This window comes from Homo sapiens, chromosome 9 (genome assembly GCF_000001405.40).
Source record: "Homo sapiens chromosome 9, GRCh38.p14 Primary Assembly".
Classification (NCBI taxonomy): domain Eukaryota; kingdom Metazoa; phylum Chordata; class Mammalia; order Primates; family Hominidae; genus Homo; species Homo sapiens.
The window spans coordinates 34,086,138-35,144,824 of record NC_000009.12 but is presented as its reverse complement, the minus strand read 5'-3'; the positions used below and the strand labels follow the sequence as shown (position 1 = coordinate 35,144,824).

The 1,058,687-nt window shown below is 46.1% G+C and overlaps 30 protein-coding genes, 9 long non-coding RNA genes and 15 pseudogenes across 169 annotated transcripts, besides 98 other annotated features; 33 read left to right on the top strand and 21 right to left on the bottom strand.

Moving 5' to 3' along the window:
- Nucleotides 1-28,444: 28,444 nt before the first annotated feature.
- Nucleotides 28,445-40,708, top strand: ATOSB (atos homolog B). Of its 22 annotated transcripts, none has more exons than XM_047423916.1 (10): nucleotides 28,723-28,775; nucleotides 36,088-36,231; nucleotides 36,476-37,142; nucleotides 37,257-37,444; nucleotides 37,934-37,992; nucleotides 38,182-38,287; nucleotides 38,415-38,573; nucleotides 38,816-38,884; nucleotides 38,968-39,143; nucleotides 39,451-40,708. In XM_047423916.1, exons 3-10 carry the CDS (start codon nucleotides 36,551-36,553, stop codon nucleotides 39,602-39,604), a joined length of 1,503 nt encoding a protein of 500 aa, XP_047279872.1. In that variant the 5' UTR covers nucleotides 28,723-28,775; nucleotides 36,088-36,231; nucleotides 36,476-36,550; the 3' UTR covers nucleotides 39,605-40,708. The 22 variants fall into 22 exon arrangements, 21 of the variants coding, with proteins under 21 accessions (XP_005251648.1, XP_024303457.1, XP_047279872.1 ...); XM_047423917.1 differs by lacking the exon at nucleotides 28,723-28,775 and adding an exon at nucleotides 28,818-28,866; NR_134455.2 differs by lacking the exon at nucleotides 28,723-28,775 and adding an exon at nucleotides 28,963-29,154 and having other exon boundaries at nucleotides 36,476-36,697.
- Nucleotides 28,759-28,818: a silencer, noted in NCBI's record as "silent region_19862". NCBI's record gives its function as "represses an Ori minimal core promoter by ATAC-STARR-seq in GM12878 lymphoblastoid cells {active_cell/tissue: GM12878}" and the evidence as "EXISTENCE:reporter gene assay evidence [ECO:0000049][PMID:35858748]".
- Nucleotides 30,152-30,981: an enhancer, noted in NCBI's record as "NANOG-H3K27ac-H3K4me1 hESC enhancer chr9:35113841-35114670 (GRCh37/hg19 assembly coordinates)". NCBI's record gives its function as "activates a minimal SCP1, AML or CMV promoter by ChIP-STARR-seq in naive H9 embryonic stem cells {active_cell/tissue: H9 hESC(naive)}" and the evidence as "EXISTENCE:reporter gene assay evidence [ECO:0000049][PMID:30033119]".
- Nucleotides 32,933-33,202: a silencer, noted in NCBI's record as "silent region_19861". NCBI's record gives its function as "represses an Ori minimal core promoter by ATAC-STARR-seq in GM12878 lymphoblastoid cells {active_cell/tissue: GM12878}" and the evidence as "EXISTENCE:reporter gene assay evidence [ECO:0000049][PMID:35858748]".
- Nucleotides 33,263-33,472: a silencer, noted in NCBI's record as "silent region_19860". NCBI's record gives its function as "represses an Ori minimal core promoter by ATAC-STARR-seq in GM12878 lymphoblastoid cells {active_cell/tissue: GM12878}" and the evidence as "EXISTENCE:reporter gene assay evidence [ECO:0000049][PMID:35858748]".
- Nucleotides 35,354-35,498: an enhancer, noted in NCBI's record as "145 bp enhancer 90 fragment used in the MPRA reporter construct; PK_construct_4059". NCBI's record gives its function as "activates an SV40 promoter by MPRA in K562 cells {active_cell/tissue: K562}" and the evidence as "EXISTENCE:reporter gene assay evidence [ECO:0000049][PMID:23512712]".
- Nucleotides 35,417-35,434: a transcriptional cis regulatory region, noted in NCBI's record as "GATA motif; enhancer activity is reduced when this motif is scrambled". NCBI's record gives its function as "necessary for full MPRA enhancer 90 activity {active_cell/tissue: K562}" and the evidence as "EXISTENCE:site-directed mutagenesis evidence [ECO:0005528][PMID:23512712]".
- A 364-nt stretch (nucleotides 40,709-41,072) lies between the features above and the next one.
- On the bottom strand, nucleotides 41,073-48,521 carry PIGO-AS1 (PIGO antisense RNA 1). 3 transcript variants are annotated; one of them, NR_186493.1, is made up of 3 exons: nucleotides 48,405-48,521; nucleotides 44,918-45,072; nucleotides 41,073-44,814 (listed from the first exon to the last, which is right to left on the bottom strand). It is a non-coding gene; the product is annotated as a PIGO antisense RNA 1 (long non-coding RNA). The 3 variants fall into 3 exon arrangements; NR_186492.1 differs by lacking the exons at nucleotides 41,073-44,814; nucleotides 44,918-45,072 and adding an exon at nucleotides 45,245-45,708; NR_186491.1 differs by lacking the exons at nucleotides 41,073-44,814; nucleotides 44,918-45,072 and adding an exon at nucleotides 46,681-47,065.
- Nucleotides 41,427-41,476: an enhancer, noted in NCBI's record as "active region_28324". NCBI's record gives its function as "activates an Ori minimal core promoter by ATAC-STARR-seq in GM12878 lymphoblastoid cells {active_cell/tissue: GM12878}" and the evidence as "EXISTENCE:reporter gene assay evidence [ECO:0000049][PMID:35858748]".
- Nucleotides 41,597-41,646: an enhancer, noted in NCBI's record as "active region_28323". NCBI's record gives its function as "activates an Ori minimal core promoter by ATAC-STARR-seq in GM12878 lymphoblastoid cells {active_cell/tissue: GM12878}" and the evidence as "EXISTENCE:reporter gene assay evidence [ECO:0000049][PMID:35858748]".
- On the top strand, nucleotides 41,630-45,049 carry STOML2 (stomatin like 2). Of its 4 annotated transcripts, none has more exons than NM_001287032.1 (10): nucleotides 41,630-41,664; nucleotides 42,002-42,139; nucleotides 42,631-42,730; nucleotides 42,863-42,921; nucleotides 43,014-43,115; nucleotides 43,265-43,399; nucleotides 43,546-43,690; nucleotides 43,814-43,893; nucleotides 44,099-44,227; nucleotides 44,653-45,049. In NM_001287032.1, exons 2-10 carry the CDS (start codon nucleotides 42,110-42,112, stop codon nucleotides 44,788-44,790), a joined length of 918 nt encoding a protein of 305 aa, NP_001273961.1. In that variant the 5' UTR covers nucleotides 41,630-41,664; nucleotides 42,002-42,109; the 3' UTR covers nucleotides 44,791-45,049. The 4 variants fall into 4 exon arrangements, with proteins under 4 accessions (NP_001273961.1, NP_038470.1, NP_001273962.1 ...); NM_013442.3 differs by lacking the exon at nucleotides 41,630-41,664 and adding an exon at nucleotides 41,694-41,775 and having other exon boundaries at nucleotides 44,653-45,047; NM_001287033.2 differs by lacking the exons at nucleotides 41,630-41,664; nucleotides 42,002-42,139 and adding an exon at nucleotides 41,694-41,775 and having other exon boundaries at nucleotides 44,653-45,047.
- Nucleotides 41,657-41,926: an enhancer, noted in NCBI's record as "active region_28322". NCBI's record gives its function as "activates an Ori minimal core promoter by ATAC-STARR-seq in GM12878 lymphoblastoid cells {active_cell/tissue: GM12878}" and the evidence as "EXISTENCE:reporter gene assay evidence [ECO:0000049][PMID:35858748]".
- Nucleotides 42,057-42,316: an enhancer, noted in NCBI's record as "active region_28321". NCBI's record gives its function as "activates an Ori minimal core promoter by ATAC-STARR-seq in GM12878 lymphoblastoid cells {active_cell/tissue: GM12878}" and the evidence as "EXISTENCE:reporter gene assay evidence [ECO:0000049][PMID:35858748]".
- Nucleotides 48,228-48,567: an enhancer, noted in NCBI's record as "active region_28320". NCBI's record gives its function as "activates an Ori minimal core promoter by ATAC-STARR-seq in GM12878 lymphoblastoid cells {active_cell/tissue: GM12878}" and the evidence as "EXISTENCE:reporter gene assay evidence [ECO:0000049][PMID:35858748]".
- Nucleotides 48,234-56,137, top strand: PIGO (phosphatidylinositol glycan anchor biosynthesis class O). 5 transcript variants are annotated; one of them, NM_001201484.2, is made up of 13 exons: nucleotides 48,234-48,670; nucleotides 48,849-48,946; nucleotides 49,259-49,770; nucleotides 50,466-50,609; nucleotides 50,801-50,924; nucleotides 51,245-51,404; nucleotides 51,616-51,795; nucleotides 52,058-52,282; nucleotides 53,534-53,585; nucleotides 54,153-54,359; nucleotides 54,545-54,759; nucleotides 55,375-55,445; nucleotides 55,604-56,137. In NM_001201484.2, exons 3-13 carry the CDS (start codon nucleotides 49,260-49,262, stop codon nucleotides 55,731-55,733), a joined length of 2,019 nt encoding a protein of 672 aa, NP_001188413.1. In that variant the 5' UTR covers nucleotides 48,234-48,670; nucleotides 48,849-48,946; nucleotide 49,259; the 3' UTR covers nucleotides 55,734-56,137. The 5 variants fall into 5 exon arrangements, with proteins under 5 accessions (NP_001188413.1, NP_690577.2, XP_005251676.1 ...); NM_152850.4 differs by lacking the exon at nucleotides 48,849-48,946 and having other exon boundaries at nucleotides 48,234-48,264; XM_005251619.4 differs by lacking the exon at nucleotides 48,849-48,946 and having other exon boundaries at nucleotides 48,234-48,264; nucleotides 52,058-53,585.
- Nucleotides 63,431-64,037: an enhancer, noted in NCBI's record as "H3K4me1 hESC enhancer chr9:35080785-35081391 (GRCh37/hg19 assembly coordinates)". NCBI's record gives its function as "activates a minimal SCP1, AML or CMV promoter by ChIP-STARR-seq in primed H9 embryonic stem cells {active_cell/tissue: H9 hESC(primed)}" and the evidence as "EXISTENCE:reporter gene assay evidence [ECO:0000049][PMID:30033119]".
- FANCG (FA complementation group G) lies at nucleotides 64,883-70,986 on the top strand. Its single transcript, NM_004629.2, has 14 exons — nucleotides 64,883-65,384; nucleotides 65,584-65,674; nucleotides 66,089-66,220; nucleotides 66,482-66,684; nucleotides 67,426-67,561; nucleotides 67,724-67,854; nucleotides 67,955-68,101; nucleotides 68,242-68,393; nucleotides 68,797-68,863; nucleotides 69,071-69,360; nucleotides 69,500-69,546; nucleotides 69,743-69,898; nucleotides 70,331-70,454; nucleotides 70,609-70,986. Exons 1-14 carry the CDS (start codon nucleotides 65,301-65,303, stop codon nucleotides 70,715-70,717), a joined length of 1,869 nt encoding a protein of 622 aa, NP_004620.1. The 5' UTR covers nucleotides 64,883-65,300; the 3' UTR covers nucleotides 70,718-70,986.
- Nucleotides 65,013-65,178: a silencer, noted in NCBI's record as "fragment chr9:35079644-35079809 (GRCh37/hg19 assembly coordinates)". NCBI's record gives its function as "represses an EF-1alpha promoter that drives an FKBP-Casp9 reporter gene in an ReSE screen in K562 erythroleukemia cells {active_cell/tissue: K562}" and the evidence as "EXISTENCE:reporter gene assay evidence [ECO:0000049][PMID:32094911]".
- Nucleotides 65,254-65,861: an enhancer, noted in NCBI's record as "NANOG-H3K27ac-H3K4me1 hESC enhancer chr9:35078961-35079568 (GRCh37/hg19 assembly coordinates)". NCBI's record gives its function as "activates a minimal SCP1, AML or CMV promoter by ChIP-STARR-seq in primed H9 embryonic stem cells {active_cell/tissue: H9 hESC(primed)}" and the evidence as "EXISTENCE:reporter gene assay evidence [ECO:0000049][PMID:30033119]".
- Nucleotides 71,633-71,682: an enhancer, noted in NCBI's record as "active region_28319". NCBI's record gives its function as "activates an Ori minimal core promoter by ATAC-STARR-seq in GM12878 lymphoblastoid cells {active_cell/tissue: GM12878}" and the evidence as "EXISTENCE:reporter gene assay evidence [ECO:0000049][PMID:35858748]".
- Nucleotides 71,703-71,842: an enhancer, noted in NCBI's record as "active region_28318". NCBI's record gives its function as "activates an Ori minimal core promoter by ATAC-STARR-seq in GM12878 lymphoblastoid cells {active_cell/tissue: GM12878}" and the evidence as "EXISTENCE:reporter gene assay evidence [ECO:0000049][PMID:35858748]".
- Nucleotides 72,043-72,092: an enhancer, noted in NCBI's record as "active region_28317". NCBI's record gives its function as "activates an Ori minimal core promoter by ATAC-STARR-seq in GM12878 lymphoblastoid cells {active_cell/tissue: GM12878}" and the evidence as "EXISTENCE:reporter gene assay evidence [ECO:0000049][PMID:35858748]".
- On the top strand, nucleotides 72,200-88,761 carry VCP (valosin containing protein). 3 transcript variants are annotated; one of them, NM_007126.5, is made up of 17 exons: nucleotides 72,200-72,488; nucleotides 76,463-76,574; nucleotides 76,762-76,934; nucleotides 78,008-78,150; nucleotides 79,444-79,574; nucleotides 80,540-80,671; nucleotides 81,745-81,847; nucleotides 82,475-82,608; nucleotides 82,687-82,822; nucleotides 83,136-83,248; nucleotides 83,646-83,810; nucleotides 83,902-84,024; nucleotides 84,300-84,512; nucleotides 85,024-85,332; nucleotides 85,606-85,761; nucleotides 87,295-87,449; nucleotides 87,603-88,761. In NM_007126.5, the coding sequence occupies exons 1-17, from the start codon at nucleotides 72,472-72,474 to the stop codon at nucleotides 87,706-87,708; spliced, it is 2,421 nt and encodes an 806-aa protein (NP_009057.1). In that variant the 5' UTR covers nucleotides 72,200-72,471; the 3' UTR covers nucleotides 87,709-88,761. The 3 variants fall into 3 exon arrangements, with proteins under 3 accessions (NP_009057.1, NP_001341856.1, NP_001341857.1); NM_001354927.2 differs by having other exon boundaries at nucleotides 72,200-72,548; NM_001354928.2 differs by having other exon boundaries at nucleotides 72,200-73,068.
- Nucleotides 72,493-73,122: a silencer, noted in NCBI's record as "silent region_19859". NCBI's record gives its function as "represses an Ori minimal core promoter by ATAC-STARR-seq in GM12878 lymphoblastoid cells {active_cell/tissue: GM12878}" and the evidence as "EXISTENCE:reporter gene assay evidence [ECO:0000049][PMID:35858748]".
- On the bottom strand, nucleotides 95,262-95,554 carry RN7SL338P (RNA, 7SL, cytoplasmic 338, pseudogene; annotated as a pseudogene).
- SPATA31G1 (SPATA31 subfamily G member 1) lies at nucleotides 98,839-103,730 on the bottom strand. 5 transcript variants are annotated; one of them, NM_001040412.3, is made up of 3 exons: nucleotides 103,669-103,730; nucleotides 102,340-102,414; nucleotides 98,839-101,964 (listed from the first exon to the last, which is right to left on the bottom strand). In NM_001040412.3, exons 1-3 carry the CDS (start codon nucleotides 103,678-103,680, stop codon nucleotides 98,956-98,958), a joined length of 3,096 nt encoding a protein of 1,031 aa, NP_001035502.1. In that variant the 5' UTR covers nucleotides 103,681-103,730; the 3' UTR covers nucleotides 98,839-98,955. The 5 variants fall into 5 exon arrangements, with proteins under 5 accessions (NP_001035502.1, NP_001035501.1, NP_001274320.1 ...); NM_001040411.3 differs by lacking the exon at nucleotides 102,340-102,414; NM_001287391.2 differs by lacking the exon at nucleotides 103,669-103,730 and having other exon boundaries at nucleotides 102,260-102,585.
- Nucleotides 103,731-117,305: 13,575 nt separating this feature from the next.
- On the top strand, nucleotides 117,306-133,327 carry LOC105376025 (uncharacterized). 2 transcript variants are annotated; one of them, XR_929579.3, is made up of 4 exons: nucleotides 117,306-120,301; nucleotides 122,197-122,293; nucleotides 129,887-130,060; nucleotides 131,176-133,327. It is a non-coding gene; the product is annotated as an uncharacterized LOC105376025 (long non-coding RNA). The 2 variants fall into 2 exon arrangements; XR_929578.3 differs by lacking the exon at nucleotides 117,306-120,301 and having other exon boundaries at nucleotides 121,049-122,293.
- Nucleotides 133,556-134,090, bottom strand: SYF2P2 (SYF2 pre-mRNA splicing factor pseudogene 2; annotated as a pseudogene).
- Nucleotides 141,001-141,501: an enhancer, noted in NCBI's record as "OCT4-NANOG-H3K27ac-H3K4me1 hESC enhancer chr9:35003321-35003821 (GRCh37/hg19 assembly coordinates)". NCBI's record gives its function as "activates a minimal SCP1, AML or CMV promoter by ChIP-STARR-seq in primed H9 embryonic stem cells {active_cell/tissue: H9 hESC(primed)}" and the evidence as "EXISTENCE:reporter gene assay evidence [ECO:0000049][PMID:30033119]".
- On the top strand, nucleotides 141,831-143,483 carry LOC100420114 (SPATA31 subfamily D member 1 pseudogene; annotated as a pseudogene).
- On the bottom strand, nucleotides 145,925-155,080 carry DNAJB5 (DnaJ heat shock protein family (Hsp40) member B5). Of its 7 annotated transcripts, none has more exons than NM_001349724.2 (5): nucleotides 154,994-155,080; nucleotides 154,214-154,326; nucleotides 151,381-151,625; nucleotides 147,959-148,560; nucleotides 145,925-147,799 (listed from the first exon to the last, which is right to left on the bottom strand). In NM_001349724.2, the coding sequence occupies exons 3-5, from the start codon at nucleotides 151,589-151,591 to the stop codon at nucleotides 147,566-147,568; spliced, it is 1,047 nt and encodes a 348-aa protein (NP_001336653.1). In that variant the 5' UTR covers nucleotides 151,592-151,625; nucleotides 154,214-154,326; nucleotides 154,994-155,080; the 3' UTR covers nucleotides 145,925-147,565. The 7 variants fall into 7 exon arrangements, with proteins under 7 accessions (NP_001336653.1, XP_047279116.1, NP_036398.3 ...); XM_047423160.1 differs by lacking the exons at nucleotides 154,214-154,326; nucleotides 154,994-155,080 and adding exons at nucleotides 154,013-154,154; nucleotides 154,478-154,535; NM_001349723.3 differs by having other exon boundaries at nucleotides 146,397-147,799; nucleotides 154,013-154,326.
- Nucleotides 149,316-150,245: an enhancer, noted in NCBI's record as "H3K27ac-H3K4me1 hESC enhancer chr9:34994577-34995506 (GRCh37/hg19 assembly coordinates)". NCBI's record gives its function as "activates a minimal SCP1, AML or CMV promoter by ChIP-STARR-seq in naive H9 embryonic stem cells {active_cell/tissue: H9 hESC(naive)}" and the evidence as "EXISTENCE:reporter gene assay evidence [ECO:0000049][PMID:30033119]".
- Nucleotides 151,176-152,105: an enhancer, noted in NCBI's record as "H3K27ac-H3K4me1 hESC enhancer chr9:34992717-34993646 (GRCh37/hg19 assembly coordinates)". NCBI's record gives its function as "activates a minimal SCP1, AML or CMV promoter by ChIP-STARR-seq in naive and primed H9 embryonic stem cells {active_cell/tissue: H9 hESC(naive and primed)}" and the evidence as "EXISTENCE:reporter gene assay evidence [ECO:0000049][PMID:30033119]".
- Nucleotides 152,079-152,373: an enhancer, noted in NCBI's record as "tiled region #8519; HepG2 Activating DNase unmatched - State 9:DNaseU, and K562 Activating DNase unmatched - State 5:Enh". NCBI's record gives its function as "activates a minimal TATA promoter and a strong SV40 promoter by Sharpr-MPRA in HepG2 and K562 cells {active_cell/tissue: HepG2 | K562}" and the evidence as "EXISTENCE:reporter gene assay evidence [ECO:0000049][PMID:27701403]".
- Nucleotides 153,036-153,965: an enhancer, noted in NCBI's record as "H3K27ac-H3K4me1 hESC enhancer chr9:34990857-34991786 (GRCh37/hg19 assembly coordinates)". NCBI's record gives its function as "activates a minimal SCP1, AML or CMV promoter by ChIP-STARR-seq in naive H9 embryonic stem cells {active_cell/tissue: H9 hESC(naive)}" and the evidence as "EXISTENCE:reporter gene assay evidence [ECO:0000049][PMID:30033119]".
- Nucleotides 153,966-154,895: an enhancer, noted in NCBI's record as "H3K27ac-H3K4me1 hESC enhancer chr9:34989927-34990856 (GRCh37/hg19 assembly coordinates)". NCBI's record gives its function as "activates a minimal SCP1, AML or CMV promoter by ChIP-STARR-seq in naive H9 embryonic stem cells {active_cell/tissue: H9 hESC(naive)}" and the evidence as "EXISTENCE:reporter gene assay evidence [ECO:0000049][PMID:30033119]".
- Nucleotides 154,840-155,339: a silencer, noted in NCBI's record as "silent region_19858". NCBI's record gives its function as "represses an Ori minimal core promoter by ATAC-STARR-seq in GM12878 lymphoblastoid cells {active_cell/tissue: GM12878}" and the evidence as "EXISTENCE:reporter gene assay evidence [ECO:0000049][PMID:35858748]".
- Nucleotides 155,177-155,325: a silencer, noted in NCBI's record as "fragment chr9:34989497-34989645 (GRCh37/hg19 assembly coordinates)". NCBI's record gives its function as "represses an EF-1alpha promoter that drives an FKBP-Casp9 reporter gene in an ReSE screen in phorbol 12-myristate 13-acetate-treated (for megakaryocytic differentiation) K562 erythroleukemia cells {active_cell/tissue: K562(+PMA)}" and the evidence as "EXISTENCE:reporter gene assay evidence [ECO:0000049][PMID:32094911]".
- Nucleotides 155,446-159,415, top strand: DNAJB5-DT (DNAJB5 divergent transcript). The gene is made up of 2 exons (NR_109756.1): nucleotides 155,446-155,666; nucleotides 158,888-159,415. It is a non-coding gene; the product is annotated as a DNAJB5 divergent transcript (long non-coding RNA).
- Nucleotides 155,450-155,659: an enhancer, noted in NCBI's record as "active region_28316". NCBI's record gives its function as "activates an Ori minimal core promoter by ATAC-STARR-seq in GM12878 lymphoblastoid cells {active_cell/tissue: GM12878}" and the evidence as "EXISTENCE:reporter gene assay evidence [ECO:0000049][PMID:35858748]".
- PHF24 (PHD finger protein 24) lies at nucleotides 162,281-479,218 on the bottom strand. Of its 16 annotated transcripts, XM_047423102.1 has the most exons (12): nucleotides 479,058-479,218; nucleotides 466,552-466,729; nucleotides 463,608-463,919; nucleotides 441,787-441,871; nucleotides 255,171-255,246; nucleotides 173,149-173,530; nucleotides 172,294-172,479; nucleotides 168,595-168,673; nucleotides 168,085-168,290; nucleotides 167,582-167,742; nucleotides 167,184-167,282; nucleotides 162,281-166,810 (listed from the first exon to the last, which is right to left on the bottom strand). In XM_047423102.1, the coding sequence occupies exons 3-12, from the start codon at nucleotides 463,653-463,655 to the stop codon at nucleotides 166,714-166,716; spliced, it is 1,419 nt and encodes a 472-aa protein (XP_047279058.1). In that variant the 5' UTR covers nucleotides 463,656-463,919; nucleotides 466,552-466,729; nucleotides 479,058-479,218; the 3' UTR covers nucleotides 162,281-166,713. The 16 variants fall into 16 exon arrangements, 14 of the variants coding, with proteins under 14 accessions (XP_047279058.1, XP_047279059.1, XP_016870043.1 ...); XM_047423103.1 differs by lacking the exons at nucleotides 463,608-463,919; nucleotides 466,552-466,729; nucleotides 479,058-479,218 and adding an exon at nucleotides 443,270-443,309; XM_017014554.2 differs by lacking the exons at nucleotides 441,787-441,871; nucleotides 463,608-463,919; nucleotides 466,552-466,729; nucleotides 479,058-479,218 and adding exons at nucleotides 305,169-305,302; nucleotides 306,103-306,489.
- Nucleotides 186,413-186,492: a silencer, noted in NCBI's record as "silent region_19857". NCBI's record gives its function as "represses an Ori minimal core promoter by ATAC-STARR-seq in GM12878 lymphoblastoid cells {active_cell/tissue: GM12878}" and the evidence as "EXISTENCE:reporter gene assay evidence [ECO:0000049][PMID:35858748]".
- Nucleotides 187,842-187,981: an enhancer, noted in NCBI's record as "active region_28315". NCBI's record gives its function as "activates an Ori minimal core promoter by ATAC-STARR-seq in GM12878 lymphoblastoid cells {active_cell/tissue: GM12878}" and the evidence as "EXISTENCE:reporter gene assay evidence [ECO:0000049][PMID:35858748]".
- Nucleotides 217,505-218,025: an enhancer, noted in NCBI's record as "H3K27ac-H3K4me1 hESC enhancer chr9:34926797-34927317 (GRCh37/hg19 assembly coordinates)". NCBI's record gives its function as "activates a minimal SCP1, AML or CMV promoter by ChIP-STARR-seq in primed H9 embryonic stem cells {active_cell/tissue: H9 hESC(primed)}" and the evidence as "EXISTENCE:reporter gene assay evidence [ECO:0000049][PMID:30033119]".
- Nucleotides 218,026-218,547: an enhancer, noted in NCBI's record as "H3K27ac-H3K4me1 hESC enhancer chr9:34926275-34926796 (GRCh37/hg19 assembly coordinates)". NCBI's record gives its function as "activates a minimal SCP1, AML or CMV promoter by ChIP-STARR-seq in primed H9 embryonic stem cells {active_cell/tissue: H9 hESC(primed)}" and the evidence as "EXISTENCE:reporter gene assay evidence [ECO:0000049][PMID:30033119]".
- On the top strand, nucleotides 221,892-223,638 carry YWHAZP6 (tyrosine 3-monooxygenase/tryptophan 5-monooxygenase activation protein zeta pseudogene 6; annotated as a pseudogene).
- GLULP4 (glutamate-ammonia ligase pseudogene 4) lies at nucleotides 226,417-227,780 on the bottom strand (annotated as a pseudogene).
- Nucleotides 249,061-255,759, top strand: SPATA31F3 (SPATA31 subfamily F member 3). 4 transcript variants are annotated; one of them, NR_164743.1, is made up of 5 exons: nucleotides 249,061-249,246; nucleotides 249,688-249,786; nucleotides 250,324-250,384; nucleotides 251,673-251,779; nucleotides 255,190-255,759. NR_164743.1 is itself a non-coding variant. In NM_001309427.2 (5 exons), the coding sequence occupies exons 1-5, from the start codon at nucleotides 249,103-249,105 to the stop codon at nucleotides 255,459-255,461; spliced, it is 627 nt and encodes a 208-aa protein (NP_001296356.1). In that variant the 5' UTR covers nucleotides 249,061-249,102; the 3' UTR covers nucleotides 255,462-255,759. The 4 variants fall into 4 exon arrangements, 3 of the variants coding, with proteins under 3 accessions (NP_001296356.1, NP_001362823.1, NP_001296355.1); NM_001309427.2 differs by having other exon boundaries at nucleotides 249,741-249,786; nucleotides 255,193-255,759; NM_001375894.1 differs by having other exon boundaries at nucleotides 249,741-249,786.
- Nucleotides 273,848-274,349: an enhancer, noted in NCBI's record as "NANOG hESC enhancer chr9:34870473-34870974 (GRCh37/hg19 assembly coordinates)". NCBI's record gives its function as "activates a minimal SCP1, AML or CMV promoter by ChIP-STARR-seq in naive H9 embryonic stem cells {active_cell/tissue: H9 hESC(naive)}" and the evidence as "EXISTENCE:reporter gene assay evidence [ECO:0000049][PMID:30033119]".
- SPATA31F2P (SPATA31 subfamily F member 2, pseudogene) lies at nucleotides 306,239-314,558 on the top strand (annotated as a pseudogene). Its single transcript, NR_024481.1, has 4 exons — nucleotides 306,239-306,475; nucleotides 307,126-307,171; nucleotides 307,699-307,759; nucleotides 308,773-314,558. The product of NR_024481.1 is annotated as an SPATA31 subfamily F member 2, pseudogene (transcript).
- Nucleotides 377,372-377,874: an enhancer, noted in NCBI's record as "H3K27ac-H3K4me1 hESC enhancer chr9:34766948-34767450 (GRCh37/hg19 assembly coordinates)". NCBI's record gives its function as "activates a minimal SCP1, AML or CMV promoter by ChIP-STARR-seq in primed H9 embryonic stem cells {active_cell/tissue: H9 hESC(primed)}" and the evidence as "EXISTENCE:reporter gene assay evidence [ECO:0000049][PMID:30033119]".
- On the top strand, nucleotides 415,337-421,772 carry SPATA31F1 (SPATA31 subfamily F member 1). The gene is made up of 4 exons (NM_001141917.2): nucleotides 415,337-415,541; nucleotides 416,171-416,216; nucleotides 416,743-416,803; nucleotides 417,837-421,772. Exons 1-4 carry the CDS (start codon nucleotides 415,398-415,400, stop codon nucleotides 421,591-421,593), a joined length of 4,008 nt encoding a protein of 1,335 aa, NP_001135389.1. The 5' UTR covers nucleotides 415,337-415,397; the 3' UTR covers nucleotides 421,594-421,772.
- On the top strand, nucleotides 434,689-435,820 carry CCL21 (C-C motif chemokine ligand 21). Its single transcript, NM_002989.4, has 4 exons — nucleotides 434,689-434,825; nucleotides 434,928-435,048; nucleotides 435,143-435,325; nucleotides 435,398-435,820. The coding sequence occupies exons 1-4, from the start codon at nucleotides 434,759-434,761 to the stop codon at nucleotides 435,429-435,431; spliced, it is 405 nt and encodes a 134-aa protein (NP_002980.1). The 5' UTR covers nucleotides 434,689-434,758; the 3' UTR covers nucleotides 435,432-435,820.
- Nucleotides 443,096-443,415: a silencer, noted in NCBI's record as "silent region_19856". NCBI's record gives its function as "represses an Ori minimal core promoter by ATAC-STARR-seq in GM12878 lymphoblastoid cells {active_cell/tissue: GM12878}" and the evidence as "EXISTENCE:reporter gene assay evidence [ECO:0000049][PMID:35858748]".
- CCL19 (C-C motif chemokine ligand 19) lies at nucleotides 453,549-455,255 on the top strand. Its single transcript, NM_006274.3, has 4 exons — nucleotides 453,549-453,734; nucleotides 454,483-454,615; nucleotides 454,802-454,895; nucleotides 454,986-455,255. Exons 1-4 carry the CDS (start codon nucleotides 453,686-453,688, stop codon nucleotides 455,004-455,006), a joined length of 297 nt encoding a protein of 98 aa, NP_006265.1. The 5' UTR covers nucleotides 453,549-453,685; the 3' UTR covers nucleotides 455,007-455,255.
- On the top strand, nucleotides 476,332-477,438 carry LOC124902146 (uncharacterized). The gene is made up of 2 exons (XR_007061467.1): nucleotides 476,332-476,585; nucleotides 477,040-477,438. It is a non-coding gene; the product is annotated as an uncharacterized LOC124902146 (long non-coding RNA).
- LOC730098 (uncharacterized) lies at nucleotides 478,780-480,662 on the top strand. Of its 3 annotated transcripts, NM_001320037.2 has the most exons (4): nucleotides 478,780-478,847; nucleotides 479,145-479,212; nucleotides 479,452-479,511; nucleotides 479,635-480,662. In NM_001320037.2, the coding sequence occupies exons 2-4, from the start codon at nucleotides 479,166-479,168 to the stop codon at nucleotides 479,789-479,791; spliced, it is 264 nt and encodes an 87-aa protein (NP_001306966.1). In that variant the 5' UTR covers nucleotides 478,780-478,847; nucleotides 479,145-479,165; the 3' UTR covers nucleotides 479,792-480,662. The 3 variants fall into 3 exon arrangements, 2 of the variants coding, with proteins under 2 accessions (NP_001306966.1, NP_001306967.1); NR_135148.2 differs by having other exon boundaries at nucleotides 479,452-480,662; NM_001320038.2 differs by having other exon boundaries at nucleotides 478,780-479,212.
- Nucleotides 479,206-479,455: a silencer, noted in NCBI's record as "silent region_19855". NCBI's record gives its function as "represses an Ori minimal core promoter by ATAC-STARR-seq in GM12878 lymphoblastoid cells {active_cell/tissue: GM12878}" and the evidence as "EXISTENCE:reporter gene assay evidence [ECO:0000049][PMID:35858748]".
- On the top strand, nucleotides 482,168-482,935 carry CCL27 (C-C motif chemokine ligand 27). The gene is made up of 3 exons (NM_006664.4): nucleotides 482,168-482,261; nucleotides 482,409-482,541; nucleotides 482,746-482,935. Exons 1-3 carry the CDS (start codon nucleotides 482,192-482,194, stop codon nucleotides 482,879-482,881), a joined length of 339 nt encoding a protein of 112 aa, NP_006655.1. The 5' UTR covers nucleotides 482,168-482,191; the 3' UTR covers nucleotides 482,882-482,935.
- IL11RA (interleukin 11 receptor subunit alpha) lies at nucleotides 482,923-492,640 on the bottom strand. Of its 2 annotated transcripts, none has more exons than NR_052010.2 (13): nucleotides 490,826-490,912; nucleotides 489,508-489,607; nucleotides 489,160-489,220; nucleotides 487,917-488,086; nucleotides 487,676-487,790; nucleotides 487,490-487,522; nucleotides 487,238-487,404; nucleotides 486,142-486,305; nucleotides 484,925-485,066; nucleotides 484,432-484,551; nucleotides 484,225-484,321; nucleotides 483,889-483,971; nucleotides 482,923-483,343 (listed from the first exon to the last, which is right to left on the bottom strand). NR_052010.2 is itself a non-coding variant. In NM_001142784.3 (13 exons), exons 2-13 carry the CDS (start codon nucleotides 489,605-489,607, stop codon nucleotides 483,327-483,329), a joined length of 1,269 nt encoding a protein of 422 aa, NP_001136256.1. In that variant the 5' UTR covers nucleotides 492,592-492,640; the 3' UTR covers nucleotides 482,923-483,326. The 2 variants fall into 2 exon arrangements, 1 of the variants encoding a protein (NP_001136256.1); NM_001142784.3 differs by lacking the exon at nucleotides 490,826-490,912 and adding an exon at nucleotides 492,592-492,640.
- Nucleotides 484,696-485,197: an enhancer, noted in NCBI's record as "H3K4me1 hESC enhancer chr9:34659625-34660126 (GRCh37/hg19 assembly coordinates)". NCBI's record gives its function as "activates a minimal SCP1, AML or CMV promoter by ChIP-STARR-seq in naive H9 embryonic stem cells {active_cell/tissue: H9 hESC(naive)}" and the evidence as "EXISTENCE:reporter gene assay evidence [ECO:0000049][PMID:30033119]".
- Nucleotides 489,388-490,003: an enhancer, noted in NCBI's record as "H3K4me1 hESC enhancer chr9:34654819-34655434 (GRCh37/hg19 assembly coordinates)". NCBI's record gives its function as "activates a minimal SCP1, AML or CMV promoter by ChIP-STARR-seq in naive H9 embryonic stem cells {active_cell/tissue: H9 hESC(naive)}" and the evidence as "EXISTENCE:reporter gene assay evidence [ECO:0000049][PMID:30033119]".
- Nucleotides 492,585-492,684: a silencer, noted in NCBI's record as "silent region_19854". NCBI's record gives its function as "represses an Ori minimal core promoter by ATAC-STARR-seq in GM12878 lymphoblastoid cells {active_cell/tissue: GM12878}" and the evidence as "EXISTENCE:reporter gene assay evidence [ECO:0000049][PMID:35858748]".
- On the bottom strand, nucleotides 493,790-498,150 carry GALT (galactose-1-phosphate uridylyltransferase). 2 transcript variants are annotated; one of them, NM_000155.4, is made up of 11 exons: nucleotides 498,039-498,150; nucleotides 497,567-497,736; nucleotides 497,258-497,333; nucleotides 497,120-497,168; nucleotides 496,864-496,993; nucleotides 496,654-496,710; nucleotides 496,369-496,491; nucleotides 495,931-496,063; nucleotides 495,744-495,827; nucleotides 495,261-495,415; nucleotides 493,790-494,456 (listed from the first exon to the last, which is right to left on the bottom strand). In NM_000155.4, the coding sequence occupies exons 1-11, from the start codon at nucleotides 498,118-498,120 to the stop codon at nucleotides 494,376-494,378; spliced, it is 1,140 nt and encodes a 379-aa protein (NP_000146.2). In that variant the 5' UTR covers nucleotides 498,121-498,150; the 3' UTR covers nucleotides 493,790-494,375. The 2 variants fall into 2 exon arrangements, with proteins under 2 accessions (NP_000146.2, NP_001245261.1); NM_001258332.2 differs by lacking the exons at nucleotides 497,120-497,168; nucleotides 497,258-497,333.
- Nucleotides 497,546-497,725: an enhancer, noted in NCBI's record as "active region_28314". NCBI's record gives its function as "activates an Ori minimal core promoter by ATAC-STARR-seq in GM12878 lymphoblastoid cells {active_cell/tissue: GM12878}" and the evidence as "EXISTENCE:reporter gene assay evidence [ECO:0000049][PMID:35858748]".
- Nucleotides 498,296-498,405: an enhancer, noted in NCBI's record as "active region_28313". NCBI's record gives its function as "activates an Ori minimal core promoter by ATAC-STARR-seq in GM12878 lymphoblastoid cells {active_cell/tissue: GM12878}" and the evidence as "EXISTENCE:reporter gene assay evidence [ECO:0000049][PMID:35858748]".
- Nucleotides 499,619-499,913: a silencer, noted in NCBI's record as "tiled region #8240; K562 Repressive non-DNase unmatched - State 23:Low". NCBI's record gives its function as "represses a minimal TATA promoter and a strong SV40 promoter by Sharpr-MPRA in K562 cells {active_cell/tissue: K562}" and the evidence as "EXISTENCE:reporter gene assay evidence [ECO:0000049][PMID:27701403]".
- Nucleotides 499,619-499,913: an enhancer, noted in NCBI's record as "tiled region #8240; HepG2 Activating non-DNase unmatched - State 5:Enh". NCBI's record gives its function as "activates a minimal TATA promoter and a strong SV40 promoter by Sharpr-MPRA in HepG2 cells {active_cell/tissue: HepG2}" and the evidence as "EXISTENCE:reporter gene assay evidence [ECO:0000049][PMID:27701403]".
- Nucleotides 506,799-507,288: a silencer, noted in NCBI's record as "silent region_19853". NCBI's record gives its function as "represses an Ori minimal core promoter by ATAC-STARR-seq in GM12878 lymphoblastoid cells {active_cell/tissue: GM12878}" and the evidence as "EXISTENCE:reporter gene assay evidence [ECO:0000049][PMID:35858748]".
- SIGMAR1 (sigma non-opioid intracellular receptor 1) lies at nucleotides 507,038-510,103 on the top strand. Of its 8 annotated transcripts, none has more exons than NR_104108.2 (4): nucleotides 507,038-507,278; nucleotides 507,405-507,492; nucleotides 507,736-507,828; nucleotides 508,967-510,103. NR_104108.2 is itself a non-coding variant. In NM_001282207.2 (4 exons), the coding sequence occupies exons 1-4, from the start codon at nucleotides 507,128-507,130 to the stop codon at nucleotides 509,191-509,193; spliced, it is 612 nt and encodes a 203-aa protein (NP_001269136.1). In that variant the 5' UTR covers nucleotides 507,038-507,127; the 3' UTR covers nucleotides 509,194-510,103. The 8 variants fall into 8 exon arrangements, 7 of the variants coding, with proteins under 7 accessions (NP_001269136.1, NP_001269135.1, NP_001269134.1 ...); NM_001282207.2 differs by having other exon boundaries at nucleotides 507,038-507,218; nucleotides 507,405-507,605; NM_001282206.2 differs by having other exon boundaries at nucleotides 507,405-507,558.
- On the top strand, nucleotides 511,814-523,776 carry ARID3C (AT-rich interaction domain 3C). Of its 3 annotated transcripts, XM_047422781.1 has the most exons (9): nucleotides 511,814-514,424; nucleotides 515,607-515,908; nucleotides 516,739-517,128; nucleotides 519,011-519,083; nucleotides 520,778-520,961; nucleotides 521,111-521,400; nucleotides 522,296-522,478; nucleotides 522,716-522,805; nucleotides 523,267-523,459. In XM_047422781.1, exons 1-9 carry the CDS (start codon nucleotides 514,349-514,351, stop codon nucleotides 523,365-523,367), a joined length of 1,689 nt encoding a protein of 562 aa, XP_047278737.1. In that variant the 5' UTR covers nucleotides 511,814-514,348; the 3' UTR covers nucleotides 523,368-523,459. The 3 variants fall into 3 exon arrangements, with proteins under 3 accessions (XP_047278737.1, NP_001017363.1, NP_001358874.1); NM_001017363.4 differs by lacking the exon at nucleotides 511,814-514,424 and having other exon boundaries at nucleotides 515,759-515,908; nucleotides 523,267-523,776; NM_001371945.2 differs by lacking the exons at nucleotides 511,814-514,424; nucleotides 522,296-522,478 and having other exon boundaries at nucleotides 515,759-515,908; nucleotides 523,267-523,776.
- Nucleotides 515,641-515,800: a silencer, noted in NCBI's record as "silent region_19852". NCBI's record gives its function as "represses an Ori minimal core promoter by ATAC-STARR-seq in GM12878 lymphoblastoid cells {active_cell/tissue: GM12878}" and the evidence as "EXISTENCE:reporter gene assay evidence [ECO:0000049][PMID:35858748]".
- Nucleotides 515,851-515,950: a silencer, noted in NCBI's record as "silent region_19851". NCBI's record gives its function as "represses an Ori minimal core promoter by ATAC-STARR-seq in GM12878 lymphoblastoid cells {active_cell/tissue: GM12878}" and the evidence as "EXISTENCE:reporter gene assay evidence [ECO:0000049][PMID:35858748]".
- Nucleotides 520,083-520,631: an enhancer, noted in NCBI's record as "H3K4me1 hESC enhancer chr9:34624191-34624739 (GRCh37/hg19 assembly coordinates)". NCBI's record gives its function as "activates a minimal SCP1, AML or CMV promoter by ChIP-STARR-seq in naive and primed H9 embryonic stem cells {active_cell/tissue: H9 hESC(naive and primed)}" and the evidence as "EXISTENCE:reporter gene assay evidence [ECO:0000049][PMID:30033119]".
- A 553-nt stretch (nucleotides 523,777-524,329) lies between the features above and the next one.
- Nucleotides 524,330-531,279, top strand: DCTN3 (dynactin subunit 3). Of its 5 annotated transcripts, none has more exons than NM_007234.5 (7): nucleotides 524,330-524,456; nucleotides 526,065-526,149; nucleotides 526,854-526,940; nucleotides 528,712-528,795; nucleotides 530,057-530,115; nucleotides 530,724-530,783; nucleotides 530,954-531,279. In NM_007234.5, the coding sequence occupies exons 1-7, from the start codon at nucleotides 524,361-524,363 to the stop codon at nucleotides 531,041-531,043; spliced, it is 561 nt and encodes a 186-aa protein (NP_009165.1). In that variant the 5' UTR covers nucleotides 524,330-524,360; the 3' UTR covers nucleotides 531,044-531,279. The 5 variants fall into 5 exon arrangements, with proteins under 5 accessions (NP_009165.1, NP_001268355.1, NP_077324.1 ...); NM_001281426.2 differs by having other exon boundaries at nucleotides 530,693-530,783; NM_024348.4 differs by having other exon boundaries at nucleotides 530,627-530,783.
- Nucleotides 531,927-531,976: an enhancer, noted in NCBI's record as "active region_28312". NCBI's record gives its function as "activates an Ori minimal core promoter by ATAC-STARR-seq in GM12878 lymphoblastoid cells {active_cell/tissue: GM12878}" and the evidence as "EXISTENCE:reporter gene assay evidence [ECO:0000049][PMID:35858748]".
- Nucleotides 532,104-532,153: an enhancer, noted in NCBI's record as "active region_28311". NCBI's record gives its function as "activates an Ori minimal core promoter by ATAC-STARR-seq in GM12878 lymphoblastoid cells {active_cell/tissue: GM12878}" and the evidence as "EXISTENCE:reporter gene assay evidence [ECO:0000049][PMID:35858748]".
- Nucleotides 532,554-532,793: a silencer, noted in NCBI's record as "silent region_19850". NCBI's record gives its function as "represses an Ori minimal core promoter by ATAC-STARR-seq in GM12878 lymphoblastoid cells {active_cell/tissue: GM12878}" and the evidence as "EXISTENCE:reporter gene assay evidence [ECO:0000049][PMID:35858748]".
- On the top strand, nucleotides 532,728-534,330 carry RPP25L (ribonuclease P/MRP subunit p25 like). 2 transcript variants are annotated; one of them, NM_148178.3, is made up of 2 exons: nucleotides 532,728-532,761; nucleotides 533,493-534,330. In NM_148178.3, exon 2 carries the CDS (start codon nucleotides 533,529-533,531, stop codon nucleotides 534,018-534,020), a length of 492 nt encoding a protein of 163 aa, NP_680544.1. In that variant the 5' UTR covers nucleotides 532,728-532,761; nucleotides 533,493-533,528; the 3' UTR covers nucleotides 534,021-534,330. The 2 variants fall into 2 exon arrangements, with proteins under 2 accessions (NP_680544.1, NP_680545.1); NM_148179.3 differs by having other exon boundaries at nucleotides 532,728-532,965.
- Nucleotides 533,257-533,810: an enhancer, noted in NCBI's record as "H3K4me1 hESC enhancer chr9:34611012-34611565 (GRCh37/hg19 assembly coordinates)". NCBI's record gives its function as "activates a minimal SCP1, AML or CMV promoter by ChIP-STARR-seq in naive H9 embryonic stem cells {active_cell/tissue: H9 hESC(naive)}" and the evidence as "EXISTENCE:reporter gene assay evidence [ECO:0000049][PMID:30033119]".
- On the top strand, nucleotides 553,973-593,392 carry CNTFR (ciliary neurotrophic factor receptor). Of its 15 annotated transcripts, none has more exons than XM_047422756.1 (11): nucleotides 553,973-554,110; nucleotides 563,620-563,730; nucleotides 567,497-567,740; nucleotides 575,844-575,928; nucleotides 579,993-580,226; nucleotides 586,841-586,958; nucleotides 587,133-587,299; nucleotides 588,407-588,570; nucleotides 591,971-592,151; nucleotides 592,496-592,664; nucleotides 592,754-593,392. In XM_047422756.1, coding segments are annotated over exons 3-11 (1,320 nt in total). In that variant the 5' UTR covers nucleotides 553,973-554,110; nucleotides 563,620-563,730; nucleotides 567,497-567,539; the 3' UTR covers nucleotides 592,755-593,392. The 15 variants fall into 15 exon arrangements, with proteins under 15 accessions (XP_047278712.1, XP_047278711.1, XP_016869752.1 ...); XM_047422755.1 differs by having other exon boundaries at nucleotides 553,973-554,129; XM_017014261.2 differs by lacking the exon at nucleotides 553,973-554,110 and adding an exon at nucleotides 554,468-554,595.
- Nucleotides 561,753-576,813, bottom strand: CNTFR-AS1 (CNTFR antisense RNA 1). The gene is given in 2 exon segments (NR_024369.1): nucleotides 561,753-562,490; nucleotides 576,668-576,813. It is a non-coding gene; the product is annotated as a CNTFR antisense RNA 1 (long non-coding RNA).
- Nucleotides 565,290-566,264: an enhancer, noted in NCBI's record as "H3K4me1 hESC enhancer chr9:34578559-34579533 (GRCh37/hg19 assembly coordinates)". NCBI's record gives its function as "activates a minimal SCP1, AML or CMV promoter by ChIP-STARR-seq in naive and primed H9 embryonic stem cells {active_cell/tissue: H9 hESC(naive and primed)}" and the evidence as "EXISTENCE:reporter gene assay evidence [ECO:0000049][PMID:30033119]".
- Nucleotides 573,401-573,901: an enhancer, noted in NCBI's record as "H3K4me1 hESC enhancer chr9:34570922-34571422 (GRCh37/hg19 assembly coordinates)". NCBI's record gives its function as "activates a minimal SCP1, AML or CMV promoter by ChIP-STARR-seq in primed H9 embryonic stem cells {active_cell/tissue: H9 hESC(primed)}" and the evidence as "EXISTENCE:reporter gene assay evidence [ECO:0000049][PMID:30033119]".
- On the bottom strand, nucleotides 574,761-575,726 carry LOC105376023 (uncharacterized). The gene is made up of 3 exons (XR_007061466.1): nucleotides 575,634-575,726; nucleotides 575,209-575,313; nucleotides 574,761-574,853 (listed from the first exon to the last, which is right to left on the bottom strand). It is a non-coding gene; the product is annotated as an uncharacterized LOC105376023 (long non-coding RNA).
- Nucleotides 575,874-576,408: an enhancer, noted in NCBI's record as "H3K4me1 hESC enhancer chr9:34568415-34568949 (GRCh37/hg19 assembly coordinates)". NCBI's record gives its function as "activates a minimal SCP1, AML or CMV promoter by ChIP-STARR-seq in naive H9 embryonic stem cells {active_cell/tissue: H9 hESC(naive)}" and the evidence as "EXISTENCE:reporter gene assay evidence [ECO:0000049][PMID:30033119]".
- Nucleotides 589,210-589,802: an enhancer, noted in NCBI's record as "H3K27ac-H3K4me1 hESC enhancer chr9:34555021-34555613 (GRCh37/hg19 assembly coordinates)". NCBI's record gives its function as "activates a minimal SCP1, AML or CMV promoter by ChIP-STARR-seq in primed H9 embryonic stem cells {active_cell/tissue: H9 hESC(primed)}" and the evidence as "EXISTENCE:reporter gene assay evidence [ECO:0000049][PMID:30033119]".
- Nucleotides 597,529-598,028: an enhancer, noted in NCBI's record as "H3K4me1 hESC enhancer chr9:34546795-34547294 (GRCh37/hg19 assembly coordinates)". NCBI's record gives its function as "activates a minimal SCP1, AML or CMV promoter by ChIP-STARR-seq in primed H9 embryonic stem cells {active_cell/tissue: H9 hESC(primed)}" and the evidence as "EXISTENCE:reporter gene assay evidence [ECO:0000049][PMID:30033119]".
- Nucleotides 597,854-597,933: a silencer, noted in NCBI's record as "silent region_19849". NCBI's record gives its function as "represses an Ori minimal core promoter by ATAC-STARR-seq in GM12878 lymphoblastoid cells {active_cell/tissue: GM12878}" and the evidence as "EXISTENCE:reporter gene assay evidence [ECO:0000049][PMID:35858748]".
- Nucleotides 621,410-621,779: a silencer, noted in NCBI's record as "silent region_19848". NCBI's record gives its function as "represses an Ori minimal core promoter by ATAC-STARR-seq in GM12878 lymphoblastoid cells {active_cell/tissue: GM12878}" and the evidence as "EXISTENCE:reporter gene assay evidence [ECO:0000049][PMID:35858748]".
- Nucleotides 621,800-621,909: a silencer, noted in NCBI's record as "silent region_19847". NCBI's record gives its function as "represses an Ori minimal core promoter by ATAC-STARR-seq in GM12878 lymphoblastoid cells {active_cell/tissue: GM12878}" and the evidence as "EXISTENCE:reporter gene assay evidence [ECO:0000049][PMID:35858748]".
- Nucleotides 621,835-623,782, top strand: ENHO (energy homeostasis associated). The gene is made up of 2 exons (NM_198573.3): nucleotides 621,835-622,048; nucleotides 622,969-623,782. The coding sequence occupies exon 2, from the start codon at nucleotides 623,130-623,132 to the stop codon at nucleotides 623,358-623,360; it is 231 nt and encodes a 76-aa protein (NP_940975.2). The 5' UTR covers nucleotides 621,835-622,048; nucleotides 622,969-623,129; the 3' UTR covers nucleotides 623,361-623,782.
- Nucleotides 622,539-623,091: an enhancer, noted in NCBI's record as "H3K4me1 hESC enhancer chr9:34521732-34522284 (GRCh37/hg19 assembly coordinates)". NCBI's record gives its function as "activates a minimal SCP1, AML or CMV promoter by ChIP-STARR-seq in naive H9 embryonic stem cells {active_cell/tissue: H9 hESC(naive)}" and the evidence as "EXISTENCE:reporter gene assay evidence [ECO:0000049][PMID:30033119]".
- DNAI1 (dynein axonemal intermediate chain 1) lies at nucleotides 623,841-686,020 on the bottom strand. 2 transcript variants are annotated; one of them, NM_001281428.2, is made up of 20 exons: nucleotides 685,772-686,020; nucleotides 661,345-661,377; nucleotides 659,585-659,683; nucleotides 659,308-659,388; nucleotides 655,376-655,502; nucleotides 654,701-654,825; nucleotides 654,337-654,456; nucleotides 653,271-653,330; nucleotides 651,497-651,631; nucleotides 647,626-647,710; nucleotides 643,986-644,103; nucleotides 643,644-643,687; nucleotides 637,951-638,198; nucleotides 632,627-632,716; nucleotides 632,401-632,488; nucleotides 631,634-631,713; nucleotides 630,283-630,431; nucleotides 630,086-630,185; nucleotides 627,358-627,540; nucleotides 623,841-624,167 (listed from the first exon to the last, which is right to left on the bottom strand). In NM_001281428.2, exons 1-20 carry the CDS (start codon nucleotides 685,817-685,819, stop codon nucleotides 624,069-624,071), a joined length of 2,112 nt encoding a protein of 703 aa, NP_001268357.1. In that variant the 5' UTR covers nucleotides 685,820-686,020; the 3' UTR covers nucleotides 623,841-624,068. The 2 variants fall into 2 exon arrangements, with proteins under 2 accessions (NP_001268357.1, NP_036276.1); NM_012144.4 differs by having other exon boundaries at nucleotides 654,701-654,813.
- Nucleotides 631,356-632,108: an enhancer, noted in NCBI's record as "H3K27ac-H3K4me1 hESC enhancer chr9:34512715-34513467 (GRCh37/hg19 assembly coordinates)". NCBI's record gives its function as "activates a minimal SCP1, AML or CMV promoter by ChIP-STARR-seq in naive H9 embryonic stem cells {active_cell/tissue: H9 hESC(naive)}" and the evidence as "EXISTENCE:reporter gene assay evidence [ECO:0000049][PMID:30033119]".
- Nucleotides 650,540-650,834: a silencer, noted in NCBI's record as "tiled region #15183; HepG2 Repressive non-DNase unmatched - State 10:DNaseD, and K562 Repressive DNase unmatched - State 9:DNaseU". NCBI's record gives its function as "represses a minimal TATA promoter and a strong SV40 promoter by Sharpr-MPRA in HepG2 and K562 cells {active_cell/tissue: HepG2 | K562}" and the evidence as "EXISTENCE:reporter gene assay evidence [ECO:0000049][PMID:27701403]".
- Nucleotides 650,540-650,874: a biological region, named in NCBI's record as "Sharpr-MPRA regulatory regions 5304 and 15183".
- Nucleotides 650,580-650,874: a silencer, noted in NCBI's record as "tiled region #5304; HepG2 Repressive non-DNase unmatched - State 10:DNaseD, and K562 Repressive DNase matched - State 9:DNaseU". NCBI's record gives its function as "represses a minimal TATA promoter and a strong SV40 promoter by Sharpr-MPRA in HepG2 and K562 cells {active_cell/tissue: HepG2 | K562}" and the evidence as "EXISTENCE:reporter gene assay evidence [ECO:0000049][PMID:27701403]".
- Nucleotides 661,882-662,384: an enhancer, noted in NCBI's record as "H3K4me1 hESC enhancer chr9:34482439-34482941 (GRCh37/hg19 assembly coordinates)". NCBI's record gives its function as "activates a minimal SCP1, AML or CMV promoter by ChIP-STARR-seq in naive H9 embryonic stem cells {active_cell/tissue: H9 hESC(naive)}" and the evidence as "EXISTENCE:reporter gene assay evidence [ECO:0000049][PMID:30033119]".
- Nucleotides 665,920-666,203, bottom strand: RN7SKP24 (RN7SK pseudogene 24; annotated as a pseudogene).
- Nucleotides 685,894-685,963: an enhancer, noted in NCBI's record as "active region_28310". NCBI's record gives its function as "activates an Ori minimal core promoter by ATAC-STARR-seq in GM12878 lymphoblastoid cells {active_cell/tissue: GM12878}" and the evidence as "EXISTENCE:reporter gene assay evidence [ECO:0000049][PMID:35858748]".
- Nucleotides 685,894-686,583: a biological region, named in NCBI's record as "OCT4-H3K27ac hESC enhancer GRCh37_chr9:34458366-34458906".
- Nucleotides 685,917-686,457: an enhancer, noted in NCBI's record as "OCT4-H3K27ac hESC enhancer chr9:34458366-34458906 (GRCh37/hg19 assembly coordinates)". NCBI's record gives its function as "activates a minimal SCP1, AML or CMV promoter by ChIP-STARR-seq in primed H9 embryonic stem cells {active_cell/tissue: H9 hESC(primed)}" and the evidence as "EXISTENCE:reporter gene assay evidence [ECO:0000049][PMID:30033119]".
- Nucleotides 686,060-686,354: an enhancer, noted in NCBI's record as "tiled region #4178; HepG2 Activating non-DNase unmatched - State 4:PromP, and K562 Activating DNase matched - State 4:PromP". NCBI's record gives its function as "activates a minimal TATA promoter and a strong SV40 promoter by Sharpr-MPRA in HepG2 and K562 cells {active_cell/tissue: HepG2 | K562}" and the evidence as "EXISTENCE:reporter gene assay evidence [ECO:0000049][PMID:27701403]".
- On the top strand, nucleotides 686,255-746,641 carry FAM219A (family with sequence similarity 219 member A). Of its 6 annotated transcripts, none has more exons than NM_001184945.2 (6): nucleotides 686,255-686,588; nucleotides 738,861-738,909; nucleotides 742,018-742,120; nucleotides 742,358-742,438; nucleotides 743,105-743,159; nucleotides 743,706-746,641. In NM_001184945.2, exons 1-6 carry the CDS (start codon nucleotides 686,562-686,564, stop codon nucleotides 743,859-743,861), a joined length of 471 nt encoding a protein of 156 aa, NP_001171874.1. In that variant the 5' UTR covers nucleotides 686,255-686,561; the 3' UTR covers nucleotides 743,862-746,641. The 6 variants fall into 6 exon arrangements, with proteins under 6 accessions (NP_001171874.1, NP_001171871.1, NP_001171872.1 ...); NM_001184942.2 differs by having other exon boundaries at nucleotides 738,861-738,960; NM_001184943.2 differs by having other exon boundaries at nucleotides 686,255-686,621.
- Nucleotides 686,334-686,583: a silencer, noted in NCBI's record as "silent region_19846". NCBI's record gives its function as "represses an Ori minimal core promoter by ATAC-STARR-seq in GM12878 lymphoblastoid cells {active_cell/tissue: GM12878}" and the evidence as "EXISTENCE:reporter gene assay evidence [ECO:0000049][PMID:35858748]".
- Nucleotides 687,589-688,089: an enhancer, noted in NCBI's record as "H3K4me1 hESC enhancer chr9:34456734-34457234 (GRCh37/hg19 assembly coordinates)". NCBI's record gives its function as "activates a minimal SCP1, AML or CMV promoter by ChIP-STARR-seq in primed H9 embryonic stem cells {active_cell/tissue: H9 hESC(primed)}" and the evidence as "EXISTENCE:reporter gene assay evidence [ECO:0000049][PMID:30033119]".
- Nucleotides 707,180-707,239: a silencer, noted in NCBI's record as "silent region_19845". NCBI's record gives its function as "represses an Ori minimal core promoter by ATAC-STARR-seq in GM12878 lymphoblastoid cells {active_cell/tissue: GM12878}" and the evidence as "EXISTENCE:reporter gene assay evidence [ECO:0000049][PMID:35858748]".
- LOC124902145 (uncharacterized) lies at nucleotides 719,980-727,988 on the bottom strand. The gene is made up of 3 exons (XR_007061465.1): nucleotides 727,855-727,988; nucleotides 722,088-722,187; nucleotides 719,980-720,239 (listed from the first exon to the last, which is right to left on the bottom strand). It is a non-coding gene; the product is annotated as an uncharacterized LOC124902145 (long non-coding RNA).
- SPMIP6 (sperm microtubule inner protein 6) lies at nucleotides 747,015-765,806 on the top strand. 7 transcript variants are annotated; one of them, NM_032596.4, is made up of 7 exons: nucleotides 747,015-747,326; nucleotides 759,044-759,188; nucleotides 761,956-762,071; nucleotides 763,381-763,456; nucleotides 763,694-763,923; nucleotides 765,093-765,179; nucleotides 765,644-765,806. In NM_032596.4, the coding sequence occupies exons 1-6, from the start codon at nucleotides 747,192-747,194 to the stop codon at nucleotides 765,177-765,179; spliced, it is 789 nt and encodes a 262-aa protein (NP_115985.2). In that variant the 5' UTR covers nucleotides 747,015-747,191; the 3' UTR covers nucleotides 765,644-765,806. The 7 variants fall into 7 exon arrangements, with proteins under 7 accessions (NP_115985.2, NP_001397891.1, XP_011516357.1 ...); NM_001410962.1 differs by having other exon boundaries at nucleotides 763,694-763,928; XM_011518055.3 differs by lacking the exons at nucleotides 747,015-747,326; nucleotides 759,044-759,188; nucleotides 761,956-762,071 and adding an exon at nucleotides 762,700-763,105 and having other exon boundaries at nucleotides 763,694-763,928.
- LOC124902144 (uncharacterized) lies at nucleotides 748,491-763,925 on the bottom strand. The gene is made up of 2 exons (XR_007061464.1): nucleotides 763,535-763,925; nucleotides 748,491-756,664 (listed from the first exon to the last, which is right to left on the bottom strand). It is a non-coding gene; the product is annotated as an uncharacterized LOC124902144 (long non-coding RNA).
- Nucleotides 763,407-764,012: an enhancer, noted in NCBI's record as "H3K4me1 hESC enhancer chr9:34380811-34381416 (GRCh37/hg19 assembly coordinates)". NCBI's record gives its function as "activates a minimal SCP1, AML or CMV promoter by ChIP-STARR-seq in naive H9 embryonic stem cells {active_cell/tissue: H9 hESC(naive)}" and the evidence as "EXISTENCE:reporter gene assay evidence [ECO:0000049][PMID:30033119]".
- Nucleotides 767,563-767,952: a silencer, noted in NCBI's record as "silent region_19844". NCBI's record gives its function as "represses an Ori minimal core promoter by ATAC-STARR-seq in GM12878 lymphoblastoid cells {active_cell/tissue: GM12878}" and the evidence as "EXISTENCE:reporter gene assay evidence [ECO:0000049][PMID:35858748]".
- MYORG (myogenesis regulating glycosidase) lies at nucleotides 767,927-778,159 on the top strand. 3 transcript variants are annotated; one of them, XM_011517966.4, is made up of 2 exons: nucleotides 767,927-768,032; nucleotides 771,824-778,159. In XM_011517966.4, the coding sequence occupies exon 2, from the start codon at nucleotides 771,882-771,884 to the stop codon at nucleotides 774,024-774,026; it is 2,145 nt and encodes a 714-aa protein (XP_011516268.1). In that variant the 5' UTR covers nucleotides 767,927-768,032; nucleotides 771,824-771,881; the 3' UTR covers nucleotides 774,027-778,159. The 3 variants fall into 3 exon arrangements, with proteins under 3 accessions (XP_011516268.1, NP_065753.2, XP_016870419.1); NM_020702.5 differs by having other exon boundaries at nucleotides 771,819-778,159; XM_017014930.3 differs by having other exon boundaries at nucleotides 767,927-768,768.
- Nucleotides 767,998-768,578: an enhancer, noted in NCBI's record as "H3K4me1 hESC enhancer chr9:34376245-34376825 (GRCh37/hg19 assembly coordinates)". NCBI's record gives its function as "activates a minimal SCP1, AML or CMV promoter by ChIP-STARR-seq in primed H9 embryonic stem cells {active_cell/tissue: H9 hESC(primed)}" and the evidence as "EXISTENCE:reporter gene assay evidence [ECO:0000049][PMID:30033119]".
- Nucleotides 768,579-769,160: an enhancer, noted in NCBI's record as "H3K4me1 hESC enhancer chr9:34375663-34376244 (GRCh37/hg19 assembly coordinates)". NCBI's record gives its function as "activates a minimal SCP1, AML or CMV promoter by ChIP-STARR-seq in primed H9 embryonic stem cells {active_cell/tissue: H9 hESC(primed)}" and the evidence as "EXISTENCE:reporter gene assay evidence [ECO:0000049][PMID:30033119]".
- Nucleotides 771,996-772,496: an enhancer, noted in NCBI's record as "H3K4me1 hESC enhancer chr9:34372327-34372827 (GRCh37/hg19 assembly coordinates)". NCBI's record gives its function as "activates a minimal SCP1, AML or CMV promoter by ChIP-STARR-seq in naive and primed H9 embryonic stem cells {active_cell/tissue: H9 hESC(naive and primed)}" and the evidence as "EXISTENCE:reporter gene assay evidence [ECO:0000049][PMID:30033119]".
- Nucleotides 772,497-772,997: an enhancer, noted in NCBI's record as "H3K4me1 hESC enhancer chr9:34371826-34372326 (GRCh37/hg19 assembly coordinates)". NCBI's record gives its function as "activates a minimal SCP1, AML or CMV promoter by ChIP-STARR-seq in primed H9 embryonic stem cells {active_cell/tissue: H9 hESC(primed)}" and the evidence as "EXISTENCE:reporter gene assay evidence [ECO:0000049][PMID:30033119]".
- A 22,966-nt stretch (nucleotides 778,160-801,125) lies between the features above and the next one.
- Nucleotides 801,126-815,256, bottom strand: NUDT2 (nudix hydrolase 2). Of its 4 annotated transcripts, none has more exons than NM_001161.5 (5): nucleotides 815,226-815,256; nucleotides 808,484-808,596; nucleotides 805,978-806,112; nucleotides 805,659-805,801; nucleotides 801,126-801,701 (listed from the first exon to the last, which is right to left on the bottom strand). In NM_001161.5, exons 4-5 carry the CDS (start codon nucleotides 805,783-805,785, stop codon nucleotides 801,385-801,387), a joined length of 444 nt encoding a protein of 147 aa, NP_001152.1. In that variant the 5' UTR covers nucleotides 805,786-805,801; nucleotides 805,978-806,112; nucleotides 808,484-808,596; nucleotides 815,226-815,256; the 3' UTR covers nucleotides 801,126-801,384. The 4 variants fall into 4 exon arrangements, with proteins under 4 accessions (NP_001152.1, NP_671701.1, NP_671702.1 ...); NM_147172.3 differs by having other exon boundaries at nucleotides 808,484-808,525; NM_147173.3 differs by lacking the exon at nucleotides 808,484-808,596.
- KIF24 (kinesin family member 24) lies at nucleotides 811,154-892,445 on the top strand. Of its 10 annotated transcripts, XM_011517861.3 has the most exons (14): nucleotides 815,557-815,719; nucleotides 825,202-825,385; nucleotides 833,454-834,101; nucleotides 838,384-838,573; nucleotides 847,711-847,808; nucleotides 854,436-854,651; nucleotides 858,121-858,208; nucleotides 872,895-873,016; nucleotides 875,463-875,568; nucleotides 881,653-881,724; nucleotides 885,120-885,229; nucleotides 886,844-889,090; nucleotides 889,660-889,753; nucleotides 890,305-892,445. In XM_011517861.3, exons 2-14 carry the CDS (start codon nucleotides 825,318-825,320, stop codon nucleotides 890,443-890,445), a joined length of 4,200 nt encoding a protein of 1,399 aa, XP_011516163.1. In that variant the 5' UTR covers nucleotides 815,557-815,719; nucleotides 825,202-825,317; the 3' UTR covers nucleotides 890,446-892,445. The 10 variants fall into 10 exon arrangements, with proteins under 10 accessions (XP_011516165.1, XP_011516163.1, NP_919289.2 ...); XM_011517863.4 differs by lacking the exons at nucleotides 815,557-815,719; nucleotides 825,202-825,385 and adding an exon at nucleotides 811,154-813,257; NM_194313.4 differs by lacking the exon at nucleotides 825,202-825,385.
- Nucleotides 815,036-815,543: an enhancer, noted in NCBI's record as "H3K27ac hESC enhancer chr9:34329280-34329787 (GRCh37/hg19 assembly coordinates)". NCBI's record gives its function as "activates a minimal SCP1, AML or CMV promoter by ChIP-STARR-seq in naive H9 embryonic stem cells {active_cell/tissue: H9 hESC(naive)}" and the evidence as "EXISTENCE:reporter gene assay evidence [ECO:0000049][PMID:30033119]".
- Nucleotides 815,311-815,500: an enhancer, noted in NCBI's record as "active region_28309". NCBI's record gives its function as "activates an Ori minimal core promoter by ATAC-STARR-seq in GM12878 lymphoblastoid cells {active_cell/tissue: GM12878}" and the evidence as "EXISTENCE:reporter gene assay evidence [ECO:0000049][PMID:35858748]".
- Nucleotides 815,631-815,730: an enhancer, noted in NCBI's record as "active region_28308". NCBI's record gives its function as "activates an Ori minimal core promoter by ATAC-STARR-seq in GM12878 lymphoblastoid cells {active_cell/tissue: GM12878}" and the evidence as "EXISTENCE:reporter gene assay evidence [ECO:0000049][PMID:35858748]".
- Nucleotides 815,831-815,890: an enhancer, noted in NCBI's record as "active region_28307". NCBI's record gives its function as "activates an Ori minimal core promoter by ATAC-STARR-seq in GM12878 lymphoblastoid cells {active_cell/tissue: GM12878}" and the evidence as "EXISTENCE:reporter gene assay evidence [ECO:0000049][PMID:35858748]".
- On the bottom strand, nucleotides 824,494-826,551 carry SERPINH1P1 (serpin family H member 1 pseudogene 1; annotated as a pseudogene).
- Nucleotides 825,535-826,200: an enhancer, noted in NCBI's record as "H3K27ac-H3K4me1 hESC enhancer chr9:34318623-34319288 (GRCh37/hg19 assembly coordinates)". NCBI's record gives its function as "activates a minimal SCP1, AML or CMV promoter by ChIP-STARR-seq in naive H9 embryonic stem cells {active_cell/tissue: H9 hESC(naive)}" and the evidence as "EXISTENCE:reporter gene assay evidence [ECO:0000049][PMID:30033119]".
- Nucleotides 862,155-862,297, top strand: RNU2-50P (RNA, U2 small nuclear 50, pseudogene; annotated as a pseudogene).
- Nucleotides 889,227-890,426: an enhancer, noted in NCBI's record as "CDK7 strongly-dependent group 2 enhancer chr9:34254397-34255596 (GRCh37/hg19 assembly coordinates)". NCBI's record gives its function as "activates an origin of replication core promoter dependent on BRD2, BRD4, P300/CBP, MED14 and CDK7 cofactors, with strong dependence on CDK7, by STARR-seq in HCT116 cells {active_cell/tissue: HCT116}" and the evidence as "EXISTENCE:reporter gene assay evidence [ECO:0000049][PMID:35650434]".
- Nucleotides 891,628-891,677: a silencer, noted in NCBI's record as "silent region_19843". NCBI's record gives its function as "represses an Ori minimal core promoter by ATAC-STARR-seq in GM12878 lymphoblastoid cells {active_cell/tissue: GM12878}" and the evidence as "EXISTENCE:reporter gene assay evidence [ECO:0000049][PMID:35858748]".
- Nucleotides 892,302-965,820, bottom strand: UBAP1 (ubiquitin associated protein 1). Of its 11 annotated transcripts, none has more exons than NR_033243.3 (8): nucleotides 965,585-965,782; nucleotides 928,036-928,151; nucleotides 923,877-923,917; nucleotides 910,485-910,609; nucleotides 902,717-903,640; nucleotides 894,864-895,046; nucleotides 894,066-894,167; nucleotides 892,302-893,433 (listed from the first exon to the last, which is right to left on the bottom strand). NR_033243.3 is itself a non-coding variant. In NM_001171204.3 (8 exons), exons 3-8 carry the CDS (start codon nucleotides 923,908-923,910, stop codon nucleotides 893,293-893,295), a joined length of 1,509 nt encoding a protein of 502 aa, NP_001164675.1. In that variant the 5' UTR covers nucleotides 923,911-923,917; nucleotides 948,367-948,489; nucleotides 965,585-965,782; the 3' UTR covers nucleotides 892,302-893,292. The 11 variants fall into 11 exon arrangements, 10 of the variants coding, with proteins under 10 accessions (NP_001164675.1, NP_001164674.1, NP_057609.2 ...); NM_001171204.3 differs by lacking the exon at nucleotides 928,036-928,151 and adding an exon at nucleotides 948,367-948,489; NM_001171203.3 differs by lacking the exon at nucleotides 928,036-928,151 and adding an exon at nucleotides 941,290-941,444.
- Nucleotides 920,174-920,894, top strand: RPS8P9 (ribosomal protein S8 pseudogene 9; annotated as a pseudogene).
- Nucleotides 922,487-922,687: a silencer, noted in NCBI's record as "peak7226 fragment used in MPRA reporter construct". NCBI's record gives its function as "represses an SCP1 promoter by STARR-seq MPRAs in K562 erythroleukemia cells {active_cell/tissue: K562}" and the evidence as "EXISTENCE:reporter gene assay evidence [ECO:0000049][PMID:32103011]".
- RNA5SP282 (RNA, 5S ribosomal pseudogene 282) lies at nucleotides 938,584-938,691 on the top strand (annotated as a pseudogene).
- Nucleotides 946,231-947,181: an enhancer, noted in NCBI's record as "H3K27ac-H3K4me1 hESC enhancer chr9:34197642-34198592 (GRCh37/hg19 assembly coordinates)". NCBI's record gives its function as "activates a minimal SCP1, AML or CMV promoter by ChIP-STARR-seq in primed H9 embryonic stem cells {active_cell/tissue: H9 hESC(primed)}" and the evidence as "EXISTENCE:reporter gene assay evidence [ECO:0000049][PMID:30033119]".
- Nucleotides 951,096-951,145: an enhancer, noted in NCBI's record as "active region_28306". NCBI's record gives its function as "activates an Ori minimal core promoter by ATAC-STARR-seq in GM12878 lymphoblastoid cells {active_cell/tissue: GM12878}" and the evidence as "EXISTENCE:reporter gene assay evidence [ECO:0000049][PMID:35858748]".
- On the bottom strand, nucleotides 952,916-953,332 carry RPL35AP2 (ribosomal protein L35a pseudogene 2; annotated as a pseudogene).
- On the bottom strand, nucleotides 956,693-958,550 carry LOC114224 (uncharacterized). The gene has a single exon (XR_158845.6). It is a non-coding gene; the product is annotated as an uncharacterized LOC114224 (long non-coding RNA).
- Nucleotides 963,860-964,817: an enhancer, noted in NCBI's record as "H3K27ac-H3K4me1 hESC enhancer chr9:34180006-34180963 (GRCh37/hg19 assembly coordinates)". NCBI's record gives its function as "activates a minimal SCP1, AML or CMV promoter by ChIP-STARR-seq in primed H9 embryonic stem cells {active_cell/tissue: H9 hESC(primed)}" and the evidence as "EXISTENCE:reporter gene assay evidence [ECO:0000049][PMID:30033119]".
- Nucleotides 964,818-965,774: an enhancer, noted in NCBI's record as "H3K27ac-H3K4me1 hESC enhancer chr9:34179049-34180005 (GRCh37/hg19 assembly coordinates)". NCBI's record gives its function as "activates a minimal SCP1, AML or CMV promoter by ChIP-STARR-seq in naive and primed H9 embryonic stem cells {active_cell/tissue: H9 hESC(naive and primed)}" and the evidence as "EXISTENCE:reporter gene assay evidence [ECO:0000049][PMID:30033119]".
- Nucleotides 964,818-966,733: a biological region, named in NCBI's record as "hESC enhancers GRCh37_chr9:34178090-34179048 and GRCh37_chr9:34179049-34180005".
- Nucleotides 965,540-965,969: an enhancer, noted in NCBI's record as "active region_28305". NCBI's record gives its function as "activates an Ori minimal core promoter by ATAC-STARR-seq in GM12878 lymphoblastoid cells {active_cell/tissue: GM12878}" and the evidence as "EXISTENCE:reporter gene assay evidence [ECO:0000049][PMID:35858748]".
- Nucleotides 965,775-966,733: an enhancer, noted in NCBI's record as "H3K27ac hESC enhancer chr9:34178090-34179048 (GRCh37/hg19 assembly coordinates)". NCBI's record gives its function as "activates a minimal SCP1, AML or CMV promoter by ChIP-STARR-seq in naive H9 embryonic stem cells {active_cell/tissue: H9 hESC(naive)}" and the evidence as "EXISTENCE:reporter gene assay evidence [ECO:0000049][PMID:30033119]".
- Nucleotides 968,420-968,714: a silencer, noted in NCBI's record as "tiled region #9718; HepG2 Repressive non-DNase unmatched - State 23:Low". NCBI's record gives its function as "represses a minimal TATA promoter and a strong SV40 promoter by Sharpr-MPRA in HepG2 cells {active_cell/tissue: HepG2}" and the evidence as "EXISTENCE:reporter gene assay evidence [ECO:0000049][PMID:27701403]".
- Nucleotides 975,114-975,756: an enhancer, noted in NCBI's record as "H3K27ac-H3K4me1 hESC enhancer chr9:34169067-34169709 (GRCh37/hg19 assembly coordinates)". NCBI's record gives its function as "activates a minimal SCP1, AML or CMV promoter by ChIP-STARR-seq in naive H9 embryonic stem cells {active_cell/tissue: H9 hESC(naive)}" and the evidence as "EXISTENCE:reporter gene assay evidence [ECO:0000049][PMID:30033119]".
- Nucleotides 1,001,085-1,001,276: a silencer, noted in NCBI's record as "fragment chr9:34143547-34143738 (GRCh37/hg19 assembly coordinates)". NCBI's record gives its function as "represses an EF-1alpha promoter that drives an FKBP-Casp9 reporter gene in an ReSE screen in HepG2 liver carcinoma cells {active_cell/tissue: HepG2}" and the evidence as "EXISTENCE:reporter gene assay evidence [ECO:0000049][PMID:32094911]".
- IMPDH1P1 (inosine monophosphate dehydrogenase 1 pseudogene 1) lies at nucleotides 1,010,007-1,012,366 on the top strand (annotated as a pseudogene).
- Nucleotides 1,017,877-1,018,578: an enhancer, noted in NCBI's record as "H3K27ac hESC enhancer chr9:34126245-34126946 (GRCh37/hg19 assembly coordinates)". NCBI's record gives its function as "activates a minimal SCP1, AML or CMV promoter by ChIP-STARR-seq in naive H9 embryonic stem cells {active_cell/tissue: H9 hESC(naive)}" and the evidence as "EXISTENCE:reporter gene assay evidence [ECO:0000049][PMID:30033119]".
- Nucleotides 1,018,127-1,058,438, top strand: DCAF12 (DDB1 and CUL4 associated factor 12). Its single transcript, NM_015397.4, has 9 exons — nucleotides 1,018,127-1,018,471; nucleotides 1,019,548-1,019,802; nucleotides 1,037,260-1,037,466; nucleotides 1,038,331-1,038,391; nucleotides 1,046,308-1,046,501; nucleotides 1,048,044-1,048,109; nucleotides 1,051,377-1,051,539; nucleotides 1,055,235-1,055,413; nucleotides 1,056,317-1,058,438. The coding sequence occupies exons 1-9, from the start codon at nucleotides 1,018,394-1,018,396 to the stop codon at nucleotides 1,056,473-1,056,475; spliced, it is 1,362 nt and encodes a 453-aa protein (NP_056212.1). The 5' UTR covers nucleotides 1,018,127-1,018,393; the 3' UTR covers nucleotides 1,056,476-1,058,438.
- Nucleotides 1,018,393-1,018,442: a silencer, noted in NCBI's record as "silent region_19842". NCBI's record gives its function as "represses an Ori minimal core promoter by ATAC-STARR-seq in GM12878 lymphoblastoid cells {active_cell/tissue: GM12878}" and the evidence as "EXISTENCE:reporter gene assay evidence [ECO:0000049][PMID:35858748]".
- Nucleotides 1,026,489-1,026,590: a silencer, noted in NCBI's record as "fragment chr9:34118233-34118334 (GRCh37/hg19 assembly coordinates)". NCBI's record gives its function as "represses an EF-1alpha promoter that drives an FKBP-Casp9 reporter gene in an ReSE screen in phorbol 12-myristate 13-acetate-treated (for megakaryocytic differentiation) K562 erythroleukemia cells {active_cell/tissue: K562(+PMA)}" and the evidence as "EXISTENCE:reporter gene assay evidence [ECO:0000049][PMID:32094911]".
- Nucleotides 1,034,858-1,035,651, top strand: TUBB4BP2 (TUBB4B pseudogene 2; annotated as a pseudogene).
- TUBBP4 (tubulin beta pseudogene 4) lies at nucleotides 1,035,372-1,035,626 on the bottom strand (annotated as a pseudogene).
- Nucleotides 1,058,439-1,058,687: the final 249 nt, after the last annotated feature.

Genomic DNA, 1,058,687 nt, shown 5'->3' with positions numbered 1-1,058,687 from the left:
TCCAATGAAGGCTGTGAACCAAAATTTCGGGTAAAGCAGTTTCCATGGTAATTTGATGTAAAGGCCAAACCTCCCCAGACTCCAAAGAATACTTGGACCAAAGAGCACCAAAGGAGAACATCACACATTAACCAGGCCCCCTGCTTAGAACAACAGCACAAAAGCCTGTATACATGTAATGCCATCCCACTTTCCCATTCAACAGTAACCTTCAGATTCCATACAATACTGGGGGCCAAGCAGTATTGCAACTGTGAGAGAAAAGTCTAAGGAGGGTTCAGTACTAGACCTCAGAATCTTTGCCAAGGGCATCCTCTTTGGAGAGGGCGATGTCTGGAGGATCCCGTGGGGCGTCCCCCTTTGGGATCCAATCTTGGAGTGTCAGATATCTCTGACCTTAGGTGGGCACCGGTGCCACTTTATGTTTTCCCCCCAAAGGCAATGGCCTAACTATGAGCCTTACAAGGCCACACTTTCCCATGCTTTCCATTCCACTAGAGTGATAGCCATGAACTAAAAGGCATTACAGCTTTACTATTCTTTCAAAATATTTGATCTAAGTGCTATTTTTCTTTCATTTTTTTATTTTTTGAAACAGAGTCTCACTCTGTCACCCAGGGTGGAGTGCAGTGGCACAGTCTCGGCTCACTGCAACCTCTGCCTCCTGGATTCAAGTGATTCTTGTGTCTCAGCCTCCCAAGTAGCTGGGGCTACAGGCACAAGCCACCACACCTAGCTAATTTTTTGTATCTTTAGTAGAGACGGGGTTTCACCATGTTGGCCAGGCTGGTCTCAAACTCCTGACCTCAGGTGATTCACTCACCTCAGCCTCCCAAAGTGTTGGGATTATAGGCATGAGCCACTGTACCAAGCCTAAGCACTATTTTTCTTTTTTCTTTTTCTTTTCTTTTTTTTTTTTTTTGAGATGGAGTCTCACTTTGTCACCCAAGCTGGAGTGCAGTGGCATGATCTTGGCTCACTGCAACCTCTGCCTCCTGGGTTCAAGTGATTCTCATGCCTCAGCCTCCCGTGTAGCTGGGACTACAGGTGCGAGCCACCATACCCGGCTAATTTTTTGTATTTTTAGTAGAGACAGGGTTTCACCACATTGGCCAGGCTGGTCTCAAACTCCTGACCTCAAGTGATCTGCCCGCCTCAGCCTCCCAAAGTGCTGGGATTACAGGCATGAACCATCGTGCCCAACAGTGCTATTTTTCTTTAAGCCAATCAGTTAGAGCTCTTTTATGTAAACATCACACATGACATATATATATCTACACAAACGGAGATCCAGTAGTTGTAAGATTTTTCATGTGCCAATCTGTTTTGTTTTGTTTTGTTTTGTTTTTTTGAGATGGAGTCTCGCTCTGTCACCCAGGTCGGAGTGCAGTGGCATGATCTCAGCTCACTGCAAGCTCCGCCTCCCAGGTTCACGCCATTCTTCTGCATCAGCCTCCCTAGTAGCTGGGACTACAGGCACCCACCACCATGCCCGGCTAATTTTTTTGTATTTTTAGTAGAGACGGGGTTTCACCATGTTAGCCAGGATGGTCTTGATCTCCTGACCTCATGATCCACCCACCACGGCCTCCAAAAGTGCTGGGATTACAGGCGTAAGCCACCGCGGCCGGCCTCATGTGCCAATCTCTTAATTGCATTGCTGGCCCTGGGGTGGAGCCCTTCAAGAACCAGGGCCAGGAAAACATAGTTTCTGTGGTCTAATAAGTAGGCATAGCTGGAAGATTAAAAAAAAAAATTGAGAGGGATCCATCCACCTCTAATCTCTGAGGCTCTATCAGGAAAACAGAGGTTTTTCCCAAAAACAGGTCAGTGGCACCTCCTCCATTTTCCCAAGGAGTCCTAGGCCATCTGAGGTTAAGTTGGGGCCCCTCATGTTGCACATAAAGAGTGGCAAGACACAAATGGAGAATTCAGTTGACTGAGAAGAAAAAACCTTTTCCCAAAAACAAGATCCACGAAGGGAAAAGACATAAAGGCCTTTTACATATACCTATAGCTTGGATATCCATGGACATCTACTTTTAATTAAGCTGACTTTTAATTAAGCTGACTTAACTAACACTCCTTTCTTAAGAAGTCCTAAGTCTCTTATTACCCAACTTCAGCCATGCCACAAAGGCCAACACTTCTGGCTTTTGAACTCATGGAGGGGTAGAGAATATAGTGATTTTTATCATTCCTGCAACCAGTTTGCCCACAGAGAAGCCAGAAGTCCAACTGGTAAGAATTTTTACCCTTTTGCTGGCATTCAGACTTCTGGGTTCCCTTCCCCCAAGCCATGGAGCCCTACTGACTCTAAAGTCCTGTTCAGTGATTTAGGATGTGCCCACGGAGTGCAGGCTGAAAATGATTGGTTGGTTACCCATCTGGAAAGAGGGGAAAAAGGCATCCTTTGTTCCTCTCTCTTCCCAGTGAATACCCGGGGTACGTGACACAGAGCAGAAAAGGCATTCCTCTTTCTTTTTTCAAGCTTATATACCTGAGTCCTGGCAACCTGTTCAAGTCCCAACCATGGGTGCAAGTGTGACCTTCATCCATGAAGTGGGAGGCATAGCCAACAGGAATATTCACACTCACCTGAGCAGAGCCTAAGCCTTCCACTGTCAGTAACCTTTGAGTTCCCTGGACCTTATCTATGCCATGGATGCGAGCATGACCTCCATCCATGAAACGGGAGGACCTAATTAGCGGGAATTAGTCATACTCACCTGCACTGTGCCCCTCAACTCCCACTGTCATCTACCTCAGGTCTAGTATTCCATTCCAGGGTTTCAAACTGAAGCTTGGGACAAAAAGGTGCCAAAAAAGGAGGGTGGATGAATCCTTTAAATTAGTCCCAGATGGTCCTCACCAAATTGCAGCTAGCAACTGCCAGGAGCTGCTCCTCTGTTGCCTGCCTATCAACAGCAGGTGAAGCTGTGGGGCCAGGTCCTCCTGAAACAAGGGAGATAAAGGGAGTCCCAGGAATTGGGGACCTAGCCTAAGAAGGCGACAATTAAGAGGCTGGGCTTTTCCTGAGATGACCCTCACAGTCATGCTAACAGAGGAGGGGGTCTATATTGGAGAAGGGGCCTAGATTGGAGAAGAGACCTGAATGGCCCACTCAAGTCCAGGAGGAAGCCCATCCTCCTTCTCTCGATCCCCTAAATCACCCGAGGCTCCAGGATGGCAATAGCAGTCTGAATCACCAAAGTCAGGGAAAGGAACCCTGGGACCCATCAGCCCTACTGTACCATTTGGGAGACCGGCCCTGGACCTGGCAGCCCATGTCTCAGGGACAGCTAGCCCTCCAATGGTTTGCATTTACAGCAGCCAACAGGTACAGCTTAGGAATTCTGAGGTTTGTGCAAGGTGGCTATTAGAGCCTTTGCCTTTTTCTTGTGTCTCCTTGCTCTCGGGCTTCCTGATCTCTGTTGTAAAAGACCAAGGTGGCCACTTTCAGGAGGTCCTCTAAAGTATTACCCGGTCTTATGGACTTTTCTGCAGTTTCCTCCTGATATCAGGGGCTGACTAAGTAATAAACTCATCCCCTAGGACCAGCTGTCACCCTATTGAATCAAGAGATAGGTGTGTTTTACCAAGACCCCTCTTAGCCTTTCTAGGGAGGCAGTGGGACTCCCACCCAATTCTTGATCTACCATGGATAGTCCACTGCAATTGAAAGGCCTAGGCCCATTCCCAGGCAAGCCCACAAGTATGCACGCCTGAAAGAGTTTCTTCCTCCATTCTCCCATTTCATCATTGGGGTCCCATTTAGGGTCCTCCAATGTTAGTGCTATTCTTCCAACTAGATAAGGCTCCTCCCCTTCCCTGGCCCTATGCAAGATGTAAAGCTCATTCCCAAAATTTTTTGCCACTTGCCAAGAATGGCCTGCTTTGCAGCATTGGTCAGGGTTTGATTGAAAAGTAACATGGTGATCCTTCCAGGAGAGCTCAAATACTTGGGTTAAGCTCTGGAAGGCCTATATATAACCTTAAGGGCCATCTGAAAACCTGCCAAGATCCCCCTTAATTTGCAATAAGCCCTGAAGAGAAAGGGGGACTTGGATCTTAATGGGGCCATATTCACCAGGCATCTGTTGTAGGGGCAGTTGAGACTGGGACCTGCCTAAAACCAAGATTCCTAGGCTGGGATAAGCTTGAGAGAAGGAGTGGAGGGGATTGATTCCCCTGCTGGTGGTAACTTTGGGGTTTTCTTCCCCAGTTCTCTGGGATTACCCCTTGAAGTCTCTCCTAAGATGGCCACTAGGAGGGCTGAATCAATGCTACAATGTTGGTAATGGTCTGCAAAGGAAAGAAGGCCTGCACATAAGGGACCTTGGACCATTTGCCCTCATGTTTACAGAAAAGCTTCCTTCCTAAGGCAATGGTTCTTTTCTGTGCCTCAAGGTGCTAAGTTGGCAACCAAGTAAATTACAAGAACATTTTCACCACAAATTTACTTACAGATACGAAGGCACACTTTGCTTCATCTGTGCTACTCTAAACCTTCCACTTTATACTTTTGATGACTAAGCAAAATGCTCATTCTGCCCAGTAATATTTCTGGTTTGCAACATTTTTAACATTTAACATTGTGTATAAGAGAGGAAACCCCAAAGAAAGAAAGAATGATAGGAAAGACTGGAGGTCCTACTGCCAACACCCTAATGGGTGGTCAGGGACTGGAGTCAGTCCAGGGGCATTTGGATAACACCGAGGTGTAGCCTCAGCCAGATACCCTCAGTTACCCCACGGCCTCCTTCTGGTCCCACGCAACAGCTAGACCTCTGTGAAGGGAAACTATGTTGGAATGAAAGCCAACATTCCCACAACCGAGGGTGAATGGGGATTGACACTGTCCTCCCCAGCAAGCCTGTCCTCCACCAGCCACACTAGTCACTTTTAACTGGCTAGCAGAGGCCCGGTATTTTTCTTTCATTTTGACTATTGTGGAGTTTAGAGACTCCGAAAAAAAGAACAGAAAGATTTGCTTTTTTTCACCCTTCTGCAGACCCCAGACAGCCCCCAAAATTTTACAGAATCTCTAGGGTGTCAATTCTTCTGGCTGGAAACCTCTTTGGCTGTGGTGTCTTTGCCTGAGTTCTTGTCCTGCATACAGAAAGAATGAGGTACACAGATAAGTGAAGGGTGAAGAAGAAGAGTTTTATTTAGTGTTGGAACAGCTCAGAGGAGTGAGTAGCTCCTCTCTATAGGCAGGTCGTCCTGACGAGTGTTCAGCTCTCAGCAGAGGTGAGGCCCTGGAACAGGTGGCTCCTCTTTGCAGGCAAGTCATTTGGATGTCTCTCAGTCTCTGAAGTTCTCAGCAGAGACAGTAGCTCCTCACTGCAGCAGGTCCTCCCATCCTATTGTCTCTCTGCCCTCTTTGTCCTCTGGCAGTCCTCTGCCCTGCTCTGTCTGAGCCCAGGGCTTTTATGGATCTCAGAGAGGAGGAAATGCCTGCCAATTGGTCCACAGGTGACCATGAGCAGCCACGGGTGGCCCAGAAATGGCACCACGTGCCTCCACTCTGGTCTGTGGGACTGGCGGCACGGCCCCGTTTTCGGGTCCTCCCTGGTCTGAAGGTAGGGCCTTACTGGGGACCCATCCCCTTCCACTCAGGAATCAATCTGCTTCCCACTGCCATTCATGGCCCCAGGGCTCGACCCCAACCCCCACTCCAAGATGGGAGCAGGAGCCAGGAGGGGAGAGAGGCCAGGAAATGGGAGCAGAAACCCCTGAACCCACAAGGATGGGGGTCCTTCCTGGGGCCCCCGAGGATGCAGACTACAGAGACACCCAGGTCCTCTGCCTGGGAGGGCAGCAACACCCACACCAGGAGCTCCTGCCCTGCCAACCTGGAAGGGGCGGGGCTCCCACTAGTCGCCAGCTCATGCCTGCTTCCTGGAACAGGAGGCCCAGGTCTGCAGCCCCGGGTGCAATGGCTACAGCTGCACCAGGTAGGGCAGATCCTGCCTGTTCCCGCCTCCCGCAAGAGCACAGGGAGGCTCGGATCCACAGCTGCAGTTTGGGTGGCTGTAGCCCCGCCCAGAAGGGCATGGCTCCTGCCTGCTCCATAGAACAGGAGGCCTGGCTCTGCAGCTGTGGTTTGGGCAGCTACAGCAGATCAGGGAGATCCCATCCCAACTCAGAAGGGGCAGGGTGGCTGGGCGCAGTGGCTCACGCCTGTAATCCCAGCACTTTGGGAGGCCGAGGCAGATGGATCACGAGGTCAGGAGATCGAGACCATCCTGGCTAACACAGTGAAACCCCGTCTCTACTAAAAATACAAAAAATTAGCTAGGCGTGGTGGCATGCACCTGTAGTCCCAGCTACTCAGGAGGATGAGGCGGGAAAATCGCTTGAGCCCGGGAGGCGGAGGTTGCAGTGAGCTCAGATCGGGCCACTGCACTCCAGCCTTGGCGACAAAGGGAAACTCTGTCTCAAAAAAAAAAAAAAAAAAAAAAAAAGAAGAGGCAGGGCTCCCACTGTGGCTCCACAGTGTGCAGCCCCAGCCGCTGCACTTCCCTGCTGCAGCCAGCATGATGGCACCAGCCATTGCCATCACCTGCTACCAAGGATGGTGAGGCAGGAGGATGCTTGAGCCCAGGAAGTTGAGAATACAGTGAACTGTGATCATGCCACTGCACTCCAGCCTGGGTGACAGAGCAAGACCCTGTCTCAAAAAAAAAAAAAAAAAATGCTGCTCTGTCTATGGAGTAGCCATTCTTTAATTCCTTTACTTTCTTAATAAACTTGCTTTCACTTTGCACTGCATACTTGCCCTGAACTCTTTCTTGCGAGAGATCCAAGAACCCTTTCTTGCTCTCTTGGGGTCTGGATCAGAACCCCTTTCCTGTAACATATTTCTGGTGACCACAGAGGGGACTATAGTGCAGAAACCCTGACCCAACGGCTACCTTTGGGTAAGTGTTGGCGTCCTGTGACAGCTTTCTCGTGAACCACAAAAGGGACAATATTGAGGAGACCCCTGATCCAAAGGAAATAGACTGCAACACTGATTGGACGACTTTGGGTAAGTGGTGGGGTACCAGGGTAAAGAATAGGTTTGAGTTAGAGGCTCAACTTAGAGGAATTAGGGTCTCTTCTAGGACAGAGTGAGTTAGAGGATCCTCTTAATAAAAGGCAAGGATGCTTGACCAACCTCGGGTTAGAAGCCCGACTTAGGAGAGTTAGAGTCCCTTCTAAGATTTAAGGGGTTAGAGGCCCCTCTCGGTAAAGTCCCTCTCAGCACTATGGGATGTTAACTGCTATTCTCTTTGGATTAATCTGCCTTGCACTTTTTGCTGATGGCTGTAGGTGACAGAGTTAGGCATGTACAGGATTGTGGGACATGTGGAGCTTTTTCCTCTCCTTCACAACAGCAGCCACAGCCACCTGAACTTTTCAGTGTTGCTGCAGTGGGTGGGTCTTTCTCTGGCCTCCCTGAGCATTTCACCTTACCCACACCCTGCCACCGACAAAGCCTTTCTCTCTCTCCTTTCCCTTTCTTATCTTTTCTGTTACTCAGGGCAACCATCTTGCCCAGAGACCACGTGTTGAAACTCCAAGTCGGGAATTGGATTAAAGATGATGGGGCCCATCTAGGGGGAACCTTAAGCCTTGCCAGTTTGATATTGGGTGCTAAGCAGAGTGGCCAATGTCTATGTTTTATCACTCGTGTTTTGCTCTAGCCAGATTGGAAAAAAAAAGAAAATTTCCTTTGTGATGCAGCTTGGCCCCAGGGCAATGGTGTCGCAAGCTAAATCACTAAGGCCGCTCAGGGAAAGGGAATCCAGAAGCCTGGCGTGCCGGCAAAAGGGTAAGAATTTCTTAACAGTCAGATTTCTGGCTTTTCTCTCTGTGCAGACTGTTGAATGAATGGTTAAAAAAAAAATGGGGGGTGGGTGCGGTGGCTCACACCTGTAATCCCAGCAATTTGGGAGGCCGAGGTGGATGGATCACAAGGTCAGGAGATCGAGACCTTCCTCCCTAACACAATGAAACCCCGTCTCTACTGAAAATACAAACAATTAGCTGGGCACCGTGGCACGTGCCTGTAATCCCAGCTACTCAGGAGCCTGAGGCAGGAGAATCACTTGAACCTGGGAGGCAGAGGTTGCAGTGAGCCAAGATCGTGCCATTGCACTCCAGCCTGGGCAACTAAGCAAGACTCCATCTCAGAAAAAAAAAAAAAAAAGAATCAGTGTTTATCTCCTCTGTAAAGTTTTGATTAATGGAAAAAAGAATTCTAAGGCTAGTCTTAAGCTGGTGTATTTTGTGCTATAAATTTGTTTTTCTGTGTCAAGGGGTACTTTAGGATAAAACACAGGCTTAAAATACCTGTAAGCAAGCCCACTTTTCAAGATGAGCCAGCAAGCTGGTCAGTAACACTCTTAGCTGCAGTTTTGAAACAAACAAAAAAACTGGATGAAGTCTTTACCGTTTTATGTCCTTGGGAGCTTGAACTTTTAACCACGTGGCGATACTTTCTTTTGGTTTCCACCTTCAGGGAACAGGAATTTTAGGGTTCATGTCATAGCCCTAAAAATCATATTAAATAGTTAAAAGCCTTTGCAAGTTCAAAATTAACTACTGTAGGTTTCTTCTAGGAAAGAAAGTGGTCACTGCCGCTTTATGTAGCTCAGTGGTCAAGATTTTGCACTTTCACATGTGGCGATCCGGGTTCGATTCCCCACCTAGGAAGTAAGTAGTTTCTGGTTTAATATCTGTGTGACCTTGTCTATTCTCTTCTCTTCCATGGACTGTCAAATTTTGCCTTCTGTAAGTACCTAGGAGGTTACCTTTGGTAAAGTTAAGAAGCTAGAAATATCAGCTCACTGCATCCTCTGCCTCCTGGGTTCAAGTGATTCTACTGCCTCAGTACCCTGAGTAGCTGGGGTTACAGGCCTGTGCCATTACACCCGGCTAATTTTTGTATTTTCAGTAGAGTCAGGGTTTAACCATGTTGGCCAGGCTGGTCTGAAACTCCTGAAGCTCCTAAAGTGATCCACCTGCCTAGGCCTCCCAAAGTGCTAGGATTACAGATGTGAGCCACCACACCCAGCCACATTTTTTTTAAATAAATAGAGACAGGGTCTCACTATATTGTCCAGGCTGGTCTCCAACTCCTGGCCTTGAGTTTTTGTAGGCAGGCACTTTAAGAGGGGATAGGGTTATCCTGAGGATGTGGCCTTTAGCTATTAGAAATTATGTTATTGCCTGTAATCATAATACTTTGGGAGGCTGAGGCAGGAGGGTTGCTTGAACCCAGGAGTTTAAGACCAGCACCAGCAACATAGTGAGATGCTGTCAAAAAATATATACACATATACAAAAATAAAATGTAAATTAGCTAGGTGTGGTAGTACATGCCTTCAGTACCAGCTACTTGGGAGGCTGAAGTGGGAGGACAGCTACAGCCCAGGAGGTCGAGGCTGCAGTGAGCCATGATTGTGCTTCTGCATTCCAGCCTGGGTGACAGAGTGAGACACTGTTTCTAAAAAAAAAAAAAAAAAAGATAGCCAATATGAAAGCATGAATGATAAAACCCTTTGCAAACGATATGGATTATCCTTGGAAACTGAGCACAAACTCATGGTAGAGGCAGGAGGCAAACATGACGTGTTTGCCTGGGTGCTGTCAGTCGTCTTCCTATAGCACACTTCTTATCTTGGTCTAGCCACACTGACATGATTTATTTTCCTCGAAAGTATGAATCCATTCCTGCTTTTCTTTTTCCCCCAAAATGAGTCTTGCTCTGTCACCCAGGCTGGAATGCAGTGGTGCAATCTCGGCAAACTGCAACCTCTACCTCCTGGGTTCAAGCAATTCTCCTGCCTCAGTCTCCCGAGTAGCTAGGATTACAGGTGCCCACCACCACACCCAGCTAATTTTTGTATTTTTAGTAGAGACGGGGTTTCCCCACGTTGGCCAGGCTGGTCTCTAACACCTGACCTTGTTATCCACCCACCTTGGCCTCCCAAAGTGCTGGGATTACAGGCGTGAGCCACCGCACCAGGCCCCGTTCCTGCTTTTAAGATCTCTGCACTTATTATTCCCAGTGCTTCAACAATTTGCCTCAAGATCTTTGGCCATCTGGCTCCTATCATTCAGGTTAAACTCACAGGTACCTCCTCAGTAATGCCCTCCCTGGCCATTCCAACTAATTGGGTCCCCATTACTCTCTATCACATTATCTTGTTTTCATTAAGGCACTCCCTGAGTTATCTACTCATTTATCCATTTTTATTTATTGCCTGACTCCCCTATCCAGAATATAATTTTTTTTTTTGAAACGGAGTCTCACTCACTCTGTTGCCCTGGCTAGAGTGCAGTGGCATGTTCTCAGCTCACTGCAACCTCCGCCTCCTGGGTTCAAGTGATTCTCCTGCCTCGGCCTCCCCAGTAGCTGGGACCACAGGTGTACAACACCACAGCCAGCTAATTTTTGTATTTTTAGTAGAGACAGGTTTCACCATGTTGACCAGGCCAGTCTTGAAGTCCTGGCCTCAAGTGATCTGCCTGCCTTGGCCTTAGAGGCATGAGCTACCACACCCAGCTTGGAATGTTATCAATTTTTAAATTGTTTCCTCTCTTGTTATATAAATTTGTTTCCTCTCTTGTTATATAACTTTGAAATTTGTTTCCTCTCTTGTTATGTAACTACCTACATAATAATGTGCCCCTGACAGAGCCTGAGGAAGTCCTGATGACATGTGCCCAAGGTGGTCAGGGCACAGCTTGGTTTTATATATTGTAGGGAGACATGAGATATCAATCAATATGTGTAAGAAGTCCATTGGTTCTGTCCAGAAAGGTGAGGAAAACTCAAAGCAGGGAGAGGGCTTCCAGATCACAGGCAGATGAGAGAAAAACGGTTGCATTCTTTTGAGTTTCTGATGAGCCTTTCCAAAGGAGGTGATCAGAATACATATCTATTTCAGTGAGCAGAGGGATGACTTTGAACAGAACGGGAGGCGGATTTGCCCTGAGCAGTTCCCAACTAGAATTTTTCCTTTAGCTTAGTGATTTTGGGCACCCAAGATATTTTCCTTTCACATTTCCCCACTTTTCAAAAATCTTTTGGAGAAAGCATTTTAGAAGAAAATGAGTATCTGCTCTTAGGTTTCTTCTGGATAGGATAGTTTATTTCTAGACAGGTAGATCCCAGAAGCTCATTTTTGGCAGGTTTTGAAGCCTCATGTCCTGTGAAAAGAAAATAGGGAGAGAAAGGGAGAAAAAGAGCAATCGTGCAAAATCAATATAGGTCATATTACTCTAAAGTCTATACATCAGTAGGCAGATATGAAACAGGCTTATGTATGTAAGTCAGTTGTTATTTTCTTCTGAGGTTTAAGTTGTCTAGTTTCAGTTTGCAGGGCTTTAAGAAAGCACAGCTTAGTTTTCAGTGACTCCAAATTAGAAAAAAAAAATGGGGAAAAAAGAAGGAAAAAACAAGAAAAATTGAAAACATTATTTTGAAGATTTGTAGAAATTTTGAAGAAAAAATTAGAATTCAGCCCATACTGTAGAAAATTATAAAAATTGAAAAACATCAGGCAAGACTAGACTCTAACAACAGATGTATTATAGTTTTTGAAACATAATTTTTCTCTCTCTCATTTTCTAATTTTACTAAGGACAAATTATGATAGGACTGATTTGCTTTATTATACTTGGCCAGATTATTTGTATAAAATGCAGCAAGAATAATTATTTTTCACGTAGGCTTGTTTTTTTTTAATTGGCTTTGATGGAGCTTTGTTTTGTAGAAGGAAACTCAGATAAGACTTTTTTTGAAGCTGAGCCCAGCCATGGATTTGTGCCATCAAATACCTATGAGTTCAGTGATCCTCTCCTCTTGAGGTTCCAAGATAAACTTGGGGCTCCCTGGCCTGTTAGAAAGTGACAAAGTTTACTTACCGCAGGTTAGGAACCCTGTATAGGGAAGGTGTAGGGCCAGTTTCACCATGGGGCTTTATTTGCTCCATAAGTCAAGTTTAATTCCTTAAAGGAAAGCATACCATTCCAGTCAAAGCCTTGGTAAAATAACCAGTTCCTCCCATTGCATCCTGTTACAAATGAAAACAGATTCTTTTTTTTTTTCAGACGGAGTCTCACTCTATCACCCAGGCTGGATTGCGTGGCATGATCTTGGCTCATTGCAAGCTCCACCTCCCAGGTTCATGCCATTCTCCTGCCTCAGCCTCCCAAATAGCTGGGACAACAGGCGCCTGCCACCATGCCCGGCTAATTTTTTTTGTACTTTTAATAGAGACGGGGTTTCACCGTGTTAGCCAGGATGGTCTCGATCTCCTGACCTCGTGATAGCCCATCTCGGCCTCCCAAAGTGCTGGGATTACAGGTGTGAGCCACCGCGCCTGGCCGAAAACAGATTCTTATTGTACTTATACAAATAACTGCATTGCCATAAGTTAAGAATACTCACAAATAGTTTCCAAATTCTGGAGAAATCAGGTAGAGAGAAATATATATGCTCCAAATTTTGTTCACAGGAATACACTAAATTGTTAAAAGCTGTTAATAGCTCAAAAGAAAAGTTCCAAGTCTCTAAAAAACAAAACAAAGGATTAGCAACATTTAAAGCAAAAGTTAAAAAGATTAGTTTTTTATCAGTTCAGTTTATGCAATTAACTCGTGTTCTGCTTGCTATTCGTTAACATTTTAGATCTCCATCCATGACAGTCTTAAAAGGTTTTTTTCCCTCTATTCTAATGTCACAATCTCCAAAGTTATCAGAAACCTGCATTTAAGAACTCCTGTTAGAGTTCTGTGGCTGATTACAGAAACACCTTCTAAAGAGGACCAAAACAAGACAACAATTGTCCATGAATGACAGAAGGGTTTTGGGCAGCCATTGTCAAAAACAGAATTGACAAGGAAATTTGTTACCTCATGGCATATAATAATTCAACATAATAATTATAATTATTACTGATAATGTACACTAAGTTATATCAGAATTATGGGATTTTCCCATAATTTTGGAACACATATCAATAACATATTTATACAAATACAGCCCAAAGAAAACCAAACACCCTTTCATATTTGACAATGTTTCCTGTATAATTTTTGTACCAAATAAGCCAAATTATGTCATATTTAGACTTTAGGGAACTAATATCTTAAAGGATTAATTAGGTCAGAAAAAAACATAATTTACAATTTGATTTTGGAAACTGCATCAAATATCAAAGGTTTTAAACACTTGCTATTACAAAATAGGATAACAAGTATAATAATAATAAAAGAAAAAAAATAGGATTACAAGTTATTGTAACATAAGTCATTCAATTAACCAAAGTGATAACCCAAGGATTTTTTTTTTAAAGCTGAAAATGTTCATTCTTCAAGAGAGGAGATTTAATTTTCCAAACAATAAGCCCTAATAAAAAATTGAATGAGGCCGGGCGCGGTGGCTCACGCCTGTAATCCCAGCACTTTGGGAGGCCGAGGCGGGCGGATCACGAGGTCAGGAGATCGAGACCATCCTGGCTAACACGGTGAAACCCCGTCTCTACTAAAAATACAAAAAATTAGCCGGGCGTGGTAGCGGGCGCCTGTAGTCCCAGCTACTCGGGAGGCTGAGGCAGGAGAATGGCGTGAACCCGGGAGGCGGAGCTTGCAGTGAGCCGAGATCGCGCCACTGCACTTCAGCCTGGGCGACAGAGCGAGACTCCGTCTCAAAAAAAAAAAAAAAAAAATTGAATGAAGCCAATTAAATTTGTGTTTCCAAGTTTTGTAAACAATCTATAAAATTTTAACTTTGACCATAAGATATAGCTTCCATAAGCCTTTTATAACCTTTTAACCATTATTAAGGAGTCAGTTAATGCTTTAAGAAAACCTTGTTAATCTGACACAGTGGCCCATACACTAGTCTTGCATCAGTGTGCCTTTGATGTTAATGATTAATTTATAGAGAAACGGAAATTATTTTATCTTTCAAAATTGGCCCTTAGAATCTTACGTGCCCACCTCTTCTGTGATAGTCCTTGGGCCTTGAGTTGAATAGCCTTAATTTCTTACCCTGTGTGTTAGGAATGCAGTTTATTTTGATTGGCATCTTCTACAGGGCATGAAGATGAGGCTTTAATTGCTGTCAGTGTTTAAGATTTAGCAGGACTTAATGCCCTTTTTAGGCCCAGGAATCAAAGCCCTGTAACCCAATGTCACAAGGACTTTAAAAACACATACAGGAAGATACATGGATGTAATAACCTTAATTTTTTTAAAAAAATTTTTTTCTTAGGTTTTTTTTTCCAAGCAAATCAATACTTAATATGACAACTTGAACATATAAAAGTTTTTGTGTTTTTTTTTAATATAAATCCTCTTATTGTGACTTACACTGACTATTCATGACATGCTTGTACTTTCTGGGTTGTCCTGAACATCCCTCCTTAAACAACCAGTCATTTTATTTTAGGACTAAATTTACCATACAAGATTCTTTCTCATATGAAATCATTTATCTTTAAGCTTTCTTACAAAAAAAAAAAAAAACGAAAACAAAAATAAAAACAAAACACCTTTTTATTTTTATAACTTTCTTTGTATCTCTTTTATTTCCTGGTTCCTTTTACCTTGTTCTATACATAGCCTTTAAATAAGCTTTGAATTAGACAAAAATTTATTCATCTTTTTTAAAAAGGACACACTTTTTTTTTTAACAAGAATGTTTTCCTACAATATATATTTATTGGAAAATACCCAAATAATGAAATATCTATTATATAATTATTTTTTGTTTAGATGGAGTTTCACTCTTGTTGCCCAGGCTGGACTGCAATGGCACGACCTCGGCTCACTGCAACCTCTGCCTCCCAGGTTCAAGCGATTCTCCTGCCTCAGCCTCCCGAGTAGCTGGGATTACAGGTGTCCACAACCACGCTGGCTAATTGTTTGTATTTTTAGTAGAGACGGGGTTTCACCATGTTAGCCAGGCTGGTCTCTAACTCCTGAGCTCAGGTGATCCACTCACCTTGGCCTCCCAGAGTGCTGGGATTACAAGCGTGAGCCACTGCACCTGGCCTATTATTTAATTTAATATAACTTAAGATTCTAAATTATGACAAGTTTGTTTACAAGTATTCAGCCCATTACATTCACCTAATTATTTTAATTGTTTACTTAGATTATTTATGAAAACTACAATAGACATGATTTAAAGTTATGAAATCACCATTGCAAAATTATAACTGAGACAGTGAAAAAGATATGACCTAGCTGACTCCATCCTGCTTCTAATCTCCAAACTGTCCTTGTTCATTCCCGGACTTTGGGAGGAAGTTAGTTTATAGTTTAGGTTTGAAACAAAGATAGTAACAGTCCTTTCCCAAAACAAAGCTCCTTAAGGCCCACGGACTAGTCTGCCTAAAGGCACAAGATTAGAAGTTATGGTAATTTACTAAATAATTCAAGATGTAGTTATTGTCATTAAACCAATATTAATGTTTTATTAAAAATTATACAAGCAAAAACATAGATCATTCTGTTTTGAGCTGGGTTTATAGTTTTGTAACCCCTATGCCAAATTTTGACATCTTATAGTATTTGGCAGGGATAAGTTTTGCTTGAAATTGCTTGATTCATAAATGCAAACAAAAATGTATCCTGGCCATTCTTAAGATATTTCTAATATTACTCTACCAATAATGTTTTCTTTTTCTTTTTTTTTTGAAACAGAGTTTCGCTCTTGTTGCCTAGGCTGGAGAGCAATGGCACGATCTCAGCTCACAGCAACCTCCGTCTTCCGGGTTCAAGCCATTCTCCTGCCTCAGCCTCCTGACTAGCTGGGATTACAGGCATGCGCCACCACACCCGGCTAATTTTGTATTTTTAGTAGAGATGGGGTTTCTCCATGTTTGTCAGGCTGGTCTCGAACTGTGGACCTCAGATAATCCGCCCGCCTCTGCCTCCCAAAGTGCTGGGATTACAGGCATGAGCCACCGAGCCCGGCCATACTTTACCAATAATGTTAAAGCTAGCTTATTTATTAAAGATTTTATTTAAGTTACATAAACTTGAAAAAGCATTTGATTAGTCTTTTCTTTTTTCCTGATAATGCATTTGATTTAAGCACTTTTATTTTTCTTTAAGCCAATTAATTAGAGCTCTTTTATACATTTTTAGTAGTGAAACATTGTGTATGTGACACATAAATACATAGACATATTTATAGATTCATAAAGACCCTCTTTTTTTCTATCTTAGACTTGCAGATTTTTGATAACCTGTTTCACAACCCTAAGTAGTTGGCAGCTAAATAGCCTTAAATTTGCATATTAAAGAGAACAACTTAGGTGAAAATTAAATAGCAAAATTTACATCATAAAGTCCAGAGAGGAAAAAGTCTAGTGGTGCTAGAGGGAGACACTTTTATTTTTCTTTGAGCCAGATCAAACATAAAACTATGAAAATTTATCATGAGATTGTCTAAGGAGACCAATTTTATTCAGATAGGGACTACCTATCTTTTAACTGAATCTCTGAGCTCCGGGCAGGGTCCACACTGAGTCCTGGTTCTCTAACAAAAGGGAAAAGCCAGGCGCGGTGGCTCACGCCTGTAATCCCAGCACTTTGGGAGGCCGAGGCGGGTGGATCATGAGGTCAGGGAGTCAAGACCAGCCTGACCGACATGGTGAAACCCCATCTCTACTAAAAATACAAAAGAAAATTAGCTTGGCGTGATGGCAGGTGCCTGTAATCCCAGCTACTCAAGAGGCTGAGGCAGGAGAATTGCTTGAATCCGGGAGGCGGAGGTTGCAGTGAGCCGAGATCGCGCAACTGCACTCCAGCCTGGGCGACAGAGCAAGACTCCATCTCAAAAAAATAAATAAATAAATAAAATAGAAAAGGGAAAAAACTCTGTTGCAACTATTTCAGTAAAAAAAAAAAAAATCAGGTGAAAACAGAATTCGGTCAACTGAGAAGAAAGAAAGAAAAAAAAACTTTTGCTCAAAAAAAAAATGACAAGGTCCTAGGAGAGAAAAACAAATAAGAAGCAAACAAACAAAACAAAGAAACAAAAACGTAAAGGCCTTTTAAATACAAACAACGCACACACATCTTGGATGTTAGCCTTTTAATTAAGCTGACTTTTAACCACTGAGGTCCTTAAAATTTTTTTTTTTAATTTTATTACCATAGTTCAGCTAGGACAAAATGCTGCTATTTCAGAAGTACAGCCATTACTCTTTCAGTTTGGTCTGGCTGGCAAAAAAGGTTGCCTCGTTATGTAAATAAAGCCTCTTTAGTAGTCAACATTAAAAATCTTTCCTCTTTTTTTTTTTTTCCTTTTGTTGGCTCTTTTCTTCCCACTTCAGAGGCCTTGTTCCCCATAATTTAGAGTTCCCCTTTGGATTTGACCAAGTCAAGACGTGTGTCAGACCCAAAATGTGCTGCTTGCAGGCCTAGCTTTTCAGGGCTCTTACCCCCTGAACCGGATCAGTCCAACCGTGTCATGGCAACCTGGCACAGTGTGTCAGGGGCTCAAGGTGCAGGAGGGGTCAGCTCCTTATATGCACCTGCCAGCTGAGATTAGACCCTAAGCATGTTCTTCTTAAGGGGAAACCTATTTAGAGCTGCTGCACATCTTAGGGAGTATTCCTCCCAGACACCCTCACATGGTTCTCAGTTGCCTGAGAATGCCCTGAAAGGCTGAAGGGAGCAAGGTGCTCTTATTTCTTCAGCATGGAAGATTCCACACTCATGAGTTAGAAGGTTTGGAGTTAGTCCAATTCAATAAGGGAAAGGACACACACACACACACACACACACACACACAAAGACATAAACAGACAACAAAACAGGCAAAACTAACAATGATCACAAAAATTATATGATTTCTGAGCGCTGTAAGTGTAAGCAGAAATTAACACCAACTGGTTGTTATTGCTAACTTTAGTTGTTTAAAAAGAATTTGCAAGACAGAATCCCAAATCAGTTATCTTACCTAGTGATGGGGCCCAAGCTGAAAACTGCTCTTTGCCAATGGAGAAACAGGCAGGCTCACCTTTCTTGATGGAAGTGAGTGGAAACTCCCCACAAAAAAGGAGTTTTATTAATGGCAATTAAATCTCAGGCCCCCAACTGAAAAACGTTGGAAGATCAGGGATCCCTGGAGGAAAGAAGTCCCAGACTTCAGCAATCGTCCTATCAGTTTGGGCTATAAGGTGCCCAAGCCAGTACCAAGCACCAATAGGCAAGCTGCTACAGGCCGGGTCACCTTCACTCAGGATCCCTCTGTGGCTACCAGATGTCAATCGAGAATAATGGTGAGACAAGTCCCACTCATTTTAGGAGGTTTATTTGCCAAAGTTAAGGACATGTTCCCATGACAGAGCCTCAGGAAGTCCTGACGACATATGCCCAAGGTGGTCAGAACACAGCTTAGTTTTATACATTTTAAGGAGATGTGAGACATCAATCAATATACAAAAGAAGTACATTGGTTCTGTCTAGAAAGGTGGGGATAACTCGAAGCAGGGAGAGGGCTTCCAGGTCACATGTAGGTGGAGAGAAAAATGGTTGCATTCTTTTGAGTTTCTGATGAAACTTTCCAAAGGAGGCAAACAGAATATGTGTGTATCTCAGTGAGCAAAGGGATGATTTTGAATAGAATGGGAGGCAGATTTGCCCTGTGCAGTTCCCAGCTAGAATTTTTCCTTTAGCTTAGTGATTTTGGGGGCCCAAGATATTTTCCTTTCACAATATTAAACACATTACAATTTAAGAAGCCTTGCAAATTTTTTGAACTAAAACTTTTTTCTGCTCTGCATATGTTTTGCCACCATCAGTTGTAACACAATTTAATAGATTTCCACTTCTGGTTGTACTGAACTAGTGTTTTCTCAACTTCTTTGAAAATATTTTCACCTGTAATTGTTTCATGCAGACTATTCATAGAGGCTAATTTACTTACTTCATATTCATCATTGAATTGTTGAATAAAAAACAGCTGAACAGTACTGGTAACACACATTCATCAAGAGCAAGGAAATCCACTTCAGATCATTGCTTTTTTTTTTTTTTTTTTTTTGAGATGGAGTGTCACTCACTCTATCACCCAAGCTGGAGTGCAATCGCAGGATCTCAGCTCACTGCAACTTCCACCTCCCGGGTTCAAGTGATTCTCCTGCCTCAGGCTCCTGAGTAGCTGGGATTACAGGTGACCACCACCATGCCCGGCTAATTTTTGTATTTTTAGTAGAGACGTGGTTTCACCATGTTGGCCAGGCTGGTCTTGCACTCCTGACCTCAAGTGATCCACCCGTCTCAGCCTCCCAAAGTGCTGGGATTACAGGTGCCTTCTCTTTTAACAGACTATTGCATTGCTCTTGGGGAAATGAAATAATCCTGCCGCAAAAAGATTCCTCCCTGTCAATATAGATGAGTGAGAGAATGTAATTTCTTATTGAGTAAGCAATAACAGATTACATGCATGTAAGGTAGCCTGAAAATGACTACAAGGTTAAGACAAAATTGCACATAACTTATACAGCAAAGCAGAAGAAAGAACAATATCTCCTCAAGGGACAAAGGACTGTGCCTCCTGAAAAATCTCCTGTGCGTCCAGCAAGAGACCCTTGTTTACATATCTAGAGGTCATTTGGCACACAACCTTGGAGTTACATCCGTATTGTAAAAACTGGAGTCTAGGCTTAATCCCTAGAGAGATTCCAAATATTAGAGTAAGGACCCAAATTTATTTTGTATCCAAGGAGTAACTCTAAGAACTCTAAGAGAGGAGTCTGGGTGCAGTGGCTCAGGCCTGTAATCCCAACACTTTGGGAGGCTGATCCCAGGAGTTTGAGACCAGCCCTGGGCAACATGGTGAGACCCCATCTCTACAAATTTTTTTTTTTTTTTTTTTTGAGACCAAGTCTTGGTCTGTCGCCCAGGCTGGAGTGCGATGGTGCGATCGCAGCTCAAGGCAACCTCCGCCTCCTGGGTTCAAGTGATTCCCCTGCTTCAGCCTCCCAAGTAGCTGGGATTACAGGCACGCACCATCATGCCCAGCTAATTTTTGTATTTTTAGTAGAGATGGGGTTTCACCATGTTGGCCAGGCTGGTCTCAACCCCCTGATTTCAAGTGATCCACCTGCCTTGGCCTCCCAAAGTGCTGGGATTACGGGCACAAGCCACTGCACCCAGCCAAAAAATAAATATATATATTTTTAATTAGCTGGGCTTAGTGGCACAGGGCTATCATCCCAGCTATTCAGGAAGCCGAGCCAAGTGGATCCCTTGAGCCTGGGAGGTTGAGTCTGCTGCAGTGAACCATGATTGTGCCACTGCACTCCAGTCTGGGTGACAGAGCAGGACCCTGACTCAAAAAAAAAAAAAAGAAAAAGAAAGGAAGAAAGAAAAGGAGAAAAAAATGAAAGGAGAGAGAGGAAATGGTTTATTTGCCCTTTATAAATGGAGAAAATAACTTTTATTTATCCTTACACTCCCAATGTCCTCAGCTCTACAAGCAACTGTTATCACCAAAAGGCAAATTGTCTTAAGCAAGCTTATTTTCCTTGGACACACTTTTTTGGCTGCTACAATCAATAATGTAGTCCAGGCGCGGTGGCTCACGCCTGTAATCCCAGCACTTTGGGAGGCCGAGGCGGGCGGATCATGAGGTCAGGAGATCAAGACCATGGTGAAACCCCGTCTCTACTAAAAAAAATACAAAAAAATTAGCTGGGCGCGGTGGCAGGTGCCTGTAGTCCCAGCTACTCTGGAGGCTGAGGCAGGAGAATGGCGTGAACCCAGGAGGCGGAGTTTGCAGTGAGCCGAGATTGCACCACTGCACCCCAGCTTGGGTGACAGAGCAAGACTCCGTCTCAAAAAAAAAAAAAAATCAATAATGTATTTGGGGCTAGTTTACCAACAAATATTAAGACGGGATTCTTTAATTGCTCAAACCATTCTGGGCGCTAAACTGGTGTTCACTGGGGTTTGGAATAAACAGATACAAAGGGTATGCTTGTACTTTGCAGCCTGATACCTGTAGGCTAGTGGCCTGTAATTCCAAATCATGAGAGGGTGCAACAGGGCAGGTATCAAGTGTTCTTATGCCTTTTACAGCCTCTCCTGAGGCAAAATTGAGGCCTCTCCTTAGTGACACATATTTATAATTCTGCTCCATTTGAAATACAGCCTCCCAAGTAGAGGGGACTACAGGTGCGTGCAACCATGCAGCTAATTTTTTTAATTTTTTATAGAGATGAGGTCTCACTATATTGCCCAAGCTGGTCTCAAACTCCTGGGCTCAGATGACCCTCCCAGTTCAGCCTCCCAAAGTGCTGGGATTACAGTTGTCAACCACCCTGCCCAGCAAAAGTGACCCTTTTTGATATGCAAATATAACTCCTAGAAGAAATGTGTGTGGAGAAATTACTTGGTGTGATTAAGTACTGGGAATAGAGAGACGTGGGTGAGAATAATAAGAAAAGGGGTAAAAAATATTAAAACCACCTTTGCAAAATTATGACACACATTGAAAGAGATCGAACTTAATCAACTCCATCTTGCTTCTAACCTCCAAGCTCTGCTTGTTCATTCCTGGGTGTAGGCTGAACTAACTTTGAGAGAAACTTAGTTTATAGTTTAAAACAAAGATGGTAACAGCCCTTTCCCAAAGCAGACCTCCTTCTTGCCTGGGTACTAGATTGCCTTTGTAGGACTAACATTAGCCACAAGATCAGAAATCATGGTTTAGGAGTCATGCAGCTGGAGATTAAAAGATTCTGACCCTCCCTAAACTGCTCCTAAGATCAGTGCTTGAGATATTTTGCAGACCCTGCACTTGATGGATCAGCTGGCACCACCCAGATGGATAAACTGGCTCATCTGATCTTGTGGCTCCACCCAGGAACGGACTCAGTGCAAGAGGACAGCTTTGACTCCCTGTGATTTCATCCCTGACCAGTCAGCACACCCAGCTCACTGGCTTCCCCCTGCCCATCAAGTTGTCCTTAAAACTCTGCTCCCAGAATATTTGGGGAGGCTGATTTGAGTAATAATAAAACTCCAGTCTCCCACACAGCTGGCTCTGTGTGAATTACTCTTTCTCTATTGCAGTTCCCCTGTTTTGAGAAATCTGCTCTGTCTAGGCAGCGGACAAAGAGAACCTCTTGGAAAGTTATATTATGGAATGGCTGAAGGACTTTTAAAAATATTTAAAGAGGCTGGGCACCGTGGCTCATGCCTATAATCCTAGCACTTTGGGAGGCCAAGGCAGGCGGATCATGAGGTCAGGAGTTCGAGACCAATCTGGCCAACATGGTGAAACCCCGTCTCTACTAAAAATACAAAAATTAGCTGGGCGTGGTGGCGGGCACCTGTAATCCCAGCTACTTGGGAGGCCGAGGCAGGAGAATTGCTTGAACCCAGGAGGCAGAGGTTGCAGTGAGCCTAGATCGTGCCACTGCACTCCAGCCTGGGTGACAGAGCAAGACTCTATCTCGGAAAACAAACAAACAAATAAAATATATTTAAAGAATGGCCGGGTGCAGTGGCTCATGCCTGTAATCCTAGCACTTTGAGAGGTCTAGGTGGGTGGAATACTTGAGGCCAGGAGTTCGAGACCAGCCTGGCCAACATGGCGAAACCCCCATCTCTACTAAAAATACAAAAAATTAGCTGGGTGTGGTGGTAGGCACCTGTAATCCCAGATACTCAGGAGCCTGAGGCAGGAGAATCACTTGAACCCAGAAGGTGGGGGTTGCAGTGAGCTGGAATCACACCACTGCATTCCAACCTAGGCAACAGAGCGTGATTCTGTCTCAAAAAAAAGCCATATTTTTTATATCTATTTTATATATATATAAAATATATATATAAATAAAATATATATACACACACATATTTAAAGAACATTGATGTCCAAATATTCAATTTTGACTTGTTTATATAGGTATATTTTTTCCTTATATTACCCCCAAATATTCGGTAATGCCTGCTACTCATACAGATGCCTTCCATAAGAAATTTGGGGAGGGCAGGAAATAAAGAAATAATTATATTTCTAGGCTAGAGAGAGAAAAAAAGAAAGGGGCCAGGTGCAGTGGCTCACACCTGTCATCTCAGCATTTAGGGAGGCAGAGGCAAGAGGATCATTTGAGGCCAGGAGTTCAAGACCAGCTTGGCCAATATAGTGAGACCTCATTTTTACAAAAGAACAGAAAAACTTAGCAGGGCATGGTGGTACATGTCTGTTATCCCACCTAGTTGGGAGGTGGTGGTGGAGGATCACTTGAGCCCAGGAATTCAAGGCTGTGGTAAGCCATGATTGTGCCACTGCACTCCAGCCTAGGTAACAGAGCAAGACCCTGACTCAAAAAATCAAAAAGAAAGAGAGAAAGAACAGCTGCAGGGGTGAAACCAGTGAATTGTAAATTCAGCAAGGGCCAGCAAAAATGGTCAACAGTCAAGAGGAATCAAGCTCCTTCTCAATCCTAGAATTCACAAAAGGATCTATGATGACACTGGACTTCCCATTTAATGTGAGGTAAAACATTACATGCAATTTTATTTAATCTCAAAAAGAAAGGGTAACGCCAACTGACATTTTAGTTACAATATGTGAAAATAAGTAATTCAAAATCTAAGTGTCTCACACATCCGTGTGAAAAGACCACCAAACAGGCTTTGTGTGAGCAACAAGGCTGTTTATTTCACCTGGGTGCAGGCAGGCTGAGTCCAAAAAAGGAGTCAGCAAAGGGTGGTGGGATTATCATTAGTTCTTATAGGTTTTGCGATAGGTGGTGGAGTTAGGAGCAATGTTTTGTGGGCAGAGGGTGGATTTCACAAAATACATTCTCAAGGGTGGGGAGAATTACAAAGAACCTTCTTAAGGGTGGGGGAGATTACGAAGTACATTGATCAGTTAGGGTGGGGCAGAAACAAATCACAATGGTGGAATGTCATCAGTTAAGGCTATTTTCGCTTGTTTTGTGGATCTTCAGTTGCTTCAGGTGATCTGGATGTATACTTGCAGGTCACAGGGGATATGATGGCTTAGCTTGGGCTCAGGCCTGACAGTAACAATCTCTTTGGAAAACATATTGGCAATATCTACTGAAGCTAAACATACACATGACTAGTAGCTCAGCAATTCGATTCCTAGGTATATACCCAGTAGAAATACATGTACATCAATCACAGTTGTTGTTGTTTGTTTGTTTTTGTTTTGAGACGAAGTCTCGCTCTTGTCCACCAGGCTGGAGTGCGCTGACGTGATCTCGGCTTACTGCAACCTCCGCCTCCCGGGTTCAAGCGATTCTCCTGCCTCGGCCCCCACTATGCCCAGTAGCTGGGATTACAGGTGCCTGCTACCACGCCAGGCTAATTTTTGTATTTATTTTAGTAGAGACGGGGTTTCACCATGTTGGCCAGGCTGGTCTAGAACTCCTGACCTCAGGTGATCCACCTGCCTCGGCCTCCCAAAGTGCTGGGATTATAGGCATGAGCCACTGTGCCTGGCCTAGTTTTTTTTAATAGGAAAAATAAATACCAATTTGAGATAGTGGTCAACTCTGGGAACAAAAAGTGAAGAGGGAGGAAGAGAAGGGAATGAGATTAGAGAGGAGTATGTGAGGGCTACAACTTTATTTGAAATACTAATTTCTTTAACAGAGAACTTGAAGTAAATGTAAAATATTAAGATTTGGTAAAGCTATGTGATAAAAATGTTTTTTTTTTGTTTTTTTTTTTTGGAAACAGGGTCTCGCTCTGTTACCCAGGCTGGAGTGCAGTGGAGCAATCTCTGCTCACAGCAATTTCTGCCTCCCAGGCTCAACCAATTCTCGCACCTCAGCCTCCCGAGTAACTGGGACTACAGGGATGTGCCACAACACCCAGCTAATTTTTGTCTTTTTAGTAGAGATGGGGTTTCACCATGTTGGCCAGGCTGGTCTCGAACTCATGACCACAAGTGATCCACCTGCTTCAGCCTCCCAAAGTGTTGGGATTACAGGTGTGAGGCACCACACCTGGCCAGAATATGGGTATTTGTTATAATATTCTTTAGAGCTTCCTGTATGCCTCAAGTATTTCATAAAGAAGTTCTAAAAATCTTGTAGAAAAATAAAGACTCAGACTGCTTAGCTACCACTGTTGTTTTTTTTTTTTTTTAAAGACTGCAATATGATGCCAGGTGCTCTGGCTCACACTTGTAATCCCAGCACTTTGGGAAGCTGAGGCAGGAGGATAACTTGAGGCCAGGAGTTGTAGACCAGTATGGGCAACCTAGCAAGCCCTATCTCTACAATAGAAGATTAAAGGCCAGGCGCTGGTGGCTCACGCCTATAATCCCAGCACTTTGGGAGGCCAAGGTAGGCGGATCACTTGAGGACAGGAGTTTGAGACCAGTCTGGCCAATATGATAAAACCCTGTCTCTACTAAATATACAAAAATTAATTAGCCAGGTGTGATGGCTTATGCCTGTAATCCCACTACTCAGGAGGCTGAGGCAGGAGAATCACTTGAACCTGGGAGGCAGAGGTTGCAATGAGCTGAGATCACACCGTTGTACTCCAGCCTCAGTGACAGAGCGAGACTCCATCTCAAATAAAATAAAATATAATAAAAAATTAAAAAAAATAAAAAATTAAAATTTTTTTTTCTTTTTTGGTAGCATGTGTTTGTAGTCCTAGCTACTCTGGAGGCTGAGGCAGGAGTATCCCTCGAGCCCAGGAGCTCAAAGTTACAAGGGCTATGATTGCACCACTGTACTTCAGCCTGGGTGACAGAATGAGACCCTGTCTCTTAAAAAACAAAACTAGTCCAGGAGCGGTGGCTCACGCCTGTAATCCCAGCACTTTGGAAGGCCAAGGCGGGTGGATCACCTGAGGTCGGGAGTTCGAGATCAGCCATGACCAACATGGAGAAACCCTCATCTCTACAAAAAATACAAAATTAGCCAGGCGTGGTGGCACATGCCTGTAATCCCAGGTACTCAGAAGGCTGAGGCAGGAGAATCGCTTGAACCCAGGAGGCGGAGGTTGCAGTGAGCCAAGATTGCGCCATTGCACTCCAGCCTGGGCAACAAGAGCAAAACTCTGTCTCAAAATAAAACAACAACAACCAAAAAAAAAAAAAAAAAACGGCCGGGCACAGTGGCTCATGCCTGTAATCCCAACAGTTTGAGAGGCTGAGGCGGGTGGGTCACAACGTCAGGAGATCAAGACCATCCGGGGCAATATGGTGAAACCTTGTCTCTACTACAAATACAAAAATTAGCCCGGCGTGGTGGCATGCACCTGTAGTCCCATCTACTCAGGAGGCTGAGGTGGGAGAATCGCTTGAACCCAGGAGGCAGAGATTGCAGTGAGCCAAGATCGTGCCACTGCACTCCAGCCTGGGCGAAAGAGCAAGACTCTGTCTCAAAACAAAACAAAAACTGTTAAGGTCATCAAAAACAAGGAAGTTTGAAAAACTGTCACAGCCAAGAGGAGCCAAAGGAGACATGATGTCTAAATGTAATGTTCCAGCTTGGGTTAGATTTTGGCACAGAAAAAGGACATAAGGCAAAAACTAAGAAAATCAGAATAGGCCGGGCGCGGTGGCTCACACCTGTAATTCCAACACTTTGAGAGGCCGAGGCGGGTGGATCACCTGAGGTCGGGAGTTCGAGACCAGCCTGACCAACATGGAGAAACCCTATCTCTACTAAAAATACAAAATTAGCCAGGCGTGGTGGCACATGCCTGTAATCCCAGCTACTCGGGAGGCTGAGGCAGGAGAATCTCTTGAAACCAGAAGGTGGAGGTTACAGTGAGCCGAGATCTTGCCACTGCACTCCAGCCTGGGTGAAAGAGCGACAACTCCGTCTCAAAAAAACAAAAAGAAAATCAGAATAAAGTGTGGGTTTTAGTTATTGTTAATGTATCAATATTGGCTTATTAATTGTAATAAATGAACCATATAAGGAAAGATGTTAATAATAGGAGAAACTAGGTGTAGGGTATATATGAAAACTCTCTGCACTATTTTTACAAGTTTTCTGTAAATCTAAAATTGTTCTAAAATTAATTTTTTAAAGTCAAATAATTTACCTAAATCTATACAGCTAGTAAATACTCAAAGGTATGAGACAAACTCATAAGTTGAACCCATAAGTTGAAGTTTGAAGTTGAAGTTGAAGAAGTTTAGATGACTTCAAACTCTGTGGTTTTCCCACTACCCAAAACCTTTCTTAGTTTACCCTTCTGGGATTATGTAGGCATTTGTATCACTGTCTAAATAATAAGTTCCTTATGGCCAGAGAAAATACTTTTTTCTTTCTTTTTTTTGCGCTTCCACACCACTGACGTTGAGTAAACCAGTTTAAGTTAACTACTGACAAAGTCACAGAGCCTAAAGAATCTGAGATTTGGCCGGGTGCTGTGGCTCACGCCAGTAATCCCAACACTTTGGGCAGCCGAGGCGGGCGGATCGCTTGAGGTCAGGAATTTGAGACCAGCCTGGCCAACATGGTGAAACCTGTCTCTACCAAAAATACGAAAATTAGCCCGGCCTGGTGGCGCGCGCTTGTAATCCCAGCTACTCTGAAGGCTGAGGCAGGAGAATTGCTTGAACCCAGTAGGCGGAGGTTGCAGTGAGCCGAGATCGCACCACTGCACTCCAGTTTGGGCGAAAGAGCGAGACGCCGTCTCAAAAAAAAATAAAAAAGAATGTGACTTTTGTAGAACTTGATCAAATCCAGACCCAAACGGTCCGCTCCTCGGAGAGGCCACAGATCGGCGCTGAGCTGGGCTGTCTCAGTTCTGCAAGTGTCCTGTGCTGCCATCTACCGGTGTCTGGGAAGCGTCGCCCTCCCTTATTGTATCTCCTGGGGAGAGGTTGGAGAGGGCGCCGCTTAAACTGCAGAACATATGTAACTGTCATGCAGTTCATTAGACACCTGTACAAGGGAAAGGCCTCACTTTTCTCCAGCAATTGCAGGCCCTCCTAACTCCATATCAACACTCATCTCGTAAAATTCACAGATCTCGCTGACCTGCCTCAGTAGGTACTGATCTGACTCCTACTGTCCATCCCATCCCAGAACCCACACCCGCCTGCACAGCGTAGGCTTCAGAAACTGCTCAACCTCGCAGACCTGAACCCCACCGCCCAGATTCCCTCATTTTCACAGACCCCTGAGATTCCTTGCACTACCTTGCAATCCCTACGGACCTCCCCTATTAGTGCAAATGCACGCGCCCACCCAGACATCCCTACAAAGAGGTTAGAGTTCCGGCGGCAGCTCACACCGGTGCGAAAGCAGCGAGATAGCCCCAACCCGGCTCAGAGCCCTCAGGCTGGTGGCTTTGGCCCTGGCTCCATCTCCCCACCTCTGCCCTGATCCGCTCCGCTCAGGCTAGCAGCCTGCCGGCCGAGGCCCCGCCCCTCTAGACTTGTCATCACAGAAGCCGCACGTGGCCGGGGTGGGACCTCAGGCGACCTGCGACCATCACTTTGTCTCCTCCTTCCTCCTTTGGGGCCGCCACCGCCAATCAGAGCCAGCGGATCCTGGTTGGAGTGCGACCGCCCGGGTGAGGCGTGAGGGAGAAGGGGCGGAAGGAGGAGGGGCTCTGAGATGGGAGGGGGATCGTGGTGGAAGGGTCTTGGCGCGACTTCTGCCAGGCTGGAATCCGAGGGGGCGGGTCCTGGTGAAAGGCGGAGAGACCGAGAGGAGGCGGGGATCGGGGGTGGGGCCTGGGAAAAGCTGAGGATCCTGGGGAAATGCAAAGAAAACGCGAAGGAGGTGCGAGGTCAGAAGGGGGCGGGGCCCGGGCTACAGGGGAGGAGCTCGAGAAATTAAACGAGGAAAGGGACAAGTCCACAGAAGGTGGAAGGTGGGACAAGGGAGAGGGTGGGCCCGGGCGTTGCGGGGGCGGGGCTCAGACTGAAGGGGCGAGGTTTGCAGGCGGAGGCTACAGCTAGGGCTGCTCAGTAACTGCCCCAACCACTACCACGTCCCCAAGTGCAACGGGACCCACGGAACTACAGGTGTGGGGCAGGGTGAGCGTGGAAGAAGGGACGCGGATGGGGGTGCGCTTTGCAGACGATCTGGAGACTGCTGTGTGTTGAGGGAAGATACGAAGTCGCGGGAGCAGTTGGGGACTCAATGTGTGGGCAACAAGGTGCATTCTCCAGAGGCCTCTATGGGGGAAGGGCGGGAGCGCTTTGTTGTGGGGGGGTTGCGAGGTACATTGTGAGGGGGCTGTCTCTGTCTGATGTGGGGGGTTGGAGGAGGTACATGAGGGGCAGGGGACATGGAGGTGCTTTGAAGGAAGGGGGGCTGTTTAATGGAGAAGGAGTGTAGCGGTGTCGGAGGGTCTGCGGGCACTATCTAGGGGAAGGGGTTGTAGGCCCAACTTGAGGCAGGAGAACAGAACCCCCAGTACTTTGACAAAGTAACAGTTTAGGGCATTGTAGTAACTACAGGAAGACACTTGTGTTCTGGGTTCTAAGAGCAAGGGTGTTGGGGTTAGTGGGGTGAAGAGGCCAATCTATTGCACTCCTGTCTGCTCAGCTTTTAACTCCGCCTTCTGGCCTGGGCACTCAGAGAGGAGTCAGACCCTGCTTGTCACTAGGGCTTGTGTGAATGTCTCCTCAGTCTATTTTGGATCTGTCCAGCTGAGACTGGGGTTTCTTCCCTAAGCTGAGGTCCCGGGGGACCCTTCCCCCGCTGGGTTCCTGTCAACCCCCCATCCTAGTTCCTGTTCCTCCCAGAGCCGGCCTTGGTCTCTGTCTCCCCCCTCCCCCGCCCTGCCCTTATGCTCTGGGTGTGCTCATTTCCCACTTCCTTCCTTGCCCCAGGGCCTGGCCTGGCCCTTGCCCATCTAGGAGCTGTGCCCTGCCCGGTACTTTGTTATCAATGACCAGAGACCCTGGTAACCAGCGGCAGGGCTCAGACCCCACCCCCACCACTACCACCCAGGTCTCTCGCATAGATCCCCAAGTGACTGGTAGCCACATTTAACCACTTGCCACAAACAGATTTTCCCCACCCTTATCCTTCTGGGTAGGGAACGCTAGGGCTTCTGTGGGAGGGGGGAAGTGGTGAGGAGTATTGAGGGTCTTCTGTCTGTTTTGAGAGGTGGGCCACGACTGTAAGCTGAACCCAGTAAGGGTTGTGAGGTTCCAGCCACAGCTAGGGGAGGAAGAGGGAGTGGCTCCCCACACTCCAGGCTTGGAAGCACTATCAGAACAGGCTAGGACCTAGTTCTCTTGAGGGCTCCTCTGCTTCCCTGAGGGGATTTGATGGAGTGCTAGAGTTCTTTTTGCCCCTGGGCTGGCTGGGAGAGGGTGGGAAAGGCTTGAGTTCCACACAGTGGCTAAATGAGTGTGACAGTGTTGCTAAAAGGGGCCCCAAGCCAGCCTCCTCACACAACCACCCAGGAGCTGAGAGACTGGCTGGGGAGGGGGGTGGGTCTGCTGAGGACAGACAAAGCCCTGGGGTAGGGTGGGGTAAAAAAGGGCAGGCTGAAGCCTTTTGAGGAGGAGCTGATTGCTATGGCAACACTGCTTCCCAGACAGTCTCTCAGAGAGGGCGGGCCTAGGGCAGACTCTCCAGCTTCCTCAGGACTGGGGCGGTTTGTGTGAGTGGGTGGGGCATGAAGAGAAAGGGCATCAGTTTGCTGTGCTGAGACTGGAGGATATAGCCTTTCTGCTTTGGTACAGGCAGCAGAGCATTCGAATGCCTGGAGCTATCCTCTGATATGGAGATGAGTGAACAACAGTCATTAGAATTGTAGAGCTGCAGAGGCCCTCAGCAGTCATTGTTTATACAAACACCTCATTTTACAGGTTTGGAAATTTATGGCTAAAGAGACTGTGATTCCCCAGATGTCACAGTGAAAGGGCAGAAGATAGGATCCAGATCGCCGGATTGCTGTTCACTCAGCCCAGGGCCTGTTGTTTTCTTCAGTCAATGTTTATTGAACATTGCCAGGGACTAATGTTGGCTCTGGGAATATGAGCATGAACGAAACAAAGTTGCTGCTCTCATGGAGCTTCCATTCTATTAAGGGGAGAAAGAAATTGTGGAGGGGGAGGGAGAAGTCAAGTAGTGATAACCGCTATATAAAAAAAAATAAAGCAGGATAAATTTAGGGCAGGAAGGTAAGGCCTCTTTATTTATTTATTTATTTATTTATTTATTTATTTATTTATTTATTTTTGAGACGGAGTCTCACTCACTCTGTCACCCAGGCTGGAGTGCAGTGGTGCGATCTTGGCTCACTACAACCTCCGCCTCCTGGGTTCAAGTGATTCTCCTGCCTCAGCCTCCTGAGTAGCTGGGATTACAGGTGCGCGCCACCACACTCAGCTAATTTTTGTATTTTTAGTAGAGACGGGGTTTCACCATGTTAGTCAGGCTGGTCTCGAACTCCTGAGCTTGTGATCCGCCCACTTTGGCCTCCCAAAGTGCTGGGATTACAGGCGTGAGCCACCGTACCTGGTGGTAAGTCCTCTTGGTTGTACCCTGCTGCTTTCCCAGGGTACACTGAGGCCTGGAACATCTTTGATCCTTCACCCTGAACTATTGTCCTCTGACCTTTGTAGGTAACCAAGGCCTGGCCTATGGTAGTGGCAGAAAGATAGAATAAGGTGGGGTTGCTAAGGGATTATTTTTTTCCTACAGTGTTCTACGTCTCTGTTTTCCTAGTAAGTTTTTATTAAGGCAAGTAGGCTCTTACATTGATACACTGTAATTTTGACAAGGGCATTGAAAATTTCCTTAACCCTGTTCCTTACACTAGGGAACCGGCAAGGAAGTCAGCCCAAGGGAACTGGGTTCTTATTCAGAGTTTTCCTCTTGAAAAGGGTGGTCTAGGGTGAGGTAAGGAGAAGGGAGCTTAGAGGGACTGTTACTTGCTTGTGTCTCCCAAGTCTAGGACTGAGGGACTAGGGGGAAGAGGAAGGAGCCTCTTTTTACTATCTAGTGATATAACCTCAGGGCCCTGGGGGGTCCACAGCACAGGCAAGGCAGAAACAAGGACCTTGGGCTCTCTGTGGCCTCTGAACTGTAGAAGAATGGACTTTCCCTCTTTGGCTCTGGTGTTTGCCTCCTGCTTCTGTGAAGGACCGGGAGAAAAAGCCTCCTAAGTCCCAAATTATCCGACTTGCTGACAAGTGCAGAGGGCAGGGTAGACAGGACTATTGCTTTTCTTAGTTTACCTCTAGAGTACCCTCTAGAAAGTGTCTTTGAATGCTCAATCCTTGCAAAGGTTTCCATCCTGGTCATTTAAAGAATAGGAGGACAAGGGTTAGGGATGCCGGTTCTGCTGCCATTTGATTTGACTGGGTCTGAACTGGGCTGGGGCCCAGTGACTCAGTGGGAGGGTGGATAGTTTTGAGGGAGCTGTGAGTCATGGGGTTGAGCTCCATCACAAGAGTTGGGCTCATTTCCCCCATTCTGGGCAGAAGCTCTCCTATCCCACTTCCCTGTATGCTCTGTCTCCTTGAACATGGGCCTGTGAGTAGAAAGAGTGCTGGCAGGCTGATCTCAGAAAGGGAGTTCAGAGGCACAAAGAATAATGCTGGTCCCTGAGATTAAAATGTATCCCTATCTTAGGAACCCGTGGGGCTCCTCTAAAGAAGGCAAAAGAACATCAATTTAAGAGTAACAGAGGGAAAAGTACCACTTCTTAACATGGAAGGAGATAGGGTCCCACCTCAGGCCTTTTTCTTCTCTGGCATGGAGGAAGCTTCCTGGGCTTCACTAGTTCTCCAGCTCTGAAGCTTTGGTTTGGAAGGTGGGGAAAGACAAATGGGAGTGAGGTATTTGGGGTCTGGGGTCTGGTATAGACAGCAGGCAGACTTTGAGGGTTGTCAAACCGTATCTTTAAAGCCCTCGGGCTTCCTATTAACCGTCCTGGAAGGAGGAAGGGCGGGGGAGTAGGGCGGAGGGGTAAGATGTGGAAGGCCTACGCCTTTGAAAGGGTTAAATGGCAGGGCAGGGTGTTGCTTTGGACTCCGGCAGCTGTCGGGTTAAGGAGAAGGGCGGAGCGACCTTGGGTAAGCCTACCCCCTTATGGACCAATAGGCGTGTGCCTCTTGGAGGGGGCGTGCCTCGCACTTGAGGTCGCGGGGAGGCTGGCTTCCTATGGACCAATGAGCATGGTCGCTTTCCAGGGAGGGCGTAGCCTGAGGGGGGCGTGGCGGCCGTGGCCGCCGCGGCGCGGGTGGTGGGGCACTGGGCGGGGCGGGCGGCCCCATCAGCTGGTAGGAAATGGCCTGTGAGTCAGAGGGGCAGTGGAGTCGGCGGCGCGGAGCCGGGGCGGCCCCGGGGAGGGACCGTCGCAGGGAGGGGCGCGGCAGCGGCTGGGGGGCTGCGGGCGCCAGGGCCCGCTAGTGTTGCACACGAAGCTGAACAGCGAAGAGCCTAGCAGAGCAGGGCTCAGCCTGAGCCACCCTTTGTCTGGGTTGGGGGCCCGTGGCAGGGAGGACCGGGGAACCAAGGGGAGGGACCGGGACGGGACGGGACGGAAGGGCCCGGAGCAGCGGCCACCTCCGCGGAGCCAATTTGGGAGCGGGGTGAGTGTGCTAGAGGGAAAGAGCAAATCTCCGAAGCTCCAGTATAGTATGGGGCCTGTCCCAGGCTGTGGGGAGGAGAGGAGTGAGAAGGGACCTGGGAGGCTGGGCAGGGGGTAAGGGATCGTCCAGAAGAAGGAGTCCAGGAGTCAGGTGAGTCTGCCTGGCTTAGTTTAGAGAGTCTGCTAAGGTCTGCTCTCTCCCCTCTGAAGATAGAGGGCTCTAGGCTGGGGGCCGAGGGGTTGGTAAGAGAGAAGAAGTCGACCTTCCTACCCACAGTGGTGGTCCGTGGGAACAGCCCCCCTAGCTTGTGTGGATGTATGTAGGGACAAAATAGAGAGCAGCTGGCAGCAGTTCTCTTTGCATAGGATGAGGGTGGAAAGCACATGGATAGGAATTCATCCTGTCACTCTCCTTGATCATGGTAGAAATGGAAATCTTTAATACTGAAGGGAAGGGGAGAATGAGCCTTGAAGCTGATACCTATACCAATACCCACCTCACCCACCTCCCAGGCCTCAAAAGTGTCTAAAGGTACAGACGTATTCTGGGACTTGTTGTTTTTGCTGGCCTTGCTCCCTCAGCATGTTGGGAGCTGTAGTCCTTGCCAGCCACAGCCTGGCACAGCTGTTTGATGCCAGCTGCTGCCCACCCCCTGAACGAAGAGTGAGGCTTGGCCTACTCTGCCCTGCCCCCCTCCCCTGCAGTCCTGCCCCATGAGTCAGCTTGAAGCCATGGTCTAGAGCCAGACTGGCTGGGTGGCAGGGGAGTGAATATAGAGCGTCTTGTTGACAGGGTGGGAACTGAGAGGGCTCTGGGGTTAATAAGCAGATGCCAGGTATGCTGGGGTCAAGTAGGGCATCATGTCATCCCCTGGCTTCCCCAGGGCAAGGGGTCAAGAGGGCAACTGGGATGACCTGGAAGTGGTGGTGCTAGGGAAAAGGCCCCTCCTGAATCTGTATGGCTTGGGTGGAGGAAAGAAGGGTAGAAATTAGTGCAGGTTGTACCTTCTGACAAGGTTGGTTGCAGGTAGGATAGTGCAGGTTGCGATTGGTGTTCTGCCCTTTCCAGCCATCCCGCCCACCACAGGGAACCAGGATTTTCTTAGGGATCCCAATTCTTAGGAGAATTTGGTGAAATGGGATAGTGGGGTACAATGATGGGAACTTGGTGTAGGAGAGCTTTTCAGTCCCTGGGTACAAATCTCTCCTTTCTGCCTGCTCCCCACCCCCACCTCTGTTCCTGATTTTCCCTTGTACAATTAATCTCTCTGCTTCTCTCATCTGGGAAATTTTTCTCTCCACTCTCAGGACTGCTGCTCAGATGTCTGGGACTTGCATTCTACTTTTTTTGAGCCCTGCTGTGTGCTTACCCCTGTACTTGGGGTTGGATGGAGGGGTGGGACACAGATCTGTCCTCAGGAACTCTATGGTCGGTCTAGAAGATGCCTTACCCACAGGAGTGAGCAGAACTGTTAGTGAGCTTACAGGAAGTAGTAACACTGCCATAGGTGAGGTCTCAGAGAAGGGAGAGATGCTTATGGTCTGGGGTGGACAGAGCAGACTTTCTGGAGGAGATGGCATTTGACCTATCCAAGGAGGAAAAGTCTTGGGTAGGCATTCAAAGGGCACTTCTTGAAGGGGAAAGAGCACCGTGAATGTCAGACAGCAAAAGAGAAGGCTGACCCTGGGGGCAGCTGGCTTTCAACTTGACATTCCCCTCACCCTAGTATGGGCTGGAATAGTTAGTGAAGACCATCTTATGCACCCGTGGTTTGGGGTTTTGGTGTTGGGTGTGTGAGCACTGGGGGAGGGGCGTGGAGAGGTACTCCCTAGTTGCTTCCAGCTGACTGACTGCTGCGGCCTTATCTCTAGTTTGCAGGGCCTTGCGGGAGGGCCCTGGAAAGTGCCTTCTGGCAGTGACCCCTTCCCCTTCCCCTTCTTGTTTTTGGTCGGATTTGTTGCCTCTTGTTAAAGAGACAGGCTGCTGGAGGCAATTTGGAGTTCAGGGCTGAAAGGCCAGCTCTGAGCTGACTTGAAATTTGTACCTCTGAGGACCGCTGATGGGGTATAACTGTGTGGGAGACCTCTGCCCTTAGTGCCCTAGGATGGCACTTGTCCCTTTGGAGATAGACATATAAGAAGGAGTTGTGCAATTTGGTGGCTTTGAGTAAGAAAGCTGAATTCTTCCCCTGGCCGCCTCTCAGCTGACACGGTCTCTTGGATCTTGGGGGTCTCTCATCCCTTCCTCCATGTAGGGCAGGAGTCCTCAAATGGTGGCCCTGACAAGTAGTTATTCTACCTCAACTCACTTGTCACATCCTTATTATACTGAGCCAAGACCTGCCTCTTTGACTCCTTAGGTAGCCCAACTCTGCCATCTGTGCCCTGGACCCCAAGCCTACCCTTTCTGTTCCTGAAGAGCCTCTCACATGGGAGAAGGATGTCCTGGAGTGTACTATTAGCCTATAATTGGTGACAGGCCTTACCGCTGGCTCCAGTGATCCTGGCTTACGTCTGTTCTTCTCTCCTCAGGGTCCTGCTGAGCTCAGGAGCTGCACGGAATGGTGGCAGTCACCTTGCCAGTGCAGCAGGCATGGATCAGACTGCAAGCTAGGGGCACGAGGCATCAGTTGGGAAGAGGGGACGCACAGCTAGGCTTGAGGCCTCTTCATCGGGGTAAGTACCAGGGAGAAGAGGGGGAAGTGTGTCCAGTAAGAAGCCTGAGCTAAACCTGTCACCCTCTCAGGAGTTCTGAGAGTGGTCTCTATATTCCATTAGTCCATCCAGGGATTTGTACACATTCATCCTTGGGAACCCATCAAAGTCACCCCTTTAGGCAAGGAGAGGGTCTGAAACTCAGCTGGAAGGAAGAAGACTCATTGATTCCCCTGACCACCTTTTCTTCTCTTCTCTTACACAGATGTCCCCAGGCCCCCCAGCCCAGGCCCAGCATAAAGGCCGTGTTGGGGGGCCCCCCTGACCCAAGGGGGGCTTCATGCGCCACGTGCAGGCGGAGCCGTCTCCATCCTCAGAGCCGGAGGCTGGCCCTTCACAGCCTCCAGTCAGGCAGGGGGCCCTCCAGGGTGGCCTGCTCATGGGCTACAGCCCAGCAGGGGGGGCGACATCCCCCGGGGTCTACCAGGTATCCATCTTTTCCCCTCCGGCTGGTACCTCTGAGCCTCATAGGGCCCTGAAACGACAAGCCCCATCCACTGAGGGTCCCCGGGAGCTGAAGAGAGGCCCTGGGCTGGGGGCCAGAGAGGGACTACCCCCTGAAGAACCATCTACTGTGGGGCTCTTAGGCCCAGAGGGACCGGGGCTGGGACTAGGTGTGGCCAGCCAGCATTTCTCCCACCGTGGCCTCTGTGTTGTGGAACAGAGAAGTAGTGTCACCTCATCTTGGACTTCGGGGGCCTGGAGTCCCCCCTGCCCCCCATCAAATGCTTCCTGCAATACTTTGCACACCAGAGACTGGGCCTCCCCAGATCCAGGGGGACAGGGGTCCCTGGGGGAGTCCCCAGGGCCAGCCCCTCCAGGCCAGCTGCACACACTTGACACTGATTTGCACAGTCTTGCACAAATAGGGGGTAAGAGCCCAGTGGCTGGGGTGGGCAATGGGGGTAGCCTCTGGCCTAGGGAGTCCCCTGGCACTGCCAATGGGCACAGTCCCGAGCACACACCCCCTGGCCCTGGACCCCCAGGCCCCTGCCCCACCAAGCGAAGGCTGCTTCCTGCTGGAGAAGCCCCAGATGTCAGCTCTGAGGAAGAGGGGCCAGCCCCTCGGAGGCGCCGGGGATCCCTGGGCCACCCTACTGCTGCCAACAGTTCTGATGCCAAAGCCACACCCTTCTGGAGCCACCTGCTGCCTGGGCCCAAAGAGCCTGTTTTGGTAAGCCAATAAAGGACCTCATTTACTCTTTTTTTACTTTTTTTTTTTTTTTTTTTTTTTTGAGATGGGATCTCACTCCATCACTGCTGGAGTGCAGTGGCACAATCTCAGCTGACTGCAACCTCCTCCTCCCAGGCTCAAGGGATCCTCCAACCTCAGCCTCCCAAGTATCTGGGACCACAGGCACATGACATTGCACCCAGCTAATTTTTGGTATTTTTGGTAGAAATGGGGTTTCGCCATGTTGCCCAAGCTGGTCTCGAACTCCTGAGCTCAAATCATCGACCCACCTTGGCCTTCTAAAGTGTTGTGATTACAGGCGCTCAAGCCACTGCGCCTGTCCTTCATGTACTCTTAAGTGGATATTTGTGTGGGTAAAGGTGGAGGCCTGGGGGGCAGGGTGTTCCTTTGAGAGTTTGTGATGAGCTTCTGCCCCAAAACATACATGGCCTTCACCCTGTGTCTTTTCCCAATCATTTCTCTCCGTAGGACCCAACAGACTGCGGTCCCATGGGGCGGAGGCTGAAAGGAGCCCGTCGCCTGAAGCTGTAAGTGACCAGCTTTTTCCTCTACCCTGTCCCTGAGAATGGGGGCAGAAGTCTGTACTCTTTCCAGCATCCGAGTAGGGGACCCCAGGGCAGAAGCCCTACATAGTGGCAGAGGGTGGAGTCCAAGGGCATAAGCAGGAATCCCAGAATACCTCAAGCCAACCCCCTGTGTTTCCCTTCCTCTACCAGGAGCCCCCTTCGAAGCCTCCGGAAGGGGCCAGGCCTGCTGAGCCCCCCCAGTGCCTCCCCTGTTCCTACCCCTGCTGTCAGCCGTACCCTGCTGGGCAACTTTGAGGTAGCTCCCGTTGGGGTTTGTGATTGCCGGGGTCCTGGGAGAGGTGGGATGGTGGAATGTGGCTTGGATGGATAAGGAAAAGAATTGGCATCTCTCTCTTCATGTGTTTTCCCTACCCTAATCCCAGGAATCATTGCTGCGAGGACGTTTTGCACCATCTGGCCACATTGAGGGCTTCACAGCAGAAATTGGAGCTAGTGGGTCATACTGCCCCCAGCACGTCACGCTGCCTGTCACTGTCACATTCTTTGATGTTTCTGAGCAAAATGCCCCGGCTCCCTTCCTGGTATGCCTTGACTCCAACCCCAAAGTCAGCTCATCAAGAGGATGAGGATTTGGGGGCGGGGCCAGGGGGCAAGAGGTATTTCTTACTTATTCCTCACCTAGAAGTGAGTCAGGGCCAGGTGAGGAGAACTCTACTGTAGGGCAGGGGCAGGTTCAGGGTGAGAGCTTGTGGAGAGGGACATGTGTTTAGGGCCCAGGGTTTTCCTAGTCCCCACCTTGACTGATGGCTCCCTGGCCTTCCAGGGCATCGTGGATCTGAACCCCTTGGGGAGGAAGGGTTACAGCGTGCCCAAGGTGGGCACCGTCCAAGTGGTGAGTTTGCCCTGAGGGAGTGGGAGTGGGGAGAGAGGAAAGCAGCCCTCAGGCCCTACCAACCTTGACTGTCCTGTCCCTAGACCTTATTTAACCCCAACCAGACTGTGGTAAAGATGTTCCTTGTGACCTTTGACTTCTCGGACATGCCTGCTGCCCACATGACCTTCCTGCGCCATCGCCTCTTTTTGGTGCCTGTGGGTGAGGAGGGAAATGCTAACCCCACCCACCGCCTCCTCTGCTACTTGCTGCACCTCAGGTGAGGAGAGGGCCCAGGGATGGCTGGGGAGGCCCAGGTATCCCCTCCCTGAAGAGGATCTCTCCTTGCTTCGATACTGTCCGGATTCTTGCTTAGTTTATTTTTAAATTTTTATGTATGTATGTACATATATATGTATGTATTCATTTATTTTTAGAGATGGGGTCTCGCTATGTTGCTTAGGCTGGTCTCCAACTCCTGGGCTCAAGCAGTCCTCCCACCTGGGTCTCCCAAAGCACTGGAATTACAGGCATGAGCCACTGAACCCAGCCTGGATTCTTACGTTGATCACATTGTCCTCCTCCAGGTTCCGGAGCTCCCGCTCAGGCCGCTTAAGCCTGCATGGAGATATCCGCCTGCTTTTTTCCCGCCGGAGCCTGGAGCTGGACACAGGGCTCCCCTACGAACTGCAGGCTGTGACCGAGGCCCCTCATAATCCACGTTATTCACCTTTGCCCTGATTGCCAGCACTCTGAACCCATGCGGGCTAATGACCTGCCCATCCTGCTCCATCTTAGAGAACATATATGGAGAGACAGCAAGAGACCCTTCAGGCTTGAATTAAAGCCCTCACCATGCTCACGCCCAAATGGATTATTTGGGTGTTTAAAGCTTCTGATTCTTACTACACCCTGCCCTACTTCGGGTACTCCATGTGCCTGTCCCCTCCCTTGGGTTTCCCAGGCCAGCTTAGGTAGTAGGGAGGAACTGGAGCTACCCTGAGATTTTCTCAAGTTCCCAGGCAAGTTATGCCAGCGTTGCCTCCCTGTCCTGGGCAGGGGCCACTTGTTATTTTATTTATTTTTAATTTATAATTTATTCAAATTGGATTGCCTTGGTAACCTCCCACACCTGATAATTGGCATCACTCCTCCCCGCTTCCCACTCTCAGATATTGCTCCAACCTCAGGAGTTGAAGAGGCTTATGCGGTGGGGGCAGGAGGAGAACTGCTTTCCCTCAGCTGAGGGAAGAGGGGCTATTCCAGAGGGACTGAGTCAGTAGCCAAAGACTCAGCTTCCCCTGTCCTTCCCCAGTCCCTTCACTTCCCCTACCCTCTGACCTATCTCTGAAAGCCAAGTTATGCGTATGTGTGTGTGCACAAGCTTGTCTTTGTGTGGTATGTGTGTGTGAGTGTGCATGTATGCACACACACAGGGGTTAACCACCCCTCACCTAGGGCTCCAGACTCCAGTTGTCCCTCTCCTCCTACCTGTGTCTCCTTGTTTTGGGGTCCTGACTGAAGAAGGTGTCCAGGGGGCAGAGTCAGGGCCAAGCACTGGGGTGCCTCCTCTCACCTGGCCAGACTCTGACCCACCTACCTCAGCTGGGGTGAGGGGCACCCCTCAAACTCAGTCATGTGGTTCCAAACTACCCCATTCCCCACTCCAGACTCTGACCCAGCCTCAGTCCTAACTCCTGGGGCTGGGCTGAGGGGAACAAGCATTTGCTGAAACTTGAAAAAACAAAGCAAATCAAAAACAGGAAAAAATTGTACCTGGTACTTTTTTTTAGAAAAAAAGATTAAAAAAGAAAGAATAAATTCTTGTTTGGAAACTTGAACTAAGCTCTACTTTTGTTGTTGTTGTTGTTGTTGGGGAGAGGGTGTGAAGGGGGATGGAGGGCCTTCCTGGAGCTGGGACTCAGCCCTTTCTACCAGAGAGGCAACAGGCCTGGGCCCATGAGGTCTTAGGCTAGTCCCTGCTGATTCCTGGGGCCTGGTTTTTCTCCTTTCGGAGGGGTTGGTGGGTAAAGTTCAGCCGTAGAAGCTGAACTCTGAATTGTAGATCAGGATTCTAATACTGGTTCTATTAATGACTTTAGCCCCTCAGAACTTCAGTGCCCTCATATGTAAAATGGAGGTGACTACGGAGGTCTCTTGACTACCAGAGCATTAGGGATGTGGGCAAGGTGACATGCTCCAGACAAGGTTGAACGTTGAGGCTGTTTGCTGGACTGTATTTAAGACCGGGCATAACAAACCTTGCTTGGGAAGACAGGGAAGGAGCTGCAGTGTCTTTGAGGAAAGAGGGGAGGGGAAAATCTCGGCCCAATCGCCAGGCAATATTAGGCCCAGTTTCCATGGCAACGGGATTGGGGTCAGTCCCCAGTGGGAGTCCTGGGCACAACACAGCGGGACTACCAGAGAATATCACTATGGCAACCATGGCAACGAGTCAGCTCCAATCCACTAGTCGCTATGGTGACAGATGGGGGCGATACTACGCTCTGGTGGGCAAACTGAGTCTCGGGTGAGGACGAATAATTCAGTGCGTGGTGTCTGAGTGATAATGCCCGCGAAAAATAGCCTCCATTTTGGCCATCAGGCCGGGGATCTTCGGCGTGAACAGCTAAACCCAGAACAACCACAGCCTTCGCCCTTCTCTAGAAGGTCTGCGTTTCCCAGGGAACAACTTGACGCGCCGTTCGACCAAGTAACGCTGATTGGGTGAGTGTTGAAGCGGGGGAGGGAGCTGCCGGAAGTACATCCGGGGGAGCGGAACTGCAAGAGGAAAGGCTCGGGTAGGCTTCTGGGAGCGACCGCTCCGCTCGTCTCGTTGGTTCCGGAGGTCGCTGCGGCGGTGGGAAATGCTGGCGCGCGCGGCGCGGGGCACTGGGGCCCTTTTGCTGAGGGTGAGAGCGAGGCAACCTTTCCAGAGGGTCAGGACAGAGATTACCTGGGTTCTCCGCTGGAAAAGAGCGAAATTCCAACTTTTGGAGAGGACTGGGGTCAGAGGTCATGGTCCCCATGTGATTCTCCGAGGATCCTGAGGGTCGTGGTTTATGGAGATGCCTTCAGGACCGAGGGGCGGCGTGTCTGGCCAGATGGGATCTCTGCTCACCCTCTTCTTTCCTTCAGGGCTCTCTACTGGCTTCTGGCCGCGCTCCGCGCCGCGCCTCCTCTGGATTGCCCCGAAACACCGTGGTACTGTTCGTGCCGCAGCAGGAGGCCTGGGTGGTGGAGCGAATGGGCCGATTCCACCGGATCCTGGAGCCTGTGAGAAACCTCTTCTGCCCACCCTGGGCCAGCCAGATGACCAATCCCTCACGACATGCAATGTCGGGAGGACTTCCTTTGGGCCTGCCCGCACTGTTAGCTCCCGACTCTGTAGGCCAGACCTGACAGGGCCCAGGCTGCTGACCATCATCCCCATGTTACCACCTTTTCCTATGCATCTCACAGGCCCCATTCTTGGGAATCTCCCCTGCCCACTCTCAGCCCTACCTCTCAGTCTGCATAGAGATGGCTATTCTGCTGGCTCCGATTCTCATGACTCTCCCCTCCATTCAGGGGCCTAGTCTTGCATTCCTGTTCTCTTGGGTTTTCTTACCAGTGACACCTCAGCCTTCTGAGGACTTATTTCTTGGTAGGAGCTGCTGCTTTTCTGGGCATGTTCCATGTGTTGACTCCCTACATACTCCAGGACTAGCTTAGGTCCCAACCCAATAGTTCCCAGCCTTCTGAGGACCCATGACTCCTCTTTCCAGGGTTTGAACATCCTCATCCCTGTGTTAGACCGGATCCGATATGTGCAGAGTCTCAAGGAAATTGTCATCAACGTGCCTGAGCAGTCGGCTGTGACTCTCGGTGAGGGGTTCAGGGTGACATGGGTGCTCTGAGGCTATTAGGATGTGGTTGCTGTAGATCCAGAGCTTAGTAGAAAGAACTGGTTGGGACCTAGAGGCCTGACTTTCCCCGTTTTCTCTCCTGGTTCTACAGACAATGTAACTCTGCAAATCGATGGAGTCCTTTACCTGCGCATCATGGACCCTTACAAGGTACCTGTCCCCTACTTTATCCAGCCTTTTGAGTTGCCCTCTTCACTAAAATCTTGTGCCCAAGCTTCTTACACTATCCGTGTCCATCTCAGGCAAGCTACGGTGTGGAGGACCCTGAGTATGCCGTCACCCAGCTAGCTCAAACAACCATGAGATCAGAGCTCGGCAAACTCTCTCTGGACAAAGTCTTCCGGGTAAGCAGATCTGAGCCAGAGTTAGGGTTTGAAGACACAAACCTGACACTCTTAATCTTTTCTGAAGGTCAAGATCAGTCCCAGGCCCTTCTCAGTGTAGGCCCTTGATAGGTAGGTTGAGGCTGTGGGGCTTACACCTCTTTTTCCAGGAACGGGAGTCCCTGAATGCCAGCATTGTGGATGCCATCAACCAAGCTGCTGACTGCTGGGGTATCCGCTGCCTCCGTTATGAGATCAAGGATATCCATGTGCCACCCCGGGTGAAAGAGTCTATGCAGATGCAGGTGGGGGCCAAGGAGGGGTGGGAAAAGGGCCTCAGGGTGCTCCAGTACCAGGAGGATCCAGACTTCCCTCCTGTTATGATGGGTAGAGTTGCATGTCTGTATCAGTCTCCCTTGGCTTGTTGATTGGGATTGTTGTGGGCTTCCAGGTGGAGGCAGAGCGGCGGAAACGGGCCACAGTTCTAGAGTCTGAGGGGACCCGAGAGTCGGCCATCAATGTGGCAGAAGGGAAGAAACAGGCCCAGATCCTGGCCTCCGAAGCAGAAAAGGCTGAACAGATAAATCAGGCAGCAGGTCAGGAGAGGGTAGAGGCTGAGGGAGGAGCAAGGCATGGGCCTTTGAAGATTGGTGCTGGGGCAGGATCTTTGGGGTACTTTGACTTCATGGGTCAAGCAAGCTCTGTCCCTTCTCTTGCAGGAGAGGCCAGTGCAGTTCTGGCGAAGGCCAAGGCTAAAGCTGAAGCTATTCGAATCCTGGCTGCAGCTCTGACACAACATGTGAGAGGCCCCTGGGTGGGAATGGGGACAGGAATTGACAGTGGAAGGGGTTCTCTTATCTACGCTTGAGGAGAGTTCCGCCTCTGTGGGCTCTGTTGAGCCAGATTACATGGTCCTTTTTATTGTGAACTGCTTTCTTCATTCCCCATCCCCCCCTTCTTCTCCGTATCGGTGATCTCTGATTTTTATCCCCCTGTGATCACAGAATGGAGATGCAGCAGCTTCACTGACTGTGGCCGAGCAGTATGTCAGCGCGTTCTCCAAACTGGCCAAGGACTCCAACACTATCCTACTGCCCTCCAACCCTGGCGATGTCACCAGCATGGTGGCTCAGGTTAGAGCTCTCTGAGGACCCAGCATAGAGCACTGGTGCCAGGGACCAAACTGAGACCCCACCACCGTCATCAACACTTACATACCATAAAGGTCTTCAGAGTGCCTTGGCCCTAGACCTCCCTTCATTCTTTGTAGAGATGGAATCTAAGAATGAAACATCTCCACTCAGTCCTGCAAATATGGAAGTTCTTGAGATACCTTTTTTTGGTAGATACTTGTGCTGGTATTCTGAGAGTCACTTTACTCTGATGGTTTGCAAGATTCCTAAAATCAACTCCAGAGCTTACAAGACAGGTTTGAGAGAGGGAGAAAGGAAAACCAACTTACTGGCCCCCATGCCATCTTTTCCCGTTTAGCCATTGGTAGGCTGGGCTGCACCTCTGTCAAGTGTCCTCATGGTATTCTCTCTGTTCCTCTCCTCAGGCCATGGGTGTATATGGAGCCCTCACCAAAGCCCCAGTGCCAGGGACTCCAGACTCACTCTCCAGTGGGAGCAGCAGAGATGTCCAGGGTACAGATGCAAGTCTTGATGAGGAACTTGATCGAGTCAAGATGAGTTAGTGGAGCTGGGCTTGGCCAGGGAGTCTGGGAACAAGGAAGCAGATTTTCCTGATTCTGGCTCTAGCTTCCCTGCCAAGATTTTGGTTTTTATTTTTTTATTTGAACTTTAGTCGTGTAATAAACTCACCAGTGGCAAACCAGAAACTGTCCTCTTTGATTGGGGAATGAAGTTGGGAAAGTCACTAGCATTTTCCTTGGATCCAGTCCTGTCAGCATGATGCCTCCATGAATAAGAGTGAACTTCTTGTAAAGTGAAACTATCATTTTTGTCTTCAAGAGAAACTGTGGGATAGGGTGGAAGTGTTAAACCATATGTTCACTGAACTGCTGGCTGGGAAGTGAAGTCCCCTTCCTGCTAAGTGTGGGGCTGTGTGTTTGAGGCAGGTGTTTGGGGGTTTTTTCGTGGGAAAGAAGTACTTTCATGAGAAACTACTACCCTGCACTGGCATACTTAAAGGGTTTTCAGGGACTGAGGGTGCTCCTCATTCATTTATTCAAAAACATTGAATGTCTACCAAGTGCCAAGCTCATTACTAGACACTGGATTACAAAAATACCTGAAACCCAGTGGTCCCTGCTTTCACAGAATACAAGGTCAGGTAGGGAAAACAGACAGGAAGCAGACAGTGATAGAAAGTGATAAATGTGGCCGGGCGTGGTGGCTCAACACCCGTAATCCCAGCACTTTGGGAGGCTGAGGTGTGCAGATCATGAGGTCAGGAGATTGAGACCATCCTGGCCAATATGGTGAAACCCCGTCTACTAAAAATACAAAAACTAGCTGGGCGTGGTAGCATGTGCGGGTAGTCCCAGTTGCTTGGGAGGCTGAGGCAGGAGAATTGCATGAACCTGGGAGGTGGAGGCTGCAGTGAGCCGTGATCACGCCATTGCACTCCAGCCTGGCAACAGTGAGACACTCTGTTAAAAAAAAAAAAAAAAGTGATAAATGCTGTGGTAGAGGAAAGTTCTGGCTGAGGGATCTTGGTGGGAAGAGCATATCAGCTTATGAGTAGCAGCGTTGCTGATTGCCACTGAACTCAGGCTGGAAAAGTTAGCAAGTTTTCACCAAGTCAGGTCCTGGACTAGAATAAACAAAGGCTCACTGCTTGAGAGAAGTTGGCTGAAGGGTATAGTGTTAAGGGGGATGTGACTACATGGCAAGGGCCAAGTCACAAGGAATGAGATTCTTGTTGAAGGGGTTGGACATTATCCCTAGGGTAATAGGGTTTTTTTGTTTGTTTGTTTGAGACAGCGTCTCCCTCTGTTGTCCAGGCTGGAGTGCAATGGCATGATCTCGGCTCACTGCAACCTCCGCCTCCCGGGTTCAAGCAATTCTCCTGCCTCAGCCTCCTTAGTAGCTGGGATTACAGGCATGCGCCACCATACCTGGCTAATTTTTTTGTTTTTTGTAGAGACAGGGTTTCACCATGTTGGTCAGGCTGATCTCGAACTCCAGACCTCGTGATCTGCCCGCCTGAGCCTCCCAAAGTGCTGGGATTACAGGCGTGAGCCACTGTGCCCGGCCTATGAAGGGTTTTTTTCCCTTCCCATGAAGAATTTTAAGATAAAACATCACATTGGCCAGGCACAGTGACTCATACCTGTGATCCCAGCACTTTGGGAGGCTGAGGTGGGAGGATCACTTGAGCCCAGGAGTTGACCAGCCTGGGCAACATGGTAAGACCCTATCTCTACAAAAAAGAAAAAAATAACAGTAATCACATTAATGTTTTAGTTAGAGCTGTCTTGCTGCAATGTGGAGAAGGGATAGTAGGGAGACACAGGAGGCTGGGAGGACAGTGAGAAGGCTGCCTCAGTGATCCTGGAGAAGGGATGAGGTCTGAACTGAGATAAGGGGCTATGGGGATGAAGGTGGAAGAATAACTCAACTTTTTTTAAAAATTAACATATTCCTTTATTCGTTTGGTCAGTATGTGAACCTCAAATATATGCTAGGTGCTGAGGATATCATGAAGAAAACAGAATTCCCTGACCTCAATGAGCTCACATTCTACTCGGAGGGGATAAACCATAAATACGTGTAGAATTTCAGATGCTGATGAGTTGTGCTATGGAAGAAATTAAGGAAGTGAGGGGAAATTTTTCCAGGGGGTGTGGTGGTGGGAGGTGCTGAACTAGTAAAGTAGGGGATTGCAGGAAGCCTTGCTGATGTTACAGTTGAGCTTCAATATGAAGGTGATGGAGATCCATTTCGGCATCGGGAACTGAAGCTGACAGAGGAGATGGCAAATGCAAAGGTCCTGAGGCAGAACTGCTGTGGATGGAACAGAGTTAGGGAAGCAAAGAAGTGGCAGCTAGATGAATCAGAAGGGGAAGAGGCAGATAGTGTGCAGGGCCATGTAGAGCCAATGCAAGAACTTTTACTCTGAGATGAGAAACCAGTGGACGGGTTTTGTTTCTTTTTGAGACAGAGTCTTGCTCTGTTGCCTAGGCTGGAGTGCAGTAGCACGATCTCAGCTCACTGTAGCCTCTGCCTCCTGGCTTCAAGCAATTGTCCAGTCTCAGCCTCCTCAGTAGCTGGGACTACAGGTACACATCGCCACGCCTGGCTAAATTTTGTAATTTTTAGTAGAGTTGGGGTTTCAGCATGTTGGCCAGGCTGGTCTCCAATTCCTGACTTCAACTGATTCTCCAGCCTCAGCCTCCCAAAGTGCTGGGCTTACAGGTGTGAGTCATCGTGCCTGGCATTTTTTTTTTTTTTTTTGAGAGGGAGTCTTGCTCTGTTGCCCAGGCTGGAGTGCAGTGGTGCAATCTCGGCTCACTGCAACCTCTGCCTCCTGGGTTCGAGTGATTCTCCTGCCTCAGCCTCCCAGGTATCTGGGATCACAGGCGCCCGCCACCACTCCCGGGTAACTTTTGTATTTTCAGTAGAGACGGCGTTTCGTCATATTGGCCGGGCTGGTCTTGAACTCCTGACCTTAGGTGATCCACCTGCCTTGACCTCCCAAAGTGCTGGGATTACAGGTGTGAACCACTGGGCCCAGCCTCCCCTCCTCCACTCCGAAGGATTATTTGCTTAATTATTCAGTCGTAAGATTTAGTTACAGGCTTTGAAAGGAGGAGTAATGAAATCTCAGTTGGACTCAGCTAAGCAAAAAAGGGAAAATAAGTATTATCTCCATTTTACAGATGAGGTAATGCCTAATGATGACAATATGTGCGGCCAAGCTAGGATTCAAGTCAAGTTTGACTCCAGCAGCCGTGCTCTTAGTCGTAACCATGAATGGACAGTGGTTCCCTGAACTCTTCCTCCAGCTTGGTCCCCTGTCCCCAATTTTCAATTACTAAATATCCCATCAAACTGGGGCCAGCCCCACGCTCCTGGCCAAACTTCCACCGAGGTGCCGGCAGATGGCGATGGAGCCACCGACGGGCCACTCTGTCTGGCGCACGCATCTCTGTGCTGCCAGGTCGCAGGCGCCGCCGCCGCCGCACTTCCGGGTGCCATTGCAGGTGAGCCAGGGTCTCCCGAGAACCTCACCCCCCGGTATTCCCCTCACCCTGAAGTAAGGGAGTCTCCCTCTTCCCCTCAGCTCCTAACCAAGGTGCTCAGTACCGCGGCTAGGGTGCCCAGCGGGAGGCTGGGTAGTTACCGGAGGAGGCAGAGCCGGTCGCACGCCTGGGTCCCAGCGGAGGCCCAGTCGACTCTCGACCCGGGCCCCAGCCTCCTTGCGTGGCGAAGGTCGTGCCTCAGGTCTCCTGGCGAACCTGGCCGCCCGGAAGCGGAGAGTGACTCCTCCCCTTCGTCCCCTCGGTGCCCGCCAGGCGGCGCCGTCGGCTGGGCCCGGATTCCCCTGCGGCTTCGATCCCTTTCCACTGGGTATTGAGATTGGCGAGGGGAGAGGCGCAGAAACGGCGTGTAAGAGAGCCTGACTACCAATTGGAATAAGTTTCCCTCCTGACTGTTCACATGTACAGGCAGCATTAGCATTTCCTGCCTGTACATGTGAACGTTCCTATGCTCTACCCCTCGAAGATCCTGATTCAGTAGATCTGGGGTGGGACCTCATGAAACGGCGTCTCCCTCTGTTGTCCAGACTCTAGTGCAGTGGTTCAATCTCGGCTCACTGCAACCTCCGCCTCCCCGATTCAAGCGATTCTCCTGCGTCAGCCTCCCCAGTAGCTGAGACTACAGGTGCCCGCCACCCATTTTTGTATTTTTAGTAGGGACGGGGTTTCGCCATTTTGGCCAGGCTGGTCTCGAACTCCTCACCTCAGGTGATCCGCCCGCCTCGGCCTCCCAAAGTGCTGGGATTACAGGCGTGAGCCACCATGCCCAGCCTGGAAATAGGAGGAGAGTAATATTGCGAGGGGTTGGCTGTGAAATGGTTTATCTCCAGGAAGGTTTCCGGGAGGAAGTGATTCTAGCTGGGCTTGTATTCAGGGACCAGAATATCCACTGGTTCTTTGCCCCACAGTAATGAATTTACTTCCCCACCCCTATCAGGATGCAGAAAGCCTCAGTGTTGCTCTTCCTGGCCTGGGTCTGCTTCCTCTTCTACGCTGGCATTGCCCTCTTCACCAGTGGCTTCCTGCTCACCCGTTTGGAGCTCACCAACCATAGCAGCTGCCAAGAGCCCCCAGGCCCTGGGTCCCTGCCATGGGGGAGCCAAGGGAAACCTGGGGCCTGCTGGATGGCTTCCCGATTTTCGCGGGTTGTGTTGGTGCTGATAGATGCTCTGCGATTTGACTTCGCCCAGCCCCAGCATTCACACGTGCCTAGAGAGCCTCCTGTCTCCCTACCCTTCCTGGGCAAACTAAGCTCCTTGCAGAGGATCCTGGAGATTCAGCCCCACCATGCCCGGCTCTACCGATCTCAGGTTGACCCTCCTACCACCACCATGCAGCGCCTCAAGGCCCTCACCACTGGCTCACTGCCTACCTTTATTGATGCTGGTAGTAACTTCGCCAGCCACGCCATAGTGGAAGACAATCTCATTAAGCAGCTCACCAGTGCAGGTCAGTGTGGGCCACTTTGAAGGCCAGAAGTACCTTGGCAAATTTCTTCAAAATTTGAAGTCAGGGAGTCAGACCTTTGGGTGCCCAGATGCACACTTGATTATGGTGTAGGGGGACAGAGGAGAAGAAAGAGGCCAGGGCCCTGCTGGTAGGGAGCTCAGTTTGGGGGACAGAGGAGAAGAAAGAGGCCAGGGCCCTGCTGGTAGGGAGCTCAGTTTGGGAGACAGAGGAGAAGGGATCTGGGCTTTGTTCCTATGAAGCTTCTAATCTGAATGGAGTGTAAGTTTTATTCTTGGAGACCTCTCAGTAAAAGGGAGAAGGGAAGAAGAGAAGATGTGGATCTTGGCTTGCAAGTGTGGAGAAGAAAGCAGAGAAATACAGGCCCTGTTCATTCACTGACTGGGAAGAAGCAGGATACACCCAGGAAAAACAACTCAGTAGAGATACCCAGAGACAGAACTAGGAGAGCATTTTGTAGGAAGGATAAGTGTGAGGTCTGGGTGGAGTACGGTTATCAGGGAAAGCTTCCTGGTGGAAAATGTTAGGCCCTGAAGGATAAGGATTGCTGTATGGAATTGCTGTACTTTAGGTTGCATGGTTGGGACTTCTGATGGGTCTTTAAAGGGCCTCTTTTCCTCTTTTCTCCTAACCCTGACGTTTGCTCAGGCTCTGACTTCTCTTTCATGTCCCTGCAGGAAGGCGTGTAGTCTTCATGGGAGATGATACCTGGAAAGACCTTTTCCCTGGTGCTTTCTCCAAAGCTTTCTTCTTCCCATCCTTCAATGTCAGAGACCTAGACACAGTGGACAATGGCATCCTGGAACACCTCTACCCCACCAGTGAGCATGGGGCCAGAGCACTTAGTTCTAAGACTGGGAGCTGGGGAGAACTGCTTTAGTCCACAAATTCTGAGCCACCTATGGGTGTAACAGCCTGGGCTTGTATCCCTGGACATAGAGGAGTGTCAAAGCCTGGCTGGGGTTGAGGAGTGGGTCTTAGTCTTCTGTGCTCAGTGTTCTCCCCTTCACAGTGGACAGTGGTGAATGGGACGTGCTGATTGCTCACTTCCTGGGTGTGGACCACTGTGGCCACAAGCATGGCCCTCACCACCCTGAAATGGCCAAGAAACTTAGCCAGATGGACCAGGTGATCCAGTGAGTGTGGGGTATTGGCTGGGGGAGTGGGTTTGTGTCTGAGAATCTCGAAGAAGCTCTTATCTTAGAGCTTCTTTCCTGGCTGAATTCTGTCTTCTCTAGGCCTTCTGCTGAAGCTAGAGGCTCCATCCATCTTGATTAACTCAATGTGTAGCTTTGGGCATCAGGATCATGGCCGAAGACATGTCTCTTTGCCAAAGGTCTAGGCCTTACTAATGGAGTTATAGCTGGGGATGAATAGGCCCCTGGAGAAAAATCTTTTTTCTTTTTGAGAAAAATATTTATCCGTTTCTACTCCTGACACATTTATTGGCCCCCAGGGGACTTGTGGAGCGTCTGGAGAATGACACACTGCTGGTAGTGGCTGGGGACCATGGGATGACCACAAATGGAGACCATGGAGGGGACAGTGAGCTGGAGGTCTCAGCTGCTCTCTTTCTGTATAGCCCCACAGCAGTCTTCCCCAGCACCCCACCAGAGGTGAGGCCTGGGATGTTCCTCATCTGTTCTCCCAGTAATCAGCCCATGTTACCATTACAGCATCCTCATGAATACCTCTATTTTAGGCCCCCAAATCCATGATCCTGGGTATCCTCCACTCTCATTTCTTACCTAGGCCCCTATGTCTGCCATCCCAAACATTGACTTCAGCTTTGTGATGAATCTGTTGACCACTGTCATTTTCCTTTAGGAGCCAGAGGTGATTCCTCAAGTTAGCCTTGTGCCCACGCTGGCCCTGCTGCTGGGCCTGCCCATCCCATTTGGGAATATCGGGGAAGTGATGGCTGAGCTATTCTCAGGGGGTGAGGACTCCCAGCCCCACTCCTCTGCTTTAGCCCAAGCCTCAGCTCTCCATCTCAATGCTCAGCAGGTAGGTAAGCGGGCTGGGTTTCCAGGTGACAGAGCTAGGGTGGGCATGAAAGAAGCATAATGAACCACTCTTTTGTCCTTTGACTAGTCTTAGTCCCACCTTCCATACCTATCCCTCTTCCGTTATCCCTCCCTTCCCCGATTCTGGACAGAGTTTGGGTCCTTGACTTCCAGGTACCCCCTTTTGTAATACCTATTCTTGCCTCTGCCCCAATTTATGTCTCTGACCTGTTCCCCTTGGCCTCTGACCTTTTCTCTGCCAGGTGTCCCGATTTCTTCATACCTACTCAGCTGCTACTCAGGACCTTCAAGCTAAGGAGCTTCATCAGCTGCAGAACCTCTTCTCCAAGGCCTCTGCTGACTACCAGTGGCTTCTCCAGAGCCCCAAGGGGGCTGAGGCGACACTGCCGACTGTGATTGCTGAGCTGCAGCAGTTCCTGCGGGGAGCTCGGGCCATGTGCATCGAGTCTTGGGCTCGTTTCTCTCTGGTCCGCATGGCGGGGGGTACTGCTCTCTTGGCTGCTTCCTGCTTTATCTGCCTGCTGGCATCTCAGTGGGCAATATCCCCAGGCTTTCCATTCTGCCCTCTACTCCTGACACCTGTGGCCTGGGGCCTGGTTGGGGCCATAGCGTATGCTGGACTCCTGGGAACTATTGAGCTGAAGCTAGATCTAGTGCTTCTAGGGGCTGTGGCTGCAGTGAGCTCATTCCTCCCTTTTCTGTGGAAAGCCTGGGCTGGCTGGGGGTCCAAGAGGCCCCTGGCAACCCTGTTTCCCATCCCTGGGCCCGTCCTGTTACTCCTGCTGTTTCGCTTGGCTGTGTTCTTCTCTGATAGTTTTGTTGTAGCTGAGGCCAGGGCCACCCCCTTCCTTTTGGGCTCATTCATCCTGCTCCTGGTTGTCCAGCTTCACTGGGAGGGCCAGCTGCTTCCACCTAAGCTACTCACAATGCCCCGCCTTGGCACTTCAGCCACAACAAACCCCCCACGGCACAATGGTGCATATGCCCTGAGGCTTGGAATTGGGTTGCTTTTATGTACAAGGCTAGCTGGGCTTTTTCATCGTTGCCCTGAAGAGACACCTGTTTGCCACTCCTCTCCCTGGCTGAGTCCTCTGGCATCCATGGTGGGTGGTCGAGCCAAGAATTTGTGGTATGGAGCTTGTGTGGCGGCGCTGGTGGCCCTGTTAGCTGCCGTGCGCTTGTGGCTTCGCCGCTATGGTAATCTCAAGAGCCCCGAGCCACCCATGCTCTTTGTGCGCTGGGGACTGCCCCTAATGGCATTGGGTACTGCTGCCTACTGGGCATTGGCGTCGGGGGCAGATGAGGCTCCCCCCCGTCTCCGGGTCCTGGTCTCTGGGGCATCCATGGTGCTGCCTCGGGCTGTAGCAGGGCTGGCTGCTTCAGGGCTCGCGCTGCTGCTCTGGAAGCCTGTGACAGTGCTGGTGAAGGCTGGGGCAGGCGCTCCAAGGACCAGGACTGTCCTCACTCCCTTCTCAGGCCCCCCCACTTCTCAAGCTGACTTGGATTATGTGGTCCCTCAAATCTACCGACACATGCAGGAGGAGTTCCGGGGCCGGTTAGAGAGGACCAAATCTCAGGGTCCCCTGACTGTGGCTGCTTATCAGTTGGGGAGTGTCTACTCAGCTGCTATGGTCACAGCCCTCACCCTGTTGGCCTTCCCACTTCTGCTGTTGCATGCGGAGCGCATCAGCCTTGTGTTCCTGCTTCTGTTTCTGCAGAGCTTCCTTCTCCTACATCTGCTTGCTGCTGGGATACCCGTCACCACCCCTGGTAAATATCTCAGCTCTGATTCACTTAAAGACAATAGTGATGTGAGTTCGGCCCCTCTTGTTTTCAAGGAGGTGTTGCTCCTCATGTTCCTGAGCTTGACAGAGGGTCCCATGCCCCACACAACTAGGAAGGTCTTCTTGGTGTCCTCTCTCTTACCTGCCATAGCCAAGCAAATTGATCCCTCCTGTTGGTTCCCAGGGTTCATGGAGAGGAGAGACAAGGAGTCCTCTAAGACTCCCTGTGGAAATGCTGCATCCTCATGAGCACATTTCTTGATTTTCCAGTGATGGAAGTAGTAAATTGTGAATATATAATGGCACTGAGCTGTATGTGTTTGAGAGAAAGAAAGAGATTGGCCATAGCAGGATTCAGATAAGCCTGATGGCGCTTTTGTACCACAGAGAGAATTAGAATAACAGAATGTTGACTGTAAGGAGGTTGGGCTGATAGGCATTTGAGTGTGTATGAGAATTGATACTGAAGTAGTAGGAGTATATGATTGTGGAGCAGTAGCCTATGGATTAGGGAATAAGAAGTGACTGTAACGTGGCATATCTTTTCTTCCAGGTCCTTTTACTGTGCCATGGCAGGCAGTCTCGGCTTGGGCCCTCATGGCCACACAGACCTTCTACTCCACAGGCCACCAGCCTGTCTTTCCAGCCATCCATTGGCATGCAGCCTTCGTGGGATTCCCAGAGGGTCATGGCTCCTGTACTTGGCTGCCTGCTTTGCTAGTGGGAGCCAACACCTTTGCCTCCCACCTCCTCTTTGCAGGTACCCCCTCCTCCTTCACTTGCTTCCATTGTTTACTCTGGCTTTGTGGAAAGAAAGGAAACCCCTGGATTTGAATGGAGAGATATGGGTTTGTTGGATCTTTGGCACCCCTTGGCCTAGGCTAATTGGAACCTGAGCCAGCCAGGGTGGCCTGTTGATTCCAGCCATACCCTCTCTTGAGGCAGTAGGTTGCCCACTGCTCCTGCTCTGGCCTTTCCTGTGTGAGAGTCAAGGGCTGCGGAAGAGACAGCAGCCCCCAGGGAATGAAGCTGATGCCAGAGTCAGACCCGAGGAGGAAGAGGAGCCACTGATGGAGATGCGGCTCCGGGATGCGCCTCAGCACTTCTATGCAGCACTGCTGCAGCTGGGCCTCAAGTACCTCTTTATCCTTGGTATTCAGGTGGGTGTAGGAGAGAGATCAGGGAGTTGGTGTTTTTTCTCTGTGTGTGCATCACTTTCTTTCAGACCTTCAAAACCGTGGGAGAGAGCCTTGACTGAGTTTCACATAAGTGAAGTGGTTGCCCAAGCCCAGTGGCCTCAAATGGCAGTTCTGAGACTTGAACCTGGGTCTCCTTAATCCTAGTCCTGGATCATTTCCCCTCTACAACCTAGATCTGGACCCCGCTAGTTGCATTTGAGGATTACTCTATCAGTGGACAGACTGGAAAAACTGAGGTGATAGCCAGGATTTTCTTCCCAAACTGTGGTCATGGATCCTCTTCCTTTCCTCCAGAGGCAGATGTGGCACTGATATCTTCCTCCATCCTGGGGGCACAGCCTGAGTGTTAGCATTGCAGATGGATACTGACTTGCCCAAAGTCACATAGTGAGTCAGTGCTTGGGGCAGGGCAGGAAGTAGGTCTCCTAACTCCTAGCCCAGGACATGCAATATTTTTTCCACTGACATGCACTATTCTCCTGCTTCCATTTTTTACAGGGGCCTATAGAAACTCTCCTTTTGCTCCGCTTCCTCCTCTCCTTCACAAGTAACGTGGCCCCTCCTCTCCTCCTCTAGATTCTGGCCTGTGCCTTGGCAGCCTCCATCCTTCGCAGGCATCTCATGGTCTGGAAAGTGTTTGCCCCTAAGTGAGTAGATTTGCTTGAGAAGTAGAGGTGGTGGGGAGGGAGAAACTTGGAACAAAGTATGAAGATCCTAAACATCCAGGATGGCCAAGGTTTTGCCTCTACAGGGAAAAGGCAGTAGACCTACTCTGTTGCCTGAGATTCTCCGCCTTTCTTTGCAGGTTCATATTTGAGGCTGTGGGCTTCATTGTGAGCAGCGTGGGACTTCTCCTGGGCATAGCTTTGGTGATGAGAGTGGATGGTGCTGTGAGCTCCTGGTTCAGGCAGCTATTTCTGGCCCAGCAGAGGTAGCCTAGTCTGTGATTACTGGCACTTGGCTACAGAGAGTGCTTGAGAACAGTGTAGCCTGGCCTGTACAGGTACTGGATGATCTGCAAGACAGGCTCAGCCATACTCTTACTATCATGCAGCCAGGGGCCGCTGACATCTAGGACTTCATTATTCTATAATTCAGGACCACAGTGGAGTATGATCCCTAACTCCTGATTTGGATGCATCTGAGGGACAAGGGGGGCGGTCTCCGAAGTGGAATAAAATAGGCCGGGCGTGGTGACTTGCACCTATAATCCCAGCACTTTGGGAGGCAGAGGTGGGAGGATTGCTTGGTCCCAGGAGTTCAAGACCAGCCTGTGGAACATAACAAGACCCCGTCTCTACTATTTAAAAAAAAGTGTAATAAAATGATAATATAATTATGTGTGTCTGAGATGTGGGGGAGCCCCACTGTTCTATAGGGGTTGTGAGGAGGATCAGTCTCTCCTGCCACCAGGCACAGATGAGATCAGTCATCTTAGGAAAGCCTGGCTGCACCTGAGAACCTTTATGAAGTGGTTGGAGTTGTCTGAATTCACTGCCTCCACCTCTTCCCAAATCAATCCTATTATCCCACCGCTATTTTCCTTTGCCATGCAACACATTTTGTTAAGTTCCTGTTCTTTGTCTGATAAAGAGAGAAGACTGAGAAGACAAGCCCAGGCATCATGCAGCACCGACTTTAACTGTCTGAAGCCCCAAATAGTGCTATGCCCCCGCTCCACTGGGCCTTTTCACTATAGAACACCCTTTGCCCTTCCCTTCTGTGGAAGCCTCCCTTGTTTCCCAACCTGTGCCACTCTTTATCAGATCTACATGCCCATCTTATGTAGCATTCCACCTTGTCCCATTCATTATTCCTGACTTGAAGCCAAAATTGTGTGAATCCACTGGTTCTTTTCTCATGTGTATGTTTTGTGCCCTCTGTTCACCCCAGCACTCCTGTCATGTTTGAAATGCTGGCATGAAATCCTCCTAGAGATGTCCATCAAAAGAGTTGGGAAGAGGCCCTGGAGAGAAGCATCAGGACTGGGATTTGAGGTTTGACAGTACCTAGAACAAGAGGAGCTGATACCACTGAAAAACAGAACAGATGTTAAAACCATGGGATAGCACCTACTTTTAGCTGGCATAAAGTAGAGAAGCTGAGTAGTAGTGGTTGTGAAGTATAAACGTTCACTGCTGTGGTAGGTAGCTAAGGGAAGAATTGAAATTATTTTTATTGTTACTATCATTTTAAAGACATATTTTTGCTCTATTGTCCAGGCTGGAGGGCAGTGGTGCAATCATAGCTCCCTGTAGTTTCAAACTCCTGGGCTCAAGTGATCCATCTCAGCCTCCTCAGTATCTGGGACCATGCCTGGCTAATTTTTAAATTTCTGTACAGACAGAGTCTTGCTACATTGCCCAGGCTGTTCGTGAACTCCTGGCCTCAAGCGATCCTTCCACCTTGGCCTCTCAAAGCACTAGGATTACAGGTGTGAGCCACAGCACCTGGCTAAGTTCAGATTATTAATGGCCAGTGGTCCCTAGTGTTACAGATGCCAAATAGTAAGATGATGAAAAGTATGGTTCAGCTGGGTGTGGTGCCTCATGCCTGTAATCTCAGCACTTTGGGGAGCCAAGGCGGGTGGATCACCTGAGGTCAGGAGTTTGAGACCAGCCTGGCCAACATGGCAAAACCCCATCTCTACTAAAAATACAAAAATTAGCCAGGTGTGGTGGTGTGCACCTGTAATTCCGGCTACTCAGGAGGCTGAGGCAGGAGAATCGCTTGAACCTGGGAGGCAGAGGTTACAGTGAGCCAAGATCACGCTACTGCACTCCAGCCTGGGAGACAGAGCCAGACTCTCTCTCAAAAAAAAAAAAAAAAAAAAAGGGATAGGTTGTTAACCATGGTAGAAAGAGGTTTAATAATGCAAGGGGGTGAAGTTGGCCCCAGCTGGCCTGTAAGATGAATTAGAAAAACGCTTCTCCCCAAGTCTGGTGGACACAACTCCCAAGCATAGTTCGGTGAGCAAATGGTGTCTTTTTGAGAAAGGGGAAAAAAACCAAAACAAAAACCTTTCCTCCATCCCTAGCACCCATGGAAGGATTTTAGGCCCTAGTTCCTCCACTTCTCAGCCAGGTACCCTGCACTTTTTGCAGTAGCCTCCTTGCCTGGAGCCTAAGGCTAATTTGCTGATCTGCCAACCACTGTCTATTCTTTCTCCTGGTGTATCTATAAGATTCTATTAGATAAAGACATTAGTACATTGATTTACGCTATTAAAAATTATTTCTAGCCAGGCACTGTGGCATGTCCCTATAGTCCCAGCTACTTGGGAGGCAGAGGTGGGAGGATCACTTGAGGATAGCAAGACTCCGTCTCTACAAAAATAAAAAAATTAGCCAGGCATGGTCCCAGCTATGTAGAGGCTGAGGTGGATCACTTGAGCCCAGGAGTTAGAGGCTGTAGTGCACAATGAATGCACCTGTGAATAGCCACTGCACTCCAGCCTGGGCAACATAGATCCTCTCTCTTTTAAAAAGAAAAATTATCTTATCCCTCCCTTTTCCTTGAAATCAGAGTCCATTCCACACTAACTCAATGATTCTTTTTTTTTTTCCTTTAATTTTTTGTAGAGGTGGGGGTCTTGCTGTCTTGCCTAGGCTGGTCTTGAACTCCTGGCCTCAAGCCATCCTCCTGCCTCGACCTCCTCAAGTGTTGGGATTGCAGGTGTGAGCCATTGCACCCAGCCCTGATTCTTTTTTAAAAAAGCTTTATTGAAATGCAATTTACCATAAAATTTACCCATGTAAGGTGTAAGATTTAATGGTTTTTGTGTATTTACAGAATTGTACAACCATCACCAGAATCAATTTTAGAACATTTTCACCAACCCCAAAAGAAAATCTACTGTTTAGATATCACCCTCCAATCCTCCCCAACCCCTGGCTAGCACTAATCTGCTGTTTCTCTATATATTTGCCCATTTTGGATATTTCACAGAAATGGGATCATAATAATATGTGGTCTTTTGTGACTGGCATCTTCCACTTAGTATAATGTTTTCCGGTTTCATCTATATAGCAGCACACAGCAGTACTTCATTCTTTTTCTTTTTTAAAATTGAAGTAAAATTCATATAAAATTCACCATTTTAAAGTGTATAATTTAGTGGCCGTTAGTACATTCACAACGTTGTACAATTATCATCATTATCAATTCCAGAATGTTTTCATTACCCCAAAAAGAAACCCTGTACCCTTAAGCAGTCATTCCTTCTCTTCTCCCCCTTAACTCCTGGTACCACTAATTTGTTTTCTGTCTCTATAGATTTGCCTGTTCTGGACATTTCATATAAATGGGCTCATACAGTAGTGCCTTTTTCTGTCTTATCTTCCTTTACTCAGCCTAATGTTTTCAGAGTTCATCTATGTTGTAGCATGTATTGGTACTTCATTCCTCTTTATGGCCAAATAATACTCTATTGCATGGATATACCACATTTTGTTTATCCATTCATCCATTGATAGCCATTTGGATTTACACATTTTGGTTATTATGTAATGCTGCTATAAACATTTGTGTATAAGTTTTTGTTTGGACATATGTTTTAATTTCTCTTGAGTGTATACCTAGCTGTACACTGAGCAACTGCTGGGTCATAAGGTAACTCTGTTTAATCTTTTAAGGAACTGCCAGTTTGTTTTCCAAAGTTGCTGTATCGTTTTACAGTCTTACCAGAAGTATATATGGGTAACGATTTCTCCACATCCATGTCAACACTTGTTGTCATCTGTCTTTGATTCTAACCATCCTAGTGGGTGTGAAGTAATATCTCATTGTGGTTTTGGTGTGCATTTCCTTAATGATTAATGATGCTGAGCTGAGCATCTTTTCTTGTGCTTACTGGAGAAATGTCCCTTCAGATTCTTTGACTATTTTTAATTGGATTATTGTTATTATTATTATTTTTGGACCAGGGTCTTGCTCTGTCACCCAGGCTATAATGCAGTGGCGTGATCATGGCTCACTGAAGCCACAGCTTCCTGGGTTCAAGCAGTCCTCCTGTCTCAGCTTCCTGAGTAACTGGGACTACAGGTGTGCACCACCATGGCCGACTAATTTTTTATTTTATTGTAGAGACAGGGCCCCACTATGTTGCCTAGGCTGGTCTTGAACTCCTGGGCTCAGGCAATCCTCCTGCTTCAGCCTCCCAAAGTGCTGGGATTACAGGTGTAAGCCACTGTGCCTGGCTAGCATTCTTTTTACATGCTAGATACAGGTCCCTGAACAGATATATGATATGATATGATATATGATTTACAAATGATATATGACTTACAAATATTTTCTCCACTCTGTGGGTTGTCTTTTCATTTTCTTGATAATATCCTTTAATGCACAAACATTCTTTTTTTTTTTTTTTTTTTTGAGACGGAGTCTTGCTCTGTCGCCAGGCTGGAGTACAGTGGCACTATCTCGGCTCACTGCAACCTCCGCCTCCTGGGTTCAAGTGATTCTCCTGCCTCAGCCTCCTGAGTAGCTGGGACTACAGGCGTGCATCACCACGCCCAGCTAATTTTTGTATTTTTAGTAGAGACGGGGTTTCACCATGTTGGACAGGATGGTCTCAATCTCTTGACCTTATGATCCGCCCGCCTTGGCCTCCCAAAGTGCTGGGATTACAGGCATGAGCCACCGCGCCTGGCCTACACAAAAATTCTTAATTTTGAGAAAGTCCAGTTCATCCTGTTTTTTTCTTTCATTGCTTATGCTTTTGGTGTCATATGAAATAAATTATTGCAAAATGCCACAACTTAATTTTAGAACATTTCTATCATCCCCCCAAAATTCCCTACATTGACTCCCTAATCCTACCCCAGGCCAATGATCTGTTTTCGGTCTTTTATTTATTTATTTATTTATTTATTTATTTATTTATTTATTTATTTAGAGATGGAGTTTCACTCTGTTGCCCAGGCCGGAGTGCAGTGGCGTGATCTCTGCTCACTGCAGCCTCTGCCTCCTGGGTTCAAGTGGTTCTCCTGCCTCAGCCTCCCAAGTAGCTGGGACTATAGGCATGTGCCACCACGTCCGGCGAGATGGGGTTTCACTATGTTAGCCAGGCTGGTCTCCTGCCCTCTGGTGATCCGCCCACCTCAGTCCCCCAAAGTGCTGGGATTACAGGCATGAGCCTGGCCTGTTTTCAATCTTTTTTTTTTTTTTTTTTTTTTTTTTGAGACAGTCTTGCTCTGTCGCCCAGGCTGGAGTGCAGTGGCGCGATCTCGGCTCACTGCAACCTCAGCCTCCTGGGTTCAAGGGATTCTACTGCCTCGGCCTCCCGAGTAGCTGGGATTACAGGTGTGCACCACGACGCCTGGCTAATTTTTGTATTTTTAGTAGAGACGGGGTTTCACCATGTTGGCCAGGATGGTCTCAATCTCTTGACCTCGTGATCCGCCCACCTTGGCCTCCCAAAGAGCTAGGATTACAGGCATGAGCCACTGTACCCAGCCTGTTTTCAATCTTTATAAGTTTGTAATCCTAGCACTTTGGAAGGCCGAGGCCAGTGGATTGCCTGAGCTCAGGAGTTCGAGACCAGCCTGGGCAACATGGTGAAACCCCGTCTCTACTAAAATACAAAAAAGTTAGCTGGGCGTGGTGGTGTGCACCTGTAATCCCAGTTACTCGGGAGGCTGAGGTAGGAGAATTGCTTGAACCCAGGAGGCGGAGGTTGCAGTGAGCCGAGATTGCGCCACTGCACTCCAGCCCGGGCAACAGAGCGAGACTCCGTCTCAAAAAAAAAAAAGTTTGTTGGTGCACTCTTTTGCCCCTTTTCATTGCTAAATCATTGGCTTTGACCAACTGATGGACATTTTGATTGTTTTCAGTTTTTAGCTATTATGAACATTTTTAGCTACTATGAGTATTTGCAACAAATCTCAGTGTGGACGTATGTTTTCATTTCTCTTGGGAGTATTCTTTGGAGTGGAATTGCTGAGTCTTATGGTAAATTTGTGATTGACTTTTTTTTCTTTTTTTTTTTTTGAGATGGAGTCTTGCTCTGTCACCCAGGCTGGAGTGCAGTGGCGGGGTCTTGGCTCACTGCAAGCTCCACTTCCTGGGTTCACGCCATTCTCCTGCCTCAGCCTCTTGAGTAGCTGGGACTACAGGTGCCCGCCACCACGCCTGGCTAATTTTTTGTATTTTTAGTAGAGACGGGGTTTCACTGTGTTAGCCAGGATGGTCTCGATCTACTGACATCGTGATTCACCTGCCTTGGCCTCCCAAAGTGCTGGGATTACAGGAATAAGCCACTGCGCCCGGCCTATGATTAACTTTTTAAGAAACTGCCAAACTTTTCTGAAGTGAGTGTACTATTTTATATTCCCACCAGCAGTGTATGAGGGTTCCTCATACACATCCTCACCAACACTTGGTATAATCTGTTTTTATTGTAGTCATTTTATGTATGTATGTGTATAGTGTTTTTATTTTTATTTATTTATTTTTGAGACAGAGTCTCACTCTGTCACCCAGGCTGGAGTGCAGTGGCATGGTCTCAGCTCACTGCAACCTCCGTTTCCCAGGTTCAAGTGATTGTCATGCCTCAGCCTCCTGAGTAGCTGGGATTACAGGTGTCTGCCACCATGCCCAGCTAATTTTTGTATTTGCAGTAGAGACAGGGTTTTGCCCTGTTGGCTTGGCTGGTCTCAAACTCCTGGCCTCAAGTGATCCACCTGCCTCAGCCTCCCAAAGTGCTGGGATTAAAGGTGTGAGCCACCACGCCCGGCTGTGTGAAGCGTTTTTTTATTTTTTGAGACGAAGTCTCGCTGTGTCACCTAGGCTAGAGTTCAGTGGCAGGATCTCGGCTCACTGCAACCTCCACCTTCCGGGTTCAAGCCATTCTCCCACCTCAGCTTCCCAGGTAGCTGGGATTACAGGCATGCACCACCATGCCTGCCTAATTTTTGTATTTTTAGTAGAGACGAGGTTTCACCAAGTTGGCCATGCTGGTCTTGAACTCCTGACCTCAAGTGATCCATCCACCTCAGCCTCCCAAAGTGCTGGGATTACAGGCATAACATGGCCCGGCCCTGGCCATGTTTTTAACTGTGTTTCTCTAATAGCTAATAATGCCGAGCATCTTTTTATGTGTTTCTTAGCCATTAGTAGATCTTTTTTGGTAAAATGTCTTTTTTTTTTTTTTTGGTCCATCTTAAAATTGTTTTTTGTTTTGTTTTGAGACAGGGTCTCACTTTGTTGCCCACGCTGGAGTGCAGTGGCTCAATCATGGCTCACTGCAGCTTCGACATCCCTGAGCTCAGGTGATCCTCCCACCTAAGTTTCCCGAGTAGATGGGACTACAGGTGTGTGCCACCATGCCCAGCTAATTTTTGTATTTTTTTTGTAGAGGTGGGGTTTTGCTATGTTGCCCAGGCAGGTCTTAAACTTCTGAGGCTCAAATGATCCTCCCACCTCAGCCTCCCAAAGTGCTGGGATAACAGGCATGAACCACCACACCCAGCTAAGATTGTTTTTAAAAATCTTTTTCTTGAGTTTTGGGAGTTTTTATGTGTTAGGGATACCAGTCCCTTATGAGGTATATAATTAGCAAGTAGTTTCTCCCACTCTGTGACTGTGACCTTTCTTTTTTTGAGGCAGGGTCTCACTCTGTTACTCAGGCTGGAGGGCAGTGGTGTGATCATGGCTCACTGCAACCTGGAACTCCTAGGCTCAAGGGCTCCTCCCACCTCAGCCTCCCAAGTAGCTGGGTCTACAGGTGTGTTATTGTGCCAGGGTTAATGTTTTAAATTTTTTGTAGAGATAATGTCTCTACAAAAGACACCATCTTTGTTGCCTAGGCTGGTCTTGAACTCCTGGCTTCAGGGAATCCTCCAGCCTCAGCCTCCCAAAGTGCTGGGATTACAGCATGAGCCACATCCAGCCTATGATTTTTCTTCTTTTCTTTTCTTTTCTTTTCTTTTTTTTTTGAGATGGAGTCTCGCTGTTGCGCAGGCTGGAGTGCAGTGGGGCGATCTCGGCTCACTGCAGGCTCTGGCCCGCGGGGTTCACGCCTTTCTCCTGCCTCAGCCTCCCGAGTAGCTGGGACTACAGGCGCCCGCCACATCGCCCGGCTAATTTTTTGTATTTTTAGTAGAGACGGGGTTTCACCGTGTTAGCCATGATGGTCTCGATCTCCTGACCTCGTGATCCGCCCGCCTCGGTCTCCCAAAGTGCTGGGATCACAGGCGTGAGCCACGGCGCCCGGCCCCAGCGTATGACTTCTTAATGATGTCTTTGTAGTACAAGAGTTTTTAATTTTAATAAAGTTAACTTTTTTTTAAATTGTACAAGCTTTTAGTGCTGTGTCTAACAACTTGTTGCCAAACCCAAGGTCATAAAGCTGTTCTCTTACGTTTTCTTTTTTTTTTTTTTTTGAGACGGAGTCTCACTCTGTCACCCAGGCTGGAGTGCAATGGCACGATGTCGGCTCACTGCAACCTCCGCCACCCGGGTTCAAGCGATTCTTCCGCCTCAGCCTCCGGGGTAGCTGGGATTACAGGCGCACGACACCACGCCCTGCTAATTTTTGTATTTTTGTAGAGAAGGTTTCACCATGTTAGTTAGGCTGCTTTACGTTTTCTTTTAGAAGTTTTATATTTTTGGCTCTTATATTTAGTTTGTGATCCATTGAGTTGATTTTATGTACGTATGTATGGTCGCGTTCTTTTCTTTCCTGTCTTTTTTTTTTTTTTTTTTTGCATATGGATATTCAATTCTCCTAGCTCCATTTAATTTGAAATGATTGGGCAGGTACTTTTGAGCAGTGCAAGTACAGAGCGGCACTGCCAGCAGACTACACGCGGTAGAAAGCCGACCTTGGTGAGCGTGTTGGTGCTCGACAGTGAGCAGAGAAAGGATGGACGATTACGGAGCGCCCTCGTCTCCAGTTACCGCTTTCTGGAAACACCATCCGCCGGGGCGGAGCTGTTCCGCCCCGGTGCGGTACTACGACTCCCAGCATGCACCTCGCAGTCGGCCCTCGGTGGAAGCGGGAACCCAGGAGGACCTGGGGGTGTGGCAGCGAGGAAGGGCCGAGCCACGGACTGTGGGGCCGAAACTCGCTCCCGCCCACCCTTTCTCGAGGCTGTGGCCTCCGCGAGAGCCGAGCGGGCCGCACCGCCGGCCGTGCGACTGCCCCAGTCAGACACGACCCCGGCTTCTAGCCCGCCTAAGCCTGTTTGGGGTTGCTGACTCGTTTCCTCCCCGAGTTTCCCGCGGGAACTAACTCTTCAAGAGGACCAACCGCAGCCCAGAGCTTCGCAGACCCGGCCAACCAGAGGCGAGGTTGAGAGCCCGGCGGGCCGCGGGGAGAGAGCGTCCCATCTGTCCTGGAAAGCCTGGGCGGGTGGATTGGGACCCCGAGAGAAGCAGGGGAGCTCGGCGGGGTGCAGAAGTGCCCAGGCCCCTCCCCGCTGGGGTTGGGAGCTTGGGCAGGCCAGCTTCACCCTTCCTAAGTCCGCTTCTGGTCTCCGGGCCCAGCCTCGGCCACCATGTCCCGCCAGACCACCTCTGTGGGCTCCAGCTGCCTGGACCTGTGGAGGGAAAAGAATGACCGGCTCGTTCGACAGGCCAAGGTAACACGGTTGCTGGCACCCTCGGTTTGCAGCCTCAAGATCCCTGAAAGCGGGTTTGCAGTGGATTTACCCCAACCGATGGGGAGGGACTGAGCTTGACCAAAGAGCCAGAAATGACTGGAGAATGCATCCCTTGCCACTGCTGCAAGGGGAGAAAAAAGGATTGATCCTCAGTGACAACCCCTCCCTCATGTGGCAGGTGGCTCAGAACTCCGGTCTGACTCTGAGGCGACAGCAGTTGGCTCAGGATGCACTGGAAGGGCTCAGAGGGCTCCTCCATAGTCTGCAAGGTAGGCGGGTCCTCCCCAGGATGGTCAGTTCCCCTCTTCCATAGCCAGAGAAACATCCGCTCCTGCGTTTTTGGGATCGATATAATTACTCGGGGCAGGGAGTCCTGTTTAAGGCACAGAGGAGACTGGAGTGGAATCATCTTTGTACAGGCAAATCCCTCTCTTCCTTACACACTCACAGAGTGGCATTTGAAAAATGGTTTCCAAGATGGTCTGATCTGGATAACTTTTTTGCCCTTTCCAGACTCTCTGTCCAAAGGTTGGGTTCTTTTTTTAAATCCTTAGCTAATTGGCTGGAGGGTGGGTTCTTTATTGTAGCTGTTTTGGTTGGAGTGGGGTGATCTCTGAGTTGGGATTTTATTTGGAGGATCTTCCATGGGGGAGCAGTCTGTAAGACCAACATTGTTGCTCCAGGGCTCCCTGCAGCTGTTCCTGTTCTTCCCTTGGAGCTGACTGTCACCTGCAACTTCATTATCCTGAGGGCAAGCTTGGCCCAGGGTTTCACAGAGGATCAGGCCCAGGATATCCAGCGGAGCCTAGAGAGAGGTGAGGGCCAGAGATTGTCCCTGATTCCCCTGCCATCTTCAGTCTGGGTTTAAGTTATTGCAGGGAGATGGGAGGATAAACAACATCTGTCACCTCCATGGAGAGAGGTGCCCTTCTCTGTGCTCTTCAGACCAGGTTGAGGTATTATTATTGTGACCTTTGGGGTCCTGCAGGAGAGGAAAGCCAGAGTGTGTGGGGAGATGGAGGATGAGGTGCTACTTCAGCTGTGTGTGTGTCTATGTGTGTGTGTATACTCTACAGTGCTGGAGACACAGGAGCAGCAGGGGCCCAGGTTGGAACAGGGGCTCAGGGAGCTGTGGGACTCTGTCCTTCGTGCTTCCTGCCTTCTGCCGGAGCTGCTGTCTGCCCTGCACCGCCTGGTTGGCCTGCAGGCTGCCCTCTGGTTGAGTGCTGACCGTCTTGGGGACCTGGCCTTGTTACTAGAGACCCTGAATGGCAGCCAGGTAATAGGGAAAGTGACCTGAAGCTGAGGGTCTCCTCCTTCCTTCCTCCTCCTTTCTCTCCAGCTGCAGTAGCATCATCATGTACTGGACAGGCGGCTGGGTTGGTGGTCGGAAAACCTGGATTCTCTCTGGGACTCTTGGGTGACCTTGCCCTGGTTGGTCTCTCATTGTGGGGATTCTCTTAGGAGTGTTTTTTAAAAATTGGACAGGCATGGTGGCTCATACCTGTAATCTCAGCACTTTGGGAGGCTGAGGTAGGAGGATCACTTGAACCCAAGAGGTGGAGGCAACAGTGAGTTGTGAGCTATGATCACGCCACTGCACTCCAGCCCTGCAGCCTGGGTGACAGAGGGAGACCCTGTCTCAAAAAAAAAAAAAATTTTTTTTTGGATAGGGATAGGGCTCTTGTGATCTTGCTCAAGTCAGCTCTCAGCCTTAGTCTCCTTATTAGTAACTCAAATATGGTCCTTGCCCTGAGTGAGGAGGCACGCTGGAATAGATCATCACTGCCCCAGGTTTTTCTTCCTTTTTTTTAATTCTTGCCTCATAGCTATCTATCTCTTAGAATTGGGGGAAACTACAGGCATTATGCATAGCTTCTTGCTTTGTAAGGGTAGCTGAGGCCTGTGTCCTCAAGGATCAAGAGGACCCTTGAGCTCAAGGTCTAGCCAGGATAGATGGAGATAGGAGAAGACGAGGAGGTTGTAGGCTTGGAGCTTCTGGTTGTCCTTCTTTCCCCAGAGTGGAGCCTCTAAGGATCTGCTGTTACTTCTGAAAACTTGGAGTCCCCCAGCTGAGGAATTAGATGCTCCATTGACCCTGCAGGATGCCCAGGGATTGAAGGATGTCCTCCTGACAGCATTTGCCTACCGCCAAGGTCAGCTAGCAACCTGACTCATCTCTTCTACCTTTAAGTGGTCCTCCAGACTCATGCCCTCTCTCTTGTCCCATTCAGTTCCATGGGCTTCTTAGACCCTTGTTCCCCATCATGACCCCTGCTCTATAGCCCTCTCCAAGCTCACACCCTGACTGTCCTCAGGTCTCCAGGAGCTGATCACAGGGAACCCAGACAAGGCACTAAGCAGCCTTCATGAAGCGGCCTCAGGCCTGTGTCCACGGCCTGTGTTGGTCCAGGTGTACACAGCACTGGGGTCCTGTCACCGTAAGATGGTAAAGACAGTCCTAGGGTGGATTGGGGAAACCACAAGCATTATGTATAGCTTTTTGCTTTGTAAGGGTAGCTGAGGCCCGTGTCCTCCTATCCCTTTAGGGAAATCCACAGAGAGCACTGTTGTACTTGGTTGCAGCCCTGAAAGAGGGATCAGCCTGGGGTCCTCCACTTCTGGAGGCCTCTAGGCTCTATCAGCAACTGGGGGACACAACAGCAGAGCTGGAGAGTCTGGAGCTGCTAGTTGAGGTAGGGAACTGCCAGGTGAAGATGTGGGGTGGAGGATTCCTGAGGTGCTTGTGATGGGGTGACTTGACTAGTCAAGATCCAAGTATAAGGAAGTATGGCTCCCAAAGATTATAGATACAATTTTTTTCTTTCTCTTTTAGGCCTTGAATGTCCCATGCAGTTCCAAAGCCCCGCAGTTTCTCATTGAGGTAGAATTACTACTGCCACCACCTGACCTAGCCTCACCCCTTCATTGTGGCACTCAGAGCCAGACCAAGCACATACTAGCAAGCAGGTGCCTACAGACGGGGAGGTGAGGTTCCCCTTGCTCACCTGAGCTTCTCTTCCCACTTCTGATGCCTCCCCTGGGGTGTGACTCTGCTTTTGTTCTTGTGACTTGGGGGATGAATGAGGCAGTGGCAGGACATAGGTCGCCACTCCTCAGCCTCTTACCTTGCTTCTAGACCTGAACTGAGGACTCTTCTCTAAGACATTAACCTTCTCTATCTTTGACACTCTGAAGTCTCTTCCCCAGTCCATTCTGTAACTGGGGTAGATCCATACTGAGCCAAAATTGGAGCCCTAAGACCTTCCCTCCCTTTCTCCTCCTCAGGGCCCATGAACATCCATCTGTTAGCTAAGAGAGAACATTCTCAGGACCCTTGCAGGTTCCCTGCTAGGGCCTAGGGTGAGGCTTATGGGCTTTTACTCCTCAGGGCAGGAGACGCTGCAGAGCATTACTTGGACCTGCTGGCCCTGTTGCTGGATAGCTCGGAGCCAAGGGTGGGTGTGTCTTCAAGCTTCTCTGCAATGGGGTAGACGGGTTGGTGTCCCCTTTGAAATACAGCAAGACTGCAATTTTTTGTTTTTTCCTCTATTCTGTCTGTCCAGTCTGGGGGCCCAGGACTCTGCATGGTACCAGAGCCTGGTGAAGAGGTTGGGGATGGTGGCTCATGCCTTTCAAGACACTGCTTCTTCTTCCCACTCCAGTTCTCCCCACCCCCCTCCCCTCCAGGGCCCTGTATGCCTGAGGTGTTTTTGGAGGCAGCGGTAGCACTGATCCAGGCAGGCAGAGCCCAAGATGCCTTGACTCTATGTGAGGAGTTGCTCAGCCGCACATCATCTCTGCTACCCAAGATGTCCCGGCTGTGGGAAGATGCCAGAAAAGGAACCAAGGAACTGCCATACTGCCCACTCTGGGTCTCTGCCACCCACCTGCTTCAGGGCCAGGCCTGGGTTCAACTGGGTGCCCAAAAAGTGGCAATTAGTGAATTTAGCAGGTGAGCCCGGGGTCCTAGAGGGGGTGTGGAGGGATGATTTTCTGATTGGGACCTGAGTTGGTGAGCTCCATGTTCACCTACTTACCCTAGAGTTTCTGAAATTGATTCCTCTTCACCCCTGTTCTGTGTCCTACTTCAGGTGCCTCGAGCTGCTCTTCCGGGCCACACCTGAGGAAAAAGAACAAGGTGATCTAAACTTTCAGTTTTCCTCTTACCTCCTGGAAGTGGTAGTGGTGGAAGTGGGTTCCCTTTAATGTGTCCCAGCCCACCAGGAGACTTAAGAGAAAGGGACTGTGGACACAAGAAGAAATAGAGGAGGATTTGGGGTTTTGGTGACTGTGAGGCTGGGAAGACACTTCTTGACTTTGGGAGTGGTCCCCAGGGGCAGCTTTCAACTGTGAGCAGGGATGTAAGTCAGATGCGGCACTGCAGCAGCTTCGGGCAGCCGCCCTAATTAGTCGTGGACTGGAATGGGTAGCCAGCGGCCAGGATACCAAAGCCTTACAGGACTTCCTCCTCAGTGTGCAGATGTGCCCAGGTATGTATACTTGCATGACGTCGGCTATGCATAGATGTGCAAGGACAGAGAGGCCCATGGGAAATACTTGGGCGTAAGTGTAAGAGTGGTGTTCTCAGACAGGAGGGGTGATTGGGGTTGTGCTATATATACCTAGGGATATATCCAGGTGTTCAAATATACACAGTGTGTATGCAGGGCTCCCAAGAGTTCCCTGGTTTCCCCGATATCCTCAGACACAAAGACCATGACTCTGCTGTTGTGGGTTGCACAGGAGTAGGGGGCAGATGATGGACACTGGGATGGGAATGGTTGTGAATGATCTGCCCCCGCTTCCATATGTGAGTGTAGGCAAGATACTTCCTCTCTCTAGGCCTCAGTTTCCCTTTTTATAAAACAATGCCTAAGACTATGTCAAGTTCTAAGACTCTGTACTCTGGGCTGGGGCTACAGGTAATCGAGACACTTACTTTCACCTGCTTCAGACTCTGAAGAGGCTAGATCGGAGGGATGAGGCCACTGCACTCTGGTGGAGGCTGGAGGCCCAAACTAAGGGGTCACATGAAGATGCTCTGTGGTGAGGCTCAGGCCTGCTGGCTTGGGGCTGAGGGGCAGTTGGTGTCCTAGAGTCCTTGGACCTATTGTGGGTGGTGAACACTGAAAGCGGGGGTATGGCTGCCCAGCTTTCTGCCAATCTTTCACCCTTAGGCATCATCCTTCTTTCTCTCCAGGTCTCTCCCCCTGTACCTAGAAAGCTATTTGAGCTGGATCCGTCCCTCTGATCGTGACGCCTTCCTTGAAGAATTTCGGACATCTCTGCCAAAGTCTTGTGACCTGTAGCTGCCACGTTTTGAAGAGCTTGAGCTGGGTCCCCAGTGGGCTGTCTCTCTGTGGGGAGGGCTTTCTGCTTCACCATCATTAGGAATGTGACCATTCCTATATAATTCCTGGACTGGTGAGATTGGTGGTAGGCCTGTGAAATTTGCCCTAGTTACTACCATTCTCGTTTTGGAGGAAACAATCTCTGCCACCACCAAGTCATTGACTTTGCTCGAGGCACCTTTTTTCCTGTTTCTCCTTTTCTGTTGTCGAGTAAAATTTCATATTTATCTCGTCTGCCTACTACATATACTTGCGTGGGAAGGCTTGTGACCGTCTAGTTGAGTGCTAGTTGTCTATGATGCCCTTTCCTGACATCGTCTACCTTATGAACTTGAAGTCTGGGTATGAGGAAAGGGCTACAGGAATCCTCACTTTGGAGGCAGTGGCTTTAGTCCTTCACATTGCCTGAATGCAGAGCCCCAAAGCCCAGGACAGTGACAATGAGTGGAGTTGGGTCTGAAGGGTGGTCTAGATAGGCCTCTCAGGACAAGGGCAGGTACCTGTTACTTAGAGACAGGCAGGTTTCTCTCAGAGTAACTCTTCACTCCCTTCCTAATTCCAAATTCTAGAAATTCGACTCGTCTTAGTCAAATGTGTCTGTGTGGGTACAGGGTGAAAGGTGAATTGAGTCAGCATATCACCAACAGCTGCCTGTTGACTACTAACAGGGACCCCTGTTATTTGGGGCCCAAGGATTTTCAAGTCCCAGCATATGCAGTTTTCTTGCTAATTTGGGTTCTACTGAATTGGCTGTGTGTTCTGTGGTTGCCCTTTGACTTCTCTGGATTTGAGTGCCTTATTATAAGGTATTAATATTAATGACGGGAGGAAGAAAGGCACAAGCGCTGAGAAACTGCAAAGGCTGTGGGATTGGGGTTACCAGAGGGTGCAGTGACAATGGGGTAGGAGTGGGGTGCTAGTCAGAAAGTTCAGAGTAGGGGTGGTTGGAGGCAGCGTTGAGAAGGAGCAAGAAGTGTCAGGGTGGTGATGGCGTCTTAGAAGATCTCCAGGTTTTGGGAGAAGATGGGTGTATGGGTTACCACAATAGGACTAGACTAATACAAGGGTTCAGTCTATTGTGCCACGTTCTTCCAGGAGGATAAACTCCGGAGCCAATGAACTGGAGCCAAGTGGGAGAGTCCGCCTCTAAGGGATTAAAGGGTCTCCTTTCACTAATCGATCTCGCCCTATTCCTTTCGTTGATTGGCTGAGAATTCCAATCCGTCGAGGAAGCGTAGCGTTGCGGCCAATTGACGTGGCGTTACTAGGCGTGTCGCATCACTGAGGCGGGAGCCAGGCCGCAAGCGAATTTCCTGATTGGCTGTGATCTGCGGGTTGCTGGGGAGAGGCGCGGAGAGGCGGGCGAGAGTCCGCAGGGCAGGCGCTGATTGGCTGAGGTGGGAGCAGCTTCCCTTCCGATGATTCGGCTCTTCTCGGCTCAGTCTCAGCGAAGCGTCTGCGACCGTCGTTTGAGTCGTCGCTGCCGCTGCCGCTGCCACTGCCACTGCCACCTCGCGGATCAGGAGCCAGCGTTGTTCGCCCGACGCCTCGCTGCCGGTGGGAGGAAGCGAGAGGGAAGCCGCTTGCGGGTTTGTCGCCGCTGCTCGCCCACCGCCTGGAAGAGCCGAGCCCCGGCCCAGTCGGTCGCTTGCCACCGCTCGTAGCCGTTACCCGCGGGCCGCCACAGCCGCCGGCCGGGAGAGGCGCGCGCCATGGCTTCTGGAGCCGAGTGAGTGTGCGCGCGCCGTTCGCTTGCTGCGGCGGCGCGCACCGGGACCAGCCGCGCAGGGTAGGCCCGGCGGGGCCTGGCCGTGGGCGCGTCAGAGAGGTGGAGACCAGGAAAGAGGGAAGGGAAGCTAGGGGGCGAGTGAGGGGCCGTGGACCCGGCAGGCCCGGCTGGGGCCAGCTGCGCACCCGCGCGCCCCCTAGGCGGGGCTTGCGTTGGGTCCGGGTCGGAGCCTGGGCCGGATCGTGCTGTGTCATGCAGGCCCCGGCCCGCCCGATTGGCTCCCTTAGAACGGACGTCTGGGCCTGGCCAGGTCTTCCGGCCCACTCCGCCGGCGCGGCGCCCCGGGGCTTTGGGGCGCCAGTCTGCCGTCCGGCCTACCACCCGCCGAAAGCCTTTGGTCCCCGGAGAGAGCAGGCCCCGCGAGCCCGAGGCCCCAGCCGGGCCCGGTGGGCGTGGACTTTGCGCCATGTGAAGGCCTCAGGAGCTCTGCCACCGAGGCGGAGCCCGGGGTCGGGGAAGGCCCGCCGAGCTCAGGGAAGCTCACAGCCGCCTTTTTGGAGCCGGGTCGGCGGGGCCGGAGGTGGGCATCCTCTGTGTGTGACCTGAGTCGTGAAGGACTGTTAGGGAGAGGGCGAGCCCTACCTTTCGCTTCTGGTCTTCTTACTTTAGGCCTGTTGTTCATACTAGAAAGTTTGAGCCAGTTTTCCTTAATGTTATGACTCGTGGGTGGGGAGAAAGGAATTTTTCTTTAACATTTTAGGTTCTTGCTAAAGTTGGAATCTCAGTTCGTGTTTTGTGCGCCTTTCCAGATTTCCAGGTTTCGTGGTGTGCAGTTTAGAGTTGCACTAACTCTTCAAAAACACAAACGTGCGCGCACTCCTTTCCCCAACCAGCTATATTGAGAAATTACCCGGGCTCTGGGGCTTTCTGACCCCACCTCCATCCTTAGGAAAGCGTTAGATAAAACTTGGCTACCTCAGCCCATTCAATTTAGAATAGAGAGCTTTTAGAGGCAAAAAAAAAAAAAAAAAAAAAAAAAAAAACACAGCCAGCCCAAGGAAACTCTATGCAAATTACCTTCCTTCCTTGAAGAGATTAGTTTTTTGAGGTGTGTTCCTTTTTCTCAAGTTTCTGAATTCGGATAAAGTATTACTCAGTTGCTTATTTAAAAGAGTCACTTATTCTGAAAGTATTCTTTTGGTTTATATGCAGTCAGCCTCTTATTTTCAAAAGTAAAAATCTAAAATTCTTGGAACCTGGCATCATCAGCTGTTTCTAACCTCTTGGTCACCTTGATGACTCTTAGCTGAAACCCTTCCAAGTCCCGTGGAGTCCCCTGTGCAGTTCTGGAAAGGGATTGACTTATACAGAAGACAATGGAGGATTGCCCCAAAGAGTGTCCAGAACTGCTGTTGGCCCATGGTCAGGCCAAATTCAGTCTTTTAGAGATTACCACATCTGATCTCAGTAGGTAGATGGGGAATTAGAGGCTTTACCTTAAGAAAAGGGCATACCACTCATCTCCAGAGCCAGAGTCCGGGATGGTAGGCAGAATGGAGGTTTTCCTAGGATACAGCTTTGAGATTAAAATACAAACTATTGACCGGGCACAGTGGCTCAGGCCTGTAATCCCAGCATTTTGGGAGGCCGAGGCAGGCAGATCACTTGAGGTCAGGAGTTTGAGACCAGCCCGGGCAACATGGAGAAACCCCATCTCTATTAAAATGCAAAAAGTAGCCAGGCATGGTGATGGTGCACACCTGTAGTCCCAGCCACTCTGGAGGCTGAGACAGGAGAATCACTTGAACCCAGGGAGGCAGAGATTGCAGTGAGGGAGATCGCGCCACTGCACTCCAGCCTGGGCAACAGAGGGAGACTCCGTTTCAAAAAATAAAAAACTATGGTGACTAGAGGCATCTGGCGTTTTATTTTTCTCCAGTCCCAGTTCTATAAGTCAAGCAAGAAGATGGGCAGTCCCTGGAAGAGTATTTTGATGGGACAGGAGTGGGAGAGCTCGTGGGTTTACATTGCTCTCAACTGTCACATTGAGCATGCTTGGCCTCTAGTGTGTTGATAAGCATTGGAAGAGTCTGCCTACTCAGCAGCATTGTGCCTGGAGTGGCAGACTTTTGGAATGGGGGAAGCAAATTTGAGCAGAGGAAACTGTCGTTAGAAACTAGTTTAGAGGCAGTGGTTAAAAATGCAGCCTATGTGTGAGGGTTAGCAGAAGGCCTACCATTTTGTTAGATGAATGGGGTTTGTTTTTCTCTTGGGTGTATCAGGACCCAAAGATGTAAGAACCCCATGGCTTCCTAGCTGAGCACAGCATTTTTCTTTGTCTCTTGCAAATTGTGAGGATATTTCCAATGGGAATACTATTTTGTCTTGTTTTGTTGACTTCAGTATCCCCAGCCCTTAGAACAATGCCTGGTACATAATAGAGACTCATGAATTTGTTGAATGAAGAAATTCGTTTTAAAAATTTATTTTCTTTGCTTCCTTCATTGTCTGGCCTTCCTACTTTGGTTAATGCTTATGTTTTCCTGAGCCTTACTAACACGAGGCCGCTCTTAAAAAAGAGAGAGCGCTGGGTGCTGTGGCTCACGCCTGTAATCCCAGTACTTTGGGAGGCCGAGGTGGGCAGATCACCTGAGGTCAGGAGTTCGAGACCAGCCTGACCACCATGGTGAAACCCCATCTCTAGTAAAAATGCAAAATTAGCCAGGTGTGGTGGCGCATGCCTGTAATCCCAGCTACTCGGGAGGCTGAGGCAGGAGAATCACTTGAACCCGGGAGGTGGAGGTTGCAGTTAGCTGAGATCGCAGCATTGCATTCCAGCCTGGACAACAAAAGCGAAACTCCATCTCAAAAAAAAAAAAAAAAAAAAAAAAAGGGAGAGGGAGCTTGCTGAGTCTAGTAAGTGACAGCTGGAAACGGGCTAGGTAATAAGTTGGTGTCACTGTCTGGTGAATGATCCTAGCTTCTAGGAAATAACACTGAGTGTAGACCCAGTCGACTTTGATTTGGGTGAGAGGGATTTGGATTTGCCCCATGTCTCAGCATTTCTTGGTTTTGATTTTTTGAGCCAACTTTATGGAATTGTGTACTTTTGCAGATATTACTGTGAAGTTCCTTTTGACCTTGAGCCTCTTTCTGGCGGTTTGATGTCTGTTAGTGTTTTTTCCAAATATGATGGTCTTTATGCTTGGCATTCCTTTGGTACTATGGAATGCCCTGGCATCAGTAGGTTTAGCCTATAAGGAGGGTAGCACCAATGATTCTGCTTCGTTGTCCCCAGGCTTGCTTGGTAGAACTTAAGGCCTCCCTGAGCCTCAAGGGAGGTTGTCTGGCTTACTTAATTCCCTGGAAAGTTAGCTTATGCTTTACTCTATACTGTTAATCATGGTGACCATTAATACCATGTGCCAGGTATTATGTTAAGCATTTTACATTCATTATCTCCCTTAAGACAATAAGCCTCTGAGATAAGTATTATATTCCTTCTTTTATAGAGGAGGACATCAAAGTTCAGAGGTTAGGTAACTTGCCCAAGATCACAATTAAGCAGTGGCATAATTGGAATTCAGACCCAATGGGTCTGACTATAGAGTTCCTGCTCTTAACCACTCTTCTGTAAGTCTAAGACTATTTTTATTTCTCTAACAACTATTCAGCCTCCATTTCTATTATGTCTTCTTCTTAGGCCATTATTTTCTGACCCTGGGGCAGGATCACTCACTTGGGGCCTTATAGCTGGGACACTGACGCTCAAAATACCAGGAGCTGCTGGAATGGGTATTGTAATATGTATGGTAGATACTGCTCCTCGTGACCTTGGCTGCCTTTCCTTCATCTGAGCTTTCTGGTCTAGGGACAGCTTCATCTATTCACTGTTTCTTTCCTAAGTATGAGTTTTAGAGACTGGCGAGGCGCTTGGGGCAGGAGTATCTACTGACTCCATTTCCTCCTTCTAGTTCAAAAGGTGATGACCTATCAACAGCCATTCTCAAACAGAAGAACCGTCCCAATCGGTTAATTGTTGATGAAGCCATCAATGAGGACAACAGTGTGGTGTCCTTGTCCCAGGTAAGCTGTGGCCACAGACTAGTCTTTCCTTACTGCACTTACTTGAGGGATTTTCCCAGGTTTCTTTTCTCATTTTTCTTGCAGTGACTGCAGATAGAGTGGGGTTTACTGGGAATCCCAATCTCCAGGGCTGCTGCTTACTCCCCGTCAGCCCAATGACCCAAAGGCCTTAACTTTCTTTCCTCAGCCCAAGATGGATGAATTGCAGTTGTTCCGAGGTGACACAGTGTTGCTGAAAGGAAAGAAGAGACGAGAAGCTGTTTGCATCGTCCTTTCTGATGATACTTGTTCTGATGAGAAGATTCGGATGAATAGAGTTGTTCGGAATAACCTTCGTGTACGCCTAGGGGATGTCATCAGGTGTGTGTGGGGTTTTTGGCTTCACAGGGATGGGAGGCCAGAGATAGCCTGCATTACAGGCAGGACCCATGTATTACAGGCAGGACCAAGTTCTTGGCACCTGTCGATGCAGGAAGCCTCCTGGTCATGGGAAGACTTATGCTTCAGGGTTGTCTTTAGGTTTTGGTTCTGCCTCCCTGGGACTTCAAAATCCATTTCTGCAGGTCCCTTGAGACAAATTGGCGTTCCTGTAACTTTCTTGATGGCTTTATTTTTTCCTACTAGAGGTGTAATTTATCATACTTATATCCTGGCTTAGGATACCACTCGAGGGTGTGTATGTATATGCCAAATAATCTCCTCACTACTCTCACTAGTATGTCTAATTGATGGCTTGTGTTGGGGTTGGAATGAGGTGGGGGTATGGGCATGGAAGGTGAGCTGCTAGCAGGTCTTTTAAGCCCCTAAGTTAACCCGGGAGAGAGGAATAGTTGGAGCCAGACCTGGGATAGCTCTCAATGTGAGTGATTTTGCTTGTTCTTGCATAATTTTAGGCAAGAGGTTACCCCATCTTGGAGTCATCTCTAGCCACTCCTACCCAACCAACCATCACCTGGCCAGGATCATCTCAGGCTTTTGATTCTTTTGAATGGAGTCTAAGTTTCATGTAGCTTTCTTCTTGGGAGTGCTTAGTCACTTCCTCAAGGTGTTCTGACCACCTGGCTGAGATAATTTTGTTTTTTTCACTTCTGTTTCACTGACCCTGACAATTGTTAGCTTAAGACCTTCCCTTGTAATATTGGGTCACCAGTATTAGCTAGAAGGGGATCATCCTTGGATATCTCCCTGAAGACCCTGCATGTCTTTGTGGGGTTTCTAAATGTGTGGCTCTTGATTTTGGCTCACTGATTAGGAGTGAGTGGGGCTGTTCCTTCGCCCTCACTTCCACCCTGTTCTCCTTCCTCTCTTCGCCTAAAGCCATCCTGCCTTTTCTTTTTCACTTACTATCAGCTATCTGTGCCAGGCCCTTTTGGACACCCAGTGCTTGGGCCCGAAGTGTGGTTGGTAATATGGAGTCTGCTTGTCATCCTCAGCATCCAGCCATGCCCTGATGTGAAGTACGGCAAACGTATCCATGTGCTGCCCATTGATGACACAGTGGAAGGCATTACTGGTAATCTCTTCGAGGTATACCTTAAGCCGTACTTCCTGGAAGCGTATCGACCCATCCGGAAAGGTGAGAGCTAATTCTGAGCTTAAGGATTATTGACTGTAGGGAATAAACCTTGGAACATCTTTATCTCATTTTCTTTTTCTTTTTTTTTTTTTAAATCTTTTATGCTTTTCCCCTGTATTTATTTATTCATTTTTTAAGAGATGGGGTCAGCTGGGCACCGTGGCTCACACCTATAATCCCAGCAATTTGGGAGGCTGAGGCGGGTGGATCACTTGAGGCCAGGAGTTTGAGACCAGCCTGGCCAACATGGCGAAACCCCATCGTGGGCACCTGTAATCCCAGCTACCTGGGAGGCTGAGGCATGAGAATTGCTTGAACCCAAGAGGTGGAGGTTGCAGTGAGCCAAGATTGGGCCACAGTACTGCAGCCTGGGTGACAGAGCAAGACTCTGTCTCAAAAAAAAAAAAAAAGAGACAGGGTCTCACTATGATGCCCAGGCTGGTCTCAAACTGCTGGGCTCAAGTGATCCATCTGCCATGGCCTCCCAAAGTGCTGGGATTACAGGCATGAGCCATCAAGCCTAGTCTCATTTTCTTTTCTTTTTTTTTTGAGACAGAGTGTCGCGCTGTCCCCCAGGCTGGAGCGCAGTGGTGCAATCTCGGCTCACTGCAACCTCCGCCTCCTGGGTTCAAGCAATTCTCCTGCCTCAGCCTCCCAAGTAGCTGGGATTACAGGCGTCTGCCACCACGCCCGGCTAATTTTTGTGTTTTTAGTAGAGACGGGGTTTCACCATGTTGGTCAGGCTCGTCTCGAACTCTTGACCTCAGGTGAGCCACTGTGCCCGGCCGCTAGACTCATTTTCATATATTTGTATACACACACATGCAAACCCTGCACACATATTCATATGTCTTACCCTCTTTTTTTCCTCCATCCTTCCTTTGCTCCATCTCTCCCCTTCTCTGTTCCAGGAGAGTAAGCTATCTTTATGGATCTCTGAAGGAGAAAGTGGTCCATTTTGGCTGGGTCAGGGTCCAGAGTGCACAGTTCTACCATTGGTGGTTGTAGTGAAAACTTGGGCTACCTATATGGCAGAAGTCAGAACTTGATGGGCTTCTGACATGTCAGGTTTTGTTCACTGACCTCTTGTCAGAGGGACTCTTCACAGTTTACCTTTCTCATCTTGCCTGCTGCTTATTAAGACAGGTGGGGTGGAGTTGGGGAGAGGTAGGGCAATATCTAATGAAGGGCACTATCTAATGAGCTTGGCATTTTGACCCCAGGGTCTGATGAGTTCTCACTTTGTCTTGTAGTTGACACCTCTAACTGTGCTTGTACTGTTTGCTCTCGCAGGAGACATTTTTCTTGTCCGTGGTGGGATGCGTGCTGTGGAGTTCAAAGTGGTGGAAACAGATCCTAGCCCTTATTGCATTGTTGCTCCAGACACAGTGATCCACTGCGAAGGGGAGCCTATCAAACGAGAGGTGAGTTTTCTCCCTGATTCCAGTATCCGATTTTATGATTACTCAGTGTGGCATCATGTGGTAACTGTCAGGACTGGGTGCTCGGCCGGCTGCGGTGGCTGACACCTGTAATCCCAGTACTTTGGGAGACTGAGATGGGCAGATCACTTGAGGTCAGGTGTTCAAGACCAGCCTGGGCAACATGGTGAAATCCCATCTCTACTAAAAATACAAAAATTAGCCAGGCATGGTGGTACACATCTGTAATCCCAGCTACTCAGGAGGCTGAGGCAGGAGAATCGGTTGAACCCAGGAGTCGGAGGTTGCAGTGAGCTGAGATTGTGCCACTGCACTCCAGCCTGGGTGACAGAGTGAGACTCTGTCTCAAAAAAGAAAAAGACTGGGTGTTCTTTGGAGAACTAACCATCTTTCAGGGATGAGAAACCTGCCAGCTATTCATTTCTGGGCCTAATTGTTTCTTGGATTTACCTAATGCCAGGAATTTCAAAAAACTAGACTGAACCCAAAATATATAAGTGATTGAAATCATTTTTGAAGTAAAGCTGATGGTGGCTTCAGGCCTCTGCCCATTCCCAGGGTTTCCAGCTTCAGATTTTAGAGACCCCTTCTCAGTAAGACTACGAGTAATGTGAGAGGCAAGGACTGTGCTAGAAATCTTTGCCTTGGGATTTTTGTAGTTGTTCTTTGAGGCCGGATCCCTTTAGAGGAGAATCTTTTTTAAATTTAATTTAATTTTTAATGAGATGGAGTCTTGCTGTATTGCCCAGGAACTCCTGGACTCAAGCATTCCTCCCACCTCTGCCTCCCAAAGTGCTGGGATTACAGATGTGAGCCACCATGCCGGGTTGAGAATCTTCTTATACGGTAGGTTTTTGCACACTAGGTAGTGGAATGATTTAGAGAAACTCAGCTTTTGCTGATATAATATTCTTGCCTTCTCCTTTCTTTATCTCCTCCATATTCAGGATGAGGAAGAGTCCTTGAATGAAGTAGGGTATGATGACATTGGTGGCTGCAGGAAGCAGCTAGCTCAGATAAAGGAGATGGTGGAACTGCCCCTGAGACATCCTGCCCTCTTTAAGGCAATTGGTGTGAAGGTGAGCATCCTGGGCTCTGGAATCAAGTCTAAAGTGGTGCCAATGTCTAATCCTGTCCCAATGTCTAATCCTGGGACTGTTTTCATGCATGGCTTTCATTATTGCCTTGGATTAGAGGGGCAATAACGTATCCTTTAGTTTACCTAAGGCTCTAAATTCATTAGAGCTGATGGTCTAAAACCAGAGTAGGCTAATCAAATTGTCTGTTGTGTGCGTGTGCGCACAAAACACACACACATATATATATGGGTTTTTCTTTACAACTCTTAGAATATAAAAGCCATTCTTGTATCAATGGACCCTGTAAAAACAAATCTCACCATAGTTTGCCAGCCTGTCTAGAGCAATGTCACCCAGTAGAAGTAAGGAAGTTAAGGAAATTTTCAGAGTGTTAAAGGGTTCTGAGTCTAAAACATTTGAGAACTATTGGTCTAGAGTGTAGCTTCTCAATCTTTTCCTAGTGGGAAAGTGTTTCCATGGAACACACTGAAGATGAAGTTACTCATTTTCCTAGTGGGTGGCACACAAATAATTTCATTTTCTATGTGGACAGTTTACATGTTCTGCTTGTGGATGAGGCCATAGAAAGGGTAGTGTTGAAGAAGAAAAATGATGATTGTAAGGAACAGCATTCCAGTGTGATAAATTCTGGAGGGCATGATTACTGGAGTGAGTGATCCTCTGGCAATGAAGAAAATAGACCCTGCTCTCTTAAATGGCTTAGCTAGTCTTTGGCCCTTGGTCTGTCTAAAATTGAGCCCTTAGTGTAATGGCCTCTTGCCTTTCCCTAGTCATGTATCTTCAAACGCATTTGGACTACAGTTTCTCTGCCCTTAGTCTCCTATGCAAGTTGCAATCATAAATGTTGCCCACTTTCTAGCAGTATTTTCCCTGCTAGTAATAGAAATGAGTGTGGCCTAAAGTAATTGTCTTCTTAGCATTTACTGCGGAGGGCTTATTCTTAATATTGTCAGGGTTGAAGCCTGATTCTCACCCTCTCTGGAGCGCTAGTCAAGCCATTTTAGGGTTTGGGAGAAGGTGGGAACCTAATCACACTCTGCATTGGTCCACAGCCTCCTAGAGGAATCCTGCTTTACGGACCTCCTGGAACAGGAAAGACCCTGATTGCTCGAGCTGTAGCAAATGAGACTGGAGCCTTCTTCTTCTTGATCAATGGTGAGATATTTGGTTCATCTTATGTCTAGCTAGACCCAATTTTGAACTGGGCTTATGAGCTGGAGCACTTATGAACACATCCTTTTTGCACCCATGCCCTCCTTCATGTTTATAGCATATTTCTTATGCTGGGGTATGTTACAGACAGAAGAGCAATAAAGGGAAGATATTTTACATTGGTGCTCCCTGTCCTGCCCCCTTTGAGAAAGATTGTGGACAGACTGCAGAGCGGGAGCAAGCTAGAATGAGAAATCAAAGGGTGAATGGTTAGTGATTTGAGAGGGTTTGGGGCAAATGAACTTTGATCACTGGCTCTTGGAGAATGCTGTTTAGTGGTGTGCCATCTGGTGTGCCATCTCTCTTGCTCTAGCCAGAGGTCCTAGAGCATTTGCTGTCACCTTTACAGTTCAACTGTGAGAAGAGTATAGTGAGTCCCTGGGCTTCTCTCCAGCCTTGCCTGGTGGCTGTCCTGGGATAATGGCTGGTAGAGGATGTGAGAAGTAGGCAGAGGTTACCACCTTCTCACCCAGGACCTGTCTCTGGGCCAAACAAGCAAGATAACTGATTTTTGGGAGGAATTGGGAAAGACTATCATTTTGTTATTGTCTCCATTCTGTATCCTTTCAGGTCCTGAGATCATGAGCAAATTGGCTGGTGAGTCTGAGAGCAACCTTCGTAAAGCCTTTGAGGAGGCTGAGAAGAATGCTCCTGCCATCATCTTCATTGATGAGCTAGATGCCATCGCTCCCAAAAGAGAGAAAGTAGGAGCTTACCTGAGGGGATAGAGGGGGGTTGAAAGGCCCTGACTTCACTTCTGACCAGACATCCTGTTCTGGCAGACTCATGGCGAGGTGGAGCGGCGCATTGTATCACAGTTGTTGACCCTCATGGATGGCCTAAAGCAGAGGGCACATGTGATTGTTATGGCAGCAACCAACAGACCCAACAGCATTGACCCAGCTCTACGGCGATTTGGTAAGGACTCCAGATACTTTTGACCCCGTCCTTGCTTAGGTCCTACTTCTCTCCTTCATCTAAGTCACCTAATCCTCTTGAAGCCCTTCACAGTGATTGGGTCCAGGGGTCTTTTTCCTTTACCCTACGTCCTGTCTAGAGTGACCAACCACCCTGGTTTTCCTGAGACTGAAAGGTTTCCCAGAGCTTGAGACTTTTTTAGTGCTGGCATTAGGACAATCCTGTGCTGGCTGAGATGGTTGGTCACCCTAGGCCTGTCTCTTACCTCTGGACTAGAGATGAGCCCTGTTTATGTTTGTGTACTGTCCCACAGGTCGCTTTGACAGGGAGGTAGATATTGGAATTCCTGATGCTACAGGACGCTTAGAGATTCTTCAGATCCATACCAAGAACATGAAGCTGGCAGATGATGTGGACCTGGAACAGGTGAAGTGATGATGATGGCTGACCAGGCGTTACAGTGTCTCTAGGCAGTTGCTGGGAACTGGCTAGAGACATAAGGTTAAGATGTGAGGAGATGGGTTTTGATTTCTGGACAGGGGAAAGGAAGTAATCTGAGATTGAATCCAGGAAATGGGAGTTGGCATTTTTCATAGTTGACGCTGCATTTAGAGTAAATCAGAATTGTTGGAGCAGCCTTATTTCTAGGTCCCAAGTCCAGAATTAAGTACTTAAAACCCAGCCCATAAAGGTATTGATAGTATATATTCAAGGAAATGAGAGGACCCAGGGATAGCAGTCAGGGGAAGGATTCTATTGTCTCTGAGCCTCCTGCAGCAGCTGGGTCTTTGAGGCAGCATAGTAAGTAGATCTTTCTCTGCAGGTAGCCAATGAGACTCACGGGCATGTGGGTGCTGACTTAGCAGCCCTGTGCTCAGAGGCTGCTCTGCAAGCCATCCGCAAGAAGATGGATCTCATTGACCTAGAGGATGAGACCATTGATGCCGAGGTCATGAACTCTCTAGCAGTTACTATGGATGACTTCCGGGTAAGGACCACACCCGTGCCTCAGGTACACACATACGTGCTTTGACCCCTCCCTTGATAAGTCTCATCCCCAGTTTTCCCTCCTTTTCTAGTGGGCCTTGAGCCAGAGTAACCCATCAGCACTGCGGGAAACCGTGGTAGAGGTGCCACAGGTAACCTGGGAAGACATCGGGGGCCTAGAGGATGTCAAACGTGAGCTACAGGAGCTGGTCCAGGTAGGGCAACTTGGTCCAGGGTGAGTCACTGTCTCAGTACATTGTAATTGATCTGGGTGATCTCAGGGTGTCAACACATTTGCTGCAAGAGTTGTGAGAGCACGACTTAGGAACCTACTGTTCTTAGGTTTGAGGCACTAAGGAGTCTTCTTCTAGAGAACCTGGATCTGATACCATTGGGTACACCATGAAATAATGGAGGGGATGCTTCTGTTTAGTTAGGTTTCTTTCAAAATGTGGAGGTAGCCTTGAACCCTCTTTCCTTTTCCTCCTAGTATCCTGTGGAGCACCCAGACAAATTCCTGAAGTTTGGCATGACACCTTCCAAGGGAGTTCTGTTCTATGGACCTCCTGGCTGTGGGAAAACTTTGTTGGCCAAAGCCATTGCTAATGAATGCCAGGCCAACTTCATCTCCATCAAGGGTCCTGAGCTGCTCACCATGTGGTTTGGGGAGTCTGAGGCCAATGTCAGAGAAATCTTTGACAAGGTGAGCTACAATAGGCTGAACTATGTATTGATTTGCCTGAGGGCAAGGAATAGAGGCTGTTTTTCTTTAAGAGGGTTGAAATATTCTTAGTGCTGGCTGCTCAACTGCACAGTAAGTCACTTGATTTTCTTTCTGAGGTCTGAGAGACCTAGTGTTATTTTTTTTTTCTCTCTCTCTCTCTTGAGACAGGGTCTGGCTCTGTTGCCCAGGTTGGAGGGCAGTGGTACAGTCATGGCTCACTGTAACCTTGAAACCTGGGCTTAAGCAATTCTCCTACTTCAGCCTCCTGAGTAGCTGGGACTATAGGCATGCGTCACCACATCTGGCTAATTTTTTATTTTTTGTAGAGACAAAGTCTCAGTATGTTGCCCATGCTGGTTTCGGATTTCTGGCCTCAAGTGATCCTCCCACCTTGGCCTCCCAAAGTGCTGGGAATACAGGTGTGAGCCACCACGTTTGCCTAGAGACATCTAGTTTTGTTAGTGCTTGAATCAATCCATTCCTCCTACAGGCCCGCCAAGCTGCCCCCTGTGTGCTATTCTTTGATGAGCTGGATTCGATTGCCAAGGCTCGTGGAGGTAACATTGGAGATGGTGGTGGGGCTGCTGACCGAGTCATCAACCAGATCCTGACAGAAATGGATGGCATGTCCACAAAAAAAAATGTGTTCATCATTGGCGCTACCAACCGGCCTGACATCATTGATCCTGCCATCCTCAGACCTGGCCGTCTTGATCAGCTCATCTACATCCCACTTCCTGATGAGAAGTCCCGTGTTGCCATCCTCAAGGCTAACCTGCGCAAGTCCCCAGTTGCCAAGGCAGGTGCAAGATCATGGGCTGTGGGAGACTTGCATGAGTCCTCAGGCTGGTACGGAGTGCTCTTTAGTTTCTGGACAAGATTCCACTGGGGTTAGGGTTGGTCTAAAGGGAAGGTAGAATTTTTGAGGATATCAAGATAATCTAGAATCAGGAATAAAATGGGGTGGCCAAAGAAGGGGCAAACTGTAGTTGGGAGTGCTCGGGTAGCCCAAAGATCTGCGTATCTCGAGAGGAGAGGCTAAATGCTAAGGTACCTCTGCTGCTGCTTTTAGGATGTGGACTTGGAGTTCCTGGCTAAAATGACTAATGGCTTCTCTGGAGCTGACCTGACAGAGATTTGCCAGCGTGCTTGCAAGCTGGCCATCCGTGAATCCATCGAGAGTGAGATTAGGCGAGAACGAGAGAGGCAGACAAACCCATCAGCCATGGTGAGTCTGCATCCTTTCCCCAGATGTGCCAATCATGGAGAGCCAGGCAGCAGCCACCACCATGCCCTGGAGTTGAGAGTAGAAGCTGTTGGAAAGATCATCTAACTGAGAAGAATTTTAATAGGGCATCAAAGATAAAGAATGCTGAGGTGAATCCATTCAATTTGGAATAAGGCCGAGAAGAGATGGTCAGGCTCCATTCTCAGTCTGAACCAAGCTCCATGAGGGAAATCAAAGTATGAGAGTGCAGCAAACACAGCAAGGTTTTTTTTGTTTTTTGTTTTTTGTTTTTTTTTTGAGACGAAGTCTCACTCTGTTGCCCAGACTGGAGTGCAGTGGCACGATCTTGGCTCACTGCAACTTCTGCCTCCCAGGTTCAAGCGATTCTCCTGCCTCAGCCTCCCGAGTAGCTGGGACTACAGGCACATGCCACCATGTCCGGCTAGTTTTTTGTATTTTTTTTTTAGTAGAAACGTGGTTTCACCACGTTAGCCAGGATGGTCTCGATCTCCTGACCTTGTGATGTGCCCACCTCGGCCTCCCAAAGTGCTGGGATTACAGGCGTGAACCACAGAGCAAGGTTTTGAGCTGAGATGAGACTCATATACTTATCCCTGATGGTTGGGGAAGGGATAGGGTCCACAGACCTCCCAAAATGAAAAGGCAAATTCATGTGTTTGTAAGTTCCATAAAGGTAAGATCTCTGTCATCTCACTTGTTTTCCACTATGTCTTGTGTTACCCTTAATTAATTCATTAAGTTCCAAACATGGGACTTAATGAGCAAATAAATGGCTTTCTTTCCCTTTTGAAGGGTCTGTGACATCCCTTCTCTCTCCCATAAAAGCTTAACAACTACTGATGAACTAATCCTAGGAGGTAGTCACATAAGTCACAGAAATTGGCCTCTCAATGGAAGAGATAGGTTTTGAGCTGGGCTGTGAAGAGAGTAGAATTTGAATAAAGGGAATAAGCAGCCCAAATAATGTGCTCTAGTAGTAGGATTGCAATCATTGGGAAACCCTGGGTAGATTTAAGAGTATATATGTCACTGGAAGTGAGACCGCTAGGTAGGATGTAATCCAAATGTGGTAAGCACTGAAAGCCATTGGCATTTCCTTTTAAAGTATTAAGGTTTATTAAGGTATGATATAAATACAATAAAATTCACTCTTTCTATATACCATTTCCATGCTTTATGACAAGTGTGTGTAAGTTCTATAACTACTACCACAGTTGAGACTTAAAATTTCTACTATCTCAAAAAGTTTCCTTAGCCACTTCAGTCAACATCTCCCCTCCTTAAGCCCCATCACTGATGTGATTTCTGTCCCTACAGTTTTCCCTTTTCCAGAGTGCATTGACAAGTTTTTAAGCAGAGCAGTGACTCAATTTTAGGAAGCATGGCCTAGCATCTTACCTCAGGTTGGATTGGAAGGGCAAGGAGACCAATAAACTGCAGTAATGGGAGGCCTGGGATGAAATCCAGGCTGGGCTTTAACTAGCCCTAGTGATCTGTGTTTACCAACTATAGGAGGTAGAAGAGGATGATCCAGTGCCTGAGATCCGTCGAGATCACTTTGAAGAAGCCATGCGCTTTGCGCGCCGTTCTGTCAGTGACAATGACATTCGGAAGTATGAGATGTTTGCCCAGACCCTTCAGCAGAGTCGGGGCTTTGGCAGCTTCAGGTAAGTTGGTTGGGAGCATTAGACAGTGCTTAAGTTACTTTGGGGACCTACACCAAAAGGGATGGGAGTCCTAAGGAAGCTAGAGGGGTAGTTGTGGAAATCTTACACAGGCCCTGTCCTAACCCTCTTTTTTGGCTTTGCTCTTGTACACAGATTCCCTTCAGGGAACCAGGGTGGAGCTGGCCCCAGTCAGGGCAGTGGAGGCGGCACAGGTGGCAGTGTATACACAGAAGACAATGATGATGACCTGTATGGCTAAGTGGTGGTGGCCAGCGTGCAGTGAGCTGGCCTGCCTGGACCTTGTTCCCTGGGGGTGGGGGCGCTTGCCCAGGAGAGGGACCAGGGGTGCGCCCACAGCCTGCTCCATTCTCCAGTCTGAACAGTTCAGCTACAGTCTGACTCTGGACAGGGGGTTTCTGTTGCAAAAATACAAAACAAAAGCGATAAAATAAAAGCGATTTTCATTTGGTAGGCGGAGAGTGAATTACCAACAGGGAATTGGGCCTTGGGCCTATGCCATTTCTGTTGTAGTTTGGGGCAGTGCAGGGGACCTGTGTGGGGTGTGAACCAAGGCACTACTGCCACCTGCCACAGTAAAGCATCTGCACTTGACTCAATGCTGCCCGAGCCCTCCCTTCCCCCTATCCAACCTGGGTAGGTGGGTAGGGGCCACAGTTGCTGGATGTTTATATAGAGAGTAGGTTGATTTATTTTACATGCTTTTGAGTTAATGTTGGAAAACTAATCACAAGCAGTTTCTAAACCAAAAAATGACATGTTGTAAAAGGACAATAAACGTTGGGTCAAAATGGAGCCTGAGTCCTGGGCCCTGTGCCTGCTTCTTTTCCTGGGAACAGCCTTGGGCTACCCACCACTCCCAAGGCATTCTTCCAAATGTGAAATCCTGGAAGTAAGATTGCACCTTCTTCCTCTCCTGATCAACATCGGTATGATGTCTCCTGTTGCCTCACCCTTTGTCTGCAGTATCACTGGATAGGACTGGTGGAAAGGGAGCAGCCTGACAGAGCTCCAAATGTGGAGAATATGGCATCCCTCCACCTATATTTGATGTGGACGGTAAGGCTAGGCCTGCAGGATCCCTTATCCTGACCAAAGACTGTGTTGGGGTGCCATTTGAAAATCGCAGGGTTGCAAAAGAATACAATCTTACTTGCAGGTGGATATTCTCTATACTCTCTTTTAATGCATCTAAAAATCCCAAACATCCCCTGGTTGGTGATCACTTACAGTTGTGTCCACCTTTATTTTATGTACTTTGATTAAAAAAAAAAAACTTTTTGTTAATATAAAATTTTAGTATTGAATTTTTTTTTTTTCCAAACAGAAAATAGACTATCCTCTTCAACAGTAATCACTTAGTGCTTCTAGGGTCAGTACAGTGATGCCTTACCCAGAGAGAGAGTAGTGCAGAGAAAATAAATTACTAAATTAAATATATGTTGATTGGCTTTGGGACATAATCTCAAAAGACAGTCCTGAACACCGTAATTTTGAATAAAATACTGTAATCTCCAAAGATCAAAATCCCTAAAGTCTAAAATTCTGAAAATCACAATCCCAAAAGGTCAAAATCCCAAAATACAATTCTGGAAGAAATACTAAACATTCTTCGAAAATTTACTTACATTTTTAAAAGCGTATTTATTTGAGAAACAACACAACAGAACGTTTCATAGGCCACTACACGATAAAATAGGGAATAGTAACATTTTTGCAAGATAAACACTCAGGTATACCAATGACAGTTGCACGGATATAACGGTGATGAGCAGATGAAACATTCATAAAGAAATAGGTCAAAAAGTGAAATGTATAAATGCTTTGTCACTATGCTTGGTAATTGTGGGCACCTAGCTTTATATAACTGGTCATCTGTAATACTGTGACAGAAAACCTAAGTCTTGATGAGATGGTTCAAAAACTGTTGCGTTACCACTGCATTGTCTCCCAAAGAGACGAGGTCTTGAGAAATTTTATCCTTCACAAATGCACGTGTACAAAAAACAGATGTCTCTTCGTTTATTGAGGAACTTTCAACATTTTTATGCACACATATAATGCTTACACACAGAGTCAACATTGCGGTCATGGAGTCAAATTTTTAATGTCCAAGGCACCAGAAGAAAAATCTGTCCTAGGCTGGGCATGGTGGCTCATGCCTGTAATCCCAGCACTTTGGGATGCTGAGGCGGGCAGATCACCTGAGGTCGGGAGCTCAAGACCAGCCTGACCAAAATGGAGAAACCCCATCTCTACTACAAATACAAAATTAGCCAGGCGTGGTGGCGCTTGCCTGTACTCCCAGCTACTTGGGAGGCTGAGGCAGAGAATAGCTTGAACCCGGGAGGCGGAGGTTGTCGTGAGCTGAGATGGAGCCATTGCACTCCAGCCTGGGCAACAAGAGCAAAACTCAATCTTAAAAAAGAAGAAAAATCTATCCTACCTCTTAGAGACCAATTTGCCTTCTGTATTTGTTCTCTCTGGGCCCCCGCCTGTTGGATGGTACCCACCAACATTGAAGGCAGATCTTCCCCACTCAGTCCACTCAGACTTACAAACTAATCCCCGGAAACAACCTCACAGACACACCCAGATAATGCTTTACCAGGTTTCTAAATACTCCTTAATCCAGTAAAATTGACACCTAAAATTAAGTCCACAATTCTGCTCATTGGCAACTTGGCACCCTTATGTGTCTAAACCATACTTAAGACAATAACAAGGTAATACTTCTGTATAACATGATGCAACTGTCTTGTTTACAACGAAAAACATACTAATCCTTTCCCCAGAATTTGAAATTTTATTTTGTCCAGGTTGTGATTTTAAGGATTTTGATCTTTTGGGACTTCAACATTTGGGGTTATGGTGTTTGGGATTGTGTCCTTCAGGATTATGATCAACACTGGTATTAGTCATCCTAGACTTTATGCTAGGCAAGACCAGGCTCCGTTTTGGTCTACATAGATAATCTTCAAGGATGCATGATACTTACACTGGTTGACTAAACTGGAGCAGCTCTGGAACTCATGCTGTGAAATGGGTATTTTTGCACTTTTGGTATTTGTTATTTCAGGAGGTTTTTAGGGAACAGGTGGTGGTTGGTTACGTGAATAAGTTCTTTAGTGGTGATTTCTAAGATTTTGGTGCACCTGTCATCTGAGCGGTGTACACCGTACCCAATGTGTAGTCTTTTATCCCTCACCGCCCCCCCACCTTTTCCCTGAGTCCCCAGAGTCCGTTGTATCATTCTTACGCCTTTGCATTCTCATAGCTTAGCTCCCATGTACGAGTGAGAACGTATGATGTTTGGTTTTCCATTCCTGAGTGAGTTCACTTAGAATAATGGTATTCCAGTTGCTGCAAATGCCATTATTTCGTTCCTTCTTATGGCTGAGTAGTATTCCCTGGATGTATATATACCACAATTTCTTTCTTTTTTTTTTTTTTTTTGAGATGGAGTCTCCCGTTGTCTCCCAGGCTGGAGTGCAGTGGCATAATCTCAGCTCACTGCAACCTCTGCCTCCCTAGTTCAAGCCGTCCTCCTGCCTCAGCCTCCCATGTAGCTGGGATTACAGGCACACGCCACCACGCCCAGCTAGTTTTTGTATTTTTAGTAGAGATGGGGCTTCACCATATTGGCCAGGCTAGTCTTGAACTCCTGACCTCAGGTATACCACAATTCAATTTATTTATCCACTCATTGATGGGCATTCGGGCTGGTTCCATTAGTTTTGCAGTTGCAAATTGTGCTGCTATAAACGTGCGTTTACAAGTATCTTTTTCATATAATGATTTCTTTTCCTCTGGGTAGATATCCAGTAGTGGGACTGCTGGATCAAATGGTAGTGCTACTTTTAGTTCTTTAAGGAATCTCCACACTGTTTTCCATAGTGGTTGTACTAGTTTACATTCCCACCAGCAGTGTAAAGTGTTCCTGATCACCACATCCACGCCAACATCTTTTATTTTTTGATTTTTTGATTATGGCCATTCTTACAGGAGTAAGGTGTTACCACATTGTGGGTTTGATTTGCATTTCCGTGATCGTTGGTGATGTTGAGCATTTTTTAATATGTTTGTTGGCCATTTGTATATCTTCTTTTGAGAATTGTCTATTCATGTCCTTAGAGCACTTTTTGATGGGACTGTTTTTTTCTTGCTGATTTGTTTCAGTTCCTTGTAGATCCTGGATGTTAGTCTTTTGTTGGGTGTATAGGTTGCAAAGATTTTCTCCCACTCCATGGGTTGTCTTTTTACTCTGCTGACTGTTTCTTTTGCTGTGCAGAAGCTTTTTAATTAAGTCCCATCTATTTATCTTTGTTTTTGTTGCATTTACTTTTGGGTTCTTGGGTCATGAAGTCTTTGCTTAAGCCAATGTCTAGAAGGGTTTTTCTGATATTCTAGAATTTTTATGGTTTCAGGTTTTAGACTTAAGTCTTTGAACCATCTGGAGTTGATTTTTTTTTTTTTTTGAGACGGAGTCTCCCTTTGTCGCCCAGCCTCAGAGTACTCCATCTCAGCTCAGTGCAACTTCTGCCTCCCGGGCTCAAGTGATTCTCCTGCTTCAAGCCTCCCAAGTAGCTGGGATTGCAGGCATGCACCACCACACCTCTGGCTAATTTTTGTATTTTTAGTAGAGATGGGGTTTCACCCATGTTGGCCAGGCTGGTCTCAAACTCCTGACCTCAGATGATCCACCCACCTCAGCCTCCCAAAGTGCTGGGATTTCAGGCATGAGCTGCTGCACCAGGCCTCGAGTTGATTTTTGTATAAGGTAAGAGATGAGGATCCAGTTTCATTCTTCTACATGTGAGTTGCCAGTTATACCTGTATAGCTGTGAACAAGGTGATAGCTCTTTTGGGGCCTCAAGTTTCTTAGTCTGACAAAATGATTGAAAAATGCTTTCTAAACTGTGGAAGCCTGCATACTTAAACCAAGAGGCAAATTGTATAGGCAGTCCATCTTTCCCCTCACATTATACCTAGAAAGAAACTGGAATGTGATCTTACCGTAGCTGATCACTTTATATAGGGTAAACACTGCGATTAGAGGTTGGGTTTCAGACCAAGAATGTGGTATCAAATAGAGGACCAGCAGTATGCCATAGAGGCAAAAACAAAGATGGAACAACATATCTAATGTCTTAAACTATGTTTATATTTGGCCAGGCGCGGTGGCTCACGTCTGTAATCCCAGCACTTTGGGAGGCTGAGGCGGGTGGATCACGAGGTCAGAAGATCGAGACCATCCTGGCTAACACAGTGAAACCCCGTCTACACTAAAAATACAAAAAATTAGCTGGGTGGTGGCAGGCACCTGTAGTCCCAGCTACTCGGGAGGCTGAGGCAGGAGAATGGCATGAACCCGGGAGGCGGAGCTTGCAGTGAGCCTGGGCGACAGATGGAGACTCCGTCTCAAAAAAAAAAAAAAAAATCGATCTATCTATATATATCTAGATAGATCGATCTAAGGTACTGATCCTACAAATTCCCCTGAAAGTTCAGTGGACACAATGCCCGTGAAGGATGCAGGTCTTCCATTTCAGCTGAACTGTGGCAAGTGTCAAATGGTTTGCTAACCCTTGCTCAGCCCCACAACCCACTAGGAGCTTTAAAATACTTAATATAGGATTTGGATTTTTTTTTTTATAAAGCTACTCAGATAAGTGTGAACTCACGTTCCCATGTAAAATGGAAATTCAGAATTGCATTGTCTTTGGAGACCATAGTAGTGGGAGAGGGAAAAGTACCTTTAGTTCCACCCTTGGCCAGCAGGTGGTGAGTTTTGGACTCAGACCCTGTTGACAGGTTTGAGCTAAATAAAGCTTTGGAACAGAACAGTGACACTAGTGAGAGGAATCAAGGAAGCAGCATGTACCTTCTGACTGGCTGATTCTCAACCAAATATACAGAGTAGAGGGAATATGATAGAGTGGAAAGAGCACTGGATTGAGAATTTGAGCTTGACCTCAGAGAACCTCATGTTAAAGCCTTACTATCAGGAAACAGAAGCTATCAACAAGGCACACAGTGTTAATGGGGCTGCAAGGAAGGCAATGCCATGTAAAATACGGTTTCTAGGCCTTAAAGGAAGGTGGGAAACTTGATGTGGAGAAGTGGAGGAGAACAGTTTGAGGCACAGGTCAGAAAGTACAGCACTTGCTCATAAAGCTTAAAGTTAGACTAGCAACAAGAGTCCTGGGGTAAATTTGGAGAGATCAGGAACCATGTTGTGAAGACCCTCAAATGCCAGGACTGAACTTTCTTACAGGTGTGGGTCATCTGGAGGATTCAGGCAAGAAAGTGACATAGGCTTCAGCGTTAAATAATTCAATTTATTTCTTGTGGCAAAAAAAAAAAAATCCAAATAATTCATCCAACGGTTTCCAAGTGTACAGTACAATATTGTCAATCACATGTACGTGGTTATGCGTAGACACTTTACATTAAATAACCTTTTATTTTTATAGAAGCAGTAATGTGCATTGTAGAAATTTAGAAAAATAGGCCAGGGCGTGGTGGCTCACACTGGTAATCCCAGCATTTTGGGAGGCCAAGGCAAGCAGATCGCTTTAGCTTGGGAGTTTGAGACCAGACTGGGCAACTTGGTAAGACCTCATCTCTACAAAAAATACAAAAATTAGCTGGGTATGGTTGTGTGTGCTGGTAGTCCTAGCTACTTGGGAGGCTGAGGTAGGAAGATCACTTGAGCTCAGGAGGTAGAGGCCACAGTGAACAGTGATCTTACCACTGCACTTCAGCCTGGGTGACAGAATGAGACCCTGTCTAAGAAAGAAATTGGTAAAAATATAAGCAAAATTAAAAAAATATTTCCAATAACCAGAGGTCATCACTGTTTTAATAACTTTAGTGCATATGTTTCTGGATCTTTTTTGTGTATGTGTACGTGTCTATACATGTGGTATTTTTAAACCCAAATTGAGATCATACTGCATTATAACTTTTTCGTTTTGGTCAGTATCTTTTTTTTTTTTTTTTTTGAGATGGAGTCTTGCTGTGTTGCCCAGGCTAGAGTCCAGTGGTGAGATCTCGGCTCACTGCAAGCTCCACCTCTTGGGTTCACGCCATTCTCCTGCCTCAGCCTCCCTAGTAGCTGGGACTACAGGCACCCACCACCAAGCCCGGCTAATTTTTTTGTATTTTTGGTAGAGACAGGGTTTCACCATGTTAGCCAGGATGGTCTCGATCTGCTGACCTCGTGATCCACCACCGCCTCGGCCTCCCAAAGTGCTGGGATTACAGATGTGAGCCACCGTGCCCGGCCTTGGTCAGTATCTTTACCTTTCCCTTTATGTAAATGTTCTTGGTTGAGCGTGGTGATGGTGGCTCATGCCTATAATCCCAGCACTTTGAGAGGTCGAGACAGGAGGATTGGTTGAGGCCGGGAGTTTGAGACCAGTCTGGGCAACAAGAGTGAGTCCTCATTTCTACAAAAAATAAAAAAAAAAGTTTGCTGGGCATGGTGGTACACAGCTGTAGTCCTAGCTACTCAGGAGGCTGAGGCAGGAGGATCACTTAAGCCCAGGAGTTAGAGGCTGCAGTGAGCTGTGATTACACCACTGCACCCTAGCCTGGGTGACAGAGCATGACCCTGTCCCTAAAAGCAAAATTCTAGAGGTCAAGAACCAAACTAGATACCCATACCATATTCGGAGTTTCCCCCAAGCGACCCAAATATCATTCACAGCTATTTGGACCAAACCAATATCTAACCTAGGTCCACAAGTTGGCATCTGTTAGATTCCTTTATTCAAACTTTGAAAAATAAGAGACAGGGTTTCGTTCTGTTGCTCAGGCTAAGAGTGTAGTGGCTATTTACGGGTGCTATATCGCTACTGATCTGTGCAGGAATTTTATCTGCTGTGTTTCCCACCTGGGCCAGTTCACCCCTTCTTAGGCACTGGTGGTCCCCCACTTCTGGAAGGTCACCATTATTGATGCCAAACTTAGCATCATTCGGTTCCCAATCGTCATGGCACACTACATCCTGGGCTCAAGGGATTCTCCTGCCTCAGCCTCCCAAGTAGCTGGGCTTATAAGTATGTACCACCACCCCTAGCCTTTTACTCAAACTTTTATGACACTTGTTGAAGAGATCGGGGCAGTTGATCTCCAGAGAATTGTAGCCATGTGCAGGATGGATTAGAAGGAATAGAGCAACCAATTTAGTGAGAAATAATGACTAAGACAATAGTGATGGTGGAAATGGAGAGGGGAAGATGGATTTGAAATACATTTCATAGGTATAATTGACAAGTTTTGTTTTGTTTTGTTTTGTTTTTTTGAGATGGAGTCTTGCTCTATTGCCCAGGCTGGAGTGCAGTGGCATGATCTCAGCTCACTGCAACCTCCGCCTCCTGGTTCAAACAATTCTTCTGCCTCAGCCTCCCAAGTAGCTGGGATTACAGGTGCACACCACCACACCCGGCTAATTTTTGTGTTTTTAGTAGAGATGGGGTACCACCCAGGCTGGTATCGATCTCCTGACCTCAAATGATCCTCCTACCTCGGCCTGCCAAAGTGCTGGGATTACACGCATGAGCCACTGAGCCTGGCTGACAAGATTTGGTGATGGCTTAGATCAGGGAGGAAGGAAGAGTCAAAGCTTAAGTATTTAGGTGGATGTCATGCATTTTGATAGGAATGGGCGTGTTGGAGGAAAAAGTTAAAGGGAAAATACGTTTTTGGACAAGTCAAATATGAGATAATGTCTGGTATGCTGTTGAATATGGGGACCTGAAGCCTAGAGATGCTTAGAAATGACTCATGTTTTTACAATACACCATATTTAATGGAATGGGCTCAAGACATTCTATTTTTAAAAAATGGTATTGGTAAATTGGACATGATTTTGGGGAAGGTTAGATTATCACCTCATACCATAAAAATCGGTAATCTAAAACATAAATATGCAAAATTATCAAAGTGCCAGGAGAAAATGTTTTAGAAGTCATGAAGTAAAGTGTTGGTAGATTTAACTACATAAAAAAATTTTTCTTTGATACAATAGAAGTCACCATAAAATTAGCCAATAAGATACAAATTGGAAGAAAATATTTGGAACATACATAATAGTTTGGGTCACTATCTCTGTAGGCAGGATCATGGCCCTCAAGATGCCCACGTCGTAATCCTTGGAACCTATGTATATATTATTTCACATGGAAAAAGGGGCATTAAGGTTCCAGGTGGAATTAAGGTTGCTAATCAACTGACTTCATTTATTTATTTAGAGACAGGGTCTTGCTCTGTCGTCAAGGCTGGAGTGCAGTGACATGATCTTGGCAACCTCCGCCTCCTGGGTTCAAGCGATTCTCCTGCCTCAACCTCCGGAGTAGCTGGGATTACAGGCACACATACCATGCCAGGCTAATTTTTGTATTTTTAGTAGAGATGGGGTTTTGCCATATTGGCCAGACTGGTCTTGAACTCCTGGCCGCAAACGATCCAGCTGCCCTGGCCTCCTGAAATGCTGGGACTGTTAAGGCATGAGCCACTGCTGCGCCTGGCTATCAACTGACTTTAAATTGGAAGGGTGTCCTGGATTATTCAGCTTTGTCCAGTGTAATCATAAGGGTCCTTAAAAGTGGAAGAGGTAGGGTCGGGCGCAGTGGTTCATGTCTGTAATCCCAGCACTTTTTGGGAGGCCGAGGCGGGTGGATCACTTGAGGTCAGGAGTTTGAGACCAGCCTGACCAACATGGAGAAACTCCATCTCTATTAAAAATACAAAATTAGCCAGGCGTGGTGGCGCATGCCTGTAATCCAAGCTACTCAGGAGGCTGAGGCAGGAGAATCACTTGAACACAGGAGGCAGAGGTTGCAGTGAGCCGAGATTGTGCCATTGCACTCCAGCGTGGGTGATAAGAGTGAAACTCTGTCTCAAAAAAAAAAAAAAAAAAAATGGCTCACGCCTGTAATCCCAGCACTTTGGGAGGCCAAGGCGGGCGGATCACGAGGTTAGGAGTTCGAGACCATCCTGGCTAACATGGTGAAACCCTGTCTCTACTAAAAATACAAAAAAATTAGCCCGGCGTAGGTGGTGCACACCTGTAGTCCCAGCTACTCGGGAGGCTGAGGCAGGAGAACGGCATAAAACCTGGGAGGCGGAGCTTGCAGTGAGCCGAGTTCGTGCCACTGCACTCCAGCCTGGGAGACAGAGCGAGACTCCATCTCAAAAAAAAAAAAAAAAAAAAAAGTGGAAGAGGGAGGCAGAAGAGGTCAGAGTGATACAATGTGAGAAGAACTTGACTTGCCTTTGCTAGCTTTAAAGATAGAAGAAGGGGGTCAGTAACCAAGGAATGTGGGCAGCCTCTAGAAACTGGGAAAGGCAAGGAGTGAATCCTACCCAGAGCCTAGAGAAAAGGATGTAGGCCTGCCAACCCCTTGATTTTAGCCCTGTGAGACATGTGTCAGACTTTTTTTGCGGGGAGGAGACAGGGTCTCTTTTGCCCAGGCTGGCATGTAGTGGTGCAGTGGCTCACTGTAGCCTTGACCTCTCTGGTTCAGGTGATCCTCCCACCTCACCTTGCCCAGTAGCTGGGACTATAGGCATGCACCACCATGCCCAGCTAATTTTTGTGGTTTTTTTGTTTTTTTTTTTTTGTAGAGACAGGGTTTTGTCATGTTGCCCAGGCTGGTCTCAAACTTCTGGGCTCATGCTATCAGCCCATCTCAGCCTCCCAAAGTGTTGGGATTACAGATGTGAGCCACTGCACCCAGGCTCCGTGTCAGACTTCTGACAAAATAAATTTGTTTTGTGGTAATTTGTTACAGCAGCAGTAGAAAACTGTAATACATTGACTAATACAATGTCCAACAAATAGTGCATTAGAAAATGGGTAGAGGATATGACCCGGTGATTATAGAAATCCAGACGGTTACTAGACGTATTAAAAGACACTTGTTTTCATGGCCTTGGAGATGGATGAGCTGACCCAGGGAGAGAAAAGAGCAGAGGGCTGAGAAGAAATGGTCAGAAAGATACGTGGAGAACTTACAGGTCAAGTGGATGAAGAAGAGAACAATACCCAGGACAAAGCACAGTTGCCTAGACTCAGATGACCTGTGCTCGTGTGAATGGATGTAGTTTTTTGTTCACATGCTGTGAAGTCGTTCCCTCTCAAGGGCGGCTTTGGGCTATGCTGACCTGGCCCTGTAGCCTCACCCTATAGAGTAGGGATGTGTGGACTCCAGATGTGATCATCTGTGAAGATCCACAAAAGAGTTAAGCCTGCAGAATCCTGAGTGCTCTACTGGGACTTGAAACTGAGGGGCTATGGCTGTAGCAGAATTGGGAATTGACATTTTCAGTACCCTAGATTCCAAAGAAGACATGAATGGGATTTATCTAATTCAGCTAGTTTATTAGAATTTCCATTTCTTGTCTCCACATCCCCACCTTCCCCCTGGTTTGGCTTCAGGTCTTGGCATACCAAGTGCTAGTATTACCAGCCTTTTCTCTACTGACTAGATTTGGTGGGTAGGGGTCGATGGTTATCCAGGCATTTGGCTAACACCTTTTGCAAACCCCTGGTAAGGGAAGCCTTGAGGGTAGGGAAGGAGAGATACTTCTCCATGTGGGCCCAAGGACAGTGCTTACAGTGGCGAGGGGTCAGGATGTCACTTGCTCTTCGCCCTGCCTCTGGCTGATCCTGGGGACCCGAAGCTTTGGGGAGAAGCAGCTGGGGAAGAGCAGTGTGTTGAGAGCTCTGGCCCCTGTGTTGAGACCTTTGGGGAAATGTGCTTACAGGGGCCTCTACTAGGCTTCTGGCCTGGGCAGGGTGGTTCTTCCCTGTGACTGTGGATAACCCCAACCTTGCAGTCCCTCTTCTATGGTCTCCTGCTTTGGGTTTCCTAGGGTGCTCTCTCTTTTTGGCTGAGGATGAGGCTGAAGCCTTGTCCTTTCTCTTGCCTGAGACCAGAACCTTAGAGTTTGAGGGTTCTCCTGGGCCTGGAGATAGATAGTCCACACCAGCCTCCATGTGTACACATGGCCCTTGGGATGGGACCTGGCTCACCATCTTCCCCTTCATTTTCTCCCCTCTCTGAGACCCTTGTTCCGCCCTGCCAGACTCCTGTGGCTGAAGCTGGGAAGAGGATTGGAAGTGATGACAGTGGGAGGACTGGACAGGCTGAGGTACTGTGCGCTGAACTTCTTGAGGATGACAACTTGAAGAGTGGGGGCATGGATTGGGGGGATAAATCTGCTGTGGTGGGCAGGAAGGGAGTCCCCAGAAGTCTGGAATTGTGGAGCTCAGAATAGGGGAGCTGCAAAATGATTGACTTGGGCCAGGGGCTCTGGAGGCAGGGCTCTGCCGCAGTTTCTTCAGCCTGAGTTTCAGCTCTCTACTCCACTGCCAGGCATGGATCCCAGGATGGGTGAGCAACTCTGGGACAGTCCATCTCTGGGAGAGTGGGGCCTCTGCCTTAACCCCTGGGCACGTTACTCCCTTGGGTAGACCAGGATGAGTGCGTTCAATCTTCACAGCTTCAGCTAGGGTGGGAGGCTGGGGTACTGGGTGTAGGGGATCCACTGCCAGAGGGCTGGGGCCTTGGGGAACTTCTCTTTGTTGCACATTTCTCCACACAAGTTCAAGGTCAATGTGTGGCTCTGGTAGAGGAGTAGAGAGTGAGCTGGGGGCTGGGAGCTCAGTGGCCCAGTGGTTCTTTCTTTGCTCCACTGCCTCCCCGTCAGGCTTATAGTTGCTTTGGTCTGCGATAGGCTCACTTACGTGGGACTTTGAAACAGAGTTTGAGGATGGGCTGGAGCCCCTACCTGGGAACACAGGAACACAGTTTTCTTTTTGCTCCATTTCCCCTACAATAGACTGAGAATCAGACAAGACTCCCAGAGGGCTGGCTCCATGCAGGTCTTGGGGTAAGTTACAAGCTGGGTGCTTAGAGGCCCAGGAGTTTTTTGTCTTTTGTATGTCCCCACATCTAGCTTCAGAATCAGACAGGACCCCCATGGATCTAACTCTGAGCAGCTCCGGTGCAAGAGCTGGGGGTGGGCTGAGGGCCAGAGATGGAGACCTAGAAGCCGAGGAATTCCTGGAATGCTCAGTATCCTTCCATGTAGCTTCTGATGTAGCGAGGCATTCCCCAGGATTGATTCTGTGTGGTTCCATAAGGGTGGTTGGAGGTGTGCTATGAACAGGGTCTGGGGAATCAGATGCCCAGAGGTTCTCTTTCTGCCCCATGGTCTCCCACAAAGCTTTGGATTCAGACAGGACTCCCTGGGGGCCCATTACTAGAGACTCCAGGAGAGGGACTGAGGGAAGGCTGGGAGGTGAAACTGGGTCTGCAGGGACCCAAATATTTTCTCTACTTTGCATGCCCTTCCATGGTGTCTCAGATGCTGGTGGGACACATTCAGGGCTGGTTCCAGAGAGCTCTGGGTTGAGGTCCAAGACTGGAGACTCAAAAGCCCAGAGGTTTCCTGAGTTTTCTCTGCATTCCCACTGGGGCTTATATCTGGATGGATCTTCCAGGGAACTCTCTCTCTGGAGTTCTGGCAGGGAGTCTAGGGGAGGGCAAGGGACTGGCATTGAAGACTCAGAGGCCTGAGGTTTCTCTCTGTATCCCACGGTTCCCCAGAAGTCCTTAGATATAGCAAGTCCTCCTTCAGGGCTAACTTTTCTGGGTTCTGACAGAGAAGCTGGGGATTGGCAGGGGGGTGGCATCGGAGGCTCAAAAGCTTGGGGCATCTTTTTGTGTCCTGTGGTTTCCAAATGAGTCTCATATCCAGGGAGAACTTCCAGGGGGCTAGTTCCAGGGGACTGTGTGGGTGCCTCAGCGCCAGATAAAACTCCCTTGTGGTCCACAGGGAAGGGCCTCAGATGGAGGAGTAGTGATGAGACAGAAGGAGAAGATGGAGGTGGAAGCAGCTGAGGATCGGGGGCCATCCCTTCTAGATCTTCCATAGTATGGGCCCCATGGGTAGAAAACTGGGCTGAGGAGTGATACTGGGGAAGCAACAGGTTGGACCTAGGTAGGAAGGCAAGCTTGTTGAAGAAGACAGAAGAACAAACAGACCACTTCAGAGGAGAGGGGCCACCTGAGCTCAGGAAGATGGCCTCCAAGGACTCGCTGTGCAGAGAGGGGAGACCCCAGAAGAGCTGGCTTTTTCTCTGCTGCTGGCGGTTCCCTGATGCTATCTTGTGCCTCACAGGAAAGCTGGTCAGAATCTGGAAGATGGGGAAGGATCTGGAAGGGCTCACGGGCTGCATGACTGTTTGCTCTGGTATCCCTATAGCCTTGAGGAGGCCCTCAGAACCACAGGATGGCTGGGGTGGGGCTGGAGTGGCTTGCTCTCCAGTGGGAGCTTCTTTGGTAGGAGAACATGGCTTCAGTGGATCCAGAGATGCCTCGTCTTCCCCCTCTTCCTCTTCTTCCCCTTCTTCCTCCACTTCTGATTTCTGCTTACACAGGTGATCAAGGAAGGCCACACGGTGCAGAAGTGGTAGTTCCTGGGAAGTAGATAAAGATATTCTCAGGCATGAAGCCTTTTCAGATACACAAGGTTTGCTATGAGGCACTCAGTCTGCTCCATATCCAGAGTGGACAGTTACTCACCTAATCCCACGTGTGTGGCCAGTCACCTACACAGCTCCTCATCTAGTGTTAATGGTCATTACCCAGTCCTCATTTGGAGATCAGTATTCCCTCATTCTACATCTAGAATCCATGGTCACTCACCTGGCTTCAAATCTAGTGTCAGTGGTTACTCACCCAGCCTCACATCTAGGGCTTATAGTCACTCACCTGGGCCCACATTCATACCAATGACCTCACATGTGGTGTCAGCAGTCATTCATCCAGCTGTACAGTCACAGGTCACCCACCTTGCCTTGCACCATATTCCCAGAGCACCAGGGATGAAGCTGTCGCAACCTCCCAAGCTGCCACCATCTCTGAATCTGCCAAACCACGAATAAGAATAGTGTCACCAGATTTCCTGGACTCTGGAAGCAGCTGCTGCCGCAGTGTCTGCAGGCTAGGGCATGGGTCAGTTGGCCCCAGAGAAGCCCCATATCCCCCTTAGCCCCAAGCAGGTCCTCCAGCAGCCATTCCATTTCCCTTAGCCTTCTGGCAGTTTACCCTGAGGTCATCATTGCATCACAGAACAAAGAACTCCCATCCCCCACAGAGGCCTGGGCTTAACAGCCTTCTCCCTGAATTTAGAACCAAAAAAAATTTCCTCTATCAGGCAATTCATGCTTCACACAGTGAAATGTGGGTGATCCCCTTTTGATTGCCCAGTTCAGAATTATGCTTCAGGCATTGTGGTTAAGTACATGGATTCTAGCACCGAACTGCCTTATTCAAATCATAGCTCTGTCATTTTCCTACCTGTGAAAACTCAAACTACTTAATTTTTTCAGTGCCTCATTTTTCTTATCTATAAAATAAAGATATCATTATCTTTATTTTATAGATATTTATTGTTATTATTTTGAGACAGAATCTCACTGTGTCACCCAGGCTGGAGTGCAGTGGTGTGATCACGACTCACTGCAGCCTCAACCTCCTGGGCTGAAGTGCTCCTCCTGCCTCAGCCTCCTGAGTAGCTGGGACCACAGGCATGTGCCACCGTGCCCAGCTAATTTTTATATTTTTTATTTTTGTAGAGACAGGATCTCTCTATATTGCCCAGGCTGGTCTCGACTCCTGAGCTCTAGGGATCCTCCCGCCTTGGCCTCCCAAAGTGGTGGGATTATAGGCGTGAACCATCTTGCCTGGCATATTATTCTTAGAGGCAAGGTCTCATTGTATTGCCCCGGCTGGTCTTGACCTCCTGAGCTCAAGAGAGCCTTCCATCTCAGCCTCTGAGTAGCTGGGATTACAGGCATGGGCCACTCTACCCAGCACAATAATATTATTACTTACTACACAGGGTTGTTTTGAGGATGTAAAAAGTAAAGTAGAGGTTCCTCTTCAAAGACTTTCCTCTCCATCTTATTAGGAATAAATAGTAACATCTCTTAGAAGCAAAATTTATTCAAAGACCTCTGTTAACATTCTTAAATATCTGCTAGCCGTAATAAATCAATTTACTTTATGTTCTTAGCTTCCACAATTTAGCCTAAATATTTGCCCTGGCATGCTTATATTGGTCCAAGCAAGCATTAGGTCATAGCCTGTTCCTCTTCCTTATTTGAAGGTGTTTTTACCTTTCTCAGCATTCCACAAGTTAACTTCCTCCTTCCTTTGTTCTCTGCCTTTGCCTCTTTTTAAAAAGTTCTAAGTTGTTAGCCAATCAGGACAAATACAGAAAGCGAGGTCCTGTTCCAGCCAATGGAAACCGGACACAGCAGTAGGGTGGATGCGTCAGGCTATAAATGACCCTGCCTCCTTTGTTCGGTGTACTCTTCATGGCAAAACTGCTGGTGAGTGTACCGTTTCTGCAGAAAGTAAAAATAGCCTTGCTGAGGAAATTAAATTTATGTTCAAGTGCTATTTCTTCACGGCACTGGGGAACAAGCATTTCTAACAAGGATTAAATGAATAAATATATATGCTTAGAATAATATAATGTATGCTGTATTAAATTTCTATTTAAGGTTTCTAATTATAAGCTTCATTCTGTCTTTAATGGTTGGGGTCTATCCCCTCTTTTTTATGCTCGTGTCAGCTGTGAACTGTGAAGCATTCATGTTAAGGATGACAAATAAATGTGCTTTGCCATTCTCATTTCCTCCATTTCCCCCTAAAACCACCACTTTGTTCCATGTCGGCCCTTCCTTTCAGGGCCACGCTTCAATCCCTGTCCTCATTAAAAGCTGATTTGTTCTGGTGGAAAGTGTGCTGAGCTGAAAGTGAGGAGACTTGGGTTCTCTAGCTCCATCACTGATCCACCACATGATCTTGAGAAACCAAAGAGAGGTTTCTCCATTGGTACCATGAGTTGGACTAGATTGATTGATTGATTCATGTAACATTTGTTGAATGCCTGTTATGGACCAGGTATTGTGCTCAGTCTTTAAACTGCAGAAGTAAGATAGAGTCTTTGCACTAAACTAGGTCCCATTTCATTGGGGGATCAGTGAAGTAACAGGTAATGAAAATAGAGATGCGCACAGAGTTTTATGGGGCCAGAGAACAGATTCCCACCAGTCTGAAGAAGGAGGTTGATGGTGAGGGGTGCTTCCCAGAGGAGATGATTAATGCTTTATTTGAGGAACCAAGAAAGTGAGGATGTAGTGTAGGGAGTGAGAGAAGGACAATCCAGGCAGTAGGAACAGCCTGTGTAAATGTGCTAGGGCAGAGAAACTATGCCCCATTATGGAAATTGAAGGTATTTCAGTGTGGCTGTAGTTTTGGATGGAGGTTGGGGAAGTGGTAGGAGATGAACCTAGAAAGACAAGATCACAAAGTCCCTGAACACCAGGCTAAGAAGTTGGAACTCTGTCACTTTTCAATGTGAAACCATTGAAAAGTTTTAAACAGGGAAGTGACAAGATGAAGTTTGTGTCTCGGAAATAACATTCTAGTGAGGGTAAAGACACAAAAGGCAAGAGGTTAGGTGAGTCTTGCTTTAGTTAAATAAAAACTAAAGTGAGGCCTGAACCATGTCAGTGATGGTGGGCATGGGAAATATGGATTCAAGTAGAACTCCAGAGATAAAATTGATTAGACTTGTTTACCAATAGGATAGGTTGGGGGAGAGAGGAAATTGAGGGTGACTCCAAGATTTCTGACTTGGGAAACTGGATGTTTGTTGGTGCAATTTCACTGAGATAAGAAACAAAGACCTGGGAACCAAGTTATGGTGGTTGGGGGGCGGTGATGGGTTCCATTTTAGATATTTGAATTTGAGGTTCTGGTGTCACCTCAAGGTAAAGCTAGGCAAGGGACAGATACATGGATCTGAAGCTTGGGAGAGCAGTCTATGGGGGGGATGTAGATTTGACCTCTAGCAGCATATATGTAGCAGCTGAAACCATTGAAGGGCATAAAGATGACCTACTTATGTGTAACATTTGGCCCAGACAGTGCTTTTTAACTGTGACCAACGGTGGTTTTTTTTGTTTTGTTTTGTTTTTTTTGAGATGGAGTCTCGCTCTATTGCCCAGGCTGGAGTGCAGTGGCGCGATCTTGGCTCACTGCAAGCTCCGCCTCCTGGGTTCATGCCATTTTCCTGCCTCAGCCTCCTGAGTAGCTGGGACTACAGGTGCCTGCCACCGCACCTGGCTGATTTTTTGTATTTTTAGTAGAGACGGGGTTTCACTGTGTTAGCCAGGATGGTCTCAATCTCCTGACCTCGTGATCTGCCTGCCTCAGCCTCCCAAAGTGCTGTGATTACAGGTGTGAGCCACCGCGCCCGGCAGCCAACGGTGTTTTTTTTTAAAAAAAAACTTTAATGAGTAGCCAATATTGTAAATCAGTAGATCGTACATAATATTTCCAACTTAAAATCTGGCAACACTGGACTTATATTCCCACAAAGTAAAGGCTATTTGGAGCTAAGTAGCAATTGCTCCCTTTGGAATGAACTTGTGCTCTCCAGTTCACTGCAGTTCTCACCCTGTTCTTAGAGTAAATGCCAAGACTGGGTATGGTGACTACTCACACCTGTAATCCCAGCACTTTGGAAGGCCAAGGCAAGAGGATTGCTTGAGACCAGGAGTTCAAGGCTGCAGTGAGCTATGATCATGCCACTGCACTCCAGTCAGGGCAACAGAGTGAAATCATGTCTCTTAAAGAAAAAAAAAAAAAAAGTTTATTGCCAAGACTAAGGGCTCGTTGCTGTTGATCATTGTGCCTATGATTTTGTTTTCTTCCACTTGTTTATTTTTACTAATTTATATTATCTGCGTGGTATTTGAATTTGCAACCACTAGTTGAAGAAGGTAAATTGAGTCCTGATGGAAGACAGAGAAGGTAATACTCAACACTTATTCTGTGCTTGTTTATTTACATTATGGCAAGATAATTTACCAGTTTCTGTCTCCTACTCCTTGCCAGATGGGATGACTAGTAGGATAAAAAGATAACTTGGCTTAATTTTCTTCCAGGAATACTGGATTTCTTGTCTCATGTGATTGCTTGTTTGTTTTTTTGGGACAGGGTCTCACTTTGTCACCCAGGGTGGAATGCAGTGGCATGATCTCAGCCCACTGCATGCTTGACCCCCCAGGCTCAAGTGATTCTCCCATCTCAGCCTCCCAAGTAGCTGGGACTGCAGGCACACACACACCACACCTGGCTAATTTTTGTATTTTTTTGTAGAGACAGTGTTTTGCAATGTTGCCCAGGCTGGTCTCGAACTCCTGGGCTTAATCGATCCACCTGCCTTGGCCTCCCAGTGTTGAGATTACAAGCATGAGCCACCACACCTGTCCTGTCTCATGGGATTGTTAGTGGCTTTGTGTTTCCAAACCAAAAAAAAAAAACCACCCAGCTAAATTAAATTCCCCTCCACACAGAACCTGGATAAAGTTGTAGAACAGTGGGGCAATCTCAGCTCATTGCAAACTTCACCCACCAGGTTCAAGCGATTCTCCTGCTTCAGCCTCCCAAGTATCTGGGATTACAGGTGCCTGCCAACATGCCTGGCTAATTTTTGTATTTTTATTAGAGATGGCATTTCACCATGTTGTCCAGGCTGGTCTCGAACTTCTGACCTCAGGTGATCCGCCCACCTCAGCCTCCCAGAGTGCTGGGATTATAGGCGTGAGGACACCATGCCTGGCCATGACTTCTGATAGGGAGTGCTGATTTAATGGCTTTGGAACTAAGCATCTAGCACTCTGTCTTGGGAGCTGCAGAGATCTGGTGTGCATACTTGGCAGAGATGCTATGAATCTGCCTGCCTTTGAATGGACCATATGGATTTAGACAATGGTCATCCCAGGAGCAACCATGACAGACTGAAGACCAGAGTCTCTTTTTTTTTTTCTCTCTTTCTTTATTTTATTTTTGTATTTTTTAGAAATGGGGTCTTTCTATGTTGCCCAGGCTGGTCTCCAACTCCTGGGCTCAAGTGATCCTCCCGCCTCAGCCTCCCAAAGTTCAGGGATTACAGGCCTGAGCCACTACACCTGGCCCAGAGGCTCTTTTCTAAGTTTTTTTTTTTTTTGTCAATGTACAACATGCTAAAGAGGGAAATGGGCCCCAATAAATGGTTGATGTTGGTTGTCTTTCCACCCTAGTAAATGGGGTTTTGAGCCCGAGTTAATTTAATTTAGAAAAATTAAATAATGTGTTGTTTTTTTTTTTGCTCCTCAGTGATGTGGAACACATTTATACTCTAACATTTATTATCTCATTTAATCTTTTTTCTTCTTTCTTTTTTTTTTTTTTCTGGCTTAAACAACAAGCATTTATTTCTCATAATTCTGGAGGCTGGGAAGTCCAAGATCACGGCCTCCTCAACTTCTTTTCCCCTCCACCCCCAGCAGCCAGCAGGTCTCAGAGGAACCAGAAGACATCAGATGGTAACTTTTTATCATTAAAAACCATTACATCCGATCTGCTTCTGTCCTGCTACTGTGGCTGGTGCCCCACTGGAGACCTCCCTTGACTCCCAAGCCGGGATGAGTGCCCTTATCACTGCTTCCCCAACCCCCACACAGCGCTTTCCACACTACGTTGTAACTTGTGGCTTAAATATGTCCTTTCAGACGGCAGGAACCTGGTACCCAGTTTACTGCTCTAACGTCAGCAACTGGCGCTTAGTATCTGGTTAGGACTCAGCAGTGAATGAACAAACTGTGAGCGTGGTTTTGGAGAGGCCCAGCCCAGTCTGCTCAGGGACGGAGCCTATCTTGGGGCAGGGCCGTCAGTGGGCGCTCTCAGGCTTCCTAGCAGCGGCCTCCCCGGGTATCTCCTCAGGAGGCTGAAGGCGCCTTAGCTTCCTTGATATGAGAGCTGAGCATTTAAGCTCACAACCGAGATTCGGGCGGAGCGCCCAAGAGGCATTTCCGCTGCAGGACCCGCCCCACCTCCCGGGCTTTCGGGCTTGTGGGACCCGCGCCGCCTCTCCAGCGTCCTGGTGGAGCATCGACGCGCAGCCACAGCCTCCATCGGAACTCGCGGGTTCTTCCTCGCCACCCTCCCCTCTGCCTTTCCCTTCTGCTATTCCTCTCTCCTGTTCCGCCCTCTCCGTAGGGATGTAGTGTTAAGGGCCCGGCAGCAACCCAGCTCCAGTTGCCACCTGGAGTTGGACCGGTCTCATCGAGTGTCTGAGAGGCCCAGCGTCCTGGCAGTGGCAGGACTGGTCAGTACAGTGAGATCTCACGGAGCCGCCCTTCCGTGAGGGGCTTGTGGGGCCGACGTCCGCTGGAGGGATAATGCCCACGGTCCTGGGGGAATTGTTTCCCAGGGGATGAGGGAGTTGTGAGGCCGCAGTGCCCCTGGTGGGCTGGTGGGAATGGGAAGTAGGAGCCCCGAAAAGTCGCATGGGTCAGAGTGTCAGCGGCCAGAGGTGAGATCGAGTCCCGAGGGGCAGAAGCTGAACCTGCCCTGCCGGCCCAGGATGGCATCTCGGAGGCCGAGCCATGGTGAGGCTTCTGGCAGACAGGAGAGACTGCAGGCTTCTAGAAGGCAGGAGCCTCTACAGCAGCTGCCTTCACATCTAGGTATTGGCACATGACTGCGTTTTGTGAGGGGCTCCTGTATGTCAGGTCCTGTGTTTGATAGGAACTCTAGCTATGTCCTGATAGAGGTGATAGGAAATGTTGTTTGTTTTAAAGTTTTCTCCGTTATTATAATATTATATAGTGAATTTGGAAAATGTGGAAAGGTAGAAGGAAGAATTTCATCAACCTCAAGTTTCTATATTTGCTGTTTCTATAGCAATTTGATGTATTTATTTCCAGACCTTGTTACTCTTTTTTTTTTTTTTTTTTTTTTTTTTAAAGACGGAGTCTCTCTATTGCCCAGGATGGAGTGCAATGGTGCAATCTCGGCTCACTGCAACCTCTGCCTCCCGCGTTCAAGTGATTCTCCTGCTGCGGCCTCCCTAATAGCTGGGCGCGCCATCACGCCTGGCTAGTTTTTTTGTATTTTTAGTAGAGATGGGGTTTCACCATATTGGCCAGGCTGGTCTCGAACTCCTGACCTTATGATCTGCCCGCCTCAGCCTCCCACAGTGTTGGGATTACAGACGTGAGCCACTGTGCTCGGACTTTGTTACTCATATTTTTATATTGTTTAAATCATATGTAGTGTTTATTTTATTTTATTTTATTTTATTTTTGGGACAGAGTCTTGCTCTGTCGCCAAGGCTGGAGTGCAGTGGCGCGATCTTGGCTCACTGCAACCTCCGTCGCCAGGGTTCAAGCGATTCTCCTGCTTCAGCCTCCCAAGTAGCTGGGATTACAGGCGCCCACCACCTTGCATGGCTAATTTTTTTTTTTTTTTTTTTTTTGCTGCTGTGCAGTAGCACGATCTCAGCTTACTGCAACCTCCGCCTCCCTGGTTCAAGCGATTCTCCTGCCTCAGCCTCCTGAGTAGCTGGGATTACAGGCGTGCATCACCACACCCGGCTAATTTTTGTATTTTTAGTAGAGACGGGGTTTCATCATGTTGGTCAGGCTGGTCTTGAACTCCCGACCTCATGATCTGCCCGCCTCGGCCTCCCAAAGTGCTGGGATTACAGGCATGAGCCACCGTGCCTGGCAACACCTGGCTAATTTTTGTATTTTTAGTAGAGATGAGGTTTCACCATCTTGGCCAGGCTGGTCTCAAACTCTTGACCTCGTGATCCACCTGCCTCAGCCTCCCAAAGTGTTGGGAGGCCAGCCCGTAGTGTTTTTTAAAGGTAGGAAAGCAGTTAACATTTTATTATAAACCTTTTCTACACTCTGTAAACTTCCTAACCATTTTTTTTTTTTTTTTTTTTGAGGCAGAGTCTTGCTCTGTTGCCCAGGGCGGAGTGCAATGGCTCAATTCTGGCTCACTGCAACCTTCGCCTCCCAGGTTCAAGCAATTCTCCTGCCTCAGCCTCCTGAGTAGCTGGTATTACAGGCATGCACCACCAAGCCTGGATAATTTTTTTCTTTGTTTGTTTTTTAGATGGAGTCTTGCTCTTGTCACCCAGGCTGGAGTGCAGTGGCATGATCTCAGCTCACTGCAACCTCTGCCTCCTGGGTTCAAACAACTTTCCTGTCTCTGCCTCCCAAGTAGCTGGGATTACAGGTGTCCGCCACAATGCCCGGCTAATTTTTGTATTTTTAGTAGAGACGGGGTTTTGCCATATTGTGCAGGCTGGTCTCGAACTCCTGACCTCAGGTGATCCAACTGCTTTGGCCTCCCAAAGTGCTGGGATTACAGGCTTGAGTCACCGCACCCAGCCTAATTTTTATATTTTTAGTAGAGACGGGGTTTTCCATGTTAGCCAGGCTGGTCTCAAACTCCTGGGCTCAAGCAATCAGCACACCTCGGCCTCCCTAAGTGCTGGGATTACAGGTGTGAGCCACTGGCGCCTGGCCTAAACATCATTTTTAATGACTATGATATTTTTCCAAAGTGGATATACTGTAATAATTAACCATTCTATTTTTTTTTACTTTTAGATGGTTTCCAATTTTTGATACTGTAAGACTTGCTTAATATCTATACATAATTATATTTTGCTTATGAGCATTTTTTAAAAACCTATAAAACTTGTCATGAATTTCAGATTATTTCCTAACCCTGAATTCCACACTTGGATCATTGTGCTTCTGTCTCTCCTTAGGTGAATTAGCCACTTTTGTAGTTAATTATTTCAGCATTGACTTCTCATATGAGCTTCAATCTCATAAATCCAGTTGCTTGATAAGCATCTCCAAGCTTGATTCGCCATAAGTACTCAGACCTAACATCTTCATTATTTAGGGCATTATCATCTGTCCCAATGTGGTCTTCCTGTTGTATTCCCCAAATCAATTAATATCACCTAGTCACCCAAGCAAGAAACACAGGAGCCATTCTATGCTGCTTCCCCTTCATCCTTCCCAAAAGTAATCACCAGCTTTTGCTAATTTTAGCTGCAGTTTCTCAAATCTGCCTCTCCTCCCACCCTTACAGACACCCTGGTAGTTCAGACGCTCATCATTTCTCCTGTAACCTGTGCAGCAGTTGATCTGTAGCTGATCCTAGCTGATCTCTGTTCCTCCAGCTTTGCCCATCTTAAATCCTTTTCCCTCACTACTAACAAAGCAGTCTACATAAAACAAAACTGATCATGTTATTCCCCTCCTTAAAGTCCTTCAGTGAGGCCATACTTCCTACGTATGGTATACAAAGCCCTCTATCTCCTGATATGCTACTTCTTCAGCTTCTCTTGCTCTTTCCTGCTCTGCATTTATTACTCTAGTAACAGAGGACACTTGAAGTTTTCCCTGAGTCCCCCATGCTGTTCAGTGTGTCCATGTCTTTGCTTATGATTTTGATTTCTTGGTATGGAATGCCCTACCACTTTTTTCCACCTAATTCTTTTTTTTCCTTCATATCCTGATGGCATTATATCTTGACTAATTATTTTTATTTTTATTTTTTTTGAGATGGAGTCTCACTCTGTTGCCTGACCTGGAATGCAGTGGTGCGATCACTGCAAGCTCCGCCTCCCGGGTTCACGCCATTCTCCTGACTCAGTCTCCCAAGTAGCTGGGACGACAGGCGCCCATCACCACGCCCGGCTAATTTTTTTTTGTATTTTTAATAGAGACGGGGTTTCACCATGTTAGCCAGGCTGGTCTCGATCTCCTGACTTTGTGATCCGCCCACCTCAGCCTCCCAAAGTGCTGGGATTACAGGTGTGAGTCACCGCACCCGGCCTATCTTGACTAATTCTTAATTGTCCTTCTAGCCCAACTCAAGCATCATATCCTCAGGGAACTTACCCTGAAGGTCCAGGTTGACCTAAATGTCCCTTCTTTCTGCTTTACATACTGCTTATCTCTGCCTTTCAGTTAAAACACTTTAAACGTATTTACTTCATATACTATTTTTTTAATTTTAATATCTGCAGTCTGTGTATGTCTTACATTTCAGTTTGTAGTCTCTCTTGACTCTGCTCATGGTTGTCTGTTTCCTTGTATGTTTGATATTTTATTAGGAATTCATATTTGGTTAAACTTCAACTTTGGGAATCCTGAGAGGTCTGGGTTGAGATGATTTGTCTTGGTTTCTTCTGCGTGCTAGGGAACACTATCTTTTATTTATTTATTTATTTATTTATTTTTAATTTTTATTTTTTGAGACAGAGTCTCCCTCTGTCTCCCAGGCTAGAGTGCGGTGGTGCTATCTCGGCTCACTGCAGCCTCTGCCTCCTGAGTTCAAGCAATTCTCCTGCCTCAGCCTCCTGAGTTGCTGGGATTACAGGTGCCTGCCACCACATCCAGCTAATTTTTGTATTTTTAGTAGAGACAGCGTTTCACTCTGTTGCCCAAGCTGGTCTCGAATTCCTGACCTCAAGTGATCTGCCCACCTCGGCCTCCCGAAGTATAGGGATTACAGGCGTGGGCCACTGTGCCCAGCTGGGAACACTATCAACCTAGGACTGTATTTCTACTTATTTCTTGAATTGGGGTTTATCAGACTCTGAGTATGGTGTACATTCAAATGCTGGAACTGCATGAGACTAGGGCTATGATTATAAATGATTAGGGAAAATGATTAATGTTATTAGTCCTTTCCACCCCATTTTGCCATTTTTGTCTATTTCTCAAATGTTTCTCTCCTCCCTATTCTTACTATTACCAGGGACAGACTGGTTTTCTTGTTGGTTCACGTTACCAGTATGCAGATTTTTCTCTTCACCTCATCAACAGGTGATATAGCCCTTTTGGGTGCTTGGCTTTAAGTACAGTTCTTAGATTCAGCTCCTCTACTTTGTCAAGTCTAAATACTATTCCTCAGTGATGCTGATAACCAGCAAAGTTTTAGTTTCTATGTTGGGCATATTTTTGGGGCAGCCCTGTAAGGATGTGCTCCATGGTACAATGACTTCATGCGTGCAGGTCTTAAGTGGATCCTAAGATAGGATCTTGGATCCTGAAGATAGTTCAGAATATTTGCAGGAGAGCAGAGTCCCTCAACACCCATTCCTCAGTCACCTTCCCTTCTCAGGTGTCTGTGGGTCAAATGTTTCCTTTGTAGTTGAGCTAATCTGGAGAGCACTGCTAAAATGTTAGAGTCTAAGTAAGCTCTGTACCCAGGGGATAAAATGTTACTGGACAGAGCATACATGTATCTGTTAGAGTGAGATTCTTTGCTCTTTTCAGTAAAGGACTACTGACTCAAAATCAATTGAAGATCACATACAGGAAAACTTTGAGGTTTTTTTTTTTTTCTTCCTCAAATCATGGGAGAGATTTTCAAAGAAGAAAAAATAGAAAATATTTTAATGCACTTTAAAAATACAGGTTTGTCTGCACCATCTGTCAGGTAAAAAAAAATGAATTTTAGGGAAAGAGCACAGATGTTTATTAATTCAATGTAGAAAGTATATTACTGGCTGGGCCAGGTGTGGTGGCTCACACCTGTAATCCCAGCATTTTGGGAGGCCAAGGTGGATGGATCATGAGGTCATGAGTTCAAGACCAGTCTGGCCAGGATGGTGAAATCCCATCTCTACTAAAAATACAAAAATTAGCTGGGTGCGGTTGTGGGTGCCTGTAATCCCAGCTACTCGGGAGGCTGAGTCAGGAGAATTGCTTGAACCTGGGAAGTGGAAGTTGCAGTGAGCCAAGACTGTGCCATTACACTCCAGCCTGAGCGACAGAGCAAGACTCCGTCTCAAAAAAAAAAAAAAAAAATTATATTATTGGCTGGGAGCAGTGGCTCACACCTATAGTCCCAGCACTCTGAGAGGCTCAGGCAGAGGATTGCTTGAGGCCAGGAGTTTGTTACCAGCCTGGGCAACATAGTGAGACCCTGTATCTACAAAAAAAATTAAAAGATTATCCAGGTGTGGTAGTGTGTGCCTGTAGTTCAGCTACTCAGGGGGCTGAGGTGGGAGGTGACATAGCAAGACCCTGTCAAAGAAAAAAAGAGAGAGGAAGGAAGGAAGGATCATATTAATTTATTTATAATGAATGTCTGCCTTAGTTTATTTAGTGTTGCTATAAGGAATACCTGAGGCTGGGTATTTATAAGGAAAAGAGGTTTATTTGGCTCATGGTTCTGCAGCATCTGCTTCTGGTGAAAGCTTCAGGCTGCTTCCACTGTGGTGGAAGATGAAGTGGAGCTGGCATGTGCAGAGATCACATGGTGAGAGAGGAAGCAACGGGGGAAGTGAGGTGCCAAGCTCTTTTTAATAACCAGCTCTCACTGAACTAATAGAGTAAGTTGTGTTACTTCAAGGATGGCACCAAGCCATTGGTGAAGGATCTGCCTCCAGGATCCAAACAGTTACCATTAAGCCCCACCTCCAACACTGGGGATCAAATTTCAACATGAGGTTTGGGTAAAGGATGTTCCAGTAAAGGACTGCTGACTAAAAATCAATTGAGGATCACAAACAGCGACAGATTTGGATGTTTGGGACAAAGAAGCATGCTGCCCCTGGCCTTCCAAATCTCATGTCCTTCCATACAAAATATAATCATTCCATCCCAATAGTCTCCAAAAGTCTTAACTTGTTCTAGCATCAACTTATAAGTCCAAAGTCTCACCTGAGACTTAAGTCAAGTTCCTTAAAGCTATGAGCCTTTAAAATAAAAATCAAGTTATTTACATACAAGATATAATGGTTGTACAGGCACTGGGTAAACATGTTCCCATTCCAAAAGGGAGAAATTGGCCCAAGAAAGGCGTAACAGGCCCAGGCATAGTGGCTGAACAACTGTAATCACAACACTTTGGGAGGCTGAGGTGGGAGGATCGCTTGAGGCAAGGAGTTGGAGACATGCCTGGGCAACATAATGAGACAGGTCTCTACAAACATTTTAAAAATTAGCTGGGTGTGGTGGTGTGCGCCTGTAGTCTCAGCTACTTAGGAGAATGAGGTGGGAGGATTGCTTGAGCTCAGGAATTTGATGATGTAGTAAGCTATAATGGTGCCACTGGACTCCAGCCTGGGAGACAGAATGAACTATGATCGTGCTACTGCACCTATATATATAGGTGTGTGTGTGTAATGGACCTTATGCAAATCCAGAACCCAGCAGAGCAGACATTAAATCTTAAAGTTCCAAAACAATCTCCTTTGACTTCATGATCTGCATCCTAGGCACACTGGTGTGAGGGATGGACCTCAAAGGCCTCAGGCAGCCTCACTCCCATGGCTTTGCTCAGTCCATGTGGCTGTTCTCATGGGTTAGGTTGAATGCCTACAGCTTTTCCAGGCTGAGGTTGCACACTGCCAGTGGCTCTATAATTCTGGGGTCTGGAGGACAATGGCCCTGCTTCCACAGCTCCACTGGGCATTGCTCTAATACAGGTCTCTATGGGGGCTGCAATCTCACATTCCTGATTGTCATTACCTTAGCAGAGGCTCTCTGTGGTAGCTCTGCCCCTTCAGCAGGCTTCTGCCTGGACACCTAGGCTTTCTGATGCATCCTCTGAAATCTAGGTGGAAGCCACCAAGAGTTCTCCACCACTCTTGCATTCTGGGTGCCTGCAGACTTAACAACATGTGATAGCTGATAAGACTTATGGCTTGTGCACTCCAGAGCAGCATCCTGAGTGGCACCTGAGGTTCTTTGAGCTGTGGCTGGAGCCAGAGTGGCTGGGATGTGGGAGCAGCATCTCTAGGCAGCACAGGGCACAGAGCCCTGAGCCTGTCCTCCAAAAACCATTCTGTCCTCCTGGACCTCTTAGCTTGTGATGGGAGAGACTACCTATCTTCTGAAGTGCCTTTGGGGACTTTTCCCCATTGCCTTAACTATCAGCATGATTAACTTTTAGTCATGCTCTCTTGCAAGTCATCTCTCTTGCAAATGGTTGCTCCACAGCACCCTTGGATTCCTCTCCTGAAAATGCTTTTTCCTTTTCTATTACATGGCCAGACTACAAATTTTTCAAATTTTTATATCTGCATCCCTTTAAATTATAAATTCCACCTTTAGATCTGTGAAAGGTAAATAAATGTCAGACCTCAAAATCACTAATCCAAGGGGAAAGTCAAGCTAGGAACTGTGTCAGGAAAACCTGCCTCTCATTTTGTTTGTAAAGAAGATAGCTACAAAGATTAAAAAAAAAAAAAAAAGCTACATACCTCCCTCACAATTTTCCCACAGCAATTTTTTGTGGGCCTCAAGATCTTTACTCTAAAACAGTTCTGTTGAATTTCACCCGGGCAATGTAAACTGATAGCTTCTTTTCACAGGTGTGGGACAGGAAGTCATCCCTCTGAGACAAATGCATATCTGATTGCTTCCTCAGCCCTATTGTTTATGTAAAAATGCAGATTCACTGAGCCAGACTAAATTGTGTATTCAGTGAAAGGCTGATCAAGGATTCAAAATAATGAAATCTTTTGTTTCTTATCTACCTATGACCTGGAAGCCCCTGCTCCCCCAACTTCAAGTTGTCCTGGCTTTCCAGACTGAACCAATGTACATCTTACACATATTGATTGATGTCTCGTGTCTCCCTAAAATGTATAAAATCAAGCTGTACCCCAACTGCCTTGGGTACATGTCATCAAGTCTTTCTGAGGCTGTGTTATGGGTGTGTCCTTAACTTTGGCAAAATAAACTAGAAAAATTGATTGAGACCTGACTCAGATATTTTGGGTTCACAGTTTGGTAACCACGAAGGGATTCTGAGTGGAAGTGCCCCTGATCTTTGACAAATCTCCTTTTGGTGCTTGGTACTAGCTTGAGCTATCCTTATGACTCAAACCAATAGAACAATTTGCTGATGCCTGGGAGCTCCCTTCCCTCCAGAGAATCCCTGGTCTCTACCCAAATTTGTTTGAGATCTAATGTTTATTTTGCTGTACAACTTTTCTGGAGTTTTACTTGCTTCCAACAAGGAAGGCAAGTTTTCCTGCTTCCATGCTGATGGTGGGCAGGTAACCCCCTTCTGGAGTTTCAGCCCTCTTCCAAGAGGGAGGGTGAGTTTGAGCTTTTTCCCGCTTCTAGGATGGTAGAGAGCAGTCTTCAGTTTGAGCCCCATTCCTTGGTAAGTAGCTGAATTGGGTTTTTGTCTTGGCTAAAGTTAAGATTAACAACCAGCTAGTCTTAATTTCTCCTTATAATTAGAGTGCTCAGTAATTGTATAAATTGTGTGATCATTTGTTTGTTTTGCTTAACTGTTTTTTGTTTTGTTTTTTTGTTTCTGTTTTTGTTGTTTCTGTCTCACTTTGTGGAGTCCTAATTAGGGAAAAGGGGACAAGCTGGCGAGATCAGGGGAAAGCAAAGAGATAAAGCAGATAAGCTATAATAGGTCTGCCTTTCTTTGTGGCCCAGGACACAAACATTATCTGTGCAGATAATGTACAACTCACACTCTTCCTGCTTATCAGATGGTTCCATTTATCATCAAACACCTTGGCTGACAGAAATGTTGCAAGTTAGCTCCTCTGCAACCTTGTCATTATCAGTACTACATGTAGCACTCTGCAGCCCAAGAACCAGCTTATAAAATCTCCAGCAAGCCTTTGTTTTCTTGCAGTCACTTCCTCTCTTGCTGATTCTGTTACTGGAAAGGGGTCCCAATCCAAACCCCAAGAGACGGTTATTGGATCTCACGCAAGAAAGAATTCAGGGGGAGTCCATAAAGTGAAAGCAAGTTTATTAGCAAAGTAAAGGAAGAAAGAATGGCTACTCCACAGGCAGAGCAGCCCTGAGGGCTGCTGATTGCCCATTTTTATGTTTATTTCTTGATTATATGCTAAAAAAGGGGTGGATTATTCATGCCTCCCCTTTTTAGACCATATAGGGTAACTTCTTGATGTTGCCATGGCATTTTTAAACTGCCATGGCCCTGGTGGTAGTATAGCAGTGAGGACGACCAGAGGTCACTCTCGTGTCCATCTTGGTTTTGGTGGGTTTTGGCCGGCTTTGGCTTCTTTACGCAAACTGTTTTATCAGCAAGGTCTTTATGACCTGTATCTTGTGCTGACCTCCTATCTCATCCTGTGACTAATGCCTTCATCATCTGGGAATGCAGCCCAGTAGGTCTCAGCTTCATTTTACCCAGCCCCTATTCAAGATGGAGTTGCTCTGATTCACACACCTCTGATAATTCTGCCCATTGCTTTTTTGAAACATATTTTAATACTTTCTCTAATAAATATGCCTTTCTTTACCTACAACTGTCTTGGTAAATTTTTTGTTTTGTTTTGTCTTTTGAGACAGAGTTTCTGTCACCCAGGCTGGAGTGCAGTGGCATGATCTTGGCTCACTGCAACCTCTGCCTCCTGGGTTCAAGTGATTCTCTTGCCTCAGCCTCCCGAGTAGCTGAAATTACAGGCATGTGCCACCATCCCAACTAATTTTTGTATGTTTAGTAGAGACGGGGTTTCACCATGTTGGCCATGCTGGTCTCAAACTCCTCAAGTGATCCGCTGGCCTCGGCCTCCCAAAGTGCTGGGATGACAGGCATGAGCCACCATGCCCAGCCATGTTGGCCAGGCTGGTCTCAAACTCCTGACTTCAAATGATCTGCCTGCCTAGGCCTCCCTAAGTGCTGGGATGACAGGCATGAGCCACCACGTCCAGCCAAATTTTTTTTTAAAGGAGCTCAATGTTTAAAAGTCAGCTTAATTAAAAGCTAATATTCAAGGTGTGTGTGTGTGTGTGTGTGTGTGTGTGTGTGTATTTAAAAGGCCTTTGTGGTTTTCTTTTCTCTCCTAGGACCTTGTTTTGTTTTTTTCTTTTGTTCTTTCTTTTTTTTTTTGAGAAAAAGGTTTTTTTTTTCTTCTTAGTCAACTGAATTCTGTTTTCTTCATTTACTTCTGCTGTCTCTCCTTTCTCTTGCCACCCTCTGCTTCATGAGGAATCTAAAATAGTTTCTAACAGCCTGAGATTCCTTAAAGAAAACAGAGAAGGTGCCAGACTCCCTTTCGGGAAGAAATCTCTGTTTTTCCTTATGGAACCCCAAGAGTGTAAACAGGCGAGTTCATCTCAGATCTTAAACTGCTTGCTTTTGTATTGTGTTACCTGATTTTTTTTGACTAAAACAGTTATTACAACAGAGGTTACTCTTGGGTGTTTAAATCAAGGAAGAGTTTGGTTTAGACACTTAGAGAAATGTCTTTGTTAAAAAAAAAAGTGCACTGTAAAAACATCACATGGTCTAGCCTCATAATAATTGTCAGGCCTCTGAGCCCAAGCTAAGCCATCATATCCCCTGTGACCTGCACGTATACATCCAGATAGCCTGAAGCACTTGAAGATCCACAAAAGAAGTGAAAATAGCCTTAACTGATGGCACTCCACCATTGTGATTTGTTTCTGTCCCACCCTAACTGATCAATGTACTTTGTAATCTCCCCCACCCTTAAGAAGGTTCTTTGTAATCTCCCCCGCCCTTAAGAAGGTTCTTTGTAATTCTCCCTACCCTTGAGAATGTAGTTTGTGAGATCCACCCCCTGCCTGCAAAACATTGCTCCTAACTCCACTGCCTATCCCAAAACCTATAAGAACTAATGATAATCCCACCACCCTTTGCTGACTCTCTTTTTGGATTCAGCCCGCCTGCACCCAGGTGAAATAAACAGCCTTGTTGCTCACACAAAGCCTGTTTGGTGTTCTCTTCACGCGGATGTGACAGACATCTGGTGCCGAAGACCCGGGTCAGAGGGACTCCTTCAGGAGACCAGTCCCCTGTCCTCACCCTCACTCCATGAAGAGATCCACCTATGTATGACCCTGGGTCCTCAGACCAACCAGCCCAAGGAACATCTCACCAATTTCAAATTGGGTAAGCGGTCTTTTCACTCTCTTATCTAGCCTTTCTCACTACCCTTCAATCTCCCTGTCTTTCTAATTCCAGTTCTTTTTCCTCTCTAGTAGAGACAAAGTAGACACATTTTATCCATGGACCCAAAACTCTGGCGCCAGTCATGGACTCAGGAAGACAGCCTTCCCTTGGTGTTTAATCATTGTGGGGACGCCTGCCTGATTATTCACCCACACTCCATTGGCGTCTGATCACCGCGGGGATGCCTGCCTTGGTCATTCACTGACATTCCCTTGGTGGCAAGTTAGTTGCGGGGATGCCTGCTTTGGCTGCTCACCCACATTGCAGCCTAGGGCTGCTCCCCACCCTCCTTCTCCGTGTCTCTACCTTTCTCTTTAAACTTACCTCCTTCACTATGGGCAACCTTCCGCCCTCCATTCCCCCTTCTTCTCCCTTAGCCTGTGTTCTCAAGAACTTAAAACCTCTTCAACTCACACCTGACCTAAAACTTAATGCCTTATTTTCTTCTGCAATACCACTTGGCCACAATACAAACTCAACAGTAGTTCCAAGTGGCCAGAGAATGGCACTTTTGATATGTCTATCCTACAAGATCTAGATAATTTTTGTTGAAAAATGGGCAAATGGTCTGTGGTGCCTGACGTCCAGGCAATCTTTTATACATTGGTCCCTCCCTAGTCTCTGCTCCCAATGTGACTCATCCCAAATCTTTCTTCTTTCTCTCCTGTCTGTTCCTTCAGTCTCCACCCCAAGCTCTGAGTCCTTTGAATCCTTCTTTTCTACAGACCCATCTGACCTCTCCCCTCCTCCCCAGGCTGCTTCTCGCTAGGCCGAGCCAGGTCCCAACTCTTCCTCAGCCACTGCTCCCCCACCCTATAATCCTTTTATCACTTCCTCTCCTCACACCCGGTCTGCTTTACAGTTTCGTTCTGCGACTAGCTCTCCCCCACCTGCCCAACAATTTCCTCTTAGAGAAGTGGCTGGAGCTGAAGGCATAGTCTGGGTACATGTGCCTTTTTCTGTATCAGACTTTTCCCAAATCAGCCAGTGTTTGGGCTCTTTCTCATCAGACCCCACTAAATATATACAGGAATTCCGATATCTAACTCTGTCCTGCAAGTTAACCTGCAGTGACTTAAATGTCATCCTGACTTCCACCCTCTCCCCAGATGAACAGGAAAGAGTTTTTTCTCTAGCCCAGTCTCACGCTGACAACCGCTGGCTTCATGAGCCAGGCCTCCAGGAAGGCATCAGAGCAGTTCCCCGAGAGGACCCCCAAAGGAACTATCAGGCAGATTCCCCAGGTATAGCTAGGCGAGATTACATGATTTCCTGCCTAGTTGAAGGGCTTAAAAAGGCAGCACACAAAGCTTTTAATTATGACAAAATTAAAAACTACCCGAGGTAAAGACGAAAACCCAGCCCAGGTCATGGCCCGCTTAGCAGCAACCCTTAGACGCTTTACCGCCCTAGACCCAGAGGGGCCGGAAGGCCGCCTTATTCTCAATATGCATTTTATTACCCAGTCCGCTCCCGACATTAGAAAAAGCTCCAAAAATGAGCTTCCAGTCCTCAAACCCCACAACAGGACCTAATTAACCGCGCCTTCAAGGTGTACAATAATAAAGAGTTGCAATTACTTGCCTCTGCTGTGTGAGAAACCCCAGCCATATCTCCAGCACACAAAAACTTCAAAACGCCTAAGCCACAGCAGTCAGGCATTCCTTCAGGACTTCCTCCCCCAGGATCTTGCTTCAAGTGCTGGAAATCTGGCCACTAGGCCAAGGGATGCCCACAGAACTGGGACTCCTCCTAAGCCGTGTCCCATCTGTGTGGGACCCCACTGGAAACTGGACTGTCTAACTGGCCCAAGGCTCTGACTGACTCCTTCCCAGATCTTCTCGGCTCAGTGGCTGAAGACTGACGTTGCCTGATCACCTCGGAAGCCTCCTGGACCATCACAGACGCTTTGGGTAACTCTTACAGTGGAGGGTAAGTCCGTCCCCTTCTTAATCAATACGAAGGCTACCCACTTCACATTACCTTCTTTTCAAGGGCCTGTTTCCCTTGCCTCCATAACCGTTGTGGGTATTGATGGCCAGGCTGCTAAACCTCTTAAAACTCCCCAACTCTGGTGCCAACTTGGACAACATTCTTTAATGCACTCCTTTTTAGTTATCCCCACCTGCCCAGCTCCCTTATTAGGTCGAGACATTTTAACTAAATTATCTACTCCCCTGACTATTCCTGGGCTACAGCCACACCTCATTGCTGCCTTTCCCCCCAGTTCAAAGCCTCCTTCACATCCTCTCTTTGTATCTCCCCACCTTAATCCACAAGTATAGGACACCTCTACTCCCTCCTTGGCGATGGATGACGTACCCCTTACCATCCCATTAAAACCTGATCACCCTTACCCTGCTCAACACCAGTATCCCATCCCACAGCAGGCTTTCAAAGCATTAAAGCCTGTTATCACTCGCCTGTTACAGCATGGCCTTTTAAAGCCTATAAACACTCCTTACAATTTCCCCATTTTACCTGTCCAAAAACTGGACAAGTCTTACAGGTTAGTTCAGGATCTGCGCCTTATCAACCAAATTGTCTTGCCTATCTACCCCGTGGTGCCAAACCCATAGACTCTCCTATCCTCAGTACCTCCCTCCACAACCCATTCTGTTCTAGATAAACCTAGCTGACCCCATAAATCCTAAATTCTTTCCCCACTCCCCTTTCCATTTCTTAAAAAACAGCCCTAAAAGCTGCTCCCACACTAGCTCTCCCTAACTCATCCCAGCCTTTTTCATTACACATAGCTGAAGTGCAGGGCTGTGCAGTCAAAATTCTTACACAAGGACTGGGACCGTGCCCTGTGGCCTTTTTATCCAAACAACTTGACCTTACTGTTTTAGCCTAGCCCTCATGTCTGTGTGCGGCAGCTGCCACTGCCTTAATACTTTTAGAGGCCCTCAAAATCACAAACTATGCTCAACTCACTCTCTACAGTTCTCATAACTTCCAAAATCTATTTTCTTCCTCATACCTGATGCATATACTTTCTGCCCCTCTCCACTACCTCTCAGCAAGTCAAACTCATTGCCTTAACTCAAGCCCTCACCCTTGCAAAGGGACTACGTGTCAATATTTATACTGACTCTAAATATGCCTTCCATATCCTGCACCACCATACTGTTATATGGGCTGAAAGAGGTTTCCTCACTACGCAAGGGTCCTCCATCATTAATGCCTCTTTAATAAAAACTCTTCTCAAGGCCACTTTACTTCCAAAGGAAGCTGGATTCATTCACTGCAAGGGCCATCAAAAGGCGTCAGATCCCATCGCTCAGGGCAACACTTATGCTGATAAGGTAGCTAAAAAAGCAGCTAGCATTCCAACTTCTGTCCCTCATGGCCAGTTTTTCTCCTTCTCATCGGTCACTCCCACCTACTCCCCCACTGAAACTTCCACCTATCAATCTCTTCCCACACAAGGCAAATGGTTCTTAGACCAAGGAAAATATCTCCTTCCAGCCTCACAGGCCCATTCTATTCTGTCATCATTTCATAGCCTCTTCCATGTAGGTTACAAGCCGCTAGCCCACCTCTTAGAACCTCTCATTTCCTTTCCATCATGAAAATCTATCCTCAAGGAAATCACTTCTCAGTGTTCCGTCTGCTATTCTACTCCTCCTCAGGGATTGTTCAGGCCCCCTCCCAGTCCTCCCATTTCATTACCACTTGGCTAGCCCTGTGATTATTAAATTCTTTCTTTGCTGCCAAAAAAAAAAAAAAAGAAAAGAAAGGAATTTGGAAGTCTAAAATAGGGAAAAAGAGGTTTTATGAATCTATAAGATCTACTTCTACCTGCGTGTCTAATACATCTACATATTTATGTGTCATGTATATGATGTTTCATTACTAAAAATATATAAAAGAGCTTTAATTAATTGGCTTAAAGAAAAAAGCACTTAATCAAATACTTTATTAGAAAATTGAGACTTTAAACCAAGTGCTTTTTCAACTTCAAGTGACTTAAGTAAATCATTTTTTTTTTTTTTTTGAGACGGAGTCTCACTCTGTCCCCCAGGCTGGAGTGCAGTGGCACCATCTCGGCTCACTGCAAGCTCCGCCTCCCGGGTTTACTTATGCCATTCTTCTGCCTCAGCCTCCCGAGTAGCTGGGACTACAGATGCCTGCCACCACACCAGGCTAATTTTTTGTATTTTTAGTAGAGATGGGGTTTCACTGTGTTAGCCATGATGGTCTCGATCTCCTGACCTCATGATCCGCCTGCCTCGGCCTCCCAAAGTGCTGGGATTACAGGCGTGAGCCACCACACCCAGCCTCAACTTAAGTAAATCTTTAATAAATAAGCTGGTTTTAAAAATACTGGTGAAGTAGAATTAGAAATGGCTTCAGAATTGATCTCTGCTAGATGTCAACATTTGGCATGAAGGTTGTAAAGCTATGAATGTAGCCCAAAAGAGAATTGTTTATGTAAAATTTGATATATAAGGCATTTAATATTGTTTAGTTAATGAAAACAGCTAAATCCTGAATTTTTGGTAAACAAAACACCATTTATCTAATCTTAAGTTTCTTACCTAGGAAAATCTGAAATTTACAGATTATAAAAATGGTTAACCGTATGAAAAAAAGGTCAACATCACTGATCATTAGAGAAATGCAAATCAAAACCACAATGAGGCCAGGAGCAGTGTCTCGTGCCTGTAATCCCAGTACCTTGGGGGCCAATGTGGATGGATCACTGGAGGTCAGAAATTCGGGACCAGCCTGGCCAACATGGTGAAACCTTGTCTCTACCAAAAATACAAAAATTAGCTGGGCATGGTAGCACATGCCTGAAATCCCAGCTACTCAGGAGGCTGAGGCAGGAGAATTGCTTGAACCCAGTAGGTGTAGGTTTCTGTGAGTCAAGATCGTGTCACTGCACTCCAGCCTGGGCAACAAAGCGAGACTCTGCCTCAAAACAAACAAAACCCCCAGAAAACCCACAGTGATATACCATCTCATGCCAGTCAGAATGGCGATTACTAAAAAGTCCAGAAACAACAGATGCTGTCAAGGTTGCAGAGAAAAAGGAACACTTTTACACTGTTGGTGGGAGTGTAAATTGTGGAAGACAGTGTGGCAATTCCTCAAAGATCTAGAGGCAGGAATACCATTTGACCCAGCAATCCCATTACTGGGTAAATACCCAAAGGAATATAAATCATTCTGTTATAAAGAAAACGTGCATGTGTATGTTCATTGCAGCACTACTTGCAATACCAAAGACATGGAATCAACACAAATGCCCATAAATGATAGACTGGATAAAGAAAACATGGTACATACACACCATGGAATACTATGCAGCCATAAGAAGGAATGAGATCATGTCCTTTGCAGGGACATGGGTGGAGCTGGAAGCTGTTATCCTCAGCAAACTAACGCAGGAACAGAAAACCAAACACTGCGTGTTCTCACTTATAAGTGGGAGCTGAACAATGAAAACACATGGACACATGAGAGGAACAACACACACTGGGGCTTCTCAGTGGGAGGGAGAGCATCAGGAAGAATAGCTAATGGATGCTGGACTTAATACCAAGGCGATGGGTTGATCTGTGAAGCAAACCACCATGGCACACGTTTACATATATAATAAACCTGCACATCCTGCACATGTGCCTCAGAACTTAAAAGTCGAAGGAAATCAAAAACAAAAACAAATAGTTAACAAGAAAATAAGTTTATTTTTGTTGCTTTTTGTTTGTTTCTTTGTTTGTGATAAAGTCTTGCTCTGGCACCCCTGCTGGAGTGTAGTGGCATGATCACGGCTCACTGCAACCTGCAACCTCTGCCTCCCAGGTTCAAGTGATTCTTGTGCCTCAGCCTCCCAAGTAGCTGGGATTACAGGCATGCACCACTATGGCCTAGCTCATTTTTGTGTTTTTAGTAGAGGTGGTGTTTTGCCATGTTGGCCAGGCTGGTCTCAAACTCCTGGCCTCAAGCGATCCTCTTGCCTCAGCCTCCCAAAGTGCTGGGATTACAGGCATGAGCCACTGGGCTGGCCATCAGGGAAATAACTTTAAATGATAGCTATCACAGTTTTCATAAGTAATCTGGGTAAACTATTTTTAAAAATTAATTAGGTAAATGTAATGGAATAAATGCTTATAAATGATCTTATCATATAATTTAAAATCTAAAGTTATATGAAGTTAAATAATAGATATTCATTAAATGTCTGGGTCATTTCCTTTTAAAAAGTTATAGGAAAACATTTTTCTAAAAAAAGAAATGTGTTCTTATTTAAAGGAAAATAATTTTTGTCTAATTCCAAGGTTATTTAAAAGTTATTTATGAAACAAGATAAAGGTAGTCAGTAAATATGAGCAATGTAAAGAAAGTTACAAATATAAAGAGTTGTTTTTGGCAAGAAAGGTTAAAAGGAAAATAATTTTATGTAAGAAAGAATCTCGTGTGGTAAAATTTTGTCCTGAAATAAAATGACTGGTTATTTAAGAAAGAGGGATGTTTAGGATAAAACAGGAAGTCCAAGCATGTTGTAAATGATTTGTATCAAGTTGTCTGTAATTAAAGGGAAACTATTTATAATACTTTTTCTAGAGATTGGGTTTTGATCTAAAAAAAACAAACACTAAAGAATTGGTTAGAACAGCAAAATTTTCTTAAGGTATTGATTTACTCTTAATAAAATTACAAGAGATTTTAATTTTTTTTTTAGCCCAAAGTTCAACTTTTATTGCATTTTGCTGTTTTCAGCTTTCTCTCCCCTTTTAAAAGGCCTGAAATAATAACTCTCCTTCAACTCATTTTCAGCTCCTGTAAGTTTTTCTCCCCTCAGGTTCTAATTATTTGTTGTGGCCTGATGCTAAAAATGTTTTATCTTAAAGGTCTAAAGGAAATGTTTTCTTCTAACATAGTGTCCTGTGCTCTTGGCTTTAAATTGTTCTATGAATCTGAAAATTTTTACTTGTGACCCAGGAAACATTCTTCCTATGTCTAATTCAAGTACTATTTTCATTAGTTTTGACTTGCAGATTATCTAAATGGATTCCCCATAGGGAACAGAAATTACACTGCAGAAGGTCTTTGCTTTTGCCTTTTGGTAACTGGCCTAACAAACAGATTTTATGTTTTATTGAAATAATTCCTATATCATTACTATTAAGTTTTGGTTTGCTTAGAAAAAACTGAAAAAACATTCTAAATTAAAGTTATTGCATCCGTGTAACTTTCTGTATGTGCTTTTCAAGTTTTTGTGCCATTCAATTACAGGGTTTGACTCTTGAGTCTAAAAAGGACACTAAGTCCTGCTCAATCTTAAATACTGACAGCAGTTAAAGCCTCATCTTCAGACCTGGTAGAAGATGCCAATCAAAATAAACTGCTTTCATGAGACACAGGGCCAGAAATTAAACGTATTCGACTTCCCAAGGCTCAGGGACTATTGTGGAAGAGCTGGGTGCATGAGATTGTAAGGGCTGATGTTGAGAGATTAAATTAGTTTGGTTCTCTATAAACCTAACCATTAATGTCAAAGGCACACTGATGCAAAACCAGCATATGGCTGGTTTTTGAGCATTTTCTTAGAGCATTAGCACACTCCTTAAAAAAAGGTTATACAGGTTATAGAAAGGTTTATGGAAATTATATCTTACGGTCAAATGACTAAAATTTAGTAGATTTTGCTTATAATTTTTTTTTTGAGACAGAGTCTTGCTCTGTTGCCCAGGTTGGAGTGCGGTGGCACAATCTCAACTCACTGCAACCTCTGCCTCCTGGGTTCAAGCAATTCTCCTGCCTCAGCCTCCCAAGTAGCTGGGACTACAGGCACATGCCACCACACCTGGGTAATTTTTGTATTTTTAGTGGAGACAGGGTTTCACCATGTTGGCCAGGCTGGTCTCGAACTCCTGACCTCAAGTGATCCACCTGCCTTGGCGTCCCAAAGTGCTGGGATTACAGGCATGAGCCACCATGCCCAGCCTGTTTATAAAATTTTGAGAGATTTAGTTGTTCTTATGCTGTCTTTATTAGGGCTTATTGTTTAGGAAAGTAAGTCTCTTTTCTCAAAGAATAAAAGATTTTTCCTTTTTGAAATCTTTGAGTTATCATTTTGGCTAAAAAAAGAATTATTTTATAATATTTTACCATGATCCTATTTTGTGATATCAAGTGTTATATTTGACAAACTTTCCAAAATCAAATTCTGACTTTGCTTCCCTTAATTTTTTTTGATATTAGGTCTCCTGAAGTGCAAAAAAGACATATTTGGCTTGATATAAAATCATATAGGAAGTTTTATCAAATATGAAATGGTATTTACCATTTTTCAGATTCCTGTGATTGGGACTAGTCTTTTTTTTTTTTTTTTAAGATGGAGTCTCGTCCTGTTGCCCAGGCTGGAGTGCAGTGGCACGATCTCAGCTCACTGCAACCTCGGCCTCCTGGATTCAAGCGATTCTTCTGCCCCAGCCTCCCAAGTAGCTGGGATTACAGGCACGTGCCACCACGCCTGGCTAATTTTTGTGTTTTTAGTAGAGATGGGGTTTCACCATGTTGGTCAGGCTGGTCTCGAACTCCTGACCTCGTGATCCACCCACCTCGGCCTCCCAAAGTGCTGGGATTACACGCATGAGCCACCATGCCTGGCCTCGGATGAGTCTTAGTATATGTTGTCAGTAGTAATTATGCTTATCATGTAAAATTGTTGTATGCCACAGAAGTAACTAAATTTCCTTGTCAGTCCTGTCTAACTATGACTGTTCTAAGAGTTTTGTCATCCACAGTTGTTTTACTTTTATCCTTTTTTTTTTCTGAGAAAGAGTCATACTCTGTCACCCAGGCTGGAGTGCAGTGGTGCAATCTTGGCTCAATGCAATCTCTGCCTCCCGAATTCAAGTGATTCTTCCACCTCAGCCTCCCAAGTAGCTGGGATTACAGGTGCATGCCACCATGCCCAGCTAATTTTTGTATTTTTAGTAAAGATAGGGTTTTGCCATGTTGGCCAGGCTAATCTCAAACTCCTGACCTCAAGTGATCCACCCACCTCAGCTTTCCAAAGTGCTGGGATTACAGACATGAGCCACTGTGCCCAGCCTACTTTTATCCTTTTCAAAAGGTGATTTTATAAATAGCTATATGACTCTGACAGGTGCTTTTGAATGCAGGTTTCTGATAACTTGGGAGATTGTGACACTAGAATAGAGGAGAAACATCTAAGACTCCTGTAGACAGTTAATGTGTTCATAAACATTGAGCAGAACCGGAGTTAATTACATGGACTAAACTAATGGAAAACTGAAATAATCTTTTTATGACTTTGTTTGAAACATTGGTAATTCTTTTGTTTCTGAGTCCAGAAAACCCTTTTTCTTTGAGCTATTTACAGCTTTTAACAATTGGGTAAACTAAATTCCCGTGAGCAAAATCTGAAGCATATTCCTCTACCTGAATTCTCCAGAATTTGAAAACTATTAGCAAGTATACTTAATTTATAGCAGTCTAGTTATTTGCATAAGTTCAATAAGAATCTGTTTTCTTTTGTAACAGGATACAATTGAAGACACTGGTTATTTTACCAAGGCTTTGATTGGAATGGCTTACTTTCAGATATAAATCAACTGCTTTAAGGAATCAAAGTTGACTTACAGAGTCATAAAAGCCCCTTGGGAAAGCTGGCCTCATGCCTTTCCACACAGTTCCTGTACAGTTTCCTGACGTGTGGTAAGTAAAGCATGTCACTTTCTGGGCCAGCTGTGGTGCCTCATACCTGTAATCCCAGCACTTTGGGAGGCCAAGGTGGGTGGATCACTTAAGGTCAGAAGTTTGAGACCAGTTGGCCAACAGGCCAACAGAGCAAAACCCCATCTCTACTAAAAATAAAAAAATGAGTTGGGCATGGTGGCATGTGCATGTAATTCCAGCTATTTGGGAGGCTGAGGCACGAGAATCACTTGAACCTAGGTGGCAGAGGTTGCAGTGAGCCGATATTGCACCATTGCACTCCAGCCTGGGTGACAGAGTGAGACTTTGTCTCAAAAAAAAAAAAAAAGTCACTTTCTGATAGGCCCAGGAGACTCAAATTATCTTGGGAATTCACCCAATTAATACAGGTATCTGCAGGTACAGGCTAGGCTCAAGTCCAATCTGAAATTTCTTATGGAATAAAGTTCCAGCAAAGCCAGTTTTTTTTTTTTTAAAGAGCCTATATGGCAAATAATTTTTTCTTTTTTGAGACAGAATCTTGCTCTGTTGCCCAGGCTGGAGTACAGTGGCACGATCTGGGCTCACTGCAACTTCTGCCTCTGAGATTCAAGTGATTCTCATGCCTCAGCCTCCTGAATATCTGGACTACAGGCATGTGCCACCATGCCTGGCTAGTTTTTGTATTTTTAGTGGAGATGGGTTTTCTCCCTGTTGCCCAGGCTGGTCTTGAACTTCTGGCCTCAAGTGAGCCACCTGTTTCGGCCTCCCAAAGTGCTGGGATTACAGGTGTGAGCCACTGCGCCCAGCCAGCACATAATTATTCTTGCTGACTTCATGCAAATACACAGGCCAAGTATAATAAGACTAACACTTATTTTATGCATAAATTTGTCCTATGATTTGTATTTAGTGAAAATGGGGACTGGAGAGAGAAAAATTATTTTTCAAAGTGAACTATAGTGTACCTGTTATTAGATTCTAGTCTTGCCTAATATTTTTCAATTTTTATTATTTTCTAGTTTGGACTGAATTTAAAAATTTTGGGGGGGTACAGGTATTCAAAATAATATTTTCAATTTTTTTCTTCTTTCCTTCCTTTTTTTCCATTTTTTGTGATTTGAAATCACTAAAAGTTATGCTGTGCTTTCTTAAAACCCTGTGAACTGAAGCTACACAACTTAAACTTCAGAAGAAAATAACAGCAACCTATATGCCAGCCTACTGATGTATGAACTTCAGAGAAAAATGGCTCTATCTTTTCATTTGTTTGTTGTTTTCTTTCTTTCTGTCCCTATTTTCTGTTTGTAGAACATGATACTTTACAACCTGCTAAAAATGAGCTTTTCTAATAATGTGAGACCTACCTGTCTAGAATAGATCATCCTAGCTATAAGTGATCAGAAAAACCTGAGACTGGAGACTCATTTTCTTCTAAAATGCTCTTTCTGAAAGATTTTAAAAAGAAACAGAAAAAATGTGAAAGGAAAATAAATCTCGGATTCCAAAATCACTAAGCCAAGGGAAAAGTCAAGCTGGAAACTATGTCAGGCGAACCTACCTCCCATTTTATTCCTAAATAAGACAGCTACAAAGATAAAAAAAAAATCTCCCTCACAATTTGCCCACAAGGAAATTTCTTGTGGGCCTCAAGATCTTTACCCTGAAACAGTTCTGTTGAATTTCACCCTGGCAATGTAAACTGATAGCTTATTTTCACAGATGTGGGACAGGAAGTCATCCCTCTGCTCACCTGAGACAATTGCATATCCGATTGCTTCCTGTGCCCTATTGTTTATGTAAAAATGCAGATACACTGAGACAGACTAAACTTTTTTTTTCTTTTTCTTTTTTTTTTTTTTTTTTTTGAGTCAGAGTCTCACCCTGTCACCCAGGCTGGAGTGCAGTGGTGCAATCTCAGCTCACTGCAACCCTTGCCTTCCAGGTTCAAGTTATTCTCCTGCCTCAGCCTCCCATATAACTGGGACTATAGGCACATGCCCTCATGCCCGGCTAATTTTTGTATTTTTAGTATAGGGGTTTCTCTATGTTGGCCAAGGCTGGTCTCAAACTCCTGAGAGTGAGAGGTCCTGAGAGACCTCGAGTGATCCACCCGCCTCAGCCTCCCAAAGTGCTGGGATTACAGGTGTGAGCTACCATGCCTGGCTCAGACTAAATTGTGTATTCAGTGAAAGGCTGATCAAGGACTCAAAAGAATGCAACCTTTTGTCTTTTATCTACCTATAACCTGGAAGCCCACCCTCACCCCCATCCCACTTTTGAGTTGTCCCACCTTTCCTGACTGAGCCAATGCACATCTTACACATATTATGTCTCATGTCCCCCTAAAATGTATAAAACCAAGCTGTATCCCAACCACCTTGGGCACATGTCATCAGGACCTCTTGAGGCTGTGTCATGGGCGTGTCCTTAACCTTGGCAAATTAAACTTTCTAAATTGTTTGAGACCTGTCTCAGATATTTTGGGTTCATAGGTGATTCTTTTCCTGCTGGAACTGATTGTAAGCAGGTAAAAGCAGCCACGCCACTTCTTGAAGGCTTTGCTGCTTAGAAATTTCTTCCACCAGATGTCCTAGGTCTTTACTCTTAAGTTTGACCTTCTACAGAGTCCTAGAGCATGGAGACAATGCAGCCAGTTCTTTGTTTATACTAACAAGGTTTGGTCCAGTTCCTAATAAATTCTTAATTTGTATCTGAGATGTCAGCTTGGCCTTTACTGTCTATATTTGTATGAACATTTTGATCACAACCACTTAATCAATCTCTAAGAAGTTCCAAACTTTCCCTCAGGAAAAGTTTGCCCTGGCTGGTTTTGAACTCCTGGCTTCAAGTAATCCTCCCACCTTGGCCTCTCAAAGTGCTGGGATGACAGGCATAAGCCACCATTCTCAGCTGATGCCTTCCATTACTTGTTCTTGTTGAATAGCTCTGGTTAGAACTTCCATTACAATATTGAATAGCAGGGCATCCTTTTCTTGTTCCTGATCTTAGGGGGAAAACTTTCAGTATTTCATCATTGATATCCTGCTAGCTGTGGCTTTCTCATAAATGCTTTATATCGTGTTGGGAAATGGTCTCTTTATTCCTAGTTTTCTTAATTTTTATCATTAAAAGGTTAGATTTTGTTAAATACTTTTTCTGTGTCAACTGAAATGATCATTTGGTTTTTCCCCTTCATTCTGTTAATATGATGTGTTACATGGATTGATTTTCTTATGTGTAATCACCCCTGCATTCTTGGAATAAATTCCACTTGGTTATGGTGAATGATCATTTTAATTTGCTGTTGAGTTCAACCTGCTAATATTTTATTGAGGATTTTATCATCTATATTTATAAAGGATATTGGTCTGTAATTTTCTTTTCTAATGATGTCTTTATCTGCCTTTGGTATCAGGGTAATGCTAACCTCATAGAATTAGTTAGAAAGTTTTTCTCTGCTTCATTTTTTTGGAAGAGTTTAAGAAGGATTGTTGTTAATTCTTTAAATGTTTAGTAGTTGATATCTGCATCATCATCCTAAGGGTGTCTCCAGCTATATTCATCTCAGTTTTCAATTTGCTTTTCTGTCCTATCAGTTTTCTCTGTGGAAGGCAAATATGTTCCATGAAGAAGGCTGTTAGATGTTGTATAGAACTCCTCTCCATATTTTTCTCTTAGTTTTTAATATATTTCTATGTCAGGTTTGATCTGCTTGGTCAACAAATGATACTGGTGTAACTGGGAAGTGGCATAATGTAAAAATCCCAGATTGGAGTTTTTCCTTTTCCTCTCCCATCTTTCTGTATCTTTTCTCATAGTCTTTTTGTGAACATTCTTTTTTTTTTCTCCTTCTTCCTGCAATTCCCATTTGAAATGAGCCTTATTAACTTCCCAGTTTGCAGGTAGTTTTAAGTCTTTTATCGTCCTCCACAACTTCTTGGCGATTTAATTTCCAAGCTTCAGTCTCTTTCAGGTGCAGCTCCCAGAATTTGTGCAGTCTTGGTTCATGCTTCTGAGTGGCCAGCTCCTCAGCTGCTGCAAAAGCCTCCTTCTCCATGCTGTCCACTGACACCTTCTCAGCCATAGTCTCAGCTGTCCTATGGCAGTGCTTTTCTCCATACTGTACCCCCCAACTCCCCATTTTGATACACAGTTTTGCTGGGCATAGACTTTTTTCTCTTGTACTCTTAGTATGCCCATCCCCTGCCTTCTCGATGGCTCCTGATGACAAATCAGCTGTTAATCTTATTGAGGATCCCTTGTATGTGAAAAGTCATTTTTCTCTTGCCTCTTTCAAGATGATATTTTTCTCTTTGTCTTTGACAGTTTGATTATGTTGTGTTTAGGTGTGGATCTCTTGTTGTTTATCCTGCTTGGAGCTCATTGAGCTTTTTGGATGTGTAGATTAATCTAATTTGGGAAGTTTTCAAACATTATTTCTTCAAATATTTATGCCTTTCTCTTCTCTTTCTCAGGCTATTGTTATTTATTTTTATGTTCTTATACTTGAGGGTGTTCTACAGGTTTTATAGGTTTTGTTCATTTTTCATCATTCTTTTTTCTTTCTGTTTCTCAAATTGGATAATCTCAGTTTCTCAAATTGGATAATCAGTGAACCTTCAAGTTCACTGATTTTCATTCTGCCTTCTCAACTCTGCTCTTGAGCTCCTATCAAATTTTTCATTTCAGTTATTATACTTTTCAACCCCAGGGTTTCTATTTGGTTATTAAAAAATAATTTCTACCTCCTTATTGATAAGTTCTATTGAGTGAGCCATTATTTCCACACTTCTCTTAAGGTTTTTAGTCTTTTTTTTGTTGGCAACAGGTTCTTACTTTGTCATCCAGGCTGGAGCATAGTGGCTCATGGCTCATTGCAGCCTCAATCTCCTGGGCTCAAGCCATCTTCCCATCTTAGACTCCTGTGTAGCTGGGACCACAGGCAGGTACCACCATTCCCTGCTAATTATTTCATTGTATTTGTAGAGATGGGGTCTTCCCATGTCACCCAGGCTGGTCTCGAAATCCTGGCCTCAAGCAATTCACCTGCCTCAGCCTCCCAAAGCACCAGGATTACAGAGTGAGCCACTGCTTGGCCTAGACAAAGTTTTTCTTCGTTTTGTTTTTTTTTTTTTTTAACATATTTTAAATAGTAGATTTAGCTAGGCATAGTGGCTCACACCTGTAATCCTAGCACTTTGGGAGCCTGAGGTGGGGGGATTGTTGAAGCCAGGAGTTTGAGAACAACCTGGACAACATAGTGAGACCTTGCCTCTATAATTTTTTTTTCAAGGCTGACTTATAGTTTTTTTAGTAAATCAAATGTTTGGGCTTCCTGAGTCACTTTTTGTTGATTGCTTTTTTCCCTTCACGTGTGTATATAGGCCATTCTCTTTTTTGCTTTGCATGTCTTATAGTTGTTGAAAACTGGACATTTAGAACAGTATTTTCATGCGCGTCCATGTGAAGAGACCACCAAACAGGCTTTGTGTGAGCAACAAGGTTGTTTATTTCACCTGGGTGCAGGCAGGCTGAGTCCGAAAAGAGAGTCAGCCAAGGGAGATAGGGATGGGGCCGTTTTATAAGATTTGGGTAGGTAAAGGAAAATTACAGTCAAAGGGGGGTTGTTCTCTGGTGGGCAGGAGTGGGGGTCACAAGGTGGTCAGTAGGGGAGCTTTTGAGCCAGGAAGAGCCAGGAGAAGGAATTTCACAAGATAATGTCATCAGTTAAGGCAGGAACTGGCCATCTGGATGTGTACATGCAGGTCACAGGGGATATGATGGCTTAGCTTGGGCTCAGAGGCCTGACATTCCTGTCTTCTTATATCAATAAGAAAAATAAAACGAAATAGTGGTAAAGTGTTGGGATGGCAAAAATTTTTGGGGGTGGTATGGAGAGATAATGGGCGATGTTTCTCAGGGCTGCTTCGAGCGGGATTAGGGGCGGCATGGGAACCTAGACTGGGAGAGATTAAGCTGAAGATTTTGTGGTAAGGGGTGATATCGTGGGATTGTTAGAAGAAACATTTAGAATTATTGGTGATGGCCTGGATATGGTTTTGTATGAATTGAAAAACTAAACGGAATAAGAGAAGGAGAAAAACAGGTATTAAAGGTCTAAGAATTGGGAGGACTTAGGACATCTAATTAGAGAGTGCCTAAGGAGATTCAGCATAGTCCTGCCAGCAAAGATTATTCATTTACTTTAAGAGTTAAGAGTGGCAGTTTGGGGATAGCACCAATATCAGCTGTGATGGCTTGGAGAAACAGTGTAAACTGGCAGTGTAAACAAGAGCAGGGCATGTATGAGTAGTTGAGAACAGTGAATAGGAGTATGACTAGACAGAAGATAGTAGGGATGACAAGTTTTTTGGGGCACAGTCCAAGTTGGTCTTGTGTCTGGAATGAGACTGGGGCTTAATAAAAAGGAGCATCTATACAAGAGCTCAAATGGGCTGTACCCTGTAGTATTCTGAGGACAGGCCTGAATTCTGAGAACGGAGAGTGGTAAAAGTATTGTCCAGTCCTTTTTAAGTTGGTGGCTGAGTTTGGTGAGGTTTTAAAAGACCATTAGTCCGTTCTACCTTTCCTGAAGACTGAGGACTGTAAGGGATATAAAGGTTTCACTGAATACTAAGAGCCTGAAAAAATGCTTGGCTGATTTGACTAATAAAGGCCAGTCTGCTATTGGACTGTATAGAGGTGGGAAGGCCAAACCGAGGAATTATGTCTGACAGAAGGGAAGAAATGACAGCAGTGGCCTTCTCAGACCTTGTAGGAAAGGCCTTTACTTATCCAGTGAAAGTGTCTACTTAGACTAAGAGGTATTTTTGTTTTCTGACTCGGGGCATGTTGAGTAAAGCCAATTTGCCAGTCCTGGGTAGGGGCAAATCTCCGAGCTTGATGTGTAGGGAAGGGAGGGGGCCTGAATAATCCTTGAGGAGTAGTAGAATAGCAGATAGAACACTGAGAAGTTATTTCCTTGAGGATAGATTGCCATGATGGAAAGGAAATGAGAGGTTCTAAGAAGTGGGCTAGTGGCTTGTACTATAGCATAGCCTGCCTTTGCTGGTGTGTGGCCATTAGGCCTGGTGGAACTGCCATCAATAAACCAAGTGTGATCAGGGTGAGGAACAGGAAAGAAGGAAATATGGGGAAATGGGGTGAATGTCAGGTGGATCAGAGAGATACAGTCATAGGGGACAGGTGTGGTATCAGGAATAATGTGGGAGGCCGGATTGAAGTCTGGGCCAGGAACAGTGGTAATTGTGGGAGACTTAACAAAGAGTGAGTACAGCTGAAGGAGCCGGGGAGCAGAAAATATATGTGTCAGGTGTGAAGAAGAAAATAGATTTTGGAAGTTATGAGAACTGTAGAGAGTGAGTTGAGCATAGTTTGTTATATTAAGGGCCTCTAAAGTATTAGGGCGGCAGCAGCCACTGCACGGAGACAGGATGGCCAGCCTAAAACAGGAAGGTGAAGTTGTTTGGACAAAAAGGCTACAGGACGTGATCCTGGTCCTTATGTAAGAATTCTGACTGCACAGCCCTGCACTTCAGCTGTGGGTAATGAAAAGGGTTGAGATGAGTCAGGGAGAGCTAGGGTGGGGGCAGTCTCTAAAGCTGTCTTCAAGGAATGGAAAGAGGAGTGGGGAAAGGATTTAGAATCTATGGGTCAGCTAGGTTTCTTTTTGTGAGTTTATATAATGGTTTTGTTAGGATGGCAAAACCAGGTATCTAAAGTCAAAAGTATCTAACTATGCCTAGGAAGGAAAGGAGTTGTTGTTTTGTAGAAGGTGTTGGGGTTTGAGAGATCAGCTGGACATGATCAGCAGGGAGAGCACATGTGTTTTTATGAGAATTACGCCGAGATAGGTAACAGATGAGGAAGAAATTTGCGCTTGACTGAAGTAATGGGGGCTGTCTGTGAAGCTTTGTGGCAGTACAGCCCAGGTAATTTGCTGAGCCTGATGGGTGTCAGGGTCAGTCCAAGTGAAAGCGAAGAGAGGCTGGGATGAAGGGTGCAAAGGAATAGTAAAGAAAGCATGTTTGAGATCTAGAACAGAATAATGGGTTGTGGAGGGAGGTATTGAGGATAGGAGAGTATATGGGTTTGGCACCACAGGGTAGATAGGCAAAACAATTTGGTTGGTAAGGTGCAGATCCTGAATTAACCTGTAAGGCTTGTCTGGTTTTTGGACAGGTAAAATGGGGGAATTGTAAGGAGAGTTTATAGGCTTTAAAAGGCCTTGCTGTAACAGGTGAGTGATAACAGGCTTTAATCCTTTTAAAGTGTGCTGTGGGATGGGATATTGGCATTGAGCGGGGTAAGAGTGATTAGGTTTTAATGAGATGGTAAGGGGTGGATGATTGGTTGCTAAGGAGGGAGTAGAGGTGTCTTATACTTGTGGGTTAAGGTGGGGAGATACAAGGGGAGGATGTGAAGGAGGCTTTGAACTGGGGGAAAAGGTGGCAATGAGGTGTGGCTGTAGCCTAGGAACAGTCAGGGAAGCAGATAATTTAGTTAAAGTGTCTCAGCCTAATAGGGGAACTGGGCAGGTGGGGATAACTAAAAAGGAGTGCTTAAAAGAGTATTGTCTAAGTTGGCACCAGAGTTGGGGAGTTTTAAGAGGTTTAGAAGCCTGGCCGCCAATACCTACAACAGTTATGGAGGCAAGGGAAACAGGCCCTTGAAAAGAAGGTAATGTGGAGTGGGTAGCCTCCATATTGATTAAGAAGGGGACGGCTTACCTTCCACTGTAAGAGTTACCTAGAGCATCTGTGATGGTCCTGTAAGCTTCTGAGGTAATCGGGCAGTTTCAGTCTTCAGCTGCTAAGCCGAGAAGATCTGGGAAGGAGTCAGTCAGAGAGCCTTGGGCCAGAGTTCTAGGGGCTGTGGGACTGGTTGCCAGGTGAGTTGAACAGTCTGATTTTCAGTGGGGTCCTGCACAGATGGGACGCGGCTTAGGAGGAATCGTGGGCTGCGGGCATTCCTTGGCCTGGTGGCCAGATTTCTGGCACTTGTAGCAAGCTCCTGGGGGAGGCGGGCCTGGGGGAACGCCTGGCCACTGCGACTTAGGCGTTTGGAAGTTCTTTTGTGCTGGAGATGTGGCTGGGGTTTGTCTCACAGTGGAGGCAAGGAATTGCAACTCAGAAATATATTGCTACTTGGCTGCCTCTACTCTATTATTGTACACCTTGAAGGCCAGGTTAATTAGGTCCTGTTGTGGGGTTTGAGGGCTGGAATTTAATTTTTGGAGTTTTATTTAATGTCGGGAGCAGATTGGGTAATAAAATAAAATGCATATTGAGAATAAGATGGCCTTCTGACCTTTCAGGGTCTAGGGCTGTAAAGCGTCTCAGGGTTGCTGCCAAACGAGCCATGAACTGGGCTGGGTTTCTCATATTTGATGAAAAAGAGCCTAAACGCTAACTGATTTTGGGAGAGGTCGGATAAAGAAAAAGGAGCGTTAACCTTGACTATGCCTTTATATCCAGCCATCTTTTTAAGAGGAAATTGCTGGGCAGGTGGGGGAAGGCTGGTTGAGGAATGAAACTGTAAGCCGGACAAGGTGTGAGGAGGGGAGGTGATAAAAGGATTATAGGGTGGGGGAGCAGAGGCTGAGGAAGAATTGGGACCTGGCTCTGCCTGGTGAGGAGGGGAGAGGTCAGATGGGTCTGTAGAAAAGGAAGATTAGAAAGACTCAGTGATGCTTGGGGTTGGGACTGAGGGGACAGGTGGGAGGGAAAGAAGGAAGATTTGGGACTGGTTGCATTGGGAACAGAGACCAGGGAGGAACCGATGTGTAAAAGAATGCCTGGACGTCAGGCACCTCAGACCATTTGCCTAATTTATGACAAGAATTATTTAGATCTTGTAGGATGGAAAAATTAAAAGTGCCATTTTCTGGCTATTTGGAACTACTGTTGAGTTTGTATTGGGGTCAAGCAGCATTGCAGAAGAAAATAAGATGCTTAGATTTTAGGTCAGGTGAGAGTTGAAGAGGTTTTAAGTTCTTAAGAACACAGGCTAAGGGAGAAGGAGGAGGAATGGAGGGTGGAAGGTTGCCCATAGTGAAGGAAGCAAGCCCAGAGAAAAGAGAGTAGAGACACGGAGGGAAGGGGTTCGGGGGTTCTTACCCTCCAGAAAAGCAGGAAAGGGGTCGGGGCACAGAAATAAGGGGTTGGGGTGCAGAGATAAGAGGTCAGGGTGCGGAAATAAGGGATTGCGGTGTGGAAATAAGGGATCGGGGCACAGAGATAAGAGGTTGGGGTGCGGAAATAAGGGATCGGGGCGCAGAGATAAGAGGTCGGGGCATGGAAATAAGGGATCGGGGCTCAGAGATAAGGGGTCAGGGCGTGGAAATAAGGGATGGGGCACAGAGATAAGAGGTTGGGGCACAGAAATAAGGGATCGGGGGTTCTTGCCCCCAGAAAAGCAGAGAAGGGGTAGAGACACGGAGAGAAGGGGTTGGGGGGTTCTTGCCCCCTAGAAAAGTGGTACTTGCAGCTAAGGGTGAAGGAGAAGGGGTTGGGGGGGTTCTTGCCCTCTAGAAAAGCAGAGGAGTAGAGACATGGAGAGAAGGGGTTGGGGGGTTCTTGCCCCCTAGAAAAGCAGTACTTGCTGCTAAGGGTGAAGGACCAAGGCAGGTGTCCCCATGTGGTCAGACACCTCTGAAACATGGGTGAAAAATCAGAGAGGTGTCCCTGCAATGATTAAACACCAAGGGAAGGCTGCCTTCCTTAGTCCGTGACTGGCGCCAGAGTTTTGGGTCCAAGGATAAAATGTGTCTCCTTTGTCTCTACCAGAAAATGAAAGGAATTGAAAGTAAGAGAGGGAGAGATTGAAGGGTGGCGCCAAGATTGAAAGGAGAAAGTGGTTGAGGGATAGTGAGAGAGGTTGGAGAAGAGAGTAAGAAGAGGCCGCTTACCCGATTTAAAATTGGCGAGATGTTCCTTGGGCTGGTGGGTCTGAGGACCCGAGGTCGTAGGTGGATCTTTTTCACAGAGCAAAGAGCAGGAGGACAGGGGATTGATCTCCCAAGGGAGGTCCTCCAATCTGAGTCACAGCACCAAATTTCATGCGCGTCTGTGTGAAGAGACCACCAAACAGGCTTTGTGTGAGCAACAAGGCTGTTTATTTCACCTAGGTGCAGGCGGGCTGAGTCCGAAAAGAGAGTCAGCCAAGGGAGATAGGGGTGGGGCCGTTTTATAAGATTTGGGTAGGTAAAGGAAAATTACAGTCAAAGGGGGGTTGTTCTCTGGCGGGCAGGGGGGGCGGTCACAAGGTGCTCAGTAGGGGAGCTTTTGAGCCAGGATGAGCCAGGAGAAGGAATTTCACAAGATAATGTCATCAGTTAAGGCAGGAACAGGCCACTTTCATTTCTTTTGTGGTGGAATGTCATCAGTTAAGGCAGGAACCGGCCATCTGGATGTGTACATGCAGGTCACAGGGGATATGATGGCTTAGCTTGGGCTCAGAGGCCTGGCAAGTATAATGTGGCATTTCTGGAAATCAGACTCCCCACCCCGACCCCAAGCTTTGTTGTTGCTATTTGTCATTGTTGTTTGCTTGTGTCGTGACTTTACTAATTGTGTAAATTGTGTATTTTTTTTTGTTGTGTGTGGCCACTGAAGTGTCTGCTTGGCTAGCTTAGCCAAAGACTAGACAGAGGTTTCATTAAGTGATTGCACCCAATGAGTCTACCAGTCTTTGCTGGAGGGGTATATACATAAATTTTTCTGGAACTATTTTAGAGTCACTTGCTGGCATACAGGACAACATAGGCTCCCAACCACTGTGGAGCACCAAAGACAAACCAGAGCAGCTGCACATCCTCAGCAGCTCCCAAATTCCAAAATCTTGGGGGATGGAACCATCTCTCCTGGAGTCTCACCTCTGCACAGTGAGGCCCTGGTGGCTACTGTCCTGACTTCTGGTGATTATTTTGCACTGGAGTCTCTCTTTGTTTTAGTCAGTAGAATCTCTAATGCCCACTTTCACTTTCTGGTTTAAATACAGGCTAAAGGTTCCCCACTGCTCCCCCAGCCCCAAACTCTGTTTCATCCCAGCACCTACCTTGGGCCCACCTTCAATCCTCATTCCTGCTCCTATTACTTTCTTTTTCACCCCAGATTAAGGCTTCTGGGGTATCCTTTCCTAGGACGCAGAATGAGGTATAGTCTGTCACCCCAATTGAAGCTCAACATTTGTTGAGAATTTCTAGTTTTTACTCTGTAATTCAGAGATCTTAGGAAGAATTTTGTCTTCCATCTCCCAACCTTGTTCAGTACAGCCTGGCCTCCCAGGACTATGTGCCATTTTCTATTCTTCCTAGAGAATTTCCTATAAGCAATAATATTTGGAACCAACTAGAGCACTGCTTTTGAAAGAGGCTCATGTAGCACTAGTGGGTCCTGGCCTAGAGGATCCAAGAGCTTTTGGTGCCGATGCAGCCTCAGGGCAAATAACAGACACATCTCAGCTAAGGAACAATCATAGATTCTTACAGCCCTCAAGGTACTTATGGGTCAAAGCAGCAAGGGTCTAAGGAAGAATTGATTGGGCACCCAAGAAGCTTCCATATGAGGGGCCCCCCGCCAAGTTTCAGAATGACCTAGGGAAGGGTCTGAGGCATAGCCTGAGAAAGAGTCCCAAAGGTAACCTATCAAGGTGTTCAGAAAGCTACTCAGTAGGGGTTTTGGGGGCTGATTCATCAGAGGAGACCAAAAAAAATGACTTGTTGAGTCACTCAAGGAATGGGTCAGGAAATGACATAAATGCATTCAAGAGAGAACCTAGACTGGAAGCAACTGGAAAACACCCTGAAAGTTCACTTGGGCAGGTGGCCTATATATGTGTGTTGTTCATAGCTTGCTGACAGTGATATATTGCTCCCTTCTGGGAAGTCCTATAGCTACTTGAAAACTGGAAATTTGGCACCCTCAGTGCAGGAACACTGCCTAAATACCTCTTGGAAGCTTTCCTTTCTTGATGCAGGTGCTACACAGGCACTAGAAGCCTAAGTGGTATGGTTTTGAGCATGGCAGAGATAGAGTTTACCTCTTTAAAGTCTCTGAATCTGTAAAACTTAAGGTGATAGAGACCCAATCATGGCTCCTTTCCCAAGTCCACCTTTATCCCTCAGCCACCCATGTTTCAGGGATGGCTAAATTGAGGTTGCTTAGTTCCTTGAAACAAACAGGCAGGTCGGGAGATAAGCTGATCACAAGAAATTCAACCCCCACCCTGGAAGTCCTTTCCCTGCCTCCTCAACTGTGAGCAAGGAAGTCCAGAGGACCCTGAGTTCAAGGAGGAGAGCAAACAAACTTTTTAGCTCCTTTTGCCCTCTCCATGGACAAGTCGTGTCAGAGTGGGACTATTTGAGGGCCAAGAGAGGCAGTCCAGAGTTACTTCAAGTTAGACAAAGGCAGGACACACCCAACAGATGAGAGTGGAGTTGTATCCCAACAGACTCTGGCCATGGAGGAGCATTGTCTGGAGGCAGAAGGGGCTCACCACAGAGCATAGCATCTTCTTGGAGTTTTTTCTTTAGGAAAAGGATATGGGAGATTAGGTATTTCTTTAAGAGCCGAAGAAGACAGGGAGGTAGGAAGTCCAAAGAGACTTCAGTTCCTAAGCCACAACAGGAAGATGTCCAGGAGATAAATGCCTATCTGAGTAGTCAAGGAGCTCCGGTGACTAAGGAATACTCCCCAACCAAGAATACTGGTTGCCCAAGATCCAGGATGGCCAAGCCTTAAGGGGATATTACTGTCATACAAGATGAGCAAATGATTGTCATAGTACTGTCATTACAAAATCACACACACATACACACACACCCCTACTATAAAAACATTCAAGGGCTTATCAATGTGAGAAAACCCGATAAAGACCCCAACCCCTCAGGACCAGATTGAACTAGTCTCTCCCACAGCTCTTTTACTATCTTGACTTTTCTACAGCTCTGTGCATGCATGCCTGTCTCTAGGGATGGTTACACAGGCATCACAATAGCAGAAATTCCTCATGCAGTCTCTAAGAAGGGTAAGGTTCAAATTGCAGGTAAGGTTGCAGTCAGCCTTAGGACTTTCTCATTGAAGTGTCCCTTGCCTCAGATAGCCTTGCTTCTAGGCTCTCAAAATCCTATTCCCGGCTGGGCGCGGTGGCTCACATCTGTAATCCCAGCACTTTGGGAGGCCAAGGGTCACCTGAGGTCAGGAGTTCAAGACCAGCCTGGCCAACATGGTGAAAACCCGTCTCTACTAAAAAATACAAAAATTAGCCAGGTGTGATGGTGGGCGCCTATAATCCCAGCTACTTAGGAGGCTGAGGCCAGAGAATCGCTTGAACCTGGGAGGCGGAGGTTGCGATGAGCCGAGATCATGCCATTGCACTCCAGTCTGGGCAACAAGAGTGAACTCTGTCTAAAAAAAAAAAAATCCTATCCCCAGAGTGTGCTCAGCAGGACATGATAATTTCCCAGGTCTTGTGTGTCTACACAGAGGCCAAAGGGAGCAGTTTGGCCCAGCAGACCAGAATCCCAAATCTTCAGGCCTCAGGAAAAATCCTGGACAAGAATTTAGCCACAAGTCAAGAGAGAGGCTACCCTAGGAGCCCCAAAGGAGGAGAGCATTGAGTAGGGGATGTAGGGTGCGGGCATCTCCCTGCTCAGGCCAGGGGATTAGCAGATACCCTTGTAAGCAAGACCCCCTGGTTTCTGCACATTTTCTCCTTTCGAACGGGGTACAAAAGTACCTCAGGTGAAAGGATGAGGAGGTTTTTTTCAGTGTCTTTATTGTGGGGAAAAAAGCCAATTAGTGTCAGCTTAAGCCTGGCCCAGCTAAAGGCAGTGCTGTCTGGATAGTACTGGGGACACTGGCACTCAGGAGGGCATGACTGTCATGGGCCTGATCCTGGAGAAGATGTGGGATTCATGCTCAAAGTCAGCCCCAGGAGGATGTCCAGGGCTAGGCAGAGCCCGCAGATGGGCATTTCTTCAACTATAGGGCTCCTTCTACCCAGACCGCAGGAAAGGGACAAGTGCCCCCTCATGCAGCCACCACTCAGGTCCTGAGGGCCAGAGTTGTCTCTGTAGACACAGGCAGGTCAGAGGCCAGGACAGACATCCCTAGATAACTGAGATTTGAGGATTTGCAGCTGTGTTCAGTGCTTCTCAGGGAGCCTGTGTCCATAGCCAGGCCTCACCAGCGTGGGCCAAGGAGGCCAGGTACCTCTGGCTACCCTCTCCAATGTCCAGGCTCTGTCTTTTACTGCTAGCCACCATGAATATTATATAGTACTATAAGTGTTTAACTGTACATAGCACATATGAAAGCACTTTTCACAGCTATTGTTCATAGAACATGCTTATAAGCCAGAACCATAAAACCTTAATTATAATACATCAACTCCATACTTCCAAAGAACATACCTTCCCACAGGAATATCGACCAGTACTTTTCATCGTACATTCAGTCGTTCATCGTACATAGCACATTACAGTCAAATAAATCCTCGTCACCACAGATATCCCCCCCCAGATAGTGGTTTCTCGCTCACCATCCTCCGTGAAATCAATATCCTGCACAAGAGTGCTACTCTCCTCACTCCGGGCCCAAACACTTGGGGGTAGCTCTTCTAGTCAGCCAGAAAGTCCTTCAGCCTCGCCAGGAGCAGTGGCTCATGTTTGTAATCCCAGCACTTTGGGAGGCCAAGGCAGGCGGATCACTTGAGGTCAAGAGTTTGAGACCAGCCTGGGCAACATGGTGAAACCCTGTCTCTACCAAAAATACAAAAATTAGCCGGGTGTGGTGGTGCATGCCGGTAATCCCAGCTACTCGGAGGCTGAGGCAGGAGAGTCGCTTGAACCTAGGAGACAGAGGCTGCAGTGAACCAAGATCGCATCACTGCACTCCAGCCTGGGCGACAGAGCAAGACTCCGTGTCAAAAAAAAAAAAAAAAAAAAAAAGTTCTCCACCCCCTCCTAGAAAAAAATTTTCTCCTAGAAGGAAAATTTGTCTGACTCAGAGAAAATTTAGACAAGAAGAGAAAATCTGTTTTCATGCTAGCACATCTGAAGACAATGGTCTCTGTCTCTCATGAGCAGGGATATTTTTCCTTCCCAAATAGATGTTTCTTCTAATAGCTGAGTGGTACTTTCTGTCTGTGCTGTGTTTGAAGTATAAGTTTTAGAAATCCCAGGAGGCTTCGAGGAAGGCAGAGGTCAGCTTCAGCTTATACTGAGGGCCTGCTTGGGCTTCTCAAAGGTGACCAGAGCCCGGGAGGGAGGATGACAGTGGCCCTCCTCAGCCACCCCCATCCCAGGTTTGTTGCTCCTGCTCAGATGCCATATTTTTAAAATACTTTATTTTTTACATAATACTGTCATTACAAAAAAATACAAAAAAACTACTATAAAAACATTCGGGGGTTGTCAAAGTGAGAAAACCTAAAGACCCCACCCCAGGATCTGGCTGAAGCAGTCTTCCCCCAGCTTCTTCACTATGACCTTTATACAACTATGGGGGTGGGGTGGGATCACACAGGCATAAAAGGGCTGGAAATTCCCCACACAGCCTCCAAGGGTAAGAAATGAGTAGCTTCACATATCACAAAAGTGGGATTTGGAAGTTTGGGGGTGGCTAGGCCCTGAGTTCAGAGGTGTGGGGAAAAACCTGTGACCCTGAATCTCTTGGTGGGGAATAGCTGCCACCTGACCCCAAAGCCCTTTCCCTTCCTGATGAAGGCTGGTAGATGGGCCCTGTCCCCCACCTCTTAGCCTTAATACCTCAGGCCCCATTCCCTGCCCTCCACCCTTGAACACTCCTGAGAGCAGCAGGGAGGACAGAACCTCCAGCTCTGCAGGTGTAGGCAGGGCAGCTGTTACGGAGGCTGCTGAGGAGCTCACCCCCCTGCTCCAGATGAAAAGTGTCTCGTGCTCAAGTCCCTGTTCACAGGTTGTGAACTTTCCCTTCTTATCCTCTCTCCTTTCTCCCAGAGAGGCACAGACAGCTCTAGGTGAGTGCTTCTTGTGCATGAATATGTGTGCCATTACCTTGGACACTGTGGACCTGGGGGTGGGGCTGAGAAAGCAATGTCCTTTCTAGTCTTTTCCACCCCCAACAGCAGGAAGCCAAAGGGAAGGGAGGGGACTGGTATTAGCAAAGCTGAGGGGAGGAGGACATGCTATGTACAGGCATGGATAAGGAATCTCTACATATCTTCAAGTAGCACTCAGGTCACTCTCCAGCCACTGCAGTGGAAACTGGATTGAAAGCTAGTGACATGAACATTGACCCCTGGCCTGGGCTAGCTCTCCCCACCTCCCTCCCACTCCCCCCAGGCAGCCCAGCTCTAAAAGGGGTCAGGGACAGGAACATTTTCCTGAAAACCAGTGGCTTTTTTTTGCATTTTAGAAAAAGTTGCCAGTGTCCAGTGGACATCAAGCTGGGTGCACATTGAGTGGAGTGAGTGTTGGGGGTATTGCTGTGGTAGGCTCTGGACTGGCTGGGGCAGAGCCTAGGAACAGGGTAGGTGCTGCTTAAGGATCTGTCTTGTCTGTGGTGTTAATCTGTCTGGGAAGCGAACTTTGAACTCAACAATGAGGTCTCCTCGCTGAGTTGGCACTTTGGGGAAGGGAAGGCCCTCCCCACGGAGTCTCTTCACGGTGCCTGGCTTGATGACATCATTGCAGGGCAAAGGGATCACTCGGCCGTCGATAGTGGGAATGTTCACAGTGCAGCCACACAGCGCCTGGGAAAGACGAAGCAGAAAGTGAGGAAAAGGTGGGGTAAGGTGAGTGGGAAGGAAGGAAATAGACTGAGGTGGGGAAAGAATGTGCCAGCTGGCGGGAAGAGAGGGAATGTCCCCACCATCTCCCCAGCACACACACACAGCCTGACTAGGCCCCACCTCCTTGAGGCTGATCAGGGCACTGTAGAGCACGTTGGTGCCATCTCGGCGGAAGTGTGCATGGGGCTTGTCTTTGAGCACAAAGACGATGTCAGCAGGGATGTTGTCAGGTGTGGCGTCGCCTTCTTTGGGGAAGGTGATCTTGGTGCCTTCCTTCCAGCCACGCTTGATGACTATGTGCAGGATCTTGTCCTCGGTGCGCACAGTTCGCCCATCAGGGTTGAGGCGACGCCTTGTGATCTTCATGCGCTTGGTGGAGCCATGGTAGATCTCCTCCAGGGACACCCGCAGCTCGTGCACCACTGGGGGGTCCTGCACCTTGCGCCGAGGGTACAGTGGTTCTGGGGCTCGCCTTGGACCCCTACTCAGCCCATTGAAGCCAAAACGGCCGAAAGCGCCAAATGGGTCCTCATCTTCATCCACATCCATGTCATCTGGGTCAAAGCCACTGAAGGGCCGAGTGGAGCGGCTGCTGGCAAAGAAGATATCGAAGGGGTTGGAGCCACCAAAGAAGGAGGCAAAGGTGGCATGGGGGTCCCCATGAAAGGTGTAGTGAAAGGAGCCACTGGAGCCACCTGATGTGCCACCGCCGGTCTTCAGGCCTAGAGGGGAGGAGAAGTTAGGGGCAGTGTGGCTTATTCTGGCCCCAATCCCAGTGTCTTCCCCCTGCCCTCTAGCTCCCAGTTCACAGGCTTAAAGAAAGAAGCAACCTTTAAATCCCACAGAGAGGGCCAGGCTAATAGAGTAAGAAAGGCTTCTGGCAAGATTATCTTCCATTCCTAATTATATATTTAATAACGATGCACAACTTGAGATTCAAAGAGGCTTGCTTACCCAATAGGTGGAAAAGCCAGGACTAGAGGACTTAGAGGATGTGACTTCCAGTCCTGTAATCTTTTCCACATACTCATGGTCCAAAGATGTCTCAAAAAGCCTTGAATGACTAGCCTGGTGTCACATTACAAGTGATACTTGGTTCCCAAATCTTTGCTTATCTCCAAAGACATATAGGACAAGGGGCCATCAGACAGGATGTGACCACAGAGGGGGCTGGTAAGTGAACAGTCGCAAATAGGCTAGGGATCCAACCCGGGAGGAAGACCACTTTCACTCTGCTTCTAGCAGTGTTTCCTCTTTCCCTGGCCCCTGCTCAAACGGGAAATCAGGAAGCCTTAAAAAGTGGGAAAGCTCATTAGCTTGGAGATGAAGAGCTATTTTTCTAGAAAAAGTTTTTAAATGCTTTGTTCCCACACTCTGCTCGGTGTTACACAACTTTAGGGAGTGTCATTCACACATTGTACAGACATAGACTACAATGGGAATGGAGCTCCCTGGAGTTATACAACAGCAAACGCCATACCCCACACCTAATGTTGAGCAACCAAAATGCATGAATGGGCTGGCACATGGCAGTGGTGACCTTAGCTGCTCTCTCTGTCAGGTCCTGTCTAAGGGGCTCAGATTCCTGGAGGCAGCCTTCATGCACAGGAGGGGGTGCTGGCAGTAGTGGGGGATGTGGGGAGACGGTTCACACTGAGAACTGCTCCGGAATACAGAGACTATGGGTGGGGTCCAGGCTAGGAAAGAGACCCTTCTCTTTGAGGCCATTTATCTAGAATTTCAACTGATCATGGAGATCTGAGCCTAAATTAGCCTCTTATTTCCTGGGACCACAAGGGCAGATTTGAGTTTCACTAGAGAGGCCAAGTGGCAGACGGTTCAGGGACTTGTGGCAGCTGCCTCTTCACCCCTCCCCCAAGACCTAGGATCTCTCCTTTCCTTCTATCGAGGGGCTGATTATCAAGCGAGTTCAAGCAGCCTGGCAGAGCTCAGTGAGAGAGGGAGGGAGGCTGGACTGATGATGATGGGAAGGGGTAATTCTCTCTATAGGGATTTCTATTCTTCCACTACCACCCCCTTTTCAAGCTGGGAGCAACTTGTCCCTAGCTGGAGCTGCACACAGAGTCTGTGTGTATAACTGCTCTATAATAAATGGCTGCTGGGGATTGGGCAGGGTGGACAGAAATATAACCAACATTTCTAAGCTGCTTCTCCCTCCCCAGGCCATGGAGGTCCCCTTAAGGCCATGCCGCATCCTCAGGGGCCTTCCTGGGATGGGGTTCTGCATCAGAACCTGGTGTCTGGACCCCTTCACTTAGGCAGAAGGGGTGAAGTATCTCAAGGGAGCTCTCCCAGCTCCTGCCTTCTTTCTAAACAAAGGTGAGGCTGAATGGAGGAATGGGTGCAATTCCAAGACAGGTCACATGGTGGCATGGTGTCTGCACTGCTTCCCTCTTTTCCACTCCTATCCCTCCCATCCCTCCATGCCAGAGAGAAAAATGTCTTAGCTGAAAGAATACTGGGGGTTCCAGCCGGTATCTGGTGAATCTGGGAGTTGGCACGTCTAGGAGGTAGGCAGGAAGAATGGAAGGAACCGGCAGCATGGAGAATAGGAAAAGGGAGTTGGGAGGATGAGGGTTCACAGAGGGGCATGGAACACAAGGCCAGGAGGAGGGGAAGAAAATAACCTTCTTATCTACATATGATTAGCCCATTTAGTTTTGAGGATAGAAAGGGGAGGGTGAAGAGGAGGAGAATGTGAAAGAAAGGTGGATTCTGTTGGGGAGGAAGGACAGTTCTTCCCAGGAAGGAGAGTCCTCAGCGTGACAATGTCTCTTAATATAGCCTGACAGGTGCCTGTGGCTGGCGGGTGGCAGGCAGCCCTGAGGGGCAGGCCCAGAATTAGCAGCTACATCATGGCCGTGGGATGTGCTGGGAGGGGCCTCCCTCTCAGAGGCTTTATTTGGGCCTTTCCTGCCTCCCACCCCATGGCCACCAGCTACCCCAGGGAAGGGGGAAGATGCCAGCAGCAGTTCCCCGTCCACCCTTGGATCCCTGCCACTTCCTCTGGGAGGCAAAGCTCCACCTCTGTTCTGCTGGCCAGAAGCAGGCAGGGCCGGGGGAGAGAAGGGGAAAACCATTTCTGCTCAGAGCTCTGGTAGTTAATTCCCAGGCTGCTTAAGGGCCAGACTTTTATGCTGATGAATGTAAATGCTCTGTCCTCAGAGAGCCACACACTCCCTCTCCCCAACCTTCCTCATCAGCCAATGAAGCAGCGGAGACTTCAGGCAGGACTAATAAGGCTGGGAAGGAAAGAAGGGCGGGGAAGGCCTCTGGCTCTTGCTTCAGACCTCTCTAAGGCCTGAACCCGAGGAGGGAGGGGGCAGAGAGAGGCGGGGAGAACTAGGGTGAGCTGAGCTGGGTAGTGGGTGGGCTTCTCTCTTCTCTGGGTGACAGTGCTGGAAACCCTTGCTGCCCTCACCCCCTCCACAGCCTCCAGTTCCCCGCTACACAAACTGGTGCACCTGGGACCCCTACCAAGCGGAGGGGTCCGGGATTGGGCTGGAGTGCTGCCCTCTTACCTTCCTCCCCATACTGGTCATACAGGCCCCGTTTCTTGGGGTCACTTAGCACATCATAGGCCTCTGCAATCTCCTTAAACTTCTCCTCAGCGTTGGGTTCTTTATTCTTGTCTGGGTGGTACTTCAAGGCCATCTTCCGGTAGGCTTTCTTGATCTCATCCTCGTTGGCCCCCGATGGGATCCCAAGAATCTTGTAATAATCTTTTCCCATCACAGCCACTGGACCAGCACTGGTCTCCTTGTTTCTGAAAGAAACCCAGGGCCAAGACTTGATGCCTTCTCTTCTGCCCCAGCCCTGTTCCTGATGATCTTGCAATCCCTAAATGACTCCCTGGGTAACCTTCAGCAGGTCATGCCTGTTCTGTGGGCCTGCGTCCCCCCATCTGTAAAATGAAAGGTTTGGACTAGATGATCTCTTCTGGCTCTGACATTCTAGAATTCTGTGATTCCGTCCTCACCTCCTGGGTTTTCCCAGCAGGAAGCTGAAGGTTGTGGCCCACTCTTGGGGCTAGGCTGAGGCCCTGGTCCTTGGGCCAGACTGAGGACCCCTGAGAGGCCCTGCTGAGCGAGGTGGCACCATGGACTGAGCGACCCACACACAGGAGCTGGCGAAGGTCAGTGTAACGGGTGAGGTCACCTGAGCATCGTGGTCTCCTACGCCACGCCTCAGGCATGGTGCCCAGGCTGAGGGCAGCTGGGGCAGTGGCCCAGGACCGGGAACAGGCCTGGGTCTTCCGCCAGCTGTCCTGGCCAGCCAGACTGAGTCAGGGAATGGGTGTCTGGAGTCCTGTCTGCCATCGGAGACCCCAGGCCTCCCCGCCCCCACCCCTCTGACGATGCTAAGCCTCACGTGTGACTCAGATCACAGGGTGACTCACAGCCTTTGGAAACTGCTGTTTCCAACTCCCTCATTAGCAGGGGGGGCGACACTATCCTTCCCCCAACCAGGGCAACAGTTCCCTTTACTCATTTGCCAGCGTCTACACACAAAACTGTGAGGGCTGTGCCGCCTAAGCACCAGTGTGAGTGAACAAAAGCATCCTGGGGACAGGACTTTTTCAACCCCAGCTGTTAGGAGACAATTGGGCACTAACCAACCACCATTTCCTTAATACCTCTCCTAGCCTCACCCTACGCCCCCAGTCCACCCTGTGGTTTAGGATCCGGCCCATCATCAGACCCATATTCCTCTGAGTCCCTTTTAAGGTGGGTGCAGGAGCATTTGTTATAAGAGAAACGTACAACCCGAATTCTTCCATTCCAGTCTCCCTCTATCGGTGTGTCTGTGGTGGATATCAGGGGAAGGGGGACTTTCCTGTAGCTAGAGCTCTCTGGGGGATGGCCAGAAGCCATTCTCAGCCCTTCTGAGACTTGGCCAACCCCTGCCAAAGCCAGGAGAACCAGAGTCTTTCTAGCAATGTCCTAGGCTGGCAGCCACAGCTGAGACCTGCCTTTCTGCCTCTGACTGCTTCACAGCAGGGAGGTGTACAGGGTGTCCTTCCAGGAGTGAGGCCTGTAACCGGGTAAGGGGGAGGCGCCCAAGGCCCTAGGTGGGCAGGGACAATGGCCCTCACTGCTGCCCCCACAGGCCCTGCTGCAGGTGGCTGGGTTGACTCATGGTTCTGGGAGTCACCTTTCTCTGACGAAGAAAAGGCTCCACAAAGGCGGGTACTCCCCCATTGCCCCCCACCAGCATGTCACGTCTGTGGGGGAGATGGGGTGGGGGGTGGGGTTGGGAGAGGCAGAGAAGAAAGAGCACCTCGTTGGGGGGGGGGGCAACCGTTTTCGGAAATGGCAGCAAAAGCCGTCTGAGAGGGAGCGGGGGGGGGTGGTCTGCCATTTCTGCCTCAACCCACACCTTCTTTCCCCTGGGACTGGGAAAGAACCCTAGCACACCAAGAGGGTGCCCCTAGAGAACGAGAGCAGCTTCCAGGCAGAGGGCCAGTGGAACGGCTCACCAACCACCCACCTCCTTTTGGTGTCCCTGCATTACCTCCACACCCGGCCAGCTTCCTCCCTGGTACCCACCTGCTAGCTGCTCTAGGCCCATACATCTCTTGCCTCCGCAGACACAGGGCAAGCTCTTTCAGGATCTGCCTCCTTTTTCTCTTTCTGCTTTCCTCCCTCCTTCCCTTCCCCCCTACCCACAGGCCACGTGTTGGAATGACAAAGGAGCCCCATGGCATGGCACTGCCTTTGATGGAGAAGAATGAGGAGGATGTTAAGGTAGAGGCAGGAAGGAAAAATGGGGAGAAAATGGCGAGGGGGACTGTTGAGGTACAGGGAGGGGAGATGGCTGATACAGAAAATGAGGTACTGATGGAGGGGGATGAGTGACAGATGGAAATGGCTGAGGTGGAAAATGGGTTAATGATGGGTTGAAAGGGAGGAATGTGGAGAGTTGAAATAATGGAGGAAATGTCTGTGGAAAATGGATACCTGAAGGGTTTGAGAAAAGGAATGATAAGGGGTGCAATTCATTCAAATATGTGGGTGAGGCCGGAGGGGGGTTCCTGTATGTCACAGAGGGGATGAGGATGAGTTGGAGGAAGCAGGAAGGCAATGGAGGGGATGGCCGCGTGGAGGGTTTGACTGGGTATGGGTGTGAGTGCCCTTCTCCGGAGGGACTTACCGAAACTTTACAAACCCATTCAGCGTCCACGCTCGAAGTTTTAAGGGCTCCAGCTGAATTTTAAACATCAAGCTGGCTAAGAAGTCTTCTCCCCAGGAGTGTGGGAAGCTCCGGAAAGCTCCTCGGGCCTGCAGTGGGGGTGCTGCTGGGGGTGGGCAGGAGAGCACTGTGCGCTTAAACATGCCCAGCCAAGCCCCTCACCTCTGATCGCTCCACCGGAGCCGGCCTGAAGTGCTGCAGCTCTGGAAGCCACCTCCTTGGACTCTCAGAGGCGCGTGCCCAGCAAGGCCTGTCTGGCGCAGCAGGTGCCGGACCTGATCCCCAAATGTGGAGAGTGAAGGGAGAAGACCCGCGGCCACCTGCTCTCAGGTGCAGCAGTGTCTGGCTGGCTGTGAGCGGCTGTATGGCAGCGTGTCAGTGAGGCTGGGAGTGCAAGCGTGTGTTTGTGAGTGGCAGCGTGTATACCTGTGACAGGTGTGATTGTGAGGGCCCGAGAGGCAGTGAGCTCCTGTCGCCTCTCACTGGGGAGGACCCGACCCCAATCCCCAAGAACCTACTCAATGAAGTCACTGACGGGAGTCTCCTCCCTCGCAGATGGGCGGGGCAGAGCGGAGCTCGGCCGGGACAAAAGGCGCGGCGAGGAGAGGAGGGGAGGGGGCTCGGGCGGGGGAGGGTGGTCGGTGATGTCACCCGCGCTGGCTGGCTGGTCTGCTCACAGATGCCTCCGCCCCACAGAACCCAATCTGGTCCGGTCCGACTCGACCCTCCCCTCCCCTCCCCTCCCCGACTCAGACGCTGGCTGCCCCCTGTGACAGCCAAGCCCTGGTCTAGGACTCCGAGCACCCTGCAGACCCCGGGGCCCCGCATCCCCAAGGCAGCAGAGCCTACGGGCCCTCAGTGTCCCAACCCCCCAACACCAGGAGCCCTGGCTTCACGACGCCCCGCTCCCGGGACCCCCGAGTCCTGGCTTGGCGCCCTCACCGGTGAGGAGCTGCGGGCGCCGCCGTGGTCCGTGAGACAGCCGCTGCCCCCTCCCCCGGCTCCGGCTCCGCCGCCTCCACCCGGGACAGGAGTCGCCTGCCCGCCGGCCGCCGATAGCGGGACCGGGAGCCCGCCCCCACGGCTCCGCCTCCGCGCCGCCCATTGAACCGTCTTCCTGTCACTCAGCTCAGCCTCCACTGTGATTGGGCAGTTTTCAACAAGCGGCTTGGTGATAGCCGCCCATCCTCCGCCCCTGTCACCCGGCCACACGCGCACACATTCCAGGCAGTGATTGGTGTGGATCTGATTGGCGCCCTCTGGGATCACTCAACCACGCCTCTTTGCCATCTTGTCGTGCCATTGGTGAAAAAGACAGAGGGCGGCAACCTCGCTCGCCCTTTGATTTTATTGGTTCGTGCCTGAGACTCAGACCCGAGCCCGGGGGCAAACTATATTAGTCCAATCTCCGGGTTGAGAAGGTGGGACGTACTGGCCACTGCTCGAATCCCAGGAGAACCTTCTGGAACCCTTGCGACGTCAAAGGCAGCCTTAAAGGAAAACTGTACCCACCAGTTGGCCGTGCGGCCGTGCATTCTTTCCTTTCTTCATTGGGGGGCAAGAGGGAGAGAACAGTGCACTCTGGGAGGTGTAGTCCCTGGACCGGGGCCAAAAGGTCAGCACTTCTTACTCGCCTTTCAGCCAACGGTGTAACCACCTCAAGCTGACCTCATTTAGCTTTACCTTATCCTGACCCCGCGGTGGCCTGATGTGACCTAACGGAATCTCTAACAGACCCCACGGATGCCGGGTTTCAGAGCCCCCCGGACCTCTCCCCCGAGGGAAACGGATGGCTCTGCCCAGGCCGGTGCCTCCAGGAATCTCCCCCGCCCACCCTCTGTACAGCCCCTCATCCTCGCGCCCCTCTTCAGCGACCCCGCGGTCTCCATTTCAGTCCCTCTTCTAATCAGTCTCTCATCCTGCTTCCCCCTGGAGTGCCTGTGTTTTAGCCCTTTCCTTCTTGGCCCTAGATGATCTCCTGTCTTCCTTCCCGCAGTGATCCCTTTTGTCTTATTCTTGGTTCTTTCTTTACACCCCGATCTCCTATCCTAGCTCTCCCCTTTCATCTTTCATCTCACTCCCCAAGATCCCCTTCCTTAACACCCTCAGAATCTCTAGTCTCCCCCACCCCCCATTAAGTCATTAGATCTCAGCCCCAGTGTCCCCGATGCAGGGAGCAGGCGGGGCTGCGGAGGCGGTCGCCAGCGGAAGCCGCCACTCCAGCAGACACGGTGCCTGGCGCCCACGTCACTGTCTCCCAGGCCCATCTGTGCTCGAGGGAGCGGGGGTGGGGAGGGAGTAATTTGGGGGTGAAGTGGGGGAGGGGAGTGCTGGGGGGTTGATGATGATAGAAGGGTCAGGCCGGAAGCTCCCCTTTACTTCTTTCTTTCCTATTTTCCAGAGACAGAGTTTGGACACCCATGAGGTCTTGCTAGAAACTGCAGCTTGAGTACCTGGGCCAAGAGCAGAGCAAGGCGGGGGGGGGGTGCCAGGGTCCTGGAGTCATGTCTGTAGATTCTTCACTACCTACCTTCATGCCAGGAGTCACTATGGGGCTCCCAAGGGTAAAGGGGCATGAGGTGTGAAGGAAGAAAGAGACTTGGGGTGAAAGGAGGATGGAAAGGAAGTGGGGTTGGGGGCCAGGAGGGGAGCAGAGATGGGTGATGAATGTGGGGAAATGAGCATGAGGAATTTGAGGAAATGGGGTTGAGGGGGGGAGGTAGGGAGAGGGGGTGGTGAGAGGATGGTGAGATGGGGTGAGGGGGATGAGGAGGGGAGGGGCATGGGGCAGATGAGCCATAGGGTGGGAGTAAGGAGGGCAGAGGAAAGGAGGGCTGGGGAGGGGAGGGAAGGCAGGGTGGGGGATAAGGAAAGAAGGGCTGGGGAGGGGCAGGAAGGCAGGGTGAGGGATGAGGAAAGAAGGGGTGAGTAATGAAAGGATGAGGCACAGAGATGGGGTGAGGAGGAGTGAGGAAGGGGGAGGGGAGGGAGGAGGGATGGACATCTCTGTGTGACACAGAGATGGGTAAGGTGGGGTGAGGGGCCCTGCACCGCTGCTGGCTCCTCAGATCTGGGGGCTCTCACTCTTCCACCTCCACACCTGTGGGGCCCAGGCTGTGGGTGGCTCTACTTCTTCCTATTCCAGTTCTGTCTCTTTTGCCTCCCCCAGCCTTGCCTGTGCCAACACGGAGGCAGAGAGTTTAGTCACCAGCCTTTACCTGGCCCCTGCTAATGCTAAAGTGTAGGCTCGGACCTTTGAGGGTGCAGAACTGTGCCTTCAGGTGTTGGTGGCACAGACTCCACTGTTTGCCTAGTCCTCGGTTCCCGCCCTCAGTCCCATTGTCCTGGGTGTCACGTGTGTGTAGTGCTCAGTGTGGCATGGACTGTGACAGTGTGGTCTGGAGTCTATGCACCTTGTGAGCTTACACGCCACACTCATGCCTCATCTCCTTTGTAAATGGGGATTGGTGCCTCAGGGGGTTGTTGAGAGGGTTAATTAAGGTAACACAGGTAGTGCACTTAGTTCTGAGCTGGGCATGTAGTTTATACCCAACCAATGGTTAACTTGGTTAACTCAACCAAGTTAACCATTACTCTACATGTTCACAGATGCTGGGAGTGCGAGTGCATCTATAAATCTGTGAGTCTGGGAGTTATTTGTAGTGTGGTACTGGTAATGTGATTTGTGAGTGGATCTGTGCAGTTATTTTTGTGTGGTGGTGTGCCTGATTCTGTTATATGTTGTAGGTATATGATTTTGGGTCAGTGTACATGTGTGAGTAAATGACTGTGCGGGCATGTGTCTACATGACAAAGAGTGGATAAGGTATATAGGCACTGACACATTGACACCATGTCTGCCAGCGTATGCACGCATCTGCGATCATGCCAGTCCCAAACGCCCCCACTCACCCTCCCTCCCCTTGGAGACGTCATAACCCTAGGTGTCCCTCATTTCCTCACCCTGAGGGAACCGGAACCCGTGGGCAGGGGTGGGGGTGGGTGCCAGTGAGGAGGTGTTTTAGACAGAGGCACATGTTCCCTCCCAGACTGTATAGGGAAGGGAGCCCCTATCCTGCTCACATCCCGAAGGCTGCAGAGGAAGTGCCCCCAGCCTGTTTTCAGTTCCCTGTCTTGTCACCATGGTAATGGTTGCCAGGGGTTCCCATGGTTGCTAAGATCTGGGTGTGGGAGGCTGCCAGGCCCTGTTGCCAGTAGAAACAGAGAATCCTGGGGGGAAGGAAGACTACCCTCACAGCTGCCACCTCCCTGCAGTGACAGAACTGGCCCTTGGGCCACTTCTCTCCCCCAGTTGTACCTATGAGTTGTATGTGGTAGTACTAGTGTGTGTGTGGGAGCAGGAGCGGGGGCTTTAACAGGAAACCAGAACTAGAATACTGGGATACTAGAATACTGAGGAACAGGGGGCTACTTGGCCTACCCATCACCATCCTTAAAGTTGGGAGGGCCTTACGAATTAGTGACTACCTGCCATCTCTACTAAAATACAAAAAAAATTAGCCAGGTGTTGTGGCACATGCCTGTAATCTCAGCTACTCAGGAGGCTGAGGCAAAAGAATCGCTTGAACCCAGAAGGCAGAGGTTGCAGTGAGCCGAGATCGCGCCACTGCACTCCAGCCTGGGTGACAGAGTGAGACGAGACTCCCTGTCAAAAAAAAAAAAAAAAGAAAAGAAAAGAAAAGAAAAAAAAGAAATGAGTGACTATCTCCTGCTGTCCCCTGTCCCTCATATCTCTCCCCTGGGCAGTCTCCATGTTTGTTCTTGAGTTCTCCAGTGCCTGGGTACTCATTACCTGATGCTTTCTCCTGGGTGTAGGAATGCCACGTTGACCCATCACCTTGGCTGCAGATGGCCTCCCTCCTGTGATCAGACTCTGAGCATCTCACCTGATACATGCTTCATGCTGACACTCAGGCCCAGACTTTGGTCCCACACTGAGTCCCAACTTTGACCTCAGCCTGAGACACAACCTGGTTATTGTCCTGGTAGAGACAGTTCCCCGAATCCAGCCTCTGCCCAAACCCTCCTCCTAGACATGGCTGAGCCCTAATTTTGATACAAAATACTTGAATTCATCTTCAGATTCAGTTCTGATCCTATACTGAACTAACTGAACACTACCAGGGATCTGACTCCCTGATATTCGCTGGCGTCTCCCTGCGTGTTCTGAACCTATGCTGACCAGCACCAGAAGGGTTCAGAGGGGTGATTTCTTGCCTTGGGATGAGAGAGCAATGTTAGGGATGACCAGCAGAGGGCGTGCAACATCAGGTTCTAGAGGCAAGCGTCCAAGAGCCCACCTGTGAGCTAAAAAAATTAAAGTTCTCGTTTTTGACACCAAAACTTTGGGGTTATGTGGGTTCTTACAGTCATGAATCTTCTCCTTCTGGCTCACCTGGGCTCAGCACTGGGTATGCACAGAATGTGCTTAACTGTTTACTGGCATCTCAGGTCTCAAGAGGACTGAAGTCACCCCACCCCCAAATCAGCATTTCTGTCACATGCTTAATACAGCTCCACTGCCTTCCTGGTAACCAGTTATGTTTGGTCCTATTGAGCAGAAATCTGCCTCTCCACAGTGTTCACATTTCATCTTAGCCCTGTCCTTGGGACCACACTGACCTCATTGGTCCATCTGCCAAACATCACCATCTGCATCCTTCAAATCTGCTTCTCTCCAGGACCCATGCCTTCATGGACTCATCCCCTGCCTTTCTCAATTCTACTCACTAAGATCATGTTTCCCTGAATGGGTTTCAGTTTGTGGTGCCCAGTTATGATTAGCTTTTTCCAGGAGAGCTGGTGCAGGGTACGAATGAGCCGGCCTGCCTCCCTCCTCTGACTCTGAACTTCTTTCCACATAGGCTCAGATTACATCAGTTTTTTCTGTGGTTGTTGTTTTGTTTTTCTTTTGAGATGGAGTCTCGCCCTGTTGCCTAGGCTGGAGTGCAATGGTGTGATCTCGGCTCACTGCAACCTTTGCCTCCTGGGTTCAAGCAATTCTTCTGCCTCAGCCTCCTGAGTAGCTGGAACTACAGGTGTGCACCACCACACCTGGCTAATTTTTGCATTTTTAGTAGAGACAGGGTTTCGCCATGTTGGCCAGGCTGGTCTTGAACTCCTGACCTCAGGAGATCCACCTGCTTCGGCCTCCCTAAGTGCTGGGATTACAGGCGTGAGCCATCGCACCTGGCCCATCAGTTTATTTTTTGGTAGCCACCTCATACTGTTCACCCATACCGAGTTAAGGCCATAAGCTCTTTTCTCCCTGAGCTGCTAAATCACCTCTTGTTCATGTGTACGTGTTATAATTTTGAATGGAGAGCTGTATTCATTTTAAACAAAGATACTTGAAATAAAATAAATTTGTTGGCAATACATTCTCAATTTTAGGACAATCTTTGGGCTTGGAAATCTCTGTACTTGATGGTTACTCAAAGGTGGGACAAGGAGGGACTGAAGGTCCTCAGCTGGCTTGGCTATGACTTCAGCACTTTGGACAGAGGCAATCACAGTACCCACCCCACCCCGACCCAGCTATGCCTGGGACTGTGTGAGTGTGGAGATGATACACTCACAGCCTTCAGATGGAGCAGAAATCCTTGCTACTTACTCAGTGCCTTACAATCTGTAAAGCTCTCTCCTCTTATACAAAACTCTTTCCTCAATTAACCAGCCCAGGAGGCTTACAGGACAGGGACTGTCCTACAGATTTTACAGTCGAGGAAACTGAGGTTCAACAAAGTCAACCTCCAAGCAACCCTTAGAAAGGGTGGGGTGGGAGAGAGCACTACTCCATGTTTAGCAAATTTAGCAGCCATTGATTCTCTTAAGGAATGACTCTCCCCAGGGATAAAGAGGAAATGAATTTGAACCAGAGCAGGACAAGGTGGGTGGAGGTTTGTGTAGAACCAAGACCCCGGCCAGTCCTGGGAACAAGTGGCAGTTGGTGGGAGGAACAGTCCTCAGAGGGTCTAAAGTTCCAGCCAGGACTGCTGAACTGAGGGCAGGGAAACCTTATTCATTCGGGCCCACAGACACCCAGCCTTTTTATGCCCTTTTTCTGTCCCAATGCTTAGCTTCACTGAGCCTGGAGACAAGGACAAAGGGCTGGTGGGATGTCATTAATCTGCTCTCAGTCTGGTGGACCCCATGGGAAGAATTCAGGGAGGAGAGGTGTGGGAGCCTGGTGAGCGGATGGAGTGAATTGTGCAGTGGTAAGAAATCCGTGCCATGGATACAGGCCTGGTTACCTGTCTGTGTCTATTCCCAGGGTGGGGAGGGGAGGTGCTGGCTCACACAGCAGTGGTTCCTTTGAGATGTGCTTTGACAGGAAGCACAACAAAGTGGCTAAGAACATGTCCTCTGAAGGCAAACTGCCTGGTTCCCCTACTTCCTGTGTGGTTGTGTAACCTTGAGAAACATGGACTCTCTGTTCCTCATTTTTCTCACCTGTAATAAAAATCTCATAGGATTATTGTGAAGATTAGTGACTCTATGCAAAGCACTGCCAAGTGCATAGTAAGTGCTCAAAAAATGTTAAAGACGACTTGTACTTGGGACCCTCTCTGGTTTTGGAGGTAGAGTATCGGCCTTTGATCCACAGCCTAGAGATGCTGTCTCACCTACAGGTACTGACTCTGTTCTCACCAGATAAAAGGGAGGAATGGGGATCCCATAGTCCCCCAAATGGCATCTCCAATCTTAGCTTTCCCAACCCTATCATATTACATTAAAGCAATTTGTCAAAATGGGGAGGAAACACTCAGACCAGGAGAAAACAGCCAATGAGTTTCCTTACTTTTAGCTCAGGAGGAACTGGGAAGTGTCTAAAACTGGCCCTGGGGCATGGCACAGGAGAGGGACAACACAGAGCAGACAGCCTTGGAGACCTTATGACCTCATCCTCAATTTCTTTGAAAGCTCTGGCTCTCCACTTCAGTGCTCCTGTTTCTGCTCTGTATCTGTGCTGGATACAGAAATATCAGTATCTCTGTATCTGTATGTGTGGTGCCCCTACCTCTACCCATCTCTTGATTTTTGGGAAGGTCAGGGCCAGGAGAACTCTAGAAAGAGTCACAGCATGTTGTGTCCTTCCTGGCAGCTGCAGCTGCCCCGGTCTTATGCTCAGACCCAGGAATTGATCAACAATGGGAAACCACACAGAAATGGCAGGTTCCCCAAACAACAAGAAACAGGAAGCCGACAGAGCATCGCAATCGCTTTATTATGATTTCCACTGTGCCCAGCCTCAGGGCATCAGCTTCTTCTGGAGCGCTGTGAAGGCTGGGCCACGCAGAGGAGCATGCAGCTGTAGAGACAGGGAGACAGGGCTTGGGGACGTTCCCCTCAGCTTGCTGTCAAGTTACCTTCTGCAGAAAAGCACATGGGAAGGGCATGAGGGACCAGAGCGCATTGGATTCCCAAGTGTTGCTCAAGTGTTCTCAGAGTCCCTCTCACAAACTTGGGTTTGGCTGGGGGACAGATCACAGGCCAACCCATGATGGCAGGAGGCTAATCTTGAGGGCCTTTGTGTCACCATGGCTATGAAAAGGCCTGGCTACTTATAACTTGATGTTCTTAACTGTGGGTTGTGCCTACCCAGTGCTATAGAAACTGGAATGTGATTGGGCTTCTTAGTCACTGGCCCAGACCAGAGCTGACCCCCTTTCCATGCTCTGGGTCACTGGGGCATGTGGCCCAGAGGAAAAAGCTTTCCCTTAGTGCTAGCCGAAATTCTGTAACCTGTTTATTTTCTTTCCAAGGTTGCCAAAAATAGTGGTAGCAGAAAAGTAACAGCAGAGAAAATGCCCAGTCCCACCCTACACCAGGGCTGAGCTGTCAGGAACAGGCACGATGCGTGAATATCCCCCACTCCAGGAGATCTCGCCATTGTCTGGGTTGCAGCCAGGGGCCCAGACAGATATCCTGGGCAAATTCAAACTAAGTGGTAGGAGAAAGTAGCATTTTTTCAGATAAGAGCTTGAAATAAGGAAAATTAAAAAAAAAAAAAAAAGAAAATAGGAATTTTATTTCACTGTAAATAGAGGAGGGGTAAAAAGGGACTGTGGTGACAGTCCTGAAGTTCTGGCATCAAAACTGTTCTGCCTTTTAGGGCCACACATCTGTCTGTCTTCACTCTGCTGGTCTGAAGGGAACATGCTTTCAGGATCACTAGAGCCAGCTACCAGTTCTCAGTCCTGCTTGAAGTTTCTCTTGGCTCTGGGGTGGGCCTGGCTGGCCTGGGGCCTTGCCAGGCAGCTTCTGCTGACCTTCCCTCTTGGCTTTTGGGCTTCCTGGCACCACTCTGACTGAAGCTGTGAAACCTGCAATGGCCGAGGTTGTGCTTTGGGCTATGAGTCCTGGGTATAACCTTGGGGCTCACTCCCCCAAGGAGGTGTCCTCTTCCCAGGCAGTTTAATGCTGTGTTTTTCATAATGGTGACAGGAATAAGGGGACCCTAAGACTTGGCCACTTAAGCAAGGTCAGGGTGACATCCCATAGGGAGCAGCAGGACCAGAAAGGCTGGTATCTGCCCTGCTAGCCCCAGGTACTTGGGCTGAGGGCAGAAAGAGGCAATGTCCTCATGGTTTCTACTGTAGGTGTCCTCAAATGAAGAGGAGCACTTGAAGGTTAGATCAGTACCTAGAGTGAGGGGACTGCTCCATCCCTGGGATACTCTAGGGGCCCTTGCTCAAGTGTTCTGTTGGGGAAGGCTGGGCTCAGGAGAGGAAGCCAAGGAGCAGACTTGGAGTGGTTTTGTGGCCAGGGCCACTGCTCAGCTGACCCTCGGTCCCTGCAGCTCCACCACATCCTCCAGCTGCCCCTTCATTCACATCTGAACATGAGGAAGAGGAATGCTAGGTGAAAAATGCTTAGGGCAAGTGGGCTTCAGAGGAGCCTGTCTATAACCCAGGCCTTCCTTGGTTAGAAACACTGATCTCAATTTTGGGTAGCCACAAAGAAAAGACTGAAACATTTTCTCATACCCTTATTAGAGCCAAACGCTAATATTTGTACTTGGCAGAATTTCAGAGTCACAGTGATGGGAGGGCTTGAAAACGAAATGGGCTTCACTGGGTTTCTGAACGTTTTTAACAACTCTATACATACCGCAGAGGGGCTCTGGGGATTAGAACACTGCAAAGGGAGATTCTGGACGGGGGTTGGGGCAGGGCGTCTGCAACTCTGGACTTGGGGAGCAACGGCACTTCCCCTTTGGTAAAAAGCTAGATGACTGCCTGTGGAGAAGAGGCTGGCTGCTCCTTCGTGCTTTCCTGCTTCCTAGGACTCTTGTGGGATGGGAACTCTACTCTTTGCTGAGGGAAGTGTCCCCTGGGATCTCTGTAGCAGGCCCTCACCCAGGAAGTTTGCTGTTCTGGAATAGGGAGAAGCGTGATCCAAATGGGCCTGTTCCTGTTGTGGAAGAACTCTGGGGCTGCTTTGCCAGGCCCTGGAATACGGCAGGCCTGACCTGGCCCACCAACTCTCCTCACTCACCCGTGGAGAGCTAGAGGCAGCAGCTCCAAAGAGGTAGGCATCACCTTGATCTGTGAAGGATCAGGGAACAAGATGGACTTCCAGTCCCTGTGACTGATGAGGCAGGAGAAAAATGCTATTCAGCTCTCAAAGCCCAGAGCTTGTCTCTACTCAAAATGCCCCGTCTGTGAGATCGAGCAGCCCAAGGCCAGTGGCACAGGAGATGATTTGCCAGGAGAGTAGGTAAGAGCCCCTGTGCTTAATGTGCTTTCATCTCAGTGCAAAACCCCAGGCCTGGCTGCTTCAGATGCAGTTCTTAGGCCCAGGAGTCCTGCGCTTTCTTGTTTTGACTAGACTGAATAATGGCCCCTCCTATGGATCAATCCTGGGGGACGGCTGAAGAGCATTTCTAAAAGCTGTGGGCCATACACCTGAGCCCAGATTTGTCTCCTGTCTGCTTCATTTCAGTCCCAAATAATCCAACCCCAGCAGCTCACCACCCTGCTTCCAGCTAAGGTGGTTCCTACAGGAGGAGACTACACAGGGCTCTCAAGAAGCCCCTGGCCGCAGCTCCTTGCTTTCCTCGAAACATTCAGCACCGAGCGGTGTGTGTTCTTCTGTACGCACCCGATTTAGCACAAGGGCCTCGAGCAATGAAGACGTGTTTGCTTCTGCATGACTGCACTCCACTCCCTTTTGAATAACTCTTGGTAGTCAGATCTCGCTATGCCTAAGTCATTAAGTTGGAAACAGAAGCCTAGAACATGGACCCCACGGCCGGCCAAGATGAGCCATAACACACGGACTGAAGAATTTGAATTTGATGAGTACTTAGGAAGGAGGGCTGGGGCTTGGAGGCCAGGCTTGGTGCTCTTGTGGCAGCCTCTGATTGCCCCAAAAGGCCTTCCATGCCAGGCCCAAGCCCTAGCCTGCTGGGGAAGGACATGTGATGAGCAGTGAGGAGAAGCAGCCACTCAAGCCGAGTCTCAGTGATAGGGAGAAGCGGAAAACTTCTTCTGTAAGGCTTTCCCAGGACCTTCTCTGCAGAGCCTCTTCTTAAGCCCCAGCCTCTTATCCTGTTTGTCAGGATGGCTGAAAGAGTCCCTGCTCAGGGCTCTGCAGATCTTTCTTGGGCTGTGGAAGGTGTCTACAGTTGAGTTGAGCTGGAATGATGAGGAAGCAGAGCCCCGTTCTCTCCTCTTCCTCCAGAGTGTGCTCTCGTCAGTCTCTGTGGTCGGTGACTTGGGTGAAGCATCTAACACAGAGGGCTGTGGCTCCTGCCAGTGTGTTTGCTCCATTCAGGCCCCCTTGGCCCTAGGCCATGAGCTACCATCTGAAAAATGGGGCCAAGAAGGCTCACCTTGATTTTTGACTACCCTGCTAAAGACTTTTGGACTCAGGTGACCTGACTGAGAGGTTCCTAGAATCCCGAGTCCCTGGGAAGGGCTGCCTCCCCCTCTTCCAGTCAGGATTCTCCAGGCTAGTTGCCTTTTCTGTCACCAGGAATTGGAATTTAAATAAATAAAGGGCTGAATTTCAGTGGTGATGTTTAACTCTTTTCCCAACTCAGTACAGCCGAGGTACATAATGCACACCTACTAGTAACAGCAGCTGACTGCAGAAGGGATTTTTGGTGGAGAAAGCGGGGCCCATTAGGATCTCCAGGAGCTCTAGGCAGGCATGCGAGTCTGACATGCCCCCTTCCTAAGAATCACTTGGCCAGAGACTTATCTATTGGAAATTAGAACTGGCCTGCCTATAGAAGGGGTGAGTAGAGACCCCCTCCTCTATACCAGGGGCTTCACAAAGGGACTTTGGTCCTTTCTCAACCAAAAAGAACCAGGCTTCTGAAGGCATGGACAGCTGGGCAGCATGTGCACATGTATATAAGTGTGGTGGCAGGTCCCGTCTATGATGTGGGGCAGGGGCGGTCCAGGAGAGGATGCTGCCACAGCTCCCAGGGCTTCTCCTTGTGGCAATGCATTCACTGCCTCTATTGTGAGGGGAATGGTGATTTCAGTGCCTTAAAGCTTAGTGACAAGTTAAGACGCTGGCAGTGTCCCAACCCCATGAGTCTCTGTGCCAGAGGTTGGTGGGGGAAGGGAGAAAGGAAAGGAGGGAGAGGATGTCACTGTCCTCAAACCGAGCTTCTCTGCTCCATGCTATCCTGGGGGCTTCAGGTGAATGGCTGCGCTGTTGGGGCGAGCAGCCAGGATGTAGAGGACATTCTCTTGCAGGAAGGTAGGCCAGTCCACAAATCTGGAGTGGAAGCAAAGAACAGAGTCGTGAGGCTGGTTTGAAGACACGTGAGCCCTGATCCCAGGGGCAGCATGGCTTGAGGAGGCTGGTTTGAAGACGCGTGAGCCCTGATCCCAGGGGCAGCATGGCTTGAGCTACACAAAACTCAGGGAAGCTTGGCTCATGCCTGACCTGGCTATGGCTGGCTGTGCTACCAGGCCAACAGACCAGCTGGCTGGTCCTATAGACTTGGGTCAAATGTGCACTCTTGGAGCCTGGTTTCTTGGGTGGGCGCTTGCTGTTTTGGAGTGGGAGTGGGTAATGCCCTCTCTTACTTGTGTGTTTTGTGGGGGTTCAGAGGGTACAAATGGCCAGGTGAGGAGGTCCTACTCACCTGGACTCCTGCTCTGTGGGCAGCAGGGTCTTGTCCTGACTCTTGCTGCTGCTGCTGGCTGGGCTGCTATCTGCGATGGGACCCACATGGCTGATGCTGCTGGGCATGAGGACACGTGGTTAGGAGTGGGATAGTGAAATGCCTGCCCCCTCCCAAACTCTGGTAAGCCCAAGGCTCTGGACATGCTCATCCAGGCTCTTCTGACATGTGGCAACACCGAGTTGAAGGCAGAGGCTGTCCTATGCCCTGGCCCGTAGGCATCACCATCCTCTACCTAATGCACAGGAGGCTCCTCTCTCGGCTGTTGGCAGGGGGAGCAGGGAGGTATGGAAGGGCCACTGGCATGGAAAAGGGAGGAGGAGAGGCTGAGTGGGGACCAGGACTGGTAAGGAGCAGACCTGACACTGCAGGAAGGAGCCTCTGGGAACCGTTTGCAAAACCAAGAGTGCTGGGCCCGGCGGCACTCTGCCTCACTGACGGTGCTCCCACTGCCCCGAGCCAGGAAGGCGGCTCGGGCTCGCTCCCGCTCCTTCACTGTCAGAAGCCTCAACAGAGAGTTCTGGGGAAGAAGAGACAAGATCTTAGAGGTGAAGATATCTTGTAAACTGCCAAGCCATAGAGAATCCTATCTCCATTACCACCTTTGCAACCTCCCTTAGAAGCTGCCCAGAGCCCTTCTGGAGGCATCAGCACTTCCAGTGCGGCCCAGGGCAGATCAGTCTTCCTCACGCAGTTTCCTCAGCCTGGGCACCAGATCATCTGTCACTGGATGGAACCTGAGCCCATTCCTGATACTTGTCCCTGCTTGAGCAGGACCCAGTGCTCCCCCAATCTGCCCAGCGTGCCTCCCAGGCCCTTGTCACCCAGTATCCCAGGAACATTTGCCCCAACTGGCCCTCACCTGGGGACGCAACTGCTGCAGAAGCAGGAGGGACTCATGGGACAAGAAGTCAGGCCACTCTATGTGGCCTCGATGTTCAGGGTCCAGGGCAGCAAACTGGCGGGCCGCCTGCTCTTCTTGCTCCTCACTCAGGGCCCTGTCACGGTCCCCCCGCTTGGCTGCTTGGTGGCGGTAACGCAGAAAGTCCTCCAGTGTCAGGGAGCAATCTGTGGGAGGCACCCCGTGCTAGCCATGCCCATCCTTCCTCAGCCTCAGGGCACCTCCATCACCTCCAGGGCACCCTCGGGGCCCCCAAACCCACAGCTCTTGCTAAGTCTCTGCCTCCCATGGCCAGGGTCACCCAGGCTGTGACAGGGATAGGTGACTCTGCTGGCCAACAACTCAGGAACAAGGACTCATTTACCCTCTACCCACTAAATATGGAACACTCCTTTCATGGTTCATTCTAGAAAGCCTGAAGGAGAAATCTGCCCGGCCCCTCTCCATCCATGCAGCACCACCCAACCTTACCAGGGATGACTTTACACCGCTGAAAGGTCTCCGTGAGGCTATACATTTCCTCCTCAGTAAGCAGCAAGTTGATGTTGTCCTGAAAATAAGGAAGAGCTGAGTCGGTGGCCATACAGGCCAGTAAGAAAGGCCAGGGTCAAGGGGGCTAGAAATAGAATTTCAACTGGAAAGCAGTTCCAAGATCATCTAATCCCAGCCTCCTATTCACAATCAATGAGATTGAGGCCCCAGAGAGGAGAAAGGACTTGGCCAGAGTTGTCTTTACTCTGGGGCAGAATCTTCCCCAAGAACCCAGATATCCTGACTCCAGCACTGAGTCCCTTTACTAAAACAGTGGTTTTCTCCTCTGAGCTAACCTAGGGATTTCTTGGAAGTGCCTTAGGAAGCTGCTGCAGGGAATAAGGGGGCTAGTGAGTAGGCAGGTTGTGAATCCCTATCTCCATCAAGCAGAGCGGCTCCATCTCCATCCCTTTTATCTACTTGGCTTCTGTGTTAGGCTGTGCTAAAAATGTATTTTAGTTAAAAAAAAAAAAAGTTTAATCCTAGCTCTGCTCCAAGTGGGTTGTATCACTTTAAATAACCCCAGAATGGTTTTAAAAGATGCCATTATTACAAGGCTCCTAAAGCCAAATGAGTTTTTTTGTAGTGCCACAGAAGTTTTAATTCCAAAGGAGCACCAATATCTTATTGTGTTGACGTTACCATACAGTCTTTAAACTATCAAAGATCCTTTCTAGTACAAGGTCATTTTCTTCCTCTGAGATACCCGCAAAGTACAAGAGCAGATATTTCATGAGTATTCATACGTGGATTTCATAAAGAACTCAAACCATTCTTTTTCTTCCATAACACTTTTTAAAAACTAATATATAATAGTTGTATTTTTCTTTCAAACCATACTTTCAATAAACACCTACTGAGCACCTAGTAAACACTGGGCGCCACAGTGGTGTGTAACACTGTGAGATGTTCAGTGTGGCTGAGGTTTGGAGTACATGTGAGTGTGTGTGTGAGGGAAGGAGGGGGCCTACTATGAAGTACCTCCAATACCCTTTATCGAGCCCCTCAAATTAGGCCTTTATTCTGAGGGCAAAAGGGAGCCACCAAAGGGTTTTCAAGTGGGGAGTGCCGTGGTCAGATCTCTGGCTGCTGTGTGGAAGATGGATTAGAGCGGCAGAGTCTGGAGGTGTGGAGAGCAGTTGGGGGCTGCCGCAACAGTCCAGGCAAGAAATGATGAGCAGCTAAACTGAGACATGAGAATGAAGAAGGGAAGAGAGATATTAGAGGCAGCATCATCAGGACCTGATGACTCACTGGATGTGAGGCATGAGGGAGAGATTGAACTGGAATTGGTAACTGGGGCATGGTATTACTATTCACAGAGATAAGGAGTGGAGGAAGAGCAGGTTTGGGGGCAAAGATGAGTTCATTTTGGGGCATGATGAGTGTGAAGTACTTGTGAGATATCAAGGTGGATAAGTGCAAGAGACAGGAAATTTAGGTCTGGACACACAGAAATAGGAGTCATTAGTGTTTAGATGGTGGCTGTAGATGAAGTCACCAAAGAGGGCGCAGTGAGAAAAGAAGAGTATTAAACAACAGAACCCTGAGAAACAGGACTGAGACAAGAAACTAACAAAGGGCATTGAGAAAGAATGGTCAGAGACTAAGGCTGGAAGAGCATCAGTAGAGAAGAAGGTACTGGATACCAAGCAAAGACAGCTGCAGAATGTGGGAGGTAATGTTAACGGTGGTTACACCACTGAGGTGGGATTTTATTGACTTTCTATTTTCTCTCATTTCCATATCTTATGCAATAATTCTCATAAAAATACTTAAATCCTAAAGAAAAGAGAGAGGAATAAAGAAGTAATAAATACTTCAGAGAGATCAAGTAAGAAGATGCCTCAGAAAAGGTCAGTGGACTTGACAATTAGGAGGTGACTGGTGACCTTAGGAAGCAACAGTTCTGCAGAATGATGGATGCAGATGTCAGATTATATGATAGGTGGTTGAAAAACCATAGGAGATGGTGAAATTCTTTTAAGAAGTTTGGCTGTGGGGCCAGGTGCAATGGCTTGTGCCTGTAGTCCCAGCTACTGAGGAAGCTGAGGCAGGAGGATTGCTTAGGTCTAGGAGTTCAAGGCTGCAGTGCTACGATCGCACCACTGCACTTCAGCCAGGTGACACAGTGAGACCCTGTCTCATAAAAAGAAAAAAAAGAAGAAGAAGATTTGTTGGCTGTGAAGGGAAGGAAAGAAAGGAGAGGTACTTGGAAGGAGGCTCTGTAAAAAGCCCAGTGGAGCATGGTGGCAATGATGGTAGGACTGTGTCAGGAAGCTGGGGAGGGAGCAGTGTGTTCCTGGGGGTTAGGGAGGTGACCCCTTCACCCCAGTCCTATAGCAGCAGCACACCGCAAAGCAGAGTGGCCGAGATGAAAGGATGGCATTTGGAAGGGGTGACAGGCACTAGAGAAGGTCGCCGGTACAGCAGGGTCTGCTGCAGTGTACTCCATGGGGACAGGTGTTTCAGTGGCTGAAAATAGCTGTTCCATAACAAGCCATAGAGGAAGAGTTATTTGTTAGAAAGTGGCACATCTCTGCTTTCGTCTAAGCAGCAGGAAGAAGGGGGGATCAGCAGGTGCTCCTCACTCTGAAATCAATAAACAATGACGATATCTGCAGGACAACAGATCAATAAGGCAAGACTTGAACTCTATTCAGGTGTAGTGAGAAATGGATATAAATCTGGCTTTCAATGGAAACCTTAGACTCTGTCCTTCATTAAAAGTTAGAAGGCATTTATATATAATTTGCGAAGTTCTGAATCAATAGAGCTTTGTCATTTAATTCACATAATAACCACTTCAAAGAGGAAGAGCAAATGCTTATGAGTCAGGTGGCAGGCTGAGTGAGGATCTCAGGCCTAGGAAGTTTTCCTGTGATAGAATCTACCCCTACTGGAAGCAAGCTGGTTAGGATCTCAGGTTAGTTTTCATATGGATACAATGAATGACAACTATAGACTATTAGAGAAAGAACTGCTCCAAGCAGAATTACTTTTGAGTAATTAGGCCCCAGTCAATCTCCTAGCTCAGAGGTTCTCTACCGGGGGTGATTTTGCTACCTTCACATTGAGATGTATGCTACCGGCATCTAGGGGATTAAGGCCAGGGTGCCGCTAAACATCCTACAATGCACTTGGCCCCTCAAACAAGTAACTAGCCAGCCTAAAATGTACTGAGGTTGAGAAACCCCATCCTAGCTCTAGGTCTCTTGTATGTACCATTGGAAAAATCTTTTTTTTTTTTTTTTTTTCGAGACAGAGTCTCGCTCTGTCGCCAGGCTGGAGTGCAGTGGCGCGATTTCGGCTCGCTGCAACCTCCGCCTCCTGGGTTTAAGTGATTCTCCTACCTCAGCCTCCCGAGTAGCTGGGACTACAGGCGCGTGCCACCACGCCCAGCTAATTTTTGTATTTTTAGTAGAGATGGGGTTTCACCATGTTGGCCAGGATGGTCTCAATCTCTTGACCTCGTGATCTTCCGGCACTGGCCTCCCAAAGTGCTGGGATTACAGGCATGAGCCACCGCGCCCAGCCCATTGGAAAATTCTTTAGGTCACTGCCTAAAATCAAGTGTTCTAAGACCGGGCCTCCAGGAAAAGTGCCAAGTCCTCTGCTGTCCCTGCAGTCCAGACTTACACAGTAGTGGCAGCTCCAGCCTGTTTCTGTGTGGGCCATCTCCGTCACCTCCGCTGCACTGTCTCCTTGGATGTAGCCCATGCGGCGCAGGCAGCCATCATGGAAAACCCTGGTGCAGACCCTGCACGGGAAGAGGCTCTCAGCTGTCCAGACCTCACAAACATCACACATCTCATCGTTGACAACCTGCAGAAAGATGGCAGGAGGAAACAGGGATGTGTAAATGTAGGCAGCAAGATTCCAAGGCCACTAAGCACAGAGCTACCTGCATGGGGCTGAGTCTTCCCAGATTAGCCTAGAGGAACAGCCCCAACTGAAGCCATTGTTGAGGTTTTCTTTCTGGACGACAAGAACCAGGAGGTCCTTCCAGCTGCTCATGTCTTTGTGACCATGTTTATGAACAGGGAGCTACTAGCACTTTTAGAAAGAACAATCTGTTGTGAGAGATTGTTCCAGGCATTGCAGGACATTTATCATCCCTGCTTTTCTTGGTACCAAACACCAGTAGCCACCTGGTGTTGTGACCTCCCCAAACTCCTCCCTCCCAAATTTCCAATTGCCTCCCGCAGGGTGTAGTACTATCCATGGTTGAAAACCCATGGCAGCGGGGAAGAGGGGGAGGTTCGACAGAAGACCTGCCACAGCATCATTCTTTATCATCCATTGCCCCAAGCCTTTCACTAAGATGAATCCAGGATATAACAAACATTTTATTCTTACAGAAGAAATTCAAAGATTTTTTTGGACTCAGCTCCATTTTTCCGGTTTTGAGGATCACCTTACCCACATCCATCTTCCCTGTCCTGCTCCCTGATGCACTAAGACTTGAGGATCCTGTCCTAACTGGATACTCACAGGCTCTCTGGGCTCCAGGCAGATTTCTGGAGGTTTGTCATCATCCAGCTTCCGGGTGGGGCGGATGAACGCAGGGGGTGTGAATCGACTTGTCCTGTCAAACTCCTCAGGCTCCACGCCGCGCCCATCTCGGAGCCGCTCCCAGGCTGCGCGGCCGGCACTACTCTCTTCCTGGACCACCGAGGTTCCTGCTTCTGCTTCCTTCTCCTCCTGTACCTCCTGGACGGAGCCCTCTACAGTGCCACGGCGGGACCCTGGCAGCTCACCTGTGCGTCGGATGGAAGGCCTGTCCCGCAGCCCATCCTTGAAAGCAGACACAGCCAGACTCACCTTCTGCACCTGCTCCACTGTCTGCCGCTTGGACATCAACACCCCCATGGCTCTGTGGACAAAAAGCAGAGGGGCACAGGTTCAGCCAATGGCTGAGGATGTCAGGCTAATCAGTTTCAACCTAAGTGGCAAGGGCTATTAAACAGTTTCTCCCTCTTCTAGAACATGGTGGGGGTGGAGACAGCACATGTTAAGGATCAGAAGATGTTGGTTCTACTTCTTTCCTAAATTTTATTTATTTATTTATTTAATTTATTTATTAGAGATGAGGTCTTACTATGTTGCCCAGGCTCTTCTTGAACTCCTGGGCTTTAGTGATTCCCTTGGTTCAGCCTCCTAAGTAGCTGGGATCACAGGCCTACCACCTTGCCTGGATGACTTTGGTTCGATTTCTGACAGGCCTTGCAACTTTGGTTTTCCCATCTATGGAATGAGGGCTATTTCCCCAGCCCACTTCACAGGGATGTTACAAGGATAATGTAAGAAAATGGGCATAATGGTGCTTCGTAGACTGGAAAGCACTCTACGTGCATGAAATGATATCTCTGTCTCCCTTCCTGTCCTAAAACCAATTTAGTCCAGGGGTCCTACACCTCTGCTACTTCGAAATGGTTGGAGACTTCAGAATCCAAATTTCTCCTCTACCCTGCAAGAAGACTCAAGGCTTAAAGCAAGCTGGCAGCAACACAGTTCAGGCCTTTTGAGACAAGAAAAGCTCCTTCAGTAGGTGCCATGAACAATCCATCTGGGGCTAATCCTCATCAAATGCCTACTTTTTAAGTCAATGAACTCCTAGTTTTAGAGGACTCCTGAATTAGTCAGTAAGGAAACTCTGCCACCCGTATCCATGTGGTCAAGGTCACACAAACACTCCTTTGCCCCCTCTCATTAGTAGCTGTGCCTCTCTGTGGGTCTGCTTATCTATTACAGACACTGGCCTATTACAAAGCTCTAAGGTACCTCTCACACTTCTAAGGCTGCGCTGTCACTCCCACATTTTCTGCTTTAATTCTTCTGAACTGTTCAAGAAAGGTCCATATCCTTTACAGGTTAAAAAGTAACATCAGACCTGCTCTTCTCTGTGGTACCAGAGCACAGCATTGGACAGTGAGGGCATGACAGGGCACATTGCAAAGCTGGTCTGCTATTTCCTAGCCTGAGGAGACTTAGTGGAAGTCAGCTGGGGAATTCTTTTTCTAAGTAAAGTGGAGCAGAGTCCATTTTAGCCTTGCTCTCAATCCATTCTAATCAAGGCTTATTGAACAGTATTATGTGCAAGGCACTAACTGCTCATCATAGGAAACAGAAGACAGGAGAACAGTCTCACCACTCAAGCTACTTAATATTAGAAACCAAAGAAGTCAAAGTGCTGAGAGTACCTAAAGGAAGGCGAGACCCACCACACTACTGGTGGTCAAAGTGGACCTTGAAGGATGCACAGGCGGTTATGCTCAGTTTGTTTGGGGGAAAAGGTGACAGCGGGTAGGAGGAGAAGTAAGGCCAGTTCGAAGGTTACTGTTAATATCATAGTCCAGACAAGAGGTAGAGGGTTTAAATGGAAATGATGATAGCAGGAATAATACTGACTGAGTGTATCTGTTACCATGGAAATAGAATTAGGGAAATCTAGGAATAAATTGATAATTGATTGGATGAAGGATAAAGGGAAAGAGGGCAGTTTTTTGTTTTTTTGGTTTTTTTTTTTTGAGACAGAGTCTCGCTCTGTCGCCCAGGCTGGAGTGCAGTGGCACGATCTTGGCTCACTGCAACCTCTGCCTCCTGAGTTCAAGTGATTCACCTGCCTCAGCCTCCTAAGTAGCTGGGACTACAGGCACATGCCACCATGCCCGGCTAATTTTTTGTATTTTTAGTAGAGACGGGGTTTCACCGTGTTAGCCAGGATGGTCTCGATCTCCTGACCTCATGATCCGCCCACCTCGGCCTCCTAAAGTGCTGGGATTACAGGCGTGAGCCACCGTGCCTGGCGAAAGAGGGCAGTTTTAAATGGACTAACTAGAAGAATGGTAGTGCCACTTACAGAAATTGGAAATAAGAGGGATAATTAAATTGGATTTTGTATATGTTGAATTAAAGATGTCCCTGGGACATTCAGGTGTCGAGTTATCCCCTGATTAAAACTTTCAGTGCTTCCTTCAGCTTTCAGGAGGAAGTCCCCACAATCAGTCTCTTTACTGTGGCCTGTGAGGCCCTGCATGGTCTGGCCTCCCTTCTTTACTCTGTGTCCCAACCATAATGGCCTTATTTCAGTCTTTATTTGCTATACTCCCTCTGTTTTGGGGAAGTTTGAACATTCCTCCCCACCTGACTAGTGCCTATTTGTCTATCAGAGCTAAGGCTCAAGTCTCATTTCCTTGGGGAAGTCACTGCTGACTCCAGTCCAGGTCGGAGTGCTCACAGCACCATGCCCTTCTGCTCTGGGCACTTACCTTCATCATTACATATTCAATAGGATGATTACTGATCAATGTCAGTTTCCCCTATTAGACTGTTTTATCCCACACAGTACTTATCTCCACTGCCTAGCAATGTGTCTGTCTATTAAGCATCTAACAGAATAGATTCTTAATAAACATTTTCCAATTAGCTAATTAATTGTGGAGAATTCCTTTTACTTTTAAAAATGAAACCTTAATACATGTACTATCTGATGACAGCCCCATCTTCTTTTCGGAAACACTGCTTGTATGTGCCACAGTGGTGCGAACTCCTACACTGCTCACGTGCTTGCCTTGCCACTACTACTACCAAGGAAATTCATATTCTTGAATTTATAAACTGATTGATAGGAAAGGAAAGAACCACCTCCCCGACTCCATTTATAAATTTGTTTGTAAAACTGAAGTATGTGACGAAGGAACATTGACTTTAAATACTTAATACTGCCTTAAAGGGCAGTGGCACAGGAGATTTATTGAAGAAAGATTTATTGAGCACATTCAGGAAATCATTTAGGGTATTCATGCCTCAGTGGACAACTAAGAATAAATTGTAATTAAAATGAAAATATCTTAATCCCCAAATAAATTCATAAAAAATTGTGATTAAGAAATCTTTTTTTCATTAGCTGGAAACAAATATTAAGCAATAGGGAAATAAATTACGTACCACGAAAGACTAAACAACACGGAAAACACTGAGGTAGAAGTATATTTATTGGTGGGAAAGATACTCAAAATATGCAAACATATTAACAAAAATAGCAAGTTACAAAAATGCTCATGTTATGATCTAATTTTTGTACTGTATGTACTTTTAATCTTTTTGTAATCTATATTTTCCAATTCTCCCACATTGCACATTAATTAGATAATAAAACAAATCCTAGGGTTGGCAACTTGATGACTTGTTTTTGTTTTGGGTCCCCTGTTCTATGATTCAGAACCTGTTGCTGGTTGCTTTGGGCTTTAGTTCTCTGTCTGTTAATGAGTGTATTTGGAACATATAGTCTGAAGCATTTAGAATGCTCATGTTGTTTTTCATCTTCTTTTAAAAGTTCATATGATCTAATGAGGGAATCTAGCCAGGGTGGGGTGGGGATGGAGAGAAGAGTATGTATATGTTAAATTTTTTGCTGAGGCTTTGGACCCAGTGGGTTCTTGAAGTGACAGGGCTGGCCCTGTAGTCCCCAGATGCTGCTCAAATGCCTCATGGGCAACAGCGTGTTCGATGGCTGGGTGGGATGCAACTCCCCAACTTACAGTGACAGAGGTACCCCAAGAGAGAAAATACAAAACTGACAGATAATTCTTCATATTTTTATTTGAGCATATTTTTATTATGAGCAATTACATTTTCCAGACCACTAGGTTTTCCTCAGAAACCCCAAGGCATGTTTCTCAAAACTTTCAACTGTGGCTCAGAGTAAGAAATATATTTTTTGTGATAACCCTGTAGACACATGTGTTTATAGATCTGCAACTGAAGTCAAAATTTTGTGGAACAATCATACTTTTACTACATGTGATGCTCCCTGATATTTTCTATCCTATTTCATTAAAACAACCCTGATAGTGACTCTCTGAAATGATTTCATGACCTACTAATGGATTTAAATCTGCAATTTGAAGAACGCACCTCTAAAAGACAAGGATATAAGGAAAGTGCTGCCCTTAACTGATGTGGTGAAAGATGAACAGTTTATTCAAGCTTCTCTTAGGAGTCTGTGTGGTTGGAAGATCCACCAGAGATGGACAGCTACTAATATACCTCTGACTAAAGAAAACCTATTGTATCCAAGAGGCTGATGCTCTTTCACCTGTGGGTATATGTAAAAAAAAAAAATTTAGCTAGGCATAGTGGCACATGCCTGTAATCCCAGCTACGTGGGCAGCTGAGGTGGGAGAACTGCTTGAGCCCAGGAATTCAAAACCAGCCTGGCCAACATAGCAATACCTCATCACATTAAAAAAAAATGATTGATTGGAGCATTCTTTTTACAGTGATTAAAAAGATGGAAAGAAATTGGGCATGGTGATTTGCTCCTATAATCCCAGCTACTCGGGAGGCTGAAGCATGAGGATTGCTTGAGACCAGGAGTTTGGGTCTGTAGTGTGCCATGACTGTGCCTGTGAATAGCCACTACACTGAAACCTGGGCAACACAGTGAGACCCTGTCTCTTAAAAAAGAAAAAAGGTGGAAACAACCTCAATAGGGAAATTACTGAATAACTTGTGATATATTCATGCTATTAAAAAAGAGAAAAAATGATTTAATTATTTATTTTGAGATGGGGCGAGGGGGGGGGTCTCGCCATATTACCCAGGCTAGTCTCGAACTCCTGCACTCAAGCAATCCTCTCACATAGCTGGGACTACAGGTCATGATTGATAATTTTTGAAAAATTTCAAGCAATCCTCTCACATAGCTGGGGCTACAGGTCGTGCTAATTTTTGAAAAATTTTTAAAGAGACAGGGTCTTGGTATGTTGCCCAGACTTGTTGATAACTCTGGGGCTCATGTGATTCCCTGCCTCAGCCTCCCAAGTAGCTAGGATTATAGGTTCCAGCCAGAGTGCCCAGCTTGATTTAATTTTTTAAACACAACAACCAGAGCAATGATTCTCAAGTGGTGAATTGGCTGGATCCTGTGGCAGGTGGGAGGTGTATATCAGAAACTCCGGGAGGAGGGGAGAAATAAGTGAGTTTCAAGAGCTTATCAATTATGTATTTATATTTGGAAAACAAGTATTAAAAACCATCTCTGCTTTTTTTGTGTGTGTGACATAGACTACAAAACAGTGAGTTTGACAGTATCTTCTTTGTTCTTAGGGCTATACGGAAGGTACTAACTCTCCAAATAGTTGGAGGCAGCCTCCTCCCAGGAGTTATATCACAAGTTTTAGGGAACAGTCAAGAGACTTTTATGTTTATCAGAAGGTCTGATAAACACTGGAAAAAAATAGTTGAGAAACACTTATTTGGAGATCTGGAAAAAAAATACTAAATTCACATTTTCAAGAACGATTCATTAGAGGAAAACCAATGGTATGCCTTTGTTTTTGGCTTTTTCAGATGCTTTAATAAAAGTTATTGAACAAAGACCAGCCAGTTAGGAAGTTACTCTATAAATGAACTTACTCATTAACAGAGAATCATCAAATTAATCACAGACACCTCCCAACACACTGTAGATCCGCTACAACCCATTATTAACTGTAAGGATACCATTATTCTTTATAAGGATACCAAGAATAGCTATGAAGCTATCTCCATGGTCAACTATGTCATTGCAATGGTTTTGGGAGTTTATCCTTAAAGCAATTTCTATGAAGACTGAAGCTGACATCTACTAGCAAAACAAACATAAAAACAAACGCTTTCCAGTCCTAAGCACAGGCTCTTGGAGCACTGCTATTCCTTTTAGCTGAGATGGTTCAATCTTGTAGACCATTTTATGCCTGTAAGGGCAGAAATGCAAAGTAGAACTATTCACAGTAAACCATCAAAATCCAAACAAGACCATCAAGTCATTTTGAATTGACATGACTTTGACTTTGACAGTAAACTGTGAAGACACAACAGAATTCAGCTTTAAAAGCGAGTCTAAAACTCTTAATACTTAATGGAGAGGATCAAAACTGTATACAAAAGACACTTTGATTAAAAGTGTGTGTGCTGAAATATCCAAAAAGTGCACCTGGGATGTTTGAGAACTTAACAAAATCAGCTCAAATTTTTAGAGAAACAAGTGGTAGTGATTGGTGCCAGGTAAAAACAAATGCTTGTGGATAAAAACCTGGCCTCTCCTGTGCTGGAATAAGTCCTAGGAAAAAGAGAGAGTTAAAAGGAAATCAAGTTGCAAAGATCCCACAAATTATACCTAATGATTACTTCTTTCGCTGGTGGGTGGGACTGGGGGTTTCTGCCTCCCTAAAAATGACGAAAAGAGGCCAAAAAGATATTGTCCCAAGAATTATGTGGCTGTCAGGGAATTTGTGGTATCTAGGGAAGGCCTGGAAAAAAACTCAGGGGAGAGGAGCAGGTGATGGTATATAACAGCGGGACAAGAAGGTGGAATAGGGCCGTCTGACTTCATGAACTGGAAGAAATGAAAACAGCAACAAGTAGAATCTGTCTTGGGTAAGAGAAGCATGTCTAGATGTGTTTGTCAGGCAGTAAGACATTTGTGGGCAGCTTGTAATGTTTGCAAGACACACCCATTTTCTGCAGAGCACCTGCTTAGAATTCAGCGGGATTATTAATAAGGGCAAAGTGGTGGGAGTAAGAGGAGGAGGGGCTGCTCTGGAGCAGGAGCTGATAGAGAAATAAGGAAGGGGAAGGAAGCTGGGGAGCCTCTATTTCCCAGCACTCTGTATAAAGATTCAGAGCTGTGGAGAGCCTGAAGGGCAACACTCCTAATAGGCAGGAGTTTCCTCATGCAGCCTGTTAAATGTAAAGTACATTTACTGATTTTCTCTTCTTAAAATTTATGTTTTCAGATGGAGGGTGGTTCTAGGGTCTCACTATGTTACCCAGGCTGGCCTCAAACTCCTGGGCTCAAGTGATTCTCCTGCCTCAGCCTCCCGAGTAGCTGGTTCAATCTGATTCTTGGTATGGGGATGGAGGCTATTTAAAAGGCTCACAAGCAAGTAAAAGTGGCTGCCTGGAGGTTAGGGCTTCCCTAGGAAGGAACAAGGCAAAGAAAACCTCTGAGTGAGGGGAAAGGGAAAGACAACCAAAGAGAATAGGTTGAGCAAGTGGAGTAAAGGAATCTGTGTTTCACTGAGATCAGGAGGGAGAAAAGTAGAGATGGTTCTTACTGACTTCCACAGAGCATGTGAATTAAAGTGTCTTTTGTATACAGGTTTGATCATCTCCATTAAGCATTAAGGGTTTTAGCCTCTTAAATCTTTGTTGAATGAATGATGCAGAGATGACTGGGCAACATAAACAATTTATTTAAGATCATAGTGTCTTTTCTCTTTATCAAATTGGCCAGAGACTAATGAGACCAAATCTCCAAAACTCAATTCTAGAAACTATGCAGTCACCAGCTCACATCATCACATCTACTCTACTTCCCAAGAGGTGGCACCTGGACAGTGAGTCAGGGCTAGCAGGGATGAGAACACGAGGATGATTTCTCTCTGACTACAGAGGAGAGTTAAGAAATTCTGCAATTTAGCCGGTTTCTACAATCACAATGGTAAGAAAAGAGAAGCCAGTATTACCAAAGTCAACAGTCCCCTGCATTTATGCTGTGTCCTGTGGACTATGGTGAGGCCCACAGGAGGGCAGTTGCCTTAAGGACACAAGTAGAAAGTGTGAAAATGCACTTCCTTTGTCCTGGGTTTGAAATTTAGCACGAGCAGTATCTGCACATACAAGTGAAAAATTTCAAGGTGGTCAACAATTGGCTCCTGGAAGCATGTGCCCAAAGGGCTGAGAGCCTTAGGAAAAGCCATATGCCTAACACAGAAGGTGACCAGCTGCAAGAGTGTGGAAAATCAACACAACCAGGGTCTGTAAAAAAACAAAACAAACGCTGAATGCATAGCACAGACTCTGAGCTTACTGTGAACATCAGCATCAACCTCAAGATTTTAAGCAAAAAAAAAAAAAAAAAAACCATCAAAAAGAGTTCTCGTGCGGGTCTTTGAGGAAATCCAAGCCCCGAGGGGTCCGATTGTTCTCCAGTGACTGGCTGTTGCTTTAGGAAATTCCAGTGCCTCACTACAGTGCTCTTGGAGCCTGTTCCTACTCAGACATTTTGTCACCTGGCAGTAGCCTAGAAACTAATTTTAGTATTCATGTTTGTAGACCCTGAAAGGTCTACCTGGTACCTCCCCACCTCTCTTCATTCAGCCTGTTTATTCAGGATGAGACAGTCACAACTACATGGGGCTTTTCTGGGGTTTCCAAGGAACAGAAAGGCTAGACAGAAAAACTGTCTTTCTGGCCTCAGCTCAAGACTACAAGGCATCCTGCTGCTGTTTAATATTTACTGAAAGCTCACAAAGTTCTAATATAGATGAGAGCAAAATTATGGCATGAGCTTAGCCTCTTAGGGCCTGAGTCTTCATTAAAAGCCACAGTGCTGACTTCCCACAGAGGCAGAGCAACAGTTAAGGAACATCACACCATCAGTGATTGGCTGGTGAGACTGCACTTAGCAAGCAGAGCTTTTCAGCAAGATGGAGAGGCACTCCCTGTTTTCTGCTCTGGTTCCCTGAAACACAGATTCAGCCCCATGTAATGCAATTATTACACCTTAATTATCACCATTTACTTCTCTGTTGATTCTGCAAACTTTCGCCGAGTACAGCCTACTATGCGTCAGGCACAAATCAGGTGCTTAATAACTGATGGTAGAATGAACAAATGGAAGCTCATTCAGCCTGTGAGAATGCAGTGAGTATGTGCGTGTGCAGGGGGCATAAGTGTAGGATTGAAAAAAAAAAGGTGTTGCTTGAGCTAAATTTTGAATATGAGTAGGAGTTACATCAGTGGATAAGGAAAAAAAAAAAAAGCATTCCAGGAAGAGGTAACAGCACATGCCAAGGCATGGAGCTATATGGGGACTCCATCATGACTTAGATGGTATGAAGCCAGCCTGGGGGCTAGATAGAAATAGGCAAGGAAACGTGTCTTCACATAAGAATTAGCATCAGCCCAAAGAACTGGTTTGAGATAGTATGCTTAAAATATTTGTTAGAATATGTATTTGAGTTTCAAGGAGGAAGAAAATCCCAGAGAATTGGATTTGCTGAGGCCAGGAAGAGGGACTGCCCTGATAAGTTCCAGCGCTGACCAGTGAGTGCATTGTTTGGCCTTAGGACCCAACAGGAAACTCCTTCGCAACCTAAGAGCTCGTAGGTGGTGACTGTAGTGAATCACTGGGGCTTTCCCTCTGGGAGACTCCTAAGCCTCAAAAAAACAAACATACAAAAAGAGAGAGAGCCAATTAGCCCACACAGCTCTGCTTCAGTGAGAGGACCCCAGTAAGATGAAGCATTTCTCAAAACCAAACAGCCAACATATATCTAAAAGGGCTTCATAAACTGTAACATGCTATCTAAATAAAAGGTTCTGTCATTACTATCATAAGGAAGGCAAAAATGTGGTCAGTTTACACTCAGAGTATATGGGCAAAAGTAATTTTGGCAGGGCACTGGCAGGAGGGCTGAATGTGGCTGCCAGAGGAGGCATAGCACAGCAGCTGAGTTTCAGTGATGCTTGGGAAAAGGCATACTCTATATTGGTTCCTGTGGATATTCTGTAATGCCATAATTTCCCCCTTACTTTTCCTACTCTTTATAGTGAATGATTAGAGAAATGCAGACTGATTCTATGTGAACTCCTCAAGGGCAAGAAACTCTCATATTTATCTAGCATAGTGCCTGGCAAGTAAGTAGCACTTAGTAAATGTAAGTGAGTCTCTGAGGGGATTGCTGGAAGAGTGGGGAGAATGGAGGGGGATGTGCTAATGGAAAAAATAATCATGTCTTCAGCTGGACACTGATGGTCTTGGTTTCTTGGTCCAAAGCTGGCAAGCAATTCCTGTCAGAATTTGGTCATTAAGATTGAGGGGTGGAGTGGATAATGATATTCCCATCAGAAATGAATAAATCAATTTGGGACATGAAGATAGCAGAAGCCAAGCAGCACTGCTGGAGAGAAGCGTGTGGGACTAAAAGATAATAGATTCTGTAGCTAAAGAGAAGGGAAACTATTTGCATGAATGTGATTCACTTAGGAACAGGTGTAGTGGAAAAAATTGCAAGGAGTCGGGGAAATGGGCCTGGGGAGGTCTTACTATCCATGTTGAAGGAAAGGAATGGCAAATGTTAGAAGAAGACAATGTTAGAAGATTGGAGAATATGTGAAAGATCAAAGGTTGAGAAATCCAGACAGTAAAATCCAGACACATTTGGGTAAGCTCAAATGAAACTGGGTGAGCCGTTCTCTCCCCTTTTATTTCCCTTTGGAGAGAGCATTTTTGAGAAGGTTAAGGCCACCTGGTGACATCTTTCGTGCACATTCTGGAATGATTTGATTTGCAGACTCATGCTGTGACTAGGGAGAGTTAGGCTGTATTCTTAGGATTTTTGAAATCTTAATTTTACCCAATGCTGGACATGGGGAAGCTGATATCCAAGGTCCAAGATTAGGGGAGAGCCTGGATCCATTTAGTGATTTTTCCAGGGTCATGAGTGGGTGTGATAATAAGCACCCTCAACAAAAGACCAATTTAGGAATAAAACCTCAATGACAAATCAATGATCTGGAACAAAGATCATATCTTCAGGTTTGGTCCTTCTGACTTTCTTTAAATATATGCCTACCTATTTATTCTGATCTGTTAAGCTGATCAGATGGGTTTGAACTGAAAGGGGGATTATAAACAACTTTACAATGGGGAGGTCCTAACCAACAAAAACCTTTGTCGGGCTTTACTCCACTGAGTTGCGCGCAAGGTAGCATCACTGAGTTAAAAGAAAAAAAATCTAACAACTGGTAAACTATGTTGTTCTGTTTTCCCACTAGCTTGGTCTCTCTCCTCACTATGTAATTCCAGGAGCCAAAGGAAGCCACTTCTGTTCAAGGAGGATTTAACTAGGTTTGACTGTGTGGAAGAAAGCAGGGAAGGGGAGCAGGAAAACCCTTCCAGAATGGCTCTAATGAATATCATTGCTTGGCCCTCTCACCACTCCGTTTTTGGACAAGAAACCAGAATCCATCCTTGGAGCTCAAAGTTGAACTCTTGGGATTCAGCTAGAATGAAAACAACGAGGGGGCGAGATGAGGAGGCAACACTATGTCTGGCGCAGACCCTTTGCGCTCCCCCTAACAGACTCCCAGTGAGCCTTCCTTGGCTCTGCACCTTTCCTGTCCTCCTCCTCCTCATGCAGAGGCACTCTTGGGCAAAAGTGTCCTGAGTGCTATCTGTGGACCATTGTCCACCGGTGCATGTAGTCAGAGGGTCACAAGGACAGTGTGGATCGTGCTTCCTAAAAGTGATCCTGTCTCTCCTTTCTCTCCTTCGAGTATTCGGTAGCAGGTAGGGTGGTCTTGGGACACTCCATCCGCAGAAGGGTCCCCCTAGATCCCCAGAGAAAGCCCTGTCAAAAACCACACCCAGAGGCCTCAATTAGGTCCAGAGCCACCCCAAGGCATCATGACAGTGGGACTGCCAGTGAAGGAAGCCACACCCTGAAATCTGGGGATTCTGTGGAAATCAGTTCCTGCAGCAATCTCATGGCCAGTTAAACTGTCCTCATCCACTTATTTAATCATCACATTTACTGAGCTTGTACCACTGCAAAACCCTATGCTCGGCAGGCACCTTAATGCAACTTATTAACAAATATCTATTCTTTCTTCTGCTGCTCCTTAGTACTTTTTCCCAAATAAAATTTGAAAAACATTTTATGATTATGTTTTTCATCAGCTTTGTGACCTTGGGCAAATTGCTAAACCTCTCTGAGTCTCAATGTTTAAAAGGGGATAATTTCACAAAGCTGTTGTAAGAGTTATATGAGATGTTTAAACATACCTAGTATACTGCCTAGCGTACTGGTGCTCAACAATCCCATACATCCTTTATTCCTTCCTTCAAAGGCCTTTCCCTCCAGGACCTGCCAAAGTCAGTTATTCCACCTGATCTTACTGCTTCCTTCCGCACGGTCAAACCTAGGGGCTCAAATCTCCTATCTTTGCTTTAGAGGCCTCACTGGTCCTCATCCTCGGCTTAGGGCCCTGTGCTCTCGCAGCAGTTTCTGTCTCCACTAAAATGCAGCGTGGAGCAACTGGGCTACCATGGAGAAGAAAAATCCGAATGGGGAAAGAGGAGGAATGGAAAGAGGCTGCAGCCCTAGAAGGCCCCCACCTCTGGGCCACGGTGTGGGGATACAAGTAAGGGCACATGGAACCCTACAGGGATCCCGGTGGAGGCCAAAGTCCTTGGAGCCGTGGGAAGTCACTCATGGATCCCATGGGAGGATCCCCCTCCCCAGTCAGAGGTTGCTTCCCACAGTTCTAGGGCACAGTCTCAGGTCCTCCTTTTCTAGGGAGCCCTCTGGGGGCTCCACCACCTCGAGGTTCCTGCGGCTCCCCTATGTTCCCAGGTGGTCTTCCATTGAGCCAGCTCCAGAGACCACCCTTGTGCCTGCTCCCACAGTGACACAGAAGGGCTCTCTGGGGCCAGTCCCCTCCACGCTGGGGCTCCCTATGGCAGCAAATGCAGACAGCGCCGCGGGAGTCCATTCCCACAGGGGGTCTTTATGGGGGCGGCTCCCCACAGCACCTCAGGGACTCCCCCAAGGCGTAGAGGCAGCAGCTACTTGGGGTTCATCCAATGACACAGGGGGGCCACCTTGGAGGCGGCTCCCACACAAGCACCTCAGAGTCCCGGAGGACTGTCCGCGGCCGCAGACCCGCCCCTCAGGTGACGGCCCGGTCCCCGCCGCCCCCGCCCCCGCTTACCGGGACCGTCCGGGTGCGGGACGCGGCTCCGGGGCGGCGGACTCTACACACCGCGGGCCCCGCGCAGCCCACGGCAGCCCGAGAGCCGGCGTGCTGGGCCGAGCGCCGGCAGCAGGCGGCGCGGGCGGAGCGGCAGGCTGAGGAGGCGGCGGCGGCGGCGGCGGCGGCGGCGGCGCGCGCGGCCGGAGCACACCCACCCGCCCCGGGGGGCTGCGGCGTGTGCACCCGCGCGAGGTGCCCTGGGCCGGCCGGTGGGCGCGCCCCGCCCCGCCCAGTCCTCTTGCGCCTCCAGGAGACGCCCTCGCGGCTCCGCGGGCGGCGGGTGACCGGCGACGGGCGCGCGGGCGTGGGGCGCCGTGGGAATGCGGGAGGACGGCGGACGGCTCCGATGAGCAGACGGCCCAGGTGCCCGTGGGCGCCCCCCACGAGCGCCCGGCACTGCGGCGCGGGGACTGCGCCAGCGGCCGACTGCGGCAAGGACAGTGCCCGCCCGGAGGAGGCGGCCCGGAGGGGGCGCCTTGGGGGCGCTGGGGCCGCTCACCGCTCGCGTTCCGCGCCGGGGGTTGGGTGGGGGGAAGGCGGGGTCCGGGTGGATGCCGCCACCAGCACGTGCCCGGGGTGGGGAGAATGACTCATCCAGCAGGGCCTACCAGCCGTCCCCCGCAGGGCTCCGGGCTCACGACCCCTGGCACTGGGGCACTCACCTTTGCAGTACCCCACTGGCCTCCGGAGGGTCCCAACGAACCTTCACATAATCCTCGGCTGGCCCAGCCTACCCTATGCGCTGTTTTCTGGGATTATTGGTTTTTCATCTCCAGCAGCGAGGCTGTGCTGTCGTGTAACCCACTTTTTGCTGCAGCAACCTCATCCCTCACAATATCCAAACAGCTAGCTTGTCAGAAGGCCAGCAATTCTGAGGGCTATAATGTGCATTACACCAAACTACATGCTTTGAAGAGGGCAAGAAAAAGATAAAATCGTAAGATAGCCAGCAACTAATTATAAGGAAAAATTGAAGATATGCAAATGATATGTCGAGAGCCCTTTAATTTATATTAATTGCACTTACATTTTTAAAATACCTTTATTTTCTTGTGCATTCAATTTATTTACCTCAAATATAATGCATGTCATTTTTTTGAGCGTCTAGTATTTGTTACATACTGTGCTAGGTACCCTGGTGCGATATAAAAAAGAAATTTTGCCCTTAACATGGAATTTACCAATAGAGGATATAAGGCAAGTATGGTATATTTCTATCACTTTAAAACACGAAGTGCCAGGTACTATTCTAAATGGTTTAAATATGTTGTCATTAATTTTCACACCATCCCTTTGAGGGAGTCTACTGTTAGTTTCGACATTTTGCCAGTGATGAAACTGAGGCAAAGAGAGGTTAAACAACTCGCCCAAGGTCACATGGCTAATATGTGATGGAGGTGAGACTGAAATTCAGGTATTCTGATTTCATACCGCAAGCTCCTATTTCTCAGTCCTGCCACTGAGAAAGGAGAGGCTATAAACCATTAATATATGGAGTTCTAAAATTAGTACTTATTAGTTCTAAAATTAGTGCTTATTTCTCAAGAGACACTATGGTTATTTTGCTTGTTGTGAAACTAGCACTAAAAAGCAGACTGAGCCTTCCATATAGTCTGGGGGTCCCCCCCTAACTTTCTTTAGAATTACATCATACCGACAGTTTCACAGATAGACTTCTCTGAACTGTTTTTAGTAAGTGTTTTATTTCTAGGCTGTCTGATGGGCTTATATGGAAAAGGAGGTTGTAACATCATCATATAAATCTCTGTCGGTTAATTCCTTCCTTCATTCAAAAAAATTTATATTGTGGCCAGGCGTGGTGGCTCACGCCTGTAATTCCAGCACTTTGGGAGGCCGAGGCAGGTGAGTCACCTGAGGTCGAGACCAGCCTGGCCAACATAGTGAAACCCCACCTCTACTAAAAACACAACAATTAGCCAGGTGCAGTGGCACGCGCCTGTGGTCCCAGCTACTCGGGAGGCTGAGGCAGGAGAATCTCTTGAATCCAGGAGGCAGAGGTTGCAGTGAGCCAAGATCGCACCACTGCATTCCAGCCTGGGTGACAGAGCGAAACTCCGTCACACACACACACAAAAGTACATTGTGTATCTGTACAATGCCAGGCATTGTGCTGAGAACTAGAAAGGGTGCAAATAAGAGTAAGACACAGTACTTTCCCTCAAAGAACTATAATCTCATAGAGGACAAGCATTGACAGAGAACCATAATCATAATACAAAAGAGAAAATCAGTGTGCGCAATAGAGGAATGAAATACAATGGAAGTTCCAAGGTGGGAGAGACAGATTACTTTATGAAGGGAGGTACTTGGGTTAAGGAATGCATAATGACCATTTAAATTATTGTTGGTATTAAAACATTAAAAGTCATATCAAAATTTATCAATTTCATTTTTTAATTACATGCAGTTTTTCTCATGTTGAGGAGAGACAGCTTTTACTACGTTATTGTTCAGAGAATGGAGAGGTTAGAAAGTGCAAACTTTTTGGAGGTAGTTTATGCAAGTGGAGGACACAGAATTATGCACAAGATAAGATTTTCAAGGTCAAAGGAATAGCAAAAGAAAAAGCAAGGTGGGATTGAATAAGGTTGGTCTGGGGGCAGCTGGGACTCTGACAAGGTGAAAGGGTTGCTAGAGAGCAGCCTGTACCACTCTTTTTTTTGAGACAGAGTCTCATTCTGTTGCCCAGGCTGGAGTGCAGTGGCTTGATCTCGGCTCACTGCAACCTCCGCCTCCCAGGTTCAAGCGATTCTCCTGCTTCAGCCTCCCGAATAGCTAGGATTACAGGCATGTGCCACCACACCTGGCTAATTTTTGGATTTTTGGTAGAGACGGGGTTTCGCCATGTTGGCCAGGCTGGTCTTGAACTCCTGATCTCAGGTGATCTCCCTGCCTCGACTTCCCAAAGTGCTGGGATTACAGGTGAGCCACTTGCGGCTGGCCCTAGCCTGTACCAACCACTCTTAACTGTCTTTACAAGGTAGGGACTGTTTTCAACTTTCTTTTCTTTTTTTTTTGCATATTCTTGGCTATGGCAAACATATGCCAAAAATATTCTGAGGTGGTCTGAGTTCAGATATTTATGACCATAAGTTTTTGGGCTTATAAGATTGACAAATACGGTTACCACCATGTTAATGTCTAGAAAGTAGAGAATATTGTTCTGGCTGGGTATGGTGGCTCACACCTGTAATCCTTGCACTTTATGAGAGCGAGGTGAGAGGGTCACTTGAGCCCAGGAGTTTGAGACCAGCCTGGGCAACATAGCAAGAAACAATCTTTCACCTCCAGCAGCGAAGCTGTGCTGTCGTGTAAAATTATGTTAAAAAATAATACTTAAAGAGAATATTGTATGCTCAACTAATATGTAATAAAAAAGGAGTTGGGAAAGGAAGGGAAGGCTATTTGATAAGTAACTAAATTCTTAGATGTTTTAATATGGTAGATAATAGAGAGCCTCTATAAGTTTTTGTTTTTGCTTTTTGAGACAGGGTCTTGCTCTGTCATGCAGGCTGGAGTGCAATGCACTATATGTGTTTTTTTCCTTATAAGTTTTTGAGCAGAGTAGTAACATCTTAAGGACCATCCTAAGCATTTAGAGTATTATCTTTTAGATAAAGGACTGAATGAGAGTGTGTATGCTCTTTTGTCTGTAAACAGATTGTAAAAGTATAAACATGAAGATGAGACTAATTTCTCTTAGGCCTTAGACAAAAACCTGTTGGGATATTAAAGAGACTGTGGGGGGAAATCAGAATGCCACCAAACTCTCTGTTGTCCTCATATTCTGATGGTGAGCTCATGTAGAAGAGAATCTGTGCAACCTTTTTGCTTGCAATACACATCTCTTGGGGCCACTGCCTAGCACACAATTCCCCCTTTGTTGTGAATGGCTTCAGTGCACAAGGACAAAGCCCCAGTGGCCTTCTCAGATTTAGGGCATTCATCCCTTGGCTGCCGCTAATTGATCCAGAGGTAGACACCCAACCAAAGTTGGTGCAATTATACTCACTCAGGAACTTGAAACTCCAAACACAGAAGCAAAGAGCCTGAGAATTGTGGTACGTACATTAGTGACAGTGTGTCCTGAAGTAAAGACCTACCCACTGCTGCTGTGGGTCCCTGCTCTTCCTACGTCTTGGTTCTTCTGATCCTTCCATCCTTTGTGTGTGTGTGTGTGTTTGTTTGTTTTTTGAGAAAAGAGTCTTGCTATGTTGCCCAGGCAGGTCTCAAACTCCTGGGCTCATGCTATCCTCCTGCCTCTGCCTCCCTAAGTGTTGGGATTACAGATGTGAGACACCGTGCCCATCTCTTCTATCCCTTTGAATGCTTCAGCCAGCCTGTGGGTTTCCATTGCTTACAACCAAAGGGTTTTTGTTGTTGTCGTTGTTTGTTTGTTTTAAGAGACAGGGTCTTGCTCTGTTGTCCAGGCTGGAGTGGAGAGGCGCAATCACAGCTCACTGCAGCCTTGACCTCCCAGGCTCAAGCTATCCTCTCGCCTCAGGCTCTTGAGTAGACATCATACCTGGCTATTTAAAAAAACATATATATATTTTTTGTAGAGATGGGGGTCTCACTGTTGCCCAGGCTGATCTCAAACTCCTGGCCTCAACTGATCTTCCCACCTTGGCCTCTCAAAGCACCGAGATTACAGGTGTGAACCGCCACACCTAGCCTAAAGGGATCTTAATAGGGTTGAAATAGAGTCACCAAACTGTAGATGAAGAATCTGGGACTAAATTGGAATCTCCTGGTGCAGTAAACAATACTAAAATGGTGTTGACATCTAATCAGAGCTTGTATCTTCACTGCAACAATCCCTTAATACCTGTCCTACCAAAGAAACACAAGCCCTGGGCTTCTTTGTTATTAGGATTGGCACTTAAAAATCCTGAGTATAAGGCTGGATGCGGTGACTCACACCTATAATCCCAGTGCCTTCAGAGGATCATTTGAGGCCAAGAGTTTGAGACCAGACTGGTCAACATAGCAAGACCCCTGTCTCTACAATAAAAGATAAAAAAGAAAAATTAGCCAGGACTAGTGGCACATGCCTAGCTACTCAGGAGGCTGAGGTGGAGGATTGTTTGAGCTCAGGAGTTCGAGGCTGCAGTGAACTATGTGTTTTACAAAAATTTGCTTCCAATGTGTAGTTTGTCCTTTCATTCTCTTGACCGTGTCTTTTGCAGAGCAAAGTTTTTAATTTGATGAAGTCCAGTTTATCCATCCTGTCTTTTATGGGTTGTGCCCTCAGTGTCACATCTGAGAACTCTTTGCCCAACCCATGATCACAAAAGATTTTGCCCTTTTAGGGAGAAATGAAGTTTATACTTTTATTATTTACACTTAGGTTTATGATCTATTTTTAATTAATTTTTGTGTAAGGTATGAGGTATAGATTGAAATTCCTGATTTTGTATATGGATGTCCAGTTGTTTTAGCACACTTTGTTGAAAAGACTTTCTTCATTGAGTGGCCTCTCTGCCTTTTTTGGATATCAGTTGTTCATGATCACAGGTATTTGCATATGTCCAAATTCATCAAAGAGTATATATTAAATATGTGTAGTTCTTTGTATGGCAATTCTACTTCAATAAAGTTGTTAAAAAATAAATTGGCAATTTTTGTGTGGGTCTATTCCTGGACTCTCTATTCTGCTGTGTTGATCTATGTCTCTATCCTTTTGCCCATACTACATTGTCATCTTCATTAGTATAGCTTTTTAGTAAGTCTTAAAATCAGTAGTGTGAGTCCTCTTTGTTCTTCTTTTTTGAAATAATTTTGGGTATTCTAGTTCCTTTGCCTTTGGATATAAAATTTAGAATTAGCTTTTTGATTTGTATTAAAAAATCCTGGTGGCATTTTAATTGGCACTGCGCTAAATCTTTAGTTTGGGAAAAAACTGTCATCTTAATGTTGACTCTTAAAATCCATGAATACGGCATATCTCCCCATTTAGTTAGGTCACCTATGATTTCTTTTATTGGTGTTTTATAGTTTTCTGTATATAGATCCTGCACATCGTTTGTGCAGTTTTTAGTTTCAATTTCCAATTGTCCAAATAGCTAGTATATAGACGTATACTTGGTTTTTGTTTTGCCCTTGTATCCTGTGACCTTGCTAAACTCACATATTAGTTCTAGGAGCTTTTGTGTAGATTATTTTTCATGCAGACAATTGTGTTTTCATGCAGACAAAATGTGTTTTCATGCAGACAATTGTGTTCTCTGTGAATAGAGACTATTTTAATTATTACTTGCCAATCTCTATGCTTTTTATTTCTTTTTCTTTCTTTACTGCACTGTCTGGTATTTCTAGCATGATGTTGAATAGGAGTGGTGAAAGCAGACATCCGATCTTAGGGGGAAAGCATTCAGTTTTTCAACATTAAATATGATGTTGGTTGTTAAGTTTTGTTGTTGTAGAAGCTCTTTGTTAGGTTAAGAAAGCCTCAAGGTGCTGAGGGTGGCCTCCAGCCAACAGCCAGCAAGAATCCAGAGCCTTCAGTCTTACAGACACAACAAAATGGATTCTGCCAACAATCTGAGTGAGCTTTGAAGTGGATTCTTCCTCATTTATATTAACTTCCTATTGCTGCTGTAACAAATTATCACAAACTTAGTGGCTTAAAATGACACAAATTTATTATCTCACAATTCTAGGGGTCTGAAGTTCAAAATGAGTCCTATGGGGGATAAAATCAAGGCATCAGCAGGGCTCTATTCCTTCTGGAGGCTCTTGGGAAGAACCCATTCCTTGTCTTTTCCAGCTTCTAGAGGCCACCTGTATTATTTGGCTTGTGGCCCCTTCCTCTGTCTTCAAAGCCAGCAATAGATGGTTGAATCTTTCTCACATCACATCACTCTGACTTCTATTGTTACATCTTGTTCTTTGAATCTTTCTCTTATAAAGACACTTATGATTATAGAGCCCACTGTATAATCCAGAATAACCTTCCCATTTCAAGATCCTTAACTTAATCATATCTGCAAAGACCCCTTTGCCATATAGTGCCCTTGTACTATAACATATTCACAAGTCCTGAGGATTGGGACATTGACATCTTTGAGGGACCATTATTCTGCCTACCCACTAGTCAAACCCCCATATGAGAATACAGGCCAGCCAAAACCTTAGTTGCAGCCTTATGAGACCCTAAACATAGCACCCAGCTAAGCTATGCATGAACTCTTGAACCACAGGAAGTGTGAGATAATAAGTGTATTGTACTATGTTTGCGGTAATTTGTTAAGGAACAATAGAAAACTAATATAATAGGCATATAATTGTTCATAATGTTTCCTCATTATCCCTTTAATATCTGCCCTACAGACCTTATTTCATTCATGAATATCCCTTATTTCATTCCAGATATTGGTAATTCGTGTCTTTTTCTTTTTTTCTTAGTCTGGCTAGAAGTTTGTCAATTTTATTGGTCTTTTCAAAGAATCAGCTTTTGTTTTATTTGATTTTCTCTATTGATTTTCTGCTGATAATTTTGTTAAACTCTACTTTACCTTTTCAATTTTCCTCCTTATGTTTGCTTTGGGTTTTGTTTGCTCTTCTGTTTTTAGTTTAAGGTGGAAGCTTAGCCTTTTGGTCCCAAGATCTTTCTCCTTTTCTTTTTTAAAATCGAAATATAATTCACATGTTATAAAATTCACCTTTTTAAAGGGTACAATTCGTGGTTTTTAATACATTCACAGTGTTGTGCAATCATCACCACTATCTAATTTCATAATATTCTTCTTTATTGATATAAACATTCCCAAATTTTGATATATTTAAATTTCTCTAAATTAAAAATATTTTCTTATTTCCCTGGAGACTTACTCTCTGACACATGGGCTATTTAGTAGTGTCTTGTTTAGTTTCCAAGTATTTTAGGTTTTTCACAGCTATTTCTCTGTCATTAATTCCTATTTTATTCCATTGTGGTCCAAGAACATACTCTGTATGATTTCAATTTTTTTTTTTTTTTTTTTTTGAGACAGAGTCTCGCTCTGTCACCCAGGCTGGAGGGAGTGCAGTGGCACAATCTCTGCTTACTGCAACCTCCGCCTCTTGGGTTTACGCGATTCCCCTGCCTCAGCCTCCCGAGTAGCTGGGACTACAGCAGTGCACCCCCATGCCCAGCTAATTTTTGTATTTTTAGTAGAGACGGGGTTTCACCATGTGACCAAGCTGGTCTCGAACTCCTGACCTCAAGTGATCCACCCGTCACCAGTCAATTCTTTTTTTAATATAATTATATAAATTTTATTTTTCATGTGGTTATTATTATTTTTAACCATAACTGGCTTATGATTTCTTTCTTTCTTTTTTTTTACTCTAAGTACTGGGATACATGTGCTGAACATGCAGGTTTGTTACGTAGGTATACATGTGCCATGAAGGTTTGCTGCACCTATCAACCCATCATCTAGGTTTTAAGCTCCGCATGCATTAGGTATTTGTCCTAATGCTCTCCCACCCCTTTCCCCCTACCCCCGAGAGGCCCTGGTGTGTAATGTTCCCCTCCTTGTGTCCATGTGTTCTCATTGTTCAGCTCCCACTTATGAGTGAGAACATGCGGTGTTTGGTTTTCTGTTCCTGTGTTAGTTTGCTGAGGATGATGGTTTCCAGCTTCATCCATGTCCCTGCAAAGGACACGAACTCATTCTTTTTTATGGCTTCATAGTATTCCATGGTGTATATGTGCCACATTTTCTTTATCCAGTCTATCACTGATGGGCATTTGGGTTGGTTCCAAGTCTTTGCTATTGTAAATAGTGCTGCAGTGAACATACATCTGCATGTGTCTTTATAGTAGAATGATTTATAATCCTTTGGATATATACCCAGCAATGGGATTGCTGGGTCAAACGGGCATTTCTGGTTCTACATCCTTGAGGAATCAGCACACTGTCTTCCACAGTGGCTGAACTAATTTACACTCCCACCAACAGTGTAAAAGCATTCCTATTTATCCACATCCTCGCCAGCATCTGTTGTTTCCAGACTTTTTAAAGATCACCAATCTAACTGGCGTGAGATGGTATTTCACGGTGGTTTTGATTTGCATTTCTCTATTTATCACCTAGAAATATGGTTTATTTTTGTGAATATTCCACGTGCACTTGAAAATAATTTTGTTGGATGGAGTGCTCTTTAAATTAGGCAGTTAGGTCAAATGGGTTGATAGTGTCATTCAGGTCTTCTGTATCCTTACTGATTTTCTATATACTTGTTCTATTGATTACAGAGAGAGGAGTGTTTAAATCTTCCAGTATACTTGTGGATTTGACTTTTAGTAATACTAGTTTATGCTTTAGCATCTGTTATTATGTGCATATACCTTTGGATTGTGATGCTACCTTTGGGAATCAACCCGCTTATCATTATATAATGTGGCTCTTTACTCCTGGTAATAGTTCTTGTTCTGAAGTCTACTTTGTCTAATGTTAATATAGTCGGTCTAGCTTTGAGTTGCCATGCTATGTATTTTCTCATATTTTAACTTTTAATCTATCTATACAAGTTGAGTATCCCTTATCTGAAATGCTTGAGAGTTTGGATTTTTTCAGACTGTGAAATACAGTCGTGTGTTGCTTAACATGGGGATAGGTTCTGAGAAACGTGTTGTTAGGTAATTTCATCATTGTGCAAATATCATAAAGTGTACCTACACAAACCTAGGTGATATAGCCCACTACACACCTAGGCTATGTGTCATAGTCTATTCCTCCTAGGCTTAAACCTGTATACCATATTAGTGTACTGAATACTGCAGGCATTTGTAGCACAATGGTATTTGTGTATCTAAACCTATCTAACCATATAAAAGGTACAATAAAAATATGGTATAAGAGATAAAAAGTGGTCCACCTGTATAGGGCACTTACCATGAATGGAGCTTGCAGGACTGGAAATTGCTCTGGGTGTCAGTGAGTGGGTGGTGAGTGAATGTGAAGGCCTAGGAAATTACTGCACATGACTGTAGACTTTATAAACACTGTACACTTAGGCTATACTACATTTTTAATGTTTTTCTTTCTTCAAAAAAAATTATCCTTAGCTTACTGTAACTTTTTAACTTTATACACTTTTCAATTTTTAAAAAACTTCTTTACTCTTGTAATAACATTTAGCTTGAAACACACATTGTACAGCTGTACAAAAATGTTTTCTTTCCTTATATCCTTACTCTATAAACTTTTTCCTATTTTTCTTTTCTTTTTTTTTTTTTTGAGACGGAGTCTCGCTCTTGTCACCCAGGCTGGAGTGCAGTGGTGCGATCTCGGCTCACTGCAAGCTCCGCCCCCCGGGTTCACGCCATTCTCCTGCCTCAGCCTCCCGAGTAGCTGGGACTACAGGCACCTGCCACCATGCCCGGCTAATTTTTTTGTATTTTTAGTAGAGACGGGGTTTTACCGTGTTAGTCAGGATGGTCTCAATCTCCTGACCTCGTGATCTGCCTGCCTCGGCCTCCCAAAGTGCTGGGATTACAGGTGTGAGCCACCGCGCCCAGCCAACTTTTTCTTATTTTTAACATGTTTATTTAACTTTTTAAACTTTTTTCTTAAAAATGAAGACACGAACACGCACGCATTAGCCTAGGCCTACACAGAGTCAGGATCATTAATATCACTGCCTTCCACCTTCATATCTTGTCTCACTGGAAGGCCTTCAGAGGCAATAACAGGCCTGGAGCTGTCATCTCCCATGACAACAATGCCTTCTTCTGGAATACGTCCTGAAGGACCTTGCTGAGGCTGTCCTACAGTTAACTATTTTTTTTAAATAAGTAGAAAGAGTGCACTCTAAAATAAAGATAAAAAGTATGTCAGCATTTATATACATAAACCAGTAACAGTCATTTATTATCACTAGCAAGTATTATGTACTGTATATAATTGTAGGTGCTATAGTTTTATATAACCGGCAGCACAGTGGGTTTGTTTACACCAGCATCACCACCACCACGTGAGTAATGTGCTGCGCTGTGACTTACAGTGGCTATAGTGTCACTAGGTGATAGGAATTTTTCAGCTTCATTATAATTTTATGGGACCATTTTTGTATATTTCGTCCACCACTGACCAAAACATCATTTATGCAGCACATAGCTGTAAATAAAATCTAAAGGAAGGTCACTTGTTGAAATTACTTGTCATATGCCCATTACTGGGACAACCACTGTGGCTAGAAGGATGGGACTCTATAATTGGCTAGGTCCGAGTCTCAAGCTCACCCTGTGACAAGGAAGTACAATACTATAATTGGCAGCTGAATGAGAACCACATGGAGCAGAGTGGGGAAAGTTCTCTAAAGGCGAGGGTTGCTGTTGGTAGAAGAAGAGGAGAAAAGAATTGAGGGGCAGATTTTAAAAACAGATGTCCATTCTACCCTCTCAACTGAACCACCCTTTTTTCTTAGGACCTGGGAACTTTTGATTTCTTTTTGTTTCATTTCCCTTTCTTATTCATCAGAGCAAATTAATTACAAATTTCTGATGATTTTTCCATTTAAATGTTTCTCATCTTCTTCTCCCAAATTTCATCACCCTGGTCTGGATCTTTGTGACCTTGCACCTGCTTGTGTCAATAAATTCCAAATTGTCCTTCCTGCCTTCTCTTTGTAAGACCAATCCCTGGGTAGTCTGTAGCTGTATGCAACTTCTTAAAACACCAACTTCATCATCATTATCATAAAAATTATGTCAGCATTTATCTAATTTTTGTATACTTTGTAAAGTACTTTCACATATTGTCAAATAATCACCCCATGTAGAACTAGAAATCTCGATCTATAATATATTGGCTTTAATTAGATTAATCTAAAATTGTGCCTATAAACCTGTAAAACAGCAAAGTCACATCTTCAAATGGGTTTGGAAATGGATATGGAAACTTACAAGAGAAATAGTGTCAATCACTTAGAAAAAAACCCTGTCTTACATGCCAGAAGTTGAAACTCTTGTTGAACAGAATAGAAAGAATCTGTTTCTATCAGACTTGACCATGAAGGTGTCAAGACATTAAGGAGGTAGCTTCTAAATAGACAAGATATTGTCTTCTCAATGAGGCAGTTAGGAACCACCTACCATTAATAATAACACCAACAACTAACAGAATGCATGTGTTAAGTGCCTGCTATGTGTTAAGTATAGTTAAACATTTTACATAGATTATATTATTTTATTTAATCCTCCAAATAATCCTGCAAGGTGTTGTGGTGACCATAAAGAATATGCCTTTCCTATCTCCTACTGCAGAGCATAGTACTGGCAACCCTAGCTGCTGCACTCCGAATCAACTGCATTTGCACTAAAGGCCACACTTTCCATCGACTGTTCTCAGCCAACAAGTGATTGCAGCAGGGTACTAAGGCAGGCTTATTCTGACAAGATGTAGGACTCCTTTGACAGGCTACTTTGGCTTGAGGAATTCCCATTGGCCTTGCTGAAATTTTCTTAAAACAGCATGGCAGTTTTCTTAGTCTATTTTCTGCTGCTGTAACAAAATACCACAGACTGGGTAATTTATAAAGAAAATAAGTGTATTTAGCTCATGATTCTGAAGGTTGGGAAGTTTAAGAAGAGCATGGCACTGGCATCAAACAAGGGCCTTTGTGCTGTGTTATAACATGGTGGAAGGGCAAGTGAGTACAGGAGACAGAGGGAGGAAGGGTGGGACCAAACATCATTTTATCAAGAACCCACTCCTATGACAGTGAATCCACTCCCGAGACAACAGAATTAGTCTATTCATGAGGGCAGACCCCTTAAAGATCCCACCTCCTAATACCGTCACAATGGCAATTAAATTCGACATGGGTTTTGGAAGGGACATTCATACCATAGCAGCAGTGTAAGGCTCTTCCACACTAACCTTCTTTCTTTCTGTCTCACCTACACAGGACTCGGACCTATGTCGTGTTCTGATAGCTCTCCCAGCCTTCTCTGATTCCCTCTATTTTCCCTCACAGGAATTCACCCTCCCTCACCCCTTCCAAAGCTCTTGTGTATCTAATCTCATCTTGACATCTTCCCATTTGATGACCTAACCAACACACATGGTCCAAGAAAATAGGTATAAGATGGAGTTCCGGGTATAGTTCACCCATTGTCTAGTAACCAGAGATTACTCCCTCTTGGGTGGTACTTGGATAGTCCCTGGCATGCAGTGGTGGTACAGGTGCTAAAGATTTCACTAGAGGTTACCTGGGAAAACTCTCTGATTGAAAGGATTGCCTTTGCTGGTACAATGATTCTGTCATTTGGAAGACATGGGGGGAACAGTGCATACAAAGACAGTGGAGTTGGCTGGCTACTACTAAGCTGAATTGATGCTTTGCAGAGGGATAATGAGAATCAGAGGACGATTAACAGTTAAGAGGTCCAGAGAATTTATTTTATTTTTGATTTTTTAGATTTCTCTTTCTTTTTTTCCTTTTTTTTTTTTTTTTAAAGAGACAAGTTCTCATTATGTTTCCCAGGCTGAAGTGCAGTGGCTATCCACAGGCACAATCATAGCACATTGTAGTCTCAAACTCCTGGACTCAAGCAATCCTCCCACTTCAGGTTCCCAAACAGCTGGGATTACAGGCATGTGCCACCATGCCTGGCTAATCCAGAGACATTTAAATAAGCAGGCAAGGCAGGTCTATTATGCTACAGTCATGGTCCTGGTTGGAAAAACTTGGGGCCCTGGCATATGGCATACAGACATCTGGATGAATGCTTTGAAGATGTTGGCTGTAAAGACCCTCTGAACCCTAAGACTGCAGAAGTGGTCTACTCTTCTCTAGTAAGAGCTGGCATTTGTGTATTGATAGATGTTGCAGAGTCCCTTCTCTCATAAGGCAACAGCTGGCCCTCTCAGGGGCTCTACCCCTTCTCCTGGCTGTTAGGCCAAAAACTTAGGGTTAAATACCAGCACAACCTGGCCAGGAAGTGATAGACCTGATAAGGGAGACAAAATGTTATACACTGAAGGAACTAAAAGAATTAGCTATCACATATTGGCAGAAGCTAGGTGATATACCTGGGATTGTATTTTGAGGGTGCTTCATCAAGCAGGCTAGAATATAAGACTGGATAATGACTTGTGAACATTTTTTTCTTTTTATCAGCCTACATCATGCTTTGATTGTGAACAATTTTTTGGAACACAGGATTTAACACCCTGGCAAGAACCCTAGAGAATAGGGTGGTTCTTAGAGACTTGAAGAAAGTGATGGCCAATGTTGAGTGAAGTAGAAATGCTTTAGCTATTCTGACAGATGGTAGAAGAAATAAAGAGGCTGAGGAAAGTGAGCAAGCAAGAATAGCTATATTATGCAGGCTACAAAACATACCAGTTGATTATGTCTTATGGCAGAGCTCAGAAGACATATAGTTCACCCAGGCCATCAGGAAAATACTGCTGAAAGCAGCACTAGCACCACAGTGGTGGCTCCCCTCTGCAGTTCAGGGGCTGATAGTAGGAGAGGTGGTTACAGAGCTGGGCTCATTGATATCCATGGGACTAATGAGCTTCAATGTAATAGAGGCTATAATAATTGTAACAACCTTCAAGGTCTGAGGGACAGCCAAGGAGCTTCAGCTTGAGGGAGTTGTAGAGATGGTAATAGAGCATAATTCTCTGGGAGAAAAGTAGGTAGCAACACCAGGACCAATATATACTGTGATGAATCCCCTAGTTTTTTTTTCCTGAAAAGGACCTGGGGCTGTTTACTTGGGTGATTATAAACCAAGGAAGGGAAAATACCTAGACATTTGGAGGACTACTGGATACACAGTCTGAGTTGATATTGATACTTAGAGGCCCAAAACATCCTCATGGTTCTAATAGAATACGAGGTCTACAGAGACCAACTAATAAATGAAGTCCTGGCTAAAATCTGGCTCAGAGTGGACCTGCTTAGTTTGTGGATGCACCCAGTGGTCATTTTTTCCTGTTCCTGACTGCACTGGTATACTTAGATATTAGAGTAACCCTCATATTGGGTTCTTAGCCTGTGAGGTAAAAGATGTAATAGTGAGAAAGGCCAAGTAGAAACCTTGAAACTGTTCCCTCACCTTCCCTCCTCTCCCAGCCAAGAGAGTAAACAAACAATATCTTCCCTAGCAAGCGGACTCAGAGAAACAAACAAACAAACAAAAAAACAGTACCACATCCCTGGGTGGGTCCTGGGGAATGACTGAAGGCTGCTGCAGGCTTAAACAAGCAGTAGCCTCAATCACAGCTACTGTGCCAGATATGGGTTAATTGCTACAGCAGATTGATGAGTGTTCAGGTACATGGTATATGGCCAGTGAACTGACAAAGGCATTCTTTTCTTTCTTTTTTTATTATTATACTTTAAGTTCTAGGGTACAAGTGCACAATGTGCAGGTTTATTACATAGGTATACATGTACCATGTTGGTTTGCTGCACCCATTAACTCGTCATTTACATTAGGTATTTCTCCTAATGCTATGCCTCCCCCCTGCCCCCCATCCCATGACAGGCTCCCGTGTGTGATGTTCCCCGCCTTTGGTCCAAGTGTTCTTACTGTCAATTCCCACCTATGAGTGAGAACATGCCATGTCTGGTTTTCTGTCCTTGTGATAGTTTGCTCAGAATGATGGTTTCCAGCTTCATCCATGTCCCTGTAAAGGACATGAACTCATCGACAAAGGCATTCTTTTCAATTCCAATCAGTAAAGAGGATCAGAAACAGTTTATATTCATATGGGATGGCCAAAAATATTCATTTACAATTTGCCCTCAGGGTTATGTTAATGCCCCTGCCCTCTGTCATAATATAATTTGATGAGATCTGGACTACCTGTGTATTTTGCAGAACCATCACACTAATCCATTTCATTGATAGCATGCTGATGTGCTCTAGAGGGTGGGAGACACCCTAAAAGATTTAGGAACCTACAACTTCAGTGAAATTTTTAGGGATCATTAGAAGTTTGTTGGCATATCTTTCCAAAGTAAAAAATGAATTGCACCTCATGTATCCCCTACCATAAAGATGGAAGTACAGTGCCAGCAGACTTCTTTGGGATCTGGAAGCAACACATTCTACACCTAGGAACATTGCTCTGTCCCAACATGGAAGGCTGCCAGCTTTCAATGGGACCTGGAAAAGAAAAGGGTTCTGCAGTAGGTTTAGGCTGTGGTGCGAGCTGTCCTGCCAGTAGGATTTGGAGGACCCTAAGGTGTTGGAAATGTCAGTGGTAGGAAAAGATGCAGTATGAAGGTTATGTTAAGCTCCCAAGAAGGAATCACAATGCAGGCCTTGGAAGTCTGGCTACTGCTGCTTCTGAATGTTTAAGCTATCAGCAATAGAGACCAATGGTGTGCCCTTGATGTGGCACTATTCCTTGAGACCAACCAGCCACTTAGTGACAAGTCAACTACATTGGGCATCTCTCATACTGGAAGGGTGCTATGGTCTGACTGTTTGTGTCCCTTCAAAATTTTGAAATCCTAACCCCCAAGGTGATGGTATTAATAGGTGAAGCCTTTGGGAAGTGATTAGATCATGAGGGTAGAAATGAATGGGATTAATGTCCTTATAAAAGGGGCCCAAGGGAGCTTGTTTGGCAGAGAGCATGGTGGAAGGCGTCCACCATGTAAGGTTACAGTGAGAAGACATCTGTCTATGGAAAAATAGGGTCCTCACCAGACACTGAATCTGCCAGTGCCTTGATCTTGGTCTTCCCAGCCTCCAGAACTGTAAGAAATAAATTTCTGTTGTTTATAAGGTACCCATTTTATGATATTTTGCTATAGCAGCCTGAACAGACTGAGACAAAGGGCCAGTGGTTCATCCTTAGAAGGACAAATGACTTATTCTGGGTATGGGTTTGTCTTTGCTACCATTCATGCCTTAGCCAGCATCACTATTCAGGGGCTTATGGAATGCCTGCTCCACAAGCATACAATCCCACAGAGCATTAGCATCCAGACATGAGACCCACTTCCCAGTGAAGGAAGTGTGGAGTTGACCTATGATCATATTGTCTACTGGCCACATCACACATAGCATCATCCAGGGGCAGATGGTCTCAGAAAATGCTAGACCAGCCATTTAAAGGCACAGCTAAAGTGCCAGCTTGGTGGCAACATTCTGAAAGGATGGGGCACCATCCTTTAGGATGCAGTATATAGACAGAGACCTTTATATTGTGCTAGGTCCCCAGGAGGAAGAATACATGCGTCTAGGAACCAAGGGTACAAGCAGGAGTAACCCCACTTACCCTTACTCCTAATGACCCACTGGGGGATTTTGTATTTCATATCCATGCAACTCTGAGCTCTGCAAAATTGGAGGTGTCCTGGTCTCCAAAGAAGGTGCACTCTTGCCAAAAGATACAGTCAAGAGTCCCACCGAACTATAAGCTATGCCTCCCACCAAGGCATTTCAGGCTCCTTGTGTTTAGGAACCAGTCTGAGAGAAAAGGAGTCACCATATTGGCAGAGGTAATTAACCATGATCAGCAGAAGGAGGAAAGGCTGCTTTTACACAGTGGGAACAGGAAGGGAATATGTGTGAAATCTAAGTGACACAGTTGGACACCTCCTGGTATTCCCTTGCCTTCTCAAATGGACACTTACACAACTCCAGCTGGAGAAGGATGTGATTACCAACGGCATGATTACCAGACTCTTCAGGAGTGAAGGCTGGGTCACACCTTGGTGGCAGGTAAGCCACCAAGACCTGCCAAGGTTATAGATAACAAAGAGGGAACTTATTTTATTTTTTCGGAGAGATGGGGTCTCACTATGTTGCTGGCCTGGTCTTAAAACTCCTGGCCTCAACTGATCTTTCTGACTCAGTCTCCCTAAGTATTGGGATTATAGGTGTGAGCCACCACACCCTGTAAGAATTAAAGAAAGAGGAAAGAAACACCAAAGGTGGCTCACCAGTCAAGACAGGTTTTTTTTTTTTTTAGAGAAAACAAACCTGAGAGGAGCATTCTAGCCAAGTTAGGTCAGAGGCACACTCTCTTACAGGATTCAGGGTGGGAGAGTTTATCAGAGGCTTGGACTGCTTCTGTGTGTCTTTGTTGTGCTTATCTGGGAGGGAGAATTGTGTGTCTCTTCCCTCCCATCTTTCTGCAGCTGCAGGCATACCCTCAAAGTCTGCTTTTAGCTCCCCTATCTTAGTGCAAGGAAAGGAATGTGCTTATTAAGGCCCACTGTTTCACTGGGGCCCATTGTATAAGGGTGAAGTTTGGCAGTTACCCAAGAGACTTTCCCCCCACCTCCCTCTGTGCCTGAGCTGTCTTATCTGTGTTTTACTGTCTGCTCTTTCTGGCTGCTTGTAGTTAGAAGAGAAGTGATTTCCTTGAAATGTATGAGGCTAGAAAGGGAGCTGGAACTTAAAGTGGCGGTATTTGTCTGAGATGACAGTGCTCCTGCTCTGTCACACCCCACCTCAACAGTGAGGGGAATTTAGAATGGAGAAGGGAGAGTATGTGTACCAGTTGTAGGCCTGATATCAACAGTAGTGATGTTCCACTAACCTGGCCCTTCTAAGTTTACCTTTAGGAAGAAGGGTCTGTGGGAACCATAGAGGAGCTGCTCCTCAGTCCCCTGAGTAGAAGTAGATGTGTGGGACCATGAGAATGTGCCTCTCCAATCTCCTACTGTAGGGAATACAATTGGCTGGTGCTGTGTTCTAAACACATCACTACATTTGCTCTGAGGCCATGCTTCTCATGGTCTGCTTCCAGCCAGTGATGGCACATGGCAGGGATATTATGGCAGGTCCATTCTTATGAAACATAGGACTCCTCTGACAGACAACTCTGGCCTGAGAATTCTACGTGGCACCCTAAGGCCTGACCTATCCAACCTTTCTTCTTTCCTCCTCTCCTTCTCAGGGGTCAGGTGTGCATCTCTCTCTGACAGCTCCCTCAGCATCCTCCTGCTTCCTCCCAATTACCTTTTGCAGGCATTTCCCCCAATATCCTGCAAGTCTACACCGATTCTTGGCATCTACTTCTTGGAGGACCTAAACTAAGACACATAGGTATAAATTTACCCATTATTTTATTATTATTATTATTTGAGATGGAGTTTCGCTCTTGTTGCCCAGGCTAGAGTGCAATGGCACGATCTTGGCTCACTGCAACCTCCACCTCCTGGGTTCAAGCAATTCTCTGTCTCAGCCTCCCGAGTAGCTGGGATTACAGGCATGCGCCACCACGGCCGGTGAGTTTTGTATTTTTAGTAGAGATGCGGTTTCTCCATGTTGGTCAGGCTGGTCTTGAACTCCTGGCTTCACGTGATCCACCTGCCTTGGCCTCCCAAAGTGCTGGGATTACAGGTGAAAGGCACTGCACCTGGCCAATTTTATTATATTATTTTTTTTTAAATAAATCACGCTCATGGCTTTTTTTTTTTTTTTTTTTTGATGGAGTCTCGCTCTGTCGCCCAGGCTGGAGTGCGGTGGCACAATCTCAGCTCACTGCAAGCTCCGCCTCTTGGGTTCATGCCATTCTCCTGCCTCAGCCTCCCAGGTAGCTGGGACTACAGGCGCCCGCCACCACGCCTGACTAATTTTTTTTTTTTTTGTATTTTTAGTAGAGATGGGGTTTCACCGCGTTAGCCAGGATGGTCTTGATCTCCTGTCCTCGTGATCCGCCGGCCTCGGCCTCCCAAAGTGCTGGGATTACAGGCGTGAGCCACTGCGCCCAGCAACAGGCTCATGGCTTTTTTAACCCATTTTATAGATGAGGAAACTATGTTTCAGGGAAGTTCAGTAACTTGCACAGGGTTATATCGCCAGTAAGTGTCAGAGCTATGATTTAAATCCAGATAATCCTGGCGATATAACCATGTGCCTAGATCTCAATTTCCTGTTTTCCTGCCTCTGCAGTTTCTGTTTGCTTCATTTTCCCTTACTCTCCCGGAAAGGCTTTTGAATATTCTAGTCTGTCTCTGCCCTGCAAAGGCAAGAGGAGTTTTTGACTACATTTGTAACATAACGTGAAAGAAAGAACTTTGTATTCCTGGGGTGGGCCTCAGTTCTTGAGGTAACAAGGGAAGGAGAAACTCAGGGAACAGAGTTGGGGCTGCTTTGCTGAACTTCCCCTCACTGCCTGGGGAGTCTCCTGGAAGAGTTAAACCTTGAAAGTTCTGTTTTATAAGAGACCATATGCTAGAACATGTGCCTTCTTCAAGCAAAATCCTCTATGATTTTGTAAGGCTTCCTCTTCTTCATTAAACAAAACACAAAATTTCTAAGGTTAACACACTGGAATGAAAATCAAGGGCTGTCTCCACTTTGTGGCCCGGGCTCTGTGCCTGTGGAATTCATCCATCTTTTTCTGATCAGTTTCCCTCACCACACTGGCCTCAAGAAAACACTGTTCCTTCAACACTCTGATTCTCACGTGGACACAGGGCTTTTGTTAGATTCCCTATAAAAATATGGAATATCTGATTGAGATATTAGTAAAGGATAACAAAAGGGAAACTAATCTAGAGAACCATGAATCTATTTCAGACAACATGACTTGGAAGTCAGAGCTTTATTTTCAGAATCTTCATGATCCTTTCCATCTCTGCGCAGGGCTAGCCAGGTTCTTCCCTTCCTGGCCCTTGGTTGGCCTCCAGTAGGTGAAAACCATTACCTTTTACATCAAGCGAGGCCAGACAGCTTTCTGCCTTGTTGTTGTGATTTTCATTTTTTTTTTTAAATTGATCATTCTTGGGTGTTTCTCGCAGAGGGGGATTTGGCAGGGTCACAGGACAATAGTGGAGGGAGGGTTAGCAGATAAACAAGTGAACAAAGGTCTCTGGTTTTCCTAGGCAGAGGACCCTGCGGCCTTCCGCAGTGTTTGTGTCCCTGGGTACTTGAGATTAGGGAATGGTGATGACTCTTAACGAGCCTGCTGCCTTCAAGCATCTGTTTAACAAAGCACATCTTGCACCGCCCTTAATCCATTCAACCCTGAGTGGACACAGCACATGTTTCAGAGAGCACAGGGTTGGGGGTAAGGTCACAGATCAACAGGATCCCAAGACAGAACAATTTTTCTTAGTACAGAACAAAATGAAAAGTCTCCCATGTCTACCGCTTTCTACACAGACACGGCAACCATCCGATTTCTCAATCTTTTCCCCACCTTTCCCCCTTTCTATTCCACAAAACCGCCATTATCATCATGGCCCGTTCTCAATGAGCTGTTGGGTACGCCTCCCAGACGGGGTGGTGGCCGGGCAGAGGGGCTCCTCACTTCCCAGTAGGGGCGGCCGGGGCAGAGGCGCCCCTCACCTCCCGGACGGGGCGGCTGGCCCGGGGGGGGGGCTGACCCCCCCACCTCCCTCCCGGACGGGGCGGCTGGCCTGGCGGGGGCTGACCCCCACCTCCCTCCCGGACGGGGTGGCTGCCGGGTGGAGACGCTCCTCACTTCCCAGACGGGGTGGCTGCCGGGCAGAGGGGCTCCTCACTTCTCAGACGGGGCGGCTGCCGGGCGGAGGGGCTCCTCACTTATCAGACGGGGCGGTTGCCAGGCAGAGGGTCTCCTCACTTCTCAGACGGGGCGGCTGGGCAGAGACGGTCCTCACCTCCCAGACGGGGTCGCGGCCGGGCAGAGGTGCTCCTCACATCCCAGACGGGGCGGTGGGGCAGAGGCGCTCCCCACATCTCAGACGATGGGTGGCCGGGCAGAGACGCTCCTCACTTCCTAGATGGGATGGCGGCCGGGAAGAGGCGCTCCTCACTTCCTAGATGGGATGGCGGCAGGGCAGAGACGCTCCTCACTTTCCAGACTGGGCAGCCAGGCAGAGGGGCTCCTCACATCCCAGACGATGGGCGGCCAGGCAGAGACGCTCCTCACTTCCCAGACGGGGTGGCGGCCGGGCAGAGGCTGCAATCTCGGCATTTTGGGAGGCCAAGGCAGGCGGCTGAGAGGTGGAGGTTGTAGCGAGCCGAGATCACGCCACTGCATTCCAGCCTGGGCACCATTGAGCACTGAGTGAACGAGACTCCGTCTGCAATCCCGGCACCTCCGGAGGCCGAGGCTGGCGGATCACTCGCGGTTAGGAGCTGGAGACCAGCCCGGCGAACACAGCGAAACCCCGTCTCCACCAAAAAAATACGAAAACCAGTCAGGCGTGGCGGCGCGCGCCTGCAATGGCAGGCACTCGGCAGGCTGAGGCAGGAGAATCAGGCAGGGAGGTTGCAGTGAGCCGAGATGGCGGCAGTACAGTCCAGCTTCGGCTCGGCATCAGAGGGAGACCGTGGAAAGAGAGGGAGAGGGAGACCGTGGGGAGAGGGAGAGGGAGAGGGGGTGGGAGCGGGAGCGGGAGCGGGAGAGGGAGAGGGAGACTCAATTTTTTTTTTTTGAGGACTCTTATTCACCCTAGATACTTGGCACGGGAATCACTTCACCCCACTGCTGAAACTCTATCCCTTACCAGTAGGGCTGCAGCTTCCACAGTGTATCTGTATCCCAATTTAACCTCTTTTTTCCCTCCTCTTTGTCCTCATCTGTCTTCATTGTCATCATCATTCTTATCTGTACTGGATAATTTTCGCATTCTCATCAGTACACAAATATGTTGTGAGATACTGTTGACACACACACACACACACCCCCCCCCCACACACAAATACACTCCTTTATTCCACAACCCTTTTTAATTTATGGCTCTTTTCTCTGTTATCCTTTCCAGTGAAACTCTTTCCTATGTAGCTGTCTCCACCACCACCTCTCTTCCCATTCTCTCTCTTTTTTTTTTTTTTTCAGATGAAGTCTCGCTCTGTCCCCCAGGCTGGAGTGCAGTGGCACAGTCTTGGTTCACTGCAACCTCTGCCTCCCGAGTTCAAGCAATTCTCCTGCCTCAGCCTTCCAAATAGCTGGGACTACAGGCACGTGCTACCATGCCCGGCTAATTTTTGTATTTTTAGTTGAGATGAGGTTTCATCATGTTGGCCAGGCTGGCCTCGAACTCCTGACCTCAGGTGATCTGCCTGCCTCAGCCTCCCAGAGTGCTGGGGTGCTGGGATTACAGGCATGAGCCACTGCGCCCGGTTCCATTCTCTCTTGAACCCACCACATCAATTAGACTTTCATTCCTACCCTTCCACTGAGAAGGGTCTTGTAAAGGTCCCCAGTGGCCTTCAAGTTATGAAATCCAGGATTCAGTTCTCAATCCACATCTTACATGTCCTCCAGGTACCATTAACGTAGTTGATCATTCCCTCTTACCTTAGTAAACAATCTTCACTTGCTTTGGCGACACCACATTCCTCTAGTTTTCTGCCTGTGTCATGACCTGCTTTTTCTTATATTTCTCATCTCTAAATGTTGACTCAGGGCTCAGTCCTTTCCTTTATCTATATTCACATCCTTTCAGGGGTCGGCAAACTACTGCTACAAAGGGTCAGAGAGTAAATTGCTTCTGTAAAAGGCCAGAGAATACTTTTGGTTTTGTGAGCCATATGGTTTCTGTTGCAACTACTCTAGAAGCTGTAGACAGTATATACATGTTGAATTGATCATTGTCATGACTGCTACATTATTCAGCACCCATTATGTGCCTTACATTGCTAAATAAATGATAATTTGTCAACCTGGTATTTCACCATAGCTACCTGAGCATTACTGGAGCTCCAAGGAAGGAAAAGTTCCCTTCCTGTGTAAGGGAAGGGCAGAGTCCTATTTTGAAAGGTCTGTATACTTCTCCAGGTCTTGTGCCCAATTTTGTTTGAGAGTCAGGGATTTCGAAAGGCTTAAGGCTCAGGAGGTCCTGTTTTTTTTCCAATTAATGTCAGAATTCAGCCTTTGCTGAGAGTAGGAAGGGGGGGCTGGGGGTACACAGGAGGCATGTTCAGCAGCTGGGAGGAATGAGGGACAGCTCTCAGCAGGGTCAGAGGAAGAGGGAGGTTACTTTATTTATTGCGATGGGGTGATTAAACTCCCAAAATGAATTTTGAGAGACAGCTGCACACAGAATAGAGATAGTGATTAGAACTAATTACTGTTGTTGTAGATGTTTTGCATTTGTACGGCACTCTGTATTTACAAAGAATTTTGTAATCACTTATTAACTCCCCCTCACCATAGACTTGTGACATAAGCAATGTTACTACATGTTTGTTTCTGCCTTCTGGAAAGAATCTGAGTGGCTGTGGCCACACACTGAAATTGTGGAATCAAAATCCTCACTGCAACTCTCTTACTCCCAGTGTGATTTTGAGAATCTATATAATGAGAACTTGGACATTGTCTTACTCAATAATTTTACTATGAAGAATAACTCGTGAAGATGGTTTAGTGCTTTGCTAAATTAAAAAATATATCATCTGGAAGGACCTAATAACAGTAATAATCTCAGGCTGAGGCAGGCGGATCACTTGAGGTCAGGAATTTGAGACCAGCATGGCTAACATAGTAAAACCCTGTCTCTACTAAAAGTACAAAAATTAGCCAGGTGTGGTGGCACCCACCTGTGATCCCAGCTTGAACCTGGGAGGCAGAGGTTGCAGTGAGCCAAGATCATGCCACTGCACTCCAGCCTGGGTGACAGAGCGAGACTCTGTCTCAAAAAAAAATTAATAAACTCTAACTTCAGTTGCCTCCATGTTTTTTTGTTTTTGTTTTTTTTTTTTTGAGACAGAGTCTCACTCTGTTGCCCAGGCTGAAGTGCAGTGGCGTGATCTCAGCTCACTGCAAGCTCAGCCTCCCCGGTTCACGCCATTCTTCTGTCTCAGCCTCCTGAGTAGCTGGGACTACAGGTGCCCACCACCATGCCAGGCTAATTTTTTTGTATTTTTAGTAGAGACAGGGTTTCACCGTGTTAGCCAGGATGGTCTCCATCTCCTCACCTCGTGATCCACTCACCTCGGCCTCCCAAAGTGCTGGGATTACAGGCATGAGCCACTGTGCCCAGCCTCCTCCAGGTTTTTTGAAATAAAATTAATAATAGAGTGAGTCTATATCATAGAATTTTTACATGGCCAGTGCTTAGCATAGTGCCCAGCTTGTTTACTTAATAAATGCTTAATAAATATTAGCCATTATTAATATCATAAGAAAATCTGTGTAATATATTCTCATTGCCTCTACTTGATTGCTTTAATGTTTCTGACTTTGAATAAAGATGCATACACATGTTTATTCACTTGTTCAGCAATATTTATTGATTGACTACTACTTATCAGGCATTGTTCTTGGAGCTAAGGAAATAGTGGTGAATATAAAAGGAGTTCGTTAGCAGGGCGTGGTGGCATGCATGTAGTATCATATACTTGGGAGGCTGAGGCAGGAGGATCTGTTGAGCCCAGGAGTTTGAGGCCAGACTGGGCAACATATCAAGACACTGTCTCTTTGAAAAAAAAAAAAAAAAAAAAGAGTTCCTGCTCTCATGAAGCTTATACTGTGGGGAGGGGACTCATATTATCATGTTGGAGGGGCTCACATTCTAGTGGAGTTAGGTTGTGATAGAGAAGAGAGAAGCAGTGATTCAGTGATTGCAGTACATTTAGAAAATATGTGGAGAAAATTTTTCTGAATTTTTATATAAAATAGTATTTTTTATAGTGACAGGTAAAATATATTTATAAACTATTAATTTTATATAAAATTACTTAAGTATATACTTACATATTTTTAAGAATATACTTATTAATTGTAAAATATTTAAGGAAAAGACTATTATACAAGTAGTAACACCATACTGAAATTTGGAAAAATAGAAAAATTATCCATAATTTCATTACTAATTTTATTCATTTAAAATTGCCTTGGCACATTTTAAAATATAGTTTATTCAGCACACATTTACTGAGGATCTATTTTGTGCCAGGTACCTAGTCCATGGGATATTCAACAGTGGTTAGGTGAGGCTAGTGAGATCATAGGTAAAAGTAACTAAGAGGTAATTATGACATCCTTTCCCCTGGTATCCCATACAGTAGGATCCTAGAGAAAGACAGCTACTGCGAGTCTGCCCATTTGCCCTCTGCAGAACCTCTGGGCTAGAAGACATCAAAGTTCAACCCCCTTTTCCATGCTTGAATCTCTTACCACATCCCTGGAGTTCTTGCTGCTTCAGCATGGGAAAAAAATGGGCTTAGTTTCCTGACATTTGGGCATGGCTTGGGGTTGCAAACAGCATTCTGAACTCCCTTAGCCCAGGGGAATATTGGCTATGTTGAAAAAAGCAGGTACAGATGATAGACAGAAGCAGGATTAAGCCCCTAGGAGATGCCAGGTGGCTGAAGACCAGAGAGAAGTTTCTGGAGATAGAGAGGAGCCCCAGGTTCTCACTGTTGTGTTCTCACCCTCCCGTGATTTCATGGGAAAATAGTCACTCCTTACCCCACACCATAAGGACTTACACTTTTCTTTCTTTTAGGCTTATGGGTTGAGCTGGAAGCCCAAGTCCCTTCAATATAACCCTGAAACAAGTTAATTTCACATTCTACAGGCTCAGGATTTAGCCTCTTGCCCTCTTTTCCCACTTTCACCAGTATCTCCCCAGGCTGACTTCTTGCCTAGTGTGTTTGTTAGTCCATTCTCACATTGCCATAAAGAAATACCTGAGGCTGGGTTGTTTATAAAGAAAAGAGGTTTAATTGGCTCACAGTTCTGCAGGCTGTATAAGAAGCATGGTGGCTTCTGTTTCCCATGAGGCCTCAGGGAGCTTTTAGTAATGGTGGAAGGCAAAGCAGGAGCAAGCACTTGCGCAGCAGGACCGGGAAAGAAGGGGGAGGGGCCACACACTTCTTAATTTTTTATTTATTTTTTATTTTTGTTGTATTTCAATAGTTTTTGGAGTACAGGTGATTTTTGGTTACATGGATGAGTTCTTTAGTGATGATATCTGAAATTTTGGTGCACCCATCACCTGAGCAGTGTACTGTACCTAATATGCAGTCTTTTATCCCTCAACCCCCTTCCACCCTTCCCCCTGCATCCTCAAGTTCATTATACCATTCTTTTTTTTTTTTTTTTTTTGATACAGAGTCTTGCTCTGTTGCCCAGGCTGGAGTACAGTGGCACTATCTCGGCTCACTGCAAGCTCCGCCTCTCGGGTTCATGCCATTCTCCTGCCTCAGCCTCCCGAGTAGCTGGGACTACAGGAGCCCGCCACCATGCCCGGCTAATTTTTTGTATTTTTAGTAGAGACAGGGTTTCACCATGTTAGCCAGGATGGTCCGGATCTCCTGACCTCGTGATCCACCGCCTCAGCCTCCCAAAGTGCTGAGATTACAGGCGTGAGCCACCGCGCTCGGCCTCATTATACCATTCTTATGGTGCCACACACTTTTAAACAACCACATCTCATGAAAACTCACTCACCATCAGGAGAACAGCACTGAAGGGATGGTGCTAACCCATTCATGAGAACTTCACCCCATGATCCAATCACCTCCCACCAGGCTCCACTTCCAACATTGGGGATTACAATTCGACATGAGATTTGGGCCGGGACACAAATCCAGACCATATCGCCTACATATGTTTCAAACTGGGATGCAGTTTCCCAATTTATTCCTCACCCTTCAGACACTGAAACAAGTTTATGAACAATATTTAGCTTTTTAACATTAGAATTGGAGTTATAATATTGAAAGATGTTGAAAAGGTAATCTGGGCTAGTTCCTCTCCACATCCCTGACCCTATCTGAGAAGTTTGTTAGCTTCTTTGTTCTTCTAAAAAACATCAATTCCCTAATGGCAAGATTCCATAAGAGAAGAAGAATTGTCATACCATTGCTAGAAATCTTCATAAATACCAGGAGTAAATGTCCCTGATCTTTGTGAAAATGCATTTGGGGCTCCTTCGCTTCCTTCCAGCCCTTTCCGGACATATCCCTTGATTCTGCTCTGGAGGTGAGCACTGGCCACAAAGTCCTGCACTGTCTTTATTTAGGACACCAGGCCCACAGGATTCTGGGTGCCTCCTTCAGTGAAGAGGCTTCTGCACTCTACCCTTGTGTCAGAAATCCCATAAAGTTAAGGAACAAGAGATGGTAAACCATTTCAGGAGATAAATCATTTCAGACACACCCAAATGGGATGTCTTATCTCACGTTCCTTCTCTTTTACCAAAGGAAGAGTCAACCAGGTTATCCCCGACACAAGAGACCCGAAGCATGAGTCTCGGCACCACTTAAGTACACTGAGAAACCTGCACAAACCAGTGGCTCCTCCCAGACACTGAGAAATTAAACTTCAGGCTTGGATGAAGCCCCAGACATTTTAGGGAGATGATCAACAATTTTTCTTCTCTATTTTACGTGGAAATGCTAATTTCACTTGCAAAAGAGAAGCCCCAAAATAGTATTCTTTATGATTATAACAGCAGAAATGTAGGAGTATAAAAGTTGTAATGTTATAGACAAATTAAGCATGAAATGCAAATATAATAGCAGAGTGGGCTGGGTATCCAGATCTCGCTGAAATTCTCTGAAAGGGTTACAATGTAAAGCTTCTTCAGGGGACTAAAGGACCACAGTGTTAGGGAGAAACAGTAGGGGAAAAAAGAGGATGAAGAGTCGGGGAGGCCATCTTAGGTTTGTGATCTCTCTTCAACTCTTCTCAGGAGGCTGATCACAAATTTGAATACTTGCAGCAGTGAATTCTCCCACGGCAGTATGTGTGCTTGAGCTAATAGCTGTTACATGGCGGGGCTGTAGGGGGCGACAATACAGATTGCTGCTTATGGTGACTCTCACAGCTTAACGATATTTGATTACCTGCAAATCTGATTGCTTTAATCCTCTGCTCTAAATTCTTCAACAGATCCCAGTACTAATAGAATAAGATCACTCATCATTCATTAGTTTGCTCATCTCATCCCTTCATTTTTTTCCCCACAAATATTTATTGAGTAATAGACCCTGTGCTAGGTGCTGGAGATGTAGCAGTAAAGAGAACAGAAAAGGGAGTCCCACCCTTGTGGAGTTTGTTCTGGTGGAGACAGACCATAAGCAAATAATTTAAATGGAGATAATAGTTTGATAATAGATTGATGTGGATTTTTTTCACAGACACCCTAACCCAAATCATATTTAAAAAATCCAATCATATTCCCCTGCTGCCATTCCATCAAAATGGTCCCCACCTAACAAACAAAAGGAGCATATGATAAAGGGGAAACTCCCTCCAGAGGAGGTGAAATAAAAAGAAGCACTTTTCATTGACAGTGGGAGTATGGAGGTGGGATGATGCAATAGAAATATTCAGATAGGGAGAAGGGTGACCTGAGATCCTTTGATCTTGGTGACAGGGTACAAGCCTCAGAGAAGCTCTATGTTTGACATGGAGGTGGGGGAGGGAAGAGTGGGCTATAGCACAGCATCTGTGAAGGCAAGTGTCTAGGGAGTGCTGCTGAAATCATGCTGGGTTCCCAGTGGTCTGTATCTAGAAGCGATTCAAAAGTTCCTGTGTAGCCCCAGGGTACCAAGAGGACTGCAAGACCAAGGGACTCCTGGACTACTGAGATGAGAGCAGTAATGGAGTTTGGTGCTTCCAGAGTTCTGGTGGTAGTGTTTGTTTGTCCATCCCAAGTGGATTCTAGGACAGAAGTTAATGGACAGGGATGGATTAGAGATAAGCTGGATGATACATCTCAATTGGAGTCCAGCAGAAAATGGCAACACATAGACCAGCTGTACCCAGGGAAGAGCAGTAAACTTTCCCTTATACAGACACTGTGCTCCCATAGGAGAAGGGAGAGGGGAAGAACAATTCTATAAGGGCTGAACTTTGAATTAATGCTTACCAGGAAGAGACTATCACACATGAAAAGATGGAGGGAGAATGAAAAAAAGACTGGCCTGATAGGAAAGGTTTAGCTCAGGAGAGTCTTTTTTGCCACAAAGCAGAAGCATAAACTTTGTTGACTCATTAGTGGGTTTTAAAAAAATTTTTAATTTTTGTGGGTATATAGGTGTATATATTTATGGGGTACATGAGATGTTTTGATACAGGCAAGCAATGCATAATAATCACATCATGGAGAATGGGGTATCTATCCCTTAAGTATTTATCCTTTGTGTTACAAACAATCCAATTATACTCTTTTAGTTATTTTTAAATGTACAATTATTATTGGCTATAGTCATCCTGTTGTGCCGTCAAAGAGTAGATTTTTTTTTTTTTTTTTTTGAGACAGAGTCTCACTCTTGTTGCCCAGGCTGGAGTGCAATGGCGTGATTTCAGCTTACTGCAACCTTCACCTCCTGGGTTCAAGCGACTCTCCTGTCTCAGCCTCCCAAGTAGCTGGGATTACAGGCACTCTCCACCATGCCTGGCTAATTTTTGTATTTTTAGTAGAGGCAAGGTTTCACCATGTTGGCCAGGCAGGTCCAAAGGTAGATCTTATTAATTCTAGCTATTTTTCTATATCCATTAACTATCCCCACCTCCCCCCAGCTCCCAACTCATTAATGTTTTAAAACATAAGTTTCATGAAGTCACACCTCTGCTTAAAATCCTTCAATAGTGACATTGGCAAGATGGCTGGATAGAGATGCCTGGTATTCATCTATCCCACAAGAAAGGCCCAACACAATGAATAAACAAACTAAGGTTTGACTGGAGTGTGGAAGGGAGAGTGGTGGAGTGTGGTGGGGGAGTGGAGATGCACCTGTGGTGATCAGAAATCCAGGAGGGCAGCGAGGAAGCACTGGGCCTCTATAGCCCTGTCTCCCCCACCTGGATTGGATGTGCCCAGAGTCAGGAAGGACTTCTTATTGCAGGGAAAAGGTAAGCACAAGATCTCCACCAGCCCCCACTGGCACTGCAAAAACCTACAGTCCTTATTACAGAAGAATCCTACGGTCTTCCCAAGCCCTGAGCCCAGTTTGAAGAGCTGCTGGGTATGCAAGCAGCTACATTGCTCCAGATTAGGAGAGCAAGGTGTGCACTCCCCATTCCCCCCATCCCACTCCCTGTGGGCCAAGCTGCTGCAGCATAATGCCATCTTGAGAAAAGAGCAAACTCTGAAGCACACCCTGTTCTGGGGGCCGGTAGCCACTGCATATCTCCAGCACTGGGGCGCTCCATCCTCATTATGCCAAGCCCACACCACACGGTTGGCTGAATGCCATACGTCAGCTGCACAGAGCTTGGGCCTAGGATCAGCTGTGACTCTGGTCCTGCACAGCAAGAAAACAAACCCCTGCTTACTGCACTTCCAGCCAGATGAACAGTCTGCCAGTCCTGCCCAGGGCCAACCTGCCTTGAGCTGGCCAAACTGCTCTGCACCCTCCCACAAGAGAGAGAGGCCCCTGAGCCTCCTAGTAGCTAATATGCACCCAGGCCAGTGGAGTGGCTATGCTCCCATGCTCAGGACCGGAGAAACAGCCCCACAGCACCCCTGCCTCTGCAGACATGCCCCTGGCCTGCCTAATGGCCCTGCATTTCCCATAAAGACCTGGGAAATACTCCTTCAGGCTGCCCCCGGTAGGCACGACCCCAAACCAGCTAAGCAGCCAAGAGCCCACATCCAGGACTTGAGAAACAGCTCTGTGGGCCACCACTAGTGAACATGCCCTGGGCTGGCCAGGAAGCCATGTGCCTGCATACCAGGCCTAAGAAACAGCCCTGTGGGCCATCTCCAGCAGAAGTATCCCCAGGTCAACTGAGCAGCCACGAAGCTGTGTCATGAGCCTGAGCAACAACCCTGTGCCTGCCCCCAGACCTGTCTCCTACGCCAACACAGCAGGTGTGCACCCATGTCTCAGGCCCCAAAAACAGCCCCACAGGCCACCTCTGGTGGGCATACCTGCAGGCCAATCAAATAGCCCTGTGCTTACATCTCAGACCTACAAAACAACCCTGTGGGCCACCCACTGCAGAAACACCCCCAGGCCAGTCAAGCAGTTGTGCAGCTGTGTCCTGGGCCTGAGAAAATGTCCCATGAATCACCCCATCAGGTGTATCCCTAGGCCAGCCAAGCAGCTATGCACCCATATACCAGGCCTAAGAGACAGCCCTGCTGGCCTCTCTGGTGGGCATTCCTCCAGGTCAGCTGAGCAGCCTTACACCCATGTCCTAGGCCTTCGAGAAACAGCTCTGTGAGCCACTTCTGGCAGGCATGTCCCCAGGGTGGCCAAATAACTCATGCTCCTGGACAGAGTAATAGCCCCATGGCCCCAGCCCCAGTGAGCCAGATCCCAAGTTGGCCAACTCACCATATGCACACACATGCCTCTGACCTGAGAAACAGGCCAGTGAACCCAGCCCTGGCAAAGTTGCACCACCATTGCCACAAATTATTTCAGACTAGGCCACTGAGAAATGGCCAAATGCCACTAGTGTGGATAATGGCTGAAGAAACTACATGGAGGTTACATTACACTACTGTATCTTCCTAAAACCAAGGCCAGTACACCCCATGAACCAACACCCCAGGTCCCATTCATATAAACAAGTCTTTTCTTATGAAACCTACTCCATAAAATTGGAAGAGGTGATTTTTCCACCAAAGGCATATAAATCAACATAGGAACACACAATCATGACAAAGCAAGAAAACATGTCACCTCTAAAGGAAAAAGACAATTCTCTAGTAACAGGCCCCAATCTTGAGGAAGTAGATGAAATTCCAGAAAAAAGAATTCAAAATAACAACCTTAAGGAAATGGATTGAGATACAAGAAAAATACAGATAGACAATTCAATGAAATCAGGAAAACAATTGATAATTTGAATAAGAACTTCAACAAGAGATAGATATCATACAAAAGAGTCAAACAGAAATCCTAGAGCTAAAAAAGTCAATGAATGAAATTAAAAATACAATCCACAACTTCAATAATAGACTAGACCAAGCAGAAGAAAGAAGAAAGCCTACTAAATTTTTGGCACACTATAAAGCAAACAAGTATTTGTATTATGGGTGTTCCTGAAGTAGAAGAGAAGGGGAAAGATGAGGAAAATATATTTAATGAAATAATAGCAGAAAACTTCCCATGTCTTGGAAGAGAAATAGACGTTTAAGTCCAGGAAGCTCAAAGAATTGCAAGTAGATTCAACCCAAACAGGTTCTCTCTGAGGAACATTATAGTCAAATTGTAAAAAGCCAAAGACAAATAATTCTAAAAACAGCAATAAAAAATGTCAAGTCACATATAAGGGGCCCCACTAACAGCGGATTTCTCAGCAGAAGCCTTACAAGCCAGGTGAGTGAGGAGTGAATGGGATGATATATTCAAAATACTGAAATAAAAAAATCCTGCTAGTCAAGAATATTATAGCCAGCAAAGCTATTATTCAGAAATGAGGGAGAAATAAAATCTTTCATAGACAAGCAAAAATGAAAGGAATTCATTACCACTAGGCCTTACAAGACATGCTCAAGGGAGTCCTACATCTGGAATTGAAAAGATGATTACCATTATCAAGAAAACATGTGAAACTATAAAACTCACAGGTAGAGCCAATATACAAAGAAGAAAGAGAAAGGAATCAAAGCTTAGCACTACAGAAAACCACCCAACTGCAAAAATAAACAATAAGAGAGGTGGTAAGGAACAAAAGATATACAAAACAACCAGAAAACAAATAACAAAATGGCAGCAGTCCTTACTTATCAATAACAACATTGAATGTAAATGGACTAAACTCTCCAATCAAAAGACATGGAGTGACTGAATGGATAAAAAACCAAACCCAACTATCTGCTGCCTACAAGAAACACACTTCACCTATAAAGACACAAATAGACTGAAAATAAAGGAATGGAAAAAGATAATCCATGCAAATGGAAACCAAAAAAGAGCAGGAGTAGCTATACTAATATCAGCTAAAATACATTTCAAGACAAAAACCATAAAAAGAAACACAAACGGTCATATTATATGTTGAAAAAGGGGTCAATTCAGCAAGGGTATGTAACAAGTATTAATGTATATGCAGCCAACACTGGAGTACCCAGATATATAAAGCAAATATTATTACAGCTAGAGAGATAGACCCTTATACAATAATAGCTGGAGACTTCAACACCCCACTTTCAGACTTGGACAGGTTTATCTAGACAGAAGATCAACAAAGAAACAAAAGGACCTAATCAAAATTTACAGAACATTTCATCCAATGGCTGCAGAATACACATTCTTCTCCTCAGCACATGGAACATTCTCAAGGACAGCCCATATATTAGGCCACAAAAGAAGTCTTAAAAATTTCAGGAAAACTGAAATAATATCAAGTATCTTCTATGACCAAAATGGAATAAAACTAGAAATAATAAAAGGAATTTAAAAAACTATACAAGCACATGGAAATTAAACAATATGCTCTTGAATGACTAGTGGGTCAATGGAGAGATTAAGAATGAAATTGCAAATTTTCTTAAAACAAACCATAATGGAAACAACATACCAAAATCTATGGGATAATCTAAAAGCAGTGCTAAGAGGAAAATTTATAGCAATAAGTGCCTACATCAAAAAAAGTAAAAAAAACTTCAAATAAACAAACTAATGATGCATCTAAAAACCTAGAAAAGGGCAAACCAAACTCAAAATTAGAAGAAAAAAGTAATAAAGATCAAAGCAGAAATAAATAAAAATGAAAACAATATAAAAAATCAATGAAATGAAAAATTGTTTTTTTAAAAGATAAACAAAATGGACAAACCTTTAGTTAGACTAACCAGGAAAAAAGAGGGAAGACCTAAACAAAATCAGAGATGGAAAAAGAGATTACAACTCATAATGTAGAAATTCTGAGGATCATTACAGACTACTATAAGCAACTCTATGCCAATAAATTGAAAAACCTAGAAGAAGCAGATAAATTCCTACATACATACAACCTACCTAGATTATATCATGAAGAAACCCAAAACCTGAGTAGGCCAATAACAAGTAATGAGATCAAAGCCATAATAAAAGTCTCCCAGCAAAGAAAAGCCCTGGACCCAATGGCTTCACTGCTGAATTTTACCAAACATTTAAAGAAGGACTAATACCAATCCTACTCAGACTATTCCAAAAAATACAAGGCCAGTATTATCCTGATACCAAAACCAGACAAAGATACATCAGAAAAAGAAAACTACAGGCCAATATGTCTGATGAACATTGATGCAAAAAATCTTTAACAAAATACTAGCACACTAAATTCAATAACAGTTAAAAAGATCATGATCAAGTGGGATTCATCCTAGGGATGCAAGGATGTTTCAACATATGCAAATTAATCAATGTGATACATCATATCAACAGAATGAAGGACAAAAATCATATGATCATTTCAATTGATGCTGAAAAAGCATTTGATAAAATTCAACATCCCTTCATGATTAAAAAAAAAAAAAAAACAAAAACAAAACTTAAAAAACTGGGTCTAGGCGGGCCGGAGCCCAGGCCCGGCCCAGCAGCACCCCCCAGGTAGACTGGGGCGAGGCCATGCCGACACAAGGTGAGACCACTGCTGGAACATCCAGTAATGGATAAAAATGAGCTGGTTCAGAAGGCCAAACTGGCCGAGCAGGCTGAGTGGTATGATGATATGGCAGCCTGCATGAAGTCTGTAACTGAGCAAGGAGCTTAATTATCCAATGAGGAGAGGAATCTTCTCTCAGTTGCTTATAAAAATGTTGTAGGAGCCCGTAGGTCATCTTGGAGCATCGTCTCAAGTATTGAACAAAAGACAGAAGGTGCTGAGAAAAAAACAGCAGATGGCTCAAGAATACAGAGAGAAAACTGAGACCTAGCTAAGAGATAGCTGCAATGATGTACTGTCCCTTTTGGAAAAGTTCTTGATCCCCAGTGCTTCACAAGCGAGAGCAAATTCTTCTATTTGAAAATGAAAGGAGATCACTACCATTACTTGGCTGAGGTTGCCGCTGGTGATGATAAGAAAGGGACTGTGGATCAGTCACAACAAGCACACCAAGAAGCTTTTGAAATCAGCAAAAAGGAAATGCAACCAACATATCCTATCAGACTGGGTCTGGCCCTTAACTTCTCCGTGTTCTATTATGACGTTCTGAATTCCCCAGAGAAAGCCTGCTCTCTTGCAAAGACAGCTTTTGATGAAGCCATTGCTGAACTTGATACATTAAGTGAAGAGTCATCCAAAGACAGCACACTAATAATGCAATTACTGAGAGACAACTTGACATTGTGGACATCGGATACCCGAGGAGACAAAGCTGAAGCAGGAGAAGGAGGGGAAAATTAACCGGCCTTCCAACTTTTGTCTGCCTCGTTCTAAAATTTACACAGTAGACCATTTGTCATCCATGCTGTCCCACAAATAGTTGTTTACAATTTATGACAGGTTTATGTTACTTCTATTTGAATTTCTATATTTCCCACGTGGTTTTTATGTTTAATATTAGGGGAGTAGAGCCAGTTAACATTTAGGGAGTTATCTGTTTTCATCTTGAGGTGGCCAATATGGGGATGTGGAATTTTTATACAAGTTATTAATGTTTGGCATAGTACTTTTGGTACATTGTGGCTTTACAAGGGCCAGTGTTAAAACTGCTTCCATGTCTAAGCAAAGAAAACTGCCTACATATTGGTTTGTCCTGGTGGGGACTAAAAGGGATCATTGGTTCCAGTCACAGGTGTAGTAATTGTGGGTATTTTAAGGTTTGGAGCACTTACAAGGCTGTGGTAGAAACAGATATCCCACAGATACCACATGTTAAACCATGTATATCTGTGGAACACTCAATCTCAATGTGCATACCCTTGACTATAGCTGCAGAAGTGTTCCTTTAGACAAAGCTGTGACCCATTTTACTCTGGATAAGGGCAGAAACGGTTCACATTCCATTATTTGTAAAGTTACCTGCTGTTAGCTTTCATTATTTTTGCTACACTCATTTTATTTGTATTTAAATGTCTTAGGCAACCTAAGAACAAATGTAAAAGTAAAGATGCAGGGAAAATGAATTGCTTGGTATTCATTACTTCATGTATATCAAGCACAGCAGTAAAACAAAAACCCATGTATTTAACTTTTTTTTTAGGTTTTTTGCTTTTGTGATTTTTTTTTTTGATACTTGCCTAACATGCATGTGCTGTAAAAATAGTTAACACGGAAATAACTTGAGATGATGGCTACCTTTGTTTAATGTCTTATGAAATTTTCATGAACAATTCAAACATAATTGTTAAGAACACGTGTATTAAATTCATGTAAATGGAATAAAAGTTTTAAGAATGGAAAAAAAAAACAACTGGGTATAGATGAGACATACCTCAACAAAATAAAAGGCATATATGACAGACCCACAGCTAGAATCATATTGAACAGGGAAAAACTGAAAGCCTTTCTTCTAAGTTCTGGAACGAGACAAGGAAGCTCACTTTAACTGTTATTCAACACAGTACTGAAATTCCTAGCTAGAGCAATCAGACAACAGAAAGAAAGGGCACCCAAAGAAAGGAAAAAGTCAAATTTTTCTTGTTTGCAGATGATATAATCTTGTATTTGCAAAAACCTAAAGATTTCACTACAAAACTATTAGAACTGAAAAACAAATTCAGTAAAGTGGCAGAGTACAAATCAACATACAAAAATCAGTAGCATTTCTATATGCTAACAGCAAACAATCTGAAAAATAAATCAAGGAAGCAATTCCATTTACATTATTACAAATAAAATAAAATATCTAGGAACAAACTTAACCAAAGAAGTGAAAAATCTCTATAATGAAAACTATTTGACATTGATGCAAGAAATTGAAGAGGACACAAAAAATAAAAAGATATTCCATATTCATAGATTGGAAAAATCAATATTGATAAAATGTCCATATTTCCTAAAGCAATCTACAGATTCAATGCAATCCCTATGAAAATACTGAGGATATTCTTTAAAGAAATAGAAAAAATAATCTTAAATTTCATATGGAACCACAAAAGACCCAGAATAACTAAAGCCATCTGAGCAAAAAGAACAAAACTGGAGGAATCACAACACTGCAGGAATCACAGAACTATAGTAACAAAAAGAGCATGGTACTGGCATAAAAACAGACACATAGGTCAATGGGACAGAACAGAGAACCCAGAAACAAATGCATACATCTACAGTGAACTCACTGATCATCAGAAAAATGCAAATTGAAACTACAGTGAGGTATCATCTCATTCTGGTTCAAATGGCTTTTATCTAAAAGACAGGCAATAATGAATGCTGGCAAGTATGTGCAGAAAAAGAAACCCTCCTACACTGTTGGTGAGAATGTAAATTAGTACAGCCACTATGGAGAACTGTATGGAGGTTCCTCAGAAAACTAAAAATAGAGCTACCATATGATTCAGCCATCCCTTTGCTAGGTATATGCCCAAAAGAAAGAAAATTAGTATATCATCAAAGAGATATCTGCACTCCCATGTTTATTGCAGCACTATTCACAATAGCCAAGATTTGGAACCAAACTAAGTGTCCACCAACAGATGAATGGATAAAGAAAATGTTGGCACATATACACAATGGAGTACTACCTGCCCATAAAAGGAACAAGATCCTGTCAGTTGCAATAGCGTGGATGGACTGGAGGACATTATGTTAAGGGAAATAAGTCAGGCACATAAAGACAAACTTTGCATGTTCTCACTCATTTGTAAGAACTAGAAATTAAAATAATTGAACTCATAGATATAGAGAGTAGAATGATGGTTACCAGGGGTTGGGATGTGTGTGTGTGTGTGTGTAATTACTGGGTACAAGAAAAATATAATTAGAATGAATAAGACCTAGTATTTGATAGCACAACAGGGTGACTACAGTAAACAATGATTTATTGTACATTAAAAAATAACTAAAAGAGATCATTGGAATGTTTGGAACACAAAGAAATGATAAATGCTTGAGGTGATGGATTTTAAAAAAAAAGTTGATCTCATGAAGATAGTAGAATGATGGTTATCAGAGGCTGGAAAGGGTGGGTGGGGAGATGCACAGAGGTTCGCTAATGGGTGCAAACATAGAGTTAGATAGAAGAAATAAGTTCTAATGTTTGATAGCACAGTAGGGTGACAATAGTTAAGAATAATTTTTTGTGTATTTCAAAATATCTAGAAGAGAAGATTTGAAATGTTCCCAATACAAGGAAATGATAAATGTTTTAGGTGATAGACATTCTAATTATCCTAATTTGGTCATTACACATTGTATGCTTTTATCAAAATATCACATGTGCTTTAATATGTACAATTACATATCAATAAAATGTATTAATATTGGTTCACTAATCATAGTAAACACGTATAATAAAATGGGAACTTTCAGCACTGTCTGCTAAATTTTTCTGTAAACTTAAAACTATTTTAAAGAATAAAATTTATTAATTTAAGAAATAAGCTAATTTTTTTAAATGAAATTAAAATCAAACGTTTGTGAAATGTTTGAAAACTCTGAAACACTTTGATGGAACCCAGGATTTTGGGGAACATAACATGAGAACTACCGGTCTTATCAACAAAAATGATTCTGAAGTTGATTCAATTTCCATCACAGGAATCCTCACTTTTCACAGTAGTGTGGGACTCATAAGGACTGTTCATGCTGAAATCATGCAAAGTGATCTTAATAATCAACGGGGAAAACTACAATTGTTTAGTGACCTTTCAAAATTTTTTCATGAAAATGTAAAAAATATCTCTTGTTGGTTATAATGAATAGGGAAGTGAAAAAAGTAGTAACAAATATTTATTTAGTACACTGCAATTTAAAACATTAGAAATATTGAGATTTAAAGTGTTTTTCTAAAGAAAACTTACCAAAATAACCACTGCTAAGAATTTTTCTTCCTCTGTCTCTAAATTCTTAACTAATATCTTAAGATATACAGGTTGGTCTTACCTACTTATGGGAGACATTTTGGAAGGTGCACTTTAAAAGTATTTTTATTTTTCAACATTGAAAAATTTTATAGGTATGAACGCTTCAATCATTTCATTATAGGAAAAATTCCCCATGATTTTTTTTTTTTTTTAAAGACCTTGGTATTCACCCTTCGAGTTACAATTGGGACAACTGGGAGAGGGGGAAGAGTTGGAGTGGGATGAAGAACTAGGAGGGGCTCGACAGCTGGAGGTCTAGTCCACTTAGTTTTTGTACTGGAAGGGCTCATCACCAGTTTCATTGAGAAGACACGTGCGGATGAGGGCTTCTGTCACCGAAAAGGGGTCACAGTTGGCAGAGGGGTGATGGTCTTCAAAGTAACCCTTCTTCTCCTGGCCGACAGTCCAGGGAATGCATATGCTGGCGCTACGATTGGCTACACCAGCAGAAAAGTTGTTGATGTTGGAGGTTTCATGGAATCCAGTTAGGTGTCGGGCCTTGTCCAGGCCTCCTTTGGGATCACAGGCACAGATGTGGTACTGGTGTCGCTTGCTTAATTTCTTGATGGCCTCCCCAGTGTATTTCAGACCATTCTCCTCCCACATGGCCTTGGTGCTAAAGTTGGTATGGCAGCCTGCACCATTCCAGTTCCCAGGAATGGGCTTAGGATCAAAGGTTGCTATCACTCCAAAGTCTTCACACACACGATGCAAGATGAAACGAGCCACCCAGAGATGATCTCCCATGCTGATTCCTTCACAGGGTCCAATTTGAAATTCTCACTGGGGAGGCATGATTGGCATTAGTCCCCACAATCCTGACTCCAGCATACAAGCAGGCGCTGTAATGAGCCTCCACGATGTCCCTGCCATAGGTTCTGTCTGCTCCCACACTGCAGTAATATGGAGTCTGAGGCCCCGGGAAGCCACTGGAAGGCCAACCAAAGGGGTGGCCATTTGTCCCCATGAGGGTATATTCCTGCTCCATGCCAAACCAGGGGTGCTGGTTGCTCATCACGTCGATTATCCGTTTACAGGTGTGCCTCAAATTGGTCTCTGCAGGCTTTCGATTGTACTTGAAAACTTCACACAATACCAGCTTGTTAGGATCCTTACGGAAAGGGTCCTTAAACATAGCAGCAGGAACGAGATACATGTCACTGTTGGAGCCTTCAGACTGTAAAGTACTATAGAGCCATCAAAATTCCCCTCAGGCAACTCTTCCACACACTTGGGCTCACTGTCCAGGGTCCAGGTCTTGCAGTGCAGTCCTTTTCCAGTACCATCGATCCAGATATACATGACCCGGACTTTCTCACCCTGAGGCAGGGATATGTACACCTGCTTGATGCCTTTATTTAAGTGGGAACATGCTGAGGTGGTCATGGTGGAAGGTGTTCTGGGTGCCGAGCAGACGGGCCGGTAAAGGTAGGCCGCGAGAGCGAGGTGAGGAGAGGAGAGGAGAGGAGGCCTCTGTGCTGCTCACACGCTCCGCTCTTCACCCACTCTTGACTCTCCCTCATGATTTGTGTTCACACTTTTGAATATTCTAGTATTCAAGAGTTTCTAAGTTTTTTACTCAATTCAGTGACATTCAAAAATTTTCAAAATTATGGAACAATTTGCATAAGAAACAAGGACGTTTCTTTTTGCAATATTATTGTCCGTGTACATGGCAAGTATGTATTTCTCTTTGAAATATTATCTTTTTAAGTTGCATAGTGTGTAATAGTGGAGATAATGCTCCCACGCACTCTCTGAACTAAGATTTAATAAAACATTTCTACCTTCTCCAAAAAAACTTACCACACAAACAAACCACACACTTATCAAGAAAAATATGAATAGCACTTACCTTCTCATGGTATAACTTGTAATATGGCATGAACAGCTTTTCTATGCCTTTGCAAATTGTCATACTCCTAAGTTTTGATTATCTTCTAACATTTCATCCTTTGTACTTTCAATGTTATGACATATCTCTGAGAGGTACTTTAATGTTAAGTTTTTGCTGGCATCACTTCCTCTAACATGAGGTCATCCTTTCCTCATTTATAAGATGATTGTCTTCACTACATTCCTCTCACCTTATATCTAGGGTTTCTTAGAGGGTGGCGGTATCACTCATGGTCAGCTATTTTTTCTATAACTCCATTTACATTAGATTCAAATTTCACCTCAGCATCATCACCCTTTGGATGAATTACTGTTGCCAGGGCAATGGGTTCCTACCCCGATAAAAGAGTAGACTCCTGTAGTTGACAGGTCCACCAGAATCACAAGTGGTGGGGAGGGGGAAGTTTCTCAAATAGACACTACATATTCATGATAGATTTTGCTCCTATCACACATTGTCATAACACTATTTATAGTGATAGAGGATTGTATTAGTTCGTTCTCGTGCTGCTATGAAGAAATATCCCAAACTGGGTACTTTATAAAGAGGTTTAATTGACTGACACTCTACATGGCTGGGGAGGCCTTGGGAAACTTACAATCATGGCAGAAGGCACCTCTTCACAGGGAAGCAGGAGAGACAATGAGTGCCGAACGAAGGCAGAAGCCCCTTATAAAACCACCTGATTTTGTGAGAACTCAGTCACTACCACGAGAACAGCACCAGGGTTGGTGGTGGGGTGGTGTGGGGGGGGACCGCTTCCATGATTCTGTTATCTCCACCTGGTCCCACCCTTGACATGTAGGGATTATTACAATTCAAGGTGAGATTTGGGTCGGGACACAGAGCCAAACCATAACAAGGATACCACCCCTAAGAGGACGAATCCAATCATCAAATCTTAAGCTCCTTTCTGCACAAATCACCACAATTCTGTTTGTCAAAGAATCTTTCCACCTCCATGGTTCCTAGTCATTATATCCCAGACGATCCTTACCTTCTGATCCACAAAAGAAATGTCCACATGTTCCATGTCTGGACTTACCTGTTCTCTGATTGCAATGGAAACAGGTGATACCTGCCTCTGATCTTCTTTACTTTGTGAACCCTTAAAATTTCCCTCTTGGCATTTCTAGCTTTGATACTTCTGTGCAGGTTTTGGTTCTGCCTACTGTTTTGGTGTTAATGTTTCTTGTTCAAAATATGAAATGAGGACTACCTACTTCAATTTTCATTCAAGGATGAAAAAAAAAAAAGGCCAACCTGCCAACATGGACTAGTGACAATATGCATTGTAAAGAAAATAGAACTATCATCCCTGAAGACTTGGAAAGACATGCTGCTGAAAATGCTTTGACTAGGAAAAGCAGACGCACATGTTAGGAACTATGATATCTGCTTAATGGGTTTTCAATAAAATAAATGTGTCTGGTGAAACCCCGTCTCTACAAAAAATACAAAAATTTAGCAGGGCATGGTGGTATGCACCTGTAGTCCCAGCTACTTGGAGGGCTGAGGCAGGAGGATAGCTTGAGCCCAGGAGGTCGAGGCTGCAGTGAGCTGTGATCGTGCCACTGCACTCCAGCCTGGGTGACAAAGTAAAACCCTGTCTCAAAAAAAAAAAAAAAAAAAAAAAAGAAAAGAAAAAAGAAATGTGTCAACCTGGGCAATATGGTGAGACCTGTCTCTACCAAAAAAAAAAAAAAAAAAATTAGCCAGGCATGGTGGCACACACCTGTAGTCCCAGGTACTCAGGGGGCTGAGGCAGGAGGATCCCTTGAACTTAGGAAGTCGAGGCTGCAGTGAGACATGATTGCACCACTGCACTTCAGCCTAGGTGACAGAGCAAGACCTTGTCTATCAAAAAAAGAAAAATAAAACAAAGGAAAAAGAGGGAAAAAGAAAAGCAAGTGATCACAGGAAGGCATTTAGATGATTGGAAAAGACTAGTAACCCAAATGTGATGTAAATAGAGATGAAAGGAATGTTAGCTGAGAAAGAATAGATTTCAATGAAACAAAAGTTGTGTAAGAAGCAGAACCGACATGAGATTCATGGAAAAATGAGATTTCTGTTGTATAAGGATACAATTGAGAAGTACTTCCAGACTGTAAAAACAAAAACAAAACTAAAACTCCAAAGTAGACATTATAAGAGAAGACGATAGATATAGAGACCAAAGGACGAAAATCAAATGTAGGAATAAAAGACTTTTATTGTAGGAATGGGGAGGAAAACCAACAAAAAAAGAAGTAATAATGCAAGGTACAAGAGAATAAAATGTTCCTGAGTGGAAAAAAAGAGCTTAGATTATATATTGAAGGAACTTACTGTTTTCCAGCAAACTTAACTTTTAATAAATGCTATATCTACCTATATCCTGTTGAGACTTACATTTCCAGGTAAATTTAAACACATTAATTTACCCTGCTATAATGACATAAAATATTTTTTTAAGAAGGAAAAAACCCATGATATTAAAGAAAATGGGAAAGCAGATGGAGGAAGAGGGAGATGACAGTAAATAAAAATTGTCAACAAAATTTTGCAAGCTGAAAAACAGATAGACTAGTAGTAATTGATTTAGGAGACCTGAGAAAGGACAAGGCTAAATATCTGTGAAGTGACTATACAAGAATAAAGCCAAATAACTCTAAAGGCTCAGGATTTGGTGGCAGCTACCTCTGAAAGTGGGGTTGAAAGTATAAGAATAGACACCTAAATCTCCTCTTCTGCTCCTCACAAACTTTTAACACTCCTTCTCCCACAAAAGGACAAAGCCTAAAGGTTTATGCTCCAGAAAAATTAATGCAGAGAGACCCTGGACTCACCTGGACCAGGCACAGCTAAGAGTGAGTGTACCGTAGTGAAAGCTGAATGCTCCTTGCTCTCTTTACCTACTGTGCCCTGAGAGTACGAGAGCCAGACCTATACCATCTATAGAGGCAGGAGATTGGAGGAGTCTTTTCTACCGCAAAATCCACAAAACCTAAATTATTTACTCTCTAGCTGTGTCAGGGTTTGCTGAACCCTGCTTTAGGCCATAGAAATTAAAGGGTTTTTGAAAACTAAACTTTGCTAGGTTTAATTTTAGAATTCCTTAATCAGTTCTCTTTACATTTTCTGAAGTTTATGGATAATAAAATGATAGCATTTCTAAGCAAAAGATAAAGATTTTGCAGAGTTCTTTAATAATGAATTCTGTGAAACGTATTCTATCAATAGAGTTAAGTTGAATTTTCCAGGATGGGAAAATGAAATCAAGCAATTTCCTCCTATGTTAGGGCATGGTTTTCTTGAATTCATTCCTGTTTGGGGGGTCACTGAGATTTCATATCTGTAAATTTATAACTTTACTAAATTTGGGTAATTCTCAGCTATTATATCATCGCATATATTTTCTACACCAATCTTTTTCTCCTCTCCTGGAATTCCACTGACGTGAATTTTATCTTTTTGATATTGTCCCCAAAGTCCTCATGATTGTACTCATCTTTTTTTTTCCAATTTTTTTTTCTCTGTTTTTCAGATTGAAAATTTCTATTGGTCCAAATTCAAGTTCGTGGATTGGTCAGTCATTTCCATTCTGCTCTCAACTGTGTCCAGTAAATATTTTATTTCAGATACTGTATTTCTCAGTTTTAAATTTCCAATAGGTTCCTTTTTATAATTTATATTTCTTTGCTTAGAGCTTCTATATTTCTATTTATTTCAATAGTGTTTACTTTTACCTTCTGGAAGATGCACATAATAGCCACTTTAAGGTATTTGTCTAATAATGTCAACATCTTGGGGTTGACATCTATTGATTATTTTTCCCTTAAGAATTGGTTACATTTTCTTAATTCTTAATAGGTTGAATCTTAGACATTTTGTGTACTAAATTGTGAGACTCCGGGCCTATTTAAGTCCTCTGCAGAATGTTGGTTGTTGTTATTTTAGCAGGAAGTTAACCCTGTTAGGTTTGGATGGAAAGTTCTGTCACTTTCTGTGGGCAGTAGTTCCAAAGACTTCAGTTTTCAAAGTATTTGCTATGCTGTTTGGGTCTGCTCTTTGCATGCACTACTTAGAGGTTAGTCTGGGACATAGGTGATGGGCTATATGGCAGTTCGGCTCTCAAAGCTTTTGCTATGTGTTTTTTTTCATGTGTTCTGAACATACACAGCTTAGTGGTGAGTATGGACTTGTGACAATGCACATGGAAGTTGGGGATCCCTTATCCCCCTCTCTCCTCTGCCGGATTTTCAATACATTCTTTGTTTCTCAGGAGCCCCTTTTTACCAGTCCTTTCGTAGAGAGTTGGAGTTTCTCCTAGAGTTGTGGCCACCATAATCATACAGTTCTGTGTGATTGGGTCTACACTCAGGACAAGGTAGTTAGAGAAAAGAGAGAGAGAAAAGTAACAGGAACTCTTCCATCCACCCACACACACTCTTCCTACTTCAGAGGCATTTTTTCCCCCAGTTCCTCCTTCCAGAGGAACAGGTTTTCTCTCAGGGTTCTGGGTTTCTGTACCACTGCCTACATGACAGCTCAGCCGTATGACCAGGGCTGGTCTTGGGCATGGTTTGGAAAGGATGAAAAGAGAAAAATAAAACCAAGGATTCTCTCTACACTCTCTAGCTTGCTTGGTCCATCTTTTCCAGACCTATGGCCATGAAAAATGGGATTTTCTCAGTTTTTGCTATCTGTTCCTGCTATATAGTTCCCCGACTCAGGTTGCCTTTGGATCGAAATTGGTAGGTAAAGGAAGAAAACAACCCAGGAAACTCACTGCCTCCATTTGGATTGTTCTTCAGGCTTTGACTTTCCTTCACAGCCAACTGCTACTTCTACTTCTCAGAGTTCTTAGATAGTTGTTTCTTGTATTTTTCCAGAATTTTTGTTACAATCAGTGGGGGAGATAGGCTGCAACTTGGCTAGACATGGGCTGGACAGTTTTTTTTTTTTAAATCTTAAATTTGATAAACAAAAGAGTTCACATAGCAGGCTTGAATTAACTGAAATTTGGAAAATTTCTAGACAAAACTAACTATTCCTATTGTCCTTCCTTTTATGGGTTGAAGGAGCAAATCTCCATGGTACCTAATGGCCATTTTAGAAAACCCCATAGGCCGGGCGCGGTGGCTCACGCCTGTAATCCCGGCACTTTGGGAGGCTGAGGCGGGTGGATCACGACATCAGGAGTTCAAGACCGGCCGGCCAAGATGGTGAAACCCTGCCTCTACTAAAAATACAAAAAATTATCCAGGCGTGGTGGCGGGCACCTGTAATCCCAGCTACTTGGGAGGCTGAGGCAGAGAATTGCTTGAACCCAGGAGGTGGAGGTTGCAGTGAGCCAAGATCATGCCACTGCACTCTAGCCTGGGTGACAGAGAGAGACTCTGTCTCAAAAGAAAAAGAAAAAGAAAAAGAAAAGAAAAGAAAACCCTATAAATATAGTTTATTCATAAAAGACAACTTTATAGTTTTTTTTTAAAAAAAGTCTGACTGACTTTTAGATAGGCAAAACCAAGAATAGTTAGTAATTAGACAAAATAGGCTGGGCATGGTGGCTCATGCCTGTAATCCCAGCACTTTCGGAGGCCAAGGTGGGAAGATCAGTTGAATTCAGGAGTTCAAGACTAGTCTGAGCAACATAATGAGATCTCGTCTTTACTAAAAATCAAAAAAATTAGTCAGGTGTGATGATGTGTGTCTATAGTCCCAGCTATTTGGGAAGCTGAGGCAGAAGGATTGCTTGAGCCTGGGAGATGGAAGCTGTAGTAAGCTATGTTCCTGCCACTGCACTCCAGCCTGGGTGGCAGAATGAGACTCTATCTCAATTGAAAAAAAAAAAGAAGACAAGATACAAGTCATATATATCTAAAGATAAATATGCCATTATTTTCTATAGGGTAAACTAAAAGTTAGAGACTCTGAATCATGACAAAACCCCTTAGTCTTTAAATCTATTTCTTTTTATCTCATAACTTAGTAACATAGACTACTATGTAAATACACTTTTAAGTGTTCACAAAAAGAAACCCTAACAGTTTAATAAAGATTTTAGACTTTAAAAACATTTACTTACATATTTTAATTGACAAATACAAATTATATATGTTTATCATGTATGTTGTTTTGAAATATACATTATGAAATGGCTAATTTGAGCTAATTAACATTTGTACTACCTCACATACTTATTTTGTATGTATGTAGCGAGAACACTTAAAATCTACTCTCTTAGAAATTTTCAAGATCTTTTAGACATTTTTGGCTGCTTATCTGGACTAGTTATTCCTAGAGTATGCACGTAATAACAGAGTGACTTTTATTTCTAAGTTAATTTTTAATGTTTTCCAAGAGAGGGGAAAAAAGGAGGGAAAGGAACAGAACAAAAGAGAGGAGATCCTCATTAGCATAGTGGTGAGCCAAAAAAAAAGAGGCAAAACTGGCTTCAGACAAATATGAATACTGTAGAAGACTAATTATATTCCTTCTTCAAGGAGAGGAGAGAAAGCTTAGATGCAGGAAAACCCATTTTCACATATAGACATACAACAGAGAGTTATTATGGCTGGTTGAAACAGTAGCTCTGACCTTCCACAATTTTATAAGTGATACAATTTAAAAGCCAGCATTTATTAACTCCTGAAGTACAGAAATGAAGGAGGGGTGTCTTCTACATGAAACAAAACAATCACTCCATCTTAATCAGGCAAGATGAAAAACCTCCTTAAAAGGATTTCTTCGGCTGGGCGCGGTGGCTCACGCCTGTAATCCCAGCACTTTGGGAGGCTAAGGCGGGCAGATCACGAGGTCAGAAGATGAGATCCAGACCATCCTAGCTAACACAGTGAAACCCCGTCTCTACCAAAAAACAGAAAAAATTAGCCAGGCATGGTGGCGGATGCCTGTAGTCCCAGCTACTCGGGAGGCTGAGGCAGGAGAATGGCGTGAGCCCGGGAGGCGGAGCTTGCAGTGAGCCGAGATCGCGCCACTGCACTCCAGCCTGGGCGACAGAGCGAGACTCCGTCTCAAAAAAAAAAAAAAAGGATTTCTTCTCTTTATGTTCTAAGGTACCTCTCAAAAGAACAAAGTAGTCTCTGTAAATAGTTCACTTAAGTGTTTGCTGCAATTGCAAACGGTCCCTGGTAAAATTGTGACAGACAGAGAAGCATACAAGATAATGTGATAGTGAGAAACCATACAGGAATTGAGCATTTGGCCTAGATGAGGCTCAGTTTGGGATGAGGCAGAACACGTGAAATGTCAATGGTCCATAGGATGGTGCTTGTCCAGAGCTTGGCCAAAGGCCAGGCTGCCACTGATGACAGGCTAGCTAAACCTCCCAAGTTGGGCAGACAAAACTAAACAAATTAGTCCCCAAAGACACAAAGATAAGATAAGGGAAGAGCCAGGTATAGCGGTGTGCTCTTGCAATCCCAGCTGTTTAGGAAGCTTGAGCCTGAGAGTTCGAGGCCAGCCTAGTCAACATAGTGAGACCCCATCTCTTAAAAAAGAGAAAAAGGGGGCCGGGCATGGTGGCTCACCTGTAATCCCAGCGCTTTGGGAGGCTGAGGCAGGTGGACCACAAGGTCAGGAGTTTGAGACCAGCCTGACCAACATGGTGAAACCCCATCTCTACTAAAAATACAAAAAATTAGCCGGGCATGGTGGCAGGCACCCTGTAATCCCAGCTACTTGGGAGGCTGAGGCAGGAGAATTGCTTGAACCTGGGAGGTGGAGGTTGGAGTGAGCCAAGATCGCACCACTGCACTCCAGCCCAGGCGACGACGTGAGACTCTGTCTCAAAAAAAGAAAAAAAAAAAAAAAGAAAAGAAAAGAAAAGAAAAAAAGGATGAGGTAAGATAAAATAAGATTGAGAAAGAAGTCCTTATAAGGATTTGAAGTGGTGACCCGAGACAAAGTCTGTCCAAAGGACACCATACTATGGAGGCTTTCTGAAGTCCTCAACCCCTTGTGTACTGGCTTGAGGGACTGTCTTATTGGATCTTTACCTGTCTTCTCCCTATAGATGTTTCCTGTTCCCTTTTCCCAGAGACATGCATGAGTTGCTCCCTTATCTCCTACTGGTCTTTGCTCCAATATCATCTTCTCAGACCTCCCCTTGCCACCTATTAAAAATGACAAATCTTGTTTATACTCTTGACTTAGTCTCTTCTTTATTTTTCTCCACTGCACTTATCACCATCTAACATACTACATATTTTCCTATTTGTTTGCTTTCTCTCTCCTTCCACTAGAATGAAAGCTCCCAGAGGGATTTTTTTTTCTGTTTCCGTCTTGACTATAACAATGCCTTTCACATAAACAAATGTACCCAATTTAAATTTGAGGGATCAATGAATTGTCTATGGCAGTGGCAGTGAAGACAAAAGCCTTAAATGGAGCCTAAAATATCCTTACAACAAGAAGTGCCCCTTCCTCAATTACAAAACATTTGTTTCTGGGGTATGGTATTAGTTCCATAAGCTAGAAGAGAAAACTTACAGCAGGTGAAAACTACTGTGAAGAGGCCGGGTGTGGCAGCTCACGCCTATAATCCCAGCACTTTGGGAGGCCGAGGCGGGCAGATCACGAGGTCGGGAGTTCGAGACCAGCCTGACCAACATGATGAAGCCCCATCTCTACTAAAAATACAAAAATTAGCCAGGTGTGGTGGCGGGCACCTGTAATCCCAGCTACTCGGGAGGCTGAGGCAGGAGAATTGCTTGAACCTGGGAGGTGGAGGTTGCAGTGAGCCGAGATCATGCCACTGCACTTCAGCCTGGGTGACAGAGCAAGACTCCATCTTGGGGGAAACAAAACAAAACAAAGCAACAAAACAAAAAACAAAAAACAAAACCCCAAAACTACAGCGAAGAAAGAAATCAAACTGGAAGGATAAGAAAAAGGGGAAAAAAAACTAAACAAAGACAATCCAAAAAGAGGATTAAATTGGATGAAAGACTGGACCAATGAAAAGAGATAGAGTGCAATGGATGAAAGAAAAGATGGCATTTTGAAGCACTAGCCTTTTACCGATAAATGTTGTATTACAGGAAAGGAGTATCTGTGATCTACGGGACAATCAATTATCAATTATGTAAAATACTAACTATATGAAACCACACTTCGTCTTCAGAGCAGAGGTTCCCCTTCTAGGTGGCAAAGGGGAAATGTCCCTTCACCTTTAGAAGGGTCTATGAAAATCAACCGACAAAAAGCAGATTAATAGGTGAAAAGGCATACAAGTTTATTAATGTGCATGAGGGAGGGGATGATTAATAGAGTAATTATTACTGAATAACCCAGTGTGGTACAGAAATTTACATATCCTTTTTCATGGACAGTAGGAAATAAGGAATGTCAACAATTCCTTTGAGGGGCAGTAAGTCATTAGGGAGAATGAATGGACCCAGGAGTTGGGAGGCCTACGTTAAGGGAAAGTGAGAGGTAGAGCTACACGGGAACAAAGGTTGTCCTACACAGATAAAGTTCCCTGGGTGATCTCTTGGGGCTACCATCAGCAGAACAGATGAAAAATCTGGATCAGCAAAGTGGCTCACAACTGTAGTCCTAGCCCTTTGGGAGGCCAAGGAGGGAGGATCCCTTGAGGCCAGGAGTTTGGGACCAGCCTGGGCAATATAGTAGACAACCTGTCTCTATGAAAATAAAATAAAAATTAGAGGGGTGGGGTGGTGCTCACCTACAGTGAGCTATAATCACACCACTGCACTCTAGCCTGGACAACAGAGCAAGAGTCTTCTCTTTAAAAATAGTGTGTCTGGGTGTGGTGATGACACCCAATTTCTTCTCTTCTCCAGTGGTTGATCTTTCCTGGTTATTTGAATCCCTATGGAGGGGATTTCAGACAACTGCATTGCATTTCTTTTGGAAACAAAGTTACTTGTTTAGATAAGGAAATTCCAAGAGAGTCCCTCCCTGCACTTTGAGTGGGGGGAATAAAAGAGTTAGGGGTTAGGGTTAGGGATCTTGATTCTGAGGCAGCTTTTTTTTTTTTTTTTTTTTGAGATGGAGTCTCATTCCATTGCCCAGGCTAGAGTGCAGTGGCGTGATCTCGGCTCACTGCAAACTCTGCCTCCTGGGTTCAAGCGATTCACCTGCATTCTGAGGCAGCTTTTAAGGCCTCACCATGTCAAAGCATCAGGAAGGAAGCACCATGTCAAAGCACAATGAAACTTAAGATTCCTTTCTGCTGACTCCAAATTTTTAGACAAAACTTTACACCTTTAACCACTTGTAAATTAAAGAATCTCTCAATCCATGTATAACGTGTAAGATCTGCTTCAAGACATCCTGCCTTTCTGGGCTGAACCAATGTATACCCTTCATGTACTGATTTATGACCTTGCCTGTAACTTCTGCCTCCCTAAAATGTATAAAACCAAATTGTAATCCAACTGAGGCAGGCACACTTTCTCAGGACCTCTTGAGACTATGTTACCCAGGCCATGGTCACTCATATTGGCTCAGAATAAACCTCTTTAAAATATTTTCAGAGTCTATTTTTTTCCACTAACAGCCCCAACACCCTCAACAACTTCTCACTTCCTTTCCCCCCTCCCTGTTTCTCCCCTCTAATCCTTCCTGTCTTTCCTTCTCAACCCTCAGGACTGCATGTGCACACACCCACAAAGACCAAAAAATCTGTGTAGAGAAATGCACCCACACAGACGTTTATACCTAGAAACACATATGGTCAGGTTCTGAAGACCCATCTCCACAGTTCATGTCCACGTGACACAGAAAAACATTCCCATGAGGAGATATCCACAACCCCAGTTTCCACACGAAGACAAAATAAAATCTAAAACTCAGTTAATTAAGATCAAATATATACAAAATAAAATGCACTCAGAGTAAAATAAATATTTCAGGAATCCTTCTGTTATTTCTGCATGTTATCATTACACAGAGACACCAGCAGTTTATGCATGTTGATTCCTGCATTTTGGATCACTCCCTCTTCCAACTCCACATATTAAAATCCTCTCTCAGCTTCAAGCACCAGCTTGAATGCCATCTTCTACATGAAGCTTTCCCAGATCACTTCAGCCAAAAATAATCTCCCCTTTACAGGAGATTTATATAGCAACTTTATATAATATTTATAAGGAGATTATATACCACATACTCTCAGATACCGTATTATTGTATAGATACCTATTATTTCCCACTATGCTGAAAGCATGTAACTTTTAAGTTATCAGAATTCACTTCTACATACTTTTATATCCCCTACAGTGTTTTATTCAACAAATAGGTTTTAATGAACACCACTTTTAGCTAACAGGGAAAAAACTAAAGCACAGGAGAGGAAGGCGGCTTAGATGAGAAATGGGGGTGCTTGTTCTCCTCTGGTAGGAGGTCAGGTTGTGGTCATGCCAGTAGTCTGGTGTTTAGGATTGCCCTCCCTGCCTCTGCAGCTGGTCAGGAGGGTGGAGACTAACGAGGGGAATCAGAACCAGGAGCCAGCTTTCAGCTTTATAGGCAGGCTCCATTTTGTCAAGGTTCTCTGAACCAAGTGGTTTCTTTGGGATGGATCCACTGTAACTAAACTAAAAAGAGACTGAAGCATAAATCAGAATGCTAATTTACTAATTTATAGTGATAAATGTAACTCCAACGAACCTGGCCTACTCCCACCTGCTGGTCAGGGCATTCTCTCCTTCTAGGTCTATTTACATTGCAAGTTCTAGGCTACTCAGAAGTGTCTGATGAATGTGTAATCCAGTCAGTGCTGTGAGTGCATAAACTAGAAAACCTAGAAGAGATGAATAAATTCCTGGAAAAATACAACCCTCCTAGCTCAAATCAGGAAGAATTAGGTACCCTGAACAGGCCACTAACAAGCAATCCTTTTGACACTATTCCACAAGACAGAGAAAGAAGGAACCCTCCCTAATTCATTCTATGAAGCTGGCATCACTCTAAGACCAAAACCAGGAAAGGACATAACCAAAAAAGAAAACTACAGACTGATATCCTTGATGAGTATAGATGCTAAAATCCTTAACAAAATACTAGCTAACCAAATCCAAGAACATATCAAAAAGATAATCCACCATGCTCAAGTGGGTTGCATACCAGGGATGCAGGGATGGTTTAACATATGCAAGTCAATAAATGTGATATATCACATAAACAGAATTAAAAACAAAAGTCACATGATCATCTCAATAGATGCAGAAAAAGCATTCGACAAAATCCAGCATCCCTTTATGATTAAAACTCTAAGCGAAATTGGCATACAAGGGACATACCTTAATGTAATAAAAGCCATCCACGACAAACCCACAGCCAAAATAATACTGAATGGGGAAAGGTTGAAAGTATTCCCTCTGAGAAGGGGAATAAGACAAGGATGCCCACTCTCACCACTCCTCTTCAACATAGTACTGGAAGTCCTAGCCAGAGCAATCAGACAAGAGAAAGAAATAAAGGGCATCCAAATCAGTAAAGAGGAAGTCAAACTGTCACTGTTTGGTGACAATATGATCGTCTACCTTGAAAACCCTTCACTGTTTGCTGACAATATAATCGTCTACCCTAAAAACCCTAAAGACTCCTCCAGAAAGCTCCTAGAATTGATAAAAGAATTCAGCAAAGTTTCCAGATACAAGATTAATGTACACAAATCAGTAACGCTTCTATACACCAACAGTGACCAAGCGGAGAATCAAATCAAGAACTCAACCTCCCTTACAATAGCTGAAAAAAAATAAAAATAAAATACTTAGGAATATACCTAACCAAGGAGTCAAAAGTCTTCTGCAAGGAAAACTACAGAACACTGCTGAAAGAAATCATAGATGACACAAACAAATGGAAACACATCAATCTCATGGATGGGTAGAATCAATATTGTGAAAATGGCCATACTGCCAAAAGGGTCATGAGTGGAACAATCTCAGGTGCTAGTGTCACTGGGCTGTGACAACCTAATGCCTTTCCTGCAGTTGGGGGACACACCTGATGAGAAGAACTAGGTGTGTACCAGGATGACACTGGAGACCTTTGGATCCAGCCTTGCTCTTTGGTTCCTGTTTTTAAAAAATTTACTTTATTTCATGTCATTTTATTTTTGAAATAGGGTTTAGCTCTGTAGCTTGGGCTGGAATGCAGTGGCACAATCACAGCTCGCTGCAGCTTCAGCCTCTTGGGCTCAAGTGATTCTCCTGCCTCAGCTTCCTGAGTAGCTAGGGCTACAGAAGCATGCCACCATGCCCAGCTAATTTTTTATTTTTTGTAGAGATGGGGTCTTGCTGTGTTGCCCAGGCTGGTTTTGAACTCCTAGCCTCAAGTGTCCTCCTGCCTTGGCCACCCGGGCTCCTATCTTAAAATTTATTTTATTACTGTCCTTCTTTTAAAAAACTACTGGATATGTGAATAGTCTGCAATTTCAAACAGCTTATTTATAATCATTCTGAGTATTTATATCCTCTTAACTTGAATGAAATAGAGGTGGCAAGGACCTTAGTGGAGTTTAGAATCAACCTTTTTATCTATCTCTAAGTTGCTGTGATGGGCTAGTTATTTTACTTCTTGGTGATTCAGTTTCCTCTTGTATAACGTGGGATAACAATACCTGGGTCTGGCTGGTGGTAAGCACTGAATGAGGTGAGGCGTATAACAGGCCTGGCACTGGGTAATGCTGCTCAGTCAGGGTTAATTCCCCTTTCTTCCTTGTGTTCCTGAATTCTTTGACCTTTATTTATAGTTCATTGTCTAGGTTAGCTCATCGCCAGAGATGGCCAAACTCACCTATTATATGAGGACTTTTCATAATATTATCCACAGAGATTTGCTGACACCCTATTAACCACCTCCCCTCCCCAAGAAAGCTCTTTTCTTTTTCTTAATTGAAATCTGTCATAGATAGGAATAAAATTTCAGAACATTTAGAAACATTTTAAATGGTGAAAAGGATACAGCTACTGAAAACATTTTTGAAATCATGACTAAAATTTCATTTCATTTATTTATTTTTATTTTTTTGAGACAGGGTCTTACTCTGTCGCCCAGGCTGGAGTGCAATGGTGTGATCATGGTTCACTGTAGCCTTGACCTCCCAGTTTCAAAAGGTCTTCCCACCTCAGCCTCCTGAGTTGCGTAGCTGGGACTACAGATGCATGCCACCACGTCTGGCTAATTTTATAATTTTTTGTAGAGATGGGGTCCCATTATGTTGCCCAGGCTGGTCTTGAACTCCTGGACTCAAGTCATCCTCCTGCCTCATCCTCCCAAAGTGTTGAGATTACAGGCATGAACCATCATGCCCAGACTAAAATTTCATTTTTATGGGAGTTTCTTTTAGATGCATTATTGAGGCAGATGGAAATGTAATTATTTTGTTTGGTTGAGTAGTAACTATCAGTAATATTTAATAGGATAATACATTTTATACAAGAATAAGAATATAAATTCATTTTTACAATCATAGTAACATATTTTCAAGGTATAAACAAAATTTAATCATTTTGATTATAAGATCTTCATGTGTATATTATTAAATCAAAAGCATTTCTACATGTTTATTTATTTACGCATGACTCTGTCTTCTGAGTTTTTACTTTATTAGTAAGGTATTTGAAAACATTTTTGGAAGATTCTGTTTTTAATTATCTTTTTACTAGGGAAAATTTCAAATAACATACCTCCATGTACCTGTCACCCAACTTCAAATTAATATTTTTTAACAATCTTGTTTCTTCTTTACCCCCACACTAGTTACCTCCTCGTTTTGAAGTAAATTCCAGATATCAGAAATTTATACCATTAAATATTTTAGTATGCATCTCAACATATACAAGCTTTTACAGTGACAGAGCTACCATTACTAAACCTAGAAAGTTCAAAATAGTTTCTTCATATCATCAAATACCCAATCAGTGCTTACATTCCCTTGATTGGCTTATAAATTTATTTTTATTTTCTGGAACTCCTGACATCAGATGATCTACCTGCCTCGGCCTCCCAAAGTGCTGGGATTACAGGCATGAGCCACCACCCCTGGCCAGTCACCACGCCCGACCCCCTATTTTTATTTTCTATAATTTGTTTGTTGGAATCAGAATACAAATACAGCCCACAAACTTCAAGTAGTTGAAATGTCTCTTAATGCTCTTTTAATACATAGATTCTGCTCCATTGCTTTAACTTTTCTCCTTATAATTTTTTTGTGGAAGAAACTAGATCCTTTGTCCATAGTCCTGATTCTGCTGATTGCATCCCTGTGGTCTATCATGTTTGTTTGCCCTCTGTATTTCCTACCAATTATATGTTGCTGAATTTGATTTGCTAAAATGTTAAGAACTTTTGCATTCATGTTCATGAAGAATGTTGGTCTCTAGTTTTCTATTCTTGTAATGTCTTTGGATTTGGTATCAAGGCAATCCTGGCTTCAAACAATGAATTGAGAAGTATTCTCTTCTCTTTAAATTTTTGAAAGAATTTATGTAGAATTGGTATTATTTCATACTCAAATATTTGTTAGAATTCACTAGTGAAGAAATATGGTCATAAAAAAATAAGAGTTTTCTTGACAAGAATTTTTTTGAGACAAGATTTAAACTACAAATGCAATTTCTTTAAATGGATATAAGGCCATTCAGGTTATCTATTTCTTCTTAAGTTTTGATAGTTTGTGTCTTTCAAATAATTTGTCCAGTCTTAGTCCATTTGGTGCTGTTATTACAGAATACCACAGAGTGGTAATTTATAAAGAGAGAATTTATTCTCTCACAGTTCTGGAGGCTGGGAAGGTACCAGCATTTGATGAGGGCTTCCTTGCTGTGTCCTCACATGGAAGAAGGGCAGAAAAGCAGAAGAGAGAGAACCCACTCCTGCAAACCGTTTTTATAGTGGCATTAATCCACTCTGTTCTCATGATCTAAAACACCTCCCAAAAGGCCCCACCTCCCAAAACTGTTACATTGGGGATTAAGTTCCCAACACATAAAGTTTGGAAGGAACACATTCAAACCATAGCAGTCCATTTCATCTAAGTTGCCCATTTATAGACATTAAAATTTTCACATTATTATTGTTATTGAGACATGGTCTTACTCTGTCACCTAGGCTGGAGTGCAGTGGTGATATCTCAGCTCACTGCAACCTCCACCTCCCAGGCTCAAGCAATCCTCCCACCTCAGCCTCCTGAGTAGCTGAGACTACAGGTGCACACCACCATGTCCGGCTAACTTTTGTAGTTTTTGTAGAGATGGAGTTTTGCCATGTTGCCCAGGCTGGTCTTGAACTCTTGAGCTCAAGTGATCCACCCACCTCAGCCTCCCAAAGTGCTGGGATTACAGGCATGAGCCACTGTGCTTGGCCTTCACATTAATTGATTGTCCTTTAAATGTCTTTGGAATTTTGGTGAGTCACCTCTCTCATTCTCAATATTGGTCATTGGTCTCTCTTTTTTCCCAAAGTTCCTATGACTTTTTAAAACATGAAGGACCCTGGCCTTGCTGAGGCTTCCACCTCAGAGTGATGGTGTTTCGCTTGGCATAAATTGTATTCAAATTTCTTAACCAGGCTTCCTGAGTTCCCCACGGTGTCCATAAGTGGAGTCAATGCCTCTGAAATTCAATCAAATTTTGAGTGTGAGGGGAGAGACATAGTTTCATCAGAGTCTCAAATACAAACCCATAGCTGAGTGCCTTCTTGCTTGAGGGTTATTTTTGATACTTATTTAATATAGAGGTTGCTGGACTCTGCATCTAGAGATTCCGATTCATTAGTCTGGAGTGAAACCAGAAAATCTATATTTTTAACAAGCTCCCGAGTGATTCTGATATAAGGCTGGGATTGAGAGCCCACTGGAGAAGATAACCTTTGAAAGCTCCTGTCAGGGTAGAGATGTCACAGGACTAGGCATATTGGGTGGGCATGTGCTGCCCTCTAGTGTCTCTGGCTGCCATCTACTGTTACTCCCCACAATCCTGCATTGGGTAGTAATCCGCTGTGTGAGCTCTGGTGGTTTTGCTGCCTGACACTACTCTGGGGCTTCCTGCCCAACTCCCTGGAAATTCTAGCTCTTGGGCATTAATGAACGTGCTCATCTATAAAAGTGTTGCCACTGAGTTGCAGCAACTATGCACCTCTGTCCCCGGCACCTTGGTATATTTGAGATGTTCACTAGTATTTTCTGAGTATGAGACACAGCGAAGCTCTTTCGTAAGGCTTGTGTGGAGGGACAAGTCTCACACCAGTGGCATGTCAGTCACATGTTTCTTTACAAGGCGATAGGACTCATGGGTACGTATGAATTGGTAGCCATGAACAGTTCCTTGAAGAAATTCTATTGCAATCATTGTGGCTCTGCAGCATTATAATGAAAGCAGGGTCTGGCTTAAAGCAAGTTTTCTAGAAACAAATGAAGAATAATCCTTGATAGTTGTGCAGCCCTCCAGCGTCCACAGAGGCTTTTCGTGTAGTTCATCTCCCTCGTTTGCTGTTCGCTCTCAACCACGAGGCAGGAAAGGCAAATGTGATGATCCATGCCCACATCGTGAGAAATGCCAGGCTTAGCTGTGATCATTACATGAATGAGCCCTTGTTCAGGAAGACACTGATCCCACTGTCCTGTCCACACAAGCACCCTTGTCGATGAGCCCCAAACCAGTAAATAAACCTATGCTAAAGGCCTAATCTACAAAAAGGCATGAGACCATTTTTGGCTCAGCCCTTGGCTCTAATTCCTCAGCTCTGAGGCAGAGGAGCAAGGGCCAGGCGAATTGCTGGAGTGGAGTTTTCAGTAGATGGTTTTAATGGCTTGGTGGAAGGGCAGAGGCTGTGGGTTATCTGTGAGGTAAGTAGTGCACTGGCAGAAGCAGGTGCAGGACTTGCAGATGTGGTGATTCTGCTGGGTGCAAGACGTCAGGCTAATGGGTGACAAAACTGTTACAGCTGCATAGAGGGTGGCAACAGCTGGTTAAGTAGGAGTAATAAAAGTAATGAAGGATACAGGCTACTTTGCAGGTATGTTGATGACCTGCTACTAAAAAGCTGACTCAAGCTGCCTTTTAATTGATTTTTGTTAACCTTTCATTCAGTGCTCTTTGTTTGAAAAAGTCTTCTCATTCCTGTATTATGGAATTTGCAAGTTCAGGGCAGATGATGAAATAGCTCAAATTCATCCCATTTTCAGGTAGGACTCTTCTTAAATTATCCTTAATATGAAGATCTAGTTTCCTTTTGTAGGTATAAGAAGGACATTTAAGAAAAACGTTCACTGATGCAAATCAAAACCGCAATGTGATACCGCCTTACTCCTGCAAGAATGGCCATAATCAAAAAATAAAAAAACAGTAGATGTTGGCATGGATGTGGCAATAAGGGAACGCCTCTACACTGCTGGTGGGAATGAAAACTAGTACAACCACTATGGAAAACAGTGTGAAGATTCCTTAAAGAACTAAAAGTAGAACTACCATTTGATCCAGCAATCCCACTACTGGGTATCTACCTGGAGGAAACGAAGCCATTATTCGAAAAAGATACTTGCACGTGCATGTTTATAGCAGCACAATTTGCAATCGCAAAAACGTAGAACCAACCCAAATGCCCATCAGTCAATGAGTGGGTAAAGAAACTGTGGTATATATATATGATGGAATACTACTCAGCCATAAAAAGGAATGAATTAACAGCATTTGCAGCGACCTGGATGAGATTGGAGACTATTATTTTAAGCAAAGTAACTCAGGAACGGAAAACCAAACATCATATGTTCTCACTGATACGTTGGAGCTAAGCTATGAGGATGAAAAGGCATAAGAATGATACAATGGACTTTGGGGACTTGAGGGGAGGAGTGGGAGGAGGTGAGGGATAAAAAACTACAAATAGGGTGCAGTGTATACTGCTCGGGTGATGGGTGCACCAAAACCTCACAAATCACCACTAAAGAACTTACTCATGTAACCAAACACCACCTGTTCCCTAATAACCTATGGAAATAAAAAAATTAAAAGAGAAAAATGTTCACTAATCCATTTGTTTGTCAAATCATTTTTAGAATATTTTTCCTTATAGCTAGTTCAAAAAGAAACCCTTGTGCTAATGAATTTTTTGGTTGTTTTTAAGTTGTGGTAAGATATGCTTAACATAAAATTTACCATTTTAGTTATTTTTAAGTGTACAATTCAGTGCCATTAAGGGCATTCATTTATGAATAAGATGGTTGTATTCATCACCCCAAACAGAAACTTCTGTACCCATTAAACAATAACACTCTATTTCCCCCTTCTCTAGCCCCTTCCCCAGCAAAATGTTGGCTTTTGCTTCTTGTGGATGCCTTGTCTTTGAAACTAGATTTTTAAGAATCTTGAAAGCAGGTAGGCAATACAACTCAAATGCCTTTGTACTCTCAACACTGCCCAACTTAGGGTTAAGCACGTATTGAGTGCTCACTATTCCTGTCTGGTGGAGGAACTAATGCTGGAGGAAGGATCAAATACCCTTTTCAGAGATTTTGTTTGTTTGTTTTTGAGGCAGAGTCTCATTCTGTCACCCAGGCTGGAGTGCAGTGGTGTGATCTCGGCTCACTGCAACTTCTGCCTCCTGGGTTCAAGCGATTCTCCTGCTTCAGCCTCCTGAGTAGCTGGGATTACAGGTGCCCAGCACTACACTTGGCTAATTTTTTGTATTTTTAGTAGAGATGGGGTTTCACCATGTTGGCCAGGCTGGTCTCGAACTCCTGACTCAGGTGATCCGCCTGCCTCAGCTTCCCAAAGTGCTGGGATTACAGGTGTGAGCCGCCGCACTTGGCCCCTTTTCAGAGATTTTGAGCCTAAGACCAACCACTTTTATCAGGGCAAGAACTTCTCAAGGAAACTCAGAAATCCTAGGGTGTTGGGGACATGCCATAATATTGATAGGGGTCATGAAGTTAACATTAATGTGAGAATCAGTGGGCAAAGGAGTGGTAGATCCCGGGGTTAAATGAGGAAAAATCCTGCTCTGCCTAAAGTTATTCAAATTCAGATTTTCATAAAACACTCTTTTAGGCAAACATTCCAACCACGGTGGATTCAACCAAAGAGCCACAAGTTTGTGAACCTTAATCGAAAGTTTTGCCAATAACTCATCTCCATGAATAGGCTAGATGCTATAAAATCTGTAGAGGCAATTCTGGAAAAATCAAGCCTTGTACAGAGCTCCAGAAGTGAGCCTCATTCATTTGCCTCCATGAAAGGTAGTGCTTACAATCTCTGCTCACCCATCTCAGGCTGGACCACGCAGATTGGGAGAAGTCCTTCTTTAACTCTCAGAAAGTTATTTAAAAGAACATCAGCTTTGTCCTTTCCTTGACATGTCACACACTGCCCTCTTTCTGAACCTCTCAGTACTGACCATATATCATTGCTGGTGGCATTAAAAATCGGTTTCCAAGATTTAACAATATGATGCTTGCCCTATCCTCTATTTTTTGTTGTTGTTGTTATCTTCCCAGTACAGATGATGTAGTTCATGGAGTTCCTCTGATCTATCCACTGTCTCTCTTATAGGGCATGTAGTGTGCATAGAGACTCGGTGTCATATGCACACTAGGTGTCAGGAATAGGTGTCAGGCCATTGTAGTAAAGGGGAGAGCTAAGCCATAACAGTATAGAGAGTAGAGAGAACATGAAAAGGTACATGTTGCCCATGACCTTGGCATCTTTTGCCCCAGGCTCTGTAGCCCATACAGAGCACCAGACACCCTCATCTGAACATTGAATCACCATAGTAAGCCTCTTTAAAAACAAATAAAGGTCTGTGATGCTATCCCTGCCTTGTGGAACAGGAGGGCTTTGTGATGCAGTCTGGTGATTTGGATCCCTCTTCTGTGAGGCAGAAATGACGAGGTGTAAAATCTGGAGGTATTAGGTTCTAAGACAGTGAAAGACTAGGGAGAGGGATGGCTAGTGAGGTTTAGATCATGTTGAGCCCTACCTTTGTTTTGTGGGATGTTGGATATCCCTTATACACCTATGGATCCATCTGCATTATTGCATTAATTATTTGGCAAGTGAAAAAGAGCTGCCAAAAATTAAGCTTGGTACCTAACAGGAGCTGTTGCCGGGTAGGGAAACACTATGACCATGGCTAAATTGATGTGCCTCAAACAAGATTTTATCCCCGAGCTTTCTCTTGTTACTCTTAGCCCTTGCTTTTTAAAGGGGTCTCCTCACTGGACACCAGAAGAGCTCCCAATTTGGGTGATTATTCTGGTTGGCAGCTATTTAGGGCCATTTGATGGCTGAACTCCTTTGACTTCTGGACCCATCCATCCTTTAATCTGTTCCACTTTTCCTCCCGTCTCATCCTAAAGTCCCCACCGAACTTATGAAAGGAATGGGGGTGGGAGGCATGGAGTATGGAAGAGCGTGAAAGTGAGTCAGAAATAAGCAAATAAGAAAACTCTTGGGGTGAAAAAGAATACAGAAAGGAAAGATAGAAGAGTATATAAAATTGGAACACAGAAAAAGACCAGGAAATGTTTATGAGTTTTGTTTCATTTTAGATATGGGAAAAAATGGTGTAGCAGCTTTGCATTCTAATGTTTTTGTCTTTAAGTGTCACCGAAGAGTCCAACAAAAGTCTGGAGATAGAACATCAAGAGGTAAAGTCCCAGTCTCTCCTCTAATTCACTTCTGCTGTGAGTGAGGTTCCCACGGATCCTGACCCTCTATGACCCCTGCTGCTAACAGCAGGTGCTCTAACCACTGCAGACTCTAGTACCCCCCAGGGACAATTTCTCATGGAAGACTTCCTTGGGTGGAAAATCAGAGCCTAGGCACATTAAAAAATTCTCTATCTTATCCTCCTGAGAATAAAGAATGAGGAATTAGGGCAGAAGTCCTCAACTCTGTCATTTACTAGTTTTACAAACCTGTGGAAGTCTCTTCAACTCTCAGTCTTGTTCTCCATAAAATGGGCATGTGATGATCCTTCCTCACTCCCAGTGTGATGGTGAAGGACAAATGAGACAAGGTGCAGAACAACACATCGTAAACGGTTAAGTTATACACAGATGTGACTTAGTGTTCTGACTCTGGGGTTTTCAGTATCTTCTCATTAAAAGGCCTTCAGCTTCTTATAGGATGTCCCTGAATCCTCTCCAGTTCCACATAACACTCACTATCTTCTGTTTCTTCAGCTAGGAGAACTTCACAGGAAGAAGCCGAGAAGTTGTGGAAGCTGCTGTTTCTCATGAAAAGGTAATCTCTTCTTCTTTGCAGTCTCCCAGCTGCTAGTCTGGTCTGTGATCATTTCTCAGCTTGGCTTGGGGTAGAGATGAGAAGAGGGAAAATGGATGGGAGGGAGACATACACAGTGGAGGCTGGTTCACTAGTTGAGAGAGTTACCAGGGCAGGGGGGCTGGGCCAGACATCTCAGGAGGGAAGGGTCACCCAATTCTGCTTTGGGCTAGGGTCACAGTAGTTCTAGAATTCAGGCTTGTACTAGTGTATAATTCATAAAAGACTCTACACAGGGTTGCATTCAGCCACGAGACAAGCTATCCAGTCAAGAGGAATGGATTTTGCGTAAAGAAGTCATCCCTGTCTTATTCTCTTTATTCCCTCTCCTCTGAGTCTGACTGGATTCTGCTGACATTACCTCCTCTGGCTCTGTCATTAGGGAGACAGCCCTCAGATGGCAGCCTATCATCTTATCCTCTTCTTAAGATTTCTAGAGAACAGGATTGATTCCCAAAAGATATTGAGTATATCAGCAGGGATACCAAATAGCTCTCAGAATGCAGAGGTCCTACATGAACTTCAAGCCCAAATACCGGGCTTTGGGTTTCTTAGCCTCAAATGAGACTGATCCGGGTTCTAACTGGTGATGCCCCATCAGCTAACCGCCTGGCTCCGTTCTCCTAGTTCAGCTTTTCAACAAGGTCAACAGAGAACTGACCCCAGCTCCCAGCCTTCTCTGAGGGCCACGCCCTCCCATGGGTCGTCTGAAGCCTTGCCCAACAAGCTCTAGATCGTCAGCCCAGCCCACCTTGCCAAATGGCTTTTTCTTTTTCTTTTCTTTTTTCTTTTTTTTTTTTGAGACAGAGTTTCACTCTTGTTGCCCAGGCTGGAGTACAACGGCACAATCTCGGCTCACTGCAAGCTCCGTCTCCCAGGTTCAAGGGACTCTCCTACCTCTGCCTCCCAAGTAGCTGGGACTACAGGCATACGCCACCATGCCTGGCTAATTTTTGTATTTTTAGTAGAGACGGGGTTTCACCATGTTGGCCAGGCTGATCTCGAACTCCTGACCTCAGGTGATCCATCCACCTCAGCCTCCCAAAGTGCTAGGATTAGAGGCATGAGCCACTATGTCCAGCCTCCAAATAGCATTTTCTTAGGAAGAAAAACAGGGAGGTAGACAACAAGAGAGTGTAGGCTCCAGGATTTTCAGGACTGGGAAAGGACAATGCCAACCCCGGCCCACACTTTTCCGAGAAGGCAGATGTCACTCCATCATTAATGTTTGTCATGTTTCTCTTCCCAGCCAGGGCTGGCTTCCTCAGGAAGGAAGTGTGCGGCGAATCCTGTGTGCAGACCCCTGCTGCCAAATCTGCAATGTTATGGCTCTGGAGATTAAGCAATTGCTGGCAGGTGAGAACAACCAGATCTCCCTGACTTCACTGGGGCCATCACAGGGCTCCTCTTGCCTAGAGGCTTTGTCCACATCTAGTGTGTCTTTTAAGCATAGTCAGGATCTGGGCTCCCCGAAATCCAAAGAGCTTTCACTGGCATCTGTAACTCCAACACTGTCACAATTAATGGATCAGAAATCTTTAACCCAGTCAGCTGCCCGGTCAGCTGGTGCAGACAGCGTCCAAGATTCCTGGGCTGATCACTTTCAGCGAGGACAGAGATCTCAAGTCCCAGCTGTGTCCCAGGTCATGGGATCTCTGTCTTCAAACTTTGAGAAGCCTGGAATTCCTCTGAGCCAGCAGGAGAGGACGAAAAACAACTCCAAATTTGTCCTGGAGAACCAAGGTCAGCAGCCCTTGAATACTAGATTCCCTTTCTTTCCCTGAACCCAGAGCTCCCAAACCTACAACAACAGCCTATGACCCTACATTCCTTTCCAACTGCTATTGCAATGTCCAAAAAGTCCTGAGGAATCTTCAAGTACAAGTGGGATATTGTTGCACATATTCCCACAACTGAGGGCTCCCAAGATCTGTGGAGGAGTTCTGTACAGGGCAGCTTATACCACACCACTTCTAATTTTCCAAAGGATGGAAAACAGACAGACAAACAGCCATTTCTTTCACTCTGAATGCTATCTCTAAGGCTTCTGCTGAACAGATGAGCTTCCATCCCTTTGACTCTGGGTTTCATGGGAGGCTAGCTGGTTCACCTAAGCTTTCAGGGTTTTTGAAGGATCCACTATGGACTCAGAGCAGAAAAATTACTGTGAACAAATCCCAAACCCCATGGTTCTAGCTCTACCCTCTCCTCTCTTTCAGCTTCTAAGTGGCCTCTGTCCACTGCCTAGAGGATGCACTGAGGCCTCAATGTGCCACATCTGTAGCTACCTTACTGTGGTTTCTCTTTTCTGCACATTACTGTCTGCCTTTAGAGATCCCTGGTCTGACTTTAGAAATCTCCAAAACAGGGGAGGCTTTGGCCCTTTCTCTGCAATGATTTCTCCTTCACCTCTGTACTAATTAAAATCTCCCCTCCTTCCCCACCTTTTCCCCCACATTCTCCATCTGACCATTGACAAATCCAGATCAATGTCCTATATCTGACTCAGGCTAAGTGAAAGCCTTGGAGTGGCACCTGCTGTAGAGGCAGCTCCAGCTTCAGTGGAGTTTGCCAGCTGTTGTCCAGAGATCTCTGTAGATCCAGGAAATCATACAATGTAAGCCCTGAGACATGTTGCAGCCTTTCCCACTAGATCCAGGACACTCTTTGATTGGGGAAGTCCATTTCAGTCCTCAAGAGGGAGGAAGCATTCTCCTAGACCATGCCCAGAGGCTGCTAGGATTCCACCTCCAGGAGCAATTGAAACAGAGGGTTGATTTGTCATTGCTGGGACCTGATCCAAAAGATCCAGCAGTCTATCCAGTTCATCCTGTGACCTGATGACCAATAATCCCTGCCCTGGAGCAGTACAGCCCTGACCTATGTGGGTCTTCCCAGCATGCAGCACCAGAAGCTAGTGGGAATAGTGGCCTTCTCTGATCCACTGTGGCAGGAGGGCCAGTCCGCAATTGTTTCCTCAGGCCAAGGTAATGTTGCAGAGCCACATAGATTACAAATATGGGAAGATCTGCTAGGGCATTGTCCCTGCCCATATCTGCCATTGTTGGGACTACAAATCACTGGTTCTGCAGTATTCCAAAGGCCTGGGAAGCAACTTGGCGCCCCTGTCCTCTGAAAAGCAAACACCTGGACCTGGAAGTGACACATATCAGCCCCTACACAGATCAGGAAAGGACACTCTGAATACTGACAGGCCTTGATCAGCAGCAACAGGGCTTGCCAGATGCTGTTACTGATGATCCTGAGCTGCCCAGACCCTGTCCCAGGAAGCCACTGAGAAACTTGAGACAAGTTTTGGCCCTTCTGTCAGGGCTGCCTGCTCTCTATTATGTGGCTCTTTCCAGGGCTGTGGCCCAGGCAATCACTCACGAATCCACAATCACAGATTGAGCCCATCAGAGCCTCTGACTCAATCTCATCTGAACAGCAATGTGTAAGTCCTGGGCCATGCTTTCAAAACACCAATGAAGCTTGTGTAGATAACGTACAAGTGTTCTGCACTAAAACACAAGCTGATGGAGATGGTACCGCTAGAGAGGCAGACAGATCCTCACAGCCCCTAATCACTCAAGGCACCCATCTTGGCCAAACTAAATTTCTACCTGAAAAATAAATTCCTTGAGATACATTTGGGAAGTCCCATAAAAACAAGGGAATCCAGGGAACAAATTTTCACCATCCCAAAGAATATCTCCACACAGGGATCCTTTAGGAGTCTAAAGATTGCTAAACCAAGGGAAAACATTACTCCAGAAACTTCATATCCCACCAGGCATCCCATGGGCCCCAGATCCAGAAGGGGTTGGACTGAAAGAACAGCTTGCCGTTGAACTAAAGACAGTGCAGCAGAGCTACAAGTGATCTAGTTCCATAGCAGTACCCCATGCCCACTGGGATTCTGGGATCTCACACCCAGTGGAGACATGACAGAGGCCCAGGTACTTTGTGTTCAGCTGGAGGCTAGAGTGAACAACCCAGCCTGGAGGGCCCTAAGCCCCTTAGACCAGGTCTTTGCAAAAGTGAGGACAAGTCCCTACCCCAGCAGAGAAAACAGTTGACCCAGTGACATTTGATGACATTCAAAGCAGCTGGAAATCACAGAGAAGGGGGTGTCTGGACAGCACTGGAGCTCTCCCCAGCCAGAGAGAACACCCTTTCTGCCAAGGTTCAGGGGCGAGTAGGGGCACTTCTAAGCAGAACTCCAGAGCTCACAACTTGCCAAATATATCTCCAGGATCTTTCTTAGGTAAAACTTTAGTTTAGCTAAGATGGTTGCCTTGAGCAGAGACTAGCAAGGATCTGTCTGGATCTGCGGAGCCCCATTTCCATCCTCTCAGTACTGGCTATTGCTGTTTCACCAGCTTCTCCATAACCTTGAGTTCCAAGAGCATCCTCCAGGATTACTTGGGGCAAAAGGACCAGATAAGAATAATTTGCAAAGCTGTTAGAGTAAGCCGAATAACCTCATCCAAACAAGGATTTCTGAGAATGCCAAACCGGGAGTGCCCAGAGCTTAAAGGGCCAACTTACTGGGCCATTACTTGCTGGGCCAAAATTTTGCAAGTACAGTATTTGAAGGGGTAAATTTTTTTCAGATCCAAAGTTTTCAGGGTCAAATAGTTCAGGGCCATGTTTTACAGGGCAAAATTTGCAGGGTCAAAATTTGCAGGGCCACACTTTCTAGGGCTAAGAGTTGCAGGGTCTGGTAAGGGCAGTCCATACTCACAAGAGCATCATCCTTCCAGAAGCTCCAGAAGTTGGCTTGGATAACAAGATGAAGCTGTTTCTGCACTGGATTAACCCTGAAATGAAAGATCGAAGGCATGAGGAATCCATTCTCCTTTCTAAGGCTGAGACAGTGACCCAAGACAGGACAAAAAACATTGAGAAGAGTCCAACTGTCACCAAAGATCATGTGTGGGGAGCTACAACACAGAAGACAACAGAGGACCCTGAGGCTCAGCCTCCTTCTACTGAGGAGGAAGGCCTGATCTTCTGTGATGCCCCCAGTGCCTAAATAATCTGCTCTAGCAACACTCCCTTCAGTCCAGCCAATCCTGGGTCCTGTGCCACTCCTACAAATGCTCCAAACTCTGTCCTCAAATGACTTGTGCCACTCAACCAGGAAATCTATCCCAGGTCTAACTCACCTCAGCAGAAGGCACTGTTTTATGCAAGAATACCCATCACAAGAAAAAGGAGTTCATAGGTTCCTGAACCTCTGCAATCCCCTGAAAAAGGCTTTCATTGCCATTTCCATTAACATGCAGGTGAAGCAGGGCATTCTCCAAATATACTTTGTACCTTTAAGCAAAGAGCCACCTGTTTGTGCCTCCTCATTTTCAATGTGGTATATGATAGACAGAGAGAGTAAAGGACCTAAAAAGTACTTCTTATGTGGTATAGAAGCTTAAATCACATTTTATTTCAGATGGGTCAGCATTCCACATGACTCCTCCCAGCCCCACCCTAGAATGTGGATAAAGGGACTTGACAGAGAAGAAAGGCCCTTGTTTTAGGTGCATTGAAAGAAAAGGTCAGGCTTGAATTCTATTGTCCCATGGTGTGTTGGGCTCAGAGGAGGAATGTGGACATGGCGACAGTATAAGAAGCAGTGGCCAGGAATCTAATGCATTTTTGGCCCACAGGCAAAATTCATTGATGACTTCTATACAGTATATGCTGACAACCTGGAGGGAAGGTCCTTTAGAGTGCCATGGTGCTCCTTCCTTTAGGAATGTTTATCAAAAGCACACAGCTAATATGACAGATGTCAAAACCAGATGATAGAATCTCCCTGTCTTTTCTCTGTTGTTACTGAGATCTTTAAGGGTAACCCAACTGAGAGCCCACTCTAGTCCTGTTGCCTGTTCCAACCTCCATTGCCTTTCATTTGCATGGAAAGAATGCTGCCTAGAATGAAGACTAGTTGATGAAGAGATCCCTAAAAGGGTCACAATAAAAACAACTTTGGGCTGAGTCTTGCATTCAACAATTCAAATATTCAAGTACTTGCTATGTGGCAGGCACTATGCCAGGCACTACAGAGATAACAGTGAACGATACACAGGCCTTGTCTGAAAAAGCTCATGAACTCTGGGATAGACAGTCATATAAAAAGTCATTAGAAGCAATAAGATGAAAGTACATAGGAGGGCACTTAATCTAGTTTTGGGGAATGTTCACGGAAAGTTTCCTAGAAGAGATGATATGTAAGTTGAGTTCTAAAGGATGAGCAGGCATTAGTTGGGAAGGAGGTAGGGAGTAGAGAGGCTTTCCCAGGCTGAGAGTACAACATGAACAGAGGCATGGCATCAAACAACAGCATGCCGTGTCAGAGAATAGTGACTCACTGGAGAAACCCCTGTATAATAATTAAAAAAAAAACACAGTAAAATGTTTAAGGGATCAGAATGAGGTTGCCAAGCTGGAGAATGAATGGCATTCTTTCACCCATTCTTCATTCCTTCAATAAATATTGAGCACCTATTATATGCCAGGCACTTTTATAGGCACTGGGAATACAGCAGTGAACATAAGAGGAAAAAAAAATCTGCTCTCTCAAGGAACTTACGTTGGGAGCATGCCTGGGAGGAAGAGAAAAGAAGTATAAATAAAAAACATAGTATATAGAAGGTGACCAGATATATGCAAAAAAATCAGGGTAATGGGATTAGAGAAGACTTCAAAAGGGATACAGTTTTAAATAAGGAGCTCAGGGAAGGTATCACTAGGAAATTAAAATGTCAGCAAGGACTTGAGGGTGATAAGCGAGTAAACCACGTGGGTAAACGAGGAAGAGCATTCCAGTCAGAAATTACAGCTAATGCAGATGCCTGGAGGTTGGAGGATGCCCAGCCTGTCAGAAGGAACAAGGAAGCCAGTGAACCTAAAGCAGAGTAATAAAGGAATAAAGGGAGAAAGTGGTAGAGGATGACTCCAGTGGTAAGGGGCCACATGGTATAAGGCCTGGTAGAAAGCCAGCAAGGAAGCTGGCTCTTACTTTGAGTAAATTGGGGAGCTATTAGGGGGTCTGCTTAGATCTGACTTATGTCTTAAAGGATCACTTAGGTCATAGTGCTAAAAATAAGAGCATTGGGGGTATAGATTTGAGTAGAAGCAGGGAGATTAGTTGTAAGGTTACTCCGGTAATTATAGCAGCAGAGGAGATTACAGGCATTTAGATGCTGGGTTCACTTTGAAGGTAGAGACAATAGGATTTACTGATAGATTGGATGTGGACAATTAGAGAAAAAAAAATGTCAAGGATGGCACCAAAGTTTTTGCCCTGAACAACTGGCAGGATGAAGTTGCCATTAATTGATGTGGGAAATACTGACATTGGAGTAGGTTTGGTGTTACTGGGTGATGATGGTGGGAGAAGGGGAGTCAGGAGTTCACATTTGTATTGTTTGAGATGTATATGTTGCTTAGATAACGTATGTTGCTTAGACAATTTGGGCATTTGAGCCTGGAGTTCAGGGAAGAGCCCAGACTCCAGGCAGATAGACAGCCAGAGATAGATAGATAGATAGATAGATAGATACATAGATACATAGATACATAGATAGATACATAGATAGAGTAGATAGACAGAGTAGACAGACAGACAGACAGACAGACAGATAGATAGATAGATAGATATAAAACCATGAGACTAGATATGACCACGAAGGGAGTGAGTGTAAATGAAAGAGATCTAAGGACTGGTCTCTGGGACTCTTTAATGTTAAAAGATTGAGAAGAAGAGGAAGAACCAGTAGGCAGAGGAGACTGAGACACAGCAGCCAGCAAGACAGGAGGAAAGCTAGAAGAGTGTCATACTGGAAGCCAAGAAAGGAAAGTGTTTTAAGGAGAAGGTGACCAATGGAATGACAAGTTGCCAATCAGTCAATTAAGATGCGGACTTGTAGTTGACCATTAGATTTAGCAATATAAAGATCACTAATGACCCTGAGAAGAATAGCCTCAGGTGGAGGAACCGATGTGACTGGAGTGGATTCAAGAGATAATGGAAGAAGAGCAGTTGGTGACAGCAAGTGTAATCAACTCTTTCAAGGACTTTTGTTTCATAGAGGTGAAGGAGGGGAGAGTGGGATCCAGAAGGAGTTTTTTTTTTTTTTTTAAGACAGGAGATTTAGTCTGTTGGATGGTTGGATGGTGATAGAAAAGATCCAGTCAAGAGGGATAAGCAAGACAGCAAGGGGAGAATTTCTGGAAGAACGCTGTGGTGTGGAAGTGAAGAAGTGGGGGGCAAGTACCCAAGTCAAGGAGCTGGATTTTACTAAAAGCAGACATTTTTCTGCTGGTAGGGAGAAGTAGAGTTAATGATGGAGGAGATAATGGATTAGAAGAAGAAAGAATTCCTCCACATATAAGGGAGTGTGGGCACAGACCCAGAGGGACGAGTGAGGAGCTAGGAAGGGACCATGGGTATGGGCAGGGGGAATGGTATGGAGAACCAAAGCCAGAGAGCTGGGTGTGGAGAGAGATTCTGAAAGTTACTATTAGGGCCCAAGCAGTTGGTGGCAGTGTGAGAGTGTAGGTGGGCAGGGAAAGGTGGTCAAAGCCTGCTGCTGATATCTGTGCAGCAGGTGCTCTTGGAACACTGTACCAGCAGGAGAGATCACAGAGAAAGCTCTAAATGCATGGAGCCTGAGCAAGAGCATGGGGCTGGAGATGGAGAAACAGGGCAGGGGTGGCTTCCTAGTGCTTAGTGAGGTAAAGGACCAGGGAGGCTATCTGGGTGGGAGAAGTGGACTGGGAAGCAGGAAGACAGAGGCTGCCTTGAGCAGATGGGAGGGACCTCTGCTTTGGCCACCTGATATTCCTCAGAGGGTGGCACCTTTGCATTCTGCTTCCAACCTACCGCAGAGGAGCCAAGAGCTGAAGAAAGGGCAAGAAGTGAAATGACTTCTTTATGACATGTTGTGAGAGACAGTTGGGATGCCCCTGGTTCCTAAGGAGATCCAGGATTATCCATCATCCCATCATCAGAAGGAGGAGGTGGCAGGACTTTCTTCCTCGGACAGGACCTCAGCGTTAAGCATAATGTGTCCTTCTGAAAAGATGCAGAAAGCCCAGATAGGAAGAAGCATGGATGTGTCTGTCCTCTGAATGATGGTTCTGTGCCTAAGGGATGGGGGCCCAGTCCCTAGATGGCCTCCAGGCCATGAAGTCACAAGGTCTAGGCCTACTGAGCCAACACTTAACAGGTATTTGCCTAAAGCATCCCCAAAGATCAAAGGAGGTTTTGTGTTAAGCACATCCTGCCTGCCTAGTGGGAGTTGGGCAGAAAGCCATGTAGGAGGAAGACACAGAGTGAAAGAAAGTGACTCAGAAGGGTCACAGCAGCATGAAGTGGGAATCCGGGGTTAATGTACACACATCTTGGTTTAGGGTGGGTGGAGCAGGTCCTTCCCCTGGTCCCCCACAGGCTCCTACATGCCCCAGCAGATTTTGATTATGGTAATTTCAGGCAACTGGCCACCATGATTGCTCGACTTTTGTACCTGCTCACCCCTAGCAGGGAAGTCATAGAATATGCTGAGTGCAGAAGTGAAAGTGGAAGCATCACCTTGTTTTGTTCAGTCCTGTCATGCCACCCTCTTGCCACCCTCCAGGGACTGGGAGTCCCTGAGCAGGAGCAGAAACTCCTTGCTCTGCTCAAAATTCCATCTTGTTGGAGATCCTCAGACACAAGGGCTCAGTTATCTCCACTCATCCACTCAAATTCTAGTCCCTCTCCTCTGTGGGGCTTGGGGTAAAAGTCTAGAAGGACTAGAAAACATCCTCTGCCCCTAAATTTCCACATGCTCTGAGTCTCATCCTCTTCCAGCAGCCTCATTATCCTTTAGTTAACCTTCCTATCATCACCCTATATTTGTCCTTGCCTGTCCAGGCTGAATCCCTGGAAAGACGTTAATAATGTATGAACACAGTAGTCCAAAAAGCTGTTATAAAAATACTCATACTGTGGTCTTATTTTTAAAAAATTATTCTTTTTTTAAATGCTTTAAGTTCTAGGGTACATGTGCACAATGTGCAGGTTTGTTACATATGTATATATGTGCCCTGTTGGTGTGCTGCACCCATTAACTCGTCATTTACATTAGGTATATTAGGTATATCTCCTAATGCTATCCCTCCCCACTCCCCCAACTCCATGACAGACCCTGGTGTGTGATGTTCCCCACCCTGTATCCAAGTGTTTTCATTGTTCAATTCCCATCTATGAGTGAGAACATGCGGTGCTTGGTTTTCTGTCCTCGTGATAGTTTTCTCGGAAGGATGGTTTCCAGCTTCATCCATGTCCAAACAAAGAACATGAACTCACCCTTTTTTATGACTGCATAGTATTCCATGGTGTATATGTGCCACATTTTCTTAATCCAGTCTATCACTGATGGACATTTGGGCTGGTTCCAAGTCTTTGCTATTGTGAATAGTGCTGCAATAAACATACGTGTGCATGTGTCTTTATAGCAGCATGATTTATAATCCTTTGGGTATATACCCAGTAATGGGATGGCTGGCTCAAATGGTATTTCTAGTTCTAGATCCTTGAGGAATCGCCACACTGTCTTCCACAATGGTTGAACTAGTTTACAGTCCCACCAACAGTGTAAAAGTGTTCCTATTTCTCCACATCCTCTCCAGCACCTGTTGTTTCCTGACTTTTTAATGATCACCATTGTAACTGGTGTGAGATGGTATCTCATTGTGGTATTGATTTGCATTTCTCTGATGGCCAGTGATGATGAGCATTTTTTCATGTGTCTGTTGGCTGCATAAATGTCTTCTTTTGAGAAGTGTCTGTTCATATCCTTCACCCACTTTTTGATGGGATTGTTTGATTTTTTCTTGTAAATTTGTTTGAGTTCATTGTAGATTCTGGATATTAGCCCTTTGTCAGATGGGTAGACTGTAAAAATTTTCTCCCATTTTGTAGGTTGCCTGTTCACTCTGATGGTAGTTTCTTTTGCTGTGCAGAAGCTCTTTAGTTTAATTAGATCCCATTTGTCAATTTTGGCTTTTGTTGCTATTGCTTTTGGTGTTTTAGTCATGAAGTCCTTGCCCATGCCTATGTCCTGAATGGTATTGCCTCGGTTTTCTTCTAGGGTTTTTATGGTTTTAGGTCTAACATGTAAGTCTTTAATCCATCTTGAATTAATTTTTGTATAAGGTGTAAGGAAGGGATCCAGTTTCAGCTTTCTACATATGGCTAGCCAGTTTTCCCAGCACCATCTATTAAATAGGGAATCCTTTCCCCATTGCTTGTTTTTCTCAGGTTTGTCAAAGATCAGATAGTTGTAGATATGCGGCATTATTTCTGAGGGCTCTGTTCTGTTCCATTGATCTATATCTCTGTTTTGGTACCAGTATCATGCTGTTTTGGTTACTGTAGCCTTGTAGTATAGTTTGAAGTCAGGTAGCGTGATGCCTCCAGCTTTGTTCTTTTGGCTTAGGATTGTCTTGGCAATGTGGGCCCTTCTTTGCTTCCACACGAACTTTAAAGTAGTTTTTTCCAGTTCTGTGAAGAAAGTCATTGGTAGCTTGATGGGGATGGCATTGAATCTATAAATTACCTTGGGCAGTATGGCCATTTTCATGATACTGATTCTTCCTATCCATGAGCATGGAATGTTCTTCCATTTGTTTGTGTCCTCTTTTATTTCGTTGAGCAGTAGTTTGTAGTTCTCCTTGAAGAGGTCCTTCACATCTCTTATAAGTTAGATTCCTAGGTATTTTATTCTGTTTGAAGCAATTGTGAACAGGAGTTCACTCATGATTTGGCTCTCTGTTTGTCTGTTACTGGTGTACAGGAATACTTGTGATTTTTGCGTATTGATTTTGTATTCTGAGACTTTGCTGAAGTTGCTTATCAGCTTAAGGAGATTTTGGGCTGAGATGATGAGGTTTTCTAAATATACAATCATGTCATCTGCAAACAGGGACAACTGGACTTCCTCTTTTCCTAATTGAAAACCCTTTATTTCTTTCTCCTGCCTGATTGCCCTGGCCAGAACTTCCAACACTATGTTGAATAGGAGTGGTGAGAGAGGGCATCCTTGTCTTGTGCCAGTTTTCAAAGGGAATGCTTCCAGTTTTTGCCCATTCAGTACGATATTGGCTGTGGGTTTGTCATAAATAGCTCTTATTATTTTGAGATACGTCCCATCAATACCTAATTTATTGAGAGTTTTTAGCATGAATGGCTGTTAGATTTTGTCAAAGGCCTTTTCTGCATCTATTGAGATAATCATGTGGTTTTTGTCTTTGGTTCTGTTTATATGATGGATTACGTTTATTGATTTGCATATGTTGCAACAGCCTTGCATCCCAGGGATGAAACCAACTTGATTGTGGTGGATAAGCTTTTTGATGTGCTGCTGGATTTGGTTTGCCAGTATTTTATTGAGGATTTTTGCATCAATATTCATCAGGGATATTGGTCTAAAATTCTCTGTTTTTGTTGTGTCGCTGTCAGGCTTTGGTATCAGGATGATGCTGGCCTCATCAAATGAATTAGGGAGGATTCCCTCTTTTTCTATTGATTGGAATAGTTTCAGAAGGAATGGTACCAGCTCCTCTTTGTACCTCTGGTAGAATTTGGCTGTGAATCCATCTGGTCCTGGACTTTTTTTTGGTTGGTAGGCTATTAATTATTGCCTCAATTTCAGAGCCTGTTATTGGTCTATTCAGAGATTCAACTTCTTCCTGGTTTAGTCTTGGGAGGGTGTATGTGTCCAGAAATTTATCCATTTCTTCTAGATTTTCTAGTTTATTTGTGTAGAGGTGTTTATAGTATTCTCTGATGATAGTTTGTATTTCTGTGGGATCGGTGGTGATATCCCCTTTATCATTTTTTATTGCGTCTATTTGATTCTTCTCTCTTTTCTTCTTTATTAGTCTTGCTAGCAGTATATCAATTTTGTTGATCTTTTCAAAAAACCAGCTCCTGGATTCATTGATTTTTTTGAAGGGTTTTTTGTGTCTCTATCTCCTTCAGTTCTGCTCTGATCTTAGTTATTTCTTGCCTTCTGCTAGCTTTTGAATGTGTTTGCTCTTGCTTCTCTAGTTCTTTTAATTGTGATGTTAGGGTGTCAGTTTTAGATCTTTCTTGCTTTCTCTTGTGGGCATTTAGTGCTATAAATTTCCTTCTAAACATTGCTTTAAATGTGTCCCAGAGATTCTGGTATGTTGGGTCTTTGTTCTCATTGGTTTCAAAGAACATCTTTATTTCTGCCTTCATTTCATTATGTACCCAGTAGTCATTCAGGAGCAGGTTGTTCAGTTTCCATGTAGCTGAGTGGTTTTGAGCGAGTTTCTTAATCCTAAGTTCTACTTTGATTGCACTGTGGTCTGAGAGACAATTTGTTATAATTTCTGTTTTTTTACATTTGCTGAGGAGTGTGCTTTACTTCCAACTATGTGGTCAACTTTGGAATAAGTGCAATGTGGTGCTGAGAATAATGTACATTCTGTTGATTTGGGGTGGAGAGTTCTGTAGATATCTATTAGGTCTGCTTGGTGCAGAGCTGAGTTCAATTCCTGGACATCCTTGTTAATGTTCTGTCTCGTTGATCTGTCTAATGTTGACAGTGGGGTGTTAAAGCCTCCCATTATTATTGTGTGGGAGTCTAAGTCTCTTTGTAGGTCTCTAAGGACTTGCTTTATGAATCTGGGTGCTCCTGTATTGGGTGTATATATATTTACAATAGTTAGCTCTTCTTGTTGAACTGATCTCTTTACCATTATGTAATGGCCTTCTTTGTCTCTTTTGATCTTTGTTGGTTTAAAGTCTGTTTTATAAGAGACTAGGACTGCAACCCCTGCTTTTTTTTGTTTTCCACTTGCTTGGTAGATCTTCCTTCATCCCTTTATTTTGAGCCTATGTGTGTCTCTGCACATGAGATGGGTTTCCTGAATACAGCACACTGATGGGTCTTGATTCTTTATCCAATTTGCCAGTCTGTGTCTTTTAATTGGAGCATTTAGCCCATTTACATTTACATTTAAGGTTAATATTGTTATGTGTAAATTTGATCCTGTCATTATGATGTTAGCTGGTTATTTTGCTCGTTAGTTGATGCAGTTTCTTCCTAGCATCGATGGTCTTTACAATTTGGCACGTTTTTGCAGTGGCTGGTACCGGTTGTTCCTTTCCATGTTTAGTGCTTCCTTCAGGAGCTCTTGTAAGGCAGGCCTGGTGGTGACAAAATCTCTCAGTATTTGCTTGTCTGTAAAGGATTTTATTTCTCCTTCACTTATGAAGCTTAGTTTGGCTGGATATGAAATTCTGGGTTGAAAATTCTTTTCTTTAAGAATGTTGAATATTGGCCCCCACTCTCTTCTGGCTTGTAGAGTTTCTGCTGAGATATCTGCTGTTAGTCTGATGGGCTTCCCTTTGTGGGTAACCTGACCTTTCTCTCTGGCTACCCTTAATATTTTTTCCTTCATTTCAACTTTGGTGAATCTGATAATTATGTGTCTTGGAGTTGCTCTTCTCGAGGAGTATCTTTGTGGCGTTCTCTGTATTTCCTGAATGTGAATGTTGGCCTGCCTTGCTAGATTGGGGAAGTTCTCCTGGATAATATCCTGAAGAGTGTTTTCCAACTTGGTTCCATTCTCCCCGTCTCTTTCAGGTACACCAGTCAGACATAGATTTGGTCTTTTCACATAGTCCCATATTTCTTGGAGGTTTTGTTTCTTTTTACTCTTTTTTCTCTAAACTTCTCTTCTCGCTTCATTTCATTCATTTGATCTTCAATCACTGATACCTTTTCTTCCACTTGATCGAATCAGCTACTGAAGCTTGTGCACACGTCACGTAGTTCCTGTGCCATGGTTTTCAGCTCCATCAGGTCATTTAAGGTCTATACTGTTTAGTTAGCCATTCGTCTAATCTTTTTTCAAGGTTTTTAGCTTCTTTGTGATGGGTTCGAATATCTTCCTTTAGCTTGGAGAAGTTTGTTATTACCTATCATCTGAAGCCTTCTTCTCTCAACTCATCAAAGTCATTCTCTGTCCAGCTTTGTTCTGTTGCTGGTGAGGAGCTGCATTCCTTTGGAGGAGAAGGGGTGCTCTGATTTTTAGAATTTCAGCTTTTCTGCTCTGGTTTCTCCCCATCTTTGTGGTTTTATCTTCTTTTGGTCTTTGATGATGGTGACCTACAGATGGGGTTTTGGTGTGGATGTTCTTTCTGTTTGTTAGTTTTCCTTCTAACAGTCAGGACTCTCAGCTGCAGGTCTGTTGGAGTTTGCTGGAGGTCCACTCCAGACCCTGTTTGCCTGGGTATCACCAGCGGAGGCTGCAGAACAGCAAATATTGCAGAATGGCAACTGTTGCCACCTGATCCTTCCTCTGGAAGCTTCATCTCAAAGGGCACCTGGCTGTATGAGGTGTCAGTCGGCCCCTACTGGGAGGTGTCTCCCAGTTAGGCTACTGGGGGGACCCACTTGAGGAGGCAGTCTGTCTGTTTTCAGATCTCAAGCTCTGTGCTGGAAGAACGACTACTCTCTTCAAAGCTGTCAGACAGGGATGTTTAAGTCTGCAGAAGTTTCTGCTCCTTTTATTCTGCTATGCCCTGCCCCCAGACGTGAAGTCTACAGAGGCAGGCAGGCCTCCTTGAGCTGTGGTGGGCTCCACCCATTTCGAGCTTTCTAGCCGCTTTGTTTACCTACTCAAGCCTCAGCAATGGCGGACGCCCCTCCCCCAGCCTTGCTGCTGCCTTGCAGTTCAATCTCAGACTGCTGTTCTAGCAGTGAGTGAGGCTCCATGGGCGTGGGACCCTCTGAGCCAGGTGTGGGATATAGTCTTCTGGTGTGCCGTTTGCGAAGACCATTGGAAAAGCACAGTATTAGGGTGAGAGTGTCCCGATTTTCCAGCTACTGTCTGTCACGGCTTCCCTTGGCTAGGAAAGGGAATTCCCCCACCCCTTGCGCTTCCCAGGTGAGGCAATGCCCCGCCCTGCTTCAACTCACACTCCATGGGCTGCACCCACTGTCCGACAAGCCCTAGTGAGATGAACCCGGTACCTCAGTTGGAAATGCAGAAATCACCTGTCTTCTGTGTCACTCACGCTGGGAGCTGTAGACTGGAGGTGTTCCTATTTGGCCATCTTGGAACCAGAACCTTAAAAAATTTATTCTTTAGAGCAGTTTTAGGTCTGCAGAAAAATTGAGTGGAGTATGGAGAGTTCCTATATATTCCCCTCCTGCCACTGGCCCACATACACACTTTCCCTTATTATTAACATATTGCATTACTGTAATACATTTGTTACAATTGAGGAGCCAATATTGATACATTATTATTAACTAAAGCCTGTCATTTACATTGGGGTTCACTTTTTGTGTTATACATGCTGTGGGTTCTGACCAATGTATAATGACATGTATCAACCATTACAGTATCATACTGAATAATTTCACTGGCCTAAAAACCCCCTGTGCTCCAGGGAGGGGAACAGCACACATCACGGTCTGTCAGGGAGGGGGAGATAGGGGAGGGATAGCATTAAGAGAAATACCTAATGTAGGTGATGGGTTGATGGGTGCAGCAAACCACTGTAGCACCTGTATACCTATGTAACAAAACTGCACATTCTGCACATGTACCCCAGAACTTAAAGTATATAAAAAAAAATCCCCTGTGTTCTACCTATTCAGTCCCTCTCTCCCTTCCCCCAAATCCCTGGTAATCACTGAGCATTAAAAAAAATTATGGTAAAAATATATATAACACAAAGCATACCATTTTAGCCATTTTTAAGTGTAGAATTTGTTGGCATTAAATACATTCACAATGTTGTGTGACCACCACCACTATCTATTTCAAACGCTTTTTCATCATACCAAACAGAAACTCTGTACCTACTAAACAATAACTCCCTCATCCCTCCCCAAAACCCTGAGACCCTGGTAACCTCAATTCCACTTTCTGTCTCTGAGAATTTGCCTATTCTAAGTATCTCATATAAGTGAAATCATACAATATTTGTCCTTTTGTGTCTGGCTTATTTCACTTAGTGTAATGTTTTCAAGGTTTATCCATGTTGAACGTGTCAGAATTTCTTTTTCTTTTTTTTTTTTTTTTGAGACAGAGTCTGGCTCTGTTGCTCAGGCTGGAGTGCAGTGGTGTGATCTTGGCTCACTGCAACCGCTGCCTCCTGGGTTCAAGAGATTCTCCTGCCTCAGCCTCCCGAGTAGCTGGGATTATAGGCGTGTGCCACCACACCCAGCCAATTTTTGTATTTTCAGTAGAGACAGGGTTTCGTCATGTTGCCAGGCTGGTCACGAACGCCTGACCTCAGGTGATCTGCCCACCTTGGCCTCCCAAAGTGCTGGGATTACAGATGTGAGCCACCATGCCTGGCCACATGTCAGAATTTTGTTCCTTTTTATGGCAAATAATATTCCATTGTATGTATATACCACATTTTGTTTATCCATTTCATCTTTGTTTCCACCTTTTGACTATTGTGAATAATGCTACTATGAACATCGGTGTGGAAGTATCTGAGTCCCTGCTTTGTTTTCCTTTGGGTATATACCCAGGAGTAAAATTGCTGAATCATTATGGTAATTAATAGAGGAATTGCCAAACTGGTTTCTTCAAATGGCTGTACCATTTTACATTCCCACCAGCAATGCACCAGGGTTTCAATTTCTTTTCATCCTACAGAACACTTTCTTTCTTTCTTTCTTTTTTTTAATAATAGTCATTCTAAGTGGTATGGTGTATAATTGTGGTGTTGATTTGCATTTCTCTAATGAGTAATGATGTTGAGCATCTTTTCATGTGCTTATTGCCATCTGTGTATCTTCTTTGGAGACTGTCTGTCTATTTGAACACATTGCCCATTTTTGAATTGGGCCTTTTGAGATTTTTGTTGTTGACTATGGATCTTTTTACTGTCTCCATAGTTTTGCCCTCTCCAGAATGTCATATAGTTGGAACCATACAGTATGTAGCCTTTTCAGATTGACTTCTTCACTTAGTAATATGTACTTAAGGTTCTTCCATGTCTTTTCATGGTGTGACACCTCATTTCTTTTTAATGCTGAGTCATATTCCATTGCATGGATATACCACAGTTTATCTGTTCATCTACTGAAGGACATCTCGGTTGCTTCCAAGTTTTGGCAATCATGAATAAAGCTGCGATAAACATCCATGTGCAGGTTTTTGTGTGGATATAGGTTTTCAATTTTTGGGGTAAATACAAAGGAGCTTTAATTGCTAGGTCATATGGTAAGTGTATTGGATCCGAGAGTCACAGAGATCCCTTTCTGTCATAAACATCTGGAATGCTCATGCTTTCTTTCAAATTCTTTTTAAAAGTCCATGGACCTAACTGGAATATCCAGCTAGGGACTTGGAAGGAGTGAGAGAGAGAGAGAGAGAGAGAGAGAGAGAGAGAGAGTGTGTGTGTGTGTGTGTGTGTGTGTGTGTGTGTGTGTGTGTGTAAGAGAGAGAGACGAGCTTTTGCTTAGGCTATTGACCTAGGAGGTTCTTGAAATGAGAGGCTGGGTCGATAGGCCCCAGACACTGCCCACATGCCTCATGAGCACCAGATGTGCTCTATGATTAGGTGAGGAAGCATGTCCCCACCTGAGAGGAACCGACACACCTGGTGGAAGAATGTAAAACTGAACACAATCCTTCACTGCATACATTCCACATGACCAATTAAATTGTCAAGGCTCCAGTGCTTTCCTCAGAAATCTTTCACGGTATGTTTTTCCATTTTTTTCACTGTGACTATGTAGTGACTGTGACCCATAGTAAGAAATATAATTTATGAAATGATCCTGCCGTATATTTTTATAAATGTTTATAGATCTGTAACTGAATTCAAAGTTTTGTGAAACAATCCTACTTTTATTATATGTGATGCTCTCTAATATTTTCTATCATATTTCAATAAAAAAAATCTCTAAAGGTGACTCTCTAAAATGATTTTGTGACAATAATAGGCCTGGACCTGCAGTTTGAAAAATACAGCCTTAGGATCATTTTACATTTTTTATTAAAGAAATACACTTTTGTCATTTTGTTTAAAGTTGGTTACCTCTAAAAGACAAGAAGAATATTGTGGAGTATAGGTAAGCTTTGTCCTTGACTGCAGTGATGCAAGAACAGAATTCTCAAGCTTAAGAGTGTGTGATAGTATATTCTCACTTTTTTGTGGAATCTAAAAATCAAATAAATTGAACTCACAGATATAGAGTAGGATGGTTACCAGAGGCTGGGAAGGATGTGGGGTTTGAGAGGAAGGTGAAAATGGTTCATGGGTTCAAAAAGATAGAATTAATTAATAAGACCTACTATTTGATAGCACAATAAGGTGACTATAATCAGTAATAATTGTATATTTTAAAATAACTTGAAAAATGTGTTAATAATTAGATTAGATTGTTTGTAACCCAAAGGATAAATGCTTGAGGGGACAGATGCCCCATTCTCCATGACGTGCCTATTTCATATTGCATGCCTGTATGAAAACATCTCAAGTACCCCTTAAATATATACACTTACTATGTACCCACAAAAATTTTAAAAAATAATAATAAAAATTTAAGAAGAGTCTGTGTGATTGAAAGGTCTAGTGAAAACGGACACTACTAACTTACCTTTGACTGGATAAAACCCTGTGCTATGTGAGAGGCTGATCCTTTCTGACCTGCAGGCATATCTAAATGAATGTTTGTTGGAGCATTGTTTATGGTGATTAAGAGGCAGAAACAACTTATTTAGTAATTCCCCCTATTAGGGGAATTACTAAATAACTTGTGATATACTCATGCTATAACAAAGAGAAAAAAACAGAGTCAATCCAACAGGAACAAAATGTCTGGAGCAACAAATCTCAAATGGTGAATTGGTTAGATCCTGGGCAGGCAGTGGGGTACATATAAGAAACTCCAGAAAGAGGTGAGAAACGAGTGGATTGAAAAAGCATATCCCTTGTTATTTTGAGATACGTCCCATTAATACCTAATTTATTGAGAGTTTTTAGCATGAAAGGTTGTTGAATTTTGTCAAAGGCCTTTTCTGCATACTGAATGGGCAAAAACTGGAAGGATTCCCTTTGAAAACCGGCACAAGACAGGGATGCCCTCTCTCACCATTCCTATTCAACATAATGTTGGAAGTGCTGGCCAGGGCAATTAGGCAGGAGAAGGAAATAAAGGGTATTCAATTAGGAAAAGAGGAAGTCCAATTGTCCCTGTTTGCAGATGACATGATTGTATATCTAGAAAACCCCATTGTCTCAGCCCAAAATCTCCTTAAGCTGATAAGCAACTTCAGCAAAGTCTCAGGATACAAAATCAATGTGCAAAAATCACAAGCATTCTTATACACCAGTAACAGACAAACAGCCAAATCATGAGTGAACTTCCATTCACAATTGCTTCAAAGAGAATAAAATACCTAGGAATCCAACCAGATGTGAAGGACCTCTTCAAGGAGAACTACAAACCACTGCTCAATGAAATAAAAGAGGATACAAACAAATGGAAGAACATTCCATGCTCATGGGTAGGAAGAATCAATATCATGAAAATGGCCATACTGCCCAAGGTAATTTATAGATTCAATGCCATCCCCATCAAGCTACCAATGACTTTCTTCACAGAATTGGAAAAAACTACTTTAAAGTTCATATGGAACCAAAAAAGAGCCCACACCACCAAGTCAATCCTAAGCCAAAAGAACAAAGCTGGAGGCATCACGCTACCTGACTTCAAACTATACTACAAGGCTACAGTAACCAAAACAGCATGGTACTGTTACCAAAACAGAGATATAGATCAATGGAACAGAACAGAGCCCTCAGAAATAATGCCGCATATCTACAACCATCTGATCTTTGACAAACCTGACAAAAACAAGAAATGGGGAAAGGATTCCCTATTTAATAGATGGTGCTGGGAAAACTGGCTAGCCATATGTAGAAAGCTGAAACTGGATCTCTTCCTTACACCTTATACAAAAATTAATTCAAGATGGATTAAAGACTTACATGTTAGACCTAAAACCATAAAAACCCTAGAAGAAAACCTAGGCAATACCATTCAGGACATAGGCATGGGCAAGGACTTCATGTCTAAAACACCAAAAGCAAAGGCAACAAAAGCCAAAATTGACAAATGGGATCTAATTAAACTAAAGAGCTTCTGCACAGCAAAAGAAACTACCATCAGAGTGAACAGGCAACCTACAGAATGGGAGAAAATTTTCACAACCTACTCATCTGACAAAGGGCTAATATCCAGAATCTACAATGAACTCAAACAAATTTACAAGAAAAAAACAAACAACCCCATCAAAAAGTGGGCAAAGGACATGAACAGACACTTCTCAAAAGAAGACATTTATGCAGCCAAAAAACACATGAAAAAATGCTCATCACTGGCCATCAGAGAAATGCAAATCAAAACCACAATGAGATACCATCTCACACCAGTTAGAATGGCAATCATTAAAAAGTCAGGAAACAACAGGTGCTGGAGAGGATGTGGAGAAATAGGAACACTTTTACACTGTTGGTGGGACTGTAAACTAGTTCAACCATTGTGGAAGTCAGTGTGGCGATTCCTCAGGGATCTAGAACTGGAAATACCATTTGAGCCAGCCATCCCATTACTGGGTATATACCCAAAGGATTATACATCATGCTGCTATAAAGACACATGCACACGTATGTTTATTGCGGCATTATTCACGATAGCAAAGACTTGGAACCAACCCAAATGTCCAACAATGATAGACTGGATTAAGAAAATGTGGCACATATACACCATGGAATACTATGCAGCCATAAAAAATGATGAGTTCATGTCCTTTGTAGGGACATGGGTGAAATTGGGAATCATCATTCTCAGTAAACTATCGCAAGAACAAAAAACCAGACACCGCATATTCTCACTCATAGGTGGGAACTGAACAATGAGATCACATGGACACAGGAAGGGGAATATCACACTCTGGGGACTGTTGTGGGGTGGGGGGAGGGGGGAGGGATAGCATTGGGAGATATACCTAATGCTAGATGAAGAGTTAGTGGGTGCAGCGCACCAGCATGGCACATGTATACATATGTAACTAACCTGCACAATGTGCACATGTACCCTAAAACTTAAAGTATAATAATAAAAAAATAAAAAATAAAAAAATAATAAAAATAAAAATAAATTGCTGTTTACATTGGCACTCAAAAGGAAAAAAGAAATACATAGGTATAAACCTAACAAACTATGTACCAGATCTTTATGAGGAAAACAAATAAATATATACATATGCAAAACCCTGATGAAAGATATCAAGGAAGAACTAAATAAATGGAAAGATATTCAACATTCATGAATAGGAAGACAATATTGTCAAGATCTCAGTTCTTCACAACTTGATCTACAGCTTTGATGCAATCCCAATAAAAATTCCAGCAGCTATTTTATGGATAATGACAAATTGCTTCTAAAGTTTAGATGGAGAGGTAAAAGACTATCTCAACATGGAAGGAGAAGACCAAGGTTGGAGGACTGATACTACTCAACTTCAAGACTTATTATAAAGCCACAGTAATCAAGACGGTGTGGTAGTGGTGAAGAACACATAAATCAATGGAACAGAATAGAGAGCCCAGAAACAGATCCACAGAAATATAACTGATCTTTGACAAAGGAGAAAATGGTGCTGGAACAACTGAACATCAATATGCAAAAATGAACCTAGACACAGACCTTACATCCTTTACAAAACTTAATTCAAAATGGATCATAGACCTAAACATAAAACAGAAACCTAAAAAACCCCAAAAGATAACATAGGAGAAAACCTAATGGACCTTGGGTATGATGATGACTTTTTAGGTATAACATCAAAGTCATGATCTGTGAAAGAAATAATTGATAAGCTGGACGTCATTAAAATGAAAAAAGTCTTCTCTCTGAAAGACAATGTCAAAAGAATGAGAAGACACACCACATACTGGAAGAAAATATTTGCAAAATACACATCTGGTAAAGGACTGCTATCCAAAGTATACAAAGCACTCTTAAAACTCGACAATAATAAAATAAGAACTGAATTTAAAAATGGGCAAAAGACTTGGACTCCTCACCAAAGAAGGTATACAGATGGCAAGTAAACATGTGAAAAGATGTTCCACACCATATGTCCTTAGGGAACTGCAAATTAAAACAACAAGACAAGATTACATAGCTATTAAAATGGCCAAAATCCAAAACATTGACAATAGCAAATGCTGGCAAGGATGTGGAAGCAACAGGCACTCTCGTTCATTGCTGGTAGGAAAATAGCACAAACACTTTGGAAAACAGGCTGGTAATTTCTTATAAACCTAAATATATTCTTGCCATATGATCCAGCAAGTGAGCTTCTTTGTATTTATCCAAATGAATTGAAAACTTATAGCCACACAAAAACCACATGGATGTTTATAACAGCTTTACTCATGATTTCCAAAACTTGGAAGCAACCAAGATGTCTTTCTATAGATGAATAAACTTTAGTATGTCCATACAATGCAATATTGCTCAGCATTAAAAAGAAACGAGGTATGAAGCCATGAAAAGACACGGAAGGTGGTCTTTGGGTTGATTCCATGTCTTTGCCATTGTGAATAGTGGTGTGCACCTGTGGTCCCAGTTACTTGGGAGGCTGAGCTGAGAGGATTGCTTGAGTCCAGGAGGTCAAGCCTGCAGTGAGACATGATTGTACCACTGCACTTTAGCCTGGGTGGATGAGACCCTGTCTCAAAAAAAAAGACATGGAAGAACCTTAAATACATACTGCTAAGTGAACGAAATCAATCTGAAAAGGCTACATACTGTATAATACCAATTATATGACATTCTGGAAAAGGGTAAAACTATGGAGACAGTAAAAGGGTAAGTAGTTGCCAAAGGTTACGGGGAGGGATGAATGAATAGGTAGAGCACAGAGAATTTTTTTTTCTGGGCAGTGAAACTATTCTACATGATACTAACAAGGGTCGATTCACACTTATCAAAATATATATATTTATACATTTATGCAGTATTACTATCCATTATATACTTATCAAAATCCATAGAATGCACACTTCCCCAAGAGTGAACTCTAATGTAAATGATGGACTTTGGGTGATAATGATGTGTCAATGTAGGTTCATCAGTGGAAACAAGTTTAGGACTGTAGTGCAGGATGTTGATAGTGGGGAAGGTTTTGCTGGGGTGGGGGCATATGCAAGCTTTTTGTACTTTCCACTTAATTTTACTGTGAACCTAAAACTGCTCTAAAAAATAAAGCTTATTAATTTAAAAAAACAACAAAAACAAATACCTGATGAGAAAGACTGGCCTCCATTGTGCTGGAGGAAGTTCTAAGAAAAAGAAATTGTAAAGAAATGAAATGACAAAGGTGCCACAAATTATGCCTAATGATTACTTTTTTGGTTGAAAACTGGGAATTTCTGCCTTCCTAACAAGGATGAAAAGTCAGATAATTTGTGGTGAGGACTCAAAAAGAACCTCAAAAAGTGGGATAAGAAGGTAGATTAGGGTCATCTGGCTATATAAACTAAAGAAAATGAAGGCAGATTATAGCCTGAATCTTTCCTTGGTACTATTGCAGCCAAAAACAAAACAAACAAAAAAACCTCTCTAGATGTATCTGTAAGGTAGTAAGATATATGCAGGCAGTGTGTATGTGTGTGTGTGTGTATACAAAACACACACATTTCTCTGCAGAGAACTTGCTTATTTGTAAGGGTAAAGTGGGAGGCAGGGGGAGCTGTTCTGCAGCAGGAGAAGGAGAAGACATTCATATGGCCAAGAAACATGAAAAAAAGCTCAACATCACTCATCACTAGAGAAACACAAATAAAAACTACAAGGAGATAACATCTCACGTCAGTCAGAATCACGATTATTAAAAAGTCAAGAAACAACAGATGCTGGCCAGGTTGTGGAGAAAAAGGAATGCTTTTACACTGTTGATGGGAGTGTAAATTAGTTCAACCATTATAGAAGACAGTGTGGTGACTCCTCAAAGATCTAGAAGCAGAAATACCATCTGATCCAGCAATCCCATTACTGGGTACATACCCAAAGGAATATAAATCATTCTATTATAAAGATACATGCATGCATATATTCATTGCAGCACTATTCAGAATACCAAAGACATGGAATCAACCCAAATGCCCATCAATGGTAGACTGGATAAAGAAAATTGTGCACATACATACCATGGAATACTATGCAACCATAAAAAGGAATGAGATTATGTCCTTGGCAGGGACATGGATGGAGCTGGAAGCCGTTATCCTCAGCAAACGAACGCAGGAACAGAAAACCAAACACTGCATGTTCTCACTTATAAGTGGGAGCTGAACGATAACACATGGACACATGGTGGGGAACAACACACACTGGGGCCTGTCATGCAGGGCTGGGAGAGGAAGAGCATCAGGAAGAATAGCTAATGGATGCTGGGCTTAATGACTAGGTGATGGGTTGATCTATACAGCAAACCACCATGGCACACATTTACCTATGTAACGAACCTGCACATGTACTCCAGAACTTAAAGTTGAAGGAAAAAAAAAGAGAAGGAAAAGAAGAAATAAGAAAGCATTTAGGGAACCTCCCTCCTTTACCTCTCTCTATAAGGATAAGTAGCTGTGAAAGTCTGATGAGCAGCCTCCTAATCAGTTGCAACCAGAGCTCTCTCATACTGCTATGTTAAATGCAAATATAAAAGATGAGCCTTTGCTTTCATTTGATTCTTGATATGGGGGTGACAACTTTTTGGAAGACTCAAAAGAATGACAGTGATTTCCTGTTAAAAGTGACAGAGCTTCATTAGGCAAAAACAAATAAAAGAAATCTCTGAAAGGGAGAATGGGTGGAAGCAACCACAGGGTGTTCAATAGGAAGAAAATGAAGCCCCAGTTTTTCATAGAGAACAGGACAGAGGAAAACGAATCGAGATAGTTCTCACTGCCTTCCACAGAGCATGTGTTCTATATACTTTGTTGAATGAATGTTACAAAGATGACTGGACAACATAAAATGTTTGAGATAATGGTGTCATGATTCTTTCTTTTTCTCAAATTGGGCCAGAAAGACTGATCAGACCAAATCTTCAAACTGAATTCCAGGAACTACAAAGTCTTCAGCTCATCACACCCACTCTGCTTCCCCAGAAGTAGAGCCTGAACTGTGAGTCAGGGCTAGCAAGGATGAGAACAGGTAACCCATATGCTAAGTATGGGTGATTTTTCTGATCACAGAGGAGAGCTACAAAATTTTGGAATTTAGCCAGTTTCCGCAACCACAATGATTAGAAAAGAGAGACCATCACTACCAAAATCAACAGTCCCCTGCATTTATGTTGTGTCCTTTAGACTTGTGGCGGGGCACAAGTAGGAAGCTTTGAAAATGCATATCCTCTGTCTTGGGTCTAAGCTGGAGAAATTTAGCAACAGTATCTACACTTACAGGTGAAAATTTTCAGAGTGGTTGACAATTGGTTCCTGAAAACATATGCCTGAAGAATTGTTTGAGAGCCTTATGAAAAGCCACATACCTAACATAGAAGTTGACCAGCCTCAAGGGTATGGAAAACCAACAGAACTAGGGTCTATAAAAAGTACAGAATGCATGGCACAAATCCTGAGCTCACTGTTCACATCAGCATCAACCCTGAGACTTTTAACAAAAACCATCAAAAGGAGTCCCTATCCTCTGCGGTCTTTAAGGGAATCCAAGCCCCAAGGGGTCTGATTGTTCTCCAGTGACTGGCTGTTCCTTAGGAAATCCAGTGCCTTACTACAGTGCTCTTGAAGCCTGTTCCTACTCAGCCATTCTGTCACTTGGCAGTAGCCTACAGGCTATTTTTAGTTTTCATGTTTGTAGACCCTGAAGGGGTCTACCTGGTACCTCCCCACCTCTCTCCATTACCTCTGTTTGTCCAAGAAAACAGTCACCTCAACTGCACAGGCTACACTCAGCAAATGTTTATAAAAGAAGCAAACAAGTGGATGGTGATTTACATGGGGTGTAATAATTGCATTAAATGGGAACTGAATCTGTTCATCAGGGACCTAGTGCAGAGAACAGGGAGTGCCTCTCCATTTTGCTGAAAAACTTTGCTTCCTAAGTGCAATCCCACTAGCCAATCACTGATGGTGTGATGTTCTTTAACTGTTGCTCTGCTTCTGTGGGAAGTCAGCACCGTGGCTTTAAATGAAGACTTCAGCCCAGACCCCCAGAGGCTGAAGATCATGCCATAATTTTATTCTCATGTATATTGAGATTTTCGAGCTTTCAGTAAATATTATACAGCAGCAGGACTTTCCTCATGCCTCATAGTCTAGAGCTGAGGCCAGGAGGATTTAGTTTCAGTACTTGAAAAACCCAAAATAGTTCTGTTAATTTAGGATGGCCATGCTTTCCTGAGATGACTGAGGCTAGTGCTGCTGTGCTGGATAAACATGGTGAATGGAGGGACAGTTGGTCTACAGAAATGGAAACTAAAAATAGCATGTAAGTTACTGCCAGGTGACTGGCTAGGCTGGCTATCAACAGGCTCCAAGAGCCCTGCAGTGAGGTACTGGATTTCTAAAGCAATAGCAAGTCCCTGGAAAATAGGCAGACCAGGGGGCTGGATTTCCTCAATGAGCAGGAGTATCATGAAGGAGGTAAAAGGACACTCTTTTTTATGGCTTTGGTTAGAGTCTTATTAGGGTTGATGCCACCTAGATGTGCACTGAGCTCAGGGTCAATGCTATGCATTCTGCATTTTTTTTATAGGCCCTGGTTCTGTTGGTTTTTCATAACCTTGTGGCTGGTCACCTTTTATGTAAGGTACGTGGCCTTCCCTGAGGTTCTCAGACAATCTTTCAGGAACATGCTTCCAGGAGTCAATTGCTGACCACCTTGAAAGGTGTTTCATGAGCTATATCTTGAAAGATGAGTAAGAGTTTCTGCAATAGATGAAGAAAAATTATTCCACGAGGAGGGAAAAAGCACACAGAAAGGCAGGCACACAGCTCTACAGGGACCCCACTGTGGCTTAAATGGTGTGAAACTTGCCTTAGTGCTGGGTAGAAACAGGCAAGGAACTCTGCTTTCACCTAAGAATTATCATTATTCCAAAGAGTTGGTGGGAAATAGTATGCTTAAAGTATTTGTTTAGCAGGAAATATATTTGGATTTCAGGAATTAAAAATAATCTGACCCAGAGAACTAGATATTCTGAGGACAGGGTGGCAGCCCCACCTCCTGATATTCATGACATTGTATAATTGCCTCACTTTAGCAGCTTGTCTTTGACCAATTGAATAGGGCAACACTGAGGTGTGTCATCTTCCATGAGTAAGTTACAAAAGATTATTACTTGTGACTTGCTAGCTGACTTTCTATTGCCTTGTGTTCACACTTTTATGAAGCAGCTACACTGGAGAGGCCCCACATGGCCAGGAACTAAAGGTGACCTGTGTCAAACAGCCAGTGAGGAACTGAAGTTCTCAGTCCAAAAGAGCATGAGGAAATGAATCTTGCCAACAATCACTGAGTGAGCTTGGAAGCAGAACCTTCCCCAGTTGAAACCTCAGATGAAACCACAGACCCTGGGCTGATACCTTGATTTTGGCTTGTGAGAGACTGAAGCAGAGGACCCAGTTAAGCTATGCATTTTACTTTTTGTGTATCCATTGTATGTTTTTTGATTTGAGGTTACTACCATGAAGCTTTCATTTATTTTTTTTATTATTTTTATTTTATTTATTTACTTTTGAGACAGAGTCTTGCTTTGTCACTCAGGCTGGAGTACAGTGGTGCAATCCCAGCTCACTGAAACCTCTGCCTCCTGGATTTAAGCGATTCTCCTGTCTCAGCCTCCCGAGTGGCTGGGATTACAGGTGCCCACCACCACACCTGGCTAATTTTTGTGTTTTTAGTAGAAGCAGGGTTTCACAATGTTGGCCAGGGTAGTCTCAAACTCCTGACCTCAGGTGATCCGCCCACCTTGGCCTCCCCAAAGTACTGTGATTGCAGGCATGAGCCACCACACCCAACCCCATGAAGTTTTCAAATACTATCTTATAATTCATCATTTTAAGCTGATAACAACTTAACATTGTTTGCATAAACAAAAAAAAAACTAATAAAAACTCTATACCTTAACTTTGTCCCTCTGCTTTTTTTTTTTTTTTTGCAGTGGCGCAATCTCAGCTCACTGCAACCTCTGCCTCCCGGGTTCAAGTGATTCTCCTGCCTCAGCCTCCTGAGTAGCTGGGACTACAGGCGTGCACCACTTCACCCAGCTAATTTTTATATTTTTGGTAGAGACAGGGTTTCACCATGTTGGTTAACCAGGATGGTCTCAATCTCTTGACCTCGTGATCTGCCTGCCTCGGCCTCCCAAAGTGCTGGGATTACAGGCATGAGCCACTGCGCCTGGCCTGTCCCTCTGCTTTTTAACTTTTTGTTGTTTCTATTTATATATTATACTGTCCATGTTTTGAAAAGTTGTAGTTACTATTTTTTTGATTCATTCATCTTTTAGTCTTTCTACTTAACAGCAGTTTACACACCACAGTTACAGAGTTGTAATATTTTTCAGTGTACTTACTATTACTGGTGAGTTTTGTACCTTTTGATGATTTCTTATTGCTCATTAATGTCCTTTTCTTTCTGATTGAAGTACTCCCTTTAGCACTTCTTGCAGGACAGGTCTGGTGTTAATGAAATCCCTCAGCTTTTATTTGTCTGGGAGTCTTTATTTCTCCTTCATCTTTGAAGGATATTTTCACCAGCTATTCTATTCTAGGGTAAAAGTTTTTTTTTTCCTTCAGCACTTTATGTCATGCCACTCTCTCCTGGCCTGTAAAGTTTCCACTGAAAAGTCTGCTGCCAGATGTATTGGAGCTCCATTGTATGTTATTTGTGTCTCTTCTCTTTCTGCTTTTAGAATCCTTCCTTTGTCCTTGACCCTTGGGAGTTCATTAGATGCCTTGAGGAAGTCTTCTTTGGGTTAAATGTGCTTGGTGTTCTATAACCTTCTTGTACTTAGATATCGATATCCTTCTCTAGGTTTGGGAATTTCTCTGTTATTATCCCTTTGAATAAACCTTCCACCCCTATCTCTTTCTCTATCTTTTCTTTAAGGCTAATAACTCAGATTTGCCCTTCTGAGGATATTTCCTGGATCCTGTAGATGTGCTTTATTGCTTTTTATTCTTTATTCTTTCGTATTCTCTGTGTATTTTCAAATAGCCTGCATTCAAGCTCACTAGTTCTTTCTTCTGCTTCATCAATTCTGCTATTAGAAGACTCTGATGCATTCTTCAGTATGTCAGCTGTATTTTTCAACTCCAGAGTTTCTACTTGATTCTTTTTAATTATTTCAATTGCTTTGTTAAATTTCTCTTGTAGAATTCTGAATTCCTTCTCTGTTTATCTTGAATTTATTTGAGTTTCCTCAAAACAGCTATTTTGAATTCTCTGCCTGAAAGATCACATATCTCTGTTTCCTCCAGGATTGGTCCCTGGTGCCTTAGTTAGGTTGTTTGGTGAGGTCATGTTGTCCTGGATGGCCTTGATGCTTGTGGATATTTGTTGGTGTCTCGGTATTGAAAGGTCAGGTATTTATTGTAGTCTCTGCAGTCTGGGCTTGTTGGTACCTGTCCTCCTTGGGAGGGTTTTGCAGTGCTTCAAAAGTACTTGGGTGTTGTGATCTAAGCTCTATCTGCATTAGGGGGCACCCCATGCCCAGTAATGCTGTGCTTCTTGCAGACCTGTAGAAGTAGTACCTTGGTAATCTTGAATAAGACCCAGAAGAATCCTCTGGATTACCAGGCAGAGACTCTTGTTCTCTTCCCTTACTTTCTCCCAAATAAATGGAGTCTCTCTCTCTCTCTCTCTCTCTCTCTCTCTCTCTCTGATGAGCCAGCTGGGGGTGGCTCACAAGCACCCCTGTGGCCACCACCACTGGGACTGTGCTGGGTCAGACATGAAGCCACCACGGCACTGGGTCTTGCCCAAAGCTCACTCTAACCATTACCTGAATGCTACCTATGTTTGCTCAAGGCCCTAGGGCTCTACAATCAGCAGGTGCTAAAGCCAGCCAGGCTTGTGTCCTTCCCTTCAGGGTGTCAAGTTCCTCCAAGCCCCCAGTGAGTCTAGAGATACTGCCCAGGAGCCAGACCCTGGAGTTGGGAACCTTAGAAATCTACCTGGTGCTCTATTCTACTGTGGCTGAGCAGGCACCCAAACCACAAGAAAAAGTCCATCCCACTCTTCCTTCCCCTTTCTACAAGCAGAGGAACCTCACCCCATGGCCACCACACTCCCAGGCTATTGCTGATGTACACTTATGGCCCAAGGACCCTTCAGTCAGCTTGTGATGAATGCTGTCTGGCCTAGGACTCACCCTTCAGGGCAGTAGGCTCCCTTCTGGCCCAGGGCAGGTCCAGAAATGCCATCTAAGAACCAAGGCCTGAAACTGGGGATCCCAAGCACCTGCTTGGTGCTCTATCCCCCTGTGGCCAAGCTGGTACCTAAGATGCAAGACAAAGTCCCCTTTACTTTTTCCTCTACTTTTCTCAAGCAGAAGGCACTTTCCCCCATAGCCACCACACCTGGGAATTCGCTGAGTCTCACCGGAAGCCAGCAAGTCTGTCTCAACCAAGGCCCACAGCATACTACCTGGGTATTGCTGCTGGTTATTCAAGGCCCAAAGGTTCTTTAGTTAGCAGGTTATGGGTCCTGCCAGGACTAGGTCCTTCCCTTCAAGGTAGCAGGTTCCTTTCTGGGCCAGGCTGTGTCTAAAAATGTTGTCCAGGAACTAGGGCTTGGGATGGGGGCCTCACAACTCTGACTGGTGCCCTATCTTACCGTGGCTGGGCTGGACACCAAACTGCAAGACAAAGTCCTTTTTTCTCTCTCCTCTCAAGTGGAAGGAAGGGATCTCTTTTGGAGCCACAAATCGTGCTGCCTGGGGTTGTGGAGGGGTGGTGCAAGCACTCCCTTAGATGCCCTGGCTGGTGTCTCAGTAGGTCACGTGCCCCTCAAGTCTACTGGCTCTGAGCCTAGTTCAGAAATAGAATTTGCTTAAGAGTTGCAGTTCCTGTGGTCTAGACCACGTTTTGAGTTTATTTAGGGTCCTAGAACACTTAAGCCTGTGGTGGTGAGGCTTGCTGGAACTCAAATTCTCACTACTGGGATGGGTGATTTCCCTCTGGCTAGGGCTCCCTGCATGGGTGTCAGCTGTCTTGCCCCTTCCACCGTGTGAGGACACAGCAAGAAGTTGGCAGTAAGCAACCTGGAAGAGGCCCCTTACCAGAACCCCATCATGCTGGCACCCAGATCTTGAACTTCCCAGCCTCCAGGACTGCAAGAAATAAATGTTTTGTTTGTATTTTGCTATGGCAGCCTGAATAGTCTAAGACAGGAGGCATATGGTTTGATTTGTTCTAGTATTGATGATGTTAGGTTTGGTTAAAGTGATGCCTTAACCTATGGGAAGATACTCTGAGGCAATGAAAATATCCTGTTCCTCATCAAACTTTCACCTACTAGTTTTAGCAACCATTATAAATTTTCCAATGTCAATTCCTTCTATATTTATAAACTGTCATTCTTCTGTAAGAAAGAACTTTACCTTCTCCCATACGTGTTTACATTAGTATAGACTAATTAATTCTTATTTTATTTAATGGGTTATATACATTATTATCATTATTTATTTGTATGCTCAAATTATCCCCAACTTGATCAGTGGTGGCCTCTTTACGATGGCTGCTGTATCCTTTTGATATGTCTTCATGATTCTTTGAGTACTTCTAGACTTTATGGCACAGAAGAAGTTCTATGATAATCTTATACCTCCTGTGCCTCTGCCTCTTATTTAAAAAATATTGAAATTTGCTCTGGCAGACAATTTACTGGCAGATCAGCTTGATCCTTTTCAATGATTTTCTAACCTTTGTAAAGGTGGGACTAAAGTGGCCCTTATCTAGGTCTAAAGTAGTTCTACCCTACAGTGTGGCCTTTGCATGTCCATAGTGTTCAATGAGGTATTTCCATTTTGACCACTTGGACTTCCTAACTCTAGCAGCACTGTGAAACCTCCAGAAATTCCATTCAGTTCACAGCTCTCCAGCAAGTGACCTGAGCCAAACCTTACAGGGTCTCATTCTGTTACCATTTGGCCAGAGACTTAATAGGCACACTATGCATTTTCCTGGTGATTTTTTTTCTGCCCAGCTGCCTTCTCTCAGGTAACCTTCTCTGAAAACTCCACCTACTTCAACAGCCAGAAATGCTGATCTTTGGCTCCTAAGCTTGGCTATGTAACTGTGCTCTGCTTGGACCCCCTACCTCTCTGCATGTAGTCTACAAGATGCCCCCAGGCAGAAATTGTGAAGCATTTCTCATGTGTTCCTCCTGTGTAAAGAGATCACAGTCCATGGCTGCTTATTGTCCAGTTTGTGCATGTACTTTGCCCAGTTTTATAGTTCTTTACAACAGGAGGGCTAATGTGGCTCAGTTACCCCATTATTATCCAAAGTGGATGCAACTTGTATTCTTTATAGAAATTGAATATAAAATAGAATCCTTAACATGATTATACATACACGAGTGCATGCACACACACACACACACACACTTTTAAAGGTCTCATTATAAGAGTCATCAATAACTACAGACCCATTAAAATCAAGAGCATGTGAACTCTTGTATTAACCAATAAAATTAGATAAGAAAAATAAGAGAGAGAAAAAAATAGAAGGAAGGATATAAAAATTATTATGTTCATATGATGGCAACAAAGGAAAATAAATGAAAGTTTTAATCCTGGTTAAGAGCTTTATACATAGATTCAAACAGCATTTATCAGGTTGGTACAAAAGTAATTGCAGTTTTTGCCATTAAAAGTAAAAATAGCAAAAATAAAATATATAGGAATAAATCCTAATTAAAATCATGCCAGAACTATGGGAAAACAATTTTACAACTCTTCTACGACTCCCACTTGCAGTCAAGATGGAGCAAGAGGGCCCATATACACCCTACTCTGAAATAACTAAAAAACTAGGCAAAACATACAATGACTCTTAAGATATTAGACATCAATCAATAAATGACAGTGATCACTGAGAAATGGGAAACCAGCGAGGTGTGCTCTACAATAATGTCAGCTTACAGCGTAGACAGTTTCTAGACTGTGGTGCAAGGAGGGGAAACTCAAAACCTTGCAGTCTCCATGAGTTGAGAAGATGGAGGTGCAAGTCACAGAAGGGTTAGGCAGCTAGAATTTGCAGGGCAGAGTACCTGAGAAGAGAGAGATGGGCACAAAGAGAACTCTTGAGATTTGAAGAGAGTTCCCCTCTGGTATTCAGCAGATGACTGGTTGATATATGCATGGGAGAAAAGTATCTGAGGTGAGATTAAAAAAAAACAACACTTGAAAAATATAAGGGTATAATACCCAGAGATCATGCATAGAGGCAGGTAGAGTGCCTATGCCAACAGCAAGAGTAGAAAACATCATAATAAATGGGACACTGGGTAAAGTAGCAACAAAGGCCTTACCTTAGTAGTGAGTAAAAATTAATCCTAAATAGTTATGGGTCTGCCTAATAAAGCTTATAAGGATTACTTGAAAAAATCAAACTATTTCCAAGCAACTGAGCCATATTTGGGAAACAAAGTGCATGAATATTTATAGGGAAAAATGGTAGACTAGGAAGCTCAAAGCCCTTTTCTTCCACAGAAACATCAAAAATAACCAGAAACTGACAAATATCATAACCTTATAGGAGATCTGGAAAACAGTCAAAGGTCTAGAAAAAACAAGCAAATGTCCAAAAGAGAAAAAGCCATATTCAAAACAGTAGAAAATTTCATGACATTTTTACTTGCCCTTGCCTGACCACTTCTCCAGTATGGCAGTCTTGGTCTGGAAGAAGTGGCAGCCCTGTTTTCAATTCCCCCCTCAAACTGAAAGGAACAGAGCAACCCTTATTTGCAACATTCTAGGGGATGTTTAGGGGATGCCTGAAGGACTGGTCTCCGAGTCACCTAACTCAGACTTCAGGTGGAGAGAAGTAGCAAGTGCCATTCATGAAAACTTCAAGAGGACTGCAGACCCTCTGGGCAAGAGATTATGAGAAAATATATATAGTAAACTGTAAAAGGCCCCAAGCAGTAGCTGTATGAGACTTTTTTGAGAGATCAAGACATTAAAAAACAGCTGTGTAAACCAGGAATTGAAAAAGGCACCCAGGCCCAGGCAAGATGTGTGCTCAGAAAAGACCTTAGAAACCTTCAACTTTTATTCTGAGCTAATCCCTTTTACTTTAAACTAAGTAGATCATGCTTACCTAATTAGTAAAGAACTTCCCTGACAAAGAGTCAGTCTGCAGAGTGTGAGAGAGGTAGCTGAATTTTCAAATGTTCAATTTTCAACAACAAACAACAACAACAAGTCACTAGGCATACAAGGAAACATGAAAGCACCACCCATTGAAAGGAAGAAAATAAATAGAAACTATCCTTTAAAAAGCACAGGAATTAGACTTACTAGACAAAGACTTTAAAAAATTATCTTAAATATGCTCAAAGAGCTAAACAGAAATACAAAGAACTAAAAGATTCCAAACCAACCCAGAGTCAGGCTGGTCCACAGAGCCCCAGGCTTCATGCTTGCCCCAGTGCCAAGTCAGCACCCTTGGGCTCAGGCACCAGGCTGGCACCAACAGACACAGGCTTCAGGCCTGCCTAGTGTTTGGATGGTTCTTACATCCTCACCCTCTTGGCTGGCCCCTGCAGCCACATGCTCCAGCAGATCCAGGGTCCAGGTCTGCTCTAGCAGACCCAGGGTCTAGGCTCATCCCTACTCACCCCAGCATTGAGCCAGCCCCCATGGACCCAGGCTCTAGGACATACCCTATGGACCCAGGTGCCAGACCTACCCTCAGCAGGCACCAAGCCAGCCTGCCCAAGAACTCCCCAAACAACCATGCCATGTAGCCTACCCAGAATCTCCAAATGGGCTGATGGATGAAGGGCTTTCTCAGACAAAGCCAGTCAGCAAAGATTGAAATATATCTTTTCTTCTTCAAATGTACAGATACCAATGCATGGCCATGAGAATCAAAAGCAATTAGGGAAAAATGACAACACCAAATAAACAAAATAAAGCGCCAGTAACTGACTCTAGATAAATGGAATCAGCTTCTTATGGAATGGAAAGAAAGATAAATAAATAAGTAAATAAATAATTTAAAAAGAAATGGAGATTTATGAACTATCTGACAAAATATTTTAAAGTAATTGTTTTTTAAGGAAGCTCAGCAAATGTCAAAAAAAAAAAAAAAAACCAGAGAAACAATTCAAAAGAACCAGAAAAATAAATAACCAAAGTTAGAAATTTAACAGAGACTGAAATGACTTTTTAAAAATCAAATGGAAATTCTGACACTAAAAAATAGGATGAATGAAATGAAAAATGCAATAGCATCAACAGCAGAACTGACTAAGCAGAAGGAAGAACATATGAACTCAAAGAATGTTTACTTGAAAATATACAGTCAGGGGGATGGGGCAAAGGCGGCCAATTAGAAGCAGCTGCATCTATGGCTCTCACAAAGAGCAATGAAAATGGCTAGTGAATTCTGCACTTTCAACTGAGGTACCCAGGTTTTCACATTGGGACTGACTAGGCAGGCGGCTCAACCCCACAGATAGTGAGGAAAAACAGTGGGGTGACAACCACCCAGGAGTGGCATGGATCCAGCAGAACCCACACCCTCAGTCAAGGGAAGCAGTGAGTGATTGTGTGACCCTGCCTGGGAAACCATGCTTTTCCCACTAATCTTTGAAACCCAGGAACCAGGAGATCCCCTTGTGAGCTTACACCATCAGGGCCTTGGGTCTGAAGCACAGAGCCAGGTGGAGCCTCAGCAGAGTGCTTGGGCACACAGGAAGACCCAGGAGTTTTGCATACTCCAACTCAGGAATTCCAGCAAGACAGGAATTCTGTCCGTGCACTCCCCTAGGAATGGGGCTGAATCTAAAGAGTCAAGTGGCGTTATCCCACGGGCCCCACTCCCATGGCACCTCACAAGTTAAGACCTACTGGCTTGGAATTCCAGCTGGCCAGTGGCAGCAGGCTGGAGATAGCCTGAGATGGACCAAGTTCCTAGGGGGAAGAGTGGCCGCCATCTCTGTGGTTTGAGTCAGCTGTTCTAGCCTGCTGGCACCAGGGATGGGGAGGAGTTCCTCACAATGCAACACAACTGCTATACCTGACTGTGGCCAGTCAGTTTTGTTAAGTGGGACCCTGATCCATCCCTTCTCACTGGGTGGTGCCTCCCTGCAGAAATTTTAGCAACTCCAGCCAGGGCTATATGTACAGAACTCTGATCTCTCCCTGGGATAGAGTCCCCATCGGGAGGGGCAGCCACTGTCTTTGTGGTTCAGCCAACTTATTCTTTACAGCCTGCTGGCTCTGGAGAGTCCAGGCAGTCAGTGCAGCACACCTGCTCTGCCAAGGGGCAGCCAGACTGCTTCTTTAAGCAGGTCCCTGATCCCATTCCTCCTGACTGGGTGAGACCTCCCAACAGGGGTCTCCAGACACCTCCTACAGGAGCATTCTGGCTGGCATTAGGTTGGTGCCCCCCTGGGACGGAGCTCCTAGAGGAAGAAGCAGGCTGCCATCTTTGCTGTTTTGCAGCCTTAACTGGTAATACCTCTAGGTGCAGGAGGGACCAAGGCAACTGGGGTCTGGAGTGCACACCCAGCAAACCATAGCAGCCCTACAGAAGAGTGGCCTGACTGTTAAAAGAAAAACAAACAGAAAGCAACAACAACAATAACATCAACAAGAAGACCCCACAATAATCCCACTTAAAGGTCAGCAAACTCAAAGACTGAATGTAGATTAGCCCACAAAGATGAGAAAGAATCAACACAAAAATACTGAAAACTCAAAAAGATAGAGTGCCTCTTCTCCAAATGATCACAACACCTCTCCAGCAAGGGCACAGAACTAGGCTGAGGCTGAGAAGGCTGAAATGACAGAAGTAGGCTTCAGAAGGTGGGTAATGATGAACTTCACTGGGCTAAAGAAGCATGTTCCAACCCAATACAAAGAAGCTAAGAATCATGGTAAAACAATACAGGAACTGATAACCAGAATATCCAGCTTAGAGAGAAACATAGCTGACCTGATAGAGCTAAAAAACACAACACAAGAACTTCATAATGCAATCACAAATATCAACAGCAGAATAGATCAAGCAGAGGAAAGAATCTCAGAGTTTGAAGACTATCTTTCTGAAATAAGACAGGCAGACAAGAATAGAGAAAAAGAATGAAAAGGAATGTATGAAATCTCTGAGAAATATGGGATTATGTAAAAAGACTGAACCTATGACTGATTAGGGTACCTGAAAGAGACAAGGAGAAGGAAAACAAGTCAGAAAACATGCTTCAGGATATCATCCAGGAGAACTTCCCCAACTTAGCAAGACAGGCCAACATTCAAATTCAGGAAGTCCAGAGAACCCCAGTAAGATACTCCACAAGATCAACCCCAAGACACATAATCATCAGATTCTCCAGGGTTTAAATGAAAGAAAAAATGCTAAGAGCAGCCAGAAGGAAAGGCCAGGTCATCTACAAAGGAAGTCCACCAGGCTAACAGTGGACCTCTCAGTGGAAACACTATAAGCCAGAAGAGATTGGGGGCCAATATTCAACATTCTTAAAGAAAAGAATTTCTAACCCAGAATTTAATATCCAGCCAAACTAAGCTTCATAAGCAAAGGAGAAATAAGATCCTTTTCAGGACAAGCAAATGTTAAGGGAATTCGTCACCACCAGGCCTGCCTTGCAAGAGCTCTTGAAATAAGCACTACATAGGGAAAGGAAAAACTGTTACCAGCCACTAAAGAAGCACACTGAAGTACACAGATCAATGACACTATTAAGCAACCACACAAACAAGTCTGCAAAATAACTAGCTAGCATCATGATGACAGGATCAAATTCACACATAACAATGTTAATCTTAAATGTAAATGGGTTAAATGCCCCAATTAAAAGATACAGAATGGCAAGCTGGATAAAGAGCCAAGCCCCATTGGTATGCTGTCTTCAAGAGACCCATCTAATGTGCAAAGACACACATAGGCTCAAAATAAAAGGATGGGGGAAATTTTACCAAGCAAATGGAAAACAGAAAAAACCAGGGTCATAATCCTAGTTTCTGACAAAACAGACTTTAAACCAACAAAGATCAAAAAAGCCAAAGAAGGGTATTACATATGGTAAAGCATTCAATTCAACAAGAAGAGCTAACTATCCTAAATATACATACACCAATACAGGAGCACTCAAATTCACAAAACAAGTTCTTAGAGACCTTCAAAGAGACTTAGACTCCCACACAATAATAGTGGGAGATTTTAACATCCCACTGACAATATTAGACCGATCATCAAGACAGAAAATTAACAAAGATATTCAGGACCTGAACTCAGCTTTGGATAAAGTGGACCTGATCGATATCTACAGAACTCTTTACCCAAAAATGACAGGATATATATTCTTCTCATTGCCACATGGCACCTACTCTAAAATTGAAAACATAATTAGAAGAAAAATACTTCTCAGCAAATGCAAAATAACTGACATAATAACAAACAGTCTCCCATACTACAGCATAATAAAATTAGAACTCAAGTTTAAGAAACTCACTCAAAGCCACACAACTTCATGGAAATTGACAACCTGCTCCTGAATGATTCGTAGGTAAATAATGAAATTAAGGCAAAAATCAAGAAGTTATTTTTGAAACTAATGAGAACAAAGAAACAATGTACCAGAATCTCTGGGACACAGCTAAAGCAGTGTTAAGAGGGAAATTTATAGTACTAAATGCCCACATCAAAAAGCTAGAAAGATCTCAAATCAACAACCTAGCATAACAACTAAAAGAACTAGAGAACCAAGAGCAAACAAATCCCAAAGCTAGCAGAAGACAAGAAATAACCAAGATCAGAAAAGAACTGAAGGAGACAGAGACACAAAAAAACTCTTCAAAAAAGCAACGAATCTGGAAGCTGATTTTTTTTGAAAAAAAAAAAAAAATAGATAGACTGCTAGCTAGACTAATAAAGAAAAGAGAGAACCAAATAGACACAATCAGAAATGATAAAGGAGATATCACCACTGACCCCACAGAAATACAAACAACCATCAGAGAATACTATAAACACCTCTATGCACATAAACTAGAAGATCTAGAAGAAATGGATAAATTCCTGGACACATACAGCCTCCCAAGACTAAATTAGGAGGAAACTGAATCCCTAAAAAGACCAATAACAAGTTCTAAAATTGAGGCAGTAACAAATAGCCTAGCAACCAAAAAAGCTCAGGACCAGACAGATTTACAGCTGAATCCTACCAGAGGTACAAAGAAGAGCTGGTGCCATTTCTTTTTTTTTTTTTTTTTTTGAGACGGAGTCTCGCTCTGTCACCCAGGCTGGAGTGCAGTGGCGGGATCTCGGCTCACTGCAAGCTCCACCTCCCGGGTTCACGCCATTCTCCTGCCTCAGCCTCCCAAGTAGCTGGGACTACAGGCACCCGCCACTACGCCCGGCTAATTTTTTGTATTTTTAGTAGAGACGGGGTTTCACCGTTTTAGCTGGGATGGTCTCGATCTCCTGACCTCGTGATCCGCCCACCTCGGCCTCCCAAAGTGCTGGGATTACAGGCGTGAGCCACCGCGCCCGGCCGAGCTGGTGCCATTTCTATTGAATCTATTCCAAACAATTGAAAAGAAGGGACTCCTCCCTAACTCGTTTTATGAGGCCATCACCATCCTGATACCAAAACCTGGCAGAGACAAAACAAAAAAAGAAAACTTTAGGCCAATATCCCCAATGAACGTCAACGCAAAAATCCTTAATAAGATACTGGCAAGCCAAATCCAGCAGCACATCAAAAAGCTTATCCACCATGGTCATGTTGGCTTCATCCCCAGGATGCAAGGTCAGTTCAAAATACACAAATTAATAAATTTAATTCATCACATAAACAGAACTAAAGACAAAAATCACATGATTATCTCAACAGATGCAGAAAAGGCCTTTGATAAAATTCAACATCTCTTCATGTTAAAAACTCTCAATAAACTAGGTACTGAAGGAACATACCTCAAAATAATAACAGCCATATATGACAAACCCACAGCCAATATTAGGCTGAATGGGCAAAAGCTGGAAGCATTCCCTTTGAAAACCAGCACAAGACAAGGATGCCCTCTCTCACCATTCAGATATCACAGGTAAAGGGGTATAAAGCTTATTTAAATAAATAATAGGAGAAAACTTTCCAAGCCTAGGGAAATATGTAACTATCCAGGTACAGAGCTGGGTGTGGTGGGGCACACCTGTAATTCCAGCTACTCAAAAGGATCAATTGAGCCAAGGAGGTCAAGACCATCTGGGCAACACAGTGAGACTCCAACTCAAAAAATACACATGTACAGGAAAGCCAAAGGTCTCCAGTCAGATTCAATCTAAACAAGTACATACAAAAACATATCATAATGAAACTGTTAAAAAACAAAACAAAGACAGGATTCTGAAAGCAGCAAGAGAAAGGAAGCATAGCACATATGTGAGTTTCAATAAGGCTAATAGCAGACTTCTCAGCAGAAACTTTATAGGCTAGAAGACAGTGGGATGATATATTCAAAGTGCTCAAGGAAAAGAAACTGACAATGAACTATACTTTGCTCAGCAAAGCTGTCCATTAGAAATTAAGGAGAGATAAAGACTTTCCCAGACAAACAAAAGCTCAGGTGTTCTTTACTCCCAGACCCATCTTATAAGAATTGCTAAGGGGAGGTTTTCAAGCTGAAAGAAAGGATGCTAATTATTAACATGGAAACATATGCAGTTGACATTTGAACAATGTAGGGGCTGGGGCACTGACCCCCCCATGCAGTTGAAAATCTGCATATAACTTTGGACTCCCCCAGAATTTACCAATAGCCTACTGTTGACCAAAAGGTTTATCAATAACATAAACAAAATTAACACATATTTTGTATATGTATTATATCTTGTATTCTTACAATAAAGTAAGCTAGAGAAAAGAAAGTCATAAGGAAGAGAAAATACATTTACTATTCATTAAGTGGAAGTGGATCATTATAGAGGTCTTCATCTTCATTGTCTTCATGTTGAGTAGGCTGAGGAAGAGGAGAATAAAGAGGGGTTGGTCTTGCTGTCTCAGGGGTGGCAGAGGCAGAAGAAAATCCACAAATAAGTGGATCCCATGCAGTTCGAAACTGTGTTACTCAAGCATCAACTGTATAAGGCACTTGTAAAAGCAAGTACATAGTCAAATTCAGAATACTTTAACACTATAATGGTGGTATGTAAATCATTTATATCCTTAGTATGAAAGTTAAAAGACAAGATGTAAATTATGACATAAAAAATATAAATTAGGGGGTAAAGTAAACATGATGAGTTTTTTTTACACAGTCAAAGTTAACTTGTGATCGACAATTAGGTGAGGGTGGGAGCCAAGATGACCGAATAGGAACAGCTCCGGTCTACAGCTCCCAGCGTGAGCGATGCAGAAGACAGGTGATTTCTGCATTTCCATTTGAGGTACCAGGTTCAACTCACTAGGGAGTGCCAGAGAGTGGGCGCAGGACAGTGGGTGCAGCGCACTGTGTGCGAGCCGAAGCAGGGCGAGGCATTGCCTCACTCGGGAAGTGCAAGGGGTCAGGGAGTTCCCTTTCCTAGTCAAAGAAAGGGGTGACAGACAGCACCTGGAAAATAGGGTCACTCCCACCCCAATACTGCACTTTTCCAACAGGCTTAAAAAACGGCGCACCAGGAGATTATATCCCGCACCTGGCTCGGAGGGTCCTACACCCACGGAGTCTCGCTGATTGCTAGCACAGCAGTCTGAGATCAAACTGCAAGGTGGCAGCGAGGCTGGGGGAGGGGAGCCCGCCATTGCCCAGGCTTGCTTAGGTAAACAAAGCAGCCGGGAAGCTTGAACTGGGTGGAGCCCACCACAGCTCAAGGAAGCCTGCATGCCTCTGCAGGCACCACCTCTGGGGGCAGGGCACAGACAAACAAAAAGACAGCAGTAACCTCTGCAGACTTAAATGTCCTTGTCTGACAGCTTTGAAGAGAGCAGTGGTTCTCCTAGCATGCAGCTGGAGATCTGAGAACGGGCAGACTGCCTCCTCAAGTGGGTCCCTGACCCCTGACCCCCGAGCAGCCTAACTGGGAGGCACCCCCCAGTAGGGGCAGACTGACACCTCACATGGCCGGGTACTCCTCTGAGACAAAACTTCCAGAGGAACGATCAGACAGCAGCATTCGCGGTTCACAAAAATCCGCTGTTCTGCAGCCACTGCTGCTGGTACCCAGGCAAACAGGGTCTGGAGTGGACCTCTAGCAAACTCCAACAGACCTGCAGCTGAGGGTACTGTCTGTTAGAAGGAAACTAACAAACAGAAAGGACATCCACACCAAAAACCCATCTGTCCATCACCATCATCAAAGACCAAAAGTAGATAAAACCACAAAGATGGGGAAAAATCGGAGCAGAAAAACTGGAAACTCTAAAAAGCAGAGCACCTCTCCTCCAAAGGAATGCAGCTCCTCACCAGCAATGGAATAAAGCTGGATGGAGAATGACTTCGACGAGTTGAGAGAAGAAGGCTTCAGATGATCAAACTACTCTGAGCTACAGGAGGAAATTCAAAACAAAGACAAAGAAGTTGAAAACTTTGAAAAAAATTTAGACAAATGTATAACTAGAATAACCAATACAGAGAAGTGCTTAAAGGAGCTGATGGAGCTGAAAGCCAAGGCTCGAGAACTACGTGAAGAATGCAGAAGCCTCAGAAGCCGATGAGACCAACTGGAAGAAAGGGTATCAGTGATGGAAGATGAAATGAATGAAATGAAGCGAGAAGGGAAGTTTAGAGAAAAAAGAATAAAAAGAAATGAACAAAGCCTCCAAGAAATATGGGACTATGTGAAAAGACCAAATCTACGTCTGATTGGTGTACCTGAAAGTGACAGGGAGAATGGAACCAAGTTGGAAAACACTCTGCAGGATATTATCCAGGAGAACTTCCCCAATCTAGCAAGGCAGGCCAACATTCAGATTCAGGAAATACAGAGAACGCGATAAAGATACTCCTCGAGAAGAGCAACTCCAAGACATATAATTGTCAGATTCACCAAAGTTGAAATGAAGGAAAAAATGTTAAGGGCAGCCAGAGACAAAGGTCGGGTTACCCACAAAGGGAAGCCCATCAGACTAACAGCGGATCTCTCAGCAGAAACTCTACAAGCCAGAAGAGAGTGGGGGCCAATATTCAACATTCTTAAAGACAAGAATTTTCAACCCAGAATTTCATATCCAGCCAAACTAAGCTTCATAAGTGAAGGAGAAATAAAATACTTTACAGACAAGCAAATGCTGAGAGATTTTGTCACCACCAGGCATGCCCTAAAAGAGCTCCTGAAGGAAGCACTAAACATGGAAAGGAACAACCGGAACCAGCCACTGCAAAATCATGCCAAATTGTAAAGACCATCGAGGCTAGGAAGAAACTGCATCAACTAACGAGCAAAATAACCAGCTAATATCATAATGACAGGATCAAATTCACACATAACAATATTAACTTTAAAGGTAAATGGACTAAATGCTCCAATTAAAAGACACAGACTGGCAAATTGGATAAAGAATCAAGACCCATCAGTGTGCTGTATTCAGGAAACCCATCTCACGTGCAGAGACACACATAGGCTCAAAATAAAAGGATGGAGGAAGATCTACCAAGCAGATGGAAAACAAAAAAAGGCAGGGGTTGCAATCCTAGTCTCTGATAAAACAGACTTTAAACCAACAAAGATCAAAAGAGACAAAGAAGGCCATTACATAATGGGAAAGGGATCAATTCAACAAGAAGAGCTAACTATCCTAAATATATAGGCACCCAATACAGGAGCACCCAGATTCATAAAGCAAGTCCTGAGTGACCTACAAAGAGACTTAGACTCCCACACAATAATAATGGGAGACTTTAACACCCCACTGTCAACATTAGACAGATCAACGAGACAGAAAGTTAACAAGGATACCCAGGAATTGAACTCAGCTCTGCACCAAGCGGACCTAATAGACATCTACAGAATTCTCCACACCAAATCAACAGAATATACAATTTTTTCAGCATCACACTGCACCTATTCCAAAATTGACCACATAGTTGGAAGTAAAGCTCTCCTCAGCACATGTAAAAGAACAGAAATTATAACAAACTGTCTCTCAGACCACAGTGCAATCAAACTAGAACTCACAATTAAGAAACTCACTCAAAACCGCTCAACTACATGGAAACTGAACAACCTGCTCCTGAACGACTACTGGGTACATAATGAAATGAAGGCAGAAATAAAAATGTTCTTTGAAACCAACGAGAACAAAGACATAACATACCAGAATCTCTGGGACACATTCAAAGCAGTGTGTAGAGGGAAATTTATAGCACTAAATGCCCATAAGAGAAAGCAGGAAAGATCCAAAATGGACACCCTAATATCACAATTACAAGAACTAGAAAAGCAAGAGCAAACACATTCAAAAGCTAGCAGAAGGCAAGAAATAACTAAAATCAGAGCAGAACTGAAGGAAATAGAGACACAAAAAACCCTTCAAAAAATTAATGAATCCAGGAGGTGGTTTTTTGAACGGATCAACAAAATTGATAGATCGCTAGCAAAACTAATAAAGAAGAAAAGAGAGAAGAATCAAATAGACGCAATAAAAAATGATAAAGGGGATATCACCACCAATCCCACAGAAATACAAACTACCATCAGAGAACACTACAAACACCTCTACACAAATAAACTAGAAAATCTAGAAGAAATGGATAAATTCCTCGACACATACACCCTCCCAAGACTAAACCAGGAAGAAGTTGACTCTCTGAATAGACCAATAACAGGCTCTGAAATTGTGGCAATAATCAACAGCTTACCAACCCAAAAGAGTCCAGGACCAGATGGATTCACAGCCGAATTCTACCAGAGGTACAAGGAGGAACTGGTACCATTCCTTCTGAAACTATTCCAATCAATAGAAAAAGAGGGAATCCTCCCTAACTCATTTTATGAGGCCAGCATCATCCTGATACCAAAGCCGGGCAGAGACACAACCAAAAAAGAGAATTTTAGATCAATATCCTTGATGAACATTGATGCAAAAATCCTCAATAAAATACTGGCAAACCGAATCCAGCAGCACATCAAAAAGCTTATCCACCATGATCAAGTGGGCTTCATCACTGGGATGCAAGAGTGGTTCAATATACCCAAATCAATAAATGTAATCCAGCATATAAACAGAACCAAAGACAAAACCACATGATTATCTCAATAGATGCAGAAAAGGTCTTTGACAAAATTCAACAACGCTTCATGCTAAAAACTCTCAATAAATTAGGTATTGATGGGACTTATCTCAAAATAATAAGAGCTATCTATGACAAACCCACAGCCAATATCACACTGAATGGGCAAAAACTGGAAGCATTCCCTTTGAAAACTGGCACAAGACAGGGATGCCCTCTCTCACCACTCCTATTCAACATAGTGTTGGAAGTTCTGGCCAGGGCAATTAGGCAGGAGAAGGAAATAAAGGGTATTCAATTAGGAAAAGAGGAAGTCCAATTGTCCCTGTTTGCAGATGACATGATTGTATATCTAGAAAACCCCATTGTCTCAGCCCAAAATCTCCTTAAGCTGATAAGCAACTTCAGCAAAGTCTCAGGATACAAAATCAATGTACAAAAATCACAAGCATTCTTATACACCAATAACAGACAAACAGAGAGCCAAATCATGAGTGAACTCCTGTTCACAACTGCTTCAAAGAGAATAAAATACCTAGGAATCCAACTTACAAGGGATGTGAAGGACCTCTTCAAGGAGAACTACAAACCACTGCTCAACGAAATAAAAGAGGATACAAACAAATGGAAGAACATTCCATGTTCATGGGTAGGAAGAATCAATATCATGAAAATGGCCATACTGCCCAAGGTAATTCATAGATTCAATGCCATCCCCATCAAGCTACCAATGACTTTCTTCACAGAACTGGAAAAAACTACTTTAAAGTTCATATGGAACCAAAAAAGAGCCCACATCACCAAGTCAATCCTAAGCCAAAAGAACAAAGCTGGAGGCATCACGCTACCTGACTTCAAACTATACTACAAGGCTACAGTAGGCAAAACAGCATGGTACTAGTACCAAAACAGAGATATAGATCAATGGAACAGAACAGAGCCCTCAGAAATAATGCCGCATATCTACAACTATCTGATCTTTGACAAACCTGAGAAAAACAAGCAATGGGGAAAGGATTCCCTATTTAATAAGTGGTGCTGGGAAAACTGGCTAGCCATATGTAGAAAGCTGAAACTGGATCCCTTCCTTACACCTTATACAAAAATTAATTCAAGATGGATTAAAGATTTACATGTTAGACCTAAAACCATAAAAACCCTAGAAGAAAACCTGGGCATTACCATTCAGGACATAGGCATGGGCAAGGACTTCATGTCTAAAACATCAAAAGCAAAGGCAACAAAAGCCAAAATTGACAAATGGGATCTAATTAAACTAAAGAGCTTCTGCACAGCAAAAGAAACTACCATCAGAGTGAACAGGCAACCTACAAAATGGGAGAAAATTTTTGCAACCTACTCATCTGACAAAGGGCTAATATCCAGCATCTACAATGAACTCAAACAAATTTACAAGAAAAAAACAAACAACCCCATCAAAAAGTGGGCAAAGGACATGAACAGACACTTCTCAAAAGAAGACATTTATGCAGCCAAAAAACACATGAAAAAATGCTCACCATCACTGGCCATCAGAGAAATGCAAATCAAAACCACAATGAGATACCATCTCACACCAGTTAGAATGGCAATCATTAAAAAGTCGGGAAAAACAGGTGCTGGAGAGGATGTGGAGAAATAGGAACACTTTTACACTGTTTGTGGGATTGTAAACTAGTTCAACCATTGTGGAAGTCAGTGTGGCGATTCCTCAGGGATCTAGAACTGGAAATACCATTTGACCCAGCCATCCCATTACTGGGTATATACCCAAATGACTATAAATCATGCTGCTATAAAGACACATGCACACGTATGTTTATTGCAGCACTATTCACAATAGCAAAGACTTGGAACCAACCCATATGTCCAACAATGATAGACTGGATTAAGAAAATGTGGCACATATACACCATGGAATACTATGCACCCATAAAAAACGATGAGTTCATGTCCTTTGCAGGGACATGGATGAAACTGGAAATCATCATTCTCAGTAAACTATCGCAAGAACAAAAAACCAAACACCGCATATTCTCACTCATAGGTGGGAACTGAACAATGAGAACACATGGACACAGGAAGGGGAACATCACACTCTGGGGACTGTTGTGGGGTGGGGGGAGGGGGGAGGGATCGCTTTAGGAGATATACCTAATGCTAAATGAGGAGTTAATGGGTGCAGCACACCAGCATGGCACATGTATACATATGTAACTAACCTGCACATTGTGCACATGTACCCTAAAACTTAAAGTATAATAATAAGAAAATAAAATAAAATTTAAAAAAAAGTTAACTTGTTATCAGCTAAAGTAACCTGTTGTAATCATAACATATTCTTGTAAGCCTCATGTTAACCACAAAGCAAAAAAACTAGACTAGATACACAAAAGATAAAGAGTAAGAATTAAAGCATACCACTAGAGAAAATCATCTAACCTCAACAGACGACAACAAGAGAGGGAAAAAGGAATAAAGGGTCTATAAAACAACTAGTAAACAATTAGCAAAATGGTAGTAGTAAGTCCTTACCTATCAATAATTACCTTGAATGTAAATGGATTAAATTCTCCAATGAAAAGACATAAAGTGGCAGAGTGGAGTAAAAAAACAAGACCCAACTGTATGCTGCCTGCAAGAGAATCACTTTTCCTTTACAGATACATAGAAATTGAAAGTGAAAGGATGGAAAAAGAGATTTCATACAAATGAGAACAAAAAGAGAGGAAGGGTAGCTATACTCAGATAAAATAGACTTTAAGTCAAGAACTGTAAAATAAGACAAAGAAGGTCATTATATAATGATGGAGAGGTCAATTCATCAAGAGGATATAATCATTGTAAATATAGCATATATGCACCCAATATTGGAGCACCTAAATATATAAAGCAAATATCAATAGGTCTAAAGGGAAAAATAAGACTAGTAAAATAACAGTAGGGGACTTCATACCCCACTTTCAGCAGTTGGGAAGATCATCCAGACAGAAAATCAATAAGGAAACATTGGACTTAAACTATGCTTTGGACCAAATGGACCTAACAGACATTTACAGAACATTTCATTCAACAGCAGCTGAACGCACATTTCTCTCAAGCACACGTGGAACATTATTCAATATAGATAATATGTTAGGCCACAAATAACAAATTTAAGAAGAGTGAAATAACACATTTAAGAAGAGTGAAATAACAAATTTAAGAAGACTGAAATAATGTCAAGTATCTTTTCCAACCTCAATGGTATAAAACTAGAACTTGTTAACAGGAAGAATTTGGGAAAAATTCACAAATACCTGGAAATTAAACAACATGCTCCTGAATAACCAATGGATCAAATAAATCACAAGGGAAATTAGAAAATATCTTGAGGCAAATGAAAGAGGAAACACAATATCAAAACTTATGAAATGCAGGAAAAACAATTCTGAGAGGGAAGTTTATAGCAATAAATGCCTACATCAAAAAAGAAGAAAGATCTCAAGCAACCTAATGTTACACCTCAAGGAACTAGAAAAAGAAGAACAAACTAAGCCCAAAGTTAGTGAAAGGAAAGAAATAATAAAGATTAGAGGTTAAATAAATAAAATAGACACTAGAAAAACAACAAAAAATATGAACAAAAGGAAGAGTTGGTTATTTGAAAAGAAACAAAATTGACAAATCTTTAGTTACATTAAGAAAAAAAGAGAGAAGACTCAAATAAATAAACTCAGAATGAAAGCGGAAACATTACAATTGATACCACAGAAATACAAATGATCATAAGAGCCTACCAGGAACAATTATTCACAAACAAATTAAATAACCTAGAAGAAATGGATAAAGTCCTAGAACATACAATCTACCAAGAAGGAATCATGAAGAAATAGAAAATCTGAACAGATCAACAATAAATATGGAGATTGAAACAGTAATAAAAAGTCTCCCAACAAAAAGAAAAGTACAGGACCTGATAGCTTCACTACTGAATTCTACCAAATATTTAAGAACGGATACTGGTCTGACATGGTGGTTCACACCTGTAATCCCAACATTTTCAGAGGCTGAGGCAGGAGGATTGTTTGAGGCCAAGAGTTAAAGACCAGCCTGGGCAATGTAGTGAGATACTGTCTCTAAAAAAATAAAAATTAAAAAATTAAATAAAAAAAATTAGCCAAGCATGGTGAAATAATAAATGTATGTTATTTTGAATCACTAAATTTTGTGGTAATTTGTTATGCAGCAATAGACAAATAAAACAACATTCAACCCAATCCCAATTAAAATCCCACTACAGAAATTGAAAAACGTATTCTAAAATTAATGACCTATAATAGCCAAAATAGCTCTGAAAAAGATTACTTATTCCACCTGACTTCAAGACTTAGTATAAAACTACAGTAATCAAGATAATGTCACTGACATTAACAAAGACAAATAGATCAATGGAACAGAATAGCATTCAGAACTAGGCCTATACATATATGGTCACTTGATATTTTTTTAACTTGTTACAATTTTTATTTTTGTGAGATACACACTTTCCAAAAGATTTGCATTGTTCATACAGTAGTATTTTATAAGCCACATTAATAATGTTTTCATGCAACAAACCATAAGGTTCAAAGTTGTTTGGCAATCTAATATTTTTACATTAATATTTTAGAGCTCATAATGTGGTGCCAGACTCCTAAAAGCCATCAGAAAATTAGTCTCATTCTTTTGGAATCAGTTTACTAATAAGGATGAAAACAATCCAACATTTATGGATTTCTAGACAAGTAATGTGTCCTTTACCACTTTTTGGTAATTGCTTTTCAATTGGTTTCTAAAAATTAACACAATAGGAAAAATGTTTGTACAAAGCTTCACCATAAAAATGGATGACACAGAGTGCATGAAAAAATGCTCAACATCATTATTAATTAGAGAAACACGGATTAAAACCCCAAAGTGATACCATTACACATATATTAGAATGGCTAAAATTAAAAAGGATTGTACCAAGGGTTGACAAAGATACAGGAAAACAAACTCTCATACACTGCTGGCAGGAATGGAAATAGTACAACCATCTTGGAAAACAGTTTGGAAATTAAAAAAAATTAAACACACACAGTTTTAATCATTCATGCTGCTATAACAAATACCACAGATTGGGCAACTTATAAAGAACAGAAATTTATCTCTCACAGTTCTTGAGGCTGGATGTACAAGATCGAGGTGCTGGCAGGTCCTGTGTCTGATGAGGGCCCAGTCTCTGCTTCCAAGATGGAACCTGGTTGCTGCATCCTCCAGAGGGGACAAATGCTGTGTCTTCATATGGTGGGAGGGGCAAACAGCTCCTTCACATCTTATTTATAAAGTCATTAATCCCATTCATGAGGGCAGAGGTTTTATGCCCTAATCACCTCCCCAAAAGCTCCAACTTCTAATACCATCACCTTGGTAATTAGGTTTCAATCTATGAAATTTGGAGGGACACACACATTCAAACCCTAGCATACAACTATCATATGATTCAGTCATTCTACTCCTGGGTATTTACCCAAGAAAAATGGGAATACATGTCCTTATAAAGACTGGTACATGAATGTTCATAGCAGCATTATTTCTAGTAGCCCCAAACTGGTAATAACTCAAATGTCTATCAACTACCGAATGGTTAAACAAATTGTTATATATGCATACAATGGAATCTACTCTGCAATAAAAAGGAATGAACTAATAATATACAAAACAACATGAATATATTCAAATAATTGGGCTGAGTGCAAGAAGCCAGACATAAATGTATACATACTGCATGATTACGTTTATATAAAACTCTAGAAAAATGCAAACTAAACTACAGTGATGGAAAATAGATCAATGGTTTGGAAGAGAGAGGAAATGAAAGGGGTAGGGAAAAACAATTACAAAGCGGTATAAATAAAGTTTTGAGGATGTGTTAATCTTGACTGTGATAATGGTTTCACAAGTATATACAAATGTGAAAATTTATCAAATTGTTCACTCTTTGTTTGTTTTTTGAGACGGAGTCTCACTCTTGTTGCCCAGGTTGGAGAGCAGTGGTGCAATCTCGGCTCACTGCAACCTCCGCCAACTGGTTCAAGCGATTTTCCTGCCTCAGCCTCTGGAGTAGCTGGGATTACAGGCGGCTGCCACCACTCCTGGCTAATTTTTGTATTTTTAGTAGAGACAGGGTTTCACCATGTTTGACAGGCTAGTCTTAAACCCCTGACTTCAGGTAATCTGCCTGCCTCGGCCTCCCAAAGTGCTGGGATTATAGGTGTGAGCCACTGTGCCCAGCCTAAATTGTTCACTTTAAATATGTGTAGCTTATTGTACATTAATCATACCTCAGAAAAGTGTTTTTAATTACTAAACTCTAGACAAATGAAAAATTTAAGCAACAAAAATGAAACTGTGGTATATACTCAAAAGGACTGAAAACAAGGATTTGAACAGATACTTGTAAACCAACATTCACTTGAACATTATTCACGACAGCAAAAAGGTGGAAACAACTGACGTATTCAATATGGAAAAGAGGCACTCTTAAAACATTTTTTAGAAGTGTGAATTTCTGGCTGGGCGCGGTGGCTCACGCCTGCAATCCCAGCACTTTGGGAGGCCGAGACGGGAGGATCACAAGGTCAGGAGATCGAGACCATCCTGGCTAACACGGTGAAATCCCGTCTCTACTAAAAATACAAAAAATTAGCCGGGTGTGGTGGCGGGCGCCTGTAGTCCCAGCTACTCAGGAGGCTGAGGCAGGAGAATGGCATGAACCCGGGAGGCGGAGCTTGCAGTGAGCCGAGATCGCGCCACTGCACTCCAGCCTGGGGGACAGAGCGAGACTCTGTCTCAAAAAATAAAAAATAAAATAAAAAAAAGAAGTGTGAATTTCTACAATTGGAGGGCAATTAGGCAATATAAACATTGAAAATGCACACACCCTTTGACCCAGCAATTTCACTAGAAGGAATTTTTCCTACATATATACTTATATATTTATGCAAAGATTTATATTATATAAGGTTTGCATCAGCATTTTTAGAGCAAAATTATACGAACTATTCAAGAATATGGCATGGAAGATGAACTGTGTTTCAGCCATATCAAGGAAAATATTAAAGACATTAAAGAAAATGATATGCTCAAGATATATTTATTTTATTAAATGAAATAAGACTGTAATCCTAGCATCTGGGGGGGCTCAGGTGGGACTTGGGAGGCTGAGGCAAGAGGAACCCTTGAACCCAGGAGTTAGAGGCTGCAGTGAGCTATGATTGTGTCACTGCACTCCAGCCTGGGTGACCTTGTCAGAAGAAGAAGAAGAAGAAGGAAGGAGAAGAGGAGGAAGAGGAGGAGGAAGGAAGGAAGGGAGGGAGGGGAAGAAGAAGGAGGAGGAGGAGAAGAAGAAGAACAAGGAGGAGGAGAAGGAGAAGAAGAAGGAGGAGGAGGAGAAGGAGGGAAATTAGAGAGAAAAGTATCTATACTATCTATACTATCTTTCCCTTTGTGAATAAAACATTGAAATTCATTTTTTAAATTTATGCTAGACTAGTCTGGAAAGATACACAAGAACCTGATAGAAGTGATTGACTGAGGGAATAAAAATGAGAGATGAGAGACAAGGATGAGGAGACAGTATGTTATATCTTCTTCTACCTTTTGAAGTTTATACCATTTATATGTATGCTTACTTTAAAAAATCAATTAATCTAAGTGATTAAAATAAAATAAATGCAAAGGCCCTCCATCAAGGAGGGCCTCACCCCTGCTCCTCCAATCTTTCCCACAATTGCTCTCCAATCCATTCATCTGCACCTCTGCTAAAGATAGACTGCATTTTTTAGTATCAAATGAACTCTGTGGCACATTCCTTGGGGTTCTGCGTTTGTTAGGAATTTTCTCTGCCACCTGGAACAGTCCTTTTCCCTATAACCTGCACTTTTAGACAAAACTCCAAAATTAATCTCCCCAGGAACCCTCTCTGACCAAACTGATCCCCTCCATGCATTCTCTCTCTTGAAAAGTTGAGACCTGAACCTCAGTAATACATCAAATTATTTGAAATAAGCCATTGGCTCTTGATTCACGTAAATTTGTCTTGTCTTCGAAACTAGATTTTTAAGTGTCTTGAGAGGAGGAAGCCAACATGACTCAAAGTCCTTGTACCCTTGACATCACCCAGCTTAGGGATGAGCATACTGAATATACTTACCATGCCAGTGAGGTAAAGGATGGGATGCTGGATGAATGTTCAAAGATTTCGAGCCCAAGAATTTTTTTCTCCGCTTTTGGCTATAACCATTCTCACCAGGGCAACACCTTCTAAGAATATTCAGAAATCATTGGCTGTTAGGGAAGTATTGCAATATTCATGGAGGTTAAGCAGGTAACATAAATGTATAAATTAATCGGCAGAGTATAGGAGTGATGAGTCCTGAGGCAAAAGTGGAAAACAGCTGCTCTGCTTTAAAAGTTTCCAGAATCCGACTCAAGCAAACAAATAAAAATCCTACAGGCAAACAGAATACATCCAGAGATGAATAGATCCAACCACAAGCAGCAACCAGTTTGCGACCCAAAGCCAGAAATGGCTACTAATCCATCTCTACAGGCATTCATCTCCCTGAACAGGCAGAATGCTATAAGAAGGACAGAGGCAGCTCTAGAAAACCATGATTTGGACAGTATTCCAGAAGTGAGCCACATTAATGTGCCTCAAAAAGATTGCAGCATTTACAATCTCTCCCCACCCATCTGCAAGCTTGAGGCCACACAGACTGGATAGATACGGCCACCTTGGCCTCTCCCTATCACCCTACCACATCAGCCATAATCCCCTTCCCGCACCTCTGTTACCAATCACCCATTGCCTGAAACATCAAAGATCTCCATCTCCAAGCCATAACCAGACTCTGCCCTCCCTAAATTCTTGTGTGCTTCTCAGGTATATTTCCAAAACTAGTGGGAGAGTTAGTGGAGGTTCCTCCGGCCTAACCACCCCTTCTCATAAGGTGCCCCTGTGCCAAAGCACTCAGTTTTCTGAGGACAGGTGACCATACAGTTGTGAAGGACAGAGCCGAGACATCAGGCTGGTATAGGGAGTGGAAAGTGAAGACAGACTAGGAAATAGACACTGCTTGTGGCACCTTCAGTCCCAGGCTCAAAACACCCTCATCTACAGACTGAATCACCACATGAGCTTCCCTACTACATGTACCTTATGAAACAGGAGGGCTTTGTGATGCAGTCTGGTGGCCTAGTTCCGTCCTCTGTGAGGTGGATATGACAAGGCCTAGCACTGGGAGTCATTAGGCACCAGAACCCTGAATGCCGAGATAGAGGGATGGCTGATCTCATGCTAATGAGGTTTAGACCATGTTGAGCCCTACTTTTGTTCTGTGGGATGTTGGATATCCCTTATACACCTATGGCTCCATCTTCATCGTTATTGTAATTATCTGGCAAGTGAAAAGGAGCCACCATGAATTGAACTTGGAAGTTGAAAGGAGCTGCTGCTGGGTAGGGCAACACTATGATTCCAACTGAACTAATTAAGCCTCAGATAATATGCTTTTAAGCTCCAGAGTCCTTCCTTATTGACCCCACTTCCCCTCTCCCCCAATTTTTATGCCATACCTTTAGTTACTTTTATATAGTCTTTTCCTTCTCAGAGCCTAAAAGTAATTCCTTACCAGGTCTTCCCTGAACCATACTCTAATTGAAAAGCCAAGAAGCTTTCCATTTGACTTGAATAGAGACCTAGATGATATGGGATCTATCTCACTGGATCTCAAAAGACCTCACAATATGGGGGATTTTTTTGGTTGGTGGCCCTTTAAGGTGTTTATAAACTGAAGTCTTTAGGTATTAGAACCACATACTCTTTGATCTGTACTATCCTTTCTCTTGCTTCATCCTCAGCATCCAGCAGGACTTATCTGGGAATCAGATGGAAGGTATAGAATTTGGAAAAGGCTCCAAGTGAATCCGAAATAAGCAGAGAAGGAAAATGGAGTAAAAAGGTGGAATAGGCAAAGAAAATCCAGGAAAGCGTATAAAATACAGATAGATATATAGAAAGGGAGTGGAAAATAAATGTAAGTCTCATTTTGGACATGAGAAAGAAAATGGTGTCCCAGCTTCACATTCTAATGTTTTTGTCTTTTAAGCGTCACCAAAAAGTCAGGCAAAGAGCTAGAGATGCAGCATCAACAGGTGAAGTCCCAATCTCTCCTCTGACTCCCTTCCACTGTGGGTGTTTCCTATGAATCCTGTCCCTCTATGACCCCTGGAGCCAAGAGCCAGGTGCTCTGCCACTGAAGACTCCAGTTCCCCAGACTGAAACTTCCATGGGTGGGAAATCTTACCTTGGAAACGTTCCAAAATTCTCTACATTATTCCCATGGGAATAAAGAATTGAGGAAATAGTGCAGATGTCCTTAGCTGTGTCATTTGCTAGTTTTAAAACCTGTGGAAGTCACTTCATCTCTCAGTCTTGTTTGCCATAACATGGGCATCTGATGATCCTCTCACTCACAGTATGGTTGTTAAAGTCAAATAAGAATGGGCACAGAAGAACAAGTCATGATTCATTACACTGTGCACAGAAAGGCCTTAAAGCATTTATAATTAGGGTTCTCAGTGTCTTCTTGCTGAGAGTCAAAGGCCTCCAACCTCCTCCAGATACTCTGAAAACTCTACCATGCCACTGTCTACTATAACACTGTCTTCTGGTTCCTCAGCTAGGAGACTTTCTCAGGAAGAAGATCAGAAGCCACAAGAGCTGTTCTCTGTCATGAAAAGGTGATCTATTGCTGTTTGCAGTCTCTAAACACCAGCCTGGCCTGTGGTGATTTTTTCATTTAGCCTGGGGCAGGACTGAGGAGATGGAAAATGGCTGGGAGGGAGACATACACAGTGGAGGCTGGTTCACTAGTTGAGAGGGTTGCAAAGGCATAATTATCTCAGGAGGAAAGAGTCACCCAATACTGATTTGGGGCAGGGTCACAGTAGTTCTGAAATTCAGGATTTTACTAGTACATTATTCATAAAAGACATTATATGGGGTTCTACTCAGCTCTGAGATATGTTATCCAGTCAAGAGAATGGATTTTGCATGAGAAAGTCACCCATGTCACATTCTCTTTACAGCTACATCCTTACATGGGCAGACTGAGCTGACCAAGATGAACCCTGCTGATAATACTTCCTTTAGTTCTGTATTCAAGGAGTCCAGTTCCTGGCACAGCCCTAAGACAGGAGCCTATCATCTTATCCTCTTAAGATTTCTAGAGAAAAAGATTGATTCCCAGGAGATGTTGGGTACATCATCAGGGATATCTCATAGCCCCCAGAATGCATAAGTACCACATAAACCTCATTTTCCACAGTTTGGATGTACTGAAAACTAGACTTCGGGTTTCTTAGCCTCAAATGAGACTGCAAGACAGTTCTACCTTGTGATATTCCTGGTTATGCCCCATCAGCTAACCAACTGACTCTTCCACATGCTTGGTTCCTTTCTCCTAGTTCAGCTTCTCAACAAGGCCAACACAGAACTCAGCTCCCAGTCTTCTCTGAGGGCCATGCCCTTCTGTGGGTTGTCTGAGGCCTTGTCCAACAAGTCCTAACCCCCAGCCCACCATACCTTACCAAATGCCATTTTCTTAAGAAGAAAAGTAGAGGAGTAGACATGAAGGGGGTGTAGGCTTCTAGACTTGCAGGACTAGGGAAGGGCAATGCCAACGCTAGCCCACACTCTTCCAAGAAGGTAGATGCTACTCCATCATTAATGTTTGCCATGTTTCTCTTTCCAGCCAGGGCTGGCTTCCCCCAGAGGGAAGTGTGCGGCGAATCCTATGTACAGATCCCTGTTGCCAAATTTGCAATGCTATGGCTCTGGAGATTCAGCAGTTGCTGGCGGATGAGAATGACTAGATCTCCCCAACTTTGTCGAGGAGTCCATCACAGGTCTCCTCTTGCCTAGAGATCTTGTCTCTGTCTAGTGTATCCTTTGAGCAGAGTATAGAGCTCCATTCCAGAAATATCAGAGAGCTTTCACTGGCATCTATAAACCCAACACTGTCACAATTAACAGATCAGAAATCTTTAACCCAGTCAGCTGCCCAGTCAACGTATGCAGATGGCATACAAGATTACTGGGCTGATCACCTCCAGCTAGGGCCGGAATTTCAAGTGCCAGCTGTGCTCCGGGGCCCAAACACCATAGCTTCTTCAAGGCTTGACAAGCCAAGGGCTCCACTGAACCAGGAGGAGATGAGCAGAGCAACCCCAGCCTTGTCCAGGGAAACCAAGGCCAGCATCACTTGAATTTCCAGGTCTCCTTGCTGTCCCTGAACCCAGAAACCCTGAACCGGATGCATCCGATGGCCTTGCATATGGTCCTCCCTGCCCACCTGCCATTTCTCAGTCCTGAAGTGCTGAGGCTTCTTGAGGTACATGTTAAAAAATGGATGCATTTCCAGAGGTGGGGGCTCCCAAGACGTGTGGAGGAGTCCCTGAGGCAGCTTATGCCAAACCCACCATTGTATTACCAACCTGGAAATGACCAGCCAGTTTCTTTCAACCTGAATAATACTTCTCAGGTCTCTCTTCACAGATCTGAGACCATTTCCCTCCAGACCTGGTGTTCATGTGTGGCTGGCCAGCCCATCCAGACCTTCTGGGTTTCTGAATGGTCCACAATGAACCCAGAACAAAGACACCACTGTCAGCAAACTCCAAACCCTATGGCTCTAGCCTTGCCCTCTCCAGCCCTTAAAGCCCTAAGTGGCCCCCATCCACAGTCTGGGGGACAAGATAATGACTCAGGGAGTGATCTCCAGCAGAAATACAGCCAGCTATTCTGTGGGCTCCCTTCTCTGCACAGTGAGTCCCTGGTTGCCACTTTCATGGGATCTCAAGGCCTTCCCAAGATTGAAAATGTGCCCAAGCCCCCCTTGAAGGATCCTTTTCTCTTCAATGATCTCTCCTTCCCCCAACTGCTCCCTAAAACTTCACCCCAGTCAGCCCCACCCTCTTCCCCACTTTCGCCAAATTGGGTGTCTCCATCTGACCATCAACGAGCTCAGATCAATGTCCCATTTCTGACTCTGGCTGAGTATGAAGCCTTGGAGTGGCACCTGCTACAGAGGCAACTCCAGCTTCAGTGGGGCTGGCCAGCTGCCCTCCAGAGGTCTCAGCACACCCAGTGCCTCATGCAGCATGAGCCCTGTGGCAAAGCTCAGTCTCCTGAGACCACGACAGCTTCCCAGACAGGGAAGTCCATCTCAGTGCTCACCAGGGAACTACTCTTCTTCCCGGAGCATGCCCGGAAGCTGCTGGAATTCCACATCCAGAAACAGTCGATTCGCCATCGCTGGGGCCTGCCTCAGAAGATCCAGCAGTCCATCCAGTTGCTCCTTACCTCCACTGACCAGCAGACTGTGTCCAGCAGCAGCACAGCCCTAGCCAACGTGAGCATCCCCCAGCCTGTAGCCCTAGAGGCCAACGGGGCTTGCGATGTGCTGTCACCCATTGCGGCCCCAGTGTCCATCCCCAGGCCACACTTGTTAACTCAGGTCAAGGCAATACTGCAGAGCCACATCGACTCCAAATGTGGACAAATCCACCAGGGCAAGATCCCCGCCTGTGTACACAGGTCCTGGGACTGCAGAATTTCTGGGGTCCTGGCAGTGGCTCCTTTTCCCTGCATTCCAGAAAGCCAGTTCCTGGTACTGCAGACAGCAAGTGACCCAGACCTACATCACAAAGTTATGCCCTGGATGCCAACGGCCCTTGATCAGCAGCAACAGGCCTTACCAGGTACTGTCACTGAACACCCTAAGCTGCTCCGAGTCTTGTCTGTGGAAGCCATTGAGAAACTGGAGACAACTTTACGGCACAAGCATCTGGCCTTCCTGTCGGGGCTGCCTGCTCTGTATTATGTGGCGCTCCCCAGGGCCCTGGCCCCGGCAGTCACTAGCCAATCTGTCATCACAGAGATGGAGCCTAGTCCCGTGGAAATCCCAGCAGAGCCTCTGATTTAGATGGTTTCATTTGAAGAACAGTGTATAAGTCTTGGGCCATGCCCTCAAGGCAACAATGAGAGTTGTACAGACGTTGCAAAAGAGTTCCAGCCTGCAGTGCCAGTAAAAGGAACAATGGAGACGCTGCCTCTAGAAAGCCAGACGCATCCTACTAGCCCCCACTCACTCCAGACACATATCTTGACCAAACTAAACTTCCACCTGAGAAAAAAGGTCCTAGAGATACAATGGGGAATTCCCATTAGGGCAAGGAAGTCCAGGGAACAAACTGCTGCAGCACCAGAGAACATATCCACACAGAAGTCTCTTGAAAGTCTAAACCACCAAGGGGAGACATTGCTCCAGGAACTGCCCATCCCACCAGACACTCTTCCTGCCCCTAATCCAGAAGGGGTTCACCTTAAAGAACAGCTGGCCAATGACTTGAAGGCAGTGCAGCAGAACCAAAAGCAATCCAATTCCAAAGCAGTACCCCAGGGTTCTGCCCACTCGGTCTCCAAGATCTCACAACCCAGTGGGGACATGACAGAGGCCCACATGCCTTGTGTTCAGGTAGAGGCCAGTGTGAACAACCCCAGCCTGGAGGAACCCTGTGGCCCTGAGCCTCAAAGCCCTAGCAAGAGCAAGGACCCAGCCCATGTCCCCATGCTAGCAGGAAACAGAGAGGACCCAGAGGAAACCAAAGCAGCCAGGGACTACAGAGAAGGGGATGCGGGGTTTGGGCGCTCCTCAACCAGAGAAGAGAGACGCCCTGCTGAAGACCAGAGGCCAGCAGGGATGCTTCCAAACAAGACACCCCGAGGGTCCTGGCGATGGAGCCGTAGCTTTCATCTTGCTGATCCCTGTCAACACAGCCCCCAGCATCACCCTCAGTTTAAGCTCCCACAGCTACCTCCACGAGTCCCTGGGGAGAAAGAGTCTGAGAAGGACCTGCAAGACAGTCAAACCAAGCTAACTGTCATCCTTGAACCAGCAACAATTCCTGAGAATACCCAGACTGTGGTGCCCCAGCTTCACAGGGTCAGCCTTTCCTGAGCCAACCAACTCAGGCTAAGCCTTTGCAGGGCCAAACTTTGCAATGCCAAGTTTTACATGGGCTGGTGATGCCAGCCCATACTCAAAAGAAGCCCAGCCTTACAGAGTCTAGCTTCAGAAATAAAATTAAATGTTTTCTGGAGTGTATTAACCCCAAGACAAAAGGCAAAGGGCACAAGGATTCCATGTTCTCTGCCACTGTGAAGGTGGCCAAAACCAGAAAAGAAAATGTTGCAAAGAGCCTGGCTCCAGCCAAGAGCCCTGTGGGGAGAAGTAAGACAGAGAAGCCGACAGGGTGCTCCAAGGCCCAATCTCATCGTGCTCAGAAGCTGATGGGCCCAGCTTTCTTGGATGGTCCCCAGTCCCTAGACAATAAGCTTCGGTTACACTCCAGACAACCTGGCTCTGCCTCAACCCCAGGCCACCCCCACCACTGTCCTCGTCACTGTCCTTGAGTGGCTTGTGCCCCCCAACCAGGGCACCCACCCTAGCTCCTAACCCTCAGTTCAGATAGAAACATTGGTCTGCTCAAGGAGAACACACAGAGCCATGAAAAAGAGTTTATAGGCTCCCCAACTGCTGCAGCCCTCCAGAGGACCAGTATTTTCATTTCCATAAATATGCTGGTGGGGCAGGGTGCCACTAGAAATGCACTCTATATGTTTCAGCAATACGTTGCCCATCTGCTCCTTATCTCCACTGTATTGTGTTAAGGGAAGGTGTGAGGGAGGCTAAAAAGACCTTCCTGTCTAGGGAAGGAGCTTTAACCCACAATTCAGATGGTTCATTTTAGAGGAGTGCCACAGTATTCCCTCCTTGAGGAGGTGCTTTTGTGTTTATCAAAACACAATATCTAATAAGACAGATGTCAGATCCAGATGATAGACTCTCCTCTGACTTCTCCCTGTTTATACTGGGAAGATCTTTCTAGAAAATCCATCTTGGAGCCTGCTGTAATCCTGCTGCCTGTTTACTGCCTCCACTGCCTCTCAGTTGCATGAAATGAAAGCCTCCTGGAATGAGATGACAGTAGAAAATGGAGAAGGGCCTGTCCCACAGGCCCAGGGATTGGTAGGGAGCAGGGTCACGTAGTTGGAGGTCAGAGTACCTGTGACAAAAGTTGATTCTCATGCCTGACCAGGACATGAGAATAGAGAAAAGACAGTTTGCTTGGTGCTAAAATGAGCCTAGAGCCAGGAGGCAAACCCAAGGCCCAAGTGCTTTGGGAGGGATCACTGAGCTTAGTTCTGCTTGCCCTTAGTGTGATGAAGGGCAGGGTGTTGAGCACTGAAGTTTCTGGGAAAGAACCACAAATATAAGAGGTTTTCTAAACATATGTGAGCCTGTCAAGTTACTGCCAGCAGCTTGTACCCAGGCCTACTGTTTCTATACCACCTGTGCCTGGAGCCCTTCTCCACCACTCTCCTTGCCATGATCCTTACTCCTTAAATTTATCTTCACAGTAACTAATGGTGGGCACCCAGTCAGCTGAATCCCCTCCCAGGATCTACCTGGTGCCTTTTCCTCAGGGGATGACTCCTACACTTTTTCCTGCCAAGGACGGCACCACAGAAGCCTGGCAGCTCCAGCCCTTGGTTCCTGTCACCCTTCTACATCTCTTCATTGTGTCCCACTGCATTTCTGAAAACACTGAAGCCAATCACCTTGGCTGTCAAAAGAAGACAAGGCTTTTGGAAAGTGTCCTATTAACACAGAAAGTGACCACAAATCTACAATTTAATGCCACACATGAGTCTAACAATGAGATCAGCTGCTCATAACTGAGGTGGTGGGACTCTGGCCCTTTTGCCTCTCTCTGGGAATGTCCAATATTTTGCTATTCAGGGAAATACATAGTTATTATTAATTGAAATACTATGTGGAATTCTCTGAAACCTTTGGAATGAAATGAAGTCCAAGAGGGAGGCTGAGTGGCAAGCTGAGATCTACAAGGAGCTGCTAAGAAATGTAAGCCCCTCTCAGTGATATCCTATTCACATTCTCCCTCACACACAGATTAAACAAAGTCCCTCCTACAGACCTGCTTTGGGAGGTCTCTCAGTGTAGCTTGCCATACCAAGATGTTCCTAGAGTTCTTTCCTGCTACCTTTTCGGTCGAGCCTCCCACCCCAATCCCAGCACCATCACTGGGTGAGTGATCCACCACCAAAGGCAGCTTTGGTAATCCTAGCCACACATCAAGCCTCTTAATAATGGCCATCATACTCATATTCCTTCGAACCTCTAAGGAGACCTAAGGGGACCTTGTCCTTCCTTCTCCAGTTACTTGGGTTAAGGCAGGCACTAGTCTCCCTGGAACGCCTGACCTCTTAAGGAGCCATGGCAGAACAGCATAGCTCAAGGTTGTGCTTGCTCCACTCAATAGGTTAAATATGAGTAAAAGATTTGGGTCACCCCCTTCCCTCTGGAAATTTCTGGCTGAAGTGACCAAAGAATGATTTTAAGGCAAAATGATAAACATGAACAAAGGGCAATAAAACAGCACAAAGAAAATATTACAAAATTCTTGAGCAAGTGTTTTTGTAACTTTTAGGACAAATGCCTGACCCTGTGGGGAGAATGCAGATTTTAAAGTCAAAGTCACAAGAATGGAATGTGGGGAAAAATGAAGTTTAGAATTCTAGCTCAGAGATTTGACAAGTTACTTAACATTTCTGAGCCCCAGTTTCTAGATCTGGCAAAATGGGATAATTGTACATACATACCCCAAACCTCAATTACTGTTAATGTACTGATGATTCTCAAAGCCACATTTCTGACCCAGTCTTTCCACTGAGCTCCAAACTGTATATTCAACAACTGACACAAAACTCTATCTTGTTACAGAGACAATGCAAATTAATTCAAAACCTCCACCTCACCAACCTGATTTCCAAAGTCAGGGAACGTTATCACTATACATTCACTTTTTTTCTCAGTTCATACATCAAGACAGTCACTGGGTTCTAATCTTGATGACTCTCAAGTTAGCCCCCTTTCCTCTATTTTTACTGACTCTCCTTGTAGTTCAGTTTCTCATCCTTAACTTGCCTGAATGGTTAAAATATGCCTCATAACCCCAGGGCCTAAGAAAGTAGCTAATGCATAGTAATACCTTATATTAGTTGAATCCAAAGTCTGCGCTGAGGAGGCAGAGAAAGCGTTACATCTTTGTGATGAGTGCTATAAGGTGTGAGGTTGTGCCACAGGAGGAAGTAATTAGCTGGTCAGGAGAATCCCAGAAGGGTCACAATAAAAATTACTTTGAAAAACATCTTACATTCAATAATTAAAATATTGGAATACTTACTATGTGCCAAGTACTATGCCAAACATAACAAACAAGACACAAGCCTTGCCCCAGGGGAGCTTGTCATCTCATGAGGTAGATAGTCTCATAGGTTCAAATTGCCTAATCAACATATATATTTGGATATCAAATATTCATCTCAACCTATACAAAAATGAACTCTCGATTCCCTGCCCACCCACCACCATCATCCATTTACACATACCAAATCTGCTCCAATCATGGTATTTCTCACATCAGTTAAAGGCAATTCCATCTTTCCAGTAATTCAGGGCAAAAACAATAGTGTCATTCTTGAATTTTTTTTCCTAACAGTCCACATCCGTTCCATCAGTAAATCCTGTTGTCTTTACTTCAAAAATCCATCCAGAATATGACCACTTCTCACTCTCTCTACTGCTACCATTACTGCAGTAGCATCATAACGTCCCCCATTTTATCCTGACACCATATCCCCAACAGTCTATCTTCAACACAGAAGCCTGATAGTCCTCAGGGAGGGTCCTGGTTGCAGATGACAGACAGACATAGATATAGATATAGATATAGATATAGATATAGATAAAACCATGCAACTGGATAACATCACCATGGAACTAAGTGTAAATGAAGAGATCTAAAGACTGGGCTAGGACACTCTAAAGTTAACTGGGAATAAAAGGAGGAGCCAGTAAATAGAGGAACAAAGAAGCAGTAGCCAGTGAGGTAGGAAGAAAAACAGAAGAGTGTGGTGTACTGAAAGCAAAGAGAGGAAAGTATTTCAAAGAGAAAATGATAAACTGCATAACCAGTTGCCAACTAGTCAAGCAAGATGAATGGCATTCAATTTAAAAACATAGAGATCCTCTGTGACATTAAGAAAAACAGATTTAGATGAGTGATGAAGGTGTGATGGGAGTGGATTCAAGATACAACAGAAGGAGAGCAATTGGTGATAGCAAGTATAATCACGTATTCAAGGAGGTTTGTTCCAGAGAGGTGCAGAAAAATGAGGAAATAGCAGAAAGAGAACATGGGATTCAGAGAGGGTTTTTGAAAAATATGAGATACATAGCACGCCGGATGTTGACGGGAAAGATTCAGTTGAGAGGGATAAACTGATGAGGAAAAGAGGGAAGAACTACTGGAGCAATGCCCTGTTGTAGAGGACACAGAATAGAAGTGAATTCCCAAGTCAAGGGGCTGGCTTTGGCTAAAAGTACAGACACTGGTGGTAGATAGAAGGCATCGTTAATGAGAGGGGACTTTGTGGATAAGGGAAGAAAAAGGTTTCTTTTACATATAAGAGAGTGTGGGCAGAGACCCAGAGGGACAAGTGGGGAGCTGGGAGGGGCCGTGGCTGTGGGAAGGGGGAATGGTATGCAGAGGCAAAGCTAGAAAGCAGGAGGTAGAGAGGGATTCTGGAAGTTACTACGGAAACTTTTTATTAGGGCCCAAGCAGTTGGTGGCAGTGTGAGTGTGTAGGTGGGCAGGGAAAGGTGGTTAAAAGTTGCTGCTGATATCTGTGCAGCAGGTGCTCTTGGAAGACTGTATCAGCAGGAGAGATCACAGAAAAAGCTCTAAATGCATGGAACCTGAGCAACAGCATGGGGCTGGAGATAGAGAAATAGGGCAAGGGTGGCATCCCAGTGCTCAGTGAGATGAGGGACCAAGGAGGTTATATGGGTGGGAGGAGAGGACAGGGAAGCAGGAAGATAAATAGGCTGCCCTGAGAAGATGGGAGGGACATCGATTTTGGACAGCTATTATCCCTCAGGAGATGGCACCTCTGCATTCCCCTTCTGACCTACCACAGAGGAGCCAAGAGCTACAGAAAGGCCAAGAAGTACTGTGACTTCTTTATGACATGTTTTGAGGGACAGTGGGATGCCCCTGGTTCCTAAGGAAACCCAGGATCACTCACCATCCCATCATGAGGAGGAGGTGGCAGTACTTGCTTCCTCTGATGGGACCCCAGCATTTAGCACAATGTGTCCACTGCTTGGATACAGAAGAGGCAGGATGGGAAGAAACATGGATATGTCCCTGCTCTGAATGCTGATTCTGTGCCTAAGGGTTGGGGGCCCACCCCATGGATGGTCTCCAGGATGGAGAAGCACAAGGTTCAGGCCTGCTGAACCAACACTCAACAGGTGTTTTTCTAAAGCATCCCCAAAGATCAAAGGAGGTCTTGTGACAGGCACATCCTCCCTGCCTGGTGGGAGTGGGGCAGGCAGCCACACAGCTAGGAGAATAGAGGGAAGCCCAGAATGAAGGGAATTGACTCAGGAGGGTCACAGCAGCATCAGGTAGGGAGCCAGGGGTTAGCATGCACACATCCTGGTTTAGGGTGGAGCAGGTCCTTCCCATGGTTCCCTGCAGGCTCCTACCTGCTTGAGGCCAGCATGGGCTCATGCTGCTGACAGAAGTCCCAGGGGCAGAGAAATGAGCTGAAACTGATAGCTTCAGGATTCTGAGTTCTTGGCAAAGTCAAGAGCTAAGAGAAATAGGGGTCATAGCCTATGACTTATGTGGAATGCTGATGGTGGATGAAGCCTTGCTCATCCCATAATCCCTGCATAAATCCATGTTCTATCTTCCCCAGGGTGAAGAGAGGCAAGAAGCAAAAGTCACATGAAGGGTATAAACTCAAGAATTTACTACTTCAGGTTTGGGGGTAGATGCTAGGAATACATCAGTGCTTGCTTGGGATCTTTGGGTTCACCTCTGGCACACTCAGGTAACAACATGTCATGGTGAATGGCCCCAACCTTCTAGAGCTCTTCTCTTGGGCTTTCCAGAAGGGCACTTCGGAATTGGCTGGAGGGAATTTCAGGAAACCGACCACCAGCAGTGGGAGGAGGGTGGCTTCTCCACAACATCACTTGTGTTCAACGCTGAGTTGTTGAGGGCAGGGACTGTGACTGCTTCACTTCTATACCTGCTCACTGCAGCCCAGGCAGGGAGGGCAAGGGACACAGGATGAACACAGGAATAGACTCCATGGAGACACTGCTTCCTGCACCATGTGGGAGGTGGCTGGGCCTCTGCTGCTTAACCAGACAACCAGGGCCGAATGCTCTACCTGGCCTCTGGAGCCCATGGTCTAGGCCAGGCCTGCCATAGATGGAAGGGCCAGAATGGCCTCTGTGTCCACTGCAGGGACAGAGGAGAAGGGAGGACTTCCTTGAGCTCAGGTGGCAATATGACAGATAAGCACAATCCAGGCATGTAAAGTGCTTAGGGACACAAAGGACCAGATGCCTCACAGGGCTGACCAGGCTTACAGAGGTCTGTGCATTCTCATGCCCGGAGACAGTGAGGCCAGGACCCTGGGAGAGCATGGGGAGGGAGAGGGGGGCCTGGGAAGAGGCCAGTGAGATCCAGTTTCCAGAAGGAGGGGTGGGTGCTGCCAACTACCCCCCTTTCCTGCCTTGTCCCTCTCCTCCTCTATAAACTTCTCTCGTGTTCTTGCCTGGTCCACAGCCAGGCAAGTAGCATACTAGGGGATTTCCAGAGTGTATCAATTCCAAGGTCAGGCCTACTACAAAGGCCACAGGGGCGGGTCCCTGGGCAGGCAGACTGACCCATGGGAATCCAGACGGTGGGAAGGGAAGCCCTCCTTGCAGTAAATTGTGCTAGCAGCTAGGGTGTATCAGGGCAGAGGGGGAAGATACGGTGAGGGGCCAGGGCAGAATTACACACATATGGTTTTGCCATAATGGCAAAAACCACAATTACTTTTGCACCAACCTAAGAGTTCAGAGTAAGCACAAACATGTCAAGAAAAACACACTTATGTCTTCCTTGGACATGACTTGGGTGTTCTTGGACTCATGAACTTGGATTTGGGTGTTCATGAGTCCTTGGGTGTTCAAGGACTCATGAACACCCTGCATCAGACATGCTCGAGCAAACAGTCAAAAATGCACAGACACAAAGACAAGTTGACAAGTTTGCACACAGAACAGACAGCCCATCTTACAGACCCACAGACACAAATGCAGTCCAAATCCATCCTGCAAAGACCCTCTCCTCCATAAATCCTCTAGGCTACCTCAGACCAGGCTCATCTCTCCTTTAAACTTTGGTTTGTCATTTCTGTCCCATTGCTTGTCCTTTAATAGGATAGTTTTGGTTTCACATGCATACCTCTGGTCTCAACAATGTGGCTGTGTGCTCTTAAAGAACGTCAGGGTCAGGAAGAGAGTCCTCTTCAGCAGCCTCATCCTTCGCCTATACACCCATCACCCTGAGGGCCCCCAATTTACTGCTGGCTCCATCCTTGAAGGGTCCTGACTCTCAGACTCTTTGACATAGCAGACACAAGGGAAGAACAAACCACGTAGACACACTTAGTCCACGTTATCCTCGGGAAACCATGAAGAACCAGGTCCTGGTTCCCCAGTTAGAAAACCCTTACACAAGACATGATCTCATATGTAGCTCTAGCCTAAACTTTATGTTAACCACAATCCCACCCCTATCGACCACACCTCTAAACCCAACTCCAACCCCATTTCCAAAGAAACCTCTAAACCATAGTTTTTCAAATAAGAAGGAACAACTGTACCTCAGACAGGTAATACTAGTGACTGTGATCCAAAATGTTTACATGGCCAAATAAGTTTGAGATAGAAAACTGATCCGCCCTCTCCCCAGCAGCTTAATGCCTACCTTCCCTAGCTGGACCACAGCTATAGTGACCACTCTGTACCCATGAACTGTGGAGGACCCAGAAACAGCAAACAACCTGTCATCTATACAAGATTAACACATGTTATGCATAAGCCTAAGTCCCTCTCCACACTATCTTGAAAGCTTAAAATCAGCCTCCAACACAAAATTTATCTCTTTGTCTAAATTCTAAATGCCAGCAGTGCCTTACTCCAACCCTAACACCTTCCTCATCTAAGATACACCAACTTCTATCAACAGGAACCACAAACCTAGTTCCAAACCCTACTTTAATATCACCATGATTCCCACCCTATCCTTACCACTACCTCACTCCAAACTGGAACCATAACATCAATGCTGTTCTAAGCATAATTCTAACTCTAACTGTAACCCTAGGTAGCTATACATTGAGGAATACATACATCTATGCTAGGCACACACATTTTGCACACATATGTGTCATATATTTCCCCAGGAGCTCAGGAGATCTTTCAATAACAGCTGCACAGTCCATGGGGCATCTTGTTTGGGAAGACTCAATGCTCACCTGGGAACCCAGGAACAGCCATGCCCCCAGACTCTGTGACCCTTGTCGGATATACAGGCCTATAGGGCCCAGCCCACTCCAAATTCTGTTGCAGAACTAGCCCAGCCCTTGAGCTGAAATTCCCACCGTACCCCTCTGTGGCTCTTACCTGCCAAGCTGGGAGCATCTCCTGCCCTGGAAACTCTACCAGGCGAGAGCAAACAGGCCCTGAGGGTGAAGGGAGTGTGGTCCTTTCCAATGTGGGGATTTCCAGACTCTTGCAACACCCAAACCTAGGACGTCTACTCCAGAACTGGCCCAGGTGCCTGTCCTAGAGAGGTAGTGGGCCTGCTAACACTGTGGCTGAGGTAGATGTGAATAAGCACAGTTCCTCTCACCTTCCAGGATCTCAGTCTGGTGATAGAGTGTTAGATCTGAATTCATCATCACAGGTAGGGCTGAAGTCATGTGTGGCTCAGTCTCTTCTCGGCTGCCTCAGTGCCTCCCTCTCAAGCTTCCAGGTTCGCCCACAGACCAGAGTGTGGGCAGAGACTCACTATCCCATTCTTGCTCTCAGGGCAGCTGTTTTCTGACCTAGTTTTTCATCCAGCCAGGTTTCCACCTCCAGCAAAGCTTCCCCCCTTTCCTTTGGGCTCCTAACTTTTTTCTAAGCCACAGGACCAAGCAGGGAGGCCCCAACGTCTCCAGGATGGAACATCTCTCTGAGGCTGCTCAACCACTGAAGGCTCTAGGTGACAGGTAGGGGCTTAGAGTCTATACTAGAAAGAGCTTCCTGAATCTAGAAAAGGTAGGCAAGGATGGGACCCGAAGGTGCTGTGGACACCATCTGACACTAACAAATGGCCTCCTGGATGGCATGACCAAGGGCAAAGGGACAACAGGATGTTTTGAGTGAGATAGGGAAACTGGGATTCTAGGAGAGGAAGAAGCACAGCCCCTTCCTCTTCCCTGCCATGTTCCCCCTAGCTTTCTCAGAGGCAGTGCCAGGCTGGAAAGTCCCTTCCCTAGGTGAGCACCACTCCAGCTTCTTCGGACAATCTTTTTTTTTTTTTTTTTTTTTTTTTTTTGAGACGGAGTCTCGCTATGTCGCCCAGGCCGGACTGCGGACTGCAGTGGCGCAATCTCGGCTCACTGCAAGCTCCGCTTCCCGGGTTCACGCCATTCTCCTGCCTCAGCCTCCCCAGTAGCTGGGACTACAGGCGCCCGCCACCGCGCCCGGCTAATTTTTTGTATTTTTAGTAGAGACGGGGTTTCACCTTGTTAGCCAGGATGGTCTCGATCTCCTGACCTCATGATCCACCCGCCTCGGCCTCCCAAAGTGCTGGGACTACAGGCGTGAGCCACCGCGCCCGGCCGGACAATCTTTTTTTTTGCTTCCTACTGCGTCTGTGCCCAGATGAAGTACGAATGAGGAGCAGAATAGATCCACATGGCTCTTCTGGCTGCACCTCACCAAATGCTGGGCTACCTGCACAGCAGAATCCTGGATAACCTGGTAAAAACAAAGATTCTTTGGCTGTACTCTGATGATATCCTATTTAGGAACTGATGTAATGCCTCTAATTCTGTTTTTTAAACAAGGTCCACAAGTGATTCTGACGGGCCTCCAAGTTTTGGAAACTGTCATCCATTGCAATATATTATTCTGGAATCACGCACATAACAACCCTACCACATATACACACTAAGCTCATGACATCCTGCCTTTCTTGGAAGTACGGAATGAGAAATGACTGCTAATGGGTATAGAATCTCTTTTTGGAGGTATGAAGATACTCTGAAATTAGTCATGATAGTTTCATAACTGAATATTCTAAAAACCAATGAATTGTGAACTTTAAAATATGAATTTTATAGTATGTGAATTCTATCTCTATTTTAAAAAGACAAAGGTGAAATAAAAGACTTTTTCAGAGATATAATGGCTGAAACAATTCATCATCAACAGAACTTTATGAAAAGAAATTTTATAGAAAGTCCTTCAGGCAGAAGGCAAATATTACCATACAGTAATCTGGATATACACCAAGAAATGAAGAGCAGAAATGATAACTATGTCGGTAAATGTAAGATCTCTTTTCTTAATTTTTAGTCACTCTAAAAGATAATGGATTTTAAAAATAATTAAATGAAAAATAATGATAATGTCAGGTTACGTTTAGAAAAAATAGACATAAAATGAATGACAATAGCACAAATGCCAGGAGATACAGAAGTAGAAAAGAAACTAATGTTTTTAGGCTATAAGTGGAATAATACTACTTGAAGATTGTATCAGTTAGAATTTAATTAAGGAAGCATAACCACTAGGAGATATTTTATACAAATAAAAGTTTAAGTATATATTAATATGGGTTTATTGAAGGGATTTGGCCTTATTGAGTATGAGAGCTGGTTAAGAAATCTTAGATACTACTGTCTTTACCTCTGATACTAGAGATTGAAATCCATAAGGTGGGAATCAGGAGTAAAGGTGGATATAAAATGAGAGATAAGACTAGGAAGGACCAAGCAAGCATGAGCTGGGTCTCATGATGATGGAGCAAAATTCATGTCAGTTCTGCTGTCACTGATCTTAGTGGTGTGAGTGTCCTGCAGAGATCAAGACTCTTCAGCAGGAAGCTACACACAGGCACTTGGCTCAGGCGTTAGAGAGCCTGATGGAGGATCCAGGGAAAGATGGGGCACTTGCAGACCCACCCACTGCCACCCACCAGCAAGTTGAGCCAGTAAATAGGAGACGTACATATACTACAAAATAGCTGCTACCTCACTTCTGCTTTCCAAGCCCCTATAAAAATCTGTCCTGTGACCCATCATAACCATAAACATAAAGGAAAGGGAACCCTGAGAAATTCAGTTCAACTCGTCCAAAATGACACATTACAAAATCATCACAAAGATAAAGAAGTATATGCCCTAAAACAACCATTATAGAAATAAACGTCATAAACCAAAAAGATGAGTAACAACAACAAAGGAGAAAGAAATAAATAAAATGTTTTAAATCATAAAAAGAAAAAGGAAGCAAAGAATATGTGGGACAAATAGTAAATGGCAAGATGGTAGATTTAAACACAATCATATCATTAATTACCTTAAATGTAAATGTTCTAAAAATCCTAATAAGAGGCAAAGCTTGTGATACAGGATTTTTTTTTAAGTAAGACCCAACAACATGCTGCCTTCAAGAAGCCCACTTTATGGGCAAAGGACATGAACAGACACTTTTCAAAAGAAGACATACGAGTGTCCAACAAACATATGAAAACATGCTCAACAGCACTGATCATTAGAGAAATGCAAATCAAAACCACAATGAGATTCCCTTTCACACCAGTCAGAATGGCTATTATTAAAAAGTCAAAAAATAACAGATGCTGCAAGATTGTGGAGAAAAAGGAATACTTACACGCTGCTGATAGAAATGTAAATTAGTTGAGCCATGTGGAAAGCAGTTTGGCAATTTCTCATAGAACTTAAAACAGAAGTACCATTCAACCCAGCAATCCCGTTATTGGGTATATACCCAAAGGAATATAAATCATCCTACCATAAAGACACATGCACACAAATATTAATCACAGTAGTATTCACAATAGCAAAGACATGGAATCAACCTAAATACCCATCAATAATAGACTGGATAAAGAAAATGTGGTACATATATGCCATGGAATACTACGCAGCCATAAAAAAGAATAAGATCATGTCCTTTGCAGGGACATGGAGGAGCTGGAAGCCGTTATTCTCAGCAAATAAACACAGGAACAGAAAACCAAACACCACATGTTCTCACTTATAAGTGGGAAGCTAAACATTGAGTACACATGGACACAAAGAAGGAAACAACAAATACTGGGGCCTACTTGAGGGTGGAGGGTGGAAGGAGGGTGAGGATCGAAAAACTACCTATCAGTACTACGTTTATTACCTGGGTGATGAAATACTCTGCATAACAAACTCCTGTGTTCACACAATTTACCTATATAACAATCCTGCACATGTACCCCCTTAACCTAAAATAAGAGTTTTTTTAAAAAAAGAAACCCATTTTAAATATAAAGACACAAGTAAGTTTAAAATGTTATGTGTGGATATATATAATATATACATTTATATATATTTATATTTATATAATGCTAATATTATTCAGAAGAAAGGTGGAGTGGCTATATTAATATTAGTCAAAATAGATTTTATAGCAAGGAATACTACCAGATTAACGATCATTTCAGAATGGTAACAGGTTCAACTCATCAAAAGGATATAAAAATCCTAATGTTTAAACATCTAGTAGCACAGCATCAAAGTACAGGAAACAAAACCTGATAGAATTGCAAGGATGAATCCACAATTAAAATTGAAGATTTCCAGCCCCTCTCACAATAATTGGGAAAATAAATACACAGATCAGTAGCTTACAGAAGATTTGAACAATACTTGGAAGCAACTTGACATAATTAACATTTGTAGATGATTTCATCCAACAACAGCAAAGTACACATTCTTTTCAAAAACACACAGAACAGTTAGCATCATATACCACATTCTGGGCCATAAAATAAGACTGAATAAATTTAGAAGTTTTCCATTATACAGAGTATGTTCTCTAAATACAATAGAATTAAGTTAGAAATCAGTGGCAGAAAGATATCTGGAAAATCCTCAAATATTTGGAAACTAAATAACATACTTCTAAATATCTCATGGATAAAGCAAACACTCAAAAGGAGAATTAAAAATATTCTGAACTAATGGAAATTGAAAATGTAATGTATCAAAAATTGCGGTATGTAGCTAAAGCAGTTAAATTTATAAACAAATTTTATAAATACAAATTTAAAGGGAAATTTATAGCAATAAATACCGATATTAAAGAAATAGAAAAATCTCAAATAAATTAAGATTCCACCTTAATAAACTAGGAAAAGCAAAGTCAATTAAACACAAAGAAAGCAGAAGGAAACAATAAAGATAGCAGAAATCAATACTATAGAAAACAGAAAAACAATATAGAATCTTAATGAAATCAGAAACTGATTCTTTGAGAACAAATGACAAAACTAGTCAGATTGATCCAGTAAAAAAGAGAGAAGACACAAATTACCAATATCAGGAATTGAGGAGTATTATAAAACAGTCTACAGGTATTACAATGAGAAAAGGAATATTATGAATAACTTTATGCCAACAAATTTAACAGATTAAATAAAATTTAATTAAAAGATATAAACTATAAAAGTTCACTCCAGAAGAAACAGATAACCTGAATAGCCCTACATCTAATACAAAACTTGAAACTGTCATTAAAAGCTTTCACATGAAGAAAATTTTAGACCCAGATGGTCTTACCAGTATTCTATTAAACACTGAAGGAAGACTACTACCTACCAAATCTCCACAAAATCTTCCATAAAACTGAAGACAAGATAGTACTTGCCAACTCATTCTGAGGTGAGCACTATTTTTTAAAAAAAATTATATAGACGGGGTCTCACAGGCTGATCTTGAACTCCTGGCTTCAAGTGATCCTCCTGCCTCAGCCTCCCAAAGTGCTGAGATTACAGAAATGAGCCAGTGTGCCTGGGCAAAGTGAGTACTGTTTTAATGCTAAAAGAGGCAAATTACAAGAAAAATATAGCAAGTACCCTTCGTAATCAAAGACACTAACTTCTTAAGAAAAATTTAGCAAACAAATTGAACAATATATAAAAAAATACAAATTTTCATGACTAAGTGGGGGTACGCCATGGGAATGCAAGGCTGGTTAAACATTTGAAAATCAGTTAATGTAATCTGCAACATCAATAGGTTAAAGACGAAAAAACAGTATGATCAACTCAATAGATGCAGAAAATACATTTGACAAAATCCAAGATTGTTCATGACAAAAACACTCAGAAAACCAGGATAGATGAGAACTTCCTCAACATGATAAAGGGCATCTACAGAAGTCCTACAGCTAATATCATATTCAGTGGTAAAAGATTGAACACTTTCCCCTACTATCAGGAACAATGCAAGGAAGCCCACTCTCACCACTCCTTTTCAACATAATACTCAAGTTAGCCAATGCAATAAAACAAGATAAAGAAATAAGAGATACAAGATTGCAAAGGAACAAATAGTGCCCCTATTCACAAGCAACATTATTGTCTCTGTAGACAGTCTCACAGATAAAAAGATAGCAGAACTAGTGAGTTTAGTAAGGTCACAAAATATAAAGTAAATATGCAATAATCAGTCATATATCTATGTATTATCAATGAACAATTTGAAAAAAATTTTGAGTATCATTTAGAATAGCACCAGTGTGGTATTGGAATAAAGACTCAAAACACAGATCTATGAAACAGAATAGAGATTTCAGAAATAGATTCCTACATATATGGCCAATTGATTTTCAACAATAGTCTTCAATAGATAGTACTAGAACAATTGCATATTCTCACTTTTAAAAAGAACTTCAATCCTATATCTTGTTCCATACACAAAATTACTAGTCCAATAACAAAATGATCCATAAAAGAAAAAAATTGATAAATTCTACCTCATCAGAATTAAGAACTTCTGTTCTTTAAAAGACATGGTTGAGAGAATGAAAGGACAAGCCACGCTCTGGTAGAAAATATTTGCAAATCACGTGTCTGATAAAGAACTTGTATTCAGAATATATAAAGACCTCTCAAAACTCATTAAGTAATTTAAAAAAACAAACAACTCCCACAAAAAGAAGATATAAGAGATTGTCCCCAGGACTTTGGGAGGTGAAAGCAGGAGGATCGTTTGAGGCCAAGAGTTTGAGACCAGCCTGGGCAACATAGTGAGACCCTGTCTCTACAAAAAATAAAAAAATTAGCTGGGCACAGTGATGTGCACCTGTAGTCCCAGCTACTTGGGAGACTGCGACAGGAAGATGGCTTGACCCCAGGAGTTTGAGGCTGCAGTGAGCTATGATTGTGCCACTACACTCCAGCCTGGGAAACAAAGTAAGACCCTGTCTCTGAAAAGAAAATTAATAATACAAATGATAAAAAGAAATGGTCAAACAAACATATAAAGAGCCTCTGCATTATTAGTCATTGAGGAAATATAATTAAAATCACTTAGTTAAAAATAATTTATATTTCAAAATAGCTAGAAGAAAATATTTAGAGTGTTCTCAACACAAAAATATTATCTGTCCTAGTTGATTTAAACAATCCTAATAATGACTTTCTAAAATGATTTCATGATCTATTATTGGATCTATACACAACCTGAGAGGATCATTTTAAAGTTTTAATTAAAGAACTACCACTTTTTCTTTTGATTTGAAAATGATCACCTCTAAGAGACAAGGGCAACATGTGAGGTATGAGGTTAAGTTTTGCCTTTGACTGGAGTGGTACAAGAACAAATTGCTCAAACTTGTCCTGAGAGTCTGTGTGGTTGGGAGGTCTAGCGATGGATAGTTACTAATATGACTTTGACTGAAGAAGAAACGTCTACTCCATGCAAGAAACTTATTGCTATGGTCTGAATGTGTCTCTCCAAAATCCATTATATTGAAACTTTATAACCAATGTGATGGTGTTAGGAGGTGGAGACTTTGGGAGGCTCAGCCCTCATGAATGGGATTGGTGCCCTTATAAAAGAGTCCCCAGAGAACTGCCTCACCCCTTTCACCATGGGAGGACACAGCGAGAAGGCACTATCTATAAACCAAAAAGCAGGCCCTCACCAGATACCAAATCTGCCAGCATCTTGATCTTGGAATTCCTAGCTTCCTACACTATAAGAAATACATTTCTATTGTTTATAAGCTACCTGATTGTGGCATTTTGTTATAGCAGCCTAAATGGACTGACACTGATCCTCTTTGATCTGTGGGGATACGTAAAAAGAATGTTGATTGCAGCACTGCTTATAGCAGTAAATAGGTAGAACAACCTCAAAAAAGGAATTATTTGATAAATTGTAATATATTCATGCTATGAATAAGAAAAGAAAACAACACTGCTTTAATCCAGTGAGAACACAGTGACTCATCAGTGACTCCATTTGCAAACTGGATCAGCTGTATTTTCAGCACAGGATGGTGTATGCAGAAGTTCCAGTGGGAAGATGGAGAAATGAGTGAATTGCAAAAGTTTACCCTAAAACTTAAAGTATAATAAAAAAATAAAAATAAAATAAAATAAAATAAAAAATAAAAAAGCTTATCAGTTATAATATTTATATTTGAAAAAACATTTAAACCCCCTCATTTTTTATGTCATGCAGACTATGAAAGGCAAAACTCAACATCTTAGCTATCTGCTTCCTAGGAATATGCAGACAGCTCTAGTTCATCAAATAGTGGAGCAAACCTGTCCCCTGAGGAGCATCAGAATTTAGGAGGAGAAGCATCCATGAGACTGCTATATTCATCAGAAAGAGGGCATGGCCTAAAAAGTCTTAAAATATTGATTTGTAGTCCTGGAAGTCTTCAAATTAGTATGGAAACATACTAAATTCACTTTTTTTAGACCTGCTCACTGGAGGAATATCAAGGCTATGCATATTTAAAACAAATACACACAGAAACCCCAAAATGTTTTCCAGCCCTGACCATGGGATCTGTGAGGGCAGAAATCCATTGAGTAGAATTATTAAAGGAAGGGGGCCAGGCATGGTAGCTCACGCCTGTAATCCCAGCACTTGGGGACGCCAAGGCAGGTGGATCACAAGGTGAGGAGATAGAGACCATCCTGGCTAACACGGTGAAACCCTGTCTCCACTAAAAATACAAAAAATTAGCTGGGCGTGGTGGCGGGCGCCTGTAGTCCCAGCTACTCGGGAGGCTGAGGCAGGAGAATGGTGTGAACCCAGGAGGCGGAGCTCGCAGTGAGCCAAGATAGCGCCACTGCACTCCAGCCTGGGTGACAGAGCGAGACTACATTTCAAAAACAAACAAACAAACAAAAAAAGAATTCTTAAAGGAAAACAAAGTCCAAATCCAAATAATAACAACACAGATTAACCAAGTCATTTTTAAGGTGACATAGCTTTAGTTTTGGGAGGAAATTGTGCGGAAGCAACCAATTAGGCTAATGCCCTTGATGCTTAACTGAGGTGAGTATCAAACTTTTGGACACTTTGATTAAAAGAGATGTTGCTCCAGTATTCAAGATATGCAGCTGCAGTGCTTGAGAAATTAACAAAATCAGCTTTAGCTTCTAGAAAAACAAATGGTAGTGATTGTCAAGAATTGTGCCAAGCGCGGTGGCTCAAGCCTATAATCCCAGCACTTTGGGTGGGCAGATCACCTGAGGTCGGGAGTTCGAGACTAGCCTGGCCAACATGGCGAAACCCTGTCTCTACTAAAAGTACAAAAATTAGCTGGCCATGGTGGCGGGCGCCTATAATCCCAGCTACTCAGGAGGCTGAGGTAGGAGAATCACTTGAACCCGGGAGGCAGAGGTTGCAGTGAGACGATATCGTGCCACTGTACTCCAGCCTGGGTGACAAGAGTGGGACTCCGTCAAAAAACAAAAGAATTGTACAGGATCTGCGATTTTATTTGCAAGTTAACAAACTATCCTACTACTGTTTCATGAATGCTGGCAGAAGATCCAAGACTCCCAAGTCAGAGATAAAGGACTTTATTACTCACAGTACAGCCACAGCAAAAGCCTCATCATGTTTTTTTTTGCATCAGTTCCCCTTGTCTCCTAAGTCCCATGAGACTGGCACAGCATCTATGATAGATGCCTGCACATGCAGTGGGCTGCATTACAGTAGAGAAACACTGAACTTTGGGGACTCACTGCTTTTACAGTAAGAAGAAACAAGCCTGATCTTTGTTCATGAGTAGACATTACCTTAACCCTAAAAGTTGCTTGTTGTAAATATAACGCTGAGAAATGGACAAGAAACAGTCAGAACCTTGCATTCTTGGCATCCCTAGTATGGCCCAGGACAGGTTGCCTCTCTCAACGGTGATTAGTGATAGGTAAAAATAAATGGCTAGTAAGAAAAAACAAGACAAAACAAAACAGAAAATTGGCTTTCCTTGTGCTAGTAGAAGTCCTAGGAAAGACACTTGGGTTAAAAAGGAAATCAATTAACAAAGACCCCCACAAATTATGCTTAATGATTACTTCTTTAGCTGGTAGGTGGAATTGAGGTTTCCTGTTTCCTTATTAAGGAAGAAAAGAGAGATAGAAAACATAATCACAGGAACAGTATGAATGTCAAAGAATCTGTGGTAACTTGAGAAGGGTTTGGAAAAAACTTCTGGGCAAAATCAAAGGTGGTGCTAAACAACAATGGGACAAGAAAATAGAATAGACCTATCTGGCTGAATGAAATGAGAGTAAATGGTGAACCTAAACCTCTTCTTGCTATTGTTGGTGGGGACGGTCTCTAACATGGCCCCTCATGATCCCACCTCCTGGTGTTCATGCTTTGTGTAATCCCATCTTCTTGAGTCTGTGGGTGGATATGTGACTTGATTCTAATTAACAGAACATGGCAAAGGTGAGCAGAAGTCACTCCCATGAAGACATTGCATTATATAACTTCATCTTCTAGCACACTTGCTCTGGCTTAATGAAGTGGCCATGTTGGGAAGGCCCACATGGCAAAGAACTGCAGGTGGACTTTAGATACTGAGAGTAACCTCCAGTTGACATCCAGCAAGAAGCCAAGGTCTTCAATCCTAAAACTGCAAAGAAATGAATTCTGCCAACAATCTGAGTGAGCTTGGAAGAAGATTCTTCCCCAGTCAAGCCTCCAAATGAGAATGCTGCCCAGACAACACCTTAACTGCAGCCTATGAGACCACAAGCAAGGATCAAGCTGGACTCCTGACCCGCAGAAACTGTGAGATAACAAATTGTATGTTGTTTTAAGATACCACATTTCAGGTCATTTGTTACATAATAATAGAAAACCAATATAACGCTGTAGCCATGATTGAAACAGAAGTGTTTGTCAGGTAGCAATGCATATGTGGGTAGCATGGAATTTGAACAGCACCTGCTTAATGTGCAGTGAGACTATTTATAAAGGCAAGCAGAGGTAGGAGGAAGATATGACTGCTCCATAGCATGAGCTAAGGAAGAAATGGGGAAGAAAAAGGCATCTGGGAAATCATCACCCTCAGCTCATCCTATAAAGAAATCTACAAAGCTGTGGAGAATCTGAAGCCCTAGGCAGGAAGGAACCACCTCATCCTGCATGTTAACTGTAAAGTATCTTTATGTGCTTTCACTGGCTTCTTATATGTGAGTGGCAGATTTTTATAAAAGGCTTTAAAAACGTAACAGTGATCTTGAGGAAAATGTCAGGTGGGGGATGGGGCAAGAGGACTAAAGCAAAAGAAACTTCTGAAAATGGAAGCAAGGAAACACTAAAAATCAGTGGGTTTCACAGAAAAAGGAAGTCTCAATTTTCTTTGATCTCAGGAGGAAGGAACAATCGGGATAGTTCCCACTGCTTTACGAAGTGCAAGTGTTCACGAGTCACTGAATAAATGCTGTAAAGATGACTGGGGAAAGCAAAGGGTTTATTTGAGATCACAGCGTCAGCACCCTTTCTTTAGGTCAAAGTGGGCCAGACAGGGCTGAGGAGACCAAATCTTCAGAACTTGTTTCTAGAAACTATGGAGTCACAAGCTCATCATATCCAGTCTGCTTCCTCAGAGACAGAACCTGAATGGTGAGTTGGGTTTAGCAGGGATGATGGTATGTAACCAATACAATAAATATAGATGATTTCTTTGACATCAGGGAAGAGCTACTAAATTTTGGAATTGAGATGGTTTCCATACCACATTTCATTTCTCTTAAATATACACATCAGTATATAGCAGAATTGCCAGGTCATATAGAGATTCTTTTTAACTTTTTGAAGAACCACGAAATGTTTTCCACAGCAGCTGCACCATTTTACATTTCCACCAGCAATGCACCAGGGTTCCAATTTCTCCACATTCTCACCACACATTATTTTCCTTTTTTTTAAATAGCCATCCTACTGGGTATGAGGTAATATCTCATTGTGTACGTATGTGTTTGTTTTGTCTGTTTTAATTGGGGCTGGGTCTCCTGTGTTGCCCAGGCTGATCTCAAAGTCCTAGGCTCAAGTAATCCTCCTGCCTCAGCCACCGCCAAGTAGCTGGGATTACAAGCACATGTCACTGCATCCAGCTTCACTGTAGTTTTGATTTGTATTTTCCTAACGACTAATGATGTAGAGCATGTTTTTAATGTGCGTATTGGTCGTTTGCATATCTTCTTTGGAGAAATGTCTATTCACATCATTTTCCCATTTCTAAATAAAGTTGTTTCTTTCTTGTTGAGTTGTAGGGTTCTTTATATATACTGGATATTAATCCTTTATCAGATATATGATTTGCAACTATTTTCTCCTATTCCATGGGCTGTCTTTTCACTTTCTTTATGGTATTCTTTTATGCATAGAATTTTTAAGATATTGATATTTTATCTGTTTTTTCTTTTGTTACTCATGCTTTTGGTATCAAAATCTAAGAAATTATTGCCAAATCCAAGGCGATAAATATTTTCTCCTGTTTCCTTCTAAGAGATTTTAGCCTTGTCTTAGTCTATTTAGCCTTGTCTTAGGCTATTTAGCCTTGTCATTTTAGCCTTGTCTTAGTCTATTTTGTGCTGCTATAACAGAACAAGAAATTTATATCTTACATCTCTGGAGGCTGGGAAGCCCAAGATTGAGGGTCCACTTTCAGTGAAGGCCTTCATGTGGCATCATTTCATGGCAGAAGGTGGAAGGGCAAGAGAGCACGTGAGAAAGCAGGAGAACAAGACAGCCAAACTCGCTCTTATAACAAACCCCCTGCCATGACTTACCCATTCCAGAGATAATGTCAATTAATTTATGAGGGCAGAGCTCTCAAGACCTAATCACCTATTAGGCCCCACCTCTCAACACGGTTGCATTGAGAATTAAGTTTCCAACACATGAACTTTGGGAGACACATTCAAACCATAGTAGCTCTTAAACTTAAGCAAGAGTACATTCTTGCTTCTTCCTCTCCTTGACATTTCTTTCCAAATAAAATCTGTGAAAAACAGATTTCATGAGTTTAATCTTTGTAACCTTGGTCAAATTGCTTAATCTTTCTAAATCTCATTTTAGAAGGGGATAATTTCACAAAGCTGTTGTTAAGAGTTACATGAGATGTTTAAACATACCTAGTATAGTGCCTAGCACACTGGTGCTCAACAACCCTATACATCCTTTATTCTTTCGTTCAAAGGTCTTTTGTTCCAGGACCTGCCAAAGTCAGTTATTCCACTTGATCTTACTGCTTCCTTCTGGACGGTCAAACCCAGGGGCTCAAATCTCCTATCTTTCCTTTAGAGGCCTCACTTGTCCTCGTCCCCCGCTTGGGGCCCTGTGCTCTCGCAGCAGTTTCTACCTCCACTAAAATGCAGCCTGGAGCAACTGGGCTACCATGGAGAAGAAAAATCCGAATAGGGAAAGAGGGGAATGGAAAGAGATCCTACAAGGCCTCCACCTCTGGGCCACGGTGGTCAGAAGTGAGGACACATGTAGGCCTATAGGGAGATAAAGGCCAAAGTCCTTGGAGCCGTGGGAAGTCACTCATGGATCCCATGGGAGGATCCCCCTCCCCAGTCAGAGGTTGCTTCCCACAGTTCTAGGGCACAGTCTCAGGTCCTCCTTTTCTAGGGGGCCCTCTGGGGGCTCCACCATCACGAGGCTCCTGCAGCTCCCCTATGTTCCCAGGCGGTCTTCCATTGAGCCAGCTCGAGAGCACCTTTGTGCCTGCTCCCACAGTGACACAGAAGGGCTCCCTAAGGGCCAGTGCCCTCCACAGGGGGACTCCCCATGGCAGCAAATCCAGAGAGCACCCCGGGAGTCCATTCCCACAGCGGGTCTTCATGGCGGCGGTTCCCCGCAGCACCTCAGGGACTCCCCCCAATAGAGGCAGCTGTCACTCGGGGTTCATCCAGTGACACGGGGGCCACCTTGGAGGCAGCTCCCACGCAAGCACCTCAGAGTCCCCGGAGTACTGTCCACGGCCACAAACCCGCCCCTCAGGTGACGGCCCGGTCCCGCCGCCCCCGTCCCCACTTACCGGGGCCGTCCGGGGCCGGCGGACTCTATACTGCCGGCCCTGCGCTGCCCAGCGGAGCTCGAGGGCCGGCTTGCTGGGCTGAGGGCGGACAGCATGCAGCGCTGGCTGAGCTGCCGAGTTGAGGCGTGGGCGGCGGCGGCGGCGCGTGGGCGGCGGCGGCGCGTGCGCCCACGCGAGGCTTTCTTGGCCGGCAGGTGGGCGCGCGCTGCGTTCCGCCCCGCGCCCCCGCGCCCCGAGGTACTGGCCTCCCGAATCAGCTAGGGGCACCGGCGTGCTTACGGTGGGGGGACGCGGAAGTGGGGTTCCATGGGCTCGGATGAGTAGTGGGCCCAGGTGCCAGTTGGCGCCCTCTACGAGCGCCCTGGACTGCGGCGCGGGGACTGAAACAGCCGGCCAACTGCAGCAAGAACAGTGTCCGCCCGGAGGGGGCGCAGGGCTGAGGCCGCTAACACTTTGTTCCGCTCCTGCCCGTAAGGGTGAGAATGACTCTTCCAGCGACTTTCGCCCTCGTGCTCTCTCGCCAAGCTGCCCACCCTAGGCCTCCAGGCTCACGACGCTGGCATTCGGACACTCTCTGCAGTACTCCACAGGCCTCCGGAATGTCCAAATGACCCAACTCTGACTGTGCACTGTTTCCTGAGAGTATTGGTCTCCCATCTCCAGCAGGAAAGCTGGGCTGTCGTGTAACCCACTTTTTGCTGCAGCAACCTCATCCCTCAGACTATTCAAACAGCCAGCCGTTCTGAAGGCTTTAATGTGCATTACACCAGACCACGTGCTTCGAAGAAAGTGAGGGCAACACAAAGAATATCAAAAATAATTAAGCCACTGATAGCTAATTATAAAGAAATAACTGAAGAAGTACAAATGAAATGCTGAAGACCTTATTTAAATTATTTTATTTATATATTTATAGTTTATGTACATTTGGCATACCTTGTGTTTCCAGATGAATTCAATTTCTATACCGTAAAAAAGAATTCATCTCATCTTGTGGGGGATACAAACAAGAACTCATTTTGTCCTTACTGTCATGAAACTTACCAATAAGGACTATAAGGGAGGTATAGTATTTACTATGGTTTTTAAAATTTATTTATTTATTTATTATTTTTTTTTTTTATTATACTTTAAGTTTTAGGGTACATGGGCACAATGTGCAGGTTAGTTACATATGTATACATGTGACATGCTGGTGCGCTGTACCCACTTACTCGTCATCTAGCATTAGGTATATCTCCCAATGCTATCCCTCCCCCCTCCCCCCACCCCACAACAGTCCCCAGAGTGTTTGTTCCCTCCAAAACTCCCTGAAATTTAATTGCCCTTGTAATAGTATACAGAGGTGGACCTTTAGGAGGTGATTTGCCCATGAGGACTCTGCCCTTTTGGATGAGTTTAATGCCTTTTAAAAAGGGCTTTCAGGAGTCAGTTACTCTCTTGGCTCTTCTCCTCTGCCATGTGAAAAACAGCATTCCCCAACTCTGGAAGATGCAGTGCTCAAGGCACCATCTTGGAAGTAGAGACCAGGTCCTTACCAGACACCAAACTGTTGGTGCCTTGATCTTGGACTTCCCAGCCTCCAGAACTGTAAGAAATAAATTTCTGTTCATTATAAATCACCTAGTCTGTGGTATTTTGTCATAGCAGCACAAAATGGACTAAGGCAATACTATATTTTGCTATTTTTTTGGCGGGGGGATAGAGTCTCCCTCTGTTACCCAGGCTGGAGTACAGTGGTGTGATCATAGCTCACTATTGTCTCAAACTCCTGGGCTCAAGCAATCCTCCTCCCTCAGCCTCTGGAGTAGCTGGTATTACAGGCATGAGCCACCCACCCAGTTTGCTATCACTTTTAGACACAAAATGGTAGATGCTAAACACTACATACATATATAAGTCATTTAAACTTCACACTACTATGAAGTACTATACTTTTATTATTTTCATTATACAGCTATAGAAACTGAGGTGCAGAAAGATTAAACAACCTCCCTAAGGTCACATAACTTAATATGTGGAATCTAGGTATTCTGAATCCGGAGCCCTTACTCCAAATCAGGTTGACTGTACTGCCTCCAGGACCACCTTTAAAGTGTGGCAGGATCCCAGATAAATATGTTTTTGCAAGGATCTTAAGTGTGTAAACAATTTGATTAAAATATCTACTGCAAAATCCATGGACTCATATGAAGTGTAATGTTTTATTAATGAAGATTTGAAATAATGGCTAAGGAAGTGGTACTTACATATTTGTTTACTGTTATGTCAGTGCACGTAAAGCTTCTTGGTGGTGTCTAGGCACTGTTCTTGTTCAAGTCTAATTACCATCTCTTTCTGTCTTTATTATCAGATGCACCGCTTCTGGTTAATTTCACATCTCCCACATAACAAAAAGTAATGATGCTATTGTTACTCTTCAGAACCTGTTTGTATCAAGACAATATAGATCTTCTGCCTTTATGGCTTCCTATCACTTATTTAGCGCTAATTAAATCATCTTGCCACCTGTGAATACTGACTTCTAAAGACTCTCTCAGTGGTTATTACTGAATTTCATTAATGATGACCACAAATTCAAGTCTTATCCAGAGGATACGGTCAAATGTGAAATGATCACTTGTTTTCTGGATTGTTAAATATACCCTTTGGGATTTTATAATATAAATATAAATCTAGAACAACATGCCTTCCAACCACGGCTTTTCTTGAATCTTTTTTTAGGCCATAATCACTGCATTCCTTGAGTGAGCTCTTTCAATGTTTACTGCATCCCTACTTTACTCACACTGCCACTAGCAGAGAGAATAGGTGGGAGGCTGTTGACTTAGTGAGAGGAGCAATCCCGTTGGCAGAGGCTATCTGATACTCTTCTAGCACGGCTTAAGATCAACCAGGGAATACCCCCTTTATAATAAAAGTGCACAACAAACTAGGAATAGAATGAAATTTCCTTAATCTGATAAAGGGCACCTATTAAAAACTCAATAGTAGCATCATACTTAATGGTAAAAGACTGAATGCTGTCTCCCTAAGATCAGGAATAAAACAAGTATGTCCACTCTCACCACTTATACTCAACATTGTACTAGAGGTTCTAGTCAGGGCTGTAAGGCAATAAAATCAAGTAAAAAACATCCAAATGAGAAAGGAAAAATAAAACTATCTGCAGATGATATGATCTTGTATACAGAAAATACTAAGGAATCCACTTAAACAACCTGTTAGAATTAATAAATAAGTTCAGCAATGCTGCAAACTGCAAGATCAATATACAAACTTAATTTTATTTCCATGTACTTGAATGAACCATACAAAACTGGAATTTTAAACAATTCCATTACTAATAGCATCAAAACAATAAAATACTTACGAATAAGTTTTGCAAAACTTATAATCTGGGCCAGGCACAGAGGCTCATGCCTGTAATGCCAGCACTTTGGGAGGCTGAGGTGGGTGGATCACTTGAGGTCAGTAGTTCAAGACCAACCTGGCCAATATGGTGAAACCCTGTCTCTACTAAAAATACAAAAATTAGCTTGGCATGGTGGCAGGCACCTGTAATCCTGGCTACTCAGGAGGCTGAGGTGGGAGAATTGCTTGAACCCAGGAGGTGGAGGTCTCAGTGAGCCGAGATCGTGCCACTGCACTCCAGCCTGGGTGACAGAGTGAGACTCTGTCTCAAGAAAAGCACACACACAAAAAACCCCAAAACAACAACAACAACAGCAACAACAAACTTTTACTCTGAAAACTACAAACCATTGTTGAAAGAAATTAAAGAAAAGCTAAGTAAAGATTTTTTTAAACCCCATTTTCATGGGTTGGAAGACATCATTAAGATAATAATATTCCCCACATTGATCTATAGATTCAAAACAATGCCTCCCAGAATCCCAGCTGACATTGTTTTAGAAAGCGATAGATGATTCTAAAATTCATATAGAATTGCAAGAGACCCTGAATAGCCCAAGCAATCTTGAAAAAAAAAATAAAGTAAGAGGACTCACATTTCCCAATTTCAAAACTTATTGTGAAGCAACAGTAATTAAGTCAGTGTGGTACTGGCACAGGGATAGATATGTGCATCAGTGAAATAGAGTTAAGAGTACAAAAATAAGCCCATACATCTATGGACAACTAAGTTTCAACAAGGCTACCAAGATCAGTCAATGAGAAAATACAACAACAATGAAAATACATTCAACAAACAATGCTGGGCCAACTGTTTTCTTTTGTATCCACATACAAAAGGATGAATTTGGACCCTTACCTCACACCATACACAAAGTTGGATCTAAGACTTGAACAAAAAGCTAAAACTATAAAACTCTTAGAAGACAACATAAGGGAAAGCATTCATAATGTTGGAGTTGGCAATGACTTCTTGGATATGACACCAAAAGCACAGGCAACGAAAGAAAAAAATAGATAAATTGGACTTTATTGAAATTAAATAAAAACTTTTGCACATCAAAGGACTATCAAGGGAGTGAAAAGGCAACTCAAAAATGGAAGTAAGTATTTGCAAATCATATATCTGATAAGGGACTTGTATCTGAAATACATAAAGAACTCTTATAACTCAGTAACAGAAAGATAAATAACTAGATTTTAAAGTGCACGAAGGATCTGAATAGACATTTCTCAAAAATAAGTTATACAAATAGCCAATAAGCACATGAAAAGATGCTCAACATCATTAGTCATCAGAGAAATGCAAATCAAAACCACAGTGGGTGACCACTTCATACTCACTGGGATGGCTAGAATCAAAAAGTCAGATAACAACAAGTGCTGAGGAGGATTTGGAGAAATAGAACCCTCATACATTGCTGATGAGAATGTAAAATGGTGCAGTTGCTTTGGAGAACAGTTTGGCAGCTCCTCAAAGGGTTAAACGGAGTTGCCATATGACCCAGCAATTTCACTCCTAGGTATATTCCCAATAGAAATGAAAATGTATGTCCACACAAAAACTTTTACATGAATGCTCATGGCAGCATTATTTATAATAGCCAAAAGATGGAAACAACCCAAATGTTCATCAGCAAATAAATGGATAAACAAAATATGGTATATCCATACAATGGAATATTATTCAGCCATTAAAAAGAATGAAATACTGCTACATGCTACAGTGAACCTTGAAAACATAATGCTAAGTGAAAGAAACCAATCACAATAGATAGTATACTATATGATTCCATTAATATGAAAGTCCAGAATAGTAAAAGCTATAGAGACAGAAAGTAGATTACTGGTTACCTAAGAACTGGGAGGAAACAGATGTGGTAGATAAAAGGTACAGGGTTTCTTTTTTGAGGTGATGAGAATGTTCTAAAACTGTAATGATGGTTGCACATATCTGAATATGCCAGAAACCACTGAATTGTCTACTTTATGTGGGTGGATTTGGTATGCATGCTATAGTCTGTATATTATAGCTCAATAAATATTTTTCAAGCATGGATTCTGGAGTCAGAGAGATCTACATTCATACCCCAAAACTGCAATTAGTTGATATGTGTCCTTGGGGGTGGTTTCTTAATACATCTGAGTCTTAGTCTTCTCATCTATGAAATGAGGATTTAATAAAATAATGTAGATAAAAACAGTCTAATGCCTGGGATAAAGTAAATATTTAATAAATGTCAACTATTAGTAGTTACCATTTATATTGCCCAAGATTACAAAATCGTTTAATGCTGAAATTCTAATTTCACAAACATTACTCGGTGTTCTTTATATAACACTGCCCTTAAGCCTATATCCCCAATGACATAGCAGGGGTGGTATATAAGAACTTTATATATTATATGTGACAATGTGTTAGTTTGGAAAAACAGACTTTTTTATTCTGCCATTGACTCACTCCTTCCTCACATCACCTCAAACTTACTCATCAACTCAATTCTCTCTTCAGATTGCTGAACTCTCTTTCATGACAGAAACCCAATTCAAACAAATTTGAGAGGATAAAGGAATTTATTATTCACATAATAGGAAGTTGGGAAGTCCAGGGGTGAAGCTGAGTTCAAATAGTTAAAAATGTCATTTCTTTGCAACCTTGGGTCTCTCTCTGGCCCCTTTTACTTCCACCAAGCTTGGGTTTTGACAAGCTGGGAGACTAAGAACATAGCTGGAGACAGTTTCAGAGTCATGTCATACCAGTTTAGCAGCCCCAGTGAAAAGAGAAAACATCTCTTTCTTAGCATCTATATGAAAAATCTTAGAAATTTCTTCCAGCAGCTATGTGAAAAATGTATTTTTTAAGCTTAGGAGAATTTTATCAAGAGAGCGCATACTAATGCTGCATATTATTGCTGAGGCCTATATTTAGTGTTCTTTCTCAAGGCTAAAATGTATGCCTTGTTTTAATATGTAAAACGGTCTACTGCAAGAAGCCAGCTTTATGGACATAGGAAGAGTGTAAAACATGCCTATTCCAGTTGGGGATGGCATTCTAGCCATCTCTCCCATCATAAAACATTTTCGTCAAGGAAGGCGCTTAGAATATTAACAGTCTGATGAGGTTGTTAGCCCTGCTCCATACACCCAGAAGAATAGCAGAACCATTTATGCTTCACACTGCCAAGGTACTGAATTTTAAAGGAAACAGATCCTGGTCCCCTCTTACACTCCTGTTTTCACAGTCATGCCTCACCCCTTTGCTTTTCTCTGACCTAACCTTGGCCTTTCAACAGATTTAGAATGTGCTGCGTCCAGGATGTCTGTGGGCTGCTGCTTTTTTTTTTTTTTCCTTTTTAGAATTCAGCAAATTAATGGCTTCCCTGATAAAGAAGTTAGACATTGACTTGATAGCTCAAGATATATCAAAAAGGTATTCATTTAGAACATACTAAATATTCCAAAACAATTGCTCTTTAATTTTCCCTAGTGTGTTTTTGGCAGGGAGTCTTTAAGAGACATCCACCTGAGATGATGCTAATACTGGGTCACCACCTGGAACGTGATTCTTGATTGGCAAGCTGAACCTACTCCAAATTCCCCAGGGGCCTCGTAGCCTGGAGATGTATCTGTGTTCTTTCTGCATGGTTTATGCTTGAATAATAGAAAATGTATTTAGATGGCTCATTGCTAGGGTATGGGAAATGCATATCCCCTGAGATATGGTTTAAAGGAAGCACACTGAGAGAGTGGCACAAGTAGGTGAGGGAGCAAGGATTTGTTTATGTTTAATCAGGGTCTATTAGAATTCTAATGGCTGCAAGTCTAATGGCAGGAAGTCTCAAAACCCGTTTGGGAAGGAGAATTTCTAGATGAAGTCAGTGAAGGTCAAAGTGAAACACCCCGAGGACAGTAAGGTTTGAGGTTTTGTAGTGGGCAGCCAGATCAGATAGGAGGATCAGAGGCTCAGCCTTCTTAGCATTTAAGATACTACAATGGAAAGGATCTGAAAATCCTGTCCACATAGGGAATTTCTTGACTACTTGAGCAGCCTCTTCAGATTGTAACCTGGCATTGTCTAATCATGTGACCTCACAACAAAGTCAGACATATTTAATCCAGAAATTAGTTTCATTTGGTAAGGGGTTGCAGATTTATAAATATCGTTTTGCTTTTCAGGTTAGATTAGGATGCAGAAAGAGTTTTCAATATTTTTTTAAACACTGACAATCACAGAGTATTAACAGAAACATAATGGGTGGAAGTTCAAATCAGGATGATGCATGGGATGGATTACCTTGCTATGATGCAAATGTGTACAATAAAGATTCTATGACGGAAAAAAAAATCTAAGGGAAGGTTGGTGATTGGAATGACCTGGGTCATGTGGCCATTACTGGAACGACCACTGTGGCCAGAAGGATGAGACTCTACAATTGGCTAGGTCTGGGTCTCATGCCCACCTTGTGATTAGGAAGTGGGGTACTATAATTGGCAGCTGAATGAGAACCACATGGAGTGGAGCAGGGGAAGGTCTCCAGAGGAGAGTGTTGCTGTGAGTAGAAGAGAGTAAAGGAGTTGATGGGCAGATTAAAAGGAAGAAACAAACAATAAAAACTGGATACCCATTCTACTCTCTCAACTAGACCATTCTTCTTTCTAATTTCATTTTATTTTTACTTCAAGTTCTGGGATACATGTGCAGAATGTGCAGGTTTTTTACATAGGTATAGATGTGCCGTGATGGTTTGCTGCACCTATCAACCCATCATCTAGGTTTTAAGCCCTGCATGCATTAGGTATTTGTCCTAATGCTCTCCCTCCCCTTGCCCCCCACCCCCAACAGGCCCCACGGTCTGTTGTTCCCCTCCCTGTGTCCACGTGTTCTCATTGTTCAACTCCCACTTATGAGTGAGAACATGCAGTGTTTGGTTTTCTGTTCTGGTGTTAGTTTGCTGAGAATGATGGCTTCCAGCTTCATCCGTGTCCCTGCAAAGGACATGATCTCATTCTTTTTTTTTTGAGATGGAGTCTCACTCTGTCGCTCAGGCTGGAGTGCAGTGGCGCGACCTCAGCTCACTGCAAGCTCTGCCTCCCAGGTTCACGCCATTCTCCTGCTTCAGCCTCCCGAGTAGCTGGGACTACAGGTGCCCGCCACCAAGCCTGGCTAGTTTTTTGTATTTTTAGTAGAGACAGGGTTTCACCATGTTAGCCAGGATGGTCTCAATCTCTTGACCTCGTGATCCGCCCACCTCAGCCTCCCAAAGGATCTCATTCTTTTTTATGGCTGCATAGTATTCCATGGTGTATATGTGCCACATTTTCTTTATCCAGTCTATCATTGATGAGTATTTGGGTTGGTTCCAAGTCTTTGCTATTGTAAATAGTGCTGCAATAAACATACATGTGCATGTGTCTTTATAGTAGAATGACTTATAATCCTTTGAGTGTACCCAGTAATGGGATTGCTGGGTCAAATGGTAGTTCTGGTTCTAGATCCTTGAGGAATTGCCACACTGTCTTCCACAATGGTTGAACTAACAGTGTAAAAGTGTTCCTGTTTCTCTACAGCCTCGCCAGCATCTGTTGTTTCCTGACTTTTTAATGATCGGCGTTCTAACTGGTGTGAGATGGTATTTCATTGTGGTTTTGATTTGCATTTCTTTGATGACCAATGATGATGTGCTTTTTTTCACATGTTTGTTGGCTGCATAAATGTCTTCTTTTGAGAAGTGTCTGTTCATATCCTTTGCCCACTTTTTGATGGTTTTTTTTTCTTGTAAATTTGTTCAAGTTCCTTGTAGAGTCTAGATATTAGACCTTTGTCAGATGGGTAGATTGCAAACATTTTCTCCCATTCTGTAGGTTGCCTTTTCACTCTGATGCTAGTTTCTTTTGCTGTATGGAAGCTCTTTCGTGTAATTAGATCCCATTTGTCAATTTTGGCTTTTGTTGCAATTGCTTTTGGTGTTTTAGTCATGAAGCCTTTGCCCATGCCTAGGTCCTGAATGGTATTGCCTAGGTTTTCTTCTAGGGTTTTTATGGTTTTGAGTTTTACATTTAAGTCTTTAATCCATCTTGAGTTAATTTTTGTTTAAGGTGTAAGGAAGGGGTCCAGTTTCGGTTTTCTGCATATGGCTAGCCAGTTTTCCCGGCACCGTTTATTAAATAGGGAATCCTCTCCCCATTGCTTGTTTTTGTCAAGTTTGTCGAAGATCAGACGGTTGTAGATGTGTGGTGTTATTTCTGAGGTCTCTGTTCTGTTCCATTGGTCTATATATCTGTTTTGGTACCAGTACCATGCTGTTTTGGTTACTGTAGCCTTATGGTATAATTTGAAGTCAGGTGGTGTGATGCCTCCTGAAATCTTAGTTTTCCCTGTTTCATTTTTCTCTCTCAGCTATTAGAACAAATTAATAAATTCCTATGATTTTTTCCATTCTAAATGTTTCTCATCTTCTTTCTGACCATTATAAATGCCATCACCTTAGTCAGATCTTCATTACCTCACACCATCTTGTGTTGATAAACTCAAAATTAGTCTCCCTGCCTTGTCTCTGTAAGACCAGTTCCTCTGAATTCTGTAACTAGTTGAAATTTCTTTTTTTTAATTTGTATAAAATTATAAGGTACAAGTGTAATTGTGTTACTGGATATATTGCATAGTGGTGAAGTCAGAGCTTTTAGTGTAACTATTACCCAAATAATGTACATTGTATCCATTAAGTAATTTCTCATCTTCCACTCTCTCCCACTCCCCCATCCTTCCAAGTCTCTGTTGTCTATCATTTCACATTCTGTGTCAATGTGTACACATTATTTAGCTCCCAGTAAATGAAACTTCTTTAACCACCATCTTCATCATCTAATAATGATAATGTCACCACTTAAAAAAAATCTGTGGTACTTCTTCATATTGTCAAAGAATGATTCCCCACACAGAAGTCCTATATGTATCATTATATATGATATAGTGACTCTTATTGTATCAGGATATGATTGTGCCTATAAGTCCATAAAAGGGCAATTTCATGTTTCTATATAAGAGGTGGAAAATTAAATCTTGCACAAAGAATAGTGTCAATCCCTTAGGGAAAAATCACCTGGGAAAAAGATATCTTCTAGACTAGAAATTAGAACTCTGATTGAACAGCAAAAAAGGGAAAGTGTCAATTGGTCTGGACCACAAAGGTATCAAAGTATGCAGAAGATAGCCTCTAAGTAGTTAGACAATTAGATAATTTTCTTACATTGAGGCAAGGCAGGAATTAGCTATTATTAATAAGTTATAATAACAAATACATGAACTTCTTGCTATGTGCTATCATTAAGTATTTATATACATTATTTCATTTCATCCTCAAAATAACCCTATGACAAAGGCATTAATTTACCCATTTTACAGATTCAGAAACTATATTTCAGTGAGATGAAGATTCTCGCCCAATGTTATATGGTTTAATGGCAGCGCTAGGATTTAAATACAGGATTATGTCAAAGCCCAAGTGCCCAGAATATTCCTATTTTTTCCCTTCTGGAAGTCTTCTCTGTTTGCTTTTTCAGATTCTATCTGCTTGCTTTGTTTTCACTTAATCTTTTAGTCTATTGGAAAGGCTTTTTTTTAAAGTATGTCTTACAAAGGACTAATATCCAGAATCTATAAAGAACTTAATTAAACACATCAACAAGAAAAATCAAATAAGCTCATTAAAAAGTGGGCAATGGACATACAGATACTTCTCAAAAGAAGATATACAGGTGGCCAACAAACATGAAAAAATGCTCAACACCACTAATCATTAGTGAAATATAAATCTAAACCACAGTGAGATACCATCTCACACCAGTCAGAATGGCTATTGTTAAAAAGTCAAAAATGACAGATGTTGGCAAGGCCGTGGAGAAGAGGGAAAGCTTATTCACTGTTGGTGGGAGTGTAAATTAGTTCAAACACTGTGAAAAGAAGAGAGTTCTCAACTAAAAATAGAACTACCATTTGGCCCAGCAATCCCATTACTGGGTATATACCCATAGAAAAATGAATTGTTCTACCAAAAAGACACCTGCACTTGCATGTTCATCACAGCACGATTCACAATAACAAAGACATGGACTCAACCTAGGTGCCCATCACTGGTGGAGTGGATAAATAAAATGTCATACATATGCACCATGGAATACCCTGCAGCCATAAAAAAGAACAAAATCTTGTCCTTTGCAGCAACATGGATGCAGCTGGAGTCCATTATCCTAAGCAAATTAATGTAGAAACAGAAAACCAAATAATATATGTTCTCACTTGTAAGTGGGTGCTAAACATTGAGTACACACAGACAAAGATGGGAACAATAGATACTAAGGACTCCAAAAAGCAGGAGGGAGGGAGAGGGGCAAGGGCTGGAAAACTTCCTATTAGGTACTATATTCACTATTTGGGTGATGGGATCAATAGAAGCCCAAATCTCAGCATCACACAATGTACTCTTGTAACAAACCTACACATGTACCACCTGAATCCAAAATTTAAAAGAAAATTATGACTTATATTAACAGATAGAAAAATTGACTCTTTTTCATGTGTACAGTTCTGAGAACTTTAACATATGTATAGATTTTTATAACCACCAACAAAATCTGGATACAGACCAGTTCCATCACCTCAAAGATCTCCCCCATGCTAACCCTTTGTGGTCACACCTTTTCTCTACCCCCTAATCCTTGACAATCACTGATACGTTCTCTATAATTATAGTTTGGTTGTTTCAAAAATGTCACATACATGGAATGATACAATATCATACTGATACGAAAGGGAAGTGCTGGGAAAGGAAGAGCGTGGTCCCTTTAAATGATACTGAATGTGGGAAGGGAAGTGCTGGGTAGAGGAGGGCATGGTCCCTGGCTAGGGCTCCACCCCCACGGACCTAAGTGAAGACAGGCATTTTGATTTTTCCTGCCCAAATGTTGCATTTCCCACGGCCACCCTGGCCTGCCGCGCCCCCATCCTGTGCCTATAAAACCCCCCCGAGACCCTAGCAGGCAGACACACAAGCTGCTGGACATCAAGAGGAGCAGATCAGCAGAAAAAGACACGAGCAGCTAGATGTCGAGAAGCCATTGAGGGGAGCACACCGGCAGAAGGGCACACGACAGAGACCGGCACACCGCAGGATATCGACTGGTGGAATAAGGCAGAGTTTGGCCTGGGCAGTCGGAGGAGAGTCTAGGCCACTGAGCTGCCCGACTCCGGGGGAGAACCTTCCCAATCCATTCCCTTCTGGCTTCCTCCATCTGCTGAGAGCTACCTCCCTCAATAAAAGGTTGCACTCATTTTCCAAGCCCCGGTGTGATCCAATTCTTCTGGTACACCAAGGCAAGAACCCAGGATACAGAAAGCCCTCTGTCCTTGCGACAAGATATAGGGTCTAACTGAGCCAGTTAACACGAGCCACCTACAGAAGGCAAAACTAAAAGAGCACTCTGTAATACATACCCACTGGGGCTTCAGGATCTGTAAACATTCACCACTAGACACTGCCGTGGGGTCAAAGCCCCACAGCCTGCCCATTTGTATGCTTCCCTAGAGGTTTAAGCAGCTGGGCACGGAAGAAGCAAGCCACACCCCCATCGCACGCCCTGAGAGGGAGACAAGGGAAGCTATCCTGTTGCAACACCTTTTGAGGCAGACTCGTTTCACTCAGCATAAGGCCTTTGAGATTTACTGAAGTTGTTGGGTGTATTCTTTTAATTGCTGAGTTTATTCTGTTGCATAGGTCTATCATACATTCATTGGATGGACGTTTGTTTATTCATCTGTTCATTGAATGACATTTGGGTTGTTTCCATTTTTGGCAAACATGAATGGAGCTGCTATGAGCATTGGCGTATAACAAGTTTTTGTGTGAGCATAAGTTCTCTTTTCTCTGGTATAAATACCTAGGAATGGGGTTGATGGGTCATATCCTGGAAAGTATATGTTTAACTGTATAAGAAACTACCAAACTATTTTACAGAGTGGCTGTGCTATCTTGCATTCCTGGTAGCAATGTATGAGAGATCCAGTTGCGCTGCTTTCTTGCTAGTACTTGATATGGTCAGTGCTTTCTAATTTGAATTTTCCAAATGGTGCATGATCTTGTACATCTTGTTCTTATTTGCCAACCTTACATCATCTTTGGTGAAGTGTCTTTTTGAGCTTTTCGGCATTTTTTAAATTGGTTCATTTATTTTCTTCGTGTCAAGTTTTGAAAGTTTTTAAAAATGTAGGTCCTTTGTTGGATGTTTGATTTGCGAATAATTTTCCCAGTCAATATCTTGTTTTTTTTTAAATTTTTTAACAATGTCTTTTGCAATGAAGAAATTTTATTTTGATGAAATTCAATTTTTTTTTCTTAGGGACCATTCTTTTAGTATCATGTCTAAGAATTATTTTCTAATCCTTGGTCACAAGATTTTCTCTTAGGCTTTCTCCTAAAAGTTTTATAGTTTTATATTTTATACTTAGATTTATGACCCATTTTAAGTTAATTTTCAATATTATAAAGTGAGAAGTTTAGGTTAAGTTTTACTGTTTTGCATATGGATGACCACATGTATATGGATGATCAACACTAGTTGATGGAAAAAAATCCTTTGTTCATTGAATTTATTTTGTACCTTTGTCAAATATTGAATGGCTTTATTTGTGTAGGTCTATTTCTAGAGTCTCTCTTTTGTTCCATTCTTTCTTTCTCTCTCTCTTTCTTTTTTTTTTCAGGGTCTCACTGCCACCCAGCCTGGAATGCAGTGACATGATTATGGATCACTGCAGCCTCAACCTCCTCGGCTCAAGTGACCCTTACACCTCAGCCTCCCAAGCAGGTAGCTAGGACTACAGGCATGTACCACCATGCCTGGATACCTTTTCTTATTTTTTGTAGAGATGGGATTTTGTCTTGTTGCCAAGGCTGATCTCTAACTCCTGGGCTCAGATGATTCTCCCACCTCGGACTCCCAAAGTGCTGGGATTACAGGTGTGAGCCACTGCTTTTGGCCAACCTTGTCTACATCACACTATCCTAATTAATGTAGTTTTATAGTAAGTCATGACATTGGGTAATATGATTCCTCCTACTTCTTTTTAAAAATTGTTTTGTCATAGGTTTTGCTTTTAATAGTCAAACATTTCAAACAACTCAATAGGGCAAAAATCTATAATATTTCCATAGAATTTTACCATTTCTCTTGTTTTTTCTTCATTCCTAATGTTCTAAGTTTCCTTCTGTTTTCATTTCTCTTTTAATCAATTATTGTAGACTAGGTCTCCTAGCAATTAATTCTTTTAGTCTTCCTTTTTATTCTTCTCAGATAATTGCCTTAGTTTACAATTATCTAAAGAAATTCTGAAGAATATTTTCACTAGTTATAGAATTCTGGGTTGGCAATATTTTTTCTTTTAGCATTTTAAAGGTGTCGTTTCATTTTCTTCTGGTGTCCATAGTTTTTTTTTTCTCTCTCTCTCTTTTAAAGACAGGGTCTTGCTCTGTTGCCCAGACTGGAGTGCAGTGGCATGATCACAGCTCTATGCAGCCTCAACCTCCTCAAGTGATGCTCAAGAAATCCATGATTTCTGATGAGAAACTGCAATCATTGAAATCTTGTTGCCCTATATGAATGTGTTGTTTTTTTCCTGGTTTCTTTCACAATTTTTTCTTTATCTTTATTTTTCAACCTTTAGTTATTATGTGGCTGAGCATAAATTTCTTTGTATTTATTCCATTTGGGGTCCATTGAGCTTCTTGAAATTGTATCTTTGTATTTTTTACCAAACTTGAGAAGTTTTGGGGCATTGTTTCTTCAAGTATTTTTATACACCATCTCTCTCTCTCTTCTCCTCATGTGACTTCAATGGTATGCATGTTAGACATTTTGGTACTGCCCCACATGTCCCTCAGGCTCTATTCTTTTTTAAAAAATCTTTATATTCTGTGTTGTCTAAATTGAATAATTTATGTTGATATATATTCAAGTTCACTGACATTTTTCACTGCTTTCTTTATTGTGCTCTAGAGTCAAGCCAGTGAGTTTTTAAATTTTGGTTATCACATTTTTTGGTTTGAAATTTTTTATTTGGTTCTTCTGTATATCCTCTATTTCTTTGCTGAGATGTTCTATTCTTACTTGTTTCCAGTGTTCACCCTTACTTGTTGGAACATTTTTATAATAGCTGCCTTAATTCTCTCTCAGATAATTTCAATTTCTGTCTTATCTCAGCATTATTATCTGTTGATTGTATTTTTCTATGCAAGTTGAGCTTTTCCTGGTTTCATATGTTGAATAACTTTGCATTGTATCCCAGACATTTTGAGTATTATTTTATGGGACTTTGGATTTTGGTTAAATCCTATAGATAACGTTAATGTTTTAATTTTAGCAGACAATAGAACCAGGTGGATTCAGACTACAAGTTCCAGCTAGCCTTCTGTGAACTGTGTTTCCATGTCAGTTCAGTTGTTAAAAATCTCTGCAGTGCTACTCCGATTTTTCTTGCATGTGCACCACCAAGTGCTCAGTATGGGATTTGGGCAGTGGCCTATTCCACAGTTTAGATTTCAGAGATTGCAAGTGCTGTTTATAGTCAGATCAATGCATGTACACTTTGGAGGTGAGCCCATGAGTATATAAACAACTTGGAGGAGTTGCTTTCCCAAGCTCCTCCCTCTCTGCAATCTCCCCAATATTTATATTTTCCTGGGACTTCTCTTTTTCTGTCCTGGAGTGAGAAAACCAGGGCTTTATTTATCCCACTCTATGGACCACTTCCCATGATTCCATCGGGACCAAGCAGCAGGAGGGCAGAGAGAAAAAAAATAACAGGGGTTCACCCCGCCCTCTAGGGACCTCAGCTCCTCTGATTATAGTAGAAAGTTCCAGTTGCTGCCTCTTCCAAAATCATTGCTTGGGGGCTGGGACACTTAAAAAAAAAAAAAAAGAAACAGAGGAGAAGCAAGAGAATAAAAGAAACACAGGTGATTTTCACACTTTACCTGAGTGTTAGAAGACTGCTTTCCCTCTCTTTAACCGGAATTAGAGGGCTTCTGCTCCAGTTCTCTCTGTTCTAACACTCACTTCTAGACTGCAGGCTGGTTTCAGTTCCGGTCAGAGGAGATTAAAGGGAAAAAAAGCATAACATCACCACTGGTTCAGTGGTCTATTGAACTTGGGTCTTCTTCTCCAATACACCTGCTACTGTTTATTTTTCAGAGGCTTCTATGTTTTCTGTCCAGGTTTTTCAGCTTCATTCAGTGGAAGGGGCTGGGTGAGATGTGCTTAATTCATTTTACCCAAAACTAAAACCTCTTTGAAAAGGCTTTTGAATAGTCCATTTTGTTTCTGCTCTACAAAGGCACAAGGAGTTTTTAGTTACTTTTTGACACAGTGTGAAAGAAAGAAATTGTATCCATGGGGTTGACAATGGTTCTTGAGGTAAGGAAGTTCCAAAGGATAGGATAACCTTGGAAGAGTGTAGGGGTTGCTTGGGCAAGCTTCCCCTTCCTGCTTGGAAAGTCTTCTTCCAGAGTTAAATCTTGAAATTTTTGAGTTTTGTTCTATGATAGAGACAATATGGTAGTATACCCATGATCTCATAAGAATTATATAATAATAAAAACTTTATGGTTTTTCAAATTATAATATTTTTATGATTTTTAGAATTATGATAAAAATATTTTATGATTTTATAAGGACATTATACTCTTCCTGATTAAATAAAATTCAGATCCTTTAGTATTCATACTTGAATAAGAAGCAAGGAATGCCTGGAATTTGTGGTCCACTCACTATTTTCATGCCAAGTATTCACCTTCCCTGACTACAATTTCCACCTCCTGGGGAAACTGATGCCCCTTTAACATTCTGATGCTCATATGGACACAGGGCTCTTGCTAGATTTTCCAAAGCACAGCTGGACAAGGTTAGAATATCTGGATAAGACATTAGCAAGTATTCTGAAATAACAAATGGGAAATAAACACAGAAAGTAAGATGAATGTAAAAAGTGTGGCTTGCAAGTCATAGATTCTTTTTTTTTTTTCCTGAGATGGAGTTTCGCTTTTGTTGCCCAGGCTGGAGTGCAATGGTGCTGCAATCTTGGCTCACCACAACCTTCGCCTCCCGGGTTCAAGCGATTCTCCTGCCTCAGCCTTCCTGAGTAGCTGGGATTACAGGTACGCACCACCACACCCTGCTAATTTTGTATTTTTAGTAGAGACAGGATTTCTCCATGTTGGTCAGGCTGGTCTCGAACTCCCGACCTCAGGTGATCTGCCCGCCTCAGCCTCCCAAAGTGCTGGGATTACAGGCGTGAGCCACTGCACCTGGCCCAGAGATTCTTTTACAGATTTTGCAGGGTCCTTCCCATCCCTGGGCAACCTTGCCCCAGTTCTCCCTAGTACTCAGTCTGCCTCCATGTAGTGGTAATCATCTGAACATAACCACACTTTCATCAATTAGGGCCAAGTAGTTTACCTTCTTGGTTCTGTTTGAGGTTTCTATTTTGAGGACCACTGTACTTCCAAGATGTTTCACACAGGGAAGCACTTCGTCTTGCTGCTGAGATACTACTCCCTATCAATAGGGATGTACCTTCAATGATATGTCACATGATTATTTAACTGAAAATAATCTCCTCATCATCTTAATCTCTGCTAGATCATTCCAATATTCCCTCAGCACACAAACATGCTGTAAAATGCCTTCTTAAATAAAGAACACAAAAGTGCTTCCTTTATTCTACAGTCCCTCTTAGTGTGTGGCTCTATCTATCTTTAGAAAGAGCAAAACTCTTAACTATGCTACCTGTCTCCATTGTCTCTCTTCCCATTCTCTCTTGAACTCAAAGATATTGATTCCTACTATTCCACCTAGAATGCTCTTGGGTGGCCCACCAAATGGCATTCAGGTTGTAAGATGCAACATTCAATTCAGTCTACATCTTACATGCTCTGAGCAGCATTAACATAGTTTGATCACTCACTCTTTCCCTAAAAACATTTTAACAAGCCTTCTGAGGCACCATATTATCCTGATTTTCTTTCTCTATCAACTGCTCCTTCTCATCTTTCAGATCTCTGAATGTTGGAGTGCCCAGGACTCTGGCCACAGTCCTCTTTTCTTTTTTTTTTTTTTTAAATCTATATTCACACCCTACAAGATCTGATCTATTCCCATGACTTTCAATACTATTATATTCTGATAACTTGAATTTTTACCTTCAGACCCAGCCTCTGCTTTGTATTCAATAGTAATATATGCAACTACTTAATCAATATTTCCATTTGGATGTCAGCTAGATATCTCAGATTTAATATCTCTAAAACTGAATGCTTCTGCTCCTCTGCAGTGTCCCCCATCTCAGTAAATGGCATCTCCTTTCACCCAGTTACTCAGGCCAAAATCCCTGGTGCCATCGTTGACCCTCTTTTCTCTTATACACCAGTTCTATTCCATCAGTGAATTCTGTCAGCTTGTCACTTCTTGCCGACTATCTTGCAAACACCTTAGTCCAAGCCTTCTGCAATTGCTTTCATGAATCTATGCACTGATTGTCCTGCTTTCACTTCTACTCCTATAGTCAGTTCTCAAAGAGCATTTAGGGTGGTTCTTTTAAAACATAAATATGATCATGTTACATCCTGGCTCAACCGTCTAGTGGTTTTACATCGTACTTAGAATGAAATTCAAAGTCAACCCCAAGTTTAAACTTGGCCTACAAGCCCCTACATTATCTAGCCCTAAGGAACTCCAAAATCATCTCCTACAGCTTTCTCCTTTCTTAATGACATTATCAGTCCAGTCACACTGGCCTGCTTGCTATTCCTGCCCCTCTTGGCACCTTTGCAATTGCTATAGCCTCTGCTCTTCTTTCGCCCAAGGTACTGGCATTGCTCTCTCCCTCACTCCACTTAGGTCTCTGCTGAAATATCACCTCCTCAGACGGACCTTCCCTGACCACTCCTTAAACAGCAATCTCTTCATTCTTCACTTACTCTATTTTATATTTTTATCAGAGTCTGACATATTATATAGTACTATGTTTATTTGTTTATTTTCTGTCTCCATTTACTAAAATATAAGATCTAGGAGGGCAAGGATTTTGTTTTGTTCATTGCCATGTCTCCAACACCCAGAGCAGCCTCTGGTAGAAAGTAAATATGTTGGATGTCATGATGGCTACATTTAATCAGCTCTTACTATGTGTCTTAGATTGCTAAGTACTTATATGCATTGTTTTGTGAAAGTTGTCAGAATCAAAATGGAGTCATTTTTTTTAAAAAATAAAACACATTCTAACAAATAGAGCCAGAGAAGGCTATGAAGAGAAAGCTTTCTTGCATAAATGCCTGATGACAAAAACAATCACAAAAGATTCTGCAGAAACTGCAGTCTTGCACAAAGGCCATCCCAACCTTACACGAGAAATGCTTCTGTGAGGACATCTGCCTAATAACTGCCTGTTCAACCTCAGACTGGCATCACTCTTGTTATTGATCTTTGCAGCTAAGGATAATTATCCCAAAACAATTATGTAAACCTCCTGATTTTTCATTTAAAAACTCTTGTCTTGGCTGGGTGCAATGGCTCACACCTGTAATTCCAGTGCTTTGGGAGGTGAAGGTGGAGGATCGCCTGAGGCTAGGAGCTCGAGATCAGCCTGGGCAATATAGTGAGACCCTGACTCTACAAAAAAAAATTAAAATTAGCCAGGCATGGTGGCGCATGCCTGTAGTCCCAGCTATTCAGGAGGCTGAGATTGGAGGATCACTTGAGCCCAGGAGTTTGAGGCTGCAGTGAGTTATGATGGTACCACTGCATTCCAGCCTTGGCAGTAGAGTGAGACCCTGTCTGTCACAAAACCAAACAAAAACAAACAGCAAAATCCTTGTCTTTCATTACCTCCCAGAATATGCTCATAGTTGACTATGGCACGCATATGCCTATTGCAGTGTCCTATTCCTAAATAGATATTTTCTTTTAGAGAGTTTCTCTCTGTTATTTAGTTTGACAGTTCCATTTAATTTTGTTTACTTCACACATAAGAAACCCAGCATGCAATAACAGAGTCATCATTTTCCTACAGTCTCTCCACACAGAAGTTCCATGCCATAGGAACTCATACCATCCTATGAGTTCCTCCAGTGTGAAGACCAAACTCCTGACACTGGCCCACTCCAACTTCAAGATTCTCTGCCTTAAACATCAAAGCCCAGCCAAGATGGGCTTCTGTAGCTCCTCCCTCTATTGCTTATGTTAAAGGGATGGGGCATTAGCCCCAGTGTTTACATGATGGTGTTATGGGGAAATGCAGAGTCCTCGGTCCTTTGGAAGAAAGAATCAGCCAAGAGACAATTTAGCCAAAAAGAAGAACTTATTGAAGGAAAATAGAGAGCAGAGAGTATATTTGGAGAGTCAGTACACTCTTAAAGATGAGGCAAAGGGGGCTGCTGACAGAGAATGAGCCAGCAGCAGCAGCCCCGAGAGTTCTGCATTAGGTTTTCACGGTATCAGAGTTTGAAGTTCCCACCTCTGTCTTAAGTCTCTACCTTTTTTCTCTGTCTAGTTTTTCCACTACTGCCTTAAGTCCCTGCCTTTATCCCCACCTAGCTCCCATCCAGGCCTGTGGGAGCCTCCCTTACTGTTAGTTGGTCTGCGTGCGTGGGCCCGGTGTTGGATATGAATTTCACCTGCATCGCTCATTACTGCCACCTCAGAAATGTTGTAGAGTGGTCACATCTATACTTAATGCACCAGTGTATATCTTAGGACATTTTTCCCCTTGCTCTCTTCCCCTCCTTATCAGCATGTAGCTAGCTACATTCTGACAGGTTAACTGCAGAGTGAGCGATTACTGGGCATCTTAAGGTAGCATTTCAGAGTGTTCCTTTCTGCATAGCTATTTCCCCTCCTCTCTGCTCATACCTAGTATGCATGTTTGGGGTGGTCTCTGGCGTGTGAGATTTTCTAGACCTCCCTTTCCTCAGGGGCTCACCCTCCTGCTCATGTCTGGCTATCTGCCTACTCTAACAATGGGAGCACACCGCTAAACTATACTAACTGAAGCTAGTAGTAGGGGAAGTTTGTGTGGGTGCTTGGATGTTGGCTTCTTTTGCTATCAGTAAATACAATGGCCATGTGTATTTGGTATCTTGGCCAGCCTTTTTAAGAACAAATCCTAGTATCCTTGAAAAGAAGACAATTCATAAAGCTGGTATTTCACCAGCATTACTGTAGCTCAGAGGGAGGTTTTCCCTTCCTGTGTAGGAGAGTACAGGGAGTTCTATTTTGAAAGGTCTCTATACTTCTCCAGGCCCTCGTGCCCAATTTTGTTTGAGAGTCGTGGATTTTGCAAATGTTAAAAACAGTTACTGCTGGCTGGGTGCAGTGACTCACACCTATAATCCCAGCACCTTGGGAGGCTGAGATGGAAGGATCACTTGAGCTTAGGAGTTCAAGACCAGACTGGGCAACATAGCAAGACCTTGTCTCTACTAAAAATAAAAATAAAAAATTAGCCAGGCTCAGTGGTGCACACCTGTAGTCCCAGCTACTCAGGAGGCTGCGGCAGGAGGATTGCTTGAGCCTGGGAAACCAAGGCTGCAGTGAGCCATGATCACACCACTGCACTCCAGCCTGGGCAACAGAGGGAGACCCTGTCTCAAAAAAACAAAACAAAACAAAACAGTTGCTTCTGAGTGATGGGATTTGGGGTGATTTTCTTGTTACATTATTCAAGTCTATATTCTATTATTAATTTTTGTAATAAGTATATATAATTTTACAGAAAACAATAAAGAAATTATCTAAACTAAGGGAGGAAATGGTAAACAGGTGGAATATTACCAAGGGGGAAAATTGTTATTGGATTGCTTGGCACAGAGGTCATTTTTGAACCTTATGAGAGCCATCGCTTCTGGAAGAGTGGGTTGAGGAGTAAATGGAAGGAAAGGATAAGGCACATGACTAAGGCAAATGCTTCTCAACCCCTATTGCATCCCTGAGAATCACACATTAAATCATATTTCTGGGCCCCATCTTGCAGATGTTCAATTCAGTTGGTCTGGGGTGGAGCAGATCACTGGCTTTTCTACAGCCTCAATCAATGTCTGAAGAAATAGCTGCCCTTACCTTCATAACATAAAGACTTACACTTTTCTTTCTCTTAGGATGGAATGAGATGGAAACCTTAGTCCTTTCAAGATAACCCTGAAAAAGTTAATTTTATGTTCTATAGGCTGAGGGTTTGGCTTCTTGCCCTCGTTTCCAGCTTCCACCAATATCTTCCCAGGCTGGCTTCTTGCCTAGATACATCTCAAATTGGGATGCAGTTTCCCAATCTAGTTCTCACCCTTCTGACACTGAACAGGTTTATGAATCTTTTTTTTTTTAATTTTAAAAATTAAAAAATGTTTAAAGATGCCAACAAGGTCAACTAGGCCAGCTCCTCTCCATGTCCCTGATCTTGTTTGAAAAATTTATTAGTTTCTTTGTCCTGCTCAAACATGAGTTCCCTGATGGCTAAATTCCATAAGATAACTATCATACCATTATTAGAAATCTTCATAAATACCGGGTGTAAATGTCCCTGATTTTTTGAAAATGTATTTGGGTCCCCTTTGCTTCCTTCCAGCCCCTTTCCTGACGTATCTCTTGATTTTGCTCTGGAGGTGAGCGCTGGCCACAAAGTCCTGCACTCTCTTTATTTAACACACTAGGCCCACAGGATTCTGGGTGCCTCCTTCAGTGAAGAGGCTTCAGCACTCTGGCCTTCTGTTGGAAATCCTGTAAGGGTAAGGAACAAGAGATGGTAAACCGTTTCAGGAGATAAAACACCAAATGGTGTGTCTGATCTCAGGTTCCCTCTGTTTTACCAAAAAACGAGTCAACCGGGTTATCCCCTGATCCAAGAGACCTGAAGCATGAGTCTCAGCAGCTCTTAGGTACACTGAGAAACCTGCACAAACCAGTGGCTCCTCCCAGACACTGAGAAATTAAACCTCAGGCTTGCGTCAAGCCCTCAACATTTTAGGAAAATGACCAACAAGTTTTCTCCTCTATTTATATGTGGAAATGTTCATTTCACTTGCAAAAGAGAAGACCAAAATGTCATTTTTATGATTATGATGTTATAACAGAAATGTAGGAGTGTGAAATTTATAATGTTATAGACCAATTTAGTATGAAATGCAAATATCACGGCAGAGTGGGCTGGCTACTCAAATCTCAGCTGAAATGCTCTGAAAGAGTCCCCATGGCTAGCTAGTTCAGCTGACTAAAGGGCCCCAGTGTCCTGGAGAAGAAAATAAAGAGGGGATATAGTTGGGGGAATGAAGGCAGTTTAAACTTTGTGAAGCTTCCTTAGCTCTTCTCAGGAGACTGTTCATGGATTTGAATATTTATAGTAGAGAATTCTTCCTCTGTAGTATGTGTACTTGATAATTAATTTAATAAATATAATTTTGGATAATACAGACCTTTCCTTATGGTGACTGTGATAGCTTGAAGACATTTAATAACCTGCAAATCTTACTGCTTCAATCCTCTGCTCAAAGTCCTCCAAAGGACCCCAGTGCCAATCATTCATCACCCATTGGTTTGATCATCTTATTCCTTGACTTTCTAGCAATTATGTATTGGATAACAGGCCCTGTGCTAGAGGTTGGAGATATGGCAGTAAAGAAAATAGGCATGGGAATCCCAGAATTCTTAGAGCTCATATCTTGTATGAGGACAGAAATTAAGCTAGTAATTTTAACATTGTAACGCTATGCAGATCTGTATTTTTCCTTGATATCTCATACACAATTATGTTTCCAATATCTAATTATGTTCCCCTGCAGCCATTCCACCAATGTAGTCCCAGGAAATGGGAATGATGAATGTCTCTTTAGAAAGAAACATGATAAAAGGGAAACCCTCTCCAGAAAGGAAGACAAAGTAAAAGGAAGCACATTTTATTAAAGGCTAAAGTATAAAGGTGGAAGGATGCAATAAAAATCTTCAGGTAGGGAGGATGGTGACCTGACACCCTAAGAACTTGGTGGCAGACTATAAGCCTAGAAGCTCCATACTTGATACGGGGGTGTGTATTACTTCCTGTACCTATTGAAACAAATTACCACAAACTTAGTGGCTTGGAAAAACACAAACTTATTCCCTTACAGCCTTGCATTCTTAGGTTATTCTTCAGTTACACAGAGACTTCAGAGGAGAACATCTATTCCAAGTTGTATAAAAATTAATACTTTGGTAGTCTAAAATGTGTTTTAAAAAATTGGTAGATGCTATGGTTTGAATGGTTCCCCTCCAAAATTCATGTGTTGCAACTTAATCCCCGTTATGGTGGTATTAAGAGTTTCGGACCCTTTGGGAAGTGATTAAGTCATGAAGGCTCTCCCTCATGAACGGATTAATGCCCTTACAGAAGAGCCTTCAGAGAGAGTTTGTCTCTTTTTATTCATCTGCCTTCACCTATGTGAGGACACAGCATTTGTCCCTTCTGGAGCACACAGCAAGATGCCATCTTGGATACAGAAAGAACAGCAAACAACAAACACCGCCAAACAGACACCAAACCTGCCAGCACCTTGATTTTAGATCTCCCAGCCTTCAGAACTGTAAGAAATACATCTCTCTTATTTATAAATTACCCAGTCTGTGGCATCTTGTTACAGGAACGCAAGCAGACTAAGATAGTAGAGGACACATTTAAGTTTGTGTGCTGCTGTGTATTCACATTTTTAAAAGCTAAAACACATTTCAAAATTAAATTAAAACCAAACACTTGTGAAACAGCTGAAATATTTTAGCTAAATTTTACAGAAGACCACATTAGAAAAAACTGGTTGACTCAATATAAATGATCCTTAGTGTAATTCAATTTCTAGTATTCTCGTATGTCTACAAAATTGGTCTTAGTCCTTTCACTATCTTGAAACTAAGAAAACATATGTCTTACAAGGAGGATATTTGCACTTAATAATCACTGAAAAGTTGGGCAGCATTCATGTGGTCTCATCATATTTGTCTTCTTTGCCACCTGTTAAAGATCTGGAGCACAAAAGCAGGACAGTGGAAATCGTCAGATAAGTTTATGTTAAGAAATAGCTGTGTATAATACTGTCCTGGTCATGGAAAATTAAAGGTCAGAAAACAGACACTTTCAGACTATGCATGTGAACTATGTGTTAACAGTGCTGTCTCCCTGCACCTACCATACCATCTTATGGTACCGTTTGAGGCTGAACATAATTCAAATTGGAATAGGATAAGGATTTCCTTCACTCCTTACAAGATAAAAAGGTCATAGTACATTTAAAAATATTTTCCCCAGATATATTATGCAAATTCTGAAATGGTAGAATAAGCAATCATTTCCTACTCCCTGAAGCATGAACTCCTAGTTGAGAACATCACTAACAAGTTGAAAGCATACCTGCCCACGCATGTCTTATGCACTTTCACTTGTGCACATACAAAACCATATAACTCCTTGTACAAGAAAACTTAATTACTAGGCAAGACGCCTCCACCAGCTCTAGCAGCAAGCCTATTTATGGAAACTCTTCCTTAGAGAATATCTTATATCAAAATGATATTGCCAGCCAGCCATGCAGGGAGATTACCTACAGAAGCTACTCTGGCACTGACTCGAGCACAGAGGAAATAGCTGTCAAACCCACTAGCTGCTGGCTTCTTGGAGGCAGTGTTTAAAAACTATCTCAAAGTCTATGCTAAAAAATATAGAGCAGAAATTTCAGCAAGTAGATGGAGAGTTTTACTGGTCTAAGAAAAGTTTTAATGATACCTAAAAATTACAAATGGGCTAGAACAGGAAAGGCAACATTATACATCAATTAAAAAGTTAAACTGGAGTTCAGGTTGTATTCCAGAAACCGCTATTCACTTTATTTGATATTCTTTATAAGGGAAGCTTGAGGTTATTAAGTCACTGCCCTCCCAATGCAGTATTACATTTTCTGTAATCTGTAGGAAATAATATCAGGAAACTGATCAAATTCCAAGTCCCTAAATATTACCAGAACAACTTATTGATAAGAAAAAGATTATTTTATTTCTTACAGTGATAAGGGAGACATAATATGGTAGTTTCTTGGAGGAGAATGAACAAGATTTGATTTATTCAGATTTTGAAGTCTAGTTTAAGGCAGGTCTGTCAGAGCAGGGGTGAGTGCAATAGAGAGGGCTTAATTAGGATAGGGTAAGGGCTATGATAGAATATTAGGATTGGTGAAAAAAGAAAAGAGGTCGTTTTGAAGCCAGGAGCACAAAGTCTTGGGATGTGAAGACAATTGAAATTAAAGTCATGTTAACGTAGATAGTAAGCTGTGTAGGAGTAAATGGTTTCAGTTCTCAATATTAAGAGTCCGGAGAAGAGAGGATGGATTTTAATAAGTTATCGGGCCCTTTCATGAAATCCATGTGGATAAGATGGCGCAGTGTAACTTGCTTCCTTTCACGCTTATGACTAAACCTGGTGGTCCTGGTTGAAGCATCAGCCAAGTATATCACTGTCAGGATTTAAGTTCTAAGGACTGAACTGGGATGGGGCAGCAAGGAGCAGGAAGATCCAAAGTGAATTTAAACAGAATTCTTAAGCAAAGCTGAGAGTCAAGCTGAAAAATGAGGATCAATTGGGAATTCTGGAGGCAAGAGCAATGCTACAAATAAGAAAAGAGATAGGTCAGAAACAGGTCAGAAACAAAACGCAACCTAGATGAACACAGTTTGCAGCTAAATCAGGAAGGGCTTAGATGGATGTTTTCTGGGATTGGAGTTCAAGTATTTGAGGCTTTTCTGATGCCTGGTGCTTGGATAAGTCAGACTAGCTTAAAGATATAGGTTTGGAGCAGGGATCCATCCCTCATCCTACCCCATCCCCAAACCCTACCACTGCTATGTAGGCCTCTCCCAATCAAACAGTAGGTTGGGTGTGGAGCTTTCTCAAGTTTGTTTTGCATAAGACTTGGCATGTTTGAGAAGCTCTTCCAAACATGGAAGAAGAGCTACTTCCCATGAATTCATAAATGCCTCTCTAAGTCAGACCCTTACCTCTGCCTCAGGGATTGGAGTAGTCTATATCGCTGTTGGAAGTCTAGTACTTCCACTTCATGCTCTTGCTCTCTACCTCTAGTGACAGGATGAGTCACTGGACTGGAAGGCAGATTGGATCTGTATTTTTAGCCATATGGCATTCAAATATCTCTGTGACCTTGAATCAGTCCAAGAAATAATCCTCAACTTTTCATAAGCGGGGTATGGGATTTGGTGGGGTGAGGGAGGCAAACTGCTAGAGAATAGAGGAGCTGTGGATGGAGTGAACTAATGAATTGTTGAGAGATGTGTGTCTACCAGAAAACAAACCACGAGTGGTTATTATTATACGAAATTGCTGAGAAATCCTCCCCTGTCCCTCCTCTACCCTACTTACCCCAAAATCACTGAGTCTTGCTCTCATTTTTCAGGCCTCTGACATGTGACCATCCACTGATTTGCTAACTGCCTCTGTGATCTCCACTAATAATTATCCACTGAGCACTTCAGTGAGTTTTGTAACCCAGCTCTCGTGCAAGTTGGAGGACTTCATTTACTCCCTCAGTTTCATCATTCCTCCTTCTTCAGGAAAGAATCTCACATTCCAGAGCTAGCTCATGTACCCTGCTTCCTGTCCCATTATGGGTGGAGATTTGGACATTTTTGCCTAGAACCCATGATTTCAGGAGGTTCTTCTCTCCCATGTGGGGACAATGAATGTAATTTCAGCCCTTCTATTCTTACTGTGCCTGGGAAATGTCACATTAATAATAGAAATAATACAGAGTTTTGCAGATAACTGCTGTACTTACCAACCTATTGATTGCAAGAGTGGAATTCACTGGCACATGCATTGTTGCTGCTTTCTCCCCCTACAGAAAATGATGGGGTTGAACTAACACATTTCCCAACTACTTCCTACAATGCTTTTTTTTTTTTCCCTAACAGCCTTACTGAGATATAATCCACATACCATAACTTCAGCCATTTAAAGTGTACAATTCAAGGGGTTTTGCTCTATTATTCATTATTTTAAGTTGTGGTGATGATAGATAACATAAAATGTGCCATTTTAACCATTTTTAAATGTATAATTCGGTAATGTTAGTTACATTCACAATGTTGTACAACCGTCACATTATCTATTTCCAAGACTTTTTCACCAACCCAAACAAAAACTCTGTTTCCTTTAAGCAATAATTCCCCGCTCTCCTTGCCTCCAAACCATTAGGTTATCTATTCTACTTTCTGTCTCTATGAATTTGCCTATTACAGGTCCCTCATTCAAATGAAATCATATAATATTTGTCCTTTTTGTTTGACTTATTTCACTTAGTGTAATATTTTCAAGGTTCAGAACTTCATTTTTTATGATTGGATATTTTATTATATCTATATACCACATGTTGTTTACTTATTCATCTGTTAATGGACCTTGGGGTGTTTCTATCTTCTGGTTATTGTTGAATTATGCTGTTATAAACATTTATGCACAAATATCTGTTTGAATTCCTGTTTTCGGTTAGTTTGGGTATTTACCTAGGAGTGGAATATAGTAATTCAATGTTTAACTTTCAGAAAAATTGCCAAACTGCTTTACACAGCAGCAGCAGCACTATTTTACATTCCCACTGGCAATGCGCAAAGGTTCTAGTTTCTCCACATCCTCATTAATAATTGTTAATTTCTGTTGTTGTTTTATTATAGACATTCTAGTATATGTGATAGTGGTATCTCATTGTGAAAGGGGTACCTTACTGTGGTTTTGATTTGCATCTCCCTAATGACTAATGATGATGTTGAGCATCTTTTCATGTGCTTGCTGGCCATTTGTATATCTTCTTTGGAAAAATGTCTATCCAAATCCTTTGCCCATTTTAAAAGTTGGGGTTTATTTTGCCATTGTAGTTGAGTTGTAGGATTTATTTATATGTTCTGAATGCTGGGCTTTTGTCAAATGATTTTCACTCCCTTGATGCTGTCCTTTGATGCACAAAATGTTATTTTTATGACATCAAATTTACCTATTTTTCTTCGTTTATTGTGCTTTTGGTGTAATATTTAAGAAACTATTGCCAGCTAGGTGCAGTGGCTCACGCTTATAATCCCAACACTTTGGGAGGCTGAAGCAGGCAGATTGCTTGAGCCCAGGAGTTCAAAACCAGCCTGGGCAACATGGTGAAACCCCTTCTCTACAAAATACAAAAATTAACTGGGTGTGGTGGTGTGCTCCTGTACTCGGGAGGCTGAGGCGGGAAGATCACTTGAGCCCAGGAGGTGGAGGCTGCAGTGAGCCATGATCACACCACTGCACTCCAGCCTGGGCAACAGAGTAAGACTGTCTCAAAAAAAAAAAAAAAAAAGAAAAAAAGAAAAAAAAGAAAGAAGAGAAAAGAAAAGAAAACATTGCCAAATCTAAGGCTATAAAGATTTCTCCCCATATTTTCTTCTAAGAGTTTTATAGTTTTAGCTTTTAAATTTAGGTTTTTGATCCATTTTGAGTTACTTTTTGTACAGCGTGTAAGGTAAGGGTCCAACTTCATTCTTTTGCCTATGGAGATCCAGTTTTCCCAGAACTATGTGTTGAAAGACTGTCCTTGAGTGGTCTTGGGGCCCTCATCAAAAATCAACTGACCAGCTGGGCACAGTGGCTCACGCCTGTAATCTCAGCACTTTGGGAGGCTGAGGCAGGTGGATCACCTGAGGTCAGAAGTTCGAGACCAGCCTGACCAACATGGTGAAACCCCATCTCTACTAAAAATACAAAAATTAGCGGGGCGTGTTGGCAGGCGCCTGTACTCCCAGCTACTCAGGAAGCTGAGGCAGGAGAATCGCTTGAACTTAGGAGGTAAAAGTTGCAGTGAGCCAAGATCGCGCCATTGCACTCCAGCCTGGGCGACAAGAGTGAAACTCCATCTCAAAACAAAACAAAACAAAACAATTGACCATATATGTGAGAGTTTAGTTGTGGGCTCTCAATTCTCTCCCATTTGTCTATATGTCTACTATGCCAGTAAAACAATATTTTGATTTCTGTAGAATTGTAGTAAGTATTGAAATTGTGAAGTGTGATTCCTCCAACTTTGTTCTTCTTTTTCAAGATTGTTTTGGCCATTAGGGGGTCTCTTAAAATTTCATCTAAATTTTAGGATTAGCCTGTCAATTTCTCCAACAAATTCAACTGAAATTTTGATAAGGATTGTGTTGAATATGTAGATTAATATAGGGAGCATTGCCGTCTTAACAATATTAAGTCTTCTGATCCTCAACGTAGAAACACATAGGAAAGTTAAAGAAAACATAGATTTTCTTTGCAGGAAGCTTCTTAATTACTAATTTAATCATTTCAAAGAACCAAGTTTTGAGTTTGTTGATTTTTCTCTATTCTTTTATTTTCTCTTTCATTTCTTGCTGCTCTAATCTTTATTATTTTCTTCCTTCTGCTTGCCTTGAATTTAGTTTGCTCTTCTTTTTCCAGTTTCACAGGGTGGAAAATTATGGATTTGAGATCTTTTTTCTCTTTTAATATAGATGTTTATCACTATAACTCCCTTTCAGCACTGCTTTTGCTGCTTTCCATACGTTTTGGTAGTTATCTTTACCTCAAAGTATTTTGTAATTTCCCTTATGATTTTACTTTAACTCACTGTTTATTTAGCAGTATGTTGTTTAATCTACATGTTTGTGAATTTTCCAAATTTCCTTCTGATATTGATCTCTAATGTCATTCCATTGTAATCAGAGAATATATTTTCTGTGATTTTGATCACTTTAATTTATTGAGACTTTTTTTATGACCTAGCAAATGGTCTTTCCTGGAGACTGTTCCAGGTGCACTGGGAAAGAATGTGTATTCTGCTGCTGTTGGGTGGGGTATTCTATAGATGTCTCTTAGGTCTAGTTGATTTATAATGTTGTTTATGTCTTCTGTATCCTTGTTAATTTTATCTCTAGCTTTTCTATCCATTATTCAAAGTAGGTGATGTCTTTAACAGTTATTGTTGAAATGTCTATTTCTCCCTTCAGTTCTGTTAGTTTTTCTTCATGTATTTTGGGACTCTGTATAAATACGCATACATTTATATGTGTTACATCTTCCTGAGGGATTGACCCTTTTATCATTATGAAAATGTCCATTATACCTAATGGCATTTTTGTCTTAAAGTCTATTTTGTCTGAGACCAGTATAACCCACTGTAGCTCTCCTATGGTTGCTAGTTGCATGGTACACCTTATGCTATCCTTTTATTTCAACCTATTTGTACCTTTGTCTATAATACATCTCCCTTAGACATCATGAGGCAGGATCTCATTTTTGTAACCCAATCTGACAATTTCTGCCTTTTGATTGAATTATTTAATCTATTTACTTTTATGTTATTATTGATATGGTTAGATTTATGTCTGCCATTACGCTTTTTGTTTTGTACGTGTCTCATGTCTTTCTTATTCTTCTGTTCCTCCTTACTGTGGCTGATGAGAGACATTTCACACCTTATCCACTAAGAAGAACCAAAATAGTGAGTAGATAATCACACTTTGAATAGATCATCCAAGAGAGAACACTGGAATCCAATAGAAAAGTGACAGGTAATACCTAAAGCAAGGAAGAAAAACAAAGCATGGCAGCCCGATTGGCCAGAATTAGCTAGAAACCAATGTGGGGAAAGGGTAAGTGAGAGACCCTCAGCAATCCACATTACCACCACAGACTTCTGCAATCCTAGCCACTGGAGAGTCCCATGACCCTTGTGGGCCCTAAAACTAAAGTAGGAAGCTGACAGGAGATTGTGAAATGACACTGCTCCAGGGAGGGAGCTAACATTGGGTCCCTGAGACCTAAACAGCTACAGAAAATTGCCTCACCCTCAAAAGACAGTACACTGTCCTGGAGCTCAGCAGCGCTGGGTCTGAGGCACTAGAGAAGCATGGGCTTCTGTCCCCAGGAATTAGGCACCAGCTACCATGGGCTACCACATCCCAGGCTGAGGGCTGAGATACTTCCATTGGGACTGAGGCATGAGCAAAGCACTACTTTGCTACTGCAGCAAGGGCTGAGGCACAAGTACCACCAGAATTGAAATGTGAGAGGCATGCATTTTCCACCCACTGGCCTAGGCTGCCACCACTGAGGGCAGCACCACCCTCCCTAGTAGTAGGGTATCAGTACGGCCATTGCCCAACTTCACTGCCCTCGCCCTAGCCACAATCTGGGGGCTAAGGGATCTCCCAGCCCAATCCACCACCATTGGCATCTGAACATTCCTCCCAGGCTACCTGTGGGCCTAGAGACTGGCCTGCCCAGACCATCACATTCACTACCAATGCCAGCACACACCAACCAGGGCCCAGAGAGTCATCCCACCACTGCCATCACCCTCACCATGCTGGCTTCCCAGGGTCCTGAGAACCTCCCCACCCACCCAGCCTACTGCTGCCACTACTGACATCTGAGTAAGACACATAGAGGCCCAAGAATCAGCCCACCTGGACCCCCTAAAACCAGTACAAGCATATACCACCCTGGGGCCCAAGAACAGACACACTCAGCTACTGCTGCCACCAATGGGGCCCAAAGACTGCCTTACCTGGCATCCCCATCCCCAGAAAATCTTCACTGCCTCCTCTAATAACTGCATCCTAAGCCACTGAGGAAATTACAGATACCACTGATGCTGTTTACAGCCAAATAAATCATACAAAGACTATGCTACTGCATGCACCCAGAATCAAGCCATAGTGTGTCATCAAACCAACACCTTAGATACATCTTCAGGAAAAAGTCCTCCCCTATGAAAGTAAATTCAAATAATTGGAAGAGGGACCAATTGTGTTGTCCCAATTGTGTTGTCCCAATTGTGCAGACATCAATGTAAGGACACAGGAAACATGAAAAAACAAGGAAATGTTACACCTCCAAAGGAATTCAATAATTCACCAGCAACAGATCATGATTAAAAAGAAATTCACAAGATCTCAGAAAAATAATTCAAATTATTGATTTAGATGAAGCTCAGTGAGATACAAGAGAATTCTGAAAACCAATACAGAGAAATCAGAAAACAATTCAGGATATGAATGAGAAATTTGCTAAAGAGATAGATAAATATAAACGAGAACCAACAAAAATTCTGGAACTCAATAATTTATTTAATGAAATGCAAAATACATTCAAACACTTTAACAATAGACTAGGCCAAACAAAGAAAGAATCTCTAAACTTGAAGATAAGTATTTTGAAATAATCCAGTCAGATAAATAAAAGGATATAATAGAATGAGCAAAGCCTCCATGACATATGGGACACCATAAAGCAGCCAAATTTATAAATTACTGGGGTTCCAGAGCAAGGTTCTGGGTGGAAACAGTGGCATGTAATCTTGGATTACTTCTCCAGTTGTGGAATTTCCATCCTAAAAGTAAGTTTTAAGAGTACAGTTAAAATATACAATTCTATGATTTTTAGTATGTTCAGAATTTTGCAACCATCACCAAAATTATTTTAGAATATTTTCATCCCTCTAAGAGAAACTCCGGTGATTCCCGTTGGCAATCACTCCTAAAATTTCCTTCAACCAGCCTCTGGCAGCCACTAATCTATTTTCTATCTCCACAGATTTGCCTATTCTGGACATTTTATATAAGTGGAATCATACAGTATGTGGTCTTCTCTGACTGGCTCCTTTTACTTTGCATCTTTTCAAGGTTCATCCACGTGGCAACATATATAACTACTTCATTCCTTTTTATTGCCAAATAATATTTCCATATATGGATATACAACAATGAATGGATATTCAGTGCTGGGCATTTAGGTTGGTTTCATTTGGAGGCTATTATAAATAATGCTGTCATGAGTATCTGTGTACAAATTTTTGTGTGGACATATGTTTTCATTTCTCTTGGGCGAATATCTAGGAATGGAATTGCTGAGTCCTGTGGTACCTATGTTTAACCCTTTGGGAAACAAGGATTAGAAACAAGGATTAATTTTTTTAAAATAGATTTTATTTTTAGAACGTTTTTAGATTTACTGAAAAAATGAGAAGATAGTACAGTTTCCATGTACCTCACACCCAATTGCATATATATTTTTATTGTAGTAAAATATACAAAACATAAAATTTGCCATTTTAATCATTGTTGAGTGTACAGTTCACTGGCATTAAGTGCATTCCCACTGCTGTACAACCATCACCACCATCCATATCCAGAAATTTTCATTATCCCAACTGGAACGCTGTACACATTAAACAATCACTCTCCATTACTCCCTTTTTCCAGTCCCTGCTAACAAGTATTCTTTCTGTCTCTATGAATTTGGCTATTCTAGGTACCTTACATAAGTGGAATCATATAATATCTGTCCTTTTGTATCCTTATATCACTTAGTATAAAATCTTCAAGGTTCATCCATGTTGTAGCATGTATTAGAATTTCATCCCTCTTTAAGGCTGAATAATATTCTATTATATATATTGTTTATCTCTTCATCTGCTGAAGAATATTTGGATTGTTTCCACCTTTTGGTTATTGTAAACAATACTGTTACAAATGGATGTACGAATATCTCTTCAAGTTCCCATTTTCAATTATTCTTGGTATATTCCCAAAAGTAGAATTGCTGGATCATATGGTAATCCTTTAATTTTTTGAGGAACTACCATACTGTTTTCCCCAACAACTGTAACATTTTACATTTCCAGATGCAATGCACCAGGGTTCCAATTTCTGCACATCCTCACCAACAATTATTATTATTATTAATATTAGCCATCCTAGTGGGTGTGAAGTACAAATCACTGTTGTTTGGATTTGCATAATTTCCCTATTAATTTCTGATATCAAACATCTTTCAGTGTGGTTTGGCTTTTTTTTGTGTATGTGTGAGATGGAGTCTCACTCTTGTCGCCTAGGCTGGAGTGCAGTGGCACAATCTCTGCTCACTCCAACCTCTGCTTCCCAGGTTCAAGCGATTCTCCTGTCTCAGCCTCCCAAATAGTTGGAATTACAGGTGCCCGCCACCGCTCCCAGTAATTTTTTTGTATTTTTAGTGGAGAGAGGGTTTCACCATGTTGGCCAGGCTGGTCTCCAACTCCTGACCTCAGGTGATCCACCTACCTCCGCCTTCCAAAGTACTGGGATTACAGGCGTAAACCACCACACCCAGCTGGTTTGGCTTATTTCTATATCTTCTTTAAAGAAATGCCTTCTCAAGTCTTTTTCCCATGTTCACATTGGATTGTTTGTTTTTTTTGTTTTTGTTGTGTGTTGTAGGAGTTCTTCATATATTCTGGATAGCAATCCCTCATCAGATATATGATTTGCAAGTATTTTATCCCATTCTGTGGGTTGACTTTTCACTCTGTTGATAGTGTCTTTCGATGCACAAAAGTTTTTGATTTTGATGAAGTTTAAGTTACATCTTTATCTTTTGGTATCATCTGTGCTTTTGGTGTCATAGCCAAGAAATCATTGCCAAATCCAATGTCATAAAATTTTTCCCTGATGTTTTCTGCCAAGAGTCTTATTTAGCTCTACATTTAGGTCTCTGACTCATTTTGAGTTAATTTCTGTGTATGGTATAAGCTAAAGGTCCAGCTGCATTTTTGCATGTAGTCACCTGTTGATGACATCTTACATTAGTATAGTACATTTGCTATCATCAATATACTAATATTGATACATCATTATTCATTAAATCCACATTTTACTCAGATTTCCTTAGTTTTTACCCAATGCTATTTTCCATCCCTGGATCCCATCCAGGACCCCACATTACATTCAGCTGTCATAAATCCTCAGGTTCCTCTTGCCTGTGACAGTTTATTAGATATTCCTTGTTTTTTACGACCTTGACAGTTTTGAGAAATATTGGTCAAATATTTTGCAGGAGGCTCCTCTACTGGAATTTGTTTGATGTTTTTCTCATAATTAGACTGGGGTTATGGGTTCTGGGGAGAAAGACTACAAATCTAAAATGCCATTTTCATCATATCATATCAAGGGTACACACTCTTCTCTCCCGTTTACTTATTTATTCTCCCCGTTTATTTGTTTATTCAATCATTTATTTATATCAGTGTAGACTTGTGATATTTGTTTTATCCTTTGGATTGTAATCCAACATTGCTTTGTTTATTTTGTTTCTCAAATTATTCCAGGCTTAGTCATTGGGAACTCTTGCAGTTGACTTCTGAATTCCTTTGACATCTCCACCAATTTTTTTTTTTTTAGCACTTGTTTCTTTCTGGCACTAGAAGATGCTTCAAGCTCATCTTGCATGTTTTCTGACCCAGTCCTAAAATCAGCCATTTCTCTAAGAAGCCCTGCTTCGTTTTATTGGAGGATGGTATTAAAAACCAAACTCTGGGCCGGGCACGGTGGCTCATGCTTGTAATCCCAGCACTTTGGGAGGCCAAGATGGGCGGATCACCTGAGGTTGGGAGTTCGAGACCAGCCTGACCAACATGGAGAAACCCCATCTCTACTAAAAATACAAAACTAGCTGGGCGTGGTGTCGCATGCCTGTAGTCCCAGCTATTTGGGAGGCTGAGGCAGGAGAATCACTTGAACCCGCGAGGCGGAGGTTGCGGTGAGCCGAGATCGCGCCGTTGCACTCCAGCCTGGGCAACAAGAGCAAAATTCCATCTCAAAAAAAAAAAAAAAACAGAACTCTGAGAGCTAGATATGCTCATTGCTACTGGTGCTCCTGGTCTTTTAGATCCTCTCAGCTGACAGAGCAAGGAAATAGGTATGTATACTAACCGGTATATATACACATATTTGTAAATATTTCTACATATTTCTATTTGTAACCATATGTATCTATATTAAGCTAAACATGAGGTTATACTGGTATTGCCAACTGTAATCCACTAGTACATGGATCATGCTAGCCTCCTCCCCTGCTCATCTGCAAATTCCCACTCCAGTCGTAAGAAACCTGGCTCCACACTCCATCATCCACTTACTACATTTAGTTCAGTGAGGATTCCTTTTTAATGTGTAATTTTAAATAGAATTTTGAGATTAAATGTGCATTCATGTATGGAAAGAATATTTTCCATTTTTATTTTCCTACTTATTTACCTACTTTGTCATTTTTAAATCATTTTTATTCATTCTTCTTTAATCATTTTTTATATATCTTGTATGAATACACATAGCTAACTATTACTCCATAAAAGATTTTTGTCCGACCTTCCTCTCTGCAAGTCCTTAGCCTTTTAGGTTCAAACCAGTCACGTAGGTTGTTTCCAGTTTTCTTCTCATAAATCATTTGATGAACATACTAGGTAATCAATTTTTATACACACAATTATTTCCTTAGGAAAAATTTCAAAAAGTGAAATTATTAAGTCTAAATATTGGCATATTTTAAAGCCTTCGATATCTCTAAGGAAATTTCCCTCCAGAAGAGTTTTTACAACTCACATTCCCATCAGCAAGGCTCTTAGGCGTTGTTGACTGATCCTAGGAATCAGTCTCTTGGGGAGTTTAATTTAATTCATTATAACTTGTTCTTATGGCATAAAGATACTGAAATCTGAGCTGAAACCTCAGCTGAAACCTGAGCTGAAACCTTTGTAAGGCTGATTTAATGTTCAGAATTAAGAATCAGCTTTCAAATTAGCTCTCTTAATATTTAGCACCTGGTGTTATTTAACGGCTATTATCTTGATGAATTTCCATAATAAAACACAGCTTTTAATCTTAAATCCTAGCATGTCTCAGCCAATCTCAAAATGAGGATGGGGACAGGGACATTTTATTGATCTGTTTGACTGAAGCCTCCGCAACCTTACCCTTGGAGAAATGCACCACAAAATGTTTTCTTTAAAACAAATCATTCTGGGTTCGAGCCCTGGTTCAGACCTAAATTCCTAACACCGCAGCTGTTAGGTTTCTCTCTAGAATGTACAATCAAAATCTTTCTCCTGATTATTTATAATGATGGAATAGTTCTGTACCTTGATAGCAGTGGTGGTTACACACATCTACACATATGATAAAATGGCATAAAGTAATCACATACATTATATAAATGTAAATTTCCTGGTTCTGATTATTTTATTATAGTTATATAAAATGTAACCATTGGGGAAAACCCAAGCAAAAGGCTTATATGTCCTCTCTGTACTATCTTTGTAATTTTCCATGAGTCTATAATTATAGTCATATACCACATAATAACTTTTTGGTTAATGATGGACTGCATACACAATGGTGGTCTCGTAAGATTAAACTGTATTTTTTCTGTACCTTTTCTATGTTCAGGCATACAAGTACTTACCATTTTGTTACAAGTGCCTGCAGTATTCAGTACAGTAACATGCTGTATAGATTTATAGCCTAGCAGCAATAGACTACGCAATATATAGCCTCAGCATGTAGTAGGCTATACCATCTAGGTTTGTGTAAATACAGTCTATGATGCTGGCACAACAATGAAATTGTCCAGTGACTCATTTGTCAGAATGTATCCTCGTCACTAAGTGACACATGACTGTATTTCACAATAGATATTTATTTATTTATTTACTTCGAGACAAAGTTTTGCTCTTGTCACCCACACTGGAGTGCACTGGCTCAATCTCGGCTCACTGCAACCTCTGCCTCCTGGTTTCAAGTGATTCTCCTGCCTCAGCCTCCCGAGTAGCTGGGATTACAGTCATGCGCCACAATGCTTGGCTAATTTTGTATTTTTAGTAGAGACGAGGTTTCACCATGTTGGTCAGGCCAGTCTCTAACTCCTGACCTCAAGTAATACACCCACTTCAGCCTCCCAAAGTGCTGGGATTATAGGTATGAGCCACCATGCCCGGCCACAATAAATTTTAAAAATCTTTCTCCAAGAGTTACCTTAAGAGACTTTAATTTTTTTTTGCATAGATAATACACTCACACGGTTTCAAAAGTGTTGCCCTCTTCCCTTTCTCCACCTAACCCATACCGCCATCCCGTTTCTATTGCTTCCCCTAACTTCTTTTCTTCTATATCTTTCTGGTGTTTTTTTGTATAAAATATAGGCAAATATGAATATATTCTTATTTTTCCCACCTTTCACACACAAAGGGTATGTGTTAATTTGGGTCCTCTGAAAAGCTGTTGTCAAGACAGACTTAAATGTGAGAATAATTATCAGAATTGGGATTATTGGGTCAAAAGGAAAATATATTTGAAATTAATAATAAATACTTCTAAAATTTTTCTCCACAGGAATTGTACTATTTTGCACTCTCACCAATGAAGTGTGAGATTGCAGTAGCTCCTCATCTTGCCAAAAGAGTGTGCCATGAAACTTTTGAATTTTGTCAATCTGCTGTGAGAAAAAAGGTGTGATTTTAATTTGCATCTATCTTATAAGTTTGACCATCTTTTCATGTCTTTAGGGGTCATTAGTATTTCTTTTTCTGTGGACTGTTTATGTCATTTGCCAATTTTTCTGTTGGATCATTGGGTACTCTTTACATATAAGGCAAATCAGTGTTTTGTCTAATAAGGTTTGCAACTTTTTCAGGTTGTAGTTTGTCTTTTGGCTTTGCTTATAGTGTGTTATACTATGCAAAACACACTATATTTATTCTATGTAGTAGAATAAATTAATCCTTTATTTTATGGTTTCATTGTCTTAACTAAAAAGTCTTTCCTCTCAATAAGGTTCTAAAAGAATCATTCCATGTATTCTTCTACTATTTTCATGTAAGCACTATTTATATATGATTTTTTCAAATTAAATCCTCTATTAATTTGAAGTTAACCCAAGTATATGATACAACCTATGAATTTGCCTATCTTTTTCAAGAAGGCAAGCCAGTTGTCCTAAAACCATTTATTCAAAAGATATATGTTTATTCTACTGATTTGAGATGCTACCTCTCTCGTATACTAATACATACATGCTCTATTCCTGGATATTTTGTTCTGCTCTGTTTGTCTGTCAGTTTATGCATAAGTACCATACTGTTTTAATTATTAAGACTATATAGTCTCTTATTAACTGACAGCACTAATCTCAGTGCTATCATAGTTCTTTCTTTTAAGAGTTTTCCTGGATATTTTTGCTTACCTTCAACCATAAATTTAGAATCAGCTTGTCTAATTGGGCCCCCTAACCAGAGAAATCTATTGGCATTTTTGTTGGGATCACATTAGTTTATAAATTACCTTGGGAAGAATTGTTGAGTCTTTCTATCCCTTAGAATATGGTATATCTATTTGTTCAAGATTGCATTTATGGCCAGGCATGGTGGCTCATGCCTGTAATCCCAGCACTTTGGGAGGCCGAGGCAGGCGGATCACCTGAGGTCAGGAGTTCAAGACCAGCCTGGCCAACATGGTGAAACCCTATTTTGCATTTTGTAAAAATACAAAAATTAGCCAGGCGTGGTGTTGGGTGCCTGTAATCCCAGCTACTAGGGAGGCTGAGGCAGGAAAATCACTTGAACCTGGGAGGCGAAGTTGCAGTGAGCCAAGACTGCGCCACTGCACTCCAGCCTGGGTGACAGAGCAAGATTCTGTCTCCAAAAAAAGGATTGCATTTATATATTTGAAAATGATTTACCTTTTTTCTCAAAAAGGTTTTACATATTTTGTTTCTGGGTATTTATTCCTTGTGTTGCTATTGTAAAGGGGACCTTCTTCTCCAATATATCTTCTAATTGTCATTTGTATACACAAAAGTTTTTTATTTCTGCATATTAATTTTTATATTCTGCTACCTGACTGAATTCTCTCTCTCTCTCCCTCTCTCTCTCTCTCCCCCCACCTACTAGTAGTAGTAAATTTTAGTTGATTACCTTGGGTTTTTCAGGAATACAGTCATACCACTTTCCAATAGTGACAGTTTTACTTTCATTTTACCATTTTTTAATGCTTTCAATTTCTTCCTGTTTTCCAGTTGTGTTGCTCACTCCACTCTCTACCAAACAAAGGCAATGAAGAGCAAGATAAGCAGGTAGCGGGGCCAGAAGAAGTCTTTAGTGAGAGTGTTCCTTAGGTTTGTGTTTTGTCATAGCTTTTCTTCTATTATAGCCACCAACGTACGCCAGGCACAGTGCTAAATTTAATTTACAACATCCCATTTAATCCTACAAGCATTCTGTGAAGTTGATATTACTATTGGCTCCATTTTACAGATTTTTTAAAAAGTCTGAAATGCAGAAAGGGAAAAAAATTGCCCAAGGTCACAAAAAAAGTGGTAAAAGTAAGATTCAAATCTAGGTCTAATTCCAAAGAAACCACTCAACTACCATGCTAGTTACATACACCCCAGAATAGCATAAGGTGCCCTTTGCTGTAACTTTCCAGAAAAGAAGGACTCTGGTCTTGCTGAGGCCCATATTTGAGCCGTAGTCTGTGGTTTTGGCCGGATCCAGATTCAAGCTTCTTAAACAGCTTGCATGGGATAGCCCTAAAATATCCCTGAATGTGTTTCCCATTGCCCATAACCTCTGAAAGAGAATAAGCTCTGGGAGTGCAGAGTCTAATTTTGTCTTTGAACTTGTCATTTGTAGCCATGTCCAGTGAAATAATGTAGTATGCGCATGAGCAGAGGAGATAGATGCAATATGTCTGTCACCATTCAAATATAGCATTTGCAATGCCCCATGAACACAGAATTCTGGTGGACCAATGTCTGAGTTCAGCAAGACTCAAAGTGAGTACAAGGTAAGCATATTATGGAAGCCACTGACTTCCATAGTGTCGGTAGATGTGCACGCATCCAGAATATGAATTCTGTAATGTTAGTGATACCGCATGAAAGTGAAGTGCTCTGATATTTACATTTAAAACTGACAATGGGGGCAGCCAAGATGGCCGAATAGGAACAGCTCCGGTCTACAGCTCCCAGCGTGAGCGACGCAGAAGATGGGTGATTTCTGCATTTCCATCTGAGGTACCCGGTTCATCTCACTAGGGAGTGCCAGACAGTGGGCGCAGGACAGTGGGTGCAGCGCACCATGCGCGAGCCGAAGCAGGGCGAGGCATTGCCTCACTCCGGAAGCGCAAGGGGTCAGGGAGTTCCCTTTCCTAGTCAAAGAAAGGGGTGACAGACGGCACCTGGAAAATTGGGTCACTCCCACCCTAATACTGCGCCTTTCCGACGGGCTTAAAAAACGGCACACCAGAAGACTATATCCCGCACCTGGCTTGGAGGGTCCTACGCGCACGGAGTCTCGCTGATTGCTAGCACAGCAGTCTGAGATCAAACTGCAAGGCAGCAGCGAGGCTGGGGGAGGGGCGTCCGCCATTGCCCAGGCTTGCTTAGGTAAACAAAGCAGCCTGGAAGCTCGAACTGGGTGGAGCCCACCACAGCTCAAGGAGGCCTGCATGCCTCTGTGGGCTCCACCTCTGGGGGAAGGGCACGGACAAACAAAAAGTTAGCAGTAACCTCTGCAGACTTAAATGTCCTTGTCTGACAGCTTTGAAGAGAGCAGTGGTTCTGCCAGCATGCAGCTGGAGATCTGAGAACGGGCAGACTGCCTCCTCAAGTGGGTCCCTGACCCCTGACCCCCGAGCAGCCTAACTGGGAGACACCCCCCAGTAGGGGCAGACTGACACCTCACATGGCCGGGTACTCCTCTGAGACAAAACTTCCAGAGGAACGATCAGACAGCAGCATTCGCGGTTCACGAAAATCCACTGATCTGCAGCCACCACTGCTGATACACAGGCAAACAGGGTCTGGAGTGGACCTCTAGCAAACTCCAACAGACCTGCAGCTGAGGGTCCTGTCTGTTAGAAGGAAAACTAACGAACAGAAAGGACATCCACACCAAAAACCCATCTGTACATCACCATCATCAAAGACCAAAAGTAGATAAAACCGCAAAGATGGGGAAAAAAACAGAGCAGAAAAACTGGAAACTCTAAAAAGCAGAGCACCTCTCCTCCTCCAAAGGAATGCAGCTCCTCACCAGCAACGGAACAAAGCTGGACGGAGAATGACTTTGACGAGTTGAGAGAAGAAGGCTTCAGACGCTCAAACTACTCCGAGCTACAGGAGGAAATTCAAACCAAAGGCAAAGAGTTAAAAACTTTGCAAAAAATTTAGACGAATGTATAACTAGAATAACCAATACAGAGAAGTGCTTAAAGGAGCTGATGGAGCTGAAAGCCAAGGCTCGAGAACTATGTGAAGAATGCAGAAGCCTCAGGAGCTGATGAGACCATCTGGAAGAAAAGGTATCAGTGATGGAAGATGAAATGAATGAAATGAAGCGAGAAGGGAAGTTTAGAGAAAAAAGAATAAAAAGAAACTAATAAAGCCTCCAAGAAATATGGGACTATGTGAAAAGACCAAATCTATGTCTGATTGGTGTACCTGAAAGTGACGGGGAGAATGGAACCAAGTTGGAAAACACTCTGCAAGATATTATCCAGGAGAACTTCTCCAATCTAGCAAGGCAGGCCAACATTCAGATTCAGGAAATACAGAGAACACCACAAAGATACCATTCGAGAAGAGCAACTCTAAGACATATAATTGTCAGATTCACCAAAGTTGAAATGAAGGAAAAAATATTAAGGGTAGCCAGAGAGAAAGGTCAGGTTACCCACAAAGGGAAGCCCATCAGACTAACAGCGGATCTCTCAGCAGAAACTCTACAAGCCAGAAGAGAGTGGGGGCCAATATTCAACATTCTTAAAGAAAAGAATTTTCAACCCAGAATTTCATATCCAGCCAAACTAAGCTTCATAAGTGAAGGAGAAATAAAATACTTTACAGACAAGCAAATGCTGAGAGATTTTGTCACCACCAGGCATGCCCTAAAAGAGCTCCTGAAGGAAGCACTAAACATGGAAAGGAACAACCAGTACCAGCCACTGCAAAATCATGCCAAATTGTAAAGACCATCGATGCTAGGAAGAAACTGCATCAACTAACGAGCAAAATAACCAGCTAACATCATAACAACAGGTTCAAATTCACACATAACAATATTAACTTTAAATGTAAATGGGCTAAATGCTCCAATTAAAAGACACAGACTGGCAAATTGGATAAAGAGTCAAGACCCATCAGTGTGCTGTATTCAGGAAACCCATCTCACGTGCAGAGACACACATAGGCTCAAAATAAAAGGATGGAGGAAGATCTACCAAGCAGATGGAAAACAAAAAAAGGCAGGGGTTGCAATCCTAGTCTCTGATAAAACAGACTTTAAACCAACAAAGATCAAAAGAGACAAAGAAGGCCATTACATAATGGGAAAGGGATCAATTCAACAAGAAGAGCTAACTATCCTAAATATATAGGCACCCAATACAGGAGCACCCAGATTCATAAAGCAAGTCCTGAGTGACCTACAAAGAGACTTAGACGCCCACACAATAATAATGGGAGACTTTAACACCCCACTGTCAACATTAGACAGATCAACGGGACAGAAAGTTAACAAGGATACCCAGGAATTGAACTCAGCTCTGCACCAAGCGGACTTAATAGACATCTACAGAACTCTCCACCCCAAATCAACAGAATATACATTTTTTTCAGCACCACACCACACCTATTCCAAAATTGACCACATAGTTGGAAGTAAAGCTCTCCTCAGCAAATGTAAAAGAACAGAAATTATAACAAACTGTCTCTCAGACCACAGTGCAATCAAACTAGAACTCACGATTAAGAAACTCACTTAAAACCTCTCAACTACATGGAAACTGAACAACCTGCTCCTGAATGACTACTGGGTACATAACGAAATGAAGGCAGAAATAAAGATGTTCTTTGAAACCAATGAGAACAAAGACACAACATACCAGAATCTCTGGGACACATTCAAAGCAGTGTGTAGAGGGAAATTTATAGCACTAAATGCCCACAAGAGAAAGCAGGAAAGATCCAAAATGGACACCCTAACATCACAATTAAAAGAACTAGAAAAAGCAAGAGCAAACACATTCAAAAGCTAGCAGAAGGCAAGAAATAACTAAAATCAGAGCAGAACTGAAGGAAATAGAGACACAAAAAACCCTTCAAAAAATTAATGAATCCAGGAGCTGGTTTTTTGAAAGGATTAACAAAATTGATAGACCGCTAGCAAGACTAATAAAGAAGAAAAGAGAGAAGAATCAAATAGACGCAATAAAAAATGATAAAGGGGATATCACCACCGATCCCACAGAAATACAAACTACCATCAGAGAATACTACAAACACCTCTACGCAAATAAACTAGAAAATCAAGAAGAAATGAATAAATTCCTTGACACATACACCCTCCCAAGGCTAAACTAGGAAGAAGTTGACTCTCTGAATAGACCAATAACAGGCTCTGAAATTGTGGCAATAATCAATAGCTTACCAACCAAAAAGAGTCCAGGACCAGATGGATTCACAGCCGAATTCTACCAGAGGTACAAGGAGGAACTGGTACCATTCCTTCTGAAACTATTCCAATCAACAGAAAAAGAGGGAATCCTCCCTAATTCATTTTATGAGGCCAGCATCATCCTGATACCAAAGCCGGGCAGAGACACAACCAAAAAAGAGAATTTTAGATCAATATCCTTGATGAACATTGATGCAAAAATCCTCAATAAAATACTGGCAAACCGAATCCAGCAGCACATCAAAAAGCTTATCCACCATGATCAAGTGGGCTTCATCCCTGGGATGCAAGGCTAGTTCAATATACGCAAATCAATAAATGTAATCCAGCATATAAACAGAATCAAAGACAAAAACCACATGATTATCTCAATAGATGCAGAAAAGGCCTTTGACAAAATTCAACAACCCTTCGTGCTAAAAACTCTCAACAAATTAGGTATTGATGGGACTTATCTCAAAATAATAAGAGCTATTTATGACAAACCCACAGCCAATATCATACTGAATGGGCAAAAACTGGAAGCACTCCCTTTGAAAACTGGCACAAGACAGGGATGCCCTCTCTCACCACTCCTATTCAACATAGTGTTGGAAGTTCTGGCCAGGGCAATTAGGCAGGAGAAGGAAATAAAGGGTATTCAATTAGGAAAAGAGGAAGTCCAATTGTCCCTGTTTGCAGATGACATGATTGTATATCTAGAAAACCCCATTGTCTCAGCCCAAAATCTCCTTAAGCTGATAAGCAACTTCAGCAAAGTCTCACGATACAAAATCAATGTACAAAAATCACAAGCATTCTTGTATACCAATAACAGACAAACAGAGAGCCAAATCATGAGTGAACTCCCATTCACAATTGCTTCAAAGAGAATAAAATACCTAGGAATCTAACTTACAAGGGATGTGAAGGACCTCTTCAGGGAGAACTACAACCACTGCTCAATGAAATAAAAGAGGATACAAACAAATGGAAGAACATTCCATGCTCATGGGTAGGAAGAATCAATGTCATGAAAATGGCCATACTTCCCAAGGTAATTCATAGATTCAATGCCATCCCCATCAAGCTACCAATGACTTTCTTCACAGAATTGGAAAAAACTACTTTAAAGTTCATATGGAACCAAAAAAGAGCCCGCATCACCAAGTCAATCCTAAGCCAAAAGAACAAAGCTGGAGGCATCATGCTACCTGACTTCAAACTATACTACAAGGCTACAGTAACCAAAACAGCATGGTACTGGTACCAAAACAGAGATATAGATCAATGGAACAGAACAGAGCCCTCAGAAATAATGCCACATATCTACAACTATCTGATCTTTGACAAACCTGAGAAAAACAAGCAATGGGGAAAGGATTCCCTATTTAATAAATGGTGCTAGGAAAACTGGCTAGCCATATGTAGAAAGCTGAAACTGGATCCCTTCCTTACACCTTATACCAAAATTAATTCGAGATGGATTAAAGACTTAAACGTTAGACCTAAAACCATAAAAACCCTAGAAGAAAACCTAGGCAATACCATTCAAGACATAGGCATGGGCAATGTCTTCATGTCTAAAACACCAAAAGCAATGGCAACAAAAGCCAAAATCGACAAATGGGATCTAATTAAACTAAAGAGCTTCTGCACAGCAAAAGAAACTACCATCAGAGTGAACAGGCAACCTACAAAATGGGAGAAAATTTTTGCAACCTACTCATCTGACAAAGGGCTAATATCCAGAATCTACAATGAACTCAAACAAATTTACAAGAAAAAAACAAACAACCCCATCAAAAAGTGGGCAAATGACATGAACAGACACTTCTCAAAAGAAGACATTTATGCAGCCAAAAAACACATGAAAAAATGCTCACCATCACTGACCATCAGAGAAATGCAAATCAAAACCACAATGAGCTACCATCTCACACCAGTTAGAATGGCAATCATTAAAAAGTCAGGAAACAACAGGTGCTGGAGAGGATGTGGAGAAATAGGAACACTTTTACACTGTTGGTGGGACTGTAAACTAGTTCAATCATTGTGGAAGTCAGTGTGGTGATTCCTCAGGGATCTAGAACTGGAAATACCATTTGACCCAGCCATCCCATTACTGGGTATATACCCAAATGACTATAAATCATGCTGCTATAAAGACACATGCACACGTATGTTTATTGCAGCACTATTCACAATAGCAAAGACTCGGAACCAACCCAAATGTCCAACAATGATAGACTGGATTAAGAAAATGTGGCACATATACACCATGGAATACTATGCAGCCATAAAAAATGATGAGTTCATGTCCTTTGTAGGGACATGGATGAAATTGGAAATCACCATTCTCAGTAAACTATCGCAAGAACAAAAAACCAAACACCGCATATTCTCACTCATAGGTGGGAATTGAGCAATGAGAACACATGGACACAGGAAGGGGAGCATCACACTCTGAGGACTGTTGTGGGGTAGGGGGAGTGGGGAGGGATAGCATTAGGAGATATACCTAATGCTAAATGACGAGTTAATGGGTGCAGCACACCAGCATGGCACATGTATACATATGTAACTAACCTGCACATTGTGCACATGTACCCTAAAACTTAACGTATAATAATAATAAAATTTAAAAAAATCAAACAGCACAAAAGAGTATGAGTAGGGCTCTCTCTCTACCATGCCATACCCTGACCACCAGTCTCTAATAGCAACCAACCACAAAGTCTTTAAAAAATTCTAGTAAGTGTCCCATATATGTTCTACATCTTTTTCCCCTTACCAAGTCTCAGAGATTTGAGAAGGTACTTCATCTTTCTTCATAGCATTTATCACTCCCTGACACTACGGTATTTATCCATTTATTTATCATCTGCTCTCTTTCTTTAATGTAAGCTCTATATCAGTATGTTCTTTTCTGTACTCCTAGTATCAAGAATAGTGTCTGGCATACAGAAGGGCTCAAAATTTGTTGGATGAATGAATAAATCATACCCCATCTATTAAAAAAAACTGACAATGTGCAATATAAAGATGAATAGTAAAATTCATGCCGATTATTTAAAGTTTCAATTTTCCTTTATTTAGAACAACATTAAATAACAAAAAACACCAGAAGTTGAGAGAGGAGAGAGACCAAAGCAAAAAGGGAAAAGAATTATATTTTAATACTCTTAATGGCATTTTTTCCCTACTTTTTGAACAAAAGGCCTACATTTTCATTTTACAAGCACCACATATTCTACAGCTAGTCCTGTTTTTAACAAGCCTCCCAGAGATTCTGATGTAAGGGCAGGATTGAGAAGCACTGGAGCAGATTACTTTTTTTTTTTTTTGACACGGAGTTTCACTCTGTCACCCAGGCTAGAGTGCAGTGGCGCGATCACGGCTCACTGCAGCCTCTACCTCCTGGGCTGAAGCAATCCTCCCACCTCAGCCTCCCGTGTAGCTGGGACTACAGGCGCTCGCCACTACACCCGGCTGATTTTTGTAATTTTTGTAAAGACCAGTTTTCGCCATGTTGCCCAGGCTGGTCTTGACCTTCTGGGCTGAATCAAGTCTCCCACCTCGGCCTCACAAAGTGTTAGGCTTTCAGGCGTGAGCCCCCGCGTTTGGCCCAGGACCCCTGGCGGGGCCGAGACGTCGCAGGACTAGGAGTATTGGGTGGGGGCGTGCTGCCCTCTAGTGTCTCTGGCTGCCGTCTACCGCTACTCGCCACGCTTCTGCACCGGGCGGTAACCGGCTGTGTGAGCTCCGGTGGTTTTGCTGCCTGACACTACTCTGGGGCTTCCTGCCCAACTTCTTGGAAATTCTAGCTCTTGGGCATTAACAAAGGTGCTCACCTGTAAAAGTGTTGCCGCTGAGTCGCAGCAACTATGCACCTCTGTCCCCGGCACCTTGGTATATTTGAGATGTTCACTAGTATTTTCTGAGTATGAGACACAGCGAAGCTCTTTCATAAGGCTTATGTGGAGAGACAAGTCTCACACCAGTGGCATGTCAGTCACATTTTTCTTTACAAGGCGATAGGACTCATGGGTACGTATGAATTGGTAGCCATGAACAGTTCCTTGAAGAAATTCTATTGCAATCATTGTGGCTCTGCAGCATTATAATGAAAGCAGAGTCTGGCTTAAAGCAAGTTTTCTAGAAACAAATGAAGAAGAATCCTTGATAGTTGTGCAGCCCTCCAGCGTCCACAGAGGCTTTTCGTGTACTTCATCCCCGTCGTTTGCTGTTCGCTCTCAACCACGAGGCAGTAAGGGCAAATGTGATGATCCATGCCCACATCGTGAGAAATGCCAGGCTTAGCTGTGATCATTACATGAATGCGCCCTTGTTCAGGAAGACACTGATCCCACTGTCCTGTCCGCACAAGCACCCTTCATCAATGAGTCCCAAACCAGTAAATAAACCTATGCTAAAGGCCTACCCTGCAAAAAGACATGAGACTATTTTTGGCTCAGCCCTTGGCTGAGCTCTGAGGCAGAGGAACAAAGGCCAGGCAAGTTGCTGGAGAGGAGTTTGCAGCAGATGGTTTTAATGATTTGGTGGGAGGGCAGTGGCTGTAGGTTATCTGTGAGGTAAGTAGTGCACCGGCAGGAGCAGGTGCAGGATTTGCAGAACATGGTGATTCTGCTGGGGGCAAGAGGTCAGGCTAACGGGTGATAGAACTGTTACAGCCACATAGAGGGCAGCAGCAGCTGCAGGGAGCCGGAGCTGTTTGGATAGGTAATATGGTGCTCTGCTCACCTCTTTTTCAACTTATTGGCGAGGAAGAGGGTCCCACTTTAGGATTCTGGGGATGGCTGAACACCCTACACCCAACACTGGACAGAAGAGATTGACAGCATTTTACTACTCACATGTACATTCACCACTCACAGAAGGAGGACTCCGCACACTATGCAGGGCCGCATGAGGTTGCACTCAGGAAAAGAGGGAAAAAACAAGGGCCATAGGAGGCAGGTTTTATAATAACATGATGAGGTGTTGGTGCCTCAGGGAGGATGTGATTGGCTTGTTTGAACAATTCTATGGATTGGGTACAGCTGGTCCAGCTGATAGAGAAACTAGTGAGTGGGGGTGAACATAACTGGGCAGAGCTGGTGAACTCATGGTTAGGCCTTTGGAGTCCTTTAAGGTTCTAAGATATCAAGGCAGCATGTTTTAGGCCTAATAATACTTACAGGGCAGCTCAGTGACAGCAGCAAGATGGCTGATTAGAAACACCTGGCATTTGTGTCCACTACAAAAAGGAACAAGGCAATGAATAAACAGCTAAGATTTGACTGCAGTATTGAGGGGAGAGCGGTGGAGTGCAGTGGGGGAGTGGAGATGCGCCTGTGGTGACGGGAGCAGTGAGGAGGCACCCAGCCTCTGAAGCCCCACCTCCCTCGCCAGATTGGGTTAGCCTAGAATCAGGTAGGACTTCCCTTTGAGGGGAAAAGGTAAGCAGAAGATCCTCCCCAGTGCCTGCTGCCACTGCAAACACCCACAGTCCTTACTACAGGAGAATCCCACAGTCCTCACAAGTCCTGAGCCCAGTATAGAGAGCTGCCTAATATTCACACAGCTACATTGCCCTGCATTAGAAGAGCAAGATGTGTACTGCCTATCCCCCGCCAATCCCCTGTGAGCCAAGCTGCTGCAGCGTGATGCCATCTTGAGACAAAAGCCACCTCTGAAGTGTACCCTGCTCTGGGGGCCAGTAGCCACTGCACCTCCCCAGCACTGTGGCTCCATCTTCATTATGTCAAGCCCACAAGGGTTGCTGAATGCCGCAATCCCAGGTGCATGGAACCTGGGACCAGGATCAGCTGTGACTTGGGTCCTGCACAGCAGGGAAAGCAATCCCTGCTGCCTATACTTCCAGCCAGAGGAACAGTCTGCCAGTTCACCTAGGGCAAACCCACTCCTAAGCTGGTGAACCCGCCCTTAAGCCAGCCAAGCCACTGTGTGTCCTGCCCCAAGCAGGAGCTGTCCCCAAACCACCAAACAACTGATATGCCCACAGGCTGGTGGAGTAGCTACACGTCCACACCCAGAGCCTGAGAAACAGGCCCCATGTCCGTTACCCTGTTCCTGCCCAAGGCTCCATGCCTGCTATCAAGGTCTGAGAAACATCCCTGCAGGGCTACTCTTGGCAAAGATGCACCCAGGCCAGCTGAGCAGCCTTGTGCCTATGCTCCTGGCCTGATGAATAGCCCCATGGGAGACTCAGCAAACATATCCCCAAGCCAGCCAAGCAGACTTGCGATGTCATCTTGGACCTGAGAAATAGCCCTGTGGGCTGCCCTCAGCAGACATACACCAAAACCAGCTAAGAAACAATATGGCTATGTCCCAGTCCTGAGAAATAGCCCATGGACCACCCCTGCCAGGTACACCCCAAGGCAGACTGAGCAACCACACATGTTCTCCTAACCAGAGTAATAGCCCTATGGCCCTAATCCCAGCAAGCCAGACCCCAAACTGGCCAACACACCATGTGCATATATATGCACCACTAACCTGAGAAACAGCCCAGCAAGTCTACCCCCAGCAAAGGAGCACCACCACTTCCATAAACTATTACAGCCTAGCCCACTGAGACACATGCAAACATCACTAGCATGGATTACAACTGACGAAACTATATAGAGACTACACTTTTGCATCCACCTAGAACCAAAGCCAATGCACTTCACCAAACCAACACCCCAAGACCCATCCATATGAATAAGCCTTTCCCTATGAAATCTAACCCATAAAATGAGAAAAGGTGACTGTTCCACCAGATTCGTAGAACTCAACATAGGGACACATCAAACATGAAAAAGCAAGGAAATATGAAATCTCCAAAGGAGATTATCCCTGTTTGCACATGACATATTATACATAGAAAACCCCAAACTATACCCTGCCAAAAATGTTAGAGATGATAAACACATTCAGCAAAGTTGCAGGATACAAAATCAACATACAAAATCAGTAGCATTTCTATATGTGAACACCAAACTAGCTGAAAAAGAAATCAGGAAAGCAATCACATTTACAAAAGCTACAAAAAAAAAAAAACTAGAAATAAATTTAACCAAAGAAGTGTAGGATCTCTACAAAGAAATCTATGAAAAACACTGAGGGGCAGGGTGCAGTGGCTCACACCTGTAATCCCAGCACTTTGGGAGACCGAAGTGGGTGGCTCATGAGGTCAGGAGTTCAAGACCAGCCTGGCCAACATGGTGAAACGCTGTCTCTGCTAAAAATACAAAAAGTGCCTAAGTGTGGTGGCGGGTGCCTGTAATCCCAGCTACTCAGGAAGCTGAGGCAGGAGAATTGCTTGAACCTGGGGGTTGAGGTTGCAGTGAGCCAAGTCACGCCACTGCACTGCAGCCTGGGTGACAGAGCAAGACTCCATCTCAAAAAAGAAAAGAAAAGAAAAGAAAAACACTGATGAAGGAATCTGAAGAGGATAAAAGCAAATAAGAAGACATTCCATGCTCACAGACTGGATGAATTAATATTCTTAAAATGACCATTGTACCCAGAGTGATCTACAGAGTCAATGCAATCCCTATGAAAATACCAATGACATTCTTCACAGAAATAGAAAAAAAACCCTTAAAATTTATATGCAACCATAGAAGACCTCGAATAGCCAAAATCAATCCTGAGCAAAAAGAACAAAGCTGGAGGCATCACACTGCTTGACTTCAAAATATACTACAAAGCTCTAGTAGGCAAAACAGCATGGCACTACCATAAAGGTGACACATAGACCAATGGAACAGACTAGAGAACCAAGAAATAAATCCATGAATTTACAGCCAACTGATTTTCAACAAAAGCACCAGGAACATACTCTGGGGGAAAAACACTCTCTTCTTAAGTGGCAAAATAGAATATCCATATGCAGAAGAATGAATACTCACCATACAAAAAAATCGGGCCAGGCACAGTGGCTCACACCTGTAATCCCAGCACTTCGGGAGGCCAAGGTGGTTGGATCACCTGAGGTCGGGAGTTCGGGACCAGCCTGACCAACATGGCAAAACCCCATCTCTACTAAAAATACAAAATTAGCCAGGCGTGGTGGTGCACTGCTATCATCCCAGCTACTCAGGAGGCTGAGGCACAAGAATCACTTGAACCTGGGAGGCAGAGGTTGCAGTGAGCTGAGATCATGCCACTGCCCTCCAGCCTGGGCAACAAGAGCGAAACTTTGAGAAAGAAAGAGAGAAAGAGATCAACTCAAAATTAATTACAGGGTGAAGAGTAAGACCAAAAACTTTAAAACTACCAGAAAAAAACATAAGAGAAATGCTTCAGGACATTGGTCTGGTAATACGTTTTATGAATAAGACCTCAAAAGCACAGGCAACAAGAGCAAAAATAAACAAATGAGATTATACCAAACTGAAAAGCTTCTGCACAGCAAGGAAATAATCAACAGAGTGAATAGACAACCAACAGAATGGGTAAAAATATTAACAAACTATTCATCTAACAGGTGATTTATATCCAGATTATACAGGCTGAGCACAATGGCACACACCTGCAATCCCAGCTGCTATTGGGTGGCTGAGGCAGGAAGATTGCTTGAGTCCAGGAGTTCAAGGTTAGAGTGAGCTATGATTGCTCTACCACACTCCAGCTTGGGCAACAGAGCAAGACCCTGTCTCTAAAAATAATAAAATTAAAATATTAATAATCATAATTAAAATTAAAAGCAACATACAAGGAACTCAAACATCTCAACAGCAAACAACAACAATCCAATTAAAAATGAGCAAATGATCTGAACAGACATTTCTCAAATATACAAAAAATATACAACAAATATACAAAAAAAATGCTCAACATCACTGTCAGAGAAATGCATATCAAAACCAAAATGAGGTATCATCTCATCCCAGTTAGAATGCCTATTATCAAAAAGAAAAAAATTAATGCTGATGAGGATGCAGAGAAAAGGGAATTCTTCATTTTTTATTTTTGTGGGTACATTGTAAGTGTATATATTTATGGAATATATGAGATATTTTTATACAGGCATACAATGTGTAATAATCACATCAGGATAAATGGGGTATCCATCACTTCAAGCATTTATCCTTTGTCTTACAAACAATCCAGTTATGCTTTTTAAGTTACTTTTAAATATACAATTAAACTATTATTGACTATAGTCACTCTGAAGTGCTATCGAATACTAGATTTCATTCATTCCTTCTATTTTTTTACCTATTAACCAATCCTACTTCCCCCCAACCCTCCAACTACCCCTCCCAGCCTCTGGTAACCATTATTCTACTCTCTCTCTCTCCATGAGTTCAATTGTTTTCATTTTTAGCTCCCACAAATGAGTGAGAACATACAAAGTTTGTATTTCTATGCATGGCTTATTTCACTTAACATAATGACTTCCAGTTACAACCATGTTGTTGCAAATGACAGAACCTCATCGTTTTTTATGGGTGATTAGTACTCTGTTGTGTGTATGTACCATATTTGCTTTATCAAGTCATCTGCTGATGGACACTTAGGTTGGTTCCAAATCTTGGCTATTGTGAATAGCACTGCAATAAACGGGAGTACAGGTACCTCTTTGATATACTGACTTCTTTTCTTTTGGCTGTATATCTAGGAGTGGGATTGCTGGGTCATATGGTAGTTCTATTTTTAGTTTTTTGGGAAACCTCCAAACTATTCTCCATAGTGGTTTACTAATTTACATTCCCTCAACAGTGTACAAGGGTTCCTTTTTCTCCACATCCTTGCCAGCTATTTCTATTGCCTGTCTTTTGGATAAAAACTATTTTAACTGGGGCAAGACGATATCTCATTGTAGTGATTTTCATTTTCATTTTCATTTTCATTCAGATAGGTTTTCATTTATCTGATGATCACTTATGTTGAGCACCTTTTCTTAGACCTGTTTGCCATTGGTATGTCTTCTTTTGACAAATATCAGTTCAGGTATTTTGCCCATTTATAAATCAGATTATTTGATTTGTTTCCTATAGAGTGCTCCTAATATATTCCAGAGCTCTTGTCAGATGAATAGTTTGCAAATATTAATTTCTTGTCAGAGAGATCGTTTGTAAACATTTTTTCCATTTGTGGGTTGTCTCTTCACTTTGTTGATTGTTTCCTTTGCGTGCGGAAGCTTTTTAACTTAGTGTGATCCCATTTATCTTTTTTTGCTTTGGTTGACTGTACTTGTAGAGTATTACTCCATACATTTTTGGCCAGTCCAATGTCCTGGAGAGTTTCCCCAATGTAGTTTCATGGTTTGACGTCTTATATTTAAGTCTTTAATACATTTTGAAATCAAAATTTAAAAACTAGACCCAATCGATTGACTTTTGTATATGGTGAGAGATATGGATCTAGTTTCATTCTTCTGCATATGGATTTCCAGTTTTTCCAGCAGCATTTATTGAAGAGACTGTCTTTTCTCCAACGTATTTTCTTGGCACCTGTGTCAAAAATGAGTTCGCTGTAGATGCATGGATTTGTTTCTGAGTTTATTCTGTTCCATTGATCCATGTGTCTGTTTTTATGCCAGTACCATGCTGTTTTGGTTACTGTACCTCTGTAGTACAATTTGAAGTCAGGTAATGTGATTCCTCTAGTTTTGTTCTTTTGCTCAGGATAGCTTTGGCTATTCTGTTCCTTTTGTAGTTCCATATACATTTTAGGATTGTTTTTTCTATTTCTGTGAAGAATGTCATTGGTGTTTTGATAGGTATTATGTTGATTCTGTATATTGCTTTGGGTAGTATAGACATTTTAACAACATGGAGCTTTTCGATACATGAGCATGGAATATATTTTTATTTTTTGTGTCCTCTTCAATTTCTTTCATCAATGTTTCATAATTTTTATCATAGAGATCTTTCACTTGTCTGGTTAATTCCTAGGTATTTAATTTTACTTGTAGCTGTTATCAGCGGGATTACTTTCTTGATTTCTTTTTCAGATTGTTATTACATATAGAATTGCTACTGATTTTCATATGTTGATTTTGTATCTTACCACTACTAAATTTGTTTATTAGCTCTAATAGTTTTTTGGTGAAGTTTCTAGGTTTTTCCAAATATAGAATCATATCATCTGCAAACAAGGATAATTTGATGTTTTTGCCCTTTGTTTCTTACTCTTACCTGGATGCTGTAGCTAGGACTTCCAGTACAATGGTGAAAACAGGCATCTTTGTCATGTTCCAGATCTAGAGGAAAGGCTTTTTGTTTTTCCCCATTCAGTATGATACTAGCTGTGGTTTTGTTGTACATGGCTTTTATTATGTTGAGGCATGTTCCTTCTATATGCAGTATTTTGAGGGTTTTTATCATGAAGGGATGTTAAATTTTATCAAATGCTTATCATTAATTGAAATGATCACATGATTTGGTCCTTCATTCTGTTGATATGATATATCACATTGATTGATTTGCATATGTTGAACCATCCTTGTATCCCTGGGATAAATTCTACTTGTTCATGATGAATGATCTTTTCAATGCATTGTTGAATTTGGTTTGCTAGTATTTTGTTAATGACATTTCCGGTAATGTTCATCAGGAACACTGGCCTGTGGTTTTCTGTTTTTGATGTGTCTTTGTCTGGTTTTGGTGTCAGGGTAATACTGCCCTTGTAGAATGACTTTGGAAGTATTCCCTCCTCCTCTATTTTTCAGAATAGTTTGAGTAGGATTGGTATTAGTTCTTCTTTAAATGTTTGGTAAAATTCAGCAGTGACGCTATCAGGTCCTGGGCTTTTCTTTGCTGGGAGGCTTTTATTATGGCTTTGATCTCATTACTTGTTACTGAACTGTTCAGGTTTTGGATTTCTTCATGATTCAGTGTTGGTAAGTTGTTTGTGTCTAGGAATTTATCCATTTCTCCTAGGTTTTCCCATTTATTGGCATATAGTTGCCCCTAGTAGCCTCTAATGATCTTTTGAATTTCTGTGGTGTTGGTTGAAATGTCTCCTTTTTCATCTCTGATTTTATGTGAGTCTTCTCTCTTTTTTCTTAGCCTGGCTAAAGGTTTGTCAATTTTGTTTATCTTTTCAAAAAGTCAACTTTTTATTTCATTGATCTTATGTATTTTTTACATTTCAATTTCACTTATTTCTGCTCTGAACTCTATTATTTCTTTTCTTCTACTAACTTTGGGTTTTGTTTTGTTTCGCTTTTATGGTTCTTTAAGATGCATCATTAGGTTATCTGAAATTTTTCTACTTTTTTGATGTAGGCACTAATAGCTATAAACTTCCCCGTTAGTATTGCTTTCACTGTTTCCTATAGGTTTTGGTATGTTGTGTTTCCATTATCATTTGTTTCAAATTTTATAATAATTTCCTTGTTATTTTTTTCATTGACCCACTGGTCATTTAGGAACATATTATTTAATTTCCATCTGTTTATATAATTTCCAAATTTTCTCTTGTTATTGAGTTCTAGTTTTATTCCATTGTGCTCAGAGAAGATACTTGATATTATTTCAATTTTTTTAAGTTTTAAGAGTTGTTTTATGGCCTAACAAATGATCTATCCTTGAGAATGATCCATGTGCTGAGGAGAAGAATGTATCTTCTGCAGCCAGTGGGTAAAATGTTCTATAAATATCCATTAGAGGTCCATTTGGTCTATAGTGCATATTAAGTCTGATTTTTCTTTGTTGATTTTCTGTCTGGATGATTTGTTTAATGCTGAAAGTGGGGTGTTAAAGTCTCCAGCTATTATTATACTGGGATCTATCTCTCTCTTTAGCTCTAATCATATTTGTTTATATATCTGGGTGCCCCAGTATTGGGTGAATATATATTTACAATTGCCATATCTCTTGCTGAATTGGCCCCTTCATTATTATATAATGACCTTCTTTGTCTCTTTTTACAGTTTTTGTCTTCAAATCTATTTTGTCTGATATAAGGATAGCTACTCCTACTCTTTTATTTATTTATTTTTTTTGAGACAGAGTTTTGCTCTTGTTGCCCAGGCTAGAGTGCAATGGCACAATCTCTTCTCACTGCAACCTCCACCTCCTGTGTTCAAGTGATTCTCCTGCCTCAACCTCCCAAGTATCTGGAATTATAGGCACCTGCCACCATGCCTGGCTAATTTTTGTATTTTTAGTAGAGGTGGGGTTTCACCATGTTGGCCAGGCTAGTCTTGAACTCATGACATCAGGTGATCCACCCTCCTCGGCCTCCCAAAGTGCTGGGATTACAGGCTTGAGCCACTGCACCCAGCCAACTCCTGCTCTTTTTTGGTTTCCATTTGCATGGAGTATCTTTTCCCATCCATTTATTTTCAGCCCATATGTGTCTTTATAGGTGAAGTGTGTTTTTTTGTAGGCAACAAATCACTGGGTCTTGTTTTTTTATTGATTCAGCCACTCCATGTCTTTTGATTGAAGAGTTTAGTCCATTCACATTCAATGTTATTATGGATAATAACATAGTAAAATACTAAGTCCATAATAAAGACTTACTCCTGTCATTTTTAAAAAATTTGTTTTCTGGTTGTTTTGTGGTATTGTCTTCCTTTTTTCCCTTCTTTCTGTCTTCCTCTTATTGAAAATGATTTCCTCTGGTTGTATGTTTTAATTTCTTGCTTCCTGTTTTTTGTGTATCTATTGTATGTTTTTCTGATTTTAAGTTACTATGAGACTTGCAAATAATATCTTATAACATTATTTTAAACTGATTATAACACTGATTGCATAAATAAACTAATAAACATGCAAAGGGAAAACTAACAAAAACTCTGTATTTTAACTTCATACCCCCACTTTATTTATTTATTTATTTATTTATTTATTTATTTATTTATTTATTTATTTTTGAGATAGAGTCTCGCTCTGTCACCCAGACTGGAGTGCAGTGGCGTAGTCTTGGCTCACTGCAACCTCTGCCTCCTGGGTTCAAGCAATTCTCATGCCACACCCTCCTAAGTAGCTGGGACTACAGGCATGCACCAGCCAGTCAATTTTTGTATTTTTAGTGGAGACAGGGTTTCACCATGTTGACCAGTCTGGTCTCAAACTCTTGGCCTCAAGTGATCCACCAATACCCTGCTTTTTAACTTTGTTGTTGTTTCTATTTCTTATTGTACTATGTCTTGAAAAGTTGTTGGAGTTATTATTTTTGATTGTTTCATCTGTGTTTTTCTGTGTAGTTACAATTACCAGTAAGTTTTGTACATTTGGATCATTTTTTGCTGCTCATTAATGTTCTTTTCTTTTAGACTGAAGCATTTCTTGTAGGACAGGTCTGGTATTGATGAAATTCCTCAGCTTTTGTTTGCCTGGGAAAGTGTTTAATTCTCCTTCATGTGTGAAGGATATTTTTGCTAGATATACTATTCTAGGGTAAAAGTTTTTTTCCTTCAGCACTTCAAATATGTCATATTATTCTCTCCTGCCCTGTAAGGTTTCCACTGAAAAGTCTGCTGCCCTGCCAAACATATTGGAGCTCCATTACATGTTGTTCCTTTTCTCTTGGTGTTTTAGGATCCTTTCCTTTTTATTTTAAAAGTTGAGACAGCGGGGGATGGGGGGCAAGGGGAGGGAGAGCATTAGGACAAATACCTAATGCATGTGGGGCTTAAAACCTAGATAACAGGTTGATAGGTGCAGCAAGCCACCATGGCACATGTATACCTATGTAACAAACCTGCACATTCTGCACATGTATCCCAGAACTTAAAGTAAAATTAAAAAAAAAAAAAGAATGAATAACAAGAGAACTGAACAGAAAAAAAAAATTGAGACAGGGTCTCACTGTGTTGCCCAGGCTGGTCTTGAACTCCTGACCTCAAGCAATCCTCCCACCTTGGCCTTTCAAGGTGCTCAGATTAGAGGTGTGAGCCACCACACCTGGCTGGATCCTTTATATATCCTTGACTTTAAGGAGTTTGATTATTAAATGCCTTGAGGTAGTCTTCTTTGGGTTAAATTTGCTTGGTATTCTATAACTTTCTTGTACTTGAATATTGATGTCTTTCTCTAGGTTTGGGGAGTTCTTTGTTACTATGCCTTTGAAGAAACTTCTATATGTATCTCTCTATCGCCTCTTTCAGACCGATAACCCTTAGATTTGCCCTTTTGAGGGTATTTTCTAGATCTTGTAGGCATGCTTCATTGTATTTCATTCTTTTTTCTTTTGTCTCCCCTGGTTATGTATTTTTAAGTAGCCTGTTTTTAAGCTCACTAATTCTTTCTTCTGCTTGATCAATTCTACAATTAAGAGACAGATGCATTCCTCAGTATGTCAATTGTGTTTTTCAACTTGAGAATGTCTACTTGATTCTTTTTAATTATACCAATTTCTTTGTTACATTTATCTGATAGAATTCTGAATTTTTTCTCTGTGTTATATTGAATTTATTTGAGTTTCCTCAAAACAGCTATTTTGAATTCTCTGTCTGAAAAGTCACATACTTCTTTCTCTCTGGGATTGGTCCCTGGTGCCTTATTTCATTCATTTGGTGAGGTCATGTTTTCCTGGATGGTCTTGATGGTTGCAAATGTTCACCAGTGCATTAGGCATTGAAGAGTTAGGTATTTATTGTAGTCTTCTCAGTTTGGGCTTGTTCATACCCATCCTTCTTGGGAAGACTTTCTAATTATTCAAAGGGATTTGGGTGTTGTGATACTATGTTTTTGATCACTGTAGCCATATCTGCATTAAGGGACGCCCCAACCACCTTGGTAACTCTATGGCTAAGATCCAGAAGAATTATCTGGATTACCAGGCAGAAACTCTTGTTCTCTTCCCTTACTTTCTCCCAAACAGAGTCTCTCTATGCTGAGCCATCTGAGGCTGGGGGTGTGGTGAAACAAGCAAGCCTGTGGCCACCACAACTAGGACTGTGCTGGGTCAGACCTGATCTCACGAGAACTCACTCACTATTGTGAGGACAGTACCAAGGGGATGACACTAAACCATTCATGAGAAATCTGCCCCCATGATCCAATCACCTCCCACCAGGCCCCACTTCTAACACTGGAGACTATAATTGAACATGAGATTTGGGTGGGAACACAGATCCAAACCATATCCAAGTATAACATACATACAGAAAAATATACAAATCTCAAGTGTACATCTTGATGAATTAGCACAAAGGGACCACACCAAATTATCCACTTCTATGATATTTGAGAAATATAATGTTACTAGCACCTCAAAACTCTATTGTATCCCCTCCTAATCACCTCCTACCCTCCCTTCTCCCCAAAGGTAATTTCTATCCTTTTAACATCCTTATTTTTGAACTGTAAATGAAATTATATAGTATATACTATTTTATTCAACATTATGTTTGTGCAGTTACGTATAGGAGTAATTCATTCATTTTCATTGTTGTTTAGCATTTCATTATATGAATATGTCACAATCTACTTATCCATTCTACTGCTGATGTACAATATTTTTTTTTGCTTCTGGTTTGAGATTATTATAAATGATGCCACCTTGAACTTTCAAATATATGTCTTTTGGTGAACACGTGTGTGTTTCTCTTGAGTATAAATCTAGCAGTGGAATTTCCGGGTCATCAGGAAATGCACATATTCAGCTTTACCAGATCCTGCCAAACAGTTTTCTATAGTGGTTGTACCAATTTACACTGCCACCAGCTGTGTTTGGGAGTTTCAGTTGCTCCAGATCCTCATCATCTCTTGGCATTGTCAATTTTTTAAATTTCATATTCTCTGGTAGGCCTATATTAGTAACTCATTGTGGCTTTATTTATATTTCTGAGATTTCAAGTGAGTTTGCAAACCTTTTCATTTGTTAGCAATTTATTAATAGTTATCTTTTCCTGTAAAATGCTTGTTCTGGTCCCTTGCTCATTTGTCTGTTGGGTTGTCTGTCTGTTTCTTGTTGATTTGTATAACTTTTTTTTCTTTTTAAGAGACAAGGTCTTGCTCTATCACCCAGGCTGGAGTGCAGTGGTGTAATCATAGTTCAATGCAGCCTTGAGCTCCTGGGCTCAAGCGATCCGTGCACTTCAGCCTCCCAAGTGGTTAAAACTATAGGCACAGGCCACTCTGCCCTGCTAACTTTTTAATTTTTTTGTAGAGACAGGGTCTTGCTGTGTTGCCCAGGCTGGTCTTGAACTCCTGGCCTCAAACAACCCCCACCCCCCAACCCACAGTCTCCCAAAGCACTGGGATTGTAGGTGTGTGCCACTATGTCCTGCAGAACTTTATATATTCTGAATACAACCGCCTTGTTGGCTAAACATTTTGTATATATATTTTTCCCCTTCTGTACTTACCTTTATACTCTCTTAAAGGCATCTTTTGATAAATAAAAGATCTTGATTTTAATGTAGTCCAATGTGTCAATCTTTCTTTATGATTAGTGCTTTTTGTGTCCTTTTTAAGAAATTTTTCCTAACCTCAAGGTAATGAAGATAGTCTTCTATGTTATATTCTAGAAGCTTTATGATTTGTTTGACCACCCTAAAGCAACAGGATGGGCCCACACCCAAAATCTGATTTGAATATCAAGACTGATGATGCCACACACAATAAGAGGGTATAAAAAGGTTTATTATTTACATAATTGAGGTCTCTGGGAGCAGGGCATGCCTCCCAAGCTGCCAAAATTTTGGCTTTATTGAGCAAGGAAAGGAGACTGACTCACAGTTTTTAATGTTTGCTTAGTATTCTTTATCAGATTTCATCCATTCCTTGTTTGAGAAAAGTTTTCCTAATGAATGAATGTTTAATATTATCAAAATATTTTTCTACATCAATATTATCATACAATTTTTATTCCTAATTCTCTTAATGTGAATTGCAGTGATTGCTCTTTCAATCTTGCACTTGCTTTGTACTCCTGAAATAAACCCAATTCACTCATAGTGTATTGCTGATTTTATATGTGGATTTAGTTTGGTAATCTTTTGTTTAGGTTGCTAATATCTATGTTCATAAATGAAACTAGCTTGTACTTTTCTTTTCTCTTACTATAGTTGTCAGGCTTTGGTATCTCATGGCTGGTAGCTAAGCTAGAGGCACTGGCAATTCCAGATCACCATAGTTCAATCAGAGACTGAGAGGATTCAAAGTAGATTCAATTCCTGTGACAGCTTATCTATTTCCAGTTCATACTTACTGCTATGGTACAGCTCTTCAGGATTGACCAAAAGCCTGTGGTTTTTACCAGAACCCCTCCTTCTTATCAAGCAAATTCCAAGTTTTGTTCCCTTTAACCTATAAATCTTTCAAATTTTCTGCTCAGTTTTTCGGCCTGTTAGCCCTTGTCATTGACCTTAAGAGGAAGAACAGCCCCAAATGTCAGGCTCACTTCAGTAAGCTTTCCCTCTCACTTGAATCTTGACCCCATAATTCCTCAGTGCTTTGGTAGTTTTACCAAAGTTTTTAAAGTAATTTTTGATAGTTTTATCAAACTTTTGTTGAGGTTTTACAATGCCTTTCAACATTATTTAAAAATATTTTGTCACTATTTTCTAGTTGTTCTTGGCAGGAGAAATGGTCTGAATCAACTTAATCTATCATTGGATTGAAAGTGCCCTAATTGTTTACTTTTGAAATGTTTTTTTAAACTATAGAAGTACAATGCATCTTCATTATTTGTTAGGGGGGTAAAGTTGTGGGTATATTTTTCCATTTTCAGAATTCTGAATGGGAAATGGAAAAATATACCCACAACTTTACCCCCCATAATAAATAATGCTATCAGTATGGGGTATTTCTGGTCTTTTTTCTCATGGACACATTTTTCCATGGTTATATACTCTTAGTGCTCAAATAATTTCACATGCTGGTTTTTTTCCTTTAACATCATTCCCGTCAGTATTTTACCTACCTACCTCTTATTGTAAATATCATTTCTTCTTGAAAAGCTAGTAAATTCTTTCCCCACCGCTTTTTTCATTCTCCTACGAGAGTACCTACAGCTACTTCTCACACTCCAGTGAAGCAGCTAGCCTATAAAATGAAGCTGATTGATGGATGGAAAATTGAGTAGCCCACTCTGTTGGTCCTCTTGACCATGGCTCACCAAGCTTGGCCAGTATAGCTGTGGATCCAAGAAGCCAGTATGGAGCAGCAAGAATCAGGAGGCTGATCAGAATTAACAACACTCCAGCTGTGGGGACTTAGTAGTCAGCCTACTTCAGCTCCTTCCTGACCTCTCTGCTCTGAGTCATGGAGGATAGTCTGCCAGCTGGCTGCTCCTTGCTCTAATCCCTCCTCTGCTCCTGTGTACTCAGTACACCCCTGCACTCCTTTAGCATCCATCCCAGCAAGGATAGCAGCTTCCGCCCAAGCCTTCTAGTTAGGAAATGATATTGTCTCTTCTGATTCTGTGCTAAAATATTCCTGTCAAGCTGTAACTAACCCCTGGCTTCCTGTTCAACACCTGTCTGGCTGGTGGAGCAGATGATTAATGAGTATGTCATGGACCTGGATTTTTTTTTTTAATCTTGCCAAGTCATGACAGGTGATATCTCCACCTCCATCCACTTGGAATGTTTCCGTATTAAAGATTACCTGATTTTGGCAAGACCTATTCTTTAGAGCAGCAGCTCCCAACCTTTTTTACACCCTGACACATTTGGGAAATGATATTCAAGTGCCCAGTGTTACCCAGTGCACAATTTCCAGCATATGTGCTGTAACTCTACCCCTTTCTCTCCCTCAGCAAAGCATTGCAGAATGAAAGTAAAAGTAGCATATTATAGAGATAAATTTAAGTTGCCTTTATTCTTTCATCATGTAAAACATTAAAATATTTTGGCACAATATTTAGTGACAAATGAACAAGGTTGAAAACCACTGTTCTGTGGTGATTCACCTCCTCATCAGAAAGCAATTACTAGGAACCTTCTGAGTATGCAGCACTGAGCCAGGTTGCAACCTACTTTGTAGTTGGCCATAAGCAAGCCAATTTTGTTATAGTTTTTACCCCAAATTTGAACTTACAGCTCTATGATTTTTGTGCATTACATCTTTCTCACTCTTACATATAAGCAGTTTATTGGTTCTTCAAAATTCCAAGCCTATTTATTCTCCAGTGAAGCCACTGATGATATCCAATTGAGCTTTGTTCCCCACTGACCACCACCCATGGTCCATCGTTATCTTCAGCCCCTAATCTTGAGTACTTTTGCCAGCTTGGAATTACAATTGCTCAGGAGAAACAGGGTGCTATGGTTTGAATGTGCCTCCCAAAGTTCATGTGTTGGAAACCTGATCTCCAGTGCAAAGGTATTAAGAGATGAGGCCTAATAAAAGGTAATTAGGTCACAAGAGCAGAGCCCTCATGAAAGGATTAATGCCGTTATCACAGGAGCAGGTTAGTTACCATGAGAGTAAGTTGTTATAAAGTGATTTCAGCCCCTAGTGCCTCCCTTTGTCTCATGCACTCACTTCTGCCTTCTGCCTTCCACCACGGGACGACTCACCAGATCCCAGCGTCATGTGCTTGGGCTTCCCAGCCTCTAGAACTGAGAACTGAATAAATCTCTGTTCATGATAAATTATCCAGTCTCAAGTATTCTGTTACAGCAGCAAAAACAGACTAAGACATAGGGAAAGGGTGGGAAAGGGACCAACCATCTCCAAAAGGAGAAAATGGTATGGTTATTAGACACCTATATAGGACCCACACGGGAATGTAAATTTTTCGCACAAACTCAAGAAGAGCTGTAAATATAAAAGTGACACTCCTAGGATATTGGAGGCATGCTCCCTGAAATTATAATGGTGGCTAATATCGTGAGTTCTTCCCAAAATCCCACGTAGTTAAAACAATTATTGGTCCTCATATTTCCAAGAGATAGATGTAGGTGAATTAGAAATAAATAGCCTAAAATAGTCCTTTCTGCAGTTATCTGGAGAAGTGAATATGAACTTTAGGGTTTACTATGTTTGTAAATAATCCTCTGAAATGGAAGAAGACGCTCTAGAGGGGTTAACCCTTTCTGTGCTTCAAGTCCAAATTTTCTCATTCTGTATTAAATTGTGTCCCCTTTCAGTAGAAAACTGGTCCTCACCTAAAGGTGCTTTATAGAGTTTACTACTTTGTCAAATTGTAACACCACATATCAGGTAGGTTAGGATTAAAATGTTTCTAAAAGACATGATTTTTTATAAAGGAAAAGCCTTTATACAGCATTTATATCTAGAGATAAAAGGTCTTTGAGCCTATAGGACATGCTTGTACTAGGGCTTGGGGAAAATGTTCAAGTGAGAGAATATACTGTTACTGAAACTATTTATCACGGGCTGCTTTTAACTACAGTGTTGTTGCAAGCCACATTGTGAAATACTAAATATTTTAGACTGGCAGGCATCTGTTCCAAATACCCAACTCTGCCATTGCAGTGAGAAAGCAGCCACAGACAATACATCAACAAATGGGCATGACTGTGTTCCAATAAAACTTTATTTACAAAAACAAGCAGTTCAATACCTGAACTATACTACATGTTCATGAAGCATGACTTTATTATAGGTAATTGTCTTGTTAAAGTGTGACTATTTTAAAATGCAAGTGTTTAATGCAAAGTTGTATAAATAAAGTGCATAATTTTTCACCCTGTTTAAAAAAAAGAAAAAAAGAAGCCGGGCATTGTGGCTCACACCTGTAGTCCCAGCATTTTGGGAGGCCAAGGCAGGAGGATCTCTTGAGTCAGGGAGCTTGAGACCAGCCTGGGCAACATAGAGAGACCCTGTCTCTATAAAAAAAATACAAAATAAAAATAAATTTTAAAAAAGAGTAGGTACACCACATTTGGTGACGTAGCTGGCAGTTGCTTTTTTTCTGTGATGGTGTGACAACCGTAAGTTAGTTGAGGCACAGTTCTTTGTTGGGGGGCCTGCAGCGATGGTACTGTAGTAGTGCCCAGAGGTATCTACTCTGAGGAAATGCTGAGAGTGAGCAAGGAGAGAGCTGCTCCAAGACTGGGCCACGGTCAGAGTCCAAGGTCATTGGTCCCCTCCCCATGCTATCCCACAGCCCACTCTCACTCCCAGCTCTGCTCCTCTGAACTTGAGTTTGTGAGGGGACCTCTTTGGGAGACTTTAATCTACTTATTTTCCAAGTGAGTTTTTCTTCTACATTCCTGAAATTAAAAGCTGATTAATATTCCCTTCAATCTGGGCATATTTGCGCTGTATCTTGCTGATATTTCACAAAATATAAATGTCCTTCTAATACAGATACAGATGTTCTATTTTTATATTCTCTTGGGCATTTCAATTGTGATTTTGAAGAGAAACAAATTAAATGGAAAAGGAATCTCCAAAGGTTCAGTACTCACTGGCAGATCTTTTATACCATGACTTCTATTCTCTCTGTACTTTCAAGAGTTTTCTCGACAAGTACATTGATATGGAACACACTGAGAATCACATATCCTGAGAGCACTTCCTGTTCTCTCCCCACCCCCCCATTTAAAACTAGTATGATGAAATACTTAAGCTGCACTGTTTGTCTTAGTTCCATCTGCTTAGAAAACAGAGGCTAGGCAAAGCTTAAGTACTAATTCTTCACAAGGACAGTCAACGAAAAGGGACATGAGACAGGAAAGGATGAAAAGCAAATAGAAGGTAGTACATTACACAGCCAGCCCAGCCGTCACTTGGCCATGCAGAACATCGCTGGACAGGCGATAGAGAAATACTACCAGGCCAGGTGCGGTGGCTCATGCCTATAATCCCAGCACTTTGGGAGGCCAAGGCAGGTGGATCACCTGAGGTCGGGAGTTCGAGGCCAGCCTGACCAACATGGAGAAACCCCGTGTCTACTAAAAGTACAAAATTAGCTGGGCGTGGTGGCACATGCCTGTAATCCCAGCTACTCAGGAGGCTGAGGCAGGAGAATCACTTGAACCTGGGAGGTGGAGGTTGCGGTGAGCCAAGATCATAGCATTGCACTCCAGCCTGGGCAACAAGAGTGAAGCTCCGTCTCAAAAAAAAAAGAAAAAGAAAAAGAAAAAGAAAAGAAAAGAAATACTGCCTTGTAACAATCTGTTAGAAGTGGAAAATAGAAAACTCATCTACCTGTCTAGTAGCCAGCCTTTAAGATAGCCCTTAATGATCTATATATATACGTGTGTGTGTGTGTGTGTTTCTAAACTTTTTTTACAAAAATGAGAGGACACAGGCCAGGCGCAGTGGCTCATGCCTGTAATCCCAACACTTTGGGAGGCCAAGGCAGGTGGATCACCTGAGGTCAGGAGTTCAAGACCAGCCTGGCCAACATGGTGAAACCCCGTCTCTACTAATAATACAAAAATTAGCCGGGCATGGTGGCACAAACCTGTAATTCCAGCTACTCGGGAGGCTGAAGCAGGAGAATTGCTTGAACCTGGGAGGCAGAAGTTGCAGTGAGCTGAGATCACACCACTGCACTCCAATCTGGGCGACAAGAGTGGAACTCCATAACCAAAAAAAAAAAGAGAGAGAGAGAAAGAGAGGACACTATATACACTTGTTTCACTTACATACGAGACCATATGTATCTACCTCATCCTTTTTAATGGTAGCATAATATTCCATTGTAAGGATATATAATAATTTATTTAATGAGCCTCATGCTTAGGTTGTTTCCACTGCTTCACTATTCTAAATAATTGAGGAGCCCTTCAGCCCACCACTGCACTGTGGGAACCCCTTTCTGGGCTGACCAAGGCTGGAGACAGCTCCCTCAGCTTGCAGGGAGGTGTGGAGGGAGAGGCGCCAGCGGGAACCGGGGCTGCGCGAGGTGCTTGCGGGCCAGCTGGAGTTCCAGGTGGGCGTGGGCTTGGCGGGCCCTGCACTCGGAGCAGCCGGCTGGCCCTGCCGGCCCCGGGCAATGAGGGGCTTAGCACCCAGGCCAGCGGCTGTGGAGGGTGTACTGGGTCCCCCAGCAGTGCCCGCCCACCGGCGCTGCGCTCGATTTCTTGCCTGGCCTTAGCTGCCTTCCCGCAGGGCAGGGCTCAGGACCTGCAACCCGCCATGCCTGAGCCTCCCACCCACTCCGTGGGCTCCTGGGCGGCCCAAGCCTCCCTGACTAGCGCCGCCCCCTGCTCCATGGCGCCCAGTCCCATCGACCACCCAAGGGCTGAGGAGTGCGGGCGCACGGCCGGGGACTGGCAGACAGCTCCACCCGCAGCCCCGGTGCGGAATCCACTGGGTGAAGACAGCCGGGCTCCTGAGTCTGGTGGGGACATGGAGAACCTTTATGTCTAGCTCAGGGATTGTTAATACACCAATCGGCACTCCGTATCTAGTTCAAGGTTTGTAAACACACCAATCAGCACCCTGTGTCTAGCTCAGGGTTTGTGAATGCACCAATCGACACTCTGTATCTAGCTACTCTGGTGGGGACTTGGAGAACCTTTGTGCGGACACTCTATATCTAGCTACTCTGGTGGGGAGGTGGAGAACCTTTGTGTCTAGCTCAGGGATTGTAAACGCACCAATCAGCGCCCTGTCAAAACAGACCACTTGGCTCTACCAATCAGCAGGATGTGGGTGGGGCCAGATAAGAGAATAAAAGCAGGCTGCCCCAGCCAGCAGCGGCAACACGCTGGGGTATCCTTCCACAGTGTGGAAGCTTTATTCTTTCGCTCTTTGCAATAACTCTTGCTGGTGCTCACTCTTTGGGTGCACACTGCCTTTATGAGCTGTAACACTCACCGCGAAGGTCTGCAGCTTCACTCCTGAGCCAGTGAGACCACGAACCCACTGGAAGGAAGAAACTCCGAACACATCCGAACATCAGAAGGAACAAACTCCAGACGCGCCACCTTAAGAGCTGTAACACTCACCGTGAGCCTCCACGGCTTCATTCTTGAAGTCAGTGAGACCAAGAACCCACCAATTCCGGACACATAATGATGCAGTGACTATCCTTTCATATGTCTTTGTGGAAATATATGAGTTTATCTATTAGGTAAATTCCCAGAAGGGGAACTGCTGGATCAAAGGCTATGTGCATTTCACATTTCTATAAGTACCCCTAAATGGCACTCCAAACGTTTGTTCCAATTTATGTTCCAACCATCATTATATAGGAGTGTCTCTTTCCTATACCTCTCCTAACATATTGTATAATCAAATATTATTTTTGTCAACGTGAAATGAAAATGAGATCTTGTTTTAACTTGAACTTTCTTACTATGAATAAAGTTGATCAGTTTCAAGATAATGAATAAATAGGTTTCTTACTCCTTCTCTAGAAAATCACCTCAAAACAACAAGAAAATTAGAAAACTGCAACTTGAATGAAACTAGGAAACAGCTAAAACCCAGAATCATGGTACATGAAAATGAAAAGTAGGTAGAGGAAATAGAAGTGTTCTGGCTCGGAAACAGTACTCAAACTCAGGAGGTTCCAGGGTTCCTTTAGAGATTAATGTCATTGGACATCCTAACACTGTCTGTTCTTCTCCATCATCCTCAGATACTGATGTTTTAACCTCTGGCCCATCACCTCAGGACCACAAATGGCTGCTCTAGGTATAAGCATGATGTCCATACTTCTTACCGAAGGGCAGGAAGCAAGGGAGCATAAGCTGGGGAGCTGTAAGCAAGTCCTCCTATATCCCGTCTCTTATATCAGAAAGAAACTCCTTCCCAGAAGTCCTCCCAGAAAATTTCCCCGTATGTTCTTAGTCAGAACTGGGTCCCATGTCCATCCTTAGATGTAAAGAAGTCTAGGCAGGGCGTGGTGGCTTACACCTGTAATCCCAGCACTTTGGGAGGCTGAGGCAGGCGGATCATGAGGTCAGGAGATCAAGACCATCCTGGCTAACACAGTGAAACCCCATCTCTACTAAAAATACAATTAGCCGGGCATGGTGGCAGGTGCCTGTAATCCCAGCTACTCAGGAGGCTGAGGCAGGAGAGTCGCTCAAACCCGGGAGGCAGAGATTGCAGTGAGCCGAGATTGCACCACCGCACTCCAGCCTGGGCGACAGAGCGAGACTCTGTCTCAATAAAAATAAAAAAAAAAATTAAAAAGTCTAAAAATTGGGACTCTGACAAAGGGGACCAATTGCTTTGATATCTATTGTTGATTAATAAATCACCCCCAAGTGAGTGGCTTAAAAAACAATTACAATATTATTATCTCTGTTTGTGGGACTGACTGGGATCAGCTAGGCAGTCTTGTTTGGGATCTGGCCACAGTGGCGGTCAGATAATGCTGGTGCTGGATCATCTAAAGACTCACTTATTCACATATCTGATGCCTGGGTTGAGAAGATAAATAGCTGAGGCTGTAACAACTGGGGGTCCTTGAACATCTCACTCTATTTCTATGTAGTCTCTCTGCATAATCTTCTGGACTTTCTGTATGGCTACTCAGGGATTCAAGGGCACGTATCCTGAGGAAAAAAAAAAAAAGCTAGACAAAAGCCATATTGCCTTTTATGACACAACAATGCTTACACTATCTTCTATTTGTTAAATCAGTCACAAAGATCTGTTCAGTGTCAAGAGGAGAGGAAACAGACACCATCTCATGATGACGAAGTGACAAGTTACAGTAAAAGCATGTCGGACTATAAATATCGTGTCAATTTTTGGAAAATATAATATGCCTCAGTTGGCTTTTAGAAATCACAATTCATCCTGGGGAACTGGGAATCGCAGTGTTCTCAGGGTTCTGCAGCTCTAACTAAAAATTAGGGTTCGTCATACATTGTTGGTGAAAATGTAAAATGGTGCAGTTACTATGGAAAACAGTTTGATAGGTCCTCAAAAAGTTAAACATAGAATTACCACATGACCCAGCAATTCTACTCCTATGTATATACCCAAGAGAACTGAAAACGGGAACAAAACCTTGTATACAAATGTGCATAGCAGCATTATTCATGGTAGCCAAAAACTGGAAATAATCCAAATGTCAATCAAATGATGAATGGATAAGCAAAATGTGGTATGTCCATGTAATTGATTATTCTTCAGCCATAAAAAGAAATAAAGTAGTAATAGGTTCCACAACATGGGTGAACCTTAAAAACATTGTGTTAAGTGAAAGAAGTCAGGTGCAAAAGGTCACATATTCTGATTCCATTTATATGAAATGTTCAGAATAGGAAATTCCATAAAGACAGAAAGCAGATTCATGGTTGCTGGGGACTAGGGGGAAGGTAGAATAGTAGGTGAATGCCTAATAAATACAGGGTTTCTCTTTGAGAGTGATGAAAATGTTCTAGAATTAGTGGTGATGATTGCACCATGTTGTGAATGTACTAAAACCTACTGAATTACACACTTTAAAATAGTTCAATGGTGAATTTATGACATGTAAATTTTACCTTAATTTTTAAAATATGGGTTCAGTTAGCTAGGAAGAAGTGAGAGAATCAATGATTGGCAGCCCACTTTTTGAAGAAGAGAAACCCTAGTGGCCTGAAAAACATATTTATCTCTCTCTCATTTTTGAAATATATCATTTGCGTGGTATAGAATTCCACGCTGACACATTTTTTTCCAGTGCTTTAAAGATGCCACTCCACTGTCTTCTAGCTTACATAGATTTGATCAGAAGTCTACTATAATTCTTATCTTTGTTAGTCTTTATATAATGTTTCCTTTTTTCTCAAGCTGCCTTTAGCATCTTTGTCTTCCTTTGTCAGCAGTTCAAATAATACATGTCTAGGTCTGTTCTTAAATGTTTACCCTGGTTAGTATTCTCTGAGCTTCTTGGATTTTTAGCTTGGTATTTATCATTAGTTTTGAAAATTTCAGCCAGGCATGTTGGCTTATGCCTGTAATCCTAACACTCTGGGAGGCCAAGGTGGGAGGATGACTTGAGCCCAGGAATTCAAGACCAGCCTGGGCAACATAGGGAGACCCCTATCTCTACAAAAAATAAAAAATTAACTGGGTGAGATGGTGCATGCCTATAGTCCCAGCTACTCAGGAGGCTGAGATGGGAGGGTCTCTTGAGGCTGAGAGGTCGAGGCTACAGTGAGCCATCATTGTGCCACTGCACTCCAGTCTGGGTGAGAATGAGACCCTGTCTCAAAAAAAAAGTTGTTTTTCTTTTTTTGAAAAACCCCTGGCCATTATTTCTTCAAATATTTCTTCTGTTCCATCATCTTTCTTTTCTCCTGGGATGTCAGTTGCATATACGTGTGTTTGTTTAATATTGTGCCACAGCTCTTGGATGCTCTGTTCTGGTATTGTTTTGCTTTTTTCACTTTTTTCTTTCTGTTTCGTGTCGGATAATTTCTATGGAATTATCTTCAGGTTCACTTATTTTTTCCTCCACTGTGGAGGAAAAAAACTACTACTGGTGAGCCTGACAAAAGCAACCTTTATCTGTGTAACTATACTTACTATTTCCAGAATTTCCATTTTATTATTTCTTAGAGTTGCCATCTCTCTGATGAAATTACCCATCTGATCAGGAAGGCTGCCTACCATTTCCACTAGATCGTTTAACATATCAAACATAGTTCCTTAAGTTTCTCTTTCTGATAATTCCAATATATGTATCATATATCTAAGTCTGGTTATGTTAATTGCTTTGTCTCTCTTTTTTTTTTTTAGAGGGAGTCTCTTACTCTTTCACCCAGGCTGGAGTGCAATGGCACAATCTTGGCTCACTGCAACCTCCGCTACCCGGATTCAAGCGATTCTCCTGTCTCAGCCTCCTGAGTAGCTGGGATTACAGGCATCTGCCACCGCGCCCAGCTAATTTTTGTATTTTTGGTAGAGACAGGGTTTCACCATATTGGCCAGGCTGGTCTTGAACTCCTGACCTCATGATCCACCAGCCAAGGCCTCCCAAAGTGCCAGGATTACAGGCGTGAGCCACCGTGCCCGGCCTGCTTTGTCACTTTATAGTACGGTGATTTTCTCTTGCTTTTTCATATGCCTTGTAATAATATTTTGTTGAAAGCTGGATATCTGGGCCGGGTGCGGTGGCTCACGCTTGTAATTCCAGCACTTTGGGAGGCCGAGGTGGGCGAATCACAAAGTCAGGAGTTCAAGACCTGCCTGGCCAATATGGTGAAACCCCATCTCTACTAAAAATACAACAAATTAGCTGGGCATAGTGGCGGGCGCCTGTAATCCCAGCTACTTGGGAGGCTGAGGCAGGAGAATCGCTTGAACCCAGGAGGCGGAGGTTGCAGTGAGCTGAGATTGAACCATTGCACTCCAGCCCTGGCGACAAAGTGAGACTCCGTCTCAAAAAAAAAAAAAAAAAAAAGAAAAAAGAAAGCTGGACATCTATTGTAAGAGAGTAGACTGAGTTAAATCATTTTTATACCTGAAAATGATCACCCCTTTCCTTCTGCTAGGACTTTAGTATGGGAGATTGATTCAGTCTAGTCAGGAGCTGAGCTGTGTTTGGGTTTTGTTCTTGCTATGTTACTGTCAGTGCATAACAGGCTCCAGGTTTCTCTAATATTACTTTGTGTTTATGGTTGAGGCTGGTTTGCCAGAGGTTTGCTCAATGTCATCCTCCATGCTCTTGATGGTATTTCAGCAGTAGACTGCAGTTGTTACTTAATGCTTATTAGCCTGGTTGGTCAGGGTGGGGAGATTCTGTTTTTCTGATTCAGCTTCAGTTTTAGACAGGGGCTGTGCCCCTGAATCTCAGGACAGGGCCTTCTCCCTGATCCTATGCCACCCCCAGCTGGAATACTTCTGATGGTCTGGGGCCTACAAAGGTAGAGGAGGTCTGGGGCCTACAAAGGTAGAGGATTTTTTTCTTTTCCCTTTTTCCAGCTGCAATGGGTCTTCACCTATACGTGATTTATGGCCTCACGACAGGACTTACTGCTCTTCATCTAGCAACTTAAGGCTTTTGTTTCCATAGGGAAGAGAAGGGAGAAGAATCTGGGAAGGGCTTGGTGCCTTTCCCCTCAGCAGCTGCTCTTCCTTTTCCCCAGGCCTGTACCACGAGTGATATTTTTTCAGGACTCTCACACTACCCCCAGTCTTTCTTGTGAATACACACTAAGGTTCGTGGAAAGGACCCTGCAAGTGAGTGTGAATTCTCCCTGTACTTGTAAGTCCCAGCATTTCTGTATTCTCACGCTGGGCTACAGTTGGCCTTTAGCAATTCATTAAAACTTTTATCTGGATTCTTACAAGCTTGATGGGAGGGAAGTGGGGGAGTCGGCTCCAAATAAGCAAGTGCACCTGTGCTACATCTCCTTCAAGATGTCTTTCCTTAGATTAAGGTTAATTGAGTTGACCTAGAACTTCAGCTTGCTGACAAATTCAAGAAAAGTTGTGAATTTACAGTGTCTTGTGATTTCTTTTCTTCTTGTATGTGTGATTTCTTTTGTTGTAAGAGTGAAAGTAATGCTACTTCCAACTTTCCTTTCTAAGGAATCCAGAAGCCCGAGAAACCCTATTTTGTAGTTGAATCTCTGTTAGATGTACCTCAGTGTAATTCTTAACTAATACAGGTTCTAACTTCATTCATTTATCAAAAATAATGAAACCATGAGTACCTGAAGAATTGGAACTTTTTTATAACTTCAGGAAGAGAAAAACCTTTCTAAGTGTGACTTAAAACACAGAAGCCATGGCCGGGCACAGTAGTACATGCCTGTAATCACAGCAATTTGGAGGGCCGAGGCAGGAGGATTGCATGAGACTAGGGGTTCAAAACCATCCTGGACAACACAGGAGACCCCCATCTCTACAAAATAAAAATAAAAATTAGCCAGGTATGGTGGCACATGCCTGTGATCCCAGCTACTAGGGAGGCTGAGGTGGGAAGATCGCTTGAGCCCAAGAGATCAAGGTTGCAGTGAGCCATAATGGCACCACTGAAATCCAGCATCATGGCAACACAGTGAGACTCCGTCTCAAAAAAAAAAAAAGACCCACAGAAGCCATAAAATAAAAGACTAATAAATTCAACTACATAAAATCCAAAAATTTACATGTGGCAAAAACTCATTATAAATATCAAATGACAAACTGAGAAAAAGTATTTCTGATACATATATAATTTCTTAATATTAAAAAACACTTACATATCAATAAGTGATTTTTGCCCAATAATCTGTGAGCTAAGAATAGGAAGAGATATTTCACAGAAAAGAAGCAAAAAGGTGATTATCATACATTGAAACACATTTATAAATATATAAAATACAAATTTGCACTTCTCATATCGACAAAGATCAAAAATTTGATAATATTGAGTCAACAAGCATAGGAAGAGAGGCACCCTTACAGAGTTTTGGTGAGAGTGCAAATTCATACAATTGGTAGGCAATTATGCAATATCAACATTTAAAATACACACACCTTTTGACCCATTAATTCAACTCTTAGGAATTTCTCCTAGTTATATACTCATACCAGTGTACAAGAACTTATACACATGAGGTTCATGTCAGTGTTATTTGGTAGAACAAAAAAACTTTAAAGAAATATCCACGGATATAGGATTGAAAATAAGTCATGTTATAGTTTTACCAAAGAAGACTGTACAAACATTAAAGAAAATTATATACAGAAGATATATTCATAATAATTAAAACTAAAAGAAAAGGGAAAACAGTATCTAGCATGTTTCCATTTATGAAGAAAATATATCAATTTATTTATGCTTCCCATGCTAAATTAATTCTGAAAGATACAGGAGTATTGAGGAAACTCTCCAGGAAATTGATCTAGGGGCAAAGATTTCTTTGTGGAGCAATACCCGATAAGCACAGACAGCCAAAGCAGCAAAAGTGGACAAATGGGCTCACATCAAGTTAAAAAGCTTCTGCACAGCAAAGGAAACAATCAACAAAGTGAAGAGACAACCCCAGAATGGGAGAAAATATATTTACAAACTATTCATCTGGACAAGGGATTGATAACCAGAACATATAAGGAGCTCAAACAACTCATTAGAAAAAAAAATCTAATAATCCTATTGAAAAATGGACAAAAGATCTTTTGTCAAAAGAAGACATTTCTCAAAAGAAGATATACAAATTGCAAACAGGTCTCTGAAAAGGTGCTCAATGTCAGTGATCATCAGAGAAATGCAAATCAAAACTACACTGAGATATCATCTCACCCCAGTTAAAATGGCTTTTATCCAAAAGACAGGTAACAATGAATGCTGGCAAGGATGTGGAGAAAAAGAGAACCCTTGTACACTGATGGTGGGAATGTAAATTAGTACAGCTACTATGGAGACCAGTATGGAGGTTCCCCAAAAAAACTAAAAATAGGCTCACGCCTGTAACCCCAACACTTTAGGAGGCCGAGGTGGGAGGATCACCTGAGCCTACGAGTTCAAGACCAACACGGGCAATAAAGTGAGACCTCATCTCTACAAAAAAAAAAAAAAAAATCCAAAAATTAGCTAAGTGTGGTGGTGCATGTCTGTGGTCCCAGCTACCTGGGAGGCTGAGGCAGGAGGATTGCTTGAGTCCAGGAGGTTGAGGCTCCAGTGAGCCATGATCACGCCACTGCACTCCAGCCTGGGTAACAGAGCAAAAACCTGTCCAAAAAAAGAAAAAAAAACCTAAAAATACAACTACTATATGATCCAGCAATACCACTGCTAGGTATACAACCAATAACCAAAAGAAAGGAAATCAGTATATTGAAGAGATATCTGCACTCCTATATTTACACAATAGCCAAGATTTGGAAGCAAACTAAATGTCCATCAACAGATGAATGGATAAAGAAAATGTGGTACATATACACAATGGAGTGCTATTCAGCCATAAAAAAAGAATGAGGTCCCGTCATTTGCAACAACATGAATGGAACTGAAGAACATTATATTAAGTGAAATAAGCCAGGCATGGCAAAATAATTTTGCATGTTCTCACTCATTTGTGGGAGCTAAAAATTAAAACAATTGAACTCATGGAGATAGAGAATAGAATGATGGTTACCAGAGGCTGGGAAAGGTAGCGGGGTGAGGTGTGGGGGTTTGGGTGGGAGAAGGGCAGATGGTTAATGTATACAAAAAATATAATTAGATAGAATAAATAAGACCTAGTATTTGATAGCACAACAGGGTGGTTACAGTCAATAATAATTTATTGTACATTTTCAAATAACTAGAAGTATAATTGGAATGTTTGTAACACAAAGAAGCGATAAATGCTTGAGGTGATGGATACCCCATTTACCCTGATGTGATTATTATGCATTGTATGCCTGTATCAAAATATCTCACATACCCCATAAATATATACACCTACTATGTACCCATACAAAATAAAAATAAAACATTTTTTAAAAGAGAGATACACGAGGAAGAAAAATAGGAGGAGACAGGGATGAGAGACAGCTATACACTCTTCTGCCTTTTAAATTTTGTGCCATGTGTAAGTATGCTTACTTTAAAAAAAATAGTCTTAGGGATTGAAATAAAATAGATACAAAGGCCCTCCCTCCATCAAGAGGCCTCTATCCTGATCCTCCAATCTTTCTCACAATTGCTCTCCAGTCCACCCTTCTATATTCTGCTAGAGATACACTGCATTTGTTATTGCCAAATGAACTCCATGGCCCATTCCCTAGATTCAGCATGAGCTGGTAAGTTTTTCTCCCACCAGGAAGAGTCCTTTTACCCACAACCTGCACTGTTAAACTTAACTTCGACTACCCAGGAGCCCTCTCTGATGACCATGATCCTCACTATGATTTCTCTTCTCTGAAATGGAATGTTTGTGGCCAGAGCCTTACGAATGAGTATATAAGTCTATTTGTAGTGATTGTTGGCTCTTGCTTTGTATGAATTAGTCTTGTCTTTGAAACTACATTTTTAAGTATCTTGAAAGCAGAAAGCCAATGCGGCTCAAATGTCTTTGTATCCTCAACACTCCCCAGCTTAGGGCTGAGCACATATTGGGTGCTTACCACATCTGCTGGGTGGGCTGGATACTGAGGAAGGACCAAAGCCTCTTCAGAGATTTTCAGCCCAAAGGTTTCTTGGCCTGAGACCACCATTACCAGAGCAGAACTCTCTCAAGGAAATTCAGGAATACTGAGGTGTTGGTGGCATATCACAATATCTACAAAAGCTAGGCAGGTAAATCAATAGTCTGGCTATGGAAGTAATGGGTCCTGAAGCTGAATTGGAAAACACATGCCCTGCCTAAAAATTTACAAAATACAGATTTGAGAAAAATAAACAAACAAACAAAAAAAACATCCTCAGGCAAACAGCATACATCCAACCATGAACAGCAACTAGTCACTTGTGACCCACAGTCAGAAGCGGCCACTAACCCATCTCTGCAGGCATTCATCTCCCTGAGCATGAATGTGCCTCCATGGAAGGTAGCATTTACAGTCCCAACCCATCTGCAAGCTTGAGGCCACACAGACCAGATACGTACAACCACCTTGGCCTCTCCCTACCACCCTACCACATCAGCCATGGTCCCCTTCCTGCACCTCTGTTACCAATCACCCATTGCCTAAAACATCAAAGATCTCCATTTCCAAGCCATAACCAGACTCCGCCCTCCCTAAATTCATGTGTGTTTCTCAGGTATATTACCAAAACTAGTGGGAGAGTTAGTGGAGGTTCCTCCGGCCTATCTACCCCTTCTTATGAGGTGACCCCTGTGCCAAAGCACTCAGTTTTCTGAGGACAGGTGACCATACAGTTGTGAAGGAGAGAGCCGAGGCATCAGGCTGGTATAGGGAGTGGAAAGTGAAGACAGACTAGGAAATAGACACTGCTTGTGGCACCTTCAGTCCCAGGCTCAAAACACCCTCATCTACAGACTGAATCACCACATGAGCTTCCCTACTACATGTACCTTATGAAACAGGAGGGCTTTGTGATGCAGTCTGGTGGCCTAGTTCCGTCCTCTGTGAGGTGGACATGACAAGGCCTAGCACTGGGATTCATTAGGCACCAGAACCCTGAATTCCGAGATAGAGGGATGGTTGATCTCATGCTAATGAAGTTTAGACCATGTTGAGCCCTACTTTTGTTCTGTGGGAAGTTGGATATCCCTTATACATCTATGGCTCCATCTTCATCGTTATTGTAATTATCTGGCAAGTGAAAAGGAGCCACCATGAATTGAGTTCAGAACCTAAAAGGAGCTGCTGCCGGGTAGGGCTGTGATCCCAACTGAACTAATTAAGCCTCAGATAAGAAGCCTATAAGTTCTTACCGTGCTCCCTTATAATCCCCACCCCAGAATTTTTATAGCATACTTTCAGTTACCTTTGTGTAATACTTTTCTTCTCAGAGACTATAATTCCTTACCAGGCCCTTCCCGCAACATAGTCTGATTGAAAAGCCAAGAACCTCTCTATTTGGTTTGGATTGAGAACTAGATAATATGAAGTCTATCTTGCTGGATCTCGGAAGCTCTCTGAATATGGGGGATTTTTCCGGTTGGTGGGCTTTGTAAGCAGAAGTCCTTTGGTTGTTAGAACCATTTACCCTTTTGTCTGTTCTGCTTTTCCTCCTGTGTCATCCTCAGCATCCAGCAGGACTTCTCTGTGAATCAGATGGGAGGTATAGAATTTGGAAAAGCCTCCAAGTGAATCCAAAATAAGCAGAGAAGGAAAATGGGGTAAAAAGGTGGAATAGGCAAAGGAAGTCCAGGAGAGTGTATAAAATACAGATAGATATATACAAAGCGAGTGAAAAATGTATGTAAGTTTTGTCTCATTTTGGACATGAGAAAGAAAATGGTGTCCCAGCTTCACATTCTAATGTTTTTGTCTTCTAAGTGTCACCAAAAAGTCAGGCAAAGAGCTAGAGATGCAGCATCAACAGGTAAAGTCCCAATCTCTCCTCTGACTCCCTTCCACTGTGGGTGTTTCCCATGAATCCTGTCCCTCTGTGACCTCTGGAGCCAAGAGCCAGGTGCTCTGCCACTGAAGACTCCAGTTCCCCAGACTGAAATTTCCATGGGTGGGAAATCATAACTTGAGAATGTTCCAAAATCCTGTACCTCAATGCCCTGGAAATGAAGAATTAAGAAAGTAGAGCAGATGTTCTTAATTGTATAACTTACTAGTTTTATGACCCTGTGGAAGTCATTTCATCTCTCATTCTTATCCACAAAATGAGCAAAACACTGACAATCCTGCCTCAATCACATTGTGGTTGTAAAAATCAAATGAAATTAGATATGGGACATTGTGTTACAGCGATGCTGTACTCAGACATGCCTTAGAGTACGGACTTTTCAGGATTGTAGTCTTTTCTTGATGAGAGTCAAAGGCCTTACTATTCAGCTTCCTATAGGATGCCTATGAAATTATCCCATGCCATATAACACTGTCTCCCCGTTCCTCAGCTAGGAGACGTTCCCGGGAAGAAGCTGAGAAGCCACAGAAGCTGCTCTCCATCATTAAAAGGTGATCTATTGCTCTTTGCACTCTATCAACAACCAGCCTGGCCTATGATGATTTCTTGGCTTGGCCTGGGGCAGGACTAAGGAGAAAGATAATGGCTGGGAGGGAGACATACACAGTGGAAGCAGGGACACTGGGTGAGAGGGTTGCCAGGGAAGAGTGGGGTTCACATGTCTCAGGAGAGATGAGCTGCCCAGTTCAGTTCTGTGCTAGGGTAACAGCAGTTCTACAATTCAGGATTTTACTAGTGTATAATTCATAAAACATATTACATGGAGCTGCACTCAGCCATGAGATAAGTTACCCAGTTAAGAGAATGGGTTTTGAATAAAGAAGTCATCCTTGTCTTATTCTCTTTATACTCTTTCAAGGGAATAAAGCTATACCCTTTCAAGGGAAAATACCTGACTCTGGCTAGACTCTGCTGACATGACCTCCTCCGGTTCTGTCTTCAGTGAGGCCAGTACTTGGGACACTCCTTAGACAGGAGTCTATTATATTATCCTCTCCTTAAGAGCTCTAGAGAACAGGACTGGTTCCGAAGAGATGCTGGGTATAACATTACGGGTACCAAATACCCCAGAATGCAGAAGTCCCACAAGGACCTCATTTTCTACAGCTTGGAAGTACTGAATACAGGCTTTGGATTTCTTAGCCTCAAATAAGACTGGTCTGGGTTCTAACTGGTGATGTTCCTGGTGATGCCCCATCAGCTAACTGCCTAGCTCCATTCTCCTAGTTCAGCTTTTCAACAAGGTCAACAGAGAACTGACTCCAACTCCCAGCCCTCTCTGAGGGCCATGCCCTCCCATGGGTTGTCTGAGGCCTTGCCCAACAAGCTCCAGACCATCAGCCCAGCCCACCACACCTTGCCAAATGGCATTTTCTTAGCAAGGAAAGCAGACAGGTAGACAACAAGATGGTATAGGCCCCAGGGTTTTCAGGACTGGGAAAGGAGAGTGCCCACTCCAGCCCACACTCTTCCAAGAAGGCAGATGTCACTCCATCGTTAATTTTGCCGTGTTTCCCTTCCTAGCCAGGGCTGGCTTCCTCTGGAGAGAAGTGTGCGGCGAATCCTGTGTGCAGATCCCTGCTGCCAAATCTGCAATTCTGTGGCTCTGGAGATTCAGCAATTGCTGGTGGGTGAGAACAACCAGATCTCCCTGACTTTATCGGGGCCATTGCAGGGCTCCTCTTGCCTAGAGATGCTGTCTACGTCTAGTATGTCTTTAGATCAGAGTCTGGAGTTTCATTCCTGGCACACCAGAGAGCTTTCACTGTCATCTGTAACCCCAACACTGTCACAATTAACAGATCAGAAATCTTTAACCCAGTCAGCTGCCCAGTCAACGTATGCAGATGGCATACAAGATTACTGGGCTGATCACCTCCAGCTAGGGCAGGAATTTCAAGTGCCAGATGTGCTCCGGGGCCCAAACACCATAGCTTCTTCAAGGATTGAGAAGCCAAGGGCTCCACTGAACCAGGAGGAGATGACGCAGAGCAACCCCAGCCTTGTCCAGGGAAACCAAGGCCAGCATCACTTGAATTCCCAGGTCTCCTTGCTGTCCCTGAACCCAGAAACCCTGAACCGGATGCATCCAATGGCCTTGCATATGGTCCTCCCTGCCCACCTGCCATTTCTCAGTCCTGAAGTGCTGAGGCTTCTTGAGGTACATGTTAAAAAATGGATGCATTTCCAGAGGTGGGGGCTCCCAAGACGTGTGGAGGAGTCCCTGAGGCAGCTTATGCCAAACCCACCATTGTATTACCAACCTGGAAATGACCAGCCAGTTTCTTTCAACCTGAAGAATACTCCTCAGGTCTCTCTTCATAGATTTGAGACCATTTCCCTCCAGACCTGGTGTTCATGTGTGGCTGGCCAGCCCATCCAGACCTTCTGGGTTTCTGAATGGTCCACAATGAACCCAGAACAAAGACACCACTGTCAGCAAACTCCAAACCCTATGGCTCTAGCCTTGCCCTCTCCAGCCCTTAAAGCCCTAAGTGGCCCCCATCCACAGTCTGGGGGACAAGATAATGACTCAGGGAGTGATCTCCAGCAGAAATACAGCCAGCTATTCTGTGGGCTCCCTTCTCTGCACAGTGAGTCCCTGGTTGCCACTTTCATGGGATCTCAAGGCCTCCCCAAGATTGAAAATGTGCCCAAGCCCCCCTTGAAGGATCCTTTTCTCTTCAATGAGCTCTCCTTCCCCCAACTGCTCCCTAAAACTTCACCCCAGTCAGCCCCACCCTCTTCCCCACTTTCCCCAAACTGGATGTCTCCATCTGACCATCAACGAGCTCAGATCAATGTCCCATTTCTGACTCTGGCTGAGTATGAAGCCTTGGAGTGGCACCTGCTACAGAGGCAACTCCAGCTTCAGTGGGGCTGGCCAGCTGCCCTCCAGAGGTCTCAGCACACCCAGTGCCTCATGCAGCATGAGCCCTGTGGCAAAGCTCAGTCTCCTGAGACCACGACAGCTTCCCAGACAGGGAAGTCCATCTCAGTGCTCACCAGGGAACTACTCTTCTTCCCGGAGCATGCCCGGAAGCTGCTGGAATTCCACATCCAGAAACAGTTGATTCGCCATCGCTGGGGCCTGCCTCAGAAGATCCAGCAGTCCATCCAGTTGCTCCTTACCTCCACTGATCAGCAGACTGTGTCCAGCAGCAGCACAGCCCTAGCCAACGTGAGCATCCCCCAGCCTGTAGCCCTAGAGGCCAACGGGGCTTGCGATGTGCTGTCACCCATTGCGGCCCCAGTGTCCATCCCCAGGCCACACTTGTTAACTCAGGTCAAGGCAATACTGCAGAGCCACATCGACTCCAAATGTGGACAAATCCACCAGGGCAAGATCCCCGCCTGTGTACACAGGTCCTGGGACTGCAGAATTTCTGGGGTCCTGGCAGTGGCTCCTTTTCCCTGCATTCCAGAAAGCCAGTTCCTGGAACTGCAGACAGCAAGTGACCCGGACCTGCATCACAAAGTTATGCCCTGGATGCCAACGGCCCTTGATCAGCAGCAACAGGCTTTACCAGGTACTGTCACTGAACACCCTAAGCTGCTCCGAGTCTTGTCTGTGGAAGCCATTGAGAAACTGGAGACAACTTTACGGCACAAGCATCTGGCCTTCCTGTCGGGGCTGCCTGCTCTGTATTATGTGGCGCTCCCCAGGGCCCTGGCCCCGGCAGTCACTAGCCAATCTGTCATCACAGAGATGGAGCCTAGTCCCGTGGAAATCCCAGCAGAGCCTCTGATTCAGATGGTTTCATTTGAAGAACAGTGTATAAGTCTTGGGCCATGCCCTCAAGGCAACAATGAGAGTTGTACAGACGTTGCAAAAGAGTTCCAGCCTGCAGTGCCAGTAAAAGGAACAATGGAGACGCTGCCTCTAGAAAGCCAGACGCATCCTACTAGCCCCCACTCACTCCAGACACATATCTTGACCAAACTAAACTTCCACCTGAGAAAAAAGGTCCTAGAGATACAATGGGGAATTCCCATTAGGGCAAGGAAGTCCAGGGAACAAACTGTTGCAGCACCAGAGAACATATCCACACAGAAGTCTCTTGAAAGTCTAAACCACCAAGGGGAGACATTGCTCCAGGAACTGCCCATCCCACCAGACACTCTTCCTGCCCCTAATCCAGAAGGGGTTCACCTTAAAGAACAGCTGGCCAATGACTTGAAGGCAGTGCAGCAGAACCAAAAGCAATCCAATTCCAAAGCTGTACCCCAGGGTTCTGCCCACTCGGTCTCCAAGATCTCACAGCCCAGTGGGGACATGACAGAGGCCCACATGCCTTGTGTTCAGGTAGAGGCCAATGTGAACAAACCCAGCCTGGAGGAACCCTGTGGCCCTGAGCCTCAAAGCCCTAGCAAGAGCAAGGACCCAGCCCATGTCCCCATGCTAGCAGGAAACAGAGAGGACCCAGAGGAAACCAAAGCAGCCAGGGACCACAGAGAAGGGGATGCGGGGTTTGGGCGCTCCTCAACCAGAGAAGAGAGACGCCCTGCTGAAGACCAGAGGCCAGCAGGGATGCTTCCAAACAAGACACCCCGAGGGTCCTGGCGATGGAGCCGTAGCTTTCATCTTGCTGATCCCTGTCAACACAGCCCCCAGCATCACCCTCAGCTTAAGCTCCCACAGCTACCTCCACGAGTCCCTGGGGAGAAAGAGTCTGAGAAGGACCTGCAAGACAGTCAAACCAAGCTAACTGTCATCCTTGAACCAGCGACAATTCCTGAGAATGCCCAGACTGTGTTGCCCCAGGCTTCACAGGGTCAGCCTTTCCTGAGCCAACCAACTCAGGCTAAGCCTTTGCAGGGCCAAACTTTGCAAGGCCAAGTTTTGCATGGGCTGGTGATGCCAGTCCATGCTCAAAAGAAGCCCAGCCTTACAGAGTCTAGCTTCAGAAATAAAATTAAATGTTTTCTGCAGCATATTAACCCCAAGACAAAAGGCAAAGGGCATGAGGACTCCATGTTCTCAGCCGCTGCGAAGGTGGCCAAAACCAGAAAAGAAAATGTTGCAAAGAGCCTGGCTCCAGCCAAGAGCCCTGTGGGGAGAAGTAAGACGGAGAAGCCGACAGGGTGCTCCAAGGCCCAATCTCGTCCTGCTCAGAAGCTGGTGGGCCCAGCCTTCTTGGATGGTCCCCAATCCCTAGACGATAAGCTCCGGCTACACTCCAGACAACCTGGCTCTGCCTCAGCCCTGGGCTACCCCCGCCACTGCCCTCGTCACTGTCCTCGAGAGGCTTGTGCCAACAAACCAGGGCACCCAACCTAGCTCCTGACCCTCACCTCAGATAGAAACATTGGTCCGCTCAAGGAGAACATGCAGAGCCATGAAAAAGAGTTTATAGGCTCCCCAACTGCTGCAGCCCTCCAGAGGACCAGTATTGTCATTTCCATAAATGTGCAGGTGGGACAGATGCCACTAGAAATACACTCTATATTTCTCAGCAATACATTGTCTGTCTGCTCCTTGTCTCTGCTGTATTGTGTTAAGGGAAGGTGTGAGGGAGGCTAAAAAGTCCTTCCTGTCTAGGGAAGGAGCTTTAACTTACCTTTCAGATGGGTCACCATTCCACATCAAAGAAGAAAAGCTTTTATCTAGAGTGCACTGAAGTTAAAGGTCATGCTTGATTTCTGAACATTTACCATCCATCCCACCAGAATATTTTCCACTGTCCCATAACTCCAGGGCCTAGGAGAGTGGCTAATGCATAGTAAGACCTTACATTAGTTGAATCCAAAGTCAGGGCTGTGGAGACAGACAAAGCATTGATCATTTTAATGGGGCTATGAGGTGTGTGGTAGTGCCACAGGAGGAAGCAATCAGCTGGTGAGGAGGAACCCATAATAAAAATTACTTTGAGAAGCATCTTGTTTTCAACAATTAAATATCTGAGTGTTTATTACGTGCCAAGAACTATGCAAAACACATCAATGAACATGACACAGGCCTTGACCCAGTGGAGCTCATGATCCCATGGGGTCGACAGTCTATTACTCCCAAATTGTCCAGTCAAATTATAAACTTAGAAGTCCAATATTCATCTCAAACCATACAAAAATAAACGAACTGGTTTTCTACCCTTCACCACCACTCAGTCACACATACCAAACCCACTGTATTCATGATATTTCTCACTTCAGTGAATGGCAGCTCCATCTTTCCAGTTATTTAGGACAAAAACAATGGTGTTATCCTTGATTTTTTTCCTAACCCACAGTAAATCCTGTTCTCTCTACCTTCAAGCATGCATCGAGAAAATGCCCACTTCTCACCCTCTCTACTGCTACCATCACTCCAGTAGCATCATAACTAATCTCCCCATTTCATCCTGAGACTATTCAACCAACAGTTTATCCTCAACACAGAAGCCTGATGGTCCTCAGGGAGGGTCCTGGCTTCAGATAATACAGAGAGAGTGAGAAAGAAAAAACCATGCAACTGGATAACACACCAAACAACTAAGTGTAAATGGAGACATCTAAGGAGTAGGCCCTGAGACTCTTCTATGTTAAGAAACTGGAAAGTAAAGGAGGGACTAGTAAACAGAGGAAACTGACAAGCAGTGGCCAGTGAGATGGAAGGAAAACAAGATGAGTGTGGAATACTAGAAGCCAAACAAAAATGTTTTTCAAGGAGAGATCAACTGCATGAAAAGTTGCCAGTCAGCCAATTAAGATGAGGCGTGTTAGATTTAGCCACACAGAGATCATTGATGACCTTAACAGGAGCAGCCTCAGGTGAATGATGGAGATGAAGGTGTGACTGGAGTGGATTCCAGAGAGAGTGGACGGCTGGGCACAGTGGCTCACACCTGTAATCCTGGCACTTTGGGAGGCCGAGGCAGGTGGATCACCTGAGGTCAAGAGTTCGAGACCAGCCTGGCCAACATGGTGAAACTCTGTCTCTAGTAAAAATACAAAAATTATCTGGGCGTGGTGGTGCGCACCTGTAATCCCAGCTACTCAGGAGGCTGAGGAGAATCACTTGAACCCAGGAGGTGGAGGTTGCAGTGAGCCCAGACTGTGCCATTGCATTCCAGCCTGGGCGACAAGAGCAAAACTCCATCGAGAGAGAGAGAGAGAGAGAGAGAGAGAGAGAGAATGGAAAGACAGCAATTAGTGTTAGAAAGGGTAACATAAACTCCTCAAAGAGGTCTGTTCAAATAAAGATACAGAAATGTGAGGCATTAGAACCCAAAATGGCTTTTCAAAAAAGACTGGAGACATAGCATGGTGGATGTTAATGGAAAACATCCAGTGGAGATGGATAAATTAATGATGCAGGAGCTCAAGGGGAGAACTGCTGGAACAATGTTGTGGTTCAGAAGTGAAGGAATGGGAGCAAGTCCCCAAGTTGACAGTCTGGCTTTGGCTAAAAATACAGAACTTCACTGGTGGTAGAGAGAAGGTAGAGTTAATGAGGGAGGACTTCATGGATTAGAAGAAAGGATTCTTCCACATATAAGGGAGTGTGGGCAAAGACCCAGAGGGATGAGTGAGGACCTGGGAAGGGACCGTGTCTGTGGGAAGGGGGAACCGTATGGAGAACCAAAGCGGGAAAGCTGGAGGTGGAGAAAGATTCTGGAAGTTACCATGGAAAGTTTCTGTTAGGTCCCAAGCAGTTGGTTGTGAGTACATAGGTGGGTGAAAAGGTGATCAAAGCTGCTGCTGATATCTGTGCAGCAGGTGCTCTTGGAACACTGTACCAGCAGGAGAGCTCACAGAGAAAGCTCTAAATGCATGGAGACTGCGCAAGAGCATGAGGCTGGAGATGGAGAAACAGGGCAGAGATGGCATCCTAGTGCTCAGTGAGGTGAGGGACCAGGGAGGTTATATGGGTGGGATGAGAGGATTGGGAAGCAGGAAGACAAAGAAGCTGCCCTGAGAAGATGGAAGGGACATCGATTTTGGACAGCTATTATCCCTCAGGAGGTGGCACCTCTGCATTCCCCTTCTGACCTACCACAGAGGAGCCAAGAGCTGGAAAAAGGGCAGGAAGTGCTGTGACTTCTTTATGACATGTTTTTTGTTTTGTTTTGTTTTTTTTTTGAGACGGAGTCTCGCTCTGTCGCCCAGGCCGGACTGCGGGCTGCAGTGGCGCAATCTCGGCTCACTGCAAGCTCCGCTTCCCGGGTTCACGCCATTCTCCTGCCTCAGCCTCCCGAGTAGCTGGGACTACAGGCGCCCGCCACCGCACCCAGCTAATTTTTTGTATTTTTTAGTAGAGACGGGGTTTCACCTTGTTAGCCAGGATGGTCTCGATCTCCTGACCTCATGATCCACCCGCCTCGGCCTCCCAAAGCGCTGGGATTACAGGCGTGAGCCACCGCGCCTGGCCCTTTATGACATGTTTTGAGGGACAGTGGGATGCCCCTGGTTCCTACGGAAACCCAGGATCACTCACCATCTCATCACTAGGAGGAGGAGGTGGCAGGACTTGCTTCCTCTGATGGGACCCCAGCATTTAGCACAATGTGTCCACTGCTTGGATACAGAAGAGGCAGGATGGGAAGAAACATGGATATGTCCCTGCTCTGAATGCTGATTCTGTGCCTAAGGGATGGGGGCCCAGCCCATACATGGTCCCCAGGGCAGAGAGGCACAAGGCCCAAACCTGCTGAACCAACATTCAACAGATGTTTTCCTAAAGCATTCCCAAAGATCAAAGGAGGTATTGTGACAGGCACATCCTCCCTGCCTGGTGGGAGTGGGGCAGGCAGCCACACAGCTAGAACAGAGGGAGGCCCAGAATGAAGGGAATTGACTCAGGAGGGTCACAGCAGCATCAGGTAGGAAGCCAGGGGTTAGCGTGCATACATCCTGGTTTAGGGTGGAGCAGGTCCCTCCCATGGTTCCCTACAGGCTCCCACCTGCCTGAGGCCAGCATGGGCTCATGCTGCTAACTAAAGTCCCATGACAGAACTGGGGGCAAAGATGAGCTGGAACTGATACCTTCAGGATTCTGAGTTCTCAGCAAAGTTGAGAGCTAAGCAAAGTCAGGGTCAGAGCCTATGATTCATGCAGGATGCTGATGGCAGATGAAGCTTTGCTCATCCCATCCCATAACCCCAGCACAACCCCACCTTCTATCTTCCCCAGGGTGAAGAGAGGCAAGAAGCAAAATTCACATGTAGAGTACAAACTCAAGAAATTACTACTTCAGGCCAGGCGCTGTGGCTCCCGCCTATAATCCCAACACTTTGGAAGGCCGAGGCGGGTGGATCACTTGAGGTCAGAAGTTCAAGACCAATCTGGCCAACGTAGTGAAACCCCTGTCTCTATTAAAACTACAAAAATTAGCCGGGCATGGTAGTGTGCACCTGTAATCCCAGCTTCTCAGGAGGCTGAAGGAGGAAAATCACTTGAATCCAGGAGGCAGAAGTTGCAGTGACCCAAGATCAAGATCGTGCCACTGCACTCCAGCCTGGGTGACAGAGGCAGACTCCATCTCAAAAAAGAAAAAAGAAAATTTACTACTTCAGGTTTGGGGGTAGATGCTAGGAATACATCAGTGCTTGCTTGGGATCTTTGGGTTCACCTCTGGCACACTCAGGTAACATCATGTCATGGTGAATGGCCCCGACCTTCTAGAGCTCTTCTCTTGGGCTTTCCAGAAGGGCACTTCAGAATTGGCTGGAGGGAATTTCAGGAAACCGACCACCAGCAGTGGGAGGAGGGTGGCTTCTCCACAACATAACTTGTGTTCAACACTGAGTTGTTGAGGGCAGGGACCATGGCTGCTTCACTTCTGTACCTGCTCACTGCAGCCCAGGCAGGGAAGGCAAGGCACACAGGATGAACACAGGAATAGACTCCATGGAGACACTGCTTCCTGCACCATGTGGGAGGTGGCTGGGCCTCTGCTGCTTAACCAGCTAACCAGGGCTGAATACTCTACCTGGCCTCTGGAGCCCATGGTCTAGGCCAGGCCTACCATAGATGGAAGGGCCAGAATAGCCCCTGTGTCCTCTGCAGGGACAGAAGAGAAGAAAGGACTTCCTTGAGCTCAGGTGGGAATATGAGAGGTAAGCACAAAGCAGGCATGTAAAGTGCTTGGGGACACAAAGGACCAGATGCCTCACAGGGCTGACCAGTCTTGCAGAGGTCTGTGCATTCTCAGGCCCAGAAACAGTGAGGCCAGGACCCTGAGAGAGCATGGGGAGGGAGAGGGGGGCCTGGGAAGGGGCCAGTGAGATTCAGTTTCCAGAAGGAGGGGTGAGTGCTGCCAACTGCCCCCCTTTTCTGCCTTGTCCCTCTCCTCCACTATAAACACTCAGCTAGTGGCTAGGCAAGTAGCATATTAGGGGATTTCCAGAATGTGTCACTTCCAAGGTCAGGCCTGCTACAAAGGCCACAGGGGCAGGTCCCTGGGCAGGCAGACTGACCCATGGGAATCCAGACGGCGGGAAGGGAAGCCCTCCTTGCGGTAAATAGTACCAGCAGCTGGGGTATGTCAGGGGAGGTGGAAGATACAGTAAGGGGCCAGGGAAGAATCAAATACACACAGTCAAAGACACATGGACACAGACATCCCACCACACAGGTACATACAGAAAAAGACAAAAGTCAACCGTGCCACTCAGAAACTAGTTCAGAGTAAGGACAAACACGTCAAGGAAGACAAACTCACATGGACCCATGAACACCCTGCATCAGACATGCCTGAGCAGACACGGGCACAAACACACATGCAGACACAAAGACAGGTTTGCACACAGAACCCATCTAACAGACCCACAGATACAAATGCAGTCCAAATCCATCCTGCAAAGACCCTCTCCTCCATAAATCCTCTAGGCCACCTCAGACCAGGTTCATCTCTCCTTTAAATCCTGGTTTGTCGTTTCTGTCCTATTGCTTGTCCTTTAATAGGATAGCTTTGGTTTCACGTGCATACCCCTGGTCTCAACAATGTGGCTGTGTGCTCTTAAAGAATGTCAGGGTCAGGAAGAGAGTCCACTGCCCTCTTCAGCAGCCTCATCCTTCACCTACACACCCATCTCCCTGAGGGCCCCCAATTTACTGCTGGCTCCATCCTTGAAGGGTCCTGACTCTCAGACTCTTTGACATAGCAGACACAAGGGAAGAACAAACCAGGTAGACACACTTAGTCCACGTTATCCTCGGGAAACCATGAAGAACCAGGTCCTGGTTCCCCAGTTAGAAAACCCTTACACAAGACATGATCTCATATGTAGCTCTAGCCTAAACTTCATGTTAACCCACAATCCCAACCTTATTGACCACACCTCTAAACCCAACTCCAACCCCATTCCCAAAGAAAACTCTAAATCATAGTTTTTCAAATAAGACTCTGGGAACAACTGTACCCAGACAGATAATGCTGGTGGGTGTGATCCAAAAATGTTTACATGGCCAAATAAGTTTGAGATAGAAAACTGATCTGCCCTCTCCCCAGGAGCTGAATGCCTCCCTCCTCTAGCTGGATCATAGCTGCAGGGGCCACTCTGTGCCCCTCACCTGTGGAGGTCCTGGAAAACAGCCAACAACTTGTCATCTACATCAGATCAATACCACACGTTATGCAGAAGCGTAAGTCCCTCTCCAGACTAGCTTGAAAGCTTAAAACCAGGCCGGGTGCAGTGACTCACACCTGTAATCCCAGTACTTTGGAAGGCTGAGGTGGGCAGATCGCTTTGAGCTCAAGAGTTGGAGACCAGCCTGGGCAATATGGTGAAACCCCCTTTCTACAAAAAAAATGTACAAAAGTAAAATAAAATAAAACAGCTGGGCATGGTGGGTCACATCAGTAGTCCCAGCTACTCAGGAGGCTGAGGCTGGAGAATAGCTTGAGTCTGGGAAGCTGAGGTTGCTGTGAACTGAGATTGCACCACTGCACTCCAGCCTGGGTGACAAGAGTGAGACCCTGTCTCAACAAAACAAAACAAAACAAAACAAAACAAAACAAAACAAAGCAAAACAAAACAAACAAAAAAGGAGAGAGAGAAAACTTAAAAGCAACCTCCAACACAAAATTTATCTCCTTGGATTAAGATCATTTAGGATTTAGGTTAAGATCTCCTCACTCTTAATCCAAATCCTAAATGCAAGCAGTGCCCTACTCCAACCCTAACACAATCCTCATCTAAGATACGCCTGTTTCTATCAACAGGAACCGCAAACCCAATTCCAAATCCTACTTTAACATCACCATGATTCCAGCCCTATCCAATTTGGAACCACAACATCAATGCTGTTCTAAGCATAATCCTAACTCTAACCCTAACCCTTGGTAGAGCTACACATTGATGAATGCATGCAACTACACTAGACACACACATTTTGCACACTTATGACTCCGAGAAACTGAGTAGCTCCTTCAGTAACGGCTGCACAGTCCACAGGGCATCTTATTTCTAGAGGGCTCAATGCTCCGCTGAGAACCCAGGAGCAGCAACGCACCCAGGCCCTTTGACCTTTGTTGGATATACAGGCCCATGGGCCCCAGCCCACCCCAATCCTATTCCAGGACTTGCCTAGCCCTTGAGCTGAAATTCCCGCCATACCCCTCCCTGGCTCTTGCCTGCCAAGCTGGGAGCATCTGCTGCCCTGGAAACCCCACCAGGCAAGAGCAAACGGGCCTGAGACTGAAGGGAATGTGGCCCTTTCCAATTAGGGGATTTCCAGACTCTTGCAACACCCACACCTAGGATGTCTACTCCAGGTGCCTGTCCTAGAGAGGTAGTGGGCCTGCTGAGGTAGGTGTGAATAAGCACACTTCCTCTCCCCCTCCCAGGATCTCAGTCTGGTGAATTCATCATCACGGGTAGGGCTGAAATCAGCCATGTGTACCTCCTTTATCCTTCACCCCAGGTACCAGTGAAGCACTCCTCTGCACCTAGGCCATCCCAGAGGTTGTCACAAAGTAGCCAGTTTCTCTCAGGAGCTCACCAAGCCAACATCTTCACCCAGAGGACTGGAACTGTAGGTGGAGACCCACATCTCGGATGTGCAGCCATCTGAGTCTTTGTGTCCCCTTCCCCAAGCTCTGCATCCAGCCTGGTCTGAGGACTGAGAGGAGCTTGGGTCAAAGCTGCAGGCTCCAAATCCCCAAACCCAGCTTACAGTTCAAGTGGGGCTGTGGGGTACAATAAACCCAGGCCAGCAGCTGAGGGCAGAGGAATGGCTCAGAAGACTTGGGGTCCCAGAAAAGGGTAATGGCTCTCTCATCATCCGAGCTCCTCACTCTCTTCTACCCTGCTTCAGTGCCTCCCTCTCACCACCCCTGCCACCAGGTCCACTCACAGACTGGAGACGGGGTAGGGACTCGCTATCCCATCCTCACTCTCAGGGCAGCTGTTTTCTGCGCTGGATTTTGTCCAGCCAGGTTTCCACCTCCAGAAAAGCCCCTACTGCTTCCTTCATTTCCCTTAGGGCTCCTAACCTTGATTCTAAGCTCCAGCACCAAGCAGACAGACCTCAATATCTCCAGGATGTAACATCTCCCTGAGACTGCTCTACCACTGCAGGCTCAAGTTCACAGGCAGGGGCTTAGGGTTGATGCCTAATCAACCTAGATTCCTGCATCTAGGAAGACCAGGCAGAGATGGGACCTAGGGGGTTGTGCACACCATCTGACACAACAAGAAGCTTCTTTCATGGCATGAATAAGGGTAAGGGAGACAGGCAGGTATCTTGGAGAGAAAGCAAGCCTAAGCTTTTAGGAAAGAAAAAGGTACAGCCCCCTCCTCTTCCCTGCCATCTCTCCTTTTTTTCTACAATCTGTGCCAGGCGAGAAAGTCTCCTCCTCCAGGGGAGGTAGAGGGGGCATCACTCCAGCTTTCCTTTCCCCAGACCAACTTTGTTCCCTTTCACCGGCTCTGTGTCAATCTAGAGTGTGGGATGGGGAGCAGAATAGGCCCAAGTGGCTCTCCCAGCCCCACCCCACCAAATGCTTAGAATTACCTGCAGAACTTGGTAAAAATACACATTTGTTGGCTCTATTCTGAGATTCTATTTAAGGCGGTCTGGCGTGTTGCTTCTAATTCTGTTTTTAAAAAGTCACCCAGGTGATTCTGAAGTGCAGCCAAGTTTGGAAGCAAACTAATATAATATGACTTCGGAATTATCTGCATGCCCCCTCCCAAGCCCATGCTATTCTATCTGTCTGAGAATTCCTCAGAGACAGGCTGCTCACTACTTTCTTAGTCACTCCCATTAGGCAGGTGGGGAAACCAGGGAGCTGGGAATTTAAAACTTTCTGGTTCCAGGATCTGCCTCTAGACCAGGTAAAAGATCCAAGAAATCTTATCTCCTTGTTTTTGCCTAGTCTTGTTCCAGGAACACCAGCTTCTTGCCAACAGAGTCACTCCCTGCCCTGCTTAAGGTCTCAGCCTTAAGGTCTCTTGAGTCTGAAAACCTCAGACTCAAGAGCTCAATTATTTCTCCTCTAGGCCACCAAATTCCAGCCCCTCTACTCTGTGGACCTTAGAATGAAACACCACCTCTTTATCCCCCTCCCAACAGTACCTCCATCTTCAACCCCATGCCTTCTGCATCCCATCCTTCCCCAAGAGCAACCCAATATTTCTGTCTCTGGCCATGGCTGTCCTGACTACATCTCTCCTGACACTCATTTCCTCCTCTTCCTATGGTTTCCCTATCCTGTCATAAGCCATCCTTCAAAAAACAAGATGTAAGGAGCTTGCTGCTGAGTTTAGCACTCTGGAAACCAGATGGATTCTCCAGCTCTGACGTGAGGATTACAACTCTAAGGTCCCAATCCAGTATTAAATATAGATTCTAAGTTATGACCCAATAACCCTCACACATCATATACCATAATAAACTCCAAATGGATAAAAGATTTTAAAATGTTAAAAATTAAACTACAGAAAAACATCATACAAAATGGCAGAGTAAGAAGTTATAGGGGTTGGTCCCTCCACCAAAGCAACTATTGAGGTGGAAAGAGCAATTGGAATCGACTCTTTCAGAAGTCTGGAGCCCGATTGGACACTTATAACAAGCAGGGGGGGTGGTACTTGATGAAGGGAGAGGTTGCTGGTCTTTCAGAAGAGAGCATAATGCATGCACTAGCTACCAACCAACACAGTGGGGATAGCAGCCCACATTCCTGAAGTAGCTGGGTGGTCACTGAGTGGGCAGGGGGAACCCTGTCCTCCAAAAATGAGGGGTTTTGCATTTGGGTTTGTCTTCTGGTTCCCTAAGGGACAGGCTTGCTTTGTTTCAGCCCTCTTGGGCTTCAGGATCTTCCTGAGCCACATATATCAGAAGATTTAAAGGGACAGAATCTTTTTGCGGGGAAGGAAGAGAACCCTTTGTCAGGTCATAAACAGAAATTTCAGTAACCCCACAAAACAAAGAATACACACTTTGCAAAAAACCGTTTGAAAAAGTCACCACAAATTGATGGCAGAGTTCTCAACAAGTGTATATCAGCAATCCCTAAGGAGTGAAAAAATTGAATTTCTAGAGATACCACACTGTAATATTCAGAATGCCCAGTTATCAACAAAAAATTACTAATACAAAGAAATAGGAAAGTATGGCCCATTCACAGGAAGAAAGGAATTTGACAGAGACTATCCCTGAGGAAGCCCAGATATTGGACATAGTAGATGAAGACTTTAACTGTCTTACTGTAAATGCTCAATAAATATTGATGATGGGAGGTTTGATGATAAGGGTGAGAAGCTGAAATCTCAAATACTGCTTTGTTGCTTGTTTTATTATGACCTCAAATTAAATTGGGAAACAATGGCCCTTTTGGAAAAAAAAAATAACTGTCTTAAATATGCTCAAAGAGCTGAAGGAAACCATGGGCAAAGAGTTAAGGGAAATCTGAAAAATGGTGTATGAACAAAATGAAACTATCAATAAAGAGATGGAAATTAGTAAAAAGAAAAAAAGGACTCAAGCAGAAATTCTGGAAGCAAAAATACAATAACTGAAATGTACAATTCACTAGGGGCAATCAACAACTAATTTAAGCAGAAAAAAAAGGATCAGTATTCTTGATGATAAGACAATTAAAATTATCAAGTATGAGAAGAAAAATAAACGAGCCTCAGGGATACCATCAAATGTACCTCATCACAGGAGTCTCAGGAGGAGAAGAGAGGGAACAGGGCATTAAAAAAATTGAAGAAATAATGACAAAACATCTGAAATCTGATGAAAAGCATGAATATACATACCCAAGAAGTTCACAAACTCTAAGAAGGATAAACTCAGAGATCCACACCAAGACAAATTATAGTCAAATTGTTGAAACCCAAAGATTTTAAAAGCAGCAAGAGAGAAGTAACTCATTATGTACAAGAGATTCTCAATAAGATTACCAGCTGATTTCAGAAACCATGGGAGGCCAAAAGACAATGGGGGATATATTTAAAGACTGAAGAAAAAAAAAAGTCAAACAAGAATTCTATATATCCAGCAAAACTATGCTGCAAGAATTAAGGAGAAATAAGACATTTCCAGATAAACAAAACTTAGGAAGTTCATTAATAGTAGACCTGCCCACAAGAAAAGCTAACGGGAGAAAGAAAAAACAAACAAACAAACAAACAAATGCTAAAGGAAGACCTTCAGAATGAAACAAAAGGACAAAAAATAATAACTCACAGCCACACAAAGAAACAAAGATCTCTGATAAACATAACAACATAGCAGGCTGGGCGCAGTGGCTCATGTCTGTAATCCCAGCACTTTGGGAGGCCAAGGTGAGCGGATCATTTGAGGTCAGGAGTTTGAGACCAACCAGGCCAACATGGTGAAACCCCATCTCTACAAAAAATAGAAAAATTAGCTGGATGTGGTGACAGGTGCCCATAATCCCAGTTACTCGGGAGGCTGAGGCAGGAGAATGGCTTGAACCCGGAGGGTGGAGGTTGCAGTGAGCCAAGATCACGCCACTGCACTCCAGCCTGGGCGAAAGAGTGAGACTCTGTCTCAAAAAAAAAAAAAAAAAAGTAACAACATTGCCAGGTATGCTGGTTCACACTTGTAATCCCATTACTTTGGGAGGCCAAGGCGGGTGAATTGCTTGAGGTCAGGCGTTCGAGACTAGCCTGGGCAACATAGTGAGACCTCGTGTCTACAAAAAATACAAAAATTAGCCAGGCATGGTGGCCCCACTACTCAGGAGACTGAGGTGGAAGGATCACTTGAGCCCAGGAGGTCGAGGCTGCTGTGAGCTGAGATTGTGCCACCGCACTCCAGCCTGGGTGACAAAGCGAGACCCTGTGTCAAAAAAAAAAAAAAAGATAAAAGCTAGTATTGTATTTTTAGTTTGTAGCCCCACTTTTTTCTATATAATTTAAAAGGAAAATGCATTAAACAATAATTATAAATCTATGTCAATGGGAACACAATGTATAAAGATGTAATCTGTGACAATAACAATATAAAGAAGGGACTAAAATGTATACGAGCAAAATGTTTATATACCATTGAAACTAAGTTGGTATTATTCAAACTAGGTTGTTATCAGTTTAGAATGTTAATTATAATCACCAAGGTATCCATTAGGAAAATAACTACAAAATATATAGAAAAGGAAAGCAAAGGGGAATCAAAATGGTTATGCTACAGACCAGGTGCAGTCGCTCATACCTATAATTCCAGCACTTTGGGTGGCCAAGGCAGGAGGATCGCTTGAGCCCAGGAGTTCAAGACCAGACTGGGCAACATAGCAAGACCTCATCTCTAGAAAAAATAAAAATGAAAAATGAAAACAGTAGCCGGACGTAGTGGCATGTGCCTGTGGTCCCAGCTCCTCAAGAGGCTGAGGCAGGCAGATCATTTGAGCCCAGGAGCTCAAGACTAGCCTGGGCTAGACATCGTGAAACCTCGTCTCTACAAAAAAAAAATAGAAAAATCAGCCAGGCGCAGTGGTGCTTGCCTGTAGTCCCAGCTCCTGGGGAGGTTGAGGTAGGAGGATCACTCGAGCCCAGGAGGCGGAGATTTCAGTGAGCCAAGATCAACCACTGCACTCCAGCCTGGGTGACAGAGTTAGACCCTGTCTCAAAAAAAAAAAAAAAAAAAAGAACTCTTACAATTTAATAATCAGATTTGCTGGAAGGAGGGGAAGGGTATGGATCCTGGAGCGTAGTGAGGAGACAGTCATGGTGTTCCAGGGGAGAGGCAGTGAGGCCTGCATGAAAGCAGTAGCTGGGAATAGAAGGAAGGCTCAGGCCCAGACATATTCAACTAATGAGGACATAAAATTTGGCAGCTGAGGACTGTCCACTTAGTTTGAGATAAGTGGGGCTGGGTGCCAGCAAATCCAGCTTTCAGGAAGGAAAAGGAGTGGGGATAAGTTAAGGGAAGTGAAAGTGTCTAGCTACATAAATAGCAGGCCAATCCCAGCCCACGCACAGACCCCCAACTTGCAGCTGCCCACCTCACCCTCAGCTCTGGCCTCTTACTCACCCTCTACCACAGACATGGCTCAGTCACTGGCTCTGAGCCTCCTTATCCTGGTTCTGGCCTTTGGCATCCCCAGGACCCAAGGTACCAAGGCAGGGAGGGGCCTTGCATGGGGCTAAGGGGATCAAGAGGCCTGGATAGGAGCTTGCCAGCAGCCCCTGGCTCCCTGTGAATCCCACCCTGCAGGCAGTGATGGAGGGGCTCAGGACTGTTGCCTCAAGTACAGCCAAAGGAAGATTCCCGCCAAGGTTGTCCGCAGCTACCGGAAGCAGGAACCAAGCTTAGGCTGCTCCATCCCAGCTATCCTGTGAGTGGACACAAAGGGGTGGGTACTGGCTGGTGACGGGGTGGGGAGGGCATGGTGGGCAAGACTAAGAAGGCTTACTAGCCCCCACCCGCAGGTTCTTGCCCCGCAAGCGCTCTCAGGCAGAGCTATGTGCAGACCCAAAGGAGCTCTGGGTGCAGCAGCTGATGCAGCATCTGGACAAGACACCATCCCCACAGAAACCAGCCCAGGGCTGCAGGAAGGACAGGGGGGCCTCCAAGACTGGCAAGAAAGGAAAGGGCTCCAAAGGCTGCAAGAGGTGAGGAATCTGAGGGATGTGGGTAAAGGGGAGCCTCAGTCAGCCCCTCACACCCCTCTTCTGCCCTCACAGGACTGAGCGGTCACAGACCCCTAAAGGGCCATAGCCCAGTGAGCAGCCTGGAGCCCTGGAGACCCCACCAGCCTCACCAGCGCTTGAAGCCTGAACCCAAGATGCAAGAAGGAGGCTATGCTCAGGGGCCCTGGAGCAGCCACCCCATGCTGGCCTTGCCACACTCTTTCTCCTGCTTTAACCACCCCATCTGCATTCCCAGCTCTACCCTGCATGGCTGAGCTGCCCACAGCAGGCCAGGTCCAGAGAGACCGAGGAGGGAGAGTCTCCCAGGGAGCATGAGAGGAGGCAGCAGGACTGTCCCCTTGAAGGAGAATCATCAGGACCCTGGACCTGATACGGCTCCCCAGTACACCCCACCTCTTCCTTGTAAATATGATTTATACCTAACTGAATAAAAAGCTGTTCTGTCTTCCCACCCAAGTACCTGTTCCCATGTGTTTATGTCCACCGAGATGCCAAGGTTCCTACAGGGTGGGGTCACACACTCTGAGCCGAAAGCTCAGGCTGAAAAATGCTATGTTCTCATCTACCCCAAGAGTTTCCTTGCCTCTCAGGTGCCTGCACCCCTGAGCAGTTAAAGGGAGGCTGAAGGACAGGGTAGGACCCAGTCTTCTGAGGCATCCTGCCAATGGAGAGGTGGTGGACATGGAGCACACACCCCCAACAGCTCTGCAGACCTCTGAGACCCTGATTCTGTCCTGCACTAACTCCAGGGGTGACCTTCGGATCTTTTCCATGACCTTCAGACCTTTCCCCAGATATCCCAGAGGCTTCCTCTCTTTTCCCTGGGAACTATTCAATGAGACCCTCCAAGTGGTTCTTTGGAAGGGTCCCTAGGAGGGAAGCTGTGGCTTGGGCCCATCTATAACACAGACAAACACAAGTTATATTGAAACCTGCCCTAGCACAGTTCCAGCCCTGAGAGAGCCCCTGGGAGGCAAAGACCCGAGGGGACTTGCTTCAGCCCTATTCAGTGAAGCTCGGGCCTTGACCTCTCCTCTTTGTTTAATGGGGCTGTTGTGCTCTCCTTCTATTCCTATCTGGGCCCCTGGACTCACTCAGCCTCCTTCCAGATGGAAAAACCTCCTCCCTTTTTTTTTCCTCCTTTCTTTCCTGGCTGGGATCCAGACTACTTTAGCCCATTTAACCCTTTGAAGTCAAGGAATAAGTCTCCTGGGGCAGGTTTTCAGAACCCCAGGATTCAGGTGTGAATCAGTCTCCTCTCCTGGAAGGCCTCAGATGGCTCTCCTCTACCTCTTCCTCCCCAGAGTGAAGACCCTTCTATTCCCCAAATCACCTCCAGGCGGGGAGAGTAGAAGCCATCAGATTGGGCCAGACAATGTGAGAAAGAAGGGAACAGATCCTGGGGAAGGGCAAGAAAGGTAGGAACCTCAAGGCCGGGCGCGGTGGCTCAGGCCTGTAATCCCAGCACTTTGGGAGGCCAAGGCAGGCGGATCATGAGGTCAGGAGTTCCTGACCAGCCTGGCCAACATGGTGAAACCCCGTCTCTACTAAAAATACAAAAATTAGCCGGGCATTGTGGCGGGCGCCTGTAATCCCAGCTACTCGGGAGGCTGAGGAAGGAGAATCACTTGAACCCAGGAGGCGGAGGTTGCAGTGAGGTGAGATCGATTGTGCCATTGCACTCCAGTCTGGGCGACAAGAGCAAGACTCCATTTCAGGAAAAGAAAAAAAAAGGAGGAGAAGAAGAAGAAGAAAGGTAGGAACCTCAGAAGCTAGAAGTGGCTGCTCCATCAACTTTTCCTTCTGTAGGAGCCTGAGTATGCCACAGCACTTACCACCTATCCTAACATCCTCAAGTATTGGCTTGTCTGCTCCTCTTGCAGCAGGTGAAGACAGGGCCTCTCCCCTGCCTGTCCTAGGGCAGCAGGTGTGAAATTAATCTATAAACTCAGATATGCAAGAAATACTACTTTTGAAATGTTCCTTAAATGAACTTAATTCCTACTCCAAGCTACTGCACTAGAGTGCTGATGAGAAATTCAACATCAGGCACTCTTGTGGGATCCCACCTGCCAAGGGTTATGCAAAGGTCACAGAAACCTCAAGGCCCAAGGGAGGCCTCCTACCTGCCTCCTACACCATCCTATCATTGGACATCAGTCTCGCCAGTGAGTGTTCTGACCCCTGTGGTTCCAGCAGGTATATCTCTTCAAGTCCTAGACTCCACATTTGAGACATAAGAATTCAGATATGACAGCCTCTGGGCTTGGACTTGACCTCCCCAGATACCCCCGAAGCCATCTACTCAACAGTCCTGTCACTTGCCCCATCACAGACAGAAATTAGAGCCCAGTGCCCACTCTGGCTGGATGTACACACTAATCCCTTCGCAGTCCTAAACAATTGTCTCCCTCTCCTCAGCCCCTCCAGGGCATAACCTCTTCCCCAAGTTTACAAGTTTACTTTTTTTTTTTTTTAAGGCTTGCTTTGTAGTCCAGGCTGGAGTGCAAAGGTAGGATCATAGCTCACTGTAACCTCAAACTCCTGGGCTCAAGGGATCCTCCTGCCTCAGGCTCCAAGTTGCTGGGATTACAGGTGTGAGCCTCTATGCCCGGCATTTTCCCCTGGTGTAAGACATTTACAAAAGGCCTTTGACGTCAGGCTCCCTTTGACATCAGGACATCACTCCCAGCCCTGCCAAAACTCTTGCCTACTCTATAGTGAAAAGAAAAACATAGGCAGAAAAAACAAAACTCTCTATTTCACTAAATTCTCCTGCCACACCTGCATGCCTGGTATTTGCCTCAAGCCCTGCTCTGAGTAAGCATGCAATATATTATTTATTCCATCAGATCATGACTGGCCACTCTCCTTGTCTGCCTTCATCTTTGACAACATTGTCCTGTTCTTTCTCTTTTCTCTCTTATTCTCTTGATGCATAATTCAAAAAATATCACATAATACACACTCACAGTTAAAAAATATATCCAAAAGTACCAAAAGGTTTATTCTGAATAACATAATTTCCTACAACTTTAACTCCTATGCTATTTCTTAGTGCCATATGTCTAAGTACTTTGCCTATACCTCTGTTTCTTGATTTACCTATTTTAAACATTACCAGATGACTTCCTACTATAAAAAGTGAAGATCTAACTCTCTTGCCAACTCTCCTCTCCTGTCACTGCATCCTCTAAATATAGTCATACCATAATATTTAGATCATGATTATATTACCATATTTAGATCATAATTACAGTTTATATTATTGTGGATTACTATTACATAATATGTATTATCACATATTACATTATTTTGACTATATAAATGTTCTCTGCAGACAAAAGTAGTGCACTTTTCCTTCGTCACTCATCTTTTTGTTTTTCTTAAAGGTTCTAATGCCCTTCCCTTTTTAAAATACCTCTATCTTGACATTGCCTTTCAAATTCTTCATCATATGAGATGGATTCAAAACATAATGTTTAAGATATACGTAGAAGAAAATATAGGTGAATGTGGTTATAACTTCGAGGTATAAAATAACTTTTTTTTAAAATAAAATGGAGACCAGGTCTCACTATATTGCCCAAGCTGGTCTTGAACTCCTGGGCTCAAGCGCTCCACCCGCCTCAGCCTCCCAAAGTGCTGGGATTACAGCCATGAGCCACTCTGCTTGGCCAAAAAGAGTTTCTTAAACAAGTCATAAAACCATAAAACGTAAATCATTAAAGATCAACACCATTAAATTTAAAAACAAATCGGAGTTCAGGGTAGGGATGGAAAATTAATTACATGCCTTTATTTTCACTTCTCACTGAGCCCCGACTAAAACTACAGTAAATTTTTTTGGTGCATGTATGCGTGTAAAGGCATAAAGCAAGGCCAGGCGCAGTGGCTTACGCCTGTAATCCCAACACTTTGGGAGGCCAAGACGCTCACTTCAGCTCAGGAGTTTGAGACCAACCTGGGCAACACAATGAGACCTCGTCTGTACAAAAAATAAAAAAAAGTAGCTGGTGTAGTGGCATGTGCCTATGGTCCCAGCTACTCAGGAGGCTGAGGTGGGAGGATCACTTGAGCCTGGGAGCCATATAGCCTGGGCTAAAAAGTGAGAGACCCTGTCTCAAAGTAAATAAATTAATTTTAAAAATAAAATAAAGGCATAAACCCCCAAGAGCCCAAATGGGAGAGGAGATAAAGGTAACTTTCCAAAAGCCTACTGCTGAGACACGTAAATATTTCAATAAAAATAGATACAAAGCATAAAATCAAATTATAAATATGAAGGATTTCTAATGTCTTATTCGTGAATACAGTAAAAATTCATATTTACTGAATATTCATATGCCAGTATCCAACAGGGAAACAATGACTTCTACTAGAGATGTAAAAAAAAAAAAATCCTAAAGATGAATTATCTCTAAAATCTACAAAATCTTCATTCCTTAAGCATGAAAACTCATTTTAATCCCTGGAATCCTGACTTTTCTTTATCACAGAACCACAGAAGCAATTTATTGCTTTAAAAGTGAGTTATCACTATGTTCTAACAATGAGTCCTCCTCAGTGTCATCCAGAAAATTACTAATACCATGTATTTTTGTTGTTTTTATTTGCTCCTTTTTTGAGATAGGGTCTTGCTCTGTCACCCAGGCTGAAGTGAGTGGCGCAATCTCAGCTCACTGCAACCTCAACCTCCTGGGCTCAAGCAATCCTCCCACCTCAGCCTCCTGAGTAGGTAGGACTACAGGCACACACCACCACACCCAGCTAATTTTGTTCATTTTTTGTAGAGACGAGGTCTCACTATGTTGCCCAGGCTGGTCTTAAAACTCCTGAGCTCAAGGGATCCTCCCACCTTGGCCTCCCAAAGTGCTGGGATTACAGGTGTGAGCCACTGTGCCTGGCCATACCATGTTTTTAAATAATTTCACCACTATCTCTTCCACAAAATGATAACATACACACACACACACACACACTAATGAAATCATGGGCTGACTCCCACTTGTCAGTGTTGCCTCAGAATCTCCTCCTGCTTCTCCCGGTTCACTCCTTCCTTGTCAATATTTTAAGGGCTTCTTTGATACAGATATAGAGGATAGGTGGGACTAGTAAAGAATTAGAGCTAGCTGGGCATGGCAGCTCACGCCTATAATCCCAGCACTTTGGGAGGCTGAGGTGGGCAGATGGCTTGAAGCCAGGAGTTTGAGACCAGCCTGGGCAACGAAGCAAGACCCCTGTCTCTACAAAAAAAAAAGAAAGAATTAGCCAGGCACGGTGGCACAGGCCTATTGTCCTAGCGACTTGGAGGCTGAGGTGGGAGGATCACTTGATTGCCTAGGAGTTCGAGGCTGCAGTGAGCTATGATCACACCATAGCTGATCATAGTGGAGCAATACCCCACCTTTAAAAAACAAAAAATTAGAGCTAATAGATCTCAGGCCAGGAACCGTGGCTCATGCCTATAATCCCAGCACTTTGGGAGGCTGAGGTGGGAGGATCTCTTGAACTCAGGAGTTCGAGGCTGCAGTGAAAAACAAACAAGCCTCAGTTAGTCCTATAAACCTGAAACCAATTCCAAAGTAAGCAGTCGGCCAGGTGCGGTGGCACACACCTGTAATCTCAGCTCTTTGGGAGGCAGAGGTAGGAGAACGGCTTAAGCCCAAGAGTTTGAGATCAGACTGAACAACATGGCAAGGCCCTGTCTCTACATTTTATTACAAGAAACTTTTTTTTAAGTGAAAGCAAGTTTATTAAGAAAGTAGAGGAATAAAAGAATGGTTACTCCATAGGCAAAGTAGCCTACAAAAAAACTCTTAAAGAGTAAGCAATCAGATTTCTTAAGAACCCCTCCCTTCAGGATACTTGGGCCACACTTTGGCTGGCCACAATTCCTACTTATTAATGATATCCTTTTAGAGGGCTGTGATTACCAACAACTGTCGGGTTCTTTCTTTTGATACCTTTCTTTTAAAAATTAAAAATAATGGGCTGGGGGCAGTGGCTCATGCCTGTAATCCCAGCACTTTGAGAGGCCGAGGCGGGTGGATCACCTGAGGTCAGGTGTTCGAAACCAGCCTGGCCAACATGGTGAAACTCCATCTGTACTAAAAATACAGAAATTAGCCAGGCATGGTGGTGGGTGCTTGTAATCCCAGCTATTCGGGAGGCTGAGGCAGGAGAATTGCTTGAACCCAGGAGGTTGCTGTGAGCCGAGGTCACACCATTGCGCTCCAGCCTGGGCAACAGAGCAAGACTCCGTCTCAAAAAAAAAAAATTTAAATTATGGGGCTACCAGAATGACACACTAGGTATCCTCTACCATGCCAAATGACCTAGTGGGAGTCAGAGGGGTGGGGTCTGTCACTTGTTGTCTATGAAAGGTGACATTAATTTGTTTCCCAGCTATAATCGCTTACCTGTGAAATATGTCTTAAGCTTCAGCTGGTATCCTTTGTGAAGTTCTTTTTCTTTCTCACATCCAGGCATTACTTCTCCTTGTATCTGGGGACAAAATAATGCTGTTTTGTTAAAGTCATCAACGTTTCTATCCTTTGCCATCAGTCTTGGGCTGGATTACCATTTTTATGGATGCTGAAATTGCCAACTCTCTTTTTTTCTAACGCCTATATTTGTAATTCTTTTTTTGAGACAGGGTCTTACTCTGTTGCCCAGGCTGGAGTGCAATGGTGCAGTAATAGCTCACTGCAGTCTCCAACTCTTGGCCTCAAGGGGTCCTCCAGCCTCATCCTCCCAAAGTGCTGGGATTACAGGCAAGAGCCACTGTGCCAGGCCTATATTTGTAATTCTTCTAGTAGTGCCTACTTTAAGGGGAATTGTATGACCTTGTGACCTTGGTGACCTACGTCTATTGCTATGTCAAGAAGCTGAAAGCTCTGTTTTCTTCAAGACAACCATTTCTCAGTAGGCAGCAAACTAAAACACCCCAGAGAAAGTCTGTTACCATATTCTTTGAGACTTTTGCTTTAGAATCATGGGTTGTGGTAATAATAAATTTCAATCCAATATTAAGAGAATAACTGAACACCACTTGTGAAGGCCTAAGCAGCCAGCGCCAGCTTCTGCTCGGAGTATCCCCTGCGCTGTGTGAGCCTCCGCCTGCTGGGAGGCGCTCACTGCCCCGCTCGGCCACCAGGAGGCAGCAGTCCTCTGTCTGCTACAGGAAAACAGGAGTGGGGGTTGAATTTTCCATTCTCATTTCCTTCATCTTTCTAGGACCAATTTGTTTTCAATTATTTTCACGATTTGTTCTCACATGTGTCTCATTCTAGGCCAAAGGTTGCGCGTTTCCCTGTGTCCACTTATGGGCAAGACAAGTTCCTTTTCCGCCCATGTCAGGCTATAGCCCTTCATCCTCCAGCCCCAGCCTCGCGCCTAATATATTTCCTTGGAATAAGGAAACCTTTCTTAGCGTTGGCCCCGTAATGAGTGGTGTAAGATATCTATCGGGTGCGAGCGAAGTGCCAGAGGTGATGTGAACCCTCCTTCAGCCTTTAAGCCAAACAGTAATTATTTCAAGACTTCAACATTGGGCACCTTGGGCTCTGGGTAAATCGGGACTATTTGGGGCGTGGGAGGGAAAGATAAATGCTTCATATTCGCCGACAAACACGGGCCTTCCCCCGGCCACCGGGCTGGGCCGGCCCCGCAGAGGACCCCCGAGGCTCGGGGGCCTGGGTGGCAGGGGTTTGGCCGGACGGCGGTGTCCTGGCCCGGGGTAACTGTCGGCCCAGGTCATCGGATGCGCGGGCACCACCCACAGCCCGAGCCTCCCCTCCATACGCCCGGCCCGCGCGCGGGGACCCCAGGGACGGCGGGGCCAGGGAGCCGGGAGGGCGCCAGAGGCTGTTCCAGGCCCAGGGACTTCGGACGCCCGCTCACCGCAGCCTCTCTGAGGAGCTCGCAGGGTCACAGCCGCATGCGCCCACCCCTCTGCCGCAGCCGCGCCCCACTCCAGAGCCTCCCTTCCCAGGCTCGGGGCGCCCCCTGCAGGCCCAGGAAGGGAGATGCATGGGCACGCTCACGGGCGCGGACACACATCCGCACACATGCCCCGGTCGCCCAGAGCCCCACAGACACAGTTCGGGATACGCACATTCATGCATGCGACATACACTAACCATCTAGTCCGGGTCCTCTCCCTACAGTCATTCACCCACCCCGACCCCCACCACGAACTTGGTTGACTCCCCTGCCCCAATGGCTAGTACGCGCGCATTCAGGATCTCCTACCCCTGGGGCGGGGATTTGGCCAGACCTGGAGCACGAAAGTTGGGCAGGCTCCTTGAAAAAAGGATGAGGCTAGGCTGGGCTGAATGGGTTGATCGCCCTGAGCTGGAACAAGATTCCCAGGACTCAGGCTGAACCAAGAACCCTGTATAAACGACTTGGCTGGGAAGAGGGTGAACAAGGCGAAGCACGTAGCGCTGATGCCTCTGTACCTGTGGTCAGAAACTGTTTCAAACACCTCCCTGACCTCCAGTCCCCCACCCCCATTGGATTATCTAAACCAACAGCTGTGGGTAGGTGCCTTAAACACTTCACACACCGGGCCTGTGTCCTTTCCCTTTTTGCCATGATAGTGGGTACCTTCGGAACACCCTGACTGCCACCTCCTTCCCTGATTCCTGTTTCTCTTCCTGATCTGTTCATGTTGGAGAGGTCCAGGACTTAGAACTTGGACCTCTTCTATCTACACTCACTCTCTTGGTGACCTCATTGTCTCATACCTTTAAGTACCATCCATTTACTCCCAAATGTGTGTCTTCAGCTAGAATCTCTTCCCTGAACTCCAGACTCATCCCAGCTACCTACTTAACATTTCCATTAATATGCCCAACATGCAGCTTCAACTTAAGTCTATACCAGGGTCCTGATCTCCCCACAAACCCACTCCTCTTCAATCATCCTCATCTTGTTAACTAAAATTATATCCAAGTTTCTCAAGTCAAAAATTTTGCAGTATTCTCTCCTCTTCTTTCTCTCATATCCTATGCTGAACCCCTCAGCAAAGTCTATTGGCTCTACTTTGTTTCCAGAATCTGAGCACTTCTCACCAACTCCATGCACCATCATCTCCTCCCTGGATTGTTGCAACGGCCTCCACCCTGGTCTCCCTGCTTCCATTCTTGCACCAGTTTGATCTACTCTCCATTCAACAGCTAGAGCGAGTTTATGTCACATCATACTTGTTCAATACCTTCCAATAGCTCCCCATCTCACTCCGCGGAATATAACAGTGGCCTACAAAACCCTGTGTTATCTGGCCCCTGTTATTATCTGACTGTATATCTCCTACCACCCTCCCCTTTTGGCCTCCTTGCTATTCCTCAGATACACTCTTGACTCTTTGCCCTTGCTGTTTTCTCTACCCAGAACATCTTCCCACAGACCTCTGCATGGATTTCTCCCTCACCTTCATCAGGTCAGCTCTCTGCTCAAATGTTATTAGTAAAGGTTTTCCTGACTGCCTTATTTAAAATAACCCCCTCCCTCAATACTCCCTATCCCTCTTGCCTTCTTTATTTTTCTTCATAGCACTTATTGCCATCTGAGATAGTATAGATTTTTCTTGTTTGCTTATTGTTTGTCTCTTTCATTAGCATAACAACTCTGCAAGAGCAGGAACGCGTATCTGTTGTGCTTACTGCTGTATCTCAGTGCCAAGAACGGTGTCTGGCACATAGGAGGCCCTCAATAAATATTTATTGAATGAATGTGTAACAGATGCCTTCTTTATTATTATTTCATTATTTCACCCTTTCCTGCTGATTCTCAGGGTCCTTCCCAACAGGCACTCCAGGCAGATGGTATTGAAATTGAATTAAAACCTCTCCGCCAGCTTTGCACTATACGATTGTGTCATTTAGGATCTTGGCAGGAAACAAATGGCATGCTCAAAAAGGGTTAATGGAAAATAATTTAGTGAAGGGACCACTTACAGAGGTGAGAGCAGGGTTGTTGCAGGCAGCCACTGCACATGAATTAGTATAGCTCCAAACCTCAGACCATCTCTTCTTCTAGGCAAAGTGTACACTAAATGTACTGCCCCAAATTCTGCCCACTGAGAGGACTTCCCTTAACCACTGTATTTCAGGACCATCCCTGGTTGGGGCTGTAATCAGCTGTCTCTTCCAGCTAATGCCAGCATACCTTACAGATCCTCTGTTAACTGTTTGTAGAGAACATCTCCATGAAGCTGTAAGTGTGATCAGAAGAAGAAGCAGAAAACAACACAAGTAGGAGTCCAAGCCATCTGGCCATGCTTTATTCATACCTTCTGAAACTTCTAAGGTCTGGTCTCATATATACAATTCATTTCATAATGAATGCTGCTGTGCACATCCAACTATATGATTTGCTTAGATAGCACCCTTAGGTCACGTTGTCACTGGATGAACTATAATCTGAGTTTTAGACCAGGGCCCCAAGGCCTATCAAGAGCTGCTTTTCAAATAGAAAAGAACTGTTAGCAGAAGAAGCATGGCCTTACTCCACTACACTAAGATTCTTTGCTTTAACTCTCCTACTAGGGCTCCTACAGCACACCCTTATCTGCCACAGATGACATGAAGTTCACTGGATTTGTGGGTCATTCAGCCAGAGCAGCAGGGCAACTTTCCCCGGAGCCTGGAGCTCATTCAAAACTATCAGCTTTGGCTGGGCACGGTGGCTCACACCTGTAATCCCAGCACTTTGGGAGGCCGAGGCAGGTGGATCACCGGAGGTCAGGAGTTCAAGACCAGCCTAACCAACATGAAGAAACCCCATCTCTACTAAAAAGACAAAATTAGCCAGGTGTGGTGGTGCATGCCCGCAGTCCTAGCTACTCAGGAGGCTGAGGCAGGAGAACCACTTGAACCTGGGAGCCGAGATCGCGCGATTGCACTCCAGCCTTGGCAAACAAGAGTGAAACTCCGTCCCAAAAAAGAACAACAAAAACAAACTGTCATCTTTATGAGCCTTTATGCAATAATCCAGCCATTTTGCAGTAGTACATTTTGCAGTACATTTTGCAGTAGTACATATAAATACAGTATATATTGCCTCTAAAACCCAAAATGCTCTGGAACGTTATGCCCTAGATGACTATTTTTCAGCTTGTCCCCATCTCCATAGCCTGGAAATTTCACCACATCTTGAAAAACACTGACTAGGAGGAAGATTTATAGAATCCGCCTGTGAAAGAGATCCAGGATCCCCCAGCCCCCCACCCAATCAAGAGGATTCAGTTCTGGGAAACTGGCTTAAGTCAAAAACTGGGTAAGACTGTAAATCCTTAATATAATCTGAAAATCAAGTTTCTGTTTACAAGGTCTAGAATTTTTCCACTTGTATGGGTCGAGTAGAACATTAGTAAGCTGTCCATCTATTTCATTACTAGGAACACCATGATTAATTAGCTACCACCACATATTCCTATGGGGCAAAGCACATGATTACCACTCATCCCTACAGATTTCATAGTAATTTCACTCACCTTATCACTCATGGTTAGGTGGTAACATCTGTCCTCTACCACGCAAGAATTCCATCATTCACCTTGAAATAAGCCTGCCCAGTCCCAAGAGAGCATCTCACAACCTCATGTCTAGCCTATTAAAGAAGCCACACAGTGCTTTTCAAAGAGTTGGTGTTCCCCTCACTAATGTGTTCTTGTGCCTTGAAGAAGAATCTTTCTGGGCCCTTCGGAGGTGTACAAAATAGGTAATTTCAACATTTATTTCTAACCTTTGAACCTCTTCCTCTACTTTACTATTCAAGGTATAGTCCAAGGACCACAGCATCAGCATCATTTAAAAGTTTGTGAAACGTGAAGGCTGGGTGCGGTGGCTCAGGCCTGTAATCCCAGTACTTTGGGAGGCCGAGGCAGGTGGATCGGCTGAGGTCAGGAGTTCAAGACCAGCCTGGCCAACATGATGAAACCCCATCTCTACTAAAAATACAAAAGTCAGCCGGGCATGATGGTATGTGCCTGTAATCCCAGCTACTTGGGAGGCTGAGGCAAGAGAATCGCTTGAACCCAGGAGGTGGAGGTTGCAGTGAGCAGAGATCGTGCCATTGCACTCCAGCCTGGGTGACAGAGCAAGACTCCACCTCAAAAAAAAAAATTTGTGAATGTGAAACATGAAACATCCTGGGCTTCACTACAGACCTACTGAATAGAATCTACAGTTTAATAAGATTCTCCTAGGTGAATCATGCACACATTAAAGTTTGAGGAGTTCTACAACAGGCCAGCGAGGTTCTAGCACCTCAGCCTCACTGATCACAGGCCACTGTCAAATCCAGGCTTCCAGGAATCAACCCAACAGAATATTAACACAACTCCCAGGTGCTCAGCTAATATTAACACAATGATACCCAAATCCTACATGAGAACACCTATATCAATAAATTTGTCCTCACTGGTTCCTGGGATTCTCCCAGGACAAGTTGACAAGTTCCTGCAAATTTCCCAGCACCTACGCTCTTGCTCTTGGAGCATATCCTGTACTTTCCTGTCCAGACAATGTTAGGATTAAACTTGCTACGGGCCTGGAGACTCTGAGGGCTGGTCAGGGTGGGTCCTGAGGGAAAAAGGCATGCCTTTTGCCAGAGAGTTATTATCTAACGGAAGGGAAGGTTGGATCCTTCATGGTTTACAGGGGAAGGGGGAATTATCCTCTGCCACCAAGGAAGATTCAGGGGGATTTGAAGGTCCAAAGTTCTCAGCTTTGTTCATCTCTGCTCAAATGTCACCATTCCAAGTTTCAGAGTCCTATGCCTTCCCAACAGTGCCTTTATTCCAGGATAAGGGCATCATCACTCATACATGAATCCAAGACACTCGGGTCTTGGATCTGATCCTCAGCCATATCTGTCATGTGGCCACATACAATAAACATTCCTTAAGACTTCCATTTGAGTTAGAAGTTCCTGGTCTAAACTTTTTTTTTTTTTTTTTTTTTGAGATGGAGTCTTGCTCTGTCGCCAGCCTGGAGTGCAATGGCATGATCTCTGCACACCGCAACTTCTGTCTCCCGGGTTAAAGCGATTCTCCTGCCTCAGCCCCCTGAGTAGCTGGGATTACAGGCACTCGCCAGCGTGCCTGGCTAATTTTTGTATTTTTAGTAGAGACAGGGTTTCGCCATGTTGGTCAAGCTGGTCTCAAACTCCTGACCTCAAGTGATCTGCCCCCCACAGCCTCCCAAAATGTTGGGATTACAGGCGTGAGCCACTGTGCCTGGCCTAACCTTATCTTTTTTATTGGAATTTTACTAGCACAATCAGAAATGGCCAGTGAGGTTCTGGCCTCAATATAGTACTATAGTAACAATATAGTAATCACCATTTGCAATCATCATTTGTGACCATAGTAAGTAAGTGCCTCAGGTACTTTATCTCCTAATGTCTTGACTTCCAACATTTCATCCATGCCTCACGAGTGATAGTCTAAGTGACTGTGATGCTTCTACGTGCTCCAGATTACTTGTGTCTTCTTTTTCCAACCACAGAGACCATCCATGCCCTCATCAAGGGCAAGCCAATCCTAGAATCCCATTTTGGGAATCTATGTCCTGGTACTGCCAATTATATCAGTGAGGACCCTGGCAGGAAACAGATAGCACACTCCAAGGATACAGGGAAAACCATGTTTCCCTACTCTCTACTCCCTCTCACCACTCAATACTTCTGTGACCTCTGGGTACCCATAAGTGTGTGGGGATTTCTCCCCACCAAGAAATTATCTGGCAGACAGTTCCTCAGTGGACACCAGATGGGTGTCCCCTAATTCAGTTCAATTCTGACATCATTTACCTGGAGGTAGCATCAGATCCCACAAGTTGAGGGTTCAGTTCCACAAGACTGCCCCCCTACTTCAGATACCAATTGCAAGCACAGAGTGTGGCCTATGCTTCTGACTGACCAGCTATAAATAAGGGTTTCCACAACCCACCTGGGGTTCAATTAATTTGCTACAGCGGCTCACAGAAGTCAGAGAAACACTTACTTATGCTTACCCATTTATTATAAAGGATATTACAAAGAACAGATAAACAGCCAGATGAAAGGGATGCATAGAGTGAGGTATGGGGAAAAAAAGGTGTGGAGCTTTCATGCCCTCTCTGGGCACCCTCCTCCAGAACCTCCATGTTTTCAGCTATCCAGAAGCCCCCACCCCAACTTAGTCCTTTCGGGTTTTTAATGGAAGTATCAGTACCTAGGTATAATTGATTACATCATCAGCCATTGGTTTATCAACTCAAGTTTCAACCCCTCTTCCCCTACCCAGAGGTGGGGAGTGGGTGGGACTCCCCACCACTACAGAATGTTAGAGAATGTTCCAACTCTCTAACCATGTGGCTGGTTCTTCTGCTGACTAGCTCCCATCCAGAGGCTGTCTAGAGGCCCCCAGCCACCAGTTATCTCATTAGCATACAAAAGACACAATCTCTCCCAAGATTCCAAGGATTTTAGGAGCTATATGTCAGAAAAGGAAGATGAAGACCAGATATATATTTCACAATATCACATACACTCAAAAAAAATTTAACTGGAAAGATTTTAATAAAGGGACAATTTAAGAGATTAGGTCAGGATTAAGGAACTAACATGGGATGATAGGCAGTTGGGGTCTAGCAATGGTGAGAAACCATTATCATACAAAGGCTTGAAGGGGCAAGAGGAGGGAACAGTGTTTCCAAAGCCTGTCATCCCAGCACTTTGGGAGGCCGAGGCGGGTGGATCACCTGAGGTCAGGAATTTGAGACCAGACTGGCCAACATGGTGAAATCTCATCTGTATTAAAAGTACAAAAATTAGGCCGGGCATGGTGGCTCACGCCTGTAATCCCTGCACTTTGGGAGGCCAAAGCAGGTGGATCACCTGAGGTCAGGAGTTCAAGACCAGCCTGGCCAACATGATGAAACCCCATCTCTACTAAAAATACAAAAAACTTAGCTGGGTGTGGTGGCGGGTCCCTGTAATCCCAGCTACTCAGGAGGCTGAGGCAGCAGAATCGCTTGAACCCAGGAGGCGGAGGTTGCAGTGAGCTGAGATTGTGCCATTGCACTCCAGCCTGGGTGACAAGGGTGAAACTCCATCTCAAAAAAAAAAATTAGCCAAGCGTGGTGGTGCGTGCCTCTAATCCCAGCTACTCGGGTGGCTGAGGCAAGAGAATTACTTGAACATAGGAGGCAGAGGCTGCAGTTAGCTGAGACTGTGCCACTGCACTAGAGCCTGGGTGACATATTGAGACTCTGTATCAAAAAAAAAAAAAAAAAAAAAAAAAAAAGAATAGAGATAGACCCGTGGAAGGGAGGCAACCCAAAAGGATCACTGTAGATCAGTGGGCCTCAATCTGTAGACCACTTTGGGAGGCCAAGGTGAGCCTTGGGATTCTCCTGCCTCAGCCTCCTGAGTAGCTGAGTAGTCAGGAGTTGAGATGGGGTTTCACCATGTTGGCCAGGCTTGTCTCAAACTCCTGTTCTGGATAAACAAAACTTAGGAAGTTCATTAATAGTACATCTGCCCATAAGAAAAGCTAAAGGGAGAAAGAAAAAACAAAAAACAAACAAAGAAATGCTAAAGGGAGACCTTCAGAATGAAACAAAAGGACAAAAAGTAATAACTTACAGCCACACAAAGAAACAAAGATCTCTGATAAACATAACAACATAGCAGGCCAGGCGTAATGAACTTCTTGGATATGTATATACATACTTTTCATCAGATTTCAGATGTTTTGTCATTATTTCTTCAATTTTTTTAATGCCCTGTTCTCTCTATTCTCCTCCTGAGACTCCTGTGATGAGGTATATTTGATGGTATCCCTGAGGCTCGTTTGGATCTCAAACTTTAGCACATATCAGAGTCACTTGGAGGGTATGTGAAAATGCAGTTTGCTGGACCCCATCCTCAGAGTCTCAGATGTGGTAAGTGGGAAGTAAAATCTAAGAATTCGTGTTTCTAACAAGCTCCCAAGTGATGCTGCTGCTGCTGCCCAAAGGCTACTCTTTGAGAACAACTGCCACAGGGGAAATTATTCACTGCCAGAACTGCAGCAAGATGAAGGATTTGGGGAATTAATACCCCTCTCTCCTTCCACCACTGATCAGTTGCTGCTTCCCATGGGCCAGCCCCAAACAGAAGCCAGAAAGCAGGTGACCCTAAGTAATGCTATCTGCAGAGGTCAGCCTTCCAGGGAGCAGAGCAGGGCCGTGAAGAGTGGAGAATGGATAGGCTGGGGCAAACAGAATAACCAGAACCATCATGGACAGAAGAATGGATAGATCAATGGAAAGAGGGGTGGATGGATGAATTAATGAACAGATACCTGAATAAAAGGATAGAAGGCCAGGCACGGTGGCTCACGCCTGTAATCCCAACACTTTGGGAAGCGGAGGCAAGCAGATCATTTGAAGTCAGGAGTTCGAAACCAGGAGTTCGAAACCAGCCTAGCCAACAAGGTGAAACCTCACCTCTACTAAAAATACCAAATTTAGCCGGGCATGATGGTGGGTGCCTGTAATCCCAGCTACTCAGGAGGCTGAGGCAGGAGAATCCCTTGAGCCCAGGAGGTGGAGGTTGCTCTGAGCCAAGATCGTGCCATTGTACTCCAGCCTGGGTGACAGAGTGAGACTCTGTCTCAAAAAAAAAAAAAAAAAAAGGACAAAAGAAGAACAATGGCTAACAGAGCTTATTGTGCGTCAGCCTCTAAGCTAAGGGCTTTACTCAGGGTTCCTCACTTAATCCTAAGAAGTAGATCTTCTACCATTCCCATTTTACAAATAAGGACACTAAGACACAGAAACTGGAGAATTTTCACCTTGTCGCAGTTAGTAAGTGGTGGAATCTGAATCCCAAGCTAGGCGCTCTGTCTGCAGAGTCTCCCTCCTCTGCACCGTGACTACCCGTGCTGTGCCATGACCAAGTGGCAGACAGGCGGTGTGGAGTGGAGGTAAAGACTGCAAACCCTAGAGCACACCTGGGTCCAAATCATGCTCCAGTACTTACTAGCTGTGTGGCTTTGTGCTCTGAGCCTCATGTTCCTTATGTGTAAAATAAGAATAATAATGTGAAAATAAGAAAAACTACATCAATGGTATTGTTTTGGGAAAGTTAAGCAAGGTAATAGTGGTAAAGTCCTTGACATAGAGCCTAGCACATAGTAAACAATCAAAAATACCATTACTATTATTATGATTAATGAATGGAAAGAAGCTAAGTCAGAAATTTAAGAGGGAAATGTTCCCCCTCCCTCTCTCCATCCAAAAGAGGGTCTAGGGTTTGGGTGACGACGGGTGACTGGGCGTTTCACATTTAGTTTCTCTTTCAAGGCCTTCTCTTCTGACCTTTCTCATAAGGATGGGAAGTCACTTGTCCCCTCCCCCATCGGCCGATTCCTTGAAATTTTAAGATTTGTCTGAATATGAGCTGGCCAGCCCCTCTCCTTAGAAATCCCCTCTTGGTTCCCAGGACTGAGAAAAGGGGGAAAATGAAGGGGGCTATTCCAAGCCAGTCTCCCTCCAGCTGTTCCTTTGACCCAGGTGTTGGACATAGGAAAACAGTAAATAGAGGAAGGGGAGGGTTTGCTGAGCCCCAGAGGCCTGAGATGTGGGATGGGGGTCCTGGGCCTCCTCCCAAGGTACCTGGCCTTTCAGCTCTGCTTGCCCCAAGGGAAGGACTGGTTCCCACATAGTGGGCAGGCACAGTGATGACCTTGGAGGCCACCCCAGGATCTCATGGTTGTCCTGAGGGTGCCAGGGAGCCTTCTTCACCACCAGCCCAAGAAAGAAGCACCAGTGAGGACAAGGGATAAACCTAAGGAAGGGAGCACAGTTCCTCACTGTGGGCCCCACCTTTGACCATCACTTCTGAACCCCAGCTTCATGGTTGATGATGCAAATGCCATCAATGGGATGACAGGGCAATCCCTCTCTCTGGAGAAACAGTGCACAGCCCCCTTTACTGGGCCAGACTGCAGACTTAAGTTCTCAGAGCAGGAGCCAAGGAAAGCAGAAGGAAAGGGCAACCGCAGGGGGAAGAAGGGGGGCAGGGTGCGATTCTGCCAGAAAGAGGGGGGCAACAGGGGAATCACAGAATGGGACATGAAGGGGAATTTCAGGCAGAGAAAGTGAAGCTCTGGCCATAAATAGGAGTCAGCTGCAGGGCTCACATTCCCAGCCTCACATCACTCACACCTTGCATTTCACCCCTGCATCCCAGTCGCCCTGCAGCCTCACACAGATCCTGCACACACCCAGACAGCTGGCGCTCACACATTCACCGTTGGCCTGCCTCTGTTCACCCTCCATGGCCCTGCTACTGGCCCTCAGCCTGCTGGTTCTCTGGACTTCCCCAGGTAAGGCTGAAGGGAGAGTCAGGGTCAGAGGCAGTGGGGGGCTGGCAGTGGGTAATGTCTAGATCTCAGATTGCTTGGCACTGGACGTAAGGGACATGGTGAGTTCAGGCAAATGCTTAGGTCTGTATATTTCGGTGAGCCTGGCAGGTCCCTGCATGTGTGCCTGTAAGTGTGGGTGTCCCTGTGCCCCTGAATCCCAATGCGGGTGTGTCTTTTAGCACATCCTGGGGCCTATGGCTGTGACTGTCTCTGCAAGCTCTATTTCCTGCTGCCTCCGTTTCCCAGGCAGAAGGAGATTTGCTTAAGGTAGGGAGAATGGCAGACACTAAGCCAAGGCTGATATTCAAAAATTTTAGCAATTAATAAGGCTCCTAACACCAGCCTACCCTACCCCACGCCCCTCCCACACTGTGACCTGCATTAACTCTTTACTTGCTGGATTGTCCTGGGAGAGAGGTTGGGGTGATCAGGGCAGCAGGAAGTCATTTGTGGGGCTCAGGGCAGTGGTTATTTACAAAACAGTTTAGAAGTATGACAATATATTTAGCAACCAGTAGAGCCAGAGCCATATTGGTGCATAATGGCTGAATACCAGGTCTAACTCCTCCCCGACCCCACCAGACACACACACACACACACACACACACACACACACACACACACACAGGTGTCCTCAATCCGAGCTAGGGCCATGGCCATGCCACCCTCAAGGGTCCCTGTGTCCTGTCACCTTCTTTCCCCATCCCAGCCCCAACTCTGAGTGGCACCAATGATGCTGAAGACTGCTGCCTGTCTGTGACCCAGAAACCCATCCCTGGGTACATCGTGAGGAACTTCCACTACCTTCTCATCAAGGATGGCTGCAGGGTGCCTGCTGTAGTGTGAGTTGTGGGGAGGGTGTCTAGCCTCATCTCCCGTTTTAGCCCCTGTTGAGACTCCCACCTTCTTATTCCCCTTCTCCATGCCAAGCCCAACCCCTTCAAGGAAATCCCTGAAACAGGTTCCCAGACATGGTCCCCAGGCATGCTGGATTCTGGGGCTCCATTCTCTCCGGCCTCTCACCCCAGGTTCACCACACTGAGGGGCCGCCAGCTCTGTGCACCCCCAGACCAGCCCTGGGTAGAACGCATCATCCAGAGACTGCAGAGGACCTCAGCCAAGGCAAGCCTGGCCCTCCCTGGCCCTGTCTCCTCCCTCTGAGCTCCTGTCTAAGATTCCAGCCCATGATCCTTCCTCTCCTTCCTCCTCTAGATGAAGCGCCGCAGCAGTTAACCTATGACCGTGCAGAGGGAGCCCGGAGTCCGAGTCAAGCATTGTGAATTATTACCTAACCTGGGGAACCGAGGACCAGAAGGAAGGACCAGGCTTCCAGCTCCTCTGCACCAGACCTGACCAGCCAGGACAGGGCCTGGGGTGTGTGTGAGTGTGAGTGTGAGCGAGAGGGTGAGTGTGGTCAGAGTAAAGCTGCTCCACCCCCAGATTGCAATGCTACCAATAAAGCCGCCTGGTGTTTACAACTAATTGATCACAACCTGTTACAGATTTCTTTGTTCTTTCTCCACTCCTACTGCTTAACTAGCCTTAAAAAAAAAAAAAAAGGCACCTGGCACCCATAGATCTGTCTGCTGTCCGTTTGCTGTCTAGCCAGGTGGACAGGAATAGGAAGGGGGAGGTGGAATGGCAGGATCTATTTTCTCTTCTGTGGCCTAGGGGGTCTCCTTGCTCACCTCCACTTAACAACCTGATGCTCTCAGGATCAGCCTCATTGCTTTCCATAGTTCAGCGACACTAAGCTTGGGTCAGTTCCCTGAATGAGCCAGCGTCTCATGCCTCCCACTCTTTGCTCTCCAAGGCAGGTGTTCAAGCATCCAGGTGTCTAAGGAATCCAGTGTCACTGGGGGGAAGGGAGTTGTGGGGAACCAGCTCTCACGGCTGGGGGAGGTGGAGTGGGGCAAAGGGCCCAGCTCTACTGCCTGGGGGAAAATACCCATCCACCCATGCCCTTCCCTTGGTCTGGCACACTCTTCTCTCTCCTCTGCCCACCTGGCTTCCCATCTGGGTCCAGACGCCTCTTCCTCCAGGAAGCCTTCCCTGACCCCAGGCTGGGTTAGGTAGCCTCCTGCAGTGGCCCCTCACAGCATTCATCACCCTGACTTATAGTTGCTGGTTTGTCCAAATTTGTCCATGTTCTTGGACTGGGATCACATCTATTTTGGGTTCCACTGTTTTTGTGGTGTCCAGCATGCTGCTTGGCACAAGGCAGTCCCTCAATAAATATTTGTTTAGAGAATGAATAAATATGTGAGGAAAGGCTCAGCAGCCAGGGCTGAGGGTCCATCTGTTCATTCTGTCCATACAGAATCTGACCTCCAGGCCAGCCTTCCTCTCTCAGCCAAACTGAGCAAGGTCCAGCCCCATCTTTGCAATCCTGGGGCCATGCCTCTCAGGGACACCGACAGACAGACCTGGGAGTCAGAGGTCAGAGACAGGAGAGAGGCCCACGGGGTGGAAGAAGGAGTAGCCAGGGAAGCACAGGAGATTCCACATAGAGGAGCCCTACCACCACCCCTACAGTCTACATGGGCTCCAGGGCTCAAAGGCAACACTGAGACCAGAGACATCTCCCCAGATGAGACCAGAAAGGAATCTCAGCTCTGGGAGATGAGAGCCGTGTGACTCTTGGAGCATCCCACAGGGCTTCTCTGTACAGAGTGAGTGCCTCGTACTTGAGAAGTCTCCTGGGGAAGCAGGCTAGCCTCCAGACAGTGTTCTCTAAGGGCCTCTCCAGCTGGGAGTGACAAGGCTGTGCCACTGGGGTCAGATGACAGCAAGGAGGCCAGATTGAGCACCCTTGCTTGGGAAGAGAGGTGTCATTATATCGGGTATACGTCAGCCAGCAACAAAACCAGGCCTGGGCAGGCCTTGAAAAGGGAGAAATGGTGAGGGAGTTGTGAAAGCCCCTCCTCACTGAGAGCATGACATCCTCTTCCTCTCCTCTGCTCCCAGATGCAGGTGCTCAAAACCTTGGGTATCCCAGGTCTCAGAATCACCTGGAATACCAGGTGGGTGGGAGGGATAGGGATAGTTTTCAAGAAAAGCTGCAATAACCCATCCATTCATGCATCCATGCATCCATTCATTCAGCTGTTTCTGCATTCATCAGACCTCCATCCAGCCAACTGTCCACTCACGCACTTCCCACCCAGCCATTCTTTCATCCATCCACCAAGCCAGCCAGCCATGGCGTTCTAGGTCTCCCAGCTGTGGACCCCGTGCCCCGCATCCCAGCAGGCTGGTGTCTCAGAGGACAAACACACATGGGAGGGGAGCACATTGCCTGAAATCCTTCTCAGTGCCAGTGACATTTAGAGGAAGTCAGCCTGCCACAGAAGCAACAAAAGTGATCTTTCTGGACTATCGGAGGAACACACAGACGGAGCAGGGCAGGTGAGAGTGGGAACCTTGAAGAAGATGCTACCAGGATAGGGGCCCCTGGACGCTACCTCCATGACACTGCCGCCAGGAGGTACAGAGCAAATCCTGAATTCACTGCCTGGGCCAGAGTCCCATGATCCTGTCTCTGCCCCACTCATTGTGTGACTCTGGGCAAGTTCCTTTTCCACTCTGCACCCGGAGATCCAGTTTCCCCATTTGTCAGATGGGAGAGAGGAGCTTGATTTTTGAGACTCCTTCCAAACAAAGACTTGGCTCCTGAATCTTTGGTTCTCATGCTAAACCGCCAGCATTTGCATAGACACCCCACAAAGTCTTGCACATACAGAAAACTCTCCCTGGGGCCACCCTCTGAGATCAAAGGAGATGCTGAGGCTCATAAAAAGAGAAAATAATCTAGGAGCTAGTGAAGTGCCTTGGATTCAATTGACCCTGGAAGCCTGGGAAATGAAGAACTTGGAGGAAATCTGAAGGGGTGGACACCAGAGTCCCAGGGGAGCTGGCATGCAACCCTCCCCACCCCTTCTACAGCCAATGCTTTCCATCCTAGCTTTCTGCCTTCCTCTTTTTCCCACCCCCCAACCATACCAACCCATCCTGGGCACTGGGTCTTACCCCCTTATCTCCCTGCCAGGTACAATTGCCCAGCAATCTGAGCAATTGGAGCAACTGAGCATCCTGCCCCACTCTAACATTCTCAGCACTGTGACTACATTTAATCAACATCTGCTTCCTCTTTCACGGTGAGTCACTGACAATTGTTGCATTTTCATTTATCCAGAGTTCTGGTGGGCCAGGAGCCCACCAGAGATTGTCAGATCTCTGAGGAGTGGTGTGGACTCCTAGCTTCCCAGTTAGGATGTGGAGGCCTTGTTGCCTGCCTATAGATAGACACCTTCTTCTCTAGCGCACATGGCATCTGTTACAGGTTCAAGGCCTGCAGCTGGGTGATACCTCCCATCCTAAAGGCCAATATCTCAGCAGCCAATATCTCCCTAAAAGTATCTGACATCCCTTCTCAGGTTGCTCTTAGCCTTTGGGGGATGAAAATCTCCCTTTCCTATTTGTTGAGGGAGCTCCCAAGGGAGAGGTTGGGCCTCATCCAACTCCATTGCTAACATTGCTCTGCCAGGGTCTGGCATGAAATAAGCCCCAATACACATATGATTAACAAAAATGGAACTGAACATGGCCTTTTCCCACCATGCCCCGCCCCCCACCAGGAGCACATCCAGTTCTCAAGACAGCTGGGGCTATCTCTGTTGTGTGGTTGAGCGTTTGTTCAGAGCCAGCTTCATACGGTTTTGATCATCTCATATTCAACTTCTCGGCAGGCAAGCTCCATGTCACTCCCTCCTTCTAGGCTACGGGAAACTCAGAAACCACCAGAAAACCTTAGATATAACAGTTTCATGAAGGCTCAGGACTCCTAATTGGGAAATTTCCTGCAAGTGCCCCTCTGTAGGAATCAGCAGGCATTTCTCCAGTCAGATAACTTCCTAGGTGATCCCTGAGACTTTGTCCACATGGAAGGACATGGCTCTGAGTATTAGCTAATTCACCACTGACGCTTACCAGGTACTGGGCACTGCTTTAAGTGCTATTACCATTCTTATGTTGCAGCTGAGAAAACTGAGGTACAGAGGTTAAGTCGCCTGCCCAGGATAGACAACTAGAAAAAAGGCAGAGCTGGCGTTCCTGTCTGGGCAGTTTGGCTCCAGAATATCTACTCTGAACTATTACACATACCACTTCTCTGAGTTGACCTATCTCCTAATTACAAATGGAGAACAGTACAGCAAGGCCAGATGTGGAGAAGCAGCCCATGGAAATAGGGAAAGCCACTACTTTTGGGTGCTGGCCATGTGCGAGTCTCCAAGCTGAGTCCTTTCTTGGCACTACATCACTGCACCCTCAAACGATCCCATGAGGTATCATTAGTACCATTCTATGTATAAGGAATTTGAAGCACAGAGGAGAATGACCTCCCAAGTCAACTCAACTGGTGAGTGGCAAAGCTGGGATTGCAGTCTAAGCCTGACTGATGGGCAGCACTTGGACTGAGGGCTGGGGGCTGGGAAGTCTAGTTGGGGTAGAAAAGCTCAGCTTGCTAGAAAGAGCTGGGGAAAAAACAAGAGAGGAAGCTGGTGGCCAAAGGTGGGGTCCTAACACTTGAACCCAGACACAAAGACACACCCTAGAGGGCTTCCAGCTTCCTGGGCCTCTGCAGTAGAAGGAGCATCAGCTTCCCCAGAGCCTCAAAGAGGGAGTTTACTCAGGCCTCAGTTTTCCCAACAACAGAGGAGTAGAGAAGGGGATTGGGCTACAGCAATGCCCACCCTACTCCTATTCCCAGGGGAGTATCAGATGCCAGGACCTGGTGATATTGAAAGGAAATGAGGAATGTAGGAAGAGTGCTGGGGATCTGGAGGGTAGGGGTAGAGGCAGGACAAGGAACCTTGTGACAGGCAGGGCTCCTGGAAAGGAGTGGGGCCAGGCGTCTGATCGGCAGGTGGCAGAGGACCTCTGAAGAGCAAAGCATCTGAGGGCAGCAAGGCAGCATCAACTCTCAAAAGGCCCATTTCTGAGGGACACTTCCATCTCCCAAGGGGCCAGGGGCAGGCAGGGCAGGGTTGGAGGAAAACAGCAAGGACAGAACCTCTAAGGATCAGGGTAGATGAGGGAATCAGGCCTCCCCACCCTACTTCTAGGGCCTTTGGGTCTTCCCCGTGGCTCCAGGGGGATGCAGAAGATGTGAGCCACCCTCGGCTCCAACCTGGCAGAGGTGGGAAAGCTTTCACCCCAGCCACAGGAACACTACCATTCTGGGACAACCAGATCTCCTAGGGCTTTTGATCTCAGAATCCCAGTCCCTGGAAATCTGAGCCTAACACAATCCAAACCCCAATCACCACGTCGACCTCATTCCTGCCAAACCATCATTTCAAGGGTCCTCTCCCAAGAGGAAGCCAGCCCTTCTGTCAGGGCCTCAACACTGCAAAGTGCTCATCAGTTGAGGAACCCCCATTCCTGATAGGATGTCCCAATGCCTATTATGTCCTCATTGCTGACAGGACACCCATTAATGTCAAGGTCCCCCCATTACTATCAAGCCACCATTCCTCTCAGGAAACCCTACCACTGTCAGGAACACTTAAACCTGTGAGGCAGGACAGCAGCACTGCACAACTCCAGGGGGCACCATCCTCTCTGTAGTCTACGTAAATGGCTCCTGGTATGGCAGCACTGAGTGCCAGAGTATCACTCTGAATGTTAGTGTAAGGCCCCCAGTAGTCTCAGCGCTGCCATCACATAGGTTTCCAGCCCTGGGAAAACCCCTCACGTCTAAAGTGATGCCTCATCACTGTCTGCAACCCAGAACACTTATTCATTCCAGGCACTATTCTAGGTGCTGGTGATACGATAGTGAACAAGATAGATATGGTCTTGGTCTTCATGAAGCTTCCCCCTCTCCTCCAAAAACAAAAGGCAAATAAACAAAAGTGTGGATCAGGATTCTTACTTGCAAGCCACTGAAACTCACTGGCTGATTCCAACAGAAAAGGAGTTTATTAAAAAGACCCTGGGAAGATGCAGAAAATAGCGAGAATAAGTGAGCCTAGGCAGCCAGAACCACTCCCAGAGCATACGGTACAGTACAGATGGTCCAGATAGGCCTCCAAGACAGCATGGTGGCACCACCAAAAGGCGATGCCAAGTGGCCAGGACAATGCTTATGTCCAGACAACTGGGGCCCTTGCCCTGCATCCCATGTTTTAGATGACCCTGATCTGGCCCTCCTCTAATCATATCTCTGGACACAGGAAAAAAAAGTCCACAGGACGAAGGGAGCACCCACCCAGAACTCATTCTTTTCTTCTAGACCATATTTCAGGAATTGAAAAACAGAGAATTTCCTGCCCAAATGCCCCCAAGTAGCTTCCAATATCATTATGGGCCTCTTCCTCAGATTTGTTCTTCCTAGGATAGACTATGTTACTGATATACACACTACCAGGTCCAGAGGGTAGCCAAGAAGTAGCTATTTGCAGGGAATGTAGAAGGAGCTTGTATGTATGGGGCTGGAGTGTTTACACCCAGACACGTGAGACCCTTCATGGTGCAGGATAGAACTGTGGATAGGAAGAGGAGAGGGACAAGTGGAGGGCTGGTGATGGGCTCTCCCCTTACCACCTCATTCCATCATGGATCTCCAAGGAGTTCAAGAATTCTCAACTTGAACCTAGCCTCCAAGTTGTTTTGAAAGTATATATTTTGGCCGGGCATGGTGGCTCACGCCTTTAATCCCAGCACTTTGGGAGGCCAAGGCGGGTGGATCACCTGAGGTCAGGAGTTCGAGACCAGCTTGGCCAACATGGCAAAACCCTTTCTCTACTAAAAATACAAAAATTAGCCAGGTATGGTGGCGCATGCCTGTAATCCCAGCTACTTGGGAGGCTGAGGCAGGAGAATCTCTTGAACCCAGGAGGCAAAGGTTGCAGTGAGCTGAGATTGTGCCATTGCACTCCAGCCTGGGCAACAGAGCAAAACTCTGTCTCAAAAAAAAAAAAAGAGAGAAAGAAAGAAAGTATATTTTTCAAGGTAAGGAAGACAGACACATTTTTTATTTGACAACTTGTTCGCTTGATTTTTACCTTTTAAATATTTAGATAGTGGGCCTCCATTTGTACTATTGCCCCAAGCCTCACCAGTGTTAGGTGGTCAGCCTGCCAGATGCCACCTCTGGAATCATAGCTACAGCTGCCCCTGTAAAATAGACATCACTTTCACCACCACGGCTACCACCACCAAAAATGGATTCTCTAATAACCCCACTCCTTCACATCACTACTAGTTTCCTATTCACAGTCCTATGATTAGCAAAGCCTAGGTCATGTGTCCAAGTCCTAGTGCAGAGGGGGCTGGGAAAATTAGTATGTGACTTTTGGGGATTCTATGATGGAAAGCAAAGTCTACCAGTAACCAAGAGTAATATAATAGGAAGTTTCTCAAACACAGAAAGGGGCTAACTTTGTGGGCAATGAAAATAATAATAATAAATATCTCTATAGTCCACACTATGGCTATCCAAGATCAACATACATCCTTCTTCCCAAACCCTAGACTTCTTAGAAAATTGAGCGTATCACCTAACATAATATCACCTTTGTTTATACAGCCAAAAAAAATTCACCCCCCCGAAAGACAGACAACTCAGAGCCTTAGAAATTACCACATCCATCTTAGTCTGTTCAGGTAGTCATAACAAAATTCCATAGACTGTGTAGCTTAAACAACAGAAATTTATTTTCTCACAGTTCTGAAGGTTAGAAGTCCACGATCAAAAGTGCCAAGATGGGCCAGGCTCAGTGGTTCATGACTGTAATCCCTGCACTTTGGGAGGCCAAAGCAGGAGGATCATTTCAGCCCAGGAATTTGAGACCAGTCTGGGCAATGTCTCCACAAAAAAAAAAAAAAAAAAAAAAATAGAAATAATTAGCCGGGTGTGGTGGCAGGTGCCTGTAGTCCCAGTTACTTGGGAAGCTGAGCTGGGAGGAACTCTCGAGCCTGGGAGGTTGAGACTGCAGTGAGCCGTGACCATGACACTGCACTCCATCCTGGGCAACAGCAAGACCCTGCCTCAAAAAAAAAGTGCCAAGATAGTCACTTTCTGGTGAGGGCTTTTTTTGTGGCTTGCAACCAGCCAGCCACCTTCTTACTATGTGACAGAGAGAGACAAAGAGAGGTCCCTTCCTCTTCTTCTAAGTCTATACTCCTATCGGATTATGACCTCATTTAACCTTTTTTTTTCTTCTTCTTCTTTTTTGAGATGGAGTCTCACTCTGTCACCCAGGCTGGAGTACAGTGGCATGATCTTGGCTCAATGCAATCTCCAACTCCTGGGTTCAAGCACTTCTCCTGCCTCAGCCTCCCAAGTAGCTGGGACTACAGGTACACACCACCACACCCAGCTACTTTTTCTATTTTTAGTAGAGACAGGGCTTCACCATGTTGGCCAAGCTGGTCTCGAACTCCTGACCTCAGGTGATCCACCCACCTCGGTCTCCCAGAGGGCTGGGATTACAGGTGTGAGCCACCACACCCGGCCTCATTTAACTTTAATTACCTCCTAAAGACCCCATCTTCAGATACAGTCACATTTAGGGTTAGGACTAAACATACGAATTTGGGGGGGGACACAATTCATTCCATAGCAACATCTGCTTCTAAATCCAAGATATTGGGGTGACATGTTTTCCCCCTCCAGTTTTACTGTAATCTTACATCTCTATTTTCTAACACCTGGTAACCACCACCAACACACCTGATTGGTCAGAATAGGCTAGGTAATGCTGTAATAACAAATGACATCCAAATCTGAGGAGTGTAATACAACAAAATTCTATTCCCCATGCATACCAAGCCTGCTGTGGGTCCAGGCAAGTCTCCAGCACAGTTGTAGTCCATGTGGCTGCTCAAGTTTTCAAGTGTTTTGATCTGTTGGCAGCCTCTTCATCTCAACACAGGCTTCCATGGTCGCTCCAGTCAAGGAAGACAGCAAGGGAAATTCTTGCTTAAATGTTTTTGTCCACAAGTGACATATGCCATTTCTGTTCACATTTCATTGGCCAAAGTGGGTCACACAGCCATACCTAACGTCTTGATGGTAACTCCCAAGATGAGAAGTAAAACCAGAATCTTGCTGAGTAGTAGTAATACCACCACAACAACCTATATTCAAGAATGCAATAAAGGAGGATAAAAGAAAAGAGGAGTCAGTGAAAGAACAGAAAAATAGACACATTTCACATGGAAGGGAATATGGATAAAAGTTACAGTCAGTAGTTCTGCAACTGGTTCTGGGACTTAGCTGACATTTATTATTCTCTTCTTGTATTGGTTTTCTTATTTTATTTTATTTTTTTTTTTATTTATTTATTTTTTTTTTTGAGACGGAGTCTCGCTCTGTCGCCCAGGCTGGAGTGCAGTGGCGGGATCTCGGCTCACTGCAAGCTCCGCCTCCCGGGTTCACGCCATTCTCCTGCCTCAGCCTCCCAAGTAGCCGGGACTACAGGCGCCCGCCACTACGCCCGGCTAATTTTTTGTATTTTTAGTAGAGACGGGGTTTCACCGTTTTAGCCAGGATGGTCTCGATCTCCTGACCTCGTGATCCACCCGCCTCGGCCTCCCAAAGTGCTGGGACCACAGGCGTGAGCCACCGCGCCCGGCCTTCTTATTTTATTTTTTATTTTTTTATTTTTTGAGACAGGGTCTCCCTCAGTCGCCCAGGCTGGAGTGCAGTGGTGCGATCTCGGCTCACTGCAACCTCCGCCTCCCAGATTCAAGCGATTCTCCTGCCTCAGCCTCCCAAGTAGCTGGGACTTCAGGCACCCCCCACCATGCTTGGCTAATTTTTGTATTTTTAGTAGAGATGGGGTTTTACCATGTTGGCCAGGCTGGTCTCAAACTCCTGACCTCAGGTGATCTGCCCACCTTGTCCTCTAAAGTGCTGAGATTACAGGCATGAGCCACTGCACCCAGCCTTGTATTGGTTTTCTATTGCTGTAAAATAAATCACCACAAATTTAGCAGCTTAAAATAACTCAAATTTATTATCTCACAGCTCCTGTGAGCCAACAGTGTAGGTCTAGGTTGACTGGGTCCTCTGATCTTGGCCTCACTAGGCTGAACTCAAGGTGTCATACAAACATATTTGGACTGTCAGGCAAAAATAAAAATTAAAAATATAAAAGAAATGAACTCAAGATGTCATCCAGCACTGCAATCTCATCTGAGGCTCAGAGCCCTCTTCCAAACTCACTGCTATTTTTGGTAGTTGTGCTTGTAGGACTGAAGCTCCCAGCTCCTAGAACTGCCTGCCATTCACTGGCACATGGTCCTCTCCACAATATGGAAGTTTTTTGAGAAGGCGTCTCGCTCTGTCACCAGGCTAGAGTGCAGAGCCGCGATCTCGGCTCACTGCAACCTCCGCCTCCTGGGTTCAAGCGATTCTCATGCCTCAGCCTCCTGAGTAGCTGGAATTACAGGCACGCGCCACCACACCCAGCTAATTTTTGTATTTTTAGTAGAGACAGGGTTTCACCATGTTGGCCAGGATGGTCTCGATCTCCTGACCTCGTGATCCGCCCACCACTGTCTTTCAGGATCACCCTGAATGGGGCCTTAATGCTATAGTGATCCACTCTAAACTAGTTCCAGAAAATTGTGCAGAATCATATATACCCAGCTGAAAAATTGGCTTATGAGTCAACGGTCATCAAGAACTCTCCATGAGGCTGCAGGTGCAGACTAAGGGAAAGGTGACAATGACCCAGAAGCAAGCATGCTGGAAATGTGAGCAACCTGCTCTTGGGCTTCATACTGCATGGTAATTGGCCACAGACACCTCAAACACCACTGGATCTGATGAGTCAAAGGGCCAAGTGAGAGACAATGGCACTGCCACCAATTCTACTGCCACCACCAAAATGGATTCCCCATGGTCCTTGCTTCTTTGCATCACTAATACTTGATTCACAGCCCTGAGAAGGTACATCCAGATTGGTTGGACTTTCTTAGATGCAAGAGAGGCTGGGAATGTGAGTATCTGGCCTGTAGGGCTTTTATGCAGGAAGGGGGTTCAAACCAGACAGGTGTTAGTTTAAACTCTAAAGGGACAGAACTAATGGAATAGACATATCTAAAGGGGCCGGGTGTGATGGCTCAGGCCTGTAATCCTAGCACTTTGGGAGGCCAAGGCAGACGGATCGCCTGAGGTCAGGAGTTCCAGACCAGCTGGCCAACATGGTGAAACCCCATCTCTACTAAAAATACAAAAATTAGCCGGGCATGGTAGCCCATGCCTGTAGTCCCAGAGACTCAGGAGGCTGAGGTGGAAGAATTGCCTGAACCCGGGAGGTGGAGGTTGCAGTGAGCCGAGATCGTGTCACTGCACTCCAGCCTGGGTGACAGAGCAAGACTCTGTCTCAAAAAAAAAGAAAAAGAAAGAGCCAGGCATGGTGGCTCTTAATCCCAGCACTTTGGGATGCCTAGGCGGGCGGATCACTTGAGGTCAGAAGTTCAAGACCAGCCTGGTCAAAATGGTGAAACCCTGTCTCTACTAAATATACAAAAATTAGCTGGGTGTGGTGGCAGGCGCCTGTAATCCCAGCTACTCAGGAGGCTGAGGCAGGAGAATCGCTTGAACCCAGGAGGCAGAGGTTGCAGAGTGAGCGATACTGCGCCATTGCGCTCCAGCCAGGGCAACAAGAGCAAAACGTCATTCCAAAAAAAAAAAAAAAAAAAGGAAGGAAGGAAGGAAAGAAAGAAAATATATAAAGGGGGGGAGTTTATTAAGTATTACCTCACACGATCACAAGGTCCCACAATAGGCCGTCTGCAGGCTGAGGAGCAAGGAGAGACAGTCCGAGTTCCAAAACTGAAGAACTTGGAGTCCAACATTCAAGGGCAGGAAACATCCAGGATGGGAGAAAGATGTAGGCTGGGAGGCTAGGCCAGTCTCTCTTTTCACATTTTTCTGCCTGCACATATTGCCGGCAGCAATTAGATTGTGCCCACTCACATTAAGGGTGGGTCTGCCTTTCCCAGCCCACTGACTCAAATGTTAATCTCCTTTGGCAACACCCTCACAGACACACCCAGGATCAATACTTTGAATCCTTCAATCCAATCAAATTGACACTCAGTATTAACCACCAGGACACCTAAAAGAGAAGAAGCCAGCCATTCAAGGAGGAATGACCAGTGTGGCCAGAGGACAATGGACGAGGAGGAGATGGCATAAGAAGAGGTAGGACACAGAGGCTGGAATCATAGGATCCAAGTCTTTGCAGGCCACAAGAAGGAGTGAGGATTTTGTTCTATAAGTGCTGTGAAAGATTTAATCTGAGGAGTAACATGATCTCATTAACAGTTTACTGGCTGGGCGAAGTGGCTCACACCTGTAATCCCAGCATTTTGGGAGGCCCAGGCGGGTGGATCACGAGGTCAGGAGATCGAGAACATCCTCTTTCTAACACGGTGAAACCCCGTCTCTACTAAAAATACAAAAAATTAGCCAGGCGTGGTGGCGGGCACCTGTAGTCCCATCTACTCGGGAGGTTAAGGCAGGAGAATGGCGTGAACCCGGGAGGCGGAGCTTACAGTGAGCCAAGATCGTGCCACTGCACTCCAGCCTGGGCGACAGAGCGAGACTCCATCTCAAAAAAAAAAAAAAAAAAAAAAAAACAGTTTACAAAGACCCTATCAGCAGTCAGGAAAAATGAATTGTACAAAGAATGGGGAAGTCAGAGGGCTTTTCCAGTAGTCTAGGAAAGAGATGATGCTGGCCTAACCTAGGTGGTGGCAGTTGGAATAGAGAAGAGGAATCCAATATGGACTTATAAGTAGAACATGAGGCTGAGCTGATGGATTATATTTGAAGCATAAGGGCAAGGGAAAAACCAGGGATGACACCAGGCTTCAGGCCTGAGCCCCTGGAGGGATGGTGGCTTCCTTTTCTGAGATGGATAACTGGGGAGAAGACGAAGACAAGCTAGGAGGGAGGTGTTGAGAATCAGGAGTTTGGTTTTGGAATAAGGTATCTGATATAGTTTGGAAATGTGTCCCTGCCCAAATGTCATGTTGAAGCGTCATCCCCAGTATTGGAAATAGGGCCTGGCGGGAGGTGATTGGATCACGGGAATGGATTTCTCATGGAGGGCTTAGCCCCACCCCCTTGGGGCTGTCCTCCTGAAAATGAGTGAGTTCTCATGTGATCTAGCTGTTTAAGAGCGTGTGGCATCTCCCTCTGTTTCTCTCTTGCTCCTTCCCCTGCCATATGAGATGCCTGCTCCCCCTTCAGCTTCTGCCGTGATTGTAAGCTTCCTGAGTCCTCCTCAGAAGCAAATGCCAGTGTTATGCTTCCTGTATTGCTTGCAGAACTGTGAGCCAACTAAACCTTTTTTCTTATAAATTACCCAGTTTCAGGTATTTCTTTATAACAATGCAAAAACAGCCCAATCCAGTATCTGTAAGAAAGCCAAGGAAATCCCAAATAGGCAGTTGGCTCTGCAGCCTGGAACCCAGAAGTAGATCTGTACACCATCCCTGGCTCTTCCAGGGTCTCACTCTGTTGCCCAGACTGGAGTGCAGTGGCATAATCATGGCTCACTTCAGCCTCAACTTCCCAGGCTCAAGAGATCCTCCACCTCAGCCTCCTGAGAAGCTGGGACTACAGGGGCCCGCCACCATGCCCAGCAAAGTTTTGTATTTTTTGTAGAGATGTGGTTTCCCCATTGTGCCTAGGCTGGTCTTGAACTCCTGGGCTCAAGTGATCCACCTGCCTTGGCCTTCCAAAGTGCTGGGATTACAGGCATGAGCCACCATGCCCAGCCCAACTTCTACCTCTTTAATGTCTCTGGTATCTGCGCCACTTCTTCAGCCCTGCTACTACAGCCCAGCCCTGACTTCAGCCTCCTTCCTAAGGGCAGTTGCAACATCTGGGCTTGGCCATCCCCATGGCTCCTTCCTCAGGAATTTTTCAAAATTATATATGACCAGAAATAACTCCCCCACTCCACCTCCCACACACATATAGCCTCTCCCACCACTAGCCCTTTCCCCGCCCCACCTACATTGGGATTAATCACAAACTCTTATGTCCCTCCTCTGAGCCTTTGTGCTTGCTGTTCATTCTGTCTGGAATGTCCTTTCTCCATTCCCACCCATCCTTGAGGTTCTTTTTGCAAAGCTATCTCCTTCAGGCAGCCTCCCCTCCCTACTTCCCTCTGACACCCCAGGGCTCCCCATCTCCAACCACATAGCAGAGGTCACCCTCAGCTTTACATCCAGGGGCCCTTGTTTCCTGAGCTTCTCCCAAGCAAGCTCAGCCCAGGCCCAGGCACCCTGAGGTTCAGAGTGACCCAAACTGCAGGGAATAGAGGAGATAACTATTGAGGAAACCCTGGCAGTGGCGTTATTTCAAGCTCCAGGGGATAGGACGCAGGGAAGGGGTGTATGCTATTGCTCAAGACTTCCCCCTATCCTGATATCCCATCACCTCCAGAAGTTCTGTGCAATGTTCCACCCACACTCTGGGACTGCAGAGCCAAGCTCTGCCCCTCCAGCTGGACTGAGACCCTCCAGACATGAATAGAGGATTTGCAAAAGGATAGGAAGTGAAGCAGACCCCTTCCCAGGATCAGGGACTTTCAGAAGTTGAGTAATTTGGTTTCTTGCTCATTTCCAGCCCCTTTCTGGAACAAGACATGACAGCCCACTTAGGCCAGATCCCCTCTTCCACAGGCCAGGAACCACACACTCCATTTTCCCCGTATGCTAGACGCCCTCTGCAGGCCCCATGAGGTTGAGAGTCCAGGCCAGGAGCCCCTTTTCCCTAGGCACTGGACGCCCCCTGCAGGCCCTTGCGGATTGAGAACCACAAAGAGATGGATTGAAAAAGCAGCCAGAAAACAAACCTGCCCAGCGCAGTGGCTCACACCTATACTCCTAGCACTGCAGGAGGCCAAGGCGGGAGGATCACTTGAGCCCGGGAGTTTGACACCAGCCTGGGCAACACGGTGAAACCCCATCTCTACTAAAAATACAAAAAATTAGTGGGGTGTAGTGGCACGCACCTGTAGTCCCAGCTACTTGGGAGGTAGGAGGATAGCTTGAGCCCAGTGGTGGTTACAGTGAGCCGAGATCACGCCACTGCATTCCAGCCTGAGTGACAGAGCGAGACCCTGTCTCAAAAAACAAAAATAACAACAACAACAAAAACACCATACACAAACACATAATTGCCGACACCCTTACCCACCTACGTGTCTCTACCCACACACATACATACACAGACACATAATCAATCACACAGCCAATCACTCACATACACCAAGGACACACTACAATCGTTTAAGCATATAATCACAGTACAAACACAAGGGCACTCCCTGTTCATGTTCCCAATAATAAAACATAATATGTCTTCCCCATTGATCCAGACTAGGATTGGCAAACTATGGCCCATGGGCCAAATGCAGCCTGCCACCTGTTTCTGTAAATAGAGTTTTATTGGAATACAGCCATGCTTATTCATTTAAATATATCTATGACTGCTTTTGTGCTGCAACAGCAAAGCTGAGTAGTTGCTACAAAGACTGTATGGCCCACAGAATCTTAAATATTTACTATCTGGACATTTACAGAAAGTTTACCAATCCCTGATCCAGACTCAGCTTCAGAATTGAAGTTGGCAAGTGAAACAAGACTAATTGTCTTCAGTGTCTTGGCATTGAAAGATGGTCAGAGAAATAAATGGATGGGATGGACGGATGGATAGATGGGCAGATGGACACATACAGGTAATAAAGCAGAGTTTTGCTCCGAATACCAGTGTTCCACTCATTATAAACTGGGAAATCTTGGGAAAATTAACCTTTCTGGGTCTTAGTTTCCCATCTGTATAATAGGGATAATACAGTCATTTTTACTGAGGGCTTTTTCGGTTGCAAACGGCAAAAACCCAATTCAAAGCACCTTGAGCAAAAAGTTAAATTTGTTATATCAAAACTAGGTATGAGGCCAGATGCAGTGGCTCACGCCTGTAATCCCAGCACTTTGGGAGGCTGAGGCAGGTGGCCTGCTTAACCTCAGGAATTTGACACCTGCCTGGGCAACATGGGGAAATTCTGTCTCTACAAAAATTAGCCAGGCTGGCCAGGTGCGGTGGCTCACACCTGTAATCCCAGCACTCTGGGAGGCCGAGGCAGGCAGATCACAAGGTCAGGAGATCAAGACCATCCTGGCTAACATGGTGAAACCCCGTCTCTACTAAAAATACAAAAAATTAGCCAGGTTTGGCAGCGGGTGCCTGTAGTCCCAACTACTCTGGAGGCTGAGGCAGGAGAATGGCGTGAACCTGGGAGGCAGAGCTTGAAGTGAGCCGAGATCACACCACTGCACTCCAGCCTGGGCGACAGAGCGAGACTCCGTCTCAAAAAAAAAAAAAAAATTAGCCAGGCTGTGGCACCCACCTACTCAGGAGGCTGAGGTGGGAGAATCACTTGAGCCCAAGAGGTGGAGGTTGCAGTGAGCCGAGATCACACCTCTGCACTCCAGACTAGGCAACAGAGCGAGGCTCCATCTTAAAAAAACAAACAAACAACAACAACAAAAAAGCTTCTCATTAAGGAGAAGATTATCTGCAACCCTGGCTGGATCCAGGGGTTGAAATGTTGTTATCTCCTTCTCTTACCTCAATTCCTCTCTTTTTTTTTTTTTTGAAATAGAGTCTCGCTCTGTAGCCCGGACCGGAGTGCAGTGGCACGATCTCGGCTCACTGCAACCTCCCGCTCCCAGGTTAGAGAATCCTCCTGCCTCATCTCTCGAGTAGCTGGGACTGCAGGTACATGCCACCACGACTGGCTAATTTTTGTATTTTTAGTAGAGACAGGATTTCACTAGGTTGGCTAGGCTGGTGTCAAACTTCTGACCCCAGGTGATCTGTCCGCCTTGGCCTTCCAAAGTGCTGGGTTTACAGGCATGAGCCACCATGCTCTGACTAATCTTTTTGTGTAGGGATCTCATTCCTGTCATAGACAGGTTGCTATGGTTTGAATATTTGTCCCCTCCAAAACTCATGCTGAAATTTAATCCCTGGCTGGGCATGGTGGTGCACACCTGTAGCTGTAGTCTCAGCTACTTGGGAAGCTGAGGCAGAAGAACTGGCTGAGACCAGGAGTTCAAGGCTGCAGTGAGCCATGATCATGCCACTGCACTCCAGCCTGGGCGACAGAGTGAGACTTCGTCTCTTAAAAATATATAACAAATTAAAAATAAATAAAAGAAATTTAATCCCAAATGTAGCAATATTGAAAGGTGGGGCCTTTAAGTAGTGATTGGGTCATGAGGGCTCTGCCTTGATGAATGGATGAATCCATCCATGGAGTAATGGGTTATTATGGGTGTGGGACTAGAGGCTTCCTAAGAAAAGACACGGGCTAGGACACTCAGCCCCCTCACCATGTGATGCCCTGTGCCACACCTCACGACCCTGCAGAGAGTCCCCACCAGCAAGAAGGATCTCACCAGGTATGTCCCCTCAATCTTGGACTTCTCAGCCTCCATAACTGTAAGAAATAAATTATTTTTCTTTATAAATTACCCAGATTTAGGTATTCTGTTAAGAAACAGAAAATGGTCTAAGATACAGGTGCTCTTCTAGTAGCAAGAAATATGGCCACTAGAAGCCTTAAGCCTAAATTTTTATATTGATTGATCTAAAAGAGACTCTCTTTCTCCTAGCATCCAAACATCAAATCTCATAGAAAGCTCTGGTTAACTGTACTTGTGATACATACTCAGTTCTTCAGTCTATCACAGTGGCCAGGAAAAGGGGTACTCTGATCAGAGCACTGTAGCTGACAGCCCCACCAAGACCATGTTAAGTGGGAAAGGAGTTTCCTACAGGAACCACAAAAAGGGGTATAGAAAAGTAGAAAAGTGGTCTGCATAAACAAAAACAGCCCACAGCAATCCACTTCATAGATTTGTCATGAGACAATGAATTTAAAGCATTTTGCATGGTGCCTGGCACTTAAGTATCATAAATGTTAATTATTACCATAACTGAGAGACAAACAAATGAAGGGAAACAATAAATGAATAATGGTTGAACATACAGATGAACAGGTCACAATGAATATATGAAAAAATAAATGAAAGATGAAAGAAGGAAGAATGGGCTGATGAAGAGATAAAGATGAGTAGACATATAGACACATGGATGGATGGATGGATGGATGGATGGATGGATGGATGGATGGATGAGGCAGAAAAATACAGGCAATTAAATCTGCTCCACTATATACTCTAGATCTGGAATGGGAAACAGAATAGCACTCCACAATAGTGTCTTCTGAGAGGTCTATCTCTTGGGTCTGGCAGAACAGTTCTCTGGGTGACCGTACACTGACCCAGTTCTCCTCCCTTTCTCACTTGGAATGCAAAATCTTGAGATAAGGAAGAGGTGACAGAAACAGACAAGGAACAGGCTCTCTTCTAGTCCCACCCCAGAAACAATATCCTTCAATGTTTTAGCCCAGGAATTCACATTGCCCTGGGGTATAAAACCCAAGGCAGGCTGCTTTCTGGAGTCCTTGGCTGCAGTGCAAGTGCAGCATAGGCAGATGAAGCCATCTGCCCTGGGCAGCTTTCCTGAGCCTTGGGGGCTGCCTCACAATTAATCCTGGGATTCTGTTTCCCTTGCTGCCTACCTGAGAGTAATAAATCCATTTCATATAACTTGTTGGATGTGTTCTCCCACTGGACTCAGACAAATTGGCAACCAGTACACAGTAAGCCTGCTTCTCAGGACTCCCTCATTCCTTTCTTTTCCTGTTACTCTGTGAGCAGACCAAACCCTCTCCTCAAAAATCCCTCTCAATTCCCAGGATAGGGAGGCCACGGTAGAGAATGGGCATGTTCTAGGCCAAGTTCTCCTCCAGCTATTCTAACTCAGCTCTGGGGCATAGGAAAATGGGTCAATAAGGGAGAGGGACAGTGCTGGCTGGGCCAGGAAGGTGAAGTCCTAGAGTCCAGAGATGAGAGATAGGGGAGCTGAACCTGCTTCCAAAGAATGTTCCATTTAGCTTCACTTTCCAAGGGAGGAATGGATCTCAGATGGTGGATATATAGGCACTGTGATAGGCCCAGGGAGGTCTGGAGAATCTGGGAGAGGACCTTCTCATCCTTACCCTGCTCTTGTGATTGTCCCTCAGGGAATCTAGTGGGTGGCTATGTCCCATCTTTCCCACTCCTCCTACTCCCAGGTATCTTAGTACTACAGAGAAGAGCTGGCAGTGAGGAACCTAGGGAGGAGACACATTCCTACCTCTGACCCTAATCTTGAACCAAACCCTGACTCCCAGCCTTGAGACTGATGGCTCAAATGCCTCCAAAGGAGCAACATCACAAACCTTGCAAATCTTCCCCTAATGGTAATAGTGCAAACTCTCCTCCCCTTGTCCAAACTGCTTATTGCTGAAATTCTCGGAGCTGAAGCCAAAAAGTGAAAAACAGGTGCAGTCTACTGCGGAGAGTTGTGAAAGAGAAAAGAGTTTCCTCCACAAAAAGGGAGAGAGAGGCGATGGGGAGCTATCCAGTGGGAAAGTATTCTGCTACCAACTCATGGACTGCAATTCACTTCTGACACTAGCCACGTAGAGTTAGCACCAGATTCCACAGGTTTAAGGGAAAGGTCCCCAACAAGACTGTCCCCAGTTTAGATACCAGCCACAAGTAGGGTCTCCAAGCCACCCACATTTCTGGCCAACTGGCTACAAGTCTGAGAAGTTCCCAAAACCCGTCAGTTTTGATAATTTGCTAGAGTGACTCACAGAACTCAGGAAAGTGCTGTGTTTAATTAGTTTATTAAGGGTATAAATCAGAAACAGCCAAATGAAAAGACACACAGGATGAAGTCTAGGAGGGTCTCAAATGCAGAGCTTCTCTCAGTGGTTTCTCCTTGTGGAGACATAAGGTGCATCAGCCTCCTGGGACATCAATGTGTTCATCAACCAGAAAGTTTTATGAGCTTTGGTGTCCAGAGTTTTTTTTGAGATTTCCTTACATCAGCATAATTGAATTATTGGCCACATACCTGAATTCAATCTCCAGCGCCCCCTTCCTCCCCAGAGGTCAGCCTGGCCCAAAGTCTCAACTCTCTAATCACATGGTTGGTCTTTACTGTGACCAACCTCTAACCTGAGCCATCTCATCTCTTAGCATAAACCCAGGTGTGTTCCAAGGGGCTCATGAGTAATAAAGACACTCCTATTACTTGGGAAATTCCAAAGGTTTAGTCTCCCTCTCAGGAGCCAGGGACAAAAGGCAGTCAAATTCTTTATTACACACCATTAGGGAAGGAAGTTTCTGAACGTAGAAAATGAAAGTTTTAGGGGGCCATAAATAGGAGACAGCCACAGCCTCCTACAGATCCACACACACTCATGGACCCTCAGTCTTCCAAGGACTCCCTCGCCCTCATGATCATGATCCCTCTCCTGCTTGCTCTCCCCATCCAACCTCACACACAGTCTCACAGACTCCACACAAGCAGAAGGACTCCTGCACACCCATGCACACCTGCTGCTCCCAGGGACTCTCCTCATTTGTCCATCTCTGCTCATCCTCCATGGCCTCTTGTGTGTGTGGCAACACTCCTCTTCTCAGCATATTGGTTTTCTTGCCATGAGTGAGTAAAATGGGGCAGGGGTTAAACGGTACGGAGGGGCATGGCAGGGATCAATGTGCAGGTCTCAGGGGTCTGTAAAGGAAGCTGAGTTCATGTTGTGAATCCAAAAGTATCTGAGATGGGTCTCAATCAATTTAGAAAGTTTATTTTGCCAAGGTTGAGCACACACTCATGACATGATACAGCCTCAGGAGGTTCTGACAACACATGCTAAAGGTGGTCGGTGCACAGCTTGGTTTTATACATTTTGGGGAGACATGAGACATCAATCAATACGTGTAAGGTGTACACTGGTTCAGTCTGGAAAGGCGGGACAACTCGAAGTGGGGGCTTCCAGGTCATAGGTAGATAAGAGACAAAAGGCTGCATTTTTTGGGGTCTTTGATCAGCCTTTCACTGAATACACAATTTACATGGAGTGGGGAGTAAAGGAATAGTCACACTGATGCCTTAGTCTGGCTCAGTGGATCTGCATTTTTGCATAAACAATAGGGCAGAAGCAGCAATCAGATACACATTTGTCTCAGGTGAGCAGAGGGATGACTTTGAGTTCTGTCTATTGTCCTGCACCTGTGAAGATAAGCTATCAGTTTACATTGCCAGGGTGAAATTCAGCACAACTGTTTTAAGGTAAAGATCTTGAGGCCCATAAGGAATTTCCCTGTGGACAAATTGTGAGGGAGGTATGTAGCTTTTTCTTTGTAGCTATCTCTTTTAGGAATAAAACAAGAGGCAGGTTTGCCTGACACAATTCCCAGCTTGACTTTCCCCTTGGTTGAATGATTTGGGGGTTCTGAGATTTATTCTCCTTTCACAATATCAACATCCAGGTTCTGAGACTGATATGCACCTGAGACTGTACATATGCCAAATGGGTGTGCCCTTGTGATGACTTTACGTCCTGTGTGACATGGGTATACCTGTGCATTGTGTGTATTCCTTTGCAGTCTATGTGTGTGCCTGTGTGGTGTGGGTATGCCTATGCCCTTTGTGTGCACCTGTGTGATGTAGATGTGCCTGTACCCCAGCTGTTCCTGTATGTATCAGTGCCTGGATGGGTCCTGGAGCCTCTGGCTGCTCTTCTCTTTATAGGCTCTGTCTCTCTAGCCTGGACTTCCCAGAGGAAGAAGAGAACAGTGCATGTGGGTGGAGTAGAGAGCAACACTAAAGCTCTGGACACAGATATCCCAAGTTCCAGTCAGGGCTATGGCCTTCCCATCTTAAGCCCTAAAGCTAATACTCACTCCCTAGCTCTGGGAGATACCAACAACTCTGGGGACTCTGCCTCTTAGCAAATCAACACCCAATTCCTGGGAACATTTTTGGTGCCTTCTGCTACCTCCTCTTCAGGGATGGCTGCAGGGCACTTTGTCCTATGAGTCGGGGTGGAGAATGTCCAGTCTCCTCCCCTCCCAATCACTTCCTCCATCATCCAGGTCTCCATTCACCATGTTACTTCCTTCACTTCTCCTTGCCCAATCCCTCCCACAAGGAAGCCCCTAAAACAGGTTCCCAGATCTGGTCCCCAGCATCTGCCCCTCACACCAGGGCCTTTCAGGAAGATGAGTTCTATGGCTCCATTCTCTCTGACTCCAGATTCACCACACTGAAAGGCAGCCTCTAGACCAGCCCTGGATGGATTGCACAAACTGGAGACTGCGGAAGACCTCTGCCAAGGAAAGCCTGGCCCTCCCCAGTCCTGTCTGCCCCCTCTGAGCCCTGTCTAAGATTACAGCCCATGGCCCTTCCTCTCCTTCCTTTCCCAGAGCAAGAGCCACAGCAGTTAGCCCATGACAGTGCCAGAGACAGCCCTGGCCTGGGGAACCAAGGACCAGAAGGGAAGACCAGGCCTCTAGTTCCTCGGCACCAGACCTGACCCAGCCAGGCCTGGAGTGTCAACATGAGTGTGAATGTGAGTGAAAGGGTGAACGTGGTGAAAGCATAGCTTCTGAACTCCCAGACTGCAGTGCTTCCAATAAAACCACCTAGCACCCATGGATCTCTCTGTCTGCTCTCTGTATGTGGCTCAGACAAGGGAAGACAAGAATGAGAGGGAGAAAGAGGGTGGGATGAGGGAGAGAAGAGGGGTATCCATTCCTCACATTTCAACCAGAGGAAACTTTCACCCCACTTATTTCTGGTCACTCCCTCCTATACAGTCAGCCCAGCCCCAAAACTGTCTTTCCCCTTACTCAAACCGACTACAGCTCAGTACTGGGCCTTGACTGGGATGTCAGAGCTCTGGGGCAGCTATTTCCAACCTCCCACACTGGGTTGATTGCCCTTTCTTGACACCTTCTACTTCTTCCAGCCAGCCTGCTCCATTTATAGTAAGAATCTCACTATTCTCTTTTGATCCTCCCAGCTCTACCCCTACCTCTCAGAGGGCAGACAAGGTGCCTGTCTTGTTTGTTGGTTGTTTTGTTTTGTTTTGTTTGAGACGGAGTCTCACTCTGTCACCCAGGCTGGAGTGCAGTGGTGCGATCTCAGCTCACAGCAACCTCCGCCTCCCAGTTTCAAGCAATTCTCTGCCTCAGCCTCCCGAGTAGCTGGGATTACAGGCGCCTGCCACCACGCCCGGCTAACTTTTGTATTTTTAGTAGAGACGGGGTTTCACCATCTTGGCCAGGCTGGTCTTGAACTCCTGAACTCGTGATCCACCCACCTCGGCCTCCCAAAGTGCTGGGATTAAAGGCGTGAGCCACCGTGCCCGGCCACCTGTCTTCTTTACTACTACATCCCCATGCCCAGCACAGTGCCTGACACACAGGTGGTCATTCAGCAAATATTTGTTGATTGAATGAATGTAGCAAAAAAAAAAAAAAAAAATCACAAGAAGATAGGTCTCAGACCAGAGAGGAAGGGCAATGACCCTCCGGCCATTCAGTGACTTAGCCGAGGCCACTCAACTAGGTATTTCCGTAGCCTGGCCTTTTCTAGACTGGACTCTATCTGAGGACCTATTCCTCCTCGGCCCAGGGTCATACAAGGGGAGGAAGGCAGGCAAGAGAGGCACTCGGCAGGGCAGAAGCCCAGGGAGGGGTAGAGGAGACGTGGGGATTAAGAAAACAGTACTGGACTTAGTCCCAACTCTCTTTTCTTGCTGCCTGCTGCGGAAGCCTCGGCCCCCCAAGGTGTAGCTCCAAAACCTGACCTGACACCTATAAAAGAGGGTCCTTTGCCCGCATCTTAATCAACCGACCCCGCCCCTGGCCTCACCCCGTAAGATGACGTTTCGACTCCGCCTCCTCTGGGAGACATGAACACCCCACCCCTTCCGGGGGACAGGCAAACCTAGTGCGCAACGGCATCCCTGTGACGTAATAGTAACGGTCCGTTTCCGGGGTGGAGCCAGGGAGGGCGGGAGTTTAGGCTGCGCTGACCCCTCTCAGCCCCCCCTCCAGGTGACCCCAGCCCCTGAAAATCCTCACCCAGGGCCCCAAATCTCCCAGCCCCATGACCGCCAAACCTCTCGCCCTGGCCCCCTAAATGCCCCAGGCCCCGGAGATGACCGGCCTCCTCACCCCTTAACTTCCAGTGCCTCCCAAATCTCCAAGCCCACCCTGTCCCGTGGTGGCAACTGAGGCTTCTCGGGGGCATCAGCCTCAGATTACCTGAGAACTGGGCAGCCTCGTCCTGAGAATGACGGAGAAGGGGACCTGGGGCTAGGGAATCCCTGATTCAATCATGCCGCTCCCCAGGAGACGTTCGGAGCCCAGGACATGTCGGGAATGAGGAGATACGAGGTGGCGCTGGAGGCGGAGGAGGAGTGAGTGGAGGCGGGTTCTGCGGAGGAGGAACCAGGCGGCTCCGGGGTGGGGGAGGGTGGAGTTCTGCGGGGGCGAGGGGTGGGCAGGGCGAGCCTCCCAGGGGCGTGGGCGCGAAGGGAGCCGCTTTTAGAGGCGGGGCGGAGCCTTCCTCGACGGCGAGGCACCGCGGGGCGGAGTCTGTAGGGTCAGCTCCTCCCCGCCCCGCCCCGCCCCGCCCGGCTCTGCCCTCTCTCTGCAGGATCTACTGGGGCTGTTTCTACTTTTTCCCCTGGCTTCGCATGTGGCGGAGGGAGCGGAGGTGAGGAGGCTGCGATACCGCGGACCCGCCCCGGGCATGGACGGGACTCAGTCTCTGAGGACCCATCGGGGGGAATCCGGTAGCTCCCGCCCCGCCTCATGCCAGTGTCGGGTCGCCCCACAGCTCGGCGCACCCCGGGGAGCAGAAGCTGGAGCCTCTGCGAGGCCTGATGAGCTGTCTGTCCAGCGGCCTGGGTCCTACTCCCCAGCGCTCGGGTCGTGGCTTCCCCCGCCGCAGCCCCACCGCCGCTGCCCAGCCAGCCAGTGCATTAAAGATTTAAACCGAAGCCCACCGTACTGACCTCCTGACTCTGCCGCCGCTGTCGCCATTCGAGCCGAGCGCCCCTCCCCACACGGGCTCTGTTCCGTACTGACAGGGCGTCCCTCCCTGGAAGGGTGCCCTTCCACGTCAAAGCCCCTCATCAGTGTCAGGCCTCCTGTTACTATCAATGGCTGTCTCCCCCAATCCCAACCCCCAAAAACCCATACTGTGAGTCGCCTATATGAAGAGAACTAAATAATCCTGCCTGTTACTCCCTTCCTCGGAGCGAGGACTTTGCCAGCTGTCTGAAGAATCTTCTCTGCTGGGAGTATATCTAAAACATTTTAAGCAGAGGTGTAGGATGCAGGCTGTAAATGGTAAGAGGGGGAGATTCCTAGAAGCTGCCTGCCACAGAGGAGCGACTTGGGTTGGCGACCTTTCCTACAGTTCATACCCCAACTTTTGGCTCCTCCAGTCTGATCCCAAGTTTAGAGATCCTTGGCATCAGCCTACCTAGAAGTTCTTGCTCCCTCCCTAGGAGAGTCCAAGGGCCACTGCTCTTTGCCGCCCCCTTCTGTCACCCAATCAGCCTGGGACCCACTAACTCCTCAAGTGGTGAGAATCAGGGACTGCTATGTGGGCCTGCCTTCAGTTAGGGACTGGACCCAGCACCAGAAAGGGCACCACAAGATTAAGTTAAAGAAAGAGATGGCCCAGTTTCTGGCTGGGGCCAAAGCTACAGCAGATTGTGGCTGGGGAGAAGACTTGGTCTTAAAGGGGAGAGATGGGTGCACACCCAAAAGCATTTGTTTTCTGCCTTCCGAAGACTTCTGGACCGACAAGCCCAGGGAAGACCAGAAAGTATGTAGCGCACAGCCAAGTGATGAAGAAGGTCTATGACAAGCCCGAGGAACCTGGGAGATTTCCTTGGGATTTCCTCAGTGGCTACACCCAACAAGCCTTGGGACACAAGAGAAAGGCCTAAGCCCTATCCCAAGAGAAAGCCTACTCCATAGAGAGTGGCTGACCCTACAGCAGACGACTGCAACAAGATAAGGGCTGGATTACTGTGTTATGACTTGGTTTATGTTTCAAATATAGAGCAGGACTTGCAGATTGAGATCCCTGGACCAGGAGTGGGAAATTCTTAAAGGAGCCAGGGGCACTGAACTTGGCAGCATACCCCCACCCTAGGCAGCTCCCAGCTTCCTGGAAAGGACTGGATAAAGATGAATAGGAGCTTTGCATTGCAGGGAGGGGGTAAAGAACGGAGTGACAGCTGGGTATGGGATTAGGAGAGAAGCGGCTATAGCTGGAGGGTGGGATGCAGGGGGTATAGCAGTTGGACATGAGGGTGTGACTGAACCCGGGTAGGGAGAGGGGATGTTCCTCCAGGCCCAGGAAGGAGGCTGGAATTTGAGTAAAACAAAGATGTAATTGAGTGCTTGAGTCCAATGTCTTCAACAAGTCAGGGACTGGATCTGGAGACCCTAGGCCCCTGCTGGCAAGAGGTTGGCATTCCTGGAACAGGACTAGACAAAAACAGGAAGGTAAGATTCACTGGGCCTTTTACCTGTTTTGACAACAGTAACCTAGCACCAAAGAGCTTTTATCTTCCCTCCTTATCTACCCCACCTTTCCTCCCTGTCTCATCATCCTGGGGAAAGCTGCCCCACCTCAGCATCTCCAAAACACCCTTAATATTACCATAAAGGGCCTTCCCCCAGCTTCTCTGAATGGGGCTGGCCTCAGCCAAGAACCCTCCTCAGCCAGAAGGGCCTGCTCTAGGGACCCATTCCCATCCATTTCTTCTGATAAGACAGGCAGGCCAAGCCAGGAAGTGGGGAGGAGAAGGTGAAGGCAAGTTGGTGCTTGCCTGCCCTCTGCTCCCACCCCACCCACAACTCCCCTGTCAGAATCTGTGTGTGCTAGTGTGAATTTGCTTGTGATTGGATGACTGTGAAAACACAATTGGGTGGGAGAGGGACTTTGAGTATAACCGGGGCTATATAATTTTGTCTACGGTTGTCTGATCATGAGTATGACTTTGTGAGGTTGACCAAGTGATTGAGGAGTGACTTTGAATGTGTGGCTATGCGTATTTGAGTGTGAATGTCTATCATTAGATGCTGCTGTGGATGCTTGACTGCCCTTACTCACTGTTCCATCAGTCCCTACATCACACACTAATCCTTCCCCCAGCTTCACTGCCCAGAGCTTAGGAGCACATGGGAAATGGCTATCCTAGATGAGGAAGGAGTCTGTGGCAACAGGCCGAGAATTAGGGCCCAGGAGTGTCACAGGTTACACAGTACATCTCCAACTGCCTCTGACTCACCTAGTGCCCCAGGTAAAAGGCACCCAGATAAAAGGTAGGGGAGGAGGAGAGAGAGAGAAGGAAGAGTCTAGGCTGAGCAACATGAAGGGGCCCCCAACCTTCTGCAGCCTCCTGCTGCTGTCATTGCTCCTGAGCCCAGACCCTACAGCAGGTGAGTACTTGGGGGTATAGAAAGCTGGGGGTCTGGGTGAATGGGATGAAGTTGAAAAGACCCAGGAAATCCAACCTAACCTCCAGCTGTCTGGCAGAGAGGTTCTTGGTCAGGATCCCTCTGAACACATGGCCCTGTTGCCCCTAGCATTCCTACTGCCACCCAGCACTGCCTGCTGTACTCAGCTCTACCGAAAGCCACTCTCAGACAAGCTACTGAGGAAGGTCATCCAGGTGGAACTGCAGGAGGCTGACGGGGACTGTCACCTCCAGGCTTTCGTGTGAGCTCCCACCCCTGATACCCCTGACTCTGACCTCAGTCCCAACCCCTAATGCTGATCCCAACCCCAGCCCTAACTGCTAATTCTGTTGCCAACTCAGGTTTTCATCTGGTCCTTGCTCCTAACCCCTAATTAGGGTCATTGGGGATGACCCTAATCTCATCCCCAAGCTATGGTCATAGCTTTGGACCTTTCTCTACCCAGGCTTCACCTGGCTCAACGCAGCATCTGCATCCACCCCCAGAACCCCAGCCTGTCACAGTGGTTTGAGCACCAAGAGAGAAAGCTCCATGGGACTCTGCCCAAGCTGAATTTTGGGATGCTAAGGAAAATGGGCTGAAGCCCCCAATAGCCAAATAATAAAGCAGCATTGGATAATAATTTCTGAGTATAATCTCCAAGAACTTCCTTATTCTCTTTATTCACACCTGCACAACCCCTGCAAGGGGAAAGGCCAAGAGCCAAGGACCCACACACACTCCCCAGGCACCTACATACATGCATGCAGAGAATACATGTTCCCTGCCTCACAGACACATGGTCACACATGGACACAGATGTACACATTACACACGTTCCTTGAGCAGAACTCCAACTCTGGGGTGAAATCAGAGGTACAAGCACCTTTCAGCTGCAAATTTGAAATACAGGGTCTCACAGAAATGGGCTCCAAACAGAACTTCCAGCTGAGATCCAACCATAGGGATCTACTGTCCTGCCTGGTTTCTATCCACACCAGCAAGACAGAATTATAGGTGGAATCTGCCGAAGCCCTCCTGGGTCCTCTACAGGTTTGGAGCTCCTAGAAGAAGCAGGAGGCAAATCAGGAGAGACAGTAAGACCGGATCTTGGCCCAGACACCCTGAGAATGAGGGAGGTGACTCAGTTCTAAGCTTAACACTCTGAAGATGAGTAGAGGAGCCCAGCTCTGAGGGAGCCTCTTCAACACACTGAAGATACGGGAGTGGACCTAGCTCTGGGCCCAGGCACATTAAGAATGAAGGAGGGGACCTAGCACTGATCCAAGACACCTTGAAAAAAAAGGATGAATATCCAGCTCTGAGTCTAATACCCTGGAAGAGTATTAGTACTAATACTAATACCCTGAAGGGAAGTCCACCTGGGGTCCTTCCTCAGTACCCTGAGAGGAGGGAAAGAGACCCACTTCTGAGCCCAGGGACTCAAGAATGAAAGGCCCAGCCCTCAGCCTAGACATCATTAAAATGAGGAGACCCAACTTGGATTCCCAGCATGTTTTAAAATGACTAGGGCAGCCAGCTCTTAATCTGGACACTCAAAATAGGGGCAAACATCTCCAAGTCCAAATCTTCTGGATGTCCTACTCACCTGGACGCCTGTCCACTGGAATCACTGAGGCCAAGAACCCAGGCTTTGGGGATCCATCCTTCCCACCCCGTCTCAGCCTCAGCCTGGGGCATAGAAAGGCAGCTGTCTCTCCAACAATGTGGGTTATCTCAGTCTCCGCCAAAGGGTTTATTAGTAAAGGGTCAGGAGAGGAATCAGTTAAAATCAAGTGGGGCATGGGGGATGGAGGTATGGGGAGGTAGTTCCAGAATCAGACAGGTTCAGCGGGCAGTCATGAAGGGTGGAGATGAATGTGGTCTATGGGCATCAGAGCATGTGTGAGGATCAGAGGCTGAGGGACCAATGGCAGTCACTTACCAGAGCCCCAGTGCCAGGGCCCCAGCCACCAGTCCCAGGAAAGAAAGGATTCCCAAAGACGCCAGCACAGCTACCTGCTCCACAGAGTCCCTGTGATCTGAGGGGGAGGGCCACATGTCACTGAGAGCAAGCCTGACCAAGCTCGGTGTCCCCTTTTCTCTGGGGTTTTCAGTCCTTTACAAGTCTTGCCCATCTGCCCAAGCTCACCAAGTAGCCGAGGGTGTGGTTGGAGGGAGGGCCTTGGAGGAGCAGGGCTGTCCACCTGAGGCTCCACCTCTGGCTGCGTGTGTAGCTGGCCCCATGCTGGTATCTCCTTTGGTATGGTCCCTAAAGGAAGGCAAGACCCAATAAGTGTCCATACGCTGGTGGGGACGGGGGTCACGTCCTGTGCTCAAGGCCAAGGCCTAGGTTGGAAGTCAAGGTACCTAGGAGGAGGAGCCTGATAGGGCATGGCCAGCTCCTAGGGAGCATGGCAAGCTCCAAGCTTGTAGAAGTGGAGCCTGTAACTGCAGGGGTGGAGGCCAAGGGGCAGGACTTAAGCTAAGACAGGGCTGTAGGCAAACAAGTCTGAAGTCTGGGACAGCAATTGCCGTGCCTGTGTGGGCAGGGCATGTGCCACCTGCCTGTCTTTTGGAACTGGTTCAGCTGATAGATGCTTTGGGATGGGGCCTCTGCCCTTTTCTTTGGCTTTGTCTCTCACCAGTGCTCGGAGTTCCCCAGGCCTCCGGGCTCCAGGTGCTCCAGGTGCCAGCATCTAGAAAGTCCCGGGCACTGACTCGTACAGCATGGGGCAGCCCAGCCACAGCATCTGTGATCACCTCCTCCAGTCCAGCTGGCTCCACCTGGGGGTAAACATGACTCACTGTTACCCAGCTTGTAAGTGCAGGGCCTTCCCAGCCACCATCTACAAAGAGCACCCCTTGCTCCCAGTCTCATCCTAAAGCCTAGTGGAGCTGTCTAGGTCTCATGTTGGGTGTCTGGTGGAGCTGAGTCTACACCTAGTGTTTGTAAGACGGCAGTAGTGATTACTTAGAGAGGCTGTGGCATCAGGCAGCCTGGGTTCAAATCTTTGGTGAACCACATATTGAATGACCCTTTGGGCCTCTCTGTGACTCAGTTTCTTCATTTGTAAAATAGAGGTGAATCTACCTAAACAAAACAATGTATGCAAAAAGTGTAGCCAGGTACCCCACAGGCAGGCAGCACTAAGTAAATATTAGTTATTATCTGATGCTGCTGCTCCCTAGTCCTGATACCAGCCAATCTTTAACATCTCCTGAGACACAAATTCACTGCTATCCTCAGCTGGGTATATGAGTGTTTGTAGGAGAATGTGCCTCTAGGTGAAAGGCACTCCTTTTCCTAAGAGTTATTTTTAGGCCGGGCGCCGTGGCTCACACCTGTAATCCCAGCACTTTGGGAGGCCGAGGTGGGCAGATCGTGAGGTCATGAGTTCGAGACCAGCCTGGGCAATATGGTGAAACCCCATCTCTACTAAAAATACAAAAATTAGCCAGGCATGGCGGCGGGCACCTGTAGTCCCAGCTACTCGGGAGGCTGAGACAGAAGAATTGCTTGAACCCAGGAGGTGGAGGTTGCAGTTAGCCGAGATTGCACCACTGCACTCCAGCCTAGGTGACAGAGCGAGACTCCCTCTCAAAAAAAAAAAGTTATTTTTTTAAAAGCCATTGCTATCTTCCCACAGATGTGCTTTACCTCATAGTTATAGCCCCACAGGACAGACATTCAGTCTCTCAGTCACCACTGCAACCCAGCACCCAGTACAAAGCCTGGCCCACAGGGAAGTGTTGGGTCTTCAGTGACCTGCCAGCACTGGAAAGCTATACAGAACACCCAGGATCGTGAAATCAGAGACAGGACCCACAGCCGTGGGTTGGGACGCACTCCAGGCCTCACCGTGGACCAGGCTGGATGCTGCGCCGGACGGTACTGCAAACGGAACTTGAGCAGGAAGTGGGGCTGGCACGGCCAGGAGGCAGGGTATGTCCAGCTGGCTCGCAGGCGTCGGGGGTAACCTGGTACTGACTCTACCCGCAGGCCCTGGGGTGGGTCAGGGCGCACTAAGGGCATCAAGACACAAAGTCAGGGTAGGCTATGGGTCTCCATCACTTCCCCACCACTTCCCAAAGTGTGTGTTTAAAGGAGCCTTAGCCAGACACTCCTGAGAGGGGAGGGGAAATCTTAAACTTGATCATCCATTAGACTCAGACCGGTCATCTGTATTATGAAATGGGCTGAGGCCGCGTGTGGTGGCTCATGCCTGTAATCTCAGCACTCTGGAAGACTGAGGCGGGAGGATCACTTGATGCCACGAGTTTGAGACCAGCGTGGGCAACGTAGCAAAACCCTGTCTCTACAAAAAATTTTAAAAATTAACCAGACATGGTGGCACATGCCTGTAATCCCAGCTACTTGGGAGGCTGAGGTGAGGGGATAGCTTGAGCCCAGGAGTTGCAGGCTTCAGTGAGCCAAGATCACACCACTGAACTTCATCCAGCCTGGGCACAAAGTGAGACCCTATCTCAACAAAAAAAGGAAGAGAAAGAAAAAAAGAAACCACCTGAGATCTGCGGGTGGACTTTTGAAGTGCTTCTTGAGTGAATAAAAGAGCAATTCCTATTTTCATCCAAGGAAGATGAATTGGCCCAAATTCCAGCTAGAGTTTTAGTGTCCCACTCCCATGCACAGGTCAAGGAAGGAGGGGCCAGCAAGGGAGGACATGACATATGGCTGCATTCGGTACAGGGCCTGCTCTGAGGCTAGGCAGCCAATCAGGCAGTGTGGGTAGCAGCAGCAGCCTCTAGAGTGTGTGCTGAAATAACCATGCCTCCTGGGCTCTGATCCCTTTGCCTTCTCAGGCTCCACAGGGCCTTCTCTGTGTGAAATGGAGTCTAGGTTGGGAGGAAACTGGGAACTCTGGGAGTGGAGAGATCTGAGTCCATTTGGGGTCTCTGTGATGGGGGTCTGGGGGAGGTCTGGGGTGGGTACTCACAGATGCTCTGCAAGCTCACATCCAGCAGGCGTGTGCTGGCACCCAGTGGGTTCACCTCAGTCACATTAATCCGGTACTGGCTCCAGAACTCAGCCCCGTGGACAACACAGCGGGCAGCCCCTAGGGGATCCTGTGGGCATGGCCAGGGCCCTGTGGATGGACTCCTCCTAGAAGGGAGGATGTGGTCTTTGGCTTTGAAAATGCCTACTGTGGGACCCAGCTGGAGCCCCCACATGCTCCCTCACGTCCTACCTCTGGCTATCAGCTCCTAGGACTGTCTTCTTCCTGGTGGGGAGGGGGCCATCTGAAGTCAGGAAGGAAAAGAGGGCCTTCTGCCCTCTCTGAGGCTTTCCTCAGAACCTACCTCCCTGCCTCCCACACCCACATTGCACCAGCATACCCAAATGTGTAGGCATCCACACCCAATCACACACACACCTGTAGGAGGTGAGGTAGCGGGTGGGTAAACCGCTGATCTGGCTGGGACTCCAAGTGCAAGAGAAGTTCTCATAGTCGGCTGCTTGGCAGGAGACAACAGGGCGGGCTGGAGGGTCTAGAGGCAGAGGGTACACCTGGAGACTGAGCAGTCCTCAGGTCCTCCTGGTCCCAGAGGGCTTACTTAGGTCCCATACTCCCTCAGGATCCCTATGTGTCATCAGTGCCACCCTCCCCAACTCACAGCCCAGCTGCAGGGTCACTGTGCCCCCAAGTGCACCATCCAGGGTCTGGCAGATGTAGGTGCCCTCATCAGTGCTGTCTGCCTGGGCCAGGACCAGTTCATGCCCTAGCCCAGAGTCAGGTCCCTGGAGCAGCTTTGGCTCCCCATCCCGAAACCAGGACACTGGGTCCCTGGAAGTGAGATGAGGTGACAATGGACAAAGACAAGATGTCAAGCATAAGTCAGACCATGCCACAGCTCTCCATTGGCTTCTAACTGCATTTGCAATAGAACCCAAATTCCTTTTACTGGCTTTCAAAGCCCCTTGTGAGCCAGCCCTTGCCTTCCTTTCCTTCTTCAGCTCCTATCTCTCTCCCCCTCACCCACTGAAAACTCCAGCTACATTGGTCTTCTTTCTATTCCTCGGGGGTATTGAGCTCATTCCCACCTCAGGACATTTTGCACTAGCTGCTCCCTCTGTCACGAGCGCTTATACCTTAATGTGTGCATGGCTGCCTCCTTCCTGACCTTCAGAAATCAGCTTCAACACCATCTCCTCAGAGAGACCTTTCCTAACTACCAATTAAAAGGTAACCACGGGCCAGGCACGGTGGCTCACGCCTGTAATCTAGCACTTTGGGAGGCTGAGGTGGGTGGATTACTTGAAGTCAGGAGTTCAAAGCCTGACCAACATGGTAAAACCCCGTCTCTACTAAAAATACAAAAAAAAATTAGCCGGGCCTGGTGGCGCATACCTGTAATCCCAGCTACTTGGGAGGCTGAGGCAGGAGAATTGCTTGAACCCAGGAGGCAGAGGTTGCAGTGAGCCCAGATTGCACCACTGCACTCCAGCCTGGGCAACAGAGTGAGACTCTCGGAAAAAAAAAAAAAAAAAGTAACCACTCAGTTGTCCTCTTCGACATCCCTCACTTTGGTTTTTCTGCCCTGCAGGTATTACTATCTGGCAAGATTCTCCTTTGCTTATTGTCTTCCCCACTAAGATGTAAGCTCTTTGAAGGCAGGCACCTTGCCTGGCATTAGCACTGCTGTATCCCAGAGCCTAGAATAGACCTGGCACTTGGCAGATGCTCAAAACATACCAGTTGAATTTTCTGTTGAATAAGGATAGTTAGACGGTTAGGACAGATAGAGAGGTGAGGATTACGGACAGAGCGGGCAAGGATGGGAGGGGCGGGACATGAGGACTAGGCAGAGTCAAGAAAGGGTCATGAGTGTCAGACCAACAGGCAGGTGGGGCACTTACCCGGCAGTCACTCCAGGACAACACAGCTTCACGGACCTGCCTGGCTGCCCATACTGGACCCCTGTGGAGGGCACTTCTGAGGTAAGGCTCTTCCTTTACCCCCCTCCCCACTTTGTGAGAATGACAGATAAGAAGCAGACTGTTAAAACCTGGGTGGTGGGGGGCTCACTGGATCAAAGCATCATGTTATAATCTGGAGACAGAGGTCAGAGAACAGGGTAGAGAGAGGACCCAGGTTGGATGACAGGAGCAGGGGTGGTGTCACAAGTTAGGCATGGGAAGGGGCCACAGTGAGGGTGGCAAGTCACAAGTCAGAGTTGGGAGGTTGTAGAGCAGGGTTCTTCTCACCTGGGGGGCCCCAGGCCTGGGGGCAGGGGGAGGAGGCAGACACCAGGGCTGTAGCCACGGCCACCAGGACCCTGCTCAGCCCTGAGCAGCTGCTGCTCATCTGTGGGGAGAGGTAGAGTCAAAAATCCCCGACCCCTGAGATGGGAGGCTAAAGCCTGGCTCTTCCTCTCCAAAACTGAGGCTTCCTAGGAGAAAAATTGATGCACCAAGTGGGGTAAGGCTGTTAGAAATCACTGCGGGAACTGACCTGAGGTCCCCTTTCCCACTGTATACCCAGTGCTTTGCATGTGCGTGCGCGCGCACACACACACACACACACACACGGACACACACACCCCCTCACACCCTCCATCTCAGTCCTGGGCTTAGGGCCCAGAACAAAAGCCGGAGGCAACAGACTGTGCCAGCAACTCCCCCTCCACTGCCCTTGGCGCCCACCCCTGGCACCAAGCACTGGCACCAGCTCAGCCACTCCCATTAACCCCTCCAGTCCAGCTGTTGGGAATTCTGGTATTTACCCCCACCTGGTCCAGGGCTTATCACTGCCTCTGATTAACCTAGGCAGACCTTATCACCCTGGGGGAAGGGTGTCATCATGGATCTGAGCCCATCCTGCACTCCCACCCTGAGGCCCACCCCTGCCCTGGCTGCCAGGCTTCTCGCCTGAACCTGGCTCCTTGGTCTGGCTACTTGGGCCACTCAGCTGGGCCTGGCTCTTGACACTTCGTTGGTCTCCAGTTTGTGAAGCTGGATGGGGCTAGGGTGCAGGCTGGGGCTGTGTAGTTAAGCAGATCCAGATGCCCTGGCTGCTGCCAGAGGCTGGGGGTGGGCGAGGAGCCAGCAGATGGAAATGGAGACAGGGTGGCGGGGAGGGGAGGGGAGGGAAGGGGATGAGAGGCTGAGAGGAACTGGGAGCCTGCAGGGACAGGCATGGGGGCCACAGCACCAAGAGATACTCAGAGATCAGGACTAGGAGGTGATGGGGCAGTGTGGGAAGTGTTGGAAAGACTGGATTGGGGTCAGCGGAAACTCAAAAAGCTAACAGTGTGTCTATATGGCAGGTGGGGGATGCTAGGAGAGAGAGATTCTGGACAAGGGGGAGCAGAAGGAGGAAGGCAGTGGTGAAGTGGATGGAGAACGAAGGGGCAGGCGGGGAAAGGGCTCTGGGAACAAGACCAGAAGAGGAAGAGCACGGACCCTTCAGGAGTAGGAGTAGAGCAGAGCAGGGCCTCCACCTGTCTGTGTGTCTGTCTGAGTGTGTCCAGTTGGCTCACCCCTGGCCACCCAGCCACACTTACCCTGCTTAGCCCCACCCTACCTCGGTGATCCCAGCAGCAGAGTGTCCATAGCCTCTAGGACTTCCTCTCACCAGCTACAGCCCCCGTCTCCTACTCCACTCAGTTCTGGGACCCCAGAGCCATCCCCTCCTTCCCCTTCCCTGCCCCGCCCCCTCTAAGCCCTGGAGCTCTGCCGCCCCTAGCCAGGCCCCCTCCCTGCTCCTGCCTCCTCCCTCCTTCCCTCCCACCCAAGGCCCTGGGAAGGGAAGAGGCCTCCCCCAAGTCTGGAAAGGAAGCCACAGACACAGCCAAGGCCAGCAAGAGGGAAAGGAGGGTGGCTAATACTTATGTCCCTGTCAGTGAGAGATGCCCTGTGTTTTCACACAGCCAGACACAGTCACATTCACACACAGACTCAAGAGGCACAGTTAACAAAAGGGCATGCCTTTGAACACACGTGGACACAATCAAATGAAAAATCAGATACAAACTCCCCCTCTTTTCACTCCTCACCAAATGTTTCCTTAGGGTACAGCTGGCTGTGCTTCCAGGGGAAGGGAGGCCCCAGGTTGGGGGATATAAGGAGAGGCCAAAGAGTCCAGTTCCCCCTCCCCTGGAAGTTCCAGCCATTTCTCACCTCCCCCTCCATTCTTTGGGCCCCAGCACCAGGAAATGCCTTTGGTCCCTTGGTGCCAGATACACAAGACCCACAGTTACCCTCAGACTCATACACTCTCACATGCGGTCACTCACAGTCACACGGGCACAGCCACACCGCCTCAGACTCAGACACACTTACACATATTCATACACTCACGCAGTCACACACGCACACAGCCCCTACCAGGGCTCACAGCACCGCCTAAAAGCAACTCTTCATCATGGTCTAAGCCCCCTCTCTCAGGGAGCTCTTAGCCGGGGCAGACCCGCATCTCATCACTGTTACAGGCCCCCAACTAGCCAGAGATCAAGATCAGCAGGGAAGGCAGGCATAGGGGCACAGAGAGAGACAGAGAGAAAGGAAAGGCAAAACTGGAAATGCACCCACACAGAGAGACCAGGGGAACAAAGCTGTGAAGAAACACACAGAGGTATCTCTAGTAAGACAGCAATAGGGACAGAAAACGGCACGTAAGGGAAACTGAGCCAAGCAGGGAAACAGAAAATAAGGAGCAGTAGACCTGATGCTGGGGATTCTTGAGCAGAGGAAGGAGGGGAAGCCACGTGTGTTGTGGGTGTGTCTGTCAATGCTGGACACTTAAGAGAAAGGTCAGTCCCATGGGCTCTTGAGGTAGGTCCCCCAATACATGAATACAGCTGTACTCCCACACGGTTTAAGTTAGGACCCAGGACACACACATAGTCACAAACCTCACTTTTGCTCTGCTACTGCTGAAGTCACACATTGGCACACACAAAGCCAGCCACCCACTCTCACGCTGGCAGACATGGTCTCAAACCCCACAGAGACCTTCCCAAAACACATTCCCTCATGTGGTCACAGTCCCTCTCACACAAACACACAACCCAGTCCCACCAAAAATGTGCATTGACAGATACACACATAATCCCACACTTGCACAGCCACATGCACCTCCAGCTCCATGCACACTGACACACGCAGTCACATTAGCTGACAGCTGCACCAAGTGACACTCAGAATCGCACACAATGATACTGTCACACAGACACAGCCTCACAGGCACATACACACTGACAGTCGTTAGTCACTCCCGGCCTTTCAGATCATACATCACCCTGCCCCGCCCACTCCTGACAAGACTTTGGCGTCTACACCAGGCCTCACCTTCCGCGGCCGCTGCCGCCAGCGCCCTCTGCCCTCGCCCTCGCCCTCTGCCCCGGCCTCTACTCCCTCCCGCCCTGGGCCCCCGCAGCGGGGGTGGCTCCGCCCAGGCGCCAATGGAAGGAGAGGAGTGAAATAGGGGGGCTCCTGGCCCATTGGAGACTCCAACTGCCAATCACCTCCACCCCCACCTCCGCCGGACACTTCCTGTCCCGTCCCGGACTGAAGAGGCTGCTTGGGACAGAGTCTGGAGCTGGATTCCTGGGTCTCCGCCTGAAGGCCTATCCACCCTGGAACAGCAGGACTGGAAACAAGAGCCACTGGCCAGGTGATTGGAGAAGCTGAAGGTGCCCCTGACTCCAGATAAGATAAAGAAGAAGGAGGGCTGTGTAGGGCAGTGGTTCTCAAACTTTGCTGGATATTGTGGTTTGAAAACTGCAAAACCCCACCCCATACCAATTAAATCAGAGTCTCTGGAGGTTGGACCTAGGCACCAGTATTGTTTAAAACTTCCCAGATGATTCCAAAATGCAGCCAAATCAGAGGTGTAAGGTGTGTCGGGTATATGTATGCCTCAAGAAACCAGCCACCCACTCAGGGTTCTCATCTACTCCCCAGTCATGGGAAGCTCGAGGGAAATGTGTGCATACTATGTCTATCAGATCTTCCAGACCAGGGCAACACTCCCAAGTTCCAGGTACTTCCCCTCCAGGATCTCAGGGAAGAAAAACCCTGGTCTGGAAGGCAGGCAGCCAAGTTTCTCCTGGGCCAGATTCAGTCACTGTCCAGCCTTAGTGTGATTTCCCCACCCACAGGCTTGGTTCCCCTGGGGAAAGAACGAAGGCAAAAACCATTCTGGCCATCCCTGCATCATTCACAATGCCTGCCTTCGCCTTAAAATTTGGAGGACACCAGTGGCATCAGGTCTCCTGTGTTGCATAGACTGTTGTTCCCACAGCGTTGCCAGGGAAACAGGTCCAGAGGGGACTGAATAGACCCCAGGTCACTCTGAGAGCCATACCTTCCTTCCAGGCCCTAGGGTTCCTAACTCTAGCAGTCCCTTCTCTGTCAGAGCTGTTTCTGTTTGTGCAATGATTGGGGCACAAGGGCAGCAGAAGTATATGGTGCCCGCACATGTGAGAGTCTGGAGGAGCCAAGGACACAAAGCCACGTACACGCTCCCTACACACTCCCTACCCGCCCCTTTAGCCCCTGTGGGCTGGAGCAGAGCCAAGCTGCAGCCACTCACAAAGCCAGGGTTCTGGCCAGCAGCCCAGGATCTGGCCACTGACCACTGGGATCAGGATCCAGCTCACCCGCTCCCCATCAAACCCTCAGGCCCAGGCTTGGAGCTGACACCCTAGGGGTGGTGGCAAAGGGGGCTCTGGCCTTCCCAAAGCCTCAGCCACAACCAAGACACAAGATTTTAAAACAGTTTCCTAAACTGGGAATGCTGTCATTACACCAAGAGTAAGAGAATCTATAGGCTAGATATAATACTGAATATTAATTTTGTTCAGAAATTTGGGGTAGATTTTTGCATCAAGATTTTACACATCTGTAGACAAAGAAAAGTTGTAGCTGGAGCTATGCCTTTAGCTTTTAACCCTAGATCTCTGAAGGTTCACACTCCTCTGATATTAGAGTATGTGATAAAAGTTTGAGATGCACAGTTTTATTAATGCTATATCTGCCCAAATTCCAGGCCAGGATTCAAGGCCCTTTCTGCTTAATTCAGCAAGACTGTTGAAAACAAAAAAGGATTCAAGGCCCTGTGGTCGGCGTGGTCAGGCGATGGTTGCTGTCTCCCTGTCCTTCTGCCCCAGGTGGTAATGAACCTCAGGAAGTGCCCTTAGTCTCTCTGCAGCCTGGAAAAGGGACAGGGAGCAATTAAGGAGGATAAGGGCTGGGCTGCCAAGAATGGTGGCATGGACTTCATTTTTTTTTTTTTTTTGAGACGAGGTCTTGCTCTGTTGCCCAGGCTGGAATGCAATGATGCCATGATGATGGCTCACTGCAGCCTCAAACTCCTGGGCCCAAGTGATCCTATCTCAGCCTCCCAAGTATCTGGGACCACAAGTATATGCCACCATACCTGGCTAACTTTTTAAATTTTTTTTGTAGAGACGAGGGCTTCCTATGTTTCCCAGGCTAGTCTCGAACTTCTGGGCTCAAGCAATCCTCCCATCTTGACCTCCCAAAGTGCTGGGATTAAGGCATGAGCCACCACACCCGGCCGATGGTATGGAGTTCTGGGTGCTCAGGAGACATTTTGCTGGATATTGTGGTTTGAAATATGAATATGAAATATGAATGCCACAGGCCCACTGGGGGTGGGCCTGTGGGATTGTGAGGCTGGTGATAAGGACTGCTGAAGCCACCAGGGGATGAAAGAGTTTAGCAGCTCCTGAGTCCCAAGGAATGCCCAGGTTGTTATGGGAAACTATCAGGGTCATGACTGTTGGGTTCCCTGGAGGAAGCAGGAGAGAAGGGGGATCTGAGGACCATACTCTCCTTCCAGGCCCTAGGGCTCCTAACTTTGGCAGTCCCTTCCTGCCAGAGCTGTTTTCTGCCTTGTGCAATGACTGGAGCACAAGGGCAACAGAAGTATCAGGTGCCTGCACATACTGCATGTGAGAGTCTGGAGACGCCAGACTGTTCTGAGTCCTGACCTGCTCAGGGGTGAGGTCCCTCTGAGCCTGAGCAAGCATTTCGTAGCCAACCATGAATTTCCGGACAGTGGCAGAGCGCAGGAGCGGAGGGTAGTAATGAGCGTGCAGCTGCCAATGGTTCCAGTTGGCCCCAGCCTCTGATCCTGTGGGAGCCCCTGACAGAAAGAAGAGAGACAGTGGGGAGAGAGAGCCCTTTTACAGTTATCCAGGTTAGCACCTACTCCCAAACCCAACCAGGTATCTGAAAACTACATCTCCCAGGATCCCCTGCTTGAGAAGAGCTGGCAGGAGATTAGAAAGCACATTGGAGATGTAGTTTCACCAAGTTTGCTGCTCCACCCTCAGTCCCAGCATCTCTACTCTGGCCACTTCCCCCAGCAACTGTTTCAAGGCTTGCTCCTTTGAGGTTGCAGTTCACTAGGCTGAGCCCCAGGAGCCCAGAAATGGTGTTGGGGCTAAATATAGGTACTTGAAAAGCCTCACCATGCCAGCCCATGGAGTAGGGAAAGGACGTCTCAAAGAGGTTGTCATACTTGGTCAAGAGCTTCTTCATGATGGAGGCTAGATCTGGAATCAGAGCCTGACTCTCAGCCTGGGGTCCAGATGCTGACCCTACTGGGAGCAACCTCCATCCAGTGCCTAGCCCCAGGATCCTACTTGGGAGACTGACCATCACGCTCAGCAGGGGTCAGCTCAGGTAGCCGCCGCACATGCCGACGGGGCAGCAGCAGTGTCTGGTAGGGCCATGTTGCCCAGAAGGGGACCAGTACTAACCAGTGCTCACTGGTTAGGACCAGACGTTCCTAGGAAGACAGAATGGATAGGAAGTCATCAAGGTGACATAGGAGCCGGAGTGTGGTCAGCAAATAGGCAAGGGAAGCAGAAGAAAAGAATGTGCCCAGGATCTGATGTCTTCTCACCACCTCTACCACTAACCACCCGAGTCTAAGTCACCATCATCTTTCCTTTAGATTACTGGATTATTGCTAAGGCCTCCTAGCAAGTCTCTCTCTACTAGTTCACCTCTAGCTTTCTCCTTTACACACCTCTCTCATGGGATAAGAAAGTTAGGGACTCCTTGGGGACACAGGGCTTGGCTCTCTCCCACCTTCCTGAGTAGCTCCTGGCGGCTGTACTCCATTAGCAGGGGCTCTCCATGCTGACTCTTATAGGCCTGCTGAGATCGCTCCTCACGCTGGGCAATATCTGGCAGGAAACTGCTGGCCCATACCTGTCAAGGGGCAAAAGCAGAGAAGAACAGGCAGGTCCTTTACCTCCAAGCCTCCACATCATTGGCATATTTCCTCTGTCCCATCCATTAATCCTGTTCCCATGTCCACAGTGCTGGCTCAGACTCAGCCAAGAAACCCACTGGAGCCCCTGACACCCTTACCTGGCAGTGGGGGTGGGGGTTAGAACAGCCCATCATGGCACCTTTGTTTTCAAAGATCTATCAGATAGGGATACGGAGCTCTGTTAGCCAAAAGACACCAAGTCAACTCCCTCCTGACCACACCCTGTGGAAACAGAAATGTTACTCCCCAGAACCAAAGCTTCATCACCCCCTCCCTGCCCATCCAGGGGAAGGGGCGACCTCACAAACCTGCACCCAAGGGTACTGGGCACCCAGCTCCTCTGTGACTGAGGCCCATGCATCAACAACAGCCCGGATCTCAGGGACCGACATGAGTGGCAGCGTTACATCCGACCAGGGGTGGAAGCACATGACCTTACTGGGTGGTGACGGGAGAAAAGATAACCGAGAGGTAGGGCTTGGCTGTGCTACGGGCAGGGCCGAACCCCAATGCTGAGTCTCCAACTCTGGTTTGAAAGTTGTAAGAGGGGAAATCCATAGTTACCAGACTCCTCGAGCAGACTTTGCTTGGAAAAGGGGATGATCACTGGGTCCTGAGGTAAAGGAGTATCACTCTCTGCAGCAGAAGTCCCTCAAGAGGTCTAGCCACCCTCCTCCCCAGCAGCAGTTGGAGCCAGGTTACCTGGACTGGGGGCATCAGGCTGCAGAGCTGGGAAGTCGTTGTCAAACAGGAAGGTGCTATCGTACTGGGGATTCACCTACCGACAAGGATAGGCTAGAAGCACTCACTGCCCCATACCACCAGTTACCTGGTGGGCTTCAAAGACTGGACAGGCTACAAGGGAGTAGGGAAGGCCCACCCTAGGGGACCAAAAAGCTTGGTGGGATATGACCCAGAAGGAGGTTCACTATCCCTGTGGGTGGAGGACAGTTCTAAGAGGGAACTACTCCCCGTGGCCCAGCCTGCAGATGCAGGGCTCTACAGGCTTACCTCTCCGTTGGCTCGGATGGCCCCAGGACACAGAGGGTTGAGAGGGTCATGGCGGGGCACTGTCTTCAGAAGCTGGGGCTCCACTTGACCCTGCCAGGGCCGCTTCATGCGGTGAGCTGACACCAGCACCCACTCATCCTGCAGCGGGTTGTAGCGGATATGCTGATGGTCTGGGGGCAGACAGTCAAGATCAGTCCTCAGAGCTCTCTAGCTCCCTCTCTCCTGGGTCTCACCCACCAGCAGGCCCAAGCTCGGGAGCGCCCTCTCGGCCCTGTCCCGCTCAGGAGCTAGAGGCCCAGGATTGGACTTTCCCAGCGCCAATTGGCCTGCTGCTCGTACAGGCCTGCAGACTGTACGCCTTGTCGGTCTGGCTCGGGATGAGCGTTCCAACCTTCGGAGGGGACGAAAGCTTCCTAAGGAAGGGGAGGGCTCGGCTCCGCGCCCCAGCGAGTCCCTGCCGCGGTGCAGTTACCGTTTGCCCGGAAGGTTGCTGCTGCGGCGTCCGCCTCTGACGCCTGCTGGCGTTGCTGAGGATCGGTTCCACTGCGCGACATGAGGCCACCGGGGGATCCGCTGGAAAATCTGCAGGGCCGTGCCTCACCTTTCACTTTCTCCGTCCACACCACCCCTCCCCGCGCCGCCCCCGATGATTGGCCAGCCGCCAGCACGTGACTGACTGACTGGGCTGCCCTGCCACCTGGGGGCGGGGCTCAGAACAGCTGTGAACCCTGGGGGCCGACATTGATGATCCTACTTCACCCAGAGCTAGAGCCACTACACTGGAAGAACCTCTGTGAAAGCTGCCTACTGCAGAATCCTTGGGCTCCAGGATGCCTACAGGACTTGCTTGCTGCAATCATTCATTTGATCTTTCATTCAGCAAATATTTACCAAGCATCTAGCATGTGCTAGGCACCTAGGCTGTGTAAAGCATTGGGATGCACATGTCAGGCATGGCCTCTGCCCTGCCTGAGCTTACATTCTAGGGCGAGTAAGGATATGACCCTGGATCAACAGCGCCTCAGTCACCTGCTCAGTGGCTGTAGCGCAGGAGAGGCAAACTTGGTGGGGTCTGTGTGGAGTACTTCACCATAACCATATCCTATCCCCAAAAGCAAAAACAGATTTGGGAAAAAGGGCTAAGTAACCATATTCTCTTTTTCTCTCACTCTTGCTCTCCTTCCTCTCTCTCTCTCTCTCTTTTTCATACACACACCAAGACAGCACAAGAAGTGGGAGGGGTAAAAGGGCTATAAAAAAAAATCTAAAAATGGCCGGGCTCGGTGGCTCACGCCTGTAATCCCAACACTTTGGGAGACCAAGGCAGGCGGATCACAAGGTCAAGAAATTGAGACCATCCTGGCCAACATGGTGAAACCCCGTCTCTAGTAAAAAAAAAAAAAAAAAAAATTAGCTGGTCTTGGTGGCGTGCACCTGTAGTCCCACCTACTCGGGAGGCTGAGGCAGGAGAATCACTTGAACCCAGGAGGCAGAGGTTGCAGTGAGCCGAGATTGTGCCCATGCACTCTAGCCTGGCGACAGAGCAGACTCCGTCACAAAAAAAAAAAAAAAAGTACAAGAAAGTCTAAAAATGTGGAGAGTACAGGACTATCAGAAGCTCCAGCCACCATCTAGGTGGGGCCTAGTGTTTCCTTTACACATCCCCTTCCCTTTTCTAAATTTTCCTTGGATGGGACCAATTGGCTAACACTAGGATAAAATTCAAATTAATTCCTCCCCTGGTACTTTTGTTTGTTTGTTTGTTTGAGAGAGAGTCTCACTCTGCCACCCAGGCTGGAGTGCAGTGGCGTGATCTTGGCTCACTGCAACCTCCACCTCCCAGGTTCAAGCGATTCTCCTGCCTCAGCCTCCAAGTAGCTGGAATTAGAGCTGTGTGCCACCACACTGGGCTAATTTATGTATTTTTAGTAGAGACGGGGTTTCACATGTTGGCCAGGCTGGTCTTGAACTCCTGACTTCAAGTGATCCTCCTGCCTCAGCCTCCCAAACAGCTGGCCCCCAGTACTTTTAAAGAGCCATCTAAATATTGTCTAAACCTCTTCCCCATTTCACATTGGAGCCCAGAGGACTCAAGGTCACCCAGAGAATTAGTGGCCAAGCTGAGATTTGAATGCAAGTTTCCAAGGCTTTTCCCAGTGCTGTGAGATGCCTCTGAGGCTTCAGTGGAATGCAGGACAGAGACCCAGTGAGTTAGAAGTTGAGCCATAGCAGGGACATCCCTTCCCCCAATCAAGACCAAGCCAAGCCAGGTGTTTTGCAATTGAGCTGCAAAAACTAGGTCATGGGTCATTTACTTGATCTCTGCCCTAGGGTCCTCAGACTGGAATAGGAAGAGGCTACCTTCAGAGGTAGGGGGCAGGGAGCTGAGGACTGAGAAACAGGGGTTTTACCTGTCCCACTGGCTGTTCATATTACCCAAAGAGGTGAGACAGGAACAGGAGATCTGCTTTTCCATTCTCTCATTTATATTTGTTTGAGTGACTAGAGCTTGTAGACAGCTCCATTTTCCCAAGAACACCAGTGCTTCAGTGCCGCCCCCTGAATCATGCTAATTAAATCCTGACCCCCATCAGGAACATCTCTTCAGGAACATCTCCATAATTCTCCTCTATGACTCCCCAAGGTCATTTTTTGGAGGAAGAGGAGAATGACTAAGATGGGCCTAACCAGCTCCCTCCCTGCCAGATCCCAGAGGTGTTGTTACAGTAAAGAGATCCCAATCCAGACCCCAAGAGAGGATTCTTGGATCTCACACAAGAAAGAATTCAAGGTGAGTCCATAGTGTGAAGTGAAAGCAAGTTTATCAGGAAAGTGAAGGAATAAAAAAATGGCCACTCCATAGACAGAGCACCCCTGAGGGCTGCTGGTTATCCATTTATATATATATATATATATATATATATATATATATATATATATATATATATATATATATAATTTTTTTTTTTTAAGACGGAGTTTCACTCTGTTGCCCAGGCTGGAGTGCAGTGGCTTGATCTCGGCTCACCGCAACCTCTGCCTCCCAGGTTCAAGTGATTCTCCTGCCTCAGCCTCCCGAGTAGCTGGAATTACAGGCACCCACCATCATGACTAGCTAATTTTTGTATTTTTTAGAGACAGAGTTTCACCATGTTGGCCAGGCTGGTCTTGAACGCCTGACCTCAGGTAATCTGTCCATCTCGGCCTTCCCAAAGTGCTGGGATTACAGACATAAGTCACCACACCTGGAAAGGCCTGGAAAAGCTTTCTGAAAGACCAGATAGGGGAGGTGTAGGCCCAGATGATCCCAGAAAGCTGTTCCTGGAATGGGGAGCAGAGACCAAATTTGGGGGCTAATCCCTGCTGCCCAGGGTTCTTAGTGAATTGTCGAGTCGGGAATGCCACAGAAGCCAGAACCAATACAAAAACATGTTCCCTCAATCCTGTATTCTCCTCTAGATAATCCTTTCTTTATCCTTAATTTCTCTGCCAAGTTTCTTTTTTTTTTTTTTTTTTTTTTTTTTTAGATGGAGTCTCGCTCTGTCGCCCAGGCTGGAGTACAGTGGTGCAATCTAGGCTCACTGCAACATCCGCCTCCTGATTCAAGTGATTCTCCTGCCTCAGCCTCCCCTGTAGCTGGGATTACAGGCGTGCACCACCACACCCAGCTAATTTTTGTATTTGTAGTAGAGACAGGGTTTCACCACGTTGGCCAGGCTGGTCCCAAATTCCTGACCTCAGGTGATCCGCCTGCCTCTGCCTCCCAAAGTATTGGGATTACAGGCGTGAGCCACCGTGCCCGGCCTGCCAAGTTTCTTAAAAACAGAGGCCATCTTTCTGGTCTCTACTCTTAGCTGCATGGTATATTGTAACACATCTTTTGCCCTATATTTGTCAGGGTAAGTAATCTTAATTGCTGTAACAAACACTCCCAAAACTCAATGGCTTAGCACTACAGTCAATTCTGGGGGTAACAGGGAGCTCTGTTCCAAGCAGTATTTAGGGATCCAGGTGCCATCCATCTAGTAGCTATGCCATGTCCTAGGGTCTCAGAATACTCCACTAGAGATCCTCTATAACTACAGTAATAGACATGGGAAGAAAGAAAATGTAAAGAACTTCAAGCTGGGCATAGTACTATGTGCCTGTAGTCCCCCAGCTCTTGGGAAGCCAGGGTGGGAGATCACTTGAGCCCAAGAGTTTGATACCAGTCTGGGAGTGACATAGCACAATCCTGTCTCTTAAAAAGAGAAAGAGAAAAAAAAAAAAAAGAATTTCAGAGGAGACTTTAGGAGCCAGCCCTAGAAATGTCATACATCATTTCTATCTATATTTCATTGGCCAGAATGCAATCACATGATCCAGAGTAGACTGTGGAATGTAATCTAGCTGTCCAAGAGCAAAAGGAAATGGATTTGTGAATGTATAGCATTGTCTCTGCCACATGCCCCTACTGAGAAGTCTAATGATCATTTCCCATCATCTCATTGAATCTCACCATTATATTTCACTGTGTTAACCCTTCATTCCATCACTCTTTTTTTAATTTTTTTAGATGGAGTTTCGCTCTCATTGCCCAAACTGGAGTGCAATGGCGTGCTCTCAGCTCACCATAACCTCCGCCTCCCAGGTTCAAGCGATTCTCCTGCCTCAGCCTCCCGAGTAGCTGGGATTACAGGTATGCGCCACCACGCCTGGCTAATTTTGTATTTTTAGAAGAGATGGGGTTTCTCCATGTTGGTCAGGCTGGATCTTGAACTGGCAACCTCAGGTGATTCCCCTACCTCGGCCTCCCAAAGTGCTGGGATTACAGGTGTGAGCCACCGTGCCTGGCCCATTCCATCACTCTTGAGAAAGAAAAGAAACTTTTTATCTGAGAAATGCCAGCCTCTTTTAATTATCAGGCCCAGAGAGGCATTAAAATGTGACAGCATGGGCCTGGCGCGGTGGCTCACGCCTGTAATCCCAGCAATTTGGGAGGCCAAGGTGGGCGAATCACGAGGTCAGGAGTTCGAGACCAGCCTGGCCAACATGGTGAAACCCTGTCTCTACTAAAAATACAAAAAATTAGTTGGGCATGGTGGCGGGCGCCTGTAATCCCAGCTACTCAGGAGGCTGAGGCAGGAGAATTGCTTGAACCTGGGAGGCAGAGGTTGCAGTGAGCCAGGATCATGCCACTGCACTCCAGCCCCGGCGACAGTGCAAGAGACTCCGTCTCAAAATAATAATAATAATAATAATAATAATTTTAAAAAGAAAAAAAAAGGCCGGGTGCAGTGGCTCACACTTGTAATCCCAGCACACTGGGAAACCAAGGCGGGCGGGATCACTTGAGGTCAGGAGTTTGAGACCAGCCTGGCCATTATGGTGAAACCCTGTCACTACTAAAAATACAAAAAGCTGAGCATAGTGGCAGGTGCCTGTAATTCCAGCTACTTGGGTGGCGGAGGCAGGAGAATCGCTTCAACCCGGGAGGCGGAGGTTGCAGTGAGCCGAGATTGCGCCACTGCACTCCAGCCTGGGCGACAGAGTATGACTCAGTCTCAAAAAAAAAAAAAAAAAAAAGTGACAGCATGTAACAGCAGTCATATCTCACCTTCCCCCACCCCCATGGAGCCAAATAATTACCCCTTGAAGCCACTTGCTATGTGGGCTCTAAATTGATACCACATAGCCATAAAATGCCATAGTCTAGACACCATAACTCATACCCTATAGTTCAACAAGGTATAGCCAATCACTAATCAATGTTGTTTCTGTAAGCCAATGAGAATTCCTGTTAAACAATTTTGTGTCAGCCCACTCCTTGTCCTCTTTTGCCTTTAAAAACTTGCTTGTGGCTGGGCATGATGGTTCATACCTGTAATTCCAGCACTTTGGGAGGCCAAGGCAGGATGATCCCTTGAGCCCAAGAGGTCAAGGCTGCAATGAGCTGTGATCGTGCCACTGAACTCCAGCCTAGGTAACAGAGCAAGATCCGGTCTCAAAAAATAAAAATAGGCCGGGCGCGGTGGCTCACGCCTATAATCCCAGCACTTTGGGAGGCCGAGGCGGGCAAATCACGAGGTCAGAGTTCAAGACCAGCCTGGCCAACATGGTGAAACCCCATCTCTACTAAAAATACAAAAAAATTAGCTGGATGTGGTGGCAGGTGCCTGTAGTCCCAGCTACTCGGGAGGCTGAGGCAGGAGAATTTCTTGAACTGGGAGGCAGAGGTTGCAGTGAGCCGAGATTGCGCCACTGCACTCCAGCCTGGGCGACAGTGGAGACACCATCTCAAAAAAAATAAAATTAAATTAAGTTAAAATAAAGTGGCCAGGTGCAGTGGCTCACACATGTAATCCCACACTTTGGGAGGCCGAGGAGTGTGGATCACCTGAGGTCAGGAGTTAGAGACCAGCCTGGCCAACATGGCAAAAACCTGTCTCCACTAAAACTACAAAAATTAGCCAGGCATGGTGGTGCACACCTGTGGTCCCAGCTACTCGGGAGGCTGAGGGAGGAGGATAGCTTGAACCTGGGAGGCGGGAGTTGCAGTGAGCCAAGATTGCACTACTGCATTCCAGCCTAGGCAACAGAGTAAGAATCCATCTCCAAGAAAATAAAAAATAAAAATAAAAACCACATATAAAAATAAAAAATGCTTGTATCAACATTCCCCAAGGCAACTTGGAAAAGTGTCCCGAGCAGTCGTTCTCTACCTTGGCCCAAATAAACTCTCTATATTAATTTTGCCTCAGCTTTTTTTTTTCCTCACTGTTGTTTTTGTTTGTGTGTTTTTCTTTTTTGAGACAGAGTCTCACTCTGTCGCCCAGGCTGGAGTGCAATGGTGCAGTCTCCACTCACTGCAACCTCCACCTCCCGGGTTCAAACGATTCTCCTGCCTCAGCCCCCCAAGTAGCTGGGCCAAGTGGGTGGCACGCGCCACCGCGCCCGGCTAATTTTTGTATTTTTTAGTAGAGATGGGGTTTCACCATGTTGGTCAGGCTGGTCTCGAACTCCTGACCACGTGATCCACCTGCCTCGGCCTCCCAAAGCGCTGGGATTACAGGCGTGAGCCACCCCGCCCAGCCTGTTTTGTTTTTTTTGAGACGGAGTTTTGCTGTTTCACACTGAGGCTGCAGTGCAATGGCGTGATCTCGGCTCACCGCAACCTCTGCCTCCTGGGTTCAAGTGATTCTCCTGCCTCAGCCTCCTGAGTAGCTGGGATTACAAGCATGCGCCACCACGCCCAGCTAATTTTGTATTTTTAGTAGAGACAGGGTTTCTCCATGTTGGTTAGGCTGGTCTCAAATTCCCAACCTCAGGTGATCCACCCGCCTCGGCCTCCCAAAGTGCTGGGATTGCAGGTGTGAGCCACAGTGCCCGGCCCCTTTTTCTTTTCTTTTTTTTTTAGAGACAGGGTCTCCCTCTGTTGTCCAGGCTGGAGTGCAGTGGCACGATCTTGGCTCATTGCAACATCCACCTTCTGGGTTCAAGCGATTCTTCTGCTTCAGCCTCCCGAGTAGCTGGGACTACAGGCACCTGCCACCACGCCCGGCTAATTTTTTGTATTTTAGTAGAGACGAGGTTTCACCATGTTGCCCAGGGTGGTCTCGAACTTCTGAGCTCAGGAAATCTGCCTGCCCACCTTGGCCTCCCAAAGTGCTGGGACTACAGGTGTGTGCCACTGTGCCTGGCCCTTTTTTTTTTTTTTTTTTTTTTTTTTTTTGAGGCAGAGTCTCCCTCTGTTGGCTCAACTGCAACCTCCACTTCCCAGGCTCAAGCGATCCTCCCACTTCGGCCTCCTGAGTAGCTGGGACTACAGGTGTGCGCCCCCACTCCTGACTAATTTTTGTACTTTTTGCAGAGATGGGGTTTCACCATGTTGCCAAGGCTGGTCTCGAATACCTGGACTCAAGTGTTCCGTCTGCCTCAGCCTCCCAAAGTGTTGGGATTACAGTTATGAGCCACCTCGCCCGGCCTCAGTTTCTTTCTTTAAGGTCAAAAATGTATGAGGCTACTTTTTTCCAGTTCCTTTATGTTTTATATATATAACCATCACATAAAATTCTCACCATGTGAGGCACTAACTGCTTTATAAATATTAACCCATCTAATCTCATCACAATGAAGATATGTACTATGAGGTAGGTACTTATCTCCATTCCATTTTACAGGTAAGAAAACTAAGTTACAGAGATTTTAAGTAAACTGCCCAAGATCAGACAACTAGTAGGTAGCAGGAGCCAGGCCTTGAACTCAGGCAGTCCAGCTCCAGAGTTTATTTCTTAATCACTGCACAATGCTACCTCTTTTCTCTTTTGTTTCTTTTCCTTTTTGCTTTCTTCTTCCTCTGCCTACCCTTTGCTGTTGGTGCTCTCCAGGGCTCTGTCTTTAGCCTTATCTTACTCTATTCTCTCTCCCTGTGAGATTTCATCCATTCTTAGAGGTTTTCTGTAGACTCTCCAGTGAGATCTCTAAGCTGGGGAGTAGGACCATTGTTTCTAGCCATATCCCTAATGGCCACCACAGAACTTGGCACATACAAGTGCCAACAAAGTATCTGAATGAATGACAACTCCCAGCTCTATCTCCAGACTGGAGCTGAGCTTCGAGACCTGGACACTCAACTGCCCACTAGACATGCAAAGGATGTTAGCCAAATAAGGGGAAAGTGGGGATAGGATAAAGGGGGAAAGAGTATTCCAGGAAGAAGAGATCAAGCCCTGCCAACTCCATTTCCAGAGTTGTTAAGCTCATTTCTTTCTTCCATCTCCACTGACACAGACCTTCCCTCTTACCTGGCCCACAGTCATGGTCTCCCTGACTCATCTTGCTCCCCTCCACTCGACAGTCCTGTGCCACTCGGTGGCAAAATCTAATCCCCTTCCTCCCTTGCTGATAACCCTCAGCTGGTTTACAAGGCCTCCTCTCACATTTTGTGCCGCAGAACAGAGAAGGAATTGTAGGCCCCTGAAGACCCCAAGCTGTCTCTCCTCGGAGGCCTTTGCTCTAGGGGCTGGTCCCTGTGGGCTGGCATGCCCCTTCTGCGAGCTCTTAAAGACACTGCTCAGGTGTCACCGCCTCTGGAATGCCCACCCTGGGGCTCCCAGCTTGAACTGCCTCCTCTCCGCTTCAGTCCTGGTAAAGGCGGGCCTTAACAATCGTTGAGTCCCAGAAGGCTTCACTTCCGGGCTCGTCTGCTTCACCAGCCAGTGAGCTCGGGCGAGCCCGTCCATTCTGGGTCTCACTATCCCCACACCTATCCGTATGTAGAGTGGCGCTAGCTAGGTCAGACCTCGCCTGAAGACCCTGACATCTGCCGCTGGGCGACTTGGCCCCGCCCCCTTGCCTCCCTTGCGCGGCACCGCCCCACTCCTCCGTGCTCCCCCCGAGGAAATGGTTCAACCGAAGGGCGGTGCCAAGGTGCCCGGGCCGCTCCGATTGGTCAGGGCGAGCCGTACCACGGCGGTGGCGGGGGAGCGCTTCGTGGGCAGCCGGCGGGCTCCGAGGCCGTGAGCGCAAAGCCTCAGGCCCCGGCTCCCTCCTGAGCTGCGCCGTGCCAGGCCGCCCGCCGGGATGCAGTGGGCCGTGGGCCGGCGGTGGGCGTGGGCCGCGCTGCTCCTGGCTGTCGCAGCGGTGCTGACCCAGGTCGTCTGGCTCTGGCTGGGTACGCAGAGCTTCGTCTTCCAGCGCGAAGAGATAGCGCAGTTGGCGCGGCAGTACGCTGGTGAGCGGGCAGAGGGCAGGGAGGGGAGCGGCCGGCCTGGGAGCGGAGCCTAGGGTTCCGAAGGCGCCATCCCCGGACCTAGGACCGGTGCCAGCCCTGACTCCGCCGCCCCTCTGCCTCCGCCAGGGCTGGACCACGAGCTGGCCTTCTCTCGTCTGATCGTGGAGCTGCGGCGGCTGCACCCAGGCCACGTGCTGCCCGACGAGGAGCTGCAGTGGGTGTTCGTGAATGCGGGTGGCTGGATGGGCGCCATGTGCCTTCTGCACGCCTCGCTGTCCGAGTATGTGCTGCTCTTCGGCACCGCCTTGGGCTCCCGCGGCCACTCGGGTCAGTGCTAGCGGCGGGCCAGACTGGGAGGCTGGGGTTGTAAAGGGGCCCATGCCCTCCTTTCTGATGTTTGGCTGGGCCATGCAATGGCGCGAATACCCTGATAGTGTCATGTGCGATTGTCACTCAGGGCGCTACTGGGCTGAGATCTCGGATACCATCATCTCTGGCACCTTCCACCAGTGGAGAGAGGGCACCACCAAAAGTGAGGTCTTCTACCCAGGTGGGTAAGAAGGCTCTGTCAGAGAAGTGGGTCCCTTCACGCGGGGGGTGCCCACAATTGCGGGGAGCATGGCATGGAAAAGGAGTGTGTTGGGGGGGCCCTCCTCATGGTTCCCTTCCTCCACCCTCCCATAAGCCACAGGTGATTGGTTGGGGCAGAGCTGAGGGACTCTTGCTTTCCTCTGTCAAGGGGAAACAAAACATAACAACTTCCTATTAAACATGTCTGATTTTTATCTGCCCAGGCACAATTTTGCCCAGACAGTATTCCAACAACTGTTGGGGAGACAATGGGTAATCAGAAATGCTCTCAATACCCCAAAAGACAAGACAGACAGTTATCTTTTTATTTGTTTGTTTTTTGAGATGGAGTCTTGCTCAGTCGCCCAGGCTGGCGTGCAGTGGCGCGATCTCGGCTCACTGCAAGCTCCGCTTCCCGGGTTCACGCCATTCTCCTGCCTCAGCCTCCCGAGTAGCTGGGACTACAGGCGCCCGCCACCACGCCCGGCTAATTTTTTTTGTATTTTTAGTAGAGACGGGGTTTCACCATACCAGCCAGGATGGTCTCGATCTCCTGACCTCGTGATCCACCCGCCTCGGCCTCCCAAAGTTCTGGGATTACAGGTGTGAGCCACCGCGCCCGGCCGCTCCCCTGCCTTTTTTTTTTTTTTTTTTTTTTAATAGTGAAACAATTTACTTAAGAAATAGAGCACTGGACTTCCCAGTATATTTGAGGTTGGGTGTATGCATCGCAGGCATGGTGGTTGAACAGCTACACTTTTCAGATAAAGCCTCACAAGTCCTGGAACTACCCCTTTCCTAGCTACAAGCCCAGCCCAGGTTTAGCTAAATTTCTGCTTGATTCGAGTGAGGCTTGGGAGTGCAGACTTCCATACAGTGGGTCCATGGCCAAGCGAGGTAGCCGTCCATGGCTTCTCCAAAGAGAGGACGTGGGTCAGATGATGCCACAGAACATTTAGGAGTGGCCATCTGGGCCAGCCCAGTGAGGTAGGGCTTTTTGTTTTTCTGAAGCTCCCTCTCCATTCCCCACCCCTAGTTAGTCCATGGGCCAGGGAAGCAGCAGCCATGGAAGGGCAGGGCAGAGCTGGCTTTTCACTTGGGTGCTCCCTGTCCCCCAGGGGAGACGGTAGTACACGGGCCTGGTGAGGCAACAGCTGTGGAGTGGGGGCCAAACACATGGATGGTGGAGTACGGCCGGGGCGTCATCCCATCCACCCTGGCCTTCGCGCTGGCCGACACTGTCTTCAGCACCCAGGACTTCCTCACCCTCTTCTATACTCTTCGCTCCTATGCTCGGGGCCTCCGGCTTGAGCTCACCACCTACCTCTTTGGCCAGGACCCTTGACCAGCCAGGCCTGAAGGAAGACCTGCGGATAGACAGGAGCGGGCAGGCCCGCACATATCCACTTGCTGGAGCCCATGTTTACAGACAGGGACATACACCATGCAGATCCTGAGTTCCTGCTGTATGAGCAGGGATATCCATGCTTATGTATCCAAACACAGAGACCCATGGGAACAAATGAGACACATATAGATACTGAGACCTGTGTGTACAGTAGGACCATGCACTCACACCCATCTGGAGAGGGAGCCCCCGGTATACCAAGGGAGCCAGTTGTGTTCAGACACACACATCACAGCTTGACTCACTAACTGAGGCCTTTCCATAGCTCCACAGCTTCCCACCTCCTCCCCACCAAACCGGGGTTCTAGAGTTAAGGATGGGGGAGGGTATTATACTGCCTCAGTCTGACTCCTCAACCCAGCAGCAATTTGAGGGGATGAGGGGGAAGAGGAGCTGCCTTTTGGAGGCCCCCTTCACCTGCAGCTATGATGCCCTTCCCCTTCTCCCCTGTCCTCACCATATGCCTTATCCCCATTCTACTCCCCTGCTATGCAAGTGCCCCTGTGGCTTGTCCCCAACCCCCTCAGCAACAAAGCTCAGCTGGGGAACGAGAGTAATTTGAAGAATGCTTGAAGTCAGCGTCTTCCATTCCAGAAAGACCCCCATTCTTCCTTTGGGGGTATGATGTGGAAGCTGGTTTCAGCCCAGGACCCACCACTGAGGAGAGGATCTAGACAGGTGGGCCTAATTCCAAGGGGCCCTTCCTGGCCTGGAGAAGGCCTTTTACACACACACAACACATACACACACACACACACACACACATATCACAGTTTTCACACAGCCCCTGCTGCATTCTCTGTCCATCTGTCTGTTTCTATTAATAAAGATTTGTTGATCTGTTCCATCTTTTTGTGTGTCTGAGCAGCCGGAAAAAGCCTCTGACCCCTGGGGACCTCAGGAAGATCTCTCTCTTGCTGTGTGATTCATGGTAGATTTTTTTTTTTTTTTTTTAAGAGATGGGGTCTCCTCTGTTGCCCAGGCTGGAGTGCAGTGGCACAGTGACATGATCATAGCTCCCTGCAGCCTTGAACTCATGGTCCCAAACAATTTTCCTGCCTTAGCCTTATGAGTAGCTGGGACCTTATGAGTAGCAAATGCCACCATGCCTGGTTAGCTTTTTAAATTTTTTTTAGAAATGGGGTCTTGCTATGTTGCCCCGGCTGATCTCCAGCTCCTGGCCTCAAGTGATCCTTCCTCAGTCTCCAGAGTAGCTGAGATAACAGAAACAAGCCACCATGCCTGACAAGACAGTGGCTTTTGACTAGTAGGGACTATATACTTGAGTGTGCCTTAGAATCACCTAAGACACTCTTTGAGTCAGTAACTCAGACTACTGAGCTCCATTGCCAGAGATCAACATGTTCAATAAGATTTCTTCCAACACAGCTGCGAATGCCACAATTTGAGAAATTCAGGGCAGGGTGACCTGGAGTGTGTCTTGGTCTTACCTCTGCCGGTGCAATCCTGGGAACAGTCCTAAGAATCTTCCCCTGGCTGACCACAGGGTGGCAGTGTGCACCCACTTTTTAGCTGAAAGGCATAGTTCTCAGTTGGCTTTTTTTCTGGGCTCCCAGAGTAGTGTCTGCCCCCACCCAAAACAGGAGATCCTCCAGTCTATGGTCTGCCTTCTCCAGGACCCACCACTAATGTGGAGGCTCCCACAATGAAAGGAAGGCACACTACCTGGCAGTATGTGAGGTAGGTAGGGCCTGGACTCAGGTAAGGCAAGAGAGGTGCCTAAAGTGCATTCATTCCCAAAGACCCTGCTCTTGCCTTAACTTCTGCATTTTACACACCAAGCATGCCTCACCCTCGTCCTGGCCCTGTTCTGAGGGTAAGGCATAGATCACTCCTGCTTCTCAGGATTCCTGGTATTTTAAAAATGGAAGAAACATGGTTATAAAAATTAGATATTTTAACATTCTAAAGAACACAAATCCGAAAGACTATATGTATAACTGCATTTAGAAACAACATCAAAAGTCAATTTGTGACTGAATGTGGAGTCCAGGTAAGTTGGCCAACCTGAAACCGACTCTTCACCCCCAATACCACCGTGTCAGGCATAGTAGGCCCTGGCTGGCTCCTCTCCACTCACCCCAGGTTGCAAATCCATGCCTCCTGGGGGATTCCTACTCTGTAACCCAGCTCTGCCTCTAGGCTCAGAGCCCACATGTCAGGGATGACCCAGCTTGCCCTGTCATTCCTCCCAAACGTCCACAAAGGACTAGGCTCCCAGGCCCCTCCTAATCTCTGCTGCTAAATCCGTTGGTCGTTTCATAGTTCTTAGCTTTCATTTGACACAGGGTAATCACTCTGAAGGCACTCTTAGTTTCTGGGACACTACTCCTCCTTAATTGCCTCCTTTACTGGAATTTTTTTTTTTTTTTTTTTTAGTAGAGACAAGAGTTTCACCACGTTGGCCAGGCTGGCCTCAAACTCCTGACCTCAAGTAATCCGCCCATGTTGGCCTTACAAAGTGCTGGGATTACAGGTGTGAGCCACTGCACCCAGCTACTGGATTCCTATCTCCTCATTCTCTGACTTTCTTGGGCTTAGTCCTCAAACCTCTTCTGTTTACACCCCTTCCCAGGTGATTCTGTGACTTTACCATCTATATATCTTGACTTCTAAATTTTTGTCTCAGCCTAAATCTCTGCCCTGAGCACCAGAGTTGGAAATCTTACTGCCTTCATCTCTACTCAACATCTCCACTTGGCTGTCTAATAGGTATCTCAGACTTGAGATATCCAAAGCAAACCGAATTCTCTCCCAGCCCCACACCACCACCATCCTGTAGTCTTTACTGTGAATTAAGGGCACCTCCATTTACCCAGCTGCCCAGAGTCATTTTGGACACATCTGTTTCTCTCATGTCCCACATCCAATCCATCATCAAATACTGTTTTTATCTGCAGAATATATCCAGACTCTAATCATGCCTTCTCACCTCCACTGCCCCCACCCTGGTCTAAGACACCATCATCTCTTGCCTATAGACTATTGCAATGGCCCCCTAACTGATCTTCACGCATGCATCTTGTGTGGAGGGTTCTCCACGCAGCAGCCAGTCAGACTTTCACTCTCTGCTGAGACCTAACCAGTGGCTTTCCATCTCATTCTGTCCTTTCACTCCTTACAAGGGCCTACTCCAAGGCCCATGTTTCCTCTGATCAGACATTCCAACCACTCACCCCTTCAGCCCCCCTATTCCAACCCAGTGGCCTCCTTGCTTTTCTTCCAACACATCAAGCAAAATTCTATCCCAGGATATTTGTACCTGCTATTCTGACCGTAGTGCTCGTCCCTAGGTATCCACGTAGTCATAGCTCTCTTCCTCCCCTCCTTCAATTCCTGCTCACTGAGTTCTTCAACACTTATATAATAGTATCTCTTGCATGGTGATTTGAAATACCTTCACAAAATTTTTGATGCTCTGTCCTTCAAGAGGTGAAGCCTAAATTCCTTCCCCTTGAGTGGACTAGACTTAATTATGTACTTTCACAAATAATGTGGCATAAATAACAGTGTGTGACTTCTAGGACTAGGCCATAAAAAGCATTGCTGTCTAAAGAGTCTCTCTTGGATCATTCTGGGGGAAACCAACTGCCATGTTGAGAGGACATACAAGCAATCCTATGGAGAGGCCCATATTGCGGGGGGAACAGGCCCCCTGCCAAGGGCCATGCAAGTGAGCCATTTTGGAAGTAGATCCTCCAGTTCCAGTCAAGCCTTCAGATGACTGCATCCCTGGCCAACCTTTTTACTACAACACCTTAGAGGACAATGAGTCAGAACCATCCAGACCCACAGAATTGTGAGAAAATAAATGTTTTTGTTTTAAGCTGCTAAATTATGGGGTGATTTGTTACACAGCAATAGGTAACTAATGCCCCCTTTTATGTTCCCCCCAACCCAGCTACATTTTTCTCCATGGTACTTACCACTATCTGACACACTGTATATTTCCCCCACTTAGAATTGTACCATTATAATAAGGACTTTGTCTTATTTGCTCCTGTGTCCAACAGTGCCTGGCAAAAAAAATAGATAATAAATATGTGTTGGATGAATGAAGCATGGGTCTCTGAAGGTCTAGGTCTGTCTCCGTCTCTGTGAGGTATAAGACCAGACTGCGGGTATGAGAGGCAGCCTTTCCTTTTCACAGATGAAGAGAGATAAACCAAGTCCCAGTCAAGCATATTCCTTCCCCTCAGCCCTTCCCAGTTGTAGCCCTCCTGGCCCAGACCCCAAAAGTGGATTAACTTTGCTTGATTGATTTGGGAGCTGGGGGAGTGACTGCCCAGCCCCTTACCATTCAACCCAAACCCTACAAAGCGATCTCCAAACACTCAGAACTGGAATTTCCCCAAGCCAATTCCTACCTTTCTAGGAAGACTCTGGCCACCTACCTTTGTCCATGGACCTCCTCTGAGCAGCCAGGGGAAGCTGTGGTGGGGAAAAGGGAGCAAGCAGGGCACAAGGGTTCTGTGGATTGCTACCCTCTGCTCTCCAGTCTTCCAGTAGACTTCCAGGGCATGTCTGTCTGCCTGGCACATTCACTGATTCTCCCCTCCCAGCATCAGGGAGGGTTGGGCAGAGGAGGAGGCTTGGCTCTGCCCCAGGATACTCACACCAAACAAAGCCATGGGGGAGGAGGCATCAGTACCGACAGTGATTGGATCACTGGAGCTTCTGGAGGCTGGGGGGTTCTGATGGGCTCAGAGGTCTGAAATCTGAGGTGGAGGACACTGGGGCAGCCAAAGGAATGAATGGGGTGAGCCTCAGCGTGGCCAGGAATGGGCCATAGAGAACCAGGACTTAGTGCTGCAGTAGAAGCTGGGCACAGAAGGGTGCAGAGAAGGGTGGCGGCTGGAGGCAGGGAGAGCAGGGAGGAGGCACCCACCATGGTCAGACCCACCATGGTCAGAAGAGCCGGTGGTTTGAGCCAGAGCAAGCTGAGGCTGAGAGGAGTGGACTGATTGGGAGAGGACAAGGGAGGAGGGAGGAGACAAAGGTCGTGTTTGGATTCCTGCCTTCTGGGGGTGTGAGGTCAGAAGACAGTCTCTGGTGCCACAGTTTCATACCTATGCCAAGTGTCACCCCTACAGACACCTGCTGTTCACTTACACACTTGGCATCACCTCACAGTGTCCCTCTGTTTGGTAAGTGGTCCCCTTGGGCACAGGAAGAAATAGGAAGTATGAGGATTCCCGGGAGGAGTGGGGTCCAGGCTGTTCAGAGCAGAAATTCTGAGAGGCCTGCCACTCAGAACCCCCAAATAAGGAACAGCATTTCAGCGTCTTGGGAATAGTTAGGGGGAGGGCGCAAAGCAGTGGGCTGAGGGGGTCTGGAGATACAGATGTGGCAGTCAGGCACACATAGGTGGAGAATGTGTGTGAACATGGGCGAAGTGCCGGTCACTGTTGAAACAAACCTATGATGAGTACCAGAGGTTCATTATACTATTCACTTGTCTATGTTTCAAAATTTTCATAATACAGGCTGGGTACGGTAGCTCATGCCTGTAATCCCAGCACTGTGGGTGGCCAGGGTGGGTGGATCACTTGAGGTCAGGAGTTCGAGACCAGCCTAGCCAAAATGGTGAAACCCCATCTCTACTAAAAAGACAAAAATTAGCCGGGTCTGGTGGTGGACGCCTGTAATCCCAGCTAATTCCAGCTATTCGGGAGGCTGAGGCAGTAGAATCACTTGAACCTGGGAGGCGGAGGCTGCAGTGAGCCCAGATCGCGCCACTGCACTCCAGCCTGGGTGACAGAGACTCTGTCTCCAAAAAAGAAAAAAAAGAAAAGAAAGAAAAAGAAAAGAAAAGAAAATTTCCATAATAGAATGTCAAAAGAGACAAAAACTGTGTGTGGCTGTGTATCTGCATGCGGTGAGTGTGCAGTCAGCTTAAAGACCTCTGAGAGTGTGTGAGTGCATAGGTGTGGGTCCACCACCATGTGCACTCATGTGTGCAAACCGCAGCATGCCCGCAGTGGGGGACAGCACGTAGGCAGGGCAGGGGTGCTCAAGGCAAAGGGAGAAGCTTCTATTCTGACCAGACCCTCCACGCACACCCCAGCATCTTGCAGAGGGATTCCCCTCTTGATCACAGCGTGCCCAGGCCATTGGCACTGTGGTGACCATGTCACGGAACGTGTGAGACTGGGAAGCTATGCGCCTGAACTTGTGACAAGGTGTGTTGGTGTGTGGATGCGGCTATTTGTATGTGGAAGCCCAGTGCCGAGTGTGGGTGTCGGGGGCACGACTTGTGAGGCTGGGCGGGGCTCTGGTCCGGAGTCCGGTGGCGGTAGAGCCCTCATTTTCGCACGATTCCCCCGCAGCTTTCCAGCGCCCCCTGCCCCCGAAGCTGGCTGGAAAGAAGGTGGGAGACACCTGTTGGGGAGCTGAGAGCGGCAGATCCCACAGGGGCCTCTCCCCATGCGCCCCGCCCGCCCTGCCCCGCTCGGGTCCCGCCCCCGCGGCCGCCGCAAGCAGCGCGGCGAGTGAGCGCACAGCCGCCAGAGGAGCACAGGGCGGCGGGAGCGCACCGCCGGGACCCAGCCGAGGCCAGGGCCGCCTGGGAGGCGGGCGGAGCAAAGGCAGCGCCGTGGAGACGCCAGGGGCAGCGGGCCACGCCAGGCAGGTGAGTGCGGCCGCGGGGCGCCCGGAGCGAGGGAGCCGGGCGTCGCGACTCTGCCGCCTCCTGCCCGTCCGGTCCCGTGCCCGTCCCAGGCTCTGCCCCACCGCCCTCCATCCCCGCGACTCCTTGGTCCCTGTCCTCTGCCCCTCTCTCCGGCTGTTTTTCCCGTCCCTGTCTCTGTCGGTCCCTCTCTATTTAACTGTCTCTTTCTAATCTCTCTCTTCTGTCCGTTTCCTGCTGTCTTGGTCTTTCCCTATATCTCAACCCCTGTCTATTTGTCTATCTCCGCCTCTGTCTCTCCGTCTCTGTCCGTCTCTGAGCTACCTGTCACTTAGGTCTTTTATCTGTTGCTCCTCTACCTCTCTTACCCTCCCTGTCTCTCTACCCAATATTCTATCTCTCTCCATCTCTGTCTGTCTACCCTGTCTCTGCCTGATACCTCTGCCTCTCTCCATCTTGGTCCCTCTCAGTCTCTGTGTCACCCCACTTCTGTCTCTCCTTGTCACCCTGTTCCATCTCTATTTTCACATCTCCCTGTCATTGTCTCTGTCGGACATCCCCCTTCTCCTTTTCTTTCTCTCTCCCTTCCTTCACCATTTCCCGATGTCTCTTGGTCCCCGTCACCCTCTCTGATCTGCTCACTCTTCCAGTCCTCAGTCAATGGCCATTTGATTCCCCGGGTCTGGTCCTGTTTCTGTTCACCTCTGGGAAAGCCATCTTTCTGCCTCTTTCCTTGTGACCCCTGCACTTCCCTGAATCCATGACCACCTCCCCCTGTGTTGGGGGGCTCTGGGGGCAGTAGGGCCCAGCACCCATAATTCCCTCCCCCACAGGCGGCCCTTTCCTCGGGGTCCCGCCTGGTACCAGGGACCCCCTCAGCTGGGGGACTGCGCCTGGAAGCTGTCATGGAGGCCCTGCAGAAGCAGCAGGCAGCTCGGCTGGCCCAGGGGGTGGGGCCATTGGCCCCTGCATGCCCGCTGCTGCCACCGCAGCCTCCCCTGCCTGACCACCGGACCCTACAGGCCCCTGAGGGGGCCTTGGGGAATGTTGGGGCTGAGGAAGAGGAAGATGCTGAAGAAGATGAGGAGAAGCGGGAGGAAGCCGGGGCAGAGGAGGAGGCAGCTGAGGAGAGCCGTCCAGGGGCCCAGGGCCCCAGCTCGCCTTCTAGCCAGCCCCCTGGACTCCATCCCCACGAGTGGACCTACGAGGAACAATTCAAGCAGGTAGGACCTATGCCCTCAATGTCCGGCCCTCTTCCCTATCTCTCTCTTCTGGCAAAAGCACAGCCAGGTGATTAGCAGCCCACCCACCCCCACCACCCTCTGCAAGATGAAAAGAGACACAGAGACACGGAGACCTATAGAAAGACAGAGAGAAGATTGGAGGATAGTGACAGGGAGGGAAAGACAGATGCCTGGCTAATTTTTTAAAATTTCTTTTGTAAAGACAAGGTTTTCTTGTATTGCCCAGGCCGGTCTCGAACTCTTGACTTCAGGTAATCCTCCCACCTCAGCTTCCCAAAGTGCTGAGATTACAGGGATGAGCCACCATGCCCAGCCAGGTGTAGGGAAGGCAGTCTAGGGGCTGGGGATTCCAATGCCAGCACCACCCTGCCTACCTTCTCACACATCAAGTCACAAGGTCATATTCCAGTGACCAGTGGGGGTGACCCAGTTGCTTCCTCTGTCTTTGGAAGCAGAATGGAGGTTATCACTCACTTGGCAGGCTGATACACCTTTCCTTTCTTTCCTGTCACCTCCTCCCTAACCCTGGCCCCATGCAAATCTCCCTGGCCTGAGTTCCACGGATGATAGTTCCCAGCCTGGGATGGCCACTACAGCCGCAGTATGACTAAAGGGCTCCTCCGCAACTCAGAATGACAAGACTTCATTCACAGGGCCTTAATCTGAGGTTCTTTCTCCCTGGAGAACCCTTCTGGGTGTTATTCTAAGGACACTACTCAAGGCTGTCACTATGAAGGTGTTACACAGGGCTGTGTCTCCAGGTGTGCTATTCTGGTACTTGTAGGGTGTTGGTCTGGGTATATTCCAAAAGTGTTGATCTGTGACTAGTACTCTGGCATTAGTATAAAACTGAGTGTTACTCAGGGCTCTGTTCTGGATATGTGGTCTAGAGACTGTTTCTCCTAGGTATAATTCTAGGGGTTATTACTTGGATCTAAGTAATAACATCTTAGACTTAGGGCTCAATTTTTGTGGGAATGTGGCTCTAAAGGTGGATCTGGGGTTTATTACTCATGGATATTTTGTTTGTTTTATACTCTGAGGATTCTTATGGGGATGGAGTGATGGAATATTATCTATAGGTGTTACTCAAGGACTGTTACTCTGGGTCAGTGACTCAAGGGGTGGTTCTCTTGACTAGTATTCGGGAGTTGATGCAGGAGGTGGGACTCCAGATTACCAGGAAGAGTTGAGATGGCCTGTGGATCCTTTAAACTCTGACCCCACAGGTCCTAGGTGGTACAGGGCCAGTGCCTCTATAGCAGCGTCTGTAGGCAGGTTAACTGCCTCTGAAAGGAAATCAGACCAGAAGATGAGCTGAAGGGCCCTGGGTGTCAACCCAGGAGCTTCTGAGCATCACCCTGCCTGAGGGGTGGGTTAGGAGCATCTCTGCCCTTCAGTCACCCCCAGCCCTGGCATACAGGGATGTGAACACCATGAAGTCCTTGCATGAATGAATCAGAGCATCAGATATATGTTTGTCTCCTCAGTCTGGTATACAACCCCAGCCTAGCTTCCTTCCTGGGGCTCTAAATTTCCCATGAGGGTGGGGGAAGACTGAGCCCCAGAGGGCAGGCTGAGCCTCCAAGCTCCATCCTGTTCCTCTCTTCCCTTACTCCCCAGATGGGTGGTTTGAATGGCCCAGGGTACCACTACCAGTACCAGTCTCTGTATGTACTAGAAAAAGGCACCCCTGCCTGCCCCTAGGCGGAGAGAGCCTAATGCTAATCCCAGGGAGTCCACATTGAGATCCTACTGACTCCTTCAGCTAGGGACCCTTGTTCAGGGTACAACCTGAATTGGGGTCAAGGGAGGGAGGGGGAGTCAGCAGAGCTGTAGAATGACCCCAATCCTTCCCCAGCTGTATGAGCTCGATGCAGACCCCAAGAGGAAGGAATTTCTGGATGACCTGTTTAGCTTCATGCAAAAGAGGGGTGAGTGGCATGATGTGGGGGAAGGGCCCTGGAATTGCCCCCTTACCAGGTTTGAGGAAACCCGGTTGGGTTCTCCCTGCTGAGGCCTGAGCTTGGCAGCACCTGTCCTTTGGGCCCTCGATAGCGTCTTTAACCTCTGACCCTGTCCCCCTCCTCCACCCCAGGATTAATTAGTGGCCAGCCCACTGGCAGGTTAATGAGTTTGGGATCAATTGGGAGGGTGGGAGGGGGAACTGATGGGAGCCTGGCCTGGGGTGGGAGGGTCCCAGAATCAGAGGGCTGAGAATGCCTTGGTTCTGTGTCCAGGGTCCTTCCTCCAGCCATGTCTTCCCTGTTTTCCCTTGATTCAGGCAGGGGACACCTCACGTGCTCTACAGCAGGAAGGACTAGGAATAGACTGAAGGAAGGACTTCCCAAGGGGTGGGCTGGGGACTATGTGAGTTGAGGCTGTGGAGGAGGAGAAATTCCTTTCCAGGAATGTCAGAGCTGGAGGAGAACGCAAGAAGGGTCCAGGAGGGCATCAGGGTGGGCGGCAGTCCATCACTTCAGCTTTTTCCCAGATTCATGGGACCGAACACTGACTCATTATCTCTCTCTGCAAAGCTAATTAACTCACTCAGAGCGCAGCCTGATAAGCCGCTAATTAACTGGCTGCCCTGTTACCCCCCGCCCCCCCACCGCCTTTAGTGCAGCTGCTGGCCCACTTCCCACTCCCGGCCCTCACCCCAGCACCTCTTTCTGGTCCCTTACCTTCCCAGGGACCCTCAGTAGGGACCTAAGTCCTTTTGGTTCCCAGGGAGGCCCATTCTGGTTCCAGTGTTCCCTCTCTGGCCCTTCCTCGAGGCCTCCCCTCCACTGGGGTAGCGGGTGTGAACCGATCCCAGCATTGCCTGCCTCCCTTCGGTCCCTGCCTCCCACCGCTCCAGCTGCAGGGGGAGGGGGTCCCGCGGGGCCGATAATTTTCCCCCATTAATCAGGCCGCAGCTAATTGTTCGGGTCCAAAGGCGCGGCGGAAGGGGACGGGATCGGTAAGGAATTAACTGGGGCCCATCGCTCAGCGCAGACAGGCCCCTTTGTCAGGACTGGCCGGCGGGGGCGGCGCGGGCTGCGGAGTCGGCGGGCCGAGGCGGGAGTTGATTCTTTTCCCGCCCGTCATCCCCCAGCCTTGGGCAGCCACCCGGGGGCTGCTGCTTAGGGGAGGCCGGCTCTTCAGCACTGTCCGAAAGTCCTTCCTGCGGTCTACCCCAGGGGACAGCAAACTAAAGTTTGCAGGCCAAACCCAGCTGCCTGCAAGATAAGAATGGTTTTTACTTGTTTAAATAGTTGGGGGACAAAATTTAAAGATGAATAACATCTCCAGACTGGTGAAATTCGAATTTCAGAGTCTATATTATTGGAACACAGCCGCATCCATTCCTTCAGGTATTCTCTATGGCCGCCTTTAGGCTACAATGACAGCGTTGAGTAGTTGTGACAGAGACCATTTAGCCATCTGGCCTTTTACAGAACTTTGCCCCCCCCCGTTCTAGCCTCCTGTCCTTCTTGCTAAAACAGAGACCCTGGGGTTCTGTGGGCTCCGCCCAAGTCTCCCTCTTTCCCGCCCTCCCCGGGGCTCCCGTCCTGTATCAGTCCCTGGGGATGCTGCAGACAGGGTCTTCGTCTCAGTGTCCTGACGGCAGCCCGCTCCCCACCAGGGACGCCAGTGAACCGCGTGCCCATCATGGCGAAGCAGGTGCTCGACCTGTACGCTCTGTTTCGCCTGGTGACCGCCAAGGGCGGCCTGGTGGAAGTCATCAACCGCAAAGTGTGGCGGGAAGTCACGCGCGGCCTCAGCCTACCCACCACCATCACCTCGGCCGCCTTCACTCTACGCACCCAGTGAGGCCAGGGGCGGGAGCGGAAGGGAAGGGGGCACGGGTTCGGCCTGGGGCGGGAGGGGGGAGGGTCCCCGGGCGGGCGTCCGGCTGTGGGACTTGACCAGCTGGGTGCAGCCTCCCATACACTCACCGCCCGCTGTCCGCCCCTAGGTACATGAAGTACCTGTACCCGTACGAGTGCGAGACTCGAGCGCTCAGCTCCCCAGGGGAGCTCCAGGCCGCCATAGACAGCAATCGGCGCGAGGGCCGTCGCCAGGCTTACACCGCTACTCCGCTCTTCGGCTTGGCAGGGCCGCCCCCTCGGGGCGCTCAGGACCCAGCCTTGGGTCCCGGCCCCGCCCCTCCGGCGACCCAGTCCAGCCCTGGCCCAGCCCAGGGTTCCACCTCCGGCCTGCCAGCGCATGCATGCGCTCAGCTGAGTCCAAGCCCTATTAAGAAAGGTGCGAGGGGAGAATGGTAGAGGTTTCGGGGTCTCTGAGGTTTAGGTGGGCGCTAAGATATAGCAACCATTAAAATGTGAGGATTGAGGTCTGGGGAGGCATTGAGGTATGGGAGCAGTAAGGTCTGACGGGCTTCTGAGGTTTGGGGGTCACTAAGGTTTAGGGGTCCTGAGGTTTGCGGCCAAATGAGAGCTCTGGGGTACGGGTTACTGAAGTGTAGGGGCTGAAGTTCAGGAAAAGGTCCTTTTTTTTCTTTTTTTCTTTTTTTTTTTTTTTTGTGAGACGGAGTCTCGTTCCGTCGCCCAGGCTGGAGTGCAGTGGCGCGATCTCAGCTCACGGCAACCTCCGCCTCCCGGGTTCAAGCGATTCTCCTGCCTCAGCCTCCCGAGTAGCTGGGACTACAGGGGCCCGCCACCATGCCCGGCTAATTTTTGTATTTTTAGTAGAGACGGGGTTTCACCGTGTTAGCCAGGATGGTCTCGATCTCCTGACCACGTGATCCGCCCTCCTCCGCTTCCCAAAGTGTTGGGATTACAGGCTGAGTCACCGCGCCCGGCCAGGAAAAGGTCCTTTAATCACAGCAACTCCATTCCACACATGTCCACCCAGTGCTCCTATTTGCATATAGTTTGTGCCTCTTGTGACCTGGATTATTTAATAACCAACAGCCAAAAACAATCCCCCAAATTGTCTAGACATGTACCTTGATCCTTTGGGCTCTAGAGAAAAGCTTCAGCGCTTCCAGGCTGAGGCTCTGGATGGGAAGATAGATCGAATGAAGGATGAGAGATTGGTACATGAGCTTGAGTTACCTCTTTTGGTCCCAGGCCTGGGGGAGAACCAATGCAGAGATGGGTTGGTTTGGCCAGGGGAGCTGAATAACCTGTTCTTCTAGAGGAGAGTGGAATTCCAAACCCTTGTCTGGCACTGCCTGTGGGCCTGGCACTGGGACCTACACGGGAGAAATTGGCACCAGAGGAGCCCCCAGAGAAGAGAGCTGTGCTGATGGGGCCTATGGACCCACCTCGACCTTGCATGCCCCCCAGTTTCCTGCCCCGTGGCAAGGTTCCCCTGAGGGGTGAGGAGGGGCTTGTTGTGAGGGGGCTTCGGGACTGTACACTGAGGGAGGATTGACCCATCACCTGATAGGTGTTAGAGACGGGGCAGACAGATTCCTCTGTAGACAACTGTGTGAGTATAGGTGTGGGGCTGAAGTGGAATGGGGGCTGTCTACGGGGATGGAGGGGGGAAATTCTATTAATAAGTCAGAAGTCTGATTCTCCAAAATGTGATTCCTCTGCCCCCTCCTGGACAGAAGAGCGGCTGGATGGGCCTCTTAATCTGGCAGGCAGTGGCATCAGCAGTATCAACATGGCCCTAGAGATCAACGGGGTGGTCTACACTGGTATGGGTACTGCAGGCTGTCTACACTGGCATGGGGTCAGGGGTATTTAGGCTGGCATGGGGATTTTAGACTTCCTCTACTAGCATGAAGTTCAGGGATATCTAAACTTGCATGAGTAACATGGAGTTCAGGGGATTGCTAGACTGGCATGGGTTAAAGGGGGTGTCTACATGGCATGGGATCCAAGGCATGACCTCTCTGGCATGAGTACCAGGGGATGTCTGCCTTGTCTTGGGCCTATGTATCAGCATAAATATTCCTTGTTTACCTGTTTGAGGTATCTACATTAGCAATGGAGTCTCTTACTGACCCAAGGAGCTTGTCCTCATTGGTTTGTGGCAGGGGTACGTGTGTAGTGTTCTAGCAACCAGAACACTTACTTTTGTTCCCCTCTTCTGTTTCCATACCCTACCCCCTCCTGCTTGTTTTTGCCCTCTACCATCTCCTCACCCCTTTGCCAGGTGTCCTCTTTGCCCGCCGCCAGCCTGTGCCAGCTTCCCAGGGTCCAACCAACCCTGCACCCCCACCCTCCACAGGGCCCCCTTCCAGCATCTTGCCCTGAGAGGTCCTACTTGAAACTAAGAGTCCCAGCCCCATTGCTGAGGGGGGAGGAGACCCCCTGCTTTGATTCTTTCTGGCTGCCCACTCTGGGACCCAGCCCTGGGAGGGGACGACACCTCCCATGCCATGTGGACTTAAAACCAAAGTTTCTTTTGATGTTACACCTACCTCATTGTAAAGGGAGGGCACCTCCTCCCTGGCCAATTCCAGCAGCACCTACCAAAGGGTTCTTCCTCCAGTAACCCCATCATCTCCTCATGTGTTCCCTCTGTCAATGTCATCTCTAGGACCCTACCCTTTTGAGTCAGCCCTGCTTCTCTTCAGGAGCCAAGTGAAAGGTTGGGTTGGGGTACTGTGAAAGAGACATCCCTCAGGTCACATCTAGACAATAAAGCTGCGGTCCCTCCCTCTCTGATGCCTCCTTTCTTGTTTGGGTATGGGAGGTGGGGAGGAATGATGTGGAACATAGGCTGCCTTGGGCCAGGGGCTTTCAGAGGTTAAGGCAGAATAGCAAAGTTTCGTGAGAATAGAAGAGCTCCGTCTCTTGAATCAGACAGCCTGAGTTCAAGTCCTGTTTCTGTCCCTATAGTGCTGGGTGGCCTTGGGCAAGTTACTTAATCAACTGAACCTTAGAAGACTCCAAAAGTTTATGGTAACTCACGGAGCCTCCTAATGATGTATCTATGGGAATGGACCTATCCTGGAACACGTGCAAACTCAGGGAATGGCGTGGGGAAAGCTCTTTGGTACCCGAAAAGCAAAGGTTATCTTGACAACCAGGCACTGGAAGCCAGGGGAGGGATGGGACAGAGCCGTTGCCAAGGTAATCAGCTTTTGACAGCTCCGAGGAGTAACTTCCGGCACTGAAGGGCTGAATCATGGCGTCACTTCCTGCATAAAGGGCCGCTCGTGCACTCGGATTGGCTAGCCTTCTTATTTGGACTGACGTCCCGCCCTCTGGCTGTTTCCTGGCCGAGGTGGGTCGGTAGTAGCGATGGCGGGTCTGACTGACTTGCAGCGGCTACAGGCCCGAGTGGAAGAGCTGGAGCGCTGGGTGTACGGGCCGGGCGGGGCGCGCGGCTCACGGAAGGTGAGTAGTCTGGTCCGGTAGTCCCTTTCTGGAGCAGAGCAAGAGCGGTCCACTGTCCTGGCCCTCGGGATGCAACCGCTCCAGTCCTGTTCTCCGCAGCCCGGCCTTTGAAATAACAAAGGTCCGGGACCTCCCAGAGCTGATTGGACCATCGGGGTCCACTGTCATAGGGGGCTCTGCGGGTGGTTAAGCCAGCCTGAGAGTGGGCTCCGTACCTACTGTAGCTGAGACTCCGCCCTTGCCCTCGCGAGCTATAGTTGGGGAGACCTGACACGAGAAGCTGACTAATGAGAGTTTCAATAAGAGCTGAAGTCCACGATAGGAAGGCCCGTCATAGAGCCCTGCATAATTAATTGCTAAATGAATTGTGCAGGAAGAGGTCCATGGGACCCCTGGGGAGGCAGAGCAGAGGTGGATAAGGAAAACGCCAAAGGGTGAGAAGTGAGGTCTGAAAGGACCAGGATTAGGAAGGGAAGAGACTGGGTACTGGGTATTCAGATGTGGACTAGCACTGCTTTATACCAGTGACAGAATTTTGACAACTACGAAGCTCAGGTGCCCTCTCCTCCCCTTTCTACTATGGGAAGATCTTTTATTGAAGAACTTCTGATGGCGTGTCAGGCATGTCCTGGAGCTAAGTGCGTCCAAGGTAATGATGTCTGTTTGTACACTAAATGAGGAATTAGTTGTCACTAGCAGACTGTGCTCCCATTTCAGAACTAACTTCTCAAACATTCTCTTCCTTTGGGATCTATGACGCTGACCCTCCTGGTTTTCCTTCTACCTCTTACGGCTGCTTCTCAGTGTTATTTGCCTCCCCCCTGGCATTCCTCATCCTCTACCCTAAAAACTGGGTGAGTGCAGTCACTTCCTTAGTCTCCTCCTCTATTTGACCCTTTAATATTGGGATTCTTTACATTCTACCCCTAAACTTTAGGTAGGCTCACTCGCTTCCATGGTGTCAATTACTATTTACATGTCAATATGTCTCAAATGTATATCTCTGGTCCAGATTTCTGTTCTGAGAACCAGACTTTTATGTCTAGTTGTCTACTGGACTTTTCCACTTGGATATCCAATAGTCATTTCAAACTCAATCTGTATGCCCTTAACTGTACTCTTTCTCTCCCCTAACCTGATTCTCTTCTGTATTCCCTAATTCAGTGATTGCACCATCATTGGGATCCCAGTTGTTTGGACTCTTCCATCTCCCACACCAAATTTGATGTGGAGGGGATAGGGCTAGAGGTAGGCCAGCCAATCTAGAGGTCATGAAGGCTTGAATGAGGATGCTTGTGTTTCTCATGCCCAAACCCAGGACTTAGGAACCAGAAAATATATTGTGTATACTCTATATTCCATAGACTCTAAAATAGTTCGTTATCTTCCCCATCAGACTTGAAACTCCCCAAGGAGTACATGATTCTCTCTCTCCACTTTAAGGATTCCTGGAAGGTGGGGCTGCATCTCCTTTAATATTAGAGAAGGGAGGCCAACCTAGATTACTGGGATTCAGGTTTGAGAGTCTGGGAGAATGAGGGTTCTTTAACTTTTCCAAGCCTTGAGCCAGGTAGTATATCTTGGAATTAACCACCACTTCCCTTACAGGTGGCTGACGGCCTGGTCAAGGTGCAGGTGGCTTTGGGGAACATTTCCAGCAAGAGGGAGAGGGTGAAGATTCTCTACAAAAAGAGTAAGTGCTTCCATGATGTGCCTGCCTGCCCGACATCCCACCCCTCAGCTTCCTGGTACCTGGCCCTAGCCCTTCAGTTCATTAGGTCACTGGAATAGCCCTTTGGGGATAGAAAGATTATGAGGACATTTACCTACACCCAATTCAATTGGTAAATTGTGGTGTGCTTTTCTACCTTGTGGCTAAACCTCAAGCCCATGACAGTGTCCTAAGTTATGAAATAAGAGCTCTACCTGAAAGCTTCTCTTGGTGAAGGAGGGTAAAAAGGGTATGGGATTTCCCAGGCAAGGTTAAGGGGCAGGAAACAAATTAGACACTGAGATCCTGGTTATGTCAGAACTAGTAACCTGCTTAGTAACTAGAAATTAGACAAAGCTCTGGCTTGTCTCGGTGACATCTAGGAGAAAAGAGGCCTTCTACCCTTGGTGAGGATAGGTCAGTGAGAATGCTAAGGGCCCAGAGTGGTGGTGGCAATTGTGTTTTCAGCTCTGAAGCTTGATGTCAGAAGAGACTTCAAGAGAAGAGAGTGGAGAGATAGGGAAGTGGGGATAGGGAGCCTGGTGGAGCCCTGCTCATGTGGCACTGTTGGGTATCAGCTCCTCATTGAAGGCTCTCCTCAAGGCTGACCACTTGTCAAACATCCTTCATAAGGCAGAGCTCTACTGCCCAACCCTATTCCATTTTCCATCTTGCTACTTTTCTAGTTGAAGATCTGATCAAGTACCTGGATCCTGAGTACATCGACCGCATTGCCATACCTGATGCCTCTAAGCTGCAATTCATCCTAGCAGGTAATGCTGGACTACATGTGTACATGCATCTGAGGATGTGGGTCGTCGGGGAGGTTAAGCACAGAGATGGCCTCTCCATCCAGTCTTCTGGTGGATACAAGCCCTGGATGCTGCTCTCTGGAATTGTGGCCTGGTTCTGGGTTGAGGATCCTATGGATCCTCTAGTAGACATTGAGTACAGTATACCTCTGCACCAGCTGCAGGCCATGGTGCCAGCCACAGTGGGAGCTAGTCCAGTGTTCTATCAATAGTTTGCCTCTTGGATTTTCCTTCAGAACCTTCCTCACTTCTGCTCACTAGACAGAGGAGCTTCTAGGAAAGGGTAGGGGCAGAGAGCATTGCCATTAAAGAACAGAGAGAGTATTGGCATGAGTTTCAACATCTTTCTTTCATGTGAGAAAGCTCTGCAGTGTCAGAGTTCTAGGCAGGAACTATTGCCTTGGCAATGTCTGCTAATCAGTCAGCCATTCTATAAGCTAGGGTTTTTTGAGCTTCGTTATTCATCCAAAAGATGTATAATGATCATCTACTCTGATCCAGGTTCTTTCCTAAGTGAGGAAGCATACAGTGGTGAACCAGAAAGTCCCTGCCCTCATGGGCACAGCCAGAGCTAGGGGAGACAGGGTCCCTGCTTCAGGGACCTGAGCTTATAACCCAGATGGGAGATCAGTCTCCCAGGAGACTGATCAGTGCAATGCAGCACTGAGGACTGGGTAAGGATGGGCCACTCCTGCTAAAAGGGCTGTCAGAGTTCCCAAAGGGCTCTTGGTCAATTGCCATCGCTCAAGCACCAAGTTTAGATATTCTCCTGCACTGACTCTTGAGTCCAGCCTCTCCATCCCTCCCTGTGGCACTGCCTCAGGAATTGTGCATCCACTTGCATATGAATGGTTGCACAGTCTCCTAAATCATACTCTTGACCCTAATCTTTCCCTTCCTGCATGTGGTTCAGTCTCACCCTCACAAAAACATGTTCCCAACATGTCACTTTGCCTACTTTGGAACCTCAGTGTATCCTGCCTTGCTAGGATAAAGTCCTAATTCCATAGTCTGCCATTCAAAGCCTTTCAGTCGGCCGGGTCTACCCTCCCATCCAACTCTGTTTCCTGTGCTCTCCCTACTCCAGTTCAGCTAATTGAATTCTTTCTCCTCTACTAATTGACAGGCATTCCTGCCTCTAAGCATTTGCACGTAACAGTCCTCTCTCTTGAATACCCTTCCCACTCTATGGATTTCAGTGCATTGAAATCCCGTGTGCATACAGGGCCTAGCCCAGATCCTGCTCTCCTCACTGGACTCTTCCATTACTGTCCCAGCTCTCCTCCAGCATATAATTGTCTATGCCTCTGAGAGCCACTGAGCAGAACCTGCCTGGCGTAGTCTGCCACATATCTCTTTTAGACCTTCCTGGGGACCCTTGGGTGTGGGGATCCAAGTCTGAAGTATTTTGTATTTTGTGGCCTAGGAGGTGCTCCCTGAGTTTGTTGATAGGAGGCTAGAAGAAGAGGTCTTGAAGTTAAACCTTGGAGAAAGGTGGGATTTGGAGAAATTGAGAGGCTCATTAGGCTCAGATGGGTCAGACCTGAGGCATCCAGGAGAGTTGGGGGCAGGATGGAAATGTGCACCTAGAGAAGGGGGCAGTGGACAGAGTCACTGTCCAAAGCTCTAGGACCTAGCCATCTCCCTTGCCAGGTCCTCAGGCCCTTACATGGGCTGATTAGCAATGCCCAGGTTTGCTTCACTGCAACTATCTTGTCCATTTTTGCTTTAGAGGAGCAGTTTATCCTTTCCCAGGTTGCACTCCTGGAGCAGGTGAATGCCTTGGTGCCCATGCTGGACAGTGCTCACATCAAAGGTATCTCTCTGGGGTTATAGCTTCACTACTCTGGTTGGGGAGGTAGGTGGATGGATGGGCAAGACTTTCCTGTGTTTCAGGTTGTGTGGATTCGGGTTGGGTCTGTTCCTTATCTTTTTTTTTTTTTTTTGGACAGAGTCGTACTCTGTCACCCAGGCTGGAGTGCAGTGGCATGATCTTGACTCACTGCAACCGCTGCCTCCTGGTTCAAACAAACTTCCCACCTTGCCTCCCAAGTAGCTAGGATTACAGGTGTGTGCCACCACACCTGGCTATTTTTAGTAGAGACGGGGTTTCACCATGTTGTCCAGGCTGGTCTCAAACTCCTGGCCCCATGTGATCCACCTGCCTCGGCCTCTCAGAGTGCTGGGATTACAGGCGTGAGCTACTGTGCCTGGCCTGTTCCTTATCTTTATCCTCACCCTGAGGTACTTGCCACATCCACCAATTAAAATTACCAGGATAGAGAGCCCAGTTTTAGGACCTCAGGCAATTTGGGCCTGAGAACACTAGCCTAAGCTCTAGCAGTCCCCAGCTCTGGGGATTCCTTCTGCCTTCTACCTACCCCCAAGCATCTCTTCTTCAAGGTGCTGCAGAACCCAGATTTTACTATCAGAGTCTCTGCCAGGTCCATGAATGTATGTGAATTCTTTCTGCTGCACTGCTGAGAGCAGTCCCTGGGCCTGGACTTTGACAAGCAGATAGTGGCTTTAATTGAATCCAGATATCCATCTTGTCTGTCTGTGGAGGTATTTTTCCCAGCTCCCCCTCCCTACCCCTGATCAGCTGCCCGCTGAGTATCTGACAGCCTTAAGCTTTGAGCCCAGCATGGTGGCCAAGCCTTGGCGTGTTGGATTCCAGCTTAGGGACCTGGCATCCATCTTCAGACTCCCTGTTCCCTAAGCCAGGCAGACCTGCCCCCGCTGGGCTGAGAGCAAAGGGACAGGTCCTATAATAGCCAAAGCTCTCTTTACCTGGTCCTGCTTATAGCACTGGGGTGGGGGTAGGGAGCAACACTGGGAACCCCAAGGTTTTGTCTTCTCCTCGGGACATGTATCTTCCCCTCCCCTATGGGTCCTGGAGTAAGACTGGAGTGGGCAGGGAGCCCCACTGCCACCTCCAGCTGCAGCAGTCGATGAAGTCTGGCGTTTGTTTAGCTTCTCCACTCAATACTCTAATCCTGCCAAAGACCTAATAGACTATTGAGCAGTCCCGGGGGAGGGCACAAGCATCATCCAGCAGTGTGTGTTGTGTTTTACAGCCGTTCCTGAGCATGCTGCCCGCCTGCAGCGCTTGGCCCAGATCCACATTCAGCAGCAGGTATGGGAGGGGAGATGACTAGAAGCGAAGATGGAGGTGGCGCAGCACCTCATCCCAACTCATGCCACCTGGGGAAGCAGCTTCAGGCCTTTCTGTTGTAACCTCAGCAGAAACTTTGGGGTTTATCCTTTATCTTGCATATGCCCCAGGGAGGTAAAGGGACTTGCCTAGGTTCATGTACAAACTTTCTGCTTCCAGAGCAGGACTTTATTGGGACACCATAAGGTTGAGGCTGGGAGGTACCCAAGAATTCCTGGGGATGGTATGTCATTGACTGTGGGTAGAGGGGCTCTTTTTTCACTATTCCCAGGCCCTAGTGTAAAGTTCAAAGAGAGTTCAGAAATAAGGACAGAAGAAGAGACATACACTAGGGGGAATGTTTACTTAATGTATGGCCACTCCCTTTTCCATCCGTCTTTGGACTGCTGTTAGGGCACCCATCCTGGAGCCTGAAAGTGCTCCCATAGCCATTTGCTCCTTTGGCTTTGGGGTTAAGCGTCATCTTTTTTAGGCTCCATGGGGAGTGGGAGTCCGTGATGAGGCAGGAAGTTTAGTGGAAGATGTGGGCTTTGCCCAGTTCCTTTCTGTGCTACACTTTGGCCCTACAGGACCAGTGTGTGGAAATCACTGAGGAGTCCAAGGCTCTCCTGGAGGAATACAACAAGACTGTATCCTTTCTGCTCAACTAGGACCCTAATGGGTGCTGTCCCTAAGCCCTGTCCTTTTGTTCCACCTCTAGCTCTCTCTCATCCTATCCTACCCACCTATGTTTGCCTGTTCCCCACTTTCCATGAACTTCCTCACTCAGATTCCTATTCTCACCTTGACCTACAACCAGACAATGCTTCTCTCCAAGCAATTCGTGCAGTGGGATGAGCTACTTTGCCAGCTAGAGGCCGCCACGCAAGTGAAGCCAGCAGAGGAGTGATAGCTGCTCCCCATCCCAAAGTGGGCCTGGGCAGTCAGGCTCCAGGGCCCTATGCCAACCTGCCTTTGTTACAAGGCAGAGGAAGCTTTGTATTTATTGGCTTCAAGGCCCACCTCTCTGTACTCTGGGCTCTAAAGTTGGAGGTCAGGTTACCTGAGGTTTGCAATTTGCAACACCCACCCTCCCCCCAATCAGTGTTCTTATTTCAGTGACAATAAACCATAGAGATGACTGGAGGAGTGTGCTGGCTTCTTGGTCTAGGATGGAGGTGGTAGGGGGCAGAGGTGTCAGCCTGCCTAATCGTTTGACTGGGAACTAAACTCATCCTGGTCTGGCTTTCTGGCAGGTGTAGAGCTCTCAAAATGAAGGCTCTCATTTGATTATGTGAATAGGATATTCCTTTATGTATCCATTTATCCCACATTTACCAATAAGAGACCTCCAAATGTCAGATGATGGGAGTAGATAGGGCTAATCCCTGCCCTGCACGGGCTAGCAGGATAGACAGTAAAGGAAAAGGGCAGTCCTATCAGGTGGACACAGAAGAAAAAAGGGACTGAAGGGACCTGGTAAGTGATATCCAGGGACTTTCAGAGCCAAGGGAGCAGCATGTGCAAAGGCCTTTAAATTTCTCTCTTGGGAGCCTACCTGCTGCCACGAGCCGAGAAGGGCAGCCTAAGAGGTTTGGATGCAGGAAGTTTTGGTCCTGGGGAGGGGAAGTTGGGAAGTAGGGGCGCTGGGGCAAGCATGTTGAGAAACAGATTGGCACCGTAGTCCACCAAATGTTTGCTGCCCCCTTGTGGTCTCAGGGAGTGCTCTGGCTCCAGACCCTTTTTCCAACGGCCCATTGGCCGCCCCGCCTTTGCGACCTCTCCGGCACCTCAAATTCAGCGTGTCCAAACCGATCTGAAACCTGGGAGTCACCCTAGATCGGAATTTCCTACTTCTCCGTCCAAACAGTGGCCAACTCGTCACTGAACCTACTAGTATCTCCCAACTTAATCTTTTTTCCATTCCCACCGCGATTTCTCTGGTTCATTAATGTAACAAATCATTTAACAAATATTGAGCGCCGGTCATACGCCAGGCACCATACTAGGCTCCGTGGGCACCCCCGCCCCCTCAGCCCCCAGACTCCGCGGCAGGTGTCGTCAGGGGCTGTGGCCCGATTTCCCCACCACTCCCTCCTCGGCTCCCTGCACAAGATCTGGTTCGACTGGCCCCTGGAAAACCCGGAAAACCCCCGTGGTCCGCCAGCGCCCACAGGATGAGGTCGAAGCTCAGAAGTCGGTAACTAAGGCTCTCGCCCATGCAACAGCAGCCACTACAAACTGAAGCCTTTGTTCGCACCCACGGTGAAACCCACAGCTCCCCGTTTGCTCAACAGCTAACGCCAGCCCTCCCATCTTCTAAGGGCCAGATCCCCCTCCTTCAGACGCAGGACTTCCCCGACGGCCGCTCCTTTCTACCGCAGGGAACTGTCCTGCCTCCCTCCGGGGCGTAACAGCGGAGGCTGCGCTCGTGTTCCCATCCCCGCTGGGACTGGTCCGGGGCGCTCTGGCCAGCGGGTTGTTTCCGCGGCGGAGATGCCTCGGGGCCCGTCCCTCACGCCCCGCCCCTCACGCCCCGCCCCCTCGGGGCGTGCGCGGCCCCGCGGCCTTAGTGCGCTCCGGGCCCGCGCGCCATCTTGGCTCCGGATCGTGCGTGAGGCGGCTTCGGTGAGAGCCGGAACCGGGCGGGCAGAGGGGCGCTCGTAGGGTTGGGGGACGCCTGTGGCTTGGCTGCAGCGGCCGGCAAGACCCTGGAAGAGACCGTGGCTATGGAAACGGCCAAGGCTGTCTTGGAATGTCCTGAGCAGCCCTCCGAGTCGAGCCTCTGCCCCCGAGTTTCTGAGTGACCTGGGTTGATATAGATTGACCTTGGTAATCTCTGGGAGAGGGGATCCGTTCTGTTTGGGGGCAGCACTGGATAAGGGTTCTTGGCTGTTTCCCGGGGGGCCTGGGGCGAAGGGCCTTGTCCCTGTCCTTGTAGAGCCCCAAGTGAGGAGCGCTCTCTATTGGTATTAGTCTGGGGTGAGGGTTCCAGGCCCTGTTCCAAGGAGCCCAGGATAAGGGGGGCTAAGCCCCAGTCCTGGAGAGTTTAGGATGAGGGGGCCTGGCACTTTCCCAAAGAGCTCAGTGTTTGGGGAATGTGATCCTGCCTCTTGGACTCCAGGATTGGAGGTGGGGGTGTTATGGCCCTTGTAGAGGAACGGGGTGTATGGGGTACAGCCCTTTCCCAGACTGCGGCAGGCATGGACCTTGTCACGAGATGCTAAGGACAAGGGGACATGATCCTGTTTCTGGGAAGTCTGGAACGGGGAGCAGGGCCATATCCTGGATGGAGATAGGGGATGGTGGACAGTGACTTGGGGCACATTGCTTAGCACTTACCTGATGCTTCCCTGCAGTGGGCAGCGAGAGTCACAGACAAGACAGCAAGCAGGATGGAGCACTACCGGAAAGCTGGCTCTGTAGAGCTCCCAGCGCCTTCCCCAATGCCCCAGCTACCTCCTGATACCCTTGAGATGCGGGTCCGAGATGGCAGCAAAATTCGCAACCTGCTGGGGTTGGCTCTGGGTCGGTTGGAGGGCGGCAGTGCTCGGCATGTAGTGTTCTCAGGTTCTGGCAGGGCTGCAGGAAAGGCTGTCAGCTGCGCTGAGATTGTCAAGCGGCGGGTCCCAGGCCTGCACCAGCTCACCAAGCTACGTTTCCTTCAGACTGAGGACAGCTGGGTCCCAGCCTCACCTGACACAGGGCTAGACCCCCTCACAGTGCGCCGCCATGTGCCTGCAGTGTGGGTGCTGCTCAGCCGGGACCCCCTGGACCCCAATGAGTGTGGTTACCAACCCCCAGGAGCACCCCCTGGCCTGGGTTCCATGCCCAGCTCCAGCTGTGGCCCTCGTTCCCGAAGAAGGGCTCGAGACACCCGATCGTGAAGACCTGCTGAGCCAGCCTGTTCTCCGGGCCTGAATGTCTGGGGTGCTTGTGCCTTTTCTGAGAAGCGTTGTGACTGCTCAACATCCCCATCAAGGTTTGAGTCCACAAAAGTGGACCTCCCTATCATGCTTCCCCTTCCCTCTAGCATGTGGGAAGGGACTGCTGTGAAGAATGACAGATGTGGGGCCTCTGCCAAGTTCTGCATTGCTAAATAAGGGCTTCCTCTGCCTTCTACCTACAGTGCATTTGAACTGCCTTCTGAAAGAGGTCCAGGGAGGGATTTAGGAAATAAAGTTTCTACCTATTTGATGAGCCTCTACTCAGCCTGCTATGTGGAGTGGGATTAAAGAAATGGGAGTCCCCGCCCTTACCCCGGGGGGCTGATCGGGTGAAGACAGAGGAAGAGTAGTAGGCTCAGGCCGGTGCTGGGAGAATATAGTGTCTACAAGAAGCCTCAGTCAGTACTGAATATATCTAATTCCCTGGATAGTTATTTGCCCCTGCTTTGGCCTGGTTTAGGAACACTGCCAGGTCAGACATTTCTCTCCATCTGCAGCATACAGTATAGTATAGTGGTTGTGAGCATGGACTCTGGTACCAACCTGCCTGGGTTTCAATCCTGGTCTGCCACTTATTAGCAAGTTACTGCTCTGTGCCTTAGTGGTCTTATCCATAAAACAGGAATACGATAGTGTTTATCACATAGGATTGTTATGAGATTACATAAGGAAATATACATATATGACATTTAGATACCACACTGGCACATAGTGCTATTAAGTGTTAATTGCTATTATCGTTATTAATGACTTACCTATCCCAAATGCAACAACTGTCTCACACCTCCTTCCCTCCAGCTTCCTTGCCCCAATCTCAGCTATGGAGCTGGACTCTGCTTTGAAGAGACAGAGGCCTTTCGAACTCCCTCATGTTCCATCTTCACCTCCAGACCTGTCTGTATACACATTTATCCTCAACTCCACTAGTTTGCAAACATGCTTTTTCCTGTCTTAGAATCATATCTTTGGGTTGGGCACAGTGGCTGATGCCTGTAATCCCAGCACTTTGGGAGGCTGAGGCAGGAGGATTGCTTGATCCCAGGAGTTGGAGACCAGCCTGGGCAACATAGTAGGGAGACCCTGTCTCTACAAAAACATCTAAAAATTAGCTAGGCATAGTGGTGTGCACCTTTAGTCCCAGCTACTTGGGAGGCTGAGGCAAGAGGATCGCTTGAGCCCGGGAGGTTGAGGCTGCAGTGAGCCATGATTGTGCTACTGTACTTCGGCCTGGATGACAGAGTGAGACCCTGTCTCAAAAACAGAAAACAGGCTGGGCGCAGTGGCTCACACCTGTAGTCCCAGCACTTTGGGAGGCCAAGACGAGTGGATCACTTGAGGTCAAGACCAGCCTGGTCAACTTGGTGAAGCCCCATCTCTACTAAAAATACAAGAAATTAGCTGGGCGTGGTGGTGCATGCCTGGAATCCCAGTTACTTGGGAGGCTGAGGCAGGAGAATAGCTTGAACCCAGGAGGAAGAGGTTGCAGTGAGCTGGGATTGCACCACTGCACTCCAGCCTGGGTGACAGAGCAAGACTCTGTCTCAAAAAGACAAAACAGGCCAGGCGCGGTGGCTCAAGCCTGTAATCCCAGCACTTTGGGAGGCCGAGGAGGGCAGATCACGAGGTCAGGAGTTCGAGACCAGCCTGGTCAACATGGTGAAACCCCCTCTCTAGTAAAAATTAAAAAATTAGCTGGGCATGGTGGTGCGCGCCTGTAATCCCAGCTACTTGGGAGGCTGAGGCAGGAGAATCGCTTGAACCCAGGAGGCAGAGGTTGCAGTGAGCCAAGATCACGCCATTGTACTCCAGCCTGGGCAATAGAATGAGGCTCCATCTTAAAAAAAAAAAAAAAAAAAGGCCAGGGGCGGTGGCTCACGCCTGTAATTCCAGCACTTTGGGAGGCCGTAGCGGGCGGAACACAAGGTCAGGAGTTTGAGACCACCCCAACCAATATGGTGAAACCCTGTCTCTACTAAAAATACAAAAAAAAAAAAAACCAGGCGTGGTGGTGGGCACCTGTAATCCCAGCTACGTGGGAGACTGAGGCAGGAGAATTGCTTGAACTCAGGAGGCGGAGGTTGCAGTGAACCGCCACTGCACTTCAGCCTGGGCAATAGAGCGAGACTCCATCTCAGAAAAAAAAAAAAAAAAGCCAGGCATGGTGGCTCATGCCTGTAATCCTAGCACTTTGGGAGGTGGAGGCAGGCGGATCAGGAGGTCAAGAGATCAAGGCCATCCTGGCTAACACGGTGAAACCCTGTCTCTACTAAAATTACAAAAAATTAGCCGGGTGTGGTGGCGGGCGCCTGTAGTCCCAGCTACTCGAGAGGCTGAGGCAGGAGAATGGCGTGAACCCAGGAGGCAGAGCTTGCAGTGAGCCGAGATTGCGCCACTGCACTCCAGCCTGGGCGACAGAGCAAGACTCCATCTCAAAAAAAAAAAACCTCAATCCCACATCTCTCTCCAGGTCTCATCCTTGCCTTTTATTTATTTATTTATTTTTATTTATATATTTTTTGGAGATGGAGTTTTGCTCTTGTTGCCCAGGCTGGAGTGCAATGGCATAATCTCAGCTCACCGCAACCTCCGCCTCCCGGGTTCAAGCGATTCTCCTGCCTCAGCCTCCGGAGTAGCTGGGACTACAGGCATGCGCCACCATGCCCGGCTAATTTTGCATTTTCAGTAGAGACGGGGTTTCTCCATGTAGGCCAGGCTGGTCTCGAACTCCCGACCTCAGGTGATCCACCCGCTTTGGCCTCCCAAAGTGCTGGGATTACAAGCGTGAGCCACCGCGCCCGGCCACATCCTTGCCTTTTTTCCCTTTGCTGCTCCTTTTCTGCTTTGCCTTGGCCTTAAACTCTCAGGGTCGGGGGCATGAGAAGAGAAATGAAGGTTGCATCAGTAGCAGGGGGTGCTGCGGGAACTAGAGCAGGATTATGGGCAGTAGTGAACTCTGAAGAATTGAATCAGTTGGATCTCCCATGGATCTTGAGATTTTCTCCAATGTGTCCAGCAGCCTGGGTGTCCAGTCATGAGGAAAGCAGAAGGTTGGGGTTCTTCTGGGCTCACATTGTAGTAGAATGGGCCCAGCAATGTAAGGATGTTGCAGTGATACTTAACTGAGACCAGGCAGGAGGGATTGAGAAGGAGAGGGAATTGGAGGACTGAAGCCCTTGATAAGGGCTTAGAGGAGGGGTGAGGTGACCACAGGGCCAGCAGGCAGTTTTCAAAACTGTAAATACTGCATCCTTTGCTTTCAAAGATAGGTTAGCTCTGAGTGATGTGGAGGACCCTGGGGGAGGGGTAGGTGATGGGGATTCAGAGGAGATTAGGAGAGAAAACCTCAGTGGCTGCCGAGCAGGTCTCTCAAATGCACAGGGTCGTGAAGCATCTAAAACACTCCTAAAGGCAATTATGGCTGCAGTGGCAGTGACTCAGGTGTCTTGCTGCCAGCAACTGACTGACTTCCCCCATTCTCCTTGCAGCTAATTCAGGAATTTTGTTCCCTCTCAGCTTCTGCATACCGCTTTTTCTCTGAACATCTTCACTTGTGTGTCTTCTGCCATCAGCAGTTCTCTGAGTATCATTGGAACTCCAGAGCTTTGAGGCCAGGCCACCTTGCAGACTATTGACCTTTGGCTGATGATCTCATCCCATCTGCTGATGGCCAGGGTGGAGGGATCACATATAATAATTATGGTGATCTGTGCTGAAGGTGGCATTGCGAGCTCTGGAGTCCCAGGAGGGGCATTTTCTCTCCATCTTTGGTCTCTACGGGGCCCAGCTGGGGCCTACAGGAGGAATGGCAGGGAGGGGACCAGAGGCATGAGCCCTTTGGAGTCAGAAAGGCTGACCAGCTTTACAAGAGAGCACAAGAGTTGTGTCTAGTTCTGTCCACTTTCTCCTTAATTCACTGCAATGTGGCTTCTGCCACCATAAGGTCACGTCTTGGCACAAAAGGTAAGGAAGTAGAGACAGCTCTTTCAAGAAATTGGATTGTGAATGGGTAGAAAGGGGTGATAGATAGCAGGAGAGGAATGTGGAGTACAGAGAGTGTTGGATTTTGTTTTTGTTGTTGTTGTTGTTGTAGTTTTTAATATACTAGCAGAGACTTGAGCATGTTTATAGGCTGACAGACGAAGAAGCCAGTAGGGAAAGAGATGAAGGATGCAGGAGATTGTGGATAACTCACAGCATGAGGTTCCTGAGCAGGTAAAAGCAAATGGGATCCAGAAGCATGGAGGTAAGGGCCTCCCCAGGGAAGAGGAGGGATGACTTCCTGTAACAGGAGGGATGGAGTTGAGGACAGATATGTGTGCAGATAGGTCTGGAGGTGAAGATGGGACATGAGGGAGTTCAGAAGGCCTCTTATCTCCTCAAAGCAGTAGTCCAGCTCCATAGCTGAGAGTGGGGCAAGGAAGCTAGAGGGAAGGATGTGTGAGATAGTTGTTGCAGTTGGGAGAGGTGACTAGGGAGAGGTGACTAGAAGAGGTACAGGATAATGACCAGGCAGGGCTAAAAGCCCAGTGTAGGCTGGTGACCATGAACTTGTAGGGTCATTGGTCAGGGTGTGTGAGCTCTTAGCAGCACCCACAGGATAGGTGAGGACTCAGAAAAAGCACAGATGCATTCTTCCAGACTGACTTTAAGACAGGTAGGAATGAGGGAAGATGCATGAGGAGACTAGCAAGAGAGTACATGTAGTGAACGACCAAGGCATCCAAACTGGGCCAGGAGGGAAGTGAGGGAAAAGGGACAGGAGTCAGTGGCCTGGAGATCCCCATGAAGATGGGGTGGAGTGAGATGGACTATCCTAGGACAGGAACGTTGTAGCTATATGGTTTCCTAGGCAGCCGTAACAAAGTGCCACAAACTGGGGGGCTTAGAACAACAGAATTTATTGTCTCACCATTCTGGAGCTGGAAGTCTGAAATCAAGGTGTTGGCAGGGCCACACTCCCTCTGAAATCTGTGGGGGAATCCTTTCTTGCCTCGTCCTGGTGATTTGCCAGCATCCTTTGGCATGCTTGACTTATAGGTGCATCATGCCACTCTTCACGTGGCATTTTCCCTGTGTCTCCACCCCATCTTCCCTTTTTGTGTGTCTTTGTATCCAAATTTCTTCTTTTTGTAAGGACACCACTTATATTGGATAAGGGCCCACCCTATGAACTCATTTTAATTTGACTATCTCTATAAAGGCTGTATTTCTAAATAAAGTCACATTCTGAGGTACTGGGGATGAAGATATCTATAAATGGTTTTGGTTGGGGGGCAATGGGAGTGGAGGGCACAATTTAACCCATAACCACAGCTAAAGGATGGGAAGGTATTAATAGGGTTGAGGGTTTTTGGAGCTGATAGGATTTGTGGGCATGAGAGTGGATGGCTGGAGGGTCTGGAGACAGAGACACGGAAGATGAGCTGGTGAGTTGAGGCTGGGAAAGGTGAGGTGGGGAGCATTCTGGTCGGCAATGGAGTCATCCAGGATGGAATGCGTTGAGCATTCTCACTACCTGTCTTAGAGGTGGCATGTCTAGCCACCTTGTGTTTGTTCCCTTGAAATGGGGACATCAGAACACAATATGCCTGGAGGAGTTATGTGCCTCCCATATCCAAGCAGGCACCAAGTTCTGCCCATTTTGCCTTCTAGGTCTCCATCCCCAAAGCCTCTGTTGGTTTGTGCCACTCATTATCGCTCAGCAGTTTCCATACTCATCGCTGTGCTTCACTCCCCTTGGAGCTCTCCCCCAAACCAAGCCACTGGCTATTCCCTTTGTTTAGAATGCTCTTCCCCCCATACTTGCATGGTTATCTCCCTCCCTCCTTTAAGTCTTTGCTAAAATGTCACCTTCATGAGGCCTACTCTGGCCACTTCATTTAAAATTGCAGTCCAGCACTTTCGATCTTCCTTACCCTGCCTTTCCCCCACTCCAGTTTTTCTTAACCTCTATGATATTTACGTCTTTAAAATAATACTTTTGTTTATTGTCTCCTCCTGATGAGAATGTAAGCTCCAAAAGGGAAAGAATCTTTGTTTCATTCCCTTATGTAACCTAAGGATCTTGAACATCACTTGGCACATAGTAGGTACTCAATAAATATTTAGTGAGTAAATGAATGAATATTGAGCCACCCGCCCCCAATATGGGGCCATACTCAGATCTGACCTTGTCATTCTTCTATTCCCTTAGCCTCCATGCCAAGATTAGAGGACAGGATCCAAGTTCATTCACTACATTCACTAGATGTTTGGTTTTTGTTTCTTTTCCTTTTTCTTTCTTTCTTTCTTTTTTTTTTTTTGAGATGGAGTTTTGCGCTTGTCACCCAGGCTGGAGTGCGATGGTGCAATCTCAGCTCACTGCAACCTCTGCCTTCCAGGTTCAAGCGATTCTCCTGCCTCAGCCTCTGAGTAGCTGGGATTACAGGCATGTGCCACCACGCCCGGCTAATTTTGTATTTTTAGTAGAGACAGGGTTTCTCCATGTTGGTCAGGCTGGTCTCGAACTCCTGACGTCAGGTGATCTGCCCGCCTCAGCCTCCCAAAGTGCTAGGATTACAGGCCTGAGCCACCGTGCCCAGCCCACTGGGTGGTTTTAAAGGACCCCTTTGCTTGGCCCCTGCCCATGGCTTAGTCCGTCTTTGGCCTTGTCCTGTTGGACCCTAGGCTCTGACCACAGTCACACTTCCCAAGTGCCATAAGATTTTCTGCCTCTGAGTCTTTGTTCTTGTCATTCTGTCTGCTTGGAACTCATCAAGAATGTTTAAAGGACACAGGTGCTGGCCTCTGAGCACTCCCTTGGGACCTACTACCTCCCCACTCCTTACTGTAATACTTGTCTGGTCCAGCTCTCACATTGATAGGTGATGTTCTGGCTACACTCACTTCTGGCTGTGGCCACAAGGTGGCAGCATTTGCAAAGGGATAGCCCATTCCTTTCCAGGGTCTGTGCAGAGGGCCTCAGGAGTCCCAAGACACAGAGACTTGAAATTTGATCCTTAATGGGCTCAGTGACCCCTCAGTTATTCAACAAACAGCTGATGATCATCCACAATGTGACAAATATAGTCACTGGGCTTGGAACCTCCAACCCCAAGAGGGCTATAGCCACATATATAATTTCCCTATGGAGGCTGGGCGTGGTGGCTCACGCCTGTGGTCCCAGCACTTTGGGAGGCCGAGGCGGGCAGATCATTTGAGGTCAGGAGTTCGAGACCAGCCTGGCCAACATGGTGAAACCCTGTCTCTACTAAAAATACAAAAATTAGCCGGTGCTGATGGTGCACGCCTGTAATCCCAGGTACTTGGGAGGCTGAGGCAGGAGAATGGCTTGAACAGAGGAGGTGGAGGTTGCAGTGAGCCAAGATCCAGCCACTGCACTCCAGCCTGAGCAACAGAGTGAGACTCCATTTAAAAAAAAAAAAAAAAGTTTCCCTATGGTGTGACAAGTACACAGATTAGGCAGGTTTACTGCTGCATGAGTTCAGACAGAGCCCGTATTCCAACTTTTAGAGACACACAAAGATTTAAAGAAGAGAAGGTGATACCTCTGTGGAATCTTGAATAGCTTAGGAGAGAAGTGGGCATGACATTCCAGGTGAAGGGAAGCGATAAGCCAAGGCATAGAGGCAGCATAGAGATGATCACTGGAGCATGAAGTTCAAGGCAGAGAGTAAGGGATGAGGCTCAGAAGTGAGTGGGGGTCAGACAGAGAGGCCTGCAAGCCTGGCCAAAGGTGCTTGGACTCTATCTTGAGGGAGATGGAACGTCACTGAAGGCTTCAAGGTGGGAGTTCTGTGGAATATCAGATTGTGTTTAGAAAGAGAACTCTGGCTACAATGTGGAGAGTGGATTGCAGTACAGGGCAGGAAGAGCAGTGAGAAAGCTGCTGTAGGGATCCAAGGGGTAGTCAGTGAGGCCAAAATTATAAGCAGAGCAGGCCCGGAAGAAGCTCCTCCCAGCCCACAAGGCCATTCAATGCCTGGCACTTTGAAAGGGTTCTTGGCCCTAGGAACTTTCTCCCCCACCATCTGAGCCACCTCAGCCCCTCTGTTCCTGAGATTCCTTTTGGTGCTATCTCAGCTCCTCTGATTATTCTAGCTGGAACCAAGGGCTTTGTCAGTTTCCATATGGAGGCCACTGTGTCCTAGGTAGCTCTATGTTGGTAGATTTGTCAGACTGCAGCTCAGCCTACACCCCAGCCTCTCTCAGTGTGACCCTTTCAAGCACCCCCAGTTAGGAATGTGACTGAAGGATCGCCTCCACCAGGGAGCCAAGATGAGCCCTGCTCACCCCTGTCATCTCCTGCTACTCCTTACCAGAGGCCACTGGCAGGACTGACGCTGAGGGAAAGGCATCCCCTGCAGGCAGAGGAGCATAACCTGAAGAAAGGCCTAGAGGTAGGAAAATGCAAAAGATGTTTGGGGAGGAGGGGCTGGCATCGTTAGCAGGGTCTGGCAGGGAGAGGTCAAGGCCTACAAAACCAGGCTCAGAGCCATACCATACACTACAAAGCAGGGGATACCATAGCCAGGTTTTGAGCAGGGATTGAGAGTCACCTTCATTCATTATCTCATGAATATGCACAGAAACCTGTTGAATTATTCAAATAGAAAGGATGTAAATGTGTATGCAAATTTGGCGCTGCCCTCCCTGTTGCTATGGAAACCAGAGAATAGCAAAGTAAGGGTCCAACACCCTGGGGAGACCAGGCTAGAGAGACTGAGGCCACGAAACTCCTTTGTCCCTCGCCCACTTTTCCCACTCCTAATGTTTTGATCTCTTTCTTTGCCTAGCCCTGTCTTTGCTTCCTTCTGCCTTGTCCTCTGTCCATCTCTCTGCCTCTCTTGATCTTGCTGTCGCTGTCCTCCTCTCTCTCTTCTCCATCTCTCTATCTCTCAATTTTTTTTTCTCCCTGTCTCTGTGTTTCTCTGTCTGAGTCTGTCTCCACATTGTTGCTCTGTGACTGAGACAGTTTCTCTCTGATTTCATATCCCTCCCTATCTTGGTCTCTGTGTCTTTAATTCCATGGCTCTCTCTTCTGCATTTCCCTGTCTGTGTCCCTGACTCACATCTCTTTCTCTGCATCTTTGTTTTTGTGCCTGACTGTGTCTCTGAGAGTTTCTATTTCTCGGTCTGTCTCCCAGGCTCTCTCTTCTCTCTTTTGCTCTGATTCTATCTCTCTGAACCTTTTGTCTCAATGCTTGTCTTTATCTAACAAGAAGGACAAGAAGCTGCACATCTGTCCTTACCTGATGGGACGTTCCACCCCTTGCCCAGCTGCCCACATGTTCAAGGATTCCTGGCTTCTCTCCCCACATAAAATCCTGTTTCGGGTCTGGCCCCCATCACTGTACTGGCATAGGATCCTCATGACAGGCCCAGGCTGGCTACCAGGACACCAGACTCCTGTCTCAGCCTCTGCCTGCCGTGTGCCCCTGCCCAGAGTTTCTCCCTCTCTGGCTCTGTATTCCCAGCACTCTGCTTGAAGCTGGTGGGCACCTTGAGGCAATGGTGTGTTGGGAGTAGGGAAGTGATGGGGAAGTCTTAGTGGCTCACCCATCTGGCTGTCTGCCCAAGAGCTGACGTGAAGGGGCTGGCCAGGGCCCAGGTGTGGCAGCATCTAGGGCTAGTTGAGACCAATCCTGACCCCCAAAGAAGACTCCTTGTTGAGTCACAAAGTTGAGCAGCAGCCTTTCCATAGTCTCTCCATGTTCCTGCCTGCTACAGCCTCAGCCATTCAGTTCCTTGTTTGGAGTCCTCTGTTTGCCCCTCCTTCATTTGGTTTATATTTAATGAGCACCTATTCTATGCCATGCCCCCTGCCTTCACAGGTCCACAGTGACATGGAAATGACATCTGGATTTCTTGTGTTCGCCCCACCACCACCACCAAGAAGGAGCTTTTTGGACCAGGTGAAGAACACAGACTCTTCAACCCCTGCAGTTTCTTATCCCTGGTGGTCTTAGCTTAGGGGTGCAAGGCTTATGCAGTTGCCAAAGTCATAGATCGAGATTGAGAAGACAGAGACACATAGATAGAGACAGAGATAGGAAGAGCCAGAGACAAGAGAAACTAGATCTATGGAGGCAATGTGCTTCCACACAGGGTTTGGGATGGGGTATGGGAGGCTCAGAGCAGAACTTGGATGAGGGTGGGCCAGAATGTTTTGAGGTCAGGTAAGCAACTCTGTGTGGAGGTAGAGGGCTACCCCTTTCAGTTCTGGCCTTTGGGCAGGTTGCCTCACCTCCAGGCAGGCACTAGCTATGGGGATCTGGCCTGGGTCCAGGTGTGGGGGCGGCCCAGAACAGTCAGGACAAGTCCCCCCTCCTCCAAGAGGACTGCCAGAGTGAGCCCCCAGCTCTTCTGCCCAGTCAGAAAGGGCCATAGACAGAAGTACTCACCCCAACGATTGTGGTTCACCTATGTTCAGGCTCAGGCATGACCCTGCTGCCATGAATGCCATATTTAAATTTACCTTCCTGGACACCCCTACCCTACCTCACCTAGGCCAATTGTGCCAGAGGGTTGGAGCAGGGTCATGCAGGCAGGGCCAGATACAAGGAGAGCCAAAGAGATCAAGAGAAAGACAGTAAAAGACAGAGACAGAGGATAATGTTGATAGAGAAAATGGGGAGAAAGGCCGTGACAGAGGAGACATAGACATCAACTGGGAGGAAGCCAAAGCCAGCAGACGAAGGGGGCTTTAGCACCTGCTAGGGCTAGCACTAAGCACTTGACTGGATTATCTCATTTAACTTAATCTTCACCACAGTCCTAGGAAATAGGCACTGTTATGATCCCATTTTACTTCTGAGGTAATTGAGACCTTAAGTCACTTTTTGAGGCCACAAAGCCAGTAGGTAGTAGAGTAGGTATTTGAACCCCTCTGTCTCTAACCAAAAAGCCAGGGAGAGAGACAGACAGAGACAGAGGCAGGCCCAAATCTCCACACCAGCACTTGGGGAATCTAGGAATCCTGAAATCTCTGGACAGCTGTGCAGGGGGAGGGCCTTCCCATCAGTCTTACAAAAGTGCAGCTTCTGGTCCTTTTGCTAAGAGACAAGGACTGCAACGTAGAGAAAGAGAGACATCCAAGCAAGGAGAGAGCTTCCAGGCCACAGAATTCCTTATCTGACCTTGTCACTTCCTGCTACCCTGGTGTGTAGCCTGTACTGCCCCTGTTACAGATCTGGCCAGCCAACACCTCCCTCTGGTGGGGTCCAGGCTTTGAGATCTGTTTTTCTCCACATATTTATTGAGCACCTGCTAGCTGACGGGCACTCCTGCCCTACATCTACCTCCTCCCTTTCTTTTTCACTATTGCAAAATTGTTCCCATTGTCTAACTTCAACTCCCTAGGTTCTGCAAAAAGGGATTATTAAGACTAGAATTTGGGATGCCTCAATATGAAGAGGTTAGCCTGGTATACACTAAGCTTTTCTGAGAGCAGAGAAAAGGTCCCTGAGGGCTGGCTTTGGGTGCCTTCTGGTTGGACGCCCCTTCTAGTTGGTTTGAGGAGGAGGGTCAGCAGCCCAGCTGCTGGGGGCCTGGGAGAGCTGAGCTGTCAACAGCAGGGAGGATCGGGGTGAGAAGAAAACCAGGAGCTATCCTGGGGGAGCCGCAGAGTCAGCGTTATGGTTTCTAATGTCTTAGCCCTGGTTTCAATTACCCCCAGGGTCCCCAGGGTTCCCCAACCACTGCATGCTCCTGAGCTTGAGGAAGGCTCAGAACTCTCCTGGGGAGACCAAAAACCAGGGCTCAGGGATGGAAGTCTAGGGGCCTGGGAGGAGCTTTTTGATTCTTCTGCCTGGCTGAGAGAGGCCCCCAACCCAAGCAGGGCTCCAGGGAACAGCATGGAGGCTGGGGAAGGAGGGGTCTACACTCTACTCACAGGCCCCTGTGGAGGAGTCTACACCAGCCTGTTCCATACCCCTAGCTTCGTCCCCTTGGCCCCACCCCTCTCCTGGCTGCTGAAGACCTGGGCTCTTCCTTGGTCCTACCAGGCTATTTCTGGCCTCATGCAACCCTGATTCTTCTATCCCTAGGACCACTACACCTTCCCTGTCTTCTGGAAGTCCCTCATCTTTCCTCTGTTTTATTTTTATTTTATTTATTTATTTATTTTAGTTTTTTTGAGACAGAGTCTTACTCTGTCACTCAGGCTGGAGTGCGGTGGTGTGATCTTGGCTCACTGCAACCTCTGCCTCCCGGGTTCAAGCGATTCACCCGCCTTAGCTTCCCAAGTAGCTGGGATTACAGGTACCCACCATCACGCCTGGTTAATTTTTGTATTTTTAGTAGAGATGGGGTTTCACCATGTTGGCCAGGCTGGTCTCCAACTCCCAACCTCAGGTGATCTATCTGCCTCAGCCTCCCAAAGTGCTGGGATTACAGGAGTGAGCCATCGCGCCCAGCCCTTTATTTTTATTTTTATTGATTTATTTTTGTTTTATTTATTTATTTATTTTTACTACTCCCCCCGCCCCCAATTTTGTTGTTGTTGTTAAGACACAGTCTCAGTCTGTTGCCCAGGCTGGAGTGCAATAGCGCAATCATGGCTTGTTGCAGCCTCTACTTCCTGGACTCAAGTGATCCTGCCACCTCAACCTCCTAAGTATCTGGGACTACAGTTGTGTGCTACCACACCCAGCTAATTTTTATATTTTTTGTAGAGACAGGGTCTCAGTATGTTGCCCTGGCTGGTCTCAGACTCCCAGGCTCAAGGTGATCCGCCAGGCTTGGCCTCTCAAAGTGCTGGGATTACAGGTGTGCATCACCATCCCTTTCCTCTCTTTTAATCATGGGTTCCCAGAGTTTTAGTTTCAATCCTCCTCTCCTCTTCCTTTCTTATCACACCCCCTCCCTGTTCTCTGATCTATCTCATCATCCCCTAGCACCATCATAATGCCCAGGTTAGTCTGAGACTCTAAATGCCCAAGCCTCCAGCACATGCTGAGCATAAAGGATGCTGGGAACTGTTGAACAGGGGTTACATACCTAGTTGTCACACCATAGACCCTTCAACTGAATATGTCAAGTCCCTTCTCTCTCCCCAGCTCGGTGAATGGTACCATCATCTCCTAGTCTCTCAAGCCAAAAACATGGGAGTCATCTGTAGTTTTGTACACAATGTTCCCTCTAGGCCTGGCACACAGTAGGCACCAATAAACGTCTGTTGAACTGAATTTAATTCAGTTTTTTCTCTTGGAGTCTCCCTCTGCCTCTGTCTATTTCCCTCAGACATGGTAACGCTGGCATTAAGTTTCCAAATCTCTGACTTTTATCTGCCTTCCCAATCACCACAGTTGAGTTTCTGGGGGAAAGTTGGGGCCTTTTATCTTCCCTCTCCCCTACTTCAGAGAATCACAGGCTGGCAGGAAATAGAGCCATGGGAGGCGAAGGGAGGGATCCAATCTTAGGGACACATGGTCCTCAGGCCTTCCTGGAAATCCCAGCTGTTATCCAGGACCCAGCTCTATAGCAGCAGAGAGCAATGTCAGACTCTGGGTTGGTACTAGGGGGGACAATCCTTTGAGGATAGTTTTCTCCTCCATGAGGAATGGTGGGTAGGTGGGATCAGTGCCCACTGGGGTGGGGAAGCATGAAGGGACTTTGTGCTTCTGAGCAGGGAATTTGTTCATGCAAATTTTTGCAAAATGAAAAATTGTATCTGTGATTTTGCAAACGTATGCCCCTGCTCCCACCTTTGATGCACAGTCCCCTGACTCCTAGTTTCTCCATCTTCCCTATCCCTGCCCCCACCTCCCACTCCCTCTCCCTGTCCCTCTTCTGGATACTCTGCTCCCTTTCTCCCCACCTGCTTCTCTTTCCACACTTAGCCCAAACTTTGGGATCACCCAGCAGGAGGGTGCTTGGGAGAGCAGACACAGGACTAAGTGTCCAGCGAGCCCGTTCTCTGTATATAAAGTGACATGGGAGATCCTCCGGGGGTCATGGGAGCAGATGAAGCAGATGAATCTGATGTCCTGCCCCTTTCCCAAACCCTGTCCTCTCTCTGCTTGCCCCAGGTCAGGCTGGAGATCTCTTTCTTATGGGTCACCGTAGATACCTCTCTGTGGCTGCCCCACCTCCAGCCTCCGCCATCCTCACCACCCTCTACCCAGCAGCCTCAATAGTCTTGCTAAAACTCCAATGTGTTTATATTCCTGACTTCTTTATGCCCTTCTATGCCTCAACAGCCTTGGCCCCAAAGGCATTTCAGGATGTGGTGTCTGAGCCACTCAGGTTGCCTCAGCCTGCCTTCCGGTCTCTGCCACCTCACTAGTCACTAAACCTCTTTCCCATCCCTCAAGGCTGCGACCCATTCATCTAGGCTCCCACCCCTGTGCTCTGGAGCTTCGGTTTACTTCTCACAGGTCAAGGTTGTCCTACTTAATTGCTTGCATCATTCATTCCATCAACATTTATTTAAATCTATTTCAAACGTTGAGCACACCTGTTCTATGCCAGACCCAACTCTACGTGACTGGAGATGGAGGCCACAGGGCTGCCCTCATTGGAGCTCACATGCATCACAGAAGTAACTAGATAATTAGACATCAAACTAACTACTATAAGGAAAAAGAGGATGGCACTGTGAGGGAGGACAAAAGGGCTTAGTATAGGCCTCTCTTAGGTGTCATTTAGGCTGCCACCTCTTGCCTGACGGGGCTGGGGAACCAGACTTGGGACTTTTGCATGAACAAATATATACAGTGCACAGTTTTGTTTGTTTGTTTGTTTGAGACGGAATCTCGCTCTGTCACCCAGGCTGGAGTGCAGTGGCACAATCTTGGCTCACTGCAAGCTCTGCCTCCCGGGTTCATGCCATTCTCTTGCCTCAGCCTCCTGAGTAGCTGGGACTACAGGCACCCACCACTACGCCCAGCTATTTTTTTTTTTTTGTATTTTTAGTAGAGATAGGGTTTCACCGTGTTAGCCAGGATGGTCTCGATCTCCTGACCTCGTGATCCGCCCACCTCAGCCTCCCAAAGTGCTAGGATTACAGGCATGAGCCACTGCGCCTGGCCTACAGTGTACAATTTTAATGCATGTGTACAGTTGGCCCTCTATATCTGTGAGTTCTGCATCCTCTGATTCAACCAACCACATTAGGAAAAAAAAAGCAATAAAAATAGAAATACAACAATAAAAAACAATACAAATAAAAACCAAAACAGTATAACAACTATTTACATAACACTTACATTGTATTAGATATTACAAGCAATCTAGAGCTGATTTAAAGTAGATGTGGGGATGTGCTTAGATCATACACAAATATTATGCCATTTATTATATAAGGGACTTAAGCATCCTCAGAGTTGGTATCCTCAGGGGGTCCTGGAACCAATCCCCCACAGATATCAAGGGACAACTGTATACTTGTACCACTCTCCCCCAACAGCAGTAACTACAATTCTGATTTCTGTCACCATACGTTAGTTTTGCCTATTCTTGAGCTTCATATAAATGAAATCATTCATTATGTACTCTTTTTGTGTCTTTTTTCCCCTTTGCTCAACATTTTGTCTGTGAGATTTATTCACATTGTTGTATGTAGCTGGTTGTTTTCCATTGCTGTACTTACATCACGATCTGTTTATCTATTTGTGTTGTTTCCAGTTTGGGGCTATCATTAGTAAAGCTGCTACGAACATTCTTGGTAAACATATTTGATCATTCCTCCTGGGTATATATCTAGGAACGGACTTGCTAGGCCATAGAATAAATATATGCACAGCTTTAGTGGATACTGCCACACAGTGTTTCAAAGTGGTCGTACCAACTTAACATGCACTAGCATTCTATGGAGTTCTAGTTGCTCTATGTCCTTGCAAGGGCAGATATTTTTGTCTGGTTCACTACTTAGATCAATGCCTGGCATACTGTAGGTGCTCAATATATATTTATTGACTGACTCAGGAAGCGGGGAGCCATCAGCATTCTTGAGGTACTGCTCTGGCCAAGGCACTAACTTGCTGTGTGACTCTGAGCAAGTGACTCCCTTTCTCTGGGCTGTTTCTCTGTCTGCAGCATAAGGGGACCAGCACTAGGGGCTTTATTTTTCAGTGCCAGCTGGGTGCTATGAAAGCTAGACACCTGTTCATTCATTTACTTCACTTGTATTGATTAAGGATGCCACCTACTATGTGCTAGGATGGTGAGGATATGATCTGTGACATGCCACTGACAGTGTCCTTCAGGTCAGCCAGGGCCAGGGGTCACTGCCCATCTTGTCCCCAAGTCATCTTCCCGGAGCCCGCTCCTCCTCCCTCTGTCCAGCCCTGACCCTGGGGGGAGGGGGTCTGGTCTGAGACTGAGGATGGAAAATGTGATTAATAATCAAAAAACATCCAAGAGGAAGAGACCAGGAAAACAACTTGAGGAAGGCTCCTCGCCCGGGGGAGGGGGGCCATGTCCTGGGCCTCGGGACAGCTCCGGCCGCCCTCCCGCCGCCCTTTCTGGGAAGCTGCCACAGGAGTGGATAATTTTAGCCAAAAGTGAAAAAAAAAAGTCACCCTAATTATTTATTTTTTAAAAAGATGCCCCCTAGTGTAAATTATGCTTCCCCTGGGGGCTTCCCTCTTCTCTGTTACCCCCCTCCTAATGGTGCCCCTGCTTGGTCAGGCTGGAGGGCCCTGGAGACACTGGGCTGGGGGCAGAGAGGAGGAATTTCAACATGAAATGTTTTGTTCATTAACAGAGAACATAGGGGGAAATTCCCTTTCTGCCTGGGCCCAGGCGGCCCAAGCAGACACTCAAAAGCTATCGTGAAAAATGGAGTCTAGGCTGCAGAATGGGGTGGGGGTTATGTTGGGGGGCGCACAACAGACATTGTCTCCCCTCTTCTCAGACTCCTGACTTCCAGGGGTTTCCTGAGCCTTAATCTTTCTGCCTTTTGGTGATTTTGTTCCCGATTCCTCAGGTTACTCTCAAAATTTCTTTTTAGCAAACGAGAGGAACTGGGATTAGACTGGAGTTAGAACTTCCACTGGAGGAGGAAGAAAGGATATCAAAGGGCGGGAGGGGAGACCTTGGACCTGAATAATTTAGAATTCTGACAGAATATATTGGAATCGATAGGCAGCAAATCTGAGGGGGACCTGGACAGGAATGAAAGCCCCTCTCTATCAGAGTGAATTTAGAGGGCCCTGGTGAGAAGGGAAGAGGAGATAGTTCCAGGAACTGGGGGTAATTCAAGGTTGGATACTTAGTTTCCCCCATTCTCTACCTTTAGGGGATCTTTGCCCTTTCTGGTGACAGAGGTTGGAAGGGTCAGGGCACACAGGCAGCCGTCCAGATGATAGGATCCCAGAAGGGGGTGTGCAGGATGGGGATGTTGTGAGTGGGCCCCAGGTACTATCTCCGGATGGTGCTGGGAGCTGTCTCTGGATGCAGGGGTAAGTCGTCCCTAGGGGCCTGGGCTGGACCCTGAGTGGGGGGGTTTTGGGCCCCCCTCCCTGGCTCGGCCCGGCCCGGGGCTCTGTCGGATCGGGTTTCTCGGCGCCTGGAGCCTCCGCGAGGCCGAGCTGTTCCCGGGCCCCGGCCAAGCCGCCCCGGGCGCTGGCACTGTGTGAGGAAGCAGGCGGGGTGAGGGGGAGCAAGGGCGGGGGCTTGAGGGCGTTTACGTAACTGCCTCCTGGAGCCCGCCCCAACCCGCCAAACCCCAGTGTGATTGAGAGCGTGTGTGACTCTGTGTGTGCCTGTGTGACACTCAGTGTGACCGAGTTCATGGCTGTGTGTGTAACTGTGTCTATGTGTGGGTATGGTGTGTGTGACTCAGGGACTCTCCTACTCTTTTGGGACCTCTAGTTCCTAGCCCAAGCTGGGGACCCTGACTCTCAGTGTACCATAGTGAAGTTGAATATACACCTTTTACTGTTTGAGATTGGGTGTGTGACTTTATGTGACCATGTGTTTGGCATTTGTAATACAGAGAGCCTGTGTGTGAGAGTGTGTGTGTTTGTAACTTTGGAGAGCCAGGTGTGTGCTGCAGGGAGAAACTTTCTGATGGTATTGCAAGTTAGAAACCAGCACCGTTTCCTAAAGGAGCACTGGAAAGGTAGACCATAGGGGATGGGGAGGGAGCTCTCCTTCCTCGGAGACATGTCAGTAAGAATAAGGAAGGGTCTTTGCTTGCCCAAAGGCTTGGAATGGCACAATTGATCCCTTGGTGTGTGTGTGGGGGGGTCCAAGTTTAGGTCACCTGCCAGGGTGGAGGGTGGTGTCAGAAATCCTGGCCATAGAGCCCCTTTCATGGTAGAGAACTCCAGGAACTGAAAGTCAACGAGGAACTTCCCATATTTCCCCAGGCGCAAATGTGAGATCCCCATCACGTGCAGGGCACAAGGGATCTGGCCTGGGGGTGTTACTTCCAGCCACTCCATCATGGGCAAGGTAGATGGTGAAGATTGGAAAGGCAGTGAATTCTTGGAGATGGAGTTGGGGAGAGGATGTCAGTGAAGTGGGGTTTGGCTTAAGGATAAGTGACATGACACAGAAGGGGGCTGGCGCAGAGCTGGGGAGGCCGGGAATAGGGGCGCTTAATAAAGGTGGAGAGGAGGCAGGGCCAGATCCTGCAGGGCTTTGAAGCCCCACCTAAGAAACTCAACTTTGCCCCCAAGGCGGTGGGGAGGGCTCAGCACTGAGGCTTACAAGCTCAAAGGCTACTGTGTAGGTAGGGCATCAGAGGCGGCAGGAGCGGAAACCACTACTAGTCTGTTGACCCAGCTCTGGGGGGAGGAAAATTGGTTGTGAGCCGGGTGGCGGCTGTGTGGAGAGGTGGCAGCCCCCGGTGTTCAGTAGGTGGCCGAGGCCTCAGCGCGGAGCAGGAGCAGCAGCCAGAAGGGAACGCACGTCCCGCACCGTCCGCCAGGTGTCGCTTCGGCCCCGGGGAAGCGCTCGAGGCCGCTGGGTCCCGCGCCGGGAGGAGCTGCTGACCGACTGACGCCTGGACAGAGGTCCGACGTGCGCCTCTTCCCTTCCTTTATCGTCTGACATCCACACGTCCACTTCCAGGACCCCGGACTCCCAGTGCGGATCTTGTCCCCGCAGCCGTGGACTGCTGCTCTGCCGACAGCAGCCTCTGCGTCCCCGGGGGCCGAGGGGGACGTTGGACCGGGACAGAATTCCCGACTGCTCCCAACCTGGCAGAAAGAGGCTGAGCCAGGGACACCAGGGCATCTGGAGGTCAAGTCCGTTCCCCAAACCACTCGCCAATTTTCACCCCGTCCGCCCCTCCCCGGCCGGATTAGAGCGCCGAGGCCGGTCAGCCCCCTGGGGAGGAGCGGCCCCCGGTGTACCGAACCTTGCCAGGGCCTAGAGCTTCGCCGCAGGGGCAGGGGCAAGTCCTGCTCCCCTCAAGATCCCGTCGCAACGCCCCCTTCCTTCCCCGCGTCCACAGTCTAATCCCGGTCTGCGGCACGGGAAGCAGGAGGCCGGCGGCCCAGAGAGCCCGGGGAGAGGACACCTTGTGTGGGCGGCTGTGCGCTGACCCTCAGCGGGGCGCAGCTAGTTTGCTGTGTGTCCTGAAGTCCTAGCTGGCCGTCTCTGAGCTCCAGCCCATGCCGACCCCTGCCAGTTGTAGGAAGGGGATTCTGTGGCCACGGAAGTGAAAGTGAAAAGCCCAGGCCGTGGCGGGAAGAAGGATTTTCCTCTGCAGTGGGAGTCCCTGAGGCATTTGTTGGGAAAGGGCCCGGGCGCTCTAGGCAGCCTACTGGGGAAGGATGTGAGGAAACATGGAGACATTTCCCTCCCTTCTCCTCGCCCTCAGCCCTAGAGCAGCTCCCCGGAGGGGCAGGGCCCAGGATTATGGGTCAAGGGTCAGGTGACAAATCCAAGGGGTGGAGACGGGGGTGGCTTTCTCGGTCTCTGCCTCTGCCATTGCCACTCCATTGCGCTTTCACGTGGCCTCAGAAGTTGGTCAGGTTGTCCAACCTTACTCTCCTATGTTGCAGCCAGACCGGAGGCCCAGGGACGAGTGCAGTGAACACCCCGGCCCCTCAGAGGCCCAGGCTGCGAAGGGAGTGAGCCTCCTATCGAGGGGTGCGCCTGTGCCCGGCATTGAGAGTGCACCCTCCCTACCCCTTCATTCCAGTGGAGGCTTCTCCCCCGGCTGTGTGTCCTCGGGGCGCGAGGAACATGCGAGTAGTGGTGTTGGTGTCATCGGAGACACTGGAGGCATGGGCCTGGGCTCCCGGCAGGGTCCATCCCCGGTCAAGGAAGCCCCTTTCCCCCGCGCGAGGGGGTGACCGGGAGGGGAGTCGTTGCGGGGGGCAGTAGCAATAGGGGAGAGGCGGAGCCGGCTGGCTTCTTCTGCCCAAAGTGGGGGTTGGGGGTTCTGGCTCGCGTTCCTCTCACGGCGACGCCGGAGGGAGGACCCCGAGAGTTGGCCCGGGGTGTGCCAGGGAGTCGGTGCGAGGCCGTCAGGGCCTGAACGTGCGGGAGTGTGCGCAGGAGAGACCTGGCTAAGGCCGAGAGGGAGAGTGAGTGTGAAGGAGCGATCCCGGGGGTGAGTGCGCGCCCAGCCGCCCTAGGGGAGCGGGCCGAGTGGGTGTGTGTGTGTGTGTGTGTGCGCGCGCGCGTTTGCGAGACCCGCGGCCGGGGCTGCGCGTGAAGCACGGGGACCACAGCCGTCTTGAGGGCGCGCCCGAGAAAGGGTGAACGCGAGGGGGCCACGCGTGCCAGTGCGGACGAGTGTGCCAGCGGGGGGGCAGAGCGCGTGCCAGTGCTGGGCGAGTGGGAGTGGGGGCTCACAGGCCCGCGCAGGGCGAGCGGACCGCGTGTGCCAGGAGCGAGAGCGTGCCAAGGCGGGGGCGCGCGGGGCCCGTGGCGGGGAGGGGTCGTGGCGCGCGGCCGCGGAGGCGCGGGGAGACAAGGCAAGAGGGGGAGGGGAGCGAGGGCGCGCGCGGCCGAGCGGGCGCCCGCGGTCACATGGGCGAGAGAAGGAGGGAGGGAGCGCGCGAGGGAGGGAGGAGGATGGGGGGGTTAAAGCCGCCGAGCGCTGAAGAGCCGGTGCAGAGCGGGCGGCGGCGGCGGCGGCAGCGGAGGCGGCGGCTCCAGCCGGCGCGGCGCGAGGCTCGGCGGTGGGATCCGGCGGGCGGTGCTAGCTCCGCGCTCCCTGCCTCGCTCGCTGCCGGGGGCGGTCGGAAGGCGCGGCGCGAAGCCCGGGTGGCCCGAGGGCGCGGTGAGTACCCTGCGGCGGAGTGCGCGCGGCCGGACCCTCAGAGCCCGGGCTGACCAGCAGACCGGCGGCCCTCATGCGTGCGGGAAGAGTGAGGGGACACCCGTGGGCCCACGGACGGGGGCGACAGGAAAGTTCACGAGAAACTTTGCCTGCAAACTCGGGGGCGGGGGCGCTGGAGGAGCGGCCCCCCACGTCCGGGCGCTCCGGGGGTTGGGCGTGGTGGTGGTGGTGGGGCCGACTGTGGACTAGAGGGAGGTGGCTCCGGCGGTTTGTCCTAGTGTCCCTGTTCTCCCCACCCCTCAGCTGCACGCGCGGGGTCTGGAAAAATTCCTGGGTTTGGGGAGGTTCGTAGTGGCCTTTGCGCGCCCAAAGGTGGCTTCTTTCTCGGGCAGAAATCTGGACTTCAAAGCGCCCGGGGATGCGAACCGACGGTTGCGCGTCTGCCAGTGCATGTGTGTCCGTGTGAATCCGCGCGCCCGCGCGCGCGTGTGTGTGTGCATGTGTGTGTCGGTCGGCGTCCCCATGGTTTTCTCTTCAGTCCGCCTGGATGTATCTCCATGTAGTGGGTCTCCTCCAGTGTGTCTCTTTGTAAGTCTTCCTGGCTTGTGCGAGTCTGCCTATGGTGTATCCCCAAGTGTCTCTTTGTGAGTCTGCTCGTGTGTGTCTCCTCCAGTGCGGCTCAGTGTGAGCCAGTCTGGGTGTCCCTGTGTTGCTCCGAGTAGTGTATCTCCGCGTGCGTGGGGGCTGGGCCGTGGGGAGGTCACCAGACGGACAGCTCTCCCTCTCGGCTCCTCTCCTCTCCCGAGCCTCTCCTCCAGCGTTAGCTCGCTCGCTTGCTCGCTCCCTTGTCCCCCTCCCCCCTCCAGTAGCTTCAGGCGGGCAGGACTATTTCACGCCTTGTTGAAAATTCAGGATTTTCTTTCTTTCCGTCTAGTCTCTCTTTTTGAGAAGCGTCTGTGTGTGTCTGTGTGCCTGGCAGCTTGTCTGCAACATTGGGTGTGTGTCTGCATGCCGCTGTAGGAGTGTGTCTCTAACACTAGTTGTTCTGCCTGTAATACTTGGTGAATTTGTGTCTGTGTCACTGGGAGTGTTTGTGTGGCTGTGGTCACTGAGGTGGTGCGAGTGTGAAATGCTGGGTGTGTCTGTGCATCTGTAATTGCTGTGTGTCCGAGGGGCCTGAAACACCAGGTGTATTTTTGTGTATCTAACTCTGGGTGTGATGGTGTGTCATTACACGTGTGGGAATGGGGCTTGAACCATTGCAGATTCCCAGGGATGTAGGGCTAGCAATGACTTGGGGGCTAGAAGGGCCTAGGTGTCTCAAACTATGCCTCTCTGTCTCCACTGTCACAACCCACACAAATCCTCTCAGCTGGTGCCAGGGGCTCCTGGTCAGCATTGGTGAGATAGAGCTAAGGTTCACACTGTCAGGGCTGATACTCCAACTGAGACCCTGAGCCTACACAAAGACTAGGAGTTTAAAGTTCATGCACAGGACTTCTGGGGGCTCTGGAATCCATACTCAGATGCACACTGGGACACTTCAGCTCCTTCTAGGGTCTAGGGGCTTACATTCATATGGACTGACACTTACGTTGTGGGGCTCATATCCAGGGATACACTTCAGTCCTGGAGTTTCCACATAGACTCACATTGGAACTCTGCTCACACTGGGACCCACACTGGGACTGTAGGCTCATGCTTAGATTCACGGTCTTACCCTTTAGCTTAGATCTACATTGAGACCTAGAGCTCACACCCAGAATCTCACTGGGGTCCTAGGGCTCACACTGGGGCTCACACAAAGACCCTCATGCTCACTCCGATTCACACTTATATTCTGGGACTCCGAGTTAGTCAGACTCGCATGGGGAACATGGGGCTCACATTTGAACTCAAGGACTCGCTGAGGACACTGGGGTTCATAGTCAGATTCACATTTCCAAGCTGGGGATCACATTGACTCACACGGGGACCCTGGAGCTCACTCAGATTCACACTAGGACCTTTGGGTTCACACTTAGATTCATATGGGAACTTTGGGGGTTAGACCTCCATGGGTAACCTGGAGCTCACACATAGACTCATACCAGGATCTTGGTAGGACTCACTTGAAGTCCTGTGACTCACTCAGATTCATATTGGGATCTCAGAGCTCACACTCAGACTCACAGTAGGATTCTGATGTTCACACTTAGACTTACAAGGGTACTTTGGGACTCACACTCAGACTTAAAAAGGGATACCAGTGCTCACACTAGGACTCCATATAAGCCACCTTAGCTCATACTCAGAAGCCCTTATGACCAGGGTCTCACACTCAGACTTACACTAGAACTCTAATGCTTATGCTGACTTGTACAGGAATGCTGGGACTCACAGGCTCTCTCACTTCAGTCCTGGAGCTCACATTCAGACCCACTGGGGTTTACAGTCAGATGCGTGCTGAGACCTGGGCTCATACTCAAACCCGTACTTGCATCTTGGAGTTCACACTTAGATGGACATTAGACCGTGACACTTAGATTAAACTCACACTGTCATCCTGGGCTCACATTCAGATCCACACTAAGATTGTGGCATTCACAATCCCAGTGGAACTTAGGACTCATGGTCAGATATGCCCATGCTTTCCTTTGGTTTGTGGTGAGTATCGGGGCACTTGAAGTGAAGAACAGAGACTGCTACAGGATCTGTCCCCTCCAAAGGTGAGGAGGAGAGAGGACACACATTTGGTCACGTCCCTCACAATGGGCTGTGGGCTAATGGAGGGGAGTGGTGGTAAAGGCTAACCCAGTCAGATTTCGCTGCTTTCCTTCCATAAGGAGACTAGACTCTTGGCAGGAAGATCTGAGTGGATTGTTGGTACAGGAGTAATGTGAACCTTTAGATTTCTCCGTGTGCCATGTCAATGCATACCCATCCCCCTTGAATAGTTTTGGACATCCCTTCTGTGGTAGAGAAGGGCCAGGTGGGGGAAATAAGACTCCTGTCCTCCCAAGACATCTCCCCCGCCCCATACACACACACATCTCAATCATTCTTAGGATGGGAGGGGTGTGAAGATTGGAGGGAGCAGACCTTGGCTCCTGCGACTGCTCCAGGGTGTTGAATCTGTGATTGTAGGAGAGATAACAGCCTCAGATCTGTGGGGAGAAAGTAGCTGGAGGAGGAGACGGGATCCCACCCTCTCTTCTCTTCTCTGCCCTGGCTGGGGAGGGGTAGGGACCATGTTTTGTTGTGCGTGTCTCACAGTGTCTCTGGGATTGCCTGTTGAGCCCTTATCCTGGCTCCAGGGCATGCCTAGGCTTCCCCACTCTGTTCCCCAAAAGAGCAGTAGCCCTGGGGGGCCTAGGATGCAGCCAGCCCTGGGATTCTAACTCCCGTGGAGACCCTGCCCTGGACTTTGCGTGCTCTGCTGCTATGAACATCAGTGGGTGGGGCTGCCTGAGATATGCTGTCTTCCCCCATGGGAGCCCACACAGTAGGGACATGGCCCTGCGGTCCCTCCCAATGCTGAGATGGCTGGGCTGTAACTGCTCCCCGTCCTGAAGGGGACACACGCTCTCCAGCCGGGGTGGGAGGCTTGGAGGCAAGACACCCCTGCTCTCTGCCCCCCCATGGCGAGTTGAAGTGTAAATGAATCGGAAACATATGGAGTGGATTTTCTTTGAAATGCAGATGGGTTAGGGGGGACCATGTGTGCTTGGTTTGGGGCGTCCTGGAGAGCAAGGAGCCTGAGAAGTGAGAACTGACCCCTCCTCCAGACCCACCATTGGGTGGGGGTAGTGGGGGAGACCTCAGCTTTGTAAACTCCTGTGGCCCTGGGTGACCAAACCCACAAGGGCTCTCAGCTTCCTGTGGGGAGGGGCTGGGAAGGCAAGTGGTCCCTGGGGATGGAGAGCACTGAGGTCATCAGTCCCTTTTACCTCTGCAGAGGGCAAAGAGAGTCCCAAAGCACAGAGCTGTGCCCGGTTGGGGGTCACCAGAGCTAGGCACTCTGGGGGCCAAGGGGTGGAAGGAGGAGCTGGAGCAGGCGTTGAGGAAGAGTTAGACCCTGTGGCTGTGGGCAGCCAGCTCCCAAAAGCTAAGACTAGAGCTACAGTAGCAGGAACTGAAATTAAACTATGGTAGTGACTTGTGTTCAGCTCGAGGGCCCGTCTTGGGCTTAGGAGCAAACTGAAGAGTCCTTAGCCTGTAGGAGGACAGGTTTCTCCAGACCCCAGGGTAGTCAGTGTGCCCCACCATATATCCTACCTGTACTTTCCCCACGTGACACCCAGGAAGGTTGCACAGTAGTTGCCTCTGAGCTCTACGTGACTCAAGGACTGGGTCTCCCTTGCTCACCCTGTACCTGCCTGCCCTTGGCACAGACCTCGTACACCAGAGGAAGGCATTCTTGTGTGAACAGTAATACATCTTTTTCTGTCTCATTGGACCGAATGCTCCCTGTGGGCACGACCATGTGCCTGGCTCCCTGTACAGTGCCTGGCAGGGAATAGGTGCTCAATAAATGTTGAGGCATGAATCACTGAGTGGGACAGATCATGAGGAGAGGGAAGCTGCTGGGATTTGTGGTTTGAGACCCAGCATCCCCTGTCCTACACCCCTGTTTGGCTCAAAGGAAGACTGGTTTGCAGGCTAGAGTAGAGGAAGGACTTTCCTTCACTCAGGGAAGGAGTGCAGAGGATAGGCTCCTTCCTTGGAAAGGTCTGGACCAGAGGAGGCTGGGGCAGAGCAATCACACCGATTCTGTGGCAGAGGTCAGAGGTCATCCTGCCCCTTCCCAGCCTCAGGATTTTGTAGAAAGTAAGGTCCTTTTTTCCCTATGTGGTGGTGAACACGTCCCTTACCCTCTAGGTGTGAGTTTCTTGGACAAGAAGAAATTCCCTCGGGGGAATGGACCCCATCTCTGACCCTCTAGCTGAAGGAATGGACCCCATCTCTGACCTTCCAAGGCTGGGCTCTGAGGCTGTGTAGCTGTTGTGGGCACCACAGACTGTCTGTATTGGTTATTAATGCCTGTCTGAGAACACGGGGTTCGGATCCTAAAAATACTCTGTCCAGCCAGAGCCCAGGAGTTGCTGGCGTGGGCCAGTGTGGCAGTGGCTGCATCTTGGTCAGATAGAGACAGAGAGGAAGAAACACACATCCAACGCCAGGAAAGACTGGGAGAGTGTGTGAATATGGGGAAACTGAGGCAGCATAGGTGAGAGATGCACAAGAAAGAGAGCCTTTGTTTTATATGGAGCAAAGATTTATAAAATTACTGGTGCCAGTTAGTCAAATTATGGCAACATTTAGGGTAATCTGTTATCCTAAATAACTGCAGAGAATTTCCTTCTAAGAGAGTCTGGAGATACAACTGATGTCAGACATAAAAACCAAGTAGTCAGTAGGATCCATTTCAAGACCAGCTTCAGGATGTTCCAAAATAAGAGTGTGGCAAAAAACACAAAGTGTTCCCAACTACCCTTTTCTGAGCCACTGCCCTCCTCCTTACCTCTTCAGAGCCCCTGCTCTCAGCCAGAGTCCCAATGAGGGGCTTAAGACTCCCTTTTATAGCCTCCCCCAACTTCTAAATCCCAGGTCTTTGCGTAGCCCCTCTCTCCAGAAGGGAGCTGCACAGTGGTTCCAAAAAGGCAGAGGAGCCCAGAGTCAGAGGGAAGATGCCATGTGACCTCGGCCCATGAGCTGACCCTTGTGGGCCCCTCCGTGAAATTGCGGGATGGGGGGCTGGGCCCTGGCCCAGGCCCGGAGAGAAGGCGGTTTTGGCACCCATCCAGGCCCCTGACGTCAATGACTTTCCAAATAATGGAATCAATATTGGGGGCTGGGGGCAAGCGTGAACCAGGCCCCAACGATTAGAAACAGATCAGCACAACCCCGCAGCTGATTCTGATAGAGCTGCCTTGGCGAGCTTGGGTGGGAGGCCTGGAAGGAGGTGGACTTGTGGGGGTGGGGTTGGGGGGTGCTCAGGAATTGGCAGGCGGAGCCACCTGGTGTCCAGAGCTTGAGGGTATACAAGTGGGCAGAGATTCGGGCTGTCTGGGATTGGAATGATGGGGTGAGGACCCCTGTCCTGGTGCCTTCCTCCTGTGAGCCTACAGGGTTCTGAGGCTAGGTAAAGTTTGTGGATGGAGACTTAGCCAGCTAGCGATAAAGAGTGGGCAAGGGGATTTCATCTCTCTGCATCCCAGATGTGGGCCCCTAGGCCATATTAGGGGTCACAGGTTATACCCATGCAGTGGAAAAGTTCTGAGTGAGACCTAAGTAAGACGACTTTTTGCTTGGAAGCAAAGGGCATTAATCCAAGATAGGGAGATGGGTATCCCTCCTCAAATTGGGAGTATGGCCTCCTCCACCAGCTCACATTCTCTCAGCCTCCTAGAGGACAGCAGGTGAGGATGGAGGGGACCATAGGGTTTATGGGGGGCTGGTCTGGCAGCAGCTGACAAAAAACAGGAAGAAGGGCTGGGGGAGCGGCTGTAATTATGGGGCATTTATTATTAATCAGATGAAATTGCTGGAAGCAGCTGGTGTAATGTGCGTAGCTATACAGACTCTGCATGCTCCCCCCACAATACGCACACACACATACGCACACCACACACAGCCTGAGCCTTGCTTGCTTTCACAGTCTGTTTCTTGTGAAGGTCAGATGGGTCTATATGTGTCTGTCTGCATACTGGAGTGTATCTGTCGGTGTTTTTTCATGTCAGCCTGTACCCTCCTCTACTCCTATTGTCTCCTTTTCCAGCTATCTCTCTCATTCTTTGGCCTAATGTGTCCCTCTCTGTCTCTGGCTTCCCCTCAGTCTTCCTCCCTTTGAGCCTGTCTTGGTGTGGCTGTATCTGTCACTATCAACCACCTGTCTCTAACATCTTATTTTAGTTTCTGGCTATCTCTCCCTGGGTGGTGGTGTCTCTGCATCTCTGGGCAGGATTGGAAGACATGGAATCCCTTTCTCATGGTATGTGTTTAGGCACCTAATCATACCTTTGGCAGATATATCTGGGACCTGTTTTCAAGGGAGCAGTTGGACCCTGAGGATCTCCTGGGGTCTTATAGAAGGTGAGGGGTCTTTTGAATGGCTAGAGTCCATAGAAGCAACAGTGGCTTTCAAGATATCCCTGAGTTCAAGGCCAGCTCCTTTACCAACTACCAGTTGTATGACTTTGGCCAAGCTGCTTCTGCTCTCTGAGCCTCAGTTTCAGGATCTGTAAAACAGAAACAGGATTACCTCCAAAGCTTGTGTTTTTTTTTTTTTTTTTTTTTGCCATAGGGTTTCACTTGGTCACCCAGGCTGGAGAGTGCAGTGGCTCAATCTTGGCTCAGTGCAACCTTCGCCTCCCACGCTCAAGTGACCCTCCCACCTCAGCCTCAGGAGTAGCTGGAACCACAGGCACATGCCACCACGCCTGGCTAATTTTTTGTATTTTTGGTAGAGATGGGGTTTCACTATGTTGCCCAGGCTAGTCTGGAACTCCTAAGCTCAGGTGATCCACCTGCTTCAGCCTCCCAAAGTGCTGGGATTACAGGTGTGAGCCACCATGCCTGGCCTTGAAGCTTGTTTTGATGATTCAGTACCAAAATGTAAATTAAGTACTTATCACAGTGTCTGGGTAACCAAGGACCCTGAACAAGTGATACCTGCTGTTATTATTCTTGGGAAAGACATTGTGCAGGTGGGTGAGAGACCTGCACAGGCAAATTGGTATAGCAGCAAGGTTTTGGAACTAGATACGGACTCAAATCTAGACTCTGGAACTGATCAGCTCTGTGGTATTGGGCAAGGCCTCCTTGAAGCTCAATCTCCTTGGTTATCAAATGTGAAGAACAATAAAACCTACCTCATGGAGAAATCATGAAGATTAAGTAAGATAATGCATATAAAGTGCCAAACACAGTTCCTGGCATATAATAGATGCTCAATAAATCATAGTGGTGATAAGGAAGGGGGTGTTACGATGGTGGTTATTTACACCGTGCCTGTGACCCTGTGCCTCTAGGATTGTGCATGTGAGGATGCATGTGATATGGAGGTGCCTGTGTGTCTGCAAACTGATTGTATAAGAATTGTGGATTGTCTGTGGGTGTGTATCTGTGTATTGTATCAGGCCACTGCCTTCTGGCAACCTTTGTCCCTGTGGTTCAGAACCTGAAGTCAGCAAGGGGTGCTGGGAGGGGTCTGTATTACTCTCAACTTTTCTTCTTCCAGACGTTTAGCTGCTGCCTGCCTCAGTCTCCCCTTCTCACAGTGGGGCTGTGAGTATGGAATGGCCTCTGAGTTGGACTAAGGCCTGTGGCTCCTCTGTGACCTCTGATTTGTGCCCTTTGCCCTTCTAGACTCTAGCCTTGTCACCTCATCTTGCCCCCTTGGTTTTGGAAGTCCTGAAGAGTTGGTCTGGAGGAGGAGGAGGACATTGATGTGCTTGGTGTGTGGCCAGTGGTGAAGAGGTAGGTGCTGGGGCCCACGTGGGGCAGATCAATCTCAGGGAATCAGGCAGGTGTAGTGGGGCTGTACGTCTAGGGGACATGAGTGGAGGAGGACCTGAGATTCCTTCCTCTCTTCCCCTGTCCTTTCTTTTTCCAGAGGTTTTGGGCTCAGCCTGGCTGAGGCTTTTCATGCTCTCAAATAGAAAGGGAAGAGACTTACCTGTGGTCACACAGGCAAGGGCAACACCAGGTTAGGAAACTGGGTTCTATACTAAGGGGGTGCTGAGTCCCAGATATGGGAGTATGTTTCTGTTTCAGTATCCTCAGATTTCCTCTCTGCCCCCCAGACATCTCTCTTATTTGATTGGAGGAGCAGCTAGGCTTTAAAAAGATGGGATGGCAGGTCAGAAAGTCCAGAATCTTCTGAGGCCAGCTGTGGGGCCGAGCCTGACTCTCCCTGTCTCTCATTCAGGCCAGGCAAGGCCCCTGGATTGGCAGCTTGGGGGTGGGGGCATCCAAGGCATCGAGGCACTGGAGCGGAACGGAAGGGCCTATTGTCCAAAACCCGCCAGAGGCCCACAAAGGCCGGCCGGGCTTTTCATCTCAGCTCCCAAACAGACTGGCCATTTTCCCGGCTGGGGGCTGAGGGGGGACTAACCCTTCACAACTAGGACCAGGTTGTTGTTGAGGGTGGAGTGGGGTACCCCAGGCTGACACATAAAAGGGGCTTAAGATGGAGCTGGGGCCCAGGAGAGGAGGAAGGGAGGCCTGAGAAGGCTGTAGAGAGTTAAGCTTTTCACCCCACTGTTCCCAGAGGACCCAAGGACATGGGGTGTGTATCTGATAGAAGTTCAGACTAGGATGGGGCTAGGAGATGGATTTACAGAATAAAAGATAATATTTATGGGGGGTACCTTGGGAGGAGTCTGATGGCTTATTTGGAAAGTGTGCTACTGGGCTGAGAGGGCACGTAATCCTCCGCAAACTGGGAACACCTTAGGGAGCCGGGACAGGAGCTGGAGAAGAGAAGGATAGTGGTCGGGGAAAGAATGGGCTCCCTGCAGCAAGAAGAACTGAGGCCAGACAGCAGGAAGGACTTCCTGCCAGTGAACAGTAGCTCAGATGCCCTGACCCTCTTCCTGGGGATCTCAGAGGATTGCCTCAGCGAGCAGGGGAGCTGGAGAACACCCCAGGGGCTCAGGCTGAGGCAGCTTCTGTGGGGGCCAAGGAGGAGGAGGCCAGAGAGGGAGGACTTGGCAGTTCTGTTCACCCTCCCCCAGCAGCACCTCCAGCACCACTTTAAAAACAGCTTTTTAATTTAACAAAGTGGATGAAAAACGGTTTTTGGAAATAAAGAATATCTGCTGTCTCCCAGGCTAGCACTCAGCCCTTGCAGAGAGCCTCTCTCTGGGCTTCTCCCTGCTGCCCATGGTTCCTTTCCTCCCTGTCTCTTTTTGTTTGTTTGTTTCTGCTCCTCAGCCCCCCAGCTTCCTTTGGCCTCCCATCACCCTCTCTCTCTCCATCACCCTCTCTCTGTCCATCTCAGCCTCCGTGGGAGCCTCGCCCTCAGTGTCTTATCTCAATGGTATCTCTGCATTTCCTTCTGTCTCTCCTCTCCCAGTCTCTCTCTTCTAGGGCCCATCTCTCTTTCCTGATTTGTCTCTGTCTCCCAGCCTGTCTCAATCTCTGTCTCTCCACCCCCCTCCTTCTCCCCCAACCCCAGCTCTAAATGGGTCTATTTAAAACGCCCAACGCTGCCAAGTCAGAAAAGCGTCTCCTGATAAAGCGCATTAGGCGGAGGGAGGGAGGAGGGGGAGGAGGGAGCGGCGGGCGGACGGATTGATCCAAGCCCGTAACCCCATTAATCAGGCAGCGTGGATCCCCCTCCCTCCCCCGTTCCAGCCCCTTTTGAGCTAAAAGCCCCTTAAATATTTATCACCCCTCCCCCACAGGGGCGAAGGGAGGAGGGTATGGCCCTTGGTGTGAGTATCCCCAGCTGTCTGGTGCCCCCGACCCCATGCGGATGTGCATTTGCACGTGTGCGTGTGCGTGTGCTCATGTATATGTGTACGGGTGTGCACACCTGACAAGCCCAGGGTCCAGTGACCAACCTGTCCGTCACCCTCTGGGCAGCCTGGTCCCTCCCTGGAGACCCTAGGAGTCTGGCCCTGCTCCTGTCCCTCCTAAAGGCGGATCTGGGGTCCTCATCCCAAATGCAGAAAGTAACTGGAGGACGGGTGGCATTGCACTGTCATTCCCAGAGGGCAGGATGGTGAGCCTGGGGTTCAGTTTCCAGATTCCCCCAAATTCCCAGCACTGGAAGTAACTTGGGGAATAGAGTTGGGGCCCCGTGCTCCTAAAGTAAGGCAACTTGGAAGGCTGGCTGAAGTTCCTGCTTTATCCTCACAGGGCAGAATAGGACCTGGAATAGGACCTGGGGGTAGGCTGGGAGCCTCCCGTGCCCTAAAAAATGTGGGAAAGTGAGCTGGGCCTTGAGGTGTGGCGGTCACCCCGGGAGGAGGAAGGTAGCCGGGAGCTGGGGCCGGGTCCCACATCTCTCACCACTTGCTGATAGCCCCAGGCAGCAGAGGTCAGCCCTGAGACCAGCAGTGGTCTGCCCGAGTTGGCCTGCGGCAACTTCTCCTTGGGAGGGGAAAGGAGGCCCCGGCCACCCCTGGGTGTGGAGAGGGGCCGGGACCGGAGCGGGGAGGGTCCCTTCTGCCTCCCCTCCCCCAGCATCAAGTGCCACATCTCCTCCTGACTCAGACAATTAGATTCAAAGGATGACCTCACTGCATGCCGTCCCTCACTCTCCCTCCGCTAGCTCGCTTGCTCGCTTGCTCGTTCGCTTGCAGCGCGCTCCTTCCTCCCCTCCTCCCGGCCCGCTTGCCCGGTCGCTCACTCGGGGCTCGGCCCTCGTCGCTCACCGCGCGGCCCGGCCCCTCGCCCACCCGCCCGCCGGGACCGCTGTGGGGGTTGCTTCTGCCTCCCGGGTCGTTCCGGCTGCCCGGGCCCCAGCCCCGCAGACCCGATGCCCGCAGGCGGGCAGGCGGACCCACGGAGCGCCGGAGGCACCGACGGGGCGCCTGCGTGGGGACCCAGGTCAGTGGCCACAGGGCCGGAGGACTTGTCACCCCCGCCGCCGCGACGCCCCCGCCCCGCGCTCGCCCGCCCGCCAGCCCGCCCAGCCCGCCTCGGCGCTTCCCGCTCCTTTCTCGGCCTCCGCCCCCCGCGGCTGCTCGGCGCGCTCCCCCTGCCAAGCTGTCTCTCTTCTTTTCTCTTCTCTGTCTCTCCCCCCAGCCCCCCTGCCTCTGCAGCCGGTGGGAGGGACTGGGACTTCCTGAGGTCCCAGGGATGGGGCCGGGGCCCATTGGCTGCAATCGGACCAGGCCTCTGAGAGGGGAGGGGGCTCTGGCTGTGTCCATTGGCCTGGGGGAGGGGACCACCGCCTGAGTGGAAGGGGGGCTACAGAGAGAGAGGCCCAGCGTGTGGGGGTGACATCTAGACAGAGGGGATGAGCTCCTGATATCTTTCTTTTCTCACATCCTGTGGGCCTCTTGCCTGGTTTCATTTGATCCCCAAAGCCTGGCTTCATTTGTCCACACCTCCTAGCTAACTTTAGTCCCCACTGCCTGATTTCATTTGGCTCCCACCACCTACCTTCTTTGGGGCCCTGTCACCTGGTTTCCTTACACCCTGCTGCCTGGTTTCTTTTGTCCCCACTGCCCCCTTCCCCGAAGTCCCTATCACCTGGCTTTATGGCATTACCCCTGCCTGGTTTCCTTAGGTCCTGCCTGTCTTCCGTGGAGTCACGTCAGGCTCCTTTTAGGATGGAGGCATCAGGGCCCCAGCTACACCTGGAGTGGCAAGTGGCAAGGATGTCTGCAGCATTGCCGATCTTTCCTGGGCTGGGGCCTGGCCAGCACAGCCTGGATTCCATTCTGACTGGACAGCGACTCCGCGTCTACTCCTCCAGTGATGGGGGCGGGGCTGCAGGGTCCAAGGACACCTTAGGACTCTCCTCCTCAGTGGTTAGTTAGAGGAGCACCGCTGGCTCTGCCTGCTCCCCTCCTGCTGCTGGGCATCTGCCCTACCTCTCTGTGGGCTGACAGTGATGCCAGGGCTTTGGTGGGGGCTGGGGGGCTGGAGTGGAGGTCTCATCTCCTTCCCTTCTCCTGCCCTTTCTGCAGCCAGGCCAGACATCTGGGTGCCCGCTAGACAGTTATGGGCACATAGAGGTTTTGAAGAGGCCTTGGGATCACACAGCAGATAGCTAGGCTGAGAGCTGCTGCCGATCCGCATCGTGGGGAAGAGAGGGTGATGAGGGAAGGCAGCAAGGGCCTGGGAAGTCGGCTGATTTCTGGGCCTTTCTGGCTCTTGCTGATTCCAGTGCCACCATCTGTCTCCCCCAGGTACTTCCTTCACCTCTCCTGTCTGGAATGGATCTCCCTTCATTCCCTAATGCTGTTGAAAGCAGGGTTTGGGGAAGAAGGAGCTGCCTGGGGAATAATCATTTATTTTCTCACTTTTTAGGGACCAACGAAGTATTTCCTTTCCTTTTCTTTCCTGCCCTAGGCATCCCTAGGCTTTCTGTCCCTCCCCTCAGGCACGGCTAGGCAACCTGAGGTGCTGGCACAGTGTGGCTGTTCAGGGTGTGTATGTGGGTGTTTCCCATTGCCGGTGTCGGGGCGTGAGAGGCCAAGGGCGACTGGGGGCCCTGAGCTTCTGGAAGTGTACAATGGTGTCTGTGTGGAAGGTTGACTGTTCGGAGTGTGTGATGGTATCCATATGTGAGACCATGGCTGTGTGAGGGAGTCTGTGTGTGTGAGTGTGACTGTAATGTGTGCACGCACACCAGCGTGTACGGGGCTGTGGGAGTGGGTGTCCATGTGGGAGGCCCTGATGTGTGGCCACGATGGTAGGCTCTGAATGCCAGTGTCTGCGAGAGGCTGCCTGGGTGTGTCTGTGAAGCTCTGGCCCTGTGTGTCTGAGGAGGCGGGGGCTTTGAGAGCTCTGCCGGGTGTAGTGAGAGCCCAAGTGTGTGCTCTGTCTCGGGGTGAAGTGAGCGCTGGGTGCTCTGTGGCCTGAGTGGCTGGTGTGTGTGTGAGCACGTGTGTGCACGTACTCACGCCTGTGTTTACCCATCAGGAACAGATTGCTGTGGCTTCCCCACTGTGAGGAGGGGAGGAAAGGGGAGGAAGGATGGCTCGGTCTTGCCCAGCAGACCAGGAGGCTCCTCAGAAGTAGCGTGCATGGTGCATATGCACGTTAGGGGGCAGAGAGAACAGAACACAGAAGACATTTGAAGCTTCTTTTCCCCCCACCCAACTCTGGCTCTGTCAGAACGACCATCTTCAGGTTTTTTTTGTTATAAGCCGATGCATCACATGCACTGCTGCCCCCACCCCCCGGGGTGTGTGTGTGTGTGGGTGGGTGGGTGGGTGGGTGTGTGTGTGAGCTTGCTTGCATGGGCCTCTGTGTATGGATTCAAGGGTGTGTCTGCACCATAGCAGTGATGGGGCCAGGGGTGGGTGTGGTAGGAGATGCTGAGGCAAATAGGTCTTTGTCCTAATCTCCAACTCTGGAAAGCCATTCTATCCATCCTTGTCTCCACGGAGGGCCCTGCCTTGCAGCCTCCTTCCTGTCCCCGGCGTCCGCTTCGGGCCTTTCCTTACCCCACCCCCCTGCTAAGGGAAGTCTCAGTCAACCCTATTGCTCTGCCCATCCCCTGCCTTTCGTTGAGTTCTTCCAGCTGTCTAATGTGCTACAGCGTTCTGTCCCTACAAGAGGAGCAGTACCCCGCTCCCCACAGACTTAGCCTAACTGGTGTGTGTGCCTTTCCTGGGTGGAGGGGGCTTCCTGATTCTTCTGGAAGCCAGAAGAGACTGGACTGGGGTTGGGGGCTGGGGGATTTGGCACCAGTACCTCAGGTTCTGTGAAGCTCTCCAGAGCCTATGTGTCCAAAGGGAGGATACGAACTTATCTGCCCCTTCCTCCTCTCCATTCAAGAGGCAGGGGGCTGGACCAGATGACTTTTGAGGGTGAAAGCCCAGGCCTTCTGCATCTAGAGGGCTACTTAAGCACAGGCCTGCATGTATGTGCATATACAAGCCCATGCCCAGGTCACCAGGCAGCATGCGGGGCCCCAAGTGGGCCTCCACATGTGGGCACAGGCTGGTGACAGATTCCTCTCTCCCCAGGATGCCTCCCCAGCTGCCCAGCCAGGCCCATCATGGGAGGGCCCCAGGCTCCCCCAACAACACGCCCGCACACACGTGCAGCAGGGCACGCACATGCTGATCTCAGGGTCCCCACGGTGCAAGAGGCTGGGAATGGGGGTTTTGAGCACTGAGTCCAGGCCGCTGCCAAAATCCATCGGAATCTTGTCCCCTCCAGGACCCCATCTCCGGCTGTGGAGGTCACAACAGCAGGTGCGGATACCAACCCCCCCAACTCACTCAATTGGGCCGCCTCCTTTTCCACAGCCTCAGCCAGCGTCGAGAGCTGGGGGACCACTCCCCCTGCCTCCCTCCTGGCCCCTTCCTACTGGTGCTTGGCTTATTCTGCCCCCTTCTAAGGAGGAGGACAGGGCCTAAGCTTGGGTAGGGTCATTTCCCCTGAGGACTGAGGCTTGCCCTTGGCGTGGGTGGGGACATGGTAGCCCAGGAGGAGGTAAAGCTTGAATCCTGAACCCAGGCACAGCTTGGAGCCCTATGCCACTTGAGGTGGGGTCACTGAGAGAGCTGAGAGGAGAGGCAGGTCTGGATTCAGAGAGGAGGGAAAAGAGAAGGGGCTAGAGATCAGAGATTCGGAGACAGGAGGGAGAAACACCATAGGGAGTGGGAACCTGCCCGCCCATGGCTAGCCGGCCCCAGCCCACGAGCTGGCCCCTGACCTAGGCCCGCCCTTCCCTGGTGAGGGGCCTGCCGGGCCAGCTGCCAGGGGCCAGGCCTCCCTCCTCGGCCTGGTCCCCCCACCCCCCAAGCCTCTGGACCGCTCAGGCCTCTGCCCCCGCCCCCACCGCCCACGCTGTCCAGGCTGCCTAGGCCTGGTGGGATCTGGGGGCCTCCCAGCCTCAGCCCCTCCTCCCTGTCCTGGAGCTTCCCGCCTGCCCTGACTATCTCTTCCAGGCTCCCCCCTCAGCCAGTACTGTTCCTCCCTGCCCACCATGTCCTTGTCCCTGTCTTTGCCCCCGCTCTGTCTCTCATTTCCTTCTCCATCTCCAAGTCTATGTATCTCTGTTTCTCTGCTCCAACCTAATTCCTCTGCAGGTCTGAGGCTTCTAGAGTCCCCAGGCGTTTGAATCAGTGAGTCCATGCTGTGTCCTGCATTCTTGCCTCATTCCTGAGATGGGCCCTCTAGGCTGCTGTGGGGAGAGGTGAAGGAGATGAGGCTCCAGGATAAAAGGTGCCTTTTCCCCTCACTGTGGGATTCTGGAGTCTGGGCTGTGGGAGTCAGAGCGGGGACTGGAAGCTGTGGGGAGTCCCCTCCGCTCTGTGCTGGGCCGGATGCCCTTCATCAGATGGATGTTCTGAACCCACCCTGACGCCTGGCAATGGGGGGAGTCCATCCGGTGACCTTCTTTGGATTTCAGTTCCCTGCCTCGGAGTTGGAGTAGTAACCTTGCTTCGAGGTCACTTGCCTTGAGGCCCCCCTGATCCTTCATTGTCCAGGCCAGACTGAGCCTACCTGAGCCTCGGCGTGCCCACAGCAACCCAAACCCTGAAGTGCGCAACACACTATTACAGATCAACCCGCACACACAATTACAGCTGAGACGCAGTTAGTGGTGCTCATTATCCCCCACCCTGACCTGATGGCGGCAGGGCTTCCCCAGGGTTGGCCTTCTACAATCTAAACTGCTGTAATTCTGCAGGGATAAATAGAGGCTTTCCAAAACTCACACCTCCTTCCCCCAGGTTCTGCCCTCAGCTGGGCATGGGGTGAGGGGAGGGGTACAGGGCAACCCGGAACATTGCTGGGACTGGCAAGACGGTTCTTGGGTCTTGGGTCCTAAGCCAGATTCTTAAACTGGGTAACAGGGGTTCCTGACCTGGAGCCTGTCGCTGTGTCTGTTTGTTACCGACGGCGGCTGTCAGACTTCAGGGCTGCCAGTATTGCTGTGGACTAGTATCATTCTGTGAGACTGTTACTGAGTCTATCAACATTGCTGTGTCACTGTGTTGATGTCACCGTCAGTGTGACTCGATGTGACTGAGTCTCATTGCATCTTTGATTCTGAGGTTACCATCACTGTGACTGTGTCAGTGTCAACTGGTATCATTGCCCCGTTTGTTGGTGTCAATGTATGTGACTGTCACTCACTGCATTATTGTCATCGTGGTGACTGTCAACATCCCTGTGTGTCATTGTCAACGGTACAACTGTGTCATTTTCAATGGGTGTTGTTATCATTGTGTAATGGTATCTTTATGCCACAGTGGGACAATGGCAGTAAGTTGGGGCCCCAGAATTTGACTCTTAATGTGTTACCTGTGTGGGAGTAATGATGACACTAGGGTTCTGTGCTGGGAGAGGTGCAGGGACCCTTGTGCTGACAAGGGGCTCAGGGGCTTTTGGGCGCTAGGCTCCTTCCTTGCTTATGGGGTACCCCCTCTGTTCCCTCCTCATTCTGGGGCTGACCTCTTTGAGGGGCTGAGAGGAATCCTGGGCTAATTTGCAGAGCCCTTATCTGGGGCTCTATGGGATTTATCCTGCACATCTATCTCAGAGCCATGGGGTGTGGACTTGGAAAATTCCCAGGAAAGATGCTCTTTGCCCTGGGATGGGTGGCCTGGAGTGAGCCAGGGCAGGATGGAGGTGTGTCCTGGATGCCTCTGGCTTCAGCCTCCCAAACTGGGCATTGGGCCCAGTTGGGAGTCTGAGGAAAGGGGGAAGTGAAACTGGCCTGGGGCTTTCTGGATCTGCAGGGGCAGGGCAGGGGCAGGGGCAGGGGCAGAGATGGGGTTTTACCCTTGTACCCTAGGGGTTGGGGTCCTAGATCCCCAGCAAGAATCCTTCCAGCCTCCAGGAAGGCCCTGTTCTTGCCTCACATTGCATTGACCACCATCCCATCCTCCATTGTGCTAGAGGAGCTGGGCAGGCCACGGAGATGCTCTAGGGTGGGCAGAGACCCTGCCAGGGGTCTCCTCTCTTCTCTCTGGATCTGTCTCTCCCTCTGCCCTTGAGTCTCTGCCCATCTCCTATATGCCCCATCTTTTCCCCTGCGTCTCTTCTATTTCTTCCTATCTCAGCCTCTCCTTGTCCCTCTGGGTCTCCACTCAGAGCTCCTCCTCTCTCCCTCCCTCTTGTCTCTCCTCCCTGAGTCTCTCCCTTTTCTGGGTGCCCCCAACCCTGCAGTGTCTGTCTTGGCACCCCATCCCCACTCTGCAGCACTCACTCTCAGCAGCACCCGTCTCCCGTGGCTGCAGCCCCGTTGGCCCAGGGCCCGGCCCTTACAGTAACTCATCAGGCTGATGGAGGCGACTTTGATGAAGAAGCCACCCCTCCCCCCGCGGGGGCCTGAGTGTGTGTGTGTGTGTGTGTGTGTGTGTATGCGCACGCGTGCACGCATGCACGTGGGAGTGTGTGCTTGTGTGGACCAGGAAGGAGCTGGGAGTAGAGGCCACCCATTCCTCCTCTCCCTGAACACTCCCATCCTTGGATCTAACCTCAGCCACTCCGCCTGCTCTTCTGCCTGCCCATGCCCTGGTTCCTGCTCCCATGTGGTGGGCAGTGGCCTGGCACTGAGGCGGAGGATCTTCCTGGCTGTGAGGAGAAAGACATGGACAGATGGCAGAGGCAGTGGGGGAGGGTGTGAGGGCGACTGGCCAGGGCTGAGGTTGGGGAACCAGGTAGGCCTCTGGCTGCTGGTCTCGTTTTCTCTCTCTTACACCAGCTCTGAATTCAGGCAGTCCTGGGTTCATTTCCTGGCTGCACGGCTTGCTGGCTGTGTAACTTTGGCCATTGTCTTAACCTCCTAGGCCTGAGGAGTAGCTGAAGAGTGGTGAGGGGCTGAGGGTCAGAAGGAGCCAGGCCAAGTGGTAGCTAAGGCTCCAGGAGTCACTGATGCGCAAAGGGTAGCTGGGGCCACTTAGGACACAGAGAGATTTACTGTGCCAGGGAGGGGCAGTCAGGGCACCTGTGGCTGTGACAGGGAGGAAAGGAAAAGCAGGCTCAGAGGAGGGGACTTTCCTGGAGAGGGTCAAGGGTAGCAAAAGGCAGGCAGGAGCCCTCTCCCACAGGAAGCCCCAGGAAGTTCATTGCTCTCCAGCCTCTCCGCAGCTGCTTCAGGCTGATACCCACATTTGTCTCTGTTATGCTATGTCTGCACTGTCTGGAGCTGAGTCTCTGGCACTTTCTCGGGGTATATCTGGCACTGCGTCTCTGTCAGTTTTTCTGGCTGTGTGTCTGGCTGTTTCTCTGGCAGTCTTTATAACGGTGTCTCTGGCAGTGTGTCTGACTGTGTGTCTGACAGTGTCTCTGGCAGTGTTTGGAGTGGTGTGGATACTTCCTGACTGAGCATCTGGCTGTGGCTCTGGCTCTTCTCTCAAGCTGTTTTTCTGGGTGTACGCCTGTTTGCGTCTATCAGTTTCTCTGGTATTTCTCTGCTTGTGTGTCAGACGGTTTCTCTGGCACTGTTTCTGACAGTGTCTTAGCTCTCTGGCTTTGTCGCCGACGGCTTCACTGCCTGTGCTCCTTGCTCGTCCTTCGGCAGTGTATCTGCCTGGGTCTAGCTGAGTCCTTTACAGTGTTTCTGGTGGGTCCTTTGATTGTGTCGCTGTTCTCTGACCACCTCTCTGGCTGGTTATCTGGTTTCATCTACCTGTCTCTTTGGCTTTGTCTGATGGTCCTTCTAACAGTCTCTGGTGTATCTTCCACTGTGTGTGGAGCTGTTTCTTTGGGGTTCTGTCTGGTGGTTTGGGGCAGTGTCCCCGGCCAGCATCTTTGCTGTGTGGCTGGCTGGAATCTCGGAGAGTGGCCCTGGTTGAGTGTCTGGTAGCATCCCTCAGTATTTCTCTGGATCTTTGCTTCTGTGTGGTTGATAGTTCTCTCTCTTCAGACTGAAGGTCAGGGGGTTTGTTACATTTGCAGCCCATTCTGCAGGAAATAATTATTTCCCTGCCATCAAGTGTAGGTGTGTGCTGGGGGAGGGGGAGAGAATAGTTGGACTCATCTCAGGAAGCAGGACACCAGGTTGGGGGGCACTGGATCCATCCTGGCTTCTGGGGCCATGTCCTGAGTGCATCCTGTGTACTTGCATGGGTGCATGTGGACACTGATGCACGCCTACTGGGCTGGGGGTCCCAGGCTCCTAGGGGCACATGGCTGGGGTCAAGGGTGGGCCGGGGTTCCTGACAAGGACTTACATATTAAAATCCTTCATTTTCTCTTGATCATTGGTGTACAATTACGGAAAAGCCACATCTGACCTGGGTCATGTCCCACTGCCCTGACTCGACTGCTCTGAGCTTCTCAGGGCCCAGTGGCAAGGCTCACCACAGGGGTGTCGGGGACAGATGACGGATCTGAGGGGCTCCCGAGCATCCAGGTTTCAGGCTCTCTCCCCAGGAGCACAGCAGGGGGCCTGCCATTCAAAGCAATCTGGAGAAGTACAGACCTCCAATTGAGTTAAAACATTACCCTTTCAGTTTATGATGTTTATAGCTAATTAGCTAACCTCACCAGTAAAGTTATTTTTTTTTTTAGAAAAATGGCCCTGGCATTACCAATATTCTGTAACTCATTTGCAGTTGACAACATTGTGTAGCCACTAGTCTTATCGAACAGCAAACCACCATAGGTTGCCTTCTACCATCTTAGCAAACCTTTGCCTACAGATGCCAATAATGTTGCTTTCTGTTGCCTGAAAGAAGATCTTGAGCCCCATTAAGAAGGGCATTTTGGGGTCAAGATGCTCTCACCTTAAACCAGGCTTCCTAAGCTCCCTGCCTGCATGATTCCCACCTCCTACTCCGTGTCAGTCGGGTTGGGTGAAAGCAGAGCGGGTGAGGGCCTCTCCAGGGCCCTAGGGCTGGGATTTCCCAGTCTTGCCTGAGAACAGGAGGGGCTCCCCAGGACAGTCCTGCCTGGGCTGATGCTGACCCCTCCCCCACCCCGGTTTCTCCCAACAGATGGCTGCTCCTGTCCCGTGGGCCTGCTGTGCTGTGCTTGCCGCCGCCGCCGCAGTTGTCTACGCCCAGAGACACAGTCCACAGGGTGAGTGCTCACGGGAGCCGCCTGCTGACCCCCCTCTCAGAGCTGGGCATGAACCCTCACTGGCATAGCTGCATCCTGACACTACCCAAGAGTCACACACTGGCATTGTCACACATGACCACCCAGAGGGACATGGAGTCATGTGACACTGATATGCACAGTCCTCCACACTCACACTAGGGTGGTCGAATGCTGACGGTGTCTCTGGCTTGAGATGATCTGTCTTCTTACTAGGGTGGCATAGGGTACAGGCAGGTGGGATGGGAGTTGACGGGGGAGGCTGGGGCGGGACCTGTATATTGTATCTGGGTGAAAGGGGATCTCTCGGAGATTTGTGGGGTGCAGTTGGAGGCACCGATTGGAGACAGTGGGCAAGACTGCAGGTCACCTTCTACCCTCAGCTTCATCCCAGACGGAGGATGGGGACAGAGAAGGTGGACTGAGAATGAGACGAAGGGACAGGCTAACATGCGGGAGAGAGCCAGTGCACTAAGGAAGGGACAGGTTAATCAGCTGGAATGGCCACACGGGGGAGGGACAGCTCAGGGCTCGGCCATTGGCAGCCTCCCTGCCCTCCCTTTACCTATTTCTCCAGTGAGGGGCAAGGCCTGCCCACAGCCCACAGGACAAGGAGCGGTGTTAACAGAGGCCCTCTTAACTTGGCCACCTGCCCCTCTACTGCACTTGAGGCAGCACCTCAAACAGCAACATCAGCCCGAGGTCTGAACTCAAAACTCACCTTGAACCAGGCTTCCTAAGCTCCCTGCCTGCATGATTCCCACCTCCTACTCCGTGTCAGTCGGGTTGGGTGAAAGCAGAGAGGGTGAGGGCCTCTCCAGGGACCAGGCATGGAGCAGACCCTGGTGGCTGGGCTCTGCCACCCTCAAGGCTGTGGGTAGTGAGTCGAGGCTTATATGGCCTCTTCTTTATGAGATCATCAGTGAGACCCGGAGAGATCCTGGCCAGCCCCAGGGGCATTGACTGGGCATCCCTAGGGCCTGCCAGTGGTCTCTACCTTGTGTCCCCATGGTCCTGGACATAAGGCCACCTCTCTGAGAGTGTGAAACTGTGTTCTTGTGAGGGTGAGAGTGTGTCCCTGTTTGAGTGCATTTCTCTGTGTGGCTGTATCCTTGTGGACTGTTCCTCACGTGTGACATTGTCTGTCTATGTCACCTTGCCTGTCTGCATGCCCTTTGTGGGGCTGTATCCTTGTGTTTGAGACTGTACCCCACATGTAATTGTGTCTCTCTGTTTCTCTTTGTGTGTTTGTATTAAACTGTCTCCCTGTGTCCCTGGGCATAACTGCTGTGCCTTTAGGTGATGGTGCCCTTCTTGTACGTGTACATGTGATCTCGTATCAGGTGTTACCATCCCTGAAGTGAGACAGTGTCCCTGTGTGACTGTGAACTTGTGTGTGACTGTGGCCTTGTGGATGACTGTCCTGCATGTCCTTCTTCTTTAGGGGTGACTGCCCTTGTTCCTTTGTGTGTGGCAAAGTGAAGTTGCTTTGGGATGCCCGGGGGGACTGTTTCTGACATGTGGTCCCCCTGTGAGCCTGTGTGTGCAGGTGTGAGGGAGCCGTCAGCTCTGTCCCTCTGTGTTCTCCATGTCCATGACCTCATCCCGTCTCTGTCTCTCATCCTGGCTTCTAACAACCTTTTCACAGCTGATTCCTTTGGAGCATTTGTCACCGCTTCAGGGCCAAGAACCCCAATCCTCCCCCTGCTGCTTGATTTAATTTCTGAAATGGACAGCACATCAGTAGGGGCACCCACGGGGCGGGAGCAGAGCTGTCCAGAGACAAAAGATTAAATCACTGCCATCTTTGGAGCAGTTGCATGGCTGCGTGTATTGCCATTGTTGTGTTATTGTAGCAGTTGTGACACTGTGTGCTTGTCATGTCCTCTTACCCCTCCACCTCTCCACTGTGGCCTGTCGTTGTCTTCTGCCATTGTGTTGTCATTTTTTCGTTCTGCCCTGCCTTTACATCATCGGTCTGTCATTATTGTCAGGTTGCGTTTCTACTTTTTTTGTGCAGCAGACAAGGTGTGGTGGGGAGGTGTTATCCCATAGCCATTGTATGTAATGTGTTGTTCGGTTGCTGTGTCCTCGTGTGGTGGCCGTACCTGCTCCCCAGGATTAAGGGCCACACTGGGTCCACGTTAGCGTTGAGCTGCCTGGTCAGTGTTGATGTGTTGCTGCTGGGACCATGATGGCCACGCCCCCTCCCCAAAGGTCAGTTTTCAGCCTCCTCCTCAGGCAGCTGGATGCAAAGTCTCTGCTAGGGGGTGCAGAGAGAGGGGCTTGGCATGTTTCCTGGAAGCTCCAGGTTTTTGGAAGGGAGGCTGGAGGGGGGCTCAGTGGCTGGAGCTGGTGGACTGTTGGGGGCGCTCAGTGGCCGGAGTCTTGGACACTGGGCCTCTGGTCAGGGGGAGGCCCCTGTTTAGTGTCTGGTCCAGCCTCACAGCTGTGGCCTCCAAGGCCCCCAGCCACCGCCCTTCCGCCCGTTCATCGTCTGTTCGGCTGGTCCCAGGCTCCACAGATGAGTGGTCAGGGCTGGCTGGGTTTCCTGCTTCCTTCTTCTCTGACAGGGACAGAGAGGGGCAGGATAGAGATAGGCAGCGAGGGAGAGAGACCCGGAGTCACAGAGAGACCCTGGCACAGCGAGGACGACAGAGGCAGCAAACCGGGACAGATGTTCCAGTGCAGAGCAAAGCAGGGCTGAGGAGGGGGCTGCAATGGGAGGAGGGGGTGGCCAGTGGGTCCAAGGGGGATCCCTACACCCCTGCAGTCTTGGTGGTGTTAACAAGCCTAATTAAGAGGCCACTGGCCCAACTTAATTGGCTCGTTAACAGGAATTGCCTCTAAAAATCCCCCAACTCAGCAGGGTGGCTCTCTGGAGGGGAGATGTAAGCGAGTGTTAACGAGGGATCCCGCAGCCCCCCACCCCAACTGCTGCCCTCTCCCCCTTCCCTTCTCCTCTCCCACCCTCACTCCGCAGATCTGGCCAAGACCTGGGAAGTGTCTGTCTCTCAGGCTCAGCGGGTAGGATGAGAAGGGGGTGTCCTGAGATTCCCATCTCCCTATCTCTGTGTGCCTGCATCTTAAATCTGTCTCTCTGCCCTGATCGCTTCCCCCACTTCGTGCTGCCTGTCGACAGGTGCTCGCCTCCACCCTTCCATTTCCAGTCTCCTGGGCTCTGTCCATCACGCCTGGGTTGCTGAAGGCAGGGCTGGGGTTTGCTTTTGGCTCTGACAGGCCGCTCCTGGGGGTAGGAGAGGAATGGTCAGAGTGCTCACTCCATCCCAGCAGCACCGCACCCCCCAAGCCCCCAACCTGCCCTAAGTAGTTCCTGCCTTGTGAACTTGACAGCTGCCAGGAGTTCCCTAGGGTTCCCTGCTGCCCATTCTCCCTTCTCCTGCTGCTGCCTGAGCCCTGGATGGCTGAGGGGCGGGTTGTTGTGGGGTGGCAGGCTGGGAAGGCAGAGGAAAGGGAGAGAGACAGGAAGAGAGATGGGGGAGGTGGGGGGTAGAGACAGGACAGAAAGAGACAAGGATGGGGTGGGGAAGAGAAAGAGATAAGGAGACCGAAAAAGGAGTCCAGGAGTGGGGCCCCTCAATGCCAGCTTGCCTGGGTAATAATGGACGTCAGTAACTGGGCTGGGCCTGTGGGTGGCAAGAGATCCGGGTCATGGGGGTCAGGAAACTTTAAAAAACCCAGGGACTGGAGAGGAACTGGGTTTTCTCTGAGAACTGACCCCTCTCAGCACTATGCAAACTCTCTGTCACATGCAAACACACACACACAGAAGATCGCCCATTCACATACCTAGCCCCTGTACATGCTCACTCACATTCACATTTGGAGACATTCATATACCCACACACTTGCACAGGCATAGAGGAGCTTTGAACACTCTTCATCTCCCCAAACACTCACACAGACACCGAGCCTCTCGTCCTCACTCATCCATCCTCACAGGCTCTTGTCTGAGCACGCTCGCCTGCGGGTGCTGGGCCGGGCTGTGACCTGTGACTTTTGCCCTGTGCCCCCACCCCCCACAGAGGCACCCCATGTGCAGTACGAGCGCCTGGGCTCTGACGTGACACTGCCATGTGGGACAGCAAACTGGGATGCTGCGGTGACGTGGCGGGTAAATGGGACAGACCTGGCCCCTGACCTGCTCAACGGCTCTCAGCTGGTGCTCCATGGCCTGGAACTGGGCCACAGTGGCCTCTACGCCTGCTTCCACCGTGACTCCTGGCACCTGCGCCACCAAGTCCTGCTGCATGTGGGCTGTAAGTGTTGCCCCCACCCCTCATCCAGCCTCCCTCCTTCCTTGAGACCCAGACTCCTAGCCCAGATCAAGTCCCCTTCCTGTTAGGGGGACATGGAGAGGGGAGAGCTGCAGCCTGACCCTTGCCCTCTGATTTTGTCCTGGCCCGCTCTTCTGGCCTCTGAGCCCAGTCTTACCCACTGAGTCCAGACCCCTAGACAATTTGCCCACACATCCCACCCCCGTGGAGGTCTTGGGTATCCTAAAACCCTATTCCCTCTGACAACATAGGCAGAGAGCTGGTAAGGCATGGCTCACCTGGGACATGAGTGGGGAGAGACCCTCAGGTCACGGATCTGAGCTGGAGGAGCCTCACTGTGTCTGCTCCCACAAGGGCTAGTCAGAGGGCCTCAGGGAGGGAAGTGGGATATGTGGTTATGCAGGTACAGGCAAGGCGCTCCAGGAGGCCCCAGGGAAGGAGGAAGGCATCCTGGAGTGGGAAGCGAATGGAGACTTGGGAAGCGAACGGTGATTTAGAAGACGCATTGAAACATCATTTCTGGCAGAGAGCTGGGTGTGACCGTAGGCCTCAGCGGCTGGGAGGGCATGTAAAGGCCACTTGGGCTGGTGTTGATGTGGAGAGGGAGCTGAAGGAAGGGACGGGGGGCAGATCATGATCCTGCAAGCTGGGCAGTGACATCTTCTGGGTCATGTTCTTAAAAGATCACTCTGAGTGGAGGGAGGCAGGTTGGATGGAGAAAAACCAAGGTAGGAAGGAGACTGTTACTGGATGCAGGAGAGAGGATGAGGACCTGGGACCAGGGCATGGAGCTGGGGAAGCTGAGAAGGCGCAGTTGGACGTCGAAGAATTGGTGATGGATTGGAGGTGGGAAGGACAGGAGAGTAGAAGGTGGGAGGAGTCAAGACAGCTGGAGGAATCCATGACTGCAACAGGAAGAAAACGGAAGGAAAAGATAATGTGTGCTGTTTGAACAGTGTCTTAGTTTGGGTTTCCCTAGAATCAGATCCCAAGATGAGAATTCTTATGCAAGTAGTTTGTTTGGCAGGTGAAGGAAATACCGTGAAGGAATGGGAAAGTGACACACAAAAAGGAAGTTAGGTTAGTCAGTAAAGAGTGAGTTATCCAGACATTGCCTCTTGGCGACTGAGGTTAACCACCGAAGGTGCAGATGCAGAACGTGCACCTGAGTTGCCCTGCCTGAGGGTGAGGGAGCTGGGATGTGTATACACTAGCTCCTGCCCATCAGTGGTTGAGAGATTCACCTGGGGTGGGAGGGAGGCTCTTTGATTCCCCAGCACTTTTGCCCTGATGTCCCAGCAGGCAAAGCAAAAGAAAGCTCTTAGGCGAATAACTGCAGAATTTGGGAGTGAGAAGTATTAATAGTATGGGCAAGGGATCGGCGGCTCCCTAGACATCTGCTGCAGACCTGTTCAGTGGGATCCTTGGAGGACAACCGGGAGTTGATGGCTGGTAACCAGTGGGTCTGAGCGTCTGGGATTCGGGGAGAGGCCTCTGCTGGAGATGGATATTTGTGGGGGGTTGTCAGCATTAAGGCCATGGGAGGGTGTGAGATGGCCAAGGGAGAGATCATGGAGTGAAGAGAGAAGAGGACCCAGAATTGAGCCCTAAAGACCATCAGCATTTAAAGAGGTCGATGGAGGGAAATGAGCCACAAAAAGAAATAAGAAGGAGCCAGCAAGAAGGTAGAGGGAAGACCAGGTGAGTGTGATTTGGAAGAGGGATTTTGAGAAGTCAGAATGACAAGGCCATCACCATTGCTGAGGGTGAGGTGGGCAGGCATCCAGATCCCAGCTGGAGGTACCCACCAACAGAGTGAATACTCTGAACATAGTTCCATTTCTTCATTTCTTTTCTCCTGAGCCAATGATTCAAGCTCCTCTGGCCTCATTTTATTTGGGTATGGTTCACCCCACTGCCCAAAAGTCGTCTCCTTATTCCGTAGAAGCTACCTAGCAGATGTTTAAGGGATCTGGGAGCAGACACTTGCCTCGCTGTCAGAAGACTGGTGTAGAACACTGTGTAAAATGTTAGGCTGAAGGGTTGTTCAGGGTCTTCCACAAAAACGCTGACCCACCAGTAGGGCTTAAAGAGGTGTGAAAATGTATTTTGGTGGGAATGTACCTTTCCCCATGGGAAGGCCTTTTTTTTGGTTATTGTTTAATGTGTCTAAACTGAAGAGATGGCGTTCAAAACCCAACATTTTAGTTGCAAGCCATGGGTGGAGTGACCCCTGTTGGCCAGCTTGAGAAATGCAGGACCAGCCTAACAGAATTCTCCTTGGCGCACTATGGGGTCCATCAGAAGTGGAGCACTCAGCCTAGCCCCAGGCCCTTTCAGAGGGAAAAGGGCCATTTACTGAGTGCCATGGAAAAAGGATGAACCCAACTTGGCACCGGTCACCCACATCCCTGTCTTCTCAGTTTGGGCCCAGAAGTCCTCAGGATGGACAAGACTGACTGTGATGGCTGGGCCTTGATGACCCTGGACCCCCATTCTTGATGATGTGATCTTCTTTGAGAGGTCGTTGGAGGGGAATTGGGTCTTGAAGTAATGTCCATAGTCTATACCCACGGGACATGCCCACAGCTGCCCTGTTGTGACCAGGGCCCAGACCTTTTATATAGAGTGCTCACTGCCCTCCAGGCCCTGCTGCCAGATGAAGGCTGGCCATGAGTTGGCTGTAGCATTAGTTTCAGGTACTTATCTCTCATTGCATTATTTCCTTCTAAAGACCTGGTCAGAGGAACAGGGGATATTAATCATTATCGTCTCAGTCACTTTATATTAGTAACAAGAGACTGGCTTTGGCAACACTCAGTATCAAATTATCCTTCCTGCCAGCTCTCAGAGAACAGGACAGAGTTACCCCTGATTTGTGGGTCATTCAAACCAAAAATTATTTAATATTTATCCCAAACACATGCAATTTGTCTCTATTTACAAGGGAACTTGGTCTTAACAGTATTCTGTTGGAAGTCTCCTTAACCAGGCTAATCCCTGAACTGCTTTCTCCTGATCCACCTTCTTGCTCTCAAGTGGATCCTCACGAGCAGAGCCCTAAGGACTCCTCTCCTCCCTAGGATGACGGAAGGACCCCCCACATTAGGAAGCAGGATCACAGTGTTGCTTTTAGTAGCATCTTTTTATTTACAAGACACTGCTGATTCTGTATCGTTCTGATCTTAAGCTAAAACAAACCAGAGATTAAAATGATTTTTAAATGGACAGTTCCTTCTCCAGTTTTTTAAAACTTTTATTTGATTGGTTAGGATGGAAGCTCTGGGTCCCCTGGTTCAGCACTGCTTTCCCTGCAGCCCTGTTTGGCTGGAAAGGAAAGAGTGAGGAGAGGGCTATGGTCAAAGAAGACGTCTGGGGAGAAATCACAAGTGGGAGGTCGCCGGGGCATTTGGGAGTCCAGAAGTTGGAATGCCTCAAGGGATGCCACGAGATAAGGCTGAGCCAGGCCTGAGCCTTGAGTGCCAGGCAGGAGGCGGCGTGTGGGTGGGGCGTGGGTAGGGCTGGAGTGGAAGGGTCACCCTGCCCCACCCTGCCTGATCTGGCCTGGCCTAGGGTGTGGGCAGCTTGCCCCTCCTCCTGTCTGGGCCGGCGGGCAGGCCTCATGCGTGCCGGGGGCTCCAGCCCAGGCAGGCTGGCGAGATGAGAGGAAAAACATGCGGTTTGGTGGGCTGGACATGGAAAAACAAGCCAATTAGGAGGAAAACAAACAAACCCTGGGCCAGTGGGGGCACACGCACACATACACACGCGCACACAGCCCCGCGTGGGACCCAGGGACACCCTGCCACAGGCTGACAGTCACTTGGGTGTCTCAAGAGCCCCCACAAGGGGCAACCCAGATGCCGTGTATGCCCAGAGCCTGATACTGTGACCTGTGTGCATAAGAGCATTTGCTCACACACTCTCTTTAACATGCACTCACACGGTGTTCAGTTCATACGTGTGAACATGCTGTGAATTCTGGGCACCCTCCCACATGCACAGTTTGCAAAATACATTCAGCCTCACTATGCTCCATCACATATGCACTGCCTCATGTATGAGCTCTAGCTGTCACTGTGTTCAGACACAATGGCACACTTACAGGCACTCTAACAGAGTACCTTGGCCACACAGCCTAGCACATAGAGACAGTCTCGAGATTGAACAGCCTCACCCTGAGTCACGTGCAAACACAGTCATCCAGTCCCACACAGCCTCCCATCCTACAGTTACACAACTGCCCAGAGTCTCACAGCCACACACATGGAGCCTCACAGTTACACACAGCCTTGCAATCACAGCGTCTTAAAAACAGCTTTTCCTCCAACTCACAACACACTCACAACAGGCATCCTGATCTCACACTGTCCTACAATCTCACAGCACCCCCACCTCCGCCCACCCGGCCCCTCAGCTGGGCTCCAGCTGCAGCAAGTCACTCCTTTTCTTCCTTTTGTTTTTCTTTCCTCCTTTTCCCTCTGAGAAACCTGGTCCCTGTCAGGAAACCCAAGCCCTTCCCTGCTCAGGGCCCAGGGCCAGGCAGGAGTAGCCAGATGACAGACAAAGCCTCCAGTCAGCCCCCCAACCCCCACCCCACCATGACCTCCCCAGTCAGGGAGAGGAACTGGCGTGAGGGGGAGGTTGGAAGGGGACGCGGTCTGAGGGGGGAGGACAGTCGGGGAGTGGGGGAGCCTGGTCAGTGGGGAGGCTGGCCAGGGGTGGGGGCCTGTGAGTACAGTGCCGTGGCCCGCTCTGCCCTCCGAGGAGTCCGGGGCAGCAGGGAGCGGACTCTGCACACTCCGATCCCCACCCCACCCCCAGCGGTGGCAGGAGCGGGGAGTGGAGGCTTCTCGGCCGACCTCGGAATGTCCTTTCCTCCTGGGGTGGCTGCCAACTCTGGCTTGGCCAACAGGCCCCCAGAAGGCACTTCCTGTGTCCTTGGCCGCCCCCCACCCCACCCCCAGGCAGAGTTCTGCACCCGTGGGCAGACAGGGAAGAGACACTAAAGGCACACAGGATGAACATGGAACGACATGAGATGGACGCAGGGCCCGGAAGGCTTCCCAAGGGAGGCACACAGTGGAAGGCAGAATGCAGGTTGGCCCTGTGGGGTCTCAGCTGGACCCCGCTTTCCCTGACAGGCCTGGGGAATGGAGCTGCCTCCGCCCACAGCATTGCACCCTCCACCTGGTGCCCTGGAGTTCTGATGCCTCTCTGCCCCCTCATCTCTTCTGCTGCAAAGCTAGATCTGGATCCTGGGGGTTCTGCCCCAGGCCCCTCCCAGCATCACACATACTGGACACGCACACGCAATCACACAGAGTCACTCACAGTCACGTGCACACTGTGGATGGAAGCCCACTGTTCCCCTGTGTCACCATGGCCACTCTACAAGCATAGACATGCACTCCCCTTCACTGTCCCTGGCTTATTGCGCTGCCCCCCTCCCATTTCCTGTCCACCTGTCAGGCCGGGGGCGGGGGAGGGGGGAGGCACAGGAGGGAGGTGTCAGTGTCCCTGGAGCCGCAGATGGACATTCCTTGCTCGGGTCAGATCACATAAGCTGCCTCCTTCCAGGAACCTGAGCCGCCTGTCCTCACGCCTTACCCAATGCCTGAGGGTGGGACAGCTGGGCTAAGTGCTCACGGCAGCAAAAAAGAGTGCGGGCTAGACAGCAGAAAGGACTTCCCAAGTGTGTGTGTATAGGGTTACCCCTGTCCTGGGGTTTAGCTCTGGCTTACTGTCTGACCTTGAGAGGTCCTTATCCCTCTCTGGGCCTTCCTATTCCAGAGTGAGGGCAGCTGCTTACCATGTAAAGGGCTTCTTAAAGGGTCTGCGATGGAGATGCTGGGGGCTGGCACTAAGGTGAGGTACACACAAAGGGAACAGCAGCTTCCTTTCAACAGGCACTTGTACACACACACAATCATACATAGACATGCAGATTCACACACATCCGCATAGCTGCTCCTACGGATCCCTGGTCACTCATTCATGTCACATAGAGACATGCATGTAGCACGTATACCCCTGCATGCAGACATCTACAAACACAGATACGCATACAAACAGCTGCCCAGTGCTGTTCCTGTGTAGCCACCAGGCCTGTCCTCGTGTCTCTGTCTCTACTGAGGGAAGTCTGGGGTGTCTCTTCTCTAGGAAGTGCACCCGATACTCCAGCAGTCGGAGGACCCATTCAAGACTCCCCTCGTCTCTGCAGCACAGTCTTCCTCTGGGAGTGGACACAAAGTGGCAGGAGATGTGGGGCTGGGGCCGATTCCCCCAGACATCACCTCCATCCTGTGATTGATGAGTTGAGGCCCGCAGCCCCCTGCTCCCCACGGTTCCTGCCTCCATTGAGCAGGTGGAGGGGGGGTTCCGTGTCCGCACAGCCCTTGTTTTTCTTTAATTAAACATCTGGCTCTTGTGGCCTGGGAAGCCTCAGACCCTCGCTGACAGCCTCCCCGCCACAACTTTGGCATCAATGATGGGTTGAGGGGGGAGAGCTGGGGCTCTGGGGCCCACCTGTCCCCATACAGTGCAGGGGACTGGGAGCTCCAAGAATGCCCTGACCATACTGTCCTCACCCCCAGTGCCGCCGCGGGAGCCTGTGCTCAGCTGCCGCTCCAACACTTACCCCAAGGGCTTCTACTGCAGCTGGCATCTGCCCACCCCCACCTACATTCCCAACACCTTCAATGTGACTGTGCTGTGAGTAGCTGCGCCTGTGACCCGGGTCCAGCCCTGACCTCTGACCTCTCCCCCATCCCACCACCATGCCCTCTGTCCATACCCCAGCCCTGCCTTGGGCTTGACCTTTCCTCAACCTCTGCCCCACCTGACCCTTGATGTTCGTAACAGTGCCTGGGTCTCACCTCTCCCCAGGCATGGCTCCAAAATTATGGTCTGTGAGAAGGACCCAGCCCTCAAGAACCGCTGCCACATTCGCTACATGCACCTGTTCTCCACCATCAAGTACAAGGTCTCCATAAGTGTCAGCAATGCCCTGGGCCACAATGCCACAGCTATCACCTTTGACGAGTTCACCATTGGTACGTGTGGCGGTTGGGGGGACCTGCTGCCTACTCCAGTGGGAATGTAAGTGGATGTGTGCCATTGGTGGGGATGTCCACATGCATGCACATGTATACATGGCATGTACATGCCTCTGCACAGGTATGTACAGTGCACATATATGTGCACATATATGCATGACATATACACCTGTGAACGTGTAAGTGAATGTCCTTTACCTGAAGGGCCGAGAGACCTGTCCAGCAGCTCTTTCGATCATTTTTCTGGCTCCCAGAACATGCAGCAGGGGGAAGGGGGGGCAGGCTGGGCCAGACCCTTGTGCAGCTGCAGCCTCCACCGCACCCCCCCCCAACTCTAATGGCTTCCTTACGGACTGTGATGAATGAGGTGTCAGAACAGGAGACAGGACTGGGACAGATACTGCCCTCCCCCTGACCCCCCCCATCCCAGCCAGACCCTCTACCTGCCCCTGCCCTATTCCAGGCAGGCTCTCTGCCTGCTATTCCCCCGCCCCAGCCAGACCTTCTGCCTGCCCCTGTCTTCTCCCCAGACCCCATGGCTGGATCCCTAGACAGAGTATTTCTACATAAGCTGGGCCCTTAGGCGCGCTCATCAGATCCCCAGCCTACCTCCAGATCTGCAACACCTGTGGACTGTCTTTTACCCTTGACCCAGGTCTTAGTTTGGAACTGGAAAAGTTGAAGTGAAAAACCAGGCTTGGGGGAATGTGTGATGCTGGTGTAGGAGGGGGTAGTCCAGGTGACAGTGGGGGTGACAGTGGTAACTATGGAGGCATCATATTGTCTTAGTTACTGGGATGCAGGTCAGTATGAGGATAGGGTTGGGATGATGGGATGATGAGATGAAATTTGGAATGTTGATATTAAGAGTTGGTGACAGTGACTGTAGTGACAGTCATTAGTGATGATGGGGATATCAGACTTGGAACTAATGAGATAGTTGTCTATGGTAGTTATCAGAATTGACAACAGAGAAGAGGCACGCTGACTATGATGTTGATGACAATGGTTGGCAATATGAGAGGGTCAACATGGTGGCTGGAGTTGACAAAGTGGGTTGTTGCCAGTGATTAGTGTAGTAATGAAGCTATGTCTCCTGAACAGTGAAGCCTGATCCTCCAGAAAATGTGGTAGCCCGGCCAGTGCCCAGCAACCCTCGCCGGCTGGAGGTGACGTGGCAGACCCCCTCGACCTGGCCTGACCCTGAGTCTTTTCCTCTCAAGTTCTTTCTGCGCTACCGACCCCTCATCCTGGACCAGTGGCAGCATGTGAGTGCCCTGCCCGGCCAAGATCCTGGGTGCCTGAGTTAGAATCATGTGCAGTGAGTGGCACCCATATCCCACGTGGCAGCAGCTCCAGTGTGAGACCTGATGCATCAGGCTCTCTGCGGGGAAAAGGGACAGGTGGGCCTGGGAGAATGGATGGAGCTGAGGCAGGTGTCCTTAGGGGTTCCCAGTGACCCCTGTTAGTGCAGCGGGAACACATATGTCTTTCTGTGGCTCCCTGGGGTCGTGGAGAGAAATGCAGGGAGGGAGATGGTGAGGGAGGGAGATGGCGGGGGAGGGAGATGGTGGGGGAGGGAGATGGCGGGGGAGGGAGATGGCAGGGGAGGGAGATGGCGGGGGAGGGAGATGGCGGGCAGGACAGGCAAGGCTCCCTTTCCTTACCTCGCTCTCAGCCCTGACCAGGCATCTCCCTCTTTACACTCTGGCCCAGGCTCTGGGCTTGTGCTGGCCCCAAGGGACAGGAACGTGCCTGTCCTCAAGGGCTCACAGATGGGCCCAAGGGGTCAGGATCAGGCAGTGGGGTCAAGCCTGGTCCAGCATGTGAGTTTAGGCCCTGACTGGCATCAGGACTCCAAAGTCAGACCCAGCTTAGGGGTCAGCTTGAGGCTGTGAGTCGGAAGGTAGCCTGGCTGGGAACCAAGCAGTGGACAAGGGTCAGTATGGGGTCAGACTATGGTCTGGATCAAGCTACAATAGAGAGCTCTGGGGAACAGCCAGAGGTCTGGGGCAGACTTCGGGTTCTCTTGCTTTGAGGGCCCTGGGCCCATAGGGTCGTGGGCACTCTGTGTGACCCATGAGGCCTGTGGGCTAGGAGTGGGGTTGAGAGGGTGCTCCATGGGACAACCCAGGCTGGTTCCTGGGGGTCAACTTGTACCCCCACCTCATCTACCAGGCTCTAACTCCAGCTCCTCATGCCCCTATCCAGTCCGGCCTTTAAAGTGTGTAATTCGATTCCTGGGTGCCTGTCCCCCACAAAGCCTGCTCATGCACTCACATGTTCCCTGACAGAGTCCGGAGTCCCTCCCGCCTGGCCAGCTGCCCGCGCCTAATGCATTGCTAATAACCAGGGTCTAGTTTCACAAGCCCCCCTCCCCCGCTAACGAGCTACAGGCAGCAGCCCCGCGCGTCGCGGCGCACACGCCTTGCAGTGGACCTGGCACACCGCCCACCACACACACGGGAACATGCACACGCACGCGGCTCCCAGCGGGAACCGTACACCATACGTGTGTGCAACTAACATGCCGAGACCATGCGCAAAACTGACCCCCACACTGAGGTGGGAGAAGCAAAGTGTGCAGGCTCCGTGGCGAGAACATGCGTGGCCTGTAGTGCATCCTAGCCCCATTCTGTGACTCACTGGCACTGGGGTTGGTTAGATTTATGGTTCTTTTCAGCTGAAGTTTTGCTGTGAACAGAGTCTATTCTCCCCAGTCCTTGACCTTGGGGAGAGGCAGGTGTATGACTGGGAGGGGGCGAGAAGGGCAGAACAAAGAAAAACATCATTTGGATTTTCAGGAGGAAAATACAGATCAGGAATTGCAAAAGAATGGGCCCTGGGCAGGGGCTGTCTCAGCATGGACAAGAGGGAGGCAAGTACTGGGACCCAGCATGGGTTCCCTGCAGCTCCTGCGATGGCCTGGAGGGCGTGTCTGGCATCTGCTCCAGCAGACCACGGAGGACTCCCAGGGGAGGCCAATGTCAGTGACTAGGGAGTTCCTGCCAATTGAGAAGCCTTTCTCTTGAGAGGCAGGATGAAGGGATCACTGATAACCTAGCAAGAAGGATCCTGGTCTAGGATATGTGGCCCCGAGGAGAGCACTGACCTCCTGGGGGCCACATTCCTGGAGGTATGGTGCCCACCATAAGCCCACAATGAGGTGGCAATTTGATCTGTTCCCCGTGGCTCCCTCCCTGTGGGGAGAGACTGACGTGGAGATCTGCGGTCTAATCCTGGCAGGAGGGAGACAGAGCCGAAGGAGCCGTGGCTACTCAGCCAGAGGGTATCTTTGCCGAGCAGAAAGGGACTGGGGTGCCAGAGGTGGAACTGGGACCCTGGCTCCAGGAGAAGAGGGTCTTTGGGACCCTCCGATCTTCCAGGGCTGAGATTAGGATTTACTGAGCCCAGGGTCTGGGCCCAAAAGGTGTCTCACCATGACCCTGACCTTTACCACCGTATCAGGGCCACAGGCTGAGCAGGAACTGGAGGGGCTTCCTGCCCCGCTTGGACCCACCGCACATGCCCAGACACATACACACACGTGTGCATGCACTCACAGCCTGTCAGGTCAGATAGCCCAGACCCCAGTTTTCTCGGGGGAAGGTTGGAACAGGGACCAAAAAAGCCCTGAAGCCAGACGTGGCCCAGAGCGGCCCCCTCCTCCGCCCCTGCCGGCTGCCCCTGTTTACGAGGCGGCTTAATGAGGCAGCGGGTGCCACTGAGATGAACCAGAGCCCAGCCTGGGCCTGGAAGGGGCGCCGGACAGGCAGGCTGGCCTGGAGGGTTGGGGGAGACCAGCAGGATGGGGCCAGCGGGGCGAGAGTGGGGTGGCGATGCCTCCAGGAGGAAATGGAGCAGCTGTCCTGCGCCCTGCAGCTCCAGGGGCTGTCCCCCACCCCTTTCCGCCCCAGCAGGGTGATAACCACACTGAGGCCTTCCTAAGGGGAGGCTCAGCTGGGGCCAGGCTGGTAGGTGCCTTGGGCATCTGGGAACCCAGGCTCTGACCAGAAGCCATGGTAATGACAGTGCTAGCTGAAGTGTGTTTGATGCTGTCCTCATGCCTTGGTCCTCATTGTAACCCTAAGAGGTGGATACTCTCATGAATGCCGTTTTACAGATGAGGATGGCAAGGCATGAGGATGTTAAGTAACTTGGTCACCTCACTACTAAGGGATGGGGCCAAATTTGGAACTCAGGTAGCCTAGCTCCAGTCAGTGTGTCAACCTCCCCTCTCTGTGGCTTCCTGGTGGGAGAGGAGGACAGCATTACCATCTCCTCTCACCCCCTGCCCTTGCCACCTCCAGGCTGGGACTGTGGTCGGGATTCAGCCGGGCTAGGGGCTGTGAGAGAGCAGGGGCAACAGCAGAGTTGTAGGCACAGGGCAAAGACCTCCTTATTCTCCCCTGAGGTGTTTCTGGTCTCCTTAAAGATGTCATTACTCTCCTTCAGGGACAACTCCCCTCCTGTGGAGTCTCCTCCCTAAGATGTCCCCAGTCTCTGGCAAGAATATTCTCCATGTCCTCCTTCTCCTCAGGGAAGTCCTCACTGCCCCCAGAGCCCTTTACTCTCCTCTCCTCAGAGGCATGCTCACTTCCTCTGGAGGGACCTCACCCTCCTGGCCCCCAGGTGTGTCCTTACCCCCACCCCATGGTCTGGCTGCAGGTGGAGCTGTCCGACGGCACAGCACACACCATCACAGATGCCTACGCCGGGAAGGAGTACATTATCCAGGTGGCAGCCAAGGACAATGAGATTGGGACATGGAGTGACTGGAGCGTAGCCGCCCACGCTACGCCCTGGACTGAGGAACCGCGACACCTCACCACGGAGGCCCAGGCTGCGGGTGAGCTTGCTCCCGCCCCTACCTCCTGGCTTTGCTGTCCTGGAGGCCTGTGGTAGAACCTGTGGCCTGGTTCTACCCTGCTGCCTCCAGCCTCTGCTCCCGGGGGTAGCCACACTTCTGCCTGTCTGTCCAACTCCTGCCATTCCTGGTCCTTGCTATCTGGACATCCTTGGTAGGGGTCATTGGGTGGAGGGGTTATCTGTGAGCCTTGGGAAACAGGATCTGCCTGATGGGGGAGGCAGTACCAGTCTGATGCAGGAAGCAGAATGGTATGTCTCATGAGCCCCCAGATCTGGATGGGACCCAGCCCTGGCCTTGCCCTGAGTTTCCCCCATGTTCCCCAGAGACCACGACCAGCACCACCAGCTCCCTGGCACCCCCACCTACCACGAAGATCTGTGACCCTGGGGAGCTGGGCAGCGGCGGGGGACCCTCGGCACCCTTCTTGGTCAGCGTCCCCATCACTCTGGCCCTGGCTGCCGCTGCCGCCACTGCCAGCAGTCTCTTGATCTGGTAGGTTGAGTGAGGCTGGGTGGCAGAGGGAGCCTGAGGGAACCCCCACTCCAGCCCCCTCCCTGACAGGCCCCTGCCTGTCTCTACAGAGCCCGGCACCCCATGAGGACATGCAGAGCACCTGCAGAGGAGCAGGAGGCCGGAGCTGAGCCTGCAGACCCCGGTTTCTATTTTGCACACGGGCAGGAGGACCTTTTGCATTCTCTTCAGACACAATTTGTGGAGACCCCGGCGGGCCCGGGCCTGCCGCCCCCCAGCCCTGCCGCACCAAGCTGGCCCTCCTTCCTCCCTCAGGGGAGGTGGGCCATGCAGCTAACCCACCCACCAAAGACCCCCTCACCCTGGCCCCTTGGGCTGGACCCTCCAATGCCAGCGACTCCCAGGAGCCCTTGGGGGACGTGAGGGGAGCCTCTCACATCCGATTTCTCCTCCTGCCCCAGCCTCCTGTCTATCCCAGGGTCTCTGTTGCCACCATCAGATTATAAGCTCCTGATGCTGGGGGGGCCCAGCCATCCCCCTCCCCCCAGCACCCACAATTTTCAGTCCCCTCCCCTCTGCCCTGTTTTGTATACCCCTCCCCTGACCCTGCTCCTATCCCACAGTATTTAATGCCCTGTCAGTCCCTTCTAGTCTGACTCAATGGTAACTTGCTGTATTTGAATTTTTTATAGATGTATATACAGGGTGGGGGGAGTGGGCGGTTCTCATTAAACGTCACCATTTCATGAGTCCTTGGAACAGACCCACTTTGGGAGGGTACCCCTCTTCCAAGGACCCCACCCCATCCAGGGCTGGCGGAGGAAAGAAATTGTGGTTGGGGAAGGTGGGGAGAGGTGTTCAGCTTTCAGGCCAGTGTAGCTGGTAACAGTGTTGTCTACTTCTTGGGGGGTAGGGCTTTCCTGGAGCACAGAGTTGCTGCCAGGGAAAAACTGTGGGAAATAAGGGATCCCACGGGGGTATCCAGTCAGTCCTGGAGGCTGCCGAAGTCCTGGCTGGGGCAGAAGCCTTTCAAGGGTCACCTCTAGAACTGCCTTCCATGAGTGCTCAGGCCTGAGCCCAGTGCACAGGGCTAGGGATGATGGCAGAAGGGGAGGGGCAGGCTTCATCCTTGGGGCCAGGGGGTGTGCGTGATCCCTGCCATCCAAGAGATAGTCCAGGGGTGCTAGAAGGTCAGGCCTAGGGCTCAGCCAGGCCACAAGGGCTCAGAGCACAGAGTGTCCTGGGCCTAGGCAGGCAGGGGGGCTGCCTGAAGGAGGAGGCTGCTTGGAGTGTGACCAGGGACGGGACCTGGGCTTCAGGACTGGAATGACAGAGTACAAGGCTTACTCCCAGGGCTGGGTTATAGTCAGGACTCAGTGTGGAGCTGGAGAGGGTGGGGCTTTGGCTTTACAGGATGGTCAGTCTTTGGTCCAGCCTCAGATACTGCCCACACCCTTCCAGTCCCCAAACTGGGGCTCCGGGATCCCTCTGACTTCTCCTCAGAGGAGGACACTTGGCTGTCCCAGGCCTGCTTAGGTCCAGACCCCACTTATAGAAGCCGCCTTACTGAGCATAAGCAGGCATTTCTCAGCTGGGAATGCCCAGGGCTGGGGCCAGGTAGGCAGGCCATGTGACCTGGGGGCGGGGGTGAAAGGGGAGTTCGGAGCTCCAACCTGGGGAGCCAGGTTTTGGCCTTTCTCTGGGTTCCTGGAGTAAGAAGAGGTGGGTGGAGTCAAAGTCAGGTCCACACCCACACCCACCTGTGCACAGATGTGTCCTCCTGATACACTCCCCGTGGCAGGCACTGAGCACTACACCGCTACAGAGCCACCAGCCACCCTGATGCCATCACACACTTTCTCCCAGTTCAAACCCTTCACCTCCGACTAGGCTCCGGAAATGGATACCCCTTGCTGCGATCGCCAGGCCTCCTTGGGATCGTGCCCTGGGAGGGGGATTGGCAGTGCCTCAAGCACCGATGAGTCTGGCCTGGACAAGACACAGTCCCAGAGGTGGGGCCTGGTGAGGGGCTTCACAGTAAAATGGCCATCTCTTCTCCAGGTTAGAAGAGAGAGGAGTATTCTAGGTGGGAGACCCCTGAAAGCAAAGGCCTGGCGTCAAGGTGAAGCCTGTGGCTTTTCAAGCTGAACAGCCCCAGCTATGGAAGCACAGGGCTCTTCATTCACAGGAAGAGGCTCCCAGGATGGATATCCTGAGAGGTGGCTGTGGACCTGCTCTGTACCCTGAACCCTGAGTTCTGCCTGGGGGTCTGGTCCCTGTGAGGTGTGGCTCAGCCTGAACCTAGGCTCCAGGTCCAGCATGAGTAGAGATAACAGGGGGTCACCAACGGTCTCCCCCAGAACATTCCTGGGATGTGTCAGAACTTCTACCCTTCATCTTTGGGGTGGGTGGGATGAAGTGAGGAGTCTCTGGCCTGAGCTGCCTTTCTGCCTTGAGAGCCCTGGTCAGCCCTGACCTACCCACCGCCCACCGAGCTTGGGCATCAACAATCTGGCCTCCATTAGCAACATGGGAAAGCAATTACGTGGGGCCTCAGGAGGAAGGGGCAGAAGGAGGAGAGGGGGCCTGCCGGAGCTTCAGAGGCCAATGGAGGGGAGGACTGGGGCCTCTATCTCTCTGCCCCCAGCCCTAAGAGAGAACCTGCTCTGCCTCAAGCCCAGGGTGGCTGGAGGGGCAGCATCATTGCCTCTGACTAGACAACTGGCCTGGGCCTGCGGGTGGTCACCTTCCTTGTGGGTCTTGGGCCCTTGGCCTCACAGAGGCTGTTTGCCTTGGAGGGTCTCAGTTGCTGACTGTTGCCTCTCTATAGTACTGTCCCTTCACATCCAGTTCCCATGGTGGTTCTGGGGAGCCAGGCATAAGTGCAGACATCGGTCATTGGAGTTAAAACAGAATCTGGAGAATTAAAACAACCCTGAGGCGTGGGGGGAAGGGGAGGCTGGGATCCCAGACCCCAGGTGCATTGCACAGGGGCCCAGCCTTCCAGCCCCCTACTTCTCTTTGCTCCCCGACAATACACTGTGGCTGGGCCCCGCTCTGTGTCCTGGCCTATCAGCCCCCTGCCCACTTGATCTCTTCCAGTGTGGCTCTGCTCCATTCTTACAACTCTAGACCTGTCTCTGTGCACCCTGCCCCTCTCTTCTTGCTGAACCCATTCTCATTTCTATGTTGTTTGTCTCTTCTTTATTTATTTATTTTTTTTTTTTTTGAGACGGAGTCTCACTCTGTCTCCCAGGCTGGAGTGCAATGGTGAGATCTAGGCTCACTGCAACCGCTGCCTGCCAGGTTCAAGCGATTCTCCTGCCTCAGCCTCCCGGGTAGCTGGGTTACAGGCGCCCGCCACCATGCCCGGCTAATTTTTGTATTTTTAGTAGAGACGGGGTTTTGCCATGTTGGCCAGACTGGTCCAAACTCCTGACCTCAGGTGATCCGCCCACCTTGGCCTCCCAAAGTGCTGAGATTACAGGCGTGAGCCACTGTGCCCAGCCTATATTTATCTCTTTCTGTCCCATTCCTATCTCTGAATCTGTCTTTGTCCTGGTTCCTATCTGCATTTCTTTCTGTATGTCTCTGTTCCATCCCTGTCTCTCTGTATGTCTCCATCTTGTGTCTCTTCTCCTGTCTCTTCTTCCCTCGTTTCTATATTCATCCCTCTCCATGCTTGTCTTCGCATCTGTTCTTCCTTGTCTGTCTTCCCTTTTTCTGCCTTCTCCCTCTCCCTCTGTCTCTTGTGTCTCCATCCCCATCTCTGTCTCTGTTTCTCTCTACATCTCTGTCTCATGTGTCTCCATCCCCATTTCTGTGTCTCTCTGTATATATCTCTATCCATGCCTCCACCTCTGTCTCCCTCTTCCCTGACTCTATCAGTCCTTCTCTTTTTTGCCTCCCTCTGTGTTCCCACCCCTATCCAGACCCCCAGCCTGTGGCCGCAGCTTCTCTCCGGCCTGCGCCAGGGACTGTCCTGGCTTCTGCTGCCCCCTCTCGGCCGCCTGCCTGCCCTTCATTCCTGCTCCTAGGCTGGCAGCTCTCAGCACAGACATCCCACATCTGGTGCGTTCCCAGCAGCCAGCCAGGAAAGAGGGTGACACTAGGCAGGAATCCTTCCTGGGCAGCCTCCGGCCCTGAGAACTCCCCGGAGCCTGTGAGCTCGCTGCCTGTGTAGGAGGGAACTCCGAGAAAGTTCATTCTCACGTGGAGAGAACAGAATCCCCGGCTCCAGTCCCAGTCCTGCATCCTGCACCTGCCTGTCTTCAGGTCCTGAGGCCCACAGCCCAGAGCCACAGGACCCTGGGAAGGCGGTGCCTGCCTGGAGATGCAGGGCTAAGGTCCTGGGGGCAGGAGTGATTGGAATGTAATCTCCCTACCTTGCCTCTTCTCAGAGGAGGGGGAGAGGAAGGAGGTCTGAGGAAGGGCATCAGATGAAGCCAGTTTGGGGAGAGGCTGGAAGGGACCTGACAGTGCCACTCTGATGGGAAAGCCAATCTGAGGGTGAGTGGGTCTGAGAGGGCCCACGCGACAGGGTGAGCCTGAGCCAGAGCGGGTCTGGGACACGCATCAGAAGAGCTTTCGTTTGAAAGGGCCAGCCTGAGGGGTAAGCTGACCCAGGGGTGTCTGAAAGGGCCTGGTCTGGTGGGTCCAGTCTGAGGGGAGACTGAGCTGAAGGCACATGGATCCAAAGACTAGAACCGCCAACTAGTTCTAGTCTGCCTGAACTTTCCCAGTTTTAGCACTGAATATCTCAAGTCTCTGGAAACCCCTCAGTCCCAGGCAAACTGGGACGTCGATCACCCTGTTTGGGAAGGCCTTGCCTGACAGCACCAGTCTGAGTGGGGAGGCTGGTCTGAAGGACTTCTGAGGGGGGAGGGTGGTCTGGAGGACGTCTGAGCAAGGAGGCTGGTCTGGAGGATGTCTGATGGGGGGAGGCTGGTCTGGAGGATGTCCGATGGGGGAGACTGGTCTGGAGGATGTCTGAGGGGCCTGGTCTCATAGTTCCAGTTTGAGGGAAGAGCCTGTTCTAGGCCAGAAGGCAAGAAGGAGGTAGAAGGGGTCCTTCCAGAGGGGCAGTGGCTTGGGGAATGGCCACCAGGGGGCAGGACAGGTTCTCAGGAAATTCAGAAGCAACCGACCCAGAGAAGGAGCCGGACTGTGGGGCTGTGTGCAAAGTATGCCCACAACAGCATGTGTCACTGAGCCGTCACGTGCAAATGGCAGTGATGGTATGCAGCTGTGCACCATGTTTGTTTTACTGTGGCTAGGTGACCAGGGATGCATATGTGCTACATTCGTGTGTGATGGCGTGTGCCTGGTGTGGCCATGGCTGAGGCTTTACCTGCGGCTCTCAGGACGACAGCAGGAACACCTTGGGCATTACCAGGACAAGGGGGCACTGGGAGAGTAGCACTCAGAGGAAGGTCTCTGGGAGGGGCTGAGGATGGGGAGGAGAAATGGGAACCAGGCTTCCCTACTACACCTGCCCCGCCCACCATTAGTATCCCTGAGATTCCAGACCCAAGAGCTAAGTGCTTTGGTCATAGCAAGGGCAGCCCCTGCCTGGACCCTGCCTGCCCACCACTCCAGCCTCTCCCTGGCTTCTCCAGCTGGCACTCCTCCAGCTGGACTCCTCCTGCTCCCCAGTAATTGTTCCCATCCTCTCCTACATCCATGCCTTGGTTCATGCTGTGTTTCTGCCCAGATGCCCTCCTGAGAAGCATTTGAGTTCCCTCTGACTCTGTCTCCATGAAATGCTTCCTGCTTATTCCCTCTCTTCCTTGGACTGAAACCCACTGTGCGCTGAGGCCTAATTCTATGGGCCCTTGTCTCATCCCAGGAACTTGAAAGTGCTGGGGGCTGGGGCTGCCAGAGGGGCCGGTCCAAGGGGAGAGGTATGGACAAAGCAAGGTGGGGACCACTGAGTTAATGAGACAAAGTAACACCGTCACAGAAGCCCCCCACCCCACCTCCCTCTAATAAAATGAACACAAGCCAAAACAAACAAAAACAACAACGCTACTACAAACTCACTAAGTCCAAGCAAACAAGGAAATCCTTTTTATAAACCTTAAAATGTGACATGCAAAGAAACAACAGAAGATTCTGGTGCAGTGAGTGAGTAGTATGTCTCCTAACCCCATTCCCAAAAAGGTGAGTCCATGAAACACAATATCCTGTCATCTAAGAGAAGTGGACTACTGGGTGCGTAGGCAGGCTTAGGAAAAGTCTGGGAAAAAGCCTTTGTAAGGAGAAGACCTTGTGTTTCTCCATGAGACCTCAGTAGAAGCAAGGAGAGCTGCCATGGCTTGGTGTCTTCCAGGGGATGGGACAGGGGTTGGCGGGGACAAACCAGTGCCTACAGGAATGGGTTATGCCCCGCCCACCAGTTGGAACAAGATGTCTAACAGGGCCTCAGAGGAGGGACAGCACTTAGGCCCCATCAAGGGCAGCAGGCAGCCCTAGCCAGGCACCCTCAGGCCATAGACGTCACGGGGGCAGAGGTGGGCACAGTTTGAAAGCAACAGCCAGCGTGCAAACCATAGGCTCCAGGGGAGACAAATGGGCCCAGACAAGATGGGAAGGGGCTCCAGGGCCTGCACACCAGGGCAAGGAGAGGTCGGCTAAACATGGGCCATGGCAGAGAGGAGTAAGAGGAAAGGAAATGGCATGGCCTTTAGACACCAAGACCACGGTCAAAATGGAGGCAGGAAGGAGAGACGATGGAAGAAAGGAAAGGAGGAGGGAGAGAAAGAAGGAAGGGAGCAAGAAAGATGATGAAAAGAAAACAACAACCGATGAAGACCCCGATCTAGAAGAAAACACACCCAAAGGAATAAAAGCAGAGTCCTGGCAAATCTTTCCTTTTATAGAAGGCCTTTTTAATAGCATGAAATCAGGAGAACAAAGAACTCAGGCAAGATGATAAAACAATGAATTAGATGAAAGGGATATTAGAGAAGCAAGTAAAAGAGGACTGAAATCTTATTTTTAAAGATGTAATAAACTAGAAACAGAGAAACAATCAATATTAATATAATAGATATTAATAGGCTTTAACCATTAAATAGTGGTTAAAAATCAAAGTAATAGGAAAGGCTTGAGATATTAAGAGTAAATGTCGTGGGAAAAGATAAAGCTACTAAAGCAATTGGAGAGAAGGTAATAGGACAAAGACAAGCTACCATAAGCTCAACTATTAACAGCCCTAAAGTAGGGGTTCCAAAAATGGAACTTAAAATGATATTAAGGTACAAAATACAGAAATCTTCCCCTGAAATGAAAGAACTGAATATTCAGATTGAAAGGGGCATACTGTATACCAGAAAAGTTGACACAGAGTAATTGATATTAAGACACATTGATTTGGCTGGGTGAGGTGGCTCACATCTGTAATGCCACCACTTTGGGAGACTTAGGCGGGAGGATCACTTGAGCACAGGAGTTTGAGGCCAGCCTGGGCAACATAGTGAGACCCTTCCGTCTAAAAAAGAAAAAAGATACATTGGTTTAGTTACCAAACTTTGGGGCTAAAGTAAGAATACTTAAGGCACCTAGACAGAAGAAGCAAGTCATTTATTTACAAGGGGGGATATTCAGTCTGGTCTCAGATTTCTCCAAGGTAGCATTTGACAAGTGAAGACAATGAAGCAATATCTACAGAGTTCTGAGGGGAAAAAGTGTCACCCTAAACCGTAACCAACAGAGTGGGTGATCTCAATCATAAATTTGGGGGATGGTGTACTCATGAACCTTTCCAGAAAAGACAAAATCCATTCAGCCAAGAGATTAGTCAAGGTCAGGAGCTGAGGAAGGGAAATTCATGGTAAAGAACTGGTGGGGACATTAATTCCACGTAGGAATTAACCTTAATTCAATTTCAGCGAAGATGACACTGTGGGAATTTTCGTTGCAAAACACTGTAAATACAGTTGACCTTTGAACAACACGAGTTTGAACTGTGCAGGTCCACTTATTCACAGATTAAGTAAAATCAATAAAAGTTACACCAAGAGTGCCTGCCTCTCCTGCCTTCCTCTCCCTCTTCTGCCTCTGCCACCCCTGAGGCAGCAAGACCAACCCCTCCTTTTCCTCCTCCTCCTCAGCCTCCTCAACATGAAGACGAGGATGAAGACCTTTATGATGATCCACTTCCACTTAATGAATAGTAAATATTAATAAATTATTTCTTCCTTATCATTTTCTTAATATTTTCTTTTCTCTAGCTTTAAGAATACAGTATATAATATATATAACATAAAAAATATGTGCAAATCAATTGTTTATGTTATTAATAAGGCTTCTCGTCAACAGTGGGCTATTAGTAATGTCAGGGGAGTCGAAAGTTATATGCACAGTCTGGAATGGAGAGGTGAGGTAGCAAGGAAAGCAGAAGTACTAATCACATCTTCGTTCATAGCTAAGTCAATAAAGGGATAAAACTAGAATATAATGGTAAAATCCTACTCCAACCTCCTTTTCTTTTCTTTTTTTTTTTTTTTTTTTTTTTTTGAGGCAGGGTCTTGCTCTGTTGTTCTGGCTGGAGTGACATGGTGCTATCACAGCTCACTGCAGCCTCGACCTCCTGGTCTCAAGCAATCCTTCCACCTCAGCCTTCGAGTAGCTGGGACCACAGGCATGTGCCACCATGCCTGGCTAATTTTTAAATTTTTGTAAAGACAGGGTCTCTCCATGTTGCCCAGACTGGTCTCGAACTCCTGGGCTCAAGTGATCCTGCTGCCTAGGTCTCCTAAAGTGTTGGGATTACAGGCGTGAGCCACTGCGCCTGGCCCAATCTCTTAATTGAAATGGCTCTTGAGAGAGGTCTTTTAGGAATGACTACTCTTTTAAGGTGAAGAAATATTTCAGCTATTCCATTTTCGCTTCAGTTTCTTTTTTTCTCTATTAAACTCAAGTAAACGTACATTTTCTACTTTTGGTTAAAAAAATAGTTTCTTTTTCTTTTTTTTTTTTTTTGAGACAGAGTCTCACTCTGTCGCCCAGGCTGGAGTGCAGTGGCGTGATCTCGGCTCACTGCAAGCTCCGCCTCCTGGGTTCATGCCATTCTCCTGCCTCATCCTCCCGAGTAGCTGGGACAACAGGTGCCCGCCATCGCGCCCGGCTAATTTTTTTGTATTTTTAGTAGAGACAGGGTTTCACCGTGTTAGCCAGGATGGTCTCGATCTCCTGACCTCGTGATCCGCCCGCCTCGGCCTCCCAAAGTGCTGGGATTACAGTCGTGAGCCACTGCACCTGGCCTAAAAAAATAGTTTCTATAGTATATCCCATTAGGACTATGAGAACAGTCCCATTCTTAGATATTTTTTCTACCTGACTGGCTCTCTCTCTAACCTCTCTCCTCAATTTTATGTATTATGTATATGGTTACAAAACGTAATACTGATCATTTCTGGGTGGTGAGGTTTTGAGTGCTTTGTTGCATTTTTCTTTGTATTCTTTTGTCTATTTTAGAAAACATTTATCATTTATCTACCTGTCTGCCTGTCTAAGGCAAATCACTTAACTTCTATGAGCCTCCAATTCCTTATCTTCAGCCTGGTAATAACAAAATTGGAGGGCATTTTAAAGACTGTGAGATAATATGCCACTCCCCTCGTGGTAGGCTGAATAATGGCCCCCAAGATGTCCACATCCTAATTCCCAGAACCTGTGAATGTTACCTTATATGGCAAAAGAGACTTTGCAGATGTGGTCAAGGATCTTGAGAAGACTATCCTGGATTATCTGAGGTGTGGTGATATAATCGCAATGATTCCAACAGGAGAGAGGGAGGCAGGAGGAGTCAGGGAAGACAGCAGTGGAATGATGGAAGCAGAGACTGGAGTGCTGTGCTTTGAGGATGGAGTACTGGTCCACAAGCCAAGGAATGCAGGCAGCCATTAGATACTGAAAAGGCAAGGAAATGCATTCTCCTCTTGGAGCCTACAGAAGGAACCAGCTCTGCCAACACATTGACTTTAGCCCACAAAAACTGATTTCAGACCTCTGAACAGTCAATTGTAAGCAAATAAATCTGTGTAGTTTTTTGTTTTTCTGTTTTCGTTTTTGAGACTGAGTCTCTCTCTGTCACCCTGGCTGGAGTGCAGTGGCACGATCTCAGCTCACTGCAACCTCCGCCTCCCAGGTTCAAGCGATTCTCCTGACTCAGCCTCCCAAGTAGCTGGGACTACAGGTGCCCGGCTAATTTTTGTATTGAAGCCACTACATTTATGGTAATTTGTTACAGCAGCAAAAGGAAACGAATGTTTACACCTGTTTCCTTGGCCCAAGGTGACCTCCCCATCCATCCCCTTCATCCAGCCAACTCCTACATGTTCAACATTTCACTCACGTTTCCCTGACATCTGCCCTCCACTGCTGCCCAGAGTGGGGCTGGGCTGTGCATCCCCCAACGTGGCACATGCCAGTCTGTGTGATAGTTCCTCATGGACAGGTCTCTCTTCCTCCCCGGCTGTGCATATGTGAGGATAGGCCTGGGGCCCAACAGAGGACTCAGCTCAGTAACTGTTAATGCATAGATGAATCAAGGAGGGCTGGGCGAGAGGTTGGCGCCTGATAATTACCCAAGACCCTCCTTTCTTGGCGCTAGGATCTCTCCCTTCCCTATGTTTACCTGGCTTTCTCTCCCACCAGTCTGTCCTCCTCCATATACACACATTCTTCCAATCTCTAGAAAACTGATCTGTGTCTATCTCTGACTTCTCTGACTTCTTCCTTTAGTCATTGGTCTAGAACACATTTGTTGACACCTACTAGTGACTCTGGGTAGGCTTATCTTTGCGTGTGTGTGTGTGTGTGTGTGAAAGAAAGGGAGAGATGGAGGCCTGTGAATCTCTTCATGTGTTTTCCCGGCCATGTGGTATGTGTGTAGTTGGTGTAATCATGTGTGTTTCTGTGTGGATGTGTTTTTATGTGCAGGCCTGTGTCTGTGGGTAGGCTTGTCTGTACATACATCTTTGCTTGTATGTATGTGTCTCTGCTTTGTGGGTTGTATGTATGCATGTTTGTCAGTGTGTGTCTGCATATGCAGGGAAGGACACCTTTTGATTTCTGCCCTCAAGGGGCTGGACTGCCTGCTGCAGGAGCTGGTGTGCCAGGATGACTCACAAGGATGTTAACTGAGTTTTGCTCCAGTCACAATCTTCCCTTTCCTGTCTCGTGCAGAAGGTCTGGTCAGGCTTTTTTTTTTTTTCTCCTTGTCTCTTGTAGGGAGGATCTCAGGCCCAAAGCTGAAGTCAACCACAGCCATCTTCCTGACCCTGACCTTCTGGAAACCTAAACTTCTTGAGAGGACTATGCTAAGGCGAAGGGAGAGGAGGTGAAGCAATCCAGACCCCCCGACACACACACTAAAAGACTGAGTCTGTGGTTGCATGGGCAGGGGGGACCCACTAATACTCCCTAATTGTACCCCAGGAGTGGGAGCAGGGTGGGCTTAGGAAGGGAGGCTCCTGGACATTGATCTCCCAACAGGGGCATCTCAGCAGAGCCCATGGGGATCACAGCATAAAATACCCAGGCCCTCTGTAAGCTGGGGAAGATGGGGTGAGGAGAGGGCCCAATCATGACCTATCTACTCGCTCCAGGGACTAGAACCCTGAGGGAGGCATTTATATTTAGTTTTGTTTTACCATTTTAACCCCCTTTTTTTTTTTTTGAGACAGGGCCTCGCTCTGTTGCCCAGGATGGAGTGCAGTGGTGCAATCATGGCTCACTGCAGCCTCAACCTCCTGGACTCAAGCAATCCTCCCACCTCAGCCTCCTGAGTAGCTGGGACTACAGGCATGTGTTGGGAAAAAGGCTTATGGGGTGCCTGCATAGACTAGCCATAAAAATATGGGACAATAAGTTGTGGAAAGCCACAAAAGGCCTCTCAGAAGGAAAGCCTCCTAATTGCCATCATGTTGCCCTGCTCAGAGCAAGACACACTCTCTTATTTGTAAACACTGTTCAAGGAGAAAGACACTCCTTTGAAACACTGGAAGGTGAACAGATGTGCAGGCTCCTAGTTAAGCCACTCCCACTAGCTACTCTCTGATAAGTTAAAGATATGCTGTTTGAGCACAAAGGAGATTCATTTAAACCGCTATTACTATAGATTACGTCTATGACGCATAGCCTCCCTTTCACTGTTTCGCCCTGAACATCTGCTTCTCAGATCTAAGTGATCGTACTCAACAGTGTGGAGACCAGAGCACTGAGCCTTTTGCAGCCTCCATTTTGCAGCTGGCCCCCGGGGCTCCCCACCTTTCAACTCTTGTCTCTTCTCAATCCTTTGTCGCCACCAGACTTCAGGTACCCTACGGGTGGTGTTGAGGCTGGTCCCCAACAGGCATGCACCACCATGTCCGGCTGATTTTTAAATTTTCTGTAGAGATGGGGTCTCCCTGTGTTGCCTAGGCTGGTCTCAAACTCCTGGGCTCAAGCAATCCTCTTGCCTCGGCCTCCAAAAGTGCTGGGATTACAGGTGTGAGCCACCATGCCCAGCCACCATTTTAACCATTATTATGTGTGCAGTTCTATGGCATTAAACACATTCACGTTACTGCACAACCATATAGTTTTTATAAAATAGACATTACTGATTTTGCACACCTTAGCACGCCTACCACTGGGCAGTGTCACTAGAAAAACACATATGGGGAGTGGGGCTGAGACTGTGGAGAGGCAGAGGACATCCCCTGCCCATGCAGGGCAGAGCGGGAGGAAGGATGGGCAGGAAGACCCGCAATGGTGCAGGTGCTCCTGAGCTCAGGAGAGGGTTGGGTGGGCGCTGTGGCTACAGGGGAGGTGGAACCACACAGTCTGTGCTTTGAAAGCCAGGCTGAGGTTCAGGAGCTTTTGCTCAGAATCAGGGGTTCAGGGAGCTGGAGAGACCTGGTGAGCTTTGTGTGTTGGAAAGACTGCTCTGGGGGCTGTGCAGAGTAGGGCTAGGCGGGAAGAGAATGTGGGACCCATGGTGGCTGAGAAAATGAGCAGGCCTAAGGAAGGTTCTTTGAATGATAGGAAAGGCCTGAGAGCCAGCTCTTGCTGTGTCCGGACAGGAGAGGACTAGGCCCAGGGCAGGGAGAATGGGGCTTTTAGAGCACACAGTCGCCATGTCTTGATGAGTGAGTGGTTGGGAGGGAAGGGAAAAGGAAGAGTCTTGTACAGCTCCTGTTGACTGGGAGGCAGCAGGACTGTTTATTGAAACAGCATGGGAGGAGGACAGGCTTTGGGCAAGTGGAACAACTATGGCTCAGACATTCACTCACTTGCCTATAGTCATATACGAAGCAATGGACAGATGAGTTCAGATGCAGACATGTCAAGTGTAAGACCTCTTGGGAGAGGACACTGAATCAGCATAGCAGTTAAGAGAATGACTCTGGGGTCAGACAAACCTAGGCTCCTGTTGACCTTGGGACAAATTTACAAGTTTATTAATCTCTTTTTTTTTTTTTTTTTTTTTTCAGTTTCTCGCTCTGTCACCCAGGCTGGAGTGCAATGGTGCAATCTTGGCTCACGGCAACCTCCACTTCCTGGTTTGAAGTAATTCTCGTGCCTCAGCTTCCCAAGTAGCTGGGATTACAGGCGTGCGCCACCACCCCCAGCTAATTTTTTGTATTTTTAGTAGAGACGAGGTTTCATCATGTAGCCCAGGATGGTCTCAAACTCCTGAGCTCAGGCAATCCGCCCACCTCGGCCTCCCAAAGTGCTAGCATTACAGGCCTGAGCCATGGCGCCCAGCCTGATTAATCTCTTTAATGCTCAGTTTCCTTCAGTGGAAAATCTGATAATAGTAACTACCTCATAGGGTTGTTGTAAGGATTTTTATTTTTTATTTTATTTCATTTTTCAGACAGGGTCTCACTCTTAGCCAGGCTGGAGTGCAGTGAAATCTTGGCTCACTGCAACCTCCGCCTCCCAGACTCAAGGGATCCTCCCACCTCAGCCTCCCAAGTAGCTGGGACTACAAGTGTGTGCCATCACGCCTGGCTAATATTTGTATTTTTTGTAGAGACGGGATTTTGCCATGTTGCCCAGGCTGATCTCAAACTCCTGGGCTCAAGCTGCTCGCCTTGTCCTCCCACAGTGCTGGGATTACAGGCGTGAGCCACCATGCCCAGCCGTTGTAAGGATTTAATGTATATAAAGAAACTGGCGTGGTACCTGCCATGTTATAAACACTCCATGAATCTTAGTTCTTAATGACAATAGCAGCAGCCACAACAACAACGCATACCAGTCTGGGACTTGGGAGTAAGGTCTGGGTTAGTATGAAAGCATTGTCAGCACAAAAATGGGCACTGGCTGGGCACAGTGGCTCACACCTGTAGTCCCAGCACTTTGGGAGGCCGAGGCAGGCTGATAACTTGAGATCAGGAGTTTGAGACCAGCCTGGCCAACATGGTAAAACCCCGACTCTACTAAAAATACAAAAATTAGCCAGGGGTGGTGGTGCACGCCTGTAATCCCAGCTACTCGGGAGGCTGAGGCACAAGAATTGCTTGAACCTGGGAGGCAGAGGTTGCCGCCAAGGTGGAGGTTGAGCCCAGATCCCGCCACTGCACTCCAGCCTGGGCAACAGAGCGAGACTCCGTCTCAAATAAAAAAAAAAAAGAAAGAAAAAGAAAAAAGAAAAATGGGCATGGAAGCCACAGACACAGAGGTGCTCACTTGAGTTGTGAGGAGAAGAGGGTGGGGGCTGAGAGCACAGCCCACCAAAGAAGCCGAGGAGGGGCCCAAGAGGTAAGGGAGACAACAAGCTGGAGTTGAAGGCAGTGCAGCAAATTTCGGTTCTAATCCAGGCTCTATCACCTGCTGCCATGGGGCCTTAGAAAAACCCCTTGACCACCTTGAGCCTCAGTTTCCTCATCTGTCTCATGGACCCGTCTTGCATCCAGGTGAGGATTATCTATAATGAATGTAAAACCCCGACAGAGACTAGGTGCTTAATAAAGGAGTTGTTGTTTTAGGAGGAGGAATAAATGTTCCCAGAGAGAACAGCTTCATGGAGGACACGGGAAGACAGAGTTTCAAAAGAGGACCAACAGCCTCAAGGCTGCCAAGTAGTCAACATAGATCAGGACTAAAAGGTATTCACTGGAAGTGACAAGGAGGTGAAAGTGACCTTGGTGAGCCAGCTTCAGGGATGGTGAGAGCAGAAGGCAGGGGCAGCGGCTGGGGAGTGACGGGGGGTGGGAAAGTGGAGCTGAGACAACAGGTGGCGGCTAGGCAGGGACACTGAGTAGTAGGTGGGCAGGGAAGCGACAGGCAGGGTTTTGAGATGGGGAAATCGGAGCCTGTGGCAAGTCTGCCTGTCACTGGATGTAGCTGCTCTGTGCCCACCCTTCCCCCACTGCGGAGGACTGGCTCCAGCCTTGGGACCATTTGTTCTCCACACGATCCCAGGCCCCTGGGTGTGCCCTGGTCCCCAACCTGGCTCATCCAGTGCTGAGGACAGGCACCTCTTCTCTTTGCCCTACTTTCCAATGTGGCTTGGGAAAAAAGTTGAAATGGTTCACACCTTTAGCCTGGGCCTTATCTCCTGTTCCTGGCCCTTCCAGCCCAGGGGAGATGGGAGATAGCTAACAAAAATAGCTATCATCAATTATATCTTTTCTCATGATTCCATCCCACCAGTATTTAAACATTCCATGTCAGAAACATGTAAGAAATTATTTAAAATAAAAAAACTTCCTCTGACTCTATGTCTTTCTGATCTATTCTCCTTCCTTCTAATTTTCACAGTCAATCAGTCAATTCTCTTGAAAGAATCGTCTATGTTGTATCTACTTTCTTTCTTTTTTTTTTTTTAGACAGAGTCTCACTCTGTCACCCAGGCTGGAGTTCAGTGGCATGATCATGGCTCACTGCAGTCACCAACTCCTAGGCTCAGGCAATCCTCCCTCATCAGCTTTCTGGGTAGCTGGGATTACAGGTGTGCACCACCACGCCTGGCTAATTTTTATATATATATATTTTTTGCAGAGTCAGGTTCTTGCTATGTTACCCAGGCTGGTCTCAAACTCCTGGCCTCAAGTGATCCTCCAACCTCAGCCTTCCAAAGTGCTAGGATTACAGGCATGAGCCACGGCTCCCAGCCTATATCTACCTCTTACTCACTCTGGAAACCACTAAACTCTGGCTTTCACTACATACCCCATTTCCATTTCCTACTGCCCACTGGAACTACTCCTTGTCAGGATAATCAAGAACCTCCTTATTCTTAAGTCCCACGGTCCCTTTTCTACAATAACCTCAACTGTCTTTGAAATTTTGGAGTAGTGACCCCTTCCTTCCTTCTCGAACCTCTGTCCTTTCTTGGCTTCCCTAAAATTATGGTCTCCCCCAGTTTTCCTTCTGCATCTCTGACATATCCTTCCTTATCTACTTTGCAGATTTATCTTTACCCTGCATCCATAAAAGTTAGCATGGTGGACTCCTTTATGTGATGTCTGGAAGGCATCCCCTTCTGGTGGGAACCATTCTTGTGGTTATCATGGAAGCCCTGGCCTTATGACCTCCTCAACAGATTACTGGTGCAGGGAATGGCATCTGTCCAAAGCCGGGCTGATGAGAGCAAGTCATGAGGAATTATGGAACTGAAACTTAGAAGGATAAGCTGGAGCTGGAACTGAAAAAGAGCCAACATCTTCTTGGGTACCTGGGTTGTAAGCTGCAAAGTTTGATAATTGTCAGGAGCTGGGTTTATTATTATGTAGACTAGAGAGGGAGGTTGAAGGATGAAGGAAAAGAGGGAAGGAGGGAGAGATCGAGAGGGAGAGAGAGAAGGACAGACAAAGAGAGAGGGAGAGAGAGGAAGCAAGCAGAAAGGCACGTAGATGAGCAGTAGAGAGTCCTGATGACATTCAGATTGCCAGATCCAGTTGTTCCCAAGTTCCAGCCATATTCTTGCACTAGGACTCTATGAAACAATATAGTTTTCTGAAAATAAATGCCCCCTTTGCCTAAACTAGTTCAAGTTAGGAAATCAGGTATCAGGACCAAAGTATTCTAAATGATAGAACTTAAAGTGAGGAACTAAGTCGAGGTGTGTAGAGGGGCAGTAAGAATCTCCTAATCCCAGCCTGGGAACCCGGAAGTCCTTTTTATGTCATAGCAAAGCAATTAGTTGAACTAGCACCTGTTGTCTCTTATGTCTTAGCTCATATGCTGACTGAAGCTGAAGCACTTGAAAATATGGTAATAGGCCGGGTGCAGTGGCTCACGCCTGTAATCCCAGCACTTTTGGAGGCCAAGACAGGTGGATGACTTGAGGTCAGGAGTTCCAGACCAGCCTGGCCAATATGTTGAAACCCTGCCTCTACTAAAAATTTAAAAATTAGCCTGGCGTGTTGGCGGGCACCTATAATCCCAGCTACTTGGGAGGGCTGAGGCAGAAGAATTGCTTGAACCCGGGAGGCAGAGGTTGCAGCGAGCCGAGATCGCCCCACTGCACTCCAGCTTGGGTGACAAAGTGAGACTGTCTCAAAAACAAAACAAAACAAAACAAAAAACAAAGAGAAAATATGGTGATAAAAAGTCAAGACAACAAAAATGAGTTATTCAAAATGGGTGGTCTGTGCACAGTTAGGGGGCAAGAGAGTAAGCATTTTACTTGGGTAAGGAAATTTGTTTCAGCCTTGACCTCAGATTACTAGGAGTAAGATAATTATGTGCCTTGCTGAATTTCAGGAGCTGGGTTATTTGCTGCTCTCTAATGTTAATACCCTGATTAGGAAACTGTGAGAGCCTAGCAATCATGACTTACACTGGAAGATTCGGCATTGGAAAGCCCTTCTTCTCCCCACCTTGCCAGGCAAATGTGATGGTGCCTCCCATTGTAAAGTGCATTGACTGGAATGGGGCGAAGCAAGGGCATCATTCCAGGGCAGGTGGAAGAAGAAAGGATCCCAGCCCTTCTAGTCCAGCCTACGATTTCCTATGAAGCCACAAGCCATAGTCAGATGGACTGAAAAAGACCCAGACATAGAGCTAAAAAAGAGAAATTGCTCCAAAAGTGTGCTCAGGCCGTGAATCATCTTGGTAAACCTAGAGATTCTAGAAGCATGATTCTGTAAAATTCTGGTATTGATTATGGTAGTAGAAATGTATTCATGGATGTCCTTCACCTTTCATACAGTTTTTTTAATATGGGAAAATTCCCATTTCAAAATCCAGCCTACTCAGTATAGTAAGTCAGAATTGAAATTCACCACATACAATTGTTTACAGGGATGATACTTCACCCACATGAGACTTCCATTTGGAAGTGAGAAAAATGAGTGAGGGAAACACTAAACTTCACCAATATTTCTGGGTCTCCTCTCCTTCTGAGTACCAGAAAGACTGTACTTCTCCTGTCCCTTGATGTCAGGTATGGCTGTGAGGTTTCTTTTGATCAAGGCAATGTGAGCAGAAGCCAGTGTATGCTTCTCCTCACTTTTTTCTCCTGCCACAGCAAACCCTGAAAGCTCATGTCAGGAAGGTCAAGAAGGCAGCATCATCACAAGATGGTGGAGCCTCCAGCAGCCTGGATGCTTGAGTGGCCGCAGTGAGCCAGACTTCTCCACCCCACCTCCCACCCTGCCCCATGCTGGAACTATAGCATGAAGAAGCAATACATTTTTTCTTGTTTTAAGTCAGTAAGATTTGAAGGTTGTTTGTAACTACTGTGTTACCTAGCCAATCCTGATTGATATAGGTAGGAAGCAGGTTAGACACAGAGCTTCGATTTCTGCTGTTGCCGGTAGTAACACAAGTGTCCAGCTTTTGGGGGTGGTAGCGGCAACAGCAGTGGTTTCCCAGTGGTTGCAATATTGAGTTCCTATCACAGAAGGGCCATAGAGCTTGTAAAATTGGCAGTCAAATTGAACTCTTGGTACTTAGTATTCGGAGTGGAAATGGCTGTGGTTTCCCCATCAGGTGTGTGGTATGATTTGGGTGTTGTTCTAGGATCTTAGCCTCAAGTCCATTTCCCCAGCCCTCCTAACAGTTTTGAGCTAAATAATCTTTTCTAACAAATCCTTTTTCTGCTTTATCCAGAATGGATTCTATTATTTGTGAAAAAGAACCCTGACTGATAAAATTACTATACTTAACAATCTCAGATTCCATTGATTATAAGAGGCAAGTTATTTTATAAACGACTATGAAAAAAGAGGGCTGGGTGTAGTGGCTCCTGCCTGTAATAGCAGCACTGTGGAAGCCGAAGCAGGCGGATCAGGAGTTCGAAACCAGCCTCGCCGGCATGGTGAAACCCTGTCTCTACTAAAAAATACAAAAACTAGCCAGGCGTGGTGGTGCACGCCTGTAGTCCCAGCTACTCAGGAGGCTGAGGCAGGAGAATCACTTAAACACAGGAGGCAGAGGTTGTGATGAGCTGAGATTGTGCCACTGCACTCCAGCCTGGGAGACAGAGTGAGACTCTGTCTCAAAAATAAATAAATAAATAAAAGAAAAAAGGAAGATGGCCGAATAGGAACAGCTCCAGTCTACAGCTCCCAGTGTGAGCGATGCAGAAGACGCATGATCTCTGCATTTCCAACTAAGGTACTGGGTTCCTCTCACTGGGGATTTTCGGACAGTGGGTGCAGGACAGTGGGTGCAGCGCACCGAGCGTGAGCCAAAGCAGGGCAAGGCATCGTCTCACCCGGGAAGTGCAAGGGGTCAGGGAATTCCCTTTCCTAGCCAAGGGAAGAGGGGACAAACGGCACCTGGAAAATCGGGTCACTCCCACCCTAATACTGCGCTTTTCAGACGGTCTTAGCAAACGGCACACCAGGAGATTATATCCCGTGCCTGGCTCAGAGGGTCCTATGCCCACAGAGCCTCACTCATTGCTAGCACAGCAGTCTGAGATCAAACTGCAATGCAGCAGCCAGGCTGGGGGAGGGGCGCCCGCCATTGCTGAGGCTTGAGTAGGTAAACAAAGCTTCCAGGAAGGGAAGCTTGAACTGGGTGGAGCCCACCGCAGCTCAAGGAGGCCTGCCTGCCTCTGTAGACTCCACCTCTGGGGGCAGGGCATAGCCGAACAAAAGGCAGCAGAAACCTCTGCAGACTTAAATGTCCCTGTCTGACAGCTTTGAAGAGAGTAGTGGTTCTCCCAGCACAGAGCTTGAGATCTGAGAACAGATAGACTGCCTCCTCAAGTGGGTCCCTGACCCCCAAGTAGCCTAACTGGGAGGCACCCATCAGTAGGGGCAGACTGACACCTCATACGGCCGGGTACCCCTCTGAGACGAAACTTCCAGAGGAACGATCAGGCAGCAACACTTGCTGTTCACCAATAATCGCTGTTCAGCAATATTCGCTGTTCTGCAGCCTCCGCTGCTGATACCCAGGCAAACAGGGTCTGGAGTGGACCTCCAGCAAACTCCAACAGACATGCAGCTGAGGGTCCTGACTGTTAGAAGGAAAACTAACAAACAGAAAGGGCATCCACATCAAAACCCCATCTGTATGTCACCATCATCAAAGACCAAAGGTAGATAAAACCACAAAGATGGGGAAAAAACAGAGCAGAAAAACTGAAAATTCTAAAAATGAGAGCACCTCTCCTCCTCCAAAGGAATGCAGCTCCTCACCAACAATGGAACAAAGCTGGATGGAAAATGACTTTGATGAGTTGAGAGAAGAAGGCTACAGACGATCAAACTTCTCCGAGCTAAAGGAGGAAGTTCGAACCCAACACAAAGAAGTTAAAAACCTTGAAAAAAGATTAGACGAATGGCTAACTAGAATAACCAATGCAGAGAAGTCCTTAAAGGACCTGATGGAGCTGAAAATCATGGCACAAGAACTACATGGCAAATGCACAAGCTTCATTAGCCGATTTGATCAACTGGAAGAAAGGGTATCAGTGATGGAAGATCAAATGAATGAAATGAAGCGAGAAGAGAAGTTTAGGGAAAAAAGAATAAAAAGAAATGAACAAAGCCTCCAAGAAATATAGGACTATGTGAAAAGACCAAATTTACGTCTGATTGGTGTACATGAACGTGACGGGGAGAATGGAACCAAGTTGGAAAACACTCTGCAGGATATTATCCAGGAGAACTTCCCCAATCTAGTAAGGCAAACCAACATTCAAATTCAGGAAATACAGAGAACGCCACAAAGATACTCCTCGAGAAGAGCAACTCCAAGACACATAATTGTCAGATTCACCAAAGTTGAAATGAAGGAAAAAATGTTAAGGGCAGCCAGAGAGAAAGGTCGGGTTACCCACAAAGGGAAGCCCATCAGACTAACAGCGGATCTCTCGGCAGAAACTCTACAAGCCAGAAGAGAGTGGGGGCCAATATTCAACATTCTTAAAGAAAAGAATTTTCAACCCAGAATTTCATATCCAGCCAAACTAAGCTTCATAAGTGAAGGAGAAATAAAATACTTTACAGACAAGCAAATGCTGAGAGATTTTGTCACCACCAGGCCTGCCCTACAAGAGCTTCTAAAGGAAGCACTAAACATGGAAAGGAACAACCGGTACCAGCCACTGTAAAAACATGCCAAATTGTAAAGACCATCAATGCTAGGAAGAAACTGCATCAACTAACAAGCAAAATAACCAGCTAACATCATAATGACAGGATCAAATTCACACATAACAATATTAACCTTAAATGTAAATGGGCTAAATGCTCCAATTAAAAGACACAGACTGGCAAATTGCATAAAGAGTCAAGACCCATCAATGTGCTGTATTCAGGAAACCCATCTCATGTGCAGAGACACAAATAGGCTCAAAATAAAGGGATGGAGGAAGATCTACCAAGCAAATGGAAAATAAAAAAAGGCAGGGGTTACAATCCTAGTCTCTGATAAAACAGACTTTAAACCAACAAAGATGAAAAGAGACAAGGCCATTACATAATGGTAAAGGGATCAATTCAACAAGAAGAGCTAACTATCTTAAATATATATGCACCCAATACAGGAGCACCCAGATTCATAAAGCAAGTCCTTAGAGACTACAAAGAGACTTAGACTCCCCCACACAATAATAATGGGAGACTTTAACACCCCACTGTCAACATCAGACAGATCAACGAGACAGAAAGTTAACAAGGATATCCAGGGATTGAACTCAGCTCTGCACCAACCGGACCTAATAGACATCTACAGAACTCTCCACCCCAAATCAACAGAGTATACATTCTTCTCAGCACCACATTGCACTTACTCCAAAATTGATCACATAGTTGGAAGTAAAGCACTCCTCAGCAAATGTAAAAGAACAGAAATTATAACAAACTGTCTCTCAGACCACGGTGCAGTCAAACTAGAACTCAGGATTAAGAAACTCACTCAAAACCACTCAACTACATGGAAACTGAACAACCTGCTCCTGAATGACTACTGGGTACATAATGAAATGAAGGCAGAAATAAAGATGTTTTTTGAAATCAATGAGAACAAAGACCCAACATACCAGAATCTCTGGGACACATTTAAAGCAATGTGTAGAGGGAAATTTATAGCACTAAATGCCCACAAGAGAAAGCAGGAAAGATCTAAAATTGACACCTTAACATCACAATTAAAAGAACTAGAGAAGCAAGAGCAAACACGTTCAAAAGCTAGCAGAAGGCAAGAAATAACTAAGATCAGAGCAGAACTGAAGGAGATAGAGACACAAAAAGCCCTTCAAAAAATCAATGAATCCAGGAGCTGGTTTTTTGAAAAGATCAACAAAATTGATAGACCGCTAGCAAGACTAATAAAGAAGAAAAAAGAGAAGAATCAAATAGACACAATAAAAAATGATAAAGGGGATATCACCACCGATCCCACAGAAATACAAACTACCATCAGAGAATACTATAAACACACCTACGCAAATAAACTAGAAAATCTAGAAGAAATGGATAAATTTCTGGACACATACACTCTCCCAAGACTAAACCAGGAAGAAGTTGAATCTCTGAATAGACCAATAACAGGCTCTGAAATTGAGGCAATAATTAATAGCTTACCAACCAAAAAAAGTCCAGGACCAGACAGATTCACAGCCAAATTCTACCAGAGGTACAAGGAGGAGCTGGTACTATTCGTTCTGAAACCATTCCAATCAATAGAAAAAGAGGGAATCCTTCCTAACTCATTTTATGAGGCCAGCATCATCCTGATACCAAAGCCTGGCAGAGACACAACAAAAAAAGATAATTTTAGACCAATATCCTTGATGAACATCGATGCAAAAATCCTCAATAAAATACTGGCAAACCAAATCCAGCAGCACATCAAAAAGCTTATCCACCATGATCAAGTGGGCTTCATCTCTGGGATGCAAGGCTGGTTCAACATACGCAAATCAATAAATGTAATCCAGCATATAAACAGAACCAATGACAAAAACCACATGATTATCTCAACAGATGCAGAAAAGGCCTTTGACAAAATTCAACAGCCCTTCATGCTAAAAACTCTCAATAAATTTGGTACTGATGGGACGTATCTCAAAATAATAAGAGCTATCTATGACAAACCCACAGCCAATATCATACTGAATGGGCAAAAACTGGAAGCATTCCCTTTGAAAACTGGCACAAGACAGGGATGCCCTCTCTCACCACTCCTATTCCACATAGTGTTGGAAGTTCTGGCCAGGGCAATCAGGCAGGAGAAAGAAATAAACAGTATTCAATTAGGAAAAGGGGAAGTCCAATTGTCCCTGTTTGCAGATGACATGATTGTATATCTAGAAAACCCCATCGTCTCAGCCCAAAATCTCCTTAAGCTGATAAGCAACTTCAGCAAAGTCTCAGGATACAAAATCAATGTGCAAAAATCACAAGCATTCTTATACACCAATAACAGACAGGCAGAGAGCCAAATCATGAGTGAACTCCCATTCACAATATCTTCAAAGAGAATAAAATACCTAGGAATCCAACTTACAAGGGATGTGAAGGACCTCTTCAAGGAGAACTACAAACCACTGCTCAACGAAATAAAAGAGGATACAAACAAATGGAAGAACATTCCATGCTCATGGATAGGAAGAATCAATATTGTGAAAATGGCCATACTGCCCAAGGTAATTTATAGATTCAATGCCATCCCCATCAAGCTACCAATGACTTTCTTCACAGAATTGGAAAAAACTACTTTAAAGTTCATATGGAACCAAAAAGAGCCCGCATTGCCAAGTCAATCCTAAGCCAAAAGAACAAAGCTGGAGGCATCACGCTACCTGACTTCAAACTATACTACAAGGCTACAGTAACCAAAACAGCATGGTACTGGTACCAAAACAGAGATATAGACCAATGGAACAGAACAGAGCCCTCAGAAATAATACCATACATCTACAACTATCTGATCTTTGACAAACCTGACAAAAACAAGAAATGGGGAAAGGATTCCCTATTTAACCAATGGTGCTAGGAAAACTGGCTAGCCATATGTAGAAAGCTGAAACTGGATCCCTTCCTTACACCTTATACAAAAATTAATTCAAGATGGATTAAAGACTTAAATGTTAGACCTAAAACCATAAAAACCCTAGAAGAAAACCTAGGCAATACCATTCAGGACATAGGCATGGGTAAGGACTTCATGTCTAAAACACCAAAAGCAATGGCCACAAAAGCCAAAATTGACAAATGGGATCTAACTAAACTAAAGAGCTTCTGCACAGCAAAAGAAACTAACATCAGAGTGAACAGGCAACCTATAGAATGGGATAAAATTTTTGCAATCTACTCCTCTGACAAAGGGCTAATATCCAGAATCAACAAAGAACTCAAACAAATTTACAAGAAAAAACCCCCTCAACAAGTGGGTGAAGGATATGAACAGACACTTCTCAAAAGAAGACATTTATGCAGCCAACAGACACATGAGAAAATGCTCATCATCACTGGCCATCAGAGAAATGCAAATCAAAACCACAATGAGATACCATCTCACACCAGTTAGAATGGCGATCATTAAAAAGTCAGGAAACAACAGGTGCTGGAGAGGATGTGGAGAAATAGGAACACTTTTACACTGTTGGTGGGACTGGAAACTGGTTCAACCATTGTGGAAGACAGTGTGGTGATTCCTCAGGGATCTAGAACTAGAAATACCATTTGACCCAGCCATCCCATTACTGGGTATATACCCAAAGGATTATAAATCATGCTGCTATAAAGACACATGCACACGTATGTTTATTGTGGCACTATTCACAATAGCAAAGACCTGGAACCAACCCAAATGTCCAACAATGATAGACTGGATTAAGCAAATGTGGCACATATACACCATGGAATACTATGCAGCCATAAAAAATGATGAGTTCATGTCCTTTGTAGGGACATGGATGAAGCTGGAAACCATCATTCTCAGCAAACTATCGCAAGAACAAAAAACCAAAGACCACATGTTCTCACTCATAGGTGGGAACTGAACAATGAGAACACTTGGACACAGGAAGGGGAACATCACACACCGGGGCCTGTTGTGGGGTGGGGGGAGGGGGGAGGGATAGCATTAGGAGACATACCTAATGTAAATGACAAGTTAATGGGTGCAGCACACCAACATGGCACATGTATACATGTGTAACAAACCTGCACATTGTGCACATGTACCCTAAAACTTAAAGTATAATAATAAAAAAAAGAAAAAAGAAAAAAAAATAAGAGGTGAAAAAATGATTACATGCTATTAATTGTAAGACACATTCTGATTACATATTTGTTTAAACTGGGGGAAAAAAGTACACCTTAGAACCAATCAAACATGTTATTAGCAGATGGAATTTCTCCAAATGAAATTGATAGGCAGCTGATTATGGTTTTAAAATAATTGCATAATCTATTGAGGGAAAAGCCCTTATCCAATCCTCCTAAGTGTAGAGCTCTGTGGTTGTTCAATCCCAGGATAATCTGTAAAACACCACCAGAAGGTGTAGTGCTAATCAGTACAGTGCCGCACAGAGAAATCCTCCATAATGACCCTCTCAAAACACTGGATAAGGGATCTCTACCTTGTGGGCAAAAATTAAGGCAGCCAGATTGGCCGACCAAGGAACTCCACAGCCAAAGGAGCAAGTCAACAAACAGATGCCATGAGATTTGCTAGTCCTATCATTTCATTATTACTCATGGCCAAAAACATCTACAGTAGATGATGTTCTGGATTAGTGACCAATGCACAGTGCTTCCTTTTCACCCCATTTTATTCTCTATTTCTTGTATCTCTACATATCAGGACTTTTTCATAGGGGGAGTAGTTTAAAGATAGTTCAAAGGCAGTTAAAAGGTAGTGGGATTATTAGAAGCCACATTTCATACCTCATGGAGACCTCACTAGAGCATGAAGGGACATTACCTGGAGAACCTATATCTGAAGAACAGTGGTCCTGATCTGTGCTATGATCTCCAGAAGCAGCAGCTGGATGTGTCACTGAATTGTTCTTCACTGGAAAGGAGGCAAATTTATTGGCATTTGTATCGTGGGATGATTGGATTATGTAGATGAGGGCCTTTTTGGAATCATATAATAGGAAATGATGTATATGTGTTGGGCAAACAAAGGGTGGACTGTATGGACACCTGCCATTTTGCTTCTTTATGATGCTGCTTCCCCTGGAAACCACCACCTCCACCTCCCCACTGCCCATAGCGTTATCATGTTAATCAATTTGATCTTCATCCCTTGACCACCATTGATTAGTCCAAAGGTAAGCATCTAAGTTGAATCAAAATATTTCCTGAAAATTTTGCAAACCAAAAAAAAAAAAAAAAAAGAAAGGAGGAGGATGAGGAGGATGAGGAGGAGCTGGCAGCAGCCAGTCTCTTTGGATGCCTACACAACAAGCTTTAAAACTTTAGAATTGTCTGAAGTCCCGTTTTTTACCATGTGGTCTAGAAGCATATTGGAAGTCAGTCTGGGGATGGGGAGGACAGGGACTTGGGACAGGGGAGGGAAATGGAGGCAGGCAGAAAGTAACAGAGTTGAGAGGTAGAGAGAGAACTCTTCTGGGTGGCTTTTGATCTCTTAGTTTCAGTTGTTCCTGAGTCATCCTTGCCCTTAGGTTTCCGTATCTGATTATAAATTTATCTTTTTGCTTAAACTAGTTATCTCTCTCCCTGGGTGAGCTCATCTATTTTTCTCATTTAACTACCATTCTTTTGCTGACAACTCACAAAATATTATCTTTAGCCTGGACCTCTCTCCTGAACCTGTGTATTCAGTAAATGGCATCACAGCATCCCTCGTCACTAACCCGGGAGTCATCCCAGACTTTTCCTTCCTGCTTACCTCCCCTATCCTCTAGTTCTCTAAGTCCCACCAGCAGCAGCTCCCAAATATCCTCAATGCTCTCCTTTTCTCTCTACAACTTTTTCCTTCCATCATTTCAGTCCCTTATTATTAATCCTTGCCTTCACTCTCAAATGCTTTCAAGCCCCCATTCCACACCATAGCCCAAATCATCCTACTAATTTCTGGATATGATCGCATTACTCTTCTGCTCAAAAATTCTTCAGTGGCTCCCCACTGTTTTCAGGATAAAATCTGAACTCCTGCAGCTGGGTCACAAAATTCGCTCACATTACACTCAGATGTGCGATGATTTAAGTCTCCTCTGTTTCCTATAACTAGGCTGATCTTTCTCACAATGCCCTCACCCTGCTGGGTAATGGGCAGTGGGGGGGAGCTAAAAGTAATCCACTCTGGTAAACTCTATAGGATCCAATAATTTATTTTAGACAGTCTCTAAGTACTTTGGTAGCTTTGGATGACTCAGTCTTCCCTTTCTTCTTTCAAGATAGCATCTGGATTTACAGGGGTCTTATGTGAATTTCATGGCATTGGATTGGGGGAAGGGGCCTCTTAGTCACATGGTCCTGGGGGTTGTGTCAGCTGGCATTTGCTGAGATGTGATCGATCTGCTATAAATTAGTGAATAACAACCCTGAGAGGTAGCATTACAACCATTTTACAGATGAGGAAGCTGAGGCTAAGAGAGATTTAGTAACTTGCTCAAGATCACAAAGTTAGTAAGTGAACCAGGAATCAATACTGCCCCGATTACAGTAGGCACTTAGTTATATGAGTCTAGGATTCCAGAGAGAAGTTAAGGCTAGACTTGGGAGCACTGGGAGTCTTCATGATATAGCTTCAGGGATGTGATCCTCCAAGGAGAGCATGTAGAGCGGGATGAGAAGACGGCCGGATCAGAATAGGTGACAATCACTGGCCTGTGAAGGTCGGGGAGGACAAGGTCTACCTCACTGCTCCTGTCCAAGCTATCTTCTTCTTAGGGGAGCTTTTAGGATGGCAAGGCAGGATTTCCACCACGCCTGCACCTATTCCAGCCAGGGCAGAACCATCGCTCAGGACACTCCATTTCTGTCCCAGACTCCCCAACAGCCTGGCAGCAAGCCTGCGACCAACACTGGGTAGGAACTCAGTAAATGTGTCCAAAGAACCTGTGTTGCCAGAGATTTTCACACCTCTTAGGGCCAGGGAACCTGGGGCCCTCTAAAGTGGGAATGCAGAGTCCACACCCAGGTGGCAGAGGGAAGTGCGGGACTGCACTATAGGCGGTTCCCTAGGTGAGGAGATTCAGTCTCCTGCCAGGTGTGGGGACGCGGGGCCTTCCTCCGGATGACTTACTTAAGAGACCTCTCCCAGATACAGAGGGGTGGTTTCCTCACATGTGGAAATGCAGAGGCCTTGGCCTTTCTCGGATGTGGGGTGTACAACCCTTCCAGGTGTAGAAGGTGCAAGAAATCCCTACCAGAGGTTAGGCCTTGCCCCCACCCCATCCCCTCTCCCGGGAAGGATCCAGGGCCAGCTACTCCTTCGGCCCTCCTCCCGCCCCGCGCCGGCACGAGAGGCGGGCTGGTCCCCACCTCAGCGCACCACCAATGGTGCGGGAACCGGGGTTCGGCCAGCCAATTGAGTGGCGGCAGCGGCGCTGGGATGGCTCCGCCCCCGGGCCGCAGGCCGCCGGCCTCCCAGGAGGCGAGGCTCTTCGCTGTTTTTGCTGGCCGCCGAGCCCGGCCGAGCCCAGCCGAACGTAGCCGAGCCCAGCCGAGCCCAACCGAACGCAGCCGAGCCCAGCCGAACACCGCGCAGCTCCCGCCGCCGCCGCCCGAGCGCTGCCGAGCGAGCGAGCGCCGCGGCCGCGGAGGAGGTGCGGCCCCAAGGGGAGGAGGTGCCCGCTCACCGCAGACCGCCCGCGGCAGAGGCCGCCCCGGTCGCGCCGCGGCGGGAGCGGCCGGTGGAGGCTGCGCGGCCGAGGGGGAGGGCCGGGGGAGCGGACGTCGCCTCTGCTGGTCTCCCACCTCCCGCCGCCCCCCGCCCGCAGGCTCCCAAGCCTTAGTCGGCGCCGAGCATCCCGCTGCCCCGGACCCTCCCGCGGGCGCGCACCAGGCTCAACTCAGGTAAGAAGGGCCTCCCGCCACGGGCACGGGGGCCAAGAACACGCGACCCGAAGATGGAGATAAAGAGACAGAGACACACTGCCGCGGAGAGAGACGAACACAAAGACAGAGACACAGGAACCACCGAAAAGACCCCACGGAGAAGGGGATAGGGACACGTCCATGGGAACAGAGGGGGATACAGCCTGGAAGAGAGAGAGAGACACAGAGACTGATGCAGAGATACACAGAGACACACTGGTAGAGAAATGAGACATAGAGGAGACATACTCAGAGATGGGGACACACGGAGAGGCAGCCACACACACAGAGGTGGGTGTGCAGAGGCACAGGCACACATCCAACGGAGGGACAGTGAGACACCAGACACACACACACACCTGACCCAGAGAGGCAGCCCCACATAGAGGCACACAGCCCTGGACGCACAGAGCCTGCACATGCCTGCCAGGGCCTCCACAAAGTTCCCTCTGTGCAAGCTGGCGCCTCTGGAGGTCTCCTGGTCGGGCTGGCTGGAGTCCTGGGAGAGAGGAGGCGCCCAGGCCACACCAGAGCTGCTTACAACCCCCATCCTTTTGGGCTGGGGGCTTCCTGGATCCCACCCACCAACAGAGGGCTTTTGAGGGCTGCAAGCTTGGTGGGCAGGACCAGGGCATGCCCACCAGGTCTAAGGAGAATGAGATGACGGCTGCCTACTGCAGCTTCCCCACGGTGGCTACACACTCATTCAGGTGGCCAGAACCAAGCCTGTGGATGGGGGTGATGGCTCTGTGGGGTATTCGAGCCTGTTGGGACCCAAGGTCTTTCACCAGGGAGGCCAGAAATGTGGGAGGGAGGCTCTCTTCCCTACCTCTCTCCTCCTAGGCCTCACCCCACCCTTCCTCCTCACCACCCTCTCCTTTACTGTATACCCCCAACAGGCTCAGGACTGCAGGTAGACATCTCCACTGCCCAGGAATCACTGAGCGTGCAGACAGCACAGCCTCCTCTGAAGGCCGGCCATACCAGAGTCCTGCCTCGGCATGGGCCTCACCATTGAGGCAGCTCCACTGTCTGTGCTGGTCTGAGGGTGCTGCCTGTCATGGGGGCAGCCATCTCCCAGGGGGCCCTCATCGCCATCGTCTGCAACGGTCTCGTGGGCTTCTTGCTGCTGCTGCTCTGGGTCATCCTCTGCTGGGCCTGCCATTCTCGCTCTGCCGACGTTGACTCTCTCTCTGAATCCAGTCCCAACTCCAGCCCTGGCCCCTGTCCTGAGAAGGCCCCACCACCCCAGAAGCCCAGCCATGAAGGCAGCTACCTGCTGCAGCCCTGAAGGCCCCTGGCCTAGCCTGGAGCCCAGGACCTAAGTCCACCTCACCTAGAGCCTGGAATTAGGATCCCAGAGTTCAGCCAGCCTGGGGTCCAGAACTCAAGAGTCCGCCTGCTTGGAGCTGGACCCAGCGGCCCAGAGTCTAGCCAGCTTGGCTCCAATAGGAGCTCAGTGGCCCTAAGGAGATGGGCCTGGGGTGGGGGCTTATGAGTTGGTGCTAGAGCCAGGGCCATCTGGACTATGCTCCATCCCAAGGGCCAAGGGTCAGGGGCCGGGTCCACTCTTTCCCTAGGCTGAGCACCTCTAGGCCCTCTAGGCTGGGGAAGCAAACTGGAACCCATGGCAATAATAGGAGGGTGTCCAGGCTGGGCCCCTCCCCTGGTCCTCCCAGTGTTTGCTGGATAATAAATGGAACTATGGCTCTACCCTGAGGTTTTCTTCTCTTCCTGAGGGCCCTGTGGTAGCACAATTAAAGGTGTGGGGTGGGTTTCTACACAGGTTTATTTGTGCAAAGTTAGAGGGGTAATGGTGGTTGAAGACCAAGTCCTGGGGTAAGGTGCTGGGACCTTAAGGAACAGAACAAGAAGGGAAGATGCTGGGACCTGATCAGGAGTGGGGTCACATGCTGGGTGCTAAGGCTGGGCTGGGTACCAGGGTCAAGCCCTAGGAGTACTGTATTCAAGCGATGGGACAGAGACTGAGGCCAGCCCCTCAGGTCTTGATTTTCACTTCCCTCACCAGGTTCAGCAGTTTGTCCAGTTTCGCAATCTCCACAGCTGGACCCTTCTGCACCTCCTGCCCCTTCTTTTCCTGGGGAGAGGGAAAGTATACATGAGGGAGGAATGGTGGGCCCCCCCTCTCTGGGTCCCAGCACCACCTCCTCTGCCCAGCCTGTCCAGCTGTGCCCTACCCCTCCCCTGCCCAGTAAATTCTGGATCCCTGCCTCCCCTCTCCCTGACACGATCATTCCCCAACTCGGGTTAGGTGACACAGGGGCTCAGCTGACAGCTTGCAAAAAGGAGTCCAGCTCTGGCTTGAACCTCAGATGGACATGGGGTCTTGATGCTTGTGGGAGTGGGAAAAGGCATCCATTCCCTGACCCTCAGGGGAACAACCTTCCAGGCCAGGGAAATCCAGCTCTGCGAAGGCGGGGGGCTGACTGCTGGCACCATCCTTACCATGGGAAGGTCCCTGGCCGAGACCTATCAAGGAGCTAATGGGTATGTGTTTGGGGAGGGAGGGGCTGTGGACAGAGCCTCAGGGGCCCGGACCTCACCTAGTCCTCTCACCTGATGCCTTCAGGTCAGGTTGGCAGTGGGTGCTATTTGGGGCGAGACCTGCTGTGTCAGACATACCCAGGGTTGGGAAGAGTGTCAAGAGACCCATAAGGGCAGAGGGAATAGTCCATGTGACTCCAGGTGTCGTTGGCTGAGGTTGTCCTTTAGAAGACCAGATCCTGAGTTTATGACCCAACACCCTACCTGCAAAGCACTCCAATCCTTCCATTATAAGTTGGACACTGGAGTGTGTGTCACCCACAGGTCCTGAGAACTCCTTGGCAGACCAGCACCAGTCCCACCCTCCCTGCTGTCCAGGCAGGGGGGTGAGGGCTGTGCTGGGGCAGGCTGGGCAGTTGCCATTTCCCCATTTCCTGCCTTCGCTGTGCTCCTGGGCCCCCATCCTCTCAGCCACCTGTGCCCACTGCTCACTGACACCTACCCCAGCCTTACCTTGGTCTGGCCAGGGCTGTAAAGGGGATGGGGAGGGGTGAGTGCAGGGCCAGTAGGCCCTTCCCTGGCTCCTTTTTGGCTGCTGTCACCATGTGGAGCTCAGATTTCCCCCTGCTGTGACCCCATACCTGCTCCCAAATTTTCTCCCCTATCCGCTTGCAGCCCAGTGCCTTTTTGCCACTACCTAGCTCACCTCTACCCTCTGCAGGCAGAGCACAAAAAAGCTCTTTTTCTCTCTCTTCCCTCTCTCCTTCCTAAATTAAGCTTGGGTTCTCTTCTTGGCTTCACCCCATCCCCTGGGAGTTAGGGGACCTGGTTTTAGTTCCAGCTCTGTCATTAACTCCCTATATGACTTTGGGCAAGGCCTTTGCCTTTCTGAGCTTCAGTTTCCCATCTATCCTGTAGTTAGGGAAAGACAGTCTTTGGCCTTGGACTCTTTGGGCTCTTGACACCCATCATGGGAGCTCCCTGGGCAGGGAGGTCCAGACCTCTGTGGGGAAGCCATTTGGAAAGGGCAGGGAGTCTGCAGCTCACAGAGGAAGGGCAGTAGGGATGCCCAGAGGATTTTGTTTTGCATGAATCACTTGGCTGATAGGGTCAGATGGCAATTTCACGGGAACCTCTAATCCACTCAAGTACCCACCAGCCCCCACCTGTCCCTTCTCAGGTCCTCAGAGACGTAGGTCCCCAGATACACACAGCCCAGCTCTCCCAGCCATGACTGACCCTTCTCTGAGGGGAACTGAAACTATGGGAGATGCTTACCTCCCTGGATCAGAGTGGGCAGGGCAGGCTCCCACCCATGTCTGACCCTTCTCTGAGGGGAACTGAAACTATGGGAGATGCTTACCTCCCTGGATCAGAGTGGGCAGGGCAGGCTCCCACCCATGTCTGACCCTTCTCTGAGGGGAACTGAAACTATGGGAGATGCTTACCTCCCTGGATCAGAGTGGGCAGGGCAGGCTCCCACCCATGTCTACCACCCTCATGGTGTCATGGCTGTACTCCTCCCCCAAAGAATGACCATCATCCCTCCTGGAGGGTTGTCCAACTCTGCCAGCTTCAACCTGGGTCTCTCTCCTCAGAAAATTAAGAACACATTTTATCTATTCCACAAATTATGCTTCCTCCTTCCTCCTCCTTGAGGCCAACTAGCTGGGCTCAGCAAAGAGATTCAGACCACGCCCGACTCCCTCCCTCCCCTCAAGCCCACCACAGCCTCTGGGCCACAGCTGCAGGCGCTTAGCAGCCTTTTGAGTATTTATAGCCAAGTCCACCCTCTCCCCCAGCTGGCTACAATTACAGGGCCAGCCACACTCCCAGCCCTTGCCTCCCTGGCCATGGTGGGGAACAGGCCAAGCCAGCACCAGAGGGATGGTGCCGCAGTCCCTTCCTTGGTAGGAGCACAGTGCAGGGAAGACAGTAGTCGAAAGACACAGGCCCCTGCCACTGCCTCAAACTGCAGTAAATGCCTCAAATTGCCAGGAGGGATGGTCATTAGGGCAAGCTGGCCCAGTCCTGATCCTGGCCCAGAACCTGGCAGAAAGCAAAGAGCCATCTCTACTCTTAGCACACAAATGGGCAGGACTGGGCTCTGGGTTCTTGGGCTCAGGATTCCAAGGCCCGGGCTGCAAAGCCTGGGTTCATAAGTCTGGATCTGGACTCAGATCTAGACTTTAAGGTCATCGCTCTGGGCTCCAGACCTGTATTTGGGGCCCTTGGCCTCTGGGCAGGGTCTCCTGATCATTGGAGACCCTAGAAACAGGAACCAGAGCTCAGAAGGAGGGCTGCATAGCTGCTGACCTAGTTACTCTCCTTGCGGCTCATTTCCTTCCTCTCTGTGTAGACCCACAGCTCCCAGCTCAGGGACCACTGGGGCTGAAGCCCTGTGAAAGCCCAGTCAATGAGGCAGTGGCTCAGCCCCAGGCCCCCTGCCTGGGTGACCTGTCCTACCCACAGCATTTCCACTGGGAAGAAATCAATGATACCTCCACATTTGCCTCTGCAGGCTTCAGATCCACCTGCTCATTGGATGTCTCCACCTGGGAAAGTCACCTGGGGCCCCACAGGTAACTCAAATGCAGCATGTCAAACTGCTGTTTTCTCACAAACCTGCTTCTACTGTGAGCCTCATTCAGGCAATGACACCATCCTTACCCTGGGTCTCCCACATCAGAAACTGGGTGGTCACCCTGGCTTCTCCCTTCTGTCATCCCCACCCTCCTGGAGACTTTACGTCTTGCAGCAGCTCAAAGTCCCAGAGCCTGTACCTTTGGCATCTTGCGCAAATTGGGTGAGAGCTTGAGGCTGATGATGTGCCCACGGTCATCGCCCACAATGATGATGGGGTGGATGAGATTGAACTGCACGTGGGTGAGCCTGTTCTTTTTGGCCGCCACAGGCTGGTTGCAGATGGCCTCATACTTGTTGATGGCTAAGTCAAATATGTGGGCCTGTGGAGAGGTCGGTGTCAGCACACTCAGGGGTAATGAGGCCTGTCTTCCACCTCAGAGGAATGAGTCCCTGGACTTCCTGGGGAAAGACTGTAGAAGGCTAATGGCTAGCACACTGGAGCTGGAGGTGGAGGGAGGGGGAATTTTGTGTCTCTGTGTTTTTCCTATGGTTGAAAGAGTGAGAATTAAAAAGTTTAGGAGAAATTTTAAATCTATGGAGAATTAATAATAGCAGCTATAGGCTGGGCGTGGTGGCTCACTGACGCCTGTAATCCCAGCACTTTGGGAGGCCAAGGTGGGTGAATCACTTGAGGTCAGGAGTTTGAGACCAGGCTGGCCAACATGGTGAAACCCTGTCTCTACCAAAAATACAAAAAATTAGATGGGCGTGGTGGTGCATGCCTGTAGTCCCAGCTACTAGGGAGGCTGAGATGGGAGAATCACTTGAACCTGGGAGGCGGAGGTTACAGTGAGCCAAGATGGAGCCACTGTACTCCAGCCTGGGCAAGAGTGAGATCTTGTCTCAAAAAAAAAAAAAAAGAAAAGAAAAGAAAATAGCAGCTACCATTTGTTGAGCACTCACTATGTACTAGACTCTGGGCAAGCACATCATACGGTTGCATCACCTCATTATGCTCTTCACAACCACTCTGTAAGGTGGTTCTGTCATTATCTTTATTTTATAACGGAGGAGTTAGAGGCTCTTAGAGGCTAACCTGCTAGTAAGTGGCAGAGCCAGGGCTTACACCAGTTAATATATGTAAAGTGCAAGGACAGTGCTTGACATACCAGTGCTCATTCCATGTTGGATGCTACCTTCACCACACCCTCAGACCAAACCACTACCAACTCTCACCTGGACAACTGTGGCAGCCTCTTAACTGGTCTCCCCGCTTCCACTCTTGCCTTGTTACAATCCATCCTCCATATGGCAGTAGGCTTACCTTTAAAGCACTTAAAATCCTCCCACAGTCTCCCTTGGCACTATAAATAAAATCCAGATCCCACACTCTAGCCCACCTCCCCACTCTCACCTCATGTTCTCGCCCCTTGCTTACTCTACCCCAACCACACTTGCCTTCCTGTTCCTTAAACCCCAAGCTGGTTCCCACCTCAGGGCATCTGCCCCAGCTGCTCCCTCACCATGGGCTGCTCCCCTGCCCTATCTCCACATGGCTGCCTCCTTCTTGCCAGTCAACTCTCAGCGTGCGTGTCACCTCTTCAAAGAAGCCTTTCCTGACCACTGTATCCAACAGACCACCCAGTCCTTTTATTTTTTCTTTTTCTTTTTTTCTTTTTCATTGCCTGGCCTTTGTGAACCTATCTTTCTTCTTTTAATGTAACAACTTTATTGAGATATAATTCATATACTATAAAATTCACTCATTTAAAGCATCAAATTCTTGGTGTTAGTATATTCACAGTTATGCAACCTTCTCTACAACCGATTTTAGAACATTTTCACCACCCTAGGCCACACAAATTGACTTTCCATCTCTACAAATTTGCCTGTTTTGGATGTATTATAGAAGTGGAATTATACAGTATGTGGTCTTTTGTGACTGGCTTTTTACGCTAAGCATGTTGTCAAGGTTCCTCCATGTTGTAGCATGTATCAGCACATCATTCCTTGTCCTTGCTGACATAATCCCCAAGGAGAGACTATATTTTGTTTATCTATTCAGCAGTTGATGGACACTGGGTTGTTGCCACTCTGACTGTTATGAGTAATGCTGCCATGAACATTTATGTTTACATATCACAGTCTTTTATTAATAATTCTCTGCCTAGAACACTGGGAATTTTGTTGTTGCTTTTTGTATCTTTCCCTTCACTAGAACATAAGCTCCACAAGAGCAGGTATCTAAGCCACCAGGGTCCAGCCTAGAGCTGGGCACCATCGTTGGCCCTTAGTAGTTATCTGTTCCAGGAAGAGATGACTGACGGACTTTAGAATGGTGCCTTCATCGCTGCATTCTTTCCTTGGGGCAGCCAGTGCTTCTCAGTTTATATCAAAGTCCATAGGGAAAATGGGTTTGCATTCAAGAATATGCTCACAAGATGTTTGTTTCTGAGCTCTCACCAATTCTCAGTGTTGAATAGCCCCCTCCCATTCCACCCCACTGAAGTTCCCTCAGAATCAGCTTGCACACTCCCGGGGATGGAGACTTCACTACATTATAGACACTATTCAGTCACTGATCAACTCTGGCTCATACATTTTTCCTTAGATGGAGCCGGGCCCTGCCACCCTCTAGCTCTCCACCATACAGCAGAGGAAATAACTGCTCCATGGCATCTCATCCCCCAGAGTGCTTTCTCCTCCAAGGTGAACAGCTCTGTTTCCTCCCTGAAGCCTCATGGGATGAATGATTCCTCTTTTGGCTGGACCCTGGATGGCTTGCCCCTGGAAAATACACAGTCCTTATGTCCCGCCTTCTCCTTCCTGACCTAGGCATGGGATGGGTTCTCCATCAGGAAGCCCCTGAGATAACACACCTGATCTCCAGTAGGGACTCAGTGAAGTCAGGACGCTGGCACTCACCTTCCCATCTGTGGTGACTGCTGCGAACACAGTAGAAGAGTATGGCGCCCAGGCCACATCACCCACGGCTGAGTTCAGGTCATAGATGAACATCGGGGTCCTGCAGAGGTGGAGGGTGGAAAGCCCATGGCACAGAGGGCTCACAGTGCCATAGCCCAGGGGAGGGCCCCAGGCAGAGCCAGGAACAGGCCCCTCACTTGATGGTGTGGTCCCAGATCTTCACTGTCCAGTCGGAGCTGCAGGACATGAAGACCTTGGTGTGGTATGGGTTCCAGGACACAGTGTCCACTGACATGTTGTGGGCGTCATAGGTGTCGAGGAATTGGCTGGAGTAGGATTTAGAGCACTGGTCGGGGAGGGAACGGGGGTCAGAAGTGAGAGAAAGGTCAGCAGCCACCACTTCCCTGGGGGTCTGGAGGATCAGAGCCTTAGACTCCTGTCCTTAACCCACATCGCATCCCAGCTGAACTGGGGCCAAGCTCCTGGCTGCCCTTCCCACCCTCAGCACACCCTGGGGGAAAGGAAGGGCTTGAGGATCTGGGGGTTCAGGATGGGCAGGGGAGACTTCCTGCAGGATGAAGGAAAGGGCTGTAGTGCCCTGACCCCAGAGGATTCCAGGCCAGACAGAAAAAGCCTTCTCTCCTTAAGAGAGGGCAGAGCAGGTCTCAGGCCCTGAGTGAGGTGTGGTCTGGCCATCTTCCAGGCCAGGACCTGTGGACAAACAGAGCCCTGGTTCCACCTGCAGCCCAGACATCATCCTTGCAACAGTGATAACATCCCACCTTGTCCAGGCAAGAGCAGGTGCAGAGCCAGAAGCTGACTTGGATCTCCAGCTTTCCTATTCAGTTTTTTGCCCTGACCAGCATGCCCCTTTCTCCCTCCCTCCAGAAGACAGTGTGACTGAGTAATCTCTTGTTACTCCTGCCTCTCCTGGGCTGCCAGTGGGAGGGGTGAAGAGGGGGTGGGGACTTCTTTTGCATTCAGACCAGCTCTGGCTGGGCCTCAGGGGCTCCCAAGAGGCTGCCTGTAATTAACATTCTGAGTCTCTGAGCCTAAGAAAAGCTTGCAGCAGAGCTATTTCTGGATGGATGGAAGTTCAGAAGGACGTTCACCTACTACCACTGAGACCTTGTAGAAACTGACCGTGAGGTTCCATCCTGCTGGCTGGGATGTACCCAGTATTCAGAGATAATTCTGGCCTTCCAAGCTCAGCTCAAGTACAAATCTCCTCCAGGAAGTTTTCCCAAAATATTCTAACTCCTCCGAATCCCCCCTTCTACCTCAACTCCCAGGAAGGGAGGGAGGGCCCGGAGGAAAAGATGCTGAGCTGGGCTAAAGTCACCCTCTAGATTCTCCATCCCCTTTCCTGCATTTAGCCCTTATTCCTATCACCCAAGCAGGTCAAGAAATACATTCTCTTCCCTCAAGAGGCCTTCTAGAACTGACGGGAACTAAAATCCATCAAAATAGGATCTGTTGAGAACTCTAAGCTCCCCAGGTGCTCAGGTCTAAGCGGCCTTCTAAGGAGCTGGCACAGGGCAGCCTCACCTTGTAGATTTTTCCCTCCTCTGTGCCCACTAGGAACATGTAGTCAATCTCTTTGTGGAAGTCAAAGGCAGTGCCACAACCTTGGGAAAAGAGGGAGGGGCAGGCTTAGCCCAGTTCCAAGAGGGAGGCTCCCAGTGCCTCCCCTACTCAGCAGAGGAGCTCAGCCCAGGCACTCTCAGCGCAGGACTCAGCGCAGGACAGACTGAACTAGGGCCCCTGTAAGGGCTGGGACCAGGCCAGGCAAACAGAAACCAGCCCTCTGGCCTGCTTGTCCCAGGCAGTTAGGATTCTGCAAACGGCCAGGGGTTCTGCAGACAGGAATGGGGGCCTGGGTAAACAAGGCAGGGATTGAGTTAAACAGGGTCAGGGTCAGGGTAAACAGGGACAGGGTCTGCAAACAGGGACACGGTCTGTGCCAACAGGGATATAGTCTGCATAAACAGGGTAGGAATTGAGTAAACAGGGACAGGATCTGGGTAAACAGGGGCCTGATCTGCATAAACAGGGCTGGATCTGCATAACAGCACCTGATCTGCATAAACAGGAACAGGGTCTGCAAACACAGGGATGGGAACTGCATAAACAGGGAGGGTCTACAAACAGCCAAGGGTTCAGCAGACAGGGCCGGGCCTTCCTACAATCTCCTGTCAGGCCCTGGCACAGGTTGGGGAGGGAGCACTCAGTCAGGGGAAGGACCACTGTCACTGACCCTCACTGGGCCTGAATGACCTGGCCAGGCCTGGAGGTGAGAGGGCTGGGGCTCCTACCCACTGGGTGCAGCTGCAACCCCTCAGGAACTTCCGTGGTGCTGCCTTCCACCTTCAGCTTGATGACATCTATGTGAACCAGCTTTCTCTGTAGCCACAGACAGAGGGATGTGGGGGGGAGGGCACGTGGGTTGGGCTAGATGAGCAAGGCTGGGGGTTGCCCTTTGCCATTTAGCTCCCTGCCTCCCCAATCACCCCAGTGTGACCCTCTCTGGGAAATAGGCACCTTCACGAGAGTCCAAGACACAATCCTGCCGTCAGATGACACAGAGAAGAAGTTAAGGTTTTGGTCCATGTCATCCTTCTGCCACTTGACCTGAAACATCCCAAAATGTGAGCTCTGGGACCCTGCTAAAGTGTTGAGTTAGGGCTGTGGGCAGAGCAGGGCTCCCCCAAGCACCCATCTGAGGCTCAGAAGCAACTTCTGGGAGCCCATTTCCCAGAATCCCATGATTGGTCCTTTCTCCCTCCTTCCATCCATCTCTGTCTCTCATTCCTTTCTTGGGGATTTCTCATTCCTTTCTTGACCATCCTGGAGCAATAGTGCCAGTCAAAGCATTGCCTTAATTTACTGGCTTGGCAGTGGAGGTACCCAATCCCTCCCTGGGTTGGGTTCCAGGAGCTCCACTGTGGGGAGAAGGCAGTGGCTACGGCTTCAACCACCTTGCATAAATAAACATGGCCTGGAAAGAACAGGGCCCATCAACCAGTTTCCTGTTTATAAAACAGGAGTCATAATAGCATAGGTTTGTTATGAGAAATAAATGAGATACTATATGTGAAGCCCTTACGTCAGAACATTGCACATATGAAGTATTCGATACATGTTAGCTAATGTCCTCATTGTTACCATCATCCTCGGAATCTGGGTGCCAAGGTTCTGCAGGGGCCTTTCCCTGCTTGCTAGTGGGGGGTGAAGAGGAGCAGGCCCCCGTCTCCTGCCCACCTCTTCCAGGCTTGGCCTTTCTCTAGGAAGTGTCTCCTCTTTCCCACCTTTCCTTTGCTACTAACTCCTGCTCCCAGAACTTTGCTCCCAGTCCCAGATTTGAGTTGCATTTCTCCAACTGCAAATCAGGGTTAATTATCCTGCCCCACCCATCTTCTCAGGGCTGGAAGCAAACATATGGGAAAGTGTTTTGGAGACAGAGCTGTTGTCTTATGAAGATGACACGCTTGAGACTCAAGTTTCTGTTGCCAGATGTGGAGGCCTGGCCAAGCCATGTCCCAGAGAGCTGGGGTGGGGCTGGGTGCCCAGAGTTTTCCATTCTCTAGCTCCCTCCAGACCGCCCATGCTGGGACCACCGTCCTGTCCCCTCCCCGTCACTAGCAGAGGACCAGTGAGGGAGGCCAAGAACCCAGTGCCATTGCCTGTTGCCTGTAACTGCTGCTGTCACCAGGGTTGTTGGGGGCTGGAGGGAAGTAGAGAATGGGTTGCCTCTCCCCAGCCAGCCTGAGGCCTGGTGGATCGGAGCTTCAGGAGGGCGGGCTGAGTCCTGTCTTGGTCTGTCCAGGCAGCTGGCTCTTTTGCACTTTCACTGGACTGAGAGCGCCACAGAGCCTGTGAGGCATAAGTCAGAGTCAGCCCTAATATTGAGACCGCTTCTCCTTCTGTGTAAAGGTGGTCCCTTTAAAGGGGGGAGGGGACAGGGGGTGTCAAAGGCCAGGCTGTAAGAGGCGCTAGGGAGCTGCAAAGGGAAGTGTTTAATGAGCAGACGCCAGCACCGCATGGAAATTGTATTTCACACCCCACTTAGCAGCCTGATGCCCAGTGGGGGGTGGTGTGTGTGTATTTGCAAGTGACTGTGTATGTGTGTATGTGCGCAAGTCACACACATGCTCCTGGGGTGGAGGTGAGCCGGTAGGAATAAAGCAAAAGAGGGAGGGTGGTAAGTGAGGTTAAGAGAATGAATGAATTCCCAGGGACCAGGTGGTAGGGAGGAGCTGGAACCTGCTTCACTGATTTATTCTCTTCTGCCTTATTTTCTTAGGGCAGACCTGCTTGACCCTAGTCTCTTGCTCGTACATCCTTCCTGCCTCCTTCCCCAGAATTGCACCAGCACGCACACACACACACACCCCACAGAGTGTTGCTGGTTGAAGCTTCACAGTAGGGCCTGCACAGAGCTGGCTACTCAGGCAGGTTCCCTGGAGAAGAAGCCTGTGCTGTGGGACAGGAGCCCAATCTTCTTAGAACAGACAGTCCTCTCCTTGGCTCCAAAACCTTCCATGGCTCACCACTGCCAACAGAACAAACTCCTTCTGCCTCAGCCTGGCATTTGAGATCTAACACAACCTCTCTGGCCTCCCCCATATATCTCTGACACAGTATCTCTGACACAGTCCTGTTAAGAGGGACTTAGACTCTGATGTCTCTGACATCTCATTCACCAGCCTGGCTTTCCTTCAACCTCCATGCTCATATAGCCAACTGCCTGGAGGATGCCTCCCTCTGGGTGTCCCTTGGGTTTCTTGTATTACTTTCTGGCCAAACCTGTTTTTCTTTTTTTTCTTTTTTTTTTTTTTTTGAGACGGAGTCTCGCTCTGTCGCCCAGGCCGGACTGCGGACTGCAGTGGCGCAACTGTTTTTCTTCTGCCATTTCTCACTCCTATGGATGGCCTACTAAGCACCTCAAACCCAGGCAGCATCAGTTCTTCTATCTAATATCTGATCAATCACTTCCTTCTATTGATTTTGCTACCCCACCAGCTCTCAACCCTGTCTTCTCATTTCTGTCTCCACTGCCCCTGCCCTAGCTCAGGCTTCAAAATCACTCATGCTGCAGCCAGAGGATCCTTCCAAGAGACAAACATGACTGTGTTACTCCTCTGCCCCAAACTCTCTGATGGCTGGGCAGCAATTTTCGAACTATGCTCAGGGGGGTAGAGGGAGTGAAAACAGGGGACCCTTAAGCAAGCAGGGACCTGGTCCTAACAGAGCACCACTCTCATCTTTTTAATATTTTCTCATCTCTTTTTAATATTAATCTCATCTTTTTAATATGGGCTTCTGCATGAACACTTTGCTTGAAACCACGGACGTACAATGTCCAAGCATCTTAACTTAATAGATAAGTGCAGGGTGCTTCAAATGACGTGTCACTTCCCAACAGGCTACTCTGCTTGATGCCCCATGTCATTGCACATGTGACCCCTTTGTACCCTTCTTCATCTCACTAACTCTCTCTCCTCCCTCACAATCCAGCTCAGGTGTTGCTTCCTCTAGAAAGACCTGCCCAGCCCTCCACCCCCTGGTCCCCACCCAGGACAGTGTGGGTGCCCCTCCTTGCGCACTTCTACTTTAGCACTTAGCACGCTGCCCTGCCCTGGTCAGTCTGTGGCTGTGGTTATCTCCCCAGTAGGAACTCCAGAGATCAACCAGAGGAGCACACAGGGAGGAGTTACTGAATGTATGAATGAGTAAGTGAATGAATAAGGAGGGAGGAAGGAATGAGAAGAAAAGAAGAGAACAGGAAGTGAGTAAACAAGTGAGAGACAGGTGGGTCCTGACCATGTCACATGCCATTATTCTATATAAAAAACTGAGTCTTCCATTTTGCAAAGGCAGCAGCCCTGTTTTCCTGGCAGGATAGGAGAGCAGAAGGCTTCTCTGTCCAGCTGAGTTCCTGTCTTCTTGGGACCTGCTCAGCGAAAGCAATAATGTTTCTTCTCAACGCCCCATTTTCCCAGCAATCTGCTATTTGATTTACAGGACATAGCAGAGTAGGAGTAGGGTGGTTGGCTTGGGCCTCTGCCCTTCTGCTTGGCTTGAGGAAGGAAGGTGGTCAGGCCAACCAGAGATGCTCTGCGCTTGGCCCTGGGCTATCTGAGCTGGGAAAGCAGGGGCAGGGCTGGGCCAGGTATGATCAAGACAGGCCTTTTCTCCTCTCCCTGAGTTTTAAAGTTTCTACAGAGATCCTTCCCTGCCTGGAGACCTACATGTGTCTGGAAGGCCTGGTGATTAATTGGGAGGTGGACTTTTTGGTGGAGAAAACTCCTGAGGCTGCAACCTCTGGTCTCTGCTTTGTTGGAGAGTAGCCGGGGAGGGCGTATGGCAGGAGGGGCTGCCTCCCTCCCACCCTCTGCCCCAGGCTCTGGGTAAAGGATAAAGCTGAGAGGGCACCATGGCCCCTGTGCCTGGGCAGTCCTCCCTCTGCTCAGGCCTGTCAGTGCTGGGGAAGGTGTCCACATGTCTCAGGAAGCTCAGGGCCATAAGAGGCAGGAGTGTAGAACTTGCCTGCAGACTGTCAGGGCAGGAGGGAAGTGAAAGAAGAGAAGACAGAGTCCCACTGCTGTCTGATGAGCCCAGAGACCTTGAGCAACTTCAGGCAGAAATTCATCCTTAGGTCCTCCCAGTCCTGCCCATGGAAAAATAGTACACAGCCTTTGAAAGAAGGGGACCTTTGGGACACAATAAGGAAGGGCCTGCAAAGCCACAGCTAAGAGACCCTCTGAGAGTGAAACTGAAATCTACGCCCAGTGGAATATGATGGGAAACACAGTCAGGGTGAAATCCAGCCCCAATGTCGAGGTAATGGTTCCAGGTTGGTGTCAGACTTCTGCAGAGGCCCCACCCACCACTCTAGGTATGTCTGGAGAAGAGGGGGTGCTACAGAGAGGCTCAGGGGCAGACCTGCCTACCAGGCCTTACAGTCCCACCCGAGGGCAGGCAACCAGCAGCAGCCACCCCTTCCTGGGAGTTTCCCCAAATCTAGCCCAGATGGCAGAGGAAAGGCCCCGTGCGGAGTTGAGGAAGCTTGTAGACAAGGACCTGGTCTTTAACATACAGTTGACCCTTGACCAACATGACTTTGAACTACATGGGTCCAACTATACACAGGTTTTCTTCTGCCCCTGCCATCCATGAGACAGCAAGACCAACCCCTCCTCTTTCTCCTCCTCTTCAGCCTCCTCAATGTGAAGATGATGAGGATGAAGACCTTTGTGATGATCCACTTACATTTAATGAACAGTAAATATATTTTTTCTTCCTTATGATTTTCCTAATAACATATTTTCTTTTCTCTACTTGCCTAATTGTAAGGATACAGTACATAAAATATACATAACACACAATATATGTGTTATTTGACTGTTGTCAGTAAGGCTTCTGGTCAAAAGTAAGCTATTAGTAGTTATGTTTTTGAGGACCCCAAAGTTATACACAGATTTTTGACTGTGTGGGGGTCAGTGTCCCTCATTCCCACATTGTCTAAGGGCCCACTGTACTCAGCTGGAGCCTGTCAGGCCCTGGAGCCTTCCAGCTATGTCTTCTGAGTTACTGATCGCCACATCTAAGAGATCTTTAGCAAACAGGTGGGGGCCCTCCTGAGGGAAGCTCTGGAGCAGCAGACCCCAGCTCTCACTGGAGACCCTCTTGCCTCCTGATTTTCACCTTCTGCCCTTTTCTGACACCCAGATCCTGACCTGATGGTACCTGCCATCCTCATCTCCTTGCCTGTGGTCCTCTCCTCCCCAAGCTCCCTCCCTCCTCCAGTGGCTCCAGGCCCACATGCTGCTCCCATCCCCACCCCTCCCAGCCTGGTTGCTGACCTGCCACACAGGGTCTGAGTGCTTGCCAGACTTGGCTGAGCTGCAGAAGGAGGGCTGGGAGTGGGGCTTCTTGAGGTTGTAAATGGCCACGTTGCCGTCATAGTGGCCTACTGCCACCAGGTAGGGGTGGTCCACGTGGATGTCGAGACACATGACGCCGCTGTTGCTGCTGAACATGTACTCAGGGAAGCTGGGGTTCTTCAGGCTGTAGAGCAGCAGCATGCCCCGGCTCTGCTTCATGAAGTCATCTACCCAGGGAAGATGGGCGGCTGAGGTTGGAGGATCCAACTGCCCTGCCTGGAGAAGCCCCCTCACCCCTACCCCACTAGGTGGGCAAGCCCTGCCCTGCTCTGCATCTGTCAGAGTGTGGGATTCCTCTCTGGGATTCATCTTTTCCATCTGTGAAGTGGAATTATGAGATGTGACCTTTCCCTTCTCAGAGATCATGGAAAGATCCAACAACCAATCAAGGTGACCAGGTTTATTCTCCTAATTCTCCCCAAGGTGCAGGAAAGGGGGATGCTGGCTCAAAGAGCTGCTAAGTGAAGAAGGTGTGTGAGCTTGGGAAGGAGCAGAACCCTCAGAGGGGGTTTGGATGCCCAGCCAAGGGCAGGCAGCTTTCCATAGATGCCTGGATAATGCCCATGTACCCCTCCCCCCAGCTAAATATGGGCTAAGCTTGAACTAACATCGAATTGTCTACAGTGAGTCCCAAACTAGCCACCTATGAGCATATCCCCACAGTCCCAGGTTCAGCCTGAGCCCTAGATCTAGGCATGCTCCCCAAACCCAGAAGTCCCAGGCCAGCCAGTCAGGCTTCCACAGGCCCACTTGACCTGGGCACAGCTTTTGGCAATCAACAATGGACCACTCAGCAGAGGCCCTTCTCCCCACCAGCCCCATGTCAAGGGAGTGCCTCCCACTCTTTCTTTCATTTTCTGTGTACTTGGCGCCCATCCTGATATGTAGTCATGAACATAGTCCCAGCCCTTCCGCCACCAGCTCGGTCCTCCCAGCCTCCTCACCAAGCTCAGGGGAGCCGAAGCTGGAGAGGTGGAAGGCTAGTGCAGCCCCTACCTGGGGGCACTCTGCTAAAGCAGAGGGCATGTAGGGGCATCAGGCCAGGTCAGTGGACAGGAGGAAGTAGATGCCACGCTACAGAGACAAGGATACCAGGCCAGCCACTGACAGCAGGCTTCCTCTCTTACTGTGCTGTCCTAAATGAGTCTAGCCCAGGACTGGCTCCAAGACAGCAGCTGTTTAATGACTCCCTTATTAAGTCATGCAAGAGGCACTTGGAGGGGGTGTGTGGTAGGCAGAATAAGGCCCCCCTGCAAAGATGTCCATATCCTAATCCCCTGAGCCTGTAAATATGTCACTTTTCATGGCAAGAGGGATTCTGCAGATTTGATTAAGTGAAAGACATTGAGATGGAGGAGATTATCCTGGATTATCTGGGTAGACTCAATGTAATCACAAGGGTTCTTATAAGGGAAAGAGGGAGGCAGGAGAGTCAGGGAAGGAGATGTAACCATAGAAGCAGATGTCAGAATGATTCGATTGCTTGCTGGAAGGGGACCACAAGCCATGGAATGTGGGCAGCCTGTAGAAATTGGAAAGGGGAGGGAAAGGGCTGCTCCCCTGGAGCCTCAAGAGGGAATGCAGCCCTGTTACCACCTGGTTTTGGTTCCGTGAAACCTATTTTGGACTTCTGACCTCCAGAACTATATGATAATTTTGTGTTATTTTAAGCCATTAAATTTGTGGTAGTTTATTCCAGCAGCAACGGGAAACTAATATAGTAGACATTTAGGGAAAATTGACCCAAACGTACTTTAGGAATCAGAGAGAGAGGCTCCCATAGATGGCACTTTTTTTTTTCTGGGATGGTTTGGAAGCCGTCCCTCTAGAAGTCAGCTGGATGGATGCAATGCTCCTCCGCCCTTCTGATGACAATAATGAAACCCTCTCTCCATTTCCCATACCTCAGCCTTGCCACCTTCGACTCCAGGAACAAAAATTCCCCTTGTGTTAGGACGTTCACAGTTTCCAAAGGCAGGGGACTAGCCCAAGGCTGCTCTAAAGAAGGTTATCAGTTGCTAGAGGGTTCAAAACCTCAAGCATGGCCCAGAGGCCATGGTGCCGAGCTGGGCTCAGCCTCTCCAGCAGCTGGGCTTTTCCAGGCACTCTCGTTCGATTAGAAGTCATATTTAAACAGTGTGGAAATAAGAGCAAGGCCTTAGAGACAGAATACATCAAGCGGGACATTTAATTTGATTTAGGGAAAATGAGGCAAACATTTGAGAACCTAAATAACTAACCAGTAATTAAACTAACAACAGGAATGCCCTTGCATTACAACCCAGCAAGCACAGTGGCCTTTAAGGACTGTATTTACAAAGAGACCTGACAACATAATTAGTCTTGTAAATTTTACGCAGCCCGCAGCCGAGGAGTGATGGATTTTGTGTGTGGAGGATGAATGAGAAGAAATGAGGTGGATGAATTTCCATTTCCAGTAAATGAAATTAACACTGCTTAATTAGTGAAGCTGACAAACAAATGATCAGGAAAGATTTAAATCCCTAAAAGTGTATCTCTGGCCTGGGCAGGCCCAGGGACAGGCCAGGATGTGGTGGGACAGAGTGGGAAGGGATTTAGAGCTGGGACTCAGAGCCTGACATTGGCCCCTTTTGAGGGTGCTGTCCCCAGACAGAGGCTGGGCTGGGGAACAGCTGGCTCCCCTGCTCTTCCAATACATGGCGCTCTGGGAAGCTTCTTGCCCCATCTCCTGTGTGATAGCCTCAGGACCACACAGAGCATCCTGATCTGTTCCACCATCCATGCCTGGAAGACCATGAGAAGTCCCTGTTTCCCTGCTATGAATTGGCTAATGGGCTGGAAAGGACCCCTTCAGTACAGCCGGCTGACATCATTGCATCCCAGCAGTCCCAAGGCCATCTCTTCTTGGGCTAGTTCCTTTTCTTCTAACCTTCCTCCACCTGCTTTATACCTACTGACAGCCTCTTTCTCTACTCTGCTGGGAACATGTAGCCTGGCCCTAGGGGGATCCCAATCTTTGCCCTTTAAGCAGCCTATTGTGCTCACTAGCTGGTACCCAGCAGCTATAGAAGGGAAGCAGGTAGGGATGTTTCTGTGCTGTTGCAGGCAATTGCCCAGATTTCCTTTTCTCTACCTGCTTGTTCCTGGCTGGCTCCAACCAACCTGGCCTGTCCCAGAAATGAGGGAATGGCTACAGTCCTTCCTAGGGTACATACCTACCCCTGCCAAAGTTTTATTTGGCTGAGTCACAGAATAAATATCTGGGAATACCATAAAAAGGAGGTTTATGAGGTCTAGACTCAGCTCACCAGAGTCAAATCCAACTACAAACCCAAATTCTCACTCCAGTGTTTGTCCTCATGAGGCAAAAGCTGATTATGGGAGGGTGGTATCTGGGAGCTTCCAAAGACAGTGTGATGGATGCTGGTGAGACCAGCTGCTCCTCATAGTGACCCCATCCAGCAGCTAGGGTGCCTTCTGTCTGCCCCAGCTTCGCCCTCTTTCTCCCATGGAGGCACTCAAGAGCATGGGACTCCCAGAGGCAAGCTCAGGATGGATGCAGGGGCCTTCCTGAGTCTCAGCCAGCCTGGTTCTATTCAGGCCTCTGCAGGTGGTTCTGAGATATGCAAGGCTCTGGAGAATAGATGCTCATCTGAAAGCCGGCCAACAACCCCAGAGCCAGTGACAACAAAAGCAAATACCACTGCTGCTGCCACTGGGCCCTGCTCCCTAGGAGACTACCTCTGTCTCCACACCCCCCTTCTCTGCTCGGGCTCCCTGAGGGTACTGCAGGAAAGCTACGAGAAAGAATGACAGACAAATCAGCAATGATTGTCCGTTATGTGTAGGTGGTTCCTCCGCTTGCAGCATGTTTACTTCTTCTCTCTCAAGCGTACCTCACAATAGCCCTGGAATGGAGGCCTGGCAGGTTGTCAGCCTTTCCATGTCACCAACGAAGAAACCAAGGCTCAGAGAGGCTTCTGGCCCCAGGTGTCACTGGAAAGTGACACCCCCACCCCCAGGACTGTAGCTGACGACGGGTACCACTCAGGCACGTGGATGTAGCTAACAGCATCAAGGAAGGACAAAGAGACCGTTCTCAGGTAAGTGCCTGCCCAAAGGACATTGCTGGGCTTGTCAGGCTCAAGGTCTTCTGCTGGTGGGAGGTGACCTACTCTACTGCTCCTGCCCAAGGCTGCCCAGCCCTCCAGCCCCCACGACAGCCTCCACATGACCCCGACCAGCTGAGCCTGCTTCCGAACCTGGGTGCGGGGAGAATAGCGCTAAAACTGAAGCAGTTTCCCCTCCCACCTTCTGAGGAGCAACCCCTACACCCCTGCTTCAGACCTGGGCAGAGAGCCTGGGTTGAGAGTAGCCTCACAGGGGGGTCCACACCCACTCCTGGGAGGGCCTGCCCAACCCAACCCCCAGGCCCTGTTCCAGGCCCAGTAGCTGCAGCAGAGGGGGAGGAATGTGCTAGTTCCCTGCCAGAGGGGGAGGGCACTTCCCACTTGGCAGCAGCCCACCCTCAGGAGTGGGGACACAAAGCAGGCATTTAGGGCATCCTCAAAGGCGGCCCAGACCACAAGACTGGGAGTAGCTCCAAGGTCTCCTCCCTGAGAGGAATGACAAACACCCACTGCCCCTCCCCACCCTGGTCAAAGAATGGGTGGACAGGCAGTCTGAGGGGCAGTGACTGGGAGCTTGTATGCCTGCCAGCCAGCAGCAGCTTGGAGAATGGAAAGGTTTTTGTGTTTGCAGAAGCTGATCCTCCCAGCCAGAGAACAAGCTGTTAGCACTGGGGAGCGAGACTACTGTGAAGTGTAGGGCCCTCTCCCGTTGGGAAGGGGGAATGTCCAGGCCAGCACAGCGCTAGGGGCTTCTTCTGGGACCAAGTAACATGAAGGGAAAGCAAATCGCCTGGACACAGTTTCCATTGTGCTGCCTTCCTGCCTTGGGTGGGTAACTGGCAGGGGCGGGCACACTCTGGATAGCAGTGGGCTCCGAAGGTTCAGGGGATCCCATCCCCCATGCCCCCACCCACCCGGTCAGGAAGGCCTGAGGAGGAGGCAGGAAGGGGGGGTCTCCATCCCTACTCCACAGTGTGGTTAAGGTCCTGCCATCTCTCCTTGGGATGCCCGCATCAGTCTCCTAACTGGTTTCCTTGCCTCCAGTCTCAGGCCTGCAATGCCTGCAATTCCTCCCTGCACTGGTCATGTCCCTGTCCTTGAATTCCTTCAGTGGTTTCCCCTCAGGAGAAGATCCAAGCTTTTTGGAATGGCTTACCAGGCCCTTTGAGGGCTGACCCTGGCCCCCCCAGCAGCTTCATATTCTGCCATATTCCTCATGCCTCCAAGCCTTTGCATATGCAGGTCCCTCTGCCAGAAGTGTTTTCCCCTCTTTCTTCACCAGAATAACTCCTTCAAGGTTCCATTGACACATTCAGCTTAGAATATTCCTTCACCCAGCACTAATTGCCAGTAGGATTGTGGGTCTTCCCCATTAGACTGTGAGCCCCCTGCGGGCAGTCATCTTTGTATTTCTTACAACTGGCAAAGAGTTCTGCACAGAGTAGGTACTTAGTGTTTGCTGTTTACATGAGCAAATAAATGAATAGTCAGATCACTTACAAGAGCCATATCCCACTGCAAACAGATCCCTGTACTTTGGATTCCTGCAAAAAAAAATATGAATCCATTGGCATAGGAAATGAACATGGCCCTCCTGTGGACAAGGGCCTTCCCATTGGCACTGGTGCCTAAATATACTACAGACATCTGTTCTCCAGCTTAGGCCCTCACCACTTGGGAGTCCTGGGGGTGGTCTTGTGATCCCATAAGAATCCAAGTTCCATATTTTTCTATACTGTCACATGTCATACTCAAGGTGGTTAAGTGCAGAAGGGGGTACTGGGGGTTTGGGATGTAGAGGGCACTCAGGGGCTCTGCATTTGCTGCAATGCCTATACTTACCAGCAGAGGGCAGTGACGGACAGGCGCTTGGCTTTGTCATTTTGGAACTTCCAGAGCGGCAGCAGGGTACCCACCTGGTCCCGGTATTCATCAGCAGCATCGTCATAGTACTTAAAATCTTAAACACACACAGGCAGAGTCAGCCCTGGGACTGCCGCTTTATGGCAAACCCAGGTCCACCACTTACTGTCTGTACCTCCTTGGGCAAAACAATGAGCCTCTGTTTTAGAGTGGGAATAATACTACTACCTATCTCAGAGTTCTGTTGTGAGGATATATGAATTGAGTTAATATATGCAAAGAGCTTAGAAAAATGCCTGGCACATAGTAAGCTCTATGTGTTAGCCATTGTTACTGTCGTTGTTGTTGGAGGTACATTACAATACACCGGCCATGTCTACATGGATAAAATCCCAGGTTCGCAGCCCTTGTTCCCATGTGTTTCCCTAGCATTTCAGGAGGCTCTGTTTGGAGGAGCCAAATTTCAAGGGTTCAGCTGCCAAGGGCTGATTAATAGTTCCATTAATTCTGCCTCCTAAATCCCTAAAATGCAGCCCATTTTCATATCCACAGCCAAGTCTCCCTATAATGAAGCTGCCTAGATCCCCCATGGGTTCTCTGAACCCAACTTCATCTCCTGCCCACAAAATTGTCTCTGCCTTCCACTTTCTTTAAGTTAGATAGATGCCCCATCCTCCCACTTGTCTAAACCAGAAATGAGTAATCCTTGACTGATCTGTTTCCATAATTTCTCATATTTTTCTTCTATCTTTTTAATTCATTCGCTTCTCTCCAAACCCATAGCCCCTGCCCAGGTTCAGGCCCCAACATCCATCACCTGTATTATGACAACATCCCTCTAACTGGTCTCCTACCTCCAGTAACTCCTTCTCCAACCCTTGTTTCACAGAACAACCAGTGTGAGTACAAACAAGGCACCTCACGACACCCCTTTCCTCACTCCACTGAAACCCCCTCAATGGCTCTCCTTGCAGAGGAGATTAAACCAAGAGGAGATCCACGTTATTTCTAGTCAGCTGTCCGTGTCCCCTCCATATCAAATCATGCCAATGAGTCCAGTTGTCTCCTGTTTTGGGTGTTTCTACATCGTTTTCCATGTCTAAGATGCCCTGTTCTTCCTGGCAAACTCCTACTCACTCCAGATCCAGATCAAACTCTTTCTCATCTGTAAGGCCTTCATTTTCTTTTGAGCAGAGTTAATTTCTTCCTCTGTTCCAGCCCTGCCTCTCCTCTACTGAAACATCTGTCACACTAGATTGCCTCTATCCTTTTGCCTGTTCTCCCCCACCAGACAATATCTGGAGAGCAGGACACACATATATTCTCTGGGTCCCCAGTGCCTAGCACAGGGCCAGCCACAAAACAGACAACCAACAACTGTTTAAAGAATGCAGTGAAATTCATTAACAGAAGTGAAGTAGTTCTTGATCTTCTTTAGACAAAGGGTGACCAATTAGAAAATGAATCCTGTCATTCAGTGAAGCCAAGAACATGCCCAGGCCTGACATCTCCTATAGTGCCCATACCTTGAGGTTGTGGGACTTCACTCAAACCTCAAAAATGTCTCAGAACAAAAAAGATTCAAGTGGTCAGAGAGGCGTGAGCCTTGATTACATCAGAGATTACCCCGCTTGGGTTATCTTTGAAAATACTTCAATTCAGAGCAGAGATTAATTGGTAACACTTCTCTATTTTCATGTCTCCTTCATGATTACACTTTCCCAAAGGGAAAGGAGTATGCAATTAAAAAAATCAAAGTTCAATACATTTTTATGTGACTGTGTTCTTATAAATGAAAGTGGTTCACCAAGGCCAATTTCTCCATGGATATTAATCAGGTTTGCAGCCCTTTGGTGGGCCACTTGCAGAGGCTGGGTTTCAAGAAGCCACGCTGTGTGAGTGACAAACTCATTCACAGCTGTTGTGTACTTTGACAGCTTTGAAAAGCACTCAAGGTCGTTTTCCAGCCTGAATGATAATGAGGGGGCTTGTTTAGGTGGCTGGTTTTGGCAGCCCTGGTTTCTGTGTCCCATGGGTGAGCAATGAGCATCAAGTCACCAAGAAGAGCCCTAGGCTGTCAGCAAAGGAGACCAGCCAGCATCGAGGAGCTGCCAACTCTGGGAAGGCAGCTGCTCCAAATAAATGCACAACCTCTTAGGGAAATACAAGCCACTTGGGAATGTGCTGTTCATGCCATGGGAAGGATTCTGTTTCCCTGACACTGTCAGACACCAGAATTTCCCAGGCCCCCAGGATTTAAGCATTTCTGAATCAATCTCTTTCTTCAACTCATCACTAATTAATCACCAGGATAGATCTATTGAGTGTGTTTATTTGAAATGTCTCTTCCGGCTCAGTGGCTTTGCAGCCTAGCGGCGAAGTGCTTAGGTGATGGATCCAAGGGGCCTGTGTTCGAGTTCTGATTCTGCCACTCACACTTCACACTAGCTGTGACTTTGAAAAAGTGGCAACATCCCAGCCTGAGTTTCTCATCTATAAAATGGAGATAATAATGGTATTCACCTCACAGTGTGGCTGTCAGGAACAAACAAAATAATAACATGTAAATTGCATAGCACAATGCCTGACACACAGGCTACTCCCAGTGAATGCTGGAGCTTGTTTCTCACTATTATAACTGTTCCCTTTTCTCCATTCCTTAAGACACAGGCTAGGTCAGGTGTGGTAAGGCCCATTCCACCCCACATTTGAGCCTCACCTCCACCTCTGCCCTATATTCTACACAATCACATCCTCCTCCAGCCTTGCTCTCATCGGGCTGTGTCCCTGCCTAGAAAGTTTCAGTTCTCTGAACTGTCTGCAGAGATAGGTCACATTCCTTGCATGATATTCAAGGCCCTTCATTAATGGGCTCCAACAACCTCTTCCGCCTGAACTCTCACCTCTTTTCAATGAAGATCCTGTTTGGGTCAGGGAGCCTGCTGTCCCTTGTCCCCAGAGTCCATTCCTATTCGGTTTCACTGCCAAGACACTGCTCATGCCATCCCTGTCCAGAACATCCTCCCTGTAGCTATCTTCTCTCACACACTCTGCTTCTCCCTTGGCATCTAGCTAAGCCCTCTCCAAAGCCTTCCATAACTACTCCCACTCATCCCTCACTTTCCTTCTCTCCTATGTGAGGATCCCCAGAGTGGTTTCTGTCTACCCCATACATTCTGGCATTTATAGCATTCCCAAGGTGCTCTGAGTAGAGGACAGAGCATAGAATGAGGAAGATCGAGACCTCTATTTGGGTCCTCTCTGCCACTCACTAGTCAGGTGGCCTTAGCCTTAGCTTCCTCATGTGTACAGTATGGGCAAGTCTCTGCTCTGCCTGCCTCCCAGGGTTATCAGGAAGATGAGATTGGATCACCCATGTGCAGGTATTCTTTGCTGCACCACTTCCAGATCTCATCAGTATACACATTGTTTCTTATGCCATCAGTCATGGTTAATCCACATAAGTCTTGTCTCCCCAGTGACATCCAGAGGACAGAGGGATTATTTTTTCTCCGCTTGCACCTATAGGAGCTAGCAAGAGACACCCAAATAACCCAAGCTTTTATGAGAAATTTTTAATACAGGCAATAATAGTGGTTGCCAGAACTTCAACTCTTACCTTGAGCAATGTCATCATATGTATTCTGGTTGACCATCCGCTCCATGATCTTAGCAGCTTGGGACAATTTGATGAGATCATCAGTCTGTGGGGATACAGAAACTTCAGGTCCTCATAAACCAGCACTTAGCAAGGTCATATGTCCTGAGCCATGTCACCCTTGCAATTGATTCAGCAGTAGCTCTCTGGCACTACTCACCCCAGATAGCTCTGTAAAGGTTTCTCTGCATGTCTCAAGGCCCAGCTCATGCCACTACCCTCTTCTAGGAACTCCTACCTCACAAGTGGCACAAAGGGTCTGAGCTGATATACTTGGCCCCTGGGTAGAACCTGCTTCATGCTTTCATTCTGGACTTGTTTTGGAGAAGGCCTATCTCTGAGCACAAGACAGGGCATTGAAGAGAGCCCAGGAAGGGTCTGCAGGGGAGAGCAGACAAGGGCAGGTTGGAGCCTTCTTTGGTGGAGACAGAAAAGTTTTACCAGCTCAGAGAGTGAAAGACTCCCATTAAAGGCCTCAAAGATCATGTGGTTTTATCCCTTACTCAGTTACAGGCTGAGGAAGGCACCAAGGCCCAAAGAGGGGAGAGACATGCTTACATACATGGAGTACAAGGCAGAACTGAGACTCCTAATTCCAGGCCCTCCCCACAGCCCAGACCAATGAGAAAGCAGGAAGCTTAACTTCAGGAAAACGTGACTCATCTTGAACCAAAAGGAAGCTTGCCATTGTGTGAAATTCCATAAATCCCCAAGATGAGGTGCTTGGCAGGTTGACAGAAGAGCAAAGAGTTTGGGACTAACAGGAAAGGCCCAGAGGGCTTAGGGCAGGTGGCAGGAGTGAGCCAGCTGAATGGGCAGCCCTCCAGGGTAGGGTCAGGGGGCCAGGCCCATGGCTCCCAAGGATTCGATGTCTCAGAAACAGCAGCGTCAGGTAGCGGTTAAAAGGATGGGTTCTAGAGCCGCACAGACCTGCACTCCTATCCCATCCCACCAAAATTAGAACCCGGTGGCAACCTCTGGCAAGTTATTTAGCTTCTCTGAGTCTTAGACTCCTCCTGGTAAGTGGGGGCGGATGGTGGCATCTGCCTCATCAGGTCATTGTGATGGTGAAATGTGATAATACATGTTAGTGTCTAACCCAGTTCCCGGTGGTGATGGTGTCAGAGGAAACATGCAGAGTAGTGCAGCGAAGGGTTATGAAGTCACTTCTGGGGAACTGACCTTTGAGGACCTTTTGCCACGCCTGAAAGAGACTCCAAGTTTATCTTTGAAAACTGACCAAGAAGGGCATTCACTGGAGTCTTGCAGTCACGGACCTCAGAGTTCACCTGGTTCCAGCTACGCTCTCTATTCTCTGACCCAGAGCAGGAATCCTCTCCCCTTAGCAGCTTCCTGGTAAGTGTGACTCTCCCCAGGTCAGGCAGTGTTTTCTGTGGCCAGATAGCCAGTTAACTGAAACTCCCTCCCTGCATCTTCTACCTATGGGCCCAACTCTGTCCTCTGGCCACAAGGAATTGGATGCTTGGTGAGAGCTCCTTTGAGGTAGGAGGACACAGCCACATGCCCTCAAGTCAGCACTTCCTCGGGTGACTCCTCCCAGCTCCATCAGTCATGAAATGGCATATCAATAACAATAGCTACCATTTATTGATCAGTAGCACAAAAGTGTTATGTTAGGGGCTGCACCGTATTATCTTGGGTTCTCATGAAAATCTTGCAAAGTAGGTATCATTAGGGTATCTTTACAGATGAAGAAACTGAGGTTTCAGAAAAACTGAGCTAACAAATGGCAAAGCCAGGATATAAATCCAGGTCTGTAGGTTCCAGGGTCCATGCTCTCAGACCCACACAGTGAGCCAGTGCCTCCCCAGTCTGACCACTCCTCTCCTGGCCCTGGGAGATGCAGGTTTCCAGTTGTGTTCTGAGGAGAGTGTTGTGGGCTGTCACCTCCCTTGTCCCAGATACTATGCTACTGGAGCAGCCACACATCTTTATTAGTTCTCACTGAACTTGCAGCCTGTGAGCCCTTTCCTCCTTTCCTACCTAATTATTCAGATCAGACAAATGTGCATTGATTTCTGTGCATTCACTCAAATCACTAATGAGACAGAGACCTGAGGTCCACCAAGGAGGCCCTTCCTATAGGATATCATGAAGTTTTTATCTTTTCTCCCCTCCAGCACATTTGAGTTTTCTACCCACATAATCAGACCCCATTCTTTGAGGAAGGGGTGTCACTCTGTTCAACCACTGGGCCTGGGCAATGGGGAAGGTGACTGCCTTTCCCACTGTGTTGCACAGACAGCCTGGCCCAGTACTTGGGATTTCTAATTATTGCCTTGGGGAGAGGGTGCACACCAAGGCATTCACTAGGTGGGGCTGGGGGAGGGTGTCCTGCCTCCCATGTGGACTCTTGGTCCAGAGGGCTGGAATCTGCTTGTACCATAGTCTTCCAAGTCAGCTAAGCTGGAAGAGTCCAGTGTGATGGAGAGAGATGGTCCCTCATCCCTGAGGATGTTAGACACCAACTCTGCAAGGCTTAGAAGACACAGGTCAGATTCTAGTCTCAGTCACAGGGACTTTTCTTCTGGTTTCTAGATCCTGGTGATTATAGTTGAGGTTTCTGCAACCATGGGTCCCAGTACAGAGCTTATAACCCCTGATGGATCTTCATGTGAACCCTGACCTAGGCCAGTGGCCCCTGTGAAGCCTCTAACCTCTAGAGAATGGATCAGGGGAAGCCAAGGGTCTGCACAGAGTAGCAGGGCAGGGGCTCCATCTTTCACCTCAGAGTTCCAGTACCCGCACGGCCATGATCACTAGGTACTTGGTCAGTGACTGAATAAAACAGCATTGGGACAGTTCCTATAAAGCCAAGGCAGGGTACCCTCAAACTTCCCCTAAAATGTGACATGATCAGGATAATGAAACAGAATTAAGCGAGAGTGGACACATCTCAGGCATAGGAAGCAGCACTTCCTTTATCTGGTCCAGCTTCAATTCTGGAGTGGAGCAGAACCACTTCCCCGAGAGCAGCCATGGGAACTCTCCGAGGTGCTGAAAACCAGCCCCCAGATTCCTGTGGACATTGTCCCTCCCACGCCACTGCAAGTCAAACCCATCCTGATCCACAATGGGACTCTGGTTCCTGATCCAGATTTCTGTCTGTTAAAGGGACAAATGTGGCCCTTCAGCGTCTCCCTGTGGCGACCCTCCCTTCAGTGACTCCCTATAGTTGCATCACTGTGACTCCCACGATGATTCCCCAAACCTGTGCTGGCTAGACCCACAGTGAGCCCCCCTCAACCATGACCTTTATAATGACTTCTACATGGCTCTTCATGGAAAATCTAGCCCAGGGTGGCCAAATCCATTGGCCTAGCATTTATGGTACCTATGATCATCTCTGATCTGGCTCCTGGCCCTGAAGATTCACCTACAGTATAGGACATAAGTAAACCCAAGTACTGAAAGTGAAAAAACATCTCACTTTCCCAGATCCTATAAGCCGTTGCCGAGGGAAGTGGTGCCTTATCCTCACATCCCACCCCCACCTGAGCACACTCCCCAGCTCTTCCAGAAGGCATATAGTGCTTTCAATAAGGAATATGTCTTCTGTTACCCTCTAGCTCAATAATTCTGAAATACTGCTAGCCTCCAGATCTATCTTACTGGGGGGAGGTATGGAATGCTAGAGGCAGTTGTAGCTCTCCTCACATCTTCCCCTAAGGAAAGAACTATTTATATCTCAACATTAGTCCCTGATTTAAGTATCTGTGAACCCCTCCCAGACAGCCAGGCTTCTGTCTACCCAGAGGCCAAGGCCTCATTCAGAAATTCTGTGGCAGAGCTGTAGGAACTAACACCAAACCTGAGACTCCATAGATGTCAGCTTCCTCATGGCCATCTTCCCTGATTTTTTAGCCACTGGGGTCTTTGCCTTCTCCTTCTCTTTGGTCTTTTCCTGCTTCTCAAGTTCCTCTACATAGGCATCATAGATCTCCCACTAGGCAAGGGTGAGATAAGAAGGATCATTGTAAGGTGCAATCTTTACCCAGACAGCTCTTTTCAGCCTTCAAGACTTAAGGAATTGGTCATGTTAACCCTGGCAACAAGCATCTTCTACTTGGCCTGTTGGAATTAGGTATTCAATACCTGTCTTCCCTACTATCAGCTCTGGAACAAGAATGAAAGAGTTCTAAGGACATCTCTGGGCTGGGCTTACATACCCTGAAACCCAGAGGCTGGGTCTTCAGCTGAAGATCAACATTGTTCTAGCATGCAGCCCCCAGCAGGCAGAACAAATGGGCAAACATCAGGCTAGTTCCCATTTTTGTTGGTGATTTAAAAGACTCTGAACTAGAACATTTAAAAAAATAGGCCAGGCACAGTGGCTTACACCTGTAATGCCAGCACTTTGGGAGGCTGAGGCAGGTGGATTGTTTGAGCCCAGGAGTTCAAGACCAGCCTAGGCAACATGGCAAAAACTCCATCTCTACAAAAAATACAAAAATACGCCAGGTGTGGTGGCATGCCCCTGTAGTCCCAGCTACTCAGCAGGCTGAGGTGGGAGGATCGCTTGAGCCCAGGAGGCAGAAGTTGCAGTGAGCCAAGACCGTGCCACTGCACTCCAGCCTGGGTGACAGAGCAAGGCCTTGTCTCAAATATATATATATATATATATATATATATATATATATATATATCTTCATATCCCCACCCCCACCCCGGACATGGCATAAACATACTGGCTCGGGCTGGCTGTCTATGGCACTGACCACATCTCAGCATTAAAAGGAGATAAGCAAAAGGTAAGGGAACATTTGCTAAATGGATCTGACAGGAAGAGAAGCCCAAGGATAGTAGCAGAGGAAGCAGCAAGGATCTGGGGCTGGGCAAATGCCCCTCATCACACCGTGTGCTCCCTAGAGCTGGGAAGTCACTGCCACCTGGAGGTCAGATAAGCAAACCTTACATTTAATAACTCCCCCCCAGTCTCCTATTCCACATTGCAAAGTACTCTAATCTTTGTTATCTCATTCAGACCCTCCAACAACTCTGTGAGGCAGCTTGTCATCCTCTCTTTAGAGAGAAAGAAACTGAGGCATTAAAAGTGACATGGTTTGCTCAGGATCTTAAAGTATGAACAGAAAATGTGAGGTCTGAGATCAGGTCTCCTGGCACCATATCCTGTTCAAATAAGTGTGGCCATCCAGGAGGACTTGAAGGGGGAGGAGGGGGGCTGCAGGAACACTGAAGGCTGCTGGGAGGGCAGGGTCAGAGTGCTAACACTTTGGAGTCAGTCACAGAGTCACAGGGTGCCACAGGTTCCAGAGAGTCCATCGAAGCAAATGTTCTCCCCTGGTCATGGAAGAAGCTCCATCCAGAAGCCATGCCTGTTTCCAGCTTGCACAACCTTGCCCTTGAGTCACGTGGCTGGCCCACAGCTCACTGGATAGGGACCTACTGTCTCATGTGCCTGGTGTTCAGAGCCTGGATGCTCAGGACAGTGAGCAGGGAGGCAAGTAGATGAGGAGGGCAGACTGCCAGAGGAGCCCTTGACCCAGTGTTGCCTTTGCTGCTAAATGAGGAAAGGATACATAGAGGTGGGTGGTAAGAGGTTTCAGGCTGGCCCAGGGTCTTACCTGATTGGCTGTGGCTGAAAAGTTTGTCCTGGGAGGAGGCTCCGTCTGGCATTCTCGATCCTAAAGAACAAGACAACAGGAGACCCACAAAAAGCCCTCAACTCCTTCTCACTTAATCCAACAGTATATCTTTGAGAGAAGCATTTTGGCTGGGGCTGATGGAGGTTTGGGACACAGAGCTGGGGAAGTAAAGAGGGGCTTGGGTGAATAACTGAATGATGCATTCAAAGCCCATATTGTGTCCATTCTGGCCTCCTTCAGAAGAAGTATAAGCTAGAAAGCAGGGGCAGGGAAGCCTGACTGTGCCCATTTTAACCAAGATACAGTCTAAGTGGGGGATGAACAGACCTGCAGGATGCCAGGCCAGGGCATAGAGGTCAGCCTCTGTCAGGCCATCAGACTAACACCCCTTGCCCTGAGAAGGCCTCTCTAATATGAGGGTCTCTGGCTCCACCAGGGGAATGGGCCCCCTTCCCATTCTGTATCACCCAGATTACCAAATGTTAGCATAGGGACCACACAGGGTGATGAGGCACTGTCAAAAACTCACCCTGTAGACCTCGCCCTCCATCTGTAGATTCATTTCTGTAGAACCCTCCCCTTACGTGTGAGTCTCTCACCTGAAACGCTGAGAGGCTCCCTCAGCCTGGTTCTCAAGAGCCTCTGAGTCAGGGAACTTTCTGGCCTTTGCCAGCTGGTCTATCACAGAGATCATCAACTTCAGTTGAACTGGCTCCTAGGCCTCCTGTTCCCTGAACACACTGTGGCCTCCCCTCCCCTCCCAAGTCCTAATTTCTACCCCTCTACAAAGCTCAGATCCAGCTGAAGCCTTCCAGTGGAGTTTTGGGAGCTCTAGCCTCCATGTTACTCCCTCTAAACTCCTGCCTGGATAGCTTACAGAGACCTGAACACATGCTCTCAGCTCTCCTTGGGGAGATAAGCTGTAGCATCTGTTGTCCTGTCACCCCTGCCAGGCTGAGGTCTGCTAGGGCCAGGGTCAGGCCTGCTTCTTCCCTGCCAGGCACAGTGAAGAGCTGCAAAGGGGCTAGGGTGGGGGCTGCTCTACCCGGACAGGGTTGTTGTAGGTCTGTGAGGCCCTCTCACTGAAGTTGAACTGGTTAGTGAGCTTTCTCTCCTTGGGCTGCTTAGGAGTCATCAATTCTTCTTCAGTCACTTTTTCAGCTGCCTGAAAATAAAGACCCAGAGGATCAGGAATCAGCTGTGAGAAGGTGGTAGAAAACCGGGAGATGGGGCAAGCCCTGTCCTAGGATAGGACAGAGGTAGGAGAGAGTGATGCTGCCAGACACATTGGCACCTGCAGCCTCTATTCTCACCTTAGGTCTCCCTCCTCCTTTCCCAAGTTACCCATGAAGCCTCCATCCACAGCTTGAGCTGGAAGAAGAGGGACACAGAGCGATATTATACTGTACCCCAGCTGCAGGCACATCTGTTTGACTCCCAGGCTCAGTTTCTAACTCCTTGGGCTCTTCGTCTTCTTCGAGGTTTCCTGTTTCTGAAATCACCTTGACAGACTCCTGAGAACCTTGGTAGGATACTGCCAATGAGTTCAAAGTCTAAGCCTGCTCTCCCAATCTGTGGCAGGGAGGGCTTTCTTGGTTTCTGCCTGGGGTTTTCCTTGGCCTGAGTGTCATGGGTTAGCTCCCTGACCTATTCAGGACAACCAGCTATTGGGCTTTTTTTTTTGAGACAGAGTCTCACTGTGTCGCCAGGCTGGAATGCAGTGGTGGCACAATCTCGGCTCACTGCAACCTCTGCCTCCCAGGTTCAAGTAATTCTCCTGCCTCAGCCTCCCGAGTAGCTGGGACTACAGGTAAGTGCCACCACGCCCGGCTAATTTTTTGTATTTTTAGTAGAAACGGGGTTTCACTGTATTAGCCAGGATGGTCTCGATCTCCTGACCTCATGATCCGCCCGCCTCAGCCTCCCAAAGTGCTGGGATTATAGGCAAGAACCACCCTGCCCGGCCTGGAGTTTATGTTAGCAGAAGCTCTGAAAAGTTCTGGCTTAGAGGTATACTCCCTAGAGTGACCAGAATAAGGGGAACAGGCTCAGGGCTGTAGCTTCAGGATGGCCCAGAGTCCTACCTGCCACTAATTCATCGCGGTAATGCTGCCGCCGTCCTTCATCTGAGTCTTTGGGGATCAGGTTCCCAACCTGGGTGTAGTGAACTGCCAGTTGGTTCACAAAGCCAATAGGCTTATATGTGCCTTCCTAAGAAGAGAGGGGCTGAGTCAGACCAGGGATCCCTAAAAGAGCTGGAGTCAAAATGTAATCTGCTTTCATTCTCTAAGATCAAAGACAGTCCATCTTTGTTAAAGGAAATGTAACTCACCAAATCCTCAGTTAATCTGAAGTTTTCACTGCATTTCAGTTTAAAGAAGAAAAGGAAGAGAAGACAAATGAAATAAAATCTTTTTTAAAGTTATCATCAAGGATTTATTTTAAAATACCTTGCCTTTCCAACCTCAAGTGGCTCCAGATTTGCCTATCACTGGCTTATATGTCTTGTCTCCTACTTCCATGCCAAGGGTTTCAAGTTCACTTGCCATACCACATACCCTGGGCAGATAGAGTCATCAAACACACCTGGCATAACCCTCTCTCCACTGTACTTAGTGGATTCTAAAGCTGGATAGATCTTCAGAGACAACCCCAATCCCCTAGTTCCATACAAGAGGACCATGGAATTCCAGAAAAGATATGGGTTGGCATTTGTCCGGGTCACACAGCAAATGAGAAGCAGGATTAGGCTTACAGCCCAGGTCATTTTGTTCATCCATTCTTGAAATAATTTTTGAACAGCCTCAATGTGCCAAGTATTTTCCAGGTGCCTGGGATATAAAGCTGAGAAAAAGTAGACACAATCCCTTATTTCACAGAGCTTGTAGTCTGGTTCCTGCAGATAGCCTCCTCATTGATCAGCACCCTTGCAACCACTAAAATTGACTTAGAGACCGGAGATCTCTTCCTTCTTTTAAAACAGATATGCAAACCCTTTTCAAGCCATATAGAAACTATGTTTGTATGGCACACTACGGTAAACTCACAGTAGAGGAAACCAGTTCATGGGGTCCAGTTGCACAGATCTCCCTGCCCCTGGAGGGCTGGAAGGATCGCCATCACACAGGTTGGGAAGCTCTGTATTTAAAAGTCACCACAGAGCCCTTCTTCTTTCAGTAACTCAGATGTATGGGAAGACAAGTCAGTGCAGTGGTTAAGAGCATGGTCTTTGGAGGCAGGCAGAGTTGGGTTTGAATCTTTATTCTGCTGCTTCTTATCTTCATGACTTTGGGCTTAACCACTCTAAGCCCTAAGTTCTTCATCTATAAAAGAAGGCTAATACTATCTAATTTGCATGATAATTATAAGTATTAAAAATAATAAAAACAACCTATTAACACAGTGTCTGACACATAATAAATGCTCAATATTAATGTTCAATAAAATAGTAACTATTTTCATGATGAAGATTCCCAAGGAATAAATTACCCTTACAGTTTCATTTGAGATTTCACCTTCATCTTGTCCCCAGTAGTTGACTGGGATCTTCCTCTTCAGTTTAGGAATGAAACCCAGACTCCATTGCTTCTGTGAGGGGAGGGAAGGCATGCCTAGATCAGAACCATCTACCTCTCTACTCCACCACATCAAAGGAAAGTAGCAGCTTTGGGGACCTAAAGCTCTTTCAGGACCAATGAGATGGAAACTAGTTCTGTGGGAAGATGCCACCAGTCACGGGAGGCTATTGGGAGGTTGGGTAAGGTGAGCTTTCCCAGAAGACTTGGGCTCCTAAATGAGGGGCAAGAAGAGTACGTTGAAATTGACAAGGCAATGCCAGTCCTCTGCCTGTAGTGTGCTTCCCATGGTCAGCACACTGAGTCCTACAGAGGTCCTCTTTCAGATGTCAGAAGAACAGGAGCCCATAGAGTGTACTGTGCTCCAGCAAAACATCAGGGAGGATAAGGCAGCTTCCCTCTGACCTTTTCGGGCTTCCCAAGGGAAGCCATTCGCAAAACTCACAAGTAGCACCTTTCAAGAAATGTTTCTGGGGCCAGGCGCAGTGGCTCATGCCTGTAATCCCAGCACTTTTGGAGGCTGAGGCGGGCAGATCATGAGGTCAGGAGATTGAGACCATCCTGGCTAACATGGTGAAACCCAGTCTCCACTAAAAATACAAAAAATTAGCCGGGTGTGGTGGCGGGCGCCTGTAGTCCCAGCTACTCGGGAGGCTGAGGCAGGAGAATGGCATGAACCCGGGAGGCGGAGCTTGCAGTGAGGCGAGATTGTGCCACCACTGCACTCCAGCCTGGGCGACAGAGCGAGGCGCAGTCTCAAAAAAAAAAAAAGAAACATTTCTGGATTTGTTTCAGCCTCTTTGTGTAGTGGTTGACTACACAATCTTAAATAAGAAGCAGTGTGTTCAACTAATCTTTCACAAACACTCGCACACAAATGTTCATAGCAGCATTAGTCATAATAGCCAAAAAGCAGAAACAATTCAAATGAACATCAACTGATGAATGGATAAATAGAATGTAGTATATTCATACAAGTGAATATTATTTGGCAATAAAAAGAAATGAAGTAGTGACACATACTACAACATGAATTGAAAACATCATGCTAAGTGAGACGAGCCAGTCACAAAAGACCACATGGTGTATAATTCCACTTATATGAAACGTCCAGAATAGGCAAATCTATAGAAACAGAAAATAGTTCAGTGGTTGCTGAGGGCTGGAAGGGATGGAAGACTGAGGGGGAACAGCTAAGTGGCTTGGGGTTTCCTTGCGGGGAAGTGAAAATGTTCTAAAATTGTGGTGGTCATTGTACAACCCATAAATGTACTAAAAGCCACTGAATTGTACACTTTAAGTGGGTGAATTGTATAGTATATGAATTAAATCTCAATAAAATTTTCAAAAAAACAAAAAAATAAATTCTTCTTGTCTTCAGGAAAGAGGACGGGGAGAGAGGGAGGTTTCATTTTGACTGTGTTTTCATTTTTTTTGAATCTTTTGAAATTTGTACCATAGGTTTCTATTATATTTTCAAAATATTATACACATATATATTTTAAATTTTTTTTAAAGAAGCAATGTAATGTTGCTTTGGAGTCAGACAAACTAGTTGAAATCTTGCTTTGAATTCTGGTCATGTAACTTTTGTAATTTGTTTATCTAATTTAATCTAAGTTTTCATAAAATTAGAATATTAATAGTCCCTGTACCAAAGAAAGGGGAGGATTATATGAGATATTTTATGTAAAAAACCTAATATAGGACCTGACACTGGCACACAGTAAGCATGGAACAAATGGGTCTCAGAATAACGAAATAGGAAACATATGCACCCCTTCCACTGCAGCTCAAATGTACTCGGAAATTCTCTTCAGTTCATAACCACAGGAGCTGACCTTGCTATGAGTGAAAAGAGTATTGTCCCCTATATAGGCATATCAATATGTGTCTATCAGGTCAGAACTTACCCACCCACGCCATGTGTACTAAAGGAGGGCCCTGAGGAGGTCACCGGCCTGTCTGGCGGTGATGTCAAGAAACGCTGAGACTGGAGCCTGCTAGAACTTCTCCAGTGGGGCTGGGGGTGGGGAGGGGAGAAGACCAGCTCCTTTTGTCTAGAGGGAAATTGTACTCCATCCAGATGGCTGGCTAGAGGAAAACTCAGCTTTTGAAGACTCAATAGTTTATGTTAGTGAAAAATGTGTTACATATATCAGAAAAGCATTTTTCTAACCAAATGATTCATTTCAAGATTCTTGAAAAGACTGGCTCTGCAGGACACTTAAGACCACAATCAGCAAGACTGCAAGGGAGATTCATAAAGAAATTTCAAAAACTTCTAGAAAACTCCATATGAAATCTGAGGATTCTAGCCAAGGACCTCAGTTTAAAAGTGCTCTCCTCTAGAATTACTGAGAGGCTTTTGCAATGTAGCAAGTCACTGTCACTCCAAGGAGATGGGTATAGATGCCCCTGCCCAGGAGGGGATGACTTACTTTGAAGCTGTACCTGACAATGTTCTGGGGTGCGTGTGGGTTGTTGGCTGTCAAAATCCGAGTGAACTCCTCCTTTAACTCCTGAGGGAGAAAAATACCAAGAGGGTCATACATGAAGACCCCCCAACCCTATCTGAGGCTTAGAAGGATCCCTCAGAGTATCAGCAGACATCTCACACCCAGGTTCTGGGCAAGCTCCTAATCATGTACTATGGAAGAACACATCTCCGAAACTGGAAGAGGTACAAGGAGCAAGAACAAGAGGCTACTCACTCACCGCATCGGTCAACTCCAGCTGGTCAGGGGGTCTAACTGTGGCTTTGGATTGGGCCCATTCATCTGTGCCTTCTCCCACTTCAGTCCCTGAATCTTCATCCTAGACAAAAACCTCACATGAGGCTTGGGAGTGTCTTTTCTGCTTGGACAAGCATACAGAAAGCCCCTTCATTCACAAACACTCCCAGAAGCCAAGCTCTGCCCCTTGTATGTAGAATACAAAATGTATAACATACCACTCATGAAAGAGTCCAAAAGAACTGCTCAGGCCAGAGTTCTCATTGCCTGGAAGATCCTGGCCACCTCTGCCCTGGGGGTCAGGCTTAGCTGGAACTTGGAATGTTGTGGTAGGCCTCTGGCCCCAGTAGTGGGACCAGAAGAACTGGTTCCTCCCTACTGCCTTCTGTAAAGCCCAGAAGCTAATGTTTAGGACTAACAGCCAAAGGCAGGGCTTTATGCAAAGTGGTTTAGACATCAAGAAAGGATAATAAGCTGTTACTTCAACTCTAATTTATATTTTATCTTCCCAACTACCACCTTAAGGTTACTCAATACTCTCTGTACTTAGTTATTTTAAGCCTCACAGTCCCATTAGGTCCTTGGAGCAAAAAAATCAAGGACTAGAAGGTTTGCCTTTCCCTGGTAGACACTTAAACATGTTGCCAAAGTGGCCCATGATATATTTTTTTAAATGTTCACTCTCACTAACAATCAAAATTATACAAAATAAAACAATGCATTTTTTCACTATAAAATTGGCAAACTATAAAACAACCAAAACGAATATCCAGCATTCATGGGGCTGTAGGGAAATGAGCACTCACAAATTAGTATAACCTTTCTAAAAATCAATTGGAAAATATTTATCAAAGCCTAATAACTGTTTATACTCTTTTACCCAAATTTGTACATGTAGGAATTTATATTAAGGAATATGCCCAAAGATTTAGGTGTACTGATGTTAGAGGATTTATAATAACAGTGAAAAAGAAAACATTTATTTTTATTTATTTTTATTTATTTATTTGAGATGGAGTCTTTCTCTGTCACCCAAGCTGGAGTGCAGCGGCACGATCTCGGCTCACTATAACCTCCACCTTCTGGGTTCAAGCAATTCTCTTGCCTCGGCCTCCCAAATAGTTGGGACTACAGGCATGCACCACCATGCCTAGCAAATCTTTGTATTTTAGTAGAGATGGGGTTTCGCCATGTTGGCCAGGCTGGTCTCGAACTCCTGACCTCAAGTGATCCACCTGCCTCGGCCTCCCAAAGTGCTAGGATTACAGGAGTGAGCCACCACACCCAGCCAAAAAAGGAAGCATTTAAATGTCCACCAATGAGGCATGGTTGAACAAATTATGGTACAGTCTTAAGGAACATATGGTAAAATATTATGTAGTAATTTCAAATGATGCTATAAAAATATATTTATTAGCAATGGAAGGCACTCTAAATATTTTATGTGAAAAACATGTTATAAAATAACATATATAGTTTGGTTCCACTTAAAAATAAATATATCTCTCTTATTCCTCCAAAGAAAAATAATAAATACATGTAATTTTATATATGCATAAAAATATCTGAGAGGATGTAACATCACATGTTAACTAAAGTTATTATAAGGTGGTAGGTTTAAGGGTGATTTTAACATTCTTCTTTTAGTTCATTTGCATTTTCTAAAAACACATAAATAATATTTTCAACAAAAAAAACACTATTAGCATCTTGCTGAGAGACCATGGTAGTCTCAGCACTTACTCTCTTCCTGGTTCCTCTGCCTATGCTGATGCTCTAAATGAAGAACAGAAAACAGAAGGTAAGTCATAAGCAAATTGACATGGAAATATCATAAACAGTATTTCAGGGAGGCTCCTGCCCAGGGATCTCACAGTCAAAGTGAGAGGTGACAGCGTGCTGGCAGTCCTCAGAGCCCTCGCTTGCTCTCGGCACCTCCCCTGCCTGGGCTCCCACTTTGTGGCATTTGAGGAGCCCTTCAGCCCCCCACTGCACTGTGGGAGCCCCTTTCTGGGCTGGCCAAGGCCGGAGCCCACTCCCTCAGCTTGCAGGGAGGTGTGGAAGGAGAGGCGTGGAGGGAGAGGCACCAGCGGGAACCGGGGCTGAGTGCGGTGCTTGCGGGCCAGCTGGAGTTCCGGGTGGGCGTGGGCTTGGTGGGCCCCGCACTCGGAGCAGCCAGCCAGCCCTGCTGGCCCCGGGCAATGGGGGACTTAGCACCCGGGCCAGTGGCTGCGGAGGGTGTACTGAGTCCCCCAGCAGTGCTGGCCCACCAGCACTGCGCTCGATTTCTCGCCGGGCCTTAGCTGCCTTCCCACGGGGCAGGGCTCGGGACCTGCAGCCCGCCATGCCTGAGCCTCCCACCCACTCCATGGGCTCTTGTGCGGCCCCAGCCTCCCCGACGAGCACCATCCTCTGCTCCACGGCGCCCAGTCCCATCGACCACCCAAGGGCTGAGGAATGCGAGCGCAAGGCGCAGGACTGGCAGGCAGCTTCACCTGCAGCCCCGGTGGGGGATCCACTAGGTGAAGCCAGGTGGGCTCCTAAGTCTGGTGGGGACGTGGAGAGTCTTTATATCTAGCTCAGGGATTGTAAATACACCAATCAGCACCCTGTGTTTAGCTCAAGGTTTGTGAGTGCACCAATCAACACTCTGTATCTAGCTGCTCTGGTGAGGACTTGGAGAGTCTTTATGTCTAGCTCAAGGATTGTAAATACACCAATCAGCACTCTGTATCTAGCTCAAGGTTTGTAAACACACCAATCAGCACCCTGTGTTTAGCTCAAGGTTTGTGAGTGCACCAATCAACACTCTGTATCTAGCTGCTCTGGTGAGGACGTGCAGAGTCTTTATATCTAGCTCAGGGATTGTAAATACACCAATCAGCACCCTGTGTTTAGCTCAAGGTTTGTGAGTGCACCAATCGACACTCTGTATCTAGCTGCTCTGGTGAGGACTTGGAGAGTCTTTATGTCTAGCTCAAGGATTGTAAATACACCAATCAGCACTCTGTATCTAGCTCAAGGTTTGTAAACACACCAATCAGCACCCTGTGTTTAGCTCAAGGTTTGTGAATGCACCAATCGACACTCTGTATCTAGCTGCTCTGGTGGGGACTTGGAGAACCTGTGTGTGGAAACTCTGTATCTAACTAATCTGATGGGGAGGTGGAGAACCTTTGTATCTTGCTCAGGGATTGTAACCGCACCAATCAGCGCCCTGACAAAACAGGCCACTCGGCTCTACCAATCAGCAGGATGTGGGTGGGGCCAGATAAGAATAAAAGCAGGCTGCCCGAGCCAGCATTGGCAACCTGCTCGGGTCCCCTTCCACACTGTGGAATCTTTGTTCTTTTGCTCTTTGCAATAAATCTTGCTACTGCTCACTCTTTGGGTCCACGCTGCTTTTATGAGCTGTAACACTCACTGTGAAGATCTGCAGCTTCACTCCTGAGCCCAGCAAGACCACGAGCCCACCAGGAGGAACGAACAACTCCAGACGCGCTATCTTAAGAGCTGTAACACTCACCGTGAAGGTCTGCAGCTTCACTCCTGAGCCAGCGAAACCACGAACCCACCAGAAGGAAGAAACTCGGAACACATCTGAACATCAGAAGGGACAGACTCCAGACGCACCACCTTAAGAGCTATAACACTCACCGCGAGGGTCCGCGGCTTCATTCTTGAAGTCAGTGAGACCAAGAACCCACCAATTCCAGACACAAAAGGAGGTTGAGCCTTCCCAAGTTTCAGAAACAGTCTCAGAGGCAACATATTCTTTTGCGCCCAGCCAGACAGGTCCTATATCTGAGGCAACCCAGTTTCAGCATCAGTGGGACTGACCCATGAAGATCACGACCAAGTAACTTAGCACTGGGAATTTATTTGCAACTGGTTCAACAAATATTTTTAAAGCATACTCTAAGTGTTCATCTCTGTACCAGGCAATAAAGAGATTTAAAAAAACATTATTATTACTATTTTGAGACAGAGTTTCACTCTTTCGCCCAGGCTGGAGTGCAGTGGCACAATCTCGGGTCACTGCAACCTCTGCCTTCTGGTTTCAAGCGATTCTCCTGCCTCAACCTCCCGAGTAGCCTCCCGGTTACAGGCGTCTGCCACCACGCCCGGCTAATTTTTGTATTTTTAGTAGAGATGAGGTTTCACTAGGTTGGCCAGGCTGGTATTGAACTCCTGACCTCAGTTGATCCGCCTGCCTTGGCTTCCCAAAGTGCTGGGATTACAGGCGTAAGCCACCACGCCCAGCCTATTTATTTATTTTTGAGATAGTCTTACTCTGTTGCCTAGGCTGGAGTGCAGTGGCACCATCTCAGCTCACTGCAACCTCCACCTCCCAGGTTCAAGCAATTCTCCTGCCTCAGCCTCCCAAGAAGCTGGGATTACAGGCGTGAGCCACTGCACCCAGCCTATTTTTTGTATTTTTTAGTAGAGACAGGGTTTCACCATGTTGGCCAGGCTGGTCTCAAACTCCTGACCTCAGGTGATCCACCCGCTTCAGCCTCCCAATGTGCTGGGATTATAGATGTGAGCCACTGCACCCGGCCAAAGGTGACGATTTCTTAACTGGATGTCAAAGGACAAGTATGCATTGTCTAGGTGGAGAAAATGTTTTTCAGAAGAAAACATCATGTACAAAGTTGGCCAGGCGCGGTGGCTCATGCCTGTAATCCCAGGCTGAGGTGGGCAGCTCACCTGAGGTCACAAGTTGGAGACCAGCCTGGTCAACATGGCGAAACCCTGTCTCTACTAAAAATACAAAAATTAGCCGGGTGTGGTGGCACACACCTGTAATCTCAGCTATTCAAGCGGCTGAGGCAAGAAAATCGCTTGAACCCAGGAGGCAGGGGTTGCAGTGAGCCAAGATCGCACACTGGACTCCAGCCTGGGTGACACAGCGAGACTCCATCTCAAAAAAAAAAAAAAAAAAAAAAAAGTTCCACCAAACAAACCAACAAAAATCCCACAGTATATATACAGAACAAATAGGTGTTTCAGATGATCAAGCATATGAGGGGACTGGAGACGTGAGGGAGGGGCTCCTGGAAGGAGCAGGCCTAGTGCACTGCAGGAGGGTTCAATGCAGCAGAAGAGCTGAAGGGCACACGTTGGTGGCAGCATGGCACATTGGAAAGGAACCCCTGCTTCCAGCTCTGTCACTGACCACTTGTGTGATCTTGGGGCAGCCTCAGTTTCCCAAATGCAAAGAGAGGGGAGTCAGTTTCCCAAATGCAAAGAGAGGGAGTTAGACTAGATGGGCACTTATAGCTCTTGCAGCTCTTGCATGATAGGGTCTTTGGGAGAGGGTTGGAGGGTGGAAGGGAGGAAAGGAATTCCAGGGAAAGAGAAAAGCATGTCTCATCTTGGGCTGGGATTGTTGCTGATAGAGCAGGCAGCAGGATTCAAATAGCTGTCAGGTTGCCAAGGTTTCCAATGATGGGAACCCTTCTCTGAGGCTAAGCCACACGAGCCAGAGAGCTACTTTCCTTTGGAGAGCCTCTGATCCATAAGGTAATGGGATGGAAGCGTCCCAACGTGTAACAACTTTCAGGCTCACAATAGAGCACAGGAGGGCCAATCCCAACCCAAACCACAAGCCTTAAATAGAAAACGAGATCCAGTTACCGCTGCCCCCTGTAAATATGTCTGTAAAACATTTATCTGGCAATAAAAGAACTGACAAGGCAATTTGAGTGTAATTGTTTTTGGCAGTTGGAAATATTTCAATTAACACACTATAAAAGCCACACTATAATAAATGCAAAACAGGCCAATGAAATCAGCTACAGCCCTAACTTCCCAACCATGGCAAAGGAGATAGAATGTCAGGCTGCCACTTTGGGCCCTTGGTCTTGCAGAATGAGAAGCCTGAGACAGACAAGCCTGAATTCCTGAAAGGCCTTTGATGGTTCCTCCTAGAAGCTATCAAGCTACAGAAGAAAGCTCAAACTCTTCCCCTAGCCCTCAAAATTCTATCATCTGGCCCCAAGCCTCCATTCCAACCGTTCTACCACTCATGTGCTAGGACTCCGAGGTGCAGTCCAGCGAGTCCCTGGGCCTGGCCTGTGTTTTCCCACCTCTCCACCTTTGCTGTTACCACTCCTCTGCCAGGAATGCCATCTTCCCCTTTCCTCTCCCTGCTTCCACTATCTCTGCCTAACAAAACCCTACCCAACTAGCCTCTGCTAGTCCTTTATCTAACTTTTCCTTTCCCACCTTTCTCCTACCTCCCTCTACTCTTCCTTTCCTCACTTTAAGCAAGGCTACCCTCCACCTTCCATCACAAGTACTGAATGATCAAACGTAAATAGACACTCTGTTAGTCTCTGGGTCTGGTCTACAGAAGGGAATAGTGTTATGAAAAGAAGCATCACACTGCAGTACACATAGGAGGCAGCTTGGCGTTCTTATGCTATTGACCAAAGAAGGTCCTCTTCTCTTGGATAGGCCATTCTATTTGGCCAAGGGAAGATGTCTATGAAAGAGTGAAGCAGGGAGAGGAAACCCTCCCAGCCCACCGTGGCAGACAATTTAGCCCTGCGGATCAATGGGATAACAGATGTCTCAGCCTGAACTCTTTCACAGCAGAGCATTTTTCCATTCTTGTTGTGGACTTCAGTGTGAGCACTGTGAGAGCAGGAACTGAGTCTTATTCGTCTTTGGATCACTAGCACAGAGGCTAGCATTTGGATGGAGGTCACTGCTCTTATAAAAGTCACCAGTCACAACTCAGCTGCCTAGTGGTCACTTCTCAGTTCTCTTATAGGACTTGACATTGCTGAGGGCTCCCTCCCTCCTTCTTGAAACTTCTCTACCTTCTTTTCCATGTCACTGATCTCTCCAATGGCTCCTCAATATCCTTGACCTCTCCAGGGATATATGCTTGACCCTCTGGTCTTCCTATTGTACACCCTCCCCTTGAATGCTCTTATCCCCACCTGTAGCTTCATCTTTCATCTTCCACCTTATGATAAAGCTCAAATCTACTTTTATTATTTGTTTTCCCTGAGACAAGTTCTCGTGGCCAGGCACTGTGGCTCACGCCTGTAATACCAGCACTTGGGGAGGCTGAGAAAGGCGGATCACTTGAGGCTAGGAGTTCGAGACCAGCCTGGGCAACATCGTGAAACCCTATCTCTACTAAAAATACAAAAATTAGCCGGGTATGGTGGTGCACGCCTGTAACGTCAGCTATTCAGGTGGCTGAGGCAGGAGAATCACTTGAACCCGGGAGGCAGAGGTCACAGTGAGCTGAGACTAAAAAAAAAAAAAAAAAAAAAAAAAGAGAGAGAGAGAGAGAGAGACAGGGTCTTGGTCTCCCCAGATCTATTTCTGCAGCTTAGACTTCCCAGAACCTCATATTCGAATTGATGACAGAGTACTCAAACTCAATATCTTTAAAACTGACCTCATTATGTTCTTTTTTCACCCTAAACTGCCACTTCCTCCAGGATTCCCCCTCTCACTCAAGTGTACCACTATCCATTTAGTCACCCAGGTTGGAAACTGGGAACCATTAAAGATATTTGCCCTTTCTTCACCCTCTCACTAGCATTATGTTTCAAAGCCTAACAATTCTATTTCTTTAATATCTTTCTTAATAATCCTCTCCTTATTTCAGGCCCTTACTATCTTTTGCCTAACCACATTTGATCTCCCTGACTCCAGTTTCTCTCTACTCTAATGATTATATCATTATAATTACTGCTACTGAGAACTTACTCTGGGCCGGTCATTTACTAAGCTATTTATGCACATTATTTCATTTAATCTTCACAACCACCATATGGAGTATGAACTATCATTATTCCTACTTTACAAATGAGAAAACTGAGGTATAGAGACATCAAGCAACTGACCCAAAGTTGACCAGGATTTGAACCCAAACTCTTAATCACTATCTACAAATGATCTTCCTAAAACATAAATATGATTGTGTCATTCTCTTGATTTAAAGCCTCCAAGAGTTCAAGACCAGCCTGGGCAACGAAGCCACACCCCATCTCCACATAAAAATTTTTTTTAATTAGTTGGGTGTGGTGGTGTGTGCCTGTAGTCCCAGCTACTTGGGAGGCTGAGGTAAGAGGATTGCTTGACCTCAGGAATTCAAGGCTGCAGTGCGCTATGATTGTGCCACTACACTCCAATCTGGGCAAAATAGCGAGACCCTGTCTCAAAATAAAATAAAATAATAAAATAAAGCCTCCAAGAGCCCACCCTCCGCCATGAGATGAAGCCCAAGCCCCTGAACATGGCATCTACCTCATCTCCTACTTTTCCCCTCCTACAGCCACATTCAGTCACGTACAATTCTCCCTAAGCTTATGTAGGAAAGAGCCATGTAAGCAGAGGGACTGAGCCTGTGTGCCCAGTGGTTAGATATGCCCCAAGCCTCACACAGGTGATAGTGGCTGATTTAGAAGGGAGCTGCCCAAATAAAATGCCTCCTCTCTTTCCTTAGGTTCACAGGATTTCTTCCATGGACCATCTAACTTCACTGCTCTATGCCGAGCATCCTTCTCCCTTCCCTCAATACTACCAACCATGATGTCTGGCCACCCTTCTGTCAGGCTAGCCTCTGCATGGGTCCCCTTACCTCATTCAAGATGCCACCTCTCTGGGCCTTTAACCCCCTTGTTCTTCTAGCACAGCTCTGGATCACCTCCTTGGCTTAGCACACTTTTGGATGATCTTTAAGTTAACACCCCTCCTAACTTGGCCCAGCCCTAAGGACTGTCTTTTTCCATAAGCAGCTTCCAGTGCAGCCCCACTCGGTCTGTCCTGGAACACTTGAGGAAGCCAAAGGGCAGAGAGGAAGTCCCAAAGAAGTCTGGAAAGCCGTGGAGAGGAGCTGAGAGAGAATGAGGTGGTTGGAAAGAGGCATTCTCATGTACAGCAGTGACACACCAAGGGCAGATGTTTGAAGTCTATCAACCTAGTACTATCTGCAGCGGGGTTAGGGGAGGGGAGAGAGGCAGAGACCAGTTGATTACCATCACCATCCCTAACTGTAATCTAGTGAGCACTCACTAATAGCTAGGCACCTTGCTGGGCATTGTACGGTCATTATTCCCAATCTTCACAGCCTTCCTGCAAAGTAGGTAAAACTGTTCCCCTTTTAAAGACAAGGACACTGAGAATTGTTCAGATCAAATGACATGGTCAATGGAAGGATACATTGAAAACAAAAATTCTGTCAATGTAAGAGATAATTATTATTACCACCTACTGGTCATTTACCTGCATTTAGACCTGTTTTGGTTCATGACCCCACTGAACAATGTAAGCGATCTATTTGTCCCTGAGCGTATTTTAGTGATAAATAAGGAGATAAAAAATTCTTAAGCTGTTCTCTACCATAAATATATAATATTTTAAAAATGAGTATGTGATCAGATGGAGCCATGGAACCCAAGTGTGGGCTTTGAAGTCAACCATAGCTGGGTTTGAGTCCCCACTCTGCTACCTGCTAATAGTTTTATGACCCCAGGCAAGTTAATTGTCTTCTTTGAACCTCAGTATCCTCATTTTAAAAATTGGCATTATAATGGCACCCTCAGACAATCAGAGGCTTGTTATGAGGATTAAATGAGTCAACAACACACATAAGGTGCATAGTGTGGTGCACTTTATGTGCAACTGGCCAGAGTGTGTGCCCAATAAATGATGCCTGACAGCATTACCTTCCCACTTATAGACCCTGCTCTGCTGTCAGTCACATGGGATCTGTGTGGCCCTTTGCCTTCTAGGAAGCACCTGCCTTAGGGATGACTAGATTTCAGCAGCTCACATCTCTGCTCAAGAGTTCAATGCTGAAACATGATTGTTCCTGGAAAGAGGGGCTCTTCAAAGCATGCAAACCCACAGATGCTGCATCCTCCTTCCTGGGGCCCAGGAGACTTCGTTTACCATCTCAGTTGTCTTGGTCCTTATTTTAAAACTCACTAACAGGTTTCCATTAAGCTAAATTGAAACTAAATACCTCACCAGCTTGCCGTTTCCGTTTCTAAAAGGTTAAAAGCTCTTAGTCCCAAAGGAACAGCAGCAATTCACCAACAAATCTTCCTCCAGCTACACTGAATACATTTTAAATCTCTGAGCCTAGTGCAGTGTCTAAAGCACACAGAAGGCACTCAATAAGTGTTTATAGTTGAAGAAAATATTAAAACTTTGAATAGTGGTCTATGCAGGGTAACAGGCACACATACATTGTTGTGGTAGTGCCAACTGATGCAAACTTTTTGTACCAAAGTTTGTAATGTGTACCAAAGTTTAAAATGCATATACCCCTCAACTCAATGGCTCCACTTTCTTGAGTTTTCTGATAGAAATATTCACACCTTGCCGGACACGGTGGCTCACACCTGTAATCCCAACACTTTGGGAGGCCGAGGCGGGCAGATCACAAGGTCAGAAGTTCGAGACCAGCCTGACCAACATGGTGAAACCCTGTCTCTACTAAAAATACAAAAATTAGCCGGACATGGTGGCACATGCTCGTAATCCCAGCTACTCAGGAGGCTGAGGCAGGAGAATCACTTGAACCCGGGAGGCGGAGGTTGCAGTGAGCCGAGATTGCACCACTGTACTCCAGCCTGGGTGACAGAGGGAGACTCTGTCTCAAAAAAAAAAAAAAAAAAAGGAAAAAAAAAAAAGAAATAGTCACAACTCAGGCTGGGTGCAGTGGCTCATGCCTGTACTCCCAGCATTTTGGGAGGCCAAGGCAGGAGGAGCACTTGAGTCCAGGGGTTCAAGACCAGCCTGGGCAACATAGTGAGACTTCATCTCTACAAAAAAATAAACAAAATTAGCCAGGCGTGGTGTTGCATGCCTGTAGTCCCAGCTACTCAGAAGGGTGAGGTGGGAGGATCCCTTGAGCCCGGGAGGTAGAGGCTGCAGTAAGCTGAGACTGAGCCACTGCATTCCAGCCTGGGTGACAGAGCAAATCCCTGTCTCAAAAAAAGAAAAGAAAAAAAAAAGAAATAGTCACACCTGAATAAGATGTATATACAAAATTGCTTGCTTCAGCTTTATTTGTGATTTTTTAAAATGGAAAAACACAAATATTCGCCAATAGGAGTCTAGGTAAATAAATAACAAAATAATTATAGCAATTCAATGGGATGTTATGCATATTTTTAAAAGAATAACTATCGTACAATAGTAAATAACAATGTATTGGACCAGGTGTGGTGGTTTATGCCTGTAGTCCCAGTACTTTGGGAGACCTAGGCAGGAGGAATGCTTGAGTCCAGGAGTTCGAGACCAACCTGGGTGACATAGCAAGATACCCTGTCCCTACAAAAATTTTTAAAAATTAGCCAGGTGTAGTGGGGTGTACCAATAGTCTCAGCTACTTGGGAGGCTGAGGTGGGAGGATCACTTGAGCCCAGAAGGTCAAGGCTGCAGTGAGCTGTGATCACGCACTGCACTCCAGCCTGGGCACCAGAGCTAAACCCTGTCTCAAACCAACCAACCAACTAACCCACCCACGCACCAACCAACCAACCAACCAACCAATATATTGTATTCTTGAAAATTGCTAATAGGTTTTAAGTGTTCTCACCCCAAAAAATTATAAATATGCTAGGTAATGCATACGTTAATTAGCTTGATTGGCTGGGCATGGTGGCTCACACCTGTAATCCCGGCACTTTGGGAGGCCAAGGCGGGTGGATCACCTGAAGTCAGGAGCTCGAAATCAGCCTGGCCAACAGGGCGAAACCCTGTCTCTACTAAAAATACAAAAATTAGCCAGGCTGGTGGCAAGTACCTGTAATCCCAGCCACTCGGGAGGCTGAGGCAGGATAATTGCTTGAACCTAGGAGGCGGAGGTTGCAGTGAGCTGACATCGTGCCACTGCACTGCAGCCTGGGTGACAGAGCAAGACTCTGTCTCAAAATAATAATAATAATAATAATAATAATAATAATAAGCTTGATTTAGCCATTCCACAATGTATACATATTTCAAAATATGTTTTACATGATAAATATACAATTTTGTCAATTAAAAATAGTATATTGTTGAAAAAATAAAGTAGAAAGAATGAAGTAAACTTTTATGTATTGCTATGGAAAGCTCTCCAAGGCATATTGTCAAATAAAAAGGCAAGTTACAGGAATAGATGCCCCATCTGTTTACTTTAAGAATATGTGTATATGTGTATTTGCATATACATACAAAATTTCTGGAAGAATATATAGAATCTGTTGACAGTGGTTTTTGTGCATGCAGTGTGACTACAGAATTGTGGGGAAGGGGACTAATACTGTTATATACTCATCGTCATAATTTTTTTTTTTTTTTAGTCAGGGTCTTACTCCATCGCCAAGCTAGAGTGCAGCAACACAATCACGGCTCACTGCAGCTGTGACCTCCTGGGCTCAAGGGATCCTCCTGCTTCACCCTCCCAAGTAGCTAGGAATACAGGCATGTACCAACAGGCCTAGTTAATTTTTAAATCTTTTGTAGTGGCAGTGTCTCACTATGTTGCCCAGGCTGGTCTCAAACTTCTGGCCTCAAGTGATCCTTCTGCCTCAGCCTCCCAAAATGCTGGGATTAGAGACGTGAACCACTGCACCCAGCCTAATGTATTAAATGTGAATATGCATTACTTTTATAATTTCAAATGCTAATTAAGAATGTAAAAATCAACATGATAAATTTTTCTTTCCTATGAATGCAGTGTTAGCACAGTGCTCAGAATGCTGGAAAAGAGAATACAAGACCAGCCCCATTCCTCCCTGGAAACACAGGAGGGCAGAAGCCAATTATATAGGACCCTTCCCAGATAAGGCTGCAGAAGGCCAGAAAGTATCGGATTTAAAAGCTGGAGCTCTAGAGTAAGCCTTTGCTGGATACCTGCCTCTGCTACGAATTATATGTAAGACGTTGAGCAAGGCGTTTAGTCCCTAAACTTCATTTCTGCATCTGTAAGGGGGAGAAAAATATTAGTGCCCTCCTCATAGAATTGCTGTGAGTATAAAATAAAATAATGTATGAAGAGCACTAACACAGAGCCCAGCATAAAGTAAGCCCTCAAGTACTAGTGGCAATGTAGACATTTTGGCTGTCATTATTTTTATTATTCCATGCAGTCTGCCATGCAAGGCAATTGAGTTCCATTCTGAGGGCTTAGAATGAATAATTGAATAGTATGTTTTCCAGATCCCAAGAAATCTTATTAGAAAGGAGCCTGTGCATCTCAGGGTGTCACAGCAGAAGGATGACAATAAAAATACTTCCATTTATATAGCATCTTTCAGTTTACTAGACATTTTGGAGTACATTATCTTATTTGATCATTATAACAATCTTTTGTGGATGGATGTTTAATCTTGTCAATGTTTTTGTTTCTGAATCTATTGAGATGTCATCATTATAGGATTTTTTCTTCTTTATCCTGTTAATATGAAGAAATACTTTGATTTTTTTTTTTAATGGAGTCTCACACTGTAGCCCAGGCTGGAGTGCAATGGCTTGATCTTAGCTCACTCCAACCTCCGCCTCCTGGATTCAAGCAATTCTCCTTCCTCAACCTCCTGACTAGCTGGGGTTATAGGTGCCCACCACCACGCCTGGCTAATTTTTTGTATTTTTTAGTAGAGACAGTGTTTCACTAAGTTGGCCAGGCTGATCTCGAACTCCTGACCTCATGATCCGCCCACCTCGGCCTCCCAAAGTGCTGGGATTACAGGCTTGAGCCACTGTGCCTGGATGATCTTAAACTTTCCTTTTCTTTTCTTTTTTTTTTTTTTTGTGGTGGTGGTTGGGGACCAGGAGAGACAGGGTCTCACTCTGTTGCCCAGGCCAGAGTGCAGTGGCACAATCATGGCTCACTGCAGCCTTTACTTCATGGGCTTAAGCGACCCTCCCACCTCAGCCTCTCAAGTAGCTGGGACTACAGTCAAATGCCACCACACCCAGCTAATTTTTTTTTTTGGTAGAGAAGGGGTCTCACTATGTTGCCTAGTCTGGTCTCGAACTCTTGGGCTCAAGTGATCCATCCACCTCAGCCTCCCAAAGTGCTGGGATTACAGGCATGAGCCACCACACTTAGCCTTTCTTTTCTAATACAGCGTTTAAAACTATACCTTTCTATTAAGCACAATTCTAGCAGCACCTCACAATTTTTATGTTTTATTTTCATTACAATTAAAAATATTTTCTAATTTCCTTATGATTTTCTTGACCTATAGGTTATTCAGAAGTATTCTTTAATTTCTAAATACCCAGAGATTTTGAAGATATTATTTACTTCTATTTTGTTCAAACTACTCTTAATATGCTGAGATTCTTTTTTGGCAAGGATGGATGTTGAATTTGAATTAAGTTAAACTGTAAGATATTAACCTTTTGAAATGCATTTGAACTTATTTTATGTCCCAGTATATGGCTCATCCTTGTGAAAATTCTGCAGTTCTTGGGCGTAGTTTTCATTCTACTGTTCTTGAGTATAGTGTTCTATAAATGTTAATTAGGTCAAGTTGGTTAACAGCACTGTTCAGATCTACTGAGAGAATAATGTTAAAATATCAAATTATCATTATGAATATTTCTACTTCTCCCTTTAGTTCTGTCATTTTTTGATGCTTACATCTTGAAGTTCTTTTGATTCTTATATCTTGAGGCATACACTTTGTGATTTTATGTATCCCTCTTGAATTGACCCTTTGTCATTTTAAAATGTCCCCATTTATCTCTGGGAATACTTCCTGTCTTGAAGACTACTTTGTCTGATAATGATACTCATACAGATTTCTTATGCTTTCCATTTGCTTAGTTTATTTTTCCATTCTTTTATTTTCAAACATTCTATGTTTTTACATTTAAAATATATTTCTTGTAACAGGCAACATATAGTTGTTTTTTTCTTTTTCCTAGCCTGATAAACTCTGCCTCTTAATTGGAGGTCTTTACCATGTTGCTCTTTGTTTTCTAGTTTTTCTCATCTGCTTTTGTTTCTCTGTTCATCTTCTGCCTTCTTTTGTATTAACTGAAATTTTTTAGTACTCCATTTTGCTTTCTCTATTGGCTTTTCATATGTGCCTTTTTGTATTTTGTGCATGTGTGGTTGCTCTAAGGGTTACAATATGCATCCTGAACTTATCATAGTCTACTAAAAATAAATATTGTATCACTTCACACTTCACAATGTAATAATCTCATAACATGCTAATTCTATTTACCACCACTACTTCATCCTTTCCCCTATTGTTGTCACATATTTTATTTCTGTATACAGTGTAAGCCCTACTTGACAATAATGGTTTTGTTTTGTTTTTTGCTTTAAACAGTCATCTGTCTTTTAAGAAAATTAATAGAAGGGCTGGGCGCAGTGGCTCACGCCTGTAATCTCAGCACTCTGGGAGGCCGAGACAGTAGGATCACTTGAGGCCTGGAGTTTGCCATCAACCTGGCCAACATAGTGAAACGCTGTCTCTACTGAAAATACAAAAAAAATTAGCCACCATGGTGGTGAGCATCTGCAATCCCAGCTACTCAGGAGGCTGAGACAAGAGAATTGCTTGAACCTGGGAGACACAGGTTGCAGAGAGCTGAGATCACACCATTACACTCCAGCCTGGTCGACAGAGTAAGACTCTGTCTCAAACAACCAAAAACAACAACAAAAAGAAAATTAATAGAAAGAAAAAAAGTGCTGTAGTCCCAGCACTTTGGGAGGCTGAGGCAGGAGGATCACTTGATCCCAAGAATTCAAGACCAGCCTAGGCAACATAGTGAGACCCTGTCTCTATATATTAAAAAAAAAATTAGCTGGGCTTAGTGGTGCATGCCTGTGGTCCCAGCTACTTGGCAGGCTGAGGCAGGAGGATCACTTGAGCCCAGGAGGTCAAGTCTCCAGTGAGCTGTGAGCATGCCATTGCACTCCAGCCTGGGTGACAGAGTGGGACCTTGTCTCAAAAAAAAAAAAAAAAAAAAAAAGCCATTCCATTGTCTTCTGGCCTACATTGTTTATGGTGAGAAGTCAACCACAATTCATATAATTGTTTCCCTGTATGCAATTTGTCATTTTTCTTTGGCTACTTCCAAGGTTTTAGTTTTATCTTTGGTTTTCAGTAGTTTGACTATAAAAGACCTAGATGTGGTTTTATTTGTATTTATCCTGCTTGGGGCTCACTGAGTTTCTGATAGTCCTATATGTTTTCCACCAAGTTCAGAAAACTTTTGACCATTATTTCTTCAAATATTTTTTCTTCCTCTTTTTCCCTCTGGCATTCCAACTACACCCATGTTCCAAATACATATATAATATATTCCATAGCTCACAAAGGCCCTCTCTTTTATTATTATTATTTTTTAGTGGAGCCTCAGTAACAGGGCACCTGTTTTTTCTTTTTCTTTTCTCTTTTTTTTTTTGAGACAGGGTCTCACTCTGTCACCCAGACTGCTTTGCAGTGGCACAGCCGCAGCTCACTGCAGCCTTGATCTCCTGGGTTCAAGCTATCCTTCCACTTCAGCCTCCCACATAGAGGGACCACAGGGGCATACCACCACGCCTGGCTAATTTTTAAATTTTTTGTAGAGACGAGGTTTTTTTTATGTTGCCCAGGTTGGTCTCAAACTTCTGGGCTCAAGTGATCCTCCCGTCTCATCCTCCCAAAGTGCTGGGATTATAGGTATGAGCCACCATGCCCAGCCAGGCTCTCTTTTTACAAGAAAAACAAAACAAAACAAAACAAAACAAAACCTTCTTGGCCGGGCGTGGTGGCTCACGCCTGTAATCCCAGCACTTTGGGAGGCCAAGACTGGTGGATCAGGAGGTTAGGAGATCGAGACCATCCTGGCTAACATGGTGAAACCCCGTCTCTACTAAAAATACAAAAAAAAAAAAAAATTAGCCAGGCGTGGTGGCGGGCGCCTTAGTCCCAGCTACTCGGGAGGCTGAGGCAGGAGAATGGCGTGAACCTGGAAGGAGGAGCTTGCAGTGAGCCGAGATCGCGCCACTGCATTCCAGCCTGGCAGACAGAGCGAGACGCCATCTCAAAAAAAAAAAAGCCTTCTTCCTCTCTGTTCTTCAGATTAAATAATTTCCATGGATCCATCTTCACATTCAGCTGTTAGGCCTATCCAACGAATTTTTTATTTCTGATATTGTATTTTTCTACTGTTTCCATTTTTCTGCTTAGATTCTCCATCCGTGCATCCATTAAAACAATATTTCCTTTATGTCCATAAATATATTTATAACAGCTGCTTTAAAGACATTGCCTGCTAATTCCAACATCTGTGTTACTCCCTGGTACTATCATGCTCTCCTTTGGATCTACCTCTCTGAGCCATGATCAAGAAATTGTCCTTAGGCAGAGAGCAAGGGTAAATGTGTGACTCACGTTGAGTGTTTTCCTTCCCTCAGGAATCACTGTCCTATGTTGTCTATTGTCCAATACCGAAAAACATTAGTGTCATATATTGTGTCCAGGCTTACTGCTGTTTACAGTGTGAGGGAAAGTCCAGTGTAGATTTCTGCACCATGGCCAGAATATAAATCCCCTAAATCAAGGTCTTTAAGGTTATATATATACTGCATTTTATTTATTTATTTATTTTAGAGACAGGTTCTCACTCTGTTGCCCATGCTGGAGTGCAGTGGTAACAATCATAGCTCACTGGAGTCTTGAACTCTTGGGCTCAAGGGATCCTCCCGCCTCAGCCTCCTGAGTAGCTGGGACTACAGGTGCATGCAACCTGGCTAATTTGTGGTGTGTGTGTGTGTGTGTGTGTGTGTGTGTGTGTGTGTGTGTATTTGTGTAGAGATGGGGTCTTGCTGTGTTGTCCAGGCTGGTCTCAAACTCCTAGGCTCAAGTGATCCTCCTGCCTCAGCCTCCCAAAGTGCTAGGATTACAGCCATGAGCCATCATGCCTGGCCTGTGTGCTGTATTTTAAAATTCATTGCAGAAATGTGCTATTTTTAAAACCCTATAGTAAAGGCTTTTGTAAAGGACAGGACCTTTTGTAATGTAAATATCAGCCCTGAATGAAAGCATTGGACTAGAAGAAATCTGAGGCCCCTGAGGCCCCTTCCCGCACAATTCATGAGAAAGAGATTTACCAGAAACAATATGGAAGTTACTTTAGAGTAAAGCGAGTTATATCTTCCACTGGAGGAGCTGAGCAAAGAGAATACCTCCTTCTAGCTTTGGTTGCTTAAAGAGCCATAGGATCTTGTCCCTTGCTGACATTGCCTAGCATGAACAGATGAGCTAGGGTCAATCAGATTCCCTCCTTAAGAATTTGAACTAGGACTACAGGGAGAACCAGCAGTTGGATGGAGATATTCATGGAAATGTTTGTGAGGTAGAGAGGTCAGAACAGTTATGATAAGCTGGAAACAGACTAAAATTATGAGGGAGCGGAGACCATGGAAATCTGGCCAGTTGGGAAATAAGAATAAGAATGAAACATAGTTGTTAAGAGAAATAGAGAGGCTGTGAGAGATGTGGAGAAAGTAGTTGGTCCCTATACCTGTTTCAGAATTAATTGTTTTCCAATTTCAATTCTAGGTTATCTATGTACTTATAATAACCATCTGTAACTCCCCACATATATACCTTCTCCCTTCTCTCATCCTCTTTTATCTGAGGTAACTTGAGTGAGCCTCTGTTCTTTGTAACTTAAAGAGCTTAACTAAAGTAATGTGTCTTAGAGTTTGCCAGGTCTGTAAAGGGCAGAAAGAGAAGAGAAGACTTGGGCATTCCATGCAGAGGGAACAAAATAATTAACAAAGACACAGAGGCACAGAAGCAGATGACTCTCCAAGGAGCAGCAGATTATTTTGTCCATATACACTCCAGTTTGTTCCCAAATAAGATTTGAGGCTGAATACATGACACATTGAGAAAATAAGTAAATGAGCAAATGGATGTGATGTAAGAATAAAAGTAGAAAAATAAGCTTAACATTAGGGGTAGGGTCCCTACATAATTAATAGGATTAGGCTGCTTTAACTAGGATAAAGGAGGCATGAATTGCTTCTTCTGCAGGCCAAGAAAGAAAAGTTAGTGTTCAGAGTAGTGCAGTACATACCTTCCCATCACTCATTTATTCACTCATCAACTAACTCATTCAGTCATTATTCATTCATTCAGCATTTATTAAGCATCTACTATGTGCCAGGTCCTCGGATGACGGCTAAAGAGGAACCAAGATTGAGTTGGTTCTCACACCCAGGGTTCTCAATCTAGGAGGTGAGATAAATGGAGGACATAAATCCACCATACAAACCAGAATCCAGTGACTCTATGAGTAGGACAAAGCGTTGTGAGACTCAAACCAGTGAAACTAAAGTTACAACAGCTGTGTCCTTTGCTTGCTTCTTGCATACAACTCTGTCAGTGCTCAGTGACTGCAAAGATTGAACACTTGATACAAATTCCTAACTGGCAGAAAACAATTTCATGTGGCTTGCTCACAGCTGGAGCCAGAGAGTCAACATTACTCCTCAGCATCAACTTGCAGGCTGCAAAGCCCAGCAACGAGCACAGGAGCCCTCTGCCATTATTATTTGAGTACCTGGCATGTACTGAGTGCTAACAATGTGCTAGGCCCCCTAGTACACAGGGGAGGAAAACAAATTCTGGCCTCAAATGCTCACAGCTGTTTTGTAATCTGATAATTGTGCATGACAAACCTCAGACCATAACTCTGAAAATAGCATGACTATAATCATAACAAAATGGAACTGCCATTGGCAAAAATTGTTTTCTAGTTATCACTTCCAGAAGGAATTCCATTAACACAACTAGGGGAAAAGAAGAAAAAACTGTCTCAGCTTTCTGCTGCTAAACCTCAAAATTATCATCAACTGCATCCATCCCTTCTCCTGTCCTGTTACAAAGTGTGCCTCCTCCTGTCCACAACATCATCTCCTCAGAGACTTGGCTCTAGTCATTATTTAATCTTTCTCCTTTATCTTCAACTTCTCTCTCCGTTCAGGATCCTTCCCCTCAGCATTTAATATATTCAAGTCTGTCATCTTAAAAAAACAATCTTTGCCTACATAGTTCTTACTGCCTTCTTAGCTCAATTCAGTTTAGCTTTTCACTCTGAAATTGTCCTTTCCAAGGTCCCCAATAACTTCCAAGTTATTAAATCTAATAGTTATATCTTAGTGTTTATCTTCATTGACACCTTAGCAACATGCAACTTGGCTGACCATACAGTTTCACTGAAACACATTCTTCCTTTGGCTTCTGGGATATTATTTTTCCTTGTTGTCTTCTTACTTCTCTGATTACTCCTTCTTATTCTCCATTTTGGACTCTTCTTCTTCTATCCAAACCTTAAATACTGGTGGTCCCCCCAGAAGTCTTCCCTAATTCCCCCAGAATCAGAATGAAGACCCCCTACCACATGCTTCCATAGAACCCTGTGCTACTTCCCCAACCACAGTTGATCACTCATTCAACATTCATCAAGAGCTTCTGACGTCATCATGGCCACTGTTTTAGGGGCTGAGAATACAGATATAAGCAAAAACATCCACAGGCCCTGCTCCCAAGGAGCTCACAGTCTAATGGGGGAGACATACAATAATCAAATAATTACACAAATAAGTGAATAATTACAAACCGTGATGCATGCTATGGAAGAAAGGAACACAGAGCAATGAGACTATATAACAGAGGAAACTTACCCTACCTTCCATAACGGGGCAGGGGGCATTGGGGGCAGGTTGTGGGGATTGATTTGGGGGCTGAAATCTTAGGAGTGAGTACATGTGTGAGGGAGGGTGTGAAAAGCATTCCAGAAAGGGGGCAGCACATAGAACTAAGGTACAGCAATAATGGAGAAGAGTGGTACAAATTAAGGTATAGAGACCCAGGTAGGTCTCAGGCCCATTCAGGTCTCTGGAGCGATTGTCTAAAAATCTGGTCCCTATCCTAAGAGCAATGGGAAGTCACTGAAGTGTTCTGAGTGGGGGATGGCACAATCAGATTGACAGTTTGAAAAGATCACTTTTCATGCAGTGTAGAGAATGGACTGGAAAGGGCACGAGTGAATGAGGGAAGACTAGTTACTAGGCTTTTACAGCACTCTTTGGTGAGAGACGATTGTAAGCTGGGCTAGGGAGGTGGCAGTGTATATGAAAAAAAGTAGTTTAATTTGAGAGATATTTAAGAGGTAAGGGAGTAAAAGATCATATCTAGGGCTTAAGGAATATATGTGTAAGAATGACACTGAGGTCACAGGAGTGAAGCTATCTTACTTTGGACATACAGAAACACATCAACTTCCCCTACATTCTGTTCACCTCCTATCTTTTCATCTGTGGATACCAGGCCCCATCACCAGGCTCAAAATCTCTGAATCATCCAAGACTCTCTTCTGGCCTTATGCCCAACCCTGCCCACTCACTCCTACCTTAGTCACCCCTAATCTAGATCAATATTTCTAAAAGTATTGCACCATAGGAGCCTCTTGAGAGACCACAAAATGATCCAAAATGAAAGTCTTTTCTTTGGCTTTTACAGGAGAATGATGTAAAATTCCAGACTTTGATTTTTTTTTTATGGTAACCAACTGAGTTATAAAGAGGTACTAAAATTTGTTAGTCATAAACTAAAATTAGCTTTTAACTGGAGTTCACAGAAGATTCTAATTCGGTTTTCTACTAAGAAGTTTAGCTGCCAGGCAATGTTTGGCAACGCTGCAAAGCTCCTCCTGTACATGTATACATGCAGCCAGTTGGCACTCTCACAATTTTCAGGAAGGACGCTTTGCTATTGGGGCATTACCAGTGATGTTTTGAGCTGGTCATGGTTTATGGTTCCTGACATTCAAGCATTTTAATTACAAATTATGATTTATGGAGCTCCATAATGACCAATTTAATATGCCATGGGTTATTTGATTAACTCTATAGGGTAGGGGAAGGTACCTCTTTGACCTTATCTCCTGCCACATTCCCCACTCCCTTCCTTGCTGATCCAGAACATGTGTAGCAGGCTCCCATCTCAGGGACTTTATACTTGCTATGCCGTCTGTCTGGAATGCCTCCCCTATCCCCATCCCTTCACCCCACACCCTACCCCCGGGTATTGCATAGCTCTTTCATTTCCTTCAGGTCTTTGCTCATATGCCACCTCTGTAACACCTTCCCTGTCCATCCTATTTAAATGATAATCTTGTGATTCCCTGAACTTCTTAGTCTACTTCTCTGATTTAGTTTTCTTCTTGGCATCTATCACCATCTAATATACTATATATTTTACAAATTTATTTATTGCCACTTTACCTCCAACTAAAAAATAAGCTCCATGAGAGCAGGGATTTTTGTTTGTTTTGTTTCTTGCTATATCACCAATACCTAGAACAGTACCTAACACAGAGTGGGTACGATAAATAATTACTGCATGAATATTTACACATCAATATTTTTATCTCTTAGTCTCCAAAACCCATTTCTTAAGGCATGGATACTTGTGGTTCAAATTTGAATCATTCATAGCCCTACTGCCAAAGCAGATACAAACATGTACCTGGAAAACCATACTTACACAGTTACATTTCCTTGTTATAATTCCCCACAAGTCTCCCCATCCCAGCTTCACCCCTTCCCATCCTTCGAACACATTCAGATGATAATTTCCAAGAACAACTTAGGGCATTCAGAATTCATATTGAACTCATTTTCTTAGAATTTAATATATTCCAGGTATTGTGCTAGGTAGAGGGGAATCAACAATGAACAAGACAGACATGATCCTTACCATAACATAGTTTATAGTCTAGAGGGGATATCACCCTATCCTGCCTCCAGAAAGGGGACTTAATCCTTTGTAGAAGAATATGAGGGCCAAGCTTAGACCCGAAATATGAATAGGATATGAAGGAAAGATTTGGGGTAGGGTGGAGTAGACTAGTAGACACAGACAGAAAAGATTTCAAAAGCTTAGAGGAGATAAACAGTGTGAATATCACTTTCCAGGAAGTGAGGGCAGTTCAGTTTGCTGGGATTGTGGAATTTTCATAGAGAAATGGTGAGGTTTGAAGTAGGATGGGTAGCAAAGGCAAGACCATGCAGGGTGGCAAAGGCCATACCAAGCAAATTGGACTTTTGGGACTTTATCCTGAAAGCAACAAGGAACCATTAAAAGGCGACTAGTGGAGTGATATGAACAAATGGAATTTAAACTCCTCTCTATCCTCTAACAAACCCAACCCTGATCTTCCCTCACCCCTGGCAACCCAGTCCTACCTACCTCCTCCCTGAAGCCTTTCTGCTGCTCTAACCTGCAGGCTTCTCTCCCCTTCATCCCCAGGGATCCCATCCTCCTTTATCTTTTTCTGCCTGTGTTCTGTCTCCCCCATTGAACTGAATTCCCAGAGGACAGGGACAACTTCTCAAACATCTCTAGGACATCCCACACCTGATTAGCACTGACTCAAATTGGTCTTCACTGAGGCAAGAAAATGGTAAATACAACCTAGCACAACCTAACCTTTTCTCACACCCCACACGCCAATATTTACTCTGAACTAAAACAACCCTTCCCTCCATGGGGCAGTGCTGATGTGTACGGGGCCAGTTGACCCAGTTTTTTCTGCTTTCTGTCTGCTGTCACCTCTCCCTGCTCTCAGTGTAACTAGTCTCTAATGTCTCCCTAATGGGCTAGAGAAACCCATCCCCAAGCTTGTTCAAACTGCAAGTTGCTAGAAAAGACAAATTGAATCTGTAATGACAGAAAGCAGATCTGTGGTTACCTAGGCAGGCCAGGGGTGGGGCATAGGAGGTGGGATGAGGCACAGGGAACTTCTTGGGATAGAGAAAGTATCCTATATCTTGAGTGTGGTAGTGGTTTATACGTGTGTAAATTTGTTAAAATTTGTCAACACGTACAACTAAAATGGTACATTCTATTATATGTAAACCAAACCTCAATAATGTTTATTTTAAAAGCAAACTGCTGGGGCACGGGGGCTCACCCCTGTAATCCCAGCACTTTGGGAGGCCTAGGCCTGTGGATCACCTGAGGTCAGGAGTCCGAGACCAGCCTGACCAATATGGTGAAACCCCGTCTCTACTAAAAATACAAAAATTGGCTGGGTGCGGTGGCCCACACCTGTAATCCCAGCACTTTGGGAGGCCGAGGCGGGCAGATCACGAGGTCAGGAGATCCAAGACCATCGTGGCTAACACAGTGAAACCCTGTCTCTACCAAAAATACAAAAAAATTAGCTGGGCGTGGTGGCAGGCGCCTATAGTCCCAGCTCCTTGGGAGGCTGAGGCAGGAGAATGACGTGAACCCAGGAGGCGGAGCTTGCAGTGAGCCAAGATCACACCACTGCACTCCAGCCTGGGCGACAGAGCAAGACTCCGTCTCAAAAATAAAATAAAATAAAATAATAAAAAAAAATTAGCCAGGCATGGTGGTGCATGCCTGTAATCCCAGCTACTTGGGAGGCTGAGGCAGGTCCCTTGAATCGGGGAGGTGGAGGTTGCAGTGAACCTAGATTGCGCCACTGCACTCCACCCTGGGTGACAAGAGTGAAACTCCGTCTCAAAAATAAAAAATACAAAAATAAAAAATAAATAAAAGCAAACTGCCTGTAAATATAGGGTCAGGAGGCTCAAACACAGTACATGAACTTCAACGTAAAGCCCAACCCCAACATAAAATTAGGGCATGTTCATATGGGACTAGCAGCTTCCCCAAGGCTGCAGAGACCTAAGAAAGTCAGGTCCATCTGCTACAGAAGCCCAGGTAAAAGAGGCAGAGGAGCAAAGGCTAACATGGAGGTGGCCAGACCAAAATATGCAAAGTCATAAGTAGCATGGAGATTGGCTCTCTAAACCTCAATGTACCTAGACTTGAGTGGGGTAAATCTGGAATAAATATATAGAAGTCCTGCTTTCCAGAGCTAGAAACTACACATTAGCCTGAGTGGTAATTCATAAAGGGTTTGGAAAAAGTTCCTGAAGGACTGAGTTGCTTCACCACAGAAGACTCCTTGGGAAACTGGGACTGCCTTGCCTTCCGTGGTGATGCTGAGGAAGAAAGCAGAACTCTGTGCTCAGTGGGTTAAGTGGGGGATGACTCGGGTTTCCTGTGAGAAGGGATGACATCTGTCCAGGTGGTAATAAGAGCATAATGTTCACATAGCTGAATGAATCATAGGAGTGGACCAGGGGCTCGCAGGGAAGAGAGAGATATGAGGCTCTAGAAATAGTTGGGGCAGAGTGTTTGGGTTGTGCACTGTGGGGGTGAGGACAGGGATGAGAAAAGGGCCTCTCTCCTCTTCCTCTTTGCCTGCCCTTTCTCTCCTCATAAATCTCCCAGCACAGAAAATAAAATCACACTCCTGCACATAGCCTGTCCTGTATTCTGTTTAGTTCTCTTGCACACCCTCTGTGGGCTCCCAAACAGCAAGAGCTGTGTTCCCACCTAGCCTGGAGCTAGGCACACAGCAAAGGGTTGGATAAAGAATGCCTTTGAGGCTGGGCGCCGTGGCTCACGCCTGTAATCCCAGCACTTCGGAAGGTCAAGGTAGGAGGATCGCTTGAGCTCAGGAGTTAGAGACGGGCCTGGGCAACATGGGGAAACCCCGTCTCTACCAAAAACACAAAATTTAGCCGGGCGTGGTGGCCTATGCCTTTGGTTCCAGCTATTCGTCAGGCTGAAGTGGGAGAATCGCTTGCACCCAGGAGGCAGAGGTTACAGAGAGCTGAGATGGCGCCACTGCATTCTAGCCTGGGCTACAGGGCGAGCCTCTGTCTCAAAAAAAAAAAAAGAAAGAAAGAAAGAAAAAGAAAAAGAAAAATTCCTTTGGGACAAGAATGTGAGAACAAGGAGGAAGGGACTCGTGGGAATGGGGATGGGGAAGTTAAGGAGAATAGACTGGTCAGAATGAGTCCATGGGGTAAAGTGAAGTGAAGAGATGGGAATGGTGGATAAAAGGAGAGAGGTAAGAAACGGTGGATTGGGGTAGTATGGGAGAGGAGGCCGGGATTAGTGGGAAAGAGTAGGACAGAGTCAGAGGTCAGTGGGAGCACTTACCAGAGGTCACGGGGGTGAGAAGGCTGGGGTCAACAGAGAAAAGATCAAGGATCAGTAGGAGAGGTATGATTAGTGGTCACTGGCGACGACGAAGGTCAGAGGTCATCAGAAGGAAGGTGTGCGTACGTTACCTGCTTATGAGGCTGTTTATGGGGAGCCTTCGCAGAAGCAGGAATCATCTCAACCCCTGGAGAGCCTACAAAACGCTCCCTCGTCTGAAGACAAAAAGTTTGTCCGTCTCCTTGACCACACACAAGAAATCTGGACTCTCTTCCACTTCAGTTACCAGTCGCAACGGTTCTTTAGGGACAGCCGTCGTTGTGGGTCCCCGTGCCCTTGCAGGATAGAATCCAACTCCCTGACGCGGTTACCCAGCAACCGACCAGCAGCCAAGGCGCAGGCGCTTCGGCGCGCCCAGCCGGCCCGGAAAGGAGGCGGGGTTGGGCGCGCGGCGAGCGAGTCTCCACTAAGCCCCGCCCCCTCAGGAATCACAGCTGGGCGGCCGCGCGCATTCGGAACTCCCGCATGTGGGTGGGGCTGGGGTCCCCAGGCACCGCCTCCTCATGAATAATGCAAGATCCGGGCGGTGTCCCGGACCCGGAAGTGGAGTTGCCGAGTCACCGCAGTGGCTGAGCTGCTGACAGGAGGCGGCAGCGGAGTAGGAGGCGAGGCAAGACCTGCGGCTCGGCCCGGCCACAGCCGCGGTAGTGCTAGGCAAGCCCACGGAGTCACGCCGGCCTCAGCCAGTCTGCGAACCTCTCGCCCCCGCCCACCCCTGCATCCGCCCGGCCCCTGCCCGCCCGAGTGGTCCGGGGAGGCCTAGTCTGCACCACCCGCCGGGCTCCTGGGGCCGCCGCCCCGCGCGGTCCTGTCGGCGTCCGCGGCCGCGCCCGGCCCCTGGCCCGCTCGCCCGCCGGCACCATGATGGAGGAGATCGACCGGTTCCAGGTGCCCACCGCGCACTCGGAGATGCAGCCGCTGGTGAGGGGGCGGGCGGCGGGCAGGCCAAGGCCGGAGGGGGCGTCGCTTGAGGGGGAGGGAGGGAATCAGGCCGGGGGGATCGTGCGGAGGGGCGCCATCGGATGGGGCAAAGAGATCCCTGAAAACGTATTGCCGGGGGACGGGGACTTGCAGGACAAGAAAACCGTGGGAGAATATGCTGGATGAGAGCAAAGGGACCTGTAAGGGCGGAGGGCACCGTCGGTGGAAGCAGGGCACCGTCGGATGGAACGGAGGGGGCACAAAGGTGCACACCGCTAGTGGAGGCCCATAGCAGGGACTGGCGAGGGAACTGCCATGGGGCACCGCCGGCGGCAGGCCCAGGGGTCTGGGATGGGAGGTGGGGAGGCGTTTAGTCCTAGAGGCCTGTGATGCTTAGGGCGGGGGAGCCGTCAGGCTAAGAGAGATTGGGAATCAGCTTTTAGAAGAGGAGGGGCTTGCCCGCCTGTCCGCTGGATATACGGACAGGAACGCTGGGCCGGGGCGAGGGACCCAGTGGGGGAAGGTGGTTGGTGCAGAACCTGGGAATTCCGTTCTCCGGTGGGGAGCGCAGGCAGACCAGGCTGGGGGCATCTAAACCGGGAAGGAGAGTGCGCGGCGACCAGATGGGGAATCGGGGTGCAGATGAGAGTGCTCGGGAACCGACGGGAGAGGAAGTGGGGTCGCGCTGGAGCTGCCTGTGCGCACTGGTTGGGAAGAGCCCCCATCATCTTAGGCCTACGTGCCTGAAGTCCTTGCTGGGCGCGGATCCTGCCGCCTGTCCGCGGTCCCGGAGTCAGGGAGGAATGATGTCATCGCTGCTGGCGCGGAGGGAATGGAAGGGGGAGGGCAACTCGGGTGCACCGAGGCTAGGCCTAAGGGAGACCATGCTTGCTGGCCACCGCCCAGGGGGCTCCCTGACCTCGCTTGTCTGTCAGGCAACCGGGTGGGAGACGTGGAGGCCTAGCCAGCTCGTATAGTGAGGGGGGAAGAGAGGGAATGTCTAGGCTGTGTTCGCTTTATCCCCCTGGAGCCTGAGCTGGAATTGGAAGGAGGCAAGGTGGGCTACAAATCCGAAAGTGTGGATGCCCCATTTCTCTGAGCTGTGCTGGCTGGAGCAGAGCTGAGTTCTCCAAGTTCTGAAGTTCTGCTTCTGTGTTAGGCAGGGTGGCCAGAAACAGGTCTACCCTTGGGCCTATAACCCCCTGGCTGACAGATGTGCTTTGTAGCTTCCTGGGCGAGTAACCTACCCATTACAGCAGCCAAGATGGGCCTCGGCAGGGACCCATCACCACCTTTTTGTCACACCTTTTGAGGGATGGTAGAGAGAATCATTAGTGGCCACTTAGCAGGAGACAAAGGCTTTTTCCCCCTTTCATGACTGCTTAGACAGTTCTAAGAGCCAAAACAAAGAAGTTTTACAGAAGCATACAATATTAAACCGGAGAGAGGTGTTGCAGGACTTTTTCCTAGCCTCATGCCATCATTGGATTATTTGGGAGCCAGAAAATCCTGGAGAGAAGTCCATCCCATGAACTTAAAGAAGGACTTTGGGCTGGCTGAAGATAATTTTCCTTTCTGAGTTCTCTTTCTAGCTAACCTGGCTTGTCAAACGAGATTGCCCTTCCAGTTCTAAGCATCTAATCAAGAATCAAAATAGAGGGTGGATGAAGGAAGAGGAGGTTCAAGTGTGTCAGGAAAAGGAAGCAATGAGTTGTTTCTTGTCACCCATCTGGGGTTCTCAAAAAGGAAGGAAATAGCTGTTCAAGGAAAGGGGAGAAGAAATAGAGCCACCAGGCTCTCAGTTGTCCTTGGTGCTTCTGTTATTGCCTGAAATTCTGAATAGTGGTTTGGCTGGGTAGAGAACTCTTGAGCTGCTTCCGGTCTGTGTGGCCCTGGAGTTGGAGAAGCATCTGTGGCAAGGAGGCACTTAGAAAAGCTCTGACTGCCTTCAGACCCCTTTAACTGCTAAAGTCACCCTTGTGCAAGAGAATACTTTTTTTTCTTTTTTTTTGAGACAGGGTCCCTCTCTGTCACCCAGGCTAGAGTGCAGTGGCACGATCTTGGCCCAATGCAACCTCCACCTCCTGGATTCAAGCGATTCTCCTACCTCAGCCTCCCAAGTAGCTGGGATTATAGGCCCCTGCCACCACGCATGGCTAATTTTTGTATTTTTAGTAGAGACAGGGTTTCGCCATGTTGGCCAGGCTGGTCTTGAATGCCTGACCTCAAGTGGTCTGCCTGCCTCGGCCTCCCAAAATGCTAGGATTACAAGAGTGAGCTGCTATGCCCGGCCTGAGAATACTTTATTGAGTTTGAGTGAGAGCCTTATGGAAATAGCAATATAGTCATCCCTCATTTGAGGGTCATAGACATTGCCCCGCTTCCTGACCTCTGTCCCCAGGTTGTATTCCAGAGGCACCTCAAAACCCTTTAAATACCCTGTGTATTGTTGAGACCAGCAGAATCTTGTGTGATGTTTCTTCAGGAGTCTTCATTTTGGGGCATAAAGAATTAAGATAGTCCAGCCTGGGAAACACAGTGAGACTCCATCTCTACAAAAATATTTAAAATTAGCTCAGCATGGTGCTGCATGCCTGTAGTACCAGCTACTCAGGAGGCCGAGGCAGGAGGATTGCTTGAGCCCAGGAGGTTGAGGCTGCAGTGAGCCGTGTGCCTACCACTACATTCCAGCCTGGGCAACAGAGCAAGACTCTGTCTCCAAAAAAAAAAAAAAAAAATCAAGATAGCATATCATAGAGGTAAAGGGCAAAAAAGAGGGCAAAGTGGCTCTTTAAGGGTATTTGGATAGGCCATAAAAACCAGGGTCCCAGGCTCAGACTTAGCTATGACCTATTTCATTTTTTTGCCATTTATTGAGACCTCTAGGAAGTCTCTCCTCCTTCCTCGATTGTTTTTCCATTTATGAGATGAAGACAAACTATCTCTTTAAAGTTTAAACAATAGCTCCTCACTCTCCCTTCTAAAGAATACCACAGAGACCTGATATCATTGATTCAGCAATTGGTTTACCAAATAATTATTGAGCATCTGCTCTGTCCCAAATATTAAACTGAGTATTAGGGATAGAGTGGTTAGCAACACAGACACAGATGTGACCCTGCCCTTGAGCCCACAGTGTGTCAAAGTTTGTTTCTCTTGCTCACTCTCTTAGTGTGATCCTCCACTGAGGGCAGAGTAGGGGCTGACTCATTAAGCCTCAAGGGAGCCAGGCAACGCTGGTGTCATCATCATTGCCCCTTTCTGGACCAAGCTGTATGGATAGAGGCTTGTCACATGGGCGCCATCATCAAATAACTCTCCCCATCCCATAGTGATGGGAAGAATCCAGAGGCCATTGCCTACTTGGAAAGATAAACTCTAGGGGGAGCACATCTTTATTTTTTTAATTATTTAATTGAAAGAGAAACTCAGGCTTGAAAAGAAGGCCTGGGGGCGTGGCAGAACTGGGAGAGAAGGCAGCCAGCAGATCTGGGTGTTTCCAAGGTGCTAATTTAAGCATTAGATCTCAGCTAGTGGGAGGAAGAGGAGGAGATCCCTGCCCTGTTATTGCTGCTGCTGTTGTCACAGCTGCATGGAGCCTCCTGTCTCTGGTGGGAGTTTGCCTGAAAGGAGTGGCTTCCCTCCTTTCCCCATCACACCAATTATTTAATTGGCCTTGTTGCAACTCAGCAGCTGAACCAGGCCTGGTCTATCCCTGAGAGCTCCCCAGGGTCTCTTCCTGTCTCCTTTATTTTTTCTCTCTCTTTTGAGACGGAGTCTCGCTCTGTTGCCCAGGCTGGAGTGCGGTGGTGTGATCTTGGCTCACTGCAACCTCTGCCTCCAGGGTTCAAGTGATTCTCCTGTCTCAGCCTCCTGAATAGCTGGGACTACAGGCGCATGCCACCACGCCCAGCTAATTTTTGTATTTTTAGTAGAGACAGGCTTTCACCATGTTGGCCAGGATGGTATCAATCTCTCGACCTCATGATCTGCCCGCTTTGGCCTCCCAAAGTGCTGGGATTACAGGCGTGAGCCACCGCACTTGGCCTCCTGTCTTCTTATGAAAGGAGTGAGAGCTCCTCTTAGAGACCTATCCACTGGACTCCATTCCTGCTGTATCTATCTTTCAGACAATCCTGAGTGTTTCTGAGCACAGATTCTCCCAAAGAAACTGCCAGGGATAGGCACATTTTGTGTGTCAGCTCTGTGTCTGAGCCATACACCTCACTGATCTAGAGAAGTTCCCAGCAGCCCAAGGCTCTCTGTTGATCAGTTGGGTTGAGTTCGGTATATTGTTTGTATGAGAAACAGGGATAGGCTCTCTGGCCCTATTGTCTGTCTGCTCAGCTTGTTGGTGCAGCCGCACAGTCTATGTCTTCTCTTCGGCTGCAATTGGAGAGGAAGAGATTTGTTTTAAGAACAAATGGAGCTTTTAAGCACTTAATTGTGTCAGGCAACACCCTGCCTCCTGTGCTCTCAGGGACCAAAGAGACTTAAAGAATGGCAAATGGCACCAGATAGGGTCTCTGCACAGCTGAAAGAAATGTTACTGTAGCGTCACTGAAACCAGGTTATCAGTTAACTCATTTGTTTAGTTCACGAGCATCTACTCAGATCAGGTACTTTAAGGATACAGGGACAAGTAAGATCTCTCCAGTGGGTGGCCAAGAGAAGGATGGGCTCAGATGGCTATAGGAAGGTTTTTAGATATATGTCAAAAAGAGTAGAGATCAATGAAGTGTCATGAGAAAGAGTGACACCCTGCTTTGGGAGAGGGTGAGGAATGCTGAGATTCTGACTCTGACTACATGAGCTTGGGAAGGAGTTTCAGACTCCTACTGCTTCCTGACACTCAGGGATGGATGGGGATGGTCAGGACGGGACATTAATTCAGTGGGTAGGCTACAGCGGCTCCTGAAAGTGGCGGAGAGAACATTATAAAGATAGCAAGTAGCCACTGTGGAAAACTGACCTATATATATTCTATGTTCTGGGCACCTTAAGTTGCCTCCTTGTGGTCAGATGACTTTTCAGTTTAAGGGTGGATTCTCCTAGTGGATCCATGTGGCTCATGACCCAGCAGTATTTCTCAGGCTCCTGGGCAGAGGCACCCTTCTTTCCTGCCCTATATTACAAACTGAGGATCAGGTTTGTTCAAGCCTGCAGCTCCTTACTACTCATCTCCTCATCAAACAAACACCAAGTAAGAACCTATTCTCTGCTAGATGTTGTTCTGGGCTCAATAGCACAGAATTTTGCTCCAGGGAGATGCACAGTCTAGAACTCAGATTGAGGCACTATAGAATAGTGAGCACTGCAAGAGAAGAACCAGGCCCAGGAGCACCAAATGAAAGCAGGAAGGGCTCTCATCGAGTGGTCAGGGAAGGCTTCATAGAGGCCCTAGGAACTGGCCATAGGAAGAGTACTAGAAGCTTGGCAAACTGACAAAATGAGGCTAAGCCAAGAAAGGGCATGGAAGAAGAAACAAAGGAGTGCATTTGGAATGAATGAAGAGTTATAATTAAGGGAATAACATGATCAAATCTGAGTTTAGGTTAGTGGTGGATGAGAGATTGGAGAAGATGAGATTGGAAGTTGGAAAACGAATACAGACCTGGGTGTAATAATTCTGCTAGGAGATAATGAAGGCCTGCAGAAGCAGAGAAACACGATGGGACAGATACACAGATACTAATAAGGTGGAATAGGCAAGATATGATATCTGTTGGGAGGCGGAATGGAGAGGTAGAGAATTAAGGATGACTCTCAAGTTTGTGGCATGGACACCTGGATGGAGGAAGAGACCATCATCACCTCGGGAAACTCAGGAGCCCATGTACCTTTTGGTCTCAGGGACTTCTTATAACAGAGAAGGCTGCTGTTTTCCTTTGCTCTACTGCTGAAGCTACATTCTTGGGGTTGTGAGGAATCCACAAGTCCTAGAAAACCAAAGGTCAGAGTGGCATTTGTCCCCCCTCTGCCTCAAAAGGGCTGCTGAGAAACACGCTCATCTGCCAGTGAATACTTCTCCCCTGCAACCTGCTTTGATGAATTCAAGAGAATTGGTGGTAGCAGCAAGGAGCCATAGTGGGTTTTGTTGTTGTTATTTTCTTTCCAGTAGCACTTTGATGAATAAAAAATAAAATCCTTTGTTGTCTGAGTGCTTTATGTTGCAGTTTCTGGCTTTGCCTTTTACCATCGTTCTAGTCAAATCTATGGGTTTTTTTCTGACTGATTGAGCTGGGCTCTTTCACTGATTCCTTCTGGAATGTATATATGTATTACTACATCACTGCAAGATGTCAAAATGGAAAAGGACACGTACTTTCCTTTTCTGAGACCAGCCTGAAAAGCTGCAGTTGGGTGGAAGCAGAGCCCAACCGTTTCTTCCAGGCAAGGTGTACCAAAGGAGCAGAATTCTGGGGTGAGATCACTCAGAGGTCACTTGGCTTCTCAGAGGTCCCAGTGTGGCCTCTGTGGGTAGGTGCTTCTGTGGTAGCTGGGGTTCAGGCTGAGTCATTCCCAGCCCCAGCTGCCTGCTGCCCTTGACTGCCTATATAGCCCAGAGTGAGCAGAAATGGAAAACAGGCTTCTTCACTCAAACCTGATTAGTCTCAGGGACCCTCTCACCTCCTTAAAAAGGCAGGTGGAGCCTCGTGTCTGGAAAGGGAACATGGGAAATTTAGCTTCTTGGGCTTAGCTGCTTCGTGCCTTCCTAGAGACCTGGGAGAACTGGTTCAGGGAGCTCCAGAGCGTGTGGAAAGGGGAGAATTGGGCTGAGGCAGATAACCAGAGGTGCTGGTTGAAGGAAGCTAGAGGTGTGGCTCAGCAGGGTCCCAAGTCATTGTTTCTTAAATAGGCTCTGATGGGAATCTGGCTTTCTGGGCAGGAGAAAGGAAGGAAGGAAGGAGGGGAACCAGCTCTGGATTTGAGTCTGCTCTGGAGTTTAGAAATTGGCACATGATCCACAGGCCTCACTGTGGGACAGCCAAATCAACTTCTGGCTGCAGGGAGGGACTCTGGAGTAGGGAAGTCATCTAGGAAAGAGGCCTGTAGCATCTGGCCTGGGAGAGAGGGTAGACACATGCCCGCAGGAGTTTCCTCCTAGGCTTTACATTCTCAGGAGAGAGTTCAAGCAAATCTGTACTTGTATTTGTTGTTATTATTGTTATTCAGAGATAGCAAATTGAGGATCGGATGGTTTGGTTATTGAAGGTCAATTTTAAGTTTCTGTGATGGCGGTGAGGTATGTGAGTGTGCATGCAAGAGGGGACATACAGCTATGAATGGTGTTTTCTGAATGACCGTTCCAGCCCTAAGTCTAAACATATGACAAGAGGCCACACCCAGGCAGAAACAAGACCAGTGACTGTGGCTCCTTGCCTGGTTTTGCCTGATTTAGCCATCAGATTCTTGGCTGTTATAAGCAGAGTACATCCCATCTATCGAGAACAATACCTGAAGGAGCATTTTAAGGTTTATTGAATTGGCCGGGCGCAGTGGCTCACGCCTGCAATCCCAGCACTTTGGGAGGCCGAGGCGGTGGATAACCAGGTCGGGAGTTCAAGAACAGCCTGGCCAAGATGTTGAAATCCCGTCCCTACTAAAAATACAAAAATTAGCCGGGCATGGTGGTGGCCACCTGTAATCCCAGCTACTCGGGAGGCTGAGGCAGAAAATTGCTTGAACCCAGGAGGTGGAGGTTGCAGTGAGCTGAGATTGTGCCACTGCACTCTATCCTGGGTGACAGAGCAAGACTCCGTCTCAAAAAAAAAAAAGATGTATTGAATTAACTACATGCAAACTGTGGAGTGAGAACCACATATATTTCACCACATAAACATAATTATGTACAAGGTATAAATTATAGTTCCCCCCACTTTTTTTTTTTTTTTGAGACAGGGTCTCTGTCACCGAGGCTGGAGTACAGTGGCTTAATCTTGGCTCACTGCAAACTCCGCCTCCCAGGCTCAAGCGATCCTCCTGCCTCAGCCTCCTGAGTAGCTGGGACTACATTCACGCGCCACCATACCCAGCTAATTTTTTGTATTTTTTGTAGAGAAGGGGTTTCGCCATGTTGCCTAGACTGGTCTCAAACTCCTGAGCTCAAGCGATCTATTCACCTTGGCCTCCCAAAGTGCTGGGATTACAGGTGTAAGCCACCACGCCCGACCTAGTTCCCATATTAATTTCCCATTTTATCCTTATGAAGGAATTGGTGAAGCCCTTGGCCACGCACCATGCACGGTTTAGACCAGCATTTCCTATAGTATTCTGTTAGGAATATTGATCCTTTGGGATGCTTCATGAGGGAAAAAGTCTCCGTAGAAAAATTTCTTTGGGAAAGACTATATGCTCTATCCCATCACAATGCCCACTGACGTTTTAAAGACTCTGAGATATCCTGCAGTAAAGGAACCTTTTCAACTTTGTTTAATTCAGTGTTTCCCAAGCTTATTTAACTATAGAACCTTTTTTCATGTTACATCTGTTAACATCTTACAGAACCAATGTGTTTCATGGGAAATACTCTTTGGAAAACTTTAGCTTAGAAATTAGTATCTGTGCTGATCCAGTCTAGATTTATAGTCTTCCTAGTTCTTTTAAATGTCTTTTATAACCCACACCATTTTGCCCTATGCTAGTTAGTGTCTAATGGGATGTTGCTGATTTGTTTCAGGGTCTGAACTTGCTATTAGTAGGAAGCTCTTGGTGAACTTTGGTTAGGTGCACAGGCAAATACCAAGTGCCTTGTTTTTCTCATAATATTTCTAAGGGAGTTTTATTTCCCTTATGTCCCTCTACCAAATGCTGGTTTGATCCTTATTTTTTTTGGACAACTTTATTGAGATATAATTTATATATTGTATACACTAGCCATTTAGTACTTTACTGTTTTTTGAGACACAGTTTCACTCTGTCTCCTACAGCCTTGACCTTCCCCAGCTCAGGTGATCCTCCCACCTCAGCCTCCCAAGTAACTAGGACTACAGGTGTGCACCACCATGCCCAGCTAATTTTTGTTTTTTTCTGGTAGAGATGGGGTTTCGCCATGTTGCCCAGGTTGGTCTCAAATTCCTGGGCTCAAGAGATCCACCTGCCATGTCCTCCCAAAGTGCTAAGATTACAGGTGTGAGCCACTGCACCCAGCTAGTACTTTACTTTTAAACCAGTGTGGCTATCCCATGGCTGAGGTTTTTTTTTTTTTTCCGATAGTTTTTGGGGAACAGGTGGTTTTTGGTTATGTGGATAAGTTCTTTGGTAGTAATTTCTGAGATTTTGGTGCACCTGTCACCCAAACAGTGTACAATGTACCCAACATGTAGTCTTTTATCCCTCATCCTTCTCCCACCCTTCCCCTGTGAGTCCCCAGAGTCCATTATATCATTCTTATGCCTTTGTGTCCTCATAGCTTAGCTCCCACCATGGCCTAGTTCTATTTCTCATTTTTACCTTGGGCTGTGCTCTATGCTTTTATGTTCTGCCAAGCAGTAGAGAAGATAAAGATAATCCAAATCTTTTATCAGGAAGAATCCCATCTCAATTGAGATTTAAGGTGAAAAGTGGATTCCCCGATTAGGGGATGTTTCAGTACTTCCTCTGCAGTATCAATAAATGTTCTCACTGTTCACAACAGCTCAAGAAACATTCCTGCATAATTATTTTATACCCTCCTACTCCACAGGCTACATAAAGCATGGATGATAAACAGGCATTACCCTTCATGCCAATGCCCCTTGATCAGTAGTTGCTGCCTGGAGCATTGTGTTAAGATGGATGCTAAGGTGGACTCCTGGTTCCATATGAAAGACTGACATGGTTTGGTTGATTTTCCATGTCTGCTATGGTCTTCAGCAGGGGGAACAACAGTTCTAGTATTCTGGTTGCCATCCCAGCGGCCCTGAATCATCATAGTTATCTTGGGCAAAGAACACAGGAAAGGGGAACTCTTGGGGATGTTAGCCAGCCAAGCAATCTGTTTCACTGAGGGGCTAAAGTCTTATCATATGGCTCCTTAAGAAATGAATAAAGGGGCCAGGTGCAGTGGCTCATGCCTGTAATCCCAGTGCTTAGAGAGGCCAAGGCGGGAGGATTGCTTAAGGCCATCAATTCGAGACCAGCCTGGGCAACATAGTGAGACCCTGTCTCTACAAAAAATTAAAAAGTAGCCAGGCATGATGATGCATGCCTGTAGTCCTAGCCATTAGGGAGGCTGAGGTGGGAGGATGGCTTGAGCCCGGGAGTTCGAGGCTGCAATGAGCTATAATTGCACTATTACACTCTAGCCTAGGCAACAAAGCAAGACCCTGTCTTAAAAAAAAAAAAATGAAGAAAACTGTTTTTTTCTACTTGATCTTCAGCACTGGTTTCTGAAGTATTGAATTAATATAAAGTTTAAAATCCTTTTGAAATAAATAGGCCAGGTGAGAGGGAGTAACCTGGACTCTGCTGAGCAGATAAGAGGGGGAAAGAAGCAGATTCAGGAAAAGATCTCATGAATTTCATATGAGTGGTTGGCCACACTTAATATGAAATTATAAGCCCTTGACCAAAGAAGCAAGAAGGAATAGGCTACAAGAAGAGACCCATAAGCCAGAAGTCACTGGCGAGGAAAGGCCCTATTATAGGTTATACAGCCTTAGCGCTCTTTTGTTTACCCAGGCTAAATAGGCCTGCTTTTTCCTTTTACCATTTCCCGGGACACTGGCTTCCAAATTCGCAGTCATCCTAGCTGCCCTAGTGGATACTTTTAGGTTTCTCACCCCTGAAACTGAACACAGAGCTGTACATGTGATCTGCACAGCACAGATTATTGTGGGACTGCCACTACCCATAATATTGATATTGTACTTCTATTATTGTCAGTTGAGCTTCCATGATCATATTTAATAACCATACCTATTGTTATATTGAACTCAGAACATATCTGGAACAGAGCAGCCCTTTCCCTTAGCAGTGTAAAATCAAGGCAAGAACCTGGAATCACATCTTGAGCTAGGCTTACTGCCAATACAGGTTAAGAGTCCACTGAGGATAGTGAGATGATGGTTCCACATTTGTTAGAAACTACACTACATGTGTGTCATGTGACTCTTATTCTCAGAAAGGTAGCTGGCTGAATTCAGCAAGACAGAATTTCAATAGGAATCTAGGGAGGCTGTGTGATTGGAGAAGGTAGGGACCTTTAAAGCGAGCTAGTGCTTGAGTGGACAGAAAGCTTAATATAAGTCCACTATATAACAAAGCTAATGTGCTGTTGGACTACATTAATAGAAGCATGGAATTCAGTTCCTAGGAGGTAATCATCCTACTCTGCCCTATTCTGTAGTGGTCATCACCATCTGAAGTCCTCCATTCTGTACTGATATCATCATTCAAGAGATTGGGTGACTAGAATAATGAAAGGAGTCAAAAGCATGTCATGTGAGAATAGTTAGAAGAACTGAGCTGTTTGGCCTATGAATAAGCAGTCTCAGAGAAAGCATTTTGAGGTTTTCAAATACCTAAAGGACTGGGATTAGGAAAGAAAAGGAGGATAGTCTTCATGTTATCTGTAGCTTCACAGGGAGAACCAGAGCCATGGTGGGAATGTGAATGTGTTCTTACCTCACATTCTCTATGGTATCAGTTCTTAAACTGGGCCAGAGGCCAGGGCACCAGGAAGACACACTGCTCTGTGCAAATGTCCTAGTCCTTCCAAAGTAGGTGCTAGGAATAATATTCTAGCAGTAAACATGGCTCTGTTATGTGTGTGTACTATAAACGTGTCCAAGAATCCACTGTGGAACTTAGCACAAGCAGCACTTTTCTAGTTTTCTGAGAATAGGTGTTTGCTAATGTTTTGTATATATCAAGGCCTGTCACAAAAGCACCATCTTCTTCATGCATCCCTTTCTATCCTTCAGTGAGATGTGAGCTCTCCATTTACCTGTCCTGTGGCCCTAATACCTTGTCATTGTGTAAAGTTTATGGGTACAGTGTCTTATCCCTATCTTTAATTCCCCCCGCCCCGCATTTTTTTTTTTTTTTTGAGACAGAGTCTCGCTCTGTTGCCCAGGCTGGAGTGCAGTGGCACAATCTTGGCTCACTGCAGCCTCTGCCTCCCAGGTTCAAGCAATTCTTCTGCCTCAGCCTTCCGAGTAGCTGAGAGTACAGGTGCACACCACCACACCCAGCTAATTTTTGTATTTTTAGTAGAGATGGTTTCACCATGTTGGCTAGGCTGGTCTTAAACTCCTGACTTCAAGTGATCTTCTTGCCTCGGACTCCCAAAGTGCTGGGATTACAGGCATGAGCCACTGCACCCAGCCTATCTTTAATTCCTTTTTAAGGTAGGTGAAAAGATGTTTCCAAAGCACCTGAACCATCTCATTAAGCAGATTAGGAAAATCATTTTGCCCACTTTATAGATCTGCAAGCAGACTCCCAGAAAGGTAAACAGGCTTAGCCACTACCCAGCTGGAGGTTGGCGTGGCCTAGATTAGACCCTCCTTCGCAACTTGGAACCCAATTAAGTTCTTCTACATCAGGCTTGAACTTCTCCACTGGCTTTTGAGGCATCTACACTAGGCTTTTACCCCTCAAAGCTGGCCATACTTGCTACCATTCAAGCCAACTTTCTTTCTAGTAAGTCCAGCCATGTCCTTCACCTTCTTTCACCTATTGGCACCTTGAGGCCTCCTCTCCTCTTAACAATTCTCTTCTGCCCATTTCACTCATACACATTCTTCAGAGATCAATATAAACTCCCATTCTTCAGAGAGCTTTCCCTGAATATTCTAGTGAGCTCTTAACCAATCCCTAAGCCTCTATAACCTCTAGCACATAATTTTATACAAATGATATTCTGGTTTAGGGTGTCCACTTTAATGTGCTGTGAGTCTTGTCACCCCAACTCCCCTTTGATCTCCTTGACAAGATAGCTTCTACCTCTAGAACTTACAGACTGGTGAAGAAGATACTTGCTCTTATGAAACAGAACTACAGAAGAATACAGCTGGCTCCTTTAAAGATGAGTAAGAGTGGAAAGGAGAGGAGGTTGGGAGGTTATTCTAAGGAGGGGAACAGCAAAGACCTAGAGGGGGATGAGTAGGTGAGAATTAGTAGAGTGGAAGCCACATGTTGGGGAATTAAGGGAGATTCAGGGGAATACAGGGATGGGACATTCATTCATTATTCAAATAACATCTTTTGAGCATCTGCTATATGCAAGACACTGAGCCAAACATAGGAAGTAAAATGATGAATAAAGCAAACATGGTACCTACCTTCATAAGCTGGCAATCCAGTAGGAGAGACAGATACTAAACAAAGTGCACAAACACAATTACCAACTATGACAAGTGATAGAAAAGGCAAGAAATGCAGTAGGAAAAGAGAGAATAATAAATTATTCTCTTGTGGATGTCAGGTAAGGCTGCTATGAGAAAGTGATGTTTGAACTCAGACCACAGGATGAGAAGGATTTTGTTCTTACAAGGAGTGACGTGCTCCTGGCTCCCCAGTGGGCAGGGGTCCCTAGCTGAGTTAGCAATCTGAGTTCCTTACAAATTGGCCTTTTCCCATCTTCTCCCTTTGCAGCATTAGGTACATTTTCAGAAGTAAGGGACGTAGAATAATGTAAGAAGGCCAATCCAGCCCCTCTCCCATTGGTAGCAGAGCTGATAACTGTGCCGTCAGCTTTGTTGTGGGGGCTGGAGAAGCTATTAATGGAGTTGTAAGCTTTAATATTTAATGAGGAAAAAACTTAGTTTTGCTGATGAAGAGCTCCTACCTGAGTCTTCCAACATTATATGACCTGTACACATCCTCCTGGAAATGGAGAAAGTCTCTGGGGATCTTGGAGGAAAGGAAGAGTGCCAGCCTGGATGTCCTGTTCTTGGTGTATCAGGCATAGGTTTCTCCTTACCACAAAACCCAAATGTATAGGTCATTCTCTCTGGGGACAGACTTGCCTCTGGTGGGAAAGCCAGTAGCCACATTGGCAGGCAAATTGCAGCAGCTGGTGAAAGGGGCCTCCACTGGTTCTCCTATGAATGCCAAAGCTGTTCCCTGAGGATTTTAGCTTCCAGAAAGTCCTCTCTGCTCTCAGCTGACATGCTGCATCCAGCTCTGGCCTAGAGGACTCAGTGAAAGGCCAAGTGGGGATAATGATATGGGGAAGTGGTAGTAGCTAGTGGTTTAGGGAAGGGGAGGGAGAATTATGTGGAGTCAGGGAGGGAGACCAAGTTGAGGGTTGGTATTTAATGTAGCAGACATTGGTACCAAAGGGAACCAGTCAGAACCAAGATTTGACCATCTGTTAGCCTCCCTATCAACTTCCTGATGGAATCTCATATTTCACATCCTTCATTTGCCATGGGCTCTGATACAGCAGAGAGACAGTCACAGGAAGCTCCCACAGGAGGAATTGGTTTGAGTATGCTTGAGGGGGTGGGGAAATTAGGATAAGCCAGTGGGGGGCACGGGCCTGAGGGCAGGAGCTGTGCACAGCAGTGGTAAGTAGGCTGGGTATATCCTAGCTACTATCACTTTTGTTATGACCTTTGGCCAGCCTCCTAACCGCTTTCAGGCATTTGTAAAATAAATAAGATCATGTATGTGAAAATGAGCTGCAAATTACTATATTATTTCTGGTCTAAGGGTTGATGATAATGAAAGGGTTGCTGATTTTCTTTTTCTGTCTGTAATTCCCAAGGGAACTTTTGTGGGAGAGAGTGAGGAGATGGGTTATTCTTCTCATCACCAAATGAGAAGAGTCTTTGGCCTCCTTGACAGGGCTGTGGTGAGGCCAGGCTGGAGAAGGACCTGCTCTGTGCTTTCACTGATCTCTGGAAGAGATTCCCATTGAGTGGGGCTGGGCTGGGGGACGTGTAGAGGGCGGCTGAGTCTGTTAGCAGAGTGGGCCTTCCTGGAGATCCCCACCATTGGTGATAGTGGAGGGTGTCCTACTGCTGTTTCGGTTCCCGAAGGTCAATTTTCAGGGCTCACGAAACATATGAAAAAGTCAACATTGCTATTATTCTCCCCAATGTCAGTGGGCTAGAGGAGGCAGATCCAGATTGCTCACTTCCTTCACATTTTTTAATGGTTTGCCCTGGAAATCTTCAAACACATACCCCCTAGTACTTGTCACCCAACTTCAACAGCTATCAACACAAGGCTAATCTTATTTCACCCATACCCCACCTACTGGATTATCTTGAATAATTTAATATTTGAATATCGATTTAATTTAATGTTTGAATATTTGAATTAAATTTAATAATTTAATATTCAAGATAATCCAGTAGGTGGGGTATGGGTGAATAATCATCTATAACATTATACTATCTCTAAAAATGATAATTTTCTACATAACTACCATTATCACACCATTACTATCTTTAACATAAATACCATTATCACCCCTAAAAATCCTTTAATTCCTTAACATCTTAAAAATTGGTTGGTTGGTTTGAATCTGGCTCACACATTGCATTTGGTTGACATGTCTCTTTTTTTTTGTTTTTTTTTTTTGAGACGGAGTCTGTCTCTGTCACCCAGGCTGGAGTGCAGTGGCGTGATCTCGGCCTACTACAACCTTTGCCTCCCAGGTTCAAGCAATTCTCCTGCCTCAGCTTCCTGAGTAGCTGGGATTACAGGCACGTGCTATCATGCCCGCCTAATTTTCATATTTTCAGTAGAGACAGAGTTTTGCCATGTTTTCCAGGCTGGTCTCAAACCCCTGACCTCAGGTGATCCACCTGCCGCAGGCTCCCGAAGTGCTGGGATTACAGGCGTGAGCCGCCATGCCTGGCCTGATATGTCTCTTTTAATCTGTAGTTTCTCCCACCATTTTTTCTTTTCTTGCAATTTATTTGTTAAAACACAAAAACAAAAACAAATAAAAAGTTCAGTCCTTTGTCCTATAGAGTTTCCCACAATCTGGATTTTGTTGACTGCATTCTTGTGTTGTTTTTTATCCTATTCTGTCTCCTGTATTTTTGCAAATTGGTAGTTAGATCTCAAGGTTTGATCAGACTTAAATTCAACTTTTTGTAAAGAATCCTTCTGAGGTGTGATGTGTATGCCACAGTTTACCTTTTGAGGTGTGATGTGTATGTATTTCATACCAGGAAGCACATAACATATGTTTATCCTATTTTTTGTGGTGTAGTTAGCCTGATCTCTCCACTATAAAAGTTGGCTAGGCATAGTGGCCTGTAATTCAGCACTTTGGGTGGCCAAGGCAGGAGGATCACTTGAGGCCAGGAGTTCGAAACCAGTCTGGGCAACATAGTGAGACCCCATCCCCATACAAAAATAATACAAAAATTAGGCATCGTGGCATGCACCTGTAGTCCTAGCTACTTGGCAGGCAGGAGGATTGCTTGAGCCCAGGAGGTCGAGGCTGCAGTGAGCCATGATCGTGCCACTGTACTCCAGCCTGGGTAACAGAGCGAGACCCTGTCTCAAAAATAAAAAATAAATAAAAGCCCCCTTCAGCCTTTCACCTAATGTTTTTACAGCCCTTGACTGTCATTGCCTTGATTCATTATTCCATCAGGAATTTCCTTCACATTTGTACAGCAAAGAACCCTGTTAATTCTCTGCCTTCATACCCCCACAGGTATCACCTGGTCTCGGGCCCTCTCTCCTTTAGGTCTGCTTCTTCCACCACTGCTCTTATCCTGTACCATCATTTGCTTCCTTATCAGCCCAAGATAGCCCTGGAGTGTCTTCAGACCACATGTATCCCACCCTGCTTCACTAAGCCCTGTGCTTCTCTGAGAGGAGGGTCCTTACTGAGTGTGTTCTCACTGGAACAGCAGTATCTCACTTCATGAAGCTCCTGCATCTGCTCTCTGAATCTTCCTAGGACTATGCTTGACTCATACTAGGGAGTAGAAGCAACTGTGGTCTTTTCCTCCTCTGGGAGAGAGTTCAGCAAGGGCTGGGTTTATTTTTGCTTCCCACAGATTTCTTAGCAGCCTTCTTCTATGCTGAGGAGGGTCTTACTTGTTTCCTGAGCTTCCTGCCCCAGCCTGGGCTCTGGCAAGGACCCAAACCTGGTTTCCTGTTTAGCTGGGCTACAAGCCGGGAGAGGTTGGGGGAAGGGATGGGGCAGGCAATTCTAGAACTCTTAGGTCCTTTTCTCTTTCCAGCCAAGTTTAAAAACCTATGTGAGAGTCAGGTGTGGTGGCATTAAGCCTGGAGTCCCAGCTACTCGAGAGGCTCAAGGAGGATCACTTGAGCCCAGGAGTTAAAGGCTCTAAGTGCTATACGATCAGGCCTGTGAATAGCCACTGCACTCTAGCCTGGGCAACATAGTAAGATAACATTTCTTTAAAAATTTTTTTTTTTTTTTTTTGAGACCGAGTCTCACTCTGTCGCCCAGGCTGGAGGGCAGTGGCGCGATCTCGGCTCACTTGCAAGCTCCGCCTCCCGGGTTCATGCCATTCTCCTGCCTCAGCCTCCCGAGTAGCTGGGACTACAGGCGCCCGCCACCATGCCCGGCTAATTTTTTGTATTTTTAGTAGAGACGGGGTTTCACCGTGTTAGCCAGGATGGTCTCGATCTCCTGACCTCGTGATCCGCCCGCCTCGGCCTTCCAAAGTGCTGGGATTACAGGCGTGAGCCACCACGCCTGGCCAAAAATTGTTTTTTTTTATTAAGAAAAAAAAACCTGTGAGGGCTGGAACACATCACTACCTTCTGGTACTTTGGCATTTCTGTGTTGCCCCAGTATCTCCACCCCTATTGTCTCTCCTCACAGAGGAGTGTACATGTGCCCCAGACAAATACAGTACATGCACTGAGGGCACTGCAAGCCAGCTCACCAGAGAAGCACACAGAAGTTGAGAGCTGCCTCTTGCAAACCTGTACCCACCCTTAGGTCTGGTTCCCTGCCCATGGGAGTCTTCAACTTCTACTACCCAGCCTAACAGCTGTTAGTCCCCAGATAATTATGTCCAACACAATGGAGCATCTGATGGAGCAGGAAGTCTGAGAGGTGGAGGCTAGCTAGGGACCAGCTGTGCAACAGCTAGAAAACATAGGGGTCTGCAGTGACAGCTGACCACCCAGTACAGGATTCCTGATAAGAGCCTCACAGCCTTGGATACCCTGCCCACACTCCTCCTTATGTCTAGTTCTTCCTGAGGCTATGAGAATCCAGAGGGCCTCATTCTGTTTTGGGAAGGGACCTGTTGCTGATTACTTCTTTGCTCCCTTCTCCTGGGCGGTCACAGAAGGGACTGTGTGAAGCCCTATCCCTTTTATCCACATGAAAGTAAACATCAGAGGAAAGTGTCATCAAGTAGCAGGAGTGCCCCGTGTAGCCCCTTACACTTCAACGGCTTCCACTCGTTCTTATTATAAAGACTCAAATCCTTAGTATAACCCTAACATGTGATCTGGCTCCTGCCTTCCTCTTCAGCTTATCTCATATCACATTACCCCCAGTCACTACATTCAGCATCACTGGCTTTTCCTCCACTTCTCTAATGTCCCAGGCTCCCTTCTGCTTGAGGGCCTTTGCGCATAATGTTCTTGCTGCCTGGAATGCTTTTGCTGCACCTTCTACCTTTTTTTTGTTGTTGACTCCTACTCATCTTTCAGTTCTTAGTTCAGCTATAGTTTCATCACAGAGGACAATCCCTAGACTTGGTCAGTAGTCTTCCCCTTATTGCACTTTTCACATTTATAATTTTACGTAAGTATGTAAAATTAGTCTATTAACGTGGGTCCTTTTGAAGGATGTTGCATGAAACCAGATTCATTTTTACTTACCATTTGTCTCCTGTGCCTTCACATAATGGACATTCACTAAATAGCTTTTGGTTGAATGAATGAATGACTGAATGAATTGTCTTCTAGTCTCATTTACTTGGTAACCCCATGTCGTATCTGACATTCAACCATATACCCTGCAGACGTGTGTCCTACTGTTTAGAAGTGTGTCCGGAATTGGTGGGTTCTTGGTCTCACTGACTTCAAGAATAAAGCCGCGGACCCTCGCGGTGAGTGTTACAGTTCTTAAAGGCGGCGTGTCCGGAGTGTGTTCCTTCTGACGTTCAGATGTGTTCGGAGTTTCTTCCTTCTGGTGGGTTCGTGGTCTCGCTGGCTCAGGAGTGAAGCTGCAGACCTTCGCGGTGAGTGTTACAGCTCTTAAGGCAGCGCCTCTGGAGTTGTTCGTTCCTCCCGGTGGGCTCGTGGTCTCGCTGGTTTCAGGAGTGAAGCTGCAGACCTTCGCGGTGAGTGTTACACCTCATAAAAGCAGTGTGGACCCAAAGAATGAGCAGTAGCAAGATTTATTGCAAAGAGCAAAAGAACAAAGCTTCCACAGTGTGGATGGGGACCTGAGCGGGTTGCCACTGCTGGCTTGGGCAGCCTGCTTTTATTCTCTTATCTGGCCCCACCCACATCCTGCTGATTGGTAGAGCCCAGTGGTCTGTTTTGACAGGGCACTGATTGGTGCGTTTACAATCCCTGAGCTAGACACAAAGGTTCTCCAAGGCTCCACCAGAGTAGCTAGATACGCAGTGTTGATTGGTGCATTCACAAACCCTGAGCTAGACACATGCTTCTGATTGGTTTGTTTATAAACCTTGAGCTAGATACAGAGTGCCGATTGGTGTATTTACAATCCCTGAGCTAGACATAAAGGTTCTCCAAGGCCCCACCAGAGTAGATAGATACAGAGTGTCCATTGGTGCATTCACAAACCCTGAGCTAGACACAGGGTGCTGATTGGTGTAGTTACAATCCCTGAGCTAGACATAAAGGTTCTCCACCTCCCCACCAGACTCAGGAACCCAGCTGGCTTCACCCAGTGGATCCCGCACCGGTGCTGCAGGTGGAGCTGCCTGCCAGTCCCGGTGCCATGCGCCCGCACTCCTCAGCCCTTGTGTGGTCGATGGGACTGGGCGCCGTGGAGCAGGGGGTGGCGCTCATTGGGGAGGCACAGGCCTCACTGGGGAGGCTCATGGCCGCACAGGAGCCCATGGAGGGGTGGGAGGCTCAAGCATGGCGGGCTGCAGGTCCCGAGCCCTGCCCCGCAGGAAGGCAGCTAAGGCTTGGTGAGAAATCGAGCACAGCGCCCGTGGGCTGGCACTGCTGTGGGACCCAGTACACCCTCCGTAGCCACTGGCCCGGGTGCTAAGCCCCTCATTGCCCCTGGCCGGCAGGGCCAGCCGGCTGCTCCGAGTGCGGGGCCCGCCAAGCCCACGCCCACTCGGAACTCCAGGTGGCCCGCAAGCGCCACGCGCAGCCCGGGTTCCCGCTCGCGCCTCTCCCTCCACACCTCCCTGCAAGCTGAGGGAGCCGGCTCTGGCCTTGGCCAGCCCAGAAAGGGGCTCCCACGGTGCAGCGGTGGGCTGAAGGGCTCCTCAAATGCCACCAAAGTAGGAGCCCAGGCAGAGGAGGCGCTGAGAGCGACCGAGGGCTGTGAGGACTGCCAGCACGCTGTCACCTCTCAGAAGCACTTACTACTTATCTGCCACCAGACACACAGTGTTTCATTTAATCTTCTCAACTCTGCAAAGAAGGTATACCCTTAATCTACAGAGAAGGAAAGTGAGACCCAAGGTCACACAACCTAGTAAGTGGCAAAACCATTTCAAGCCCAGGTGTATGGAGTCTTTAAGGCCATGCTCTTAACTGTAACACTGCACTGCCCCCTTTTGGCATTTTGGAGCATTGTCACTAGGCCCTGGTTAATTCAACTCTTAAGTCGGTATATTCTAGAACTGAAAGCCCCAAGAAGCCACGCTTCAGTTCTAGCGCTCCACATTTGGCCCTGGCTGTGGAAGGACACTGGGGATGGAATTCAACCAGGACTCCCCAGGGTTCCAGGGTATATATGTCTCAGGGTCTCTCACCCCATCTGTTTCCATGGATCCTTTGTAGCCTCCAGATCATAACGTAGTGTCCTGTTTTAAAGAGAAGGGCCAGCTGTTGAAATGGCCTGATCCGGCAGTGTCCTGGAGAGTAAGCATGACCTGATTAAGATCCTAGTCAAGATAATTGAGAGAGAGAGAGTAGTGTTTGTCTTCTTGCAATTTCCTCATGAAAGATAGAGCCCCGGAAATTGGCTTCAAGGCTTTCCTGGGAAGTGCAAACCCATTAAGAGGGCAACGCCTCTTGCTGCTGGTTCTCATAACTCAAGTTAGTCCACATCCCAAGTTCCTTTTGGTGGCAGGGAAATTAGGACTGATGAATACTTTAGACTAGATGGAAACAAAAAGTAAATGAGGAGAGAGCAACATAAAAACAAACAAACAAAAACCAGCTACCCTTTGTTGTTCATGCCAGGCATGCTGCAAAGTGTTCTATATACATTATTTCATCTCATTCTAACACCAGCCTTGCAAAGTAGGTAATATGACACCCATGAAAGGAAAGGGACATTAAGAAAGGTAACTTGCCAAAAGTCATACAACGAGGTGGCTTGAGAACTAATCTAGGTCTTTCTAAATTCAAAACCCAAGTACTTACCACAGCCAGTTGGTGAGAGTATACATTGTCACAGCCTCTCTGGAACAATAACTGGCAACAGTGTCTCAAAATATAATGTGTACATTTCCCATTGACCCCCTCAGCTATTCTACTTCTAGGACTTTCTTAAAGAAATAGACAAACATATAAAGACTTTCTTTAATAAGAAATTATCATAGGCCAGGCTCTGTGGCTCACACCTATAATCCCAGCACTTTGGGAGGCCGAGGTGGGAGGATTGCTTGAACCCAGGAGTTTGAGACCAGTCTGGGCAACAAAGCAAGACCCCATCTCTACAAAAATTTTTTTTTAAATAGCCAGGCATGGTGGCATGTGCCTGTAGTCCCAGCTGCTTGGGAGGCTGAGGTGGGAGGATCACTTGAACCCAGGAGGTCAAGGCTGCAGTGAGCTGTGGTTGCCACTACACTCCAGCTTGAGTGACAGAGTGAGACCTTGTCTCAAAAAAAACCCAAAAAAATCCCAGAAATTATAATAATTATAAATAAATACACATACATAATTTTATAATAACATTATAATAGTTATAATAGATATTATAATAGTTATTAGTAGCTGCAACATTATAATAGTGAGAAAAAGGTGAGAAAAGAGCAATCTAGGCTGGGCACGGCAGCTCATGCCTGTAATCCCAGCACATTGGGAGGCCAAGGCAGGTAGATCACCTGAGGTCAGGAGATTGAGACCAGCCTGATCAACATGGTGAAACCCTATCTCTACTAAAAATACAAAATGAGCCAGGTGTGGTGGTGGGCACTTGTAATCCCAGCAACTTGGGAGTCTGAGGCAGGAGAATCGCTTGAACCCAGAAGGCAGGGGTTGCAGTGAGCCGAGATCATGCCATTGCACTCCAGCCTGGGTGATACAGTGAGACTCCATCTCAAAAAAAAAAGCAATCTAAACCTCCATCAGGGAGGACTGATTTAATAAATCATGGTACCTCCATCCCATAGCATACATATGGGCAGCCTTTTAAAAGGAGGATGTAAATCTAATATGAATTGACATAAAAAGATATTCATGATAGATGCATTTCATTGTGGTAAAGCGCACATAACACAAAAGTTACTGAGTAAAATACATATGGAAGATGGATCATCTGATTCCATGTATGTTTAAATTGGTATATATGATTACATATCTTTAAAGTCTGGAAGTATAAAATAAACTGGCAACAGTAATGAATTATAGGAGAACTTTCATGTTCTGTATTCACCTTTTTGCATTTGAATTTGTTATGACAAAACAGCATCACCTTTTTCTTTGAATTTTTTTCTATTTGGGGAAACAAATGGTCAAAAATCATGATCTTTGACTCTATCATTTTTTCCCAGGTGATAGAGCTCATGCTTTCCATATTTTTAAATTGGGTATGCATACCAAAAGGGGGTAAGATGAATTGAGTGTGGAAATGCTGCCAGAGACCTGTGTGTCACTTGTCTAAACAATCTTGTTCCTGCTATGCACCCCAGCTTTGACATGCCACACTTGACTCACATCTTCCCAATTCCTTCTCAAGTTCTACAGAGCCCTGTAGCTTCTAGGAGGCAGGGCATTTCTTTGGAAACAGAAAATCATCAACACTGGCCAGGCACAGTGGCTCAGGCCTGTAATCCCAGTACTTTGGGAGGCTGAGGCAGGCAGATCACTTGAGCTCAGGAGTTCAAGACCAGCCTGGCCAACATAGTGAAACCCCATCTCCACCAAAAATACAAAAAGTTAGCCAGATGTGGTGGCACATGCCTGTAGTCCCAGCTACTTGGGAGGCTGAGGCAGGAGGATCACTTGAGCCCAGGAGGTGGAGGTTACAGTGAACTGAGATCCCACCACTGCACTCCAGTCTGGGTGACAGAGTGAGACTCTGTCTCAAAAAAAAAGAAAGAAAGAAAGAAAACCATCAACATTGAGCAGATACCTTCCTGTTTCTTACTCCCTGTTGAGAGATCTCCTACAGTTCCACTTTCACCATATAAGAAAAGGAAAGCAAGGGGACAAATTTACTCTCACATTCCCCAAGGTAAAACTATGATCACTAATATTTGAATGTTCTGGATGGTTCTCTTTGGCTTCTGGCCTTCCTCCCATTAGTGTTGTCTCTTGTTGTGTTATCGTTTTCTGTATGGCCATTTTATGTGGTAAAGTAGGAAAGGGACCAGGAAACTTGGGGCCCAGTTCTGGATATGGGACTTCAGGGGAGTTACTCAGCTTTATAGGGCTTCAGATTCTTTTTCTCTGTAAAATTGAGATAAATGATAGATGGATTATCAGAGATTAAATGAAATAAAATGAGGAAAAAGCCTTGAAATTTTAAGTTGCAATATAAAAATAAATATCTATATTTTCTGAATTTAACCTTTTCTGATTTGTATTGTAAACTCTTATGTCAAGAAGCATGTCTCTAAATCTGTTTACTGTGGTATAGCAATTTAATAGGAAGATTGGAGAGATACTGAAGAATCTGGAGAGGCCACTTCATTCTTTTTTTTTTTTTTTTTTTTTTTTTTGAGACGGAGTCTAGCTCTGTTGCCCAGGCTGGAGTGCAGTGGCGCGATCTTGGCTCACTGCAAGCTCCGCCTCCCGGGTTCACGCCATTCTCCTGCCTCAGCCTCCCGAGTAGCTGGGACTACAGACGCCCGCCACCACACCCAGCTAATTTTTTGTATTTTTAGTAGAGACGGGGTTTCACCGTGTTAGCCAGGATGGTCTTGATCTCCTGACCTTGTGATCCGCCCGCCTCGGCCTCCCAAAGTGCTGGGATTACAGGCATGAGCCACCGCGCCCGGCCGAGGCCACTTCATTCTTAAAACCAACCTGAGCAACGGGGAGGGCAGAGGAGAGTCGGAGGCTTATTTCCTACTTGATTCACTTCTGTATTGTGTTACTTTCCCCATTGAATATGCATTACCTTTATAAGTTAAGGAAACCAATACAGATTTTTTTTAATGGCTTAAAATGATACAGTCAGTCTGGATATAGAAATTGGAAGTCATCTGCATAGAGGGCTGACAGTTAGGGCAAAGAGATCAAAGGATTTAGAAAGATGGCAGTTGGAGGAGCAGCCAGATTGGCAAACTGGGGTCATGTTTTTAAAACTTATTGGATGTCAGGTTGAGGAGTTTTTAAGTGGTAGGAGCTATCAGAAGGTCTTGAGCAAAGGAGTACTGCAATAAGAGCAGTGTTTAATTCTCAGAAGAGTCTTTTAACAGTAATATACAAGATGAGTTGGAGGAAGAGGAGACAAGGTGGGGAGATGAGTGGGTTACTACTGCAGTGATCCTGGAATATGCTGAGAAGGGCCTGAAGCAGGTTGTTGGCTGATAATTTTTTTTAAAGATAAACATTAGATATTCTGCAGAACCTTCTAGGTTCATGATTAGTTTCCCATAGAGATAAAGGAGGAAGAAGTAGATCAAAATGAGCCCACAGGGAGGTTAAAACAGGAGCCAACCTGAAAGTGTTCTCAATGGCCAAAGCTGGAAACATTTGAGCAACAAAACAAATATGATAATATTGGATTATAACCTCCCAAAATAAGTATACATTAATCCATACTGATATAAATACATGATTGAATAAATAAGTAAATGGAGGAGAAAGGACAAATATTTCTTTCAGAAGGATTCCAATTTTTTATATATGAAGTGAATACAAAGACTCTCTGGACTTTCTTTGTAACTCTTCCGTAAATGCAAAATTATTTCAATAATAAGCCAGGCATAGTGGCTCATGCCTATAATCCCAGCAATTCAGGAGGTTGAGGCAGGAGGATCCCTTGAGGCCAGGAGTTCAAGACTAGTGTGGGCAACATTGTGAGACACTATCTCTTTAAATAATTTTTAAAACTAATTCAATAATTGTTTTTAAAATGATACCCCACACCGCCCCTGCCCCATTTTTGAGTTTATTTACTGGGAAAGTGTTTTGCCAATAACAAGATACAGATAGTTAAAAGGCAGAACGAGGCTGGGGGAGGAACGTGACGCCAGTGGAAATAGTACGCAGTTGGAAATGGGGTCTGGAGAGAGAGGTCAGAGCTAGAGATATGGGCTTGGGATTGTAAAGCCCAGAGAGCTGTTACTTGAAATAATATGTTTATATGAGATGCGAAGAGAGAACATGTGGAAAGAGAATCACTGACCACTGGGAAAGGCGCTTATGTCTACAGTATAAGAGGAGGGACAGTAGGAAGGGCAGTCAAAACAGATAGAGATATAATGTTTCCATGCAAGCCAAGGGAAAATAGCTTCCAGAAAAATGTGGTCAGCACTGTCCAGTGATGCCCAAGGTGGTAGAAGATCACCTGAGAAAAAGCCATTGGCTTTTAACCAGGAGCTCAGTGCTGACTGCAGGGAGAACAGTGTTAAGTAGAGCAGGTAGGAAGAGGTGAGGGTGGTGGATGTGAGAATCAAATTGCCAGGACTCACAGTGAGGAGCAGGCTTGCCTAAGCCAGGCAAATGGACTGACTGACATAAGGAGCCCCTGGAGAAGAATGGTACACCCCTGGGCACAAAGGCAGAAAGTGATGGCCAGAACAAGTGGGCAAAAGAGCTGAGGCCCAAAGCTCAAGAAGAGAGAACTTTGACCAAAAGGAAGCCCCCTGCCATCTCCTGGCTGTGGCTGCAGAATGTAGGCTGGAAGCTACAGGTACTATTATTTTCTTCATGCTAAAGATGAAACACTGAGACCCAGAGAGATTAGAAACTTACCCAGATCACACAGATAAATAAATGGCACAAATAGGACTTACTCTAAAACCAATGCTTTTAAGCACTGCACTATACTGCCTCTTACTGACACATTCACACATGCGTGCACATATGCACATGCACATACACCCAAGGACCCGGGCTGTGTGCCAGGAGGTTAACACTGGATAGCTCTAGATAGTAGGAGTAAGTTTATTTTTTTCCTTTTTCTTTTGTGCTTATCTGGACTTTTTACAGTGACTATGTATTCCTCTTTTTTAAATGTTTTTATTTTTTATTAGCTTTTCTTAGAGAGGGGGTCTCAATATGTTGCCCAGCCTGGAGTCAAACTCCTGGACTCAAGCAATCCTCCCACTTGGGCCTTCCTGGTAGCAGGGACTACAGGCATATACCACCACACCCAGCTCTCTCCTCTTGGATTTAGGAAAAGAAATAATTATTTAATTTAAGTTTTAAGTTTTGGTGCTCTTTGCCAGATTTCTGTGGTATCTATGAGGGAAACAAAGCAGGTGCATTCTGCTCAAGTGCAGACAAAAGAGACTCTACCTTCTCTGCAGCAATACAGGCTCTGCAGTGACAGGGAGGAGAATCTGGCATGCATGTATATGCGTGTGTGAGTTTGTGTGTGTGTCCGTGTGTGTGCAGCAGCTGCTGAGGGCAGGGGAGGAGCTGATGAGCTGTCTGTTGATTTATCACATGGAGAATTCCCTTCCTCCCCTATGGCCACTTTGTCCCCAAGCCAGGTCTATTTTATCCTGAGCTTCCAGAGGGACTAGGAGATATTTTTTCACACACACACCAAGATCCTCTGCCTCACCCCTTGAAAATCTGGCCAGGCAGCTAGGCTGCTGGCATGAAGCCCAGGCTGCAGCCATAGAGAGAGATTGGAGTCATGCAGGAGCTACTTCAGTTCATGCGGGCCATGGGTCCAAGCAAGCAGTTGCTATCAACAATGGGCAGAGATGAGCCAGTGGCATTTAAGATAGGCATTAACCAGCAGGCAGGGCTCTTGCCCAGAGCCTCCAAGGACTTAAGGGGAGGTGGTTCAGAACCCTGGAGAGCTCCTCCTGTTTGTGCCGGGTCTGAAAGGCCTGGATGCTGTGTCCTTAAGGCATTGTGCCCATTTAACTTATTGTTGTTGTTGTTGTTGTTATTTGGAGACATGGTCTCACTCGGGCACCCAGACTGGAGTGTAATGGCATGATCACTGCTCACTACAGCTTCCACCTCCTAGGCTCAGGTGATCCTCCCACCTCAGCCTCCCGGGTAGCTGGGACTACTGGCATGTACCACCGTGCCCAGCTAATGTTTTTTGTTGTTGTTGTTTGTTTGTTTTTTGTCTTTTTTTTTTTTTTTTTTTTTGAGACGGAGTCTTGCTCTGTCACCCAGGCTGGAGTGCAGTGGCGCGATCTCGGCTCACTGCAAGCTCCACCTCCTGGGTTCACGCCATTCTCCTGCCTCAGCCTCCTGAGTAGCTGGGACTACAAGCGCCCACCACCACACCAGGCTAATTTTTCATATTTTTAGTACAGATGGGGTTTCACCATGTTAGCCAGGATGGTCTCGGTCTCCTGACCTTGTGATCCGCCCACCTCAGCCTCCCAGCATGTGTTTTCTTTTTTTGTTTTGTTTTGTAGAGACAGGGTTTTGACATGTTGCCTAGGCTGGTCTCGAACTCCTGGGCTCAAGAGATCCACCCAACTCAGCCTCCCAGAGTGCTGGGATTACAGGGATGAGCCACTGAGCCCTACCATGCCTATTTAATTTTGCATAGCCTTCCTGCACATGTCTTTCGCTGTGAAAGGGGCATGACCTCTTCTCTTTCCAAGACCAGCCCTGTAGGTCTAGGGATTCCCCCTTATCCCCTCCAGGTGCTGCCCTACCTCCCCCCACACATGTCTAGCTCTCTGTTGAGGTCACCATCACTCTGAAGGTGAAGTAAGCTTGCAAGACAATTATGTCATCTCCCAAGCTGTCCCTGGCCAGGGCCTGATACCCTAATACTTCAGGATAGTAGGAGTCCTGGGGATGGGGTAAGAAACCAGTGGAACAAGGGAATATTAAAAGGTCCTCTGTCTCTAATACCCCTGTACTTCCCTCTTCAATCTGGACGAAGGGAGCATGAAGGAGGGGAAATTAAGGAGAGACACTGAGCAGGTTTCAAGGCCTGAAGCAGGATCCTTTCATGAGCCATCACTGGACTTTCGGCCTACCAATAGGAATATACTTAATTTAAATATGCCTTTTTTTGCAGAGGGAAGGACATTGACATGAGGTGGGTGTTGTAGCAAATGGAAGCAGAAATAAAACTAGCGAGTCTGGAGCTTGCAACCTGCCACCCCAACCCTAGTCATGCACATGGCCCCCAGAGCCCACAAGCAGAGAAGAGTTAAATTCACACTATAGAGGGACTTCCTCCCACTTCCCCAAGTCATGTGTGAGGAGTCTGAAAGGTCAGAAGAATCATAATCATATACTAGGGATTAAATTTTCTGGTTGAAAGTTCCTCCTCTACCTACAGGTCTCTTCCATGGCTAAATGAATCAGAGCAGCTCTCACTTTATGATTCCCTGAGCTGGTGAGTGAGGAGGGTAAGTCTGCCTGGATTGAGGCTCAATGAAAACACTCAGGACCCTGTTCCTCTCAACCAGCCCTGCTCTGAATTTGTGCAAGGCCCTCTTCCTTTTGAGACCTTGTTTTCTTCACCTCTTTTAGGCTTCTGGGTCCCTTATTGAAGGAACTGTCAAGCCCAAAGGCATGCATTATACCTCAAAGAACCTCCTGGTCAAAGAAATTGATGCTAAATAATGAAACCCTGAGAGAACAGCTGCAGGCTCCCTCTTCTAGTGCCAACCAGTCATAATGAGAGGGGAGAGCAAGGAGAAGAAAAGAACTTTTGGTGTTCACTGAGCCTTGAGTACGCCTGGCAGAGTTTGGGCTAGAAGGACTAGGGCTGCCCCCAGCCCACCTCAAGAGGTGTTGCATGATAGTGCTCCTGGAGATGGGGCCGTTGACAATGTAGTAATGAATTTATGGGTGAAAAAATGTGCAGAGGATCTGGATCCAGGCTGTCCCTCAGCTTGGCCTCTCTCTTGCTCCAGGAAACAGCACATTCCAGCTTCCAGCAGAGGCCCTTACTGTGGGTTTAAGCACAGGCTCTTTTAATGCACAAGGAAGCCTGGAGAAGAAACAAGAACAGATGAGGACTTTGCCAGATCCCAAGAGGGTTTGTTTGTGTTGGGTTTTGTTCAAGTGGAACAGACCTAAACTCAGCCAGAGCTCGCTCTCAGTCTGCTCTCAGGGGCAAAGGTGCCCAGTGTTTGTCTTCCTCACAGCGGATGCTCTGTAGTAATTGTTTTATTTAGGAGCTGTGATTATGTGTCCACAAACCTTACTAAATTGAATACAATCCTGAGCATTCAGAAGAAGAAACAGTGCAGGACTCAGGGGAGGGCACAGCTGGCTGCAAACAAGGGCCCATGAATTCTAATCCCAGGGCTGCCATCTGGCATTGACCTGGGAGAACTCATTTACTCTCTACCCTGGAGGCTCTTTCTGGGATCTCAGGGCCTGAATAAAAACAGACCTAGAAGCTCAGAAAGTGAAACAACCTGTCTAGACTCTCAGAGTCAGTGCAGTTCACAGGTAAACTGTTCATAGGCCCTACTCTCTAGACAGGGGTTGTGTTTACTATTCCAGGAGGTTTCTTGCATTTTCCTTTACCATCTGTTTGCCCTTATGTCTAAATCCTGAAGAGTTTCCCTGCCTTGGGTGTTTACTGCCTGTTGAACATGGTTACAAGAACCAGGTTGTCAGAAAGCACTTTGAACAGACAGAGGATCAGAACAGCCCCACTCCTATCTCCCTCCAAAGAGTTTTCTGATGGTTTGGATTCCAAGCTGGTTTCCCATTCTTCCGAACTCAGTAACAAGAGTTGGGCCTTAATCATTTGATTGTGGAAGTATATATCTGCAAGCTAATGGCTGATCTTAGCCCTTTAGTCACAAAGAAGGCTGCATCTATCTGCTCAGTTTGTTGTTAGTCTCCATGAGAAGTTGACCTGAAATTGAGTTGCTGCTTTGGCTGTGGACCTTAAGTGAAGTTTTAACTAGGCCAAGCCTTCAGGTGAGTTGAAGGAGGGTTTGGGGGACTCCTACTTTGGCTGTTCTCCAAAATAACTTTGAGCCCCTGACCAGAGGCTTACAGTGAAGAAGTAGTCCTACAAAGAGCACAAAATGCAACATCTGTCTGTGGGACACCATTAGACAAGACTCCAGCATGGTCTGATAGGTCAGGAGTGTTTGCCACCTCTCTGTTATAGAAAGATCCTTGCTATGCCTTCAAATCAAGTAGAAGGCAGTGTTTGTCTTTTCAGATTATGGCCTTTCATTTTCTATGCCAAGCATTGGGAGGACATAGTGGAGGCAGGCATGGTCCCTACCTTCACGAACATTTATTAAACAAATTATACAAATAGTCATTTAAATAAAATTTGCTAAGTGCATGAAAGAAATGTATGGGGGAGCAGGGGCTGTGAGACTACATTATAGAAGGATCTAACTGAGCCTGGCATTTATGGGAAGCTTCTTTTAAGAGGTGATGTGTCCCAGCCTGGGCAACGTAGACTCCATGTCAACAAAAATATGTATGTATACAAAAATTAGCCAGGTGTGGTGGCGTGCACCTGTAGTCCCAGCTACTTGGGAGGCTGAGGTAGGTGGATCACTTGAGCCCAGGAGGCTGAGGCTGCAGTGAGCCGAGATTGCGCCACTGCACTCCAGCCTGGGCAACTGAGTAAGGCACTGTCTCAAAAAAACAAGAGGTGATGTGTGTCAGCTGAGGCCTGAAGGATGTAGTAAAATTTAACCAGAAGGGGAGCATGAGGTTAAAAAGGATATTGATACCCCATCAGGAGTAAAGAAGACCAGTGTGCAAACTAGTAAGCCTGGGGAAGAGTGGCACAAGATGAGGTTGGGGAGATAGAAGTAAAGGCAAGTGACTACTCCTTTGCCATCATTCTTAGCCTGGTCTGGAGAAAAAAAAAAAAAGTGCTGGTTGAGACCACCCAAACTGCTGTTCCATCTTCCTAGCAGCAGGGGCCTCACAGGAATGCTCAGGGAGAGGTGCTTCTAGCCCCAACCTGGGGATCACACAAATGGAATGGTCCTCACCTGGCAGCCCAGTTCAGAGGAGGGAGGAGGAAGAAAGACTAGGCACTCACTTTCCCTGCAATCCTCTCTCTATTTTTCCATTGCTCTGAACTGTTTATTAATACATGACAGAAGCCATTTCCCTATTTAGATGGTTCTGCTGGGAATTCCACACCACCACCATCCCTCCTGAGGCAGATTTTAAAGTCAGCTTTCAAGATTTTATACTTGGATTTCAGAAACTAAATTACATTACTACGTCCAGTGAAACGGCGCCATTGCCTGTTCCTATCTGCATGCTCCAGGCACTGTGAGGCCGATAACATCAGCATGTCAAAGCAGCTCGATCCAGACAATTTGCAGCTAGCTAGAGCTGGGCTATTGGTGGGGAAGGGGAGGATGAAAAATTATCTCAGAATCCAAAACAGCCCAGGGTGTACTATAGACTAGGATCTGGGATTTTTGGGTTCTTTCTATATACCATCATTTCTCCTATCTATAAAGATACAACTCATCTTAGCCCCACCTGGACATAACAAGGAGCTGAAAATTCCTCTCCTAAACATAGGAACAGGACAAAATCACTGATGTTTCAACATTCGGGATGTTTTCATTGGAGTGTAAAATAGAAGGGAGTGGTGGAAAGAGTGAAAGTCATTATATAAAAAATTCAGGATCCTACTGCCTGTGAAATTAGGTGTCCATATAAAAGCCAAAATACTCCTTGAATGGCTATTCTGTGCTTCTGTGAAGCCCAGATGTGAAGGCCTTATAACTAACCCTCTGACAGCCACAAGGTTGCAGAGTAGGTGAAGACAAACTATTGCTCCCCTGATAGGAACAAAGGAATTTTGGAGTTTCTAATTCTAACCAAATTTAATTGTACAGAACAAGCATTCCCTTCACAACAAAAATATTTCAGCCTATTGGGTTACTTAAAATGCACCAAATAGCATAAAACATTCATTCAACTCTAACAGCATTCACAGACCTACTTTTGTAAATAGCCAAGCACAGGCTGTTCTTTCCCAGAATATGATTTTTTTTTTAAATAATGCAGTAGGTCCGCAAGGTCAGAGTTTTGGGAAAAGTCAGTCTAACCTCATTGAGGCTGCCAGTCCTCTGCCCTCGTGTGAGCCTGGCTTTCCTGCACCTCAGTGCACTGCCCACTCACTCATAGGTGTCAGTGTTTGCATGCAGGAGACAGAAGAACAAGGATCTCCCCTTAACACTAACTGCACATTTTTCAACTTCTCCAAGCACAGTGGAGGCATGCAGGTTACTGACTACATTACTGGCTCTGAAGACTAATAATTAAGTCAAGTGATTATTTTTATTTATTCATTTGTTTATTTTATTTATTTATTTAAGACAGAGTTTTGTTCTTGTTGCCCAGGCTGGAGTGCAGTGGCACGATCTCGGCTCACTGCAACCTCCGCCTCCCAGGTTCATGAGATTCTCCTGCCTCAGCCTCCCGAGTAGCTGGGATTACAGGCACCCACCACCATGTCCAGCTAATTTTTGTATTTTTGGTAGAGACGGGGTTGCACCATGTTGGCCAGGCTGGTCTCAAACTCCTGACCTCAGGTGATCTGCCTGCCTTGGCCCCCCAAAGTGCTGGATTACAGGTATGAGCCACTGTGGGCCTCATTTGTTTATTTTTACAGAAAACTATTATTGAAGGGTTTAAATGTGAGAAAGTTTTGACTAGGCATAAGGAATAATAATAATAAAAGTGAGAAAGGGCTGGGCGCGGTGGCTCATGCCTGTAATTCCAGCACTTTGGGAGGCCGAGGGGGTAGATCGCTTGAGCTCAGGAGTCTGAGACAAGCCTGGGCAACATGGCAAAACCCCATCTCTACCAAAACTACAAAAAATTAGCTGGGTGTGGTGGTACACACCTGTAGTCCTAGTTCCTCGGGAGGCTAAGGTGGCAGGTTGCTTGAGCTGAGGTGGAGATTGCAGTGACCTGAGGTCGTGCCATTGCACTCCAGCCTGAGTGACAGAGTGAGACCCTATTTCAAAAAACAAAAAGGTGAGAAAGCATGATTACCACATAACAGAGTATAGGTTCCATGGTTGAGCCTCCCTCTGGATGTTCACTGTTGGTGGAACAAGTGTTGTGGGTTCTGGGAAAATCGCAACGCAGGCTGCTCCTCTCTGTGTTCTGGATTCTCAGGCCACTCCTGGTAGGTCCGTGTTGGCTTTGGCCCCCTGCCTCAAGGACTAGAAGTCAAGGGTCTTTGCTGCTTTTTGCCATAGCCTGGGGACGATAGGCCAAAACTAAGTCAGGGGACTCTGGTGCAGCCAGAATTTGGGGCGACTACCCACCTAACTGCTTACTATTGCCTCTAGTTTGGCCAAGCCCTGGTCAGCCTCCCTTGCCTTCAGCCCACCCCTTGCCCACACTTCCTAAAAGATAGCAAATGTGCCATGATCTCTGGACCGTGACTGGACTTTTCTACTAGAGAATGTCTCTCGGTGAGGACTTGCAAGCCTCACAAGAATCAGACCCATAATTTCTTAGAACAAAATAAGTTTTTGCTGAAATATCAGCAAGCCTGAGAACAGCATCTTGAGTCCTCCCTCATGTCTTCAAACAAGTGGCCATTCTATGCTGGTTCTTTCTCCCGGCCTCAACTATTTTCCAGTCTCTCTTGTCATACAAGAGCCCCTCTAGGACTCCGGTTCTGGTTCCTCTGTCTTACATTATTCTTCTCAAAACTCTGCCTTTCCTAGACATCCATGACTCTGATCTCTTCTTGGTTCCCTACCCCTCTGACCGTAGCTGTCAGTCTTCTGCTTACTTTTTCAATATTGGTGTTCCTTAATTTTTTTTCTCTAAGCCCTTCTTATTTATAAACATACACATATTTACACACAAAACAAAACCACAAGCCTTACTCTTATTTCTGTTTCTCCATCTTATTTGGTGGCATCACAATTCACGCAGTCACCTGAGTCAGGAGGAAACCTGGGAGTCATCCTAGCTCAAGTCTTTTCCCTCAAACCCAGATCCAGTCAGCCTTAGTGCCCCAGCGGTTTGACCTCAACATGTTTTTCTTCTCCACCTCCTTTTTTCCAACCCCACTGACACTGACTTTTTCAAGCTTTGTCACCTACTGCAATGACCTTTATCTAGCCTCCCTGCCTCCAGTTTAATCATTCCTGCCTATTCCTTGGACCTGCTCCCAGAGCAGTCAGTCTATCTAAATCTGACAATGGGCTGAAAATCCTTCAGTGGCTCCCCATTATTTCCAGGTGAAGTCCAAAACCCTGAACATATCTTACAAAGCCCTTCATGATTTTAAGTCTTCCTGTCATTCTAGACTCATCACCTGCCACTTCGTCCCCTAACATTAACATTCTAGTAAAATTGACCTGTTCTTTTTGCCTGCTCTATAGTCATGTGCATCTTTCCCACCAGTCCTTTCTCTTCTTTTTTCTTTTTGTTTGCCACTCCTTTCCTCATCTGGTTCACTAATACTTCCTATTCTTGCTTCCTCCATCAGTTTTCTTTGGAGAAGTCCTCCCTAATTCCCCAGAGTGGGATAGTTGCCTCTGTCCTGTACACATACAAACCTCTGTCATAGCACTCAGCATATGATTAAAATTATCTGCTTATTCACTTGCTTCACTCACTGGCTTATGAGCTCTTCATGGGCAGGGGCCTTATTATTGTTATTATTATTTAGAAGAAGGGGTCTCACTCTGTCGCTCTGTGCAATCATGGCTCACTACAGCCTCAACCTCCCAGGCTCAAGTGATCCTCCCACCTCAGCCTTCTGAGTAGCTAGGACTACAGACACGTGCCACCATGCCGGGCTAATTTTCTTTAATTTTTCTGTAGAAATGGAGTCCTACTATGTTGCCCAGGCTGGTCTCAAACTCCTGGGCTCAAGCAATCCTTCCACTTCGGCCTTCCAAAGTGCTGGGATTACAGGTGTGAGCCACCGCGCCCAGCCCATATTATTTTTATATGTCCAGAACCCAGCACAGTGCCTAGAATATAGATGCCCTTAAAATGTAGGACCAGAACTGAATTTGGTGGCTAAGGCCCCTTTCATCTCCTTTTCTTGCACTGCCCTCTTCTTTTGTCTCCTGGGCTCACCATTCTCAGTTTCCAACGCATTTTCTTTCTTGTTGCTTCCTGCCAGTCTCTCTCTCCATCTTGAGCTATCGACTGCTTCAGTGGCTCCAATATTTCCTTCCTGTGGAGAACTCAATTGAGCAGGAAGCTTGTGATCAGAAAGCATCCATGCTATTTTCTAAAGAGGGGCTACAAGTTTGTGTTGAGCTCCAGAGACATGATTGAACTAGGTACCAGCCTTCCAAGTGACTGCTTTGCAAGACAACAGTCCCACAGAGGTGTAAGTTCTGGTACGTTGTTAATCTCATGACTTTATCTAAGTCTCTGAGAAGGGGCTGGGGTAAGAGAGATGAGGAAATTAGATTCAAATTGCCTACCAGGTGTGACTTTGGACATATTACTTTATGCAACCTAGTTCTTCAATTTTAAAATGAAAATGATATTTGCCTTACTTGGTTTTGGGGAGGATTCAATGAAATAATATAGATAAAGCACTTAGCACCATGGCCGTACCTCTGGCAGGTATTTAAGCAACATTAACTAAATGACTGGATGAGTTTTGGAAGAACTACACCTGGGCTAAATTGTTCCGAACAACTCCCTGCCTGGATCCAGCCAGAGTTCTTAGTAGAGCTGCCTCCCCAACGTGAGCTTTGAGAAGTCCCTCCTCTTCTCTCCTCTCTTCCCAGACTATTGTTCCCTCTTGCCACTAGGAATGTAACCAGGTTAAGGTCAGGGTGGAGGGCTCTTTGAGAGGCTGTCTGGGGATGGTGTGGGCGTAGAGAGGCTGGCCTAGAGCCACACTATTCCAAGTGTGGTCGCTGTATTAACAGCATTGGTACCACCTGGGAGCTAATATGAAATGCTGACAATTCAGGTTCCAGACCTACTGAATCAGAATCTGCATTTAAATAATATGCCCAGATGATTTCTATGCACATTAATATATGAAGAAACACTGTCCTAGGGGCACAGATGGGTTCAGCAGGGGTGGAGGGTTGAGACAGTGCAGGTGTGTCAGCTGTCTAGAAGAGGTAGAGGTTGTATGGGGGTGGGGGAGGCTGTGGCAGGGGGGTGTACTCAGAGAAGAGGAAGTGTCCTCAGAGATGTGGGTTGTAGAGCTGTAGGGGGCTCTTTGGGAAATGTTGGTCATTTGCTGTTTCAGCGGCCTTTCCTATTGATGCCTGGAGTACGAGGTGGTACCCCTTCCTATTGATGCCTTGAGTATGAGTTAGCCGGTAAGTGTCACTGCACCAGCCAGGGAGTGACAGGTGGGCAGGCAAAGGCTCTCTACTGCCCTGAGCCTGCAGAGACGTTCCTGCAAGTATCCTAGGACCATCTAGCTTAGCAGTTGAGTATTGTTTTCCATGGAGATGCATAACCAGCAACTGGCTAGCCTCACCCCTAAAAACACACCCTGAGTTGGTGTTACTCTACAATCTCCCCTCCTTACCTCTGTACCCCCAGCTGGCACACACACACCCCTATAACACACACACATGAACTTTCTTCTCTTGGGAGACTCAGATGGGAGTTCATAAGTAGGGTTAACCCTCCCCTTCCCCTCTCTGACCTGCTTGACCCCAGGCTGGCCCCCAGGCCTCTATGGGCCCCTCAGCCCTGACCTCCCTGCTGCACGGAACAGGCCTTGTGAGAGTGACTGCAGGCCCTAGGCTTGGCTGGATGCAGCAAAATTTGTTTCAGCAGAGCCATTCTCTCTCTCTCTCTCTCTCTCTCTCTCTCTCTCTCACACACACACACACACATACACACACACACACACACGAGTTTCACTCTGTCACCCAGGCTGGAGTGCAGTGGTGTGATCACAGCTCACTGCAGCCTCAACTTCTCAGGCTCAAGTGATCCTCCTGCCTCAGGTTCCCAAGTAGCTGGGTCCACAAGCACATGCTACCACACCCGGCTAAGTTTTTTTTTCTTTTTTGTAGAGATGGGGTCTCACTTTGTTGCCCAGACTCGTCTTGAACTCCTGGGCTCAAGCAATCCTCCCACCTCAGCCTCCTGAAGTGCTGAGATTACAGGCTCATGAGCCACCACGCCTGGTCTTTCTCTTTCTTAAGCACTCTTAGGACAGGACTCTCAGTCCCTGATTGCCTTCTTAATAAAAACCCTTTCCAGCCACCCACCTAGAGCCTCTTGACCCTTCCTTTGGGTTATCTGTTTATCTCAATGGTAAAGGAAAAGGTCCTGCTGCAAATGACCCCCCAAAATGAGGTGGGGAGTAAGTGAGTGCCCTGTGGCAGGGTAGGAACTACATCAGCAGCAACGAAAAGTAGAGTCCTAGCCCCCAGGGCAGAGCTTCACCAGTAGTTGCTTTAAACCCTCTGCCAAAGTACCCAGTGACCAATAGCCAGGTCTCCACTTTAACCTGGCTCCTGCCCAGGCCCAATCTTGTATGTCAGAGAAGATAATATCGCTACCATTATCGCTCTCCTCTGTGCTCCTACCACCCTCCATGCATTCCTGCCTCTGCTGTTCCTCTCTCTTCCTTAAATAGGCTGATCTGTGTGCCTGTCATCTCTGCACTTTTAAATTCTTCTTGGCAAGAACCAGGGCTTGGTGTTTTTCCCTCCCCAGTGTACATTGTGCCCTCCCCCTTGTTGGGGTTCAGTGATTATCAAAGTTCTGAACAAGTGGCAAGTTCACCAATGTTTAATTATTGGGATGACAAAAAGGAAAGACTAGGAGACTGCTCTGGCTAGAGAGCTGAGCTTTAGAGCTGCAAATTATCTTTGTGGGCAAAGAGTAGTGCCTGCCAGGCATAATGGGGGTTAGAGACTTAGAACAAGCTAAAAAGGAGAGGAAGGGCAGCGACAGGAAATGCCACAGAGAGGAAAAGCTATTTGATACTAGCCCTCCAAGTCCATTGTCCATTGCAGACAAGTTGGTCCTTATTCTTCCAAGGCCAGAGGGAAGAAATCCCATAGACTCTGCCAATTACTTTGCTTTCCTGCAAATCAAGGAGCCCCAAAGATTTATGAACCAGTGCAGGCCAGGCTCAGTTCCTTGAGTAATTGAAGCTTACTAAAAAGCCTTAAGTGAGATTTGGGGCCAAGATTCAGACAAGAATCCACACGTCAATCTGGCCCAGACAAATGTCAGTGTCTGCTGGCATTTCTCCTGCTTCTGCTTCCTACCAGGTGTGGGGCTCTCAAGGAGTCTCCAACCACATGTCTTGTACTGATTCCTGGGCAGTATTCTCCTCAGTGTCTATGCCTCCTCCCTTATCTTGAAGAACTGGAATCCACATTCTAGAAGGAAACTGAAAGATCCTCTGGACTGTGCTCCCTAAAGCGCTGTTAACCTTGAACAACCTTGCCATCTTCCTGTCCTCTGGGCCCTGTCTAAGGGGCACCTCAAGTAGAAAGCCCCCAGAAACCCAACCCCAAATCCCCAGCCCCGTCCAACTCCCCTGGTCTTAGAATAATTTTCCCTCTCCTATGAAAGGCCTCATCCCCAAAAGTCTGTGTTGTCTGAATCTGAATATGAAAAGGGAAGGGACTGCCTCCTCCCCACTGCCCACCACACACCTTCTTATTTTGCTGCCTAGGTCCTGCTTCTCAATTTTTTTAAAAAAAAATTGTATTAGAATATGCATAACATAAAAGTTACCATTTTAACCATCATGGGGCTTTGTTTGTTTGTTTGTTTGTTTGTTTGTTTGAGACAGAGTCTTGCTCTATCACCCAAGTTGGAGTGCAGTGGTGCAATCTTGGCTCACTGCAACCTCTGCCTCCCAGGTTCAATAGATTCTCCTACCTCAGCCTCCTGAGTAGTTGGGGTAACAGGTGTGCAACACTACACCTGGCTAATTTTTTGTGTGTGTTTTCAGTAGAGACAGGGTTTCGCTGTGTTGTCCAGGCTGGTCTCAAACTCCTGGCCTCAAGTGATCCACCCACCTCGGCCTCCCAAAGTGCTGGGATTACAGGCATGAGCCACTGCATCTGGCCAATTTTAACCATTGTAGATCTATTTTTAAAGAACTTTGTACCTTAACTCCTTTCTCCATTAAATTAGATGATCTTTCCCTAAAGAGATTGAAATGGGGGAGGCGAGGGTGATGTGGGGTTCAAAGACCTTGTAGGTCACAAGACTTGACATAGGCCAAGACCAATGTCTTAAACTGGTCCAAATGTAAGGCAGGAGCATCCTCAACATCTGGCTAAGGGGATGAGGGCCAGGAGTAGGCCAAGCCAGTCCTCCCAGAAGGAAGTAAGCCTTCTCCACTTATGATTCTGGTGTCTACCTCCTGGGTCATGAGGCTTGGCCCTTAGGCCCTTATGCACAGGCTTCCCCCAAGCCATAGCTACAGTGATTATCCCTGAGTTGAGGTATTTATCCTATCTCCCAAATGAAGAATTTTTTATGACAGGGTTTTCTGGTGAGTGGTAATAGGAATGAATAGCAGAACATCAGTCTAAGACATCAGTCTTGTCCTAACCATGAAGAAGCAGAGCAGGATTCTAAATCATCTTTTAAAACATTCTTTGGCCCCCTGTCTCTTCATTTCAAAAACAAATCCTTTTTTTTTTTTTTTACCATCTCACTACCAGCTTCATACTTTCACCATCCTTTTCTCTCCCTGTTCCTGAGTAGCTATTTCTGAAAACTAAATAATAGGTAGGGTAATAGGAGCTGCTGCCCTAGCTGGGGTAACTCCAAAGCCATTTTGGTTAATTCTCCCACCCCACATCTAAAAGCAAGGGACACACTCTGTGAGATTTGCTTTCTGGCTCCGCAATTACCGTCACGGTTCCTACAGCTGACATGCTGGCACAGGTGAGGACTGGCTAAAGCACAGTGCCCAGTTGCCAGGCAGTGCCAGTGCTCCACTTAAAGCCCTTCCCAGTCTTCAGTGTAAGAGTCTTCCCTCCTTTTGTTCTTAATTGGTGGCCTCAAGTCAGGAGTATTTTGTCTGGCAGGTGATGCCCAGAGGAAATTCTGTTCTATGAAAGAAGATTTCCCAGAGGGAACCAGGTAAATGAGGACTGGAACAGAGCTCTCATGGAAGATAATGGGTAAATGTGATGACCTGAAATTCCCTGGCACACAGTGAAAAATAAAGCATTAAAAACCAGCTATACTCTCAGTCATGACAGGAGGCATTGTAAATTGGAACAATCCTTTGGGAAAGCATTTTGGCAATATCTATCAAGAAACTTAAAAGCACTCATGTTTTTTACTGAGTAATCTACTTTATTTAGGAAATGATCCTAAATGTAAATATATGTGGATTTCAGTGTAGCATTATCTATAATAGTGAAAAGTTGCAAACAACCTGAATGTCAAAAATAAATGAATGGTTACAAAGTTACTCTACATCCTCTCTATAGGTATTATGCAGCCATTAAACTGATAGTTACAAAAACTATGTAAGAATATAAAGCTAGGGGCTGGGAATGGTGGCTCACACCTGTAATCCCAGCACTTTGGGAGGCCGAGGCAGGAGGATCACTTGAGGCCAGGAGTTCGAGACCAGCTTGGCCAACATGGCAAAATCCTGTCTCTACTAAAAATACAAAAATTAGCCAGATATGGTTGTGCATGCCTGTAATCCCAGGTACTCAGGAGGCTGAGGCAGTGAGCCGAGATCACACCACTGCACTCCAGCCTGGGCAACCAGCCTGGGCACCAGAGCGAGACTCTGACTCCAAAAAGAAGAAGAAGGAGAAGGGGAAGGGGAAAGGGAAGGGGAAGAAGGAGGAGGGAAGAGGGAAGAAGGAAGAAGGAAGAAGGAGAAGATAAAGCTAGGTGCAGTGACATGTACCTGTAATCCCAGATACACGGGAAGCTGAAGTAGTAGGATCACTTGAGTCCAGGAGTTCAAGGCTGTAGTAAGCTATGATTGTGCCTGTGAATAGCCGCTGCACTCCATCCTGAGCAACAAGAAAGACCCTGCCTCTATTTAAAAAAAAAAAAAAAAAAAAAATGGAGAGCTGATTATGTTCTGATACTAATTTTAAAAATACAGAAATAAAAAAATCATACTTTTTTTTTTTTGAGACAGAGTCTCACTTTGTTGCCCAGGCTGAAGTCCAGTGGCATGATCTTGGCTCACTGCAACCTCTACCTCCCAGGTTCAAGTAATTCTCATGCCTCAGCACCCCACCACACCCAGCTAATTTTTATATTTTTTAGTAGAGAAGGGGTTTTGCCATGTTGGCCAGGCTGGTCTCGAACTCCTGGCCTCAAGTGATCCTCCTGCTTCGGCCTCCCAAAGTGCTGGGATTACAGGCGTGAACCACAGGGCCCAGCCACAAAATATACTATGTTCTTTAAATGTTGTTCTATGCACATGTATTAGTTGCTACTCTCTGATTACAGTAACAAAATAAAAAACCCAACTGAAGCTAAGAAAGAGAACAGACTATGAAGACACTAGGGTTTCTTTCTTTTCTCTCCGCTTCCTTCCTTCCTTCCTTCCTTCGTTCCTTCCTTCCTTCCTTCCTTCCTTCCTTCCTTCCCTCCCTCCCTCCCCCTTTCTTTCTTTCTTTCTTTCTTTCTTTCTTTCTTTCTTTCTTTCTTTCTTTCTTTCTTTCTTTCTTTCTTTCTTTTCTCTTTCTTCTCAGGATCTCACTCTGTCACTCAGGCTAGAATGCAGTGGCACAATCATAGCTCACTCCAGCCTCAACCTCCTGGGCTCAGGCAATCCTCCCACTCAGCCTTCCGAGTAGCTGGGGCTACAGGTGTGTGCCACCACACCTGGCTAATTTTTTGTCTTTTTGGAGAGTCACCTTCTTGCTATCTTGCCTAGGCTGGGTTTCTTATAATGCCTAAGCACAGCATGAAGTCAAGCTTTGGATGGGTAAGGCAGGCTCTAGAACCAGAGACTGAAACCTAGGGAGCACTCTCACCATCTCTTGTGTTTACTTCTTTCTGAACATCAGCTGTATTCTTGTTTCCCTCCCCAATGGCTCTCTCTGTTACCTAATCCACAGTCTTGAACTTTACATCTCCATTTAAGTCCCACTTCCCGATTCTGGGGGAGACTAATTTGCTCTGCCTCATCCAGGCATTTATCCAATTGGGTGGAATCACATAGAACCAGCATAGTTCCTAGAGGCTCACTCCTATGACCATGAAGATGGGAACAGCACCAACTCCCAAAGAAGGAAGGGAAGCCCCAGAGTTTTGCTGCTGTAGTATACGCAAAAGACTCACATACCGTAGAACATTATCAAGTGTTTTTCTCAAGGTGGTGAAACTAAAGGTGATTTGTTAAAATTTTAGCATGTATTACTTTATAGTAGAAAAATCTATAAAACTTTTCATAGCTACAGTTGTTACTAGGCCTGGGGGCAGTAGCACCCTCCACCATTTTGGTTGTCCCAGTGACAGATACCATTAAAGATACTAAGGCTTGGCGGTGCTTACTTTTAGTAATGAATTCTATACTAGCAGCTGTTTAAGCAGTCAGAAAATCCTCAGCTACTCCCAAGACCAGTTGGAGCTCCCAAACTCTAGCCCGAGTGTGATAATCCTTCCCATTTCTTTTTGGTGAACTTGACCATACCCCAAAATGCAAATGCTCTGCAGAAGTGTGGTGTGTGGAAAGAAAGAGTGTTTTCCCAACTGGGGCATCATAGTGAGACCCCCTCTCTAAAAAAAAAAAAAAATTTAGCCAGGCATAGTGGCTATGTGTGCTTATAGACCTAGTTACTCAGGGGGCTAAGGCAGGAGGTCACTTGAGCCCAGGAGGTCAAGGTTACAGTGAGCTGTGACAGCACCACTGCACTCCAGCTTGGATGACAGAGTGAGACCCTGTCTCTAAAAAACTAAAAGAAAAAATGACAAAGAAGGAAACAAAGAAAAGAAAGAGAAAAGATGCTTTCCTCTTCTGCATTCTACTGCCAGCTCATAGTCCAGAGCTGGAGAGTGGACACTCAGTGTGTTGACTTTATTTGAAATGGGTCTTCTTTTAGAGAAAAACTTAGAAGATTTGGGAGATTTAGACTGATAAGAGAAGACTCCCTGGGCCAGCCAGGATTCTCTGCCTTCTCTCCTAAATGTAGGCTTCACAAACTTTCTCTTCAGACTTTCTGTTCTCCCCCATTTGTAAGACCCAATAACACTTGGAGAGATCCTCTCCGTTATGTTTCCCTGATTCTCTTCCAGATCTCCCACAAAGACCTTATCCCTATAAGAAGTCTTTGTCTTTCCCTGTAAGTGGGATCCCTAAGGACCTTTTTATTTTGTTTTATTTTATTTTATTTTATTTTAAGTTCTGGGATACATGTGCAGAACGTGCAGGTTTGTTACATAGGTATACATGTGCCATGGTGGTTTGCTGCACCTATCCCCTAAGGATCTTAATATGTCCCAAAAGGACATAAGTCCTGGCCAATTGCCTGGCTCTGCAGGCAGTGCCTGGAGAAAACTTGGAGAAAGGGAGATGGGGAACAAAAACAGGAGCTACCCAACAGTGGGATTCAGAAATGGCCAATGTGTTGAGGTGTGACTTCAGGTCATACTGCAGAGTAAGAGCTGTCATTGGCCAGATAACTCATATGTTGAGGTGTGGAGTCAGAGAAGATGGGAATGCTTTAGGCTGAATGGACAGCCCTCTGCAGGGAAATAGAGCCATCTAACTAATGCATAGATTGCTACTAACTATTCTTGGACCAGAGGCAAGATTTCTACCCAACCATGAGGACTTAGTGAAGTTAAGTTATACTTGCTGGGTCTCCCTCTAAAAGTTGATACCTAAACATGCTTATTTCTACACACTGCCATGAGATGTTTTGGAATGGAATAGCCCTGAACAGGAAGACCACAGCCCCAAGTTTCTCAGCTGACCAATGGATAAATTTGTGATAAGGAACAGAGCTGGTCTTTGATGCTCTATTTTACTGTGCCCACTTGTCAGAGAGTGGCCTGAGCCACACACCTTCCCTGACTTCCCATTTCTTATCAGCACTATCCTTCCTGGCCCTGATTTCTGCTTTCTGCTTTTCTGTCTATCCTGCCTCCTGCTATTATCCAGGGAAAATAAACAGGTACAGGCACGACTTTATTCCAGAAGTAGCCTTCCAGCATTCTCCAACTCAGAACTGCCTCCCCCAATTAGCCTTAAAACTAAAGGAAAATTCTTCTGTGTTCTGTGAAGAAGGGTTAGATAGTATTGGTATGAGCGCTTTGCTTCTTCATACGTCACTCTAAATCCATTTCCATTTTCATCTTCCTAAGAATTAGTACTTGGAGGTGAGAACAGAGGTCACCTCTTCTTGGGAAGGCTGATATTGAATCATGTCTCTGCCCTGGATTATCATGTTCAGGCCACAAGACAATGGCAAGATTGTTCAGCACCACGGAGAGCGCCTTTCATCCTCGGGACTGGATCATGGCTGGGTGACAGATGAGGATTGTAGCTGAGAGCCCAGCCAGTCTGATCTCCTTCCACTCTGGCCAACTACCAAATATTCCTCTTTTTCCCAACCCCTTAGTGTTCACCTTTTTCCTTTTACTAATGAGTTTTTTTTAGGAAGGAACTCCCCTAACTTTCCACCCCCTTTCTGCCTCCATGTTATCTGATTCCCCCACCTCCCTTCCTCCTTTCCTCTCCTCACCTCACCTTCCTTACCTCCCTTCTGTTTTGTTAAGGAGACTCCCTCCCATGGTCCAAAGTTCTGGCTCCATCTGCTCATGATTCCTCAAAGACCATGCCCCCTCAAACATCTCCTTTTCTACACAGCTTCCTTCCCCTCAGTCTAGGACAGGTCTGGTATTCCCTAGCTCTAAAGGAATTCTAGAACTCTAAAGCTCTCTCTGGCTGCCACCCATTCTCATTCCTTCCCTTCTCAGTCTTGCTCTTTTAAAGAACGGCCTGTGGTCACTCTGTCTGCTTCTTCATCTCCTATTCTCTCCTAAATCCCTTGTCATCTGGGCTCTGTTTCTACTCTTCAGCTAAAATTGTGTTCACTGAGACTACCTATGACTTTCTTATTTCTAAATTTTGTCTTTATCTTATGGACCCACCTGCTTATTTGACACTGTTGATTTCTTCCACCTTGAAACTCTACTTGAATGGTTCCTAGTTCTACTCTTATTCCTCTCTGTTCCTACCCAGTCTCCTTCCTCCATTCATTATCTAAGGTTGGATATTTCCCAGAACTTCACCCTTGGTTTTTTTTTTTTTCACTCCGCTCATTCTGAGAGACTTTATTCTTCACTGTGACTTACATCACCACCAGCCCACACCCATTTTCTGAGCTCCCACACTTCAAATCCTACCAACTAGTGGTATCATCTGGGTGTCCAAAAGACACCTCAAAATTCAACCTGTTCCCAAATGAACTCATCTGATTTTTCCTTAGCAATGCAGTTGTGCCTTCTTCTGCATTTAATAACTTGTCTTAATAATTAGTACTCTTCCCAATTACCTCCAGACAGTAAACTAGGAATGTCCAGACCCTTTGTTTTACATTTTATATCAGAAGCCTGCCAATTCTACTGTTTTTTGACATCTTCCTTTCTGTTCTTTTATCTTCTGCTGCTGCTTGGTTCAGGCCCCTATTATCTCTTGCTGGCATTGTTGCAGTAGTTTCCTAATTATCCTTACCTCCAATCTCACTCCCTTCCCAGGCGTCTTGCACATGGCTATCGGAGGGTCCTTTTCCATCTCAAATCTGACCATGTTACTCCCTGCTTAAGGCTTCATTGGCTCCCCGTCATCTTCTGAGTAAAGAAAAAAATCAAAGCCCACCTTCCAGCATGATCTGAGCCCCCTCCTGACTCCACAAACTTGATTTCCTGCAACTTTTCTCCATACCTTCTGAGCTTCAACTATAGCAAAATGCCGACTATTCCTTGAATGTACTATGCTAGTTTTATGCTTCTGAGACTTTTCACATGTTCCCTGAATGTCCTTACTCCTCACTCTTAAACTAATTGGTGACCTAATGTTTTAAGATCTTTTCAAGTGTCTCCTTTGACCACCCTCCCTTTGTCCCATTCTCTCTACTTTTATATGGCTCTTGGTTACCTTTATTAATAATTATTGGGAACTTCTTAAAGATGGGACTGTTTTCTTTTCTTTCTTTCTTTCTTTTTTTTTTTTTTTTTGAGACGGAGTCTCGCTCTGTCGCCCAGGCTGGAGTGCAGGGGTGCAATCTTGGCTCACTGCAAGCTCCGCCTCCCGGGTTCTAGCCATTCTCCTGCCTCAGCCTCCCGAGTAGCTAGGACTACAGGCGCCCACCACCGTGCCTGGCTAAGTTTTTGTATTTTTAGTAGAGATGGGGTTTCACTGTGGTCTCGATCTCCTGACCTCGTGATCCACCCGCTTTGGCCTCCCAAAGTGCTAGGATTACAGGCGTGAGCCACCGTGCCCAGCCCTTTTTTTTTTATTTTTAAAGACAGGGTCTCAATATGTCAATATGTTGCGCAGACTGGACTTGAACTCCTGAGTTTAAGTGATCCTCCTGCCTCAGCCTCATGTAGCTAGGACTACAGGTGCATGCCAGCATGCCCAGCTGGGACTCTTTTCTATTTGTATTTGTGAGCCCTATCATCATTAAATAAATGAAAGAATTGTATCATGCTGGAGTGAGGGAAGAGAGGAAACAGGGTGCCCTGTGGTCAGGTCTTTCATCACCCTAAGGAGGGCACACCTTTTCTACAGATACCTTCATATATAAGCCAGGCTCCAACCTATGTGGTGTCAGGGCTACAGCTACAGGCCAGCCACTCCCAGGGCACACTGACCATGATAGTATAGGCCTCACTGAACCTATACTAATGATATCTTTACAGTTAACATGGATATAGTGCTAAGGGTATACTATGCTAAGGACTATTCTAACTGCTTTAATACATATTAACTCCTTTCATCCTCACAAGAACCCTTGAACTAGGTATTAGTGTTAGTCCCATTTATAGATGAGGAAGCTGAAACCCAGATTGTACAGCTACTAACTGGAGGAGCTGGAATTTGAACCTAGGCACTCTGGCTCCAGAGTCTGTGCTTTTAACCATTACAATCTTTCTTTCAGTCTGTGTGGCAAGGAGGATGGGATTGTGTAGATTGTCTTCCTTTAGTCAGAGCATCCCCTTGGCACTGAGAGTGAGGTCAGCCCATCCAAGCCATATGTCTGTTGCCCAGTGGAGGAGGAGTATAATTTGAATGTTGGGGAGGCAATCACATGTCTACTGGGTACTTATGAGAATCAGATAAGCTCGTGGATCTGAAGACATACATTAGGAACTACAAGACCCTCTACAAGTTTTATTTTTTGCCACCTAGAGTCCTACCAGAGTAGCCCATAAAAGTCTGCGGGTCATTCAGGAAAGCAGACTCTTCCATCTACTTATCCAGATCCTCCTTCTTAAGACTCCAGGCATGAGCCTTGAAGGTTCCACACTTTGGTTTTTTTCATTTGTTTCCCTTTTTTACCACCCAATTTTATCCTGCTTATTTGGGATCTCTTGGGTCCCAGCCTACCATTGTATTGACTGCACTACCCACAGCTCCAACAAGTGAGGCCAGCCAGCTAAAGACAGTTCATGAGTTGGTACAGCCCTGGGGCAGGGGGACAAGGGAAGAGGTTAATATGCAGACTGATGCTTGGGCCTGCAGGAATGGAGCAGCCTCCCAGAGGGCCTGTCTTTAGCTCCAAGCCCAAATCATGTTCTCTTCCCTATGTCCCTCCCTGCATGCTTTGAAAGGTTATTGACTCCATCACTGACTTTGGGTAAGACACTTCCCCTCTCGGCCCAGGTTTCCTCATTTTTAAAAAGAATGGGTGATGATATTTGTTGAAGCTGTTGATAGGTACCTATGATCTCACTATACTATTTTCTCTACTTGTTATAATTTCCACAATAAAACATTTTTAAACATTTAAAATCAAAAGATTTCAACCTTTTTTAAAAAATAGAACCTTTTCTCCAACCAAAAAGTTGCAACAGGCTGATATATAAATGAAATAAAGGTGAATCTACTCTTATTAAAGGGAAACCAGACCCACATCCTATAGCTTCCCCTTCACAGTCACTCAGGGAACACAGTTTAATGAAAATCAGTGGACCAAACTATTATAATTCTAAGGATTCTTCTGATGCTTTTGCCTTCCTCTAGCTATATTGGCTTTGCACTAGCCATTAGCCTATATATCCTGTCCCAGAAACAGTGAGGCTGGGCTATTAATCATCTCTGTAGTCTTCAGAGAATTTATTTGAAGGGTTGCAGAAACATGGGCTGCTGTTAGAGATGCATTTCAATGTCTGTCTCTGCTGAGTGTTTATTAATAATCTTGTTAATCTCCACTCTAGTTCCCGGATCTAGCTAACGCCTTCAGATGTCCTTGGGGGGCACTTTAAATTCTCCCTGATTTCTTGGAGCCAGGCACTTCCTTCTGCCTGGAGTCTTTTCTGATACTTACATTCATGAATATTTTACATTTAATCTCCCTGATTACATTGCCATGCAATGGTTGTGGTGCATTGGCTGCATTTCTAAGGGAAGACATAGAGGAAGCTCATAGTAAAGGCTTATGTTTGCAGGCACAGTGCCAGAGATCTTTGTGCTTGCCACTAAGGTGGCCTTCTGTCATGGATAGTGATGGAGGAGATGCTGAATGGTGGGCTTTGCATGGGACCCCTCAGCCTAGGGCTCTGCCCCCTGGTCAGGCCCTCCTGAATTGTGGTCCAAAGGAGCTGGCAGTTTCATCCAGGATCAAATACCATCAGGAACTGCCCAGTAGGCCTCAAGGACCACATGTGAGTCCCTGTGACCAGAGTTGCTCAACAGCTTTCTAGCCCTGTCCTTCCTGTGAAATCTACCTCCCATGTTACCATTTATACCCAGTACCTCCAGACTGAGAGAAGAAACTTTGATGAACTCATCTGCACTGAGGAGTAAAAAGTTAGCTCCAAATGTCTAACGGATTGTGTTTTTAAAAATCAGCCCCAGGGAAAGGATGGTGAGGCCTAACACTCTCATGTGATAGATGGGTTAGAAGGTTAAGGAGGAGAAGCAGGATTGAAACGCCACAGATTTAGAAGTCATCAGTGTAAAAATGCCAATCAGAACTATAGGAGACATCAGGGCTCCCCAAGGAGAGAGAGGAGGGCCAAGGGCAGGACCCTACAGAGGAGGCAAAGGGTTGTGGGAGGACAGAGAAATGATAGTCAAAGAGGCAAGAGATGAGCCAAGGGAGGAAGCCTTTTCCAAATGGATGTGGTATATGTGACATGTGACGAATGCTACCAAAAAAGTGAAGGAATGTGACTTGGGACTTAGAAATGTGCCAGTGCTGCCCTGGTAGGGTCCTATCAGCATGTTTATGGGATTTGCCCTTTAAAAAGCCTTCCCTCTGGCTGCTTTGCAGTGAGCAGTCTCTGGGGCTCACAGGAAATCCAGAGCCCAGCTGTCCCATCTCCACCTCCCTTGCAGGTAGCAGCTGCTGAGAGGCTGTTTTGGCTGCAGAGAGGCATGTCAGGGCCACTAGAGGTTTGCTTTTCCAAGGCTGTGCAGGACAGGTGCTGTCTATTAGTCTCTCAAGGAGGTTGCTGAGCCAGGGAGGATGAAGGACTTGAAGCATGGGAAGTTGCCCAAGATGCAGGCACTGCGGCACCCAGCCTCTCTGAGCAAAGCCTCCTGCCCTTCTTCTACTCAGTCAAGGCTAAGGGCTAGGGATCAAAGCAGGAGAGGGAGGCACAGGTTTTGCCCTCAGGAACTTGCAAACCACTGTGGCAACACAACCCACCCAGAGCCTTGTGCTCTGGATGGCCTGAAGGAACACAGACAAGGCCAGGATTTCCCTCTCAAACCTGCTAGACTTTTCCCTTTCCCGTTAGTGACAAGCATGTTTTCATGCCCACTGCCTCATTTTAAAGGGAACAGAAGCCACCATAATGGTTATATATCCTTCCCTTGCCAGGTCACCAGCAACCACTCAGATCCCTGGGCCTGACACTGTGGCAGCATTCTACATGCCCATCTGTCTACTCCCTGCATCCGCAAAGGCAGAACAGGCAGCAGCCTTGGATCCCCTCTGCACTCCTCGCACCTTAGGCTTAGCAATCTACAGGCCCTGGTTAAAATGCAAAGACAAGGGAAGAGGTTAATATGCAGACTGATGCTTGGGCCTGCAAGAATGGAGCAGCCTCCCAGAGGGCCTGTCTTTAACTCCAAGCCCAAATCATGTTCTCTTCCCTATGTCCCTCCCTGCATGCTTTGAAAGGTTATTGACTCCATCACTGACTTTGCGTAAGACACTTCCCCTCTCGGCCCAGGTTTCCTCATTTTTAAAAAGAATGGGTGATAAGTTGATATTTGTTGAAGCTGTTGATAGGTACCTATGATCTCACTATACTGTTTTCTCTACTTGTTATAATTTCCATAATAAAACATTTTTAAACATTTAAAATCAAAAGATTTTAACCTTTTTTAAAAAATAGAACCTTTTCTCCAACCAAAATGTTGCAACAGGCTGATATATAAATGAAATAAAGGTGAATCTACTCTTATTAAAGGGAAGCCAGACCCCCATCCTATAGCTAGGATGGCAGCACCCCTGTCAATATTTGGTCCTCAGAGTCTCAGGGAGAATGTGGATGACTTCAGCCACTTGCACGGCCCTGGATCTTGCAGCAGAGGAGGGTGTTTGGGAGGGGATGGCAAGGCTAGATAAGGACTCTTAGCAAGGTATGGTGGCTCATGCCTGTAATCCTAGCACTTTGGGAGGCTGAGGCAGGCGGATCATGAGGTCAGGAGTTCGAGACCAGCCTGGCCAATATGGTGAAACCCCGTCTCTACTAAAAATACAAAAATTAGCTGGGCCTGGTGGCGTGTACCTGTAGTCCCAGCTGCTCAAGAGGCTGAGGCAGGAGAATTGCTTGAAACCGGGAGGCGGAGGTTGCAGTAAGCCAAGATTGCACCACTGCACTCCAGCCTGGGCAACAAAGCAAGACTCCGTCTCAAAAAAAAAAAAAAAAAGACTCTGGACAACATAGTTCCCAGCCCAATTAGAGATTAGTGAAGTGAAGAGGGCAGTGAGGAGGATGTCAAAAGTTCCAGACTCAGGACAATACACAGAATGTGTGCTTTCCTATCTTCCTGACCATCTGTAGAATCAAGTATTTTGCACTCTGGGCAGCAAAAGACTAACTGGCCACCTGCTGGTTTGTCATTATTTGTCTTCTCACCTACTGTACCTAGCCAACTTTTCAGGTTCTCCCCGGAGACACTCTTTAGGTGTCATTTGTGAACTGGAGAAGTCCTCATTAGAACTATTTTTTTGTCCAGTGGCTGTAGCCTTGAAGGCTGGTGTGGCTTGGTCAGTCAGTTCTCTGGATCCTGTGAAGGGACCTGTCCAGCACAGGGAAACAGAGGGAGAAGACCCATCTCAGACAGCACCTGCTCTCCCCTTAACCCAGACTTAAACTCACAGGAACCTAGGAAGACCTTGCCAAGCAAGTACACAGGAAGGGCCTGAGGGGAAGGGCTACTAGTATGGGAGTTAGGAGAAGGAAGTCCTGTGAGTTTAAAGAAATCATGATGGGCTTTCTGGAGGAGGCTGGACCACACAGGACTTTGAGGACAGACACCAAGTTGGGTGTACATGGAACCCAGATCCTTGGTTCTTCTACCTAGCCCAGTGTTTTTGTCCCACGGTAGATGGGTCTGCCCCTCTCTCCCTGAATGCCCTGCCTGCTCTGAGGGGTGAATGCTCACAGAAGCCCAGAGGGCAGGTGGGAAGGCTAGCTTCAGGACTGAGAGCAGCCCCCTGTCTTCACTCCCTAACAACTCTCTGTCTTACTGCTTTCTCCCCACAGGACCCAGCCGCCGCCTCCATCTCTGACGGAGACTGTGACGCCCGGGAGGGTGAGTCAGTAGCCATGAATTACAAACCATCCCCGCTCCAAGTGAAGCTGGGTGAGTGTGTCTGGGGGGTGAGGGAGATGTGGGGAGTAGGCAAGATACTCTGGGCTGGGTCTACAATGAGGTGCCACAAATAAACCAGCTCAGCCTAGATGATTCCAAGACTCAAGCCTTCAAGTCATTGGCACTGCGAGGCACCTTGTCTCCTGCAGGCAAAGAGGGCAGTTACAGTTCTCTGCAGGAGCCTGAAACTCTAAGAGGCATCTCTGAAGCCAAGAACGTTCCAGGTATTCTGGGGCATAGCTGCAGGGGGAAAAGCATGGAACCCCAGAGAGAGGACTTGGAAGTCCCATCAAACACTGGATCAGGCTGAGAGGAAGCTGCCTTAGAAGTGGGATGTTACTTGTTATGTCTAAGGGATAGAAAGGAAAGAGAGTTCCAACCCTAGAAGCCGAGCCCCTCTCCCGATTACAATCTCAGCCCATCTAGAGATCTCTGGGCCCAGTTGGCACCTATCTGGGGGAGTTTTCCCTTCGTTTCTTAGAAAACCCAAATATCTCCCTTCCTTTCTGGGTCACATTTCCCTTGTGGCTTTGTCTCATGTCCATTCCAAAGTCAGTTTACTGTGCAGCCTGATCCTGTGAAGTCCCCTCGCTTCTGGCCACTGTCCACAGCTCCTACCACTATTGCCCTCCCTTCACCTCATGGGCTGTCCCTCTCCCTTCAGGGACCAAAGTTTCACTGTCTCATGGCTGCTGTATATAACACACTTTTATGAAAACTTTGGTTTCTTGAAGAGAAATTACAAAACAGGACATACAGGAAAGAATTTACAATTAAATATAGGTCATTACTATCCTTCCAAGTTCCTCTGCCATCAAGGCCACCCTCCTGTCCATCCTCCTCCTCAGGCTCCAGCTGCCCAACAATTACTGATGCCTCCTCAGTCCTAAGGGCCCTTTGCCTACAACTTTCTCCTTCCTTTCCACAGAGGCCTGTATTTTATTATTCAACTACTATTTTTTTTTCTTACCTTGCTTGCTTCTGTCCTTCCAGACCACATCCAGGGAGCCCCTCGAGCTGTTTTTCTAAACAAGAATAGTCCTCTCCTTGGAATTTGTTTCTATTCCTAGGACATCAGATTAAAACTGCAGCCAATTTTATTTATCAGGGGTGTTGGTTGTTGTTGTTGTTGTTGTTGTTGTTGTTTTGAGACAGAGTCTCTCTCTGTTGTCCAGGCTGGAGTGCAGTGGCATGATCTTGGCTCACTGCAACCTCCGCTTCCCTGGTTCAAGCGATTCTCCTGCCTCAGCCTCTCAAGTAGCTGGGATTATAGGCGCGCATCACCACGCCCAGCTAATTTTTGTATTTTTAGTAAAGATAGGCTTTCGCCATGTTGGCCAGGCTGGTCTGGAACTCCTGGTCTCAAGTGATCCGCCCACCTCGGCCTCCCAGAGTGCTGGGATTACAGGCATGAGCCACCATACCCAGCCTATTATTGTTTAATATCACAATACAAATATTTTAACAAGCATAACTTCTTTACTCTCCCCCATCACATTCTCCTCCTAAGAGGTAACCATTCCAAGCCTTTTCAGTTTTTGTAGTTTTACTTTGTATTTTAACATAAGTGGTATCATATTGTGCACATTTTCTGAAACTTGGCCTTCCCTCTTCCACCACCTAAATCTTGGAGCTCCTTCCAATGTCATCATATTGTGACTTCATTCTTTTAAATGGTTGTATAGTAGTCTTTAGTTTGGTTTTGCCAGTTTATTGTTTGCTTTTTTCCCACTATTTCAAACAATTTCAGCATGCTTTTAAAATAACATCTTTTTTTCTCCCCATTACATTACCATCAAAGCTCCTCATGAAAATTCACAGCATTGTCCCAGTTGCACCTAGTACCACCAGGAACTTTAAGGCAAATTGCACCCCCTAGAGGCCTGGAGTGGTAATGGCAGCTGCCACCTGCTGGAAAGAAGCTGGGAAAAAGCTGGAATCAGCTGAGCACTGGCAAAGAAAGAGGGTCAAAGAGTAGAAGACAGAGATTCAGAGACATGAGGTCAGGGGAAATTTCCAAGTGAGTCACAGTAGCTGTAAAGGTCCTTCCCATCCTTACCCTCTGGAGCATTTGGCTATTTTATGAGTCATTTTCCCTAGTGTCCCTCTCCACCTAACAGTTCCTTTTCCTAGATCTGGCCTTTACTTGAGATGAGTAGGGAAGAGTAGATGGGACTCCTCCAAGACCCAGGAAGCTACTTCTGGTAACAGTTGTCACATACCAGGCAGTGGACTGGGTCACCTGATGGCCAGCTCCATGAAGCTGGTAGGCTTTGGAACCTTGGAGAACTCAGACCTTGGCAAAGGAGTCAGGAGCACCACTCAGGCAGCGTAGCCAAATGGGCTCCCCCAGCCTTCTGCCCCTTACTTTGTAGCCCCATCCTGCACCTCCCACACCATAACCTTCAGTGGCTTCTTCTTCCTTCTGCGTTAATCCCAAACTCCTCTGTCTGGCATTCAAGTCCTTCATGTTCTGAGTTTGTAACCAGAGAGGGTCTTCGGCCCCTTAGCACAGGACCAGACTTATAATTAGTGACATGGATATTTGTTGAATAAGTGGCTGAATAAATGAATTTTACTTCTCTAACCTGACCTCTCTCTTCACCCCTCTATCCAGAGCCACACTTATGCTCACTTTTAAATGCATTTTTGCACACACTATCCCTCCTTCCTAGAATGTCCACCTCTCTCCAGGTCATGGTGTCACCTAAAGGAAGCCCTCTCTGACTGCGCCATCCTTCTGTGATTGTCTCTCCCCCGCCAGCCTTTCCCTGGCATCAAGTACACACTAACTACCCTAACATGGGAGTTGTGGTTCCTGAAAAACAGGGGGCAGCCTCCTCTTTTTGCCCCCCACTGTCTGCCTCAGGTTGTGCAGGGCCAGGTACTATCTCCACCAAGCAGCAGGGGCCTGGAGTTGGGATCCCTGCCTCAGTCCTTCTAGGAGCAAGTGGTTTCACAGTGGAGGCCCAGCCCAGGCTGCCCTGAGTAGTAAGACAGGGTGGCCTCAGGGGCAGGACACAGCTTCCTTCCCATGTTCTCCTGCAGAGAAGCAGCGGGAGCTGGCCCGGAAGGGCTCCCTGAAGAATGGCAGCATGGGTAGCCCTGTCAACCAGCAACCCAAGAAGAACAATGTCATGGCCCGAACAAGGTAGAGGCCCTCCCTACCCCACCTGGACCCTGCCAGCCAGGACCTATTTCTGCTGGTCCTGAGCCTCCCCCTCTTCCCTCCCTCCTCAGGCCCAGCTCCTCTCTGAGAGGAGACAGCCTTAACAGGATCCAAGGTGGGGAGGGAGGGAAGAAAGTGGTGGGACGGGGCCCAACCCAGTCCCTTGCCAGGTTTCTATGCTCCACTTTGCCACTCTAACTCCCGAAATTCTTCACCTAGGCTGGTCGTCCCCAATAAAGGCTACTCCTCACTTGACCAGAGCCCTGATGAGAAGCCACTGGTAGCCCTTGACACGGACAGGTGTGTATGGGGGCTTGGGGGTAGCTGGGCAGCCCAAAGGAACCTGTATAGCACAAGTGGGCTGTACAGGCCACACCTGCTATATTGTCAGAATTGGGATATTCTTCAGCCAGAATCTCTCCAAGGGTGAATTCTCCAGGGATGGGAATTTTTTTACACCAGGGACTGGGGGTTGAAGAGAGGTGGCAGAGAGAGGAAAGGGGGGCCTGCGTTGTCTGCTGTCATCCTGGGACAACTGATCCAATGGTTGTCCCTAATTGGCCTGTGATGTTGTCTCTGGACAGCAGAATATGATGCTTAATGCCCCATCCCCTCAGGAAGGAGCCCTACTCCCTGGAAAACACCTGGCTAGACTTGGACTTTGGGAATATCCTACAAGTCAGGGTGATTTGAGTCTACAAAAAAAAAAAAAAAGATGAGAAGGGGGTGAAAGGAGTAACTGCTATATTTAGAAGGAGGTTAAGGATAGCAATTGATTTTAAGGGTGGGGCTAGGGAACTTGTCTTTAAAATCCTGCATTTGCACAGCAAGCACAGTTCGTATTGAGATTTTGCTATTTGGAACTGTAAGGGAGGTATAGGATGCTGCCTAATGGGAGGTGGGATTGCAGAGAGTTTTCTATGTAATTTCTTGGTATCACTTTCCCTCTCTTTCCTCCATGGCCAGCGATGATGACTTTGACATGTCTAGATACTCCTCCTCCGGCTACTCCTCTGCTGAGGTGAGCCCCTACCCCTTCTCACCCTAGACACCACCGGGCAGGATCACTGCCATCCCGGGGGAGGGCTGGGGCCAATGCCCAAGTACAAGGAAAAAGAGGGCTGGGCAAGGCTGGGTGGTGCCCTGCACAGGGTGGGCCTGGGATAGGATGGAAGAGAAGTGGTTACTGGCCTCAAGTGCATGGAGCCCAGGGTTAGGAGTGGGGCTTTAGATTGCAGCAGGCCATTTAAATAGAATGGGTGTAAAATACAGGTGATATCCTCTAGTAGCCGGCCTGAGATAGGGGCAAAACCCGAATAGGAGCAGGACCAGAGGTGTGAAGTTGACCATAGAATGGGGAGGGGTGACTAGAAAGAGAGGCCAGAGGCGAAGGAGGGCGCCTAGGCAGGAGCGGGGCCTGGGGGTACAGACAGACCCGGGACAGGGCGGGGCTGATATCCAGGGCACTGGCTGGACTGGGGCGCAGACGGCCTGGAGTGGCCGCAGAGCTGTGGGTGGTGCCTCCCTGCCGCTCGGGCCTGACCTCCCTCCCCTTTGCCTACAGCAGATCAACCAAGATTTGAACATCCAGCTGCTGAAGGACGGCTACCGGTTAGATGAGATCCCCGACGACGAGGACCTAGACCTCATCCCCCCCAAGTCCGTGAACCCCACGTGCATGTGCTGCCAGGCCACGTCCTCCACCGCCTGCCACATTCAGTAGCGGGCGGGGCCACTGCGGTCGCCGGGGCGGGGCCGCCAAGGGCCGGGTAGGACGGGCAGAGGCCGACCCCTTCCCAGCTCGTCTGCCTGCCCCCGGCCCCGCGCCCCTACAGCCGCCAACCTCGTATAACAGTCATTGCTTCCTCCTATGGTAGGACGTGTACCTCTGTGTGTTCATGGAGCTGGAGAAACCAAAACTGGGTCTCTCTCCACCCGGGAGCTGAGGAGGGGTGGGGGCCGTTTGTTCAGTTACCTGGGGGAACCTCACCCAGCACCCTGCCCCGCTTCCCAGGGCTGGCCAAGAGAGAAGACTGGACGGCAGGGAGGTCAACATTAACGAGTGGGGGGATCACAAAGCCAGGGGCTTGGCCCCACCCCAGCGAAGCCATGAACTCCCAAGCCCCGGCCTCAGCCTAACCAGGAAAGGGGCTCGGAGGGAGAAAGGCCCAGGGCAGTGGGGACGGGTCCCAGCACCTCGGAGCCCCCTTCACACGCCCCCTACCGGCCCATGTTTCTATTTGCATTTCCCCCTCCTCAGATGGGAAGCCTGGCAAAGCTGCCCAACCGGGTAGTGCCCCTCACCCATCGGATCACTGCCTTCTTCCTCCTCTTGCCCCATTCACCCGCTTCCTTGCACTCTGGGAGTGGGGCAGGGTAAGGTGGGCCTTACAGACAGGCTGAGGTTTGGGTGGTGTGATCTGTCCTAATTGGCCCCTCACCAATGCATCTATCTGTCTGCCACCAGCCCACCCCACCCTGCCCCCACCCTCACCCACGCTTCTGCTCATTGGTCTCAATCCCAGCCTGGAAGCAGGGAGTAAGGCTGGACTCCAATGGCCCATTCCCCTCACCCCAGCCCAAGACGTGGGAGGCTGCTTCCCAGTAAGAATCCAGGAGCAAGCTTTGGTGAATCCAGTGGGCTGAGTGGCTCTATGGATGTGGTTGTTTGGATGTGGTAGGGAGTGCTTAGCAGAATGTGTGTGTATCTCTGAGGCTGTCAGGGGGTGGGTGGGTGTGTGTCTCTGTTGGACCTGTCTCTCCTCAGTCTATTCCTGTCATAGATGTGGGTGTCCCTGGTAGGGAAGTGCCTGTGTGGTCTGTTTACAGTGCAGAAGGCGGCTCAGCAGTGCAATGGGCTGACAGCCTTGGACCGGGAGTCAGAAGCCTGGGTTCTGGTTGTAGCTCTGGCCCCTCCCTGTGATCTTCAACAAGCCACTTGCTTTCTCTCGTCTTCAGTTTCCTCAACTAGAAAATGAACAGCAGCTGAAATTATGTTGAAGATCCTTTTATACCTGAAAGAGTTTCTTCATAGAAATTTCTGTGGTGGGGAGGGGGCAATCTCTGTGTGTCTCAGTATACCTAAAGGTTGGGGTGGGGCGGAGTTGTGTGTCTCTGTAGAAAGGCGAAGGGGCAGTTCCTATCAGGACTGTGTATGTCTGAGCACATGTGGCTCTGTTTGGGATTACGTGTTTGTCTGTGAATGTGTGTGTGTGTTGGAGGGTTGTCTATTGTGTGTGGCTGTATAGGGTGTCTGTAGATCAAGATGTGTATACAGCTGCTTCTGCTATTGCTGGTTTGGGGGAGGGGACTGGAAAGCTGAGACTGAAAATCAAGAGGGAAGAGGTGAGGAAGGCCCACCCCTGGGGCTGGGCAGTGTAGACCTGCCACCGTGTGAAGAAAAATGAAAGCACAGATAGCCTAAGACTGCACAGGCCTGTGCCCACATACCTTATAGCACAGGCCCAGGTGGATCATCTCATGCTAACACCCCACATGTGCTGGTGGATCCACTCCCATGGATCCACTCACATGCTGCAGGCATGCAGTAGACTCACCCACAGCCCACTCTCTGGACACCAATCCTGGGAGGTGGGAGCTGGAATGGGGAGCAATGAGAGGAGGGAGTGAGACTGTTGGCTTAGGAAGGGTGGTACCTCTCCCTGCATCATACCCAGGAACTGCCAGCTCCAAAATATTGGGGTACAGCTCACCACCCCCCACTCCGCCAACCCATTCCTACCTCCTCTAGTGCAGGGACCCAAGTTAGATGATGAGAAAATGCCAAACAAAGGGAGGCAAGGACAGAGAAGGTACCTGCAGGACCCACAAGGCCCATACTGGCCCCCATCTGAACCCACCTCTCCCACCCAGATCAACATCCCCCCAACCCCTGTGCCCCCATCATCTGGACCCCAGAGCCAGCCCTCCCACTACCACCACCACCACCCCGGGGCTCCTTGGCTCACCTTTCTAGAACATGGGTACCTCCTCTTTTTGGGGGCTCATTTAGACTGCTGCCTTTGCTGCTGACTTGCAGTGTGACTCGGGCCCATTGTTCAATCTCTGTGGCCCTGAGACACCAGGGAAAATCTCCCCCCCCACAGGACATACTAGTTCCCTGGCAGGCAAGGGCTTCCAACTGAGGCAGTGCATGTGTGGCAGAGAGAGGCAGGAAGCTGGCAGTGGCAGCTTCTGTGTCTAGGGAGGGGTGTGGCTCCCTCCTTCCCTGTCTGGGAGGTTGGAGGGAAGAATCTAGGCCTTAGCTTGCCCTCCTGCCACCCTTCCCCTTGTAGATACTGCCTTAACACTCCCTCCTCTCTCAGCTGTGGCTGCCACCCAGCCAGGTTTCTCCGTGCTCACTAATTTATTTCCAGGAAGGTGTGTGGAAGACATGAGCCGTGTATAATATTTTTTTTAACATTTTCATTGCAGTATTGACCATCATCCTTGGTTGTGTATCGTGTAACACAAATAATGATATTAAAAGCATCAAACAAGCCAGCCTCAGCTCCCTCCCTGGGGTGTGGGCAAGGGGCAGATGGGCTGGGAAGCAGACAGAACTGGTCCTCTGGGCACACATGTTACTCCACCTCCACCTGTGGGTTCCCAGGCATGCCACTGACCTGCTGCATGACCCTGGGTGAGTCACAACCCCTCCGAACCTCTGTTTCTCTTCAACAGTGAGAAACCTGACCTAGAAGATCTCCAGAGGCCCTCTGAACTCTTAGAAATTGGGCTCTTTTGATAGGCTTGAGGCAGGAGGGGGTCAGGAGCAGGGAGGGAATTAGACCTCCTCACCTTCCCAGGGATGGGGCTGAGCCAGGTGATATCACAATGGGCAGTGCCCATCCTGGAGGGGGCATCAGTGTGGGGTGGGAGCAGGAAGGCTGTTGGGGAAGGAAGCTGAGAGATCCTCTGCAGGAGGGGATTATAGCAGCTAAGGGCACCTGCCAGGCTGGAGGTGTGGCCTGTCTAGGGGAAGGGTGGTCACTGATGTCCAGCAGGAGCCCTTGACAGGTAGAGCCCACCACGGCATCTCCAAGACCACACCATGTTCCTGTTCTCCCGTAAGACCAGGACCCCTATCAGTACCTACAGTGACTCCTACAGGGCTCCCACCTCCATCAAGGAGGTCTATAAGGACCCACCCCTGTGTGCCTGGGAAGCCAACAAGTTTCTGACTCCGGTAAGTGGGAGATTGGTGGGGAGGGGCAGGCCAGAGTGTATGGCCAGTCTGGATGCCTGGCAATGTATGTTTGTAATGATTTGTAGCTTTGTGTATGTGTGTGTTTTATTCATTTACCTAGGCACAGAATTTACAATGGTATGTAAAACAGCACAAAATCCTGCCTTCATGGAATTACATTAGGGTAGGAGGTAGGAACAGGCAGATAATAAGAAATAAACATGAGTTTTATAAATTCTTCAAAAATACTGTAAAGGAAATAAACAGAGTAGTGGAAGTGGAAATGGAAAGGGAGGGCTACTTAGGTCATGGAAAACCCTCTCTCAAGGTGACAATAAACTGAGACTGGAAAGATGAGATAGAACTAGCCACATGAAGACCTGAAAGAATAGAAGAGCTGAAAGTTCCAGACAAGTGATCACAAAGTGCAAAGGCCCTGAGGCTGCCTGTGGAATAGGCCGGAAACTGTCCTATATGCATGCCTTTATCTATATGTATCACAGTTTACTTGTGTCTGTGCTTGAAGATTGGTGGCCAGGTGGGAGGAAATCTGTGAGTCTAACTGTGACTCTGCCTAAGAGAATTTATCTGTGTGTACCATCCAACTTTGCTGAGTATCTTCATCTGTAGGCAACCCAGGATACAAAAGGGAAGGGCCAGCCCTTGCCTTTGAGGAGCTCACAGCAAACAAGTGAACAAAGTAGAGTTGCCCGATGTGGAACATGCACCAGCAGAGGTGGAGAGCCAGAAAGGGGAGAGCGCTGCCCAACCTGAAGGGCAGACCTACTGAGGGATCCAGGAGGAGGAGGCTTCCAGCAGAAGACAGTCAGGAGAAAAGGCAGCCTGTGGGCAGGGACCTACCAGAAACTGAAACTGTTAGAGCAGGAGAGTTTAGTCCTTGGGTGAGAGAGGAGTCTGCAGACCAAGAAGGGCCTCTCTGGCTATGTTGTGGAGCGTGGACATAAGGCTCCAGGTTTTTGAACCTGGGAGGGAGAGTCATGGTTCAATTGTGAGTTAGGCCACTCTGGCCACAGTGTCAGGGAATTGCAGGGGCTGGGGTTGAGGGCAGGAAGGCCAGCGAGGGGTGAACAGATGAGGAAGGAGGATGTAGGTGGGAGATAAGGAGATTGTCACAATGAAAAAAGGAATTCGTTGAATAGGAGAGAATTTTTAAAATAATTTATTTTGTCTAACTCCAAAATAAATATACGCTGAATGTAGAAAATGCAGATAACTCAGAGAAGCACAAAGAAAAAAGGTCTAAAATCCTACTACCTAAAATTACCATTGTTAATATATTATCGTATGCCCTTTCAGGAAGCAAATATTGTTTATTATAAAAATAAATAAAATTTATTACAAAATGGTGTATTTAAGGAATCTTATTGAAAATTTAGGTACTTTATAAAATTTTGCTAGTATAATCATTCTTATACATGTATCTTTGTACACATTTCCAATTATTCCCTTAGGATAAATTACTAGACATGAAATTGTTAGGAGAAAAGATATACACATTTTTAAAACTTTTGCTATATACCTCAAATTGCCATAATAAGTAAGGGTTGTAACAATTTACATTTCCACAAGCAAAATATGAGAGTGCCTGACTCCATACTCAATAGAAGGGAATTTTAAAAAGTAGATGAACAGATTTTGGTCACCATATGGATGGTAAGGTGAGAGATTAGGGTGACCCTTGAGTTTTTGGCTGTGGCAGCTGGAGGAATGCTAATGCTATCAACTGAGGTTTGGAATAACAGATTAGAGATTTGGAGTTCATTTGAGAACAAAAATATTTGAGGATATCCAGGAAAAGATGTTTGGCAAGTAGTTAGATATACTTATCTGAAGCAAAGGAAAGAGGTCTGGGTTATAGATAGAGATCTTGAAGTCATCATCATATAAATGGTGGGTGAAGTCATAGGAAGAGATGAAATTGCCAAAGAAGAGAGAGAAAATGGCCAAGGACATAACTTTGGAGAATATAAATATTTAAGGGTAGGTAAAGGAAAAAAAGCCATAAAAGAAGACAGAGAATTATTGCCAGAGAACTAGGAGGAAAATCAAAGATAAACCAATAAAGACAGCATTATTAGACAAAGATCAGTGTCAAGTGTTAGTGACAGAGAAATCTCTCGGATGTAGTAACTCTTGGTAACTTAGCCAGACAGCTTCAATGAATGGCGAGGAGTGAAAGTCAGATAGCAGTGGTATTAAGAATGAAGGAAAAGCCAGGCATGGTGTCTCAGGCCAGTAATCCAAGCACTTTGGGAGGTTGAAGCAGACAGGAAGATTGCTTGAGCCTACGAGTTCAAGACCAGCCTGGGCATCATGGTGAAATCCTGTCTCTACCAAAAATACAAAGATTAGCCAGGTGCAGTGGCATGTGCCCATAGTCCCAGCTACTCGGGAGGCTGAGATAGAATCACTTGAGCCCAGGAGGTTGAGGCTGCAGTGAGCCTTGATCACACCACTTTACTCCAGCCTGGATGACAGAGCGAGGCCCTGTCTCTTAAAAAAAAAAAAAAAGAATGAAGGAAAAGCTGCTGCTTTTGGCAGTATGGTGGTCTAGAAACTCTGAAGGGCCCTGTTGCTTCAAAACAACTTAAGTTCTGAATAAAAATTAATTTTTATTTTGTGTTGGAGTCTCATGGAGATGAGTGGTAAGTATAGTTAAGAAGACAGGATTGTCCTGAGGACAAATGCCATTATTAGCACTATAAACAGGCATTTAAGCCTTAAACTAGCTGAAAGATAGAGGAATTAAATCTGTACATTCCAAACTTAACCAGAAAGTTCCATGTCTCTGCCCCCCAACACACACCCCACACACACATATTTATCTTCAATGGCGGTAAACATCCTCAGTGTAGGTTTCCAGGTATCCTTTGAAGAACGGCCAATTAAACATGAGCTCACAATAAGAGATAAAAGAAAACAAACCACCATATTACAGAATCTGCAGACACAACAAACAATAAACTTAAACTCCCAAGAATTTCAGATATTAGAATTAACAGTTAAATAATATAGAATAATTGGGCCGGGTGCAGTGGCTCACAGCTGTAATCCCAGCACTTTGGGAGGCCGAGGTGGGTGGATCATGAGGTCAGGAGATCGAGACCATCCTGGCTAACACGGTGAAACCCCATCTCTACTAAAAATATAAAAAATTAGCCGGGCATGGTGGTGGATGCCTGTAGTCCCAGCTACTCAGGAGGCTGAGGCAGGAGAATGGTGTGAACCCAGGAGGCAGAGCTTGCAATGAGCCAAGATCATGCCACCGCACTCCAGCCTGGGTGACAGAGCAAGACTCCATCTCAAAAAATAATAATATAGAATAATTATGATTTTTTAAAAATGTGAAATCTGGCCAGGCATAGTGGCTCATGCCTGTAGTAATCCCAGTACTTTGGAAGGCTGAGACAGGAAGATCACTTGAGGCCAAGAGTTCAAGACTAGCCTAGGCAACATAGTGAGACCTTGTCTCTATTTAAAAAATAAAAATACGAAATCATTAAAATAAGCAAGCAATAAGAGATTATTAAAAAATGAGTAGGCAAATGTAAAAAGGAACTGAATAGAATTTTTAGAAATGAAAAATGTATTTGCTAAACCAAAAATTCAGCAGATGGATTAAAGAGTAGAGTCAACACAGCTGAAAAGTCCAGTGAAATGAAAAATAGACTGAAAAAATTTTCCCAGAACGCAGCACAGAGAGACAAAGAGATGAAAATATGAAAGAAACATTAAATGATATGAAAGACAGAATGAGAAGATCCCACAAACATCTAATGGGAATCTCAGAAGGAAAGAGCATAAAGAACAGTTATTATTTAAAAAGAAAAAGGCTCAGAATTTTCCAGAACTAACAAAATAAATGAATCCACAAATAGAGAAAAAAAATAGAAGAAATTCCACAGTTAGGCACCTCACAATGAAACTGCAGTTCACCAGCTTAAGAGATGACCTTAAAAACAGACAAAGAAAAAAAATTCTCGAAGTGTCATCCTTTCAAAAACCAAGGAAAGATAAGACATTTACAGGAAAACAATGAAAATGTTTATTACCCTCAGGTCTATATACAATAAAGGAACTTCTAAAGGATATACTCTGGGGAGAAGGAAAATGATCACAGAAGGAAAGTCTGAGATGCAAGAAGGAATGGTAAGGAACTGATAAACATGAGGTAAATTTAAGCAAACGTTATCTATAGAAAATAATTATAATGGCTTTTAATCTGTAATATTTAAAGGAAGAACTAAAATATTACAAAACTATCATTTAAGTTGGAACAGGACAGAGTTAGGTGTTCCTAGATTCTCCCATTGTTCTAAAGAGAGCATAAGACATAGTTTTGTACTGTCAACTAGCTGGAACTATACTTGCAAGAATTCCCTTTCCTAAATGTTTCCTAATTGGCCATGAGAGAAATCTGCATGATATTTGGAAAGAATAAATGAAAGAACAGCCATTTTTACCCTCTGAAGATTGACGTGGGGTACCAAGCACTGTGGCACCTTATGCACAATGTTGCTGATTTAGTAGTTCACCTTATTGCCATAGAGCAGCATTTGGCTACAACCCCTCTAGCTCCCACTGGATCTCCTTCAACCTCTCTGGGTCCTGGGCCAGGTGTATGTACAATTCCATGGCAAAGGGCACCAGCTTGTCCTGAAGGCCATCCATATCATCATTGTTGTAGGCAGTGAGACAGATGCAAATTCGACTTTGTTCTCCTCATGAGTTCCAGTTTGTCCTTGCTCTTCCCCACTTCATGTCCAGTTCTGCTTCCTGATGCCAGCCACTGACTTCAGGCTTAAAAATAGATGCAAAGACAACAGCTTTGCAGAGTTCTTAACCAGTATCCACAATTGTGTAAAGTCTCATCTCTCAAGTAAATCCCTTATGCTATATCACTAAAAGTGGTTTCTCTGATCCAAATTTGACTGATACAGATACAATAACAAAAAACTGAGTAAGCTAAAAAGTAACAGACAAAAGAGATTTTCAGATTAAACACACACACACACACACACACACACACACACACGGTTTTTAGATGGATCACCACATAAATGACAAAGTTTCAATTCACCAGGAAGATATTATAATTACAAACTTGTATTGGCCTGATAGAATTAATAGAAGGACCTGTAATTCTAGCACTTTGGGAGGCCCAGGTAGGAGGATCATTTGAGCCCAGGAGTTTAGGACCAGCCTGGACAACATAACAAGACCCCATCTCTACAAAAAAATTTAAAAATTAGCTGGGTGTGATGGTGTGTGCCTACAGTCAGGAAGCTGAGACAGGAAGATGGCTTGAGCCCAGGAGTTTGAGGCTGCAATGAGCCACGATCACACCACTGTGCTCCAGCCTGGGTGACAAAGTAAGACCCTGTCTCAAAAAACAAAACAAACAAACAAACAAACCATGCCAGCCTGAGCAACAAAGCAAGATATCATCTCTACAAAATGTTTTAAAAATAAAAATAAAGAATTACCAGATGGAGAAATTGGCAAAATATACCATATTAGATTGTAACACTACAATTACTGATTGGTCAAGCAGACATCCCCAACCCCCAAAAAAAGCAAAGATCTAAAACTCTCGCAATATAATTAGTATACTTGATTTATTTAACATAAATAAAGCCCTGAACCCAACTACTACAGATTTAAACATACAAGGAACATGATAAAAGTGGACCAAGTACTAAGTCATAAAACAAACATAAACAGAATTCTAAGATTGACATCATACAAAATAACTGTCTCTAACCTCAATGTAATAAAATTACAGATCAACAACAAAAAGATAACCAAAATCCTTTGTGAGTTTAAAATTTTGAAAACCACCATTCTAAATAATGGGTCAAATAAGAAATCAAAACAAATGGAAATATACTCAGAACTGAAAAGACTGCATATCAAAACTTGTGGGGTACAATAAAAGCTGTAGAGGAAAACCTATATCCCTAAATCCTTGTCTAAAAAAATGTGAAACATAAATGACCTGAGCATCAGACTTAACAACTTATGGGGAAAAGAATAAATGTGAAAAATAGAAGAATGGAGATAATGAAAATAAGAGCAAAAGTTAAACTAGAAAGCAAAGATTCAACAAGATGAACAGGCAAAAGTTGTTTCTTTGATGAGGCTCATAAAATAGACAAATCTCTAGAGAATTAAGAAAAACAAGGCACAGACAAATAAAAGAAGGGTCTAACAATAGATGTAGAAGAAATTAAAAGTAAGAGAACGTTCTGAACAACTTTATGCTAATAAAATTGAAAACAAATGGACAAACACAAGAAAAATAAAACTTGCCAAACCAATTCAAGAATTGGAAAAAATCTGAATGCTCCTATAACGATTTAAAAAATTAAACCAGTAATTTGAAAACTTTCCACAAAGAAAACACCCAGCATAGATAAACAGTTACATTCCTCAAATGCTCGAAGAACAGTTGTTTTAATCTTATACAAACTCTGTCAGGGAACAGAAAAAAAGAGGATGCTTCCTAACTCATTCTATGAACCCAGCATAACTTTGATACAAAATTAATCAAGAAGGCCAGGTGCAGTGGCTCACACCTGTAATCCTAGCACTTTGGGAGTCTGAGGCAGGAGGATTGCTTGAGCCCAGGAGTTCAAGACCAGCCTGGGCAACATAGTGAGACCCCCGTCTCTACAAAAAAATTTAAAAATTAGCCAGGTGTGGTGGCACACACCTATGGTCCCAGCTGCTGCGGAGGCTGAAGCAGGAGGAATGCTTGAGCCCACAAAAAAAAATTAATCAAAAGTGTATAAGAAAATAAAAGTATACAGTCCAATTCATTCATAAATACAAAAGCAAAAATTCTAAATAAAATATTAGAAAACCGTATCCGGTAGTGTATAAAAAATAATTTGTGATGGTTACATTGTATTTATTTCATAAATGCAAGGATAGTTTAACATTAGAAAAATAAATATCATTCATCACATTAACAGATTCAAGAAAAAAAACAGAAGATCATTTCAAAATATGCAGAAATGGACATGAGATCTTAGTAAAAATTCTTGAACTGTACAGTTTGAGTGAAATTTATGGTATGTAAATTATACCTCAATGAAGCCATTTTAAAAAGATGCAGAAATAGCAGTTACTAAAATTTATTAACCATTTATAACTAAAAAAGAAAAACTTAGCAAATATAACCTGATAAAAAATATATACAAAAAATATACAGCCAACATTATTCTGATTAACTGTTAGAAGCATTCTTTTAAAAATTGGAATCAAGGCAAGGATGTTCACTACTTCTATTCAGCATTGCACTGGAGGTCCTGGCAAGGACACCACAAAAAAAAAAGTAAAAAGATTTAAGAAATGGAAAGGAAAAAAACAAAACTGTCATTATTTGCAGATAATACAACTGCATATATAGAATCTACAAATTGGCTGGTCCAAGGTAGTGAGTTATCTCAATTGATTGTTCACAGTCAGTTACAGATCAAACTCCTTGTTCCACTCTTTCTCTCCTCACTAGTGTGTTGGACTAGTCTTAAAAAAAAAAAAAAAAATCTACACACATTATTAGAATAATTGGATAAATATTAAAAGTCAATCACATTTCTTAACACAAATATTTAGGAAGCATAATTTTTAAAATATACATCATTCTAGCATCAAAAAATAAAGATAATTAGAAATCTAACAATGTATGTAAAACTATATGGATAATATTATAAAACTTTATTGAATACTTTTTTAAAAATACTTAAATAAATGGAGAGATATAACATGCTCACGAATGGGAATAGTTACTATCATAAAGATTCAGTGCCACCGGGCGTGGTTCTCAGCACTTTAGGAGGCTGAGGCAGGCAGATTGCTTGAACTCAGGAGCTCAAGACCAGCCTGGGCAATATGGTGAAACCTCATCTCTACAAAAAATACAAAAATTGGCAGGGCATGGTAGTGTGTGCCTGTAGTCCCAGTTACTAATTAAAATCCCAAAAGGATTTTTTGAAGACTTCAATAAACTTTTTAAAATTTATAGAGAAGGGCAAAAGTTCAAGAAATAGCTGTAACACACTTAAAGAAGATGAGTTATCCAAACTCCTGACAGATTAAATATGGAAAGTAAAACTTTTGTGTTTACAAGGAGATACAGAACATTGTCTCCATTATCTGAGAGTATGGTTTAATTTCTTAAATAATTCACAGAAAGCACTGACCACACAAGAAGAGGTTCATCAAGACACTATAAAGAAAAGTAAAAGCCAGGTGCAATGGTTCACACCTGTACTTTGGGAGTCTAAGGCAGGAGGATCACTTGAGCTCAGGAGTTCAAGACCACCCTGGGAAACACAGGGAAACATCGTCTCTATAAACAAATTTAAAAAAAAATCAGCTGGGTGTGGTGGTGTGCACCTGTAGTCCCAGCTATTCGGTAGGCTAAGGCAAGAGGATAGCTTTAGCCCAGGAGGTAGAGACTGCAGTGAACTGTGATTGTGCCACTGCACTCCAGCCTGGGCAACAGTGAGACCCTGTCTCAAAAAAAAAAAAAAAAAAAGAAAGAGAGAGGAAAGAAATGTAAAGACAGAAGCCACAAACAGAAAAGATAAATATCTTTTATATACATTTGCAACATGTATAGGTGCCAATAGTAAAGGACTAATATACAGAATATATAAAGAATTATAATTCTCTTGGTTAAAATTGAACACATGTTTTGACTCCCTCCTAAAACCCCTCTAAAACTACAGTAAATGAATATTTAAGAGATAAACTCACAAGGAGAGTGAGAAGGAAGAGGCAATGGCGACACAATTTTGGAAGCTGGAAAAGATGATAAATAAGTAGTAACTGACTTAGCAGATCGGAGAAAGCTGAATCTAAAGCAAGCAATGGAAAAGCCAAGCCATAATTCAACTTAAAACTGTAGAATTTTCAAAAGGCTCAGGAACTGGTAATCCTAGTCTTCTCTGGAACTGAGGATGGGACAGGGCCAAGGCAAAAATAAGGATTATTTGAAAGCTGTTAAGAAGCAGTTAGGCCAGGTGAGGTGGCTCACGCCTGTAATCCCAGTACTTTGGAAGGCTGAGGTGGGTGGACCACCTGATGTCAGGAGTTTGAGACCAGCCTGGCCAACATGGTGAAACCCCGTCTCCACTAAAAATACAAAAAAAAAAAAAAAATTAGCTGGGAGTGGTGGCAGGCGCCTGTAATCCCAGCTACTTGGGAGGCTGAGGCAGGAGAATCACTTGAACCCGGGAGGCAGAGGTTGCAGTGAGCCAAGATTGTGCCATTGCACTCCAGCCTGGGTGAGAAGAGCGAAACTCCATCTAAAAAAAAAAAAAAAAAGCAGTTAAACTCACTAATCACCCCTTCTATTTCATGCCACAGGGTAACTGCCCACCTCTGTCTCTGCTAAAGTCAGGAGACTAATTTTTGGCAAGGACCTCAGGACTGGGGATACCAATTGAGGACAGGGTACCATTTTGAAAACAAGTGAACCCCCATATACTGAATGCTAAAATCCCCAGCGCAATCTTCAGCACTAGATTCTCAGAACACTGGCAGCTAAGTCATTACCCTCAGGCCAAAGGTTGAAGGAGTCTTTTCTGAAGAATCTCATCAGCCAAGAGGAAAGACCTACAGATATTGACATTAGAGTTTGCAAAATATTGTCCAACGAGATCATCCTACAGTGATGCTGATGGTGGACAAAGCCTACACACAGCTCAAAGCCTTCAATAAGCTTTTATAATCTCCTACTTATCAACAGGAGCAGACAAAGAGGAAACATCTGAGGAAAGCATCTAACAGAAAAATTGACGATGTCTATGAATTCTTCTAAATGACTGTTTTGTTTGTGTGTGTGTGTATCTGTGTTTAGTGTGTAAGTGGGTGTATCTGAGTGTGTATGTATGAATATACACCTATATGTGCATCTATGGGTGTATCTGGGTACACAGGGGTGTGTGTGTGTGTGTAAAGCTCGGAGAAATGCTGAGTCACGGGACCCATGCACCCACATCTCCCATATTCTGCCCGCCACCCACGTAGAAGTGTGACTGTGCAGGAGCTGCTCACAGAACAATGTCAGCTGGGCACAGTTGATCCCAGAAGCCCCTGAGCAGAGAGGTTTTGAGGATGGTTGGAGCACTTGGAGCAACCAGGTCTCAGCCTTGGCCAAGAGAAGGGCCAGGTGTGGTGGCTCATGCCTGTAATCCCAGCACTTTGGGAAGTCAAGGTGGGAAGATCCCTTGAGTCCAGGAGTTCAAGACCAGCCTGGGCAACATGGTGAAACTCCATCTCTATGAAAAATACCAGGTGTGGTGCACATGCCTGGGAGGCTGAGGCGGGAGGATCACTTGAGCCTGGGAGGTTAGGGCTTCAGCCATGATGGTATCACTGCACTTCAGCCTGGGTGGCAGAGTGAGACTTTGTCTCAAAAAAAAAAAAAAAAAAATCATAAGGATCAAGTGTGGGTGATAGCATCACTGTCCCAGCACCTCACTGCCCGTTATGAGGAAGAAGCCCTATCTGACTTTGCTGGGTGTCCCACCCCTGTGACCCAGCTGCCTTTTCAGACCAGCTGCCTGCAGATACCTGTGGGTCTACAACTAACTTGTCATTCAGCCCTCAGCTGAGGAAAAAGGGGCCCCGAAGGGAGGCCCTGATCCAGGCGTCACAGATCTAGTCAGACAAGAAGTGACAGGGTAAGTTGAGGTGAACCCCAAAAAGCACAGGGGCCCAGGGCCTGGACCAAGAACAGGAAAAGTGTCAAGGTAGGGTGAGGACCAGGCCAAATTGAAGGTCAGGGTCAAAGGCAACACTGGTGTCAGGGCCAGAGCCACAGCAGAATCAGGGCCAGGTTGCAGTCAGGAAATTACTTTTTTTTTTTTTTTTTTTGAGACGAAGTCTTGCTCTGTCGCCAGACTGGAGTGCAGTGGCACGATCTCAGCTCACTGCAACCTCTCCCTCCTGGGTTGATTCTCCTGCCTCAGCCTCCCGAGTAGCTGGGACTATAGGAGCTCGCCACCATGCCCAGCTAATTTTTGTATTTTTAGTAGAGACGGGATTTCACCATGTTAGCCAGGATAGTCTCCATCTCTTGATCTCGTGATCCGCCTGCCTCGGCCTCCCAAAGGGCTAGGATTACAGGTGTGAGTCACCACGCCCAGCCGGGAATTACATTTTAAAGTAGGTGCCCCTCCAGCACTGTCCTTCATTTTCTTTAAGATGCTAGATTCCCAGAGAGCCTTTCCTGTCCAAGACACCTACATAAGGCAGCCAGCTCCCAGGGTAGCCCTCTTTTCTGAGACTGGGGCCTGATGCACTGTTGGCAGAGACCCAGCCCTGCTCCCAGGCAGCATACAGTCTAGGAGAAAAAGGACAGGTATATGTAGCTCTGACCTTCATGAGCTCCCCACCAGGAAATGGCAGAAATGAGAAAGTCAGAAAACTACTCTGACGTAAGGCCACCGCTCGGCCCCAAGCCCTAGCCTTGGATGAAAAGAAAGGAGGAAAGGGTAATTCAGACAAGAGCACTGTGCAGAGGAGCCAAGGCTAGCATGGGAATCCCTCTGACATGGGGAGGGGGGTTGGGAGACCCACCTGGGCTGACCTTCTCAAGAGAGGCTGGATCTAGTTCCAGCAAGACCCCAGGGCTGGGGTCTCTGTGCCCCTAACCACTTCTCTCCTCTCCCCTTGCCCAGGGTCTGACTCATACCATGGAGCGACATGTGGATCCCGAAGCCCTGCAGAAGATGGCCAAATGTGCTGTACAGGACTACACTTATAGGGGGTCCATATCAGGCCACCCCTACTTGCCTGAGAAGTACTGGCTTTCTCAAGAGGAAGGTAAGGCCTCACCCTTTGCTGACCCCTAAAATGACCCCCAACCTGAACCCAACCACCTGGATCGTGACCTCTATCCTTTTTTTTTTTTTTTTTTTTTTTTTGAGACGGAGTTTCGCTCTTGTTGCCCAGTCTGGGTGCAATGGCATGATCTCGGCTCACTGCAACCCACTTCCACCTCCCAGGTTCAAGTGATTTTCCTACCTTAGCCTCCTGAGTAGCTGGGACTACAGGCATGTGCCACCAGGCCCGGCTAATTTTTGTATTTTCAGTAGAGATGGGGTTTCACCATGTTGGCCAGGCTGGTCTCGAACTTCTGACCTCAGGTGATCTGCCCGCCTCGGCCTCCCAAAATGCTGGGATTACAGGCCTGAGCCACCATGCCCAGCCTCCATCCTGATTCTATGTCAACTTTATCTCCACCCATGACCTAGATTTCTTCCCTAACCACCCCCTCCACCAACCACCTGACCTGACCCTGGCCCTGGAGGAGATGACCTAGGCCCTGCTTTTTGGGGTTCTTGTCGGTGGAAAAAAAAACCTGGAAGGGCCCTGGGTCCCATCCTTAGCGAGTTGGAGAAAGGATTAACCTCCCACAGACAGATCCCTCCAAGTGCATTCCAGATACCATCTCCTCCCATCTTCCCAGCCATCCTGCTCCCATCAGCTCCCTCCACCTCTCCTGCATCCCTCTGCCCCACCACACCTCTTTCCCTCAACCTGGAACCTTCTCTAGTTTCTTCCCAACTAAAAATTATCTCTTGCTCCTGTTCTCAACAGCCTAGGTTCTCGGAAACATGGTCCATACTCACTGTCTCTATTTCCTCACCCTTTCTTATACCTTATGAGAAACTGTCTTTCTCATTTGCTTGGATATAATATAATCTGTCTGGCTGTACATTCGAAAAGAGCCGAGTCTGGTCTTATTCACAGCTGTGCCCCTCCATCGAGCACAGCACCAGGCTTCATAAGTCTTTGTTGAATGGACTGAGAATTCCCAATGGAAGTTGGGAATGTGCATCTCCTATGATGAAACAATAAATTGCTCTTGCATGGCTCTGATTACCAAATCCACAGGACTCTGCAGTCTTTACCCTCTGAGACCTTTACCCTCCTAGACCAATGAATTGCACTCTTCTGACCACTCTCTACTCGTTTTGTTGTTGATGTTGTTTTGTATGTTAATCCTCCAGCACACAGGCTATGACCACACTCTACTTCTTGAAACAACTTCCTCCTCAGCTTCTCTGATGCCTCCCTTTCCTGTGCATCCACTGTGGAAACATGGGGTTCCTCAGGGTGTTATCCTGCACCCTCTTCTCCCCTTGCTCCTCCTCCAAGGCCATTTGATTTAACACAAGCCTTTAATTACTGACAGCTTCAAATCCTAATTTCCAGATTTGTCCTCTCATCAGAATTCCACTCTTCTTCATATGCTTATAGTCATCTTGATCTGGATGTCCCCAAACACCTCAGTTTCAGTATGTGCAAACTGCCATCCCCGAACTCCAAATCCCAGCACTGCACCCCTCCCCTCAGACAGCTGCTCTTCGCTAGGGCTTCCTCCACACCGTGTCGCATATGTATTCTTTCAGACTGTTGGATCATGGAGGGCCTTGTAGGACAGGCTTAGGTGACTGGGGGCTAAGGCAGACAAACCCTATAGGGTTTTAAGTAGGAGGGTGTCTTGGTCAAATTTTCATTTGTGAAAAGTACCACAGGTGCTATGTCAAGGCTGGATTATAGGATTTCAAAGGTGAGGCAAGGATAACAGTAGAATAATCATAATAGTTTTTTATGTGCCAAGCATCATTCTAAATGTCTTACATATACTAACTCACTTAAACCTCACAGCAACCCTGTGAAGTAAATGGTACTATTATCCCCATTTTAAAGTTGGAGAAACTGAGACACATCAAAATTAATTAATTCAGTCAGGGTCACACAGATAATAATTGTAAAACTGAAATTTAAACACAAGCAGTCTATCTGCAGAGATAGGTATCTATTAACCAAGACATTATATTGTCTTCTGGTTAAGGTGCTGCAAAGATATGGAAGTGAGATCATGGGGCACTGGAAGAGGAAGTAGATTCAAGTTATTTATCTATTTATTGAGACTGAGTCTTGATCTGTCACCCAGGCTGGAGTGCAGTGGCATGACCTTGGCTCACTGAAACATCTGCCTCCCTGGTTTGAGCTATTCTCATGCCTCAGCCCCCTGAGTAGCTGGGTTTACAGGCGCACACCAACCATGCCCAACTAATTTTTGTATTTTAGTAGAGACAGGATTTTGCCATGTTGGCCAGGCTGGTCTCGAACTCCTGACCTCAAGTGATCTGCCTGCCCTGGCCTCCCAAAGTGCTAGGATTACAGGCATGAGCCACCTTGCCTGGCCAGATTCGAGTGATTTTGAAGGAGGCAGAATAGGCAAACCTTAGAGCCTAGAGTAGAAGATGAGAGAGAGGGAGGAATTGGGAAGAGGCTCCTTGTCCAGGCTGGCTGATTCAAAAAGGGTAGTGGCAGGATGAAAAGTGGCTGGCACAGTGGATCCAGACTAAACTCAGAAGGTTGCCTTAGATGGGACATGGGCTGCATCTCAGTGTTTAAGACAAGTGTAGGCCCGGCTGGGCTTGGGGTCTCTGGCTTGAGGACAGTCTGTGAGGGTCAGCTTTGTGCTGGGAATCGGAAGAGAAACATGTAGGGGATCTCAGATCCTGGAGTAGAGTAAGAAGTAACACTATTTGACATCTCCACCCCTATTATCCAGCAGACAAATGCAGCCCAAACTACCTGGGCAGTGACTGGTACAACACATGGAGGATGGAACCTTACAACAGCAGCTGCTGCAACAAGTATACCACCTACCTTCCTCGGCTGCCTAAGGTATCTGTTGCACCCAGCACAGACGTCTGGGGACTGGGACACGCATACCCCACCACCTCCCAAACTACAGTGACTGATATTTCACCATTAGGTCCTCATTGCTTTCCCAACAAATGCCCCAGAGCTCTTCCGCATCTGTGAAACTAGAGTTTGTATTTTTTTTTTTTTTTAGATAGAGTCTCACTCTATCACCCAGGCTGGAGCGCAGTGGCGCAACCTTGGCTCACTGCAACCTCTGCCTCCTGGGTTCAAGCAATTCTGCTACCTCACACTCCCGAGCAGCTGGGATTACAGGCATGCGCCATCACATCTGGCTAATTTTTGTATTGTTAGTAGAGACGGGGATCTTGCCATGTTGGCCAGGCTGGTCTTGGACTCCTGGCCTCAAGTGATCCACCTGCCTCGGCCTCCTAAAATGCTGGGATTACCGGCATGAGCCACTGCACCTGGCCGGGTTTGAATTTTTTTAGTTGAAAAAGGAACCCAAAAGTAGGGCTGTGCTGGGCCCCTGGCTCTCAATCTCTGGGGATTGGGTGCCCTGGGCTCCAATCCCTGGCTGGGCTCTGTAGGGACATGACTGGTGTGCACTCCTTGATATACTACCTTTCCGAAGCTTGCCAGCTGGCCCCTCCCCATATAGTCTGGCCTCTGTGATACTGGGGCTAGCCAAGGAGTCAGTGATACAATGAATCTCCCTGCTCCACCTTCTCCTCCTTTGTGATGTGAGCACAGACGGAAGGAGAAAGACTAAGGCTACTCAATAGCAGTGCAGATACAGGAGAGTCTTCCAAGGACATAGGAGAAGGTCCAGCCACGGCCGCAAACTCAAGGGCACCTGAGAGGACCCAAAACCAGAGCCGGGGCTCTTAACTGCAGGCTGATGGCTGACCCTGGGTTGATGGAACCCTTTTGAATTAGAACTTCCTCAAGAATCGAATCTTTCACAAGTTCTCCGGAATGACAAGCAATATTGAAAACCCCCTATTAGAGAGACACCCAGACACAGCTAAACAGAGTCAGCTAGACAAAGAGGGGTAAAATCAAAGGCAAACGCTGAGACAGGGTTGTCACAGGCCCAGGAGCCAAACCCCATCCACCTTCAGCCCTTCCTACCCCACCCCGCCCCTGTTGGCGATGTAAAAGCGTTGCCCGGTGACAGCCGCCAACACAGAGCCCTGGAGAGGTGGGGAGCTGCTGAAGGGCGGGAGAAGTTGCGGCGTGGCGATAGGTCTGGGTGTTCTGGGAGGACCCCTAAAAGGGAGCAGCTCTGCCAGGTCAGAGCTTGAGGTAGCATGTGTGCCGCTTCCAGGAGGCCAGGATGGAGACAGCAGTTCGAGGAATGCCCTTGGAATGCCCTCCTAGGCCGGAGCGGCTCAATGCCTACGGTAAAGAGTGGTAGTGGGGCGTTGGAAAGAACGGGTGGAGAGGGTTGGGGAAGGCCGGGAGGAGGGCGGGATGGGTACCTGAAGGACGGGGAGGAGGCCGAGGGTCCTGGAGAGGGTGGAACCCTGAATCTATCCGTCCTGGCTTTTGTCTCCGCCTCACTCTGTCCGTGACTCGGCCTCTTCCCATCCCTGTGCATCTGTCTTTGGGTCTCCTGCGCTGGGGACCCGCGGGAGCAGAGCGCGAAGTGATGGTGAACATGCTGAACTCACTGTCGCGGAACCAGCAGCTGCCGCGGATCACGCCCCGATGCGGGTGCGTGGACCCGCTGCCCGGCCGCCTGCCCTTCCATGGTTACGAAAGTGCTTGCTCGGGCCGCCACTACTGTCTGCGCGGGATGGACTACTACGCCAGCGGGGCGCCCTGCACCGACCGCCGCCTGCGGCCTTGGTGCCGGGAGCAACCGACTGTAAGGTTCGCAGGGCTCCGCCCGCCTCAGCCGGGCTCCACCCCACACAAGCCCCGCCCCAGAACCCCGCCCCCTTCCAGCCCGGCCAGCTTCCGTGCAGGCCCCCAGCCTGCTCTAGCCCCGCGCTGCACGCTCTCGAGGCCCTGCCGTGTCCCGCCCTCGGGCTCCAAGGCCTGAACTAACAACTGAGGCGGGAGAACCAGCACGAAGGTTACTCCAAGTCCCCGACCCCTGTCCCTCTCAAACTGGGCTCAAGGTCAACCTGGCCTCTCTATATGCTCTGGAGGTCCCGTCAGAGGGTTTTTGAGGAAGAAACCCCGCACATCAGTCGCATCCTCTTCCCCCATCTCCTTGGCCCTGCCCCCTTTCCTGGACTCCTGGCCCTAGAGACGCAGGTTCTAGCCTGTGGAGTGCCCTGCGTTCTCAGAAAAATGTCCTCTCTTGCTGGTCCCCCGTCACCGTCGGTAGTGGGTGCGGTCATTCCTGGGGGCTACGTGAGCCGGGAAATGGTGACCACTTTACCAGAATGGCTCTGGCCTCCTCGGATCCCGCACCACCTGCGGAGGTAGGCACCCTCGCGTGTTACTGCTAAGAAAACTGAGGCCCGAGCGCACAGCTGGAGCCCAGACTGCAGCTCGGCATTCGTCCTGCACGCGGCGGCAGCCAAGCCTGGGAGAACTTTGTCCGCGGTAGCCCAGAGAGCTGTGCAGTGGGGGTCCATAGTGATCCCCCGCCCCTCTCCAGGCCGAGAGAGCCTGATTCATTGTGCAAGACTGAGTCTTATCCCTCTCAAGGGCATAGGGGAGTGGGAAAGTGTCTGAGCCTCTAGGAAGCTCAGAAATGATGCCTCGTCCTACTGCTGGAGAAATTGCTGTCCAGTGGCGGGGATCCGGTGGTTCCAGGTCCTCAACGCCCGGAGCCCGACCTTCCCCAGGGTCCAGCGCTCTTTCCTCAACGGCAGAAATGAGGCCTTGCCGGGAGGGAGTCTTCCAAGGGGGGTTCCCGAATCGGTGCTGCAGTGGGGGTTTTGAAGGGTGAGGAAGAAGGAGAGGAGGATTTCCGAGCCTTGGGACGGACACCTGAAGCGCCGCCCAGGGGCTTGGTCTAAATCGGGGGATGAGAGTCAAAAGGCCCAACCCCTCCATGCTCGCGGCTTCCTCCTTCTCCAGATGTGTACCTCCCTACGAGCACCGGCCCGGAATGCAGTGTGCTGTTACAACTCCCCCGCCGTCATACTACCCATATCCGAACCTTAGGTAAGTCTAACGCGCACACACTCATTTGCACACGCACCCTGAAGGCTTGGTGAGGCGGGGCTGGGGGAGGATGTCTGGTAGACGGGATGAGAACGCTCCGCGGTGCACTGACAGGCACATACCACGAGGGGGAGCTAGTGGCATGGAGCAGTCAAAGGTGGTAAGGACAGAGGACCTTAAGAGAGGGCTAGGAGGCCGGTATTGAAGGGTTACAGGTTGGCAGTGGGCTTACAGCCAAAGGCGTTGGTTCAGAGCTTGAAGTAATGAGTAAGAAGTCGATGTTAAGGAGGAAATATTGGGTATCAGCAACTTAACAGTAGAACCTAAGGTCAGGAGGTCAGTATTGGAACCCAAGGTCAGTGCTATAGACAAAGTGTAGGGATAAGGTTAGCATTGCAAACTGGAGTCAGATATTCACTTTGACATATGAGGATCCAAAACGGCTGACCCATCTCTTCCTGTAGATGGGACACAAGTCACTTCAAGAAGTCTGGTGGTCCCCAGAGAAACAACTATGTTATCCATCCTGAGTTTGTGTCTGAGACCTATCCCGACTATCGTTGCTGGTAGAGCCTGGGCTTGCTGTGCCAAGGGGGCAGAGCAATAAATAAACTCTTCAACCCCAAAGCCTGCCTCCTGTGTCCTTACCCAGCAGGATCTGGAAGTGAAGGGCCAGTCACTCAGGCCTCTATCAAACCCCTTCAACTGAGATGCAATTTTTCTCAAAGTCACCCTTCCCTGGGCCCTTCCAACCCCATCATCTCAGTACATCCCTGAGTGCCCTCCTGACACAGAACAGTAGCCTTATATCCAGCTGCTATCCTCCTCCCCTGAATCCCAGAGCCCAAACGGATGGGTCCACCCTGCAATGCAGGCAGGAGCCATCTACTTTCCACCCCACGAAGACCCTCCAGCTAACATTTCTTCAGTATGCTCCCAAACTTAGATGCCCTCCCACTCATCAGAGGACCCAGAATCCTTCCTTCCACAGTCAAAGACCTATCCCTACACCCAAAGCTCTTGATCTCTGCTTCCAGGAGTCCCCATCACAGCCTCCCAAAAGCCTCTCTGTGCTCAGACACCCTTGCTGCACAAGGTGTGTCCCCCATTCCAAGTCCAACTGGTCAAAACATAATTTTGGAGGGTCTCATGACAAAGAAATTTCAAGTTGCAAAACAAAGCCCTGTTTCTCTGCCCCTCAGGGAGCGAGAAGGGGCCATTCTAAAATCTCTGTGATCTTCAGTATTTTTATTTCTGCATCAAATAGATATGAAACCAGCTGGGTGCAGAGGCTCACACCTGTAATCTCACCACTTTGGGAGGCAGAGGCAGGAGGATCACTTGAGCCCAGGAATTCGATACCAGCTGGGGCAACATAAAGAGACCCCTTCTCTACAAAAAAATTTAAAAATTAGCAGGGTATGGTGGCACACACATGTGGTCCAAGTTACTCAGGAGCCTGAGGCGGGAGGGGATAGCTTGAACCAAGGACATTGAGGCTGCAGTGAGCTATGTTAACGCCACTGCACTCCAGCCTGGGCGACAGAGCGAGACCCTCTCTCAAAAAAATAAAGACCGGACGCGGTGGCCCACACTTGTAATCCCAGCACTTTGGGAGGCCGAGGCAGGTAGATCACCTGAGGTCAGGAGTTTGAGACCAGCCTGACCAACATGGTGAAACTCTGTCTCTACTAAAAATACAAAATTAGCCAGGCGCGGTGGTGCGTGCCTGTAATCCCAGCTACTTGGGAGGCTGAGGCAGGAGAATTGCTTGAACCCGGGAGGCGGAGTTTGCAGTGAGCTGAGATCGTGCCATTGTACTCCAGCCTGGGCAACAAGAACGAAACTCAAAAATAAATAAATATAAAAATAAAATAAAATAAAAAAGAAATGAAACCTCAGAGTCTTGCCCAGCCCCCGGGGAGAGGGGCATGGCGGGGCACACCCACTTTCCCGCAGCTTGGGCATTTCTAACTAAAGGCTGTAACTTAGGAGGAGGGGCTGGACCCTATAAATAACTAGTCTGGGGGTAGCGGTCTGGGAGGCGGGTGACGTTGCAAAACACCGAGCAGAAACCGGTCTTCTCAGTCCCTGACCTCGGACACCGCTGGTTTGGTCCGGTGGGAACCGACAGCTTGGACTCGCGGCGGGTTGGAACTACAGCTCCCTCCGTGGGGCCCTCGATTGGAAGCACCTGCATTGGGAGCTGAGATACTCGCGGAATTCCGCCACCACTTTTCCGTATGGAAAGCTGAGGGCTTGTGAGAGCGTTATACCGATATGGCCTCCACCTGTCCAAACCGGGAAGGAAGGAATTCCAATGGCCAGCTCTGCTCCTTTACCCTGCAGCTCTCTCCCTCTCATCCTCATTCCAAACCTAGCCTAGAGGTGCAAGAACCCCAACCTTCCGCAGCTGCTCCTTTCTGCAGAACTACATGTCCCAGCAGGCCTGGGGCCGAGCCCCGCCCGCTTGCGGGTTAGCAGTGGCCCAGGAGGGGCGGGCCCGCCGGCGGGAGTCGGAGCCGCGGGGCGCAGGACTGAGCAAGCCTGAAATGCCAGGGGCAGAGCACAGAGCGGTGGGAGGAAGGTGGGGCTGAGGGGCGGGGCCACAGATCCGCCTGATAACCTGGGAGGAGGGGTCGAACGTCAAGGGCAGGGCTGGACTCTGAGGCCCGAGACGAGACTGGATGACTGGGGCGTGGCCGAGGAACCCCAGGGCGGGACCCGAGGAGGGGCTGTGCCCTGCCAGACAGAGCCCCGCGCGGCGCGGCGGCAGCTTCACTCTGGTTCAAGCGCAGGGGATCGGCGGGAAGCTCTTTCACCCCCGCTTCTGCCGGGCTGTAACTGCAATGGGTGAGCCCAGCGGGAGGGCTGTGGGGGGCGGGGGGCTGCTGAAGGAGCACGATTCCTGAACTTTCGCTCCCACCGATGAATGGGTGGAGCGAGCCTGAACACCTGGGCCCATCCCACGGCCGCGATTCCCGCGGGGCGACAGGTCCCTTGACCTCGGTCGGCCCCTTCGGACAGTATAGCCTTCAGGGCGGGGTAGGGAGGGCGGCTGTGGAGTATTCCAGGCTATGTAGGCAGTCACTCGATCCCCGCGGATACCGTCGCCTGGCAGGAGAGGGAGATGGGCCGGATCGAGTTGCCTTTGACATTTCCATCCCCCCGGGAACTGTGTCCAACTAACGATTCTACTTGGAATGGCCTCCCCTCAGTTGAGTCGGGCGGGGCCCTCCCCCTCAGACCAGACTAGCTGTGGCAGCCAAGGCTGAGGTTGAGTGTCCGGTGGGGAGAGGCTCAGCAGGGGCAGAGCCCAGACTCCACCTGGCGGAGGCGGCAGATTACAGAGGTCTCTGGCACCACTGTTAACACCGGAACCACAGACTTCCTCCCCCAAAGCCCCGGTACCAGATGCCATTAAAATTGCCCTCTTTGCTGCCCTCGTGGTCTTCGTGGTCCGCGTGGAGCAAGCAGCAGCACCAGCCCTTGGAAAGACAGGCCTCACCATGCCATGTCCATCTGATGGAAGCTGGTCCCACCAGCTCAGCCCCAGGGCTCCTTTCTGCTACTGCATTCAGGCAGCCAGGTCAGATCATTATCTCCCATCTCCTAAAACTTACACTGTGGAGAGCTGGGCTGGGATTTTAGATCCAGGCAGCCTTGATACCTGGCTAACTTCAGACAAGTTCCTTTTTCTGTTTGGGCCACGTTTCCTCACCTGTAAAATGGACACTGCAGCTATGTCTGCTGTTCCACATTGTTGATAGAACTGGATGCTGTGGTGACATTTGGGACACTATCATGGTGCCTGGGGTGGGTGGGTGCCCAGGCCTGTGGGCTTCTGTCTTTCATCAAAGAACTTCAGATCCCAGAAAATTAAGATTCTCAAAACATAACTGTCGGAAAGGGCTTTTGAATCCACCTTGGTGGCCTCTTCCTGCCTCCAGGGCTCATGAGATAGGCTGACTTCATATGAAAGTTTTGAGGATGAGGAAGTCTCTCTCCTCTTCAGATACTGACCCTCTCTCTCCTTATTTCCTTGGTGCCCAGAATAGGGCTTTGGTTATCTTGAATGAATGAATATAAACTCACAGGTGTGATCTGAGCCACCTAAAGCCTTCTTTGGGTTCTGCTCAGCTTGAGGGCATCACCTAAAGGCCACTGGCTGCATTTTCCAGGAGGTGTTTTCTAAGCTGTATCTATATAGGAATGGGGAGGAAAGCTAAGTCATTGTAGACTGAGAGAAAGGGAATAAGAGTCTGTTCCAGACCAGCTAGGGCTGACAAGCTTAGGCAGCTGGGGGCAGAGGGCACTGAGAATGAGGCCCTGAGCTAGCACCGTGTGGGAAGTGCCTATGGGAGGAGCTGTGTATTGACATTTAGGATCAAATTCTGCTCCACACCTTGCATTCTTGCATGGGGGAGGTGAAAAACCTGAGTATTTCCGGCATCTCCTTGGAAGTCCCTGGGGACTTAGAGACAGACACTGGCATCTGGGAGGAGGCTAATTACTGTTTGCTAGTCTCCTTCTCTTCTTCCCCCGAGCTGGAGCAGTTGGGCAACCAACTGGCTGGCTGTGTGTATGCCCGTGTGTGCACCTGGGTGGTGCTATTTCTTTGTTGGACTCTGCTCTGAAGCCTGGGACAGGAACGGTCAGTGGCCTTGAGTGGCAGAGTAGGACACACCTCTTCCCCTGAGCCTGTGTTTCCCTGTAGTCATATCTGTATTTTTTTTTTTTTTTTGAGATAGGGTCTCACTTTGTCACCTAGGCTGGAGTGCAGTGGCACAATCTTGGCTCACTGCAGCCTTGACCTCCTGGGCTCAAGCGACCCTCCCACCTCAGCCCCCCAAGTAGCTGGGACTACAGGTGCACACCACCATGCCTGGCTAATTTTTTTTTTTTTTTGTATTTTTGGTAGAGACAGGGTTTCAACATGTTGCCCAGGCTGGTCTCAAACTCCTGAGCTCAAGAGATCTGCCCTCCTTGGCCTCCCAAAGTGCTAGGATTACAGGCATGAGCACCGTGCATGGCCTCATATCTGGATATTTAGCATATAGTGTGTCAGAGTTTATGTGTGTTAGTGGTAGTGGTGGGTGTCTGATCCCTGGAGAGCAGGTAGGTGGAGGAGGTGCGCTGGGCCAAGCTAGGTGGGTGAAATCTCCTGAAGCAGGTGGCCTAAAGGATTTAGGTTGGGGAAGGAACGAGCTTGGTAATCACAAGATAGGCTTGGCTGGAAATGGAATCAGAATGGTAGCTGAGAACACATCATGCCTGGAGCCTCCAGTGCAAAGCAAACACTTTTAAATTTCATCATGGAAGCAATGAGCAGCTCTCGAAGCTAGGGATAGATATGGTTTGATAAGTGCTTTAGAAAGATCACTATGGTTGCCGTGATCAGAAGGCACTGGTGAGAAAGAAGTTAGAGTCAGAGAGGCCTGTTGGGGGAAGCGTTTGGTAATACAGGGGAGAAGTGACAGTGCCCAAACTATGACAGAAACAGGACAGTGGGTGAAACAGAGCGAGGAAGTAGCTGGCCCACAGATGTGGTGCCAGGAGCAAAGCAGGAAGGCAGGCATGGAAATGGATTTGGTGATGGATGATGGCTGAGAGCAGGGTGAGTTTGAGGGCAAAGAGAAGCAGATGTGAGAAACAACTGGCCCCCCATGCCAGGCTCCTGCCCCAGGCCCTAATGTCTGAACCCAACTCTACCTCCCTCCAAACCAGGCCCTGGGACTAAGTCTGGCTTTGGGTGTCTTCTTCAATCTCCAGACTTCATCAGGCTTTTGACTCAGGATAAAAACACATCCCTGAGCTGTTCTCCCTTCCTCCCTCCTCTCCCCCTCTGGGGACAGGGAAGCTAGCCTACCGCCCTGTTAAAAGTCTCAAGGGGGACTGGGCGAGGTGGCTCACGCCTGTAATGCCAGCACTTCTGGAGGCTGAGGCAGGTGGATCACTTGAGGTCATGAGTTCGAAGCCAGCCTGACCAACATGGTGAAACCCTGTCTCTACCAAAAATACAAAAATTAGCTAGGTGTGGTGGTGTGCGCCTTTAATCCCAGCTACTCGGGAGGTTGAGGCAGGAGACCCGCTTGAACCCAAGAGGCAGAGATTGCAGTGAGCTGAGATCATGCCACTGCACTCCAGTCTGGGTGACAGAGAGAGACTCCATTTCAAAAAAAAAAGTCTCAAGGAGCTGGCTGGACAATACCCCCTCTCCCACCCTGACCATCCACACCTCTAGGAGAGCAGGACTTTTCTAGTTCCTTTCCCGTCTCTTCAGCCCGAACGGCCCCATGTGTGATCTGGGGAGGCCTGGCTTATCCTGTGATCCTGGAAAGCTTCCTGACCCTCTCAGGGTTTGTTTCTCCACTAGGAAAATGAGGATGGGTGCCATCTCCCAGTCACATGGGCCGCTCCCCAGTCACAGAGTCCTAATTTGGGCAAGCATTAGGTCCCATGAGAAAGGGTGGGTTAGGCACAGATTGTCCTGGTAAGGGTCTCACCTTTGCCACTCTTCAAGCCCTCAGGTTCCAGTATTCATCTTCCCAAAGTATACACCTCCTCTTAGCTTGCGGCAGCAAATGGAAATATCATGGGATGAGATAGCTCAGTTCCATCTCTGTCTCCTCCTTTCAGAGCAGGTTGAGATGAACTCAGTCAGATGGCCCCACGGCCCGCTCCTTTCTTAGCAGCCCACTAATGCTCCAGAACCCTCAGGAGAAGAGCCAGGCCTACCCCCGCCGCCGCCGGCCTGGCTGCTACGCATACCGTCAGAACCCCGAGGCCATCGCAGCCGCAGCTATGTACACCTTCCTGCCCGACAACTTCTCACCTGCCAAGCCCAAGCCTTCCAAAGACCTGAAGCCGCTGCTGGGCTCCGCGGTTCTGGGGCTGCTGCTTGTGCTGGCCGCGGTGGTGGCCTGGTGCTACTACAGCGTCTCCCTACGCAAGGCGGAGCGACTTCGCGCGGAGCTGCTGGACCTGAAAGCTGGCGGCTTCTCCATCCGCAATCAGAAGGGAGAGCAGGTCTTCCGCCTGGCCTTCCGCTCCGGCGCGCTGGACCTTGACTCCTGCAGCCGCGATGGCGCCCTGCTGGGCTGCTCGCTCACGGCCGACGGGCTGCCGCTGCACTTCTTCATCCAGACTGTGCGGCCCAAGGACACGGTCATGTGCTACCGCGTGCGCTGGGAGGAGGCAGCGCCGGGCCGGGCCGTGGAGCACGCCATGTTCTTGGGCGACGCGGCGGCCCACTGGTATGGTGGCGCCGAGATGAGGACGCAACACTGGCCCATCCGCCTGGATGGCCAGCAGGAGCCCCAGCCGTTCGTCACCAGCGATGTCTACTCCTCCGACGCCGCGTTTGGGGGCATCCTCGAGCGCTACTGGCTATCTTCGCGCGCGGCCGCCATCAAAGTCAATGACTCAGTGCCCTTCCACCTGGGCTGGAACAGCACGGAGCGCTCGCTGCGGCTTCAGGCGCGCTACCACGACACGCCCTACAAGCCACCCGCCGGCCGCGCCGCAGCGCCAGAGCTGAGCTACCGAGTGTGCGTGGGCTCAGACGTCACCTCCATCCACAAGTACATGGTGCGTCGCTACTTCAACAAGCCGTCAAGGGTGCCAGCACCCGAGGCCTTCCGAGACCCCATTTGGTCCACATGGGCGCTGTACGGGCGCGCCGTGGACCAGGACAAGGTGCTGCGTTTTGCCCAACAGATCCGCCTGCACCACTTCAACAGCAGCCACCTGGAAATCGACGACATGTACACACCTGCTTATGGCGACTTCGACTTCGATGAGGTCAAATTCCCCAACGCCAGCGACATGTTCCGCCGCCTGCGCGACGCCGGCTTCCGCGTCACGCTCTGGGTGCACCCTTTTGTCAACTACAACTCGTCGCGCTTCGGCGAGGGCGTGGAGCGCGAGCTGTTCGTGCGCGAACCCACGGGCCGGTTACCTGCGCTGGTGCGCTGGTGGAACGGCATCGGCGCGGTGCTAGACTTCACGCACCCAAAGGCCCGCGACTGGTTCCAGGGACACCTGCGGCGGCTGCGCTCTCGCTACTCCGTGGCTTCCTTCAAGTTCGACGCGGGCGAGGTCAGCTACCTGCCGCGGGACTTCAGCACCTACCGGCCGCTGCCGGACCCCAGCGTCTGGAGCCGGCGCTACACTGAGATGGCGCTGCCCTTCTTCTCGCTGGCGGAGGTGCGCGTAGGCTACCAGTCACAGAACATCTCCTGCTTCTTCCGCCTGGTGGATCGCGACTCTGTGTGGGGCTACGACCTGGGGTTGCGCTCACTCATCCCCGCGGTGCTCACCGTCAGCATGCTGGGCTACCCATTCATCCTACCCGATATGGTGGGCGGCAACGCCGTGCCCCAGCGGACAGCCGGCGGCGATGTGCCCGAGCGCGAGCTCTACATTCGCTGGCTGGAAGTGGCCGCCTTTATGCCGGCCATGCAGTTCTCTATCCCGCCCTGGCGCTACGACGCGGAAGTGGTGGCCATCGCGCAGAAGTTCGCCGCCCTGCGGGCCTCGCTTGTGGCACCGCTGTTGCTTGAGCTGGCGGGCGAGGTCACCGACACGGGTGACCCTATCGTGCGCCCCCTTTGGTGGATTGCGCCCGGCGACGAGACAGCTCACCGTATCGACTCGCAGTTCCTTATTGGGGACACGCTGCTTGTGGCCCCGGTGCTGGAGCCAGGCAAGCAGGAGCGCGACGTCTATTTGCCCGCCGGCAAGTGGCGCAGCTACAAGGGTGAGCTTTTCGACAAGACGCCGGTGCTGCTCACCGATTACCCGGTCGACCTGGATGAGATCGCCTACTTTACCTGGGCGTCCTGACCCAGCCCAGGGCCCGGTAACCGCAAAGCCCCCAGTCTTCATGCAGACCTTGAACCCTCCGTCACACCCGCACCATGTACTCCCAGGAACCTCCCACCTCTATACCACCCATTAAGTGGCTGCTGACTTAAATGTGCTGGAACCAGCTGCTGAAGGTGGGGCCTAGGGAGGGGGCACTGAAGCAATCTCCTGCTCCAACGCACAATCCTTACTGTGCCCTTTCCACCCCCACACTCACACCAATCTGCAGAAACCTCTTCCCTGGGGTGGAAGCCAGAGAGCTTAGAGGAAAAAGGTCAGCTCTCTTCCTGTTATACATGGTTATACATGGTTGGGGTTTAAAAGCACAAAGAGAAACCTCCCCCTCCTGGCTTTCGTGGCCATCTTTGTCCATCTTAGGTGGGGACTTGATCTTATTTAAGGTCTCCAAATAGCCCCCACCACACTTAGAACGTGTGTTTTCTTAGTGTTAGAAGCCAGGCCCTGAGTCCCCAGCACTCACCTGAACTGTGGCTGATTTGGTCCCAGTCCAGCTGGGGAGGTGTTTGGCTGACAAGGAGGCAAGAGATCCCCTCCCAGGGAACAGGAGGACTGGGCTTAGCACAGAGCCATCATCATGTTCCCAATTTGTGAAGAGACTCCTAACACTGCACTAACCCATTTGTGTACATACATGGGCTCAGCCCTGGGCCAAATGTGCCTGATGGGAACAGACTTGCAGGGCCATGCAGGCCAGACTTCGTGCCTTAACTGAAGAGTGTGCGTGTGTGTGTGTGAGAGAGAGAGAGAGAGAGAAACACGCATCATGGGTCCCTGATCTATGAAATGAACACAACCTCTCTGAGGCTGGATGATCTGGAGGAAGGGGGCATGGAGCAAATTTGAGGCTCTGATTGCTGAGCCAGCCTCCTCCCAGGCGGTTTCCCCAGGACTCTCGTAGGAAATAAATAGCCCTTTCAAGATTCCTCAGCTGCCTCACCCCCTGCACATGTGCCTGGGGTGTGGCCTAGAAGGGAGTGATGTTCTTACTCTGGTGGTCTGTGCTTCTGAACACAGGCTACATGCACACACTGACAACTACCAATAAACAGACAGGGGAAGGTCTTTCATCTCAGCCATTTTCTCTTCCCCCCGCCCCCCCTTAGATGGAGTCTTGCTCTGTCACCCAGGTTGGAGTGCAGTGGCACAATCAGCTCACTGCAACCCCTCCTCCTAGGTTCAAGCGATTGAGTAGCTGAGATTACAGGCATGCATCACTATGCCTGGCTTTTTGTATTTTTTAGTAGAGATGGGGTTTACCATGTTGGCCAGGCTAGTCTCAAACTCCTGACCTAGTGATGCACCCACCTTGGCCTCCCAAAGTGTTGGGATTACAGGCATGAGCCACCACGCCAGCCATTTTCTCTTTCTAAGAAGAGCAACCTCAGCCGGAGTGAGTTTTTTCTGACTTTGCAGCTGAGTCTGGAGAAAAGTGGCATGCCAGAGCGGGTCGGTGGGAAACAGGGTGAACTTTAGCTTCCATCAACAGCTCTGGTAGCAAAACCAGTCCCCTACCCCCTAGAGAATGCATCCGTTTCCCCACCTGATATGGTTTGGCTGTGTCCCCACCTAAAACTCATCTTGAATTGTAGCTCCCATAATTGCCATGTGTTGTGGGAAGGACCCAGTGGGAGATAATTGAAATATGGGGGCAGTTTCCGCCATACTGTTCTGGTGATAGTGAATAGATCTCATGAGAGCTGATGATTTTATAAGAGGTTTCCCCTTTTGCTTAGTTCTCATTCTCTCTTGCCTGCCGCCATGTAAGACGTGCCTTTCTGTCATGCTTGTGAGGCCTCCCCAGCCACGTGGAGCTGTGAGTTCATTAAACCTCTTTTTCTTTATAAATTACCCAGTCTTGGTTATGTCTTTATCAGCACTGTGAAAATGAACCTATACAGTAAATTGGTACCAGTAGAGTGGGGCGCTGCTGTAAATACCCAAAAATGTGGAAGCAACTTTGGAACTGGGTAACAGGCAGAGGTTGGAACAGTTTGGAGGGATCAGAAGACAGGAAAATGTGGGAAAGTTTGGGACTTCCTAGAGACTTGTTAAATGGCTTTGACCAAAATGCTGATAATGATTGGGACATGAAATCCAGGCTGAGTTGGTCTCAGATAGCGATGAGGAACTTGTTTGGTACTGGAGTAAAGGTGACTCTTGCTATATTTTAGCAAAGAGACTGGCTGCATTTTGCCCCTGCCCTAGAGATTTGTGGAACTTTGAACTCGAGGGAGATGATTTAGGGTATCTGGCAGAAGAAATTTCTAAGCAGCAAAGCATTCATGAGGTGACTTGGGTGCTGTTAAAAGCATTCAGTTTTAAAAGGGAAACAGACTATAAAAGTTTGGAAAATTTGCAGCCTGATGATGAGATAGAAAAGAAAAACCCATTTTCTGAGGATAAATTCAAGCCCCCTGCAGAAATTTGCATAAGTAACAAGGAGCCAAATGTTAATCACTAAGACATGGGGAAAATGTCTGCAGGGCATGTCAGAGACCTTTGCAGCAGTGCCTCCCATCACAGGCCTGGAGGCCTAGGAGGGAAAAAATGGTTTTGTGGGCCAGGCCCAAGGTCCCCTTGCTGTGTGCAGCCCAGGGACTTGGTACCATGCATCCCAGCTGCTCTAGTCATGGCTAAAAGGGGCCAAGATACAGCTCAGGCCTTGGCTTCAGAGGGTGCAAGCCCCAAGTCTTGGCATCTTCCACGTAGTGTTGAGCCTGCAGGTGCACAGAAGTCAAGAACTGAGGTTTGGGAACCTCTGCCTAGATTTCAGAGAATGTATGGAAATGCATGTATGTCCAGGCAGAAGTTTGCTACAGGAGTGAGGCCCTCATGGAGAACCTCTGTTAAGGCAATGTGGAAGGGGAAGCCCCCACACAGAGACCCCACTGGGACACTGCCTAGTAGAGCTGTCAGAAGAAGGCCACCGTCCTCCAGACATCAGAATGGTATATCCACTGACAGCTTGCACCATGCACCTGGAAAAGCCACAGACACTCAACGCCAGCCTGTAAAAGCAACCGAGAAGTAGGCTGTACCCTGCAATGCCATAGGGGTGGAGCTGCCCAAGACCATGGGAACCCACCTCCTGCATCAGTGTGACCTGGATGTGAGACATGGAGTCAAAGGAGACCATTTTGGAGCTTTAAGATTTAACTGCCCTGCTGGATTTCAGACTTGCATGGGGCCTTTAGCCACTTCGTTTTGGCCAACTTCTCCCACTTGAAATGGGTGTATTTAGCCAATGCCTGTACCTCCGTTGTATCTAGGAAGTAACTAACTAGCCTTTGATTTTACAGGCTCATAGGTGGAAGGGACTTGCCTTGTTTCAGATGAGACTTTGGAGTATGGACTTTTGAGTTAATGCTGAAATGAGTTAAGACTTTGGGGGACTGTTGGGAAGGCATGATTGATTTTTAAATGAGAGGACATGAGATTTGGGAGGGGCCAGGGAGAGAATGATATGGTTTGGCTGTGTCCCCATCCAAATATCACCTTAAATTGTAGCTCCCATAATTGTGGGAGGGACCTGGTGGGAGATAATTGAATCATAGGGGCAGTTTCTCCCATACTGTTCTGGTGGTAGTGAATAAGTCTCACGAGATCTGATGGTTTAATAAGGGGTTTCCCCTTTTGCTTGGCTCTCATTCTCTCTTGTCTGCTGCCATGTAAGATGTGCCTTTTGCCTTCCACCATGATTGTGAGGCCTCCCAGCCACATGGAACTGTGAGTTCATTAAACCTCTTTTTCTTCATAAATTACCCAGTCTCGGGTATGTCTTTATCAGCAGTGTGAAAACAGACTAATACACCACTCCTCTACCTTCTTTATTTTCTCAGTGTGGAAAATGCCTGATGAAAGCTTTGGGGCCCTCACAGATGCACAACTCAAGTGCTGATTCTATCACTTATCTACCAGCTCTGTGACCTTGAACAAGCCGCTTAACCTTGCTAAGCCTCTGTTTTCTCATATGTCAAATGGTGATAATAATGCCTACCTCCCGAGGTTGTTGTAAGAATTATAAGCACAAATGTATGTAAAGTGCCTGGCACAAAGTAGGTGCTCAATAAATGGTAGCTATTATAATACTATTTCTTGTTTTATTGATTAAAAACAAGGATCCTTCTAGAACCCAGCTCTCAGCCTGGATGGCTTTCTCTGGGCCTGCTGTGACACCCCCTCCCCCGTCCTCTGTACATAGCACCAGTTGAACTCTGAGTTTGTGACCCAAGGGACACTGTAGTCCAGGAGAAAGGCAAAAAGAGAGATACCTCAAGGTGGGATGTCAGGAGCCAGGATTCCTGGGTCCCTGGGAGATGGAAAGTGAATATAGTTTCTCTCCTTTTCATCAAGTGTCTACCATCTACCAACTGATACTCACTGATAAGCCTCCCCAGGCCCTGGTGTCCAGCCATGTGCTCTAGAGTAAGTGTAGAAGGAGAACCCCAGGCTGGGCCCTGGAAAGTTCCTTAAATGGCTGGAGAACATGACCCACATTTGAATGGTTCTCCAGCTTTCTATGCAACCTGAAACCAGTTTTACCTAACCTTGGTTTCTTCATCTTTAAAATGGAATTTCTAGGATTCACTGAGATGTGTATAAAACCCTATGCAGGGGGAGTGGGGAGGAATAGCATTAGGAGATATACCTAATGTAAATGACGGGTTAACGGGTGCAGCACACCAACATGGCACATGTATACATATGTAACAAACCTGCACGTTGTGCACATGTACCCTATAACTTAAAGTATAATAAATTAAGAAAAAAAAAGAGGAAAAAAATAAATAAAACACACAAAAATTGGCAAAGAGTAAGTGCTCAATAAATGGTAACTCCTATGAACTATTATAAACAAGGAACAAAGAGAGAAAAGCCTTGGCTAGAACCTGTATTGTCCAATATGGTAGTGAGTAGCCACATATGGCTTCTTAAATTTACTTCTAAAATTAATTAAAATTCAGTTCTTTAGGCACATTAGCCACACTTCAAATGTTCAACAGCCATATGTGACTAGTGGCTAATATATTGGACAGTGCAAATTATAGAACTTTTCCATAGTTGCAACAAGTATTATTGGACAGCCCTGGACCAAGCAGTGTATGACATGGGGGGGAAGAAGATAATCTGTGAGGCTTCCCTGGAGGAGGAGTACCTTTTAGAAGGGCATTGAAGGCAGGCAGGAGTGTCTGACGGCCTGGATGGAAACCAGACTGCACACCTTGTCTGGGCAAATTCCAACAAACTGGCCCTTGGCTTGGGATCTGGTTTCTTGTCTGGCTTCTGCCATTGACCCCATTAATCACAAAAGCACAGATGAACAAACTGAAGCTCTGAGAGAGGAGGGTATTGGCCTGAGGTCATATGGAAAATTAGTAACCACAGCTGCACTAGAACGTTGGTATCCTGTTTGCAGGGATCTAGAATCTCAGACCCAGAACTCATCCCCTTTCAACAGCATGGCCCATCCCAGTCTGTATACCTCCAAGGATGGGAGCTAGCTGAAATGTGCATCTCTGAAGCTGCCACCAAGTGGGCCTGATTCTAGGCCGAGAAGTGTTTCCCCTTTCTCCATTGATGCTAAAAAAAGATTCAAGTAATTGGGAGGGCATGCTGAAATGTCAGGATTCACGAGGATCTTTCTTGGAGTTAGGGAAAGAGAAAAGAACTGGGCTGCCAGCTATCCCTATCCCTAATTTCCCAGGGTGCCAGGAACCCTGGCTCCTGCCAGCCTTTTCCAGTCCCTTATCCCTGCACATTCCAAATTTATCTCTCTCTGCACATCTGGATCTGGGTGGGGGCGGGTGCTGACCCTCCCCTGTGGAGCTTCCAGCAGCCTTGTTGTAGCCAGAATTCCTCACTGGTCTGCCCTCTACCCCTGGGCTGGTGGGTGGTGGGTGTGATATGCATAAATGGGAACTCCCTTCAGGAGTACTGGGGATGAACTGAGTGGCCATTGCAGGAAGCCTGGGACTGGAGCCTAGGCTCCCATTCTGTGACCTTCTGTTCCTGAGAGTGTGTCTCAGTTTCCCTTCCAACACTATATGAATGGGTTGAGCCCCAGCCAAGCCTGCTCTATGAGCCCAAGCTATGGGTTTTCTGGGAGAGTTTTTGTTGTTGTTTCCCCAGATTTCTAACCCTGGATCTGGCTCCAGAGCAAATCTTATTCTCCTGGTTCCCCTCACCAAGTACTCTGGTCGTTTCTCCCCTCCCTGAGTAAGGGCCAATGTTGACTTCTTTGTCCCCTGGCCACTATCCCACATCAGACCTAATCAACTGGAGCCTGGACCACTGTAGTGGTCTCCTAATTCTTTCCGCTCTTGGACCCGGCAAACCACCAATCCACACAGCAGCCAAGGAAATCTTCGTGAAATTCAATCATGTCATTTAGAAAAAAATCAAAGCTTTGGTGTTCAAGGCATCTATGATGTGGCTTCTTTTCACTCCTCTGTCTCTGCTTCTGTGAGGGAGACACACACACACAAACACACACACACACACACACCCCATCATATTTTGAAAGGCATTTGAAGAAATACTACCTTCTATTCTGGAAACAGCTATACCACCATCCCTTCCAGGAAAGGTCTGCACAGACTCAGCCTTGAAGAAAAATGCAGTGGCAACTGCGTGGTTTCCTTTCCTGCCATTGTTCGACTCAGTGGGGCTTCTGCTGATACCCTACCCTCTCCAGACACACCCCTGCTCCCAAGGAAGCAGCCTGCTTTTTATCTTAAGGCTAGTCCTGCCCAAGGATCTTTCCAGCAGCTTGAGGAGAGGGTAGAATACTCGGCCTTATGCGGCGAGCCCTGGGTTGCATGGCTCCAGGGTTGCGGGGAGGTATGGGAGAAAACAGAAGAGGAGGCCCCGTTCTGGGGAGCTCTCAGTCTAGAGAACAGGAAAAGGTTGTGCCTCTTGTGCTCTGTATTCTTGTGCTGTTTTTCCCTCTCAGGCCCCTTTTCCCTCCCCAGGGAGTCTAGTTGAGAACTTCCTATTACATAATCCTGAGCAGGATGGCGGCGGGAGGGGACGGAAAGTGGATTTGGTAGGGATTGGGGAAAGGCAGACAATCGGTCTCACCGAGACTGGGCCCCCGTAGCACAGCTTCAAGAGAGCAGCAGCAGGGGGAAGGGGGAATGGCACTTCTAGAAAAGAAAGAACGAGTTGGGCCAAAGGATGGATGGCTAGAGGTCAGAGCCTCTACTCCCCAAACATAGGGGCCTCACTTGGGGTCACATATCTGCACAGGAATTTCAATTGAAATCCTACCATTATAACTTCATTCCTTAAAGTCTTCAATTCAGCAAACAAGCACTTTCAGTAGAGGTGTAAGGCATTGTTTTTTAAGGTCAAAAGGGTATTTTGGTTTTCTACTGCCCCTGTGAAATGCCCCTAGGAGGTGAAAGCTTAAGACCACCCTGCTGGGGAGAGGGTCATTTGATGCTGCTTCACCCTGAGCAGTGAAGGGGTAGTGGGGAAACAGGTGGTGCTCCAGGCAGAGCCTCTTTCGTGTGGGTGGGAAAATAGGGAAAATTTCAAGGAGGAGATGCTCTGGAGCTTGGAGGGCTTCCGATTGAAGGGGAAATTGAAGTCTTAGCCCCACATGTCCCGTCGCAGGTGAAACCACATCCAATACAAGGAGGTAAACTACCCACCTTCACTGACTCCCACAATATTTACCTAGTTGCCTTCCCTATCACCCAGCCAGAGTCCACCCCACAGGGGCCAGAAGAGGTACATAGTTCCTTGCACATTTATCTCTGTGCCTGAGACATCACAAGAGATATTGGCCACTTTCTAAACCTTACAAACCTTGGGGGCCAGAACCCGGCTGGGACCAGTTCTTTCAGGCACAGGGATATACATAGTCTGTTGCACTTAGAACACTTGCTCCCTCTTCCCTCCCTAGTGCCCACAGTTGGCCTCTCAATAGTGTTATGCTTGAATTCCACTCCTAGCTATACCACTGAGCCTCCCAGACATAACCACTCTGGACCCTAGGTTGAGCCCTGACCCTGACCATTGATGATTCTGTCTGGACCCCACATCCTCTAAACATGACACAGAAGCCAGACTGGGACTTTGTGGCCCCTGCTCAGGGGCAGGGAAGTTTTGAGTCTATGTTAAAACATGACTCTACCAAATAGTGCTTTTTCAGGTGCTGGGCACAGTGGCTCATGCCTGTAATCCCAGCACTTTAGGGGGCTGAGGAGGGAGGATTGCTTGAGACCAGGAGTTTGAGACCAGCCTGGCTAATATAGTAAGACTCCATCTCTTTAAAACAAATAAATAGTTCTTTTCGTATAAGTAAATTTCTAGAAAAAATCAAAAGCACAAAATAAATTATTTTTTTTTTTTTTTTTCTGAGACAGTCTTGTTCTGTCACCCAGGCTGGAATGCAGTGGCGTGATCTCAGCTCACTGCAACCTCTGCCTCCCGGGCTCAAATGATTCTCATGCTTCAGCCTCCCGAGTAGCTGGGACTACAGGTGCGCACCAACACACTTAGCTAATTTTTTGTATTTTAGCAGAGACAGGGTTTCACTATGTTGCCCAGGGTGATCTCGAACTCCTGAGCTTAGGCAATCCACCTGCCTCAGCCTCCCAAAGTTATAGGATTACAGGCATGAGCCACTGCGCCTGGCCACAAAATAAATTACATTCTATTTAAAAAGTGATATACAATGATAAGCAAGATTTTAAATAGTGTAACACATATAATTTGACCCACTTTTAATGGACTTCAATGATCAATTATGATTTAGTCTAACTCTACTTTTAGCATAAAAGTTGGGTGAAACAAAAAGTCCAAAGATACATACAGCAAAAACTGTTAGAATTGAAGGCAGACTAGACATTTCAATAACAACAGCCAGGCGCAGTGGCTCACACCTGTAATCCTAGCACTTTGGGAGGCTGAAGTGGGAGGATTGCTTGAGCCCAGGACTTCAAGATCAGCCTAGGCAATATGGTGAGACCCCATCGCTATTATAAAAAAGAAAAGGGGCTGGGTGCGGTGGCGCGGTGGCTCATGCTTGTAATCCCAGCACTTTGGGAGCCCAAGGTGGGCAGATCACTAAGTCAGGAGTTCGAGACCAGCCTGACCAATATGGTGAAACCCCATCTCTACTAAAAATACAAAAATCAGCTGGGCGTGGTGGTGGGTGCCTGTAATCCCAGCTACTCAGGAGGCTGAGGCAGGAGAATCGCTTGAACCCGGGAGGCGGAGGTTGCAGTTAGCCAAGATCGCTCCATTGTACTCCAGCCTGGGCAACAGAGCAAGACTTCATCTCAAAAACAAAAACAAAAACAAACAAACAAAAAAATATATACATAAACATATATATATACATACACATACATACATATACACATATATATACATATATATAAATAACAATAATATTGGACAATCACCGTTTTTACTGAGCAATGACTGATGAAGTGTGTGTTGCTCTTTTGTTTTGTGTTTTAATTTTTTTCTACCAAAATAACACGTTGATGGGTTGTTTTTTCCCTTTACTTGTTTATTAAATACTTGATGAAGTTGAGAGGCACATTACCAGAATATACCGTATTGGCCCTCCTGCCTCTTTTCTTCCCTAGTTAATTTTTGGTTTGGTTAGAAGAGAGGAGGGTCCAAAACCATTGTCATTATCATGAGTTTGGCTTATAAATACCATGGTGAAGAGACACCTCAAGTATGTCTGTTTTTAAAATTCATCTTATGGGTTAACAAGCCAGCCTGGTGGGATGTTTGCCATCATCACTTAACCAGTAATGGTTCTGAAGGTTTTGTGTATCCACATGATCTTAGACCTTCTTTTAATGATTGTATTAACTTACAAGCTCAGGTACTGTTTTCCTTAAGACTGTCTTAGAGCACACTGACTGAATGTTAATGTGTGTAGCAAAGTGTTTACTTGCTTTAAATAACCAGCTCTGTAATCATTCTTTATGTTTCTAGCAGTCTCTGTAGTTGTCTTTCTTCAGAGAAATATTTTTCCTGGGGTTATCTTGTTTTTAGGGTGGTAAGATTTCATTCTTTTTTCCTTTTCTCCTGAGATCAATGCAGGTGGGTTGGTAAGGGCTGTTGTTTTTCAGTAGCATGTTAGGTATACTTGGGTGGATGGGACGGTTGTTAGTATTTTTTTAGAATCTTGCTTAATACTGTCCATTAGACCTTGAGCTATATTGGCAAAATGCTTTATTTATTTGTTTATTTACTTGTTATTATTTATTTGTTATTATTTATCTTGTTATGTTGCCGAGGCTGGAGTGCAGTGGTGTGATCATGGCTCACTGTAGCCTTGACCTCCTGGGCTCAAGAGATCCTCCCACCTCAACCTCCCAAGTAGCTAGTGCTTTATTTATTTATTTATTTATTTATTTTTATTTTTTAAGACAGAGACTCACTCTGTAGCCAAGCTGGAGTGCAGTGACGTGATCTCAGCTCACTGCAACCTCCACTTCCTGGGTTCAAGATATTCTCCTGCCTCAGCCTCCCAAGTAGCTGGGAGTACAGGCATGCGCTACCTTGCCCAGCTAATTTTTTTATACTTTTAGTAGTAAAAAAAGACCATGTTGGCCAGGATGGTCTCAATCTCCTGACCTTGTGATCTGCCCGCCTTGGCCTCCCAAAGTGCTGGGATTACAGGCCTGAGCCACCGCGCCCAGCCTAGTGCTTCAATTTTTAACTGCAGAAGATATGATTCAGTTGAGTTTATTTTTTTTTTTTAAGAAAAAAAGTAAATGCAGAATTGGGGGGATTAACATGGGCATGTTGCCTATGTTAGAATGATTAAGTTAAACCTCTTAATTTTTATTTGTCCAAGGCAGACATGATTCAAGGACGACGTACTACCAAAACAACTCCTCCGGCTGCAGAAACCATGCTGTAAGTTCCTCTGGGGTGCTGACTGCCTTTTGCCTCTTTTAACTGGATATTGCCATGGTGGTGTGAATTCTGTCAATTCACTGGATGGGTGGGGAAATCAACATTTCCCCCAAAGCTTTAGGCAAAAGTGAGTTTTTGTTTGTTTTTCTTTTGGCTTTCACCTTTAAATCTTAAATGCTATGATTGCAGGCTGCAGGTATGACAGGCAATAAGCAGGTGAAGAGCCAATGGAAAAGTGTTCAAAAACACCTGCGTTAGCTAACAGGCTTTTGAATGTATTGCTGTGGTCCACAGAGTAGGCTGGAGAAGGCAGCGGAGATGCTATATCAACTACTGCAGCCCTAAAACAAGGTTGGTGTCTCTGTGGACTTTAAAATTGTTCCTATGCAGCTTATTTTATTTTTGTTTAATCAAATAAATAAGAGGGTTTTTCCATGGCAAAAAAAAAAAAAAACAATAATAGTTGGAGATTTCCGTACCCCACTTTCAATAATACATAGAACAACTAGACAGAAGATCAACAAGGAAATAGAATATTTGAACAATACAAACCAGCCAGACCTAATACATCTATAGTATACTCCATGAGCAACAACAGAATATATATTCTTCTCAAGAGCACATGGAACATTCTCCAAGGTAGATAATCTATTATTCCATAAAACAAGTCTCAATGCATTTAAAAGGACTGAAATCATACAAAGTATATTCCATAGTCACAATGGAATAAAATTAGAAATTAATAACAGAAGGAAGTTGGAGAAATTAACAAATGTGTGGAATTTAAACAACAGACTCCTGAATAACCAGTGATCAGAGAATAAATCACAAGAGAAATTTAAAAATACTTTGAGATAGGCCAGGTGCGGTGGCTCATGCCTGTAATCCCAGCACTTTGGGAGGCTGACGCGGGTGGATCACCTGAGGTCAGGAGTTCAAGACCAACCTAGCCAAGATGGTGAAACCCTGTCTCTACTAAAAATACAAAAATTAGCCAGGCATGGTGGTGGGCACCTGTAATTCCAGCTACTCGGGAGGCTGAGGCAGAGAATTGTTTGAACCCGGGGAGCAGAGGTTGCAGTGAGCTGTGATCATGCCACTACACTCTAGCCTGGGCGACAGAGTGAGACTCTATCTCAAAAAAAAAAAAAAAAAAGAAAAAATACTTCAAGATAAGTGAAAATGAAAATATACTAAAACTTATGTAAGGCAGTGAAAGCAGTATTTAGAGGGAGATTTATAGCTGTAAACACCTATCACAAAAAAGAAGAAACACATTATGGAAAACAGTATGAAGATTTCTTAAAAAGTTAAAAATAGAACTACCAGATGATCCAGCAATCCCACTTCTGGGTATATAGCCAAAGGAAATGAAATCAGTATGTTGAAGAGATATCTACAATCCTATGTTCACTGAAGCATTATTCACAATAGGCAAGATATGGAATCAACCTAAGTATCCACCAGTAAAGGAATGGATAAAGAAAGTGTGGCATATTTATATAATGGAATGCTACTCAGCCATTTAAAAGAAGGAAATACTGTCATTTGTATTGGATGAATTTGGAGGACATCATGTTAAGTGAAACAAGCTAGGCACAGAAAGACAAATACTATAAGATCTCATTTATATGTAGAGTCTAAAAATAAGTCATACTCAAGATACAGAGAGTAGAATGTTCACTGCCAGAGGCTGGGAGGAATGGGGAGATGTTGGTCAAAGGGTACAAAGTTTTAGTTAGAACAGATGAATTAGTTCTGTGGATCTATTACATAGCATGGCAATATACTTAATATGTATTGTATACCGGGGAAAATAAGAATATAGTTTTTTTTAACAAGAAAGATTTCATGCCAGGCACTGTGGCATGTGGCTGTAATTCCAGCTACTCCAGAGGCTGAGCTAGAAGATCACTTCAGCCTAGAAATTCGATACTATCTTGGATAATATAACAAAATCCATTGAAGAAGGAAGAAGGAGGAAGGAGGAAGCAGGAAAGAGGAAGGAGGAAGGAAGAAGAAGGAGAAGGAGATGGAGACAGAGATGGAGATGACAAAGACGAAGATGAAGATGAAGAAAAAGAAGAAAGATTTCAAATCAATAACCTAGGCTTCCATGTTGAGAAACTAGAAAAAGAAGAGCAAATTAAATCCCAAAACAAATAGAAAGAAGAAAATAATAAAGACTAGAGTGTAAATAAATGAAATAGAGTATAGGAAAACAATAGGGAAAAATCAATAAGAACAAAAGTTGGTTCTTTTAAAAGATTAACAAAATTGATAAACCTCTAGCTATGCTGATTAGTGAAAGAGAGACTCAAATTACTAAAATTAGGAAGAAAAGAAGGGACATTAGTACCAACCTTACAGAAATAAAAATGGATTACAAGGCAATGCTATCAATAGGTATATGCCAACAAATTAGATAAAATAGATGAAAGGGATACATTCCTAGAAAGGCACAAATTACAGAAACTGACTGAAGAAGGAATAGAAAACTGAACAGATGTATAAAAAGTAAATAGATTAAATTAGCCATTTAAAAAACTCTCACAAAGAAACACCAGATGGGTTCACTGGTGAATTCTATCAATATTTAAAGAAAAATTACACCAATACTTTAAGCTCTTCCAAAAAATAGAACGGGAGGGTACGCTTCTCAATTCATTCTATGAGGTCAGTATTACCCTGATAACCATAATCAAAGACATCACAAAGAAAGAAAACTACAAACCAATAGCCTTTATGAATATGCAGTTGACCCTTGACCAACATGGGTTTGAACTGTGCAGGTCCACTTATAGGCAGATTTTCTTCCACCTCTGCCACCCCTGAGACAGCAAGGCCAACCCCTTCTCTTCCTCTTTCTCCCCAGCCTACTCAACATGAAGATGACAAAGACCTTTATGATTATCTATTTGTACTTAATAAATAATAAATCCATTTTCTCTGCCATATGACTTTCTTAATAACATTTTCTTTGCTCTAGCTTACTTTATTGTAAGAATATAGTATATAATACATATAACATACAAAATATGTGTCAATCAACTGTTTATGTTATCAGTAAGGCTTCTGGTTAACAGTACACTATTAGTAGTTAAGTTTTTAAATTTTTTACTCAAGTAAATCTAGCCACAGTTAAGTTTTGAGGGGGTCAAAAGTTATACATGGATTTTCAACAGTGTGGGGGTTTGGCATCCCAACCCCCAAGTTTTTCAAGTGTCAGGTATAGATGCAACCATCCTCAATAAAATACTAGCACACTGAGGCCAGGCGTGGTGGCTCATGCCTGTAATGCCAGCACTTTGGGAGGCTGAAGCAGGTGGATCACCTGAGGTTAGGAGTTCAAGACCAGCCTAGCCAAGATGGTGAAACCCCATCTCTACTAAAAATACAAAAATTAGCTGGGCATGGTGGTGGGTGCCTGTAATCCCAGCTACTAGGGAGGCTAAGGCAGGGAGTTGCTTGAATCCAAGAGGCAGAGTGAGCCAAGATCGTGCCACTGCACTTCAACCTGGGCAACAGAGTGAGACTCCATCTCAAAAAAAAAAAAAAAATACTAGCACACTGACTGAATCTAACAGCATAAAAAAAGGATTATACACCAAGACCAGGTGGGATTTATCCCAGGAATGCAAGGTTGGTTCAACATCCAAAAGCAATCAATGTAACACCCCATATTGATCATGTAAAAGACAAAAACACATGATTATCTCAGATGAAGAAAAAAAAGTGACAAAATCCAACACCTTTTCATGATTAAAAAAAAGCACTCAACAAAGCAGGATAAAATGGGAACTTCCTCAATCTGATAAACAGTATCTACAAAAAACCCACAGCTAACATCATACTTAATGGTTAAAAACTGAAAGTTTTTCCCATAACATCAAGAACTAGATAAAAATGTCACTCTCACCATTTACTTTCAAGGTTGTACTGGATTTGCTAGCCAGGGCAATTAGGCAAGAAAAAGAAATAAAGGGAATCTAATTTGGAAAGGAAAAAGTAAAACTATCTCTTTATGATATGATCTTATATTTAGAAAGTCCTAAGGAATCTACAACTAAGCCATTAGAACTAATAAACAAGTTCAGCAGTGTTGCAGGAAAAAAATATGAAAGTCATTTGTATTTCTGTACACTAGTGAAGAACAAACCAAAAATGGCACAGGCCTGTAGTCTCAGCTACTTGGCAGGCTGAGGTCAGAGAATAGCTTGAGCCCAGGAATTTGAGACCAGCTGGGCAATATAGCAAGAACCCATCTCTAAAATAAAATAAAATAAAATAAAATAAAATAAAATAAAATAAAATAAAATAAAACGACAGTGTGGTAATGGCATAAGGATAGACATATAGTGCAATGGAACAGAATTGGGCGCCCAGAAACAAATCTTCACATTCATGGTCAAATGAATTTTGGCAAGGGTGCCTAGACACTTCAATGGAGGAAAGAATTGTCTTTTCAACAACTGATGCCAAGACAACTGAATACTGTATTCACATTAAAAAAAATACAAAGCTGGATCCTCTACCTCACATCATATACAAAAATTAATTCCAATGGATCACAGACATGAATGTAAGAGCTAAAGCTATAAAACTCTTAGAAGAAAACATACATCTAAATCTTCATGACCTTATATTAGGCATTGGTGTCTTATATGGGACAATAAAATACAAGCAACAACAGAAAAAAACAGACCAATTTAACATCATTAAAATTAAAAACTGTTGTGCTTCAAAGGACACCATCAAGAAAGTAAAAAGATAGTCTGCAGAATGGGAGAAAATTTTGCAACTTATATATCTGATAAGGGATTTGAATCTAGAGTACATAAAGAACTCTTGCAACTCAACAGTAAAAGGACAAATAACCCAACTTAAAAGTAGGCAAAGGATTTGATTAGACATTTCTCCTAAGAAGACAAGCAAATGGCTAATAAGTACATGAAAAAATGCTCACAATAGGCCGGGTGCAGTGCTCACGCCTGTAATCCCAGCACTTTGGGAGGCCAAGGTGGGCGGATCATGAGGTAAGGAGTTTGAGACCAGCCTGGCCAATATGGTGACACCCCATCTCTACTAAAAGTACAAAAATTAGCCAGGTGTGGTGGCGGACGCCTGCAGTCCCAGCTATTTGGGAGGCTGAGGCAGAAGAATCGCTTGAACCCAGGAGGCAGAGGTTGCAGTGAACCGAGATCACGCCACTGCACTCCAGCCTAGGAAACAGAGTGAGACTCTGTCTCAAAAAAAAAAAAAATGCTCAAAATAATTAGCCATTAAGACAATGCAAACCAAAACCACAATGGGATACCAATTTACACCAAATAAAGTGACTATAATAAAAAAGACAGATAATAACAGATGTTGGTGCAGATATAAAGATATTGGAACCTGTATACATTGCCGGTGGGAATGTAAAAGTTGAAGCTGGAAAGGTTTGGGGGAAATGAGGAGTGGCTGCTAATAGGTATAGTTTTCTTCTTTGGGGATGATGAAAATGTTCTAAAATTGATTGTGATGGTTGCACAACTCTATGAATATATTAAAACTTTTGAATTGTACACTTCACTTTATTATTATTATTATTATTATTATTATTTTAGAGGGAGTCTCGCTCTGTCACCCAGGCTGGAGTGCAGTGGCACGATCTCAGCTCACTGCAACCTCTGCCTCCTGGGTTCAAGCAATTCTCCTGCCTCAGCCTCCTGAGTAGTTGGGATTACAGGTGCCCGCCACCATGCCTGGCTAATTTTTGTATTTTTAGTAGAGACAGGGTTTCACCATGTTGGCCAGGTTGGTCTCGAACTCCTGATCTCAGGTGATCCACCTGCCTCGGCCTCCCAAAGTGCTCAGATCACAGGCATGAGCCACCGCGCCGGGCCTACACTTCACTTTAAATAGGTGACTTGTATGGTATATGAACTATATCTCAACAAGGCTGTATAATAATAAATATGGAATAAAGTAATAATACATACTGTAACATGGATAAACCTTGAAAACACTATGCTAACTGAAAGAAGTCAGACACAAGAGGCCCCATGTTATGTGATTCTAATTTTTTTTTTTTTTTGAGACGAAGTCTCGCTCTTGTCCCCCCAGTCTGGAGTGCAATGGCGCGATCTCGGCTCACTGCAACCTCTGCCTCCCAGGTTCAAGCGATTTTCCTGCCTCAGCCTCCCGAGTAGCTGGGATTACAGATGCATACCACCACGCCCAGCTAATTTTTTGTATTTTAAGTAGAGATGGGGTTTCACCATGTTGGCCAGGCTGGTCTTGCACTCCTGACCTCAGGTGATCCGCCCGCCTCAGCCTCCCAAAGTGCTGAGATTACAGATGTGAGCCACCACACCCGGCCGTGATTCTATTTATATGAAATGTCCAGGCATAGATAGAAAGTAGGCAGCGGTAGCCAGGAACTGGAGGGTTTGAGGGTGGTTGGGGGATTGAGGGTGATTGCTAATGGGTATGGGGATTTCTTTTTGGGGTGATGAGAATCTTCTAGAATTAGTTAATGGTGTTGATGATTACACAACCTTGTAAATAAATTAAACCACTGAATTGTGCTCTTTAAAAATGTAAATTTTATGATACATGAATTTTTTAAAGACAGTTTCTTCCTCTGTTGCCCAGGCTGGACTGCAGTGGCATGATGTGAGCTCACTGCAACCCAGCCTCCACCTCCCAGAGCTCAACTGATCCTCCCACTTCAGCCTCCCAAGTAGCTGGGACTACAGGCACATGTCACCATGCCCAGCTAATTTTCGTATTTTTTGTAGAGACAGGGTTTTGCCATATTGCCCAGACTGGTCTCAAACTCCTGGGCTCAAATGATCCACCCTCCTCAGTCTCCCAAAGTGCTGGGATTACAGGTGTGAGCCACCATGCCTGGCCATGATACATGAATTCTATTTCTTTCTTTCTTTCTTTTTTTTTTTTTTTAGATGGAGTCTTGCTTTGTCGCCAGGCTGGAGTGCAGTGGTGCAATCTCAGCTCACTGCAACCTCTGCCTCCCAGGTTCAAGCAATTCTGCTGCCTCAGCCTCCCAAGTAGCTGGGATCACAGGTTCACGCCACCATGCTCAGCTAATTTTTGTATTTTTAGTAGAGACGGGGTTTCACCTGTTGGTCAGGCTGATCTCGAACTCCTGTCCTCGTGATCCATCTGCCTCGGCCTCCCAAAGTGCTCAGATTTCAGGCATGAGCCACTGCGCCCGGCCAATATATTTCATTTTTTTAAAGCCTGCCAGAATGAACATAGAAACAGAGAATTCTGGTTCTAGCTGTAAGGAATAACTGTGACCTGAATGTCCTCTTCAAACTGGGGACAGATTTTACTTTCTCTTTGCCAGCCCCCACCCCGCCCCCCCCACTGCCTTTCCTATCTCCCAGTCTTATGAAGCATAAGCTCTGTTAAAAATTACATTGGCTCACAAAGCACTTGGCTAGCCTTTAAACATTTTCTGCCCATGTCAAATCAGTGTTTGTTTTATTTTTTTCCATAGAGGGACCAAAGTCTCTTTTTCTTTTCCTTTTTTTTTTTTTTTGAGACAGAGTTCGCTCTTATCACCCAGATTGGAGTGCAGTGGCGCAATCTCGGCTCACTGCAACATCCACCTCCTGGGTTCAAGCAATTCTCCTGCCTCAGCCTCCTGAGTAGCTGGGATTACAGGTGCCCACCACCACACCCGGCTAATTTTTATATTTTCAGTAGAGACAGGGTTTCACCATGTTGGCCAGGCTGGTCTCGAACTTCTGACCTCAGGTGATCCACACTCCTCGGCCTCCCAAAGTGCTGGGATTACAGGCGTGAGCCACCATGCCCAGCCCCTTTTTTCAAACCTTAACTTTTAACAACATCTAAATAGAAATAAAATGTTTTAAAAGTCATCATTTCTACAAAGGCAACACATTGTCATTATAGAAAATTTGAAAAATTCATAAAAGTAGAAAGAAGATGACAGTATCACCCCTGTCTCCACATCCAAAAACAACCAGTCTTAATTCCTTTCTTGCCTTTTTATAGAGATGAGGTCTTGCTATGTTGCCAGGCTGGTCTGGAACTCCTGGGCTCAATCAGTCATCCCACCTTAGCATCCCAGGTATACCACAGTGCCCAGCTGTCTTCTTGCCTTCTTTTTTTTTTGAGACAGGGTCTTACTCTGTCGCCCAGGCTGGAGTGCAGTGGTACAATCTTGGCTCACTGCAGCCTCAACTTCCCAGGCTCAAGCAATCCTCCTGCTTCAGCCTCCTGAGAAGCTGGGACCCACAGGCATGCATCACGATGCCCAGCTAATTTTTTAAAATTTTTTTGTAGAGACGAGTTCTCATCATGTTTCCCAAGCTGTTCTCGAACTCCTGGGCTTAAACAATCATACTGCCTCAGCCTCCCAAAGTACTGGGATTACAGGTGTGAGCCACTGTCCCTGGCCTCTTCCTGCCTTTTTTTAAATGCATAGTTTTATTGCCTAGTTGAGACCACACTCACACTCATTGCTTCCCAAATTTTCTCATGAAAAACTTCATATATACAGAAAAATTAAAAGTCTAAAATAATGAGCACCCATATATCACCATCTTGAGTCAACAGTTGTTAAAGTTTTGCTATATTTGCCTTATTTATGTATGTGTGAATTTTTTTTCTGAACCACTTTTTTTTTTTTTTAAGGTAGGGTCTCGCTCCCAGGGTAGAGTTCAGTGGCATAGTCATGGCTTACTGCAATCTCAACCTCAAGCAATCCTCCCACCTCAGCTTTCTGAGAAGCTGGGACTGCAGGCATGTGCCACTATGCCTGCCTAATTTTTTTTTTAACTTTTTTTTTTTTTTTTTTTTTGGAGAGACAGGGTCTCACTATGTTGCTCAGGCTGGTCTAAAGCTCCCGGGCTCAAGTGATCCTCCTACCTCAGCCTCCTCAAGTGGGGGATTACAGGCATGAGACACCTGGCCTGAACCATTTCAAAGTTGCATTACTTACTGACATTGTGACACTACATCCTAAATTCTTCAGCATGCATTTCCTAAGGCCATTTTCCTACACAACTGTTTTTCATATCTAAGAAAATTAATAATTCCCTAATATGATCTAATATCCAGTCCATATTAAAATGACCCCAATTCTCATACCTAACTTTTAAACAGAGTTGCACAATTGTTCTTCACATTGTAATTCTCTGACTCCTGCCAGAGAAGCTAGACCATTGGAAAAGACATTCAACTGACTACAGAAAGATAAGTGCCCATATGTCCTTGGGAATAAACACTATGCATGATCTTGGGTAGGAGTGATGGAAGAAATGTAAAGGAGATAGTTTGGAAGAGAGAGTTTATGCTATTCTCACCTTCCAACAGGTGTACTTATAGCTCCACTAGAAGTGGCGATTAGGTCAAGAAGGAAGCACAACATTATTCTCTTCCTTTACCGAACCAATTTCAGACAGCCATGTTGGCTTCAGCCCTTTGGCCTGGCATTTGTCCTGGGAGTCGTCATCGTCACCCTCAACATCCACTCAAGAAAGCAAAACTCATCGGTGTAGTGTGGGAAATGAAAGAAAGAAAAAGAGAAAGAAAGCCAAAGTGCTGCAAAGAGCAACATGGCTGACTGCTCCATCCCCTATCCTGTCCCAGCTGGCCACCACACTGCGTCAGACCCCTGATTCCACTGGTGGCCAGATAGCCCCGCATATGGCATTTTGCTTTTGTTCTTATTTATTTATTTTTTTGAAATGGAGTCTAGCTCTGTTGCCCAGGCTGGAGTGCAATGACATGATCTTGGCTCACTGCAACCTTCACCTCCTGGGTACAAGCAATTCTCTGCCTCAGCCTCCCAAATAGCTAGGACTACAGGCATGTGCCACCATGCTCAGCTAATTTTTGTATTTTTAGTAGAGAGAGGGTTTCACCATTTTGGCCAGGCTGGTCTTGAACTCCTGACCTCGTGATCCACCTGCCTTGGCCTCCCAAAGTGCTGGGATTATAGGCATGAGCCACCGCGCCTGGCCTAAATTTAAATTTTAATAGGTACAAAGGTTCTATGTAAGGACCATCCTATTTTTTTTTATGGCTGCATAATATTTCATATCATGCATGTGTCAAAGTTTATTAATCCCTGGTAATGGGTATTCAGGTATTTTAAATTATATACTAGTCTAAGCAATACTTACTGAATAACTTTACACTTAGCACTTTGAACTTCAAATTAGAAAACTAGAGTGTCTTAGAAAAACAGAATAATCAAACAGAGGAAGCGTCTTTCGGAGCTTTGATCTTTACACAGTAATCTGAGGAGTCAAAATTCAAACCCAATCCTACAGGTTGTCAGATCTGGAAGAAACCATTGAGATCATCTTGTCCAACTCCCTTGTTGTAATGAGGAAAATAATGTCCAGAGAGGTTCAGAGCTTGCCCAAGATCACGTATCCAGGTAGTGACAAAGCCAGAGATAAACACCAGACCATCACTCCACATGGCTTCTCTCAGCCCTGTGCCTTTTGCCTCAGCATGTGTGTCTGAGAATGATGATCTTTGAGAGTGTCTGAGACACAGTGCACATGAGATAGGCAGGGAGGAAAAGGCCTAGGGTTGGAGGGCCAACGACACTGGTAATTCTTTTTTTTGTTTTTTGTTGTTGTTGTTGTTGTTGTTGTTGTTTTTTGAGGCAAAGTCTCGCTCTGTTGCCCAGGCTGGAGTGTAGTGGCACAATCTCGGCTCACTGCAACCTCCATCTCCTGGGTTCAAGCGATTCTCCTGCCTTAGCTGCCTGAGTAGCTGGGATTAGAGGTGCCCACCACCACTCCCAGCTAATATTTTGTATTTTTTAGTAGAGACGGGGTTTCACCATGTTGGCCAGGCTGGTCTCGAACTCCCGACCTCTGGTGATCCACCCAACTCGGTCTCCCAAAGTGCTGGGATTACAGGCGTAAGCCACTGTGCCCAGCCAACACTGGTCATCTTGAGAGGGTGGGTGGGAGGGGACCCCTGAGCTAAAGGAGCAATGGTCATACTGGATACAGATTTTTTTTTTTTTAATGAAGCAACTTCCTAAGGTGCCAGATGAGTTTTGAGAGAGAGGAAGTAGCCATTAGGGAAACGGAAACCAGAAATTTCTGAGTAGCCTGGGAAAGCTATTTGAAGGAGGCAGGACTTTAGGAGCCACAAAAGTGATGACATAAATGTTTAAACAAAGGTATCTCAAGCCAGAGGCTTCTCCTCTCCAAACTGTGGTTCTGCCTAGGCTCCTTCCCTAAGTCACCCTCTATGGAGAACTTGGGAAGAACTGGTCATTTTTCTTCTTCTTCCTTTTTTTTAAACATTAATTGGTTGGGCACGGTGGCTCACGCCTATAATCCCAGCATTTTGGGAGGCCGAGGCGGGCAGATCACATCACGAGGTCAGGTGATCGAGGCCATCCTGGTTAACATGGTGAAACCCTGTCTCTACTAAAAATACAAAAAAAAATTAGCTGGGTGTGGTGGTGTGTACCTGTAGACCCAGCTACTCAGGAGGCTGAGGCAGAAGAATCACTTGAACCCGGGAGGCAGAGGCTGCAGTGAGTTGAGGTTGCGCCACTCCGCTCCAGCCTAGGTGACAGAGCAAGACTCCGTCTCAAAAAAAAAAAAAAAATTAATTAATTTTGAGATAAGGGTCTCACTCTAGCACCCAGGCTGGAGTGCAGTGGCACAATCTTGGTTCACTGCAGCCTCACCCTCCTGGGCTTAAGCAATTCTCCCCTCCTCAGTCTCCTGAGTAGCTGGGTCTACAGGTACACACCACCATGCCTGGCTAATTTTTTGTTGTTGTTGTTAGAGATGGAGTCTCACTACATTGCCCAGGCTGGTCTCTAACTCCTGGGCTCAAGTGATCCTCCTGCCTCTGCCTCCCAAAGTGCTGGGATTACAGGTGTGAGCCAATGCCACATGCCCAACCTTGGTCATCTTTCTTCTGATCCCTGTAAAAAGAAGCAACAGGCTACACTCTGGAGCCAACCCCATGATGGAGCAAGATGCTCTTCTAGCTCCCCATTCCCTAAGCTTATTCCCCAGGGAAACTCCTGTGGAGTGTAAAGACGACCACATCAGCAATCTCTTTGCTTGCCCTGCTCACTTAATCCACTGAAACTCTACATAAAGAACCTGGGCCATGGGAGGCGGAGCTTGCAGTGAGCTGAGATTGCACTACTGCACTCCAGCCTGGGGAACAGAGAGAGACTCTGTCCTCCCACCAAAAAAAAGAACCTGGGCCAGCACTTTGGGAGGCCAAGACGGGCGGGTCACCTGAGGTCAGGGGTTCAAAACCAGCCTGGCCAACATGGTGAAACCCCGCCTCTACTAAAAAATACACAAATTAGCTGGGCACGGTGGTGAGTGCCTGTAATCCCAGCTACTCGGTGGGGGCTGAGGCAGGAGAATTGATTGAACCCGGGAGGTGGAGATTGCAGTGAGCTGAGACCGCGCCATTGCACTCCAGCTTGGGCAACAGAGTGAAACTCCATCTCTCGGGAAAAAAAAAAAAAAAAAACCAACAACGAAAGAACTTGGGAAAGACTGGACTCTAGAACTCTGGGACTCTGACAGCCAAAGAGCTGGTAAACTGGCTGAGGTCCCAGGGGAGAGCTCTCCCTCAGAGGGGCTGGGGCAGGGCTCTCCTCCAATTTTAGATTAGTTCTGACCAGCCCCATTCTCTGGAGGAAAACTTCAACATGGAAGCATCTCCTGAACTGGTACAACTCTGCTGAGGTCTCCCTGAGGCCTGGCCTAACCCAAAGTGCAGCATCGGCAGAGTGCTGCTCTGCCAGTTGAGAGGGGTGTGGTGGGGCACGGGAGCTGGATTTTGTAACGCTCTGGGGTCTGAGTTCAGGTTGCCCAAGCCCCACTGGCCAAAAGCAAAGTGGTGATGTTGTCAAAGCCTACTCACCTGCCACATCCTAATCTCAGCTCCTCTCTCTCCCACCCTCATCCACCTCCCATAACATGCTTTAGTCCCACCCTACTGTCAGTTATTCCTGCAAAGAATACAACTTACAGCCGGGCGCGGTGGCTCACACCTGCAATCCCAGCACTTTGGGAGGCCGAGGTGGGTGGATCACGAGGTCAGGAGATTGAGACCATCCTGGCTAACACGGTGAAACCCCATCTCTACTAAAAATACAAAAAAAAAAAAAAATTAGCTGGGCATGGTGGCGGGTGCCTGTAGTCCCAGCTACTCAGGAGGCTGAGGCAGGAGAATGGCGTGAACCTGGGAGGTGGAGATTGCAGTGAGCCGAGATCGTGCCACTGCATTCCAGCCTGGGCGACAGAGTGAGACTCCTTCTCAAAAAAAAAAAAAAAAAAAAAAAAAAAATACAACTTATGAGGGACCTCTTCACCAAAGTACCTACATTTTAATGGAACACTCTGTAAGGCCCAGAGGAATGACTCCAAAGCTATATATACATACATACATATATATATATATATATATATATATATATATATATATATATATATATATATATATATATTCTAAAGCAGTCTTCCCTCTGGCACCCCCTCTTCAAAGCACCCCATCTATAGATACTGCCAGGGCCATCTATCTTGTTAAGTCTCAATTTCCCCAGCAATAAAAATGAGCAGCCAAATCAGGTCATTTTCCAGGTCCCTTCCAACTTTGATGTATGAGGTCTTAGACTTGAGATTCCACAGCCTCCCATTCTGAGAGTGCGGAGCTGGCCAGCCCTTGTTAGGAGGCAGCTCGTCTGTGGTTTGGCACTACTGCCCAGCAGGCATTTATTAAATCAGTGTGATATGGTCCCTGCTGGCCTGGAAAAAGAACATTAAGCTCCAAAAACTTCATGCAGCAGGCCTCCTTCAGAGAATGCTGCTCAGAGGGTGAGGAACAAAACCATTCAGGCCCCTGGCTGTGCTCCAAGATCCTGTTCACTAGTACTTTTGCCCTGTCTGCATGGAGAACTGGGGACTAAAAACATCTGGAAGTCTGCTTAAGACCTGGGCGAGTTGTCTTTTCTTCCTTTGGGGGTGGCTGTTCTTGACCCTGGTAATCCAGGCTGACCTCTGCCAATGCCCCTTCACTTCCAATCTTCTGCACTTCATTGGGCAACAACTTTCTAATAAAATCCACATGAATCCAGCTGCTAACAGCTCCTGGAAGGGCTGTGGGATCTAACACCTGCTCCTGCATTCCTTGAGCCCTAGTAGCAAAGGAAAACAGGGCTGAGACCCAGCTCTTGCACCTCTGAGTCTTACAGTGGAGTTGTGGACAAAAAGAGTAGATAGGAAGGCTGGGCGTGGTGGCTCATGCCTGTAATCCCAGCACTTTGGGAGGCCGAGGCAGGCAGATCACCTGAGGTCGGGAGTTTGAGACTAGCCTGACCAACATGGAGAAATCCTGTTCCTAGTAAAAATACAAAACTAGCTGGGCATGTTGGGGGCACATGCCTATAATCCCAGCTACTCGGGAGGTTGAGGCAGGAGAATCACTTGAACCTGGGAGGCAGAGGTTGCGGTGAGCCGAGATGGTGCCATTGCACTCCAGCCTGGGCAACAAGAGCGAAACTCTGTCTCAAAAAAAAAAAAAAAAAAAAGTAGATAGGAAGAGAGAAACATTAATGATGAGGTTTTGCTGAGGGTGGGGAAGGCAGCTGCAGGTGAGGAATGCACAGGTGTAATGATGTGACTGCTGGGTGGCCCAGCAGATTCCTTTGGGTCTGGGCTTGCCTCATTCCCAGTGACCTTAGTCATGTTAACAAGGCTTATCACTCTGGGAGGCAGGCCTGGTCTGAGAGGACAGAGTACACGTGTCACTGACCTGGGGGTCCAGGGTTGCCTGTCCCTCCTCTCTCTGTTGTGACTTGGGGAGTCTAAAATTCTTTCTGTCTCTATTTATTTATTTATTTGAAGTGGAGTCTTGCTCTGTTGCCCAGGCTGGAGTGCAGTGGTGTGATCTCAGCTCACTGAAACCTCTGCCTCCCGGGTTCAAGTGATTCTTCTGCCTCAGCCTCCTGAGTAGTTGGGACTACAGGCATGAGCCACCATTTTTGCATTTTTGCTAATTTTTGCATTTTTAATAGAGACGGGGTTTCACCATGTTGGCCAGGCTGGTCTTGAGGTCCTGACTTCAGGTGATCCACCTGCCTTGGCCTCCCAAAGTGCTGGGATTACAGGCGTGAGCCACTGCGCCCAGCCTATTTATTTATTTTTGAGACAGTCTCACTCTTGCCTAGGCTGGAGTGCAATGGCACCATCTCAGCTCACCACAACCTCCACCTCCCAGGTTCAAGCAATTCTGCTGCCTCAGCCTCCCAAGAAGCTGGGATTACAGGTGTGCACCACCATGCCCAGCTAATGTTTGTGTTTTTAGTAGAGATGGGGTTTCACCATGTTGGCCATAATGGTCTTAAACTCCTGACCTCAGTTATCCACCCACCTCAGCCTCTCAAACTGCTGAGATTATAGGCATGAGCCACCACGCCTAGCCAGTCTCTAATTATTTAAGGTAATACTTTCATTTTTTGAGACAGTCTCGCTTTGTCGCCCAGGCTGGAGTGCAGTGGCACGATCCCAGCTCACGGCAACCTTCATTTTCCAGGTTCAAGTGATTCTCTTGCCTCAGCCTCTCGAGTAGCTGGAATTACAGGTGTGTGCCACCACCCCCAGGTAATTTTTGTATTTTTAGTAGAGACAGGGTTTCACCATGTTGCCCATGCTGGTCTCAAACTCTTGACCTCAAGTGATCTGCTCACCTAGGCCTCAAGTGCTGGGATTACAGGTGTGAGCCACCGTGCCTGGCCCTATTTAAGGTAATATTTACTGAGTACTTACAACATATGTGCCTGCTGCTGGTGAAAGATATATTAGTGAGTAGGACAGACCCAATTCCTGCACTCCAGTCCCACTCACTTGGAAATCCTGACTATGGGTCACAAAGTCTCAGGGCCCCTGGTGGGGGTGGGGTGGGTGTGCTTGGCATTCCAGAGGCGAGAGAGCCATCCTGCCAGTGCTGGGTCTCTTCCATTTGGATCCCTAGCTCTTAAGTTCTCTGGGGATACTGTATGGACACAGAGTTCCCTCTGGTTAAGGTCAGAACTCTGATTCACTTCAGCTTTCTTCTCTCCACCAATGCCAAGAGTCCAAGAAATAAACACAACAGGTTAGAAGGACAACCTTGAGCTGCTTGAGGTTTATTTATAAAGTACAAGGTACACTTACTGGGCCTGGCCTTTTTAATTTTTACTCTTTTGCCTTCCTTTCCACCCAGCCAAGATTTTTGCTTGCTCTCACCTGGGAGTTGAGCCGATTTCACAAATCTGCTCTTGGCTGTCATGAGCCAAATACCAGCACAACCTTCCCTGGACCTGAGGGTGGCTTCATCTTAGAAGGCCCACAAGGATCCTGCTGAAGCAAATGACTCTGCTCCAGTCAGCTCAGGCCTCTATGGAGCAAAGAAACTGGTGTCCTTCTTGGAGCGCTGCCTTCATCTCCTTGAACTGAGCCAACTGGCAGGCCTCCTCCAGCCCCAGCCAGCGGTAGGCTTGGTGCTCATGGGAGAGGCGGATCTCCACGTCATAGTCCTTCACCTCCGCCAGCCAGTAAATGACTGTTTTAGGCTTGTTCCTGGCCACATAATTGAGTTCCCTTTTGAACCCCTCAATAATGGTCAGCTGGCCTGCTTCTATGCCTGCTTCCTCTTGGGTCTCCCTCAGGGCTGTTTCCAAGTCATCCTCTCCTGGTTCCACATGGCCTAGTTAGGAGAAAAGAGGAAGAAAAGGAGGAGGAAATCTTCCAAAGTTCCCAAAGCTGGATTTTCCAGACAAGATTTTTTTTTTTTTCTGTTTTGCTTTGAGACAGGGACTCACTCTGTTGCCCAGGCCAGAGTGCAGTAGTGCAATCAGCTCACCGCAGCCTTGAATTCCTGGGCTCAAGTGATCCTCCCACCTTAGCCTCCTGAGTATTCAGAACAACAGGCATGTGCCACCATGCCCAGCTATTTATTTATTTATTTATTTATTTGGTAAAGATGGGGTCTCACTATATTTCCCAGGCTGGTCTCAAACTCCTGGCCTCAAGTCATCCTCCTGCCTCAGCCTCCCAAAGTGTTGGGATTACAGGTATGAGCCACCACACCCAGCCATTCAGTGACTTTTCTAGGTGTTGCTAAAGGAAGCCTGGAGATTGGCAATATCCTAACATGCCTGGGAAGGGGGTGCAGGGCAGGTAGTGTCTAGTTCTCGGGGTTTGAGCAATCCCACCTTTCCATTCCCTCTTCTCTGCAGAGAGTGAAACAGACCATGTGTATAGCAAGTCAGGTTTAGAATACTGCTCTTTTATGGTGTGAGATGACCTTCTTCAGACGTCTGCTTTCTTATTCTTCGGAACTTTCTTCATCCCATGCTCTAAGGAATCACTTTTCTATTGGAGACCTTGAAGTGATTTTTCCAAGGAGGGGGAAGTCCTTTCTTAACAAGTGGAAGTTAGCTGACGAGGAAGTACTTTGCCTACAATCCAGTGAGGACTTAACATTGTCTGCAGGTGGACCCTGACATTCCAGGGCCAACAGGCTCAAAACCCTGCACGGCTGAATGAGCAGCTGTTTCCATGAAGCTATCAAGGCTTTTTCCAAATTGTTTTCCTCTTTCTTACTGGGCAAAGCCAGATTTCAGTTTCATAGGGAAACTCTTGATGGGAACTTAGACTAAGGGCCAGCTGAGAACCACTTCTAAGAAAATGTGTTAGCAACACCCAAACCCAAGAAGACAGCTGCCAAGAAACTGCTGTAGGAGAACTTGAAGCTCTGCAGACTGGAGCAGCTCTCAGCTTTACCTCTAGTCCCCTCCCACAAATCTTCAGCTTCCCCAGAGGGGGCAAAGACTGGGAACGGTCTGGCAGACTCTGTCTACACCTTGGCTCCAGTAAGTTTCTAGGGAGGCCTCCTGCTCACAGGCTCATGGCGAGCAGGAACTCAGTTGTTCTCTCCTTGGTTTGGAGATGGGGGCCCTCATCCTTCCCAGGGGTCTACAATGCCCAGAGCCAGCTGCTGCACAAAAAACTCCCCAGGGTCCAGGGGCGGTGGCTCATGCCTGTAATCCCAACACTCTGGGAGGCCGAGGCGGGTGGATCATCTGAGGTCAGGAGTTTGAGACCAGCCTGGCCAACATGGTGAAACCCTGTCTCTACTAAAAATACAAAAATGAGCTGGGCGTGGCAGTGGACATCTGTAATCCCAGCTACTCGGGAGGCTGAGGCAGGAGAATCACTTGAGCCCAGGAGGCGGAGGTTGCAGCGAGCCAAGATTGTGCCATTGTACTCCAGTTTGGGCAACAGAGCGAGACTCCGTCTCAAACAAACAAACAAAACCCCCAGAAACTTAGCACTTAAAAACCATTCTAGCTTATAGCTTCTGGGGAATTTTCTCTGCACAAGCACCTCCTATAGTGGTGTACACAAAGACAGACAGGTAATGCATCAGGGGAGCAAGGTGGGAGGGATGCTAGTAGTGATGGGTGATACTGACTCAGGACGTCCTACCTCCCCTCAGAGGTGTATGGAAGTCCCTGAGCACACCCCTCCCAGGGGCATCTATTCAGTATTCTGTCCATCAGTGTTAATTAACAGGGTAGCTTCTGCCGAAGCAGGAAAGGATTAGGAGAGGTCCACTGACATCAGGTAGTGAGAGGAACAAGGCAGTGTGACTCATGTGATCCGGAGACAAGTGTGAATATTCCTATTCATAGTATTTGTGAAGCTTCTGCCTCTTTTTTCACCTTGTTTCTCCCCAGTACAACTCAAACATGCAAAATTTATTTCCTGTTCCCATTTCCTTGTTTTCCTTCAATCCTGGATCTTTGTCCATCCCTTCTAACCCCACTCCCTTTTAAAGTCCCCGCTTCTGGCCAGGCGTGGTGGCTCATGCCTATAATCCCAGCACTTTGGGAGACCAAGTGGGCAGATCACTTGAGCCCAGGAGTTCAAGACCAGCCTGGGCAATATAGTAAGACCCTGTCTCTATAAAATAGTAATAATAATAACAAAATAATTTAAAAAATAAAGTCCCTGCTTCCTTCTGTCTGAGGGCTATTCCTCATTCCAGCAGGCACCTGAGCCACAGTCTGTCCCTCCCAACTCAAACCATCCCAATGGCCTCAGCCAAGAAGGGCTCCTTTTTCCCATTTCTCCCCACACAGCCTGGCTTCTCTTTCAGGACCAAATGACTGCAGCTTTCTTACTCTTAGAGGTGAGGTCAGGAGTGCTGGTGGATGAAAACTGGCCAGCTTACAAACAGATCTTGGCCTGGCCTAAGGCCTCAGGCCAGTAGTCTTCACTGTTCTTCCCACTGGAGACTTGCCCGACTCCACCCTCAGTGCTGAGTGATAGACTCAAGGCACAGGTAGCTAGCTGGTCAAGCTGCAATCTCAAGGTCTCCATAATCTTTACAGTCTAAGAAGGCCCTGCCCATCCCCTCCTGGTCTAAGAAGGCCCTGCCCATCTCCTCACTCCTCCACTCCTGCCACAATCTGCAGATGAATCTATGATCAGGGAGCCCAACTTCTCTATGCTCCAACTCAAAATACAACTATGTTCAGAAACACTGTAGAACTCATACTCTCTGTGTTTAGTTCAAAAGAAAAACCTGGCTGGGTGCGGTGGCTCACGCCTGTAATCCCAGCACTTTGGGAGGCTCAGACGGGCAGATCACCTGAGGTCAGGAGTTTGACACCAGCCTGGCCAACATGGTGAAACCCCGTCTCTACTAAAAATACAAAAAATTAGCCAGGCGTGGTGGTGGGCGCCTGTAATCCCAGCTACTCAGGAGGCTGAAGCAGGAGAATTGCTTGAACCTGGGAGATGGAGGTTGCAGTGAGCTGAGATTGCCCCACTGCTCTCCAGCCTGGGCGACAAAGCGAGACTTTGTCTCAAAAAAAAAAAGAAAAGAAAAACCTAATGATAGGGACACTGAACTAGGAGTCAAAGGAAATTGATCAAATGAAATCAGAGACAGGCTGGAAGAAAACTTAGGATTTTCTTTTTTTTGAGACAGGCTCTGTTGTCCAGGCTGGAGTGCTGTGGCACAATCTCGGCTCACTGCAGCTTTGATCTCTCGAGCTCAAGTTATTCTCTAACCTCAGCCTCCTGAGTAGCTGGGACTACAGGTGTGCACCACCACACCTGGCTAATTTTTGTATTTTTTGTAGAGACATGGTTTTGCCATTTTGCCCAGGCTGGTCTCGAGCTCCTGGGCTCAAGCAATCTGCCCACCTCGACCTCCAAAAGTGCTGGGATTATAGGCGTGTGCCACTGTGCCTGGCTGAAAACAGGATTTTCTAGTCAAGCCCTTGTTTGACAGATGAAAAACTCAAAGCTGAGAGGTGGGCACATAGCTCAGTCAACCTCAAGGTCCCCAATTCCCTGCCCACTGTTTTTTCTCTTACCCAGCCATTCACCACAGAGGTTGGAGAGCTGGCGAATGATACTCATAAAAACACCAGGTGCTGTTTCTACCCTGGAATTCAGTCACAGAATTCTCAGCTCTACTCTGGCCTGGTCTGGAGACCTTGTATGTAGAAAGGGTCAAGAGCTCCTACCTTCCCTACCCCTTTTTGCTACACAGTCACTGGGAATTAAGCCTTGGGGAGGGCCTGGCAGGGTAGATTTCTGAGCAGTGGTTGGCAGTTTCCCAAGAGCTGGCCCCTCTGGCCTCTACCTTTGGGAGGAGTCCAGTGATGAATGCCATCTGATGCCTGCAGCAGTAAAAACTCAATTGCATTGTTGTCCACTTTGGGAATGAGGCATCTTCGGAAGATGATCAAGCCACATGCTCTCAAGGCCATGGTCTTATCCTAAGGACTTAACAAAGAAGATACAGAATATTGGGAAGTTACACAAAATAGGAAGCTCCATACTGGGGGGTAGCAATCTGGTGATGGACAGTAATGCAGACTAGCTAACTGTGATCTCATAGCCCACAGAAAAAGGCAGCATGCCCAGGACCAATGGAAGGCATCCAGGAATCAGAGACTGACCTTTGTGTATAACTGCAGGACCCTGGCAACTACCCTCAGTCAATGTGGCCTCTATCCCAACTCCTCCAGGGCTCCCTGTAAAACAGGGCTGGCATGTGTTTGTTGTGACACTGGAGATCCTCAGAAGCAAACGCACTGAAACAAGAGAGATGTTGGGAATGGGAGAGAGGCAGTACAAGTTTTATCGTCAAACCTGTAACCCCATTTCCCCCAGCCCATATCCTGAGCCCCTGAAGCACAGAACCCCCCAGCAGTGTGGTTTCTGACAATGCAGAGAGGTCATCTACAGAGAGTAACTTCATATAGAAAAAAATATTTCGTTGAGTTTTTTTTTTTTTTTGAGACAGGGTCTAGCACTGTTGACCAGGCTGGAGTGCAATGGTGTGATCATGGCTCACTGCAGCCTTGACCTCCCAGGCTCAAGCAAACCTCCCACCTCAACCTCTCAAGTAGCTGGGACTACAGGCATGCCACCACCATGCCTGGCCAATTTTTTTTTTTTTTTTTTTTTTTTTTTTTTAGAGACAGGGTCTCACTATATTGCCCAGGCTGATCCTGAACTTCTGGGCTGAAGTGATCCACCTACCTCAGCCTCCCAATGTGTTGGGATTATAGACATGAGCCACCATGCCCAGTCTGATTTTTTTTAGTCTTTTATTTTATCCTTTTTTTTTTTTTTTTTTTTTTTTTTAAGAAACAGGGACTTACTATGTTGCCTAGACTGGCCTCAAACTCCCAAACAGAAGTGGTCCTCTCCCTGGGTGGATCACGAGGTCAAGAGATTGAGACCATCCTGGCCAACATGGTGAAACCCTGTCTCTACTAAAAATACAAAAATTAGCCGGGTGTGGTGGCACACACCTGTAATCCCAGCTACTCGGGAGGCTGAGGCAGGAGAATTGCTTGAACCCGGGAGGCGGAGGTTACGGTTGTGGTGAGCCGAGATCGGGCCACTGCACTCCAGCTTGGCGACAGAGTGAGACTCTGTCTCAAAAAAAGAAGTGGTCCTCCCCCCTTAGCCTCCTGAGCAGCTGGCAATACAGGCACATGCCACCATTGCCTGACATTGCTGGTGCCCGGGGGTTGCACAGCTGATGCAGAGAGGGCAGCTGGAGCAGGAGCTGCTATCCTCCACAGTCCCTTTGCTGGTGCTCAATCAAGATGAATTTGCAGCTATCAAAGGCATAAAAATCAGGCCCAAACAGAAACCTACTCCAGGGCAATTCTCAAGACTGCCAACAGATGGTAATGTTACTCTAGAGAATAGCGGTTTCTCACCAAAAACCAAACACCCAACACCAAGACCTTTCCAAGCTTTTCTAAACCTGTAACAAAAGTTTTTAAGGACTGGAAATAATCTCAAAGGGGATTTCTGAAATGGTCTGTGCTCTCATATACTGTTGGTAGAAAAGTAAATTAGCATATCCCCTTAGGAGGGCCATTTGATAATAATTATCAAAACATAAAATGCACATTCCCTAAGAGCCAGCAATTCCATTTCTAGCCACTCTCACATAAGAAATATAGGTTTAAGATGTACACACAACGGGCCGGGCACAGTGGCTCATGCCTGTAATCCCAGCACTTTGGGAGGCCAAGGCGGGTAGATCACCTGAGGTCAGGAGTTCAAGACCAGCCTGACTAACATGGAGAAACCCCGTCTCTACTAAAAATACAAAAATTATCCAGGCGTGATGGCACACGCCTGTAATCCCAGCTACTTGGGAGGCTGAGGCAGAAGAATCACTTGAACCCGGGAGGTGGAGGTTGTGGTGAGCCGAGACGGGGCCACTGAATTCCAGCCTGGGCAACAAGAGCGAAACTCTGTCTCAAAAAAAAAAAAAAAAAAAAGATGTACATATAACAATGTTCACTACAACTTTGTTTGCAATATCAAAAAGGAAAAGAGCCAGAAACAAATATCCATCAATATGGGAATAGGCAAAAAGTACAGTATATCTATATGATGAAATAGCATGAAGTCATTAAAAAAAATGAGGTCGAGGCTGGGTTCAGTGGCTCGAGCCTTTAATCCCAGCATTCTGGGAGGCTGAGGCAGGAGGATTGCCTGAGCCCAGGAGTTTGAGACCAGTCCGGACAACACAGTGAGACCTTGTCTCTCAAAAAATAGAAAAAAAATTAGCCAGGTATGGTGGCATGCACCTGTACTTCCAGCTACTTGGGAGGCCAACGTGGGAAGATTGCTTGAGCCTGGAAGGTTGAGGCTACAGTGAGCCATGTTTGCACCAATGCACTCCAGCCTGGGCAATACAGTGAGACCTTGTCTCAAAAACAAAAGAAAAAGAAAAAAAAATTAGGTCAAGCCTAATGTACTGCTTGTAAGAAAAATTTTTAGACACATGAAAAGGAGACAGTTCTGAATAGCATGTATAATGAAATCCCTGTTTGAGTTTACAAATTCATATATAAAGTGGTAGGCTTTCATTTTTCTATTCTATTTCATTGTTCTATTTTCCTGGACTCCCTATTTATGTCAAGAACTTACCCCATTCCAGAAGCCAAAAGGAAGCACCCCATCACTGTAGAACTGGTGAACAAAGATCTCATATTATTGGTCCGTGGTTGAGGCAGAAACAGGTAGCTGATCCCATGCCCTCCCTATAAAGATGCTCAAAAAGCATTAGAAAGTTATAGATGTGGGGTACCTTGCTCCTGCCTCAGGTCCCATGGAATGTTAGAACCCCTAAATAAGCTTAGGGATCCAAGACTAGAGGGTCCCATGGAATGAATGTTAGAACCCCTAAATAAGCTTAGGGATCCAAGACTAGAAGGTCCCATGGAATCAATGTTAGAACCCCTAAATAAGCTTAGGGATCCAAGACTAGAGGGCACAGTGCCCTGCCTAAGACAGGAACTCCATACCACTGCCACCATCAACACAACATGGACAAGCAAAGATGCCTGCATGGGGAGCCAAGAAAGACAAGCCTGGGTTAGCCACATGGAACCACTGGGGAGAGGAAAGCAGCGGTGGGGTGGGGGAGGAATCTTAGGGTAGTGACAAGGGTGTACCCTAGCAAGAATGTATTTCAGTGGATGCCAGTGTATTAGGGATGACCACATCTAAGAACCACATCAGCTAACAGTTAATCTCAATGGCGCCAGAAGAGCTAGGATCAGATGCTCATTCTCCATCTATATTCTGGACCCATGGAAAGAACAGTTCTTCTAGAAATACAGAACTCCTCACTGCTCTTTCAATTGCTTGGCTTGAGCCAGCTATTCTCTAGAATTCCTCCTACCCACTCTATACACACAACCTCCTACTCGTCAGAAGCAGCTCAGATGTCACCTCCTCTGTGAAGCTTTCTGGCTTCTAATCACTTCCATGCTCTGCATCCTTAACACGGCTTGAACAAATTTAAAGTTCAATCAGGGAAGCAAACGCTATGAGTGACAGAAAACTAAAGATTTATTATAAGGAGTAGACACTGTGTATCTTTGGAAGTTGGTGGATAAATCCATGCAACTCTGCTGCCTCTGCACCTGGTGTTGGGCCCGAAGTCTGTGAGGCCAGCAGTTGGGAAGAAAACTGGATGTGAGGTGGAAGAGAACAAAGACAAACTGGAACCTCTGAGAACAAACTGGGATCTACAAGGACAACTGGAACTCATGAGGACAAACTGAAACCCACAACTTCCTTTCACTGGTCCCAAGCTCAGTGACTCAGGTGATCTGGAGAAGCCGGAGCCCTCTGCTACAGAGCTGACTGCACACATGGCCCAGGACTCAGAGGAGCTGAAGGAGGAAATTCAGTAGGAGCTAGGGGTGCTGGGGGCTGTGTGATGACCTTCACCAACAAGGTGAGCCAGATCAGAGAGAAAGTACAGGTACTGCCACTATGCCTGGTACCCTGCTCTGTCCTTCACAGCGTACAGACCCTGCTCTGTCCTTCACAGTGTACTGGCTGCTACTTCAATTCAGCTTTCCAAATCTCTCACGAAATTTTCTTGTGGACAACCCTCACCTGGAAGCAGATAGGAAGGATACTGGGAATCCAGCTTAGCTAAACTGACACAGTACAATGCCACCACAAGCACATATACCTAGTATAGTAAATCTCTGCTGGTACCTCTGGCAGGGAAGAGACAGATTATAAGCTCTGTTTTCTTGGGACCCAGCACAGCAGTTCTGAACAGATGTTCATTGACTCAAAAGAACTCTCTCCCCACCTCCCACTCAAACAAATGTTTGAGTATGTTCTGGGGCCCTGGGAAATAGCCCAGTGTTTTCCTGAAGAGTGCCATTTACATAAAAGTGAATGGAACTATTGTTGGGGGTTTTCTGTTTTTCTGGAGACCACAAAGCTGAAACTGTTCATGGGTTTGAAAGTAGCCAGCTTTCACACACAGACTCCAAGTGGATTCAAACCTCAGGGGGTTAAGGAACACAGCATCCAATATGCAAATATGCCTGCAGCCAGGATTGCGGAGGTGAGAACTCCAGGCTGACAGCAGGCAATTCACACTTCAAAAAAGTGGCAGAGTGCCTGAGGTGGTTAGAAAAAACCTGAACAAAAAAACCTTCAATGTCATTAGAAGGTTCTAGAAGCTAAGGAAAAATATTCTCGGCTTTCTCCATAAATACAATTCCCTCAGAGCCTAGGAGGTTCGGGACCTAGGTACCAAAAAAAGAATTTACAAATACATGGCTATGCTGTTTGTTTCAATATTTTCATCAAATTAATCAGAGTAACTGTAAAAAGCCCTCAGAAATGTAACTTTAGGTACAGGAAGAGCTCTCCAAATTTTCCCTCTGACCTGTTCTCCATATTCTAATATCCCTTTAGCAGAAACAGTGTTTCATGCCGCGTTGTCAATTAAGCATCTATATATACTGTGCCAGCTATACTGTGCAAGACTTTTGACAACTATTGTTTCTAAAGCTCAAAACAACCTTTCAAGAGAAGCATTATTATATCTAATTTACAAGGACACTGATATTATTTCAAAAGGTTAAAATACTTGCATAAGGGCATAGCTGGCCTGTAAAGGATGGGATTTCAATCCAAGTAAGTCTAACTCCAAAGTCTATAATTTTTGTCCCTTTCATAGCTCTGTTCACCATGAAAGAGTAGGGCTTAGGACACAAATGGCCCTGAGAGAGGACAGACAAGATTTATAAAATCATTTCCAGTTTCAAAATTCCCAGTCCTTTTTTTTTTTTTTTTTTTTTTTTTTTTGACAATGTCTCTCTGTGTCATCCAGACTGGAGGGCAATGGTATGATCACAGCTCACTGCAGCCTCAAGAGCTCACTGCATCCCTTCTGGGCTCAAGGAATTTTCCTGTCTTAGCCTCCTGGGTAGCTAGGACTACAAGCAGGAGCCATCACATCTGGCTAAATTTAAAAAACACTTTTTTTGTAGAGATGGGGTCTTGCTATGCTGACCAAGCTAGTCTTGAACTCCTGGCCTTAAGTGACCTTCCCACTTTGGCCTCCCAAAGTGCTGGGATTACAGGTGCAATCTACTGTGCCTGGCCCCAAATTCCCAGTCTTTAATCTATATTCCTTTGGAGGTTAAGATGTCTAGCTGGGATCATTTCCACCAAAAAGGTTTTAGTTGGGGGGAGAGGGCCGTAGATGTTAAATCCTGGTATCCGAAGAAGACTCTGAAGGAGGGGTAAAATGTAGCCTCAGGCTCCTAATAGCACCCATCTCAAAAGGGTTTCTATGCCTCCTCTGCTCTTTTCTGGGAAGTAGGAACCTAAAACCACATGTTCCACTTAACTTAGGGCACTAGTGTCCAGAAAATTTGCCCAGACCCTCCTCCAGATGAGGAGGAAAGCCAACTGTTTGCCTGCCCACAAGCAATTCTATGTGACTGCAATTCTATGTGACTACTCCCTCACCTCCCACATCATCATCATCTTTTTTCCAATTTGCCAGTTTCTTTCTTCCCTTTTGGAGTGGACAGAAATGAGGCACCCACCCATGAGTAAAGCTCTTTCTTGTAAGAACAATAACAAATGGAAGAGAAGAAAAAAGAAAGAAATGCAAAAGAAAAGCCCCAACTACCATGAATAAATTGAGACAAAGAAAATATTCCCTCAAATGCACCTTTCCCTGGACATCTGCCACTCCATTCTTGCAGAGACGAAGCTGCTGAGTCATTTTGTTATTTTTGCTATTGGCTGAGGGAGGAAACAGGAGATTTTACCTGTAATGGCATAAATATTGGCTTCTAGGATAAGGCCAAAGTCAGACAAGGTTGGGACAAAAATCATTCTTAGTGAAGGGGATTTGTTAAGCAGCCTATTAGTGCCATCTGCTGTACAATTCTAGAAAGCTAACTCGGGGAATTTGTCTGTTGTGCGTATCCCATGCGACAGACAGTGTGAAGGATTGACAGATAGATATGAAGCTGAATACTACCAAGCACCAACTTCCTAGAGATTTACAGGCTAGTGAAAGTGGAAGACATTCCAACAGACAAGTTACAGTGTGTTTTGTGCAACGTAAGATGGAAAGGCAGCAAAGAAGCATCTTTAGGTTAACAAGGTACCCCATAAGGATTCTGATGGGTCACTAGTTTACCAGGCAGAAGGGAGGCGGATGCAAGGCACTGCCAGCAAAGGGAGGAGTGTGGGCAACACCCTCAAGCACAAAATGACATCTCATTGGTAAACAGCTTAGTTTATATTCTGTAGGCAATGAAGCCTCTGACTGGTTTTAGGCAAGGGTATAATTTGGTCAGACTGACATTTTACAAAGATATTCTAGCTGCAAGCAAGCTGGGGAACGAATTAGGACAGATTGGAGGCAGAGAGATTAACCAGTTACAAGTCTATTGCAACAGACCAGTTAACAAATGATTCCAGTTAGATCAAGGCAGAGGCTGTGAGAAAGGAAAGGAAGGGATGAATCTGAGAGATATTTCAAAGTAAAATGGACAATAGTGATATTTCATTGTCTAAGGGACAGAGAGATGTTTCATAAGCCAAGGGAAAGAGAAAGGCTTTGGTTTGAGTGCCTGGGTGGAGGAGGGGGTGCAAGTGAAGCATTTGTTTGGGACAAGTTGAATTTGAAGTGCTATAGTCTATCCATAAGATAAATGAACAGATGGGTCTAAAGTTCAGTGATCATCTCATCCTATCTCTTCATTTCCCAAGGTGGGAATTTACTTTTTTAAAATTATTTTTATTAAAACAATTTTTTTCTCCTCCCTTCTCTACCAAGACCACGGTGAAAATTTTCTATTAGAGCAAGATATTGCTCCTACCATAGGTACCTCTGCAGCTCACATTCCCTCCAATTTAGGTAAGTCAAGCTGTCCAACCTGCCCCTGCATCTGTCTGGTATTCCAAGCATTTTCATCCTCCTTTAGTCAGAAACACAGAAAAGCATGGCTGTCTATGCAGTCAGAAAGGCCTAGCTATTGAAGTTAATAGAGCAAGATACTTAGAGCAAGATACTTAACTTCCTCATTTGTAAAATGAAGTTAACACCTACTTTGCATGGTTGTTGTGGAGTTTATAAATGACATATATAGAGGGTCTGACATTATCAGAGGTACTAAATATATGAGTTACTGTTACCCGTGTGTCATAAAAGATCATCAAAAAGCTTCTCTGTTTTAAAGAAATGACTTTTCATCTTGTCTGTTAAACTGCTCAACACTGTTCACCACAGTATATATATTCCTTATAAGGTCCCACAGCATAAATTCCTTTTAATATAGAAACTAGAAAAATAATTTATCTTTTGAAGAATGGATTTGTTTCCTTATTAGTAAGAATTACCTTTTTTCCCTTAACTGACTAATTTTGGGCAAAATTGGGTACTCAGTTACAAAAAGTACACCAACGCACTGACTAGTGTATTTGCCTGTTCTTATTATAAGAATAATAGCTACCTTTTTTTTTTTGAGACGGAGTCTCCCTCTGTCGCCCAGGCTGGAGTGCAGTGGTGCGATCTCTGCTCTCTGCAAACTCCGCCTCCCGGGTTCGTGCCATTCTCCTGCCTCAGCCTCCCGAGTAGCTGGGACCACAGGCGCCCGCCACCACGCCCGGCTAATTTTTTGTGTTTTTAGTAGAGACGGGGTTTCACCGTGTCAGCCAGGATGGTCTCGATCTCCTGACCTCGTGATCCGCCCGCCTCGGCCTCCCAAAGGGCTAGGATTACAGGCGTGAGCCACCGCGCCCGGCCGCTACCATTTTTTAAGAAGTTACTACTCGCCAGGCGTTGTGTCAAGTGCTTTACCTTCATTATTTCACTTAATCTTCACAACAACCCGCTGAGGCATTACTGCCATTTTTCAGAAGAGTAGAAAGGGAACTATAGCTCAGAGATGTCTGGGTAAGTGACTCAAATGTAGGTCTGCCTGACTCCTAACATCAATGATCTTAACCTTAACTCTATAATAGCGTTTTACATTTGACAATTTGATTGCATTCAGTTTTTTTTTGTTTTGTTTTGTTTTTGAGACGGAGTCTCGCTCTGTCGCCCAGGCTGGAGTGCAGTGGCGCGACCTCCGCTCACTGCAAGCTCCGCCTCCTGGGTTCATGCCATTCTCCTGCCTCAGCCTCCCGAGTAGCAGGGACTATACGTGCCCGCCACGACGCCTGGCTAACTTTTGTATTTTGTTTAGTAGAGACGGGGTTTCACCGTGTTAGCCAGGATGGTCTCGATCTCCTGACCTCGTGATCCGCCCGCCTTGGCCTCCCAAAATGCTGGGATTACAGGCGTGAGCCACCGCACCCGGCCTGCATTGTTTACGCTGTCCCTTTTTTGTTTGTTTGTTTAAGGCGGTGGGGCTCTTGTTCGACTTTCTTTACTTCTGCTATAACTGCCACGATATTATCCATTCAATAACTGAAGCAATTAGAAAACATAAAATCTCTTTTGGAAAGCAGGCGGGGTTTAATGGGTAGCAACAAGTGAAACTGAGGCCCAGGGAGGGGAAGGTTCGGCGCCTGGGCCTCTGGGCCCTAAACCTGGACCTCTCCCGCCTCTGGGATTTGGACGACCCACCCTATCCCCACTCCGACGGGGACAAGCAAGGCTCAGAGTCAGGGAACCTCCCTTCTCCCGGTGCAGACAGGAAAACTGAGGTCCTGAGAGCGGATGGGACCTGGCCTGCCCACACCTCACTGCCAACTTAGAGGAGGGCGCATCCCTCTCGGGCCCTGCAGCGACCAGAGGTTTGCCAGAGGCAGATTCCCATCGCTCCAAGGCTCATTTCCTCCACTGAGAACTAAAATCAAGTGGGCCCTTAAGGGTACTCACCCGAAGCAGAAGGAGGTAGGAGGCGGACCTTGGACGGAAACTGAAGTACACCGGCCAATCAGAAGAGCCTGGTTACGCTTGGGCCCATCAATAGAATTCGGCAGAAGGATCTTCGACCCGCCTCAAAGGTGCGCGTCTCACACTGAAACGTCGCGAGATCTTCCCTCAAGCGGAACGATTGGCTGAAGGTCGGAAATTGAGAGTTACGCCCACGGTTTCTTCAGACCTCTGATTGGTCTTCCAGAGGAGAAGTCAACGAACGTCAACCGATTCCTTGGATGCCCATTGGTGGGCGGTGCGGGACTGGCGACGCGCGGGCCACAGCGCGGGCGTTCGAACTGGCGCTTGGCGGCGTTGCCATGGAGATGCGGCCTGGCCGCCGCCGGTGGCTCCCGGGTTGACGGGACTGTTAGGTTGCGGGCTTTGGGGCTCACTCCCGACGGCATTGTCTTCTCCTCTTCTCAGACAGGGCAGACCGAGGAGTTTGGACCGAGGTGAGAAAGGGCGGGGAGAATAGAGGAGGGGTAGGTCTGGTCCGGAACCGTGGCGCCTGCCCGCGGACACGGGTGCGCGTGACGTCGGCTGAGCGCGGGAGGAAACTGGCAGTTGTGAGGGAACCGAGAGTTGGCCCCTCTTGGCTCTTCCTAAAGTTCACCTACTTTCCTATCTTTCATCCCCATATCTCTGCCTTTTCTTCAGCAATTATCTTGAACGCCACTTCTCTCACTTTGGGAGACTAAACTCTTGAGTCCCAAAGCCTTCTTGCTTTTGAACCGATAAGCCTGACCGGCACCTCTTTTAGGGCATTTCTATTCGCCCTTGGGTTGTTTACTTCCGGGAAGCCCGTTCGCTTCCCTTTTCCCATAAAATTTTGAAGCCTTTGAGGTAAGGCAAGCATCGTTCACAATGTCTTGCACATAGTAGATTTTCAGGAAATATTTGTTGAGTTGAATTTAATTTACAAGAAATAGATTGGATTCCTCTTCATGCCCTGCCTTGTTGTCTCTCTGCTTCAGAGACGATTTTTTATTTCGAGGCTAGGGGGAGGCCACCCTAATCTTCAATGCAAAAGGACCTAAAAGTCCACACACAGTCCACAGCTGGCCTTTCTACTCTTTGTGAAAGGCTAAACTTTTTTGGATTGGTTGCTGCAACTCTTCCTGCATCTGTGGCTTTTAGCCTTGGTCTCCCAATAATTTTATTAGACTCCTTTTAGTCTTTGCTTAAAATAAACCATTCTGTTGCTGTATGCCAAGATAATTTATCTCCCTTTAGCTTCTTAGTGACCGGCAGCTATTGTCACATTTTAAGTGTGCTTTGGAAAATGTTTTAAAGCATCTTCTTTGTACTTGTATTCTACAAGTAGAGAGGCTTTGTAGTCTCTCTATTGAAGTGCATATAACAGCTGCTCAGGTGAACTCCATCTATTCATCAGGTGTCTATGATAGAATTGCGTTCCTAAGACTGTTTCGTTGTTAACTCATGGATTATATATTCACAGCCTGATTGTTGGTGTGATTGCTCCTTATATCAAATTCATAGCTCACTGGTGGCCTTAATAAAAGGAGTGAAAAAGTTCAGTACAGCAGCTATGTTCTTGTTACCCTTTTATAAAAGTTTGAAACACTACCTTATAGCTGTGACATGTAGTGGAAACCCACTACATGTGGGTTTGGCTTTGGCTCTGTCTCTGTCTCTAATTCACTGTGGGTGGCTTTGCAAGTCATTTAGTCCCTTTATTATTATTATTATTTTTTTTTTATTAGAGAAAATGTCTTGCTCTGTCACCCAGGCTGTAGTGCACTAGCATGATAATAGCTCACCGCAGCCTTGAACGCCTGAATCTAGCCCCTTTAGACCTCATTTTTTCCATCTGGAAAATCAAAGAATTGAATTAGATTAAAATTCCTGTGGCTCTACTCTCAAGTCAAGTAGTTGATGTCAGGTAGACCACACACTCTCAGCCTTCCAAAGACCATACAGACTTTTTTTTTAGCTGCTGAAAGTAGTAGTTACCATTTATTGAGTGTTCACCCCGTACAAAGCACTGTATCCAGGGCTTTATATGCATATTACATTTTTCTTAGTGTAGCACATTACTGCTAAGATAGCATTTTATTTAAAATTTGTGGTTTTATATTGTTAATGAAAATCTTTAGTTATTCAGAGTGTGTCCTTGGGGCAACCTAAGGTATGAGCCTCTCAGTTTTTAGTTTAGGGAGAACCACAGTTTCTTTCTCTGGGCTGCTCTTTTGTCGTAAAGTGAGGGGCTGAACTCTTCTAGATCCCTTCCAGATCTAGTATTCTATGATGCCTGATATATTAATCCAGTTTCCCTATGCTGGCTCAGCAAACCAGTTTATAATTTGCACAGTGTAGATCCTCAACACATTTTGTTAAATAAATAATAGAGTTCTACTTCTTAAACCTTGAGTGTATGGTCATTGTATACCTCCCAAGTTACTGTCTCAAGGGTTTTGATGTTCATATCGTGTTGAATAAGAAGAGTTTTCTGTAGGTATAAACTAATAATAATAGTATAATATATTGTTGAGTGTTTATATATCAGACACTGAATGTAGCAGTTAATTTACATTATTCTAATTAACCCTCATGAAAGGAAACATTTTTTCCAAGTCAGCATTTTTTTTTGTCAGTTCAGTGCAGTAGCTTCCTAAATGATCTCCCTGTTTCCACTTTTGCCCACCTGCTGTGATCCATTTCCTCACAGAACTGGGAGAGTGAACTTTGAAGACGAATCATAGCATATACTTTCTCCACTTAAGATCCTCTAATGACTTCCTACTTCACTTAAAAGTAAAATTCAGACACTTTTATGTGGCCCAGTACACCCTACATAATCTGGCCCCTACCTTTCTCTCCTCTTCTCATACTATTCTCCTTCTCACCTACTATGCCAGCCAACCTGTCCGTGTTTGATGGCTTGATTTTGCCATGCTCATTTCCACCTTTGGGCTAATGTGCTCACGTGGAACCCTCTTCCTCCTGATTTTTACATAAGTGACTCCATGTTATTTCAGGTTTCACCTCAAATATTCCCTTCTGAATGAAGCCTTCTCTGATCATCCAATGTAAAGTAAGCCCTGCACTGGGCTTTATTCTTCGGTAGTGATTATCATCATCTAAAACTACCGCTTATTGATTATTAATTATCTCTTCCCATTAAAATAATAGTGTCATGAGGGCAGGGACCTTATCTGTTTTTTGGGGGGTTTTCTTGAGACAGGCTCTTACTCTGTCGCCCTGTTGCCCACACTGAACTGCAGTGGTGTGATCATGGCTCACTGTAGCCTCTGACTCCCAGGCCCAAGCAATCCTCCCACCTCAGCCCCCCAAGTAGCTGGGACCACAGGCATGTACCACCATGCCCAGCTAATTTTGTTTATTTGTAGAGACAAGGCCTCACTATGTTGTCCAGGCTCATCTCAAACTCCTGGGCTCAAGCAATCCTCCCTCAGCCTCCTAAAGTGTTGGGATAACAGGCATGAGCCACTGTGCCTGGCTGACCTTGTCTGTTTTGTTCACTTATATTCCTGGTGCATAAAACAGGGCCTATCTCATACAAGTCTCTCAAAAAATATTTCTTGAAGATTGGATAAAGTTTCCTCTTGGAACTGTAACCATATCTGTGTCCATATCAATTCATTTGAGTAATACAAACTTGCATAATTTTGGTGTCCAGGAGCAGTGACTCAGGGCACCAGCATCTCTGTCACAATTTTCCTGAGTAATCAAATTACCCTGATAAATAGTTTCTACCACCCGTTACCACAAACGATATCAAATGCTTTTATAGAGTTTTAATATACTGTAGGGATATTTATTCATTAAACAATTATTGAATATTATTTCCAATCACTCTTTTATTTATTTATTTATATTTTTTTCTGAGATAGTCTTACTCTGTTGCCCAGGCTGGAGTGCAGTGGCGCAATCTTGGCTCACTGCAACCTCTTCCTCCCAGGTTCCAGCGATTCTCATGTCAGCCTCCTGAGTAGCTGGGATTACAAAGTGTGTGCCAACATTCCCAGCTAATTTCTGTATTTTTTGTGGAGATGGGGTTTCACCATGTTGACCAGGCTGGTCTCGAACTTTTGGCCTCAAGTGATCCACCCACCTCAGCCTCCCAAAGTTCTGGGATTACAGGCATGAGCCACCGTGCCTGGCCCCAGGCACTGTTTTAGAACCTGGGTATAAAAAGACTAATAAGACATATTGCTTTTTTTTTTTTTTTGAGACGAAGTCTCACCCTACTGCCCAGGCTGGAGTGCAGTGGTGTCATCATGGTTCACTGCAGCCTCAACCTCCTGGGCTCAAGTGATCCTCCCATCTCAGCCTCCCAAGTAGCTGGGACCACAGGTGTGTGCCACCATGCCCAATTAATTTTTATTTATTTACTTATTTATAGAGATGGGTTCTCCATATGTTGCCCAGGCTGGTCTTAAACTCCTGGGCTCAAGTGATCTTTCTGCCTCAGCCTCCCAAAGTGCTGGGATTACAGGTGTGAGCCACTCTGCCTGGGCAAGACACATTCCTTGACCACAAAGAAATTATACTCTATTAGGGGAAATAGACATAATCAAATAATTATCATATAATAATTATTAATATAATTAACTGTAATAATAGAGATATGCAAAAGGTATGATGCAGACACGGAAGGGACATCTGATCACATTGGGGGAGACCAGAAAAGACCTCATTTGTTGTTATAATCAGTAAGAGGTAGACAGGTAAAGGGAAGTTTGATGATAGTGGAGGAGGCCACTTAAGAGCACAATGTGAATGAATGCACAGAGAAATAAAACGGTCTAAGAAGTTGACTAAACTGTAGAGTGAGGAAGGGGCTAGATTACAGAAGGATTTGTGGGTCATGCTTAGGAGTTTGGACTTTGTACTATGTGTAGATGATAAGATACCATTGAAGGGTTTTTAATAAGGGAGCAGCATTGTTATAACTGCTTTCAAAAGAGTGATCTGGCTCTACAGTCTGGAAGATGGTTTGAGGAGGGGCATAACTGGAGGCCAGGAGAACAGGTATGAGACGTGTAATGAATAGGTGGAAGATATGGGGCTGAATCACCAGAGCAGTGGTGGTAGAAATAAGGATAGGAGAGGAGAAATTTGGCAAGTATGTGGGAGATTAAATTGGCTGGATCTATTGATTAGTTTTGGGATTAAGGGAGAAGAAGGCCTCTAGGATGCTTTCTCGTTTAGTTCTGAGTGACTGCATGAATGGTATTTTCACCCCCCTTCCAAAGAAGAGAGAAGTGGAGGGGCAGATTTTGTCAGGAGGTATAATGAATTCTGTTATTGACAAGTTCAGATGCTCGACTGTGGAGACATTTTTATAGTGATTCCTGCTGTTTTTGCTGCAACACATAGCCATGAGATTGTCTGTGTTACTACGAGGTGAACTAAAGTTACATTGGGATTCTGGAAGTAACCCACTTAATAATATTGCACAACGTCCAGACTAAAGAGACTAGTTGAGATTTCACCAGCAATGAGGGGTGGTACTGTGTCTATTACAGTCTTTTAAATTAGCCACTTGCTTATGTGAGATTTGATTAGTTAAAACTAGTGGTGTAGAATTATGTAGCCAATATATGGCTATCTGATCACTTTCTAAAACAAATTTATGTCATGGTTTTGAATAAATTAAATTATCTGTGCCTCAGTTTCTTTATTTGTAAAAAGGGAGATGATACTAATTGCCATCTATCACAAAAAGTCTTGGAAGATTATTCAGGTAGCACAATTAATTACATGTTAATAATTTTGATTACAGTGAAAGAAATTATTGTTTTAGTCGTTCTTTGCTTTCTCGATGTCACTCCTTTGGAAATAATTCCTGGTCCCATGGTGGCAACAGTTCCCAAAGGGACTGAAAGAATGTCATCTTGGTAATTTATGAAAACTGATTGTAACAGTTATTTTTCTGATTGAACATGTGAAATATATTCTGTTGAAAGTATTTTATGACTGCAGTGTGGCAAAATCTGCAAATGACAACGTCCTGCAGTCTGTCAGAGCAAGATTTTAAAAATAAAGCACTGAATTTAAACCCAACATTGGTTACCACCTGTTACTGAGAAGTCTTTCAGAATTAAATGTCTATATTTAGAGAAAGTAATACTTGGCACTGGTTTAAGATAACTAGGTTCTAAAATTTTGTTATGTTTATTTTTAGGTGATTGCTCATGCTTTTCACCAAATGTAAAAACGTAGTAAACTCTTTGTGGGGCTCTTGAGGGGAATTGTAGTAATTGTAGAGCATTAGCTACTTAACCATAAACAAACTTGAAACTATTTTTTTTCTGTTAAAAACAGAAACAATTTCTTGAAAACTACTTTTTAAAAATGGATATAATTTACATGATTTATATCCCCAAATCCACATCTTGCCTTAAGAATTCTATTAAGTATCATATATTCTAATTCCTTTGCAGCAGCTGTTTTAAGCAGTTGTCTAGTATCATCTGTCTTCTGTTGAGATCAGTAGTCTATAGATAGAAGAATCCCTAGAGTTTGAAATAAGTTCCCTTGTAGGGGGAAAAGTGTATACTACATTTTTCACCCTTTAATCTCTCACTGATAATACTGAATTTATTGTGTTCTTGGTGACCTTATGCCTAATATGGGGTACAGAAATGTTTTAATAATAAAATTGATTGAAAATGCTGATTTTCTTTTGTATCAGTTTCTTTAATTTGTTTTTTGGAGACGGAGTCTCACTCTGTTGCCCAGGCTGGAGTGCAGTGGCGCAATCTTGGCTCACTGCAACCTCCGCCTCCCAGGCTCAAGCAGTACCCCGCAATATCAGCCTCCCAAGTAGCTGTGACTAAAGGCATACATCACCACACCCAGCCAATTTTTATATTTTTTGTAGAGATGGAGTTTCACCATGTCGTCCAGGCTGGTCTCAAACTCCTGGGCTTAAGGGATCCAACCACCTTGGCCTCCCCAAGTGCTGTGATTATAGGCATGAGCCACAGTGCCTGGCCTTGTATCAGTTTCTAATAGTCCAGCGGGCCCAGTGACTTTGTTAGCAACTTCTTTAAAAGTGATTATTATTAGGCTGGGTGCAGTGGCTCATGCCTGTCCTAGCACTTTAGGAGGCCAAGGCAGGAGGATTACTTGAACTCAGGAGTTTGAGACCAGCCTGGGCAACATTGAGACCTCATCTCTTAAAAAAAAAAGTGATCATTATTAGTGTTTGTCTAGGGCTAGATGGGTTGGGGGGAAATTGGGAGTGACTACCACTGGGTACTGGGTTTCTTAATGTAAATGAATAAAGTTGGTTGCTATAAAGGGACTAGGAGCAGGCAGGACCATGGGGTGTATTAGAAGAGTATATGCCCTTCTAAAGGGGACAGCCACTACTCTGTTTTGGTCTACTACTTCCTTATCTAATTGCAGGCCCGATATAACTACATCTTTTAATTTTCAGGAAAAGCAGGAACTGGGTATTTTTAATTGCTCCTAATTTTTTAAACAGTACAACAAATTAAAAAAAAATTTAAACACTTTGCAAGCCAGACTGCAAAATATGAAGATAATCCTTCATGGACCAAATATTATAGGCTAGATCAGCTACAGATTAGATTATCTCTGTTGACCTGGCTAGCTGTAGGACTCCTTTTAAAAAAATCTTACAAAAATATAATGTAGGACAGGCACAGTGGCTCATGCCTGTAATCCCAACACTTTGGGGGCTGAGGCAAGAGGATCGCTTGAGCCCAGGAGTTCCAGACCAGCCTGGGCAACATAGGGAGACCTCATCTCTACAAAAAATAAAAAAATTAGTCAGGTTTGGTGGCATGCACCTGTAGTCCCAGCTACTTGGGAGACTGAAGCAGGAGGATTGGTTGAGCCCAGGAGTTTGTGACTACAGTGAGCCGTGATTGCACCACTGTACTCCAGCCTGGGCGACAGAGTGAGACGCTTTCTCTAAAAAAAAAAAAAAAAAAAAGAAGAAGTATGTATGTATGTATAGCTTTTTTTTTTTTTTTAATGCTATCGGTAGATCACTGTGCCTGTTTTGTTCCAGACACTTAGTGGGTGCGTTACAGAACCTGTCTCCTGCAAATGCGTAATCAGTACACTTGTAGAGAGTACTTTAACATATCTAATTTTACTGTCAATGCCTGTATACATTATTTCAATTTTAAACTTGAAGAAGCAGAGACTCATAGATGTTAAATAATTTGACCATGTATCACACCTGGTTCTTAGCAGAGACTGACTGAGTCCTCGGTTTTTTTTTGCCTCCTAATCTAGTAATCTGCTATACTAGTTACTACTGCGCAAACACTTTGGTAGTCTACTGACAGATATTTGAAATAAAAATCTTATTTAACATCTTGAAATAGAAAAAATAAACCATGTAGGTATTTTGCTCCCTGTTCAATTCCATCTCCCTCCCTACAGAATAAGAATGTGTTTGGTGGCAGTGGTAGTTTAAGGGCCTATGTTTATTGGATGTCTCTGATGTGTTATACCAGTGCTTTAGTGTTAGTTACCTTCTGAATCTAGTGACATGTCAATAATTATGTTAATCTATTTCTAAGAAGGATGGAGGGAGGTCTTACAATAAAATACGTAACTACAAAGAAAACAGTGAATAAAAATAAAAGCACACATTTGAACAATGCAGATATAGCTAAGTACATGGAGAAGGGTCATTATCCTGGTAAGCCTGTCTAAAGAGATCTAGAGCAAAAATCCTGGGGTACAGGTAAAATAAAGGTCATTTCAGTAACATTTTGGCAACCTGAATTCAAACATACTTAAATTTGTGGAAAGAGAAAAATTAGTTTAGGTCCTCCCCTCTCCCCTCCTTCCCAAGGGAGATCTGTAGCTATTTGTAGGTTATAGCCTTTTTCTTTTTTTCCTTTTTTTTTTTTTTTTTTTTTTTGAGAAGGAGTTTGATTCTTGTCACCCAGGCTGAAGTGCAGTGGTGCAATCTTGGCTCACTGCAACCTCCGCCTCCTGGGTTCAAGAGATTCTCCTGCCTCGGCCTCCCGAGTAGCTGGGATTACAGGTGCCCGCCACCATGCCCAGCTAATTTTTGTATTTTTAGTAGAGATGGGGTTTCGCCATGTTGGCCAGGCTGGTCTCGAACCCCTGATCTCAGGTGATCCGCTTGCCTCTGCTTCCCAAAGTGCTGGGATTACAGGCACGAGCCACCCTGCCTGGCTGGTTATAGCCTATTTCTTTTCTTTTTCTTTTTTTTTTTTTTTTGTTGGAACATTTTATTGAAAAGAAAAACTGTATAAATAAGTTCTTGGTTTGATAGTAACAAAGGCTTATGTTCCCCCTTCCCTCCCCATCTTTGAAGAACTAAAAAAGAAACAAAAAGTTCATCCCCATGACGCCATTCTTGACCAGAGTCTGCCCAGAAGCCTGTCCTGTGAGCTCTTTCTCGATCTGCCTCAATGGGGCCAGGTCATTCTGGGGATGCCTGGTCCCAGGGGCTGCAGCACCTAGTTTTGTAGTTGGGAGAGACTGGGATAGAGCTGGGGAGGTGGCTGAGGTGGTTTAGTGTCAGGAGAAGAGGGCTGGCTGACCCCCCTAGCTCCATTTGGTCTCACAGGTGAGAAGGTACTTGGCTATAAATATGAACACTGATTGAGGCAGGCTTGATCTGGGACTTTGAGGGCAGGCAGGATGATTATGGCCCAGGTACCACAGGATGTGGAGTTTCTGGGCTCAGCATCATGGTATCTGGGGCCCACGTCCAAGTGGAGTAAATTCTAGCTGGGAAGGGCCGTTCAAGCACACGGGAACCCTGGTTTGTTTGTCCACCCCCACCCATGGAGTATCCAAGCTGGTACCTCACCTCCCCCGAATCCCAGTAGCACCCATGTGTCTCAGAAGCCTTTGGCTGCCTCCTGCCATCCTGTGTGCACCCTGAGGCCCTAAAACTCGTCTTGCATCTTGTCAACCTTAGGCCGGACCAGGTGCCCAGTGAACAGCAGGGAGCCGCTCTGGGTGTCCCACACCAGGAAGATGAAGGGGTGGTCGGAGTAGAACAGCTTGGGGCTGCGCAGCTCCTTGCTCCCATAGATGTCCTGGTCAAAGGAGTTGCCGTCTGTGTCCAACTCAAAGGCGGTGGCGTGGAACACGCTGGTCAGGTACAGGTCCTTCTTGTGTGGCATGCGTGACAAGTTTGCCTTGTTCTTGTCAATGGCCTCAGTCAGGCCAAGCCTAGCCAGGAGTTTCTGCAGGTCATGGGAACTTCCACCACCCGCTTGGGCAAGGAGATGGCGACAGGCTTCTGCTTCTTCCCCATCCAGATCTTCAGCTGCTCTTTGGTTACCAGCTTTTTAAGGCCTCGAGGGGCTCCACGTGGTGGGGCATGAGGATGATGAGGCTGGAGAGCTTGTGGGCCAGGGGCATCTCCACGATTTGCAGCTTTTCCTTCTCATTGTCATAGTAGTTGTAGAGGCCTGTCTGGTGCATCACCATGACACCCACGGTATAGAACCGAGTCACCATGAAGCCACGGTTTTCCACCATCTTGTGGTGGAATTTCTCATTCCAGTGTGGCTTGAAGAACATGGTGTTGACAAGCAGGGCGCCATCCATGCACTCCATGTCCTTGGTGACCTTGGGCAGCTTGCCGTCGGTGGTCTGCACGGCCCACTCGTGGATGGACTGCAGCGCACTGCGCTTGTCATGGAAATTGATCTTGGAGTGCTCGCAGTTGTAGTGCTGCTTGCTGCTGCGCACGAAGTCATCAGCGAAACTCACTGAGCTGGGTCCCTACAGGCGACTGCACAGCTTCCAGGTCACGTTGCGCGCGGTGGAGTTGCTGAGTGAACGCAGCGGCTCGCCCACGCCGGCGTGCACCTCCTCGTCGCTCAGCTGCTTGGCACTCAGCACTGCCTTGGCCTCCGACGCCGTGGTCGCCTTGCCGCCCAGCGACACGAGCCCCAACGACGAGGCCACCACCACGGGCGACACCAGGATGTTCTCCACCGCCTGGTCCTTGGCCATGGCCTGGTACAGGCTGAAGGCCAGGCCGGCGCTGTGTTCGGCCAGCGTGGCTGCCTTGGGGCTCAGCTTCTCTGCGGTGCCAGGAGCTGCTGTGGCTGCAGGTTTCTTCACCTCGGTCGCCAAGGCCACCGCCAGGAGGCAGAAGGCGCTGAGGAGCAGGAGGGAGCGCGTGGCTGGGAGGTGGTTTGCGTGCACCACGATGGACCTGTCAGGGCTAGGTCAAGCTGGGTTGGGCTGGGTTGGGCTGGGCTGGCTCCAAGACGGGAGTCTCGCTCTCGAGCCGCGACACGATTCTACTCTTCTATAGCCTATTTCTATGTAACTTTTACAACTTATAGCTGAGGGTTACCTATATGTTCATTATTCATGTCTTTTTTTTAGGGGCGGGGTCTCACTATGTTGCCCAGGCTGCATTATTCATGTATTTATCTTGTTAAACCACCAGCTTTAGACTTGTTTGTTCTCCTCCCTAATTTTCTAATCAGGCTTCTACATGTTGAGGAAAGGATTCTTAAAGCAATCCTTTGCTCCCATGCTCCCCTAACTACTGAAAAATAAATCCAATAATACAATTTGAATTAAAAAAAATTAAGATTTTAAGGGTATGGTAGTATGCCCCCTTATTCAAGGAGGATATATTCCAAGACCCCCGGTGGATGCCTGAAACCATGGATAGTACCAACCCCTATTATAGGTTATGCATTTTCCTAAGTCTAGAACTTTCATTCTTTCACTTAAAGGAAGCACTATGGCTTCTCTTTGGCATATCTGAATTGCCAACATTACTACTCTTTTGCTTTGGGGCCGTTATTTAAGTAAAATAAGGTTACATGAACACAAGCATTGCAATACCCCACAGTTGATCTGGTAACCAAAATGGCTACTAAGTGACTAATGAGTGGGTAGTTTATGCAGTGTGGATAGGCTGGACAGTGGGATGATTGACATTCCAGGAAAGGGGAGCCAGTATTGTGAGAGATTTTAATCGTGCTACTCAGAATGGTGCACAATTTAAATCTTACAAATTGTTCCTTTCTGGAATTTTTCACTTAATATTTTTGGACTGGTTGTCTAAGGGTAACTGAAATGGCAGAAAGCTAAATTGGAGGACAGGTACTACTGTAACTTACATTGAAATTGTCAATCTAAAAACAACAACCAGTAAATAAGCACTTTTTTTTTTTTTTAAGACAGTCTCCTTCTGTCGCCCAGGCTGGAGTGCAGTGGCGTGATCTTGGCTCACTGCAATGTCCGCCTCCCACGGTCAAGTGATTCTCCTACCTCAGCCTCCAGAGTAGCTGGGATTACAGGCGCGTGCCACCATGCCTGGCCAATTTTTTTTTCTTTTTTTTTTTTGAGACAGAGTTTCACTCTTGTTGCCCAGACTGGAGTGCAATGGCGCGATCTCAGCTCACCGCAACCTCCACTTTCCCGGTACAAGTGATTCTCCTGCCTCAGCCTCCCGAGTAGCTGGGATTATGGGTGTCTGCCAACCACGCCCAGCTAATTGTTTTGTATTTTTAGCAGAGACGGCGTTTCACTATTTTGGCCAGGCTGGTCTTGAACTCCTGACCTCAGATGATCCACCCGCCTCAGCCTCCCAAAGTGCTGGGATTACAAGCGTGAGCCACCGTGCTCAGCCGCCCGGCCAATTTTTGTATTTTTAATAGAGACGGGGGGTTTCACCAGGCTGGCCAGGCTGGTCTCGAACTCCTGACCTTGTGATCCACTCGCCTCAGCCTCCCAAAGTGCTGGGATTACAGGCATGAGCCACCGCGCCCAGCCAGTAAGCACTATTTTTACTTTAGGAGTTTGCTTCAACAGAGTTTTTAAAAACAGAATTCTGACTTAACAATAAATAACATTTTTTATATAAAGCATCTAACATAGTGCTTGGCATAAAACAGAACTCAATACATTTTAGTTTAATCAGATCATCAAAGTAGTATGGATGTGGACTATCTGCTGACATAATGGAATTAGCCTTTTATATAAAATGCTTTTTTAAACCATATGAAGTGTTCAGAGTGAAGTTGGTAACATTGTGGATATTTGGCTTCTTAAAGTCGTAAGGGCCCTGAGGATGTTGCCATTACTTTGGGTGATGGGACTCGTAAAGAATTAGGAAACTCAGAGAAAATGGCTCTATGGCCACATAAGCAGGTGTCATGGAATCTTTTAATCACTTCGTTGCCTTGGGCAAAACAGTAGACATAATGGAACTTTTTTTTTTTTTTAATAGAGTCTCGCTCTATTGCCAGACTGGAGTGCAGTGACACGATCTCGGCTTACTGCACCCTCCACCTCCCAGGTTCAGGTGAAACTCAGCCTCCTGAGTAGCTGGGATTACAGGCACTTGCCACCACACCCAGCTAATTTTTGTATTTTTAGTAGAGACGGTTTCACCATGTTGGCCAGGATGGTCTCGATCTCCTGACCTCGTGATCCACCCACCTTGGCCTGCCAAAGTGCTGGGATTATAGGCATGAGCCCCCACGCCCGGCCGATAATGGAACATTTCTAAAAAAATTTTTTTTTTTGGGGGGGTGACAGAGTCTTGCTCTGTCACCCAGGTTGGAGTGCAATGGCACAATCTCAGCTCACTGCACCCTCTGCCTCCTGGGTTCAAGTGATTCTCCTACCTCAGCCTCCTGAGTAGCTGGGATTACAGGCGCACACCACCATGCCTGACTACTTTTTGCGTTTTTAGTAGAGACAGGGTTTTGCCATGTTGGCCAGACTGTTCTCAAACTCCTGACCTCAAGTGATCCCCTGGCCTTGGCCTCCCAAAGTGCTGGGATTACAGGCATGAGCCACTGTGCCAGGCCCATTTCTAAATATTTTAAATGAACAGAATCTAAGCAGATACTATTCACTTAAAATATTTGTTGCACACCTATCTAGCACAATGCTTGACTGAGTGGGATCATACTGCTTTTGTCTTTAATAATTCACACAGTAGTACAAGGCAGAACCATCTTACATTATCTCTGGAACAAGACTGGCAATAATTTTTTTTAAAAATGAGTATGTATGTCATAAATGCCGTATCAGTTTTATCATCAAAACTCTGCAGGAGTTTAGAGAGAAGTCACATTTCCCTGAGGTATTAATCTAGTCAAATATTTATAATAGTATGGATTGTTTTTATGGCTGTAACATATAGCATATGAAAATGTTTATGTTAAATTAAAACATAGATTGCAATATAGTTATGAGTACAGTGTTATATACAATTTTTTAAAAGGCTAGAAAGACACCAAGATCTTAAGAAACAATTGTATCAGGTCAATTTGGGGAGGCTGAGAGGGAGGAAGGGAGGTGAAATTAGAAATATATATAATTTTTTATTTAGAAATATATGTTTAAAATAAATAATACAGTCACATAGTTTCAAAATTTAAAAAATAAACTGTTTTAGGTCTTGCCCTGGGTGATAGAGACACCAGTGACATAGAAATGACAATAGGAAAGGTAATAATAACTACCAGCATTTAAAAGTATACAGTAGTTTCCTTCCCATAATCACCCTCTACCACCTACTTCCCCTCACCTCCTCAAGACCACTATTATTGTGCATCCTGCAAGTGACGTTTTTTGTCTGATAAGCAAAGATATAGATTTATTATAGATCATTTATCTCTCTCTTTTACAAACTGTTCTGTACCTTGCTTTATTAACAATATATTGGACAGCTTTCTTTTTTAAATAACATTTTACAGTTTACTTACTCTTTGTAATTGTCTCATAGCATTATTTCATTAAATGGACTATCATAATTTATTTCACCAGTCTCTATTCCATGACTTTGCTATTACAAGCTGTGCTGTAATGAATAACATTATAGTTAACGTCATTTTGTACTTGTACGTATTATCTGAAGGATAAGGATAGGTTCCTAGAGGTAGAATTGCTGGATCAGTGCATTTGCATTTGTAATTTTGATAGATATAAATCAGTGGCATGCAATCATAATCACCTAGGGAACTTTTCTGAAGTTGTTATGTCTGCCTTTCCTAAAACCTGGGAGTTATTTCTTGTTGTTTTTTGGTTTTCTATAGATCTGGGATGGGGCTCAGGTATCTATATATTTTAAAGTGTCTAAACTGGGCTGGGCATGGTGGCTCATGCCTGTAACCCCAGCGCTTTGGGAGTCTGAGGTGGGTGGATCACTCGAGGTCAGGAGTTCGAGACCAACCTGGCCAACATGGTGAAACCTCCTCTCTACTAAACATACAAAAAAATTAGCCGGGCGTGGTGGCGCGCGCCTGTACTCCCAGCTATTTGGGAGGCTGAGGCATGGGAATTGCTTGAACTCGGGAGGCGGAGGTTGCAGTGAGCCAAGATTGCACCACTGCACTCCAGCCTGAGCAACAGAGCGAGACTGTCTCAAAAAACAAACAATAAACAACAACAACAAAAAAACCCAAGTGTCTAGAGTGATTCTGATGTTTATCTCAGAAGAAAGAGGAGAGGCTCAACATTGTAAAATGGAATGTGGTACGCAGAAGCATATTTAGGCTTGGCTCGGTGGCTTATACCTGTAATCCCACCGCTTTGGGAGGCTGAGGCAGGAGGGTCACTTGAGCCCCAGGGGTTTGAGACTAGCCCGGGCAACACAGGGAGACCCTTTCTCTACAAAAAAAAAAAAATGTAAAAATTAGCCACATGTGGTGGTGCGCACCTGTAGTCCCAGCTAGTTGGGAGGCTGAGGTGGGAGGATCACTTGAGCCCAGCAGGTTGAGGCTGCAGTGAACCATGATCACACCACTGCACTCCAGCCTGGGCAACAGAGCAAGACCATCCCTCAAAAAAAAAAAAACAAAAAAAAAAAAACAGATAACGGGGGAAGCTATACATGTGAGAGGCAGGGGATATATGGGAAGTTTTTATACCTTTCACTTATTTTTGCTGTGAACCTAAAATTGCTCTAGAAAATAGAGTTTAATAAAAAATAATTTTAATCTGGGCATGGTGGCTCACACCTATAGTCCCAGTTACTTGGGAGGCTGAGATGAGAGGATCACTTGTGCCTACAAGTTTGAGTCCAAAGACCCTATCTCTAAAAATAATAATAATAATAATAATAATAATTTCTAAAAAACTTGTTTTAAAAAATTATTATTATTTAAAGAGAGATATTGCAGTTATCTACTGCTGTGTAGCAAATTACCCTCAAAACTTAGTGGCTTAAAACAATTATCATTTTATTTGCTCAGAGTTCTGTGAGTCAGATATTTGGGCTGGGCTTTGCCCAGATATTTGGGTTGTTTTTTCCTGATCTCACCTGGGGTCACTCATGTGGTTGCAGTCATCTAGTGGTGCCACTGGGCCTGGATAGTCTAAGATGACTTCTTTCACATGTCTGGCTTTGGTGATGGCTGTTGGCTGGGCCCTTGAGGCCTAGGCATGGAAGTCGCATAGCATTACTCCTACCATATTGTATTGGGCAAAACAAGTCACAAGGCTAGCCTAGATGAAATGAGGGAAGAAATAGACTTCACTTCTTCATGGAAGGACCTGCAAAAAATTTTTGGTCTTTAAAAAACAAATCTGCCTTCACAAAACAAATCTACCAGCCAGTGTGGTGGCTCACGCCTGTAATCCCAGCACTTTGCGAGGCTGAGGTGGGTGGATCACCTGAGGTCAGGAGTTCGAGACCAGCCTGGCCAACATGGCGAAACTCCTTCTCTACTAAAAATACAAAAATTAGCCGGGTGTGGTGGCACGCACCTGTGAATCCTAGCTACTCAGGAGGCTGAGACAGGAGAATTGCTTGAACCTGGAGGCGGAAGTTGCAGTGAGCCAAGATACCACCACTGCACTCCAGCCTGGGCAACAGAGTGAAACTCCATCTCAAAAAAAACAAATCTACCACAAATAGAAGGCCAGGATTAGTTTAGGATGTGTTACTCAGCCCATTTAGCCTTTTAGCCTAAGTAGTATTTCCCCCAAAGCTAATTATTCAACGTTCTTTGGTTATCTTTATTACCTTGCCCTCACCTCTTTCTCTGTTTCTGCTAGAAAGAAGATGAAATAGAAATTAAAACGAAAACAGGAAAGTTGTACCACTAGTTACCTAACTGAATTTTTGAAAACTCTGAATTATGAAACCATTTTAAAAAAGAAAATGTACTGTATTTACTTTTGGATATTCTCATGAACTTGATTAACAGTGATATAGAGAGCTCAGGATCCTGACTTTTAATAATAGACCAGGATTATGTGTTATTACCACATTATTTGTTAGTATTTAATTAAATATCTTGATATTAAAATTTTTTAAAAGATACAACTATTTAAAATCTTGACCTTAGTATTAATTTCCTGGGCAAATTATTTGATTCATATTCTGTACAGGTAGAGATCGATGACCACCTTTTGGAATGATCTGAAATCCTGAATTGGCTGATGCTGAATTGATGATGTCTTTACTTCTATTTAACTAACTTTTGCCAGTACTCAGCAAATGCAAATGCTATCTTCCTTTGAGTTACATTAGTTTATAATCCTCTGTGGTATGCCATTTAATTCTGCTTTTCATTCTGAAAGAGTTCTTAGCCCCTGTTCATTATTCATGGGAAACAGTTGTGCAGCATGCCTTGACATTAAGTTGAGCATCTAAAATTAGTCCTGCTACAATCAGTTGTTGGGAACAAGGTTTCAATAGTTGTGGCATGTGTTAAGTAGACATTGCAAGGTTGGAAGGAACTCCCTAGAAATAAGTAAGTTATGTGTTATGTATGTGTTCATTTGTGTATCTATGTGTATATATATATGTGTGTGTATATATATGTGTATATATATGTATATATACACATATATACGTATATATGTATATATATACGTGTATATACATATATACGTATATATGTACATATATACGTATATATATACATATACACGTATATATGTATATACACGTATATATACACATATGTAAAATGGAATGTCTCTTTTTATTAAGCAAATTAACAAATTATATGTTACCACAAATTCTTCATATGCAATACAAAGCATCTTTGTTCATGCACTATGCTATTTAATCAATAATTTCAGAAGAAAAATATGTTATTGAGAACTTGACAGATAAAACATTTTTTGCATGTTTGTTTTGTGGTTTTGTGGTTTTCAATTTTTAAAATAAATAATTGTATTACATGTACTCTATTTCAAGCGAATGGCTTTTCTTTCTCTCTTCAGAGTTTATAGAAACCTATTCACCAAAATGGCATCCTGGTTATATGAATGTCTTTGTGAAGCTGAACTTGCACAGTATTATTCTCATTTCACTGCCCTTGGCCTTCAGAAAATAGATGAATTAGCCAAGATTACAATGAAGGACTACTCCAAATTAGGAGTCCATGACATGAACGACCGCAAACGTCTCTTCCAACTTATCAAAATTATTAAGATTATGCAAGAAGAAGATAAAGCAGTCAGTATCCCAGAGCGTCATCTTCAGACAAGCAGCCTGCGCATCAAATCTCAGGAATTAAGATCTGGCCCTCGCAGACAGCTGAATTTTGATTCTCCTGCTGACAATAAAGACAGAAATGCCAGCAATGATGGGTTTGAAATGTGCAGTTTATCAGATTTCTCTGCAAATGAACAGAAGTCCACTTACCTAAAAGTGCTAGAACACATGCTACCAGATGATTCCCAGTACCATACAAAAACAGGAATTCTGAATGCCACAGCTGGTGATTCCTATGTGCAAACAGAAATCAGCACTTCACTCTTTTCACCAAATTACCTTTCTGCAATACTGGGGGATTGTGATATTCCCATTATTCAAAGAATCTCTCATGTTTCAGGGTATAACTATGGAATCCCTCATTCTTGTATCAGGTAATAAATTTTATCTTTCTTTCTTTTGAGGGAAAGTAGCCTCAGGCAAGGGCAGGCCTCTCCTTCATGTCCAGCAGACAGCATCTACTCCTTATTTATAGTAAATGAATATAACAGAAATTATCATGAACAGCATTTGCATCAATAATAGGAATACCTGGATGTGGGAAAATTAATGAGAAATTGGGACTTTCTAGGTGGGAGAAAGATGATATTGTTCATGTACATCAGAACAGCTGCTACTTGCCAGGATCTGTAGCAGATCTGTTTCTATTGTTTATTATAGCGTAACATGATACATCTAGTACATCTGTGAAAGTGAAATAGTTAACCCTTCTACAGTGGAGAAAAAAATTACACAATCCACAGGACTTTTTTAAGGTTATCAAATTCACTTAACCCAACCAGGAGACTTAAAGATGCTTTGTTAAAAAACAAGGGCATGTAGTTTAATTAAGTAGGTCTTTGGGGCAGTTAGTTCACCTACACACATTGAAATATGATCCTAATTTTGAGTGCTTTCTACAATTTCAACCCCGGAAAAAACAGATAATTTTGGTGATTACAAACAGTAAGACATTGTTGGTGGAGATGAGAGTTTGAGAGTCAGGGTGACAATAAGTTATTTTCACCTAGTGCTTCGAGTTAGAATTTGAAATAAGGTCCCTAAGAGGTGAAATAACAAGTAATCCCTAGTACTAACAATGGTATAATAGGAAATATGTTCTTTTAATCTTGTAAAAAAAAAAAAAAAGTACTCCTTGTTTTATTTTAAACATTATATATGTGAGTTATGGGCAAACAAAATTCATTCTTGAGCCATATTTTCTTTTTAAAAATACTGTTATTCATACCTTAAGATAAAGAATTTATATCTGGTCTTACATTGGCTAAGGTTTCAGAAGATCTCATAATCAGTTATTTTACTCCATAAAAATAGAAGACTCAGTTTTAACAGTAAAAATATCTTTAATAATTTGAAATACATAAGTGAATTTTTATTATAATATTTCTGAAAACATTTTGTTTGGTCTAGGAGATCACAGAGCATGTAATACTGTTTTCTTCTTTTAATTCTGAGAGGAATAGATTGTTCCTTGACTATGAAGGCAGATTGTTGCTATTGCATTGGTTACCTCAGCGGTGAAGGAGTAAATATTTTCTTTTTTTTTTTTTTTTTTTTGAGACGGAGTCTCGCACTGTCGCCCAGGCTGGAGTGCAGTGGTGCAATCTCTGCTCACTGCAAGCTCCGCCTCCCGGGTTCATGCCATTCTCCTGCCTCAGCCTTCCGAGTAGCTGGGACTACAGGCGCCCGCCACTATGCCTGGCTAATTTTTTGTATTTTTAGTAGAGGTGGGGTTTCACCATGTTAGCCAGGATGGTCTTGATCTCCTGACCTTGTGATCCACCCGCCTCAGCCTCCCAAAATGCTGGGATTACAGGCGTGAGCCACCACGCCTGGCCTATTTTCTTGAATATTACTTTTTTACTGAACAGTACATAAAAATCTAAATTGGAATTACTTATAAGTAAAAATACCACTTTATTTAACACCATCAAGGATAGGATGGATATTTTAGTTTAACCATTACCATTTCATTTATTTGACTCTTTTGTTTATTTGTTTGTTTGTTTGATTTGTAGAGACAGGGTCTTGCTCTGTCACCCAGGCTGGAGTGCAGTGGTGCAGTCATAGTCCACTGGGGCCTCAAACTCCTGAGGTCAAGTGATCCTCCTGCCTCAGCCACCCAAGTAGCTAGGACTACAGGTATGCACCACTGTCCCCAGCTAATTTTTCAATTTTTTGTAGAGTTGGGGATCTCACTATGTTACCCAGGCTGGTCTTGAACTCCTGGCCTCAAGTGATCCTCCCACCTCAGCTTCCCAAAGCACTGGGATTACAGGTGAGAGCCACTCTGCCCTGCCCAAACTAGAGCTTTTTAAAAAAACATGCATGTCTTTTTGCTCCTTGAACTTGAAACTATGGGCCTTTTGTTCATATGAGTCATCCTAGAGCCCTGAACAATTTTAAAAAGGACCAAACATTTTCTATCCTCTTTGATCAGCTTTATATGATTAGGTTATTGATATCCAACAACTAAAGATTTTAACACAAAACCCTTATTAAAATGATGCATTAGGCCAGGCACAGTGGCTCACACCTCTAATCCCAGCACTTTGGGAGGCCAAGGCGGGTGGATCACCTGAGGTCAGGAGTTCAAGGTCAGCCTGGCCAACATGGCTAAACCCCATCTCTACTAAAAATACAAAAATTAGCAGAGCGTCATGGCAGGTGCCTGCAGTCCCAGCTATTCTAGAGGCTGAGGTAGGAAAATCGCTTGAACCCAGGAGGCAGAGGTTGCAGTGAGCCAAGATTGTGCCACTGCACTCCAGCCTGGGTGACACAATGAAACTCTGTCTCAAAAAAAAAAAAAAGCATTAAAAATTTTCATTTTTGATGAGCACAGTGGCTCATGCCTGCAATCCTGGCATTTTGGGAGGCCAAGGCAGGCAGATTGCTTGAGCCCAGGAGTTCGAGGCCAGCCTGGGCAACATGGTGAGACCCTGTTTCTACAAAAATACAAAAATTAGCCAGACATGATGGTGTGCACCTGTAGTTCCAGCTACTATTGGCTGAAGTGGGAGGATGGCTTCAGCCCAGGAGGTTGAGGCTTCAGTGAGCTATGCTCGCACCACTGCACTCCAGTCTGGGTGATAGAGCAAGACCCTGTCTCAAAACAAAAAATTCCCTTTTCTTGTGAAAAATCAAACATATGCAAAAGAAGAAAAAAATAGAACACTGAATCCCAATATGTCCATCATCCAATTTCTTTTTCTTTTTTCTTTTTTTTTTTTTTTTTTTCAGACAGAGTCTTGCTCTGTTGCCCAGGCTGGAATGCAATGGCACTATCTCACCTGTGAACTCCACCTCCTGGGTTTAAGTGAGCATGCCCAGCTAAGTTTTATATTTTTAGTAGAGATGGGGTTTCACCATGTTGGCCAGGCTGGTCTCGAACTCCTGACCTCAAGTGATCTGCCCGCCTCAGCCTCTCGAAGTGCTAGGATTACAGGCGTGAGCCACCGCACCTGGCCCGTCATCCAGTTTCAATGATTGTCACGATTTTCCCACAGTACCTCAAAATGGTACATTTCATTTATTCTGTCATTTATTTATTCCATCTGCAGTTTCATGCAAAAATGATGCATTTTAAAGTCCCTAAATGTTGGTTAAGAAAATAAAATTTGCTTTAAAACATGCCATAAAATTAGTGCTTTATGCATTCATTATATTAGAAAATTATTTGCTGGTTTTTTTTTTTTTAAACCAATTCAGATCCCAGTAAAAAAATTATTCTCCAGGCTGAGCGTGATGACTGATGCTTGTAATCCCAGCACTTTGACAGGCCAAAATGGGAGGATTGCTTGAGGCCATAAGTTGAAGACCAGCCTGGGCAAGATAGTGGGACCCTGTCCCTACAAAAATTACAAAAATTAGCCAGCTGCGGTGTTGTATGCTATAGTCCTAGCTACTTAGGAGGCTGAGGTAGAATTTCTTGAACCCTGGAGGTTGAGGCTGCAATGAGCCATGGCTGTGCCACTGTACTCCAGTCTGGGTGACAGAGTGAGATCCTATCTCAAAAAAAATTTTTTTTCAGCAGCCAGTTGGAGGGCTAAGGAAATCAGAATTGATATGAAACAATTGTATAAAATAGTATTCTATATATGATCTCTTAGGGGTTTTTTGTTTGTTGGTTGGTTTTTTGTTGTTGTTCTGTTATTTGTGTTTTTGCAAGGAAAAGGGCGGAGCAGGGTGGGGATGGAGATAGAAGAACTTTCTCAGGGTTGACACTTTACTTTGTAACTTTAAGAAATATATTATGCCTAATATACAGCAAAATGTACCAATACTTTTTTTTTTTTTGAGACAGAATCTGGCTCTGTCGCCCAGGCTGGAGTGCAGTGGCGCAATCTCGGCTCACTGCAAGCTCTGCCTCCCGGGTTCACGCCATTCTCCTGCCTCAGCCTCCCAAGTAGCTGGGATTACAGGCGCACGCCACTATGCCTGGCTAATTTTTTGTATTTTTAGTAGAGATGGGGTTTCACCGTGTTAGCCAGGATGGTCTTGATCTCCTGACATCGTGATCCGCCCACCTCGGCCTCTCAAAGTGCTGGGATTACAGGCGTAAGCCACCGCGCCCGGCTAAAAGGTACCAATACTTTGACCTGTTAAGTAATCTTGTCCTATTATTAAAAATTAAAAGCCTGTTTATAAACATATTAGACAGAACACTTCAGAGAAACAGAATCCTTGGACTGAGATGGAGAAAATCAGAGTTTGTGTTCGAAAACGCCCCCTGGGCATGAGGGAGGTACGTCGTGGAGAAATTAATATTATTACTGTAGAAGACAAAGAAACTCTACTTGTGCATGAGAAGAAAGAAGCAGTTGACCTCACTCAATATATTCTGCAGGTATGATGTTTTCGTTTTATGTTTGGAACTAATATTATCAAGTATGTCATTTTTTTTTGCTTTTTGTTTGAGTGGTGGCATACAAGTTTCTGTTAGAACACTGAAAATCAAGTTTCTGGTTCGGGTGTTGACATTCATTCCTGATGTGACACTGTATTAAGTCATTGATATCCAGGGCCTTCATTTTTTCAAAAGACGGTGCAATAGGGGATACAAAAACAATTTCTCTTGTGCAGTGGAGCTACATCATATATTCACTTAACATGCTTTGTGTGAATTTAATTATACATATTCAGCAAAAAAAAGGAGGAATGAAGGAATAAAAATAATTTAAATAATGAAGTGGGGCCAGGTGTGGTGGCTCACGCCTATAATCCCAGTGCTTTGGGAGGCTGCAGTGGGAGGATCACTTGAGCCCAAGAGTTTGAGACCACCCTGGGCACCATAGCGAGATCCTGTCTCTCCAGAAAAGATCTTAAAACTAGCCCAGCATGGTGGTGTGTACCTGTAGTCTTAACTACTCAGGAGGCTGAGGCAGGAGGATCACTTGAGCCCAGGAGTTCTGCATTACAGTGAGCTATGATTGCACCACTGCACTCCAGCCTGGGCAACAGAGGGAGGATCTGCCTCTAAAAGAATATAAAAATAAAAAACAAATAAATAATTAAGTAGTTGTCAACAGGACCAGTCACTGAATATATGACTATGAGATGTCACACAGTTGATTTCCATTCTTGCTTGCATCTCACAGTGTGAACTTCTCATTCTGCTGACTTTGAGACTTGGGTTTAATGATGGACAATATCTTTTTGGGCAACAGGACCGACAATTGCCAGCCACGTGCTTATTTTGATTCTCAGCTGTCTTGGGCTTATACTTAATTGGCGAAAATTGGGCTCTGAGCAGACCACTTTATACAGGGTAGATTGCAGTGGGTAAATAAAATCCAGAGATATGATTTCACATCTAACATATAAGGGTTTAAATAAAACACTAATAACTCAGCCATGTAAATAATGTTCACTGCCTGCTAGAGTGATTATGAAGAGTCCAAGGAGAAAGAGTTTGGTATTGAAAGAAACTTATTCCAAGCTGAAGGTACCTTGCAATAATTCTTTAGTCTCATAGGGAAACAGCAAACTCCACAGATGGAAAGAATCATCATTTAGGTACTCCTAAAATTGTGAAAAATTGTGAGTAATCTAAAACCAGATAATCCATTGGATGTTAAGATTTGAGAGTACACAGTTTCTCTTACTCTGAATCTACTTCCCTAAACATTCATATTATATTTATTCTTTCTCTCTCTCTTGTTCTCTTGCCTCAAAACCCAGTGACTGGTAGGAAGAAAAAAAAATCTGGTATGCTAGCAATTCACCTTAGTCAGCTGAGATCTTACATTAGTGGAATAAATCCTTTAATGCTGAAGTGATTTGTTAACACTTTCACCCTTTTTCAAACTTGTATTGTTCTTCTTTTTCTTTGGTTACCAAAATTGTGTTTCACAGAGATATTCAGAGTAATCCACTGAGTCTTTCTACTGGTACTAAATTACTAGGCCACTGTAAAACCAACCCAATCACTTTAACAGCCTTATCGATTGCTGATCAATGCACGGTCTATTAGTTCTCAGTGGGAGATATTTATTTTGAAAATGGACTAAATGACCAATTAGTTGTAATGCTATCTAGTTCCATGGCTACTTATAGCCATCGTAATAGCCCTATCCAATCACTGTCTACCTAAGACTTCCTTAATGATGCTTCTGTCACAGTAATTCCATCAAGGAGGCATCATCTTATCTTTCGTATTTTTCTGTTATCCCCAAACACAATAACCTTACTTTTTTTGTCATTACCACTGGTCAATACTTATTGAATACCCATAGTTTCCATGGCACTTTCTCTGCTGTTTGAACTTTGGACCTTTGCTCTCATAGGTCCGAATCCTTACCTGTCAATGCTATGATATAAAAATGCTGGGAAGACTTCTTTTTCTTTTTTCTTCCTCAAATAGAAAGAAGAAAAGGTAGGTTTATAGCAAACTGAGTGCTAAATAAATATTGATCGTAGATTCTTTGGGCTTTATTTTTAAACATATTTAGAGATAATAGGTTTTTGTGTTTGTTTTATTAAATGTCCTATCTTTTCAAATCTTGTTACTTAGTAAATATGATCATATACATGTAGTATGCTATCCTACCAAACCATTAAACTTTATATCAATATAATGAGTGAAACAAGGAAACAAACCATATTGTTTCATTCTAGTTTTTTGAAATTGGCAGTAAGTGAATACAAGTTTAATATGGAAGCTAATGCAGATGTTATATTACAAAGTGAGTAAGATTGGCCAACAAACACACAAATAAGCTATGGACCAATGGTTTTTGTCTGTCTGTTTGAGACAGGATCTGTCTCCATCGCCCAGGCTGGAGTGCAGTGGTATGATCCTGGCTCACTGCTACCTCCATCTCCTGAGCTCAAATGATCCTCCCACCTCAGCCTCTTGAGTAGCTGGGACTACAGGTACATGCCACCACGCCTGGCTAATTTTTGTATTTTTTGTAGAGATGAGGTTTTGCCGTGTTGCCCAGCTGGTCTCGAACTCCTGAGCTCAAGCAATCCACCTGCCTTAGCCTCCCAAAGTGTTGGGATTATAGGCATGAGCCACCACGCCTGGCCTGACCAATCTTATTTATAAATATGAGTACAAAAGCCTACATAAGACATTAACAAGTTAGTTTCAGTACTTTATACTGGCAGGCAAGCATAATCCAAGTTCAGTACTAGGAAAGCTATTAACTGTGATAGGCACTATAAAAGCATCTGTTTAATAATGCAACAACCATACTTGATTATTAAAATACTGTTGGTAAAATACAGAAGGATAGTTGCTAAATAATACACATACTTTTTTACTTAAAATCCTTTAAGACTCTTTATTGCACTTAGAATAAAATTTTAAAGTTTTAACAAGACTCTACGTGGTCTGGCCTCTGCTTGCCTGTACAACCAATTTCTTCAGAAAAAATACAGGCTGGGTATGGTAACTCATGCCTAGCATCCCAGCATTTTGGGAGGCCAAAGCAGGAGGATCACTTGAGCCCAGGGGTTCAAAACCAGCCTGGGTAACATGGTGAAAGCCTGTCTCTGTAAAAATTAAAAAAAAAAAATTAGGCTGGGCACGGTGGCTCACGCCTGTAATCCCAGCACTTTGGGAGGCTGAGGCAGGTGGGTCACAAAGTCAGGAGATCGAGACCATCCTGGCTAACACGGTGAAACTCCATCTCACTAAAAATACAAAAAATTAGCCAGACGTGTTGGCAGTCACCTGTAGTCCCAGCTACTTGGGAGGCTGAGGCAGGAGAATGGCGTGAACCCGGGAGGCGGAGCTTGCAGTGAGCCGAGATCGCACCACTGCACTCCAGACTGGGAGAGAGAGGGAGACTCCGTCTCAGAAAAAAAAAAAAAAAATTAGCTGGTGGTGAGGCACAGCGGCTTACACCTGTAATCCCAGCACTTTGGGAGGATGAGGGGGGCAGATCACTTGAAGTCAGGAGTTTTAAGACCAGCCTAGCCAATGTGGTGAAACTCCGTCTCTTTTAAAAATACAAAAATTAGCTGGGCCTGGTGGCACACACCTGTAATCCCAGCTACTTGGGAGGCTGAGGCAGGAGAATCACTTGAATCTGGGAGTTAGAGTTCACAGTGAGCTGAGATTGCGCCACTGCACTCCAGCCTGGGCAACAGAGTGAGACTCTGTCTCAAAAAAAAAAAAAATTGCCAAGCGTGGTGACATGTACCTGTAGTTTCAGCTACTCGGGAGGCTGAGGTGGGAGGATCACTTGAGCCTGGGAGGTTGAGACTATAGTAAGCTGTGATTGTGCCACTGCACTCCAACCTGGGTGACAGAGTAAGACTCTGTCTTAAAAATAATAATAAAGAAAAAGAGGCCAGGCACCGCGCTGGCATTACTCATGCCTGTAATCAGCACTTTGGGAGGCCGAGGCCGTGGATCACAAGGTCAGGAGATCAAGACCATCCTGGCTAACACAGTGAAACCTCGTCTCTACTAAAAATACAAAAAATTAGTCAGGCATGGTGGCAGGCGCCTGTAGTCCCAGCTACTAGGGAGGCTGAGGCAGGAGAATGGCGTGAACCCAGGAGGCAGAGCTTGCAGTGAGCCGAGATCACGCCACTGCACCCCAGCCTGGGCGACAGAGTGAGACTCTGTCTCAAAAAAAAAAAAAAAGAAAAAAAAATACATATATAGAAAAAATAAGATGACACTGAAATCTGAAATACATCAAAAAGTTAACAGTGGCTGAACACCTAGATTTAAGGATACTTTTATTTTCTTCTCTATTCTCTATATTTTGTTCTCTATTGTAATTTTGGTTTTTTAATTTTTCTGAGACAGGGTCTTGTTCTGTTGCCCAGGCTGAGGTACAGTGGTGCAGTCATGGCACACTGCAGCCTCAACCTCCTGGGCTCAAGTGATCCTCCCACCTCAGCCTCCCGAGTAGCTGGGATTACAGGCATCACACCACCATGCCAGGCTAATTTTTGTATTTTTTGTAAAGACTGGGTTTCTCCATGTTGCCTCGGCTGGTCTCAAACTCCTGAATTCAGGTGATCCACCCTCCTCAGCCTTTCAAGGTGCTGGGATTACAAGTGCCTGGCCCACATGTTACTTTTATAATCTGAAGAAAAACTTACTTAAAAAATAAACTGCACTTTGGGAGTCCGAGGTGGACAGATCACTTGGGGGCAGCAATTTGAGACCAGCCTGGCTATCATAGCGAAACCCCATCTCTACTAAAAATACAAAAAATTAGTTGGGCGTGGTGGCTGCATGCCTGTAATCCCAGCTACTCGGGAGGCTGAGGCATGAGAATCGCTTGAACCTGGGAGGTGGAGGTTGCAGTAAGCCGAGATCACACCCCTGCACTCCAGCCTGGGTGACAAAGGGAGACTGTGTCTCAAAATAAATAAACTGTGGAACTCTGATTCTGTCAAGGTTAGTAAGGTCAACGTAGGTGTTACTCCAGCCTCACTGATAAAGTGTGAGCAAATGAAAGTGTGTGTGATGCAAAGGACGTTATGAATTGTGTATATACATTAACTATAATAATCTTGCATGTTTACATATCTTTCATGAAAGATATTTACAAAAGTACTGGGAAAACCAATATCTAAACCTTATTGGAAGGAAAGATACTAATTCCCTTAATCAATAAATGCTTTCTAAGGTCTTTACTCAAAAGCTAAAGCTATCCATGAGCACTTTTAGAAGGAGAGACAGAATTGCCATATACTCGCTGTAATAAAAGGAAACAAAAAAATGTATTCCCACTTTAGTTGTGGGTTTTTTCTTTTTTTTTTTTTTTTTTTTTTTTGAGAAATGCCGAATATATCCACATCTATAGATAACTATAGATCTAGTGGGTTTCTTTGTTTTGGATTTCATACTTAACTATAAAAACCTATGGTGATAATTTGAGCAACGAATTATTTTGTCTCCTTGCCTAGAAACTGTGTATGAAATAGATATAAATAATGTTCATTAAAACCAGATTTTAGGCTGGGCACAGTGGCTCACACCTGTAATCCCAGCACTTTGGTAGGCCGAGGCAGGCGGATCACCTTCGGGAGCTCTTGAGACCAGCCTGGCCAACATGGTGAAACCCTGTCTCTACTAACAATACAAAAAAATTAGCTGGGCATGGTGGTGGGCACTGTAATCCCAGCTACTTGGGAGGCTGAGGCAGGAGAATCGCTTGAAGCAGGGAGTGGGAGGTTGCAGTGAGCCAAGATCACGCCACTGCACTCCAACCTGGGCAACAAAGTGAGACTCTGTCTCAAAAAAAAAAAAATACCACCAGATTTTAAAAATATGTTTAACTATTATTGACCTTTTTAAGCTTAATCAAAAGTTTAATGACCTCTCTATGTGCCTGTCACCCAACTTCAGTAGTTATTAATATTTTAGTGTTCTTAAAATCTTACCACATTTTTCAAAGCACTAAAAGTTCACACATCTATTATTCTTCAGATTCATTATTTTCTTACTTTGTAACTTTTTCTCTAACTTGTAGATTTGGATTTGTGTTCTCACTTTCTTCTTAGACAATCTAACAAGTTTCCATTCTAATGTAATGTAATGGTACACACAACAGATTCAAACTGGGGGTAGAGTGACCCACAGTAAATTGGCCCAAGTCCAGTTTTCTGGATCTGTCCATAAAATTTTTTCTTGACTAGATATTTAGAGCAGGCCCAAAAAGTAGAAGATAAGGCCTTATCTGTCATTCATGGTGTATGGACTGTCATTATGCTATACTCAGGCTTGAAATTACTAGGATTTCTCATATATATATTCTTACATATTAGACCAACTATACACACACACACACACACACACACGCACACACACACACACACATCTTGGTAGCCCAGCTATATATATATAAAAGAATATATATTATTGCATGTTAGTTTTATATGAAAAAGTAAATATCTCTGAATAGGATAGATTCACCTATTTTGAAATAGAAAGGTACAAAAGTGTAAAATACAAGTGTCCCTCTAATCCTGTTTCCTCCATGAAGGCAATTGGGGTTACCTATTCTAAGTGTATCTTTCCAGAGATATTCTATAAATACATGTTACTTTTATTTTTTTTTTAATTTTTTTATTTTTTGAGACTGGGTCTCATCTGTGGCCCAGGCTAGAATGCGGTGGTGCAAATAATATATTAGAATATATATCAGCCAGCATGGGCTCACACCTGTAATCCCAGCACTTTGGGAGGCTGAAGCAGACGGATCACTTGAGGTCAGGAGTTCGAGACCAGCCTGGCCAACATGATGAGACCCCCGTCTTTACTAAAACTACAAAAATCAGCCAGGCGTGGTGGCGGGCGCCTGTAATCCCAGCTACTCAGGAGACTGAAGCAGGAGAGTTGCTTAAACCCAAGAGATGGAGGTTGCAGTGAGCCAAGATCATGCCACTGCACTCCAGCCTGGGCAACAGAGTGAGACTCCATCTCAGAAAAAAAATCAATGAACAAAATATATATTACTATTATATACGTATAGTTGGGCTATATGTATATAAGAATATATATGTATGTATATTTTTATATATGTGTGTATATATACTATATATACGAGCTACCAACATAAGAATGATATATATTCATACATATATATATGTAGTTGTACCTACCAACATGGTAAGCCCCTAAATTATGGAAATAATTACAGCTGCTGAATTAATGCTTTTCAGACCCAATGTAATGGGGTCTTTTTTCTGTCTTTTTCCAAATTACTGTGATTTTTCATTTGGAAGTCGTCTTGGACCCCTTTCTCTCCCCAGCTCCCCACCTCTAGTCAGTTATCAAATTTCTTCTGTATCCATCTCTTTATTTCCATGGTTGTCAAATAATTTAGATGCTTTTTACCTCACCACTGAATTACTAGTGTCTCTGTTCTCAAACCATTCATAGTGTGAAGCCAGATTAATCTTCCAGTAAAGACTGAAATCATCCTTCTTGCCTATAAAGTTAGTTTTTCATTGTTTCCCCACTATTTACTGAATTAAATATGAGCATCCTGCCCCCCAGTTAAGACTGGTGTCCCAAGACCCCTACAACACAGTCCTAACTCATTATTCTAGTATTCTGTCTCTTTTTTTTTTTTTTGAGATGGAGTTTTGCTCGTTGCCCAGGCTGGAGTGCAATGGTGCGATCTCAGCTCACTGCAACCTCTGCCTCCCGGGTTCCAGCGATTTTCCTGCCTTAGCCTCCCAAGTAGCTGGGATTACAGGCGCCCACCACCACGCCTGGCTAATTTTTTGTAATTTAAGTAGAGATGGGTTTCACCATGTTGGCCAGGCTGGTCTCAAACTCCTGACCTCAGGTGATCCACCTGCCTCGGCCTCCCAAAGTGCTGAGATTACAGGTGTGGAGCCACTGCGCCCGGCCTCTGTTTCACTTTTCTACTTACTGTGATACTGTATTTCAATCACATTGAATCCTTGCTATTCCCTAAACATTAATTAATTAAACAGTTAATTCCTTGTGCTTCTATGCTTTGACTCTGTTCATACTTCCCCTGTGCCTGGAATACCTTCCCCCCTTCCATCACTCCCTTTCAAATTCCTCTTCTTCCCCTGTGGTCCATTCTCAGTATAGTCTTTTTCATAATCAGAGAGAATATGTTTTCCTTTGAAATCGACACGTACTTTATCTTAAGATTCTTCTACCTTCCAGTCATTTGCATACTTGTGTAGATTAACATTTTTAGGAGGTAAGATAGGGAAATGCTAGGGTAATGTCTATATCCTTGGGCCCCTTCAAGTGCCTACTGCAATGTATGTGCTACCAGCTGAGCATAAATATTTATGGAATTAAAAGTTAAGCTGTGTAATCTACAGAATTGAGATCTTCCCCTAGAATTCCTCCAAAATTCTTTTTTTTTTTTTTTAAATGGAATCTCGCTCTGTCACTCAGGCTGGAGTGCAGTGGTGCCATCTCGGCTCACTGCAAGCTCCACCTCCTGGGTTCACGCCATTCTCCTGCCTCAGCCTCCCGAGTAGCTGGGATTACAAGTGCCCACCACCATGCCCGGCTAAATTTTTGTATTTTTAGTAGAGATGGGGTTTCACCGTGTTAGCCAGGATGGTCTCGATCTCCTGACCTTGTGATCTGCTGGCCTCGGCCTCCCAAAATGTTGGGATTACAGGCGTGAGCCACTGCGCCAGATCACAAATTCCTCCAAAATTCTAAATATACTAGCTTTAGTTGGAATACGAGGATAATCCCCATAGAATTCACTTTCTCTCCTAGACCTAAGGAGGATTGACTCACTCTTGTGTTTATCAATTTACTTCTCTTAAGAGAAAACAAAAAATGTATGCCTTAGTTTTTACCTTGTAAGAACATGTCTACAGAGATCTCAAGTAAGAGGAGGCCCTGTCATTTAATAGTGATTGCTTATTTACCTCTAAGTTTGATATGGTCAGTTACTGTTACTTAAAGACATATTTTGGCATTTATCATCTGTTAACTAGAATAGTGATTAAGAAAATCCAGAATGTGTCTCTTTCCATAAAATCAAATTTATTTTTCAGCATGTTTTTTATTTTGATGAAGTCTTTGGTGAGGCGTGCACCAATCAGGATGTATACATGAAGACTACTCACCCACTTATTCAGCATATTTTCAATGGGTACGATAATGATTATTTGCTTTTTTTGCTTTTTATTTTCTATTTTCCATTAGGCCATATTTCTTTATAAATATCACATGCTTTTCAGTACTTTTGACTTAAACATGAATTTGTGTTTTGAGCTAATAAATTTAGATTCTTCTGAAAACATGCAGTATCTCTATAGGATTTACCAAGGATTTAGAAATTTGCAGTAAAATTTCCTCTTACATTGATGATATTATTTCTCTGTGTCTAGTGGAAAAATATATTGTGATAGATAGTGAAAGGGTGTTAAAAAAAAAAGAAAAATTAAGCTTTTAACAATATTATCCCATCAAAGTCCTCAGAAGAAAAAGGTTCAGGTGGTTGGAGTTAGTCTGAACTTTGATGATAGGAATTATGTATTCTGGCTATAGTTTAGTTAATTTTTTCTTTGGAATCAGATAGATAAGTGAATATCACTTATCAATTTTTCATAGATGTATTTTTTTTTTTTTTGAGATGGAGTCTTGCTCTGTCGCCCAGGCTGGAGTGCAGTGGCGTGATCTCAGCTCACTGCAAGCTCTGCCTCCCACATTCACGCCATTCTCCTACCTCAGCCTGCCTCAGCCTCCCAAGTAGCTGGGACTACAGGCGCCCGCCACCACGCCCGGCTAATTTTTTTGTATTTTTAGTAGAGATGGGGTTTCACCGTGTTAGCCAGGATGGTCTCCATCTCCTGACCTCGTGATCCGCCCGCCTCGGCCTCCCAAAGTACTGGGATTACAGGCGTGAGCCACCACGCCCGGCCTCATAGATGTTTTTTTTTTTTTTTTTGAGACAGAGTCTCACTCTGTCGCCCAGGCTGGAGTGCAGTGGCGCCACCTCGGTGCACTGCAAGCTCTGCCTCCCGGGTTCACGCCATTCTCCTGCCTCAGCCTCCTGAGTAGCTGGGACTACAGGCGCCCACCACCATGCCTGGCTAATTTTTTGTATTTTTAGTAGAGACGGGGTTTCACTGTGTTAGTCAGGATGGTCTCGATCTCCTGACCTCGTGATCCGCCCGCCTCGGCCTCCCAAAGTGCTGGGATTACAGGTGTGAGCCATCGCGCCCGGCCAGATGTATTTTTAAGTTATTATTCACACTTAATAAACGTTGAATGGGACAGGAATGATAGTAAGGGCCTCTGTTGCATAAGTATTTAAAATATAGGCATGGGCCACATGTGGTGGCTTGCACCTGTAATCCAAGCACTTTGGGAGGCCAAGACAGGAGGATAGCTTGAGCCCAAGAGTTTGAGACCAGTCTGGGCAACATAAGGAGACCCTATCTCCACACACACCAAAAAATATTTATTTTATTTTATTTTATATTTTTGAGACAGGGTCTCACTCTGTCACCCAGGCCAAAGTGCAGTGGTGCAATCTTGGCTCACTGCAACTTCTGCCTCTCAGGTTCAAGCAATCCTCCCATCTCAGCCTCCTGAGTAGCTGGGACTGCAGGTGCCTGCCACCACGCCCAGCTAATATTTCTGTATTTTTTTAGAGATGGGGTTTTGCCATGTTACCCAGGCTAGTCTTGAATTTCTGGGCTCAAGCAATCCTCCTGCTTCAGTCTCCCAAAGTGCTAGGATTATAGGTGTGAGCCACCATGCCTGGTCTATAAAATTTTTTTTTTTAATTAGCCAGGCATGGTGATGTGCACCTGTGGTCCCAGCTACTTGGGAGGCTGAGGTGGGAGGATTGCTTGAGCCCAGGAGGTCAAGGCTGTAGGAGCTGTGGTCTTGCACTGTACTCCAGCCTGGGCAACAGAGCAAGACCCTGCCTCTGTCTGTCTGTCTGTCTGTCTGTCTGTCTGTCTATCCATCCATCCAATCCACCTACCTAGCTATCTACCTACCTATCTAATCTACCTACCTACCTATCTACCTACCTATCTATTAAAATTGTAGGCATGTATGATAGAAAATGCCAAGTAGCCTGCTAGTGTTGCTGATTCCAGAGAATTTTGACTGTTTTTTCAAACAACTTTTTAAAAATTGAGGGATAATTTACATACAATAAGATGCACAGATCTTAAGTATTCACATTTGATGAGTTTTGAGAGTTTTATATACGTGAGTAACAAATATCTGTAACAAGACATGGAACATTTTCATCACCCCAGAAAGTTCTCTTGTGTCCCTATTTAGTTAATCCTCCACCCTCACCCCCAGGTCTTAGGTAACCACTGACTTACTTTCTGTCAGTATAGATTAGTTTTATCTGTTCTACAATATCATAGAGATAGAATCATTATACTTATATGCTTAACATAATGTTTGCTTAGCATAATGGTGTTTTATATTAGTACATGTTGTTACACGTATCTGTGGTTTTCATTGCTGAGTAATATTCCCTTCTATGAAATTATCACACTTTGTTTTGTCTATTCTCCTGTTGACAGATATTTGCATTGTTTCCGGCTTTGGACTTTATGAATAAAGTATGAACATTCTTTTTTTTTTGAGACGGAGTTTCACTCTTGTTGCCCAGGCTGGAGTGCAATGGTGCGATCTCAGCTCACCGCAACCTCTGCTTCCCGGGTTCAAGTGATTCTCCTGCCTCAGCCTCCCAAGTAGCTGGGATTGTAATCCCACACCCGGCTAATTTTTTATTTTTTAGTAGAGATGGGGTTTCTCCATGATGGCCAGAACATTCTTGTATAATTTTTTTTATGAGCATGTTTTCATTTACTTTGGGTAACAACCTAGAAATGGAATTGCTGGCTCATAGGATAGGTTTATATTTATAAGAAAGTGTCAGTCGGGCACAGTGGTTCACGCTTGTAATTTCACACTGTGGGAGGCCGAGATGGGAGAATCATTTGAGCCAGGAGTTCAAGACCAGCCTGGGCAATATAGTGAGACCCTATCTCTAAAAAAAATTTTTTTAATTAGCTGGGTTTGGTGGCATATGCCTGTAGTCCCAGCTACTTGGAAGGTTGTTGCTTGAGCCCAAGAGATCAAGGCTGCAATAATCTGTGATCACTACACTCCAGCCTGGGCAACAGAGCAAGACCCTGTCTCAAAGAAGAGAAAAAAGGGAAAATGTCAAACAACTTTTCAAAGTGTACCATTTTATACTCCCAACAGTAACATGAGAATTGTAGTTCTGCAATATCTGCTATCGTCAGGCTTTCTTATTTTAGCCAATCTAATGGGTATTAAATAATCTCATTGTAGGTTTAATTTGAGTTTCTCCAATGCCTGATGATACTGAGCTTCTTTTCATGTTCTTTTTTTTGAGACGGAGTCTCGCAGCCCAGGCTGGAGTGCAGTGGCGCGATGTTGGCTTACTGCAAGCTCCGCCTCCTGGGTTCACGCCATTCTCCTGCCTCAGCCTCCCGAGTAGCTGGGACTGCAGGTGCCCGCCACCACGCCCAGCTAATTTTTTCTATTTTTTAGTAGAGACGGGGGTTTCACCATGTTAGCCAGGATGGTCTCGATCTCCTGACCTCATGATTCACCTGCCTCGGCCTCCCAAAGTGCTGGGATTACAGGCCTGAGCCACCGCGTCCGGCCTTTTTTTTTTTTTTTGAGATAGAGTCTCACTGACACTCAGGCTGGAGTGCAGTGGTGCGATCTCAGCTCACTGCAACTTCCGCCTCCCGGGCTCAGGCTATTCTCGTGCCTCAGCCACCCTAGTAGCTGGGATTGTAGGCGTGTGCCACCACACCTGGCAAATTTTTGTATTTTTAGTAGAGATGGGGTCTTGCCATGTTGACCAGGCTGATCTCGAACTCCTGGCCTCAAGTGATCCGCCTGCCTCAGCCTCCCAAAGTGCTGGGATTGCAGGTGTGAGCCACCGTGCCTGGCCCTTTTCATGTCCTTACTGACCATTTGGATATCTTCATTTGCCCATTTTTTTGTGCTTTGTTGTTTTGTAAAAGCTATTTAATTTTTTAAATTTTATGAGAAGGCTAAAAATGTGAAATATCTCTTAGGTTCAATTTCTTAGTAAGGGCACCAAATCTAGGGAATGCTTTTTGAGGAGTAAGTTTCTAAAATAAGTTAGAATTTGAATGTTAAGACTTTAGTAATAACAAGAGTTGCAAGTTAAGTGTATCCATTCTTTAAAGTATAATAGGGTTTTTCACTCCTGTATTGTTGCTTTTTGAAAAAGCTCATCCCTAAACTGTTCAGAAAGTAAAGTAGATATTATTCTTTCCTCTTGCTCTGCTGGATCTTCCTTAGTGTGTTCAAATTTTTCTCCTGTAATTCATTTCCCAACTCCGCCTCTGCCGGTATTTATAGTACCCACACTGCTGGGAGCCAGGGTTCAAAAGGCAAAGAGTAGCTGGTCTCTGCTCCAAGCAGCTTACATCTAATTAACTCCCATGTCTTGATTCTCACATTTCTATGGTTCCCTTGCTTTTGTCATTTTACTCTTTCTTTGTTTTCTACCTGGCTTCAAATCCTTTTCTGTGTACTCATCTCTCTGCCCACCTCCAGCCTCCCCCATCCCTGTCCATGCTATAAATCAAAGAAGATGACCCAGGCAAGTCTCAATCATTGTAGATTTATTTGCCAAAGTTAAGAACGCAAGCCCAGGAGACAGGTCTATACCTTTCTCCAAAGACGATTTTGAGGGCTTCAGTATTTAAAGGGTAAGATCTGAGAGCAAATAAAAGGGGAAAAAATAATAAAAGGAAAAGGAAAAAAAATTTACAGGGGAAAGGGTGGATATTGGAGGAAAAGAAATATGTTTTAAATGTTTCAATAGATAAAAAGACAAAACAGTTGCATCCTTTCGAGTCTTTGATCAGTCTTTCACTGAATACTCAATTTTCATATTGGGGATTGGAGAAAATAGTTCTTCATGTTTCACCTGGCCCAGTGAACTGCATTTTACATTAGATAATGTAGACAACAGTAGGGCAGAGGAAGCATCAAATATGCATTTATTTCAGGTGAGCAGAGGGATGACTTAGAGTTCTGTCCTGTGTCCTCCATGTGTGAAGATAAGCTATCAATTGACATTGCCAGGGTGAAATTCAACACAACTGTTTTAAGGTGAAGACCATGAGCCCACAAGGAATTTCCTAGTGGGCAAAATGTGAGGGAGATATGTAGCTTTTTATCTTTGTAGCCATCTTATTTAGGAACCAAATGGGAGGCAGGTTTGCGGGACCCATTTCCCAGCTTGACTTTTCCATTTGGCTTAGTGAGTTCGGGGTCCTGAGATTTATTTTCCTGTCACAATGCATAGACTTTTTTTTTTTTGCTGCAAGCAGCTATTTTTATCATTAATCCATGAGATTCATGTTTAAGAGTCTGCAACAGCTCTAAGATTATGTTCATTCTCTACTTAGCACTGTGTGGGTGAATCCCACAACACTCAGATAATCTTGGTCTCCAACTCCTCGTAAAACATACTGTGATTGACAGGCTGGTCTCCCAACTCCATTCTCCACCTCTTATTCTGCAGTTCTTCACACTCATAAAGGGTGTGTACGCACACATGTAACCACATACAAGAGCAATGATTCTCACTTAGAATCATAGGGCATCACAACTGGAAGGGATCTTAGAAACCAATCTACTACTACTTAGAAACTAATCTACTGATAAAAGTGAAAACTGAGGCACAGAGAAAAGTGAAGGGACTTGCCTAAGGTCATATGGTTAGTTAATGGTAGGGCAGAAACCAGAGCCCAGGCTTTTTTTTTCCCCTCAAGATTTGGTGTGCCTGCTGCCATCTTTACTACTGTGGCCTCTGTTCACGCTATTCCTATTCCACAGTGGAAGCTCTCTGCTTTTCAGCTTCTGCCTTCAAGGCCCAGCCCAATTCCTACTCTTGTGAGTCCTTCCTCAAATACTTTGCTTACATCAATTTCCCCTTTATCTAAACTTCCTTAATTATGAGTGGTCACTACCATCTTGCTTATCACATGATCTCCTGTTATTTCTCGTATTTAATTCTCTATTCTTTCACTAAATTTAACTTTTCAGATTAATAGTAGATCATCTCTAGGATCCTCTAAAGCACCTAGCATGGGGTAGGAATTCAGTAAATGCTTATTGGCTAAGTGGTTTCTTTAAAGCCCTTGTTTCTTTATCTTCTAGAGTTGTTTCTCTTACTGGTTCTGTAAGAAAATTACTATAAGAAAACTCAGGCTGGGTGTGGTGGCTCATGTCTGTAATCCCAGCACTTTGAGTGGCCGAGGTGGGCAGATCATTTGAGGTCAGGAGTTCGAGACGAGCTTGGCCAACATGGTGAAACCCCATCTCTACTAAAAATACAAAAATTAGCCCGGTATGGTGGCGCACACCTGTACTTCCAGCTACTCAGGAAGCTGAGGCAGGAGAATCACTTGAACCCGGGAGACAGAGGTTGCAGTGAGTGGAGATCACACCACTGCACTCCAGCCTGGTTGACAGTGAGACTCCATTTCAAAAAACAAAAAAAAAAAAAAAGGAAAACTTGTGTAGTAGTTTGAGAATTTTTTTTCCTCTTCCTGTGTTCTTATAATGTAAAGTCCTCTTCTCCTTAAAGGTTTATGTGTTTATAGCTGAATTTTCTCTAAGATTCTATGTTTACATTTGACCTTTGTCATTAAAAATCTATGGGTAAACTAATACTTCTCTTAATATGCATAAGTAATGCAAATTATCCTTTCCCCAGAGGCAATGCCACTTGCTTTGCTTATGGACAGACAGGTGCTGGAAAGACCTACACCATGATAGGAACTCATGAGAACCCAGGATTGTATGCTCTAGCTGCCAAAGATATCTTCAGGCAACTAGAAGTGTCCCAGCCAAGAAAGCACCTCTTTGTGTGGATCAGCTTCTATGAAATTTACTGTGGACAGCTTTATGACCTCCTAAATAGAAGAAAAAGGTACTGAATATGAGTGGGAAGCGATAAATCTGTTCATCGCTATTTTAAGCCAGAGTCCCGGAGAATCACTGAATCATAGGCTTTAATGAGATGCTTTGGTACATTAGTGCCCTTTTGTGAAATGAGGCTCCTGCATCAGATACATATTTTCTAGCTGTCAATTCAGCTATAGGAAAATGTAAATTAGCTTTTCATTAATATTTTTTAAAGTGTTCAATATTCTAATGTCTATCAAAAGACTTTCCCTTTTATTTTGGTCTATGAAGAAGGTCATAATTTCAGGAAGTCAGGAAATCAACACGTACTTAAACCCCTTCCTGTTCTTTTGACCTATTATTATACTGGAAAAACTATAAATAATGTTTTCTACTTTCTCTTGTTTTTCCTCTAAATAATCTTAGGGTAAACACCATGATAGTTTTCTGAAATCAATAAGAAGAAAAGAAAATCTTCTCTTTAGAGTTTTAACCCTTGTTAGGCTTAAACTATTGCTCTTGCAACATAATATAGTAATTTAGAAATGTATTCAGTAACTCTGCTTTTAAACACCTATTATATTTTTCTTGCATGAAGTTTTGTTTAGGTTGAAACAGATGACTTAAACTGAGTAGGAGGCAAAAGAAGTTGTGGAGGAAATGGGAGAATAGAGGTTAGAGGGAATGGGGGAGGTGGAAGGATTAAAGGCTGTCATAACAGAATTAACCAGATTTGAGATGTTGGAGGAGTGAATTGAGGCTGAGCCTCCTGGAAGACTAGGGAAACCTAATCAGCTTGAGACTAGCCCGGCAACAAAGGTATCTAAGCCTCTATGGAGCTGTCCAAAAGGATGCACAAGTTTTGCATGCTCCAAGCAAGCAATGGAATGGGGAGTGGGGGAGCAGTTCCAGTTCAATAGGGAGACCATGATAGGGCAGGCCCCCATTGTAGAGGGTCAGTAGGGTACTGAGTAGCATAACTGGAGAAGCCAGCGAGTGGGCTTAGGCAGGCCTCTCTCCTATAACTATTCCAGTGAAAAGGGGACCTTCAGATATGCCACTTGAGATTGTATAGGTGTTCAGAATTCAGTCCTGACCAAACAACTGCGAAATAAAAGAGGGTGCTACTCTGGGGATGCTTGAGGAAGAGTTGCCTTTCTTTTTTACCTTCTTGGTGTTGAAGTCTCGAATTAGCTCAATCACAGCTTCTCCATCAAGCTCCAATGCCCTCATTAGGAGCCCTTTCCAGTCAGAATGCCCACTTCCCTTAAAGAACAATTGCCATGGAATAAAAGCCACTGTGCTGTGTGTGTGTGTGTGTGTGTGTGTGTGTGTGTGTGTGTGTGTGTGGTTTATTTGGGTGAAGGGAGGTTAGGATATCTAGCTCTTTCTGAACGCATTTCTTTAATGAATTGCCCAGATTATTTTATTGCCCTGTATATTTGCATTCCTCAGTTGTAGCAGGGGAATAGGCATATATTAACTCTTGGGTTTGATGCTTCTCTGAGGCTCACTAGGGAAGACCTATGCTTACTCTACAAGTGTCATGGCCTGTGGGGTTCATGTATATATATATATATCCATTTAATTGTCTAATCTAATCTATTTCCTACCTTTCTGGGGCTTCTGAAATGTTCTGGTCCATTGATGGCACCCTTTCCTGTTTATGCTGTTATGCTTTACCCTGTTGATTTTTTTTTTTTCTTTTTCTGAGGCAAGGTATTGCTCTGTCGCCCAGGCTGGAGTACAGTGGTGCCACCACAGCTCACTGCAGCTTCATCCTCCTGGGCTGAAGTGATCCTCCCATCCCAGCCTCCCAGGTAACTGGGACTACAGGTACATGCTACCATGCCCTGCTAATTTTTATTTTTTGTAGACACAGGGTCTCCCTATGTTACTTACCCAGGCTGTTCTCAAACTCCTGGGCTCAAACAATCCTCCTCTCTAGGCCTCCCAAAGTGTTAGGATTACAGGTTTCAGCCACTGTGCCTGACCAATTTTTAAATAAGATTTATTTTCTATAATAGTGGGGCTTTGACAAGGGTAGACAAAAGTATGTATGTTCAGTGTGCCTCTTAAACTGGAAAACAAAGCTTAAGGATCTTGAAATTAATTCCTAGAAGTAGAGGATAAATTGTTTTTATACCTTGCATAAAAGCTGAAGTACATTTTAGGCTGTCCATGAGGAATCTTTCTGGGGTGGGCTCAGAGATTAAGGCCTGGGAAATATGTTCAGGAATGACAGCAGGGCTCTAAAAGTTAGATCTTCCTTTTTTTTTTTTTTTTTTAAACAGAGATGGGCTCTTGCTGTGTTACGCGGCTGTAACATAGTGACTATTCACAGGCGCAATCATAGCGTACTACAGCCTCAAACTCCTGAGCTCAAGCAATCCTCCTGCCTCAGCCTTCTGAATAGCTGGGACTACAGACACACACCACTGCATCCAACGGCTAGATTCTTTTACTCTAGAAGGCTGACTGTTTTAATAGATTTGTTTTCAGAGAGATGATGGGCATTGGTGAGGCTGTTTCCCTCCAATCCTTCTGTAGAGATCTGGAAAACTGGGATGAAGCATAGACTGAGAAAAAAATTATTTTTGAGAAAATCATTCTTGTATTTTAAGTTATGAAGTGGAATTCCGTTCTTAACCCTAATCAGTATCTTATTAAGAGGGAAAAATAATCTTAGAGTCTTTGATAGATTCAACATATGCCTCTCAGTGGATCTGGTTTAATGATGATGGTAGACCATAACCATTTATTACCTTGAATGCAGTCCTAAGGCATTCAGATGCAGCCCAGCTCTTCCTTGCTCCTTTATAAGATGTATCAGGTCTCTTTACATTGCAAATAAAAGAAAACCCCATGTGTACTAGCTTAAGCATTTAGGGAAATCATTGGCTCAAATAACTGGAAAGCTTAGAGGACAGTCAGGCTTCAGCATTGGTTTACTCCAGCAGCTCAGGGATGCAATAAGGACCCAGTTTATTTGCATCTCTTCATTCTGTCTTCTGTGTTATTAGTTTCATCCTGAAGCCAACTCTCTTTGTAGATACAAAATGGCTTCCACTGCTCCCAGGGCCACAGGGCCATATGCTTTCACATCCAGGGACAGAGAGAGAGCATCACTTCACCAGGCATCTAACAACCAGAGACCAGGACTTTACTTTGATTGGACCAGCAGAGATCCCATATCCACCTCTGAACAAATCACAGTATAGCCAGGTGTACATCATCCACTGATTAGCATAGTTTAGATATGTGCTCATTCTTTTAATTGTAGCCAGAGTTGTTGATTTATTTTACAACAATCAACAACCACCCCTGAATCGGGCTGAGGTCAGGAGGGTGGGGTTGGGAGGAGGATAAGCATCCATCCCACTCAAACAGAAAACTGCTACTTAATAGAGGAATGGTGGAATGGTTTCTGGGGAGGCAAGAACAAAGTCTGTTTTAGTAGCACCATCATACCAACCACTTTCTTGCATCTGCAGGCTCTTTGCAAGAGAAGATAGCAAGCACATGGTGCAGATAGTGGGACTGCAAGAGCTTCAGGTGGACAGTGTGGAGCTCCTCTTAGAGGTAATTAATTCTTCCTTCTTTATTACCCCACCACAACAGTGTAAGTACAGGGAACAAATTCATTTTGCTACTAAGCAAGTACTGTGGACTTATATTTAGGCAAAGGGCAATGACAAGCCCACCACTTCCCATCTGTAAAATGTGAATTCTTTTCTGAGAGGATAGCTTGTTTCTCTATAGGGTTTCTCCCACGATTAGTGGGAGGTAGGGCATGTGGGAGAACTTAATTCATTGGGAGGATACTACTGGGCCAGTTTCTTTTTGTTGTTGTTGTTGTTGTTTTGAGATGGAGTCTCGCTCTGTCACCCAACCTGGAGTGCAATGGCACAATCTCTGCTCACTGCAACCTCTGCCTCGTGGGTTCAAGCAATTCTCCTGCCTCAGCCTCCTGAGTAGCTGAGATTACAGGCTCCCACCACCACACCTGGCTAATTTTTGTATTTTTAGTAGAGACAGGGTTTCACCATGTTGGCCAGGCTGGTCTTGAACTCCTGACCTCAGGTGATCCACCCGCCTCGACCTCCCAAAGTGCTGGGATTACAGCCGTGAGCCACCGCACCCAGCCTTATTGGGCCAGTTTCAAATGCTGCTAATGTGTTTCTCTATGGCAGTGGGCTCTGGGAAAAGCTGCTGGAGACAAATATTTGCACTTTAAATTCTTTTTACTTTTTTTTTTTTTTTTTTTTAAGCAACAGGGTCTTGCTCTGTTGCCCAGGCTGGAGTATAGAGGTGTAGTCATAGCTCACCGCAGCCTCCCACTTCAGCCTCCCAAGTAGCTGGGGACTGCAGGCACATGCCACCACACCTGGCTAATTTTTTTTTAATTTTTTTTTTTTTTTTTTGAGATGGAGTCTCACTTTGTCACCTAGGCTGGAGTGCAGTGGCGCAATCTCTGCTCATTGCAAGCTCTGCCTCCCGGGTTCATGCCATTCTCCTGTCTCAGCCTCCCAAGTAGCTGGGACTACAGGCACCCGCCACCACGCCCAGCTAATTTTTTGTATTTTTTAGTAGAAACGGGGTTTCACCGTGTTTGCCAGAATGGTCTCGATCTCCTGACCTCATGATCCGCCCACCTTGGCCTCCCAAAGTGCTGGGATTACAGGCGTGAGCCACCACGCCCTGCCAGACCTGGCTAATTTTTAAAAATTTTTTGTAGAGATGGTGTCTTGCTGTGTCGCCTAGGGTGGTCTCGAACTCCTGACCTCAAGCAGTCCTCTCACCTTGGCCTCTTAAAGTGCTAGGATTACAGGCGTGAGCCACCGCACCTGGCCCTTATTTTAAATACAATTTTTAATAAGTAATACTATCACATGAGTTCAGAATTCAAAAGTGAAAATACCCACTTCCATTTCCTTTTCCAGAGCAACTAATTTTATTAGTTTTTTGTGTGTCCTTCCAAAGGAATTTTTCAATCTGCTTCTTTTATTAAGTTATTCTTTTATTGTAATAAAAGTCATACTTATCATTAAGTTTAAACATTACAGAAATATGTAAGAAGATAGTAAAGGCCCCTCTAACTTACTATACATACCCCACTTCCCCTGTTCCCCACTGAGCTATCCACTGTCCACGGTAAAATATTTAATTTTTTTTTCCTGTTCTGGGCATTTATTAACGTAAGTACAAATAGATTTCTGTTGAACCTTCCTTTAATGCAGTGTTCCTCAACCCTGGCTTTACATTAGATTGTTTGGAGCCTTTTTTTCCTTACTTAAAAAATGATTTAACCTTTTTTATTGTGAAAAATAGCACTATACAGAAAAATGCATAAAACCTAAGTATGTACAGTATAAAGAAACAAGCACCCTTGTAATCAGCTACTCAGATCAAGAAATAGAACATTGTAGCACCCTACAAACCCCCTGTGTGACTTTCCAATAACACCCCCCTATTATCCTGACTTTTGTGCTGATCACTTTCTTGTTATTTGTTATAGTTTTACCACCTATGTATTTATCCCCAAACCATCTAAGTTAGTTTTCATCTGTTTTTGAACTTTGCTTGAGTAGAACTACACTGTGTATTTTTTGGTGTTTTGTTTCTTTTGCTCAATATTATGCTTTTCAGTTCCATTGAGGTTTTTGCATTTGGCTTTAGTTTTCTTCATTTTTATTTTCTGTAGAGTGTTTTATCATAGGAATATACCACAATTTATCCATTCTCCTGTTAATAAACAACTGGGGTTGTTTCTATTTTAGAGTTATTTGGAGCATTGCAGCTGTGAGTGTGCTTATACATGTATTTCTGTACAGAGCACATGGGTTGTCTAGGATATATACCTAGCTGTGAAATGATTAGGTCAGATGATATGCTTTTTCTTTTTTTATTATTTTTATTTTTTTCTAGAGACAGGGTCTTGCTCTGTCCAGCCCAGGCTGGAGTCCAGTGGCATGAACACATGGCTCACTGCAGCCTTGACCTCCTGGGCTCAAGCAATCCTCCTACCTCAGCTTCCCAAGTAGCTGGGACCACAAGCATATGCCACCACACTTGGCTAATTTTTTTATTCTTTGTAGAGACAGGGTCCTACCATGTTGCCCAGGCTGGTCTCAAGTTCCTGGGCTCAAGCAATCCTCTCACCTCAGCCTCCCAAAGTGTTAGGATGACAGGCACAGTGGCCCATATTTTCAGCTACACTAAATGCTGCCGACTGTTTCCCAGAGTGGTGTGCATTCCTACAAGCAGTATATGAGCAATCCCGTTGCTCTTCATCTTGCAGACACTTTCAATTGATAGATATTTTGAATTTTTGCCAGTCTGGAGTGTTTAATTATATTTTATTGTGGGGTTTTAATTTGCATTTCCCTGATTGAGAATAAAATTGAATATTTTCTCATATTTTTAACTTGTAATTTGGAGTTCCTCTTTTGGGAATGCCAGTTTGGGTCTTTTCCTCATCTTGGGTTATCTGTCTTTTCCTTGTCGATTTGTATATTCCGGATATGAGTCTTGTTGGTTATTTGTATCATAAGCATGTTGTCTCATTCTGTGGCTTGTTTTCCCAGTTTCATCATAATGTCTTTTAATGCTTGCTTGTGTCGTCCTCAAGTCAATTAAATCAGAATCCCTCAGGAGTGGGGCCCAGGTGTGGGTATTATTATTATTTTAAATTAAAATGTAGTTCATATACCGTAACATTCACCTTTTTTAAAGTGTATGATCCACTAGTTTTCTTAATATAATTTTCTTATTGAGATATAATTTACATACCATAATATTCATTCTTTTTTTATTTTTTATTTTTGAGACAGGGTCTCACTCCTATTGCCCAGGCTGGAGTGCATTGGCGCGATTTCAGCTCACTGCAGTCTCAGTCTCCCTGGGCTCAGGTGATCCTTCCCACCTCAGTCTCCTGAGTAGCTGGGACTACAGGTGTGTGCCACTACACCCGGCTAATTTTTTTGGCATTTTTAGTAGAGATGGGGTTTCACCATGTTGCACAGGCTGGTCTCAATCTCCTGGACTCAAGCAATCCTCTCACCTTGACCTCCCGAAGTGCTGGGATTACAGGCATGAGCCACCATGTCCGGCCATAATATTCTTTTTTTTTTTTTTTTTTTTTTTGAGACGGAGTTTTGCTCTTGTCGCCCACGCTGGAGTGCAATGGCTCGATCTGGGTTCACTGCAACCTCTGCTTCCCAGGTTCATGTGATTCTCCTGCCTCAACCTCCTGAGTGGCTGGGATTACAGGCTCCTGCCACCATGCCCACCTAATTTTTGTATTTTTAGTAGAGACGGGGTTTCACCATGTTGTCCAAGCTAGTCTCGAATTCCTGACCTCAAGTGATCCACCAGCCTTGGCCTCCCAAAGTGCTGGGATTAGAGGCATGATGCACTGCGTCCCGCTCAGTTTTTTAAAGCATACAATTCATTGTTTCTCAGTCTTTTGGCTAAGATCAAATGTAGTATCTTTTTTTTTTTTAAGACCAGTGGTTCAGAATAGAAAGTGTAGTATCTTTTCTCAGCAGTTTAACATGTTCTATTCAAGGACAACCTATTAAATGGATTTTTGGAACAGGGAGATGGAGTAGGAGCTTGCTCTGTCCGCTCCATGCATTGACTTGGTAGTGCAAGACCTCCAGGAATGGTGCATCCTCCCTGAGGGATTTTTTTTTTAAGTATACAATTCAGTGATTTTTTAAAAGTATATTCATGAAGTTATGCAACCATTGTCACTATCTAATTGCAGAAAACTTTCATCACCCCAAAATGAAACTCCATTAGCAGTTACTCCCTATTTCTCCTGCCCCCAGTGCCTGGCAACCACTAATTTCTATCTCTGTGGATTTGCCAATTCTGTCCGTATCATATAAACAGAATTATACAATATGCAACCTTTTGTCTGGCTTCTTTCACTTAGTTTATTTTCAGAGTTCATTCATGTTGCAGCATGTATCAGGACTTCATTCCTTTTTGTGGCTGAATAATATTACATTGTATGGATACCTCATTTTATTTATCCATTCATCAGTTGATAGACATTTGGGTTGTTTCCACTTTTGGTCATTATGAATAATGTTGCTGTGAACATTCATGTACAAAGGTTTTTGTGTGGACAAGTGTGTTCCATTTTCTTGGGTGTATGCCTAGGAGTGAAATCGCTGGGCCATACTTTTTTTAGGAAATGCCACACTGTTTTCCAAAGTGACTTTACCATTTTATACTCCCACCAGCAGTATGAGGATGGGTATTATTTTAAAAGCTCCCCAGGTGATTCTAACATGCAGCCATCGCAGTCTTTCTTCTAGTACATCCAACAAGCCTGGCTAGAGTAAAAGGGAGAGGACTAGAAGGATAGGCCAGGCACTTAACAAGACTTAGCTTAGTATAGCTTCATGGTACACTCCTCCAGGGAGAAGTATCTGAGTCTTCAACCAAGCTTAAGAGACCAGGGAAAGCAGTCAGGTTTGGCATTGTAGAAATGCCTCCAGCGAATGCCAAAGTTCAAGCCTCTCTAGCTGATTCTACTCTTGATCTTTCCTGCCTTCCTTTTCACTGTGTTCTAATAATAATTGCAAATGTTTAGTGAGCACTATCTACCAAATGCTTTGTTAGAGGTTTTTGCAAATATTACCCCATTTAGTCATCACAAAATCAAGGTAAATATTGTAAACTTCTCTAAGAGGTGAAAATACTGAGGTTAAAATCAAGTGATAACCCAGAATCACATAGCTAACAGCTGGCAGAGCAAGATTTCAGCTTGGATTGATCTCACTCTGAAGCCTTTTTCACGATACTCTACTACCTATAGTGTATAATTAGAAATCAGTTTTTCTTAAGAAATTAAGAGAGGCCAGGCATGGTGGCTTACGCCTGTAATTCCAGCACTTTGGGAGGCCGAGGCTGGAAGGTCATTTGAGGTCAGGAGTTTGAAACCAGCCTGGCCAACATGATGAAACCCCACCTCTACTAAAAATACAAAAATGAGCCGGGTATGGTGGTGGGCGCTTGTAATCCCAGCTACTTGGGAGGCTGAGGCAGGAGAATTGCTTGAGCCCGGAAGGCAGAGGTTGCAGTGACCAGAGATCGTGCCATTGCACTCCAGCCTAGGCAACAGAGCAAGACTCCATCTCAAAAAAGAAAGAAGAGAAAAGACACTCACTGAATGAATTAATACATTGATAACAATGTCTTCTGTTATCATTTGCCTAAAACTAGGTGTTTAAAGGACTGTTTAATCTTCAAATAACAGGGTTTGTGGAAAATTTTGTTGTTGCTTTTTCAAAATTAATACTTGGGACTTGGGTGTGTGCAGTGGCATGGTGGCCCATCATTGGTATATATCTTTTTCTAAGTTTCTTTTTCCTGAGACAAATACTGTAGTTAAATTTTGCTTAAGGGATGACACTTCACGTTTGCGTTATTAGATTCCTGGGTCCTGGGATCCAAAACCTGAGTATAGCGCCCGAGTGTGTCTGTTTTAGTGCAATCACTAAGAGCCTCTTTCTAGTGATTGCAAAGGTAGGTACAGAACAAAAGTGTGTGGGGCATGCTGAAGGGCTGCCCTGGGGCTGTGACCATTCTCCCCAGAGCTTCCTCTGCTGTGGAGTCCTAAGGAAATTGTTTCTCATACTCTGTTCCCTGTGGTCCTCTTGCCCCTACCTCCAGCCACTCCCACATTTGGCCAGGAGCATCAGGTGAGTCTGGTCCTCAGGATTCCTTTGTCACTGAAGATTAGACCAATTAAAGGCGAAAGAAGCAAACACTCAGAAGAAGACTCTTCATTGCCTTTAGACTGTAAATGCTGGCAGTCTGGTGTTGAGTCAACCCCTGCATCCTGGAAGAGTTTATGGCACTGTTCTTTTTTTTTTTTTTTTTTTTTTTTTTTTTTTTGAGACGGAGTCTCGCCCTGTCGCCCAGGTTGGAGTGCAGTGGCGGGATCTTGGCTCACTGCAAGCTCCGCCTCCCGGGTTCACGCCATTCTCCTGCCTCAGCCTCCCAAGTAGCTGGGACTACAGGCGCCCGCCACTACGCCCGGCTAATTTTTTGTATTTTTAGTAGAGACGGGGTTTCACCGTTTTAGCCGGGATGGTCTCGATCTCCTGACCTCGTGATCCGCCTGCCTCGGCCTCCCAAAGTGCTGGGATTACAGGCGTGAGCCACCGCGCCCGGCCGGCACTGTTCTATTCTAAAGTATGGTTCCTAAGAAAATCAGAAAAAAAGTTCCTTGTTAGTCAACATATTATCGCCATTGATACCCTCAGTCTGCAGGACATATGGTGTTGTACAAGGAGGAAGCCAGCTGAGATCAAGGTGGAAAGCTTATATAATTTATGGATACCTGACACAGTTATCCTCATAAATAAATATTTATTGACTTGAAACAACAGCACTTGCTAACTCAGGTGTCACATTTCACTCTCAGGTGTCACTGTTCATACTCGCTCAGGTATCACCCATGTGTTTGCTCAAGTGTCATCTTGGAGTATTACCCTCTCAGATCACCCTCAGGATTACTCAGGCATGGCCTGCCTGCACAACTGGTAGCTTCATTATTCAAATGGGATTGTCCTTCCTCCAGGAAGTTTCTCCTTCCCAGTGTATTTGATTTCTTGCCAACGCAGGCACCAGAACTTCCTGCCTTTACAGAGGACTCACTGCCTCATCACATTTCCCAGATTTGGAATCGAGATTTTGTCAGACAATTAATGGGCATGTTTTTCAGTTTTAGAGATTCACAATTTTTTACAGTCATTCCTATACCCATTTTATATAGTCAGAGGTATTCATTCCTAGGAATTTTGATAAACTTGTTTCATGTTTTATCATTGCCTTGGCTGTAATGGGCAGCCAGTTACAGTGCCATGTATCCTTAAGCACATCCTTTATCTCTCTGAGCCTGAAACATGTAGATAATGATAGATGATTGGGTTGGATGATGGGGAGAAGGAAGTGAGATGACATACATAAAATTTATAGTATGATGCTGGCTCAACTTTCCACATGTATTATTCTTATTAAGTCCCTGAATGATGTTTCCCAGCACCACCACAGTTTTTCGTTTTGTTTTTTTGAGGTAGAGTCTCACTCTGTCACCTAGGCAGGAGTGCAGTGGTGCAATCACGGGTCACTGCAACCTCAACCTTCTGGGCTCAAGCGATCCTCCCACTTCAGCCTTTGAGTAGCTAGGACCACAGGTGTTCACCACTACACCTGGCTAATGTTTTTAAAAAATTTGTGTAGGTGTTGCCCAGATTGGTCTTGAACTTCTGGGCTCAAGTGATCCTCTATCTCAGCCTCCCAAAGTGCTGGGATTACAGGCATGAGCCACCACACCAGGCCCAGTTATCATTACTTCCTATTGTAGCAGATTCCCATTTTACTATTCACGTAATATGTTCTCTCTAGAGAACCTAGATTTAGAAACTTGCCCAACAGAGTTTAGTTAGGGAAGGAGTTTGAGAAGGAGGAGGCAGTGAGAGGAAAAGGGAGCTTAGTAGTTTTAAAGGTGATTGCATTAATTTTGCTCACCTCCTACAGTTGCATTTCCCCCAAATAGATTCTCTCTTTCTCTTATCTGCTTCCTTCCTTTTTTTTTTTTTTTGGTTTGCTCTAGGGAGCCCATGATATTTCATGTTGATCTCTAAAGCTATATTTTTCCATGAAACTGATTGTTTTACATTTATGAAAAAAAGAAATAGTTTAAGTTTTAGAAGTTTACACAAAGATGTTAGTTCGTTAGTATCTTTTCTTTTTGTTTTGTTTTTGAGATGGAATTTTGCTGTCTTGTCCAGGCTGGAGTGCAGTGGCATGATCTTGACTCACCGCAACCTCTGCCTCCCAGGTTCAAGGGATTCTCCTGCCTCAACCTCCTGAGTAGCTGGGATTATAGGTGCCCACTACCCACGCCTGGCTAATTTTTGTATTTTTAGTAGAGATGGGGTTTCACCAGGTTGGCCAGGCTGGTCTCGAACTCCTGACCTCAGGTGATCCACTCACCTCGGCCTCCCAAAGTGCTGGGATTACAGACGTGAGCCACCGTGCCCGGCCAATTTTTGTATTTTTAATAGAGATGGGGTTTCACCATGTTGGCAAGGCTGGTGTCAAACTCCTGACCTCAGGTGACCGCCCTTCTCAGCCTCCCAGAGTGCTGGGAGTACAGGCGTGAGCCTCTGTGCCCGGCCATAATTCCCATTTTATAGATAAGAAACTGAGACCCTTAAAAGTTAAGTGACTTGCGGTAGTCTACACAACCACATGGTAGAGCTGGCATGTGAACCCTGGCAACCTGACTCCAGATTTCACCGTTTTAACTGCTATACTTCAGTTGTGTATGTCATTTACAAAAATGTGATGACTTTGATATTCACAGACTGCCTCATTTTTACTCTTCATAGCTCAGGTGCATTATTATATAGTTTCTGGAAGGCATGACTACAGCAAGCTGTTATTGGAAAAAATTGGCCCAAGGACCAGAAACTCCTCATGCCTTCTCTAAAATATATTTAACCAGGAAAGGGCATCTCAACATGTTAGGTCTCTGAGATGCACTTAGAGATACCCAGTACATTATGGTGTACAAGATGCAGTGAAAACCCAAGTTCAAAAGTCTGTAACACAATCTCAGAAGCCAATCTTTTTTGACACTCTTGAGGAAGAACCACAGGGCCGCCCTTTGCATTTCCTGTTCATATCCACGTTTCCTTGTGAAGTATGGTCTTGAGGCCTCTCTGAGCTCTCACTAGGTCTCAGTGGACTAGCATCATTAGTAACATCATTACTCACATGTAGAAGAGGATATCTGGCTTCTATTCCTGGCCTGACAATATTCTACCTATGTGACCTTGTATAAGTCACTTAGCTTCTCTGTGTTCCTTATTAGTCAGACATATTGCTTTTACAAATGTAAAGGTTTAAGACCTCCCTTGTCTTTTCATAGGATTTGTAAATGACAAAAAAAAAGACCTGTAAGAAATCTAAAACTCTAAAAGGAAATATACCAGAATTTTATAATCACTGGGATTATGAGAGATATATATTCTCTTCTTTATCCTTTTCCTATATTTTCCAAGTTTTCCACAGTAAGTTTGTCTTTTCTAATGAAGAAAAAAAAGAGTTTGAGAAAGGAACGATACCAATCTATGATGATCCATCAGCATCGCATCCCAGCCTGTGTAAACATGAAGTGAAAGGGACAGGGAGAAGCCAGGGCCAGAAAGTGCATTTAAACCAGATGGTTCAGTCACAGCGCTGGCCTTAAGTGTCTTACCCAGCATCTGAGCTTAGTTAGCAGTGCTTTTTTCTCAGCACTTGCCATATCCAGTATAAGAGATTACCACTGTAGCTCTTATGATTTCATTAGCTTAAAGGTGGTAGCCATATAGTTGATGATCTAGCTTTATAAATTAGCAGTCTTCTCTTTACAAAAGGATTCATCATGTTGTCTCTTTAAATTTTTAGCAAACTTTTTACAAAATGGGTGTATTTAAGTATGATTCTGAATTTTGATTTTACATCTCACATACAGATAATCTTTAGAAACATACTATTGCTTAGATCATGGAAAAAATATTTTTAGTTAATTAAATTTCTAAAAAGCAACCACTACTACTTGTTAAGATATTTTATGTCTTATTGTTGAAGTTTGGCTCTGTCAACTTTTGGATTCTTAATTTGGAAACTGTGACTATGTTCAATATGATATAAATTAAAATGGTGAGAGATTGAGAAAAAATGAAATAGGACTTTCTTATTCTTTTTTTTTTTTTTTTTTTGAGATGCAGTTTCACTCTTGTCCCCCAGGCTGGAGTGCAATGGCACGATCTCAGCTCACTGCAACCTCCGCCTCCTGGGTTCAAGCAATTCTGCTGCCTCAGCCTCCTGAGTAGCTGGGATTACAGGTGCGCACCACCATCCCTGGCTAATTTTTTGTATTTTTAGTAGAGACGGAGTTTAACCACATTGGTCAGGCTGGTCTCGAACTCCTGACCTTGTGATCCTCCCACCTCAGCCTCCCAAAGTGCTCGGATTATAGGCGTGAGCCACCGTGCCCAGCCTCATTATTCTTAATTCACTGCAAAATAAATGAATTTATTGTAAGTGCCCCACAGTGTAGTGAAAAATACATGGACTTTGGAGTCAGATGTACTGGATGTGGAATTTGGCTCTGCCACACAGCAGATGTTTGACTATGAATAAATCAACCTGAGTTTGTTCCTCAACTGGAGATGTTGAACAAACTCAGAGGAACAAACTCAAGAGGTTGTTAGGTGGAGATAATCTTTGTATTCGCCTAACATTAGGCTGTGGTGAGGATTCTATCAAATAATTTTTTTTTTTAGACAGACACTCGCTCTGTCACCAGGATGGAGTGCAGTGGTACAATCTTGGCTCACTGCAACCTCCGCCTCCTGGGTTCAAGCTATTCCCCTGCCTCAGCCTCCCAAGTAGCTGGGACTACAGGCGTGCATCACCATGCCCAGCTAGTTTTTTGTATTTTTAGTAGAAATGGGGTTTCACCATGTTAGCCAGGACGGTCTCGATCTCCTGACCTCGTGATCCACCCGCCTTGGCCTCCCAAAGTGCTGGGATTACAGGTGGGAGCCACTGTGCCTGGCCCAGTTATTCTTTTTTTAATTTGTAGAGATGAGGTCTTGCTTTGTTGCGCAGGCTGGTCTCAAACTCCTGGGCCCAAGCGATCCCTACCTCAGCCTCCCAAAGTTCTGGGATTACAGGCATAAGCCACCAGGCCTGGCCTCAAATAACACTGTTGTTGTTGTTTTTGAGACAGAGTCTTGCTTTGTTTCCTAGGCTGGAGTGCAGTGGTGCGATATCAGTTCACTACAACCTCCACCTCCCGGGTTCAAGCAATTCTCATGCCTCAGCCTCCTGAGTAGCTGGGACTACAAGTGTACATCACCATACCTGGCTAATTTTTGTATTTTTAGTAGAGATGGGGTTTCACCGTGTTGGCCAGGCTGGTCTCAAAGGCCTGCACTAAAGTGATCCACCTGCCTTAGCCTCCCAGACTGCTGGGATTACAGGTGTAAGCCACCATGCCCAGCCAATAAAATATTGTTGACTATAGTCACCCTGTTGTATTGTCAAATAGTAGGTCTTATTCATTATTTCTTTTTTTTGTGTACCTATTAACCACCCCTACATCCCCACTACCCTTCCCAGCCTCTGTGGTAACCATCCTTCTAGTGTCTATGTCCATGGGTTCAATTGCTTTGATTTTTAGATCACACACATAAGTGAGAACATGTGATGTTTGTCTTTCTATGCCTGGCTTATTTCACTTAACATAATGATCTCCAGTTCCATCCATGTTGTTGCAAATGACAGGATCTCATTCTTTTTCATGGCTGAACGGTACTCCATTGTGTACGAGCACCACATTTTTTTAATCCATCCTTGTTTAAGTTCTTTCACTTTACTCTTTTTTTTTTTCTTTGGAGACAGATTTTGCTCTTGTTGTTCAAGCTGGCGTGCAATGTTGCGATCTCGGCTCACTGCAACCTCCGCCTCCCGGGTTCAAGTGATTCTCCTGCCTCAGCCTCCCATGTAGCTGGGATTACAGGCATGTGCCACCACGCCTGGCTAATTGTTCTATTTTTAGTACAGACGGGGTTTCATCATATTGGTCAGGCTGGTCTCAAACTCTTGACCTCAGGTGATGCACCTGCCTCGGCCTCCCAAAGTGCTGGGATTATAGGTGTGAGCCACTGCACCTGGCCTATCCATTCATCTCTTGATGGACACTTAGGTTGCTTCCAAATCTTGGCTATTGTGAACAGGGCTGCAACAAACATGAGAGTGCAGATCTTGTTTATGTTTTACTTTCTGGGACATATCCTTAACTTACAACTTCAAAAAAAAACTACTAAATCTTACAACCTTTTATTTTATTTAATTTATTTTTCCCCCTGAACTTGATAGTAGGTGATTATTTTTTAAGAGATGGGATTTTTGTCCCCTAGGCTGGGGTGCAGCTTACTGCCTCAGCCTCCTGTCTGGGACTACAGGTGTGCACCACTATGCCCAGCTGATTTTTGTAGAGTTGGGGGTCTCACTGTTTGCCCAGGCTGGTCTTGAACTCCTGGGCTCAAGTGATCCTCCTGCCTCAGCCTCCCAAAGTGTTGGGATTACAAGCATGAGCCACCATGCCCAGCCTAAATCTTACTACCTTTTAAATACAATTTTTACTTTATCATATTTTAAATTTCCAAGTGCTTTGTCTATTCCCTCTTTTGGTTTGGTGTTTTCATGCTGGTGGCTTTGGCTTTCTATTCACGTTTAAGTATGAGGCACTAAAAAAATAACAGTCACAAAGTTTGTGTGTCAGAGGTGTGCTTGCTGATCATTAAGCTTCACTATAGGTTGAAAGTTAATTGGCTTTGCCGGGGAAGTCCCCAAAATGTAAACATGTGAAGGGCTTGGGTGAGGGTTTCTCCAGAGAATTCTGGCTGAGGACTGATGTTGGGGAATGCTGGTGTGTTGCTTTTACTTAATCCTTGTTTAAGTTCTTTCACTTCACTCTGCCCCACACTGTGCCTGGTGCTTAGTCCTCTTTGGTCTCTGGTTCCCATTTTCTGGAGACTATACCTTCTGCCTCCTGCACAGGGTGGGGATGAATGGGGACTGTTTCACCAAGGGCTTTACTGCTCTGATCACTGACTGTGTGTATCTTTGCCTTATCCCAACAGTACCTGGTGCTTCCAGAGTCTGAGCCCCTCTTAGGGATCCTAATGGGCTGATAGACTGACTCCCCCCTTTCCTACTTACTTACTTAGTTTATAACTTCATTGCTGGCAATTACCATCCCTTCATTATCTTTCCACATTCTAAAATTTCATTGAAATATATCACACCAGTAATCCCAGCATTTTGGGAGGCCGAGGTGGGAGGATTGCTTGAGCCCAGGACTTCGAGATCAGCCTGGGCAGCATAGCAAGACCCCATCTCTGTTTTTTTATTAGAAAAAAAAAAGAAAAAATACATTGTCCACTGCTACCCCCTTTTCTTTTACTGGCTTTAAAAGTGAATACAGTTTTAAATCTTTATTTTTAAATTTTTATTTATTTATTTTTTTGAGACAGGGTCTTGCTCTGTAATCACAGCTCACTGCAGCCTCGACCTCCTGGGCTCAAGTGATCCTCCTGCCTCATAAGTTCTGAGAACTTCTGAGAAGCTGGGATTACAGGTGTGAGCCACCATGCCCGGCCCAAATAATGTTTTTAAAGTTCTTTGTGGCTGGGTGAGGTGGCTCATGCCCATAATCCTACCACTTTGAGGGACCGAGGAGAGAGGACTGCTTGAACTCAGGAGTTCAAGACCAGCCTGGGCAACATAGTAAGACCATGTCTCTACAAAAAATTTTTAAAATTAGCCAGGTGTGGCGATGCACACCTATAATCCCAGCTACTCAGGAGGCTGAGCCGGGAGTACCTCTCAAACCCAGGAAGTCATGGCTGCAGTGAGCTATGATCATACCACTGCACTCCAGCCTGGGTAACAGAGTAAGCCCCTATTTCAAAAAAATTTTGTTTTGCCTTTTTTATTCTCAGTAACTAACACTCATACCCCTGTCCAAACTAAGGGCAGCATGTTCTTAAATGGCTGTGTTTTCAGTGGCTGCAGGCCAATCCTGACGCTTCACCTCCCCTGCCCCATTCCATGATGGCCGGAAGGACTCCTGTTAGTCTTTACTCCCAGTCTAGGGTGAGTGAGGATTAGTCTCAAGGGAAATCATGGGCTTATGGTAATTACAGTAACTCATCACTTCCATATTTCTACATCGGGCCTGCCCTCCTTTATGACTGCATCCTGGTAGAACAGGTGGATGTGATTAGTCATTCTTTAATGCACATTTATGTCCTTTGCCTTGGTTACTAAGATAGATGGGTATTAGGAGTCCTTGCTTTGGAGCCAAGTTATGCCCTGGGGATTTTAGTTAGGCTAAATCCATCAAAGATACTAAAAAAAGTATATGAGATCAAGAAGTAAATTAGCTCTTGAGCTATGGAATGTTCTTCCACAGGATTAGTATTTCACATTGTTTTCATTGTCATTGGGTACTAACTAGGTATAATTTAGTGTTTGAGCAGTTTTCCACCTGGACAGAAAAAACTGCAGTGCACTGACACAATTATATGTCTGCTGTCTACTGCTCTTAGCCAACTCTTAGTAGCCAGAGGCTTTTGTTTACTCCTTGGGGAAGTCATCCTGTGGATTTTATTTTCAGGTGATCTTAAAGGGCAGCAAGGAGCGCAGCACTGGGGCCACTGGAGTTAATGCAGACTCCTCCCGCTCCCATGCCGTCATCCAAATTCAGATCAAAGATTCAGCCAAGAGGACATTTGGCAGGTGAGCTGGAAATATCAGGGAGTTACATTGTCTGCCTTTCCTTTAATGTGACTTTGAAGTATGTTTTCTCAACAACAGGATACCCTGCTACCATGGAGTTCTTCATTGCAGGGATACAGAGTAGAGTTGTTAGCCCTGAAATAAATCATTGTACTAAAGTGTCAACAGTTGATTAACCATGAAGTAATGACCTATTGTTGGTCAACCCTAAGTTATTAAAAGGGACATTGATTGCTTCTAACATGAAACACAGTTTCAGCAGAGAAACAGTAGGGAATGCATCTCAGAGAGCTTACACGCCAAAAAAAGGTAGGGGGAGAAGATTAATCCATTCTTCTTGAAAGAAGCCATAAGACAATTGGATACATTCATTGCCTCTCTGGTGCTCTCTTAGCAAATAATCTGCCACACTGATGGATGAGCCTATTTCACCTCTGAGTAATGAATGTTTTTCTTTTCTTTTTCTTTTTTTTTTTTTTTTTTGCTGGATTGCTGTCCGCAAAAGTTTCTATGTAATTACCTAAGTGGTTACTTAAGTGATTAGCATTGTGGTCATTTAGCCTTTTGGGAAGAATGTTTTATTAATTTTAGTCATACTTTCTCATAAATTATTAAAACCAATAGACATGTTTGAGTGGACAGTACCAGCATCAACTGACAGATCAGAATCTTGTGATACTCTTGGAAAGCTGACACTCATGTTTCTTTGTTTGTAAGATAGGGCTTCACTCTGTCACCCAGGCTGGAGTGCAGTGGCATGATCATAGTTTACTACAGCCTGGAACTCCTGGGCTCAAGCATTCCTCCTGCCTCAGCCTCCTGAGTAGCTGGGACTACAGGTATGGACCACCACACCTAGCTATTTTTTTTTTTTAAGAGACAGGGTGGATGTGAGGGAGATCTGGCTGCGACATCTGTCACCCCATTGATCTCCAGGGTTGAGACGGGGTCTCTCTGTTTTGCCCAGGCTGGTCTCGAACTCCTAGGCTCAAGAGTCTGGCAACAGAGCGAGACTCCGTCTCAAAAAAAAAAAAAAGGTAAAAATTAAGTGGTAGGCTGATGGTGGCTGACATCTGTAATCTCAGCACTTTGGGAGGGCAAGGTGAGAGAATCTCTTGAGCCTAGGAGTTAGATCAATGGGGTGACAGATGTCGCAGCCAGATCGCCCTCACATCCACCCCGTCTCTTAAAAAAAAACATAGCTAGGTATGGTGGTCCACACTTGTAGTCCCAGCTACTCAGCCTACCAGCTAATTTTTACAATTTTTTTTCTTTTCTTTTTTTTTTTTTTTTGAGACGGAGTCTCGCTCTATTGCCCAGGCTGGAGTGCAGTAGCACAATCTCGGCTCACTGCAAGCTCCGCCTCCCGGGTTCACGCCATTTTCCTGCCTCAGCCTCCTGAGTAGCTGGGACTACAGGCACCCGCCACCACGCCTGGCTAATTTTTTGTATTTTTAGTAGAGACAGGGTTTCACCATTTTAGCCAGGAGGGTCTCGATCTCCTGACCTCATGATCCGCCCGCCTCAGCCTCCCAAAGTGCTGGGATTACAGGCATGAGCCACCATGCCCAGCCAATTTTTTTTTTTTCTTGAGATGGAGTCTTGCTGTCGCCAGGCTGGAGTGTAGTGGCGTGATCTTGGCTCACTGCAACCTCCGCCTCCCGGGTTCAAGTGATTCTCCTGCCTCAGCTCCCAAGTAGCTGGGACTACAGGCATGCACCACCATACCCAGCTAATTTTTGTATTTTTAGTAGAGACGGGGTTTCACCATGTTGGCCAGGGTGGTCTTGATCTCTTCACCTCGTGATCTGCCTGCCTCGGCTTCCCAAAGTGCTGGGATTACAGGCATGAGCCACCACACCCAGCCAGTTTTTAGAATTTTTTAAGAGATGGGGTCTTGCTGTGTTGCTTAGGCTGGCCTAGAACTCCTGGCCTCAAGCAGTGCTCCACCTCAGCCTCCCAAGTAGCTGGGTTTATAGGTGTGAGCCACCACACCCAGCTCAGTAATGTATTTTCTTTCCAGAGGATGGGCCAATGTTAATTTCTTCCAGTGGTCACAGAATGCTGGCTGATACAAAAATAAAGCTTCTGGCCAGGCGCGGTGGCTCATGCCTGTAATCCCAGCACTTTGGGAGGCCAAGGCGGGCGGATCACGAGGTCAGGAGATGGAGACCATCCTGGCTAACACGGTGAAATCCTGACTCTACTAAAAATACCAAAAATTAGCCGGGCGTGGTGGCGGGCGCCTGTAGTCCCAGCTACTCGGGAGGCTGAGGCAGGAGAATGGCGTGAACCCGGGAGGCAGAGGTTGCAGTGAGCCAAAATCGCGCCACTGCACTCCAGCCTGGGCGACAGAGTGAGACTCCGTCTCAAAAAATAATAATAAAAATAAAATAAAATAAAATAAAGCTTCACAGAAGTCACTCCTGCTGTGTCTTTTCTCTAGGATCTCTTTTATTGACTTGGCTGGCAGTGAAAGAGCAGCAGATGCAAGGGACTCAGATAGACAGACAAAGATGGAAGGTGCAGAAATAAATCAGAGTCTACTGGCTGTAAGTTGTTCAAAATCTTTAATCTAAAAATCCTTCTTGAAAGACTGCCCATTACATACAGGCAGAGTGGATGAATGTGGGATGGAATCAGCAAAGCAACTGCCCTGTTCTTATGTAGTAATAGAATGCCAGGGTTGGAGATAGAGGGCTGACCAGACAGACTCTCACAATTCTAGGCAACTATTTTCTTCTCTCCTTGCCTTCTTTTCCCCTGGTCAATCCATGCCAATTAGGAACAGAAGTATTTCTGCAGTTGCTGAATGGTTAACTCCGCTAAGCTTTCTCTCTTTCCCCAAGCTTTAAAATTATATTAATTTTTCAAACATAGAAAAGTAGAACAAATAGTATCATGATCTCCCATATACCTGTCAGATTCAACAGTTACCAACATATGAAAAATCTAAGCAACCCCTTCCCTCCCCCTGGTTGGATTATTTTAAAGAAAATCCAGCTGGGAGCGGTGGCTCACGCCTATAATCCCAGCACTTTGGGAGGCCAGGGCAGGTGGATAACTTGAGGTCAGGAGTTCGAGACAAGACTGGCCAACATGGTGAAACTCTGTCTCTATTAAAAATACAAAAGTTAGCTGGGCGTGGTGCCGAGCGCCTGTAATTCCAGCTACTCAGGAGGCTGAGGCAGGAGAATCGCTTGAACCCAGGAGGTGGAGGTTGTAGTGAGCCGAGATCGTGCCATTGCACCCCAGCCTGGGTGACAGAGTGAGACTCAGTCTCAAAAAAAAAAAAAAAAGAAAGAAAATCCTAGTCATCATGTCATTTATTCCATAAATATTGTATATATCTCAGCTGGGCGCAGTGGCTCACGCCTGTAATCCCAACACTTTTGGAGGCCGAGGCAGGTGGATCACTTGAGGTAGATCAGCCTGGCCAACATGGTGAAACCTTGTCTCTACTAAAAATAACCAAAAATTAGTTGGGCATGGTGGCAGGCTGTTACAACCCCAGCTACTCGGGAGGCTGTGGCAGGAAAATCTCTTGAACCCAGGAGGTGGAGGTTGCAGTGAGCTGAGATCATGCCACTGCACTCCAGCCTGGGCAACAACAGAGCAAGACTCCATCTCAAAAAAAAATTTTTTTAAATGTATCTCAAAGAGATACTTTTTAATGTAGCCATAATGCCATTATCTTACCTAAAGAAGTAATTCTTTATTATCCAATAAGTATTATAATTCCTCTAATTGTCCCATAAGTGTCTTTTTATAGTTAACTTGTTCAAATCAAGGTGCCAATAAAATCCTATGTGAGTTCTTATTCCCTCTTTCATTTTTTCTATATCAGTGTATTGGTTGAAGAAAACTGGGTCACTTGTCCTGTAAGATTTGCCACATTCTGTACTTGGCCACCTGCATCTTTGTGTTGATGTTTAACATGTTACTCATTATCCTTTATGTTTCCTGTCAGGTGGCTAAGCTCTATAGCCGTGTTGTTCACTATGGCAGCCACCAGCCACATGTGGCAATTGAGCACTTGAAATGTGGCTGGTCTGAATTAAGATATGCTCTAAGTGTAAAATACACACTGGATTTTGATTACCAAAAAAGCTTGTAGAATATCTCATTTATTTTTTTCATATTGACTACATGCTGAAATAATATTTTGGATATATTGAGTTAAATAAAATATATAATTAACATTAATTTTATCTGTTTCTTTTTCTTTTTTAAAAAAAGATATGACTATTAGAAATTTAGAATTACATATGTGTTTTGCATTTGTGGCTCATGTATTATTTCTGTTGGGACAGTCCTGAATTAGAGATGTGATCAGATTTAGGTTCTATATTTTTTGGCAAAAACAATTCATAGGTAGTTCTTAGATTTTCTGTAGCAATACATTAGGAGATAGAGAATGTCTAGTTGTCTCTCTTTGTGATTTTAAGATTGAAAAGAGATTCAAGTGTTGTCAGCCTAATTTCTCTATTATAAAGTTTCCTTTCAGCCTTTATTTTTTATTTTATTTTATTTATTTTTACTTTTCTTTCCCCTTAGTCTCTGTTAAGGACATGCCATTCAGCCGTTTTTAACCTAAGAATTTTATCAGCCATTGAAGAATCTCATCTATATCTATTATTTTATTAAGAGTTCCAGAATGGTGATATTCTAATTCTAATATTCCTTCTGTATGTATTAGCTGAAAAGAATAATTTTCCCTCAACTATCTGATTTTCCTGACATACAGTTTGTAGTGGAAGCAAGATGATTCTTTAATTTATTCACCACTTTTCAGAATGAGTTGGAGTTCATGTTACCTAAACATAATATGAGTTTGTTTTATTGTTGTTGTTTACCTTTTTTTCTATTATTATAAACTGAAATCATTATATCTTTTTTTGCTGCTTAAATTCAACATATTTAGCCAATAGGAGCTGTTTCAAGAATGTTCCTGTGTCTTTTTGGTACAACCCTACTCGTTCTTGATAGCTTCCTGGCTTTCTGATATGACAAGAGCCTATGTTCTAGGCTCATTTTATACATTTCCCTCTCCAGACCTCGAATCAGCCATTTCTTCAATGAGTCTTGGTTTCTTTTTCTTTCTTTTTCTTTCTTTTTTTTTTTTTTTTCTGAGATGGAGTCTCACACTGTTGCCCAGGCAGGAGTACAGTGGCACAATCTTGGCTCACTGCAACCTCTGCCTGCTAGGTTCAAGCGATTCTCCTGCCTCAGCCTCCCGAGTAGCTGGGATTACAGGCACCTGCCACCACAACCAGCTAATTTTTTGTATTTTTAGTAGAGACCCGGTTTCACCATGTTGGCCATGCTGGTCTTGAACTCCTAACCTCGTGATTCGCCTGCTTCGGCCTTCCAAAGTGCTGGGATTACAGGCATGAGCCACCGCGCCTGGTTGAGCCTTGGTTTTTTTGAGACGGAAATGGTGTTTAGAGACTTCAGTCTGTGTATTAGGGGTGCTTATCACTACTGTGTTAGCCCTTGCTTCTGGGCCTTTTCTGTGGACAGAGCTAATAAATAAGGTGTTATTTTTTGTTTTGAAAAGGAAAAATATATGTGGTATATGTGGGATTTATAGTAATAAATTAGTTTAAGATTGCAGGCCAGGCCCAGTGGCTCACACATATAATCCCAGCACTTTGGGAGGTTAAGGTGGACAGATCACTCGAGCCCAGGAGTTTGAGACCAGCTTGAGCAACATAATGAGACCCTGTCTCTGCAAAAAACTTAAAAATTAGCTGGGCGTGGTGGCACACGCCTGTAGTCACAGCTACTTGGGAGGCTGAGGTGGGAGGATTGCTTGAGCCCAGGAGGTTGAGGCTGCAGTGAGCCATGATTGTACCACTGCACTCCAGCCTAGGCAACAAAGCAAGACCCTGTCTCAAAAAATAAACTGTCTCGTCTGAAGAAAGCCAATGAATAATAATATTAAAAAAATAAATAAAATTAAAATTACACAGTTTTTATTTAATTTATTTAAATGTTTATTTGTCTCTTTTTTCTGTTATGCTAGAAATCTTAGTTCCTAGCAACATTTATTTGCTCTACTTTAATATATATGTATTTCAAAATAATGCTAATATTATTTATAATATGATTAATTCAGTTCAAGATTTTTATCGCAGTTTTCTTTTTAATTGGGTTGTATCCCACTAAGGATGTACAGTCATAATATTATGCTGTCAAATCACCTGAAATAATTCTTCTCTGTGTGTTTAAGCCTGCCAATTTCATAGTGTTAGGTTCATTTGTTTGGTTTTGGTTTTACGAATTGCCTTATTTATTTTGATTTAACCTTATTTTGTAATTATTTTAAAACATTTAGGCCAGGAGCTGTGGCTCACACCTGTAATCCCAGCATTTTGGGAGGCCAAGGAAGGAGGATCACTTGAGCCCAGGAGTTCAGGACCAGCCTGGGCATCACAGGGAGACCCCTGTCTTTACAAAACATTTACAAATTAGCTGGGTGTGGTGGTGCGCACCTGTAACCCAAGCTACTTGGGAGGCTGAGGTGAGAGGATCACTTGAGTCCAGGTATTCAAGGCAGCAGTGAGCTGTGATTGTGCTACTGCACTCCAGCCTGAGATACAAAGTGAGACCCCATCTCTTAAACAAACAGCAAAAAGCAAAAAAAATTATGTGGTTTTAAAGTAAAAATTGTAAAATAAGCCACATTCAAAGAAGTATAGTTTCCATCCCTGTACTCTCAACCTTGTTACCTTCCTCCCCTTGTAAAATCATTTTTCTGTCTATATATATGTTTGCACTCACCCCTTTTCTTAGAAAAAATGCTAACATACTCTCAACACTATTTTGCACTTCGCTTTTGTCACTTAACGGCATCCTCAAGATCACTGCATGACTGTACATAGAGCTCTTCCTCATTCCTTTTTCCAGTTGTATATGCTGCCTTGTGCTGCTCCACATTATTTACTTATTTTTTATCAGAACTGAAGTCTCCAGGTAGGTACATTCTTTCCAGACTTCATGAGGGGTAAGTTGGGAGGGTGAGAGAGGGAGCCAAACTTTTTTTATTTAAAAAAAGAAAAAAAGCTTGTAGGGATTGGTGGCCACGCTTGAATTTGAGTCTGTGAGGAACAGGGTTTGATTACTTGTTCGTTCTCAGTGGAGAATCTTCTCAGTGCTAAAGTTGGGGAATACTGGATAGATTTTTAATAAAAGAGGAAATTTCCTCACACCTGTTTATACCCTGCAGCTTCTTGGATAGAGGTAGGGCAGTTGCGGGCATCTGTGGCTGCTGCTAAGAACAGCCATAGCACACTCTGGAGGCAAACTACCTATTCTTGGTGGCAATTCCAAGGGATTGCTTCCACCTTCTTCCCTCTTTTTTTTTTTTTTCTCTTGAGACGGAGTCTCGCTCTGTCACCCAGGCTGGAGTACAGTGGCATGATCTCAGCTCACTGCAACCTCTACTTCCCAGGTTCAAGCTTTTCTCCTTTCTCAGCCTCCTGAGTAACTGGGATTACAGGCATGTGCCACCATGCCCGGCTAATTTTTTTTTTTTTGTATTTTTAGTAGAGACAGGGTTTCACCATGTTGGCCAAGCTGGTCTCGATCTCCTGAGCTCAAATAATCTGCCCGCCTCAGCCTCCCAAAGTGCTGGGATTACAGGCATGAGCCACTGCACCCAGCTCCTTTTCTTTTCTTTTACTATCTTTTAGCCTAGATGCATCACTCAGAAATAGAAGGTCTCTCCTCCCTCATCTTGCCCCCCACGACCCCCACCACTGTTTCTGATGGGAGTGTTTCCCCTGGAGGTCCACATATCCAGATCTCTGCTGTCCTTATCATGTCCAATGAGCGCTTCTCACTGAGGGAGTACAGCCATGAGCAAGGAACATTCCTTTGCCTTTGGGCCACAGACCCTGCTGTTTTTAAATGAAGGGTCGTTTTTAATTGTGTGTGGTCAAAGTGCTGGCTGTAATCCCAGCACTCCAGGAGGCTGAGGCAGGAGGATCATTTGAGGCCAGGAGTTTGAGACCAGCCTGGGCAACAATATACAGAGACCCCCATCTCTACAAAAAAAAAAAAAAATTAAGAAAAAAATAAATAAAACGAGGGGGTAGGCCTAGGTGATTTCTCAGTTTCCTTCTAGCTCTGGCTCTAGAATTTCTCCTACCCCATTCAGATAGTTTATATCTGAATCTATGCTTGACTCTACGCCAACGGGTGTGCATGTGTGAGCAGGGAGTGGGGAAGTGGATATAGATATTTTGTCTGTTTAAGTGCATCAACAGTTGGGAAGAATGTGAGGAGAGAAAGGGAGCCAGCAAGCCAGAACTACCACCACATGAGCTTGAACTCTGGGACTTGAGGGTAGGTCCCAGCGTCTGTCTGTTCCCCGCCGTCAACTCAGGGGCAGTCCTAGGATCCCAGCCTCTAAGCTGGGAGGCCTTCAGCTAGGCAGCACAGGATGGTGTTTCCCAATCTAGCTTGGTTTCTCTTGTTGAATGGAAACTACAGGCCATTTTGACTTCCTTTTGGAGGATTGTCTGAGTGTGGTTTATTGAAGAAAAACAAGCTTCCTGTGGAGGCGGCATCAGGTCTGTTACTCTCCCTTTGCACTTGATACTTGATGTGCTTGTTCTCCCACTTTGCAGCTGAAGGAATGTATCCGAGCACTGGATCAGGAACACACCCATACTCCCTTCAGGCAAAGCAAACTAACTCAGGTAAAGTTAAATGTGAGCCTTGAGTTTGTTCTGATTCATTCCTTTCTTCCTTATTTCATGTATTTGTTCATTCAGTCGAGCATCCACTGTCAGTAAGACATGATGCTGGGCACAGTGGGGAAAAGAGAAGGAGAGGAGTGAAATTCCATCCAGGAACTCTGTCTACAAGTTGAGTATCATTAATCTAAAAATCTGAAATCTGAAATGCTTCAAAAATCAAAACTTTTTGTTGTTGTTTTTGAGACAGGGTCTTACTCTGTCACCCAGGCTAGAGTGCAGTGGTGTGATCTTGGCTTACTGTGGCCTCTGCCTCCCAGGCTCAAGCAATCCTCCCACCTCAGCCTCCCAGGTAGCTGGGACTACAGGCATATGCCATCATGCCTGGCCATATATATATATATATATATATATATATATATATATATTTTTTTTTTTTTTTTTTTTTTTTTTTTTTTTGGTAGAGACAGGGTTTCACCATGTTGCCTAGGCTGGCCTCGAACTCCTGAGCTCAAACGATCCGCCTGCCTCAGCCTTCCAAAGTACTGGGATTACAGGCATAAGCCACCATGCCTGGCCAAAATTAAAAACTTTTTGAGTGCCATTATGCTCAAAGGATTTCAGATTTTTGGGTTAGGGATGTGCAACCAGAAGGATAATGCAAATATTCCAAAATCTGAAAAAAAATCTGAAATCCAAAACAACTTTTCTTCCCAAGCGTTTCGGAGAAGGGATACTCAGCCTGTCATAGGACTTTAGGAAGGGGCAGACTCAGGCAGGGATATCTTCAGGATGGGGTGGCAGGGGTTCCTTGGGGAGAGCAGTGCTGTTCTGGTCACCACCTTTCTGTTTATTTCCAGTGTATGGTAACTCTGGGCAGGGCACAGTGGCTCATGCCTGTAATCCCAGCACTTTGGGAAGCTGAGGCAATTGGATCACTTGAGCCCAGGAGTTCCAGACCAGCCCAAACAACCTTTCTATAAAAAATTTAAAAATTAACTGGGTGTGGTGGCTCGTGCCTGTGGGCCCATGGTCCCAGCTACTTGGGAGGCTGAGGCGGGAGGATTACTCGAGCCCTGGAGGTTGAGGCTGCAGTGAATTGTGAGCACGCCACTGCACTCCAGCCTGGGCGACAAAAAGAGACCTCATCTTAAAAAAGAAAAGAAAATGTTGAATTAGTGAAATCTCTAAGCCTTTGCATTGAATAGGGTGACGTAGCTACCTGATACTTTCTTGGCTCTAAGACTTAGACCACTGTTTCGGCACAAAAAAATAATGGCTTCAGGCAGTTAAAATGAATGAGCTAGATTTTCTATATGTACTGATAGGAAAGATGACCAAGATCTATTGTGATGTGAAAAAAGCAAGCTGTAGAACAAGGTAATAATGTGATTGCCTATATGATTTCTACTATTACGCAGCCACACAGGGAAAAACGTTTAAAAAGATGCAGAAGAAACAGCATTGGATCTATTTGGAAGTAACAATGGGAGTAAAGGTGAAACTGCAACTTTTCATGTTAAAAGATCATGTACTGTATGACCACTTTCTGTTTTTATCATTTTTAAAATGTGCGACATGGAAAAAAACACTACACAAAAAAATGACATAAATGTTAACTATGATTATTCTTAGTGGAACAAATAGGGTTTTTGTTTTGTTTTGTTTTTCTGTCATGAAAGTGTGCCTCTTTATTAACAAAAAACTCCAGTAGATGTTAAATCAGCATTCATAATGGCTGCGGAAGAGTGGCATGGGAGGGTGTACCTAGGTATAAACAGCTGTGAAGACAGTTGTGGGTGTCCTGGGTTCTTTTTCGCCTTGTGTCCTGTGCACAGTGGAAGACAGACAAGGTAGAGAGATGTCTAGGAGAAGATTTTTTTGTATGCTGCAGGATGAAGCCAGCCCCGCACATGGGCAGAGTTTTATTCTGTGCAGCTAGAGTAGCGGCTCCATAGTACTTGGGCAGAACCTGTAAAAACATAGTTCCTTACCCATCACAGTTGGTGATCTGTAGGTTAGGTCTTCTCAAACATGATTTTAACCAGGGACCCAGGAACCTACTTATAGGTGGTTAGTCCTGATTCTGGCATTGGCTCTGTTGCTTTTTACTTATTTATTTATTTATTTTTGAGAGGGAGTCTCACTCTGTCGCCCAGGCCGGAGTGCAGTGGTGTGATCTTGGCTCACTGCAACCTCCACCTCCTGGGTTCAAGCGATTCTCCTGCCACAAGCCCCTGGAGTATCTGGGACTACAGGTGTGTGCCACCATGCCTCACTAACTTTTGTATTTTTAGTAGAGACGGGGTTTCGCCATGTTAGCGAGGCTGGTTTTGAACTCCTGACCTCAGGTGATCTGCCCGCCTTGGCCTCCCAAAGTGCTAGGATTACAGGCATGAGCCACCGTCCCCAGCCAGCTCTGTTATTTTTTAAGACAAGTTCCCCATTTCCAGAAAATGTGTTTCTTTTTAATTAAAACATAAGAATTCCAATTGTACATACAAGTATAAAGAAGAAAGTAAAAGATAAAGTCCCAGACCTCAGTGATAACCACACACTGCTACGTTAGTGAACTTCCTTCTAGTCATCTCTCTGCCCGCATAGCCTCATATGGATCTGCTTACGGAGTTATGGAGTCATACACCTTTTTCCCTCGAAGATAGAAGCTTTAGATATCTTTCTGTGTTCCTAAGTACAGGTATAATCATTTTTAATGGTTTTATTATATTCAGTGTATAATTATTTAGTTTGTTCCCTGTTTATAGATACCTAGATTTTTACTAAATATTACTATTATAAATAATGTAATGAATATCATATATACTTTTTTTGGTCAATTGGGCAATTATCTCCTTAGGATAAAGTCCTAGAAGTGTGATTGCCAAACCAAAACATACTTTTTCCTGTTTTTGAGACAGGTTCTTGCTATGTTGCCCAGGCTAGTCTTGAACTCCTGGGCTCAAGCGATCCTCCTGCCTCAGCCTTTTGAGTAGCTGGGACTACAGACAGGTGAGTGCCACTGTACCTGGCTTCTTTTTACATTTTGATACATATTGCCAAACTGCCCTCTGGAAAGCTTGTCCAGTTCATGGTACATGCTAGCGTAGAAGAGTACTCATTTCCCTGGACCCTCACCAAGGAATGGCATCGTTAGTCTCTTAATCTAATGAGTTAAAAATATTGGTTTTTTTAATGGTTTGTTTGCATTTTTTGGATTAGTGATGTGGTGAGTACCTTTTTCTGTGTTTATTGGCCATTTGTATTTTTTCTTTTGTTAATGTTAATTACCTTTTTGTGGACAGAAGGGAACTATGGCCCAGCATCCTGCACCTAGTAAGTAGTCAGTATGCACTTTGTTAATTGACTTCACTCATTGACCTGCCTTCTGTTTTGGACAGGTCCTGAAGGACTCTTTCATCGGCAATGCCAAAACCTGCATGATCGCCAACATCTCACCAAGCCACGTGGCCACTGAACACACTCTCAACACCTTGCGCTATGCTGACCGGTAAGTCAGCTCCCAGATGGCAGGTTGTGTGTAAGTGTGCATGTGCATGTCTGTGCAGCACGCGTGTGTGAGCATGTGTGCACGCGTGTGTGTGTGCAAGTGCATGCACATGTCTCTCCCACTCACACACACATAGGGATCTGACCTTGAGCGCCACAGCCTTGTTCTTGGCAATTAGTCATTTGAAGACTGTGACCTGGTAGGCCCTGTCACTTTGCAAGCATGACAAGAGGAAAATGACACATTCCCTTGTTCAGGAGTTAATTCTGTCAGTGGCTTTTAAATGGCTAGTGAGAAGTGAAATATTAATGGGTGGAAGGCTCAGTGTTGTTTTCTTCCTGCTGGCCTCAGCCCAAATTGTAAGAGATAGAAGACATATTACTTGTCAAGGCAGAATCACTTAGAGCTATCTGTGTCCAGAAGGGCCCAACCCAAACATGTTAGAGGATAAACTGAGGTCCAGAGAAGGGTAGGATCTTTCCAAAGGCTCACTAGGAGTTGGTGTCAGAGCCAGCAACTCTTGACTGCCTGGCCAGGCCTCTTTGTGGGTGACTGTGGTATCTGCTGGGATCCCTTCCATCTCTCACCCTGTGGTCACATGTGCTCTCCTAGTAGGTAAGATGTTTTTGATTGCCATGACTGGGAAGAAGTGCTACTGGCATCTAGTGAGCAGAGGCCAAGGATGCTGCTAAACATCCTTCAAGAAATAATTATCTGGTACAAAATGTCAATAGTGCTAAGGTTGAGAAACCCTGGGAATAGACAAGTCATTTTTCCTTTCATGGAATGAGCACAAGCCTGTGTATTTCTGGAGGTTTTGCTTCCTGAGGTCCCAGCAGGTTTGAGGGAACTCATCTTCCTAGAGAAGCCTGAAAGGGGGTGGTTTGCAGAAAAAGAGGACTCTGTGGAATTGCAGGTAAGTGGTGGACACGAACTCCTGAGTTGGCCTCTCTCCAGGAAGCAGTGTGGGCCCTGCATAAACACAGTGCACTTCTGAGACTGGCGTCTCTGGCCTGTCCCTTACATGGGGCTGTGGTGATTTCCAAAAGGCTTCTTCTGATCATGGAATGTTGGGTGCATGCTTACATCCTCAGAGAAGACACTGTTCTTTCTCGTTTGTTTTTTAAAGACAGAGTCTCACCCTGTCACCCAGGCTGGAGTGTAATAGTGTGATCATGGCTCACTGCAGCCTTGAACTCCAGGGCTCAAGCAATATTCCCCGCCTCAGCCTCCCAAGTAGCTGGGCCTACAGACACGCATCACCATGTCTGGCTAATTTTTTTATTTCTAGTAGAGATGAGGTCTTGCTCTGTTGCCCAGGTTGGTCTTGAATTCCTGGGCTCAAACAGTCCTCCTGCCTCAACCTCCCAAAGTGCTGAGATTACAGATGTGAGCCACTACAACCAGCCAACACTGCTCTTTTTCATTCAGGTACAGAGGGATATCTCATGCTGAAACAGAATGTTCCCTTTTCCTCTTATTCTATCCCAGATAAAGAAATAACTCCCAATCCTTGTAATACTTTTCTTTGGTTTTTGTTTTCCCAGAAAGCTATAGAAAAGGAATTGCAGAACATGTGAAAATACACATTTAACATAAAATGATTATTTACAGGGTCAAAGAACTAAAGAAAGGCATTAAGTGTTGCACTTCAGTTACCAGTCGAAATCGGACATCTGGAAACTCCTCTCCAAAACGAATTCAGAGCTCCCCTGGGGCTTTGTCAGAGGACAAATGTTCTCCCAAAAAAGTCAAGCTGGGATTTCAGCAGTCACTCACAGTGGCAGCCCCTGGTTCCACGAGAGGGAAGGTCCATCCTCTGACCAGCCACCCACCCAACATTCCTTTTACTTCTGCACCTAAGGTCTCTGGTAAAAGGGGTGGCTCCAGAGGGAGTCCTTCACAAGAGTGGGTCATTCATGCTAGCCCTGTGAAAGGAACTGTGCGCTCTGGACATGTGGCCAAAAAAAAGCCAGAAGAGTCAGCACCATTGTGCTCTGAGAAAAATCGAATGGGCAACAAAACTGTCCTTGGGTGGGAAAGCAGGGCCTCAGGCCCAGGAGAAGGCCTAGTGCGTGGTAAGCTGTCCACCAAGTGCAAGAAAGTGCAGACAGTGCAGCCAGTACAGAAGCAGCTTGTGTCTCGAGTTGAGCTCTCCTTTGGCAACGCCCACCACAGGGCTGAGTACAGTCAAGACAGCCAGAGGGGCACGCCTGCTAGGCCTGCCTCTGAAGCTTGGACAAACATCCCGCCACATCAGAAGGAGAGGGAGGAACATCTGCGTTTCTATCACCAGCAGTTCCAACAGCCACCTCTCCTCCAACAGAAGTTAAAATACCAACCACTGAAAAGGTCTTTACGCCAGTACAGGCCCCCAGAGGGTCAGCTCACGAATGAGACTCCGCCTCTGTTCCACTCTTACTCTGAAAACCATGATGGAGCCCAAGTAGAGGAACTTGATGACAGTGATTTCAGTGAAGATTCTTTTTCACACATCTCTAGTCAGAGGGCCACAAAGCAAAGGAACACCCTGGAGAATAGCGAAGACTCATTCTTCCTGCACCAGACGTGGGGACAGGGTCCTGAGAAGCAGGTGGCAGAAAGACAGCAGAGTCTGTTTTCTAGCCCCAGGACAGGTGACAAGAAAGATCTAACTAAAAGCTGGGTGGACTCCAGGGACCCCATAAACCACAGAAGAGCAGCACTCGATCACAGCTGCAGCCCAAGTAAGGGGCCCGTGGACTGGAGCAGAGAGAACTCTACTTCCTCAGGGCCTTCTCCCAGAGACAGCCTGGCAGAGAAGCCATACTGTTCACAGGTAGATTTCATATATAGACAGGAAAGAGGTGGAGGCTCTTCCTTTGATCTCAGAAAGGATGCCTCCCAAAGTGAGGTTTCTGGGGAGAATGAGGGCAACTTGCCATCCCCAGAGGAAGATGGTTTCACTATCTCATTGTCCCACGTTGCAGTTCCTGGATCCCCAGACCAAAGAGACACAGTCACCACACCTCTGAGAGAAGTCAGTGCAGACGGCCCAATCCAGGTGACCAGCACTGTGAAAAACGGTCATGCTGTCCCAGGAGAGGATCCTAGGGGGCAGTTAGGCACGCATGCTGAATATGCTTCTGGACTCATGTCTCCCCTCACCATGTCCCTCCTGGAGAACCCAGACAACGAAGGGTCTCCTCCCTCGGAGCAGCTGGTCCAGGATGGGGCTACGCACAGTCTAGTGGCAGAGAGCACAGGGGGCCCAGTTGTGAGCCACACAGTGCCATCTGGTGATCAAGAGGCAGCCTTGCCAGTGTCTTCAGCAACTAGGCACCTGTGGCTGTCCTCATCTCCCCCTGATAATAAGCCTGGTGGTGATCTTCCAGCTCTGTCCCCATCACCCATCCGTCAGCACCCAGCTGACAAGCTGCCCAGCAGGGAGGCAGACCTAGGAGAGGCCTGCCAGAGCAGAGAGACTGTACTTTTCTCCCACGAACACATGGGTAGTGAGCAGTATGATGCTGATGCAGAGGAGACGGGGCTGGATGGCTCCTGGGGTTTCCCAGGAAAGCCCTTCACCACCATACATATGGGGGTACCCCATTCTGGACCTACACTCACCCCACGAACAGGAAGTAGTGATGTGGCTGACCAGCTCTGGGCCCAGGAGAGAAAACATCCTACAAGGCTTGGTTGGCAGGAGTTTGGTTTGTCCACAGACCCCATCAAGTTGCCCTGCAACAGTGAAAATGTCACATGGCTCAAACCCAGGCCGATCTCAAGGTGCTTAGCAAGGCCAAGTTCTCCCTTGGTTCCCAGCTGCTCTCCCAAGACTGCAGGGACACTCCGTCAGCCCACCCTGGAGCAAGCGCAGTAAGTTGGACACTTTCCCTAAGACTTGAGCCCCTTTGGCACCCACCCTCCACTCCAGCTTACTGTTTTGTCATGGACAAAGAGAAGCCATGCAGGGGTACGCAGGTGAGCTAGTCTGCTTCTAGCTCCAACCCTCTGCTTTGGTCCCGGGCCCTCCACAGGAAGTAGAAATGATAGCAGACCAGGCAATAGGCTCCATCTTGTGCCAAGTATGCCAGTTGCAGTCACAGCCTTGAGAGCCTTTCTGCAGGGAAGCTGTGGGAAATGGGCAGCTCCTGTGGAAGAGCAGCAGCACCCAGCCCTGCCCCCTCAGTACAGCTGGGGAGGCAGGAGACAACTTGGGAAGCCCCTGTCTCCCTCCCTGTATCTCGTTGGTACTCCGTAATTCCTTACCTAATCCTGAGAAAGAGCAGGTGAGGGGGAGCTGGTTGGTAAGCTGGCCTTGGTGAAAACCTTGACCATTTTCGGCAGAGGCAGCTCTCAGCTTACAAATGAGATCACCTCCAGAAAGCTACCCAGGAGAGGCTGGGAGGCCAGGAAGATCACAGTGTTCTCTCTGGTGTTCCCAGGCAGGTGGTCATCCGAGCACACCAGGAACAGCTGGATGAAATGGCTGAGCTCGGCTTCAAGGAGGAGACGCTGATGAGCCAGCTGGCTTCTAATGTAAGTAGCCCTGGCTGGACACTCACAGGCTGTTGGGAATTAGCCTGCAGCTAATTTGATGGTCATCCTTGTTTGCTGTGGCTGTGTGTGGGGAAAGGGTCTCCTGGCACACACTAACCATAACTGAGGCCTCACACCTCCTCTTGCCACGCCTTTGAGACATCTTGAGTATAGGTACAGGTGGGAGATGGTGCAACACTCGCCTTTTCCAGGCTAAAATGTTTCCAGCCTCTATCCTCAGCTGCTCTGCCTTCCTAGCGGTTTGTCGGGGCCCCTCCCTGTGACTAACAGTGACCAGTCTGCTGCCTACCACACGTAGGTATTTCTACCAAATACCCTTCTGCCTTACAAAATACTCCTCTGCTTGGAAAGTGTCTCGAATGCAGAGCAGCAGGCCCCACCCTGTGCCATAGCAACTATCCTACATGTTCTCCCGCTGGAAGAGTGGCCTGGGTTCTGAAACTTTCCTGCCAGAGGAGGGACTGAAAAAGCAGATCTGGCAGAGCGCCAGCAAGAGCAAAAGCTGTATTCGTCCCTTGTTTCCTTCTCAGGATTTTGAAGATTTTGTGACCCAGCTGGATGAAATCATGGTTCTGAAATCCAAGTGTATCCAGAGTCTGAGGAGCCAGCTGCAGCTCTATCTCACCTGCCACGGGCCCACCGCAGCCCCTGAGGGAACAGTGCCGTCTTAGAGCCAGACCCTGTGCCGAGATGGTGGGGGCCCTGCAGGAGTCTGTGCTGGGCTCTCAGGCTGGAGGAGCCTCTGCCAGGTCCTCCCTGCACACACCAGAACCCACACGCTGGTCCTGCCTATGCTAGCGTCACCCCAGCCCCACGTGGCTTCAGATAGGTCCCAGCTTCTCCCTCAGGGACAGGCCCCTGTCCCTCAGTTCCATGCACAGGAGTGCCTCCAAGGGTGGGCCAGGCCGAAGAACCTAATGCCTTTCCCTTGTGCCTAGAGAATATGATTAACTAACCCCTTGCCTGTGGGAATATATTTGGGTCTAATAACCCTGAAGTTTCTAAGTTTGGGGATCAGAGGATGGGGTGGTCAGTGGTAGCCTAGAGGTCAGAGGTCACAAGACAGAGAAGACAACATGCTGAGACCAGAGGCTTCACCAGCTGAATTCTGTGCCTAACTTAGAAGACTAAACACTGGCCCAAACTTAACCATTGGTGCTAGGGGGACAGGGGTGGGGTGAGCTCTGCCCCATCAGCCCTTGGAGATTGATTTGGGGATTTAGAGGCGTTTTTGAAAATGTAAATAGCATAAACCTTGACTTGATGTGTCACTGACAGCAGCAGATGTGAGACAGGCCTTATATTTACAGCTCCCTTCCCTTCCTGCAATCCAGTGTTGAGGCAGAAGAGGGTGCCTGTGTCACACATCAATTTTTCTCCTGACTTTTGCTCGGGTGAAAGGCCTCTGTACAATGCCCGATACTCTCATGCTTCCATGGCAGCTCCTGGCTCCTATCTGGGACACCTCACTACCCAGCCCCCTCATGGAATAGTCCATCTCCTAGCCTGGCCTTCATCCAGTTCACCCTGCCCAGCCACCCTGCCTCTCAGGGGTCTGTGTTGGGAACCTTGGCAGTTGAACAGAGTGCTCTGTTCAACAGTCTGAGGCCTCTGAAACAGAATTCACACACAAACCTTCAGCCAAGTTCTGCCTGCTGTGTATCTTTTTAGCAGGAAGCAGCTCAGGACAGGGAAGACAAAGTAGCCTCCAGGTGCCAATTACTTTAAAGCCACTCTGGGTCAAATGGAGATTCATGAGTCACGGCCTTGGCCCGAACGCCCATTACTATGTGAGCCTTTATTTCCTTCAGATAAAGGATAACTTTTTACGGTTTTAAAAGGAGGGCTTAATTAAAAGGCCAAGAAGAGGGTTAAATGGCTCTCTTGAGACACTAGCAGCCTGGTCCAGTCACCCTTTGTCAGCCTGACAGTGCCTCATCTGACCGCCAGGGGGCATCCTTATTGGTGCTTCCCGGCTGCAGGGCACTGCGGCCCCTCCCTCACATGATCACTAAAAACCTTCAAAGACCCAGTCTAGCCAAAAGCTCAAGTGGGACAATGGCACAGTATTAAGGTCAAGGACAAAAACTTACTTACTTTAGGAATGAACCCTATTCTATCATCATATACAACAGCACCACTGAGAGCTGGTGAAACAGTTTAAATCCCATCCTCTGCTTGTGGCAAATGATGCATAAATGCCTGCTGCTCACAGTAAAAGGGCTTCTTCCTCTTTTACTGGGTGATCCCCCTGAAGGCCCAGCCTATCCCAACTCCACAGTCAGGAAGGCCTACGTCCTTGGTCCACAGACGGAGCTGGGCCAGGTTTAAAAGACTCAGTCTAGGCTTGCCTTTGCAAACCAAAAACGAGGACAGGTCTGAAGTGGGAAGAAAGCTCCGAAATAGAAAACGGTTAGGTCCTATTCTATCCCCAGCAAATCTAAGCAAGAAATCTCTTTATACACCACATGGCCCCCCCACTCCCATAAAACAGCCTTGGTAATAAAGAAGTTATCACACCAAGACATACCTTTTAGATTTTTATTAGTAGTTCTCTCTGAAGAATCAAAATAGTTAGTTAGCAAATTATTTTAGATTCAAGACTGTATATCCTTTGTATTTAGATCTTTAATGATGTACAACATAATACAAAACAAACCAGAGAGACTGATTTCTATGACTAGGTGTTATTCATTGTGTCATCCTAAAGCAGTGGGCTGGAGGGGAAGCTGTTCAAGGAGAACAGAGGTGGAGTTAGTGCTGGCCAACTAAATCATGGCCTGTCTGCTTACCCATTCAATGTGCTGGGAAGGGGCCAATGATTTCTTAAACTGTTTCCTAGAGCAGGGGCTCTAAAACCCTGGGTAGCAGAGGACTGTGGTCCAAACCAAGCCAAAAGAAACAGGCTGGGGTAGGGAAGCATGGTGACTGCCTGGCAGAAAAGGCAAACTCTGGGCCCCATAGGGAAAAGTGCATTCTTTGCACCTCAGAGATATTGCAGAACCAGTGTTAACACTATGAGACTTTGTTAGGAGGGGAAAAAATAAAACCCTGGAAGAATCTTTCACTTGAACTCAACTTGACTGGAGTTCAGTCCACCAGTCTCAGGGGAAGGGGGAAGCACCTAGCTCCACAGCAGCACTGAGTCTGGCCCTCCCGCCCCATCTCCCCAGCCCCTCTCAGCAACTAGGCCAGGCTTCAGCTGAGGACATAAACACCCCAGAAAGACTAGGGTAGTCTCTCCGGAGGGCTGAAGTGGGAAGGACACTTCTCAAAATGCAAATGCGTTTAATACGGAAGGAGCCAGGACAGTTCTGGGGGCACTCACATGCCCGAATCTTCCCCACCTCCCCAGCTCAGGGCCTAGGCTCACAGAGACTGGCGAGCAGTCTCCACACCTGACCTTCTAACCCCCAAAAGAAAATCCGGAAGCTGCCCCTTCTCTTTCCCCACAGGTGGGCTCTGCAGGGCCTCCCAGGGATGGTGGTTCTGCGGCAGGGCCTAGGCAGGGCCTGGTCTCAGCTGGCTCCTGCCCGAGCCATGAGGTCTTCCAAAGCATTGTCCTGGTCATTGTTGTGTAATAGCAAAACTTCCTTAATGTCTTTCAGCTCAAAGCCCATCTCCTTAAATTTGCTCATTAACTGAAGAAACTCCATCATCTAAGGGAGAGAAGAGAACACAGATTAAAGAAAAGGGTGGGGTCACAGCACAGCTGAGTGAAGGAGTGTGTGTGTGGGACGGGGACTGGGGGAGAGCAGAATGTCTACATCCTTCCCCCAGAGCCCCGTGAGTCTCCATAAGGTCCCCTAGCAAGCAGAGGTGGGCTGTGGTGGAAGCCAAGGCAAACGGGTTTGGTGACGGCCATCAACCTTCAGGAGTCAGCCCAGTCCCAGCTCACTGTTGCTGAGCTCTGTCTGGGTCCCACCACCCACATCCATCTTCCCACCAAGGAAGGATACTGAACCCAGAAATGGCTGCTCTTCAAAGAGCAGTCTAGGCAAAAAGTCCAGCAATCTCCCTCCCTAATCATCTAAGAAGTTTGGCTTTTAGCCCAGGCCAATATTCCCTTCCCTTCACTGGGATTCTGAAGTTTTCAACCCAATGCTTCAACCACCAAGCCAAACGCAGGCCTCGGCCTGTCTGAATACTTGGGAGATTCTGCCCTTCAAATACTTGTACCTGTAGTCACTGGCAAAGCAAAAAGGTTGTGTGTGGGCCAAGGGAGAAAACCAGGATGGATACTTGGTCCCTCCTTTTCCAGAGGGTTCCCAAGAAACATGAAGATTCCCACCTTTTCTTCTGAACACTGGTGCATTTCCAGAGCCTCTTCCACTAAAAGAGGGTCGAAGCCCTTCTCACAAAGCTGTCCATGTGCAAAGAGATAGTCGAGAATCTAAGAAAAGAAACAAGGGGTTTAGCACCTACTGCTGCTCTTTGCTGTGCTTTCCAAGAGACCTCAACAAACTAGTGTGTGAAGTCCGTTCTCCGCCCCACCCAGGCCGTCAGATACTGGATAGGATTTGATTTTGTGCCTTGACTGTGTCCAACACAACAGGACCCCAGTGACTCTTTAATGAACACAGGCACAGCCTTCTAAACAGGAGCAGGCATTTTCCAAAGGAGTTGCAGCCACAGCTGACACGCCCACCAGAATGGTCAACTCCACAGCCTGGGCAGGCGGCTACTCTAAGAAAACAGCCCAAGTCAGAAAATGTCACCAAGGTCTAACACTCCAGTACCCTAATTCAACACTCTGGGCATAGATGACAGGATGAAAATTCCTGGAAAGAGACATTTGACCATACCCCAAGCCTAGCTCTGCCCCTTTTGGAGAGGCAGAGAAAGGAGGGGGTAGTTGGAGAACAGCTCCAATTCTCCCAAAGCTGTCTCTCAGCCTGGGTCCCGGAATAGCTTCCAAAAGAAGTACTGCTCCCAAGGCTGCTGGCTTTCCCCAAAACATGCCCCGTGTCCTCACAAACCCACAGGAAAGGAGGTTGGTGCTACAAGTCTGAGGGGCTCTAGGACAGGGGAGGACACTACTCCAGCTCCACAGGTCTGAGCCTGCCCTCCTGGCTGACCAACCGCTCACCTGCTCAATATTCTCTCCTTTCTTCTTCATGGCTCTGAGGACACACTCGTACGAGTAGCCCATGTTGACCACCGTCTCCACACACTGCCGCTCGCTGGGGGACAGCATCTGCAGTTCAGAATAGGCCTGGGGACAGCTGGGCATGTTGGGCACTTGTGACACTGAGAAATTAGGAGGGGTGACCTAGTGGAAAAACAAGAAGATTAAGGCAAGAAGACCTGGGCCCCCAAAGAAGTCACTGAGGCAGCCTAGTCCAGGGGTTGGCATTTCTGACACTATTCAAGCCCCAAGAAAAGCGGTCAGGTTGGAAGAAATCGCCAGGTTGCTGGTCAGACACCCTGAAAAGGAACAAAGAGGGGTAGGGGAGTGCCAGCTGAGAGGGAAAAAGGTGGGAGGTCACCTGCAATTGTGGCTGTCCTGCTCTGCCCTAGTCCCACTTTGGTGATTGAGAAAGCGCCACAACACGACAGGCCCTTGCATGCCCAAATCTCCAGGATTTGAGTTGAAGAAAGAAGCTGTGGCTGCCCCCGGGACTGATGTCCAAGCTGGCTGCGATTTCTCTCCAGCATTATCCCTTTCCCAGGCTGAAGTATCAGTTCTGAGGCATCATTTTTCACTTCAAATACTCCCACTTTGGAGCTAACTCTATCCCAAAGTCTCTACTCTTCGGCAGAGGCTGTGAGTGTGGTTCCCATGCATGGACAGCTTAGGAACCTGGACAGCTCAGGAACCCAGGGTTTTGAGGGTACTCCACACCTTTGCCCTACATCATGTACTGTGCTTCGTTTCCTGCCAAAGCTGCCATCCTACAGTGCCAGGACAGAAGGCATACTAGCCACACCAGGCTGGATCCCACAGACTGGAATCTGGACTCTAGGGACCTGCCCACCAGCTACAGGCAGCCTGCTCCCTGCCACTGGAACTTACTAACCCCAGTCGGATAGGCGTACAGAGTGCCGTGATTAACTCCCCCACCACTTCTGATCACAAATCAAGCCCAAGGCAGGAAGACAGCACACTCCCAGGCCAAAGGACCCACTGACCACAGGAACGAGGTCACAAGCCCTTTTACAGCTTGGCGCAGGTCCCAAGAACCAGGGAAGATGTTCACACAAAAATTTTTTTATTTCCTTGTTTTATTGGTGGGGAGAGGGAGCATGGTTAGGTGGTAGGAAGCCCTCTGTCCTAGAAGCAAGTTCGAAATTATACAGATGTAACCAGATGCTCTCCTCAAAGTCTGCTGGGGAAAGCCAGGATGGCTATAGGCCTCAGAGCCCATTCTGTTGGTGCTTAACCATCTCACCCACAGCACACACTCAGCAGCCCAAGCACAGGGCTGTCATTATGGTACAAGAGTCACAATAAGGCACAGGGATTGGATCACACCAGTCTAGCCACTTGGCAGGTCTAAGATTGTGTCTCCCTCTTTAGAGACGGGCTTTAACCTGGGCTAAAGAAACCAACAGCCACAGAGCAATGCCAGCTCTCACATGACATTCCCCAGCCAGGAAGGAGTCAGGACTATTCTTCAACTGCCTGCCCTTCTCATAATGCCTCCTAAATGCCTGGTGGGATGCAGGCATACACCCAGAATACTGCACATTACAAATGTTAATAAAATCATATCTAGCCAGGTGCGGTGGCTCACGCCTGTAATCCCAGCACTTTGGGAGGCCGAGGCAGGTGGATCATGAGGTCAGGAGTTTGAGACCAGCCTGGCCAACATAGTGAAACCCCATCTCTACTAAAAATACAAAAATCAGCCGGGTGTGGTGGCACATGCCTGTAGTCCCAGCTACTCGGGAGGCTGAGGTGGGAAAATCGCTTGAACCCGGGAGGTGGAGGTTGCAGTGAGTGGAGACCATGCCATTGCACTCCAGCCTGGGTGACAGAGTGAGACTGTCTGAAAAAAAAAAAAATCGTATCTATTTTAAACATACATGCAGTACTCTCACATACCCTACTGGTGGAAATGTTATTTGGTATGCTTTAGGTAAACATGGCATAAATCCAGAAAACTGCTCAGATTCTTTGATCCAGTTACCTATTTCTAGGAAACTAGTCTGAAGAAATAATAATAATGCAAACCAATATTTATGTATAGGAATATATCCATCTCAACATCATTTGTAATAAATTTTAGGGACAACCTACCAAATATCCAGCACAGGGTGTTAGGTTAGCAAATAATGAACATACGACTGTTAATTATTTAAAGCATCTGAATTAAGTGAAAAAACAGCGGGTGAGGTGTCTCACACCTGTAATCCCAGCACTTTGGGGGGCAAGGCAGGCAGACCACCTGAGGTCGGGAGTTCAAGACCAGCCTGACCAACACGGAGAAACCCCATCTCTACTAAAAATACAAAATGGGCCAAGTGTGGTGGTGCATTCCTGTAATCCCAACTACTTGGGAGGCTGAGGTAGGAGGATCACTTGAACCCAGAAGGCGGAGGTCTCAGTGGGCCAAGATTGCGCCACTGCACTCCAGCCTGGTTGACACAGCGAGACACCGTCTCTAAATAAATAAATAAATAAGAAAAAAAGATATATTTATTAATTGTACATGCTCTACAATATTTTTTAAAGATGCACGGGATATTAAATGACTGATTTTAAATGGATGATTTAAAAGTATCATCTATCCTAACAGATGATACTTTTCTTGAACAGGGACAAACAAAATAAGATGTCACCTTCATATAAATGTTTCATGAATCAAACAGGCAACAGGCTAATCCAGCAGACCCCAAACGGACAGACAAGGTTTGAAAGGATCCCTCATCAAAATTATAACAGTGTTTAGTTTCTCCAGTTACTCACCAAATTTATTTACTCCAGGGTACCATTTTCAAATATATATAAGGCTCTTAGGAGTAATCTAGATATGACTTTTTAAACACCATTAACTGCATTCATGGTAGCCATTTGTCATTATTTTTTCAATAAAAGAATAGTAAAATTTACTTCCTGCAGGGGCAAAGGTTGACTCTGGCATAAAAAGGGATTTTCATACTCGATGACTGAAGTGCTCCATATTTGTAACCAAGTAGAAACTAGACAAAAATGAGAATTATTATGAAATCTTTCCAAATTAAATATGAGTGTTTGAGGGAAAGTACGTTTGTGAAAGGAGACAAATATTAGTGCTCAAGCTTCTGAAGAGTCTCAGCATGCTCTCAGGCCTCAGAAGGTGGCAGTCCTTTCTGTACCTATGTGGCCCTCAAGCCTAACCTCAAGACAGCTTCTACCAAGTCTTTCCATAAACCTCCTTTTAACCCACTGCTAATGTGTGTGCACAACTCAGCGGACACACTGCCACCTGTGGTCCCACAGAGCTTTAGTCACACTGCTGGCAAAGTACTTATCACATTACATTAGTGTGAGCTTGCAGAGAGGTCAGTTACCATGTCATGCCCATTTCTAAATCCCCAGGGCCTGACTCTTGGCTTTACACTTACTGGTCTTCATCAACAGTTGTGGAATAAATTGAAGTCCATTAGAATTTTCAAAGGGAGAATTTCATTTAACACACTAAAATGTCTTTACCATCTCTTCTTCCCAAAAGCCCACTAAAATGATCATAAACAAACTAAGGCCAGGAGCAATGGCTCATGCCTATAATCCCAGCACTTTGGGAGGCTGAGGCAGAAGGACTGCTTAAGCTCAGAATTTTGAGACCAGCCTGGACAACATAGTTGAGACTCATCTCTACAAAACACAAAAAGTTAGCCAGGTGTGGTGGCACGTGCCTGTAGTCCCAGCTACCCAGAAGGCTGAGGCAGGAGGATCACTTGAGCCCAGGAGGTCGAGGCTGCAGTGAGCCGTGATTACAGAGCAAGACCCTGTCTCAAAAAAAATAATAAAAATTTAAAAATAAAGAATTAAAACTGTATTCATCTTTAAAGCAATAAAAGGAAAGGGGGTAGCAGTGGACAATATATTTCTTATTCTTTTTAAATAAAGAAACAAAGACAAGATCTCAGTATGCTGCCCAGGCTGATCTCGAAGTCCTGGGCTCAAGCAATCCTCCCACCTCGGCCTCCCAAAATGCTGGGATTACTGGTGTGATATATTTCAATGAAATTTTAGAATGTGGAAAGATAATGAAGGGATGGTAATTGCCAGCAATGAAGTTATAAACTAAGTAAGTAAGTAGGAAAGGGGGGAGTCAGTCTATCAGCCCATTAGGATCCCTAAGAGGGGCTCAGACTCTGGAAGCACCAGGTACTGTTGGGATAAGGCAAAGATACACACAGTCAGTGATCAGAGCAGTAAAGCCCTTGGTGAAACAGTCCCCATTCATCCCCACCCTGTGCAGGAGGCAGAAGGTATAGTCTCCAGAAAATGGGAACCAGAGACCAAAGAGGACTAAGCACCAGGCACAGTGTGGGGCAGAGTGAAGTGAAAGAACTTAAACAAGGATTAAGTAAAAGCAACACACCAGCATTCCCCAACATCAGTCCTCAGCCAGAATTCTCTGGAGAAACCCTCACCCAAGCCCTTCACATGTTTACATTTTGGGGACTTCCCCGGCAAAGCCAATTAACTTTCAACCTATAGTGAAGCTTAATGATCAGCAAGCACACCTCTGACACACAAACTTTGTGACTGTTATTTTTTTAGTGCCTCATACTTAAACGTGAATAGAAAGCCAAAGCCACCAGCATGAAAACACCAAACCAAAAGAGGGAATAGACAAAGCACTTGGAAATTTAAAATATGATAAAGTAAAAATTGTATTTAAAAGGTAGTAAGATTTAGGCTGGGCATGGTGGCTCATGCTTGTAATCCCAACACTTTGGGAGGCTGAGGCAGGAGGATCACTTGAGCCCAGGAGTTCAAGACCAGCCTGGGCAAACAGTGAGACCCCCAACTCTACAAAAATCAGCTGGGCATAGTGGTGCACACCTGTAGTCCCAGACAGGAGGCTGAGGCAGTAAGCTGCACCCCAGCCTAGGGGACAAAAATCCCATCTCTTAAAAAATAATCACCTACTATCAAGTTCAGGGGGAAAAATAAATTAAATAAAATAAAAGGTTGTAAGATTTAGTAGTTTTTTTTTGAAGTTGTAAGTTAAGGATATGTCCCAGAAAGTAAAACATAAACAAGATCTGCACTCTCATGTTTGTTGCAGCCCTGTTCACAATAGCCAAGATTTGGAAGCAACCTAAGTGTCCATCAAGAGATGAATGGATAGGCCAGGTGCAGTGGCTCACACCTATAATCCCAGCACTTTGGGAGGCCGAGGCAGGTGCATCACCTGAGGTCAAGAGTTTGAGACCAGCCTGACCAATATGATGAAACCCCGTCTGTACTAAAAATAGAACAATTAGCCAGGCGTGGTGGCACATGCCTGTAATCCCAGCTACATGGGAGGCTGAGGCAGGAGAATCACTTGAACCCGGGAGGCGGAGGTTGCAGTGAGCCGAGATCGCAACATTGCACGCCAGCTTGAACAACAAGAGCAAAATCTGTCTCCAAAGAAAAAAAAAAAGAGTAAAGTGAAAGAACTTAAACAAGGATGGATTAAAAAAATGTGGTGCTCGTACACAATGGAGTACCGTTCAGCCATGAAAAAGAATGAGATCCTGTCATTTGCAACAACATGGATGGAACTGGAGATCATTATGTTAAGTGAAATAAGCCAGGCATAGAAAGACAAACATCACATGTTCTCACTTATGTGTGTGATCTAAAAATCAAAGCAATTGAACCCATGGACATAGACACTAGAAGGATGGTTACCACAGGGGCTGAGAAGGGTAGTAGTCGGGGGCTGGTGGTTAATAGGTACAAAAAAAATAGAAAGAATGGCTGTGTGCGGTGACTCACACCTGTAATCCCAGCATTTGGGAGGCCGAGGCGGGCGGATCACGAGGTCAGGAGTTCAAGACCAGCCTGGCCAAGATGGTGAAACCCCGTCTCTACTAAAAATACAAAAATTAGCTGCGCATGGTGGCAGGCGCCTGTAATCCCTGCTACTCTGGAGGCTGAGGCAGAAGAATCCCTTGAACCCAGGAGGCAGAGGTTGCAGTGAGCCAAAATCACGCCACTGCACTCCAGCCTGGGCGACAGAGCGAGACTCTGTTGAAGAAAAAAGCAAAGAAAAAAATAGAATAAGATCTACCATTTGATAAGACAACAGGGTGATTATAGTCAATATTTAATTGGCCAGCCACTGTGGCTCACACCTGTAATCCCAGCACTTTGGGAGGCTGAGGCGGGTGGATCACTTGAGCACAGGAGTTCCAGACCAGCCTGGCCAACATGGCGAAACCCTATCTCTGCTAAAAATACAAAAATGAGCCGAGCACGATAGCACATGCCTGTAATCCCAGCTACTTGGCAGGCTGCGAGAGGCAGGACAATCGCCCGACCCTGGGAGGTGGAGGTTGCAGTGAGCAGAGATCACACCACTACATTCCAGCCTGGGTGACAGAATTAGAATCTGTCTCAAAAAAAAAAAAAAGAAAAAAGAAACACCAGAACTCCAGCTCTGTTTATACCTGCAGGTGGAAGGCAGCAAATTCTCAAGCCAACAAGAAGCAGGCCTCTTCCCATCCTGAGATGAACAGGTCAGAAAGAAACTCCCATCATCAGGCTGGTCAAAGAATGACAAGCGTTCTAGTTTGAGAAAGATCTCTGCTGTTAGTTTATTGGCTTTGATCTCTAAATGGTTAATCTAACTTTAAATGAGAGGAAGGGAGTGTTGGCCAAGGATCCCTGATCTTTTCCAGGGAGATTTTAATTTCTCTAAAGCATTCAAAGTACCATGAAAAGGAAGAAGTACAGTGCTGACCAGAGCCCAACAACTGACCAAGAGGAATTAGAATGAAGCCCACTCCAAGAAGATAATAATGGTGTTCGGCACTCTATCAAGTTTACCCGGGCCAAGGTTTATGGAAGTTTACAAGCAGCTATGAGCTCTCTGACAATAGAAGCATTCACACAGACTATCATTGACCAAGAATGCTATTACTGGGACTTGTAAAGCAGGCCAAGATTTTGTATCTTTTTACCAGCTAATAGCAGGCTTGTTATGGTCTCTGACAGATATCCCACCAATATACTCAGGCTCCTTTTTGGCTCTAAATAGTCTCTTGATGTGCTTTTACATTAAAAAATCTGTAAGCTGGCCGGACACAGCGGCTCACCCCTGTAATCCCAGGAATTTGGGAGGTGGAGGCAGGTGGATCAACTAAGGTCAGGAGTTTGAGACCAGCCTCGGAAACGTGGTAAAACCCCGTCTCTACTAAAAATACAAAAATTAGCTGAGTGTGGTGGCATATGCCTGTAGTCCCAGCTATTCGGGAAGCTGAGGCAGGAGAATTGCGTGAGAGGTGGAGGTTGGCAGTGAGCCGAGATGGTGCCACTGCACTCCAGCCTGGGCGACAGAGCAAGACTCTGTCTCAAAAAAAAGAAAGGAAAAGAAATCTGTAAGCTGGTGTAGCAAAAGGTTCTTGACTTCTATTGATTTCTATTCTAGAATGCAATAATGTGTTGTTCTGTACTGCCAGTCTTGGTGGCTCACACCTGTAATCCCAGCACTTTGGAAGGCCAAGGCAGGCAGATAACTTGAAGTCAGGAGTTTGAGACCAGCCTGGGCAACGTGTCAAAACCGCATCTCTACAAAAAACACAAAAATTAGGTGTGATGGCATGTGCCTGTTGTCCCAACAGGCTTGAGCCCGGGAGGTCGAGGCTACAATAAGGTACGATCACACCACTGCATTCCAGCCTGGGCAACAGAATGAGACCCTGTCTCGAAAAAAATCAACCAAACAACAAGAAAAAACATAATCCCTGTCATCAGGAAAATATGGGAGTCGGCGGGGGATTTAAAAGACTTACCGTGGGACCAGTATTTGGAGGTGATGATTCCTCTGTGCACACAGACAAAACAGAGAGGGAAGGCATCTGGGAGGATGTCAGGGCTGGCATCTCTGTGCCACTGTCCAAGTTCAAAGCTGAAAGCCCAAGAGTGTGATGCCCATTGAGCTCACTGGCACTGCTTTGGGTGGAAGGCTTTAGGGAATTCTGGAACGTGCCATTGCGGAGGCAGGATGTGCTATGGAAAGTGCTCGCCAGCTTGGCTGTCTTCTGATTGCTGTCATCAGAGTCAAGTTTGGGGAAAGACAGGGATTTGATATTGCTTACTGCAGGTATAGGGGGGAGGGACACTTTGGAAGACAGTGACATCTTTTCACAGTTGCCCAACTGTGGTAAGGTTATAAAGCCATTGGGTTTATGAAGAGGCTTGAAATCTAGGGTTGCCCGTTCCAAGGATGCCAGGACCTCCTCATCCTGTAACACAGACCCAGAGCCTCCCCTGGGCAAGTTATTGTCCAATAACTGAGCCATAATGGGTCCAGTGGTTCCTACCAGAATATTTCTCAGCTCTTCCTTCTCATCAATAGTTTTTAACTCCAGATTATCAAATGGGTCTTCTTCACACTCAAAGTCAGCAAGATTGAAATCCGCCTTTATGTGAGGTGGGCTGAGAACTTTCTGTTTCGTGGCACTACTGCTGACCCGAGTTGGTGTGAGGATGCTGTTGTGCTGCAAGCTGGCGAGGATGGGGTTAATAGGAGGTGGCATTGTGGCTGTACTGTGAGTCTTGGAGAAGCTCATTTTGCTATCGCCCTCTGGGCCACTCTTAGAATTCACTTTAGCTTCTGCTTCCGCAATTTTGCACTCTGCTTCCCGCTCGGCTTCTTCGATTTTCTTAATCTCTTCAGCCCACTCAATGGTTTTCTTTTCCAAAGAGAAGTCATACTGCAAAGATATAGCAGAGGAAGGGGGTGTGAACCCAGGTGGCCATCTTTACCCCACCACCCAATTCACTCCTTCCTCACTCCTGGTGCAAGAGGATAACCGGACAAGGCAGCATTTAAGGCGTGTGGGATGATCCCCACTTAAAAAGAGTAAGGCTTCCAATGTCCTTGTAAGATTTAACCAAACTATGTTCCCACAAGCCTCTTGTGGGCAGCAACCTGGCTACAGACCCTCCTTGGATCTCTATTATCTAGCACAATGTCCTAAACAAATCCCATGCTAGGTAATGATAGCCCCAAACATGTAAGAAATACCTGTAAGGTGCCATGCATGATTCTAAACACTTTTTATGCATTAACTCTCTAGATTTTCTCAATAACCTTTTAAAGTAACTACTATTATTCCTACTTAACAGGATCTACAACCAAGCATAAAGCTGGTAGCTAAATGGAAGAGCCTGGATTTGAACCCAGGCAGTCTGACTACAGATTCTATGCTCTTAAACCACTATCTATTAGATTATGATGAACAGGTTGCAGTTAAAATGCAGAAAAACTTATAAGAAATCAGATTAAGATTTTTACACAGCAAATTACACAAAGAGCCACTTCATGGTTCTTTAACAATATCTTAAGTATAGCTCAATTTACAAAAATTTATTTTGCACACTTAAGAGAAACAGACCTATTATATAAAGCAACATTCACATAGGACAGGAAAAAACAAAATCTTTGGCTTTCACCCCAAAGCACTAGAGCTAAACAGTATCTGTGTTAATGTCCAAGGTGAGAGACACACTAAAAGTAAAAAAGGGGGAAAAGAGAGGTCTAACGTGCTAACACCAGAATTTTAGAGAAGAAACATAGGAAAGAGCCCCTGGTCATACTCAAGCCATTCAAATTCAAACAACAAAAGAGAAGCCTAGAAAGGCACATGACAAGAAGTTACTTTACATCCTGAGCCAGCTGCTGTGCCTCAGATAGACATATGGGGGGATCACTGGGCTTCCTTTCTACCACTAATGGAACAATGAGAAAAGAGCAGTGGCAATGACTCTGCTCTTCTAACTGTGGAGAAAACCCAATTTTGCAATTGGTTCCCCTAATAAAAATGGAGGCTATAACTAACTTCCCATTGCCCTATAAACATTGTTCTTTGAAGTTTTATTTTAAAAAAATTGGAAATTTCTTTCCTTTTCTAGCAAACATTTATTGAACTTTTGTTTTTTAGTTACCAAAGTAATGTAGAATACTTGGAACGCAGAAAAAGCAGGGTGCGGTGCAGGGAGGGAGGGGGCTGAGGATGGCAGAAATATTAAAGTAGAAAAGAATGTGGTTTTGGAGTATAATAATAAATAATGTCATCTTGTATTTATGGAGTTCCAGGAACCAGAGTAAGCATTATAAATGCATTATTTAACTCTTCTAACAACCTTAAAAGCTAATCATCCTCATCCTCCCTTTACAGATGAAGAAATTGAGGCTTGCAGAAGTTAAAAAATCTGTCCAAGATTATATAGCTATTACAGGTCAATTCTCCAGCACATGTATGAGTGACACCAGAGGATGTTCTAAACCATGACACTAAGGGCTACCTCACGTGAGCCACATTCAACAGAAGCTTTCTGGACCCTAGAAGCAAGGGCTGTGTATGTTTTACTGGCTCACTCTAAAGAAATTTTAGCTGAAAAGTTGAGTTTGTATTGTCATGCAAAGGCAAATATGACAGTTATAGGAACTTTCAAGCCATCTGTCTAGAGCTCTAGGTCTGACTGTTCTCTGGGTACGGAGGGGACCAGATACAACACTACAACCCCATGGAGACTCCAGACAGTCAAAGTTTAAGGCTGCTTTGTAGGCCAGACAGGCTTGGCCTCCTTTGAGAGGCCAAGGTGGGCGGATCACTTGAGGTCAGGAGTTCGGGACCAGCCTGGTCAACATGGCAAAACCCTGTCTTCTACTAAAAATACAAAAATTAGCCAGGTGTGGTGGCACATGCCGTAGTCCCAGCTACTCAGGAGGCTAAGGCAGGAGAATCTCTTGAACCTGGGAGGTGGAGGTTGCAGTGAGCCAAGATGGCGCCACTGCACTCCAGCCTGGGCAAAAGAGCAAGACTCCATCTCAAAAAAAGATTGCTTTGTGCATTAGAGAACAAAAATATTTCACATGGCCCACATTGGAATGGAGCTCTTAGCTTTGATCTCCTTTTGTTATCAGTGGGTGCTATGAGCACAGTGAGCACATACCATGCTTTTATTGGTGCTTCAGACTGACCAAATGGGAAATTCCCAGCAAAGCCTAAATCGACAATTTGGGAATCAAAACAAGTTTTCTGAAGGCATCAGTAAAGCAGTGAATAATGAGAAACAAGACAGGTGTTTTTAAATCATATTGCTAATAGTATCATGTACAAAGGTAAGTAATGACTATTTGTTATTGCCAATAAAAAAATTCTTACACAAATAAAACATGGAAAAACGTTACAAAGTAGGTCTATCTCTCTTCTGGCCCAATAAAGTCTCCATACACAAAAGGAACATTAATTCAGTATTAAAGATACTTAAGATGCTTGACACCATTAGACATGAAAGAAATGCAAATAAAAACCACAATGAGAGACAACTTCTCACCCACAAGAATGTATATAATGAAAACGAGTTAATAAGAGTGGGCAAGGAAGTGAAGAAATTGGTACCCTCTTGTAGTGCTGCTGGGATTGTAAAATTGTGCAGCCACTTTGGAAAAATAGCAGTTCTTTAAAATGTTAAACATAGAGTTACTATGACCCAGCAATGCCATTCCTATACATTATACCCAAGAAAACTGAAAACATGTGTCCACACAAAAATCTGTTTACAGATGTTCAGAGCATCATTATTCATAATAGCCGAAAATTAGAAACTACCACAATGTCCCATCAACTGATGAACAGATAAACAAAGTGTGTTATATCCAAACAATGAAATATTATTCACCTACAAAAATAAATGAAGTACTAATACCTCATTCATACAACGTGGATAAACCTTGAAAACATTATGCTAAGTGAATAAGCCAGTCACCAAGGCTGCTACTGCAGAATTCCATTTATATGAAATGGCCAGAATAGGCAAACCCATAGAGACAGAAAGTAGATACTGGTTGCCAGAGGCTGCGAGGAGGCTGCCAGAGGCTGTGGGGAGTGACTTCTAGTGGACACTGGGTTTCCTTTTGGGGTGATGAAAATGTTCGGGAATTAGATAGTAATGATTATTACACAACTATGTGAATATATTAAAAATCACTGAACTGTATGTATACCTTAAAAAGGTGAATTTTGGCCGGGCATGGTGGCTGACACCTGTAATCCCAGCACTTTGGGAGGCTGAGGTGGGCAGATCACTTGAGGCCAGGAGCTCAAGACCAGCCTGGGCAACATGATGAAACCCCATCTCTACAAAAAATACAAAAATTAGCCAGGCATGGTGGTGCATGCCAATAGTCCCAGCTACTCAGGAGGCTGAGGAGGGAGGATCACCAAGCTCAGGGAGGTCGAGGCTGCAGTGAGCCATGACTGTGCCACTAGACTCCACCCTGAGTGACAGAGTGAGACTGTGTCTACAAATAAACCAAAAAAAGTTTTTTTTTAAAAAAAGGTAAATTTCATGGTATGTGAATTATATCTCAATAAATATTTTTTTTCTCCCAAAAGTAACTGAAGTTCCCTCATTATGATTACTTACTGCATATAGACTTTGGAAGATAAAAAAAGTAATACCTTTTAGAATAAAATGGTGATGCCTTAGTGAATTCCAGAAAAACAAAACTTCTTTTCCTGAAAGCTGCATTTTTAAAAATCTTCTTAAGTCACAGGAAGAAGAGTTAAAGTACCATATTTTTCTGTTGCTCTAGGTAACTTCTCTCAACTGTAAGTACCTTGAGGGCAGTGATTAAGGCATTTATCTCTACCTGCAGTGCCCAGTAGACCACCTCTCATAAACATGCGTTTAGTAAATGTGTACTGCAGTAAGTAAGTAACACAGGGCTATTTGTTGCTTTCAAGGAGTAACTCAGTACATTTCTATATAACTGAGCCTTAAAGATGGGAGGACTGAGAAAGAAGCCCTCGAAGAGATAGCATTTACACGCAATCTAGAATAGATTTGAACGGAGTTTTCAGTATAGTGAGAAAAAGAATATTCCAGGTGGAGATAACGGCTCATGAGCAGAAGCAACATATAGAGAGATAACGTACAAGGTCTAACAGACTACTAGTAACGTGGTTTGGAGGGAACATGGAGGAGGTGATGAGCTCAATTGCTTTGTCATAACCTTATGTCTAGACTATACTCAATAAGGACTGGTTAGTCATTGAACCCTTTTGAACAGTTATGAAAAGGGATGTGACAATTTAAAACTTTAAGATCATTCTAGAAACTATGTAAAAAATAGAAGGAAAACACCGCAAGCAGAAGGGCCAATTAAAGAGGCTACTGCAACAGCCCAGGTGAAAAATGAGGTCAGGCTGAACTGCAATGTGAGACACAGCAAATCTAACTTGAGTGACTGAAAAGAGAATGAGGACATTAGCAGAGAAAGGGAAAGAGGTGAAAAAGCTAGTTAAATGGGCAATGGGAATTTGGTCTGTGTGAGGTACAGGGCCCCAGGAATATACAATCTAACAGAGGACACAAAATCTGTATGTGTGTATAACAATGTGAGCCAGGCAACAATAGGAGCTATAAGAAACAAAAATAAGATAATACAGTCATAATGACAAGGATACGCTCTAAAAAATGCATGTTAGGTGATTTCATCGGTGAGGGCAGAGTGTATTTACACAAACCTAGATGGTACAGCCTGCTATACACCTAGGCTATACGGTATTGCTATGGTACAGTATTGCTCCTAGGCTATAAACCTGTATAGCATGTTACTATGCTGAATACTGTAGGCAATTGTAGCATAATGGCAAGTATTTATGTATCTAAACCTATCTAAACATAGAAAAGGTACAGTAAAAATATGGTATAAAAGATTAAAAATAGGCTGGGTGCAGTGGCTCACGCTTGTAATCCCAGCATTTTGGGAGGTCGAGGTGGGCGGATCAACTGAAGTCAGGAGCTCGAGACCAGCCTGACTAACATGGTGAAACCCTGACTCCACTAAAAATACAAAATTAGCCGGGCATGGTAGTGCACACCTGTAATCCCAGCTACTTAGAAGGCTGAGGCAGGAGAATTGCTTGAACCCAGGAGGTGGAGGCGGAGGTTACATAGAGACAGAAAGAGTCTCTCTTCTTGACGAGATCGCGCCATTGCACTCCAGCCTGGGCAACAAGAATGAAACTCCGTCTCAAAAAAAGAAAAAAAAAAAAAAAGATTAAAAATGGTCCACCTGTATAGGGCACTTACCATAAATGGAGCTTGTAGGACTGGAAGTTGCTCTGGGTGAGTGAGTAAGCGAATGGTAAATGTGAAGGCCTAGGACATTACTGTACAGTAGTACCCTTGACTTTATAAACACTGTACACTTAGGCTATACTAAATTTGTAAAAAACAATTTTTTGACCGGGCGCAGTGGCTCACGCCTGTAATTCCAGCACTTTGGGAGGCCAAGGCAGGCAGATCACGAGGTCAGGAGATTGAGACCATCCTGGCTAATACAGTGAAACCCCGTCTCTACTAAAAAATACAAAAAATTAGCCAGGCATGGTGGCGGGCGCCTGTAGTCCCAGCTACTCGGGAGGCTGAGGCAGGAGAATGGTGTGAACCCAGGAGGCAGAGCTTGCAGTGAGCCAAGATTGCACCGCTGCACTCCAGCCTGGGCGACAGAGTGAGACTCCGTCTCAAAAAAATACATACATATATATATACACACACACACACACACACACACATATATATATACACATATACACAAATGTAAAAAACAATTTTTCTCTAAATAATAACTCTAACTTACTGTGCCTTTTTAACTTTATAAACATTAAATTTTTTTAACTTTTTTACTCTTCCGAACTAATACTTAGCCTAAAATGTTTTTTATCTTCCAAAACATTTTTCTTTATACTCTTATTCTATAAGCTTTTTGATCTTTAAATTTTTTATTTTTTTACTTTTTAAACTTCTTTCTTAAAAATGAAGCCACACACACATCAGCCTAGGCCTATAGGATCATCAGTATCACTGTCTTCCACCTTCCCATCTTGTTTCACTGTATGGTCTTCAGGAGCAATACATGCATGGAGCTGTCATCTCCTATGATCACAATGCCTTCCTGTGGAATATCTCCTGAAGGACCTACCTGAGGCTGTTCTACAGTTAACTTTTTTAATAAGTAGAAAGATAATGCTAAAAAGTATAGCATAGTAATACATAAATGAGTAACATAGTCATTTATTTGTATTACATACTATACTGAATTGTATGTGCTATACTTTTGTAAGACTGTCAATGCAGCAGATGTGTTTACACCAGCATCACCACAAACACTTGAGTAATGCATTGCGCTACCATGTTACAATGGCTACTACGTCACTATGTGATAGGAATATATATATATATATCTATCATTTTTTTTTCCCCTAGTAGAGATGAGGTCTCATTAAGTTGCCCAGCCTGGTCTCAAACTCCTGAGCTCAAGTGATCCTCCCACCTTGGCCACCCACAGTGTTAGGATTACAGGCGTGAGCCACCACGCCCAGCCCCTTATAATTTTATGGGACCACCATTGTATATGTGGTCCATCGTTGACCAAAACATGATTCAGCTCACAACTGTAATTTTTTCTATTTCACTATACATCAAATTCTTACTCTTTAAACTTTTAAATGCACTAAACTTTAACTAAAAATTACCACTTACCTGTACTTCTCTGACAACCTGCAAACAATCAGGCAAGGAGAAGCCAATAGGTAGACCAACTTTAGCTGGTGTTTTGAATTTGTCTCCTGTCTTAAATGGGACATCATCAAGGTAACTGAAAGTCCCTATAATCAAAAATAAAGTAGAAAATATCAGCAAAGAACTTCATTATTTGTTTTGCCATAATCTTATGTCTAACGGATATGCATTAATTTTTGCTATCCTAAGTCTAGAAGTTACAGAGTTCCTTCTCTGACTGCTTACCTTTTCCTTGACCCTAAATCTCTGAGAAGGAAATTCTACTGATTCAGTCTTATTAGGAGTTTATTTTCAATGGCACTTAGTGTAAAAGCCAAAGTACTCACATCACCCACAGCCTCTCTGCCCTCATCTCCTTACAGTCATCCTCTGGCTCACTGTACTAAGTAATGGTGACTGCTGCTTTTAAAGATGACAGGCTTAATCCACCTCAAATACTCTGTACCAACTGTTCCTTCTAACTGGAACACTCTTCTGTCACATGACTCACTCCTTCAAGTTTTTGCTCAAATGTTACCCTCTCAGTGAGGCTTACCCTGACCCGCCCTACTTAAAAGTACTACCCCACCCTCACTACAATACTCTCATATTACCATTTACCTTTTCCCCATAACACTTATTGCCTTCTAACATTATAAATTGACTTTTTAATTATATTTATTGTTTCTCTTTCCCAAAGAAATATAGGGCAAGTATTTAAGTCTATCTTATTCAATGACATATTTTCAAAACCTTCAGTATTGCCTGGCACACATCAGCATTTAATAAATACTGAATGGATGAGACTCCCCAGAAAAGAATCTCCTTGATTAGGATTCTCTACTTTAGAAAAAAATCATTTTCAATTAATATAAAGAATTACTCCCAGCCTGACCAACATGGTGAAACCCCGTCTCTACTAAAAACACAAAAACTGGCCAGGCATGGTGGTGCATGCCTGTAAACCCAGCTACTCAGGAGGCTAAGGCAGGAGAATCGCTTGAACCCAGGAGACGGAGGTTGCAGTCAGCCGAGATCGCGCCACTGCACTCCAGCCTGGGCAACAGAGCAAGACTCTGTCTCAAAAAAAAAAAAAAGAAGAGAAAGAATTACTCTAGCTTAAAAAACACTACATTCTAGAACAACATGGAAATCCTTAAGCAGCACAACACTTACATGAAAAGGGGAAAACCCGACAAAATCATGGGATTCTGAGTAAGATCATCAGGAGCACAAGCCATACACAATGGAGCTGCTTTAATCTCCTACAGGTTCTTTGCCCATCATAACTGAACAACATGGAAAGACCAGAACATGACCATCTATTCACGGGGTCAGATAAAAGGAAAACGCCTCTTATATGAGACTCTCGATAGCTATATACTCCAAACAGGGCCATGTTTTCTTTTCTGGAGCAGCTCTGGGAGGCTAATTTACAGGCAGAACCATTGTGGACAATGAAATACAGTTGATAAAATAAATTTTGTTTTTCAACATTGGCAGCTGGTAAAGGAAGGTTTACCTCTCAGCCTCACACTATTTTCTTGGGTGCTCACAGACACAGAACAAGACAATTATACCTCTTCCATGAAGATGACTTCTTTCCTTACGAAAACTGTGTAGATCTCAAGAATTATCAAGGTCAGAAAATATTTGTAATCTTGTCATCACTCCCATTTCCTGGGATAGGTATTCTGCAGATACACCTGAAACTCTCCATTAGGAAGAATGCCCCCTACTCCCAACCCTTGGGGGAATGGGTGTCTTTTCCATCTCTTTCCCATCTAACTTCTGGCCAGAACTAAAACATTTGAACTATCGCTCACTTAGCTAGCAAATTAAATTTACAACTGTGATCAATTTAGTAATTTAACACTCTAGGAAATCACCATATTTATTAACACCCTAGGAATTTTCCAAGTGTGGTCATCCTTTTAGATGTGCTAATTTCATGGCTGGCAATGCCTATCACATTCCTACCCTTATTTACTTGAGTAATTATTATTTAGCCCTTTAAGAAGAAACTCAGGCCGGGTGCAGTGGCCCATGCCTGTAGTCTCACCCCTTTGGGAGGCCAAGGCAGGTGGATCATCTGAGGTCAGGAGTTCTAGACTAACCTGGCCAACATGGTGAAACCCCCTCTCTACTGAAAATACAAAACTGCACCGGGCGTAGTGGCACACGCCTGTAGTCCCAGCTACTTGGGAGGCTGAAGCAGGAGAACTGCTTGAACCTAGGAGGCGGAAGGTGCAGTGAGCCTCAAGAACGACTCCTTTCTCAACCTCAGAATAGCCAGTTAATACTACCACCTTAGGACTTACCTCTTTGTATTGTTAATAGTTCATTTCCTTAACCTCCCTTCAGAGAGTCTGAGCAAGAATTTGAGTGTCCCGGCCGGGCACAGTGGCTCACGCCTGTAATCCCAGCACTTTGGGAGGCTGAGGTGGGCGGATCATGAGGTCAGGAGATCAAGACCATGGTGAAACCCCGTCTCTACTAAAAATACAAAAAATGAGCCGGGCGCAGTGGGGGCGCCTGTAGTCCCAGCTACTGGGGAGGCTGAGGCAGAAGAATGTCGTGAACCCGGGAGGCGGAGCTTGCAGTGAGTCAAGATCGCACCACTGCACTCCAGGCTGGGTGACAGAGCGAGACTCTATCTCAAAAACAAACAAACAAAAAAAAAAAACAAAAAAATTTTGAGTGTCCCTTAACAGGGGAGAAATGTTTCATATCTATATCACCAAAACTCAGTATAATGTATGGCTCATGGAATTTGTTCAATGAATGAAGAACCAATAATAAAGACATGCTTTTGGCCGGGACCGGTGGCTCACGCCTGTAATCCCAGAACTTTGGGAGGCCAAGGCAGGTGGAGGTCATGAGTTCGAGACCAGCCTGGCCAACAATGGTGAAACCCCATCTCTACTAAAAATACAAGAAATTAGCCAGACATGGTGGCACATGCCTGTAATCCCAGCTACTCGGGAGGCTGAGGCAGGAACCTGGGAGGCAGAAGTTGCAGTGAGCCAAGAACGCACCAGTGCACTCCAGCCTGGGCAACAAGAGTGAAACTCCATCTCAAAATAAATAAATAAATAAAGACATGCTTTTATACTTCTTCTGGATTCAATCTAACCCCGACCCCAACACACACACACACACACACACACACACACACACACACACACACACACATAATTTTTTTAAAGAGACATTTGCCCAGGCTGGAGTGCAGTGGTGCTATCATGGCTCACTGCATCCTTGCCCTCTGGGTCCCAAATAATCCTCCCACCTCAGCCTCCTGAGTAGCTAAGACAGGGTCTCATTATGTCGTCCAGGCTGGTCTCCAACTCCTGGGCTCAAGCATTCTTCCCGCCTCGGCCTCTCAAATTGCTGGGATTACAAGCATGAGCTATCACACCCAGTTCCAACTTATATTTAATATGAAAATTGAAAATTATTTGCCCAAAAATGACAAGGCTAGTCATGAAAATGTTTTTAACAGATTACTCATACATGATACAAGCATATGTCTGAGATCTGAACAAAGTTACAAAAATGTACCAGACAGATGTCATCCCCCGCCCCAGCACCACCAAAAAAGTGCCGGGTGCCATCACAGCTTACCAACAAAACTAAGTGTTGATTACAACACTTAAACTCTATGGCACTTATAAAATGCTTATATTTTAAAAGATTAGAACAAAAGCTCTTTCTAATTTTAAAGAATTTTTGTCTGTTTTCTTTGAAAATAGGGACTCAAATGTTATTGAAAGATTCTAACTTTGGCTAGTATCCTGATTAACTGGAAACAAAGCTGAAACTTTGGCACTAAGAATCATTGGAAAGATTTACAGTCAAGTTAACAAGCACACAATTAAGTCTTTTGTTTAACACTAATAAGCACAGATGATACACAAAAATGATAAAATCTATCCACATTAATAATAACTATATTTGGCCAGGTGCGGCAGCTCACGCCTGTAATCCCAGCAATTTGAGAGGCCAAGGCAGGCGGATCATGAGGTCAGGAGTTCGAGACCAGCCTGGCCAGCATGGTGAAACCCCGTCTCTACTAAAAATACAAAAAAATTAGCTGGGCATGGTGGCGTGCCCATGTAATCCCAGCTACTCGGGAAGCTGAAGCAGGAGAATTGCTTTAACCCGGGAGGCAGAAGTTGCAGTGAGCTGAGATCACACCACTGCACTCCAGCCTGGGCGACAGGGCGAGACTCCATTTCAATAATAATACTAATAACAACTAAATTTTCTTAAATAACCAAGTTCTATTGTAGATTGGTAACAAGGAGTTGGAGAAAAACTACAAAAGTACTGTGCTAAAGATATGAGGCCAGCGTGGTGGCTCACGCCTGTAATCCCAACACTTTGGGAGGCAGAGGCGGGTGGATCACCTGAGGTCAGGAGTTCGAGACCAGCCTGGCCAACATGGTAAAACCCCGTATCTACTAAAAATACAAAAATTAGGGGCCAAGCATGGTGACTTATGCCTGTAATCCCAGCATTTTGGGAGGCCGAGGCAAGCAGATCATGAGGTCAGGAGATTGAGACCATCCTGGCCAACATGGTGAAACCCCATCTCTACTAAAAATACAAAAAATTAGCTGGGCGTGGTAGCACGTTCCTGTAATCCCAGCTACTCAGGAGGCTGAGGCAGGAGAATCTCTTGAACCAGGGAGTCAGAGGCTGCAGTGAGCCGAGATGGCTCCACTGCACTCCAGCCTAGTGACAGAGCAAGACTCCATGTCAGGCCGAGTACAGTGGCTCATGCCTGTAATCCCAGCACTTTGGGAGGCTGAGGTGGGAGGATCACGAGGTCAGGAGATCAAGACCATCCTGGCCAACATGGTGAAACCCCATCTCTACCAAAAATACAAAAATTAGCCGAGCATGGTGGTGTGTGCCTGTAATCCCAGCTACTCGGGAGGCTGAGGCAGGAGAATCGCTTGAACCTGGGATGCAGAGGTTGCAGTGAGCCAAGATCACGTCATTGCACTGCAGCCTGGGCAACAGAACAAGACTCCATCTCAAAAAAAAAAAAAAAGATAAAAATCCTATAAGAGAAGTGATCTCCTTGCCTACCTTTCACGTAGCAAACTACTACAGTGTGATATACACTGACAAACTTATATTCTATAAATGAAACTAGGTCCTGGCTTAGGGACAGAAAAGATGAGGTAGAATACCTTTAAAGGGCTGCCGTTTCCCTTCACTAGCACCAATTGCAGGTATCTGGTTTAAAAATCAGTTTCCTTTCACTAATAAAGCCAATGCCAAGGTGATTTATTTAGTACATCCCCCAACCCTCCAGGGTCTTCGTACTTTAAAAGCTTTATTAAGAGAGAATGAACAAATAGTTCAGTGATTACTGGAAGGAGGAGGTAGGGATAAAGGGCAAAAAGGCATTTAAAGAGATGGGAACGTGGCCAGGCACAGTGGCTCACAGCTGTAATCCCAGCACTTTGGGAGGCCAAGGCGGATAGATCACTCAAGGTCAGGATTTCAAGACCAGCCTGGCCAACATGGTGAAACCCCCGTCTCTACTAAAAATACAAAAAAAAAAAAAAATTAGCTAGGCATGGTGATGCACGCCTGTAATCCCAGCTACTCGGGAAACTGAGGCAGGAGGATCACTTGAACCCAGGAGGCGGAGGCGGCAGTGAGCGAAAATCACGCCACTGAACTCCAGCCTGGGTGACTGAGACTCCATCTCCAAAAAAAAAAGGGGGGGGGGGAAACAAAGAAAGCAGTATTTGTAATAATGGATAGAGACCACCGTAAGTACTATTAATGATGGTGCTGTGAGAATTACAAAATATATGTCTTCCAAATATAACCAATTATGCCTCAGGAATTAGCTTTTCTTTTTCTTTTTTTTTTTTTTTTTGAGATGAAGTCTCGCACTGTCGCCCAGGCTGGAGTGCAGTGGCACAATCTCGGCTCACTGCAAGCTCCGCCTCCTGGGTTCACGCTATTCTCCTGCCTCAGCCTCCTGAGTAGCTGGGACTACAGGTGCCTGCCACCACGCCTGGCTAATGTTTTGTATTTTTAGTAGAGATGGGGTTTCACCGTGTTAGCCAGGATGGTCTCGATCTCCTTACCTCATGATCCGCCCACCTCGGCCTCCCAAAGTGCTGGGATTAAAGGCGTGAGCCATCGCACCCAGCTTCTTTTTTAAGACAGGGTCTTGCTCTCTCACCCAGGCTGGAGTGCAGTGACGTCATCACCACTCACTGCAGCCTCATTCTCCTGGGCTCAAGTGATCCTCCCACCTCAGCCTCCTGAGTAGCTGAGACTACAGGCATGCACCACCATGCCCAGCTAATTTTTTAAATTTTTTTGTAGAGCTGAGGGCTCACTTTGTTGCCCAGGCTGGTCTCAAATTCCCAGACTCAAGCAATCCTCCCACCTCAGCCTCCCAAAGTGGAATTGTCCATTTTTATCCAATGTATCTAGAATTTAAAATATTATAGCTAACAATTTTCTGCCTCAACCTCAAATACCTTTTAGTTTCAGTCCTTATTACTGAAAATCTTCCTAAAATATTTGCACCCATTTTCCTAAGTTCAATTTTTTAAATAGCCACTAAGTGCATGCCTCATGGCTGCGGTTGTGGCAGTTCCTTGAAGTTAGGTTCTGCATACCACTTTGGTGGAAGATAGTGAGTGGGCTGAATATGTAATGACTCAGGATAAACTCTGGGAAGACTTCATTTGCTTTGTTTCTTTCTAAATTGCTGATATGCCTATGATTCTGCAATCTGCCCGTTTTTTCTAAAAAAAGTACAATTCCAGGTGGGGGGAGAAATCCCCAATAGAGGATAGCAAATGCATAATATTTAATTCAGGTATTATTGTGAGGAGATTCAAATTGAGGTTTTTTTAAAAAGAAGATCAAACTTAAAATTAAGTGAAAATCTGTAATTCCATGACTGGTTATCACCATCTTAAAGCCATCAGCGCCTCCTGCAGCAAAGGACTTAAAAATAAATAAATAAATAAATAAAACAAAAAAAACTATCTTAAAGCCACAAGCCAGGTAACACTGGCAAAATCATAAATATACAAAATAACATAGATATCTGTTGTAAGATGTGAAATCACAAGAAAATGTTACTCATATCCTAACAACAAAACAAGCCATATAATCTACAAAATCAGCTTTTTAATATACATTGTCTGGCATTCAATTAAAAATTATAAGACACAGAAAGAAGCAAGAAAATGTGATCCAGAATTAAGAGAGGAACCAGTCATCAGACCCAAATTCAGGGAGAGCCAAGATATTGTAAACATCAGACAGGGAGCTTTAAAATAACAATAATAAATATGTTAAAGGGTCTAATGGAAAAACTAAACATGTGTGAGCAGATGGGAACTTCAGCAGAGAGATGGAAATATAAAGAGACAAATGGAAATGCCACAAGTGAAAAATGCATTATCAGAAAAGAAAAATTTTGATGGTTCATAAACCAGGCTATGCTAATCCGAAGACAATAATCAGCATAAGAAAGACTTGGGACTTGAAGTTAGGTCAAAAGAAATTAGCCAAACTGAAATACAAAGAGAGAAAAAGGGAAAAAAAAAATTGAACAGTGTTAAGAGATATCTGGAACAATACCAAACAACCTAATGCATATGTGATCATAGCTCACTATAACCTTGAACTCCCAGGCTTAAGCAATCCTCCTGTCCCAGGCTCCTGAGCAGCTAGGACTATAGAGAAGCTCCACCACACCTGGCTAATTTTTAATTTTTTGTAGAAACAAGGCCAGGCGCGGTGGCTCATGCCTGTAATCCCAGAACTTTGGGACGCAGACGCAGGTGGATCACCTGAGGTCAAGAGTTCAAAACCAGCCTGGCCAACATGGCGAAACCCTGTCTCTACTAAAAATACAAAAATTAGCCAGGCATGGTGGTGCGCACCTATAATCCCAGCTACTCAGGGGGCTGAGACAGGAGAATTGCTTGAGCAATTGCTTGAGGAGGCAGAGGTTGCAGTGAGCAGAGATGGCACCACTGCACTCCAGCATGGGCGACAGAGCGGGACTCCATCTCAAAAAAAAAAAAAAAAACAAGAAACGGGGTTTTTCTATGTTGCCCAGGCTGGTCTCAAACTCCTGGCCTCAAGCAATCCCTCCAGCCCACCACACACACACACACACACACACACACACACACACACACACACACACACACAATAGAGTAGGAGGAAACTTTAGAAGGTAATGAATGTTTATGCCTTAATGATGGTGATGGTTTCATGAGTGTATACTTATCCTCAAACTCATCAAGATGTATACATTAAACATGTAAATATGTACAGCTTTTTATATATCAATTATACCTCGATAAAGTGATTTAAGGAGGGGGGCTAGTTTTATCAAATCTTATCACGGGGTCTATTTTTTCATAAATTAGAGTCTCAACACATTTTCCAGATAAATAACCTTTCTCCTAGATGAAAATAAGAATCAGTGAAAGAGGATTGAGATTTCTTTTTTCTTTTCTTTTTTTTTTTTTTTTAAGATGGCGTCTTGCTCTGTCACCCAGGCTGGAGTGCAGTGGTGTGATCTCGGCTCACTGCAAGCTCTTCCTCCTGGGTTCACGCCATTCTCCTGCCTCAGCCTCCCAAGTAGCTGGGACTACAGGCACCAGCCACCATGCTCGGCTAATTTTTTTTTGTATTTTTAGTAGAGACAGGGTTTCACCATGTTAGCCAGGATGGTCTGGATCTCCTGACCTCATGATCCGCCTGCCTCAACCTCCCAAAGTGCTGTGATTACAGGCATGAGCCACCGCGCCCAGCCAGAGGATTGAGATTTTAAAGCACCAGGCTCCAAGAAAGTCCTTATCCAAACTAAGCGAAGGGTATGGAGTTTTTATAAGAAATGGATAATATTTCTAGAAGTTTGAGAAATAACTGTTTGTTTCCCTTATTCTGTTATTTAGGGATATATGGTCACTAGTAACAGTGAAGTTGTTCAACTTTAGTTGAAAATAATGAACTCAGAGGTAAATCAAGTGCTAGTCAAAGACAGCACAGCACCAGACCTAGTCAGTCCCAAATATTAAAAAGAAAAAAAAATACATTTTAATATCCGTCATGACAGCAGTTATTACCTCCTTGTCCACACCCCAAGTGCCACAGAAAAGTTACCCACATCCATTAACCTCTCAATGGATCAGTCAGATATCTAACTTTGGAGGACCAATCCACAGGCTCATAAGCTAAGAAGGCTATGCCATCAGTTTGCCTTGACCAAAAGATATAAAATCTCTATCTCTATGATGCTAGCCACTGAAACTGAAAGATCAAGTAGCAAGCAGCACCTTAACTGGGGTGGCCATTTATAGCCCTGTGTACTCTACACTATTAGGCCAAGAAAGCAAGTCTATGAACTGAATAATAATGGATCACAGACACAGAGACATATAGTGAAGAAAGGCTAAGCAGCTTCCTGAGAAGTGGAAGGAGTAGCCTTAGTTCCTGGCTTTCTAATTTTAGCCTTGAGAGAGCAGAAACTTTATTTTCTGTACTCACATGCCTGCACAATTGCCTATTAAATATTCTCCATCTACTGCCTTTCATTTCTATTATTTAAACTACCTGATATCTAAAAATAGGATACTTTACTCTAAAAACCCAACTAGCTCTTTCCAGCCAGCGCCGAGCAATGGGCATCTCTCGGGAGAACTGACACAAGCACCGCAAGACCGGGGGCAAGAGAAAGCCCTACCACAAGAAGCGGAAGTATGAGCAGGGGTGCCCAGCTGCCAACACCAACATTGGCCCCTGCCACGTCCACACAGTCCATGTTTGAGGAGGTAACAAGAAATACCGTGCCCTAAGGCTGCATGTAGGGAATTTCTCCTGGGGCTCAGCGTTGTATTTGCAAAACAAGGATCATCGATGTTGTCTACAATGCGTTTAATAACGAGCTGGTCCATAACAAGACCCTGGTGAAGAATTGCTTCATGCTCATTGACAGCACACCATACTCATCGACAGCACACCGTATGGACAGTGGTACGAGTCCCACTATGCGCTACCCCTGGGCCACAAGAAAGGAGACAAGCTGACTCCTGAGGAAGAAGAGATTTTAAACAAAAAATGATCTAAAAAATTTCAGAAGAAATCGATGAAAGGAAAAAAAAAGGCCAAAATCAGCAGTCTCCTGGAGGAGCAGTTCCAGCAGGGCAAGCTTCTTGCGTGCATCACTTCAAGGCCGGGACAGTGTGGCCAAACAGACGGCTATGTGCTAGAGGGGAAGGAGTTGGAGTTCTATCTTAGGAAAATCAAGGTCCGGAAAGGCAAATAAATCCTCGTTTTGTCTTCACCCATGTAATGAAGGTGTTTATTGTTTTGTTCCCAAAAAAAACCCAAAAAACAAAAAAACAAAAACAAAAAAAACAAGTAAAGCCAGTGAAATTCAACCAGGAACTCAGCAAAAAGAGCCCTGTTAAAGGAGAAGCAGCCTAAGGGAGAAAGAAAATTTTTCTCCTAAATTTTACTCAGGTAGAAAGTTTCATTTAAACAATAACACTTTGGGCCGGGCACGGTGGCTCACGCCTGTAACCCCAACACTTTGGGAGGCCAAGGCAGGCGGATCACGAGGTCAGGAGATCGAGACCATCCTGGCTAATACGGTAAAACCCCGCCTCTACTAAAAAATACAAAAAAATTAGCTGGGCATGGTGGCAGGCACCTGTAGTCCCAGCTACTCGGGAGGCTAAGGCAGAGAATGGCGTGAGCCCAGGAGGCAGAGCTTGCAGTGAGCCAAGATCGTGCTACTGCACTCCAGCCTGGGCGACAGAGCGAGACTCTGTCTCAAAAACAAACAAACAAACAAACAAAATAACACTTTGGTTAAGAATTCTTTTTTTTTTTTTTTTGAGATGGAATGGAGTGCATTGGCACCATCTCAGTTCACTGCAACCTCTGCCTCCCAGGTTCAAGCGATTCTCCTTCCTCAGCCTCCCGAGTAGCTGGGATTACAGGCATGCGTCACTACACCCGGCTAATTTTGTATTTTTAATAGAGACAGGGTTTCTCCATGTTGGTCAGGCTGGTCTTGAACTCCTGACCTCAGGTGATCCGCCCGCCTCGGCCTCCCAAAGTGCTGGGATTACAGGCGTGAGCCACCATGCCCAGCCTGGTTAGGAATTTAAGGAGATATGGGAAATACCAGTCTTTATGAACAGACACCTTCAGAATTATAATCTTCTCTCTGGAATGTTCAGTTGAAACACAAAACATGTGGTCCAACTATTTTCAGTCTGATCAAAACAGATGTTCCAAAGATTCAAAACAGAAAGTCTATCTTTTGAAATAAGTGTAAATTTTTCATTTTTGCTATTTTCTCTCCCTAAGCTTTTCCTCTGCCCTTGGCTCTGTCCTCTCTTTTCTCCCTTGAAAAGGTAGGATCTAGAGGGAATTCAGATCTGCCTTTTTTTCCCTTTTTCTTTTCTTAAGCTCAGTGGCAAGAATCATTTTTTGTTTGTTTGTTTGAGACAGGCTCTCATGTGATTCTGGCTGGAGTGCAGTGGCGTGATCATGGCTCACTGCAGCCTTGACCTCCCGGGCTCAGCACTACTCCCACCTCTCAGCCTCCCGAGTAGCTGAGACTACAGGCACATACCAGCATACCCAGCTAATTTTTAAAATTTTTTTGTAGAGACAGCGTCTCACTATGTTGCTGAGGCTGGTCTTGAACTCCTGGCCTCAAGCGATCCTCTCACCTCAACCTCCTAATCTACTGTTGGGATTACAGGCATGAGCCACCGTGCCCTGCCCAGATCTGCCTTTCTACTATCATTTGAATACTTTTAAGAAGACCTGTAATAATCCATAAATAATAGGAAATAGCTCACCTGAAAAATAAGATGCCTGACCTCTTTAAGGAATGCTAATTCCAGAGTTTGAATAACTTCAAAAGGATTTTTAAAAACTCAGGCAGGTTATCTATGTAAGTATATGCACACTGACAAATCAAAATTCAAAGGCTGTTGTGTAAAATATATAAGCAAGTAAAATCACAATCACCGCTACACCACTCTGACTCAGCTGAGTGATCTTATCAAGCAACCACTGGCAGCTCAGAAGAGCATACCAACACGTCCCCAGGCAGTCTAGTAAATCATTCTTAAAATGATGTGATATATATATGTATTTTTTTTGTTTGAGTCAGGGTCTCACTCTGTCACCCAGGCTGGAGTGCAGTGGCATGATCACTGCAACTTCAAACTTCTGGGATCAAGCAATCCTCCCACCTTAGCCCCCTGAGTAGCTGGGACTGCAGGCACATGCCACTGTGCCTGGCTGATATAATTTTTAACATGGAAGATTGGCTTTAAAACCTCTCTTAAAATAATTGTGTTACTTGGCTACTTCTGGTTTTAAATTCTTACCTTCTACTGTATGAAAAAAGGGTATAATTTTAACTTCTTAGCTACCTCCACCTCCCTCCATTCCCCTCCAAAGGCAGATAGTAGTTTATTATTGTATTCCATTTTGGAAGGTTGTATCTTAGGAAAAGATGACAGAGAAACTCTTAATTTCAAATTCAAAATTATAAATATCAGTATTGATACCTCTGTAATATAGTGATTGATTTGTAGTAAATTACTTCCTTTGATGGGGCACAGGGAACTAAACTAAAACATTATAAAGCATTAACCAAAGGGTTAGAATTTTTCACACACACACATATGGAGAAGAGCTATGACCAAGGAACAGGAAAGGGAAAGGTAACTATACCTTTTTTTTTTTTTTTTTAATGGAGTCTCGCTCTGTCCCCCAGGCTGGAGTGCAGTGGTGCGATCTCGGCTCACTGCAAGCTCCGCCTCCCGGGTTCACGCCATTCTTCTGCCCTCAGCCTCCCGAGTAGCTAGGACTACAGGCGCCCGCCAACACGCCCGGCTAATTTTTTGTATTTTTAGTAGAGACGGGGTTTCACCGTGTTAGACAGGATGGTCTCGATCTCCTGACCTCGTGATCCACCCGCCTCAGCCTCCCAAAGTGTTGGGATTACAGGCTTGAACCACCGCGCCCAGCCAGTAACTATACCTTCAATGCTGCTGAAGAACCAGAACAGGCAGACTCCTAATCTATCACTAGTAGTTTCAAGTACAATAACCAGAGACACTCTAAAGTTTAACTACCCATTTGAAGAAATACTTCAAGTTCTCTGAAGACCTTTCAGATATACTTGATACATTGTTGTACAACTTTATTTTTGTCAAGCTGTTCATTAAAAGAGACAAAAAGGGGCACTTGTACTTAAAACTATGCTAAGTGATTCCAAATCCTCTGATCAAATCATAACTTAAACCATGATTCTAATAGTCCACTTACCATGAAAATCTGCACCCAACTTCTTAGAAGCCATTTAGAACCTGAAAAACAAGGAAATATTTCTTAGGCACATTATACCTTGAAGGTAGTACGAAGAAAATTGAGAGTACAAAAAAGAAACCAGAAGACCTAAGGTTTTAGGGCTGACAGAATCCTCACGTCTCACTCCCAAAGTCCAAAAAAAAGATCCAGGCACTGTGGCTCATGCCTGTAATCCCAGTGCTTTGGGCGGCAGAGGTGGGAGGATCACTTGAGCTCAAGAATTTGAGACCAGCAACATAGTGAGACCCCATCTCTATATTAAAAAAATTAAAAATTAGCCGAGGCCAGGCTTGGTGGCTCACTCCTATATCCCAGTACTTTGTGAGGCCGAGCTGGGAGGATCACTTGAGCACAGGAGTTCGAGACCAGCCTGGGCAACATAGGGAGACCCTGTCCCTATAAAAAATTGAAAAAATTAGCTGGGTGTGTTGGCATACACCTGTAGTCCCAGCTACTTGGGAGGCTGAGATGGGAGGATCGCTTGTGCCCGGGAGATTGAGGTTGCAGTGAGCCACTGCACTACAGCCTGGGCAACAGAGCGAGACCCTGTCTCACACACAAAAATAATTAATTAATGAAAATCAAAAATTCGCTGGGCGTGGTGACGCATGCCTATTGTCCTAGCTACTTGGGAGGCTGATGTGAGATGATCACTTAAGCTCAGGATTTGAGGCTGCAGTGAGTTAAGAAGGTGCCACTGAACTCTAGCCTGTGCAACAGCACAAGACCCTGTCTAAGAAAAGAGAGGAGAGGGCAGGAGAGGAAAGGGGAGGGGAGGGGAGGGGAGGGGAGGGGGAGGGAAGAGGGGAGGGGAGGGGGAGGGAAGGGGAGGGGAGAGGGGAGAGGGGAGGGGGAGGGGAGGGGAAGGGGAGGGGAGAGGAGGGGAGGGGGAGGGGTAGGGGGAGGTGGGAGGGGAGCAGAGGGGAAGGGAGAGGGAAGGGGGAGGGGAGGGGAGAGGGGAGAGGGGAGAAGGGAGGGGAGGGGAGGGGAGAGGGGGGAGGTGGGAAGGGAGAGGGGAGGGGAAGGGAGAGGGAAGGGGGAGGGGAAGGGAGAGGGAAGGGGGAGGGGAAGGGGAAGGGAGAGGGAAGGGGGAGGGGAGAGGGGAAAGTGGAGATGGGAAAGGGGAGAGGAGAAGGGAGGGGAGAGGGGAGGGGAGGGGAGGGGAAGGGGGAGGGGGAGGGGAGGGGAAGGGAGGGGAGAGGAGAGGAGAGGAAAGGAGGGGAGGGGAGGGAGACAAGACAAAACTCAATGTTCACAGGGGCATTTTTTTCAGATTAGGGATGCTGAACCAATAAGTATGAGGCAAAAAGTTAGAAAATCTGAAATCTGAAACACTTCTGGTGCCAAGGATTTAGATGAGGGATACTCAACTTGTACATAAAAAATATTTACAATGGTTGCCTCCAAGTAATAGGACTGGAAATAATTCATAAAATATTTGTATTTCTGAACGTTATATGGTAACATCTATTAATTTGGTAGTTTCTTTTAAAACTTTTCTTGAAAAGTTTCTGTTTTCAGCCAGGCGTGGTGACTTACACATGTAATCCCACATTTTGGAAGGCTGAGGCAGGTGGATTACTTGAGCCCAGGAGTTCGAAGACCAGCCTGGGCAACATGGTGAAACCTCATCTCTACAAAGATACAAAAAATTTGCCGGTGTGGTGTTGCATGCCTGTAGTCCCTGCTACTCGGGAGGCTGAGGTAGGAGAATCACCTGAGCCCAGGAAGTCAAGGCTGCAGTGACCAGTGATTGTGCCACTGCACTCCAGCCTAGGCGACACAGCAAGATCCTGTTACCAAAAAGAAAAAAAAAAAGTTTCCATTTTTCAGCATGGTGTAGAGATAGAGTGTATTCTGTTTGATATTGTAGTTCATGGAGAATTAAATTTATAAAGTGTATGTATTATCAATTTTCAAAGAACCAGCAAACCATACTGAAAATGATTTAACCTTTTTATATGTGCAGAAAACATTCACAGGCATCTTGCTGTCACCCAGGCTGGAGTGCAGTGGCACAATCTTTATTGCAACCTCTGCCTCCCAGGTTCAAACAATTCTCATGCCTCAGCTTCCCTGAGTAGCTGGGATTACAGGAGTGTGCCATCACACCCGGCTAATTATTTTGTATTTTTAGTAGAAACGGGGTTTTGCCATGTTGGATAGGCTGGTCTTAAACTCCTGGGCTCAAGTGATCCACTCACCCCAGCCTCCCAAAGTGCTGCAATTACAGGCATGAGCCACTGCACCCGGTCTCACAGTGAGACTTCTAAAACCCAGAAGCAAGACTCTTAGCAGCCTCAACCTTCCCACGTAGGCACATACCAGAAATCTGTTTTCCTAAATTGGGAAAGTAGCGGTATCTAAACTTCCAGCAATGAGTTGTGAATATGCTCACAGACATATGCAGAAAATTAGTGTTTCATTTCTATAACCACAATAAAAATTGTGTGATATCAGCTGTTTGAAGAAGCAACTGTTGTTGAGGTAAAGAACTTGAGAGAGGCTGAGTCTTTGATTTAATAAATAATTTTCCAAACAACACCTAGAATATGCTGACACCAGGAATGTTATAAAGAAGTTCCACCAAAATTTAAATGGATGTGCTTGGCTTTTTTTTTTTTTTTTTTTTTTTTTTTTTTTTTTTTTTTTTTTTGAGATGGAGTCTCGCTCTGTCACCAGGCTGGAGTGCAGTGGCATGATCTCGGCTCACTGCAACCACCGCCTCCCGGGTTCAAGCCATTCTCCTGCCTCAGCCTCCGGAGTAGCTGGGACTACAGGCCCCCGCCACCACGCCTGGCTAATTTTTTGTATTTTTAGTAGAGACGGGGTTTCACCATGTTGGCCAGGATAATCTGGATCTCTTGACCTTGTGATCCACCCGCCTCGGCCTCCCAAAGTGCTGGGATCACAGACGCGAGCTACTGCACCCAGCCAGATGCTTGGCTTTTTTAAAAGGCTCAACTGTTCACCATAAAAAAATGAATGAAATCCAGCATGAGAATCACTTGAGGCTGGGAGACGGAGGTTGCAGTGAGCCGAGATGGTGCCACTGCACTCCAGCCTGGGCAACTCAGCAAGACTGTCTGTCTCAAAAAAAAAAAAAAAAAAAAAAAAAAAAAAGAACGAAATCCTGTCATTTATGACAATGTGAATGAATCTGCAGGACTTTGTGTTAACTGAAACAAGCCAGACACAGAAAGACAAATTTTGTATGATCTTACTCATACAGAATATAAAAAAGTTTATCTCATAAAGGCAGAGGCTTTTTTTTTTGTTACTCAGGTAACAAACCGCACATGTGCCCCCGAATCAAAATAAAAGTTGAAAAAACAAAAATTAAAAAAATTAAAAAAACCACCACCGCCACCAGCCAGGCACGGTGGCTCACGACTGTAATCTTAGAACTTTGAGAAGCCGAAGAAGGCAGATCACCTGAGGTCAGGAATTCGAGACCAGCCTGGCCAACATGGTGAAACCCAGTATCTACAAAAATACAAAAATTAGCCGGGCATGGTGGCACATGCCTGTAGTCTCAACTACTTGGGAGGCTGAGGCAGAAGAATCACTTGAACCCAGGAGGCAGAGGCTGCAGTGAGCTGAGATCATGCCACTGCACTCCAGCTTGGGCAACAGAGATTCTGTCTCAAAACAGTAACAACAATCACCTATGCTATCTGCCTAGGGCCATTCACAGGATGGTAAATCAGATGACTCCATTCTCTGACTGACCAAGGCTGATGGCATCCTCTCAAAGAACTTCTGACTGTGGAGAATCACAGATGTGGAATATTTATCATAAATAAATAGCAAACACCCTTCCCAAAAGAGTAGAGAGTATAATAGTAATTACCAGAGGCCGGAGAGGTGGGGAGGGTAGTAAAGGGAAGGGCAGGGAGTGGGATGGGGAGAAGTTGATGAATGATTAAAGTTACCATCACATAGGAAGAATAAGTTCTGGTATTCTATTGTACAGTAAGGTGACTACAGTTAACAATAATATATTCTATATTTCAAAATTAACTAGAGCTCAGGAGTTTGAGACCACCCTGGGTAATATGGCCAAACCCCATCTCTACTAAACATACAAACATTAGCCGAGCATGGTGGTACGCACCTGTAGTCCCAGCTACTTGGGAGGCTGAGGTGGGAGGATGGCTTGAGCCCAGGAGGCAAAGGTTGCCGTGAGCCATGATTAAGCCACTGCACTCCAGCTTGGGCAAGAGAGCCAGTCTCAAAAAAAAAAAAAAAAAAAAAAAAAAAATTAGCATGGTGTGGTGGTGCATGCCTGTAGTCCCAGCTAATCAGGTTCACTTGAGTCCAGGTGGTAAAAGGCTGCAGTGAGCTATGATCGCACCACTGCACTGCAGCCTGGGCAACAGAGTGAGACCCCAGCTCTAAAAAAAATTTAAAATAAAAAAAAGAAGACATAAAAGTTCACAAATATTGTGTGATGCCATTCATATGAGGTGTCCAGAAAGGGAAAATCCAAAGAGACTGAAAGCAGACTGGCGGTTGCCTGGGTCTGGGAAAGAGAAACTGTGTAGTTGGTAAGGGTCTCCTTTGGAGTGAAGGAAAGGTTTCAGAACCAGATATGGTGATTACACAACACTATGAGAGTACTAAATGCCACTAAATTGATCATTTTAACATGGTTAATTTCATGCTATGTGAATTTCACCTCAGTAAGTTTTTTTTTAAATTAAATTACAAAAAAAAAAATGGCAGAAAAAAATTGGCAGCAGAGAGGTGCTCCAGAGGAGAGGGCCAGAAAGACGCGTGTCAATAACTTCCAAGTTTGAAAATCAGAGAGGCAATGAGGCAGTGAACAACTAGATAGAAGACCACAAGGAATAGTAAATGAAAAATAAAATACAGTTCTCTTTATTAGTAAATAATGTAAAATTTTTTAAATCATGCCTCAATAGAGCTGATAAAATATTTTTTTCCCATATTATATATTATTTTCCACAGTCCTTAAGAATATGAGAAATCTATATTTGGGCACATAAAGATTTTTCTAAGGTCCACTATGCAGCAAAACTTCAGTCTCTCAAAGCTCAAAGGCATTTTAATACCTATTTAGGGTCAGTTTTCTTCCCCCAGAACATCTTTTATATATATGTACATACATGTATGTGTGTGTGTGTGTGTACATATATATATGTACACACGTTTCACCAATAACTTCCTATACTTTTTTAAACCCTTTTTTTATTATTTATTTTTCCATAAGTTATTGGGGTACAGGTGGTATTCAGTTACATAAGTTCCTTAGTGGTGATTTGTGAGATTTCGGTGCACCCATCACCCGAGCAGTATACGCTGCACCCTATTTGTGGTCTTTTATCCCTCACCCCCCTCCAACCCTTCCCCCCAGGTCACCAAAGTCCACTGTATCATTCTTATGCCTTTGCGTCCTCATAGCTTAGCTTTCACCTATCAGTGAGAACATTAGATGTTTGGTTTTCCATTCCTGAGTTACTTTACTTAGAACAGTCTCCAATCTCATCCAAGTCACTGCAAATGCTAATTCATTCCTTTTTACAGCTGAGCAGTATTCCATCATATATATATATATATGACACATATATACATACTTATATACATATATATACACACACACACACTATCATATATACATATATACACACAGCAGTTTATCCATTCGTTGATAGGCATTTGGGTTGCTTCCATGATTTTACACTTGTGAATTGTGCTGCTATAAACATACATGTGCAAGCATCTTTTTCAAATGACTTCTTTTCCTCTGGGTAGATATCCAGTAGTGGGACTGCTGGATCAAATGGTAGTTCTACTCTTAGTTCTTTAAGGAATCTCCACACTGTTTTCCAGAGTGGCTGTACTAGTTTACATTCCCACAGCAGTGTAAATGTGTTGCCTGATCACTGCATCCACGCCAACATCTACTGTTTTTTTATTTTTTTATTATGGCCATTCTTGCAGGAGTAAGGTGGTATCACATTGTGGTTTTGATGTGCACTTCCCTGATCATTAGTGATGTTGGGCATTTTTCATGTTTGTTGGCCATCTGTATATCCTCTTTTGAGAACTGTCTATTCATGTCCTTAGCCCACTTTTTGATGGGATTGTTTTTTTCTTACTGAGTTGGTTGTAGATTCTGGATATCAGTCCTTTGTCAGATGTATACATTATGAAGATTTTCTCCCACTCTGTGGGTTGTCTGTTTACTCTGCTGACTATTCCTTTTACTGTGCAAAAGCTCTTTAGCTTAATTGGGTCCCAGCTATTTATCTTTGTTTTTATTGCATTTGCTTTTGGGTTCTTGGTCATGAAATCCTCGCCTAAGCCAATGTCTAGAAGGGTTTTTCCAATGATACCTTCTAGAATTTTTTATAGCTTCAGGTCGTTAAGTCCTTAATCTATCTTGTATAGGATCCAGTTTCATTGTCCTACATATGGCCAGCCAATTATCCCAGTGCTATTGTTAAAAAGGGTATCCTTTCCCCACTTTATGTTTTTGTTTGCTTTGTCGAAGATCAATTGGCTGTAAGTATTTGGGTTTATTTCTGGGTTCTCTATTCTGTTCCATTGGTCTGTGTGCCTATTTTTATACCAGTACCGTGCTGTTTTGGTGACTATGGCCTTATAGTATAGTTTGAAATCAGGTAGTGTGATGCCTCCAGATTTGTTCTCTTTGCTTAGTCTTGCTTTGGCTATGCAGGTTCTTTTTTTGTTCCATATGAATTTTAGAAATGTTGTTTCTAATTCTGTGAAGAATGATGGTGGTATTTTGATGGGGATTACATTGAATTTGTAGATTGCTTTTGGCAGTATGGTCATTTTCACAATATTGATTCTACCCATCCATGAGCATGGGATGTGCTTCCATTTGTTTGTGCCATCTATGATTTCTTTCAGCAGTGTTTTGTAGTTTTCCTTGTAGAGGTCTTTTGACTCCTTAGTTAGGTATATTCCTAAGTATTTTTTTTTTTTGCAGCTGTTGTAAAAGGGGTTGAGTTTTTTATTTGATTCTCTGCTTGGTCACTGTTGGTGTATAGAAGAGCTTCTGATTTGTGTACATTAATCTTGTATCCAGAAACTTTGCTGAATTCTTTTATCAGTTCTAGGAGCTTTCTGGAGGAGGCTTTAGGGTTTTCAAGGTAAACGATCATATTGTCAGCAAACAGTGACAGTTTGACTTCCTCTTTACCAGTTTGGATGCCCTTTCTTTCTTTCCCTTGTCTGAATGTTCTGGCTAGGACTTCCAGTACTATGTTGAAGAGGAGTGGTGAGAACAGGCATCCTTGTCTTGTTCTAGTTCTCACAGGTAATGCTTTCCACTTTTCCCCATTCAGTATTAGGTTGGCTGTAGGTGTGTCATAGATGGTTGGGTTTTTTTGTTTTTGTTTTTGAGACAGAGTCTCGCTCTGTCGCCCATGCTGGAGTGCAATGGTGCGATCTCGGCTCACTGCAACTTCCACCTCCTGGGTTCAAGCGATTCTCCTGTCTCAGTCTCCTGAGTAGCTGGGATTGCAAGCGCCTGCCACCATGCCGAGCTAATTTTTGTATTTTTAGATGAGACGGGGTTTCACCATGTTGGCCAGGCTGGTCTCAAACTCCTGACCTCAGGTAATCCACCTGCCTCGGCCTCCCAAAGTGCTGGGATTACAGGTGTGATGTGAGCCACTGCACCTGGCCCAGAGATGGCTTTCATTACATTGAGGTATGTCCCTCGTATGCTGATTTTGCTGAGAGTTCTAATCATAAAGGGATGCTGGATTTTGTCAAATGCTTTTTCTGCATCTATTGAGATGATCATGTGACTTTTGTTTTTAATTCTGTTTATGTGGTGTATCACATTTATTGACTTAAATATGTTAAACCATCCCTGCATCCCTGGTATGAAACCCACTTGATCATGGTGGATTATCTTTTTGATATGTTGCTAGATTTGGTTAGCTAGTATTTTGTTAAGGATTTTAGCATCTATGTTCATCAAGGATATTAGTCTGTAGTTTTCTTTTTTGGTTATGTCCTTTCCTGGTTTTGGTAGGGTGATGCTGGCTTTATACAATGAATTAGGCATGGTTCCTTCTTTATCTTGTGGAATAGTGTCAGAAGGATTGGTACCAACTCTTCTTTGAATGTCTGGTAGAATTCTGCTGTGAAGCCATCTGGTCCTGGACTTTTTTGTTGGTAATTTTTAAATTACCATTTCAATCTTGCTGCTTGTTATTGGTCTGTTCAGGGTATCCAATTCCTCCTGATTTAAGCTAGGAGGGTTGTATTTTCCCTAAACCCATTTATTTTACAATACTCTCCTATTATCTAAATACTCAATTATGGAAAAATGATTAAATAATGGAAAATCCAGAAGATAACGTTGTGATGGCACTAAGAGTGTCTACTAAAGGCACATAACATAGGAGTAGACATGGAACTAAAAAAATTATTTTATTTTTAAAAAGCATATAATAAATAGAAAATAACTATAAGTGTGTGTGTGTGTGTGTGTGTGTGTGTGTGTGTTTTAATAGAAATGAGGTCTCACTATGTTAACCAGGCTGGTTTTGAACTTCTGAACTCAAGCTATCCTCCTGCCTTGGCCTCCCAAAGTGCTAGGATTACAGGTATAAGCCACCATTCCTGGCCAATAATTATAAATTTTAAAATGTTTTAATAAATTAAATTAAATTGCCTTATGTAAAAAATGTGCACAAAACAAGACTGAAAGAAATGTTTGCCACTAATGTAAAGCTATAATTAATCACAGGGAAAAAAATTTATAATCAATCATAAATTTCCACTAAAATAAGTATATGCTTCTATTAAAGGGAAAGTATCAATCAAAAATAACAATAAAACATATTCTTTTTCTTTTTTAGCTGGTGGTATGGATTGGAACACACATTCATAATTCAAGAACTTTTACACTAATAAAACTTAGAAATCCCAAAACCAACAACTTATCAGTGATATTCTATTTTTCCAGCTCAGTATCACTTCAGTTCAAATGCTACAGGAAGAAAACCCGGTAACTTAAAATCTGAATTACTGGTTAAAGACATCAGAAAAAAGAACAAAGAATAAATCTAAGAATAAAAAGAGATGGGGAAACAGGTAACAAGAGAAATGCAGGGAGAGAAGGAGGAGCCAGAATGAAAGAAGAAGAGATGGGTTAAGGAATGGGAAGAAATGGGAAAAGGAAAAGTTGAAGGAGGCAGGGATAGGAGACCAGGAAATTTTTAAAAAGTAATAATAAAAAACACCTTGCGAAGGACCAGGCCCTCTGAGAAGGGGAGGAGAAAGCCCAAGGGCAACTGTATTAATGTTCTCTCATTTTCACTTCCTTTCCTTTTGCATATCTGTCAAATTATTATAATACTCTCTAAAAATGCTTCCCAAAACAAAATAGCAACTCAGAATCTCAGTAAGCTATCAGTCACACTTCTAAAATAATAGCTGCAATCAGTAATTTCCCAAGATACAAATTAATCCAGGAAATTATCTAATTTACACAAAAAGATGGCTTTGGGAATCATCACATTTCAAGCCTGAAGAAAAATTAACTCCCATACAAGTCATAGCAACATTTATGTTTGTAACTGCTAGTAACATGTCAATATTAGGCTATAATATATTCATGAGAAAGAAGTTTTCTGTCTTCTCTCTGGGGTCTCAAAGGCATTTTGGAGCCTCAGCTCCCTCATCAGTAAAATAAAGGTAGTAGACTGAATAACCAGCCAACTCTAGATAGACCATAAATCTATAATGAGAGAATAAATGAAGGAAAAATATTCATGTTTCCAAATTAAATATTGAGTATTCAAGATAAATGATACCAATGTCTATATTGACAAAATTAAAAGCTAGCAATCATATGTTCATCATCCCATTTTTTTTCTTACTGATCCATAAAACCCAAGCCTGGAAACCATTCCCCTATACCACATATAAAGTAATCTCAAATGATTCTTATTATAAAAATTAACAAAAGATACTTTTATATACTGCCTGACATGCAGAAAGAGCTCCACAAAGGTTGACAAATTATTCAAACCAGCAACGATGTGTTTAAAGAAAAAAAAAGGTTGGTGAATTAAATATAACTTTCAAAAAGGCAAAACATTTCCAACCACTCTACCAGTAAACTAGTATACCTATAGAAAACATGTAAAAAAAAAAAATTTTTTTTTTTTTTAAAGATGGAGTCTCCCTCTGTCACTCAGGCTGGAGTGTGGTGACACAATCTCGGCTCACTGCAACCCTCTGCCTCCCAGGTTCAAGCAATCCTCCTGCCTCAGCCTCCCAGGTAGCTGGTACTACAGGCACACACCACCATGCCCAGCTAATTTTTTTGTATTTAGTAGAGATGGGTTTTTGCCATGTTGGCCAGGCTGGTCTCAAACTCCTGACCTCAGGTGATCCACCCATCTTGGCCTCCCAAAGTGCTGAGATTACAGGTGTGAGCCACCGCACCTGGCCAGAAAACGTAAATTTTTATTTGAACAGAATAGTATTAGAATATTTTTTTGTGTTAGTTAAGAACGTAACTGTGAAGACTGAATTCAATTTGTGAGGCCTTGCTTTCAGTCAGGTTAAGTCTGAGAATTAGCAAGAGACACTACTTTCAGGATCTATCACTGTCCACAAGCTCTGTGTTTGCAAAACTTAGCCCCCTTATTACTGTCCGCTGCACATCGGCGTACTTGGCTGAAAATGGAAGGCCAACAAGAGGTCACAGTACCCTGATTCATACTGAGGAACATTTCAATAGCTCCAGTAAGCTTTTCTTTATGCATCAATTTCTTTTAATTCAGCTGGAATAAAATACTGGTTCAGATTTTCCTAAGCACCCGTTTTATCGCAAATTAAAAAAGAAAATTGGAGTCACTAGCGTATAGAAACAAGATTTAATAGGCCCTGACATTGTGGAAAAGAGAGAAGTATGTTTATGTGGATATGGAAACAAATAAGGATAAGATATTTTTATAATGGTGGGATCACAAATTTAGCCTTTTGGTTTTTCCTTTTGTGCTGTTTTCCAGGTTTCCTGTACTGAGCATAGATGCATACATTTATCTATGATCAACACACACATACTTTGTAATTGGGGGAAAAAAACTGGTATGCAACAAGCACCTATAAGAGGATTAAAAGGAAATACAATAATATGTAATTCAACAGAGCGCTGGAAAAAACACAAACAAAAAAAAAAATAGGTAACTAATGAAAGATAACGACTTCAGAGAGAGAAAAAAGAACAAAGAATAAATCAGTGGTTTCTAGACCAGTAAGCATACAAATGACTCTAGGTTATAGACTTCATGGAGTACGTAACAGGTGTTTTACTTTATTAACAATAAAGAGTGCAAACCATTGTGTTTTACTTTATTAACAATAAAGAGTGCAAACCACTGAATATCAATACTGAATTGCCCCAAATAACATAGCATTACCACTCAAAAGGCAAAAATGATAGGAAACAAAAACTAGGCAGAAATAGATAACAAATCTAATTTAGCTCTAATCTAGATTTAATTTATATTGTTAGATCAAAAGCATCTTGAAAGCAGGACACACTTTTTAAAATACCCAAAGAACATGTTACAAAACTTGTGTAAATATTAGGACACAAAGAAAACCATGATAAATTTCCAAAATCAGAAGTAGCTGAGTCAGGCCAGGCGTGGTGGCTCACGCCTGTAATCCCAGCACTTTGGGAGGCGGCCAAGGCAGGCAGATCACTTGAGGTCAGGAGTTTGAGACCAGCCTGGCCAACATGGTGAAACTCCATCTCTACTAAAAATACAAAAAATATTAGCCAGGTCTCATGGCATATGCCTGTAATCCCAGCTACACGGGAGGCTGAGGCAGGAGAATGGCTTGAACCCAGGAAGCGGAGGTTGCGGTGAGCCGAGATCACGCCACTGCACTCCAGCCTGAGCAACAGAGTGAGACTCCACCTCAAAAAATAGAACTAAAATACGAAGCTGAGTTAATAACCAGCTTGATCTCGGCTCACTCCATCCAGGCTTGAGCCTCCACCATCCAGGCTCAAGCAATTCTCCCGCCTCAGCCTCCCGAGTAGCTGGGATTACAGGTACCCACCACCACACCCAGCTAATTTTTTTTTTTTTTTTTGAGACAGAGTCTCACTCTGTCGCCCAGGCTGGAGTGCAGTGGTGCCATCTCGGCTCACTGCAAACTCCGCCTCCCAGGTTCACGCCATTGACCTGCCTCAGCCTCCCAAGTAGCTGGGACTACAGGCGCCCGCCACCACGTCCGGCTAATTTTTTTGTATTTTTAGTAGAGACGGGATTTCACTGTGTTAACCAGGATGGTCTCAATCTCCTGACCTCATGATCTGCCCGCCTCGGCCTCCCAAAGTGCTGGGATTACAGGCGTGAGCCACCGCGCCCGGCTAATTTTTTTATTTTTAGTAGAGACAGGGTTTCACCATGGTGGCTAGGATGGTCTCGAACTCCTGACCTCAGGTGATCTGCCTGCCTCGGCCTCCCAAAGTGCTGGGATTACAGGCATAAGCCACTGTGCCCGGCCTCCAGTGGGATTTTAATGGATCCAAAATATAGAAAAGTGTCTAATTTGTATTTACAAAATGAGTATAATATTGGTGCCAAAAAACTTCGGAAAAATTGAATATATAAATACAGATATGAAAATCCTTGATTAAAAAAAAAAGTAACAACCAAAATTACCAGTACATTTTAGGAATAAACCATGTCCAAGTGAGATTTTTTGCATAAATACAGTCCAACACCAACATTAACAATTCTGCTGATATAATTCAGCATTAATGCTCAAAGAAGAAAAATCATATGGCTATCTCCTTTACATGAGTTTTAAAAAACAAAAAACTAATACCAAATACCAGATTATGCTGACTAGTGGGGAGACTACAGAAGTATTCCCACGAAGGACAGCAACAAGACAAAGATATCCATTATTATCACAATTGCTTAGCATTGTTATTTCATATTAGATGGGAGAAATAAAAAGCATAAAAACTCAGATAAGAAACTTTCCCAGGAAAACCCAAAAACTGACAAGAGAATACGATAAACTATTTCTGGATACAAAATTAATATTCTGAAACAAATTAATACTCTGAAACAGCCTTCATATATACATGGCCAGATAATAAATATAATGTGCTGAAACAAGAGAACTGCTTAAGCCCAGGAGTTCGAGTCCAGCCTGGGCAACATTGCAAGATCCCATCTCTTTAAAAAAAAAAAAGAAATAAATAAAAAGAAATATAAGAGAAACACACAACATACCAATATACCACAGCAGTTAAGAACTAGGAATAAACTGAAGACATAAAGGGAGAAAACTAAACCTGTACTGAAAGACACAAAAGAAAACTTAGACAATTAGAAAAACATACAATACTCTTGAGCGGGATATTCAACATTATTAAGATCAATTCTAAGTTGCTATACAAATTTGCCATGATGCAAATGAAAACTGAAGTACCATGTTTTTCTTTCTTTTTTTTTTTTTTTAATTAGACAAGCTGATTCTAAAGTTCATGTAGAAATAACAATTAAGCGGCCAGGCGTGGTGACCCACACCTGTAATCCCAGCACTTTGGGAGGCTGAGGTGGGTAGATCACCTAAGGTCAGGAGTTTGAGACCAGCCTGGCCAACATGGTGAAACCCCATCTCTACTAAAAATACAAAAATTAGCTGTGGCGGGAGCCCGTAATCCTAACCCACTCCAGAGGCTGAGGCAGGAGAATCACTTAAACCTGGGAGGCAGAGGTTGCAGTGAGCTGAGCTCACACCATTGCACTCCAGCCTGGGCGACAAGAGCAAAATTCCATCTCAAAAAAAAAAAAAAAAAAAAGAAATAACAATTAAGCAAACGCAGAAAAAAAAGAAAAAATCTCCGAAGAAAATGGAGACTAGCCTATCAGATATTAAAATATTAGAAGATACAATACTGAAAGCTGTGTCGTACTGGTACAAATACAGATTAGTGGAACAAAGTAGAAATCCCTAAAAATACCCAAAATATAAACATTTGGTATATAATAAAGCTGCTTTTTAAAATCAAGTCATGGGACAACTGGGTAGTCACCTAGAAAAAAGCAGAATCCGATGCTTGCTTCACACTGCATACCAAGATAAATTCCAGATGGATCAAAGGTATAGTAACATTATGCAACTGACCAAATGTAGAAATACTATTTTCACTCTACACATACAGCTAGCGAGCCAAAATAACCTAAGTTTCTAAGACTTCAAATTTAAGAAAATACCTGGCTTATGAAAAACTCGGAAAATGAAGGGTTTTGGTTTGTTTTTTTTTTAAGTCAAGATGCTGTAATACATAAGTTTTGTCACTAACTGATTTTAGTCTTACTTTTTTCTTTTCTTTTTTTTGAGACAGGGTCTCACTCTGTCACCCATGCTGGAATGCAGTGGCACAATCTTGACTCACTGCAGCCTCAACCTCCCGAGCTCAAGTGATCCTCCCACCTCAGCCTCCTGAGTAGCTGGGACCACAGGCACCCAACACCATGCTCGGCTAATTTTTTGTAGAGATGGGATTTTGCCGTTTGGCTCAGGCTTAGTCTTATTTTTCAAATGAGGTTTTACCAAAGTTATTAATTGTAAGGTATCCTTAAGGCTTATAAGCAAAGCAATTAGTGTCTACAACCAAACCACCCTGAACGCTCCTGATCTTGTCTGATCTCAGAAGCAGGGTTGAGCCTGGTTAGTACTTGGAAGGGAGAAACACAACTAGTGACTGAATACAAAGCTCATTTCAAATAGTTTAATAAAAACAGATTACAGTTGAAAAGCAACTCCCTAAAAATTACAAAGTGACAAATAAGTACATAAACTAGTACTGTAAACGCAAATTATTGACCCAAACTGTTTTTTGTTTGTTTGTTTTTTGAGACGGAGTCTCGCTCTGTCACCAGGCTGGAGTGCAGTGGCACGATCTTGGCTCACTGAAACCTCCACCTCCGGGGTTCATGCCATTCTCCTGTCTCAGCCTCCTGAGTAGCTGGGACTACAGGTGCCCGCCACCACACCTGGCTAATTTTTGTATTTTTAGTAGAGACGGGGTTTCACCATGTTGGCCAGGCTGGTCTCAATCTCTTGACCTCGTGATCCTCCCGCCTCAGCCTCCCAAAGTGCTGAGATTACAGACATGAGCCACCACGTCCTGCCAACCCAATCTGATTTCTTAAGATCTGCAGCTAATTCCAAAATGGGTCAATAAAATCCAGACAAAGATTTCCCTTAGCTCTGGTCTCCTCTTAATCCTCCAAGCATCTAGTACAGTGTCTAATCTTTAGCAGGAGTGGCTTTTCACTTACTCTCTCCCTTCAAACTTTCTGAAAATTTAATAGCTAATTGTACAACTAATAATTATACCTAACATGTAATTTCAGAATACAACTAGACAAAACAATATCTTTAAAATGAAAAAGCTAAAACAATAATCTCTTGTAGTTACCAATAAAAAGTCTGAAATTATAAGTCTTGTGAGACTACCATAATGGAAGAACAGGAAAGTAATGACTAGTTAAAAATCAGAATGGGAGTCATGACTTCAAAGCATTAGCCAGGGCTGGGTGTGACTGCTCAGGCCTGTAATCCCAGCACTTTGGGAGACTGGAAGATCACTTGAGCCCAGGAGTTCAAGACTAGCCTGAGCAACATAGTGACAACCTGTCTCTACAAAAAATACAAAAACTGGCCAGGTGTGGTGGCACACACCTGTAGTCCCAGCTACTCAGGAGGTTGAGGCAGGGGACCACCTGAGCCTGGGGAGGTCGAAGCTGCAGTGAACAGTGATGGCGCCACTGCACTCCAGCCTGCACTCTCACTCTGGGTAACAGAGTGAGAACTTGTCTCAAAAAAAATAAAAATTAAAGCATTAGCCAATCAGAAATTTCAAGTCAGCATCTTAACCAATTCATTACAATTTATTTAAAGTATTTTCTTCAGAGAGTTCAGTGCAGTGTCCTCAAGAGGAAATCTGACCACGAACCTATCAATTTAATTCTTGCAACTGAATAAAGACTGGTTGGCAAAAAAATAATGTCAACAAGTTATTGAACCAAAAATATAATTTCCTTCCCAACTCCAAAAATCATATCACAATTCATACCAGAAGGCAAGAAAGACAAGAGCACCTGAGGCAATTAAAAGACTTGTAGAATGGGTAAAAACCTCTGAAATTTAAAAAAAAAGAACTTTTAGGGCTTCTTCCATAAAACAAGACTACTACTGGAGTAAATGATCTCTGGAATTCTTTCCAGAATTAAAGGACTAGAGATAGATTATTTTCTAACTATGAATTTCACTGGTTTTTCTAGTCTTATACATATTAAAAAGATAGCACAAGACTTCATCTTAATTCTGAGGGCACATAAAAACAAACGGGTGTTTTCTTCAAAAAAAAAAATGGGTGTGGACTGTGTATACTTACTTGACTCAGAAAGACAAGTATACTTGACTCAGCAAGTATATACAATCCACACCCTTTTTTTGTTTTTTATAAGAAAATCCTTACTATTTGATACTATTTTCCTCTACAAGTAACTAATACAATACTAACTGGTCAGTTTTTTGTTGTTGTTGTCTTGAGACAGAGTCTTGCTCTGTCGTCTGCACTCTGGAGTGCAGCAGCAAGATTCTTGTGCCTTAGCCTCCCGAGTAGCTGGGATTACAGGCGTGGGCCATCACACCCAGCTAATTTTTGTATTTTTAGTAGAGACAGGATTTCACCACGTTGCCTAGGCTGGTCTCAAACTCCTGACCTCAACTGATCCACCCACTGTGGCCTCCTAAAGCTCTGGGATTGCAGGCATGAACCACCACGCCCAGTCTCTTAACTGGTTAATTTTAAAACAAAAAAAAGTTATCATACTAGAAGCTATTAATTTGACCTGAAATAAGTAATTGCAAATATAATTTTTTGTTCTTCCTGGAGTCTTCAAACTCAGTGGATTGTATCATTCTGTTTCCATCATGTGAAACCTGAATGATTTTTCCCACAGAAATAATACAGCCTTGTTCACAAAACTTGAAAACTCAAATCCCCAGGGGAACACTGTAGGCCTAAAGGAAAAACAATATAAGGATGGAACAACTTCACACGGTGTCAAAGATTTATGGGGAGAGAAAAGGGGTTCTTAAGTAATTTCACATGCTTATGAAATATGTGTATGCTAAAATAAATGTCAGAACAGATGTCTTTAAAGTTCTATTAAATATTTAAGAAACAGATTATTCCTATTTTATTTAATCTATTCCAACACATAAAATGGAAACAAATATATATTTGTAGCTTATCAATTTATTCAGGATTTGTTTATTGTCTGTCTTCCCCACTTGCCTTTATGCACTACGAGGACAAATACCACTTCTGTCTCATTCACCATTACACCAAGCATAGTGCCCGGCCACAGTAGTGCTCAGTAACTCCTGCTGAATGAATGTTGCTGAATTCCAAGTTCTCGTATGAGATCAGCATAACACTGATACCAAAAACTGACAGAGAAAAGAGAAAAAAGAACCAGAAATGAAAGCATATTTAATTTTTGTTGATCCTTGTTTTTAGAGACAGGGTCTTGCTCTGAACAGCCCAGGTTGGAGTGAAGTGGCATGAACATTGCTCACTGCAGCCTCAAACTCCTGAGCCCAAAAGATCTTCCTGCCTCAGCCTCCCAAGTATCTGGGACTATAGGAATGTACCACCACACCTAGCTGATTATTTATGTTTTATCCATACATACCCAAATCCTAATTAAAATAGTAGTGAATTAAACTGCAAAATCCTGACTGTAGCAAACTTTTAGAAAAAGTGATTCAGTTTCCTTCAACACAAAAAAAGCAAGATGAAAAGAGAACCTACAGACTGAAAAAGATCTTAAGGAATACATCTCAAGCAATCACTAACTTACAGACCTTATTTGAGTCCCAATCCAAACACATGAGGAAAACACAATAAAAAAATTGAGAAAACATGAATATTTGATAATATTAAGGAATAAGTTCATTTTCTATAGGTAGGATAATGCTATTATAGTAATTTATGTGATCTTTCAGAGATATACAAAAATAACTTGACAGGTTAAATGATATGACTGGGATTTGCTCTAAAATAACTGGGCAGAGGGTATGTATATAAAACAAGATTGACAGTTATTGGGGCTGTATGGTGTTATGATACATACATATACGGGGACGGGGACACACACACACACACACACACACACACACACACACACACACACACACACACACGTTTCTGTCTACAGCTTCTGGCCCATAACTCCCATAGCCCTTGCTGGAGTCTTCTGTTATAATGCTAGGTATGTCAGGCCTCAGAAAACAGAATCTCTCAAATCTTTTCCCACCCTCCCTTCAACTGTCCTAAGGTAGAACTCTATCTCTCCCAATACCCCTTTCTCATTGTGAGTCTTAAGCCCCTCTCACAGGCAGGGCAGGGTGGCTCACTCCTACAATCCCAGCATTTTGGGAGGCTGAGGCGGGAGGATCACTTGAGGTCAGGAGTTTGAGACCAGCCTTACCAACATGGTAAAACCCCATCTCTACTAAAAATACAAAAATTAGCCGGGCGTGGTGGTGCATGCCTGTAATCCCAGCTACTCGGAGGTGGAGGTTGCAGTGACCCAAGATGGTGCCACTGCACTCCAGCTGGGCAACAGAGTGAAAGCGTGTCTCAAAAGAAAAAGACGGAGACTCCCACTCTGTACTCTGGGAGAAGGAATGCTAACATCATGAAGCTTCCATAAAAACTCAAGAGGACTGGATTTGGAGAGCTTCTGGCTAGCTGAACACCTGGACGGAGGTTCGTGGATGGTGACACCCCAGGGAGGATATGGAAAGTCAGTGCACCTTCCCCCCTACCTTGCCAGACAAATCTCTTCATCTGTATACTTTGCAATCGCCTTTAGAATAAACCAGTAAACATAAAAGAGTTTCTCTGAGTTCTGTGAAACACTCTGGCAAATTAAACCTAAAGAGAGGACCGAGGGAACCCTGACATGAGTGAAGCTGGTGGTCAGAAGCACTTGAGGCCCAGACTTGTGACTGATGAGTGCTAGGGGGCAATCTTGGAGACTGCGCATTCAACCAGTGGGATCTGACACTATCTCCAGGTAGACAGTGTCGGCATTGAACTGGAGAACACCCAACTGGTGGCAGCTGCTTGGTGTGTGGGGAAAACTGCCCACACATTTGGCCACAGAATTCTTTTTCTGTGTTGATAATTGCTGTGGTGGTGTGTGAGTAGAAAAAAATAAGAGTTTTTACAAAGCAGGATTAATCTACATTTTTGTTGTTGCTGTTGTTGTTGTTGCTGTTGTGACAGTCTCAGTCTGCCACCCAGGCTGGACTGCAGTGGCACGATCTCAGCTCACTGCAACCTCTGCCTCTGGGGTTCAAGTGATTCTCCTGCCTCAGTATCCCAAGTAGCTGGGATTATAGGCACACACCACCACACTCGTTAATTTTTGTATTTTTAGTAGAGTTGGGGTTTCACCATGTTGGCCAGACTGGTCTCGAACTTCCTGACTTCAGGTGATCTGGCCACCTCACCCTCCCAAAGTGCTAGGATTACAGGCATGAGTCATGCCCAGCCAAATCTACTTTTATGAGTTTGGAACTTTCTAAAATAAAGAACTAAAACAAGGCTGGGTGCCATGGCTCACACCTGTAATCCCAGCACTTTGGGAGGCCAAGGCTGGTGGATCACCTGAGGTCAGGAGTTCCAGACCAGCCTGACCAACATGGAGAAACCACGTCTCCACTAAAACTACAAAAAATTAGGCAGGCATGGTGGCGCATGCCTGTAATCCCAGCTACTCACTCGGGAGGCTGAGGCAGGAGAATCACTTGAACCCGGGAGGCGGAGATTGCGGTGAGCCAAGATCACGCCATCACACTCCAGCCTGGGCAACAAGAGCGAAACTCCATCTCAAAAAAAAATAAAATCACTTAAGCCTATATACAGTTTAACATTTTTATAAAGCTCACAATTAAGCAAAAATAAACAATATATTATTTAGGAATATATATCATGTGGTTTATAAAAGGAAGGAAATGATAAACCCAAAATTCGGGAGAACAGCTAACTCTGTGGAGTAGTAAAAGGATAGGATAGGACAGAAACAGACAAATAAATAAATAGTAATGTATTGGTAATGCTCTAGTTTTCAAGACAACTAATAAGCTTGCAAATGTTTATTATTATGCCTCATAACTTAGATGTTTTACATTCATATTTTTTCTGTATGTTAAACATCATACAATGAAAAATTCTAAAGCATATAGCTCTAAATGCTACAAATTCTGTTTAGCAAAAATTAAAAGTTTAGATCAGGTTGGCAAACTAAACATCTATCCATCCTAATCATAATCTCTTAAAAAATAAAACCGTAATAGCACTAACAAACCCCCTCCTAAAAGGGTGGCTCCTAAAAGTTATCAAGATACCACAAATGAAGTCTTTACAAAGGAATGAAGATCAGACTGACAGAGAAACAAGCCCTATTCTCTGGAGAAATGACAGATTCTAAGGCCAAGGCCAATCTGAAAGAGCTCTCAATGGCCAAAGATAAAACAACTTGAGCAACAAAATAAATCAATGTGGGACTTTAATCCAAAATATAAACTAAATACTCAAGTCCATACTGATTTCATATAACTGAGACAGGTACTTTACCTCAGGTATTTTTCCAAAAATCCACAAGCCCAGTCTAATTACGAGGAAAACAGCAGACAAAACCAAATTGAGGACCTGACCAGTTTTCCCCAAAGCTGTCAAATTACTGGGAGCGGGGGGAAGGACTAAGAAACTATCACAGACCAGAAGAAACTAAGAAAGTATAACAACTAAACACAATTTAGTTATCCTAGATTGGATCCTGAAATAGAAAAAAAAAAATTGTAGAAAACCTGGGTTGGGTGCAGTGGTTCACACCTGTAATCTCAGTACTTTGCAAGGCCGAGGCAGAAGGATCGGATCTCTTAAGCCCAGGAGTTCCAGACCAGCCTGGGCAACATGGTGAAACCCAGTCTCTACAAAAAAAAAAAAAAAAAAATCAGCCAGGCATGGTGGCACGTGCCTGTAGTCCCAGCTACTAGGGAGGCTGAGGCAGGAGGATCACCTGAGCCAGGGGTAGTCAAGGTTGCAGTAGGACATGATCATGCCACTGTACTCCAGCCTGGGGAGACACAATGAGACCCTGTCTCAAAAAAAGAGAGAGAAAAAAAAAAGAAGAAGAAAGAAAAACAGGGGAAATCTAAATACAGTCCAGAGTTTAGTTGATACTAACGTACCAAGGTAGGTTTTTCAGTTTTGACAAATGTATCATGGTAATGTAAGATGGTTAACATTAGGGAAAACTGAGTTAGGGATAGCCAGGAACTCTCTGTACTCTCTGTACTATCTCTACAAATGTTCTGTAAATCTAAAATTATTCCAAAATAGAAATAGTGTCTCAAAAAAATTAAAATTAAAAATAAATAATAGGCTGGGCGCGGTGGCTCATGCCTGTAATCCCAGCACTTTGGGAGGCCAAGGCGGGGGGATCACAAGGTCAGGGGTTCGAGACCATCCTGGCTAATACGGTGAAACCCCATCTCTACTAAAAATACAAAATATTAGCTGGGCGTGGTGGTGTGCCCCTGTAGTCCCAGCTACTCGGGAGGCTGAGGCAGGAGAACTGCTTGAACCCGGGAGGCAGAGGTTGCAGTGAGCCGAAATCGCATCACTGCACTCCAGCCTGCGCGACAGAGCGAGGCTCCGTCTCAAAAAAATAAATAAATAATAAAAAAGAGTCCAAGAACATGATGGTGGAATAGGAGGTCCAGGTTCTAGTCACTATCACAGAAATGTCAATTAGTAATTATCCACAGACAAGAACACCTTTGTGAAAATTCCAGAGCCTAGGGCTTAAGCACTCCCTTGGAGCACAAATACCAAAAGCCCCATTAGACGGGTAAGAGTGGCTTGACTTTTTGACTGCATCGCCCCTCACCAGGCCCACATGGGGCCAGAGAGTGATCCCCTGGGCCTATAGTTTCTGCAGTGGGAAAAAGAAAGCCCAAGGCAGACATTCAGCTTCCCCAACTTTCCCAGCTTTCCAGGGTGCTTTCCAGGAGATCCATGTCTGTCTTGCCTCATAGGGAAGAAATGGGAGGGCTAGACCACTGGAGTCAGCTAGGAACAAAGAAGGGGGTGGGGCTCACAGCAAACAGTATGCAAATCATGACAATGAGACCACATCCCTGCCAGTGGCCTCACCCAACCAGAGAGCCCAACCACCAGCTCTGCCCATCTGCGGCATGTCTATCCAACAAGCACAGTCAACATTCTGCCTGGCTTGGGTCCTGTGCCAGTGATCCAGTCTGACCTCAGCTGAGCATAGCCTATGGCCTCACCTAATAGTATAGCTGAAACTCCAACTCCACAGGACCAACCAGGCAACCTGCCTGCCCAACCAGGCAGCCCGGCCACAGAACCCGTCTAACCTTGGAGCAGGGCCAGCAGCCCCATCCAGGCAAAAAAATCAGCCAATGCCCCCATTCAACAGCTAAACTTAACATACAACCCCACCTGATTGCAGAATGCAGCCTATAGTCCTACCCATCTATGGTGCATACCCTGTAGCCTCACCTGACCGGGGAAATTCCAGAGTACAGCCTGCAGCCCTCCCAAGTCACAGAGCAGCCTGGCCTAAACATGGAGCCCAGCCAGCTGCCCCTCCTAACCTCAGAGCCCAGCCAACAGACCTGCACTGGCCTCAGACCCCAGAGAACAAGCCCCACCTAACCTCAGAGTATGGGCAGCTACCAAGTTCAACAAGAGATTCCAGCAGCACGCCCTGCTTGCCCACAGATACTACCAGCTGACCCATCCAGAACCCCAGGTTAGGCTGACTGGTGAAGGTCTTTCCTCACAGAAATGAATTGGTAAAGACTAAAAGAAGTGACTACTTCCTCAAATGCACAGAAACCAACACAAGGACAAAAAGATCATTAAGAATCAAGGAGGCCAAGTGTAGTGGCTCACGCCTGTAATCCTAGCACTTCAGGAGGCTGAGGCAGGTGGATCACCTGAGGTCAGGAGTTCAAGACAAGCCTGGCCAACATGGTGAAACCCCATCTCTACTAAAACTACAAAAATTAGCCAGGCATGGTAGCACATGCTTGTAACCCCAGCTACTGGGGAGGCTGAGGCAGGACAATCACTTGAACCCAGGAGGCAGAGGCTACAGTGAGCTGAGATCGTGCCACTGCACTCCAGCCTAGATGACAGAGCAAAAATCTGTCTCAAAAGAAAAAAAAAGAACCAAGGAAACATGATACCACAAAAGAAAACTAATAAAATGCCAAAAAACAACCCTAAAGAAATGGAGATCTATAGAACTGACTGACAAAGAATTCAGAATAATCCTCTTGGCCAGGTGCAGTGGCTCTCACTTGTAATCCCAGCACTTTGGGAGGCCAAGGCGGGCAGATTGCTTGAGCCCCGGCTGTTTGAGACTAGCACAACATAGTGAAACCCGTCTCTATAAAAGAAAAAAAAAATTTTAATAAAAATTTTTACAAAATAATAAATAAATAAATAATCCTATTAAAGAAGGTCCGTGAACTATAATAAAACACAAATAACTGGCCGGGCACAGTGGCTCACATCTGTAATTCCAGCACTTTGGGAGGCCAAGGCAAGCGGATCACAAGGTCAAGAGTTCAACGCCAGCCTGGCCAACATAGTGAAACCCCGTCTCTACTAAAAATACAAAAATTAGCCGGGTGTGGTGGCACACGCCTGTAGTCTCAGCTATTCGGGAGGCTGAGGCGGGAGAATCACTTGAACCCAGGAGGTGGAGGTTGCAGTGAGCCAAGATTGTGTCACTGCACTCCAGCCTGGGTTACAGAGTGAGACTCCATCTCAATTAAAAACACACACACACACACACACACACACACACACACACACAAATAACAATATTAGAAAGACAATACATGAACAAAATGAAAACAAAGAAACAAATAATAAAAAGCAAATCTTAGAGCGGAAGAATATAATGACTGAACCAAATAATTCAATAGAGAATTTCAACAGCAGACTCAATCAAGCTGAAGAATCAGTGAAGCTAGGCATGGTGGCTCACGCTTGTAATCCCGGTGCTTTGGGAGGCTGAGACAGGAGGATCACTTGAGGCCAAAAGTTCAGGATCAGCCAGGGCAACATAGTGAGACCGTGTCTATATTAAAAAAAATTATTTAGGCTGGGCGCCGTGGCCGTAATCCCAGCACTTTGGGAGGCCGAGTAGGGCAGATCACCTGAGGTCAGGAGTTCGAGACCAGCCTGGTCAACACAGCGAAACCCCATCTCTACTAAAAATACAAAAAATTAGCCGGGCGTGGTGATGCATACCTGTAATCCCAGCTACTCGGGAGGCTGAGGCAGGAGAATCGCTTGAACCCAGGAGGCAGAGGTTGCAGTGAGCCGAGATCACGCCATTGCACTCCAGCCTGGGCAATAAGAGTGAAATTCCGTCTCCAAAAAAAAAAAAAAATTGTTTTTAATTAGCCAAGCTTAGTGGCACACACCTGTGGTCCCAGCTACTCAAGAGGCTGAGGTAGGAGGATAAACTTCAGCCCGAAAGGTCGAGGCTGCAGTGAGCCATGACCACACCACTGCACTCCAGCCTAGGAGTCAGAGCAAGACCTGGTCTCAAATAAATAAATAAATAAATAAAAAGCCAGCAGCTTTTTATAGAAACTTGGCAAGCTAATTTTAAAAATCATATGGAGCCAGACATGGTAGCGTGTTTGTGTAGTTGCAGCTACTCAGGAGACTGAGGTAGGAGGATCACTTGAGCCCAAAAGTTGGAGGCCAGCCTAGGCAACATAGTGAGACTCTATCTCAAAAAAAAAAAAAAAAAAAAAAAAAAAAAAAAAAAAACCAAAAAATTTGTATAGAAATCCAAAGGACTGGCCGGACGTGGTGGCTCATGCCTGTAATCCCAGCACTTTGGGAAGCCGAGGCAGGTGGATCACCTGAGGTCAGGAGTTCGAGACCAGCCTGACCAACATGGAGAAACCCCGTCTCTACTAAAAATACAAAATTAGCCGGGCATAGTGGCACATGTCTGTAATCCCAGCTACTCGGGAGGCTGAGGCAGGAGAATCGCTTGAACCTGGGAGGCGGAGGTTGCGGTGAGCCGAGATCGCGCCATTGCACTCCAGCCTGGGCAACAAGAGTGAAACTCCGTCTCAGAAAAAAAAAAAAAAGAAAAATCCAAAGGCTCTACAGTCGTAACAACTTTGGGAAACTTTCTTTTCTGGTTTCAAAATTTATTATAAAGCTACAATTATCAAGATAGTGTGATACTGGCATAAAGATAGACAAACAGATCAATAGAATAGAACAGGTCCAAATATAGACATGGACAAAATATTTTAGAAAGGGTAATCTTTTCAACAAAAAGTGCTAAAATAGATATCTATGTGCAAACAAAAAAAATCTTCCATCCATATGACGTCATATATAATTAATTCAAAATGAATCATAGACAAAAAAGTCAAACCTGAAAGTATAAAACTTCAAGAAGAGAACATCTTTCTGACCTTAGATTAAGCAAAAATTCTTAGATATAACACCAAAAGCACAAACCATAAAGGAAAAACTAAAGGGGACTTCAATGAAATCAAAAACTTCTTATAAGACACTGTTAGAGAAAAAAAAAAAAACTTACCTGAATGTATGAAATACATTTAAAAAATCTCTGTTCTCAAATGACAAAAGAAAAAAATCCGTGTATGTGTAAGCACAGAAAAAAAGATAAAAACAATACACAGGGATGAATAAAGTGAGTTTGAGCAAGAATTGTCAGGGGTCAAGTCTCAGTTCTGCAACTTACTAGGTTACGTATCCCTTGTACAAGTTAACATTTGAGTTTTAATCAATCAAATGGGAATAACAGGCTGGTCCAATGGTAGTGGCTCATCAGAACTTATTCAAAGCAGTGTTACTAAAGTTGGTATACAACCCCCCACTGCTAAATTTGACTGGCTGAAAAAAGAAAAATAAAATAGAGATAATAGTAACTATCTCATAAAGTTATTGTAAGGATCAAATGAGATAATGCATACAAAGTGCTTAGAACAATCTGAACACATGGCATAATGTTTTCAATAAATGTGAGCTCCACAAATATTTTATATAAATATTCTAATAGTGGATATTTCCAATGGTGGCTTAAAGAAAATTTTTATTGGTCAGGTGCGGTGGCTCACGCCTATAATCCCAGCACTTTGGGAGGCCGAGGCAGGAGGATCACGAGGTCGGGAGATCGAGACCATCCTGGCTAAAACAGTGAAACCCCATCTCTACTAAAAATACAAAAAATTAGCCGGGCATGGTGGCAGGTGCCTGTGGTCCCAGCTGCTGAGGAGGCTGAGGCAGGAGAATGGCGTGAACCTGGGAGGCGGAGTTTACAGCGAGCCGAGATTGTGCCACTGCACTCCAGCCAGGGCAACAGAGCGAGACTCCATCTCAAAAAAAAAAAAAGAGAGAGAATTTTTCTTTTTATACATCTCTGTATTCTAACTTTTCAAAATAGCTATTACACATTCTTAGCAATATAATTTTTTAGCCCTCAAAATGAATACAAAATGAAACAAATAAACCTAACTTTACAGAAAATTAGTAAAATGACCAGAGAATATAATTATTTGAAGTGACTTTAGAACTCGGTATTCTAATTGTATACATCAGTAAAATATATTTGTAGTGTTATGACATATATTGGTTTTCATCCACTGTTCCTGGTTCATAATTCCCACAGCCCTAGTTACAGTCTTCTGATACAATATTGGGTGTGTTAGGTCTCAGGGGCAGGTCTCAGGAAACAAAACCTCTTCCTCTGCCCTACTTTCACCTGCCCCAAGAAAGGACTATAATCTTTCCCCACCTTTCTGATTGTGGGTCTTAACACCCTCCCCAGAGAGGGGACTGCCCTATACCCTGAGAGAAGGCATCCTGACATCATGAAGCTTCCACAAAAGCCCAAGAGGACTGGGTTCAGAGAACTTCTGGATAGCTGAACACCTGGAGGTTCCTGGATGGTGGTGCCCCAAGAAGGGTATAGAAGCTCCACACCTCTTCCCCCATACCTTGCTCTATGCATCCCTTCATCTATATCCTTTGTAAGATTCTTCAGAATAAACCAATAAATTTCAGTGTTTCCCTGAGTTCTGTGAGATGCTCCAGCAAATTAACCAAACCCAAAGAGGGGATCGTGGGAACACCAACATGAAGACAGTGGGTCATAAGATCCAGGGCCCCAGACATGCAACTGGTGTCCAGGGGTGTGCAGGCAGTCTTGAAGACTGAGCCCCCAACCTGAATTGGAGAACACCGAGCTGGTGTCCACTGCTTGGTGCAGAGGTGAAAAACCCCCACACTTTTGGTCACAGATGTGTTCTGTGTTGATGATTGTTGTGGTGGTGTGAGAGTAGAGGAAGAACGTGGTTTGAGAGCTTCCCCTACACAATATTTTTATTATTTTTATTTTTTTGAGACAGAGTCTCACTCTGTCACCCAGGCGGGAGCGCAGTGGCGTGATCTCAGCTCACTGCAACCTCCACCTCCTGGGTTCAAGCGATCCTCCTGCCTCAGCCCCCCTGAGTAACTGGGATTCTAGGTGCATACCACCACGCCTGGCTAATTTTTTGTATTTTTAGTAGAGAGATGGGGTTTTGCCACATTGGCCAAGCTGTTCTCAAACTCCTGACCTCAAGTGATCTGCCTGCCTCGCCTCCCAAAGTTCTGGGAATTACAGACGTGGGCCACTGCGCCTGGCCCTCCCTTACACAGTATTTTAAGAACATAAAGAATAGCAAAGATTTTAGATTGTACTTATCAGCTATAATAGCAGTATTACTATTTTAAAACCCTTTTTATATGAGTCCAATATAGAAAAATAAGTAATTATAGTTGTAAAGAACTAATATTTTTATATAAAAGAGGAAAGGCAAAATATTTAAAGTCCTATAATTCTAAAATCTAAATTATATTTCTTTGCAGGGGCTAAAAGTTAAACAAATAATAAATATCATTATGAACTTGTGATTTTAAAAAAATACATTAGCCAGGCTTGGTGGCTCATGCCTATAATCCCAGCACTTTGGGAAGCCAAGGTGGGAGGTATGCTCGAGGCCAGGAGTTTGAGACCAAACTGGGCAACATAGCAAGACCCCCATCCCTAAAGAAAATTGAAAAATAAAAAAAGAGTTCAAGGCTGAGAGAGATTGGTTTTAAAACTGGAAAGATGAACTAGAAGTGTAGATCTTTTTTTTTTTTTTTTTTTTTTGAGATGGAGTCTCATTCTATCCACCCAGGCTAGAGTGCAGTGGCGTGACCTCGGCTCACTGCAACCTCCACCTCCCGGGTTCAAGTGATTCTCCTGTCTCAGCCTCCTGAGTAGCTGGGATCACAGGCGTGCGCCACCATACCCGGCTAATTTTTGTATTTTCAGTAGAGACGGGGTTTCACCATGTTGGTCAGGCTGGTCTCACATTCCTGACCTCATGATCCACCCACCTCAGCCTCCCAAAGTGCTGGGATTACAGGCATGAGCCACCGCGCCTGGCCTGAACTTTAGATCTTTCAACTCACTGTCCACAGTTCTGCCATTACAATACAAGCTCTCATAGCAAAAGACACTATTTAAAAAGTTTATACAGGCCGGGGACCGTGGCTCATGCCTGTAATCCCAGTACTTTAGGAGGCCATGGAGGGACGATCACTTGAGGTCAGGAATTAGAGACTAACCTGGGCAACACAGCAAAACCCCATCACTAAAAAAAAAAATTTAATTAAAAAAATTTTTTTTAAATTTAAAAAATTAAAAAAAAAAATCCAAGGCTGAGAGAGGTTGGTTTTTAAACAGGAAAGCTGAACTAGGACTTTTTTTGTTCACAAATCCACTTTTACTTTTTAGTAGTTTAAATCCTTGAGGGGTACAACATCACGTGAATTCTGTGTCCAAACGGCCTCAGCAGGAAGATTCCTTTGGAATTTGGCATGTCTGTTTCCATGGGCGCAAATTATCTTTCCACAGATTACTCTGGTTTTGTTTGGTTTGCCACCAGGAGTCACTGTGTTGTTCTTTGCTTTGTATACATAAGCACAAATCTCTTGCCCAAACAGAATTCAGCTTCATCTCAGGCATAAACACCTTCGATTTAAAAACAGTTGTGTGCTCTCTTTGATTCTGGAGACCACACTTACAGCCAACAAAAAATGGCCTTGGACCACAGCCTTCCAGACATATTTGCCTTTTAGAAGTCCTATTCCCAGCAGGCCTCTAAAAGCTTCAAGATGGTGGAAAAAGTGAACTACAACTTTCGATCTTTCAACTCACTGTCCAGAGTTCTGCCATTACAATATCATCCCTCATGGCTAAAGACACTATTTTAAAGTTTACACAGGCCAGGCACAGTGGATCACACCCACAATCCTGGTGCTTTAGGAGGCCAAGGTGGGAAGACTGCTTGAGGCCAGAAGTTTCAGACCAGGGAACATAGCAAGACCCCATCTCTATAAATAAATAAATACAAACTCTCAAGCCCACACCAGAGCTACTGACTCAGAATCTACATTTTAATAATACATCCAAGTTATCCATACACACACTAAAACTTTGAGAATCACTGACCTACAACAGTGCTGTCCAGCAGAACTTTCTACACTGATGAAAATGTTTTATATCTCCACTGTCAATGTTGGAGACATATCAGACAGGACAGATACAGAATGTCTCAAATTAGAACTGCACCTAAACATAATTTCTTATACTACTAAATGAAATAAATCTCCATTACTCTAATATATATATGCTCTTCCACTAAATATAATGCCAGTAATATATCCAGAGCAGGCTGGGCACTGTGACTCACACCTGTAATTCCAACACTTTGGGAGGCCGAGGCAGGTGGATCACCTGAACTTAGGAGTTTGAGACCAGCCTGTGCAACATGATGAAACCCCATCTCTACAAAAAATACAAAAAAAAAAAAAAAAAGAGCCAGGCATGGTGGCATGAGCCTGCAGTCCCAGCTACTCGGGAGGCTGAGGTAGGAGAATCACCTGAACCCAGGAAGTCAAGGCTGCAGCAGTGAGCTGTGACTGCATCACTGCACTCCAGCCTGGGCAACAGAGCGAGACCCTGTCTCCAAAAAAAAAAAAAAAAAGAAAGAAAGAAAGGAAAAAAGATTCCCTATTAAATTACAAGAACTGCCAGGCATGGTGGCTCAAGTCTGTAATCCCAGCACTTTGGGAAGCTGAGGAAGGTGGATCCCCTGAGATCAGGAGTTCAAGACCAGCCTGGCCAACATGGTGAAACCCCATCTCCACTAAAAATAAAAAATTTAGCCAGGCATGGTGGCAAGGGCCTGTAATCCCAGCTACTCAGGAGGCTGAGGCAGGAGAATCGCTTGGACCCAGGAGGCAGAGGTTGCAGTGAGCCAAGACCACACCACTGCACTCCAGTCTGGGTGACAGAGTGGGACTCCACCCCAAAAAATAAATAAATTACAAGAACTAGCTAATATTTCTTCTTCAAGAAAACGGATAGGACACGACATAAACAATTAAAGACCTTCCGTGATTTTTGTTTAAGATTTTATTAACATTAAATTTTTTTAACTTTTAAGTTCAGGGGTACATGTGAAGGTTTGTTACATAGGTAAACTTGTGTCATGGGGGTTGTTGTACAGATTATTTCATCACCCAGGTATTAAGCCTGGTATCCATTAGTTATTTTTCCTGATCCTCTCCCTTCTATTTTTGCTAAAGTATTTTCAGAAAACAAAAGTTGTTAAGTTTGTTTCCTTTGGCTAGAATATCTCGGAAATATAATAAACCTTTGATGAAAGAATTAAATATGTCTGGCCAGGAGCAGTGGCTCACACCTGTAATCCCAGCACTTTGGGAGGCTGAGGCGGGTAGATCACCTGAGGTCAGGAGTTCAAGTCCAGCCAGACCAACACGGAGAAACACCGTCTCTACTAAAAATACAAAATTAATCGAGCATGGTGGAGCACGCCCGTAATCCCAGCTACTCGGGAGACTGAGGCAGGAGAACTGCTTGAACCCAAGAGGCAGAGGCTGCAGTAAGCCAAGATTGTACCATTGCACTCCAGCCTGGGCAACAAGAGCAAAACTCCGTCTCAAAAAATAATAATAATAATAATAATTTCCAAATTTGAAAGTTCACAAACTACCCCTAAAGTCTGCTCCAGCAGTGATTTTTAATTTGGCTGACCATTTGACCTTGAATTCCACCCATGCAGCCAGATCACTTCTCTCATGAGGTATCCTATAAGACATAATGATCGGCCGGGTGCGGTGGCTCATGCCTGTAATCCCAGCACTTTGGGAGGATGAGGCAGGTGGATCATTTGAGTTCAGGAGTTTGCGACCAGCCTAGCCAACATGGTGAAACCCCATTTCTACTAAAAATATAAAAATTAGCCAGGCATGGTGGCACGTGCCTGTAATCCCAGCTACTCGGGAGGCTGAGGTGAAAGAATCACTTGAACCCTGGAGGAGGAGGTTGCAATGAGTCAAGATCGCACCACTGCACTCCAAGCTAGGCGACACAGCAAGACTCTGTCTTTAAAAAAAAAAAAAAAAGATATAATGATCTACTAGAAGAAAGAAATGGGGAAGTTACTGCCCATATCCTTCCCCATGAAACTACTGAAGGAAATGTTAACACTCCCAAACTATAGAAAGATTTTAGGATTAGGAAGATTCCATTCTTACCAGTAAGGATGCAAACCCCACCTGGGACCAAGACCATGATGATGAGATGAAGCAAAAGACAGGCAAAGCCAGCCTAATCTTTTTTATTTTTTATTTTTTGGAGATGGAGTTTCACTCTTGTCGGCCAGGCTGGAGTGCAATGGTACGATCTCGGCTCACCGAAACCTCTGCCTCCCGGCTTCAAGCAATTCTCCTGCCTCAGCCTCCTGAGTAGCTGGGATTACAGGAATCCACCACCATGCCTGGCTAATTTTTCTATTTTTAGGAGAGACAGGGTTTCACCATGTTGGCCAGGCTGGTCTCGAACTCCTGACCTCAGGTGATCCACACGCCTCAGCCTCCCAAAGTGCTGGGATTACAGGCGTGAGCCAACGCACCCGGCCCAAGACAGACTAATCTTGAGTTTCCAATAGGTTACTAAAGGAGGCTGGAATAGGCCAGTGGTAGTAACAAACAACAGAAAAAGGCAGGAAGTTAAAGGTAGCTGAAAGCACCAGGCATGGTGGCTCACGTCTGTAATCCCAGCACTTGGGGAGGCCGAAGCAGGTGAATTACTTGAGGCCAGGCATTTAAGACCAACCTGGGTACCAGGGCAAGATCCCATCTCTTTAAAAAAAAAAAAAAAAAAAAAAAAGCTGAAGACTAAGTTTAGCATTCAAATTGCTTTACTTTGTTGCTCTCTTCTATTTACCCATCAAATCTGATGGTAACTAAAAATTTCCTGTTACACTTTTCTGTATTTCATGAAGGACACTATAAACTATGGTAGTTACATAAGTACGGATTCCCAATGATCTAAGAGTATGCCTTTCATAAATGTCAAAGGTATACTATTTGTATAAATAAACAGTATTTGTGTTGTATTTTTAATCTGGTGGTTGTAAACAGTATTTGTAGTGTATTTTTAATCTGGTGGTTGTTTTACATTTCTTTTTTTTTTTTTTTAGTGAACCCAAATTACTCAGATGTTTTATATTTCAGTGTGATCCTCGCCCAGATCAAATACTTGACTCCTTAGAAGAATAATTCCTAAAGTCAAAGTAATCACTAGTCTTCTCATTGAAAAAAAGAAAAAATGTTTTTTAGCAGCTTTAATACACAACATAGAAAAATCAATGCCACCAAGATGTATATATGTATTTATACATATACCTTAAGTCATAAGGGTTTAATGGTAGATAGGAGACACACAAGTCCAAGGAACTGGACAGTTTTGTTTTTTTTTTTAAAAAAAGCAAAAAACATTCTTCTAAGATGTTTCCATATCAACTCTTCCACAATCTACAATTATTCTTGATAAGATAGGAGACACACAAGTCCAAGGAACCGGACAGAGTTTAAAAAAAAAAGCAAAATACATTCCTCTGTTTCCATATCAGCTCTTCCACAATCCACAACTATTCTTGATAAAGCCCAACACTGTAAAAACTAGACATCAAAAAAAATTTGAATATATTTTAGTGAAAGTGCTAACAGCTTAGACTGAATGACACACTATCAATTGTATATAATACTGTCCACACAAAGAAAGGTCTCATTGTCAAATCACATTAACATTTAATAAGATGCACATCTCATTCACAAATCTGTTGGTGTCTCAGTTTGGACAATGTATGAAACCCACATGTAAGGCACAATCCAACCTCCTTTTAAAACCCTGTGGCCCTATAACTCCAAAGATAATAAGAAAGCAACTTCTAAGAAGTCTGCCTTTGTAATCAAGCAAATATTGGAAATAAATGTCAGATGAGATATACCACATTATAGATAGGTATACTACTGTATTTATTAAAACAACATGCCTGGCAGCAAAGAAGGATTTCCCAAATTTGATACAACAAGCACAAACCAGCCGGGCGCAGTGGCTCACGCCTGTAATCCCAGCACTTTGGGAGGCCCAGGCGGGTGGATCACCTGAGGTCAGGAGTTCAAGACCAGCCTGACCAATATGATGAAACCCTGTCTCTACTAAAAATACAGAAATTAGCTGGGCGTGGTGGCAGGCACCTGTAATCCCAGCTACTCGGGAGGCTGAGACAGGAGAATTGCTTGAACCCAGGAGGCGGAGGCTGCAGTGAGCCAAGATCACGCCATTGCACTCCCGCATGGGCAACAAGAGCGAAACTCCATCTCAAAAAATAAAAAATAAAAAATAAAAAAAAACACAAAACACAAACCATGAAAGACTGAAAAATTCAGTTCATTACAATTAGGAGCTTTTCTCACCAGAAGACTATGAAGAGATGAAAAGACAAGTCACAAATTGGGAAAGGATATTTGCAACCTATAAATTAACAAATAATTAGTATCCAGAATATATAAAGAACTCTTAAAAATAAATCAGAAAAAGAGAAAAGACCAAAAAAATAGGCAACGAAATTGAATATACACTTCGCAGAAGCACAAATGACCAACGAAAATACATGAAAAGATGCCCAGCTTCAGGAAATGCTGATAAAAAACACTATAGATACAATTTCAAACCCACCAGATTAGAAAAAAAAAATTAATTTAAAATCTGACAATATCAAGTGTTGAGGAGGAAGTGAAGCAGCCAAAACACACACTGCTGGCTCTTGACTCAGTAACCACAAGATTAACAATTACCATGAGCCAATTCAGTGACTCAAAACACTGGAAGTGTTTGGTAAGCATTAAGCAACTGATAATGACCAATCAAGCATTCTGAGAACACATGAGGATTACTGCCAAATACAAATTTTGGCCCTTAATGAACCGGATCCAATCTGACTCAGCAATATAAAAAAGAAACTTTCAGTCATTTATCCAGTTTATCCAGTTTATTTTGTGAAGTACAAAATAATCAGGTATTCATTTCCTCCTAGAATTCTGATGACATAATGTGACTAAAATTTTAATGAACTATTTATCATTCCAGTTACACTATTATTTCAATGAGAACAAGCAGTTCACAATGGTATTACTTTAAAACTAGTGCTTATACCTTATAGGAATTGGAATGGTCCTGTGACCACCTAAGAGGGGCAAAATGGCATAAAAGAATGCAGCATAGGCATTGAGGTTGGACAGATTTCAGTTCAAATTCAGTCTACCTAGTTGTAACCTTAGTTAAGTTACACAACCTCTGTGATCCTGTTTCCTCAATACATAAAAAGCACGCATAACACAACCTACCTACCTAATTCAAGTGTGAGAACTGAATGTGTTTGTTTGTTTGTTTTTCTTTTTTTGAGACAGAGATGCGTTCTGTCAGCCAGGCTGGAGTGCAGTGGCATGATCTAGGCTTACTGCCACCACCGCCTCCCAGGTTCAAGCAATTCTCCTGCCTCAGCCTCCTGAGTAGCTGGGATTACAGGCACCTGCCACCACGCCCAGCTAATTTTTGTCTTTTTAGTAGAGACGGGGTTTCACCGTGTTGGCCAGACTGGTCTTGAAATCCTGACCTCAGGTGATCCACCTGCCTGGGCCTCCCCAAGTGCCAGGATTACAGGCATGACCCACAGCACCCGCCCGAGATTATTTCTTTTGAGGTAGGATCTTGCTCTGTTGCCCAGGCTGGAGTGCAGGGGCATGATCTCAGCTCACTGCAGCCTCGACTTCCTGAGCTCAGGTGATCCTCCTACCTCAGCCTCTCGTGTACCTGGGACTACAGGCATGAACCACCAATCCCAGCTAATTTTTCTGTGACTTCTGTAGAGACAGGTCTCACTGTGTTGTCCAGGCTGGTCTTGAACTTCTGGGCTCAAGCAATCCGCCCGCCTGGGATTCCCAAACTGCTGGGACTACAGGCATGAGCCACTGTGTCTGGCCAAGAACTGAGATTATGTAAAGTGTTTTAACAGGGCCGAGTGCAGTGGCTCATGCCTGTAATCCCAGCACTTTGGGAGGCCGAGGCAGGCAGATCACCTGAGGTCCGAAGTTCGAGACCAGCCTGGTGAATAAGGTGAAACACCATCTCTACTAAAAATACAAAAATTAGCAGGCGTGGTGGCAGGCGCCTGTAATCCCAGCTACTAGGGAGGCTGACACAGGAGAATCGCTTGAACTCGGGAGGTAGAGGTTGCAGTGAGCCGAGATCACACCATTGCACTCCAGCCTGGGGAATAAGAGCGAGACTTCATCTCAAAAAAAAAAAAAAAAAAAAAAAAAGGATTGGCTGGGCGCGGTGGCGCACGCCTGTAATCCCAGCACTTTGGGAGGCCGAGGTGGGAGGATCACGAGGTCAAGAGATCAAGACCATCCTGGCCAACATGGTGAAACCTTGTCTCTACTAAAAATACAAAAATTAGCCGGACATGGTGGCACACCATCTGTAGTCCCAGCTACTCAGGAGGCTGAGGCAGGAGAATCTCTTGAACCTGGGAGGTGGAGGTTACAGTGAGCCGAGATTGTGCCACTGCACTCCAGCCTGGCAACAGAGCGAGACTCTCTTTTTTTTTTTTTTTCAGACGGAGTCTCGCTCTATTGCCCAGGCTGGAGTGCAGTGGCGTGATCTTGGCTCACTGCAAGCTCCACCTCCCGGGTTCACGCCATTCTCCTGCCTCAGCCTCCCGAGTAGCTGGGACTACAGGTGCCCGCCACCAGGCCCGGCTAATTTTTTCTATTTTTAGTAGAGACAGGGTTTCACCGTGTTAGCCAGGATGGTCTCGATCTCCTGACCTTGTGATCCGCCCGCCTCGGCCTCCCAAAGTGCTGGGATTACAGACCTGAGCCACCGCGCCCGGCCCAGAGCGAGACTATCTAAAAAAAAAAGGAAAGAAAGTGTTTAACAATCCTGGCTCATTAGTACATACCCAGTGTCAGCACCCTTTCCTTTGTGAATCTTGCTACTTCCACCTAAAATTTCTAAAACCTGAAATCGTAACTCTCGATTCATAGGAAAATATTACTGTTACCTTCAAGTTATTTTCTAATGTTACAGGACACTGTATGTTACAGGTTGGAAGAGCACTACTCTGCTTGCTTCTTTTTTCTAATTGAACATACTTTTCCTATAAGAAATTCTGGGCCGGGAGCGCTATCTCACACCTGTAATCCCAGCACTTTGGGAGGCCGAAGCGGATGGATCACCTGAGTTGAAGAGTTTGAGACCAGCCTGACCAACATGGAGAAACCCCGTCTCTACTAAAAACACAAAATTAGCCGGGCATGGTGGCACATGCCTGTAATTCCAGCTACTCGGGAGCCTGGGGTAGGAGAATCACTTGAACCCGGGAGGCGGCAGTTGCGGTGAGCTGAGATGGCGCCATTGCACTCCAGCCTGGGCAACAAGAGCAAAGCTCCGTTTCAAAAAAAAAAAACAAAAAACAAACAAAAAAAAAGAAATTCTGAAAAATCCTATTACTTCCTTAGAAATCTGGAAAAGAGGATGGATTTTCATTTGTTTTGGTATAGAAGCAGGGATTCCCATTCTGTGTGGGAAACTACACCCAGGTGATTTCTAAGCTTCTTTTCAGCTTGAGTTTTTTTCTTTTTTTTTAATTGTTAGAAAAAAGGTTTATTTAATGTTTTTTTTTTTTTTTTGAGACGGAGTCTCGCTCTGTTGCCCAGGCTGGAGTGTAGTGGCACTATCTCAGCTCACTGCAAGCTCCGCCTCTGGAGTGGCCGGGTTCACGCCATTCTCCTGCCTCAGCCTCCCGAGTAGCTGGGACTACAGGCACACACCACCACGCCCGGCTAATTTTTTTGTATTTTTTAGTACAGACGGGATTTCACCGTGTTAGCCAGGATGGTCTCAATCTCCTGACCTCATGATCCGCCCGCCTCGGCCCCCCAAAGTGCTGGGATTACAGGCATGAGCCATGGCGCCAGGCCTATTTAATGTTTTAAGGCACTCTGTATTACCTTTTTGCATTTCTTGAGAAAGACTGTCTAAAGAAAACCACCTGATAAATGATGAATAAATATTTTTAATGAATCTGTAGGAAAAAAGATTACTCTTAAAATGATCTACATTTGAAAAATTTCAATACATTCAATAACATAACTAAAGAACAGAGGCCAGGCACAGTGGCTCACGCCTATAATCCCAGCACTTTGGAAGGCTGAGATGGGCGGATCAAGAGGTCAGGAAATCGAGACCATCCTGGCTAACACGGTGAAACCTCATCTCTACTAAAACTACAAAAAATTAGCCAGGAGATCGAGACCATCCTGGATAACACGGTGAAACCCCATCTCTACTAAAACTACAAAAAATTAGCCAGGCGTGGTGGTGGGCACCTGTAGTCCCAGCTATTCAGGAGGCTGAGGCAGGAGAATGGCGTGAACCCAGGAGGCGGAGCTTGCAGTGAGCAGAGATCGAGCCACTGTACCCCAGCCTGGGCGACTGAGTGAAAAGAAAGAAAGGAGAGAGAGAAAGAGAGAGAAAGAAAAGAAAAGAAAGAGAGAGAGAAAGAAAGAAAGAAAGAAAGAAAGAAAGAAAGAAAGAAAGAAAGAAAGAAAGAAAGAAAGAAAGAAGGAAAGAAAGAAAAAGAAAAAAGAACACGAAAAGCTTGTAATATTGGCATTTACACTCAAGGCTAATGATATTTCAACTATAATGCTGAAAATAATAAGAATTTTAGTCACTGAATTAAACGTCAGGGATCCATCTGGGCGCCATGGCTCACGTCTGTAATCCCTGCACTTTGGGAGGCCGAGGCGGGTAGGTCATTTGAGGTCAGGAGTTCAAGACCAGCCTGGCCAACGTTGTGAAACCCCGTCGCTACTAAAACTATAAAAATTAGCCGGGTGTGGTGGTGGGTGCCTGTAATCCCAGCTACTTGGGAGGCTGAGGCAGGAGAATCACTTGAACCTGGGAAATGGAGGTTGCAGTGAGCTGAGATCACGCCACAGCACTCCAGCCTGGGCAACAGTGCGAGACTCAGTCTCAATAAATAAATAAATAAATAAATAAATAAATAAATAAATAAACGTCAGGGATCCTTAAATACCATAGTTAAAAGATACACCAAATAATGTGACATTCACCAGTCAAAAATACGTGCACTAGCTGCTCATGCCTCCCAGCAGTTTGGGAGGCTGTGGTGGGAGGATCACTTGAGCTCAGGAGTTCAAAATCAGACTGGGCAACATAAGAGACCCCTTCTCTACAAAAAAAAAAATTTTAATTAAAAAATGCACTAACAATCATTGATGAGACTTGTCTACAGATCTATTATTATCTTTTCAGAATACTCTGTCTTCAAAATCAAAATGAAAAAATATTTCAGAAGAATACACAGAAGAAATGCCATGATTAGGAAATCAGTCTTAAATACTAAACGAAAGAAACTGAAGAAGTTTTCATATTTACAGAGTTTAATTTTTTTCCTTTGCCTTCATTAAAAAAAAAAAAAAAAAGGCCTGGCACGGTGGCTCACGCCTGTAATCCCAGCACTTTGGGAGGCCAAGGCGGGCGGATCACGAGGTCAGGAGATCGAGACCATCCTGGCTAACCCAGTGAAACCCCGTCTCTACTAAAAATACAAAAAATTAGCCGGGCGTGGTGGCGGGAGCCCGTAGTCCCAGCTACTCAGGAGGCTGAGGCAGGAGAATGGCGTGAACGCGGGAGGCAGAGCTTGCAGAGAGCCGAGATCGCGCCACTGCACTCCAGCCTGGGCGACAGAGGGAGACTCCGTCTCAAAAAATAAAATAAAATACAAATAAAAATAAAAAAGGCCGGGCGCGGTGGCTCACGCCTGTAATCCCAGCACTCTGGGAGGCCAAGACGGGTGGATCACGAGGTCAGCAGATGGACACCATCCTGGCTAACACGGTGAAACCCCGTCTCTACTAAAAAAATATTTTAAAAAATTAGCCAGGTGTGTGGCAGGCGCCTGTAATCGCAGCTACTGAGGAGGCTGAGGCAGGAGAATGGCAAGCCCGGGAGGCGGAGCTTGCAGTGAGCTGAGATTGCGCCACTGCACTCCAGCCTGGGCACAGAGCGAAACTCTGTCTCAAAAAAAAAAAAAAAAAGAAAACAGGCCGGGTGCGGTGGCTCACGCCTGTAATCCCAGCACTTTCGGAGACCAAGGCCGGAGGATTATTTGAGGTCAGAAGTTCGAGACCAGCCTGACCAACATGGTGAAACCCCGTCTCTACTAAAATACAAAAATTAGCCAGCCGTAGTGGTGGGTGTCTATAATCTCAGCTACTCGGGAGGCTGAGGCAGGACAGTCACTTGAACCCAGGAGGCGGAGGTTGCAGCAAGCCAAGATCGCGCCACTGCACTCCAGCCTGGGCAACAGACCGAGACTCCCTCTGGAAAAAAATAAAAAGAAACAAAAAAAAAAAAAAGTTTTTTTTCCAATGAGGTTCTAGCAGGTTAGTAAAGTTATCTGCTGTGCAATGACAGCGATGGTCACTCACTAAAGAAACATTAAGTTTAGCATTTCTGTAATTATAATGACTCTTATTATTGCAACACACAGTAGCTATTTAATAAACACCATGAATTAATAGAACTAGAAACAAAAATTTAATAAAATTTCACTTATAGTAAGTTAATGCGGACAATGTAATTCTTTTAAGACTTGACACATTTCACATTCTTTGCCATAATACGTAAACTTTTTTTTTTTTTTTGAGTCGGAGTCTCGCTCTGTTGCCCAGGCTGGAGTGCAATGCAGCGATCTAGGCTCACTGCTACCTCCGCCTCCCAGGTTCAAGCCATTCTCCTGCCTCGGCCACCCGAGTAGCTGGGATTACAGGCGCCTGCCACCACGCCCGGCTGGCTTTTTAGTAGAGAAAGGGTTTCAACATGTTGGTCAGGCTGGTCTTGAACTCTTGACCTCGTGATCCGCCCGCCTCGGCCTCCCAAAGTGCTGGGATTTCAGACGTGAGCCACAGCGCCCGGCCAATACGGAAACTTTTAGTTTAGGTTGGGACATTAACTAGAAAGAACTATATATCACTAAAGACTAAGTATCTTGTTTTTCCCACCATCAAATCTGACAAAATTAAAAAGGAAAACATCCATCATATCTATTCAAATTCTCAAATGCTAATAACTGAAGAGACAAAGCACTAACGAGTAAAGTTAGAACAGAATATACGTAATACTTAACTAAATTACCAAATCTGGTTTCGCAACACTGCATGGTGACTAAAAGTAACAATTTTTTTTTCAGTTTAACATAAAACGTATTTTTATGCCCAACCATACTTTTAAGACGCTAGTCTGGAAACAATTACATTTGGCAACAAAGGTCAAAGATCACTGATATAGCTCAAATAAATGAACCTGACGTTCCACAAGAAAGACTGGGGCGGTTCCTGAGGCCCAGGTGGACTGTATAGGTAAGCCTCCACCCAAGAAACAAAAAAGGCGGATAAACATACCTGGAGAAGACCAGACAAGGCCAAAGATATCCCCAAAGATCACTCACCTCTGGTCTAGTCTCCACCTTTTCTCCCCAATCTCATTGCCTCAGGGAGAACTAAATCTACACCGCACGTCCCCAGCTCACCCTCAACTCCCCACCACTCACCTTCTTTACTAAAATCTGGGTCCCCCTCCCTGACATCCTCTAGTTCCCACCGAGTTCTCAGTCCAGCCCGATAGATGTCTACTATGCCTGTCTTCCAGTAGGGTATTAGTCTCCTTAATCCGAACTCATTTTTCCGCATCCCACTTCCCCTCCGCCCCTTCAACTCCGGTCCCCTCACTCCGACCCTTCTCCCAGAATCCTCCCCGAATCGCGGATCTCCGGCCACTTTTCCCTCCCACCTCCTAGCTCCGGCGCCCTTCACCTCGCTCGGCCCCCCATCCCGTTTCCCAGTCTCCCAGTACCAGCCCCCCTCCCCCAACTCCGCCCCTCTTCCCCCTCCCCCAGAGGGAGGCCCCCCTCACCTGAATGCCGCTGCTGCCGCCGTCTCAGAAGCCGAAAGGTGCTGGCACCGGCCGGCCTCCCAGGCTCGGTCCCCGCTGAGCTCCCGACAGCCCCTAGGGAGAGCGAACGCCACCACCTCCAACTCTGCCCGCTCCGGGCCAGGCCGTCACCGTAGCCACCGCCAGTGCCGCAGCCGCCATGTTGAAGTCCTACTTCCCTCCTCCTTCCCCTCACCGCCCCACTCATTTGGGCGTCTGACGTCATGGCGCCGCGCTCCACACGCCCGGACCAATGGGAGGAGCCGACGGTGACATAACTAATCTCTCTTCTAGCGAGGAGCTACTCCGGCAACATGGAGCATTGCAATTGGAATGAGTAAACCCTGCTGACCTAAGGGGGAAGGAGGAAAGGAGGGGGTCACTAAGAGTGTAAGACTTGGGTTTGGCGAGGCGGCCAAAGCGGGAAACCCAAGAGCCTTGAATCGCGAAGGTATGCCCAAAGAGTTAGCAGCGAGTCCTATTTGGGAATTAAGACATCTAGCTTCTGTTCAGGGTCAGCGACCTGGTACAACTCATACCCTTTCTGGACCTCACTTTTCCCATGTATAGAGGACTAAGTTGAAAGGTGACTTCTAGGCCGGGCGCAGTGGCTCACGCCTGTAACTCCAGCACTTTGAGAGGCCGAGGCAGGAGGGTCGCTTGAGCCCGGGAGGTCGAGGCTGCGGTAGCCGTGATCGCGCCACTGCACTCCAGGTGGGCAACGGAACGCGACTCTGTATCAAAAGAAAAAAAAACAAAGGTGACCTCTAAGTCTTCCTTCAATTCTGACATTCTATGGGTTTAAACCAGGTAATCCTATCCCAAGCCTTCACTGCCTTCTGTGGGGGTTTTTGTTGTTGTTGTTGTTTCTGTTTGGGGTGTTTTTTGTTTTTTTGAGACAGGGTCTCGCTCTGTCGCCTAGGCTGGAGTGCAGTGGCGCGATGTTGGCGCACTGCAACCCTGCAACCTCCACCTGTCGGGCTCAAGTGATCCTCCCACCTCAGCCTTCTGAGTAGCTTGGACTATAGCCACATGCCAACACGCCCGGATAATTTTTATTATTTTATATATATATATGGAGAGACGGGGTCTCACCATGTTGCCCAGGCTGGTGGTAAACTTCTGGGCTCAAGCCTCAGTCTCCCAAATTGCTGGGATTGTAGGCGTGAGCCATGGCGCTGGCCTTCTGTGTCTTTCTATGTCTGCTGGAATTAGGAGACAGAGAATTATTAATTGAATAAGATGACTCTTGAGCCCAGGAGTTCAAGACCAATTTAAGCAACATGAGACCCCCGTCTCTACAAAAAGTTTGGTAAAAATTAGGTGAGCCTGGGCAACATAGTGAGACCTTGTCTCTACAAAAACTCAAATTATCTGGGCGTGGTGGCATGTGCCTGTGGTCCTAACTATTCAGGAGGCTGAGATAGGAGGATCACTTGAGCCTGAGAGGTCGAGGCTACAGTGAGCCAGGATTGTGCTGGTGTACTCCAAACATGGGTGACAGAGCAAGATCTTGTCGCAATAAAATAAAATAAAATAAAATGACTAGGCACGATGGCTAACGCCTGTAATCCCAGCACTTTGGGAGGCCAAGATGGTCAGATCTCTTGAGCTCAGGAGTTTGAGACCAGCCTGGGCAACGTGGAGAATCTTCATCTCTAACAACAACAAAAAACAGTTGGGCATGGTGGTACACGACTGTAGTCCCAGCTATTGGGTTCTGCAAATGAGACCCTGTCTAAAAATAAAATAAAATTGTAAAAAATTAGCCAGACATGGTTGTACACATCTGTGGTCCCAGCTAGTCAGGAGGCTGAGGTGAGAAAATGGCCTCAGCCTGGGAGGTTAAGGCTGCTGTGAGCAATGATCATGCCATTGCACTCTAGCCTGGGCAACAGAGCAAGACTCTGTCTCAAAAAAAAAAAAAAAAAAAAAACAAGGTCGGGTGTGGTGGCTCACGCCTGTAATCCCAGAACTCTGGGAGGCTGAGGCAGGCAGATCATCTGAGGTCAGGAGTTTAAGACCAGCCTACCCAACATGGTGAAACCCCATCTCTACTAAAAATACAAAATAAAAATTAGCTAGGTGGGCGCCTGTAATCCCAGCTATGTGGGAGGCTGAGGCATGAGAATCGCTTGAACCCAAGAGGAGGAGGTTACAGTGAGCGAGATCAAGCCACTGCACTCCAGCCTGGGTGACAAAGCCAGACCCTGTCTCAAAAAAAAAAAAAAAAAAAAAAGTCTGGGCGCAGTGGCTCATGCCTATAATCCCAGGACTTTGGGAGGCCAAGGCAGGTGGATAACCTGAGGTGAGGAGTTCGAGAGCAGCCTGGCCAACATGGTGAAACCCCATCTCTACTAAAAATTCAAAAATTAGCTGGGCGTGATGGTGGCAGCTGTAATCCTAGCTATTCAAGAGGCTGAGGCAGAAGAATCACTTGAACCTGGGAGGTGGAGGTTGCAGTGAGGTGAGGTTGCGCCACGTCACTCCAGCCTAGGTGACAGAGCAACACTCTGTCTCAGAAAAAAAAAAAAGGCCAGGCACAGTGGCTCATGCCTGTAATCCCAGCACTTTGGGAGGCCGAGGCGGGCAGATCACATGAGGTCAGGAGTTCAAGACCAGCCTGACCAGCATGGAGAAACCCCGTCTCTACTAAAAATACAAAAAAAATTAGCTAGGTGTGGTGGCAAATGCCTGTAATCCCAGCTACTTGGGAGGCTGAGGCAGGAGAATTGCTTGAGCCCAGGAGGCAGAGATTGCGGTTAGCTGAGATCACACCATTGCACTCCAGCCTGGGCAACGAGAGCAAAACTCCATTCAAAAAAAAAAAAAAAAAAAAAAGAAATGGAAAAGAAGTGGAGGCATTTACCTAGAAAAACAAATACCTCTTAACCTTCCTAGGAGTGATTCATACTTGTCAGTTTCTAGGTGTGAATCCCAGTGTTGACTCACCTGGGGCCAGAAGAGGCTGAATAGGATGCCAGTCCTCTGTTTCCCCTACCCTGTATCTTTCCCTCTCAGTGCACGTAGACAGTGGCCAGCATACCTGCTGGCCTGCCAACAGCAATAGAGAAAAAAGGGGCACCAACCTGCACCCTCCCTCTTTCTGTCTTCTTTCTCCCTCCCTTTATACACCAGGCATTTACAATGTCTAAGAACAGAGACAGAAAAGACAGACAACCACCTCTACAATATTTCATTCATTTAGCCATCCAGTACTAATTAAGTCCTACCATGTGCCAGGCACCACAAGTCTGCAAAGATGCTCTCAAGGCAGCCCAGTGAGGGAAGCAGATAAGTGTCCAGATAATGATGGCACCTGACAGAAAATAAACTGAGTCCGGCCGGGCGTGGTGGATCACACCTGTAATCCCAGCACTTTGGGAGGCTGAGGCAGGCGTATCATGAGGTCAGGAGATCGAGACCATCCTGGCTAACACGGTGAAACCCGTTTCTACTAAAAATACAAAAAGTTAGCCAGGTGTGGTAGCACACACCTGTAGTCCCAGCTACTTGGGAGGCTGAGGCAGGAGAATCGCTTGAACCCGGGAGGCGGAGGTTGCAGTGAGCAGAGATCACGCCACTGCACTCCAGCCTGGGTGACAGAGCAACACTCTGTCTCAAAAAAAAAAAATAAAGAAAGAAAATAAACTGAGTCCTTTAAGTAGCACAATCCATGCCTGAGGAGTAGAGAGGAGAGGGAATTCAGGTACACTTGAGAAATTCGGAGATTTCATGGCAAATTGAAGCATTTAAGTTAGGCCTTAAAGGCCAGATAGAATGAAGGGTGCCTAAAGTAGTCTGGGCAAAGGCATGGATGCAAGAAATTTCCAGGAATGTTCAGGATCAGTAAGTAGAGCAAAGGGTATATGTAGAGGAGCAGAAGGTGGTAAGTTTGGAGAAACCAGGAAGGAAGAGGCTTGGCTTGGGTTTAACCGTTCTAAGTCTGTAAGAAAAAGTCACTGGCATCCTTGGCAAAGACATCTTTTCTCCTGGGAAAATCAAGGGAAAAGTTAGGATGAATCCTTAGAACCTTGAAGATCAGATTGAAACCTTTTGCCCTTCCCCAGAAACTCATAGTTACAACGAAGGACTCAGATATCTGGGTAACCTCTGAGGCTTCTCTCAATTCTAAGAACGATGTGATGACCATCATATAAAGATGCAATTATCCTGATGACCATGATATAGATAATTTTCCATTCCACCAGATGAATACACAAACACAAAAAGGTACAATAAAATATTAAAAGAGAATATAGAAGAATATTTTCTGAGTTATGGGATGGAAAGAACTTGTCTAATCATAACACCAAATGCAGAAGCCATGAAGGAAATAGTTGACAGATTTGATGATGGCAAAAGACCCCAAACACAAAGTGAAAAGATAAACTGGAAGAAAATATTTGTAACCTATATAACAGAAAAAGTTAGTTTTCCCAGTATACAAATAATTTTACAAATCAGTGTGAAAAATGGAATGATTCAATTAAAAAAAAGTGTGTATAGTTTGCAAGAGGCAATTAGCCAAAGAAGAAATACAAATAGCTAGTGAACGTATGAGAAAATGGTCAATATCACTGATAATTTTTTTTTTTTTTTGAGACAGAGTCTCACTTTGTCGCCCAGGCTGGAGTGCAAAGGCACAATCTCGGCTCACTACAACCTCTGCCTCCTGGGTTCAAGCGATTCTCCTGCCTCAGCCTCCTGAATAGCTGGGATTACAGGCATGCACCACCACATTCGGCTAGTTTTTGTATTTTTAGTAGAGATGGGGTTTCACCATGTTGTTCAGGCTGGTCTCAAACTCCCGACCTCATGATCCTCCCCACCTCGGCCTCCTAAAGTGCTGGGATTACAGGCGTGAGCCACCGCACCGGGCTGATAATGTTTAAAAATGAAACAAGGCTCTAATTTTTACCTAACAAATTGGCAAAAGCTGAAAAGATCAAGTATATCCAATGCTGGGTCTGATGCAGTGGCTCATGCCTATAATCTCAGCACTTTGGGAGGCTGAGGCGGGAGTGAGGCCAGGAGTTTGAGTCCATCCTGGGCAACAGGCCTTGTTCTGTCACCCAGGCTGGAGTGCAGTGGTGCAATCATAGATCACTGCAGCTTCGAACTTCTGGACTTAAGGGATCGTCCCGCCTCAGCCTCCCGGATAGCTGGGACTGGCAGGTACATGCCACCATACCTGGCTAATTTTTATTTTATTTTATTTTATTTAAGTTTTGTTTGTTTGTGTTGTTTTCTTTTGAAATGTAGTCTCGCTCTGTCATCCAGGCTGGAGTGCAGTGACACAATCTCGGCTCACTGCAACCTCTGCCTCCCGGGTTCAAATGATTCCCCTGCCTCAGGCTTCCAAGTAGCTGGGATTACAGGCATGTGCCACCATGCACCGCTTTTTTTTTATATTTTTGGTAGAGATGGGATTTCTCCATGTTGGCTAGGCTGGTCTTGAACTCCTGGCCTCAAGTGATCCACCTCCCACCCCTCCTGAAGTGCTGAGATTATAGGTATGAGCCAGCGCACCCAGCTTGTGGTTTTTTTTTTTTTTTTTGAGACAGGGTTTCAGTCTTCTGTCACCCAGGCTGGAGTGCAGTGGCGTGATCTCAGCTCACTGCAACCTCTGCCTCCCAGGCTCAAGAGATCCTCCCACCTCCATCTCCAGAGTAGCTGGGACCACAAGCACATACCACCATGCCTGACCAATTTTGTGTATTTTTGGTAGAGACAGGGTTTCACCATGTTGCCCAGGCTGGTCTCAAACTCCTGAGCTCAAGCAATCTGCCAGCCTCGGCTTACCAAAGTGCTAAGACTATGGGCATGAGCCATGGCACCCAGCCATTTTTTTTTCTTTTTTGTAGAGTCAGGATCTCGCTATATTGACCAGGCTGGTCTCAAACTCTTGGCCCCAAGTGATCCTGCTGCCGTGGCCTCCCAAAGTGCTGGAATTCCATGCACGAGCTACCATGCTCAGCCCCCCATCTTAATTGATTAAAAAAAATTATTTAATAAAAAAGTATATCCAGCCGGGCATGGTGGCTCACACCTGTAATCCCAGCACTTTGGGAGGCCAAGGCGGGTGGACCACCTGAGGTTGGGAGTTCGAGATCAGCCTGGCCAACATGGCAAAATCCTGTGTCTACTAAAAATACAAAAATTAGCCGGCGTAGTGGTGTGCACCTGTAATCCCAGCATTTGGGAGGCTGAGGCAGGAGAATCGCTTGAACCCAGGAGGCAGAGGTTGCAGTGAGCCAAGATAGCACCACTGCACTCCAGCCTGGGCGACAGAGCAAGACTTTGTCTCAAAAAAATAAATAAATAAAGTGTATCCAATGGTGCATAGATGGATAAACTTTTTTTTTTTTTTTTTTAAAGAAACAGTCTCTCTATGGTGCACAGGCTGGTCTCAAGCTCCTGGTCTCAAGCAATCCTCCCACCTTGACCTCCCAAAGTGCTGGGATTAGGCATGAGCCACCGTGTCTAGCAAAATAAGCATTCTCATACACTGCTGACAACAGTATAAATTGGTAGAATCTTTTCGTGGAGCAATTTGGCAGTAACTATCGCAGTTACAGCAGTATATTGTGGAGTAAAAAGCAAGTTGCAGAATAATGCATATGGTATTTATTTTTGCAAAAAAAAAATGTGTAGAGATAATCTATATATGTGTGTATGTATATATATGTGTATATATGTGTGTATATATATGTGTGTGTGTATATGTGTATATATATGTGTGTGTATATATAAGCATGGATGAAAAACTGAAAGGACACACACTAAATTATTATTTGTGGCTGTGGAGGAAATAGGATTTGGCTGGAGTGGGGCGGGCAGCAGAACTTGGGACTAAAGAAGGAGGGGCGGCCAGGCGCAGTGGCTCACGCCTGTAATTCCAGCACTTTGGGAGGCTGACTTTGGGAGGCCGACTTTGGGAGGCCAAGGTGGGCAGATCACTTGAGGTCAGGAGTTCGAGACCAGCTTGGCCAAAACCCGTCTCTACCAAAAATACAAAAAAAAAAAAAATTAGCCAGGCCTGGTGGCGCGCACCTCTAATCCCAGCTACTCAGGAGGCTGAGACAGGAGAAAAGCTTGAACCCGGGAGATGAAAGTTGCAGTAAGCTGAGATCATGCTGCTGCACTCCAGCCTGGGCGACAGAGCGACACTCTGTCTCAAAAAAAAAAAAAAAAAAAAAAAGGAGAAGAAGAAGGGGAAGTGGAAACCACACAGAAGCGATGCAGCCACTGCTGGGAAATGCCCCATAGCCGGAAGAGGAAGAACTGCCCTGGCTTCTTCTTCCTCTCACCTCCAGTCTTCTTCCAGTGCCTCCCATTGGCTGAATATAGCTAGTATGTGGTTGTCAAAGAAGCTGGGAAATGTAGTTTTCAGAAGAAGAACAGAGAATGAGTCCGAGAACAAAGATGCAATGACCAGCCTCTAAAAAGTGATTTGCTAGGCTAGGTGCAGTGGCTCACGCCTGTAATCCCAGCACTTTGGGAGGCTGAGGTGGGAGGATCACGAGGTCAGGAGATCGAGACCATCCTGGCTAACACAGTGAAACCCCGTCTCTACTAAAAATACAAAAAATTAGCCAGGAGCGGTGGTGGGTGCCTGTAGTCCCAGCTACTTGGGAGGCTGAGGCAGGAGAATGGTGCCAACCCGGGAGGCAGAGCTTGCAGTGAGCCAAGATCATGCCACTTCATCCCAACCTGGGCGACAGCGAGACTCTGTCTCAAAAAAAAATAAAAAAATAAAAATAATTTGGTAGTTCAAAGACTTAATGAAAGGGGCCAGGTGTGGTGGCTCACACCTGTAATCCTAGCACTTTGGGAGGCCAAGATAGGTGGATCACCTGAGGTCAGGAGTTTGAGACCAGCCTGGCCAACATGGTGAAACCCCATCTCTACTAAAAATACAAAAAAATTAGCTGGGCGTGGTGGTGCATGCCTGTAGTCCCAGCTACTTGGGAGACTGAGGCAGGAGAATTGCTTGAACCCAAGAGACAGAGGTTGCAGTGGGCTGAGATCATGCCACTACACTCCAGCCTGGGCAACAGAGCGAGACTCAAAAAAAAAAAAAAAGAATAAGAGAGATGGAGAACCAGATACGAAAAGCAGGAGAAAATTTAGAGAAAAAAAAAAAAAAACACAGCAGGAAGCATAGCAAAAAGTTATCTTGTAAAATAGTAAAAGATAATTTTATTAAGCTTTTTAAAATGGGGTTAGTAGACTGTTGTGGCAGTGGGCCAGAAGACCTCTGTGCATAGTAATTCATTCAGCTAATTAATGTACTTAGGTCTACTATACACCAAGCTCTGTGCTGCAGTGGGAGCAAAGGTTAAACAAGACCAGGCTTCAGCCATCAAAACTCTCAGGAGGAAGACAAACTTGTAAGACACACAATTACAATAGAGTTAAATCATATCAGTGAGCTCAGGGACAAGGCCTGCCACTAGGCTAAACTGTACCTTTGTGCATGATAGGAAAAGGCACCCTCCCTAAGAGGTTGCAGTGCCAGGATATACAGCTTGGCAAGCTGAGTGCAGCTGGATTTCAGTCCTCCCTGGTCCCTGAGCCAGGCACTTTTGTACAGAGTATAAAGGACACATCCATACTTGGCTTTCTTGCTTGAGGAGGAAGAGACTGGCACCTATGGAAGGAGGGTAGAATCATCCTTTGAGGATGTGCATCTGTGCAGCAGGAAGCCCTAGGACACCAGTTTCCTAGCCCAGAACATCATGGGAAACTTCAGTGGCTTCAGTTGCTTCTGGAGCTGCTGTGACAAGGAGTTGGCAAAGGAAACTCCCAGAAATTTGGAAAGGCTCCTTTGGAAGGAAAAATTGACAGATGGTGTTTATAGTTTTGCTTTGGTTCTCCTATCGGAGTGAATCCCAGATGTTTTCTTCCATTTCCAAGATAGTGTTAGATTGAAAAGGCTCCTTTGCCCAAAAATAATGAAATGTCAGTATACACAGTTAAGTGTGGGCACATGGACAAGTGAATCCTGTGCCAGGTCAGCAAAGTGTGATTTGCTGCTGTGTGAATCCAAGGTTTGGAGTTACCATTCTAGATTTCTCTTTTTATTTGTATTTATTTTTTGAGATAGGGTCGTGTTCTGTCACCCAGGCTGGAGTGCAGTGGCATGATCACAGCTCACTGCAGCCTTAACCTCCTGCCCTTAAGCAATTCTCCTGCCTTAGCATCCCAAATAGCTGGAACTACAGACATGTGCTGCCACATCCAGCTAATTAAAAAATAATGATAATAATAATTCTGGCCAGGCGCAGTGGCTCACGCCTGTAATCCCAGCACTTTGGAAGGCCGAGTAGGGTGGATCACCTGATGTCAGGAGTTCGAGACCAGCCTGACCAACGTGGAGAAACCCTATCTCTACTAAAAATACAAAATTAGCTGGGCGTGGTGGCACATGCCTGTAATCCCAGCTACTGGGGAGGCCGAGGCAGGAGAATCGCCTGAACCCAGGAGGCAGAGGTTGCAGTGAGCCGAGATCACGCCATTGCACTCCAGCCTGGGCAACAAGAGCGAAACAAACAAAAAAAATTGTGAAGATGAAGTCTCATTATGTTGCCTTACTTGAGTTTTCTTAAAAACATTTTTTTACACAAAACACATGAATTCTTTCCCATTGTAAATGATTCAGACACTAGAAAGTGTATTTTAGATCCAGGTGCAGTGGCTCACACCTGTAATCCCAGCACCTTGGGAAGCCAAGGCAGGCAGATTACTTGACACAGGAGTTCGAGACCAGCCTGAGCAATATAGTAAGATTCCCGACTCTACAAAAATACAAAAAATTAGCCGGGCATGGTTACACATACCTGTAGTCCCAGCTACTCGGGAAGCTGAGGTGGGAGAATCGGTTGAGCCCAGGAGGTCGAGGCTGCAGTGAGCTGGGATCACACTACTGCACTTTAACCTGGGCAACAGAGTGACACTCTGTCTCAAAAAAAAAAAGGAAGAGAAAAAAAAAGAAAGTGTATTTTAGGGATGTTGTGGTGTGTGTGGTGTGCTCCTCAGATCTCTCCTCTTCTGAACTGCTGAAACCCTTACTCTCCCAGCTGCTGGGAATGTTAAGGGCTGTCAGCTGGCAGTTAAGCACCCCACACAACCCTGCCGTGCGCGGTAGCTCGCACCTGTAATCCCAGCACTTTGGGAGGCCGAGGCAGGCAGATCACCTGAGGTCGGGAGTTTGAGACCAGCCTGACCAAAATGGAGAAACCCCATCTCTACAAAAAAATACAAAATTAGGCCAGGCGCGGTGGCTCATGCCTGTAATCCCAGCACTTTGGGAGGCTGAGGCGGGCGAATCACCTGAGGTCAGGAGCTGGAGAGCAGCATGGCCAACATGGTGAAACCCCGTCTCCACAAAATATACAGAAAAATTAGCCAGGCGTGGTGGTGGGCGCCTGTAATCCCAGCTACTCGGGAGCCTGAGGTAGGAGAATCGCTTGAACCCGCAAGGCAGAGGTTGCAGTGAGGCAAGATTGCGCCATTGCACTCCAGCCTGGGCAACAAGAGTGAAACTCTGTCTCAAAAAAAAAAAAAAAAAAAAAAAAGGCCCGGCACAGTGACTCACACCTGTAATCCCAGCACTTTGGGAGGCCAAGGCAGGTGGATCACGAGGTCAGGAGATCGAGACCATCGTGGCTAACACAGTGAAACCCCGTCTCTACTAAAACTACAAAAAATTAGCCGGGCGCAGTGGCGGGCGCCTGTAGTCCCAGCTACTCAGGAGGCTGAGGCAGGAGAATGGCTGAACCCGGGAGGCAGAGCTTGCAGTGAGCCGAGATCGCGCCACTGCACTCCGGCCTGGGCAAAAGAGCAAGACTCCATCTCAAAAAAAAAAAAAAAAAAAAGCACCCCACACAACCTTGGCTGAGAAGAGCTGCCTCATTTAAAGTCATGCCCATGGTAACCCACATTCAAAGACTGATTAGTACAGGGTTATAAAGACCCCGTTACCCTGGCCCCAGTGAGGGAAAGTTTTACAGGGCTATCTTAGGTCCAGTGCTCTGCATGGAATTGACTGAGACTTTTTTGTGAATGCCCTGCAACCTAACCTTGCTTCTTTCACTCTCCCAAGGATGGTGATCCTAAAAGCACTCTTCAGTAAACTTTCTGGATTCAAATCTCTGCTTCTCTGCTTCCTGGGGAACCCAATTTACAATAATTGGTACCAGGAGTGATCCAAGAAAGTAAACCCTAAAATGAAATTTGGGAGTCACTCAGCAGTCGGTTGACAATGAGGATATCATCACTAGTGATAGGTGAAACACTGTTAGCCCCTAGCATGTGATAGTAATACAGTTGTTAAAAATTTCAGCAGTGGTTAATGGAGATGTTTTACCCAAGGAAAGAATACATGGGAGGGTGGAGGAACACATGTATTAGGCATTTGAGAAGTAATAGGATGTTTGTTGTTGGGGATAATAGATCCTTTGAAGAAAGACAATGAAGATTAAGTGTGAAAGTCGAAGGGCCTTCTTGGCAGTATATAAAGATACTATCATCTCCTACAGCCAAAGGGCAGAAAAACCTGAGGATCAGACCTAAAACATAATTATAAAATTTGCAGAGCTCTAGAGAGGTTGAATTCTCAGCCCTGAAAGGTTAGCTACCAAGGTTAGAGTCCTGACTGAGAAAGAGCAAAAATGGGAGGCCAGGCATGGTGGCTCATGCCTGTAATCCTAGCACTTTGGGAGGCCAAAGCTGGAGAATCACTTGAGCCCAAGAGTTCAAGACTAGCCTGAGCAACATGGTGAAACCCTGTCTTTACAAAAAATTACCAGGGCATGGTGGCATGCACGTGTGGTTCCAGCTACCTGGGAGACTAAGGTGGGAGGACTGATTCAGCCCAGGAGGTCAAGGCTGCAGTGAGCCTCAATCACTCCACTGCACTCCAGCATGGGTGACAGAGTGGGACCCTGTCTCAAAAGAAAGAAAGAAGAAGATGGGAGACATGGGATGGCAATATCTGGGTCGACATACTTGAACAATCATTAACTTCCAGTCTTTCCTGTACCTCTGGGCCTTCGCAAGTGGCCGGATGTAGTTTAGATATTTGTCCCCACCCAAATCTCATGTTGAATTGTAATCCCCAATGCTGGAGGAGGGGCCTGCTGGGAGGTGTTTGTATCATGAGGGTGGATCCCTCATGGCTTGGTGGGTGCAGTCTTCGTGATAGTGAGTTCTCATGAGAGCTGGTCATTTAAAAGTGTGTGCACCTCGCCGCCACTTTCTCTTTCTCTTGTTTCCATTCTAGCCATGTGATGTCCCTGCTCCCCCTTTGCCTTATGCCATGATTGGAAGCTTCCTGAGGCCTCCCCAGAACAGATGCTGCTATGCTTCCTGTACAGCCTGCATAACCATGAGCCATTAAACATCTTTTTTTTTTTTTTTTTTTGAGATGGAGTCTCGCTCTGTCACCCAGGCTGGAGTGCAGTGGTGCAATCTCGATTCACTGCAAGCTCCACCTCCTGGGTTCACACCATTCTCCTGCCTCAGCCTCCCAAGTAGCTGGGACTACAGGCTCCCGCCACCAGGCCCGGCTAATTTTTTGTATTTTTAGTAGAGGCGGGGTTTCACCATGTTAGCCAGGATGGTCTCGATCTCCTGACCTCGTGATCCACCCACCTCGGCCGCCCAAAGTGCTGGGATTACAGGCATGAGCCACCATGCCCGGCCTAAACATCTTTTCTTGTAAATTATTCAGTGTCAGGTATTTCTTTTTTTTTTTTAAGTTCAGGGGTACATGCGCTGGATATGCAGGTTTGTTACATAGATAAACGTGTGCTGTGGTGGTTTGCTGCACAGATCATCCTATCACCTAGGTATTAAGCCCAGCATCCATTAGCTATTCTTCGTGATGCTCTCCCTCCTCCCTGCCAGGTATTTCTTTAGAGCAGCGCAAGAAGGACCCAACACATTGCCCATTCCTCTTTGTTAAAGCTTAGCATTCCTCCTTGCTTGAAGACAATGTAAAAATACCTGCCTTACAAGACAGGTGCCTGTTTACCTGGGCATGGTGGTGTGCACCTGTAATCCCAGCTACTCAGGAGGCAGAAGCCGGATAATCACTTGAACATGGGAGGTCGAGGCTGTAGTGAGCCGAAATTGCGCCACTGCACTCCAGCCTGGGTGACAGAGCAAGATCCTGTCTCAAAAAAAAAAAAAAAAAAAAAAAGATAGGTGCCTTGCCATCTGGATCTACTTTAAAGTCCCAACCTAATCATTGGACCAATAACTAAAATTAAATAACAACATGAATGACCAGGACATGCCGAAGGAGGAAAGAGACTATAGCTAAAGGAGCTGTAGAACATAACCAATATGTACTGACAAATGGCAGGAGAATATTCATGGGACTGGATTCTGAGGATTCCAATTCTCAACCAAAATAGGGAGAGGTTATCAACTTGGAACACAGGATTTAACACCCTGACAAGGACCCTGAGAAATAGTGCTAACATATTCTTAGGATGGGTCTTATGAGCTTAGAGAAAGTGATGGGCTGTAATAAATAAATAGAAATATCAGACCGGGCAGCTCATACCTCTAATACCAGCTCTTTGGGAAGCTAAGGTGGGTGGATCACTTGAGGAGTTTGAGACCAGCCTGGCCAACATGGTGAAACCCCATCTCTACTAAAAATACAAAAATTAGGCTGGGCGCGGTGGCTCACGCCTGTAATCCCAGCACTTTGGGAGGCCGAGGTGGGTGGATCAAGAGGTCAGGAGATTGAGACTATCCTGGCTGACACGGTGAAACCTCACCTCTACTAAAAATACAGAAAATTAGCCGGGCGCCGTGGCAGGTGCCTGTAGTCCCAGCTACTCGGGAGGCTGAGGCAGGAGAATGGCGTGGACCCGGGAAGCAGAGCTTGCAATGAGCCAAGATCGCGCCACTGCACTCTGTCTGCCTAGGCGACAGAGCGAAACTCTGTCTCAAAAAAAAAAAAAAAAAAACAAACAAATAAAAATACAAAAATTAGACCGAGCGTGGTGGCTTATGCCTCTTATCCCAGCGCTTTGGGAGGCTGAGGTAGGTGGATCACCTGAGGTCAGGAATTTGGGACCAGCCTGGCCAACATGGGGAAACCTCGTCTCTACTAAAAATACAAAAAAAATTATCTGGGCAAGGTGGCGCATACCTGTAATCCCAGCTACTGGGGAGGCTGAGGCAGGAGAATCACCTCAACCCAGGAGGCAGAGCTTGCTGTGAGACGAGATCACGCCATTGCACTCCAGCCTGGGCAACAAGAGTGAGACTCTGTCTCAAGCGAACAAACAACAACAAACAAACAAAAAATTAATGGGGAGTAGTGGCTTGCACCTGTAATCCCAGCTACTTGGGAGGCTGAGGCAGGAGAATTGCTTGAACCCAGGAGGGTGAGGTTGCAGTAAGCCGAGATCACACCACTGCACTGCAGCCTGGGTGACAGAGTGAGACTCTGTCTCAAAAAAAAAAAAAAAAAAAAAAAGAGGCCGGGTACAGTGGCTCATGCCTATAATCCTAGCACTTTCGGAGGCTGAGGCGGGTGGACCACCTGAGGTCAGGAGTTCAAGCCTGGCCAACAAGGTGAAACCCCATCTCTACTAAAAATACAAAAATTAGCCAGGCGTGGTGGCAGGCACTTGTAATCCCAGCTACTCAGGAGGCTAAGGCAGGAGAATCGCTTGAACCTGGGAGGTGGAGGTTGCAGTGAGCCGAGATTGCACCATTGCACTCCAGCCTGGGCAAAAACAGCAAAATTCCATCTCAGAAAAAAAAAAAAAAAAAGAAATATCAGAACTGCTATAGGAGATGGTGCAAGTAGGGATCAAAAGACTAAAAGAAGAGGAAAGTTAGAATGGATATACCGTGTAAAACCAGGAAACTTACCAAATGACTTTTCCACAGAAGAGCTCCAAGGAATTCTCTGATGAAAGTGACATTGGAGGGGCTGGGCACGGTGGCTCACACCTGTAATCTCAGCCCTTTGGGAGGCCAAGGTGGGTGGATCACTTAAGCTCAGGAGTTCAAGACCAGCCTAAGCAATACAGTGAGACCCCATCTCTACTAAAAATACAGAAAAAATAGCCAGGCATGGTGGTACATGCTTGTGGTCTCAACTACTCAGGAAGCTAAGATGGGAGGATCAATTGTGCCTAGGGGTGGACAGAGGTTGCAGCAAGCCGAGATCATGCTACTGCACTCCAGCCTGGGTGACAGAGTGAGCCCCTGTCTCAAAAAAAGAAAAGTGATATTGGTATTACTGAGAAGCTCAGTGGTAGCTGCCCTTGTGGTTTCAGAACAGGGCACCTTGATAGCAATGGGAATAATAGTATCTTAAAATAATAGAGGCCAGAGAGCAGCATGTAACCATCAGAAGCAAATAGTTGCAATTACAATGATCTATGAAGTTGGAACAGCAGCCAGAGGGTCCTGACCTGCAGAGAGCGATGGAGATGGCTAATAGTTCATGATGTTCTTAAAGGTGAGATGGCCAACAAGGATATTACTCAACCTAGACAATTAAAAGGAACCCAGGCTAGATGATCAAGAAGCTGAGTCATGATTCATTGCTCAGCTTCTGGATCACAACCAGTCTTCAGACCTGCAACCCAGTGACTGAAGCAGCTGCCAGGTCTCCAGAAGGAGGACCCCGTGACACTCTAATAAATGTATTTGGCAATGATTCCTCCAGTCCTTCCTCAAAAAGGTCCACTAGTATTTGTTTGGGCCCCCAAACGCAGTGGAAAGAGCAATATTACCCAAGCAATACAAGGACTGTTGGACACAAGGTCTGAAATGAAATTGATACCAGTATGGGACTCAAAGCATCCTCAGGATCCCCCCTTTAGAGTTGGGGCATATGGAGACCCTGTAATAAATGGACTCCTGGCCAGGAGCAGTGGCTCACACCTGTAATCCCAGCACTCTGGGAGGCCGAGACAGATGGATCACCTGAGGTCAGGAGATTGAGACCATCCTGGCCAACACAGTGAAGCCCAGTGCCTACTAAAAATACAAAAATTAGCTAGACGTGGTGGTGCGTGTCTATAGTCCCAGCTACTTGGGAGGCTGAGGCAGGAGAATTGCTTGAACCCGGGAGGCGGAGGTTGCAATGAGCCGAGATCATGCCACTGCACTCCAGCCTGGCGACAGAATGAGACTCCGTCTCATAAATAAATAAATAAATAAATAAATAAATAAATAAATAAATAAATGAGTCCTGGCCCAGGTTCAGTTCACAGGGAATCTACTGTGCACACAGACACACCCAGTGGTTATGTCCCTGGTTGCCAAATACATGAATAAAATCAACATACTTGGCTGTTAAAAGAACTAACACATTGGCCCTATGACCTGTGAGGTAAGTGCTAACGTCATGAGAAAGACCAAATAGAAGCCTCTGAAACTTCTCCCTACCCCAGCAAGATAGCAATCAAAAACAAGATTGCATCTTATGGGTAGTGAAAGAGATCAATGGTACTCTTAATGATTTAAGAGATGCAGAGGTAAGGCCAAGGCAGGCGGATCACAAGGTCAGGAGATTGAGACCATCCTGGCTAACACGGTGAAACCCCGTCTCTAATAAAAATACGAAAAAAAAAAATTAGCTATGCGTGGTGGCGGGCGCCTATAGTCCCAGCTACTCTGGAGGCTGAGGCAGGAGAATGGTGTGAACCTGGGAGGCGGAGCTTGCAGTGAGCCGAGTTGGCGCCACAGCACTCCAGCCTGGGCAACAGAGCGAGACTCCATCTCAAAAAAAAAAAAAAAAAAAAAAAAAAAGATGCAGAGGTAATAGTCCCTATCATAATTTCTTTTGGTTCAACAGAATCCTAGATAGATTCTGGAGGATGTCCAGTAGACTATGACACACTCAAAAAAGTAGTAGCTGCAATTGCAGGTGCCAGATTTAGTATCTTTGCTAAAGCAGATTAACGTTACCTCAAATACATGGTATGTGTGATATGTGACCATTAATCTGGTAAAGGCATTCTTTTCCATCTCTAAAGGAGGATCAGAAACAGTTAACTGTCACTTGGAATGGACAGTAGCATACATATATAGTCTTGGCCCAGAGCTATGTTAATTTCATGCCCACTATTATAATATATTCTGAGGCTGTGTGTGGCTCATGCTTGTAATCTCAGCAATTTGGGAGGCCGAGGCAGGAGGATCACTTGAGCCCAGGAATTCAAGGCCAGCCTGGACAACATGGCAAAACCCTGTCACTACAAAAAAAAAAAAAAATTAAAAATTAGCCAGGCATGGTGGTATGGGCCCAGCTACTTGGAGGCTACTTGGGAGTCCATAGCTAGCTACTAGGGAGGCTGAGGTAGGAGAATCACCTGAGCCCAGGAAGTCAAGGTTGCTGTGAGCTATGATCATGCCACTGTACTCTAGCCTGGTTAACAGAGCAAGACCCTGTCTCAAAATTGGTAGATAGATAGATAGATAGATAGATAGATAGATAGATAGATAGATAGGGTTTCACCATGTTGGTCTGGCTGGTCTTGAACTCCTGATCTCACCTGCCCTGCCTCGGCCTCTATTTAAAAAAAAAAAAAATAGTGATGGGGTCTCGCTCTCTTGCCTAGGCTGGTCTTGAACTCCTGGACTCAAGCGATTCCTTCCCACCTCGGCCTCCCCAAATGCTGGGATTACAGGCATGAGCCACTGTGCCTGGCCTAGAGAATATATATATATTCTGAAGGGACTTTAATCATCTGGATACACCACAGAACATCACATTGTTGCCGGTATGGAGGACAGAAAAGTAATCAGACTGGATGTGTAAAAAATGGCAAATTCATTGGAAGTCTTTTAAAGATATATGTGCTTTCAAATGTGGGAGATCAACTTTATGAAGGCTCAAAGGTCCACCACAACAGTTAAGTTTTTTTTTTTTTTGTCTGTTTTGGTTTTTTCGAGACAGAGTCTCACTCTGTCGCCCAGGCTGGAGTGGAGTGGGGCCATCTCGGCTCACTGCAACCTCTGCCTCCCGGGTTCAAGCGATTCTCCTGCCTCAGCTTCCCAAGTAGCTGGGATTACAGGAGTGCACCATGCCTGGCTAATTTTTGTGTTTTTAGTAGAGACAGGGTTTCATCATGTTGGCCAGGCTGGTCTTGAACTCCTGACCTCAGGTGATCCACCCGCCTCGGCCTCCCAAAGTGCTGGGATTACAGGTGTGAGCCACCGCGCCCGGCTAACAGTTAAGTTTTGGGTAGTCTAGTAGTTTGGGAAATGCTGGGACATTCCCTTCAAAGTAAAAGACAAATTACAATATTGCATCTCTCATTCCCCACACTCTCAACTAAGGTGTCTTTGTTCTGGAGGCAGAGTATTAGTCCTTACTTGGGAATATCACTCTAATCCATATACTGGGTGACACAAAAGGCTGCCAGCTTCGAGTGGGTCCAGGATAAGTGACGTGCTCAGCAGCAGCTCCAGGCTGGGATGCAAATGGTCCTACTGTTTGAACCATAGAACCCAGCAGAACCTATGGTGGTGGCTGCTATAGTCTGAATGTTTGTGTCCCTACAAAATTTACATTGAAACTTAATCTCCAGGGAGTGGGGCCTTTAGGAGATAATTAAGTCATGAGGTCTCCTCCCTCATAAATGGGATTAAGACCCTTATAAAAGAAGCTTCACAGTGTTCAGTCCTTTTTGCCCTTCCTCCTTTCACCATGTGAGGACATAGCAAGAGGCATCATCTTGGAATCAGACAGCAACCCTCACCAGACACCAGACACGCTGGCTCCATGATCTTGGACCTCCCAGCTTCCAGAACTGTGGGAAATAAATTTCTGTTCTTTATAAATTACCCAATCTCAGGTATTTTATTAAAGCAGAACAAACACACTAAGACAGTGGCAAAAGGCATCATGTGGAGTTTCTGACAAGCTCCGATAAGAGAATCACAACCTAGACCCCTAGGGTTCCACAGTAAGGCTATGATATCTGCAGCAGATAATTACAAATTTTTTAAAAAATGAGGCTGGGCGAGGTGGCTCACGTCTGTAATCCTAACACTTTGGGAGGTTGAGGCAGGGCAGGTGGATCATTTGAGATCAGGAGTTCAAGACCAGCCTGACCAACATGGTGAAACCCCATCTCTACTACAAATACAAAAATTAGCCAGGCGTGGTGGCGTGTACATGTAATTCCAGCTACTCAGGAGGCTGAGGCATGAGAATTGCTTGAACCTGGGAGGTGGAGGTTGCAGTGAGCTGAGATTGCTCCCCTGCACTCCAGCCTGGGTGACAGAGTGAGGCTCTGTCTCAAAAAATAAAATAATCAGCATCTGACCATGGCAAAGATGAAGTGCCTGACTGTAGGACATCAACCACATGGACAATACAATCCTTCATAAATTCTGTTTCTCAGGCCGGTGTGGTGGCTCAAACCTGTAATCCCAGCACTTTGGGAGACCCAGGCGGGTGGATTGCTTAAGACTAGGAGTTCAAGACCAGCCTGGCCAACATGGTGAAACCCCATCTCTATTAAAAATACAAAAAATTAGCCGGGCGTGGTGGCACATGCCTGTAATTCCAGGTACTTGGGAGGCTGAGGCACGAGAATCGCTTGAACCTGGGAGGTGAAGGTTGCAGTGAGCCAAGATTGCACCATTGCACTCCAGCCTGGGCAACAGAGTGAGATTCTGTCTCAAAAAAAAAAAAAAGTTTTGTTTCTCAGACTCACCACATCATAAGGTGGATGGGCCAGCAGCAATCTGTCGCAATGCAGAAGTGGTACATTCAGGAGCAGACACAAATACAGCTAAAGTGTATAAGCTGCAGGTGGCACGAGCCCCCAGTCATCTACTGCTCTTACCTTAGCACCTCTTAGCTTATATCTATTGCCATATATGCTCTTGTGGCCAGCTAACAGAGGAGGTTGGCTCGGTGGGTGAGAAAACGCAAGCAGAAAATAGGACATAGTGAGGACCCTGAAAGACAAGGTGTTAAGAAGCAATCCTCCTAACTGGGAAGCTTTGGCAAATGCACCATCTAATTTTGGTGAATAAAAGTAGCCTGAGGTTAGGATATATTCAGAATCATGGATAGTGGTGAGTGACTGGTTGGTTGGTTAGAGGCCTTGAATGAGAAAGACTGGAAACATTGGGAATAAGGAGATCTAAGGACAAAGAATTCCAAGTGAACATATAGGAAGGGGCATGAGTATGAAGATCTTTGTATCACATGTGTATTTGTTTGCTAGGGTTGCCATAACAAAATACTATAGACTGGATGGATTAAACAATGTAAATCTATTTTCTCACAGTTCTGGAGGCCAGAAGTCCAAGGTCAAGGTGTCAGGAGGTTTGGTTTCTTCTCAGGCCTCTCTCCTTAGCTTTCGCCTTCTCACTGTATCCTCAACTCTATGCCTTTTCTCTGTGCACTCACGTCTCTGGTATCTCTGTGTGTCCAGATTTCTTCCTTATAAGGCCTCCAGTCAGATTGCATTAGGATCTTTAATCACCTACTTAAAGGCCCTTTCTCCAAATACAGTCACATTCTGAGGTAAGTGGGGTGGTTAGGACTTCAACATAAGAACTTGGAGGGGCGGGGCACAATTCAGTTCGTAACAACATGTTAAGGCATACCAGAGAGAATGCACCACATAAGAGGCACTGAACAGCCAAGTAAACAAAATGACTCAGCTAGTTGATGATAGCCTGTGTCATTAACCCCCCCAGAGCAGGCACAGTGCGCACATGAACAAAGTAGCCATACTGGCAGGAATGCAGGCTTTTTGTAGGTCCAGGGCCATGAATTCCCATTCACCACAGCTTCCCCATTTCTCCAAATTGCGTGTCAAACAGATTTCTTTACACTGGAACCAAAGTGTATGAAGGTAGCTGTTTTGCTGTATTCTTGCCGACATTTAAAATTTTTTTGATTTTGCTAAAAAAAAAAAAAGAGAGAGAGAGACAGAGTCTTGCTCTGTCGCTGAGGCTGGTGTGTACTGGCCCAATCATAACTTTCTGCAGCCTCAAATTCTGGGACTTAAGTGATCCTTCTGCCTCAGCCTCCAGAGTAGCTGTGACTACAGGCATGCACCACCATGCCCAGCTAATTTTTTAGTTTTTTGTAGAGACAGGGATCTTGCTATGTTGCCCAGGCTGGCCTCAAACTCCTGAATTCAAGTGATCCTCCCACCTTGACCTCCCAAAGCACAGGGTTACAAGCGTGAGCCATCCTACCAAGCCAATGAATGGTTTTTCATTGGATTTTAATTTGTATTTCCTTATGCTGTATATTTCTTGTGTTTATTGACCATTTGTGAATTGCTTGTTATTATCCTCTGCCCATTTTACCACTGGGTTGTTTCCTTTTTTCTTATATATTTGAAGGAGCTGGCATATTCCATACATTATCCTTCTGTTAAATGTATTTAAAAAGATCTCTCCTTGCCATTTACCTTTTAAGTCTTATGGTGTCCACCTTCATTTTTTCCCCCTTTCTTTACTCCAACCCAATTAAATTAATTATTAAAAGTTTTTCAAAAATGAAATCCTAAGTTCCTCTAATAGTTGGTACTGGACTTGCCCTCTGGTGATAAAGAATGAGAAAAGTAGACAAATTTATATGAAATACCTATTCTCAGACACTGGACAAGGAGTACAGGACTCTGTTCCCTGAGAGAAGAAAAAAGCAAGTAAGATGAGCCTAAAAACACTTTGGCTTTCTGCCTGTAGACAGTTTCTAGGCTTCTGCTCAGGGTGAGGAAATCCAAGCAGAACATAGCAGTGTTCATGGGGTGAGGAAGCAGAGATCAAGTTTGAGGAAACTAAGGCAGCTGGGATTTTGGGGGCAATTTTGCCAGAGAAGAGCTATATGAAAAAGAGGATCAGAAATGTATTGTGGTCCCACTGAGTCTGATGCCGAACACTAAGCCACATGTAAATAGAGTGAAATTCCATAACGCTGGTCAACATGCTTGTCAAAGATAAACAAATAAACTAGTTACAGTGGTAAGGACACCTATTCATCAGTAATATTCCTTTGCAATAGGGAAGAGGGTGCAGTATGAACTAAACTCAGCTTCCATTTTTAGAGGTAACTAGGCCTTATAAAGAGAGAAAGACATATGATGTTAGTTGTGGGCTTAAAAAAAACATTTAGGCCAGGTGGGGTGGCACACACCTGTAATCCCAGCATTTTGGGAGGCCAAGGCAGGTGGATCACCTGAGGTCAGGAGTTCGAGACCACCATGGCCAACATGGTGAAACCCCATCTCTACTAAAAATACAAAAATTTAGCCAGGCATGGTGGCGGGTGCCTGTAATCCCAGCTACTCAGGAGACTAAGGCAGGAGAATCGCCTGAACCTGGGAGGCAGAGGTTGCAGTGAGCCGAGATCGTGCCATTGCACTCCAGCGTGGGCAACAAGAGTGAAACTCCGTCTCAAAAAAATAAATAAATAAAAATAATCGGTTTGCCGGGCATGGTGGCTCACGCCTGTAATCCCAGCACTTTGGGAGACCGAGGCAGGTGGATCACAAGGTCAGCAGATCAAGACCCGCCTGGCCAACATAGTGAAACCCCATCTCTACTAAAAATACAAAAATTTACCTGGGCATGGTGGTAGGCACCTGTAATCCCAGCTACTCAGGAGGCTGAGGCAGAAGAATTGCTTGAACCCGCGAGGTGGAGGTTGCAGTGAGCTGCGATTGCGCCACTGCACTCCAGCCTGGGTGACAGTGCCAGACTCCGTCTCAAAAAAAAAAAAAAAAAATTGGTCAGGCGCGGTGGCTCATGCCTGTAATCCCAGCACTTTGGGAGGGTGAGGTGGGTGGATCGTTTGAGGTCAGGAGTTCAAGACTAGCTGGCCAACGTGGCAAAACCCCATCTCTACTGAAAATACAAAAATTAGCTTGGCGTGGTACACCCAGCTACTCAGGAGGCTGAGGCAGGAAAATCACTTGAACCCGGGAGGCGGAGGTTGCAGTGAGCCAAGATCACGCCACTGCACTCCAGCCTGGGTGACACAGGAAGACTCTGTCTCAAAAATAATAATAATAATAAATTAAAAAATAAAGACAAAGACTGAGTTGTGGGATAGAACAGAGGGCGCTGAGTCAGGAAAAATTACAAAGGGTTGGTTGGTGTAAATGCCAATTAGGCCACCTTTGTCTGTTAATTGGCAATTAACGAGTTAGAATTCTATCCTCCCAGAGAGACTAGGGGACAGAGGCCCTATCCTTTCCAATGATTACATTTCAATGGAATAGCTTTCAGGTCCTTGAGAAAGACACTCCTAAATTATGGGAGATACATATATCTTTCAAAGGCACAGAGGAAGGATCCACAATTCTAAGCCCTTTTAAGTAAATGCTCTAAGAAATGGTGGTCAGGAACCTATCTGTAGGTGCTGCTTTTTTAGCTTCCTTGGGCAGACACTTTAAGCCAGCAGGTGGGGCTAGGCTAAGGTCATCCTAGGAATGCAGACATCAGGTATTAGAGATTATGTTAGTGTGTATTTAAGTCTTTTAAAAATGGGGGGGAATTTTTTTGTTTGTGGTCCTTTTTTTTTTTTTTTTAAGACGGAGTTTTGCTCTTGTTGCCCAGGCTGAAGTGCAATGGCACAATCTTGGCTCACTGCAACCTCTGCCTCCTGGGTTCAAGTGATTCTCCTGCCTCAGCCTCCCAAGTAGCTGGGATTACAGGCATGTGCCACCACGTCCAGCTAATTTTGTATTTTTAGTAGAGATGGGGTTTCTCCATGTTAGCCAGGTGTGGTGGTGCGTGCTTGTAATCCCAGCTACTCAGGAGGCTGAGGCAGGAGAATCACTTGAACTCAGGAGGCTGAGTTTGCAGTGAGCTAATATTGTGGTACTGCACTCCAGCCTGGGCAAAAGAATGAGACTCCATCTCAAAAAGAAAAAAAAGCCAGGCACGGTGGCTCACACTTGTAATCCCAGCACTTTGGGGGGCCAAGGCGGGCAGATCACAAGGTCAAGAGATCGAGACCATCCTGGCCAACATGGTGAAACCCCGTCTCTACTAAAAATACAAAAATTAGCTGGGTGTGGTGGCGTGCACCTGTAGTCCCAGCTACTTGGGAGGCTGAAGCAGGAGAATCACTTGCAGTAAGCCAAGATCGCGCCACTGCACTCCAGCCTAGTGACAGAGTGAGACTCCGTCTCAAAAAAAAAAAAAAAAAAGTCTAAAAAAACCTCTTTTACATTAAAAGAGGCTTAAGGAACATAGCACCTGGATTCTAAGATTTGAAGTGTCATCTGTGGTTGGATCCTAGTTTGGACAGAATGCATGTATAAGTAATTTTTGGTACAGTTGGAGAAATTTGAGTAGAAATTAGGAATTAAATCTTTTTGACTATGTAATTTACGAGAGTTAAGAATGTCTACAGTTATTTTAAAACACTTCAGCATAAAAAACTTGAAAGGGAAAAAAATCATTGACTAAAATCCATAGACTAACATGACTTGAACTGACTAAAATTAAAAAGAAATGTTGACTTGTTTCTAAAGCAATTACCGCTTTTCTAAAATCATTACAATGTTAAATTTAATTTTTTAGAATTATTGGTTAAAAAATTTTTAAAGAATAAAAAATAAAGTAAATGAAATTATTGGTTTAAGCTGTGTGCAGCGGCACAAGTCAGTAGTTTCAGCTACTTGGGAGGCTGAGGTGGAAGGACTGCTTGAGACAAGGAATTCAAGGCTGCAGTGTTCCATAATCATACCTGTGAAAAGCCACTACACTCTAGGCTGGGTAACATAGTGAAACCCTGTATCTAAAATAAATTAATTTTAAAAAGTAAAAGACAAGAACCAGGTAGCTACAGAGATCTAGATGGCAAAAACTATTAGATAGTCTTTTCAGAATGACACCTGGGATGAATCAGCTCCAGCCATTTTCCATCTCCATTTCACCCCCAAAAGGATTCGAATTACAGGCAACAAGGGTCTGGCTAGCCTAACTTGGGTAATATGACCACTTGGCTGGAGAAGTAGGGAATCTTGACTGACAGTTTTAGCATTAGAGTGTGCAGAAGAGGAAAGGCACTTCCCTAAAGAAAAAATCAAATTATGCTACCAGAAAAAGGAAAAATTAGATTCTAGAATAGGCAAAAAAAAAAAAAAAAATAGATTTCACAACTTCACATGTGTTTGGCATACACATACATCATTTCATTTACTCTTCATAATAACCCTATGTAGTAGGTATTAACATCTCGGAGAAAGGCTCAGAGAGGTTCTGTAACTTATCCAAGATCACAAAGCAACTTGGCAGCATAGCCAGCATTTGAACTCAGTTCAAAATCCTACTTTCAAAACCCATGCTTTTTCTGTTACACCATGTGTGTAGTAGGAAAAATAAACTAAACGAACTGTTTTCTCCTACTATACTCTTAACATAGAACACTTCTGTAACAAGATGTGTGGGGTTTTTTTCTCCTGTACACCAGGCAGTTCTCCAGTGGACACCAACTGGGTGTCATATAATTCAGTTCAATTCTGACACTATCTACATGAAGTTAGAATTAGATCCCACACCTTAAGGGCTCAGTCCCACCAGACTGCCCTGCTCCTCAGATGCCAGTTGCAAGTTTGGGCCTCCAGAACTTCTGGCTATAAATTGGGAGTTCCCATGACTCCCTCCTACTTAACTTGCTAGGGAGGCTCACAGAACTCAGGGAAACATTTTATTACATCTATCGGTTTATTACAAAGGATATTACAAAGGGTACAGATGGACAGACACATGAAGAGATACATAGGACAAGGTCTTGAAAGGTCCTGAGCACGGGTGTTTCTGTCCCTGTGGAGTTGGTATGTACCATCCTCCCAGCACATGGATGTGTTCCCCAACCCAAAAACTGTACCTTTGGTTTTGTTGTTGTTGTTGTTGTTGTTGTTTTGAGACGTAGTCTTGCTCTGTCGCCCAGGCTGCAGTGCAGTGGCATGATCTCGGCTCACTGCAACCTCCGCCTCCCGGGTTCAAGCAATTCTCCTGCCTCAGCCTCCCAAGTAGCTGGGACTGCAGGCATGCAACACCATGCTCAGCTAATTTTTGTATTTTTAGTAGGGATGGGATTCACTATGTTGGCCAGGATGGTCTCAATCTCCTAACCTCATGATCCGCCTGCCTCGGCCTCCCACAGTGCAGGGATTACAGGAGTGAGCCACCACACCCGGCCGGGATTTTTTTTCTTTTGAGATGGAGTCTTGCTCTTGTAGCACAAGCTGGAGTGCAATGGCGCGATCTCGGCTCACTGCAACCTCCGCCTCCCGGGTTCAAGTGATTCTCCTGCCTCAGCCTCCTGAGTAACTGGGATTACAGACACCTGCCACCACGCATGGCTAATTTTTTTTTTTTTTTTTGAGACGGAGTCTCGCTCTGTTGCCCAAGCTGGAGTGCAGTGGTGCAATCTTGGCTCACTGCAACCTCCACCTCTCGGGTTCAAGTGATTCTCCTGCCTCACCCTCCTGAGTAACTGGGACTACAGACTCACACCACCACACCCAGCTAATTTTATTTTTCTGTTTTTTGCTATTTTTAGTAGAGACAGGGTTTAGTAGCGATATGTTGTCCAGGCTAGTCTAGAACTCCTGACCTCAAGTGATCTGCCCACCTTGGCCTCCCAAAGTGTTGGGATTACAGGCGTGAGCCACTGTGCCTGGCCATGACTGATTATTAATGCCATTTCCAGCCCTCTCTCCTCTCCAGAAAATGGGAGGTAAGGGTAAAAGTTCCAAGCTTCAAATTATGACTTGGTCTTTCTGGTGGTTAGCCCCCATCCAGGAGCTCACAGAGTTGCTTCAGCACAAAATGTACTTCTATCAACTGAAATTACAAGAGACTTAGGAGCTCTGTATCAGAAGCTCCAATCTCTCAGAAAATTATACAGTTCTTAGAAGCTCTGTGTCAGACAGGAACCATGGTCAAAGACCAATTTGCATATTTCTTATTATTTTACACCATGCCATTAGGCAAGGCAGACAATTACATTTCTTCTATTCTTCAGTTTCCCAATCAGTAGAAAGAAGTAACAACTTGCTCTGGGTCTCCTGAGTAGCTTGGATCTCATAGCTAACTAACAGGTTTGCAGAGCAGCCAGAGCTCCCTTGGAAGTGACTTCCTATTTCCTTAATTTTTCTGACATTGATTAGAAGGGGAAAAAAAGGAAAAAAAATGAAATGCATAATATTAACGACTTTTAAAATACTTCTTTTGTTCCAAGCGTAGTATTTTATATGTCTCTGTGCATTGAATTCTCTTAATAGTTCTGTAAGGAACACAACATTATTAACCCCAATTTGCAACGAAGGAAACACGTTTAGAGAGTGGAAGTTATTACTCAGGATCACTGGCTTTCAACCCAAGTCGGTCTGACTCCAAAACTGGGTGCTCCAAACAACAGCACCCCACTACCCACTCTCCTGACCTTTTTGCCACTGAGGCCCAAAGATGCCTTCCCTTCTTGATGAGAGAAGGGGTAGTCTCAGTCTCCTCACCTACATAATAAAGGAGTCAGAATCACTTCTCCCCCAAGGCCCCTTTACCTCTGACTGCTGCTGCTACTGGCAAGGCCAAGAGCTGAGTTCTGTGCTGATCACAGAGAAGAGCAAGGCCTCACTGAATTCATGGACTTTATGTCCCAACGGGAGCTCTCAACTGAGGTACATGACTTACTCCGGCAAAGAAGGGGCACTCTGGATGTCTGCAGATAAGGAGGTGGGCTGCAGATCAGGCAGAGAAATTGCTGGGTGGAATCGATAATGATAGACAAGAAAAAGACATTGATAAGAAAAGCGAGCCACTTTTTGAGGCAACCTTTTTCTTTTTCTCCTCTGGCCCTCATCTTTAGCTCTCTTTTATTTGTCTCTCAGATTCTTCAGAGAGTTGAGGAGGGGTAGATGAAATTGAAGGGAAATTGCTGCTCAATGGCTAACAATAAAAGGATGCAGGACGGTCACGCCTGTAATCCCAACACTTTGGGAGGCTGAGGCGGGTGGATCACAAGGTCAGGAGATTGAGACCATCCCGGCTAACACAGTGAAACCCTGTCTCCACTAAAAATACAAAAATTAGCTGAGCGTGGTGCTGGGCGCCTGTAGTCCCAGCTACTTGGGAGGCTGAAGCAGGAGAATGGCGTGAACCCGGGATGTGGAGGTTACAGTGAGCCGATATCGCGCCACCGCACTCCAGCCTGGGCGACAGAGCGAGACTCCGTCTCAAAAAAAAAAAATAAAAATAAAAATAATTGGATACAATAACTTAAATCAACTTTCTCCTCTTCCCAAACAGCCTGTAATAAGTCTGTCTCATTCTAGACAGTAAATAGGAAACTGAAAAACCAATTTTTGCTTGTGGCTTTTCATTATAGAGAATAATTTTTGTTGCTGTTGTTGTTGTTGTTTTTGAGTCTCACTGTGTTGCCCAGGCTGGAGTGCAGTGGCATGATCTTGGCTCACTGCAACCTCTGACGCCTGGGTTCAAGAGATTCTCCAGCCTCAGCCTCCCATGTAGCTGTGATTACAGGCATGTGCCACCACACCCGGCTAATTTTTGTATTTCTTTTAGTACAGTTGAGGTTTTACCATGTTGGCCAGGCTGGTCTCAAACTCCTGACCTCAAGTGATCCGCCCACCTCAGCCTCCCAAAATGCTGGGATTACAGGCGTGATCCACTGCACCCAGCCAAGAATAAATTTTAACTGGATAAACATGCCCTCTTTACTAGAATTCTGCTATAATGTCATTAACCTGTATTTAAGCATAAGAAAAATACTCCCATGCTCACCCTGATGACTCAGCCTTGAACTCAAGTCAGGTCTGCTGAAGGGAGATAAAACTGCAAAAGTCTCCATGGTGAGCATGGGGGGCACTTTACTCCTTCAGCCACAGTAGGTTTCCGCCCAGATGCAGCTCTTGGAAATTGGCTGGTGACCACTGGTGGCTGATGTCAAATGGTCCTCTGTGATTGTCCGTCCCCAGAGTATCAGGGGCACAGCTGTGTGGGGAGGATTTCTGTCTAGAGCTCCATCTCCCAGTCCTACTCTCTGACAAAAGTGATCCCATAGCCAATTGGTAGGGGATGAGGAGTAGGAAAGCCTGGAGAAAAGGGGCTTTGGCAGAGCACCACATGGTTCTCTGGGCAGAGCAGGGACTCCTGCATCAAAGCAGGGCACAGATGGTCTTCCAAGTAATTAGAGAAATTAAATCCCTGGCATATTTTAATCCCTGTACAGCTAGACTGCTAAAAAAGGAAGGAAGGAAAAGGAAAGGAAAAAGAAAAGGAAAAGGAAAAAAAATTGACAATACTTGGTATTGGCTAGGATGTGGGGAAATGGGCACTCTCATTTACAAGGAAAATGTAAAAATGTAAATTAGAATTTTTTTTTTTGAGACGTTGTCTCAATCTGTCACCCAGCCTGAAGTACAGTGGCGCAACCTCGGCTCCTTGCAATCTCCGCCTCCTGGGTTCAAGCGATTCTCCTGCCTCAGCCTCTGGAGTAGCTGGGATTACAGACAGCCATCACCACACCCAGGTAATTTTTTTGTATTTTTAGTAGTGACGGGACGGGGCTTCACCATGTTATCCAGGCTGGTCTCAAACGCCTTACCTCAAGTGATCTGCCTGCCTTGGCCTCCCAAAATGCTGGGATTACAGGCATGAGCCACTATGCCCGGCCATAAATTAGTATCTTTAGAGGACAATATGGCAGTATCTTCTCCACTCCACTCCAAGTTTCAAAACAGAACCAGGCCAGGAACGGTGGCTCACACCTGTAATCCCAGCACTTTGGGAGGCCGAGGTGGGAGGATCACTTGAGGTCAGGAGTTCAAGACCAGCCTGGCCAACATGGTGAAACCTTATCTCTACTAAACAAAAAAACAAAAAAACAAAAAAATTAGCTGGGCATGGTGGTGTGCACCTAAAATTCCAGCTACTCAGGCGGTTGAGGCACAAGAATCACTTGAACCTGGGAGGTGGAGGTTGCAGTGAACCAAGATTGTGCCACTGCACTCTAGCCTGAGCGACAGAGTGAGACTCTGTCTCAAAAAAAAAAAAAAAAAAAAAAAGGAAACAAACAAACAAACAAAAAAACACGCCATGAAAAGGAAGAGAGGTCTTCCTAGATCATATATCCATTTGACAGATAAGGAAACCAAGGTTCAGATATATTCCCCAGATTTGTTCAGAGTCTCCCTGTTAGTATGTGCCAGAGACCCTAAATGTGGATGGACACGGTGGCTCACACCTGTAATCTCAGCACTTTGGGAGGCCCAGGCAGGAGAATTTCTTGAGCAGAGGAGTTCAAGACCAGCTTGGCAACATAGTAAGACTCCCATTTCTACAAAAAATACAAAAAAATTTTAGCTGGGCATGGTGGTGTGCACCTGTAGTCACAGCTACTGGGGAGGCTAAGCAGGACGATCCCTTGAGCCCAGGAGGTAGAAGCTGCAGTGAGCTGTGATGTGCCACCGCCCTCTAGCCTGGGCTATAGAGTGGAACCCTGTCAATGCCAACAAACTTAAACCCCAATTGATGCCTTTTTTTCTTTTCTTTTTTTTTTTTTTTTTTTTTTTTGAGATGGAGTCTCACTCTGTTGCCCAGCCTGGAGTGCAGTGGTGCGATATCAGCTCAATGCAAGCTCCGCCTCCTGGGTTCACGCCATTCTCCTGCCTCAGCCTCCTGAGTAGCTGGGACTACAGGCGCCCGCCACCACACCTGGATAAATTTTTTTTTTATTTTTGGTAGAGACAGGATTTCACCATGTTAGCCAGGATGGTCTTGATCTCCTGACCTTGTGATCTGCCCGCCTCGGCCTCCCAAAGTGCTGGGATTACAGGTGTGAGCCACCACGCCCGGCCTGCCTTTTTTTCTTACAGCAAAATAAAACACAAAGGAGGGACCTTCTTGCTAGAAGGGACCATCAATACTTTCTGGAATAAGATGAAACTTAATTACATTAATCAAATTCTGGGTAGGCATATCATCTGCCAAAATGTCATTTAGAGAGCTGACAAATAGTTTTTATATCCCCTGTGGATTAGTCAAAACGTATTTGGTTTCCAATGACAGAAGCTCTACTCAAACTGAAGGAGCTTCCCAGACAGTGTTATCAGGATTGGCTTCTATCTCTTGGGTCTATGTTTCTCAGTGTTGACTTCATTCTTAGACAGGCTCCCCTACCGAATGGCAAGCTGATACCAGCAGCTCCAGCCTTACATTCTTCTAGTATAGTAGCCCCAGCATTATGGAGCTTTGTTCCTAATAGTTCCAGCTTTGGAAAGAACTAGATTACATATCCAATCCTAGAGTAATGGCCAGGTCGTCCCCAGTCAAACCACATAGCCTGAAATTAAGAGTATAATCAGGATTCTCTATCAAAAGAAGGGTGCGCAGATACCAGGAAGGCCAAAACAATAGTTATCCATTCCACCCTGTAAGGGAATGTAAACAAGGAAGAAATTTTGATGGAAAAGGGAGCATAAAGCATTTGTGATCTCCACATTTAAGACTTCCTCAAAATATCCTTTTATGGAAAGATACAAAGCTTCCCAAGGACAACACAGCCCCTCTATTCCCTTCAAATACGATTGTACAAAGAAAGTAATACCCTTCTGCCTACTATGAGTGAATAGATGTGTCTGTCCACTGTCTGGCCAGCTGTCAACTGCCTCACTGTGCCCTGGAGAGAGTTTTTTTGTTTGGTTTTTTTTTTGAGATGGAGTCTCACTCTGTCGCCCAGGCTGGAGTGCAGTGGCGTGATCTCGGCTCACTGCAACCTCCACCTCCAGAGTTCAAGCAATTCTCCTGCCTCAGCTTCCCAAGTAGGTGGGATTAGAGGCATGCGCCATCACGTGTGGCTAATTTTTTTGTATTTTTAGTAGAGACAGGGTTTCACCGTATTTGCCAGGCTGGTCTTGAACTCCTGACCTTGTGATCCACTGGCCTCGGCCTCCCAAAGTGCTGGGATTACAGGCATGAGCCACCGCGCCTGGCCCTAGGAGAGAGCTTTTTTTTGGGGTTTTTTTTTGTTTTTTTTTTGAGACAGAGTCTCGCTCTGTCGCCCAGGCTGGAGTGCAGTGGCACGATCTTGGCTCACGGCAAGCTCTGCCTCCCGGGTTCACGCCATTCTCCTGCCTCAGCCTCCCGAGTAGGTGGGACTACAGGCGCCCGCCACCACGTCTGGCTAATTTTTTGTGTTTTTAGTAGAGACGGGGTTTCACCGTGTTAGCCAAGATGGTCTCGATCTCCTGACCTTGTGATCTGCCTGCCTCAGCCTCCCAAAGTGCTGGGATTACAGGCGTGAGCCACCGCGCCCGGCCAGGAGAGAGCTTTTGAGGGACGAAATGGTTTTCATTCTTAGGGCCTGTTTCACAGGAGGCTGGATTGACAGGAAAAACAGGAAGATATAAATCTGTCTATATATCTGGTGCTAAAAACCTGGAACCAGTGTAATATTGAGGAGCAAATCTGTGTGTGTGTGTGTGTCCCTTTATGTAGACTACAGGAAAAGAAGGGTTAGAAGAAAGGGAAGGAAAACCGAGAGAGAAAAGTCCTGGTCTGCTGGTTCGTGCCTCTTGCGCCTGTAATCCTAGTGTTTTGGGAAGTCCAGGCGGGAGGATCCCTTGAAGCCAGGAGTTGTAGACCATCCTGGGCAATATACAGTGAGACCCTGTCTCTACAAAATTAAAAAATTAGCTGGGTGTGGTGGCATGTGCCTGTAGTCCCAGCTATTCCGGAGGCTGAAGTAGGAGGATTGTTTAGGCCCAGGAGGTCGAGGCTGCAGTAAGCTATAATTGTGCCACTGCACTCCAGCCTGGGCAACAGAGGGAGACCCTGCCTCAAAAAAAAAAAAAAAAAAAAAAGAGAGAGAGAGAGTTTGGTTTTCTAAGCAGGTTTTATTTTTTATTTTATTTATTTAGTTTTTTTGAGATGGAGAGTCCCTCTGTTGCCAGGCTGGAGTGCAGTGGCATGATCTCAGCTCACTGCAACCTCTGCCTCCAGGGTTCAAGCAATTCTCCTGCCTCAACCTCCTGAGTAGCTGGGACTACAGGCGCGCACCACCACGCCCAGCTAATTTTTGTATTTTTAGTAGAGATGGGGTTTCACCATTTTGGCCAGGATGGTCTCGATCTCTTGACCTTGTGATCCGCCCGCCTCAGCTTCCCAAAGTGCTGGAATTACAGGTATGAGCCCCCGCACCTGGCCAACAGGTTTTATATTCTTATTGCCTTTTTTTTCTTCCTGTTTTCATTAGTTAGGATATTGACCAGACAGAGACAAAAATATCAGTGGCTTCTTCAAGGTAGAAGTTCTGTTTTTCTCGGCTGGGCACGGTGGCTCATGCCTGTAATCCCAGCACTTTGGGAGGCCGAGGCGGGTGGATCACCTGAACTCAGGAGTTTGAGACCAGCCTGGCCAACATGGTGAAACCCTGTCTCTACTAAAAATACAAAAATTAGCCAGGTGTGGTGGCGGGTGCCTGTAATCCCAGCTACACAGAAGGCTGAGGCAGGAGAATCACTTGAACCCAGGAGGAGGAGGTTGCAGTGAGCCAAGATCGCACCATTGCACTCTAGCCTGGGCAACAAGACAGAAACTCCGTCTCAAAAAAAAAAAAAAAGTTCTGTTTTTCTCCCAGGTAAAAGTCTAAGCTGGCAGATTATACAGGGCCAGTCAGGGACTCTGTCACCCCAGGCCCTCTGGGACTCATTTCTTCCATCTCGTTGCTTTGCCATCCTCCATGGTGTTACACTTGTCACAGGGTCAGAGCTGACTCACCTCCCATACATCTTAAAGAGGGGAAAGCAAAGGACAAGCAGCTTCTTATTAAGGCATGATCTGAAAGTTGCCAACATCACTTTCCCTTTGGCCAGAGTATTGTCTCATGGTCATACCTAGATGCAAGAGAGAGCTGCAGCTGGCAAGCACTCAGCTAAACTCAGGGGGAGGGCCAGGAGCAGTGGCTCACGCTTGTAATTGCAGCACTTTGGGAGACCAAGACGGGTGGATCACTTGAGGTCAGGAGTGTGAATACAGCCTGGCCAACATGGTGAAACCCCGTCTCAACTAAAAACACAAAAATTAGCCGGGCGTGGTAGTGGGTGCCTGTAATCCCAGCTACTCAGGAGGCTGAGGCAGGAGAATCACTTGAACCCAGGAAGTAGAGGTTGCAGTGAGCCAAGATCGCGCCATTGCACTCCAGCCTGGGCAATAGAGTGAGACTCCATCTCAAAAAATTAAAAAAAAAAAAAATTCAGGGGGAATCCATTACTAACTAAAAGGTGGGGATATTGGGGAACAATTAGCAACCACTCTCCTTCACTCTTCTTTTTTTTTTTCTTGAGACAGAGACTTGCCTGTTGCCTAGGATGGAGTGCAGTGGCGAGATCCTAGCTCACTACAACCTTGACCTCCTTGGCTCAAGTGATCCTCCGACCTCAGCCTCCCAAATAGCTGCGACTACAGGCACCTGCCATTATGCCTGGCCCTTCTTCACCCTTCTAATCAAAGCTAGTTCTACCCATTTCTCTCTTAAAATCCTCTACACTCTTATTTGCTTATGTGACTTCTTTTTTTTTTTTTTTTTTTTTGAGATGGAGTCTCTCACTCTGTCACCCAGGCAGGAGTGCAGTGGCACGAGCTCGGCTCACTGCAACCTCCAGCTCCCAGGTTCAAGCCATTCTTCTGCCTCAGCCTCTCGTGTAGCTGGGATTATAGGTGCCCACCACTATGTCCAGCTAATTTTTGTATTTTTAGTAGAGAGGCAGTTTTGCCATGTTGGCCAAGCTGGCCTCAAAACTCCTGACCTCAGGTGATCCATCCGCCTCGGCCTCCCAAAGTGCTGGGATTACAGATGTGAGCCACAGCATTAGGCCTATGTGACTTCTTTTAAGGAGCCATTCTTGATCTTCTTCCTCTGCTGAGCTCCCACAGCTCTGTTCATACTCCTTATGGTCCTTAGACTATCAAGTGCTTTAGTTGGATGGGTTCCCTACTAGTCTATGAGCTCCTTAAGGACAGGGAGGAGGACCAGGTCACATCTCTGCCCACCCACCACACGTATCACACAGTAGGGCCTAAGAAATGATTGCTAAAGGAATGAATCTTTTTCACTTCTCTGACAATAAATTGGAAATATTAGAATGTTGGAAAGTTGAAAACTCCTAAGTACTGTATTTCAGTGTTCGTTTCTTTTTTTTTTTTTTTTTTTGAGACAGAGTCTTGCTCTGTCACCCAGGCTGGAGTGCAGTGGTGTGATCTTGGCTCACTGCAAGCTCTGCCTCACGGGTTCACGCCATTCTCCTGCCTCAGCCTCCCGAGTATCTGGGACTACAGGCGCCTGCCACCATGCCCGGCTAATTTTTTTTTTTGTATTTTTAGTAGAGATGGGGTTTCACCGTGCTAGCCAGGATGGTCTCGATCTCCTGACCTCGTAATCCGCCTGCCTCAGCCTCCCAAAGTGCTGGGATTACAGGCGTGAGCCACCGCGCCCGGCCCAGTGTTGGTTTCTTAAAAGCAAGGACCAACCGGGCACTGTGGCTCACGCCTGCAATCCTAGCACTTTGGTAGGCCGAGGCAGGTGGATTGACTGAACTCAGGAGTTCAAGACCACCCTGGGCAACATGGTGAAACCCTGTCTCTACTAAAATACAAAAAATTAGCTGGGCGTGGTGGTGGGGGCCTGTAGTCCCAGCTATTCAGGAGGCTGAGGCACAAGAATTGCTTGAGCTTGGGAGGCAGAGGTTGAGCCGAGATCACACCACTGCACTCTAGCATGGTCAACAGAGCGAGACTCAGCCTCCAAAAAAAAAAAAAAAAAAAAGCCAGAACCTTCTCTTACATAACCATATTTTTTTTTTACTGTGGTTTGCCAGATGTTTCCTTAAATGCCTGGAGAAAAGGAAATAAGGGAAGGAAAAAAGCAGTACAAAAGAAAAGAAAAATTTCCAGGTCTTTGCAGATTGGCTCTATGTTGAATCACTCCTTCTATGCTTAGCCATGCTGTTTGCAACTCTGTCTAAACCTCCACTTCTTGCTTGCACTGAGTCTAAAAATCAGGCAGAGGTGAAAACTCATGGTCTTCCCAGTTTTTCTCTAAGCATGTGTCCTTCTCTTGGCATGTGTGTGGCTTTCTAGATTCCCCTGTAAACATAGAAAACTTTCAAAGCTCTTATTCTCCCCCAAAATATCATTCTCTGGATTTTCCTCTCAGGCTTTCAACATGTCTGTTGTTTGATCTAGCTGTTTTTTTGATTGTTTGTTTTGCCCAGCCCATAGCAGTTCATTCATTTGTTCTTAATTGCTTTTAGGAAAAGTCTGTGTAGCTGCTCTATCCTAGCAGAGTTCCAAGTTAGTTACAACAAAGAGAAACCCTAGTTAGGTTCAAAAGACAAATCCTGGGCCGGCGCGGCGGCTCACACCTGTAATCCTAGTACTTTGGAAGGCCAAGGTGGGTGGATCACCTGAGGTCAAGAGTTTGAGACCAGCCTGGCCAACATGGTGAAACCCCCTCTCTACTAAAAATACAAAAATTATCTGGGCGTGGTGGCGGGCACCTGTAATTCCAGCTACTTGGGAGGCTGAGGCAGGAGAATGGCATGAACCCGGGAGGCAGAGGCTGCTATGAGCTGAGATCACACCATTGCACTCCAGCCTGGGTGAAAGAGCGAAACTCAGTCTCAAAAAAAAAAAAAAAAAAAAAAAAAAAAAAATCAAATCCTATTCCATAGGAACAAGGTCCACTCTGCTCTCTCTAGAACGAGGTATCTGAACAGGGAACACAAGCTGCTGGCTCTAAGATCACTGCTTCTCTAAGGAGGGGATGGGGCTAAGGTAAGCTAAAATACCACAAAAATCTTAGCTGCTTCAGTGGCCTTTCTCTTGGTTAAGCATTTGGTTGCTGTAAACTTTTCTTTTTCTTTTTTTTTTTTTTTTTGAGATGGAGTGTCACTCTGTCGCTCAGGCTGGAGTGCAGTGGCACAATCTTGGCTCACTGCAATCCCCTCCTTCCAGGTTCAAGCAATTCTCCTGCCCCAGCCTCCCAAGTAGCTGGGACTACAGGCGCACGCCACCACGCCCAGCTAATTTTTGTATTTTAAGTAGAGACAGCGTTTCACCATATTGGTCAGGCTGATCTTGAACTCCTGGTCTCAGGTGATCCACCCGCCTCAGTCTCCCAAAGTGCTGGGATTACAGGCATAAGCCATAGCACCCGGCCCGTTGCTGTAAACTTTTAACTGTCTCCTAGCATTCTGATAAGGTTGAATTCCAACAGGTTTTGCCAAGTTTTTCAGTGTTTCTGGGGAGAAATGGATCCCCTACTCTGCCATTTTCAATAATGCCACTTCTAACCTCCATGCCTTTTTATTATACTCAATTTCTATCTTTTTATGTTGTTCTCTCTTTTTTTTTTCTTTGAGGTGGAGTCTCCTCTGTCACCCAGGCTGGAGCGTAATGGTGTGATCTCGGGTCACTGCAACCTCCACCTCCCAGATTCAAGTGATTCTCCTGCCTCAGCCTCCTGAGCAGCTAGGATTACAGGCACCTGCCACCACACCAAGCTAATTTTTGTTTTTCGGTTTTTTTGAGATGGAGTCTCGCTCGGTTGCCTGGCCTGGAGTGCGGTGGTGCAATCTCGGCTCATTGCAGCATCCGCCTCCCCAGTTCAAGCTATTCTCCAGCCTTAGCCTCCTGAGTAGCTGGGATTACAGGCATGCGCCACTGTGTCTGGCTAATTTTTGTATTTTTTAGTAGAGATGGGGTTTCACCATGTTGTCCAGGCTGATCTCGAACTCCTGACCTCAGGTGATTCGCCCACCTCGGCCTCTCAAAGTGCTAGGATTACAAGCGTGAAACACTGTGCCTGGTCAATTTGTATGCTGTTCTCTAAGCCACTTCCTTAGAACCATCTTCTAATTCACTAACACTCTGTTTGTCTATGTCCATCTAAGATAATGTATATCTAGTTTATTGAGGGTTTATTACCAATAACTTACTTTTTTCATTTAGGAAATTATTTTCAGGATTTCTAATTGATTCATTTATTTTTAATTTTTAAAGTTTTCATTTTGAAATAATTTTAGATTTACAGAAGAGCTTCAGAGATAGCATAGCAAATTCTTGTTTATCCTCCACCCAGCTTTCCCTAATGTTAACAGTTACGTAATGTCTTGCATAACTGAGACATTTATCAAAAGTAAGAAACTAAACTTGATATAATACTATTAACTTTATTCAGATTTCCTTAATTTTTCTTTTTTCTTTTTTTCTGTTCAGAATCCAATCCAAGACACCATGTTGAATCTAGTTGTCAAGTCTCAAATCCGTGACTGTACTCAGTCTTTCATTGTCTCATGACCTTGGCATTTTTAAAGAGTACTGGGCAGGTTATTTTGTCTAATGTTCCTCAATTTAGGTTTTTATCTGATGTTTTCTGTTAAGCTAGGGTTATAGATTTTGGGGAAGAATGCTACAGAGGTAAAGTGCCCTTCTCATCACATCATATAAGGGGTTATAAGATATCAGTCTGACATTATTATTTAGGTTAACTTGATCACTTGGTTAAGGTGGTATCTCCATTGTGCAGTTGCTATTTTTCCCTTTCCAAATTCTATGCATTAGAAGTGAGTCACTGAGTCCAGGCAATACTGAATAAGAGAGAAATTGAGCTGTACTTCCCAGAGGGAGATGAATCAAAGAATATGTGTTCTTTCTTTCTTTATTTATTTAGAGACAGGGTCTCACTATATCTCCCAGGCTGTTCTCAAACCCCTGGCCTCAAATGATCCTCCTGTCTTGGCCTCCCACAGTGCTGGGATTATAGGCATGAGCCAATGCGCGAGATCTCTTTTTACGTTTATTCAATTTGTTATTCTTCCTTTATCCCTTTGAGGATCCAAGGCATACTTGTGTTGAAGCCTTTTATTTCTGTTGTTTTTTTCTTAGATTGAGAGTATCTGTGAAAAAGGTCTTTTAAAGATTGTTCTTTTCTTTGCATTTATCTATAGTGAATTACCCTCCTAATTATGGAGGATTTTACTTTGTTTGTTTTTTTGGTTGGTTTTTTTTTTTTTTTTTTTTTTGGTGTTGGTGTTGGGGAATTTGTCCTGTCTACAATTAATTTTAATAAGTTGAGGAAATTTATTTGCAGGTTCATCTTAGAGTGGGAAGTTTTGCAATTTCGTTCTGTTTTGTTTTGCTATAACCTTCTTTCTCACTGCTCTCACCATCCTTATCTAGGGTTTTTGTGAATTCAGTCATGGCCCTGTATGTTTGGCACAGATCCTGGTTTTGTGGCCATGTCTATGTTGGCCTGGTTCCTGGGTATGAGAGTTACAAAAGCTGCTGTCCCAGGCAGCAGAGGGCAGCAGCTTGTTTCAGCCTCTTTTTCTCACCTCAGCCCCTAGTTTTATGAACTAAAACAGATTCCAAGCCACTCTGACTGGAGCATTTTCCTCTATTAGATTACTTTTTTTACTTTGAAAAAAATTTTTTTTTTTTTTTGGAGAGTGGGTCTCACTCTGTTGCGCAGGCTGGAGTGCAGTGGTGCAATTGTAGCTCACTGCAACCTCCACCTCCCCAGGCTTAGGTGATTCTCCACCTCAGCCTCCCAAGTAGCTGGGACTACAGATGCACGCCACCATGCCCAGCTAATTTTCGTATTTTTTTGTATAAACAGGGTTTCATCATGTTGCTCAGACTAGTCTCGAACTCCTGGCCTCAAGTGATCCACCCATCTCTACCTCCCAAAGTGCTATGATTACAGGTGTGAACCACCATGCCCAGCCAAAAATGATGTTTTTAATAGATACAAAAATAAAATAGGTAAGTTCTCATAAAATTACTATATTTAAACAATAGGGGCCAGGCGCAGTGGCTCACACCTGTAATCCCAGCACTTTGGGAGGCTGAGGCAGGCGGATCTTTGAGGTCAGGAGTTCAAAACCAGCCTGGCCAACATGGTGAAATCCCATCTCTACTAAAAACACAAAAGAATAGCCAGGCAGGGTGATGGGCACCTGTAATCCCAACTACTTGGGAGGATGAGGCAGGAGAATTGCTTGAGCCCGGGAGGCGGAGGTTGCAGTGAGCCGAGATCGTGCCATTGCACTCCAGCCTGGACAACAGAGCAAGACTCTGTCTCAGAAAGCAAACAAACAAACAAACAAAAAACCAACAGGGAAAAATTTATGTCTGCAATTTTATTTCAATAAATAAGCACACAAGTAGGTGGTAAGAATACACACACAGAGAGGGAACATCACAATATTTATTGCATTTATTTCTTGGAAATGGTTTTTGATTGTTGTTTTGAGACAGGTCTCACTGCAAACTGCACATCCTGGGCTCTAAAAAACCTCTAACCTCAGCCCCACCCCCAATAGCTGGGACTACAAGTGCACACCACCACACCTGGCTAATTTTTTTTTTTTTTTTAGCGTGTAACCTTTTTTTTTTTTTTTTAATTTATTTATTTTTTATTGATCATTCTTGGGTGTTTCTCACAGAGGGGGATTTGGCAGGGTCACAGGACAATAGTGGAGGGAAGGTCAGCAGATAAACAAGTGAACAAAGGTCTCTGGTTTTCCTAGGCAGAGGACCCTGCGGCCTTCCGCAGTGTTTGTGTCCCTGGGTACTTGAGATTAGGGAATGGTGATGACTCTTAACGAGCATGCTGCCTTCAAGCATCTGTTTAACAAAGCACATCTTGCACCGCCCTTAATCCATTTAACCCTGAGTGGACACAGCACATGTTTCAGAGAGCACAGGGTTGGGGGTAAGGTCACAGATCAACAGGATCCCAAGGCAGAAGAATTTTTCTTAGTACAGAACAAAATGAAAAGTCTCCCATGTCTACCTCCTACTACACAAACACGGCAACCATCCGATTTCTCACTCTTTTCCCCACCTCTCCCCACTTTCTACTCCACAAAACCGCCATTGTCATCATGGCCCGTTCTCAATGAGCTGCCGGGCACACCTCCCAGACGGGGAGGTGGCCGGGCAGAGGGGCTCCTCACCTCCCAGTAGGGGCGGCCGGGCAGAGGCGCCCCCCACCTCCCGGACGGGGCGGCTGGCCGGGCGAGGGGCTGACCCCCCCACCTCCCTCCCGGACCGGGCGGCTAGCCGGGCAGAGGGGCTCCTCACTTCCCAGTAGGGGCAGCCGGGCAGAGGCGCCCCTCACCTCCCGGAAGGGGCGGCTGGCCGGGCAGGGGGCTGACCCCCCCGACCTCCCTCCCGGACGGGGCGGCTGGCTGGGTAGAGGGCTGACCCCCCCACCTCCCTCCCGGACGGGGCGGCCGGCCGGGCGGGGGGGCTGACCCCCCCACCTCCCTCCCGGACGGGGCGGCCGGCCGGACGGGGGCTGACCCCCCCACCTCCCTCCCGGACCGGGCGGCTGGCCGGGCAGAGGGGCTCCTCACTTCCCAGTAGGGGCGGCCGGGCAGAGGCGCCCCTCACCTCCCGGACGGGGCGGCTGGCCGGGCGGGGGGCTGACCCCCCCACCTCCCTCCTGGACGGGGCGGCTGGCCTGGCGGTGGGTGACCCCCACCTCCTTCCTGGACGGGGTGGCTGCCGGGCGGTGACGCTCCTCACTTCTCAGAGGGCGCGGCTTCCGGGCGGAGGGGCTCCTCACTTCTCAGACGGGGCGGCCGGGCAGAGATGCTCCTCACCTCCCAGACGGGGCGGCGGGGCAGAGGCGCTCCCCACATCTCAGACGATGGGCGGCCTGGCAGAGACGCTCCTCACTTCCTAGATGGGATGGCGGCCGGGAAGAGGCGCTCCTCACTTCCTAGATGGGATGGTGGCCGGGAAGAGGTGCTCCTCACTTCCTAGATGGGATGGCGGCCGGGCAGAGACGCTCCTCACTTTCCAGACTGGGCAGCCAGGCAGAGGGGCTCCTCACGTCCCAGATGATGGGCGGCCAGGCAGAGACGCTCCTCACTTCCCAGACGGGGTGGCGGCAGGGCAGAGGCTGCAATCTCGGCACTTTGGGAGGCCAAGGCAGGCGGCTGGGAGGTGGAGGCTGTAGCGAGCTGAGATCACGCCACTGCACTCCAGCCTGGGCAACATTGAGCACTGAGTGAACCAGACTCCGTCTGCAATCCCGGCACCTCGGGAGGCCGAGGCTGGCGGATCACTCGCGGTCAGGAGCTGGAGACCAGCCCGGCCAACACAGCGAAACCCCGTCTCCACCAAAAAAATACGAAAACCAGTCAGGCGTGGCGGCGCGTGCCTGCAATCGCAGGCACTCGGCAAGCCGAGGCAGGAGAATCAGGCAGGGAGGCTGCAGTGAGCGGAGATAGCAGCAGCACAGTCCAGCCTCGGCTCGGCATCAGAGGGAGACCGTGGAAAGAGAGGGAGAGGGAGACCGTGGGGAGAGGGGGAGGGGGAGGGAGAGGGCAGCGTGTAACCTTTGTAACTTCACTTCAGCCTCCACACCTGGCTAATTTTTGTATTTTTTTGTAGTAACAGGGTTTCACCATGTTGCCTGGGCTGGCTGTAAACTCCCAGCCTCAAGTGATCTGCCTGCCTCGGCCTCCCAAAGTGCTGGGATTACAGGCATGAGCCACCACCAGCCGGTAATGGTCTTTAAAGACATTTCTGGACATTTGTGATCAGAGGAAAAACGTTGCCTAATTATCTAATAATTTTTTTAAAATATTTGTTCCATTTTGCAAGCCATTTTATTTTCCTATCATTAGTTGATACCTATGTGTTTGTTTTTATGCCAAGATTGTGTTGTATTTGACTCAAAAAATATGACTGATGGAAGACTCCTCAACAAAATTGGTAGGTAATATTTGTGTACAATTTTTATATTTATATATACCCACATTAGTCATTTCAGAAATGTATGAAGGCGGTAGGAAGATAGCATGAGTAGGATGAGGTACATTGTTTTTCTTCCAATTAGCTATTTCTCTCTTATTTTTTATTTTTGTTTTACTTTATTTTATTTGAGATGGAGTCTCGCTCTGTTGCCCAGGCTGGAGTGCAGTGGCATGATCTCGGCTCACTGCAACCTCTACCTCCTGGGTTCAAGCGATTATCCTGCCTCAGCCTCCCTAGTAGCTGGGATTATAGGCACCTCCACCACACCCAGCTAGTTTTTGTATTTTTAGTAGAGACGGAGTTTCACCATGTTGGCCAGGCTGGTCTCAAACTCATGACCTCAAGTGATCCACCTGCCTCAGTCTCCCAAAGTGCTGGATTTACAGCCACCTTGTCCAGCCAATTTTTTAAAAATAAATTTCTTGGCCAGGCGCAGTGGCTCACACCTGTAATCCCAGCACTTTGGGAGGCTGAGATGGGTGGATCGCTTGAGGTCAGGAGTTCGAGACCAGCCTGGCCAACATGGTGAAACTCCGTCTCTACCAAAAATACAAAAACTAGCTGGGCTTGGTGGTGGACGCCTGTAATCCCAGCTACTTGGGAGGCTGAGGCAGGAGAATCGCTTGAAGCTGAGAGGTGGAGGTTGCAGTGAGCTGAGATCACACCATTGCACTCCAGCTGGGTGACAAGAGTGAGACTCCATCTCAAAAAATAAATAAATAAATAAATAAATAAATTACTTGATCTTATTAAGTAGAAAAGTTTTGTCTCTTCCTTTATTTTCTTATTTTATTAAGGTTACAGATAAAAGTAAGACTGTTTAACAGGCAGGAGCAACAGAAAACAAGGACTCTTGAAACTTTACAAACTCTATGATCAATTAATGAATGATTGGAAATTGTCTGTACTGAGAATGATGGCTCGCACCTGTAGTCCCAAGTACTCTGGAGGCTGAGGCAGAAGGATCCCTTGAGTTGTGAGTCCAGCCTGGACAACATAGTGAGACCCTGTCTCTAAAAAAATAAATGAAACAGAAATTGTCTGTACTGTACTTAACACAAATTCTACCAACGTATGCCAAATTATGCATAACATATAGAAATAGAATTTCTGCTGTCAAAGTAGTAGATGTTCTGGATAAAACATTTCAGGTTCTGAATAAAGAAAAAACATGAGAGTACAAGGGAAATGCTAAAATAAATACCACTTGAGACTTCAACTGGACCCAGATATTTAATGTGGTAGTGCTGAAAATTATGGGCCTAGCATGGTGACTCACGCCTGTAATCCCAGCACTTAGGGAGGCCGAAGCATGTAAAGCACTTTAGCTCAGGAGTTCAAGACCAGCCTGTGTAACATGGTGAAACCCCATCTCTACAAAAAATACAAAAATTAGGCGGGCATGGTGGCCTGCACCTGTAGTCCCAGCTACTTAGGAAGCTGAGGTGGGAGGATGGCTTGAGCCCAAGAGGCAAAGGTTGCAGTGAGCTGAGATCATACCACTACACTCCAGCTTGGGCCACAGACCCTGCTCTCAAAAAAAAAAAAAAAAAAGATCCCCCGTCCCAGGCCCGCCGGACCCGCGCTAGCAGCGTGGCAGCAGCGTGGCAGCAGCGCGGCAGCGGCGGCGGCGGCGGCGGGCGGTCCAGCGGGTGTTTCTCTCGGGTCGCAGGGTCTCCCAGCAGCGTGGTGGACTACCTGATCAGCGGTGGTACCGGCTACATGCCCGAGGACGGGCTCATCGCGCAGCAGCTCTTCGCCAGCGCCTAAGGCCTCACCTAGGACGCCTTCCTGATTCTCCCAGGACTCATAGACTTCATAGCTGAGGTGGACCTTACCTCAGCCCTGACCCGGAAGATCACGCTGAAGACACCGCTGATCTCCTCCCCCATGGACACTGTGACAGAGGCTGACGTGGCCATCGCGATGGCTCTGATGGGAGATACTGGTTTCATTCACCACAACTGCACCCCAGAGCTCCAGGCCAAGGAGCTACGGAAGGTCAAGAAGTTTGAACAGGGCTTCATCACGGACCCCACGGTGCTGAGCCCCTCCCACACTGTAGGTGATGTGCTGGAGGCCAAGATGCGGCATGGCTTCTCTGGCATCCCCATCACTGAGACGGGCACCATGGGCAGCAAGCTGGTGGGCATCGTCACCTCCCGAGACATCAACTTTCTTGCTGAGAAGGACCACACCACCCTCCTCAGTGAGGTGATGACGCCAAGGCTCGAGCTGGTGGTAGCTCCAGCATGTGTGACGTTGAAAGAGGCAAATGAGATCCTGCAGCGTAGCAAGAAAGGGAAGCTGCCTATCATCAATGATCGCAATGAGCTGGTGGCCATTATCACCGGCAGCGACCTGAAGAAGAACCAAGACTACCCTCTGGCCTCCAAGGATTCCCAACAAGCAGCTGCTGTGCGGGGCAGCTGTGGGCACCCGTGAGGATGACAAATATCGCCTGGACCTGCTCACCCAGGTGGGCGTCGACATCATAGTCTTGGACTCGTCCCAAGGGAACTTGGTGTATCAGATCGCCATGGTGCATTACATCAAACAGAAGTACCCCCACCTCCAGGTGATTGGCAGGAACGTGGTGACAGCAGCCCAGGCCAAGAACCTGATTGACGCTGGTGTGGACGGGCTGTGTGTGGGCATGGGCTGCGGCTCCATCTGCGTCACCCGGGAAGTGATGGCTTGTGGTCAGCCCCAGGGCACTGCTGTGTACAAGGAGGCCAAGTATGCCCGGCGCTTTGGTGTGCCCATCATAGCCAATGGCAGCATCCAGACCATGGGGCACATAGTCAAGGCCCTGGCCCTTGGAGTCTCCACAGTGATGATGGGCTCCCTGCTGGCCATCACCATGGAGGCCCCTGGTGAGTACTTCTCAGACGAGGTGCGGCTCAAGAAGTACTGGGGCATGGGCTCACTGGATGCCATGGAGAAGAGCAGCAGCAGCCAGAAACGATACTTCAGCAAGGGGGATAAGGTGAAGATCGTGCAGGGTGTCTTGGGCTCCATCCAGGACAAAGGGTCCATTCAGAAGTTCGTGCCCTACCTCATAGTGGGCATCCAGCACGGCTGCTAGGATATCGGGGCCCACAGCCTGTCTGTCCCTCGGTCCATGATGTACTCAGGAGAGCTCAAGTTTGAGAAGCGGATCATGTCGGCCCAGATCGAGGGTGGCGTCCATGGTCTGCACTTTTATGAAAAGCGGCTGTACTGAGGACAGCAGTAGAGGCCAAGGTGATGGAGGGGGCACAGCCTCCCCCCATAACTGAGTGGTCCACAGATTTGCATTACGGGTTCCCCAGCTCCTTTCCAGGGAGAGAGGAGGGGAGGCCCTGAAGGGTCTCCGGGCCCTCGCTGGGCATCCCCTGCAGAGTCAGGGCTGCTCCCTGGGCCAGGCTGCCCTGGGAGCCCCCCGAGCCCAGCCAGCCAGGTTCTCAGGCCCTGCACCTGCCTCAGGTCTTTCTTGCTGCAGCCTGCTCCAGCCCAGCCCCCATCCCAGGGGCAGGCAGCCCCTCCTGGTTTCTCCTGTAGGGCACCTCCCTGCCCCCAGCCCCCCCAGGAAATGGTGCTCTCCTGGCCCTGCCTCTGGCCCTTCGTGGGCCGCTGCCCCCTCAGCCATGTAGCACTTCTGAGCTCCTGACCTAGGCCAAGGGGAGGTCTCTGCCCTCTTCCCCGGCCCTGGGCTACCCTTGGGTCCTGCTCCTCAGGCCACTCCCCTGTCCCTGGCCCTGGGGAGGAGGCTGCCCTGGTCATGGCCACCTGCCTGTCATTCCTGACTCATCACCGTCCCCAGTGAACCATTCCTGCCCTCTCCTCAGCTGCAGTTGAAGGCTTTAACTTTGCACACTTTGGGATCACAGTTGCATCATTATGTGTTAAGTAATTGGAATAAATCAAGCAGGTCTCAATGCCAAAGAAAGAAAGAGAAAGAAGGAAAGAAAGAGAGAAAGAAAGAAAAGTAGAAAAGAAAAGAAAAGAAAAAATTTTGTAGACCAGAGTTCATGGGTTTCAGCTCTGGCTTATCTCTTGTCTGGTTGCATGACTTGTCATTTTTGGCCTTAGTTTTCTTTAAAACTATAAGTTTAAGACATGAGCTGTCTCTCTATATCTACCACTTTTTTTTTTTTTTTTTTTGAGACGGAGTCTCACTCTGTTGCACAGACTGGAGTGCATTGGCTGAATCTCAACTCACTGCAACCTCCGCCTCCCGAATTCAAGTGATTCTCCTGCCTCAGCCTCCTGAGTAGCTGGGATTACAGGTGTCCGCCACCATGCCTAGCTAATTTTTGTATTTTTAGTAGAGGCCTCAAGTGATCCACCCGCCTTAGTCTCCCAAAGTGCTGGGATTACAGGTGTAAGCCACCTCGCCCGGCCTATATCTTCCACTTTTAATAACCTATGCCCAGAATCTGAAAAATATTTCCACAGTGGGTGAAGTAATTACGATTCCATGCCTCAGAGGCCTCTCACATCCCTACGTCATCGGAGAGCCGTTTTTGTGCGCTTACCATCTGTGTTCATTTGTGTCCTATGTCCTCTGGGTCTCTTTCCTTGCTATGTTTTATTATGGTTGTATGAATTAAAATCCAAAATCCTTTTTCCTAACAGAAATACTTTCCTCCTGAGCTCTTACTTGCCCCTTTGCTAGCAAGCGTGGTTAATTAGCTCCAACACATGAAGGGTAGAGTCAAACAGGGAATTGTATTAACATCCGCTTTGTTTGTTCCAGGAAACCTATGCAAATAAACAAGAGAAAATTCTGTTACTAAGCAAGTATAACACAATTCAGTTTGCCCAAAGCACTTTATAGTATTTCTTATTGTTTATTCTTCCTGGCAAGACCAAGGCAAGAGAAGGTAACAGGTGCAGATCCATTAATGACCCTCTAGCAGCACATTGCATTGTGATGAAATGGTTATAAGAACTGAATTGGAGGAATGGGGTTAGAGAAGATTGGAACTGTTGGGGTTTTTATTTGAGGCTACAAAATAGTATAGTTTGAGGGCCAGACACTGTGGCTCATGCCTGTAATATCAGAACTTTAGGAGGCCGAGGCATGCAGATCACTTGAGGTCAGGAGTTCTAGACAAGCCTGGCAAACATGGGGAAACCCTGCCTCTACTGAAAATACAAAAATTAGGGCCAGGAGTGGTGGCTCACGCCTGTAATCCTAGCACTTTGGGAGGCCGAGGCAGGCGGATCACCTGAGGTCGGGAGTTCGAGACCATCCTGACCAACATGGAGAAACCCCATCTCTACTAAAAATACAAAAACATTAGCCAGGCGAGGTGGTGGGCACCTGTAATCCCAGCTACTCAGGAGGCTCAGGCAGGAGAATCGCTTGAACTCAGGAGGCAGAGGTTGCAGTGAGCTGAGATTGCACCATTGCACCCAGCCTGGGCAATGAAGCGAGACTGTCTCACAAAAAAAAAAAAAAAAAAAAAAGAAAAGAAAAGAAAAATGAAAGAAATTTCCAGGCTAGGCATGGTGGCTGATGCCTGTAACCCCAGCACTTTGGGAAGCCGAGGTGGGTGGATGACCTGAGGTCAGGAGTTTGAGACCAGCCTGGCCAACACGGTGAAACCCTATCTCTACCAAAAATACAAAAATTAGCCAGGTGTGGTGGCGCAGGCCTGTAGTCCCAGCTACTTGGGAGGCTGAGGCAGGAGAATTGCTTGAACCCGGAAGGCAGAGGTTGCAGTGAGCTGAGATCGTGCCACTGCACCCCAGCCTGGGTGGGAGAATGAGACTCTGTCTCAAAAAGAAAAAAAAGAAATTTCCAGAACCTCAGAAGGCTCCCTGAGGTCCCCTGCCAGTTAGTAATCCCGCTTAAGGGTAATGACTGATTTCTCTTACCATGGATCAGTTGTGCCTGTTTTCATACTTCAAAAACATGAAATTAGGCATTTACTAATTACATTTAGGAATTACTGCTTTGGTTGGCCTCAGTGTCTCATACCTGTAATACCAGCACTTTGGGAGGCCAAGGTGGGAGGATCGCTTAAGCCCAGGAGTTTAAGACCAGCCTGGGCAACCAGGCGAGACCCTGTCTCTACAAAAGATAAAAAATAAGCTGGGTGTGGTGGCACATGCATGCCATGCCACTGCACTCCAGCCTGGGCAACAAAGCGAGAACTTGTCCCTCAAAAAATAAAAATAAAAAAAGGAATTACTGCTTTGTGTTTGACTTTTTTGGAGACAGGTCTGGATCTCCCAGGCTGGAGTGCAGTGGCATGATATTGGCTCTCCACCTGCAACCTCCACCTTCTGGGCTCAAGCTATCCTCCCACCTCAGCCTGCCAACTCCCAAGTAGCTGGGACTACAGGTACATGCCACCCCACCCAGCTAATTTTTGTATGTTTCTATAGAGACAGGATTTTCCCATGTTGCCCATGCTGGTCTCAAACTCCTGAGTTCAAGCAATCTACCTGCCTCAGCCTCCCAAAGTGCTAGGATTACAGGGGTGAGCCCCGTGCCCAGCAGTGTGTTTGATTTTTTTTTCTTTTCTTTTCTTTTTTTGAAACGGAAACTCATTCTGTTGCCCAGGCTGGAGTGCAGTGGCTCGATCTCGGCTTACTGAAGCCTTGGTCTCCTGGGTTCAAGCGATTCTCCTGCCTCAGCCTCCTGAGTAGCTGGGACTACTGGCGGGCACCACCATGCCCAGCTAATTTGTGTATTTTTAGTAGAGAGGGGGTTTCACCATGTTGGCCAGGCTGGTCTCAAACTCCTGACCTAAGGTGATCCACCCGCCTTGGCATCCCAAAGTGATGGGATTACAGGTGTAAGCCACCACGCCTGGCCTGATATCTTTTATGCAATATTATAAAATTCATTCACACAGTTTTGTCAAGGTGAAATAAAATATATAGATGAATCTCTAAAATTAAAATGTTTTGTGAAGCAGGAATTGTAATTCAGGGCACACGCAGACTGGGTGGTCTTTGCCATGTCTGCAGAACAAAGAGAAGGTTGGAAGTTTTGTAAAAAGGAAGTGTTATGTATTGCTCTTCAAGAAAGTTCACTGGCACTAGTAAGGTTTTGGAGAGCTGGCAAGTTTTGATTGGTAAGTGAAGGCAATAAGTAAAACTATTTCTGAGAGTCACAGTAGGTTGTTTTAACAGCTATTAGATAAAACTGCTTTCAGATTATAGCACGCAGTTTCAGCAGTGAGGCTCACTAAGAATGCCATTCTTGGAGTAGTTACATGCCCTGAGTACTTTTTCCCCCAGCCACTCTACTACTTTATTATTGTTATCATTATTATTTTATTATTTTATTTTTTACACAGGGTCTTGCTCTGTCACCCTGGCTGGAGTCCAGTGGCATGATCTCAGCTCACTGCAACCCAGCTACTCAGGAGGCTGGTCTCGAACTCCTGACCTCAGGTGATTGGCCCAACTCGGCCTCCCAGTGTGCTGGGATTACAGGCGTGAGCCACCGCACCTGGCCTGCAGTCTTTTAAAGGCAATTGTCAATTAAATTTCCAAAATGGACTTTCATTCTGTTATTTGAATAGAAATGGTGAGCTCTTGGCCAGCCGTGGTGGCTCATGCCTGTAATCCTAGCACTTTGGGAGGCCGAAGTGGGCGGATCACCTGAGGTCAGGATTTTGAGACCAGCCTGGCCAACATGGCGAAACCCCATCTCTACTGAAAATACAAAAATTAGTGGGCAACCATCCTGGCTAACATGGTGAAACCCCGTCTCTACTAAAAATACAAAAATTAGTGGGCAACCATCCTGGCTAACATGGTGAAACCCCGTCTCTACTAAAAATACAAAAAATTAGCCAGGCGTGGTGGCGGGCGCCTGTAGTCTCAGCTATTCGGGAAGCTGAGCCAGGAGAATGGCGTGAACCCAGGAGGCGGAGCCTGCAGTGAGCCGAGATCGCACCACTGCACTCCATCCTGGGCGACAGAGCGAGACTCCGTCTCAAAAAAGAAAAAAAAAAATTAGCTGGGCAACGTGGCGAGCACCTGTAATCTGAGCTACTCAGGAGGCTGAGGTAGGAGAATCACTTGAACCCAGGAGGCAGAGGTTGCAGTGAGCCGAGATCGTGCCACTGCACTCCAGCCTAGGCTACAGAGTGAGACTCCATCTCAAAAAAAAAAAAAGAAAAGAAATCGCGAGCTCTGCTATAAGGTACATTTGGGGATGGTTCCTAGGTTGTGAAGATGAAGTAAAGGAACTTTGAGAAAGAGACTGCAGCAGTGCCCAGTGTGCCCCTCTTGGCACTGACAGCCCAATCTGAGCCTAGAGATTCTCAAAGGATTCCAGACTCTTGCCCAGGGGCTCTTGGGTCATCCAGAGCATTGCGGGGCAAGACAGAATTAGAACAGACTCAAAAAAGAAAGCTGACCCACTCCTGACCCACTCACTATGTGCATATCTCTAAAGGGACAGGCCTGACCAAATAAGATGGAGCTGCCTTTCGCAAGACATTAGGGGTTAGTGGTAGTGCCGACTTGGGATGGCAGGAGACCCTGCTTCAATCTGGTCTTTGATTCGGCTTGGAAAACAAATCCAAATCTCCTTGTTGACAGAACTTGAGATGGTCCAACAGAGCTCCTTGGAGGTATGAGGCCTGAGGCCTGAAGCCTGAAGTGACCAGCAGGTAACTGGGCACCACAGCCTGAGGCCAATCAGCCCCAAGCAAGAGCATCCTGCTTCCTCAGAGGGTTTGTTTGCTTGAGGAAAGCGAAGGCTGGCAGTCATATTCCTTCAGGATCTTCCAAAAATGTTGGCAAGGGTGATCCTGATGAAGCCCCCTTGTTTGGAGGCCAATGCCAGCTCTAACTGGACTGGCAAGCCAAAAATGACCACTCTCTTTCCTGTAGTTCAGAATTCCCGACCTGCCCTAATGGAGACGCAACCTGAATCCAAGAGTGAGGCAGGCAGCTACAGATAAGTTTACAGCGTGATGACTACTTCATAAAGCACAAAAGACCATGTGGTTTAGATGGCAGGTCATGGAAATCTAAAGGGAATGGTGAAGTTGCACCGTAAGGGGAAGGTGACTGAGGAGCTGAAACTGACTGAGGGGCTGAAGCATTTCGGACAGGAGAAAGGATCAGGAGGAGACAGAGCGGAGAATGGAGCCTCAGGGCTACCCAGCGGTGGGAAGAGGGTAGCCAGAGACTCGTAGGGCGGCCTGGGTTGGTTGTGCTGGGCAGGTTCTCAGTGGTGGGAAAGTCTGGCCACACTGCCCTGACTTCCTGACTGGACTTCACCTCGAGGGTGGGAGCGGTTCCTGCCCCCCACCCCCCCACCCCCCTGTCCAGCCCTTGGAGCCAGGGCACGGTTTGTGACAGATTCAGGGAAACGTTTGGTGCCAGATGGGAGGTAACCGGGTTAAGGCCTGCACTAGGGAGGATTCCTTCCCCCAGCAGCACTGGTGGTCCTCACTTCCGGGTGCCTGCGGATAGGCGGGCTGGGGTCGGAGGTCGGCGGCCAGAAGCCAGATTCCCTTGGCCCCAGCTCGTCCACTTCCATCCAGCAGTAGCCAAACAACCGTTGAAAATGGCCTGGCGGCGGCCGGGAAACACCAGAGAACTATCTTCCAACCCCTAGATCCCGCCCATCTCGTTCCGGCGGTGTTTCCGTGGCGACGCTATCCGAAGTGCGGCTGCGCAAGGGTGACGGCGCGCGAGCAAGGGGGAGGGGGTGTTTTGGTTCTAGCCGCTCGCCGTCCTTGCAGGCTCTGCCGTCGGAAAGCCGCTCATTCTCGCTTCCCCTTCCCTTTCCCGGCTCAAGTCCTTCCTCTCTCTTTCCTTTCTTTCCGCCTATCTTTTTTCTGCTGCCGCTCCGGGTCCGGGCCATTTTCCGGGCCGGGCGCACTAAGGTGCGCGGCCCCGGGGCCCAGTATATGACCCGCCGTCCTGCTATCCTTCGCTTCCCCCGCCCCATGTGGCTGCGGGGCCGCGGCGGCGCTGCCCACTATGGCCCGGAAAGTAGTTAGCAGGAAGCGGAAAGCGCCCGCCTCGCCGGGAGCTGGGAGCGACGCTCAGGGCCCGCAGGTGAGGGTTGAGAGGCCGGCACCTGGGTGGTGAGGCTGAGGAACCAAGATGGGCTTAGGGTCCGCAGATCCTGCGACGGGAATCGGGGTCCAGGGTCTGCAGTCAGAGGCAAAACAGGAATGGGTTCAGGGCCTATAGGGTCAGGACTGGACCCTCGTTAACTGGAGGGCAGATAGGCCAGGGCGGTGAGGAGCCAAAGGGGAACTCAGGAATGGGACATAATCCGCGGGAGGCCTGCATTCGTGGATAGGGCTTGAAAAGAAACCAGAATCTTGGCTTTGGAGGAAGGGGAAACCGAAGTTAAGGGAATCGGAAACAAACTCTGGTAGAGTGAACTCTACCTTCCATGGGCCCTAGGAAGCTGGGATGATTGCGTCCCTCCTGGAAGAAGGAAGTAGTCTCCCTATATGTATACCCAACCCTGAGCTGGGCCTTTCGGCGTTTGGACCCCAAAAGAAACAACAGTTCCCAGGTATCATCTCTATGCCGCCCCCTTTGGAGGGGAAGGCCTTCTTGGACATAGATATGGCCTCTGATTTCCCGGGGGCCTACTACCCCGTTGGCGGTTGATTTTTCGAATTCTGCAACTGCCTGGAGCGCGGGCATGATGACAGAGGAACGGTCATTGATGATGCATCCCTGGAAGACCTGGGAGCCAGGTCTGGCTCCTTGGACTGTATCTTCCGTGCTCCAGTGGGAGTACAGACTGAGAGGGAGAAGGGGGCTGGGTAGAGATGCAGCCCATGTCGGTATGGGAATCACTCTACCTCTCATTTCCTTCAATCTTTCACTCCTAAAATGTCTAGTAAACCTTTTAGTCTGTTCTATTCTGCATTCATTCCCTTGACTTTCAGCCCTTGTAATTCACATTGGTAAGTTTGACTGTGAGCAACATCTTTTTAATGTTGGAAGAGTTAAACGACTTTCTGGATTGAGATTCTTGTTCTCTTGTGTTTGTATTTGTGTTGTTTGTAAATTCTGCAGTATGAGTTATGAGTTGGTGATTTCTGTAATACAGTAGGATCTGTTCTGAAGAAGAGTAGCCAAAGCCCTGATTTCTAATGTTGTTTCCACAGTTTGGCTGGGATCACTCGCTTCACAAAAGGAAAAGACTTCCTCCTGTGAAGAGATCCTTAGTATACTACTTGAAGAACCGGGAAGTCAGGCTACAGAATGAAACCAGCTACTCTCGAGTGTTGCATGGTTATGCAGCACAGCAACTTCCCAGTCTCCTGAAGGAGAGAGAGTTTCACCTTGGGACCCTTAATAAAGTGTTTGCATCTCAGTGGTTGAATCATAGGCAAGTGGTGTGTGGCACAAAATGCAACACGGTAAGTGCCTGGGGGGATGTGACCTCTCTCCTAGGTCGTGGATATATTGCTCCACTTGCTCTAGAACCTCTGCTAGTTTTCCCGTCTGTTTCTTTTAGGAGGGACTTGCCTTACTCTCCTTTCCATTCTTTCCCGTTGGTGACTTCTTCCTCTTTTCGTGTTCCTTTTTTCACTCATACATTTCTTTTCTGATAAGTCCTCAAAGGAGTGTATTTCTTCAGGCCCTCTCTGGATGTGCTGCTTCTAGAGGGTTGTTTGTTTGTTTGTTTGTTTTTGCCTCATATTTTTATGCTGGTTTTTAAGTCATAGGCCTCAAAGGAAAGATTTAAGAAATAATGATGCTTAGAGCATCATTCAGGATACATAATAGTGAAAACAGCCTAAGAACGTATGTCGAAGTATTTAAAATAGCACACTTGGCTGTTTTTTAGTGAACAGAATCTAAAAATGTATAAACTGAAATATGAGAAATACATGAACTGTTTCCTATAAGGAAGGCAGGGAATGTGTGTCTGGTAGTATATTTCAGGGTATAAGCATTAGCTCTTTGGAAAGTAGCCTTTTTAAGAGTGAATAGAAAGACAGTTATAAATGAATGAAGTGAAAAATTTCTCAGTAAGCTTTGTAACCAACCCAATTATAGGCCAGGATAAAATAAGTCAAAGAGCAGAAACGTTTGGAATAGAGTCCACGAATAGCATGATGTCACAAGACTGGCAAATGAAAAGAGGCAGGGCCTAGGGCCTAGGGGTGGGAAATGATTACGCCCAGCCCTCCCTCGGTTTTCACCTCCCCTGTGTGAATGGACAAGTAATGTCATAATGTGTGAGTAAATTGACCCTGGAATGAAACACATTTTGGATCATTAAAAGAGAGAAGATTGCTCTAGATCAAGAAAGTCTTAAGTACTAGGAGAAGTGTCTGTTTATAAAGGACATAGGCAAAAATTTAAACAGTTTTAAGGAAGGAAATAATACCATGGTGGTTGGTCTGTTTATAAAGGACATAGGCAAAAATTTAAACAGTTTTGAGGAAGGAAATAATACCATGGTGGTTGGGGCCAACCTTTCGTTTCCTCTTCTGTTGAGGAGTCGCTTGTCTTACCCAGAAGCCTTTCAAAACTAAGTGGTGGCAACGGGCCTCCACAGAACTTCCTTTTCTTGGTCTCTCCAGCTGCCCACTCGTGGTTAAGAACTGTCATCCTTGTCACTTGGAGTAGAAAAAGAGTCTCCTGCTTGGAAGAGTTCATTCCACTCCCCGCACGTGCATCATAGTGTTTAGCCTAGCAAATATTACTGAATTGTAAACTGAATTAATCATCATAGCCTCTTGCTTGTTGAATTTATTGACACTATTTTGAAGGCGAGCATAATAAGTAATAATTTAACCTACTCTTAATTCCTACCTCTTTCTGTCTTCCTAATCCTCATAACCTAGTGTTTGGGGCAAGGGGAGCTGTTTTCATTTTATAGTTAGTATTTGTTTGTTTTTGCTTAGCTTCCAGAACCAAAGCAGGGAACTAGGAATAGTGCTCTTCTCTGAACTTTGTGACATTGGGCAAATGATTCCCTTATTTGTGCTTTTGTTTTTGCATCTGCAAAATGGGAGTGATAATATCTGGTGCTAAGGTGTCTGCATGCATCTGGGAAATATTCTGAGTGAGCAATATCTTACTTATTTAAAAGTACTAGTAGCGGTAAAAATGATTTCCATAACCTTTTCCCACAATTTGAAGAGAGGAAAATTATTTAAAAATTGGAATTGTCTTTGGATAATGTGTGAAGATTTCAGAGGTGGGAGAGATTATGTTGTATTCTCAATAGGAAAGTTTTGATGTAGAATGTCCCTGTGCTGTGGGCTAACAATCAAACTAGGGTAGTCATTCAATCCCCAGATTTCTTGGCCCCAGCTAGCACAGCAGTAACAGCAAGGATAGCCACTGTTGTTTTTATCATTAATAACAATAAAGTCATATTTTTACTCAACTGCTTAAGTAGAGGTGGTATAACCTTAATTAGAACATGGATCTGGCAGCTGGGATGGGTTAGGTATATGTTCATGGTTTAGACTTACGCAAATTCAGATTGGCTGCGGAGCCAGACAGAAAAGCTAAGTGAAGAAAAGTTTGCTAGGCGCAAGACAGTAAGGAGTAGTAGGGGCTGCAAAGAACTACAGAAGGCATTCTTGACTTTAACCAACTGTTGCCGTGTAGGAATTTGAGCCTAGTGTTAAAAAGATTTTCTTTCGCAGGGCAAGGTGGCTCACACCTGTAATCCCAGCACTTTGGAAGGCCAAGGCGGGCGGATCACCTGAGGTCAGGAGTTCGAGACCAGCCTGGCCAACATGGTGAAACCCTGTTTCTACAGAAGTACAAACAAATTAGCTGGGCATGATGGTGGGTGCCTGTAATCCCAGCTACTCGGAAGGCTGAGGCAGGAGAATTGCTTGAACCCGGGAGGCGGAGGTTGTAGTGAGCTGAGATTGTGCCATTCTACTCCAGCCTGGGCAACAGAGTGAGACTCCGTCTCAAAAAAAAAAAAAAAAAAAAATTGATACTAATGTCTTGAACCTATATAACTGGAAAGATGGCAGGGTGAATGTTAAGGAACAGATTTGGGTTTTGTCCTTTTCATCAATTAGTTGAAGCTTGGCAGAGAGTAAGGATTGAAGTTAATGATTTGGCAGTCATTTATGTAGAAGGAATTATTGAAATTGTTACATTATCATGGGAAAGACAGTAGAGAGCAGGCATTCCTGGCTTGAGTTGTGTAAACTTTCCCTAAAATTGCAAAGTTTTGATTATATGTGTACTTTCTGGGCAAGATTTTGGGGGGGTGGTGTGGGAAGTCGTTCTTAGTTTTTGTCCTTAGATTTTGAAAGAGAGTACTATGAGCCAAAAATGGTTAAGAACCACTGATACTGACAGATAAGCTAAGGAGAGAACCTTGGAAAACATGTACATTTACAGGGCAAGAAGAACTGCTGCGGGGGAGCAGGGAACTCAGGAAAACCGGGAGAATACAGAAAAGAATTCAAGAAAGGAGGACTTTATTTTTGTTTGTTTGCTTTTTTGGTTTTTTTGAGACAGAGTCTCGCTATGTCACCAGGCTGGAGTGCAGTGGCGCGATCTCAGCTCACTGCAACCTCTGCCTCCTGGGTTCAATCGATTCTCCCGCCTCAGCCTCCTGAGTAGCTGGGATTACAGGTACCTGCCACCACACCCAGCTAATTTTTGTATTTTTAGTAGAGATAGGGTTTCACCGTGTTGGCCAGGATGGTCTCGATCTTCTGACCTCGTGATCCGCCTGCCTTGGCCTCCCAAAGTGCTGGGATTACAGGCATGAGCCACCGCGCCTGGCCGAAAAGAGGGCTCTTGAAGGGGCTGGGGGTGGGGTGTGATTTGAGGAGAAGGATGGCAATCGGCAGAGTGATGATCTACACAGTTGGAGGTATTTAATTTTGGACGTGAACTCTTATTTCCCATTGTCAGCACTCTCCAGTCAAAGACTACCAGGGACTGTTCTTGTAGCAGAACAAGTCAGATATAGTTGCTTGTTGTACCTAGGAGAACCTTCACCATAAGAGAGCGAGGGACCTCTCGGTAAGAGTGCTGGAAAGGAGTTACAACACTGGGACTTGTTGCACGTGATTTGGGGGACGGCTTAAGGATATAGCACTTTGCTCCAGATGGATACTGTCACGACGGGCAAATTCTATGTTTGGGTATCTTAATCTTATCTAGCAGGAGGTTAAAGCTGTAATTGATAAAGATGAAACAGTCATTTATATTAGCCAGGTTAAGGGGATGTTTGATCTTTTTGTGGTTTAGTCAGTGTTCTTGGGTTTTTTTGTTTGTTTGTTTGTTTTTTGAGATGGAGTCTCGCTCTGTTGCTCAGGCTGGAGTACAGTGGCATGATCTTGGCTCACTGCAACCTCCGTCTCCCAGGTTCAAGTGATTCTCTCACCTCTGCCTCCCGAGTGGCTGGGAGTACGGGCACATGCCACCACGCACAGCTAATTTTCGTATTTTTAGTAGAGACAGGGTTTCACCATGTTGGCCAGGCTGGTCTCGAACTCCTGACCTCAGGTGATCCACCTGCCTCAGCCTCCCAAAGTGCTGAGATTACAGGTGTGAGCCACCTTGCCTGGCCAGTGTTCCTGTTTTGGTCTGTGTTCAGGTATGATTATAGAGTGGTCTTGTTTTTGTCTTTATCACAGTTGCAGAGTGGCCTTGTCTGATGTTGATATTCTCTGAAATTATTTATTTACGCTAGGACACCAAGGCCTACCTGAGAGTATCAGGCTAACCCATTATGTCAGGGTTGCTTTGTTTTCTTTTTTTTTTTTTTTTTTGAGACCGCGTCTTGCTGTGTTGCCAAGGCTGGAGTGCAGTGGCACGATCTTGGCTCACTGTAACCTTTGCCTCCGGGTTCAAGCGATTCTTGTGCCTCAGCCCCCCGACTAGCTGGGACTACAGGCGCGTGCTACCATGCCTGGCCAATTTTTGTATTTTTAGTAGAGACGGGGTTTCACCATGCTGGCCAGGCTGGTCTCAAACGCCTGACCTCATGTAATCTGCCCGCCTCAGCCTCCCAAAGTGCTGGGATTACAAACGTGAGCCACCATGCCCAGCCACTTTGTTGTTTTTCAAGACAGCATTTTGCACTCAGGGTGGAGTACAGTGGTGCAGTCATGGCTCACTGCAGCTTCAAATTCCTGGGCCCAAGGGATCCTCCTGCCCCAGAATCCTGAGTAGCTGGGACTATATCACATGCCATCATACCTGGCCTTTTTTTTTTTTTTTTTTTTTTTTTTTTTTGAGACGGACTTTCATTCTTGTTGCCCAGGCTGAAGTGCAGTGGCTCAGTTTCAGCTCACTGCAACCTCCGCCTCCCAGGTTGAAGTGATTCTCCTGCCTCAGCCTCTTGAGTAGCTGGGATTATAGGCGCCCACCACCAAGCCCGGCTAATTTTTTTGTTTTTTAGTAGAGACAGGGTTCACCATGTTGGCCAGTATTGGCTGGGTATAGTGGCTCATGACTGTAATCCAGCACTTTGGGAAGCTGAGACAGGAAGATCACTTGAGCCCAGAGATTCAAGACCAGACCAGCCTGGGCAATGTAGTGAGACCCCATCTCTACAAAATATTTAAGAATTAGCTGGGCATGGTGGCTTGTGCCTTTGGTCCTAGCTACTCAGGAGGCTGAAGTGGGAGGATGGCTTGAGTCTGGGAAGTGGAGGCTGCAGTTAAATGGGATTACACCACTGCACTCTAGCCTGGGTGACAGAGCACGACCCTGTCTCAAAAAAAAAAAAAAAAACCGCAAAAGTACATAGTATTTGTTGAAAGAAGAGCCTAAAAATGTTATACCCTTTTGCCTAAAATGTTCACACCTGAGAATTTATCCAAAGGAAAAGTCGTTTTTAACAAGATAATAATTGGAAGCTACTTAATCTAAATACTAACAATCGAATACTTAAGTAAATAGTGATAAATCTGGATGGTATTATGCAGACATTAACATAATTATGGAGACTGTAATGTGCGAAGAATTCAGTACGTTTAATGAAATGAGATACAAAATCCTGTCTCTGCTGATAATAGCTGTGCACAATTAAAATATATATGTGGTTGAAGACTAAACAGGAACCTGACAAATGAAAAACAGATTTTAAAAGAGAGAAAATTCTGAGTGATCTTTCTTGCATTTTAAATTTCTGTATTGTTGATAAAGTATCGTTTGTACAATAAACACTCATCTTTTAAAACTGTTATTTCAGCTAGATGAACCTTGCGTTTTCTTATCCTAAAATGACGGTGAGAAGGACCGAAGTAGGGGCTCAAAAATACAGTAGTAGAATATGCAACAAAAGGAGTTGCTCCTCTTAGTCACACAGTGAGTTTTTTGGAGCTCAAAATAGCCCCTGGTGAGGGCTCTTGATTCTCAATGGGCAAATACACAACCATATGGTCCTGGTCCTCAAGTCTTAATGCTGTTATACTTAGGAAGTAAGTGTGAGATAAGAGAGATATTATTATTATTATTATTTTCTTTTTTGAGACAGGGTCTTACTCTGTTGCCCAGGCTGCAGTGCACTGGCGCAATCTTGGCTCACTGCAATCTCCGCCTCCCAGGTTCAAGCGATTCTTCTGCTTCAGCACCACCAAGTAGCTGGGATTACAGGTGTGTGCCACCACGCCCGGCTAATTTTTGTATTTTTAGTAGAGATGGGGTCTTGCCATATTGGCCAGCCTGGTTTTGAACTCCTGACCTCAGGTGATCTGCCCACCTCTGCCTCCCAAAGAGCTGGGATTATATGCATGACCCACCACGCCCGGCCATATTATCATTATTTAACACTATTGTTAAGAGTTTATAATCTCTTATACCAGATACGTAATTACCGTCTCTGCTCTCCAGTAGTTTGCAAGTTAGGGATAAAGCTCCCTGTTAATTCTGAGTAGAAGGCCTTATACCTGGAAATGTCACCAGGGAACAAAAACCTGAAAGTTTCCTGTGTACAGATTTTCTCCTGAATAACTTACACGTTAACTGTTAGCATCCTTGAGTATATAGAAATCAATTTCAGGCCGGGGGCAGTGGCTCACTCCGGTAATCCCGGCACTTTGGGAGGCTGAGGCAGGTGGATCACTTGAGGCCAGGAGTTCGAGACCAGCCCGGCCAACATGATGAAATCCCGTCTCTACTAAAAACACAAAAATTAGCCGGGCATGATGCCGCATGCCTGTGGTCCCGGCTACTCGGGAGTCTGAGTCAGGACAGTCGCTTGAACCCGGGAGGCAGAGGTTGTAGTGAACTGAGATTGTGCCACTGCACTCCAGCCTGGGCGACAGAGTGAGTCTGTCTTTTTTTCCATCTTGGAAAAAAAACAAAAGAAATAAATCAATTTCCATCTTCTATAGGTAGGAAGAAATAAAGATTCTTATGAAATCAGACTATTGGACTAATCCTTTTATTTCCCCTTTCATTTTTCAGATTGGTATCACTTGGAAATAGGTGATGGGATTTGTAAACATATAAAAGCAATACTAAATAGGGTTCTGATTTAACAGTCCAAGAATAATTTCTTTTTTTGTTTGTTTTTTTGAGACAGAGTTTCGCTCTTGTTGCCCAGGCTGGAGTGTGATGGCGCGATCTCGGCTCACTGCAACCTCCGCCTCCTGGGTTCAAGCAGTTCTCCTGCCTCAGCCTCCCGAGTAGCTGGAATTACAGGCATGCGCCACCACACCCAGCTAATTTTGTATTTTTAGTGGAGATGGGGTTTCTCCATGTTGGTGAGGCTGGTCTCGAAATCCCAACCTCAGGTGATCCTCCCGCCTGGGCCTCCCAAAGTGCTGGGATTACAGGTGTGAGCCACTGCACCCAGCAAGAATTTCTTTTTAACAAATATTTGTTTAGATAGATGCTTAAGGTAGCTAAACCTCTGTTGTATGTTGTCAAAGTTTATGTGGTGACTTTGGTGGGTACTAGGTAAAATCAAGGTGTCTTGCCAAAGCTGGCTTTTAGGATTCAGTCCATTTTTAACAGAGACCTCCAAAATCAAGGATTAGAGGCCGGGCGCGGTGGCTCACACCTGTAATGCCAGCACTTTGGCCGGCCGAGGCAGGCAGATCACGAGGTGAGGAGATCAAGACCATCCTGGCTAACACGGTGAAACCCTGTCTCTACTAAAAATACAAAAAATTAGCCGGGCGTGGTGGTGGGCACCTTTTTTTTTTGAGCTCCATCTCAAAAAAAAAAAAAATCAAGGATTAGAAATCAATTTACTGCTAGATATAAAGCTTATAAGAATATGTCACTTAAATCCAAAATAATTGTAAATCCTAATGTGGCCCTCCTTCCACGAAGTCATGATTCTGTGGCGAAACATCAGAATTCAAGACCTATTATGAAGTACCATTACTTATCTTAGCTAGCTAGTAGTGTAGTCCATCTTGTGTAGGAACAGTTTAGATTCACAGCTCAGAGTGTCTAAGATCTTGGCATAGCGCAGACACGTGGACTGATTGATGATTGATTTTTGAGACGGAGTCTCGCGCTATTGCCCAGGCTGGAGTGTAGGGGCACGATCTCGGCTTACTGCAACCTCCGCCTCTTGGGTTCAAGCGATTCTTCTGCCTCATCCTCCCGAGTAGCTGGGATTACACACCCGTCACTGTGCCCGGCTAATTTATGTATTTTTAGTAGAGATGGCGTTTCGCCATGTTGGCCAGGATGGTCTCAAACTTCTGACCTAGAGTGATCTGCCCCCCTCAGCCTCCCAAGTGCTAGGATTACAGGCGTGAGCCACCGTGCCCGGCCGGATTTATTTATTAATTTATTATTATTATTTGAGGCAGAACCTTGCCCTGTTGCCCAGGCTGAGTGGTGCCATCTTGGCTCACTACAACCTCCGCCACCTGAGTTCAGGCGATTCTCCTGCTTCAGCCTCCCAAGTAGCTGGGACTACAGGTACGCACTACTATGCCCGGCTAATTTTTGTATTTTTAATGGAGACAGGGTTTCATTCACTTTGTTGGCCAGGCTGATCTTGAACTCCTGACCTCAAGTGATCTGCCTGCCTTGACCGCCCAAAGTGCTGGGATTACAGGTGTGAGCCACTGTGCCCAGCCAGATTTATTTATTTATTTGTATTATTTATTTATTTATTTTTGAGACGGACTCTCTCTGTCGCCCAGGCTGGAGTTCAGTGGCGCGATCTCTGCAGCCTGCCCCTCCTGGGTTCAAGCGATTCTCCTACCTCAGCCTCCCGAGTAACTGGGATTAAAGGCGACTGCCACCATGCCCGGCTAATTTTTATATTTTTAGTAGAGACAGGGTTTGCCATGTTTGCCAGGCTGGTCTTGAACTCCTGACCTCAGTTGATCTGCCCACCTCCCAAAGTGCTAGGATTACAGGCGTGAGCCACCGCACCCAGCCCTGGATTTATTTATTTAATTTTGTTCCTCCTTATTCCCCAGTACTAAGAGGAGGCCCTGGATTTCAATAAAAGAATGTTCATTGCCATGTTTTGTATTACTAAAAATTTGGACGTGGCATAAATGTTCAATAATAGGGAATTAATTCAATTAATGTCAGTATATTCATGCAGTGAACTACCTTATCGCCGTTAAAGGTATGTAGTGGCAAGGCTTGATGGCTTATGTCTGTAATCCCGCACTTTGGGAGACTAAGGCGGGAGGATTGCCTGAGCCCAGGTGGGTTTTATTACAACATGGGCAACAAAGTGGCACCCTGTCTCTATAATTAAAAAAGATGTACAGTAGTTCAAACTGTTCACCCATCACTAGTTCCTCAGTGTAAGTTCCTAAAATTGGTATTACAAGCTATATATATATGTCTATGGGGAGACTGCAGAGACTATAGGGTCCTGCTATGTGTATATATATACTTTTTTTTTTTTGAGACGAAGTCTTGCTCTGTCGCCAGGCTGGAGTGCGGTGGCGCTATCTCGGCTCACTGCAACCTCCGCCTACCGGGTTCAAGTAATTCTCCTGCCTCAGCCTCCCAAGTAGCTGGGACTACAGGTGCAGGCCACCATGCCCAGCCGCCCGGCTAATTTTTTGTATTTTTAGTAGAGACGGGGTTTCACCATGTTAGCCAGGATGGTCTCGATCTCCTGACCTCGTGATCCGCCCGCCTCGGCCTCCCAAAGTGCTGGGATTACAGGTGTGAGCCACCGCGCCTAGCCGCTATACATATTTTTAATGTTTGATACATATTGTCTGTCCATTTTCTGTTGTGTTTCTTGGTCTTGGCTCTCTCCTTTGCTCCTCCCCACTTTCTCAGATTGGGATAGTGAATAGATTCTTCTGCTTTGATTTCACTTGTCTTTCCTTTCCCAACCTCTCCACAGACTTAGGTTGCCCACCTGTCTTTTACTGACTGCAACATAGTGTGTCTTGTTGTCTGTGTGACCTGCGTAGAATTACTTTCCTTTCTCATTGGGCTCCAGTCTGAAACACCCTTGAATTTTAGAAACATTGTAAGGTTACCCCTTCCTCTTTTTTTTGTTTTTGTGTTTTTTGTTTTTAGAGGCAAGGTCTTGCTCTGTCACCCAGGCTGGAGGGTAATGGCACAATTATAGCTCACTGAAGCCTTGACCTCCTGGGCCCATGAGATCCTCATGCTTCAGCCTCCCAAATAGCTGGGACGATAGGTTCCTGCTACCACATCTGACTCCTTTTTTTTAAGCCATCTTTGTCTTTGTGTACACTCATTTACATTTGTCTAGATACACATGAATGCATGCAGAGATAGACTCACTAGTCTTACATGTCTCTTTCCCCCCATCCTAGAATGTAAACTGCAGGGAGCCCGAGCCTCGAGCTTACCTTGCCGCGCTGCTAGTTTCTGGCAGGGATCCCAGTAGGTTAATGTGGAGCAGCCTCATTCTGGGAAATGTTAGTGGAGCTGCATGAATCCTTGGACCCTTGTCAGAGAGCTTGGGAAGAGATTCTGTGGCAGCTCATCCACATCCTGTTTCTTCCCATGAAGAAGCAGGGTGGCTCTATCCTTCAAGTGGTTCATTGTCATTCCTTTGCAATAATGAGGGTGAGGTTGGGGGCACACTCTTAGTTTAGCTAATTTTTGGATTTTTAGTAGAGACAAGGTTTCACCATATTGGCCAGGCTGGTCTCAAACTCCTGACCTCAGGTGATCCACCAGCCTCAGACTCCCAAAGTACTGGGATTACAGGTGTGAGCCACCGCATCCAGCCAAGATCAACTTTTTAAGGTTCCACATATAAGTGAGGTCATTCAGTATTCTATACTTGGCTTGTTTCACTTAACATAATGTCCTCTAGGTTCATCCATGTTGTCCAAAGGATTTCATTCTTTTTTATAGCTAAACAGTATTGCATTGTGTATCTGTGCCACATTTTTTTTTTTGAGACGGAGTATTTGCCCTGTCGCCCAGGCTGGAGTGCAGTGGCATGATCTCGGCTCACTGCAAGCTCCGCCTCCCAGGTTCACGCCATTCTCCTGCCTCAGCCTCCTGAGTAGCTGGGACTACAGGTACCCACCACCACGCCCGGCTAATTTTTTGTATTTTTAGTAGAGACGGGGTTTCACTGTGTTAGCCAGGATGGTCTCGATCTCCTAACCTCATGATCCGCCTGCCTTGGCCTCCCAAAGTGCTGGGATTACAGGCATGAGCCACTGCGCCTGGCCTGTGCCACATTTTCTTTATGCATTTATTCACTGATGCACACTTCGGCTGATTCCGTATCTTGGCTATTGTGAATAATGCTGCAGTAAACATGCAAATTCAGAAATGCCTAATGGAAGAGTTTTAGGGTAAGGCCTGGGAATTGTTTTTGTTTTGTAGTGTTTTGTATTGTTTTTTAAAGAAAATTCAGCCTTGGTGCGGTGGCTCATGCTTGTAATCCCAGCACTTTGGGAGGCTGAGATGAGCGGATCACTTGAGGTCAGGAGTTTGAGACCAGTCTGGCTAATATGGTGAAACCCTGTCTCTACTAAAAATTCAAAAATTAGCTGGGCACAGTGGTGTGCACCTGCCATCCCAGCGACTTGGGAGGCTGAGGCACGAGAATCACTTGAACCCGGGAGCCAAGATCACGCCACTGCATTCCAGCTTGGGTGACAGAGCTAGACTCTGTTTCAGAAAAAAATAAGAAAAAATTCAGGCCGCGTACAGTGGCCCATGCCTGTAATCCCAGCACTTTCGGAGGCCAAAGCAGGCAGATCACCTGAGGTGAGGAGTTTGAGACCAGCCTGGCCAACATAGTGAAACCCTGTCTCTACTAAAAATACAAAAATTAGCCGGGCGTGGTGGCAGGCACCTGTAATCCCAGGTACTCGGCGAGGCTGAGGCAGGAGAATTGCTTGTACCCAGGAGGCAGAGGTTGTGGTGAGCCAAGATCATGCCATTGCACTCCAGCCTGGGCAACAAGAATGAGACTGTATCTCAAAAAATATTTTGATCAGCAGTTTGGGAATCCCTGGTCTAAAAGCTACATGTTATGGTTGCATTGTCTCACACAACACAAATATGTGAGTGGGCAATTAATTTTGTTTCAGGAAATAATTTGAGGATTATCTGGTTAGGGATCATTTGTTTATTATTAGTTTATTTTTTGAGACAGAGTTTCGCTCTTATTGCCCAGGTTGGAGTGCAATGGCGTGATCTCAGCTTACCTCAACCTCTGCCTCCCGGGTTCAAGCGATTCACCTGCCTCAGCCTCCCGAGTAGCTAGGATTACAGGCATGTGCCACCACACCCGGCTAATTTTGTATTTTTAGTAGAGACAAGCTTTCTCCATGTTGGTCAGGCTGGTCTCGAACTCCCAACCTCAGATGATCCGCCCTCCTCGGCCTCCCAAAGTACTGGGATTACAGGTGTGAGCCACCACACCCAGCCAATATTTTTTATTTTTTGTTTTTGAGATGGATTCTCACTCTGTCGCCCAGGCTGGAGTGCAGTGGTGTGATCTCGGCTCATTGCAACCTCCACCTCCTGGGTCCAAGCAATTCTCCTGCCTCAGCCTCCCGAGTAGCCAGGATTACAGACTCACGCCACCACACCTGGCTGATTTTTGTATTTTTAGTAGAGATGGTTTCGTCATGTTGGCCAGGCTGGTCTTGAAGTCCTGACCCCAGGTGATCCGCCTGCCTTGGCCTCCCAAAGTACTGGGATTACAGGCGTGAACCACCACGCTCAGCCTGGGATCATTTGTTTAAAAGGATAAGAAACCCACTCACATTTATTGGAAAGACGAGTTCACAAACCCCAAGAACAGAAAGTATTATTGGATCTCAGAGAGAAGTGGAAACAGGAATTGAAAAGCCACTAGGAACCAAGGATGTCCATGTTTCCTGTCTTTTTTTTTTTTTTGAGTTGGAGTCTCACACTGTCACCCAGGCTGGAGTGCAATGGCACGATCTTGGCTCACTGCAACCTCCACCTCCTGAGTTTAAGCAATTCTCCTGTCTCAGCCTCCCGAGTAGCTGGGATTACAGGCGCCCGCCACCACATCCAGCTAATTTTTTTTTTTTTGTATTTTTAGTAGAGATGGGGTTTCACCATGTTTGCCAGGCTAGTCTTGAACTCCTGACTTGAAGTGATCCACCCGCCTCAGCCTCCCTAAGTGCTGGGATTACAGGCATAAGCCACTGCGCCTGGCCCATGCTTCAAGTCTCAAGTTTTCTTTTCTCCAAGGACTGGCTTTGGTAAAAAGTGGCCACCCGGGCGGTTTGGTCTAGTGCCACCAGCCAGTTACATATTCCCTAAAGAATCTGAATGGCCTAGTCCAATCTAGCCTTTGGACTGATTGTCCTGAAACTCCCTCTAGACTGTGCTGTGATCAGGGGGTCTAGGCTTATAGCAAATAAAACAGCTACAGAGCCTCACCCTCACAGGGATGTGGGGGCCTACTACAGTAGTTGGGCAGGCCCTCTGAAAGGTGACTGTTGTAAATGCTTAAGTAGTTGCTGGGGCAAGATTGTAGAATCAAATAAGATAAATTCTCTGCACTTAGAATTGGGAGAGAGTTAATAGCTTTATGAGGAAGACAAATAAGTAAATATTTTAAATCAGTGCGATATGGTCTAAGTGTTGTGGGTAGAGGGATATCTTGGGAGCCTACAAGAGAGGCACTTGATCAGCCTGGACATTTAGAGAGTAGTCCAAGAGGACATATCTGAACCGAATCATGAAAGATAAGTACATGTTGGCCAGGTAAAAGAGTAGGAGAGGCTGGGTGCGGTGGCTCACACCTGTAATGCCGGCACTTTGGGAGGCTGAGGCAGGTGGATCACAAGGTCAGGAGTTCCAGACCAGCCTGGCCAATATGGTGAAACCCCATCTTTAGTAAAAATATAAAAATTAGCTGGGCGTGGTGGTGCACGCCTGTAGTCCCAGCTGCTCGGAGGGCTGAAGCAGGAGAATTGCTTGAACCCAGGAGGCAGAGGTTGCAGTGAGCTGAGATCATGCCACTGCACTCCAGCCTGGGCGACAGAGCAAGACTTGGTCTCAAAAAAAAAAAAAAAAAACAGAAAAGAATAGGAGAATCATTTCTGGCATTGTGAACAGCATGAGCATGAAACAAAATAATTATATTTCATTGAAGAATTTTTCATGTATGATATTTATAAGCAATTATTTCTAGAGTTTGAAGTCCATGGCAAGAGGTGATGATAGTAGAGGCTGGACTGAGGAGACTCTTGGTTTTGTTTTGTTTTGTTTTGTTTTGTTGAGGCAGGGTCTTGCTCTGTCACCCAGGTGCGAGTGCAGTGGCACCATCATGGCTCACTGCAGCCTTGACCTCCTGGGCTCAAGTAGAGACAGGGTCTCACTGTGCTGCCTGAGCTGTTCATAAATTCCTGGGCTGAAGTAATACTTCTTTCTCGGCCTTCCAAAGTCTGGCCCCGAGGAGAGTCTTAATGCCATGCTAAGTATCTCAGATTTAGGTGACGGGGAGTCATTGGATGTTTTTTAGTTGGGGACTGGCATGGGAAGATTTCCATTTTTAGGAAGTTGACTCTGCTTATAATAGAATAATTTTGATAGCGGTGTTGCCTGAAGGCACAAAGACTAATTGTGGTTGTCCAAGGAGAAGTGATGAGTGAGGAAGCAGAGGAAGGAGTCAGCTGTAAGAATATTTAGGAGGTAGGTTAGGCAGGACTAGGATGATGGAAATGAGGGAAAAGGAGTAATTTAGGATAAAATCCACACTTGAGTGACAGGGTAGATAGTGGTGGTGTTAGGAAAGTGAGCAATTTGAGGAGCAAGGTTATTTGTTTTGGGCATATTCAGTTTCAGATGCTTGTGGGATGCATCAGCAATGATGCCAGTTAGGCAGGGAGTCTGCTGCTCTCAGGTAGTTGCCAGTTTGAGAGTGGTTTGTCCCCTTCTTCCCCCTGCTCCCACTCAGTCTCTGACACTCTTCTAGCTACTCCTTTCTCTCTCTCTGTCTTTAATAAACATATATTATATATATTTAAATATATAAAGTACATATTATATATACATATATAATTATATATAATTTAAATATTTATATATGTATCCAGTGTAATGCCCCCACCCAAGGTGTTGGACATGGTGGTAGAGCCCTACAATGTCACCCTCTCCGTCCACCAGCTCACAGAAAACACAGACGAGACCTTTTGCATTGATAAGGAAGCTCTCTAAGACATCTGCTTCCGACCCCTAAAGCTGCCCACACCCACCTATGGTGTCCTGAGCCACCTGGTGTCTGCACTGTGAGTGGGGTCACCACCTGCCTGAGCTTCCAGGGCCAGCTCAATGGCCATGAACAGGGTCCTATTCCCCCGCTTGCACTTCTTCATGTCTGGACTCATCCAGACCATACAGGACAACCAGCAGTACTGAGCCCCGATGGTGCCCAAGCCCATCCAGCGGATGTTTGATGCCAAGAATATGATGGCTGCGTGGGACCCCCCTCTGTGGCTGTTGCTTAGCAGCTGCCATGTTCAGGGGCCGTACGTGCACGGAGGAGGTGGATAAGTAAATGCTTAATCTCCAAAACAAGGACAGCAGCTACTTTGTTCATTGAATCCCCCACAAGGTGAAAACAGCTGTCTGTAACATCCCACCCTGGGGGCTAAAGATGGCTGCCACCGTCATTGGCAACAACACAGCCATCTAGGAGCTGTTCAGGTGCATCTCGTACAGTTCACAGCCATTTTCTGGCACAAAGCCTTCCAGCACTAGTACATGGGAAGTGGCATGGATGAGATGGAGTTCACTGAGGCTGTGAGCAGCATGAACATGTCCGAGTACAGGATACCACAGCCAAGGAGGAGAGAGAGTTTGAGGAGTGGGCCTATGAGGAGGTGGCCTAGAGCCTTCTGTTTTTGGGTAAAGGGAAGAAGTGATGTGAACTTTTTATTCACCCATAGTCTGTTCTGTGATAGCCATGTCTGTGTGTGCACTTGTTCTTCATGTCTTGACATCACAGCTCTAAAGACACTCCAATGAAACCATTTTCCTAGTGAAAAAAAAAAAAACCATATATATATATATATATAAAAACATATACATAAAATACATATATGTATTTGTTTGAGATAGGGTCTTGCTGTTTTGCCCAGGCTGGACTCAATTTGTGATCCTTATGCCTCAGCCTCCTGAGTAGCTAAGTAGTTGGGACTACAGGCACTTGCCACCTTGTCCACCTCATTCATATATATATATATATATTTATTTATTTATTTTTTTTGAGACCAAGTCTCACAGTCTCACACTGTTGCCCAGGCTGGAGTGCAGTGGCTCGATCCCGGCTCACTGCAACCTCCGCCTCCTCGGTTCAAGCGATTCTTCTGCCTCAGCCTCCCGAGTAGCTGAGATTACAGGCGTGTGCCACCATGCCCAGCTAATTTTGTAAGTTTAGTAGGGTTTTCACCATGTTAGCCAGGCTGATCTCGAACTCTCAAGCTCTGGTGATCCGCCCGCCTTGGCCTCCTAAAGTGCTGGCATTACAGGCGTGAGCCACTGCGCTCGGCCCTTTTTATATTTTAAACTTAAGACTCACCTAGTTTCTCCTTTCATATATCTTCTGTGTAAGCAGCAGGTTTATTTATGTAAAGGTTTGACATGTTTGACTTCAACATGAGAATTGCTGACAGGATTTTATTTCAGCCTCTTAGGCTATAAGGTGTATCTATTAGGGCAGATATTATTTCTCTCGTTCATAGCTGTGTTCATAACACTTAGAACAGTACTGGAAAATAAGTGAGTGTCCGAAGGAATGAACTGTTGAATCACTGAAGAGTTTGACTCTTCTAAGGGCTGTCCTTTCGCTAAGACTGATTTTTCCATAAAGCATTTCTCTAAGTTGAATCTTGGAGGGTAAAGAGGTGGAAGAGAGCCTTTCAGGCAGAGGTAGCAGCAAGAGCAAAGGCAGGGAGGAATAGGACTGAATGGGATGTGTGTGTATAGAGAACAGCCATGAGATACTAATAATTCTTCCTTGTCGTATGTCTCTGGTCATTCCAGAAAACTTAGTAATATTAATAGTTATATTAGTAGCCATGATGTGTTCTGGGAATTGTGTTTCGTTTAAAAGTTTCTGTGCATGGTGTGGTTAGGTGAGGATTCAGTGTATAAAATATGACCAAACTGACAGAAAACTGTGTTGGTCTTCCTCTTTGTGTCCGTGGCCTAATAGAAGGCCTCTTGGAAACCTTCTCTGAATCCCAGGCAGAACTTACTGCTTCCTAATCTGTGTTCATGTAGCATATTATTGCTATCTCTAATATTGTGTTATATTGACTTATTTCATGTTTCATGTCATTAGTAGTCCTGACCATGCCTTTAATAATTCCTAGGGTCTAACATGTAGTAGTTGTTAATTAAATGTTGATGAACAGTTGAACAAAAGGATGTTTATACCCTGTATTGGCCACGTTAAATTTATGTTCAGCTTCTGTATCCATTTTTTCTTGTAGCTATTTGTCGTAGATGTCCAGACAAGCCAGATCACCAAGATCCCCATTCTGAAAGACCGGGAGCCTGGAGGTGTGACCCAGCAGGGCTGTGGTATCCATGCCATCGAGCTGAATCCTTCTAGAACACTGCTAGCCACTGGAGGAGACAACCCCAACAGTCTTGCCATCTATCGACTACCTACGCTGGATCCTGTGTGTGTAGGAGATGTAAGTTTTCCCAGTAGTTGTAGTTGGAGGGAGCCTTGTTTTTAAACGGGTCTCAGTGATTAACATGGACCCTCCTCTCATCAGCCCAGAGTGGGGACTGGACTCCCCATAGGGCACAGTGTATATTTGATAAAGGGGCAAGCAGCACACCTCAGGGGCCAACAGTATTGGGTTGCTGTTTGAATCCATAGTGTCCACATACTTCCCACTGCCCATAGTCAGAGAGTAGCAGTTTACTAAATCATCCATTCATTCATCAGGCATTTATTGAGTCTTCTATGGCTAGGCGTTGTTTGAGACATAGCAGTGAACAGAACAGATAAAGCCCCTGTCCTCTTGAAGCCTACATTCTAGTGGAGGGTGACATATAGACAAAACATAAACCATATAAACTAATATTTACCAGTAATACATCAGAGTGTGATAAGTGCCATGGAGAAGAATAAAGGCAGCATAAAGGGACTGAGAGTAAGGTGGAGGATGCTGTATCAGAAGATAAAGTTTCATTGATAGGATGACGCTTGAGCAGGGAGACTTAAAGGAAATGAGGGTACAAGCCATGTAGATGTCTAGATGTCTGGAGGAAGAGAGTTCCAGATGGAAGATGGGACCCAGAGGTAGAAGGCAAGAGCTATGTGTCCACTACCCACAGTAGTGCCAATTTCATTCCAGCTTTGAGCTCCTCAAGATAGAAGGTAAAGATTGATCATTCTCTGTGGGTTGAGACCACCAGAGATCAGAGTTGTAATTTCTACAAAAATATTTTCAGTCTGACTTGTATGCTTCTTTAGAGAGTTTATTACAATCCTTATTTTACTAATTTCTTATTTTCCTCCCTGTACCTGTTACTCCCTGCTCTCCAAGGATGGACACAAGGACTGGATCTTTTCCATCGCATGGATCAGCGACACTATGGCAGTGTCTGGTAAAGTTGCCCTTTTATAGGGAGCTTTTGATGTGGCAGGGATTGGGGGCTAGAGATTGAAAAGGGATAGTAGTGTGATAGGAAACAGCCCAGCCGGGCTCAGTGACTCACGCCTATAATCCCAGCACTTTGGGAGGCTGAGGTGGGTGGATCACTTGAGCCCAAGAATTTAAATTAGTTGAGTGTGGTACTGCATACTTGTTGTCCCAGATACTCAGAAGGTTGAGGCAGGAGGATTGCTTGAGCCCAGGAGAACCAGGCTGCATCAAGCTGTGATCGTGCCACTGCACTCCAGCCTACATGACAGAGGGTGACCCTGTAGAATAATAATTTCTTATTTAGTGTAAAAGTGATACACATTTATTGTAAGAAAATTTTAAAATATAGGCCGGGTGTGGTGGCTCACACCTGTAATCCCAGCACTTTGGGAGGCCGAGGTGGGTGGATTATGAGGTCAGGAGTTCGAGACCAGGCTGGCCAGCATGGTGAAACCCTGTCTCTACTAAAAGTACAAAAAATTAGCTGAGTGTGGTCGTGGGCGCTTGTAGTCCCAGCTGCTCAGGAGACTGAGGCAGGAGAATTGCTTGAACCCGGCAGGCAGAGGTTGCAGTGAGCTGAGATCGCGCCACTGCACTCCAGCCTGAGCAAGTGTGAGACTCCATCTCAAAAAAAAAAAAAGGATGGATAGATAGATAAGATAGATAGATAAAAAAGGAAGTAAGGACCACCCACAAGATCTCTATCCAGAGATAACCACTTTTTTTTGTGGGTTGTTTCGTTTTCTTTTTGAGACAGTGTCTCATTTTGTCACCCAGGCTTGAGTGCAGTGGCATGATCCTAGCTCACTGCATCCTTGAGCTCTTGGGCTCAAGTGATCCTTCTGCCTCAGGCTCCCAGGTAGCTGGGACTATAGGCACACACCTTCACACCCAGCTAGTAATAACGACTGTTGACATTTTAAAATATAACTTGCTAGTCTTTTTTTAGTACCTTTTTTCTTTTCCTTTAGACACAGGGTCTTGCTCTGTCACCCAGGCTGGAGTGCAGTGGCACCATCATGGCTCACTGCAGCCTTGAACTCCTGGGCTCAAGCTATCCTCCTGCCTCAGCCTCCCAAAGTGTTTAGATTATACAGGCATGAGCCACTGCACCCAGCCTTAGTATGATTTTTTTTTTTTTTTGAGACAGAGTCTCACTCTGTCTTCCAGGCTGGAGTGCAGTAGCACGACCTCGGCTCACCACAACCTCCGCTTCCCAGGTTCGAGCGATTCCCCTGCTTCAGCCTCCTGAGTAGCTGGGATTACAGGTGCCCACCACCACGCCAGGCTAATTTTTCTATTTTTGGTAGAGATGGGGTTTCACCATATTGGCCAGGCTGGTCTCAAACTCCTGACCTCAGTGATTCGCCTGCCTCGGCCTCCCAAAATTGGCCCATATTTTTTAGTTGGTTAATATGAGATCATTTAGAAGATGCATATATAGAATTCTTTGTGAAATTCTTTCTTTTTTTTTTTTGGAGACGGAGTCTTGCTGTGTTGCCCAGGCTAAAGTGCAATGGTGCAATCTTGGCTCACTGCAACCTCCGCCTCCTGGGTTCAAGCACTTCTCCCTGCCTCAGCCTCCTGAGTAGCTGGGATTACAGGTGCCCACCACCACGCCTGGCTAATTTTTGTATTTTTTAGTAGAGATGGGGTTTTGCCATGTTGGCCAGGCTGGTCTTGAATGCAGGACCTCAGTTGATCCACCTGCCTCGGCCTCCTAAAATGCTGGGATTACAGGCATGAGCCACTGCACCTGGCCTCATTTTTTTACACTTTAAAATTTTCATAATAAAACTTTGATGGGGTAAATGAGGTCACACTGTACACAAAGTAATCTTCTGAAACACAGTTATCTAATTTTCTCACTCTGATGCTCAAATCTTTGAGAGACTTTCTAGTATCTGTAAGATGAGAAACAAATTTTATAGCACAGCATACAAGGCCCACACCTATCTTTCCAACTTTCTCTCTCATAGCTTCCATGCTTGCACCCCATAATCCAGCATTAACAAACCATGTCTAGTTCTCCAGATGTGCCCTTGTCTCTGTGGCCTTTTCTAATTTCACATAATTAACATTCTACTTTGAATTGATGTGTCTGTCATTTTAGATGTTTTTTTCTTTTTTTTTAATTTTTGAGACAGAGTCTCGCTCTGTCGCCCAGGCTGGAGTGCATCTTGGCTCACTGCAACCTCAGCCTCCCAGGTTCAAACACTTCTCTTGCCTCGGCCTCCCAAGTAGCTGGGACTACAGGTGCGTGCCACTGTGCCTAATTTTTGTATTTTTGGTAGAGACAGGGTTTCACCATGTTGGCCAGGCTGGTCTCAAACTCCTGACTTCAAGTGATCTGCCTGCATCGGCCTCCCAAAGTGCTGGAATTTCAGGCGTGAGCCACTGCGCCTGGCCTAGATGTTTTTTTCTATGAAGTGTTCAGGAGATTAGCAGTGTGGGAAGGGCACCTTCTTGGTCTCAAAGGAGAACTGGCAAATAAGTTTACTGGAAAAAGAATTTTAAAACACATTTTCGTTGTTGTTGTTACTGTTGTTGTTGTTGAGACAGGGTCTCACTCTGTTATGTAGGCTGGAGTGCAGCGTGTGATTATTGCTCACTGCAACCTCGAACTCCCAGGATTAAGAGATCCCCTCAAGTAGCTGGGACTACAGGCACACACCACCACACCCGGTTAATTATTTCTATTTTTTATAGAGACTGGGTCTCGCTTTGTTGCCCAGGCTGCTGTCAAACTCCTAGGCTCAAGCGATCCTCCCACTTGAGCCTCTCGAAGTGCTGGGATTACAGGCATGAGCCACTATGCCCGGCCTAAAACATAATTTCTTGATACTCTGTTTTATGGATATAATATAACCCTATTGTTGAACATACTGAGTGTTCCGAATAAACAACTTTGTGTATGGGTATTGTGATAGTGGATTGTTTCTGAATGGGAATATAAACTTACTTTTTATTTTTGTTTCTTTTTTTTTTTTGAGATGGAGTCCTCCTCTGTCGCCCAGCTGGAGTGCAGTGGCCATGTCTTAGCTCACTGCAACCTCCGCCTCCCAGGTTCAAGCGATTCTCCTGCCTCAGCCTTCTGAGTAGCTGGGACTACAGGCGCGTGCCACCACGCCGGGCTGGTTTGTCTTTTTAGTAGAGATGGCTTACAACATGTTGGCCAGGTTGGTCTTGAACTCCTGACCTCGTGATCCACCTGCCTCGGCCTCCTAAAGTGCCGGGATTACAGGCATGAGCCACTGCGCCCAGCTGTTGTTTCTCTTTTTTTTTTTTTTTTTTTTTTTTGGAGTTAAGGTCTCGCCCTGTCACCCAGGATGGAATGCAGTGGCGTGATGTGATCATGGCTCACTGCAGCCTTGACCTCCCAGTCTCAAACAATCCTCCTGTCTCAGCACCCCACCCCTGTCCCTGAGTAGCTGGGACTACAGGCATGTGCCACCATGCCTGGCTAGTTTTTTGTATTTTTTTGTACTGATGGTGTTTCAACATTTTGCCCAGGCTGGTCTCAACGTCCTGGCCTCAAGCGACCTGCCTGCCTAAGCCTCCCAAAGTGTTGCGATTACAGTCGTGAGCCACTGCGCCCAGCCAGGAATATAACATTTCCTTGCTGCAGGTTGCTCAGTTGTCCTCTAGAAAGATACCATTTTAGCTTGCCACCAACAGTATATTCAGGGCTCAATTCACAGAAAAGTGTTCTTGTTTTTTGTTGTTGTTTGTTTGTGTGTTTGTTTTGAGATGGAGTCTCTGTCATCCAGGCTGGAGTGCAGTGGTGTGATCTCGGCTCACTGCAACCTCCGTCTCCTGGGTTCAAGCAATTCTCCTGCCTCAGCCTCCTAAGTATCTGGGATTACAGGCACACGCCCTACTAATTTTTGTATTTTTAGTAGAGACAGGGTTTCACCATGTTGGTCAGGTCGGTCTCAAACTCCTGACCTCGTTATCTGCCTGCCTCAGCCTCCCAAAGTTCTGGGGTTACAGGCGTGAGCCACCGTGCCCGGCCTGGGTTTTTAAGTGCTTTATTATTGTTTGCTAAGAAAACTGATTTATCTTTTTAAGCATTCATTTTATATAAAACAGTCATTATTCTTTTTTTTTTTGGAGGCAGGGTCTTACTCTGTTGCCCAGACTGTTGGTGTGATCCCAGCTCACTGCACCCTTGACCTCTCCAGGCTCCAGTGACCCTCCCACCTCAGCCTCCCGGGTAGCTGGTACCACAGGTTTGCGCCACCATGCCTGGCTAATTTTGTATTTTTTGTAGAGACAGGGTTTTGCCATGTTACCCGGTCTCCCAGAGTGCTGGGATTAAAGGCATATACCACTGTACCCAGCCTAGAATAGTCGTCATTATTATCTTTTTTTTTTTTTTGCGACAGGGTCTCACTCTGTCACCCAGGTTGGAGTCTGTGGCACAATTTCAGCTCACTGCAACTTCTACTTCCCAGGCTCAAGCTATCCTCCCAGCTCAGCCTCCTGAGTAGCTGGGACCACAGGCGTGCCCCACCACGCCTGGCTAATTTTTTGTATTTTTGGTAGAGATGGGGTTTCGCCATGTTGCTCAGGCTGGTCTCAAACTCTTGAGCTCAGGCGGTCCACCTACCTCAGCCTCCCAAGTTGCTGGGATTACAGGTGTGAGCAGTAATTCTTAATAAAGAACGGTCTAGAACAGTCATTCTTAATAGAAGGATTGTGGGCCGGGCACAGTGGCTCATGCCTGTAATCCTTGCACTTTGGGAGGCTGAGGAGGGTGGATCACCTGAGGTCAGGAGTTCAAGACCAGCCTGAACAACATAGAGAAACCCCGTCTCTACTAAAAATACAAAATTAGCCGGGCATGGTGGCACATGCCTGTAATCCCAGCTACTCGGAAGGCTGAGGTAGGAGAATCACTTGAACCCAGTAAGCAGAGGTTGCGGTGAGCCAAGATCGTGCCATTGCATTCTAGCCTGGGCAATAAGAGTGAAACTCTGTCCCACCACCAAAATAAATAAATAAATAATAAAGGAATTATGGCCGGGCACAGTGGCTTACACTTGTAGTCCCAGTATTTCGAGAGACTGAAGCAGGAGTTTGAGGTCAGGAGTCCAAGACCAGCCTGGGTAACATAGTGAGACCCCATTTCTACAAAAAAATGAAAATAAAAAATTACCTGGGCATGAGGATACATGCCTGTAGACCCAGCTACTTGGGAGGCTGGGGCAGGAGAATTGCTGAAGCCCAGGAGGTTGAGGCTACAATGAGCCATAATCATGTTATTGCACTCCAGCTTGGGTGACAGAGCCAGAACCTGTCTCATTTAAAAAAAAAAAAAAAAAAAAAGTTGGGGAGGGTTTGTGGTCCCTGTGGGTTCATGGAAAGCCCATGGATTTCAGGAAATCCATGGGTCTCCCTGAAATTGAATGTAAAATGTGGTGTTTTGTGTAATTTTCTAGAAAAAGAGGCCTAGTCTGGGTATGGTGGCTCATGCCTTTAATCCTAGCACTTTGAGAGGCTGAGGTATGAGGATCACTTGAGGCCAGGGGTTCAAGACTAGCCTTGGCAACAAATCGAGACTCCATCTCTACAAAAAAAATTAAAAAAATAAGGCTAGGCTTGGTGGCTCATACCTGTAATCCCAGCACTTTGACAGGATGAGGCAGCTGGATCACTTGAGCCCAGGTGTTTAAGACAATGCTGGGCAATATGACAAAACCCTGTCTATAAAAAAAAAAAAATGCAAAAATTAGCCAGGTGTGGTAGGGTGTGCCTGTAGTCACAGCTACTCAGGAGGCTGAGGTGAGAGGATCACTTGTGCTCAGGAGGTGGAGGTTGGGATGAGCTGAGATTGCACCACTCCACTCCAGCCTGGGCAACAGAGTGAGGCCTTGTATTAAAAAAAAAAAAAGAAGCTGGGCGTGGTGTCTCACTCCTGTAATCCCAGCACTTTGGGAGGCCGAGGCAGGTGGATCACGAGGTCAGGAGATCAAGACCATCCTGGCTAACACAGTGAAACCCCGTCTCTACTAAAAATACAAAAAATTAGCCAGGCGTGGTGACGGGCCTCTGTAGTCCCAGCTACTCAGGAGGCTGAGGCAGGAGAATGGCGTGAACCCAGGAGGCGGAGCTTGCAGTGAGCCAAGATCGCACCACTGCACTCCAGCCTGGGCGACAGTGTGAGACTCCATCTCAAAAAAAAAAAAAAAAAAGCCAGTCATGGGGGTGCATACCTGTTGTATTAGCTACTCAGGAGGCTGAGGCAGGAGGATCACTTAGGCCCAGGAAGTTGAGCCTGCAGTGAGCTATGATTGTGCCACTATTGCCCTGTCTACCCTGGGCCCCAAAGTGAGACCCTGTCTCTAAAAAAAGAGAGACATAAGGGGGTCCAAGGCTCAAAAAAGGTTAAGTACCACTGCTCTAGAGGGGAGGATTCCCAAGCCCTACTGCCCACTAAAAGTCAGCTGTGGATGCATGCCAAGAGACCTAAACATTTGGCATAGAAAATTACTAAGCTTTGGCCAGGTGCACTGGCTTATGCCTGTAATCCCAGCACTTTGGGAGGTTGAGGCGGGTGGATCATGAGGTCAGGAGTTCGACACCAGCCTGGCCAACATGGTGAAACGCCGTCTCTACTAAAAATACAAAAATTAGCCGGGCATGGTGACGTGTGCCTGTAGTCCCAACTGCTCGGGAGGCTGAGGCAGGAGAATCGCTTGAACCCGGGAGGTGGTGGTTGCAGTGAGCCGAGATCATGCCATTGCACTCCAGCCTGGGTAACACAGAGAGACTTCATCTCCAAAAAAAGGGAAAAAAAAGAAAAATAAAAAAGAAAATTAGCTTTATCAAAATGTATAAAATTCTCGTTAAAGAATTTCGAGTAAGGCGCGGTGGCTCATGCCTGTAATCCCAGAACGTTGAGAGGCTGAGGCAGGTGGATCACTTGAGGTCAGGAGTTCGAGGCCAGCCTGGCCAATATGGTGAAACCCAATCTCTACTAAAAATACAAAAATTAACTGGGCGTGGTGGCACGCGCCTGTAGTCCCAGCTACAGGCTGGGGCAGGAGAATCGCTTGAACCTGGGAGGCGGAGGTTGCAGTGAGCCAAGATTGCGCCATTGCACTCCAGCCTAGGCATCACAGCAAGACTCCATCTCAAAAATAAAAATAAAAAGAATTAGCAGGGCATGGTAGCATGCGCCTGTGATCTCAGCTACTTGGGAGGCTGAGGCAGGAGAATCGCTAGAACCCAGGAGGCCGAGGTTGCAGTGAGCCAAGATCGTGCCACTGCACTCCAGCCTGGGTGATAGAGCGAGACTCTGTCTCAAAAAAAAAAAAAGCAGACCAGGTGTGGTGGCTCACACCTGTAATCCTAGCACTTTGGGAGGCCAAGGCAGGCTGATCGCTGGAACTCAGGAGTTCAAGACCAGCTTGGGCAACATGGTAAAACCCCGTCTCTACTAAAAATACAAAAAAAATAGCCAGGCATGGAGCAGGCACCTGTAATCCCAGCTACTTGGGAGGGTGAGGCACGGGAATCGCTTGAACCCAGGAGATGGAGGTTGCAGTGAGCTGAGATCGCACCACTGCACTCCAGCCTGGGTGACAAAGCGAGACTCTGTCTCAAAAAAAAATAATAATAATAAATAAATTTCAACAACCATGTCAAACTTAAAAGTTATATTTTAATGCCTAGACCTTAGGTGAATAATTCTCTTAGTGTAGCTATTAAAATGCCTACTGCTCTGTGTTTAGGGTGGGCCATCTGGCCAAGCTTCAGCACATATGAGGATGATGCACAAACAGCTAGACTATGAAAGCCCTCTTTGGCGTCTGTGGGATTTCCCATAGAGGGGTGGGTACATCTGACATCTGTGTTCTCCTGGCCCTGCAGGCTCACGTGATGGTTCTATGGGACTCTGGGAGGTGACAGATGATGTTTTGACCAAAAGTGATGCGAGACACAATGTGTCACGGGTCCCTGTGTATGCACACATCACTCACAAGGCCTTAAAGGACATCCCCAAAGAAGACACAAACCCTGACAACTGCAAGGTTCGGGCTCTGGCCTTCAACAACAAGAACAAGGTATGAACTTGTGTAGGGATCCCTGACGTGTATTCCTCTTGCTTATGTCTTGGGATATGCACTCCTTTTTCCTTCCCCATCAGTGCTTGCTACATAGCATGGTTCTGAGCCCACAGAACACCTCTTAAAGGCTGAGTGATGCTGGTGAGAAATTATAACTGAGGCTCTGAAACCCACCCCTTCAATTGGTGTCTGCAGTATTTCTCTGAGTAGTCTATATTTGTGGGTCAGCCTCACAGAATTCCCCTAGGGCCACCCTGATTTGACTGTCTGTCATTTGCACATGCCTTTGCAGGTGCTGTATTCTGGGCATGATTTTCATACTTGCTTCTGAAAACAATCACTTTTTTTCTCTTTGGTATTCATTCCTTTTTTTTTTTTTTTCTTTTTGAGACTGTGTTTTGCTCCTGTCACCTAGGCAGGAGTGCAATGGCACGATCTCAGCTCAAAGCAACCTCCACCTTCCAGGTTCAAGCAATTCTTCTGCCTCAGATTCTCAAGTAGCTGGGACTACAGGCATGCACCGCTACACATGGCTAATTTTGTATTTTTTAGTAGAGACGGGGTTTCACCATGTTGGCCAGGCTGGTCTTGAACTCCTGACCTCAGTTGATCCACTCTCCTTGGCCTCCCAAAGTTCTGGGATTACAGGCGTGAGCCACCATGCCTGGCCAGTATTCTTTACTGCCTACTTTCCCTTCACATTTCCACTAAGTCTTACCTTATTGAGTCAGATCTGATGCTGAGGTTTTAATAAAGCAGAGTGTCACCCAGGCGCAGTGACTCACGCCTGTAATCCCTGCACTTTCGGAGGCCGAGGCAGGCAGATCACAAGGTCAGGAGTTTGAGACTAGCCTGGGCCAACATGGTAAAACCCCATGTTTACTGAAAATACAAAAAAATTAGCCAGGCATGGTGGCATATGCCTGTATTCCCAGCTACTCAGGAGGCTGAGGCAGGAAAACTATAGGAGGTGGAGGTTGGCAGTGAGCCGAAATTGCGCCACAGCACTCCAGCCTGGGTGACAGAGCAAGACTCCATCTCAAAAAAAAAAAAAAAAAAAAAAAGCAGTGTCAGAATATACACCCAGAGCCAGAGAAAGGCTTCTCCAGAATCTGAATCAGGCCACAGTTTGAAGGGTAGTTCCCTCAACCTCCTATCCCATCTGTATTTATGGCCTAAGGGTAGATTAATCTCTCCTAAATTAGAGTCTTCACTTATAGAAATTCTCACACTAGATTATGAAACTGTCCTTCACATATGTGCCCTGCTTTAACTCTCCAACAGGACGTTGAGGGAGTGATAGCATAGTGAGGAGTTTTTCAACCATGGGTGCCTGTGTTATTGCTGGCAGCCTCAATTTAATATGCCATTCAGCTAGGTTCTGTAGGGTGAAGTAATGGTCTAATAATTACTGGCACCTCTGCTGGAATCATCACGAGACAGGAATAAAGGACCCTGACCTTAGAATCCTCGCCTGCTTATTATCGTACATTAGTTGCTATAGATGATAATATAACCTGGTTTTCATTGCTCTTGTAGGAACTGGGAGCAGTGTCTCTGGATGGCTACTTTCATCTCTGGAAGGCTGAAAATACACTATCTAAGGTGTGATGAACATGATTTTGTGGTTTTACCTAATAATTCACCTTACAGTTAAAATACTGTAATTCTAGCTGAGCTTTTTTTTCATGTTTATTTTATCTATTCATTTATTTTTGAGGCAGAGTCTCGCTCTGATGCCCAGGCTGGAGTGCAGTGGTGCAATCTTGGCTCACTGCAACCTCTGCCTCCTGGGTTCAACCAGTTCTTGTGCCTCAGCCACCTGAGTAGCTGCGGGGATTACAGGCGTCTGCCAACATGCCCAGGTATTTTTTTTGTATTTTTAGTAGGAACACAGTCTCACCATGTTGGCCAGGTTGGTATTTTTATTTTTAAAGACAATAAATACAGGGTCTCACTCTGTCACCCAAGTTGGAGTGCAGTCATGGCTCATGGATCAGTGCAGCCTTGAACTCCTGGGCATAAGCGATCCTCTTGCCTCAGCCTCCCAAGTAGCTGAGACTATGGGCATGTGTCACCACACCCATCTGGTTGTTTTTTTTGTTTTGTTTTGTTTTTTTAATTTTTTGTAGAGACAGAGTCTCACTATGTTTCCCAGGCTGGTTTTGAACTCCTGACCTCAAGCGATCCTCCCACCTTGGTCTCCCGAAGTGCTGGGCATTCAGGCATGAACCATTGCACCTGGTCTCAATTCTTGTTTAAAAGACCAGTTCTCCAAAGGCCTGGGCATGTTTTTGCACAGTACATGAAATTTTGAGTCTGGTGTGCCTCTCTTGCAGGAAAGTCTTTTAAAGAGTAAGACAGGGTGATTCTTTCCTATTGCATAAGCTTCCTGAGAGGCTCCTTTGACTAGCAGTCCTCCTCAACAATGCATTTAAGTATTTCTTTATAGATTGATGACTACTTGGCATGCTGTAAGGGAAGGAAATCCTGAGTGTTAGGAACCTTTGGCAATTGAAGATCGATCAAATTAAGATAAACCATCTCTGAAATAATCATGTAAGGTAATGAGAAAATAGACTTAATTTACAATACAAATTGGTCATCCCTAATCCAGAATGCTCCAAAATCCAGTTGGGCACAATACCTTAGGCCTGTAATCCCAACACTTTGGGAGGTTGAAGCAGGAGGATTGCTTGAGCCCAGGAGTTCAAAACTAGCCTGGGCAACACAGTAAGACCCTATCTCTGCAACAAAATTTAAAAATTAGCCATACATTGTGGCATATGCCTGTAGTCCCAGCTACTGGAGGGTAGCAGTGCTGAGGCAGGAGGACCACTTGAGCTGAGGAGGTCAAGGCTGCAGTGAGCCGTAATTTTGCCACTGCACTCCAGCCTGGGTGACAGAGCGAGACCCTATCTCAAAAAAAAAAAAAAAAAAAAAAAAAAGGCCTGGCGCGGTGGTTCACGCCTATAATCCCAGCACTTTGGGAGGCCGAGGCAGGTGGATCATGAGGTCAAGAGATTGAGACCATGCTGGCCAACATGGCGAAACCCCGTCTCTACTAAAAATACAAAAATTAGCTGGGCGTGGTGGTGGGCGTCTGTAGTCCCAGATACTTGGGAGGCTGAGGCAGGAGAATCGCTTGAACCCAGGAGGCAGAGGTTGCAGTGAGCCGAGATCATGCCACTGCACTCCAGCCTGGCAACAGAGCAAGACTCTCTCTCAAAAAAAAAAGCCTCCAAAGTCCAAAACTTTTTGAGCACCAACACAATGCCACAAATGGAAAATTTCACATGGGACACCTTTGCTTTCTGACAGGTCAGTGTACCAAACATTGTTTAATGCAGAAAATTATTTAAAATATTGCATAAAATTACCTTCACTCTATGTGTATAAGATGTATATGAAACATAAATGAATTTTGTGGTTAGACTTGGGTGCCATCCCCAAGATAGCTCCTTACATATATGTAGATATTTAAAAATCGGGGCCGGGTGCGGTGGCTCACGCCTATAATCCCAGCACTTTGGGAGGCCAAGGTGGGCGGATCGCAAGGTCAGGAGATTGAGACCATCCTGGCTAACATGGTGAAACCCCGTCTCTACTAAAAATACAAAAAATTAGCCGGGCGTGGTGGTGGGCGCTTGTAGTCCCAGCTACCCGGGAAGCTGAGGCAGGAGAATGGTGTGAACCCAGGAGGTGGAGCTTGCAGTGAGCTGAGATCGCGCCACTGTACTCCAGCCTGGGCGACAGTGCGAGACTCCGTCTCAAAAAAAAAAAAAAAAAGCTGGAGAAATCCGAAATTCAAAACATTTGTAGTCACAAGCCTTTTGGATAAGGGAGATTCAACAAGCAACTTTTACATAGAGTTAAACCTACCTGTGAATCATTTGTCTTTTTTTTATTTTTTTTGAGACAGAGTCTCACTTTGTTGCCCAGGCTAGAATGCAGTGGCACGATCTCAGCTCACTGCAACCTCCGCCTCCCAGGTTCAAGTGATTCTCCTTCCTCAGCCTCCTGAGTAGCTGGGATTACAGGCATGCACCACTACCCCTAGCTAATTTTTGGTATTTTTAGTAGAGATGGCATCTCACCAGGTTGGCCAGCCTGGTCTCAAACTCCTGACCTCAGGTGATCTGCCTGCCTTAGCCTCCCAAAGTGCTGGGATTACAGACGTTAGCCACCACGCCCAGCTTTTTCTCTTCTTCTTATCCTTGAGGACTTTGCAAGAGGAAGCAGGGTTCCAGGAATTAGTGATTCCTTCATGTCACAATAGCCTTTGAGCTCCACTGACCTTGTATGCTGTCTTATGTGTTGTATGCACCCACTGAGGATTTGCTAACTGACGAAGACCCAGGGTTAAGGCTGATGTGGGTTATCTGGGATTAAGCTAGTCCCATGGGCGTGCTTTCTATAGCGTACAATTCCCATTCAGGTGGGAAGGTGAGCTGGGGGTAGCCAGAGATCAGCCTCTTTATCTGAAAAGCACTGAGGTGGCCCTTCCTGGCAGACAGAACAGAGTGGGACTATGGCTTTAGTGCCCTGGAACGATTCCCAGAAACAACCTGAATAGTTGAAACAGCCTACCAAGAAAGGCCTTGGCCTTTCCAGCTACTTCTGATTATTTATTCCAGATTTACCTTTTCCCCAACCTATCTCCTTCAGTATCTAGGTCTTACCGTTTATTAACATTCACCTCCTCTTTCTCCTGTATACCTAGGGGTGGAACAGAGTGTTATTTCTGTAATCAGGGCTTGATTTTATGTGGCTTTTATATGAGGGAAGCCCATCAAGGTGGGAGTCCAGAAACAATATCCCTGCCTTACCCTCTCTGCTGATGCCATGGTTATATCTCTCCTCTATTTTCAGCTCCTCTCCACCAAACTGCCATATTGCCGTGAGAATGTGTGTCTGGCTTATGGTAGTGAATGGTCAGTTTATGCAGTGGGCTCCCAAGCTCATGTCTCCTTCTTGGATCCACGGCAGCCATCATACAACGTCAAGTCTGTCTGTTCCAGGGAGCGAGGCAGTGGTAAGAGTCCCTGTGTGCACCTCAGGCCTACAGCTGCACTGCATATGGGTTCTGACTTTCAGTTTCTTTGTTGGTTTCCAAACAGGTATAGTGCTCTGTATGGAACATTTGGAAGTGTGTTCAAAAAGGGGAGCGATGGCTAGGCGTGGTGGCTTACGCCTGTAATCCCAGCACTTTGGGAGGCCGAGGCGGGTGGATCACCTGAGGTCGGGAGTTTGAGATCAGCCTGACCAATAAATATGGAGAAACCCCGTCTCTACTAAAAATACAAAATTAGCCGGGCGCAGTGGCGCATGCCTGTAATCCCAGCTGCTCAGGAGGCTGAGGCAGGAGAATTGCTTGAACCTGGGAGGCGGAGGTTGCGGTGAGCTGAGATCGCACCATTGCACTCCAGCCTGGGCAATGAGCGCGAAATTCTGTCTCAAAAAAAAAGGGGTGTGGGGGGAGTGACACAAAAGGGCACTAGACTTTCAAACACCACAGACAAATGTGTGGCCACAGAAGCCTTTGTTGGGAGCCACCAGTCAGGATATTAGTTAGTAGTTTCCATGTTCTTTTAGAAAGCTCTACTTTTTTTTTGTTGTTGTTGTTTTTTTTTTTTGAGACAGAGTCTCGCTCTTTTGCCAGGCTGGAGTGTAGTGGCGTGATCTCAGCTCACTGCAACCTCTGCCTTCTGAGTTCAAGTGATTCTCCTGCCTCAGCCTCGCGAGTAGGTGGGACTACAGGCACACACCACCACGCCCAGCTAATTTTTGTATTTTTAGTAGAGACGGGGTTTCACCATGTTGGCCAGGATGGCCTTGATCTCTTGACCTTGTGATCCACCCACCTCGGCCTTCCAAAGTGCTGAGATTACAGGCGTGAGCCACTGCACCTGGCCGAGAGCCCTACTTTCTATCCTGTGGTAATTTTTTTGCTGTGGTCCTGCCTGAACTAAAATTCTATTTATGCTAAGATGTGGCATGGTGGGATAAGGAGGAAGTTTACAAAGGGCATGAGGAAACCTCAGGGTAATGAGTATGTTCATTATGTAGATTGTGGTTATGATGTCATGGATATATACATATGTCAGAACCTCAAATTGTATACTTTATGTGTCGTATATTGTATGACAAACCTCAATAAGGCTGAAGAAAATACTGAGTTTAGTTCTGACCACTGAGTAAATTAAGCTTCCACCTCAAATCTTTTATAACATATTCTCTGTAAGAGCACCCTCATTCTTTATTGAAGAGGGAAAAAATACTTATTTTAGTGTACTTTGAAGGTTTCAAAATACCTTTTTCTGACATGCCATTTCATCATACCAAGAACCCTGTGGGAAGCAGATGAGAAAACATAGTTTTACATATAAGACCTAGAGCCAGCTAAATAACTTGCCCAGCATCACACAGCTTGATGGGGGAACAGCTAGGGACCAGAATCCAACTTAACAAATTGTATTTTCTTTATCTCACTTTATCCCATTTCTCGCTTTATCCCATTTCTCATGCAAAAATATGGCTGTGTTATCCTGAGAGTCCTAAAAGGCACACTGTGGATTGCAGTTCACCCTCTCTTTTTCAAGTAGTGTTTATTCCTGTGCAGATACTGCAAAGTAGCTTTTGTTTTGGGTTTTTTGTGGTTTTTTTTTTTTTTTTTTTTTTGAAGACAGGGTCCTCACTCTATCAGCCAGGCTGGAGGAAAGTGGTGCAATCTCAGTTCACTGCAGCTTTTCCACCTGCCAGGCTCAAGCAGTCCTCCCACCTCAGCCTCCCGAGTAGCTGGGACTATAAGCGTCCGCCACCTCATTCAGCTAATTTTTGTATTTTTGTAGAGACAGGTTCTCATCATGTTGCCCAGAGTTGTCTCAAACTCTTGGGACACCCACCTCAGCCTCCCAAAGTGTGTGCTAAGATTACAGGGATTACAGCCGTGAGCCACTGTGCCCAGCTATTTCTTTTTTGTTGTTGTTGTTGTTGAGATGAGTCTTGCTCTGTCACCTAGGCTGGAGTGGAGTGGTGTGATCTCAGCTCACTGCACCCTCTGCCTCCCAGGTTCAAGCGATTCTCCTGCCTTAGCCTCCTGAGTAGCTGGGACTACAGGCGCGTACCACCATGCCCAGCTAATTTTTGTGTTTTTAGTAGAGATGGAGTTTCACCATGTTGGCCAGACTGGTTTTGAACTCCTGACCTCAAGTGATCCACTCACCTTGGGCCTCCCAAAGTACTGGGATTACAGGCTTGAGCCACCACGCCTGGCCTATTTGTTCTTAATTATAGTTAAAATGCTTACATTTTAGAACAAAGAATAATGTATAATGAGAGTAGTAGAGAAAGGAATAAATAGGGCCGGGCACGGTGGCTGATGCCTGTAATCCCAGCACTTTGGGAGCCTGAGGCAGGTGGATCACCTGAGGTCAGGAGTTCGAGACCAGCCTGATCAACATGGTGAAACCCTGTCTCTACTAAAAATACAAACAAAATTAGCTGGGGGTGGTAGCGGGTGCCTGTAGTTCCAGCTACTTGGGAGGCTGAGGCAGGAGAATCACTTGAATCTGGGAGGTGGAGGTTGCAGTGAGCCAAGATTGTGCCACAGTACTCCAGCTTTGGCAACAGAGCTCAAAAAAAAAGAGAAAAGACTAAATAGGTTTGGCTCTAATAATGTATGCAATGAAAAGTTTTAAGAGATTTTTGGTACTGTTTAATGGGGGTAACTTTCATACCTAATAAGGAAATACTGGTTCCACAAATATTATCCAGTTCTTATGTGCCAAGAGACATCTTCATATCCCAAGCACTGATTTGATCCCCAAGTACAGCAGATGTGTTTTCCTTGTGATCTAAAGTAATTACATGACTTGTCTTAAACATCTTTGGGTATTTAAGTTCTGGGCTTTTTGCCACTCTCAAAACACCTAATACTAGATAAAGACTTCTTGCATTGTGGCCGGGCACAGTGGCTCATGCCTATAATCCCAGCACTTTGGGAGGCCAAGGTGGATCACTTGAGGTCAGGAGTTCAAGACCAGCCTGGCCAACATGGTGAAACCCTGTCTCTCCTGAAAATGCAAGAATTAGCTGAGTGTGATGGCAGGAGCCTGTAATCCCAGCTACTTGGGAGGCTAAGGCAGGAGAATCGCTTGAACCCGGAAGGCAGAGGTTGCAGCGAGCCAAGATCGCGCCATTGCACTCCAGCCTGGGCGACAGAGCGAGACTCCATCTCAAAAAATAAAAAAAGACTTCTTGCATTTGCCACAGTAGTGGTTTTAGGTGAAATATAAGGAATCGTTGATGACTTAATGATTTATAAATATGCAGATTACCTTGAGTTGCAGTGTAGGTTGGAAACATATGATGGAGAAAAGCTTAGAGTTATGAAAGATGATCCCAGAGTGAGTTGAGAGGAAGCAAGGAAGTTCTCAGCACTTATGGTCTTCGGCCAAAAGCATCTTGAGCATCATCGGGAATCTGACACTTTTCCAAGGCTTCTTGGATGGTTTCTGTCAGTGTGTGGATAGGCAGGATGGCATCAGGATTCTCTTTGCTTTTGCATGAGCTAACTTGCCATTGGGAAAACACTGTCTGATACTTTGTGGGGCGGGTGGAGGGGAGCAGGGTGGACGTTGAAAACTCAGTGTTGGAGAAATTCAGGCTAGCAGACAGTCAGCAAATATTCTCTCCCGCCTCACTGCCTTTTACTTTTCTGTCTTTCAGGAATCCGGTCAGTGAGTTTCTACGAGCACATCATCACTGTGGGAACAGGGCAGGGCTCCCTGCTGTTCTATGACATCCGAGCTCAGAGATTTCTGGAAGAGAGGCTCTCAGCTTGTTATGGGTCCAAGCCCAGACTAGCAGGGGAGAATCTGAAACTAACCACTGGCAAAGGCTGGCTGGTGCGTAAGCCCCTACCTGAGATGACTGCTACACAGTAACAGAAAAATTATCTTCCTCTATCTCTCAGCCCCCACTGACACACCATCTACTCATACTTTTTCACTAGTAAGAGGCACTCATTGGAACAGGAAAAGACTTCCCCCGATTTTGCTTTTATGTCTGCACGTTGCCTGTGGGAAAACTGAGGCCCAGTAAAACACACTGGTTGACTTAGGATTTTCCCCAAGGTGTAATAGAGCAAGAAGGATAAGGGACCTCCCACCACAGCTGTCAGTGAATTTTTTTTTTTTTTTTTTTTTTGAGACAGGGTCACTCTGTTGCCCAGGCTGGAGTGTAGTGGTGTGATCATAGCTTACTGTATGTAGCCTTGAACTCCTGGGCTCAAGCAGTCCTCCTGCCTCAGCCTCCCAAGTAGCTGGGACCACAGGCATATGCACTGTGCCCGGCTAATTTATTTTTTTTTAGTAGAGATGGGGTCTCGCCATGTTGCCCAGGCTGGTCTCAAACTCCTGGGCTCAAGTGATTCTCTCACCTTGGCCTCCTAAAATTCTGGGATTACAGCCATGAACCACTGCGCCCCACCTCCAGTGAATTATTCAAGTGTTTGGTTCTTCCTCCTGTGCCTAGCAGGTGGAGGGAAAACAGAACTTTGGTTCTAAGTCTCCTGAGAAGAACTGAGCCTTGTATAGCAATTCTTCAGCTGCTCCGTTCTTCTCTAACGTTTAGTTGGAAAAATGAGGCCCTGATTCCCATGAGAACCAACCAGCCAATCTCCTGACATGAGGTTGTACCTGTAGAACCCTGTTCCCTTAAGGAGACCAGAAAGCATTCCTGTCCCTTCCTCCCCCTTTTCCTGCCCCATGGCTAGAGGTGCTAATTGTAGTCTCTTTCTCTTCCCGTAGAATCATGATGAAACCTGGAGGAATTACTTTTCAGACATTGACTTCTTCCCCAATGCTGTTTACACCCACTGCTACGACTCGTCTGGAACGAAACTCTTTGTGGCAGGAGGTCCCCTCCCTTCAGGGCTCCATGGAAACTATGCTGGGCTCTGGAGTTAATGACAACTCCCCAAATGCAGAGATTTACACTAACTTCCATTCTCAGTTTCCTTGTTTCTTTTGATTTTTTTTTTCCTAATTGTGTGAGGCTCTTGTGTTTTAGTGGGAACACCAAAGTTTGCCTATAGTTTAGGCACTTAATAGGAAGAAGCTCTGTACAGAAATCTGAAAGTTGTTTTGCTTTTTGTTTTCCCCTTTGGTAATCAAAATTTTACTATCTTTTATTATTTCTGGCTTTTCAACCAAACATTGTTGCTAATCCCTATTTTTCTTTAAGTGACACACATTCTCCTGTCTCTGGCTTCTTCAGGCTGAAATGACATAGCTCACCCTTACTTCACTCTTGAGAGGTAGGGCTCCTTTATAATTACATGGTTGCTCTCAGACTTTCTGTGAAAGTTTGGGAGCTGTGTGTGTCTGTGTGTGTGTGAGAGAGAGATCTTGTCTGCGTGTGTGTGTGTGATCTTGTGTGCCTGTAGGTACTGTGTGTCACTGAAATTACCTGGAGTGAGGATTACTTGTAATTAAAATATTTATAAAAGAAACAACTTTATTCACAGAGTCCAGCTTTGGGACTAGTCTGTATCTTGTTTTTTAAGTCTAACAACACTGATAATAGGAAGTAAAAACAGAAAGGAAAAGAAATTACCACTGGGAAAATCTTTTTAGTTAGATTGTAGGCTTCCTGGGGCCTCCCATGCCAGGACTGCAAAGTGATCCAGCCCTACCTGTCTTCCCACCTGTGTGTCCCCCGTGTGGGAAGTTGGTGTCACTTCCCCTTCCCACCCTCACATCTGCTTAGCCAGTAGCCACACCCCTAAAACATCAGACTCACCATCCAGGTGCAGCTCCAGAGGCTACAAAAGGCTTCATGGGACTTGAATCCCCATCCTAGCTTCTCTCTCCTTCCCCTCAAGACCTGATCTGGTTTTAAGGGGCCTGGAGCTGGGAGTCTCAAGTCTGCTAAGATTCACATCCATAGCCCCCATGGCTTTGAGGAGAATCCTCTCTGCCATTCTTCCAATCTCCCCAGTGGGTTTTGCTATTATTTTCTAAATTGGGTTAAGTCTAAGAAGGTGGGGGTGAGCAGGGGGTTTATCTGTGTGTAGTGAGTGCTTCATGTGTGGAATATTCATTTTCTTACTGCAGTGGGACTTGGGGTTGAAGCCACCCCTCCTACTCTGTTGGCTTAGCCCTGAGATGGTGACAGGCTGGCCTGCAGTCAGCATCATTGTGCATGTGACAGCATCAATGTGATTAGTAATTTGTCTGTTCCTCCCTTGAACTGTCTGTTTAGTCTGAGGTTTTTAAACTTGCAGGCAGCTGACTGTGATGTCCACTTGTTCCCTGATTTTTACACATCATGTCAAAGATAACAGCTGTTCCCACCCACCAGTTCCTCTAAGCACATACTCTGCTTTTCTGTCAACATCCCATTTTGGGGAAAGGAAAAGTCATATTTATTCCTGCACCCCAGTTTTTTAACTTGTTCTCCCAGTTGTCCCCCTCTTCTCTGGGTGTAAGAAGGGAAATTGGAAAAAAAATTATATATATATTCTCCTTTTAATGGTGGGGGGCTACTGGAGAGGAGAGACAGCAAGTCCACCCTAACTTGTTACACAGCACATACCACAGGTTCTGGAATTCTCATCTTCGAACCTAGAGAAATAGGTGCTATAAACAGGGAATTAAGCAAAATGCTGGATGCTATAGATCTTTTAATTGTCTTAATTTTTTTTCTATTATTAAACTACAGGCTGTAGATTTCTTAGTTCTCACAGAACTTCTATCATTTTAAACTGACTTGTATATTTAAAAAAAAAATCTTCAGTAGGATGTTTTGTACTATTGCTAGACCCTCTTCTGTAATGGGTAATGCGTTTGATTGTTTGAGATTTTCTGTTTTTAAAAATGTAGCACTTGACTTTTTGCCAAGGAAAAAAATAAAAATTATTCCAGTGCACAATGGTGTGAGTGAGTATTGTGTAGCCAGGAGCCTGCCAAAAAGGCCCCACATGACTAGTTGGAAGGTTGGCTTGAGCTGTTGGGATTGCTTGTGGCAGAAGGGGAACACAAGCCATTACCTCCAGGTTAGAGGCAGGTCAAGTGCAGGCACAAATACTAAGACCTGCTTGCTCTGGGTCCCCAACTCTAGCCCAAGATGAGTTGCTCTGAGGTCCAGCTGAGGGTGGATATGCCCAGGGTACTGAAG

What these genes read in the sequence shown, in the direction of transcription:
- CCL19 (NM_006274.3), top strand. Translation starts at nt 453,686, where the DNA reads ATGGCCCTGCTACTGGCCCTCAGCCTGCTGGTTCTCTGGACTTCCCCA. An exon ending in GGTTCTCTGGACTTCCCCAG is followed by an intron (nt 453,735 to 454,482) that starts GTAAGGCTGAAG and finishes TCCCCATCCCAG; the next exon opens with CCCCAACTCTGAGTGGCACC. An exon ending in TGCAGAGGACCTCAGCCAAG is followed by an intron (nt 454,896 to 454,985) that starts GCAAGCCTGGCC and finishes TTCCTCCTCTAG; the next exon opens with ATGAAGCGCCGCAGCAGTTA.
- VCP (NM_007126.5), top strand. An exon ending in GGGAGCCTATCAAACGAGAG is followed by an intron (nt 79,575 to 80,539) that starts GTGAGTTTTCTC and finishes CTCCATATTCAG; the next exon opens with GATGAGGAAGAGTCCTTGAA. An exon ending in CGGGGCTTTGGCAGCTTCAG is followed by an intron (nt 87,450 to 87,602) that starts GTAAGTTGGTTG and finishes TCTTGTACACAG; the next exon opens with ATTCCCTTCAGGGAACCAGG.
- DCAF12 (NM_015397.4), top strand. Translation starts at nt 1,018,394, where the DNA reads ATGGCCCGGAAAGTAGTTAGCAGGAAGCGGAAAGCGCCCGCCTCGCCG. An exon ending in GTGGCACAAAATGCAACACG is followed by an intron (nt 1,019,803 to 1,037,259) that starts GTAAGTGCCTGG and finishes TTTTTCTTGTAG; the next exon opens with CTATTTGTCGTAGATGTCCA. An exon ending in TTCCAGGGAGCGAGGCAGTG is followed by an intron (nt 1,051,540 to 1,055,234) that starts GTAAGAGTCCCT and finishes TCTGTCTTTCAG; the next exon opens with GAATCCGGTCAGTGAGTTTC.
- PIGO (XM_005251619.4), top strand. Translation starts at nt 49,260, where the DNA reads ATGCAGAAAGCCTCAGTGTTGCTCTTCCTGGCCTGGGTCTGCTTCCTC. An exon ending in GGAACACCTCTACCCCACCA is followed by an intron (nt 50,610 to 50,800) that starts GTGAGCATGGGG and finishes TCCCCTTCACAG; the next exon opens with TGGACAGTGGTGAATGGGAC. An exon ending in TCCCCAGCACCCCACCAGAG is followed by an intron (nt 51,405 to 51,615) that starts GTGAGGCCTGGG and finishes ATTTTCCTTTAG; the next exon opens with GAGCCAGAGGTGATTCCTCA.
- GALT (NM_000155.4), bottom strand. Translation starts at nt 498,120, where the DNA reads ATGTCGCGCAGTGGAACCGATCCTCAGCAACGCCAGCAGGCGTCAGAG. An exon ending in CCCAGTACCCTTGGGTGCAG is followed by an intron (nt 496,711 to 496,863) that starts GTTTGTGAGGTC and finishes CCTATCTGATAG; the next exon opens with ATCTTTGAAAACAAAGGTGC. An exon ending in GGGACCTCACCCCTGAGCAG is followed by an intron (nt 494,457 to 495,260) that starts GTCAGGACTCAG and finishes TCCCTTTTCCAG; the next exon opens with GCTGCAGAGAGACTAAGGGC.
- FANCG (NM_004629.2), top strand. Translation starts at nt 65,301, where the DNA reads ATGTCCCGCCAGACCACCTCTGTGGGCTCCAGCTGCCTGGACCTGTGG. An exon ending in GGCTCGTTCGACAGGCCAAG is followed by an intron (nt 65,385 to 65,583) that starts GTAACACGGTTG and finishes CTCATGTGGCAG; the next exon opens with GTGGCTCAGAACTCCGGTCT. An exon ending in TGGATAGCTCGGAGCCAAGG is followed by an intron (nt 68,864 to 69,070) that starts GTGGGTGTGTCT and finishes TTCCCACTCCAG; the next exon opens with TTCTCCCCACCCCCCTCCCC.
- ARID3C (XM_047422781.1), top strand. Translation starts at nt 514,349, where the DNA reads ATGCCAAGTGTCACCCCTACAGACACCTGCTGTTCACTTACACACTTG. An exon ending in TCCAAGCCCTATTAAGAAAG is followed by an intron (nt 521,401 to 522,295) that starts GTGCGAGGGGAG and finishes CTGTTCTTCTAG; the next exon opens with AGGAGAGTGGAATTCCAAAC. An exon ending in CAACGGGGTGGTCTACACTG is followed by an intron (nt 522,806 to 523,266) that starts GTATGGGTACTG and finishes CCCCTTTGCCAG; the next exon opens with GTGTCCTCTTTGCCCGCCGC.
- PHF24 (XM_047423102.1), bottom strand. Translation starts at nt 463,655, where the DNA reads ATGGACTACAACTGTGCTGGAGACTTGCCTGGACCCACAGCAGGCTTG. An exon ending in GCCTGGAGCCCAGAGAGCCT is followed by an intron (nt 172,480 to 173,148) that starts GTGAGTATCCAG and finishes ATCTTTCTGCAG; the next exon opens with GTTGTCAACGATGAGATGTG. An exon ending in GCTCCTTCCTGCAGTGTCAG is followed by an intron (nt 167,283 to 167,581) that starts GTCTGCTCCTTA and finishes CCTCATGCCCAG; the next exon opens with CAGCATCAGCCATGTGGGTC.
- ATOSB (XM_005251591.2), top strand. Translation starts at nt 36,551, where the DNA reads ATGCGCCACGTGCAGGCGGAGCCGTCTCCATCCTCAGAGCCGGAGGCT. An exon ending in GGCCCAAAGAGCCTGTTTTG is followed by an intron (nt 37,445 to 37,933) that starts GTAAGCCAATAA and finishes TTCTCTCCGTAG; the next exon opens with GACCCAACAGACTGCGGTCC. An exon ending in GGAGCCCGTCGCCTGAAGCT is followed by an intron (nt 37,993 to 38,181) that starts GTAAGTGACCAG and finishes TTCCTCTACCAG; the next exon opens with GAGCCCCCTTCGAAGCCTCC.
- SPATA31G1 (NM_203299.4), bottom strand. Translation starts at nt 102,570, where the DNA reads ATGGAATGGCTGCTGGAGGACCTGCTTGGGGCTAAGGGGGATATGGGG. An exon ending in GGAATATGGTGCAAGGCAAG is followed by an intron (nt 101,965 to 102,339) that starts GTGGGTGACCTG and finishes TCTACTTCCCAG; the next exon opens with GAACTACCACTTCTGCACCG.
- CCL27 (NM_006664.4), top strand. Translation starts at nt 482,192, where the DNA reads ATGAAGGGGCCCCCAACCTTCTGCAGCCTCCTGCTGCTGTCATTGCTC. An exon ending in GAGCCCAGACCCTACAGCAG is followed by an intron (nt 482,262 to 482,408) that starts GTGAGTACTTGG and finishes TGTTGCCCCTAG; the next exon opens with CATTCCTACTGCCACCCAGC. An exon ending in TGTCACCTCCAGGCTTTCGT is followed by an intron (nt 482,542 to 482,745) that starts GTGAGCTCCCAC and finishes TTCTCTACCCAG; the next exon opens with GCTTCACCTGGCTCAACGCA.
- DCTN3 (NM_007234.5), top strand. Translation starts at nt 524,361, where the DNA reads ATGGCGGGTCTGACTGACTTGCAGCGGCTACAGGCCCGAGTGGAAGAG. An exon ending in GCTGCAATTCATCCTAGCAG is followed by an intron (nt 526,941 to 528,711) that starts GTAATGCTGGAC and finishes TTTTTGCTTTAG; the next exon opens with AGGAGCAGTTTATCCTTTCC. An exon ending in TGGAGGAATACAACAAGACT is followed by an intron (nt 530,784 to 530,953) that starts GTATCCTTTCTG and finishes ACCTACAACCAG; the next exon opens with ACAATGCTTCTCTCCAAGCA.
- LOC730098 (NM_001320037.2), top strand. Translation starts at nt 479,166, where the DNA reads ATGTCGGGAATGAGGAGATACGAGGTGGCGCTGGAGGCGGAGGAGGA. An exon ending in GCGCTGGAGGCGGAGGAGGA is followed by an intron (nt 479,213 to 479,451) that starts GTGAGTGGAGGC and finishes CTCTCTCTGCAG; the next exon opens with GATCTACTGGGGCTGTTTCT. An exon ending in ATGTGGCGGAGGGAGCGGAG is followed by an intron (nt 479,512 to 479,634) that starts GTGAGGAGGCTG and finishes GTCGCCCCACAG; the next exon opens with CTCGGCGCACCCCGGGGAGC.
- NUDT2 (NM_001161.5), bottom strand. Translation starts at nt 805,785, where the DNA reads ATGGCCTTGAGAGCATGTGGCTTGATCATCTTCCGAAGATGCCTCATT. An exon ending in TCACTGGACTCCTCCCAAAG is followed by an intron (nt 801,702 to 805,658) that starts GTAGAGGCCAGA and finishes TCTCCTAACTAG; the next exon opens with GCCATGTGGAACCAGGAGAG.
- SIGMAR1 (NM_005866.4), top strand. Translation starts at nt 507,128, where the DNA reads ATGCAGTGGGCCGTGGGCCGGCGGTGGGCGTGGGCCGCGCTGCTCCTG. An exon ending in GGGCTCCCGCGGCCACTCGG is followed by an intron (nt 507,606 to 507,735) that starts GTCAGTGCTAGC and finishes ATTGTCACTCAG; the next exon opens with GGCGCTACTGGGCTGAGATC. An exon ending in AAGTGAGGTCTTCTACCCAG is followed by an intron (nt 507,829 to 508,966) that starts GTGGGTAAGAAG and finishes CCTGTCCCCCAG; the next exon opens with GGGAGACGGTAGTACACGGG.
- KIF24 (XM_011517861.3), top strand. Translation starts at nt 825,318, where the DNA reads ATGTCCTGGTCAAAGGAGTTGCCGTCTGTGTCCAACTCAAAGGCGGTG. An exon ending in TAAATCAGAGTCTACTGGCT is followed by an intron (nt 875,569 to 881,652) that starts GTAAGTTGTTCA and finishes CCCACTTTGCAG; the next exon opens with CTGAAGGAATGTATCCGAGC. An exon ending in CCCACCCTGGAGCAAGCGCA is followed by an intron (nt 889,091 to 889,659) that starts GTAAGTTGGACA and finishes TGGTGTTCCCAG; the next exon opens with GCAGGTGGTCATCCGAGCAC.
- CNTFR (XM_047422753.1), top strand. Translation starts at nt 569,802, where the DNA reads ATGTATGTGCATATACAAGCCCATGCCCAGGTCACCAGGCAGCATGCG. An exon ending in AGTCCTGCTGCATGTGGGCT is followed by an intron (nt 580,227 to 586,840) that starts GTAAGTGTTGCC and finishes CCTCACCCCCAG; the next exon opens with TGCCGCCGCGGGAGCCTGTG. An exon ending in TCCTGGACCAGTGGCAGCAT is followed by an intron (nt 588,571 to 591,970) that starts GTGAGTGCCCTG and finishes GTCTGGCTGCAG; the next exon opens with GTGGAGCTGTCCGACGGCAC.
- RPP25L (NM_148178.3), top strand. Translation starts at nt 533,529, where the DNA reads ATGGAGCACTACCGGAAAGCTGGCTCTGTAGAGCTCCCAGCGCCTTCC.
- IL11RA (NM_001142784.3), bottom strand. Translation starts at nt 489,607, where the DNA reads ATGAGCAGCAGCTGCTCAGGGCTGAGCAGGGTCCTGGTGGCCGTGGCT. An exon ending in TGTCCTGGAGTGACTGCCGG is followed by an intron (nt 488,087 to 489,159) that starts GTAAGTGCCCCA and finishes TCTCACTTCCAG; the next exon opens with GGACCCAGTGTCCTGGTTTC. An exon ending in CTGGGGAACTCCGAGCACTG is followed by an intron (nt 484,552 to 484,924) that starts GTGAGAGACAAA and finishes GCCTTCCTTTAG; the next exon opens with GGACCATACCAAAGGAGATA.
- SPATA31F1 (NM_001141917.2), top strand. Translation starts at nt 415,398, where the DNA reads ATGTTGAGCCCTACTTTTGTTCTGTGGGAAGTTGGATATCCCTTATAC. An exon ending in CTAAAAGGAGCTGCTGCCGG is followed by an intron (nt 415,542 to 416,170) that starts GTAGGGCTGTGA and finishes TTGTCTTCTAAG; the next exon opens with TGTCACCAAAAAGTCAGGCA. An exon ending in TAGAGATGCAGCATCAACAG is followed by an intron (nt 416,217 to 416,742) that starts GTAAAGTCCCAA and finishes CCCGTTCCTCAG; the next exon opens with CTAGGAGACGTTCCCGGGAA.
- FAM219A (NM_001184940.2), top strand. Translation starts at nt 686,562, where the DNA reads ATGATGGAGGAGATCGACCGGTTCCAGGTGCCCACCGCGCACTCGGAG. An exon ending in ACTCGGAGATGCAGCCGCTG is followed by an intron (nt 686,622 to 738,860) that starts GTGAGGGGGCGG and finishes TTCTCCCCACAG; the next exon opens with GACCCAGCCGCCGCCTCCAT. An exon ending in GTAGCCCTTGACACGGACAG is followed by an intron (nt 742,439 to 743,104) that starts GTGTGTATGGGG and finishes CTCCATGGCCAG; the next exon opens with CGATGATGACTTTGACATGT.
- DNAJB5 (NM_001349723.3), bottom strand. Translation starts at nt 154,194, where the DNA reads ATGTTTAAGCGCACAGTGCTCTCCTGCCCACCCCCAGCAGCACCCCCA. An exon ending in AATGGGTTTGTAAAGTTTCG is followed by an intron (nt 151,626 to 154,012) that starts GTAAGTCCCTCC and finishes GGTTTCTTTCAG; the next exon opens with AAACAAGGAGACCAGTGCTG. An exon ending in TGACCAGTATGGGGAGGAAG is followed by an intron (nt 148,561 to 151,380) that starts GTAAGAGGGCAG and finishes CCTCCCCTCTAG; the next exon opens with GCCTGAAGACCGGCGGTGGC.
- DNAI1 (NM_001281428.2), bottom strand. Translation starts at nt 685,819, where the DNA reads ATGATTCCTGCTTCTGCGAAGGCTCCCCATAAACAGCCTCATAAGCAG. An exon ending in TTGTCAGGTACAGCTTCAAA is followed by an intron (nt 655,503 to 659,307) that starts GTAAGTCATCCC and finishes CTCTCTTCTTAG; the next exon opens with GAAGGCACATATAAGCCTAT. An exon ending in CCGCGATGAATTAGTGGCAG is followed by an intron (nt 654,826 to 655,375) that starts GTAGGACTCTGG and finishes ACTCATTGGCAG; the next exon opens with TATCCTACCAAGGTTCTCAG.
- ENHO (NM_198573.3), top strand. Translation starts at nt 623,130, where the DNA reads ATGGGGGCAGCCATCTCCCAGGGGGCCCTCATCGCCATCGTCTGCAAC.
- UBAP1 (NM_001171201.1), bottom strand. Translation starts at nt 965,810, where the DNA reads ATGAGTGGGGCGGTGAGGGGAAGGAGGAGGGAAGTAGGACTTCAACAT. An exon ending in AGGTTGTCAGAGAAGTACAG is followed by an intron (nt 903,641 to 910,484) that starts GTAAGTGGTAAT and finishes ATATCTTTGCAG; the next exon opens with TATGACTTCTCTTTGGAAAA. An exon ending in CTCCAAATACTGGTCCCACG is followed by an intron (nt 895,047 to 902,716) that starts GTAAGTCTTTTA and finishes TTTTTCCACTAG; the next exon opens with GTCACCCCTCCTAATTTCTC.
- SPATA31F3 (NM_001309426.2), top strand. Translation starts at nt 249,103, where the DNA reads ATGTTGAGCCCTACCTTTGTTTTGTGGGATGTTGGATATCCCTTATAC. An exon ending in CTAACAGGAGCTGTTGCCGG is followed by an intron (nt 249,247 to 249,740) that starts GTAGGGAAACAC and finishes TTTGTCTTTAAG; the next exon opens with TGTCACCGAAGAGTCCAACA. An exon ending in ATTTGTCCTGGAGAACCAAG is followed by an intron (nt 252,167 to 255,189) that starts GTCAGCAGCCCT and finishes TCATCCTTCCAG; the next exon opens with AAGCTCCAGAAGTTGGCTTG.
- MYORG (XM_011517966.4), top strand. Translation starts at nt 771,882, where the DNA reads ATGCTCCAGAACCCTCAGGAGAAGAGCCAGGCCTACCCCCGCCGCCGC.
- CCL21 (NM_002989.4), top strand. Translation starts at nt 434,759, where the DNA reads ATGGCTCAGTCACTGGCTCTGAGCCTCCTTATCCTGGTTCTGGCCTTT. An exon ending in TGCTCCATCCCAGCTATCCT is followed by an intron (nt 435,049 to 435,142) that starts GTGAGTGGACAC and finishes CCCCACCCGCAG; the next exon opens with GTTCTTGCCCCGCAAGCGCT. An exon ending in GGCTCCAAAGGCTGCAAGAG is followed by an intron (nt 435,326 to 435,397) that starts GTGAGGAATCTG and finishes CTGCCCTCACAG; the next exon opens with GACTGAGCGGTCACAGACCC.
- STOML2 (NM_013442.3), top strand. Translation starts at nt 41,731, where the DNA reads ATGCTGGCGCGCGCGGCGCGGGGCACTGGGGCCCTTTTGCTGAGG. An exon ending in CTGCAGCTCTGACACAACAT is followed by an intron (nt 43,894 to 44,098) that starts GTGAGAGGCCCC and finishes CTGTGATCACAG; the next exon opens with AATGGAGATGCAGCAGCTTC. An exon ending in TCACCAGCATGGTGGCTCAG is followed by an intron (nt 44,228 to 44,652) that starts GTTAGAGCTCTC and finishes TCCTCTCCTCAG; the next exon opens with GCCATGGGTGTATATGGAGC.
- SPMIP6 (NM_001410962.1), top strand. Translation starts at nt 747,192, where the DNA reads ATGTTCCTGTTCTCCCGTAAGACCAGGACCCCTATCAGTACCTACAGT. An exon ending in GGAGCGGCTCAATGCCTACG is followed by an intron (nt 763,457 to 763,693) that starts GTAAAGAGTGGT and finishes CCGCGGGAGCAG; the next exon opens with AGCGCGAAGTGATGGTGAAC. An exon ending in TACCCATATCCGAACCTTAG is followed by an intron (nt 765,180 to 765,643) that starts GTAAGTCTAACG and finishes CTCTTCCTGTAG; the next exon opens with ATGGGACACAAGTCACTTCA.